Below are 1,108,109 nucleotides of genomic sequence, written 5' to 3' on the forward strand. Positions count from 1 at the left end.
CTAATGAAGTTAATTTATTATGTTAAACATGAAATATAAAATGTTAATTTGAAAAACTAAATGAATTTTCTTTTTTGTGAAAATGAGAATGCATATGCACACTTGCACCCTGCCTCTAGTTTTACCAGTTATTTTATGGTAGAACTGGTCAGAAAATATGATATTGAATAATATTTGAATCAGATAGCATAAGATGAATAATTCATCTTATACCATTTATTCTACCATATATGATGATGGTGATTACACATTGTCTAAATCTGTTAGTTTAGAAGTGATCTCATTACTCATCAGATCATGCATTCATTAGCATTTTATGCTATTATAAATGTATATGATAAGCACATCCTGGAATTTGTACCATATGAGCTTTGTATATAAAGATAGTTATTATAAGTGGATGATGATTTTTGCGTAGTTTGCAGTTTTAGTATTAGTAGGAACAAATGATGCAAGAAAGCAAGCTTTAATGCATCAGCCAAAACAAAACCCTTCACACATCACCTGTCCATCCCTTCCAATAATACAGCAGACTCGCGATTTACCGGGTTCGGATTAACCGGGACACTTCAAGATTCCAAATTTAAAAAAAAAAAAAAAAAAATCAACCAGAAATCATAAAATTCAAGTAATAAATAGAATAGGTATAAACAGTTTTGCAAGTTGTAAATAAGCGACAAGCGGCATTATAAGTTGTAATTGGGAGATTAGTGTACCAATTATCTTGCAACCCCGCTGTCTTCACATCCGCCGCTCAAAAAAAATGAAATATTTAGTGCGTTGCGTCGATTGTTGTGTTCCGTTGCACCGCTAAAAGAAATTTTGTTTTGTTATTTACGTCAGGGATGTCGAATTTTTTTTTTGTTCGCTTTCAGTTAAACAAAACTTGAAATTATTCAAAAGTTTGAAAACGTGCATCCGTTAAATCTCTAATGAACCATTATAATGTGACCAAACCGTACGTAACATCGTTAGACTTTTTTTTTTTTTTTTTTTTTTTTGTATAGTATCTTCTGTATAGCAGCTCCAGGAACATAAGTTCATCTCCACCCTGTCACTCTGTGATGATGCAAAACTCTGTAGAGCGGCCAGAAATGTGTATATTATGTGCTGTTGAGTTGTTTCTGGCCTCTTTCACCAAGCTGGCGATCTCCTGGAAAACATGCCCGATACCCGTATACTATACACCACGAGGAGGTGGGCCACAACTAGATATGTCCTTAGCCAAGTGGAGATAGACCATTACAATCTTTGTCTGCCCTGAAGAGGTCGAAGTCCCGCACCCACTGGAGATAGTGCTATACCAGTGGGTGCCAGCAAATTCCATACCCACAGCTACCCAAACTTAGGGTACCCGCATAGAGGAAAAAATTAATAAATAAAATCATAATTAAAAAAAAAAGTTAAAAAAATAAAATAAACGAAGATAAAAATTTATAGAGACGAGTAGGAAAAAAAATAAAAAATTAATTTAAAAAAAATGAAAATAAAATAAAGCAGTATTAAAAAAAAGTTAAAATAAAAAAATATATATAGATAAGTAAAAAAAAAAAGGAAATTGCTAATAGAAAAAATAAATAAAATGATGGTGAAGTAAAATTATATAAAATAAAATAAATAAAAAAAAAACAGTTGCCCAGACTTCTATTTTCTCTAGCCAGTTATGACTAAAGAAAATAGAAGAAAGTAAGAAAAAAAATTACACAAAAGTAAAAATAAAATATACTATATTAAAAAATAAAAAAGGAAAGAGAAAAAAAATATATAAATAAATTTAAAAGAATTTATTTATATATATTTTTATATAAATACATATAATATATATAAATAAAAAAAAGTGAATTATTGTCTAAGATTGGACAAATCCCAATTGGACAAATCAGCAATTCTCGGGTTGCCCATGCCCGAGGGGATAAAAGTAAAAAAAAAAATAATAATAATAATAAAAAACTGGATCTATATGATCTAAAAGCTATTCAAAGTGACAATATTTTATCTTTGCAAGACAGCGGCTCACTGTTGAGGCCGACATTATTGAAGGTGCTGGAGACGCCGTAGGAAGTGAAGCTGAAGCAGGATTGGCCAACAGAAGTTTTCTTCTAGAGAAAAAATAAATAAATCAAAAAGCAAATAAATCAGAAAAAGCAAATAAATCAGAAGCAAATTGTAGGATTCTAAGGTGTGGGGCAGATTCTAGATGTTTTTCGTTGCCAGGGAGAAGGTGTTTATAAGTCTGTAGGCATTTCCGTAGGGAATAAAGAGGGCAGTGATAAAGCAGGTGGTTCCAGTTGGAGACAAAGGCAAGAATCGGTATTGCTTATTCTGAACTGATGAGTTTGGAGTTGAAAGAGCCATGTTCAGTTATGATAAATGATGTGTAGATGTTTGGAGAGAACCATAGGGAATTTTTCTTGTTGGCAGTAAAGGAGACATCTGGTATAAATTTATATGTAGTTCTGCCTTTAGGCGTTGTATAAAAACGATCTTGCCAAATTTTTGTTAAAGCAGACCAAATCCTGATTTTTTCAGCGTTGGTGTCTACAAGGACGTCATTCTGTATTCCATGGAGGTCTGATGTTTTTGAAAGTAGCAGAAGGCACAATGTAAAATGTGAAAGTCTAGAGGTAATACCCCAGCTATGACCTGCAGGGCATCAGTTGAGACAGTTCTGCCGGCACGGAGCATTGTATGAATCACGGATCTTCGCAAGGAGAGTAATTTTGATTTCAGTTTGACGTTCTTAATTCTGTCATACCAAACCGGAGCAGCATAGGTTGCAATATGCATGAATACTGCCTTATAATATAAGAGAACCCTGCGTCCAAGCCCTAAGTCGGTTCTCATAATCCGAACTATAGCCATAGTAAATTTGTTGATTTTATCAGGTGGTTTACGTGGAGAGTAAAATTGAGCCTATCATCAATGATCACACCAAGATGTTTTAAGTGCTTGACATATGGTATTTGCTTGTTAGCTATTTTCAAGATATTTAGTTGACTTTTAAAGATCATAAGCTGGGTTTTGGATGGAGATATTTTAAGTTTGTTGACAGTTGCCCATTTAATGAGATCCTTTAAGGCCGGAGAAGCTCTTTCTTGAATCGTTAGACTTCCATTTTCCATTCCAATTATTTACACACACAATTTTATCTACATTCTCTGATATGAACAATTTATATACAGTTTTATAGACATTATCATATATATATATATATATATATATCCATTCTATATAATGGTAATCAAGGTACTGTGTGTGTTCTTGTATTGGGGTGGCTCCTAGGCCTTAGCCCCATCTCCACCTTTGTACTCTTATGGTGCAGAAACTACATAATGGACCTGAAAAGTGTCAATGTATGTGTGCAATATTAATGTGTGTTGTTTTGTTTGTGTCAGGCTATTATGCCACCAGGGTGCAGCCAACGTATGGGCAGCTGCTGCCTGGTGCCCATCCCTAGCACCAGGCCTGGGTCAACAGTCCTCCTGTACCAGTGTTATTACCACCGAAAATTTCGCACCCGCCAGAGGTAGTGAAATACTGGCGAGTGCCTGCAATCAATCCCGCTCCCAGGTTGCCCTTACCAGAGAGCCAACAAAAAAAAAAAAAAAAAAAACTAGTAGTTATATACATTATGCTCTGAGTATTTCGATCAAACACTCCTGTTCTTAGGGGATAGGTAATTTTGGTCCCGAGTCACCAAGACCAACCACTCCAAGGCTAGGAGGATGTTCTAGCAAAACAATTGTAACAATTATATTAGCATATATACATGATTTCCTAGTCTTAGTCTTTTTCACCACAGTTCAATTATTCTCAGTACATTTTCTTATTTTCCAATGAAGTCACAAGTTGAACTGTCCAGTTTGATTTTATTCAAGAAAGAAGTCAGTCCCAGTAGTCTTCTCCATTCTGTGCCAGCATAAGTCTTAAAACTCTTCTTCAGGTGGTTCTCTTCTAGTTGCTGAAGACTTCTAATTCTCTTTTTCCTGAGAGTCCTAACTTGTGTATGATTTGGAATTCCAATGACAGTCCATAGGTAAGAAAATGGAGTATTTTCACTTACAAAAGTTCTTGTTGGGAAAAACACGTTTCGTTAAGTTTATGTAGATTTCAAGTGTATGTATGCGGTAGTTCATATCTATATGGTCACAGATCTAGATGTCACTTGAGACCACACAAGGTATAACTGCATAAGTTTCAGAAGGAGTTATGCTTGTAAATTATGTTTCCATCTAGTTCCTTAGTTTTTAATTTCAGGTATCACGCCCCAGAACCAATCAACATTCGTATGAGAATCCTGTTAACACCCGAGGGTCCCTGTTTATCCTCCCATTAGAGTTCTATCGAAGCATCCGATCTGTGACTTCCAACCAGCTGAGAACCTAAACAAATAATCTTAGTATATGTTTCTTTAATAATTCATCTATACATCCTACAGATGAATTATTATCTAATTTCCTCGAGGATGAAGGGATCTTATTTCTAGTCTTCTTTTAAAAACAGTCACTGAAAATGTCTGTAAAGCATTAAAATTCCTACAGCTTTCTACCAGGGGACTTACGTTATCTTCTGCCAGATCCGATACATTGCTAAACAACTCTAAACATGCCTGAAGATACTGTGGGCAGTCAAATAAAACATGAGACCAAGTTTCCACACCCGCACAAGTGCAGTAAGGGTCTGGCTCAAGTCCACGTTCATGTAACTTGGCTCTGAGGGAGCCATGTCCCGTTAATAAGTATGTTGTATTCATCGAAGCAGCAAACTAAGGCTTTATTTCCTTGGCAACAGTAAAGTCCACTTTGGTTATAAATTGCCTCGTAACTGTTCCATGTCTGCTGGCATTCCACCGATCCTGCCACCCAGATGTCAGATGTTCCCGCAATCTTTTCTTTTCTTGTTTGAACTCGTTCACTGGATCAGATGTTATTCTCATTAGTTCCGAAGCCAAACCTTTCCTAAGCCGACCTGTCATCCCCTTGAATACGATATACAGATCCAGGGGAATGGTTCCTGCTAAGACTTGTAATTCGTTGTTTGATACAGTTCTAGGAGAATTTAAAACAGATAATAACATGGATCTTTGAAGAGAAATAAGTTTCATTTTCATTGTAACCGTTAAGACTCTGTGATACCAAATGGTTGCAGCATATGTGACTATTGTCAGAAATATTGTTTTATAATATAAAAACAAGATCCTTTTACTAAGTCCCCATTCTTTCCTTCATATTCTTATTACTGAGGCAGTAATTCCTTACTTACTTAAGTAAAATTCCTTATTTTATCTCTAAGTTTACATACATGTGGCAGAAAGCTTAATTTATGATCGATTAGGATGCCTAAATATTTGTTTTGGGATACATATGAGATTTCAGAGTTGTCTATCAAGATCTTAGGAGGTCGATTATAGTTAAAATGAGCTTTGAAGGTCATAAATTTGGTCTTTGTTGCTGATATTTTTAGTTTGTTAAGTTTGGTCCATACAAATAGATCATTCAATATAATTTGCATTTTTTCCTCGAGTATCCTCCTCGAACGGCCCTCAACAGCAATTACTAAGTCGTCTGCGTAAGCGATTTTCATTGACGTAAATTCGACATCGCAAAAAATAAAGGGAAGCATCATATTGGACACGCGTGTAGTACGTGGTAAGCTTTTTCGTTTTTTATCTATCGTCATATTTTTTTACGTAGGTTGCTGAACATTTTTCAATACAGTAAGTCCCCGACTTACCCAACTACGGATTTACGTAAATTTTTTTCGCTCAATTTTTTTTTTTTTTTTTAGGATTGTAAAATTTAAACAAACAAAAATAATAAATAAATAAATAAAATAAGCAATCAATAATGACGATCACAGCATGCACAAATTGCACAAGTGAGATACAGAGTCAGAAGCAACCATGCTGCCAACTTTTGTATCATCTGAAAACTTAGAATTTAAGCCTGATATACATAATCAATATCATTAATAAATGCAAAAACAACAATAGGCCCAGCACTGGACCCTGGGGGACTCCACTAATAACATTAGTCCACAAAGACTAGTGTCCATTAATAACCACTCTGTCTTCTATCACTGAGCAATCCCTTTATCCATAGCAGGAATGTGTTCTCAATGCACATTGCTCCAATTTGTATAGCAGTCTTATATGCAATAGTATAAAAAGCTTTTCTGAAATACAACAATATGATATCAAAATTATTTTTTGCATTCAGTTCCTTTGTTACTGCTTATCCAATCAGATTGTCAGATCCGACTGCCCCTGAACAAATCCGTACTGTGACCATTATAATTGCATTCCTGTCTAGATGGTCCTGCATTACGTCTTTTACCAATGACTCCATTATTTTTTTGGAACAGAAGTTAAGATCACAGGTCTGTAATTGCTTCTGTCACCTTTTGATCCCCTTTGTGAATTGCTGAAATATTTTCACATCTCCAGTCCATGGGGACCCCTGAATCCAAAGATGCTCTCACAGTTATGGCTATGGTTTTGCTTGCCTCCCTTAATACAATTCGATATATTCCATCCATTCTAGGCACCTTTTTTTTTTTATGTATAGTTGCAACAATTTCGGTTCCACTTTCCTATTAGTAATCATAAAATCATAGAGCTTCCTGTTATTGTTATTAGATTTTGATGAACTGGCATCCCCGTCCCCAAAGAACTTCTCATGTGAGAATGTAGATGCACAAGGCCTATTTAGTTTGTCAGCAACCTGAGCAGGATCATCAATTGAGGGACGCGCCCTCTGGGTAGGTAAGGTAGGCGGTGCCCAGCCAGACTAAAATTATAAATATTAAAAATAAAAAGTAAATTTTTACAATTCATTATAAAAATATTAATTTCATGCATGAAATTGACTGTGTTATTTAATAAATGGGTATATTTTGAGGTTCATCATCATTAGCCATTTTCAATCTACTGCAGGATGAAGGCCTCTCCGCAACTTTCCAGTTCCTTCTGTTTTGTGCAATTGCCATCCATTTACTACCCACAAACTCATGAATTTCATCTATCCATCTCCGCCATTGTCTTCCAGGTTTTCTTCTGCTCCTCTTGGGAACAATTCTGTGATTTTCTTAGTACATCTGTCATCATGTCTTCGAGCTATGTGTCCTGCCCAAGACGATTTTAGTTCTTTAGTTTTGATAAAAATGTCCTTTACTTGAGTTTTCTGACTAATCCATCTGTTTCTCTTCTTATCTAACAGTCTGATTCCCAATATAATACGTTCCATTCTTCGTTGTGTAGTTCTCAGCTTCTCTTCCATTCTTTTCGTGAGTGCCCAAGTTTCACTTCCATACGTCATGGTGGGGAGTATACAGTGATTCATTATTTTACGTTTCAGAAAAACTGGGATATTGCTCTTCAGTAAGTGACTATATTTCCTGAATGCTGTCCGTCCAAAATTTATTCTTCTCTCGACTTCCAGCCATTTATCATTATTACAACTAATAACTTTACCATTAGTAGAGGCATTTGATGCAAGAAAGCAAGCTTATGCAGCATCAGCCAACAAAAAAAAATTAATAAATAAAAATAAATAAATAAAAAATAACCACTTCCACTTCACCCCTCTGTTCCTTCTTTCGAAATACCTGACCAGCTGAGCTTTAAACTTATTTAGGCTATCAATTTCCACGACAAGGGATGGAAGTCTATTCCACCAACCAACCACCCGCTGTCTAAAGGCAAATTTCCTCACGTCTATCCTACATCTGTCTTTTCCCAATTTGAATTTATGCCCTCTCAGGTGATTATTCTGAGCAAGAGGGAGAATCCCATCAGCATTGAGCATACTCAAACCTTTCAAGGCGTTATACACCTCTATCAGATCACCTCGCTGGTGCCTGGTCTCCAAACACTGTGATTTGCAAAACTTAAGCCTTTTTCGCAAGAGCACCGCTTTGTTCCATTCACTAATCTTGTTGCCCTTCTCTGTACTCGTTCCAGCATCTCTACATCCTTCTTGAAATGAGGCCTCCAGACCTGTATACAGTACTCTAGGTGTGGTCTAACCATTGCCTTATACAAGGGAATAATCACCTCCTTATCCCTGTTAGAAAAATTCCTATATATCATCGACAATACACCATCAGTTACTCTTACAGCCTGTCTGCACTGTTCAGAAAACTTCATATCTACCTGCAAAACCACCCCCAGGTCCCTTTCATTCTCTACCACTGACAGTGTAGTACCACAGAGTTGATACGTCGCTCTGGGGTTGCTGTTTCCCATATGTAGTACTTTATATTTGTCAATGATAAACTTCATTTGCCACCTCTCAGCCCATCTGCTCAACCTTTCCAGATCCTGTTGCAGTAGCATAGTGTCAGTAGTGTCCTTGACAATCCTGCCAACCTTCGGATCGTCTGCAAACTTGGACATTAAGCTTGATATACCATCATCAATATCATTTATAAATACAGAAAACAACAATGGACACAACAATGAACCCTACGGGACTCCACTAATAACATTAGTCCACGATGAGCAGTGTGCATTGATTACCACATTGATTACTATCTTCTTCTCCCCCTCAACCACCCCTTTATCCATAGCAGCAATTTGCCTCCAATGCCACACTGCTCCAATTTGTGCAGCAGTCTTCCTTGTGCAACAGTATCAAAAGCCTTTCTAAGATCCAAGTATATAATATCAAAGTTATTCCCTGCATCCAGTTGTTTTCTGACTGAATCATAGTATCGAATCAAATTGGTTAGGCAAGACTTCCCCTTAACAAAACCATGCTGTGTCTGAGCTATAACTGAAGTCTTGTCTAGATGGTCCTGCAGTGTCCAGATAAGAATATTACTTGTCCAGATAAGTATATTACTCCAACTTTTCAATTAATGTTCCTTCAATCATTATGTCCCTTTCTGTGGAATACTTGTTCATCATCATTACTTTTGTTTTACCCATATTCATCGTTAGTCCATAATCCTTCCTAACTGTGCATAATTCAATGCGAAATGTAAGGAATATTGATGCAATATTTCTTTAATTTCGAGGGTACAGCTCTAAAACAGTGTTCGCAGGCCGGCCGCTAGTTAGTACACCGGACTGAACCTATTGGTAACTTCTATAGGAAGCTTCCGGATCAGCTAGTGTATAATCTTGCTACCTCTACTCTGCCAGATAATGACTGGAGGGAGTCCGAGTAGTGTGTATGCGGGGAGCATTGTCGAGGCCACGTTATATCAAGGATCTGGGTATATTCTTACCACATGTACGTCATATCCAAAAATTTCATTACTTCATACAGCATGTCCCACCTACTTTTTCTTAATATTGAATACACCATGAATTGTCAAACTAATAGAGCAAGCTTGTCTGCGAAAAGATCTAAACCCCCCAAGGACTTCCTAATTCATTTCACAAATATACGTGGTCTCAATTCCAATTTCAACGATGTCCATTTCTATTTGCCGTCGGCCAAACCCCATGTACTTTTTCTGAGAGAATCTCAGTTATCGGTTGATTCATCTACCTCATCTCAAATGCCCAAATTATTCGCTCTATGATTCCTTTCGCCTCAAAAGTGGGACTTGTGCATATGTCCGTCTGATATTCCCGGTTAGTGACTTGGCAATTTGGAATCTCCTCTCTTTGATCTTCTCTGGCTTAAAATCTCTCTACCTCATTGTGTCAAATTCATCTGTTGTCTCTACCGTTCTCCCAACTCCACTAATCACTTGGAGCTCTTTGACTTCCTCTCTTTGCAATTTGACTTTCTCCAGTCCAACTTTCCTAACACTGAAGTAATTTTCCTTGGTGATTTTAATGTTCACAACTCCAGCAGGCTTCCATTTTCTAGTCACACCGACCCAGCAGGTCGAGTTGCTGAGGCTTTTGCAATTACTATTGACCTAGCACAGATTGTTCATTTACCTACAAGAATACTGGACAATCCTAATCATACAGCCAATACGCTTGATCTTTTTCTCACAAACAACCCTTCTAAGTACACTGTCGAAGTGAGGGGTCCTTGAGGCACTTCAGATCACAACTTGGTGATTGTCTCTTCTCCAATGGAACCTTTATCTCATGGGTATTCCCAACAACCACGTGTTGTTTGGCATTACAAAAATGCAAAATGGGATGACCTGCGAGTCTTCTTTTCTTCTTTTCCTTGGTCGGATTACTGTTTCAAAACTTCTGATGTCAACGTTTCCTCAGATCGTGTCAGTGAAATTATTCTTGCAGGAAAGGCGCTACTGTTCATTCCCTGTGTTGCAACGATGTTTAGAGTGTTCCCATAAAATACGGATTCTACTTTGGATTATCAATTCCCTGGACTGTGACGACCATTTCAGTGGATGCAGCATCGCTTTCTCTACCTGCAGGTAAAATTTTATCTTTTATTTGATGTGGGAAGGCCATTTTACAAGCAAGTGAAATATATCGTCGTATCTTCCCTATGGAAACCCACGTGGTCGCCGTAGAGATAGTGTCACTAAGGCAGTGAAAACTGTAAACTGTGAAAGTGACTGGGAACGGAGTTCTTCCAAGAAACTTTTAAACTGGTCACCTCACATACAACGTCTTTATTTTAGATCCTAGCAGTTTATTTTACCTTTTACCATGTTTATCGCCAGTCTCCTTTGTTCGCCACCATATTGTTTCACTTAGCGAAACCTACGTTTTTCGAGTTGGCATTAAGAAGCTTCCTGCTAATTGGCTATAAATTCTAGCTGTTTTGAACACCTTCAAAAAATAAAAAAAAATAATAATAATAATAAATAAATGAGTAATAATTATAATACATGGATAAATAATAATAGGTGAGTAATAATAAATAATTGATAATAAATAAGATAGTAATAATAAACAAAAATAAAATTAAAGAAAAGATGTCAAAAATCGATTCTCAAACGGGAAACAGTACTCCCGTAGTCGTGCTATTGCGCCCTTCATGCAGAGCACGGCACACCTCAAGCAACCAGGAACTACTTGAAAACACCTGCCCAAACTCAGCTCTGATTAAACAGCTCAACAAACAACCAACTAAGTTAGGCACTGATGTTTCCTCGCAACGGGATCCAAATAATAGCAATATTATTATTGATGAGGAGGTCGCGGGTGTGAACACCAATATGAATAACCCCACCCCTCCAGCTGAGCGAAAACGGCTAAAACCCAAAAAAAAGGTCAAGAAATCCACTAAAACCTGTTCTCCTTCAGCTACTCTCTGGGAGAACCTAGAAGAAGAACTGAACTCCATGCAGTCCTCACTAGATAAGGATTGCTCTCACTTGGAGAAAATTATGATCCTCAGGTCCATGATGGAATGCTGCCTTCGCTTTGAAGGAAGTAGAGTAACCAAGCCAGCTGCCCAAAAAGTTACAGGCTGCTGGGGTACCCTCGAGAAAATGTTACATGACCTAGTACTACAGAATGAACAACTAATTGCAATCAATGAACAACTGAGGGAAACAAATTATACTTTGACAAAGGCCCTCAGCAGTCCAGCTTGGACCAGCCATAGCACTCAGAACTCTTTCCTCCCAGATCTGACAGCACAATCAAACCGCCAGACACGACCAGCACTTCTCCCTACACCTATCCCAGAATCAACCTATGCTGCTATGGTACAGCGGCCAAAAATTAATGCCCATCTTCCCAATCACACTAACTGCCACCTTATGGACAGTGAACCGAATATCACAGTTAATGATTATCACCAGACCAAGAACCGGGAACCGAGTGAAATGCCACAGCGCCCCCGATCCTATTCAGATGCGCTGAGGATCCAACCAATGGCAGATAAGCTATTTGCCCCTCCCAACACCAGACAGAATAGAGAACAAAACCTAGTCATCCTTCGTGCGACCCAAGAGGGTTGCTTTACTTCAAGCGAGGCTGTCAAGGAGGTTGTTACTACCAACTTGAAACCTCAAATGAAAACCATAAAAATTAAAAGCCTCAGAAAAATCCGTCATTCTGGAATCATCATTGAGACTGCTTCCAAAAAAGATGCAGAAAACATTATTCAAATCCCACAGATAAATGAACTGGGTCTTAGCGCTGAGATACCCAAACCAAAAGGCCCATCTATTGTAATCTTCGATGTCGAAAAAGGAATTTCCAAAGATGACCTCCTTGAGGAAATATATGACAGGAACCTTGCTGATCATATCACTAGACATGAAATTCAAAGTGAACTTAAAGTCAAGTACTCCACCAAATCCAGATCGGGTACTTGTTGCAACTGGGTAGTCGAACTCTCCCCGAAGATATGGCAAATATTATCCCAACAACAACGAATATTTATTGGCTGGAGCTCTTGCAGGTTCAAGGAGCACATACCTACCATCAAGTGCTTTAAATGTCTCCGATTTGGACACACATCCCATGTCTGTGCCCGACAAGACTTCACCTGTGGCCACTGTGCTGAATGGGGACACACCTACAACAATTGTCCAAACAAACATCGAGCCACTAACTGCGCCAACGGCAAAGCAGCAAAAATGGATCCCAATCACTCCGTCCGGGATGTCAAATGTCCAATCTATTTAAGGGTATTGAGAACCATCCATAACAAAACCGACTATGGCTGTACACCATAATCGCCATTCCACCAACGTCCTCAAAATTCTCCAACTGAATGCCCAAAGAGCCAGAAATGTGGTCGAACAAATTAGAATGAAAATGGATGAAGAAGAAATTGATATCCTTTGCGTTCAAGAGCCCTACACCCACAAGGGACGGGTACAGGGCTACCCTCGCGCTTATAGGATCATTGAGACAACCACAGATACTCCATGGGCAGCCATCATTATTAGGAATACTACAATTACAGTCACAAAGATCGACTCCTAATGCACCCCCTTTGGTGTTTGTGCCCACATTATCTGCCAACAAGGCTCTCTGCCCATAGTCTCGTTGTACTGCCGACCACGAACTGATATCGCACCATATATTGAATATCTCCAGTCAGTCATAACCCTCTTACCTTCCAGCAAAATCCTAGTAACGATGGATGCCAATTGTAGATCTCGCTTGTGGCATAGCCGTGTGGATGGCCACATAGTTTCCCAGAATGGACAGCAATTAGAAGATTTCCTTTCATCTTCCCCATTTGAAGTCCTTAACAAACGACATCACCTTTCTACCTTCAGCAATACCCTGTGGGAAAGCAACATTGACGTTACGCTCGCCACACGGTCCATAGCACAAAAGTTCTCATCATGGATGGTTCATGAGGCCTGGACCACCTCAGACCACAGGGCCATCTCCTTCCATCTATCTAGACAACTTGATAGTACTCTTCCCACCTACCACGATATCAACAGATACTCCACCAAAACAGCTGACTGGAATGCCTTCAAGGACAACATAAAATCAAAGCTACAAATGGATACATCCCAACTAAACCATCTTGATCCACAGGAGCACCTCTCCCTCCTAACAAGCACACTCCAACAAGCATGTGAGAGAACTATGAAAAAACGTCAGAAGCACCTAAAAGCTGTCCCTTGGTGGTGCAGGGAACTAGAAAACCTAAGGCGGCAAGTCCACACTGCCCGAAAAGCCTTCCAGAGAGCGAGGCACTCCTGGCCTCCTGCTGAGGTCCAGGCTCTACGGGAAGCATATAGAAGATATCGTAACGACTACACAAGCCTCATTCGGCAGAAAAAGAAAGTGTCTTGGCAGAACCTTGTGACAACCACTGGTAACGCAGATCCTTGGGGGGTCGTTTATCGCATTGTTATGAACAAGCTGCCCAGGGGAGAGATGTTAAATGCAACCCTGACTCCTGATGGCAATCCAACACACACATGGGCTGAATCCATGAATAATATTCTGAACGCCCTACTTCAGACTGATGAGAGTCCCCTCAATGATGAACAAAAGCAAATTAAACAGGACAACCAGGCCTTCTCCAACAATAAAATAGAACCTCCTTTCACCTCTGAGGAAATGAACAAAGCACTTGACAGAACAAAAATAAATAAATGCCCTGGTCATGATAATATTGAGGTTGAGGTCATCAAGAAAGCAGCAACACATCTCCCAAACCACCTATTAGCACTATTCAACAAATGCCTTGCGAAAGGAATTTTCCCTGATTCTTGGAAACAGGCAGTGCTTCGACTCATCCTAAAAGGTCCAGATAAAGATCCTACTCTACCCAAATCTTACCGCTCCATTGCTCTTCTCCCGGTCTTGGGAAAGGTAATGGAGCGGCTGCTTCAATCCAGATTATCCACCTACTACCAGACAGCCAACTTAGACTCTCCAAAGCAGTATGGCTTTAAGCCAGGATGCTCCACTGAAGATGCTATGAACAATCTGCTCAACACAGCAAACTCAACCACAGCAAAATATCTACTGGCTATTTCCATTGACTTTGCTGGTGCCTTCGATTCCATCTGGTGGCCCAGCATTGTCAGGAGATTACGTCAAATCAATATTCCACTCAACCTCTACCGCTGTCTCCAGAACTACCTCTTCAACCGCTCAGTCACTGTTCAAACAAATTTTCAGAAAAACCTCCCGACCAGTTGTTAGAGGGTGTCCACAGGTCTCGGTTCTTGGGCCCTACTTCTGGAACTTGATACTAGATGAATTTCTTCTTATGGATTTGGGTCCTGTGGACTGCATGGCCTATGCAGATGACCTCATGCTCCTTATCAAAGCTGATTCTAGAACTCAGCTTGAGCAAATTGCCTCCCCTGCCTTAACGATCCTCCAAAATTGGGCAAACAACCACAAGTTAGTCAACTCTGGGGAAAAAACGAAGACTATCCTTCTCAAAGGATCCTTGGACATAAGAAGACCACCCCAAATTAAAATCTCTGGGCAGACATTGCAACTCAAAACAGAACTAAAATATCTAGGAGTAACCTTCGACTCCCGATTAAAATTCTTACCTCATCTTAATTACCTCTCCAATAAAATACGTCGTTATACTGCCATGATCGTAAGAATTAGCAGAGCAGACTGTGGTTTGAAGAGGCGGACTCTCATGCTACTTTATAAAACCATCTTCTTACCAGCTGTGTGCTATGGTGCAGCCATATGGTTCCCTTGTGCCATCATTGCATGTAATAAAGCAAAGCTACATACAATTCAACGCAATATCCTACTCACTGTGACTAGAGCATGCGGCACAGTCAGTAATCCTGCCCTGCAGGTCTTAGCAGGCTCTCTTCCTCTGGACCTGGAGGTTATTCGTCGCGGCCTTGCATACCACATAAAGAGAGGAATTCCCACCACCATTCTGGATATAACACTCGATCTAGCTAACGATCCAAAAAACGAAATGAAACAGATTTACTCTAAGCTCTTCCAGCATTGGCAAAGATCTTGGGAGCAAACAACCAAAGGTGAAACAACTAAAAGATTTCTTCCACAAGTTATGATAACTGCACCAAAACCTCCTCCGTGGTACTCACCAGGCCTTCACGTCTCCTTCTTCCTCACTGGTCATGGATCGTTTCGGGCCAAGCTGCATGCCCTGGGTCTCACCGATTCTCCTCTCTGCACATGCGGTGACAATGAAGACTGGATTCACCTCATGTATAATTGCCCTCTTTATGATTTACCCAGAAGTCTCCTAATCACCAAAACTGGAAATATACCCAGTGGGCAGGAACACCTCTACGTAATTGACGAAACCAACTACAAAGCATTCACTACTTTTGCCCAGACTGTATTTGAAATGCGTCAAATTCACCTACAGCAAACTGTTCAACGCACCCCCATCTTATAATGAACCCAAAACTCAATTCACAGAACATATCATGAATGGAATCAAAGAAAACACAAACAGAATATTGATCTTTGTCATGACCTAACAGGAATCTCTCGACGTTCACAAAGGTAGCTATCTGACAAACCCACGAACCCAAAAAGGACTTTTCTACAATAGCCACAAGAACTCCAAGCAATCCTTGAGCTTCATGAATCCATGTGCCTCCTCTCATCCCCTAAGAGAAGATTATCCAAGTCCCAGTGTGGGACACTGCTCATTGCCTACAAGTCACCCTTGGATGAAGAAGATTAAATTGCTTGACACTGGGCCCCTTGCCCATTGTGGGACCCACTCACTTGCTGGTACCTCTTCTCTTCAAGGTGTATGACAATATCTGATTTTCCTACTTGTGCAGGAACTCATATAAATACTCCTCTGGGAGTGGGACTGGCATTTGACTTATCAAATGCAGGATCATGCTATTAGGCAATCTGAGTTTGTGGGTCACTTGACCTCACAACCTTTTCTCTTCTTCCTGAGGTAGGGTGGGCTCCCCCCTGGGGGGAGCCCACCCTACCTCACCCTCTCTCTTCTGCTTACCTTCTTTCTTCTCCTCAATCTCTCACCCCTTCTCCTATTTCAAAAAAAAAAAAAAAAAAAAATATTTTTTTTATTTATATATTAATTTATTTATTTTTTTATTTTTATTTATTTTATTTTATTTTATTATTTTTTTTATTTTATATTATTTATTATTCATTTATTTTATTATTATTTTATTTTTATTTTTTTTTATTTATTTATTATTATTTTTTTTATTATTTTTTTTATTTTTATTTTATTTATTTTATATTATTTATTATTTATTTATTTTATTATTATTATTTTATTTTTATTTTTTTTATTTATTTATTATTATTTTTTTTATTTTTTTTTTATTTTTATTTTATTTTTTTTTATTATTTTCTTTTTTTTTTTTTTCGACCCTCACTGGGAAGCTCAGGCTAACCCCAGGGTCGGCCAGCCAGAGTTCTCTTTCCACATACCTGGTCCTGCTCCCAGTGCCAGTGACAGTAACTAGCAGTCTGTGGTGTTCCACAGACCCTAGGCTAAGCGGCCAGATGAACAACATAACCCGCACTAAGCAAACATGAACATACACTAACATATGATATCTGGCCTTGACAGTACTGTACTGTCTTACTTCACAAGAGATTCAAATGCGGAGTTGTGCGAAAGCACCGGTGCCGCTTGTCAAAAAACACTATGTCACTATGTCACTATATTCTTGCAGGAATGGAATCCCTTATCCCACACTTCACTTTAAAATCTCGTCCTTTATCTAAACCTTGGTTTTCCAATAAATGTGCTAAGGCTGTCCAAGAGAAGAATGTTACATATCGTAATTGGCTTGTTTCTAATTCTTCAGTTTCATTTTCTGCCACCACCAAAGCTCGCAACAGTTGTAAACCAGTTATTAATCAATCCAAACTAGAGTTTCAACAGGCTAAGAGTAGAAAACTTGCTTCTTGCCCTAATGGTAGCTGCGCATTCTGGTCTCTTGCCAAAGCTATTGGCTTCAACTTTTGCCCATCTTTGCCCCCACCTCTGTCCAAACCAGATGGTTCTGTTGCCACTTCAGCCAAGGATAAAGCTGACCTGCTAGCATCCCATTTTTCTTCCAGCTCGTGTATTAATGATCTTGGTAAAACACCTCCCACCATTCCCAACACGCTCCATTCAATGCCTCCTGTGGTTTTCCGTCAAAAGGATATCAGAAGGATTTTGATGAATCTTGATGCTAAGAAAGCTCCAGGTCCTGATGGTATTTCTCCACTTGTTCTCAAAAACCTGTGCTCCTGAACGTACTCCTATTCTTGGCCGCCTTTTTTCACATTCTTATTCCAAAGATGTTTTTCCTTCTGCTTGGAAATTTTCTGATATCCAGCCAGTTCCTAAAAAGGGTGACAAATCCCTCCCATCCAATTATCGTCCCATTGCAATTACTTCTACTCTTTCTAAAGTAATGGAGAAATTAATTAACCACCAACTCTTAAACTACCTAGAAACCTTCTGTCTGATCAACGATCGCCAGTATTGATTCCGTCAGTGTCGATCCACTGGTGATATTCTGGCTTATGTTACCCATTTATGGATTAATTGAATGGAAAGGTTCGGTGAAACACAAGTATTTGCTCTTGACATCTCAAAGGCTTTTGATCGTATTTGGCATAAAGGTCTTCTAAACAAGCTTCCATCTTATGGCTTGCCAAATGTTTTTAGTAATTGGTTATCCAGTTTTCTCTCTGATTGCTCACTGAGGGTGATGGTAGATGGCTCTGTGTCTTCTAACTTCTCCAATAATGCCGGTGTCCCCCAAGGTTCAGTTCTTTCCTCCACTCTTTTCCTCTTGTATATCAATGACCTTCTTCCATTGACTGGAAATCCTATCCATAGTTTTGCCGATGATAGCACATTGCATTCAACTTTCCATTTTGAGAAACCTTGTCCTGCTTAGTCAGCTTCAACTTCTCGAAAATCTGCTACCAATTCCTTAAATGCCGATCTTCAGGTAATTCTCCAGTGGGGCAAAGACAACTTAGTTGATTTCAACCCTTCTAAAACTCAGTCTTGTCTTATATCTCGCAAAAAGGATTCTTTGCTTATGCTTATCTTTGGTGACACTCCGATTTCTAGGCAAGTTGATATCTCTTTTGGGGATTAATCTGACTTCTAATCTCTCTTGGCACAAGCACATTACAAATACTGCTTCCTGCACCTAAAAAAATTGGTTTTCCCTTTAGCTCTCGGTGATACTTTTCTTCCAAACAGCTGCTCACTCTGTATAAATCGCAAATCCGCCCTGCCATGGAATATTGTTCCCACATCTGGGGTGGTGCCCCCAAAACCTCTCTCAGGCTTCTTGATCCCATTCAGAAGAGGGCAGTTAGGTTAATTAATGATTCATCTCTAACAGAGTCTCTCCACTCGCTTTCTAATAGACGTACTGTTTCTGCTGCATGCGTCTTCTACAGATACTGCCATGGGCGCTATTCTTCTGAATTGGCTTATTGCCTCTCTCTTTCAAAACAGTCCGAACACGTGCCGCCACCAGCCAACATCCATTTACTGTCCAACTTCAAACCCACAGAACCAACTTTTCATCTTCCTCATTTATTCATCCAACTACTGTTTTCTGGAACAATCTTCCTTCATACGTATTTCCTGAAAATTACAATCTATAGAAGTTCAAGTCCAAAGTCAACAAATGTCTTCTTTCGTTTTCTGGACCTCAACCCAAGCACGGTACTAAGTACTATAGGTTCTAACACCTCTCGTGTTTGGGGTTCACATAAAAAATAAATAATAAATAATAATTGATAAAGATTTTCCTCTAATTCTTTGGGATCGTGGCTTGTGAACACAATGTCATCTGCAAATCGTAAATGGGTTGGGTAATCTCCATTCACATTTACTCCTTTCTGCGATAAGTCTAATCTTCTGAAAGCTTCTTCAAGGGCAGCAGTAAACAGCTTCGGAGATATTGTGTCTCCTTGTCGAACTCATTTCTCGATTTTAAATTTCTGCTGTCTTTGTCTAGTCTAATAAAGGAGGTAGCGTTCTCATATATTTTCTTCAAAATCATGATATATGGGGTATCTATGCCTTGTTTTTCCAGTGCCCGAAACATTGCCTTATGCTATATGAAGCCAAATGCATTTTCATAATCCACAAATGCCAGGCATAATGGTGTTTTATATATTCATTTGCTTTCTCCATTAGCCGTCATATTACCTGAAGGTGATCCATAGTTGAGAATCCTGTCCTAAAGCCAGCTTGCTCTTTCGGTTGATTCTCATCAAGTTTTCTTTCTAATCTGTTAGTAATGACCCTTGTGAACAACTTTTAGATGTGTGACAACAAGCTAATTGCTCTATAATTTCCAATTTCTGATTTAACTCCTTTCTTATGCAGCAAAACTATGATTGCATTATCACACTGCTTAGGCGTCACACCTTTTCTAGTGCATTTTGTGAAGAGTCTTGACAGTTTTTGTGTTATGTCTCTTCCTCCCAATTTCAGTAACCCTACAGTAACTTCTTCTTCCCTTGGGACTTTCTGATTCTTTATTTTCTTCTACGCCCGTTGTAATTCATCAGGAAGAATATCGGGTATGTCGTATGTGTTGCTAATTTGCGATCCATCTTCCCCACTGCTGGCATCATTCCCTCGCTCCTTGTATAATTCTCTATAGTAGTCTTCTGCTATTTGAATTATGCCATCTCTGCTATTTATAAGTACACCATCGCTATTCGTCACTTTCAGTATCATTTTTCTTTCTGTATTATTGCTCATGGCTGCTGATTTAAGTCCTTTGTTTTCCTTTAATGCTTGTTCTACTTTTTTGTGTTAAATCTTCTTATGTCTTCTCTGAGCCTCTTACTAATATCTTTGCATAACTCAGTATACTCAATTTTCTCCTTGTCAATGCTTACATTGCTCTTCATTTGTCACCTTCCGTCCATCATAACAAGTGTTTCTTGACTAATTTTTCTTCTTTGGATTTCTTTTTCCCTATTGGTTTCTTGGGCTTTAGCACTTTCAGAATGTTGTAATGTACTTGGTCCTGCAGAAAGTTCAAATTTAAGAACAAGTTTGAGCTTTCGGCAGAAGCTCAAAATTGTTCTTAAATTCCAGTACATTCTGCTCTTTCTCCTCTTCTGTTATCTCAAAGACCTTCGTATGATTTACTCGAGTTGGTTTTTTTCCTTTCTTTTCCTATATCTATATCAAGTGTGCATCTAACCATTCTGTAATCACCTCCAACATTTACCTTATTCAGGACGGTAACATCATTCACCATATATCTTCTGTTAGTGAGAATGAAGTAGACTTCATTAGTTGTTAATCCATTGGAACTCTTCCATGTCCACTTTATGTTCACCCTTTTCTTGAAAAAAGTGTTCATTCTGCAAATTCCACAAGTCTTTCATTTCTTTCACCAATTCCAAAATTTTCTTTATTTCCCCTTTCTGCGCTGCTTTGTCTTTTTCCAACGTTAGCATTGGAGTTCCCCCTAACAATAGTGTAATGGGTTTTCTGCTCATCTAGAAGACTCAATTTCGGTGTATATTTCTTCAACCTCTCCATCATCATGGCTCGATGTTGGTGCATAATTGATTATAACCTTTAACTTGTACCTCTTAGAAATCTTGAGTATTAGTCTTGACATCCTTGGTGATGTACTTTTGAATTCCAAAATATTGTTTTTAACATCTTTATGGACCAGAAACCCAACTTCACCTTCACTCCTTTCACTGTTTCCATTGCTGTACAGAAGATTTCCATTTGATAAACTTGTAAGTGGTACATTTCTTCTTGTTTCTGCCAAATCGATGATATCCCAATTCACATTTTCTAGTTCCTTTTCCAGCTCTAATATCCTCTCTCTTTACCGATGAGCGATCTTATGTTGTAACAGGCCAAGTTCAGTTTCTGTGCATGGCCGCCTGGTCATACCCAGTTTCTTAGCACCCTCTGCTTCCACTCTGATCCTGTCGCTGCCGTAAGGGGGGGGGGGGAATGAAAGCCGCTGAGGACTGAGGGCCATTTTTTTTTTCCGTCGTGGTGTCACGTTCTGGATTGTTTGCCACCTAAGTGACGTAACAGGGCTTACCATCGAGAAGGTGTGCATGAGTGAATTTTAGCGAGGCAGGCCAACCGGACTTCTCCTAAATCTTCTATAATAGAAAGATATTGGATCCCTCAGTGTTTAGACCGAGTGTCTGATGACACACAGAATACCTGTTCCCCTCTAAGCCCCTTTGAGGTTAGATAGGCACAATTTCCCATGCCTTTCAATGTCAATATATGTACTAACGCGTTACGTTGTTAAACCACGTGCCGTGTCAAGTAGCTCCAGATCCATTAAATACCGTGTTATAAAGGCAAATTAATTCCTGCCTTCGCTTCAGTGTGCCATCGGTCTTTGCAGAGTGAGGAGTGTACGCATGTGCGTTGTTGCATCGTTTGCCTCTAGTGATAGAGCTGGAACTTTATTACTTTACAAATACTGAACTTTATTTCAATTTTTATCCCTTTTCAAAAATGGACAGTGAGTCTTTTAAAAAACTTTTCTAATCTGCCTTCCGAAGGAAAGTCTAATGTGATTAAAAGTGGAAGACCAACACCGGAACTGAAAAAACTTCAACAGCGTAAAGGGACAAAAATAATAACGTCATTTCAAACCGCGTGGCACAGCACGAAAGATTGGTTGTCGTTTGCTCATGTGCAGTACTTTGCATTTTTGAATATTAAACTTCATTTGCCACTTCTCAACTCAACTGCCCAAATTTTCTAGATCCTGTTGCAGTAGCACGCTACCATTACTGTCATTAACAGCCCTGCCAACCTTTGTATCATCTGCACACTTCGACACTAAAGCCTGATATACTTTCATCAAAGGCATTGATAAATATACCAAAAAACATCAAACCCTGAGGGTCTCCAGGAATAACATTAGCCCACGAATAGCAGCATCCATTGATTACCAATCTCTGTCTTCTTCCACTCAACCACACTTTTATCCGTCGTAGAAACTTGTACAGTAATTGGAGTACAAATTGGAGCAAGAAACTTGCTCCAATTTGTACAGTAATCTTCGATGCTCAACAGTGTCAAAAGCTTTCCTGAAATCCAAGTATACGATATCAAAATTATTTTCTGCATCTAATTATTTTGTAACCACATCATGGTATCCAATAAAATTTGTCAGACAATACTTTCCCTTAACAAACCCATGCTTCGTCTGAATTTATTGCTACAGTCTTGTCTAGATGATCATGCAATGCATCTTTAACCATTGTCTGCATTATTTTATCCGGAACATAAGTTTAACTAACTGGGCTGTAATTACTGGTGTCACCCTTAGTTCCCCCTTTGTGAATTGGGGATACATTTGCACATCTACAGTCTGTGGGGGTTTCCCGTGAGGCCAAAGATGCTCTCATAATTATGGCTAACGGTTTGCTGTAATATAACTAATAGGTAATAATCTTTTAAACTTTAATGGGTTAAGTTTAAAAATGATAGATTTTGGCGGGTGTTTTCAAATTGCTCTCTTGACCTCATCATTGTTTCTTGTTGTGTTTATTCTTCTCCTTTGATTTGAAATGGATCGTGTTGAGATCTTTGATTCTACCGGTAGCAGAGAACTTCTACATATTGCTACAGAGGCTAAATTTTATTTGATTATTTTTTAAAAATTACCGGCCTCTACTTCCATTATCGCTTCATCATGGACTCATTCCAATGGTGACTACATAGTGACATAGTGACATAGTGATTTTTGACAAGCGGCACCGGTGCTTTCGCACAACTCCGCATTTGAATCTCTTGTGAAGTAAGACAGTACAGTACTGTCAAGGCCAGATAGCATATGTTAGTGTATGTTCATGTTTGCTTAGTGCGGGTTATGTTGTTCATCTGGCCGCTTAGCCTAGGGTCCGTGGAACACCACAGACCGCTAGTTACCGTCACTGGCACTGGGAGCCGGACCAGGTATGTGGGAAGAGAACTCTGGCTGGCCGACCCTGGGGTTCGCCTGAGCTTCCCAGGGAGAGCCAAAAAATAAAATAAAAAAAAAAAAGAAAGAAAAAATAATAATAATAAAATAACAAATAAAAAAATATAAATATAAAAAATAAATAAATAAAAATATATAAAATAAAATAAAAAAAATAATAATAATAAATAAATAAAAAATATATATATAAAAAATTAGATAGTATGAATCAGAGCTGTATTACTCAATATGTTCTACGTTGGTAATAATATTAGTAAATTGATAAGAGGAGTTTACCTCAATATAGTACGTGGAACACTTCCGTATGATACCCTCCAGAAATTAAAACGAAAAAATCGACAACTTACCGGTACATTAAAGTAAAATATAAATAATTAAAGTGAAATATAAATAATTAAATAATCAATTTAACACAATTCAAAATCAATTCAAACAATTAAAATTCAAATTAACGCAATTAAAAGAATCTAACGAAAATATTCAAAACGATTTTCCTTCCTGAAGCTGACAATGCTTTTCGACCGACTGTCGTGATCACAGGAATGAAAATTCGTGATCACAGGAATGAAAATTCATTCCTGTGATCACGACAGTCGGTCGAAAAGCATTGTCAGCTTCAGGAAGGAAAATCGTTTTGAATATTTTCGTTAGATTCTTTTAATTGCGTTAATTTGAATTTTAATTGTTTGAATTGATTTTGAATTGTGTTAAATTGATTATTTAATTATTTATATTTCACTTTAATTATTTATATTTTACTTTAATGTACCGGTAAGTTGTCGATTTTTTCGTTTTAATTTCTGGAGGGTATCATACGGAAGTGTTCCACGTACTATATTGAGGTAAACTCCTCTTATCAATTTACTAATATATAAAAAATATAAAAATAAAATATAATAATAAGAAAAAAAATAAATAAATAAATAAAAATAAAATAAAATAAAATAAAAATAAATTTTTTTTTTTTTTTTTTTTGAAATAGGAGAAGGGGTGAGAGATTGTGGTGAAGAAAGAAGGTAAGCAGAAGAAAGAGGGCGAGGTAGGGTGGGCTCCCCCCTTTAGGGGGGAGCCCACCCTACCCTTTTCTCTTCTTTCTGAGGTAGGGTGGGCTCCCCCCTTTAGGGGGGGAGCCCACCCTACCTCAGGAAGAAGAGAAAAGATTGTGAGGTCAAGTGACCCACAAAGTCAGATTGCCTAATAGCATGACCCTGCATTTGATGTCAAATGCCAGTCCCACTCCCAGAGGAGTATTTATATGAGTTCCTACACAAGTAGGAAAATCAGATATTGTCATACAACTTGAAGAGAAGAGGTGCCAGCAAGTGAGTGGGTCCCACATTGGGCAAGGGGCCCAGTGTCAGCAATTTAATCTTCTTCATCCAAGGGTGACTTGTAGGGAATGAGCAGTGTCCCACACTGGGTAGGGGACTTGGATAATCTTCTCTTAGGGGATGAGAGGAGGCACATGGATTCATGATGCTCTTGGATTGCTTGGAGTTCTTGGGGCTATTGTAGAAAAGTCCTTTTTGGGTTCGTGGGTTTGTCAGATAGTTTCTTTTGTGAACGTCGAGAGATTCCTGTTAGGTCAGGATAAAGATCAATATCCTTTTTGTGTTTTCTTTGATTCCGTTCAGGATATGTTCTGTGAATTGAGTTTTGGGGTTCATTATAAGATGGGGGTGCGTTGAACAGTTTGCTGTAGGTGAATTTGGCGCATTTCAAATACACTCTGGGCAAAAGTAGTGAAGGCTTTGTAGTTGGTTTCATCAATTATGTAGAGATGTTCCTGCCCACTTGGTATATTTCCAGTTCTGGTAATTAGGAGACTTCTGGGTAGATCATAAAGAGGGCAATTATACATGAGGTGAATCCAGTCTTCATTGTCACCGCATGTGCACAGAGGAGAATCGGTGAGACCCAGGGCATGCAGCTTGGCCCGAAACGATCCATGACCAGTGAGGAAGAAGGAGACGTGAAGGCCTGGTGAGTACCACGGAGGAGGTTTTGGTGCAGTTATCATAACTTGTGGAAGAAATCTTTTAGTTGTCTCACCTTTGGTTGTTTGCTCCCAAGATCTTTGCCAATGCTGGAAGAGCTTAGAGTAAATCTGTTTCATTTCGTTTTTTGGATCATTAGCAAGATCGAGTGTTATATCCAGAATGGTGGTGGGAATTCCTCTCTTTATGCGGTATGCAAGGCCGCGACGAATAACCTCCAGGTCCAGAGGAAGAGTACCTGCTAAGACCTGCAGAGCAGGATTACTGACTGTGCGGCAAGCTCTAGTCACAGTGAGTAGGATATTGCGTTGAATTGTATGTAGCTTTGCTTTATTGCGGGCAATGATGGCACGAGGGAACCATATGGCTGCACCATAGCACACATCTGGTAAGAAGATGGTTTTGTAAAGTAGCATGAGAGTCCTCCTCTTCAAACCCCAGTCTGCTCTGCTAATTCTTACAATCATGGCAGTATAACGACGTATTTTGTTGGAGAGGTAATTAAGATGAGGTAAGAATGTTAATCGGGAGTCGAAGGTTACTCCTAGATATTTTAGTTCTGTTTTGAGTTGCAATGTCTGCCCAGAGATTTTAATTTGGGGCGGTCTTCTTATGTCCAAGGATCCTTTGAGGAGGATAGTCTTCGTTTTTTCCCCAGAGATGACTAACTTGTGGTTGTTTGCCCAATTTTGGAGGATCGTTAAGGCAGGGGAGGCAATTTGCTCAAGCTGAGTTCTAGAATCAGCTTTGATAAGTACGATGAGGTCATCTGCATAGGCCATGCAGTCCACAGGACCTAGATCCATAAGAAGGAATTCATCTAGTGTATATCACTGATTATGATACTTCACTCACATCCATACAATCTTCAAGGGTACCAGACTCACAGAGTCCTTCAGAATCTTCGTTCGCATCCAGCAACAATTCTATTTTCTCAGCATCTTCATCACTCAGTGAGTGGCCACTGGCGTCAGTAGAGTCAGATTCAGATGCCAGTTGATGATAACAACTATCAATCAATATCAGTTTTCAGAATTCTTGCCGGACTTCATTTTTGTGTCTACAGACGATGAGTACTGTTCCTTTTTTTAAAATTAAGTCGCATTGATTTTGTACTTTTAATTTTTTTTTTTTTTTGTGAAATTAAACAGCGTTTGCAAATCATTATTAAGGATCACTGCTGTTGATAAAATATCATTAATTGATGAGACAACTTAATTTTAGTTGTTGACTTAAAACTTATACAATGGAAATGAGTCACCATTAAATTGTATGGCTGAAAAAATAAATAACCATTATTTTAATTCACTGTCTGACACAAAAAACGGCCTTGCCATAATGTTATTTTGATGAAAATATAACGTTTGGTATTGAGAATCAGATTGTGCATTACTATTAACCCATAGGAAAATAATTCGTTAATAATTCGTTCGTTCAGAGGAACAACTTTTGTTGTTCCTCTGACCTGAAGAAGAAGAATAATGTTTATTCTTCTTCTTCAGACACTAAAAAGGAGTCTTTTGCAATGAGATTTTCATGTAAAATTACCGATTTCACAAGTTCCAAAGATATGACCCACTGGGAATCACGGCACAAGTTGCGAGTAACGGGTTCGATTGGAATCAAAATAAGGATTCAGTGGAATCGCCGTAGCGATCCACGACTTTGGCGTTTTAAAATTGCGTATTTTGCAGATGTCTGTGTCGCAGAAAACTAGGCCATTAAGAGAAAATCCTCACGACCAGGGGCAGTTCAATGGAGGTCTAGGGAACTGGATGCCCTCCGCAGAGAACTCGACCAAAAGAGACGATAATTCCAAAGAGCCAGGCGTTCCAGACACTCCCCAGAGGTGGAGACCCTCAGGCAACAATACCGGGAAACGCCTACACTGCAATGATCAGGTAGAGGAAAAAACTGTACAGGGAACACCAGGTCTCCACGGTGAAAAATTCAGACCCCTGGGGCTTAGTCTATAAATTCACAATTAACAAACAGCCAGAAGGTGAGGTGACACCCTCTACAAGGACGTCAGAAGGAAGCATGACGAAAATGGAATGAATCAGTTAACAACATCCTAAACACCGTATTCCAAACCCTGCAGAGATCTAATATCCACAGTCGGCAAACTAAGAAACAAGAAATCACCAGGAATGGATATGATAGAACCTGAAATGGTCAAAAAGGTGGCAGAGCTTGCCGCAAATCTTCTCCTGGACCTATACAGCCACTGTATCCAAAGCGGCCGCTTTCCCACAGACTGGAAAACTGCCAACATTAAACTGATTCTGAAAACCCCAACCAAGCTACAACACATGCCTAATTCATACCGCGAATCGCTCTTCTCTCTGTATTAAGCAAAGTCTTTGGGCAGCTCCAAAGTCAAAGGATAGAAACCTATTACAACTCAGCACAGATTCCTGAACATATTTGGATTTAAGAGAGACCAATCCACCACTGACGCACATGAAAAAATCATCACCGCAGCTGAAAACTGCCAAAGACAATACCTGCTGGTCGTTTCAGTCGATTTTTCTCATTGGTAAAGGAAAGGGTTTTTGCTTTCGTAAAGGCGACTACGATGGTCTGAGACAGTAATTAAATTCTATACAGTGGGACCAACTGATGATGTTACCAGCAGCAAATTAAAAATGGGAAGCATTCAAAGAATTAATCTTGGAAGCTACTAGGCTTTACATACCAACTAAGAAATATTGTTCAGGGTTTAGGCTTAAATGGATGCCAGATGAACTAATGACATTCTCTGTCATTAAATGGCAGAGAAGAAAAATGCATGGGTACATATAATTTAATGGGCAACATGGAAGCCTATGATAGATATAAGGTGGTCTGGAACCAAGTCACAAAGGAGATTAAGCAGGCAAAGGCAGATTATGAGAAATCCTTGGAAAAGGATGCAAAGAAAGACAGAAAAGAGTTCTTTACTTATGTAAAATCTAGAAGGAAAGGGACGAATCAGATTGATCCACTGGATATTGATGGTTCAACTTTTGATGATCCTGCTCAGGTGGCTAACAAACTAAACGAGTATTTTGCATCTACATTCACACATGAAGAGTTATTCAGGAAGGGGAATGCCAGAGGTGAAGTAAACTGTGGCAGTGAGCTAGATGATATTGTTATAACTGAAAGGAAAGTGGAGGAGAAATTGTTGAGGATAAACAAAAAAAAAAAGGCACCGGGGTGGAAGGGATCTATCCAGTTATATTAAAGGAGGCAGCAAAGGAAGTAAGCAAACCCCTAGCCATAATTATGAGAGCTTCTTTGGACTCAGGGGAGGTACCCATAGACTGGAGATGTGCAAATGTAACCCCAATTCACAAAGGAGGATCAAAGGCTGACACAAGTAATTATAGACCTGTAAATTTAACTTCTGTTCCAGAAAAATTAATGGAGGCATTTGTTAAAGAAGCACTGCAGGATCATCTAGACAAGACTTCAATTATAGTTCGGGCACAGCATGGATTTGATAAGGGAAGTCTTGCCTGACCAATTTGATTGGATACTATGATGAAGTCACAAAAGAACTGGATGCTGGGAATAAATTTGATATAATATATTTGGATCTTGGAAAGGCTTGATATTGTTGCATATGGAAGACTGCTGCGCATATTGGAGCAGTGTAGCATTGGAGGCAAATTGCTGGTATGGATAAAGGAACGGTTTAGTGGGAGAAGACAGAGAGTGGTAATGAATGGATACTGCTTATCGTTGACTAATGTTATTGTGGAATCCCTCAGGGTTCAGTGTTAGGTCCATTGTTGTTTTCTGTATTTATGAATGATATTGATGATGGTACATCAAGCTTAATTTCCAAGTTTGCAGACGATACAAAGGTTGGCAGGGTTGTTAAGAACACTATTGACACTATGCTACTGCAACAGGATCTGGAAAGGTTGAGCAGATGGCCTGACAGGTGGCAATTTAACATTGGCAAATGTAAAGTACTACATGTGAGAAACAGTAACCGTAGAGCAACGTATCAACTCTGTGGTACTACACTGACAAAGTGTAAAGTGTAAAGTGTTCATTGTCTAACGGCCCAACTCCGTGTTGTGTACTCTGTTTGTGAAACACAGAACACTGTGAAGGCCAGATATTTTAAAAAGTGTAAGGTACATGTTTATGTTGTGTAGTGTCATGTTGTGTTGTTCCTCTGACCTTTTAGCCGTTGGGCCCCTAGTGGGACCCCCCGTTGCCCACACTTAACCCCGAGGAGGCAGGTCAGGCATAGAGGGATCGCATTAGAAGTAATTACTCTGGCAGGCCCTGCCACCTAATTTCCTAAGATTTCAGTGGCAAGGGCCTAAAAAAAAATAAAAATAAATAAAAATAAAAATTAAAAATTAAAAAAAAAAATAAAAAAAAAATAATAAAAATAAAAAATAATAAAAAAATAAATAATAAAAAAATAAATAAAACAAAATAAATAAAATAAAAATAAATAAAATGAAATGAAAAAAAAATACATATTTAGTTAGAGTAGGGGCGAAGACTGAGGAAGGGGGGACAGATAGAAATATAGGGATGATAGGGAAGGCAACCACAGAAAGGTCAGTGGGGACTGGCCCCACCAGGAGAAAAAAGGGGGTAGTAGGGTGGGGGAGGAGACAGAAACCCATCCCCTCCCTCTCCCTACCGGGGGAGGGGGTATTAAAGTGAACCAAGTTAGGGTACCTGGTTCGGAATGCTAGTTGGCCAAGAAAAGCAGTTGACATCTAATGACACTCCGGTGGCGTTGTCAGTCTTTATCTAGGAGATTGTCTTATTGGTCACATCCGTGAGAGACAAGTCCAGAAGTATAAGAACCTTTTGTCTTTCTTTGATTGTCTTAATTTGTGGGTTATCTCTATTCAAAGGTAGTTATTTGGTAGTTATCTTTGGTGGGTGACATTTTGGAGAATGTATGGTAGTTCACACCAATGATGGTAATGCTGGTCAAGTTTAGCTGCCTTGTTCCAGTACCATCAGGGTCCCTGAGTTCATTTAGTAGAGGGTTATCATGTTGCTGCAATTAGTTGTCTTCTCCTCAAGAAAAGCTGCTGGGCGTAGTTGGTGAGAGCTTGATACGCTTCCTTAGTATCCAGTAAGTGGTTTTCTTTGCCTTTTGGTATATAAGTCAGCTTTGTGATAAGCTGGCAGCGGAGGTCATCGTAGAGGGGGCACTCATGCATGAAGTGATCCCAGTCCTCAATTCCTCCACAAGTGCATGTTGGGTTCTCTTCTAGGCCAAAGGTTGTTAGTTTTGCCTTTATTGAACCATGGCCAGTAAGCAAATACGTGGCATACAGGCCTGGAGAAAACCATAATGGGGATTTTGGATAGATTCTGCTAACATCTGGGATGAATCTCCTGGTGATTTCCCCCTTGGTTGAATTTGTCCAGCGGTCCTGCCACACCCGCTGCATGTGTGCTTGAAGTCTCCTCTTCTCAAATTTTTGGTTGTTGGTAAGATTCAGCTCGAATCCCAAGCAGGTCTGAGACACGCCCTTAGAAAGATGATACAACATTTCATTTCTCACCACCTCCAGGTCGAGGGGCAGGGCCCCCACCAGGACCTGGAGAGCGTGAGTACTTACAGTGCAGAAGGCACGAGAGATGGAGAGCAGGACCGTGCGTTGAGTGGAATCCAGGATTCGTCTGTTTACTGCAGTCGTAGCCTTGCCAAACCAAATTCCGGCTGCATACGTAATCACAGGGATGAAGATAGCCTTGTAATACAACGAGAGGGTTCGCTTGCTGAGACCCCAGTCCCGACGGGATATCCTAGCAACCATGGCAGTATAGTTTCTCACTTTGGTTCTGATGTATTTGAGATGAGCTTGGAAGGAGAGTTTTCTGTCCAGTACTATGCCAAGATATTTCAGTTGCTCTGACAACTTTATGGTCCTGTTTCCAATTTTCATCTGTGGTGGTCTTGTAATACAGAGAGTTCCTTTAAGAAGCAGAGAGTTTGTTTTTGATGGTGATATGGTCAAGCAGTGTGTTTTTGCCCAGTCCTGGAGGATTTGGAGTGCATGGTTTGCCAAGGTCTCAAGCTGGGCCCTGGAATTTGCAGTCACCATCAGGATGAGGTCATCAGCAAAGGCTTGTGAACGAACCTCCCCGAGGTCAAGGCATAGAAATTCGTCCATCACCATGTTCCATATGGTCGTCCCCAGGACCAAGCCCTGGGGGCAGCCACGGTGTATCCGTCTTGTGAGTTTCTGATAAGGTGCATTTACTGTGATCACCCTATTTGAGAGGTAGCTTTTCATGATATTGAACAAATTGTCTGGTACATTTGCTTGCCTGAGTCTGCGGAGGACGCTCGGCCACCCAAGGGTGTCGAACGCTCCAGCGAAATCAATTTTTTTTTTTTTTTTTTTATGAGAACCCCAAACACGAGAGGTATTATAACCTATAGTACTTAGTACCGTGCTTGGGTTGGAGATTGAGAAGACGAAAGAAGATATTTGTTGACATTGGACTTGATCTTCTGTAGATTGTAATTTTCAGGAAATACGTATGAAGGAAGGTTGTTCCAGAAAACGGCAGTTGAATGAATAAATGAGGAAGATGAAAAGTTGGTTCTGTGGGTTTGAAGTTGGACAGTAAATGGATGTTGGCTGGTGGCGGCACGTGTTCGAACTGTTTTGAAAGAGAGAGTGGGAATTATAGAAGCCAATTCAGAAGAACAGTGCCCATGGAAGTATCTGTAGAAGAGGCATGCAGCAGAAACAGTGCGTCTATGAGACAGCGAGTGGAGAGACTCTGTTAGAGATGAATCATTAATTAACCTAACTGCCCTCTTCTGAATGGAATCAAGAAGCCTGAGAGAGGTTTTGGGGGCACCACCCCAGATGTGGGAACAATATTCCATGGCAGGGCGGATTTGCGATTTATACAGAGTGAGCAGCTGTTTGGGAGAAAAGTAACGGCGAGAGCGAAAGAGAAAACCAAGTTTTTTAGATGCAGAGGAAGCAATATTTGTAATGTGCTTGTGCCAAGAGAGATTAGAAGTCAGGGTAATCCCCAAAAGAGATATATCATTTTGCCTAGAAATCGGAGTGTCACTAAAGATAAGCATAGGAGCAGAAGAATCCTTTTTGCGAGATATAAGACAAGATTGAGTTTTAGAAGAGTTGAAATCAACTAAGTTGTCTTTGCCCCACTGGAGAATTACCTGAAGATCGGCATTTAAGGAATTGGCAGCAGATTTTCGAGAACTTGAAGCTGATTGAGCTGGACAAGGTTTCTCAAAATGGAAAGTTGAATGCAATGTGCTATCATCGCAAAACTATGGATAGGATTTCCAGTCAATGGAAGAAGGTCATTGATATACAAGAGGAAAAGAACTGAACCTTGGGGGACACCGGCATTAGTGGAGAAGTTAGAAGACAGAGAGCCATCTACCATCACCCTCAGTGAGCGATCAGAGAGAAAACTGGATAACCAATTACTAAAAACAGTTGGCAAACCATAAGATGAAAGCTTGTTTAGAAGACCTTTATGCCAAACACGATCAAAAGCCTTTGAGATGTCAAGAGCAACTACTTGTGTTTCACCGAACCTTTCCATTGAATTAGTCCATAAATGGGTAACATAAGCCAGAATATCACCAGTGGATCGACACTGACGGAACCCACACTGGCGATCGTTGATCAGACAGAAGGTTTCTAGGTAGTTTAAGAGTTGGCGGTTAATTGATTTCTCCATTACTTTAGAAAGAGTAGAAGTAATTGCAATGGGACGATAATTGGATGGGAGGGATTTGTCACCCTTTTTAGGAACTGGCTGGATATGAGCAAATTTCCAAGCAGAAGGAAAAACACCTTTGGAATAAGAAAGTGAAAAAAGGCGGCAAAGAATAGGAGTAAGTTCAGGAGCACAGGTTTTGAGAACAAGTGGAGAAATACCATCAGGACCTGGAGCTTTCTTAGCATCAAGATTCATCAAAATCCTTCTGATATCCTTTTCACGGAAGACCACAGGAGGCATTGAATGCAGCGTGTTAGGAATGGTGGGAGGTGTTTTACCAAGATCATTAATACATGAGCTCAAAGAAAAATGGGATGCTAGCAGGTCAGCTTTATCCTTGGCTGCAGTGACAACAGAACCATCTGGTTTGGACAAAGGTGGGAGCAGAGATGGGCAAAAGTTGCGGCCAATAGCTTTGGCAAGAGACCAGAATGCTCGGCTACCATTAGGGCAAGAAGCAAGTTTTCTACTCTTAGCCTGTTCAAACTCTAGTTTGGACTGATTAATAACTGCTTTACAATTGTTGCGAGCTTTGGTGTAGGCAGAAAATGAAACTGAAGAATTAGAAACAAGCCAATTACGATATGCAACGTTCTTCTCTTGGACAGCCTTAGCACATTTATTGGAAAACCAAGGTTTAGATATAGGACGAGATTTTAAAGTGGAGTGTGGGATAAAGGATTCCATTCCTGCAAGAATAATTTCACTGACACGATCTGAGCAAACGTTGACATCAGAAGTTTTGAAACAGTAATCAGACCAAGGAAAAGAAGAAAAGAAGTCTCGCAGGTCATCCCATTTTGCATTCTTGTAATGCCAAACAATACCAGGTTGGGAATAGCCATGAGATAAAGGTTCCATTGGAGAAGAGGCAATCACCAAGTTGTGATCTGAAGTGCCTAAAGGACCTCTCACTTCAACCTTGTACTTAGAAGGGTTGTTTGTGAGAAAAAGATCAAGCGTATTGGCTGTATGATTAGGATTGTCCGGTATTCTTGTAGGTAAATGAACAATCTGTGCTAGGTCATTAGTAATTGCAAAAGCCTCAGCATATCGACCTGCTGGGTCGGTGTGACTAGAAAACGGAAGCCAGCTGGAGTTGTGAACGTTAAAATCACCAAGGAAAATTACCTCACTGTTAGGAAAGTTGGACTGGAGAAAGTCAAGTTGCAAAGAGAGGAAGTCAAAGAGCTCCAAGTGATTAGTGGAGTTGGGAGAACGGTAGAGACAACAGATGAATTTTACACAATGAGGTAGAGAGATTTTAAGCCAGAGAAGATCAAAGAGAGGAGATTCCAAATTGCCAAGTCTCTGACAGGGAATATCAGAACGGACATATGCACAAGTACCACCTTTGAGGCGAAAGGAATCATACAGCAAATAATTTGGACATCTGAGATGAGCAGTAGTTGAATCAACTGATAACTGAGATTCAGTCAGAAAAAGTACATGGGGTTTGGAAGACTGCAAGTGGAAATGGACATCGTTGAGATGAGAATTGAGACCACGTATATTTGTGAAATGAATTAGGAAGTCCTTTGTAATCAATTGTAATCAATTGAAATCATCAATTGTAAATCAATTGTAATCATCAGGAAGTATTTCCTGTCTGCTTGGCGGGCTTCAGTGAGCAGTGCCTGTAGAGCATCAACCGTGGAACGCCCTGGTCTGAAACCATATTGGTTTGGTGATATTAGGTTTGCTTTCTCATAGTGGCTTTGGATCCGTACATGGAGGAGACGCTCTAGGAGCTTGCTGTATACGGACAATAGGGCTATGGGCCTGTATGAACTTGGTAGATGTGGTGGATTTGTCGGATTTTTAAGGATCAGTTTCATATTTTCAACTTTCCAGTCATCAGGGAAGGTGCTAGTGTATAGGCAGAGATTGAATAGGTGCAGCAATAGCTCCGGGGAAAGCTCCACAACCTTCTTCACAATCTCAGGCTCAAACAAGTCAGGCCCCGGACATTTTTTCCCTTTGATAAGAGCTGCTGCGTCTAGGAGTACTTCCTGTGTGAACTGCGGTTCAACTTGTTCTGTCCAATAGGTTTCATTTTCTCTGCAGATCTCATGCTGCTCAGTTGTTGTTGTATTAATGTTTGGATGAAAAACGTTTAAGATGTTTGAGACTGAGTCCCTCCAGGTGGTGGTTAGATTTCCCTGTGGGGTTTCTGTAGCTGTGTTCACTTCCCCCCTGGGGAGTTTGTTTGTGGTGATTTTGTACACCACCCCCCCAGGGGTCAGAATTTCCCGTGTAAGAGACAAGTCGCTCCCAGGATTGCTGCTTTGATTTCTTTATTCTTTCCGTATAAACGTTTCTTGCTGTTCGATATACTTGTTTAAGTTCTTCGACCTCCACGTCAGGCCAAGATCTTCTCGCCCTTTGGAACGCTTTTCGTTTGGCTTGTACCTCCTTTCTCATCCTTTGAAGCTCCTCATTGCACCAGGGCACCGCTCCCGGAGAAGGTTTTTTCCTTTTAATTGTGGCATTGCAGACTTGTGTTAATAGGGTGGTAATCTCTTTTTGAAGAAGGTTTGGATTTTGAGTTTGCCTCAGTTTCTGCTGCTGTTTTCCCACCATTTCCAGCAGGGCACCCCTGAACGTGTCCCAGTTTGTTTTTTCTATTGCATATCTATGTTGCATTACTCTGGAAATTGGTTGTCTATTACGGTTTTTTTGTGATCCTGAATGTAATGGCTCGGTGGTCCGAGGTCGACCAATCATCTTGGACCTTCCAGTCGGAGATATAGCTGGCTGTGTTTCTTGTAGCAAGAGAAATGTCAATGGTGGCTTCCCAAAGGGTGCTACTGAAAGTGGGGAGGTTGTTTGGCTGATTGAGGATTCGGAAAGGGGAATTGCCCAGGTAGTTCTCCAGTCTTTGGCCGTTTGTTGTTCCTCGACGGTCTGGTGTTGCGCTGTACCACGCAGGAGACCTGCAGTTTACATCTGCCCCAACGATAATTCTCCCTCCAGGGAGAGTGTTTAGTACACTTTGGAGGTATCTTATAGCCCTGATAATATCTTCGCCTGGACGGCAGTATAGAGCAACGACGTAAAAGTTTCCAAGCGCTGTAATAATGTGGGCACATACGGCCCAGGCTGTGCAAAGTTGTGTTATCTTTGTAGCTGTGATGTCAGGGTTTCTTACAGCTATTGCTGCCCAGGGGGTTTCCCCTTCCACCTGGATGACTTTGTAGGTCAAGGGATAACCTCTGACCTGGTTCTTATGGGTGTACGGCTCTTGCAGGATAATTACATCCGTGTTGTCCTCTTCTGCCCGAATCCTGATTTGGCCGACCACAGCCCGGGCCCGCTGCGCGTTAATTTGCATTATTTTTACCTCTCCGAAGTTAAATTTTTTAAGGTGTCTCTCCATAATCGATCCGTTGTTGGTGCTGACCCTTGGCTTTTATATATGTTGGACATATTCTGTCTCTGATGGAATGTGCTGAGTCCATTTTGAAACTTTTACAGTTCACACAAATAGGATCTTTGGTTTTGTTAGGACAGCTGTTAAATTCGTGGCCTTTTTCAGCACAATGGCCGCACGTTGGCACTGTCTGGATACAAGTGTGTGAGGTGTGGCCGAACCTACAACACTTGAAGCATTTAGGCACAGCCACATGTTCGCGAAAGCGGTGGCTGCCCCAGTTTATGTATACCCTTGCTTGATTGTTAAGGACCTTCCAGGCGATTGGGTTGATTTGAACAATCCAGTTTTTGCCTCCTCCTCCTTTGACTTTTTTTGGAGTATTTAGGTGTGATTAAGTCATCTGCTTCTAAGTCTGGGAAGTACTCCTGCAAGTTCCTACAGTATAGTTGCTCAGTGAGTTGCTGCTGGGTCAGGTTGTCACTGAGGTCAAAAATGATGATAGAAGGCCCCAACGTTTTTGGTGCCTCTGCTTTTAGACCCATTGTCATTATTTTTGCATTGGTCATAATTTTGTTAGCTTCTTTTTTAGTTTCCGTTTCGATCACTATGCCTGTATTTCTAGTTTTTCTTATTGCTTTTATTTTCGTAGTTTTGAGATCATCTTTCAACTCTGTCATTATTTTGGTCGTGATTTGTTCACTTGTATGTGATTCTTTGGAGTTAATGGGTCTGATAACCACCAGATTCTTCTGTTTTATAAGGGTTCTCTTTCTTATATGTTGGGGATTTTGTTGGCTGGTCTGTGGTGGATGCCCTTGGATGGAGGCATCTAGTTTAGAGGTTGGAAGGTTCTTAAGTACAGCACCGGCATAAGAGGGCACTGTAGATGATTCAGGTTCTGTGGTTAGGCCCAGTTCCCGCTCGGGTGAAGACTGCGGAAGCTTAGCGCAGATGTCTAAGGCCTTTTCCAGTATTGTAGACCTTGTCTTGATTTCTTCGTTGACAGCTTTTAGCTTCTCATTCTCGATTAGAAGAGTTGTTGTGATTGTTTCTAGGCTTGTCCAAAGCTCCTCGACATAGTTTCCAGTGGCTTTGGTGAATCTTATGGAGTCTTGGTTGAGGAGTGCCACCAAGTTCCTGTGCAAGACTGAGATGATCTGATGGAAGGAAGTGGTGTCTCCCTCATTAAAGAGGCCAGCCAGAACAGGTGGTGCAGGAATGGTAAGCATACTGGATGGTGGGATCCCAGATGAGACCACTTGGTCCAGAGCAAAAAAAAAAATCAAATTACTATATTAGGGTTACCCGTAAATGATTACATTAACCCGTATTCGTGTCTGTAAATTGGGTGTGTTTTCTGGTCGATTTGCCTGTTTTGCTGGACGAAAAAACCTCAGTTTCTGAGGGAAAAAACCTTGCTATCTACGCCTGAGACCGACTAACTCAGCCGCGGAGTGAAAAAAGTCCACTAAAGTTCCTCGCGTCATCGACGGGATTCGAACCCGGGCCTTTACCACCCGGTGTGGGGAGGAAGGTGACGATACCACTGTGCTACCCACGCAGATTTGGTCCAGAGCAGACGGTAGTTGTGTAGCCAAGAAATCTGCTGGGGCAGTTTGAAGTGGCAGAGTTGATGGAATTTGGTGAGCACCTGAGGAGATTCGCGTCTCAGAAGCAGCAGCTACAGGAGTGTTTGGAGCTGCAGGTAAGGCTGCAGTTGAGGTGGAGTTTGCCATCGATTCGAGGATGGAGGCAGCTATTGGTGTAGAGATTCTTTGGTCCAAGATGGAAGCTGAGTAATTGTGGTCTATGAAAGGTGATATACAAGGTACTACACTGACAGTGGTAGAGAATGAAACGGACCTGGGAGTAATTTTGCAGGCAGATATGAAGTTTTCTGACAGTGCAGACGGGCTGCATGTGTAGCTGATGGTGGCTTGTCAATTATATACAGGGATAAGGAGGTGATTATTCCCTTGTATAAGGCAATGAGTACTGTACACAAGTATACAGGCCACACCTTGAGTACTGTATACAGGTCTGGAGGCCTCATTTCAAGAAGGATGTAGAACTGCTGGAACGAGTACAGAGGAGGACAACAAGATTATTGAATGGAACAAACGGTTGCTCTTACGAAGAAACGCTTAAATTTTGCAAATTACCATGTCTGGAGACTAGGCACCGGCGAGGTGATCTGATAGAGATGTATAAAGCCTTGAATGGTTTCAGCATGCTCAATGCTGATGGGATTCTTCCTCTTGCTCAGAATAATCACCTGAGACGGCATAAATTCAAATTGAGGAAAGACAGATGTAGGATAGTTGTGCGGAATTTTTTTTGCCTTTAGCCAGAGGGTAGTTGGTTGGTGGAACAGACTTCCATCCCTTGTTGTGGATGTTGATAGCTTAAATAAATTTGAACCTCAGCTGGACAGGTATTTCGAACGAAATACCTGTCCAGCTGACCCTTAATTTTTTTTTTTTTACTGATGCTGCATAAACTTGCTTTCTTGCATGATATTCTTCTTCTAATGCTAATGCTAACCTGTACAACTGCCTACAGAGTTATCTCAACAAGAGAATAATGCTGATCCAGGCACCTTACTCCAGAGTTGAAAGACAGATCTACAGAGTATGCCCATAAGGCTCTGTACTTGGACCGCTCCTTTGGAACTATTTATTGGATGAATTCCTCTCCATTGACTGTGGAGGCGTCCAAGCGCTGCCTTTTTGCAGACGACATAACCGTGATGTTGGAAACAGACGCAAGAGCTCATATTGAAACAACTGTAAATGGAACGCTATCCGTTCTTCAGAAATAGAGCAGAAGGCACCGCTTGCAAATCTCTCTAACAAAGACTCAATCCATTCTCCTCCAAGGATATCTAACACCCACAAGGCCTGCAGAAATTAAAATTAACAACAAAACCATAAAACTGGTAATAGAATAAAAGCACCTGGGAATCAATCTCGAGAGTAACCTATCTTTCCTACCACATGTGAACTACATCCAAACAAAAATGAAGAAATACATAGGAATGGTAGCAAGGATCGTCCGCCGGGTCTGGGGCCTAAAGAGGCACACTTTCGCCCTCCTCTACAAAACAGTCTTCATTCCAGCAGCTACATACACCTCATGTGTGCGGTTTAACAAGGCTGCAAATAGCAGGAAACTCAATATAATTCACCAACCAGTTCTTCTTAACACGACGCAGGCCTGTAACAGTCTCCACCCACGCCCTGCAGGTAGTCACGGGGGGTTTTGCCTCTTGACTTGGAGTTGATACGCACAGGTATGATGTACCAACTTGGACGAGGAAAGGGCACAACATACAGGGACCACATCACGACCCCACTGGGAATCTATCTGCAGAAAATAAACGACTGCAAAACTACTTGCAATCCATATGGAAACAACGTTGGATGGAGTCCGCAAAAGGGGAGATAACTCGCAAGTTCATTCCAGACGTACAAACAACGTATCTAAAATTGACTTCGTGGTTTTCCCCGCGAGTCTTTTGCACTTCCTTATTAACCGGGCATGGTGCAATACGCAGCAAGCTAAAAGCACTGGGAATAGTCAAGGCTGCAGTTGAGGTAAGGCTGCAGTTGAGGTGGAGTTTGCCATCGATTCGAGGATGGAGGCAGCTATTGGTGTAGAGATTCTTTGGTCCAAGATGGAAGCTGAGTAATTGTGGTCTATGAAAGGTGATATACAAGGTACTACACTGACAGTGGTAGAGAATGAAACGGACCTGGGAGTAATTTTGCAGGCAGATATGAAGTTTTCTGAGCAGTGCAGACGGGCTGCATGTGTAGCTGATGGTGGCTTGTCAATTATATACAGGGATAAGGAGGTGATTATTCCCTTGTATAAGGCAATGAGTACTGTACACAAGTATACAGGCCACACCTTGAGTACTGTATACAGGTCTGGAGGCCTCATTTCAAGAAGGATGTAGAACTGCTGGAACGAGTACAGAGGAGGACAACAAGATTATTGAATGGAACAAACGGTTGCTCTTACGAAGAAACGCTTAAATTTTGCAAATTACCATGTCTGGAGACTAGGCACCGGCGAGGTGATCTGATAGAGATGTATAAAGCCTTGAATGGTTTCAGCATGCTCAATGCTGATGGGATTCTTCCTCTTGCTCAGAATAATCACCTGAGACGGCATAAATTCAAATTGAGGAAAGACAGATGTAGGATAGTTGTGCGGAATTTTTTTTGCCTTTAGCCAGAGGGTAGTTGGTTGGTGGAACAGACTTCCATCCCTTGTTGTGGATGTTGATAGCTTAAATAAATTTGAACCTCAGCTGGACAGGTATTTCGAACGAAATACCTGTCCAGCTGACCCTTAATTTTTTTTTTTTTACTGATGCTGCATAAACTTGCTTTCTTGCATGATATTCTTCTTCTAATGCTAATGCTAACCTGTACAACTGCCTACAGAGTTATCTCAACAAGAGAATAATGCTGATCCAGGCACCTTACTCCAGAGTTGAAAGACAGATCTACAGAGTATGCCCATAAGGCTCTGTACTTGGACCGCTCCTTTGGAACTATTTATTGGATGAATTCCTCTCCATTGACTGTGGAGGCGTCCAAGCGCTGCCTTTTTGCAGACGACATAACCGTGATGTTGGAAACAGACGCAAGAGCTCATATTGAAACAACTGTAAATGGAACGCTATCCGTTCTTCAGAAATAGAGCAGAAGGCACCGCTTGCAAATCTCTCTAACAAAGACTCAATCCATTCTCCTCCAAGGATATCTAACACCCACAAGGCCTGCAGAAATTAAAATTAACAACAAAACCATAAAACTGGTAATAGAATAAAAGCACCTGGGAATCAATCTCGAGAGTAACCTATCTTTCCTACCACATGTGAACTACATCCAAACAAAAATGAAGAAATACATAGGAATGGTAGCAAGGATCGTCCGCCGGGTCTGGGGCCTAAAGAGGCACACTTTCGCCCTCCTCTACAAAACAGTCTTCATTCCAGCAGCTACATACACCTCATGTGTGCGGTTTAACAAGGCTGCAAATAGCAGGAAACTCAATATAATTCACCAACCAGTTCTTCTTAACACGACGCAGGCCTGTAACAGTCTCCACCCACGCCCTGCAGGTAGTCACGGGGGGTTTTGCCTCTTGACTTGGAGTTGATACGCACAGGTATGATGTACCAACTTGGACGAGGAAAGGGCACAACATACAGGGACCACATCACGACCCCACTGGGAATCTATCTGCAGAAAATAAACGACTGCAAAACTACTTGCAATCCATATGGAAACAACGTTGGATGGAGTCCGCAAAAGGGGAGATAACTCGCAAGTTCATTCCAGACGTACAAACAACGTATCTAAAATTGACTTCGTGGTTTTCCCCGCGAGTCTTTTGCACTTCCTTATTAACCGGGCATGGTGCAATACGCAGCAAGCTAAAAGCACTGGGAATAGTCAAGGCTGCAGTTGAGGTAAGGCTGCAGTTGAGGTGGAGTTTGCCATCGATTCGAGGATGGAGGCAGCTATTGGTGTAGAGATTCTTTGGTCCAAGATGGAAGCTGAGTAATTGTGGTCTATGAAAGGTGATATACAAGGTACTACACTGACAGTGGTAGAGAATGAAACGGACCTGGGAGTAATTTTGCAGGCAGATATGAAGTTTTCTGAGCAGTGCAGACGGGCTGCATGTGTAGCTGATGGTGGCTTGTCAATTATATACAGGGATAAGGAGGTGATTATTCCCTTGTATAAGGCAATGAGTACTGTACACAAGTATACAGGCCACACCTTGAGTACTGTATACAGGTCTGGAGGCCTCATTTCAAGAAGGATGTAGAACTGCTGGAACGAGTACAGAGGAGGACAACAAGATTATTGAATGGAACAAACGGTTGCTCTTACGAAGAAACGCTTAAATTTTGCAAATTACCATGTCTGGAGACTAGGCACCGGCGAGGTGATCTGATAGAGATGTATAAAGCCTTGAATGGTTTCAGCATGCTCAATGCTGATGGGATTCTTCCTCTTGCTCAGAATAATCACCTGAGACGGCATAAATTCAAATTGAGGAAAGACAGATGTAGGATAGTTGTGCGGAATTTTTTTTGCCTTTAGCCAGAGGGTAGTTGGTTGGTGGAACAGACTTCCATCCCTTGTTGTGGATGTTGATAGCTTAAATAAATTTGAACCTCAGCTGGACAGGTATTTCGAACGAAATACCTGTCCAGCTGACCCTTAATTTTTTTTTTTTTACTGATGCTGCATAAACTTGCTTTCTTGCATGATATTCTTCTTCTAATGCTAATGCTAACCTGTACAACTGCCTACAGAGTTATCTCAACAAGAGAATAATGCTGATCCAGGCACCTTACTCCAGAGTTGAAAGACAGATCTACAGAGTATGCCCATAAGGCTCTGTACTTGGACCGCTCCTTTGGAACTATTTATTGGATGAATTCCTCTCCATTGACTGTGGAGGCGTCCAAGCGCTGCCTTTTTGCAGACGACATAACCGTGATGTTGGAAACAGACGCAAGAGCTCATATTGAAACAACTGTAAATGGAACGCTATCCGTTCTTCAGAAATAGAGCAGAAGGCACCGCTTGCAAATCTCTCTAACAAAGACTCAATCCATTCTCCTCCAAGGATATCTAACACCCACAAGGCCTGCAGAAATTAAAATTAACAACAAAACCATAAAACTGGTAATAGAATAAAAGCACCTGGGAATCAATCTCGAGAGTAACCTATCTTTCCTACCACATGTGAACTACATCCAAACAAAAATGAAGAAATACATAGGAATGGTAGCAAGGATCGTCCGCCGGGTCTGGGGCCTAAAGAGGCACACTTTCGCCCTCCTCTACAAAACAGTCTTCATTCCAGCAGCTACATACACCTCATGTGTGCGGTTTAACAAGGCTGCAAATAGCAGGAAACTCAATATAATTCACCAACCAGTTCTTCTTAACACGACGCAGGCCTGTAACAGTCTCCACCCACGCCCTGCAGGTAGTCACGGGGGGTTTTGCCTCTTGACTTGGAGTTGATACGCACAGGTATGATGTACCAACTTGGACGAGGAAAGGGCACAACATACAGGGACCACATCACGACCCCACTGGGAATCTATCTGCAGAAAATAAACGACTGCAAAACTACTTGCAATCCATATGGAAACAACGTTGGATGGAGTCCGCAAAAGGGGAGATAACTCGCAAGTTCATTCCAGACGTACAAACAACGTATCTAAAATTGACTTCGTGGTTTTCCCCGCGAGTCTTTTGCACTTCCTTATTAACCGGGCATGGTGCAATACGCAGCAAGCTAAAAGCACTGGGAATAGTCAACAATCCATTTTGTGCATGTGATTCAAAGGAGACCTGGGACCAGCTGATGTACGATTGCCGACTCTATGAGGACTTTCGGGGGTCTATTCATCACCGAGCTACAGTTTAGCCCTAAAGATAGAGAGCACCACAACCTACAAAGTGACATCACCTACTAAGCATTCTCCAAATATGCCCAAAGTCTCTTCACAAGAAGGTTAACCCTGCCACAACCCCCCAAACCCACCTGAATAGGGAGCATCCGGCTACCATGGAAACTACAGTGGAACAAACCCAAGCAGCAACGGCTTGTTGCCTGGACGGAGGCATAATACCACAGTAGGATAGGATGATGCCCTCACGAAAATCAGAGGAAACCAGATTAAGACATACCCGTCACCATATGTGATTCAAAATCGGAGGCGACTGCCCACAGAACGCAACGAAGCCTGGAGTGATCTCCACTTCCCTGACAAGTAATCGTGAAATGTGACAAACTGAAACACGACTACTGAATGACCAACAGACCCAGCCAGTAAACTCTACATCCCCGACAAGAGTGATGAAAATGCGACAAGCACTGGACCTGACTACCACTTGCAAGGACTACACTCAAGACAGCATGGACAGGACCTGAATCTCATGAACAACAACTACCTGATGAGACAGGCCTCTGTGGAAACTAGACGGATAGCACTGGACTTGGCAGTGCAGCTCTGCTTCAAAGCGCTTTATTGGCAATGTAATAATGGCCGTCATTAAGTGCAGCCACGATTTCTCGAGCTCCTGAATTTTGAATTATTTAATGTGTTTAAAGTGTTTTCTTCCACTGGGAAGGTGTGCCAGCTGAAAGAACTAAGTAAGCGGATTATGTGGGTGAGAAAATTTTGTCATTACCGGAGTTATCTTGTGAGAACCCTCTCGTTATCTACTTAATCTCATTAGGCTTAACATTCTGCTGACCGCATGCTAACGCGTTTTGCTGTAATCACATACGCATTGTTGAAAATTAGGCTTAGCGGTTTCACTATTTCAATTTAAAAATAAGAAACTGGGGTTTCAATGATATTGGCCCGTTCCCACTAGATTGCTTCTTAGCTTGGACAATAACTATCAACCGTTTTTGTGTCCGTGGAGTTTTCATAACGACGAAGCTAATCCTGTCGCCTGAATCAGGTAAATAGAATTTACTGTTTTTCCATATTCGTATCACTGCAAACGAATAAGAACGCTATAGCACGTTGTATTCTGCCAGCCTTTGTTCACCAGCCATAGCCGCGGGTGCTGAAAAGCTTACTTTCTGATCACAGCATTAGGCTGAAGTGCGCCCTTTCTTTTCACTCAGCTTCCCGCTTACTCTGCTTGCCGTACTATTTCGACTGTGCGGAAAGTTCGCAACCCCTAGCCCGAAGCCAACTCACAGCAAGACATCCACGTAGACTACGCAAACGCCCGTCCATTGATATCCCCCACTGCTTTCCTCCCAAATATGAGCAGAAACGGAAAACCCCTAAACTCGACACAGAAATGTGCCCTTTGCTATCATTTGGCTGTTGACGTCATCCTCTGTACCAGCTGTGATAACCCCATCTGTCCCTGATGTTCGGGCCTGCCCCCATCCAGCTGGGAGAAACTTTCCATGGCTGCCAGGCTGAAATTCAAGGGATCATGCTGCAAGAAGCTACGCTCATTAGGCCACAAGGACAACCCGAAAATTTCCAACAATAACTCACAGAACTCGCCATGCACAGACCAAAGCGCAAAGCAAAAACAGCCCAGTGAGGTAGATTTCACGGAAGTCGCGTCACCACTAGATAATACTCAGCACTATGCCAAGCTGCAAGAAAATATGGGCGATAATACCTACGAGACTGACACCATCGCTACAGATATAACGCCTCATACCGACGCCTCCTACAGACCAACACCAGGCCACCTGAACCTGCCCACATCGCATGCAAGCATCGATGCATCTTCAACAACCCCTCAGACACCTTATATCATGCCAATATCTGAAAATAGCCAAAGCGCACCTGCGCGGAGGGACGAAGGGTGCCAAACCGAACCAGAAATTAACATCAAATACTTAAAGTCATCCCTAAAGCAAATCTTTGACAGCAAAATCAACGAAATAGTGGAAGTCCTCATAGATAAAATAACTAGTTGCCTAACAAGTCACGAAATCAATGCCAGTCCGCAAGCCAACTCTCACACACTGGAAAGCATGATGTGCAAATGTGCTGATACATCAACATCACCCCAACATGGCTGCACAGCCCTAAGAAACATCCATGATGCGCAACCATCAGAGTCCCCCCGGGATAAGTCATACGCAGAAATCCTGGCCACCGAGGTGAGCAATAGTGGCAAAACCATCAAAGGTCAAGCTCTAACATGCACCGCGATAAAATTGCACAGTTCCCTACAAACTTCAATCCATCACAGTGACCTAAACCCATCCCTGACTTCCCAACGCAGTCAAGAAAATATACCGACAATCTCATCAAGCCACGTCAACGCCCAAGCGAGCTCAATCGACATAATTCAAAATCAGACGAATGGCAACCACGATAACAACACTGCCCTATCTGTAGCAGCTTCACTAAACGGCGATACCAGACAAGAAACCGGCACTCAGAGAAACTCTATAAAGTACGGCATAGCAATAAACTCCAAGCTACGAGCTTTCAGGACTCAAGACACTATCAGAAACAGTACAACCAGCCTTTTCGTATCTCGACTGGATCCATGCACAACCCCTGAACTAGTCAAACAGGTTATATATGAAGAGCTGAATCTACGGCCAACTGTACATAAACTACAAACTAGGAGTCAACAATATGCTGCATTCAAAATTGACTGTAGCCGACAGCAAGTAGACCTGATAGGAAGCGTCGCCATTTGGCCTGTCGGAACGAGGATCAGGCTATTTGTTCACTATCAATCAACCTCGAAACCTAAAGCGACTACTCAGATCCGACAAAAGTACTCCCACCGAAGTCCCAGCTGACTTGGCGAGTATAATTGCCTGCCAGAAAGGATGCCAGCACCAGAATCTTCTCACACCAACATACTGGAACAAACTCCGCCCAAGGTTGGTAATACCATCCTCCAACGCGAGAGAACCCGAGGTCGCCTCATCCCTGTCCTGATCTCTCATTATCGAGAGCCTCTACTTGTTCACAGCCGGGAAGCAAGGCTCCCTCCTGTGAGGATAAACATTACAACCTCTCCTACCATCCGCGTAATGTTCCAGAATATCAGGTCCTTAAGAAATAAACTTAATACACTGGAAGAGATCTACTCTCAAACTCACTATCAATATTGTGCCTCGCTGAAACGTGGTCAGAGGCGAACCAGACAGATATCAGCTGCTCCATTCCTGCAGGCTTTCATGTACTGGCTGCCTCTCGCGATAACCGCAGAGGGGGTGGAGTTGCTATAATTTTCAATACGACAAAGTTCTCCATCGTACACTCTGTCTCAAATATCTCTCAAGACGTGGAAGCCTTAATGATAACTCTGGAACATCAAGGTACCACTATAGACGTCGCATCCCTGTACCTTCCTCCAACGCCAACTATGATGGCCATTGATGCAGCCGCTAACTGGTTAATAAATAATCTCCACCCAGCAGCCACTCACATCGTATGTGGGGACTTCAATCTTCCGCCATCTACCCAACACCTCAAAAGTCGTCTCACAGAATCTCTCCAATCAATCCAAATATTCCAAGTTAACTACCAGCCAACGAGAGACCGAAACCTACTGGACATAGTCTATTCCTCGGCAACATGCCAAGTCGAAGAAACCACAGCCGACATGTTTCAATCAGACCACCAACCAATCATATTTACAGCTCTTCTACCCAAAAAATATTTCAATACCCCCAAAACCAAATCTGTGAAAAAGGTCACTGCCCCAAAATTTCTGAATCCAGCACTCTGCATTGAAGCCGCATCCACAGTCCCATGGAACATCTTAGATGGATGTGAACTGAGCCTCGCAATCGATTTAATGACCAAATGGATCAATACCATAGCCCTTCACACCGTTACCAAGACAGTCACCATTACTCCGCGCCCCAGAGCATGGTGGACTCCCCAGCTCAACCAAAGTTTCCACTACAAACAATTACTACACGCCAAATGGAAAGCTTCCGGCGATGTCCAAGACCGCATTTCATTCTCCAAAGCCAGAGCCGAATTCAACAGAAACAAATCAGCTTCAATTAAAAAGCACCTCGAAAGAACCCTAAAAAGGGGAAAACCATTCTACAAAACAGGCTAGTTCTTCCAGCAACATCGACCCAATTGACTGGCTCAACTACGTTGCCAGATTTTCTAATCAACCTCCAGCTCTACCTAATCGGCCACTCCTCAACCGCTCTCATCTCAATGATAGTCTCGCTACGATCCGAATGTCCAAGCAACAACTGATACAGGCCATTAATACTCTCCCTCTCACAACAACCACCGGTGACGATGGCATCCCCCAGTTCATAATCAAATGTTTAAGTGTCTTCATCATCGACTCACTCCTCAACCTATACAACAGATGCCTCGAAGCTAATTGGCTATAAATTCTAGCTGTTTTGAACAACTTCAAAAAATAAAAAAAAATAATAATAATAATAAATACATGAGTAATAATTATAATACATGGATAAATAATAATAGGTGAGTAATAATAAATAATTGATAATAAATAAGATAGTAATAATAAACAAAAATAAAATTAAAGAAAAGATGTCAAAAATCGATTCTCAAACGGGAAACAGTACTCCCGTAGTCGTGCTATTGCGCCCTTCATGCAGAGCACGGCACACCTCAAGCAACCAGGAACTACTTGAAAACACCTGCCCAAACTCAGCTCTGATTAAACAGCTCAACAAACAACCAGCTAAGTTAGGCACTGATGTTTCCTCGCAACGGGATCCAAATAATAGCAATATTATTATTGATGAGGAGGTCGCGGGTGTGGACACCAATATGAATAACCCCACCCCTCCAGCTGAGCGAAAACGGCTAAAACCCAAAAAAAAGGTCAAGAAATCCACTAAAACCTGTTCTCCTTCAGCTACTCTCTGGGAGAACCTAGAAGAAGAACTGAACTCCATGCAGTCCTCACTAGATAAGGATTGCTCTCACTTGGAGAAAATTATGATCCTCAGGTCCATGATGGAATGCTGCCTTCGCTTTGAAGGAAGTAGAGTAACCAAGCCAGCTGCCCAAAAAGTTACAGGCTGCTGGGGTACCCTTGAGAAAATGTTACATGACCTAATACTACAGAATGAACAACTAATTGCAATCAATGAACAACTGAGGGAAACAAATTATACTTTGACAAAGGCCCTCAGCAGTCCAGCTTGGACCAGCCATAGCACTCAGAACTCTTTCCTCCCAGATCTGACAGCACAATCAAACCGCCAGACACGACCAGCACTTCTCCCTACACCTATCCCAGAATCAACCTATGCTGCTATGGTACAGCGGCCAAAAATTAATGCCCATCCTCCCAATCACACTGACTGCCACCTTATGGACAGTGAACTGAATATCACAGTTAATGATTATCACCAGACCAAGAACCGGGAACCAAGTGAAATGCCACAGCGCCCCCGGTCCTATTCAGATGCGCTGAGGATCCAACCAATGGCAGATAAGCTATTTGCCCCTCCCAACACCAGACAGAATAGAGAACAAAACCTAGTCATCCTTCGTGCGACCCAAGAGGGTTGCTTTACTTCAAGCGAGGCTGTCAAGGAGGTTGTTACTACCAACTTGAAACCTCAAATGAAAACCATAAAAATTAAAAGCCTCAGAAAAATCCGTCATTCTGGAATCATCATTGAGACTGCTTCCAAAAAAGATGCAGAAAACATTATTCAAATCCCACAGATAAATGAACTGGGTCTTAGCGCTGAGATACCCAAACCAAAAGGCCCATCTATTGTAATCTTCGATGTCGAAAAAGGAATTTCCAAAGATGCCCTCCTTGAGGAAATATATGACAGGAACCTTGCTGATCATATCACTAGACATGAAATTCAAAGTGAACTTAAAGTCAAGTACTCCACCAAATCCAGATCGGGTACTTGTTGCAACTGGGTAGTCGAACTCTCCCCGAAGATATGGCAAATATTATCCCAACAACAACGAATATTTATTGGCTGGAGCTCTTGCCGGTTCAAGGAGCACATACCTACCATCAAGTGCTTTAAATGTCTCCGATTTGGACACACGTCCCATGTCTGTGCCCGACAAGACTTCACCTGTGGCCACTGTGCTGAACGCGGACACACCTACAACAATTGTCCAAACAAACATCGAGCCCCTAACTGCGCCAACGGCAAAGCAGCAAAAATGGATCCCAATCACTCCGTCCGGGATGTCAAATGTCCAATCTATTTAAGGGTATTGAGAACCATCCATAACAAAACCGACTATGGCTGTACACCATAATCGCCATTCCACCAACGTCCTGAAAATTCTCCAACTGAATGCCCAAAGAGCCAGAAATGTGGTCGAACAAATTAGAATGAAAATGGATGAGGAAGAAATTGATATCCTTTGCGTTCAAGAGCCCTACACCCACAAGGGACGGGTACAGGGCTACCCTCGCGCTTATAGGATCATTGAGACAACCACAGATACTCCATGGGCAGCCATCATTATTAGGAATACTACAATTACAGTCACAAAGATCGACTCCTTATGCACCCCCTTTGGTGTTTGTGCACACATTATCTGCCAACAAGGCTCTCTGCATGTAGTCTCGTTGTACTGCCGACCACGAACTGATATCGCACCATATATTGAATATCTCCAGTCAGTCATAACCCTCTTACCTTCCAGCAAAATCCTAGTAACGATGGATGCCAATTGTAGATCTCGCTTGTGGCATAGCCGTGTGGATGGCCACATAGTTTCCCAGAATGGACAGCAATTAGATTTCCTTTCATCTTCCCCATTTGAAGTCCTTAACAAACCACATCACCTTTCTACCTTCAGCAATACCCTGTGGGAAAGCAAAATTGACGTTACGCTCGCCACACGGTCCATAGCACAAAAGTTCTCATCATGGATGGTTCATGAGGCCTGGACCCCCTCAGACCACAGGGCCATCTCCTTCCATCTATCTAGACAACTTGATAGTACTCCTCCCACCTACCATGATATCATCAGATACTCCACCAAAATAGCTGACTGGAATGCCTTCAAGGACAATATAAAATCAAAGCTACAAATGGATACATCCCAACTAAACCATCTTGATCCACAGGAGCACCTCTCCCTCCTAACAAGCACACTCCAACAAGCATGTGAGAGAACTATGAAAAAACGTCAGAAGCACCTAAAAGCTGTCCCTTGGTGGTGCAGGGAACTAGAAAACCTAAGGCGGCAAGTCCACACTGCCCGAAAAGCCTTCCAGAGAGCGAGGCACTCCTGGCCTCCTGCTGAGGTCCAGGCTCTACGGGAAGCATATAGAAGATATCGTAACGACTACACAAGCCTCATTCGGCAGAAAAAGAAAGTGTCTTGGCAGAACCTTGTGACAACCACTGGTAACGCAGATCCTTGGGGGGTCGTTTATCGCATTGTTATGAACAAGCTGCCCAGGGTAGAGATGTTAAATGCAACCCTGACTCCTGATGGCAATCCAACACAAACATGGGCTGAATCCATGAATAATATTCTGAATGCCCTACTTCAGACTGATGAGAATCCCCTCAATGATGAACAAAAGCAAATTAAACAAGACAACCAGGCCTTCTCCAACAATAAAATAGAACCTCCTTTCACCTCTGAGGAAATGAACACAGCACTTGACAGAACAAAAATGAATAAATGCCCTGGTCATGATAATATTGAGGTTGAGATCATCAAGAAAGCAGCAACACATCTCCCAAACCACCTATTAGCACTATTCAACAAATGCCTTGCGAAAGGAATTTTCCCTGATTCTTGGAAACAGGCAGTGCTTCGACTCATCCTAAAAGCTCCAGATAAAGATCCTACTCTACCCAAATCTTACCGCCCTATTGCTCTTCTCCCAGTCTTGGGAAAGGTAATGGAGCGGCTGCTTCAATCCAGATTATCCACCTACTACCAGACAGCCAACTTAGACTCTCCAAAGCAGTATGGCTTTAAGCCAGGATGCTCCACTGAAGATGCTATGAACAATCTGCTCAACACAGCAAACTCAACCACAGAAAAATATCTACTGGCTATTTCCATTGACTTTGCTGGTGCCTTCGATTCCATCTGGTGGCCCAGCATTGTCAGGAGATTACGTCAAATCAATATTCCACTCAACCTCTACCGCTGTCTGCAGAACTACCTTTTCAACCGCTCAGTCACTGTTCAAACAAATTTTCAGAAAACCTCCCGACCAGTTGTTAGAGGGTGCCCACAGGGCTCGGTTCTTGGGCCCTACTTCTGGAACTTGATACTAGATGAATTTCTTCTTATGGATTTGGGTCTTGTGGACTGCATGGCCTATGCAGATGACCTCATCCTCCTTATCAAAGCTGATTCTAGAACTCAGCTTGAGCAAATTGCCTCCCCTGCCTTAACGACCCTCCAAAATTGGGCAAACAACCACAAGTTAGTCATCTCTGGGGAAAAAACGAAGACTATCCTCCTCAAAGGATCCTTGGACATAAGAAGACCACCCCAAATTAAAATCTCTGGGCAGACATTGCAACTCAAAACAGAACTAAAATATCTAGGAGTAACCTTCGACTCCCGATTAACATTCTTACCTCATCTTAATTACCTCTCCAATAAAATACGTCGTTATACTGCCATGATCGTAAGAATTAGCAGAGCAGACTGGGGTTTGAAGAGGAGGACTCTCATGCTACTTTATAAAACCATCTTCTTACCAGCTGTGTGCTATGGTGCAGCCATATGGTTCCCTCGTGCCATCATTGCACGTAATAAAGCAAAGCTACATACAATTCAACGCAATATCCTACTCACTGTGACTAGAGCATGCCGCACAGTCAGTAATCCTGCTCTGCAGGTCTTAGCAGGCACTCTTCCTCTGGACCTCGAGGTTATTCGTCGCGGCCTTGCATACTGCATAAAGAGAGGAATTCCCACCACCATTCTGGATATAACACTCGATCTAGCTAACGATCCAAAAAACGAAATGAAACAGATTTACTCTAAGCTCTTCCAGCATTGGCAAAGATCTTGGGAGCAAACAACCAAAGGTGAGACAACTAAAAGATTTCTTCCACAAGTTATGATAACTGCACCAAAACCTCCTCCGTCGTACTCACCAGGCCTTCACGTCTCCTTCTTCCTCACTGGTCATGGATCGTTTCGGGCCAAGCTGCATGCCCTGGGTCTCACCGATTCTCCTCTGTGCACATGCGGTGACAATGAAGACTGGATTCACCTCATGTATAATTGCCCTCTTTATGATCTACCCAGAAGTCTCCTAATTACCAGAACTGGAAATATACCAAGTGGGCAGGAACATCTCTACATAATTGATGAAACCAACTACAAAGCCTTCACTACTTTTGCCCAGAGTGTATTTGAAATGCGCCAAATTCACCTACAGCAAACTGTTCAACGCACCCCCATCTTATAATGAACCCAAAACTCAATTCACAGAACATATCCTGAATGGAATCACAGAAAACACAAACAGAATATTGATCTTTGTCATGACCTAACAGGAATCTCTCGACGTTCACAAAGGTATCTATCTGACAAACCCACGAACCCAAAAAGGACTTTTCTACAATAGCCCCAAGAACTCCAAGCAATCCTTGAGCTTCATGAATCCATGTGCCTCATCTCATCCCCTAAGAGAAGATTATCCAAGTCCCAGTGTGGGACACTGCTCATTGCCTACAAGTCACCCTTGGATGAAGAAGATTAAATTGCTTGACACTGGGCCCCTTGCCCATTGTGGGACCCACTCACTTGCTGGCACCTCTTCTCTTCAAGGTGTATGACAATATCTGATTTTCCTACTTGTGCAGGAACTCATATAGATACTCCTCTGGGAGTGGGACTGGCATTTGACTTTTCAAATGCAGGATCATGCTATTAGGCAATCTGACTTTGTGGGTCACTTGACCTCACAGCCTTTTCTCTTCTTCCTGAGGTAGGGTGGGCTCCCCCCCTGGGGGGAGCCCACCCTACCTCGGGGGGGGGGGAGGGGTTGTGAGGTCAAAAGAGCCCACCCTACCTCACCCTCTCTCTTCTGCTTACCTTCTTTCTTCTCAATCTCTCACCCCTTCTCCTATTTCAAAAAAAAAAAAAAAAAATTTTTTTCATTTATTTATTAATTAATTTTTTATTTATTATTTTTTTTATTTTATTTTTTTATTCATTTATTTTTTTATTTTTTTTATATATATATATTTTTTAATATTTTTTTTTTATTTTATTTTTTATATATTTTTTATATATATATATATATATATTTTTTTTTTATTTCTTTGTATTTTATTTATTTATTTTTTTTTATTTTTATTTTATTTTTTTTATTTATTAATTTTTTTTTTATTATTATTATTATTTTTATTTTATTATTTTATTTTATTTTTTTTTATTTTTTATTTTTATTATTTTTTTTATTTATTTTATATTATTAATTAATTTTTTTTTTTGATTATTATTATTTTTATCTTATTATTTTATTATTTTTTTTTTATTTTTTTTTTTATTATTTTTTTATTTATTTTATATTATTAATTAATTATTTATTTATTATTATTTTTTTTTTATTTTTTATTTATTTATTTTTTTTATTTATTTATTTATCTATTTTTTTATTTATTTTATATTATTTATTAATTATTTATTTATTATTATTATTTTATTTTATTTTTTTTTATTATTATTTTTTTTATTTATTTATTTTTTTTTTTTTCGGCCCTGCCTGGGAAGCTCAGGCTAACCCCAGGGTCGGCCAGCCAGAGTTCTCTTTCCACATACCTGGTCCGGCTCCCAGTGCCGGTGACGGTAACTAGCAGTCTGTGGTGTTCCACAGACCCTAGGCTAAGCGGCCAGATGAACAACATAACCCGCACTAAGCAAACATGAACATACACTAACATATGCTATCTGGCTTTGACAGTACTGTACTGTCTTACTTCACAAGAGATTCAAATGCGGAGTTGTGCGAAAGCACCGGTGCCGCTTGTCAAAAAACACTATGTCACTATGTCACTATGCCGGTGTACCTCAAGGGGGGATCCTGTCTGGCATTCTCTTCTCAGCAATCATGGTGCCATTTGTGACCAATAAGTGCAATTGGATCACATATGCTGACGATGTCAAGCTCCTTACTAAAATATCGCCATCCAACTCGGCAGCCGAAATCACTCAGCAAATCACTAGCAAACTGCAGGACATGGCTGACTACCTCAATACCTTCAACCTCCAAATCAACCCCCTAAAATCAGCACAAATAACTTACTCTCTAAAGGGCAGCCCAACAACGTTGGAGCCTGTGCTTAACGGCTCCTCAGTTCCAAGTGTTCAAACACAAAGATCTGGGGGTCGTTTTCGACTCCAAACTATCTTTCAACGATCACATAAACCTCATACAGTCGAGGCTGAACTCACTACGCTGGGTCGCCAAACAACAGCTGCTCCACACCACCGACCCACAACTGGTAAAAAGATACATCGTATCAATCCTTTACCCGACAATACTGTATGCTTCAGAGATATGGGCCTCGGCCACCGAATCCAACATCAAAAGAATATTCTCTGCCGAATTCTGGCTTCTAAAATGGGCCAACAGCAAACTCCACCTTCCCCCAGCTCTCAGATCAACACAGTTAGCAGAAGCTCTTCAACTACGCAGGCTCCGGTCCTACATCGCAGAAAGAAGGCTGCTGTTCACCATCAAGATGGCCACCGGTAAAATTACAGAGCCGAACTTCTGGGATCACTGCTCTTGGCGCATTCCTCCTCCTTATCTCCGGTCTTCAGCACAGCTGCTAGCAAACCGTAACCGGCTAGTACTAACTGACAGATTATTGCCAAAGCAAATGCTGCCCTCACTGCAAGCCATCGACGGGGACCTCCAAGAAGTGGTCAATAATAAAAAATACAGGAAGGGAATCCTCGTCGAACTGAAAATGTAAAACTGTGCTTTGTTAATAATCTGATTTATCTTTTTTTCTCATGTGTATCTCTTTTGTAAATATGTTTTGTTAACCCCTGGCACCACCATGCCGTGACGGGACTAATTGTATGTCTATCATTGCTGCAATTAAAGATTCTATTCTATTCTATAAATCGAGCTCCCTGTCTCGATTTACTTTATACCCTCCTCCCCGGCGGGAGACGGTTCTCCACCTCCTCCTTGCCACCCCTCTTTTCCTCTGGTGGGGTCTGGGCAGGCCCCACTGACCACTGGGGTTGTCTTCTCTATCGTGTCCATTCTTCTGTCGTTTCCCCACAGTGTTAAGTCTCCCTCCCCCACTCTACCTATACACCAGAGTACGCCCACACATCAAAATTGAATCATACAAAACTGAACCTCGCACAACGAGGCTACCAATTCTAGCCTTTTTCGCCATTTTTATTTTATTTATTTATTTAATTATTTTTTATTTTATTTTATTTAATTATTTTTTATTTTATTTTATTTTATTTAATTATTTTTTATTTTATTTAATTAAATTATTTTTTATTTAATTTAATTTTATTTAATTATTTTTTATTTAATTTAATCTAATTTTATTTTATTTTATTATTTTTTATTTTATTTTATTTAATTATTTTTTATTTTATTTTTTATTTTATTTAATAATTTTTGGTACCTGGTCTGCCTCCACGGGTCAGAGTGTAGACAACCTTGGACCCATTATGGGCCCCCGGGGCTAATTGACCAGAGGAACAACGGTATACGACACTTCACATATACAAAATCCATACACTCTTAAACCTCTGGCATTGACAGTGTTCTCTTTCACACCCACAATGTATAGCACGCGGAAATGGGGGGGAATCCCTGGTGCCGCTTGACACTAAACACACTCCACTCTACACTATCTGCATAATTGTAGGTTTACTCCCCTTTACGCATTAACAGAGTATTAATTCGGAAATTAAATGGACTTGTTTTTTGGTATAACGAGTCGTTTTTGCTTTTCTGAAACAAGTGCGCGACATTCGAGATTAAATTAACAAACGTTGACGAAATAAATACAGATCGGGAGAAAACCGTGCTGGAGAGAGACTAGATTTAAGAATAAGTGCACGTGCGTGTCTATAAGTAAGTAAATAAATAAAATCCACGTTAAACGAGTAGATTTGTGGGTTTTCATCAGTTCGTTCATTCATTAAATCCACACATCCAAGTGAATTTAGGGTTTCCAAAGCCTGCAATAGTCAGTAAGATAAATGAAATAAATGTAATATTCTCTCCGATAGAAGTATTGAATGAAAAATATCAATTATATTCAAAAGAACTACAAAAAATAGGCATTGTTTCATATACTCGGCACATCAACGAATTAGAAATCTTATACTATTACTATTTATTATTATTAGTATTAACTATATGGTACAAGGAAGCCTGAGGCTTATTCTGCATAAGCAAAAAAAATTCCCAAATTACCCTGAGAGAGAGAGAGAGAGAGAGAGAGAGAGAGAGAGAGAGAGAGAGAGAAAAGTAGAAGGGAATCGAATCACCAAGAAGAGAAGAATGATGATATCATTCATTTTAATGTTATTATGAAAAAGTATTGCTTTTCATGGCTCCTCCAATCACTTAATCCTCGGGTGTTTCTGTCGCTCCGCGTGTTGCTGACCTGCCATACCTTCTTTTTCTTTAGTGTAGCCATAGTAGCAGTAAACGATGTCATCGTCGACCATTTAGAGAGAAAAATCGTTATGTAATGTCTGCAGAATATTAAGCTCTCGTGGACAGCACCGTCGAAAGCGTCGGCGTCCTCCCCACACCGGGTGGAAAAAACCCGTTCGATTCCCGTCGATAACTGGGGGAATTTTGACCGGTCTTTTTCACAACATGGCTGAGTTAGTCGATCTCAGGCGAATGTAGCAAGGTGTTTTCTTCCAAAACAGAAAATCGACCTCCCAACACAGACAATATACACGGAACAACACGGCCTTATTCGCCGATTCTGCTAAAACCTAATAACAGGGCCGTGCCGTGATATGATACAGAGAGACGGCCGAATCAGGCGGCACCGCAAAGGGGCGGCATAAGCAGCGAAATCAAAATACAATTTGAACCATTCAATAATTAAAAATCTTTACGCAACGCTTTTCTATATTGGTCTATGTTATTCTGATATTGATGTATACGATTTATGATTTATCGCACGCCTCTGCCTAAGCGCTTTCGGTACCCTTTGATTTCTGTTTCTGGTGCATCGTTGGCGAGCGCTCGCCGAAAGACTTTTGATCTGACAGCGCGAAGCTATTATTTTTGTTTGTAATATACCGCGCGGCCGTTCCTAAAAGCTGAGGCGGCAATTATCACAAAAGACAATTGCACGTGTTACGTGTTGATAGTTCTGCTTTTAGCTTATAATTATTGACAATATTTGATTTTAATGTTAGTTTGTCTCGAGAAGTGGCAAGTGGCTGCGCTGTGTTTATATCAGTAAATCAGATATATAATATATCTGTATCAGTATAATATTTTTGCATTTATTCTAATTCGGTTTTTGTGTTTAAAAAGTAGATCAGTTAAGAGAATTATTGTTTTTTGCAGCAATTGTAGTTACTTATTATCATTGAAAATGATTATGTTATGACAATAGGGACTCGAATTAAAAAGTAGCATTTGCATGGACTGGGTATATCTTAGGTGCGGAACGTATGCCTGTGTGTGATAGATAGAGAGTTATTTAGGTAATATTGGGCTACTTTTGGGTTCTGTGTGTGATAGAGAGAGAGAGAGAGAGAGAGATGCTTAGGAAATATTTGCATTTGCTTACTTTTGCGTTCGTTATTTATTGCTCTATTTTTACCAAATTCATATACGTTGAAGTGGAGACAATACAATAACAAGTTAAAGAAAGGCATATGTCAAAACGGCTGCTAGCTGTCAATTTGACAGATATTCGTTATCTATTTATTATGTTCTGTTACCTACAAACCTTACTAGCTTTGCAACTCATTTCTATCGTTATTTTATCTACCCTATTTTAATAGAATGATAAGCATCATCATATTTAATCATTTTCAATGACTCCCCCCCCCCGGTTGCATCTTTGCGAATTTTTATTTAATATTTTTATTACAGTATGGAACAGAAAAGGAAAAAAATTGTCTGGAAGTCAATATAAAAAGAAACGCTTGAAGAAAGAAGAACAAGGAAGAAAGCTAAGCTATGTTATGAAGGAATTCTTGGTACAAAAGTCCTGTTTAGATGAGTCGTCCACATCAACAGCGACTGCTTTGGATTTGGCAAATAAAAACTCAGTGCCGCCCCAATCACTTCCAGAAGAAGTTGTTGAAGAGAGCCAAAAAATAACACCATCACAAGTTCATCAAGAGCCGGGTAGCAGTAGCAGTGGCAGCCAGCAGATATAAAACGAAATTCCTTCTGATCCTGCATTATGGAATGCTTTCTGCATGTCATCTGACGTCAAATACTGATTGAGAGGGGTCCACATCAAATTAAAGAATTTGAGTTTTCTATTAATAAAGGAAGGCGTAGATTTTCTCCCTCGCATTATTTGAAAGTGTTGAGCAATGGTGAAGTTGGTTGATTTACTTTGTTACAAATGATGCCGTTTTTTTGCTTTTGTTGTATGTTATTTGATAATTTGTCTGCTATTAGTGACTGGCCGAAAAAAGGCTATTCTGACTGGGGAAATCTTATAAGAGCCCTCACAATGCACGAAAAGTCTGTAAATCACAGAAATGCTTTTAGAGCATGGAAAGAATTGGACATTCGATTATTGACGCTGAATATCAACAAATTATGGATATGGAAATTCAGCATTGGAGAGGAGTTCTAAAAAGAATTATGTTAATAATTAGACTATTGGCCTCACAATGCTTAGCTTTTCGTGGAACAACTGAACTTTTGTTTCAGCCTAATAACGGAAACTTCCTAAAGTTGGTAGAATTGCTTTCTGAGTCCAGTTATGGAAGAACATATCAGGAAAGTTCAACGCGAGTATGATAAATGGTCTGTGACTTATCTAAGCAATAATATATACTCCATTCCATTTATTTCCACACACAATTTTATGTACATTCTCATGATGTAAACAATTTATATACAAGTTTTATAGACATTATCATATATATATATATATATAAAACCGCACGGATAATGTTTAATTAGCCATCATGGCGTAAAACAATGACATTAATGATGAACAAAGACGAATTAAACCACAATAGAATGATAATACAAAAGAATAATAATAGGTACTCTGTTCGTACCCATGCATTGCTAAAACAGCTACTGGGACAACAGAAAAAGCTAGAAAGAAATTAAATAAAACTACTATAATAGAATATTAAAAATAAAATACGAATTGAACCATCATAATACAAAAGAATAAGTATATATATATATATATATATATATATATATCCATTCTATATAATGGTAACAAAATATTGTGTGTATGTGTGTGTTTGCATGTGTGTTGATATATCGGGGTGACTCCTAGGCTTTAGCCCATCTCCACCTTTGTACTCTATTATGGTGCAGAAACTCTGCATAATGGGCCTGAAAAGTGTCAGTGTATGTGTGTTGTTTTGTTTGTGTCAAGCAATAATATACATAGTATCTTATGTAGGACGGCACCTGAACGTCAATTCATCTCCGCAAGCAATAATATACAAGATGAATTGATAAATTTGATGGGAAATGTAATTTTAAGCAAAATTGTCGAAATAACAAAAATCGCTAAATATTTTTCGATAATCGCCGATTGTACCCCAGACGCAAGTCATATTGAACAGTTCTCATTAACAATAAGAGTTGTCGCTTTTAACTCCATTCAAAATAAATATGAAATTGAAGAAATCTTTATTGATTTTTTTTTTGAAGTTAGTGATTCAACCGGAGAGGGTTTGACAGAACTTATTCTGACACATTTGGAAAAGTTAGGTTTTGAGTTAAAGTGGCTTAGAGGACAAGGCTATGACAACGGAGCTAATATGAAAGGAGTAAGAAAGGGTGTACAAAATAGAATACTTGAAAAATATCCAAAGGCGTTTTATGTTCCCTGCGCATGTCATTCTTTAAACCTAGTTGTGAATGATGCAGCGTCTTCTTCTACAGAAACAACTTTTTTTTCTATTGTACAAGAACTTTACACTTTTTTTTCTGGTTCTACAAAGCGTTGGGAAGTGCTAAAAAAATATGTTTCACAATTAATTCTAAAACCATTGAGTGCTACTAGGTGGTCAAACAGAGTAAAAGTAAAGTGCAGCCATTATCAACCCACTGCAGGATGGAAGCCTCCACAACAATTCATGCTGAGGGAAATGGACCATAATCTGCCACGCTGGTCTAGTGCGGGTTGGCAGATCGACCGTATTCAGCAGTCAGGGGCTTGAACCCCACTCTACTCAAAGAGCGGGTGCTACTGCACTCCCGCTCCTGCCCACTCGGCTAGGGAGCCCTCAAACAGAGTAGATGCGTTAAAACCTTTACGATTTCAACTTTGTGAAATCTATGATGTATTATTCGAAATAATAGAAGACATCAACAGAGATGCAGAAACTAAAGTTAAAGCAAGAGGGTTAGCAAAAAATATTAAAAATTACAAGTTTATATGTGTAATTCTTTGGCATGATATTTTATTTGAAATAAATTCAGTCTCGAAGCTATTGCAATCTGTAACTATAAATTTGTAAGATTGGGTAAGGATGTTATCAGAAACCATTCAAAAAGTGAAAAGTTATAGTTATAGACAATCTGGATATGATCAGATGAAAATTGCTGCTAATGAGATTGCAGAGAATCTTGAATGCAGTACAGAATTTCTTGCCGAAACTGAAGTTAGAGCCAGAAGGAAAAAGAGTCAATTTGACTATGAAGAAACTGTCGATGAACCCTTAACAGAGGAGAATAAATTTAAAATAAACTTTTTCAAGTATATTCTGGACATTACCCTTAATTCTCTGAATGAACGATTCACGCTTCCGGAAACCCATAGCAAAAATTTTCAGTTTTTATATGACATTTTAAAACTCAAGGGTATAGATGACAAAACGCTAGAAAATTATTGTACCAGTCTCTAGTCAATACTTTCGGTCGAAAATGAATCAGATATAAATGCAAATGATCTTCAAGAAGAATTAAGTGATGTATCCCGAATGCTACCATATTCTATGAAACCTTTGGATGTTTTAAATTATTTGTGCCAAAATAACTTAATTACTTTGTATCCGAATACTGTGGTAGCTCTGAGAATTTTATTGACACTCCCTGTCTGTGTAGCTAGTGGGGAAAGACGTTTTTCCAAATTAAAATTAATAAAACACTACTTAAGAAGTTCAATAAGCCAAACAAAACTTAGAAATCTGTCATTAATTTCTATTGAATCTACATTGGCTTCCACTCTAGACTACACATCCCTAATTAACGAATTTGCTAAAGTTAAAGTTAGAAGGGTAAAACTGTAGTAGATTGATTGTTGGTATCATTATTTTAAAGTAGTTTATATTTTCAAAATAAAAATAGTATTCGTACATTTTGTGCAGTTTTTTTTTTTTTAAATCACAATCGAAGGTTATTTTAAAGAAAAAACATTTAAGGGGCGCATTTCGAAGACTTGCATCATACTGAGAAAATCTACCGCACTGCCCTGCCCAATAATAATAATAATAATAATAATTAATAATAATAACAACAAAAAGCAGAATACTAACCTGGAAAACGATACAATTCCCTTTTTCGGAACTAATTCTAAAATCCGAGGACGTTCCGGGCCAATTAATTTTCGGGGACAAGTAATCAGTTATTATTATTATTATTATTAGCCATATTGTGCAAGGAAGCCTGAGGCTTATGCTGCACCAGCCAAAAAAAAAAAAAAAAAAAAAAAATTTTTAGTTACCCTGTGTGTGTGTGTGTGTGTGTGTGTGTGTGTGTGTGTGTGTGTGTGTGTGTGTGAGAGAGAGAGAGAGAGAGAGAGAGAGAGAAGTAGAAGGAAATCACCAAGAAAGAGAAGAATGATGATATCCAGCTGAGGACCCTGGGTGTGCCAAGCCCATACTCACCAGATGTGAGCCCCTGCAGTTCCTGGGATTTCCTGCAGTTTAAGCAAGAGCCAACTTACTTTGTAATATACTTTTTATGTATCTGCATGATAGGAGATGGATAGATGAAATTCATGAGTTTGTGGGTAGTAAATGGATGTCCAGTGCTCAAAACAGAAGGAACTGGAAAGTTGCTGGAGAGGCCTTCATCCTGCAGTGGATTGAAAATGGCTGATGATGATGATGATGATGATAGAACAAGGGCAGTACATTAAAACAAAAAAAAAAAAGGAAAATGCAGTATTCGATTTTACTTTATAATTCAATCTCCAAATCCAACTAAATTAAAAATCTATAGTTTGTGTAAATGTGAATTAATGATTTCTTTTTATTATTTTTTTTTAAATGAGGTTTGGAATTCCGACAAATTCCCTCTATCAGTAATACGGAGTGTCACGTTCGCCGAAGGCATGCATTTTACATAGTTATACGAAATAGTGAAAATGACGTTTTATGCACTGCCATCTGATGGTCAAACTTTTACACATTATGTTTTCTTCAATGTTAAAATGATAATCGAAGATAATTATTTAGTTTTTTATTCAAAATATGTAAGTTTCGTACACTTATATATATATATATATATATATATATATATATATGTATTCATTTTTTTTTGTTCTTTTCTATTGTAAATGCCGTGTTTATTATTTATCTTGTATTTTTTGATAGAGTTTCAATGTACGAAATCGTGAATAAAATTTTCATTTGATGTCTTACAAAAAAATAAAGTAGCACCACATGTATAATCCAAAAGCCACGGATTTTGCAAGCTTAACTTCTAGAATAGATTAGTGTACAAATAGTGCAAGACTATAAAAATAAGAATGCAATTAAATGGCACTCAGCATGGATTTGGGGTGATGTCTTACCAATCTGATTGCATATTGTGACAAAATAAGAGAACTGGATGAAAAAAAAAAAAAAAAAACGATTTTGACATATTTTGATTTCAGCCAAGATATTAATACTGTTTCATATGAAAGACTTTTATACAAATTGGAGCAGTGTGCATTATGGGCAAGTTACTGCTATGGAAAAACAGATGGTTGAGTGACAGAAGGCAGAGAGTGGTTATAATTTATTATTAGCCATACAGTGCAAGGAAGCCTGAGGCTTTTGCTCCACCAGCCAAAAAAAAAAAAAAAAATTGTCAAGAAAGAGAAGAATGGTGATATCCAGCTCAAGACCCTTTGTGTGCCAAGCCTATACTCACCAGATGGGAGCTGGGGTTATTATTAAAAATACTGATGAAGGCATATCAAGCTTAATGCCTAAATTTGCAGATGATAAAAAGATGACTGGGTGATTAATGACAATAATCAGGGTATGCTACTGCAAGATCTAGGCAGGTGGGCTGAGATATGGCAATTAAAGTTTAACATTGACAAATGCAAGGTACTGCATATGGTTAGCAGTAATCCCAAAATAACATACCTGCTGTGTAGTACCACACCCAAGGTAGTAGAGAATGAAAAAGACCTGGGTCAAGTAATAGTGCAGTTAGACATGAAGTCCCGTGAGCAGTGTACACAGACTGCCAGGGCAGCTCATGGGGGTTTTGTCAAAGATATACAGGAATTTTGCCAGCAGGGATAAGTAGGTAATTGTTTTGCTGTATAAGGCAATTGTACATCTTGAATATTATATATAATTTTGGAATTCTCATTTTAGGAAGGATGTATATCTGTTGGAATAGCTGTAGAGAAGAGCAATAAGATAAGTGAGCAGAAGAAAGGGTGCAATGTCTGGAAACTGGGAAACCTTTGAGGAAATATTTAAGGAAGCATTAGAATTTTTTTGTTTTTGGCTGATGCCGTATAAGCTTACTCATATATTTAGATGGTCTGATAAATGAAAATTGAGATTTAAAATAAATCTCAATTTTAATTACTTTTAATTCAAGGTGCTGATGCTTTTGAATAACAGTAATCCTGGAATAACATACCCTTTGGGTTTTACCAGACTCTAGGGTAGTTGAAAAGGAAAACGTCCTAGGAGTGATTGCAGTCTCTGACATGAAATTCTGTGAGCAGTACAAACAGGTTGAATAGCCCATGGTGATCTGTCAGTGATATATGATCTGTAGGAACTTTGAAAGCTGGGAAAAGAGGCGAGATCCCATTATATGAAAAAATGATGAAGACCTGTACTCAGCATTCAAAATATTAATATGTTGAAATTTTAGTAATGACATGGACATGTTAGGAAGGGTGCATAGAAGATCAGCAAGGGTATTCATGGACACAAGAATTTGTCAACAAAGGCTAAGTTTCTGTAAATTGTCTCAAAACAAGACATCTCTGTGGTGAGTGAATTGAAGTATATAAGGCTTTAATTTAATTAAATTCTAATGGCATCTATACCATATACAAGGATACAGAAATTTAAATTGATAAAGGATGATTGCAAAATTGGTGTGCAAGTGATTGTTGGAATAAATATCTGCATCTGGTGTTGTGAAAATGGGTAATTTTTATAATTTCAAAGATTTGGACAAATAATTAACACCAATGTGGAAATGAAGTGGTACATATATTTATTTACCACTTCATTTCCACATTCCTCTTAATTTATCATCATCATCAGCCATTTTCAATCCACTGCAGGATGAAGGCCTCTCCAGCAACTTTCCAGTTCCTTCTGTTTTGAGCACTGGCCATCCATTTACTACTCAAAAACTCATGAATTTCATCTATCCATCTCCGCCTTTGTCTTCCAGGTTTTCTTCTAGCTCCTCTTGGGTACCATTCTGTTATTTTCTTAGTCCATCTGTCATCATGTCTTCGAGCTATGTGTCCTGCCCAAGACCATTTTAGTTCTTTAGTTTTGATAAGAATGTCCTTTACTTGAGTTTGCTGCCTAATCCATGTGTTTCTCTTCTTATCTAACAGTCTGATTCCCAATATAATTCGTTCCATTCTTCGCTGTGTAGTTCTTAGCTTCTCTTCCATTCTTTTGGTGAGTGCCCAAGTTTCACTTCCATAAGTCATGGTGGGGAGTATACATTGATTCATTATTTTACGTTTCAGACAAACTGGGATATTGCTCTTCAGTATGTGACTATATTTCCTGAATGCTATCCATCCAAAATTTATTCTTCTCTTAACTTCCAGCCATTTATCATTATTACAGCTAATAACTTGTCCCAGATAAGTATATGATTCCACCTTTTCAATTACTTCTCCTTCAATCATTATTTCCCTTTCTGTGGCATACTTGTTCATCATTACTTTTTTTTAGCCATATTCATCTTTAGTCCAAAATCCTTACTAACTGTGCATAACTGATTAAGATTTTCCTCTAATTCTTTGGGATCATGGCATATGACCACAATGTCATCTGCAAATCGTAAATGGTTTAGGTACTCTCCGTTCACATTGACTCCTTTCTGCGACCAGTCTAATCTTCTGAAAGCTTCCTCAAGGGCAGCAGTAAACAGCTTCGGAGATATTGTGTCTCCATGTCGAACTCCTTTCTCGATTTTAAATTTGCTACTGTCTTTGTCTAGTCTAATAAAGGATGTAGCACTCTCATATATTTTCTTCAAAATCATAATATATGGAGTATCTATGTCTTGTCTTTCCAGTGCCCGAAACATTGCCTTATGCTGTATGGAGTCAAATGCCTTTTCATAATCCACAAATGCCAGGCATAATGGTGTTTTATATTCATTTGCTTTCTCCATTAGCTGTGATATTACGTGAAGGTGATCCATAGTTGAGAATCCTGTCCTAAAGCCAGCTTGCTCTTTCGGTTGATTCTCATCAAGTATTCTTTCTAATCTGTTAGTAATGACCCTTGTGAACAACTTGTAGATATGGGATAACAAGCTAATTGGTCTATAATTTCCAATTTATCTCCTTTCTTATGCAGCAAAACTATGATTGCATTATTCCACTGCTTAGGCATCACAACTTTTCTAATGCACTTTGTGAAGAGCCTTGCCAGTTTTTGTGTTATGTCTCTTCCTCCCAATTTTAACAACTCTACAGTAACTTCATCTTCCCCCGGGGCTTTCCGACTCTTCATTTTCTTCAATGCATGTTCTACCTCATCAGGAAGAATATCGGGTATGTCGTATGTGTTGCTACTTTGCAATCCATGTTCCCCACTGCTGGTATCATTCCCTCGCTCATTGTATAATTCTCTATAGTAGTCTTCTGCTATTTGAATTATGCCTTCTCTGCTGTTTATAAGTACACCATCGCTATTCTTCAGTTTCAGTATCATTTGTCTTTCTGTATTACTGCTCATGGCTGCTGATTTAAATCCTTTGTTTTCCCTTAATGCTTGTTCTACTTTTCTTGTGTTAAATCTTCTTATGTCCTCTCTGAGCCTCTTTCTAATGGCTTTGCATAACTCAGTATACTCAATTTTCTCCCTGTCATTTTTTTCTTGCTCTTCATTTCTCGTCTTTGGTTCATCATGACAAGTGTTTCATGACTAATTTTTTCTTCTTTGGATTTCTGTTTCCCTATAGGTTTCTTGGGCTTTATCACTTTCAGAAAGTTGTAATATTCCTCGTCGATATCTTGGTCCTGAGTAGTCTGCAGAAGCTCAAACTTGTTCTTAAGTTCCAGTACATACTGCTTTTTCTCCTCCTCTGTTATTTCAAAGACCTTTGTATTATTTACTCAAGTCAGTTTTTTCCTTTCCTTTCCTACATCTATATCCTCTTAATTACTTATTCGAATCTTTAAAATTTTATATAATGCCATTTAGCGCCTAAAAATATTAAATCTATGTATTTTGGTTGTAATTTATTATGACTTTTGATATTGGTATTCTAGATGTGTCATTTAGTGTCTGATGCCTACAACAACACTTACTGTCAGAGAAATATGAAGGTATTCAATGTAAATAAATAATTTGAAAAGTGCAATATGTATTGGGGTTGATTATGAAAAAGAACAGCAGAGATTATTAAAGTTTTTTGAGCAATAGAGATGTGGCAGTTGTTTTTTGAAATTTCTTGGTGCATTTGTTACTTTCATCATGGTGCTCAGTTCATATGGTATTAGATGTGTTCGTAAATGTCTGTACAGTTGTGCGTTCAGGCTGATTAACATGACTCACAAGGATTGCTCTGCTTCCATTACAATATGCCTTCAGCATGTTTATTCTGGAGGCTTTTGGAGATAACTTTGGTCTCTGGTGGAATTTGAAACCAGACTCCATTTTAGACAGAGAATGATTCAATTTCAAATGAAAATTTTGAAACTGAATCTAGTGAAATAGAAGATAAAACACTATACTGCCAAAAGTGTGAGCATTTAATGACTCACACTTAATACACTATACTGACAAAAGTGTGAGCATCTGGATGTGCGAGCATTTAATGACTTAACCAGTACGTCAAAATTCATCAAATTTATTTATTCCAGTATTAATGTATAAACAGGGGGAATCGCCCCCTGCTTACCAACCCCTGTGCACGCTTTTCTATGTAAAATGTAGAGATATGACATAGTAGGTCAAATCTTTTCTACATAGTAGTAGTAGTAGCATGTGATGCAAGAAAGCAAGTGTATGAGCTTATGCAGCATCAGCAAAAAAAAAATCACACCATTCCCTCCAAATGCCTGTCCAGTTCCTCCTTAAATTTATTTAACCTATCAACTTCCACAACGACAGATGGAAGTTTGTTCCAGCAATTAACCACCCGCTGGCTAAAGTCAAATTTCCGCACATCTCTTCTACATCTGTCTTTTCTTAATTTGAATTTATGCCTCCTTAGGGGCATAAATTCAAATTAACAAATGGAAGGATCCCATCAGAATTCAGCATGCTCAACCCATTCAAGGCCTTATACACCTCAATCAGATCACCACGCAGGTGCCTAGTCTCCAGCCACTGCAATTTGCAGAACTTAAGCCTCTCTTGGTAAGAGAATCCCTTCATTCCCCTCACCAATGTTGTTGCCCTTCTCTGTACACGCTCAAGCAAATCTACATCCTTCCTAAAATGAGGCCTCCAGACCTGTTCAAAGTACTCAAGGCATGGCCTGACCATTGCCTTATACAGAGGGACAATCACCTCCTTTTCCTTGCTAGCAAAATTCTTATATATCATTGACAAAACCCCATGACCTTCCCTGGCAGCCTGTCTGCATTGCTCAGAAAACTTCATATCTGACTGCACAATTACTCCCAAGGTCTTTTTCATTTTCTACCACCTTAAGTGTAGTACCACACAGTTGGTACGTTTCTCTGGGGTTACTTCTGCCCATATGCAGTACTTTGCATTTGTCAAGGTTAAACTTCAGTTGCCACTTCATAGCCCATCTACCCAAATTATCTAGATCCTGTTGCAGTAGCACACTGCCATTATTGTCATTAACAACCCTGCCACCTTTGCATCATCTGCAAACTTTGACACTAAGCCTGATATACCTTCATCAATATCATTGATAAATATACAAAACAACAGAGGACCCAACACTGAACCCTGTGGGTCTCCACTAATAACATTAGTCCATGAAGAGCAGCACCCATTGATTGCCACCCTCTGTCTTCTCCCACTCAACCATCTTTTTATCCATTGTAGCAACTTACCCTTAATACCATTCTGCTCCAATTTGTACAATAGACTTCCATGCGCAACAGTGTCAAAAGCTTTCCTGAAATCCAAATATATGATATCAAAATTATTTTTTGCATCCAGTTCCTTTGTAACCACATCATAATATCCTATCAAATTTGTCAGACAAGACTTTCCCTTAACAAACCCATGCTGTGTCTGAATTATTGCTGCAGTCTTGTCTAGATGATCCTGCAATGCATCTTTAACCAGTGACTCCATTATTTTACTCAGAACAGAAGTTAAACTAACTGGTCTGTAATTACTCGTGTCACCCTTCGATTCCCCTTTGTGAATTGGGGATACATTTGCACATTTCTAGTCCGCGGGGACCTCCCCTGAGTCCAAGGATGCTCTCATAATTATGGCTAAGGGTTTGCATAGTTGCTTTGCTGCCTCCTTTAATATAACAATAGATCCCATTCACCCCAGATGCCTTTCTTATGTTTAACTTCAACAATTTCTCCTCCACTTTACTCTCAGTTATTACAAAATCGTTAAGCACCCTGCTGTAATTTGATAACCTTCTTCCATTTTCAAACCTTAATAACTCATGTGTGAATGCAGATTCAAAATACTCATTCATTTTGTTTGCTATCTGAGTAGGTTCATCAACAGTCGAACCATCAATATCAAGTGGACCAATCAGATTTATCCCCTTCCTTATAAGTAAAGAGATCCTTGCTGTTTTTCTTAGCACCTTTTGCCAAAGATTTCTCGTAATCTGCCTTTGCCTGCCTAACTTCCTTTGCGACCTGATTACAGACTAGCTTATATCTGCCATAGGCTTCTGAGTCGCTTGATAATTTATATGCATCCCATGCATTTTTCTTCTCTCTCACGAATCTCATGAGTTCATTTGATAACCATTTAGGCCTAAACCTTGAACAATATTTCTTAATAGGCATGAAATTTTTAGTAGCATCCAGGATTAATTCCTTGAATGCTTCCCACTTAGAATTTACTGTTGGTAACATCGTCAGTTGATCCCACTGTACAGAATTTAAAAACTGTCTGAGACCACTGTACTCACCTTTATGGAAGCAAAAACCCTTACCTTTACCCCTGATGGTAATTATATCTTTAAGTAAATTCCACATCAGTACACTGTGATCACTGCCACCTAGTGGTTCCTTTATCTGCAAATTCTTAATACACGAATGATCACTGCTGATAACCAGATCAAGAGTATTACCCTGTCTGGTTGTCTCTCGAACATGCTGCTGCAGAAAACAATCATCCAATAAATACACAAAAGTCTTACTAGTGTGTGAGTGATCAACCCACAAGTTTCAGTCAGTATCTGGGAAGTTAAAATGACAAACTGGTCAAAACGCATTGGTCAATATCTAATCAGGAAATGACCTATGTAATTATTTACTGTGTATTTGTAGTGTCTTAATTGCCCTGCCAACTTGTACCACATGACTTGCATCCCTTTTCTCCCATTGGCTACTCTACCACGCTGCATTCTCAAGGTGGAATAGATATGACTATGTCATTATTTACCTGCATTTACATAAGCCACTTAGGAAAAGCCCTTTTGCTTCTGGTTCCATAATGCATGAGGAAAATTGTTGCATCCGAAAGAGCAGGACTAAAATATTTACAAACTATACAAATATTTACAAAATACTAAACTATTTACAAATATACAATCTATATCGGTTCCCTTCATCAGCTGACATTATATATGATGAGTATATGATGAGAGCCCTGTCAATCAATTCGGCCCTGGAAAGATTGTGCAGGGCTCAAGGGGTAGAATTTTTTTCAGCCTGGTCTGTACTTGTTAACAGGAGAGACTGCTTCTACAGGGATGGGATACACTTAAATAGAAAGGGTGCAAGAATGTTTGCTGATGCTATCGAGGCAGTGTTAGGTGGGTCGGAAAACTGCTAGATTGGGGGGATACAAGGACTAATAGATTAACAGTATTCACTGGCAGAGGAGAAAGTGATTCTTGCACTCCTTCTATTGGAATGAGCAGCAGCCTGGAAAATAAGATGCAGGATATTTCAGAGACTGCTGGGAATCATGGGGGTACAAGTGAACACATGGGTTGTGTTAGGGTGGCTAAGAGGAAGAGCAGGTGCATGTATACTTGCATGTACACCAGTGCTAGGAGTTTAGTAAATAAATTTGATGAATTTGAGGTATTGCTCAAAACATCAAAGGCAGATATTGTTGGGATTTCAGAGACGTGGTGTCACACAGATATAAGGAATGCAGAACTGGAATTTGGGGAGTACAATATCTACAGAAAGGATAGACAGGGTAGGAAGGGAGGAGGGATTATGCTATTAGTTAAGAAATACATAAAATCCAAGGAAGTGAAGCCAGTCGACATTGCTGGACAGTGCAGTGTCGAGTCAGTTTGGTGTGATATAAGCATTGGGAGATCAAAATTGAGGGTAGGAGTGTGCTATAGGCCTAATGACTCTGATGAGTATAATAAGAAACTGTACATGGAAATAGAGTGGGCCAGTAAATCAGAGTCTTATAATGGGGGATTTTAATTACACGGATACTGGCTGGAATTTGGGGGCTGGTCACTCACACACTAGCAAGGCTTTTGTGGATTTATTGGATGATTGTTTTCTACATCAGCATGTTCGGGAGGCAACTAGAGGGAGTAATACGCTTGATTTGATTATCAGTAGTGATTCTTCATGCATTACGAATCTGCAGATAAATGAACCACTAGGTGGCAGTGATCACGTGTTCTGAAGTGGGAGTTACTCAAAGAGGTAACTACCATTAGGTGTAAAGGGAAGGGTTATTGCTTTTCTAAAGGCGAATACGATGGACTGAGACAGTATTTAAATTCTATACAGTGGGACCAACTGATGATGTTACCAACAGTAAATTCAAAATGGGAAGCATTCAAAGAACTTAACTTGGAAGCTACTGGACTTTACATACCAACTAAGAAATATTGTTCAAGGTTTAGGCCTAAATGGATGTTAGATGAACTAATGAGGCAGAGAAGAAAAATGCATGGGATACATACAAATTAACACGTGACACAGAAGCCTATGATAGATACAAGTTGATCTGTAACCAAGTTACAAAGGAGGTTAGGCAGGCGAAGGCAGATTACGAGAGATCCTTGGCAAGGGATGCGAAGAAAAACAGCAAAGAGTTCTTTACTTATGTAAACTCTAGAAGGAAGGGGATGAATCAGATTGGTCCACTTGATATCGATGGGTCAACTGTTGATGACCCTGCTCAGGAAGCTAACAAACTAATTGAATATTTTGCATCGACATTCACACATGAGGAGTTATTCAGCAAGGGGAATGCCAGAGGTGTACTCAACTCTAGCAGTAAGCTAAAGAATCTTGTAATAACTGAGAGAAAAGTGGAGGAGAAATTGTTGAAGATAAACACAAGAAAGGCACCTGGGGTGGATGGGATCTATCCAGTTATATTAAAGGAGGCAGCAAAGGAAGTAAGCAAACCCTTAGCCATAATTATGAGAGCTTCCTTGGGCTCAGGGGAGGTACCCACAGACTGGAGATGTGCAAATGTGACCCCATTCACAAAGGAGGATCAAAGGCCGACACAAGTAATTATAGACCTGTGAGTTTAACTTCTGTTCCTGGAAAATTAATGGAAGCACTGGTTAAAGAAGCACTCCAGGATCATCTAGACAAGACTTCAGTTATAGCTAGGACACAGCATGGTTTTGTTAAGGGGAAGTCTTGCCTGACCAATTTGATTGGATACTATGATGCAGTTACAAAAGAACTGGATGCAGGGAATAACTTTGATATTATATACTTGGTTATTAGAAAGGCTTTTGATACTGTTGCACATGGAAGACGGCTGCACAAATTGGAGCAGTGTGGCATTGGAGGCAAATTGCTGCTATGGATAAAGGGGTGGTTGAGGGGGAGAAGACAGAGAGTGGTAATTAATGGACACTGCTCATCTTGGACTATTGTTATTAGTGGAGTCCCTCAGGGTTCAGTATTGGGTCCTTTATTGTTTTCTGTATTTATAAATGATATTGATGATGGTATATCAAGCTTAATGTCCAAGTTTGCAGACGATACGAATGTTGGCAGGGTTGTCAAGGACACTACTGACACTATGCTGCTGCAACAGGATCTGGAAAGGTTGAGCAGATGGGCTGAGAGGTGGCAAATGAAGTTTAACATTGACAAATGTAAAGTACTACATATGGGAAACAGCAACCCCAGAGCAAAGTATCAACTCTGTGGTACTACACTGACAGTGGTAGAGAATGAAAGGGACCTGGGGGTGGTTGTGCAGGCAGATATGAAGTTCTCTGAGCAGTGCAGACGGGCTGCAAGAGTAGCTCATGGTGTATTGTCAATAATATATAGGAATTTTTCTAGCAGGGATAAGGAGGTGATTATTCCCTTGTATAAGGCAGTGGTCAGGGCACACCTAGAGTACTGTATACAGGTCTGGAGGCCTCATTTCAAGAAGGATGTAGAGCTGCTTGAACGAGTTCAGAGAAAGGCAACAAGATTAGTGAATGGAACAAAGGGGTTCTCTTACGAAGAAAGGCTTAAGTTTTGCGAATTACAGTGTCTGGAGACTAGGCACCAGCGAGGTGATCTGACAGAGGTGTACAAAGCCTTGAATGGTTTGAGCATGCTCAATGCTGATGAGATTCTTCCTCTTGCTCAGAATAATCACCTGAGAGGGCATAAATTCAAATTGAGGAAAGACAGATGTAGGATAGATGTGCGGAAATTTGCCTTTAGCCAGCGGGTGGTTGGTAGGTGGAACAGACTTCCATCCCTTGTTGTGGAAGTTGATAGCCTAAATAAGTTTAAGGCTCAGCTGGACAGGTATTTCGAACGAACAGAGGGGTGAAGTGGAAGTGGTTATTTTTTATTTATTTATTTTACTTTTTTTTTTTTTTTTTTTGGCTGATGCTGCATAAGCTTGCTTTCTTGCATCAAATGCCTCTACTTATGCTAATGCTAATTAAATGATACCGGACATGTTCAATTATTAGACAGTGAATCACGTGCATGAGATTGGTGAACATTATGGAAGCTGTTGTCTTTCAATGGAAGACAACAATGTAATTATTTACCTGCGCATTTGTAATGACATATTACCCTGCCCTCTTCTCTCATTGGCTTGAATAAATATCACTAGGAGGAAAACTTTTTTTATGTATAGAGAGACAAGTACATCTGCCTATTTGTATTCTTTGCATTAGCATTAGTAGAGGCAATTGATGCAAGAAAGCAAGCTAGCCTGTCTGTTCCACCAACCAACTACCCGCTGGCTAAAGGCAAATTTTCACACATCTATCCTACATCTGTCTTTCCTCAATTTGAATTTATGCCCTCTCAGGTGATTATTCTGAGCAAGAGGAAGAATCCCATCAGCATTGAGCATGCTCAAACCATTCAAGGCTTTATACACCTCTATCAGATCACCTTGCCGTTGCCTAGTCGTCAGACACTATAATTTAAAGAACTTAAGCCTTTCTTCGTAAGAGCACCCCTTTGTTCCATTCACTAATCTTGTTGTCCTTCTCTGCTCGTTCCATCAGCTCTACATCCTTCTTGAAATGAGGCCTCCAGGCCTGTATACGGTACTCTAGGTGTGGCCTGACCATTGCCTTATACAAGGGAATAATCACCTCCTTATCCCTGCTAGAAAAATTCCTATATATCATTGACAATACACCATGAGCTACTCTTGCAGCCCGTCTGCACTGCTCAGAAAACTTCATATCTGCCTGCACAACCACCTCCAGGTCCCTTTCATTCTCTACCACTGTCAGTGTAGTACCACAGAGTTCATACATTGCTCTGGGGTTGCTGTTTCCCATATGTAGTACTTTATATTTGTCAATGTTAAACTTTATTTGCCACCTCTCAGCCAATCTGTTGAACTTTTCCAGATCCTGTTGCAGCAGCATAGTGTCAGTAGTGTCCTTGACAATCCTGCCAACCTTCGTATCGTCTGCAAACTTGGACATTAAGCTTGATATACCATCATCAATATCATTTATAAATACAGAAAACAATAATGGACCCAACACTGAACCCTGAAGGATTCCACAATAACATTAGTCCACGTTGAGTAGTGTCCATTGATTACCACTCTCTGTCTTCTCCCCCTCAACCACCCCTTTATCCATAGCAGCAATTTGCCTCCAATGCCACACTGCTCCAATTTGTGCAGCAGTCTTCCATGTGCAACAGTATCAAAAGCCTTTCTAAGATCCAAGTATATAATATCAAAGTTATTCCCTGCATCCAGTTGTTTTGTGACTGCATCATAGTATCCAATCAAATTGGTCAGGGAAGACTTCCCCTTAACAAAACCATGCTGTGCCCGATCTATAACTGAAGTCGTGTCTAGATGATCCTGCAGTGCTTCTTTTACCAGTGCCTCCATTAATTTTTCTGGAACAGAAGTTAAACTCACAGGTCTATAATTACTTGTGTCAGCCTTTGATCCTCCTTTATGAATTGGGGTCACATTTGCACATCTCCAGTCTGTGGGTACCTCCCCTCAAGGAAGCTCTCATAATTATGGCTAAGGGTTTCCTTACTTCCTCTGCTGCCTCCTTTAATATAACTGGATAGATCCCATCCACCCCGGGTGCCTTTCTTGTGTTTATCTTCAACAGTTTCTCCTCCACTTTACTCTCAGTTATTACAAGATTCTCTAGCTTACTGCCAGAGTTGAATACACCTCTGGCATTCCCCTCGCTGAATAACTCCTCATGTGTGAATGTCGATGCAAAATATTCATTTAGTTTGTTAGCTACCTGAGCAGGATCATCAACAGTTGACCCATCAATATCAAGTGGACCAATCTGATTCATCCCCTTCCTTCTAGAGTTTACATAAGTAAAGAACTCTTTGCTGTTTTTCTTTGCATCCCTTGCCAAAGATTTCTCGTAATCTGCCTTCGCCTGCCTAACCTCCTTTGTAACTTGGTTACAGATCAACTTGTATCTATCATAGGCTTCTGTGTCACGTGTTAATTTGTATGTATCCCATGCATTTTTCTTCTCTGCCATATGTCTCATTAGTTCATCTAACATCCATTTAGGCCTAAACCTTGAACAATATTTCTTAGTTGGTATGTAAAGCCTAGTAGCTTCCAAGTTAAGTTCTTTGAATGCTTCCCATTTGGAATTTGCTGTTGCTAACATCATCAGTTGGTCCCACTGTATAGAATTTAAATACTGTCTCAGTCCATCGTAGTCGCCTTTACAAAAGCAATAACCCTTCCCTTTACACCTAATGTTAGTTACCTCTTTGAGTAAATCCCACTTCGGCACACTGTGATCACTGCCACCTAGTGGTTCCTTTATCTGCAGATTGTTAATGCATGAAGAATCACTATTGATAATCAGATCAATGTTATTACTCCCTCTAGTTGCCTCCCGAACATGCTGATGTAGAAAACAATCATCCAATAAATCCACAAAAGTCTTGCTAGTGTGTGAGTGACCAGCCCCCAAATTCCAGTCAATATCTGGGAAATTAAAATCCCCCATTATAAGACTCTGATTTACTGGCCCACTCTATTTCTCTGTACAGTTCTTATTATACTCACCAGAGTCATTAGGCCTATAGCACACTTCTACTCTCAATTTTGATCTCCCAATGCTTATGTCACACAAAACTGACTCGACACTGCACTGTCCAGCGATGTCGACTGGCTTCACTTCCTTTGATTTTATGTGTTTCTTAAATAATAGCATAACCCCTCCTCCCTTCCTATCCTTTCTGTAGACGTTGTACTCCCCAAATTCCAGTTCTGCATTCCTTATATCTGTGTGACACCACGTCTCTGATATCCCAACAATATCTGCCTTTGATGTTTTGAGCAATACCTCAAATTCATCAAATTTATTTACTAAACTCCTAGCATTGGTGTACATGCAAGTATACATGCACCTCTTTCTATTCTTAGCTACCCTAACACAACCCATGTGTTTACTTGTACCGCAGTGACTCCCAGCAGTCTCTGAAATATCTTGCATCTTGTTTTTCAGGCTACTGCTCATTCCAATAGAAGCAGTGCAAGAATCGCTTTCACCTCTGCCAGTTGCTACTGTTAATCTATTAGTGTTTGTCTCCAAGCTAGCAATTTTCCGACCCACCTAACACTGCCTCGATAGCATCAGCAAATATTCTTGCACCCTTTCTATTTAAGTGTATCCCATCCCTGTAGAAGCAGTCTCTCCTGTTAACAAGTACAGTCCAGGCTGAAAAAAATTCTACCCCTTGAGCCTTGCACAATCTTTCCAGGGCCGAATTGATCAACAAGGCTCTCCTCATATACTCCTTCCTACCGTGTCTGGGCAGAATTGCAGACACTTTCAAATTCAACCCTAATTCATGGCTTTGTTTCAACAGTAGTAACTCAAGTGCTGTCCATGTGATTGTCTCACAAGCACTCTTGTACTCTCTACCTCCTTGTACTCCCCTTTCCTAGTTACTGCATGTCCCAATATAAGCAATGCAAAAATCATTTCTCCCTCTGCTTATGGTTGTCATTAGTCTGTATATCCTCCTTTGATCCAGAATTAAGTTTTGCAAACTGTGTAACACTGCCTATAGCAAATTTTTATAATGAAAAATGCTTTAAGGTTTTATCTTAAGTTAAACCTTAAGTTAAAAAATGTTTTATCTTAAGGTTTCCATAATAGATCACATTACCTTTGTTGTTGGCTCCTCCATTTTCCCTGTCCTTTTGAAAGTATTTCATATTGTTCAAGATAATTTTAACTTTGATTCCAAATCCATAATTGGAAGCCTATAGCTTCTGTCTCTCATAATAGTCAAAATGTTTTTTTACCAAACAGTAGATGTCGTGGGTGGGGGTTAGAAGGGTTTGTCTACGAGTGCCTAAAATCCAACGTTTTTACTTCTGTTAGGGTGATTATTTTATTTCACAATAATTTGAAAATTATAAAAATTTATAATATTGATATGCTTCAGTTTTTTTGACTTGTTACTCACATTGCACTTAAGCATCTTGATCTTAATTTTTGTTAAATCAGTGTAGCTTAAAGTCATATAATATTTTAATATATATCAGCTTGCATATCATTATATTTGGTGCCTAAAGTTTTGCTATGTTATTCATCCGCTTGTGGTCTTAGTTTTTCTTTCTCTGCTTTTAAAATTGCTTTACATGAGTTATATCTTATACCCACCATACCTGTCTGCATGGGTAGAACAGTGGTATTGTCACTGTCCTCTCCGCACTGGATTCGGAAAAGGCCTGGGTTTGAATCCCGTTGATGATGCGAGGAACTTTAATGGGCTTTTTTCACTCCGTGTCTGAGTTAGTTAGTCCTGGGTCCTTGAGGTTGTCACAGATGTTCTCTCACATAAGCCAGACAAGCTGTACTTGCTACCTGTGAGTCTAAAACGCTGATGGAACTGATATTCGGGTAACACTCAAGTCAAGTGGACCCAATTTCGGCGAAGTCCGGATGGTCTGTGACAGCCAAATCCTCTGCTTACACCTTCACGATGGGGCGCCTCCGTAGCCAGGTGGGAAGGAGCAGCAGTGCGTAGCACACGCTTCTTGATTAGACCGGGGTTCGAGCCCCGGATTATGTGGAAAGGTCAGGAAATGACCACCGCATATCCCGGAGCAATATGGTCTAAGCTGCTAATGCTCCTAAAAACCCAACAACAACAACAACAACCTTCACGATGGTGGTACTGTTAGTAATCCTGGGTATAACCTCCATGCACAAGTACATGGTGGGTGACCACCTAGGTGTGAACCAACGTACGCAGGGGGCGAGGTGTGGAACCCACACCACATGGAGGAACGTCACCCCTCTATGTTACCAGGCAGTACTAGGTGGTAGATGACTCTCATCAACCGGTGCAATACCACCACTTTGCTTATTGGAGGCTTGAAGTGGTGGAACCCATGCTTAGTCTCTAGAGCTAAGTTCTGGTCAACCCTTCCCCATCTCTTCCATCATGCAGTATGATTGACGACTTTTGAGGTTATGATGAACATTGTGGTGAGATCCAATATACCTTACATTTCGAGGGTACAGCTCTAAAATAGTGTTCACAGGCCGGCCGCTAGTTAGTACACCGGACCGAACCTATTGGTAACTCTCTAGGAGGCTTCCGGATCAGCTAGTGTATAAATTTGCTACCTCTACTCTGCCAGATAGTGACTCGAGGGAGTCCGAGTAGTGTGTATGCGGGGAGCATTGTCGAGGCCACATTATGTCAAGGATCTGGGTATATTCTTACCATGTGTACACCATATGCAAAAATTTCATTACTTCATACTGCATGGCCCACCCACTTTTTCTTACTATTGAATACACCATGAATTGTCAAACTAATAGAGCAAGCTTATCTGTGAAAAGATCTAAACCTCCCAAGGATTTCCTAATTCATTTCACAAATATACGTGGTCTCAATTCTAATCTCAACGATGTCCATTTCCACTTGCAGTCTGCCAAACCCCATGTACTTTTTCTGACAGAATCTCAGTTATCGGTTGATTCAACTACTGCTCATCTCAGATGCCCAAATTATTCGCTGTATGATTCTTTTCGCCTCAAAGGTGGTACTTGTGCATATGTCCGTTCTGATATTCCCTGTCAGAAACTTGGCAATTGGAATCTCCTCTCTTTGATCTTCTCTGGCTTAAAATCTCTCTACCTCATTGTGTCAAATTCATCTGTTGTCCCTACTGTTCTCCCAACTCCACTAATCACTTGGAGCTCTTTGACTTCCTCTCTTTGCAACTTGACTTTCTCCAGTCCAACTTTCCTAACAGTGAGGTAATTTTCCTTGGTGAATTTAATGTCCACAACTGCAGCTGGCTTCCGTTTTCTAGTCACACCGACCCAGCTGGTCCAGTATGCTGAGGCTTTTGCAATTACTAATGATCTTGCACAGATCGTTCATTTACCTATCCTTATCATACAGCCAATACGCTTGATATTTTTCTTACAAACAACCCTTCTAAGTACACGGTCGAGTGAGAGGTCCTTTAGGCACTTCAGATCACAACTTGGTGATTGTCTCTTCTCCAATGGAACCTTTATCTCATGGGTATTCCCAACCTTGTGTTGTTTGGCATTACAAGAATGCAAAATGGGATGACCTGCGAGACTTCTTTTCCTTGGTCGGATTACTGTTTCAAAACTTCTGATGTCAACGTTTGCTCAGATAGTGTCAGTGAAATTATTCTTGCAGGAATGGAATCCTTTATCCCACACTCTACTTTAAAATCTCGTCCTTTATCTAAACCTTGGTTTTCTGATAAATGTGCTAAGGCTGTTCAAGAGAAGAATGTTGCATATCGTAATTGGCTTGTTTCTAATTCTTCAGTTTCATTTTCTGGTTACACCAAAGCTCGCAACAATTGTAAAGCAGTTATTAATCAGTCCAAACTAGAGTTTGAACAGGCTAAGAGTAGAAAACTTGCTTCTTGCCCTAATAGTAGCCAAGCATTCTGGTCTCTTGCCAAAGCTATTGGCTGCAACTTTTGCCCATCTCTGCTCCCACCTCTGTCCAAACCAGTCTGGTTCTGTTGTCACTTCAGCCAAGGATAAAGATGACCTGCTAGCATCCCATTTTTCTTTCAACTCATGTATTAACGATCTTGGTAAAACACCTCCCACTGTTCTCAACGCGACCCTTTCAATGCCTCCTGTGGTCTTCCGTCAAAAGGATGTCAGAAAGATTTTGACGAATCTTGATGCTAAGAAAGCTCCAGGTCCCGATGGTATTTCTCCACTTGTTCTCAAAACCTGTGCTCCTGAACTTACTCCTATTCTTTGCCACCTTTTTTAACTTTCTTATTCCAAAAGTGTTTTTCCTTCTGCTTGGAAATTTGCTCATATCCAGCCCATTGCAATTACTTCTACTCTTTCTAAAGTAATGGAGAAATCAATTAACCGCCAACTCTTAAACTACCTAGACACCTTCCGTCTGATCAACGATCACCAGTATGGATTCCGTCAGTGTCGATCCACTGGTTATATTCTGGCTTATGTTATCCATTTATGGACTAATTCAATGGAAAGGTCGGGGGAAACACAAGTAGTTGCTCTTGACATCTCAAAGGCTTTCGAACGTGTTTGGCATAAAGGTCTTCTAAACAAGCTTCCATCTTATGGTTTGCCAACTGTTTTTAGTAATTGGTTATCCAGTTTTCTCTCTGATCGCTCACTGAGGGTGATGGTAGCTGGCTGTCTGTCTTCTAACTTCTCCACTAATGCCGGTGTCCCCCAAGGTTCAGTTCTTTCCCCCACTCTTTTCCTCTTGTATATTAATGACCTTCTTCCATTGACTGGAAATCCTATCCATAGTTTTGCCAATGATAGCACATTGCATTCCACTTTCCATTTTGAGAAACCTTGTCCTGCTCAATCATTTTCAACTTCTTGAAAATCTGCTACCAATTCCTCAAATGCCAATCTTCAGGTAATTCTCCAGTGGGGCAAAGACAACTTAGTTGATTTCAACCCTTCTAAAACTCAGTCTTGTCTTATATCTCGCAAAAAGGATCTTCTGCTCCTATGCTTATCTTTAGTGACACTCCGATTTCGAGGCAAAATGATATATCTCTTTTGGGGATTACCCTGACTTCTAATCTCTCTTGGCACAAGCACATTACAAATATTGCTTCTTCTGCATCTAAAAAACTTGGTTTTCTTTTTCGCTCTCGGCGTTACTCTTCTTCCAAACAGCTGCTCACTCTCTATAAATCGCAAATCCGCCCTACCATGGAATATTGTTCCCACATCTGCGGTTGTGCCCCCAAAACCTCTCTCAGGCTTCTTGATTCCATTCAGAAGAGGGCAGTTAGGTTAATTAATGACTCTTCTCGAACAGAGTCTCTGCACTCACTGTCTCATAGACGTACTGTTTCTGCTGCATGGCTCTTCTACAGATACTTCCCTGGGCACTGTTCTTCTGAATTAGCTTCTATAATTCCTGCGCTCTTTCAAAACAGTCCGAACACGTGCCGCCACCAGCCAACATCCATTTACTGTCCAACTTCAAACTCACAGAACCAACTTTTCATGTTCCTCGTTTATTCATTTAACTGCTGTTTTCTGGAATAACCTTCCTTCATACGTATTTCCTGAAAATTTCAGTCTACAGAAGTTCAAGTCCAATGTCAACAAATATCTTCTTTCGTCTTCTGAACCGCCAACCCAAGCACGGTACTAAGTACTATAGGTTCGTGTTTGGGGTTTACATAAAAAAAAAAAGAAAAAAAGTCCCATGCTTAGATAGTGAGGATGCACCAATTCATCGGTACATAATCGGCCTAATCAGCTCCTTGGCTGGTTAATCGTCAATCGGTTTTTTGTCTGTTAATCAGCAATTTCCTGCTATATTTAAGCCAGTTAATCACTACCAAGTGATTTCTCAGATAGCTTTGATAAACTGAAATGGATTAAGTAAATATTTTCTGAGTTTGGCTGCTGTTATAGCCCCCCAGGGGCTCACATCTGGTGAGTATGGACTTGGCACACCCAGGGTCCTGAGCTGAATATCATCATTCCTCTCTTTCTTGGTGATTCCCTTCTACTTCTCGCTCTCTCTCTCTCTCTCTCTCAGGGTAACTAGGGAATTTTTTTTAATTTTTTTATTTTTTTTGGCTGTTGCATCATAAGCCTCAGGCTTCTTTGCACCATATAGCTAATAATAATAATAATACTTTTGACTCTCTCTCTCTTTGTCTCTCCATTTTAATCAAATTTATCACCGTTTTTAACACAGTATAAAGAAAAAAAAACAAATTAAAAGTAGTTTTAAGCAGAGTAATCAAAATTGAATAATCTTAAATTGTAATGCAAAAATATTAGTTCCCTATTTTCAGGATGCAGCCTATTTCTTCCAGGTTTGTACAAATTACCACCAGTACTCATTTTCAACTGATGAAGCTGGCGCACTTAAATATTTCAAATCCAAACAAACTCAGAAGAGATTGTTTGTCTTGGATGTTTTTCCACCACAGAAATGGGCTATTATTTCTAGGCAGTAATGGCAAATTTATACTAATTCAATTCTTGAGTGCAGCACTGATTAATGCTTGTTCTTTTTTTTGAGGATTGCTTCTCTTTTGAACTTACTTTGGATGACATTTCTTCTGTTCCCTCGTTTTGAGCACTATCTGTCTTAGGAGAAGCTAATTCATCAAACAAATTTGAAAAGTCATAGTAAAGCGTGGGGTATCTTGATCTTCAGTAGAACTGGTTGAAGCATATCCTGTTGAAATATCAAGAGAATCCCCCATTTGATCTTGCTCCAGAGCTTCTAAAGCCCATTCTTTTATTTTGTTTTTCATATCATTTCTTTGAAATTTCATCATAAATCTAGGATTTATAAAAATAGATAAACACAAATATTTATATTCCATGGAAGCAGAAAATCTTTTCACAATTGATGATTTAAGCTCCTCAACTGTGGTAAGAATTTCACTGAAATTATCATTTTGGACTGCTTTGGACAAAAATAAATTAAGAGTGAAAATTGTAGGGATTATCATTGAAGTGATAGATTCTCTTTTACTAGCTTCATTAATGATTTCTTTAAATGGAGCTAGGAGTTGGACAATTTTCAACAAGACCCCACTGGTATGGACTTAATTTGGAATATTGTTATCCACAGCATATGTTGCAAGAGCTTTTTGCTGTTCTTGTTTCTTTCCAGCATGTAATACGTTGAATTCCAACGAGTGGATACATCTTTAATTAATTTATGCTTCTTTAAATTTGCTCCTGTATTTCCATTAATTTGTTAACTGCTGAAGGAGAATGACTGAATTATTTTACAATATTCCTGTTAATAGTAACAACAGTCCTTACATCCCAGTATGGAGTCATTTATTGAAAGTTATAATGTGTGTATGAAACATGATTGTGACTGTAAACCACTTACCAGCACCAGCTACGATATTTGCTCCAGAATCTCCCAGTATGAGGAAAACACTGCTTTTTGAGATCTTATATTCTTCTATTACATTGTTCAACTCTTCACTGATTCGTATCCCTCTATGAGAGAGCCTGAAAATTGAAGAATTCTTAGGACAGCCCTGTGTTGTTCAAACTCATTTGAAAGCCAGTGGCCTGTAATACTCAGAAATGGAGAATTATTTGTAGTAGCTATCTAAATATCAGTGGTTAAAGAATTGTTGGTGGCTTTATCAGGCGATATTTGAAGTTTTGTTTTTTCCTTCTGAAATATATCTGGAATGATTTTATCAGTGAAGTATTTTCTGTATGGAAAATTGTAATTTGGGCAAATATTTTTTAATAGCCTTTGAATTCCACCGTTACAGACAGGGTGGCCATATTTTGAAAATTAGTAAGTGGGACAAATTGAAACAAAATGTGTAGTATAGCATTTTTCCCTTCAAAAAGTAAAAGAAAAATATAAAATTACAATTAAAATACATTTTTTTATCAATCAATCAATTTGTTATATGATTGTTGTTTGTTTGTTGTATTTATTTGTTATGTGATTATTGTTAATATGTAATATTATAAATTATAATATTATTTATAACAGTTATTTTAAAAATAGTGAGGAAAATTACTTTTAATTTATATATTTTTCTGTAGATTTCGCTAGTTTTAAAATTTCTTCACCTTCCGAAGATTTTAAAAAGTTTTTAAATTCTGAACAGGACATGTTATAGTTTTCTTTCACCATAAGTTCATCTTCTAAATTTTCTAATAAAAGACGGATTCTTTCTTTCTGCCAAGCAGTTTTCATTAAGCTGAAAACTTTTTTGATGAAGCATTTGAATGTGAAATGCTTAATATAGAGCTTACAATTTAGCATTAGTAGAGGCATACGATGCAAGAAAGCAAGCTTATGCAGTATTAGCCAAAAAAAAACGCTCCGATTTCACCCCTCCATTCGTTCCAAATACCTGTCCAGCTCAGCCTTAAATTTATTTAGGCTATCAAAACTTCAACAACAAAAGATGGAAGTCTGTTCCACCAATCAACTACCCTCTGGCACATCTTCTGCACATCCATCCGTCTGTCTTTCCTCAATTTGAATTTATGCCCCCTCAGGTGATTAATCTGAGCAAGAGGAAGAATCCCATCAGCATTGAGCATGCTCAAACCATTCAAGGCTTTATACACCTCAATCAGATTACCTCGCAGGTGCCTAGTCTCCAGACACTGTAATTTGCAAAACTTAAGCCTTTCTTTGTAAGAACAACCCTTTGTTCCATTCACTAATCTTGTTGCTCTTCTCTCTACTCGTTCCAACAGTGCTACATCCTTCTTAAAATGAGGCCTCCAGACCTGTATACAGTACTCAAGGTGTGGCCTGACCATTGCCTTATACAAGGAGATAATCACCTCCTTATCGCCACTAGAAAAATTCCTGTATATCATTGACAAGACACCATTGGGGTACTCTTTCAGACTGTCTGCACTGCTCAGAAAACTTCATATCTGCTTTGTGACCACATCATAGTATCCAATCAAATTGGCCACACAACACTTCCCCTTAACAAGCCCATGCTATGTCGGAGCTGTAATTGAAATCTTGTCTAGATAATCCTGCAGTGCTTCTTTAACAAGTGCCTCCATTAATTTCCCAGGAACAGAAGTTAAACTAATAGGTCCATAATTACTTGTGTCGCCCTTTGATCCTCTTTTGTGAATTGGGGTCACATTTGCACATCTCCAGTCCATGGGTACCTCCCCTGAGTCCAAGGAAGCTCTCATGATTATGGTTTCCTTACTTCCTCTGCTGCCTCCTTTAATATAACTGGATAGATCCCATCCACCCCAGGTGCTTTTATTATGTTTATCTTTAACAATTTCTCCTCTACTTTGCTCTCAGTTATTACAAAATCATCTAGCTCATTCCCATAGTTGAGTTAACCTCTGGCATTCCCCTCCCTGAATAACCCTTCATGTGTGAATGTAGATTCAAAATACTCATTTAGTTTATTAACTACCTCTGCAGGATCATCAACAGTTGAACCATCGATATCAAGTGGACCAATCTGATTCATCTCCTTCCTCCTGGTTTTTACTTAAGTTAAGAACTCTTTGCTGTTTTTCTTTGCTTCTTTTGTCAAAGATTTCTCATAATCTGCCTTTGCCTGCCTAACCTCCTTTGTGACTTGGTTACAGACCAGCTTATATCTATCATAGGCTTCCACGTTACCCATTAATTTATATGTATCCCATGCATTTTTCTTCTCTGCCACATGTCCCATTAGTCCATCTGGCATCCATTTAGGCCTAAACCTTGAACAATTCTTAGTTGGCATGTAAAGCCTAGTAGCTTCCAAGATTAATTCTTTGAATGCTTCCCATTTTTAATTTGTGTTGGTAACATCATCAGTTGGTCCCACTGTATAGAATTTAAATACCGTCTCAGACCTCCGTAGTCGCCTTTACGAAAGCAAAAACCCTTCCCTCTACCCTTGATGGTAGTTACCTCTTTGGGTAAATCCCACTTGAGCACACTGTGATCACTGCTACCTAGTGGTTCCTTTATCTGCAGATTCTTAATGCACGAAGAATCACTACTGATAATCAGATCAAGAGTATTACTCCCTCTAGTTGCCTCCAGAATATGCTGATGTAGAAAACAATCATCCAATAAATCCACAAAAGCCTGCTAGTGTGTGAGTGACCAACTCACAAATTCCAGTCAGTATCCGTGTAATTAAAATCCCCCATTATAAGACTCTGATTTACTGGCCCACTCTATTTCCCTGTACAGTTTTTTATTATACTCATCAGAGTCATTAGGCCTATAACACACTCCTACTCTCAATTTTGATTTTTTGTGCTTATGTCACACCAAACTGACTTGACACTGCACCGTCCAGCGATGTTAACTGGCTGCATTTCCTTGGATTTTGTGTGTTTCTCTTAACTAATAGCATAACCCCTTCTCCCTTCTTATCCTGTCTATCTTTCCTGTAAGCATTGTACTCCCCAAATTCCAGTTCTGCATTCCCTATATCTGTGTGACACCACGTTTCTGATATGCCAACAATATCTGCCTTTGATGTTTTGACCAACACCTCAAATTCGTCAAATTTATTTACCAAACTCTTAGTCGGTGTACACGCAAGTATACATGCACCTGTTCCTATTCTTAGCTACCCTAACACAACCCATGTGTTTCCTTGTACCGCAATGACTCCCAGCAGTCTCTGAAATCCCCCGCATCTTGTTTTCCAGGTTGCTGCTCATTCCAATAGAAGCAGTGCAATAATCACTTTCACCTCTGTCAGTGGCTGTTGTTAATTAATCTCTGAGTCCGTGTATCCTCCTCCAAGCTAGCACTTTTCCGACCCACCTAACACTGCCTCGATAGCATCAGCAAATATTCTTGCACCCTTTCTATTTAAGTGTATCCCATCCCATCCCATCATTGTTAACAAGCACAGACCAGGCTGAGAAAAATTTACCCCTCGTGCCTTGCATAATCCCTCCAGGGCTGAATTGATCGACAAAGCTCTCATCATATACTCCCTCCTATCATGTCTTGGCAGAACCTGTACTTGTTAAAATTTGAGACAAATTATTTGCCTCCGGAAATTTTGAGAAAAATTTCACCCATTTTATATATCAACACATTTTCTTTTTTCATTACTCAGTGAAGAACAAAATACGTTTAGACTTTTTCATTTTTCTCTCGTTATTATAATTAATTTTTAATTCTAATAACAAGATATTCCTTTAGATCCCAATAAGAATTAATTAAAAATACATAAATCAATAAATTAGCAGTTTTTTCCTTCTTATCGGGACAAATGATGGTATTATCGGGAAGCAGGACTTCAAGTTATAAATCAGAACAAACCGGCCATATTGGGATGGTTGGCCACCCTGGTTACAGAATATGGTTGAAGGTCAGCCGCTATCATTTCTCCAATTAAATAATGGATCTCTTTGGCCTTATGTTCATTAATATCCCAAAGCTTCTTCTTTGTTAATACTGCTTCTATAGTATTTTGCACTTTAGCAGGAGGTTCAATGGGGCTGTTACTTCCTGAACATTCAGCACAGGTCCTTTTCAACTTATCTGATGCTTCTGTTTCTTTTGCCATTTCTTCTGAATCGAACGTTTTGAGATGAGTCATCATATGATCATTATGATGTGGTCACAAAGGAACTGAATGTCAAAAATAATTTTGGTGTCATGTACTTGGATTTCTGGAAAGCTTTTGATACTATTGCACATGGAAGACTGCTGTTCAAATTGGAGAGGTATAGCATTAAGGGTAAGGTGCAACAATGAATAAAGGGATGGTTGAGTGGGAGACGAAGAGAGTGGTAATCAATGGACACTGCTCTTCTGGACAAATGGTAGTGGAGTTGAGTTCCCCAGGGTTCGGTGCTGGGCCCATTGTTGTTTTGTGTATTCATAAATGATATTGATGAAGGTATATCAGGATTAATTTTAGCATTAGCATTAGTAGAGGCATTTGATGCAAGAAAGCAAGCTTATGCAGCATCAGCCAAAAAAAAAAAAAAAAACCCACTTGCACTTCACCCCTCTGTTCGTTCCAAATACCTGTCTAGCTGAGCCTTAAACTTATTTAGGCTATCAACCTCCACCACAAGGGATGGAAGTCTGTTCCACCAACCAACCACCCGCTGGCTAAAGGCAAATTTCCTCACGTCTATCCTACATCTGTCTTTTCTCAATTTGAATTTATGCCCTCTCAGGTGATTTTTCTGAGCTAGAGGAAGAATCCCATCAGCATTGAGCATGCTTAAACCATTCAAGGCTTTATACACCTCTATCAGATCACCTCGCTGGTGCCTAGTCTCCAGACACTGTAATTTGCAAAACTTAAGCCTTTCTTCGTAAGAGCACCCCTTTGTTCCATTCACTAATCTTGTTGCCCTTCTCTGTACTCGTTCCAGCAGCTCTACATCCTTCTTGAAATGAGGCCTGCAGACCTGTATACAGTACTCTAGGTGTGGCCTGACCATTGCCTTATACAATGGAATAATCACCTCCTTATCCCTGCTGGAAAAATTCCTGTATATCATTGACAATACTCCATGAGCTACTCTTGCAGCCCGTCTGCACTGCTCAGAGAACTTCATATCTGCCTGCACAACCACCCCCAAGTCCCTTTCATTCTCTACCACTGTCAGTGTAGTACCACAGAGTTGATACGTTGCTCTGGGGTTGCTGTTTCCCATATGTAGTACTTTACATTTGTTAATGTTAAACTTCATTTGCCACCGCTCAGCCCATCTGCTCAACCTTTCCAGATCCTGTTGCAGCAGCATAGTGTCAGTAGTGTCCTTGACAACCCTGCCAACCTTTGTATCATCTGCAAACTTGGACATTAAGCTTGATATACCATCATCAATATCATTTATAAATACAGAAAACAATAATGGACCCAACACTGAACCCTGAGGGACTCCACTAATAACATTAGTCCACGATGAGCAGTGTCCATTGATTACCACTCTCTGTCTTCTCCCCCTCAACCACCCCTTTATCCATAGCAGCAATTTGCCTCCAATGTCACACTGCTCCAATTTGTGTAGCAGTCTTCCATGTGCAACAGTATCAAAAGCCTTTCTAAGATCCAAGTATATAATATCAAAGTTATTCCCTGCATCCAGTTCTTTTGTGACTGCATCATAATATCCAATCAAGTTGGTCAGGCAAGACTTCCCCTTAACAAAACCATGCTGTGTCTGAGCTATAACTGAAGTCTTGTCTAAATGATCCTGCAGTGCTTCTTTAACCAGTGCCTCCATTAATTTTCCTGGAACAGAAGTTAAGCTCACAGGTCTATAATTACTTGTGTCAGCCTTTGATCCTCCTTTGTGAATTGGGGTCACATTTGCACATTTCCAGTCTATGGGTACCTCCCCTGAGTCCAAGGAAGCTCTCATAATTATGGCTAAGGGTTTGCTTACTTCCTTTGCTGCCTCCTTTAATATAACTGGATAGATCCCATCCACCCCGGGTGCCTTTCTTGTGTTTATCTTCAACAGTTTCTCCTCCACTTTACTCCCAGTTATTTCAAGATTCTGTAGCTTACTGCTAGAGTTGAATACACCTCTGGCATTCCCCTTGCTGAATAACTCCTCATGTGTGAATGTCGATGCAAAATATTCATTTAGTTTGTTAGCTACCTGAGCAGGATCATCAACAGTTGACCCATCAATATCAAGTGGACCAATCTGATTCATCCCCTTCCTTCTAGAGTTTACATAAGTAAAGAACTCTTTGCTGTTTTTCTTTGCATCCCATGCCAAGGATTTCTCGTAATCTGCCTTTGCCTGCCTAACCTCCTTTGTAACTTGGTTGCATATCAACTTGTATCTATCATAGGCTTCTGTGTCATGTGTTAATTTGTAAGTATCCCATGCATTTTTCTTCTCTGCCATATGCCTCATTAGTTCATCTGACATCCATTTTGGCCTAAACTTTGAACAGTATTTCTTAGTTGGTATGTAAAGCCTAGTAGCTTCCAAGATAAGTTCTTTGAATGCTTCCCATTTTGAATTTGCTGTTGCTAACATCATCAGTTGGTCCCACTGTATAGAATTTAAATACTGTCTCAGTCCATCATAGTCGCCTTTACGGAAGCAATAACCCTTCCCTTTACCCCTAATGGTAGTTACCTCTTTGAGTAAATCCCACTTCAGCACACTGTGATCACTGCCATCTAGTGGTTCATTTATCTGCAGATTCTTAATGCATGAAGAATCACTGCTGATAATCAAATCAAGAGTATTACTCCCTCTAGTTGCCTCCCGAACATGCTGATGTAGAAAACAATCATCCAATAAATCCACAAAAGCCCTGCTAGTGTGTGAGTAACTAGCCCCCAAATTCCAGTCAATATCTGGGAAATTAAAATCTCCCATTATAAGACTCTCTGATTTACTGGCCCACTCTATTTCCCTGTACAGTTCCTTATTATACTCATCAGAGTCATTACACCTATAGCACACTCCTACTCTCAGTTTTGATCTCCCAATGCTTATGTCACACCAAACTGACTCAACACTGCACTGTCTGGCGATGTCGACTGTCTTCACTTCCTTGGTTTTTATGTGTTTCTTAACTAATAGCATAACCCCTCCCCCCTTCCTATCCTGTCTATCCTTTCTGTAGACGTTGTACTCCCCAAATTGCAGTTCTGTATCCCTTATATCTGTGTGACACCACGTCTCTGATATCCCAACAATATCTGCCTTTGATGTTTTGAGCAATACCTCAAATTCATCAAATTTATTTACTAAACTCCTAGGATTGGTGTACACGCAAGTATACCTGCACCTGTTTCTATTCTTAGCTACCCTAACACAACCCATGTGTTTACTTGTACCGCAATGGCTCCCAGCAGTCTCTGAAATACCATGCATCTTGTTTTCCAGGCTTCTGCTCATTCTAATAGAAGCAGTGCAAGAATCTCTTTCACCTCTGCCAGTGGCTACTGTCAATCTATTGGTCTTTGTCTCCCCCCCAAGCTAGCAGTTTTCCGACCCACCTAACACTGCCTCGATAGCATCAGCAAATATTCTTGCACCCTTTCTATTTAAGTGTATCCCATCCCTGTAGAAGCAATCTCTCCTGTTAACAAGTACAGTCCTGGCTGAAAAAAATTCTACCCCTTGAGCCTTGCACAATCTTTCCAGGGCCGAATTGATCGACAAGGCTCTCATCTTAATGTCCAAGTTTGCAATTGATACAAAGGTTGGCTGGGTTGTTAATGACAGTAAAGACAGTATGCTACTCCAACTGGATCTAGATAAGTTGGGCAAATGGGCTGGGAAGTGGCAACCGAAGTTTAACATTGACAAATGCAAAGTACTGCATATGGGTAGCAATAACCCAAGAGAAACATACCAACTGTGTGGTACTACACTCAGTGAAGTGAAAAAAACCTGAGGATAATTTTGGAGTCAAATATGAAGTTCGCTGAGTAGTTCAGACGGGCTGCCAGGGCAGGTCATGGAGTCTTTTCAATGATATATAGGAATTTTGCTAGCATGGACAGGGAGGTGATTATCCCGTTGTACAAGGCAGTGGTCAGGCCACACCTAGAGTACTATGTACATGTCTGGAGGCCTCATTTTAGGAAGGATGTAGAGTTGCTAGAATGGGTACAAAGAAGGGCAACAAGATTTTGGTGAGGGGGAAAAAAGGGGTGCTCTTACTAAGAAAGGCTTAAGTTCTGCAAATTGCAATGCCTGGAGAGTAGGCACCTGCGAGGTGATCTGATTGAGGTGTATAAGGCCTTGAATGGTTTGAGCAAGCTGAATGCTGATTGGATTCTTCCTCGTGCTCAGATTAAAAACCTGAGGAGGCATAGATTCCAAATGAGGAAAGACAGTTGTAGAATGGATGTGCTGAAGTTTGCCTTTAGCCAGCAGGTGGTTGATTGGTGGAACAGACTTCCATCTTTTGTTGTGGAAGTTGATAGCCTAAATAAATTTAAGGCTGAGGAGCTCGACAGGCATTTGGAACGAATGGAGGGGTAAAATGGGAGGTTTTTTTTTTTTTTTTTTTTTTTTTTTTGGCTGATTCTGCATAAGCTTGATTTCTTACATTGTATGCCTCTACTAATGCTAATATTTGTGGTTGTAAACATTTTGGCTCTTTTACTACCCCTTAATGTTGTGGTATCATGTAAATTACGTATGCAAACAGTTTTGTCCTTTGGATTTATTGTAAAATACTTCCATGCAATACTTGGTGCCATAATTTAACTCCAAGGGCTGGGTATGCCAAGCCCATACTCACATCTGGTGAGTATGGGCTTGGCATACCCAGGGTCCTGAGCTGGATATCATCATTCTCTTTCTTGGTGATTCCCTTCTACTTTTGACATTCTCTCTCTCTCTCTCTCTCTCTCTCTCTCTCTCTCTCTCTCTCTCTCTCTCTCTCTCTCTCTCTCTCTCACAGGGTAAGTCGGGGATTTTTTTTTTTTGGCAGGTGCAGCATAAGCCTCAGGCTTCCTTGCACCATGTAGCTAATAATAATTATGATGGTTACTTTGACAATTACTTAAATCCAGAGCTGTAGTGGAGGTATATGCCTTATATCCTCAGCATTTTTTTTAGGTGAATAGCATATACCTTCTGGATTTTGAAAGACTTGAAAGAACAAATATTATTAAAAATTTACTGAAAATTAAAAAATAAATATATTAGAATTTGATTCCTAGGCATACTTATAGTTTTATGCAACCTCTATGCGACCAAAGCAAATTCAATTAATAAGCCTGATATTCACAGTATACTCTCTGCTTTTCGTAACATTCATAGAGTGTACCTTCTGCTAATTTTATGACTACAGTACTGCTTAAATCTTAATAAAATTTAATCTGAAAAAAATATTAAGAGGATTAATAAGGTGTACAAACAAACTGAATACAACATGGGGTGAAGGTAAAGAAAGCCAACACGAGAACCACAGGAAACTAACCGATAACATGCATAATCTGTTTACCGAGAATGGAGCGAGGAACTGCGGTAGCAGCAAAGCAGCTTGTTGGGTAAGTTTCCTGTAATTTGCCATGGTTCCCATGATATTCATTCCAAATTTCCGCTTTCATTCCAAATTTCCAGCATCCTCCTCATAAATGACTTTTTCAAGTCCCAAGTTTGACAAAAATAACCATCAATATGTATTCTAACACCATTATTAATACTGCAAATAACAAAATGTCACTTCAATTTACATATAAAACCATTAAAAATCATTACACTCACTGGTGTCGAGTAGAATTATTGAAGTCTCCAGCGCTGCCAAAAGTCCAGAACGGTAGCAACATAGAAAGACAATTAGAAAAAAAAAATTTTTCATTCATGGGATGCAATTCTTCTGAACGGGTTCAAGTGAGATGGGTAGACTATCGAAGAAGTATCATGACTGGCATTTAAATATCTGTGCGTATCAGAGAAGTGCTTCTGAGGTGCAATTGATGTATCGGTGTTGCCAGATGCAAAAAATGCCCTCTGGAAGGTGGTCAAAAAAAAACTAGTTACAGATACAAGTATGTAACTAATTCTGTAATTGAACACTCTCAGACATGAATCATTGTAATATACCATATATTAGTATTATTTAGTTGATATTTGACTGTAATTAAGCTACAGGCGACTTTTTCAGTGGGCTACTGACTATGAAGGTGGAAAGTATTGTAATGACTAATCAGTAGTCGGCCAATTAACAGATGTCAAGTAATCGGGCTTTCTGATTGGTGCAATTCTACTAGATAGTAAGGTTTTTTGTCCAGCAAAACAGGCAAAATTGTCAGAGAACACAATGCAATTCACAGACAAAATACATATATGGGTATATGTAATTGATAATCAATTATGGGTGACCCTAATATAATAATATACCCACCGCACCCATTTGTATCATTTGATAGTTGAATTACTGAATTGAATTAGAATGAGTTTTATAGAATATAAATTAACATTAGTTTTACATTTTTAAAAAATATGCTTATATTATTTAATTAAAATTAATGTAATTTAGTACCTTTGCCAGTTTTTTTTTTTTGATGTGGCAGTTGTTGGCGCATCGGCTTCTGTGGCCATATTGCACCTCCCAAGGTTTTTGCAGTACTTTGATCCAAGCTGTTTGTTTGTTATTTTGATTTTTAGGAGCATTAGCAACTAAGGCCATATTGCTCCGGGATATGCGGTGGTAATTTCGTGACCTTTCCGCATCCTTCGTATTTGGTGGTGACGGGCTCGAACCCCGGTCTAATCAAGAAGCGTGTGCTATGCACTGCTGCTCCTTCCCACCTGGCTACGGAGGCGCCTTTTGATCCAAGCCCGAGGCGGGAATCGAACCCGCGACCTTTGGGTTGCCATGCAGGTACTTTACCCACTTGGCTAGCCCGGTCGGCCCTTTGCCAGTGGTTTTATATATATATATATATATATATATATATATATATATATATATATATATATATATATATATATATATATATATATAGGCATACCTCGAATAACGAATAGGATGCGTTCCACGAAATTACTTCGTTAAGCGAAACTTCGTTTTCAGAGGTAAAAATACTATGGCCAGAATAGGGATATGTTCCTACGTAAAGAAAATGAAAAGCTTTTTTTTCGAACAAAGAAAAGTTTTATTAAATAAACAGTCAACTTACATACAAAGTGAAATCACATTTTAAAATTGATTGCTTATGCTTTTTTTCTCTTTCATTTAACAATTGCCTATACGGAGTTATTGCATTTAACACTGATCGCTTAACAATAACACTTCTTCCTAAATCAGGATCATTTTCACTAAAAAAATTTAAAACGTTTTCAATGTCATTTAAGCAGCTTTTTAAATCTTTGTTTGTTAACACTTTTTCGGCAGGAACTTCTTTAACTTCGTCTTCATTATCTTTGTCTTCGTTGCTAACAAGGTTTTCTAAATCTTCCACTGAAAAACCATCATCTTCTGCATTCAATAAATTTCTAACATCCTCTTCATCGACATTTTCGAAACCTATTGATTGAGCCATCTGGATAACTTCATTTCTAATTTCTTGGATGTTATTTTCTTCTTCTAGTACAACTTCTGGCCATATTTTGTGCCAAACTCCATTTAAGCATTTCTTAGTGACTTCTTTCCAAGAACTATCAATGCTTTCAATTGCGTTTTTAATGGTTTAGTTTTTCCAAAAAGTTTTAACTGTCATTTCCTCTTTATCCTCTAGTTCAGTTAAACTGCTTAATGTTCGACGCAGATTATAAGCTTTAAATGATGCTATTACTCCCTGATCCAATGGTTGAATCAGGGAAGTTGTGTTTGCTGGAAGAAACACAACTTTGACAGGAATGCATGTGTCCAACGTGTTATGATCAGTAGGATGTCCCGGAGCATTATCTAACAACAAAAGAGCTTTTTCTTCAAAGTTGTTTTTTTTTTTTGACAATACCGTTTTACTTCAGGACAAAAGTGGTTAACAAACCAATCAGTAAATAACTCCTTGGTAACCCACGCTTTTCTGTTTGCTTTCCATATTACAGGTAAATTCAATTTTATGTTACCTTTTAACGCCCTCGGATTTTCTGAATGGTAAACTAATAACAATTTTAATTTATAATCGCCAGAGGCAATTTGATCCAAAGAGTAACGTTAAACGGTCTTTGGCTGCTTTGAACCCAGCAGCTGATTTTTCTTCAATAGAAATGAAGCTTTTTGTTGGTAGCCGTTTCCAGAACAAACCGCTTTCGTCAATATTGAACACCAAATTTGGAAAATTTTCACGTTCAATTATTTCCTTTAGTTTTTCTGGAAACTTATTTGCAGCTTCTCCTGTTAATTTTACACTGGCCCGTTTTTTTAAATTTCTCGAACCAACCACGAGAAGCCCCAAAGGTTTCCGTAATTTCTTCAGTTTGTTTAGATTTCAGGTGATTAAACTGGAATATTTTTTTTTATGTTAAATGGGGCTTGAAATTGCCGACTTCGTTATATCGAAGCTTCGTTATCAGAGGTAACGTTAACCGAGGTATGCCTGTATATATATATATATAAATTATATATATATATATAATATATATATATATATATATATATATATATTATATATTCATATGCATACTGTACAGTATGCATATGAATGAATTTGAAGTGAATTTTTTTGAGGAATTTGAAGTTGTAAAAACTGAAAAAAAAATAAATAAAATATATATTTATATATAAGTACTTTTAAATATTAATTTTTAATAATAAACCAAATAGTTTGTATAATAGATATTTTTTTCCACAGATTAGTATCTGTTTTAGGTTTATTAATTATATTAATTGATTAATTGAGCTATTTAAAAAAAATTTGAGCTATTTAAAAAAAAGTCCAGTTTTTAGTTTCTTATAAATGGTATACAGTTTACTTAATCTTGGGCTCCTCTGTAGTATTCTCCATGGAACAGGGTTGTAGGAAACCAGTTTGTTTATCATCTTCTGAGCCCTTTATCCCTGAGTGAACTTCATTTTTCATCATCATCATCATTCTACTCTTTCATTTGGCACAGGTTGAGTCCCTATTTAGATATCAACCTCCATTGTTGTCAGTCTCTTGAGTCTTTCATCATTTGCTGATAGCTCAAAAAGCCTGTGTTTTCCTTTAGGCATTGGAGCCATTCTCTTTTGGGTCTCCCTGGTCTCTTATCTCCGCTCCTGTCAGTACTACATTTGGCAGCCTGTTGTTTCATTTGGTTCACATGTCCCCCTGAAGTTGTTTTTTGTAGATTTGTTCTATTATGCTGTGTTCAAAATTTAGATCTTTTCTTACCTGTTCATTAATTTTATGTTCCCTCCAATTTGTTTCATTAATTTTCCTTAGACATCTCATCAGTGGCCTAGCTATGTTTTTTGGGCCCTTATGCAATAAATCATTTTGGGCTCCTTATTTTTATTAAAATAAATTTTAATTAGGTATAATATAAAAAAATGTAGAATCATTTTAATAACATAAATATGTATTTTATTTACAATTTCATTATAATTTAACAAACATCAAAAACATGAAAACTAATATTACAATATGATACTACTTATTAAATACAATTTTACAAACATAAAAAAATTATTCTATAACTAATAAATTTACGAAAAAAGTTAAAATGTTACTTTTCATGCTTTTACATTTGCGAAATCATTAATAATATCTTTTAAATCCATTTTACTGGCATTTTGCTCAATAGCCAACATTTCAAGATCGCACAGGCTGCTTTGACCAGTAGCATTTCTTTTATAATCTTTTATTATTCGTAAATCTCCCCCGATGGTATTCTCCACCTTGCCGCGGTGGGGGGGCTTGCGTGTCCCGATGACCCGGAGAGCTAAGTCGGCGGTAGCCTAGCTACTGGTAGGGCCTCCCAAGCCGGACATGTCAAAGGGTAGGGGCCAGACTAAGAGAGATACCCTGGCCCTCCAGGTTGGGGGTTGCTGCAACGGGCTAGCTCCTCGTTCAGTGTAAAAAATACACAAATGCTAAAAGACCTACAAGTGAAAATGGACTGCACTTTCGGTTACGACTCGGCAAACAGAAAAGGACTATGATTTTGGGATGCTGGAATATTCAAGGCCTTTCAACTAAAAGAAACTTTCTTTCGGATGAACTGCAAAAATTCAAGTCGTGTTATCAGAGACAAAGAAAAAGGGATGTGGAGAGGAAATAATGGGAGAATACTACCATTTTTGGAGTGGAGTTGATAAGAGTGAAAGAGCAAGAGCAGGAGTTTCTATTGCTGTTAAAAAGAAATTGAGACACAACGTCAAAAACTGGCAATTTATTAATGAAAGAATGATTTCATTGGAACTGAAGATATACGGGAGAGAAATATGTATTTTGGGAATATATGCCCCGACTAATGACACCGCTGATACCTTGAAGGATGAATTTTGGGAGGATCTGAGAGAACTAATAGAAAAAATTCCTAAGAACAAAGAGATATTTCTAATGGGAGATTTCAGTGCAAGAGTAGGAACTGAACAAAATAGCAAAGTTATTGGAAGATTTGGAGAGAAAGAGAGGAATGACAACGGAGATAGACTATGCAATCTTTGTGAACAGTTCGACTTGAGAATAAACAACACATTTTTCCAACACAAGGATATCCATAAATATACTTGGCTACAGGAGACAAGACAAATTAGATCAGTTATAGATTATATTATTTCAGAACATTCAGGGACATATGTATTGAAAGATGTCAGAGTTTATAGAGGAGCTGAATGTGGATCTGACCATTTTCTTGTTAAAAGAACACTGAGGTGGAACTGGATTAAGAAAATGTGTGTGGACAACCAACAATGCAGGGAAGGAGAAATGCTACAGGTGGATCAATTTAACATTGACCTACTCCAGGATGACAGCATTAGAAACAACTTCACCCAAAGACTGGATGCTGCAATTAACATAGAGATAAAAGGTAATACTGAAGAAATCTACGAATATTTAAAAAATACTGTTAAAAAAATAGCTCATGAAATCCTGGGCAAAAAGAAGAGCCAAGGACCAAAAAAGACCTGGATTACAGAGAAAGTAAGAGCTGCTGTAGAGGAAAAGAAACTTGCATATCAGAAATGGCTGGGTGATAGGAATGATGCATATAGGAACATTTATGTTGAAAAAAAGAAAATAGCCAATCGGTTGGTAGTAGAAGCAAAAAATGAAGAATGGGAAAGGAAATGCGCAACTATTAATAGCAAATTGGGCTTCAAGCAATCAGCGGAATCGTGGAAGGTCCTTAAAGACTTGAGAAAACAGAATAAACACAATGCTGGTTTGCAGTTAATACCTTTGAAAGACTGGACGGAGTACTATGAAGGACTTTTAAAAGAAGACCGGGAAGAGTTCAAGACAATGGAGGATTTTGGTGTAGAAGACTCGGGCTTAAAAGTTTCTGTTAGGGAAGTGGAACTCCTGCTAAAGGAAGGAAGGAATGGCAAATCACCTGGAACTGGAGGAGTTTACATGGAACTTCTGAAATATGGAGGAAGAGGAGTGGCTGTTCTGATACAAAAACTGTTAAATAACTAAGAGGAGAAGAAATACTGAAAGAAATGATAACAGGATATATTACATCAATTTATAAGAAGGGCGATAGGAAAAGCTGTTCAAATTACAGAGGAATATACGTCCTGAACCCGCTGTTAAAAATCCTTGGAAAATGGATCAGGAACCATTTAGAAGCCCGAATCGAGGTATCAGAAGAACAAAGTGGTTTTTCAGCTGGGAGGTCATGTATAGATCATATCTCAACAGTATGACAGATCCTTGAAAAATGCCAATCAAAAGGAAAAAAAAATCTTTATGATTTTCATTGACCTCGAAAAGGCATATGACAGTGTTCTAAGAAAACTCTTATGGGAAGCACTGAAAGAGGCAAATATTGATGGACAACTGATTAACATTATTAAGGCATCTATTATTACAGGAATAATAGATGCAGAATTAAAGTGGGATCAGCTTTGTCACCTGAATTCCACACTTCAAAAGGCTTATTACAAGGTTGTTGCATGTCACCAACACTTTTCAAAATTTATATCGACATCTGCCTAAGATCCTGGTCAAAAAAATGTAATAAAATGGGATTGCCGATTAATAAGAACACCTATATTCACAATTTACTTTTTGCAGATGATCAGGTGGTGATAGCACAAGACTTAGAAGATGCAAAGTATGCATGTCTTCAATTGTTTGAGGAATATAAACAATGGGGTCTAAAAATCAATTTTAGCAAGACTGAAATGTTGTCTTCAGGGCCAGGATACGTTCTAAATATTGCAGGTTTTAAAATCAAACAAGTCGATAAATTCAAATATTTAGGATCAGTCTTACAAAGCGATGGATCATCCGAAGCAGAGATCAATAAGAGAATTACAGACGGCAGAAAGGCTATCGGCATGTTAAACTCTGTTCTGTGGAGCAAAAATATCCTAAATAAAACAAAGAAACTTATATTTCAAACGATTGTACAAAGTCTTCTATTGTATGGAGCGGAAACGTGGACATTGAATAGGCGAGCGGAAAACAAATTGCTCTCCACAGAAATGGATTTTTGGAGACGCTCAGCAGGAACTTCTAGAAGAGACAGAAAACGGAATGAAGACATAAGGGAAAAAATGGAAGTGAAAAAGACTATTATTGACACCATCAAAGAAAAGCGTCTAACATGGTATGGACATGTAAAACGGATGCAAGAAAACAGATATCCAAAGGCTGTCCTGGAATGGATACCTCCTGGAAGAAGGAGAAGAGGAAGACCTAGGAGGACATGGATGGATGGAGTACGGGAGTGCATGACAGCTCGAGGCTTAACCAACCAAGACACCTTCAACTGCATTTTATGGCGGGAAAAAATTCCTAACAAGAAATAACTTGTAGGCTGAGGAAACCCATTGTAAATGGAAACACTCCTCTTGAAGAAGAAGAATTATTTGTAATTTACTAAATGATCGTTCAGCAGAGGGAGCTGACACAGGCAGGGTAAAAAATAACATAAAGTAAAGTCACTTTCTGGGGCACTATATTTTGAAATTAACAAATAAAAAAAATTGTCTGATACACATGTCTGCTGATAAATCTTGTAAAATAAGTGTGATAAAATTACAATATTGGATCGGCAGTTGGGGAAAGAATACAGATGAATACTTTTTTATGAGATTTTCACACTCACTTAATATATCAGCATTTGACATATTTTTTTTAAATTCTAGTATTGCAAAATAATTTTTTACTGACTTCATACTTTTTAAATGATTTTTAATTTGTATTATAATTTTGTCTAAAACATAGTAAAAAACTGATTTAAAAAAAAAAACATCTCTATTATCAAACTAAAAATCTGAAGCTAATTCACGTACTGTCTTTTAGTTCTGTGTTGTCGTTTGTCTTCAAATTTGGGATCTACCCCAAACTCCTTGGCAGTCTGCTCAGATTCATATTTAATTTGTTCGTATGAATGTTTTCAAATGTTTTGTAAATTTTTACTGACTTGATCTAATACAGAAGTACATTCATCAAGGTCTATATCATGCTTCTGTAGAGTTTTTGAAGCATAATTAATTTTGCAAATCATGTTATTCAAAAATATACAAATGAAAATAAAATCAAATTTCATCATTTGCTTCATTATTCTAAGCATTTCATCTCGGTCTGCTTTTTTAGTTGATTTAAGATTAATATCTGTCAAAACTTTGTATGCTATCGAGTCAGTGTTAGGTGGCTCGGAAAACTGCTAGCTTGGTGGGAGTACATGGACTAATATATATAACAGCAGCCACTGGCAGAGGTGTAAGTGATTCTTGTACTGCTTCTATTGGAATAAGCAGCAGCCTGGAAAACCAGGTGCAGGTGATTCCAGAGACTGCTGAGAGTCATTGTTGAACAAGTAAATACATGGGCTGTGTTAGGGTAGCTAAGAATAGGAACAGGTGCACGTATACTTGCATGTACACCACATTTGCTTCATTATTCTAAGCATTTCATCTCGGTCTGCTTTTTTAGTTGATTTAAGATTAATATCTGTCAAAACTTTGTATGCTATCGAGTCAGTGTTAGGTGGCTCGGAAAACTGCTAGCTTGGTGGGAGTACATGGACTAATATATATAACAGCAGCCACTGGCAGAGGTGTAAGTGATTCTTGTACTGCTTCTATTGGAATAAGCAGCAGCCTGGAAAACCAGGTGCAGGTGATTCCAGAGACTGCTGAGAGTCATTGTTGAACAAGTAAATACATGGGCTGTGTTAGGGTAGCTAAGAATAGGAACAGGTGCACGTATACTTGCATGTACACCAATGCTAGGAGTTTGGTAAATAAATTTGATTAATTTGAGGTGCTGATTAAAACATTGAAGGCAGATATTGTTGGGATATCAGAGACGTGGTGTCACACAGATATAAGGAATGCAGAACTGACATTTTCGGAGTTCAGTGTGTACGGGAAAGATAGACAGGATATGAAGGGAGGAGTTATGATATTAGTTAAGAAACACAAAATCCAAGGAAGTACAGCCAGTTGACATGGCTGGACAGTGCAGTGTCAAGTCAGTTCAGTGTGACATAAGCACTGGGAAAGCAATAATAAGAGTAGGAATGTGTTATAGGCTTAATGACTCTGGTGAGTATAATAAACAGCTGTACAAAGAAATAGAGTGGGCCAGTAAATCAGAGTGTCTCATAATGGGAGATTTTAATTTCCAAGATATTGACTAGAATTTGTGGGTTGGTCACTTACACACTAGCAAGCCCTTTGTAGATTTATTGGATGATTGTTTTCTACAGTAGCATGTTCGAGAGGCAACTAGAGAGAATAATACTCTTGATCTGATTATCAGTTGTAATTCTTCATGCATTAAGAATTTGCAGATAAAGGGACCACTAGGTGGCAGTGATCATAGTGTGCTGAAGTAGAATTTACTCAAAGAGACAACTACTATCAGGGGTAAATGGAAGGGTTTTAGCTTTCGTAAAGGTGACTATGGTGGTCTGAGACAGTATTTAAATTCTATACGGTGGGACCAACTGATGATATTACCAACAGCAAATTCAAAATGGGAAGCATTCAAAGAATTAATCTTGGAAGCTACTAGGCTTTTCATACTAATATGAAATATTAGTATGAAATTAGTATTAGTATTCACAATAATATGAAATATTGTTCAAGGTTTAGGCCTAAATGGATGCCAGATGGACTAATGAGACATGTGGCAGAGAAGACAAATGCATGGGATACATATAAATTAACAAGTGAGATGGAAGCCTATGATAGATATAAGCTGGTCTGTAACCAAGTCCAAAGGAGGTTAGGCAGGCAATGGCAGATTATGAGAAATCTTTGGCAAAGGATGCAAAGAAAAACAGCAAAGAGTTCTTTACTTATGTAAAATCTAGGAGAAAGGAGAGATGAATCAGATTGGTCCACTTGATATCGATGGTTCAAATATTGATGATCCTGCTGAGGTAGCTAATAAACTAAATGACTATTTTGCATCTACATTCACACATGAAGAGTTATTCAGGGAGGGGAATGCCCTCCCTGAATAACTCTTCATGTGTGAATAACTCTTCATGTGTGTATGTGTGTGTAACTCTTCATGTGTCAAGAAGAAAGTTGTAGGATAGATGTGTGCAATTAAACTCAGGCAGTGAGCTAGATGATTTTGTAATAACTGAGAGTAAAGTGGAGGAGAAATCGATGAGGATAAACATAAAAAAGACACCTGGGGTGAATCGGGTCTATCCAGTTATATTAAAAGGAGGCAGCAAAGGAAGTAAGCAAACCCTTAGCCATAATTATGAGAGCTTCTTTGGACTCAGTGGAGGTACCCATGGACTAGAGATGTGCAAATGTGACCCCAATTCACAAATGAGGATCAAAGGGCAACACAAGTAACTGCAGACCTGTTAGTTTAACTTTTCTTCCAGGAAAATTAATGGAGGCACTGGTTAAAGAAGCATTGCAGGATCATCTAGACAAGACTTCAGTTATAGCACGGGACAGCATGGGTTTGTTAAGGGGAAGTCTTCTCTAACCAGTTTGATTGGATACTATGATTTGGTCACAAAGGAAGTGAATGCAAAGAATAATTTTGATATCATATATTTGGATCTTAGAAAAGCCTTTGATACAGTTGTACATGGAAGAATGCTGGAAAAATTGGAGCAGTGCGGCATTGGAGGCAGATTACTGCTATGGATAAAGAGATGGTTGAGTGGGAGAAAACAGAGAGTCTAACCAATTTGGACACTGCTCTTCGTGGACTAATGTTGTTCGTGGGGTCCCCCAGGGTTCAGTGTTGGTTCCATTGTTGTTTTCTGTATTTTTTAATGATATTGATGATGGTATATCAGGCTTAATGTTCAAGTTTGCAGACGATGCGAAGGTCGGTAGGGTTGTTAATGATACTAATGACAGAATGTTGCTGCTGCAAAAGGATATAGAAAAGTTGAGCAGATGGGCTGAGAGGTGGCAACTGAAGTTTAACATTTACAAATGTAAAGTACTGCATGTAGGAAGCAGCAACTCCAGACTAATGTATGAACTGTGTGGTACTACTCTGACAGTGGTAGAGAATGAAAAGGATCTGGGGGTAATTGTGCAGGCAGATATGAAGTTTTTTGAGCAGTGCAGACGGTCTGCAAGAGTAGCTCATAGTTTCTTGTCTTGTCAATGATATACAGGAATTTTTCTAGCAGAGATAAGGAGGTGATTATCCCCTTGTATAAGGCAGTGGTCATACCACACCTTGGGTACTGTATACAGGTCTCGAGGCCTCATTTTAAGAAGGATGTAGAGCTGCTCGATCAAGTACAGAGAAGGGCAGCAAGATTAGTGAATGGAACAAAGGGTTGCTCTTACAAAGAAAGGCTTAAGTTTTGCAAATTACGGTGTCTGGATACTAGGCACCTGCAAGGTGATCTGATGGAGGTGTATAAAGCCTTGAATGGTTTGAGCATGCCCAGTGTTGATGGAATTCTTCCTCTTGCTCAGAATAATTTCCTGAGAGGGTATGAATTCAAATTAAGGAAAGAAAGTTGTAGGATAGATGTGTGGAAGTTTGCCTTTAGCCAGAGGGTGGTTGATTGCTGGAACAAACTTCCATCTTTCATTGTAGAAGTTGATAGCTTAAATAGATTCAAGGCAGAACTAGACAAACATTTAAATGAGAAGGTTTTTTTTTTTTTTCTGATGCTATATAAGCTTGCTTTCTTGCATCGTGTGTCTTTACTAATGCTAATATCTGCTAAACGAACTTTCACAGCTGTTATAGACTGTAATCTACCAGACCAGCTTGTAGGGTTGAGTTTTTGTAATGTAACTTCAGATTCCCCAGTAAATTTAGAAAGAAGATCCCATCTGTTTGTACTATTTCCAAAAAAATTATACAAATTTTGAAGAATTTCGAAAAATGATGAAATGTTATTACAACAATTTATGCTATCATTAATAACTAAATTTAAATTGTGACTTTCACAATGAATGTACTCTGCTTTTGTTTGGATCTTTTTAATGCATGACCACACACCATTATAAACCCCACTCATGGCATTAGGCCCATCACATCCCTGACCATAACATTTTTCAATGGGATTGTTTAGTTTGTGTAATATTTTCATTATATCATCCATCATCTTTTCTGCCGAATGATCATTCATGTCATAGAATCCTGAAAACGTTTCACAAATTTTCAAAATCTTTGGATTTTTCATTTTCTTCACGAATTATGTGAACATGTCATACAATAACACTTAATCGATCTTTTTTTTTGCGAGAGTTTGAGTAGTATCTAAAATTAGTCAATAGGATGGTGCTGAATTAATTTTGAGTGTTAATTCTTTTGTTAATTTGGTACCTAAACATTCTGTTAACGCATTTTGGATAGTGGGACTTAAATAAGTTACTGAGCCAGATGGCTTATTAATAATTTGTTTCACTACATCATCATAGTAGGAAAGTAAATGGACTTGCAATAAAAAATTGCCATTGTAATCTTCCGAAAATTCTTCCCTATGACTGCAAAATGCTAAAGAATTTTTAGCCGACATAAGCATTATCCGAAATAACCATACTAGTACCATTTTCCAAAATGAGGATTTGTATCTCAGAAATCCTCATTTTGGAGATCTTTATCAGTTGTTGCGTTCTTTTGCCACATTTCCTATATAGTACATGCCTCAATATGATGTTGAGAAACACTGAGTTTTTATCTGAAAAGATAGATTTTTTCAATCACGTAGTCTGGAACCACTGACTTTTATTATTTGAAAACAGCTAGCATGGTTGGCAATATGCAACATCTAAAATTTGTGAGTAGCACAACCTCAAACGAGGAACTGGACCATACGTCGAAGTAGAATAGTAGTACGTGTCACTAAAACTTCTATTTTGTTGTTCAGGATCCCTTGGAAATGGTCCTTTAGGTCTCTGAGGTGACAAACTCATAATGTTTCTTTTTGTTTTATTGGAAATGTTGATGTCCACATATTCTCCAAGATCGCTTGAGGGAATAAGTGGTGCAGTGCGTTCAACATTAATTTCCGATGAAGGCATATCTATGATTGTTAAATTGTTTTTGTTTGATGACCCTGCTTGATTTAAATGAACTGCAGATATATTTACACCAGCAGCATTCTTTTCCACATTTTATGATTCAATACTGGTCTTTTCTTTGCCTTCTTCTGGACCTAATTCATTATTTTGTTTTGTAAAGAAATTATCTAATTTAGGTGATTTATTGACTACTTGTTCTTTTGCTTTCTTCATTGTTCTTTTTTGGGCTCCACTCTTTTCCTTTTTATTTTCATCCATTTTTAACTAAATATTTTATTAATTTAATTTTAAACCTTATATTTTAAATATAAATAACAATAATAAACAAATACATTTTTGTATGTCAATTGCTGTTTTGATAATGACTTGAACTTGAACAAACTTGAATTGAAATGAATCAACTAACAACTTTTGAATACTCTATATCGCTAATATGTTTGTATACGTGGGGTCTATCCACCCTGTCCTCCTGTCAAGTTGGGGACTCCCCATATGATATGATGCGTAAACATACAGTACTGAATGGGTGTCTGATTACTATACAAAGTTGCATTTGTAAATGCAAAATAAAGACTGCCGCCACCTGGATTTGTTATGTTTTGGCGATAAGATATAAGAATTCCTTCCTTATTCTGGATGTATCACATTGTTGAAGAGCTCAGTGAGAAAAATATTTTCATTACATGTTGCACTGTTTATAGGCCCTATCGTAGTAGGGGCTGCTCCTGTTTGCATCTGTAGCCCTGGTGAAGTAAGGCCCCTAATTCACTAGGGCTCCTAGTCTTTGCTTACTTTTCCTATATGGTAGCTATGCCCCTGCATCTCATTTCAAATGTCATTATTTTTTGCCCTTCTTTCTTATTTATTTTCCATGTCTCTGATCCATAAGTTGCCGTGGGCATGAAGACTGTTTCATATAGTTTAATTTTTAGACTATTTGAAAATTTATTGCTCTTCCATATGTTTTTGAGTTTGTTCGTGTTTTTCCATCTGATGTTCAGCCTGTGATTAATTTGGTCAATATTACTTAGGTTTCCAGTTATTAGAGAACATGTACAAATTTTTGTACTTGTTCTATCTGTTGATTTTGGATGTTTATGTCTTCTATGTTTTTTCCGATTTGCATTACTTTAGTTTTATTTATATTAATATTAATTCCATAATTGGTGCTTGCTTTATTGATATTATTTAATATTTCTTTTAGTTGTCCTTGGGTTTCTGTTAAAATCACAATATCATCTGCATATTTTATGTGGTTTATATTTTTTCCATTTATTATTGTGCATCTTTTTTATTCAATTGGTTTCATTAGTTCCTCTAGGTAGATATTAGATATATATGGGGATAAGGGACATTCCTACATGACATCTTTGTCTATTTCAAATTTCTTTGTTTTAAGGTTGTTGAATTTTACTATTGCTCTTGTATTTTTGTAGAAATTGTTTACAAACATGATTTTTTCTTGATCAAGCGGGATTTTTTGTAGTTGCTTCATTAAATATTCTCTGTTTACAGAGTCTGATGCCTGCTTGAAATTGATGAAGCACAGATAAGGAGGTTTCTTCTGATTCCAATATTTTTCTGCAAGGATGTATCCTGCTTTGTAAGATTCTTATAAATATTTTATATATATGGTTTAAAAGTGTAATGGGTCTATAATTCTGACTTTCTTTATCTCCTTTTTTGTGTTATAGGTACTATTATATTTTCCAGTCCTCTGGTATATCCTGTAAATAAAATTATATTAAAGAATTGTGCAAGGTGTTTTAACATTGCATTGCCTCTGAATTTCCATAGTACTGCCTTTATACTGTCATTTCTGGGTGCCTTGTCATTCTTCATTTGACTAATTGCTTTCTGGACTTGGTCCTTTATTATTAGCATTAGCATTTTAGCATTAGTAGAGGCATTGGATGCAAGAAAGCAAGCTTATGCAGCATCAGCAAAAAAAAAAAAAAAAAAAAAACAACCCACTTCCACTTCACCCCTCTGTTCGTTCAAAATACCTGTCCAGCTGAGCCTTAAACTTATTTAGGCTATCAACCTCCACCACAAGGGATGGAAGTCTGTTCCACCAACCAACCACCCGCTGGCTAAAGGCAAATTTCCGCACGTCTATCCTACATCTGTCTTTCCTCAATTTGAATTTATGCCCTCTCAGGTGATTTTTCTGAGCTAGAGGAAGAATCCCATCAGCATTGAGCATGCTTAAACCATTCAAGGCTTTATACACCTCTATCAGATCACCTCGCTGGTGCCTAGTCTCCAGACACTGTAATTTGCAAAACTTAAGCCTTTCTTTGTAAGAGCACCCCTTTGTTCCATTCACTAATCTTGTTGCCCTTCTCTGTACTCGTTCCAGCAGCTCTACATCTTTCTTGAAATGAGGCCTCCAGACCTGTATACAGTACTCTAGGTATGGCCTGACCATTGCCTTATACAATGGAATAATCACCTCCTTATCCCTGCTGGAAAAATTCCTGTATATCATTGACAATACTCCATGAGCTACTCTTGCAGCCTGTCTGCACTGCTCAGAGAACTTCATATCTGCCTGCACAACCACCCCCAAGTCCCTTTCATTCTCTACCACTGTCAGTGTAGTACCACAGAGTTGATACGTTGCTCTGGGGTTACTGTTTCCCATGTGCAGCACTTTACATTTGTCAATGTTAAACTTCATTTGCCACCTCTCAGCCCATCTGCTCAACCTTTCCAGATCCTGTTGCAGCAGCATAGTGGCAGCAGCACTTCTTTTGTTATCAAGAGTGATTTATCTCCTCAGTTACCTAAGGCAAGAGTGTTTTTTCTTTGCCCTTTGAACAGGGTTTGGTAATATTCTTTCCATATTTTTTTAATTTCTTGCATGTTTCCTGTTTTTATTGTTCACCGTCAGTGTTTTTGGGTTGTATGTTTTAGAGAGTTCCTTTATAACCCAGTAAGTTGTTTTAGAGTCGTGGGGTTTATTTGCCTCTTCACACAGCTTTGCTTTATCTTCCAACCATTTCCTTTTAGCGGCTTTACACAGGTTGTCTATTTTTTATTTTTTTATTTTTGTTTAGGAGGGTTTTCATTTGTCTTTTTTCTATCCATATGTCTAAAATTTCTCTTGTAATTCAAGGATGTTTTGGTTTAGTTCCCAAGGTTTCTAAAGCTGCATCTTTAGACATTTGTTTAGTTTTCTCCCATATATTTTCCACAGATGATGAATAGTGTATATCTTTTAATTTTTCTTGTAGTGTTCCCCTATAAATTTCCTTTATTTTATCTTCTTCAAATCTTGATGTGTTTAGTATCGTTCTATCGTTCATTATCTTCGTAAAAACTGCATTGACTATATTAAAATATAGTCAATGCAGTTTTTTGTATTTCCATCTGGTGATGTCCATGTATGTTTATGTTGAGATCTGTGGTAAAACAGTGTGTTGGTGATGAATAGTTTGTTTTCTTTGCAAAAGTTCAAAAGTTCTTCTCCTCGCTTATTTCTATCTCCCATCCTGAATGTTCCTAGAACGTCGCTGAAGTCTGTCAAAAAGCCTTCAACTTTTGCATAAAGTCTCCTGTTATGGACATCATAGATAACACAAACAAAAAAATATCTTTTTTTGTTTGTGTTACCTATGGTTTTTTTGTAGGTCTGATTAGAAGGAAGCTGTCTCTGTGTCATCATGTGAGGAGTCTTGGGCATATACCTAGATTATTTTTATGAAGATTCCTTTTTCTTTACCTTTTATTCTTAAACTTATCATTCTTGAGCTGTGTGGATGAATTTCTATTATTGAATTTAATAGATGTTTCTTTACTATGAAAGCAACTCCTTCTCTATTGTCTTTTCTTCCTCAGTAAAATATTCTTCCTTCTCTTATATCCAGTGTTCCTTCTTCTTTCCAATGTGTCTCTGACATTCCTAAGATATCCCATTTGATCTTTTTCAATTCTTCTACCAGTTTTATTTTCTCGGGCTTGTAAAGCTTATGTTTAGTGTTGAGAGATACATTTGGGTTTTGACTGACCACATAGCTTTCTTCATAGCTGTTCTCTATGGTCGAACAGCTGCGTTAGTAACCCCGGATGCTGTAGCATGAATGTTTATATGACAATGGCTGAGATCCATAGGGTTTAAGTCAAATAATGCAGCCCGCTTGCCATTCCTCTGCTGTGTAGTCCACAATTTAGATGGGACCAGTATCTTGGAAGAGTGACAGACTTCCACTGTGGCTGAAGCCAGATCCTCCATCTTCACCTGTAACCCAGGCAGGGGCCCATCTCAGGTACTGTTGGCCGGAGCCAGCCGAGCCCAGGGTATTTTTTTTTACATGAGGTATGCTCATGCCCCTCCTCCTTTCTCATCCAGGCTTGGGATCGGCAATGGCGGACTTCATTTTTGTAAACACAAATTTTGCAACTAGATTTGGTACATAAAACATGATTTTAAATTTAGCCACTTTAGAAGCCAGAATTCAGCTCCCACGGAGAGTCTAATCCTGGAAGCAGGTGCTGAGACCTACACTGTTGAAGGAGATACATTTCAATCATTCTTTAGCTGCTTTTATGATGGATTTCTGCAATTTTATATAATGTTTTCTAATTAATTAGCATCTAAATTAAACCGAGAAAGTTTAACCATGGAAATGAAATGCACTCTTTCGTTATTCACGTATGTGTAAAATACATTTGGATGATTACCAAGGCTGAAGTTAATGTAAGATGAATGACTTTTTTGAGTTTATTTGCATATAAAAATAACTGAAATTCATTCACAGAAGTATGGTTCTTTGTTAATTGATTGATCAACTTAGATGTGAATCCTTAACTTAAACCATAAAAGAGTAGATATCATCAAAAATTTTAGACAAAGAAAGAAAAGGGGCACAAATATTGAGAAAATGCATATGAAGTATATGGATGGTTACTTCATTGTAAAAGCTGTCTTCAATGAGTAACAATTACAAGATTAAAAATACAGTTGTTCCCTGACTTACGTAATCCCGAGTTATGTAACTTCAGACTTATTTAAATTTTTTTGGTAAAATCATAAAGATACTTTCTGTATAATTTTTTAAGAGTGAAGTTGAATGAAGGAACAATAAGTATAAATTTTTATTTTCGTTCCCATGCAGTCTATGTTGAATAATAACCTGCGGCGTAATTAGAATCTAGGTAAATAACTAGAGTTAACATTTCATTTTCTGCTTTAAAAATTCTGAAGAATTATTTGACATTTGTTTTAGACAGGTAAACTACATCAAAGCACTTCACAGTAACCTCCCACAGTGTTCAAGCCACGTGGACTGTGTCCTATCAGCTATTTCTTCGAAGAATTAACTGTGTTCAGGTATGGAGAAAGACATTGTGCTTCTTGAAAGGATCCAGAGACAGATAACTCACCTGGTGAGATCAGCAAAAGGGCGTCCATATGAGGAAAGACTTCGAATATGTGGGTTGCAGAGTTTGGAAACTAGGCACCTAAGAGGAGACTTGATTGAGGTGTTTAAGGCTCTGAGAGGTATAAGCAAAATGAATGCGGACGAAATTTTCACAGTTATAAATGATTCTAGAACAAGGGGCCATAATTTCAAGTTACTGGGGGGGGGGATGTTTAGACTGGATTGCAGGAAGTTTTATTTTAGTCAGCAAGTTATAAATTACTGGAATAAGTTGCCTACATGGGTGGTAGAGGCTAACAGTTTTGGAGAAATTCAATGGTCAGCTGGATAATTACCTACAGGAGGAGGGAAATGCTTAGGTTGTCCATTTACTTTTCTCTTATTTATTAATTATTATTATTATTATTTTATTTTCTTCTTATTAGTATTATTTAAAAATTTTTTTTTTATTTTCTTCTTCTTATTATTGTTTTTTTTATTTTTTTTTATTCTTATCATTTTATTTAATTTAATTTTTTGTTATTTATTTATTTATTTATTATTATTTATTTATTTATTTTTTTTTTGGCTGGTGCAGCATAAGCCATAGGCTTCCTTGCACAACGTGGCCATTGCTAATACTAATACTAATTACACTCTAGCCCTTCATCTCTACATCCTTTCCTTTCTTTCTGGATTGTAGAGTCAGTTGTTTGAGAACAAAATGGGAGCTTTTGTTTGCATTTTGTATGTAATATTTGTTACACACGTCAGGCTATTGTGGTGAAGTTGAAATTCACATCCTACCATTTTCAGTAACTTCACATCAGACTATCACCATGTAGTGCACGTTTCATTCATATGTCATAAAGCGTGACAGTATTTCTTGTAGCTTAACCCTGTGAAGTTCTTTACAGAAAATTTCATTTTGACCATTATCATGGTGCCACCTAAGAGAATAAGTGACATCGGTACTAGTAAATCTAGCACCGCTGTCACTATTACAACGATATGTCACAACGATCGAGTTGGATCAGAAAATTAAAATAATAAGGATGTATGAAAATGGTCAAACATTATCAAGTATCGTGCAGAATTTAGGTTTGTCAGTGTCAACAGTGAACACAGTAATAAAGGACTAAGACAGAATACGTGAAGCAGTGAAGGGATCGGCACCAATGAAGAAACTATAATGACCAAGGCTAGAATGGGACTAATAAGCAAGATGGAAAAGTTACTTATTGTATGGATGGAAGACCAGATCAAAACACACATTCCCTTAAGCCTCCACCTCATCCAAGCAAAAGCTTGTGCCATTTTTGAGGATCTTAAGAAGAAGAGCGATGATACTGAAACCACCTTTGTTGCGAGTCATGGTTCGTTTGATAGGTTCTGTAAGAGAAGCAGATATCATGACGTTGCCATAAGTGGTGAAGCAGCAAGTGGGGCTCCCAAAAAATTCAAGGACAAATTGGATGAGATTATAACAAGTGGTAGTTATTTGCCGCAACAAATATTTAATGTGGATGAGACTAGCCTTTCTTGGAAAAAAATGCCTAGTAGGTTAGGTATATATTTCTATTGAAGAAAGGCTGATGTGTGTGTTTCAAGCTGTCAAACACAGGGTAATGCTCTTAATGGGGGGGGGGGGCTGATATACCTTCAACAATATCATTGATAAATATACAAAACAACAGCGGGCCCAGCACCGAACCTCGGAGGACTCCACTAATAACATTAGTCCACGAAGAGCAGCACCCATTGATTACCACCCTCTGTCTTCTCCCACGCAACCATCCTTTTATCCATTGTAGCAACTTACCCTTAATACCATTCTTCTCCAAATTTTACAATAGTCTTCCATGCGTAACAGTGTCAAAAGCTTTCCTGAAATCCAAATATATGATATCAAAATTATTTTTTACATCCAGTTCCTTTGTAACCACATCATAGTGTCCAATAAAATTTGTCAGACAAGACTTTCACTTAACAAACCCATGCTGTTCCTGAATTATTCTTGCGGTCTTGTCTAATGATCCTGCAATCCATCTTTAACCAATGACTCCATTATTTTCCCTGGAACAGAAATTAAACTAACTGGTCTGTAATTACTCGTGTCACCTGTAGATCCCCCCCCCTTGTGAATTGGCAATACATTTGCACATCTCCAGTCCTTGGGGACTTCCACTGAGTCCAAAGATGCTCTCATAATTATGACTAAGGATTAGCATTAGCATTAGTAGAGGCATTTGATGCAAGAAAGCAAGCTTATGCAGCATCAGCCAAAAAAAAAATAAATAAATAAATAAAAAATAACGACTTCCACTTCACCCCTCTGTTCGTTCGAAATACCTGTCCAGCTGAGCCTTAAACTTATTTAGGCTATCAACTTCCACGACAAGGGATGGAAGTCTGTTCCACCAACCAACTACCCACTGGCTAAAGGCAAGAGGCAAAGGGTTTGCTTACTACCTTTGCTGCCTCCTTTAATATAACTGGATAGATCCCATCCACCCTGGGTGCCTTTCTTATGTTTAATTTCAACAATACTCCTCTACTTTGCTCTCAGTTATTACAAAATCATTAAGCACTCTGTTACAGTTTGATAAACTTCTGGCATTTTCCTCCCTTAATAACTCCTCATGTGTGAATGTAGATGCAAAATACTCAAGAATTAACTATTACCAAAACCACCGGAAACTTACGATTTGGATGAAAAAGATGAACAAGGCGATTTTAAGTTTTTTCGTGAGACTTAGAATGACTATGGAGAAGACCAGCAAGTTAGTGACCCCCCACATATGAAGTGACATGTTAATTTGAGTCAAACTTAATATCTGAAGAGGAACTAAATGATCTTGTTTGTGTTCTGAACTTATAGGCTTCTAGACTTTTAAGGTTGGAATCTCCTGCAAGAGGACAACAAAATATGTTATTTTCATAAATATCAGCAAAGATTTATACATTTATTTTCTCAGGAAGGTGATTTGGTTTACTGCAGTGATGGAAACTCTAGGACATATGCACATGCACAGATGTTCTGGGGTCAAAGACGTTTCATGTGAGCAGGTAGCTAATATCAGGGAAGAGAGCCTAAAAAACTTCAAGGGTTGTGTTAGGGTTGTTAAATATACGAGAACAGTAAATCTTAATTGTTTATACAGTAACGTTAGAAGTGTCGTCAATAAAATGAGCGAATTCGAACTGGTGGTTAAAACAAGTAACGCGGACATAATAGGGCTTACGGAGACGTGGTGCCACCCGGAAATTGGGGATGATGAGTTTCAGTACGGCTTGTATAATGTATTTAGGAAGGATAGAGTAGATAGAAGGGGTGGTGGGGTAATGCTTCTTATCAGAAGCAGCCTGAGTGCGACGATAGCTTTCCCAGATTCAGACATTTCACATGCTAGTATAGAGTCTGTATGGTGTGAGATAGTTGGAAACAAAGGTACAATGCGAGTAGGCGTAATCTACAGACCAGGTGATTGTGAAGACTATGACAAAAGCCTCTACATGCAAATGGAATGGGCAAGTAAGCGTCAATGCCTTATTATGGGTGATTTCAATTTGCCTCTAATTGATTGGAGTAAATGGGAAGGAAACTCGACATGGGGAACAAAATTTTTAAATCAACTAGATGACTGTTATTTGTATCAACATGTCAGGGAAAGTACTAGAGAAAAGAATATCCTAGACCTCATCATCACACATGAATCAGATGACATAACAGGGCTGACAGTAGGGGAACCAGTAGCAGGAAGTGATCACGGAGTTCTACGGTGGATGATGACGAGAGAGGTAGCAGAAGTAAAAGGCAAAGGAATGGGTTTTAATTTCAGAAAAGGAAATTACGATGCCTTAAGGTACTACATGGCCTCTATTAACTGGGTAGATATCGCGCAGAGAATGAATACAATTGAACTGTGGTACGCTTTTAAAACATTAATCACAGATGCCTTGAATGCGTATATACCATTAAAAAAATACTCCACGAGAAGGGTTCCAAGTTGGATGAATAGTGAAGTTGCCACATTACTTGAGCAGAAAAAGGTGGCATGGAAACGTTACAGAGTAATAAAAAGTACTGAAGCCTATAACAGCTACAAGGTGATGTGTAATAGAGCCACAGAAAAGGTTCGACAGGCAAAGGCAGTTTATGAGAAATCACTAGCAAACAGAGCAAAGAGGGGGGATAAAGAATTCTTCACATATATAAATGCCAAGAAGAGCAGGACAAACCAGATCGGACCTTTACGTAAGGGAAAGGGGATAGTAATAAATACACCAGCTGCCGTTGCAGATGAACTCAACAGTTATTTTGCATCGATATTTACAAATGAAAAGCCTTTTGTGGCAATGGGAAATTGTGGGAGCGAAGTTAAAAAATATGTAATTAATGATATTGAAATTTCGCAAGATTATTTAATGAAAAAACTTTCAAGCCTACAGACTAGTAAGGCTCCTGGAGTTGATGGAATATACCCTATAATCTTGAGAGAGGCGGCAAGCGAGTGCATTGAACCACTGAGGCTGGTTATGCGAGCATCACTAGACTCTGGGGAGATTCCCTTGGATTGGAAAAGTGCAAATGTATCTACCATTCATAAGGGTGGCTCTAAAAGTGAAGTGGGAAATTATCGACCTGTCAGTCTGACTTCAGTAGTAGGGAAAATCATGGAGGCATTGATCAAGGGTGGAATTCAGGATCATTTGGATCGAATTGAAATTCTCAAGGATACTCAGCATGGTTTTGTAAAGGGAAAATCATGTTTAACAAATCTGGTTCGCTATTTCGAAAGGGTCACTCACGAGCTGGATTTAGGGAATAATTTCGACATTGTTTATTTAGATTTCAGCAAAGCTTTTGACTCAGTCCCACATGAGCGGTTGCTTTATAAGCTGGAACAGGTTGGAATCACTGGGAAAATCCTTAGATGGATAGAAGGATGGCTTCAGGGCAGGAGGCAGAGGGTTGTGATAAATGGCTATTCCTCAGATTGGGTTGATGTAAGAAGTGGGATTCCCCAAGGATCAGTATTAGGACCACTGTTGTTTTTAATTTTCGTAAACGACATTGATGAAGGGATAGAGGGCGTGATGTCTAAATTTGCAGATGATGTTAAAATTGGTAGAGTAGTTAATGATCACTGTCAAGCTGAGCTTCTTCAGAGAGACCTAGATAGACTTCAGAAATGGTCAGAAAAATGGCAGCTGTGCTTTAATCCAACAAAGTGTAAGGTATTACACCTGGGAAACAGTAATCCCAAAATAACTTATTCACTTGGTGGAGTTCAACTAAACCCAGTACTGGAGGAAAGGGACTTGGGTGTTACGATACGGTCAGACATGAAATTCTCTGAGCATTGTAAACAGGTTGCAAGGAAGGCCCATGGTGTCCTATCGATGATCTATCGAACTTTTGCAAGTAGAGATAGGGACGTGATAATCCCATTATATAAGGCCTATGTTAGACCACACTTGGAATACTGTGTTCAAGTATGGAGACCGCACCTAAAGAAAGACATCGAGCTTCTTGAAAGGGTGCAAAGAAGGGTAACTCGCCTGGTGAGATCGGCAAAAGGGCGTCCTTATGAAGAAAGACTTCGAATATGTGGGTTGCAGAGTTTGGAAACTAGACACCTTAGAGGAGATTTGATTGAGGTGTTTAAGGCTCTGAGAGGCATCAGTAAAATGAATGAGGACAAAATTTTCAAGATTATAAATGATGCTAGAACTAGGGGACATAAATTCAAGTTACGGGGGGAAATGTTTAGATTGGACTGCAGGAAGTTTTATTTTAGCCAGCGAGTTATAAATTACTGGAATAAGTTGCCTTCATGGGTGGTAGAGGCCGACAGTTTGAGGAAATTCAAAGGTCATCTGGATAGTACTTTCGGGTAAGGGAGCGCATAGGATGATAGGATTAATTTCCTTTTTATTTAATTTTTAATTTCATTTTATTATTTTTATTTATTTATTAATTATTATTATTTATTTATTTATTTAATTTTTGTTTTTATCATTGTTTTGTTCGGATTTTTTTTTTTTTTTTTTTTTGGCTGGTGCAGCATAAGCCATAGGCTTTCTTGCACCATACGGCCGTTACTAATACTAATACTAATACTAACAGTATCCCGGGTGCTGAAAGTAAAGCGTGAAACCGGTGATGTGAAGAGAACTGGATCAGACCATAATTTTCAACCCCAGGGGCTCACATCTGGTGAGTATGGGCTTGGCAAACCTAGGGTCCTGAGCTGGATATCATCATTCTTCTCTTTCTTGGTGATTCCTTCCTTTCTCTCTCTCTCTCTCTCTCTCTCTCTCTCTCTCTCTCTCTCTCTCTCTCAGGGTAATTCGGGAATTTTTTTTTGGCTGGTGCAGCATAAGCCTCAGGCTTCCTTGCACCATATGGCTAATAATAATAATAAATAATAATAATAATAATAATAATAATAAAACAATCCAGCTGAGTGGCAGTTATTCATTGATTCCTCAAAAGCGAGTTTCAAAACAGTGTTCCTCCATATTGGAAATATGTTACCATCAGTACCTTTAGCAGCATATGCTGCACAAATGAAAGAAATCTATGATAACATGAAACTTCTCTTGACAAGCATTAAGTACGAGCAGTTTTCTTAGTATATCTCTGGCGACCTTAAAGTGATTGCTCTTTTAGTAGGCCTACAACTTGGCTATACCAAATATTGCCACTTTAATTGTGAATGGGACAGTAGAGATAAGAAAAATCATTATGTTTAAAAGAAAAGAACTGATTCCAGGAAAGAAAAATGTTGCAAACAAACCATTGGTTACTCCTGATAAAGTTTTATTACCACCATTGCATATTAAACTTGGTTTAATGAAAAATTTTATCAAAGCAATGGATTGAAATGAAGCAGGTTTTCTTAACCAGAAAGAGAGATTTACTGGAGTCAGTGAGAACAAAATCAAAGAGGGCATATTTGTGGGACCCCAAGAAAAATAAGAAAACTGATGAAAGATGAATATATTTATGAACTGCATGGAACTCATTTGAAAATTTTTTGGGAAATTTCAAGGTTTAAAAGTATGTGTGACTTACTTTGATATGTGTGACATGGAAAAAAAAGCATTCTTTTGTTTATCAGTGTATTTGGTAGCAACTCAAACATTAGCACTATCGATTTTAACTAGGGAATCCAAGTAATAAATGGATATGCAAAGCCTTAATTTGAAAAGCCTGGCAATTAATTTTTCCATAATTCTAACCAAAGTTTAAATGAAGCTCCTCAAAATTTATACCAAAAAACCAAACATATATATTCTGAACATTTTGATAAAGATACAGTAAATGACTGACCACTAAAATGAATTTTGATTGCTTGTCCACAGTGTTTCAGTCAGGTACAGGTCTGCTTAAATTATATAATTTCCAGTTTCTTATTGTTTAATAGAAATGAAAAGGTACCCCTAAATAAATTACTTGTTTATACTCCGGCATGACCACCATGTCAGTGGAGTTTACAATAAATCAATCAGTAATCAATCAAATGTTAATCATATTTAGTAGTCATGGGCTTGAACCCTGGTCAACTCAAAGAGCATGTGCTGCTGCACTCACACTCCTGACCACTCAGTTACGTCATATTTGTTGCAGATAAGAAACTAGAATTATATAATTTAGGCACATCAAATTGTTGTTGTAGTAGTAGTAGTAGTAGTAGTAGTGGCACATGATGCAAGAAAGCAAGTGTAGGAGCTTATGCAGCATCAGCCAAAAAAAAAAAAAAAAAAAAAATCATCACGCCATTCCCTCCAAATGCCTGTCCAGTTCCTCCTTAAATTTATTTAACCTATCAACTTCCACAACGACAGATGGAAGTTTGTTCCAGCAATTAACCACCCGCTGGCTAAAGGCAAATTTCCGCACATCTATTCTACATCTGTCCTTTCTTAATTTGAACTTATGTCCCCGTAGGTTCGTAATCTGAACAAGTGGAAGGATCCCATCAGAATTCAGCGTGCTCAACCCATTCAAGGCCTTATAGACCTCAATCAGATCACCGCGCAGGTGCCTAGTCTCCAGCCACTGCAATTTGCAGAACTTAAGCCTCTCTTGGTAAGAGAATCCCTTCATTCCCCTCACCAATCGTGTTGCTCTTCTCTGTACACGCTCAAGCAAATCTACATCCTTCCTAAAATGAGGCCTCCAGACCTGTACGCAGTACTCAAGGCGTGGCCTGACCATTGCCTTATACAGAGGGACAATCACCTCCTTTTCCCTGCTAGCAAAATTCCTGTATATCATTGACAAAACCCCATGACCTGCCCTAGCAGCCTGTCTGCATTGCTCAGAAAACTTCATATCTGACTGCACAATTACTCCCAGGTCTTTTTCATTTTCTACCACCTTAAGTGTAGTACCACACAGTTGGTACGTTTCTCTGGGGTTACTTCTACCCATATGCAGTACTTTGCATTTGTCAAGGTTGAACTTCAGTTGCCACTTCTTAGCCCATCTGCCCAAATTATCTAGATCCTGTTGCAGTAGCACACTGCCATTACTGTCATTAACAACCCTGCCAACCTTTGTGTCATCTGCAAACTTCGACATTAAGCCTGATATACCTTCATCAATATCATTGATAAATACACAAAACAACAGTGGACCCAACACCGAACCCTGTGGGACTCCACTAATAACATTAGTCCATGAAGAGCAGCACCCATTGATTACCACCCTCTGTCTTCTCCCACTTAACCATCCTTTTATCCATTGTAGCAACTTACCCTTAATACCATTCTGCTCCAATTTGTACAGTAGTCTTCCATGCGCAACAGTGTCAAAAGCTTTCCTGAAATCCAAGTATATGATATCAAAATTATTTTTTGCATCCAGTTCCTTTGTGACCACATCATAATAACCAATCAAATTTGTCAGACAAGACTTTCCCTTAACAAACCCATGCTGTGTTTGAATTATTGCTGCAGTCTTGTCTAGATGATCCTGCAATGCATCTTTAACCAGTGACTCCATTATTTTACCCGGAACAGAAGTTAAACTAACTGGTCTGTAATTACTCGTGTCACCCTTCGATCCACCTTTGTGAATTGGGGACACATTTGCACATCTCCAGTCCGTGGGAACCTCCCCTGAGTCCAAGGATGCTCTCATAATTATGGCTAAGGGTTTGCTTAGTTGCTTTGCCGCCTCCTTTAAAATAACTGGATAGATCCCATCCACCCCAGGTGCCTTTCTTATGTTTAACTTCAACAATTTCTCCTCCACTTTGCTCTCAGTTATTACAAAATCATTAAGCACACTGCTACAATTTGATAACCTTCTTCCATTTTCAAACTGTAATAATTCCTCACGTGTGAATGTAGATGCAAAATACTCATTCAGTTTGTTTGCTATCTGAACAGGATCATCAACAGTCGAACCATCGATGTCAAGTGGACCAATCATATTCATCCCCTTCCTTTTAGAGTTTATATAAGTAAAGAAATCCTTGCTGTTTTTCTTAGCATCCTTTGCCAAAGATTTCTCGTAATCCGCCTTCGCCTGCCGAACCTCCTTTGTGACCTGATTACAGACTAGCTTATATCTGCCACAGGCTTCTGCGTCACCTGATAATTTATATGCATCCCATGCATTTTTCTTCTCTGTCACGAGTCTCATTAGTTCATTTGATAACCATTTAGGCCTAAACCTTGAACGATATTTCTTAATCGGTATATAAAGTCTAGTAGCTTCCACGATTAATTCCTTGAATGCTTCCCACTTAGAATTTACTGTTGGTAACATCGTCAGTTGATCCCACTGTACAGAATTTAAAAACTGTCTGAGACCACTGTACTCCCCTTTACGGAAGCAAAAACCCTTTCCTTTACCCCTGACGGTAGTTACCTCTTTGAGTAAATCCCACTTCAGCACACTGTGATCACTGCCACCTAGTGGTTCCTTTATCTGCAAATTCTTAATACACGAATGATCACTGCTGATAACCAGATCAAGAGTGTTACTTTCTCTGGTTGCCTCTCGAACATGCTGCTGCAGAAAACAATCATCCAATAAATCCACAAAAGTCTGACTGGTGTGTGAGTGACCAACCCACAAGTTCCAGTCAATATCTGGGAAGTTAAAATCCCCCATTATAAGACATTCAGATTTACTGGCCCACTCTATTTCTTTGTACAATTGTTCATTGTACTCATTCAAGTCATTAGGCCTATAACACACTCCTACCCTTATTTTTCCTTTCGCAGTGCTTATCTCGCACCAAACTGACTCAACAGAGCACTGTTCATCTATATTAACTGGGTGCACTTCCTTTGATTTTATGTTTTTCTTAATTAACAGCATAACACCCCCTCCCTTTCTGTCCTGTCTATCCTTTCTGTACACATTGTACTCCCCAAATTCCAGTTCTGCATTCCTTATATCTTTGTGACACCACGTCTCTGCTATCCCAACAATATCCGCCTTTGATGTCTTGACCAACACTTCAAATTCATCAAATTTATTTACTATACTTCTAGCATTGGTATACATGCAAGCATACATGCTCCTATGCCTATTCCTGGTTACCCTAACACATCCCATATACCCAACTATTCCATGATGACTGCCATCCGTCCCTGAAACCCCCAACACCCCTCGCTCCAGGTCGCTTCTTATTCTAATAGAAGTTGTGCAAGAATCGCCTTCACCTCTGCCTGCGGTTACTGTTAAACTATTAGTCTTTGTATCCCCCCAAACTAGCAGTTTTCCGACCCACCTAACACTGCCTCGATAGCATCAGCAAATATTCTTGCACCCTTTCTATTTAAGTGTATCCCATCCCTGTAGAAGCAATCTCTCCTATTAACAAGTACAGTCCAGGCTGAAAAAAATTCTACCCCTTGAGCCTTGCACAATCTTTCCAGGGCCGAATTGATCGACAAGGCTCTCATCATATACTCCCTCCTATCGTGTCTGGGCAGAATTGCAGACACTTTCAAATTCAACCCTATTTCACGGCTTTTTTTCAACAGTGACCTGTACTTGTTGAGTAATTCTGCCGGTCTCCTACTCTTAATATCATTAGTGCCAACGTGTACAACTATATCACCTTTTGTGCCCTTGAAAGATGATATCCGCTCTACAACGTCATCAACCTCTCTAAGTAATGTGTCTTGTGTAAGTAATGAGAGCCAGATTTAGGGTTGCATGTTGGTTTAGCTCTTTCTGTTGATTTGCAAATATGATTATGATATGTAACACTTTATAACATTGGTTACAATGACGATTCCAGGATTTTCTAAAGGGGAGGGGACTAAATCAGTTAAAAGGAGGGACAAAGGGAGGAGGCTAAAGCAGTGTTCAAAGAATCATTAAGCTTCAGTCATGTAGCAGTAATTAGCTCCTATCTGGTACCACCACTGATTGGTTGTCATAAATACAAAATAAACAAATGAGCAATAAATAATTATAAATCGGTAATAAATACAAAAAAGTATTTAATTTTATTTTTTATTTATTGTGGCAGTGTCATAGCTCAGTGGCACTTTATTACACTGTCACTGTGTAATGTTAGAATTATTTTTTGCATCCAGTTCCTTTGTATTGTCATAGTAGCTAATCAGATTGGTCAGGCATGACTGCAGATCCATGCTATGATTGTCTTATAGCTTTACTGCTATCAAAATGAACTTGCATTACTTATTTAACTATCAACAATTTTTAACTGTTTTTCTTGGTACAGAAGTCAAAGTTGTAGAGCTGTAGCTATTCACTTCACTATTTGAACCACTCTTCCTTGTGAATAGGAGATACATTGTTGGTAGGATAGTGTATATACACATGCAGTACTGTTAGTATATTAAGTTAGAGGTTAAGGTTGACTTTATAGCAAGTTTTATATTTTATTGATCAAGTTAATAATAATTGTAATAATAGTGTTCACATCTTGTGATGAAGTATTATTACAGTAAAAAACATTGTTTGAGTTTTGCTTTCATTGTAAAAACCACTTGAACTCCGTAATCTATTAAAAGTATAGTTAAATTTGCTAATTGCTGATTATATATTGTGATATCTAGTGTATTTATTCCTTTATTAATATATACTTAATACTAAATATATCTATTAATTATGTATTTTTAGATACTGTTTGTGTCAGTGTGGAAGGAGAAGTACTGCTCTTCTCTGAAGATAAAATATCACGTAAGCAAATGAGTAAGCTGAATAGCATATTTGCACTTAAAATATACCTGAAATGTAAATGGAGGTGATGATTCATTTAGCAGTGATAATACAGCTGAAAAGTTTTTGCAAATACATTAAACTTATCTGTAAACAGTTACTGTGCTACTCCTGTGATAAATGTACATAAACTGAATGCTGAACATTTAAGTTCTATTAATTTTTAAGGAGCAATTTTTATTGGATATTTTTTGTGGTAAATGAAAAGAAGAGCTTTATGAATTATTATGGAACTGTATGTTTTTTATATTTCTACACATAATTTTTCTATTTTGAAGAGATGTTTAGTATGTCTAATAGCACTGAACCACCAGCAATTATAGAACAAACAGGTCCCTTTTCAGCCTCTAGCAAGGTTATCTCTCAAGGATCGGACGTAAATGATCAAGTTCCATGGAATCAAATTATTCAAGATTCAGAATTTAAAAATGGAACAAAATATTTACTTAATGAAAATAATATACTTAGAAACAGTGAAAACTTATATGATGCACCTAGATGTACAGGAGAAACAGATTCATTTTCACATGTAACCCAAGAAGAATTAAAACAAAAGGAGGTGGAAGAACATAAACTGGATTCGGTTTCTGTACATTCTGAATGCCCTGTTAACAATAGTGTACCTGTAACAGTTGTGGAACATTTATCATCCAAAGCTTCTGGAATAGGTTTAGTGGTCAATGGCAAACCAGTGTTAAAAGATTTAGGACAATCAATGCACCCTAAGCTTTTGAAGCCAAATGGATTCTGTCCTGAAATGTTTACTGAGGAACAACATTTAATGATAAGAGCTGCTGTTAGAACCCATGTTAATAATGCATTTCATTGCACTCACTGTCCAAAAACATTTGCTGATAGTCGCAGTCTTCAGCGACATGTATTAATTCATATGGGTATTCGACCATATCGATGTCATGTGTGTTCTAAGACATTTATGCTGAATGGAGATTTAACTAGGCATTTAAGAATTCATAGTGGTGAACGTCCATTTGAATGTAATGTCTGTGGCCGAAGATTTACTTTAAAAGGTAATCTAATGCAACATTTTCGAACTCATAATCCAGAAAAACAATTCATTTGTACAATTTGTCATAAAAATTATGCCCAAAAGGACAGCCTGTATCGTCATATACGAGCTCATTTTGGTGAAAAACCTTTTGAATGTTCTACATGCAGTAAAAGGTTCACTCTAAAAGGTGATCTTACTCGCCATATTCTTATACATTCTGGTCTAAAACCACATGCCTGTAAAATTTGTGGTAGACAATTTGCACTGAAAGGAAATCTTGCACAGCACATGAGAGTACATATAAAAGACAGATCACAACAAAGAATGAGTGTCAGAAATCCTAGTATTCATTTTGTTCGGCCATTACAAAATTCTGTTACATTAAATAATTCTGTTTGTACAAACAGCCAGAAAGTCATAAATGCACCCGATTCCTCATTAGCTAATCTTACTCCCACTCATCATTCAAATGAAAGAAGCAGCAGTAGTTCAGCACCAATTTCTCAAGCAGATGTTCATCAGGCTTTAAACACACACATCAGGATGGCCCAAAATGAATTATTAAAAGGAGAGTCTAGTGGATTATCATTTTGTTCTGAATGCTCAAAGACATTTTCATCTGCAGAGCGTCTCCGTGAGCATGTCCAAGTGATTCATGAACAGGCTACCCGGTTGGCAAGCAATAGGTTTTTGTGCAATATATGTGATAAAGAATTCTATCTGAAAGGAGATTTGACTCGCCATCTAAACAGCCATAATGGAATTAAACCATATAAATGTGAAATCTGTTGCAAAACTTTTACTCTGAAGAGTAATCTTCATCAACATTTAACAACGCATACATTAGAAAAGCCATATTTTTGCCCAACTTGCGGAAAACAGTTTGGCAATCAGAGGAACTTAAAACTTCACGTTAAGCGACACGAACAAGCTAGAGTTAATTTTGCTTGTACCAGGTGTGGCCGTGCATTTCTAGCTAAGTCAGACCATTTCTTTCATCATTGTTCAAAATCTGAAAGTACTACCGAGTCAGATTTATCACATGGTGGAAATGGAAATCCATCAGTATATACAACTGCTAGTATCATGCCATCAGTTGCTTCTACATCCTCCAGTATCCTTTGCCCTCCAACAGCTGTTTTATCTGAAACAGGGCCAACTGTGAACTCATCAGATGTTTCTTATCATTCACCTGTGCTCTTAGATATTAAAAGAGAAAACTTAAGACTTCCGTGTAGTAGCAGTAATAGTTGTTGTACATCTGTTGCTACTAATGGTGTTGGAAGATATGGTGACAATATTATAAGTTCTCATACAAACACTGTTTGCACAATGGTAGGTCCTGTTTATCATCATCTGTATTTTGCTTCATCCCAGCATTATCCACAGCCTTTGCTTAAAGAGACTTTAAATAAATCAGAAAAAGGTCTAAAAACGAGAAATTATCATTGTTAACAGCCTCTGTAGCTAGTTTTTTAAACTGTAATTGAATCAGGAAGAACAATATCAACAATTTAAAATTTTCTTGCTTTTAAAGCTCTTAGAAAAACAAAGACGTGTATAATCAAGTAAGATTATCAGTTAAAATAACATTTTCTAACTACATGGTAATTTAGAGTTTCTGTGCTATTGTGCTTACTAGATTAAGTATTGACTTTCAGTTTCATTCTGTTTTCATGTTAATTTTTATTATTCCTCTTTAGCATTTTGTTTTTGATTGTTCAGGCTGGTTATAGCAAGGCTGCAGATAGCAGTAGCACCTCACAAGCACAAGCACGTCGTAGCTTGTAGCTAAATTATATGTAATTAGAAAGTATTATTTTAATTGATAATCTTCTCTTGTTTAATTGATAATTTTCTCTTGTTTTATTTTGAATATAAATTATATTAAAAACAAAATTACTTTGATTGGCAGAAAATTAATTATACATATTGATATCTTAAATATATGTTTGCTTTTATTTTACTTTTAATTCTGAATATTTATAACCACACAGTGAATTTTGAATGAGAGAATCGTATATTTTTAAAGGTCATTCTATGTTCGTGGGATGTAACGTTAATTATATTAATTTTATACACTGATATTTATGATATAAGACTTGACAGCTTTAGCCTTTAGCCCTTTTTACAGAAGGCAGAACTACATTTCAGGACTTGTGCCAATTCCTTGAATGTATATGACTGAAATGGAATCATATGTTATATATATATATATATCCCACAGCAGCTCATTTCCTTGGGGATGAAATTGTAAATTCAGCCAGTGAACTTACAGGTTATAATGAAATTGTATCACTTTGACAAAAGGCCTATAAATGAAAAACAGTTATAAACACACACAGCTGAAATTGGACAGTATCCAGACTATACAAAAATGAAAGGCATAAAAAAAGCAAAGAATTAATTTCCAAAAGGAAGCTGTATACAGTGAAAATAATATAAGCATTATCAGTCAAGGCCATAAATTTGAGTGATCAGAGAGCAGTCGCAGAAAGTCAATATGTTATTTGGAGTGAGGAATTGTACATTGTTAGTAAAGTTGTATTACCACAACATCTCAATTCTTATGCTGTAAGGTATATATACCTTACCCTGCAGTTCCTAGATAAATGGATAACAAGTGGTTCTGGAGAATTTTTGAGGATTGACAAGGTAATTTTCAATTCATTGGCAGTCTGAACACCTATAATTGTTGGATACAGGAATAATGTCATCCACAATATTCCACTGCATTCAATTCTGATCACCTCAGTTAACCTAAATCCTTATTAAACTTAGTGTTCAGCATTTGTAAGAGTGGTCAAGATCTTTAACAAGAAATCAGTAAAGTGATAACTTTGTTGAACAGTATAGGCTATCCAGAATAACTTGAACAATAGTAGTGGCAAATGATGCAAGAAAGCAACCTGATACAGCTTCAGCCAAAAAAAAAAAAGGGTGCGTGTGGTGAGCATGCATATACTTGCGATTGTAAATGTCTCTGGAAAACAGCATCAATTGAGGTACCCGATACTTACGACCTTCGTCTTTATTTCCTTAGGTTTTTGTCACTTTCATTCTTGCTCGATACTCTTGAGGATGCTCTGCGCTTGACTTCACCGCCGTTACACACTAAAATTTTATTTTAGAAAATTATTCATGTGAAAACACCTATTTTTTTTTTTTTTTTTTTTTTTTTTTTATGTAAACCGCAAACAAGAGAGGTATTAGAACCTATAGTACTTAGTACCGTGCTTGGGTTGGAGGTTGAGAAGACGAAAGAAGATATTTGTTGACATTGGACTTGAACTTCTGTAGACTGTAATTTTCAGGAAATACGTATGAAGGAAGGTTGTTCCAGAAAACAGCAGTTGAATGAATAAACGAGGAAGATGAAAAGTTGGTTCTGTGAGTTTGAAGTTGGACAGTAAATGGATGTTGGCTGGTGGCGGCACGTGTTCGGACTGTTTTGAAAGAGAGAGTGGGAATATAGAAGACAATTCAGAAGAACAGTGCCCATGGAAGTATCTGTAGAAGAGGCATGCAGCAGAAACAGTACGTCTATGAGAAAGCGAGTGGAGAGACTCTGTTAGAGATGAATCATTAATTAACCTAACTGCCTTCTTCTGAATGGAATCAAGAAGCCTGAGAGAGGTTTTGGGGGCACCACTCCAAATGTGGGAGCAATATTCCATGGCAGGGCGGATTTGGGATTTATACAGAGTGAGCAGCTGTTTGGAAGAAAAGTAACGCCGAGAGCGAAAGAGAAAACCAAGTTTTTTAGATGCAGAGGAAGCAATATTTGTAATGTGCTTGTGCCAAGAGAGATTAGAAGTCAGGGTAATCCCAAAAAGAGATATATCATTTTACCTAGAAATCGGAGTGTCACTAAAGATAAGCATAGGAGCAGAAGAATCCTTTTTGCGAGATATAAGACAAGACTGAGTTTTAGAAGGGTTGAAATCAACTAAGTTGTCTTTGCCCCACTGGAGAATTACCTGAAGATCGACATTTAAGGAATTGGTAGCAGATTTTCGAGAAATTGATGCTGATTGAGCAGGACAAGGTTTCTCATAATGGAAAGTGGAATGCAAAGTGCTATCATCAACAAAACTATGGATGGAATTTCCAGTCAATGGAAGAAGGTCATTAATATACAAGAGGAAAAGAGTGGGGGAAAGAACTGAACCTTGGGGAACACCGGCATTAGTGGAGAAGTTAGAAGACAGAGAGCCATCTACCATCACCCTCAGTGAGCGATCAGAGAGAAAACTGGATAACCAATTACTAAAAACAGTTGGCAAACCATAAGATGGAAGCTTGTTTAGAAGACCTTTATGCCAAACACGATCGAAAGCCTTTGAGATGTCAAGAGCAACTACTTGTGTTTCACCGAACCTTTCCATTGAATTAGTCCATAAATGGGTAACATAAGCCAGAATATAACCAGTGGATTGACACTGACGGAATCCATACTGGCGATCGTTGATCAGACGGAAGGTTTCTAGGTAGTTTAAGAGTTGGTGGTTAATTGATTTCTCCATTACTTTAGAAAGAGTAGAAGTAATTGCAATGGGATGATAATTGGATGGGAGGGATTTGTCACCCCTTTTAGGAACTGGCCGGATATGAGCAAATTTCCAAGCAGAAGGAAAAACACCTTTGGAATAAGAAAGTGAAAAAAGGTGGCAAAGAATAGGAGTAAGTTCAGGAGCACAAGTTTTGAGAACAAGTGGAGAAATACCATCCGGACCTAGAGCTTTCTTAGCATCAAGATTCTTCAAAATCCTTCTGACATCCTTTTGATGGAAGACCACAGGAGGCATTGAATGGAGCGTGTTGGGAATGGTGGGAGGTGTTTTACCAAGATCATTAATACATGAGTTGGAAGAAAAATGGGATGCTAGCAGGTCAGCTTTATCCTTGGCTGAAGTGACAACAGAACCATCTGGTTTGGACAGAGGTGGGCAAAAGTTGTGGCCAATAGCTTTGGCAAGAGACCAGAATACTTGGCTACCATTAGTGCAAGAAGCAAGTTTTCTACTCTTAGTTTTCAAACTCAATTTTGGACTGATTAATAACTGCTTTACAATTGTTGCGAGCCTTGGTTTAGGCAGAAAATGAACCTGGAGAATTAGAAACAAGCCAATTACGATATGCAACATTCTTCTCTTGCACAGCCTTAGCACATTTATTGGAAAACCAAGGTTTAGATAAAGGATGAGATTTTAAGGTGGAGTGTGGGATAAAGGATTCCATTCCTGCAAGAATAATTTCACTGACACGATCTGAGCAAACGTTGACATCAGAAGTTTTGAAACAGTAATCCGACCAAGGAAAAGAAGAAAAGAAGTCTCGCAGGTCATCCCATTTTGCATTCTTGTAATGCCAAACAACACGAGGTTGGGAATACCCATGAGATAAAGGTTCCATTGGAGAAGAGACAATCACCAAGTTGTGATCTGAAGTGCCTAAAGGACCTCTCACTTCAACTGTGTACTTAGAAGGGTTGTTTGCGAGAAAAAGATCAAGCGTATTGGCTGTATGATTAGGATTGTCCGGTATTCTTGTAGGTAAATGAACAATCTGTGCAAGGTCATTAGTAATTGCAAAAGCCTCAGCATCTCGACCAGCTGGGTCGGTGTGACTAGAAAACGGAAGCCAGCTGCAGTTGTGAACATTAAAATCACAAAGGAAAATTACCTCACTGTTAAGAAAGTTGGACTGGAGAAAGTCATGTTGAAAAGAGAGGAAGTCAAAGAGCTCCAAGTGATTAGTGGAATTGGGAGAACGGTAGAGACAATAGATGAATTTGACACAATGAGGTAGAAAGATTTTAAGCCAGAGAAGATCAAAGAGAGGAGATTCCAAATTACCAAGTCTCTGACAGGGAATATCAGAACGGACATATGCTCAAGTACCACCTTTGAGGCGAAAGGAATCATACAGAGAATGATTTGGGCATCTGAGATGAGCAGTAGTTGAATCAACCGATAACTGAGATTCTGTCAGAAAAAGTACATGGAGTTTGGCAGACTGCAAGTGGAAATGGACATCGTTGAGATTAGAATTGAGACCACATATATTTGTGAAATGAATTAGGAAGTGGCATCAAACAATGAAATGTAACGAAAATGCGAGACGAAAAAATAAATTGTTAATAAATATTTGTATTGTTGCAGTCATATGACAAATACTTGTATTATTGCGGTCATTACAAATACTTGTATTATTGCAGTCATATGACAAATACTTGTATTGTTGCAAGTATACTACCTGAAGTATGATTGTCACATTATACTGTTGAACAAATGGCTACAATCAAATGGGTAATTAGGCAATTGGCTTGGATTTTGCTAACCTCTTCTAAGCCAAGGATGTTTTCACATTAAATAAAACATCTTTCATGCATGCAAAGTACACACAGAGTTTTTTTGTTTTTGTTTTATTGTGTTTTTCTGATTCAGTTTGATGAAATTCAAATGAATGGCATTTGAATTTTTTAAATCAGTTCACTCAACTTGAGATATCATACTGGTCACGAAAAATGTGTCGTGTGCTCTTATCACTCCACTAGTGAGTGCTCGAACAGGCTTGGAAAGCACCTCTGACTGAAGCAGCAGATGATGTAATCAATTCCGTGATGCATTTTTCATGACCGATAAGATTTACTCCATTGAAGGTGCCCCCCAAGGATGTTTCACATAAAAAAAAAAGCATTCTCTATTTCAACTATATATTCCCTCCTTGAATTTATTTAAGTTGTGAACTTAAATAAATTCAAGGAGAGAATTAAAAAAAAAAAAAAAAAGTTTTTTTTTCTTTTTTGGCTGATGCTGCATGAGCTTGCTTTCTTGCATCATATGCCTCTACTAATGCCAGTGACAGACGGAAGTTTGTTCCAGCACTCAACCACCCGCTAGCTAAAGGCAAACCTCTACACATCTGTTCTGCAACTGTCCTTCATAGATTTGAATTTACCCCTCATCAGTATAATTGCATCAATGGAGGCATATAATGCAAGAAAGCAAGCTTATACAGCATCAACAAAAAAAAAAAAAAAAAACCTCATTTCACCCATCCATTCGTTCCAAAATTTTGTCCGGCTCTTCCTTGAGTTTATTTAAGCTATCAACTTCCACAATTACAGATGGAAGTTTATTCCAGGAATTAACCACTTGCTGGCTAAAGGCAAATTACTGCACATCTATTCTACAACTGTCTTTCCCCAATTTGAATTTATGTTCCCTCAAGTGATTAATCTGGGCAAGAGGAAGAATCCCATCAGCATTAAGCTTGCTTAAACCATTCAAGGCCTTATACAACTCAGTCAGATCACGTCACAGGTGCCTAGTCTCCAGACTTAAGCCTTTCTTTGTATGAGCAACCCTTTCTTCAATTTACCAATCTCACTACCCTTCTCTGTACTTGTTCCAACAGCTCTACATCCTTCCTAAAATGAGGCCTATGGGCTGACCATTGTCTTATACAAGGGGATAATCACCTCCTTATTCTTGCTCACAAAATTCCTATATATCATTGACAAGACCCCCATTACCTACTCTGTCAGCCTGTCTGCACTGCTCAGAAAATTTCATATCTGACTGCACCTTCAGTTCTTTTACATTCTCTACTACCCTGAGTATAGTACCGTAAAGTTGGTACTTTACTCTTGGGTTACTGTTACCCATATGCAGTTCTTTGCCTTTGTCGATGATACCACCTCTCAGCCCATCTGCCCAACTTTTCTAGATCTTGTTACAGTAGCGTACTGTCATTATCAACCCTGCCAGCCTTGGTATCATCTGCAAACTTGGACAGTAAGTGTGATATACCTTCATCAGTATCACAACACCGAACCCTGGGGGACTCCACTAATAACATTAGTCCATGAAGAGCAGTGTCCATTGATTACCACTCTCTGTCTTCTCCCACTCAACTATCCCTTTTTTCCATAGCAGCCACTTGCCCTTAATCCCATACTGCTCCAATTTGTACAGTAGTCTTCCGTGTGCAATATTATCAAAAGCTTCTCTGAAATCCAAGTATATGATATCAAAATTATTTTCTGCATCCAGTTCCTTTGTGACCATATTATAGTATCCAATCAAAATGGCCAGACAAGACTTCCCCTTAACAAACTCATGCAGTGTCTGGACTATAATTGCAGCAGAGGTGAACTGGGTAAAAATTCTTATCAGGGAAAACAAATAGAATGTATCAGAGGTCAGAATGTAATTCTGAAAATCTCACTGGCCACCATTGGCCTCCGGCCAACTGGGGTTTCCCCAGTAAGCCTTATGGTCAGTCTGCCCCTGAACTGCAGTCATGTCTAGAAGGGTGCAAGAATATTTGCTGATGCTATAGAAGCAGTGTTAGGTGAGTCAGAAAACTGCTAGCTTGGGGTGATACACAGACTAATAGACTTTGCACTACTTCTATTGCAATTTGAAATAGAAGCAGTAAACAAGGTGCTGTGGATTTCAAGGACTTCTGGAAGTCAACGTGGAACAAGTAAATACATGGGCTGTGTTAGGGTAACTAAGAGGAAGAACAGGGGTGTGTATACTTGCATGTACACCAATGCTAGGAGTTTAGTAAATAAATTTGATGAATTTGAGCTGCAGGATGAAACATCAAAGGCAGATATTGTTGATCTATCATAGACATTGTGTCGCAGGTGTATAAGGAATGCAGAATTGGAATTAGAGGAGCACAGTGTATACAGAACGGATAGATAGGAAGGGAGGAGGGGTTATGATGTTAGTTAAGAAACACAAAATCTAAGGAAGTGCAACCAGTTGATATGGGTGGGCAGTGCAATGTTGAGTTAGTTTGGTGTGATGCAAGTGCTGGGAAAGAAAAATTGAGAGTAGGAGTGTGTTATAGGCTCCAGATTCTGATGAGTACCATGAATAACTGTACAGAGAAATAGAGTGGGCGAGTAAATCAGACTCTTTTATAATGGGGATCTTAACTTCCCACACAAAGACTGGAACTTGCCGTTTGGTCACTTGCACAATAGCAAGGCTTTTCCGATTTATTGGTTGATTGTTTTCTACAGCACTATGTTTGAGAGGAAACCAGAGGGAGTAATACTATTGATCTGATTATCAGCAGTGATTCTTGAATCTGCATATGAAGGAACCACTAGGTGGCAGTGCTCACAGTGTGCTGATGTGGGATTTACTCAAAGAGGTAACTACCATCAGAGATAAAGGGAAGGGTTTTTGCTTTTGTAAAGGTGACCACAGTGGTCTAGACAGTTTTTAAATTCTATACAGTGGGACCAACTGATGATGAAACTACTAACAGAAAATTCTATACGGGAAGCACCCAAGGATATATCCTTGGGTGCTTCCCGTTTTGCAAGCTTCTATGCTTTTTGTTCCAACTAACATGTTTTGTTCAATGTTTATGCCTATATTGATATCAGATGAACTAATGAGGCTCGTGGCAGAGAATAAAAATGCATGGGATGCATATAAACTGTCAGCTGCCACAGTAGCCTATGATAGATATAATCTGGTCTGTAATCAAGTCACAAAGGATTTTATGCAGGCATAGGCAGATTATGAGAAATCGTTGGCAAAATATGCAAAGAAAAACATCAAACAGTTCTTTACTTATGTAAACTTTAGAAGGAAGGGGATGAATCAGATTGGTCCACTTGATATCGATGATTCGACTGTCATGATCCTCCCGAAGTAGCTGACAAACGAATGAGTATTTTGCACCTACATTCACACATGAGGGGAATGTTCAGATATTCAGGGGAATGCCAGACATTTATCAAATACTGGCAGAGAGCTAAAGGATTAAAGGATTTTGTAATAACAGAGAGCAAAGTGGAGGAGAAATTGTTGAAGTTAAACATAAGAAAAGCACCCAGGGTGGATGGGATCTATCGAGTTAGATTAAACAAGGCGGCAAAGGAAGTCATAATTATGAGAGCTTCCTTGTACTCATGAGGTCCCCATGGACTGGAGATGTGCAATTTGTTTCCTTAATTCATGAAGGGGAATCAAAGAGTGACACTAGTAATTACAGACCTGTTTGTTTAGTTTCTGTTCTGGGGAAATTAATGGAGTCTCTGGTTACAGAAGCAATGCAGGACCATTTAGACAAGACTGCAGTTATAGTTAAGGCACAGAATGGATTTGTTAAGGGTAAGCCTTGCCTGACCAATTTGATTGGATAGTACGATGTGGTCACAAAGGAACTGGATGCAAAAAAATAATTTTGATATCATACATTTTGATTTTAGGAAAGCTTTAGATACTGTTGAACACGGAAGAGTACTATATAAATTGCAGCAGTATGGCATTAAAAGCAAATTGCTGCTGTGGATAAAGGGATGGTTGAGTGGTAGAAGATGAACAATGCCTTTGTGTACTGATGTTATTAGTGGAGTTCCCCAGAGTTCAGTGTTGGGCCCATTCTTGTTTTCTGTATTTATTAATGATATTTATGAAGGTATATCAGGCTTAACGTTCAAGTTTTCAGATGATACAAAGGCTTGCAAGGTTGTTAATGACAGTACACTACTGCAACAGGATCTAGAAAAGTTGGGTAGATGGGCTGAGAGGTGGCAACTGAAGTTTAACATTGACAATGGCAAAGTACTGTAACTCAAGATCAAACTACCAACTGTGCAGTACTACACTAAGGGTAGTAGAGAATTTAAAAGACCTGGGGGTATATGTGAAATCAGATATGTTTTGTTAGCGGTGCAGACAGTCTGCAAAAGTAGCTCATAGTGTCTTGTCAATGTGAAATACAGGAATTTTTCTAGTAGGGATAAAGAGGTGATTATCCCCTTGTATAAGTCAATGTTGAGGCCATGCCTTGAGTACTGTATACAGGTCTGGAGGTGTCATTTTAGGAAGAATATAGTGCTGCTGGAACAAGTGAATACACCATGAATATACCATGAATTGTCAAACTAATAGAGCAAGCTTATCTGCAAAAAGATCTAAAATTCCCAAGGACTTCTTAATTCATTTCACAAATATACATGATCTCAATTCTAATCTCAACGATGTCCATTTCCACTTGCCTTCTGCCAAACCCCATTTACTTTTTCTGACAGAATCTCAGTTATCAGTTGATTCAGCAAATTATTCGCAGTATGATTCCTTTCTCCTCAAAGGTCGTACTTGAGCATAGATATTCCCTGTCAGAGGCTTGGCAATTTGGAATCTCCTCTCTTTGATCTTCTCTGGCTTAAAATCTCTCTACCTCATTGTGTCAAATTCATCTGTTGTCTCTACCGTTCTTCCAACTCCACTAATCACTTGGAGCTTTTTGACTTCCTCACTTTGCAATTTGACTTTCTCCAGTCCAACTTTCCTAACAGTGAGGTAATTTTCCTTAGTGATTTTAATGTTCACAACTGCAGCTGGCTTCCGTTTTCTAGTCACACCGACCCAGCTGGTCGAGATGCTGAGGCTTTTGCAATTACTAATGACCTTGCACAGATTGTTCATTTATCTACAAGAATACTGGACAATCCTAATCATACAGCCAACACGCTTGATCTTTTTCTCACAAACAACCCTTCTAAGTACACGGTCGAAGTGAGAAGTCCTTTAGACACTTCAGATCACAACTTGGTGATTGTCTCTTCTCCAATGGAGCCTTTATCTCATGGGTATTCCCAACCTCGTGTTGTTTGGCATTACAAGAATGCAAAATGGGATGACCTGCAAGATTTCTTTTCTACTTTTCCTTGGTCGGATTACTGTTTCAAAACTTCTGATGTCAGTGTTTGCTCAGATCGTGTCAGTGAAATTATTCTTGCAGGAATGGAATCCTTTATCCCACACTCCACCTTAAAATCTTGTCCTTCATCGAAACCTTGGTTTTCCAATAAATGTGCTAAGGCTGCTCAAGAGAAGAATGTTGCATATCGTAATTGGCTTGTTTCTGATTCTTCAGTTTCATTTTCTGCCTACACCAAAGCTCGCAACAATTGTAAAGCAGTTATTAATCAGTCTAAACTAGAGTTTGAACAGGCTAAGAGTAGAAAACTTGCTTCTTGCCCTAATGGTAGCCGAGCATTCTGGTCTCTTGCTAAAGCTATTGGCCACAACTTTTGCCCACCTCTGCTCCCACCTCTGTCCAAACCAGATGGTTCTGTTGTCACTTCAGCCAAGGATAAAGCTGACCTGCTAGCATCCAATTTTTCTTCCAACTCATGTATTAATGATCTTGGTAAAACACCTCCCACCATTCCCAACACGCTCCATTCAATGCCTCCTGTGGTCTTCCGTCAAAAGGATGTCAGAAGATTTTTGACGAATCTTGATGGTATTTCTCCACTTGTTCTGAAAACCTGTGCTCCTGAACTTACTCCTATTCTTTGCCGCCTTTTTTCACTGTCTAAAAGGTGAAAAAAGGGTGTCAAATCCCTCCCATCCAATTATTGTCCCATTGCAATTACTTCTACTCTTTCTAAAGTAATGGAGAAATCAATTAACCGCCAACTCTTAAACTACCTAGAAACCTTCCGTCTAATCAACGATCGCCAGTATGGATTCCGTCAGTGTCGATCCACTGGTGATATTCTGGCTTATGTTACCCATTTATGGACTAATTCAATGGAAAGGTTCGGTGAAACACAAGTAGTTGCTCTTGACATCTCAAAGGCTTTCGATCGTGTTTGCCATAAAGGTCTTCTAAACAAGCTTCCCTCTTATGGTTTGCCACCTGTGGATAGGATTTCCTGACTGGAAATCCTATCCATAGTTTTGCCGATGATAGCACATTAGCATTAGCATTAGCATAGGCATTTGATGCAAGAAAGCAAGCTTATGCAGCATCAGCCAAAAAAAAAAAAAAAAAACCACTTCCACTTCACCCCTCCATTCGTTCAAAATACCTGTCCAGCTGAGCCTTAAACTTATTTAGGCTATCAACCTCCACCACAAGGGATGGAAGTCTGTTCCACCAACCAACCACCCGCTGGCTAAAGGCAAATTTCCGCATGTCTATCTTACATCTGTCTTTCCTCAATTTGAATTTATGCCCTCTCAGGTGATTTTTCTGAGCTAGAGGAAGAATCCCATCAGCATTGAGCATGCTTAAACCATTCAAGGCTTTATACACCTCTATCAGATCACCTCGCTGGTGCCTAGTCTCCAGACACTGTAATTTGCAAAGCTTAAGCCTTTCTTCGTAAGAGCACCCCTTTGTTCCATTCACTAATCTTGTTGCCCTTCTCTGTACTCGTTCCAGCAGCTCTACATCCTTCTTGAAATGAGGCCTCCAGACCTGTATACAGTACTCTAGGTGTGGCCTGACCATCGACTTATACAATGGAATAATCACCTCCTTATCCCTGCTGGAAAAATTCCTGTATATCATTGACAATACTCCATGAGCTACTCTTGCAGCCCGTCTGCACTGCTCAGAGAACTTCATATCTGCCTGCACAACCACCCCCAAGTCCCTTTCATTCTCCACCACTGTCAGTGTTGTACCACAGAGTTGATACGTTGCTCTGGGGTTACTGTTTCCCATGTGCAGCACCTTACATTTGTCAATGTTAAACTTCATTTGCCACCTCTCAGCCCATCTGCTCAACCTTTCCAGATCCTGTTGCAGCAGCATAGTGTCAGTAGTGTCCTTGACAACCCTGCCAACCTTTGTATCGTCTGCAAACTTGGACATTAAGCCCGATATACCATCATCAATATCATTTATAAATACAGAAAACAATAATGGACCCAACACTGAGCCCTGAGAGACTCCACTAATAACATCAGTCCACGATGAGCAGTGTCCATTGATTACCACTCTCTGTCTTCTCCCCCTCAACCACACCTTTATCCATAGCAGCAATTTGCCTCCAATGCCACACTGCTCCAATTTGTGTAGCAGTCTTCCATGTGCAACAGTATCAAAAGCTTTTCTAAGATCCAAGTATATAATATCAAAGTTATTCCCTGCATCCAGTTCTTTTGTGACTGCATCATAGTATCCAATCAAGTTGGTCAGGCATGACTTCCCCTTAACAAAACCATGCTGTGTCTGAGCTATAACTGAAATCTTGTCTAAATGATCCTGCAGTGCTTCTTTAACCAGTGCCTCCATTAATTTTCCTGGAACAGACGTTAAGCTCACAGGTCTATAATTACTTGTGTCAGCCTTTGATCCTCCTTTGTGAATTGGGGTCACATTTGCACATTTCCAGTCTATGGGTACCTCCCCTGAGTCCAAGGAAGCTCTCATAATTATGGCTAAGGGTTTGCTTACTTCCTTTGCTGCCTCCTTTAATATAACTGGATAGATCCCATCCACCCCGGGTGCCTTTCTTGTGTTTATCTTCAACAGTTTCTCCTCCACTTTACTCCCAGTTATTTCAAGATTCTGTAGCTTACTGCTAGAGTCGAATACACCTCTGGCATTCCCCTCGCTGAATAACTCCTCATGTGTGAATGTCGATGCAAAATATTCATTTAGTTTGTTAGCTACCTGAGCAGGATCATCAACACTTGACCCATCAATATCAAGTGGACCAATCTGATTCATCCCCTTCCTTCTAGAGTTTACATAAGTAAAGAACTCTTTGCTGTTTTTCTTTGCATCCCTTGCCAAGGATTTCTCGTAATCTGCCTTCGCCTGCCTAACCTCCTTTGTAACTTGGTTGCATATCAACTTGTATCTATCATAGGCTTCTGTGTCATGTGTTAATTTGTATGTATCCCATGCATTTTTCTTCTCTGCCATATGCCTCATTAGTTCATCTGACATCCATTTTGGCCTAAACCTTGAACAATATTTCTTAGTTGGTATGTAAAGCCTAGTAGCTTCCAAGATAAGTTCTTTGAATGCTTCCCATTTTGAATTTGCTGTTGGTAACATCATCAGTTGGTCCCACTGTATAGAATTTAAATACTGTCTCAGTCCATCGTAGTCGCCTTTACGGAAGCAATAACCCTTCCCTTTACCCCTAATGGTAGTTACCTCTTTGAGTAAATCCCACTTCAGCACACTGTGATCACTGCCACCTAGTGGTTCATTTATCTGCAGATTCTTAATGCATGAAGAATCACTGCTGATAATCAAATCAAGAGTATTACTGCCTCTAGTTGCCTCCCGAACATGCTGATGTAGAAAACAATCATCCAATAAATCCACAAAAGCCCTGCTAGTGTGTGAGTAACCAGCCCCCAAAATCCAGTCAATATCTGGGAAATTAAAATCTCCCATTATAAGACACTCTGATTTACTGGCCCACTCTATTTCCCTGTACAGTTCCTTATTATACTCATCAGAGTCATTAGGCCTATAGCACACTCCTACTCTCAATTTTGATCTCCCAATGTTTATGTCACACCAAACTGACTCCACACTGCACTGTCCAGCGATGTCGACTGGCTTCACTTCCTTGGTTTTTATGTGTTTCTTAACTAATAGCATAACACCTCCCCCCTTCCTATCCTGTCTATCCTTTCTGTAGACGTTGTACTCCCCAAATTGCAGTTCCGCATCCCTTATATCTGTGTGACACCATGTCTCTGATATCCCAACAATATCTGCCTTCGATGTTTTGAGCAATACCTCAAATTCATCAAATTTATTTACTAAACTCCTAGCATTGGTGTACACGCAAGTATACCTGCACCTGTTTCTATTCTTAGCTACCCTAACACAACCCATGTGTTTACTTGTACCGCAATGGCTCCCAGCAGTCTCTGAAATACCATGCATCTTGTTTTTCAGGCTTCTGCTCATTCTAATAGAAGCAGTGCAAGAATCTCTTTCACCTCTGCCAGTGGCTACTGTCAATCTATTGGTCTTTGTCTCCCCCCAAGCTAGCAGTTTTCCGACCCACCTAATACTGCCTCGATAGCATCAGCAAATATTCTTGCACCCTTTCTATTTAAGTGTATCCCATCCCTGTAGAAGCAATCTCTCCTGTTAACAAGTACAGTCCAGGCTGAAAAAAATTCTACCCCTTGAGCCTTGCACAATCTTTCCAGGGCCGAATTGATCGACAAGGCTCTCATCATATACTCCCTCCTATCGTGTCTGGGCAGAATTGCAGACACTTTCAAATTCAACCCTAATTCTCGGCTTTTGTTCAACAGTGACCTGTACTTGTTAAGTAATTCTGCCGGTCTCCTGCTCTTAATATTATTAGTGCCAACGTGTACAACTATATCACCTTTTGTGCCCTTAAAAGATGATATTCGCTCTACAACGTCATCAACCTTTGCCCCTGGCAGACATACCCTGGTCCTGTTCCACCTATCTTTTTTACAAAGCATGTTCCCCGTTTCCCTGACAATAGAGTCACCAACAACTACTAGTTCCTTCGGGACCAGCGCATTCTGCCTTGGGGGTTGTCTCTGTGTCACGCGATGCCCAAGTGCAAGCTCTGGCGTTGATGTGGGCAGCTGAGAGCTTGATGGGCCCCTCAATTTAGTTTCTACGAGGGCATCCACCCTGGCCTTCAAGCTCTCATATAGGCCCATAAGAACGCCGAGTTGTTGCCTGATATCGATACACTCCTTGCATCGTGCACACACAAAGACATCCCCCTTGGCAGTATCATGTCCCGTACCCGATTGCTCTGCAAACATCAAGCAAACAGTGCATTTTATAAGGCTGTGAGTCAGAGGACAACTGCCCCCCTCAGTTCTGCTCTGAGCCACAGCACTTCCATTAGCTTGAGCCTTTTGCTTTGCTGCTCTGGTCTGAGTCATGATTCTATTAATTTATTAATTATATTATGTTTGTAATCTAAGTCGTTATATGTATTTATTTAAACGTACAATTTAACTGCTAACGAAGTTCAACTAACGCTATCTCGTACGGTATATAACCTACGGTATATCTAGTACGGTATCACAATGGCGGGAAAGTTACTAACGGTAGCGGTAGTTACGAACACGTGGAAACCCTTACCGATACTTTTACAAGGCCGAGTAAAGAATAAATACACCAAATTAATCAAAAAATCACAAAATAATGTTATACTACTAAATTAAAATCAAAAGTTTTAGAAAAACAATAATTTCAAATCAATAAATAAGAAAAATCCACTTAGCGGCTTGGAACACGACCGTCACTAGTAGCCTCGTCAGAAGACTGATTTTGTGATTTTTTGATTTTGATTTTGTGATTTTGCAGACTGACATTGCATTCCACTTTTCATTTTGAGAAACCTTGCCTTGCTCAATCAGCTTCAACTTCTTGAAAATCTGCTACCAATTCTTTAAATGTCGATCTTCAGGTAATTCTCCAGTCGGGCAAAGACAACTTAGTTGATTTCAACCCTTCTAAAACTCAGTCTTGTCTTATATCTCGCAAAAAGGATTCTTCTGCTCCTATGCTTATCTTTAGTGACACTTCGATTTCTAGGCAAAATGATATATCTCTTTTGGGGATTACCCTGACTTCTAATCTCTCTTGGCACAAGAACGTTACAAATATTGCTTCCTCTGCATCTAAAAAACTTGGTTTTCTCTTTCGCTCTCGGCATTACTTTTTTTTCAAACAGCTGCTCACTCTGTATAAATCGCAAATCCACCCTGCCACATCAGATGTTCCTACATCTGGTGTGGTGCCCCCAAAACCTCTCTCAGGCTTCTTGATTCCATTCAGAAGAGGACAGTTAGGTTAATTAATGATTCATCTCTAACAGAGTCTCTCCACTCGCTCTCTCATAGAGTTTCTGCTGCATGCCTCTTTTTCAGATACTTCCATGGGCACTGTCTTCTGAATTGGTTTCTATAATTTCCGCTCTCTCTTTCAAAACAGTCCGAACACGTGCTGCCACCAGCCAACATCCATTTATTGTCCAACTTCAAACTCACAGAACCAACTTTTCATCTTCCTCGTTTATTCATTCAGCTGCCGTTTTCTGGAACAACCTTCCTTCCTTTGTATTTCCTGAAAATTACAGTCTACAGACGTTCAAGTCCAATGTCAACAAATATCTTCTTATCTTCTTTCGTCTTCTCAACCCAAGCACGGTACTAAATACTATAGGTTCTAATACCTCTCGCATTTGGGGTTTACATAAAAAAAATAAATAAATAAAACAAGCAAGTACAGAGAATGGCTACGCGAATGGTGAAAGGAACAAAGGGATGCTCCTATGAAGAAAGGCTTAAGTTCTGTAAATTGCAGTGTCAAAATACTAGGCACCTGCAAGGTGATCGGATTGAAGTGTATAAGGCCTTGAATGGTTTGAGCAAGTTCAATGCTGATGGAATTCTTCCTCTTGCCCAGATAAATCTCCTGAGGGACATAAATTTAAATTGAGGAAAGACAGTTGTAGAGTTGATGTGCGGAAATTTGCTTTTAGCCAGTGGGTGGTTGATTGCTGGAACCAACTTCAATTTCATATCACTTTCATTGTGGAAGTTGACAGCTTAAATAAATTCAAGGCAGAACTAGACAAACATTTGGAGTGAATTGATGGGTGAAATGGGAATTTTTTTTTTTGCCTGATGCTGTATAAGCTTGCTTTCTTGCATCATATGCCTGTACTAATGCTAATGATCCTGCAATACTTCTTTAACCAGTGACTCCATTATTTTGTCCGGAACAGAAGTTAATCTAACAGGTGTGTAATACCTCATATCCCCCTTTGATCCTGCTTTGTGAATTTGGTATACATTTGCACATCTCTAGTCCATGGGGACCTCGCCTAAGTTCAAGGATGCTCTCATAATTATGACTAAAGGTTTGCTTACTTCCTTTGCCACGTCCTTTAATATAACTGGATATATTCCATCCACCCCAGGTATATCTGTTATGTTTCACTTCAACAATTTCTCCTCCACTTTTCTTTCAGTTATTACAAAATTATTTAGCTCCTTGTTGGAATTTTTGATAAGCTTCTAGCCTCCACTTTCCAACAGAATTCCTGATATGTGAATTTAAGTGCAAAATACTCATTCAGTTTGTCAGCTACCTGATCAGGATCATAAACAGTTGAACCATTGATATCAAATGGACCAATCTGATTCATCCCCTTCCTTCTAGAGTTTGCATTTGTTGTTTTTCTTTGCATCCTTTTCCTCATAATCTTCCTTTGCTTGCCTAATAAAACAGAGGAGAGGGTTGGAGAAGCTCTTCTCCCCTCCCCCCCCCAGGAAAAAAAGTTTCCGCTCAAGGGAGTGCATAAGTAAGATCACCCACTGAGCAACTGAGCAGCAGCATTGCTCCAGCGCCGTCAATGAAGCTACCACATATATCTGGGGTGCACAACCATACTGCACAGCCACCCCGGAGTCATTAAGTGGATCAGGTACACAGTATGGTCACTTGAAAGGATGTACACAGGACATCTTCAGAGCGGTCTTTGTTATGGAGTCTGAGATGGTCGTCCGGGACTGTGTTGGTGCCCCATTCATGTGTGTGTCCATTGGTCAGGTTCCACGATGGGATTAGATAAGGAATGGCATGGGACCAGAGTCCCTTCATGGTAGTTGTCGTAGGTTTACCTTAAGAGTTTTTCATAATTGGTGAGGTCTGGTTACTTTTAACTGGTGTTCCTGTCTCTGGACTTATGGTGAAAGAAGGGTTCTTCTTCTTCCAAAAAAGCTCCTGGGCAAAAGAGGAGAAAGCGTTTTATGTTAGCATTAGCATTAGTAGAGGCATATGATGCAAGAAAGCAAGCTTATTCAGCATCAGCCAAAAAAAAAAAAAAAAAACCAATACTCCCATTTCACCCCTCCGTTCGTTCGAAATACCTGTCCAGCTGAGCCTTAAATTTACTTAGGCTATCAACTTCAACAACAAGCGATGGGAGTCTATTCCACAAACCAACTGCCCGCTGGCTAAAGGCAAATTTCCGCACATCTATCCGACATCCGTCCTTCCTCAATTTGAATTTATGCCCTCTCAGGTGATTATTCTGAGCAAGAGGAAGAATCCCATCGGCATTGAGCATGCTCAATCCATTCAAAGCCTTATACACCTCTATCAGATCACCTCGCCGATGCCTAGTCTCCAGGCTCTGTAATTTGCAAAACTTAAGCCTTTCTTCGTAAGAGCAACCCTTTGTTCCATTCACTAATCTTGTTGCCCTTCTCTGTACTCGTTCGAGCAGCTCTACATCCTTCTTGAAATGAGGCCTCCAGACCTGTATACAGTACTCAAGGTGTGGCCTGACCAATGCCTTATACAAGGGAATAATCACATCCTTATCCCTGCTAGAAAAATTCCTGTATATCATTGACAAGACACCATGAGCTACTCTTGCAGCTCGTCTGCACTGCTCAGAGAACTTCATATCTGCCTGCACAATTACCCCCAGGTCCTTTTCATTCTCTACCACTGTCAGCGTAGTACCACAGAGTTGATATGTTGATCTGGGGTTACTGTTTCCCATATGTAGTACTTTACATTTGTCAATGTTAAACTTCATTTGCCACCTCTCAGCCCATCTGCTCAACCTTTCCAGATCCTGTTGCAGCAGCATAGTATCAGTAGTGTCCTTAACAACCCTGCCAACCTTGGTATCGTCTGCAAACTTGGACATTAAGCCTGATACACCATCATCAATATCATTTATAAATGCAGAAAACAACAATGGACCCAACACTGAACCCTGAGGAACTCCACTAATAACATTAGTCCACGTTGAGCAGTGTCCATTGATTACCACTCTCTGTCTTCTGCCACTCAACCATCCCTTCATCCATAGCAGCAATTTGCCTCCAATGCCACACTTCTCCAATTTGTGCAGCAGTCTTCCATGCGCAACAGTATCAAAAGCCTTTCTAAGATCCAAATATATAATATCAAAGTTATTCCCTGCATCCAGTTCTTTTGTGACTACATCATAGTATCCAATCAAATTGGTCAGACAAGACCTGCCCTTAACAAAACCATGCTGTGTCTGAGCTATAACTGAATTCTTGTCCAGATGATCCTGCAGTGCTTCTTTAACCAGTGCCTCCATTAATTTTCCTGGAACCGAAGTTAAACTAACAGGTCTATAATTACTTGTGTCAGCCTTTGATCCTCCTTTGTGAATTGGGGTTACATTTGCACATCTCCAGTCCATGGGTACCTCCCCTGAGTCCAAAGAAGCTCTCATAATTATGGCTAGGGGTTTGCTTACTTCCTTTGCTGCCTCCTTTAATATAACTGGATAGATCCCATCCACCCCTGGTGCCTTTTTTATGTTTATCATCAGCAATTTCTCCTCCACTTTCCTCTCAGTTATTAGAAAATAATCTAGCTCACTGCCAATGTTTACTTCACCTACGACATTCCCCTTCCTGAATAACTCCTCATGTGTGAATGTAGATGCAAAATACTCGTTTAGATTGTTAGCCACCTGAGCAGGATCCTCAACTGTTGAACCATCAACATCCAGTGGACCAATCTGATTCATCCCTTTCCTTCTTGAGTTTAAATAGGTAAAGAACTCTTTTCTGTTTTTCTTTGCGTCCTTTGCCAAGGATTTCTCATAATCTGCCTTTGCCTGCCTAATCTCCTTTGTGACTTGGTTAGAGACCAACTTATATCTATCATAGGCTTCCATGTCACCCATTAATTTGTATGTATCCCATGCATTTTTCTTCTCTGCCATATGTCTCATTAGGTCATCTGACAACCATTTAGGCCTGAACCTTGAACAATATTTCTTGGTTGGTATGTAAAGCCTGGTAGCTTCCAAGATTAGTTCCTTGAATGCTTCCCATTGTGAATTTGCTGTTGGTAACATCATCAGTTGGTCCCACTGTATAGAATTTAAATACTGTCTCAGACCATCATAGTCGCCTTTACGAAAGCAAAAACCCTTCCCTTTGCCTCTGATGGTAGTTACCTCTTTGAGTAAATCCCACTTCAGCACACTGTGATCACTGCCACCCAGTGGTTCCTTTATCTGCAGATTCCTAATGCATGAAGAATCACTACTGATAATCAGATCAAGAGTATTACTCCTTCTAGTTGCCTCCCGAACATGCTGGTGTAGAAAACAATCATCCAATAAATCCACAAAAGCCCTGCTAGTGTGTGAGTGACCAACCCACAAATTCCAGTCAATATCTGGGAAGTTAAAATCCCCCATTATAAGACTCTCTGATTTACTGGCCCATTCTATTTCCCTGTACAGTATCTTATTATACTCATCAGAGTCATTAGGCCTATAGCACACTCCTACTCTCAATTTTGATTTACCTATGCTTATGTCACACCAAACTGACTCGACACTGCCCTGTCCATCAATGTCGACTGGCTTCACTTCCTTGGATTTTATGTGTTTTTTAACTAATAGCATAACCCCTCCTCCCCTCCTGTCCTGTCTATCCTTTCTATACACATTGTACTCCCCAAATTCCAGTTCTGCATTACTTATATCTGTGTGACACCACGTCTCTGATATCCCAACAATATCTGCCTTTGATGTTTTGAGCAATACCTCAAATTCATCAAATTTATTTACTAAACTCCTAGCATTGGTGTACACGCAAGTATACCTGCACTTGTTTCTATTCTTAGCTACCCTAACACAACCCATGTGTTTACTTGTATCACAATGACTTCCAGCAGTCTCTGAAATATCCTGCATCTTGTTCTTCAGGCTTCTGCTCATTTCAATAGAAGCAGTGCAAGAATCTCTTTCACCTCTGCCAGTGGCTACTGTTAATCCATTAGTCTTTGTCTCCCCCCAAGCTAGCAGTTTTCCGACCCACCTAACACTGCCTCGATAGCATCAGCAAATATTCTTGCACCCTTTCTATTTAAGTGTATCCCATCCCTGTAGAAGCAATCTCTCCTGTTAACAAGTACATTCCAGGCTGAAAAAAATTCTACCCCTTGAGCCTTGCACAATCTTTCCAGGGCCAAATTGATCGACAAGGCTCTCATCATATACTCCCTCCTATCGTGTCTGGGCAGAATTGCAGACACTTTCAAATTTAACCCTACTTCACGGCTTTTTTTCAACAGTGACCTGTACTTGTTAATTAATTCCGCTGGTCTCCTACTCTTAATGTCATTAGTGCCAACGTGTACAACTATATCACCTTTTGTGCCCTTAAAAGATGATATCTGCTCTACAACGTCATCAACCCTTGCCCCTGGCAGACATGTTTCTTGAGATTCCAGGAGAAAATGCCCTTGGCCTTTGGGGTTGAATTGGATTCTTGTGATTAGGATGCATCTTATGTCCTCGTAGATGGGGCAATGATACATCAGATGCTGCCATGTTTTCGGGAGACTGCCATGAGGTGTAGACTCTTCAAAGAAAAATGGTCCGATTATAAACTTTGCTGTGAATCCAAACCATACTGTAACGTATGGACTTTGTCATGGTCTTTCATGCACAGCAGATGGACGAGAAGTTCCTCATATTCAGCAGTTTTGTGCATTTACAGCGTCATGAAGAGTGAAATGTGCCTCATCAGACCACAAGGTCATTTGAGCCCATGTATTTTCAAGTTCCATACTAGCCAGAAATTGTAGAGCAAAGTCTGTTCATTGTTGCTGATCATAATCAGCAACAATGCAGAGGATTTGCACTGCGGTGGTCCTTATGCAGTGGCACCTCCGTAGCCAGGTGGGAAGGAACAGCAGTGCATAGCACACGCTTCTTGATTAGACCGGGGTTCGAGCCCGTGACCACCAAATACGGAAGATGCGGAAAGGTCAGGGAATGACCACCACATATCCCTGGAGCAATATGGCCTTAGTTGCTAATGCTCCTAAAAACCAAATAACAAGCAGTCCTTATGCAGCGAAAAATAAATTATAGAACAGACAGCACTCTAGAGCAGAACCACACCACTGACATACTGTAAGCTGAATCAGCTTATATAGAAGAAAAAAGGAAAATAGATGGCGGCACAGGCGTTGCTAAATTAGCATATCGACCCATTACTATTGAATTATATTAGATGTTGACGAAAGTTAAATTATAATAAAATGATTAAATAATTAATTATTTATTATTTATTTATTTATTTATTATAATTTAACTTATGTTAATATTTAATATAATTCAATGATAGTATATATATATATATATATAAAACTTGGGAAAAAAATATATAAAATATAAGAAAAAAGTAAAAAAAAAAAAAAAAATGAATGCAAGTAGAGTGAGAATGCAGATTATGAATAAAGTAAATGTGTGTCTTTCGCACCCCTTTGCCTGATGGGTCCCGCTGCCAGCTAACATATCCCATCCTCAGAGCGGAATGGGCAGCTTGACCTTCTTACTGGATTTGACACTACATGGACATGACAACTATCACTGACAAAGACATACTGCTGCTTTGCTGCCGACATGCCATTTGGCGATCTGAACAGGGTACTCTAACCCTGTTCCCTTTAAAACCCCATTCCCAGGTAGGGAGGGGAGGTACAGAGACCTGCCTCCCCCCATACTTTGCCTGGTGGGGCTTGTCTCCACCGACCTCTTTGGAGATGTCTACGCTATCATCCCTATTCTTCTATCTGTTTCCACCCCAGTCTTCAGTCTCCCCCTCTCTCACTAAACCGACCGAGTACACCCCTTAACAATGCTGCCAAATTCTAATCAACGTTTGAATTCTACCATTTCATGTAAATCTGTTTCGGCCAAATTCTAGTGTACACTCCCCCCCCCCCTTTTTTTTTTTTGCCTTGCCACTGAAATCCTTGGAAATTAGGTGGTGGATCCTGCCAGAGTACTTAAATAAACTACTGGGTGCCTGACCTGCCTCCTTGTAGCAAAGTGTGGGCAACGATGGGTCCCAAAAGGGACAACTAACGCTATTATCTTTCATCTAGCATATAGCCTCACATCTAAATTTAATAAGATCAAAATTTTGCCTGACCTATTAGGCCTTTTAACACATCTCTCTAGCGTTCAACCCCAACCAGCGATTTCCTAACAGCAATCCCATTAAGCATTAATATCAAATGCATGATTTTTTTTTTTTTTTTTTTGGTCCTATCTACTGAAATCCCAGGAAACTAGGTGGCAGGACCTGCCAGAACAACTTGTTGTGTTACTGGAAACACCCAGCTCGACTCCACGTGGCAAGGAATGGGCAGTGTCGGGCCCCACTAGGGGCCTGGCGGCCAATAAGCCGGACAAACAATGGGCACAACACATCACACTGCACAGGCATGGCCCACACACTTTCAAGGGTCTGGCTTGACAGTGTACTGTCCTCGATACAGCGAACACATGCGGAGATGGAAGAAATCCCAGGTGCCGTCCATCACGAACATACCTTATACTTTATGTACTAAGTCTTGGAAATTTCTCTTGCAAGTATGTGAATGCAGGACCATTCACTTCCAAAGCCTTCACAAAATTTTTTATGAGCCCCAGTTTAATTTGGAGTGAAGGAAGCTAAACTTTATTTGGATTTACCAGTGGTTCAAATGCAATGTTCTTCAACTCCTCTTCTCATATCCTTGGCACGACTATCCCACTTAGTGTAACCCTTTTGTAGTCCTAAAAAAATGGTGATTACTTCTAAATCACCACATACCTACCATTCATACTTCTGATTGTGTGTATAAGAGGATTTACTCCATGTTTGCATATATCTTTTTTGTGTATGGCATATGCAAGAGGCATTGAAGGCAGCATATTTTCATTGTGTAATAACACAGCTGTAAGGCTAACTTTAGAAGCATCTATAAATAGTTGCGAGGGCACCTCCTTAGGCAGGTGGGCAGGAGCAGCAGTGCGTAGCACACACTTCTTGATTAGACCAGGGTTTGAGCCCGTGACCACCAAATACGGAGGATGCGGAAAGGTCAGGAAATGACCACCGCATATCCCTGGAGCAATATGGCCTTAGCTGCTAATGCTCCTAAAAACCAAATAACAAACATAAATAGTTGCTATTCTTCGGAAAGTGCCTCATGTTTGTTGTTGCCATTAGACCATCAACATCCTTACAAATAGTGAGTTCACTTGCTGTTCAATAGAATTTATCATAGTCTTTATTTTGAGTATGAAATGTGACTTTCACATGATGATGTGGAAGATTTCACTGCTGTAGCTTTGAGGCCAAAAGCTCTGCCTTATTCTTCAGCAGTTCGAGATCCCTGATGAAGTCATTAAGTTCACTTTCTGTGATCCTATGGGGTTCAGAAATATAAAGGTTTGGACAAAATGGTGGATCCCTTGACGTAGACAAGTACTTCACCATGAGGCATGTAACGAGTTGCAGATGGTATATTTGGGTACATCACTGTTCACTTTTTCTTCATTGTCATCCCTTTTCTAATAGAAGGCACCATACAGAAGTAACAGTCTGTGATGTGATTAGTTGGCTTCCTCCCTATGGGCACTGCGAAAGGCATAAAACATTCCTTTCAATTCATTCCCCCACATGTTGGATTTTGATGAACAGTAGTGCAGCATATGTGTGAAGCCCAGTTCTTGTCATAGTTGCTTTTTCACCCAAAGTACAAGAAGTAGGTCTTTTTTATGACTCTAGTTAAGGGCCACTTTCATGAAGCTAACATGACTGCTCCACATATGTAACAGAAGTCATAAAGACTATTTACACAGTTGCAGGGCATATTAATCTGACACAACACAAATACTGTGAAAAATGTAGGAATCTCACAGAGAACAACCTTGTTAACCTAAACTCATGTTAACGTTATCAGTTAACTGATAACGTTAACTCTTGCAGTAATCTTCAAACAACTTATCACGTCATGCAGAGTGAGGTGACAGTTTCTGATCACGTGATAAGAGCTTAGTGGTACCGAAACTATGGTGTTGCCATGCATTTTTCTGAGAGCCGTAGCTGATAATGTAGACTAACTCGCTAATATGAGATCCTAACTGTAATTTGAAAACAAGAGCTAACTGACAATCTTTAAGTGATTTTCGTGTTCAGCAGCATAAAATCAGTCCAGATTGGGTATTTTTGTTTTCGTAACGTTTTACGTAACATTTGTTTTCGTAAACATTTTATTTTCGTAAAATGTTACGAAACATTTTACGAAATGTTTACGAAAATAAAATTCCTGTATATCTTTGAAAAACTGTTATTTTTTAAACAGTTTATACGAGCTGTCCTGGCAGCCCATACTGTTAAAATTCCTGTATATCTGAAAAAAACAGTACGAGCTGTCCTGGCGGCCTGTCCTCACTGATCAGGGAATTTCATATCTGACTGCACAATAACCCTCAGGTCTCTTTCATTTTCCACTGCTCTGAGTGTAGAACCACGCAGTTGGTCCTACACTCCAAAGGTTACTGCTACCCATATGCAGTACTTTGCATTTGTCAATGTTAAACTTCAGTTGCCATTTCTCAGTCCATCTGCCAAACTTTACTAGATCATTTTGCAGTAGCATACTGTCATTCCCCCATTTGCCAGCCTAGCACACCCTTCCACCCTGGCATGCTCACATTCCAGTATGCAAATTTTTCCATAAAATTGGGGAAAGTCAGAAACTCCATTGTCTGTCTATCTGCAGCTCTTTTCAGCACACTGAGTGGTATCTGGAAAGTTCACTGCCCACAATTCACGCTCACGATTCATCATGCACACACAATTCAATGCCCACAATTCACTGCTGGATAAATTAGCATTAGCATTAGTAGAGGCATTTGATGCAAGAAAGCTTATGCAGCATTAGCCAAAAAAAAAAAAAAAAACCCACTTCCACTTCACCCCTCTGTTCGTTCAAAATACCTGTCCAGCTGAGCCTTAAACTTATTTAGGCTATCAACCTCCACCACAAGGGATGGAAGTCTATTCCACCAACCAACCACCCGCTGGCTAAAGGCAAATTTCTGCACGTCTATCCTACATCTGTCTTTCCTCAGTTTGAATTTATGCCCTCTCAGGTGATTTTTCTGAGCTAGAGGAAGAATCCCATCAGCATTGAGCATGCTTAAACCATTCAAGGTTTTATACACCTCTATCAGATCACCTCGCTGGTGCCTAGTCTCCAGACACTGTAATTTGCAAAACTTAAGCCTTTCTTCGTAAGAGCACCCCTTTGTTCCATTCACTAATCTTGTGCCCTTCTCTGTACTCGTTCCAGCAGCTCTACATCTTTCTTGAAATGAGGCCTCCAGACCTGTATACAGTACTCTAGGTATGGCCGGACCATTGCCTTATACAATGGAATAATCACCTCCTTATCCCTGCTGGAAAAATTCCTGTATATCATTGACAATACTCCATGAGCTACTCTTGCAGCCCGTCTGCACTGCTCAGAGAACTTCATATCTGCCTGCACAACCACCCCCAAGTCCCTTTCATTCTCTACCACTGTCAGTGTAGTACCACAGAGTCGATACGTTGCTCTGGGGTTGCTGTTTCCCATATGTAGTACTTTACATTTGTCAATGTTAAACTTCATTTGCCACCTCTCAGCCCATCTGCTCAACCTTCCCAGATCCTGTTGCAGCAGCAGCAGCATAGTGTCAGTAGTGTCCTTGACAACCCTGCCAACCTTTGTATCGTGTGCAAACTTGGACATTAAGCTTGATATACCATCATCAATATCATTTATAAATACAGAAAACAATAATGGACCCAACACTGAGCCCCGAGGGACTCCACTAATAACATTAGTCCACGATGAGCAGTGTCCATTGATTACCATTGAAATTCATCGTCAGGGTTTAATTAAATACTTTATTATTATAATAACACTCTGTAGTAACAGTATTTAAGGTGGGCTTGACATGAGTACAAAGAAAATAGCCAAAATAGAACAATGAAATTAAATTTTTATTATTAAAAAATAATAGTCTTACATATAAGATATGATAAAAATTTTACTATTACACATAGAATAGTCAAATATAAAATATTTTATTACGATAAAAATTTAGTTATCACTAATACTATATATATAGTAAACATAATACAAAGCAGTAAAAAGACAAAATTTAATAAGAAATGTTATGAGCTATGCCTCGAATAAAATCTAGAATATTATCCGGATCATATTCATCGACAAGTTTTCTCACACGCGCCAGACAGTCACGATATTTTTTCTTTGGCATTTGTGATTCATGTTCACTCACATATTGTTTGAACTGCACTTCGTTTAGGCTTTGTTCTTTTTTTAAACAGTTTATAAATTTCCATGTTTGTATGATGGGTCGATACTTGTTCTTCAAAACCTCTATGCCAACCTTCCACAGAGTAGTTTGGTTTTGGCAAACTGTCCAAAACAGTTTTATATAAATTCCACATTTCATGTGGAAAATGTGGTTGCCGTCATTGCTGCCTTCTTTGTGGACCTCAAATAAGTAACACTTCACCAGTGGAGAAGACTAACTGTTATTTATTCTCAGCGGATACCACCACCTAGACGGCACTGTTTTGAAATATGTTATGGGATAAAGTTCTCAGTTATCCTCATACTATCCCTATTAGTCAGGACTTATCCTCATACTATCCCTATGTACACCGAAATTGAGAGTCTTCTAGATGAGCAGAAAACCCACTACACTATTATTATGGGGGACTTCAGTGCTAAGGTTGGAAAAAGGCAAAACAGCGCAGAAAGAGGAACTATAGGAAATTTTGGAATTGGTGAAAGAAATAAAAGAGGTGAAAGACTTGTGGAATTTGCAGAATCTCAAGGACTGTCAGTAATGAACACTTTTTCAGGAAAAGAGTGAACAGAAAGTGGACATGGAAGAGTCCAAATGGATTAACAATTAATGAAATCGACTTCATCCTCACTAACAGAAGATATATTGTGAATGATGTTACCGTCCTGAATAAGGTAAATGTTGGAAGTGATCACAGAATGGTAAGATGTACACTTGATATAAATGTAGGAAAGGAAAGGAAAAGAAAAAACTGACTCGAGTAAATAATACAAAGGTCTTTGAGATAACAGAGGAGGAGAAAAAGCAGTATGTACTGGAACTTAAGAACAAGTTTGAGCTTCTGCAGACTGCTCAGAACCAAGATATCGACAAGGAATATTACAACTTTCTGAAAGTGATAAAGCCCAAGAAACCTATAGGGAAATAGAAATCCAAAGAAGAAAAAATTAGTCAAGAAACACTTGTCATGATGAACCGAAGACGACAAATGAAGAGCAAGAAAAACAGACAGGGAGAAAATTGAGTATACTGAGTTATGCAAAGCCATTAGAAAGAAACTCAGAGAGGACATAAGAAGATTTAACACAAGAAAAGTAGAACAAGCATTAAGGGAAAACAAAGGATTTGAATCAGCAGCCATGAGCAGTAATACAGAAAGACAAATGATACTGAAACTGAAGAATAGCAATGGTGTACTTATAAACAGCAGAGAAGGCAAATAGCAGAAGACTACTATAGAGAATTATACAAGGAGCGAGGGAATGATACCAGCAGTGAGGAAGATGGATTGCAAAGTAGCAACACATACGACATACCCGATATTCTTCCTGATGAGGTAGAACATGCATTGAAGAAAATGAAGAATTGGAAAGCCTCGGGGGAAGATGAAGTTACTGTAGAGTTGTTAAAATTTGGAGGAAGAGACATAACGCAAAAACTGGCAAGGCTCTTCACAAAGTGCATTAGAAAAGGTGTGATGCCAAAGCAGTGAAATAATGCAATCATAGTTTTGCTGCATAAGAAAGAAGATAAATCAGAAATTGGAAATTATAGACCAATTAGCTTGTTATTCCACATCTACAAGTTATTCACAAGGGTCATTACTAACAGATTAGAAAGAATACTTGATGAGAATCAACCGAAAGAGCAAGCTGGCTTTAGGACAGGATTCTCAACTATGGATCACCTTCACGTAATATCACAGCTAATGGAGAAAGCAAATGAATATAAAACACCATTATGCCTGGCATTTGTGGATTATGAAAAGGCATTTGACTCCATACAGCATAAGGCAATGTTTCGGGCACTGGAAAGAAAAGGCATAGATACTCCATATATTATGATTTTGAAGAAAATATATGAGAGTGCTACCGCCTTTATTAGACTAGACAAAGACAGTAGCAAATTTAAAATCGAGAAAGGAGTTCGACAAGGAGACACAATATCTCCGAAGCTGTTTACTGCTGCCCTTGAGGAAGCTTTCAGAAGATTAGACTGGTCGCAGAAAGGAGTCAATGTGAACGGAGAGTACCTAAACCATTTACGATTTGCAGATGACATTGTGGTCATAAGCCACGACCCCAAAGAATTAGAGGAAAATCTTAATCAGTTATGCACAGTTAGTAAGGATTTTGGACTAAAGATGTATGGCTAAAACAAAAGTAATGATGAACAAGTAATGATGAGAGTTTGAGGACGAGAGTTTCCTGTGCGGACGTGCCTTTCTGCCACTACTGGAACAGAGAAGTTTTTTCTGATTTATTTTCTGCTTTATTAGTTTAAATTGACATATTAACTTATTTCTAGAGTAGCTTTATATTCCTATTTACGGTACTTAAAGTTAAAGTAACTTAGATAGAGATTTGTAGGTATTACTTAGTATCGGAAAGGGTATCAAATACACGTGTTTACCGTTCATAAACAGCCGCCATTGTTACATGAAAATTAATCGGTAAATCTATTAATCTTGTCGAACTTCATTGGCAATTAAATTGTACTTTTAACTATACATATAACCACTTAGGTTACGGAACATAAATAATTAGTAAAAATAAATAATTAATACATAACTTGATACGGAAGTTATATAAAGGGACTTCGTAGATAACACTCGTTACTGAAACGCAATACAGCATATCCGGAATTCGATAGCATTAGCTTTGTATAGTATAGTGCATAATATAATATTGTCAATTAATCAGTAGATCTATTAATCTTGTTAAACTTCATTGTCAGTTAAATTGTTCTTTTAACTATATATATATAACGACTTAGAGTACAAATGTAACAAATAATTAATACATACTTGACACGGAAGTTATATAAAGGGAACACGTAGATGACACTCGATACTGAAAAATAAATATAGCGTTATAACTGTGTTAAGATACAAGTTTAAGGTTTTAATTTTGTTCTCAAATTGTAATTTTACTGACATTTAAATCAAAATCATGACTCTGACCAGAGCAGCAAAGCAAAAGGCTCAAGCTAATGGGAGTGCTGTGACTCAGGGGAGAACTGAGGGTGGCGTTGCCCTCTGAATCACAGCCTTTTAAGATGCACTGTTTGCGGAGCAATCGGGTACGGGACATGATACTGCCATGGGGGATGTCTTTGTGTGTGCACGATGCAAGGAGTGAGTGCAAGGAAATTAGGCGACAACTCGGCGTTGTTATAGGCCTATATGAGACCTTGAAGGACAGGGTGGATGCCCTCGAAGGAAATAAATTGAGGGGCCCATCAAGCTCTCAGCTGCCCACATCAACGCCAGAGCTTGCACTTGGTCATCTTGCAACACAGAGGCAGCCCCCAAGGCAGAATGCGCTGGTCCCACAGGAACTAGTAGTTGTTGGTGACTCTAGGGAAACGGGGAACATGCTTTGTAAAAAGGATAGGTGGAACAGGACCAGGGTATGTCTGCCAGGGGCAAGGGTTGATGACGTTGTAGAGCAGATATCATCTTTTAAGGGCACAAAAGGTGATATAGTTGTACACGTTGGCACTAATGACATTAAGAGTAGGAGACCAGCGGAATTATTTAACAAGTACAGGTCACTGTTGAAAAAAGGCCGTGAAGTAGGGTTAAATTTGAAAGTGTCTGCAATTCTTCCCAGACACGATAGGAGGGAGTATATGATGAGAGCCTTGTCGATCAATTCGGCCCTGGAAACATTGTGCAAGGCTCAAGGGGTAGAATTTTTTTCAGCCTGGAATGTACTTGTTAACAGGAGAGATTGCTTCTACAGGGATGGGATACACTTAAATAGAAAGGGTGCAAGAATATTTGCTGATGCTATCGAGGCAGTGTTAGGTGGGTCGGAAAACTGCTAGCTTGGGGGGGAGACAAAGACTAATGGATTAACAGTAGCCACTGGCAGAGGTGAAAGAGATTCTTGCACTGCTTCTATTGGAATGAGCAGAAGCCTGAAAAACAAGATGCAGGATATTTCAGAGACTGCTGGAAGTCATTGTGATACAAGTAAACACATGGGTTGTGTTAGGGTAGCTAAGAATAGAAACAAGTGCAGGTATACTTGCGTGTACACCAATGCTAGGAGTTTAGTAAATAAATTTGATGAATTTGAGGTATTGCTCAAAACATCAAAGGCAGATATTGTTGGGATATCAGAGACGTGGTGTCACACAGATATAAGGAATGCAGAACTGGAATTTGGGGAGTACAATGTGTATAGAAAGGATAGACAGGACAGGAGGGAGGAGGGGTTATGCTATTAGTTAAAAAACACATAAAATCCAAGGAAGTGAAGCCAGTCGACATTGATGGACAGGGCAGTGTCGAGTCAGTTTGGTGTGACATAAGCATAGGTAAATCAAAATTGAGAGTAGGAGTGTGCTATAGGCCTAATGACTCTGATGAGTATAATAAGATACTGTACAGGGAAATAGAATGGGCCAGTAAATCAGAGAGTCTTATAATGGGGGACTTTAATTTCCCAGATATTGACTGGAATTTGTGGGTTGGTCACTCACACACTAGCAGGGCTTTTGTGGATTTATTGGATGATTGTTTTCTACACCAGCATGTTCGGGAGGCAACTAGGGTGAGTAATACTCTTGATCTGATTATCAGTAGTGATTCTTCATGCATTAGGAATCTGCAGATAAAGGAACCACTGGGTGGCAGTGATCACTGTGTGCTGAAGTGGGATTTACTCAAGGAGGTAACTACCATCAGAGGCAAAGGGAAGGGTTTTTGCGACTATGATGGTCTGAGACAGTATTTAAATTCTATACAGTGGGACCAACTGATGATGTTACCAACAGCAAATTCAAAATGGGAAGCATTCAAGGAACTAATCTTGGAAGCTACCAGGCTTTACATACCAACCAAGAAATATTGTTCAAGGTACAGGCCTAAATGGTTGTCAGATGAACTAATGAGACATATGGCAGAGAAGAAAAATGCATGGGATACATACAAATTAATGGGTGACATGGAAGCCTATGATAGATATAAGTTGGTCTGTAACCAAGTCACAAAGGAGATTAGGCAGGCAAAGGCAGATTATGAGAAATCCTTGGCAAAGGACGCAAAGAAAAACAGAAAAGAGTTCTTTACCTATTTAAACTCAAGAAGGAAAGGGATGAATCAGATTGGTCCACTGGATGTTGATGGTTCAACAGTTGAGGATCCTGCTCAGGTGGCTAACAATCTAAACGAGTATTTTGCATCTACATTCACACATGAGGAGTTATTCAGGAAGGGGAATGTCGTAGGTGAAGTAAACATTGGCAGTGAGCTAGATTATTTTCTAATAACTGAGAGGAAAGTGGAGGAGAAATTGCTGAGGATAAACATAAAAAAGGCACCAGGGGTGGATGGGATCTATCCAGTTATATTAAAGGAGGCAGCAAAGGAAGTAAGCAAACCCCTAGCCATAATTATGAGAGCTTCTTTGGACTCAGGGGAGGTACCCATGGACTGGAAATGTGCAAATGTAACCCCAATTCACAAAGGAGGATCAAAGGCTGACACAAGTAATTATAGACCTGTTAGTTTAACTTCGGTTCCAGGAAAATTAATGGAGGCACTGGTTAAAGAAGCACTGCAGGATCATCTGGACAAGAATTCAGTTATAGCTCAGACACAGCATGGTTTTGTTAAGGGCAGGTCTTGTCTGACCAATTTGATTGGATACTATGATGTAGTCACAAAAGAACTGGATGCAGGGAATAACTTTGATATTATATATTTGGATCTTAGAAAGGCTTTTGATACTGTTGCGCATGGAAGACTGCTGCACAAATTGGAGAAGTGTGGCATTGGAGGCAAATTGCTGCTATGGATGAAGGGATGGTTGAGTGGCAGAAGACAGAGAGTGGTAATCAATGGACACTGCTCAACGTGGACTAATGTTATTAGTGGAGTTCCTCAGGGTTCAGTGTTGGGTCCATTGTTGTTTTCTGTATTTATAAATGATATTGATGATGGTGTATCAGGCTTAATGTCCAAGTTTGCAGACGATACCAAGGTTGGCAGGGTTGTTAAGGACACTACTGATACTATGCTGCTGCAACAGGATCTGGAAAGGTTGAGCAGATGGGCTGAGAGGTGGCAAATGAAGTTTAACATTGACAAATGTAAAGTACTACATATGGGAAACAGTAACCCCAGATCAACGTATCAACTCTGTGGTACTACGCTGACAGTGGTAGAGAATGAAAAGGACCTGGGGGTAATTGTGCAGGCAGATATGAAGTTCTCTGAGCAGTGCAGACGAGCTGCAAGAGTAGCTCATGGTGTCTTGTCAATGATATACAGGAATTTTTCTAGCAGGGATAAGGATGTGATTATTCCCTTGTATAAGGCATTGGTCAGGCCACACCTTGAGTACTGTATACAGGTCTGGAGGCCTCATTTCAAGAAGGATGTAGAGCTGCTCGAACGAGTACAGAGAAGGGCAACAAGATTAGTGAATGGAACAAAGGGTTGCTCTTACGAAGAAAGGCTTAAGTTTTGCAAATTACAGAGCCTGGAGACTAGGCATCGGCGAGGTGATCTAATAGAGGTGTATAAGGCTTTGAATGGCTTGAGCATGCTCAATGCCGATGGGATTCTTCCTCTTGCTCAGAATAATCACCTGAGGGGGCATAAATTCAAATTGAGGAAGGACGGATGTCGGATAGATGTGCGGAAATTTGCCTTTAGCCAGCGGGCAGTTGGTTTGTGGAATAGACTCCCATCGCTTGTTGTTGAAGTTGATAGCCTAAATAAATTTAAGGCTCAGCTGGACAGGTATTTCGAATGAACGGAGGGGTGAAATGGGAGTAGTGGTTGTTTTTTTTTTTTTTTTTGTTTTTTTTTGACTGATGCTGAATAAGCTTCTTTTCTTGCATCATATGCCTCTACTAATGCTAATGCTAAAGTATGCCACGGAAAGGGAAATAATGATTGAAAGAGCAGTAATTGAAAAGGTGGAGTCATATACTTATCTGGGACAAGTTATGAGCTGTAATAATGATAAATGGCTGGAAGTCAAGAGAAGAATAAAATTTGGATGGATAGCATTCAGGAAATATAGTCACATACTGAAGAGCAATATCCCAGTTTGTCTGAAACGTAAAATAATGAATCAATGTATACTCCCCACCATCACTTATGGAAGTGAAACTTGGGCACTCACCAAAAGAATGGAAGAGAAGCTGAGAACTACACAGCGAAGAATAGAACGAATTATATTGGGAATCAGACTGTTAGATAAGAAGAGAAACACATGGATTAGGCAGCAAACTCAAGTAAAGGACATTCTTATCAAAACTAAAGAACTAAAATGGTCTTGGGCAGGACACATAGCTCGAAGACATGATGACAGATGGACTAAGAAAATAACAGAATGGTACCCAAGAGGAGGTAGAAGAAAACCTGGGAGACAAAGGCGGAGATGGATAGATGAAATTCATGAGTTTTTGGGTAGTAAATGGATGGCCAGTGCTCAAAACAGAAGGAACTGGAAAGTTGCTGGAGAGGCCTTCATCCTGCAGTGGATTGAAAATGGCTGATGATGATGATGATCCCTATTAGACTTATAAAAGGGATAAGATGTAGGAAGGTGATAGTAGGAAAGGTAGAAGAAGGAAATGCCCTAGAAGGAAGAAAGGGACAGTTGCTCCTTCAACTCATACTCAAAGTTCATATATTCCTTGAATAGGCAACGCTTCCCCAGTGGAGAAGATTGTTGTTACTTATTCGAGGAAACTCAGTGGCCATCAGGGCCCCCCCCCCCCAGATGGCACCGTTTCCAAGCTTGTTGGCTTCTCTTCAGTGGGTGGGCAGGTACCCTGGTGTTGCAATAGTGGCAACCCAGTTATGAATTATAACTTCACAATATGAGAGATGCCTGATGATGTGCAGTGATATAGACTATAAAATATTTTAAGGGCAAAGGCCTCATGCTATGAGGTAGAATGACTACCGTGTAGTAATCAACGTATGTTGCTCTTCGTGGACTAATGTTATTTGTAGAGTCCTCTAGGGTTCAGTGTTGTATCCATTGTTGTTTTCTATATTTATCAATGATATTGATGAAGGTAAAACAGGGTGGACAGCCCTGTTTACCATCTGTTTATTGAGAATGCAGCAAGAAACTGCGGTAGCAGCAGAGCAGTTTGTTAGGTAAGTTTCGTATAATTTGCCATGGTTCTCATGTTGGCTTTCTTTCCAAATTTACAGCATCCCCCTCGTAAATGACTTTTTCAAGTCCCCGGTTCAACAAAATTAACCATCAATATGTATTCTAACACCATTATTAATAACTGCAAACAAAAAATATCACTTCAGTTTACGTATAAAACCATTAAAAATCATTAAACTCATTGGTGTTGGGTATAATTGTTGAAGTCCCCAGCGCTGCCAGTAAAACTGCAGTTTGCGGTACCTCTTGGCTATGGCCATTGACCAGTTTTTGTTTGAATCCCTTCCCGAGTCATGTAAAAACATAACCTTTTTTCACTAAACACAAATGAAAGTCTATTAAAAATATGACCTCTCTTATTGTTTTTTTTTTTTTTTTTTTTGAATTGAAACTGTTTTTCTCAGTTCACGTCCTTCAAGCAACCTTCTGTTCGTCACATAGCAAAATGCGAGGGGTATGGTACCGTAAACTGGAGAATAGCCAAGCTGCCAAAAGTCCAGAATATATATGTGAGGTGTAGCAATGTAGAAAGACTTATGGAGAAAAAAAAATTTTTTTTTTTCATCCACGAATTGCAATTCTTCTTAACAGGTTCAAATGAGATGGACAGACTATCAAAGTAGGAGTAATGTGACTGGCATTTAACTGTCTGTGTGTATCAGGGAAGTGCTCCTGAGATGAAAATGATGTATCGGTGTCGCCAAGATGCAAAAAATGCCTGCTGGAGGGTGGTCTAAAAGAACTAGTTACAGACACTATAATGATATTGTCAGTTATACTTTTATTTCTAGTATGCTTCCTTCACCAGAATGTGTAACCACCTTTATGCTGAATGAAATACTGTATTTATAAAACTAGTTACAGATATATAACTAATTCTGTAATTGAACACTCTTAGACATGAATTATTGTAATATTCCAGATAGTAGTATTATTTAGTTAATATTTGGCTTTTTTTCAGTGGGCTGCTGACTGTTAAGGTGAGAAAGCATTGTAATGAATAGTAGCCCGATTAATCGATATTGGGACGATTAACAGAAGCTGATTAATCAGTAATCAGGCAATCTTCTTTTCAGTGCAACTCTACATAAAACAAAGACATTCAAATATACATTTTAAAGGAAATTTTTTGATTAACACAAGGGGATTTCTATTTTTTAATAAGTGATTTTTTTAATTTTGTTATTTACTTGGAGCAAAGATTAATACTCCATTCCGTTCAGAAAATCATTTATAAATCTGGTATAGTATAATTGCATATTTACTTTTCTTTAATTTCAAACCATAGCAAAAACACACATAATCCCCCCCCCCCCACAATACATGTTTATGTGCCTCTTACCTTAAATTACAAAACCTCTTGAATGATTCTTATAAAACAAAATTAACAGCACAGATGTAGGAGGCCATGCTGTGGAGAAAAAATAGGAATGTTTAAGATATCACATTCACTATAACCACGAGGAGGTGTGGGTGCAAGGAAAAGGATTCTTGAATGAGGCATAGATTAAGTAATCAAAGATATATATGAGGTTAGCATTAGCATTAGTATAGGCATACAATGCAAGAAAGCAAGCTTATGCAGCATCAGCCAAAAAAAAAAAAAAAAAAAAACCGCTCTCATTTCACTCCTCCGTTTCTTCCAAATACCTTTCCAGCTCATCCTTAATTTATTTAGGCTATCTGTCTGTTCCACCAATCAACTACCCGCTGGCTAAAGTCAAACTTCCGCACATCTGTCCTACAACTGTCTTTCTTCATTTTGAATTTATGCCCTCTCAGGTGATTATTCTGAGCAAGAGGAAGAATCCCATCAGCATTGAGCATGCTCAAACCATTCAAGGCTTTATACACCTCAATCAGATCACCTTGCAGGTGCCTAGTCTCCAGACACTGTAATCTGCAAAACTTAAGCCTTTCTTCACAAGAGCAACTGTTTGTTTCATTCACTAATCTTGTTGCCCTTCTCTGTACTCGTTTCAATAGCTCTACATCCTTCTTAAAATGAGGCCTCCAGACCTGTACAGAACTCAAGGTGTGGCCTGATACAAGAGGATAATCACCACCTTATCTATGCTAGAAAAATTACTGTATATCATTGACAAGACAACATGAGCTACTCTTGCAGACCGTCTGCACTGCCCAGAAAACTTCATATCTGCCTGCACAATTACCCCCAGGTCCTTTTCATTCTCTACCACTGTCAGTGTTTTACCACAGAGTTGATACGTTACCTTGGGGTTCCTGCTTCCCATATGTAGTACTTTACATTTGTCAATGATAAACTTCATTTGCCACCTCACAGCCCATCTGCTCAACCTTTCTATATCCTGTTGCAGCAGCATACTGTCATTAGTGTCCTTAACAACCCTGCCACCCTTTGTATCATCTGCAAACTTGGATATTGAGCCTGATATATCATCATCAATATCATTTATAAATACAGAAAACAACAATGTACCCAAAACTGAACCCTTAGTGACTCCACTAATAACATTAGTCCACGAAAAGCAGTGTCCATTGATTACCACTCTCTGTCTTCTCCCACTCAACCATCCCTTTATCCATAGCAGCAATTTGCCTCCAATGCCACACTGCTCCAATTTGTGCAGCAGTCTTCCATGTGCATCAGTATCAAAAGCCTTTCTAAGATTCAAATATATGATAGCAAAGTTATTCCCTGCATCCAGTTACTTTGTAACCACATCATAGTATCCAATCAAATTGATCAGACAAGACTTCCCTTTAACAAACCATGCTGTGTCCGATCTATAACTGAAGTCTTGTCTAGATGATTGCGCAGTGTTTCTTTAACCAATGCCTCCATTAATTTCCCTGGAACAGAAGTTAAACTAATAGAACAGTAATTACTTGTGTCGCCCTTTGATCCTACTTTGTGAATTGGGTCACATTTGCACATCTCCAGTCTATGGGTACCTCCCCGGAGTCCAGGGAAACTCTCATAATTATGGCTAAGAGTTTGCTTACTTCCTTTGCTGCCTCCTTTAATATAACTGGATAGATCCTATCCATTCCGGGTGCCTTTTTTATGTTTATCTTCAACAATTTCTCCTCCACTTTTCTCTCAGTTATTACAAAATCATCTAGCTCACTGTTTAATTCACCGAGTTTAATTCACCTCTGGCATTCCCCTCCTTGAATAACTCCTGATGTCTGAATGTAGATGCAAAATACTCATTTAGTTTGTTAGCCACCTGAGCAGGTTCATCAACAGTTGAACCACCAATATCCAGTAGACCAATCTGATTCATCCTTTCCTTCTAGAGTTTACATCGGTAAAGAACTCTTTGCTGTTTTCCTTTGCATCCTTTGCCAAAGATTTCTCATAATCTGCCTTCACCTGCCTAATCTCCTCTGTGACTTGGTTACAGACCAGCTTATATCTATCATAGGCTTCCATGTCACCCATTAATTATGCATTTTTCTTCTCCGCCACATGTTTCATTAGTTCATCTGACATCCATTTAGGCCTAAACCTTGAACAATATTTCTTAGTTGGGATGTAAAGCCTACTAGCTTCCAAGATTAATTCTTTGAATGCCTTCGATTTTGAATTTGCTGTTGGTAACATCATCAGTTGTTCCCACCGTATAGAATTTAAATACTGTTTCAGACCACCATAGTCGCCTTTATGAAAGCAAAACCTTTATTTTTACCCTTGTTGGTAGTTACCTCTTTGACTAACTCCCACTTGAGCACAATGTGATCACTGCCACCTAGTGGTTCCTTTATTTGCAGATTCTTAATGCATGAAGAATCACTACTGATAATCAGATGAAGAGTATTACTCCCTCTAGTTGCTTCCCAAACATGCTGATGTAGAAAACAATCATCCAATAAATCCACAAAAGCCAACCCACAAATTCTAGTCAATATCCAGGAAATTAAAATCACCCATTATAAGACCCCCTGATTTACTGGCCCACTCTATTTCCCTGTACAGTTTTTTTATTATACTCATGAGAGTCGTAAGGCCTATAACACACTCCAACTCTCAATTTTGATTTCCCAGTGCTTATGTCGCACAAAATTGACTCGATATTGCACTGTCCAGTGATGTCGACTGGCTGCACTTCCTTGGATTTTGTGTTTCTTAACTAATAGCAAAACCCTCCTCCCTTCCTATCCTGTCTGTCATTCCTGTACACATTGTACTCCCCAAATTCCAGTTCTGCATTCCTTATATCTGTGTGACACCACGTCTCTGATATCCCAACAATATAATATGGTGCCTCCGTAGCCAGGTGGGCAGTAGCAGCAGTGCTCCTGCCCACCTGAGCAAGAAGCACACGCTACTTGATTAGACCGGGGTTCAAGCCCGTGACCACCAAATACGGAGGATGCGGAAAGGTCGGTGAATGACCACTGCATATCCCCGGAGCTATATGGCCTTAGTTGCTAATGCTCCTAAAAATAAAACCAAACAAAATAAACAAATCCCATCAATATCTGCTTTTGATGTTTTGACCAACACCTCAAATTCATGAAATTTATTTACCACACTCCTAGCATTGGTGTATACCCGAGTATACATGCACCGGTTCCTATTCTTAGCTACCCTAACACAACCCGTGTGCTTACTTGTACCGCAATGACTCCCAGCAGTCTCTGAAATACCCTGCATCTTGTTTTCCAGGCTGCTGCTCATTCCAATAGAAGCAGTGCAAGGATCACTTTTGATGGCTGATGAGTTGGATTAAATTAAGGAGATAATTCGTCAAATTCTGCGTGAAGATTTAGGGAAAAGAAAATTTGCTCTGCAGCCATCAGACTGCATAGCACAAATAGAAGAATAAGTGTAATCATGTGAAGATTTCATTGAGATTTGTGAAGAGAATCCTAATTTCCTTGGCTGTATATTTGGAGATGAATGTTCTTTCAGTGCAACCCAGAGAGGAGGCATCAGAGCAAGCATCACCAAGGCTCAAGAAATTTCATTCATAGAAATCCAGGATCAATCAACGTGTTTATTGTTCATGTTCAGCGATCATGATTTTTCTAAACGGAAGTAAGTATGTAATGACACCTTCCAGAATTATTAAAACTTCCTAATTATTGCTTACGAATATTAACAGGAAGCCCCATCTTACAACATGACCAACACGACTATCTTACGACACGGCTAATCTTACGACATGACCTAGTTTTTCATGTTTTCTATAATGATATTGCCAGTTATACTTTTATTTCTAGTATGCTTCCTTCACCAGAATGTGTAACCACACTTATGCTGAATGAAATACTGTGTTTTTAATTAAGACTAAATGTTTGTTTAAAATTTTAGTAGCCTTTTACCATTATTGTTATATTTATGAAATTTAAAAAAATATATATCTTTGTAGGTGTAATTGTAACTTTCCTACCCCACCACTTAATTTCCAGTCAATACTATTCCTTGGTTGTCGATAGTTTCTGCTACTCTCCCTCTCTGAGATATTAAATTACTCTTCTATTTTATCTTTTTTTGAGCCTTCAACTTGCCATATACTGAGAACACTTTCATTTCCAACTTAATCTCTCCTTTTAATGTACTGGATAATGTATCCCATCCAGTAAAACCTTTTGAAAACTCTCTAATGTAGACAGTGGAACACTACAGAACCTATTGGAATATATGAGGTGTGACAATAAAGTTTTGAGAATAATTCATTTAAAAATTTTATTTTGATAAATTATACAGATGTGAGGACATAGCCTTCAAAGTAGTCCTCTTGAGACTGTACCACACATTCCAGCGTAGGACCCATTGATCATAATATTTCTGGTATCTTTTTTAATACCCATGTTACATTACTCTGAATTTCAGAAACTGACTGAAAATGCGTTCCTTTCACAACTCCTTTTAATCGAGGACGTAAAAAGAAGTCACAAGGAAACAAATCAGGCAAAACGAAGGGTGCTGTAATGTGATCAATTTTGAAATTAAAAACTCTTTCACTACAGTGGAAGAATGTGTGGGAGCATTGTCATGATGCAAAATCCACGACGAAGCAGTTTCAGGTTGAACCTGGTTGACTCGCTTGTGAAGCCTTTCCAAAACCTGAAGGTAAAATTGTCGATTGACAGTTTCATTAGGTGGAACAAACTCTTTGTGGATGATTTTGAAACATGGTTTCAAAACCATGTTAATTTTCAAAAATTAATATGGTTTTCGCTTTTGACTTTGACATTCTCGCTTTTTTGTGGTCTTGGTGAGGAAGCTCCCTTCCATTGCTGACTCTGCCTTTTTGTTTTGGGGTCGTAAGCAAATACCCAGCTTTCATCCCTTGTAATCACGCGAGAAAGCAAATCTGGAACATCTTCAATGCTTTCCACCATCTCCTGAGAACGTCGCAACCAAATTTCTTTCTGCTCATGAGAGAGGTTTTTGGTACCAGCTTTGCACACACACCACTGGTAATCTAACATTTTCCTGATTAATGTTTAGTTTTTTGGCAGTCAGTCTTGTGGTTAACTGCCTATCACTTCGAACAGGATCACGCACACAAACAATGCTTTCATCGTGTCAAAATCAGCAGCCATGAGCAGTAATACAGAAAGACAACTGATACTGAAACTGAAGGATAGTGAGGGTAAACTTATAAATAGCAGAAGACTACTATAGAGAATTATACAAGGAGTGAGGGAATGATACCAGCAGTGGGGAAGATGGATCGCAAATTAGTAACCATACGACATACCTGATATTCTTCCTGATGAGGTAGAACATGAGTTGAAGAAAATGAAGAATCAGAAACTCCAGGGGATGATGAAGTTACTGTAGAGTTGTTAAAATTGGGAGGAAGAGACAAGCACAAAAACTGGCAAGACTCTTCACAAAATGCATTAAAAAGGTGTAATGCCTAAGGAGTGGAATAATGCAATCATAGTTTTGCTGCATAAGAAAGGGGATAAATCAGAAATTGGAAATTATAGACCAGTTAGCTGGTTATCCCACATCTACAAGTTGTTCACAAGGATCATTACTAACAGATAAGAAACAATACTTGATGAGAATCAACCGAAAGAGCAAGCTGGCTTTAGGACAGGATTCTGAACTGTGGATCACCTCCACGTAATATCACAGCTAATGGAGAAAGCAAATGAATATAAAATACCATTATGCCTGGCATTTGTGGATTATGAAATGGCATTTGACTCCATACAGCATAAAACAATGTTTCGGGCCTGGAAAGATAAGGCATAGATACCCCATATATTATGATTTTGAAGAAAATATATGAGAACGCTACCTTTTTTTTTTTTATGAGAACCCCAAACACGAGAGGTATCATAACCTATAGTACTTAGTACCGTGCTTGGGTTGGAGGTTGAGAAGACGAAAGAAGATATTTGTTGATATTGGACTTGAACTTCTGTAGATTGTAATTTTCAGGAAATACGTATGAAGGAAGGTTGTTCCAGAAAACGGCAGTTGAATGAATAAATGAGGAAGATGAAAAGTTGGTTCTGTGGGTTTGAAGTTGGACAGTAAATGGATGTTGGCTGGTGGCGGCACGTGTTCGGACTGTTTTGAAAGAGAGAGCGGGAATTATAGAAGCCAATTCAGAAGAACAGTGCCCATGGAAGTATCTGTAGAAGTGGCATGCAGCAGAAACAGTGCGTCTATGAGAAAGCGAGTGGAGAGACTCTGTTAGAGATGAATCATTAATTAACCTAACTGCCCTTTTCTAAATGGAATCAAGAAGCCTGAGAGAGGTTTTGGGGGCACCACCCCAAATGTGGGAACAATATTCCATGGCAGGGCGGATTTGCGATTTATACAGAGTGAGCAGCTGTTTGGGAGAAAAGTAACGCCGAGAGCGAAAGATAAAACCAAGTTTTTTAGATGCAGAGGAAGCAATATTTGTAATGTGCTTGTGCCAAGAGAGATTAGAAGTCAGGGTAATCCCCAAAAGAGATATATCATTTTGCCTAGAAATCGGAGTGTCACTAAAGATAAGCATAGGAGCAGAAGAATCCTTTTTGCGAGATATAAGACAAGATTGAGTTTTAGAAGGGTTGAAATCAACTAAGTTGTCTTTGCCCCACTGGAGAATTACCTGAAGATCGGCATTTAAGGAATTGGCAGCAGATTTTAGAGAACTTGAAGCTGATTGAGTTGGACAAGGTTTCTCAAAATCGAAAGTTGAATGCAATGTGCTATCATCGGCAAAACTATGGATAGGATTTCCAGTCAATGGAAGAAGGTCATTGATATACAGGAGGAAAAGAGTGGGGGAAAGAACTGAACCTTGGGGGACACCGGCATTAGTGGAGAAGTTAGAAGACAGAGAGCCATCTACCATCACCCTCAGTGAGCGATCAGAGAGAAAACTGGATAACCAATTACTAAAAACAGTTGGCAAGCCATAAGATGGAAGCTTGTTTAGAAGACCTTTATGCCAAACACGATCAAAAGCCTTTGAGATGTCAGGAGCAACTACTTGTGTTTCACCGAACCTTTCCATTGAATTAGTCCATAAATGGGTAACATAAGCCAGAATATCACCAGTGGATCGACACTGACGGAATCCATACTGGCGATCTTTGATTAGACGGAAGGTTTCTAGGTAGTTTAAGAGTTGGCGGTTAATTGATTTCTCCATTACTTTAGAAAGAGTAGAAGTAATTGCAATGGGACGATAATTGGATAGGAGGGATTTGTCACCCTTTTTAGGAACTGGCTGGATATGAGCAAATTTCCAAGCAGAAGGAAAAACACCTTTGGAATAAGAAAGTGAAAAAAGGCGGCAAAGAATAGGAGTAAGCACAGATTTTGAGAACAAGTGGAGAAATACCATCAGGACCTGGAGCTTTCTTAGCAGAAACGCTGATGGAACTGATATTCGGGTGACACTCAAGTCAAAGTGGACCCAATTTCGGCGAAGTCCGGACGGTCTATGACAGCGAAATCCTCTGCTTGCACCTTCACGATGGTGGGACTGTTAGTAATCCTGGGTATAACCTTCATGCACAAGTACATGGTGGGTGACCACCCAGGTGTGAACCAACGTAAGCAGGGGTCGAGGTGTGGCGCCCACACCACATGGAGGAACGCCGCCCCTCTATGTTACCAGGCACCTCCTTTATTAGACTAGACAAAGACAGTAGTAAATTTAAAATCGAGAAAGGAGTTTGACAAGGAGACACAACATCTCCAAAGCTGTTTACTGCTGCCCTTGAGGCAGCTTTCAGAAGATTAGACTGGTCACAGAAAGGAGTCAATGTGAATGGAGAGTACCTAAACCATTTACGATTTGCAGATGGCATTGTGGTCATAAGCCACGATCGCAAAGAATTCAGAGGAAAATCTTAATCAGTTATGCAGAGTTAGTAAGGATTTTGGACTAAAGATGGATATGGATAAAACAAAAGTAATGATGAACAAGTATGCCATAGAAAGGGATATAATGATTGATGGAGCAGTAATTGAAAAGATGGAGTCATATGCATATCTGGGACAAGTCATTAGCTGTAATAATGATAAATGGTTGGAAGTCATGAGAAGAATAAATTTTGGATGGATAGCATTCAGGAAATATGGTCACATACCGAGGAGCAATATCCCAATTTGTCTGAAACACAAAATAATGAACCAATGTATACTACCCACCATCACTTATGGAAGTGAAACTTGGGCACTCACCAAAAGAATGGAAGAGAAGCTGAGAACTACACAACGAAGAATGGAATGAATTATATTGGGAATCTGACTGTTAGATAAGAAGAGAAACACATGGATTAGGCAGCAAACTCAAGTAAAGGACATTCTTATCAAAACTAAAGAACTAAAATGGTCTTTGGCAGGACTGATAGCTCAAAGACACGATGGCAAATGGACTAAGAGAATAATAGAATGGTACCCGAGAGGAGCTAGAAGAAAACTTGGAAGACAAAGGCGGAGATGGACAGATGAAATTCATGAGTTTTTGGGTAGTAAATGGATGGCCATTGAACAAAACAGAAGGAACTGTAAAGTTGCTGGAGAGGCCTTCATCCTGCAGTGGATTGAAAATGGCTGATGGTGATGATAGGTTCTAAAAAAAAGTACCTATACATAACAATGATCCTTGAGAATGGAAAAAAAAATTAGTATTATTTTACTTTATTGTTTATTATTAGTTATATTGTAGTTTACAATAATTATCCTATGGAAATCTAAGCAGACATTACAGAATTCTTAGTGTGAACCACCGGTTGGGAACCGCTGACTCAGTGTATAGCATCAGCTATAAAACAAAAAACTTCACCTATCTGGTCACTCCAGATAATTTGTCTAGTTCAGCTTTAACTTTATTTAAGCTATCAACCTCCACAACAACAGAGATGGAAATCTGTTCCAGCAATCAACTACCCGCTGGCTAAAGGCAAAGTTATGCACATCTATCATAAGACTGTCTTTTGAATTTGAATCTATGCCCTCTTCAGGTTCTGAGCAAGCAGAAATATCACATCAGCATTGAGCCTGTTCAAACCATTTAAGGCCTTATACACCTCAATCACATCACCTCGCAGGTGCTTAGCCTCCAGATGCTGCAACTTGCAGAAGTTAAGCTTCTCTTGGCAAGAACACCCCTTTATTCCTCTCACCAATCTTGTTGCCCCATCTTGTTACGGACATGAAAGTAAGTTTACTTTATAGAATTTGTGTGCTAAACACAGAAATATGCTTAAAATAGCAGTTAGCTCTTGTTTTGGGAAAAGGTTTTTTGTATTTATACTAGGTATTTTTTATTTTTATGGCAGTAACATGTAGCTACGAACATACCGGTATCAAACAGAGGATCTTTAAGCCTTTTGCTTGTATTTAGCTTTGGGAGCATCCCTTTTCACCATCCAACAATAATCAGCTAACATGGGGGCACTACATTCGCTTTTGTATATTCGTTCCATCACTGCAATGTCTTGATGGAAGCGCTCACAATGTTTGTCACTGACAGCACCACAGTTTGTCAGGCAGAAATCCTGGTGTGAGTGCAAAAATGCATCTTCGATAACATGTTGCACAGCAGTTTATTGTAAGAAGTATAGTGTATTTGTGTTTAACGGCACCAGGGGATTTCCCCCTCTTCGTGTTTCTTTCATTGTAGGTGTAACAGTTCACTGTAAAGGCCAGAGATTTAAAAGTGTATGGATTTTGTAAGTGTAGTGTCATGTATCATTGTTCCTCAGGCCATTTAGCTGCTATACCCCTGCTGGGGCCCAATGTTGTCCACACTCGTGAAGGCAGACCAGGTAGTTACACCAGTATTTTAGATATTTACTCTGGCAGGTCCTGCCACCTAATTTCCTGAGATTTCAGTGGCAAAGACCTTAAAAAAATAATAATAAATAAATAAATAATAATTTAATAGTATTGGGAAGTAGTCGCTGAAAGGTTAGGCCGAAAGGGGTTTTCCTATGCAGTTGGAATTTTGACAATTTTTTTTTTAAATTTTGACATTGTATGGGGTGTTCGCTGGTGTTTAGGCAGAGTAGGGGGGGGGGAGACTGAAGACAGGGGATAGTCAGAAATATGGAGCCAATAGGGAAGGCGACCCCAGGTCAAAGTAATAAATTTAAATTTACACTGTGTGGGGTTACGCTGTGAAAGTGAACAGAGTAGGGGAGAGACTGAAGGCTGGGATGGGGAAACAGGAAGTAAGGGGTCGATAGAGGAGGTGACCTGTGTGGTCAGTGGGGCAAGCCCATGTCCCACCAGGAGGGCGAGGAGGGGAAGAGACAGTGAAACCATCTCCCCTCCCCGGGGAAATGGAAAGAAAGTACCGTGCAAGAGAGCACAGGTAAGGATCTCCTGTAGCGTTGGCCGCAGAGCTGCAATGAGGTCAAGTCCATGGTAGGTCTTCTATTTATGTTCTACTTCTAAAGAGATATCAACTTCTAGGGCTGTGGGTCATTCCTGGGACAAGTCCCATACTTGCCTTTAGCCAGTGGGTAGTTGGTTGGTGGAACAGACTTCCATCCCTAAATAAATTTAAGGCTCAGCTGGACAGGTATTTCGAACGAACGGAGGGGTGAAATGGGAGTATTGTTATTTTGGCTGATGCTGCATAAGCTTGCTTTCTTGCATCATATGCCTCTACTAATGGTAATGCTTGCAGTTCAGGTTGTTGGGGTTGCGCTTGCAGTCTGCCATGAAGTTTTCAGTTTTAATCTTTCATTTAAAGGAGAAATGCTGGTTGGTGATATGTTTTGTCTTTTGGTTGTCATGGTCGGGTGGCTTTTCCTCAGTGTACGGCAATTTGCACCCTTCTCGCGAAGTGGTCCTGGGCGAATCGTGACAATGCTTTTTAATCTTCCGTTTCAAGGAGAAGAAATTCTTGTCCGCTTAGAAGATATCTCACTTTTGTAATCAGAATACATCTTAGGTCTTCATAGATGGAACAGTCAAACATAAGATGAGTCCAGTCTTCTGTCCTCCACAAGTGCAATGTGGGTTTTCTGCGAGTCTGAAGCCAGCAAGCTTTGCATTGAAGGGGCCATGCCCTGTTATTAAATATGTTGTATGAAGTCCTGGGAAGAACCATGATGGTGATTTCGGGCATACTCTATTTGTCTGTGGAAAAAACTTGTGGGTTCTCTTTCCTTTGGTGGTACTGGCCCATCTGTCTTGCCACTCTTGCAGCAGATGGTTTGTAGGCATACTTTTACTGCCTTCCAATTATCAGTTGTAAAATTCAGGAATGTAACTGGGACTCCTTTGGAAAGGTAATAGACCATTCTAGTTCTAACGATTTCTAGGACTAGTGAGCATTCCTGCTATTACTTGTTAGGCTGGAGTACTCGCTGTACCACAGGTGCAGGTTATGCTGCGGAGGATGGATCGCTGGGTAGAATCCAGCATGGTCTTATCGTACCATATGGCCATAGCATATGAGATTTCTGGGATGAAAACTGTCTTATAATAAAGTGCCAGAGTTCTCTTGTTGAGGCCCCAGTCTCTACGTGAGACCCTGGCCACCAGGGCCGAGTAGTTCCTGATCTTCGTTCTGATGTATTTAAGGTGTGACTGAAAGGATAGTTTGCTGTATAGGAGAATGCCCAAATATTTGAGCTGTGGCGCCAATTTTATCATGCTGTCATCAATTTTAATTTGTGGTGGTCTACGCAGGTCAAGAGCGCCTTTCAGGAGAATGGATGAGGTTTTTGCAGGTGATATCGTGAGAAAATTCTGCTGCCCAGGTTTGAAGCAGTCAAGGGCATGGTTGGCCAGGGTCTCAAGCTGAGCTCTTGAGTTTGCTTCTGTAAGGATGAGGTCGTCTGCAAAAGCCTGGGATTTGACTTCCCCCAGGTCCATCCTCAAGAACTCATCGAAGACAATGTTCCAGAGCAATGGGTCTAGCACAGAACCCTGCGGACAGCCTCTGTAGATCTGTTTTACTATCTTTTTGTATGGGGTATTGATCTCGACCTTTCTCTGTGGTAGGTAATCTTTTATGATGTTGAATAAATTTAGTGGCACCCTGGCCTCCCTCAGCCTGCCAAGGACACGCGACCACCAAAGTGAGTCAAATGCCCCGGCGAAGTCGTTGAGATCAGGAGGAAGTATTTCTTGCTGCATTCCCTTGCAGGTTTTTCAGTGCATCTATCGTTGCAGAACCTGGTTTGAACCCATATTGGTTTACCGCTGGTAGTCCTGCTGCTTCGTAGTGCTGGGAAATTCTTTTATGCAGTAATCTTTCGTATAGTTTACTCACCACTGATAGAAGTGCAACGGGTCTATACGAGTCTGGATTCTCTGGCTGTTTGGTTGGGTTCTTCAAAATTAACTTAATATTTGCTGTCTTCCATTCAGTTGGGTATTTTCCTACTTCCATACAGCAGTTAAACAGATCCAGCAGAAGCTTCGGTACATATTCATCGACCTTTTTAACAATTTTTGGCTCATTCAGATTTAAGCCTGGACATTTCTTGGTTTTGATCTCTGCAACGGCTGCCACGAGCTCCTCCTGTGAGAAAGGGGGCTCCTGCTGTGATGTGTCGTAATTCTGGTTTTCTTGGCACAATTGGTGCTGTTCTTGTTGAATCGGTATAGCTGGGTCCTTGAAAATAACGCCGAGAATTTTTTCCATTGATTGCTCCCAAGTTGTGGTGAGCACACCCTGCAGCGTCTGAGTGGATGTTAAAACTTCGCATTTGGGGAGTTTGTTGATGGTGACTTTGTAAACTACCCCCCCAGGGGGTTAGCATTTCCTGTTGTGGAGACCAAGCCATCTCTTTTTACTTTTCTTGATAGTTTCTGTATAACGATTCCTGACATCTGAGTAGTGCTGCCTAAGCTCTTCAACTTCTTCAACCGGTCACGTACTCAGTGCTCTTTGGAAGTCTTTCCTTCTTTTAAATACTTCTCTCCTTTGTTGCTGAATCTCAGGTGTCCACCAGGGCACTGCACCAAGCAGTGGGTTTTTTCTTTTTATAGCTGTTGCACTGGCACTTGTAATAATTTCTGTTACCTTGCGTTGGCATGAGTCAGGATCACTCCATTGGTCCAGTATCTGTTGGTTGTTTTCTACCGTTGCAGTCAAGGAGTTCCTGAAGAGCTCCCAGTCCGCTTTAGTTATGGCAAATGTGTTATGGAGTTGCTTGATTGGCAGTGTTCTTGTTAGAGTTCTGGTAATTTGAAAGGTTATAACACAGTGATCTGATGTTGTCCATGAGTCTTGCACCCTGCAGTTGGTCACGAACGGTGCAATACTTCCTGTAGCAAGAGGCGTCAATCGTGGACTCCCAAAGGGTGTTGCAAAAGGTTGGGAGCTGGTATGGCTGATTAAGTATGGAGATTTGTGAGCCAGTGAGAAACTCCTCAAGAAGTTGGCTGTTCCTGGTACCTCGTCTGTCAGATGTTGTGCTAAACCAGGCTGGTGAGCAACAGTTTACATCTGCACCAATTATTTTTTGATTTGGTAGTACATCAAGGAGGTGTAAGTAATTAATTGCAAAAGTGATCTCTTCTCCATTCTTACAATATAGTGCAACAATGTAAAAGGTGCCCAAGGCTGTAATAATGTGGGCACAGGCAGCCCAAGCAGATAAAGTTGTGTAATTCTGGTAGCAGTGATATGTTGGTTCCTGATTAGAATAGCCGCCCAGGGGGTGTCCACATCCGTCTGAATTATCTTGTAGGTCGGGATATCCCCTAACACTTTTCGTTCACATATAGCTCCTGGAGTATGACAATATCAGCATTTTCTTCGTCCGCTTTGACACGGATTTGGTCGGCCGCTGCTCTGGCCCTCTGCACATTCAGTTGATAGATCTTAATAGGGTGGCCACTGAAAGACTGAAGGGTTTGAAAAAGTCATAACTTGTTAATTTTTAATCTTTTTTATTTTCTTTTTTACAGGTTATAGAGTATCCATTGGAGATTAAAATGTGGCCACTGAAAGACTGACCACCCTTTCAGAATATTCTGAAGCGATGTTCTGGTGATGCCTAGTTGAGCAGAGCGACGACGGGTAGAGGCAGATGGATCCTCAAAGACACTCTAACGTACAGCTTCCACCGCTGTGCCAGTGTGCACAGTGCACTTAGGACCTCTTCCCGGAAGATCGCCGACTGATCCCCAGTTTTTTCAAACCGGGCGATTAGGTTCCAAATCATGTTATCGCTAGGAGGACTTTAAAATGTTGCCAGTATTTTCTCTGAGTTTCAATAATTGATCTTTCACTGGAATAGAAAAACCCATCGAGTTTTACTCGTTGCTGGACATCATACGTAGCCATTTTAATCTCCGAGGGATGCTCTATAACCTGTAAAAAAGGAAAATAAAAAAGATTTAAAAATGAACAAGTTATGACTTTTTCAAACCCTTCAGTCTTTCATTGGCCACCCTCTAGTAGTGTTAAACTTTTTAATACATGTCCCCATAATTGATACGTCCTTGGTGTAAACTTCTGGCTTTTATGTAGGTTGGACACTTGGGATCCCTAATTGAATGGTTGCGGTCTATTCTCAGCGACTTGCAGTTTATGCAACTGGCTCCTTGGCTTTGTTGGGGCAAGCATTGTAATCATGCCCTTTCTCAAGCCGACCGGGCTAGCCGGGTGGGTAAACTGCCTGCCTGTCAACCAACTGGTTCGAATCCCGCCTCGAGCTTGGATCAAAGTACGGCAAAAACCTTAGGAGGTGCATTATGGCCACAGAAGCCGATGCGCCAACAACTACCAAAAAAAACCCTTTCTCAGAGCAGTGACCGCAGGTAGGAGTGGATTGCATGCATGTGTGGGAGGTGTGGCCATATTTGCAGCATTTGGGCACGGCCACATGCTCCTGGAAGCGGTCACTTCCCCATTCTACGTAGATCCTGGCTTGATTCTTTATCACCTGCCATGCCGCCAGAGAGAGCTTCACAATCCACTTTGTACTTGCGCCATACCCGGATTTAGTAGAGTATCTTGACGTTGTAGAGCGAATATCATCTTTTAAGGGCACAAAAGGTGATATAGTTGTACACGTTGGCACTAATAATATTAAGAGTAGGAGACCGGCAGAATTACTTAACAAGTACAGGTCACTGTTGAACAAAAGCCGAGAATTAGGGTTGAATTTGAAAGTGTCTGCAATTCTGCCCAGACACGATAGGAGGGAGTATATGATGAGAGCCTTGTCGATCAATTCGGCCCTGGAAAGATTGTGCAAGGCTCAAGGGGTAGAATTTTTTTCAGCCTGGAATGTACTTGTTAACAGGAGAGATTGCTTCTACAGGGATGGGATACACTTATTAATATCCATATAATGCAAGGAAGCCTGAGGCTTATGCTGCACCAGGAAAAAAAAAAAAGAAGTTCCCGAGTAACCCTGAGAGAGAGAGAGAGAGTGTGTGTGTGTGTCAAAATTAGAAGGGAATCACCAAGAAAGAGAAGAATGATGATATCCAGCTCAGGACCCTGGGTGTGCCAAGCCCATACTCACCAGATATGAGCCCCCGCACTTAAATAGAAAGGGTGCAAGAATATTTGCTGATGCTATCGAGGCAGTGTTAGGTGGGTCGGAAAACTGCTAGCTTGGGGGGAGACAAAGACCAATAGATTGACAGTAGCCACTGGCAGAGGTGAAAGAGATTCTTGCACTGCTTCTATTAGAATGAGCAGAAGCCTGAAAAACAAGATGCATGGTATTTCAGAGACTGCTGGGAGCCATTGCGGTACAAGTAAACACATGGGTTGTGTTAGGGTAGCTAAGAATAGAAACAGGTGCAGGTATACTTGCGTGTACACCAATGCTAGGAGTTTAGTAAATAAATTTGATGAATTTGAGGTATTGCTCAAAACATCAAAGGCAGATATTGTTGGGATATCAGAGACGTGGTGTCACACAGATATAGGGGATGCAGAACTGCAATTTGGGGAGTACAACGTCTACAGAAAGGATAGACAGGATAGGAAGGGGGGAGGGGTTATGCTATTAGTTAAGAAACACGTAAAAACCAAGGAAGTGAAGCCAGTCGACATCGCTGGACAGTGCAGTGTTGAGTCAGTTTGGTGTGACATAAGCATTGGGAGATCAAAATTGAGAGTAGGAGTGTGCTATAGGCCTAATGACTCTGATGAGTATAATAAGGAACTGTACAGGGAAATAGAGTGGGCCAGTAAATCAGAGAGTCTTATAATGGGAGATTTTAATTTCCCAGATATTGACTGGAATTTGGGGGCTGGTTACTCACACACTAGCAGGGCTTTTGTGGATTTATTGGATGATTGTTTTCTACATCAGCATGTTCGGGAGGCTACTAGAGGGAGTAATACTCTTGATTTGATTATCAGCAGTGATTCTTCATGCATTAAGAATCTGCAGATAAATGAACCACTAGGTGGCAGTGATCACAGTGTGCTGAAGTGGGAGTTACTGAAAGAGGTAACTACCATTAGGGGTAAAGGGAAGGGTTATTGCTTCCGTAAAGGCGACTACAATGGACTGAGACAGTATTTAAATTCTATACAGTGGGACCAACTGATGATGTTACCAACAGCAAATTCAAAATGGGAAGCATTCAAAGAACTTATCTTGGAAGCTACTAGGCTTTACATACCAACTAAGAAATATTGTTCAAGGTTTAGGCCAAAATGGATGTCAGATGAACTAATGAGGCATATGGCAGAGAAGAAAAATGCATGGGATACTTACAAATTAACACATGACACAGAAGCCTATGATAGATACAAGTTGATATGCAACCAAGTTACAAAGGAGGTTAGGCAGGCGAAGGCAGATTACGAGAAATCCTTGGCAAGGGATGCAAAGAAAAACAGCAAAGAGTTCTTTACTTATGTAAACTCTAGAAGGAAGGGGATGAATCAGATTGGTCCACTTGATATTGATGGGTCAACTGTTGATGATCCTGCTCAGGTAGCTAACAAACTAAATGAATATTTTGCATCGACATTCACACATGAAGAGTTATTCAGCAAGGGGAATGCCAGAGGTGTATTCAACTCTAGCAGTAAGCTACAGAATCTTGAAATAACTGGGAGTAAAGTGGAGGAGAAACTGTTGAAGATAAACACAAGAAAGGCACCCGGGGTGGATGGGATCTATCCAGTTATATTAAAGGAGGCAGCAAAGGAAGTAAGCAAACCCTTAGCCATAATTATGAGAGCTTCCTTGGACTCAGGGGAGGTACCCATAGACTGGAAATGTGCAAATGTGACCCCAATTCACAAAGGAGGATCAAAGGCTGATACAAGTAATTATAGACCTGTGAGCTTAACTTCTGTTCCAGGAAAATTAATGGAGGCACTGGTTAAAGAAGCACTGCAGGATCATTTAGACAAGACTTCAGTTATAGCTCAGACACAGCATGGTTTTGTTAAGGGGAAGTCTTGCCTGACCAACTTGATTGGATACTATGATGCAGTCACAAAAGAACTGGATGCAGGGAATAACTTTGATATTATATACTTGGATCTTAGAAAGGCTTTTGATACTGTTGCACATGGAAGACTGCCACACAAATTGGAGCAGTGTGACATTGGAGGCAAATTGCTGCTATGGATAAAGGGGTGGTTGAGGGGGAGAAGACAGAGAGTGGTAATCAATGGACACTGCTCATCGTGGACTGTTATTAGTGGAGTCCCTCAGGGCTCAGTGTTGGGTCCATTATTGTTTTCTGTATTTATAAATGATATTGATGATGGTATATCAAGCTTAATGTCCAAGTTTGCAGATGATACAAAGGTTGGCAGGGTTGTCAAGGACACTACTGACACTATGCTGCTGCAACAGGATCTGGAAAGGTTGAGCAGATGGGCTGAGAGGTGGCAAATGAAGTTTAACATTGACAAATGTAAAGTACTACACATGGGAAACAGCAACCCCAGAGCAACGTATCAACTCTGTGGTACTACACTGACAGTGGTAGAGAATGAAAGGGACTTGGGGGTGATTGTGCAGGCAGATATGAAGTTCTCTGAGCAGTGCAGACGGGCTGCAAGAGTAGCTCATGGAGTATTGTCAATGATATACAGGAATTTTTCCAGCAGGGATAAGGAGGTGATTATTCCATTGTATAAGGCAATGGTCAGGCCACACCTAGAGTACTGTATACAGGTCTGGAGGCCTCATTTCAAGAAGGATGTAGAGCTGCTGGAACGAGTACAGAGAAGGGCAACAAGATTAGTGAATGGAACAAAGGGGTGCTCTTACGAAGAAAGGCTTCAGTTTTGCAAATTACAGTGTCTGGAGACTAGGCACCAGCGAGGTGATCTGATAGAGGTGTATAAAGCCTTGAATGGTTTAAGCATGCTCAATGCTGATGGGATTCTTCCTCTAGCTCAGAAAAATCACCTGAGAGGGCATAAATTCAAATTGAGGAAAGACAGATGTAGGATAGACGTGCGGAAATTTGCCTTTAGCCAGCGGGTGGTTGGTTGGTGGAACAGACTGCCATCCCTTGTGGTGGAGGTTGATAGCCTAAATAAGTTTAAGGCTCAGCTGGACAGGTATTTTGAACGAACAGAGGGGTGAAGTGGAAGTGGGTTTTTTTTTGGCTGATGCTGCATAAGCTTGCTTTCTTGCATCAAATGCCTCTACTAATGCTAAATGCTAATGCTAAAAATCTTGGCATTACTAGGTTACGCATCAGGGAGTGCGTTTCGCAAATTCCTCTGATAATTGTAATAAGTAATGAGATCTTCCACAAGCATCGTAAGAAGTAATAAGATCTTCCACAAGCATCGTAAGAAGTAATAAGATCTTCCACAAGCATCGTAAGAAGTATGTTCGTGTCAGACGGCACTTGGGATTTCTCCCATCTCTGCATCGTAAGAAGTAATGAGATCTTCGACAAGCTGCCCAAGTTAAGTTAGGCTTTAACATTTCCAAGAAAACCAGACGAAACATTTCGAAAGCTTTCCACGCTGATTTCTCGCCATAAATGTGGACACCTTTGAACGTTTCTCTTTGAAAAGTTGCTTTATTTGCGGACCAATGAAAATGCCTACCTGAATCTTCTGTCTCGGGAATATCTCTTGCAAGTATGTGAATGCAGGACTTCGATTCCAAAGCTTTCACGAAATTCTTCATATGCCCCAGTTTGATGTGGAGAGTTGGAAGAAAAACTATTTGGATCAACCAGAGGTTCAAATGCTACGTTCAATTTCAATTGAACGTACCTGATTGACATAGCGGTGCCCAACACTAGCAATATCCAGAAAACCCATGAGAAAAAAATTAGGAAGCAAACGAAACTGAGACACGAAGTCAAGGAGATGTGGCATATGTAAGAAATATCGACCATCCCAATCATCGTGTTAACCACCAGTATGGTGCCAAAGACTGTATATAGCAGCCTAGCAGCAATAGGTCTCCCAGAGAACACTTACAAGGAACTCCAGAAAGTCGCAATCCTGAATACCTGTAGGATATTCAGAGATTTCCTCGACCAATAGTAACACCAGACATTACAATTGCCCTGTGTACTTGGTAGCAGTACCACCCATCACAGAGTGGAATCCCCCAATCAGGTAGAAATAATATAACAGAAACAATAATAATTAGGAGGAAGGGCCCTGATAGACCTCATTGAGCAACAGAAGACAGCGATAGTTTACCTGAAGGATTACTTCCAGAAACATACAGCAGCACTCCACCAGTAACTATAGAAAATAAAACGCCAAGGAGCCCCAGAGTGTCCGATGCCACCTGGCCTCAGAAACGATCCAATATGTCATTGCAGGATGCAAGGTGATCACCCAGACTATAGACAAGACCAGGTAGCCAGGATAATACATCACAAGCTAGCAAGGAAATAACAGTTGGTCAAAGAAAGTGTACCGTACTACAAGTGCGGACCTCAGGCAATACTAGAGACCACAACCCACAAGCTGTACTGGGACCATGCCATAATGGATAGGACAATCCTGCACAACAGACCAGACATAACCGTTGTGGACAAGAAAGAAAAAGCTACATATCTGATTGACATAGCGCTACCCAACACTGGCAACATGCAGAAAACGCATGAGGTAAATATCAGGAAGTCGACGAACCTAAGACAGGAGACCAAACAAATGTGGCATATGCAACAAGTAACGACCATCGTGATTATCGTGTCAACCAAAGGTATGTTGCCAAAGAACCTACATAACAGCCTAGCAGCGATAGGTCTCCCAGCAAACACCTACAAGGAACTCGAGAAAATCGCAATCCTTAATGCCTGTATTATAATCAGAGAGTTCCTCAACCAACAGTAACACCAGAAATAGCAACCATCCTGTGTACTGGTTCATGAGATGGAACCCCCAATCATCGAGAAATAATATATAAGAGCAATAATAATAATAAATAGGTGGGATGCCCAGTGGTTAGGACACTGCACTATGAGCCTGATGGACCTGGGCTTGAATCCCAAACTTAGTGGAAATGAACGTGCCTCTATTACACTGGGAGACCGATATAATAATAATTACATTAAATGGTGATGAAAAAAAACATCGCGAAAGTAACCCGATTGGACTTACCTTCCCCATGGTAGGAGTGACGACTGAGGAAGATAGTGGCGCCATCCGGTGTCACTCGCAAGAACAAAAAAATAAAATTAATGAATTAAACCGCTGGACATATGCCGAAGCTAAACAAGTCCACCTCCATATATGGATGATGTCGCAGAGAAATATTATTCATACTGCATCGAGTGTGGCGCAGGATAAAGTCACTCATATTCAGGCCTTAGGCAGAGGGGTCGATTCAAAAGTTGGAGAGAGTCTCCCGAGCAACACAGTGGAGCAAATGCACTGTCTCCTGTAAGGCTAGCACAAGAGAAGGGCACGACCATCCAGCCCCACCAACTGGAAGTGCTTCGTGCACAACTGCGTTAATGACCACCTAGGAAGGAAGAAAACGCCGTCGCATGAAGTGGAGCATTGAAATGAATATGGACATACGAGCATACTATGAAATAACCAGGCTAGAGACCGATATGACAATACACAGATCGCGACTACATACCAAGTGGTTCGAATGATACCCGCTGTTCGGTGACCTGAATGATAATTCAGATCACCGAACAACGATTAGTGGACCAAAGAAGGGCCATCTTCATGAAGAACCTAATAGCTCCTGCCATCTTGGAAACAATCAAGCAGGATGTCAGCGATCAACTACAAAGCACAGAACACGGTCGATACGGAACCAGAGGAGGAAGAGCAAGAAGAAATACAATCCAGAGTAGCTTAGGTGGAAAGAGATGAAGTCATGATATCCAGAATAGAAGACAAGTTGAAGAAGGCCCTAACAGAATTCGAAGGAATGGACCCCACAAGAACCCACGCGATACCTAAGCAGAGGCCAAATAAAATCCTGTGGAGAGTAACAGACCACCTCAATCGGCAAATAATGCCAAATTACCTTGACAATAATGGTGCAACGATGGAGGCTATTCACTCAGCCGTATACTGTGTTGCCATAGCAGTTACCAGGATTAATGGAAAAGAAATGAGAGACCAGCAGAAGAAGAACCAAAAAGAGAAGGAACTGCCAGCTTAGGAAAGAAGATAAGTAGGATAAGTCCCATTACGGAGACATTCATTGCCCCCTGGCATTGGTATTTCCCAAATTTGGAGAATAAGAAATCTGCGTCACAGGTGTGTAGGTCACGAACAAATATACAAGGCCTCTTATGGAGAATGTGTGTGTGTCACAGGCCTAATGCAAATGTCAATTAAGTGACGTAATGTCATTCCGACCACATTTCACCAGGAGATGTGCGATTAAAAAAGCTAGTTTGATAAGGTGTTTAGAATGGTTCTCACTGTCCAGCTACATTTTAATCGCATTTGATTGGAGGGTCATTAACGTTTTCTGATTGATGGTTTTCTCCAAAGAGGGTATGTATAATTTTTCTAATCGATACACATTCGATATGCTTTTCGACTGCATTTTTTATATAGTGACTCGAGTCTGTCTTAAATTCATCAAAGTCACCACTGTTTGTATATGTTGCTATGTGGTTGTATGTTTTTTAACCCACCCCAACTGTCTCGATTAGTGCATCAGTAAAAGATGAAGTGCAGACATTATCAACCCACTGCATGGTGGAAGCCTCCTCAACAATTCATGCTGAGGGAAATGGACCATAATCTGCCACGCTGGTCCAGCGCGGGTTGGCAGATCGACCGTATTCAGCAGTCAAGGGCTTGAACACCGGTCTACTCAAAGAGCGTGTGCTACTGCACTCCCGAACCTGACCACTCGGCTTTATCAACGCCATTGCGACGGGCCTCCATGTGAAGTAGCTAGATTCCACAGAAATTATATCGCTAAAAAGAACGAATACACCAAAGCCATTGCTGCCCAGAAGAAAACCACCTGGTCGGAGTTTGTCCGAGACTCAGGGAACTCCAACCCCTGGGGACTTCTATACAAAATAGCAAGGGAAAAGACTCTCAGGCCTGAAATCTTTGACACTGTAACTACTGGGAACACCGAGACGTCTAACTGGACCGACTCCATCAACTCCACACTTCACAGACTGTTACCTGAAGATAATCCAGCAGATGATCTACCTGAGCACATAGCAATACGATTAGCTAATCAAACCTATGCTTTTGAGGAAGAAACCAATCCCTTTACAATGGAAGAGCTCACAGCTGTCCTCAACAGGATCAATCCTCAAAAATGTCCAGGAATGGACCTCATTGAGTACGTCTTTGTCCTTCGTTTGTTCAAGCTTATACCCCTATATCTCCAATTGCTCTACAACAAATGCCTACTTGAGGGAGTTTTTCCCAAGGCGTGGAAAGTGGCCCTGCTGCGACTCATAAGGAAGCCTGGCAAACCCCCCAGGAGATCCGCGTTCCCTTAGACCAATTGCACTTTTGACAAATCTAGGCAAAGTTCTAGAAAGGCTCTTGGCTCTCCGAATCACACAACTGTTCCAGGAAAAGAACCTATTCTCCCCAACGCTGTATGGCTTCACACATGGCGATCTACAGAAGACGCGCTGTTTGACTTTGTCCTCCATATTGAAAACTCCACATCTAAATTTGAACTGGCCATCTTGGTGGATTTTGAAGGTGCCTTCGACACTGTCTGGTGGGACAGTGCATTGGCATGCCTCCGCCAGCTAACTGTACCTCCCATCTCTACAAGCTCTTCCAGAACTATTTCACAGAGCACACTATCGTGGTTAAATCCAATCTTCTGCAGATAACTGGACCAACCTCTCGGGGGTGCCCCCAAGGTTCTGTCTTGGGGTCCTTTGTGTGGAACATGGTCCTGCGCAGCTCGCTTTCTAAATCTTTTGAAGGATGCAAAATTGTGCCATTTGCAGACGACCTAACTATTGTTTTTTTCTGGGAAATCATGCTCTGACCTTGAAAACAAAGCAAATCTTGTCCTAGCAGATCTCTACTCCCGGACAGTTCTCAACAAACTTCAAATCAGTACCAGCAAAACAAAAATGATGCTTTTTAAATCGAAGCTTGACCTACGCCGCCCACCACAAATCAAGATCTCCAGAAAACAGCTTCCAATTGTGACACAGGCTAAAGTCCTAAGGGTAGTCATTGACCATAAGCTGAGCTTCCTTCCACATCTACAATACCTAGGGGTAAAAACGAAAAGATTTTCAGCGGCAATCATGAGGATCTCTAAGAGCAACTGGGGACTCTCCAACAAAACACTCTCTCTGTATTATAAAGCCGTTTTCATTCCCATTGTGACCTACGCAACAGGAGCGTGGTTTCATCGGGTTAAACGAGACATATGTAAATCAAGGTCAACTCCATTTAACGTGATATCCTCCTGGCCACGCACAGATTATGGCGAACACTGTCTACAGCTGCCATCCAGGTGATAACTGGAACTCTACTGCTTGATCTATTTGTAATCTTCAGAGGGCTTAACTTCAGAATTAAAAAGAAAATACCAATGAAGATACAGGGCCTAGAACTAAATCTCAATGCTGACCCCAAAGCAGAAAGAGCTCGCTGTTATAACGAACTCGTAAACATTTGGCAGTCTAGATGGAACACCTCACACACAGACTCCGTTACCAGAAAATTCCTCCCTGATGTCACTTTCACAACCTTGAAAATGGTAAAGACCTGGCTTTACCTTGGAATCCTCCTACTTGGTTACCGGACACGGGTCCCTCAACGAAAAGTCACATCTACTGGGTTTGCTACCAACAGATCGCTGTTTCTGCGTGAGGTCAGAGAATTGGAAACATCTTCTTTTCGAATGCAGGTTGTATGATGACTTAAGAACGACCCTGCTACAGGCTGTGCCAGGTATCTCAGAACAGCAACCAGAGCTTCTTCTCCAAACGCCTGACAATCTAAAGGCATTCCAATCCTATGCATCCCAAGTCTTTGAGCGCAGGAAGCAGAGCTACATAATTGTTACTGCACCTAACAATACCTCTTCAGTGACTTAAGGGTTCTATATTTGCATGCCACCATCTTTTTTTTTTTCACGTACTGTCTGGAGTTCCCATACTAGTGCAGCCAGTTTATTTATTCATTTATTTTCATTTCATTCATTTATTTATTTTATTTTATTATATATATATAAATATTTTTTTCTTTTCTTTATTTTTATTAAATTATTATTTTTCTTATTTATTTAATATGTTCTTCACGCGCTCTGCCCTGAGTTCCCACTCTAGCACAGCAAATTTATTTACTTATTTTATTATTTTATACCTATTTTTTTCCCCATGCACTCTGCCTTGAGTTCCCACTCCTAGTGCAGCCAATTTATTTATTTTATTATTTTCATGTTTATTTCTTTTTTAAAATTTTTTTTATTTTATTATTTTATTATTTTTTTATATTTATTTATTTATTTTATTATTTTTTTATTTATTTATTTTATTATATTATTTTATTATATTTATTATTTTTTTCCACCCGCTGTGCCTTGAGTTCCCATTCTAGTGCAGCCAATTTATTTATTTCATTATTTTTATGTTTATTTCTATTTTTTTTTTTTCATGCACTCTGCCTTGAGTTTCCACTCTAGTGCAGCCAATTTATTTCATTGTTTTTTCTTCTTATTATTATTTCTTTATTATTATTATTTTTTTTTTATCATTATTATTTTTTATCATTATTATTTAATATATATTTTTTTATTAATTATTTATTTATTTTTATTTTTTCCCTAACTGCACCACTGGGGGTTTTTTTTATTTTAATTTATTTTTTAAAATTTTTTTTGGCTCTTCTTTCTTTATCTCCTCCCTCTGGAATAGGCCCCCAGAGGAATCTGTCCCACCTTCTGGCAACACTAGGTGGGTCAGAGTCTCTCTGATCCACCTAGTGTTGTGACCCGCCAGTCCCAGCAAAATACAGTACGTATTTTGCTGGGACTGGCCCACCTTCCCGTGGTGTGGACGAGTACCCAGAATCATCTGTCCAGGTGACTGATGCTTCTGGGTAGCCAAGTGGCCAGAACATAACAACAGAACACACACAGAATACACACAAATGTACGTCACACACATATCTGGCCCATTTGTAGTGATACTGTTCTTCACAGAAACACGAGGCGGAGTTGAACAAATGTTCTAGGTGCCGCCCTTACCTATAAACCCATGACCACTCGGCTACGGAGGCCTAACAGGTCTTTAAAACACGTTTTCCTCAAAACATTAATGAACTGACCCACATACCTTGTTAATGAACAATACGCAATTCATTACACAAAACCAATTTGCTTTGATATTATACATGTACTGTCAAGGTCAGTTTTTAATGAACGACTGTACAGTGCTTCTTACATCCCGCAAAACAAGGGAACTTTGCGGGTCAACCTGCCTTTCAGAATGCTGTTAGCGGCAGCACTCTATCGTGATACAGTGGCTTTGGTCACAAGCTGCTTATACACTACATAGACCTGTGAAACATCGCCACTAGTTTTTGAGGGAGTGTTGCATTGCAGAGGTAACTAATGATTTCGTTGTAAATTATATCACTTCTCAAAGATGGATTTAACCACATAACCCATCTGTTTTTTACTATGCATTATCTTCAATGAACTCGGTTAATAGCGGTTTGGTATGGGTAGTTTGTGTTCAAAATGTCAGGCACTCAATTTTTTTCTTGAAAATTATTATTATTTGTTTTTTTGTAACTACATACATGGGTGACACCACCTAGGTACAACACTATTTGACCTTTAAAACAAGTCTGTTTTTTGTTCCTTGTGGGAATATGGCCCTAGACTTTGAGGAAACTTATAAAACTATTTGTACTCATTCTGAGTCACTGGGTGACTTAAATTCATCAAAGTTACCATTCTTTATTTATTTTTGGTATGTGGTTTGCTGTTTTTGACCCATTCCCGCTACTTGCTATCTCAGTTAGACCGTCAGAGTGTTTGTTCTTCTCAGGTTTTAAAAACATGTTTTGTCCTCGAACTGACCCATATAACTTATTTTCATTGTGGGCTAATGGAAATTGTTTCAAAGTATTTCTAGTGTTTCTAACCTTCACCTTGTCTGGGTTTTGTATATCATTTAAATCGCCTCCGTAGCCAGGTGGGTAAGAGCAGCAGTGCTTAGCACACGCTTCTTGATTAGACCGGGGTTCGAGCCCGTGACCACCAAATATGGAGGATGCGGAAAGGTCAGGGAATGACCACTGCATATCCCCAGAGCAATATGGCCTTAGTTGCTAATGCTCCTAAAAACCAAATGACAACAACAACAATCCTTATATATGATAGCGTTGTGCATGTATGTAGCGCATGCTTATGCCAATATGGCTGCCTTCACGATCGCCAATATGGCTGCCAACCACGTCCGACACGTTGCTCATCGCTCCGCCATTTTAGTTAATAACGTGTTTTAGTTAATAATGTGTTTTAACTAAAAGGCCGAAATTAAGTGTGTTTCCTCTCAGGAAAAGTACATTAATTAAATTTTAAACTCCAGTGGATTCTCCAGGTGAGAAGCTTTTGTATTTGTCCTGGCTTATTAGTTGAATACAAGCGTTTTTATCTGTTTCCTTTTTTTGCCAGATGGTACTGGTCACCATGCCGCTGACAACAGGGAAATAGAGAGTGCGTCCAATTATTTCTGGCTGTCGTGTTTGGATCCAGCTCTTGACTGGGGAGGTGATCCATAACATTGTAATTTTGGCCTGACTGCTTTAACAATTTCCAAAGATTTCCGTGTGGTTAAACATTCTATGATGGAAGGCGATCTCCACAATTACTGCTCCTACGAAAAAACAAATCGTGCTCACCACCCCCTGAAAACCCGCAGTAAAAATTTGCTCCAGTCCTCTAGGGGTGTTTTCGCAGATAGCTGTCCCCACCCCCATGTGACTGTGGGGAACACCCTAAATCTTCTTTAGTGCACAGAAATTCACCAAATTGGGCTACGAACTTGTAGCGTGCGTCTTTCAATACCAATAACAAAGCCCTATCATACCAACATTCCACATTCTCGGAAATCCGAACTTTCCTTGATTATCTGAAATTATCCCAACATGCAGGGAAAAACTGACAAAGGCCGAACCACGACGCAGGAAACCAGCAAGGATGACATCACAGTCATAGTGCATCATAAAGGACGGGCGGATCACCGCGTGGGAGCTTCCTCTGCCATAAGAAAAAAATATAAATCCACTATTCTCAAGTTGGAGCAGGAAACCGGCTCACAAACCAACATGAGAGAATTAGAAGAGAATCACGCATCGCAACGGGATTCCACCAAGAAGAAACAAGAAGATACACCATTAGACCCAACTCTGCCTGAGGGCGCTGCCCCTCAACAAAAATTGATCCTGCGAACCACCTTTGAAAACCTATTCTTGAAGACTTGAAGGAATCTGCAAGGCTTTAGGGGGTAAATTTCTATCAGCATGGCCCACACTTGTAGGTAGAAGGAATTTGTTTTGTAGAGACGGGATACACTTAAACAAAGGTGGTGCAAACGTTTTTGCCAGTATTATTGAGGATACCTTAAAGGTTCAGGGAAACTGCTAGTTAGGGGGGATGTGGGTAATACTGATACGCGTTTATTTGATAATATTGGTCAATGTAACTCTTGCACATACCTTAAGAGTTCTTATCTGTTACCCCAACTGGACGTATTATCTAGATGTTCTGGGGGCAAAGACGTTTCACGTGAGCGGGTAGCTAATATCAGGGAAGAGAGCCTAAAAAACTTCAAGGGTTGTGTTAGGGTTGTTAAATATACAAGAACAGTAAATCTTAATTGTTTATATAGTAATGTTAGAAGTGTCGTCAATAAAATGAGCGAATTCGAACTGCTGGTTAAAACAAGTAACGCGGACATAATAGGGCTTACAGAGACGTGGTGCCACCCAGAAATTGGGGATGATGAGTTTCAGTACGGCTTGTATAATGTATTTAGGAAGGATAGGTTAGATAGAAGGGGTGGTGGGGTAATGCTTCTTATCAGAAGCAGCCTGAGTGCGACGATAGCTTTCCCGGATTCAGACATTTCACATGCTAGTATAGAGTCTGTATGGTGTGAGATAGTTGGAAACAAAGGTATAATGCGAGTAGGAGTAATCTACAGACCAGGTGATTGTGAAGATTATGACAAAAGCCTCTACATGCAAATGGAATGGGCAAGTGAGCGTCAATGCCTTATTATGGGTGATTTCAATTTGCCTCTAATTGATTGGAGTAAATGGGAAGGAAACTCGACATGGGGAACAAAATTTTTAAATCAACTAGATGACTTATTTGTATCAACGTGTCAGGGAAAATACTAGAGAAAAGAATATCCTAGACCTCATCATCACACATGAATCAGATGACATAACAGGGCTGACAGTAGAGGAACCAGTAGCAGGAAGTGATCACGGAGTTCTACGGTGGATGATGACAAGAGAGGTAGCAGAAGTAAAAGGCAAAGGAATGGGTTTTAATTTCAGAAAAGGAAATTACGATGCCTTAAGGTACTACATGGCCTCTATTAACTGGGTAGATATCGCGCAGAGAATGAATACAATTGAATTGTGGTACCCTTTTAAAACATTAATCACAGATGCCTTGAATGCGTATATACCATTAAAAAAATACTCCACGAGGAGGGTTCCAAGTTGGATGACTAGTGAAGTTGCCGCATTACTTGAGCAGAAAAAGTTGGCATGGAAAAGTTACAGAGTAATAAAAAGTACTGAAGCCTATAACAGCTACAAGGTGATGTGTAATAGAGCCACAGAAAAGGTTCGACGGCAAAGGCAGTTTATGAGAAATCACTAGCAAACAGAGCAGAGGGGGGGGATAAAGAATTCTTCACTTATATAAATGCCAAGAAGAGCAGGACAAACCAGATTGGACCTTTAAGTAAGGGAAAGGGGACAGTAATAAATACACCAGCTGCCGTTGCAGATGAACTCAACAGTTATTTTGCATCGATATTTACAAATGAAAATCCTTTTGTGGCAATGGGAAATTGTGGGAGCGAAGTTAAAAAATATGTAATTAATGATATTGAAATTTCGCAAGATTATTTAATGAAAACACTTTCGAGCCTACAGACCAGTAAAGCTCCTGGAGTTGATGGAATATACCCTATAATCTTAAGAGAGGCGGCAAGCGAGTGCATTGAACCATTGAAGCTAATTATGTGAGCATCACTAGACTCTGGGGAGATTCCCTTGGATTGGAAAAGTGCAAATGTATCTCCCATACATAAGGGTGGTTCTAAAAGTGAAGTTGGAAATTATCGACCTGCCAGTCTGACTTCAGTAGTAGGGAAAATCATGGAGGCAATGATCAAGGGTGTAATTCCGGATCATTTGGATCGAATTGAAATTCTCAAGGATACTCAGCATGGTTTTGTAAAGGGAAAATCATGTTTAACAAATCTGGTTTGCTATTTCGAAAGGGTCACTCACGAGCTGGATTTAGGGAATAATTTCGACATTGTTTATTTAGATTTCAGCAAAGCTTTTGACTCAGTCCCACATGAGCGGTTGCTTTATAAGCTGGAAGAGGTTGGCATCACTGGGAAAATTCTTAGATGGATAGAAAGATGGCTTCAGGGCAGGAGGCAGAGGGTTGTGATAAATGGCTATTCCTCAGGTTGGGTTGATGTAAGAAGTGGGGTTCCCCAAGGATCAGTATTAGGACCACTGTTGTTTTTAAGTTTCATAAACGACATTGATGAAGGGATAGAGGGCGTGATGTCTAAATTTGCAGATGATGTTAAAATTGGTAGAGTAGTTAATGATCACTGTCAAGCTGAGCTTCTTCAGAGAGACCTAGATAAACTTCAGGAATGGTCAGAAAAATGGCAGCTGTGCTTTAACCCAACAAAGTGTAAGGTATTACACCTGGGAAACAGTAATCCCAAAAAAAACTTATTCAATTGGTGGAGTTCAACTAAACCCAGTACTGGAGGAAAGGGACTTGGGTATTACGATACGGTCAGACATGAAATTCTCTGAGCATTGTAAACAGGTTGCAAGGAAGGCCCATGGTGTCCTATCGATGATCTATCGAACTTTTTCAAGTAGAGATAGGGACGTGATAATCCCATTATATAAGGCTTTTGTTAGACCACACTTGGAATACTGTGTTCAAGTATGGAGACCGCACCTGAAGAAAGACATCGAGCTTCTTGAAAGGGTGCAAAGAAGGGTAACTCGCCTGGTGAGATCGGCAAAAGGGCGTCCTTATGAAGAAAGACTTCGAATATGTGGGTTGCAGAGTTTGGAAACTAGACACCTTAGAGGAGATTTGATTGAGGTGTTTAAGGCTCTGAGAGGCATCAGTAAAATGAATGAGGACAAAATTTTCAAGATTATAAATGATGCTAGAACTAGGGGACATAAATTCAAGTTACGGGGGGAAATGTTTAGATTGGACTGCAGGAAGTTTTATTTTAGCCAGCGAGTTATAAATTACTGGAATAAGTTGCTTACATGGGTGATAGAGGCCGACAGTTTGGGGAAATTCAAAGGTCATCTGGATAGTACTTTCGGGTAAGGGAAGCGCATAGGATGATAGGTTTAATTTCCTTTTTATTTATTTTTTATTATTATTTTATTTATTTATTAATTATTATTATTTAGTTATTTATTTTTTGTTTTTATCATTGTTTTGTTCTGTTTTTTTTTTTTTTTTTGGCTGGTGCAGCATAAGCCATAGGCTTTCTTGCACCATACGGCCGTTACTAATACTAATACTAATACTATTCAAGAAGCAGAGTTACCACAGGATTAAGAGCAGAAATAGTTTCCCTGTGGACTAAACTGGAAAAAATTTTGGACCAAACCCACTTGAAAATTGAAAAAATTACGGCCAAGCTCGATGCCTATCTGGAAAGTGGGTTGAACAAAATGCCAGTGTGCTCCCACTTTTGCTGAAGCGCTGAGGACAAACACTGCCAAAGCAACAAACAATACAAAGCCAGAGGCAAGAAAGACACTACTCTCCAAACCTCACCTAGTGGTTCTTAAACCCACTACTCCAGGCGGACACCAAACCAACGAGGAAGTAAAAAAGACTCCCTGACCGAGGACTTTAGGACGGCCAAAATAAAATCGATACGGAAAACTCGCACCACTGGTATTAAAACTGAATCCAGCCATAATGCGAACCTTATCTTGAGTAATAGTAAGATCCAACACTTGGCCTCACAGCAGAACCACCCAGGAATAAAGGACCCTCCATAGCCATCTATCACGAAGACAAAGGCCTTAGTCCAGCCGCAATCTGCGAGGAAATATACCGAAGCAACCTACAACAGGACCTACCTAACCAAGATCCGGTGAGTGTTATTATCATTAAATATCAGACAAGAAGCAGGTATGTCAACTCCATAAAATGGATTGTAGATCTTACTCCAGATGCATGGAAGATTCTCACACGGCAGTCAAGAATATTCATAAACTGGGGATCGCACCGGTACAGAGAGCATGTAGCAGTACCCAAGTGCTTCCACTGCTGTTGCTTTGGACACACAACCCAGATGTGTGCCTAAATCTTGACCTGAGGTCATTGTGCAGAGAAGGGGCACAACTGTGCAAACTGCTCCAACAAGGAACAAGAACTAATGTGCTCAAACTGGAAAAGCCTGAAACTCCCACACACACATTCCATTCGTGACAGTAAATGCCCAGTATAAATAAATAAATTTTCTGTTTATATTCCGGCATGACAACCAAGTCAGTGAAGTTTACAATAAATTGTCAATACAAATATTTATCGTATTTAGTCGTCACGGGCTTGAACCCCGGTCCACTCAAGGAACGCGTGCAATGCACTCTCGCTCCTGACCACTGGGCTACGTCAGGCAAAGCCAAGAGTACTCCCCCCCAGCAAAGAATTGAATATGCAGATTCTGCCTAAACAACATAACCACAAGTGCATCAAGTTCGTGAGATCAATGCGCAGCGGGCCAAAGCTGCGCTAGATACGAAAAAAAGATGCAGAAAACTGCGATATCATACTCATACAAGAACCTTATGCGGTAGCTAACAAAGTGCGGGGATACCTGAAATCCTATAAAACCGTCCAGGTGGACGGCGAAACATCCTGGACAGCCATTCTGGTTAGGAACCCGAATCTAACTGTCACAAAGATCTCACAGTTATGCTCGGCGTGGGCCTCCTGTGCACACACATCATGTCTGCGCGGGTAGCACAGTGGTATCGTCACCGTCCTCCCCACACCGGGTGGAAAAGGCCTGGGTTCGAATTCCTGGCTTTAATGGGCTTTTTTCACTCCGTGGCTGAGTTAGTCGGTCTCAGGTGTAGATAGCAAGGTTTTCCCCCCAGTAACTGGGGTTTTTTCGTCCAGCAAAACAGGAAAATCAACCATAGAACATATGCAATTTACAGACACAAATACGGGTTAATGTATTTAATTACGGGCAACCCTAAAATAATATTAATATTTTTTTGTGCACACATCATCTCTACCCTTGGAGATTTCTATGTCATATCTCTCTACTGTTGACCGGGCAAGGACATTCTCCCGGCAACACAGTACCTGAATCAAGTTCTGGTAGAGCTCCCAGGCTCCAAAATTCTAATCTCTGCTGATGTAAACCGTTGCTACCCGCCCTTTGGCACAGTGCCACCTCAGAGCACAGAGGATCCAGGAATGGACAAAAAATTGAGGCATTCTTGGCAAACAGTGGCATTGCCGTATTAAACTGTCCAAACAACCTTCCAACTTTTGCCTCTACACTCTGGGGGGCAACTCTGGATGATATCCTATCAACAAGATCTCTCGCCCTCTATATAACAGACTGGAAGGTCCAAAAAGGTTGGGCCACATCTGACCACCATGCCATCACTTTCAACATGCACAGAACAATACATCAAGAGCCCATCACCGGCTATAAGCTCCAGAGATACGCTGTGGAAAAGGCAGAGTGGAATGTGTTTGAGAAAGCGATCATTACAAACACACAGAGACTGTCGACTGAGCACTACCAGACCCAAACCCCTGACCTCCACCAGCATGCAGTCACCAACGCAATTGTAGATGTAGCAAACCAGGCCATTAAGAGAAAATCCCCACAACCACGGGCCGTTCCCTGGTGGTCTAGAGAACTGCATGCCCTGTGCAGAGAATTCAACCAAAAGAGAGAGACATTCCAAAGAGCCAGGCGTTCCTCCCCCCCTACCCCAGAGTTGGATGCCCTCAGGCAACAATACCGGGTAACCGGGAATGCCTACACTGCAATGATCAGGCAATGGAAAAAGCTGTCCTGGGAGCACCTGGTCTCCACGGCGGGAAACTCAGACCCCTGGGGCAATATATAAAATCACAATGAGCAAACTCCCCAGAGATGAGGTGACACCCTCTACAAGGACGCCCCAACGAAGATTGACGAAAAATTGAAATGAATCGATTAACAACATCCTAAACACCATATTCAAAACCCTGGACAGCCAAAACTCCCCTGAACAAGAGCAAATGTGCCGGAAGAATGACACATAACGCGCCACCCTCACAGAGGCTCCCTTCCCACAGCTGGAGCTAATATCTGCAGTCGGCAAACTAAGAAACAAGAAATCTCCAGGAATGGATATGATAGAACCTGAAATAGTCAAAAAGGTGGCAGAGCTTGCCCCAAATCTACTCCTGGATCTATACAACCACTGTCTCCAAAGCGGCCACTTTCCCACAGACTGGAAAACTGCCAACATTAAACTGCTTCTGATAAGCCCGATCAAGCCACAACACATGCCTGATTCATACTGCCCAATTGCTCTTCTCTCTGTACTAAGGAAAGTCTTTGAGCAGCTGCTACGTCAAAGGATAGAAACCTAGTCCAACTCAGCACAGATTCCTGCACAGAACCAATTTGGATTCAGGAGAGACCAATCCGCTACTGATGCACTTGAAAGAATCATAACTGCATCTGAAAACTGCCAAAGAAAATACCTCCTCGTCATCTCAGTCGATTTTGCTGGGGCGTTCGACACCCTCTGGTGGCCGAGCATCCTTGCGCGACTGAGGTGTTCAAACCTTTCCATGAACCTGTACAACTGTCTGCAGAGTTATCTCACAGAGAGAAGAGTGGTTATGCAGGCACCTTACTCTAGAGTTGAAAGACAGATCTACAGAGGTTGCCCACACGGCTCTGTGCTTGGACCGCTCCTTTGGAACTACACCCTCTGGTGGCCGAGCATCCTTGCGCGACTGAGGTGTTCAAACCTTTCCATGAACCTGTACAACTGTCTGCAGAGTTATCTCACAGAGAGAAGAGTGGTTATGCAGGCACCTTACTCTAGAGTTGAAAGACAGATCTACAGAGGTTGCCCACACGGCTCTGTGCTTGGACCGCTCCTTTGGAACTATGTATTGGATGAATTTATCTCCATGGACCTTGGGAGCATCCAGGCGCTGGCTTTTGCAGACGACCTAACCCTGATCTTGAAAGCTGACTCAAGGGAAACAGCAAATGGAACCCTATCCATCCTTCAGGAATGGACCAGAAAGCACCACTTGCAAATATCTCCAACCAAGACTCAATCCATTCTCCTCAAAGGATACCTAACACCCACAAGGCCTGCACAAATTAAAATTAACAAGAAAACCATAAATCTGGTCATGGAACTAAAGCACCTGGGAATCATTCTCGACAGTAAACTATCTTTCCTACCATAACTGAACTACATCCAAACAAAGATCAAGAAATACGCAGTAATGGTGGCAAGGACCATCTGCCAGGATTGGGGCCTAAAGAGGTGCACACTCGCCCTCGTCTACAAAACAGTCTTCATTCCACAACTACATATGTCTCAGGTGTGTGGTTTAACAAGGCTACAAAAGCGGCAAATAGCAGGAAACTCAATATTTTTAACTGACCATTTCTTATTATGACGTGTGCCTGTAACACCGTCTCCACCCACGCCCTACAGGTGATCACGGGGGCCTTGCCTCTTGACCTGGAAGTGATACACACAGGCATGCTGTAGTAGCTTGGACGAGGAAAGAGCACGACATACAGGGACCACATCATGGACCCCGCTGGGAATCGATCTGCAGAAAAGAAACGACTACAAACCTACCTCCAATCCATATGGCAACAACGTTGGATGGAGTCCACAAAAGGGGGGTGGGGACACTCGGAAGTTCATTCCAGACGTACAAACAACGTATCCAAAATCGCCTTCGTGGTTCTCAGAACTCATTGCACTTAGTTATTAACATGTGACGGTACTATACGCAGCAAGCTAACAACACTGGGAATAGCAAACAATCTATTTTGGCCATGTGGATCACATGAGACCTGGGACCACCTGTTGTACAACTGCAGACTCTATGAGGACCTCCGAGGTCTATTCATTACTGAGCTACAGTTTATCCCTAAAGACAGAGAGCACCACATCCTAGAGAGTGACATCACCTACACAGCATTCTCCAAATATGCCCAAAGTCTCTTGACAAAAAGGCTGACCCTGCCGCAACCACCAAACCCACTTCACTAGACAAACCCTCTACCATGAAAATTAGAGTGCAACAAACCCAAGCAGCAATGATTATTACCTGGATAGAGGCACCTGACCACAATAGACTAGGATAATGCCCTCAAGAAAATCAGAGCAAACCAGATTAAGACATGCTCATCCCCAGATGTGATTCAAATTTGGAGGTGACTTACCACAGAACGCAACGAAGCCTGGAGAGATCACTTCCCCAACAAGTCATGAAATGTGACTAACCGAAACACGACTACTGAATGACCAACAGATCGGCCAGTAAACTCCGCTTCCCGGACAAAAGTGATGAAAACGCAACAAACACTGGACTTGACTACCACTTGCAAAGACTACAATCAAGAGCGAATGGATGGGACCTGAATCTCATGAATGACAACTACCTGATCAGATACCACTGGACTTGACAGTGCAGCTCTGCTGCAAAGCACCTTATTGTCGATCTAAATCGAGATCCCTGTCTCGATTTACTTTATATCCTCCTCCCCGGCGGGGGGGGGGGGGGGGGGGGCACGGTTCTCTGTGTCCTCCCCTCCCTGCCACCCCTCCTTTCCTCTGGTGGGCCCTGAGCAGGCCCGACTGACCACTGGGGTTGTCTTCTCTATCGTCCCCATATTCAGTCTCTCTCCCCCACTCTACCAAAACCCAGAGTATGCGCTAAACATCAAAATTGAACCTTGCACGACTTTTGGCTACCAATTCTAGCGGAACCTTTTTATTTTTTTAAATTTTATTTTCTATTTTATTTATTTTTCTTTTATTTTTTAATTGTTTTTATTTTATTTTATTTAATCATTTTTTATTTCATTTTATTATTATTTTTTAAATTTTATTTTTTATTATTTATCATTATTATTATTTTTTTATTTATTTATTATATTTTTTTAAGATCCTAGCCACTGAAATCTAAGAAAACTAGGTGGCAGGACCTGCCAGAGTAAATAATGTCTAAACTACTGGGGACCTGGTCTGCTTCCACAGGGCAGAGTGTGGACAATGCTGGGTCCTGTTAGGAGCCTAGCGGCTAAATGACCAGAGGAATAACAGTACAAAACACTACACATATAGGCCCCGGGTGCCAAGCGTTTCTTGAGGCCAAGCGATTTTCTGTGCTAAATAGTACTGCGATTCCTATAGCGATTTTCCAAAGCGACTGAGTTTTTCCTTGTTTCATTTCGTTCATAAGCCTTTCTGTTTATTTAGCTCTACTTTTTAAAAGTATAGAAAGAGACCCAGAATAAGGAAAGTACCTTTTTCTTTACTGTATATACTAACCGTACTAACTCCTACGCTTGGCCACAACGGCACTGCTCCTGCCTCCCCGTGGCGGGGCCGGCAACCTGGATGGAAAAGCTAATCCCCCAGGGCGAAAAGGAGCCGACATGGATAAAGAAAATTATCCAGCCCTAGAGCCTTCAAGCTCAAATACCATAGATTGGGATAACTCCGATGAAAGTAGTGCGCAACATAAGCGCTTAAAAATAATCATCAACCCGAGTATCCAACTTTCCTGATTATCCATTCCTTAACTAGTCAACCAGTGAGCAAACTCTCTCCATTTATTATACAGAGATTTCTAGAAAATGCTGCTGGATCACCTAAAATGGTCAAAAGGTGTTATCTCTGAGTGGGATCTATTGAATGTAACAGAAGAGGAGCTTGTACAAGAACTTAAAGACCAAAAGGTCATACAAGCTAAGAGAATTTTGACTCGTAGAGATGGCAACCTCATTCCAACCCGCAGTGTAATTCTCACATTCAATACTCCAAACTTACCAAATACTGTAAAAGCTGGTTATCTTAATTGCCATATCCGCCCATATATACCAAATCCAATACGGTGTTATAAGTGTCAGAAGTTTGGACACTCAGGCAACATGTCGAGGAAACACAATATGCCCAAAATGCGGATTCTAGGATCACACTGAAACAGACTGTACTGCTACATCTCCAGTTTGCCCTAACTGCAGGGAAGATCATCCTGCATATTCTAGAAATTGCGAGCTATGAAAAGTTGGAAAAAAATACAGAAATTTAAAGTTGAAAATAAAGTGACTTATCAGGAAGCGAGACGACAAATACTGAAAGATACTCCTGCACGTACATATGCAGATGTTACAAAGAAATATCGTTCAATTGCTACACAAACCAATGACTCAGTTCCACCGAACATATCACTTACTGAATGGGCTAGAGCTCAGCTTTCAGTTCCTCAGCCATCCTTGAAGCAAAACAACAGAGACCAGACTTGTAATACCCCAATTTCCATCCCCACCACTAGTGGCATCAAGTCACAAAATGAGACCAGGATGACAAATGCTGAATCTTCTACTAAAACCCAGATTAATACTGCAGAAATGGATACAGATGACAAAACTCAACAAGAACCTATATTAGAAATTCACGCCGAAGAAGATATGGACACTGGATGGACTACCTTTCCTAAAAAAGATAAAATTAAAATAGATCGCAATAAGCCTACTGCCTCTAAAAGGCAACCGGATCATCCTACCACTAAAACTAAATAATGAAGTGCATTTTACAATGGAATTGTCGAGAACTACGTACTAATACAGATGAACTTTATGACCTAATCCGAGATTTCAATCCATCAGGCATTTGTTTACAGGAAACATTTTTAACTCCACAAGTGACCCCCTCAATAAAGAAATATATTTTGTACAGGCGTGACAGGAATACAGCAACTGCAGCCCACGGAGGTGTAGCGGTTTTGGTATCCGTTACTAATCCGTCCAGACAAATCCCCTTAAAAACTAATTTAGAAGTTGTTGCTGTAAGAATAGAAATTTGAATATCTTTATCTCTTGTTTCTATTTATCTTCCACCAAACCAAACGTATACACTCCGTGACTTTGATGAGCTCCTTGCCCAGATACCACCTCCTTTTTGTTTGATGGGTGACTTTAATGGACACCACCCGTTATGGGGAAGTCTCCATATGGATAAAAGAGAGCAGCTAATAGAAACATTACTGGACAAACAAAATCTAACTTTGCTGAACACCAGTGTACATACTCACGTTCATTTTCCCTCAGGAAATACTTCAGCCATAGATCTGCTCCCCCGCTCCGTACCCAAGTATACATTGGGCGGTATTGGATAATCCCCATAATAGTGATCATCTTCCAATTACTTGTAAATTCCAAACTACCCCCACCACCTATCCGGAAACTCGCAGAAGATGGAAATTTACAAAGGCAAACTGGGAAAAATTTTCCTTAAGTACAGTTTTAGATAAAAACATTCTGAACCAGTCAATAGATGAAGCTAATGACCATATTACTAAACGGATACTAGCAGCAGCTGACAAAGCTATTCCTCAGTCGTCGACTCATCCACGCAGGTGCAAAAACTACTGGTGGAATGATGAATGTAATAGAGCAAAAAAAGAAAAGAACAAAGCTTGGAATATTTTCCGCAAGCATCCCACTATTATTAACCTTATAAATTACAAGAAACTAAATGCTAAAGCACGACAAATAAGAAGGAAAGCCAAAAAAGATTCTTGGATTCAGTTCGCTTCCACTATCACCAAAAACACCGATACTAGATTAATCTGGAGGAAAATCCCACATCTGAATGGCAAATATCCATTGTCATCCTCTCCAATATTGATCTGTAATGGACATGTCTTCCCCCAAAGACATTGCAAACGCTTTTGCTAAAGCCTTTGCAAAAATTTCAGCAGCAAATTCATATGACACTTCATTCCAACAAATTAAAGTGGTAGCAGAAAGGTTTAAGTTAAATTTCAATACCGATCTGTCTCTTCCATATAATCAGCCTTTTACTATATCCGAGTTAACGGATGCTCTTAATAGATCACCCAATAGTGCAGCTGGCCCTGATGGTATATTTAATATTATGCTAAAACACTTGAATGATACTGCTTTACAAATTCTTTTAATATTTTTTAACAGAATTTTTGAGGAAGATGTTTATCCGCGCTCTTGGAAACATTCACTTGTATTAGCCATCCCTAAACCAGGAAAAGACCTCTCTAATCCAGGAAATTATCGTCCAATTTCCTTAACTAGTTGTTTAGGGAAAACACTGGAGAAAATGGTTCTTAAGCGCCTCACGTGGTTTCTTGAGACACATAACATCTTGCATAAAAATCAGTATGGCTTTCGGCAAAATAGATCTGCATTAGATATGACGACCAAAGCAGAATCAAACATCAGAAACGCTTTTGTCAGAAATGACCACCTCGTTATGGTAAGTTTCGATTTAGAAAAGGCCTTTGATACGACATGGCGTTTCGGTATTCTTCGGGATCTTTACACCTTTGGTCTACGAGGCAGGCTTCCTTTGTTTATTCAGAGCTTTCTCCAGGGCAGAACCTTTCAGGTTAGTCATTTAAATGTTCTTTCTAGAATTCATATACAGGAGGAGGGGGTCCCTCAAGGATCTATCTTGAGTCCTACGTTATTTTTAATAAGAATAAACAATATCATCCATGATATTCCAAGCACAGTAGAATTATATCATTATGTAGATGACCTCATGATTTCGTGCCAAGGAAAAACTATGAATTCTATTGAGAGACAGCTTCAAATCTCAATTAACAAAATTGAGCTGTGGATGTCTCGCAATGGCTACCGCTTATCAGCACAAAAATCTAACTGTATTCATTTCTGTAAAAAACGTAAGATCCACCCTGAGCCTGAACTACATCTTAAAAATTTCACCATACCTCTTTCCAATAGTATCAGATTTCTTGGCCTAATCCTGGACAAGAAATTAAACTTACAACACATCACATATCTGAGAACCATTTGCTAGAAAAAATTAAATATCCTCCGAGTACTCTCTTCATTGACATGGGGTGCTGACCGATACACTCTGCTTCGGCTTTATCAGGTATTAATTCGATCTCGTTTGGATTACGGAGCTCCAATCTATGACTCTGCCAGGAAAAGTGCACTAACTCAGCTAGAAACTATCCATCACAGTGCCCTAAGAACTGCTTTAGGAGCATTCAGAACATCCCCTGTACAGAGTCTATATATAGATGCACATGAACCTCCACTCCATCTTCGGAGGAAAATGTTGATCCTCAACTATGCAGCAAAAATACGGAGTCTTCCTTTTCATCCTATCTCGCCATACTTATTTGAGCCCCAATGGACCACATTTTATCAAAACAAGCCCATTGGGATAAGGTTGGTACAGTTATCACAATGTTGGAATCTAGACATGGGTAATGTCTTCCAGGAATGAGCAATCACGACTCTCCGTAGTCTGATTATACACCGGTCTTTGACTTCTCATTCCAACAATGGGGGAAAAAGCAAGCAGCTGACCTTACCATCAGGAAACTCCATGCTGCACATGTCGCAGAAAATTCTCGATGTTTTCAAATATATACCGATGGCTCGAAAACAAGTACGACAGTGGGCGCAGCGGCAGTTTCTTCTATCTTTTCTACTTATGTGTCCCTTCCAAAGGAATGCAGCGTCTATTCTGCTGAACTGTGGGCGATTAAAATAGCTCTGGATCACGTGACTAATCTGTCCAGGAAGCGAATTATGATCTACTCTGATTCTCTGAGCGCAATAAAATCGTTGAAAAATCCATCCAAACCAATCCACCCCGTCTTGAAGCAAATTAGATCACAGATTATTGCGTTACAAGCTGTAAACCAATCAGTCAGTTTCTGTTGGATACCAGGCCATGTAGGCATCAAAGGAAATGAATACGCAGATCAAGCTGCTAAACGTCCAATCAATGTAAGATCTCCTAACTACCAAGTGCCATACACAGACTACAAATCAGTCATAAAAAACGTGTGTGAAGAGCAATGGTTGCAAGTCTGGCAGGCTCAGTACGGCAATAAACTGCTTCAATTTAAACAGGAACCTAAGTTGTGGCCCTCAAGCATGTGATCAAATAGGCAAGAGGAGGTGATCCTGGCTAGGACGCGTATTGGGCATAGGTATCTAACCCATATTTATCTTCTCAAGGGGAAAGATCCGCCTATTTGTACATTTTGTCAGACTACACTTACGGTGAAACATATTCTAATAAATTGCAATCATTATAATAATTATCGAAACAAAATTTTCAAATCGCTTTCACATCTGCAAGAACCTTTGACATTACCGCATCTGATTGGAGACTAAGCAAATCGAGCTGAGTTCTTTTATTTCTTAAAGCAGACGGGATTATTTTACAGATTTTAACTGGTAATGGCACTACCGAATAGAATCAGGCACAATATGGCCTTAGCAGCCCTTGTGCCATTAAACATCATATCAACCAACTACACATGTACATAATCCATACACTTATTAAACCTCTGGCATTGACAGTGTTCTGTTTGACACCCACAATGTATACTGCGTGGAGATGGAGTAAACCCCTGGTGCCGTTTGACACTAAACACACTCTACTGGCTTATGTTTTATTTTTATGAATTATTGGTTATATCTGGGCATCATGTGGAGGATGTGCATTTTGCTGCCTCTAATGATAGCTTAATATTTATTTATTTTCTTATTTTATGTTATTGCCTTCTAACTTTTAAGCCATTATTTAAATATATATACCATGTGCACATTATTATAACATGCGCGCACGCACACACACACACACACGAGGGAGGGAATGGGATCTAAAAGGCAGAAAATTGAATAGGGGTGCCCCAAAATAAAATAAATTATTTAGGGGTGCCGTTATTAAAAAAGGTTGAAAACCACTGGTCTAGGGCCATGTTCCCATAAGGAAAAAAAAAACAAAAAAAAAAAAAAAACAGACTTGGTTTTAAAGGTCAAATACAAAAGCATACTGCTGTACCTAGGTGGTGTCACCCATGTATATAGCTACAAAAAAAATAAATAATAATGTTCAAGAAAAAAATTGAGTACCTGACATTTTGAACACAAACTACCCATACCAAATCGCTATTAACTTAGTTCATTGAAGATAACGCATAGTTAAAAATAGATGGGTTATGTGGTTAAATCCATATTTGAGAAGTGATATAATTCCCAGTAGAAGTCATTAGTTACCCCTGATATGCTACACTCCCTCAAAAACTAGTGGCGATGTTTCACAGGTCTATGTAGTGTATAAGCAGCTTGTGACCGAAGCCACTGTATCACGATAGAGCGCTGCCGCTAACGGCATTCTGAAAGGCAGGTTGGCCCGCAAAGCTCCCTTCTTTTGCGGGATGTAAGAAGCACTGTACAGTCGTTCATTAAAATCTGACCTTGAATAGTTTAAACACAGTACACGTATAATATGAAAGCAAATTGGTTTTGTGTAATGAATTGCTTATTGTTCATTAACAAGGTATGTGGGTCAGTTCATTAATGCTCTGAGGAAAACGTGTTTTAAAGACCTGTTAGGGACAAACACTGATGCACTAATCAGACAGTTGGGGTGGGTAAAAAAACATGCAACGACATAGCAACATATATAAACAGTGGTGACTTTGATGAATTTAAGACAGGCTCAAGTCACTATATAAAAAATGCAATCGCAAAGCATATCGAATGTGTATCGATTAGAAAATTTATACATACACACTTTGGAGAAAAATACCAATCAGAAAACGTTAATGACAGACTAGCTTTTTTAATCGAACATCTCCTTGTCATATTTGGTTGGAATTCCATTACGTCACTTAATTGACATATAAATCGAATCTGTGTCGATTAGAAAAATTATATATACCCTCTTCGGAGAAAACCATCAATCAGAAAACTTTAATGACCCTCCAATCAAATTCGATTAAAATGTAGCCGGACAGTCAGAACCATTGTAAGCACGTCAACAAACTAGCTTTTTTAATCGACCATCTCCTGGTCAAATGTGGTCGGAGTTCTATTACGTCACTTAATTCATATTTGCATTAGACCTGTGACACACATTCTCCATAAGAGGATTTGTATGTGTCCGTGATTAAACACACCTGTGACGCAGATTTCGTATTCTCCGACTTGGGAAATACCAACGCCAGGGGGCAATGAATGTCTCCGTAATGGGACTTACCCTACTAAGATAGACGAATTAAGAATCAAGATAGGGCAGATGACCTACAGTACAAACGGGGTAATAGAAGTAAGAATTTAATAGGAAAGGTGAAGAGCATCCTCAAGAGAGACAGCATCCACAGCAAACATGAGACCAGAAATCGGAAAATAGGAGAATACTATTTTCCGATTTCTGCCAAATCAACCATATAACATACGCAATTTACAGTCACAAATACGGTTTAATGTATTTAATTACGGGCAACCCTAAAATAATAATATTAAAAAATAATAGTCAAGCTCCGTGGTTTATTTTGAATTTAGATAGCGCGATTTGGAAAGTAAATAATTCCTCGTGTCCGTAGATTAACCGTTCATAATTTGCCGCCGTTGTTATACGATACAACGTGGCTAGCGTAAGCAAAACTAGATAGCGAGTATAGTAGTCAATTAATCAGTAAAATTTATTAATCTTATTAAATTTCATTGTCAATTGAATTGTAATTTTTTCACTAAATAAATATAGCGCCCTAGTTATTACAAACGTAACATCATAAATTAATACATATAAGTTGACAGGGGATAAGGAAGTCATATAACGTAACTCGGAGATAATATTCGATACCGAAATACATATATATAGAGTTAAAACTGCATTGCGATATAGGTTTAGGGTTCTATTTTGTATTGGAATTTTACTGAACTTGAATAGAAATCATGACTCAGAACAAAGCAGCAAAGCAAAGGCTCAAACTAGTGGAAGTGCTGTGGCTCAGGGGAGAACTGAGGGGGGAGAATAGTTGAATCACAGTCTATTGAAATGCACTGCTTGTTTCATGTTTGTGCAGAAATCAGAAAAGGGACATGTATTATTAAGGGAAATGTCTGTGTGTGTGCGCGATGTGAGGAGTGCGAGGAAATCAGACGCCAACTCGGCATTGTTATAGGCTTATATAACAGCTTCAAGGACAGGGTGGATGCCCTCGAAGGATTAAAATTGAGAGGCCCATCAAGCTCACAGCTGCCCTCATCAATGCCAGAGCTTGCACTTGAACATCACGCAACACAGTGACAACCCCCAAGGCAGAATGCGCTGCTCCCAAAGGAACTAGTTGTTGTAGGTGACTCTATTGTCAGGGAAACTTGTAGTGGAGGTTGATAGCCTAAATAAGTTTAAGGCTCAGCTGGACAGGTATTTTGAACGAACAGAGGGGTGAAGTGGAAGTGGTTTTTTTTTTTTTTTTTTTTTTGGCTGATGCTGCATAAGCTTGCTTTCTTGCATCAAATGCCTCTACTAATGCTAATGCTAAACGGGGAACATATTGTGCAAAAAGGATAGATGGAACAGAACCAGAGTATGTCTTCCATGGGCAAAGGTTAATGACGCTGTAGGGCAGATATCATCCTTTAAAGGCACAAAGGATGACATGTTGTACACGTTGGCACTAATGATATTAAGAGTAGGAGACCAGCAGAATTATTTAATAGGTAGAAAATGCTGAAAAAAAGCCGTGAGTTAGGGTTGAATTTGAAAGTGTCTACAATTCTGCCCAGACACGATAGGAGGGAGTATATGATGAGAGCCTTGTCGATCAATTCTGCCCTGGAGAGATTGTGCAAGGCTCAAGGGATAGAATTTTTCTCAGCCTGGTCTCTGCTTGTTAACAGGAATGACTGCTTCTACAGGGATGGGACACACTTAAATAGAAAGAGTGGAAGAATATTTGCTGATGCTAAAGAGGCAGGGTTAGGTGGGTCGGAAAATTGCTAGCTTGGGGGGGTACACGATCTAATAGACTAACAGCAGCCACTGATATAGGTAAAAGTGATTCTTGCACAACTTCTACTGAAATGCAATGGAGCAGCAGCCTGGAAAGCAAGGCAATGGGAATTTCTAGGACTGCTGGGAGTCAGTGGAACAAGTAAATACATGGGCTGTGTTAGGGTAACTAAGAGTAGAAACAGGTGCATGTATACTTGCATGTACACCAATGCTAGGTGTTTAGTTAATAAATTCGATGAGCTTCAAGTGCTAGTCAAGACATCAAAGGCAGATATTGTTGGGATATCAGAGACATGATGTCAACAGCCATCAGCAGTGCAGATCTGGAATTTTCAGAGTAAAATGTGTAAAGAAAGAATAGACAAGACAGGGAAGGAGGAGGGGTTATGCTGTTAGTTAAGAAACACATAAAATCTAAGGAAGTGCATCCAATTGATGTGGGTGGACAATGCAATGTTGAATCTATTTGGTGTGACATAAGCACTGGGAAAGAAAAATGAGAGTAGGTGTGTGTCTAATAGGCATAATGAATCTGATGAGTATATTAAGCAATTGTGCAGAGAAATAGAGTGGGCCAGTAAATTAAAGAATCTTATAATCGGGGATTTTAATTTCCTGGATATTGACTGCAATTTGTGGGTTGATCACTCACACATTAGCAAGTCTTTTGTGGATTTATTGGATGATTCTTTTCTAAAGCAGCATGTTTGGGAGGTTACTAGAGGGAGCAATAATCTTGATCTGATTATCAGTAGCGATTCTTTATGCATCAAGATTCTGCAGATAAAGGAACCACTGGTTGGCAGTGATCACAGTGTGCAGAAGTGGAATTTACTCAATAGGTATCTACCATCAGGGGTAAAGGGAAGGGTTTTTGCTTTTGTAAAGGCGACTACGGTAGTCTGAGACAGTATTTAAATACTTACAGTGGAACAAACTGATGATGGTACCAAATTCAAAATGGGAAGTATTCAAAGAATTAATATTGGAAGCTTCTAGGCTTTTCATACCAACAAAGAAATATTGTTCAAGATTTAGGCCTAAATGGATGTCAGAGGAACTAATTAGAGATGTGACAGAGAAGAAAAATGCATGGGATACATATAAATTAACATGTGACACAGAAGCCTATGATAGATACAAGTTTGTCTGTAATCAAGTTACAAAGGAGGTTAGGCAGGCGAAGGCAGAGTACAAGAAATTTTTGGCAAAGAATGCAAAGAAAAACAGAAAAGAGTTTATTTCTGTAAACTCTAGAAGGAAGGGGATGAATCAGATTGGTCCACTTGATATCGATTGTTCAGCTGTTGATGATCTTGCTCAGGTAGCTACAAACTAAATGAATATTTTGCATCGACATTCACACATGAGGAGTTATTCAGCAAGGGGAATGCCAGAGGTGTACTCAACTCTAGCAGTAAGCTAAAGAATCTTGTAATAACTGAGAGTAAAGTGGAGGAGAAATTGTTGAAGGTAAACACAAGAAAGGCATCTGGGGTTAGCATTAGTAGAGGCATATGATGCAAGAAAGCAAGCTTATGAAGCATCAGTCAAAAAAAAAAAAACCCCTTCCACTTCACCCCCTCCGTTCGTTCGAAATACCTGTCCAGCTGAGCCTTAAATTTATTTAGGCTATCAACTTCCACAACAAGGGATCGAAGTCTTCCACCAACCAACTACCCGCTGGCTAAAGGCAAATTTCCGCACATCTATCCTACATCTGTCTTTCCTCAATTTGAATTTATGCCCTGTCAGGTGATTACTCTGAGCAAGAGGCAGTATCCCATCAGCATTGAGCATGCTCAAACCATTCAAGGCTTTGTACACCTCTATCAGATCACCTCGCTCGTGCCTAGTCTCCAGACACTGTAATTTGCAAAACTTAAGCCTTTCTTCGTAAGAGCAACCCTTCGTTCCGTTCGATGGAATCTATCCAGTTCTATTAAAGGAGGCAACAAAGGAAGTATTGAAACCCTTACGCATAATTATGAGAGCTTCCCTGGACTCAGGGGCGGTACCCATGGACTGGAATTGTGAAAATGTGACCCCAATCCACAAAGGGAGGCAGAGGTAATTAAAGATATGGTAGTTTAACTTCCGTTGTAGGGAAATTCATGGAGACACTAGTTAAAGAAGCATTATAGAATCATCTAGACAAGACAAGTTATAGCTGAAACAAAGCATGGGTTTCTTAAGGGGAAATCTTGTGTAACCAGTTTGATTGGATACGATGATGTAGTCACAAAGGAAATTGATGAAAAGAATAAGTTTGATATCATATATTTGAATCGTAGAAAGGCCTCTGATACTGTTGCACATGGAAGACTGCTGCACAAAGTGGAGCAGTGTTGGATTGGAGGCAAATTACTGCTATGGATAAAGGGATGGTTGAGTGGGAGAAGACAGAGTGGTAATCAATGGACACTGCTCTTCGTGGACTAATGGTTTTATTGGAGTCCCTCAGGGTTCAGTGTTTGGTCCATTGTTCTTTTTTTTTTTTTTTTCTATTTATAAATGATATTGATCATGGTATATCAGGCTTAATGTCCATGTTTGTAGACGATACGAAGGTTGGCAGGGTTGTTAATGACACTAATGACAGTACACTGGTCCAACAGGATCTAGAAATGTTGAGCAGATGGGCTGAGAAGTGGCAAATGAAGTTTAACATTGACAAGTGTAAAGTACTACAAATGGGAAGCAGTAATCACAGAGTAACGTATCAACTCTGTGGTACCACATTGACAGTGGTAGGGATTGAAATGGACTTGGGGGTAATTGTGCAGGCAGATATGAAGTTTTCTGTGCAGTGCAGACGATCTGCAAGGGTAGCTCATGGTGTCTTGTCAATGATATACAGGAATTTTTCAAGCAGGGATAACGACGTGATTATTTCCTTGTATAAGGCAATGGTCAGGCCACACCTAGAGTAATGTATACAGGTGTGGAGGCCTCATTTCAAGAAGGATGTAGAGCTGCTGGAACGAGTACAGAGAAGGGCAACAAGATTAGTGAATTGAACAAAGGGTTACCCTTACAAAGAAAGGCTTAAGTTTTGCAAATTACAGTGTCTGGAGACTAGGCACCTGCGAGTTGATCTGATTGAGTTGTATAAAGCCTTGAATGGTTTGAGCATGATCAATGCGGATGAGACTCTTCCTCTTACTCAGAATAATCGCCTGAGAGGGCATAAATTCAAAATGAGGGAAGACGGTGAAGGATAGATCCGCGGAAGTTTGCCTTTAGCCAGCGGGTGATTGATTGGCGAAACAAAATTCCATCTGTCGTTGTAGAAGTTGATAGCTTAAATAGATTCACGGCAGAACTTGACAAACATTTAGAGCGAGTGCATGGGTGTAAGAAGTGTTTTTTTTTTTTTTTTTTTTGGCTCTATATAAGCTTGCTTTCTTGTATCATGCGCGTTTGCTAATGCTAAAGGCACGGGGAGACAATCCTGAAGTTTCTCACCGAAGGATTCACATATCTGAAGACTAAAGACGAGATACAAGAAACCCGGCGAAATACAGGCCAATCACATGCCTCCCAACGATGTACAAGATCCTGACCAGCTGCATAACCAAGAGGATATCAGACCACTTAGTGAGTCAGAACATAATGGCCAAACAGTAGAAAGAATGCAAGCAGTGGAGCAAAGGATGCAAGGAGCAATTAACCATAGAAGCTGCAGTTATGGAGCAAGCCTACAAGAAGCACTGCAACCTATGCACGGCCTACATCGATTACCGCACGGTCTTCGACTCCGTACCTCAGAGATGGCTAATAGAGACCCTAAAGATCTACAAAGGTCAATCCGATAGGGACAAACTTCCTAGGAGCAAGAATGGCTAAATGGGGTACCATCATTAAGCTCGAGAACATCATAACTAGGCCAATCCCATTTAAAAGAGCAACCTTTCAGGGAGATGCTCTGAGCCCACTGTGGTTCTGTCCCGCACTCAACCCACTATCCACCATGCTTAACGGCAGCAAGTATGGATATAATCTCAAAGAAGGAAGAAAGAACCTGTACACTATCACCCACCTGGATGACATCAAGCTGTAACCAGCATCAGAGAAGCAACTCCAGCAACTTCTCCGGATCACCGAAGAATTCAGAAAGGACACCAGGATGGAATTTGGTCGAGACACATGCAAGACCCACACACTGCACCATCAAAAAACTACAAGTTCTAACATAGCCGAGTGGTCAGGAGCGGGAGTGCAATAGCACACGCTCTTTGAGATAGACCGGGGTTAAAGTCCCTGACTGCTAAATATGGTCGATCTGCCAACCCTCACTGGACCAGCGTAGCAGATTATGTTCCATTTCCCTCAGCATGCATTGTTGAGGAGGCGTCCATCCCACAGTGGGTTGGTAATGGCTGCAGTTTCATTTTTTTTTTTTTTCTACCAGCTGCTGACTGGTAAAGAGATCGAAGCTATGACAGAAGGAGAGACCTACAAATACCAAGGGATGATGCAGGCTCAGCAGTTAGAGCACAAGGAAATCAAGAAGTGCCTGACCGAAAAATATTATCTCAGACTCAGAAGCCTGCTGAATTCAAAATTGAACGGAGGGAACACAGTTAAAGCCATAAACACATATGCAGCTCCAATTGTAACATACACATTCGGGGTCATTGATTGGACTAACACCGACCTAGAAGATATCATGTGAAAGACAAGGACAATGATGACCAAGAGCCGCCAACAACACCCGAAGTCAGCAGTGGAGAGATTAACAATAGCTCGGAAAGAGGGAGGAATGGGCCTGATAGACCTAATAGAGCAACAGAATACAGCGATAGTTAACCTGAAAAATTACCGTACTTCGAGAACAACACAGCAACACTCACTCCACCGGGCCATAAAGAAGATAGAAAAGTGGTATACCCCACTCAACCTAAGCAAGGAATCCCCATCCCCTCCCAGGCGGTACAAGAAACGAAGTTAGAAAGATGGGCAAAGAAGACACTCCATGGCAGACACTACAATGACCTCCATCAAGATCACATCGATAACATTGCTTCCAATGCATGGCTCACAAGCAGGACGCTCTTCCCCGACACTGAAGGATTCATGCTGGCCATCCAAGACCAGGTAATCAACACCAGAAACTACAGAAAATGCATCGCAAAGGAGGCCGGAATGTCAAATGACATGTCGACGATGCCATCTGGCCTCCGAAACAATCTAACACATCACTGCGGGGTGCAAGCTGATCACTGAGACTCAGTACACTCATAGACACGACCAGGTAGCCAGGATAATACATCAGAAGCTAGTGAGGAAATATCAGTTGAACAAAGAAAGTGTACGACAGTACAAGTATGAAACCCAGGCAGTACTAGAGACCCGAACCCACAAGCTGTACTGGGACCACGCCATAATAACGGATAAGACCATCCCGCACAACAGACCAGACATAACCCTTGTGGACAAGATGGAAAAGGCTACCTACCTGATTGATAAAGCGGTGCCCAACACTAGCAACATCCAGAAAACCCATGAGGAAAAAATTAGGAAGTACACGAACCTAAGACATGAGATCAAGAAGATGTGGCATATGCAAGATGTATCGACCATCTTAATCATCGTGTCAACCATTGGTATTGTACCAAAGACTCTACATAGCAGCCTAGCAGCAATAGGTCTCCCAGAGAACACCTACATGGAACTCCAGAAATTCACAATCCAACAGTAACACTAGACAGTAAAACCACCCTGTGTACTTGGCAGCAGTACCCGGCACGGAGTGAAATCCCCCAATCAAGGAGAAATAATATAGAAGAGCAATAATAATAATAATACATCAGAAGCTAGCAATGAAATACCAGTTAGTCGAAGAAAGTGTACCGTACTACAAGTACGAACCCCAGGCAGTACTAGAGACCCCAACCTACAAGCTGTACTGGGATCGCTCCATAATAACGGATAAGACCATCCCGCAGAACAGACCAGACATAACCCTTTTGGACAAGATGGAAAAGGCTACCTACCCGATTGACATAGCGGTGACCAACCCTAGCAATGTCCAGAAAACCCATGAGGAAAAAATTAGGATGTACAGGAACCTGAGACATTAGGCAGATTCAAGAAGCATCGACCATCCCGATGATCGTGTCAACCACCCGTATGTTCCAAAGAAAATACCGGTGGTTCTTTGGAACATACTAGGTATGTTCCAAAGAACATACATAGCAGACTAGCAGCAATAGGTCTCCCAGAGAACACCTTCAAGGAACTCTCGAATGTCGTATTCCTGAACACCTGTAATATAGTCAGAGATTTCCTCCACCGACAGTAACACCAGACATTACAACCACCCTGTGTACTTGGTAGGAGTACTCGTCACAGAGTGGAATCCCCAATAATGGAGAAATAATATAACAGCAACAATAATAATAATAATAATAATAATAATAATAATAATAATAATAATAATAATATAAGGAATTAAAGGGGGTTTAGCAAAATGAATGGGAAAATTTTCTTTATAATAATAATAATAATATGTTGTGGTGAACTGTAGAAATATGGATAATGCTCTTGAAGAGATGCGTGCATAATGTTTCTATTGTATATCCAAAAAGAGTCCAGTGGCATACTCCCGTGTTTGAATTTGAAGGTACGACCACTCGAAATACAAGCCATTTGCTTCTTCTCCTCCAATGTCAGATCTGAACAGCTGTAATTCGTAAATGGATTTCTAACCCAGTCGAATTTCTTCATAGACAACGAGGGTATTTCTGATGAATATTTTCTACCAGTGTTGCAAGATGTTCCTGTATTAGGCCGTAAAATTCTTTGCTTGTTTTAACACTCTTTACCCTTAGGTACATTTCGAGGTTATGTTGCATTGGTCTTCCGAGCTAGAGCAGAACCTTTTTCTTTTTCTTTTTTTTTTTTAATGCAGTTAGTTTGTCTGTAGTTGTGAAGATTTGTTCATCGCGGCCTTGTATACTGGTTGAACACATTCTACTGGGAAAAGGTTAGGCCAAATTTGTCAGATTTGCACACCAGTTATTCTCATCTAGATGTTGGTACAATCGGTTCCCTTCTTGTTCTAAAATATTTTCTTAACTCGTTATTCAGTTCCAAAACCAGTTTTAAAACTTGTCCGCGATACAGCCAACGCCTAATTGTCGATCTCTGTGTTCAGAATTAGGCGTTGGTGTTCTATTTCCATGTCTTTGCAGTGTTCAGCAAATAATGGCGCCTTTATTGGTTTTTCTTTAATTGGTTTTTCTAGAACCGGCTTCAAATCAGCTACGTGTGATTTGCTGACTAAATCCTCTTTCTGTAAAAAAACACTGAGTTTATATTATATCTGCACTTTTCTGTTTGATGAGTGACACAAGTCTCTCACATGCTCTATCAGAGATGGGGCCCCATCCTTACAAATTCCAATACAAGAATCCCACGAAACCTCAAATTTTTCCAAATACTCAGACAATGTTTGGAAAATATCTTTTCCTCTGTTATGTTTTTCTAGTTCCTTGCACCATAAAAACTGTGATTATTTCGTTATTGTATACATTTCGAATCATATACAGGGGTTTCAAAAGTGTTGGTCAATAATTTAAAGGTGAACTGTACAGGCTACAATATGCAAAAGAAGCTCAGTAAACATGGGTCCTTAAGTGAATCGTTTTCGAGATATTGCACATTTCTAGTTGGGATCCACCACTGACAAGGTGAACTGTACAGAGTGGGGATCCACCATTGACAAGGTGAACTGTACAGAGTTGGGAACCCCCATTGACTTGTTTGTTTATGTTAGGTCATGCTCATTCTCTTTCTTTCCCCTCTCTCAATGCTCTGAGATGTAGCAAGCATACTAGTACTTGTCAAAGGATAGTCAACATGGAAAGAGGTTAGAGCAACGAAGAATATGCAACATGCACTTCATGCATGGTAAATCCAATGGCAGTGCACTCGAGGCTGCACGTTTGTACCAAGAAGCATTTTCCCGCCGTAGCCAGCTCAATCCAACAGGCACACATTCATCAGGGTACATCAATGCCATAGAGAGCATGGGCACGTCGCCCATGGAGTACGAGCATGTAGGCCCAGAAGCATAACACCTGATGTTGAAACAAAAAATTAAAAATATATTATCTTATGTTCAATAAACCGGCGCCTCCGTAGCCAGGTGAGCAGGAGCAGTAGTTCGTAGCACACGCTTCTTGATTAGACTGGGGTTTGAGCCGGTGACCACCAAATACGGAGGATGCGGATGGTCAGGGAATGACCACTGCATATCCCCAACCCGGATAAAGGGTGAGGGTTGGCGTCAGGAAGGGCATCTGGCCGTAAAAATTGCATGCAAAACGCTGACTCCATATATAATGGGAAAAGGCGAGGAAAAAAAATAAGTTTCATAAACCACCCAGAGCAAAGGATTCACAGCTTTTCGCTAAACTAGTGCTCGCATAGTCAGTGGCGGATGTTAACAGAAAATGTGCATTATCTCGAAAACAGTTCATTTGCTGCTCGATGTTCACTGGAACTTTTTTGCTTATTTTATTTTGACTTTTCACCTTTAAATTATTGATCATCGTTTTTGAAATTCCCTGTATATACCGACTAGGACCGACTAATTGAACCACGGAGTGAAAAAAGCCCATTAAATTCCTCGCGTCATCTACGGGATTCGAACCCGGGGCTTTTCCACTCGATGTGGGGAGAACGGTGACGATGAAATTTTCATATCTTCTAGCTCAGAATCATCACCAAGCAGAGTTTTCACAACCATACAGCTGGCAGGCAGAATCCATTTATATGCTGTTTATTATTATTATTATTATTATTATTATTATTAATAGCCATAGAGTGCAAGGAAGCCTGAGGCTTATGCTGCACTAGGAAAAAAAAAAATTCGAGTTACTCTGAGAGAGAGAGAGAGAGAGAGAGAGAGAGAGAGAGTTGTATGTGGTTTTGTCTGTTTAGCAATCAATTCAGCTCTTGGTAAGATACAATATGCATTTTTTCTGAGACTGACGTTCGTTTTTAAAAATATGAACATTGGAATTTCTGCTGTTCCAAAATTCTTTTAAAATATTGAACATCCTTCTTTGACTGAATTTTATGTTTTGATAACAGATGTTCTGTCTTCTTGCTTGGGACCATATTGACATTGGAAAGCTTCTCATCACAGTTCAAACACATAGAATGAGGTACGTTTTTATCTCTAGTACGTTTTCTATCCATATTATTATTATTATTAGCTATATGGTGCAAGGAAGCCATATATTGTCGAAAAACTTTCTTTTTTTGCGGGTTTGCTTGGGCCTACTGGTGTCGAATTCGATGAATCTTCTTCAGCACTCTGTTCAACCTTCTGCTATAGTTATGAAGACAACGATTCTGGATCACAACATGGACTCGGATCGTCCACGTTGTGATCTCTCATCCTTACTTAATGCTCTCGCTTTAAATTTGGAAAAATGTCTATCCATGATCTGTTAATAAAATTTTTTTATTTTATTCTTAATATTAAATACTGTATAAATCTTAGAAATAAATGCAAAAATAACATAGCTCACTAATATATTTAACACTGCACCTATCACAGAGGGAGATGACACTTTTCAACTATTTAATAAATAAATCACCAATTCTCACCTTAATCGCTTTTACACCGCACTAACTGGCCTAATGCTTTCAGCATTTCTGAACAGATTTCATCAGTTCCAGTTGCTTTCCCATTTTTTGGTCCCTTAATGATATTGGTGACCTCGCTTTCCAGAATAGGTCGTATCTCAAGATTAAGTGCAGAAGGTTTTCCTTTTGTTTTGTCAACAAAGAGCTTTTCTGCGTATTCCGACCATCTCTTTATGACAACTTTTTTGTCGAACTCCACTTCTCCATTTTGGGATTAATGCAGAAGACTTTCTTATTCTGATACGTAATCGATTTCAATTCTCTGTGTTGCTCCCTATCACTTTGCTTTCTTTCTAGTTTTATTTGTCTGCATTTACTTGCTGCCCAATGTTCCATTGCTTGTCTACACTCTTTTCTGATGCTTTTATCCAAAGTCTTATACTCTGGTTTATTTTTCAGTTTTTTTCCTTTCATTCATTAGGTTTTGTATGTTGTCTGTCATTCAGGGCTTTTTCTTAACACTGGTAGATTGTGGGATTGTGTTCAGTGGCTTCCTGAGTGCTGCTTTTTTAGTATTTCCCATTTCCTGTTACCTCCATTTCGCTTCTGTTGAAGCTGTTCTCTTGGCTCCATTTTTCTTCTACAAGTTTTGATTTTTCTTTATGTGTTCTTCAATCTCTATGATCTTAACACCCCTTTTCTTTTTCATTTATAGTTTTCTTATTTTTTTAAAGTTTTATTATTGCTTTCACTACGATTTGGTTATGATTTTAACCTATATCTGGTCCTGGATATGTTTTTACTTGCTTGACGGAGTTTTTAAATCTTTCTTTTATCATGAAGTAATCTAATAATGTCTCCAGGGCTCTTCAATGTATATGGTCATTATTATTAGTTTGTTCTCTTCACAGAATTGTATAAGTCTTTGGCCTCTTTCAATCTTTTTTCCGAATCCATATTTCCCCATGCATGTGGATGTTTTTTCTGCTCCAATTTTTGCATTTAGATCTCCCAACAATTAGTACATCATCAGATGTTATCGCCACAATAGCCTTTGGATTCTCATAAAATTCTTCAACCTCTAGGTCTGAGTGATCACAAGTGGGGCCATGTACCTGAATTATTTCTGTCTTGAAGGGTTTTGCTGCTAGTTTAATCATAAGGATTCTGTCATTGATTGGCCAATATCCCATTAGTGATTTTGCAATTTCTTTCCTCATAATGATTGCAGTGCCATTTATGTGAGTGTTTCCTCCTGAGTATATTATCGAATGTTTTTCTCTACCTATTTTCCTCACATTTGGCCACCTTACGTCACTAAAACCCATTATGTCGGTTTTTAGGCAATCCATTTCTTGGAGTACATTATCTATTTTCCAACTCTGATTGAGACTTTTGATATTCCATGTTGCTATTTGTAAGTTTTTACTTCTATTTTTTAGATAGGTATGATCAGGGACATTCCTCCAGGAAGGGTTTAAGAATAACTCTTCATGTGTTGTATTATATATCCCCCACCCCCACCCCCCACAAATCTTACTTGGTCCATTTTCACACACTTCTTCCTTGTTACTTTGATGGGGTCTAAAAATTGCAGGGGTTCCAACTTCAGATCCAGGTATAATTTCTTCGTGTTGACTCATGGTTTACTATGGGAGTTGTAATGTGATGAGGTCCCGATCTCTCCCAAATTCCATGTCGTTGACCATTTATCTCTGGTTAATCCTCCTTTGCGGGTAGTTTCCCACTCCGAGGACAAGAGAGTGTCCTGTTCATTAACAAGGACAGAAGTGAAAGCTTATTCCGGCCTTCCCTCGGTCCCCTCCTGCGTTAGCCGTCCACAGATGTTGCCTACTCTTCACCAGAGAATGCTTCTCACACTTGGAGGTGCAGGTAGGGATTTCCCTTCGCTGAATTTGAGACCATAAGGCATTTCCTAAAATTCACCAGTACTTTTGAAGAGCTTAAAACCGTACTTAGCAACAATAAAAATAATTTATTTTATTTTATTTATTTTTAAACCGTTTTTATTGACTCCTTTATTATATTCCGCCATTTCTAATTTGATGCTATAGCAGACGACATGGAAGTGCCGTGCGGAAGAGTTATTAGGGAGAAGGTATACTGAAATAGCAGCCAGTTGTAGCGAGTATTTTTTATATATATAATGGTGAGTTACTGTGTTCTTCAATAAATGCTGAAGTGTAGGCAACTAATTAAACAAGATTACTGTGTGAATCACTGAAGCAATCGGTTTACCTGACTAGGAATCTACTATTTTTATAGGAAACTATAAGACTGAAATCGGTATCATAGTTGTGGGCTGTGGAAATATTGCAATGGAAAAATGCAGTGATAGGGCTCAAAATGGGACGTTCATCTGGCTAATATGCGAAAAGGGAGTGAACACGTAAACATTACATCACCGGTTCCTGTGACGAACTGTCGTCAATGTAATTACCGTCGTAATTGGGTGTTCCAGCGAAACAAAAATTTTGCAATTCCTAGTACTCCATAAAAAAAAAAAAAAAAACATTATAAATTAGCGATGAATAAGAATACCACTAACCTCGGTACCGTACATCCCATACTGATATCGTTTCTCCGACATACGCCATAAATCCGAAGCAGTAGCGCTGCGTTCCTATGGGCCGCCAGTAAGCAAAATAAAATTTGCCGTCTTAAATGTTGAATCTTGATAAGTGTTAACCAATCAGAAAACAATATCAAAAAAAAAAAAAAAAAAAAAACATTCGGAATCCTCTTGAACTGCCGCCCGTAAGCAACGCTTACCTAGCCCAACCCCCCTGTGGCGGCCCTGATCCGTAGTTATGTACAGTTTTGCTTTCTTGGCTCGCTGTACAATACAGATTTCTGTAATTGGAGTATGAATAGAAAATTTGGTCAATCTTTTAAATATGAGATGCAATCCCGTGGATATTTGCGACTACAAATGATGGGCAGGTCTAGCTTCGCCCACTGATTCACTGTGATTGGAAGATTTAGGCCTGTGAATAATTTTTTTTTTAGCATTAGTAAAGTGTGAAGTATTTAGGGTCCATACCATGGGTTTCCCAATCTCCACGTTGTATGCATTGTTTGTGAAATACAGTACTCTGTGGAGGCCAGAGATTTAAAAAGTATCTGGGTATTGTTCTGTAGTGTAATGTCGTTGTGTTTGTATCTTTATTATTATTATTAGCCATATAGTACAAGGAAGCCTAAGGCTTATGCTGCACAAGCCAAAAAAAAAAAAAAAAAAAACTGTTACCCTGAGAGAGAGAGAGAGAGAGAGAGAGAAAAATAGAAGGGAATCACCAAGAAAGAGAAGAATGATGATATCCAGCTAAGGACCCTGGGTATGCCAAGCCCATACTCACCAGATGTGATCCCATGGGGTTCTAACCTTTTAGCTGTTGGGACCCATCGTTGCCCACAATTTGCCACAAGGAGGCAGGTCAGGTACCTAGTAGATAATATTTCACACCCTGGCAGGACCTGTTACCTAGTTTCCGAAGATTTCAGTAGCAAGGGCCTATTGTAAAAAAAAAAAAAAATGGGGTAAGTGCTAGAGTTTGATTAGGCAGAAATGGTTTCTTGAGAGCGAGGCTGGAATTTTTGATGCTAGTAATTTGGCTGTGTTAATTTAGGGAACGTACGCTGTCATTTTAGATAGCGTGAGGGAAGACCAAAGACTGGGGGAGACAGACAGAAATATGGGGATGATAGAGAAGGCAACCCCAGACAGATCAGCGGGGACATGCCAAACCAGAGGAAGAAGGGGGGGGGGAGGAGAAAGATGCCCGACCTCTCCCTCCCACCCAGGGGAAAGAGTAAAGGTACCGAGCAGATGAGTTGGTACAGATTGCCAGAATGGCGCTGGCAGCAAAGCTGCAGATGTCATGGTAAAATCATGGCCCATGAGGAGGTACATCACGAGTCCTGGGTGGAACCAGGTCGGGGAGCTGGGGTAAAACCTGTCAGCTGTCTGGATGAACTTTTTAGTGATCTACCCCTTCATCAAGGCCATCCATCCGGTCTGTCATGCCTGCCACAGGTGTTTTTCGGGTCTTGCTTTTTCCAGTTTTCGGTCAATGTGTGGATCAAGTGTTAAGTCCAGGAGGGTACGCATGGATCGTTTAGATTGGTGGACAACATGCCTGTTCTGATTACTTCAAGGTCGAGCGGAAGAGCCCCTGCTAGGACCTGTAGAGTGTGGGTACTTACTGTGCAGCAGGCATTTTAATAGTGGCATATGGTGTTGTATAAACAAGCAAGAAAGTATGCTTATACAGCATCAGCCAAAAAAAAAAAAACCTCTTCCCATTTCACCCATTCATTTGCTCCAAAACTTTGTCCAGTTCTTCCAGAATTTATTTACGCTATCAACTTCCACAATAGCAGAAAGAAATTTGTTCCAGCAGTCAACCACTTGCTGGCTAAAGGCCAATTTCTTCATCTGTTTTGCAACTGTCTTTCCTCAGTTTGAATTTATGCCCCTCATGTACTTAATTGAGTTTGCCCAAACCACTCAAAGCCTTATACACCCCAATCAGATCACCTCGCAGGTGCTTAGTCTCTAGACCAGCATTCCTAAACTGTGCGCTGTGGCATCCTGGGATGCTGCAGCAAACTCACAGGGGCGCCGTGGGATATTTAAAATTTACGAGGGAAACAGTGATACTCAACATCTGTTGGACACCGTGTGAACTACTAGCTTGAAGTAGTTCACAGTTTCAACATTATTAAGTTGTTTGGACCTAACTACTTAATAAATAGAACTGTTATGTATTTATTTTGGCCCGGGGTGCTGTGAAAAAATTACTGGGACATTAAGGGCACCATGAACCGAGAAAGTTTGGGAACCTCTGCTCTAGATGCTGCAATTTGCAGAACTTAACAATTTCTTGGTACACGGCCTGTCTTAACCCTAGGCAAACAAGGTAAATGCCTAGGGACCACTCTCTGCCATCTCCCACTCAAACATCCCTTTATCCATTGCAGTAACTTACCCTTAATGCCATACCGCTCCAATTTGTACAGCAGTCTTCCACGTGCAACAGTATTAAAAGCTTTCCTGAAATCCAAGTATATGATATCAAAATTATTTTTTTCATGCAGTTCCTTTGTGACCACATCATAGTATCCAATCAAATTAGTGACACAAGACTTCCTCTTAACAAACCAATGCTGTGTCTGAGCTGTTACTGCTGTCTTGTCTAGGTGATCCTGTATCACATCTTTAACCAGTGACTCCATTATTTTCCCTGGAAAAGAAGTTAAAATAACAAGTCTATAATTATTTGTGTCACCTTTTGAACCCCCTTTGTGAATTGGGGATACATTTGCACATTTCCAGTCCATGGGGATCTCCCCCGACTCTAAGGATGCTCTCATAATTATGGCAAAGGGTTTGCTTACTTCTCTTGCCGTCTCCTTCATTATACCTGTATAGATTCGATCTGCCCCCAAATGCTTTTTTTATGTTTAACTTCAACAATTTCTCCTCCACTTTGCTCTCAGTTATTACAAAATCGTTTAGCTCCCTGTTAGAGTTTGATAAACTTCTGGCATTGCCCTCCTTGAATAACTCCTCATTCGAATGGAGATGCAAAATATGAAAATTCTAGAAGGAAGGGGATGAATCAGATTGGTCCACTGGATATCGATGGTTCAACTGTTGATGATTCTGTTCAGGTAGCTAACAAACTAAATGAGCATTTTGCATCTACATTCACACATGAGGAGTTATTCAGGGAGGGGAATGCCAGACGTTTATTAAACTCTGGCTGGGAGCTAAATGATTTTGTAATAACTGAGAGGAAAGTGGAGGAGAAATTGTTGAAGATAAACATAAGAAAGGAATAAGAAAGGAAAACATAAGAAATGGAATCTATCCAGTTATATTAAAGGAGGCAGCAAAGGAAGTAAACAAACTCTTAGCCATAATTATGAGAGCTTCCTTGGACTCAGCAGAGGTACCCATGGACTGAAGATGTGTAAATTTGACCCCAATCCACAAAGGAGGAGGATCAAAGTGAGACACAGGTAATTATTGACCTGTTAGTTTAACATCTGTTCCAGGGAAATTAATGGAGGCACTGGTTAAAGAAGCATTGCAGGATCATCTAGACAAGACTTCAGTTATAGCTTCGACACAGCATGGTTTTGTTAAGGGGAAATCTTGTCTAACCAGTTGATTGGATATTATGATGTGGTCACAAAGGAACTGGATGCAGGAAATAACTTTGATATCATATATTTGGATCTTAGATAGGCTTTTGATACTGTTGCACGTGGAACGTTGCTGCACAAATTGGAGCAGTGTGGCATTGGAGGCAAATTGCTGCTATGGATAAAGGGATGGTTGAGTGGGAGAAGACAGAGAGTGGTATTCAATGGACACTGCTCTTCGTGGACTAATGTTTTTATTGGAGTACCCCAGGTTTCAGTGTTGGGTCCATTGTTGTTTTCTGTATTCATTAATGATATTGATGATGGTATATCAGACTTAATGTCCAAGTTTGCATGTGGTATGAGGTCGGGAGGGTTGTTAATGCCACTAATGACAATACGCTCCTGCAACAGGATCTGGAAAAGTTGAGCAGATAGGCTGAGAGGTGGCAACTGAAGTTTAACATTGACAAATGTAAAATATTGTATATAGGAAGCAGTAACCTCAGAGTAATGTATCAACTGTGTAGTACTACACCAACAATGGTAGAGAGGACCTGGGGATAATTGTGCAGGCAGATATGAAATTTTCTGAGCAGTGCAGATTGTCTGCAAGAGTAGCTCATGGTGTCTTGTCAATGATATACAGGAATTTTTCTAGCAGGGATAAGGAGGTGATTATCCCCTTGTATAAAGCAATGGTCAGACCACCTTGAATACTGTATACAGGTCTGGAGGCCTCATTTTAAGAAGGATGTAGAGCTGTTGAAACAAGTACAGAGAAGGGCAACAAGATTAGTGAATGGAACAAAGGGTTTCTCTTACGAAGAAAGGCTTAAGTTTTGCAAATTACAGTGTCTGGAGACTAGGCACCTGCGAGGTGATCTGATTGAGGTGTATAAAGCCTTGAATGGTTTGAGCATGCTCAATGCTGATGGGATTCTTCCTCTTGCTCAGAATAATCTGAGAGGGCATAAATTCAAATTGAGGAAGGACAGTTGTAGGATGGATGTGCGGAAGTTTGCCTTTGGCCAGAGGGTGGTTGACTGCTGGAACAAACTTCCATTTTTAGTTGTGGAAGTTGATAGCCTAAATAAATTAAGGCTGAGCTGGACAGGTATTTAGAACAAATGGAGGGATGAAATAAGAAGGGTTTTTTTTTTTTTTGGTTGATTCTATATAAGTTTGCTTTCTTGCATCATGTGCCCATGCTAATACTCATTCAGTAGTTTATCAGTACTTAAGCAGGATCATCAATAGGCAAACGGGAAGGAAGCTACAACTCTTATACAGTCGAGAATGCAGTTGGCAATGAAAAACATTGCTGCGAACTGTGAGATATCAAGCAATCCACTATGAAGGGCTATTGGAGAAAACCTTGCCTATAGTTTTTCTTTCACAAAGATTTCCAAGAAATGTAAGAGTTACTGTGGAACTGACAGTGGTTACTGAAGATGTGACTGATTTTGGTGTCCCAGGTAGGGGCTCAAGGGGCTATGGTCCCCCATTTATTATTAGAAAATGTGTATTCTTTGATGCTATATGATGATTAAAAACTCAGTGATTTTCTGGAACATTTGCTTTAGAAAATCTTGGGACTGCTACTGAATGAGTTATAAAGAAGATTTCACTACCAGCGATATGAGTTGCAGGCAAAAGGGCAAATTGAAGAAAGGGCCGATGAAATCTTTAGTATCCCTCCAAAGAACCTGAACTTTAAATGTTGAAGAGAAGTCATGATGAAAGTGGAAGAGATATATGGATTCATAGGGGATTCCGATCACAATATTGAAGAAGTAGCAACATTATCGAAGACATTCTGATGTCATCGTTTACGTTAAGATTATGACGAAAGAAGGCAACTCATCAGTTTCTATGAATGAATTTTTCAAACATGCTGAATTGTCAGGTATGTACAGTTCATCATGTTTGAAGAATATGATGAATTGTCAGGTATATACAGAATATTTATTTGTATTCCTTTTAAAAAAAAAATCTAATTTGCAAATCTTTAGAACTGTATCATTGGAAAGTTATATTAGATTACGTGGGAAATTAATGTTCTTGTTGGATGATTGTTGTAGGCTTTTAGCACATCAGTAACTTAGGTCATATTGTGCTGTATATATTTTTAAATGACATGTCTTCTTGGCAATTTGCCATTTTCTGGATGAAAAACCCTAGATTCTGGGAGAAAAAGCCGTGCCCTCAGCTGAGATTAGCTAACTCAGCCAGGTTGTGAAAAAGGCTCATAAAAATTCCTTGTGTCGAAGATGGGATTCAAACCTTGGGGTTTTCCACCTGGTGTGGGGAGGATGGCGATTATACCAACTGCGCTAGCCACAAGGGTAATGTTTTGTTAGTGTACATTCAGTTACTGTATAGTTTTCTGAGAATGCATTGTGTGTGTTTACCAAATGTTAGGTATGCTGCAGAATACATGTTACACTCCACCATTTTTTATTATTTCAAAGTTAAAAAGTAACAGTAAATAAATAAATGAATATCATTTTAAAACCGTATGTTTTTATGTGGCCTTTTTTCTGTGCCTGGGGAAAGTTCTCAGTATGTTTGCCATATTTAAATATGCTGGTTGACATTCTGAGTTGCAGGTGACATGTTAAGTCGTGAAACTGTTGTACCACTATTGTGGCACAGTATAGCATGTTCACCATTGCTGGATCTGCCATCATGTGTGTGTTCAGCAACTCAGTGGTTCCAATAGCTATTTTGGTAAGATTGTTTAAGTTCATGTGGGAGCATTTTGGAAGCCTTGCAGGTGGGCACAGTTTATAGTTTTACCTTTGGGTGTTTTCACAATGTTGGAAAGTTGGAGGGGTGCATTTGCATGTGTGTGTGTGTGTGTGTGTATATATATATATATATATATATATATATATATATACTCATATATATATGACCTTAAATGTGTATTGTCTTCCCTGTGGTCATCTGTCCATTTGCATGTAACTTGACTCCCACTGGACAGATTTTCATGGAATTTTATATTTAGTTTGGTGAGAGAATTGGTGAGGGATCCCAAATTTCAGTAAAATTGGACAAATAAAAATCTGGAAATTACTATTTCTTTTTCTATACAATTTAAATGTAAAAAATAAATTCATAGATTAACGTAGTTTTAGGTTGTAGTTGTAGTAACTTTAGACTGGTTGTGCATGCTTCTTGTATGTTGTTATGTAAGTCCCATGAATGTGGTGTCACTTGTGAAGAGATAGATATATAAATACAGAAAGAAGGGTTGAAAAAAGTATATGGGAGAAGAGTAATAAACTTTATACAGTGGTAATTAAGCTGAATGGTTAAGTTTGGAGAATGTAAAACTATGGAGTTTTATTAAGTGTTGCATGAATTTGTAACAACTGTGTGGTGTTACACTCAGGGTAGTGGAGAGTGAAAGAGACATAATTGTGCAGTCAGATATGAAGTTTTCTTAGCAGTGCAGACAGGCTGCTAGAGCTGATCATGGGGTCTTGTCAATGATATGCAGGAATTTTGCTAGCAGGGATAAGGAGGTGATTATTCCCTTGTATAAGGCAGTGGTCAGGCCACACCACGAGTACTGCGTACAGGTCGGGAAGCCTCATTTTAGGAAAGATGTAGAGTTGCTAGAATGAGTACAGAGAAGGGCAACAAGACTGGTGAGGGGAACAAAGGGGTGTTATTACCGAGAAAGGCTTAAGTTCTGCAAATTGCAATGTCTGGAGACTAGGCACCTGCAAGGTGATCTTATTAGGTGTATATGGATTGAGCAGGCTCAATACTGATGGGATTCTTCCTTTTGCTCAGATTACAAACCTGAGGGGTCATAAACTGAAATTGAGGAAAGACAGTAGAATAGATATATGGAAATTTGCCTTTAGCCAGCGGGTAGTTGATTGCTGGAACAAACTTCCATCTGTTGTTGTAGAAGTTGATAGCTTAAATAAATTCAAGGAAGAAGTGGACAAACCTTTGGAGCAAATGGATGGGTGAAATGGAAAGTATAAGCTTGCTTTCTTGCATCATATGCTTCTACTAATGGTAATGCTAATAAAGTTATAATCACAGTAATCAATTGATAATGAGATCACTATATTTATCTTTTTCTTCTATTAATTACAGAAAAGAAAAGAAATTCAATCATTTTAAAGAAAAAAACTCAAATATGCCTGCATATTTGAGTTTTTTTTTTTAAACTGCATTGCAGGCACAGTATAGCACATGCTATACTGTGCCTGCAATGCAGTTACATATTACTTAACTTGTTGGTGCCTCTGTAGCCAGGTGGGAAGGAGCAGCAGTGCGTAGCACACGCTTCTTGATTAGACCGGGGTTCGAGCCCGTCACCACCAAATACGGAGGATGCGGAAAGGTCAGGGAATGACCACCGCATATCCCGGAGCAATATGGCCTTAGTTGCTAATGCTCCTAAAAACCACATAACAACAACAATAACAACCTAACTTGTTTTCTGTTCAAATTGGAGACAAAAATGGCCTCAATTTTGAGAATATGGAAAATAGTGATATACCGTTCTGTATTCTTGGCAGCAGATTTAAATGATAATAAATGAAAATTTGAATTTATTTAATTAACAATTAAATAAATGATATTACAATTATTATAATATTTATTAGTAATATTGATTAACTTAATTAAATAAAATAATTATTAAATTATATGGAGTCAGTCAGGAAGACTATCCTGTCATCCTGTGTTTTTGTGGCCAGCCAGTGGCACATTATCCTATAGGCAAAAAAGACATCTGCCTATGACCCCGATCAAGGGGGGGGGGCCCCAAAATCATTGTTTCAAAAACTCATTGCTGTTTTTTTTCTAAAATTTTATGTGATTTTTATTGGAAACTGAACTTTCTATCTGCCAAGGTCAATGAACTTTACTCGAAGATTAAATTGAAAATTACTTTTTTTTTAAAATGGTTTTACTGGTTTTGATGAAATTTTATATTTAGTTCTTATGTTATATAATTTGTTTATTTTTTGTCACAATAAAATGAAATTGAAAATTATCTTTATTACTTTTATCTTTAGGTGGGGTCCCCAAATTCCATTTTGACTTGGGCTCCATGAAAGTATAGATGGAACCCCCAAATTCCATTTTCCCTTGGGCCCCATGTAGGTATAACATGTTACTGTGGCCAGCATGATTTAAACTAAATATTCTTTTGCTACTACTATGGCATATGATGGATTTTTTTTTAAAATTTATAAATGAAATCAAATCCTCCTGTGTACCATTGCCTACCAGTTATACAGAGTTGTTTTTTTTTGTTTTTATTTCAATATGCTCAGAATTACAAAATGTTAATTTTTTGTTTTGGTGTTTAACAGACAGCAGGCAAGCAAAACCATTTGTCTTTCTTGTGCTCAACTCTTATTCTCTTGAGAATCCTGAGATACCAGTGAGAGAGCTGTTTTATCTTCGGTTGAGCTTTGGTTTCACTGGATAAATAAATGTTAAATGGTTGACACAGACACAGCTGTTCAAGTAGTATCTGTCAAAAGCCAGATAAATATCTGTGTTTCAATTTGGGGGATGAGTAACCTTGAAAATTCTAAGAAATATGATAAAAACATTAATTTATTATTATTATTATTATTATTATTGATTACTTTTGTTTATTTTTTTGATATTTTATAATTAACTTTAAAAAATCATAATTAATACAACAGTGGTTTCTATTCAATAAAAAGCTAAAAATGTGAATTTTTTTATAAATAAAACAAACAAACAAATTGTCTCACAGATGTCACACAAGTGTATTTGTTGCATTTAGGGTATGTGTGACAGACACTTTAAAAGTTTAGACAGTGGCTAAATGGCAATTAGCCTTTTGGGAATCTTGTTGCCTAAAAGTTCGCATTAGCATTAGTTCAGCAATATGATGCAAGGAAGTTAGCTTATATACCATCAGCCAAAAAAAAAAAAAAAAACCCCTTCCCATTTAACCCATACGGTCACTCCAAATGTTTGTCTAGTTCAGATTTAAATTTATTTAAGCTATCAACTTCCACAACAACAGATGGAAGTCTGTTCCAGCAATCAAATACCTGCTGGCTAAAGGCAAACTTCTGCACATCTATTCAACAACTGTCTTTCCTCAATTTGAATCTATGCCCCCTCAGGTTCTTAATCTGAGCAAGCAGACATATCCCATCAGCATTGAGCTTGCTCAAACCATTCAAGGCCTTATACACGTCAATCAGATCACCTTGCAGGTGCCTAGTCTCCAGATGCTGCAATTTGCAGAACTTAAGCCTCTCTTGTTAAGAGCACCCGTTTCTTCCATTACCAATTTTGTTGCCCTTCTCTGTACTCATTCTAGCAATTCTACATCCTTCCTAAAATGAGACCTCCAGACCTGTATGCAGTACTTAAAGTGTGGCCTGACATTGCCTTATACAAAGGGATAATCATCTCCTTGCTCTTGCAGCCTGTTCTGCACTGCTCAGAGAACTTCACATCTGATTGCACAATTCCAGATCATTTTCATTCTCTACCTCCTGAGTGTAGTACCACACAGTTGGTATGTTTCTCTTGGATTACTGCTATCCATGTGCAGTACATTGCATTTGTCAATGTTAAACTTTAGTTGCCACTTCTCAGTCCATCTGCCTAACTTTTCTAGATCCTGTTAAGGGCACAAAAGGTGATATTGGTGTACACGTTGGCACTAATGATGTTAAGAGTAGGAGACTGGCAGAATTACTATTACTTAAAAACTACAGGTCACAGTTGAAAAAAGCTGTGAATTAGGGTTAAATTTGAAAGTGTCTGCAATTCTGCCTAGACACGATAGGAGGGAGTATATGATGAGAGCTTTGTTGATCAATTCGACCCTGGAAAGATTGTGCAAGGCTCAAGGGTAGAATTTTTTTCAGTCTGGTCTCTACTTGTTAACAGGAGAGACTGCTTATACAGGGATGGGATACACTTAAATAGAAAGGGTGCAAGAATATTTGCTGATGCTATCAAGGCAGTGTTAGGTGAATGGAAAACTGCTAGCTTGGGGAGATACAAGGACTAATAGATTAACAGAGGTGAAAGTAATTCTTGCACTGCTTCTATTGGAATGAGCAGCAGCCTGGAAAACAAGATGCAGGGTATTTCAGAGACTGCTGGGAGTCATTGCGGTACAAGTAAACACATGGGTTGTGTTAGGGTAGCTAAGAATAGGAACAGGTGCAGGTATACTTGCATGTACACAATGTTAGGAGTTTGGTAAATAAATTTGATGAATTTGAGGTATTGCTCAGAAAATCAAAGGCAGATATTGTTGGGATAACAGAGACATGGTGTCACACAGATATAAGGAATGCAGAACTGGAATTTGGGGAGTACAATGTGTACAGGAAAGATAGACAGAATAGGAAGGGAGGAGGGGTTATGCTATTATTTAAGAAATGCATAAAATAAAAGGAAGTGAAGCCAGTCGACATCGCTGGACAGTGCAGTGTTGAGTCAGTTTGGTGTGACATTGGGAGATCAAAATTGAGAGTAGGAGTGTGCTATAGGCCTAATGACTCTGATGAGTATAAAAAAAACTGTACAGGGAAATAGGGTATGCCAGTAAATCAGAGAGTTATAATGGGGGATTTTAATTTCCAAATATTGACTGGAATTTGTGGATTGGTCACTCACACACTAGCAAGGCTTTTGTGGATTTATTGGATGATTGTTTTCTACTCAGCATGTTCGGGAGGCAACTAGATGCTATTATGCTATTATTTAAGAAATGCATAAAATAAAAGGAAGTGAAGCCAGTCGACATCGCTGGACAGTGCAGTGTTGAGTCAGTTTGGTGTGACATTGGGAGATCAAAATTGAGAGTAGGAGTGTGCTATAGGCCTAATGACTCTGATGAGTATAAAAAAAACTGTACAGGGAAATAGGGTATGCCAGTAAATCAGAGAGTTATAATGGGGGATTTTAATTTCCAAATATTGACTGGAATTTGTGGATTGGTCACTCACACACTAGCAAGGCTTTTGTGGATTTATTGGATGATTGTTTTCTACTCAGCATGTTCGGGAGGCAACTAGAGGGAGTAATACTCTTGATCTGATTATCAGTAGTGATTCTTCATGCATTAAGAATCTGCAGATATAGGAACCACTAGGTGGCAGTGATCACAGTGTGCTGAAGTGGGATTTACTCAAAGAGGTAACTACCATCAGGGGTAAAGGGAAGGGTTTTTGCTTTCGTAAAGGCGCCTACGGTGGTCTGACACAGTATTTAAATTCTATACTGTGGGACCAACTGATGATGTTACCAACAGCAAATTCAAAATGTGAAGCATTCAAAGAATTTATCTTGGAAGCTATTAGGCTTTACATACCAACTAAGAAATATTGTTCAAGGTTAAGGCTAAATGGATGTCAGATGACCTAATTAGGCATATGGCTGAGAAGAAAAATGCATGGGATACATAAAAATTAATGGGTGACATGAAAGCCTACGATAGATATAAGCTGGTTTCTAACCAAGTCACAAAGGAGATTTGGCAGGCAAAGGCAGATTTTGAGAAATCCTTGGCAAAGTATACAAAGAGTTTGCATACTTTGCCAAGAATTTCTCATTTACAACAAACATCCCTTTCCTTCTAGAGTTTAGAAGGAAAGGGATGAATCAGATTGGTCCACTGGATATTGATGGTTCAACTGTTCATCATCCTGCTCAGGTGGCTAACAAACTAAAGGAGTATTTTGCATCTACATTCACCCATGAGGAGTTATTCAGGGAGGGGAATGCCAGAGGTGAGTTAAACTCTGACAGTGAGCTAGATGATTTTGTAATAACTGAGAGGAAATTGGAGGAGAAATTGTTGAAGATAAATATAAAAAAGGCACCCGGGGTGGACGGGATCTATCCAGTTATATTAAACGAGGCAGCAAAGGAAGTAAGCAAACCCTTAGCCATAATTATGAGAGCTTCTTTGGACTCAAGGGATATACCCATGGACTGGAAATGTGCAAATGTGACCCCAATTCACAAAAGAGGATCAAAGGGTGACACAAGTAATTATAGACCTGTTAGTTTAAATTTTGTTCCAGGAAAATTAATGGAGGAACTGGTTAAAGAAGCACTGCTGGATCATCTAGACATGACTTCAGTTATAGCTTGGACACAGCCTGGTTTTGTTAAGGGAAAGTCTTGCCTGACCAATTTGATTGGATACTATGATGTGGTCACAAAAGACCTGGATGCAGGGAATAACTTTGATATCATATATTTGGATCTTAGAAAGATTTTTGATACTGTTGCACATGGAAGACTGCTGCACAAATTGGAGCAGTGTGGCATTGGAGGCAAATTGCTGCTGTGGATAAAGGGGTGGTTGAGGGAGAGAAGACAGAGAGTGGTAATCAATGGACACTGCACATCGTGGACTAATGTTATTAGTGGAGTCCTTCAGGGTTCAGTGTTGGGTCTATTGTTGTTTTCTGTATTTATAAATGATATTGATGATGGTATATCAAGCTCAATGTTCAAGTTTGCAGACGATACGAAGGTTGGTAGGGTTGTTAAGGACACTAATGACAGTATGCTGCTGCAACAGGATCTAGAAAAGTTGAGCAGATTGGCTGAGAGGTCGCAAATGAAGTTTAACATTGACAATTTGTAATGTACTACATATGGGAAGCAGTAACCCCAGAGTAACCCCAGAGTGGTTACTGCTTCTCTGTGGTACTACACTGACAGTGGTAGAGAACGAAAAGGACCTTGGGGGTAATTGTGCAGGCAGATATGAAGTTTTCTCAGCAGTGCAGACGGTCTGCAAGAGTAACTCATAGTTTCTTGTCTTGTTAAAGATATACAGGAATTTTTCTAGCAGAGATAAGGAGGTGATTATCCCCTTGTATAAGGCAATGGTCAGGCCACACCTTGAGTACTGTGTACAGGTCTGGAGGCCTCATTTTAAGAAGGATGCAGAGCTGTTGGAACGAGTACAGAGAAGGGCAACAAGATTAGTGAATGGAACAAAGGGTTCCTCTGACAAAGAAAGGCTAAAGTTTTGCAAATTACAGTGTCTGGAGACTAGGCACCTGTGTGGTGATCTGATTGAGGTGTATAAAGCCTTGAATGGTTTGAGCATGCTCAATGCTGATGGGATTGTTCCTCTTGCTCAGAATAATTACCTGAGAGGGCATAAATTCAAATCGAGGAAAGACAGATGTAGGATAGATGTGCGGAAGTTTGCCTTTATCCAGCAGGTAGTTGGTTGGTGGAACAGACTTTCATCCTTTGTTGTGGAAATTGATATTAAATAAATTTAAGGCTGAGCTGGACAGGTATTTGGAACGAACGGAGTGGTGAAATGGGAGTGTTTTTTTTTTTTTTTTTTGACTAATGCTGCATAAGCTTGCTTTTTTGCATCATATGCCTCTACTAATGCTAATGCCAATGCTGTTGCAGTAGCATACTCTCTTTACTGTCATTTAACAACCTTGCCAACCTTTGTATCATCTGCAAACTTGGACATTAAGTCTAATATACCTTCATCGATATCTTTGATAAATACACAAAACAACAATGGGCCTACCACCAAACCCTGGGGGACTCCACTAATAACATTAGTTCTGATAGAGCAGTGTCCATTTATTACCACTCTCTGCCATCTTCCACTGAACCATCTCTTTATCCATTGCAGCAACTTGCCCTTAATGCCATACCGCGACAATTTGTAAAGTAATCTTCCATGTGCAACAGTATCAAAAACATTCATGAAATCCAAGTATATGATATCAAATTATTTTTTTCATCCAGTTCCTTTGTTACCACATTTTAGTATCCAATCAAATTGGTCACACAAGACTTCCCCTTAATAAACCCATGCTGTGTCTGAACTATTACTGCAGTCTTGTGTAGGTGATCCTGCATCACTTCTTTAACCATTATTTTCCCCCACCTATAATTATTTTTGTATTTATAAATGATATTGATGATGGTATATCAAGCTTAATGTCCAAGTTACCATCCTTTAACCCCCACTTTGTGAATTGGGGATACATTTGCACATCTCCATTCCATGGGGACCTCCCCTGTATCTAAGGATGCTTTCATAATTATGGCCAAGGGTTTGCTAACTTCCCTCGCTGCCTCCTTCAATATAACTGGATAGATTCCATCTGCCCCATGTGCTTTTTTTATGTTTAATTTCAACAATTTCTCCGTTATTGCAAAATCATTTAGTTCCCCGTTAGAGTTTAGTAAACTTCTGTTCTCCTCTTCCTTACAGAATTCCTCATGTGTGAATGTAGATATAAAATACTCATTGTTTGTCAGCTACTTGAGCAGGATCATCAACAGCCGAACCACCAAAATGAAGTGAACCAATCTGATTCGCTGTTACGCTGTTTTCAAACGTGTTTGAAAGCAAAGTTTATTCTACTATGAGCAGTAAGACCTTATCAATAAATCTGTTTAAATTGTACTGGATTTAGTGAATTTGCTAATTGACCATTTGGAGAAAGAGCTTATAATGTATTCTGCAGAATATTGGCCTGGAATGAGAATGCACCTATTGCTCAGTTGCATGACGATTATATTCTATACTGATACCTTTGTCGAGTATACTTACACATATCTAGAGTTTTGCATCTTTGGTGCATGATAATGTTTTTCTAGTAACCGAGTACAGTAATTGTACACTCCTGATTCCTGTGATTGTTTTGTCTGGAGTATGAACAGCAAATTTATTTATTTATGAGATTAGAAGCTAATATACCTTATAAATTTTGAATAAAACTAAAACAAAAGTTTTGGTTTTGCTGTCAGTATATTTCAGCAGTCACAAGCACATTTTGGTTCTAGTTACGTGCTCTCAGTTTTCATAGTTTTAGTGGAATAAGAACTTGTAGAAGTGATTTTTATCATGTGGTTCAGATGAGTGAAAAGTGAAAGTCAAGTGAGGATGCTCTTGGAATTGGTGGGATGAAAAAGAACAGTCTATAGATTAAGTGGTCATTTTCACTTTTAATTTGTATTATTTGAGAAGAACCATGACTCAGACTATTGCCGCTGTTGTTGAAATGGAAGCAGAAACAACTCTTATGCAATTTTGTGGTATGATATTCTTGTGGCAGTGAGAAATTGCTGTAAGTTGGAAAGATATCAAGTAGTCCACTATAAGAGGTTGTTCGAAAAAACTGCCCATGGTTTGTCCATGACTATGAAGATTTCCAAAAAATTTAAGAAAATGTCACAAAAGGAGTTTTACACATGGCAAAACATCTTAACCTGGAAGTCAATACTGAAGGTGTGACAATTTGGAATTTCACAGAGAAGACCTTATGACCAATGATTTGATTGGGTTGCAGGCACAAATGTAATTTGAAGAAAGGAATGTTAGTGATGATAATTTCCAATACCATCATGATGAGGGCAGGTAAACAATTTGTAGTTATAGAGGATTCCATCCCAATGCTGAAAGAAGCAGTAATATTGTCAGAGGCCTTTATGATGTCACAGTTTGTTATAAGATTCTTCATGGTGAAAAGAAGAAGGCAACTTGTCAGCTTTCTTTGATGTATGATTTTCTAAGAATACATTGAATATGTAAATTGAGCATCATGTGTAAACTGAAGTACACAATGATTTTCATCAATTGTAAGTCACCTTTCCAGGAACATGCCCCAGAATCCCCAGTTTCTGGGGACATTCCCCAGAAACTGGGAATGTCCTACCTTTGACTCAGATTCTCTTTACTTCATTCTGCTAAATTTATTTGCTGTCTCTGTTGCTCTCTCTCAACTAAGAAATTTTCCAGAACTTCTTTTAAACTCAGTTCTCTCTCTCTCTGGTCCAAATTTCCTATCAGTTAATTGTGGATATTTTATTAATTTAATGGATATTTAATTTACCATTTCAACTTAAATAGCCTAAAAATTCCAAGTTGTCCATAATAGGAGTGAAAGTTCTGTTATTGGACAACCTGCATGGGCAATTCATTGAATGAGCTCAGCAGTGGTGCTGGAAAACAATTTTCAAAATTCACATCCACTACTGAGATAAATCAGGTCTTGAATATTTGAGCTCGGTGACAATAAACAGGCCATTACATTTTGGATACGTGGGAATCCTGGGGAACAAGCATTAACATTAGCAGAGGCATATGATGCAAGAAAGCAAGCTTACAGCATCAGCCAAAAAAAAACACCCTTCCCATTTCACCCATATATTTGCTCCAAAAGTTTGTTCACTTCTTCCTTGAATTTATTTAATCCATCAACTTCCACAGCAACAACAGATGGAAGTTTGTTCCAGCAATCAAGCACCCAGTGGCTAAAGGCAAATTTCTGCACATCTATTCTGTAACCGCCTTTCCTCAATTTGAATTTATGCCCCTTCAGGTTTGTAATCTGAGTAAGAGGAAGAATCTCATCAGCATTGAGCCTGCTCAAACCATTACAAACCTTATACACCTCAATCAGATCACCTTGCAGGTGCCTAGTCTCCAGATGCTGCAATTTGCAGAACTTCAGCCTTTCTTGGTAAGAGCAATCTTTTATTTCCCTCACCAATCTCATTAACATGCAGATCAATGCAGCAGGAAACCCTGTAGACATTGACTCCATTCTGATTCCCTCCACTGATTATAAACTAATCATACAACAACTGTGTAATGAACAATGGCCTCAACTGTGGACTATCCAAACTTGTAATAACTTGCTACAAATAAAGTAGATACCACAATTATGGAAATCCAACTTTACTGTACTGGTAAGAATGCAAATTTGTCACATCCATTTAACACAACTGTTTTTATTTCTTGGGGATGATCCATCACGCTGTTGACATTGCCATTATCCACTTACTGTAAAACATATCCTGGAATATGCTCGTTGTCATACTGCTGGGATCTCTTCCTTTGGATCCTCACTAACTTAACCACTAATCAGAAGCCACATCATTGGAGATGATGCCAATTTAAATAACCTGTTTGCATATTGAAAAGCAATCAGATTGTATAACTACTGAATTCTTTTCTATACCTGCTGATCATCATTTCAGTTTTAAGTGCAATTTGGCCATAGTAGCCCTTGCCATTAAATGTCCACCCTAAAACAACAATTCATCGAATGGAGAATTCAGCATAGCCTGGACAACAAGGTGTCAACAGGGAAGTAGATATACCATGCCCCAGCTCCTCCAGCTAGCTTTATATCATGAAGTTTTCCAGGCATAACCCATTCAGCAACATAAAAGAATCCTGAGCAGGATCATCAACAGTTGAACCATCAATATCCAGTGGACCAATTTGATTCATCCCCTTCCTTCTAGAGTTTACATAAGTAAAGAACTCCTTGCATCCTTTGCCAAAGATTTCTCGTAGTCTGCCTTTGCCTGCCTAATCTCCTTTGTGATTTGGTTTTCAAACCAGCTTATATCTATCATAGGCTTCTGTGTCACCCATTAATTTATGTGTCCCTTGCATTTTTCTTTTGTGCCACATGTCTAATTAGTTCATCTGACCTCCATTTAGGCCTGAATCTTGAACAATATTTCTTAGTTGGTATGAGAAACCTAGTAGCTTCCAAGATTATTTCTTTGAATGCTTCCCATTTTGAATTTGCTGTTGGTAACATCATCAGTTGGTCCCACCATATAGAATTTAAATACTGTTTCAGACCACCATAGTCACCTTTATGAAAGCGAAAACCCTTCTCTTTACTCCTGATGGTAGTTACCTCTTTGAGTAAATCCCACTTCAGCACACTGTGATCACTGCCACTTAATGGTTTCTTTATCTGTAGATTTAGACTGGATTGTAGGAAGTTTTATTTTAGCCAGCGAGTTAGAAATTACTGGAATAAGTTACCTTGCATGGGTGGTTGGGGAAATTCAAAGATCAGCTGGATGGGAGGAGAGAAATGCTATTCTTTTATTATTTATTTATTTTATTTTATTATTATTTTACCCCCCCCCCCCCCCCCCCCCCCCCCGGTTCAGCATAAGCCTTAGGCTTCCTTCCTCCATATGGCCATTACTAATAATAATACTAAATAATTTGCTATCATATTGTGTCCCACTTTGCAAATACTTAAGAACTTGTGATAAATTTGTATGCCTCTGCAAAATACTGAGTTTCATGCTGTATCCAATTCTGTAGTTATTTCAGAATTTTAATTGGCAAGAGTTTCATCATATGTTTTATGGCAACACCTGCAGTTAAACGATTTGCTTCTTTGATGCATAGTGCATCTACCACTAACTTTATAGGCATTAATGTAGATGTAGGTGCAGATAATAAATTAAATTCATCCTCACAGAAATAAATATTGAATCTAAATTAGTTAAAGCTTTCTTCACACTATATCTCAACTCAAAAAGCTTTCAAACATGAACAATAAACTGTTCCAATGAGCCTCGGAATCTAATTGCATGACAATTTATTTGCCAAATTCTGCTGCAGTATATAATTTTGTAAATATTTATTATTTTGATTGGTGGTTATAAAATCACAAAAAGGTGATTAAATCATAAACAATTATTTTTTAAATTAGTACCAAAAAACTAGTATTTTTGTATCAATACCGGTATTTAAATAATGGAAAAAAATGACTGGGATCCCTGTATTAGGAATCCCGGGACCTCTGTATTGTAAATCCTACTTGGCACACCAAGGGTCCTGGGCTGGATATCATCATTCTTCTCTTTCTTGGTGATTCATTTCTACTTCTGACTCTCTCTCTCTCTCTCTCTCTCAGGTTAACTAGGGAATATTTTTTGGCTGGTGCAGTATAAGCTTCAGGCTTCCTTGCACCATATGGCTAATAATAATTATAATTAATTTATAACTTTACAAGCATAAAGGAAGCTTTACAAGTATATCGAAACTCAATATCGTAATATATATAATAACGTAAACCATATAGCATATACAAATTATTTCTATGCATCAGTTATGCATTAATAACATTATGCATTACTTGTGCATAGCATCATTATTGCATTTAAGTGTATTAGTTTAGTGTATTATTCTCAATTAAATTGGATTTGAATGGAAATGATATCTCAGACCAGAGCAGCAAAGTAAAGGGCTCACAATTGTGGGAGAACTGAGGGAAGGTTGCCTTATAAATTATGGCCCTATGAAATGAAATTTTCTACTTGTTTGATATTTGTGGATCTATCTTGAATGGGACATGATACAGCCAAAGGGGTTGTCTTTGTCTGTGTCCAATGTAAAGAGTGTGAGGATATTAGGCATCAACTCAGCATTCTGATGGGCACTGATGAGAGCTTGAAGAATGGTGGAAGCCCTTAACGGAATTAAATTGGGGGCCCATCAAGCTCTCAGCTGCCCTCACTTCAACGCCAGACCTTGCACATCAGGCAAACACTGCAGCAACTCACAAGGCAGAATGTGCTGGTCCCACAGGCGGTAGCTATTGGTGACTGTTTTCAGGGTAATGGAAAATAAATGGTGAAAAAATGATAGGTGGAATTGGACCAGGGTATGTCTGCTGGGGGAGGAGGAGGAGGAGGAGGTTGATGCTGTTGTACAGCAGATATCTTTTAAGAGCACAAAAGGTGATAATATTGTTGTACATATTGGCACTAATGACATAAGTAGGAGATCTGAGGACTTACTTAAAAAGTAAAGGGCAATGTTGAGAAAATGTTGCAAGTTTGGGTTAAATTTGAAAGAGTCTTCAATTCTGTCCAGACATGATAGGAGGGAGTATATGATGAGACCCTTGTCACTTTAGGAGGGATAAAGAATTCTTCACATATATAAATGCCAAGAAGAGCAGGACAAACCAGATCGGACCTTTACATAAGGGAAAGGGGATAGTAATAAATACACCAGCTGCCGTTGCAGATGAACTCAACAGTTATTTTGCATCGATATTTACAAATGAAAAGCCTTTTGTGGCAAAGGGAAATTGTGGGAGCGAAGTTAAAAAATATGTAATTAATGATATTGAAATTTCGCAAGATTATTTAATGAAAAAACTTTCGAGCCTACAGACCAGTAAAGCTCCTGGAGTTGATGGGATATACCCTATGATCTTAAGAGAGGCGGCAAGCGAGTGCATTGAACCATTGAGGCTAATTATGCGAGCATCATTAGACTCTGGGGAGATTCCCTTGGATTGGAAAAGTGCAAATGTATCTCCCATACATAAGGGTGGCTCTAAAAGTGAAGTTGGAAATTATCGACCTGTCAGTCTGACTTCAGTAGTAGGGAAAATCATGGAGGCAATGATCAAGGGTGGAATTCAGGATCATTTGGATCGAATTGAAATTCTCAAGGATACTCAGCATGGTTTCGTAAAGGGAAAATCATGTTTAACAAATCTGGTTCGCTATTTCGAAAGGGTCACTCACGAGCTGGATTTAGGGAATAATTTCGACATTGTTTATTTAGATTTCAGCAAAGCTTTTGACTCAGTCCCACATGAGCGGTTGCTTTATAAGCTGGAACAGGTTGGAATCACTGGGAAAATCCTTAGATGGATAGAAGGATGGCTTCAGGGCAGGAGGCAGAGGGTTGTGATAAATGGCTATTCCTCAGATTGGGTTGATGTAAGAAGTGGGATTCCCCAAGGATCAGTATTAGGACCACTGTTGTTTTTAATTTTCGTAAACGACATTGATGAAGGGATAGAGGGCGTGATGTCTAAATTTGCAGATGATGTTAAAATTGGTAGAGTAGTTAATGATCACTGTCAAGCTGAGCTTCTTCAGAGAGACCTAGATAGACTTCAGGAATGGTCAGAAAAATGGCAGCTGTGCTTTAATCCAACAAAGTGTAAGGTATTACACCTGGGAAACAGTAATCCCAAAAAAACTTATTCACTTGGTGGAGTTCAACTAAACCCAGTACTGGAGGAAAGGGACTTGGGTGTTACGATACGGTCAGACATGAAGTTCTCTGAGCATTGTAGACAGGTTGCAAGGAAGGCCCATGGTGTCCTATCGATGATCTATCGAACTTTTGCAAGTAGAGATAGGGACGTGATAATCCCATTATATAAGGCTTATGTTAGACCACACTTGGAATACTGTGTTCAAGTATGGAGACCGCACCTGAAGAAAGACATCGAGCTTCTTGAAAGGGTGCAAAGAAGGGTAACTCGCCTGGTGAGATCGGCAAAAGGGCGTCCTTATGAAGAAAGACTTCGAATATGTGGGTTGCAGAGTTTGGAAACTAGACACCTTAGAGGAGATTTGATTGAGGTGTTTAAGGCTCTGAGAGGCATCAGTAAAATGAATGAGGACAAAATTTTCAAGATTATAAATGATGCTAGAACTAGGGGACATAAATTCAAGTTACGGGGGGAAATGTTTAGATTGGACTGCAGGAAGTTTTATTTTAGCCAGCGAGTTATAAATTACTGGAATAAGTTGCCTTCATGGGTGGTAGAGGCCGACAGTTTGGGGAAATTCAAAGGCCATCTGGATAGTACTTTCGGGTAAGGGAAGCGCATAGGATGATAGGTTTAATTTCCTTTTTATTTATTTTTTATTTTATTATTATTTTTTTATTTATTAATTATTATTATTTAGTTATTTATTTTTTGTCTTTATCATTGTTTTGTTCGGATTTTTTTTTTTTTTTTTTTTGGCTGGTGCAGCATAAGCCATAGGCTTTCTTGCACCATGCGGCCGTTACTAATACTAATACTAATACTCAATTTTCCTGGAGAGATTGAGCAAGGCTTGTGGGGTAGAATTTTTCTCAGCTTGGTTTTGCTTGTTGACAGGAGAGAATGCTTCTACAGGGATGGGATACACTTAAATAAAAGAGTGCAAGAATATTTGCTGATGCTATCGAGGCAGCATTAGATGGTTCAGAAAATTGCTAGTTTGGGAGGATATGCAGACTAATAGATTAACAATAGCTGCAGGCAGAAGTGAAAGTGATTTTTGCACTCCTTCTATTGGAATATGCAGCAGCCTGGAAAGCAAGGCAATGGGATTTCAGGCAATGCATGGGTCTCCTTGGAACAAGGAATACATTGGCTGTGTTAGAATAACTGAGAATAAGAGAGGTGCATGTATACCGGCATCCTCAAATGCTAGGAGCATAGTGAATAAATTTGATGAAGTGCTGATCAAGTTATCAAATGTAGACATTGTAGGGATATCAGAGATGTGGCACTCAGATATAAGGGATGCAGAATTTGAATATGTGGAGTACAATGTATATATAAAGGATAAACAGAACAGGAAGGGGGGGGGATGCTCTTAGTTAAGAAGCACATGAAATCTAATGTAGTGCATCAAGTTCACATGGATGGCCTGTGTTGAGTCAGTGTGGTGTGATATAAGCACTAGGAAAACAAAAATGAGTGTAGGAGTTTGTTATACACAGTGCAGCAATTGAAAAACAAGACTGATGTTATGCTTATCTGCAGTCAAGGTAATTGGAAATTTCTGCCATTTCAGAATGTAGTGTCAGCTGAACTACATCTCTCCCGTGTCTGTGGACAATGGAACAAAAAGCAGACATCAAGTTTTTGTTCGACTGGTGAGCAAAAGTGCTTTGAGAATGTTTCAAATGATGAAGCAAGTGTATGGAGAGAATTGTCTGTTTCATGCATGTGTGTTTGAGTGCCATAAGTGTTTTGTCCATAGACTAGAATCACTGGAAGACAACGAAAATCCAGGCCCAGCATGGCCTTATGAAATGAAAACAGTTCAGATGTTGGAGGTGATTGAAAAAGTGGTGCAGGAAATCATTACTAATCACCAATGCAATGTTTCAAATGATTTCAGAAGATGTATGCATTAATAAGGAAACCATTCAACAAATAGTAACTCAGGATTTGAAGAAAATGAAGGTCTGCGCAGTTTGTTCCGCATTCGTTAATAGACAGTCAACAACAGGTGCGAGTTTAACATTGCAGAGAACTCATTGAGGCCACTGAAAGCAAACCCAACTTCTTAAATTTAATCGTTATGGGTGATGAGACATGGTGTTTTCAGGATGACTCTACGACAAAGTCTGGAATGGAAGTCAGCAAATTCTCCTAAAGCTATAAAAGTTCGTCAAGTTAGGTCAAAAATCAAAATCCTGCTCATCACTTTCTAAGATAGCAAGGGAATTGTGCACAAAGAGTTTGTGCTCAATGACCAGATTGTTACTTTTGGAGTTTTTAAACATTTGTTGCAGAGAATCAGTCGTGTTCATCCTCAGTATGGAGGAGATGGCAGTTGGTTCCTCTTGCATGACAATGCACCAAGCCATAACCTCTCCTCTCGCTGTTTGGAAGTTTTTGGATAGCAAAAAAGTCTGCGTACTGTAACATCCACTGTATTCACCAGAATTAACCCCATGTGACTTCTTTTTGTTCCCAAAGCTTACACCACCACTTTGACTGGTATACTGCTGAATTCTCATTCAGCAGTATACCAGTCACAGCCTCTCACCAATTGATCCATGGATGCAGGAGGATGCTATTTTGAATAAACTAAGGTTAGTTTACATATACATGTGTAAATAAGCCTAGTTTACACATATGTATGTAAATAAGCCTAGTTTACACATACATAGGATCATTATTTTTTTATAATATCAGTCTCATTTACCAATTGCTGCAATGTATAGGCCTAGTAAACGTGAGAGTACAACAAGCAATTATATGAAGAAATAGAGAGGCCAGTAAATCAGAATGGCTTATAATGGAGAATTTTAACTGTCTAGATATTGACTGGGAATTGTGGGTTGGTCACTCAAACACTAGCAACACTTTTTGTGGATTTATTGGATGACTGTTTTATACAGCAGCATGTTAGAGAGGCAACAAGACAGGCCAAGAGAGAGAGAGAGGGGGAGAACAATATTTTTGATCTGATTATCAGCAGTGATTCTTCATGCATTAAGAATCACTGCCTTTCTAGTGTGTGAGTGACGAAACCACAAATTCCAGTCAATATATGGGAAATTAAAATCCCCCATTATAAGACACTCTGATTTACTGGCCCACTGTTTTTCTTTGTACAACAGTTTATTATACTGATCAGAGTCATTAATCCTATAGCACACTCCTCCTCTCAATTTTGCTTTCCCAGTGCTTATGTCACACAAAATTGACTTGACACTGCATTGTCCAGCCATGTCGATTGGCTGTACTTCATTGGATTTTATGTTTCTTAACCAATAGCATAACCCTTCCTAACCTGTCTATCCTTCCTGTACACATTGTACTCCCGAAATTCCAGTTTTTCATTCCTTATATCTGTGTGACACCATGTCTCTGTTATCCCAACAATATTTGCCTTTGAAGTTTTGACCAACACCTCAAATTCAAATTTATTTACCAAACTCTTAGCATTGGTGTACACACAAGTATACATTCACCTGTTTCTATTCTTAGCTACCCTAACACAGCCCATGTATTTACTTGTTCTGCAATTACTCCCAGTAGTCTCTGGAATCCCCTGCATCTTGTTTTCCAGACTGTTGCTCATTTCAATAGAAGCAATGCAAGGTTCGCTTTCAGCCAGTGGCTACTGTTAATCTATTAGGCTGTGTATCCCCCCAAGTTAGCAGTTTTCTGACCCACCTAACTCTGCCTCAATAGCATCAGCAAATATTCTTGCACCCTTTCTATTTAAGTGTATCCCATCCCTGTAGAAGCAGTCTCTCCTGTTACAGTTTGATAGACTTCTGGCATTTTACTCCCTTAACTCCTCATGTGTGAATGTAGATAGAAAATAGTCATTCAGATTATCAGCTATCTGAGCAGGATCATCAACAGTCAAATCATTGATATCAAGTGAACCAATCTGATTCATCCCCTTCCTTTTAGAGTTTATATAAGTAAAGAAGAAGTCCTTGCTGTTTTTCTTAGCATGCTTTGCCAAAGACTTCTCGCAATCAGCCTTCGCGTGCCTAATCTTCTTTGTGACTTGATTACAGACTAGCTTATACCTGCCATAGGCTTCTGTGTCACATGATAATTTATATTCATCCCATGCATTTTTCTTCTCTGCCACGAGTCTCATTAGTTCATATGACATCCGTTTAGGCCTAAACCTTGAACAATATTTCTTAATCGGTATAAAAAGCCTAGTAACTTCCACGATTAGTTCATTGAATGCTTCCCACTTAGAATGTGCTGTTAGTGACATCATCAGATGGTCCCACTGTACAGAATTTAAAAACTGTCTGTGACCACTATAGTCACCTTTATGGAAGCAAAAACCCTTCCATTTACCCCTGATGGTAATTATATCTTTAAGTAAATCCCACATCAGTACACTGTGATCGCTGCCACCTAGTTGTTCCTTTATCTGCATATTCTTTATACATGAATAATCACTGCTGTAATCAGATCAAGAGTATTACCATCTGGTTGCCTCTCGAACATGCTGTAGAAAACAATCATCCAATAAATCCTCAAAAGTCTTGCTAGTTTGCGAGTGACCAACCCACAAGTTCCAGTTAATTTTGGGGAAGTTAAAATCCGTGATTATAACACAATCTGATTTACTGGCCCATTCTCTCTCTCTGTACAATTGTTCATTGTACTCATTAGAGTCATTAGGCCTATAACACACTCCTCTCATTTTTACTTTCCCTTTGCTTATGTCACCCCAAACTGACTCAACATTGCACTGTCCATCTATGTGAACTGGATGCACTCCCTTAGATTTTATGTTTTTCGTAATTAATAGCATAACCCCTCCTCCCTTCCTATCCTGTGTATCCTTTCTGTACACATTGTACTCCCCAAATTCCAATTCTGCACTGCTTATATCTGTGTGACACCATGTCTCTGATATCCCAACAATATCTGCCTTTGATGTCTTGACTAGCACTTCAAATTCATCAGATTTATTTACTGTACTTCTAGCATTGGTGTAGATGCAAGTATACATGAACCTGTTCTTATTCATAGTCACCCTAACACAGCCCATGTATTTATTTGTTTCATGATGACTCCTACCAGTCCCTGAACCCCCCAGCATCCTGCCCTCCAGTCCACTGCTCATTCTAAAAGAAGCAGGCACGGATCACTTTCACTTCTGCTGCTACTATTAACCTTTTAATCTGTGAATCCCTCCAAGCTATAAGTTTTCCAACTCACCTAATGCTGCCTGGAAAGCATCAGCAAACACTCTTGCACCATTCTATCTAAGTGTATCCCATATTTGTAGAACCAGTTTCTCCTGTTAACAAACAAAAACCACACTGAGAAAATTTGCCCTCTGCATTCATATTCTGGTTCAATTCCACCTATCCTTTTTACACAATATATTACCCATCTCCCTGACAATAGAGTTACTGACAATAATTAACTACTGTCTGACCAGTGCATTCTGCTTTGGAGATTGCTGCTGTGTTGCCTGATGCAGTGAGCTCTGGCATTGAGTTGGACAGCTAAGAATTTGATGGGTTCCCCATTTTAATACCTTCAAGAGCATCTACCCGTCTCTTCAACTCTCATAAGCGCCCATCAGAATGCTAAATTGGTGGCTAATTTCTTGACACTGCACCTAGCAGATACAAAGACATCCTCCTTGGCTAGATCTTGTTCTGTTCCATAGATATCTGCAAACATTTCACAAGTTGCACATTTTTTAGGCTGTGATGTGTTGGAGAATCGCCCCTCCATTCTCCCCCACATCACAGCACTCCTGCTACTTTGTGCCCTTTGCTTTGCTGCTCTAGTCCTGGGCATGATAAATAAATTAACATTGAAAATTAATAAGATTAATAAATTTAATTGATTAATTATCAATACTATGCTATCTAATAGATACGTAAATGCAGTGATACGTATTACTATCTAGTTTTACGTTAGAAGCTACCTTTTTACCACAGTTCAAATATACCATTGTTTCGAACGAAACAATGGTATATTAAGTAGTAACCTACAAAAACTCTATCTAAATTAAAAATAATAATAATGAGCATAACTAGAACTATAAAGCTATTTATAAAGTACAATATATGACAATAATATACTAAATAATTTTGTTATATTTATAGACCCTGCTTTCTGAAGTTTGTCAACATGTCTTGTACTGGTCAACTTGTTAAAGAAGGGCAAAAATCTTCTGGTGTAAGTATTTTCTGTATAGTATATGTGTATATAATGTGTACGAACTCCCTATGTACAGGGTAATCAAGGTGATCAAAAGAAGAGACATATTTACTGTGACTAAACCAATAATCACCCACTGAAATGCAAGTTACATTTAGAAAAAAAAAAAAAAAAAAGACAAAAGTCTGGTATGCATTTATTGTATAGTTCTGCAGTGCCAAAACATTAGCATTAGTATTAGTAGAGGCATATGATGCAAGAAAGCACAGCCAAAAAAAAACAAAAAAAAAAAAAATGCTCCCATTTCACCCCTCGGTTCGTTCATTCCAAATACTTGTCCAGCTTAGCCTTAAATTTATTTAGGCTATCAACTTCCACAACAAAGGATGGCAGTCTGTTCCACCAACCAACCAACTACCCGCTGGCAAACTTCCACACATCTATCCTACATCTGTCTTTCTTCAGTTTGAATATAGGCCCTCTCAGGTGATTGTTCTGAGTAAGAGGAAGAATCCCATCAGCATTGAGCATGCTCAAACCATACAAGGCTTTGTACACCTCTATCAGATCACCTCGCTCGTGCCTAGTCTCCAGACACGGTAATTTGCAAAACTTAAGCCTTTCTTCGTAAGAGCAACCCTTGGTTCCATTCACTAATCTTGTTGTCCTTCTCTGTACTTGTTCCAACAGCTCTACATCCTTCTTAAAATAAGGCCTCCAGACCTGTATACAGTACCCAAGGTGTGGCCTGACCATCACCATAAGGCGATGCTCAGAAAACTTCATATCTGCCTGAACAATTACCCCCAGGTCCTTTTCGTTCTCTACCACTGTCAGTGTAGTACCAGAGAGTTGATACATTACTCTGGGGTTACTGCTTCCCATATGTAGTACTTTACATTTGTCAATGTTAAACTTCATTTGCCACCTCTCAGTCCTTCTCAACTTTTCTAGATCCTGTTGCAGCAGCGTACTGTCATTTGTGTCCTTAACAACCTGCCAACCTTCGTATTGTCTGCAAACTTGGACCTTAAGCTTGATATACCATAATCAATATCATTTATAAATACAGAAAACAACAATGAACCCAACACTGAACCCTGAGGGAATCCACTAATAACATTAGTCCACAATGAGCAGTGTCCATTGATTACCACTCTCTGTCTTCTCCCACTCAACCATCCCTTTATCCATGGCAGCAATTTTCCTCCAATGCTGCACTGCTCCAATTTGTTCAGCAGTCTTCCATGTGCAACAGTATTAAAAGCCTTTCCAAGGTCCAAATTTATGATATTAGAGTTATTCCCTGCATCCAAGTTCTTTGTGACCACATCATAGTGTCCAATCAAATTGGTCAGGCAAGACTTTCCCTTAACAAAACCATGCTTTGTCCGAGCTATAACTGAAGTCTTGTTTAGATGATCCTACAGTGTTGCTTTAACCAGTGCATCCATTAATTTTCCTGGAACAGAAGTTAAACTAACAGGTCTATAATTACTTGTGTCGCCGTTTGATCCTCAGTTGTGAATTGGGGTCACATTTGCACATCTCCAGTCCATGGATCCCCTGGGTCCAAAGAAGCTCTCATAATTATGGCGAAAGGTTTCCTTACTTCCTCTGCTGCCTCATTTAATATAACTGGATAGATACCATCCACCCTGGGTGCCTTTGTTATGTTTATCTTCAACAATTTCTCCTCCACTTTCCTCTCAGTTATTACAAAATCATCTAGCTCACTGCCAGAGTTTAATTCACCTCTGGCATTCTCCTCCCCGAATAACTCCTCATGTGTGAATGTAGATGCAAAATACTCATTTAGTATGTTAGCCACCGAACAGGATCATCAACAGTAGAACCATCAATATCCAGTGGTCCAATCTGATTCATCCCTTTCCTTCTACAGTTTACATAGGTAAAGAACTCTTTGCTGTTTTTCTTTGCATCCTTTGTCAAAGATTTCTCATAATCTGCCTTTGCCTGCTTAATCTCCTTTGTGACTTGGTTACAGACCAGCTTATATATATCATAGGCTTCCATCTGCTTACATCTTCACCCATTAATTTATATGTATCCCATGCATTTTTCTTCTCGCTACGTCTCATTAGTTCATCTGACATCCATTTAGGCCTAATCTTTGAACAATATTTCTTAGTTGGTGTGTAAAGCCTAGTAGCTTCCAAGATAAATTCTTTGAATGCTTCCCATTTTGAGTTTGCTGTTGGTAACATCATCAGTGGGTCCCACTGTATAGAATTTAAATACTGTCTCAGACCACCGTAGTCGCCTTTACAAAAGCAAAAACCCTTCTCTTAATCCCTGATGGTAGTTATCTCTTTGAGTAAATCCCATTTCAGCACACTGTGATTACTGCCACCTAGTGGTTCCTTTATCTGCCGATTATTAATGCATGAAGAATCACTACTGATAATCAGATCAAGAGTATTATTCCCTCTAGTTGCCTCCCGAACATGCTGCTGTAGAAAACAATCATCCAATAAATCCACAAAAGCCTTGCTAGTGTGTGAGTGACCAACCCACAAATTCCAGTCAATATCTGGGAAATTAAAATCCCCCATTATAGGAGTCTCTGATTTACTGGCCCACTCTATTTCCCTGTACAGTTTCTTATTATACTCATCAGAGTTATTCGGCCTATAACACACTCCTACTCTCAATTTTGATCTCCCAATGCTTATGTCACACTAAACTGACTTGATACTGCACTGTCCAGCGATGTCGACTAGCTTCACTTTCTTGGATTTTATGTGTTTTTTACCTAATAGCATAATGCCTCCTCCCTTCCTATCCTGTCTACCTTTCCTGTACACATTGTACTCCCCAAATTCCAGTTCTGCATTCCTTATATCTGTGTGACAACCTGTCTCTGTTATCCCAACAATATCTGCCTTTGATTTTCTGAGCAATACCTCAAATTCATCAAATTTATTTACCAAACTCCTAACATTGTGTACATGCAAGTATACCTGCACCTGTTCCTATTCTTAGCTACCCTAACACAACCCATGTGTTTACTTGTACTGCAATAACTCCCAGCAGTCTCTGAAATACCCACAATCTTGTTTTCCAGGCTGCTGCTCATTCCAATAGAAGCAGTACAAGAATCACCTTCACATCTGCCGGCGGCTGCTGTTAATCTATTAGTCATTTTATCACCCCAAGCTTGCAGTTTTCTGACACACCTAACACTGCCTCGATAGCATCAGCAAATATTCTTGCACCCTTTCTATTTAAGTGTATCCCATCCCTGTAGAAGCAGTCTCTCCTGTTAACAAGTACAGACCAGGCTGAAAAAATTCTACTCCTTGAGCCTTGCACAATCTTTCCAGGGCTGAATTGATCGACAAGGCTCTCATCATATACTCCCTCCTATTGTGTCTGGGCAGAATTGCAGACACTTTCAAATTCAACCCTAATTCACAGCTTTTTTATAACAGGGACCTGTACTTGTTAAGTAATTCCACCTTTCTCCTACTCTTAATATCATTAGTAGCCAACGTGTACAACAATATCACCTTTTGTGCCCTTAAAAGATATCCGCGCTACAACATCATCAACCTTTGCCCCATCAACATCAATTTCTTGGCATGTGTTTTATAATATTTTAATTTATGTCTACTTGTGTATGTGGTCTGAGCAAGAGATGGATTCCAACGGCATTGAGCTTACTCACTCCATTCAGTGCCTTAAACACCTCAGTTAGATCTCCTTGCAGGCACTTAGTATCCAGATGCTGCAATTTGCAAAACTGAAGCCTTTCTTGGTAATAGCAATTTTTTATTTCCCTCACCAATCTTGTTCTTTTTTGCACCTTTTCTAACATATGCACATCCTAAAATGAGGCTTCTAGACCTATATTGGGTACTCAAGATGTGGCCTAACCATTGCCTTTTACAAGGAGATTATTACCTACTTATCCTTGCTGGAAAAATTCCTGTGTATCATTGATAAAACCCCACGAGCCGTCCTGGCAGCCTGTCTGCACTCCTCAGAGAATTTCATATCTGACTACACAATGACATCAGGTCTCCTTTGTTTTCCACTGCCCTGAGTGTGGTACTATACAGTTGGTATGTTAATGTGGGATTATTCTCCCTATATGAAGTACCTTGCATTCATCAATATTAAACTTAATTTGCCACTTCTCAGCCCATCTGCCTAATTTGTCTAGATCTTGCTCCTTAATGCCACTACTCTAGTTTGTACTAGCAGCCTTTCATGTGGAACAGTACTGCAAGTTTTCCTGAAACCTAAGTATATGATATCAGAATTACTGTTTGCATCCAATTCCTTTATTAATGTGTTATAGTATCTAATCAGATTGCTCAGACAGAAATCCCCCCTTTCTCACTCCTGTTAAACTTTTGTGATTTCCATATAATTACATTCCTGTTAAGATGATGCTGTAATACATTTTTTTAACCCCAATTCCATTTCCCTGGAGCTTGACTTCTGTTAAGTTAACTGAAGTCAAGGTATTGGGTTTACACAGTGTGGCAATTGGAAAACAAGACTGATGCTAGAAAAATAAATAATGATCCCACGTAAACTAACTTTGGTTTATCAAAAGTAACTTCCTCTTGTGTCCATACCCTACATACAGCAATCACGAAGCGACTGGTTATACTGTTTAGTGATCTCATCACAGCTTGTTGAATGTTGTTGATGTCATGAAAATAACAGCCTTTGAGTGGTGCCATGAGCTTTGGCAGTGAGCTAAGTCTGGTGAATACAGTAGTTGTGACAGTGTGCAGACTTCTTTGCTAGCCAAAAACTCCCAAACAATGAGAGCCTTGTGGCTTGGTGCATTGTCATTCAAGAGAAACCAAATGGTATCTTCTCCAAACTGAGGCCACACACAATTGATTCTCTGCAACAAACATTTTGAAACATCCAGATAGTAGGCAGCAGTAACACTTTGGCCACCGGGCACAAACTCTTTGTGCACAATTTCCCTGCTATTATAGAAAGTGATGAGCATGGTTTTGATTTTTTACCTTTCTTGACAAACTTTTTTGGCTTTGGGGAGAGTTCGCCAACTCTCCCCAAGTTTGTTACTTTGGAAAAAGTAACAAACTTGGGGAGAGATGGCGAAAGTTTGTTACTTTGGAAAAAGTAACAAACTTGAGGAGAACAAACTCACGGGATTGTACTGAAAATGCCACATCTTGTCACCAGTAACAATTGAATTCAGGAAGCTGGGTTTAGTTCAGCGGCCTCAGTGAGTTCTCTGCAGTGTTCAACTTATGGAATGTATATCTCATTTATTACAATTCCCAAAAAAAAAGTAGTGCATGCCAAGGAAGGGGTTCCTAGTGATGTGCATAGAAAATATTCTCTAAAATGAGAATATTCTCAATTAGATTTTCCTTGATAATTATCCATCATTACAACCTTCACACTTTATCCAGTCATCAGGCAGTTTCTCATTTAGGAAAGCTACATTCATGTGAAAATATAGTGGCATACCAGCTTTCAGAAACAAAAGATGTGGGTTGTTTTCTTACAAATGAGGTATCAGCCAAGAAAGGTGATTTTTGTCTACAATATTTGGATGCTGAATTGGATGCTGGATTGGATGCTGAAACCCTACTATAACAACAACAATAGAATTGTACACACACTCTTCTGCTTTGGTGCTTCAGGGAGTGAAATATGTATTTGAAGATCGCGTGATCTCTTTGACGATGCAACACGAGCATGTAAAAACGCTTCATGTCTCTTATGAAGAGTCTGCTGACGAGGCTACTAGTGACGGTCGTGTTCCAAGCCGCTAAGTGGATTTTTCTTATTTATTGATTTGAAATTATTGTTTTTCTAAAACTTTTGATTTAAATTTAGTAGTATAACATTATTTTGTGATTTTTTGATTAATTTGGTGTATTTATTCTTTACTCGGCCTTGTAAAAGTATCGGTAAGGATTTCCACGTGTTCGTAACTACCGCTACCGTTATTAACTTTCCCGCCATTGTGATACCGTACTAGATATACCGTAGGTTATATACCGTACTAGATAGCGTTAGTTGAACTTCGTTAGCAGTTAAATTGTACGTTTAAATAAATACATATAACGACTTAGATTACAAACGTAATATAATTAATAACATAACATAATTAATTAATAAATTAATAGAATCATGACTCAGACCAGAGCAGCAAAGCAAAAGGCTCAAGCTAATGGAAGTGCTGTGGCTCAGAGCAGAACTGAGGGGGGCAGTTGTCCTCTGACTCACAGCCTTATAAAATGCACTGTTTGCTTGATGTTTGCAGAGCAATCGGGTACGGGACATGATACTGCCAAGGGGGATGTCTTTGTGTGTGCGCGATGCAAGGAGTGTATCGATATCAGGCAACAACTCGGCGTTCTTTTGGGCCTATATGAGAGCTTGAAGGACAGGGTGGATGCCCTCGAAGAAACTAAATTGAGGGGCCCATCAAGCTCTCAGCTGCCCACATCAACGCCAGAGCTTGCACTTGGGCATCGCGTGACACAGAGACAACCCCCAAGGCAGAATGCGCTGGTCCCGAAGGAACTAGTAGTTGTTGGTGACTCTATTGTCAGGGAAACGGGGAACATGCTTTGTAAAAAAGATAGGTGGAACAGGACCAGGGTATGTCTGCCAGGGGCAAAGGTTGATGACGTTGTAGAGCGAATATCATCTTTTAAGGGCACAAAAGGTGATATAGTTGTACACGTTGGCACTAATAATATTAAGAGTAGGAGACCGGCAGAATTACTTAACAAGTACAGGTCACTGTTGAACAAAAGCCGAGAATTAGGGTTGAATTTGAAAGTGTCTGCAATTCTGCCCAGACACGATAGGAGGGAGTATATGATGAGAGCCTTGTCGATCAATTCGGCCCTGGAAAGATTGTGCAAGGCTCAAGGGGTAGAATTTTTTTCAGCCTGGACTGTACTTTTAACAGGAGAGATTGCTTCTACAGGGATGGGATACACTTAAATAGAAAGGGTGCAAGAATATTTGCTGATGCTATCGAGGCAGTGTTAGGTGGGTCGGAAAACTGCTAGCTTGGGGGGGAGACAAAGACCAATAGATTGACAGTAGCCACTGGCAGAGGTGAAAGAGATTCTTGCACTGCTTCTATTAGAATGAGCAGAAGCCTGAAAAACAAGATGCATGGTATTTCAGAGACTGCTGGGAGCCATTGCGGTACAAGTAAACACATGGGTTGTGTTAGGGTAGCTAAGAATAGAAACAGGTGCAGGTATACTTGCGTGTACACCAATGCTAGGAGTTTAGTAAATAAATTTGATGAATTTGAGGTATTGCTCAAAACATCGAAGGCAGATATTGTTGGGATATCAGAGACGTGGTGTCACACAGATATAAGGGATGCGGAACTGCAATTTGGGGAGTACAACGTCTACAGAAAGGATAGACAGGATAGGAAGGGGGGAGGTGTTATGCTATTAGTTAAGAAACACATAAAAACCAAGGAAGTGAAGCCAGTCGACATCGCTGGACAGTGCAGTGTGGAGTCAGTTTGGTGTGACATAAACATTGGGAGATCAAAATTGAGAGTAGGAGTGTGCTATAGGCCTAATGACTCTGATGAGTATAATAAGGAACTGTACAGGGAAATAGAGTGGGCCAGTAAATCAGAGTGTCTTATAATGGGAGATTTTAATTTCCCAGATATTGACTGGAATTTGGGGGCTGGATACTCACACACTAGCAGGGCTTTTGTGGATTTATTGGATGATTGTTTTCTACATCAGCATGTTCGGGAGGCAACTAGAGGGAGTAATACTCTTGATTTGATTATCAGCAGTGATTCTTCATGCATTAAGAATCTGCAGATAAATGAACCACTAGGTGGCAGTGATCACAGTGTGCTGAAGTGGGATTTACTCAAAGAGGTAACTACCATTAGGGGTAAAGGGAAGGGTTATTGCTTCCGTAAAGGCGACTACGATGGACTGAGACAGTATTTAAATTCTATACAGTGGGACCAACTGATGATGTTACCAACAGCAAATTCAAAATGGGAAGCATTCAAAGACCTTATCTTGGAAGCTACTAGGCTTTACATACCAACTAAGAAATATTGTTCAAGGTTTAGGCCAAAATGGATGTCAGATGAACTAATGAGGCATATGGCAGAGAAGAAAAATGCATGGGATACTTACAAATTAACACATGACACAGAAGCCTATGATAGATACAAGTTGATATGCAACCAAGTTACAAAGGAGGTTAGGCAGGCGAAGGCAGATTACGAGAAATCCTTGGCAAGGGATGCAAAGAAAAACAGCAAAGAGTTCTTTACTTATGTAAACTCTAGAAGGAAAGGGATGAATCAGATTGGTCCACTTGATATTGATGGGTCAAGTGTTGATGATCCTGCTCAGGTGGCTAACAAACTAAATGAATATTTTGCATCGACATTCACACATGAGGAGTTATTCAGCGAGGGGAATGCCAGAGGTGTATTCAACTCTAGCAGTAAGTTACAGAATCTTGAAATAACTGGGAGTAAAGTGGAGGAGAAACTGTTGAAGATAAACAGAAGAAAAGCACCCGGGGTGGATGGGCTCTATCCAGTTATATTAAAGGAGGCAGCAAAGGAAGTAAGCAAACCCTTAGCCATAATTATGAGAGCTTCCTTGGACTCAGGGGAGGTACCCATAGACTGGAAATGTGCAAATGTGACCCCAATTCACAAAGGAGGATCAAAGGCTGACACAAGTAATTATAGACCTGTGAGCTTAACTTCTGTTCCAGGAAAATTAATGGAGGCACTGGTTAAAGACGCACTGCAGGATCATTTAGACAAGACTTCAGTTATAGCTCAGACACAGCATGGTTTTGTTAAGGGGAAGTCTTGCCTGACCAACTTGATTGGATACTATGATGCAGTCACAAAAGAACTGGATGCAGGGAATAACTTTGATATTATATACTTGGATCTTAGAAAGGCTTTTGATACTGTTGCACATGGAAGACTGCTACACAAATTGGAGCAGTGTGACATTGGAGGCAAATTGCTGCTATGGATAAAGGGGTGGTTGAGGGGGAGAAGACAGAGAGTGGTAATCAATGGACACTGCTCATCGTGGACTGATGTTATTAGTGGAGTCCCTCAGGGCTCAGTGTTGGGTCCATTATTGTTTTCTGTATTTATAAATGATATTGATGATGGTATATCGGGATTAATGTCCAAGTTTGCAGACGATACAAAGGTTGGCAGGGTTGTCAAGGACACTACTGACACTATGCTGCTGCAACAGGATCTGGAAAGGTTGAGCAGATGGGCTGAGAGGTGGCAAATGAAGTTTAACATTGACAAATGTAAAGTACTACACATGGGAAACAGCAACCCCAGAGCAACGTATCAACTCTGTGGTACAACACTGACAGTGGTAGAGAATGAAAGGGACTTGGGGGTGGTTGTGCAGGCAGATATGAAGTTCTCTGAGCAGTGCAGACGGGCTGCAAGAGTAGCTCAAGGAGTATTGTCAATGATATACAGGAATTTTTCCAGCAGGGATAAGGAGGTGATTATTCCATTGTATAAGGCGATGGTCAGGCCACACCTAGAGTACTGTATACAGTTCTGGAGGCCTCATTTCAAGAAGGATGTAGAGCTGCTGGAACGAGTACAGAGAAGGGCAACAAGATTAGTGAATGGAACAAAGGGGTGCTCTTACGAAGAAAGGCTTAAGTTTTGCAAATTACAGTGTCTGGAGACTAGGCACCAGCGAGGTGATCTGATAGAGGTGTATAAAGCCTTGAATGGTTTAAGCATGCTCAATGCTGATGGGATTCTTCCTCTAGCTCAGAATAATCACCTGAGAGGGCATAAATTCAAATTGAGGAAAGACAGATGTAGGATAGACGTGCGGAAATTTGTCTTTAGCCAGCGGGTGGTTGGTTGGTGGAACAGACTTCCATCCCTTGTGGTGGAGGTTGATAGCCTAAATAAGTTTAAGGCTCAGCTGGACAGGTATTTTGAACGAACAGAGGGGTGAAGTGGAAGTGGTTTTTTTTTTTTTTTTTTTTGGCTGATGCTGCATAAGCTTGCTTTCTTGCATCAAATGCCTCTACTAATGCTAATGCTAATGCTAATAATATCTTGAGAAGTAATTTAATCCCAGTGACTGTCCAAGAAATGTAAGTGCACAAAATACTTGTTCCAGTGCTTTGAATTGTTCGGCATTCTTTCACAAAAGATGGTTGAACTTTGTTAGCCTAAGAAAACTCTTTGAGTTCTGAGTTTGTTTATATATCTAAGTTTCTTTTCAACTTTTGGCACTACTTTTTAAGAATTTGAAAAGGAAAGCTGAAAATATGATGCTTCCCTAGATGCTGCTTCTAAAACAAACAAACAAACTGCTTCTGTTGGAATATGCTGTCTGGAAAGCAGAGTGTCAGGGATTTCAAGGCTTTATGGGGGGGGGACTGGTGTACACTAGCCCCACCACTAGCAAGCCTTGAATTTGAAGTGCTGGTCAAGTCAGGAAATGTTGACATTGTGGGATATCAGAGACATGGTGTCACTTAGATATAAGGGACACAGAATTTAATATGGGGGTATAGAAGGGATATAGGGTTTATTGTCAAGTGGCATCAGGGGGGGGTCTTCCCCTAAAACTGCTTAGTATTCTCTGTGTGCAGTAGAAACTCTGTAAATGCCAGAGGTAGTGTAAGTTTTGGTGTTGGGCTGTGTAGTGTTGGGTTGTGTTGGTCTGTTGTTCCTCTGGCATTTAGCCTTGGGGGGGGGCCCTAGTGGGACCCCATGTTGCCCATCCACTGCCCTGAGGAGGCAGCTGGGTATTGCAGGCAACAGATATAGTCACTGGTGAGGATGAACTGAGCACCTGAGCTTGCCAGGGGAAACTCCAGGACAAAAAAAAAAAAAAAATGAAGGTAGGAGGGAACAGATAACAGATGAAGACAAGGAAGTTGGATGACAGGAAGACTGTCCACTTGAAAACAGGAAGTTAGAGGGGGCTCCACATGGGAGGCTGTCAAGAACAGTAAAAGTTTTGTGGTGGTAGAGTCCACCAATGTTTGGGTGGGAAGGGGTATGTGATTGGTTAGGGGTAAAGTCATAGCACATGTCATACCCTATGACAGCGTGCCCTAGGAGGGGAAGAGATTGTACTGTGAATGCACAGTGGCTCTCTATATAAGATCTCGCACCTGCCAGACCAGCTGGTGTCAGTAGTTCCCACGCCATGCCTCAAGGAGGGAAGAGGCATGATATTATCATGGCAGGGTACTCCTAATAGGTTGCCCCCACTGCAATTTAATTTAGGAGCACACACAGAGCACACACACTTCACATATTTAGCCCATCTATATACCTGTCACACATACACTTTCTTTTTTTTATTTTTTTATTATTATTTAGGAGCAGACTGAATAGTAGGACATAGGACAACTCTCTCACACACATTTGTCACCTTGCACCTATTATCATTCAGCCAGGCAGGGTGCAGGTACCACCTAAACATGGAAACTCTCAGACAATCACATTTTTTTACTTTTATATACTATTCACAAACATGCACTCAGTCACCATATACACAAATGAGCTGGCATTCGCTCACATATATACAACTTAACCTGCAAATATAATATTTCTTTTTATGTACATATTCAAGGTACACCTTCTTCTTTTGATGCCGTCTCCTATTGGAAGTTGGCAATCACCATGCTGTACTTCTCTCTGTCTTGGGCGAGATGAAATAGATCCTCAGCTGATCTGCCCGTCCAGTTGCAGATGTTTTTCAGCCATGAAAGTTTCCTCCTCCCCACTCCTCTCTTTTCCTTTATTTTTCCTCTCTATTATTACTTGAAGCAATTTATATTTCTCATTTCTAAGGATATGTCCCAGATAGGCAGTTTTCCTTCTCTTCACTAAGCTGAACAATTCACATTTTATTCTTGCACTTTTCAAGACTTCAACGTTGGTGATTCTGGCTAACCAAGATATTTTTAGCATGTGTCTGTAGATCCACATTTCGAAGGCCTCTGTTTTGTTCATGCTTGATATTTTCATATTTTCAGCATCCAAGTTTCAACTCTGTATAATAGTATGGACCACACATAGAATCTAATGAATTTCAGTCTGATTGACAGATCTAGAGCTTTGTGACACAGCATTGTTCTGTATTTTGTAAAAACATTTCTCGCAACTTCTATTCTTGCTTTTATTTCTGCTTCTGGATCTAGATCATCATTTAGCCTACTACTACTAAGGTATTTAAAATGAGTCACTCTATCTATTGGAACTCCATTCAATAATAGCTGGACTTGGCTTATTGGAGATTTACTCACAGTCATGTATTTGGTCTTGTTGACACTGATTCTTAAACCCATATCATTACATTTGTTGTTAATACAGCAAATCATATCATTACATTTGTTGTTAATACAGCAAATCATATCATTACATTTGTTGTTAATACAGCAAATCATATCATTACATTTGTTGTTAATACAGCAAATCATATCATTACATTTGTTGTTAATACAGTCCAAAAGCAATTGAAGGTCTTCTATATTTTCTGGGAATATAGCAGTATTGTCAGTGTATTGTATGTTATTTATCAGCTGACCATTTATTTTAATTTCTTCTTTCCTTTCCTACAATGCATTTTGGAAAATAACTTCAGAATAGATGTTAAATAGCATGGTCAAGAGAATGCTACCCTGCCTTACTCCTCTTTTTATATTGATCTTGCCAGTGTCACTCTCTTCGACACTTACAGTGGCTGTTTGATTCCAGTAGATTTCTTTGAAGAATCCGATATCTCGTCCATCAAGATCTAGCTTTTTAAGTGCTTCTATAAGCTTTATATGTTGTATCCAATTAAAACCTTTTCAAAGTCTATGAAACAGGTGAACACTGTCTTCTGGTGTTCTCTACATTTTTGTAACAACATGTTCATAGCTAGGAGAGCTTCTCTTGTGCCTAGACCATTTATGAATCAAAATTGGGTATCAGAGATTACTGATTCACATTTTTTGTAAATCCTGTTTTAATTGGATTATCCATAGCAGCATCTTCAACATGTGGCTCATCAGACTAATAAGATGAAAATTGTTGCATGAGGTGATGTTGTTCTTCTTTGGAAGAGGGATGAAGTTGGAGCACCATTGGGATTTGATCTGGGCCGACTGCCTTGCCAGTCTTGGCCATTCCCAAAGCATATTTACTTCACACTGTAGAATTTAAGGGCCTTCCTCCATAGGTATTTCAACATTTACATCCTGTCTGGCATCATAAAAAAACATTTGATGTAAGTTTCTCACGTCTTTCTGTCATCACCTCTTAAAAGTAGTTGATTCTGGGCATTCTTTATTGTGTATGGCATCCTTCTGTTTGTATTTCCTGTTAATTTGATTTTAGCTTATGTAAATGGAAATTATCATGCCTTCATTCTAATTCTTCTATCTCTGTTGATTTTTCTAGCATCCACTCTTCTTTTGCTTCCTTAATTTTCTTTTTTATCATATTTTTGATCTGCTGGTATTTAGTTGGAGCACTATTTTTGAACTTCCTTCTTTCATCCATTAGGTTTAGGATCTCTTCTGTCATCCACTGCTTTTTTGCAGGTTGGTTTTCATCATTTAGAATTTCTTTTCTAGTACTGATTATGATCTTACCAAACTCCTTCCATTCGTTATTTACGTTTTCAGCTCTCACTCTGTTGTTTATTTTTATGTTCAGCTCTTTACTTAGTTTTTCTTTCATAGTTGAGACCTTGAGTTTTTCACAATTTAATCTGCTTGTCTTATTTCCTTTCCTAATGGTTCTCAACCTTGTTTTGATGATAGCTTTAATAAGTTATGATCGAAATCAGCATCCGCACCACGGTAGGTTTTGGCTCCTTTGAGACTGTTCTGACAGTGCTTATTTATCATTATTTAGTCAATCTGATTTCTAACTATAGTCCTTGGTTTGTCTTGGGGGATTTCCAAGTACAGAGCCATCTGGTGGGAAGTTTAAACAATGAGTTTGCTATTATCATGTTCTCCTCTTGACAGAACTGTATCAGCTGATCTTGTAAACCCAATCTAAAATCACCCACAATGTCAAGTACCTTTCATTTGCTGATTTTGGCATTAAGGTCTTCCATGATGATATTTATTTCATTTTTTTTTGGGTGTTACTTGTGATGTCTTTCAATTGCCTGTAGAATTCTTCAGTAACGTCATCATCCGCTGTAGGTGCATATATTTGTATCATATTAACAATAATTGGGTTAACCTGCATTTGTAGCATAATGATGCAATCTGAGTATGGAATAAAATTAGCTACCGATTTGTTCAGTGAATCTTAGATCATAATTCCCACACCGTTTTGATGTGTATTGTCTCCTGTCCCAGAGTAGTATAAAACCATACCATCGGAATGACAGATTCCTGAGTTAGTCCATCTAGTCTCACTTAAACCAAGAATTTCCACTCCACAATGTTTCATTTCCCTAGCCACATTCACCAGTTTCCCAGCTTCATATAAGGTTCTAACGTTCCATTTTCCTGTTTTTCCTAAATGAAAGTTTTTGCCACAGGGTACAACAATCTACATAAATAGGACATTCACATTCAGCTATCCTTTTCACACACTTATCCCACTCCTCACAGGCGCCTCCATAGCCAGGTGGGAAGGAGCAGCAGTGCGTAGCACACGCTTCTTGATTAGACCGGGGTTCGAGCCCGTCACCACCAAATACGGAGGATGCGGAAAGGTCATTCAGGGAATGACCACCGCATATCCCGGAGCAATATGGCCTTAGTTGCTAATGCTCCTAAAAACCAAATAACAACAACAACAACAACCACTCCTCACAGTACCCCCTGCTCCCGTTTTTTTTTTTTTTTTTTTTTCGCAGGTTAACAGGCACATTTCTCATCCAGCACTTCAAGAGAGGTACACAAATGAAATTATAATAACAATACAGTGGGGCCTGAACTTATGATGACATCGACATCTGATATTCTCAGGAACCAATATACCTTCCATGCGATCTCTTATTTTAAGGACCGATGATATTTGTAGGTACCGATGACTTTCCAATATAGTTGGAACGATACGTGGGCGGAAATTTTCAGACACATGGTATACGGAACATCACTTGTACAATTGTTCTCGACCAATTGGTCTTTGTTATCGTTCAACAACGTTATGGTTCAACGCGTGGTGTGCAGAACATGACTCGTACGATTGTTTCTGACCTATGACAGTCTGAAACTTACCATGAACCAGTGGCAGTGTTGTGAGCTTTGAAGACTTTAAAGCCAGCACAGGCTGGTTCGAGCTACGGGCACTTCAAAAAAAGGGCGAATATCAAAAGTGTTGGTGGAAGGCATGGGGAGGCATCCAGTGCTGATAAAAAAAAAAAAAAAAAAAAGCAGCTGAGACCTTTAAAATTGAATTTGTTGAAATTTCTATAAAATTGAAATTGAGTTTGTTGATCAGGAGGGTTATCTTCATCAGCAGGTTTTTAACACTGACGAAACTGGCCTCTTCTGGAAGGGAATGCCCAGGAGAATGTACATCACTAAGGATGAGGCTATTTTACCTGGGCATAAGCCTATGAAAGATAGGCTCATTGTCTGTTTGGTTATTAAAATCTCAATGCCTCTTGAGATTTTAAGCTGAAGCCTTTGCTTGTGTATCACTCTAACACCCACAGAGTACCGTATTTCTCCATGTATAAGGCGCACCTTTTTTCGAAAAATTTGGGGTCTAAAAACTGGGTGCGTCTTATACAGTGGTTGTAGATTTTTTTTTTTTTACTTGCATTTCCCGCGCTTGTTGTCTTTACACTCATTGTTTCGCACTTGTTACCGGTATATTAGGTTATGTTTTGCCACATTCTGCCCAGAAATGGCTCAGAAAAGATTTTTATACAGTGCTGAATTCAAGTTAAAAGTGATCCAGTTTGCAAAAGTGAATGGAAATCATGCTGCTGAACATAAGTTTGGACCTCCTCCAACTGAGAAAACAATCCGAGACTGGCTACGGGAAGAAGAAACCCTACCGAAAATGCCACGGCAGAAGAAGGCCATTAGAGGCAAGTCAGCAAAATGGCCTGATTTAGAGAGGGAATTGAAGATATGGATTCAGGAGCAAAGGGCAATTGGAATTCCTGTGTCCACAAAGATGGTTCAGCATGGGGCAAGAAGAATTGCTGATGAAAAAGAAGTTACTGATTTCAAAGGAGGACACAATTGGGGCTTCAGATTCATGAAATGGAATGGACTAAGTATGCGTACACGCACCAGACATGCCCAAAAGATGCCTGAAAGCTATGAGCAGAAGGTCCTTGAATTTCATTGTTTTGTCATTCAATGTCGGAAGACACATCAGTTTGAGTTGGGACAGATTGCAAATGTGGACAAAGTCCCCCTTCAATTTGATGTCCCAAGTAACAGAACTGTTGATAAGAAGGGGGTGAAAACTGTAACTGTGAAGACAAGTGGACATGAAAAGATCCATTATACAGTTGTTCTAGCTTGTTGTGCTGACGGAACCAAGCTGCCTCCTATGCTGATTTTCAAACACAAAACAATGCCAAAAGAAGACATTCCTCGAGGAGTGATTGTCCACATTCATGACAAAGGTTGGATGGAACAGGATTGGATGAAGATCTGGTTTGAGAAAGTTTGGAGTAGGAGACCAGGTGGGCTCTTACGCAAACCTGCCCTATTGGTGCTTGATCAGTTCAGGGCACACATAACAAAAAATACAAAGAAGATTGCTCGAGAGCAAAAAACAAAACTTGCCATCATACCTGGAGGCTTGACATCCCAGCTCTAACCACTTGATGTCAGCTTTAACAAACCCTTCAAAGCTGCCATGAGAGACGAATGGAACCAATGGATGAAGTCTTCTGGGGACAATTTGACACCAGCAGGAAGAGTGAAGAAACCAACTATAGGAGAAGTTTGTACCTGGGTGAAAAGATCCTGGGATAATGTCAAGATTGAGATCATTGTCAAGTCATATAAGAAGTGTGGCATTTCAAATGCCATAGATGGAACTGAGGACGAGGCAATATATGAAGACAGTGATTCGTCATCAGACACAGATGAGGATAAGCTAATGGATGGGAATTTTGACAGTGATGAGTTGTATGAATTTTATGATGAATAAAACTTGAGTTCAATAACTTTATGTAATACATTTTTTTTCAAATTTCGGGCCCCAAAATTAAGGTGCGTCTTATACATGGGGGAAATACAGTATTTAAACAACAAAAGGCTGGGAGAATTTTGGCACAGTAACAAGGCCTGGGTACAGGATATGTCTTCAGTGAATGGGAGCTTGAAGTTTTCTGTCCTTCAGTGAAGAGCTATCTTGAGAAAAATAAGCTTCCTGTGAAGGCACTGCTCCTGCTGTATAATGTGCCAGGTCATGATCCCAAACTTGTTCAATCTCTTGAGGTGCAATTTGACTTTGTTCAAATCAAATTTTTGCCACCCAACACCACTCCTATTCTTCAACCAATGGACCAGCAAGTGATTTCAAACTTCAAGAAAATCTATACCACGAAAATGTTTGCAAGTTTCCGTGCAGCAACCTCTGGTGAAAATGTTGTCACCCTCAAAGATTTTTGGAGGTTGAAGTTCAACATGCTGGACTGTGTGAGGCTGATTGTAAGATCTTGGAATGATGTTTCCACAAGGTGCTTAAATTTAGCCTGGAAAAAACATCTGCCCTTTAATTATCCATAACATTAAAGTATTTGAAGATGATGGTGCCTTGACAAATGATATTATCACTCTTGGTAAATAAATGGGTCTGGAGGTTGGTGAAGAGGTTGTGGAGGACATTATTATTATTATTATTATTATTATTATTATTATTATTATTAGTCATATGGTGCAAGAAAGCCTAGGGCTTATGCTGCACCAGCCAAAAAAATTTAAATTACATTGAGAGAGAGAGAGAGAGAGAGACAGAGACAAAAGTAGAAGGGAATCACCAAGAAAGAGAAGAATTATGATATACAGCTCAGGACCCTGAGCTGTATATCATAATTCATTTGGTGAGTATGGGCTTGGGTGTGCCAAGCCCATACTCACCAAATGTGAGCTCCTGTACTGACATCATGGGTGTGAGCTAACAATAGAGGAGCTACAAGAGTTAGAGAAAATTAAGGAGAGTGACACTGGAGAGGAAGAGGAAGAAAAAGACACCCAAAAAGTGTCAACTGAAGAGTTGAAGACTGTCATTTCTTGTTGGGTGCATTTAAGAGAAGTGGTAAAAAAACACCCCAACATTGAAAACACTGAACTCATGATGGGCAAAATGAAAAACGAAGTAATTTCTTACTTCAGGAAGCTACAAAAAAGTTGTCAAAAATAGTTCATTTTGGACAGTTTCTTTGCCAGTAGCAACAAAAGACTGAAAAGACACTTGACACTTGATTGTCCCATCACCACTATGCCACCATTGATTTCATCAGCTCTGCACTTCAAGTCTAAAGTAAATGTTAATTTATTGTTTGTTTTTTATTTTAAGATGTTTTATAACTATTTATTAAATAATCTTTATAAAGCACTCATTTTTAATATAAAAATGAAGTATAACATATAAGAAATACCTATTTTATGTGTTGTTGGGGAATGAATCACAGGGAATCAATGTATTATTGGTTTCAACTTACAATATTTTCAACATACGATTTTGTGGGTTTTGTGGAACGAATTACCATCGGATGTTGGGGCCCCACTGTATTTATAATTAGCATTAGCATTGGCATTAGTTGAGGCATATGATGCAAGAAAGCAAGCTTAGAAAGAAAGCAAACTGAAATGCAAGAAAGAAAGCAAACTGAAGCAAGCAGCATCAGTCAAAAAAAAAAAACCCCTTCCCATTTCACCCATCCATCCAGTCACTCCAATCGTTTGTCTAGTTCAGCCTTAAATTTATTTAAGCTATCAACTTCTACAATGACAGATGCACGTTTTTTCCAGCAATCACCTGTTGGCCAAAGGCAAGCTTCCACACATCTATCCTACATCTGTCTTTCCTCAATTTGAATTTATGTCCCTTCAGGTGACTAATCTGGGCAAGAGGAAGAATCCCATCAGCATTGAGCTTGCTCAAACCATTCAAGGCCTTATACACCTCAGTCAGATCACCTTGCAGGTGCCTCGTCTCCAGACACTGCAATTTGCAGAACTGAAGTCTTTCTTTGTAAGAGAAACCTTTTTTTCCATTCACCAATCTCATTGCTCTTCTCTGTACTCGTTCGAGCAGCTCGACATCCTTTTAAAATGAGGCCTCCAGACCTGTATACGGTACTCAAGGTGTGGCCTGACCATTGCTTTACAAGGGGATAATCACCTCCTTATGCCTGCTAGAAAAATTCCTGTATATCATTGACAAGACACCATGAGCTACTCTTGCAGACTGTCTGCATTGCTCAGAAAACTTCATATCTGACTACAATTACACCCAGGTCTCTTTTTCATTGAAAATTTCAGAAAATTCTCATTTTCTTCCACAGTGTTCCGCAACCAGCACGCTACGCAACACAGGTGTGCCGCAACTTTGCTGAAGTTGTATATCTATATATAATACTATATATTTTATGATTAGAAATTGACAACTGAGAACTTTTACCTATTTAAGTAATTAACTGTACATTATTTACTCCCAATTATAGTTTCTATATATGTTTGTAACGCCATGTTTACTGAAACACAATGTTGTACGTGTGTGGAATGGTAAATTATTTTTCATGTGAGTATCCAACACTTGCTTTCTCAAGTTATTTGTGTGTTTGCCCTTCCAATATTTCTTGTTTTGTCGCTGTGCTGACTGAAATTAGATGCCGTCGTTAAAGTTAGATATGTACATGTTTGTGTTTGTTTGTTTGTTGTTTGGTTTTTAGGAGCATTAGCAACTAAGGCCATATTGCTCCGGGAAATGCGGTGGTCATTCCCTGACCTTTCTGCATCCTCTGTATTTGGTGGTGACAGGCTCGAACCCCGGTCTAATCAAGAAGCATGTGCTACGCACTGCTGCTCCTTCCCACCTGGCTACGGAGGCTCCAGATAGATATGTACATGCTGTTCCTTAAAAGTATAAGGATTAGCAAAACATCCCCCTTATTTTATTATTTTATTGGCTTGTTTTGATATTTGTCCCTGCTACTTCAACTTTATTACTTTGTTCCTGTGCCGATGCATCCACCCTTTGTTATAAGACTATATTTTAAAGTAATAGATGTGCCCCTTCGTCTGTTCAAAAAGTATTGGTCCCACATCTATCACTTTCAGTTTCTTCACAGCTGTGCTCTGAAATAGTCAGAAAACTGTGATCGCAAGCCATAACATTGTTGATTTTACTCTTTTCTGTTTTTTAACAATGGACAAGTTCCTCGTAACGAGTATTCCATCCATGAGTGCAAGTTCCCGAAAGTGATGAGTCCGAAAAAAAGAAACAAAAATTAGTGTGCAGAGAGTATAGTAATAATTATTTGTATTTTGGTTTTTTCTGGTGTGGTGATAAATGCCCAATCCCCGAGTGTCGTGTGCGGAGAAAAACTGAGCAATACTGCTATGGTTCCCAATAAACTGAAAAGAGATTTCTCAACAAAACAGTTTTCTCTAGCATGCAAAGATATCAATTATTTTTGACATTTGTTGCAGCAAAACAAAAAACAGGCAAAGTTCATGACTTCATTGGTACGTGTTTTGGAAAAAGTACAGGAAGCTAGCTATAAAGTAGCCGAAGTAATCGCAAAAGTCAAAAATTGTTAATGCCAGCTTGAAAAGAAATGGTGAAAATAGTCATGGGCCCAGAAACTGCAGAAATTTCAGAAATTCCGCTCTCAGCTGACACAATCAGTCGCCGAGTCAGTGATTTGTCCAGTGACATTGAAGACATTATGAAGGAGAAAATCAAGAGCAGTCAGAAGTATTCACTTCAGATTGACGAGTCCACAGACGTCAGCGGTCACACTCAACTTCTTGTCAACATTCGGTTCATCGATGGAGATGTAATTGCAACAAATTTCTTTTTTGCAAAGTACTACCCAAGCGAGCCACCGGTGAAGAAATATTTTGTGTTACCAATGGATATACAGCAACTCTCGGACTTAGGTAATACTCGACTTACAGAAATTCGACTTTACGTAAGTTTTTGCTGACCAGTGCAAACTTAAAAAAATCATGGAAATGTATTTTGCATATCGTAGGAATAAATGGAGGTATAGAAAAAATATCGTAATGTGAACCGAGTAACACATTACTCAATGATATTAAGAGTAGGAGACCAGCGGAATTACTTAACAAGTACAGGTCACTAGTGTATTTCAGAGACTGCTGGGAGTCATTGCGGTACAAGTAAGCATGTGGGTTGTGTTAGGGTAGCTAAGACTAGGAACAGGTGCATGTATACTTGCGTGTACACCAATGCAAGGAGATTGGTAAATAAATTTGAGGTGTTGGTCAAAACATCAAAGGCAGATATTGTTGGGATATCAGAGACGTGGTGTCACGCAGATATAAGGAATGCAGAACTGGAATTTGGGGAGTACAATGTGTATAGGAAGGGAGAAGGGGTTATGCTATTAGTTAAGAAACACATAAAATCCAAGGAAGTGCAGCCAGTCGACATCGCCGGACAGTGCAATGTCGAGTGAGATTGGTGTGACATAAGTACTGGGAGATCAAAATTGAGAGTAGGAGTGTGTTATAGGCCTAATGACTCTGATGAGTATAATAAAAAAAAAAACTGTACAGGGAAATAGAGTGAGCCAGTAAATTAGAGTCTTATAATGGGGGATTTTCATTTACCAGATATTGACTGGAATTTGTGGGTTGGTCACTCACTCACTAGCAAGGCTTTTGTGGATTTATTGGATGATTGTTTTGTACATCAGCATGTTCGGGAGGCAACTAGAGGGAGTAATACTCTTGATCTGATTATCAGTAGTGAATCTTCATGCATTAAGAATTGGAGATAAAGGAACCACTAGGTGGCAGTGATCACAGTGTGCATAAGTGGGATTTGCTAAAAGAGGTAACTACCATCAGGGGTAAAGGGAAGGGTTTTTGCTTTCGTAAAGGTGACTATGGAGGTCTGAGACAGTATTTAAATTCTATACGGTGGGACCAACTGATAATGTTACCAACAGAAAATTCAAAATGGGAGGCATTCAAAGAATTAATCTTGGAAGCTACTAGGCTTTACATACCAACTAAGAAATATCGTTCAAGGTTTAAGCCTAAATGGATGTCAGATGAACTAATGAGATGTGGCAGATAAGAAAAATGCATGGGATACATATAAATTAATGGGTGACATGGAAGCCTATGATAGATATAAGCTGGTCTGTAACCAAGTCACAAAGGAGATTAGGCAGGCAAAGGCAGATTATGAGAAATCTTTGGCAAAGAATGCAAAGAAAAACAGCAAAGAGTTCTTTACTTATGTAAACTTCAAATGGAAAGGGATGAATCTGATTGGTCCACTGGATATATTGATGGTTCAACTGTTGATGATCCTACTCAGATGGCTAACAACTAAATGAGTATTTTGCATCTCCATTCACACAAGAGGAGTTATTCAGGGAAAGGAATGCCAGAGGTGAATTAAACTCTGGCAGTGAGCTAGATGATTTTGTAATAACTGAGAGGAAAGTGGAGGAGAAATTGTTGAAGATAAACATAACAAAGGCACCCGGGGTGGATGGGATCTATCCAATTATATTAGAGGAGGCAGCAAAGGAAGTAAGCAAACCCTTAGCCATAATTATGAGAGCTTCTTTGGACTCAGGGGAGGTACCGATGGACTAGAGATGTGCAAATGTGATCCCAATTCACAAAGGAGGATCAAAGGGAGATACAAATAATTATAGACCTGTTAGTTTAACTTCTGTTCCAGGGAAATTAATGGAGGCACTGGTTAAAAAAAGCACAGCAGGATCATCTAAGGGGAAGTTTTGTCTGCTCAAATACTATGATGTAATCACAAAGGATCTGGATTCAGGGAATAACATTGATATCATATATTTGGATCTTAGAAAGGCTTTTGATACTGTTGCACATGGAAGACTGCTGCACAAATTGGAGCAGTGTGGCATTGGAGGCAAATTGTTGCCATGGATAAAGGGATGGTTGAGTGAGAGAAGACAGAGAGTCTTCTCTCACTCAACCATCAATGGTAATCAATGGACACTGCTCTTCGTGGACTAATGTTATTATTGGAGACTCTAAGATTCAGTGTCAGGCCCATTGTTGTTTTCTATATTTATAAATGATATTGATGATGGTATATAAGGCTTAATGCCCAAGTTTGCAGATGATACAAAGGTTGGCAGCAGATGGGCTGAGAGGTGGCAAATGAAGTTTAACATTGACAAATGTAAAGTACTGCATATGGGAAGCATTAACCCGAAAGTCACGTATTAGCTCTGTGATACTACACTGACAGTGGTAGAGAATGAAAAGGACCTGGGGGTAATTGTGCATGCAGATATGAAGTTTTCTGAGCAGTGCAGACAGTCTGATAGAGTAGTGATATATACAGGAATTTTTCTAGCAGGGATAAGGAGGTGATTATCCTCTGGTATAAGGCAATGGTCAGGCAACACCTTGAGTACTGTATACTGGTCTGGAGTGCTCATTTTAAGAAGGATGTAGAGCTGTTGGAATGAGTACAGAGAAGGGCAATAAGATTAGTGAATGGAACGAAAGGTTGCTCTTACGAAGAATGGCTTAAATTTTGCAGATTACAGTGTCTGGAGACTAGGCACCTGCGAGGTGATCTGATTGAGGTGTATAAAGCCTTGAATGGTTTGAGCAAGCTCAATGCTGATGGGATTTCTCCTCTTGCTTAAAATAATCACCTGACAGAGCATAAATTCAAATTGAGGAAAGCCAGTAGTAGGATAGATCTGCGGAAGTTTGCCTTTAGCCAGTGGGTAGTTGATTGGTGGAATAGACTACCATCTTTTGTTGTAGAAGTTGATAGCCTAAATAAATTTAAGGCTGAGCTGGACAGGTATTTGGAACAAACGGAGGGGTGAAATGGGAGCGGTTTTTTTGGCTGACTCTGCATAAGCTTGCTTTCTTGAATCGTATGCCTCTACTAATGCTTACGCTAACATGTTTTTTTTTGTAATTCGTTCCAAGGCCTTGGAAGTTGAAAATTTTCTTATATAACTAAACTATTTATCTCTCTAAATGGTCATATTTATAATGGAAATTGGACTATCCTTTCATCGTTATCATATGTTCCCGTTATAAGAATCAATTTTGAACATCTTTGTGATATTTTTCTAAAGGACATTTCTGGAGGTCATGACCAGATAACAATATGCCCTTTCCAGTTTATTGGGCTTTTCTGTTAGCATTTAATTATAAACAGGTAGTAAACTCGGTTTTATTGCATTTGCAATAATACCGATATTATGGTATTATTTTATCTGCGCTATTATGGTGAAATGTGTTCCCCTTCATTGAAACCTTCAGTCACATAAAAAACTAATTTTCAGAAACTTCTCTCTCTTCCTATTTATGTATTACAATGATGAAGGGAAAGTGACCAACTGAAAGTGCAACCGGTGGTAATGCCAGGAAACAAAACAAAATTGATTTAGAAATGAAGATGAAAATGATCAAGAAGTAAGAAGCAGGACAAAGTTTGTCATCTATTGCACGGAATTTGGCCTCGCTGCTTCAACAGTGAATACTATTTTAAGGGACAGTGCACATATAAAAGAACATGTTAAAAGATCAACGATTTCAGATCATCAGTAATCACAACAGCGTTCAGGTGCTATATTGAAGATGGAAAAGCTATTAGTAATATGTATGGAAAATCAGATTCATAAGCAAGTGCCCCTGAGTCTAATGACCAATCAAGCAAAAGCAACAAGTATTTATAAAGATATTAAGGATAAGTACGACGAACCCCAACCCAAGTTAATGGTGAGCAACAGGTAGTTTATTAGGTTCAAGCATCACGTTGATTTCCACGTTTAAATATGTGGTGAAGTCGCCAGTGCCGATTCTGCAGAAGCAGAAAAATTTTGTGATGTTTTGGAAAATAAAATTGATGAAAATTGATCAATGCAGCAAATTGACGAGACTGCTCTGTATTGGAAAAAAATGCTGGATCAAACATACATTGCCAAAGAGGAAAATACGATGCCAGGTTTCAAGGCCTGAAAAGATAGGGCCAAGCTCTTGCTTAGGGCTAATGCAGCAGGATATTACAGATTAAAACCACAGCTTATGTACCATTCAGGAAATCCTCATGCATTTAAGGGCATCAATAAAGCCACCCGACCTGTGCATTTCCGATCGAACCAGGGAGAATGGATAACAGTATCTCTCTTTGAGGATTGGTTTAAATGCTGTTTCATTCCAATATTTATTTACGATATTTTTCATTCAAAAATATTGTAAAGACAACTACGTATATAATAGAAGCAAAATCCTTTCAAGATTTTGCTTCTATTATGTTATTTGGTATTTAGGAGCATTAGCAACTAAGGCCATATTGATCCGGCGATATGCGGTGGTCATTCCCTGACCTTTCTGCATCCTCCATATTTGATGGTCACGGGCTTGAACCCCAATGTAATCAAGAAGCGTGTGCTACACACTGCTGCTCCTGCCCACCTAGCTACGGAGGCACTTGCTTCTATTAGATAATGCTCTTGGACATCTTACACATCTAGATTGGTCCCTTGAGGTTGTCAAAGACATTCTCTCAGATATGCCAGACAAGATGTACTTGCTGTCTGGAAGTCGAAAACACTGATAGAACTGATATTTGAGTGACACTCAAGTCAAGTGGACCCAATTTCGACAAAGTCCGGACGATCTGTGAGGGCCAAATCCTCTGCTTGCACCTTCACGATGTTGGGGCTTTAGTAATCCTGGGCAAGCACACACTGTGGTGACCACCCAGGTGTGAACAAACGTAAGCAGGGATCAAGGTGTGGTGCCCACACCACATGGAGGAATGCCACTGCTCTGTGTTACCAGGCAATACTAGGTGGTAGATGACTCTCATCAACCAGTGCAATACCACCACTTTGTTTATTGAAGGCTTGAAGTGGTGGAACCCATGTTTAGTCTCCAGAGCTAAGTTCTGGTCAACCCTTCCCCATCTCTTCCATCATGCAGTACAACTTATGGCTTTTGAGGTTATGATGGACATCATGGCGAAATCCAATCTACCATACATTTCGAGGGTACAGCTCTATAATAGTGTTTGCAGGCTGGCGGCTAGTTAGTATACTGGACTGTACCTATTGGTATCTCTCCAGGAGGCTTCCAGATCAGCTATTGTATAATGTTGCTACCTATACTCTGCCAGATAGTGACTGGAGGGAGTCAGAGTAGTGTGTATGTGGAGGGGATTGTCGAGGCCATGTTATGGTTACCAAGGAACTGGATGCAAAAATTAATTTTGATATCATATACTTGGATTTCAGAAAAGCTTTTGACACTGTTGCGCATGGAAGACTACTGTACAAATTGGAACAGAATGGTATTAAGGGTAGGTTTCTACAATGAATAAAATGAAGACAGAGGGTGGTAATCAGTGGGTGCTGCTCTTCGTGGATTAATGTTATTAGTGGAGTCCCACAGGGTTTGGTGTTGGGTCAGGCGCAATATGGCCAAAGTTGCTTTTGCGCCAAAAAAACCAACAACAACCAACCTGTGTCCTGTGTTGGGTCCACTGTTGTTTTGTATAATCATCAATATCATTGATAAATAGGTTGGCAGGGTTGTTAATGACAGTAATGGCAGTGTGCTACTGCAACAGGATCTAGAAAATTTGGGCAGTTGGGCTGAGAAGTGGCAACTGAAGTTTAACATTGACAAATGCAAAAGTATTGCACATGGGTAGAAGTAACCCCAGAGAAACTTACCAACTGTGTGGTACTACACTTAAGTTCGTAGAAAATGAAAAAGACCTTGGGAGTAATTGTGCAGCCAGATATGAAGTTTTCTGAGCAATGCAGACAGGCTGCCAGGGCAGGTCATGGGGATTTGTCAATGATATACAAGAATTTCGCTAGTAGGGAAAAGGAGGTGATTGTCCCTCTGTATAAGGCAATGGTCAGGCCACGCCTTGAGTACTGTGTACAGGTCTAGAGGCCTCATTTTAGGAAGGATATAGATTTGCTTAGCATGTAGAGAAGGGCAACAAGATTGGTGAGGGGAATGAAGGGATTCTCTTACCAAGAGAAGCTTAAGTTCTGCAAATATCAGTGGCTGGAGACTAGTCACCTGCAAGTTGAACTGATTGAGGTGTATAAGGCCTTGAAATGTGTTGAGCCTGCTGAATTCTGATGGGATTCTTTCACTTGTTCAGATTATGAGCCTAAGGGGGCATAAATTCAAATTGAAGAAAGACAGATGTAGAATAGATGTGCGGAAATTTGCCTTTCGCCAGCGGGTGATTAATTGCTGGAACAAACTTCCATTTGTTGTTGTGGAAGTTGATAGGTTAAATAAATTTAAGGAGGAACTGGACAAACATTTAGAGGGAATTGTTTTGTAAATTTTTTTTGGCTGATGCTGCATAAGCTCACACACTTGCTTTCTTGCATCACATGCCACTACTACTACTACTACTATGTCAAGGATCTGGGTATATTCTTACCATGTGTACGCTGTATCCAAAAATTTCATTACTTCATACAGCACGTACCCCCTCCCACTTTTCTTTCTATTGAATACGCCATGAATAGTCAAACTAATAGAATAAGCTTATCTGCAAAAAGATCTAAACCTCCCAAACACTTCCTAGTTCATTTCAAAAATATACATGGTCTCAGTTTTAATCTCAACGATGTCCATTTCCACTTGCAGTCTGCCAAACCTCATGTACTTTTTCTGACAGAATCTCAGTTATCATTTGATTCAACTACTGCTCATCTTAGTTGCCCAAATTGTTTGCTGTATGATTCCTCTCGTCTCGAAGGTGGTACTTGTGCATATGTGTGTTCTGATATTTCCTGTCAGAGACTTGGCATTTTGGAATCTCCTCTTTTCGATCTTCTCTAGAATATCTGTGGTCTCTACCATTCTCCCAGCTCCACTAATCACTTGGAGCTCTCTGACTTCCTCTCTTTGCAACTTGACTTTCTCCAGTCAAACTTTCCTAACAATGAGGTAATTTACCTTAGTAATTTTAATGTTCATAACTCCAGGTGGCTTCTGTTTTCTAGTCACACCGACCCAGCTGGTTGAGATGCTCAGGCTTTTGTAATTAATAATGATCTCGCACAGATTTTTAATTTACCTACCAGAATACTGGACAATCCTAACCATACAGCCGACACGCTTGATCTTTTTCTCACAAACAATTCTTCTAAGTACACGGTCGAAGTGAGTGGTCCTTTAGGCACCACAGACCAGAACTTGGTGATTGTCTCTTCTCCAATGGAGCCTTTATCTCATGGCTATTCCGATACTTGTGTTGTTTGTCATTAGAAGAATGCAAAATGGGATGACCTGCTAGATTTCTTTTCTTCTTTTTCTTGGTCAGATTACTGTTTCAAAACTTCTGATGTCAATGTTTGCTCAATCGTGTCAGTGAAATTATTTTTGTAGGAATGGAATCCTTTATTCCACACTCCACTTTAAAATCTTACCCTTTATCTAAACCTTGGTTTTCCAATAAATGTGCTAAGGCTGTTCAAGAGAAGAATGTTGCATATTATAATTGGCTTGTTTCTAATTTTTCAGTTTCATTTTCTGCCTACATCAAAGCTCACAACAATTGTAAAGCAGTTATTAATCAGTACAAACTAGAATTTGAACAGGCTAAGAGTAGAAAACTTGCTTCTTGACCTAATGGTAGCCAAGCATTCTGGTCTCTTGCCAAAGCTATTGGCTGCAACTTTTGCCATCTCTGCTCCCACCTCTGTCAAAACCAGATGGTTCTGTTGTCACTTCAGCCAAGGACCTGCTAGCATCCCATTTTTAGCATTAGCATTAGCATTAGCAGAGGCATATGATGCAAGAAAGCAAGCTTATTCAGCATCAGCCAAAAAAAAAAAAAAACCCACTCCCATTTCACCCCTCCGTTCGTTCGAAATACCTGTCCAGTTGAGCTTTAAATTTGTTTAGGCTATCAACTTCAACAACAAGTGATGGAAGTCGGTTCCACCAACCAACCACCCGCTGGCCAAAGGCAAATTTCCGCACATCTATCCGACATCCGTCCTTCCTCAATTTGAATTTATGCCCTCTGAGGTGATTATTCTGAGAAAGATGAAGAATCCCATTGGCATTGAGCATGCTCAAACCATTCAAAGCCTTATACACCTCTATCAGATCACCTCGCCGGTGCCTAGTCTCCAGACTCTGTAATTTGCAAAACTTAAGCCTTTCTTCGTAAGAGCAACCCTTTGTTCCATTTACTAATCTTGTTGCCCTTCTCTGTACCCGTTCCAGCAGCTCTACATCCTTCTTGAAATGAGGCCTCCAGACCTGTATACAGTACTCAAGATGTGGCCTTACCATTGCCTTATACAAGGGAATAATCACCTCCTTATCCCTGCTAGAAAAATTCCTGTATATCATTGACAAGACACCATGAGCTACTCTTGCAGCTCGTCTGCACTGCTCAGAGAACTTCATATCTGCCTGCACAATTACCCCCAGGTCCTTTTCATTCTCCACCACTGTCAGTGTAGTACCGCAGAGTTGATACGTTGCTCTGGGGTTACTGTTTCCCATATGCAGCACTTTACATTTGTCGATGTTAAACCTCATTTGCCACCTCTCAGCCCATCTGTTCAACCTTTCCAGATCCTGTTGCAGCAGCATAGCGTCAGTATTGTCCTTAACGACCCTGCCAACCTTTGTATCATCTGCAAACTTGGACATTAAACTTGATATCCCATCATCAATATCATTCATAAACACCGAAAACAACAACGGACCCAACACTGAACCTTGAAGAACTCCACTAATAACATTAGTCCACGTTGAGCAGTGTCCATTGATTACCACTCTCTGTCTTCTGCCACTCAACCATCCCCTTATCCATAGCAGCAATTTGCCTCCAATGCCACACTGCTCCAATTTGTGCAGCAGTCTTCCATGTGCAACAGTATCAAAAGCCTTTCTAAGATCCAAATATATAATATCAAAGTTATTCCCTGCATCCAGTTCTTTTGTGACTACATCATAGTATCCAATCAAATTGGTCAGGCAAGACCTGCCCTTAACAAAACCATGCTGCGTCTGAGCTATAACTGAATTCTTGTCTAGATGATCCTGCAGTGCGTCTTTAACCAGTGCCTCCATTAATTTACCTGGAACAGAAGTTAAACTAACAGGTCTATAATTACTTGTGTCAGCCTTTGAACCTCCTTTGTGAATTGGGGTCACATTTGCACATCTCCAGTCCATAGGTACCTCCCCTGAGTCCAAGGAAGCTCTCATAATTATGGCTAAGGGTTTGCTTACTTCCTTTGCTGCCTCCTTTAATATAACTGGATAGATCCCATCCACCCCTGGTGCCTTTTTTATGTTTATCCTCAACAATCTCTCCTCCACTTTCCTCTCAGTTATTACAAAATCATCCAGCTCACTGCCAATGTTTACTTTACCTACATCATTCTCCTTCCTGAATAACTCCTCATGCGTGAATGTAGATGCAAAATACTCGTTTAGATTGTTAGCCACCTGAGCAGGATCCTCAACTGTTGAACCATCAATATCCAGTGGACCAATCTGATTCATCCCTTTCCTTTTCGAGTTCAAGTATGTAAAGAACTCTTTTCTGTTTTTCTTTGCATCCTTTGCCAAGGATTTTTCATAGTCTGCCTTTGCCTGCCTAATCTCCTTTGTGACTTGGTTAGAGACCAACTTATATCTATCATAGGCTTCCATGTCACCCATTAATTTGTATGTATCCCATGCATTTTTCTTCTCTGCCACATGTCTCATTAGTTCATCTGACAACCATTTAGGCCTAAACCTTGAACAATATTTCTTAGTTGGTATGTAAAGCCTGGTAGCCTCCAAGATTAGTTCCTTGAATGCTTCCCATTTTGAGTTTGCTGTTGGTAACATCATCAGTTGGTCCCACTGTATAGAATTTAAATACTGTCTCAGACCATCATAGTCGCCTTTACGAAAACAAAAACCCTTCCCTTTACCTCTGATGGTAGTTACCTCCTTGAGTAAATCCCACTTCAACACACTGTGATCACTGCCACCTAGTGGTTCATTTATCTGCAGGTTCTTAATGCATGAAGAATCACTACTGATAATCAGATCAAGAGTATTGCTCCCTCTTGTTGCCTCACGAACATGCTGATGTAGAAAACAATCATCCAATAAATCCACAAAAGCCTTGCTAGTGTGCGAGTGACCAACCCACAAATTCCAGTCAATATCTGGGAAATTAAAGTCCCCCATTATAAGACTCTCTGATTTACTGGCCCACTCTATTTCCCTGTACAATATCTTATTATACTCATCAGAGTCATTAGGCCTATAGCACACTCCTACTCTCAATTTTGATTTCCCTATGCTTATGTCACACCAAACTGACTCGACGCTGCCCTGTCCATCGATGTCGACTGGCTACACTTCCTTGGACTTTATGTGTTTCTTAATTAATAGCATAACCCCTCCTCCCCTCCTGTCCTGTCTATCCTTTCTATACACATTGTATTCCCCAAATTCCAGTTCCGCATTACTTATATCTGTGTGACACCACCTCTCTGATATCCCAACAATATCTGCCTTTGATGTTTTGAGCAATACCTCAAATTCATCAAATTTATTTACCAAACTCCTAGCATTGGTGTACACGCAGGTATACATGCACCTGTTTCTATTCTTAGCTACCCTAACACAACCCATGTGTTTACTTGTACCGCAATGACTACCAGCAGTCTCTGAAATATCCTGCATCTTGTTTTTCAGACTTCTGCTCATTTCAATAGAAGCAGTGCAAGAATCACTTCCACCTCTGCCACTGGCTACTGTTAATCTATTAGTCCTTGTATCCCCCCCAACTAGCAGTTTTCCGACCCACCTAACACTGCCTCGACAGCATCAGCAAAAATTCTTGCACCCTTTCTATTTAAGTGTATCCCATCCCTGTAGAAGCAATCTCTCCTGTTAACAAGTACAGTCCAGGCTGAAAAAAATTCTACCCCTTGAGCCTTGCACAATCCCTCCAGGGCCGTATTGATCGACAAGGCTCTCATCATATACTCCCTCCTATCGTGTCTGGGCAGAATTGCAGACACTTTCAAGTTCAACCCTAATTCACGGCTTTTTTTCAACAGTGACCTGTACTTGCTAAGTAATTCCGCCGGTCTTTATTGATGAGTTTTATACATGAGTTTTTATTCCAACTCATGTATTTATGATCTTGGTATAACACCTCCCACCTTTCCCAACATGCTCCATTCAATGCCTCCTGTGGTCTTCCGTCAAAAGGATGTCAGAAGGATTTTGATGAATCTTGATGCTAAGAAAGGTCCAGGTTCTAATGGTATTTCTCCACTGTGCTTCTGCACTTACTCCTGTTCTTTGCTGCCTTTTTTCACTCTCTTATTCCAAAGGTGTTTTTCCTTCTGCTTGGAAATTTGCTCATATCCAGATAGTTCCTAAAAAGGATGACAAATCCCTCCCATCCAATATCATCCCATTGCAATTACTTCTATTCTTTCTAAAGTAATGGAGAAATCAATTAACCGCCAACTCTTAGAAAGCTTCCTTGTGATCAACGATCGCCTGTATGTATTCCATCACTGTCGATCCATTTCAAAGGCTTTCGATCATGTTTGGCATAAAGGTCTTCTAAATAAGCTTCCATCGTATGGTTTGCCAACTGTTTTTTGTAATTGGTTATCCAGTTTTTCTCTCTGATTGCTCACTGAGGGTGATAGTAAATGGCTCTCTGTCCTTTAAATTCTTTACTAATGCTGGTGTCCCCCAAGTTTCAGGTTCAGTTGTTTCCCCCTCTCTTATATATTAATGACCTACTTACATTAATTGGAAATCCTATCCATAGTTTTGCCGATGATAGCACATTGCATTCCACTTTCCAGTTAGAGAAACCTTGCCGTGCTCAATCAGCTTAAACTTCTCAAATATCTGCTACCAATTCCTTAAATGCAGATTCCCAGGTAATTCTCCAGTGAGGCAAAGACAACTTAGTTGATTTCAATCTTTCTAAAACTCAGTCTTGTCTTATATCTCGCAAAAAGGATTCTTCTGCTCCTGTGCTTATCTTTGGTGACACTCAGATTTCTAGGCAAGATGATATATCTCTTTTGGGGATTTCCCTTACTTCTAATTTCTCTTGATACAAGCACATTACAAATATTGCTTCCTCTGCATCTAGAAAACTTTGTTTTCTCTTTCACTCTCAGTTTTACTTTTCTTCGAAACAGCTGTTCACTCTGTACAAATCGCAAATCCATCCTGCCATGGAATATTTTTCCCACAACTGGGGCGGTGCCCCAAAACCTCTTTCAGGCTTCTAGATTCCATTCAGAAGAGGGCAGCTAGCTTAATTAATGACTCATCTCTGACAAAGTCTCTCCACTCACTGTCTTATAGACGTTCTGTTTCGCTGCTTGCCTTTTTTCTACAGATGCTCCCATGGGCACTGTTCTTCTGCATTGGCTTCTATAATTCCCGCTCTTTCTTTTTCTTTTAAAACAGTCTAAACATGTGCCACCACCAGCCAACATCCATTTACTGACCAACTTCAAACTCACAGAACCAACTTTTCATCTTCCTCGTTTATTCATTCAACTTCCGTTTTCTGGAACAGCCTTCCTCTTACATATTTCCTGAAAACTATAGTCTACAGAAGTTCAAATCTAATGTCGACAAATATCTTCTTTCATCTTCTCAACCTGCAACCCTAGCACAGTACTAATGTACTATAGGTTCTAATACTTCTAGTGTTTGGTGTTTTTCATAAAAAAAAAAAAAAAAGAAGAAAAAAAAGAAGATTTCGATTCGAATGTGAGAGTCATATTTCTGCCGCCCGACTTACCACCAGGAACTCCCTGACTTACATAAGGGTTGCGTTCTGCAGAACGCAACCCTTACGTAAGCTGGGGATTTCCTGTATGCTCGAAAATGAATTAAATTGGAAGGATTGTGTTAGTGTTTGCACAGATGGAGCCGCTTCTATGATAGGTCGAGTTAAATGCTTTGTGCTTGAAGTGCGCAAAGTGAATCCTGGCATACGATGTGGACATTGTCTTATTCACCATGAAGCTATTGTTGGCAAGTCTTTGCCATATGGGCTAAAAGTTGTGCTAGATGAAGTAGTAAAAGTCATTAACTTCATTAGATCGTATGCCTTTTTGAACTTAGGAGGAGGTATAGACGATTTTAATAGTTGAGGGGCATGAGTGTGCAGAGTTATTTGCAGATGATGAATGGGTGACCAAGTTGGCATATCTTTCCGATATTTTCGTTCACTTGAATTAGCTGAACTAAAAAATGCTAGGCAAGAACGAAAATCTTTTTACAAGTATGGATAAGTTTCAAGGCTTTCAGAATAAGCTGGATTTGTGGATACAACACATTGCAAATGGGCCGTTTGAGATGTTCCCAACTGTATGGCTGCTTGTTGCTGGTAATAAAATGGTGATGGACTTAATTAAAGAACATTTATATAACTTGAGCAGAAGTTCAAGGATTATTTTGGCAAGAGCATTGAAGATTTCGACTGGGTTCATGATCCATTTAATGCAGATGCAAAATCTTTTCTGATGAATGTACAAGAGGAATTAACAGATCTAAAGTCTGACAGAACATTGCAATTAAAATATGGTGAAGCACAGTTCGACACATTTTGGTTGTCAATAAGGAAAGGATACCCAGCTAGCTCTGAGATGGCAGTTAATATGTTATTACCATTTTCAACTACATATTTGTGTGAACTGACCTTTTCGACCTTGACTGAAATTAAAACATCAAAGAGAGAGAGAGACTCAGGCCCATTGATGAAGAAGTGAGGCTTGCATTGTCAGTGATTCCACCATGCAACGATTCAGCCATCTGTTTTCAACAAAGCAGGCACAAATATCGCATTGAAGGTATGCGTAGTTATTTGGTTTAATAATAATAGAGTTTTTTATTTTTTTTTTTGCTTTCCTTTTGTACAGTGATTTAGGGCTCATAAAATGTTAATACAGTAAACCCCCGCTATTCACGGGGGTTACGTTCCTGAGAAATGTCGCAAATACCGAAAACGCGAATACTGAGTTATGGCTCTCATAGTAATAAAGGGGTTAGGTTCCGTTCCAAAGTATGAAATATATAAGAAAAACTAGTCTAAAATTTTGTCTATGTATGTATTATATGTACCTTCATAATATGACTGTACATAGACAGTACATAGTGAAATGCAAGCATATGGCATCGAAATGAAAATAAGAAACAATTTAATATTAAATGTAATATTTATTAGAGATTTCAAACAAACGCCTTTGCTAGCAAAAAAACTTATCCCGCCAGTGCTATCACCAGTTTCGCTAAAGTGTTGATAAAGGAGTTTTGCATTTTCATGAATGATGAGTGAACATAACGGAATTTTATTTTGAGTTCAGTCTTCTATCCACAGATTTAAAGCTTTTTCTATTTTTCCTAATTTAACATCATGAGTTACAGAGCAAAATTTTTAAGCAGTTAGTGTGTTTTCACGGGACACCATGGCGGATTTTTTGGCTGATGCTGCATAAACTTGCTTTCTTGCATCAAATGTCTCTACTAATGCTAATGTGCTTTTTTCAGCATCAACAAAGAAATGGTCATTTTTCAAAAATATGTGAAGGGTCTTTCTTTAAAGCCTTTCTGTGAAACAAGGTGGGCGTGTCGAAGGCAGTAAGGTATCAAGTTGGTAATTTCGATGATGCGCTTTTGGAAATAGCATCAGAAGATGGCCAAGCAAGAAGTGAAGCTGAATCACTAATCAGATCAAGGAATACAAGTTTCTTGTTTCTTTAGTGTTTTTGCATGAGTTTTTGTTTCACGTAAGTAAAGAACTGCAAAGTGATTCTACAGATCTTGCTACAGCTCTTTCTTCTTCATATAAAAACCTTCTGCACTGGATGTCAAGGTATAGCGAGACTGGCTTTAAACAAATCTTAGTTGGTGCCAAAAAAAAAAAAAAAAATATTATTATTATTACCCATAATTGATTACATGAACCCGTATTTGTGTCTGTAAATTGTGTTTGTTCTCTGGACAATTTGCCTGTTTTTGCTGGATGAAAAAATCCCAGTTACTGGGGGGGGGGGAACCTTGCTATCTATGCCTGAGACCTACTAACTCAACCACGAAGTGAAAAAACTCCATTAAAGTTACTCGCTTCGTCGGCAGGATTAAAACCCGGGGTTTCCACTTGCTGTGGGGAGCACGGTGATGATATCACCGTGCTACCCACGCAGACTAGTTGGTGCCACAGAACTTGCGACAGAATTGGAAGTATCTCCAGAATTTCGCACAAGAAGATTACAAAAAAGAAAGAGACACTTCAATTACCAGCCTACTGATGAACCTATAACAAATCCTAAGGATGCTTACAAGGTAGACTGCTTTAATAAAATCATAGAGAAGGCTTTGCAGTCTCTAGGTCATGTTTCTAGCAGTTAATAAAACAATAATCTTTTTGGTTTCTTGGGTAAATTTCTAAGAATTCCAAAGAACGAGTTAAGAAAACGTGCTGCAGATGTAGAAATCGCACTTTCAAATGCTAAAATCATTGAGGACAAAAAATTGGTCAAGTCTGTGAAGGTAGCAGATATTGATGGCCATATGCTAGTGGAGGAAATGGAAGCACAGAAATCAATTCTTCCAGAATCGTGCTTCGAAAATCCTTTAAATATTTTCCAATTTCTCGCAACTAACAAAAGAGCCACTGGATTTTCGAATTTATTGATATTCCTAAGAATACTTTTAACGATTCTAGTGACTATAGTATCTGGGGAAAGAAGCTTTTTCCGATTAAAATTTATTTAACTTAATTAATTAAATAATAAATATTTAAATTATGCAAATTATTTAATTAAAACATATCGAAGATCTACATTTCAAGAGAGACTCACCAGCCTTGCTATTGTATCGATTGAAAAGAAGAAGCAAGGAATTTAAATTTTGAGAAAGGCTTCAAAGATTTTACCAATAAATGGGCAAAAAAAATATCCTTCTGATTAGTTTTGTTTATATAATCAACATTTCTGATCAATTGTTAACAAATTGTAATAATTTAAAAATAATAAACAATTGTTAATAGTTTTAGTTTTTCATTATTTCAAAATATTGAGGGATTAATATTGAATTTTTCAAGGGGCCCCACATTTCCTAATGCCAGCGCTGCCTCTCTGCCCATCTCAGATTTTCTAGATCTTCTGGCAGCAGCCATGCCAGTGTGTAAGTGACCAACCCACAAATTCCAGTCAATATCTAGGAAATTAACATCCCCCATTATAAGACTCTGATTTACTGGCCCACTCTATTTCCCTGTACAGTTTTTTATTATACTCATCATAGTCATTACGCCTATAACACACTCCTCTCAATTTTGATCTCCCAGTGCCTATGTCACACCAAACTGACTCGACACTGCACTGTCCAGCAATGTCGGCTGGCTGCAGTTCCTTGGATTTTAAGTGTTTCTTAACTAATAGCATAATCCCTCCTTCCTTCCTATCCTGTCTATCCTTTCTGTACACATTGTACTTCCCAAATTCCAGTTCTGTATTCCTTATATCTGTGTAACACCACCTCTCTGATATCCCAACACCTCAAATTCATCAAATTTATTTACCGAACTCCTAGCATTGGTGTATATGCAAGTATACATGTACCTGTTGCTATTCTTAGCTACCCTAACACAACCCATGTGTTTACTTGTACTGCAATGACTCCCGGCAGTCTCTGAAATCCCTAGCATCTTGTTTTCCAGGCTGCTGCTCATTCCAATAGAAGCAGTACAAGAATCACTTTCACCTCTGCCAGCGGCTACTGTTAATCTATTAGTCCGTGTATCCCCCCACAAGCTAGCAGTTTTCTGATCCACCTAACACTACCTCGATAGCATCAGCAAATATTCTTGCACCCTTTCTATTTAAGTGTATCCCATCCCTGTAGAAGCAGTATCTCCTGTTATCAAGCATAGACCAGGCTGAGAAAAATTCTACTCCTTGAGCCTTCCACATTCTCTTCAGGGCTGAATTGATCGACAAGGCTGTCATCTTATACTCCCTCCTATCGTGTCTGGGCAGAATTGCAGACACTTTCAAATTCAACCCTATTCATGGCGTTTTTTTCAATAGCGACCTGTACTTGTTGAGTAATTCTGCCGCTCTCCTGTACTTCCTAGAGTATCCCTGAACCCTACCGCCCTGGGTGTAGGGCTCCTGGACACAGGCAATGTCAGTCTGTTTTTTTTTTTCTTCCATTATTGATTTTAGTTGATCAGCAACTGCACAGGCTCTCTGGACATTTAGTTGCAGGAACTCATAGCTTCTTGAGTGGCAGGATTATAATTAGCTACCATAAACAATTTTTTGTTTGAATTGTTTCACTGCCTTAACTTATGGGACTCTTATTGACCCTAATAAAATGATTATAGCCCAGTCCTGTTGTTTTGAGAATTTGTTTGAGATGTTGTTTGAGAATTTGGGTTCCTGACTCTTTTTACACTGGTTGTAACCATGGTCTCTGATTGCACAATGGCCACACGTGCTTTCCTTTTGATTGCACACATTTGAAGTGTGCCCAAATTTTAGACATTTGCAGCACTTGGGTATAGGGAAGTTCTCCCTATACTAGTGACCCTAGCCTATATAAATTTTTTGCTGTTTGGATAATATGTGCCAAATTCTGGGTGACAATCCAGTTGACATGCTGAGCAGATCTAGACTTGGTGTTGTATTTTAGAATAAACTCTGAAGTCTAGTTGGTTCTCAGTTTTGCACTCATAAATTGTTGGCAAATACTTCAGTTTTAATGTCCTTGTCTTTATCAATATTGAAGATTAATATATTGGGGGCTCTGATTTTGGCCTGTTAGTTTTTAGGCCTAAATCAGTTACCAGGGGATCATTTCTAATTTTGTCTGCATCTTCTTTTGTGGCTGTTTCATTAACCACTCCTGTTTCCTAATCTTCCTAAGTCCCTTTATTTTAACATGTTTGAACTGAGTTTCCAGATTCTTGGTGATGACCTGTTTCACATCTTTACCAGATTCAGTTTTACTTCCTTCTTTAGGATGAATTATGATCACATTTTATTCCTTCCCCCGAGATCTCTGTATGTCTTTTTTATTAACAGTCTTTTGAATCGGTTGATTGTCTTTGAGGACTTGTGCAGAGGTCTTTGTTTACTGAGATGGTTGTTCCCACTGATTCCTTTGATTCGAATTTACCTTTCAATACTTTGTTTTGGATATGAAGGTTAGTTACTGTTTTTTCCAAACCCATCCAGTATTCAGTTATTTGTCATGAGTGGCAGTAATCCTGCCAGATTGCTTAGCCATCACTTTTTTAGGCTTAGTTTAGCTGCCAAATCTTTATCCAGAACACAACCAGCTGTCTGGAGGCTTGCAATTGAGTTTTCCTCTGTGTCCTTATTATATGTTATCATCTTGTGCAGTTACCTATATTTGTGGGGACTCCATCCTTGAATATATTTTTATTTTCTTAGACTTAATAGTGGCTGATTCTGGTCTTAGTTCATCATCCTCAGACAATATCTGAGTTTAAATATCTTCTGGTTTTGTTCGTTTTAGTCGAACAGAGGGATAAATGTCCTGCATTTCATCATCCTAATCGAAAATCATTTTCTTTTTGTATTTTGCCTATATATTCCTAACTTTAGACTTATTATATAATGAGTTTTCTAAGTTAGGGCTGGAATCAGTAAGTGTGAAATCCAATGGATCAACTTGGAGCTTGTAAATAATAAAGGTCCAAGGAGTTTTCTGATTTGTGTGAGTGGAAACTTTAAAACTTAACTCCCCAAATGGCAGGGAGAGGGAAAACCCTTTGGTAATGAACTATGAATTTGCAAATAAAAAATAAGAAAAGTTTCATTAAACTTTGTTTCTCTACACAAATTACAATATGTTTTTCTGTTATTTACATATATCTTATACTCACCATTTCGCAGTAGTGAAATCGTGAACATGTGTGGAGATTCCCTCCAAGAAACAACCCCCCCACACACAATAACAGCGATAGCAAACGCGTCTTTGTTAGCACCTAAGAATTTGAAATGCTCAGAGTTCACTAAATATCAAAAGAAAATATACAAAATCATAAACTGCACTTCTCATGGAAAGCCATCTTCAAAGAGCAAGGGTATACAAGGCTGTGTCCTTGTATACCCTGTATCTCCTATTTGGCCACTAGACAAATGAAAAAGAGGAAATTTTGAGTGGGATGAAAGACCGACCAACATGGAATAATCCCTCCCCCATACAGAGCAAAAGTAGGTAACATTGTTAGTTTTCAATACTTACCATCAGTCGCGAGGTCGTCCATGTGCATCAAGTTCCATGGCTGGTTGATCAAAGTACCTACTGCCATCTACAAGCAGAAGTGTTGTGCAGACACATCTTACCTCGTCGGTGTCCACAAGTGAAATTGTATAGAGAAGACAGATAGATCAGGAGGGGTTATGCTCTTAGTTAAGAAGAACATAAAATCAAAGGCAGTGGACATGGTGGCCAGTGTCATATTGAGTTAGTTTCATGTGACATAAGAACTGGGAAAACAAAAATGAGATTAGTAGTATGTTATAGCCTAATAATTCTGATGAATATAATTAACAACTGCATTTACAGACACGTAGAGTGGGCAAGTAAATCAGAATGTTTTTTAATGGGGGAAGAATTAAACTTTTCAGATATTGAGTGCACCTTTACAACATGTGAGGTTGGTCACTCGCATATTGTAAAGACTTTTATGGATTTATTGGATAATTGTTGTCTATCCCAGTATGCTGTAGAGGCAGCTATAAAAAACAGTACCCTTGATCTAATTGTCATCAGTGACCCTTCATACATTAAGAATTTGCATATAAAAGAACCACTATGTATGTGCTATTGATCACTGTATTGATTAATGTATGATTATTAAAGATGTAATTACTGTTAACAGCAAAGGGAATGGATTTTTGCATGGATTTGTTAAGGGGCTATCTTGTCTGACCAGTATGATTGGATACTGGATGCAGAAAATAATTTTGATATCATATACTCAAATTTCAGAAAACGTTTGATACTGTTGCACATAAAAGACTGCTGTACAAATTGGAGCAGTGGTAGTTGCTGCTATGGATAAAGGGATGGTTCAGTGGAAGAAGACAGAGAATGTTTATCAATGGACATTGTTCTTTGTGGACTAATGTTATTAGCAGAGTCCCACATAATTAGGGCTAGGCCCATTGTTGTTTTCTATATTTATTAATGATATTGATGAAGGCATATTAAGTTAATATCTAAGCACGACAGTAATCATGGTATGATACTGCAACAAGATCTAGAAAAATTAGTCAGCTGGACTGAGCAGTGGTAGTTGAAGTTTAACGTTGACCAATGCAAGCTGTACACAGGTAGCAGTAATCCTAGATTAACACACCAACTGTGTAAAAAAAAAAAAAAATGTAATGTGTGATACTACGCTGGGGGTAGTGGAAAATGAAATAGACATGGTGGCAATTGTGCAGTCAGATATGAAGTTCTCTGACAGTGCAGACAGGCTGCCAGGACAGCTCATGGGGTTTTCTCAATAATATACAAGAATGTTGCTAGGATAAGGAGGTGATTATCCCATTGCATTAGGCAATGGTCAAGCCACATCTAGATCAGTGGTCTCCAAAGTTGGATGCACGCACCCTTAGGGGTGCACGACATAATCCGCAATAAATCAATATTTATTAATTATGAAAACTTTAGTTTTTGTAATTAATAAATAACATAATTGAAAATAAAAATTATAAATAAATGTTTTTTTAGTAGTTAAATATGCAGCTTTATTTGATCATGCACATTCAAGTACATGCATTTTGTACTTGAACTTCAGTTTAATTTTGTTGTGTATTTTTTTTTTTTTATTTGTGATCTTTTAAAATTATATGTGATTTTAGATATAATGCCTTCCATGTAAATGATTTATAAATAAAAAAAAAATGTTAAACTTATATACAGGCATACCCCACTGATCCATATTTATTACACTTTTTAATTATACCCTATGCTCCATTCCTCTGTAGCTGAGTGGTCAGGAGTGGCAGTGCAGTAGCACACGCTCTTTGAGTAGACCGGGGTTCAAGCCCCTGACTGCTAAATACGGTCGATTTGCCAACCCGCACTGGACCAGTGTGGCAGATTATGGTCCATTTCCCTCAGCATGAATTGTTGAGGAGGCTTCCATCCTGCAGTGGGTTGATAATGGCTGCAGTTAACTTTAGTTAACTTTATGCTCCATTCCTGGACACCTGATCTGCACTAACGACATCTCATCGGTACAGATCAGGTTTATTATAATAATTATTATATTATAATAATATTATAACTATATTATATAATATTATTTTATAATAATAATATTAATTTATTACGTACAAGTTAGTGCAAACGCATCATATTAGTACCAGCTAAACTCTGAATTAGCAAAAAAATGTGCAAAGGCAGCATCGTTTAAGTTATATCTCATATTGTGAATACCTTCACAACAAGTTGCCATGACATTGCACTACTTTGAATAAGTAACGCTTCACCAAAGGAGAAGACTGTTGTTACTTATTCTCAGCGGATACCACCACCCAGACGGCACTGTTTCAGGGCTATTTGGCCCTTCTTCGGTTGGTGGGTAGGTACCCTAGTGATGCAATGATGACAAAACAGTTATGAAGTATAACTCCACAATATGAGAGATGCCTGATGGTGTATAATATAAATTAAGACTGAAATACATTAAGGGCTTTAGCCTCAGGCTGCGAAAGATTTAGACAACGTTCATGTTAGTGCAAACGCATCATATTAGTAAGCAGCTGAACTCCAAATTAGCAAAAGCGGCATCATTTAAGTTATATCTCATAGCATGGCAACTCTTGAAGGTGTTCACAATATGAGATATAACTTAAACGATGCTGCTTTTGCATATTTGTTTGCTAATTCAGAGTTTAGCTGCATACTAATATGATGCATTTGCACTAACTTGTACGTTGCCTAAATCTTTTGCAGCCTGAGGCTAAAGCCCTTAACATATTTCAGTATTAATTTATTAATAATATTTATAGAACCTTTATAGCAAAGAAAGAGAAGTCAATGCTGGGATTTAAAGTGGCAAAAGATAGGCTAACCCTTTTGTTAGGTTCCAGTGCTGCAGGTGCTTTTAAATTGAAACCTAATTTATCATTCAGAAAACCAAATACCTTTAAAGAATTATACAAAATCCAGTCTTCCTGCTTATTGGAAATCAAATTCAAAAGCATGGGTTATTGCATAACTTTTTGAAGAGTGGTTTTCAAATTACTTTGTGCCTGCAGTTAAGGAATACTGTACAGAAACGAAAATTCCCTTCAAAATTTTACTTCTTTTAGAAAACGCACCTGGCCACCTTAAATCATTAGATGAACTTAACCCAAACGTCAAGTAATTTTCCTCCCTGCAAATACTACTTCATTGCTTTAACCAGTGGACCAAGGTGTTATTACTGCATTTAAATCATATTACCCAAGGAGAACATTTGCTAAGGCTGTAGCTGCAATAGACAGAGAATCTGAAAGTATGCCCAGAGAAAATGTAGTAAAAGAATCCTGGAAAGGCTTCACAATCTTGGATGACATCAAGACTATTAGGGATGCATGGGTGAAGTGAAACAGCCAATATTTAAAGGCTTTTGGAAGAATTTGTGTCCCCAGTTTATTACTGATGATTTTGAAGGATTTGAAAATCATGTTGAGGAGGCTACTACATATATTGTAGATATGGCAAGGCAGTTAGAGCAAGAAGTGGAGCCTGAAAATATTACTGAACTGCTTCGGTCACATTCACAACCTCAAATAATAAAAATCTTCTAGAACTTGAAGAACCTAGGAGGAATGAAGAGTATTCTGATCCTGAGGATGTATTGAATCCCATTCCTAAAGAACTAACTTGCAAGAAACTATCAAAAGCATTCAGGCTTTCAGAAGGAGCTGTGTCCATTTTTGAAAAGGCGGATCCCAATTTTGAAAGAAGTTCCAAAGCAAATACTGGTATTTTAGATCAATATGCCTGTTGTAGAGAAAACTACAGAGAAAAGAAAAGAAGAGCCACAATTCAAACTTCATTAGAGTCCTACTTTCATAAAAGATCAGCATCCTCTCAAATCTTAGATCAGCCTTCAACATCAAGTGAAAGTCCTTTTCGAGCATCAACTAGGCCTACAAAAAGGCCATCCAAATCGCCTACAAGGAAGCGTTTACTTGTAGATGAAGAAGATCCAGATGATTTAAAATTTGTGCCATCCACTTTATATTTGCTTCAATAAATTTATACTGTACTTCTAGTAAGGTGTACAGACATAGTGAATGTATTGAGGTCATGCAGAAGCAGGTTTTTATAATTTATTTTGTCAAAATAAAGGTTTTAAAATGATCAATCCTCTCTAATCTCTCTGCAGCGATCAATCCTCTGCAGCCTCCTACTTTTTAAATTTTCCTATCTTACTCTTACTAATTTTTTCATCCCATTAATGCTGCCAAACATAAAGTATTTATATTTTATGTTTGAAGGTCACAAGTCTTTATGTAAATGCAGAGTGGAGGGACTTTCTTTCACAATTTCGTAAGTTGTTGCATTAATATTTAATTGTGTGTTAACAATAAGTACTATGCTTAATTTCTTGTGACTTTCAAGCATCACACATTTGCGAGTGAAAAAAAAGGTAGTGATCCACTTTACGACAAAGGCCTGAAAACAAACCTGTCATAACTGCGGGGTACGCCTATATTTAACTTTTTATTCCAGGGTGTGCACTAGTCCTTTTAAATAAAATAAGGGTGCCTGACCAAAAAGGTTTGGAGACCACTGATCTAGAGTACTGCGTACAGGTTTGGAGGCCTATTTTATGGATAATGTAGAGCTGCTGGAACGGGTACAGAGAAGAGCAATGAGGGGGATGAAAGGGTGTCCTTACCAAGAAAGAGTTCAGTTCTGCAGATTTGTGTTTGGAGACTAGGTGCCCGAGAGGTGCTCCAATTGAGGTGTTTATGGCTTTGAATGGATTGAGCAAACTGAATGCTTATGGGATCTTCTTGCTCAGACTACCACACGATGAGGCATAAATTGAAATTGAGGGAGGATGGTTGCAGTATGTGGAAATTTGTCTTCAGCCAGCACATAGTTGATTGTTGGAATTAAATTTCCATATGTTATTGTAGAGTTGGTTAGTTTGAATAAATTCAAGGAAGAACTAGGCAGACTATTTGAAGGTGATGTGGGAATTTTTTTTCCCCTTTGGCTGATGCTGTAAAAGCTTGCTTTCTTGCATCATTTGCCACTACTAATACCAACATAACTCTCGCTGAAGTTCACGAACTGTTCTTGTCTGGTAAAGAATATGAATAAATTCTTGAGTTTTAAAAAGTGAACAACAATGTATATTTGTGTACAAATATAGTTGGAATAAATTGTAGATATATTGGTATTAATTCATCTCTTTCTAACAAAAATTCAAACATGATTTTATACTCAGTGTATAAGCTGACAAAATTTTAGAAGATTTTTCAGTGCTTGAAAAATTGACATATATGCCAGAATGCATGGTATCCTGTACATATACCCAGGAAAAATCAAGAAAATGTCTTGGTGAGTAATTTTTGATAACCAGTAAATAGATTTTACCCACCTTGAATTTAAATGTTAACTAACAAATAATTTCAAGCTCTGCTTCATCATTTGATGATAAAAGTGCGTTTTCTGATAGGAAGAATAGTGGTAATAAAATTTTAATATAATCATACTTTGCTTTATGAGACTGGTTAGTTCAGAACTTATCTGTTGCATAAAACATAAGTGAAACATTAACAAACATATTATTAATCTGAAAAAAATGTTAAGTAAATAAATTTTTAAAAAATTATTGGATAACATTAAGTTCTAAAAGTAAATTGACATAAAGAAAGTGGAATACCTTATATGTTGTCACTTACTTCTTTATTGGTTTCATATGGTTAAGATGAAATTAAATTTTGTAAGCATTAAGAACTTATTAAAAGTAAATCCCATAGAGGAAAGTGCTCCTTTCTCTAATGTTTGTCGTGGAGAATTTCTCTGTTTAAAAGAAACTACAAAATCAAGAGTCTGAACGGCAAATTTTTGTAAAAACATCATCAGTTTGTTCGTGAATGATGAAAGGAAGGAGTGTTGTGAATATATGTTTTAGTTCTCATGATGCAACTTGAGCTTGAGAATTGGAAGCATGTATTGGTCAAGTTCCATATTAATGAAAAGGTTGTAGGTAGTTTAGCATTGAGAACTGTGTAACTCTGTGTGTGTGTGTTGCATTTGAACCATACTATTGCTGATGCTTTTTAGGTGGTTAATTTATAATTAGAAGATAATTTTAACTTTTATTATGGTGGAGTTAATCTGAGTTAAGTGGGATGTTAATTGAATGTGTTGGCTGAGCCCAGTTTTATCGTATTGTCTACTAAACTGACTTGGTGATAATAAGCTCTACTGTTGGATATGTCGGAGGCACCATATTTAACTGTGGTACTACCTGTATAATATGTGTCACATTCCTGTTGATAAGGGATTAAATACACTTATGTTGTTGGTATCTTGAATACTGTATTTGAAAGTATCTTTGTAATTATTATAGTATGTGTTAATTTTATTATAGGATGAAAAAACTAAGGTAAGGGCAGTATTAGAAAACACATTTCTATGTTGTCTGGCGAGTTGTCAACGATAAGGTAGAACTATTTTTGTGGTAGTGACTGATTGATTTTTTATAGGAGGATTCTTTAATCTGTTTTTTGCTTTGTGTATTGTGTCTTGAATTAGACTATGGGATTGAAATTCCATTTTGAAAAGGCATTAGTTAAATATTGTAACTCTCTTGAGGCAATATTTAATTGCAATAGTTATGGCAATATTTAATTGCAATAGTTATGGCAATATTTAATTGCAATAGTTATGGCAATATTTAATTGCATTATGAATCTGTGTATATCTGAATGTGATCATTTTACACTGTTTGAATGATGTAGATAAAAATGCAAAAATTTAACTGTGTTTTTTCCCTGTAAATATAAGTTTTTAATTGATTGTTATGCATAAAAATCTTTTAAGTTTAAGAAGTTTATACTATTAACTTGTTCAGGTGCAAGTGCTTATTTGAATCTGTGGTGAACTGAATTAAATTTTGGAAAAAAAGGTTGTCTATTGTTTGTTTGTTAAAGTTTATAAAAATATCATCAGTATAGTGAATGAATAGTTTAACTGTGGGAGGGAGATAGATGCTATAGATACTAAATATATTTCTGATAATGGAGCAGCAGAAATTCGTAGTCCCATCAGTAGACCATATATTTGCTTGTAGATATCTGAATTAAATCTTAAATATCTAGCTTTGGTGAGGAAAGGTGCAATAATGACAATACTATCCATGGAAAGTCGTGCATTGTTTAAGGCTAGGATCATGTCTTAGCCATTCTTAGATAATGTGTAGACTGTGTTGACATTGGTGTATAATGACACAGCATCAAATAATGCTAAAATATCTGTGTTTGGATAACTTGATGGTGTAATTAATGTATGAATGTGGGCTGTATTAAGTACTCTAAACTTCGAAAATTTTGTAAGCAGAGATAAGATTTTGATGATGTAAGAAGATAAATTGGCAGAAGCTGAGTGTCTGTGTGATATGATGGGTTGGAGATGTCCACCTGGTTTATGTAATTTTATTGTGCCAAAAATGTGTGCTTTTATTATGCTGTTCCTAATACCTATAGCTTGCTGTTTGTTTGGTTTTTAGGAGCATTAGCAACTAAGGCCATATTGCTCCAGGATATGCGGTGGTCATTCCCTGACCATTCCGCATCCTCCGTATTTGGTGGTGACGGGCTTGAACCCCGATCTAATCAAGAAGCATGTGCTACGCACTGCTGCTCCTTCCCACCTGGCTACGGAGGCGCCTCTATAGCTTGCAGAGTGTGCTGCAGGTTAATTTTTTTTCTTCTTGTAAGGTTGTGAGTAAGTTGTCTGTTTTGTTTTTAATCTGTGTTATTACTGTTGTCTACCATGTAGGTGTCTTGATTTTGTAATATATGTCTAATTTTACTATTATATTAAGATTTATCTAGGATTATTACTGACCCCTTTGTCTGTTCTTTGTATTATGATGTCTGTTCGTTGTAATTTTTTGCTTATATTCTATTGCAATGTTATTGCATTTGCAATATTTTACTGCAGCTTTATTACAATTTTATTGCAGGTTATATAATGTTTCTCTGTGTTAACTTTTGCAGGCAACCATCAGGGGATTCTCTGGTCTCTCCAATGATGGTGACAGTGCCCAGACTTATGTTCTTGTGAGGTTAGGTCCAACGTTAAAGTGGGCAGTTGAGTACTTGACTAGTCTTCTGATTCCTTTGAGGGCAACAACCCTTTTCCTCAAACACTCAAATTTGTTCAACAAACTGCAGCTTAATCTCCCCCCCCCCATCAAATTTACTTTAGCTGGATGTAACCAGTGCCACATTATTACCTGTACCACACACAGTAAAGGCAACAATGCTCCAGAACTGCCATCTTCAATTTCTCTTTAAGCCCAGGAATTTTCACTTCTCTGGGTATTATGTTTTGCTGCTCTAATAGTAAGCATAATTTCAGGTAAAAAAATTTAATTAGTTCTTCAGCACTTATGTCAAATAACTAAACTATACACTAGTACAACAGTAATAACACTACACTATTCCCAGCTAGTACAGCAATGTATCTCTCTAATGTATAAAACTCTACAATGTTAATTATATGCTTAGAGAAATTGACAAAAGAAAATATTCAAAAATTATAACTATCCTCTGCATGTTTACAATCTTCCTGCTACAGCAATATTCTAATTTTTCAACAGTCAGCATTGCTTTTTTTTTTTTTGTTTGTCTGTAAATATTTAGGTAAAATACAAAAATAAATCCAAGTAATTAAAGCATTTGAAACTATTCTGTTATTACTACAGGTTGCAATTTTGTTAAGTAAAGAAATGGAACCTTCAAATTACTAAAAAAAATGTTTGAATTATAGTAGTAAATTATGCAAGGAAACAAGATTATAAAGCATCAGCCTAAAAAAAAAAAAAAAACTAACCACCTCATCTGTTCATTCCCTTTAATAATTTTTCCAGTTCTTCCTTAAATTTATTCAAAACTGCCCACTTCTACAACACCAAATAGAAGTTTGCTCCAACAGTCAGTCATTCTCTGGCTGAAATGAAATTGTTGCTCAATTATCCTGCAATTATCCTTATCAGTTGAAGGTTATGTACACGCGTGTTGTTCAAGAAAGAGTAAGGATGCCAGCGGTATTTAGTTTATTTAATCTATTTAAAACCTTAATAACTTCAATCAGTTCAGATGGAAGCTCAGCCCGATTCTGATTGTATAATTGATAAATTATACAATTGGGAGAAGACAGAGGGTGGTAATCAATGGGTGCTGCTCTTCGTGGACTAATGTTATTAGTGGAGTCCCACAGGGTTCGGTGTTGGGTCCACTGTTGTTTTGTGTATTTATTAATGATATTTATGAAGGTATATCAGGCTTAATGTCGAAGTTTGCAGATGACACAAAGGTTGGCAGGGTTGTTAATGACAGTAATGGCAGTGTGCTACTGCAACAGGATCTAGATAATTTGGGCAGATGGGCTAAGAAGTGGCAACTGAAGTTCAACCTTGACAAATGCAAAGTACTGCACATGGGTAGAAGTAACCCCAGAGAAACATACCAACTGTGTGGTACTACACTTAAGGTGGTAGAAAATGAAAAAGACCTGGGAGTAATTGTGCAGGCAGATATGAAGTTTTCTGAGCAATGCAGACAGGCTGCTAGGGCAGGTCATGGGGTTTTGTCAATGATATGTAGGAATTTTGCTAGCAGGGAAAAGGAGGTGATTGTCCCTCTGTATAAGGCAATGGTCAGGCCACGCCTTGAGTACTGCGTACAGGTCTGGAGGCCTCATTTTAGGAAGGATGTAGATTTGCTTGAGCGTGTACAGAGAAGAGCAACACGATTGGTGAGGGGAATGAAGGGATTCTCTTACCAAGAGAGGCTTAAGTTCTGCAAATTGCAGTGGCTGGAGACTAGGCACCTGCGCGGTGATCTGATTGAGGTCTATAAGGCCTTGAATGGGTTGAGCACGCTGAATTCTGATGGGATCCTTCCACTTGTTCAGATTACGAACCTACGGGGACATAAGTTCAAATTAAGAAAGGACAGATGTAGAATAGATGTGCGGAAATTTGCCTTTAGCCAGCGGGTGGTTAATTGCTGGAACAAACTTCCATCTGTCGTTGTGGAAGTTGATAGGTTAAATAAATTTAAGGAGGAACTGGACAGGCATTTGGAGGGAATGGTGTGATTTTTTTTTTTTTTTTTTTTTTTTTTTTTGGCTGATGCTGCATAAGCTCCTACACTTGCTTTCTTGCATCATGTGCCACTACTACTACTACTACCTTAATAACTTCAATCAGTTCAGATGGAAGCTCAGCCCGATTCTGATTGTATAATTGATAAATGAATTTTTTCTGTATATAAAAAAATGTAGATACACATACCCAATACTGAAACTGACACAGTTCAGGTCTCCTTGTTATGGTCTAGTTTCCAAGACTGCAATTTGTGGAATTGAAGTTTTTCATTGTAAGGTTACCCTTTTGTATCCTTGATTAATCATGTTATTATTACTATTATTATTATTATTATTATTATTATTATTGTTATTATTAATAGTTGCAAATGATGCAAGAAAGCAAGTTTATACAGCATCAGCCAAGAAAAGAAAAGAAAAACCAATGATAACAACATTTCCCATATCACCTGTCCATCTCTTCTAAGAGTTTCTTTACTCTTTCCTTGAATTTATTCAAGTTATCTACTTCCACAAAGCCAGATGGAAGTTTATTCCAGCATTCAGCCATCTACTGACTTAAGGAAATTTTCCACACATTTATCCTGCAGCTGGCCTTCCACTTCTCTGCATTAATTTCAGATCTGTAAGCCTCATTCACAATGAATGAGGACCTGTATGCAGTACTTGATGAGATGCAGCCTAACCATTGCCTTTTACAATGGTATAATTATCTTCTTGTCCGTGCAGGAAAAATTCCTGTATATCATTGATAGAACCCCCATGAGCTATCTGAGTGCCTGTCTGCACTGCTCAGAGAATTTCATGTCAGTCTGTACATTATCTCTAGGTTTCTTTCATTATCTACCAACTTGAGTGTGGTACTACCAAGTTGGTATATTATTCTGGGATTACTGATGTTCATACACATTCATCCTTGTTATCCTGCTGTTCATCCTTGCATTCATCATTGTTAAACCTCAGTTGCCACTTTGCAGCCCATCTGTCCAATTTTTCTAGGTCTTATAGTAATAGTATAGTCTGTTTACTGTGATTAACTACCCTGCCAACCTTTGTATCATCTGTAAACTCAGACAATAAACTTGATAATGCCTTCACCAATAACATTAATAAATATTGAAACAGTAAGGGGCCCAGTAGTAAAATCTGAGTGACTTCACTAAGAGCATTAGTCAAAGAAGAGCAACGTTCATTTAAAACCACAATCTCTCTTCTGCCATCCAACCATCCATAGCAGTAACATGCTTCCAGTGCCTTACTGTTCCAATTGTTAGCATTAGCATTAGTAGAGGCATATGATGCAAAAAAGCAAGCTTATGCAACATCAGCCAAAAAAAAAAAAAAAAAAAAAAAAAGCTCCCATTTCACCCCTCCATTCGTTCCAAATACCTGTCCAGCTCAGCCTTAAATTTATTTAGGCTATCAACTTCCACAACAAAGGATGAAAGTCAGTTCCACCAACCAATTACATGCTAGCTAAAGGCAAACTTCTGCACACCTATCCTACATCTGTCTTTCCTCAATTTGAATTTATGCTCTCTCAGGTGATTATTCTGAGCAAGAAGAAGAATCCCATCAGCATTGAGCATGCTCAAACCATTCAAAGCTTTATACACCTCAATAAGCTTGCAGGTGCCTAGTCTCAAGACACTGTAATTTGCAAAATTTAAGCCTTTCTTCGTAAGAGCAACCCTTTGTTCCATTCTCTGTACTTGTTCCAACAGCTCTACATCCTTCTTAAAATGAGGCCTCCAGACCTGTATACAGTACTCAAGGTGTTGCCTGACCATTGCCTTATACCAGAGGATAATCACCTCCTTATCCCTTCTAGAAAAATTCCTGTATATATCACTGACAAGACACTATGAGTTACTCTTGCAGACTGTCTGCACTGCTCAGAAAACTTCATATCTGCCTGCACAATTACCCCCAGGTCCTTTTTGTTTTCTACCGCTCTCATTGTAGTACCACAGAGTTGATACGTCACTCTGGGGTTGCTGCTTCCCATATGTAGTACTTTACATTTGTCAATGCTAAACTTCATTTGCCACCTCTCAGCCCATCTGCTCAACTATTCATGTGTAACAGATGTCAGAATTGACCCAAGTAAAAGATTTTAACTTGTTCTTAGAATTTTTTTCAACATATTCTCCATTTTGCTGTGTCAGTTTCAGTGTTGGATATATATGTATCTGCATTTTTTATATATAGAAACAAATCATTTATTTATGCAATCATCAAAATTATACAATCAGAATTAGAATGAGATCAGATCTGACTTTCCTGTTTTCATAGCTTGCTTGTTTATTTGTCACTTTATGTTTTTGTAGTTCAAGTTTTCACTTCCTTAGAATTGTGTTCAGGGGTTTGTTGGTGACCTAATGTCAAACAAATTAGGTAATCTATGCATTGCACTACATTTCAGGTGCATTTGATTTATCAAATAATATACCTCAGGGGTTTAAAACCTCTATACCACATTTTCATGTTGTATTCAAAGAGTATTTACCCAAGCATCACTATGTAACTGGGTGCCATGAGGGTGGGTTTTGTGTAGCAGTTCTGTTTTTTTTTGGGGAAAATTGTGGAAGAGCTCTCAGGTTAACCTTTCAACATCAACATGAAATTTGATACAAAGGTCCATAAGATTATTCTAAATAAATCCTGAAGTTTTCAAATTGCTTGGAGCTACTGTTACAAATTGTTTGCGATGTTTCTGTGGGAGAACTATGGAATCAGAATTGAAACTAAAACCTGAGGAACCAACAAAACATACACTGAAAATTTGATGTTAGTATGACTTTTTCTTCTCCAGTTATACATGTAATGTACTTTCATTTATACCTATCAGTTGAATATATATAAATGAAACCTGGTGAAGGGATCTGGAACTTTAAAAGATTCCCAGCGACCAACAATGCAGTACTGAAAATTTGGTTTTAATATGACCATTTCTTCTTTGTAATGCTCAGAAATCCAAAACTAATATAGATATCTGTAGTGTGGAGGGGATATGAGGACCACTGAATTGGAATTGATCCTAAAACCTTCCGTGGGAGTAATAAAACATGCATTAAAAATTAGGTGTCTGTCTGACATTCCTGAAACGTACTTCAAACGTACTTCAGTGATAACTCAAATTTTATTAAAAAAATAAATGCAAATTTTTATTGGTTTGATTTTAATAAAATTGGAATGGCTCGACGCATCTTTGATAAAAGGTAAATTGCCAGTGCTTCAATAAAAGATCCAAATATAAAATTTCATGAAAATTTGTGAACTGGGAGTCAATTTGTTGTGTGTGGACAGACAGACATGCTAAAGACAGTAGGTACTTTACAATATCACAGACTATGAAGGGAAACCAGAAACTACACTAAACATGAAAATGTTTGAAAACCTTGGAAACTTGGATATAAAAATACAAATTGTTTAATGCATGCTCAAAATTTGCTTACAAAGAACAATGCCAAAATAAAAGTATTTCATTAAAAGTGTGATTAATAAAATGAATTTGATTTTTATTATTAGATTAATCCATTATGTTTTTATGAGATTATTTTATGAACTTATTTTTTAATTAACTTTTTTTTTGAAAGGTATTGAAATAATCTGTATATATTATTATTAAACAGTTTTTTTTTTTTATGAAAACCCCAAACACAAGAGGTATTAGAACCTGTAGTACTTAGTACCGTGCATGGGTTGGAGGTTGAGAAGGCGAAAGGAGATATTTGTTGACATTAGACTTGACCTTCTGTAGACTGTAATTTTCAGGAAATACGTATGAAGGAAAGTTGTTCCAGAAAATGGCAGTTGAATGAATAAATGAGGAAGATGAAAAGTTGTTTCAATGAGTTTGAAGTTGGACAGTAAATGGATGTTGGCGGCACGTGTTTGAACTGTTTTGGCATAGGAGCAGAAGAATCCTTTTTGCGAGTTATAAGACAGGACTGAGTTTTAGAAGGATTGAAATCAACTAAGTTGTCTTTGCCCCACCGGAGAATTACCTGGAGATAGGCATTTAAGGAATCGGTATCGGATATTCGAGAAGTTGAAGCTGATTGAGCATGGTGAGGTTTCTCAAACTGGAAAGTGGAATGCAATGTGCTATCATCAGCAAAACTATCAATACGACTTCCGGTCAATCAAAGAAGGTCATTAATGCACAAGAGGAAAAGAGTGGGGGAAAGAACTCCACTAATGCTGGCGTCCTTGGTGGGGGACACCAGCATTAGTGGAGAAGTTAGAAGACAGAGAGCCATCTACCATTACCCTCAGTGCAAGGTCAGAGAGAAAACTGGATAACCAATTACAAAAAACAACTGGCAAACCATAAGATGGAAGCTTATTTAGAAGACCTTATGCCAAACACGATCAAAAGCCTTTGAGATGTCAAGAGCAACTGCTTCTGTTTCACCAAACTTTTCTATTGAATTTGCCCATAAATGGGTAACATAAGCCAGAATATCACCAGTGGATGACACTGACAGAATCCATACTGCCGATTGTTGATCAGGCAGAAGACTGCTGGTGCATATGGACCAACGTTTTAACTGGTGAGATGTACCGGCAGTTCTTGGGAGACCACGGGCACCCTGCCATATTGTATTTTTTCCTGGACAGAAATGGCATCTTGCAAGATGATAATGCACTGTGTCATCAGGCCTGCACTGTGCAAAAGTGGTTTGAGGAACTCAGTGAAGATATCACTCATTTTGATTGGCCTTCAAATTCGCTGGCCATGAGATAAAGACTCCAATGGAGCCTTTATCTCATGGCTTTTCCCAACCTCATGTTATTTGGCATTATAAGAATGCAAAATGGGATGGCCTGCAAGATTTCTTCTTTTCCTTGGTCGGATTAATGTTTCAAAACTTCCGATGTCAGCGTTTGTTCAGATCGTGTCAGTGAAATTATTCTTGGAGGAATGGAATCCTTTATGACACACTCCACTTTAAAATCTTATCCTTTATCTAAACCTTGGTTTTTTCAATAAATGTGCTAAGGCTATTCAAGGGAAGAACATTGCATATACTAATTGGCTTGCTTCCAATTCTTCAGTTTCATTTTCTTCTTACACCAAAGCTTGCAACAATTGTAATGCAGTTATTAATCAGTCCAAATTAGATTTTGAACAGGCTAAGAGCAGAAAACTTGCTTCTTGCCCTAATGGTAGCCGAACATTCTGGTCTCTTGCCAAAGCTATTGGTCGCAACTTTTGCCCATCTCTGCTCCCACCTCTGTCAAAACTAGATGGTTCTATTGTCACTTCAGCCAAGGATAACGCCAACCTGATAGCATCCCATTTTTCTTCCAACTCGTATATTAATGATCTTGGTAAAACACTTCCCACCATTCTCAACATGCTCCATTCAATGCTTCCGGTGGTCTTCTGTCAAACGAATGTCAGAAGGATTTTGACAAATCTTGATGCTAAGAAAGCTCCAGGTCCTGATGGTATTTTCCACTTGTTCTCAAAAAAAAAACCTGTGCTTTTGAACTTACTCCTGTTCTTTACCGCCTTTTTTCACTTTCTTATTCCAAAGGTGTTTTTCTTTCTTGGAAATTTGCTCATATCCAGCCAGTGCCTAAAAAAGAGTGACAAATCACGTCCCATTGCAATCTAAAGTAATGAAGAAATCATATAACCACCAACTCTTAAACTATCTAGAAACCTTCCATCTGATCAACAATTGCCAGTATGGATTCTTTCAGTGTCGATCCACTGGTGATATTCTGGCTTATGTTACCCATTTATGGACAAATTCAATGGAAAAGTTCAGTGAAACACAAGCAGTTGCTCTTGAGACATCTCAAAGGCTTTCAATCGTGTTTGGCATAAAGATCTTATAAACAAGCTTCCTTCTTATGGTTTGCCAACTGTTTTTTGTAATTGGTTATGCAGCTTTCTCTCTGAATGGTTACTGAGAGTGATGGTAGATTGCTTTCTGTCTTCTAACTTCCCCACTAATGCTGGTGTCCCCCAAGGTTCAGTTCTTTCACCCACTCTTTTCCTTTTGTATATTAATGACCTTCTTCGATTTACTGGAAATCGTATCGATAGTTTTTCTGATGATAGCACATTGCATTCCACTTTCCAGTTTGAGAAATCTCGCCCTGATCAATCAGCTTCAACTTCTCGAATATCTGCTACCAATTCCTTAAATGCAGATCTCCAGGTAATTCTCCAGTGGTCCAAAGACAACTTAGTTAATTTCAATCCTTCTAAAACTCAGTTCTATCTTATATCTCGCAAAAAAAGGATTCTTCTGCTCCTATGCTTATCTTTGGTGACACTCTGAATTCTAGGTAAGATGATATCTCTCTTTTGGGGATTACCTTGACTTCTAATCTCTCTTGACACAAGCACATTACAAAAATTGCTTCCTATGAAAAATTGCTTCCTGAAAAAACTTGGTTTTCTCTTTTGCTCTCAGCATCATCATTATTATTATTATTAGCTACATGGTACAAGGAAGCCTGAGGCTTATGCTGCACCAGCCACAAAAAAAAAGAAAAAAAAAAAAGAAAATTCCTCGAGTTACCCTGAGAGAGAGAGTCAAAAGTAGAAGCGAATCACCAAGAAAGAGTAGAATGATAATATCCAACTCAGGACACTTACTTTTCTTCCAAACAGTTGTTCACTCTGTGCAAATTGCAAATCTGTCCTACCATGGAATATTGTTTCCACATCTGGGGTGGTGCCCCCAAAACCTCTCTTATGCTTCTAGATTCCATTCAAAAGAGGGCAATTAATGACTCGTCTCTAACAGAGTCTGTCCACTCTCTCTCTCATAGACGTTCTGTTTCTGCTGCATTCCTTTTCTGTAGATACTTCCATGCTGTTCTTCTGAATTGGCTTCTATAATTCTCACTCTCTCTCTTTCAAAACAGTCTGAACATGTGCTGCCACCAGCCAACATCCATTTACTGTCCAACTTCAAACTCACAGAACCAACTTTTCATCTTCCTTGTTTATTCATTCAACTGCCATTTTCTGGAACAACCTTCCTTCATACGTATTCCCTGAAAATTAGTCTACAGAAGTTCAAGTCTAACGTCAACAAATATCTTCTTTTGTCTTCTCAACCTCCAACCCATGCACGGTACTAAGTACTGTAGGTTCTAATACCTCTTGTGTTTTTATTATTGTCGTAAAAAAAAAAAAAAAAATTGAGTTGAATACCTGTGGGATGTTTTGGAATGGGAAATGACGCGTACATGCACCATCATCTATTCTGACACTGTATAAAGCATTGCAGGCAGAATGACCAGATTGATCTGTATGAGCCTAGTGGAGTTAATGCCTAGGTGAATAGTGGCTGTTGTCAGTATGAATGGTGGCCCAATGTGGTTATTGAAGTGGTCATAATTCAGTGATCACTGTGTGTGTGTGTGTGTGCGTGTGTGTGTGCGTGCGTGCTTATATATATATATATATATATATATATATATAAAAACATAAAATAGTTAACACATTTGGCATAATTAATAGTTTTGAGACTACCTGCTGTCCAATGAGGAATCAATAAATCCTGGAACAGGCTGTAAAAGTAGTAATCTTTTAAGCAGATGGCAGAATAACTTTTCAGTGATAAACTTTGTTTGGAAGTAGTGAGATATCTAGGAAATTGTCAGAAAAGTGGAATTCATTTTTTGCTACAGATGCAAGGCTATAGCAATTTCCTGTGCAGTTTTGAAATTATGGAGACAAAGCAGAAATTAAAGGGAGTTCTGTGCATTTCACAAATATGAACGAGGCCAAATAATTTTAGTTATTTTCTAAAATTTTTTTTGAAGATTCCTTTATGCATTTCTTTGACATCTTATATCAAAGAACTTTCTTATTCTCTTTATTGTGTGAGATATACCACTAGAATCCACCTGTTGTCTGACTGAATGACTGGTAAGTTCCAAAACAGGCTGACATAGCAGTATTTCATCTTTTAAACAGATACAGGATATTCTTGTAGTTAATAACCATTTTGGTTATTTGATTCAAATATCCAATTTGAACCAAAAAGTTAAAACTATTTGGCCTAGCAGACGTTAATCAAATATCAACTGTGCCAAATAGTTTTAACTGTTTTGTAAGTTCATATTAATTCAATTAACCTTCCATAAGTACATATTAAAGATTGCTAAGGCATTCCTTATGAAATAAATTTGTGTATTTATAAAAATAATTTAGTATTTATTGCCTATAGAATTTTCTATAATAATAGTTTTTTGTTATTATTGTGTATACTTTAGTGGTCTGCTGTGTTCCCAAATGAACAGGTTACTGAAGTCCAGTCAAATCTTTTTATAAAGAAGCTTGTTGCTGTTGCAATATCTAATATCACTTACCTTAGGGCAATTTTTCCTGAAAATGCATTTGGAGATAGAAGCCTTGAGGGTATAGACCAATGTGTGATATGCAATTTTTTTTTATTGTTAATCACTTTTTATGGATAATGATTACACTGGTCAACAAAGTGAATTTTTTTTTTTAAATCAAAGACGAAAGCACACTTTTCTCAACCAATTTTGCATGCTGATTTCAAACATGTTCTAATTTTTTTCCCTTAGCATATGTAGTTTTTGTAATACAACTGCTGATATCAGTACAGGTTAGTTAAGTTGATTTCATCACAAGACATGTGAGACTAGTTTCAATTATATTTTTATCACTTTGACAGTTTAAACCCAATACACTTCATACACATAATTAAAATGATACACCACACTATTACAAAAATAAAATATATGAACAATTTGAAAATATACAGATGATTTCAGCAGTTCATCACTCATCACTCTTTGTGCTAAGGTATTTGAGAAAGATATCTAAATGCAAATTCAAGAAATGAAGTTTCAGCAACATATGACATTGCATTTCTTTATATGCATCAAACAGTTTCTAATCTTTGTTTTTTAACTCCATCTTTGTTTGTGGAGACCAAAAGTTTCCACACTGCTATTTGAAAGCCTATTATGTTTTTAGTTCTAATACATTGAGGCATTTTTCAAAGCTTTCATCCTGTAAATGCTCTCTGCTTTGAGATTCTATCTTTCACAGCACCAATCTTTAGAAATTTCTCACTTAAGTATTGAAATTCTCTCAAATTCGTCCTACTCACCTATAAAACAGCTGTCCCATAGGCATAGGAAATAACAATTTATTTTTTTTGTTTTGTGAACCACCCTTGCATACTCATTAACATACAAAGGGTACTAGGAAAGTTTTGCAATATGACGCAACAATGAATCTCAGGAAGCTGCTTGTTGCTGCATGTTGAGACATGTTCATACGTGCATAGTAGCCGCCGCGCCAAGTCGATGGGCTCAGTTATTCATTAGTAGTGAGAGTGTAAAGTGCTTGCGATGGCATCGTGGTCACGAAATGAGATAAGGACAGTTTTGCGGTATAATTTCGTGCGTGGTTTAACCATAGACCAGTGCTTAGAAGAAATGACTCTTGCACGAGATGATGATTGTCCACATCGTACAACGATATTCAGGTGGTATAGAGAATTCCAAAGGGGAAATTTCACTCTGGAGGATTCTGAGAGGCCGGGAAGGCCACGAACGTCAGTTACGGAGGAAAAACGTTACTGCTGTGAGGAAAATGCTTGGCGAAAACAGGCGAGTGACCTACCAACAGATAGAGGATACTTTGGGCCTAAATGCACCAGCAATTCGTTCGATTCTGCAAGATCATTTGCACGTGAAGAAACTTTGTTCTCTCTGGGTGCCGCATCAACTGACTGAAGAGCAGATGACACGACGTGTGACTTGGTGCCGGGAGATGTTAAAAAAGTTTGATAAGGGACAATCTCGGTATGTGAACAACATCGTGACAGGTGACGAGACTTGGCTGTACTATTACGATCTGCCGACCAAGGCTCAAAACAAAGTTTGGGTCTTTGATGATGACGACACACCCGTAATTGTCAGAAAATCCCGATCTGTAAAGAAGAAAATGATAGCTGTATTTTTCAAATCGAGTGGAATTGTGGAACGTGTCGTTTTGGACACGCAGAAGACAGTCACAGCTAAGTGGTATACTGAACAATGCCTGCCTAAAGTCATTGGATCTATGAAGAACCTGCGGCCAAAGTCAAGAATGGACACCTGGTACCTCCATCACGATAATGCTGCAGCTCACCGCGCCAAAGCCTGCACCGAATATTTGACCACGACAGGACTGAAACTTCTCGAGCACCCTCCCTACAGCCCAGACCTTGCTCCCTGCGACTTTGCACTGTTCCCGCATGTGAAAATGAAGCTAAAAGGGAGGCAGTTTTCCAGTGATGAGGACCTTCTACGGGCTTGGGACAACGAGTGTGCTTTACTTCCTAGTGAAACTTGGCAGAACTGGTTTAAAGATTGGTTTCGGAGGATGGAGAGGTGTATTGAATGTAGAGGAAATTACTTTGAAAAAATTAAATAAACAAAGCTGTATTGCAAAACTTTCCTAGTACCCTTTGTACTAGTGACAACTTTTGGGTCACCACATATATTCCATCGATGGATGCTGTGTTCAATTGCTTAGAGTAGTGTCTTCATTTATGGTATATTTCCTTGAGATGAATAGAGTGGGAAGTGGGGATGGATGGCTTTAAGTTTCCATTATGCAACAGAACAGCTTTCAGATTTTGCTGTGAGAAGTTGATATAGAGGTGCCATTCTGATATAATGTGTGCTTGTGACAAATCGCCTAAAAATGCCATTGATATTGTGGCAGTAGCAGAGTAGACTGTTTTCTGTAAAGAAAATAATAAAAACTTGGTTTCTTTTTCGATAGTGACACATTCTGATTTTCTTCACTATTTCTGCTTTAGTTTTGAGGCAAGTTCAGTTTTATCTTCAGGGAGGGCTAGATCTCTAATTATCCAACTCATCTTGGGTAAGCTTCGCTGGCTTTGATATCTCTTTGTTGAGTGTGTAATCAAGATTTTCTGAAGTTCTCAGGTCTCTTCCAATCATGCCTTCATCACATTCAATTTCGTCTCCTAAAAAATCTGTTTGTACCAGAATTAGCATACCGTCATCATGAAGGATTGGTCTAATCGCTGAAACGAGTTTCAGATAAACAATTTTGTGCATATTCTTCATTGAAAATCAAGTTACATTCACATTACAAAAGTTACAATCACCACTGTAGTCTTTTGGTTCCCTTGATGTCATGGATGAGGCAAATGGTATTAACTCTTTCCTTTTGTGTAACCAGTTATGTAATCCATTCAAACAAGTGGTGTAAATAATGTGGTGCTTGCAGCTTATTCTGGTCACGCAGATAGTCTGAGTATAGCTGCTAAATTTTCTGAATATCTGTCATGACCGTACACCATTGTGTTTTAGTTGGGAAAGAGCCATGCACACAGACACACAGCAGAATTTGTTGAGGTAATTTTTACACTTTTGAGCAATGACAATGAATGTGTTTTAGTAATTCACCAGGTCTTACCTGAAACAATTTATAATCAAATAATTAAATTATGAAAACAAGGGTATAGATATACTCGAATAATTACATAAATATGAATGTATAAACAATAGTAATCAGTAAATAATTATAATCATGAGGAAAAAGAATAATATAGCTACGCTGATATATCACGTGATAGGTTAAATTGTTTTTATAGAAGTTCACTGAAACAAAATGTTTGAGTATTGGTATCGAGGTGTTTTCAATTTAATTGTTGTCAGTAGCAACACTTAAACAATTTGGTGACACTTCAGGCCTGTTGAGTGACTCCTGGACTGAATTCACAAGAAATATCCAAATTAAATTTAATTTAATTATATTCATGTAGATTAGCTGAATAGGTATGTGAGTAGTATAATCAGACTCATTATTCATGTAATTGGCCTCATCACAAAAACTAGATGTGCTAGAGGAAAATTGAAATAAGATTTGGACTCAATCCCCAAAGCTTTGTTTAGTCCATATATATATATATATATATTTTTTTTTTTTTTTTTTAAATAAAAAAACTTGTTGACCTATGCTATTATTTTCCCTCATTATAAATTTTTGATGTTTAGGAGTAGAAATGATTGAAATTATTAGCATACCATGATTTTAGAAATTTGTAGTAATTTAGATAACTTCATGAATCCTAAATTGTTATTGCCCTATTCCTGGGATACAACCATGATATTCAGAATACTAAGGGGAAAGTTTTTACACTGATTTAATTAAAAATATGGGTAAATTTTACTTTCATCATACAAAAAAAGTAATTGTGTAATTTCCATATCTTATGTAACTGAAATCTTGTTTTATTATGTATTCAGGATATTTATTTACAGTAAAAGCCCTTTTAATCATCCCTCACTTAATTGACTAACTGGATTAACTGACCTTTCCTATTCCCTCTTTAAATTACTGTCTGATGTCCATGTCATGATGCAGTTTGCTTGTGGCTAGTGTAGTACATGCCTGCCTGTTTTCAGTTGTCCTTCCCAAGAGGTCAGTTGTGTGTTTGTTTAAAACTGTTTGCACCAATGAAATTATTTGGTATTGTAATTACAGTACATAGTTTAATTAAAATTAGGTAAATTAATAAAATATGGGTGAGAAAAGAAAGAGTTCTTGTTTCTAGAAAGAATTGATGAGGGTGGGTCTCTGGAAAAATTGCTGTTGAATTAGATGTGGTTGAGACAAGTGTAAAAGACTGGACAAAGAAAATGATAATAACTCTAGAAGGATTTTGCACATAGAAATCCAATCAGCAGATGCATGAAAGCAGCATCAAACAAAGACCTTGATATAATAAAAAAATGATAGTGCAAGAAGTTATACAGCAAGGTGGCTTGGACATTAGAAAAAATGTCATGCTAGTCATATTGAGTATCGAGAGAGAGAGAGAGAGAATTTTCGGCTGATTAGCCTGGCTCATTGGTGTTAATGTCCACTAAATTTGAAAATAAAAATATCTATTAAAGTGACATCAGTGTGAATTTTAGTATTCGTTTATTACTGGTTTCACTATTGATCTTAGCATTAATTCTGTTTTTTATAGAAGTTTCGCCATAAAAAAATAGGAAAATTTTTGTTAGGCCTCATGAAGCCAATTCATGTACATCATTATCAAGCACTCCAAAGTAAAATTTTAAAATTAGCAGAGTTGCAGGTCCAATAAAAGATGTGTGCTATTATTAACCTTTGAGCTGAAGCAAGTGAACAGAAATACTCACTACCATTGGAGGTTGTTTATGTCTGCAGTAAGGTGCCAAACAGTGCAGGATGCAGTTTTTTTAGATATTTTTTTCTTTCAAGTTTATCTCACTAAACTTCACAAAGGTTGCGGGTTTGAATCCCGCCTCGGGCTTGGATCAAAGTACTGCAAAAACCTTGGGAGGTGCATTATGGCCACAGAAGCCGATGTGCCAAAAACTACAAAAAAAAAAAAAAAATGTTATGAAAAAGTGTATAAGTGAAACACATCAGAGTGGTTGTTTTAAAAAAAATATGTTTTCAATATAAAAAATAGATTTTTCACAGTTATGCTCATGGACATGGACATGTGGACATGTGTTTTGTTATGCTCATAAAAGTTTGGCCGACCGGGTTAGCCAGGTGGGTAAAGTGCCTACTTGCCTGCCTGGCAACCCAAAGGTCGTGGGTTTGAATTGCGCCTCGGGCTTAGATCAGATTAAAATGCAAAAACTTTGGGAGGTGCGTTTATGGCCACAGAAGCCGATGTGCCAACAACTAAAAAATAAATAAATAAAATAAAAGTTTGAAATAAAGGAGTGAACAATTTTGAATTACGTAATGTCTTTATTCCAAGTATAACAATGGTAAAAAAAGTCAACCGTGTACCTGCTAATATTTTATTTTCATGTGCCTGGTAATGGGTTAAGGTAATGAATGGCAAAAAAAGTGAGCTGGAGCATCAATATATATAAAATATCCAAAGAGCAAAAATCATGGTAGCTGCCTAAAGCAATATAACTGGAACTTAAAAGCCACTTTTGTCATTATAAACCAATAAAAAAAGTTGCGATTTTTGAGTAAATCATATAATCCAAGAGCTTTTAAAAATATTGTTCATCTTTACCAGTCTACCACTCACAAAAGTTGGCATGGATGGACTCTGCATTATTCAAAGAATGTTTTTTTTTTGCATGGATTTATACCCTCTGTAAAAAAAGTGAAGAAAATAAACTTACTTGAAAAGGCTATTCTCTTTCTGGATAACACCCCTTTACATTGCAGTAATGAGAAGCTTAAAGAAGGGGATATAAAAGCCATATTTTTAACTCTGAATGTAACATCCTTGACCCAGTCTATAGAACAAGTTGGTTCTGGAATGCATGAAGGGACTACATAAGCAAATGTTTTTGAGTTCACTTTTGCCAAAAGAATTGTTAAAAAGCCATCAACAACATCTAAGATGCATTAACAATATAGCACTAGCATGGGACAAAATTCCAAGTTCATATACTAAATCTTGAAGGAAACTTTTACTATGCTATTACCAGTACGACTTTGAATGTAGTAATAGTATTTGCCATATAGTGCAAGGAATTTGCTGCACTAGCAAAAAAAAAAAAAAAAACAAGTAGATGAGAACACAAATTATATGGTTCCCTCCTCACACAGGTAAGTATTCAGTTGACATTTGAATTTATTCAAACTGTCAGCCTTAACTAACAGTGAGGGCAACTTGTTCCAGCAATCAGTGACTCACTGGCTAAAAGAAAACTTCCTATAATCTAATCTAAAACTCAAGCCCTCACATTCATTCATTTTATTAATTCCTCTCAGAGCCTTGTAAACCTCAGTCAGGTCACCTCCAAGGTGCCTGGTTCCAAGCTCTGTAGCCCACATAATCGGAGTCTTTCCTCATACAGTTGTCCTTCTGCCGATCTAATGATTTGAGTTGCCCATCTTTGGACCCTTTCAAGAAGCACAATATCTTTTTTCATATGAAGTCTCCATACTTGAACACAGCATTCCAAATGTGGTCTTACAATTGCCTTACACAGTGGGATTATGACCTCCCTATCTCTACAGGTTAGCATTCGACAAATCATTGATAGGACACTATGAGCTTTCCTGGCTACCTGTTTACACTGTTCAGAAAACTTCATATCTGCTCATACTGTAACTCCCAGATCTCTTTCCTCCTCCAGTTTTTTTTTTAATTCAACCCCAATATTAAGAGTAGGAGACCGGCGGAATTACTTAACAAGTACAGGTCACTGTTGAAAAAAAGCCGTGAATTAGGGTTGAATTTGAAAGTGTCTGCAATTCTGCCCAGACACGATAGGAGGGAGTATATGATGAGAGCCCTGTCGATCAATTCGACCCTGGAAAGATTGTTCAAGGCTCAAGGGGTAGAATGTTTTTCAACCTGGTCTGTACCTGTTAACAGGAGAGACTGCTTCTACAGGGATGGGTTACACTTAAATAGAATGGGTGCAAGAATGTTTGCTGATGCTATCGAGGCAGTGTTAGGTGGGTCAGAAAACTGCTAGATTGGGGGGATACAAGGACTAATAGATTAACAGTAGCCACTGGCAGAGGTGAAAGTGATTCTTGTACTGCTTCTATTGGAATGAGCCGCAGCCTGGAAAATAAGATGCAGGATATTTCAGAGACTGCTGGGAATCATTGGGGTACAAGTAAACATATGGGTTGTGTTAGGGTAGCTAAGAAAAAGAACAAGTGCATGTATACTTGCTTTACACCAGTGCTAGGAGTTTAGTAAATAAATTTGATGAATTTGAGGTATTGCTCAAAACATCAAAGGCAGATATTGTGGGGATTTCAGAGACGTGGTGTCACACAGATATAAGGAATGCAGAACTGGAATTTGAAGAGTACAATGTCTACAGAAAGGATAGACAGGATAGGAAGGGAGGAGGGGTTATGCTATTAGTTAAGAAATACATAAAATCCAAGGAAGTGAAGCCAGTCGACATTGCTGGACAGAGCAGTGTCGAGTCAGTTTGGTGTGACATAATCATTGGGAGATCAAAATTGAGAGTAGGAGTGTGCTATAGGCCTAATGACTCTGATGAGTATAATAAGAAATTGTACAGGGAAATATAGTGGGCCAGTAAATCAGAGAATCTTATAATGGGGGATTTTAATTTCCCAGATATTGACTGGAATTTGTGGGCTGGTCACTCACACACTAGCAAGGCTTTTGTGGATTTATTGGATGATTGTTTTCTACATCAGCATGTTCGGGAGGCAACTAGAGGGAGTAATACTCTTGATTTGATTATCAGTGGTGATTCTTCATGCATTAAGAATCTGCAGGTAAATGAACCACTAGGTGGCAGTGATCACAGTGTGCTGAAGTGGGATTTACTCAAAGAGGTAACTACCTTCAGGGGTAAAAGGAAGAGTTATTGCTTTCGTAAAGGCGACTACGATGGACTGAGACAGTATTTAAATTCTATACAGTAGGACCAACTGATGATGTTACCAACAGCAAATTCCAAATGGGAAGCATTCAAAGAACTTATCTTGGAAGCTACTAAGCTTTAAATACCAACTAAGAAATATTGTTCAAGGTTTAGGCCTAAGTGGATGTCAGATGAACTAATGAGACATATGGCAGAGAAGAAAAATTCATGGGATACATACAAATTAACCCTTATGGGTTTTGAAATTTAACTATATAATATCGGTGTAAATACACCATAGTTAACCCATATATTTGAGCTACGTATGTAGCGTGGAAGGCATTGTTTTAATTTTATCTCATAATGTGGTTGACTTCACAACAAGATAGCTACTATTGAATTACTTCAAATAAATAACGCTTCTCTAGTAGAGAAGACTACTGTTATTTATTTTCAGCGGTACCACCACCCAGACGATCGTTTCGAAGCTTTTTGGCTTCGTCATCAGTGGGCGGGCAGGTACCCAGGCAATACAACAAGCCATCTCAGTTGCGAAGTTATATCCACATTATGAGAGATGCCAAAAGGGTGTGGTGGTAATGTATTTGGAAAATTAAATGCACTAGGCATAATCCTTATGGGTTTTGAAATTTAACTATATAATATCGGTGTAAATACACCATAGTTAACCCATATATTTGAGCTACGTATGTAGCGTGGAAGGCATCGTTTTAATTGTATCTCATATACAATTGTATCACCCGCCCACTGATGACGAAGCCAAAAAGCTTCGAAACGATCGTCTGGGTGGTGGTACCGCTGAAAATAAATAACAGTAGTCTTCTCTACTAGAGAAGCGTTATTTATTTGAAGTAATTCAATAGTAGCTATCTTGTTGTGAAGTCAACCACATTATGAGATACAATTAAAACGATGCCTTCCACGCTACATACGTAGCTCAAATATATGGGTTAACTATGGTGTATTTACACTGATATTATATATTTAAATTTCAAAACCCATAAGGATTATGCCTAGTGCATTTAATTTTCCAAATACATTACCACCACACCCTTTTGGCATCTCTCATAATGTGGATATAACTTCGCAACTGAGATGGCTTGTTGTATTGCCTGGGTACCTGCCCGCCCACTGATGACGAAGCCAAAAAGCCTCGAAACGATTGTCTGGGTGGTGGTACCGCTGAAAATAAATAACAGTAGTCTTCTCTACTAGAGAAGCGTTATTTATTTGAAGTAATTCAATAGTAGCTATCTTGTTGTGAAGTCAACCACATTATGAGATACAATTAAAACGATGCCTTCCACGCTACATACGTAGCTCAAATATATGGGTTAACTATGGTGTATTTACACCGATATTATATACAAATTAACACGTGACACAGAAGCCTATAATAGATACAAGTTGATCTGTAACCAAGTTACAAAGGAGGTTAGGCAGGCGAAGGCAGATTACGAGAAATCTTTGGCAAGGGATGCAAAGAAAAACAGCAAAGAGTTCTTTACTTATGTAAACTCTAGAAGGAAGGGGATGAATCAGATTGGTCCACTTGATATTGATGGGTCAACTGTTGATGATCCTGCTCAGGTAGCTAACAAACTAAATGAATATTTTGCATCGACATTCACAATTGAGGAGTTATTCAGCAAGGGGAATGCCAGAGGTGTATTCAACTCTGGCAGTAAGCTAGAGAATCTTATAATAACTGAGAGTAAAGTGGAGGAGAAATTGTTGAAGATAAATACAAGAAAGGCACCTGGGGTGGATGGGATCTATCCAGTTATATTAAAGGAGGCAGCAAAGGAAGTAAGCAAACCCTTAGCCATAATTATGAGAGCTTCCTTGGACTCAGGGGAAGTACCCATGGACTGGAGATGTGCAAATGTGACCCCAATTCACAAAGGAGGATCAAAGGGCGACACAAGTAATTATAGACCTGTTAGTTTAACTTCTGTTCCCAGAAAATTAATGGAGGCACTGGTTAAAGAAGCACTGCAGGATCATCTAGACAAGACTTCAGTTATAGCTCGGACACAGCATGGTTTTGTTAAGGGGAAGTCTTGCCTGACCAATTTGATTGGATACTATGATGCAGTCACAAAAGAACTGGATGCAGGGAATAACTTTGATATTATATACTTGGATCTTAGAAAGGCTTTTGATAATGTTGCACATGGAAGACTGATGCACAAATTGGAGCAGTGTGGCATTGGAGGCAAATTGCTGCTATGGATAAAGTGGTGGTTGAGGGGGAGAAGACAGAGAGTGGTAATCAATGGACACTGCTCATCGTGGACTAATGTTATTAGAGGAGTCCCTCAGGGTTCAGTATTGGGTCCATTATTGTTTTCTGTATTTATAAATGATATTGATGATGGTATATCAAGCTTAATGTCCAAGTTTGCAGACGATACGAAGGTTGGCAGGGTTGTCAAGGACACTACTGACACTATGCTACTGCAACAGGATCTGGAAAGGTTGAGCAGATGGGCTGAGAGGTGGCAAATGAAATTTAACATTGACAAATGTAAAGTACTACATATGGGAAACAGCAACCCCAGAGCAACGTATCAACTCTGTGGTACTACAGTGGTAGAGAATGAAAAGGACCTTGAGGTGGTTGTGCAGGCAGATATGAAGTTTTCTGAGCAGTGTAGACGGGCTGCAAGAGTAGCTCATGGTGTATTGTCGATGATATATAGGAATTTTTCTAGCAGGGATAAGGAGGTGATTATTCCCTTGTATAAGGCAATGGTCAGGCCACACCTAGAGTACTGTATACAGGTCTGGAGGCCTCATTTCAAGAAGGATGTAGAGATGCTGGAACGAGTACAGAGAAGGGCAACAAGATTGGTGAATCGAACAAAGGGGTGCTCTTACGAAGAAAGATCTAAGTTTTGCAAATTACAGTGTCTGGAGACTAGGCACCAGCGAGGTGATCTGATAGAGGTGTATAAAGCCTTGAATGGTTTGAGCATTCTCAATGCTGATGGATTCTTCCTCTTGCTCAGAATAATCAACTGAGAGGCATAAATTCAAATTGAGGAAAGACAGATGTAGGATAGACGTGAGAAAATTTGCCTTTAGCCAGCGGGTGGTTGGTTGGTGGAACAGACTTCCATCCCTTGCCGTGGAGGTTGATAGCCTGAATAAGTTTAAGGCTCAGCTGGACAGGTATTTCGAACGAACAGAGGGGTGAAGTGGAAGTGGTTATTTTTTATTTATTTATTTATTTATTTATTTTTTTTTTTTGGCTGATGCTGCATAAGCTTGCTTTCTTGCATCATATGTCTCTACTAATGGTCATGCTAATATAATTTATTTGTGTATACCTTATTTTTGGATTGCCATTCCCAAAGTGTAAGTTCATGCATTTAGCAGCATTAAAACATAGCTGCTACTTTTCTGACCATCTTTGAAGTCTGCTCAAGTCATCCTGAAGGAGCACCTCTTGGCATTGATCATTAACGACTTTGCCAATCTTTACGTCATCTGCAAATTTTGACATCATGCCTTCTGTCCCTTTTTTGATGTCATTTATGAAAATGAGAAACATTGGAATTATGGAATATTTTTAAAGCAGTATCACAGAAGCAATGCATGTACAAAAACCATTAAGAAAATATTGATATGGAAGATGGCAAGATGGATGAATGCCAAGCTAGACCCTTTAATAGAGCTGAAAATGTTTGTGGGAAAGCCATAAAGTGATGAAAAGTACTGAAGCCTATAACTATTACAAGTTGATCTGTAATAGTACCATAACAAAGCTTAAGTAGCACACGCTTCTTGATTAGACCGGGGTTCGAGCCCGTCACCACCAAATACGGAGGATGCGAAAAGGTTAAGGAATGACCACCGCATATCCTGGAGCAATATGGCCTTAGTTGCTAATGCTCCTAAAAACCAAATAACAACAACAACAACAACATTGAGTACTTCACAATAATCTTTACAGACAAAAGCCCCTTGATAGTTTAGAAAGGTTGTATGAATGAGACTGAGTGGTACAAAATTAGCAGTTTTGAAATTACTAAAGATTGTTTATTAGAAAACTTTTGAACCTAAAGGCAAGTGAAGCCCCACAGGTGATGGCATTTACCCAGTAATTTTGAGGATGGTGGTGAGAAAGTGCATTGAAGCAGTAAGTATAATTATAGGAGCATCTCTGAACTTGGAGGAGATTATTTTGGATTGAAGCATCACTGTATCACCAACACTGATATTTTGCATAAAAATGGAATTTTGAAGGATACCTGATATGGGTTTTGATAAGGGAGAATAATGTGCAACTTACCTGGTCAGCAGTTTTGAGAATTGACTCATAAGCTGGATTTAAGAAATAATTTCAAGATTGTTTATTTGGATTTTATCAAAGAATTTGACTCAGTCCAAGATGAGAGGTTGCTGTATAAGCTGGAACATTCTGGGATCCTGGGTAAGATTCTAAGATGGATTGCAGAATGGCATCAGAGCAGTAGGCAGAGGGTTGTGAGCATCACCCCTCCTCCTGTCCTCTTTATACACATTTTCTCCCCATATTAAAATTCTCTGTCCCTTATGTCTGAGTAATACCATGTCTCTGACATCCCCACAATATCTACATTTGGTGACCTAGCCAGTATTTAAAAGATTTGTTTACTCTACTCCTAGAACTAGTGCACGCACGCACGCACGCACGCACGCACACGCACGCACACGCACGCACGCACGCACGCACGCACGCACGCACGCACACACACACACACACACACACACACACACCTGTTTTTGCTTTTAGTAACCTTAACACATGTATTTGTATTTTCCCCATGAAGACCTCCTTTTAGACCTTGTAATAATCTCTGACTGACACCTTGCTATTCAGGATGCTGTATGTTGCAGTAGAAGCAGTTCAAGAATCACTTCACCTCTGCTTGCAGCTGCCAATAATCTATTAGTCTGTGTATCCAGGTTTGCAGTTTTCCAAATTGTAAATCAATTTAGAACAGCATAAATTGTAAAATGTTATTCAAAACTGATGCAGAATGCTGCAGAATCACTTTACTGCTTGAAGGTCTTCATTAATATGTAAAGGTCTTCATTAATATGTGAAGGTCTTCATTAATAGATAAAGAAACTTATAGTTTTCTTTGAGGAACAGTAAACCTCAATTTAATGGACTGTATGGAGTTAAGACTTGTCAGTTAAGTCCAATTGGGCGAAGAAGGGATCGATATCTTATGGGACCTTATGGAAAAAACTGTGGCAGCAGGAGAGGATACCAGATGAGTGAAGAGAAAGTATACTTGTGCCAATCTATAAAGTAAAGGTTGATGTGCAGGAATGTGGGAACAACAGGGGAATAAAGTTAATGTCTCATTCGATGAAGATCTGGGAAAGAATTGTGGAAGGAAGGATAAAGCAGGAGACGGAAATAGGAGAGGAACAGTTCAGTTTCATGCCGGGAAGAGGAACAACAGATGCGATCTTTACTTTAAGGCAGGTCATAGAAAGGTCAGGGAGATGAAGTAGAGTTGCACATGGTGTTCAAAGACCTGGAAAAAGCATATGATAGAGTGCCCAGACAAGAGGTATGGAGATGTATGAGGGAGAAGGGTGCATCAGAAAAGTACGTAATGCTTGCGAAGGAAATTAGCATTAGCATTAGTAGAGGCATATGATGCAAGAAAGCAAGCTTATGCAGCATCAGCCAAAAAAAAACAAAAAAAAAACTTCCACTTCACCCCTCCGTTTGTTCGAAATACCTGTCCAGCTGAGCCTTAAATTTATTTAGACTATCAACTTCCACAACAAGGGATGGAAATCTGTTCCACCAACCAACTACCCGCTGGCTAAAGGCAAATTTCCGCACATCTATCCTATATCTGAATCTTGTAATCATCTGTTTTACCTCAATTTGAATTTATGCCCTCTCAGGTGATTATTCTGAGCAAGAGGCAGAATTCCATCAGCATTGAGCATTCTCAAACCATTCAAGGCTTTATACAACTCTATCAGATCACCTCGCCTGTGCCTAGTCTCCAGACACTGTAATTTGCAAAACTTAAGCCTTTCTTTGTAAGAGCAACCTTTTAATTCATTCACTAATCTTGTTGCCCTTCTCTGAACTCGTTCCAGCAGCTCTACATCCTTCTTGAAATGAGGCCTCCAGACCTGTATACAGTACTCAAGGTGTGGCCTGACCATTGCCTTATACAAGGGAATAATCACCTCCTTATCTCTGCTAGAAAAATTCCTGTATATCATTGACAAGACACCATGAGCTACTCTTGCAGCCCATCTGCACTGCTCAGAGAACTTCATATCTGCCTGCACAATTACCCCCAGGTCCTTTTCATTCTCTACCACTGTCAGTGTAGTACCACAGAGTTGATACGTTGCTCTGGAGTTGCTGTTTCCCATATGTAGTACTTTACATTTGTCAGTGTTAAACTTCATTTGCCACCTCTCAGCACATCTGCTCAACCTTTCCTGATCCTGTTGCAACAGCATAGTGTCAGGAGTGTCCTTAATAACCCTGCCAACCTTTGTATCATCTGAAAACTTGGACATTAAGCTTGATATACCATCATCAATATTATTTATAAATACAGAAAACAACAATGGACCCAACACTGAACCCTGAGGGACTCCACTAATAACATTAGTCCACGATGAGCAGTGTCCATTGATTACCACTCTCTGTCTTCTCCCCTTCAACCACCGCTTTATCCATAGAAGCAATTTGCCTCCAATGCCACACTGCTCCAATTTGTGCAGCAGTCTTCCATGTATAACAGTATCAAAAGACTTTCTAAGATCCAAGTATATAATATCAAAGTTATTCCGTGCATCCAGTTCTTTTGTGACTGCATCATAGTATCCAATCAAATTGGTCAGGCAAGACTTCCCCTTAACAAAACCATGCTTTGTCCGAGCTATAACTGAAGTCTTGTCTAGATGATCCTGCAGTGCTTCTTTAACCAGTGCCTCCATTAATTTTCCTGGGTCAGAAGTTAAACTCACAGGTCTATAATTACTTGTGTCAGCCTTTGATCCTCCTTTGTGAAATGGGGTCACATTTGCACATCTCCAGTCTATGGGTACCTCCCCTGAGTCCAAGGAAGCTCTCATAATTATGGCTAAGGGTTTGCTTATTTCCTTTGCTGCTTCCTTTAATATAACTGGATAGATCCCATCCACCCCAAGTGCCTTTCTTGTGTTTATCTTCAACAATTTCTCCTCCACTTCACTCTCAGTTATTACAAGATTATCTAGCTTACTGCCAGAGTTGAATACACCTCTGGCATTCCCCTCGCTGAATAACTCCTCATTTGTGAATGTCGATGCAAAATATTCATTTAGTTTGTTAGCTGCCTGAGCAGGATCATCAACAATAGAACCATTCATACTAAGTGGACCAATCTGATTTATCCCCTTCCTTCTAGAGTTTACATAAGTAAAGAACTCTTTGCTGTTTTTCTTTGCATCCCTTGCCAAAGATTTCTCGTAATCTGCCTTCGCCTGCCTAACCTCCTTTGTAACTTGGTTACAGATCAACTTATATCTATCATAGGCTTCTGTGTCACGGGTTAATTTATATGTATCCCATGCATTTTCTTCTCCGCCATATGTCTCATTAGTTCATCTGACATCCATTTAGGCCTAAACTTTGAACAATATTTCTTAGTTGGTATGTAAAGCCTAGTAGCTTCCAAGATAAGTTCTTTGAATGCTTCCCATTTTGAATTTGCTGTTGGTAACATCATCAGTTGGTCCCACTGTATAGAATTTAAATACTGTCTCAGACCATTGTAGTCGCCTTTAAGCAATAACCCTTAGAAAGCAATAACCCTTCCCTTAACCCCTGATGGTAGTTACCTCTTTGAGTAAATCCCACTTGAGCACACGGTGATCACTGCCACCTAGTGGTTCCTTTATATGCAGATTCTTAATGCATGAAGAATCACTACTGATAATAAAATCAAGAGTATTACTCCCTCTAGTTGCCTCCTGAACATGCTGATGTAGAAAACAATCATCCAATAAATCCACAAAAGCCTTGCTAGTGTATGAATGACCAACCCACAAATTCCAGTCAATATCTGGGAAATTAAAATCCCCGATTATAAGACTCTCTGATTTACTGGCCCACTCTGTTTCCCTGTACAGTTTGTTATTATACTCATCAGAGTCATTAGGCCTATAGCACACTCCTACTCTCAATTTTGATCTCCCAATGCTTATGTCAAACCAAACTGACTCGACACTGCACTGTCCAGCGATGTCGACTGGCTTCACTTCCTTTGATTTTATGTGTTTCTTAACTAATAGCATAACCCCCTCCTCCCTTCCTATCCTGTCTATCCTTTCTGTAGACGTTGTACTCCCTAAATTCCAGTTCTGCATTCCTTATATCTGTGTGACACCACGTCTCTGATATCCCAACAATATCCGCCTTTGATGCTTTGAGCAATACCTCAAATTCATCAAATTTAGTGACAAATGGGCCTGGAGTACTGAGGTCCATAGTTTAATAATTTTCAGATAGATATTTACAGTATACCCGGTATAAAATAAAATATAAGTACAAATTCAGTAGCTTTCGGAACACGTGTCCCTTTATCAACTGACAAATTTGAATACATTACAAGCAAAGTGTGGCACGTTACTCATGCGTCATTGTTGTAGCACGGACGTGTGCTGCCTTACGCCAGTGATCATCCATCAATAAAACGGTTGTCTCTAGGATGGGATGTATACGCATGCCTTTCTGGCGATTTAATGCCTTAGGGTTGTTTATTATGTTTAGTGACTCTAGCCATAGCCGGTGGCGAAAGTGTCGCGCGTGGTCCACTATCTCAAAGTCGCGCTTGGGGTCAAGATCGTGGTTGGTAGCCCAAAAATGTTCTGCAAGCGCGGACTGGTCAGTTTCGGCAAGCTGGATTGCTCTGTCGTGTTCCGTGAGGCGATCCTGGAGACGTCTCGATGTCTCACCTACGTAGCAACTGTTACAGGCCCTACAGGTGATACGGTACACTACATTGCTGCGTAAGACAGGTGTGACAGGGATCTTCACACTGGAGACAAGTGAACGTAGGTTCCTACCTGGTAATTGCACACATTTGATGTTGTAACTTCTCAGGATCTTCGAGATACGTCCTGACACTCCTGGATAGTACGGAATGTAGGCGGATGATATGCCGACTTGCTTCGGAGGTCTTGGGTTGGAAGTAAGTTCTTGTGCCTGTAACAAGCATCTGTTTAGTACATGGGATGGATAACCGCATCTGGTTAGGTCCGCCTTCACACGGGAGATCTCGTTACGTCTAATTGTGTCGGTGCTGGAATGGCTCCAGGCCCTGGAGAACAGGGTGCGGGCAGTGCTATTGAGATGGCTTGGAGTGTGGCCGGACCCGTAGTTGGTGAATTGACCGCACCACATGGGTTTGCGGTATACTGAGGTCTCTAGATGTGGGCATACGCGATGCACTAGCACGTCCAGAAACGGGAGCGAACCGTCCACCTCTGATTCTTCGGTAAACTTGATGAAATTGGATAGAGAGTTGAGGTATTCTAGTAGTACCGTTTCAGAACCACGTGGTATTATGGTAAAAATATCGTCGACGTATCTACACCACGTTGTAATAGGTGTAGGTGGGTTCTGGTGTATCTGCTTCTCCAGATCTTCCATGGCGATGTTAGCTACTACGGAACTGACAGGGGCACCCATAGCAGTGCCATGTACTTGTTTGTAGAGTGAGTCTTCAAAGGTGAAGATGCTGCTAGAGAGGCATAGGTTGAGGGCGGTACAGATGTCATCAGTGGATAGTGACGTCCTGGATTGGAGGCTTAAGTCGCTCTCAAGGAGCCTTCTGGCGCAGTGCACGGCCTGTTGGACGGGAATCGAGGTGAATAAAGAAACCACGTCAAATGATGCCATGACAGAGTTATCAGGGATTGAAATGTCCTTAATGATGTTAATGAATTCACTGCTGTTTTTAACGGTGTGAGATGTATTACCTATAAGAGGCGAGAGGAGGCTCGCGATGTGTTTGGACAGTTCATACGTTGGGGCACTGCAGCAAGACACTATAGGTCTGAGAGGAATACCCGGTTTATGGATCTTTGGTAATCCGTAGAATTGCGGTAGTTGGCAGCCAGTAGCATGTAGAAGATGGTGAGTCGCGGTCGGGATCTTCTTATCTTTAAGCCATGCGTGGACAAGTTTATTAACATTTGCTTCCAGACGTTTAAAGACTTTAACGGGAGGATCAGGTTCATATACGTTAGGATCGAGTAATAGGGCCAAGGCTTTCTCTCGGTAGGCTGATCGGTCCAGCACAACAGTCCGGCGCCCTTTATCCGCAGGAAGTACAACGATGGAGTTGTCTTTTCTTATAGATGACAGGGCGGCACGTTGGTGGTGGTTGAGGTTTGAGCACGTTTTTCGAGTGTTGCGGATTCAAATTTGTCAGTTGATAAAGGGACACGTGTTCCGAAAGCTACTGAATTTGTACTTATATTTTATTTTATACTGGGTATACTGTAAATATCTATTTGAAAATCATCAAATTTATTTACCAAACTCCTAGCTTTGGTGTACACACAAGTATACATGCACCTGTTTCTATTCTTAGTTACCCTAACACAACCCATTAATTTACTTGTACCGCAATGACTCCCAGAAGTCTCTGAAATATCCTGCATCTTGTTTTCCAGGCTTCTGCTCATTCCGATAGAAGCAGTGCAAGAATCACTTTCACCTCTGCCAGTGGCTACTGTTAATCTTTTAGTCCTTGTATCCCCCCCAAGCTAGCAGTTTTCCGACCCACCTAACACTGCCTCGATAGCATCAGGGAGCGGTGACTCAGGTTAATGATAGTGTAGGTATGACTGAGGGGTTCTCTGTAGTAGTTAGACTGTACCAGGGATCAGGTCTCAGCCCATATCTGTTCGATCTGGTAATGGATGTGTTGGCAAGAGACGGGAAGAGTAGAGCACCATGGAGTATGCTGTTCACGGATGATATAGTATTGTGCGAACCATCCCAAGGAAAGGTAGAGAAGAAATTGGAGGAAAGCGTTGGAAGAGAGGGGCATGAGGATAAGCAAAACAAAGACAGAATATATGGCATTGAATGGAGAAGATGAGAGTTCTATAAACTGCAGGAGGAAAAGCTACCATCAGTTTTGAAATTTAAGTATATTGGATCGAATGTTGAGAGGGATGGAGGATTGAGTGCAGAAATTCAGTACAGAGTGCAATGTGGATGGTTGAACTGGAGAAAGATGAGTGGGGTGCTGTGTGATAAGAAAGTAAGTTGAATGAAGGGAAGATTGTATAAAACTGTGGTTAGACCCGCATTGACGTACGGTGCTGAGACATGGGCGATTACAAGGGCCCAGGTGAAGAAGATGGAAGTGGCGGAGATGAGGATGCTAAGATGGATGTGTGGTGTGATGAGGAAGGACAGGATAAGAAATGACTACATCAGAGGTACGGTTAAGGTGGGCTTCTGAGTTAAAAAAAATAATGCTGGAATCTAGGTTGAGGTGGCTGGGACATGTGGAATGAAGAAGTGAGGAGTATGTGGGGATGAGGTGCGAAAAGTTGGAGGTGATAGGGAATAGGAAGAGGGGGAGACCTAAGCTGAGATGGAAAGACAAAGTGGCAGAGGATTTAAAAGAGAGAGGATGGAGGAGAGGGAAGCCCAGGATAGGGAGGAATGGGGGAAAAGAATTAAGGATGGAAACACCGACCCCATATAAATGTGGGAAGAAGGTGAAGATAAAGAAGAAGTTAAGTCCAATTATCTGTTAAATGTGAAAGAAATTATGTAGTCTTTAAAGCTGATACAATGGTAAGTGAAAGTGCTGTATTCTGAAAGAGCCATTAAAAATTTAATATTGTATTTTACTCTGATTATGTTGAGTAGAGGACCTTGAAATATAGCTTTGTCATATAGTGGCATTGGAAACTTTGACTAGAGCTTGCAGAGTCTGAAGAGCTCTAAAGTACCTTTACTGTATTCTCAGATGACACCTTGCTGATGATCTTACATACTCAACAGGCTGATTGAAGACATCATTGAGTTCCTGGAATTCTGCTTTATTTTGAAGATATTTTAACTGATGGCAAATACCAAGCTGAGTTGATTATGTGACCGGGTTTCATATGGACAGAAAGCTTAATTCAGTGGATGCTGTCTGTTATTTTTGAAGTCTTTTCTCTCTCTCTCTCTCTCTCTCTCTCTCTCTCTCTCTCTCTCTCTCTCTCTCTCTTCTGAAGGGTGTTTTTTTTTCTTTTTTTTGCTGATGCTCTGTAAACTTGTTTTCTTCCAGCATTTGCCACTACTAATACTAATATTAAAGTGTATTAAGTTTATGTTCTTTACAATGGGATGAGGGGATTTCTGTAATTGTGTTACCACTAGGTTTTCAGTAATGCATTTGGATATTTCACTGCGATACTCCTTACCTTTACCCCTTCCTTCCACTTACTTTTCATACAGGTTAAAATCATAAAATGCACTAGTTATGCAGTTGATCATAATAGCATTAGCATTAGCATATGATGCAAGAAAGCAAGCTTATTCAGCATCAGCCAAAAAAAAAAAAAAAAAAAAAAAACCCAACCACTACTCCCATTTCACCCTCCGTTCGTTCGAAATACCTGTCCAGCTGAGCCTTAAATTTGTTTAGGCTATCAACTTCAACAACAAGCGATGGGAGTCTATTCCACATACCAAATGCCCACTGGCTAAAGGCAAATTTCCGCACATCTATCTGACATCCGTCCTTCCTCAATTTGAATTTATGCCCTCTCAGGTGATTATTCTGAGCAAGAGGAAGAATCCCATCGGCACTGAGCATGCTCAAGCCATTCAAAGCCTTATACACCTCTATCAGATCACCTCGCCGATGCCTAGTTTCCAGGCTCTGTAATTTGCAAAACTTAAGCCTTTCTTCGTAAGAGCATCCCTTTGTTCCATTCACTAATCTTGTTGCCCTTCTCTGTACTCGTTCCAGCAGCTCTACATCCTTCTTGAAACGAGGCCTCCAGACCTGTATACAGTACTCAAGGTGTGGCCTGACCAATGCCTTATACAAGGGAATAATCACATCCCTGTCCCTGCTAGAAAAATTCCTGTATATCATTGACAAGACACCATGAGCTACTCTTGCAGCTCGTCTGCACTGCTCAGAGAACTTCATATCTGCCTGCACAATTACCCCCAGGTCCTTTTCATTCTCGACCACTGTCAGTGTAGTACCACAGAGTTGATACGTTGATCTGGGGTTACTGTTTCCCATATGTAGTACTTTACATTTGTCAATGTTAAACTTCATTTGCCACCTCTCAGCCCATCTGCTCAACCTTTCCAGATCCTGTTGAAGCAGCATAGTATCAGTAGTGTCCTTAACAACCCTGCCAACCTTGGTATCATCTGCAAACTTGGACATTAAGCCTGATACACCATCATCAATATCATTTATAAATACAGAAAACAACAATGGACCCAACACTGAACCCTGAGGAACTCCACTAATAACATTAGTCCACGTTGAACAGTGTCCATTGATTACCACTCTCTGTCTTCTGCCACTCAACCATCCCTTTATCCATAGCAGCAATTTGCCTGCAATGCCACACTGCTCCAATTTGTGCAGCAGTCTTCCATGCGCAACAGTATCAAAAGCCTTTCTAAGATCCAAATATATAATATCAAAGTTATTCCCTGCATCCAGTTCTTTTGTGACTACATCATAGTATCCAATCAAATTGGTCAGACAAGACCTGCCCTTAACAAAACCATGCTGTGTCTGAGCTATAACTGAATTCTTGTCCAGATGATCCTGCAGTGCTTCTTTAACCAGTGTCTCCATTAATTTTCCTGGAACCGAAGTTAAACTAACAGGTCTATAATTACTTGTGTCAGCCTTTGATCCTCCTTTGTGAATTGGGGTTACATTTGCACATCTCCAGTCCATGGGTACCTCCCCTGAGTCCAAAGAAGCTCTCATAATTATGGCTAGGGGTTTGCTTACTTCCTTTGCTGCCTCCTTTAATATAACTGGATAGATCCCATCCACCCCGGGTGCCTTTTTTATGTTTATCCTCAACAATTTCTCCTCCACTTTCCTCTCAGTTATTAGAAAATCATCTAGCTCACTGCCAATGTTTACTTCACCTACGACATTCCTCTTCCTGAATAACTCCTCATGTGTGAATGTAGATGCAAAATACTCGTTTAGATTGTTAGCCAACTGAGCTGGATCCTCAACTGTTGAACCATCAACATCCAGTGGACCAATCTGATTCATCCTTTTCCTTCTTGAGTTTAAATAGGTAAAGAACTCTTTTCTGTTTTTCTTTGCATCCTTTGCCAAGGATTTCTCATAATCTGCCTTTGCCTGCCTAATCTCCTTTGTGACTTGGTTAGAGACCAACTTATATCTATCATAGGCTTCCATGTCACCCATTAATTTGTATGTATCCCATGCATTTTTCTTCTCTGCCATATGTCTCATTAGTTCATCATTAGTTCAACCATTTAGGCCTGAACCTTGAACAATATTTCTTGGTTGGTATGTAAAGCCTGGTAGCTTTCAAGATTAGTTCCTTGAATGCTTCCCATTTTGAATTTGCTGTTGGTAACATCATCAGTTGGTCCCACTGTATAGAATTTAAATACTGTCTCAGACCATCATAGTCGCCTTTACGAAAGCAAAAACCCTTCCCTTTACCTCTGATGGTAGTTACCTCCTTGAGTAAATCCCACTTCAGCACACTGTGATCACTGCCACCCAGTGGTTCCTTTATCTGCAGATTCCTAATGCATGAAGAATCACTACTGATAATCAGATCAAGAGTATTACTCCCTCTAGTTGCCTCCCGAACATGCTGGTGTAGAAAACAATCATCCAATAAATCCACAAAAGCCTTGCTAGTGTGTGAGTGACCAACCCACAAATTCCAGTCAATATCTGGGAAATTAAAATCCCCCATTATAAGACTCTCTGATTTACTGGCCCATTCTATTTCCCTGTACAGTATCTTATTATACTCATCAGAGTCATTAGGCCTATAGCACACTCCTACTCTCAATTTTGATTTACCTATGCTTATGTCACACCAAACTGACTCGACACTGCCCTGTCCATCAATGTCGACTGGCTTCACTTCCTTGGATTTTATGTGTTTTTTAACTAATAGCATAACCCCTCCTCCCCTCCTGTCCTGTCTATCCTTTCTATACACATTGTACTCCCCAAATTCCAGTTCTGCATTCCTTATATCTGTGTGACACCACGTCTCTGATATCCCAACAATATCTGCCTTTGATGTTTTGAGCTATACCTCAAATTCATTAAATTTATTTACTAAACTCCTAGCATTGGTGTACACGCAAGTATACATGCACCTGTTTCTATTCTTAGCTACCCTAACACAACCCATGTGTTTACTTGTACCGCAATGACTTCCAGCAGTCTCTGAAATATCCTGCATCTTGTTTTTCAGGCTTCTGCTCATTTCAATAGAAGCAGTGCAAGAATCTCTTTCACCTCTGCCAGTGGCTACTGTTAATCCATTAGTCTTTGTCTCCCCCCAAGCTAGCAGTTTTCCGACCCACCTAACACTGCCTCGATAGCATCAGCAAATATTCTTGCACCCTTTCTATTTAAGTGTATCCCATCCCTGTAGAAGCAATCTCTCCTGTTAACAAGTGCATTCCAGGCTGAAAAAAATTCTACCCCTTGATCCTTGCACAATCTTTCCAGGGCTGAATCGATCGACAAGGCTCTCATCATATACTCCCTCCTATCGTGTCTGGGCAGAATTGCAGACACTTTCAAATGCATATGATCAACTGCATAAGTTGTTTTTACCAGTGCTAATGATATCACTGAATTCATTATTAAAAGAAAACTTTGTTAATGAGGAATCAGATTAATTGGTCTCATTTTGCTCAAAATACAGTGAGATAATTTATACCTAAACACATGCTGCAAAATTAGGACTGTAGTAATTGTATTAGTGGAGAAATGTGCAGCACACATAAGCAATTATGCACAGAATTTTAATGACTTAATCCTGGATTTTTGGAAAAAAACTTTGGTTTTTGCAATCTTTGAAAATATTTTCTGGTGCTGTCTCTAGCTCATTATGAATCACTCAGGTATTTGGAATGTAATTATAGCTAATTAAAAGTCTTTCTGTTTGTCCATTCATAAATATTGTTTTTTTTTTTTTTTTTGGTAGTTGTTGGCGCATAGGCTTCTGTGGCCATAATGCACCTCCCAAGGTTTTTGCAGTACTTTGATCCAAGCCCTAGGCGGGAATCGAACCCGCGACCTTTGGGTTGCCAGGCAGACACTTTACCCACCTGGCTAGCCCGGCCGGCCAAATAATAAGTACCTTTCAGTGTGAATATAAGAATATGTGAAACAAGTCTATTTATGACAACATGATGTGTATCCTCTTTTTAACTTGCTTATACAGTTGGACCTCTCTTTAAAAATCTTCCATATAGCGAATTTTTCTATGTAGCAAACTTTTTTGATTTCCCCTTAGTCATTACATAGAAAATAGGTTCTATATAACGAAGAAAATTTCCGTATAACGAACTGATTTTTAGAGATCCGGGTACGCATTTGTTCGCACCTCTAGCCTTTAGGCAATAGAGTGCTGTAGAAAGCATGAATTAAGAGCTAAAAAGATTAAGAATTAATCCCTTTAGCTTTTAAGAGCTAAGGAATTAATTCCACAAATTAAGAGCTAAAACATTTTGCAATTTAGTGGTGCCCGTAAAACCTTGCAGGAAGAAACTGGCCAACCACGGTGTGGAGTAGAAAAAGATGGAAGGTTTTGGGCTAGGGCTTTACCCAGTAGTGGGTCAGCAATCGCTAAAAAGAAGAAGTAAAACCTATAAATCCTGTACACTACTGTACCAAGAAGTTGCACTGGTCAACTGCTATCTATGTTACAGCCATTGGCAAAGATTTAAAATATATTCCCGATGCGGATAATATGCCGTGCTCAACCTGTGTTCTACTATTGCACTCTATTAGAGAATTAGGAAAGAGTGATTTTCCTTTATCCCGGAAATTCATCTGTTGTTTCGAAGAAATGAGTCATCCACGCTTTCACTAAATTTCACCTGCCTCTGTTTACATTGTAGGTACAGGTGGTCCCTAATTTCAGTTTTGGTTTAGCTGCTGTGCAAGTAACCTTACAGTGTCTAAGAGGAATTCCTGGAGTGTAGTGGGAAAAAGTGGAAGTGCTTAATAGTGTAGATCGGGCATTAAAAAAAAAAAAAAATTGCTTTAAAATTTAGTATTCCTGTCAGTAGTGTGTTAACCATTCTGAAAAACCGTGTTTCGATTCTCAAACTGTTTGAGGAAATGGAACCCAGTTGGAAGCGTGCAAAATTATAACTGTATAAAGATGTAAATGAAGCAGTTTTTAAGTGGATGAAGTTGATTCGAGAATAAAACGTTCCAATATCAGGGCCATTAATAAAAGAAAAGGCTATGGAGTACACATCTTTTCTGGGACATAAAACATTTCATGCCAGTTCTGGTTGGCTGGACAAATTTAAAAAAATGACGTGGCTTACTCAAAAAAGTTATTTCTCATGAAAGTGGAGTTACAGTCAAAGAAGACTGTACCCATTGGAAAGAAACAGTTTGAAAAAAAAAAAAAATTGAACAGTGGATTTTAAATTTTGATAGAAAGATTATTATTATAATTATTAGCCATATGGTGCAAGGAAGCCTGAGGCACTGCACCAGCAAAAAAAAATTTCCGAGTTACCCTGAGAGAGAGAGAGAGAGAGAGAGAGAGAGAGAGAGCAAGAATCAGAAGTAGAAAAAAGTGATATCCCACTCAGGACCCTGGGTGTGCCACGCCCATACTCACATTAGGTGTGAGCCCCTGGGGTTATGACAAAAGAAAACAGTAAAATTGTGTTGATTGCTGACAACTTCCCTGCCCCCCTTCATTTGGTAATTTCGAAAAATTACAAGTGTGAAGCTTGTTTTCTTCCTTCCGAATACCACGTCTAAACTGCAGCCAGTGGACCAAGGCATTATCAAGAATTTCAAAATGCACTACTGAAGGTGCATACTGAAAAAAAATTATATTGAGAATAGAAACCAATCAACCTGTAGATTCTGTTATAGATTTGTGGATGTGCATATCAGAGTTGGTGAAAGTGTGGAGTCAAGATGTGACAGAAAAATACGATTAAGAATTGTTTGGCAAAAGCAGGGTTTGCTAAAATGCCAGTTAACAGTGATGAGAGGGATGCACTGCTACAAGACATTGAGTAATCTTCGGAAGAGTTCCAAGCTAGGTTTCATCAGTGGAGAAATTGTTCTTGACAAATTTTTAGGAGTTGATAATGATGTCATAGTAGCTGAATATCCGAGTGACTCCAACATTTTGGAGCATATTTAAAGAACTAGTGACAATATCAATGATGAGTTGGATGAAAATGAGGGCAACAAATGGCATGAGAGCAATAGCAATATTAAACCTTCCAGACAAGAAATGTTGACAGCATTTGAAACTTTGTGTCGAGGCCTTCAGTGTGAAGAAAATGTGCCAGAAAATAATTTGAATGTTTAAACAAATGTGAACATTTTTATGAACGGTACACAGTAGAATCCAGTGTACAACAAAAAATAACCAAATACAGTGTGTTTCAGAAATGATGGCCAATAATTTAAAGTTGAAAAGTACAAACTAAAATAAGCAAAAAAGTCTCAGTGAACGTTGGGCCGCAAATGAACTGTTTTCGAGATAATGCACATTTTCTGTTAAGATCCGCCACTGACTATGGGAGCACTAGTTTAGCAAAAAGCTGTGAATCCTTTGCTAAGGGTGGTTTATTAAACATAAGATAATACATTTTTAATTTTTGGTTTCAACACCACAGGATTTTACAGATGTTACAGGATGTTACAAAAGGTGTTCAAAATGCTGTCCTTGCATCCGTATGCAGTTTTGTAGTCTTCTCTGCATTGAATTGCGAATCCTCTCAGGCATTCCTGGGTCATATCTGATTTTCTGAAAGGCTCCTTCAACCTGACGCTGCAATACCTCAACTGTGTTAATGTCAGAAGTGTACACCAAGGTTTTTACATGACCCCCAGATACAAAAATCCATAGGGTTTAAGTCTGGTGATGTGGGAGGCCACGTTACAGGCCCACCTCTACCTATCCACCGCAGATCATACTTTATAGTTAGATACCGAGTCACAGCTCGAGCAAAATGTGCCGGTGTGCCATCAGGTATAAACCACATATTCTGGTATTGCTGAAGTGGAACATTATCATCATGTGGTCCAATTAGACAGTCTCCTAGTAGTCTTCCCAGACATTCAACGAGAAACATTGCTGATGTTGTGACTTGTGAATTGCATTAGAATTTTCGTCAGACCAAATGCGACAGTTATGAAAATTAAAAATACCCATCACAAGTAAACCCAGCTTCGTCAGTGAACAAAATGTTTAAAAATTGGGGGTTCAGGACATACTGTTGTTGCATCCACTGGCAGAAGTTCACTCTGGGAGGGTAGTGTGTATTGCTGAGACCTTGTACACACTGGATATGGTAGGGGTACAGTAATTGGCAATGTAAAATTCGCCACACATGCTATAACTCAGTAACTAAATTTCGACAAGGAGGGCTGCTCTGCAAGAGCAGCCCTCCTTGTCGAAATTCCTGGATTTTGTTCTATTCTTTCTAACACCCTTTCCTCAACTGTTATGCTTCTGGGTCTAGCTGCTCGTACTCCATGTGCGAAGCACCCATGTTCTCTAAGGCATTGATGTACCCTGATGAATGTGTGCCTGTTGGGCTGCCTTTGCCTGGGAAATGCTTCTTGGTACAAACATGCAGCCTCGAGTGCACTGCCATTGGCTTTACCACACATGAAGTGCATGCCCACATACTCTTCATTGCTGTAACCTTTTTCCATGTTGACTATCCTATGCAAGAACTAGTATGCCTGCTATGTCTTAGAGCATTGAGAGAGTGGAAAAGGAGAGAATGAGCATAACCTAACCTAAACAAACAAGTCAGTGATGGATCCCAACTCTGTACAATTGACATTGTCAGTGGTGGATCCCAACTCTGTACAATTGACACTGTCAGTGGTGGATCCCAACTCTGTACAGTTCACATTGTCAGTGGTGGATCCCAACTAGAAATGAGCAATATCTTGAAAATGATTCACTTAAGGACCTATGTTTACTAGGCTTTTTTTGCATATTGTAGTCTGTACAGTTCACCTTTAAATTATTGACAATCACTTTTGAAACATGCTGTATTTTACGACATAATTCTTAAAAGTGTACTAATATATTGTGCGCATCATGTAAGTAATCATTTCTTAATATGTATATATTAATAAATTAATTGTTTTAAAATGTTAGAAAATTTATCATTCCCACTTATTTTTGATTTTTTTCCAATCCTTTACTATATTTCTGAATTTACAGTATTTTTTGCTGTTGAAAAGGTCATATTTCTTTATAACAAAATTTCTGTTTAAAGAATTTTTTCAAGGGAACTATCAATTTCATTATATAGAGGTCTGAACTGTAGTTTTCTTTACTTCTTTGAAGATTTTTGAGCTTTGCTTTTAGAAGCAGAGCTATTTTTCTTCTCTTTCTTTTTTCTTTTATTCTGGTTTTGGATTAATTGTTATTGGATTTGGTAGACTAATAAAAATGTATTTAAAGTGTTAGTCATATAGTCTCTAAAATAACACTGAAACCTCCACTTATCATGAATTACATCATCCTAACCCCTTCCTGAACATTATTATTTATCCTCAGCTTAATGTGCCATTCTTTGAAAGTTTTATGTTTTGTTGTCATTCCACCCTTCCCCATCACTGTGCTTAAAGGGCTGACTGATTCATTATCTATAGGATGTGATATGGAAAAATTTCACTGTGTTGGATAAAAAATGTTTCTAAAAGAGATCAACAGTCTTTTTTTTTTTAAATATGAATCTTATGAGACTTAAAAGTGCACCGAAGTTCTTTTTTGAAAAGGGAAACTAAACACAGAGTCTGCTACAATAGTTTTAGAGTTATTGAAGAATTTGTTTAGAACTATTTCTGGATTTATAGCCTTTTTCTTGATAAAAATTGTCATTTATTTTCGTGTAACCCATTTTCTTGTAAATATTTTCTGTAGATGATATTCTGTTATACTACCTTAATAAATATGCAGTGGGTAGCTAATAATTTAATTTATTGAATTTTTTCTTTAGATTTACATTTGAAAATTTTGAGTGAAAACAGTGGATGTCCAGGAGCTTGTCAAGTCATTAGTTGGGTTAGAGGATGCTTTGATGCTCTCGATAAAAAATATGTATTGTATCCTTTTTTTTCCCCTCTTGTTTTTGGTGAATAATTATATGACATTGATTTATAATAATACAGCAGAATCTCATTACACCAAGCTTACTATGTTGAGAGTTTTAATAAAAAAAAAAAAAAAGAGATATTTCTGGCAAACCTCTGTATATCAATCTTAATTAATTTTTTTATACAGTTTTATAGAGTACATTTTTAATCAAACTGATATATTTTTTGGTAGCCTCTCTTGTCTTTTCTATCAAACAAATTGTAAGGTATTTAATAGAACAGATGAAAAGGTGGATTAGAGGAAAACTTCCACCTGGGAAACAGAAGTTAAAGGGGACAGAGGTCACTCCTGTGGAAGGAGCCCATCCTCCAAGAGCAGAGAGAGAGAGAGGGAGTTTTGTTGGGATGGGTAGTGGGGAGGAAACAGGTATTGAAGGTGAGTAAAGTCATAGAGCCAGGGTGCCCCACATGTGGAGGATATCGCACTGTAAATGTACGGTACTTCTTTATTTTGAATCCCACACTGGCCAGACCGTATAAAGCCAGTGTCTGCAGGTCCCTTGGGGAAAGGGGGCATGGCATCAGCAAGGCAGGGGAGTTTTCTGATTGATTGTCCTCCCTTGCAGCTTAATTGGGGGCCTGTCAGAACAAAACATACTCCACATGTACTCAGTTCACCTGCACACTTGTCATTCTTACATATAGACAAGTACACTTTTTTTTATATCATATATTTAGATGCAGACTAATTATCAAGACATATTACACCACATTATCTCACACACATTTGCCATCACCATTCAACTAGAGAGGATATAAGTGCCACCTAAATATGGACAACTACCAAGACAGTCATTTTTTTTTTTTTTTTATTATATACATAATGCTAATTACAAGCATTCACTCAGTCACCGCAAGTTTACATAGGTGACCTGGCATGCACACACATTTAAACAGCTTAACCTACAAGAATGGAAGAGAGAGAGAGAGAGAGAGAGAGAGAGAGAGAGAGAAAAATATATATATATATATTTATTTTTTTTAAACATTCAGGGTACAACAATTTAAATGATCTACAGTTATTGGACATTCTCATGGACTTGCTATTCTCACACACTTATACACTCAGAATAGTACCCTGAATACGATGGCAAACACATTAATATATGCATACATACATGCATTCCCTCACGCACACACACACACATACACATACATTTGGATATTCATTCACACTCTGGAATGGTGAAACACATTGCGTGGGGGGGGGGGGGCAGTAATCTTTATCCATTAAGTATTATTACTTTTGCAGCTCTCGATCAAGCCAAACATGCAACCACCCATACAAACTGCTCATGTTCAATGGAAGAAACAGCCAAGGCAGAAACAGTAACTCTTATAAATACTTGCATTCATTTTCACAAATTTGGACATTCACCACTCTCTGGAATGGAGAACACATTGGAAGAGATAGCCCGTATCCATCAGGTATATCAGTTGAACAGTTCTCAGTCACGTTCACATTTTCGATAGTGACTGAGATCTCCAATAAAGCATAGACTGTCATACACGCTCACTGTCATTTATACAACTGCCCACACAAACCAGTGCCCATGGCCAAGCTCAATGGAACTAGCCAAGGCAGGAACACACACACACATGCCTTTGCCCAAAAATATGCACTCATTCACAGAGCCCTACACACATGCAATCAACATTTATTCATGTCATCCATTTATACTAATTATTCATAAACATACATTACATTTACCAAATATAAATGTCAACCATAATCATAGGCATCCTACCTGTGTGGGAAACACATTCTGACAGACCAGGCTCATTGAGGTTTGTCTAAGGTTGTGTGTGTATGTCATAATTGGATAGTTGTGCTTGTCAAAGTAGGGTGAGTTGTCACAATCTGGGATATCATAACATGATTACTTCTTGACTCAAATACTTTTTGAGCAAAGATGGAGAGGGCCATGTAATGCATTTCATCAGAGATTAATAGATGCTCGTCTCTACGATTAATGGGTCAAGTCAATACCTTCATCAATGCTATTGATGAAGGTATATCAGACTCTAACTACACACGAGAGGCACAAATTCAAATTGTGGAAGGATGATTTGTATAATAGATGTGAGAATGTTTTGCCATCGGCCAGTGGGTGGTTGATTGTTGTGAGAAACTTCCATCTGGTATTGTGGAGGTGGGGCAGTTTGAATAAATTTAAGGCAGAACTAGATCATCAGTAAGAAAACTCCCCTTTGCACATCATTATAACAATGAATTTAACAGTTCAGTTTATAGAAAACCACAAAGCTCCATGAGCTATGGCAAATAAAGTGGGAGCAGAAACCAGAGGTCTGGTTACCAAACAGTTTCTACCATGGGTGGCAATTGTTAGTCCAAAGCCACCTAAGTGGTATGCCCCTGGACTTTTTGCAACATTTATATTGACAGGTCACAGCTCCCTAAAGGTGAAACTAACCTCCTTAGGCCTGACTGATGACCCAAACTGCACCTGTGGCGAGAGTGAAGACTGGGCACATATTCTATATGAATGTATAATATATGACATCCCCAGAACAGAGCTAATAGCACAGATTGGCCCTCTTCCCAGGGGAGAAGAACATCTGTTCATCATAGAAGAGTCAAATTATAAAGCCTTTACATCTTTCACACAGAAAGTATTCGAAATGCGCAGAACTATCCAAAGAATGGCAATTCAGCCCCCCAGAAATTAATCAATAATCAATAGTTAAAATTGCCCAAGTTTCTCATCACGCCCAGATGATAGCTTAAAAACTGTCAGGATAGCAGTATTCTACACCCTGACGGAAACCTGACATGACAAACCTCCCAGGACTACCCTGCCATGTGTAGGAACCTGGGGCCCCATGCCAAATAAGTAACCACGTAGGGGAGGGAGATGTACAGGCAGCCAGGGAAGCAGATTAGCTGAAAAATATCAGTAAGCTAGTAGCAAAGGGATGCAATGTAGAATGAAAGAAGAATGAATGAATGAGAATGAAAGATAGAATGAATAGGCTGGACACCGAGTGAACTAGGAATAGAGTGAATGGAAATGAGTGGAAGAGCAAATGTAATTGGCCGAAAGAATACAAAGTTAAAAATAACTTAGATTATTTTTTGTATACAAACAAACATTTACTAACGACACAAAAACTATCACTGCATTCTTCCCTGGCCTGCAAAAAACTTGAGGCTAGGCCTGCACCACAACTGAAGAATAATAGTGAGTTGAGGTGCCCAGAGAGGGCAGTGCAGAAAGCAACAGACGAATAAATGAAATGAAAGCTAGAAGAATGAATGAAAGTGTAAGTGTGTGAGAAAAAGAACACAAACTATAAATGCTACAGTTAAGTACACACTTAACCCTAGTTTTAAGTAGTATTTAAATTTACATTACACATCATTGCATCCTCCCCCCCTGGTGTGTGAGAAAAAGATGAATGAGTGAAAAAAAAAAAAATATATATATATATATATGAAACTTGAAAGAAAAGAAAAAAAAAAAAAGAAAAAAAGTATAAAAATAGAATGCAAGTAAAGTGAGAATGCGGATTATGAATGAAGTAAATCTGTCTCTCCTATCCCTTCGCCTGGTGGGTTAACCGCTACCAACTAACATATCCCACCCCCAGAGCAGGATGGGCAGCTTGCCCTTCCTACCAGATTTAACACTGCTTGGACATCATGCCGACGAAGACATTCTGTGGCTTTGCTGCCAACATGCCATTGGCGATCTGAACTGGGTACTCCAACCTGGTTCTCTTTAAAACCCCATCCCTGGGCAGGAGAGGGAGGAGACAGGTCTCTGTCTCCTCTCCTCCCTGCCTACCCCCATACTTTGCCTGGTGGGGCTCGTCTCCACTGACCTCTTTGAGGATGCCTACTCTATCATCCCCATTCTTCTATCTGTTTCCTCCCCAGTCTTCAGTCTCCTTCCCCCTTCTCTCACTAAACCAACCAAGTACACCCCCTTAACGGCGCCTCCGTAGCCAGGTGGGAAGGAGCAGCAGTGCGTAGCACACGCTTCTTGATTAGACTGGGGTTCGAGCCCATCACCACCAAATACGGATGATGCAGAAAGATCAGGGAATGACCACCGCATATTCCCGGAGCAATATGGCCTTAGTTGCTAATGCTCCTAAAAACCAAATAACTAACTAACTAACAAACACCCCTTAACAATGTCACCAAATTCTAATCAATGTCTAAATTCTACCGTTTTCTTGTAAATCTCTTTTGGCCAAATTATAGCGTGTACCCCTTTTTTTAGGCTTTCCATTGAAATCCTTGGAAATTAAGTGGTGGAGCCTGCCAGAGTACTTAAATAATCTACTGGGTGCCTGACCTGCCTCCTCGTGGCAGTGTGGGCAATGGTGTGTCCCAATAGTGGCCCAATGGCTAAATGGTCAGAGAAACAACAGAACATAATGCTACACAACAGACCACTCCCCACACACTTTTAAATCTCTGTACTCCATAGAGTTCTGTGTCACTCACAAAGAATACAACACGGAGATGGGGAAACCCCTGGTGCCGTCGGACAACCAACACACTTTACACTTGTAGAAAACCAACATTTTATTCTTAAACTTTCAGGCAAATCCACCAGCAGTAAAAACAGGCATTATCAAAGGCTTCTTCGATTTAGGGTGTTTAGAATGTGCTCCTCTGACACTCTTGGTCAAGAACTTAATACTCTTAAGATCTAACCTTAAGAATAACTTATACATAGAGAGGCTGATCAATAGAGTAACAGAAAACATCATTGCTAATTTCTACACATCCCATCCCATCCCAAACAAACCCCCTATACCATTCTCAGTTCATATTCCCATTCCACCCTTGTATTGGTAACTTGTTAACAGGAAAATGGAATGATGTTGATGTGTGTTTCGCTTGGTGTCGAAACTCAAAACAACTCTATTCTTCAGGCCCTCCGTTCCCTTCCCAAGAGATATGGTTTACTGTTTTGATTGTGTATAGTTTATGCAGTGCCTAGCCTACTTAGCAAATGCTGTGTAGGCCAGACACTACATGAACTAAAGAAGAGAATAGTGAACATCCATCATATCAGAAGGAATATGCAGTAAAGTGCCACTCCATTACGGAGGGCTATGGGTTCAACAGCAGAGAACCTAAGGTTTTCAGTGGCCCATCAGCAGAAATGGCAGGACTTTGCAGAAGTTTTCCTCACTAGGGATGGTCATCCTATTCCAGAGAAGAAGACTGTCCAAACATTTCTAGTAAATATGCAAGTTAATTGCTTTTTATTGCTAGCAAAAATGCACAAAGACATCTGACCATGGAGCAATATTAGTAAAAAACAACAGGCAAGCTCGCTCATGCTTGGGTGGTATGGGACTAGTGAGATTACTCTTGAAAATAATGAGCCTGTATTAACTGTTTGTTTAAGATAAAAATCTGTGATTTTCTATACCTTCCTAAATATAAACAAATTTTACTGAGTGTAGGTTTTATATATTTTTTCCAAGAGTTATTTTATGAGGGAATCTATCTGATTGAATACCAGCATGTTTAGAAGAAACACATTTAGAACTTTTAATTCATAGTGATGCTAACATGGAAATGTGATGGGTAGTGATGCTGTGAAGCTTGGAATTATGTGCTTGTCTAGTTCAAGTTATTATAGAACCCTAATATCTTTTTTTTTTTTTTTTTTATGTAAACCCCAAACACGAGAGGTATTTGGAACCTATAGAACTTAGTACAGTCAGTCCCCGTATAACATGTGTTTACACTACACGAATTCAATAATAACGATTTATAAATAGGGGAACGATATCTTATATAACACGAACTGAATTCGCTTATGCACGATTCGCCTTTGTGTTTACAAGAAATGGCAGTCGAACGCGGAATCACCCCAACTGAACGCAACATGATAGGAATGAAGAGAAGATTCTGAAAATGTATTTATGTTTTTTTATATTGAAGGGGAAACACATAATAACGTAAAAACCAACACAATTCCAGCTATCGGTATAATCGGCAAATTTGGAACCTGTTATAAATCGCAAATGCAATTTATAACAGATTACACTAGCAGAAACGCAACTGGAAATTGTTTTTATTGTTTTATGGTAGTAACCCCTAGAAATGTGCTTTAGTAAAATGTGAGGTGTTAATAGTGTATCTCTGCATTTACGGTGTTGTTTATTCAGTTGCTACATGCGCTCAGCTTTGTTTATGTGTATCAAGCGTGCCTCCTCGTTTTGTAATTGTGCTTTATTCCCTAGAAATGAGTAAAATACTTCAAAGGTGTGAAAAGGAAGTGTCATGGTGAAGACACTGCAGATTCAGAGAGAAAAAGAAAAGCAATATCGATAAACAGAGGCGGACTGGGTCAAAATTTCTTACCCGGGAAAATATATAGTGGCCTCATACTATGGTTTATGACTAAAATCATGCCGTCCCACCGGGGTTCCACGGTAAGGCTTATGGCCAGTCCGCTTCTGTCGATAGAGAAAAAATATGAAATTGTGAAACGCTTTGAGTGAAATGAAAGACCATGTGATATTGCACGTGATACAGACCTAAATGAGGCAACGCCGAGAATTACAAAGAATGCAGAGAAAATAAAAACAACTTTCATAGCAGGAGCAACTCAAAGTGTAATTAAAATCCATCAGATTAAGACACAAAGAATTGGAAGAGATGGAACAGCTGTCATCTGTTTGGATAGAAAATCAAACAAAAAACAAGTTTGCTTACGATAGAAGCAAAAGCATTAGCAATATTTTATTACGTAATAGTCGTAATAAAATACATAAGTATTTTATTCGTATAAAATACTTACGTATTTTTTATTATTTATTATATTATAATAAAATATAATATAATAATAAAAATATTATAAAAATTATAATGTTTTTTATTACGTATTTTAATTGTTATAAAATACGTAAGTGTTTTATTTATTATGTTCAATTTTGGGTGGTTGGCACATAACCCTATTTTTCCCATAAGGCCTGTTGTTTATATTGCACGATTTTGCATTGCACGAGAGTTTCTAGGAACACAACTATCGTGCTATACGAGGACTGACTGTACTGTGCTTGGGTTGGAGGTTGAGAAGACGAAAGAAGATATTTATTGACATTAGACTTGAACTTCTGTAAACTGTAATTTTCAGGAAATACGTACGAAGGAAGGTTGTTCCAGAAAACGGCAGTTGAATGAATAAACAAGGAAGATGAAAAGTTGGTTCTGTGAGTTTGAAGTTGGACAGTAAATGGATGTTGGCTGCTGGCGGCATGTGTTCGGACTGTTTTGAAAGAGAGAGAGCGGGAATTATAGAAGCCAATTCAGAAGAACAGTGCCCATGGAAGTGTCTGTAGAAGAGGCATGCAGCAGAAACAGTACATCTATGAGACAGCGAGTGGAGAGACACAGTTAGAGAGGAGTCATTAATTGACCTAACTGCCCTCTTCTGAACGGAATCAAGAAGCCTGAGAGATCTATCAATGTAAGCTATCCATGTGATATATCAGCAGTTTTAACGGACTAATGTGAGGTATTTTTGAACAATTCATTGTAAAGAAAAGATATAAGTTATTAGTTTTGAATAATAATAAAAATTGCATTATTATCAGATGATATTCACTCATGATAGAGAGTATGCAATATGCATAATATTCAAATTTCATGGCATCCCAAATTTCGAAAAAATTCGAAAATTGAAGTGAATAATAGTATCACATATATATATATATACTGATGAGCCAAAACATTATGACCAGTGAATTGTTATGCAAATCAAAGCAACTGCAGGTGAGCTTACTGCACGTGTGTGTGGGTTGGGACATGATATAAAAAAACACCTGATACTGAGCTCCATTAATCAATGTTACTCTTGTTCTTCAGATGGGAAAGACAGCGGACTTAAGCGAGTTTGACAAAGGCCAAATTTTAATGGCCAGACGACTGGGTCAAGCATATCCGAAACGGCCCGGCTGGTGGAGTGCTCACAGTCAGCCATGGTAAGTACCCACCAAAAGTGGTCCGAGGAGGGGGAACCACGAACTACTAGTGAGGTGTTGGATGACCACAGCTCATTGATGCTCGAGGTGAGCGAAGGCTCTCCCAGATGGTATGTGGCAACAGAAGGGTGACTGTGGTGCAACTCGCTGGTAATTGGAATGCTGGTGACGGTAATGTGTCACAACACATAGTACATTGAACCCTGCTGAAAATGGGGCTGTGTAGTCGCAGGCCGCTCTGCGTGCCCATGCTAACCACGGTTCACCGGCGACAGCGCCTACAGTGGCATGCGAGCATCAAAACTAGACCTTGAGTGATTGGAAGAAAGTCATCTAGTCGATGAATCACATTTCCTGTTGCACTATGTGGACGGCCAGGTATGTGTGCATCGTTTACCTGGGGAAGTGATGGCACCTGGATGCCTGTGGGACGAAAACAAGCTGGTGGCAGCAGTGTCATGCTTTGGGCGATGTTCTGCTGGGATATCCTGGGTCGAGTCATACATGTGCCAGTCACTCTGACGTCTACCACCTACCTAAATATTGCTGACCAAGTAAACTCTTTCATGGCAACGGTCTTCCCCTCTGGCGGTGCCATCTTTCAGCAGGATAATGTGCCATTCCACACCGCCCAGATTGTTCGAGACTGGTTCACGGAGCAAGAGGAAGACTTCCAGGTATTGCCCTGGCCTCCAAATTCCCCAGGCATCAATCCCATCAAGCATCTGTGGTTTGTGTTGGAACAGCAACTCCGATCTGCAGTGTCTCAACCACGGACCTTACAGGAGTTAAAGGATCTGCTGATTATGTGTTGGTACCAGATACCACAAGACACATTTAGACATCTTGTAGTGTCCATGCCTCGCTGGGTACGAATTGTTTTAGCTGTATGTGGAGGACCAACGTCATATTAGGTAGGTGGTCATAATGTTTTGGCTGCTCTCTTCTTCTTTAGCTTAATTTAATGCATTAAATATAAAAATTGATAATGTATCTGCTTCCTACAATAATACAAGCAAAAATATACAATTTTCCCAAGCTTTAAATTATAATTTAACAACCAGCTCACTCTCAGGAATGCAGAGCAGTAGATTTTGTCTACAGCAAGGTAAACTATCATGCCACGGATAAAACCTGGTACATCTGTTCAATAAATAGTACTACACACATAAAACCTAAAGAAGGCTTGAAAATTTGAACATTTTCGGACTGACCACCTTCAGGATATGGAGGTGAGGTACAGTGATATTTTAATCTGATACATACCCGTAGGGCTTTGAATCTCCTATCACAGTTTGCTGTCATATATGTAAACCACCCTGTTTATTTAAAATTAAGTACATATATTCAAAAAAATTTGCTCTCATTATTCCAAATTATTCACCAAGTAATTACCTAAAGTTAACCTAGTAAAACTGGTATAGAGATTACAGAAACGGGTATGTATAATACATTCCTCTAGTATGGCTGTATGTCTGCTCAAAGCCTCTGAGGAAGTAGCGGATATATGGCCATGAGGGAGAATGTTAATTTTCACTAACTTTTGTGAATTTTCTCCAGTATTTTCTAATTCTCCAATTCCTCCAACTTTCTCTAAAAGTCTCTAATCTTCTTTAAATTTACATTAATTTTGTTGTTTTTATGTATCTATGTTATATATATATATATATATATATATGTATATGAAATAAAAAAGGAGAAAGAGTGACAGAACAGATTAATGCCATCAATTTATGATTGAACATTACATCTGTCAGTATATAACATTTTTTAATTATAATACCAACTGGAGAATTTAGAATATAAGTATTAGTGGTGAAAACTATACTCATTAGTTCAAAAGGCCAAGTATTTAGGTAACCTAAGTTGGACTTCTTTGTTGTACCCTATAAATAAACACATAGAATATAATAAAATAAAATAGTAAAATTAAAATGATGATATAGCTAATTATAGATATATGGATGCATTGAATGGAACGTTACATAGGCTAGCTCCACTCAATATATCCCATTAATAATTAGCTGCGGCTATCTGTTTCTGTTTGCCATTTGCCAGTTTTTCTATATTCAAATATACTGAGAATTTACTGTGAATATATTATCGAATTATAATACCACCGCAGTGGTATTATAATTATATTATAATTATAATACTGTTAAATTTAATATGCATTAAATTTAACAGAAAACTGGCAGAATAACCGCTAGCCCAACAGATAGCAGTGAAAATTAATAATAAATATAATGGAAGTGAATTGTGAATAATATATGTGAGTACCAACTATTTATTTATGTAATGAAAAGGGATTGAGGTCTATTACTATGCTTAATCCTCTTCCTATTCGCCTTAATTTTAGGCATAAGCCTTCCTTTTCACTACATAAATAAATAGTTGGTACTCATGTATATTATTCATGATTCACTTCCATTATTTTTATTAATTTTCACTGCTATCTGTTGCGCTAGCAATTATTCTTCCAATTTTCTGCTAAATTTAATGTATATTAAAGCAATTAAACTAATTTGATAATATATTCACGGTAAATTCTCAGTATATTTGAACATAGAAAAAAAAAAAAAAAAATGGCAAATGGCAAACAGAAACAGATAACCGCAGCTAATTATTGATGGGATATATTGAGTTAACATTCCATTTAATGCATCCATGTGTTTATTTATAGGGTACAACAAAAAAGTCCAACTTAGGTTACCTAAATACTTGGCCCTTTAAATTAATGAATATAGTTTTCACCACTAATACTTATATTCTAAATTCTCCAATTTATCCAGGTGGTATTATAATTAAAAAAAAATATATATATATATATACAGTAATACCCCGAAGTTACGCGATAGGTGGGTCCGACGAAAATCGCGTAAGTCGAATTCGCGTAAGTCGGGGTACAACTTTGCATATAAATACATATAAATTTTGCTTAATTGGGACCAAGGACTAACAAAAACACTAGTTTAGAAGAAAAATATTAATAAAATTGCAGTTCTTTATACATATTAATACAAAATATGTATTAAAAAAAACAAATGACTTACGTAAAAAAGTTATTTCGATGTCGATGGCTTCATAAAATCTAACAAATTCGTCTGACGACACAGCGCGTTCTTTTTTTCACGCAGAATTTCTTCGTAGCAAGCTAATAATTTTTTTTATTCCTTGCTTTGTAGCTATAACGCGTTCTTCGTTGGAGTCTGTTTTCTAAAATTTTTAAGCCCTTTACAATTGAGCCCTTTTCAATTTTCAACCTGTCAAGTTTGCAATTGTCATGTGCTTTTCGCCGTTGCTTCATTTAGGCCTGTAGCACGTGCAATATCACATGGTCTTTCATTTCGCTCAAAGCGTTTCACAATTTCATATTTTTTCTCTATCGACAGAGGTGGACTGGCAAGGGAAACCCCGGTGGGCCAGTGTGATTTTGGCCATAAACCATAGTATGAGGCCACTATAAATTTTCCCGGGTAAGAATTTTTGACCCAGTCCGCCTCTTTTTATCGATAATTGCTTTTCTTTTTCTCTCTGAATCTGCAGTGTCTTCACCAGGACGCTTCCTTTTCACACCTTTTAATTAAGTATTTTACTCATTTTTAGGGAATAAAGCACAATTACAAAACGAGGAGGCACGCTTGATACGCATAAACAAAGCTGCGCGCATGTAGCAACTGAATAAACAACACCATAAAGGCAGAGATACACTATTAACACCTCACATTTCTAGGGGTTACTACCATAAAACAATAAAAATCCAGTTGCGTTTCTGCTAGTGAAATCTGTTATAAACTGGTAGTAAACTCGATCTAATTGCATTTGCGATTATACCGATAGCTGGAATTGTGTTGGTTTTTACGTTATTATGGTGAAATGTGTTTCCCCTTCACTGATATAAAAAACATAAAAGCAACAAAGTTGAATTTTGTTCATCTTTCGCTCTCATTCTCCGCCGTCGCACCGTATATCGATAACATATGAAAAACGACCTTGAAGATAGTGGGCGGCAGCATTGCCAAACGAAAAAAATCAAGAACCGCGTAACTCCGAGTTCGCGTAAGTCGGGGTAGCGTAAGTCGGGGTATTACTGTATAAGACTATCCATATCAGGGCTAGATTTATATATAACTAGTGGGTTAGTTGGGGTCACTACAAACCTGATGCTCCCAAGTAATGCCATAATTTTTAAAACTAATAATGTATAAATAAGTTAAGTATATATATATATATATATATATATATTATAGTTTGATTGCTTAGATGAATTAAACTTTAGTGTCTATTTTCCATTGGGTATTAGGGTGTATCCTGAACAGGAGATTTTGTTAGCATTTCAAGTCTAACATATTCCTAGGGGTCTGTGGTGGCATTCAAATTATATAATAAACAATAATAAAAAGTTAGTTCTAATACTAATTATTTAATTTTAATTAATGTTATTAATCAATACTAAACAATACTAAATAACATTCCCTTATCTGGTCATCTATCTGCTACTTCTTCAGGGGCTTTGAGCGGATCGATAGCCAGTTTTAAAGGAATGTCTCATAATTACCCGTTTCTGTTAACTCCTTATCAGTTTTGCCTTTTTAGTGAGATTTTTTATCTCCTTTAGATTATTTAATTTATTAAATAATGATATTTTATGCTAATTTGTCTTTAAATTTTTGAATATTTTTAATACTTAATTTAGGAATTCAGCAAACTGGTATAGGAGAAACAAAGCCCAACGGGTAATTATCGGAATAAGAGAGTGGAGCTATACTTATCTGTCCGGTGGTGGTCCTTCAGTAAAAGAGGGGTTAGCTCTTGTTCACTGTTTGTTTCATTCTTGGTTTGGTTTTTATTGCGCAGTCGCGTCTATTGTTGCTTGATATTGTTGTAAGGTGATATTTTAGCAAGTCTTCCGATAAGTGGGTTGGTTCCTACGTCAGCCGGGGTGCGGCCTGGGTGGGGGGTTGTTTCCGTTTTTAAACTCCGTGGTGAACATTAATTTGAATAAAATGTGATATGTTTGTATTATATTTACAAGCGTTATTCATTGTTATTTACATAAGTTGGTTTGCTATCCCTTTGGACTGGGCCGGTATAGCTTTTCTAAGGCATAACAGCCCGTTTTGTCCTCGGGGATAGCTATTTACATATTTACAGCCTCCTGTAAAGTGAATTTTACCTTGCGAATGGTTACCCATAGATTAATTTTTTATTTTTATTTTTTATTCTGATTTTGAAGGGTGGGTTAATATAGGAAACCGGATTATAGTGCGGTCAGAGGACGAGCCTCCTCTGAGCGTAAGAGATCCGGACCTTAATTTAGGTTTTGGTATTGCTTTGTGATTTAGATATTAGATTTTTGTTATTAATAAGTGTGGCCGCTTTTATGTGGTGTTTGCTGTAATTGTAGGGTATATTGTTTTTTGTGAGTGTTTTTATCAGTTTGTTAATTGCTTTTGTTGTGTTTTCTGCATTACTGCATATTTTTATTATTCTGGTCGTTTGGTTCCTAATTGTGTTTCCGTATATGTGTTTTGCAATGTTGCTATCCCAATGGATGAGTTTTATAGCTGGGAATTTGAAGTGGTCTCTTTTGTCATAATGTTTAGTTTCGATTTTGTTATTTTTGATAGTAATCTGGCTGTCTAGGTAATATGCTTGTAATTTGCTGTTTTGGTTGGTACGACTTGAAAGACTTGAAATGCTTGTTAGACTTGAAATGCTAACAAAATCTCCTGTTCAGGATACACCCTAATACCCAATGGAAAATAGACACTAAAGTTTAATTCATCTAAGCAATCAAACTAAAATATATCAAGCACGTATAATTGTCGAATTGCCAACGGCAATGGCATTAACGTAGCAAGGGATAAAATATTAGAACAATCAATAAAACAATCAAATTTAATTCATTTAAGCAATAAAAAAAAAAAAAAAAAATATATATATATATATATATATATATAGTAAAGATTAATTAGATAGTATAAACCAGAGCTGTAATGCTCATTGAGTTAAACTCCTCTTATTATTTTACAAATTATTTTACAAAGTAAAGATTAATGGGAAAGAAGGAAAGTGAAAAGGAAATTGTTTGTGGACCAAGGTTACTAATAGCCAGAAAGGACCTCATGACCATAATAATATAATAAGTAGGTGAACAAATAAATAAATAAATAGATAAAAATACTATAAGTTAAAAAAGTTGGGAGTGAAGGAAAGAGAGAGAGAGATTTCAGAAGTATTTAAAAAAAAAAAAAAAAAATACATAAAGATAAATACACAATGGTTAAAACACTTTACCCATACGGGCTCAATAACAAATTTGATCAAATTTGTTATTGAGCCACATAACCAACCACATAAAAGACATGTATATATGACACATTTCAATTAGTTAAACCATTAATTAAGCCTTATAAATTACTTATAAGTTAAGTAATTTTTCCAATGTCCTTAAAGATTGGGACAATATTGATGTTGATCTGCACATGTTTGAAATTTCATGTGTTTAATCACATTTTTTAAACTAAAAAATGGAAGCAACTATAGTCTTCTTTATATTTTATGCTGCTATAACTTATTTTTTTAACTTTCAGCAATATTATATTTTTCTGTTTTTTTTAAAATAAAAGATGTAAAAAAAAACAATTTTATAACTTACATATAGTAGGTATTGCAGTCCATTAAAAGATGAAATATTGGTATATTACAAGTAGCATTGAAAAAATCCAAGCACTTTTAGAATTAGCATTAGCATCAGAGGCATATGATGTATGAAGCAAGCTAATACGGCATTAGAAAAAAAAAAAAAAAAAAAAAAACCAAGCACTTCCCATTTCATGCATCCATTTGCTCCAAACATTTGTCTGGGTTTCCTTGAATTTATTTAAGTTATCAACTTCCACAACGACAGATGGAAGTTTGTTGCAGCAGTCAACTATCTGCTGGCTAAAGGCAAATTTCCAAACATCTATTCTACAACTGCCTTTCCTCAATTGGAATTTATGACCCCTCAGGTTCATATCTGAAAATAGAAAGAATCCCATCAGCATTCAGGGCCTTATACACCACAATCAGATTACCTCGCAGTGCCTAGTCTCCAGATGCTGCAGTTTGCAGAACTTGTTTTCTTGTTAAGAGCACCCCTTTATTCCCCTCACCAATCTTGTAACCCTACTTTGTACTCAGTCAAGCAACTCTACATTCTAAAATGAGGCCCCAGACCTGTATGCAGTACTGAAGGCATGGCCTGATCATTGCCTTATACAAGGAGATTATTACCTACTTACCCTTGCTGGTAAAATTCCTATATATCATTGATAAAACCCCATTACCCGCTCTGGTAGCCTGTCTGCACTGCTCAGAAAACTTTATACCTGACTACAATTCCCCCCCCCCCAGTCTTTTTCATTCTCCACTACTATGAGTGTGGAACCACACAGTTGGCACGTTTCTTTGGGGTTACTGCTACCCATATGCAGTACTTTACATTTGTCAATGTTAAACTTCAGTTGCTACTTCTCAGCCTATCTGCCCAACTCTTCTAGATCCTGTTGCAGTAGCATGAGGCGCCTCCATAGCCAGGTGGGAAGGAGCAGCAGTGCGTAGCACACGCTTCTTGATTAGGCCGGGGTTCGAGCCCGTGACCACCAAATACGGAGGATGCGGAAAGGTCAGGGAATGACCACCGCATATCCCGGAGCAATATGGCCTTACTTGCTAATGGTCCTAAAAACCAAATAACAAACAAACAGCAGTAGCATGCTGTCATTAACAACCCTGCCAACCTTTGTATCATCTGAAAACTTGGACATTAAGCCTGATATACCTTCATCAAAATCATTAATAAATATAAAACAATAATGGGCCCAACACTAAACCCTGGGAACTCCACTAATAACATTATTAGTGGAGTTCTGGATAGATCCCATCTGGAGTTGATGGGAACTGGATAGATCCCATCAACTCCAGGTGCCTTTCTTATGTGTAACTTCAATAATTTCTCCTCCACTTTGCTTTCCATTATTAAAAAATCATGTAGCTCCCTGTTAGAGTTTAATAAGCTTCTGTCCTCCACTTCTATACAGAATTCCTCATGTGTGAATGTACACATGAGGAATTCTGTATAGAAGTGGAGAACAGAAGCATGACTTTCAGAATAATGGTACCTTCGGGGATTCAAGGTGCCGTTATTTCGATTTTTCCGTTATCTTGAAAGTTTTGTTTTTTTAATATTTTTAATGTAGAAATAATGAGGCTAAATAAGAAATAGAGAGATTAAGAATGCAAATTTATTAACTACACTTAAAAAACATAAACATGTTGACGATCTAATATTATATTCTGCTATTAATGCACTCCTGCTTAAGCCCCGTTCCATTTTTTTTATTATATTAAGTTTAATCTGCCCGGGTAGCACAGTGGTATCATCACCATCCTCTCTACATTGGATGGAAAAGGCCCGGGGTTCAAATCCCATCAATGACACAAGGAACCTTTATGGGCGTTTTCCATTCCATGGCTGAGTTAGGTGCACGGTGCCAGGCGCACTTTTTCTAGAAATTAAAAAAAGTTGCCACCTGTCAGGTTCTCCTACATTGGCTTTGTCGGTGCCTCCATAGCCAGGTGGGCAGGAGCAGCAGTGCGTAGCACACGCTTCTTGATTAGACCAGGGTTCGAGCCTGTGACCACCAAATACGGAGGATGTGGAAAGGTCAGGGAATGACCACCGCATATGCACGGAGCAATATGGCCTTAGTTGCTAATGCTCCTAAAAACCAAATAACAACAACTGGCTTTGTTACAACATGGAGGACCACCATGGCAGGAATAAGAACTAAAGGACAGGGTAAAGTGGAAGCTATATGGGATCCAGGCTCCTAGGACTCCTCAACTCACACTTTGTCACTTGAATGAAAATGTAATGGCCATATGCCACTATTATATTATTATTGTTTTATCAATTTTTTTCTATAGAAGGAGTAATCCTCCAAAATGTATGGCATTATTTTAATTTGTTAAATTTATTAAGGTACTTAAATTATGTACATAAAAAAACAGTATAGTATGCTTTATTAGCAAATTTCTTCTTCCTTTTTTTTTTTTTTTCCTTGATTTATTCCTTCTGCTCATTACAAGAATTTTCATTCTCACTGATTTCCTGAAAATTTCAGTATACAAAAGTTCAATAAGAATAAATAATATATTTTGTAACAGCAGTTTTAATGACAGCAAAACAGATATAAATCAAAGCTGAAACTCTTACAGGAAAATAATACTTATGTGTTTGGTACCAACACAGATTGTTTCTGGAATTTTTTCAACTATACAGCAATTTGGCCACAGAGAGACTATGCAGAGCACATGGAGTTGAATTTTTCACAACATCGTCTGTGCTTGTTAACAGGAGAGATTGTTTTTATATGGATGGGATACACTTAAATAGAAGAGGTGTATCTCATCCCTATAAAAATAGCTTTCCAGCAGCCAAAGACAGAGACAAAATTGATTTCTGTGCTGCTGCTATTGGGACACATAGCAACCAGGAAAACAAAGTGTGGAGGATTACAAGGCCTGCTGGCGGCCCTCACAGGACAAGTAATCACATGGGATATGTTATGGTTATTAGGGCCAAAAACAGGTGAATTTATACTTGCTTGTGTACTAATTCTAGGAGTTAATTTTTTATAATAAATAAATAAACTTGAAAAATTTAAAGTATTTGTTAGGTAATTAGATGTACCCAGATCAGAAACATGGGACACTCAGATATAAGGGGAGCAAAATGTGAATATAGAGTGTACATTTACAGAAAGGAGAACAGACAGAATGGGGCAAAAGAATTATACTTTTATTTAAGAAGCACATTAGCATTAATAGGGGCGTATTATGCAAGAAAGCAAGATTATACAGCATCAGCCAAAAAAAATCCCATTTCAACCATCCAACTCTCAGGCAGTGCATTTATTTGATGTATGTGGCAGTATAATATTCAGTAAATTTGGTGTAACATAAGCACTAAAAAAACAGAAATGGAGTAATGGGGTGGGAGTAAATTATAGGATATTAAATCTGGGTAAGAGTAAATTATAAGCCAAATGATTATGATGAAGAGCTACTATACAGACAAACAGAGTGGGCTAGTGTTATGGTTACTGACAAACTGAAGAAATATTTTGTACCTACATTCATGCATGAAGTGTTTGCAGAAGGGCATAACAGAAGTTTAATAACTTATAACCGGAAGCTCAATTATTTTGTGATAACTGAGAGGAAATTAAAGAGATATTACTGAGGTTAAAAGTTAATAAGGCATCTGAAAATTATGGAATCTATCCAGTTATGTTAAAAGAAGCAGCAAAAGAGGTAACTAAACCTTTAGTGATAATTATGAAAGCATCCTCAGGGGAGGTTTTCTGTGCAAGAAAGCAAGCTTATAAAGCATCAGCCAAAAAAAAAAAAAAAAAAAACTTTGCACATCACCTGGCATTCTCATAACCATTCTTCCTCGGTTTGAATTTATGTCCCCTTAAATGTGGAATCTGAGCAAAAGGAATAATACCATCAGCACTGAGCTTGCTCAATAAATTCAAAGCCTTAAACCCCTCAATCAGATTAACTTGAAAATGTGGCAGTTTGCAGAACTGCAGCCTTTCTTGGTCAGACTACACTTTGTTTCCTTAACTAATCTCATTATCTTTCTTTAATTTTTTTTTTTTTTTTTTATGAAAACCCCAAACACGAAAGGTATCAAAACCTATAGTACTTAGTACCATGCATGGGTTGAAGGAGAAGTATGGGGGGGGGGATGCCGGAAACTTTGCTCTAGAGAATAAACATGGGTTTCACCACTTCAAGCCTCCAATAAGCAAAGTGGTGGTATTTCACCGGTTGATGAAAGTCATCTACCACCTGAACCCACCCATCTAGCCTGGTCAGCACGAGAAATCTTTCTCAAAGGATGCAAAGAAAATCAGCAAAGAATTCTTTACTTAGGTAACCTCTAGAAGGAAGGGGATGAACCAGATTGGTCCACTTGATATCGATTGTTCAACTGTTGATGATCCTGCTCAGGTAGCTAACAAACTAAATGAATATTTTGCATCGACATTCACACATGAGGAGTTATTCAGGGAGAGGAATGCCAGAGGTGTATTTAACTCTGGCAGTAATCTAGATAATCTTGTAATAACCGAGAGTAAAGTGGAGGAGAAATTGTTGAAGATAAACACAAGAAAGGCACCTGGGGTGGACTGAATCTATCTAGATATATTAGAGGATGCGGCAAAGGAAGTAAACAAACCCTTAGCCATAATTATGAGAGCTTCCCTGGACTCAGGGGAGGTACCCATGGACTGGAAATGGGCAAATGTGACCCTAATCCACAAAGGAGGATCAAAGGGAGACAGGTAATTACAGACCTGTTAGTTTAACTTCTGTTCCAGGGAAAGTAAGGGAGGCACTGGTTAAAGAAGCATTGCAGGATCATCTAGACAAGACTTCAGTTATAGCTCGGACACAGAATGGGTTTGTTAAGGGAAAGTCTTGTCTGACTAATTTGATTGGATACTATGATGTAGTCACAAAGGAACTGGATGCAAAGAATAATTTTGATATCATATATTTGGATCTTAGAAAAGCCTTTGATACTGTTGCACTTGGAAGACTGCTGCACAAATTGGAGCTGTGTGGCATTGGAGGCAAATTGCTGCTATGGATAAAGGGATGGTTGTGTGGTAATGTTATTAGTGGAGTCGCTCAGGGTTCAGTGCTGTGTCCATTGTTGTTTTCTGTATTTATAAATGATATTGACGATGGTATATCAGGCTTAATGTCCAAGTTTGCAGACGATGCGAAGGTTGGCAGGGTTGTTAATGACACTAATGACAGTACACTGTTGCAACAGGATCTAGAAAAGTTGAGCAGATGGGCTGAGAGGTGGCAAATGAAGTTTAACATTGACAAATGTAAAGTACTACATATGGGAAGCAGTAATCCCAGAGTGACGTATCAACTCTGTGGTACCATATTGACAGTGGTAGAGAATGAAAAGGACCTGGGGCTAATTGTGCAGGCAGATATATGAAGTTTTCTGAGCAGTGCAGACGGTCTACAAGAGTAGCTCATGTTGTCTTGGCAATGATATACAGGAATATTTCTAGCAGCGATAAGGAGGTGGTTATCCCCTTATATAAGGCAATGGTCAGGCTACACCTTGAGTACTGTATACAGGTCTGGAGGCCTCATTTTAAGAAGGATGTAGAGCTGTTGGAACGAGTACAGAGAAGGGCAATAAGATTAGTGAATGGAACAAAGGGTTGCTCTTACGAAGAAAGGCTTAAGTTCTGCAAATTAGTGTCTGGAGTCTAGGCACCTGCGAGGTGATTTGATTGAGGTGTATAAAGCCTTGAATGTTTTGAGCATGCTCAATGTGTATGGGATTCTTCCTTTTGCTCAGAATAATCACTTTTGAGGGCATAAATTCAAATTGAGGAAAGACGGTTGTAGGACAGATGTGCGGAAGTTTGCCTTTAGCCAGCAGGTGGTTGGTTGGTGGAACAAACTTCCATCTGTCGTTGTAGAAGTTGATAGCTTAAATAGATTCAAGGTAGAATTTGACAAACATTTGGAGCAAGTGGATGGGTGAAACAAGGGGTTTTTTTTTTTTTTTTTTGGCTGATGCTACACAAGCCTGCCCTCCTGCACCAAGTGCCTCTGCTAATGCTAACACCAAATGGCACACTGATTCACAAAGGATGCATGCAGTGCTACCTAGTGCCATGCACCTCCGGGATTGGATCCCAGTAATCCAATCTGAGATTGGAGTACTGATACTCGTATGCAGTATCTTGCATTTGTCGAATATTAAACTTCAACTGCCATTTGTCAGCCTATCTGAATAATTTTTCTAGATCTTGTTGCAGTAGCTACCCTGATTACTGTTGGGTAACCCTGTCAACCTTTGTATTATCTGCAGGCTTAGACATTTAACCTTATATATCTTCATCAGTATGATTAATAAATAAACAATGGGACCAGCACTGAATTTTGGAGGACTCCAGTAATTACATTCTGTAACATTAGTCCACAAAGAGTAGTGTCCATTAATAACTGCTCTCTGTCTTCTTTCACTCTATCATCCTTTTATCCTGAGCAGTAACTTGCCCTTAATACCACATTGTTTGAAGCAGCCATTCCCAGCAGTCATTTATGTTCAACAGTATCAAAAGCTTTCTGAAATCCAAGCAAATGATATGAAAATTATTTCTTGCATTCAGTTCCTTTGATATTGCATCATAGTATCCAGTCAGATTGGTCAGTCAAGATCACCCCTTAACAAATACATGGTGTGACTGCAGTATAATTGCAATCCTGTCTAGGTAATCTGCATTACTTCTTTAACCACTAAACACGGAAGTTAATGGTTAAGGAAATAGCTATAGAATAGTAATAAGTAGTATCCTCTCTTTGTGAATTGGGGATATATTTGCACATTTACAGTCCATAGCAACCTTCTCTGTATCCAAAGATGCTCTCATAATTCTGGCTAATTGTGTTCTTATCTCTTTTGTTGCCTCCTTTAATTTTTGGATAGATCCCATCCATCTCATGCACTTTTTTATGCTAAGCTTCAACTATTTATCTTCCAATGTACTCTAATTTATCATAAAATCATTTTTGCTTCTTGTTATAATTTTATGAACTTCTGGCATACCCCTCTCTAAAGAACTAATGTGTGAATGTAAATGCAAAATACCTATTCAGTTTGTTTGCAACCTGACCAGGACCATTGACATCATCTACCAATGTGATTTGACCCCTTCCTTCTGTTGTTAATACATCTTAAAGCAGTAAAGACATCTTTGCTGATTTTCTTTGTATTCTTTGCCAGAGACTTCTCTTAATCTGCCTTACCTTGCATAACCTCCTTTGCCACTTGATTAGAGACTAGTTCATGTCTACCATAGGCTTCTGTATCATCTGATAATTTATGTGCTTCCCATTCATTTTATTTCTTTACTGCAAATCTCATCAGTTCATCTGAGCGCCTCCGTAGCCAGGTGGGAAGGAGCAGCAGTGCGTAGCACACGCTTCTTGATTAGACCGGGGTTCGAGCCCGTCACCACCAAATACGGAGGATGCGGAAAGGTCAGGGAATGACTACCGCATATCCCGGAGCAATATGGCCTTATTTGCTAATGCTCCTAAAAACCAAATAACCAACCAACCAGTTCATCTGACACCCATTTTGGTCTAAGCCTAGAATGATTTCTTAGTTGGTATGAAATGTCTAATATGATTGCTTTCTGAATGCTTTTCATTTAGCATTTCCTGCTGGCAACATCATCGTTGCCTTATACCTGTTGTATAAGGCAGTGGGTTAGGGTGCATTTTGAGTACTGCATACAAGTCTGGAAACTTCATTTCTGGAAGAATGTGGACCTGTTGGAATGGGTGCAGAGAAGAACAACAAGATTAGTCAGGGACACAAAAGGTGCCCTTACCAAATAATACCACAGTTCTGCAAATTTCAGCATCTAGAAAGAGCATCTGTGATGAAATGTGATTGAAGTGTTTAAGGCCTTCTCTAGCTTGAGTCAATTAAATGTAGATGAATCCTTACTGATGCTTAGGTGACTCATGTAAGAGGACATAAACTGAAAAAGGATAGATGTAGACATGTTTGAAATTTGTCTGAGTTCAGCTCATTAGTTTACTCTATAATTGATGTTGATTGAAATTGCAGATGATATTTAGTTTATTATTTATGTAGATTAGTGCAAATGCATCATTTTAACATAGCTATCTACCAAAGTAGTTGAATTAATTAATTAAATTGGCATCATTTTGGTTATATCTCATATTGTGACTGCCTTCACAACGAGTTGCCATGGTATTGTACTACCTCGAATAAATAACACTTCACCAGTCACAATATGAGATATAACCAAAGCGATGGCTGTTTGTTATTTGGTTGGTTGGTTTTTAGGAGCATTAGCAACTAAGGCCATATTGCTCCGTGAATATGCGGTGGTCATCACTTAGACCTTTCCGCATCCTCCGTATTTGGTGGTGACGGGCTCGAACCCCGGTCTAATCAAGAAGCGTGTGCTACGCACTGCTGCTCCTTCCCACCAGGCTACGAAGGCGTCTCAAAAAGCGATGGCAATTTAATTAATTAATTCAACTACTTTGGTAGATAGCTATGTTAAAATGATGTATATGTTAGTCATTCTGCCTTGTAGCATGAGGCCTTTGCCCTCAAATACTTTATAGTCTATATCACTTCACACCATCAGGCATCTCTCATATTGTGAAGTTATACTTCATAACTGGGTTGTCACTATTGCAACACCAGGGTACCTGCCCATCCACCGAAGAGAAGCCAACAACCTTTGAAACGGTGCCATCTGGTGGCCACTGAGTTTCCGAGAATAGGTAACAACAATCTTCTCTACTGGGGAAGCGTTGCCTATTCGAGGAATTTATGAGCTTTTGAGTAGTGTGAGTTGAAGGAGTAACTGTCCCTTTCTTCCCTCTACAGCATTTCCTTCCTCTACCTTTCCTATTGGCGCCTCCGTAGCCAGGTGGGCAGGAGCAGCAGTGCGTAGCACACGCTTCTTGATTAGACCGGGGTTCGAGCCCGTGCCCACCAAATACAGAGGAGGCGGAAAGGTCAGGGAATGACCGCTTCATATCCTCGGAGCAATATGACCTTAGTTGCTAATGCTCCTAAAAACCAAACAACAAACAAAACAAACAACCTCTCCTACTATCACCTTCCTACATCTTTTTTGCTTTCCTAAGTCTAATAGGGATAGTAGGAGGATAACAGAGATCTTTATCCCATACCATATTTCAAACAGTCTGGGTGGTGGTATCCGCCGAGAATAAATAACAATAGTCTTCTCAACTGGTGAAGTGTTATTTATTCGAGGTAGTACAATACCATGGAAACTTGTTGTGAAGGCATTCATAATATGAGATATAACCAAAACGATACCAATTTAATTAATTAATTCAACTACTTTGGTAGATAGCTATGTTAAAATGATGCATTTGCACTAACCTACATGTTAGTCATTCTACCTCGTAGCATGAGGCCTTTGTCCCTAAATACTTTATAGTTAATTATTTATTTATTTTTTTTTTTTGAACTGGGTAAAACAACATGCTGACTACAGGTTAAAAATACAAAGGAATGTGTGAAGGTTTTCAACATCCTGGACAGAATAATGTTGCAATTCTTTATACTATGTTCGTACCAGCAGCTCAAGCTGTAAGAGAAGTGTAATGACATGTTCCATGATGTTGAAAGACTTTTTCCAACATGTTAGGACTGTGTTTCTGAGCATGGAACTCTTGCTATGTCCAAGAAGTTTTTACAGAAATATTGAATTTTTTGATTGCTTGGTGTCATAGAAAGAGGATTATTTTGGTCTTTTTTTGCCATTGTAATATGGAACAATTACTTTGGTAAAAAGTAATTTTGTTCCATATTACTTTTTACTAAAGTTATATGGAACAAAGTAATATAGTTCAATATGGAACAGACTTTTCTGTTCTGGTCGAGCAAGTCTGTTCCATATTGCAGGATTTGGCAGTCACCACAACTGTCATTGGACAGATTACAAAAGTACCCATTCTCATTTTGCTCTTACTGTCTGTTCTTGGTTGGTCAAATTCCTTTTCTAAATTTTGCAGATGTCATCTTTGGCTCAACTCCAAGAAAGTAAGTCACAAGGTGTTGGGTCAAAAGAGTGCTTTACAACATATATACCCAAATCAGCTTGATGAACTGGAAATAAAAATGAGAACCATTTTGAACAATGTTCCAGCTAACTTAATGCTAAAAATTGGATTGTGTAACACTTCATTTGCATATGTTGGTGCTTTTTGTTTGTAGAGTTCAGGAGCATGTTTTGCAATGTGACCTGTCATGAATAATGGCTTTAAATGTGGTGTGAACCAATGCTTTAAAATGGTGTAAACTGTTACGATATGTATTCCTGTTATAGTGCTTTTGAAGGGACTGGCCTCAAAGAGTACTATACTGTAAGTGGGACCACCACTTCACAGGATTGATCATGGCATTAGAAGAAAAGAATGCTAAAATAAGAGTTTTGTAATGAAAGAGTACTATATATGCATTCATTTTGTATTTGAAAGAGAAAAAAGTAGGGAGTTACTTATTAAGCATAGGTGCTGCAACTGTATAATGGCAGGGAGGATAAATTCCGAGAATAACAAGGAGAAAACCTTGTACAGTCAGTCCTCATATAACACGTGTTTACACTACACGAATTCGATCATACACGATTTATAAATAGGGGAATGATATCTTATATAACATGAACCGAATTCGCTTATGCACGATTCGCCTTTGTGTTTACAAGAAATGGCAGTCAAACACGGAATAACCCCAACCGAACACAACACGATAGGAATGAAGAGAAGATTCTGAAAATGTATTTATGTTTTTTATATCAGTGAAGGGGAAACACATTTCACCATAATAATGTAAAAACCAACACAATTCCAGCTATCGGTATAATCGCAAATGCAATTAGATCGAGTTTACTACCAGTTAGTAACAGATTCCAACTAGCAGAAACGCAACTGGAAATTGTTTTTGTTTTATGGTAGTAATCCCTAGAAATGTGCTTTAGTAAAATGTGAGGTGTTAATAGTGTATCTCTGCCTTTATGGTGTTGTTTATTCAGTTGCTACACGTGCGCAGCTTTGTTTATGTGTGTCAAGCGTGCCTCCTCCTTTTGTAATTGTGCTTTATTCCCTAAAAGTGAGTAAAATACTTCAAAGGTGTGAAAAGGAAGCGTCCTGGTGAAGACACTGCAGATTCAGAGAGAAAAAGAAAAGCAATATTGATAAACAGAGGGGGACTGGGTCAAAAATTCTTACCTGGGAAAATTTGTAGTGGCCTCATACTATGGTTTATGGCCAAAATCCCTCCGGCCCACCGGGGTTTCCCCGGTAAGGCTTATGGCCAGTCCGCCTCTGTCGATAGAAAAAAAATATGAAATTGTGAAACGCTTTGAGTGAAATAAAAGACCATGTGATATTGCACGTGCTACAGACTTAAATGAAGCAACGGCGAGAATTACAAAGAATGCAGAGAAAATAAAAACAACTTTCATAGCAGAAACAACTCAAAGTGTAATCAAAATCCATTAGATTAAGACACAAAGAATTGGAAGAGATGGAACAGCTGTCATCTGTTTTGATAGAAAATCAAACAAACAACAAGTTTGCTTACGATAGAAGCAAAAGCATTAGAAATATTTTATTACGTAATAATCGTAATAAAATATTTACGTATTTTATTACGATTATTTATTGTGTTTGGTAATGTTTCGGCACCTAACCCTATTTTTCCCATAGGGCCTGTTGTTTATATTGCACGATTTTGCATTGCACGAGGATTTCTAGGAACACAACTATCGTGCTATACGAGGACTGACTGTACCTGTTTTTGAGGCTGCTAACTCAAATCCAAGTGAAAACACCACGAGAAATTCCTCTAGTCTAGGACAGAACTCAAACCCAGACCTTTCTAAGTACATTCCAAGTGACTAATACACCATACTGACATGTAGGATGCAAATATATACATACAGTAGAACTGATTATCCAAACCACCTCTTTCCCAAAAAAAAATTATAGTATCTACTTTTAGATACTGTAATTTTTTTAGATACTTTTAGATGCACTGAAATATTACTCCTGCCGCTTAATGCATTTGTTTCCGATTATTTATTCAAAGATATATGCAGTATTACATAGAAATAGTCTTAATTTGTCATTACAGAATTTAATAATCGAAAATTGGCTTTAGCTGCTGTGTGGATCCAGGACAGTCTCCCGTGATCTTGATGTGTCATTGTCTGTTGTAGCGTTGCCCATTGTGAGTGCAGTAGAATGGTGGGGGGTAGTTAGTTATTGCAGGCATTTTATTTCTAATCACTCAATGTTCAAGTTTTTGTTCGTGGCTATTTCAAAGTGAAATACTGTGTCATTTTGCTTTTTAATTTTAATACTGCTGCCCCTTTGTGTTTATAATGGCATTGTCAATAGAAGACAAGATAATAATTATTAATAGACTGAAAAAGGGCAAAACTGGTGTATCTCTTACTAAGATTTTTAAAGAGCAGAAAAAATGAAATTTTGAAGCTTGCTTCAAAGTTAGATAAGGAAAATGGCTCTAAAAAGAGGATTCCCTGGTTTTCTGAATATGAGAAAGATGGTGCAGACACATGGTTAAACAACAATGCTAATGATCCTGGTTATCATATTTTAACCAAAGAAGAAATTATTGCATTAGTCCGGAATGAAGAACGTGCTGACTTTAACCAAGTTGATTCTGATGATGAGGAAGTGAGGAGGGTGCCCACACTAATGCGAAGGCCTTCACTGCACTAGAGACTGCAATGGCATGGTGTGAGCAACAGTCCAAATATAGTTCTACGGGAAGATACTGCTATTAAAGAGGATGAGAGACCCCACCGCGAAAAAAAGACAAGTCTCGCGTGGTTCAAAGAAAAATTCAAGATTACATATTTTAAAAAATAAACCTTCCCAAGATTCATTATACAAGTAACCCCCATATAACACGGTAGTTAGGTTCCCATAAAATCTCGTGTAGTGCGAAACCATGTTATACGGGACTAAGAACCAGTACAAAAGGGAGGGGGGGGTTACATTCCAAAAGCTAACAAAATTACATCATTTTATAACTATTGGAAACTTAATTTTTATTAAAACTAGTAATAACTGAAAAATGTCTTACAAACTATGATGTGTGTGTGTGTGTGTGTGTGTGTGTGTGTGTGTGTGTGTGTGTGTGTGTGTGTGTGTGTGTGTGTGTGTGTGTGTGTGTGTCAGATAATGTACATTCATTTAATTTTCTGCATCTTCACTGTTTCTAAGCACAATCAAACGAGATTGTTTTCTCTGTTGCAGAATATCTTCACCTTTTGAACTTCCTTCTGCAGCATCTGGATTTCTGTATCTTTTGCTTACTTTAAAAAAACAGTAATCTTGGTTTGTTTGCTTCTGCTTGATAGATCTTTGTAAACTGCATGGTATGGAGCTAAGCATTTGTGAAACTCCCTTTTGAAATTTGTGTTCCTCTCAATCGAAGGATCTGCATTCAGAAAATAAGACCCTAATTTCTCTGCTAAGTTTGACTTCCCGTATGCTTTTTAGTATAAAATTTGAAACTTCAGAATTTTAATCTGCGCTATATCCTCTGAATTGATTTGGTTTACCTCCGATGCCATTTCCACCAAATCCACTTCGCCAGCCTCTTTTCTATCAGTAATTCTTGAACATCTTCAGTAGTTATATCATAAAACCTTCCCCTTCCTACTGACTTAGCAATATCTACTATCACACCGATTCCATTTTCTGCCGATTCAACCATATTTCCTCAATGAACTGACTCTGGCCATACATTTTTCCAACACGCAAACAAACACAAATGCAATTATCTGTGTTTGTTTATTTCTGTTTATGTAAAAAAAAATGTGTGATTTATAGTTGAAACCATGCAAAACAATTAGGTAAGTTCAAAATAAATATGGAGGATGCGGAAAGGTCAGTGAATGACCACTACATATCCCCGTAGCAATATGGCCTTAGTTGTTAATGTTCCTAAAAACCAAACAACATCAAAATAAATATAATATATATTGTTTCTTCAAAATGTTTTCGTTATTATTTACAAACCATTTCCTAAATCAATTATTTTTTATAATACTTCATATTTCAAAATACAGTAGTAATAACCTTGAGTATGGTAATTTAATTGTAGGCTTAATTACACCTTGTTTCGTATAAATTCTCATGGGTATTCTCATGTGTGTTTGATTATCTGAACTATATGATTAACCGAACCAACCCTGGTCCCAATTAGTTTGGACAATCTACGTTCTACTGTATATATAATGTGTGTGTGAAGGGGGTGGAGAGAGAGAGAGAGAGAGAGAGAGAGAGAGAGAGAGAGAGAGAGAGAGAGAGAGAGAGAGAGAGAGAGAGAGAGAAATGTGATCATGGATGCCTCTCACATCCATGATGCTGCAGCTCATGGATGCATAAGGTACATTTTAGTTCCCTTGAGACAAAGAAGTTGGACAATCTTACTGAAAAGCTTTTTAAAAAAAATTGGGTGTTAGGAAATTAGCAGAATTTTTGTTTTTACTTATAGAGTGGATAAAGAAAATATTATAGACATATATATTTCCACACAAGTTTTGTTACTTTGGAAAGAACTTGAAACTATGAATAACTTTTTATTTTAAGCTGATTTTTTATGTATTTTTCCCCCTTTTTTTTCCAGCTTAGGCAGCTAACAATAGGGGTAAGTTATACTTTTATGTGATTTTAAAAATATATTAAAAATTGCTTTTTATTTTAATTATAGTGTTATAGTTATAATAATTTAACTATAACACTATAGTGTTATAGTTAAATTATTTATTTATCTATTTTAGTTAAAGATAGTATATTAGCTCACACAAGAGTAAGGTTTTTTTTTTTTAATTTTCAAATTGTAGCATTTATTTAGTATATAAACCCAGAAATAAGGTTGTGTCAGTGAACTACATCCTCAAGCAAAATAAAATCATTCATAGAAAGAAAAAATTTCCCAATCCTGTTGTGTGCCCTTTAGTATCCTTTAGTATCCTTCATGAACATTCTGAACGTGTTACTATGGAGAAAACTGTCTACAGTCAGTTACAGGAGAGAAATATACTTTCACTCCTGAAGCTTTTTTTCATGAAATAGTATGCTTTCTGCAGAAATATTGACTGGTTGCAGGTTATATAAATAAAAAAAATATGTTATAATTTAGCCAGAAAAGTTTATAGTGTCATTTGTCGACCCCTTCTGGCTTGCTGCAGGTAGTTTAACAGTACATCTCACAATGTGCTGGGACCACTAGTATCAGTAGTGGCAAATGATGCAATGAAGAAAACTCTTACATCAGCCAAAAAAAATCTACCCCCCCCCTCATCTGCCCATTTCCTCTGATAATTTATCTAATTCTGCCTTAAATTTATTCAAACTACAGACTTCCACAATACCAGATTTGTTCCAAATTTTAATCTGCTCCAACAGCATTATCGTAATCATCATTATGAACTTGATCCAGCTTAGGTCTTTTAAGACCTGTTACATTGTAGCTCTTGGAGGTGGTCTTGATCTCACCATTGTTGACTTGGTCAACCAACATCTCTCTTGCCTGTAGGTTTGTAGTTAAAGGCTAATTTTGGGATCCGATCTGAGTTCATTCTTTCTGTGTTGCTGATCCATTTTTCCTGATACCGTTTTATGTCATTTACTATGTTATCTACTTTTAAATTCTCGTGGATATCTAAATTTTTTTGGTGGCTAGTCTTGTAAAGCCTAATAATGATCATAAAAGTCTCATTTGTGCTGCTTCTAGTTTGTGTGCATCTATCTTATTTATGACCCAAGTCTCACAGCTGTAGAAGAGGGCTGGTTTTGAATTGATGTTGTGCAGTCGTAATTTTGTTTCAGTTGTCATTTGTTTTCCGAAGTGGCGTTTAATTGTTTCCATTCATTTTATTATATTTTTGTAGTTTGGTGTGGATGTCTTTCCCTTCATTTGATATTAAATTTCCCAAATAGGTGAAGTCAGATATTTGTTCTATTATTTTGTCATCAATAACAATTTTGACTCTTTGTATGTTTTTTCCACATAATCCCATTGATTTTGTTTTTGAGGTGGAGATTTTCATCTCGTACTTTTTACCTATTTTATTCAGTTCATTTGCTGCTATCTGTAGTTCATCTTCGGATTTTGCAATTATAACTTGATCATCAGCATATAGTATAGTTTGGATTTTATTCCTGTTGTTCAACTGTATTCCGTTGTTAATTGTTTGTTTCCATTCTTTAAGAATTTTATTGATGTAGATATTAAATAAATTTGGTGATAGTCCACATCCTTGTTTGACTCCTTTATTGGTGTTAATTGGGTCTTGATAGTTGGCCATTAGAATATTTTATACAGACTTTTGAGTTTTTATATGGGCTTTGCATTGCTTTCCGGAGTTGGGTTGGGATGGGATATTTTCTTCACGTAGAATCTGCCAAAGTTTTTCCTGGTTTACATTGTCATATGCTTTTTCATAATCAATAAACAGTAGAAATATTGGTAGATTGAATTCTCTTCTTTTCTCCAAAATTTGTTGTAATGAGAAAATGCATTAATTTGTTGATGCATTAATGCATCAACAGCATTAATTAAGTTAAAACAGGTAGAAATTGGGTAATGGAAGTGTCAGGGCAGATTTACAACTATTTATTGATGTAAATCAAGGACAGATATACGTAGGAGTGATATCTTACTGAGTAAATCCATTTCATCTCGTAACCATCTGTCAATCATTCGGGCACACTTCAAAAATATGTAGAGATTGTGAACCAGTCTGCAGTCATTGTGCCAAGACTAGCTGTCCTAAAATCTGCAAACTGCCCTCATGTGCAAATTGTATATTAAGAGGGAATGGATCAAGTCACTTGGTTAGAGATAAAAGTGTCTGGAATATGAAAAGGCATGGAAACTTATAATTGAACGGATGTATTACTGTTTCATAATAACGTATCAGTGGAATAAACATAAGAGTGGACTTAGGAAGATGCAGCATATTGGTACGCAGCAATCTATAGCACAAAATGGAGTGACAAAGATTTACGGGACTAACATAATACAACTTGATGGGCAAAGGTCCAGAAACATTGTGGATGAATTGCGAATAGTCTGAAAGAATTTATCTTGCCTGTATTCAGGAGCCATATGAATGCGGCTGCAAAGTTCATGGGCTATTCACTGAGCACCAAAATTGCCTCATTTAGTCAGAGCAATTTGTGTGCAGCAATTCTCGTTTTAACACCTTGTCCATCACTCTGCACAGTCAAGTTTGTATTTGTGTTGAAACTGAGATTAAATTTTATTGGGGAGCATTTATTTTCATCATGATGGTGACATTGCATTATATTTGAATTATATTGAAAGCTTGCTGGACCACTTGCAAAGTGAGAGGGTTATTATCTTCATGAACTCTAATTCGAAAAACATGCTGTGGTTCACTAGAGATACTGATGAATGAGGATGATTGTTGGAAGAGTTAATTACTCAGCATGACTTGGTTGTTTACAGCTGGTGATCTGAACAGAGCACATTTTGAATAGTAAACAGAGAATCCAATATTCATATAATGCTGTCACCTATTCGGAAATCTGATTGGGTATCCAGAGTAATCAGATTGGGTATCCAGAGTAATCAAGTAATGATCACTGAGTAATCAAGTTCAAATTGAGACTGATGTCTCATTGTGAACCCAGGAATACACACAGGGTGTATTGCATAGCTTTTCATTAAAATCAGCAAACTGGGATACTTTTGATGAGCAGTTGCATTCTAAAACTGGAGCTTTAATGCTCAATGAAGTTTCCTGTGCTACCTGGAACTGCAGTTGCCCAATTATTATAAGATTGGTTACAGGAGGTGTCTGCAAAGGCTATGAGACACATCCAGATAAGATGTGCTCCAGTCAAGTGGGGCATATCGGAACTGACACCTTACCATAAGGAAACCATTAAAGCAAGAAAACTGTATCAGAGGCATAAGTGTAGGAAAGGCAATGAAACACAATCCCTTAAAAATGAATACATGCGAGCAAGTTGGAAATATACATGAATAATCATTAGAGAAAAGTATAATTCATGGAAGAGGCCTGGTACAAATGTGGAAACAACAGCCCTGGGGATTGGTATATCAACTGTGTAGTAACAAATTATGGCACTCTGCTGGAGATGTTGCACATTCAATTCAGGCTGTAGGAAGGACAGCATGTACTTGGGAGAAAAGTATAATGCTAATACTGGACCATTTGGTAGGAGATTTGAACCATCACAATGAGAATGAAACTAATATTTCAGCATACAAAGATATGATATTGCTTAATGAGAACACTGGCATGAGAAATGATCCCTAATTTCAAACAGAGGAGTTGCCAATTCATGATATAAAAAATAACAGATGTCCATCTGATAGCATTGCCGAGTGGATTGGGAAAAATCTATGAATGTGTGTCAGCTGTCAGAATAGTGAGACAATCTGCGACAATAGCATCCTGTCAAATGCGCAATGCGGTTTCACTCAAGGTAAGTGACTATAGTGCAACAATTGCAGGCAAAATATTAGGTAGCTTCATTGATTTTGTGTGAGCCTTTAATACAGTAAACTGGAAAAGTGTCTTAATGGTGTTCATCATCATCATCATCAGCCATTTTCAATCCACTGCAGGATGAAGGCCTCTCCAGCAACTTTCCAGTTCCTTCTGTTTTGAGCACTGGCCATACATTTACTACCCAAAAACTCATGAATTTCATCTATCCATCTCCACGTTTGTCTTCCAGGTTTTCTTCTAGCTCCTCTTGGGTACCATTCTGTTATTTTCTTAGTCCATCTGTCATCATGTCTTCGAGCTATGTGTCCTGCCCAAGACCATTTTAGTTCTTTAGTTTTGATAAGAATGTCCTTTACTTGAGTTTGCCGCCAAATCCATGTGTTTCTCTTCTTATCTAACAGTCTGATTCCCAATATAATTCATTCATTCTTCGCTGTGTAGTTCTTAGCTTCTTTTCCATTCTTTTGGTGAGTGCCCAAGTTTCACTTCCATAAGTCATGGTGGGAAGTATACATTGATTCGTTATTTTACGTTTCAGACAAACTGGGATATTGCTATTCAGTATGTGACTATATTTCCTGAATGCTATCCATCCAAAATTTATTCTTCTCTTGACTTCCAGCCATTTATCATTATTACAGCTAATAACTTGTCCCAGATAAGTATATGACTCCACCTTTTCAATTACTGCTCCTTCAATCATTATTTCCCTTTCCGTGGCATACTTGTTCATCATTACTTTTGTTTTAGCCATATTCATCTTTAGTCCAAAATCCTTACTAACTGTGCATAACTGATTAAGATTTTCCTCTAATTCTTTGCGATCATGGCATATGACCACAATGTCATCTGCAAATCGTAAATGGTTTAGGTACTCTCCGTTCACATTGACTCCTTTCCGCAACCAGTCTAATCTTCTGAAAGCTTCCTCAAGGGCAGCAGTAAACAGCTTCAGAGATATTGTGTCTCCTTGTCGAACTCCTTTCTCTATTTTAAATTTGCTACTGTCTTTGTCTAGTCTAATAAAGGATGTAGCACTCTCATATATTTTCTTCAAAATCATAATATATGGAGTATCTATGCCTTGTCTTTCCAGTGCCCGAAACATTGCCTTATGCTGTATGGAGTCAAATGCCTTTTCATAATCCACAAATGCCAGGCATAATGGTGTTTTATATTCATTTGCTTTCTCCATTAGCTGTGATATTACATGAAGGTGATCCATAGTTGAGAATCCTGTCCTAAAGCCAGCTTGCTCTTTCGGTTGATTCTCATCAAGTATTCTTTCTAATCTGTTAGTAATGACCCTTGTGAACAACTTGTAGATATGGGATAACAAGCTAATTGGTCTATAATTTCCAATTTCTGATTTATCTCCTTTCTTATGCAGCAAAACTATGATTGCATTATTCCACTGCTTAGGCATCACACCTTTTCTAATGCACTTTGTGAAGAGCCTTGCCAGTTTTTGTGTTATGTCTCTTTCTCCCAATTTTAACAACTCTACAGTAACTTCATCTTCCCCCGGGGCTTTCCGATTCTTCATTTTCTTCAATGCATGTTCTACCTCATCAGGAAGAATATCGGGTAATGGTGTTACATGCACTGAACTGTTCCCCTCAGATTTATTTGGTAATCAAGGACAAAAACAGGAAAGTTACTGTTTGCTTCTGGGTCAGTTACCAGATTTGTTCATTGGTGATGTCCATAAGATGTGGAATCTAGTCTTAAATGACTGGTTGAAATGCAACTACATCAATGTAAATATGGTAGCATATGCTTGGTGATCTGGTCATGTTAATGAAGAGTGACTCACTATCACAACTGGAAAAGCATTCTAATTTTGTTTTATCAGAGCTGCAAAATTGGTGCGATTTGCACAGACTTCAAGTTTCAGAAACAGAGAGTAAAACCTTATTACTCAAGGGACATTTATCAATGACAAGGAACACAAAGGTTGCGCTAGGGAAGCTGGTCTTCACTTAGCCCTCTGAGCCCTTTGCTTGGCTGCTCTGGTCTGAGGTATGATATTTGTTCAAATTCAATATAATTAAAAATTCTATATTAAACAAATATATCTAATGAAGTAATAACACTATGCACAGTTATGCTGTGAAGTTTACAGTATTAATTATACAGTAAGACCCCCCCCCATATCCACGGGGGATATGTTCCAAGACGTACCGTGAATGGCTGAAACCCCGAATATAAGCGAACACCTGCTGACCCCATATATAACGTGATTTTCTTGTACATAACATATGTATAATAAAGTTTAATTGATAAATTAAACACACAGTAGGACATTACTAACATTAAATATGGTAATATTAAAGTACAGTAGACTCTCGATTTACCAGGATTGGATTAACTGGGACATTTCAAGGCTCCAAATTAAAAAAAAAAAAAAAAATCATAACCCAGAAATCATAAAATTCTAGTAATAACTAGAATAGGTATAAACAGATATTTTTCAAGTATTATAAGCGACAAGAATCGGTGTTATAAGTCATCATTGGGAGATTAGTGTACCTATTATCTTGCAACCCCTGCTGTCTTCACACCTACCACTCAAAAAAAAAAAAAGAGACCAAATGTTTAGTTTGATTTAGTGCATTGCGTCAATTGTTGTGTTCCATCGCACCACAAAAGGACAAATTTTGTTTTGTTGTTTATATCAGGGATGTTGGGATTTTTTATAGTAACTTTTTTTTTTTTTTTTTTTTTTTTGTTTATAAATCGCGAAAATGATGGGCAAACCCAAGAGTTGTGTTTCAAATTAAACAAAAACTTGAGATTATTCAAAAGTTTGAAAACAGTGCAACTGTTAAATCTCTCAAGAATCATTATAATGTTTGTTGGTGACCAAACCATACACGACATTGTAAAAAATAAAGGAGGCCATTAGATTTAAAATCAATATTGTAAAAAATAAGGGGAAGCGTCAATATGATGCTTCCTTTTATTTTTTATGATGTCTATTTTATGCGAGTAGTACGTGTTAAGTTTTTTTCGTTTTTTTTCCGTGGTTAACCGAATCAGCGTAACTAAGGTAACTGAATCAGCGTATACAGGGACACAACTGTATATAATTAAAATTCAAATGTTCTATAAAGCGTTTAGGGCGTAAGCCTCAAGCTATGGAAAAGTCTAGACTATGTATAAGTATAGTGTGAAAGCATCAATAATACATAGCCAAATCTGAATGAACAGAATATTAGCAAAGCGGCATCGTTTTGAGTTATATCTCATATTGTGAATACCTTCACAACGAGTTGCCATGATATTGCACTACTTTGAATAAGTAACGCTTCACCTGAGGAGAAGACTAATGTTATTTATTCTCAGATGGATACCACCACCACCCAGATGGCACCATTTTGAAATATGGTATGGGATAAAGTTCTCGGTTATCCTCATACTATCCCTATTAGACTTAGAAAAGAGATAAAGATGTAGGAAAGTGATAGTAGGAGAGGTAGAGGAAAGAAATGCTGTAGAAGGAAGAAAGGGACAGTTGCACCTTCAACTCACACTCAAAGCTCATATATTCCTCGAATAGGCAACGCTTCCCCAGTAGAGAAGACTGTTGTTACCTATTAGAGGAAACTCAGCTCCTTCGACTCACACACAAAGCTCATATATTCCTCGAATAGGCAACGCTTCCCCAGTAGAGAAGATTGTTGTTACCTATTCGAGGAAACTCAGTGGCCATCAGGCACCCCAGATGGCACTGTTTTTGAAAATAGTATTGGATAAAGATGTCTGCTATCCTCAATATCCCTATTAGACTGAGCAAAGAAAAAAGAGGTAGGAAAGTGACAGTAAGAGAGGGAGAGGAAAAGATGCCGTAGAAGAATGAAAGGGATTTTTAGTTGTGATTCACCTGAACTCAAAACTCCATGCCCTGAATGGGAATGCGTCCCCCTGACGGGGACTATTATTATCCAATCGGAGTCCTACAAGGATGATTAAATTGATCCCTCGGTGCTGTTTCTGGCTATTTGGCCTTCATCAGTGGGTAGGTATTCTTGCTGGTTAGACCAGACATGTTTTCCAGTTTCCAGATATTTATATGGAATTTACCTTCAAGGACCCTATATGGATCCTGCTTTGGGACTACCTAGCAGCCTGTATGGCTGAAAAAAAAAAAAAAACCCTCCCTGTAATGAGCAGACAGGGACAGACACCCTTATCCACTCATATCTTTACACCTCAACCCAATTGGGCTGCTCACTCTCCCACTGACACACTCTGAGGAAGGCCCAGTCCATGTGACCACCTGGTTGGTGCCCGCCTGGAGTTGGCTTGCCCTACATGGGTTCTAGGGTCATCCCCCTCTTCCACACTCCTGTTACTTCATGCAGCCTTCAAAGCTCAGCTGCCGTTCATCTGGGAGAGAGACCTGCAGCTGACTTTGTCCCTTTCCTCTAATAACTAAACTAATCTGTTTGGTACATACGCTTCCCTAGCCTAGACTGATCATTACCATCTAAGCTGCACATATATGTTGTTATCTATTAGCCGACATAAAGGTGTGGGGAAACACTATAATTGTAAGAATCTTTGCTTACCAAGTTGTAGTAATTCTAGTAGCAAAAGTCTTATTGCACCATGCATCATTGGAAGGGTGCATTTTGACATCTCCTCTGCAGAGCCTCCTTCTTTTTTTTTCCTGATTTTCCAAGCCTGATATTTACCTTCATTTAAGAGGTATATCAGGATGTGCGTCGCTCTGGAAATCAGGGCCGGGAACTGTAAGAATAGTACTTGTTCCCTGTTCAAGCGTGGTATTCCTATTGTTTTGTGTACACTATGAGCCTAGGGTCATCTGGTTATTCTATCTGGTCATCTATGTCTGGTTATTCGGCACATTCAAATGTGCCGAATAACCAGACAAGAGAAGAATGCATGTTCCACTGTTTCACACGACTTACAGTAAAAACACTCAACATTCATGTGCCCTCGAAATTTGGCTTAGTTCTTCTCCACTGGCAGGTGTCCGTGTATTATTCTCCATGCCAGGTCTTTCCGTGACTCATAACCTATATGATGGTGTAGGTTGCCCAACATCTGAGTCACATCCAGTCTCAGCCAACTGTGTGGCACCGGTACTGGCAGTGTATTTGTGTCGGATAACTTCCAGTATGTTTCCGAAATCTTAAGCTTGGTTCCCATGTGCAAACCCCCTGCAGATAACTCTTGTAAGTGCTTGATTACTAATTTGTAAAAGGGTGTTATTATTTCTACTGTTGGACCAGTGTGCTCCTCTCCTAGTAGTTCAGTAAACCTTCCCATATTGTACTTTATTAAGGCAGCCGCTGCATGGGCTCCCCGTAGGGCAGTCCAAATGTTTGTTGTTTGTTTGTTATTTGGTTTTTAGGAGCATTAGCAACTAAGGAACAGAGAAGTTTTTTCTGATTTATTTTCTGTTTTATTAGCTTAAATTGCCGTATTAACATATTTTCTAGAGTAGCTTTATATTCCTAGTTATGATACTTAGTTTAAAGTTTAACTTAGATAGAGATTTGTAGGTATTACTTAGTATCGGTAAGGGTATCAAATCCACTTGTTACAAGTTGCAGCTCCGTTGAATGAGAGGTTTTTTTTTTTAACCCTATTTAGCTGATTTATTAACCAATTGTTATATCAAATTATTTTCTGTAAGTAGCTAGTCAGGATCCTTAGTTTATTCTGAATTGAGACAGCGAGATTTGGAAGCTAATCGATACTTAAGTGTCCGTAGATTTACCGTTCTTAAATTGCCGCCATTGTTACGCGATACAAAATATCTCGAACTAGATAGCATAAGCTTAGTATAGTATAGTACATAATATAATATTGTCAATTAATCAGTAAATCTATTAATCTTGTTGAACTTCATTGTCAATTAAATTGTACTTTCAACTATATACATATAACGACTTAGATTATGTAATATAAATAATTAGCAAAAATAAATAATTAATATTTAACTTGATACGGAAGTTATATAAAGGGATTTCGTAGATAACACTCGATACTGAAACATAAATATAGCGTTATAATTGTGTTGGGATACAAGTTTAGGGTTTTAATTTTGTACTGAAATTGAATCGAAATCATGACTCAGACCAGAGCAGCAAAGCAAAAGGCTCAAGCTAATGGGAGTGCTGTGGCTCAGGGGAGAACTGAGGGGGGCAGTTGCCCTCTGAATCACAGCCTTTTAAAATGCACTATTTGCTTGATGTTTGTGGAGCAGTCAGGTACGGGACATGATACTGCCATGGGGAATGTCTTTGTATGTGCGGATGCAAGCAGTGTAAGGAAATCGGGCGACAACTCAGCTTTGTTATGGGCCTATATGAGAGCTTGAAGGACAGGGTTGATGCCGTCGAAAGGGGGCCCATCAAGCTCTCAGCTGCCCACACCAATGGCTTGCACTTGGGCATCAAGCAACACAGCGGCAACCCCAAAGGCAGAATGCGCTGGTCCCAAAGAAACTAGTAGTTGTTGGTGACTCGATTGTCAGGGAAATAGGAAACGCTTTGTAAAAAGGATAGGTGGAACAGGACCAGGGTATGTCTGCCAGGGGCAAAGGTTGATGACGTTGTAGAGCGGATATCATCTTTTAAGGGCACAAAAGGTGATATAGTTGTACACGTTGGTACTAATGATATTAAGAGTAGGAGACAGGCGGAATTACTTAACAAGTAAAGGTCACTGTTGAAAAAAAGCCATGAATTAGGGTTGAATTTGAAAGTGTCTGCAATTCTGCCCAGGCACGAAAGGGGCGAGTATATGATGAGAGCACTGTTGATCAATTCGGCCCTGGAAAGATTGTGCAAGGCTCAAGGGGTAGAATATTTTTCAGTCTGGTCTGTACTTGTTAACAGGAGAGACTGCTTCTACAGGGATGGGATACACTTAAATAGAAAGGGTGCAAGAATGTTTGCTGATGCTATCAAGGTAGTGTTAGGTGGGTCAGAAAACTGCTAGATTGGGGGGATACAAGGACTAATAGATTAACAGTAGCCACTGGCAGAGGTGAAAGTGATTCTTGCACTGCTTCTATTGGAATGAGCAGCAGCTTGGAAAATAAGATGCAGGATATTTCAGAGACTGCTGGGAGTCATTGGGGTACAAGTAAACACATGGGTTGTGTTAGGGTAGCTACGAAAAAGAACAGGTGCATGTATACTTGTGTGTACACCAATGCTAGAAGTTTGGTAAACAAATTTGATGAATTTGAGGTATTGCTCAAAGCATCAAAGGCGGATATTGTTGAGATTTCCGAGACATGGTGTCACACAGCTATAAGCAATACAGAACTCGAATTTGGGGAAACTACAGTCTGTCTACAGAAAGGATAGACAGGATAGGAAGGGAGGAGGGGTTATGCTATTAGTTAAGAAACAGATAAAATCCTAGGAAGTGAAGCCAGTCGACATCGTTGGACAGTGCAGTGTCGAGTCAGTTTGGTGTGACATAAGCATTGGGAGATCAAAATTGAGAGTAGGAGTGTGCTATAGGCCTAATGACTCTGATGAGTATAATAAGAAACTGTACAGGGAAATAGAGTGGGCCAGTAAATCAGAAAGTCTTATAATGGGGGATTTTAATTTCCCAGATATTGACTGGAATTTGTGTGTTGGTCACACACACACTAGCAAAGCTTTTGTGGATTTATTGGATGATTGTTTTCTAAATCAGCATGTTCGGGAGGCAACCAGAGGGAGCAATACTCTTGATTTGATTATCAGTAGTGATTCTTCATTCATTAAGAATCTGCAGATACAGGAACCACTAGGTGGCAGTGATCACAGTGTGCTGAAGTGGGATTTACTCAAGGAGGTCACTACCATCAGGGGTAATGGGAAGGGTTACTGCTTTCGTCAAGGCGACTACGATGATCTGAGACCGTATTTAAGCTCTATACAGTGGGACCAACTGATGATGTTACCAACAGCAAACTCAAAATGGGAAGCATTCAAAGAACTTATCTTGGAAGCTACTAGGCTTTACATACCAACTAAGAAATATTGTTCAAGGTTCAGGCCTAAATGGATGTCAGATGAACTAATGAGACATATGGCAGAGAAGAAAAATGCATGGATATATATAAATTAACATGTGACACAGAAGCCTATGATAGATATAAGTTGATCTGTAACCAAGTTACAAAGGAGGTTAGGCAGGCGAAGGCAGATTACGAGAAATCTTTGGCAAGAGATGCAAAGAAAAACAGCAAGGAGTTCTTTACTTATGTAAACTCTAGAAGGAAGGGGATGCACCAGATTGGTCCACTTGATATCGATGGTTCAACTGTTCATGATTCTGCTGAGGTAGCTAACAAACTAAATCAATATTTTGCATCTACATTCACACATGAGGAGTTATTCAGGAAGGGGAATGCCATAGATGAAGTAAACACTGGCAGGGAGCTAGATGATCTTGCAATAATTGAGAGTAAAGTGGAGGAGAAATTGTTGAAGATAAATACGAGAAAGGCACCTGGGGTGGATGGGATCTATCCAGTTATATTAAAGGAGGCAGCAAAGGAAGTAAGCAATCCGTTAGCCATAATTATGAGAGCTTCCTTGGGCTCAGGGGAGGTACCCACAGACTGGAGATGTGCAAATGTAACCCCAATTCACAAAGGAGGATCAAAGGGCGACACAAGTAATTATAGACCTGTTAGTTTAACTTCTGTTCCAGGAAAATTAATGGAAGCACTGGTTATAGAAGCATTGCAGGATCATCTTGACAAGAATTCAGTTATAGCTCAGACACAGCATGGTTTTGTTAAGCGAAGGTCTTGCCTGACCAATTTGATTGGATACTATGATGCAGTCACAAAAGAACTGGATGTAGGGAATAACTTTGATTTTATATATTTGGATCTTAGAAAGGCTTTTGATACTGTTGCACATGGAAGACTGCTGCACAAATTGGAGCAGTGTGGCATTGGTGGCAAATCGTTGCTATGGATAAATTGATGGTTGAGTGGCAGAAGACAGAGAGTGGTAATTAATGGACACTGCTCATCGTGGACTAATGTTATTAGTGGAGTCCCTCAGGGTTCAGTGTTGGGTCCATTGTTGTTTTCTGTATTTATAAATAATATTGATGATGGTATATCAAGCTTAATGTCCAAGTTTGCAGACGATACAAAGGTTGGCAGGGTTGTTAAGGACGCTACTGACGATATGCTGCTGCAACAGGATCTGGAAAGGTTGAGCAGATGGGCTGAAAGGTGGAAAATGAAGTTTAACATTGGCAAATGTAAAGTACTACATATGGGAAACAGCAACCCCAGAGCAACATATCAACTCTGTGGTACTACACTGACAGTGGTAGAGAATGAAAAGGACCTGGGGGTAATTGTGCAGGCAGATCGGAAGTTCTCTGAGCAGTGCAGACGGGCAGCAAGAGTAGCTCATGGTGTCTGATCAATGATATACAGGAATTTTTCTAGCAGGGATAGGAAGGTGATTATTCCCTTGTATAAGGCAATGGTCAGGCCGCACCTTGAGTACTGTATACAGGTCTGGAGGCCTCATATCAAGAAGGATGTAGAGCTGCTAGAATCAGTACAGAGAAGGGCAACAAGGTTAGTGAATGGAACAAAGGGGTGCTCTTACAAAGAAAGGCTTAAGTTTTGCAAATGACAGTGTCTGGAGACTAGGCACCGGCAAGGTGATCTGACAGAAGTGTATAAAGCCTTGAATGGTTTGAGCATGCTCAATGCAAATGGGATTCTTCCTCTTGCTCAGAATAATCACCTGAGAGGGCATAAATTCAAATTGAGGAAAGACAGATTTATGATAGATGTGCGGAAATTTGCCTTTAGCCAGCGGGTAGTTAGTTGGTTGGTGGAACAGACTTCCATCCCTTGTTGTGGAAGTTGATAGCCTAAATAAATGTAAGGCACAGCTGGACAGGTATTTCGAACAGAGGGGTGAAGTGGAAGGGTTTTTTTTTTTTTTTTTTTGTCTGATGCTGCATAAGCTTGCTTTCTTGCATCATATGCCTCTACTAATGCTAATAGGCCATATTCCTCCAGGATATGTGGTGGTCATTCCCTGACCTTTCCACATCCTCCGTATTTTGTGGTGATGGGCTTGAACCCCAGTCTAATCAAAAAGCATGTGCTACGCACTGCTGCTCCTTCCCACCTGGCTATGGAGATGCCAGTTCAAATGTGCTTTAACTCATACGCCCACCTTTACCACTTTAACCATGGTACTGCATAACCCCCCCCCACACACACACACTTCCTGCAGTATAGCCTTTGCTGCGTCACTTCTTGCTCTCTGCTGTTCCAGAAGAACTTAAATAGTCTTCGAGTTAGCTTTTTCTGCACACAGTTTAAATGATGTAATTGACACAGTATTCTTCAGCATCGGTATCAGAATCGTCCACATAATACACACCCTTCCGGAGAAAGATAGCATCCCCAGATTCCACTCTGACAGAGCGTCCCCCCAATTGTCTAGTAATTGCCGGGACGATACTATCGGATATTTCACAAAAGGAACCCCTAGGATGGTTATAGGTGCTGTCGAGACTGTGAGGCTTGCTGGCAATTGTACTGGAGCCTCAGTTCCCCACTGTTGACATTTGGTCTTGCTTTTGTTTAGACATGGGCCACTGCATAAGCTGAAATGACTGAAGGTTTCAAGCACTCTTTGTAGAGAACTGCTATCTGCCAAAGTTAGGATCATGTCATCTGCATGTGCTACATATTTGCAATCAGAGTGTGGGCCAGGAAGATCAACCCCGCTGATGTTTTAAGAAATAGCTAATTGCCTTAATATGGGTTCTAATGCCAACGAGAATAGTGCAGGGCTTAGTGGGCACCCCTGTCTAACTCCCCGTTCCTGTTTTATTTTCTCCGAGCTGTAGCCATTAATCAAAAGAGTGGTTTGTGCCCCTTTGTACAGACTTATAATGGCTGTTCTTATCAAAGAACCCATTCGGACTGTATGCAGCAGATTTTAAAGGTACTCATGGGAAAGCTTATCAAAGGCCTTTGCCAAATCCAGTACAGTCACCACTGCACTGTATTGTTTCTGCTTACAGTATCCTTGCAAATATTTTAGAAATGACAGATTTGCCATCATAGATCTTGTTGGAATTGCATATGTTTGGTTGGGACCTATGATGTGCCCTAAATGCCTTTTGAGTCAGGCATTTAATACTTTGGCATACAACTTATAATCTGTATTAAGTAATAATATTGTCCTCCATTCGCCCACTTCTTTCCCCATTTTACCCTGTTTTTTGAGAAATATGGTTTGGGCTTCTATAAATTCTTCCGGGACCGTCCCTTCCGAGAAGAATTTGGAGAAAATGACGGCCAAGATTGGCCTAATTTCCTCCAGTACCTCTTATAAAATTCAACTGTTAGCCCACCTGGGCCTGGCGCTTTACCTCCGTTCATACTTTCAATGCTAATGATAGTTCACTCAGGGAGATAGTTTGATCCTGTTCATGTCTATGAACTGCCAAGAACCCTGGTAATTCCCAGCTCTCTAATAAAGCTGGTCCTTTAAATGCTGTATACATTTCCTTGTAAATATGTGCAAAACACTTAACAGTGTCACTAGTGTTCTGATATTGGTGTGAACCTACCTGTATTTGATGGATTAAACTGCTGTCTCTGTGTGATCTGTTGAATTTCTTGAAAAAGAAAGCAGACGACTTATCAGCTTTCCTGTAATATATGCACATCTGGACCGCCTCATTTTCTGCTTGCCTCTCTAATAACACCAGAATTCCTTTTTGTGTTTCTCTTTCTCCCACTTCATCCTGACAAGACTTTAGGAGCCTCCGAACTTCATAGAAGTTCCTTAACTCTTTCTTACTTTCCATGTTCCTTACCTTGTTAATTTTTGAAAAACTATTTTTATTGCATTTTTATAATTTGCCCAGCTTCCTTCTGTCCAGTGATTGGAGTCTCTCAAATGCTGCATTAATCTTTTAATGCCCTACTGGTCACCTTTCAAGAGCACCGGTTTTAACCTCCAGGTGCCCTTCCCCTGTTCTACAGTTAGGCTTAATGGAAAGTCCATTATAACTCATTTGTGATCTGTTATTGCGTGGGGTCCTGAAATGTTGATATGTCTTACCTGATTTATTTTGTCTGCTATCTTGCTTGGGACATAGAACCAGTCAATGTGGGTCCCTACCGTTCCCCTAGACCAGGTTGCTCCGTGACTTATGGGATATTTCTTTCTCCATATATCAGGTCGTGTTTTAAGCACAAGCTGTTGAGCTCCAAGGAGCCTCCTGTGCCTCTTGTTGGATCCCCCGTAGCTGTCTTATCTTTAACTGGGTCTAACAGGCAATTCCAGTCTCCTCCTAGTATAATCAATCGAGCCCCCACCATAAAAAGATGTAAACTACTAAATATCCACCTCCGCTCTGGAGTGGTATTTGGTGCATATACATTCATCAGTCTTATTGTGTGCGACTCTATTCTCCAGTCAATGCAGACTATTCTCCCTTCTATGTCCCTTTGAAGATTGCAGAATTTTCCTATAAATGGTGGTAAGACTATGATGCCTACACCCTGGGTATTCCTTGAGCCAAAACTCCAGAAGCTTAGACATTTGTATCTGTTCTGGAATATTTGCACTTGGACACTGTTAAAAAAGTGACTTTCTTGGATGAATAAAATCCTTACCCCCTAGTAACAACATGCTTCTCCATACATGATGCTGAGCATGCCCTTGAGCAAAGCCCCTTATGTTCCAAGTACCAATGATTACCATGTAGATACAATTCGTGTTCCCTTAGAAATCTGATCTATTGTGTCAGAGATATGCTTAGAGCATACAGGGTCCTGCCTAACTCTTGCTCATGTCCTAATAATCATGAAATTCAGGAATTGTTTAGCTGCTGCACTATTCCCAGTAACGTCTGTCCTACTAAGTTTCCAAAGAATATGTCTCTCCACATGAATTGGATGTTGTTTACTTTGCCTCCTTGAGCATGCTTTAACACTATTCTCAGCTTCCCTGGCCGCTGCTCCCATTCTTCTAATTTAGCAGTTAATGTTTCCGATCCTACTGGCACGTGTTTTTTTAAATGCTCCACCCCCAGTAATTTGTCACTACCCTCGCCTAATGTCCCTTCTGTTTCGGAGTCATCTGAACTTAGCTCATTCAGATTTTGTATCGTGTCCTTTCCTTTTTCTACAATTTGCCTCTTTCTTTTTCCTTCTTCCTCTAGACTTTATTAGTCTTTGTTGTCCCCCCTCTTCATACCTCTTGATATTTCCATTAAAGTGGGGGTGTCTTGACTTATGTCTATAACCCCTTTTTCTTCCCCTGTTCCTGTAATTAGATTCACTGGTTCAGCTGACAATATCTTTTTTATGACTCCCTGTGGCTTTAAAATGACCATGTTACCCTTTTCCGAATTTTCTTCGCCTACTTTTCCTTCCCCTCCTCTGATGGCATCTGCATATGACCTAACTGATCAGCTTACCACTTTGTGGCTTGTCTCCCCACATTTATTGCATGCTTTGGGACAGTTACTACTGATATGCCCCACTTCTTTGCAATTAAAACAATGCCCTTTTGTGCAATTCGCGCCTAAATGACCCAAGCTGCCATTATAAGCACTTCTTCTTTACCCCTCTGTAATTCAGAAGTAGTCGATTCCCCATTACATAGATGATGTTTGGAACTGGCTTTCTCATTTCCATTTGCATTGTTACTTTTTCCGTATACAGCTCTGGAAAGCCCTCCCACGTGTGCATTTCTATTCTCGAGACTTTTCCATATGCTTCTGATGAAGTTTTTAGATATGTGTTCGGCATTTCAATTTGGTAGCGCTCTATGGTGATATACTTCCTGATACTACCCACCAAATGGGGGTGTATCACTTGGTTTTCAAAAGGGAAGCCCCTCAGCAATGTGTCTCTTGTCATTCAGTCTTTACAAACTACCTGGTATTTCCTCAAGGGCAGGAGAGTGAATCCCTGTAATCTGGATAAATTTACACTTTTCGCTAAACCCTCAGTTACTTATCTCAGTTCATACTCTGCATCCAGAGTGAATTCCAAGGTCCTCTCACGTATATAAAAACTCATTTTGGAAAAAAAAAAAAAAAAAAATGTAACAACGGTTGTGCCCGCAGGCACTAATCCCACCCTGGAAACTTTCGCAGGGCCAGCAAAGAAAACTTAATGTTAGAACTTACGATATCTAGAAGGACCTTGAAGCAGCACAACCTCGTCAGGCGACTATCCGAAAGAAGAACGTTTATCCGGCCTTTCTTCGGTGGGTGGGTAGGTACCCAAGTGATGCAATGATGGCAAAACAGTTATGAAGTATAACTCCACAATATGAGAGATGCCTGATGGTATATGATGTATTTAGACTATAAAGAGTTTAGGGCGTAAGCCTCAAGCTATGGAAAAGTGTAGACTATGTATAAGTATAGTGCGAAAGCATCAATAATACATAGCCAAATCTGAATGAACAGAATATTAGCAAAGCGGCATTGTTTTAAGTTATTATAACTTAGAACGATGCCGCTAATATTGTAGTGCCGCTGACGAGTGCCGATGCCGCTAAAAGTGTAGACTATATATAAGTATAGTGCGAAAGCATCAATAATACATAGCCAAATCTGAATGAACAGAATATTAGCAAAGCGGCATCGTTTTAAGTTATTATAACTTAACACGATGCCGCTAATATTCTGTTCATTCAGATTTGGCTATGTATTATTGATGCTTTCGCACTATACTTATACATAGTCTACACTTTTCCGTAGCTTGAGGCTTACGCCCTAAACGCTTTATAGTCTAAATACATCATACACCATCAGGCATCTCTCATATTGTGGAGTTATACTTCATAACTGTTTTGCCATCATTGCATTACTCGGGTACCTACCCACCCACTGAAGAAGGGCCAAATAGCCCTGAAATGGTGCCGTCTGGGTGGTGGTATCCATCTGAGAATAAGTTACATTAGTCTTCTCCTCAGGTGAAGTGTTACTTATTCGAAGTAGTTCAATATCATTGCAACTCATTGTGAAGGTATTCACAATATGAGATATAAGTTAAAATGATGCCGCTTTGCTAATATTCTGTTCATTCAGATTTGGCTATGTATTATTGAATGCTTTCGCACTATACTTATACAGTATGAATCAGAGCTGTAATACTCAATATGTTCTACGTTGATAATAATATTATTATTATCAACGTTTATTAAAAAAAACTATACTTATACATAATTCAAATGTTCTTATTGATACACCAGTTATATAACAATAACATTACCACACTACCAAGTTTGCATGATATTTATTAGACTACACCATTACACTTGAAAGTTATAAATTAATTATAATATATAAGAAAATTATCCAACTAACGCCACCTAAGTGAGTTGAACTTTAGAGTTACCTATTTACCACAATTAAAAAATTTGAATTCCCCTACCACTCACTCTATAACTATAACAATGGCAGCAAGATTCAAACAATTCAAAAGTTCTATGTATATTAAGTAGTAACCTACAAAATCTCTAGCTAAATATTGAGTGTGATGGACTATACATTTGCTGATAGAGGACAGTTTAATTTGGTAAAATTTAATTTTAAAATTTAAAATCAAATGGTAAAATTCTTCAACAAGTTATCTGTTTCTTGGAACTGAAAATTCGTTGACTAACATGTAGACAGTATCGCCCCCAAGTTTCTCTGCTGGGAATATTATCTTGCTATTTGGAGTTTTCTTTAGTTGTGTTAAAATTTGAGGTTGATTTCCTTGTTTGATTCTTCTGTCTAACATTTTTCCCACAACCTCCAAAAATACAAAGTAATGAAAACCTGTGAATGGGCATATTGGAATGTGACTTGGCAGGCAACTATGGAAAGGTTCAAGGTGAACTGCTGTGCCTTTGTTTCACAAGTGGCACTTGGTGGCTGTGCATACAGTGTCTTTATTCAATAGCCACATCTTGTATTTGAATTTCCATATGAATTTATATAATGTAATGGAATTAATGGTTTTTACAACCAGACTGTTTCATTCATCTGATCACCTACCATTTATTTATGAAAACATTGTTTGACTATTCCCATTATGTGCAGAATGGCAAACAAAATGCTACATAATTTTTCAGTTTTTGAGGTCTGCTCTTGAAATATAAATTCGAAGAAAACAACCACAGATGGTAACCTGACCTTTTTAGCCAGTCTTCTTGTTCAGCCCTTCTAAGAGGAAATTTTAATAAATATTAATAATAAGTTTTTTTTTTTTTTTTGAAATTCTATTTTTTTTTTTTTTGAAATTCTATTTTTTTTTTTTTTTTTTTTTTGGTAGTTGTTGGCACATCGGCTTCTGTGGCCATATTGCACCTCCCAAGGTTTTTGCAGTACTTTGATCCAAGCCCGAGGCGGGAATCGAACCCGCGACCTTTGGTTTGCCGGGCAGGTACTTTACCCACTCGGCTAACCCGGTCGGCTTGAAATTCTATATCCATAAAATTTTTTCATACATTTTTTTTGTTGTTGTTGGAAGTTTTTTACACCACAATGTAGAGAGATCAGGAAGGTGCATAGTGTATTTTCACTTATTTATCACTCCTTTGAATATTAGATAGAAAACACTTATGATACTATTTATAAGTCACTGGTAAGATACATGCTTACTGTATTGTTCTTAGGTCTGAAGACCACATTATACTTCTTGAAATGATCCAAAGAAGGGCAACCAGACTAGTAAGAAGTGATAAGGGCGGTAGCTATGATGATAGATCTGAGTATTTAATTTGAAAAGACTGGAAACTGGGCTTTTGGAGGAGAGGAAGGAAAGATGTGATTGAGGTATAACCCTAACCTAAAAGAGTTAAGTAAAATGAATGTGGGTAGTATATTGTTGTCGTTAAGAAAGACAAAGGCCATGGGACATAAATACAGTAAACCCCCGCTATTCGCGGGAGTTACGATCCTGAGAAATGCCGCGAATACTGAGTAATGGCTCCCATAGTAATAAAGGGGTTCCATTCCAAAGTATGAAATATATAAGAAAAACTAGTCAAAAATTTTGTCTATGTATGCATTAGCATTAGCATTAGTAGAGGCATTTGATGCAAGAAAGCAAGCTTATGCAGCATCAGCCAAAAAAAAAAAAAAAAAAACCCACTTCCACTTCACCCCTCTGTTCGTTCAAAATACCTGTCCAGCTGAGCCTTAAACTTATTTAGGCTATCAACCTCCACCACAAGGGATGGCAGTCTGTTCCACCAACCAACCACCCACTGGCTAAAGGCAAATTTCCGCACGTCTATCCTACATCTGTCTTTCCTCAATTTGAATTTATGCCCTCTCAGGTGATTTTTCTGAGCTAGAGGAAGAATCCCATCAGCATTGAGCATGCTTAAACCATTCAAGGCTTTATACACCTCTATCAGATCACCTCGCTGGTGCCTAGTCTCCAGACACTGTAATTTGCAAAACTTAAGCCTTTCTTCGTAAGAGCACCCCTTTGTTCCATTCACTAATCTTGTGGCCCTTCTCTGTACTCGTTCCAGCAGCTCTACATCCTTCTTGAAATGAGGCCTCCAGACCTGTATACAGTACTCTAGGTGTGGCCTGACCATTGCCTTATACAATGGAATAATCACCTCCTTATCCCTGCTGGAAAAATTCCTGTATATCATTGACAATACTCCATGAGCTACTCTTGCAGCCCGTCTGCACGGCTCAGAGAACTTCATATCTGCCTGCACAATCACCCCCAAGTCCCTTTCATTCTCTACCACTGTCAGTGTAGTACCACAGAGTTGATACGTTGCTCTGGGGTTGCTGTTTCCCATGTGTAGTACTTTACATTTGTCAATGTTAAACTTCATTTGCCACCTCTCAGCCCATCTGCTCAACCTTTCCAGATCCTGTTGCAGCAGCATAGTGTCAGTAGTGTCCTTGACAACCCTGCCAACCTTTGTATCATCTGCAAACTTGGACATTAAGCTTGATATACCATCATCAATATCATTTATAAATACAGAAAACAATAATGGACCCAACACTGAGCCCTGAGGGACTCCACTAATAACATTAGTCCACGATGAGCAGTGTCCATTGATTACCACTCTCTGTCTTCTCCCCCTCAACCACCGCTTTATCCATAGCAGCAATTTGCCTCCAATGTCACACTGCTCCAATTTGTGTAGCAGTCTTCCATGTGCAACAGTATCAAAAGCCTTTCTAAGATCCAAGTATATAATATCAAAGTTATTCCCTGCAACCAGTTCTTTTGTGACTGCATCATAGTATCCAATCAAATTGGTCAGGCAAGACTTCCCCTTAACAAAACCATGCTGTGTCTGAGCTATAACTGAAGTCTTGTCTAAATGATCCTGCAGTGCTTCTTTAACCAGTGCCTCCATTAATTTTCCTGGAACAGAAGTTAAGCTCACAGGTCTATAATTACTTGTGTCAGCCTTTGATCCTCCTTTGTGAATTGGGGTCACATTTGCACATTTCCAGTCTATGGGTACCTCCCCTGAGTCCAAGGAAGCTCTCATAATTATGGCTACGGGTTTGCTTACTTCCTTTCCTGCATCCTTTAATATAACTGGATAGATCCCATCCACTCCAGGTGCCTTTCTTGTGTTTATCTTCAACAGTTTCTCCTCCACTTTACTCCCAGTTATTTCAAGATTCTGTAGCTTACTGCTAGAGTTGAATACACCTCTGGCATTCCCCTTGCTGAATAACTCCTCATGTGTGAATGTCGATGCAAAATATTCATTTAGTTTGTTAGCTACCTGAGCAGGATCATCAACAGTTGACCCATCAATATCAAGTGGACCAATCTGATTCATCCCCTTCCTTCTAGAGTTTACATAAGTAAAGAACTCTTTGCTGTTTTTCTTTGCATCCCTTGCCAAGGATTTCTCGTAATCTGCCTTCGCCTGCCTAACCTCCTTTGTAACTTGGTTGCATATCAACTTGTATCTATCATAGGCTTCTGTGTCATGTGTTAATTTGTAAGTATCCCATGATATTTTTCTTCTCTGCCATATGCCTCATTAGTTTATCTGACATCCATTTTGGCCTAAACCTTGAACAATATTTCTTAGTTGGTATGTAAAGCCTAGTAGCTTCCAAGATAAGTTCTTTGAATGCTTCCCATTTTGAATTTGCTGTTGGTAACATCATCAGTTGGTCCCACTGTATAGAATTTAAATACTGTCTCAGTCCATCGTAGTCGCCTTTACGGAAGCAATAACCCTTCCCTTTACCCCTAATGGTAGTTACCTCTTTCAGTAAATCCCACTTCAGCACACTGTGATCACTGCCACCTAGTGGTTCATTTATCTGCAGATTCTTAATGCATGAAGAATCACTGCTGATAATCAAATCAAGAGTATTACTCCCTCTAGTTGCCTCCCGAACATGCTGATGTAGAAAACAATCATCCAATAAATCCACAAAAGCCCTGCTAGTGTGTGAGTAACCAGCCCTCAAATTCCAGTCAATATCTGGGAAATTAAAATCTCCCATTATAAGACTCTCTGATTTACTGGCCCACTCTATTTCCCTGTACAGTTCCTTATTATACTCATCAGAGTCATTAGGCCTATAGCACACTCCTACTCTCAATTTTGATCTCCCAATGCTTATGTCACACCAAACTGACTCAACACTGCACTGTCCAGCGATGTCGACTGGCTTCACTTCCTTGGTTTTTATGTGTTTCTTAACTAATAGCATAACCCCTCCCCCCTTCCTATCCTGTCTATCCTTTCTGTAGACGTTGTACTCCCCAAATTGCAGTTCTGCATCTCTTATATCTGTGTGACACCACGTCTCTGATATCCCAACAATATCTGCCTTTGATGTTTTGAGCAATACCTCAAATTCATCAAATTTATTTACTAAACTCCTGGCATTGGTGTACACGCAAGTATACCTGCACCTGTTTCTATTCTTAGCTACCCTAACACAACCCATGTGTTTACTTGTACCGCAATGGCTCCCAGCAGTCTCTGAAATACCATGCATCTTGTTTTTCAGGCTTCTGCTCATTCTAATAGAAGCAGTGCAAGAATCTCTTTCACCTCTGCCAGTGGCTACTGTCAATCTGTTGGTCTTTGTCTCCCCCCAAGCTAGCAGTTTTCCGACCCACCTAACACTGCCTCGATAGCATCAGCAAATATTCTTGCACCCTTTCTATTTAAGTGTATCCCATCCCTGTAGAAGCAATCTCTCCTGTTAACAAGTACAGTCCAGGCTGAAAAAAATTCTACCCCTTGAGCCTTGCACAATGTATTATATGTATCTTCATAATATGACTATGTACATAGACAGTACATAGTGAAATGCAAGCATATGGCATCGAAATGAAAATAAGACACAATTTAATATTAAATGTAATATTTTTTAGAAATTTCAAACAAATCTTTCAAACAAGTGCCTTTGCTAGCTAAAAAACTTATCCCGCCACTGCTATCACCAGATTCGCTAAAGTGTCGATAAAGGAGTTTTGCCTTTTCATGAATGATGAGTGAACTTAACGGAATTTTATTTTTACGTTCGGTCTTCTATCTACAGATTTAAAGCTTTTTCCGTTTTTTCTAATTTAACATCACGAGTTACAGAGCAAATTTTTGAAGCAATTAGCGTGCCGGACACTACGGCGGATTTTTACTTCCTATTTCTTGATTGATCGTATTGTTGACTCATTGATTTTATAATGTTTTGCCACTGAAGAGACACTTTCTCCATTAGAAATTTTGTCTAATAACTCAATTTTATTCGCTAATGTCATCACCTTCTTTGATATTTTCACATTTCCTTTGTTATTCGTAGCCATATTTTTCTACGGGTTAGAAAGAACTTGTCCACAATAAAGTCACTTTCTTCCGTTAACACACTCAAAAAAGTCTGTTTTACACTGCAAAACGGTAAATTTATATCTTTTGTAAGCATATCAATTTATAAATTGATAAATTTATTCAATTTATAAGCATATAAATTAAAAGCAAACGACGAAACCTTCCATGACAAGCGCATAACACATACTGAACAAGGAGTAGCGAGAAACATCCACGCCGGGATTTTGTCACCCCTCTCCCTCTCCCACCCACTGAGCGCTGTTTTGACTGGGAAAGATAATTTTAGCCACGCCCATGTTTTTTATGGCGGAAAATGTTCACGGTGCTTTAAAATTCACATTTTTTTAGGTTTCATTTTATGTTAAATCAGCGGCCGCAAATAGCGGTAGGTCCTCAGGAAGTATGCCTTTGGCTAATGAATGATTGATAACTGTTGTAAATTACTTTTCATGGTTCTCGAGTTTAAACTTAGGGTAATTTAAGAAGGAAATGGATTGATTGGTACTTATTGTCAACCAATAGGACACAAATGAAGTGTGGCTTCTTTACATCCTTTGGCTATAAAAAAAAAATACTAAAGCTAAAACAGTCAAATGATCTCTTTCTTTTGTTATTATGGTATCATGAATTGAAATGTCTTAATTTTAAGTGTGAATAGTAAATTTAAAGTATAGTGAAACTGAGAATGGAAAAAAACAAAATTGTGTGCCAGTTCCTTAATCTGTTTGTCTCTTTATTTATACTATAATACAATGGTTATTACCCAAACTGTTTGTTAAGAATATTAGAATTGAAACATACATTGGATATACATGGAATAGAAATATAACAAATCATGATATGTGAAGTTATTATAGAAGGTGCAGCAGAAAGTATATATACATTTGGTTTTTTTAAATTGTGCACACTAGGTGTAATGTGGTCACATGTAAAGTTCAGATAACAAAAAGTGAAATCTTGAAGTTTTGTTTGCATAATTTCGTATCAGTCCATGTTGGCCTGTGCAGTTGCTCATTGGTTGCATTGAATTATTTAAGGAGATGGATTTCATAGAAACTCTAGCTGTGTGGGAAGTGACCATAGTGTTGAAACCAAATATTCTTTTTACTGAAATAATGTAATTCATGTGGTAGATACGTTTTTTTCGGTCAAGTTGCAATAACTTTTGCTGTAACTGTTACATTGTCCTTTTGGTAATTTTTCAAAAAAGGTCGGTTTGTTATGTTACAACATGCAGCCTAACTGACTATATTGGTTACAAATTATCATTAACTTGCATTATCTTTTTTTGGAGGTGTGATAGGAGGCACATGTGGGATAGGATATGCATCTTGCACTGAGCCTGACATTTGCCATTTCGTAACCCAAGCTAAGATGGAATGGTGAGAAGGAGCATTGCGGATTTAAAACCGACGATGAAACCTTTGTTGGGTTTTCATTGTAGAATTCATTTTCACATGTAACCTGTCACTATTAGTTTAAAACATCGAAAACAATGTTTTTAAACTAATAGCCATTTTTAATTCAGTTTTTTTTTGCTGATTTAAGAAATGTTATTCGTTTTTTTCTATCTTGTACCATTTTTTCACAAAGTACTTAAGTTTATGTCATCAGTTGTATTATTTGAATGTATTAATTTTTTTTTTTTTTTTTATGAAAACCCCAAACACGAGAGGTATTAGAACCTATAGTACTTAGTACCGTGCTTGGGTTGGAGGTTGAGAAGGTGAAAGAAGATATTTGTCGACATTAGACTTGAACTTCTGTAGACTGTAATTTTCAGGAAATACGTATGAAGGAAGGTTGTTCCAGAAAATGGCAGTTGAATGAATAAACGAGGATATGTTAATACCTTGTCTTGCACCTTATATTTTCTTTCATGATTTTTGAAGAAACCGGTGCAAGAACCGGTTTCCAAAGTCATTTTTGAAATCAGCATTAGAAAATAATTCAGAAACACCCTTTTCTGAGAAAACATCAGTGAATTTTTTTCATAATTTTTAATAACTAAAGTGAAAAAAATTATTAAAATGATTTTTGGATTCGGACATTTTTCACAAGGGTGTTGATGTTTTCTGAGTTGCATGTCATGATTATTCATTATTCCTATTTACTTTCTAATATTATTTTCCTTTGTACTTCAATAGATTTACACCAGTGAAGATGATCCGGATGTAAGTAAATTTTGTTCAGCAACTTATTATAATTTTAAAATGTAATTTAGGTATAAATAAATAGCAAATCAAAACAAAATACACCTAATTCTGTTTTTGCACGAACTTTTTTTACACGAATTTGATTTAACACGAATTCAAAATAAATATTTCATTCTCTTTTTACGCGAGTCATTTTGATTTAACACGATTTCTATGAATTTTTTTTTGCCTAAATTCTAAGAAAATTTTTTTTATTTGTGGCATATTAGTATCATTTCTATATTACACGCACCAATAGATTGGATAACAGCTAGTGTATGCGTTTTGAAACGCGTGCTTTTGCTTACCAATGTGTACGTCTAGGTATCTATGAATCATCAACGTTTTTATTGAATTTGGTGCACATCTACGGTATTCGTGCATTGTATCTTCGGCAGACATGTAGTAGTAAGCTCTATTTCAAAGTGAAAGAATCTTTAGTGAAATTTGTGCACATATAAATTTATTAATTTTGCCAATAGTCAATAAATTGTAAGTTTACAAAATTTTCATACCTTTTTTTTATTAATATAACTGAGATATTTTTCGGTAGCCCTTATATAATGTCGAATAATTCGCCTATTACCAAAATGAAAAGGAAAGCGATTTCTTTGGAACTTAAAATTCAAATTTTAGATCGTCTTGCAACTGGACAAGGGGCTACGTCTGTAGGAAAGCATTTTGGTGTACATGAAGCTACCGTAAGAACTATTAAGAAAAATGAAATTGCAATTAGGAAGTCGGTATGTTCTGGAACAAAAGTAAGTGTTAATTCATCATCATATACAAGAGATATTGTCAAGGAAAAAATGGAAAAGGCCCTGGTAATATGGATAGAAGATCAGTCACAAAAAAGAGTACCAGTAGATGGAAATGCCATCAAGCAAACAGCACTAAGAATTTACAGACAGATTAAAGAAAAGGAGCCAAGCACTTCATCTCAGTTAAACAGAAAGTATGAATTTTCTGCGAGTACAGGTTGGATGACAGGGTTTCTTAAAAGGAATGCTCTTCATAATATAAAAATTAAAGGTGAAACTGCATCTGCAGATGAATCGGCTGCTAAAGTATTCCTGCAGGAACTTGCAAAAATTATTGAAGATGGAGGATACACTCCTGATCAAGTGTGGAATGCAGATGAAACTGGTTTCTTCTGGAAACGAATGCCGAACAGAACGTATGTAGCCAAATCGCAGAAAACTGCTGGTGGTTTTAAGGTAGCTAAGGATCGTGTGACCTTATTATTTTCCTCCAACGCTTCAGGAGATCGTATGTTGAAACCACTGCTGGTAAATCGAGCCCTAAACCCACGTTCAATGAAAGGTGTAGATATCAATAAACTGCCTGTTCACTGGATGGCAAACAAGAAGGCCTGGGTGACCACTACTATTTTTACAGAATGGTTCAACAACTGTTTCGTCCCAGAAGTCAGACGTTATGTATGAATTTGAAAGGTCTCGAATTTAAAGTTCTTCTGATTCTTGGCAATGCACCCGGCCATCCTGTCTTGGAACACCCAAACGTACAAATTTTATTTCTGCCACCTAATACTACATCTTTGATACAACCGCTAGACCAAGGTATAATTGCGACAATTAAAACATACTACGTAAAGCGAACATTCCAACACGTTTTGGACAAACTGAATGATGAAACACTAACAGTCATTGATGTGTGGAAGAAATTCTCAATTATGGATTGTATCAATCAAGTTGGATTAGCGTTAACTGAATTAAAACCAGCAACTTTAAATGCGTGTTGGAAAGCGGTTTGGCCACAATGTGTAAAAAGCAAAGATCCCATCATCCCTAATACGACCGAATCTCCCAACATCATTACAATGGCACACAAAATTGGTGGAGAAGGATTCGATGATCTATCGTTTGAAGATATTGATGAATTGTTAACCGACAAAGCCCTAAGCGAAGATGAAATATTAGAGGTTGTCCTTGGGACTCCTTATCCCACAGAACGTAGTGATAATGAAGAAAATGATCCTGTTCTAACTGCAGATTTAATAAAAGAAGGTCTGGAACTGGTCAGAAAATTAGGTAATCATTTTGTCAAACATGACCCTAATGAGGAACGCGCTGGGAAGTTCCAACGTGAACTGAAGTTGTTGACAGCCTCTTACAGAGAATTATATAACGGCCTAACCAAAACACGAACACAACGATTAATAACTGAATTCGTTCGTAAAACCGGTGAAACATCAGCACCAGAGGAGACTCGTGCTGATTTTGCTGAAGAGATCACAGAAAGAATTTCATTAATAGAGGAAGAAGACGATGTCCACAACATTTCTAGTGATGGCAGTGATATTCCAGTCGTACGCAAACGTATGCGCCGTTTATTATCAGAAAGTGAAAATGAATAAAATCTTGTTATGTGTAAAACAGATTTTTTTTGTTCATGAAGAATTTTTTTTCATTTCATATGCATACAAATTTATTTTAATACATTTTAATTACATATTATTACATGTGTATTTTGTTGAAATAAAATAATAAGCTTAAAACGGATATTTTTATGTGTTTTTTTTTTAATTATTTTTACTGATTTTTTTAGATCCGGAACCAATCTTCTTTTCTTCCATAAATACAATGTCTTTTTTTACACGAATTTTTTTTACACGTATTTTTCAGGAACGTATCTATCGTGTAAAAACAGAATTAGGTGTAGTTTCTTCTATTATGCACATTTGCATAGAAATTGATTTACACTAATTATTCAGTTATAAAAAAATAATGAAAACGTCCCACAAAAATATACGGTAAAATATCATTAGAATGAATACTGTTTTAGCAAAAAGGCATCATAACATAAAACCTTTACAGATCTTGTACGCCTCTTCTTAGTACTAATGCATGCTTTGTATGTTTTGTTTGAATAAAATAGTTCTGATGAAAACTTAAGTGCAATGAATTATTTTCAAAAGGCGCCTCCATAGCCAGGTGGGAAGGAGCAGAAGTGCATTGCACACGCTTCTTGATTAGACCGAGGTTCGAGCTCGTCACCACCAAATACGGAGGATGCGGAAAGGTCAGGGAATGACCACCGCATATCCTGGAGCAATATGGCCTTAGTTGCTAATGCTCCTAAAAACCAAACAACAAACAACAAACAAACAATTATTTTCAAAGTTCTATTTACTTAAAACAAAACAAAAAAAAAGGAAGTTGTAGAAGATAAATGAAAAAGAATTTAGATTCCTCTTCTGCTTGTTTTTGCATTAAAGCAATTAAGGCAGCGTGACATTAATTGAGTATATATATGTGTGTGTATTCTGTCTGCAGTTTGCATGTATATTTTATGGTCAGTCTGCCCTATATTTCTGTGTGCAAAACTGTTTCTGAGAGAGAAATCATTCAATCCTATTTCAAGGCTGACTGACGACTCATTCCATGATATTCAAAACCCAATAAATTCCTCCCATTCTGATGCCAGGATCTTGTGGAAGCAAAATCCAGGATCTGTGGAAGTTGAAATCCAGGATCTGTGGAAGTTGAAATCCAGGATCTGTGGAAGTTGAAATCCAGGATCTTGTGGAAGCAAAACTGGTAACCACTGTGCGACCAATGAGAATAATTCAGTATTGTATTCTACATTTTTCATCAAATAATTGTGTTCAAATTCAGTGCCCTTCCTTCCAAGGAAATTTAAATAAAAAAAAAAAAAATAATAATTCTTGGTTTTGTTTATGGATCCAGGTAGAAGACCATAACAAAAGAAACCTTATGTTTTCATTTTTCAATCCTACTTAAAAGCACTCTTTAACACATTTGCTGTTTTGGATGAATATAAACATCAAATGGCACTGCAGATGATTTGAGGTTACTCATATAAGCATCAAAAAGCACCAAAGTGCTGTTCTGTACTTTTGTGCTGTTCTGTAGTGTGTATAGGCAATCATTCTTAAGCGGTCAATATATGAGTGGCGTAAAAGTAAAGGCACACAAAATAAATTGCTTGATTCTGTCTGCACAATGAGTGAACTCTGGGCTATTAGCAGCACTGTTTTTGTTTATAGCTTAGTACACACTTTTACTTGTTTTTTGCTTGTGTTGTGGTTAGTTTATGTACATGAAATAAACTTTAAATAAAATTTTGAGTTTTATTTTGATTTACAGCTCATCCCAAAAGTAAGTTTTCATATTTCATTATAAATTCCAGACTTTTACTTTTTAACCATTATTTGCAAATTTTTGGAATGTTGAGGATTTTGTAGTGTTATTTCTCAACATTCTGAAAATTGCAAGAACATTGAATATGCTCTCTCAAATATAGGTGGAAGCGAATGTGTTTAATGGAGTACAGGGTTGTTTTAAGCACCCAGATGCAAACAAGAAACTTTTGTACCTTTCTTGAAACATGGAAGGGGCCTGGGGTAGTGTACAGCATAAGTAAAGTGATTCATAAATAATTTTATTTTAAGGAACCTGTGTGTTCTTTTGCTTTCATGCTAATATTGCCCTGATGCAGTAGCTTTCAACTTTTTCTTTCTGTCATAGTGAAATCCCATAAATGGTTCCCTTGGTTTGTCAAAAAAAAATAAAATAAATTTAAAAAATAAATTAATAATGTTATAAAACATTATGTAATTAATCATTTTATTCAGCATTAGTGTAAAGTAAAGTGTATTCATGTCAAATGGCACCAGGGATTCCCCCATCTCCGCGTCGTTTTCTTTGTGGGTGTAACAGATCACTGTTAAGGCCAGAGATTTAAAAGTGTATGGGATTTGGAAGTACTGTGTGGTGTATCGTTGTTCCTCTGGCCATTTAGCCACTAGACCCCTGCTGGGGCCCAACGTTGCTCACACTCAGCCCCATGGAGGCAGACCAGGTACAATCAGTGCGGCATGCCCATGCCGCACTAGGAAAAGTAAATGGGGGACAGTGGAGAGGGATGATCCCGTCCCCTCCCTCCTGCCAGGATAGGGAGAGAAAGTGGGCCAGACTAGGTGTCCAACCCAGATCGCCAAAAGGCGAGGCAACAGCGTAGCTGCGGTCACAGTCGTGGTTTTTGATTGCCAGTTCAGAATCACTCCAGGTGGGTTACTGTGGTCACAGTCATGGTTTTTGGATGTTCAGGTCAGTGTCACTTCAGGTAGGTCACAGTCTTGGTTCAGTGTCTCGCTAGTCTCGTGTTTCTTCTTATGGGGTCAGGAAGAGGAGTGATGACTCTGGTCAGTTTGTAGTACTGCTTTGATGTCAATTCAGGTAGTCATATTCGTTAAGAGCATCTGTCCTGGCCTTTGTACCAGGTCATGAATGGAGAGGTATCTTTGTTGGTAATTTTCTCTGATCGGTTGTAGTCATGCGGTATGTCCATGCTGTAGTCATGAATGTCTCCTCCTTGGTTAGTTTCAATGGAGTTCTTCTATTCAGAAGAACTTCTATTGTTGCGGTTAGCGATTTCCGTTCTCCATCAGTTAGAGATGTCCTAGGCGTAGTGGCTGAACGTGGTGTACTCATCTTCCGAATCCAGGAGGTGATGCTTGTTGTCTTTTGGTACGAACTTTATACTGGTGATGAGTACTGATCTTTGTTCCTCATAGCATTCACATTTGTGTGTGATATATTACCACATCTCTATATTGCCACAGGTGAAAGTTGAGTCCTCGGTCAGTCCGAGTGCATTCAGTTTTGCATTAAAGGGCCCGTGGCCCATCAGAAGAAAGGTGGTGTTCAGTCCCGGGCAGAACCATTTGGGGGCCTTTGGATAGATCTTGTCTACGTAGGGTATAAATTTCAGTGTGACTTCACCCTTGGTCGTCTCTTGCCATCTCCTCTGCCAAGTTTCTTTCAGGTGTTCCATGATTTTCTGTTTTCTATTCAGGGGTTGTTTGTAGGGTCCCGTGTAAAAGTGTCAAACGTAGTCGGTGTTCCCTTTGCCAGGTAGTACATCAACCCACATCTTGCCACCTCCAGGTCCAGAGGGAGAGTTCCTGCCAGGACCTGCAGCGCGCAGGTACTCACCGTGTTACACACCCTGGTGATGATGAGGAGTATTTTTCGCTGTATTGTTTCGAGGTTTCTTTTATTTACTGCAGTTCTTGCTTTGACATATTGGGGCTCCATAAGTAATTGCTGGGATGAAAATTGCTTTATAGTAGAGGGATAATGTTCTTTTGTTTAGTCCCCAGTCTCTGCGTGTTACTCTGACTACTAGTGCTGCGTATTTTCTCAGCTTCTCCTTCAGATATAAGAGGTGTTGTTTAAAGGACAGGTTGGAATCTAGGATAATGCCTAGGTATTTCATCTGTTTTGCTAGTTTGATTGTGCTTCCCCTTACTTTTATCTGGGGCAGCTGTCTGATGTTGAGTGTTCCTCTCAGTACAATTGAGTTTGTTTTGGTCAAGGAAATCTCCACTCCAGGACTGCTGGGAGTCATAGTGGAACAAGTAAATACATGGGCTATGTTAAGGTAACTAAGAGTAGAAACAGGTTTGTTTCTGGCTACGGAGGCACCTAGAAACAGGTGCATGTATACTTGCATGTACACCAATGCTAGCAGTATAGCTAATAAATTTAATGAGCTTGAAGTGCTAGTAAAGACAACAAAGGCAGATATTGTTGGGATATCAGAGATATGGTGTCACACAGACATAAGAAGTGCAGAACTGGAATTTGGGGAGTACAATGTGTACAGAAAGGATAGACAGGACAGCAGGGGAGAAGGGGTTATGCTGTTAGTTAAGAAACACATAAAATCTAAGGAGGTGCATCCAATTGATGTTGGTGGACAATGCAATGTTGAGTCTGTTTGGTGTGACATAAGCACTGGGAAAGGAAAAATGAGAGTAGGTGTGTGTTATAGGCCTAATGAATCTGATGAGTATAATGAGCAGTTGTGCAGAGAAATAGAGTGAGCCAGTAAATTAGAGTGTCTTATAATGGGGGATTTTAATTTCCCGGATATTGACTGGAATTTGTGGGTTGGTCACTCACACACTGGCGCCTCCGTAGCCAGGTGGGAAGGAGCAGCAGTGCGTAGCACACGCTTCTTGATTAGACCGGGGTTCGAGTCCGTCACCACCAAATACGGAGGATGCGGAAAGGTCAGGGAATGACTACCGCATATCCCGGAGCAATATGGCCTTAGTTGCTAATGCTCCTAAAAACCAAAAAACAACAACATCAACACTCACACACTAGCAAGGCTTTTGTGGATTTATTGGATGATTATTTTCTACAGCAGCATGTTTGGGAGGCAACTAAAAAGAGTAATTCTCTTGATCTGATTATCAGTAGTGATTCTTCATGCATCAAGAATCTGCAGATAAAGAAACCACTAGGTGGCAGTGATCACAGTGTGCTGAAGTGGGATTTACTCAAAGAGGTAACTACCATCAAGGGTAAAGGGAAGGGTTTTTGCTTTCGTAAAGGTGACTACGGTGGTCTGACACAGTATTTCAATTCTATACGATGGAACCAACTGATGATGTTACCAACAGCAAATTCAAAATGGGAAGCATTCAAAGAATTAATCTTGGATGCCACTAGCCTTTTCATACCAACAAAGAAATATTGTTCAAGATTTAGGCCTAAATAGATGTCAGATGAACTAATTAGACATGTGACAGAGAAGAAAATGCATGGGATACATATAAATTAACATGGGACACAGAAGCCTATGATTAGCATTAGCATTAGCATTAGTAGAGGCATTTGATGCAAGAAAGCAAGCTTATGCAGCATCAGCCAAAAAAAAAAAAAAAAAACCCACTTCCACTTCACCCCTCTGTTCGTTCAAAATACCTGTCCAGCTGAGCCTTAAACTTATTTAGGCTATCAACCTCCACCACAAGGGATGGAAGTCTGTTCCACCAACCAACCACCCGCTGGCTAAAGGCAAATTTCCGCACGGCTGTCCTACATCTGTCTTTCCTCAATTTGAATTTATGCCCTCTCAGGTGATTTTTCTGAGCTAGAGGAAGAATCCCATCAGCATTGAGCATGCTTAAACCATTCAAGGCTTTATACACCTCTATCAGATCACCTCGCTGGTGCCTAGTCTCCAGACACTGTAATTTGCAAAACTTAAGCCTTTCTTCGTAAGAGCACCCCTTTGTTCCATTCACTAATCTTGTTGCCCTTCTCTGTACTCGTTCCAGCAGCTCTACATCCTTCTTGAAATGAGGCCTCCAGACCTGTATACAGTACTCTAGGTGTGGCCTGACCATTGCCTTATACAATGGAATAATCACCTCCTTATTCCTGCTGGAAAAATTCCTGTACAGGCAGGCCTCGCTTAACGCGAGTTCGATTAACACGGTTTTCAGTTACCGCGATTGGAAAAAATGATACCACTTTTTACTTTACGCGATGCAAATTTCCAGTTAACGCGATCTTTTATTTCTGATAGTTGAAAAAGATTCGAATCGCGCACTAAATGTCTGACTGCCAATAAACAAGCGTTTGTCCGCTTCCCGCCTCAGTGTGTTCCATCAACTAAGTAGAAGTGTTACTTGTTTGTCTCCACCTAATAAAGTCACGTGCAGACATATTTAAAAATTCTAATTTTCTACCCCTGTTAATTATGGATAAAAGAAAGAGTGAAAAACAACGTGATTGTAATAAAAAAAAAAACGAAAAGTTATTACTTTATCTGATAAACTTGAAGTTATTAAAAAACATGAACGTGGTGCAAACCATGCGAAAATCGTAAGAGATCTAGGATACAGTGAGTCTACCGTACGAACTATCTTGAGCCGTAAGAACGAATATAAAGAGAAAGGTAAAGTTTCATCATCTTCTTTTGCCTTACAAAATACCAGAAACAGAACTCTAATAATGATTGAAATGGAAAGTCTTTTATCAATTTGGATAGAAGATTGCAATTAAAAAAGAATTCCATTATCTAAGGACAATATTCAGAGCAAAGCTATTAACCTTTTTACTAAGCTCAAAGAAACAAAATATCAAGGGGAGACTGAAATGTTTGTCGCTAGTTCAGGGTGGTTTGGACGTTTCAAAAATCGAGCACACTGCATAAAGTTAAAGTAACAGGGGAAGCTGCTAGTGCTGATGAAGATGCTGCAGCCAAATTTCCTGCAGAATTGCAAAAAATCATTCAGGATGCTGAATACGACGATCGGCAAATATTTAATGTAGACGAAACGGGCATATTTTGGAAACGGATGCCAACTAAAACTTATTTGGCTGCAAACGAAGCATCACAACCTGGGTATAAAGTCTCAAAAGATCGACTAACACTTTTATTAGGAGGTAACGCTGAAGGTGATTTTAAATTGAAGCCCATGCTTGTGTACCGTGCACAAAATCCTAGGGCTTTAAAAGGATACAGCCATCGCACTCTTCCAGTCATTTTTCGTTCAAATAAAAAAGCATGGATGACCAAAGCCCTATTTGAAGACTGGTTTACGTCTTATTTCTGTCCAACAGTCGAAGCCTATTGCAAGAAAAATAATCTTACTTTTAAAGCTCTGTTGCTTTTAGATAATGCACCTGGACATCCTTCTGCACTTGGTGACTTAAATGAAAATGTGAAAGTTGTTTTTTTACCGGCGAATACGACTTCGTTACTGCAACCCATGGACCAGGGGACAATTGCAACTTTCAAGGCTTACTATCTCTGCAGAACCTTTGCACAGGCACATGAAGCTATAACAGAAGATAATGCAATTTCTGTACCAGAATTTTGGAAAAAATATAACATACGATTGGCCATTGAAAACATTCATGCAGCATGGGAAGAAGTGACAGCCAGCAATATGAGAGCAGTTTGGAAGCATCTTTTACCCCGCGCAAACGATTTTACTTGCTTCAAAGATGCAGTTCAAAAAGTTATTGAAGACATAACTAATATTGGTAATGACCTTGGTTTCAAAGGCTTGGATGCGGCTAACGTTCGAGAATCACTGAATTCGCATTTAGAACAGCTAAGTGACAATGATCTCCTTCAAATAGAGCAACAGCGTGCGCACGAAGAAGCTGAAGAAAAAGAGTGTGAGCCAGATGAAAATGTTACTTCAAAGGAGATAACGGTAAAAGAACTAGGCGAAATCTTTCGTATCGCAGAGAACCTTAAACAAAACGTAATGGGTGTTGATCCTAACATCGAAAGAAGCATGTTATTTCGCCAGGGCCTAGAGAAGCTTGTTGTCGGCTATCGGAAATTGTATGATGAAAAAACAAAAGCCAAAACTGTTCAAACGACTGTGTTCAAATATTTCTGTAGCAAATAGTTAGTTTCTCCATTATATATTTTGAGCAATAAACATTTAATTCTATAATTTTTATTATCTTTTACATGGCATGCTGTTAAAAAGTTATTTAAAAGGTATTTTTAAAATTCTTTATTCACATTCCAGAAGGTCAAGGACCAATTATAATTTTTCCTATTGGTTATGATATTCGATTAACGCGTTTCCGTTTTGCGCGATGCGCTCGCGGGACGAATTAATCGCGTTAATCGAGGCCCGCCTGTATATCATTGACAATACTCCATGAGCTACTCTTGCAGCCCGTCTGCACTGCTCAGAGAACTTCATATCTGCCTGCACAACCACCCCCAAGTCCCTTTCATTCTCTACCACTGTCAGTGTAGTACCACAGAGTTGATACGTTGCTCTGGGGTTGCTGTTTCCCATGTGTAGTACTTTACATTTGTCAATGTTAAACTTCATTTGCCATCTCTCAGCCCATCTGCTCAACCTTTCCAGATCCTGTTGCAGCAGCATAGTGTCAGTAGTGTCCTTGACAACCCTGCCAACCTTTGTATCGTCTGCAAATCTTTGTATCGTCTGCATCATCAATATCATTTATAAATACAGAAAACAATAATGGACCCAACACTGAGCCCTGAGGGACTCCACTAATAACATTAGTCCACGATGAGCAGTGTCCATTGATTACCACTCTCTGTCTTCTCCCCCTCAACCACCCCTTTATCCATAGCAGCAATTTGCCTCCAATGTCACACTGCTCCAATTTGTGTAGCAGTCTTCCATGTGCAACAGTATCAAAAGCCTTTCTAAGATCCAAGTATATAATATCAAAGTTATTCCCTGCATCCAGTTCTTTTGTGACTGCATCATAGTATCCAATCAAGTTGGTTAGGCAAGACTTCCCCTTAACAAAACCATGCTGTGTCTGAGCTATAACTGAAGTCTTGTCTAAATGATCCTGCAGTGCTTCTTTAACCAGTGCCTCCATTAATTTTCCTGGAACAGAAGTTAAGCTCACAGGTCTATAATTACTTGTGTCAGCCTTTGATCCTCCTTTGTGAATTGGGGTCACATTTGCACATTTCCAGTCTATAGGTACCTCCCCTGAGTCCAAGGAAGCTCTCATAATTATGGCTAAGGGTTTGCTTACTTTGCTGCCTCCTTTAATATAACTGGATAGATCCCATCCACTCCGGGTGCCTTTCTTGTGTTTATCTTCAACAGTTTCTCCTCCACTTTACCCCCAGTTATTTCAAGATTCTGTAGCTTACTGCTAGAGTTGAATACACCTCTGGCATTCCCCTTGCTGAATAACTCCTCATGTGTGAATGTCTATGCAAAATATTCATTTAGTTCGTTAGCTACCTGAGCAGGATCATCAACAGTTGACCCATCAATATCAAGTGGACCAATCTGATTCATCCCCTTCCTTCTAGAGTTTACATAAGTAAAGAACTCTTTGCATCCCTTGCCAAGGATTTCTCGTAATCTGCCTTCGCCTGCCTAACCTCCTTTGTAACTTGGTTGCATATCAACTTGTATCTATCATAGGCTTCTGTGTCATGTGTTAATTTGTAAGTATCCCATGCATTTTTCTTCTCTGCCATATGCCTCATTAGTTCATCTGACATCCATTTTGGCCTAAACCTTGAACAATATTTCTTAGTTGGTATGTAAAGCCTAGTAACTTCCAAGATAAGTTCTTTGAATGCTTCCCATTTTGAATTTGCTGTTGGCAACATCATCAGTTGGTCCCACTGTATAGAATTTAAATACTGTCTCAGTCCATCGTAGTCGCCTTTACGGAAGCAATAACCCTTCCCTTTACCCCTAATGGTAGTTACCTCTTTCAGTAAATCCGACTTCAGCACACTGTGATCACTGCCACCTAGTGGTTCATTTATCTGCAGATTCTTAATGCATGAAGAATCACTGCTGATAATCAAATCAAGAGTATTACTCCCTCTAGTTGCCTCCCGAACATGCTGATGTAGAAAACAATCATCCAATAAATCCACAAAAGCCCTGCTAGTGCGTGAGTAACCAGCCCCCAAATTCCAGTCAATATCTGGGAAATTAAAATCTCCCATTATAAGACTCTCTGATTTACTGGCCCACTCTATTTCCCTGTACAGTTCCTTATTATACTCATCAGAGTCATTAGGCCTATAGCACACTCCTACTCTCAATTTTGATCTCCCAATGCTTATGTCACACCAAACTGACTCAACACTGCACTGTCCAGCGATGTCGACTGGCTTCACTTCCTTGGTTTTTATGTGTTTCTTAACTAATAGCATAACCCCTCCCCCTTCCTATCCTGTCTATCCTTTCTGTAGACGTACTTCCCAAATTCCAGTTCTGCATCCCTTATATCTGTGTGACACCACGTCTCTGATATCCCAACAATATCTGCCTTTGATGTTTTGAGCAATACCTCAAATTCATCAAATTTATTTACTAAACTCCTAGTATTGGTGTACACACAAATATACCTGCACCTGTTTCTATTCTTAGCTACCCTAACACAACCCATCTGTTTACTTGTACCGCAATGGCTCCCAGCAGTCTCTGAAATACCATGCATCTTGTTTTTCAGGCTTCTGCTCATTCTAATAGAAGCAGTGCAAGAATCTCTTTCACCTCTGCCAGTGGCTACTGTCAATCTATTGGTCTTTGTCTCCCCCCCCAAGCTAGCAGTTTTCCGACCCACCTAACACTGCCTCGATAGCATCAGCAAATATTCTTGCACCCTTTCTATTTAAGTGTATCCCATCCCTGTAGAAGCAATCTCTCCTGTTAACAAGTACAGTCGAGGCTGAAAAAAATTCTACCCCTTGAGCCTTGCACAATCTTTCCAGGGCCGAATTGATCGACAAGGCTCTCATCATATACTCCCTCCTATCGTGTCTGGGCAGAATTGCAGACATGATAGATATAAGCTGGTCTGTAACCAAGTTACAAAGGAGGTTAACCAGGCGAAGGCAGATTACGAGAAACCTTTTGCAAAGGATGCAAAGAAAAACAGCAAAGAGTACTTTACTTGTTTGTTTGTTATTTGGTTTTTAGCAGCATACACACACACATTTATTTTTTAGGAGCATCAGCAACTAAGGCCATATTGCTCCAAGGATATGCGGTGGTCATTCCCTGACCTTTCCACATCCTCCGTATTTGGTGGCTCACGGGCTCGAACGCCGGCCTGATCAAGAAGCATGTGCTACGCACTGCTGCTCCTGCCCACCTGGCTACGGAGGCGCCTTTTTAGCAGCATAAGCAACTAAGGCCATATTGCTCCGGGAATATGCGGTGGTCATTCCCTGACCTTTCGGCATCCTCCATATTTGGTGGTGATGGGCTCGAACCCCAGTCTAATCAAGAAGCATGTGCTACGCACTGCTGCTCCTTCCCATCTGGCTATGCAGGTGCCAGTTCTTTACTTATGTAAACCCTAGAAGGAAGGGGATGAATCAGATTGGTCCACTTCATATCGATGGTTCAAATGTTGATGATCCTGCTCAGGTAGCTATCAAACTGAATGAATATTTTGCATCGACATTCACACATGAGGAGTTATTCAGGGAGAGGAATGCCAGAGGTGTATTCAACTCTGGCAGTAAGCTAGATCATCTTGTAATAACTGAGAGTAAAGTGGAGGAGTAATTGTTGAAGATAAATACAAGAAAGGCACCTAGGGCGGATGGAATCTATCCAGTTTTAATAACGGAGGCGGCATAGGAAGTAAGCAAACCTTTAGCCATAATTATGACAGCTTCCCTGGACTTGGGAGGTACCCATGGACTGGAGATGTGCAAATGTGACCCAAAAAAAAAATGTGGATCAATGGGAGACACAGGTAATTACAGACCTGTTAGTTTAACTTCTGTTCCAGGGAAATTAATGGAGGCACTGGTTAAAGAAGCATTGCAGGATCATCTCGACAAGACTTCAGTAATAGCTCGGACACAGCATGGGTTTGTTAATGGGAAGTCTTGTCTGACTAATTTGTTTGGATACTATGATGTAGTCACAAAGGAACTGGATGCAAAGAATAACTTTGATATCATATATTTGGATCTTAGAAAAGCCTTTGATACTGTTGCACATGAAAGTTGCAAATTGGAGCAGTATGGCATTGGAGGCAATTTGCTGCTATGGATAAAGGAATGTTGAGTGGGAGAAGACAGAGAGTGGTAATCAATGGACACTGCTCATCGTAGACTAATGTTATCAGTGGAATCCCTCAGGGTTCAGTGTTGGGTCCATTGTTGTTTTCTGTATTTATAAATGATATTGATGATGTATATCAAAGGTTGGCAGGGTTCTTAGTGGCACTAATGACAGTACACTGCTGCAATGGGATCTAGAAAAGTTGAACAAATGGGCTGAGAGGTGGCAAATGAAGTTTAACATGACAAATGTAAAGTACTACCTAGGGTAAGCAGTAATCCCAGAGTGCATCAACTCTGTGGTACCACACTGACAGTGGTAGAGAATGAAAAGGACCTGGGGGAAAGTGTTCAGGCAGATATGAAGTTTTCTGAGCAGTGCGGACAGTCTGCAAGAGTAGCTCATGGTGTCTTGTCAATGATATACAGGAATTTTTCTAGCAGGAATAAGGAGGTGATTACCCCCTTGTATAAGGCAATGGTCAGGCCACACCTTGAGTACTGTATACAGGTCTGGAGGCCGTATTTTAAGAAGGATGTGGAGCTGTTGGAATGAGTACAGAGAAGCGCAACAAGATTAGTGAATGGACAAAGAAAGGCTTAAGTTTTGCAAATTACAGTGTCTGGAGACTAGGCACCCACAAGGTGATCTGATTGAGGTATATAAAGCCTTGAATGGTTTGAGCATGCTCAATGCTGATAGGATTCTTCCTCTTGCTTAGAATAATCACCTGAGAGGCATAAATTCAAATTGAGGAAAAACGGTTGTAGGATGGATGCCTTTAGCCAGCGGGTGGTTGATTTCTGGAAAAAACTTCCATCTGTCTTTGTAGAAGTTGATAGCTTAAATAGATTCAAGGCAGAACTTGACAAACATTTAGAGCAAGTGGATGGGTGAAATACGAGTGTTTTTTTTGGCTCTTGCTATATAAGTTTGCTTTCTTGCATCATGTGCCTATGCTAATGTTAAAGTATGCAGGTTTGCCCAGTCCTGGAGTACTTGCAGTGCATGGTTCACACGGGCCTCTAACTGTGATCTAGAGCTCGCTGCCACCGTTAGGATGAGATCATCCGCGAAAGCTTGTGCGTTGGCATCACCTAAGTCGAGTGGTAAGAATTCATCAAAAACAATGTTCCACGGGAGCGGCCCCAGGACAGATCCCTGCGGACTGAACTTGTCAGGCTCCGGAATGGTGCCATTACCCTGATGTTTCTATCAGATAGGTAGGATCTAATGCAATTATATAAATCCATGGGGATTTTTGCCTTGCGGAGTCTGCCCAGGACGCTCGGCCACCCGAGGGTGTCGAATGCCCCGGGCGAAGTCGACTACAATTACCAGGAAGTACTTTTCGTTACATTGTGCTGCGCTTTCTAGGAGGTTCCGAATTGCCTCAATGGTGGAGAGTCCGGGTTTGAACCCATATTGTCTTGGTGACTCTAGATTAGCTTCTTTGTAGTGGCTGAGTATTCTTTGATGTAGTTATTCTCTCCAGTAGTTTACTTAGTGTTGATAGCAGCATGATGGGACGGGAAGAGTTTGGTTGTTCAGGTGGTTTAGTTGGGTTTTTCAGGATGAGCTTGAGATGTGCTGTTTTCCAGCTGGTTGGGAAATGGCCCACTCTGAGGCAGCAGTTGAAGAGGTGCAGCAGGGGTTACGGTATGTGCTCCACCGCCTCTTAACGAGTTCTGGGTCCAGGAGGTCAGGGCCAGGGCATTTTTTGTTGCACATTTGTTTTGCAGCTTCCTGTAGCTCATCCATGGTAATTGTCGGCTCCATTTATTGGGTGTTATAGGTCTCATTTGCCTGTATGATGGCTTGTTGGTCTTCCATGAGTATATTCGGTGGGTCTTTTATAATGGTGTTCAAAATGTTGGCCACCGAGTTGTCCCATGTTGTGGTGAAGGTGCATTGCGACGTTATATTTACTGTGGTTATTTCCCCCCTGCGGAGTTTATTTGTTGTGATCTTGTAGACCACTCCCCAGGGGATTCTCATTATTTTTAGTTGAGATCAGTCGTTCCCAGGAGGACTTTTTACTTTTCTTTATACCCTCAGTATAAGTATTTCTCACTACTGTATGTTGGTGGCACAGGTAAGTGGCCTCAGTGGGCAGCCACAACATCCGTGCTCTCTAATATTCCTTCCTTTTTTGTTGGACTAATCTCCTTTGTCGTTGCAGCTGGTGGGGTCCACCAGGGCATGGCCTTGCTCGAAGGCATTTTTCTTTTTATGGTGACTTCAGCTGCCTTGGTTATAATGTTTGTTATTTCTTGGCCATCCTGTCTGGTTGCCCTCTTCTATCATGTTGGGCTCTACTGATGAGCTGTTCTCGGTAGAGTTCCCAATTGGCTTTAGAGATTGCAAATCTGTTTAGCATTGTCCTTTCTGTTGCGGTTCTTGCTGTAGTTCTCTGTATCTGGTAGGTGATGGTACGGTGATCCGACGTGGTCCAAGCATTTTGCGACGTCCAGTCAGTCACGTGGGAATCGATATTTCTTGTGGTTAGGTTGTTGTTGTTGTTATTTGGTTTTTAGGAGCATTAGCAACTAAGGCCATATTGCTCCGGTATATGCAGTGGTCATTCCCTGAATGATGCGGGAAGGTCATTCAGGGAATGACCTTTCCGCATCCTCCGTATTTGGTGGTGACGGGCTCGAACCCCGGTCTAATCACGAAGCGTGTGCTACGCACTGCTGCTCCTTCCCACCTGGCTACGGAGGCGCCTTTGTGGTTAGGGTGATGTCAATGGTCGCCTCCCAAAGTGTATTACAGAAGGTTGGGAGGCAGAAAGGTTGATTTTTAACCATCAGTATTGAGTTAGTCAGGAACTCTTCTAGTCTTTGGCCGTTTCTGGTGCCTTGACGGTCCGGCATAGCGCTGTGCCAGACTGGAGGATTGGCAGTTGACGTCGGCACCTATTATGATCCTCTGTCCTGCTAGGGTAGTTTGGACATCCTGGAGATATGTAATGGCGAAGTAAATCTCGATGCCGGGTCTCCAGTAGAGAGAGAGACTGCATATAAGCAGCCGAGAGAGCTGATTATATGAGCATGTGCTGCCTGTGGCGTGCATAACTGCAGGATCTTGGTTACTGTAATTTCTGGGTTGCAGGCTATAATTGCTGCCCACGGCATATCTTCGTCACTCTGTACTATTTTAAACCTAAGAGGGTATCCCCTAACCTTCTTCATGTGAGTGTAGGGCTCTTGAATAAGGATGAGATCAGCATTGTCTTCTTCTGCTTTTAGGCATACTTGGGCGACCACTGCTTTCGCACGTTGCACATTTATTTGATGAATTTTTAGCACTCCATCATTATAATATTTTTTACGTTGTGTACCCATAATCGTTTCTGAGTTGATATGTACACTTGAACTTTTGATATGTCGGACATTTTGGATTCTCTTATGGAATGCGTATGATCTAGCCTTAGTAGCTTGCAGTTGATGTATACGGGGTCTTTTGCTTTGTTTGGGCAGCTACTGAAGTTGTGCCCCTTTTCAGAGCAGTGGCTGCAGGTTGGTTCCATTTGATTACATGTGTGTGTCTTGTGCCCATATTTGCAGCACCTAAAACACTTTACTATAGCCATGTGTTCCCTGTACCTGTGGCTACTCCACTCTCTATAAATTGATTGCTGTTCCCGCAGGACTTGCCAGGCCTCTGCAACCCAAAGGTTGTGGGTTCGAATCCCGCCTCAGGCTTGGATTGAAAATTAAAGTCTACTTTACCATATTTCTGAATGTTCAGTTATTAATACAAGGCCTTATGACAGTTTAATTATAAATAAAATATTCTTCCAAGCTTCCAATCTTTGTAAAAATACTTTTTCTTTTGAATTTTGACATTCCGTTTATTTATTATTGATTTTTGAACAAAGAATTATTCTTTAAAAATAATTTTGAGTGATGTTCATTAGAAAAAAATTTCACTACACCAAAATGATATGCACACCATCTAAGAAGTTCATTGATAAAAATTAACAGTATTTGTATTAATATTTGTTCCTATTACTAATAAAATTATGTATCCCAAGAAATTAATATTATAAATCAAATGTTCAACAGCCAAATAACCAGTATAATTAATTTCACGATGTTGCAAATTCATATCGATCGATCAAATAGAAATAATTATTGAATATGATGATGAAGTTTCATCAAATTAAACAGTATGAATAATTAATATGGATTTTTGCATATTATCAGTTCATCTGTAATTTAAATAATTATGCATAATTATTTAAATTACAGATGAACCTTCCAAATATTTTGAAGCTATCAAGAACCTATAAAGATTGGCAAACTGTGGCTTATGAATTGTCTGTGATTCTTTAGACACATGGAGTGTGGCTAATAATAGTAGTAGTAGTAGTAATCAAGGCATGTGATGCAAGAAAGCAAGCTTACGTAGCATCTTACGTAGCAAGCTTACTCAAGAATAAAAAAAAAAAAAAAAACATTTCACACATCAATTCCCCCTAAACGTTTGTCCAGTTCCTCCTTGAATTTATTTAAGCTATCAACTTCCACAACGACAAACGGAATCCAGCAATCAACTACCCACTGGCTAAAGGCAAATTTCCACATATCTACTGTAATCTATAATTGTTTTTCTCAGTTTGAACTTCTGCCCCCCTCAGGTTTATAATCTGAGCAAGAGGAAGAATCCCATCAGAATTGAGATTCCTCAACCCATTCAAGGATTTATATACATCAATCATATCACCTTGCAGGTTCTTGTCTCCAGATGCTGCAATTTGCAGGACTTAAGCCTTTCTTGGAGAGAGAGGATCCTTCGTTCCCTCACCCATCTTGTTGCCCTTCTCTGTACTTTCTCAAGCAACTCTACATCCTTCCTAAAATGAGTCCTCCAGACCTGTACGCGGTACTCAAGGCGTGGTCTGACCATTGCTTATACAAAGGGATAATCGGTTCCTTTTCCTCTACTAGCAAAATTCCTGTATATCATTAACAATAACCCATGACCTGCTCTGGCAGCCTGTCTGCACTGCTCAGAAAACTTCATATCCGATTGCACAATTACTCTCAGGTCTTTTTTCATTTTCTGCAACCCACACAGTTGGTACATTTCTCTTGGGTTACTGCTACCCATATGCAGTACTTTGCATTTGTCAATGTGAAACTTCAGTTGACACTTCTCAGCACATCTGCCTAAATTTTCTAGATCCTGTTGCAATTGCACACTGCCATTACGGTTATTAACGACTCTGCCAACCATTGTATCATCTACAAACTTCGATATTAAGCCTAATTTATTTTCATCAATATCATTGATAAATATATAAAACAACAGCAGGCCTAACACCGAATCCTTGGGGACTGATCTAAAAACATTAGCCCACATTGAGCAGCCTTCATTGATCCCTCATCACTGGAGTCCCTCAGGGTTCAGTGATGAGGGATGGTTGAGTGGCAGAAGACAGAGAGTGGTAATTAATGGACACTGCTCATCGTGGATTAATGTTATTAGTGGAGTCCCTCAGGGTTCAGTGTTGGCTCCATTGTTGTTTTCTGTATTTATAAATAATATTGATGATGGTATATCAAGCTTAATGTCCAAGTTTGCAGACGATACAAAGGTTGGCAGGGTTGTTAAGGACGCTACTGACGATATGCTGCTGCAACAGGATCTGGAAAGGTTGAGCAGATGGGCTGAAAGGTGGCAAATGAAGTTTAACATTGACAAATGTAAAGTATTACATATGGGAAACAGCAACCCCAGAGCAACGTATCAACTCTGTGGTACTACACAGACAGTGGTAGAAATGAAAAGGATCCCGGGGGTAATTGTGCAGGCAGATATGAAGTTCTCTGAGCAGTGCAGACGGGCTGCAAGAGTAGCTCATGGTGTCTTATCAATGATATACAGGAATTTTTCTAGCAGGGATAAGGAGGTGATTATTCCCTTGTATAAGGCAATGGTCAGGCGACACCTTGAGTACTGTATACAGGTCTGGAGGCCTCATTTCAAGAAGGATGTAGAGCTGCTGGAACGAGTACAGAGAAGGGCAACAAGATTAGTGAATGGAACAAAGGGTTGCTCTTACGAAGAAAGGCTTAAGTTTTGCAAATTATAGAGTCTGGAGACTAGGCATCGGCGAGGTGATCTGATAGAGGTGTATAAGGCTTTGAATGGCTTGAGAATGCTCAATGCCGATGGGATTATTCCTCTTGCTCAGAATAATCACCTGAGAGGGCATAAATTCAAATTGAGGAAAGACAGATGTAGGATAGATGTGCAGAAATTTGCCTTTAGCCAGCGGGTAGTTGGTTGGTGGAACAGACTTCCATCCCTTGTTGTGGAAGTTAGCTTAAATAAAATTAAGGCTCAGCCGGATAGGTATTTCGAACAAACGGAGGGGTGAAGTGGAAGGTTTTTTTTTTTTTTTGGCTGATGCTGCATAACTTGCTTTCTTGCATGATATGCCTCTACTAATGCTAAAGTTTGATTTTTTTGATTTGGTAGTTGTTGGCGCATCGGCTTCTGTGGCCATATTGCACCTCCCAAGGTTTTTGCAGTACTTGCTAATGCTAAATCACCCTTTTATCCATTGTAGCAACTTACCCTTAATACCATACTGCTCCAATTTATACAGTAGTCTTCCATGCACAACGGTGTCAAAAGCTTTCCTGAAATCCAAGTATATGATATCAAAATTATTTTTTGCAACCAGTTCCTTTGTAACACATCATAGTATCCAGTCAAATTGGTCAGACAAGACTTACCCTTAACAAACTCATGCCGTGTCTGAATTATTACTGCTGTCTTGTCTTGATGATCCTACAGTGCATCTTTAACGAATGACTCCATTATTTCCCCCAGAATAGAAGTTAAACTAACTGATTTGTAATTACTCATGTCACCTTTAGATCCTTTATGAATTGTGGATATATTTGCACATCTCCAGTCCGTGGGGAATTCCCCTGGGTCTAGGATGCTCTCATAATTACAGCTAAGGGTTTGCTTACTTCTTTTGCTGCCTCCTTTAATATAACTGGATAGATCCCATCCACTCACGTGCCTTTCTTATGTTTAACTTCAACAGTTTCTCTTCCACTTTGATCTCATTTATTATAAGACCCTGTTACAGTTTGATAAACTTCTGGCATTTTCCTCCCTTAATAACTCCTCGTGTGAATGTAGATGCAAAATACTCATTCAGTTTGTCAGCTATCTGAGCAGGATCATCGACAGTCGAACCATTGATATCAACTGGATCAATCTGTTCCCTTCCTTCTAGAGTTTATATAACTAAAGAATTCCTTGCTGGTTTCTTGGTATCCTTTGCCAAAGATTTCTTAAATCTGCCTTCGTTTGCCTAATTTCCTTATCTTGCCTAACTATCACAGGCTTCTGTGCTGCCTGATAATTTATATGCATCCCATGCATTTTTCTTCTCTGCCACAAGGCTCATTAGTTCATCTGACATCCATTTAGGCCTAAACCTTGAACAGTATTTATTTGGTATGAAAAGCCAAGTAGCTTCCACGGTTACTTCTTCATATGCTTCCCATTTAGAATTTACTGGCAGTAACATCATCATCAGCTGGTTCCACTGTATACAATTTTAAAACTGTCTGAGACCACTGTATCACCTTTACAGAAGCAAAACCCTTCCCTTTACCCCTGATGGTAGTAATATTTTTAAGTAAATCCCACATCAGCACACTGTGATCCCTGCCACCCAGCGGTTCTTTTATCTGCAAATTCTTAATGCATGAATAATCACTGCTGATAACCAGATCAGAAGTATTACCCCCTCTGATTGCCTCTCTAACATGTTGCTGTAGAAAACAATTATTCAATAAATCCACAAAAGTCTTGCTAGTGTGTTAGTGACCAATCCAGAAGTTCCAGTTAATATCTGGGAAGTTAAAATCCCCCATTATTAGACAATCTGACAATGGCTCGCTCTGTTTCTTTTACAATTGTTCATTGTACCCATCAGAGTCATCAGGCCTATAACACACTTCTACTCTTTTTTTTGCTTTCCCAGTGCTTACATCACACCAAACTGACTCAACGTTGCACTGACCACCTATGCCAACTGGATGTACTTCCTTAGATTTTATGTTAATATTTTATATTAACAAGAATTAAAAAAAAAAAAAAAACATCACAAACAGGAACCAAGTGTTTAATGACTTTAATAACCAGTTGGCATCCTACCAACTGGTTATTAAATTTGCCTATAATATTTCTTTTACTCATTCAAGCACATATAGACAGTTGTGCTTGTTTTATTGAAACATACCAACAATTTTTATAAACAATTCCTTTAGTTTCAGAAGAATTACAATCAGAAAAGCATGCAAGACCATTACATCTATTTTAATTAAATTTGATAGGAAAGAATGGCTCAATCTTTTCTTTTCCTTCTTCTTCTTTCACTGTTTATTGGTGTTTGCTATCTTAATTATCATTTTTGAACTTAATAAGTTATTTAAAAAACAGTTTTAATAAATAAGTAAGTGAATAATTATTTATTGCCTTTTAAAGCATGCCATTCATAGCAGATGGCTAGGAGCAGATAAGTTAGAACAGTAGTAGATAACATATTGAAAAAACAAATAAATACATACACAGTTTACTATGCTAAGCAGTGAATATGATTTGCATGTAAGATTTAAGCTTTAATGAATTATGACAGTTCGCTGTTGTTTGTTGAGTTGCTGGTTACTTGTTTGAAGGCAGGTTATCTGTTCTTCTGTAATTCACTTGAAGATTCATTTTGATCTTCCACATTGTTGTTCAAGATACTGAATTAACTTCTGCTATTATTTGGGTTGCTTTGCTTTGGATTGGAAATTTGATTCCTATGTGTTTGAGAAGTTTATTATATATACACCTAACAATCCATTTAAATTTGAAGGGTATGCAGAGTGGAAAGCTTAAAAGATTTCCACTTTGCATACTCTTCAAATTTAAATTAAGTAGTTAAAAGAGTGAAATTAAACAATTCAATGAAGAACATTGTGACTAAAAGTTTTTGATTGAGTTCTCATCTTCGTCAAGTGGGAAATACAAGATATGCCCTAAAACATTCTGGGACTAATTTTTTTAAAATTGTAGTGATTAAAGGAATTTATTTTATATACATGTGAAGCAGACTATTATTAGTAGTAGTAGTGGCATGTGATGCAAGAAAGCATGTGTATGAGCTTATGCAGCATCAGCCAAAAAAAAAAAAAATCACACCATTCCCTCCAAATGCCTATCCAGTTCCTCCTCAAATTTATTCAACCTATCAACTTCCACAACGACAGATGGAAGTTAATAGGTTGAATAATTTAAGGAGGAACTATTCTCTATTTCTGTTCTTGTACATTCATTCCCGTCACACCACACACAGCAAGCTTTCCTGTTTACTTATTTACACTGTTTTATTTTGGTCAGTATTAGCTCTGATATGTTTCGGAGATGGATGAGCAACAAGTGAACATTAAATTTTGTTTAAAATTTTTGCAACAGCATCAGAGAAACACAACCTATTGAAAAAATGTTTGCACTAAGGAAGCATTTTTATGTTCTTATATTTTTGAGTGGATGGTCATTTTCACAATGCAAGGGAGTAGAGGAGCATTAAGAATCATTAGTGAATACAAGAGAGATAGAAGGGAATGGAGGGGCAAGATAAGCTTCTTTTCAGAAGCCTGAAAGTGAATAGATTATTTACAGAACCTGATCAAATCCAGGTGGAAGTTGAGTCATGGTGATGTGGGATGACTACTAATAAAGGTAGATGATAGTGAGTGTGTTACAGGTAAAATGACTTTAAAGACTGAAAAAGGGTTTTCAGTCAGATAGAATCTGACTGAAAACCTTCAGAGGTTGGGAACTGGATACATGAATAAGTCTTGATATTTTATTGGGGAATGGGGAAGAGGAGAAGGGTCTTCTCTTTCTCCCTCCTCTCTGCAACCTTCTGCCCTTTATTTTGAATAAGAGAAGACCCTTCTCTACTTCCACATTTCCCAATAAAATATCAAGAATTATTCATGTATCCATTTCCCAACCTCTGATGGTTTTTTAGTCCAATTTCTATTATAGTCCTTTGACTATGATAGAAATTATTGTATGTTTAATTGCAGTAATTTATATTTTATTTTTATATTTTTAGTAAAAAGAAATATATTCTGAAATCTCATTGGAGCAGTGCAGAATTATTCACATGTATGATAGAAATCTGTTTAAGCAAGTTGAATGGGTTAGGAAGTGGGATTGCCTCATTATGGACAATCTTCATTTACTTCTTATTGCTAGATATTGAGGACCTGTAATACACCAAGTGGGCTAAAATGTCCATGATTTGATTCTTACCAAGGATCTGTACAGTAAAGGTATGACAGACCCTGGAACCAGTAGGAAGTAGTGATTGCAATGTTATAAAGTAGGTAGTGTCCAAAGAAATCTCAGTAGTCAAAGGAAAGTTCCCCTTTTTCCTCCTTGAAAGCTTCATTTCTATGGAGAGGGAGGGGGGAACTACAGCAGTTTGAAGTATTCCTTGGTCTCTGTTAATTGGAGAGACAATTATATGCTCTGCAACAAAAAAGCATTATGGAATGTGTTTATAAAGGATTTTAATTTAAGCTCTTAATAAATTCGCTCCACAACAAAGCACATCCATCAGAATTATTGGGAACTAAATGATTTTGTGGTAAATGAAAAGAAATTGTAAACAAAACTGTTGAAGCCAAAAGTAAATAAAGCACCTGAGGCTGATGGAATCTATCCAATTATATTAAAAGAGGATGCAAGAGAGGTAATAAACCTTTGGTCATAATTATGTGAACATTCTTGGATTCAGGGAAGGTCTGCATAGATTGGAGATGTGCAAATGTCTTCCTATTCATAAAGGGGTGGGGTCAAAGGGAACAGTGAATAATTAAAGAACTGTAATTTTGATTTCTGTTTCAGGGAAAATAATGGAGTCAGAAGTATTACAGGATCATCTGGACAGAAATGCAGTAGTACAGAAATCAGTGTACAGATTCATCAAGGGAAGAACTTGTGTGGCCAATCTGATTAGCTATTTATGACAGTAACAAAGGAACTGCATACAAAAAATAATTTTGACATTCACTGAAGTTTTTGATGCTGTGTCTCATGTAAGACTTCTGTACAAATTGGAGCAGTGTAGCATTGGGGAAAGTTACTGTTATAGATAAAAGAAAGATTGTCTGGCGGAAGATAGGTTGAGTTTCTTGAACTAATGCTATTAGTGAAGTCACTCAGTGTTTGATGCTGGGTGGGTCTCCTTACTGTTTTCAGTATTTATTAACAATATTGTTGAAGACATATCGACTTCATTTGCAGATGATAAATTGCTATATGATGCTAGTTTGCAGATGATAAATAGTAGTAGTGGCATGTGATGCAAGAAAGCAAATGTATGAGCTTATGCAGCATCAGCCAAAAAAAAAAAAAAATCACACCATTCCGTCCAAATGCCTGTCCAGTTCCTCCTTAAATTTATTCAACCTATCAACTTCCACAACGACAGATGGAAGTTTGTTCCAGCAATTAACCACCCACTGGCTAAAGGCAAATTTCCGCACATCTATTCTACATCTGTCTTTTCTTAATTTGAATTTATGCCCCCTTAGGTTCATAATCTGAACAAGTGGAAGGATCCCATCAGAATTCAGTGTGATCAACCCATTCAAGGCCTTATACACCTCAATCAGATCATTGTGCAGGTGCCTAGTCTTCAGCCACTGCAATTTGCAGAACTTAAGCCTCTCTTGGTAAGAGAGGCTTAAGTTCATTCCCCTTCATTCCCCTCACCTTGTTGCCCTTCTCTGTACACACTCAAGCAAATCTACATCCTTCCTAAAATGAGGCCTCCAAACCTGGACACAATACTCAAGGCATGGCCTGACCATTGCCTTATACAGAGGGACAATCTATTTCCCTGCTAGCAAAATTCCTATATATCATTGACAAATCCCCATGACCTGCCCTGGCAGACTGTCTACATTGCTCAGAAAACTTCATATCTGACTGCACAATTACTCCCAGGTCTTTTTCATTTTCTACCACCTTAAGTGTAGTACCACACAGTTGGTACGTTTCTCTGGGGTTACTTCGCATTTGTCAAGGTTAAACTTCACTTGGCACTGCTTAGCCCATCTGCCCAAATTATCTAGATCCTGTTGCAGTAGCACACTGCCATTACTGTCATTAACAACCCTGCCAACCTTTGTATCAACTGCAAACTTCGACACTAAGCCTGATATACCTTCATCAATATCATTGATAAATATACAAAACAACAGAGGACCCAACACCGAACCCTGTGGGACTCCACTAATAACATTAGTCCACGAAGAGCAGCACCCGTTAATTACCACCCTCTGTCTTCTCCCACTCAACCATCCTTTTATCCATTGTAGCAACTTACCCTTAATACCATTCTGCTCCAATTTGTAGAATAGTCTTCCATGCGCAACAGTGTCAAAAGCTTTCCTGAAATCCAAATATATGATATCAAAATTATTTTTTGCATCTAGTTCCTTTGTAACCACATCATAATATTCTCTCAAATTTGTCAGACAAGCCTTTCCCTTAACAAACCCATGCTGTGTTTGAATTATTGCTGCAGTCTTGTCTAGATGATCCTGAAATGCACCTTAACCGGTCTCTCCATTATTTGACCTGGAACAGAAGTTAAACTAACTTGTCTGTAATTACTCGTGTCACCCTTCGATCCCCCTTTGTGAATTGGGGATACATTTGCACATCTCCAGTCCATGGGGACTTCCCCTGAGTCCAAGGATGCTCTCATAATTATGGCTAAGGGTTTGCTTAGTTGGGGACTCCACTAATGTTATTAGTTGAGTCCCTCATGGTTCAGTATTGGGTCCATTGTTGTTTTCTGTATTTAGTAATGATATTGATGATGGTATATCAGGTTTAATGTCTATGTTTGCATATGATACAAAGGTCGGCAGGGTTGTTAATGACACTAATGAGAGTACACTGCTGCAACAGGATCTAGAAAAGTTGAGCGTTGGGTTGAGTGGTGGCAACTGAAGTTTAACATTGACAAATGTAAAATACTGCATATGGGAAGGAGTAACCCCTGAGTAATGCTTCAGCTGTGTGGTACTACACTGACAGTGGTATAGAATGAAAAGGGCCTCGGGGTAATTGTGCACTCAGATATGAAGTTTTCTGAGCAGTGCAAACAGTCTGCAAGAGTAGCTCATGGTGTCATGTCAATGATATACAGGAATTTTTTTAGCAGGGATAAGGAGGTTATATATCCCATTGTATAAGGCAATGGTCAGGCCACACCTTGAGTACTGCTTGTCTAGAGCCCTCATTTTAAGAAGGATGTAGAGCTGAGCTGCTAGAACGAGTACAGAGAAGGACAACAAGATTAGTGAATGGAACAAAGGGTGCTCTTACGAAGAAAGGCTTAAGCTTTGTAAATTACAGTGTCTTGAGACTGGGCACCTGCGAGGTGATCTAATTGAGGTGCATAAGGCTTTGAATGGTTTGAGCATGCTCAATGCTGATTGGGTTCTTCCTCTTTCTCAGAATTGCCTGAAATGGCATAAATTCAAATTGAGGAAAGACAGTTGTAGGTTAGCATTAGCATTAGCATTAGTAGAGGCATTTGATGCAAGAAAGCAAGCTTATGCAGCATCAGCCAAAAAAAAAAAAAAACCCACTTCCACTTCACCCCTCCGTTTGTTCGAAATACCTGTCCAGCTGAGCCTTAAACTTTTTTAGGCTATCAACCTCCACCACAAGGGATGGAAGTCTGTTCCGCCAACCAACTACCCGCTGGCTAAAGGCAAATTTCTGCACATCTATCCTACATCTGTCTTTCCTCAATTTGAATTTATGCCCTCTCAGGTGATTTTTCTGAGCTAGAGGAAGAATCCCGTCAGCATTGAGCATGCTTAAACCATTCAAAGCTTTATACACCACTATCAGATCACCTCGCTGGTGCCTAGTCTCCAGACACCGTAATTTGCAAAACTTAAGCCTTTCTTCGTAAGAGCACCCCTTTGTTCCATTCACTAATCTTGTTGCCCTTCTCTGTACTCGTTCCAGCAGCTCTACATCCTTCTTGAAATGAGGCCTCCAGACCTGTATACAGTACTCTAGGTGTGGCCTGACCATTGCCTTATACAATGAATAATCACCTCCTTATCCTTATACAATGAATAATCACCTCCTTATCCCTGCTGGAAAAATTCCTGTATATCATTGACAATACTCCATGAGCTACTCTTGCAGCCCGTCTGCACTGCTCAGAGAACTTCATATCTGCCTGCACAGCCACCCCCAAGTCCCTTTCATTCTCTACCACTGTCAGTGTAGTACTACAGAGTTGATACGTTGCTCTGGGGTTGCTGTTTCCCATGTGTAGTACTTTACATTTGTCAATGTTAAACTTCATTTGCCACCTCTCAGCCCATCTGCTCAACCTCTCCAGATCCTGTTGCAGCAGCATAGTGTCAGTAGTGTCCTTGACAACCCTGCCTACCTTTGTATCATCTGCAAACTTGGACATTAAGCTTGATATACCATCATCAATATCATTTATAAATACAGAAAACAATAATGGACCCAACACTGAGCCCTGAGGGACTCCACTAATAACATTAGTCCACGATGAGCAGTGTCCATTGATTACCACTCTCTGTCTTCTCCCCCTCAACCACCCCTTTATCCATAGCAGCAATTTGCCTCCAATGTCACACTGCTCCAATTTGTGTAGCAGTCTTCCATGTGCAACAGTATCAAAAGCCTTTCTAAGATCCAAGTATATAATATCAAAGTTATTCCCTGCATCCAGTTCTTTTGTGACTGCATCCAGTTCTTTTCTGACTGCATCATAATATCCAATCAAGTTGGTCAGGCAAGACTTTCCCTTAACAAAACCATGCTGTGTCTGAGCTATAACTGAAGTCTTGTCTAAATGATCCTGCAGTGCTTCTTTAACCAGTGCCTCCATTAATTTTCCTGGAACAGAAGTTAAGCTCACAGGTCTATAATTACTTGTGCCAGCCTTTGATCCTCCTTTGTATATTGGGGTCACATTTGCACATTTACAGTCTATGGGTACCTCCCCTGAGTCCAAGGAAGCTCTCATAATTATGGCTAAGGGTTTGCTTACTTCCTTTGCTGCCTCCTTTAATATAACTGGATAGATCCCATCCACCCCGGGTGCCTTTCTTGTGTTTATCTTCAACAGTTTCTCCTCCACTTTACCCCCAGTTATTTCAAGATTCTGTAGCTTACTGCTAGAGTTGAATACACCTCTGGCATTCCCCTTGCTGAATAACTCCTCATGTGTGAATGTCGATGCAAAATATTCATTTAGTTTGTTAGCTACCTGAGCAGGATCATCAACAGTTGACCCATCAATATCAAGTGGACCAATCTGATTCATCCCCTTCCTTCTAGAGTTAACATAAGTAAAGATCTCTTTGCTGTTTTTCTTTGCATCCCTTGCCAAGGATTTCTCGTAATCTACCTTTGCCTGCCTAACCTCTTTTGTAACTTGGTTGCATATCAACTTGTATCTATCATAGGCTTCTGTGTCATGTGTTAATTTGTAAGTATCCCATACATTTTTCTTCTCTGCCATATGCCTCATTAGTTCATCTGACATCCATTTTGGCCTAAACCTTGAACAAAGAGTTGTGAATTTTATTTAACCTAGAAGTACAAGAACATGTGCCAATTAAGACCATAAGATTTATTTCTTTTACATCAGCATTTAAAAAAAAAACTTGCTGTTTATTCGAATTTGTCCCATGGCCTGGGAATTGCACATGCCTGTTAAAATGCATAGGAAGTTAAGCTTTGGGCTAATATTCTAAATATTGGAGAGCAAATTTTGCTGGCCTGAACTGATCGAATTTTTTCAGTATTTTATCATGTCAAGTATATGATATAGATGCTATGTAAGTAAATATGACCATATACAAGAAGGGTGTTTTAAAATGTTTCTGACCTACCATAGAAAGAATGAAATAGGTCTGGAAAGGAATCAACTTTTATCAATTCTGTGTTCACCTCTATGAGCAATGCATTTCGTGTAATGTTCTCTCATATTTTCTAGACCCCTTTACATAAAACCCATTGTCTTGGTCCTCTAACCCTTCTTCAACTGCATGAATAACATCATTATTTGACCCAGAGGGTCAACATTTCAGGTTTTTTTTTTTTTTTTTTTTTTCCAGTTATTTTGGTAGTAATTCAAAGGGACCATATTTGGAGAATGGGCAAATGAGTGGCAATGATTTATAACCTCCAAGGGGAAATCTATTCTATAAAGCACTGAAGGGGTTGAGTAAAATGAATGGAGGAGGTGTAGCCTATTTCATGGGCAGGCAAACTGAAGATCGAGCTCATTACAGTAATACTGCTTAGACTTGTGATGGCCATGGAGCAGATGGCACAGTATATCATTAATATGCACACCACTGCATAAACAAATGTTTACAAACTTATTTGGGCTGTCTGGTGCAGTTCCAATATTGTGCATTTAGTAAGGCAATGAAGAATTGCCAAAAATTGAGAAGTGCTGTTTCCAGAATTTAAAAAAAAAAAAAAAAAAATGAAGTAGACAGGCTTCCAACCACAGGTATGTCAATATCAATAACTATGTATGCATTGCGTTTTATTTATAGTTTGTTTCTTAAGTGTATTCTACTGAAATGTGCACTACATTTCATTAGCTACCATGGTTAGCAGGCACCTCAGTACATCTACAAGGCTGTCTCAGAGTGGCTCCTATATCAGAGAGGTTTTTAAGTATCCTGCACACCATTGATTATTGATCAGTCAGTAGCTTTTAAAATAATGAAATGTTTATACTTGGTGGGGGGAGAATGTGAGAAATTTGCAACTAAATGGGGGTTTACAAGTGCTTGTAAATTGCAAGCATATGTATATTTCTTGGTTATTGCCTAGAATGTATTCTGTACAAGCAACACAGTAATTGTTCTAGCTGCAGATTTAATAAGTGTTTCACTGTTAAAAGACTGAAAGTTGAAATATATCAAAAGTAATTATTTTTCAATGAGCAGCAGGGCAGTATAATGGGTTGTTGCCACTCATATATCTTAATCCAAAAATAATGTGGAATAATAGTTTTCTCTCTTATTCTTTAATGATGGCAACCTGCAGTTTTCATCATTAAAAAATCACTGAAATTTGATCAGAAATAAGTTGGTTAGTGATGTCAACCTATTGTCTATCAACTATCTGCTCAGGTCATCCAGTAATATTTAAAATTTACTTATATTCAGGTAACCCTCGTATAACATGGTAGTGCAAAACCGTGTTATACGGGACTAAGAGCCAGAACAGAAAGGGGGGTTACATTCAAAAAGCTAAAAAATACAGGAACTCCCCGGCTTACGTAAGGGTTGCGTTCCACGGAACACTATGTAAGTCAGGGAATTTCTCCCATGCTTGTGCAGCACTATGCTCACTGAATTGATTGAATCAGAAAAAAAATTTTCGACAAACATGTGAATAAAATTATTTATTGTATTTATTCAATTTTTTATCTCGTGCTGGAAAAATTACAAAAGCGTGCAATTTAAAAAAATTTCAAAATTATAAAATAAAAAAAAAAGAGAGGAGACAGGCATAATGTCAGTAAGTTTTACCTCTCGAGCATCATTGCCAGAATCGACTGATAAGTACGCCGCTGCAGAGGTTGAGGGCTGTGGAGATTTAGAAGGGGTCAGCCGCTCAACCTTACGAAAGACCATATTATAATGGATGACTGGACGGTGGCTGTTTTTTTTTTATCGTAGATTTCTTTGTAGCTGGCAAGCATATCATTCACTGTCAGCATCCATCTTCTCAAACCTCGCCATTGCCATCTCTCTGCTGATGAAGTGTCTCGGCTCATAATTTGGTCCATCCTGAGCTTCGTCAGCATTTCCTTCTTTCACTATCACTGCCTGCAAGTCAATGAATCATTCGTTAGATAATTCCTTCTCTTCTTCCTCTATTAACTCTTCCACGTCTTTGGCATCAGTGTCTAACTGAAGTAGCTCTGCAACCTTTACAGTCTTATCTGTAACCTCTTCATATGATTGGTCTTTTTCAAATCGTTTGAAGCCTTTTACGTGCAGTGGGCATATTTTCTTCCCTGCGCCATTTAAACAACTACAGTAAATCCCCGCTATTTGCGGTATCTGTTTTCGCGTATTTGCGGTCTCTGATTTAATATAAAATGAAACCTAAAAAAAATGTGAATTTTAAATCGCTGTGAACATTTTCTGCCATAAAAAACATGGACGTGGCTAAAATCATCTTTCCCGGTCAAAACAGCATTCAGTGGGTGGGGGGTAGAGGGGTGACAAAATTGCGAGCGTAGTTGTTTCTCACTAATCCTTGTTAAGTATGTGCTATGCGCTTGTCATGGAAGGTTTCGTTGTTTGCTTTTAATTTATATGCCTATAAGTTGAATAAATTTAGCAATTTATATGCTTACAAAAGTGAAAAATTTGCAGTGTGTTAGTGTAAGCAGACTTTTTCGAGTGTATTAATGGTAGAAAGTGACTTTATTGTGGACAAATTCTTTTCTAATCCCTACAAAAATATGGCTACGAATAACAAGGGAATTGTGAAAAGATTAAAGAAGGTGATGACATTAGCGAGTAAAATTCAGTTATTAGACAAAATTTCTGATAGTGAAAGTGTCTTGTCACTGGCAAAAACATAAAATCAATAAGTCAACAGTACAATCAATCAAGAAATCGGAAGAAAAAATCTGCTGTTGTGTCCGTGAAAACGTGCTAATTGCATCAAAAATTTGCTCTGTAACTCGTGATGTTAAATTAGAAAAATGGAAAAGGCTTTAAATCTGTGGATAGAAGACCGAACTCAAAATAAAATTCCCTTAAGTTCACTCATCATTCGTGAAAAGGCAAAACACCTTTATCAACACTTTAGCGAAACTGGTGATAGAACTGGCGGGATAAGTTTTTTATCTATAACAAAGGCACTGGATTGAAAGATGACAAACTTTATCCTGTTTCGTACTTCTTAATCATTTTCATCTTCATTTCTAAATCAATTTTTTTTAGTTTCCTGGCACTACCACCACTTGTACTTGTCTGTGGTTGCTTTCCCTTCACTGTAATACTTAAATAGGAATGAAGAGGAGTTTCTGAAAATTTGTTTTTTATAAGATTGAAGATTTCGGTAAAGGGGAACATATTTCACCATAATAGCATAAAAACCCACACAATTGCAGTTATCGGGATTATCACAAATGCAATAACATGGAGTTTACTACCTGTTTATAATTAGATGCACTAACCGAAAAGTGCTAATTGCTTTTATTGTTTTTTTGGTGTGACCTCCAGAAACGTGCTTTAGGAAAATACTAGAGGCATTTTTAAGTTTGCACTAGCTGGCAAAAACTTACGTAAAGTAAAATTTCCATAAGTCTAGTGTTACGTAAGTCGGGGAGTTCCTATACTTCCTATTGCTTTCGTAAAGGCGACTACGGTGGACTGAGAAAGTATTTAAATTCTATACAGTGGGATCAACTGATGATGTTACCAACAGCAAATTCAAAATGGGAAGCATTCAAAGAACTTATCTTGGAAGCTACTAGGCTTTACATACCAACTAAGAAATATTGTTCAAGGTTTAGGCCTAAATGGATGTCAGATGAACTAATGAGGCATATGGCAGAGAAGAAAAATGCATGGGATACATACAAATTAACACATGACACAGAAGCCTATGATAGATACAAGTTGGTCTGTAACCAAGTTAGTTACAAAGGAGGTTAGGCAGGCAAAGGCAGATTATGAGAAATCCTTGGCAAAGGATGCGAAGAAAAACAGCAAAGAGTTCTTTACTTATGTAAACTGTAGAAGGAAGGGGATGAATCAGATTGGTCCACTTGATATCGATGGGTCAACTGTTGATGATCCTGCTCAGGTAGCTAACAAACTAAATGAATATTTTGCATCGACATTCACACATGAGGAGTTATTCAGCGAGGGGAATGCCAGAGGTGTATTCAACTCTGGCAGTAAGCTAGAGAATCTTGTAATAACTGAGAGTTAAGTGGAGGAGAAATTGTTGAAGATAAACACAAGAAAGGCACCTGGGGTGGATGGAATCTATCCAGTTATATTAAAGGAGGCAGCAATGGAAGTAAGCAAACCCTTAGCCATAATTATGAGAGCTTCCTTGGATTCAGGGGAGGTACCCATGGACCGGAGATGTGCAAATGTGACCCCAATTCACAAAGGAGGATCAAAGGCTGACACAAGTAATTATAGACCTGTGAGTTTAACTTCTGTTCCCGGAAAATTAATGGAGGCACTGGTTAAAGAAGCACTGCAGGATCATCTAGACAAGACTTCAGTTATAGCTCAGACACAGCATGGTTTTGTTAAGGGGAAGTCTTGCCTGACCAACTTGATTGGATACTATGATGCAGTCACAAAAGAACTGGATGCAGGGAATAACTTTGATATTATATACTTGGCTCTTAGAAAGGCTTTTGATACTGTTGCACATGGAAGACTGCTACACAAATTGGAGCAGTGTGACAATGGAGGCAAATTGCTGCTATGGATAAAGGGGTGGTTGAGGGGGAGAAGACAGAGAGTGGTAATCAATGGACACTGCTCATCGTGGACTAATGTTATTAGTGGAGTCCCTCAGGGTTCAGTATTGGGTCCTTTATTGTTTTCTGTATTTATAAATGATATTGATGATGGTATATCAAGCTTAATGTCCAAGTTTGCAGACGATACGAAGGTTGGCAGGGTTGTCAAGGACACTACTGACACTATGCTGCTGCAACAGGATCTGGAAAGGTTGAGCAGATGGGCTGAGAGGTGGCAAATGAAGTTTAACATTGACAAATGTAAAGTACTACATGCGGGAAACAGCAACCCCAGAGCAACGTATCAACTCTTTGGTACTACACTGACAGTGGTAGAGAATGAAAGGGACCTGGGGGTGGTTGTGCAGGCAGATATGAAGTTCTCTGAGCAGTGCAGACGGGCTGCAAGAGTAGCTCATGGTGTTTTGTCAATGATATATAGGAATTTTTCTAGCAGGGATAAGGAGGTGATTATTCCCTTGTATAAGGCAATGGTCAGGCCACACCTAGAGTACTGTATACAGGCCTGGAGACCTCATTTCAAGAAGGATGTAGAGCTGCTAGAACGAGTACAGAGAAGGGCAACAAGATTAGTGAATGGAACAAAGGGTTGCTCTTACGAAGAAAGGCTTAAGTTTTGCGAATTAGTGTCTGGAGACTAGGCAGCAGCGAGGTGATCTGATAGAGAGGTGTACAAAGCCTTGAATGGTTTGAGCATGCTCAATGCTGATGGGATTCTTCCTCTTGCTCAGAATAATCACCTGAGAGGGCATAAATTCAAATTGAGGAAAGACAGATGTAGGATAGATGCGCGGAAATTTGCCTTTAGCCAGCGGGTGGTTGGTAGGTGGAACAGACTTCCATCCCTTGTCGTGGAAGTTGATAGCCTAAATAAGTTTAAGGCTCGGCTGGACAGGTATTTCGAACGAACAGAGGGGTGAAGTGGAAGTGGTTATTTTTTATTTATTTGTTTTACTTTAATTTTTTTGGCTGATGCTGCATAAGCTTGCTTTCTTGCATCAAATGTCTCTACTAATGCTAATGCTAATATTTCTTAGTTGGTATGTAAAGCCTAGTAGCTTCCAAGATAAGTTCTTTGAATGCTTCCCATTTTGAATTTGCTGTTGGTAACATCATCAGTTGGTCCCACTGTATAGAATTTAAATACTGTCTCAGTCCATCGTAGTCGCCTTTACGGAAGCAATAACCCTTCCCTTTACCCCTAATGGTAGTTACCTCTTTGAGTAAATCCCACTTCAGCACACTGTGATCACTGCCACCTAGTGGTTCGTTTATCTGCAGATTCTTAATGCATGAAGAATCACTGCTGATACTCAAATCAAGAGTATTACTCCCTCTAGTTGCCTCCCGAACATGCTGATGTAGAAAACAATCATCCAATAAATCCACAAAAGCCCTGCTAGTGTGTGAGTAACCAGCCCCCAAATTCCAGTCAATATCTGGGAAATTAAAATCTCCCATTATAAGACTCTCTGATTTACTGGCCCACTCTATTTCCCTGTACAGTTCCTTATTGTACTCATCAGAGTCATTAGGCCTATAGCACACTCCTACTCTCAATTTTGATCTCCCAATGCTTATGTCACACCAAACTGACTCAACACTGCACTGTCCGGTGATGTCGACTGGCTTCACTTCCTTGGTTTTTATGGGTTTCTTAACTAATAGCATAACCCCTCCCCCCTTCCTAATCTGTCTATCCTTTCTGTAGACGTTGTACTCCCCAAATTGCAGTTCTGCATCCCTTATATCTGTGTGACACCATGTCTCTGATATCCCAACAATATCTGCCTTTGATGTTTTGAGCAATACCTCAAATTCATCAAATTTATTTACTAAATTCCTAGCATTGGTGTACACGCAAGTATACCTGCATCTGTTTCTATTCTTAGCTACCCTAACACAACCCATGTGTTTACTTGTACCGCAATGGCTCCCAGCAGTCTCTGAAATACCATGCATCTTGTTTTCCAGGCTTCTGCTCATTCTAATAGAAGCAGTGCAAGAATCTCTTTCACCTCTGCCAGTGGCTACTGTCAATCTATTGGTCTTTGTCTCCCCCCAAGCTAGCAGTTTTCTGACCCACCGAACACTGCCTCGATAGCATCAGCAAATATTCTTGCACCCTTTCTATTTAAGTGTATCCCATCCCTGTAGAAGCAATCTCTCCTGTTAGGTGTGCAGAAGTTTGCCTTTAGCCTGTGGGTGGTTGATTGCTGGAACAAACTTCCATCTGTCATTGTATAAGTTGATAGCTTAAATATATTCAATCCAGAACTAGACAAACATTTGGATCGAGTGGATGGGTGAAATGAGAATTATTTTTTTCTTTTTGTCTGATGCTGTTTAAGCTTGCTTTCTTGCATCATATGCTATTTCTAAAAGAGCATATCTGCCAAATCTGGTTGCATTTTTTTCCATTTCTTTGTGTGATGTGGATGCCACATCTTGGCCCCTTCTTAAGTTGGTTCACAGCTGGGTGGTGAAAGACAATACTACAGATAACTTTAGTATTGTGTATGAGATGTCACACAGAGGTTATATAACCAAGGTTACTAATGGTCTCATCATCATGAAGGTAGAACAGAGAATATTGGATGCAAAACATCCTTGGGGAACCTAAAACTGAGTAAATCTGATTGGTCACGAAAAACGCGTCACGGAAGTTTTGTCGTCTGTGGCTTCTGCCAGAGGTGCTTCCCATGCTCCTACCACTAGTCTGTGCCAAGCACTTACTAGTAATGTGATTAGAGTGCGTAGCACATGTTTCGTGACCAGTACAATTTCTCGAGTTCTAGTGGACTGATTTGCAAAATTTAAATGCCATTCATTTGAATTTCGTCAAACTGCATAAAAAACAATAAACAAAAAAAAACCACGTAGATACCTCGTACACACGAAAATGTTTTATTTTATGTGAAAACATCCTTGTCTTGAAAGAGTTAGCAAAATCCCAGCAATAGCCTAATTACTCATTTGATTGTTGCCATTTGTTGAATAGTATGATTGCAACAATACAAGTATTTGTCATATGACTGTAACAATACAAATATTTGTCAAAAGTTTCCTTTTTCATTTTGCATATTCATTATATTCCATTGTTAGGAGCTGCTATAAAAGATTTCACATCTGTAATTTTGGAAAAGGTGTTCAATGATGCCGAAGTCAAGTGCAGAGTATTTTTGAGAGTATCAAGGAAGAATGAAAGTGACAAGACCTAAGAAAATAAAAATGAAGGTAGTAATGAGTGTGCAAGAATGAAAAAGACTATTGTGATTGCTTAAAAGACAAACAGAAAATAAAGCATTGGAGTTAGCAGTGCCTTTAACCAGCAGTGTCACTGATTCATCTAACAATGGTGTACCCAAATGAGTATTAATTGTGTACAATGGAATATTTCTTCAATTTCTTCAGTTTAAATGATCAAGCTCCTTTTTCCTTATGCTGATTGCTATTTACATACAAAAGTGCATTGAGAGTTTGAAAGGAGATTTATAAAAAATGATTTCTGCTCTGTAAGCTTCATTTGCAGTCATCTATGGTTCGAAAATAACATAAAGAAACCAGCTGCTAAGGATACACCATTGATATGCACTTCATTTCATGATGTTGATGTCGACAGGGTTCTTGTGTGTAATAGCTGTAGAGAATCACTTGAGAATAACACCATTCCAGCACTATCTAAGTCAAATGGCTCTGTCTACCCATAAATTCCATTGCATTACCAAAGTTGAATTTAGTGACAGAGAGGCTCATTTCTCCTCACTTACCTTTTTTGCAGATAAGGCACTTGAGACACACATATGGACAATATGACATTCTGGATCAAGTGATCAATGTGCCTGTTTCAGTCAACACAATAGTCCGTTGCTTGCCAAGGGAGATTGACAGTGATCATTGTATAAACATGCATATAAAGTGCAGGAAAATACACAAGTCCAGCTACTTGATCAAGTTAGTAAGCAAGCAAGTGGTTAAACCGTGGCTTCAGTATTTGGTCAACATACCTCTCTATCTATTGTATTAAATGCCAATAGATCAGTCATTCTTTGATGACAGTCACATGGAAATTAATTTGGCTAAAGAAGACATAAGCAAATCATTTCTGATCGAGGAAAGCCTCATCGTCCAACAGCAAACGTTGTTGTGGAGCAATGGTAAATATCTTAGAATCATCCCAGGAGAAACTAACATACCGTAGAGCTTACTGTTTGTGCTTCTCTATCGATTGTATCAAATCCCAATAGAGCAGTCATTCTTTGATGACAGTCACATGGAAATTAATTTGGCTAAAGAAGACATAAGCAAAGCGGTTCCGATTGAGGAAAGTTTCATTGCCCAAAAGCAAACATTGTTGTGGAGCAATGATAAATATCTTAGAATCACCCCTGGAGAAACTAATGTACTGTAGAGCTTACTGTTTGATGAGCATGCAGAGGAACTGTCCTTTCCCAGCATTTATCTTGGACAATTCAGAACATTCAGAGAGAGTTTACGTGTGACTCCATTCACGATGGCAATGAGCATGCTCAAATGATCTGACCAGTGCGATGTTACTCCTTATCATTTCTTTTATGAAGTAATGAAGATAATGAGATTGAGAACGAGAGACTCTTTGGCTGTGGCTTTCAAATACATAGATAAAAATAATAACGTGATCCACAAGCAAGTTCAATCCAAAAAATACTTAACAGCTGCATCGAAACCAATTTGGCCTTCCTAAGGACAATTCCAAACTCAACCTACTACTGGGGTCACTGTAAGCGCAGTCTATTCGCTATGATTAGATAGCTCGGTAAACCTACAGTGTTGTTGACTCTGAGTGCCAATGAAATCGGTTGGCCGCGCTTGCTTCAGCTATTGTACAAGTTACAGAATAACGGGCGTGATGTTAGGATGACACAAGCAACATGGACTTCATGCAGAAGGCAATGCCAATGAACGAAGATGCAGTACAGAACTTGTGCGATATACTTCAAGAAGATTGGAGACAATAATGAGAGTGTCCGCATTCTGAACTTCGATTGTGTGATTCAGTTCAAGCGTGAAACCAAATGGACAGCTGGAATTGCAATATATCATAAGATGGATGAGGTAACATTGTTACACCATACTTAGCTATCATCTATCGACAAACGACTGGTTCAACAGTCAGTGTTCAGCCCATTGGCGATATATGTATAGCAGAGTGCTTGTTACCCAACAGCCAAGTGATACTTACAACAGTTGTCTATATTTCTCCAAACAGTGACATACAGGATATAATTGACTACATTCATTTTGTTTTGCTGCTGTACTCAATTCAAGGTGCAGTTCTGTTAAAGAAAGATTTACATAAAATCCCCATGATTACGAGCGGCAATTTCAACATTAACTTCAGATTGGAAGAAACTAAACCAACTTAAGTACTTTCCTACAAGAAATGTTCGATCTACCTCTAAACACTAATCCCTCGATTTCAACTACAAATTTGGGTACCTCAATAAACGCTGTTTTCCAGAGATATTTAAATATTATACATCTCTTACTTTAGTTATCATAAACCCATTGTATCTTGTCTTCCAACTGAAATTATGGAAATTTGTGAATGATGAATAAAATATTTATAATACAAAAGTGCTTTTATTTCATAATCAATATATACAAATCAAAATACCTAAAAGAAATGCGAAGGATGTTTCACATAAATCCATCTACCATGCGTGCTTGGCACACATGCTTTTTTTTTTTTTTGTTGCAGAACAACTGGACTTCACTCAAATTCAGCCCACTTGACTCAGAAGTGGAACTTGAATATCAGTTCCATCAGCTTTTTTGGTAGCAAGTCCTAGCTGTCAACCTGGAAGAATGTTTGTGATGAGCCTCATCGACCATATTGGTGTGCATTTTTTAGAGTTTGAGTTTTGTTAATGTTTTTTTATAGTGGTCAGTTTTTATAGCAGTAGCCTTTACTATTGATTTGCATTACTAATTTCTTCACCTAATATTGGTGATTTTATCATATTAAGTTAATGAACATATTGCATTTGTCACTTAAAATGCAGTTTATAGGTTTGTTACTGAGATGACTAATAGTCATATGTGATCTGATTAATTATTTTATCACTTAGGTTGTTACATTTAAAAATAAATTAATAATTAAAACTTAATTATTAATTAAGTTTTAATTTAATCATTAAATAATTAAGTTACATACAAGTTAGTGTAATTACATCATTTCTGCATGCAGCCAACTACTAAGTAGTTGAAAAAATTGTCATCATTTAAGTATATCTCATATTGTGAATACCTTCACAGCGAGTTACCATGATATTGCACTACCTCAAATAAGTAATGCTTCACCATAGGAGAAGACTATTGTTATTTATTCTTTGTAGCTACAGCCCTAAATTTGTGTTGTAATTTAAATTACTTTACACCATCAGGCATCTCTCATATTGTGTAGTTATACTTTGCAACTGGGTTGTCATTGCAACATCAGGGTACCTGCCCACCCACCGATGAGGAGCCAATAAGCTCCAAACTTTGCCATATGGATGGTGGTATCCACTGAGAATAAATAACAATAATATTTTCCTAGTGAAATGTTACTTATTCGAGGTAGTGCAATATCATAGTAACTCGTTATGAACGTATTCACAATATGATATATACTTAAACGATGCCAATTTTTTCAACTATTTAATAGTTGGCTGCATGCAGAAATGATATAATTACACTAACTTGTTGGTGTAACTAAATGATGTAATTACACAATCTGTTGTTTATGTAACTTGTGAGTTTCTAATTTTCTGTGTCTCACTGTCTTTCAGAACGTAATTGAGTCTTACACATTCCAATTTTCATATGCTAAACAAGGAACTATACTTTCTTGGTAAGCATAATATATAATCTATAATTCAGTTACTTAAATAATATTTAAAGATTATCACTGCTGATTTTCTTTTAAGCCTTTCACATTTATCTGTAGAAGCATGTTAGTTTTTGATAGACTGATGCCTACATTCGATGGCCATTGTTGCTGATGTGTCAATTAAACTGTCGATTAACTAACCAATGAATCTGTATTAGAAAAGCATCAGTCTGTTTAATTCTGTATTTCACTATAAAGTATTTAAGGTACTTTAAAGGTACGAGGTAGAATGACTAATATGTAGGTTAGTGCAAAATGCATCATTTTAACATAGCTATTTACCAAAGTAGTTAAATTAATTAATTAAATTGGCATCATTTTGGTTATATCTCATATTGTGACTGCCTTCACAACGAATTGCCATGGTATTGTACTACCTCGAATAAATAACACTTCAGCAGTGGAGAAGACTGCTGTTATTTATTCTCAGCGGATACCACCACCCATGGGTGGTGGTATTCAAATAACAGTAGTCTTCTCCACTGGTGAAGTGTTATTTATTTGAGGTAGTACAATACCATGGCAACTCATTGTGAAGGCAGTCACAATATGAGATATAACCAAAATGATGGCAATTTAATTAATTAATTTAACTACTTTTGGTAGATAGCTATGTTAAAATGATGCATTTGCACTAACCTTCAGATATTCTGTATTTCATAATTTAAGTATTTTCTATGGACTATTAAAGATAAGTGCTGTCCTATCTGTCTTGTCTGGAATGTATCATAATGGAAGACAGTAAAGTGTACTGGTCATGTCCTGTCTGTCTTCCATCATATTGATGGCATAATAGTGTGAAGACAGTTAGAGCCTAGATTGTTGAAAATAATTCTCACAATCATTATAGTTTGAGTAAAGTAGACATAGTGAAGTTTGATGCAAAAGCCTCAAGCTATGAAAGTTACAAAAAAAAAGTTGGTGTATACATTTTATGGCTTTCATAGCTTGAGGCTTTTGCCCTGAACTTATCTGTGTTTACTTCACTTACTGCACCATCTCTCATTTTGCACATTGTGGATATTTTTATTCACTAAGTTGTTCATGTCTTCACGGTATCTACCTGCCCACTCACGAGATCCCAAGGCACCTCCGTAGCCAGGTGGGCAGGAGCAGCAGGGCGTAGCACGCGCTTCTTGATTAGACTGGGGTTCGAGCCTGTGACCACCAAATACGGAGGATGCGGAAAGGTCAGGGAATGACCACCGCATATCCCTGGAGTAATATGGCCTTAGTTGCTAATGCTCCTAAAAACCAAATAACAACAACGGGATCCAAAAAAGGATCAAAACCCAGGTCTGGGTATGGCATACGCTTTAAATAAAAAGCAATATACTTTGTTATTGAAGCAGTGCTTTTTACTTAGAACAATGCAATGCCTAGGCACCTTGTAGCTAAGTGCTTCCACAGTGCGAGATCAATGCGAGATCAATGCACTAAGTAACAAATCCAGTTTGCTCACAGTTGTGTATGGAAAGAGACTTTACATGACATGTGCAATGAATGAGTTTTTGTAAAGTTAATATTTTAAGCCTATGTTAGGTATTTGCTAATTTACATGGCTATTAAAGGCAGCACTTGACTTAATGTCACAAAAAACATCACCACCCTTATAGAGTAAGTTGCCTAAAGTATTAAAAGCAGTCTTCTTGAAAAACATAATAGAACTGTAGGCTTGTATTGGTTTTTAGAGGTTCTTGGTCATAAATTAACTTAAATTTTTACTTGTAGGAGCTTTTGGTGATTTCATATAGAATGGTATTACTTAAGTGGTAAATAATTACATATTCTCAAAGAGCTATCACAAATACTGATATGGTGAAATCCCCAGGGGGTCAAAACACCAATACCTAAAAATACTAAAATGTAAAATTCAAATTAAAATGCAAAAATTCAAATTAAAATGTAAAAATTTAAACACTTCAAAACAACAACCTTTCAAAATGACACTTGCTTTGAATTTAAACTGATCAACCATCAAAATGCTATGGAAAATGCCAACAGTCTATAACAGATTAAAATATCAACTATTTGGCCCAAAGCAGTATTTTAGCTTTTGTGAACTTATGGATAAATCCAATGGCATATTATGCATATTATCCAGCAGTGCTGGTGGTGGTGCTAAACTACGGCTCTGAGCTTTGGGAAGTGAGCTAAAAGGCAATAGAAAAATAAAACGGTTACCTTGCACCAGAGCCCAAGCTAATGTGATAGTTTGCTGATTAAATACCATGCAGAAGATGAAGACTTCATTGTATAACCAAATGTTATCTTTATTATATGTTTGTTTGTTACACAAGAATCATGACAGAGCTCACTTGAATGCTTTTAGTATATTTGTGTGGCATGGTTATCTTTTGTGCCGTACAAATATAATCATCTCTTCAAGGCAATTGAGGCTTTTTTAAAACCCATAAGGTTTCTTGGTAATAAATAAGGCTGTGTGTTGTTACAGCACTGGGAGGAGGAGGAGGAGGAGAAGAGTTATTGTGGATTTGCTCAGTGATTAGGGATGAGCAGAATGGGAAGAAATGTTGGATGAACAGAAAAGAATTGCTAGCTTAAGTTTATCCCATTTGTCTTTGTGATATTCCAGTTTTTGACAATCATGAAAAGTTATGTTAGGTTAGACTAACCTAACCACAAAAGGTTAACAACAAGTTGTTGAATGTCTGATTTTGGTGAACCTGTCAATGAAATGGAGTTAGTGATTATATTACCACTGAGAGGGGAATGGGGATGAGGTCTTGCTTAGGCTGGGGAGCCCAGTGTAGCAGTTTTTGGAAGGTATCTGTATAAGCTAATGATAAGTTTGTCAGTTGTTTTTACTGTAGGATTTATTATACTGGAGGTTTGTTTTGGGTCTTTCAAGGACAGTATCAAGCTCATTCATAAATGATATCATTTAACTGTTTAATTCTTTTCAGGATAGGGCTCAGTTTTAAGGATTTTAAAATTTGTAAACCCATAAGTAAAAAAAAAAAAAAAAAAAAAAGAGTAAAATAAAAAAAGGAGCGGAGAAAAAAAGAGCAAAAATTGCTTGATTCCATGAAAAATAGGGTAGAAAATAAATAATCTTAATAATAATAAATTATTGCACCACAGAGCAAAAACGGAAAGAAAATGACAGGTTGCAGTATTACTTTCCTGTATTATTTTTACTTGTGCTTTGTTTTTTGTTTGTGTGAACATCAACGTATTTTTAAGTAACATCAAACATTTTTTTACTGCAACCTGTCATTTTCTTTCTGTTTTTGCTCTGTGGCACAATAATTTATTATTATTAATATGAATCCAGAGCACACAGACCTTTTTGCTTATAAACAATCGTACTTCTAAGATAATAACAATAAGGTGTGATTAGCCCAGTGGTTGCTATGCTAGACCACCAATGTCATGGACTTGAGTTTGAATCCTGCAGTGAAGGGAGAAAAAAATTTCGCGTGGAGGGAAAAAAAATTGCGAAAGTTGCTTCATCGGACCTACTTTCCCTAAGGTCGAAGTATGGGCTATGCAGAGAGTGGTTCCATCTAGTGTTACTCCCAATGACTATGACCCCACTGCATGAAAAAACCAAAGCTAAACAGGCTTCATCCATAGCTGGATGAAGATGAGAAATAGAAATATTGAACATACTGCATTGAGTGTGGTGCATGATAAAGTCACTCATATTCAGGCCTTTGGCAGAAAGGTTGGTTTGAAAAGTCAGAGAATTTCCCACGGAGCAAGTGGTGCTGTCTCCTATATGGCTACTACTTGAGGGCAAGACCACTCAGTCCAACCAGCTGGAAATGCTTCCTGCATAACTTTTGCCAGTGAGCACCCAGGAAGGAAGAATGAGCTAACATGTGAAGTGGAGCATCGAAATGAGTATGTTCATCATGCAAGCATACTACGAAGTAACCAAGCTAGAGACTGATATGACAATGTACAGGATGAAACTACACACAAAGTGGTTGGTGGTTGGAAAGGTTCCTGACTGTTTAGGTTACTGAACAGTGAATAGCAGACCAGGGATGGACCATCATCATGTAGAACCTTATAGCTCCTGCGATCTTGGAAAAAATCAAGCAGGATATAAGTGACCAAATTACGAAGAAAATGGAATATAGATACAAACAAACTAGAACTAAAGGTGGAACAGCAAATACAAGAAGTACAATCTAGTGCAGCCAAAGTGGAAAGAAACGAGGTTGCGATATTCAGAATATAAGAGGAGTGGAAGAAGGCTCTAGCAGAATTCGAGGGACTGACTCCACAAAGACCCATGCCACACTGAAACAGAGATCCAATAGAAATGTGTAGCAAGTCCCAGACCACTCATTTGGCAAAAGATGATGGATTACCTCAGCAATGAAATAGCACTAGATACATCGACACAGCTATATTTACTGTGCTGATACAAGAATGAACAGAAGAGAAACCAGAAATGAAAAAAAAATGAAATGTGAAGACAAGGGGCAACCAACCAAGCAAAGAAGGCTACAGCAGAAGATAGAAGAACTAAAAGCGAAGATAGGCTAGCAGACCCACCACAGATGGATAGCAGAAGTATGAAGCTGATCAGAAATGTGAAACCCATCCTCAAGAAAGACGCTATCCATGGCAAACACAAGACCGCTGGTCAAAGAATACCTTGACATCTTCAAGCAGAACATTCTGATACCCAGCAAGAGATTTTGCCGATATAGGAAGACTGCACGTAGACAAACAGACAACTGGATATTTAATGAAAACCAGAGAGCCTTCTACAGAAACATTGGACAAAACTAGACAAAGGCCAACAGATACACAGAGGGCTTCACTATTCCATAGGTTTCTCCAGAAATAAGTTCTGGAGAAAGGAGTCTGGGTGCGAGGTTAGCCTGTGCAGACGTAGCTCCTTGAAGCTCATGAAACAGAGAAGTTTTTCCTGATTTATTTTCTGATTTATTAGTTTAAATTGTCATATTAACTTATTTTCTAGAGTAGCTTTATATTCCTAGTTACGATACTTAGTTTAAAGTTTAACTTAGACAGAGATTTTCTAGATATTACTTAGTATCGGTAACGGTATCAAATCCACGTGTCACAAATTGAACGAGAGGTCTTTTTTTTTAACCAAATTTAGTCCATTTATTAACCAATTGTTATATCAAATTATCTTCTATAAGTAGATTATAGACCTAGTCGGGATCCTTAGTTTATTCTAAATTGAGATAGCGAGATTTGGAAGCTAATCAATACTTACGAGTCCGTAGAAGTACCATTTGAGAATTCCCGCCATTTTTACACGATAGCATAAGCTTAGTGTAGTATAGTGCATAATATAATATTGTCAATTAATCAGTAAATATATTAATCTTGATAAACTTTATTGTCAATTAAATTGTATTTTTAACTCTACATATATATAACGACGTAATCGTAACAAATAATTAATACATAACTATAGTGGTACACGTGATACGGAAGTTGTATAAAGGGAACTCGTAGAAAACACTAGATACCGAAAAAAAAAAAAAAATATATATATAACATAACTGTTTTGGGATATAACTTAAGGATTTAATTTTTGTTTTGAAATTTTATTGAATTAAATCGGAATCATGACTCTGACCAGAGCAGCAAAGCAAAAGGCTCAAGCTAATGGGAGTGCTGTGGTTCAGGGGAGAACTGAGGGGGGCAGTTGCCCTCTGAATAACAGTCTTTTAAAATGCACTGTTTGCTTAATGTTTGCGGAGCAATCGGGTACGGGACATGATACTGCCAAGGGGGATGTCTTTGTGTGTGCATGATGTAAGGAGTGCAAGGAAATCAGGCGACAACTCAGCGTTGTTATGGGCCTTTATGAGAGCTTGAAGGACAGGGTGGATGCCCTCGAAGGAAATAAATTGAGGGGCCCATCAAGCTCTCAGCTGCCCACATCAACGCCAGAGCTTGCACTTGGTCATCAGGCAACACAGAGGCAGCCCGCTAGGCAGAATGCGCTGGTCCCACAGGAACTAGTAGTTGTTGGTGACTCTATTGTCAGGGAAACGGGGAACATGCTTTGTAAAAAGGATAGGTGGAATAGGACCAGGGTATGTCTGCCAGGTGCAAAGGTTGATGACGTTGTAGAGCGGATATCATCTTTTAAGGGCACAAAAGGTGATATAGTTGTGCACGTTGGCACTAATGATATTAAGAGTAGAAGACCGGCAGAATTAATTAGCAAGTACAGGTCAATGTTGAAAAAAAGCCGTGAATTAGGGTTGAATTTGAAAGTGTCTGTAATTCTGCCCAGACACGATAGGAGGGAGTATATGATAGAGCCTTGTCAATCAATTCGGCCCTGGAGGGATTGTGCAAGGCTCAAGGGGTAGAATTTTTTTCAGCCTGGACTGTACTTCTTAACAGGAGAGATTGCTTCTACAGGGATGGGATACACTTAAATAGAAAGGTTGCAAGAATTTTTGCTGATGCTGTCGAGGCAGTGTTAGGTGGGTCGGAAAACTGCTAGTTGGGGGGGATACAAGGACTAATAGATTAACAGTAGCCACTGGCAGAGGTGGAAGTGATTCTTGCACTGCTTCTATTGAAATGAGCAGAAGCCTGAAAAACAAGATGCAGGATATTTCAGAGACTGCTGGGAGTCATTGCGGTACAAGTAAACACATGGGTTGTGTTAGGGTAGCTAAGAATAGAAACAGGTGCATGTATACCTGCGTGTACACCAATGCTAGGAGTTTGGTAAATAAACTTGATGAATTTGAGGTATTGCTCAAAACATCAAAGGCAGATATTGTTGGGATATCAGAGACGTGGTGTCACACAGATATAAGTAATGCGGAACTGGAATTTGGGGAATACAATGTGTATAGAAAGGATAGACAGGACAGGAGGGGAGGAGGGGTTATGCTATTAATTAAGAAACACATAAGGTCCAAGGAAGTGAAGCCAGTCGACATCGATGGACAGGGCAGTGTCGAGTCAGTTTGGTGTGACATAAGCATAGGGAAATCAAAATTGAGAGTAGGAGTGTGCTATAGGCCTAATGACTCTGATGAGTATAATAAGATATTGTACAGGGAAATAGAGTGGGCCAGTAAATCAGAGAGTCTTATAATGGGGGATTTTAATTTCCTAGATATTGACTGGAATTTGTGGGTTGGTCACTCGCACACTAGCAAGGCTTTTGTGGATTTATTGGATGATTGTTTTCTACATCAGCATGTTTGTGAGGCAACAAGAGGGAGCAATACTCTTGATCTGATTATCAGTAGTGATTCTTCATGCATTAAGAATCTGCAGATAAATGAACCACTAGGTGGCAGTGATCACTGTGTTGTGTTGAAGTGGGATTTACTCAAGGAGGTAACTACCATCAGAGGTAAAGGGAAGGGTTTTTGTTTTCGTAAAGGCGACTATGATGGTCTGAGACAGTATTTAAATTCTATACAGTGGGACCAACTGATGATGTTACCAACAGCGAACTCAAAATGGGAAGCATTCAAGGAACTAATCTTGGAGGCTACCAGGCTTTACATACCAACTAAGAAATATTGTTCAAGGTTTAGGCCTAAATGGTTGTCAGATGAACTAATGAGGCATGTGGCAGAGAAGAAAAATGCATGGGATACATACAAATTAATGGGTGACATGGAAGCCTATGATAGATATGAGTTGGTCTGTAACCGTCACAAAGGAAATTAGGCAGGCAAAGGCAGACTACGAAAAATCCTTGGCAAAGGATGCAAAGAAAAACAAAAAGAGTTCTTTACATATTTAAACTCGAGAAGGAAAGGGATGAATCAGATTGGTCCACTGGATATTGATGGTTCAACAGTTGAGGATCCTGCTCAGGTGGCTAACAATCTAAACGAGTATTTTGCATCTACATTCACGCATGAGGAGTTATTCAGGAAGGAGAATGATGTAGGTAAAGTAAACATTGGCAGTGAGCTGGATGATTTTGTAATAACTGAGAGGAAAGTGGAGGAGAGATTGTTGAGGATAAACATAAAAAAGGCACCTGGGGTGGATGGGATCTATCCAGTTATATTAAAGGAGGCAGCAAAAGAAGTAAGCAAACCCCTAGCCATAATTATGAGAGCTTCTTTGGACTCAGGGGAGGTACCCATAGACTGGAGATGTGCAAATGTAACCCCAATTCACAAAGGAGGATCAAAAGCTGACACAAGTAATTATAGACCTGTTAGTTTAACTTCTGTTCCAGGTAAGTTAATGGAGGCACTGGTTAAAGAAGCACTGCAGGATCATCTAGACAAGAATTCAGTTATAGCTCAGACGCAGCATGGTTTTGTTAAGGGCAGTCTTGCCTGACCAATTTGATTGGATACTATGATGTAGTCACAAAAGAACTGGATGCAGGGAATAACTTTGATATTATATATTTGGATCTTAGAAAGGCTTTTGATACTGTTGCACATGGAAGACTGCTGCACAAATTGGAGCAGTGTGGCATTGAAGGCAAATTGCTGCTATGGATAAGGGTATGGTTGAGTGGCAGAAGACAGAGAGTGGTAATCAATGGACACTGCTCAACGTGGACTAATGTTATTAGTGGAGTTCCTCAGGGTTCAGTGTTGGGTCCGTTGTTGTTTTCGGTGTTTATGAATGATATTGATGATGGTATATCAAGTTTAATGTCCAAGTTTGCAGATGATACAAAGGTTGGCAGGGTTGTTAAGGACACTACTGACGCTATTCTGCTGCAACAGGATCTGGAAAGGTTGAACAGATGGGCTGAGAGGTGGCAAATGAAGTTTAACATTGACAAATGTAAAAAAATACTACATGTGGGAAACAGTTACCCCAGATCAACGTATCAACTCTGCGGTACTACACTGACAGTGGTGGAGAATGAAAAGGACCTGGGGGTAATTGTGCAGGCAGATATGAAGTTCTCTGAGCTGCTCATGAGCTACTCTTGCAGATGAGCTGCAAGAGTAGCTCATGGTGTCTTGTCAATGATATACAGGAATTTTTCTAGCAAGGATAAGGAGGTGATTATTCCCTTGTATAAGGCAATGGTTTGGCCACATCTTGAGTACTGTATACAGGTCTGGAGGCCTCATTTCAAGAAGGATGTAGAGCTGCTGGAACGGGTACAGAGAAGGGCAACAAGATTAGTGAATGGAACAAAGGGTTGCTCTTACGAAGAAAGGCTTAAGTTTTGCAAATTACAGAGTCTGGAGACTAGGCATCGGCGAGGTGATCTGATAGAGGTGTATAAGGCTTTGAATGGTTTGAACATGCTCAATGCCAATGGGATTCTTCATCTTGCTCAGAATAATCACCTGAGAGGGCATAAATTCAAATTGAGGAAGGACGGATGTCGGATAGATGTGCGGAAATTTGCCTTTGGCCGGCGGGTGGTTGGTTGGTGGAACCGACTTCCATCACTTGTTGTTGAAGTTGATAGCCTAAACAAATTTAAGGCTTAACTGGACAGGTATTTCGAACGAACGGAGGGGTGAAATGGGAGTGGGTTTTTTTTTTTTTTTGGCTGATGCTGAATAAGCTTGCTTTCTTGCATCATATGCCTCTACTAATGCTAATGCTAAAACCAAGGACACACAAGCGATGACAGAATGAGAAGTTTGGGAGGGATAAAGAAGTATAACAGTTGATCACGAAGTCACACAAATGGCGAACCCCAGGGATAGATAACATTCACAACCGCTGGTACAAGAAGTTCACATAGTTGTACACACAAGCACATAGCGGAACAGTTCACCCAGACGATAAGGTACCCTGACACAATCCCAGAGTCTCTGACTCAAGGAATCACTTATCTGAAGGCTAAGGACAAAGACAATAAACCTGGCAAAGTACAGACCAATCACCTGTCTCCAACAGTGTACAGGATCCCAACCAGTTGCATAACCAAGAAGATATCACACCACCTGGAGAGTCAGAACATCAAGGCCGAGCAGCGTAAGGTATGTAAGCAGATGAGCAAAGAGCAATAGACCATTGACACAGCAGTTATGAAGCAAGCTTACAAGAAGCATTGCAACCTGTACACAGCTGACATTGACCACCACAAGACCTTTGACTCTGTACTCCATAGCTGGCCGATAGAAGATCAACATTGAATATCTACAAAGTCAATGTCTTATCTCCCGCAGGTGATTTCCTTCATCACAAGCTACTGACAGAATCTGGTAGTTTTCCATATGCACTTTATGTACGGTTTGGCGGACGGCAATGCTCTGGAGGCTCGTTGTTTGTACCATGAAAGGTTCCCAGTACGAAGATGTCCAGACAGGAAAACGTTTGAAGGTATCCATCGCCGCCTTTGTGAATATGGGACCTTTACACCTTATGCTGCCGACAGAGGATGACCAAGATCTATGACTCCTGAAGTAGAGGAGGAGATTTTGGATGTTGTGCATGCCACTCCTGGAATCAGCACACGCAGAATAGCAATGCAACTGGCTGTTCAACGTTCGACTATTTTGAGAGTGTTGCAAGAACATCAACTGTATCCTTACCATCTGCATTGGGTATAGGCCTTGCCACCAGCAGATTACCCTGTATGAGTAATGTTCTGTCAGCGGTTCTTGCAGCAGTGTGGTACAACTCTTCACTTTCCTGCCTTAGTGATATTCACAGATGAAGCACAGTTCACACGAGACGAAATCCAAAACTTTCCCAATCAGCATGTATGGGCTGAGCAAAACCTACATACAATTCTTCCATCACACCAACAGCAGTTCAGCCTCAACATCTGGGTTGGTGTTTTTGGCGATAAGTTATTTGGGCCCCATGTTCTTCCAAACAAACTCACAGGGCAGGCGTACAGAAACTTTCTGGAAAACGACACGCCACTGATCATTCGTTAACAAGCACACTTCATGCACGATGGCGCTCCCGCACATTTCAGCCACCTATTCTGCAATTACCTGAATCGAAGGTTTCCTGGTCAGTGGATAGGTAGAGGTGGACCAACTGCCTGGCCTCCACGCTCACTGATTTAAACCCACTAGATTTCTTCTTGTGGGGCCATTTAAAGTCATTGGTGTATTTGACTCTGGTAGCTGATGTGGAAACTCTCCACAATCGAATTGTGGCAGGTTGTAAGACAATATGAAACATGCCAGGAATTTGGCATCGTCTTCATGAGTACATGAAATGTCGATGTGAGGCCTGTATTCAGGCAGAAGGAGGATATTTTTAACAATTACTATAAGATGATGTGAACAGTTAAGTGTCATAAACAGACCTTCAAAACTCAGAAACCAAGCATTTCCAGAACTATGTTGATATAAATTTTTTTTTATTGTCTACATATGAGGAAGTCATTCCTGAAGTTGTGCCGTGTATTTTCGAGACACCCTGTATAGCAATCACAAAAACACTGTAACTTATAACTTATTTAGTTTGTACACAATGCGTGAATTGTGAACTACTATGCATTCGAGCATGCGCTGATGAAGAGATCGCCTGATTGGTCCCTTCAAAGTTACATTCTGGACAGCAAATAGATCTATGATGCTATGCAGTATGTACTCAGATGTAAGGATGCATGCAGGCTTGAATCACTGTGTGAAAATTAATTTTCACCTTCCTTGTGCTGTCATCTTGATTCGACATCATCGTGGGGCGCCATTTCGTCAGCTAGCATAGGTGTCGAAATAGCTTGACACTGTACTGATGTAGTCTGTGGCACCCTTCTGTCGGCGCCCTTGGCACCTGCCCCAATGCCAAGGCGTTCCTACGTCACTGCTTGACCTATCTATTATAGAAATTGCTCTTTAACTACTAGAAATTCTCATTCCTTTGCATTGGAATTTGAAGATTATTTTGTACACTGTATTATTTTCTACACCATTTTATAAGATTAAGATTATCTGATTTTGAGATCGTGTAATAACATTTGTTTGTGTAAAAAATTTTTAACAACTGGTTCGCATGAACTGGTGCAAACTGGCTCCAGCTCATCACCGATTTGCCTATACCATTTCACTTTGATAGAATGTAAATGGTGAATAATTGAAGGAAATCGGAGTTTTATTGATCCTAGTTACAATTTTGTCTAGTAACTGGAGATTGGAATTTGAAGGTTTGGTATAGAGATAGTTGCAGAGAAAAGAAACATCCTTAATTGCAATGGAAATGGAGGAAGAATTCAAATGAGGTGAAATCTTGTGTAATTATATTAGATATCCAGAATATAAAAAAAAAAAAAAAAGGTTTAAAGTTAACTTATTATTTATCTATGAGTTGTAAACTATTTTAATACAACCTTTTATTTACTTTACTTGATCGTGAGTATGTTCTGTTTGTCTGTACTAAAATATTTAATTTTTCTGCTAACAGCAATGGAGAAGAAATTGCTTCAGTTCCTGATCAGGCATCAGATATAACAAAGAAGGCAACACTGTCACTACTAAGAGCAGTTGTAGTTTTAACTCAAGCACTTGAACCATTACCAGATAATGCTTATATGACAATGAAGTTACTCTATTATGATGAAAGTAAGCATACTGTAAACTGTTTTTGTATATTTAAAATTTTTATATATTCTTGATATATCATATCAAAGAGAATTCTGGCAGGTAAAATTCAAAGTCCAAGGTTGCTAGTCATGGTCCAGGCTTCCTTCCTGTATTAGTGTTCATTTCCTGAAATGAACTTAAACCACTCAGGCCAAATAAATGATTATTATGTTAATAATACTGGTGTTTTTGTAAAGGTCAAATATCTTTACAATTTTTTTTTGACTTATCCCAAAGAACTAATCTTAGCCATATTGCCCTTTCTGTATATAAGGTGTGAAGATATTCATTGACTGAAACAAATCAGCTTTTATACATGGACATTTAAAGGCCTTGTAAGGTTTGATTAATGAAATGCTGAGGGAGTTTTATGCTCATTCACATGACATACACAAGGGGTACAAGTTTAAATTGAGAGGAGATAACTGTAGACTTTTGAAGACATGATAGACCCGATATCTGAAAATTTTCTTTTAGTCAAAGAATGATTAGCCTGTGGAATAAACTCCCACCTACTCTTGTCATTGTAAGTTTATTGAAATTTAGAGGTTTTTGGATAAATACTTGAAGGAAATAGGATAATGAATTGAGGTAAGTGATTTTGGTTATTTTCTTTTATTTTTTAATTAACTCTAAACAGTAAAATAATTTTTTTCAGAAATTTTTTTATGTAACCATTCTTCCTTGCATCTTTTTGGCTAATATTAATACAAAGTGCAGTAAATTTCAGTTTTATAACATTTAATTTTTTTCATTTTATAGTACAGCATACTATTGAAGTTGCTAGAATGTTAATTTTCATAATATTCTAGCAACTTCAATGATTAATATATGTTTCTTTCAAGTTTAATGGTCAATTGGATTTAGCAGACAGGCCTTACCCATATAGTCTGTTAAATTAAGGCTTTATTGATGTGTATATACACTGGTGGTCACATAAATTGCATCACCATCTTAAAGTTTAATATTTCCTTAATTACTCTCCCTCTGTAGGTAAAATTATGTAATATCAAGGCACTATTAAATCATCATTCTGTAATATTATAGTTCTATTGCATCATCTTGTTTATAAAAGCACCCACCTGCTGCTAGATATCTATCTTCACTTCCTATTTAGAAGAGGTATGGCATACACTAAGTTAACTCCAAGCAAGAAAAGTACAGTTATTGCTCTTGTTAGGGAGGGCTTCTCTAGTCAACATAACTGCAAAAGTTGGCTGTAACCAGTGTACTATGTCAAGGTTACTTAAAAAGAAATGTGAGACCAGAGATGTAAAAAGAATATCTGGATCCAAACTGAAATGGAAAAGTAATCAGCATAGGGAAGAATTTTGAAGCATCTATGCCTCCATGATCATCCTGCAAGTTCTACAGACTTAAAATCCATGTGGAAGGGACATACTGGAGTGAATACAAGTGATAGAAGTCTGATGTAGATTTGTGATGATTAGTCATAAGCATATCAGTCTTGTAAGAAGCCCTTATTGACAAAATCCGAGTAGAAAAATGACTAACCTGGGCTAAACATGTTAATTGAACAGTTGAGCAGTGTCTCTAATATTCTCTGATGAATCAAAATTTAACATTCATGTATTGGATGGTAAATGCTACATTTGATGTAGACCTAATGAAGCTTATCACCCTGACTATTCAACAAACAGTAAAGGTTCCATTGGGCTGGATGGCTTGGGAATGTATAATGAGCAAAGGAGTAGGAAGGATACATTTTGTAAGTGGTACTGTTAATGATGACTACCACACAAAAATTTAAAGGAGACTCTTCTGCCCATCATCAGAGATGCCTTTCAAGGAACAAAAATTTGTTTTCCAATGTGACTCTGTGCCTTTCCACATTGCACATAAGGTTAGTACAACATTACATAATCATTTAATACAATATCTAGAATGCTAATTTTATCTTGTTTCAAACACTGACTGTTTTATCAATTTGTTTTTATCTTTAGGCGAAGAAGTTCATGCAAGATCAGTCCTTATTATGGGCAGCAAATAGTCCTTATTGAAAATTGCTGGAGTGTTATGGGTCATAAAATTGCTGCTAAAAAGCCACCAAGCCAAATAACATTGCAGGAAACTACTATTCATGTACCACAAAATAAGCAGTGATTATATTAAGAATATAATGCACTCCAAGCCGGAGAGGTGCAAGGCAGTAATTAAAGCTTGTATTAGGCTAACAAAATGCCAATATCTGTTATAGAAGACCTAATGGTATCACACGGTATTTGTTTTCTGCTGGTGTATATATATATATATATATTTCATCGTATTACATAATGTTAATTTCAAACATTGGTCACAGTGAAAGGGATTCATAATATCCTGCTGTGTATTTCTGTGATTAATTGTAAATAAATATGTCTAAATAGTATTTTCTTAGCAATAAAATGCTTAATCATTTTACATCAGTATATAACAAATTTTAGGCTGTAGGGACAAACATCAATTATAATACTTGTTTTGGGAGAAAATTTACAGTGATGCAATTTATGAAGATGCCCTTTGATGATATCTTCACCCTGTCGCGATGATGGGGCTTGCATGCTCTGACAATCTCGAGAACCATGCAGCAGTAGCTTAGCTACTAGTAGGGTCACCCAAGCCGGACTGGTCTTTGTGAGGTAGGAGCCAGACTAAGAAAGATACCAGGAGAAGAAAACTCCAATTCAAACCAGAGTAAGTGTGACTTTTTACAGTAAGGCAATATACCTAGGAGAAGGTGCTCTAAATAACACTTCTGGACAAGAGCAGCAGCTCCTACAGTACAGGCAATGAGTGGGGATAGAAGCTTTCTGAACAGTCACTGTCCTGACAGCTTAGTGATATATTATGTCATTATAGCACTGCGATGCAGAAAGCCAGCAGGGAAACTACTGCATTACTGTATCCTTAGAACAATCACCATGACAAGAAAACTACAACAGCTGGGCCCGAGATACTGGTGCCCCTTTAATGGGACGGGTACTAAGAATCCCCGGGCTCAAAACAGTGAATCTTTTGTGAATTGGAACATGGAGCGTCAGAATGCTGTTTGCTGCAGGAAAACTTAAGAATGCGATCCAGGATATGAAAAGACTTGATGTACAGGTGCAGGGGCTATGTGAACTAGATGGCCTAGTTCAAGCACGTGTTTTCGAAGACACAACCTTTTACTACTCTGGAAATGACAACAATATACACTAGCATGTAGTGGGGATCCTAGTCCCCAATGATGTCTCCAAAAGCATCCTCAACTTTGTGCCACACTCCAAGTGAATAATGTTACTACAGCTGAGGAGACAATCTTTAAAAGTCAACATAATTCAAGTATATGCTCCAAGGTCTGATAAGGAAGATGTGGAAATTGAATGTTTCTATATAGAGCTGAAAAAAGTAGTCAAATTAACAAAGAAACAAGGCAAATATTGTTATGGGAGATCTGAATGCTAAAATTGGAAAAGGCAGATCTGGTGAAACTAGGAGAATTTGGTCTTGGAGCAAGGAATGAAAGCGGGATGCAATTTTTCCAAGAGGAGAATGATGCTAACACCTGGTTTCAACTCCCCAAGAGAAGGCTCTATACATGGAAGTCATCCCTAGACCGCACAAAATATGGTCAGAAACCAAATTGATTATATCATGATCAATCAGCATTTCTGGAACAGTATTAAAAGCCCAAGGCATACCCCAGTGCAGATATTGATTCAGACCACATTCCAGTCATAACCGAGATCAAGCTGAGATTGAGGGCTACTAGGAGAAAGCAACCGATAAACAAAGTTGTTTCGTTAAGACATGCCTTAATGAAAGAACGCAACACATCCATAGGCAGGAGAGGGGAGTGGAAGATCTTTGGAAGAGTTTTAAATCTGTTCTGACTGAAATGAGTTCAGAAGTATCTGACTGAATGAGTTCTAAGTTATAGAAAACGTCTGAAGAAGAAGGACTGGATGACAAATGAAATTTTGAAACTCATGGAGAAGCTCAGAGCATTTAAGAACTGCAGTGCACTAAGGAGGTGAATAGACTGATTAAGAACAAAATTAAAGGAGCTAAAGAGAGCTGGATCACAGAAAAATGCAGAGAAATAGAAGCTCTGCAAGAAAAAAATGATGATTTCAATTTTTGCAAAAAGATTAAAGAGATTTCAGGAGAATTTGGTCTTGGATTTCAGGAATTAATAGAAGGAAACAACTAACTTCAATCTGAAATGACAATGGTAAGATTATCATTGAAGAATCAGAAAAACTGGACATGTGGACTAAATACATAAAAGACCTCTTTCCAGATATTGACTGGAACTTGTGGGATGGTCACTCACACACTATCAAGACTTTTGTGGATTTATTGGATTAATGATTTTCTACATGTTGTTGTTGTTGCTGCTGCTTAAGAGTTTACCACACAAGGGCATCAAAGGCCAAGATGTGTCATTCTGGGTTTCTTAATGTAACTCATGTTTTGTTAGATTTGTTTATCAGATCAGATTTGCTGAATAAAATTAAACAGTTTTTTAGATTTGCAGAGTTGTCTAATATTTATTGAAGAGAAAGTTCATTTTGATTATTACATAAACTCTGGAAGCATAGTAATCTTGGTATTCCTGAACCGACGTCATACCAAAAGAATGTGCTTTACTGAAAGTTGAACTGGCATTGAACGCAGAGGTTGAGAAGGAGGGGGGGGGGGATTTTTGTTATCTAAGAGATGATAGTGCATAAGATGTATGTAGCTAATTCACAGTCTAGCAAGCAGTATCTATTCTCTGTAATTTTTCCTGCTGGTGGAGTTCCATATTTCTGGATTAGGTTTTATTTCATGTAATTTTTTGGTTTGGTTTCTCCAAGCCTGGGCCCATTCATCTTTACTTGCTGTTCTAATAATTAGTCTAAAGTCTATAAGAACTGTCATTATTATGTTTGTTTGTTATGATGCTTATTTAGCTGCATTATCTGCTTTGTCATTACCTGCTATTCCAGAGTTCCTGGGATCCAGCAAAGAGTTATTTTAGAGTGAGTTTTTTTTTGACAGAGGTTGATTAGAATTCCAATTTCCCATAGGAGGGGATGATAAGAAGGATGTTTACCTTGTATGGCTGAGGTGGCATTGAGTAAATCAGAATATATTAACAGAGAAAGTAATGAATGTCAACGTGTTTCATTTAATGTGCAAGCTGGATAGCATATAATTCTGCAGGGAAAATGTTGTACTGAACTGGAAGGGATTTTGAGACTATATGTGATGGGTATACGGCCACTGCACCTATATGTGACTGAGGCTTAGAACCATCCATATTGATTATGAGTTCCTGGTGTGTTCTGAAGCATGATTAACATATAGCTGTTTAATATTGTGACAGAATAATATTTTTTGACCACTGAGTAAAGTATAGATCAATGTCCAGCTCATGTCTATTTCATGGGGTAAAGGCATATTTGTATTTTTCTCAATTTTGTTGAGATCAATTTTCCATTTATGTACTATTTCTCAAAGGCAAAATAGTCCTAGGTTTGCTAGGCTTAGATTCATAGTGTTGGCCAAAGAGATTGGTTGAGGTATACCCAACAGAGGTAGGATGGTAGGCTTTGTCTTCTAAGGTAAATATTTTAGTATTACTGACAAATTGATGTAAGAAAGCAAGCTTATACAGCATCAGCAAAAAAAAAGCATCACTTATCTTTTCTCTCTAAGAAGTTGTCTAGTTCTTCCTAAAAACAATTGTAATACCCACTTCCACAACACAACTATTCCAACAGTCCACCACCAGCCGGCAAATTTTGGCAGCATATTGGCAGAGTAGGCTTTATCTTCTAAGGTAAATTAGGGGTCTTGTGCTTTTATGTACAAGCTGTGAAATGGTGAGGTTCTGTAGGTACCTAGTGTAGATTGAAGGGCACCATAGTCTAATTGTTACAAGAATTAGAGCTCTGTACAAATTCATCAGTGACTGTATCAGCACTCCAAGATGTTGAGGACTTTGCATGAGGATATTTAATTTCTGGAGGCATGGAGTTTGCAGGTAGGTAATATATTTATGTTAATTTAGTTTGGTGTCAAAAAATAAACCTGTTAGTGTTTTGAAATTGGCCATGGGTATTTCTGTTCCATTTTATTTCTCTTTCTATTTTGTGGGTATTTCTGTTGCTTTCTTAAGGCAGTTTCTGGAGGAAGATACCACAATTTACAGGAATATGTTGCTGAAGTTTTCCCCTCGGTTAATCGAAAAACTGCTGCATTTTGTTATTGCCAATTGTAGCTGTCTTTGTGGTAGCCATGCTCAGTGATTGACAAAAAATAGCCAGATGATCCACATACACATAGTCTCTATTGTAGCTGGATTGTATTATAGTAGTAGTAGTAGTAGTAATGGCAAATGATGCAAGAAAGCATGCTTATACAGCATCAGCCAAAAAAAAAAAAAAAAACCACAGGTCAACCATTTGTACTCTCCAAGTATTTGTCTAGTTCTCCCTTGAATATATTCTATCTATCCACTTCCACATCAACAGATAGAAGCCTGTTCCAACAATCAATCATCCACTAGCTGAAGGCAAACTTCAACACATCTCTCCTACAACCATCCTTCCTCAACTTGAATTTATACCTCCTTATGTATGTGTAGTCATTAACATTCAGCTTACTAAGTCCAGTCAAGGCTTGAAACACAGCAATCAGATCGCCCTGCAGGTGCCTAGTTTTGAGACGCTACAATTTGCAGAACTAAAGCCTTTCTATGTAAGAAGCCTGTTCCAACAATCAATCATCCACTAGCTGAAGGCAAACTTCAACACATCTCTCCTACAACCATCCTTCCTCAACTTGAATTTATACCTCCTTATGTATGTGTAGTCATTAACATTCAGCTTACTAAGTCCAGTCAAGGCTTGAAACACAGCAGTCAGATCTCCCTGCAGGTGCCTAGTTTTGAGACGCTACAATTTGCAGAACTAAAGCCTTTCTATGTAAGCACACCTGTTTGTTACCTTCAGCAAACTGGTTGCCCTTCTATGCATCCATTCCAGCAGAACTACATCTTTCCTAAAGTGAGGGCTCCGGACCTTGTACAGTACTCAGGATGTGGCCTAATCAATAGGTCTTATACAATGGTATAATCGCTTCCTTATCCCTGCTAGCAAAATTCCTGTATATCATTGAGAAAACCCCACGAGCTGTCTTTGCAGCCTGTCTGCATTGCCCAGAGAACTTCATATCTGATTGCACAATTACCCCAGGTCTTTTTCATTCTCCAATACCCTGAGTGTAGTACGGCACAGTTGGTAAGTTACTCTGGGGTTACTGCTACCCATGTGCAGTACCTTGCATTTGTGAATATTAAACTTCAACTGCCATCTCTCAGACCATTGACAACATTTTTTCAGATCTTGTTGCAACAGCTCACCCTGATGACTGTCAGCCACCCTGCCAACCTTTGTATCATCTGCAAACTTAGACATTAAAACTGATATACCTACATCAGTATCGTTGATAAATATTGAACACCACATTGGCAGCATATTGGACCCAGCACTGGACCCTCGGAACTCCACTGATAACATTAGTCCACAAAGAGCAGTGCCCATTTATAACCACTTTCTGTATTCTTCCACTTAAACATCTCTTTATCCATAACAGTAACTTGTCCTTAACGTTAAGTTGCTCCAGTTTGTGCAGCAGTCTTTTATGTGCAGTGAATCAAAAGCCTTCCTGAAAAACAAATATATGATGTCAAAATTATTTTTTGATCCAGTACACTGCATCATAGTAACCTAGTAGATTTTACACAAGACTGCCCCTTGACAGATCCATGCTGTGATTTAAATACAATTGAATGCCTGTTCAAATGGTCTTGTATTGCATTTTTAACCAGTGATTCCATTATTTTTCTGGAACAGACATTAAGCTAACTGGTCTGCAATTACTCATGTCTCCTTTTAATCCGGGGGAGGTCCCCAGTCCGTGAGGACCTCCCCCAAATCCAAGAATTCTCTTATAATTATGGCTAAGGGTTTGCATACCTCCTTTGCTGCCTCCTTTAATATAATTGGATAGTATTTCATCTACCCCAGGTGCTTTTTTATGTCCTTCCTGAACAGTTTCTCCTTCACTGTACTTTCAATTATCACAAAGTCATTTAGCTCGTTGTTAGAATTTGATAAACTTCTGGAATCCCTTTCCCTAAAAATTTCTTGTGTGAATGTAGATGCAAAATACCTATTCAGTTTGTCCATGAATTGAGCAGGGCTATCAACAGTCGAGGCATCGATGTCAAGTGGACCAATCTGATTCATCCCTATGTAAACCTTGTATGGTTTACATATGTAAAAAGTCTGCTGTTTTTCTTTGCATCCTTTACTAAAGAATTCTCATAATTTGCCTTCACCTTCCTAACCTCCTTTGTGACTTGATTTCAGATTAATTTATATCTACCATAGGCTTCTGTATCACCTGATAATTTATATGCATCCCATGTCTCAATATGTCCCATGTCTCGAGATGAACTATTGTTCATCCGACATCCATTTTGTGCTAAGCCTTGAACTGTATTTATTTGTTGTTATGTTAGTAGTAGCTTCTTTGATTACTTCCCTGAATAATTCCCATTTAGAACTTGCTGTTGGTAATATCGGTTGGTCCCACTGCACACAATTTAAAAGTGTCTGAGACCTCTGTAGTAACCCTTTTGAAAACAAAAGCCTTTCCCTTTGCACTTGACAGGAATTTAATTAAACACATTAGTACACAGTGTACTAATGTGTTTAATTAAATTCCACACTAGTACACTGTGATCACTGCCACACAGTGGGTCATTTACCTTCAGATTCTTAATGCATGATGAATCACTGCTGATAACCAGATCAAGAGTATTGCTTCCTCTTGTTGCCTCTCTAACATGCTGCTGTAGAAAACAGTCATTCAAGTAATCCACAAAAGTCTTGCTAGTGTGAGAGTGACAACCCAGTCAACATCTAGAAAGTTAAAATCTCCCATTGTGGGACATTTTGATTTGCTGGCCCATTCTATTTCCCTGTATAACTATTTCCCTATGACTGTGATGGTATGTTTGGTATGCCATCACAGTCATAGGTCTATAACACACTTCTACTCTCGATTTTGTTTTCTCAGTGTTTATATCATACAAAACCGACTCAACATTGCACTCATCACCCATATCAACTGGATGCACTGCCCTAGATTTAATATTCTTCTGAACTAAGAGCATAATTCCTCCACCTCTCCTCTCCTGTCCTGTCCTGTTTGTCCTTCCTGTATGCATTGTATTCCCTATATTCAAATTTAGCATCACTTATGTCCGAGTGACATCATATCTCTGCTATTCCTATAATGTCTGCATTTGAGGAACTTAATCAGTACTTCAAATTCATAAAACTTATATTTATAATACTCCTAGAATTAATATACATGCATTCAAGTATACATCCACATGTTCTTACTCTTAGTTACCCTGTCACAGCTCATGTATTCATTTGTCTGCCACCCTGGCAGACTGGGAGAGGGCGCTGACTCTCTTTAGAAAATACAGCTGCGAGTTACAGGCTCTGAAAAAAATGATAAGTGTTTGCTTTTTATTTACATAATTGTTATTTTATATTGTACTTAAATACGTAGTCTTATAGTTTTAATTACGCTGGTTATTTTTATTTTAATTTATATAAACAGTTTTTGTAGATATACGTAATACTTTATAAAACCGTTATTTCGTTTGAATATTGCAGGCATTGTTTTTGTATATAGTGATAGGGAATTCAAATTTTTAATTGACGTAGTTAGGTAGATCTAACGTATAATTATAGAAACAGTAATACGCTTCACTGTTTCTATTAGATAGCGTAGTATGAATCAGAGCTGTAATACTCAATATGTTCTACGTTGATAATAATATTAGTAAATTAATAAGAGGAGTATACCTCAATATAGTACGTGGAACACTTCCGTATGATACCCTCCAGAAATTAAAACGGGAAAAAACGAAAAAATCGACAACTTACCGGTACATTAAAGTAAAATATAAATATAATTAAAGTAAAATATAAATAATTAAATAATCAATTTAACACAATTCAAAATCAATTCAAAACAATTAAAATTCAAATTAACGCAATTAAAAGAATCTAACGAAAATATTCAAAACGATTTTCCTTCCTGAAGCTGACAATGCTTTTCGACCGACTGTCGTGATCACAGGAATGAAAATTACCGAATCAGGCTAAACCTGCACCTTAAATAGTGATTATATGTCTTCGCGCATGCGCGTAAAGGTCCACGCATCGGAGATCAAATATGGCCGCCGAACATTAACAGAATTCTCGTGTAATTTAATTTCAACGGTTTCTGCAATTAATAGTCGCGTATAATTACGTTGAACATTAAGTATTTTGGCCTCGTTAAATAAAAAAGTATGTTTTTCGTTAATGGCATGAAAGGCTAATTCTGACGCTGCTGAACGAGAAGCACGAACTGAGGCTTCGTGTTGATTTACACGAATATTAAGAGAAAACCGCGTCGAACCCTGGTAAGACGAGTCGCAATCACCGCAAGAAATGTTGTATACTAGATCATTAATTTGTGTTGCGAACGCGGAAAGAACCGAGCGATTGTTCAGTATAGTGTGTAACTTCCGTATAGGCCTAGCTATAATTTTAAATTCGGTATCTTTAAAGAATCTGTTAAGTTGTTTGTGCCACTGTTCAACATATGGGACAGAAATAAAGTATTTTTTGATATTACTATTGTTGATTGGTGTAGAATTTTTTATCCTATCCTTAGCTTGTACCCTAATTCGATTTATTGTGTTAATGGGATAACCCCTGTTCAAGAATCTGCTAGTTAATATTTGTATTTCTGAGTCCAAAGCAGAATCCGTCGTTGAATATTTATAGGCATTTAGAAATTGATTAAAGATAATCGATCTTTTGTAGGTGAACGGGTGGTAGCTATTATAATGAAGAAGCATACCGGTGTTTGTGGGTTTTCGATAGATGCTAAATTGTATTTTGTTCGAGTCACGGGTAAGCGTGAAATTTAGAAAGTTTAATGACTTAGTATCCGTATCTTCCCTTTCCAATGTAAATTTGAGTCTAGAATGAATGTTATTAAACGAATGTAAAATGTCTTGGATAGTACTACTATCAGTAATAACTAGAACATCGTCTAAATACCTCCCATAGTATGTGATACGGGGACGAAAAGGTGTCAAATGTATCTGTTCAATCGTTGAGAGATAGATCTCTGACATTAAGCCACTCAGGCTCAAACCCATTGGTAATCCAAAAATTTGTTTGTACACCTTGTCTCGAAAGGTGATGTAGTTAGCCTCAGCTAATAGTTTAATTAAGTGAAAAATTTCCTTAATGGGCAGCTTCGTATAATTAATCGGTGTCGAGTTTTTATTTAACATATCCCAAATAATATCTAATGTGTATTCAACGTTTACATTCGTATATAATGAGGTAACATCTAATGAGAATAAATTGTCATTGTCGCCGAGTCTACAGTCTTTAAGATTATTAAATAATGTATCGTAATTCTTAATCCCAAATTGTATAACTTGTCTAAAAGGTTTTATAATATTATATACATGTGTGGCTAAGGCTGAAAATGCCGAGTTCCTGTAGGAAACAATAGGTCGAATCGGAAATCCAGGCTTGTGTAATTTTACCTGACCAAAAAGTGCAGGAATATTGTATGTTCTGGCCTTCAATTCCTTCAACTGAACCATAGTAATGTTTTTACGATATGTGGTTAACGTTTTATTGTATTGATTTACCAAATTGGTAAACAGTGCCGGGTCCACTATATATATATATATATATAAATATTCAACGACGGATTCTGCTTTGGACTCAGAAATACAAATATTAACTAGCAGATTCTTGAACAGGGGTTATCCCATTAACACAATAAATCGAATTAGGGTACAAGCTAAGGATAGGATAAAAAATACTACACCAATCAACAATAGTAATATCAAAAAATACTTTATTTCTGTCCCATATGTTGAACAGTGGCACAAACAACTTAACAGATTCTTTAAAGATACCGAATTTAAAATTATAGCTAGGCCTATACTGAAGTTACACACTATACTGAACAATCGCTCGGTTCTTTCCGCGTTCGCAACACAAATTAATGATCTAGTATACAACATTTCTTGCGGTGATTGCGACTCGTCTTACCAGGGTTCGACGCGGTTTTCTCTTAATATTCGTGTAAATCAACACGAAGCCTCAGTTCGTGCTTCTCGTTCAGCAGCGTCAGAATTAGCCTTTCATGCCATTAACGAAAAACATACTTTTTTATTTAACGAGGCCAAAATACTTAACGTTCAACGTAATTATACGCGACTATTAATTGCAGAAACCGTTGAAATTAAATTACACGAGAATTCTGTTAATGTTCGGTGCCATATTTGATCTCCGATGCGTGGACCTTTACGCGCATGCGCGAAGACATATAATCACTATTTAAGGTGCAGGTTTAGCCTGATTCGGTAATTTTCATTCCTGTGATCACGACAGTCGGTCGAAAAGCATTGTCAGCTTCAGGAAGGAAAATCGTTTTGAATATTTTCGTTAGATTCTTTTAATTGCGTTAATTTGAATTTTAATTGTTTTGAATTGATTTTGAATTGTGTTAAATTGATTATTTAATTATTTATATTTTACTTTAATTATATTTATATTTTACTTTAATGTACCGGTAAGTTGTCGATTTTTTCGTTTTTTCCCGTTTTAATTTCTGGAGGGTATCATACGGAAGTGTTCCACGTACTATATTGAGGTATACTCCTCTTATTAATTTACTAATATTAGATAGCGTAGTATTGACATTTAATTAATTTAATTTATTGATCTTATTAATTTAAAATATCATGCCCCAAACTAGAGCAGCAAAGCAACAGGCACAAAGTGGCAGGAGTGCTGTGACTCGGGAGAGAACTGAGGAGGGCGATTCTCCAACGCATCACAGCCTAAAAAAATGTGTAGCTTGTGAATTGTTTGCCGAACTATCTGGAACGGAACATGATATTGCCATGGGGGATGTCTTTGTGTGTGCGCGATGTAAGGAGTGTAAGGAAATCAGGCAACAACTCAGCGTTGTTATGGGCCTATATGAGAGTTTGAAGGACAGGGTGGATGCCCTTGAAAGATCTAAATTGAGGGACCCATCAGGCTCTCAGCTGCCCACATCAACGCCAGAGCTTGCACTTGGTCATCATGCAACACAGCGGCAACCCCCAAGGCAGAATGCGCTGGTCCCTCAGGAACTAGTAGTTGTTGGTAACCCTATTGTCAGGGAAACGGGAAACATCCTTTGTAAAAAGGATAGGTGGAACAGGACCAGGGTATGTCTGCCAGGGGCAAAGGTTGATGACGTAGAGCAGATATCATCTTTTAAGGGTACAAAAGGTGATATAGTTGAACACGTTGGCACTAATGATATCAAGAGTAGGAGATCGGCAGAATTACTTAACAAGTACAGGGCACTGATGATAAAAAGCCGTGAATTAGGGTTGAATTTGAAAGTGTCTGCAATTCTGCCCAGACACGATAGGAGGGAGTATATGATGAGAGCCTTGTCGATCAATTCGGCCCTGGAAAGACTGTGCAAGGTTCAAGGGATAGAATTTTTTTTTCAGCCTGGACTGTACTTGTTAACAGGAGAGACTGCTTCTACAGGGATGAGATACACTTAAATAGAAAGGGTGCAAGAATATTTGCTGATGCAATCGAGGAAGTGTTGGGTGGGTCGGAAAACTCATAGCTTGGGGGGATACAAGGACTAATAGTTTAACAGTAGCCATAGGCAGAGGTGAAGGTGATTCTTGCACAACTTCTATTAGAATAAGTAGCGACCTGGAGCGTGGGGTGTTGGGGTTTTAGGGGCGGGTGGCGGTCATCGTGGAACGGGTGGGTATATGGGATGTGTTAGGGTAACAAAGAATAGGAGTAGGAGCATGTATGCTTGCATGAATACCAATTCTAGAAGTATAGTAAATAAATTTGATGAATTTGAAGTGTTGGTCAAGACATCAAAGGCGGATATCGTTGGGATATCAGAGACATGGTGTCACACTGATATAAGGAATAACGAACTGGAATTTGGGGAGTACAATTTGTACAGAAAGGATAGACAGGATAGGAAGGGAGGAGGTGTTATGCTGTTAATTAAGAAAAACATAAAATCAAAAGAAGTGCATCCAGTTGATATAGATGAACAGTGCACTGTTGAGTCAGTTTGGTGTGACATAAGCACTGTGAAAGCAAAAATAAGAGTAGGAGTGTGTTACAGGCCTAATGACTCGAATGAGTACAATGAACAATTATACAGAGAAATAGAGAGGGCTAGTAAATCGGAATGTCTTATAATGGGGGATTTAATGGAGGAGACCAGCGGAATTACTTAACAAGTACAGGTCACTGTTGAAAAAAAGCCGTAAATTAGGGTTGAATTTGAAAGTGTCTGCAATTCTGCCCAGACACGATAGGAGGGAGTATATGATGAGAGCCTTGTCGATCAATTCGGCCCTGGAAAGATTGTGCAAGGCTCAAGGGGTAGAATTTTTTTCAGCCTGGAATGTACTTGTTAACAGGAGAGATTGCTTCTACAGGGATGGGATACACTTAAATAGAAAGGGTGCAAGAATATTTGCTGATGCTATCGAGTCAGTGTTAGGTGGGTCGGAAAACTGCTAGCTTGGGGGGAGACAAAGACTAATGGATTAACAGTAGCCACTGGCAGAGGTGAAAGAGATTCTTGCACTGCTTCTATTGGAATGAGCAGAAGCCTGAAAAACAAGATGCAGGATATTTCAGAGACTGCTGGAAGTCATTGCGGTACAAGTAAACACATGGGTTGTGTTAGGGTAGCTAAGAATAGAAACAGGTGCATGTATACTTGTGTGTACACCAATGCTAGGAGTTTAGTAAATAAATTTGATGAATTTGAGGTATTGCTCAAAACATCAAAGGCAGATATTGTTGGGATATCAGAGACGTGGTGTCACACAGATATAAGGAATGCAGAACTGGAATTTGGGGAGTACAATGTGTATAGAAAGGATAGACAGGACAGGAGGGGAGGAGGGGTTATGCTATTAGTTAAAAAACACATAAAATCCAAGGAAGTGAAGCCAGTCGACATTGATGGACAGGGCAGTGTCGAGTCAGTTTGGTGTGACATAAGCATAGGTAAATCAAAATTGAGAGTAGGAGTGTGCTATAGGCCTAATGACTCTGATGAGTATAATAAGATACTGTACAGGGAAATAGAATGGACCAGTAAATCAGAGAGTCTTATAATGGGGGATTTTAATTTCCCAGATATTGACTGGAATTTGTGGGTTGGTCACTCACACACTAGCAAGGCTTTTGTGGATTTATTGGATGATTGTTTTCTACACCAGCATGTTCGGGAGGCAACTAGAGGGAGTAATACTCTTGATCTGATTATCAGTAGTGATTCTTCATGCATTAGGAATCTGCAGATAAAGGAACCACTGGGTGGCAGTGATCACAGTGTGCTGAAGTGGGATTTACTCAAGGAAGTAACTACCATCAGAGGTAAAGGGAAGGGTTTTTGCTTTCGTAAAGGCGACTACGATGGTCTGAGACAGTATTTAAATTCTATACAGTGGGACCAACTGATGATGTTACCAACAGCAAATTCAAAATGGGAAGCATTCAAGGAACTAATCTTGGAAGCTACCAGGCTTTACATACCAACCAAGAAATATTGTTCAAGGTTCAGGCCTAAATGGTTGTCAGATGAACTAATGAGACATATGGCAGAGAAGAAAAATGCATGGGATACATACAAATTAATGGGTGACATGGAAGCCTATGATAGATATAAGTTGGTCTCTAACCAAGTCACAAAGGAGATTAGGCAGGCAAAGGCAGATTATGAGAAATCCTTGGCAAAGGATGCAAAGAAAAACAGAAAAGAGTTCTTTACCTATTTAAACTCAAGAAGGAAAGGGATGAATCAGATTGGTCCACTGGATGTTGATGGTTCAACAGTTGATGATCCAGCTCAGTTGGCTAACAATCTAAACGAGTATTTTGCATCTACATTCACATGAGGAGTTATTCACATGAGGAGTTATTCAGGAAGGGGAATGTCGTAGGTGAAGTAAACATTGGCAGTGAGCTAGATGATTTTCTAATAACTGAGAGGAAAGTGGAGGAGAAATTGTTGAGGATAAACATAAAAAAGGCACCTGGGGTGAATGGGATCTATCCAGTTATATTAAAGGAGGCAGCAAAGGAAGTAAGCAAACCCCTAGCCATAATTATGAGAGCTTCTTTGGACTCAGGGGAGGTACCCATGGACTGGAGATGTGCAAATGTAACCCCAATTCACAAAGGAGGATCAAAGGCTGACACAAGTAATTATAGACCTGTTAGTTTAACTTCGGTTCCAGGAAAATTAATGGAGACACTGGTTAAAGAAGCACTGCAGGATCATCTGGACAAGAATTCAGTTATAGCTCAGACACAGCATGGTTTTGTTAAGGGCAGGTCTTGTCTGACCAATTTGATTGGATACTATGATGTAGTCACAAAAGAACTGGATGCAGGGAATAACTTTGATATTATATATTTGGATCTTAGAAAGGCTTTTGATACTGTTGCGCATGGAAGACTGCTGCACAAATTGGAGAGGTGTGGCATTGCAGGCAAATTGCTGCTATGGATAAAGGGATGGTTGAGTGGCAGAAGACAGAGAGTGGTAATCAATGGACACTGCTCAACGTGGACTAATGTTATTAGTGGAGTTCCTCAGGGTTCAGTGTTGGGTCCATTGTTGTTTTCTGTATTTATAAATGATATTGATGATGGTCTATCAGGCTTAATGTCCAAGTTTGCAGACGATACCAAGGTTGGCAGGGTTGTCAAGGACACTACTGATACTATGCTGCTGCAACAGGATCTGGAAAGGTTGAGCAGATGGGCTGAGAGGTGGCAAATGAAGTTTAACATTGACAAATGTAAAGTACTACATATGGGAAACAGTTATCCCAGATCAACGTATCAACTCTGTGGTACTACGCTGACAGTGGTAGAGAATGAAAAGGACCTGGGGGTAATTGTGCAGGCAGATATGAAGTTCTCTGAGCAGTGCAGAGGAGCTGCAAGAGTAGCTCATGGTGTCTTGTCAATGATATACAGGAATTTTTCTAGCAGGGACAGGGATGTGATTATTCCCTTGTATAAGGCATTGGTCAGGCCACACCTTGAGTACTATTTACAGTTCTGGAGGCCTCATTTCAAGAAGGATGTAGAGCTGCTGGAACGAGTACAGAGAAGGGCAACAAGATTAGTGAATGGAACAAAGGGTTGCTCTTACGAAGAAAGGCTTAAGTTTATCAAATTACAGAGCCTGGAGACTAGGCATCGGCGAGGTGATCTGATAGAGGTGTATAAGGCTTTGAATGGCTTGAGCATGCTCAATGCCGATGGGATTCTTCCTCTTGCTCAGAATAATCACCTGAGAGGGCATAAATTCAAATTGAGGAAGGACGGATGTCGGATGGATGTGCGGAAATTTGCCTTTAGCCAGCGGCCAGTTGGTTTGTGGAATAGACTCTCATCGCTTGAAGTTGATAGCCGAAACAAATTTAAAGCTCAGCTGGACAGGTATTTCGAACGAACGGAGGGGTGAAATGGGAGTAGTGGTTGTTTTTTTTTTTTTTTTTTGGCTGATGCTGAATAAGCTTGCTTTCTTGCATCATATGCCTCTACTAATGCTAATGCTAATTTCAACTTCCCAGATATTGACTGGAACTTGTGGGTTGGGCACTCACACACTAGTCAGACATTTGTGGATTTATTGGATGATTGTTTTCTGCAGCAGCATGTTCGAAAGGCAACCAGAGAAAGTAATACTCTTGATCTGGTTATCCGCAGTGATCATTCATGTATTAGGAATTTGCAGATAAAAGAACCACTAGGTGGAAGTGATCACAGTGTACTGACGTGGGATTTACTTAAAGATTTGATTACCATCAGGGGTGAAGGAAAGGGTTTTTGTTTCCGTAAAGGCGAGTAAAGTGGTCTCCGACAGTTTTTAAATTCTGTACAGTGGAATCAACTGATGATGTTACCAACAGTAAATTCTAAGTGGGAAGCATTCAAGGAATTAATCGTGGAAGCTACTAAAAGTTTCATACCTATTAAGAAATATTGTTCAAGGTTTAGGGCTAAATGGTTGTCAAATGAACTAATGAGACTCGTAACAGAGAAGAAAAATGCATGGGATGCATACAAATTAACACGTGACACAGAAGCCTATGATAGCTACAAGTCTATCTGTAACCAAGTTACAAAGGAGTTTAGGCAGGCGAAGGCAGATTACAAGAAATCCTTGCAAAAGATGCTAAGAAAAACAGCAAGGATTTCTTTACTTATATAAATTCTAAAAGGAAGGGGATGAATCTGATTGGTCCACTTGACATCGATGGTTCCACTGTTGATGATCCTGCTCAGATAGCAAACAAACTGAATGAGTATTTTGCATCTACATTCACACATGAGGAGTTATTCAGGAAGGGGAATGCCATAGATGAAGTAAACACTGGCACGGAGCTAGATGATCTTGCAATAATTGAGAGTAAAGTGGAGGAGAAATTGTTGAAGATAAATACAAGAAAGGCACCTGGGGTGGATGGGATCTATCCAGTTATATTAAAGGAGGCAGCAAAGGAAGTAAGCAATCCGTTAGCCATAATTATGAGAGCTTCCTTGGGCTCAGGGGAGGTACCCACAGACTGGAGATGTGCAAATGTAACCCCATTTCACAAAGGAGGATCAAAGGCTGACAAGTAATTATAGACCTGTGAGTTTAATTTCTGACCCAGGAAAATTAATGGAGGCACTGGTTAAAGAAGCACTGCAGGATCATTTAGACAAGACTTCAGTTATTGCTCTACATTCACACGTGACGAATTATTAAGGTTTGATGAAAATGGCAGAAGGTTATCAAATTGTAGCAGGATACTTAATGATTTTGTAATAACTGAGAGCAAAGTGGAAGAGAAACTGTTGAAGTTAAACATAAGAAAAGCACCTGGGGTGGATGGGATCTATCCAGTTTAAAGGAGGCGGCAAAGCAACTAAGCAAACTCTTAGCCATAATTATGAGAGCATCCTTGGACTCAGGGGAGGTTCCCACGGACTGGAGATGTGCAAATGTGTCCCCAATTCACAAAGGGGGATCGAAGGGTGACACGGGTAATTACAGACCAGTTAGTTTAACTTCTGTTCCGGGTAAAATAATGGAGTCGCTGGTTAAAGATGCATTGCAGGATCATCTAGACAAGACTGCAGCAATAATTCAGACACAGCATGGGTTTGTTAAGGGAAAGTCTTGTTTGACAAATTTGATAGGATATTATGATGTGGTTACAAAGGAACTGGATGCAAAAAATAATTTTGATATCATATATTTGGATTTCAGGAAAGCTTTTGACACTGTTGCGCATGGAAGACTATTGTACAAATTGGAGCAGAATGGTATTAAGGGTAAGTTTCTACAATGGATAAAAGGATGGTTAAGTGGGAGAAGACAGAGGGTGGTAATCAATGGGTGCTGCTCTTCATGGACTAATGTTATTAGTGGAGTCCCACAGGGTTCGGTGTTGGGTCCACTGTTGTTTTGTATATTTATCAATGATATTGATGAAGGTATATCAGGCTTAGTGTCAAAGTTTGCAGATGATACAAAGGTTGGCAGGGTTGTTAATGACGGTAATGGCAGTGTGCTACTGCAACAGGATCTAGATAATTTGGGCAGATGGGCTAAGAAGTGGCAACTGAAGTTTAACCTTGACAAATGCAAAGTACTGCATATGGGTAGAAGTAACCCCAGAGAAACGTACCAACTGTGTGGTACTACACTTAAGGTGGTAGAAAATGAAAAAGACCTGGGAGTAATTGTGCAGGCAGATATGAAGTTTTCTGAGCAATGCAGACAGGCTGCCAGGGCAGGTCATGGGGTTTTGTCAATGATATATAGGAATTTTGCTAGCAGGGAAAAGGAGGTGATTATCCCTCTGTATAACGCAATGGTCAGGCCATGCCTTGAGTACTGCATACAGGTCTGGAGGCCTCATTTTAGGAAGGATGTAGATTTACTTGAGCGTGTACAGAGAAGGGCAACAAGATTGGTGAGGGGAATGAAGGGATGCTCTTACCAAGAGAGGCTTAAGTTCTGCAAATTGCAGTGGCTAGAGACTAGGCACCTGCGCGTGATCTGATTGAGGTGTATAAGACCTTGAATGGGTTCAGCCCGCTGAATTCTGATGGGATCCTTCCACTTGTTCAGATTACGAACCTAAGGGGGCATAAATTCAAATTAAGAAAAGACAGATGTAGATTAGATGTGCGGAAATTTGCCTTTAGCCAGTGGGTGGTTAATTGCTGGAACAAACTTCCATCTGTCGTTGTGGAAGTTGATAGGTTGAATAAATTTAAGGAGGAACTGGACAGGCATTTGGAGGGAATGGTGTGATTTTTTTTTTTTTTTTTTTTGGCTGATGCTGCATAAGCTCATACATTTGCTTTCTTGCATCACATGCCACTACTACTACTACAATAGGAAAAATTAATGTACATGCAATCAAGTATACATCCACATGTTCTTACTCTTAGTTACCCTATCATAGCTCATGTATTCATTTGTCTGCTACCCCATGAGCCTTGCACATTCTCTCTGGGGCCGAATTGTTTGACAAGGCTCTCAACATATACTTCTTCCTATCATATCTGAACAGAATTGCAGACACTTTCAAATTCAATCCTAACTCGCGACGTTTTGCCAACATTGCCCTGTATTTGTTAAATAAGACCTCATATCATTACAGGTGATCCCGCTTAATGCTGATAATTCATTCTGGAAAAACAGAGCGCTAAGTGAATCCATGCTAAGCGAGCACCTCATTCCCATAAGGTAACATACGTATTTGTTAGTTGTGGCGGTGCCATACAATATTTCATAATCAATAATAAACGGTAGTGAAAAGATGTACAAATGTCGGTCAAAATATTTAATATTCAAATATTTGTACATATAAAATATTCTGCATTATGTATATAATTATGTGGTAACTAATTATGTATCAAAATTAAACTTAAAATTCCAATTAAAATCATGAATTTAATTGATCTAAATTGATTTAATTTAATCATGAAAAATGTATTGATTTTGGGTTGTACTAAAACCCCTTTTAGTTTGCCAAGTTGTACTAACCTGGTAAACTAAAAGGGGTTTTAATTTTAAATCCCCCACAGCAATCCTTACCCAACAGTAAAGTCAACCGATCCTTCGCTGCTTTGAAAGCTGGCATGTTTTTTTCTTCTTTCAATGTGAAACTTCTTTTAGGCATTTGTTTCCAAAAAAAGTCCTGCTTCATATATGTTAAAAACGTGTTGAGAAGTATAACACATAATACCCCTCTTCAATAATTTTAACAAGTTCTTTTTTGAAAGTTTCGGCTCCTTGATCTGCACTTGCAGCTTCTCCCTGGATTTTGAATCTATTCAACCAGCCCTTACTAGTTTTAAATGGTTCCACATTTTTTTTTTTTTTTTTTAGGTGACTTTTTTTCAGATCACCATATAGGCTAATCTCTCTCTCTCATTCTTTTTTTTTTTTTTTATAATATTTAACTTAACTGAATTCTGCATTGGATATTTATCTTCAATAAAATTAGTTAATGTCTCTCCATATCAATCCAATAGCCGGACTAGCCCTAGTTGCTTGCAGTGGAACAGCTGTCTTTCCTCTGCTAAAATTAATTCTTTAATATTTTTTTTATAATTGTTCTTACAGTTAAACTTGCCAGTCCTAAATTATGGCACACATCCACTTGTTATTGACCGGAATCGATTCGCTTCAAAACGTCTAATTTAATTTTCAAATTCAGTCTTTTTCTTACATTTATAGTCTTCGTACTCCATCCAGATGTTGTTGCTTTTTCATTCTTATCTGCCATTATTAACTCTTCGAAATTATAACTACGTTGGTTGCCACAATGTTCGAGTAAACTGTCCATTACGCATGGTCTAATACTAAACTAAGTGATGACTAGACTTCACATAAATGCATATAATGCAAATATTACAAGCAATATACTTGATCATTTTTTAAAATGTTGATCTCGGAACTACGTAACAAGTCGCTGTACTGCAATTAAATTAGCATGCGAGAAAAATTTCACTGAGTATGGGAAAATTTCTCAAGTCGGCATGGAAAACATTTTAATGCTGTTTTGCTATTCATTTTTAAGCTATTGACTCCATCAAATGAAATGATTTTGTTAAATATGCCAAAAATGCAATCTGTAAAAGAACATTATAGTGATTTGTCACAGTGTTATAGTCAGATATGGGTTATAATATAAGAACAGGGTTATAACTACGTTATAACGAGGGCCTGCTGTAGTACCAACATTGCCTTATATAATGGGATAATCACCTCCTTATTCCTGGTAGTAAAATTCCTGTATATCAGTGAAAAAACTTCATGACCTGGCCTGGCAGCCTGTCAACCTGAATTGCTCAGAGAACTACTTATCCAACTGCACAGTTACCACCAGGTAATTTTCATTTCCCACTACCCTTAGTGTAGTACCACACAGTTGGTACATTACTCTAGGGTTGCTACTACCGATATATAGTACTTTGCGTTTGTCAGCATTGAACTTCAGTTGCCATTTCTCAGTGCATCTGCTTAACTTTTAGATCCTGTTGCAGTAGTATACCATCATTCCTGTCATTAACCACTCTGCCAACCTTTGTACAATCTGAAAACTTCGGCATTAAATCTGATATGTCTTCATCAGTATCGTGGATAAATATAGAAAACAACAGTGGGCTCAACACCAACTTCTGGGGTCTCCACTGATAACATTAGTCCATGAAGAGCAATGTCCATTGATTACCACTCTCTCTCTCTCTTCCCACTCAACTAATTCTGTATCCATAGCAGCAACTTACCCTTAATGTCAGACTGCTCCAATTTGCACAACATTCTTTTATGTGCAATGGTATCAAAAGCTTTCCTGAAATCCAAGTATATGATATCAAAATTATTATTTTCATCCAGAATATTCATTGTAGTATCCAATCAAATTGGTCAGACAAGATTTCCCCTTATCAAACCCATGCTGTGTCTGAAGTATAACTCCATCCTTGTTTAGATGATTCTGCATTACTTCTTTTACTAGTGGCTCCATTATTTTCCCTTGAACAGAAGATAAATGAACAGGTCTGTAATTACTTGTGTCACCCTTTGATACCCTTTGTGAATTGGAGATACATTCAGATCTCATCCACAGGGACCTCCTGAATCGAAGGATGCTCTCATAATTATGGTTAAGGGTTTGTTTACTTCCTTCGCTGCCACCCTTAATATCATTGGATGGATCCCATTCCATCCCAGGTGCTTTCTTTGTTTAACTTCAACAATTTCTCTTCCACTTTCCTCTCAGTTATTACAAAATTATTAACTCTCTATTAGAGTGTGTTAAACTTCTGGCATCCCCTTTCCTAGAGAATTCCTCATGTGTGAATTCCTCATGTTTGTAATCAAGTACAATACTCATTCAGTTGTAAGCAACATGTAAGCTTTTGTAAGGGTGACGTTACTACACTGTCTTAGTTTTTAAATTTTATACACCTGATGAATTTATCCGAACATCCGATGAATTTAACAACATCAAATTCTAGCTTTGAAGCATCCTGATAAATGGACGTCAGATGAACTGATGAGATGTTTCAGAGAACAGAAATACATAGTATGGCTATAAATCAGCTGATATACATGGGATGCATTTATATACAACATGGGAAGTGTATAAATCAGATTATCAGGATCATCAACAGTTTAATCATTGATATCAAGTAGACCAATATCTTTTCCTTTACACTACAGCAGCACGTTAGAGAAGCAACAAGAGGAAGCAATACTCTTTATCTGATTATCTGCAGCAATTCTTCATCCATTAAGAACCTGCAGGTAAAAGGCACTTTGTGTGGCAGCAATCACAGTGTGCTGATTTGGATTTATTTAAAGACATAACTAATGTCAAGGGTGAAGAGAAGGGTGTTTTCTTTGTAAGGGTGATGCTACTACATTAGTCTTAGACAGTTTTTAAATTTTATACACCTGATGAATTTACCCGAACATCTGATGAATTTGCCAACATCAAATTTTAACTTTGAAGCATTCAGATAAATGGATGTTGGATGAACTGATGAGACTTTTGCATATAAATGCATCCCATGTACATGGGAAGTATATAAATCAGATTATCAGGTGATACAGAAGCCTGTGGTAGATATAATATAGTTTGTAATCAAGTTAGAAAGGAGGTTAGGCAAGCTCAGGCAGATTATGAGAAGTTTCTGGCAAAGAATGCCAAGAAAAGCAGCAACGACTTCTTGTCATTGCTTGACTTGGCACATTATAGCCTTAGACACTAATGCGGCATAAAATCCTAAAACAAACAAACAAAATCTTATCATTGCTGCTTTTCTGTCCACCTAATGTCAGTGGTTCGACTGTTGATGATCCTCCTTGGGTTGCTGATAAACTGAATAAGTTTCATATACATTCACGCATGAGTTCTTTGGGGTGGGGAATTTCAGAAGTTGATCAAAATTTAATAGGATGCTAATTGGTTTTGTGATAACTGATTGGAAAGTGGGGGGGGAGATATTGATGAAACATAAGAAAGATGTCTAGGGTGGATAGGATCAGTTATATTAAGAGAGGCTGCAAAGGAGGTAAGCAAAACTTTAGCTATCATTATGAGAGCACTTTTGGAGTCAGCAGAGGTCTCTATGGGCTGGAAGTGTTCAAATGTATCCCCAATTTACCGGGTGGGGTGATCAAAAGTTGACATGAGTTATTACAAACCTGTGAACTTAACTTTTGTTCCAGGGAAAATAATGGAGTCTCTAGTATAATTGCATTCCTTAACAATTATTTTTGAATCACAGCATAGAATTGTTAAAAGGTAATCTTTCCTAACTAATCTGATTGTAATTATGATGCAATAATAAAGTAAGTGGATGCAAAAAGTACTTGGATTTTTCAGGAAAGATTACACATAAAAGACTGCTGTTCAAATTGAAGCAATGTGGCATTAAGGGCAGGTTACTGCTATGATTATAGGGATGGTTGAGTGAGAGAAGACAGAGAGTGATTATTAATGGACACTGCTCTTCGTGTAGTTTTAGTGGTGTCCCCCAGGGTTCAGTGCTCATCCCATTGTTGTTTTCTATATTTATTAATAATATTGATGAATATATATCAGGTTAATGTCTAGGTTTGTAGATAGTACAAAGGTTGGCCGTGTAGTAAATGTCAGTAATCGGTAAGCTACTGCAAGAAGGTAAAAAAAAAAAAAAAAATTAGGCAGTTGGGCTGAGAAATGGCAGTTGAAGTTTAACATTCACAAATGTAGGATACTGCATATGGGTAGATTAATCCCAGGTTAATGTACAAGCTGTGTGGCACTACACTCAGCACAGTGAAAAATGAAAATGACCTGAGAGTAATTTGTAATTAGATACAAAGTTCTCTGAACAGTGCAGACTGGCTGCCATGAGAGCTCATTGGTTTTGTCAATGATATACGGGAACTTTGCTAGCAGGGAGGAGGTGGAAGTGATTATTTCTTCGTACAAGTGCAGAGTTAGGCTGCATCTGGAGTACTGTATAGAGATTTAGCGGCCTCATTTTAGGAAGGATATAGATCTACTGCAACGGGTGTAGAGAAGGGTAATGTTGTTTGGTTGTTTTGTTGTTTATTGGCGCATTGACAATGGAGATCATAGTGCACCAGTTCATTTGTTATATTATGCCTTTGTGAAGGGTAATGTGATTGGTCAAGGGAATAAAAGGTTGCTCTTACCAAGAAAGGCTTCATTTGTACAAAATGCAGCATCTGGAGACTAGGATATTTGTGCACATATAAGATCTGATTGAGGTGTTTAAGGGCATAACTTGATTGAGTAAGATCAACATTTATTACACATTATTCCTCTTGCTCAGACTACACAAATGTAGAGTTGACCATCTGTCCCAATTTTTGTTGGACAGTTCAGAAAATGGACTTAAAATCCAGTGTCCCATTACTGGGTTGAAATACCCAGTAACAGGATAGAAATTTGAAATACCCAGGCTCGTGGGATAGAAATTTACTCAGTGTGGTCTGTGTCTTGTTGAGAGACTGCTTTTACAGGGATGGGTACACTTAAATAGAAGGGGGGGTGCAAGAGTGTTTGCTGATGCTATTGAGGCAGTGTTAGGTGGGTTGGAAAACTGCTAGCTTGGGAGGAGAATTCATAGATTAAAAGATTAATAGTAGCTGCAGGCAGAGGTGAAAGTGATTCTTGCACTGCTTCTATTAGAATGAGCAGCGGCTTGGAGGGTGGGGTGCTCATGGTTTCACGGACTGGTGGGAGTTATCATGGAACAAATAAATACGTGCTGTGTTAGGGTAACTAAGACTAAAAACAGGTGCATATATATTTGCATGTACACCAATGCTAGGAGTCTAGTAAATAAATTTGATGAATTTTAACTGATGGTCAAGACATCAAAGGCAGATATTGTTGGGATATCAGAGACGTGGCTACACAGATATAAGCTGTGCAGAATTGGAATATGGGGAGTACAATGTGTATAGAAAGGATAGAAAGGGAGGAGGGGTTATGCTGTTAGTTAAGAAAAACATAAAATCTAAGGAAGTGCATCCAGTTGACCTAGATGGACAGTGCAGTGTTGGGTCAGTTTGGTGTGATATCAGCACTGGAAAAGCAAAAATGAGGGTAGGAGTTTTGTAGGCCTAATGACTCTAATAAGTACAATGAACAATTATACAGAGAAATATAGTGGGCCAGTAAATCAGAATGTCTTATAATGGGAGATTTTAACTTTCCAGATATTGACTGGAACTTGTGGGTTGGTCAGTCACACACTAGCATGATTTTATGGACTTATTGGATGATTGTTTTCTGCATCAACATGTTCAAGAGGCAACCAGAGAGAGAATAATACTCTTGATCTGGTTATCATCAATGATTATTTGTGCAATAAGAATTTGCAGATAAAGGAACCACTAGGTGGTAGTGATCACAGTGTGCTGATGTGGCATTTAAAAACTGTCCGAGACCACTGTAGTCTCAGACAATTTTTAAATCCTATACAGTGGACCATCTGATGATGTTACCAACAGCAAATTTTAAATGGGAAGCATTCAAGGAATTAATCGTGAAAGCTACTAGCTTTTCATACTGATTAAGAAATACTGTTCAAGGTTTAGGCCTTAATGGAAGGCAGATGAACTAATGAGACTCGTGACCGAGAAGAAAAAATGCATGGTATGCATATAAATTATCAAGCGACATAGAAGCTTATGGTAAATATAAGCTAGAACAAAGTCACAAAGGAGGTTAGGCAAGCGAAGGCAGATTACAAGAAATATTTGGCAAAGGATGCTAAGAAAAACAGCAAGCAGTTCTTTACTTATATAAACTCTAGAAGGAAGGGGTTGAATCAGATTGGTGCACTTGATATCGATGGTTCAACTGTTGATGATCCTGCTCAGATAGCTGACAAACTGAATGATTATTTTGCATCTACATTCACACATTCTGTAGGGAAGTGGAGGATAGAAGCTGATTAAATTGTAACAGGGAGCTTGTTGAAGTTATACATAAGAGAGGCACCTGGAGTGGATGGGATCTATCCATCTATATTAAAGGAGGCAGCAAAGGAAGTAAGAAAAGCCTTAGCCATAATTATGAGAGCATACATACTTGGACTCAGGGGAAGTCCCCACAGACTGGAGATGTGCAAATGTATCCCCAATTCACAAAAGTCCACACAAGTAACTACAGACCTGTTAGTTTAACTTCTGTTCCGGGGAAAATAATGGAGTCATTGGTTAAAGAAGCATTGCAGGATCATCTTGACAAGACTTCAGTTATAGCTCGGACACAGCATGGGTTGGTTAAGGAAAAGTCTTGTCTGAAAAATTTGATCGGATACTATAATGTGGTTACAAGGGAACTAGATGCAAAAAATAATTTTGATATCATATACTTGAATTTCAGGAAAGCTTTTGATACTGTTGCACATGGAAGACTACTGTATAAATTGGAGCAGTATGGTATTAAGGGTAAGTTTCTACAATGGACAAAAGGGCGGTTGAGTAGAAGAGAATGAGTGGTAATCAATGGACATTGCTCTTTGTGGACTAATGTTATTAGTGGAGTCCACCAGAGTTCAGTGTTTGGTTCACGGTTGTTTTGTATGTTTATCTATGATATTGATGAAGGTATATCAGACTTAATGTCCAAGTTTGCAGATGATACAAAAGTGGGCAGGTTGTTAATGAAGTAATGGCAGCGTGCTACTGCAACAGGATCTAGAAAATTTGGGCAGTTGGGCTGAGAAGTGGCAACTGAAGTTTAACATTAACAAATGCAAAGTACTTCATATGGGTAGAAGTAACCCCAGAGAAAGTTTTGTACCAACTGTGTGGTACAAAACCATGCTTAGGGTGGTAGAAAATGAAAAAGATCTGGCAGTAATTGTGCATTCAGATATGAAGTTTTCTGAGCAGTGCAATCCGGCAGCCAGAGCAGGTCATGGGGTATTGCCAATGATATACAGGAATTTTTCTAGTAGGGAAAAGGAGGTGATTATCTCTTTATATAAGGCAATGGTCAGGCCACGTCTTGAGTACTGCATACACGTCTGGAGGCCTCATTTTATGAAGGATGTAGAATTGCTTGAGCGGGTACAGAGAAGAGCTACAAGATTGGAGAAGGGAATAAAGGGGTCCGCTTACCAAGAAAGTTCTGCAAATTGCAGCATCTGGAAACTAGGCACCTGCGAGGTGATCTGATTGAGGTGTATAAGGCCTTGAATGTGTTGAGCAGGCCAATTTTAATGGGATTCTTCCTCTTGCTCAGATTACGAACCTGAAGGGGCATAAATTCAAATTGTGGAAAGACAGTTGTAGTGTAGTTGTGCGTAAATTTGCCTTTAGCCAGTGGGTAGTTTATTGCTGGAACAAACTTCCACCTGCTGTAGAAGTTGATAGCATAAATAAATTCAAGGAGGAACTGGAAAAACGTTTAGAGGGGATGGATGTGTGAAATGTTTTTTTTTTTTTTTTTTTTTGGCTGATGCTGCATAAGCTTGCTTTCTTGCATCACGTGCCTCTTCTACTGCTACTCTGCACATACTCGTTCACTGGCTATTGTTAATGCTGTTACTACTCTACATTTACTGGTAATGCCCAAACTAAAATTAACCTTGCCGTAGTTTTAAACTAGATTTTGCCCGTATAATGTTTAGTTGTGTAATTATTTGACATTTAAGTTTTTACTATTGTGTATGTGTTTACAGGAAAATGTGATGATTCTTTCAAAGAAACCTAAGACAATATATATTTTTCATAAAAAATGGTCAGTAAAATATGCATTGTTGAAATTATACTTGATGTTAACTCAAAGGCATTTTGCAATGTATGTAATAAGTTATTTACTATATCTCATGGGGGTGAAGATGATATTGAAAAGCATGCTTTTGGAACCCAGCACCACTACATAATCAGGTTGGTCAAATCAGTTGTTATCTGTGTTTATAACAACTAGTCATGGCAATAACACTGATAAAGTTATGGCTACTGAGCTGGCTCATATATAAATTGCTTTACAGCATGAGCATTCCTGCAGATTACTCAACTGTAGAATGAAATTAAATGCTTTTAAATTTGATGATGAAATATCAAAAAAATATATCTTGTGGTTTTATAAAATCTGATTGAAGTTTTCGCACTGGCTTCTGTAAAGGATATGCTAACACTCTTCCTTTTTATTCTGTGGCAGGTGATGCTTCAAACCACAGCCATACCAAACTCTTTAGCATTAGCATTAGTAGAGGCATTTGATGCAAGAAAGCAAGCTTATGCAGCATCAGCCAAAAAAAAAAAAAAAAAAACCCACTTCGACTTCACCCCTCTGTTCGTTCAAAATACCTGTCCAGCTGAGCCTTAAACTTATTTAGGCTATCAACCTCCACCACAAGGGATGGAAGTCTGTTCCACCTACCAACCACCCGCTGGCTAAAGGCAAATTTCCGCACGTCTATCCTACATCTGTCTTTCCTCAATTTGAATTTATGCCCTCTCAGGTGATTTTTCTGAGCAAGAGGAAGAATCCCATCAGCATTGAGCATGCTTAAACCATTCAAGGCTTTATACACCTCTATCAGATCACCTCGCTGGTGCCTAGTCTCCAGACACTGTAATTTGCAAAACTTAAGCCTTTCTTCGTAAGAGCACCCCTTTGTTCCATTCACTAATCTTGTTGCCCTTCTCTGTACTCGTTCCAGCAGCTCTACATCCTTCTTGAAATGAGGCCTCCAGACCTGTATACAGTACTCTAGGTGTGGCCTGACCATTGCCTTATACAATGGAATAATCACCTCCGTATCCCTGCTGGAAAAATTCCTGTATATCATTGACAATACTCCATGAGCTACTCTTGCAGCCCATCTGCACTGCTCAGAGAACTTCATATCTGCCTGCACAACCACCCCCAAGTCCCTTTCATTCTCTACCACTGTCAGTGTAGTACCACAGAGTTGATACATTGCTCTGGGGTTGCTGTTTCCCATGTGTAGTACTTTACATTTGTCAATGTTAAACTTCATTTGCCACCTCTCAGCCCATCTGCTCAACCTTTCCAGATCCTGTTGCAGCAGCATAGTGTCAGTAGTGTCCTTGACAACCCTGCAAACCTTTGTATCATCTGAAAACTTGGACATTAAGCTTGATATACCATCATCAATATCATTTATAAATACAGAAAACAATAATGGACCCAACACTGAGCCCTGAGGGACTCCACTAATAACATTAGTCCACGATGAGCAGTGTCCATTGATTACCATTCTCTGTCTTCTCCCCCTCAACCACCCCTTTATCCATAGCAGCAATTTGCCTCCAATGTCACACTGCTCCAATTTGTGTAGCAGTCTTCCATGTGCAACAGTATCAAAAGCCTTTCTAAGATCCAAGTATATAATATCAAAGTTATTCCCTGCATCCAGTTCTTTTGTGACTGCATCATAGTATCCAATCAAGTTGGTCAGGCAAGACTTCCCCTTAACAAAACCATGCTGTGTCTGAGCTATAATTGAAATCTTGTCTAAATGATCCTGCAGCGCTTCTTTAACCAGTGCCTCCATTAATTTTCCTGGAACAGAAGTTAAGCTCACAGGTCTATAATTACTTGTGTCAGCCTTTGATCCTCCTTTATGAATTGGGGTCACATTTGCACATTTCCAGTCTATGGGTACCTCCCCTGAGTCCAAGGAAGCTCTCATAATTATGGCTAAGGGTTTGCTTACTTCCTTTGCTGCCTCCTTTAATATAACTGGATAGATCCCATCCACCCCGGGTGCCTTTCTTGTGTTTATCTTCAACAGTTTCTCCTCCACTTTACCCCCAGTTATTTCAAGATTCTGTAGCTTACTGCTAGAGTTGAATACACCTCTGGCATTCCCCTTGCTGAATAACTCCTCATGTGTGAATGTCGATGCAAAATATTCATTTAGTTTGTTAGCTACCTGAGCAGGATCATCAACAGTTGACCCATTAATATCAAGTGGACCAATCTGATTCATCCCCTTCCTTCTAGAGTTTACATAAGTAAAGAACTCTTTGCTGTTTTTCTTTGCATCCCTTGCCAAGGATTTCTCGTAATCTGCCTTCGCCTGCCTAACCTCCTTTGTAACTTGGTTGCATATCAACTTGTATCTATCATAGGCCTCTGTGTCATGTGTTAATTTGTAAGTATCCCATGCATTTTTCTTCTCTGCCATATGCCTCATTAGTTCATCTGACATCCATTTTGGCCTAAACCTTGAACAATATTTCTTAGTTGGTATGTAAAGCCTAGTAGCTTCCAAGATAAGTTCTTTGAATGCTTCCCATTTTGAATTTGCTATTGGTAACATCATCAGTTGGTCCCACTGTATAGAATTTAAATACTGTGTCAGTCCATCGTAGTCACCTTTACGGAAGCAATAACCCTTCCCTTTACCCCTAATGGTAGTTCCCTCTTTGAGTAAATCCCACTTCAGCACACTGTGATCACTGCCACCTAGTGGTTCGTTTATCTGCAGATTCTTAATGCATGAAGAATCACTGCTGATAATCAAATCAAGAGTACTACTCCCTCTAGTTGCCTCCCGAACATGCTGATGTAGAAAACAATCATCCAATAAATCCACAAAAGCCCTGCTAGTGTGTGAGTAACCAACCCCCAAATTCCAGTCAATATCTGGGAAATTAAAATCTCCCATTATAAGACTCTCTGATTTACTGGCCCACTCTATTTCCCTGTACAGTTCCTCTTCCCAATCGCATTAAAGTATTGGACACCAAAAGATGGTGTAGAAAACCTAGCCATTGATTTTTATGATGACCCAAATGAAACATCATCTGATATATATCTCAAAAAAAGTTAAAAAAGTTAAAAAAAAAGATTCCTGAAAAATTCATTAAGCATAGATAATATTTCCTTTATTCTGGAGACAATGCTGTTGTTTATTTTGCAGAGAAGCATAATTCAGTTTTCCTAAAATTAAAACTGCTAAACTCAAATATTCAACATGCTAATTGCCTTGTACATATTTTGGATAACTCTGCCAAATAAGCTGGTGAAAAACTACAGATTGATATTGAAAGTCATCATGTTGTAAAGATATTTAATCACTTTTTTTCTGCAAAACGTATCAAAGAGCTAAATATAATATTTGACTTTCTTGGTGAAGACTATAAGAATTTATTGTGCCATGTGGGAACTAGAAGGCTAACTTTATACCCTGCATTCCAAAGGCTTGCTAAATGTTAGCCTGCTGTTACATCATTTTTCCTATTAAGATTCTTAGCAAAGCTTATTATCTTAGTACTCACCTCTAGATCCGTATTGAAGGATTAATTTATTTAAAAACATGTCTCTAGGAAGAGGAAGGGCACCACTTTTTCCTGGTTGTCATTTATAAAATTATGAATTAATAGATAATCAGCAGTACTTCAAGCTTTCAGCTGTAAAATTAGTCATCATTTTTCCTATCATTAGGAGGAGACGATTGTCCTCACCAGATTTGTTAGTATTTGGAGGTGTGTAAGAGTGGTGAGGCAGCTTGAGAGGAAATTTGTAATACTGGCATAGTGTGCCTTTCTCAGAAATGCACTTTTACCTTTCCAATGCACTAAGAGAACTAGAATGGGACAATATTACAGCACCAGAGCTGTATACCCTGATGGAAAAATTGAGAAACAAAATTAGCCAAAGAAAAGTAGACATGTTTATTGGGGAAGAAATGGATGGGGTGTTAAAACTTGATGAAAAAAGTTCTATTTCCAATAAGAAAGACTTTCTTGTCTGTTGTGATCAAGCTTTCAAATATTTGGAAAAGTGACTTGATTTCTCTGACAACAACCACCTGTATAAAATCCAGTTTTTATTGCTGAAAAAGGAACCAACATATTCTGACTTCAAAGAAGCTGTTGTAGTTTTGAACTTAGCATTAGCATTAGTAGAGGCATTTGATGCAAGAAAGCAAGCTTATGCAGCATCAGCCAAAAAAAAAAAAAAAAGAAAGTAACATAAATAAAAATAACCACTTCCACTTCACCCCTCTGTTCGTTCGAAATACCTGTCCAGCTGAGCCTTAAACTTATTTAGGCTATCAACTTCCACGACAAGGGATGGAAGTCTGTTCCACCTAGCAACCACCCGCTGGCTAAAGGCAAATTTCCACACATCTATCCTACATCTGTCTTTCCTCAATTTGAATTTATGCCCTCTCAGGTGATTATTCTGAGCAGGAGGAAGAATCCCATCAGCATTGAGCATGCTCAAACCATTCAAGGCTTTGTACACCTCTATCAGATCACCTCGCTGGTGCCTAGTTTCCAGACACTGTAATTCGCAAAACTTAAGCCTTTCTTCGTAAGAGCACCCCTTTGTCCCATTCACCAATCTAGTTGCCCTTCTCTGTACTCGTTCCAGCAGCTCTACATCCTTCTTGAAATGAGGCCTCCAGGCCTGTGTACAGTACTCTAGGTGTGGCCTGACCATTGCTTTATACAAGGGAATAATCACCTCCTTATCCCTGCTAGAAAAATTCCTATATATCATTGACAATGCACCATGAGCTACTCTTGCAGCCCGTCTGCACTGCTCAGAGAACTTCATATCTGCCTGCACAACCACCCCCAGGTCCCTTTCACTCTCTACCACTGTCAGTGTAGTATCACAGAGTTGATACGTTGCTCTGGGGTTGCTGTTTCCCATATGTAGTAATTTACATTTGTCAATGTTAAACTTCATTTGCCACCTCGAAGTCCATCTGCTCAACCTTTCCAAATCCTGTTGCAGTAGCATAGTGTCAGTAGTGTCCTTGACAACCCTGCCAACCTTCGTATCGTCTGCAAACTTGGACATTAAACCTGATATACCATCATCAATATCATTTATAAATACAGAAAACAATAATGGACCCAATACTCAACCCTGAGGGACTCCACTAATAACATTAGTCCACGATGAGCAGTGTCCATTGATTACCACTCTCTGTCTTCTCCCTCTCAGCCAACCCTTTATCCAAAGCAGCAATTTGCCTCCAATGCCACACTGCTCCAATTTGTGCAGCAGTCTTCCATGTGCAACAGTATCAAAAGCCTTTCTAAGATCCAAGTATATAATATCAAAGTTATTCCCTGCATCCAGTTCTTTTGTGACTGCATCTATAGTATCCAATCAAATTGATCAGGCAAGACTTACCCTTAACAAAACCATGCTGTGTCCTAGCTATAACTGAACTCTTGTCTAGATGATCCTGCAGTGCTTCTTTAACCAGTGCCTCCATTAATTTTCCGGGAACAGAAGTTAAGCTCACAGGTCTATAATTACTTGTGTCAGCCTTTGATCCTCCTTTGTGAATTCGGGTCACATTTGCACATTTCCAGTCTATGGGTACCTCCCCTGAGTCCAAGGAAGCTCTCATAATTATGGCTAAGGGTTTGATTACTTCCTTTGCTGCCTCCTTTAATATAACTGGAATGATCCCATCCACCCCAGGTGCCTTTCTTGTGTTTATCTTCAACAATTTCTCCTCCACTTTGCTTTCAGTTATTACAAGATTCTGTAGCTTACTGCTAGAGTTGAATACACCTCTGGCATTCCCCTCGCTGAATAACTCCTCATGTGTGAATGTCGATGCAAAATATTCATTTAGTTTGTTAGCTACCTGAGCAGGGTCATCAACAGTTGACCCATCGATCTCAAGTGGACCAATCTGATTCATCCCCTTCCTTCTACAGTTTACATAAGTAAAGAACTCTTTGCTGTTTTTCTTCGCATCCCTTGCCAAGGATCTCTCGTAATCTGCCTTCGCCTGGCTAACCTCCTCTGTAACTTGGTTACAGATCAACTTGAATCTATCATAGGCGTCTGTGTCACGTGTTAATTTGTATGTATCCCATGCATTTTTCTTCTCTGCCATATGCCTCATTAGTTCATCTGACATCCATTTTGGCCTAAACCTTGAACAATATTTCTTAGTTGGTATGTAAAGCGTAGTAGCTTCCAATATAAGTTCTTTGAATGCTTCCCATTTTGAATTTGCTGTTGGCAATATCATCAGTTGATCCCACTGTATAGAATTTAAATACTGTCTCAGTCCATTGTAGTCGCCTTTACGAAAGCAATACCCCTTCCCTTTATCCCTAATGGTAGTTACCTCTTTGAGTAACTCCCACTTCAGCACACTGTGATCACTGCCACCTAGTGGTTCATTTATCTGCAGATTCTTAATGCATGAAGAATCACTACTGATAATCAAATCAAGAGTATTACTCCCTCTAGTTGCCTCCCGAACATGCTGATGTAGAAAACAATCATCCAATAAATCCACAAAAGCCCTGCTAGTTTGTGAGTGACCAGCCCCCAAATTCCAGTCAATATCTGGGAAATTAAAATATCCCATTATAAGACTCTCTGATTTACTGGCCCACTCTATTTCTCCGAACAGTTTCTTATTATACTCATCAGAGTCATTAGGCCTATAGCACACTCCTACTCTCAATTTTGATCTCCCAATGCTTATGTCACACCAAACTGACTCGACACTGCACTGTCCAGCGATGTCGACTGGCTTCACTTCCTTGGATTTTATGTGTTTTTTAACTAATAGCATAACCCTTCCTCCCTTCCTATCCTGTCTATACTTTCTGTAGACATTGTACTCCCCAAATTCCAGTTCTGCATTCCTTATATCTGTGTGACACCACGTCTCTGAAATCCCCACAATATCTGCCTTTGATGTTTTGAGCAATACCTCAAATTCATCAAATTTATTTACTAAACTCCTAGCATTGGTGTACACGCAAGTATACATGCACCTGTTCTTTTTCTTAGCTACCCTAACACAACCCATGTGTTTACTTGTACCCCAATGATTCCCAGCAGTCTCTGAAATATCCTGCATCTTATTTTCCAGGCTGGGGCTTATTCCAATAGAAGCAGTGCAAGAATCACTTTCACCTCTGCCAGTGGCTACTGTTAATCTATTAGTCCTTGTATCCCCCTAATCTAGCAGTTTTCCGACCCGCCTAACACTTCCTCGATAGCATCAGCAAACATTCTTGCACCCTTTCTATTTAAATGTATCCCATCCCTGTAGAAGCAGTCTCTCCTGTTAACAAGTATAGACCAAGCTTAAAAAAAAATTTACCCCTTGAGCCCTGCACAATCTTTCCAGGGCCGAATTGATTGACAGGGCTCTCATCATATACTCCCTCCTATCGTGTCTGGGCAGAATTGCAGACACTTTCAATTTCAACCCTAATTCACGGCTTTTTTTCATCAGTGACCTGTACTTGTCAAGTAATTCCGCCGGTCTCCTACTCTTAATATCATTAGTGCAACGTGTACAACTATATCACCTTTTGTGCCCTTAAAAGATGATATCCGCTCTACAACGTCATCAACCTTTGCCCCTGGCAGACATACCCTGGTCCTGTTCCACCTATCCTTTTTACAAAGCATGTTTCCCGTTTCCCTGACAATAGAGTCACCAACAACTACTAGTTCCTTTGGGACCAGCGCATTCTGCCTTGGGGGTTGCCGCTGTGTTGCGCGATGACCAAGTGCAAGCTCTGGCATTGGTGTGGGCAGCTGAGAGCTTGATGGGCTCCTCACTTGTAATCCTTCGAGGGCATCCACCCTGTCCTTCAAGCTCTCATATAGGCCCATAACAACGCTGAGTTGTCGCCTGATCTCCTTACACTCCTTGCATCGCATACATACAAAGACATCCCCCATGGCAGTATCATGTCCCATACTTGACTGCTCCGCAAACATCAAGCAAATAGTGCATCTTAAAAGGCTGTGATTCAGAGGACAACTGCCCCCCTCAGTTCTCCCCTGGGCCACAGCATTCCCATTAGCTTGAGCCTTTTGCTTTGCTGCTCTGGTTTGAGTCATGATTTAGATTTACTTTCAATAAAATTTCAATTTCTGTACAAAATTAAATCCTAAACTTGTATCCAAACACAGTTATAACGCTATATTTATGTTTCAGTAACGAGTGTTATCTATGGAATATTTACGTTTCAGTAACGAGTGTTATCTTCGAAATATTTACTTTTCAGTAACAAGTGTTATCTACGAAATATTTATGTTTCAGTAACGAGTGTTATCTACGAAATCCCTTTATATAACTTCCGTATCAAGTTATGTATTAATTATTTATTTTTACTAATTATTTATGTTACGTAACCTAAGTGGTTATATGTATAGTTAAAAGTACAATTTAATTGCCAATGAAGTTCGACAAGATTAATAGATTTTACTGATTAATTTTCCCGTAACAATGGTGGATATTTACGAACGGTAAACACGTGTATTTGATACCCTTTCCTATACTAAGTAATACCTACAAAATCTCTATCTAAGTTACTTTAAACTTAAGTACCGTAATAGGAATATAAAGCTACTCTAGAAAATAAGTTAATATGTTAATTTAAACTAATAAAGCAGAAAATAAATCAGAAAAAACTTCTCTGTTCAAGAGCAGCAGAAAGGCACGTCCGCACCGGCAACGGTGCGGACGTGCAGGGTGCATCAAGCTGTATACCCTGATGGAAAAATTGAGAAACAAAATTAGCCAAAGAAAAGTAGACATGTTTATTGGGGAAGAAATGGATGGGGTGTTAAAACTTGATGAAAAAAGTTCTATTTCCAATAAGAAAGACTTTCTTGTCTGTTGTGATCAATCTTTCAAATATTTGGAAAAGTGACTTGATTTCTCTGACAACAACCACCTGTATAAAATCCAGTTTTTATTGCTGAAAAAGGAACCAACATATTCTGACTTCAAAGAAGCTGTTGTAGTTTTGAACTTGATGTATATCAACTTAGATAAACTTGCATTGTTTCTGAATGACAAATCCAAGGAAACTCTTTCCGCTAGAGACAAATGGTGTCATGTAGTTCTGACAATGGGCTTCCAAATATTGCATGTTTATTCTTGTTTGTACTATCTATTCCTGTGTGCAATGCTTCGTGGAGTGAGTTTTCTCAATTATGAACTGCTACTAGAGAAATGAACTCAATATAAGCATTGTAAACTTAATAAAAAGTGAAATTGTGGTAAAGATGAATTATAAATATACTTGTAATGACTTTTACATATTTATGCTTAAGGAAAAGGATATCCTCAAAGCAGCATTGTCAAAAAATAGATATATTTTTAAATTCAAATAATGAACCGAAACTGAAAATTTTGATTATTTATAAAATACAACAAGGCAGTTCACTTTAATGTATATACCAATTTTAATTGTCTATATTTTGTTGATTAAATAAAAATATTTTAGTTCTTGTATTATTTTTTTTTGTTTTCTTTAAAAAAATTCCTAATTCTTACATTTTAAAGTTTGACATGAAAAATCTTTTAAATAGTATGTACTTTGCAATAATAATTATTACATGTAAACTAAAGTTAAACCACTACATTGGCAAAACCTTATACTGGTAACCCCCATATAACACGGTACTTCTACAACATGGTTTCACTCTACCACAGTTTGAGAATTGCGGCAATCCTTGCACAACACAGTACTTTTATAACACGGTTTCACTCTAACACAGTTTTAGGATTGCTGGAAATCTCGCATAACACGGTATTTTTGAGCTTTTGTGCTGGGGGAAACTATGCTATTATGTTAGATGTAATTTTCAACGTTTCCATTCCTTTTTCTGAATCCATGCTGTTTGACTCGTTAGTCATTATTGCCTTTGTGATATTTTTCTAAAGCACATTTATGGAGGTCATGACCATAAAACAATAAAAACAATTTGCACTTTCCGTTTTGTTGGGCTTTTCTGTTAGTGTAATCTAATTATTAAATGGGTAGTAAACTTGATCTTCTTGCATTTGCTGTAGTACCGATAGCTGTAATTCTGTGGGTTTTTGCATTATTATGTGTTTCCCCTTCCATGAAATATTCAATCATATAAAAAACATAAATAAATTTTCAGAAACTCATTACTCCGTGTCTCACTTGTGCGTATCGTGTTTGTTGCAACTTGTGCATGCCGTGTTCTTTGTTATTAATTGCTTATCATTTTTACTGTTTTAAATTTTACAGCAAAAAAAAAAAAAAAAAATAGTCAGTGAACAGAAATATCAATTAGTTAGTATGTACATATTACTAAACTAAATTAAAACCAATCTGCGACACTTAGACTTAGAGAAACTCTAAAAACTTTGAATCTCGATTTAAGTAATATTTCTCAAGACTCATCTCTTCCTGTGTCATCCTAATTTCATGCTCCTGCCTCTCACGATGAACACTTTTGTCAATGGGAAAGAATGTTTTATCTTCCTCCAGTGTCCAATAGTTGCACATAGCTCATGCTACTCTCAACTCCAGTGCCTGAACAATATACATGAACGGATTGAAAACTGACAATGCGATAGGTGCCATGGAGTTTTTCTTTCATTCATAGTTACAGATTCATTACCAGCTGAATGCAGTATTGACCAGATTGTTCAACTTTCCATTTCACATGCTCAAATCTATACTAACTATCAGTGCAATCTCTGCCATAAAAGAAATTTCTCTTGCTTTCATCCTACACTGAAAACCATTCACTACCGTTATTCTCCTGCAGTGATTACAATCACTCAATAGCATTCTGCTGGATCCCATAACTCCATAATTCCGGGAGATGAGTGTGTTCATCTTGTTGTTAAACGACCTCATACCAACTTAGGTTCCTTATATGGATTACAAAACTTTAATTCTTTCTTGACTTTCTTCTGTTCAACGTTCCTAACAGTGAGATAATTTTCCTTGGTGATTTTAATGTTCACAACTCAAGCTGGCTTCAGTTTTCTAGTCACATGGATCCAGCTGGTTGAGATGCTGAGGATTTTGCAATTACTAATGACCTTGCACAGATTATTCATTTCCCTACCAGAAAATCCTAACCATGCAACCAACACGCTTGATCTTTTTCTCACAGACAACCTGTCTAAGTACATGGTCAAGGTTAGTGGTCCTCTAGGTACCTAAGATCACAACTTGGTGATGGTGTCTTCTCAAATGAAGCCTTTCTCTCATGGCCATTCTCAACCTTGTGTTGTTTGGAATTATGAGAATGGAAAATGAGATGACGTGCAAGATTTCTTTTCCTTGATTGGATTATTTGTTCAAATTTTCTGATGTCAATGCCACCATTTGCACAGATCATGTCAGTGGAATTATTCTTGTAGACATGAAATCTTTTACTCCACCTTAAAATCTTGACCTTTAGCACATTTATTGAAAACCTTGGTTTTCAATAAATGTGCTAAAATCAAAAATCTGGGTGATGTGAGTGATGAACAAGGGGAGCAGTTTCATTAAGATATTTCCACGATAGAAAAGTAGTACCAAGGTCACTGGGATCGTATAATGATCGAGGATTACTGCTGGTTCCTTGTGAGGGAGAATAAGCAGGAATACAAGAGAAATTCCCTTAGTAGCAAACATTTTTAACTACAATTACAGGTATGCTGATTATGTATTGTTGAAATATAACTATTTCGTTATGATTTATGATAATTTTTCAGAAGATAAATGAGTTATAGAGAACATATAATATTTTTTTCCAATTGTATTACAAACTTGAATTATATGTATATATCCCTTTATTTTATTTTATTTTATTTTATTATTATTATTATTTTTTTCTGAAAACAACAAACACGAGAGGCATTAGAACCTATAGTACTTAGTACCCTGCTTGGGTTGGAGGTTGAGAAGACGAAAGAAGATGTTTGTTGACGTTAGACTTGAACTTCTCTAAACTGTAATATTCAGGAAATAGGTAGGAAGGAAGGTTGTTCCAGAAAACGGCAGTTGAATGAATAAACGAGGAAAATGAAAAGTTGGTTCTGTGAGTTTGAAGTTGGACAATAAGTTGATGTTGGCTGGTGGTGGCATGTGTTTAGACTGTTTTGAAAGAGAGAGCAGGAATTATAGAAGCCAATTCAGAAGAACAGTGCCCATGGAAGTATCTGTAGAAAAGGCATGCAGCAGAAACAGTACATCTATGAGACAGCGAGTGGAGAGACACAGTTAGAGAGGAGTCATTAATTGACCTAACTGCCCTCTTCTGAATGGAATCTAGAAGCCTGAGAGAGGTTTTGGGGACACCGCCCCAGATGTGGGAATAATATTCCACGGTAGGGCAGATTTATGATTTGTACAGAGTGAACAGCTGTTTGGAAGAAAAGTAATGCCGAGAGCAAAAGAGAAAATCAAGTTTTTTAGAAGCAGAGGAAGCAATATTTGTAAAGTGCTTGTGCCAAGAGAGATTAGAAGCCATGGTAATCCCCAAAAGAGATATATCATTTTGCCTAGAAATTGGAGTGTCACCAAAGATAAGCATAGGAGAAGAAGAATCCTTTTTGCAAGATATAAGACAAGACTGAGTTTTAGAAGGGTTGAAATCAACTAAGTTGTCTTTGCTCAGCTGGAGAATTACCTGGAGATCGGCATTTAAGGAATTGGTAGCGGATATTCGAGAAGCTGAAGCTAATTGAACAAGGCAAGGTTTCTCAGAATGGAAATTGGAATGCAATGTGCTATCATCGGCAAAACTATAGATAGGATTTCCAGTCAATAGAAGAAGGTCATTAATATAAAAGAGGACAAGAGTGGGAGAAAGACTGGACCTCAGGGACACCAGCATTAGTTGAGAAGTTAGAAGACAGAGAGCCATCTGCCATCACCCTCAGTGAGCGATCAGAGAGAAAACTGGATAACCAATTACAAAAAACAGTTGGCAAGCCATAAGAAGGAATCTTGTTTAGATGACCTTTATGCCAAACATGATCAAAAGCCTTTGAGATGTCAAGAGAAACCACTTGTGTTTCACTGAACCTTTCCATTGAATTTGTCCATAAATGGGTAACATCAGCCAGAATATCACCAGTGGATCGGCATTGATGGAATCCATACTGGCGATCATTGATCAGACAGAAAGTTTCTAGGTAGTTTAAGAGTTGGCGGTTAATTGATTTCTCCATTACTTTAGAAAGAGTAGAAGTAATTGCAATGGGACAATAATTGGATGGGAGGGATTTGTCACACTTTTTAGGAACTGGCTGGATATGAGCAAATTTCCAAACAGAAGGAAAAACACCTTTGGAATAAGAAAGTGAAAAAATACTGCAGAGAACAGGAGTAAGTTGAGAAGCACTGGTTTTGAGAACAAGTAGAGAAATACCATCAGGATCTAGAACTTCCTTAGCATCAAGATTCGTCAAAATCCTTATGACATCCTTTTGACGGAAGACCCAGGATGCATTGAATGGAGCGTGTTGGGAATGGTGGGAGATATTTTACCAAGATCCTTAATACGGGAGTTGTAAGAAAAATGGGATGCTAGCAAATCAGCTTTAACCTTGGCTGAAGTAACAATAGAACCATCTGGTTTTGACAGATATGGGCAAAAGTTACTGGCAATAGCTTTGGCAAGAGACCAGAATGTTCAGCTAGCATTAGGGCAAGAAGCAAGTTTTCTACTATAAGTCTGCTCAAAATCTAGTTTGAACTGATTAATAACAGCTTTACAATTGTTGCGAGATTTGGTGTAGACAGAATATGAAACTGAAGAATTGGAAACAAGCCAATTATAATATGCAACATTCTTCTCTTGAACAGCCTTAGCACATTTATTGGAAAACCAAGGTTTAGATAAAGGACGAGATTTTAAAGTGGAGTGTGGAATAAAGGATTCCATTCCTACAAGAATAATTTCACTGACACAATCTGAGCAAATGTTGACATCACCCATTTTGAATTGTTGTAATTCCAAGTTGTGATCTGAAGTGCCAAAAGCACCACTCACTTTGACTTTGTACTTAGAAGGGTTGTTTGTGAGAAAAAGATCAAGCGTGTTGTTGGATGTATGGTTAGGATTGTCTGGTATTCTTATAGGTAAATGAAAAATCTGTGCTAGATCATTAGTAATTGCAAAAGCCTCAGCATCTCGATCCAGCTAGTTTATCAGCTAGTAAATGGAAGCCAGCTGGAATTGTGAATATTAAAATCACCAAAGAAAATTACCTCACTGTTAGGAAAGTTGGACTGGAGAAAGTCAAGTTGCAAAGAGACGAAGTCAAAGAGCTCCAAGTGATTAGTGGAGTTGGGAGAACGGTAGAGACAACAGATGAATTTGACACAATGAGGTAGAGAGATTTTGAGCCAGAGAAGATCGAAAAGACGAGATTCCAAATTATCAAGTCGCTGACAGGGAATATCGGAACGGACATATGCACAAGTACCACCTTTGAGGCGAAAGGAATCATACAGTGAATAATTTGGGCAACTGAGATGAGCAGTAGTTGAATCAATCAATAACTGAGATTCTGTCAGAAAAACTACAAGGGGCTTTGGCAGACTGGAAGTGGAAATGGATATCGTTGAGATTAGAATTAAGACTACATATATTTGTGAAAGAACGAAGAAGTGTTTGGGAGGTTTAGATCTTTTTGTAGATAGGTTTACTCTATTAGTTTGACAATTCATGGTGTATTCAATAGTAAGAAAAAGTGTGGGGGGGGGGGGACATGCTGTATTAAGAATTGAAATTTTTGGATATGGTGTACACATGGTAAGAATATAGCCAGATCCTTGACATAATGCGACCTCGACAATGCCCACCGCATACACACTACTCGGACTCCCTCCAGTCACTATCTGGCAGAGTAGAGGTAGCAAGATTATACATTAGCTGATCTGGAAGCCTCCTAAAGAGTTACCAATAGGTTCGGTCCGGTGTACTAACTAGCAGCCTACCTGTGAACACCGTTTTAGAGCTGTACCCCCAAAATGTAAGGAAGATTGAATCTTGCTATGATGTTCATCATAACCTCAAAAGTCATCAGTCATACTGCATGATGGAAGAGATGGGGAAGGGTTGATCAGAACTTAGCTCTGGAGACTAAACACAGGTTCCACCACTTTAAGCCTCCAATAAGCAAAGTGGTGATATTGCACCAGTTGATGAGAGTCATCTACCACTGAGTATTGCCTGGTAACACAGAGGGGCAGCATTCCTCAACGTGGTGTGGATGCCACACCTCGACCCCTGCTTACGTTGGTTCACATGTGGGTGACCACCCTGGGTATAACCTCCATGCTTGTGCAATGCAGGTTATACCATGCTTGTGCATGGAGGTTATACCCAGGATTACTAACAGTCCCACCATCGTGAAGGTGCAAGCAAAGGATTTGGCTGTCAGAGACCATCTGGACTTCCCCGAAATTGCGTCTACTTGACTTGAAAGTCACCCGAATGTCAGTTCGATCAGCGTTTTTGACTCTCAGGTAGCAAGTAGAGCTTGTCTGGCATATCTGAGAGAATGTCTTTGACACCCTCAATTTTAACATTAAATGGTACATCTTTGGATGTAGACGTGATAGAGACTTTTTATTCTAATTTTCAGAATCAGCGTGTTTATTTCCTCCAGAATCACATATTTTCATTGTGAAAAAAAAAATATTTTGTATGAAATATATATACAGGGTGTCTCAAAAATATTGGTACAAATGTTTAGGGGAGGTAGGTAACAGCTAAAGGAATGTGAATCGCTTAGGAACCCATAACCGAAACATCACCATAAGTCGGTAGACGGCGCTGTTCATCAGTTCGCGAGAGGGAAAATTTCTAATTTACTCATTCAAGCAGTAGTCGCCGCACGAAGAGCATGCATCGATATAAGAACTGTGAGCTGGCAGACATGCACCTAGTGTATGGATTAGCAGAGGGCCCCACAGAGTGTGTGCCCCCATATGGCACAACATTGCTTCGCAATAAATGTGTGGGTAGGTATGGTCGGTGACTGCTTAGTCGGCCCATGCCTGTTACCATCCCGCATGAACTCCGCTAAATAATCGGATCTTTCTTGAACAAGTCTACCAGAGTTACTTAACGATGTTCCAGCAAATGTGCGATGCAACATTTGGTTTCAACATGACGGAGTGCCTGCCCATTATGGAAGGTGTGTTTGTACAGGCATTTTGGGCATTGATGGATTGGCCGTGGTTGACCCGTTGCCTGGCCCCCACGCTCACCTGATTTATCGAGCCTTGATTTCTTCCTGTGGGGGGGCCCTCAAATCTATCGTGTAAGAATCGCCTGTGGAGACAGAAATGGATCTTGTCCGCGCTGCTGCTACTGTCAAAGAAACTCCAGGTGTGTTCGACGTGTCTGCCAATTCATGCTGCGTCGGTGTCACGCATGCATTGTGTCTCATGGTGGAACTTTCGAGCATCTGTAGTAACATCATGAAATGCATCCATCTCGTACTCCATTGTTAATATTATGTCAAATAAATGTTTGCCACTAATTACTGTCTTGTGTCATTTCTGTTTCTTGTGCCTCTGCTACTACTTTCCCGTGATGTTTCCGATTATGGGTTCCTATGCGATTCACATTCCTTTAGATGTTACCTGCCTCCCCTAAACATTTGTACCAATATTTTTGAGACACCCTGTATACAGGGTGATTCACTACCAGTGCGACAAACTTGCAGGAGTTGTAGGGGGCACAAAGATGAATCGGAATCGCATAGCATTGCAGGGTCCGAAATGCCTTCATCATGCGATAGAGGACGTTGAACAGGAGGTCACATGAACAGTGATCCTGCTGGAAGTCAGCATTTGCAAACCGTTTCTGATGAAGAAACCAAGTAGCAAAAGTTCTCTGGAGTGGATAATCCGCAGGCTCCAATGATTGGACGCGTTGCAGATGGTATGAACTCATTTGGTTTGTTGACAGTAACCTCCATACAGTGGATTGGGAAATACCCAATCGTTGGCTTATCGCTCGAGTACTCGTACTGGGATTGCCTTCTGCAAGACGTGGGACATTCTCCTCATTGTCTGGCGTCCTCGTTGTTCGCTCTCGATTCACGGTACCTCTCGTGAAACAACCAGTCTCACGTAACCTTCTGTGCACACGTGCGAAAATCGTATGATGAGGAGCATGCCTGTGCGGGAAATGTTCCTGGTACAAGCGCAGAGCAGTGCACCCATTACAGTTGTTGTTGGTTTGGATTTTATTGGCGCATTAGCATCCAAGGCTATAATGTGCCAAGACCAGGTAATATATAAAAATTTAAAAATTTATCCTTTCAGTGACCTAAGTAGTTAGGCCACAATGTCCAGATATATAATAAAAAGCTTATCAATAAAAGAAATAACAACAACGTATAAATTTTAAATACGACCCATTACAGTCCATACGCGAGGTGCATGTCGGCCAGTTCAACGTTTGAATACTCGTCCATCCTACTGCCTCGGGAACCGGTTCGCAAATGCTGACTTTCAGCGGGATCGCTGTTCACGTGACCTCCTGTTCAACATCCTCTACCGCATGATGAAGGCATTTCGGACCCTGCAATGCTATGTGATTCCGATTCGTCTTTGTGCCCCCTACATCTCCTGCAAGTTTGGCGCACTGATAGTGAATCACCCTGTATATATATATGTGTGTGTGTGAAAAAAAATATGTTTTGTTGGCCAATGTTATCATCCCATTGCACTTACTTCTACTCTTTCTAAAGTAATGGAGAAATCAATTAAATGCTAATTCTTAAAACTATCTAGAAACCTTCTGAGTAAAACCTTCTATCACCAGTATGAATTGTGTTAGCGTTGATACACGGGTGATATTCTGTCTTATGTTACCCATCTATGGACAAATTCAATTATAAAATTTGCTGAAATTCAAACAGTTGATCTTGCCATTTCAAAGGCTTTTGATTGTTTTTGGCATAAAGGTCTTCTAAAAATACTACCATCTTATGGTTTCCAACTATTTTTTGTAATTGGTTATACAATTTTCTCCCTGACCACTCACTGTGGGTGAAGTTAGATGGCTCTATCTTCTAACTCTCCAATAATGCTGGTGTTCCCCAAGGTTCAGTTCTTTCTCCCACTCTTTTCCATTTGTATATTCTTCTTCTTCTTCTATTGGCCGGAAATCCTATCAATAGTTTTGCTGATGATAGTGCATTGCTTTCTGCCTTCCAGTTTGTGAAATCTTGCCCTGCACAAACTGCTTCAACTTCTTGAATATCCACTACCAATTCCTCTGTGGTGCAAAGATAACTTAATTGATTTCAGTCCTTCTAAACCTTTGCCCTGTCTTAGATCTCACAAAAAGGATTCTTCTGCTCCTATGCTTATCTTTGATAACACTGGTTCCTAGGCAAAATCATACACCGATGAACCCAAACTTTATGCCAGCAATTCGTATGCAAATTGAAGCAACTGCAGGTGAACTACAGCACGCTGGCAGGTCGGGACACGGTATAAAAGACACCTGATACTGAGCTCCGTTAATGTGTTACTCTTGTTCTTCAGATGGGAAAGGCAGCGGACTTAAACGAGTTTGGCAAAGGCCAAATTGTAATGGCCACATGACTGGGTCAAAACGGCATGGCTGGTGGGATGCTCACGGTCAGCCATTGTTAGTACCTACTGAAAGTGGTCCGAGGAGGGGAAACCCACAGTGGTCATCCAACGCCAGCGAGGTGTTGGACGACCACTGCTCATCAATGCTCGAGGTGAGCGAAGGCTCTCCTGAATGGTATGTGGCAACGAAAGGGCGACTGTGTTGCAACTTACTGATAATTGGAATGCTGGTGACAGGAGTAATGTGTCACAGCACACAGTACGTCGAACCCTGCTGAAAATGGGACTGCGTAGCCGTAGGCCACTCCGAGTTCCCATGCTAACCACAGTTCACCAGTGACAGTGCCTACAATAGGCACGGGAGCATCGAAACTGGACCTTGAGTGATTGGAATAAGGTTGTCTGGTCCGATGAATCACGGTTCCTGTTACACCATGTGGACGGTTTGTGCGTCGTTTACCTGGGGAGGTGATGGTGCCTGGATGCACCAATGGACAAAAACAAGCTGGTGGCGGCAGTGTCATGCTTTGGGCCGATGTTCTGCCGGGATACCCTGGGTGCAGTCATCCATGTGCTAGGCACTCTGATGTCTACTACCTATCTAAACATTATTGCTGACCAGGACTTTCATTGCAACAGTCTTCCCCTCTGGCGGTGCCGTCTTTCAGCAGGATAATGCGGTATGCCATGCTGCCCAGAATGTTTGAGACTTGTTTGTGAAAAATGAGGAAGACTTCCACGTATTGCCCTGGCCTCCAGATTCCCCAGACATCAATCCCATTGAGCATCTGTGGTTTGTGTTAGAACAGCAACTCCAATCTGCGGCGTCTCAATGACAGACCTTGCAGGAGTTAATGGATCTGCTGGTTACAGGTTGCTACCAGATACCACAAGATACATATCTTATGGTGTCATGGCTGCACGTGGAGGACCAACATCATATTAGGTAGGTGGTCATAATGTTTTGGCTCATTGGTGTATATCTCTATTGGGGAATACCCTGACTTCTAATCTCTCTCTTAATGTAAGCACATTACAAATATTGCTTCCTCTGCATCTAAAAAACAGTTTTCTCTTTCATTCTCCGCCTTACTTTTCTTCTGAACAGCTGTTCATTCCATACAAATTGCGAATCCTACCTACTGTGGAATATTGTTCCCACATCTGGGACTGTGCCCCAAAACTTTTCTCAAGCTTACTTCTAGATTCCATTCAAAAGAGGGCTGGGCTGTTAGGTTAGTTTCTTAGCATTAGCATTAGCATTAGTAGAGGCATTTGATGCAAGAAAGCAAGCTTATGCAACATCAGCCAAAAAAAAAAAAAAACCCACTTCCACTTCACCCCTCTGTTCGTTCAAAATACCTGTCCAGCTGAGCCTTAAACTTATTTAGGCTATCAACCTCCACCACAAGGGATGGCAGTCTGTTCCACCAACCAACCACCCGCTGGCTAAAGGCAAATTTCCACACGTCTATCCTACATCTGTCTTTCCTCAATTTGAATTTATGCCCTCTCAGGTGATTTTTCTGAGCTAGAGGAAGAATCCCATCAGCATTGAGCATGCTTAAACCATTCAAGGCTTTATACACCTCTATCAGATCACCTCGCTGGTGCCTAGTCTCCAGATACTGTAATTTGCAAAACTTAAGCCTTTCTTCGTAAGAGCACCCCTTTGTTCCATTCACTAATATTGTTGCCCTTCTCTGTACTCGTTCCAGCAGCTCTACATCCTTCTTGAAATGAGGCCTCCAGACCTGTATACAGTACTCTAGGTGTGGCCTGACCATTGCCTTATACAATGGAATAATCACCTCCTTATCCCTGCTGGAAAAATTCCTGTATATCATTGACAATACACCATGAGCTACTCTTGCAGCCCGTCTGCACTGCTCAGAGAACTTCATATCTGCCTGCACAATCACCCCCAAGTCCCTTTCATTCTCCGAATTGATCGACAAGGCTCTCATCATATACTCCCTCCTATCGTGTCTGGGCAGAATTGCAGACACTTTCAAATTCAACCCTAATTGTCTGCAATTCTGCCCAGACACGATAGGAGGGAGTATATGATGAGAGCCTTGTCGATCAATTTTTACTATGGCCAAGTGGGTGACCATGCACTGGCTCCATAACAGGTGATAACAGGTAGGAATATTGCATGGTATATGATTGCCAGGGTCTTTCTTTTGATCCCCCAATCTGCTTGACTGATCCTGGCAATCATACCTGCATAGTTCCTCACTTTCTTCATCAAGTAGGTCAAATGGGGGTATAAAGTTATTTTGGACCAAAGACCACTCCAAGATATTTCAGTTCTGTTACCATTTCTGAGGTGGACAAGGCCTTGAATGGTGTGAGCAGGCTCAATGCTGATGGGATACTTCTGCTTGCTCAGATTAAGACCTGACAGGGCATAGATTCAAATTGGGGAAAGACAGTTGTAGAATCCCAGGGGCTCACATCTGGTGAGTATGGGTTTGGCACACCCAGGGTCCTGAGCTGGATATCATCATTCTTCTCTTTCTTGGTGATTCCCTTCTACTTCTTACTTCTGACTCTCTCTCTCTCTCTCTCTCTCTCTCTCTCTCTCTCTCTCTCTCTCTCTCTCTCTCTCTCTCTTTCTCTCTCTCTCTCTCTCTCTCTCTCTCTCGGGGTAATTCAGAAATTTTTTTTTGGCTGGTGCAGCATAAGCCTCAGGCTTCCTTGCACCATATGGCTAATAATAATAATAGATGTGTGGAAGTTTGCCTTTTGCCAGCGGATAGTTGGTTGTTGGAACAGACCTCCATCTGTTGTGGAAGTCGATAGCTTAAATAAATTTAAGGCTGAACTAGACAAACATTTGGAGTGACCGGAAGGGTTTTTTTTGGCTGATGCTCTATAAGCTTGTTTTTTTGCATCATATGCCTCAACTAATGCTAAAGCTAATATATCAGAAATAATGCTAATGCTAATTTTTATAGTAGTTGTGTTAATTTTGATTTGTGGATGTCTTATGTCCAAATTGCTTTTTAGAAGTATTTGTTTGGTTTTTTCTGGCGATATTTTGAGTATGTGCATTAGTGCCACTCCTGCAGCTGCAAGAGGGCAGCATTTGATCTTTGCTCTACAGCCACTCGCATGTTACCTTTTACAAGGAAAATCATGTCACCTGTAAAGGCCAGGCTTTCCATGGGGCCAGATCCAAGGTCAGAAATTTGTCCAGAACAATGTTCTAGAAGAAAGGGCCAAGGATTGAACCCTGCAGGCAGCCTTTATTTAGCATTAGCATTAGCATTAGTAGAGGCATTTGATGCAAGAAAGCAAGCTTATGCAGCATCAGCCAAAAAAATTAAAGTAAAACAAATAAATAAAAAATAACCACTTCCACTTCACCCCTCTGTTCGTTCGAAATACCTGTCCAGCTGAGCCTTAAACTTATTTAGGCTATCAACTTCCACGACAAGGGATGGAAGTCTGTTCCACCCACCAACCACCCGCTGGCTAAAGGCAAATTTCCGCACATCTATCCTACATCTGTCTTTCCTCAATTTGAATTTATGCCCTCTCAGGTGATTTTTCTGAGCTAGAGGAAGAATCCCATCAGCATTGAGCATGCTCAAACCATTCAAGGCTTTGTACACCTCTATCAGATCACCCCGCTGGTGCCTAGTTTCCAGACACTGTAATTTGCAAAACTTAAGCCTTTCTTCGTAAGAGAACCCCTTTGTCCCATTCACCAATCTAGTTGCCCTTCTCTGTACTCGTTCCAGCAGCTCTACATCCTTCCTGAAATGAGGCCTCCAGGCCTGTATACAGTACTCTAGGTGTGGCCTGACCATTGCCTTATATTTACAGGAATTGACAAGGTTCCAGGTCAATTCCTGGAACCTTGTGCATGAAGTGTGTTAGTTCTCTGACGGCACCAGGGGGTTCCCCATCTCTGCTTTGTATTCTTTGTACATGTGACACAGAACTATGTGGAGGCCAGAGATTTAAAAAATGTGTGGGGAGTGGTTTGTTGTGTAGTGTTATGTTTTGCTGTTTCTCTGACCATTTAGCTGTTGGAACCCACTGTTGCCCACACTTTGCCATGAGGAGGCAGGTCAGGCACCCAGTAGATTATTTAAGCTCTGGCAAGCCCTGTCACCTAATTCCTGAGGATTTCAGTGGCAAGGGGACTATATATATATATATATATATATATATATATATATATATATATATATATATATTATATACACACACAAAAAAAGGGGGATAAACTCTAGAATTTGAAAAGGCCGAAAGAGGTTTACGAGAAAGTGGTTGAATTTAGACATTGATTAGAATTTGGCGGTATTATTAGGGGTGTACTCTTTTGGTTTGGTCAGATAGAAGGATGGGGATGATAGAGTAGGCATCCACAAAGAGGTCAGTGTGGACGAGCCTCACCAGGCAAAGCATGGGGGAGGCAGGGATGGGTGGTGACAGAGACCTGTCTCCTCCCCTCCTGCCTGGGGATGGGGCTTTAAAGGGAACTGGGTTTGAGTACCCGGTTCAGATCGCCAAATGTCATGTCGTCAGCGGGGCACAGTATGTCTCCGTCTGTGATGGTTGTTAGGTCCACGTGAGTGTTACAGTAGGAAGGTCAAACTGTCCATCCTGCTCCAGGGATGCGATATGGTAGCTGGCAGTGGGGAACTCACCAGGCAATAGGGGGAGAATTTCCCCCCCTCACCCGGCAGGGGGTGGGAGAGAGAGACACCTTGTGTGTACTGAGACACTTCTGTCTGTAAGGTAGCTGTTTATTACCTTATAGAGGTGTTGTAGGGAATTTGCCTGGTGGAGTCTCTTAAGGAAACCAGAGTAAGTCAAATGCCCCAGCAAAGTCAATAGAGTGTGCCAGCATATATTTCTCATCTGAGTTTTTAACTGTTGTCAGTAGGTGGTGCATGGCATCATCTGTAGAGTTACCCTGCTTAAAACCATACTTATGGTTGGAATGTAAACTTTGCTTCTATGTAGTATTGAGCTAACCTGCTATATATTAGTCTTTTGTCTATTTTTCCTAGTACAGGGAGAAGGCTATTGGTCTATATGATTTGGGATCAGTAGAGGAGGGGGCTCAGGGTTTTTGAGAATTAATCTTAACACAGCTTTTTTTTTTCCATATTTTTGGGAATATACTTTCTTTCATACAGTTATTATGTAGCGCTATTAATTTGTTTGGTGCTATTTCCACCAGTCTCAATCTCTAAAAGGTCAAAACCTGGGCATTTATTGTTTTTGGTTTTAGATAGTGTTATTTCTATATATAGAGGTTCAATATTGGCATTGTCATATTCAGTGTTTTCTTTTATAATATCTAGCTGGGTGGGGGAATAGTCTCCAGTTTCAGTCTGAATGTTATTTACAGAATGTCTAGGATGTTATTTACAGAATCTGCCCAACACAGGGTGGGGTTCCATCTGATTTGGCAGCAGTTTCTAAGGCATCTCCTCATGGCAGCTTGTTGGTCACTATTCTGTAGAGCCGATTGGGCTAGCCGGGTGGGTAAAGTGCCTGCCTGGCAACACAAAGGTCGCAGGTTCGAATCCCGCCTCAGGCTTGGATCAAAGTACAGTACTGCAAAAACCTTGGGAGGTGCATTATGGCCACAGAAGCCGATGCGCCAACAACTACCAAAAAAAAAAAAAAATATTCTATAGACAACTCCCCATAAGGTCCTTGTTTCCAGTAGTTCCACCCAATTGCCTCCAGGATTCTTTTTTCTCATCTCTAATGAGGGCTATATACTGATTTCTGAAAGTTCTGTAAGAATCTCTCAGTGTCTCCACCTCATTTTGTGTTCAAGATGTTCTGGCTCTTTGAAAATGTCTCCTTGCCAGGTGTACCCTTCTCCTGAGTATAGTCAGTGCAGAGCACCACCAGGGGACTGCTTGCTTCCTCAGTTTTTCCATGGGAGTGGCAGGTTTGATGTTTTTATTAACATGTTTGTCATAGTCAGTGTTTGCTCATCCAGGCTGCAGTTGTTGCCTAATCTAGACCACTCATTTTTCTGTTTTCGTAGCTCAGCTGCTGTATCTGCGAAAATCTGCCAGTTTGCCTTTTTAAGGTTATACCTTTTGATATCCTTCAAAGATGGTAATTTATTTATAATTGCTTGTTTAGTTTGAAGGTAATGGCTCAATGATCTAATGTAGTCCAAGCTGGCTGGACACACCAGTCTGTAATTTTGTAAGCTATTGAATTGATGGCAAGAGTGACATCAATGTCACTCTCCCACATGGTACTGCTAAAAATTGGTAAGTTATTAGGTTGATTTAACACTTGAAAGGGTGAGGGGGCTATAAAATCTGATAATAATTGGCCATTGTGTCTGCCTGCTCTGTCTTCTGTATGGCTATGCCATAAGGCTGACCAGCAGTTGACATCAGCACACATTATGATATTTGTAGTAAGTAACAAATTTATGACTGCTTGTAAGTAATCTATATTAAGGTTTGCCTTCACCTGGTCTTGCATAAAGAGATATAATATAAAACTGTCCTGCTGCACTGGTAATATGGGCACACACTGCCACTGGGCAGCAGAGGTGACCCACCTTTGTGACTGTAAGGTCAGTATTTTTGATCACTATTGCTGCAGAAGGACACCTGGGGTGTATTCTATTATTTTATAGCCTCTTGGGTATCCTTGAACCCTACACATATAGGGGTAGAGTTCTGGGAGTACCAAGATATCTATATTATTTTCTTCTAGTTCGAGTTTGATCTGATCTACAACAATTCTTGCATTCAATTGGATGAGATTTAATGCCTAGTCACATTTCTATTTTCAATCTGACCCATAGCTGGTCCTAGATTATATTTGCTTTATCATTTTCTTATAGCAGGGGTATTTTTCATCCCTGATGCTGTGTGCATGGTCAGTCAGCCATGCTGTTTGCAGCTAGCACATTTTGGCTGCTAATTTTTATTTCTACAGTTTTTATAGTCATGCCCATCAAATGAACAGTGACCACAGACCGGTTCTGACTGAAATCCTTGGCAGTGTGCCCAAATGTACGACAGTTATAACATCACAGGGAAGTGCTCCCTAAATCTATGGCTGGTCCAGCCAGCATAGATTCTTTGCTGTCCTTGTGGATGCCTCCAGATTTTTGGGGAAATCTCCACTATGATATTTATCTGGCCATTTTTCCTGCATTTTGGAGCTCTTTTGAGTTGGAACTGTTCAGCAAACTCTTCTATGTCCATTATTTCTTGGAAATTTTTATGGTAATCATCCAGTTTAGTGTCATGCATCACGGTCAGCTCCAGCTTGTCGTGAATTGTATTCTCGTGGAGCAATCTGACTTGTCACTAAACCTAATTCTGACAGAGCATGTGCGCCTCTCGCTGAATTAAAAATAATGAAAAATAAGATCTTTCAGTAATTTTTTATATACTTTTAATCTGTTTTCAGAAAGAATTTAAAATAAATCTAATAAGAATTTAAACAAATTTAAATGAATTTAAACAAAAAAAATAATTTAAAATAAATCTAAGAACTTTCAGTAATTGTTACCTTTAATGTGCTTAATGCATCACGGCCAGATCACAAGTTAATATCAGCTCTGACTTGACTGAGCATTCGTGACACTCACTGTATCTGCTGGTCTATGTGCTGGGAATTGTCATGGAGCATGCACGACTCTCACTGTATCTGCTGGTCTATGTGCTGGGAATTGTCATGGAGCATGCACGACTCTCACTGTATCTGCTGGTCTTGCCCCGATGTGGGAAGAACTTACGGCAGACCCGACTTGAAGGTTGAGAGCAAGCGAATTTCGCTGAAAGTCCATCGACTCTGGCAAGAGCGTTGGACGACGTCCTCAAAGGACAGAGTCACGTACGAGATGATGCCTGACATCTCGAGGTTAGAACAGATACGTAGGTGGCCTAAGCTTGGAGTTTTTCAGGCAATGGTTGTCACTGGACACGGACTTCGGTTGCGGCTTAATCAACTGGGCCTAGCGGACAGTGATCGCTGTCGTTGTGGGCAGATTGAGGATAGCCAGCATGTAATTTTTCAATGTCAATTATATGACATACCAAGGCAAAGGCTACTTAGCCAGTTAGGGGTATCCTCTTCTCATGAGATGCAGAAGCTCTTTGAGAATGAAAGTATATATAAAGTTTTTATAGTGTATCTCAAAAATGTAAATATTATTCGTAGTGCTCAAGGCACTACTTGAACCGATAGGTTCATTTTATTCCCGCATGCTTGCGGATGTTAGTTTTATATTGCAACTGCTTGTCATTGCTTATTTTGTATATTATGTACATGGTACTTTTGACCTCTAAATTGATGTATAAAAATTTTCTTTTGACTTCTAAACTGACATAGTTTTCTAGATTGTGGTTAAGATCAAAGCAATCTGAATTCTATACACTTAGAGAGTTTAAATATGGTGCAAATTATAAGGGTAGTAGCGACCTGCCTCCACTGGGCTAGGGATGGTAAACTTCCAGGCAGTAGGGTGAGTCCTTGTGGCTTGGAAGGCCAAATAGGTCGATGTAAATAGTTAAATTGCGTTGTTGAGCCTTTGCTCGGGAAACGCTCCAATGAGTGTAAATATGATGATGATGTATCTGCTGGTCTATATACTGGCAATGTACTAAGTACTCGCAGTATTTTTATTTTTTTTCTCTCTCTCTCTCTCTCTTTATTTACCTTTGCAGACACCACAGGTGTGATGTATGCAAAGGTTAATGTCTCTCTCTATATTAACCTCTGCAGACACCCTCCTCTAGGATGTGGGATTCAACCTTCCTCTCCACTAACACTTCCTGCATATGCTACTCCTCTTCCCAGCTGTTGCACCAGAGCTTTCCAAATGCGTCTCTGTCACTAATGCTTTCTTTTTTTTTTTTTTTTGTTCTCCGTCAGGAAGCTCAGACGATCCCCGATGGAGAGCGGCCAGCCAGCCAGAGTATTGTGGAGAGCCTGGTTCACCTCCCAGCAGTGGTGGCAGGCAACGTCGAGTCCCACTAGGGGCTCTGTGGCCAAGAAGCCAGATTAGAACCCAACACAAAACTACACATACAACACACAACACCAACGCTTTTCTGGCTTTTACAGAGGTTCTGTATTCATCACAAGAGTACTGATGCGCAGAGAGCCGTTCTGAAGCTGAGGCGAACAAAGCTCTTGCTTCAGGTTAAAAGCTGAAAGGGGTGCCAAAAGAAAGATGTTATGTTTTGATTATTCTAATCCATTTATCACCTTTGCAAGATGAAAATCATTTTTGTGTACCAGAAATGTATTTTAAATAAGTCATATTTTTTAATTAAAATATATATTTTTAATATTTTAGGGGAGAATGCAATTTTTCATTCTTGCCTCAGGTACTGAGCCTGAGCCTGAGCCTGATAAAAAACACCTGATACTGAGCTCCGTTAATCAGTGTTACCCTTGTTCTTCAGATGGGAAAGGCAGTGAACTTAAGCATGTTTGACAAAGGCCAAATTGTAATGGCCACACAACTGGGTCAGAGCATATCTGAAATGGCACAGCTGATGGGATGCTCATGGTCAGCCGTAGTTAGTACCTACTGAAAGTGGTCTGAGAAGGGGGAACCCATGAACCACTGGCAAGGTGTTTGATGACCACGGTTCATCGATGCTCGAGGTGAGTAAAAGTTCTCCCAGATGGTACGTGGCAACAGAAGGGCAACTGTGGCGCAGTAATTGGAATGCTGGTGATGGGAGTAATGTGTCACAACACACAGTACATCGAAACCTGCTGAAAATGAGGCTGCATAGCTGCAGGCTGCTCCGAGTGCCCATGCTAACCATGGTTCACCAGCGGCAGTGCCTACAATGGGCACATGAGCATCGAAACTGGACCATGAGTGATTGGAAGAAGATTGTCTGGTCCAATGAATCACATTTCCGTGTGAACCACTGGTACATGTGCGTCGTTTGCCCGAGGAAATGATGTTGCCTGGATGCACCATGGGACAAAAAGAAGCCGATGGCAGCAGTGTCATGCTTTGGGCAATGTTCTTCTGGGATACCCTGGGTCCAGTGATTCATGTGCCAGGCACTCTGATGTCTACCACCTGCCTAAACATTGCTGACCAGGTACACCCTATCATTTGTTGTGTGTTTGTTATTTGGTTTTTAGGAGCATTAGCAACTAAGGCCATATTGCTCCGGGGATATGCGGTGGTCATTCCTTGACCTTTCCGCATCCTCCGTATTTGGTGGTAATGGGCTCAAACCCTGGTCTAATCAAGAAGTGTGTGTGCTACGCACTGCTGCTCCTGCCCACCTGGCTACGGAGGCGCCCACACCCTTTCATGGCAACGGTATCCCCTCTGGCAGTGCTGTCTTTCAGCAGGATAATGAGCCATGCCACACCACCCAGATTGTTCGAGACTGGTTCGCATAACATGAGGAAGACTTCCAGGTATTGCCCTGGCCTCCAGATTCCTCAGACATCAATCCCATCGAGCATCTGTGGTTTGTGTTGGAACAGCACCTCTGATCCGTGGCGTCTCAACCACAGACCTTACAGGAATTAAAGGATCTGCTGGTTACATGTTGGTACCATATACCCAAAGACACGTTTAGAAATCTTGTAGCATCCATGTACGAGCTGTTTTAGCTGCACGTGGAGGACCAACATCGTATTAGGTAGATGGTCATGTTGTTTTGGCTCATCAGTGCATGCAAATATATACAAATAATCACAAAATATATTCATATTATTTTTATGTAGTACAAAATGTCAGTGTTATAATTGATTAAAATTAATAATAATTACATATTTCCATTATTGTTTTTATAATGATCTACTTTTATAATCAAATTCTTGTATAGGCAAGAAATTGTTTTTTATCCTTTCTGAAAATGCGTTGAAATAGCTATTTTCCCAGAATACAGATAAGAGAAAAAAAAAAATTACTGCAAGTAAGTAGTAAATTGCCAGTATATAGACCAGTAGATACAGTGAGTGTCATGCATGCTCCGTGACAATTCCCAGTGCAGACTGGCAGATACAGTGAGCATCATGATGCTCAGTCGGAGCTGATAGTAACTTGCGATCTGGCCGGGATATGTTAAACACTTTAAAAGTATACAACAATTACTGAAAGTTCTTAGATTTTATTATTCTTTCTGAAAATGTAGAAAATGATTTTAAGTTCTTTCGGAAAACAGATTAAAAACATATAAACAATTACTGAAAGATCTTATTTTCATTATTTTTAATTCAGCAAGTGCCGTGCATGCTCCATCAGAATTCAGGTTCTGTGCCAAGTCAGAACTGCTCCATCAGAATACAATTCAAGACAGATTGTAGCTGACTGTGATGCATGACACTAAACTGGAGGATTACCATTTTTATAATATATATCTGTTAATTCCTTCTCAGGTATATATTGTATGAAATCAAATAGTGGAATATGTGGGTTCTTTCCCTTTGGTTTCTCTAATTTTAAACCAAGTTTTAGGATTTTGGGGTTAGTTTCTACCTTTTTCAAATCTTTGTTTGCTGCTTCCAGTAGCACCCAGTTTTCTCTCACCTTCTTCATACTGCTTATTCTGATCTCCTTTAGATGGGGCTTCACAACAGCTTCTCTGACTGCCTCACTAGTCTTGTAGTCACTGTCTGGTTTTGCTTTTAATATCACTATATTTGTTTCCTTAGTCCTGGGGTATTTCCTTAGGTTTGTTAGGTTGCTTAGTTTGGGTATTTTTTGTTTTACTTGCCCTTGCTACCTGGGCATAACTTAGGGTGTTCATTTCGTTGTAGTTATTTCTCTCCTCAGTTACATTGTCTATCCTAGATCTCAGCACTCTTTTCTGTTTTCAGTTCTATCACCCTTTGCTCTAAGACTGCCCAACAGTAATTTCCCAGCTTTGGTGGGAAAACCGCTATGAACAAAGAAAACTAACCCAGGTTCTGAAAATAAGTTATAACTATCATTGTAATCAGATTCCCCATCAAAAACATGCTTAATGCAGCTAGTTTTATTTGTAATATACTCAAAACTCTTGTGTTCTTGAGGTGCAAGCAAGTCAACAACAGTAACAGTGAGATCACTAGTGCTGTAATGATTGCACTGCAGAAAAATACTCACAAAAGCACAAAAATAGGTGAAAACCATAGTAAACAAAACTCTTACCTGGAATATATCGCATACCTCTATTTGCATGTACCCTAAAATTGAAAAAATCCATGATAAAAATCCTAGTATTGATCCAAAATCAAAGAAAGTTATCTACAATCCCTGTCTGCCATCAACAATCAAGTGCAGCTCCATGTAGACATGTCTGTTCACTACTTCGACCACAGCACCCTCCTCTCTTTAAGAAGCAGTTTGGGATTTTCATAAAAAAAAAAAGAACCCTTAATATACTTGAAACGTACTGGCCTGAATTATATACATGCATATGCATGTATATAATTCAGTAGCCATAATATATATATACAGCAGACTCTCAATTTACCAGGATCGGTTTAACCGGGACACTTCAAGACTCCAAATAAAAAATTTAAAAAAAATCAACCAGAAATTAATAAAATTCAAGTAATAACTAGAATAGGTATAAACAGATGTTTTGCAAGTCATAAATAAGCGGCAAGCAGGGCGTTATAAAGTCGTCATTGGGAGATTTTTTACAATGATGTGTATGGTTTGGTCACCAACATTATAACGGATGCACCGTCTTCAACTCCCCACTGTCTTCACACCCAACGCTCAAAAAAAAAAAAAAAAAAAAAAAAAAGAGAAGAAATGTTTAGTTTGTTTTAGTGCATCGCTTCGATTGTTCTGTTTCGTTGCACCACAAAGAGAAAAATTTTGTTTTGTTATTTGTCAGGGATAACAAAAAAATTTTTTTTGTTCAGAAATCACGAAAATTCTGGGTAAACGCAAATGAGTTGCGCTTTCAATTAAACAAAAATTTGAAATTATTCAAAAGTTTGAAAACGGTGCATCTGTTTTCATTATAAACTTGGTGACCAAACCATACGCGACATTGTAAAAAATAAAGGAAAGCTATTAGATTTAAAATCGACATAAAAAAAAAAATAAAAGGAAGCATTGTATTGGACACGTGAGTAATGCGTGGTAACTTTTTTATCTATTGCCATATTTTTTGACGTAGGTTGCTGAACATTATTGGATGTACTGTACTGTACTGTAGTAAGTCCCTGACTTAAGTAACTTTGAACTTGCTTTAATTTTTTTCACTCAATTTTTTTTATTTTTTAGGATTGTAAAATTTAAAACAGAATAATAATAATAATAAGCAATCAGTGAAGACAATCACGGCACACACAAATGGCACAAGCGGGATATGGAGTCACAAGCTTAAAAATAGGAATGAAGAGAAGATCTTTAAAATTTATTTAGGTTTTTTTTTTATATGGCTGAAGATTTCAGTGAGGGGGACACAAATTTTACCATAAAACGAAAAATCCCACAGAATTCCAGCTATCGGTATTATCGCAAATGTAATACGATCGAGTTTACTACCCATTTATAATTAGATGCACGAACAGAAAGGCGTCTCCATAGCCAGGTGGACAGGAGCAGCAGTGCATAGCACCCGCTTCTTGATTAGACCAGGGTTCAAGCCCGTAACTACCAAATACGGAGGATGCGGAAAGGTCAGGGAATGACCACCGCATATCCCCGGAGCAATATGGCCTTAGTTGCTAATGCTCCTAAAAAAAAAAAAACGAACAACAAATAACGAACAGAAAAGCCCAATAACCCGGAATGCGCGAATTGTTTTTATTTTGTTGTTTTATGGTAGTGACTTCCAGAAAGGTATTTTAGTAAAATGTGAGCTCACATGGGGTGACGTGAGTTTTCGACTTAACCCTGTGAAATTCTTTACATAAAATTTAATTTTGACCGTTATCATGGTGACAGCGGTACTAGTAAATCTATCAAAAAAAAAAAAAAAAGGAAAGCGATCGATTCGGATCAGAAAATTAAAATAAGGATGTTTGAAAATGGTCAAACATGAACAAATATCATGCGGAATTTAGATTTGTCAGTGTCAACAGTGAACACAATAATAAAGGAAAAAGACAGAATATGAGAAGCAGTGAAGAGATCAGCATCAATGAAGTCAACTATGATAACCAAGGCTACGAAACACATATCAGTTTTTACTGTACAATTTCTTCCTTTAAATTAATGTTTTCTTTTTATACGTGCCACTCCAACAACTTCACTGCTCTCTCCAGATAAAGTTTTTAATTGAACTAATTAAAAATATATAACTATTTTTCTATATAAATATAACTAATATATAAAAAATATATAACTAACAAATCGAAAAATATATAGCTATTTTTCTTCATTCTTCTGAGGATATTATGTGGTTTTTGTAATTTTGTCATATCACGGATATAGGAGCAGTATTTTATTAGTCATTCCCTAGTTACGTAAAACTCGACTTACGTAAGGAGTCCTGGAACGTATGTCGGGGACTTACTGTATTTTTGGATTAATGGGAAATCGATTATCTGGGATTTTTATTTTACCATCTATCCCAGAAAATCGAGAGTCTACTGTATATATATATATATATACAGGCAACCCCGTATAACACAGTACTTCTACAACACGGTTTCACTCTAATACGATTGATAATTGTGGCAATCCTCGCACAACACGGTACTTATGTAACACCGTTTCGCTCTAACACAGTTACAGAATTTCGGTACACCTCGCATAATAGAGTATTTTTGAGCTTTTGTGCAGGGGAAACCCTACTATTATGTTGGATGTAATTTTTCAACATTTTCCACTCTTTTCGAATCCTCGCTGTTGACTCGCTAGTCAAAAAAAAAAAAAAAAAAAAATATATATATATATATATATATATATATTGAGAAATCCCTGAATTTTATTTTGTTGGGAAATCCCAGTGTTACGTTCTGTGATATTGAACTGTGGAAAAATCTAGATTTCAAAATTTTACTACTATTGGATAGCACACCAGGCCATCCGAACTTTGAAGTTATGTTCCTACCACCACAGTTGTATTAGGTTAATGCAACTTCTTTCATTCAGCCATAAGATCAAGGCATTATATCTACCTTTAAAACTCATTACATCAAAAAATCATTACAATGGATTTTGGAAAAAAATGATTTCGAATCTATTGAAGCATGGAAACATTTCTCAATTGCGGACTGGATCAGAATCATAGCTTTATTGCTGAAAGAAGTAAAACCATCAACATTAAATGCATGCGGAAAAATGTATGGCCAGAGTCAGCTCATTCAGGAAATATGGTCAAGTGGCAGAAAATAGAATCGGTGTGATAGCATAACTTGCTACGGTGGTAGGAAGGGAAGGTTTTGATGATATGACTACTGAAGCCTTTGTGGGTAGCACAGTTGATAGAATCACCCTCTTCCCCACACCGGGTGGAAAAGACCTGAGTTTGAATCCTATCAATGATGGGAGGAATTTTTATGGGTCTTTTTCACAACGTGACTGAGTCAGGCTCAGGCGAGGGTAGCATGGTTTCTTCTCCTGGAATCTCGGGTTTTTCGTCCAGCAAAATAGAAAATCGACCTCAGCACACATGCAATTTATAGACAATATACACAGAGTAACATGGCCTTAGTTGTCTATGCACCTAAAAAAATTTAAAAAAAGATATGAATACTGAAAACGTTCAAGAATTACTGGTAGAAAAAGAGGCTGGTGAATTTTGTGGAAATGGCATCAGAGGTAAAACCAAATAAATTCCGAGGCCTAGATGAAAATTCTAAACTTCAAATTTTACACTAAAAACATACGGGAAGGCATAAAGTTAGCTGAGCAATTAGAATCTTATTTTTTGAATGCAGATTCTTGAATGAAAGGAGCCCAAAGTTCAAAAGGGAGCTTCAAAAATGCTTAGTTCTATACGATGAAATTCACAAAGATTTATCAAGAAAAAGCAAACAAACCCAGATTACTGATTTTTTGAAGTGAGTAGAAGATACACGATATCTAGAATGGTGTATTTTTGTTAGTTTTGTTAACGAAATAGTTTATTTTTGTTAGCTTTTGGAGCGTAACTCCCCTTTTTGTACTTTTTCTTAGTCTCGTATAACACGGTTTCGCACAACACAACATTTTATAGGAACCTAACTATCATGTTAAAAGAGGGTTACCTGTATATATATATATATATATATATTTTATGATGACAATTCATATGAAAATTGAATTGTCATACAATTTGAGCATTTTTTTTGCTTTTAATCGGAAATGTGGCATGCTTATGGCATGAAAACAACTGACACGATCGGGTATACTAATAGTAGAGTGCATTAAAAATAAGAATATGCTTCTTATTTAGTTTTTCTGTGGCCATACTTCTCTTGTTGTAGCATAATTATTGATGTAGCTTCAGATGAAGCTGCAGATGAAGTAAAAACAGTAATGAAAGAATATTGATATTGACATCACTATAATAGATAAGTCACTATTTAAATTAAATTTTTCCCCACACTATATATATGGTTGCAACCATTAACCAGTTAAATATTTTTAAAAGATTATGTTACAGTTTTTTTTTATTATTGTATGTGTGTATTGCTTCATTGTAAATGAGTATAGTTATATCATTATCCATTCTAGTAACTCCTGCTGATTATGAACCACGAGGATTTAAACCTGCAGAGGCAGAAACATTCTTTTTCAAGGAGGATCCTATTAGCATTAAACTGGGAGATGTAGCAACTCCTTTTCATGTGTAAGTTACTTTTATGTGATAGAAATAGAAAAGATAATTATTTTGCAGAGCATTACAAAATTTTTCAATGAATAAGCATGATTGCTTGTTTCATTTTGCTCATTGTCTGGGAGCTGTTTTCATACTTGAATAAATATAGTGAATTCATTTTTATTATTAATTCTAATGATCATTTTACGAGAATGAAATCTCTTTTCAGTAGTAATATTGATATTTGTATAGTATCCCAGAGGTTATGTCCTAAATTTGTTACTTCCCTATGTCTTCATATTTTTGTAGTTGAGAAATGCAATGTTATTTTTAAGCCTAAATGTATTTCTGCTGTCTCAGATAAAACTTATTTGATTGTGAAAGATGGAGTTCAATCTGGAGGAGGGAAAAAAAATTGTTGTATGGAAAAAGAAGACTTACTGGATGAAAATAGCTCTGGATAACCTTGAAAATTTTTATGTTCAGGGTCTCCTGGTAGCAAAGATACCTGACACGAGGACCATGCAAGTGTGTGTGTGTGTGTGTGTGTGTGTGTGTGTGTGTGTGTGTGTGTGTGTGTGTGTGTGTGTGTGTGTGTGTGTGTGTTGTTTAAATTTTATTCAATTTTCCTTTAACAGGATTTAATTGGCATTTTTTTAGCTTTTTAACTTTACTTTATTTATTTTTATTTATGTTTGAATTTTATTCCTTTTGGTCTCTGTTGGACATGTTTCATACGTATGCATCATAACAGAAACAGAGACCCTGATTATTGTGGTGGCTCCTGCGGTTTTGGCTGCTGACCCTATGAAGGGGTAGTTAAAGTCCTAGGACCCACTGAATTAGGTACCACCATTTTTGTTATCATTATTATTTTTATGTTAATCTTAATTTCAGGTAATCTACTTTTACCTTGCAGGCGTTCTCAATTTTTTCCATTGTAATTACACATGACAGGTCAGCACTCCTACAACAAAAGAAATATGGGGGGAGGGGATTATCAAGAAGAGGGTACAGTCAGTTCTGCTATAACATGGCACATGTGTTCCTAAAAATCTCCACATTATGGTATTTTGCGCATTAAAAACAACAGGGCTTATGGCGAAGAGCACTCAAAAAAATGTTTAGTCTGGTAAGTAGAACACTAAAAAAAACTTAGAAACCCACTAAAATTACTAACACAAGTTTAACATCTTAAATTTCTAATAAATAAATATATATAACTTTACCTTGACAAGATATGAAGTTTTCTTGATTGATATTTCAATTCACTGACGCTTTTTTTTTTTTTTTGGATTGTAAAATTTAAAACAGTAAAAAAGATACACAGTCAATAACGACGGAACATAGGACACACAAATTGCACAACTGAGACAAGTTTATGAAGCTTAAAAAATAGAATTAAGAGAAGATTCTGAAAATTTATTTATGTTTTTTATATGATTGAAGATTTCATGATGGAAGGAGGCATATGGCAGAGAAGAAAAATGCATGGGATACATACAAATTAACACGTGACACAGAAGCCTATGATAGATACAAGTTGATCTGTAACCAAGTTTCAAAGGAGGTTAGGCAGTCGAAGGCAGATTACGAGAGATCCTTGGCAAGGGATGCGAAGAAAAACAGCAAAGAGTTCTTTACTTATGTAAACTCTAGAAGGAAGGGGATGAATCAGATTGGTCCACTTGATATCGATGGGTCAACTGTTGATGACCCTGCTCAGGTAGCTAACAAATTAAATTAATATTTTGCATCGACATTCACACATGAGGAGTTATTCAGCGAGGGGAATGCCAGAGGTGTATTCACCTCTATCAGTAACCTAGAAAATCTTGTAATAACTGAGAGTAAAGTGGAGGAGAAATTGTTGAAGATAAACACAAGAAAGGCACCTGGGGTGGATGGGATCTATCCAGTTATATTAAAGGAGGCAGCAAAGGAAGTAAGCAAACCCTTAGCCATAATTATGAGAGCTTCCTTGGACTCAGGAGAGGTACCCATGGACTGGAGATGTGCAAATGTGACCCCAATTCAATGCCAAGGGAGGATCAAAGGCTGACACAAGTAATTATAGACCTGTGAGTTTAACTTCTGTTCCCGGAAAATTAATGGAGGCACTGGTTAAAGAAGCACTGCAGGATCATCTAGACAAGATTTCAGTTATAGCTCGGACACAGCATGGTTTTGTTAAGGGGAAGTCTTGCCTGACCAATTTGATTGGATACTATGATGCAGTCACAAAAGAACTGGATGCAGGGAATAACTTTGATATTATATACTTGGATCTTAGAAAGGTTTTGATACTGTTGCACATGGAAGACTGCTGCACAAATTGGAGCAGTGTGGCATTGGAGGCAAATTGCTGCTATGGATAAAGGGGTGGTTGAGGGGGAGAAGACAGAGAGTGGTAATCAATGGACACTGCTCATCGTGGACTAATGTTATTAGTGGAGTCCCTCAGGGTTCAGTATTGGGTCCTTTATTGTTCTCTGTATTTATAAATGACATTGATGATGGTATATTAAGCTTAATGTTCAAGTTTGCAGACGATACGAAGGTTAGCAGGGTTGTCAAGGACACTACTGACACTATGCTGCTGCAACAGTGTCTGGAAAGGTTGAGCAGATGGGCGGAGAGGTGGCAAATGAAGTTTAACATCGACAAATGTAAAGAACTACATATGGGAAACAGCAACCCCAGAGCAACGTATCAACTCTGTGGCACTACACTGACAGTGGTAGAGAATGAAAGGGACCTGGGGTGGTTGTGCAGGCAGATATGAAGTTCTCTGAGCAGTGCAGACGGGCTGCAAAAGTAGCTCATGGTGTATTGTCAATGATATATAGAAATTTTTCTAGCAGGGATAAGGAGGTGATTATTCCCTTGTATAAAGCAATGGTCAGGCCACACTTAGAGTACTGTATACAGGCCTGAAGGCCTCATTTCAAGAAGGATGTAGAGCTGCTGGAACGAGTACAGAGAAGGACAACAAGATTAGTGAATGGAACAAAGGGGTGCTCTTACGAAGAAAGGCTTAAGTTTTGCGAATTAGAGGGTCTGGAGACTAGGCACCAGCGAGGTGATCTGATAGAAGTGTACAAAGCTTTGAATGGTTTGAGCATGCTCAATGCTGATGGGATTCTTCCTCTTGCTCAGAATAATCACCTGAGAGGGCATAAATTCAAATTGAGGAAAGACAGATGTAGGATAGATGTGCGGAAATTTGCCTTTAACCAGCGGGTAGTTGGTAGGTGGAACAGACTTCCATCCCTTGTCGTGGAAGTTGATAGCCTAAATAAGTTTAAGGCTCAGCTGGACAGGTATTTCGAACGAACAGAGGGGTGAAGTGGAAGTGGTTATTTTTTATTTATTTATTTTACTTTATTTTTTTTTGGCTGATGCTGCATAAGCTTGCTTTCTTGCATCAAATGCCTCTACTAATGCTAATGCTAAGGAGAAAAATATTTCATCACAATTACATAAAAATGTACACAATTGCAGCTATCGGTATTATCGCAAATGCAATAAGATTGAGTTTACTACCCGTTTATAATTAGATTGCCCTAACAGAAAAGCCGAATAAACCAGGAACTGCAAATTGTTTTTATTTTTTTATAGTAGTGACCTCCAGAAATGTACTCCTCTGCTTACGCTATCACGCCTCACGAAATTTCTGTTCAAACTGAAAAATGTGAGCTCCTGGAAACATGAGTCAGCCTACAATATCACCTGTTATCTCGTGAATACAGTGAATGACAACAGTAAATGAGAAATATAGCTCTCACACATTTGCTGCGCAGGTTGCTATGTTCAGCTTGGTGCCGAGTTTTGCATTCACCTGGTGTTACTCAGATGAAGTCGTGCATGAGTCAACATGAAAATTGTGTTATACTTACATTGTTCCCTAATATATCAGTTGCATTGGAGCAAATTTGCATTTTGAAAATGCACGTTATAGCAGAACTGACTGTACTGTAGAAGGAACACTCCTAATATAATTTAGAATTTGAAAGCCAGTTAATTAAAATTTTTAATGGTGCCCCTTGATGACACCAGGTCCAAATTGGGTGAAATATCACAAAGAATGAAGACATAAACTACCTACAATACAGGACTAGATGAACTAAAAATAAAAATAAAATAGACTAACCATTATGCCCCATCTCAACAGAGGACCACAAGGCCAATAATAGTTAGGGAATGACTACATTTCGAACGTTAGACAAACCCATGCAGAAGCGAAACGATCCAAAGAATAAGATGGCAGTGCAATGGATTTGATAACGGTGGTCCTTATGCAGTGAAAAATAATAAGATAAAGCCAAGCATTCACATGGCAAAACCATACCACTGACAAAACAACTGTAAGGGCCACTATTATTCAAATCTGGTGCATTGAATTGCTGTCTCTATCTTTGGATCATTTTGCCACTGCATGGATTTGTCTAACTTTCAAATTGCAGTGATTCCCTGACAGTTATTGGCCTTGTGGTCCTCTGTTGAGATGGGGCATAATGGTAGTCTGTTTTATTTTTATTTTTAGTTCATTTGGTCCCATATTGTAGGTAGTTTACATCTCCATTCTTTGTGATATTTCACGCAATTCAGATCTGGTGCCACCATGTGGACGCAATTAAATTTTAATTAATTGTCTTTCAAATTCTAAATTATATTAGCAGCATTCCTTCTATAGTACCCTCTTGTTGACCACTTCCCCCAATTTTTCTTTTGTATTGTTTCTTTGGTTTAGTTTATTATTTCGCTCTGCTGGTTTGCCATGCTACTGGCATATATTTTATTTTAGTTTATTTTACGTAACATTTGGTGTATGTAATATGCATATTTGCTGCTATTGATATTTCATTACTTATTTTTATATTTATATTTATTTTTATTTATTTTATTATTATTTTTTTTCATTTTAATTTGTTAAATTTTAGATTATGTACACTGGTGTTCAAAGAAAGTGCATCACCTAGGAATTTCACATTTCACATTTAGCATTAGCGTTAGCAAGGGCACATGATGCAAGAAAGCAAGCTTATATAGCATCAGCCAGAAAAAAAAAAAAAAATCTAATATCACCCATCCAAATATTTGTCTAGTTCTGCCTTGAATCTATTTAAGCTGTCAACTTCAACAATGACAGATGGACGTTTGTTCCAGCAATCAGCCACTCATTGGCCAAAGGCAAATTTCGCACATCTATCCTACAACTGTCTTTCCTCAATTTTAATTTATGCCCTCTCAGGTGGTTATTCTAAGCTAGAGGAAGAATCCTATCAGCATTGAGCATGCTCAAACCATTCAAGGCTTTATACACCTCAATCGGTTCATCACCCACGTGCCTAGTCTCCAGACACTGTAATTTGCAAAACTTAAGCCTTTCTTCTTAAGAGCAAACCTTTGTTCCATTCACTAATCTTCTTGCCCTTCTTTGTACTCCTTCCAACAGCTCTACATTCTTTTTAAAATGAGGCCTCCAGACCTGATTACAGTACTCAAGGTGTGGCCTGACCATTGCCTTATACAAGGGGATAATCACCTCCTTATCCATGCTAGAAAAATTCCATTTTATCACTGACAAGACACCATGAGCTACTCTTGCAGACCATCTGCACTGCTCAGAAAACTTCATATCTGCCTGCACAATTATCCCCAGGTCCTTTTCGTTCTCTAGAATTGTCAGTGTAGAGAACGAAACACAGAGTTGATACGTTGCTTTGGGGTTACTGCTTCCCATATGTAGTACTTTATATTTGTCAATGATAAACTTCATTTGCCACCTCTCAGCCATCTGCTCAACTTTTCTAGATCCAGTTGCAGCAGCATCATTAGTGTCCTTAACAACCCTTCGTATCGTCGGCAAACTTGGACATTAAGCTTGATATACCATCAATATTATTTATAAATACAGAAAACAACAATGGACCCAACACTGAACCCTGAGTGACTCTACTAATAAAATTAGTCCACGATGAGCAGTGTCCATTGATTACCACTCTGTCTTCTCCTACTCAACCATCCCTTTATCCATAGCAGCAATTTGTCTCCAATGCCACACTGCTCCAGTTTGTTCAGCAGTATTCCATGTGCAGCAGTATCAAAAGCCTTTATAAGATCCAAATATATGATATCAGAGTTATTCCCTGCATCCAGTTCCTTTGTGACCACATCATAGTATCAAATTAAATTGGTCAGGCAAGACTTTCCCAACAAACCCATGCTGTGCCGAACTATAACTGAAGTTTTGTCTAGATGAACCTGTAGTGCTTCTTTAACCAGTGCCTCCATTAATTTTCCTGGAACAGAAGTTAAACACAGAGGTCTGTAATTACTTGTGTTGCCCTTTGATCCTCCTTTGTGAATTGGGGTCACATTTGCACATCTCCAGTCCATGGGTACCTCCCACGAGTCCAAAGAAACTCTCATAATTATGGCTAAGGGTTTGCTTACTTCCTTTGCTGCCTCCTTTAATATAACTGGATAGATCCCATCCACCACGGGTTCCTTTTTTATGTTTATCCTCAACAATTTCTTCTCCACTTTCCTCTCAGTTATTACAAAATCATCTAGCTCACTGCCAGAGTTTAATTCACTTCTGGCATTCCCCTCCCTGAAAAGGTTATTCCCTGCATCCAGTTCTTTTGTGACTGCATCATAGTATCCAATCAAATGTGCCTGTGACCTATAATTGAAGTCTTGTCTAGATGATCCTGCAGTGCTTCTTTAACCAGTGATTCCATTAATTTTCCTGGAACAGAAGTTAAACTCACAGGTCTATAATTACTTTTGTCAGCCTTTGATCCTCCTTTGTGAATTGGGGTCACATTTGCACATCTCCAGTCTATGGGTACCTCCCCTAAGTCCAAGAAAGCTCTCATAATTATGGCTAAGGGTTTGCTTACTTCCTTTGCTGCCTCCTTTAATATAACTGGATAGATCCCATCCACCCCAGGTGCCTTTCTTGTGTTTATCTTCAACAATTTCTCCTCCACTTTACTCTCAGTTATTACAAGATTATCTAGCTTACTGCCAGAGTTGAATACACCTCTGGCATTCTCCTCGCTAAATAACTCCTCATGTGTGAATGTCGATGCAAAATATTCATTTAGTCTGTTAGTTACCTGAGCAGGATCATCAACAGTTGAACAATCGATATCGTGGACCAATCTGATTCATCCCTTTCCTCCTAGAGTTTACATAGGTAAAGAACTGTTTTCTGTTTTTCTTTGCATCCTTTGCCAAGGATTTCTCATAATCTGCCTTTGCCTGCCTAATCTCCTTTGTGACTTGGTTACAGACCAACTTATATCTACCATAGGCTTCCATGTCACCCATTAATTTATATGTATCACATGCATTTTTCTTCTCTCCTATATGTCTCATTAGTTCATGTGACATCCATTTAGGCCTAAACCTTGAACAATATTTCTTAGTTGGTATGTAAAGCCTAGTAGCTTCCAAGATAAATTCTTGAATGCTTACCATTTTGAATTTGTTGTTGGTAACATCATCAGTTGGTCCCACCATATAGAATTTAAATACTTTGTACTGTCTGAAACCACCATTGTCACCTTTGTAAAAGCAAAAACCCTTTCCTTTACCCCTGCTGGTAGTTACCTCTTTGAGTAAATCCCACTTCAGCACGCTGTTATCACTGCCACCTAGTGGTTCCTTTATCTGCAGATTCCTAATACATGAAGAATCACTACTGATAATCAGATCAAAAGTATTACTACTTCTAGTTGCCTCCCGAACATTCTGATGTAGAAAACAATTATCCAATAAATCCACAAAAGCCTTGCTAGTTTGTGAGTGACCAACCCACAAATTCCAGTCAATATCTGGGAAATTAAAATCCCCATTATAAGACTCTGATTTACTTGCTCACTCTGTTTCCCTGTACAGTTTCTTATTATACTCATTAGAGGCATTAGGCCTATAACACACTCCAACTCTCAATTTTGATCTCCCAATGCTTCTGTCACACCAAACTGACTCGACACTACGCTGTCCAGCGATGTTGACTGGCTTCACTTCCTTGGATTTTATGTGTTTCTTAACTAATAGTATAACCCCTCCTCCCTTCCTATCCTGTCTATCCTTCCTGTACACATTGTACTCCCAAATTACAGTTCTGCATTCCTTTCATTTGTGTGACACCACATCTCTGATATCCCAACAATATCTGTCTTTGATGTTTCGAGCAATACCTCAAATTCATCAAATTTATTTTCCAAACTCCTAGCATTGGTGTAAACACAAGTATACATGCGCCTGTTCTTTTTCTTAGCTATCCTAACACAACCCATGTGTTTACTTGTACCGCAATGACTCCCAGCAGTCTCTGAAATACCCTGCATCTTGTTTTCCAGGCTGCTGCTGCTCATTCCAATAGAAGCAGTGCAAGAATCACTTTCACCTCTGCCAGTGGCTACTGTTAATCTATTAGTCCTTGTATCCCCCTAAGCTAGCAGTTTTCCGACCCACCTAACACTGCCTCGATAACATCAGCAAATATTCTTGCACCCTTTCTATTTAAGTGTATCCCATCCCTGTAGAAGCATTCTCTCCTGTTAACAAGTACAGACCAGGCTGAACAAAATTCTACCCCTTGAGCCTTGCACAATCTTTCCAGGGCGAATTGATCGACAAGGCTCTCATCATGGTCCCTCCTATCTTGTCTGGGCAGAATTGCAGACACTTTCAAATTCAACCCTAATCACGGCTTTTTTTCAACAGTGACCTGTACTTGTTAAGTAATTCCACCGGTCTCCTACTCTTAATATCATTTGTGCCAACTGTACAAAAATATCACCTTTTGTGCCCTTAAAAGATGATATCTGCTCTACATCATCAACCTTTGCCCCTAGCAGACATACCCTGGTGCTGTTCCACCTATCCTTTTTACATGCCATGTTCCCTGTTTCCCTGACAAAAGAGTCACCAACAACTACTAGTTTCTGTGGGACCAGCGCATTATGCCTTGGGGGTTGCCGCTGTGTTGTGTGATGAATGAACATTAATGAATACAGAAAACAATGGAGCTAACACTGAACTCTGGGGGACTCCACCAACAACATTAGTCCACGAAGAGCAGTGTCCACTGATCACCATTGTCTGTCTTCTCCCACTGAACCATCCTTTTATCCATAGCAGCAATTTGCTTCCAATGCCACACTGCTCCAATTTGTGCAGCAGTCTTCCATGCGCAACAGTATCAAAAGCCTTTCTAAGATCCAAATATATGATATCAAAGTTATTCTGTGCATCCAGTTCCTTTGTGACTACATCATAGTATCCAATCAAATTGTTCAGACAAAACTTCCCCTTAACAAACCCATGCTGTGTCCAAGCTATAACTGAACTCTTGTCTAGATGATCCTGCAGTGCTTCTTTAACCAGTGCCTCCATTAATATCCCTGGAACAGAAGTTAAACTAACATGTCTGTAATTACCTATGTCTTCCTTTGATCATCATTTGTGGATTGGGGTCGGTCACATTTGCACATTTACAGTCCATGGGTACCTCCCTGACCATTAATGAGAGTCCAAGGAAGCTCTCATAATTATGGCTAAGCTTTTACTTACTTCCTTTGCTGCCTCCTTTAATATAACTAGATAGATTCCATCCACCCACCCCAGGTGCCTTTCTTATGTTTATCTTCAACAATTTCTCCTCCACTTTACTCTCAGTTATTACAAGATTATCTGGCTTACTGCCAGAGTTTAATACACCTCTGCACTTACACAATAAACAGTATATGGTTTCATTTCCCAGTAATGCTTTTAAATAATGGCATCATAAGTGCTAATTTGATATTTCAAATTTCAATGGTATAGTAAATTGTACAAAACTAATTAATAAAACTAATTTAATAGGAATTATTTATTTATAATTCAAAACATTTTTATAAAGATTTCTACAGTAAAATACATGTTATCTTATATTTCTTATTGCGATTCCTTTTTTTTAATACTTATGTTTATGTCTGCTTGGATGGCCTTCAATAATCCATGGTTTTATTAAGCATTTTGATTATTAATTAACCATTGGCAAACGCTTCAATAGATGAGTCACAGCATCAAGCTGTGCATTTAGCTTAATTCTCTGTCAACTCAAAATACACCAGTAGCAATAATAATAATAAATTATTTATTATTTTAAAATAAATGTATCTTTTTGTTTAAATATGATTTTTTTTATATTTATTTCTTTTTTAACTTTTGGATTTAACTTTTTTTCTTTTTAACTTCTGGTGTATTCTAGCAGAAAATAGCCCTGTATATATATATATATAGAGTATGCTTAAATAACTATATATATTATACAGTATATATAATGTATTAATAACAAGTAGTTTTAGTGAATAATAACAGCTTGAAATGAATGTTAATTAAAAAAATTGGTAAGGATTATGGACAAAGGGCACTGCAAGTAATAGCAGAAATACCCAATGACCATAATGGAATAAATAAGTAGATTTGGGTATAAGTGGAGGAATGATAACCACATCAGATGTATTAACAATGGAAAAATTAAATAGGATCCTGTAAAATAAAACTAAATTAAAATAAAATTAAATAAAAATACATATAGTACTTAATGCTATAGATCCAATGATTTTAACTTCATAATCAAGGATCAGCAGCCAAAACCAATGAAAATATATCAAGAAGCAAGGTGTCTGTTTCTGATTTGAAATATACGTAGCCAGCTGATGTATATTTCATAGCCGAAAGGAATAAAAACCAGCTCAAATAAAAAATAAAATCAAAAGTAAAAATTAAGATAAGATTAAATAAAAAGAAATAAAATAAAATAGCATGCCACCAAGAGGAATTTGAAAACAAAAGTAATGTAAAATGCAGACGAGAGGATATAGACAAAGATGGACAACTTACAGTGGTGTCAAACAGAAGCCCATTTCACTGGCTCCTGTAAGTTGCCCGCTGTAAGTTGACACCGCTGTAAGTTGCCCACCTTTGTCTATATCCTCTTGTCTGCATTTTATATTACTTTTGTTTTGTTTTCAAATTCCTATTGGGTGGCTTGCTATTTTATTTTATTTCTTTTCTTTTCATTTCATTTAATCTTATCTTAATTTTTACTTTTATTTTTGATTTGAGCTGGTTTTTATTCCTTTCCTTGTTGGTCTCTGTCGGATCGGCTATGAAATATATGTCAGCTTGCTACGTATATTTCAAATGAGAAACAGAGGGTTTGCTTCTTGCTATATTTCCATTGGTTTTGGCTGCTGACCCTTGATGATGAAGCTAAAATCATTGGATCTATAGCGTAAAGTACTATATGTATTTTTATTTAATTTTATTTTAATTTACTTTTATTTTACAGGTACAGTCAGTCCTCGTATAGCATGATAGTTGTGTTCCTAGAAACCCTCGTGCAATGCAAAATCGTGCAATATAAACAACAGGCCCTATGGGAAAAATAGGGTTAGGTGCCGACCACCCAAGATTGAACACACATTTATAACCAAAACATTACCAAACACAATAAATAATTGTAATAAAATACTTACGTATTTTTTATGACTATTATGTAATAAAACATTGCTAATGCTTTTGCTTCTATCGTAAGCAAACTTGTTTTTTGTTTGATTTTCTATACAAAAAGATGACAGCCGTTCCATCTCTTCCAATTCTTTGTGCCTTAATCTAATGGATTTTAATTACACTCTGAGTTGTTCCTGCTATGAAAGTTGTTTTTATTTTCTCTGCATTCTTCGTAATTCTCGGCGTTGCCTCATTTAGGTCTGTAGCACGTGCAGTATCACATGGTCTTTCATTTTGCTCAAAGCGTTTCGCAATTTCATATTTTTTCTCTATCGACAGAGGCGGACTGGCCATAAGCCTTACCGGGGAAACCCCGGAGGCCGGTGTAATTTTGGCCATAAACCATAGTATAAAGCCACTATAAATTTTCCTGGGTAAGAATTTTTGATCCAGTCTGCCTCTGTTTATCGATATTGCTTTCCTTTTTCTATCTGAATCTGCAGTGTCTTCAGTTCCTTTTCATAACTTTTAAGTATTTTACTCATTTTTAGGGAATAAAGCACAATTAAAAATGAGGAGGCACGCTTGATACACATAAACAAAGCTGTGCGCGTGTAGCAACTGAATAAACAACACCGTAAAGGCAGAGATACACTATTAACACCTCACATTTTACTAAAGCACATTTCTAGGGGTTGCTACTATAAAACAATAAAAACAATTTCCAGTTGCATTTCTGCTAGTGGAATCTGTTATAAACTGGTAGTAAACTCGATCTAATTGCATTTGCGATTATACTGATAGCTGGAATTGCATTTCTCCTTCACCAAAAACAAATACATTTTCAGAATCTTCTCTTCATTCCTATCGTGTTGCGTTCGGTTGGGGTGATTCTGCGTTTGACTGCCATTTCTTGTAAACACAAAGGCGAATCGTGCATAAGCGAATTTGGTTCGTGTTATATAAGATATCGTTCCCCTATTTATAAATCGTGTATGATCAAATTCATGTAGTGCAAACACGTGTTATACGAGGACTAACTGTACTTGTTTAATTTTTCTTTGTTAATACATCTGATGTGGTCAGAATTTCTCCACTTATACTCTAATCTACTTATCTATATATATATATATATATATATATATGAAATGTAATATAAAATCATGAGTTTCTGTAGTTTCAGTTGATAGATAAAAATAAAAATATAAATAAGTAAGGTATGACAGATGCACCAAAACATGCAAAGCAGCAGTTTGTTTTGTTGTTATTTGGTTTTTAGGAGCATTAGCAACTAAGGCCATATTGCTCTGGGATATGCGGTGGTCATTCCCTGACCTTTCCGCATCCTCCGTATTTGGTGGCATGGGCTCGAACCCCAGTCTAATCAAGAAGCGTGTGCTATTCACTGCTGCTCCTGCCCACCTGGATATGGAGGCATCAACAAAGCAGGAATAAAGGATGCAAAAGTTTATATATGTATATGAATATATACATATGTTGTATATGTATATATATGACAGGTGTAGTCATATATGTATATATGTGACTACACCTGACTGTATCAGGAACTGCGTAAGATACATGGTCAGGTGAAGACCTCTGATGAAAACCTGCCCATGTATCAATATTTACTTTAGCTAACATCAGATTTTTGCTAGCCCCCTTTTTTCGTTTTATAACTAAATTTGCCCACCCATTTCTGATGAAAGTTTTCTCACCTTTTATTATTTTGTATTAATTATTTTACTTTACAGTTAGCATTAGTAGAGGCATAGAATGCAAGAAAGCAAGCTTATGCACCATCAGCCAAAAAAAAAAAAAAAAAAAAAAAAAAAAACCTTCCTATTTCACCCCTCCATTTGTTCCAAATGCCTGTCCAGTTCAGCATTAAATTTATTTAGGCTATCAACTTCCACAACAAAAGATGCAAGTCTGTTCCACCAATCAACTACCTGCTGGCTAAAGGCAAATTTCTACACATCTATTCTACAACTGTCTTTCCTCAATTTGAATCTGTGCCCCTCAGGTTCTTAATCTGAGCAAGAGGAAGAATCCCATCAGCATTCAGCTTGCTCAACCCATTCAAGGCCCTATACACCTCAATCAGATCACCTCGCAGGTGCCTACTCTCCAGCCGCTACAATTTGCAGAACTTAAGCCTTTCTTCGTAAGTGCACCCCTTTTTTCCCCTCACCAATTTTGTTGCCCTTCTTTGTACTCGTTCTAGCAACTCTACATCCTTCCTAAAATGAGTCCTCCAGACCTGTACACAGTACTCTAGGTGTGGCCTGACCATTGCCTTGTATAATGGGATAATCACATCACTATCCCTGCTAGCAAAATTCCTATATATCATTGACAAGACTCCATGACCTGCCCTGGAAGCCTGTCTGCACTACTCAGCGAACTTCATATTTGACTCAGTTACCCCCAGGTCTTTTTCATTTTCCACTTCCCTGAATGTAGTACCACACAGTTGGTAGGTTTCTCTTCGGTTATTGCTACCCATATGCAGTACTTTGCATTTGTCAATGTTAAACTCCAGTTGCCACTTCTCAGCCCATTTGCCCATCTTATTTAGATGCAGTTGGAGTAGCATACTGTCTTTACTGTTGTTAACAACCCTGCCAACCTTTTGTATCATCTGCAAACTTGGACATTAAATTTGATATGCCTTCATCAATATCATTGATAAATATACAAAACGACAATGGGCCCAACAGTTCCCTCACCTCTAATTGGCTTTGCAATTCATCCTGTAATTTTCTTAATTCATCAGTAATATATAGGATATTCTATTCATTCTCTCTTTTTACAAACCTGCAATACTTCTTATTTCTGCTATCCTCACCCTTCTAGTTCTTGGCACATTGTGTAATTTTCACTTCTATCTGTGCACCTTTATCAAACTTTATCAGACATATCAATTCCTATATAAATTTACGGTGGATGAAAAAGGGTTTTCAGTTGATGAAATAGTTTCAGTTAATGAAAGGTTAATAAGTCAGGTATGACAGATGCACCTAAAAGCGCAAAGCAGCATTACAGGATGCAAGAGTATGTATAAGTTTGTATTAATATATTGAATAAAGTATGCATAAATGGATGTGAAAATTACACAGAGTGCCAGAAGCTAGAAGGGTGAGGATAGTGGAAAAGGAAGTGTAGCAGATATGTGAAAGGTGAAAGAATGTTAATATCCTAAAAATTATGATGAATTAAGAAAATTATGGGCTGAATTACATAGCCAATAGAAGGTGAGTGAATTGTAAAGTAAAATTAGTACAGTAAAATACAAATGAAAAAAATAAAAATAAAAAGTGATACAGCTGTCATCAGATGTGGGGGGGAAACATATTTGGATAACAGTCGAATATAAGTAAGGCAAATGTGCAGAATCTGATGTCAGCTGAAGCAAATATTGATACATGATCAGGTGTAGTCCTCCTGATGAAATTCTCTGATCATTCTCTAACCTTGAATAATAATATATAAGTTGGTATAAAAATCAATATTTTTTATGACTACCCATCTACTAATTAGTAGTAACATCATATGCTGCTACTAATTAGCATTAGTAGTAGTATATGATACAAGAAAGCAGGCTTATACACATCAGCCAAAAAAAACACACACACATACACATACACTTCCCTCCAATAGTTTGTGTAGTTCTTCCTTCAATTTATTTTAACTATTAACTTTCACAAAAACAGCTGGAAGTTTGTTCCAGCAATCAACCACTCAGTGGCTAAAGACAAACTTCCACACATCAGTTGTGCAACCATCCTTCCTCATTTTGAATTTATGCCTCCTCATGTGCGCAGTGTGAGCAAGAGGAAGAATTCCATCAGCAATGAACTTGTTCAATCCATTAAAATCCTTAAACACCTCAATCAGATCATTGTAATTTGCAGAACTGAAGCCTTTCTTGGTAAAAGCACCCCTTAGTTTCCCTCACAATTCTCATTGCCCTTCTCTGTACTTGTTCCAGTAGCTCTATATCCTTCATAAAATAAAGCCTCCAGATCCATATGCACTGCTCAAGACGTGGCTTAGCCACTGCCTGATATAATGGGTTCATCATCATTGTCAGCCATTTTCAATCCACTGTAGGATGAAGGCCTGTCTGGCAATTTTCCAATTCCTTCTTCTCTGTGCAATGGCCATCCACTTACTACCCGAAACTCATTAATTTCATCAGGTTTAGGTATTCTCCATTCCCATTGACTCCTTTCTGTGACAGTCTAATCTGAAAGCTTCCTCCAGGGCACAGTAAACAACTTTGGAGATATTGTGTCTTTTTTTCATACTCCTTTCTCAATTTTAAATTTGCTACTGTCTTTGTCTAGTCTAATAAAGGAGGCAGCATTCTCATATATTTTCTTCAAAATCATAATATATGGGATATCCATGCCTTGTCTTTCCAGTACCCAAAATATGCTGTATGGAGTCATACTCCTTTTCATACTCCACAAATGCCAGGCATAATAGTGTTTTATATTCATTTGCTTTCTCCATTAGCTGTGATATTGTGTGAAGGTGATCTGTAGTTGAGAATCCTGTCCTAAAGCCAGCTTGCTCTTTTGGTTGATTCTCATCAAGTATTCAATCTAATCTGTTAGTAATGACCCTTGTGAACAATTTGTAGAGGTGGAATAGCAAGTTAATTGGTCTATAATTTCCAATTTCTGATTTATCTCCTTTCTTATGCAGCAAAACTATGATTGCATTATACCACTCCTTAGGTATCATGCCTTTTCTGATGCATTTTATGAAGAGTCTTGCCAGTTTCTGTGTCATGTCTCTTCTTCCCAATTTTAACAACTCTACAGTAACTTCAACTTCCCATGGGGCTTTCTAATTCTTCATTTTCTTCAACGCATGTTCTACCTCATCAGGAAGGATATCGGGTATGTCGAATGGGTTACTAATTTGTGATGCATCTTCTCCACTGCTGGCATCATTCCTTCACTCCTTGTATAATTCTCTATAGTAATCTTCTGCTATTTGAATTATGCCTTCTCTGCTATTTATAATTTCATCATCACTTTTCTTCAGTTTCACTATCATTTGTCTTTCAGTATTATTATCATGGCTGCTGATTTAAGTCCTTTATTTTCTCTTAATGCTTGTTTTACTTTTCTTGTGTTAAATCTTATGTCCTCTGCGAGTCTCTTTCTAATGGCTTTGCATAACTCAGTATACTCAATTTTATCCTTGTAAATTTTATCTTGCTCTTCATTTGTCATCTTCGGTTCATCATGACAAGTGTTTCTTGACCAATTTTTCTTCTTTGGATTTTTTTTTACTTATAGGTTCTTCGGCTTTATCACTTTCAGAAAGTTGTATTCCTTGTTTATATCTTGGTTCTGAACAGTCTGCAGAAGCTCAAACTTGTTCTTAAGTTCCAGTACATACTGCTTTTTCTCCTCTTCTGTTATCTCAAAAACCTTCATATTATTTACTATAGTCACTTTTTACCTTTCTTTTCTTATGTCTATATCAAGCACGCATCTTACTATTCTGTGATCACTTCCAACATTTACCTTGTTCACTTTCTGTTCACCCTTTTTGTTTAAAAAGTGTTCATTTCTGATATTCCTCAAGGTTCAGCAAATTCCACAAGTCTTTCACTTCTTTCACCAATTCCAAAATTTCCTAGTTTCCATTTCTGTGCTGTTTTGTGTCCAGCCTTAGCATTGAAATCCCCTATAATGATAGTGTAGTGGGTTTTCTGCTCATCTAGAAGACTCAATTTCAGTGTACATCTCTTCAACCTCTTCATCATTATGGCTTGATGTTGGTGCATAAATCATTATAACCTTTAGCTTGTTCCTCTTAGAAATCCTTTGTCTTGTCACCCTTGGTGATGAACTTTTGAATTCCAAAATGTTGTTTATTATATCTTTATGGACCAGAAAGCCAATTCTAACTTCTCTCCTTTCACTGTTTCCATTGGTGATTTTCATTTGATAAACTTATAAGTGATTCATTTCTTCTTCTTGTTTCAGCCAAACTGATGATATTCCAATTCACATTTTCTAATTCCTTTTCCAGCTCTAATATCATGTCTTCACCAATGAGTGATCTTATGTTGTAACAAGCCAAGTTCAGTTTCCTGAGCATGACATCCTGTTCGTACCCAGAGATTCTTAGCACCTTCTGTTTCCACTCTGATCCTCTCGCTGCTGTAAGATGGGGAGTGAAAGCCACTGGGGACTGAGGCCATTTGTTTCTTCATGCTGTTATGTGCTGGAGGGTTTGGTCTTTTCGTCTTCACGCTGACCAGGCATCTTGAAGAGAACCACTCCACACATTCATTGCCACCTAAGTGACATAACAGGGCTTACCACCGAGAAGGTGTGCATGAGTAGATTTTAGGGAGGCAGGCCAATCGGATTTCTCTTAAATCTTCTGAAATAGAAAGATATTGGATCCATCAGTGTTTTAGACTGAGTGTCTGATAACACACAAAATGCCTGTTCCCCTCTAAGCCCCTATAATGGGATCACCACCTCCTTATCTCCACTAGCAAAATTCCTGTATATCATTGCCAAAACCCCACGAGCTGCCCTGGCAGCCTGCCTACACTGCTCACAGAACTTCATATCTGATTGCACAAATACCCCCCAAGTCTTTGTCATTTTCCACTATCCCGAGTGTAGTAACACACAGCTGGTAATTTACTCTGGGGTTACTGCAACCTATATGCAGTTCTTTTCATTTGTTAATTTTCATTTGCTGGTCCCACAGGAACTAGTAGTTGCTGGTGACTCTATTGTCAGGAAAACGGGAAACATGCTTTGTAAAAAGGATAGGTGAACAGGACCAGGGTATATCTGCCAGGGGCAAAGGTTGATGACGTTTATGGGTAGAAGTAATCCCAGAGAAACGTACCAACTGTGTCGTACTACACTTAAGGTGGTAGAAAATGAAAAAGACCTGGGAGTAATTTGGCAGTCATATGAAGTTTTCTGAGCAATGCAGACAGGCTGCCAGGGCAGGTCATGGGGTTTTGTCAGTGATATATAGGAATTTTGCTAGCAGGGAGAAGGAGGTGATTGTCCGTCTGTATAAGGCAATGGTCAAGCCACGGCTTGAGTACTGCGTACAGGTCTGGAGGCCTCATTTAGGAAGGATGTAGATTTGCTTGAGCGTGTACAGAGAAGGGCAACAATATTGGTTAGGGAATGAAGGGATCCTCTTACCAAGAGAGGCTTAAGTTCTGCAAATTGCAGTGGCTGGAGACTAGGCACATGACGGTGATCTGATTGAGGTGTATAAGGCCTTGAATGGGTTCAGCACGCTGAATTCTGATGGGATCCTTCCACTTGTTCAGATTACGAACCTAAGGGGGGCATAAATTTAAATTGAGAAAAGACAGATGTAGAATAGATGTGCTGAAATTTGCCTTTAGCCAGTGGGTGGTTAATTGCTGGAACAAACTTCCATCTGTCGTTGTCGAAGTTGATAGGTTAAATAAATTTAAGGAGGAACTGGACAGGCATTAGGAGGGAATGGTGTGATTTTTTTTGGCTGATACTGCATAAGCTCATACACTTGCTTTCTTACATCATATGCCACTACTACTACATTCTAGAGCGGATATTATCTTTTAAGGGCACAAAAGATGATATAGTTGTACATGTTGGCACTAATGATATTAAGAGTAGGAGACCGACAGAATTACTTAACAAGTACAGGTCACTGTTGGAAAAAAGCCGTGAATTAGGGTTGAATTTGAAAGTGTCTCCAATTCTGTCCAGACACGATAGGAGGGAGTATATGATGAGAGCCTTATCGATCAATTCGGCCATGGAAAGAATGGACAAGGCTCAAGGGGTAGAAATTTTTTCAGCCTGGTCTGTACTTGTTAACAGGAGAGACTGCTTCTTCAGGGATGGGATACACTTATATAGAAAGGGTGCAAGAATATTTGCTGATGCTATCGAGGCAGTGTTAGGTGGGTCGGAAAACAACTAGCTTGAGGGGATACAAGGACTAATAGATTAACAGTAGCCACTGGCAGATGTGAAAGTGATTCTTGCACTGCTTCTATTGGAATGAGCAGCAGCCTGGAATACAAGATGCAGGATATTTCAGAGACTGCTGGAGTCATTGCGGTACAAGTAAACACATGGGTTGTGTTAGGGTAGCTAAGAATAGGAACAGGTAAATAAATTTGATAAATTTGAGGTATTGCTCAAAACATCAAAGGCAGATATTGTTGGGTTATCAGAGACGTGGTGTCACACAGATATAAGTAATGCAGAACTGGAATTTGGGGAGTAAAATTTGTACAGAAAGGATAAACAGGACAGGAAGGGAGGAGGAGTTATACTATTAGTTAAGAAACACATAAAATCCAAGGAAGTGAAGCCAGTCGACATCGCTGGACAGTGCAATGTCGAGTCAGTTTGGTGTGACATAAGCATTGGGAGATCAAAATGGAGAATAGGAGTGTGCTATAGGTCTAATGACTCTGATGAGTATAATAAGAAGCTGTACAGGGATATAGAGTGGGCCAGTAAATCAGCGAGTCTTATAATGGGGGATTTTAATTTCCCAGATATTGATTGGAATTTGTGGTTTGGTCACTCACACACTAGCAAGGCTTTTGTGGATTTATTGGATGATTGTATTCTACATCAGCATGTTCGAGAGGCAACTAGTGGGAGTAATACTCTTGATCTGATTATCAGTAGTGATTCTTCATGCATTAAGAATCTCCAGATAAAGGAACCACTATGTGGCAGTGACCACAGTGTGCTGAAGTGGGATTTACTCAACGAGGTAACTACCATCAGGGGTAAAGGGAAGGGTTTTTGCTTTGTAAAGGTGACTATGATGGTCTGAGACAGTATTTAAATTCTATACAGTGGGACCAACTGATGATGTTACCGACAGCAAATTCAAAATGGGAAGCATTCAAATAACTTATCTTGGAAGCTACTAGGCTTTACATACCGACTGAGAAATATTGTTCAAGGTTTAGGCCTAAATGGATGTCAGATGAACTAATGAAATACATGGAAGAGAAGAAAAATGCATGGGATACATATAAATTAATGGTTGCCATGGAAGCCAATGATAGATATAAGCTAGTCTGTATCCAAGTCACAAAGGAGATTAGGCAGGCAAAGGCAGATTATGAGAAATCCTTGGCAAAGGATGCAAAGTAAAACAGAAAAGAGTTCTTTACCTATGTAAACTCTAGAAGGAAAGGGATGAATGAAATTGGTCCACTGGATATTGATGGTTCAACAGTTGAGGATCCTGCTCAGGTGGCTAAAAAACTAAATGAGTATTTTGCATCTACATTCACACATGAGGAGTTATTCAGGAAGGGGAATGGTAGAGGGGAAGTAAATTCTGACAGTGAGTTAGATGATTTTGTAATAACTGAGAGGAAAGTGGAGGGAAAATTGTTGAGGATAAACATAAAAAAGGCACCTGGGGTGGATGGGATCTATCCAGTTATATTAAAGGAGGCAGCAAAGGAAGTAAGCAAACCCTTAGCTATAATTATGAGAGCTTCTTTTGACTCAGGGGAGGTACTCATAGTCTGGAGATGTGAAAATGTGACCCCAATTCACAAAGGAGGATCAAAGCCTGCCACAAGTAATTATAGACCTGTGAGTTTAACTTCTGTTCCAGGAAAATTAATGAAGGCACTGGTTAAAGAAGCACTGGAGGATCATCTAGACAAGAGTTCAGTTATAGCTCGGACACACACAGCATGGTTTTGTTAAGGGAAAGTCTTGTCTGACCAATTTGATTGGATACTGTGATGCAGTCACAAAAGAACTGGATGCAGGGAATAACTTTGATATTATATATTTGGATCTTAGAAAGGCTTTTGATACTGTTGCACATGGAAAACTGCTGCACAAATTGGAGCAGTGTGGCATTGGAGGCAAATTGCTGCTATGGATAAAGGGATGGTTGAGGGGGAGAAGACAGAGAGTGGTAATCAATGAACACTGCTCATCGTGGGCTAATGTTATTAGTGGAGTCCCTCAGGGTTCAGTATTGGGTCCATTATTGTTTTCTGTATTTATAAATGATATTGATGATGGTATATCAAGCTTAATGTCCAAGTTTGCAGACGATACAAAGGTTGGCAGCCTTGTCAATGAAATACAGGAATTTTTTCCTGTATTTCATTGACAAGACACCATGAGCTACTCTTGCAGCCCGTCTGCACTGCTCAGAGAACTTCATATCTGCCTGCACAATAACCCCCAGGAACTGGAAAGGTTGAGCAGATGGGCTGAGAGATGGCAAATGAAGTTTAACATTGACAAACGTAAAGTACTACATATGGGAAACAGCAACCCCAGAACAACGTATTAACTCTGTGGTACTACACTGACAGTGGTAGGGAATGAAAAGGACCTTGGGGTAATTGTGAAGGCAGATATGAAGTTCTCTGAGCAGTGCAGACGGGCTGCAAGAGTTGCTCATGGTGTCTTGTCAATGAAATACAGGAATTTTTCTAGCAGGTATAAGGAGGTGATTATTCCCTAGTATAAGGCAATGGTCGGGCCTCACCTTGAGTACTGTATACAGGTCTGGTGGCCTCATTTCAAGAAGGATGTAGAGCTGCTGGAACGAGTACAGAGAAGGGCAACAAGATTAGTGAATGGAACAAAGGGTTCCTCTTATGAAGAAAGGCTTAAATTTTGCTAATTACAGTGTCTGGAGACTAGGCACCGGCGAGGTGATCTGATAGAGGTGTATAAAGCCTTGAATGGTTTTAGCATGCTCTATGCCGATGGGATTCTTCCTCTTGCTCAGAATAGTCAACTTCCATCCCTTGTTGTGGAAGTTGATAGCCTATATAAATTTGTCTCAGCTGGACAGGTATTTCGAACGAACGGAGGGGTGAAATGGAAGTGTTTTTTTTGACTGATGCTGCATAAGCTTGCTTTCTTGCATCATATGCTTCTACTAATGCTAAACTTCAGTTGCCATTTCTCAGTCCATCTCTGCCAAACGTTTCTGGATCCTGTTGCTATAGCATAATGTCATTACCAAGCTGTCAGTCTTTCTGTCATCATCTGCAAACTTAGACATCATGCCTGATATTCCTTCATCAATATCATTGATAAATATAGAAAACAACAATGGGCCCAACACCAAACCCAGTGGGACTCCACTAATAACATTAGTACATGACGGACAGTGTTCATTGATTTCCACTCTCTGTCTTCTCCCACTCAACCATCCATATCCTTTATCCCTTGCACCCTTTATTCATAGAAGAAACTTGCCTTTAATGCCACACTACTCCAATTTGTACAGCAGTCTTTTATGTGCAATGGTATTAAAAGTGTTCATAAAATCGCAGTGTGTGATATTAAAATTAATTTTTTGAATCCATTTCCTTTGTTACCATATCGTAGTATCCACTCAAATTGGTCAGACAAGATTTCCCATTAACAAATCTATTCTGTGTTTGAAGTATAACCACAGTCTTGTCTAGATGACCCTGCATTACTTCTATTTTAAAATCTCTGCAGGATGTTGTCAATTCCTGGTGCTTTGTTATTGCTAAGGGACTTTAAGGCTGTTTTGAATTCATCTTTAGATATTTCCTTCTCCATGTTTTCTTGTTCTTCTAGTGCCGTATTCCTCCATGTGTACATGCTTAAATCTATAAAGTTCTTCAATATATTTCCTCCATGTTTCCTTTAGTTCTTTGAAGTTCAGTATTGTCATTCTCCCCTCATTACACATTGTGCTCATTTTGATCCTGCTATTCTTTCTCGTTAACTATCTGATTTTTCTATGTGCCAAGTCCTTCTGATATATAAAAAAATATATGGAGGTATTAATTTCAGAGAGGCTCTAATATTTTATTTTAATTATCATGAGTATTTTTTATTTTTTGATTCTGAAAACCCCAAACACTAGAGGTATTAGCATCTATAGTGGTTGGCGCGGGTTGTAGGTTGAGAGGGTGAAAGAAGATATTTGTTGACATAAAACTTCAACATCTGTAGATTATAATTTTCAGGAAATACATATGAAGGAACCCGGGCTGGCTTGCTGGCCCGGGTTTCTTTTGAATGGCTCCAAACCCTCTTTGGACATCCAGTACGTGACTGTTGAGGTTGGCCATGGTTCTTGCGCAGTTGTGGCCTACCTCCCCGTGGTGTAGACGGACACTGGGCAGGCTTTCCAGGTGATCGCCTGCCTGGTGACAAAACGGCCAGAAACAACTAAACAACACAACAACACACACACACTGCACGAACATAACGTTACACACATTTCTGGCCTGTTACAGTGCTTTCTGTAACCATCACGGTGTACAAAGACGGAGATGAACTTTCGTTCAGGTGCCGTCCTACATAAGATACTATACATGTCATATGAAGGAAGTTTGTTCCAGAAAACAGAAGTTGAATGAATAAATGAGGGAGAAAAGTTGGTTCTGTGAGATTGAAGTTGGGCAGTAAAATGATGTTGACTGGTTGTGGCACATGTTCAGACTGCTTTGAAGGAGATAGCAGGAATTATAGAAGAATTGGCATCTATAATTCACATATGTCATGTGCCCATGGAATATCTATGGGAAAGGCATGCAGTAGACACAGAATGTCTGTGAGACAGAGTGTGGAGAATGTTCTTATGCCAAGAGGTATTAGAAGTCAGGACAATCCCCAATAGAGATATATATGAACTTGCCTAGAAATCGAAATGTCATCGAAGATAAGTATAGGAGCAGAAGAATCTTTCTGAGTTTTAGAAGGATTGAAATCACCTAAGTTATCTTTGCCTCACTGGAAAATTACCTGGTGATCAGCATTTAAGGAATTGATAGTGGATATTCAAGAAGTGGATGCTGTTTGAGCAGAACACAGTTTCTCAAACTTGAAAGATGAATGCAATGTGCTGTCAGCAAAACTATGGATAGGATTTCTGTTCAATAGAAAAGGTCATTAATATAAAGGAGGAAAAGAGTGGGAGAAAGAACGGAACCTTGGAGAACACTAGTATTAGTTTAGTACTGGTATGGCTCTGTCTTCTAACTTCTCCACTAGTGGAGAAGTTAGAAGACAGAGCCATCTACTATCACCTGCATCAAGTGGTCAAAGAGAAAACTGTATATCCAATTACAAAAAATAGTTTGCAAACCACAAGATGGAAGCTTATTTAGAAGAGCTTTATGCCATACATGATGAAAAGCCTTTAAAATATCAAGAGCAACTGCTTGAGTTTCACCAAACTTTTCCAGTGAATTAGTCCATAAATGGGTAACATCAGCCAGAATATTGGATCGACACTAACAGAATCCATACTTGCGATCGCTGATCAGATGGAAGGTCTCTAAATAGTTTAAGATTTGGCAATTAATTGGTTTCTCAATTACTTTAGAAAGAGTAGAAGTAATTGCAGTGAGACAATAATTGGATGGGAGGGATTTATCACCTTTTTTTTTAGAAACTGGCTGGATATGAGAAAGTTTCCAAGCAAAAAGCAAAACACCTTTGGAATAAGAAAGTGAAACAAAGTGAAACAGAACAGGAATAAGTTCAAGAGCAGAGGTTTTGAGAACAAGTGGAGAAATATCATCAGGACCTCGAGCTTTCTTAACATCAAGATTTGTCAAAATCCTTCTGACAGCCTTTTGATGGAAGACAACAGAATTAATTGAAATGAGCATACTGGGAATGGTGAGAGGTGTTTATCAAGATAACAGACCAGTTAGTTTAACTTCTGTTCCGGGTAAAATAATGGAGTCACTGGTTAAAGATGCATTGCAGGATCATCTAGACAAGACTGCAGCAATAATTCAGACACAGCATGGGTTTGTTAAGGGAAAGTCTTGTCTGACAAATTTGATTGGTTATTATGATGTGGTCACAAAGGAACTGGATGCAAAAAATAATTTTGATATCATATACTTGGATTTCAGGAAAGCTTTTGACACTGTTGCGCATGGAAGACTAATGTACAAATTGGAGCAGAATGGTATTAAGGGTAAGTTGCTACAATGGATAAAAGGATGGTTAAGTGGGAGAAGACAGAGGGTGGTAATCAATGGGTGCTGCTCTTCGTGGGCTAATGTTATTAGTTGGAGTCCCACAGGGTTTGGTGTTGGGTCCACTGTTGTTTTGTGTATTTATCAATGATATTGATGAAGGTATATCAGGCTTAATGTCGAAGTTTGCAGATGACACAAAGGTTGGCAGGGTTGTTAATGACAGTAATGGCAGTGTGCTACTGCAACAGGATCTAGATAATTTGGACAGATGGGCTAAGAAGTGGCAACTGAAGTTTAACCTTGACAAATGCAAAGTACTGCATATGGGTAGAAGTAACCCCAGAGAAACGTACCAACTGTGTGGTACTACACTTAAGGTGGTAGAAAATGAAAAAGACCTGGGAGTAATTGTGCAGTCAGATATGAAGTTTTCTGAGCAATGCAGACAGGCTGCTAGGGCAGGTCATGGGGTTTTGTCAATGATATATAGGAATTTTGCTAGCAGGGAAAAGGAGGTGTTGTCCCTCTGTATAAGGCAATGGTCAGGCCACGCCTTGAGTACTGCGTACAGGTCTGGAGGTCTCATTTTAGGAAGGATGTAGATTTGCTTGTGCGTGTACAGAGAAGATCAACACGATTGGTGAGGGGAATGAAGGGATCCTCTTACCAAGAGAGGCTTAAGTTCTGCAAATTGCAGTGGCTGGAGACTAGGCACCAGCGCAGTGATCTGATTGAGGTCTATAAGGCCTGAATGGGTTGAGCATGCTGAATTCTGATGGGATCCTTCCACTTGTTCAGATTACGAACCTATGGGGACATAAGTTCAAATTAAGAAAGGACAGATGTAGAATAGATGTGCGGAAATTTGCCTTTAGCCAGCGGGTGGTTAATTGCTGGAACAAACTTCCATCTGTCGTTGTGGAAGTTGATAGGTTAAATAAATTTAAGGAGGAACTGGACAGGCATTTGGAGGGAATGGTGTGATTTTTTTTTTTTTTTTTTTTTTTTTTTGGCTGATGCTGCATAAGCTCCTACACTTGCTTTCTTGCATCATGTGCCACTACTACTACTACTAGATCATTACCACATGAGTTGGAACAAAAATAGGATTCTAGCAGGTCAGCTGTATCCTTAGCTGAAGTGTCATTAGAACCATCTGGTTTTGACAGAGGTGGGAACAGAGATGGCCAAAAGTTGTGACAAAAGCTCTAGCAAGCGATCAGAATGCTCGGTTACCATTTGGACAAGAAGCAAGTTTTCTATTTTCAACCTATTCAAAATCTAGTTTGGACTGATTAATAACTGCTTTACAATTATTGCGAGCTTTGATGTAGGCAGAAAATGAACTTGGAGATTTCTATATGACCCAATTATGATATGCAACATTCTTCTCTTGAACAGCCTTAGCACATTTATTGGAAAACCAAGGTTTAGATTAAGGACGTTTTTAAGTGGAGCTTGGAATAAAGGATTTCATCCCTACAAGAATAATTTCACTGACACCATCTCTGAACAAACATTGACATCAGAAATTTTGAAACAGTAATCAGACTAAGGAAAAGAAGAAAATAAAGCTTGCAGATCATCTATTTTGCATTCTTATAAAGCCAAACAACATGAGTTTGGGAATGGCCAGGTGAGAAAGGTTACATTGGAGAAGAGACCATCACCAAGTTGTGATCTGAGGTGCCTAGAGGACCACTCACCTTGACCATGTATTTATAAGGGTTGTTTGTGAGAAAAAGATCAATTTCCTGCTTTGAAGCAAAAGGAATCAATGATACATAGGATAATTTGGACAGCTGAGATGAGCAGTGTTTGAATCAACTGATAACTGAGATTCTGTCAGAAAAAGTACATGGGGTTTGGCAGACTGTAAGTGGAAATAGACACCATTGAGATTAGAACTGAGACCATGTATATTTTTGAAATGAATGAGGAAGTGTTTGGGAGTTTTGAATCTTTTTGCAGATAAGTTTTCTCTATTAGTTTGACAATTCATGGTGTGGTATACTTCTCATTCATTTGGAGAGGTCTGATTTTTATTCCACTCATTAAATGGATTAATTCTTGAATTTCTGGGGAATTTCGGGGCTGTGGCAGATTTCAGCAGAGACTGGGACTGCATAAAAGACATATACAGGTCTTGTATCAAAACAAAATTCTAGAAAGGAAGTAATATACATTCTTGGAAACATTTGGTGTAAATTATAGTAGTACAGCAATAGTGGTTCCTTTAACATCTGGAAAAATCCTGCTAGCAGAAGAGATTGCAATTTGTCAAAGGTGCAAAGAAAATATATCTTTCACTGTTGAAATAAAAATAATCATGCAGAGGCAAGATGAGTGAGGAAAGAAGAAATGTGATGTGGAACAGTCATTTCGACTGTCAGAGTCAACCTTCAGGGTTATTTTAAATCAGCCATGTAAAGTGAAAACATTGCTGTATGCTGTGTGTATAGCTGGGTTGCAGTGCCTTGTGATATTCAGGCAGGACTTCATTACGAAAAAGTCACAAAGTTTATTTAATCATTTGGAGACTCATGAAGGTAAGGGATCACTGGAGAAATTTATGAAACTTATTTAAAAAAGAGGTAATGAAATTCATTTCTCAATGAAGAAGTAATGAGCACTAACGACATGGAATCAAGCAAAGTGAAATCCTATCATTAAATGCATGGCAGGTGCTAGGATTTGTGGCCCCTGAGACAAAATCTTGTAATGGCACCTAATTCATATCTTATCTTAACACATATATATATGCAGTAGCACATCTACAAAGCCTATTTTAGGCAGCACCTGTGGCAAGTGTCTCACTTACACATGCTTAGTGCCAGCTCTGATTAAATGGAGGCATTCCTGATGTGTTCCAGGTCATTGGAAGGATAATTTCTTGCCAAGAAGGAAAGTAATTCTCTCGATTTAGTTTATAATGTACACAAAGACACGTCTGTTCTGGAAGGAAATATGCTCCAGAGCATATATTCCAAGAAGAGAAGAGAAGAATGCATTGGTTTTTAATGTTACCGAGGATTGTCTTGCTCTTCTGCTTGGTAGCAGGGCATCAGTAGACTTAAGTTGAAGCCCCTCCTTGTATACTATACAGTGATGTTTTGAGATGAAAGGATATTCAAAACCTCTTTTGTCTGTTAGAGTAGTAGTAGTAGTGGCATGAGATGCAAGAAAGCAAGTGTATGAGCTTATGCAGCATCAGCCGAAAAAAAAAAATAAATAAATAAATTACACCATTCCCTCCAAATGCCTGTCCAGTTCCTCCTTAAATTTATTCAACCTATCAACTTCCACAACGACAGATTGAAGTTTGTTCCAGCAATTTACCACCCACTGGCAAAAGGCAAATTTCCACACATCTATTCTACTTCTGTCCTTTTTTAATTTGAATTTATGCCCCTTTAGGTTCGTAATCTGAACAAGTGGAAGGATCCCATTAGAATTCAGCGTCCTCAACCCATTCAAGGCCTTATACACCTCAATCAGATCACTGTGCAGGTGCCTAGTCTCCAGCCACTGCAATTTGCAAAACTTAAGCCCCTCTTGGTAAGAGGATCCCTTCATTCCCCTCACCAATCGTGTTGATCTTCTCTGTACACGCACAAGCAAATCTACATCCTTCCTAAAATGAGACCTCCAGACCTGTACGCAGTACTCAAGCCGTGGCCTGACCATTGCCTTATAAAGAGGGACAACCACCTCCTTTTCCCTGCTAGCAAAATTCCTATATATCATTGACAAAACCCCATGACCTTCCCTGCCCTGGCAGCCTGTCTGCATTGCCTAGAAAACTTTATATCTGACTGCACAATTACTCCCAGGTCTTTTTCATTTTCTACCACCTTAAGTGTAGTACCACACAGTCGGTATGTTTCTTTGGGGTTACTTTTTTTTTTTTTTTTTTTTATGAAAACCCCAAACACGAAAGGTATCAAAACCTATAGTACTTAGTACCGTGCATGGGTTGAAGGAGAAGTATGGTGTAGGGGGATGCCAGAAACTTTGCTCTAGAGACTAAACATGGGTTTCACCACTTCAAGCCTCCAATAAGCAAAGTGGTGGTATTTCACCGGTTGATGAAAGTTGTGCAGTACTTTGCATTTGTCAAGGTTAAACTTCAGTTGCCACTTCTTAGCCCATCTGCCCAAATTATCTAGATCCTGTTGCAATAGCACACTGCCATTACTGTCATTAACAACCCTGCCAACCTTTGTATCATCTGCAAACTTCGACATTAAGCCTGATATACCTTTATCAATATCATTAATAAATATACAAAACAACAGTGAACCCAACACCGGACCCTGTGGGACTCCACTAATAACATTAGTCCACGAAGAGCAGCACCCATTGATTACCACCCTCTGTCTTCTCCCACTTAACCATCCTTTTATCCATTGTAGCAACTTACCCTTAGTACCATTCTGCTCCAATTTGTACAATAGTCTTCCATGCGCAACAGTGTCAACAGTTATCTGGCTGTATGTAGTCAAATATAAATCTCTGGATTAAAAGGTATATCTTTAGTGAGTGGTTTGAAAACTATTTTTTTTTTTTTTTTTTTTTTTCCCAGTGGTGGAACATTACTGCATCTCTGTCAACATTGAATTGTTGTTGTTCTTAGATAGTGCTCACAGCCAACATGTAAACCTTACTTTTTGTATGATTTCAATGACTGGGGGAATTACTAGTCTTTTTCACTTGAGATTGTAGTTAGTCAGTCTCTGGCAGAAGAATAGGGAATACTGCTAGAGTTATTCCAAGTTTTTCAGCCCACACAACATGCATATTGGCTTATGAATGCACATTTCTATAGTCATTTCTATGCAATATACATATATAAGCAACAAGCTCTGGTGCTATTAAAATATAATATCTCAGAGAATGATTATGGCTGAGAGTATAGCTGTGCCGTCGGGAGAATTGTTTTGCCCTTGTTATCTCCTCCTGTATAGAGATTATTTGTGAGAAATATAAAAAGGGAAAACAATCTGTTCATGTGTTCTTTAAGAAATCATATCTCTCTCTCTGTTTCTCTCATTATCTTCAAAAACATTGGTGTCTCTCGTACAAGATTCCAGTGGTAGTCTGTCAACATGTTTGGATTCCACCCTCCATCCGAGAAACATCTCAGTGAAATCACTCCCAAGCTCTCAGGAAAAAAGACCAAATGGGAATGCAGAAATGAAGCCTGACAACATGCTGCACCCCAAAACCATATGTTGGAGTTAGCTGGTCTGGTTTGAGGCTGCCTTCCTGCACACACACACACACACACACACACACACACACACACACACACACACACACACACAAACTATATTTGTATGTTATTAAACCTCATTTTCTATATTTTCTGTGTGATATTCCAAATTTTAACCTGTATGATAATGGATGGCGGGATTGCCAAAGGTTGCCATGAACAAATAGTATAACAAATTAAAAAATAATGTATAAAGTTATAAAGTGCAGAAGTTACTGAAACAAGTAAGTCTGAAAAAAATTCTTTACTTCTTTCTTGGAACTAGCTGTCTATACTTCCTGATGATTTTTTCTAAGTTTAAAATTTACAATTGATATAAAGTTATCTTTCAATGTAATAATTTTAATTGCTACACTGAAAGATAACTTTTTAATAATAATATCATAATTTTAGCTTAAAGTTGCGTATCAAGACTGACAAAAAGAAATTTGACGTCCTTGATGAAACATTGCTTCCATTATCATCTGAAGCCATAAGTGGAGAGAAAAATGTTCCAGATCAGGTTAAAAATGGACAAAAAAATCTTAAGGTAAACTATATATATTGATTTAATAATTAGATAGATGATTACATGCACGTTTACAATAAATTGTATTTTGGTGTGGCACTGTATATTTTTAAATACATTTTAATGACTTTAGTCAAAGCTTAAATAAAACCGGCACTCACCTCACGATCTGTTTAGTTGCATGAATTATATATAAAAAAAGGGGATATGAGAAGGTCTCAGATTAAAAATTAAAAACTAAAATCATAAATTAAAAATTAAAATTAAGCTCAGAGGAGAAAGAGGTGCACTGCGTCATCCTCTAGTTGTCAGTTTTAAAACTGTAAAATTATGTTTAAATGAGAATAAGGACAATAGTCATGAACGATGGACTTTTATCAAAAACATCTTCAGTTGGTACTAAGGAAATGAAGGATAGAGAATCGGCGTGAACTTTTAAGTACCCGAAATGTTATGCTGAACATGTGGTATTTTAATGCACACAAGAATCCAAATTGGGGAAAGGGAAGCCAGAAGTTTGGTGTTGAGGACGTCAAGGTTGGTGTTAAGCCGGCACCATTCTATTTTGAGAGTTTCATATTGAAGGAGCATGTTGCTTGAATTTAATTTAATAATTGCAGCATCAATTGAGGGGTTATAGTTGTGAATATGCATGTGTTGAGAGAGCTCGGTGTTTCCTTGACATGTTTGGAAACTATTAATGTAGTAGTATGTGCATGTATTTGCAGTAGTGGAAGATCCAAATTTGTTGGTAGTGCTCCCAGTGTAACACACCTTACAATCTAACTGGCAGTTGTCTAGATAAACTATATTATTAATATCTCCCGTTTCGTATACATGGGTTTTTTGTATTTGTTAAAGGGAGTTCCTAATTTGTTATAAATGGAGAAAATTAAGGAAATATCTGTGTTAGCAAAGACGATATAAACGTCTGGCGATTTGACAATGAAAGTTACCATTGACAATCTCTTTATTAAGTTTAATTCAATACATCCCAAATTAAATATACCTTGGAATTAGAAACTAATAACACAATTAATTTCCTCAACTTAAATAAAAAAAAAATAAACTGCAGCCTTTATCAACAATTCACGTTGAGGGAAATGGACCATAATCTGCCACGCTGGTCCAGTGTGGGTTGGCAGATCGACCGTATTTAGCAGTCAGGGGCTTGAACCCCGGCTTACTCAAGAAGCATGTGCTGCTGTACTCCTGCTCCTGACTACTCAGATATACTAGGTACAAAAATCTACAGGCAAATACCTACACTTTCATTTGCATAAACCCCTTGGTATAAAAAAATCCGTTCTTTATAATCAAGTCTTTAATTTCTTAAAATATTGCCATTCGCAAGATGATTTGGCTTTTGAGTTAAAATGCCTCACGGAAAAGTTTGCAGCTAGGAAATATCCAGTCAGATTAATTCAACAAACTATTCTAGCAGCAGGATAAAATTCATAACCCTAACAATCCTGTTATAAAAAAGCCTAACATTTCAAATACACCAATACACCGAAGTTATGCGATAGGTGCATCCGACAAAAATTGCTTAAGTCGAATTCGCATAAGTTGGGACTAACAAAAACACTAGTTTAGAAGAAAAGTATTTAATAAAATTGCAGTTCTTTATACATATTAATACAAAATATGTATTAAAAAAATAAATGAGTTACGTAAAAAGTTATTTCGATGTCGATGGCTTCATAAAATCTAACAAATTCGTCTGACAATACAGCGCCTTCTTTTTTTCATGCAGAATTTCTTCGCAGCAAGCTAATAATTTTTTTGTTCCTTGCTTTGTAGCTATAACATGTTCTTCGTTGGATTCTATGTTTTCTAAAATTTTTAAGTCCTTTTCAATTGAGCTGAGACCTTCTGTCAAGCTTGCAATTGTCATGTGCTTTTCTGGTGGAACTGGGTCTGAAGTAGTAGTAGTAGTAGTAGTACTAGTGGTATGTGATGCAAGAAAGCAAGTGTTAATGAGCTTATGCAGAATCAGCCGAAAAAAAAAAAAAAATCACACCATTCCCTCCAAATGCCTGTCCAGTTCCTCCTTAAATTTATTTAACCTATCAACTTCGACAACGACAGATGGAAGTTTGTTCCAGAAATTAACCACCCGCTGGCTAAAGGCAAATTTCCGCACATCTATTCTACATCTGTCTTTTCTTAATTTGAATTTATGCCCCCTTAGGTTCGTAATCTGAACAAGTGGAAGGATCCCATCAGAATTCAGCGTGCTCAACCAATTCAAGGCCTTATACACCTCAATCAGATCACTGGGCAGGTGCCTAGTCTTCAGCCACTACAATTTGCAGAACTTAAGCCTCTCTTGGTAAGAGGATCCCTTCATTACACCCTCACCAATCTTGTTGCCCTTCTCTGTACACGCTCAAGCAAATCTACATCCTTCCTAAAATGAGGCCTCCAGACCTGTACACAGTACTCAAGGCGCGGCCTGAACATTGCCTTATACAGAGGGACAATCACCTCCTTTTTCCTGCTAGCAAAATTCCTATATATCATTGAGCCGCCAACGTAACCAGGTGGGAAGGAGCAGCAGTGCATAGCACACACTTCTTGATTAGACCGGGGTTCGAGCCCATCACCACCAAATACGAAGGATGCGGGAAAGTCAGGGAATAACCAACGCGTATAGTGGAGCAATATGGCCTTAGTTGCTAATGCTCCAATTGTTGAAAAACCAAATAAACAAACAAACAATATATCATTGACAAAACCCCGTGACCTACCCTGGCAGCCTGTCTGCATTGCTCAGAAAACTTCATATCTGACTGCACAATTAATCCCAGGTCTTTTTCATTTTCTACCACCTTAATTGTAGTACCACACAGTTGGTACATTTCTCTGGGGTTACTTCTACCCATATGCAGTACTTTGCATTTGTCAAGGTTAAACTTCAGTTGCCACTGCTTAGCCCATCTGCCCAAATTATCTAGATCCTGTTGCAGTAGCACACTGCTATTACTGTCATTAACAACCCTGGCAACCTTTGCATCATCTGCAAACTTCGACATTAAGCCTGATATACCTTCATCAATATCATTGATAAATATACAAAACAACAGAGGACCTAACATAACACCGAAACCTGTGGGGACTCCACTAATAACATTAGTCCACGAAGAGCAGCACCCATTAATTACCACCCTGTGTCTTCTCCCACTCAACCATCCTTTTATCCATTGTAGCAACTTACCCTTAATACCATTCTGCTCCAATTTGTACAATAGTCTTCCATCCGCAACAGTGTCAAAAGCTTTCTTGAAATCCATATATATGATATCAAAAATTATTTTTTGCATCCAGTTCCTTTGTAACCACATCATAATATCCTATCAAATTTGTCAGACAAGACTTTCCCTTAACAAACCCATGCTGTGTCTCAATTATTGCTGCAATCTTGTCTAGATGATCCTGCAATGCATCTTTAACCAGTGACTCCATTATTTTACCTGGAACAGAAGTTAAACTGACTGTTCTGTAATTACTCGTGTCACCCTTCGATCCCCCTTTGTGAATTGCGGATACATTTGCACATCTCCGGTCCGTGGGGACCTCCGTTGAGTCCAAGGATGATCTCATAATTATGGCTAAGGGTTTGCTTAGTTGCTTTGTTGCCTCCTTTAATATAACTGGATAGATCCCTTTCGCCCCCAGGTGCCTTTCTTATGTTTAACTTCAACAATTTCTCCTCCACTTTGCTCTCAGTTATTACAAAATCGTGAAGCACCCTGCTACATTTTGATAACTTTCTGCCATTTTAAAACCTTAATAACTCCTCATGTGTGAATGTAGATGCAAAATACTCATTCAGTTTGTTTCCTATCTGAGCAGGATCATCAACAGTCGAACCATCGATATCAAGAGTTTATATAAGTAGAGAAATCCTTGCTGTTTTTCTTAGCATCTTTTGTCAAAGATTTCTCATAATCTGCCTTTGCCTGCCTAACCTCCTTTGTGACCTGATTACAGACTAGCTTATATCTGCCATAGGCTTCTGAGTTGCTTGATAATTTATATGCATCCCATGCATTTTTCTTCCCTGTCACGAGTCTGATTAGTTCATTTGATAACCATTTAGGCCTAAACCTTGAACAATATTTCTTAATAGTTATGAAACTTTTAGTAGCATCCACAATTAATTCCTTGAATGCTTCCCACTTAGAATTTACTGTTGGTAACATCGTCAGTTGGTCCCACTGTACAGAATTTAAAAGCTGTCTGAGACCACTGTACTCACCTTTACGGAAGCAAAAACCCTTTCTTTTTACCCCTGATGGTAATTATATCTTTAAGTTGTTGTTGTTGTTTGGTTTTTAGGAGCATTAGCAACTAAGGCCATATTGCTCCAGGATATGCGGTGGTCATTTCCTGACCTTTCCGCATCCTCCGTATTTGGTGGTCATGGGCTTGAACCCTGGTCTAATCAAGAAGAGTGTGCTACGCCCTGTGCTCCTGCCCACCTCGCTACGGAGGCGCCTATATCTTTAAGTAAATCCCACATCAGTACACTGTGATCACTGCCACCTAGTGGTTCCTTTATCTGCAAATTCTTAATACACGAATGATCACTGCTGATAACCAGATCAAGAGTATTACCCTGTCTGGTTGCCTCTCAAACATGCTGCTGCAGAAAACAATTATCCAATAAATCCATAAAAGTCTTACTAGTGTGTGAGTGACCAACTCACAAGTTCCATTCAATATCTGGGAAGTTAATATCCCCCATTATAAGACAATCTGATTTATTAGCCCACTCTATTTCTCTGTACAATTGTTCATTGTACTCATTCGAGTCATTAGGCCTATAACACACTCCTACTCTTATTTTTGCTTTTGCAGTGCTTATGTCACACCAGACTGACTCAACAGTGCACTGTTTATCTATATCAACTGGATGCACTTCTTTTGATTTTATGTTTTTCTTAATTAACAGCATAACACCTCCTCCCTTCCTATTCTGCTATCCTTTCTGTACACATTGTACTCCCCAAATTTCAGTTCTGCATTCCTTATATCTGTGTGGCACCACGTCTCTGTGGTGTCCCAACAATATCTGCCTTTGGTGTCTTGACCAACACTTCAAATTCATCAAATTTATTTCCTATACTTCTAGCATTGGTATACATGTACCTAATTCCTTATTATATTCCTTATTAATAGTTACCCTAACACATCCCATATACCCACCTGTTTCACGATGACTGCTGTCAGTCCCTGAAACCCCCAACACCCCTCGCTTCAGGTCGCTACTTATTATAATAGAAGTTGTGCAAGAATCACCTCAACCTCTGCCTGTGGCTACTTTTAACCTTTTAGTCTGTGAATCGCCCCAAGCTAGCAGTTTTCCAACCCACCTAACACTGCCTCGATAGCATCAACAAATATTCTTGCACCCTTTCTATTTAAGTGTATCCCATCCCTGTAGAAGCAGTCTCACCTGTTAACAAGCACAGACCATGCTGAAAAAAATTCTACTCCTTGATAGGGGTAGAATTACAATATCTGACACTGAAGTGTCGGATACTTCAGTGACGTTTTCCTCACGCATCTCTATGAGCTCATTTATTGTCGGCTTCTGACTATGTGAATCCAACAGCTCGTTGACATCATCAGCAATGACTTCCAAATCTAATTGCCTGGCAATATTAACAACTTCTTCTATCACATGAGCGACATGATCAGTTTCTGGCATTGTTTTCATCACGTTTTTGAAAAAAAAAAATGGACAAAGTTTCTTCCAGACACCATTCAATGTTTTTTTGTAAACTTCATCTCAAGATTCTTCAGAGATTCCTATGGCATCTAAAACATTGAATTATTTCCAAAAGCCTTTAACAGATATCTCACTATTTTGTCTCATAGCTTCATTCAGACATGCGAACGAACGCCTCATGTAGTAAGCCTTGAATGTTTTGATGACTCCCTGGTCCATTGGTTGAAGCAAGCTGGATGTATTTGGAGGCAAAAACACAACTTTCAGACATGGGTCGAAATTAATTATGGTAGCAAGAGGATGACCGGGTGCATTGTCAATAAGAAGCATCACTTTAAATGGAATCTGTTTAGACTTGCAATAACATTCGACTTTGGGTATGAAGTGGTGACCAAACCAGTTCCCAAAAATGGAAGCTGTCACCCAAGCTTTATGATTTGACTTCCAAATCATAAAGCTTGAAATCACTGGTAAGCTTGAAATGATGCAAGAAATCACTGGTAAGCTAATTTTAGATATATTTTTGAAAGCTCTTGGGTTTTCGGAGTGATAAATTAAGAGAGGTTTTAACTTGCAGCCACCAGCTGCATTCCCGTCAACCATCACTGTCAGTCGGTCTTTGGAAACCTTAAAGCCTGGAAACGCCTCAAAGCCCTCATGCGCGATAAAAGTTCTTTTAGGCATCTTCTTCCAGAACAGGCCAGTCTCATCCACGTTACATGTGGTTTCAGTGCTATCGTCACCTTCTTCTATCATAGCCTTGAGTGTCTCAGGAAAAGAAGACGTAGCTTCTTTATCGGCACTTACCGCCTCCCCACTCTCTGTGTTACTGTGCCAATTACAGCAAGTTTTAAATCGGTTGAGCCAACCTTTACTAGATACAAAATTTTCATCTTTGCCTGCCTCCCCAGCTTCTTCTTTCAACCTCTCAAAAATCAGCTTAGCTTGACAGCGCACAGTGTTCTGATCGACTGACACCTTTTTTTCACTTTTACTTGATTAGCACACCATAATTTCAGCATTGTTTCCATCTCAGCAATAATACCATGACATTTGCGAATTATGCTTGAGTTCAAGGATTGAGCATTTTTTACCACTTTGAGAATTCTTTCTTTATTAGCATTAGCATTAGTAGAGGCATATGATGCAAGAAAGCAAACTTATGCAGCATCAGCCAAAAGAAAAAAAAAGACCACTTTCATTTCACCCCTCTGTTCGTTCGAAATACCTGTCCAGCTGAGCCTTAAATTTATTTAAGATATCAACTTCCACAACAAGGGATGGAAGTCTGTTCCACCAACCAACTACCCACTGAATAAAGGCAAACTTCCGCACATCTATCCTACATCTGTCTTTCCTCAATTTGAATTTATGCCCTCTCATGTCTTTATTCTGAGCAAGAGGAAGAATCCCATCAGCATTGAGCATGCTCAAACCATTCAAGTCTTTATACACCTCTATCAGATCACCTCGCTGGTGCCTAGTCTGCAGACACTGTAATTTGCAAAACTTAAGCCTTTCTTCGTAAGAGCACCCCTTTGTTCCAGCATCTCTACATCCTTCTTGAAATGAGGCCTCCAGACCTGTATACAGTACTCTAGGTGTGGCCTGACCGTTGCCTTATACAATGGAATAATCACCTCCTTATCCCTGCTAGAAAAATTTCTATATATCATTGACAATACACCATGAGCTACTCTTGCAGCCCATCTGCACTGCTCAGAAAACTTCATATCTGCCTGCACAACCAACCCAGGTCCCTTTCATTCTCTACCACTGTCAGTGTAGTACCACAGAGATGATATGTTGCTCTGGGGTTGCTGTTTCCCATATGTAGTACTTTACATTTGTCAATGTTAAACTTCATTTGCCACCTCTCAGCCCATCTGCTCAACCTTTCCAGATCCTGATGCAGTAGCATAGTGTCAGTAGTGTCCTTGACAACCCTGCCAACCTTTGTATCGTCTGCAAACTTGGACATTAAGCTTGATATACCATCATCATTATCATTTATAAATACAGAAAACAATAAAGGACCCAATACTGAATCCTGAGGGACTCCGCTAATAACATTAGTCCACGATGAGCAGTGTCCATAGATTCCCACTCTCTGTCTTCTCCCCCTCAACCGCCCCTTTATCCATAGCATCATTTTGCCTCCAATGCCACACTGCTCCAATTTGTGCAGCAGTCTTCCAGGTGCAACAGTATCAAAAGCCTTTCTAAGATCCAAGTATATAATATCAAAGTTATTCCCTGCATCCAGTTCTTTTGTGACTGCATCACAGTATCCAATCAAATTGGTCAGGCAAGACTTCCCCTTAACAAAACCATGCTGTGTCTGAGCTATAACTGAAGTCTTGTCTAGATGATCCTGCAGTGCTTCTTTAACCAGTGCCTCCATTAATTTTCCGGGAACAGAAGTTAAACTAACAGGTCTATAATTACTTGTGTCGCTCTTTGATCCTCCTTTGTGAATTAGGGTCACATTTGCACATCTCGAGTCCATGGGTACTTCCCCTGAGACCAAGAAACGTCTCATAATTATGGCTAAGAGTTTGCTTACTTCCTTTGCTGCCTCCTTTAATATAACTGGATAGATCCCATCCACCCCAGGTGCATTTCTTGTATTTATCTTCAACAATTTCTCCTCCACTTTACTCTCAGTTACTACAAGATTCTCTAGCTTACTGCCAGAGTTGAATACACCTCTGGCATTCTCCTCGCTGAATAACTCCTCATGTGTGAATGTTGATGCAAAATATTCATTTAGTTTATTAGCTCCTGAGCAGGCTCATCAACAGTTGACCCATCGATATCAAGTGGGCCAATCTGATTCATCCCCTTCCTTCTAGAGTTTACATAAGTAAAGAACTCTTTGCTGTTTTACTTTGCATCCCTTTCCAAAGATTTCTCGTAATCTGCCTTCGCCTGCCTAACCTCCTTTGTAACTTGGTTACAGATCAACTTGTATCTATCATTGGCTTCTGTGTCACGTGTTAATTTGTATGTATCCCATGCATTTTTCTTCTCTACCATATGTCTCATTAGTTCATCTGACATCCACTTAGTCCTAAACCTTGAACAATATTTCTTAGTTGGTATGTAAAGCCTAGTAGCTTCCAAGATAAGTTCTTTGAATGCTTCCCATTTTGAATTTGCTGTTGGTAACATCATCATTTGGTCCCACTGTATAGAATTTAAATACTGTCTCAGACCATCGTAGTCACCTTTACGAAAGCAAAAACCTTTCCCTTCACCCCTGATGGTAGTTACCTCTTTTAGTAAATCCCACTTCAGCATACTGTGATCACTGCCACCTAGTGGTTCCTTTATCTGGAGATTCTTAATGCATGAAAAATGACTACTGATAATCAAATCAAGAGTATTACTCCCTCTTGTTGCTTTCTGAACATGCTGATGTAGAAAACAATCATCCAATAAATCCACAAAAGCCTTGCTAGTGTGTGAGTGACCAACCCACAAATTCCAGTCAATATCTGGGAAATTAAAATCCCCCATTATAAGACTCTGTGATTTACTGGCCCACTCTGTTTCCCTGTACAGTTTCTTATTATACTCATCAGAGTCATTAGGTCTATAGCACACTGTACTCTCAATTTTGATCTCCCAGTGCTTATGTCACACCAAACTGACTCGACACTGCACTGTCCAGCAATGTCGACTGGCTTCATTTCCTTGGATTTTATGTGTTTCTTAACTAATTGCATAACCCCTCCTCCCCTCCTATCCTGTCTATCCTTTCTGTACACATTGTACTTCTGAAATTCCAGTTCTGCATTCCTTATATCTGTGTGACACCACGTCTCTGATATCCCAACAATATCTGCCTTTGATGTTTTGAGCAATACCTCTTATCTTTTATGATTGTTCTTACTGTGGATTCCGGTAGCTCAAACTTCTTTGCCAATTCACAAATTTTCATTCCGCTATCAAAATCCTTAATAATGTTAAGTTTACATTCCAAAGATATTGTTTTTCTTTTCTTACTAGGCGCAGAAGAATCAGATTTACTTCGTTCGAACGACATAGTTTTTTTAAGGGTTTAGAAAATGTATAACAAAACAATCTTAACTTTCGTCGATTGTAGAATCGCAGTTGCACACGTAGAGTTCGCACGAAACACGTCCAATGTGTAACTCACCAAGAGAAACACTGAGGGTCGTTTTTCATATGCCATCAATATACGGCTCAACCTACGCGATTTATGTCTCTCGTGAAAACGATGTAATTTCCAACAAAAGTTGAGCATGAATTCGAATGCACACATATAAATATGACAGTTGGAATACAAATTTTTGTATATGTGTGCAGCTCATGCGGCAGCAAAGATGAATTTTGTTCATCTTTCGCATTCACTCTCCGCCATCGCACCATATATCGATAGTATATGAAACCGACCTTGAAGATAGTGGACGGCAGTGTTGCCAAACGAAAAAATCGAGAACCGCGTGACTCCGAGTTCGCATAAGTCGGGGTATTACTGTACCCGTGTTGTCCTCCCTTACCATTGTCAGATCACCGGACATTTATGTCAAGTCTTCGCTAACACAGATATTTCCTTAATTTTCTCCACTTATAACAAATTAGAACTCCTTTTAAAAAATACAAAGAAACCCATGTATACAAAAAAGCGGAGAAATTAATAATATAGTTTATCTAGTCAATTGCCAGTCAGATTGCAACGTGTGTTACATTGGGAGCACTACCAACAAATTTGGATCATCCACGACCACAAATACATGCGCATACTACCTCGTTAATAGTTTCTGAACCTGTCAAGGAAACACTGAGCTCTCTCAACACATGTGTACTCACAACCATAACCCTCAATTGATGCTGCAATTACCATTATTAAATTAAATTCAAGCTACAAGCTCCTTCAATACGAAACTCTCATAATAGAATGGTGCCAGCTTAACACCAACCTTGATGTCCTCAACACCAAACTTCCGACTTCCCTTTCCGCAATTTGGAATCTCGCGTGCATTAAAATACCACATGTTCAGCATAACATATCAGATACTTAAAGTTCACTCTGATTCTCTATCCTTCATTTCCTTAGTGCCAACTGAAGATGTTTTTAACTTATGATTTTAGTTTTTAATTTTTAATCTGAGACCTTCTCATACCCCCCTTTTTTTTATATAATTCATGCAACTAAATGGATCATGAGGTGAGTGCCGGTTTTATTTAAGCTTTGTGCATATTTTCCGTCTTAACTTTCGGCATTTTAAGCTCTTGCTATTTTTAATTATAGTCAATACATTTTAATATATTTCGATGAGGAGAGATAAATAGACCCTTTTACTATAAGTAGCAGTGATGATATTTAAACAATTTGATATTTACGCAGTGATATACAGGCATACCTCGAATAACGAATAGGATGCGTTCCACGAAATTACTTCGTTAAGCGAAACTTCGTTTTCAGAGGTAAAAATACTATGGCCAGAATAGGGATACGTTCCTACGTAAAGAAAATGAAAAGCTTTTTTTTCGAACAAAGAAAAGTTTTATTAAATAAACATTCAACTTACATACAAAGTGAAATCACATTTTAAAATATGAGTCTAAAGTTGATTGCTTATGCTTTTTTTCTCTTTCATTTAACAATTGCCTATACGGAGTTATTGCATTTAACACTGATCGCTTAACAATAAAACTTCTTCCTAAATCAGGATCATTTTCACTAAAAAAATTTAAACGTTTTCAATGTCATTTAAGCAGCTTTTTAAATCTTTGTTTGTTAACACTTTTTCGGCAGGAACTTCTTTAACTTCGTCTTCATTATCTTTGTCTTCGTTGCTAACAAGGTTTTCTAAATCTTCCACTGAAAAACCATCATCTTCTGCATTCAATAAATTTCTAACAACCTCTTCATCGACATTTTCGAAACCTATTGATTGAGCCATCTGGATAACTTCATTTCTAATTTCTTGGATGTTATTTTCTTCTTCTAGTACAACTTCTGGCCATATTTTGCACCAAACTCCATTTAAGCATTTCTTAGTGACTTCTTTCCAAGAACTATCAATGTTTTCAATTGCGTTTTTAATGGTGTAGTTTTTCCAAAAAGTTTTATGATCACGTGCGTACCGGAAACGGAAGTGGCTCGGGAACCTGTCAAACAGAACCGGTCATCCCATCTGAGGACAACCGCCTCAAACAGGGGGTGTAAACATGTCCCCCTGTCCCTGTTAATAGTATTACGACTGGATGAACCGATTCGCAAGCTCTCGAGCCACTTGCATTCCCAAAATCCATGGGCACGGTCCGTAATGACCGCGTCTTCAGGGGAGATCCGATGCTGCTTCTCCCAGAAATGCTCTGCCACAGCAGACCTCGCATAATCAGCAGTCTTAATAGCGGTCATGTGCTCCTCCAGACGGTCTTTTAAACATCGCCCTGTCTCCTTCAAAATCCGGGCACTTAATCTCATAGACCACACTACTAGTATAGTCATGGGCTATTGGATCTTTAACTTGAGACACCACTGTGTGCAATTTCCACAGTGGTAGCTAACAAACTAAATGAATATTTTACATCGACATTCATGAGGAGTTATTCAGGGAGGGGAATGCCAGAGGTGTATTCAACTCTGGCAGTAAGCTAGATAATCTTGTAATAACTGAGAGTAAAGTGGAGGAGAAATTGTTGAAGATAAACACAAGAAAGGTAGATGGGGTGGATCGAATTTATCCAGTTATATTAAAGGAGATGGCAAAGGAAGTAAGCAAACCCTCAACCATAATTATGAGAGCTTCCCTGGACTCAGGGGAGGTACTCCTGGACCAGAGATGTGCAAATGGGACCCCAATCCACAAAGAGGATCAAAGGGAGACACAGGTAATTACAGACCTATTAGTTTAATTTCTGTTGCAGGGAAATTAATAATGGGTTAAAGAAGCATTGCAGGGTCATCTAGACAAGACTTCAGTTAAAACCTCGGGCACAGCATGGGTTTGTTAAGGGGAAGTCTAGTCTGACTAATTTGATTGGATACTATGATGTAGTCACAAAGGAACTGGATGCAAAGAATAACTTTGATATCATATATTTGGATCTTAGAAAAGCCTTTGATACTGTTGCACATGGAAGACTGCTGCAGATATTGAAGCAGTGTGTATTGGAGGCGAATTGCTGATATGGATAAAGGGATGTTTGAGTGGGAGAAGACAGAGAGTGGTAATCAATGGACACTACTCATCGTGGACTAATGTTATTAGTGGAGTCCCTCAGGGTTCAATGTTGGGTCCATTATTGTTTTCTGTATTTATAAATGGTATTGATGATGGTATATATCAGGCTTATTTCCAAGTGTGTAGACGATACGAAGGTTGGCAGGGTTCTTAATGACACTCTGCCAACAATGACAGTACACTGCTGATACAGGATCTAGAAAAGTTAAGTAGATGGGCTGAGAGGTGGCAAATGAAGTTTAACATTGACAAAAGTAAAGTACTACAAATGGGAAGCAGTAATCCCAGAGTAACGTATCAACTCTATAGTACCACACTGACAGTGGTAGAGAATGAAAAGGACCTGGGGTAATTGTTCAGGCAGATACGAAGTTTTCTGAGCAGTGCAGACGGTCGGCAAGAGTAGTTGAAGGTGTCTTGTCAATGATATACAGGAATTTTTCTAGCAGGGATAAGGAGGTGATTATCTCCTTGTATAAGGCAATGGTTAGGCCACCATTTGTGTACTGAATACAGGTCTGCAGACCTCATTTTAGGAAATATGTAGAGCTGTTGGAATGAGTACATAGATGAGCAACAAGATTAGTGAATGGAAGAAAGGGTTGCTCTTACGAAAAAAAGGCGTACATTTTGCAAAGTACAGTGTCTGGAGACTAGGCACCTGTGAGGTGATCTGATTGAAGTGTATAAAGCCTTGAATGGTTTGAGCATGCTCAATGCGTTAGCATTAGCATTTGTAGAGGCATATGATGCAAGAAAGCAAGCTTATGCAGCATCAGCCAAAAAAGAAAAAAAAAAAAAAAAAAATCCCACTCCCATTTCACCCCTTGGTTCGTTCGAAATACCTGTCCAGCTGAGCCTTAAATTTATTTAGGCTCTGAACATCCACAACAAGGGATGGAAGTCTGTTCCACCAACCAACTACCTGCTGGATAAAGTCAAATTTCCACGTATCTATCCTATATCTGTCTTTCCTCAATTTGAATTTATGCCCCCTCAGGTGATTATTCTGAGCAAGAGGAAGAATCCCATCGGCATTGAGCATGCCCAAACCATTCAGGGCTTTATACACCTCTATCAGATCACCTCACCGGTGCCTAGTCTCCAGACACTGTACTTTGCAAAACTTAAGCCTTTCTTCGTAAGAGCAACCCTTTGTTCCATTCACTAATCTTGTTGCCCATCTCTGTACTTGTTCCAGCAGCTCTACATCATTCTTGAAAGGAGGCCTCCAGACGTGTATACAGTACTCAAGGTGTGGCCTGACCAGTGCCTTATACAAGGGAATAATCACCTCCTTATCCCTGCTAGAAAAATTCCTGTATATCATTGACAAGACACCATGAGCTACTCTTGCAGACCATCTGCACTGCTCAGAAAACTTCATATCTGCCTGCACAATTACTACCAGGTCCTTTTCATTCTCTACCACTGTAAGTGTAGTACCACAGAGTTGATATGTTGCTCTGGGGTTGCTGTTTCCCATGTGTAGTACTTTACATTTGTCAATGTTAAACTTCATTTGCCACCTCTCAGCCCATCTGCTCAACCTTTCCAGATCCTGTTGCAGCAGCATAGTGTCAGTAGTGTCCTTGACAACCCTGCCAACCTTTGTGTCATCTGCAAACTTGGACATTAAGCTTGAATACCATCATCAATATCATTTATAAATACAGAAAACAACAATGGACCTAACACTGAACCCTGAGGGACCCCACTAATGACATTAGTCCACAATGAGCAGTGTCCATTGATTACCACTCTCTGTCTTCTTCCCCTCAACCATCCCTTTATCCATAGCAGCAATTTGTCTCCTGTGCCACACTGCTCCAATTTGTGCAGCAGTCTTCCATGTGCAACAGTATCAAAAGCCTTTCTAAGATCTAAATATATATATCAAAGTTATTCCCTGCATCCAGTTCTTTTGTGACTACTTCATAGTATCCAATGAAATTAGTCAGCAAGACTTTCCCTTAACAAAACCATGCTGTGTATGTCCGAGCTATAACTGAAGTCTTGTCTAGATGATGCTGCAGAGCTTCTTTAACCAGTGATTCCATTAATTTTCCTGCAACAGAAGTTAAACTCACAGGTCTATAATTACTTGTGTCAGCTTTTGATTCTCCTTTGTGAATTGGGGTCACAAATTTTCACATTTCCAGTCTATGGGTACCTCCCCTGAGTCCAAAGAAGCCCTCATAATTATGGCTAAGTGTTTGCTTACTTCCTTTGCTGCCTCCTTTAATATGGCGCCTCCGTAGCCAGGTGGGAAGGAGCAGCGGTGCGTTAGCACACGCTTCTTGATTAGACCGGGGTTCGAGCCCGTCACCACCAAATATGGAGGATGCGGAAAGGTCAGGGAATGACCACCGCATATCCCGGAGCAATATGGCCTTAGTTGCTAATGCTCCTAAAAACCAAATAACAATAACAGCCTCCTTTAATATAACTGGATAGATCCCATCCACCCCGGGCACCTTTTTTTTGTTTATCCTCAACAATTTCTTCTCCACTTTTCTCTCAGTTATTACAAAATCATCTAGCTCACTGCCAGAGTTTGCTTCACCTCTGGCATTCTCCTTCCTGAATAACTCCTCATGTGTGAATGTAGATGCAAAATACTCATTTCGTTTGTTAGCCACCTGAGCAGGATCATCAACAGTTGAACCATCAATATCCAGTGGACCACTCTGATTCATCCCTTTCCTTCTAGAATTTACATAGGTAAAGAACTCTTTTCTGTTTTTCTTTGCATCCTTTACCAAGGATTTCTCATAATCTGCCTTTGCCTTCCTAATCTCCTTTGTGACTTGGTTACAGACCAGCTTATATCTATCATAAGCTTCCATGTCACCCATTAATTTATATGTATTCCATGCATTATTCCTGGATGGGATTCTTCCTCTTTTTTTTGGCTGATGCTATATAAGCTTGCTTTCTTGCATCATGTGCCTTTGCTAATGCTAACTAAATAAGTAATATAGAAAAAAGGAAGAAAATCATTATAGCAAACATTGTTGCTCTTCTGATTTTCTTTAGTTTATTTTTGTTACATCGTTAGAAGTGTCTCAACTCATATTATATGAGTTGAGATGCTAATGATCTTCTGTCATTAAATCTTCACCTTTTTCATCCACAAGCTCATCAACATCTTCATCTTCCAGTGCCAGCTGCAACTCTTGGGCTAAGTTTACAATTTCTTTGGTAACAGAAGAAATTAGCTCATCTTTGTTGAAGCCTTCACTGTGAATGTCCCTATGAATGTTTTAGAGTTGAACAACTGAATGTTGTTAATATGTAATAAGCTTTGAATGCCCGGATAACTTCCTGATCCATTAGTTGAATCAAAGCCTTTGTATTTTGAGAGAAGTATACCACCTTGAGATTGTCATGTAGAACAGCTAGATATTTAAGATGACTAGGAGTGTTGTCAAGGAACATTAATATCTTAAGAGGCACTGACATTTGTAAGTGCCTTTTAAGATAGTTCAGAGAAGGGACAAACCCATTTAGAAATCATTCTTCGAACATGGTTATTATCACCAGGCCTTTGAGTTTGCCCTGAAGTATACAGGAAAAAATTTCTTGCCAATACCCTTAAAAGCCTGCGGGATTTCTGAGTGATAAACCACTAAAGATTTAAGTTTATAACATCCTATATTATCCCCTCCCCACTATTAGCCTTATTCTGTCTTTGGCAGCTTTAAACCCAGACATTTTTCTTCAACAGAAATATAAGTCGTAATAGGCACTTTTTTTCCAAGAAAGGCTAATCTCATCCACATAAAATATCTGTTGCAGAAAATAACCACCGCTTCTGTCATAATCTCATCCAATTGGTCCTTGAACTTTTCGGCAACCTCACCATCTTGCACTTGCTGCTTCACAACTTATGGCAACACTGTGATATCTGCTTCTCTTACAGAACCTATCAAACCTGTCAAACCAACCCTGACTAGCAACAAAGGTGGTTTCAGTATCATCGCTCGTCTTCTTCTTAAGATCCTCAAAAATGGCATGAGCCTTTGCTTTGATGAGGTGGAGGCTTAAGGGGATGTGTTTTTGGATCTGGTCCAATTGGTCTGATTGTGTGGATGGAAGCAGGAGCTTCCATCCACACAATAAGTAACTTTGCCATTTTGCTTATTAGTCCCAATCGAGTCTTGGTTATTATAGTTTACTTCATTGGTGCCAATCACTTCACCGCTTCACGTATTCTGACTATGTCCTTTATTATTGTGTTCACTGTTGACAGTGACAAATCTATATTCCACGTGATACTTGTTAATTTTTGATTATCCTCATACATCCTTATTATTTTAATTTTCTGATCCAAATCAATCACTTTCTTTTTCTTAGTAGATTTACTAGTACCCCTGTCGCTTATTCTCTTAGGCGGCACCAATTGTAAAATCGTAAAGATACTTTCTATATAATTTTTAAGAGTGAAGTCGAGTAAAGGAACAATAAGTATAAGTTTTTATTTTCGTTCCCATACAAACTGTGTTAGATAATAACCTGCGACGTAACTAGAATCTAGGTAAATAACCAGAGTTAACATTTCATTTTCTGCTTTAAAAATTCTGAAGAAATATTCAACATGTGTTTGAGATAGATGAGCTACATCAAAGCACTCCAGAGAAACCCCCACAATGTTCAAGCCACATGGAATGTGTCCCATCAGCTATATTTCAGAGATTTACACTCTAGCCCTTCGTCTCTGCATCCTTTCCTTCCTTTCTTTCCGGATTATAGAGTCAGTTCGGTTTTGTTTGAGAGCAAAGTGGAAGCTTTTGTTTGTATTTTGTATATAATATTTGTTACACATGTCAGATTATTGTGGTGAAGTTGAAATTCACGTTGTCCTACCATTTTCAATGGCTTTGCATCAAACTATCATCATGTAGCACATGCTTCATTCGCATGTTGTAAGCTGTGACAGCAAAAAACTTATGTAATTCCAAAGTTACATAACTTGGGCTTACATAAACTAACTGTACTTGGATTTCAGGAAAACTTTTGATACTGTTGCACATAAAATTTGCTATGTAAACCTGGTGTAGGCCAGCATTGATAGTGAAGGCATCATTAACTCAATTTGCACTATGTACTCTAGTTCCATCCTGATGCATATCCTGAATAAGCTTGACATACTGTAGGTCCCAGTAACACGTCCTCTTCCACAGACACTTCCGAAGGTTCCTGGGTACTCTGTCATATGCCTTTCCCTAGGTCTATGAAGGCTAGGTAAAAGGATTGCCCTTTCTCCCCAAACTTCTCTTATAGGATCCTTGCTAAATATTCCATCAGTGGTGCTTCTCCCCTTCAAAAAGCCAAGCTAGTTCTTGGTAACCTGATTTTGCAGTTTATCTCTCTGTCTTCTTTCGACAACCCTCTATAACCACTTCATTGTCTAGCTCATTAACTTGATAGGTCTGTAGTTGTTGCAGTCTTGTATGTCTCCTTCCTTTTATATACCGGGACTCTCCCCCCAAGCATCTGGTATCTTGGCTTCTCTCATTATTTTATTCATTAGCTTTGTCATAAATGGGACTCCTTTCTGTCCTAAAACTTTTAAAATTTCAATGGGTGTCACAACACACAACACTTTTCTGGCATTTACAGTAGTACTGTATTCCTTCACAGCGAACATATGGCGCAGATGTGGGAAACCACAGGTGGCGCCTGACCCTAATACTATGCACACTATGTCAGGTCCAGCTGCCTTCCCTGACTTTATACTATGTAATGATATCAGAACCTCTTCCTCCTTTATATCCTCAATGTCCTCAACATGTCTGTCTAGCTCCTGTTCTTCTCCAGCAGCTGTTTCACTATTCACGATCCCTTTGAAGAACTCTTTCCATCTCCTGTTTTCACAAGGACCCTATCAGTCCCCTCTTTCACTGCTCTTGTCCTTATATCCTGCTGTTTGTTGAACTGTGTTCTGGTGATCTTGAATATCTTCATTTTCCCTTCCCTAGTGTTCATACTATTATACAATTCTTCCACATTTCTGTCCTTTGTCTACTGCCTCATAGCTTGTCTTTTTTTTTTCTCTATACCTATTCTTGTTTTCATCAGTTCTGTCTCTCTGCCATTCTTTAAAGCTGTCTTCTTGTCCTGCAATGCTGTCATACCTCTTCACACCACCACCACCAAGTTTCTTTCCTCCTTTGGTCATAATCTCCTTTTGTGCCTTGTTCCAGATTTGGTCCACAGTAATCTATAAAGTATTTTACTTTATAGATTTTGAGGTGCTAAACATGGCTAATATCCTTTGCCACAGCTGCAATATATGGTATATGGTTATCTTATGTAATATGTACAAAAAAAAAAAAAATAATAATAATAATTGATGGATTTTTATTAGTCCAATTTTAATGATTTTTGGGAAGGCTTGACAAATCATTTGAAAAGAGTAAAATATAAAATTTCATGAAAATCCATATACTGGGAGTCAAGTAATTATGTGCAGACTGATGAACAAAGACAATTTCTGAACTTCTGTTGGTCAGATTTTAATGACATTTGGGATGACTTGACATTAAATTTCATTGAAATCTATCCACTGAGAGTAGAGTTCTTTTATGAGGATTTTAAAAAATAATAATAATTTCTGGATTTCTATTGGTCCAATTTTAATTAAATTTGAAGTGGCTTGAAAAATCTTTTTCTAAGGCCAAAATATAAAATTATGAAAATCTATTGGTATGGATGGACATGGTGAAGACAATATGTGCATTATGCATATATGCTAATGTGCCTAAAAATAGCAACTGAGTCATAAACCTTCTGGAAGAGAGTAGATATTTGAGTTTGACCTACCACAATAAGCAGTATTGCAATTTGAGAAATAGTGCCTTTGTGAGGACTTGGTTCCTTAAAAATTGTTTATTTTTTGTGACCCTCCTCTTCTTTTAGAGAAAATCAATTGAAGCTGGTGTCTTTCTTGTAATTTTTCTTACAAATAAATGCTCCAAATTCAAAACTAATTATCTGATCACTTTTGTATGCCACAATTTGAGAAAAGTTAGTTTAATTGATATATTGTATTGTTTTTTATAAGTATATTTGGAATATTACTTGACTAATTAGAATGTTTCTAGGTTCAAGAAAAGAATGAAAACAATAACACACTTGAAAAAATACTGCCTGATAGCATGAATGGTCATTCACCAGAAGTTGTTAAATCAATAAGTATGTGATTTTTTTACAATTTTGAAAAAATTAATTTTAAAAAATTTTAAAAATATGCATATATTAGATGATATTGTTCACTTCATTTTAAATTTTTTCAAAAATCTGAATGTTACGCATGCCACTAATCTCTATCCCAAGTGATTATTTACCCTTTCCTTGTTTCCTATATCCTTGGTTATTATTCAAAAATAATAATTAATATTTCAAATGAATCTTTCAAAATGATGTAGTTTACAACTGTTAGAAACTATTTAATCATTAGATCACATGAAAAAGTTTATAAATTACTTGAACTAGAAACAAACACATAATTCTAAGCTTTGTAGCATCAGTAACTGTCAGTTTACCATGCTAGTATTAGTACAATAAAAAGTAGAACAGAAGTGGTGGGCTGCACATACTGAGTGCAATCATGCTTGTAACTCTGGGAAAATTAGGAAAGTACAGAAAATCATGAATTTTTATCTTGAGCCAACAATTAACACATTATTTTTGAGTTGTTTTATAGCATTATTATGTTATAAAACATATAAAACATATATAAAAATAACATTAGTTTTGAGTTGTACATCACAGGTGTAGCACTGACACTGCAGAATTACATAGGTATACTTCAAGTCATCCCATTATTTTCTTAACATCTCTCTCTCTAATCATCCAAGCATTAACATCAACAATAATGGGTAGTGGGGGATAGAAAAACTTTGAACTATGGATGTGAATTGTTAGTAGCTAAGTGGTAAGGAGTGAGAGTGCAGTAACACACACTCTTCAAGTGGACTGTGGTTCAAGCCTATGACTGCTAAATATGATTAACAATTGTATTCATGATTTATTATAAACTCCTCTGACCTTATGGTCGTGCCAGAGTATAAAGAAGAGGCAAGAACAAAAGTCTTCTGTTTCTTCTTATTATTATTTATCTGTATAGTAAACTATCAGAATTATATCTGAATTATTCTGCTTAGTCTACTCTACTAATTTATCAATTTTAATGGGAAATAAATAGTTGTTATATATTTCTGCAAATCTATTTTTATGGATTTTTCATAATTTTAAGTCTTTACCCGACCCAGTTGTTTCTTGATATGGCAGGAAACTTGAAATCAAGAATAACAGAACAAAAATTTAAGGTTCCATTTCTGTATATTTTTATACTGTAATAAGTCATTGGTCAGAACAATTAAAAAGGGCCCCCAAATCCTAACTGGGGGGGGGGGGGGGCTGAGCCTCAGTTTCAGCAAAGAGGACAAGTGGACCTCAGGTCCTGTTCACTTGGGATCCTGTTTGTTTGTTTGTATCTGAGCCCAACAAACTCCAGGACTACTGATAATAATTATAAACTTAACCAGATGAATATATTCCCCACCCAATCATATTCTCTCTCTTTTTGATGAACTTAGTATTGTATTAGAGTGGCAAATGTTGCAAGAAAGCAGCTTATAAAGAATAAAAAAAAAAAAAAAAAAACTACATACTTTATCCATCCATACTCTCTAAGAATTTGTCTGGTACTTCCTTGAATATCCACCATTCTCAGATGAGATTGATGAAGTGAAGCCTCCAGATCTGTATTAAGTACTCAAGATGCAGCCTAACCATGGTCTTGTACAAAGGGATAATTACTTTCTTATCCCTGCAAAAATTTCTGTAATCATTGACAAAACCTCATGAGCTGTTCTTGCCAACCTGTCTGCACTGCTTAGAGAACTTCACATCTAATTGTACCATTACTCCTAGGTCTTTTTCATTTTCCACTACCTAAATCAGGTGTAACACAGTAGGTTTGTTAATCTGGGATTACTGCTACCCATATGCAGTACCTTGCATTTGTCAATGTTAAACTTTAACTACCATTTCTCGGCCCATCAACCCAATTTTAATAGATCTTGTTGCTGTAGCTCACCCTGATTATTCTCATTAACCACCATACCAACCTTTGTATCATCTGCAAACTAAGACATTAAAAACTGATATACCTTATAGTATCATTAATAAATATTAATTTAAAACAACAGAGGGACCAGCAGCAAACCCTGGAGGACTCCACTAATAACATCAATCAATGAAGAGCAGCTTCTGCTGATAACAACTCTCTGACTTCTCTGTCTCAACTATACCTTCCTCCATAGCAGTAACTTGCAAGAGTATCCAGAGCTCTCATGAAATCCAAGTATATGATATCAGAATTATTTTTTGCATCTAGTTCCCTGGTTACTGCATCATAGTATCGCATCAGATTAGTCAGACAAGACCATCTCTTAACAAATCCAAGATGTGACTGCAGTATAATTGTATTCCTGTCTAGATGGGCCTGCATTATTTTTCTAACCATTTACTCCATTATTTTCCTGGAAACAGACAAGATAATTACTCCAGTGACCTGTTGATCACCCTTTTTTAAATTGGGGATACATTTGCAAATCTCCAGTCTACAGAGACCTTCTCCAAACACAAAGATGCTTTCATAATTATGACTAAGGGTTTGCTTATCTTCCTTATGGCCTCCATTAATATAATTGGATAGATTCTATCCATCCCATGGGCCTTTTTTATGTTTAGCTTCAATAATTTCTTTTCCTCTTTCCTTTCATTATTACAAAATCATTTAGCTCCCCATTAGAGTTTGATAAATAAAGAATTCCTCAAGTGTGAATGTAGCAAAGTACAAATTCATGTTGTCAGCAACCTGAACAGGGCATCAACAGTTAACCCATTGACATCAAGTGGCACAATGCGATTCATTCCATTCCTTCTACTGTTAGTATAAGCAGAGATATAATTGCTGCTGTTCTTTGCATTCTTTACCAAATTGAGAAAGGACAGTTGCAGAATATATGTGCAACTGCAGGTGGTTCATTGGTTGAAAAAACTATGCTCTCTCATTGTGGAATTTGATAGCTTGAATAAATTCAAAGAAGAAATAGACAAGCTATTGGGGGGAATGAATAGGAGAAATGAGAGGTGTTTTTTCTTTTTTCTGTTTTTGGTTGATGCTATATAAGCTTGATTTCTTTCTCTCTTTTTTTTTTATGAAACTCGGAACACGATAGGTATTAGAACCTATAGTACTTAGTACTTGGGTTGGAGGTTGAGAAGACCAAAGAAAAAATTTGTTGACATTAGACTTGAATTTCTGTAGACTATAATTTTCAGGAAATATGTATTAATCGGCAGTTGAATGAATAAACGAGGAAGATGAAAAGTTGGTTCATCTTCCACGTTCATTTGAAGTTGGACAGTAAATGGAGGTTGGCTGGTGGCGGCACGTGTTCGGACTGTTTTGAAAGAGAGAGTGGGCATTATAGAAGTCAATTCAGAAGAACAGTGCCCATGGAAGTATGGGCACTGTTCTTCTGAATAGAAAAGGCATGCAGCAGAAACAGTACATCTATGAGACAGTGAGTGGAGAGACTCTGTTAGAGAGGAGTCATTAATTAACCTAACTGCCCTCTTCTAAATAGAATCTAGAAGCCTGAGAGAGGTTTTGGGGGCACTGCCCCAGATGTGGGAACAATATTCCATGGTAGGGCGGATTTGTGATTTGTACAGAGTGAACAGCTGTTTGTAAGAAATGTAACGCCGAGGGTGAAAGAGAAAACCAAGTTTTTTAGATGCAGAGGAAGCAATATTTGTAATGTGCTTGTGCCAAGAGAGATTAGAAGTCAGGGTAATCTCCAAAAGAGATATATCATTTTGCCTAGAAATCGGAGTGTCACCAAAGATAAGCATAGGAGCAGAAGAATCCTTTTTGCGAGATATAAGACAAGACTGAGTTTTAGAAGGATTGAAATCAACTAAGTTGTCTTTGCCCCACTGGAGAATTACCTGGAGATCAGCATTTAAGGAATTGATAGTAGAAGATATTCAATAAGTTGAAGCTGATTGAGCAGGGCAAGGTTTCTCAAAATGGAATGTGGAATGCAATGTGCTATCATCGGAAAAACTATGGATAGGATTTCCAGTCAATGGAAGAAGGTGATTAATATATAAGAGGAAAAGAGTGGGGGAAAGAACTGAACCTTGGGGGACACCAGCATTAGTGGAGAAATTAGCATTAGCATTAGCATTAGTAGAGGCATTTGATGCAAGAAAGCAAGCTTATGCAGCATCAGCCAAAAAAAAAAAAAAAAAAAACCACTTCCACTTCACCCCTCTGTTCGTTCAAAATACCTGTCCAGCTGAGCCTTAAACTTATTTAGGCTATCAACCTCCACCACAAGGGATGGAAGTCTGTTCCACCAAACAACCACCCGCTGGCTAAAGGCAAATTTCCACACATCTATCTTACAACCGTCTTTCCTCGATTTGAATTTATGAACTCTCAGGCGATTATTCTCAGCAAGAGGAAGAATCCCATCAGCATTGAGCATGCTTAAACCATTCAAGGCTTTATACACCTCTATCAGATCACCTCGCTGGTGCCTAGTCTCCAGACACTGTAATTTGCAATACTTACGCCTTTCTTCGTAAGAGCACCCCTTTGTTCCATTCACTAATCTTGTTGCCCTTCTCTGTACTCGTTCCAGCAGCTCTACATCCTTCTTGAAATGAGGCCTCCAGACCTGTATACAGTACTCTAGGTGTGGCCTGACCATCGCCTTATACAATGGAATAATCACCTCCTTATCCCTGCTGGAAAAATTCCTGTATACCATTGACAATACTCCATGAGCTACTCTTGCAGCCCGTCTGCACTGCTCAGAGAACTTCATATCTGCCTGCACAACCACCCCCAAGTCCCTTTCATTCTTCACCACTGTCAGTGTTGTACCACAGAGTTGATACGTTGCTCTGGGGTTGCTGTTTCCCATGTGTAGTACTTTACATTTGTCAATGTTAAACTTCATTTGCCACCTCTCAGCCCATCTGCTCAACCTTTCCAGATCCTGTTGCAGCAGCATAGTGTCAGTAGTGTCCTTGACAACCCTGCCAACCTTTGTATCGTCTGCAAACTTGGACATTAAGCCTGATATACCATCATCAATATCATTTATAAATACAGAAAACAATAATGGACCCAACACTGAGCCCTGAGGGACTCCACTAATAACATCAGTCCACGATGAGCAGTGTCCATTGATTACCACTCTCTGTCTTCTCCCCCTCAACCACCCCTTTATCCATAGCAGCAATTTGCCTCCAATGTCACACTGCTCCAATTTGTGTAGCAGTCTTCCATGTGCAACAGTATCAAAAGCCTTTCTAAGATCCAAGTATATAATATCAAAGTTATTCCCTGCATCCAGTTCTTTTGTGACTGCATCATAGTATCCAATCAAGTTGGTCAGGCAAGACTTCCCCTTAACAAAACCATGCTGTGTCTGAGCTATAACTGAAGTCTTGTCTAAATGATCCTGCAGCGCTTCTTTAAACAGTGCCTCCATTAATTTTCCTGGAACAGAAGTTAAGCTCACAGGTCTATAATTACTTGTGTCAGCCTTTGATCCTCCTTTGTGAATTGGGGTCACATTTGCACATTTCCAGTCTATGGGTACCTCCCCTGAGTCCAAGGAAGCTCTCATAATTATGGCTAAGGGTTTGCTTACTTCCTTTGCTGCCTCCTTTAATATAACTGGATAGATCCCATCCACCCCGGGTGCCTTTCTTGTGTTTATCTTCAACAGTTTCTCCTCCACTTTACTCCCAGTTATTTCAAGATTCTGTAGCTGACTGCTAGAGTTCAACACACCTCTGGCATTCCCCTTGCTGAATAACTCCTCATGTGTGAATGTCGATGCAAAATATTCATTTAGTTTGTTAGCTACCTGAGCAGGATCATCAACACTTGACCCATCAATATCAAGTGGACCAATCTGATTCATCCCCTTCCTTCTAGAGTATACATAAGTAAAGAACTCTTTGCTGTTTTTCTTTGCATCCCTTGCCAAGGATTTCTCGTAATCTGCCTTCGCCTGCCTAACCTCCTTTGTAACTTGGTTGCATATCAACTTTTATCTATCATAGGCTTCTGTGTCATGTGTTAATTTGTAAGTATCCCATGCATTTTTCTTCTCTGCCATATGCCTCATTAGTTCATCTGACATCCATTTTGGCCTAAACCTTGAACAATATTTCTTAGTTGGTATGTAAAGCCTAGTAGCTTCCAAGATAAGTTCTTTGAATGCTTCCCATTTTGAATTTGCTGTTGGTAACATCATCAGTTGGTCCCACTGTATAGAATTTAAATACTGTGTCAGTTCATCGTAGTCGCCTTTACGGAAGCAATAACCCTTCCCTTTACCCCTAATGGTAGTTCCCTCTTTGAGTAAATCCCACTTCAGCACACTGTGATCACTGCCACCTAGTGGTTCATTTATCTGCAGATTCTTAATGCATGAAGAATCACTGCTGATAATCAAATCAAGAGTATTACTCCCTCTAGTAGCCTCCCGAACATGCTGATGTAGAAAACAATCATCCAATAAATCCACAAAAGCCCTGCTAGTGTGTGAGTAACCAGCCCCCAAATTCCAGTCAATATCTGGGAAATTAAAATCTCCCATTATAAGACTCTCTGATTTACTGGCCCACTCTATTTCCCTGTACAGTTCCTTATTATACTCATCAGAGTCATTAGGCCTATAGCACACTCCTACTCTCAATTTTGATCTCCCAATGCTTATGTCACACCAAACTGACTCAACACTGCACTGTCCAGCGATGTCAACTGGCTTCACTTCCTTGGTTTTTATGTGTTTCTTAACTAATAGCATAAGCCCTCCCCCCTTCCTATCCTGTCTATCCTTTCTGTAGACGTTGTACTCCCCAAATTGCAGTTCTGCATCCCCTCTATCCGTGTGACACCACGTCTCTGATATCCCAACAATATCTGCCTTTGATGTTTTGAGCAATACCTCAAATTCATCAAATTTACCAAACTCCTAGCATTGGTGTACACGCAAGTATACCTGCACCTGTTTCTATTCTTAGCTACCCTAACACAACCCATGTGTTTACTTGTACCGCAATGGCTCCCAGCAGTCTCTGAAATACCATGCATCTTGTTTTTCAGGCTTCTGCTCATTCTAATAGAAGCAGTGCAAGAATCTCTTTCACCTCTGCCAGTGGCTACTGTCAATCGATTGGTCTTTGTCTCCCCCCAAGCTAGCAGTTTTCCGACCCACCTAACACTGCCTCGATAGCATCAGCAAATATTCTTGCACCCTTTCTATTTAAGTATATCCCATCCCTGTAGAAGCAATCTCTCCTGTTAACAAGTACAGTCCAGGCTGAAAAAAATTCTACCCCTTGAGCCTTGAACAATCTTTCCAGGGCCGAATTGATCGACAAGGCTCTCATCATATACTCCCTCCTATCGTGTCTGGGCAGAATTGCAGACACTTTCAAATTCAACCCTAATTCTCGGCTTTTGTTCAACAGTGACCTGTACTTGTTAAGTAATTCTGCCGGTCTCCTACTCTTAATATTATTTGTGCCAACGTGTACAACTATATCACCTTTTGTGCCCTTAAAAGATGATATTCGCTCTACAACGTCATCAACCTTTGCCCCTGGCAGACATACCCTGGTCCTGTTCCACCTATCTTTTTTACAAAGCATGTTCCCCGTTTCCCTGACAATAGAGTCACCAACAACTACTAGTTCCTTCGGGACCAGCGCATTCTGCCTTGGGGGTTGTCTCTGTGTCACATTTATTGGAAAACCAAGGTTTAGATAAAGGATGTTTTTGAGTGGAGCTTGGAATAAAGGATTACATTCCTACAAGAATAATTTCACTAACACAATCTGAGCAGATGTTGACATCAGAAGTTTTGAAACAGTAATCTCACCAAGGAAAAGAAGAAAAGAAATCTCTTAGATCATCCCATTTCGCATTCCTGTAATGTCAAACAGTATGAGGTTGGGAATAAAGGCTATGAGATGAAGACTCCATTGGAGAAGAGACAATTACCAAGTTGTGATCTGAGGTGCCTATTGCATCATTTCCCACTGCTAATGCTCATGCTAATCTGCATTAACTTGCCTAACCTCCTCTGTTTTTTGATTTGATTTATTGGTGCAAGGGCTACTAAGGCTGTAACCCCCTTTGTGATTTGATTATATATATATACCATAAGCTTCTGTGTCACCTGATAATTTATATGCGTCCCATGCATTTTTTCTTCTCTTCTACAATTCTCATCAGTTCATCTGATATGCTTTTAGCTCTAAGCCATGTAGAGTATGTCTTAGTTGGTATGAAAAGGCTGCTAGCTTCTGTGATTACTTCCCCAAATGTTTCCCACTTAGAATTTGTGTTTGTATCATCATTAGTAGGTCCCACTTCATAGAATTTAAAAACTGTCTAAGACCACTGTAGTCACTCGTACAAAAGCCTTTCCCATTAGACTAGGCGCCTGTGAGGTGATCTGATTGATGTGTATAAGGTCTTGAATGGTTTGAGCAGGCTCAATGCTAATGGGATACTTCTGATTGCTCAGATTAAGAACCTGAGGTAGCATAGATTCAAATTAAGAAAAGACAGTTGTAGAATAAATGTGCGGAAGTTTGCCTTTAGCCAATGGGTAGTTGATTGTTGGAACAGACTTCCATCTGTTGTTGTGGAAGTTGATAACTTAAATAAATTTAAGGCTGAACTAGACAAATATTTGGAGTGACCGAATGGGTGAAATGGGAAGTTTTTTTTTTTTTTTTTTTTTTTTGGCTGATGCTATATAAGCTTGCTTTCTTGCATCATATGCCTCAACTAATGCTAATTACCCTTGACAGTAGTTATGTCTTTAATTAAATTCCACATCAGTACACTGTGATCACTTCCACCCAGTGGGTCTTTTACTTGCATATTATCAATTCATGAAGAATCACCACTGATAACCAAATCAAGAGTATTGCTTCCTCTTGTTGCTCCTCTAACATGCTGCTGCTGCTGTAGAAAACAGTCATCCAAGAAATCCACAAAAGTCTTGATAATGTGTAAGTGACCAACCCACAAATTCTGGTCAACATCTGGAAAGTTAAAATCCCACATGATGAGAGATTCTGATTTGCTCGCCCACTCTATTTCTCTGTATAACTGGTTGGTATACTCATCACAGTCATTAGGTCACACACTCCCATTCTCAATTTTGTTTTCCCAGTGCCTATAACACACCAATCTTACTCAACATTGTATCGTCACCCGTGTCAACTGGATGCACTGCGTTAGATTTAATATGCTTCTTAACTAAGAGCATAACTCAACACTAAGGCTAACAATACCGGTCAAAATCTTAATACAATATTTCTGTTTTTTTATTTATGAAACCGGGATACCCGTATTCCAAAAACAAACATTTTTCTCAATAAATTTTGATGACAGTTAGGTGCAATAAAGTAAGGAAAAAACAAGTACTGTGATTACTTGAATTCAAGTTTTAAATAAACATTTATTGCAATAATAAATATTCTGAAAAAAATCATTAAAAATACTGTTATTCTAAAAACAAAAAAAAATACATATTGTTACTGCAAAGTTTAGTTATGTTTAAGCATCCACACTACCTGTCCGAATAAAGTGAGCTCTTAAGAAACATCAGCAATCAATAGTATGATTGTTTAAAATGGATCTAATTTTGGTACATATTTGATTAGTGGCAGAAAACGCCGTTTCGGATTCTATTCTGGTACTATTGTACTGAGATAATCGTACATGATCTCAGTCTATATTTTCTAGGCTTTGAACTCTTTTAGCAAAAATAGTTAAAAGTATTTCATTAATTTCCGACTCAAGTTCATCTTTTAAACTCACATTGGAGTCAAGCAATTTCTTATTTTGGTAAGAATTTATGGAACACTGATGTTCTGTTCCATGTTGGTCTTCCATGGTTGAATTATGTTCATCATTTTCTGAAGGAGAAAGACGTTTTATTCAGCGAAGTATAATTTTCTCTATAATATCTTTACTGAGTCTGGGAGAGAGCAAAGAGTGTGCAGTTAAGGAATTCTTCACATATATAAATGCAAAGAAGAGAAGGACAAATCAGATTGGATGCATATGTAATTGCGTGGGATAGTATTAGATACCCCAACTGATATTGCAGATGAACTCGACAGTTACTTTGCATCGATATTTACAGAAGAAAAACCTTCACATCAATGAGAAATTATGGGAGTGAAGTTGAAAAAAATGTAATTAATGATGTTGAAATTTCACATGTTGATTTAATGAGAAAATGTTCGCACCCACAGGTGAGTAAGGCTCCTGTGGTTGATGGCATATACCCTATAATTTTAAAGGAGGTGGCAAGTGAGTGCATTGAACCATTAAGGCTAGTTATGAGAGCATCACTGGACTCAGGAGAGATTCCATTGGATTAGTGTAAATTGGAACATAAAGACGGTTCTAGGAGTGTAACGGGAAATTACCAACCGGCCAGTCTAACTTCAGTAGTAGAGAAAATCATGGAGGCAATGATCAAGGGTGGAATTCAGGATCATTTAGATGGAAATGGAATTCTGTAGGATACACAGCATGGTTTTGTAAAGAAAAAATAATGTTTAACAAATCTGGTTAGCCATTTTGACAGGTCAGTTGTGAGCTGGATTTAGAGAGTAATTTCGACATTGTTTATTTAGATATCAGCAAAGCATTTGACTCAGTCCCACATGAGCAGTTACTTTATAAGTTGCAACAGGCTGGAATCATAGGGAAAATCCTTAGATGGATAGCGTGATGGCTTGAGGGCACCAGGCAGGGGGTTGTGATAAATGATTATGCCTCAGATTGGGTTAATGTAAGAAGTGGGGTTCCCCAAGGATCAGTATTGGGACCACTGTTATTTTTGATTATCTTAAATGACATCTATGAAGGGATATAGGGTGTGATGTCTAAACTTGCAGATGATGTAAAGATCAGTAGAGTAGTTAATGATCGCCGCCAAGCAGAGCTTCTTCAGAGTGACCTAGATAGACTTCCGGGATGGTCAGAAAAGTAGCAGCTATATGCTTTAATTCAACAAAATGCAAGGTCTTACACCTGGGGAACAGCAACTTCAAAATAACTTATAGACTTGGTGGAGTTGAAATAAAGTCAGTAGAGGAGGAACAGGACTTGGGAGTTATGACATGATCAGACATGAAGTTGTCCGAGAATTGGGGACAGGTTGCAATGTTGCATGGTGTCCTATCGATGATTTATTGAATATTTTCTAGTAGAGATAAAGACGTCATAATCACATAAAGGTGATTTTATAACCTTTATGTGATTAAATTATAAACTTTTTTTTTTTAAATTATTACCGAAAAAACGACTGGGATCTTGGTATTGTAAGCCCTACTCTACACCTGTCGTGTCCTCTCTGTCCTTCCTGTATACATTGTATTCAAATTCTGCATCATTTATGTCCGAGCAACACCATGCTTCAGCTATTCCTACAATGTCTGCATTTAATGATTTAATAAGTACTTCAAATTAATTAAATTTATATACAGTTTCTAGCATTAGTGTACCTGCACATATTCTTAATCTTAGTTACCCTAATACAGCCAAAGTATTTATTTTGTTCCATTATGACCCACAGCAGGGCCTGAAGTCCCAGACACCTTGCTTTCCAGACTGCTGCAGGTACCAGTAGTATCAGTGCAAGAATCACTTTCACATCTGTCTGTGGCTTTAATTAAGCCATTAGTTTGTGTATACCTCAAACTACCAATTTTGCAACCCTGGAGGGCTTATCACTTCCTCGATAGCATCAGCAAATATTCTTGCATCCCTTTTATTCAAGTGTATCCCTTCCTATAAAGACAGTCTCTCCTGTTAACAAGCACAGCCCATGCTGAGGAAAATTCTACTCCATGATCCTTGTACAGTCTCTCCACGACTGAATTGATTGACAAGGCTCTCAACATTATTTTCCTCCTCTCGTGTCTGGACAGAATGGCAGACACTTTCAAATTAAATCCTATCTTGCAAATTTTTTCCTACATTGTCCTATGCATGGTATGTAAGACCTCAGATGTCCTACACTTACTATCATTAGTGCCAACTCATACAACAATATCACCTTTTGTGTCCTTAAAAGATATTTGCTCTACAACTGCCATCTACTTATACCCCTGGCAATCATATGCTGGTCCTGTTCCACATATCCTTCTTGCACAATATATTTCCCATTTCCCTGACAATAGAGTCACCGACAATAACTAATTCCTGTGAGACAGCACATTCTGCCCTAAAGATTGCTGCTGTGTTGTCTGACGCACAAGAATAAGATCTGATGATGAGTTAAACAGCTGATGAGCCTCTCATTTTACTTCCTTTTTAGTGTATCTACACTACCTTTTAAACTCTCATAAATGCCCCATCAGAACGCTGAGTTGGTGCCTAATTTCTTCACACACTCTGCACCTAGCAGACCCAAAGACATCCCCCTTAGCAGGATCATATCCTGTTCCAGAAACTTTTGCGACCAGCAGAATTACATAACAAGTACAGGTCACTGTTGAAAAAACAGCCGTGAATTAGGGCTGAATTTGAAGTGTCTGCAATTCTGTCCAGATACGACAGGAGGGAGTATATGATGAGTGCCTTGTCGATCAATTCGGCCCTCGAAAGATTGTGCAAGGCTCAAGGGGTAGAATTTTTTTCAACCTGGTCTGTACTTGTTAACAGAAGGGACTGCTTCTACAGGGATGGGATACACTTAAATAGAAATGGTGCAAGAATATTTGCTGATGCTATCGAGGCAGTGTTAGGAGGGTTGGAAAACTGCCAGCTTGGGGGGATACAAGAACTAATAGATTAACAGTAGCCATTGGCAAAGGTGAAAATGATTCTTGCACTGCTTCTATTGGAATGAGCAGAAGCCTGGAAAACAAGATGCAGCATATTTCAGAGACTGCTGGGAGTCATTGCAGTACAAGTAAAAACATTGGTTGTGTTAGGGTAGCTAAGAAAAAGAACAGGCGCATGTATACTTGCGTGTACACCAATGCTAGGAGTTTGGTAAATAAATTTGATGAATTTGAAGTATTGCTCAAATCATCAAAGGCGGATATTGTTGGGATATCAGAGATGTGATGTCACACAGATATAAGGAATGCAGAGCTTGAATTTGGGGAGAACAACGTCTGCAGAAAGGATAGACAGGAAAGGAAGGGAGGAGGGGTTATGCTATTAGTTAAGAAACACATAAAATCCAAGGAAATGAAGCCAGTCGACATTGCTGGACAGTGCAATGCCGAGTCAGTTTGGTGTGACATAAGCATTGGGAGATCAAAATTGAGAGTAGGAGTGTGCTATAGGCCTAATGACTCTGATGAGTATAATAAGAAATTGTACAGGGAAATAGAGTGGGCCAGTAAATCAGAGAGTCTTATAATGGGGGATTTTAATTTCCCAGATATTGACTGGAATTTGTGAGTTGGTCACTCACACACTAGCAAGGCCTTTGTGGATGTATTGTATGATTGTTTTCTACATCAGCATGTTCAGGAGGCAATTAGAGGGAGTAATACTCTAGATTTGATTATAAGTAGTGATTCTTCATGCATTAAGAATCTGCAGCTCGAGGAACCACTAGGTGGCAGTGATAACAGCGTGCTGAAGTGGGACTTATTCAAAAAGGTAGCTACCATCAGGGGTAAAGGGAAGGGTTTTTGCTTTCGTAAAGGTGACTATGATGGTCTGAGACAGTATTTAAATTCTATACAGTGGGACCAACTGATGACGTTACCAACAGCAAATTCAAAATGGGAAGCATTCAAAGAACTTATCTTGCAAGTACTAGTCTTTACATACCAACTAGGAAATATTGTTCAAGGTTTAGGCCTAAACCTTGGATGGATGTCAGATGAACTAATGAGACATATGGCCGAGAAGAAAAATGCATGGGATGCATGTAAATTAATGAGTGACATGGAAGCCTATGATAAATATAAGCTGGTCTGTAACCAAGTCACAAAGGAGATTAGGTAGGCAAAGGCAGATTATGAGAAATCCTTGGCAAAGGATGCAAAGAAAAACAGAAAAGAGTTAGTTCTTTACCTATGTAAACTCTAGAAGGAAAGGGATGAATCAGATTGGTCCATGATATCGATTGTTCAACTGTTGATGATCCTGCTCAGGTAACTAACAGACTAAATGAATATTTTGCATCGACATTCACACATGAGGAGTTATTTAGTGAGGAGAATGCCAGAGGTGTATTCAACTCTGGCAGTAAGCTAGATAATCTTGTAATAACTGAGAGTAAAGTGGAGGAGAAATTGTTGAAGATAAACACAAGAAAGGCACCTGGGGTGGATGGGATCTATCCAGTTATATTAAAGGAGGCAGCAAAGGAAGTAAGCAAACCCTTAGCCATAATTATGAGAGCTTTCTTGGACTTAGGGGAGGTACCCATGGACTGGAGATATGCAAATGTGACCCCAATTCACAAAGGAGGATCAAAGGCTGACAAAAGTAATTATAGACCTGTGAGTTTAACTTCTGTTCCAGGAAAATTAATGGAATCACTGGTTAAAGAAGCACTGCAGGATCATCTAGACAAGACTTCAGTTATAGGTCACAGGCAGATTTGATTGGATACTATGATGCAGTCACAAAAGAACTGGATGCAGGGAATAACCTTGATATTATATACTTGGATCTTAGAAAGGCTTTTGATACTGTTGCACATGGAAGACTGCTGCACAGATTGGAGTAGTTTGGCATTGGAGGCAAATTGCCGCTATGGATAAAGTGGTGGTTGAGGGAGAGAAGACAGAGAGTGGTAATCAATGGACACTGCTCATTGTGGACTAATGTTATTAGTGGAGTCCCTCAGGGTTCAGTGTTGGGGTCCATTATTGTTTTCTGTATTTATAAATAATATTGATGATGGTATATCAAGCTTAATGTCCAAGTTTGCAGACGATACAAAGGTTGGCAGGGTTGTCAAGGACACTACTGATGCTATGCTGCTGCAACAGGATCTGGAAAGGTTGAGCAGATGGGCTGAGAGGTGGCAAATGAAGTTTAACATTGACAAATGTAAAGTACTACATATGGGAAACAGCAACCCCAGAGCAGTGTACCAATTCTGTGGTACTACACTGACAGTGGTAGAGAATGAAAAGGACCTGGGGGGTAATTGTGCAGGCAGATATGAAGTTCTCTGAGTAGTGCAGACAGGCTGCAAGAGTAGCTCATGGTGTCTGATCAATGATATACAGGAATTTTTCTAGCAGGAATAAGGAGGTGATTATTTCCTTGTATAAGGCAATGGTCAGGCCACACTTTGAGTACTGTATACAGGTCTGGAGGCCTTATTTCAAGAAGGATATAGAGATGCTGGAACGAGTACAGAGAAGGGCAACAAGGTTAGTGAATGGAACAAAGGGTTGCTCTTATGAAGAAAGGCTTAAGTTATGCAAATTACAGTGTCTGGAGACTAGGCACCGACGAGATGAACTGATAGAGGTGTATAAAGTCCTGAATGGTTTGTTCATGCTGAATGCTGATGGGATTCTGCCTCTTGCTCAGAATAATCACCCGAGAGGGCATAAATTCAAATTGAGGAAAGACAGATGTAGGATAGATGTGCGGAAATTTGCCTTTAGCCAGCGGGTAGTTGGTGGAATAGATTTCCATCCCTTGTTGTGGAAGTTGATAGCCTAAATAAATTTAAGGCTCAGCTGGACAGGTATTTCAAATGCACAGAGGGATGAAGTGGAAGTATTTTTTTTTTTGGCTGATGCTACCTAAGCTTTCTTTCTTGCATCATATGCCTCTACTGATGCTAATGCTAACATTTTATGCAAGTTGCATATTTTGTTATTCTATATTATGTTGGAGAATCATCCCCTTTAGTTCTTCCCCAAGACACAGCACACCTGCTACTTTTTTGCCCGTTGATTTGCTGCTCTAGTCTGGGGGCACTATTTCTGTTTAAGTTGAATTTAATTGATTAACAATGAAAATTAATGTTTAATTGATTAATTTACAGTACTACACTGTAAATTAATATGTTAATTAATAATAAGCTAATATGTTCCTAAATGCAGTTATACCTTATGCTATTAAGTTCAAGATATATGTTGCACTATGCCATTATGATTGCAGTGTTAAGTTAGTTATATGCCTACTAAATAGTAAAATTTCTTAGCTAAACACAAAATTATATATACCCAACTGGTGATTAGAACCTTCAAGCAGTTAATTTATTAGAATTAAAACCCTAATATTCCACTCATTACGTGGTACGAATAGTACCTTACAAAATCACTAGCTAAATTTAAAAATAAGATAATGAACATGAATACTAAGACTGTTTAAACTATCTTTAAAACATAATTTAATGTGTTAATCAAAAAGAAAGTAAAAATTTCCAAAAATTTATTGTTCCCACAAGCTCAAAATTCTGCATCCTGGCACTTATAATCTTCTACCAGAAGTGAACATGATGTACGTTATCTTACCTGATGTACACATACACAGATAAGATCTCAGATATACCCATTATCAATACTTCCATTAATATCAAAAGTGTATTACAGACTCACTATAGCAGACATACAACTTGCACAAATAAGATTTTGCAGTCTTGCTGAAATTCTAAGGGGAGATTTTAATTTTTAATATTCTTTCTTGGGGAACATTTTAAAGTTTTATTTGCTCATGCAAGATGTCTGCTGTAATTAGTCTTTACAACTACACTTATGTGTTCAGCGATATTGGCAATAGATATCTCTAAGCTCTTACTGTCTGTGCACTTGATATAAGGGTGTGGCTACCATCAAATTGGATGGCTGCAGATGTCTGCTCTGAAGAGCTTGTTCCATCTCATGCCGGCGCCTCCGTAGCCAGGTGGGCAGGAGCAGCAGTGCGTAGCACATGCTTCTTGATTAGACCGGGGTTCGAGCCCGTGACCACCAAATATGGAGGATGAGGAAAGGTCAGTTAATGACCACCACATATCCCCGGAGCAATATGGCCTTAGTTACTAATGCTCCTGAAAAACCACATAACAACAACAACATCCAACTCATGCCACAGGTGCTCAATTGAATTAAAATTTGGTGGCCACAACTGAGATGGCCACAACAGTAGATTGAATTTGCTCATGTGTTCCTTGAACCAATTCTGCAATTCTAATTTTTGCCTTGTGACATGGTGTAATATTCTGTTGGAACAAACCATTTGTAGATGGATACACTTAGCCACGAAGGAATGCGGTGGTTTGAAAACAATTTACAGATAACCTGTAGCATCCAAATATTGCTCCACTTGTATTAAGGGGCCTGATGTGCACTGCACTACTCCCCGCACAATAAGACTACTACCAACTGCTTGTCTACCAACTGGCAGGATGATTCCCTAGACAAATGCTGTTTTCACTATATTCTAATCCTTCCATCAGCCAGAAACAGCAGGAACCAAGATTTTTCAGCCAAGACAAATGTTTTTCCAATCCTCTACTGTTCAGTATTGGTGTGCCCAAGACCACTGTAACCTACCTTCTTTTTTTGTTGACAGGAGTGGAATCTAGTTTTGTCAAGTTCTGAAGTGCCTTTTTGGTTACCACTATTGTACTTTGGTTGTTATTTGTTTGACAATAGTCTTTCTATTATCCTGCACAAGTTTTTTAGTCTATTGACCTCAAATATCAATGGGCTGGTTCCAACCACAGGATCGCCATTTTCTAGTTGTTATTTGGCTAATGTCTTGATACACTCGAGAAACAAAATACATTGTACCCGAAATTCCCAGTGGTGTATATTTTTTAAGATACACAGTAGCATTAGCAATAGTAATAGAATATGATGCAAAAAAGCAAACTTATACAGCATCAGCCAAAAAAAAACACTTTCCATTCACTCTAACAGTTTGTGCAGTTCTTACTTGAATTTTTTACGCTATCAACTTCCATAATGACAGATGGAAGTTCCAAATCAACCACTCGCAGGCTAAAGGCAAATTTCTACACATCTATTCTGCAACTGTCTTTCCTCAATTTCAATTTATGACCCCTCGAGTGCATAATAATCTGAGCAAGGGAAAGAATTCCATCAGCATTGAACTTGCTCACACCATTCAAAGTCTTAAACACCTCAGTCAGATCACCTCACAGGTGCCTAGTTTTCCCAGATGCTGCAATTTGCAGAATTTAAACATTTCTTGATAAGAGCATCCCTTTGTCCCCCCCCCATCAATCTCGTTGCCCTTCTCTGTACTCGTTCCAGCAGCTCTACATGCTTCCTAAAATGAGGCCTCCAGACCTGTATGCACTACTTAAGGTGTGGCCTGCCCATCACCTTATGCAAAGGGTAATCACCTCCTTATCCCTGCTAGCAAAGTTCCTGTATATCATTGACAAGACCACATGAGCTGCTCTGGCAGCCTGTCTGCACTTCTCTGAAAACTTCATATCTGACGGTACAATTACCCCCAGGTCTTTTTCATTCTCCACTACCCTGCTACCCATATGCAGTACTTTGCATTTGCCAATTAAACTTCACTTGCCACCTCTCAGCCCATCTGCCCAACTTTTCTAGATCCTGTTGCAGCCGCATACCATCATTACTGTCGTTAACAATCCTGCCAACCTTTGTATTGTCTGCTAACTTGGAAATTAAGCCTGTTATACCTTCATCAACATCATTGATAAATATAGAAAACAACAATGGTCACCAAAACTGAACCCTGGGAGACTCCACTAATAATATTAATCCATGAAGAGCAGTGTCCATTGGTTGTAACTCTCTCTCTCTCTCTCTCTCTCTCTCTCTCTCTCTCTCTCTCTCTCTCTCTCTCTCTCTCTCTCTCTCTCTCTCTCTCTGTCTATCTATCTATCTATCTATTCTCCCACTCAACCATCCCTTTATTCATAGCAGAAACTTTCCCATAATGCCATACTTCTCCAACTTGTACAGGAGACTTCTATATGCAACAGTATCAAAAACTTTCCTGAAATACAAGTATATGATATCAAAATAATTTTGCATCCATTTCCTTTGTGACCACACCGTAGTATCCAATTAAATTGGTCAGGTAAGATTTCCCTTTAACAAACCCATGCTGTGGTTGAACTCAATGTTTCATCTTGGCACTGACAACCATGCCTTATTTAAGCCTTTTGTTTTGCCCATTCTTGCACTGAATTGCACATACACAGTGCTCCATTTCATGGAAAGAGTAGGTGTATGTACTTTATAAATTGGCTACTCAGTATATATAGCTGAGGTGAATTGTGTTGAAGTTGATAGTGAATCCTCTAAAATGCTAGTGCAATGGAAAGTTTAAAAAATTATCAATAAATGCTTTCTCCTTATCAGTCCTATTCTAATGAGTTTAGATAACTCTTTTTATTATTATTTTTAAATATAAATGAGTAATGTTTAAAATTTTATATTTTGGATATCATTTATTAATAGGTAATGAAGACATTAACAAAGAATGTGAAGTCAGTCATTACATTCATTGTCCTTGTGGATTTCAGGAGGTAAATATTACTTTAAAAAACTGTAGTATTAGTATTAATATAGTATGAGTAGTGATGTATGATGCAAGAAAGCAAAGTTATACAGCATCAACAAAGAAAAAAAAATCCTACTCACCTCATTCATCCATCCCTTCCAAGAATTTGTGAATTTGTCTAGTTCTTCTGTGAATTTATTCAAACTACTCACTTCTACAATGACAGATGCAAGTTTGTTCCAACAATCAAACCCCTACTGGCTGAAGGCAAACTTCTGCACATCTATTCTGCAGCCATTCTTCCTCAATTTGAATTTATGCCCTCTTGAGTGAGTAGTCTGAGCAAGACAAAGAATGCCATAAAAACTAAGCTTACTTAATCTCTTCAAGGCCTTAAACATCTCAGTCAGCTCTCCTCACAGGTGCTAGTCTGCAGATGCTGCACTTTGCAGAGTTGAATCTTGGTATGATTTCTGGTTGCCCTTCTCTGCACCCATTCCAGCAGATCTAAAATCCTTTCTAAAATGAGGCCTCCAGACATGTGTACAGAATTCAAGATGTTGCCTAACCATGGCCTTGTACTAAGGGATAACTACCTCCTTATTACTACTAGCACAGTTCCTGTATATCATTGACAAAACTGAACTTCATATCTAACTACAATGCCCCCGAGATCTCCTTCATTTTCCACTATTCTGAGCATACCCACACTCGATATGTTAATTTGAGATTACTGTAGATGTAGATTCAAACCCAGCCAAACTTTGTATCATTTTTGTAGCAAACTTAGACATTAAGCCCGACATAACTTCTTAAATATCATTAATAAATATTGAAAAGAACAGTTGGCCCAGCACTGCACTCTGGGAGACTCCACTAATAACATTAGTCTACAAAGAGCAGTGTCTGTTGATAGCCACTCTCTGTCTTCTGTCACCCAGTAATCCCTTTAACCATTGCAGTAATTTTCCCTTAGTGCCACATTGCTTCAGTTTGTAGTCATGTGCAACAGTATCAAACGCTTTCCTGAAATCCTAGTATATGAGACCAGAATTATTTTTTGCATCCACTTCCTTGGGTACTGCATCATAGTATTGAGTCAGATTCATCAGACAAGACCATCTCTTAAAAAATCCATGCAACATTGCATACAGTATAATTGCATTCCTATCTAGAGTGTCCTGCATTATTTCTTTAACTGTGACTCCATTATTCTCCCTGGAACAGACATTAAACTAACAAGTTTGTAATTATGTCACCTTTTGATCTCCCTTTGTTAATTGGGGATATATTTGCACATCTCTAATCCATAGGGACTTACCCTGAATCCAAGGCTGCTCTCGTAAGTATGACTAAAGATTTACTTACCCCCTTTGTTGTCTCCCTTCATATAATTGGATAGATTCCATCCACCCCATGCACCTTTCTTATGTTTAGCCTCAACAATTTCTCTTCCACTTTTCTTTCAGTTATCAAAAACTCATTTAGCTCTGCATTAGAGTTTGATAAGCTTCTGGCATCTCTTCCCCTAAAGTATGCATGAATTTAGATGCAAAATACCAATTCAGTTTGTCAGAAACCTGAGCAAGTAATCAACAGTTAAACCATTGACATCAAGTGACCTAATGTGATTTAACCCCGTCCTTCTACTGTTATTGTCAGCAGAGAAGTCTTTGTCGCAGTTCTTTGCATTCTTTGTCAGAGACTTCTAGTAATCTGACTTAACTTGCTTAACCTTCTTTGTGATGTGATTACAGATTAATTTGTATTTGTCATAGACTTCTGTGTCACTTGATAATTTATATGGATCCCATGCATTTTTCTTCTCTTCTGAAATTCTCATCATTTCATCTGACATCCTTTTAGCTCTAAGCCATGACGGTGTCTTAGTTGGTAAGAAAAGCCTACTAGCTTCTATGATTACTTCCCCAAATGTTTCCCATTTAGAATTTGTTGTTTGTATCATCAACAGTTGGTCCAACTGCATAGAATTTAAAAACTTTCTGACACCACCACCACTGTCACCCTTTCAAGCACTCTAGCCTTTCCCTCTACCCTTGACAGTGCTTATATGTTTAATTAAATTCCTTATTAGTATGCTGTCATTACTGTCACCGAGAGTTTCTTTTACTTGCATATTAGCATTAACAAAGGCACATGATGCAAAGAAGCAAGCTTATATAGCATCAGCCAAAAAAAAAAAAAAAAAAAAACCCCTAATTTCACCCATCCACTCACTCCAAATGTTTGTCAAGTTCTGCCTTGAACCTATTTAAGCTATCAACTTCTACGACAGATGAAAGTTTGTTCCAGAAATCAACCACTCACTGGTTACAGGAAGCTTCCACACATCTATCTTACAACCGTCTTTCCTCGATTTGAATTTATGCCCTCTCAGGCGATTATTCTCAGCAAGAGGAAGAATCCCATCCACATTGAGCATGCTCAAACCATTCAAGGCTTTATACACTCAATCAGATCACCTCGCAGGTGCCTAGTCTCTAGACACTGTAATTTGCAAAACTTAAGCCTTTTTCGTAAGAGCAACCCTTTGTTCCATTCACTACTCTTGTTGCCCTTCTCTGTACTCGTTCCAACAGCTCTACATCCTTCTTAAAATGAGGCCTCCAGACCTGTATACAGTACTCAAGGTGTGACCTGACCATTGCCTTATACAAGAGGATAATCACCTCCTTATCCCTGCTAGAAAAATTCCTGTATATCATTGACAAGACACCATGAGCTACTCTTGCAGACCATCTGCACTGCTCAAAAAACTTCATATCTGCCTGCACAATTACTCCCAGGTCCTATTCATTCTCTACCACTGTCAGTGTGGTACCACAGAGTTGATACGTTACTCTGGGATTACTGCTTCCCATATGTAGTACTTTACATTTGTCAATGTTAAACTTCATTTGCCACCTCTCAGCCCATCCGCTTAACTTTCTAGATCCTGTTGCAGCAGTATACTGTCATTTAGTGTTATTAAAAACCCTGCCAACCTTCATATCATCCGCAAATTTAGAGATTAAGCCATCATCAATATCATTTATAAATATAGAAAACAACAATGAACCCAAAACTGAACCCTGAGGGACTCCACTAATAACATTAGTCCACGAAGAGCAGTGTCCATTGATTACTACTCTTTGTCTTCTCCCACTCAACCATCCCTTTATCCATAGCAGCAATTTTCCTCCAATGCCACACTGCTCCAATTTGTGCAGCAGTCTTCCATGTGCAACAGTATCAAAGGCTTTTCAAAGTTCCCAATATATGATATCAAAGTTATTCTTTGCATCCAGGTCCTTTGTGACTACATCATAGTATCCAATCAAATTAGTCAGACTGGATTTCCCCTTAACAAACCCATGCTGTGTCTGAGCTATAACTGAAGTCTTGTCTAGATGATCCTGCAGTGCTTCTTTAACCAGTGCCTCCATTAATTTCCCTGGAACAGAAATTAAATTAGCAGGTCTGTAATTAACTGTCTCCCTTTGATCCTCCTTTGTGGATTGGGACACATTTGCACATCTCCAGTCCATGGGTACCTCTCCTGAGTCTAGGGAAGCTCTAATAATTATGGCTAAGGGTTTGCCACCTCCTTTAATATAACTGGATAGATTCAATCCACCCCAGGTGCCTTTCTTGTGTTTATCTTCAACAATTTCTTCTCCACTTTACTCTCAGTTATTACAAGATTATCTAGCTTACTGCCAGAGTTGAACACACCTCTGGCATTCGCCTCCCTGAATATCTCCTCATGTGCGAATGTCGATGCAAAATATTCATTTAGTTTGTTGAACAGAATCATCAACAGTTGAACCATCGATATCAAGTGGACCAATCTGATTCATCCCCTTCCTTCTAGAGTTTACATAAGTAAAGAACTCTTTGCTGTTTTTCTTTGCATCCTTTGCCAAAGATTTCTTGTAATATGCCTTTGCTTGCTTAACCTCCTTTGTAACTTGGTTACAGGCCGGCTTATATCTATCATAGGCTTGTGTGTCACATGTTAATTTATATGTATGCCATGCATTTCTCTTCTCTGTCACATGTCTAATCAGTTCATCTGACATCCATTTAGTCCTAAATCTTGAACAATATTTCTTTGTTGGTATGAAAAGCCTAGTGGCTTCCAAGATTAATTCTTTGAATGCTTCCCATTTTGAGTTTGCTGTTGGTAACCTCATCTGTTGGTTTCACCATAAAGTTAAGAAGCATATAAAATCAAAGACAGTACAACTTAATGCATGAAGAATTGCTGCTGATAACTAGATCAAGAGTATCATTATCTTTTGTTGCCTCTCTAATATGCTGCTTTAGAAAACAGTCCTCCAATAAATCTACAAAGTATTGCTAATGTGTGTGAGTGACCAACCCACAATTTCCAGTAAACAACTGGAAAGTTGAAATAATCCATTATAAGACATTCTGATTCATTTGCCCACGCTATTTCTTTGTGCAGTTGTATGTTGTAATCATCAGAGTTATCTTGTTCGTTGTATTCATCAGAGTCATCAGGCCTACAACACACTCTTACTCCCATTTTTTTGTTTTATTAGTTCTTATGTTACACCAAACTGACTCAGCATTGCAATTGCCACCCATGCCGACTGATTGTACTGTCTTTGATTTTATATGCTTCTTCAACTAATAGCATACCTCACTCTCCTATCCTGTCTGTGATCTTTATACACATTTATTTCCCCATATTTAAATTCAGCAACTCTTATGCTTGAATAACATCATGTCTCTTAGTTGCTATTTGATGACTTAATCAGTTCTTCAAATTCATCACACTTATATACAATGCTCCTAGTATTAGGGTACATGCTAGGATCATTGTTGCTTACTCTTAGTTGCCCTAATAAAGCCCTTACATATACTTGTTCCTTGACAATCCACAGCAGGGCCTGAAATCCCTGACACCTTGTTTTTCAGTCTGCTTTATATTCCAGTAACAGCAGTGCAAGAATCACTTTACCTCTGCCTGTGACTCTAATTAATCTTTTAGTCTGTGTATCCCCCTCTCCACAACCTAGCAGTTTACCATCCCACCTATCACTACCATAAAAACATCAGCAAATATTCTTGCTACCCTTCTATTTAAGTGTATCCCATCTCTCTGAAAACGGTCTGTCCTATTAACAAGCAGAGACTATGAAAAAATTTATACCCTATGAGCCTTGCACATTCTTTCCAGGGCCAAATTTATTGACAAGCCTCTCAACGTTGGCATGAGCAGCAGCCTGGAAAACAAGGGAATGGAGATTTCTAGGACTGCTGGGTGTCATAGTAGAACAAGTAAATACCTGGCTGTATTAGGGTAACTAAGAGTAGAAACAGGTGCATGTATACTTGCATGTACACCAATGCTAGGAGTTTAGTAAATAAATTTGATGAATTTGAGTTGCTGGTCAAGATATCAAAGGCAAATATTGTTCAGATATCAGAGACATGGCATCACAGAAATATAAGGAATGCAGAATTGGAATTTGGGGAGTTCAATGTGTACAGAAAGGATAGGAAGGGAGGAGAGGTTATGCTGTTATTTAAGAAACACATAAAATCTAAGGAAGTGCATCCAGTTGACATAAGTGGACAGTGCAATATTGCTACAGTTTGGAATGACATAAACACTGGGAGAGCAAAATTGAGAGTAGCAGCATGTTATAGATCTAATGACTCTGATGAGTACAATGAACAGCTGTACATAGAAATAGAGTGGGCCAGTACCTCCCCTGAGTCCAGGGAAGCTCTCATAATTATGGCTAAGGGTTTGCCACCTCGTTTAATATAACTGGATAGATTCAAACCACCCCAGGTGCCCTTTTTATGTTTATCCTCAACAATTTCTCCTCCACTTTCATCTCAGTTATTACAAAATCATCTAGCTAACTACCAGAGTTTACTTCACCTCTGGCATTCCCCTTCCTGAATAACTCCTCATGTGTGAATGTCGATGCAAAATATTCATTTAGTCTGTTAGCCACCTAAGCAGGATTATCAACTGTTGAACCATCAATATCCAGTGGACCAATCTGATTCATCCCTTTCCTTCTAAAGTTTACATAGGTAAAGAACTCTTTTCTGTTTTACTTTGCATCCTTTGTCAAGGATTTCTCATAATCTGCCTTTGCCTGCCTAATCTCCTTTGTGACTTGGTTACAGACCAGCTTATATCTATCATAGGCTTCCATGTCACCCATTAATTTATATGTATCCCATGTATTTTTCTTCTCTGCCATATGTCTCATTAGTTCATCTGACATCCATTTAGGCCTAAACCTTGAACAATATTTCTTAGTTGGTACGTAAAGCCTAGTAGCTTCCAAGATAAGTTCTTTGAATGATTCCCATTTTGAATTTGCTGTTGGTAACATCATCAGTTGGTCCCACTGTATAGAATTTACATACTGTCTCAGACCATCGTAGTCGCCTTTACGAAAGCAAAAACCTTTCCCTTTACCCCTGATGGTAGTTACCTCTTTGAGTAAATCCCACTTCAGCACACTGTGTTCACTGCCACCTAGTGGTTCCTTTATCTGCAGATTCCTAATACATGAAGAATCACTACTGATAATCAGATCAAAAGTATTACTACTTCTAGTTGCCTCCCGAACATGCTGATGTAGAAAAAACAATCATCCAATAAATCCACAAAAGCCTTGCTAGTGTGTAAGGGACCAACCCACAAATTCCTGTCAATGTCTGGGAAATTGAAATTCCCCATTATAAGACTCTCTGATTTACTGGCCCACTCTATTTCCCTGCACAGTTTCTTATTATACTCATTAGAGTCATTAGGCCTATTGCACACTCCTACTCTCAGTTTTGATCTCCCAGTGCTTCTGTCACACCAAACTGGCTCGACACTGCACTGTCCAGTGATATCGACTGGCTTCACTTCCTTGGATTTTGTGTTTCTTAACTAATAGCATAACCCCTCCTCCCTTCCTATCCTGTCGATCCTTTCTGTACACAGTGTACTCTCCAAATTCCGGTTCTGCATTCCTTATATTTGTGTGACACCATGTCTCTGATATCCCCACAATATCTGCCTTTGATGTTTTGAGCAATACCTCAAATTCATCAAATTTATTTACCAAACTCCTAGCATTGGTGTACACGCAAGTATACATGCACCTGTTCCTATTCTTAGCTACCCTAACACAACCCATGTGTTTACTTGTACTGCAATGACTCCCAGCAGTCTCTGAAATACCCTGCATCTTGTTTTCCAGGCTGTTGCTCATTCCAATAGAAGCAGTACAAGAATCACTTTCATCTCTGCCAGTTGCTACTGTTAATCTATTAGTCCTTGTATCACCCCCAAGCTAGCAGTTTTCCGACCCATCTGACACTGCCTCGATAGCATCGGCAAATATTCTTGCACCCTTTCTATTTAAGTGTATCCCATCCCTATAGGGCTAAATGGATGTCAGATGAACTAATGAGACTCATAGCAGAGAAGAAAAATGCCCAGGATGCATATAAATTATCAGGTGACATAAGCCTATGGTAGATATAAGCTGGTCTGTAACAAGTCACAAAGGAGATTAGGTAGGCGGAAGCAGATTACGAGAAATCTTTGGCAAAAGATGAAAAGGAAAACAGCAAAGAGTTCTTTACTTATGTAAACTCTAAAAGGAAGAGGATTGGCCCACTTGATATCGATGATTCGACTGTTGATGATCTTTTTCAGGTAGCTGACAAACTGAATGAGTATTTTGCATCTACATTGACACACGAGGAATTATTCAGTGAGGGGAATACCAGAAGTTTATCAAATTCTGGCAGAGAGCTAAATGATTTTGTAATAACTAAGAGCAAAGTGGAGAAGAAATTGTTGAAGTTAAACATTAGAAAGGCACCTGGGGGTGAATGGGAACTATCCAGTTATATTAAAGCAGGCAGCAAAGGAAGTATGCAAACCATTATCCATAATTTTGAGTGCTTCCTTGGATTCAGGGAAGGTCCCCATGGACCGGAGATGTATAAATATGACCCCAATTCACAAAGGGGAATCAAAGGATGACACAAATAACTGCAGTCCTGTTAGTTTAACTTCTGTTCCCCAAAAATTAATGAAGGTACTGGTTAAAGAAGCACTGCAGGATCATGTAGACAAGACTGCAGTTATAATTCAGGCACAGCATGGGTTTGTTAAGGTGAAGCGTTGTCTGACCAATTTGATCGGTTACTATGATGTGATCACAAAGGAACTGGATGCAGAAAATAATTTTTATATCGTGTACTTTAATTTTAGGAAAGTTTTTGGTAGTGTTGCACATGGAAGACCACTGTACAAATTGGAGCAGTATGGCATTAAGGGCAAGTTGCTGCTATGGATAAAGTGATGGTTAATTGGGAGAAGACAGAGAGCGGTAATCAATGGACACTGCTCTTCATGGACTAATGTTATTAATGGATATCTCAGGGTTCAGTGTTAGGCCCATTGTTGTTTTGTTTAATTTTCAATGATATTGATGAAGGTAAAATAGGTATAATGTTGAAGTTTGCAGATGGTACAAAGGTTGGTAGGGTTGTTAATGACATTAATGATAGTATGCTACTGCAACAGGATCTAGAAACGTTGAGTAGATGGGCTGAGAGGTGTCAACTGAAGTTTAACATTGCAAATGTAAAGTACTGCATATGGATAACATTAACCTCAGGAGTAATGCATCAACTGTGTTACTACACTCAGTAATAGAGAATGAAAGTGACATTGGGTAATTGTACAATCAGATATGAAGTTTTCTGTGCAATGCAGACATTCTGCAAGAGTAGCTCATGGTGTCTTGTCAAGGATATATAGGAATTTTTCTAGCAGGGATGAGGAGGTAATTATCCCCTTGTATTTGTCCACACCTTGAGTATTGTATGCAGGTCTGGAGGCCTCGTTTTAGGAACGATGTAGAGCTGCTGGAATGAGTAGAGAGAAGGACGGCCCCAGGTGCCAAGCGTTATAGTGATCAAGCGATTCCCTGAGTGATTTCTAGAGCTTTTTTGTCAAAGCTACAGTTATATTCATTTGTAAAAGTTTTCTTACGTTCCCATTAATTATTTGTTAACTTAGTATTACGAATTGTAACTAAGTTACAGGAAGGAAATTCACCTTTCTTTTTTTCTCTTTAAACTAACGCATTAACCCTTATACCGCTTGGTCACTCTAGCGGCACTGCTCCTGCCTCCCCGTGGCGGGGCCGGTAACCTGGGAGAAGAAATCCACTCTCCCGGGGCTGAAAGGAGCAAAGATGGAAAGCAGTTCTTTTCCACCTTTAGAGCCATCGAGCTCAAGACTAGAAAAAGACACCGAAAATGACTATTCTCAACCAAAGAGGTTGAAAACAACCCACAAGAGGAAATACCAGCTTTCCTCATACTACACTCTCCATCAGAGCTGCCTCTGAGTAAACTGTCCCCATTCCTTATCCAAAAAATGCATCGAGTCTGCTGCAGGCTCACCAAAAACAGTAAAGCGGCTCCAGTCTGGAGACCTTCTTGTAGAGACTATGAACCCACAGCATTCCGAAAAATTACTAAAGATGACTACTTTTGGCGGACAACCAATAAAAGTTACTCCTCGAAGGGAGTAATCGCAGAATGGGACTTGATAACTGTATCAGAGGAGGAGATAGTTCAAGAGCTAGGTAAACAAAAAGTCATACAAGCAAGGAGAATTATGACTCGGAAAGATGGTGTGCTTGTTCCCACTAGGAGCATAATTCTCACTTTCAGCTCTCCCATCCTACCATCATCTGTTAAAGCAGGCTATCTCCATTGCCGTGTCCGGCCTTACATCCCAAACCCAATCAGGGTGCTACAAGTGCCAAAAATACGGACACTCCCAAACTGCATGTCGAGGTGAGTCAGTATGTCCAATTTGTGGATCGAAGGAGCACAATCAAACTGAACGCACTGCTACGACTTCTGTTTGCCCAAACTGTAAGGGTGATCACCCAGCTTTTTCCAAAAGTTGCGAACTTTGGTAGCAAGGAAAAACAATCCAGAAATATAAAGTTGAAAATAAAGTGACATATTCAGAGGCCAGAAGGCAAGTACTAAAAACAGATCGAACACGTACATATACAATGGCTGCTAAACAATTTCAGTCAATAGGTACACAAACAGATGTTGCCGTTCCCCCAAATATGTCCATCGCTAATTGGGCACGCTCCATTCTCTCTGCTCCCAAACAGTGTCCTTCGCAACAAAAAACTGAACAAGCCTGTAATACCCCAATTACCATTCCAGCTAATGTAAACCCAACAGCAAAACAAAAAGTGACAGAAACCATGGTACTGAAACCACCAAATTCAACCAGAATGGATATTGACCAGCACAATGACTCCGAAGAGGCCATATTAGAACTTCATGCGACTGATGAGATGGACGTAACACGCCCCTACTTTCCAAAGAAAGACAAAGGAAAATCGGATCGATGTAAACAAGTCACAACTAAAAAGCAGTCAGAAACAAAAACAACCAACAAAACCGCTTAATGGAAAGAATTCTTCAATGGAATTGTAGAGGGTTTCGCAGTATAAAAGATGATATATGTGATCTCATCCACCGTTATGATCCAGCAGCCATATCCCTTCAGGAAACTTATTTAAATTCACAAGTGTGTCCTACTATAAAAGATTACTCTATCTTTAGAAGAGATAGAAGTATCGACTCTCCAGCCCGTGGAGGAGTGGCGGTTCTTATAAGAAACAACGTACCATCGAAACATATTGCTCTTCAGTCTCCTTTTGAAGTAGTGGCAGTGCGCATTGAAATTGGCATCACTCTTACAATAGCATCTATATATATTCCTCCTAATTTCTCATTTTCTTCAGATGACCTAGAAAATCTAATAGAACAGCTACCGTCTCCTTTCTGCTTACTTGGAGATTTTAATGCTCATCATCCAATGTGGGGATCTCTAACAATTGACAAGAGAGGCAAGTTAATAGAATCCCTTCTGGACTCTTATCAACTTACCCTTCTGAACACTGGTGAACCTACCTATATTCATTTTTTGACAGGATCCATGAGTGCAATAGACCTATCAATCTGTTCTCCTTCCATATATAGTATTATGGAGTGGTCGGTTCTTGAAAATCCGCTAAACAGTGACCACCTTCCGATTCTCTGCAAGCTGCAAACACGGGTAAACTCTCCTTCACTACATCGCTCCTCTTGGAAATTTCGTAGGGCACACTGGTATGAATATGCCTCTCATGTGCAGTTAGACAACAAAATAATCCAATCTCAACCCATAGACAATGTCATAGAACATGTAACTAATCAAATATTACGAGCTGCTACCTCTGCAATACCAAAATCTTTCTCAGGGAAACGGAAACATAGTAATTACTGGTGGAATCAAGATTGTACACACGCCAAACAGTACAAAAATAGAGCTTGGAATTTATTTTGTAAATTTCCCACAACTACCAATCTAATTAACTTCAGGCGCCTCAGTAGCCAGGTGGGAAGGGGCAGCAGTGTGTAGCACACGCTTCTTGATTAGACCGGAGTTCGAGCCCGTCACCACCAAATACGGAGAATGCGGAAAGGTCAGGGAATGACCACCGCATATCCCGGAGCAATATGGCCTTAGTTGCTAATGCTCCTAAAAACCAAAACAACAACAACAAAAACAACTAATTAACTTCAAAAGACTGAAAGCCAAGTTCCGCCAAATAAGACGAAAAGCAAAGAAAGATGCCTGGATCAGCTTTTCCTCGAGCATAAACAAGGATACAAACAGAATTATCTGGAGGAAAATACAAATGCTTAATGGCAAATACATTCAGTCCCCAGCTACAATACTAAACTGGGAAGGGAAAGAGTTGTCATCCCCGGGAGAAATAGCAAATGCCTTAGCGGAATCATTCGCCAGTATATCAGCAATAGCCTCCTACAAACCAGCCTTTCAGCAAATTAAAAAAACTGCAGAGCAGCATAAGATTAATTTCTCTACCAGAGTTTCACATCCATATAACCAGCCATTCACATTAACAGAGCTTTTTGGAGCGCTCAATAAAACATCAAATAGCGCTGCTGGCCCAGATGGGATCTACTATATAATGCTAAAACAACTGAACGACAGAGCAAAAAGATCATTGTTAAACTATTACAACCGAATATTCTTAGAAAATGCTTACCCTATCTCCTGGTGTCACTCAATAGTTCTAGCCTTCCCAAAGCCCGGAAAGGATCGTACCTTTCCACATAATTATAGGCCAATTTCACTGACCAATTGTTTAGGCAAAGTCCTGGAAAAAATGGTTCACCGGCATTTAATTCTGGTTCCTGGAAACAAACAACAGTACGGGTTCCGAAAAAACCGTTCCACCTTAGACGTAATGATAAAAGCAGAGTCAAATATACGGAATGCCTTCATAAGGGGACAGCATCTGGTCATGATTAATCTAGATATTCAGAAAGCCTTCGATACCACCTGGCGATATGGTGTTCTACAAGATCTTCTTTCGGCTTGAGAGGTCATCTACCCCAATTTATACAAAGCTTCCTATGCCATAGAACTTTTCAGGTCAGATACATGAATAATTTATCTAAAACATTTGAACAAGAGGAAGGTGTACCACAGGGTTCCATTCTGAGTCCAACGTTATTTGCAATAAGAATCACCAACATGACAAGGGATGTACCAAATACAGTACAATCGTACATGTTCGCCGATGACCTCATTATCTCTACTCAATCCCAGACTATGAACACCATTGAAAGGCAACTTCAAATTGCTATAGCTAGAATAGAATCATGGGCATTGCGGAATGGTTATTCCCTAGCAGAAAAGAAGTCTGCTGCTATTCATTTCTGTAAAAAACGGAAACTACATCCGGATCCAGAAATATTTTTAAATAACAGCCTCATTCCTGTCACTACCAATTTCCGTCTGTTGGGTTTACATTTAGATAACAAACTTAACTTCGCTTCCCATATGGCATACCTCCGGAATACTTGTCTTAAAAAAACTTAATATCCTAAGAGCTGTCTCTGCTATGTCCTGGGGTGCTGACAGAAGCTCTCTCCTACACCTCTATAGAGCTTTAATCAGATCGTGCTTAGATTATGGAGCACCTATCTCCGACTCCGCCAGGAAAAGTTCTCTATTACGTCTGAACACCATCCAGCATAGTGCCCTTAGAATAGCTGTTGGAGCCTTCAGAACATCTCCGGTTCACAGCCTGTATATTGAGGCAAACGAATCCCCTCTGCATCTCAGGAGAAAAATGTTATTGTTAAATTATGCAGCAAAGATTGGAAGTAATCCAGCCCACCCCAGCTGGCAGTATCTGTTTGATCCTCAACACACCGTGCTATATCACAATAAACCTAATGAAAACCGCCCCGCAGGGATTCGACTGCAAGAACTCATGATCAGTTGGAAAATTAACTTTAAGAATATATTCCAAGACCTTGCCACTCCTGAACCTCCCTGGACTGAATTCATACCTCTCTGTGACAATTTCTTTTCAAGATGGGGAAAATCCTCCCTGGCAAATACCAACATTCAACAGCTACATAAACTGCATTCTTTGGAAAACTCAGAGAAAGTTCATATCTATACTGACAGCTCCAAAACAGATACGGCTGTTGGTGCAGCAGCAGTTTCCACCACTTTCTTAACAGCTGCCTCTCTTCCCACTGCAGAATTATTTGCAATAAAACTGGCTCTAGATAACATAAACAAATATCATATCAAACAATCTTTGATATATACAGACTCTTTAAGTGCAATCAGTGCCTTTCAATCTACCTTTCCTCCCTCTCATCCCGTTCTTAAAGAGATCCGGTCTAAATTATCTTACCATCAAACAGCCAACTACAAGGTTACCTTCTGCTGGATTCCTGGTCATGTCGGCATCCAAGGTAATGATTGTGCAGATGAGGCTGCTAAACATCCCAACTCTGGATCTTACAGTCAACTGAAAGCTCCATACACAGACTATAAATCCATTATTAAAAAAACATGTTGGAAACAATGGTCTGATCTCTGGCAATCTCAAACCAATAATAAACTGTTCCAGATAAAAAAAGTGCCCCAACTGTGGACATCTAGTTTTAGAAGAAACAGGCGACAAGAAGTAATTGTGGCAAGGCTTCGCATCGGTCATTCACACCCAACTCATCTGCATTTGCTTTTGGGAGAGACTCCTCCTAAGTGTTTTTTCTGCCAGTGGCAACTAACAATAAAACATATTCTCATTGAACGTCCACACCTTTCATCTGTCCGAAATTCCAGCTTCAGCTCCCTCTCCAATTTGCAGGAACCCTTAACGTTATCACATATTCTTGGCAACAAAGCAAATTTTGAGGATCTGTTTAAGTATTTAAAACGCATCAATTTATATAATAGTCTCTAATCATAACGTGCAATCAGTGATACCCAAACCATGAACAGGCACAATATGGCCCAAGAGGCCCTTGTGCCAAAAACCTCAAATACAACAACAAGAGAGAAGGACAGTGAGATTGGTGAATGGAACAAAGAGTTGCTCTTATGAAGAAAGGCTTAAGTTCTGCAAATTGCAGTGTCTGGAGACTAGGCAGATTAATCACTTGAGGGGACATAAATTCTAATTGAGGAAAGACAGTTATAGAATAGATGTTCAGAATTTTGCCTTTAGCCAGCAGGTGGTTGATTGCTGAAACAACCTTCCATCCGTCATTGCGAAAGTTGACAGCTGAAATAAATTCAATGCTGTACTAGACAAACATTTTGAGTGAATGGATGGGTTGATGCTGTATAAGCTTGCTTTCTTGTATCATATGCCTAACATGTACTCACCCTCAAAATCTTCAAATTTCATCATATTTTCCCAACATTGCACTGTACTTGCTAATTAATTCTCCGATTTCCAACTCTTAATATTATTGTTATACACAGTGCTAGTGTGTATAACAATATCATCTTTTGTGCCCTTAAAAGATGATATCTGTTCTACAGTGTCATCTACTTTTGCTCCTGACAGAATCTGGTCCTATTCCATGTGCCTTATGATAGTATAACAACATATTAACATATAACAACAATGCACAACATATTTTCCTGACAATATAATCATCAACAATGGAGATTTCTGCTGTGTTGCCTGATGCACCAGTGTGAGTTCTAGCATTGAGTTGAGCAGCTGAGAGATTGATGAGCTCCGTTTTAATTTCTTCGAGAGTATCCTCCCTTCTCCTGAAGCTCTCATAAACACCAATCAGAATGCTGTTGGCAACCAATTTTTTAACACACACATGTCTGCACCCAGCACACAAAGTGACATTCCCCCTGGCTTTTTCATGTCCAATTCCTGGTATGCCTGCAAACATTGCAATACTAGCACATTCCATTAGGCCATAATTCATAGGTGAATTGCCACATTTAATTCTTCCATGAACCACAGCACTGCTTCTCTTTTGTGCCCATTGTTTTGCTGTTCTTATCTTGGTCATGATTTCCATTTAAATTCAGTTTAATTTGACAATACTACAGTAAGCTAATATATATACCTAAATGCACTAATACATGTTACAGTATCAAGTTCATGTTATATGTTACCCTATCAAGTTTACATTATCCATTATGCTATACATTATGCTATATCTGTTACTGTTATCTGTTCAGAGAGTTTTAAATTAGTTATTGCCTTACTAAAAGTTACATTGCTTAGCTAAAAATAACAAAAAAAAAAAAAAAATATGCCAACCTATGTAAGTAGAAAAAACTTCGAGCTACTTATTTATCATAATTAAAACCCTACAGTTCCACTACAATGCACTATACTACTAGTTATGCGCTATGCTATTCACACCAAATCACTGATACAAAAGCTCTATGAATATTGAGATGTAACTTACAAAATCTCTAGCTAAATTTGAAAATAAGCCACTGATTGTGACTAACTTTATTAAAAACTATTTCTTGAACACAGTCATATATGTTAATTATGTAAAAAAGATAGCTAAATTTTAATTTTTCAAAAATTTATTTCTTCCCAGAAGCTCAAAATTCTTTGAATAAATAAATATTACTTATATATTAAATTGAAATTATGTGAAGAATAGAAACAATACACATTTTCAGGCAATCTAACAATCTTCTTCTTTTTTTTTTTTTGTAAAGATTAATAATCCTACTTTTTTTTTTAAACTTTATCAGCTTAACACTAATGGAAGAGATGTTCCTTTGCAATAGATTTTTGTTTCATGTTTTTTCATAAAAAAAAAAAAATGTTCATTAAAATTTCAATTCAAAACTTAAGATACTTTGCATTCATGTTATTCTGGATGATTAGTATTCATTGAGTGTATGATAGAATTATAAATTTATATTCCATCTTGTGATAAGGCATTGCACATAGATAATGTTTTAATAATTTTGTTATATTGATAAATAAATTGAGAGTATATCTTTGGTATTAAAAAAAGAGTTAAATGCCTCCTTGATTTTATTGTTACGTGATTGAAATAACAAAATATTCCATGTTTTTTGATTAGGCAGATGGGATCATGCTTTTATGTAAAATATGTAAAAAGGAACAACATGGTACTTGTTTTGGAATTTTGGAAGAACATAGCATTCCTGAAAATCATATCTGTGAACAATGTAGCAATCCTACTAACATGTCATGTCTTTCAACAGATGTTTATCTTGCAAGTTTGCCACTTGTTGAACAACAGGTAAAGGAAAAATCAAAAGGGCTATATCTCTATTACATTCATATTTGAATTTGTATTTCATAGCATATTTAAATATCACCCTCTTAATCCAAGGTAATATGTGCAACTAATTTGCTAAAATTTATTTCTGAAAAAGCAAACAAATAAAAAACATATATAATATATATAAATTAAAATAAATAAAACAAGTGCTAGTAGCATGGCAAACCAGTAGAGTGAAAGTAAAAATAAACCATACATAATAAAACAAAACAAAAGGGGGAGACGAGAATCAAGATAAAGGGTATTGCAGAAGGAATTCTCCTAAAATAATTTTGAAAAGCCAAAATATATGATACCAAATAACACAAATATTTTAGAATACGCCAATTAATTAAAATTTAGCAGCACCCCTCTTGAGAGTATGCTACTGCAACAGAATCTAGAAAAGATAGGCAGATGGGCTGAGAAGTGGCAACTGAAGTTTAACATTGACAAATGCAAAGTACTGCATATGAGTAGCAGTAACCCAAGAGAAAGGTAAAAACTGTGTGGTACTACACTCAGGGAGGTGGACAATAAAAAATACATGAGGATAAGGCCCTGGGTGCCAAGCATTCTATGACCAAGCAATTTCTGTGCATCATATCGAAAGAGCCTTTGAATAGATTTTATTTTGTTCCTACTACTGTTTTCTTTATTTATAAATTACTGCAGCACTTTCACACTACAAGAAGTAGGTAAAGGCCCAGAAAAGGACACCTTTCTGTTTCTATTTCTAGCAGTACTAATTAAATAATTCAGCCTAATCAATAATTAAATTTATCGATCTTATTAATTTAAAATATCATTCCCCAGACTAGAGCAGCAAAGCAATGGGCACAAAGTGGCAGGAGTGCTGTGACTCAGGGTTGAACTGAGGGGGGCGATTCTCCAACGCATCACAGCTTAAAAAAATGTACAACTTGTGAAATGTTTGCCGAACTCTCTGGGACAGAACATGATCTAGCCAAGGAGGATGTCTTTGTGTGTGCCAGGTGCAGAGAGTGTCTAGAAATTAGGCATCAACTCAGCATTCTACTGGGCATCCGTGAGAGCTTGAGGTGTAGGGTACATGCCCTTGAAGAAATTAATATGACGGTCCCGTCAAGCTCTCGGCTGCCCAACCCAATGCCAGAGCTCACTCCTGGGCATCAGACAACACAGTGGCAATCTCCAAGGCAGAATGCGCTGGTCCCAAAGGAACCAGTTATTGTTGGTGACTCTATTTTCAGGGAGACAGGGAATATATTGTGTAAAAAGGATAGATGGAACAGGACCAAGGTATGTCTGCCAGGGACAAAAGTTGATGACGTTGTAAAGCATATATCATCTTTTAAGGGCACAAAAGGTGATATTGTTGTACATGTTGACACATTAAGAGTAGGAGATCTGCAGATTGACTTAACAACTACAGGTCAATTTGCAAAAAAGTCGTGAGTTAAGGTTAAATTTTAAAGTGTCTGCAATTCTGCCCAGACACGATAGGAGGGAGTACACGATGAGAGCCTTGGCAATCAATTCAGCCCAGGAGGGAATGTGCAAGGCTCAAGGGGTAGAATTTTTTTTCAGCGTGGTCTGTGCTTGTTAACAGGAGAGACTGCTTCTACAGGGATGGGATACACTTAAATAGGGTGCCTCCGTAGCTAGGTGGGAAGGAGCAGCAGTGCGTAGCACACGCTTCTTGATTAGACCGGGGTTCGAGCCCGTCACCACCAAATATGGAGGATGCGGAAAGGTCAAGGAATGACCACCGCATATCCCGGAGTAATATGGCCTTAGTTGCTAATACTCCTAAAAACTAATTAACTAACTAACTAACACTTAAATAGAAAGGATGCAAGAACATTTGCTGATACTATTGAGGCAGTGTTGGTGGGGCGGAAAACTGCTAGCTTGGGGGGATTCACAGACTAAAAGGTTAAAGGTAGCCGCAGGCAGAGGTGAAGGTGATTCTTGCACAACTTTATTAGAATAAGTAGCGACATGGAGTGAGGGGTGCTGGGGGTTTCAGGGACTGATGGCAGTCATCGTGAAACAGGTGGGTATATGGGATGTGTTAGGGTAACTAGGAATAGGAATAGGTGCATGTATGCTTGCATGTATACCAATGCTAGAAGTATAGTAAATAAATTTGATGAATTTGAAGTGTTGGTCAAGACATCAAAGGCAGATTTTGTCGGGATATCAGAGATGTCGTGTCACACTGATATTAGGAATGCAGAATTGGAGGAGTACAATGTGTACAGAAAGGATAGACAGGATAGGAAAGGAAGAGGTGTCATGCTGTTAATTGAGAAAAACATAAAATCATAAGAAGTGCATCCAGTTGATATAGATGAACAGTGCACTGTTGAGTCAGTTTCGTGTGACATAAGAACTGCGAAAGCAAAAATAACAGTAGGAGTGTGTTATAGGCCTAATGACTCGAATGAGTACAATGAACAATTGTACAGAGAAATAGAGTGGGCTGGTAAATCAGGATGTCTTATAATGGGGGATTTTAACTTCCCAGATATTGACTTGAACTTGTGGGTTGGTCACTCACACACTAGTAAGACTTTCGTGGATTTATTGGATGAATGTTTTGTGCAGCAGCATTTTCGAGAGGCAACCAGAGAGGGTAATACTCTTGATCTGGTTATCAGCAGTGATCATTCGTGTATTAAGAATTTGCAGATAAAGGAACCACTAGCTGGCAGTGATCACAGTGTACTGATGTAGCAGTTACTTAAAGATATATTACCATCAGGGGTAAAGGAGAGGGTTTTTGCTTCCGAAAAGGTGAGTACAGTGGTCTCAGACAGTTTTTAAATTCTGTACAGTGGGATCAACTGACGATGTTACCAACAGTAAATTCTAAGTGGGAAGCAGTCAAGGAATTAATCGTGGAAGCTACTAAAAGTTTCATACCTATTAAGAAATATTGTTCAAGATTTAGGCCTAAATGGTTATCAAATGAACTAATTAGACTCAAGACAGAGAAGAAAAATGCATGGGATGCATATAAATTATCAAGCGACTCAGAAGCCTATGGCAGATATAAGCTAGTATGTAATTAGATCACAACGGAGGTTAGGCAGGCAAAGGCAGATTACGAGAAATTTTTGGCAAAGAATGCTAAGAAAAACAGCAAGGCTTTCTTTACTTATATAAATTCTAAAAGGAAGGGGATGAATCTGATTGGTCCACTTGATATTGATGGTTCGACTGTTGTTGATGATCCTACTCAAATAGCAAACAAACAGAATGAGTATTTTGCATCTACATTCACACGTGAGGAGTTATTAAGGTTTGCAAATGGCAGAAGGTAATCAAATTGTAGCAGGGTGCTTAATGATTTTGTAATAACTGAGAGCAAAGTGCAGGAGAAATTGTTGAAGTTAAACATAAGAAAAACACCTGGGGTGGATGGGATCTATCCAGTTATATTAAAGGAGGCGGCAAAGTAACTAAGCAACTAAGCAAACCCTTGGCCATAATTATGAGAGCATCCTTGGACTCAGGGGAGGTCCCCACAGACTGGAGATGTGTAAATGTATCCCCAATTCACAAAGGGGGATTGAAGTATGACACAAGTAATTACAGGCCAGTTAGTTTAACTTCTGTTCCAGGTAAAATAATGGAGTCACTGGTTTAGCATTAGCATTAGTAGAGGCATTTGATGCAAGATAGCAAGCTTATGCAGCATCAGCCAAAAAAAAAAAAAAATAAATAAATAAATAAAAAATAACCACTTTCACTTCACCCCTTTGTTCGTTCGAAATACCTGTCCAGCTGAGCCTTAAACTTATTTAGGCTATCAACTTCCATGACAAGGGATGGAAGTCTATTCCACCAACCAACCACCTGCTGGCTAAAGGCAAATTTCCTGACGTCTATCCTACATCTGTCTTTACTCAATTTGAATTTATGCCCTCTCAGGTGATTATTCTGAGCAAGAGGAGGAACCCCTTCAGCATTGAGCATGCTCAAACCATTCAAGGCTTTATACACCTCTATCAGATCACCTCGCCGGTGCCTACTCTCCAGACACTGTAATTTACAAAACTTAAGCCTTTCTTCGTAAGAGCACCCCTTTGTTCATTCACTAATCTTGTTGCCCTTCTCTGTACTCGTTCCAGCATCTCTACATCTTTCTTGAAAAGAGGCCTCCAGACCTGTATACAGTACTCTAGGTGTGGCCTGACCATTGCCTTATACAAGGGAATAATCACCTCCTTATCCCTGCTAGAAAAATTCCTATATATCATCGACAATACACCATGAGCTACTCTTGCAGCCCATCTGCACTGCTCAGAAAATTTCATATCTGCCTACAAAACCACCCACAGGTCCCTTTCATTCTCTACCACTGTCAGTGTAGTACCACAGAGTTGATACGTTGCTCTGGGGTTGCTGTTTCCCATATGTAGTACTTTACATTTTTCAATGTTAAACTTCATTTGCCGCCTCTCAGCCCATCTGCTCAACCTTTCCAGATCCTGTTGCAGTATCATAGTGTCAGTAGTGTCCTTGACAACCCTGCCAACCTTCGTATCATCTGCAAACTTGGACATTAAGCTTGATATACCATCATCAATATCATTTATAAATACAGAAAACAATAATGGACCCAATACTCAACCCTGAGGGACTCCACTAATAACATTAGTCCACGATGAGCAGTGTCCATTGATTACCACTCTCTGTCTTCCCCCCCTCAACCACCCCTTTATCCATAGCAGCAATTTGCTTCGAATGCCACACTGCTCCAATCTGTGCAGCAGTCATCCATGTGCAACAGTATCAAAAGCCTTTCTAAGATCCAAGTATATAATATCAAAGTTATTCCCTGCATCCAGTTCTTTTGTGACTGCATCATAGTATCCAATCTAATTGGTCAGGCAAGACTTCCCCTTAACAAAACCATGCTGTGTCTGAGCTATGACTGAAGTCTTGTCTAGATGATCCTGCAGTGCTTCTTTAACCAGTGCCTCCATTAATTTTCCAGGAACAGAAGTTAAACTAACAGGTCTATAATTACTTGTGTCGCCCTTTGATCCTCCTTTGTGAATTCCGGTCACATTTGCACATCTCCAGTCCATGGGTACTTCCACTGTGTCCAAGGAAGCTCTCATAATTATGGCTAAGGGTTTGCTTACTTCCTTTGCTGCCTCCTTTAATATAACTGGATAGATTCCATCCACCCCAGGTGCCTTTCTTGTATTTATCTTCAACAATTTCTCCTCCACTTTGCTCTCAGTTATTACAAGATTCTCTAGCTTACTGCCAGAGTTGAATACACCTCTGGCGTTCCCCTCGCTGAATAACTCCTCATGTGTGAATGTCGATGCAAAATATTCATTCAGTTTGTTAGCTACCTGAGCAGGATCATCAACAGTTGACCCATCGATGTCAAGTGGACCAATCTGATTCATCCCCTTCCTTCTAGAGTTTACATAAGTAAAGAACTCTTTGCTGTTTTTCTTTGCATCCCTTGCCAAGGATTTCTCGTAATCTGCCTTTGCCTGCCTAACCTCCTTTGTAATTTGGTTACTGATCAACTTGTATCTATCATAGGCTTCTGTGTCACGTGTTAATTTGTATGTATCCCATGCATTTTTCTTCTCTGCCATATGTCTCATTAATTCATCTGACATCCACTTAGGCCTAAACCTTGAACAATATTTCTTAGTTGGTATGTAAAACCTAGTAGCTTCCAAGATAAGTTCTTTGAATGCTTCCCATTTTGAATTTGCTGTTGGTAACATCATCAGTTGGTCCCACTGTATAGAATTTAAATACTGTATCAGTCCATCGTAGTTGCCTTTACGAAAGCAATAACCCTTCCCTTTATCCCTAAGGGAAGTTACCTCTTTGAGTAAATCCCACTTCAGCACACTGTTATCATTGCCACCTAGTGGTTCATTTACCTGCAGATTCTTAATGCATGAAGAGTCACTACTGATAATCAAATCAAGAGTATGACTCCCTCTAGTTGCCTCTCGAACATGCTGATGTAGAAAACAATCATCCAATAAATCCACAAAAGCCTTGCTAGTGTGTGAGTGACCAACCCACAAATTCCAGTCAACATCTGGGAAAATTAAAATCCCCCATTATAAGACTCTCTGATTTACTGGCCCACTCTATTTCCCCGTACAGTTTCTTATTAGACTCATCAGAGTCATTAGGCCTATAGCACACTCCTACTCTCAATTTTGATCTCCCATTGCTTATGTCACACCAAACTGACTCGACACTGCACTGTCCAGCAATGTCGACTGGCTTCACTTCCTTGGATTTTATGTATTTCTTAACTAATAGCATAACCCCTCCTCTCTTCCTACCCTGTCTATCCTTCCTGTAGACATTGTACTCCCCAAATTCCAGTTCTGCATTCTTTATATCTGTGTGACACCACGTCTCTGAAATCCCCACAATATCTGCCTTTGATGTTTTGAGCAATACCTCAAATTCGTCAAATTTATTTACAAAACTCCTAGCATTGGTGTACACGCAAGTATACATGCACCTGTTCTTTTTCTTAGCTACCCTAACACAACCTATGTGTTTAATTGTACCACAATGATTCCCAGCAGTCTCTGAACTATCCTGCATCTTATTTTCCAGGCTTCTGCTCATTCCAATAGAAGCAGTGCAAGAATCACTTTCACCTCTGCCAGTGGCTACTGTTAATCTATTAGTCCTTGTATCCCCCCAATCTAGCAGTTTTCCGACCCATGTAATACTGCCTCGATAGCATCAGCAAACATTCTTGCACCCTTTCTATTTAAGTGTATCCCATCCCTGTAGAAGCAGTCTCTCCTGTTAACAACAACAGACCAGGCTGAAAAAATACAGGGCCGAATTGATCGACAGAGCTCTCATCATATACTCCCTCCTATCGTGGTTAAAGATGCATTGCAGGATCATCTAGACAAGAGTGCAGCAATAATTCAGACACAGCATGGGTTTGTTAAGGGAAACTCTTGTCTGACAAATTTGATAGGATATTATGATGGGGTTACAAAGGAACTGGATGCAAAAAATAATACTGATATCATATATTTGGATTTCAGGAAAGCTTTTGACACTGTTGCACATGGAAGACTATTGTACAAATTGGAGCAGAATGGTATTAAGGGTAAGTTGCTATAATGGATAAAAGGATGGTTGAGTGGGAGAAGACAGAGGGTGATAATCAATGGGTGCTGCTCTTCATGGACTAATGTTATTAGTGGAGTCCCACAGAGTTTGGTGTTGGGTCCACTGTTGTTTTGTATATTTATCAATTATATTGATGAAGATATATCAGGCTTAGTGTCGAAGTTTTCAGAAGATACATTAGTTGGCAGGGTTGTTAATGACAGTAATGGCAGTGTGCTATGCAACAGGATCTAGAAAATTTGGGCAGATGGGCTAAGAAGTGGTAACTGAAGTTTAACCTTGACAAATGCTGAAGTTTAACCTTGACAAGTACTGCATATGGGTAGAAGAAACCCCAGAGAAACGTACCAACTGTGTGGTACTACGCTTAAGGTGGTAGAAAATTAAAAAGACCTGGGAGTAATTATGGAGTCAGATATGAAGTTTTCTGAGCAATGCAGACAGGCTGCCAGGACAAGTCATGGGGTTTTGTCAATGATATATTGGAATTTTGCTAGCAGGGAAAAGGAGGTGATTGTCCTTCTGTATAAGGCAATGGGCAGGCCACACCTTGAGTACTGCAAAGAGGTCTGGAGGCTTCATTTTAGGAAGGATGTAGATTTGCTTGAGCATGTACAGAGAAGGTCAACAAGATTGGTGAGGGAAATGAAGGGATCCTCTTACCAAGAGAGGCTTAAGTTCTGCAAATTGCAGTGGTTAGAGACTAGGCACCTGCGCGGTGATCTGATTGAGGTATATAAGGCCTTGAATGGGTTGAACACGCTGAATTCTGATGGGATCCTTCCACTTGTTCAGATTACGAGCCTAAGGGGCGCATAACTGTACTTTTATCTCCTCGGGTTTGGTGGACCCAGTTCAAAGGTCAACTAATAAATTCTATAATTTTTACTCTATGGACACAGCTGAAATTCGCTATAGGTGAAGCCAGAACTGTTTTCTTCGATTTTCCCACTTCAATATTCAAAAATTTCTATTGAATTTCGCGCAAATGACAGAAATGTGACATCAAGTGCGTATTTTTTTAGGCCTTTTTCTGTTATTTTTCTAACCCCACCCGAATTAACCTATGGCTTATGAAACCCGATATCTGATTCGTTTGTTTGTTTTGGAGTGGGAGTTTCTGTTCACAGAGCGAAATTGTTTTCGTGGAGCGAGGTGTGAGAAAGAAGCCAGCGGTTATGTCACACTTCCTAGATACAGCTACATCGAGAGAGGGCCTAACGCCGTTTTATGTCTCCGCGCGGCTACTTCGGACGCTAAGAAAATAAAAAAAGACACGCATGAGCTACTGTTAGTCGATAAAGCGAAACTGTTTATTGAAGCGCAAACAGATCATATTTCCTTTCTTCAACGTGTATTGCTCCTACGAACAGAAAATCAAGGAATTCATGTTGGAAACGGGAAAAAACTGGTGTAAAACTGATAAGCATTTGATAAAAAAAAAGTTTACTTTATTGTAATTGATTTTAGTAAACAATATCGGAACAGCAGTTTTCTGGGTTTGATCTTCTAAGAAAATTTCGAGAAAATATGTCTATTTATAGCTGCGTTATAAACTTCGAAAATTGGTGCATCGTAGGAAAGAAAAAAAAAATCATACGCTACGATTAACGGGTTATTTCTTGAAATATGTATTTTTCACAAAAATGCAAGATTTCAAACAATACAAAGCAATCAGATTATGGCTAACAGCTGCTCAAAAAGTATCGGTTAGAAAATATTTGCTTGTTACGCTTTGTGATGTCATCGCAAAGGGAGAAATAATGTTTTAGTACAGAAGAAGAATAAAACCATGGTCATCTGCTATTCAGAGCTGTAATAAAAAGAAAAACAGATTTTCTCTCCATCACTTCTCTTGTTTTGCTGTGGTTTATGGCGAGCAATTTCACACAATCAAGTCCATGACTGCTAAATGCCGTGCGGTTTCTTGTATTCTCTCTCTCTCTATTTCGGGAACTCTGACCGTGGGGTCATCTGGAGTATAAACCGAAAATTTATTCATCTGAATGCTGCCCATCAATGACACCAATTATCAACTCTTTTACTGCCCTTCTAATTTTCAATATGTGCAGAAAATCGACTTGGGCAAAATTCGAAAGTGTTACTTCAATTAGGAGCAAAAACGGTTTCTGCCAACATAACGAATTACTTTAGGTACAATAAAAGGACGACTACCGATGTTTTCCTATGGAAGGAAGTGTCCACAATAAAACATATGTACAAGGCGGTCACTCAAAGGAAAGTAACCGCAGTCATTTTTATTCAAGGACAGCTATACAGCAATGTTTGAAATGTGTAATGCAGTTCACTTGCCACTATTTCAAAAGGGTAATTGACAAGTACACATTAGGAACAGAAAATGTTCAAGCAGAAATTTACGTAAAGCCAAATATTGTTAGAAAGTAAAAATGCAAAAAAAAAATAAATAAATAAAAAAAAAAAGCTTGATTATCTGTATTGAAAAACAAAAATATCGTTCCTTTCTTCAATATCCCCCGACTTTGCAGTCGTCCGGAATATAAATTTACCATCCTTTTGTCTTCTAAGTTGAGTTCAGATGATGAAAGTTAGAGTTTTTACACAATTGTAAGGAAAAGCCGTTTCCGTACTCAGAACATACGGAATTACTTGGAACAACAAAGGACTGTTTGATTTTACAGCAAAAACCAATAAAATATATCTGTAAAAGGCAAAAACATCCAGTCAGTCAAAAGTTACCGTAGTCATTTGCATCCAGGGACAAGCTATACAGCGATATTTGAAATTTATATTCAGCTTCTATATATTAGCATTAGCATTAGCATTAGTAGAGGCATTTGATGCAAGAAAGCAAGCTTATGCAGCATCAACCAAAAAAAAAAAAAAAAAAAACCCACTTCCACTTCACCCCTCTGTTCGTTCAAAATACCTGTCCAGCTGAGCCTTAAACTTATTTAGGCTATCAACCTCCACCACAAGGGATGGAAATCTGTTCCGCCAACCAACCACCCGCTGGCTAAAGGCAAATTTCCGCACGTCTATCCTACATCTGTCTTTCCTCAATTTGAATTTATGCCCTCTCAGGTGATTTTTCTGAGCTAGAGGAAGAATCCCATCAGCATTGAGCATGCTTAAACCATTCAAGGCTTTATACACCTCTATCAGATCACCTCGCTGGTGCCTAGTCTCCAGACACTGTAATTTGCAAAACTTAAGCTTTCTTCGTAAGAGCACCCCTTTGTTCCATTCACTAATCTTGTTGCCCTTCTCTGTACTCGTTTCAGCAGCTCTACATCCTTCTTGAAATGAGGCCTCCAGACCTGTATACAGTACTCTAGGTGTGGCCTGACCATCGCCTTATACAATGGAATAATCACCTCCTTATCCCTGCTGGAAAAATTCCTGTATATCATTGACAATACTCCATGAGCTACTCTTGCAGCCCGTCTGCACTGCTCAGAGAACTTCATATCTGCCTGCACAACCACCCCCAAGTCCCTTTCATTCTCTACCACTGTCAGTGTAGTACCACAGAGTTGATACGTTGCTCTGGGGTTGCTGTTTCCCATGTGTAGTACTTTACATTTGTCAATGTTAAACTTCATTTGCCACCTCTCAGCCCATCTGCTCAACCTTTCCAGATCCTGTTGCAGCAGCATAGTGTCAGTAGTGTCCTTGACAACCCTGCCAACCTTTGTATCGTCTGCAAACTTGGACATTAAGCCCGATATACCATCATCAATATCATTTATAAATACAGAAAACAATAATGGACCCAACACTGATCCCTGAGGGACTCCACTAATAACATCAGTCCACGATGAGCAGTGTCCATTGATTACCACTCTCTGTCTTCTCCCCCTCAACCACCCCTTTATCCATAGCAGCAATTTGCCTCCAATGTCACACTGCTCCAATTTGTGTAGCAGTCTTCCATGTGCAACAGTATCAAAAGCCTTTCTAAGATCCAAGTATATAATATCAAAGTTATTCCCTGCATCCAGTTCTTTTGTGACTGCATCATAGTATCCAATCAAGTTGGTCAGGCAAGACTTCCCCTTAACAAAACCATGCTGTGTCTGAGCTATAACTGAAGTCTTGTCTAAATGATCCTGCAGTGCTTCTTTAACCAGTGCCTCCATTAATTTTCCTGGAACAGAAGTTAAGCTCACAGGTCTATAATTACTTGTGTCAGCCTTTGATCCTCCTTTGTGAATTGGGGTCACATTTGCACATTTCCAGTCTATGGGTACCTCCCCTGAGTCCAAGGAAGCTCTCATAATTATGGCTAAGGGTTTGCTTACTTCCTTTGCTGCCTCCTTTAATATAACTGGATAGATCCCATCCACCCCGGGTGCCTTTCTTGTGTTTATCTTCAACAGTTTCTCCTCCACTTTACTCCCAGTTATTTCAAGATTCTGTAGCTTACTGCTAGAGTTGAATACACCTCTGGCATTCCCCTCACTGAATAACTCCTCATGTGTGAATGTCGATGCAAAATATTCATTTAATTTGTTAGCTACCTGAGCAGGATCATCAAAACTTGACCCATCAATATCAAGTGGACCAATCTGATTCATCCCCTTCCTTCTAGAGTTTACATAAGTAAAGAACTCTTTGCTGTTTTTCTTTGCATCCCTTGCCAAGGATTTCTCGTAATCTGCCTTTGCCTGCCTAACCTCCTTTGTAACTTGGTTGCATATCAACTTGTATCTATCATAGGCTTCTGTGTCATGTGTTAATTTGTATGTATCCCATGCATTTTTCTTCTCTGCCATATGCCTCATTAGTTCATCTGACATCCATTTTGGCCTAAATATATATATATATATATACCAAATTGGGAAAGTTCTTTGTGGTCCAATCAACACGTACTAATGAATATTCCCTCTGGAAATATTGCATGTGAGCTCAAGAAATACAAAATGCGTTTTATTGACCTGAGAGTTCCTTGTGGTATATATATTTTTTTTTTTTTTGCGCAACGCGAAACAAAGTTCTCGTGTTGCGCAGAATAAGAAATCTGGAAAATTGCTTGAGGGTAAAAAAAGATTAGCAACCCTTTCTTGTAGAGAAAGTGTTGCTAATCTTTTTTTACCCTCAAGCAATTTTCTAGATTTCTTGTTCTGCACAAGCGAGAACTTTGTGGGTGGTTTCGTGGCAACCCTCTGGTTATTCACATGATTTCAAACTTGCATTGCCATCACATCTCGCATCTAACGTTCTTATAAAAGATGATTCAAAATTATGAAGACACAACTGGCACAAACCAGGAAGAAGACGTGGAAGCTTATATCGGGAAGGATAGATGCACTCTGTGGAGGAAAGTTTCCCCTCGTGAAAACATTCGCACAGCTCGATGTAACATTATTACACACTTGCTAGGTGTGAAGGCCGCAGGTAAGCATGCAAAATCACCAGCTGATTGTTTTTTATTATTTTTCGATAATGAAATGATAACCCATATAGTAAAATATACTAATGAATTCATTTCACGTATTGCCTCCAACTTCTCAAGGGAGAAGGATGCTAGAAGAACAGATAACAATGAAATGAGAGCTCTAATTGGAGTTTTAATCCTATCAGGATTGAATGGTGCTGGGAGACTAACCGCGGCACATATGTAGCGTAAAGATGGTTTAGGTTCCGAGTTGCTATCAGCCGTTATGTCCCACAAGAGGTTTTTGTTCCTTCTTTGGGTCATAAGGTTCGATAGCTTGAATGACAGACCCCTAAGAAAACAAACAGACCGATTTGCAGCATTTCGGGAATTTTTTTCCATGTTTTTGGATAGATGCCAGAGATTTTACACACTTTCGGAATATGTCACTTTAGACGAACAGTTAGTGGCATTCAGAGGTAGATATTTATTCCGCCAGTACATGCCAAATAAGCCAGCAAAATATGGATTGAAAATATGTACATTAGCTGATGCAAAGATGAATTATGCGTTGAATATGGAAGTTTATCTGGGAAAACAACCTCCTGGGCCATATGCCCTTTCAAATTCATCCCTCGATGTGGCGATGCGGCTTGTTCGCCCAATCGAAGGAACCAATCGTAATATGACGGCAGACAATTGGTTCTCTAGTGTGCCTTTGGCTTCTAAATTACGAGCAAAAAACATTACTTTTGTTGGCACACTTCGGAAAAATAAACGTGAACTACCCATTGAATTGGTCAATGTGAAGGGACGCGAGCCGACTAGTAGTTTGTTCTCGTTCCAAGATCAGACCACGATTGTGTCCTACGTTCCAAAAAAAAAACAAAAACGTGGTCCTAATATCAACTAAGCATCACGACAATGCTATAGATCCTGACAGTGGCAACAGAAGAAAGCCAGAAATTATTACATTTTATAATATGACCAAAGGTGGAGTTGATGTCATTGATCAAATATTTGGAATGTACACTACTTCTCGAAAAACCAGGAGGTGGCCAATGGTACTTTTCTTTATGATTTTAGACATTGCTGGAATAAATGCCTGGACTATTTTCCGTAACAGTAACCAGAAGTAAAACACCATCGAAGCGAGTTTCTCGCAGACATTGGCAAACGTTTAGTGAATCCACAGCTCCGTAAAAGAGCGGCCATGGTAATGCTTTCAAAATCTCTTCGTGCGAAAGCTGCGAAACTAAGTTGTGATCCCACGGAAGAAATTCCTGGACCTTCCCGACGATGTCCACCTGATAAACGAAGATGTTATCAATGCCCCTGGAAGAAAGACCGTAAAACAAGGTATTTCTGCAAAGTATGTTTACAACCTGTTTGTAAGGAACACACGGAGACTATCTGTAAACCATGTTCTAAGAAGATACCTACAGAATATGTTGAAAGTAGTGATGAATAAAAATTAAAATTAATTAAAATATGCAAAAACTATGTATGCTAATATAAAACAGTATAAAATATATGCCGTAATTTTAATTTTTATATGTCACTACTACAACATTTTTTGCAGGTCACTTCTTATAAGACATTTGTTTCAGAGGTGGTGTGTTTCTTGCAGGTTAGTTGGAATAACATGTTGCAGAAGGCTTTATTTTTATTCTTTCTTCCTGGTGCACCACTACTTGAGAAGGCCCAGAAATCTTCTTTTAGTTGGATGCAACTATAGTTGCGCAGCTTTGACATGAAGCGGTTTTGGCAGAGGCCGAATGGCAACTCTTTTTTAGAGTTGTGTGATTTCACTACTAATGCCAATCTCTATGAGAAGCTCTCTGTGTGTATTTTTCACTTCTGGATATTTGCTGTACAGGATGTTTATGGCATTGATTCCTGAAATGTCAAGAATCCTAAAAAAAATGCCATTGGTCATATTTGGTTTTTCACATTTCATCCTATGGATCTATTCCACATTAGTTCATATTGAAGCGCAATTTCTGCTTTTCTACTGTCACCACTGTTGCTATCTATAGAGCAGTCAAAGTGGGTTGTGTAGGACCACATTTCTGGTTTTTTTTGTAATATTCATCTGGGAGTTCTCTTTTTTTTTTTTTTTTTTTTAGTGAACCAACAAACAGTGTTTCCTCGTAACATTTTAGTAGTCAAAGACAGAACGCTAGAATCAAGCGTCATAGGAGCATATTATGATTAGTTTCTTCAATAGGGCAAACAAGCTGATTCATCACATCCAGACATGTTTGAAAAGTTGTTTGGCTTTTGTCTTCCTACATAAATCTCTATATTCAGTGTGTATTGAATCATCATATTTGCATAATGTAGTATGCAGTTCATATTTTGCTATTTTACTGGTATGTATTCGGCAGAAAAAAAAGAAAGTTTATCGTTGAACGAAACTAGCTGTTCATCTTCAGGCTATTCCAACGCAATGTAATTTCTTTGGCATCTATCTAAAAACAAAGGCAAAAAAAATCTGTAAATACATGCTAATCGGTCTGTTTCTTTGTCTTTTGAGTCTGTCACTTCTAACCAACCATTATTATTCCACATATTTTCCAAGTTTTAAATTCCTGAACAATACAATCCTAAAAAAGTTTGTTAGAAAGCTAATTTCATCGTCATCTGTTCTTCCAACATCTGGTATGAATCACTATATGGATTAACATTGCATTATCGAAAGGACAATCTTCTAGTGATTGGCATTCTTGCTGCAGCCTTCTTACCTGACAGATGACATATAATGTTGTTATTTGGTTTTTAGGAGCATTAGCAACTAAGGCCATATTGCTCTGGGGATATGCGGTGCTCAGTCCCTGACCTTTTTGCATCCTCCATATTTGGTGGTCACGGGCTCGAACCCCGGTCTAATCAAGAAGCGTGTGCTATGCACTGCTCCTGGCTACGGAGGTTCCAACATATAATGTTCTGGGCTGTGTGAATATTTTGGAGGCCAGCAGTTTTTCTTCATTTGGTGACTATTCTTTTCGATATAGTCACGCTTTCAGTGTGTGTTGCTGTGATATGTTCACTTTCTCAAAACTCAGCGTCATCAACGGTTTTTGCTGATTTATCAGTTCCTATGCATCTAATAACAGTCCACAGAATCTGGAATTGTAGATTTCCCTACAATCATTACTATTACTTTTATTCTTTCATCAGTTGAAGTTATCACTTATGAGAACTTCGGCATCTTTGATGATATAGACTTATGAGAACTTTGGCATCTGTGATGAAACATTCATTACAACTTCGGCATCTGTGATGAAATAGTCATTATTACCTCGGCATCTGTGATGAAACAGTCATTATTACTTCGGCATCTGTGATGAAACATTCATTACAACTTCGGCATCTGTGATGAAACATTCATTACAACTTCGGCATCTGTGATGAAATAGTCATTATTACTTTGGCATCTGTGATGAAACATTCATTACAACTTCGGCATCTGTGACGAAACATTCATCGGCATCTGTGATGAAATAGTCATTACAACTTCGGCATCTGTGATGAAACATTCATTACAACTTTGGCATCTGTGATGAAACATTCATTACAACTTCAGCATCTGTGATGAAATAGTCATTGCAACTTCAGCATCTGTGATGAAATAGTCATTGCAACTTCAGCATCTGTGATGAAACAGAGTCATTACTACTTCAGCATCTGGGATGAAACAGTCTTTACTACTTCAGCATCTGTGATGAAACTAATTAGAAAAGTTGCAAAAATTATTATGTTCTTGAGAATTCATAATATTTTTTTATTAATTTCAAACTATGAAAATATCATGATACGAATAAAAATAATTATTTGAACTTCCTTTGGTTTTACTGTGTTAAAAATACGACAACCGAAATTTACTTATTTTTTTTCTTATTTGCATAAAATATCAATAAATTACAGCTATTATAATTTCATAAACAATCATGATAAGAATAAAAATAATTATTTGAACTTCCTTTGGTTTTACTATGTTAAAAATATGACAACCGAAATTTACTTATTTTTTTCTTATTTGCATAAAATATCAATAAATTACAGCTATTATAATTTCATAAACAAGAGACAAATTAAGTACTACAATAAAAAAAGTGAACACAATCAGATCTTGGAAAGCCTTGCCTTTTCAGTTCAAACTCAGTAAGGCGAAATAGGAAACAACCATACCTGCAGAACAAGACTTTCACTTGCAATATTGAAATTCAATTGCACAGGACAAGAATACACTGCACATAAACCTTATTCATGAAAGATTGTGTATTGATAAATTGCTTTGATATCATAATAATATAATATATTGTTTACTTAGAAATAATAATCACACTATTTTTATAAAATTGGCCAAGATCAGGATTTCATTCATAATAACATTGCCAAGTTAGGTACTGTAACCACTTCAAAGTAGTTACAGCTCTGGACTTTTGACAATCTACCCTAAGGGGTTCCCCCCCCCCACAAGTGAATGAAAGGAACTGGAAATTTCAGGAAAATGAACCCTGTTTTCCTTCTTTTGGCAAACAGCTACTCTGTCAGTGCAAGAGAAGTGAAATTACATTTGCAGCTCAGAATGAAATTCAGGCATCCAAACGCATGACACTTTATGGTGAATTTTTGGGGCGTGTGTGATAATGAAAATTCAATTTTTCCCTCGAAATTTTTTGATGGTATCAAATGAATATCAAGGAAATATCGAAGTATTCAGTAACAATTACAATTTCCTAATCCGTTACTACGAGACGAGTAATGGATTGTGAAAACAATGCATTACTTGTAGCGTATTTTTTTCGTTTGCACACCAGGTGAGATGCATGCGAAGTTCCTTCAACATCAGTTTTCAAAGTTAATAACGCAACTATGAATAGAAATTTTTTTTTGAAATTTCGTAAGATGATCAAATATACATCCATGAAACTGCTGTTCCCATTTAGTCCTCTGAAAACAATTACAATAAAGCAAACTTTTTTTTTTTATGAAATGCGCATTGTAGTGGTCAGTTTTACGGCACTTTTTTTTTTCTTCCGTTTCCGCTGTGGTTTACAATAGATGAATTTCCTTGATTTTTTGTTAGTAGATACAATACACATTGAAGAAAGGAAATGCGATATTTTAGTTTTTCAAAAACAATTGATTGCAATTCTTTCGTACAACCATTACGAAAAGCAGTAAAGCAAAATGTTGTGAAGCGCCATGCAAAATATTGTTCGCAAGTAATGATGCTCAACTGTTTGTTTTCCACGAAAGTTGTTTACTTTTTTATTTTCTCCTTGGATCACCATGGTAACGCTAATGACGTAAGCTTGACCAGTCAATTATATCTCCGCATCTGTTGATTTGTTGTAGACAAATGAAGCGGGAATTTTGACTAATGCAGTAACGGTTAAAAGATAAAACGTGTCTGCCGTCATTTTTTGCTCTCGTAATTTCATAAATTGATATGTGGTCTCACATTTTTGCTGTTTTCGAATGAATTAATAGTTTTTGCTGAACGCCAAAGGTAGGAAATCAAAGAATATACTTCTGTTTATGTATACTGAGAGTTTCAATTTTTTAAATTGAGTAGAAATTATGGAAATTATCAGTTTCTCTCAGTGGGGGACAATTTTCAAGTGAGATTGAAAATTAGGGTTATGGGGACGCGATAAAAGTATGGTTAAGAAAAGACAGATGTAGAATAGATGTGCGGAAATTTGCCTTTAGCCAGCGGGTGGTTAATTGCTGGAACAAACTTCCACCTGTTGTTGTGGAAGTTCATAGGTTAAATAAATTTAAGGAGGAACTGGACAGGCATTTGGGGGGAATGGTGTGATTTTTTTTTTTTTTTTTTTGGCTGATGCTGCATAAGCTCATACACTTGCTTTCTTGCATCACATGCCGCCACTACCACTACTACTACCTAGTGGCATTGCTTCTCCCCCCCCCATGCCTGGGCCGGAAACCTGGGTGATAAAGCAAACTCCCAGGGCCAAAAGGAGCAAAAAATGGAATGTGACAATTTTCTACCGATTAAGACTGCAAATCCCATTCATATGGATTTGCATCAACCTGATAGTGACTCCTCCAAACCAAAGAGACTGAGGACAGATGCTCCTTGAATTGAACACCCAAGTTTTCTGATTCTACATTCACTAACAAACCATCCCTTAGGCAATCTATCACCATTTCTCATACAAAACTGTCTTGAGAATGTAGCTGGTACCCCAAAAATGGTGAGATGACTAAAATCTGGCGACCTGCTTGTAGAGACCACCAGCTCTAACATGCCACACTTAATACATCCAAAAGCATAATTTCAGAATGGGCCCTAATGAATGTCTCAGAGGAAGAAATTATTCAGGAACTACAAGATCAGAAAGTCATACAGGCCAAAAGAATTATGATGAAAAAAGATGGCGAGCTCATTCCGACTCGGAGCGTCATACTAACACGTATTCAAGTCACACCCAACTTACCTTCATCAGTGAAAGCAGGGTATTTGCATTGTCGCATTTGCCCATATATTCCAAACCTAATAAGATGTTATAAGTGTCAGAAATTTGGACACTCATAAATAGTCTGTCGAGGTGACTTAGTATGTCCAAACTGTGGATCGAGAGAGCATACCCAAGCTGACTGTAATGCCCAGTCTTCGCTTTGTCCGAATTGTAAAGGCAATAACCCAGCCTTCTCTAAAAATTGTGAATAGTGGAAATACGAGAAAAAAAATCCAGAAGTATAAAATAGAAAAGAAAGCCTTGTTCCTAGAAGCACGAAAGCAATTACAACTACAGATGACTAGACGTACATATGCCAAAGCCTCTAAAAAATTTCATTCAGTATCAGTCCAAACTGATACATCAATTCCACCAAACATCTCCAATTCTGAATGGGCTTGATCCTTGCTCTCTTCTGTACCACAATCATCAAAGCAACATATTTCAAGCAGGGCTAACAACACACGTCACCACACCTGCTGCCCATGCAGCTCCTGTAAGACCTGTTCAAGCAGAGAAGTCTGATCCCGTTAGCAAACAGCCGGTTGACTCCATCCTTATGGATACCAATGAAATTCCCAGTCAAGATGAAACAGAAACCATTCTGGAGATCCATCCAGAGGATGAAATAGACACGTGACCAATTTTCCAAAAAAAAAGATAAAATTAAATGTGACCGCGTCAAACAGACTTTTAAAAAACAGACAGATTCAGCTACTTTATCTAAATCTAAACAATGAACAACGTAGTCCAATGGAATTGTAGATGCTTTCGTAGCAATATTGATGACATCCAGGAAATAATTAAATGTCATAATCCAGTTGGCATCTGTTTACAGGAGACATATTTAACTCCTTAGGTATCTCTCTCTCTCTCTCTCTCTCGATCAAAAATTGATCGAGAGAGATCAATTCTTACAAATAAAGCCCATGGTGGGGTTGCTATTCTCATAGATTCACAAGTCCCTTGCAAACGTATTCCTCTGCAAACCTCTATTGAAACTGTTGTTATGCAAATAGCAATTGGAGTCAGGGGCTCGTGTCTGTTGAGTATGGGCTTGGCACACCCAGGGTCCTGAGCTGGATATCATCATTCTTCTCTCTCTCTCTCTCTCTCTCTCTCTCTCTCTCTCTCACACTCACTCTCAGGGTAACTCAGGGAAATTTTGTTTTGGCTGCTGCAGCATAAGCCTTTTAATAATAATAATAACGCTTGTTTCAATCTATCTGCTGCCCAGTCAGCCTTGTACTATTCATGAACTTAAAGATTTAATTCTGCAGTTGCCAACCCCTTTCTTTTTATTGGGTGACTTCAATGGACACCATCCGTTGTGGGGCTCTCCCAATGGAGATGGACGAGGGCATCTCATTGAAATGCTCATTGACAGGCAAAATTTAACCATCCTAGATACTGGTTCACCAGCTTATATCTGTCTCCGAACAGGAACAGTCTCTTCAATAGATCTATCTATCTTCTCTCTGATTCTCTTTCCTTGTATTGAGTGGACAGCTCTTTAATGATCCGCTCAACAGTGAACACTATCCACTAATCTGTAAAATTCAAACTTCAAACCCTGTAACTTCAGAAAACATTATGAAATGGAAATTTTTCAAGGCTGATTGGGCAAAGTACGCTTATCATGTATCCTTTGATAATCAGATCATTGAATCTCATCCAATTGACATAGGTACCAGCCATATTACTAAACAAATACTAGCAGCTGCATCTGTTGCCATCCTACGGTCACAGTCCAGCTCCCGTAGATCCATAAATTATTGATGGAATGAGAATTGTAACAGTGCCAAAAAAGGAAAAAAAACCAAGCTTGGAATTTATTCCACAAATATCCTACTACCAATAATCTTATAAATTATAAGAAACTCAGAACTAATGCTTGCCATATCAGGAAGAAAGCAAAAAGAAACTCCTGGGTCCGATTTGCAAATTCAATTAATAAAAATACAGACTGTAGAATAATATGTAGAAAAATAAAATGACTAAATGGTAAATTTCCTCCTTTAACCCCCCAATTTTTAACTGGAATGGACAAGAGTTGTGTACTCCTGCAGAAATTGCAAATGCCTTAGGGTCTGTATTCTCGCAATTGTCTGCCTTGACTGCATACGACCAGTCATTTCAGAAGTTTAAAGCTTCGGCTGAAAAATCTCGGTTGAACTTCAAAACTACATCTTGTTTATCATACAATTGGCCACTTACTATGCTTGAACTTCAAGAAGCTATATATACTTCAAAGAACAGTGCTGCTGGTCCAGATGGAGTATATTATATAATACTTAAACACTTAGATAACAAATCATTATCCTTGCTGCTTACTTTCTACAATCGTATTTTCATTGAACATTCATTCCCCACATGCTGGCATCTCTCCTGTGTACTAGCAATTCCCAAACCAGGGAAAGATCACTCTATCTCTCACAACTATAGGGCGCCTCCGTAGCTAGGTGGGCAGGAGCAGCAGTGCGTAGCACACGCGTCTTGATTAGGCCAGGGTTTGAGCCCGTGACCACCAAATATGGAGGATGTGGAAAGGTCAGGGAATGACCACTGCATATCCCCGGAGCAATATGGCCTTAGTTGCTAATGCTCCTAAAAACCAAATAACAACAACAACATCACAACTATAGATCTATTTCTCTTACCAGTTGCTTAAATAAAACCCTGGAAAAAATTATGCATCGCTGACTGGCCTGGTATCTTGATTCCAAATATCTAATCTCTTATAATCAATTTGGTTTCAGAAAAAATCGATCAATCCTGGATCTCGTGGTCAAAACTGAAACAAACATCAAGAATGCGTTTATCCGAAATGCGCACCTCGTTATGGTATGCCTTGACATAGAGAAGGCCTTTGACACCACTTGGCGTTTTGGCATCCTGAAAGACCTTCATTCCCTTGACCTGAGAGGTCACTTACCATATTTCATACAAAACTTCCTTCAGCATAGAACTTTTCAAGTCCGCTATTGGCAAGTCCTCTCATAAATCTATAGACAAAAGGAAGGAGCCACAAGGCCCAGTTCTACCTTATTTGCAATAAGAATAAATAATATAACCAAATGTATACCCAACCCTGTAAACTCATATCTCTGTGCCAATAACCTGGCTGTTTTCTGGAGTTCACAGAATATGAACTTCATCAAAAGGCAACTACAAACCTCACAACAATATTGAGCTATGGATGACACAAAATGGATACTGACTATCACATCAGAAATCTAGTGTCATTAATTTTTGCAACAAATGAAAGATGCATCCTGACACTTAACAAATCATCCTATATCAGTTATGAAAAGTATTTGCTTCCTCGGCCTGATTTTTGACAGCAAGCTTAATTTCTTAGACCATGTCAAATATCTGTGGACTACTTGCCAGGAAAAACGTGAATATACTCAAAGTTCTTTCTTCGACAACATGGGGTGCAGACCGCTATACCCTGTTTCAATTTTATAGAACTCTAATTAGGTCTTGTCTTGATTATGGTGCCCCAGTGTATGACTCTATCAGGGAGAGCATACTAACATGCTTTCTCCTATTCAATATTTTGCCTTCAGAATTGCTACAGGTGCATATAGAACATCGCCACTACAAAGTGTTTATATTGAAGCCCATGAAGTTCCACTCTGTCTCAGAAGAAAGGTGTTACTTCTGAAATATGCAGCTAAAATTAGAAGCATGCCTACCCATCCCATTTGGCCTATACTTAGTGATCCACAGTTAAAATGTTCCATAGAAATAAACCCAGCAAGTTTAGCCTACTGGTATCAGATTACTGGGATATCTGGAAATGAATGTGCAGACTATGCCGCCAAATATCCATCTAATTTAGATTCATCATGTTCTCTCGTTCCATATGTTGAATACAATCTAATATACGAAGAATGCACACCTTGAAAAATGTCCTCCAAGATCCAAACTGTCCAGTTCCCCCATGGTCCTATATTAAACCATCCTGCGAAAATTATTTCCTAAAATGGGGAAAACATTCCCTTGCAAATATCAATATATAACAACTCCATACTGCTCACACAGAGAATTATCCTCTTTTTACAAAAATATATACTGACGGATATTTCAGCACCTACTCCACTAAAGTCTGATAGTGGAGTAGGAGCTGCAGTAGTTTTCCCTTTTAACACCATCTCTGTATCACTTCCCACTGAATCAGCAGTTATACGACTGAGTTATTTGCCATCAAGCTTGCCCTAGAAAATATTCTCCATCTGTCCATCAAAAAGAATATAATATATACGGACTCGCAGAGTTCACTTTTAGCTTTACAAAACACCTCCTTACCAATGAATCCTTTAATATAAACTATAAGAAGTATGTTGATACATATTCAGGAATGCCAGCTAGTAGTCATCTTTTGCTGGATCCCAGGCCACACTGGGATATCTGGAAATGAATGTGCAGACTATGCCGCCAAATATCCATCTAATTTAGATTCATCATGTTCTCTCGTTCCATATGTTGAATACAATCTAATATACGAAGAATATGTAAGGAACAATGGATATTGTTCCCACAGTTATGTGCCTCTAGCTTCCAGAAAAACAGAAAGGAAGAAGTAATCCTAGCCATAGCAAGAATTGGTTACAGTCACATTACTCACCTATTTCTCCTCACAGGCAGTGATCCTCCACAGTGTACACACTGCAATTCTCAACTCACAATGAAGCACATTCTTGTTGAATGCACCTTGTACTCACATGTCCGGCAACTCTCATTCAGTTTTCTTCCTAATTTTACAGAATCTTTTAATCTCTGTCATATCATAGGTTACCAATGGCAACCCCATAGAATTTTTCTCCTTTCTCAAACAGATAAACTTATATGATCATTTCTGACTGTTTGCATAATAGTCATCATGAGTATCTTCCACATCACTGATAGGCAGAGTATGGCCTGCGCAGCCTTTCCACCAAAAATAATAATAAAAACAACAACAACAACCTGGGGGTAATTGTGCAGTCAGATATGAAGTTCTCTGAGCAGTGCAGGCAGGCTGTCAAAGCAGGTCATGGAGTTTTGTCAATGATATATAGGAATTTTGCTAGAGACAAGGGGATTATCCCTTTGTATAAGGCAATGGTCTGGCCACACCTTGAGTACTGTGTACAGGTCTGGAGGCCTCATTTTAGGAAGGATGTAGAATTGCCAGAGCAAAGGGGTGTGCTTACGAAGAAAGGCTTAAGTTCTGCAAGTTGCAGTATCTGGAGACTAGGCACCTACGAGGTGATCTGATTCAGGTGTATAAGGCCTTGAATGGTTTGACGTAGAGCAGGCTCAATGCTGACAGGATACTTCCACTTACTGAGATTAAGAACCTGAGGGGCATAGATTCAAATTGAGGAAAGACAGTTGTAGAATAGATGTGCAGAAGTTTGCCTTAGTCATGTTTAATGGGAGGAATGTATTTCATTAGGTCCATCATGTCTTTTCTCTTTTCTTTTGTTACAGATCTACCAGAAGGATATAACAAGGGCTGGTCTATGATTTTCAGTATCAATGGTCTACCTGCTTGGGATTTTATAATATTTATTGAATCAAACTCTATATCTTTGTTAAACTTGAATTTGAATTGTATAATTTGTGGTTTCAACCTCTCTAATTTAATCCATTGCATATTCAGCCAGTTGACTGATAATCCTGTAATTTTAATTTTGCATTTTAAGCAACCTTGGAAGGTTACTTAAAATACAGATTGAATTTAGTGGAAAATATGTTGTAATAATATTTTTCTTTCACTGTTGTTATTTCTTCTATTTCACATTGTGCGACATAGAGTTCATACATTTTCTTAATATTAAGATCTGGATTCAAATATTGTCGCCTAGGATTATGAGCCCTTGTATAGTGATTGGTATAAGTTGGAAAGGCGCCTCCGTAGCCAGGTGGGAAGGAGCAGCAGTGCGTAGCACACGCTTCTTGATTAGACCGGTGTTCGAGCCCGTCACCACCAAATACGGAGGATGCGGAAAGGTCAGGGAATGACCACCGCATATTCCCGGAGCAATATGGTCTTAGTTGCTAATGCTCCTAAAAACCAAACAACAACAACAACAACATAAGTTGGAAACGAATTTATATGTTTTATGACATGTGAGTCATCAATTTTATTGCCTGGAACATGGTGACTGCTGCACGAAACTTCATCTTTTGATGAAGTTTCGTGCAGTTGTATATGACAATATACAATGACAATTGTATATTCGTCCGTCACTTATCTGATAGGTGTCCCTAAAATACTTCTTGCAAACACGAACATCCTGCCCGTTTTGTCGAAAATAAAATGTGAAAGAATGAGATCTTGATTTCCTGGCGTTATCTTTGGAACAATGTCTTTTTATTGTTGCAATCCTAATAGAACCTTGTATAAAAATATTTTGTTTAACTTGACTCTCCAAGTTGTAAAATGCCCTCATGGCTTGTTCTCTTTGATCAGAAGTGATATTTTGATTACATTTCTGAGCACACTGACCTGGTTTATCTTGAAATTTTTTTGCAGGCATTAAATGTCCATTCCTATTTTTGTACTTCATACCTGGTAGTCTTTTATGGTTCTGAATATTTCAAGCCCATTTGTCAGGATTCCAGCTCCATTTCCATCCAGTATTTGAATGATTTGTTTCAGTAGCTGGGCAATATTATGGGCAATATTTTCCTTGTTTGAATCTGACAATGAATCTGAATAAATACAAAAACTTTCCTTGAATTCAGGTTTCCGAGTATTGGAGGATCACTGTCTGATTCATTACTCTGCATGTTACAATAATAATTATTTTCCATCTTTATTTTACACCCATAAATTTTGTTTCTTTTATAAAACAGTGTACTTTTATAATTAATATGATGTGTCTTGTTTGTTTAACACTTCACAATAACCTCAATTATGGGCAACTGTTGTCACCAAACTGGAGTTAATTGAAATGGCTTCTGAAATATATTAACTGGTATTCAGAAGCCATACATGGTTCTGCCATCTTATTGTGATAAATAGAATTATCGAGGTTAATCATTTGGTTTCTGAAAATTTAAGCACTAATCATGTGCTCTGGTACTAAAATTGAGAAAATTACAGAAAATGGAATTGATCAGTTTGGTCTCTGAGTGGCTCATATATATATATATATATATATATATATATATATATATATATATATATATATTGTTTCAGATGTTGAAAAATGCATTTAGATCCTAAATTTCATATATATCTGTATATTACCAGCAAGTAACAGACCAATGTAAATGATCAGGCATTACTGTGATATTAGTATTAGTAGTGGCAGATGATGCAAAATAGCAAGGCTATACAGCATCAGTAAAAAAAAAAAAAAAAAAAAAATGTTCTACAACACTTGTCCATTCCCTCCAAAAATTTGAATTTTTTCTAACTACCCACTTCCACAACAACAGATGGAAGTTTCTTAACACAATCAACTACCTGCTGGCTGAAGGTGAATTTGAGCACATGCACATTTATCCCCCAACCATCATTCCTCAGTTTGAATTTATATCCTCAAGAGTGTGTGTGTGTGTGTGTAAATTAATACATACATTACGTACTCTGCATTGAGCTTACTCAATCCCTTCAGAGCTTTAAACACATCAGCCAGATCTCCTCATAGGTACTAGTCTCTAGAGGCACCTCCGTAGCCAGGTGGGAAGGAGCAGCAGTGCATAGCATAGCACACGCGTCTTGATTAGACCGGGGTTCGAGCCCATCACCACCAAATACAGAGGATGTGGAAAGGTCAGGGAATGACCACCGCATATCCCTGAAGCAATATGGCCTTAGTTGCTAATGCTCCTAAAAACCAACCAAATGCGGAGGATGTGGAAAGGTCAGGGAATGACCACCGCATATCCCGGAGCAATATGGCCTTAGTTGCTAATGCTCCTAAAAAAAAACCAAACAACAAACAACAATCCTAAAAACCAAATAACAAAAAACAAACTAGTCTCTAGATGTTGCAGCTGCAGAACAGAAGCCTTTCCTCGTAAGAGCAACCTTTTAATATATATATTGTAAAACCCCAAACACAAAAAGTATTAGAACAGGGGTTGCCAACCTTTTCATGGTAACGGGCTACTTTTAATAATAATTAAAACGGTTGCGGACACCAAAGGATTGAAAATGGCTGATGATGATGATGACAATAGGTGGCAGTAGAACCTTTAGGTTTTAACAAAGGTGGGAGTAGAGATTGACAAAAATTTTGGAATAGCTTTTGAAAGAGACCAGAATACTCGACTACCATTTGGACAAGAGGCAAGTTTTCTACTTTTAGCCTGTTCAAAATGTCGTTTGATCCAATTAATGGCGGCTTTACAATTGTTATGAGCTTTGGTGTAGGTGGAAAATGAACCTGGAGATTTGGATGCAAGCTCATTATGATAGGCAAGAAGGGAAAGCCAGAAGTTTATCAAACTGTAATGGGGATATATATGGTTTTGTGATAATCAAAAGGAAAGTGGAAGAGAAATTGTTGAAGCTAAACATAAGAAAGATGCCTGGGGTGTATGGGATCTATACAGTTATGTTAAGGAAGGCAGCAAGGAGGTAAGCAAACCCTTAGCCATAATCACACTAACCACATTTTTTGTCATACAATGAAAATATGTGATTCTGGAGGAAATAAACATGCTGATTCCGAAAATCACCATAAAATGTCTCTATCATGCCTACATCAAAAGATGTACCATTAAACGTTAAAATAAAGGGATATATACATATAATTCAAGTTTGAAACACAAATGTAAAAAAAATTATACGTTCTCTATAACTCATATAACTTCTGAAAAAATATCATAAATATCACTGTGAAATTGTTATATTTCAATACTATATAATCAGCATACCTGTAATTGTCCTTAAAAATGTTTGCTACTAAGGGAATTTCTTTTGTATTCCTGCTTACTTTCCCTTACAAGGAACCAGCAGTAATCCCCCATCATTACAAGATACCAGTGACCTTGGTAGCACTTTTTCATTGTGAAAATATCTTGATGAAACTGCTCCCCTTGTTCATCACTTCTACAGCATGCCCCCCCCCCCACATTTTCTTACAACTGAATACACCATGAATTCTCAAACTAATAGAGTAAGCTTATCTGTGAAAAGATCTAAACCTCACAAACGCTTCCTAATTCATTTCACAAATATACATGGTCTCAATTCTAATCTCAACGATGTCCATTTCCACTTGCAGTCTGCTAAACCCCATGTACTTTTTCTGACAGAATCTCAGTTATCAGTTGATTCAACTACTGCTGATCTCAGTTGCCCAAATTATTTGCTATATGATTCCTTTGGCATCAAGAGTGGTACTTGTGCCTATGCTCATTCCGATATTCCCTGTCAGAGACTTGGCAATTTGGAATCTCCTCTCTTTGATCTTCTCTGGCTTAAAATCTCTCTACCTCATTGTGTTAAATTCATCTGTTGTCTCTACCGTTCTCCCAACACCACTATACACTTGGAGCTCTTTGACTTTCTCTCTTTGCAACTTGACTTTCTTCAGTCCAACTTTCCTAACAGTGAGGTAATTTTCCTTGGTGATTTTAATGTTCACAACTCTAGCTCGCTTCCGTTTTCTAATCACACCAACCCAGCTGGTCAAGATGCTGAGGCTTTTGTTTGACCTTGAACAGATTGTTCATTTACCTACAAGAATACTGGACAATCTTAACCATACAGCCAACACGCTTTATCTTTTTCTCACAAACAACCCTTCTAAGTACACGGTCGAAGTGAGTGGTCATTTAGGCACCTCAGATCGCAACTTGGTGATTGTCTCTTCTCCAATGGAGCCTTTATCTCATGGCTATTCCCAACCTCATATTGTTTCACATTACAGGAATGCAAAATAGGATAACCTGCAAGATTTCTTTTCTTCTTTTCCTTGGTCAGATTACTGTTTCAAAACTTCTGATGTCAACGTTTGCTCAGATTGTGTCAGTGAAATTATTCTTGCAGGAATGGAATCCTTTATCCCACACTCCACATTAAAATCTTGTCCTTTATCTAAACCTTGGTTTTCCAATAAATGTGCTAAGGCTGTTCAAGAGAAGAACGTTGCATATCATATTTGGCTTGTGTCTAATTCTTCAGTTTCATTTTCTGCCTACACCAGAGCTCACAACAATTGTAAAGCAGTTATTAATCAGTCCAGAATAGATTTTGAACAGGCTAAGAGTAGAAAACTTGCTTCTTGCCCTAATGGTAGCCGAACATTCTGGTCTCTTGCCAAAGCTATTGGCTTCAATTTTTGCCCATCTCTGCTCCGACCTCTGTCCAAACCAGATGGTTCTGTTGCCACTTCAGCCAAGGATAAAGCTAATCTGCTAGCATCCCGTTTTTCTTCCAACTCATGTATTAATGATCTTGGTAAAACAACTCCCATCATTCCCAACACACTCGTTTCAATGTGTCCTGTGGTCTTCCGTCAAAAGGATGTCAGAAGGATTTTGATGAATCTTGATGCTAAGAAATGGCCAGGTTCTGATGGTATCTCTCTACTTGTTCTGAAAACCTGTACTCTTGAACTTACTCCTGTTCTTTGCCACCCTTTTTCACTTTCTTATTCCGAAGGTGTTTTTCCTTCTGCTTGGAAATTTGCTCATATCCAGCTAGTTCCTAAAAAGTGTGAAAATCCTTCCCATCCAATTATCGTCCCATTGCAATTATTTCTACTCTTTCTAAAGTAATGGAAAAATCAATTAACCACCAACTCTTAAACTACCTAGAAACCTTCTGTCTGATCAATGTTCACCAGTATGGATTCTGTCAGTGTCGATCCACTGGTAATATTCTGAATTATGTTATGCATTTATGGACAAATTCAATGGAAAAGTTCGGTGAAACACGTGCTCTTGACATCTCAAAGGCTTTCGATCGAGTTTGGCATAAAGGCCTTCTAAACAAGCTTCCATCTTATGGTTTGCCAACTGTTTTTTGTAATTGGTTATCCAGTTTTCTCTCTGATCGCTCACTGAGGGTGATGGTAGATGGCTTTCTGCCTTCTAACTTCTCCACTAATGCTGGTGTCCCCAAAGGTTCAGTTCTTTCCCCCACTCTTTTCCTCTTATATATTAATGACCTTCTTCCATTGACTGGAAATCCTATCCATAGTTTTGCCGATGATAGCACATTGCATTCCACTTTCCATTTTGAGAAACCTTGTCCTGCTCAATCAGCTTCAACTTCTCGAATATCCACTACCAATTACTTAAATGCGAATCTCCGGGTAATTCTCCAGTGGGGCAAAGACAACTTAGTTGATTTCAATCCTTCTAAAACTCAGCCTTGTCTTATATCTCGCAAAAAGGATTCTTCTGCTCCTATGCTTATCTTTGGTGACACTCCGATTTCTAGGAAAAATTATATATCTCGTTTGGGGATTACCCTGACTTCTAATCTCTCTTGGCACAAGCACATTACAAATACTGCTTCCTCTGCATCTAAAAAACTTGGTTTTCTCTTTCGCTCTCAAGTGTTACTTTTCTTCCAAACAGCTGTTCACTCTGTACAAATCGCAAATCCGCCTACCATAGAATATTGTTATCACATCTGGGGCTGTGCCCCCAAAACCTCTCTCAGGCTTCTAGATTCCATTCAGAGGAGGGCAGTTAGGTTAATTAACGACTCCTCTCTAACAGTCTGTTCACTCACTTGTGATAGATGTACTGTTTCTGCTGCATACCTTTTCTACAGATACTTCCATGGGCACTGTTCTTCTGAATTGGCTTCGATAATTCCTGCTCTCTCTTTCAAAACAGTTTGAACATGTGCCACCACCAGCCAGCATCCATTTACTGTCCAACTTCGAACTCGCAGCACCAACTTTTCATCTTCCTCGTTTATTCATTCTACTGCCGTTTTCTGGAACAACTTTCCTTCGTACGTGTTTCCTGAAAATTTCAGTCTACAGAAGTTTAAGTCTAATGTCAAAAGATATCTTCTTTTGTCTTCTCAACTTCCAACCCAAGCACCATACTAAGTACTATAGGTTCTAATACCTCTCCTGTTCGGGGTTTTCATAAAAAAAAAAAAAAAAAAAAAACTTGCATCTTTCAGATTTACATGGAAAATTTCGAGATGAGAATGAAGAAAATGAATTTTCAATGGCATTTGACAACTTACGTTTTTGTAGCACTCAAGTAAATTCTCTCTCTCTCTCTATCAGGGTAATTCGGGGAATTTTTTTTTTGGCTGGTGCAGCATAAGCCTCAGGCTTCCTTGCACCCTATAGCTAATAATAATAATAAGTAATCTGAGCAAGAGGAAGAATCCCATCAGCATTAAGCCTGCTCAATCCATTCAAGGCCTTATACACTTCAATCAGATGACCTCGCCGCTGCCTAGTTTCCAGAAGCTACAAGTTGCAGAACTTAAGCCTTTCTTCATAAGAGCACCCCTTTGTTCCCTTCACCAGTCTTGTTGCCCTTCTCTGTACTCGTTCTAGCAACTCTACATCCTTCCTAAAATGAGGCTTCCAGACCTGTACACAGTACTCAAGGTGTGGCCTGACCATTGCCTTATACAAGGGGATAATCACCTCCTTATCCCTGTCCACAAAATTCTTATATAGCATTGAGAAGACGCCATGACATACTCTGGCAGCCTGTCTGCACTGCTCATAAAACTTCATATCTGACTGCACAATAACCCCAAAGTCTCTTTCATTCTCCACTACCCTGAGTGTAACAACACCCAGTTGGTACATTTCTCTGGGGTTACTGTTACCCATATGCAGTACTTTGCATTTGCCACTTCTCAGCCTGTCCAGCCAACTTTTCCAGATCATGTTGCAGCAGCATACTGTCATTACTGTTATTAGCAACCCTGCCAACCTTTGTACCATCTGCAAACTTAGACATTAAGCTTGATATATCTTGATAAATATACAAAACGAAAATGGGCCCAATATCGAACCCCAAGGGACACCACTAATAACATTAGTCCACATAGAGCAGTGACCGCCATGACTACCACTCTCTGCCTTCTCCCACTCAACCATCCTTTTATTCATTGTAGCAACTTGCCCTTAATGCCATACTGCTCCATATGTACAGTAGTCTTCCATGTGCAACAGTATCAAAAGCTTTTCTGAAATCCAAGTATATCATATATAAATTATTTTTTGCATCAAGTTCCTTTGTGACCACATCATAGTATCCAATTGAATTGGTCAGACAAAACTTCCCTTTGACAAACCCATGCTGTGTCTGAATTATTGCTTCAGTCTTGTCTAAATGATCCTGCAATGCTTCTTTAACTGGTGACTGGGTTTCAAACATATCTTTCAGGAGAGTTTCCTAATTTGGAGACATACAAAAATTCCTTCCTTAAGTTTGGCATATGTTAAATTAGGAAACACACTTCTCAAGTATGCAAATCCGTTACCTTCTTTATCTATTCCCTTCACAAAATATTTCATCAATCTAAGTTTGATGTGCAGGGATGGAAGAAGAACCTTGTTTGATTGGTCTGACTAATTTGATTGGATACTATGATGTAGTCACAAAGGAACTGGATTCTAAGAATAACTTTGATATCATACATTTGGATCTTAGAAAAGCCTTTGATACTGTTGCACATGGAAGATTGCTGCACAAATTGGAGCAGTGTGGCATTGGAGGCAAATTGCTGCTACGGATAAAGGGATGGTTGAGTGGGAGAAGACAGAGAGTGGTAATCAATGGACACTGCTGTTCGTGAACTAATGTTATTAGTGGAGTCTCCCAGGGTTCAGTGTTGGGTCCATTGTTGTTTTCTGTATTCATTAATGATATTGATGATAGTATATCAGGCTTAATGTCCAAGTTTGCAGACGATACGAGGGCGGCCGGATTGTTAATGACACTAATGACAGTACGCTGCTGCAACAGGATCTAGAAAAAAGGTTGAGCAGATGGGCTGAGAGGTGGCAAATGAAGTTTAACATTGACAAATGTAAAGTACTACATATGGGAAGCAGTAATCCCAGAGTAACGTATCAACTCTGTGGTACCACACTGACAGTGGTCGAGAATGAAGAGGACCTGGGGGTAATTGTGCAGGCAGATATGAAGTTTTCTGAGCAGTGCAGACGGTCTGCAAGAGTAGCTCATGGTGTCTTTTCTAAAGCAATGGTCAGGTTACACCTTGAGTACTGTGTACAGGTCTGGAGGCCTCATTTTAAGAAGGATGTAGAGCTGTTGGAATGAGTACAGAGAAGGGCAACAAGATTAGTGAATGGAACAAAGGGTTGCTCTTACGAAGAAAGGTTTAAGTTTTGCAAATTACAGTGTCTGGAGACTAGGCACCTGCGAGGTGATCTGATTGAGGAGTATAAAGCCCTGAATGGTTTGAGCATGCTCTATGCTGATGGAATTCTTCTTCTTGCTCAGAATAATCGCCTGAGAGGGCATAAATTCAAATTGAGGAAAGACGGTTGTAGGATAGATGTGCGGAGGTTTGCCTTTAACCAGCGGGTAGTTGATTGCTGGAACAAACTTCGATCTGTCATTGTAGAAGTTGATAGCTTAAATAGATTCAAGGCAGAACTTGACAAATATTTGGAGTTAGTGGATGGGTGAAATAAGGGTTTTTTTTTGTTTTTTTGGCTGATGCTATATAAGCTTGCTTTCTTGCATCATGTGCCTTTGCTAATGCTAATTGCGTCTAAAGGAATATATTTTACATTACATTGTTCTGGAATGAACTCATCCCACTTGTCCTAATATTGCACAGCATAATGTTCTTCTGTTGCAAAGCTGTCCCACAAATATAAAAAACAACATTTTGCAACCCTCCCACTGCAAACCAACAAGCAGACCAATAACCTTAAGATCACTGCACATAATCCTCGTATTGTATTGCAAGTGCCGACCGGGCTAGCCGAGTGGGTAAAGTACCTGCCCGGCAACCCAAAGGTCATGGGTTCGATTCCCGCCTCAGGCTTGGATCAAAGTACTGCAAAAACCTTGGGAGGTGCAATATGGCCACAGAAGCTGATGCGCCAACAACTACCAAATCAAAAAAAAAAAAAAAAAAAAGTATTGCAAGTACAATAGACATGTTATAAAATACCAGGATTTTGTAAACATTTGGAAAATACCTTAGACATACTTTCATGACTTTTTTTAAGTCCTATTGAATGAAACACGGGAACTGACAGAAATTTTGAAGCAAACTGCTTTTAAACTTAATTTTGGGGCATCTATGAATAAATGCCATTCACCTGACTTATGCACGACAACTAGTTCTTTCAGAAGTCCAATAATGTCTTTGCAAAAACACGTTGTTGTCTGTACCAAAATATTTGTAACAGCAACCCCAGAGCAACGTATCAACTCTGTGGTACTACACTGACAGTGGTAGAGAATGAAAGGGACTTGGGGGTGGTTGTGCAGGCAGATATGAAGTTCTCTGAGCAGTGCAGATGGGCTGCAAGAGTAGCTCATGGAGTATTGTCAATGATATACAGGAATTTTTCCAGCAGGGATAAGGAGGTGATTATTCCATTGTATAAGGCAATGGTCAGGCCACACCTAGAGTACTGTATACAGGTCTGGAGGCCTCATTTCATGAGGGATGTGGAGCTGCTGGAGCGAGTACAGAGAAGGGCAACAAGATTAGTGAATGAAACAAAGGGGTGCTCTTACGAAGAAAGGCTTAAGTTTTGCAAATTGCAGTGTCTGGAGACTAGGCACCAGCGAGGTGATCTGATAGAGGTGTATAAAGCCTTGAATGGTTTAAGCATGCTCAATGCTGATGGGATTCTTCCTCTAGCTCAGAAAAATCATCTGAGAGGGCATAAATTCAAATTGAGGAAAGACAGATGTAGGATAGACGTGCGGAAATTTGTCTTTAGCCAGCGGGTGGTTGGTTGGTGGAACAGACTTCCATCCCTTGTGGTGGAGGTTGATAGCCTAAATAAGTTGAAGGCTCAGCTGGACAGGTATTTTGAACGAACAGAGGGGGTGGAAGTGGTTTTTTTTTTTTTTTTTTTTGGCTGATGCTGCATAAGCTTGCTTTCTTGCATCAAATTCCTCTACTAATGCTAATTTCGAAAACTTTTCAAGTCTTTTTTCCGAAATCTTTGTTCCTGCTGTGAGTATATTCCACTGCTGTAACCTAGAACCTAACAGTTCAGCTTGTTCTTTCAGCAAATTTAAGTCTTGAACCAAATCATTGCACAACATCTTGTTTGAATAAATGTACCTCACTACCTGACCTTACTGACTGATAATCAACATCTTGTGAAGTGATAGGAAGGCTGCACTCTCCTACTCTCGAGGGACTGTTTGTGTTTGATGTATAGATTTACAATATAAAAACATGTCACAATCAGTTAATACTTGGCCCAGCCTACAAAAACCCTCACCAAAAACACTAAGTGTGCTCTCTTCAAATTGTAAATTGTTGCATCAGAATTTGAACCTAAAAACCATAGGTAGAAGTCTGATTATGTTTATCACAAGAAAACCGAGGCCTGAATTGATTGCCTGAATAAAAGCTAATTCTCCTAAAATTAAGAGAATTAGCTTTTATCTCTTAATATAAATCAGTATGTCCTTAATTACTGGCTAGATTATATGAAATTGGCATATTTTGGTAAAATATAATTTCCTCTATTAAAGTGTAGATTTCGAAAATGGTGATTTTCGAAATCTACACTTTAAGTTCTTGAAGGTAAAAATCATGTTGGTTAGTATTATGAGAGCATCCTTGAATTCAGTGGATGTAATGTCCCTATGGACTGGGCATATGCAAATGTATCCCCAATTCACAAAGGAAAACAGAAGATGACATGAGTAATTTTTTTTTTTTTTTTTTTATGTGAACCCCAAACACGAGAGGTATCAGAACCTATAGTACTTAGTACCGTGCTTGGGTTGGAGGTTGAGAAGACGAAAGAAGATATTTGTTGACATTGGACTTGAACTTCTGTAGATTGTAATTTTCAGGAAATACGTATGAAGGAAGGTTGTTCCAGAAAATGGCAGTTGAATGAATAAATGAGGAAGATGAAAAGTTGGTTCTGTGGGTTTGAAGTTGAACAATAAATGGATGTTGGCTGGTGGCGGCACGTGTTCAGACTGTTTTGAAAGAGAGAGAGCGGGAATTATAGAAGCCAATTCAGAAGAACAGTGCCCATGGAAGTATCTGTAGAAGAGGCATGCAGCAGAAACAGTGCGTCTATGAGAAAGCGAGTGGAGAGACTCTGTTAGAGATGAATCATTAATTAACCTAACTGCCCTCTTCTGAATGGAATCAAGAAGCCTGAGAGAGGTTTTGGGGGCACCACCCCAGATGTGGGAACAGTATTCCATGGCAGGGCGGATTTGCAATTTATACAGAGTGAGTAGCTGTTTGGAAGAAAAGTAACGTCGAGAGCAAAAGAGAAAACCAAGTTTTTTAGATCCAGAGGAAGCAATATTTGTAATGTGCTTGTGCCAAGAGAGATTAGAAGTCAGGATAATCCCCAAAAGAGATATATCATTTTGCCTAGAAATCAGTGTGTCACTAAACATAAGCATAGGAGCAGAAGAATCCTTTTTGCGAGATATAAGACAAGACTGAGTTTTAGAAGGGTTGAAATCAACTAAGTTGTCTTTGCCCCACTGGAGAATTACGACATTTATTCGACGTTTAAGGTCGACATTTAAGGAATATTGACCTTAAAGATCGACATTTAAGGAATTGGTAGCAGATTTTCGAGAAGTTGAAGCTGATTGAGCAGGACAAGGTTTCTCAAAATGGAAAAGTTGAATGCAATGTGCTATCATCGGCAAAACTATGGATAAGATTTCCAGTCAATGGAAGAAGGTCATTGATATACAAGAGAAAAAGAGTGGGGGGGAAAGAATTGAACCTTGGGGGACACCAGCATTAGTGGAGAGGTTAGAAGACAGAGAGCCATCTACCATCACCCTCAGTGAGCGATCAGAGAGAAAACTGGATAGCCAATTACGAAAAACAGTTGGCAAACCATAAGATGGAAGCTTGTTTAGAAGACCTTTATGCCAAACACGATCAAAAGCCTTTGAGATGTCGAGAGCAACTAGTTGTGTTTCACCGAACCTTTCCATTGAATTAGTCCATAAATGGGTAACATAAGCCAGAATATCACCAGTGGATCGACACTGACGGAATCCATACTGGCGATCGTTGATCAGACGGAAGGTTTATAGGTAGTTTAAGAGTTGGCGGTTAATTGATTTCTCCATTACTTTAGAAAGAGTAGAAGTAATTGCAATGGGACGATAATTGGATGGGAGGGATTTGTCACACTTTTTAGGAACTGGCTGGATATGAGCAAATTTCCAAGCAGAAGGAAAAACACCTTTGGAATAAGAAAGTGAAAAAAGGCGGCAAAGAATAGGAGTAAGTTCAGGAGCACAGGTTTTGAGAACAAGTGGAGAAATACCATCAGGACCTGGAGCTTTCTTACCATCAAGATTCTTCAAAATCCTTCTGATATCCTTTTGACGGAAGACCACAGGAGGCATTGAATGGAGCGTGTTGGGAATGGTGGGAGGTGTTTTACCAAGATCATTAATACATGAGCTGGAAAAAAATGGGCTGCTAGCAGGTCAGCTTTATCCTTGGCTAAAGTGACAACAGAACCATCTGGTTTGGACAGAGGTGGGAGCAGAGATGGGCAAAAGTTGCGGCCAATAGCTTTGGCAAGAGACCAGAATGCTCAGCTACCATTAGGGCAAGAAGCAGGTTTTCTGCTCTTAGCCTGTTCAAACTCTAGTTTGGACTGATTAATAACTGCTTTACAATTGTTGCGAGCTTTGGTGTAGGCAGAAAATGAAACTGAAGAATTAGAAACAAGCCAATTACAATATGCAACATTCTTCTCTTGGACAGCCTTAGCACATTTATTGCAAAACCAAGGTTTAGATAAAGGACAAAATTTTAAAGTGGAGTGTGGGATAAAGGATTCCATTCCTGCAAGAATAATTTCACTGACACGATCTGAGCAAATGTTGACATCAGAAGTTTTGAAACAGTAATCCGACCAAGGAAAAGAAGAAAAGAAGTCTCGCAGGTCATCCCATTTTGCATTCTTGTAATGCCAAACAACACGAGGTTGGGAATAGCCATGAGATAAAGGTTCCATTGGAGAAGAGACAACCACCAAGTTGTGGTGATCTGAAGTGCCTAAAGGACCTCTCACTTCGACCGTGTACTTAGAAGGGTTGTTTAATTTCAGACTTCAGCTTAACATCTATTTCAAGGAGAGTAAAGGAATCACTGGTTAAAGAAGTAATGCTGAACCATCCAGAAGAATGCAATTATACTGCAATCACAGCGTGGATTTGTGAAGGGGCAGTTATGATGCATTAACAAGTGAATCGGATGCAAAAAATTATTTTATCATATTCTTGGATTTAAGACTGCTGTACAGACTGGAGCAATGTGACATTAAGGGCATGTTACTGTTATGGATAAAGGATTGGTTGAATAGGAGATGACAGAGAGTGATTACCAATGAGCACTGCTCTTCATGAAACAATTGTTATTAATGGAGTCAACCCAGGGTTCATTGCTCGGCCTATTGTTGTTTTCAATATTTATTAATTATATTGATGTGTGTGGTGTGTGTGTGTTTTTTTTTTTTTTTGGCTGATGCTGAATAAGCTTGCTTTCTTGCATCATATGCCTCTACTAATGCTATTGCTAATGATGAAGGTATATTAGGCTTATTGTGTAAGTTTGCAGATGATACAAAGGTTGGCAGGTGGCAGATGACAGTAATCAACTCAAGCTACTGCAACAAAACTAGAAAAATTAGGCTGATGTGCTGAGAAATCGCACATCAGCATTTACAAATGCAAGGTACTGCATATGGGTACCTGTTATCCTAGATTAACATACCAACTGTGTACTGTACTTAGCATAATAGAAAATGAAAAAGACCTTGGGGGGGTGGTAATTGTGCATTGAGATATAAAGCTCTCTGAGCAGTGTAGACAGGCAGCCAGGACAGCTCATGGGGTTTTGTCAATGAAATACAGGAACTTTGCTAGCAGGGATAAGGAAGTAATTATCCTCTTATACAAAGTTAGTTAGGCTGCATCTTGAATAGGTATACAGGTCTGGAAGCCTCATTTTAGGATGGATGGATGTGCAACTGCTGGAATGAGTGCAGAGGAGGACAACATGATTGATGAAGGGAACTAATGGGTACTCTTACCAAGAAAGGCTTGAATTCTGCAAACTGCAGCATCCAGAGATGAAGCACCTGTGAGGATATCTGATTGAGATTTTTAATGCCTTTAATGGATTGAGTAAGCTAAATGTTAATGGAATGCTTCCTCTTGCTGAGACTACAAATATGAGGGGCCTAAATTCAAATTGAGATAGGAGGGTTGCAGGATAGATGCAGGGAAGTTTTCCTTCAGCCGGCAGATGATTGATTGTTGGAACAAACTTCCATCCATTGTGGAAGTGGGTAGTTTGAATAAATTCAAGGAAGACATAGACAAATTCTTGGAGGCAATGGATGATTGAAGTGGGTAGTGGTTTTTTTTTTTCAGCTGATGCTCTATTAACTTGAGCTTTGCAGCCTGCATAACATGCTAGTCAGCCAGCCTGTGAGCACACACTTGTACAAACTTGTAATATGCACAGTACAATATGGTCTTGATGTTAATATACTATGTAAACTTAAGTTCAATAGCAAAGCTTAATTAAGATATTCTATAACATATCTAATTGTTATACTATGTAAATCACAATAACAATAACCATAATAAAAGATATTTTATGTTTATTGCTTAAATTATTGCAGAAACTTATGGAGAAGTGCAAAGAGATAGGTTATGGGCATAAAGGGATCTTCTTAAAGAGGGAGTGAGTGAAAGAGAGATTTGGAGAGAAATGTACCAACTGTGTGGTACTACACTTAAGGTGGTAGAAAATGAAAAAGACCTGGGAGTAATTGTGCAGTCAGATATGAAGTTTTCTGAGCAATGCAGACAGGCTGCCAGGCCAGGTCATAGGGTTTTGTCAATGATATATAAGAATTTTGCTAGCAGGGAAAAGGTGATTGTCCCTCTGTATAAGGCAATGGTCAGGCCATGCCTTGAGTACTGCGTACAGGTCTGGAGGCCTCATTTTAGGAATGATGTAGATTTGCTTGAGCGTGTACAGAGAAGGGCAACAAAATTGGTGAGGGGAATGAAGACTTAACCAAAGAGGCTTAAGTTCTGCAAATTGCAGTGGCTGGAGACTAGGTACCTGCACAGTGATCTGATTGAGGTGTATAAGGCCTTGAATGGGTTGAGCATGCTGAATTCTGATGGGATCCTTCCTCTTGTTCAGATTATGAACCTAAGGGGGCATAAATCCAAATTAAAAAAAGACAGATGTTATTATTATTATTATTATTATTATTATTATTATTAATAGCCATATGGTGCAAGGAAGCCTGAGGCTTATGTTGCACCAGGAAAAAAAATTCCCAAGTTACCCTTAGAGAGAGAGAGAGTCAAAAGTAGAAGGGAATCACCAAGAAAGAGAAGAATGATGATATCCAGGTCAGGACTCTGGGTGTGCCAAGCCCATACTCACCAGATGTGAGCCCCCGAATAGATGTGCAGAAATTTGCCTTTAGCGGGTGGTTAATTGCTGGAACAAACTTCCATCTGTCGTTGTGGAAGTTGATAGGTTAAATAAATTTAAGGAGGAACTGGACAGGCATTTGGAGGGAATGGTGTGATTTTTTTTTTTTTTTTGGCTGATGCTGCATAAGCTCATACACTTGTTTTCTTGCATCACATGCCACTACTACTACTACTATTAGTTATGTTCCGTTCCCTTCAGTTGCAATGTTTGGGAACCAGTCATCTATACAGTAAATGATTTGAAATATTGAAATATTTCAATTCAGTTAGGTTTAAATTAAAAAGTGATAATTCACAGGCTAAATATGAGAAAATTTGCATTTAGCCAAAGAGCAATTAGCTGGAATAAACCTCCATTAACTTCCTGTTGTGAAAATGGAAGGTTAATGTAAATTTAAAGTGGGATTGGATGAATACTTAGATGAAAGAGATTAAAGAAATGAATAAATTACACGTCGGTTTCATTTTATATTTTTGCTTGTTTTTTTATACTATATAAGTTATGATGTTTGCATTCTTTTGCTATTACAATACTAATTTACTATTTAGTTTAGTATTGGCATTAATTTTACCTTTGTTTTAGTGTATCTATTTTAGCATTTCTTTTCATTCTTTCATATTTGAAGTAGAATGTATCAAAATAGTTCAGTGTATTAAAATAATTCAAATATAGTAAAATAGTTCAATTTTATTTTTATTAGTATTTTATCCTGGTGTTATGCTAAATTAATTCTTAAATTAAATCAATTTTTGAAAAAATAGATACTTTGGTTGTAGAAATAATAAGGAAAAAAAAAATTGACTTAAAAAAACTGCTTTCCTTGGTGGTTATTGTCATTTAAACAGCTATGAGAGACAAAAGGCTAGGTGCCACTGTATCAGCACAGTGTTACGTAGCTCTTTTCCTGTTAGTTTGGAATTTTTATTTATTTATTTATTATTTTTTTATTTCAATTTTCTTAACTCTTTCTCCTCCCCATCTCTCCCCCACACACATTTTATTATTCAGTTTATCATTTTCATATTGTATTTAGACTACAATTTTTTAGTTTTTTAAATTTTATTTTAATAATATAATAATATATTATTATAGGCCCTCTGCATATGGCGCCGTACACTTTTAGCATGCACCAAACTGAAAACTGTTCAGGTATCCACATTGGCCAAGGATCTGAAAGTGGAATATTGTGTAGCTGAGTCATTAATAAAGAGACTTGAGAAAGAAGGATATATTATTACAGGGAAAGGAAGGTATGTTATTCTACTTTTAAAGTGATTACACACACAAAAAAGAAAGTGGCACTTGATATTAATATAGTGTTTCTGGATCCTCATGGTTTACTTTTCCACAATGACCTATTAATAACCTCTAAATTTGGACAAATTATGAGGTGTAGTTTAGGCTTACTTTACAAATACTTAGTGACTTAACTTTGCAGATGAATGTTCAGTGTATATAAAAAATTTAGATACTTGCATTTGTTGTACACTTTTTAGAAGCTGATCCACAGTAAACTTGCCGACCGGGCTAGCCAGGTGGGTAAAGTCCCTGCCTGGCAACCCAAAGGTCGCGGGTTCGAATCCCGCCTCGGGCTTGGATCAAAGTACTGCAAAAACCTTGGGAGGTGCATTATGGTCACAGAAGCCGATGTGCCAACAACTACCAAAAAAAAAAAAAAAAAAAACAGTAAACTTATTTTTTTAATAATCTGCTATTCTGAGTGCAGTGCATATATTCTATTGTACTTTGTATTTCCCAAACATTTTCTCAAGATCATTCTGAATTATAATTCAGAATGATCTTGATATATTTCTGTATCTGATACAAAATTTCCATCTTTGGCCTGCCTCCCCCCCCCCCTCTCTCTCTCTCTCTCTCTCTCTCTCTCTCTCTCTCTCTCTCTCTCTCTCTCAATTAGGGGGAACAGCCAGACGTCACAAGATGTAAGTTCTCAAATGTAAACCTATATAGAAAGGTTAGAAATATCGTGTTTTTGCAATAATGTACTGGCAGTATAAAATACACAATATAAACTGCACGGTCTTTGATGCAAAGCTACATCTTGAACATAAGGCACTCTTCCAAATGTGTTCCTGAAGGTTTTTCAGCATCTCCATTTAGAAGTTACCTCTACAAAATGCTACAGTCTTATAAGTAGTATTAATTCCTTCATAAAGGTTTCCATTATGCAAACTCTGAACTTTTTCGGTGTGAATCAGTTACTGGAGTGCACTGGAACATCACCCTGGTTGATCATATGCATTGCTAATATTGTTCTAGCTTATCAAAAAAAAATTCATTAAAAATGACTTTCATCAACAGGTGAAATACCACCACTTTGCTTATTGGAGGCTTGAAGTGGTGAAACCCATGTTTAGTCTCTAGAGCAAAGTTTCCGGCATCCCCCTCTCCCCATACTGCTCCTTCAACCCATGCGCGGTACTAAGTACTATAGGTTTTGGTACCTTTCGTGTTTGGGGTTTTCATAAAAAAAAAAAAAAAAAAAAAATCATTAATTGTTACATTAATAAAATTATTTCCTCCCATTCCTGTAGTGACAGATAGAAATGAATCATTACAGTTAACAGATGTTTAACTATTGACTGTTCAAGTGTGGTGTATGTGTTGTGTCTACACCAAAAATTAAATAACAAATACAGTCAGTCCTCGTATAACATGTGTTCACACTACACGATTTCGATCATACACGATTTATAAATAGGGGAATGATATCTTATATAACACGAACCGAATTCACTTATGCACGATTCGCCTTTGTGTTTACAAGAAATGGCAGTCGAATGCAGAATCACCCCCAACCGAATGCAAAACGATGGGAATGAAGAGAAGATTCTAAAATGTATTTGTTTTTTATATCAGTGAAGGGGAAACACATTTCACCATAATAACATAAAAACCCACACAATTCCAGCTATAGGTATTATCGCAAATGCAATTAGATCGAGTTTACTACCAGTTTATAACAGATTCCACTAGCAGAAACTCAACTGGAAATTGTTTTTATTGTTTTATGGTAGTAACCCCTAGAAATGTGCTTTAGTAAAATGTGAGGTGTTAATCTCTGCCTTTAAGGTGTTGTTTATTCAGTTGCAACACGTGCGCAGCTTTGTTTATGTGTATCAAACGTGCCTCCTCGTTTTGTAATTGTGCTTTATTCCCTAAAAATGAGTAAAATACTTAAAAGGTGTGAAAAGGAAGTGTCCTGTTGAAGACACTACAGATTCGGAGAGAAAAAGAAAAGCAATATCGATAAACAGAGGCGGACTGGGTCAAAAATTCTTACCCAGGAAAATTTATAGTGGCCTCATACTATGGTTTATGGCCAAAATCACACCCGATGGGTGTGATTTTGGCCCACCGGGGTTTCCCCGGTAAGGCTTATGGCCAGTCCACCTCTATCGATAGAGAAAAAAATATGAAATTGTGAAACACTTTAAGCGAAATGAAAGACCATGTGATATTGCACGTGCTACAGACCGAAATGACGCAACGCCGAGAATTAGAAAGAATGCAGAGAAAATAAAAACAACTTTGATAGCAGGAACAACACAAAGTGTAATTAAAATCCATTAGATTAAGACACAAAGAATTGGAAGAGATGGAACAGCTGTCATCTGTTTGGATAGAAAATCAAACAAAAAACAAGTTTGCTTACGATAGAAGCAAAAGCATTAGCAATATTTTATTACGTAATAGTTGTAATAAAATACGTAAGTATTTTATTACGATTATTTATTGTGTTTGGTAATGTTTTGGTTATAAATGTGTGTTCAATTTTGGGTGGTCGGCACCTAACCCTATTTTTCCCATAGGGCCTGTTGTTTATATTGCACGATTTTGCATTGCACGAGGATTTCTAGGAACACAACTATCATGCTATACGAGGACTGACTGTACAATCAGCTGTGTCAATCCCATTTAACTATGACCAACTTTAACAAAGATCTTTATTATGGCGTTACCCTAATAAGTAACTTATTAGAAGCTCCAGTTTCTAAATATCTCTGAAAATTGCATACATTCAAGTTCTGAATAAACCAGTATGTTTCCCTTTAGTTGCAGTTTCACACCATGGTTTCAAATTAAATAAATATATTTTTCACAAAATTTCTGTGCCTAACAGTTTGTTTCCTGGAGTCTGTGACTGTACTAATAGGTAGCTATTTCATGTTACAAGGAAAGCAATTGGTTAGAGCAATCTGTGTAGCTTCCTTTTGAACATTTGTTCCAATCTCTTGTACCATTGTAAACAGATTAGCATTAGCATTAGTAGAGGCATATGATGCAAGAAAGCAAGCTTATGCAGCATCAACCAAAAAAAAAATAATAATAAATAAATAAAAAATAACCACTTCCACTTCACCCCTCTGTTCGTTCAAACACCTGTCCAGCTGAACCTTTGTCCCTGGCAGACATACCCTCGTCCTGTTTCACCTATCCTTTTTACAAAACATGTTCCCCATTTCCCTGACAATAGAGTCACCAACAACTACTAGTTCCTGTGGGACCAGTGCATTCTGCCTTGAGGTTGCTGCTGTGTTGCATGATGACCAATTGCAAGCTCTGGCATTGATGTGGGCAGCTGAGAGCATGATGGGCCCCTCAATTTAGATCCTTCGAGGGCATCCACCCTGTCCTTCAAGCTCTCATATAGGCCCATTACAACGCTGAATTGTCTCCTGATTTCCTTTCATCGCGCACAGACAAAGACATCATCCCCCATGGCAATATCATGTCCTGTATCCGATTGCTCCACAAACATCAAGCAAGCGGTGCATTTTAAAAGGCTGTGATTCAGAGGGCAACTGCCCCCCCTCAGTTCTCCCCTGAGCCACAGCACTCCCATTAGCTTGAGCCTTTTGCTTTGCTGCTCTGGTCTGAGTCATGATTTCGATTTAATTTCAATAAAATTTCAATTTCAGTACAAAATTATAATCCTAAACTTGTATCCCAACACAGTTATAATGCTATATATATTTTTCAGTATCGAGTATTATTTACGAGTTCCAATTATATATCTTCCATATCAAGTTATGTATTAATTAATTATGCTACGTTTGTAATCTAAGTCGTTATATGTATTTAGTTAAAAAGTATAATTTAATTGACAATGAAGTTAACAAGATTAATAGATTTTACTGATTAATTGATAACATTATATTATATACTATACTAAGCTTACGCTATCTAGTTGGGATATAACATAGTATCGTATAACAATGGCGGCAAGTTACGAACGGTAAATCTATGGACACTTAAGTATTAATTAACTTCCAAATCTTGCTGTCTCAATTCAGAATAAACTAAGGATCCTGACTAGGTCTATAAGCTGCTTATAGAAAATAATTTAATATAACAATTGGTCAATAAAACGGCTAAATATGGCTAAAAAAACTTCTCGTTCAGCGGAGCTGCAACTTGTAACACGTGGATTTGACACCCTTACTGATACTAAGTAATACCTACAAAATCTCTATCTAAGTTAAACTTTAAACTAAGTATCATAACTAGGAATATAAAGCTACTCTAGAAAATAAGTTAATATGCCAATTTAAGCTAATAAAACAGAAAAAACTTCTCTATTCCAGGAGCAGTAAAAACTTCGCTTGCACAAGGCTACTCTCGTTCTCCCAAAAGATAGGATTCTAGCCAATGCATATGTGTATTGTGTTTGAGCTAATGACTTGACATTGCAATAGCTTAAACAAAAACAGCTGAATGCCTTTGAATGTTGAGTGAATCGAATCTTTCTTAATAACTTTATACCGATATTGCAAAGGAAAAATATTAATGTTCTTACAGTTGTCTTCAACATTGGAGGCAACTGTAACATTGTTTCATCAACATGCATCAAGTCACTTCATGCACTTTAAGTCTAACAGTTATTAGCATTAAACTTAATTCTGGTACATGATCTTCATTATGCTTATGAGTATACTTTTTTCATTGGCAAAATACCTTAACTTCACAGAATTGAATTACATTCATTGGTAACAGAGTACAATTTAACAATAATGCTTTTCACTCTAATTATATACATTAAATTTCCACTCATATTTTTTTTTAACTATCTGGCTGCATTGTGCATTAGCCAGTGTTAAGTATGTGTTGGCCACTGTTAAAAATGTTTGTATCAGATGGGCAATGTGTGCTTCAGCCTACAGGAAAAAAATTGTTTGAACTAGTAGAGGAAGTAAGTTAATTACCATGAAATTACATTAACAAATAATCAGTTTATATCTTCCTGTTGTCTCTCTCTCTATTTATTTATTTATTATTATTTTTTTTTTAATTTTTTTTTTTTTTGAAGAACAGTTCATATATGGCAGCTTTCTGATATCAAACAATAGGAAGAAAAATAAATAATATTATCATAGATTGAAAGGTTTTATGTAAAAAAAAAAAAAAATTTGATATTAGATATTACTACGATACGAAAGCACATTCAGAGTGGCAGCTTTCTGCAAAGAAATTCTTACTGTATTTACAAATTTCTGCCATGTTCAAGAAAAATATAGAAATAAAGTCACTTTTCAGATTATGTTGTAAAAGAAATTAATTTAATTCTTTTAAATGAAAGTTTATCAGATAAATCTGCATTTATTATTGGACATAGAATATTTATAGATACAAGGTGTGGCTATTAAATAACAAGATTGCACGCACAGCCATACACACCAAGTGCCACCTGTGAAACAAAGGCACAGCACTTGACCTTGAACATTTCCCCAGTTGCCTGCCAAGTCTCATTCCAACACACTCATTCACTTTGCAGTGAGACAGGTTTTTCATTGTGTTTTTGCAGTTTTCTGGAAAAATGACATACAAAAGGATTAACCTCAAATTTTTAACAAAACTAAAGAAGATACCAACTGAGAGTTATGAGTTGTTATATCAAGTTTATGGGGAAGATACTATGTCAAGAGCTTGCATGTTTGAATGGCATAAAATATTTTTAGAAGGAACAGAAAATGTGGAAAATGAGATGGTGAATGACCAGGCTGTCCAATTTCAATGAAAACTGATGAAAATGTGGACTGGTAATTTATTTGAAGTGATCATCATTTAAGCATTAGAATTATCTCATCAGAACTCAATATGGACAAAAAAAAACAGATAGACAAATTTTAAATTAAAATCAAAGAATTGAGAAGACTCCAAGTTTGTGAAGATGTTTTGGAAATAAATGGAGGCATTCCAGATTTTCTGAGTACTGTAATTACTTGCAATGAAAGTTGGCTGTTCCAGCACAACACTGAAACTAAAAGACAGTCAATGCAATGAAAAAAAAAAACAATACACTAGACCAAAAAACAACCAAGAATGTCAAAACAAAATTGAAAACCCATGCTTTTAAAGCAATAAAGATTTATTTTCAAAGAAAATAAATGCACTGGTTGGCAACTCCTCTAACCTTTTGTGACTTTCCTGGATTTTTCATGTTGCTGATAGAGTTGTAAGTCCAGAAATAAAAACTTCCATAAAATAAAAACAGAAAAAATCGTCCTTCCATGTCAATAATTAATAAAAGTCACTTTTTCTGTCAATCACAATTATAAAAGACCAATGAGAGAAAAACACAGAGAAACATCACAAGCATCAGAAAGATTTATGGATGGCAAACTGATCTGTAGCATAATATCCACAGTAAATTTTACTGAAATTGTTTATTCTCATGGTGCAGTTAGCTGTTTTCTAAATTACAAGCTGATTTTTAATCATTGGGAAAAAAGGAGATGAAATTGTCCAAGCAGGTATTCAGAATATAATCTATTAATGTTTCAAATAACTTCAAAAATTTTTTTACACTTTGTTTTTGCACTTAGTCAGCAGAAGAGACAATGTTGTCTCAGCAAGCATGTAGTGCCCTTTGTATGAGCTTTTCAAAATCTTCAGTAATAGTGAAGATTTTGAAATTCAGGTTTTGTAATTCTTCTGGGTTGTGGAATAGTAGACAAAAAGTAAAATTTCCATTTCATTTTTTAAAGTATAAAATTTCCATTTCATACTTTAAAAATAAACAAGATTGATCTGTCAATTTTCAACAAGTGTATTTTAAATAAATAATTTAATATATTTTTATTATAAATTATGCTTTGGTTGTATACATTATTTATAAATGTATTATATATATATATATATATATATATATACAGACAGATTTTCGTCCTCCCAATGGGCCTAAACATCAGTAGACTCATTGCCGAACTATACTTAGACAAATTAGAAAAGATCCATCTTGATCCATTTATACCACAGATCACATATTATGGAAGATATCTGGATGACATCCTAATTATCACAGATCATTTGACATAAACAATATTCTTCAGATTTTTAATAACATCCATCAGAGATTAAAATTTGAATTAGAAATTGAAGCAGAAACCCACTCCATAAACTTCCTTAATTTTACCATACACAGATTAGGACAAAAACTAAATTTCAGCATATATAGAAAACCCACTAAAAAGGGGATGCTTTTGCATTTCCACAGTTATCATCCCCAACCATACAAAAAATCGGTCATGCTGAACCAATTTCTTAACGGCTTTAAATATTCTTCCACCCAAATTTCTCTAACCACTGAAATAAATGAATTAACTACAAGATTCTCAAATAGGGGTTACCTGCTAACCTATATAAACAAAGTCAAACCAATAGCCTGTGATAAAATAAATAACAACAACCTCGCAACAAACATTGCACAAAAATCTGACAAGACCAAAATACATTTCATCACCATTCCATATGTCGAGTACTGGTACAATAAACTTAATCAAATATGCAAGGGAACCGACATGAAAATCATAGCAAAACCCATGAACAAATTATACACATTCTTCAGAAATCGACCTTCAAACACCACATTCCAATCACAGCATGACCTCGTATACAGCACCCCATGCAAAAATTGCGACGTTGTTTATGTAGGATCTACCATGGGAGTGGCACAGCTTCGAGCAAAACAACACGAAGCTTCTGTGCGGACGGGTTGTTCAAATGCATTGGAACTTTCGTTCCACGCAATAAATGAACAACATTCATTCAGCTTCAATGAAACAAAAATTATAAATATTCAACACAACTATCACAAACTACTTATTGCAGAAACCTTAGAGATGAAACTACATGAAACTTCAATCAATATCCGTAGGCCATTCCTATTGTCCGACGATTGGTCACTTATACGCATGCGTGAAGAACAAACACTACAACATAAGACAAAAGTTTCGGATTAATTGTGAGTTGCTCCGTTCCTGTGAACGTGACGCCCAAAAAGTTCTAGTCCGACTTAAGAAATGTAGAGAATAATCCCCCCCCCCATATCCAATTTTATTAGACCCCTAAACTTAACTCTAAAGTCCAGCTATAGGACTGAAAGAAATAATCGGTCCATATTTATTAAACAGTTTAGACCTCAAAAATCTAATTTTATGCCAATCCAAGTAATGGTTTCCATTCTGCCAGAAGTATGGTGTTTGTAGACAGCAGTCATGAGTTGTTGAGACCACACGGTCTGAACACTACAGTTCTGACAGTGGGGAAAATGTCCCACCTGCTTTACAAAATAGATATTGCCGTCCTCAAGAATTATTAGCGAGTTGGACTAGGAGAGTTGGAAAAGAAGCTTCCTATATCTAAAATAAAGGTAATCCCTGTTGATTTATCGAGCACTTAATAACTCTCAATTATCAAATCTATTATAAATATATGTATAAATTATACATTATTTTTTTATTATAAATTATACAAAAGTTGGTCCAAAAAAAAAATTTGAAGTAAACTTAAAAAAATAAATCAGGCAAGCAATTTGGGTCAGTCTATTTGTCATACATATACTTGCATTGTACACATATTGCTTACGTATACTTACATTGTAATGCTAGGAGCATAGCAATTAAATTTAACAAATTGGAAGTATTGGTTAATTCATCAGTGCAGGCATTATTGTAAGGCAGTTCACTCAGTTAATGTAGGTTACCAGTGTGATGTTAGGTCAGTTTGGCTATTTCGCTTACAGAATTTTCCTGCTGGGGATGCATCACTTACCAGTAAAAAAAAAATTCCAGTGTCTTACATGTTTAATGATGCCAAACTCACTAATAAAGTAAAGGCATTAAAAACCGTCCCATCTTTTCTTGATGACCTTGTTTGTTTCTGATATACAGGGTTGTTAAAATTAAAGAATCCTTATGTAGAAGGCTCTGGAGGAGTTCTAAGGCTCGTACTGAAGAGAAATTTGGACAGGTACAATAAAGAATGCGCTCGCCATTTATTGGGGGAAAAAAAAAAATTGTTACAAAATTTGTCACTATATGGCACTGTGGCAATACAAATCACTTGAATAGTGCTATAATTGTTCAATGTGTCCTCCATTTTGGTCAACAACAGTTTCCGTTCAATGAACAGCATTTTCTACAGCAGAACGTAACATGTCAACTGGAATAGCCAGCACATGACGTCTAATGCTGTCCTTCAGATCTACCAGAGTTTGACATCCTTCCCGATACAACTGGTTCTTCAAAAAACAAGAAGTGGCATGGGGTGAGGTCCGATGATCGGGGTGGCCAAGATGTCTGGAAACAACGACTGATGACCCGTTTGTCTGTAAAGTGTTGCCTTAGCAATCTTTGGACACAATGGTGGATGTGGAATGGCGCACCATCTTGCATGAATATGGTATCCTGAAGGCACCCACATTTTTGCAGCTCTGGTATTGCAAAATTTGCCAACATTTCATAATATCACTGTCCAGTGATGGAACAGGTGCGGGGTGCAGTTGGTGTTACCTGTTCAGAAAAATATGGCCCAATGATGAATGTGGCCATAAATCCACACCACACTATCCCTTTTGGAGAATGCAACGGGATCTCTTGGATAACTCGAGAGGTTTCTGTTGCCCAAATGCGACGGTTGTGCATATTCACTTGCCATTTAAGCAGAAGTGGGCTTCATCACTCCAAAAGGATGTTCCACTGCCAAGTGATACACCAGAAACTGAATTGCATATGTGAAATGAATATCTTCATCACCATGCTTTAGCTACTGTAGCATGTGCATCTTGTAAGGATAGTACTGTTATACCTGACTCATTACTAGCCTTACAGTGGAATACGGCATTTCCACTTCACGAGAAACAGCTGGCACACTTGTGCTACCACATGGAGATTGACTTGATAAATCCCCAACAACCATAGCGACATCTTCAACACGAGAGGAGTCCACTCGTTTTCGACCTCTACCTGGTTGAACACCAAGATGTCCTGTCGCTTCAAATTTTGCAATCATTTTGCGGACAGCACAAATAGTCATAAGTCCACACCTTATGAACTTCTGATGCCAGAATTCTCTTATAGCCACAGCTGCATTGTTGCTGTTCTGATAGTACAGCTTCACTAATAGTGTCTTTTCCTGCAATGTTGTTGGCATTGCTGCTGTAGTGCAGGCAAACAAACAAATGAACTGTATGATTTTGAAGAGACTGCTTTGCTCTTATACAATACAGTACAGATTATGCAAATACAGCTAGGCCTTGCATAACGCGAGTTCGATTAACGCAATATTCAGTTAACGCTATTTGAAAAATGATACTACTTTTCACTTTACCATGCAAATTCCAGTTAACGCGATCTTTTTTTTTATTTTTTTATTAGCATTAGTAGAGGCATATGATGCAAGAAAGCAAGCTTATTCAGCATCAGCCAAAAAAAAAAAAAAAAAAAAAAAAAAACACACCACTCCCATTTCACCCCTCCGTTCGTTCGAAACACCTGTCCAGTTGAGCCTTAAATTTGTTTAGGCTATCAACTTCAACAACAAATGATGGAAGTCGGTTCCACCAACCAACCACCCGCTGGCCAAAGGCAAATTTCCGCACATCTATCCGACATCCGTCCTTCCTCAATTTGAATTTATGCCCTCGGAGGTGATTATTCTGAGCAAGAGGAAGAATCCCATTGGCATTGAGCATGCTCAAACCATTCAAAGCCTTATACACCTCTTTCAGATCACCTCGCCGGTGCCTAGTCTCCAGACTCTGTAATTTGCAAAACTTAAGCCTTTCTTCGTAAGAGTAACCCTTTGTTCCATTCACTAATCTTGTTGCCCTTCTCTGTACTCGTTCCAGCAGCTCTACATCCTTCTTGAAATGAGGCTTCCAGACCTGTATACAGTACTCAAGATGTGGGCTAACCATTGCCTTATACAAGGGAATAATCACCTCCTTATCCCTACTAGAAAAATTCCTGTATATCATTGACAAGACACCATGAGCTACTCTTGCAGCTCGTCTGCACTGCTCAGAGAACTTCATATCTGCCTGCACAATTACCCCCAGGTCCTTTTCATTCTCCACCACTGTCAGTGTAGTACCGCAGAGTTGATACGTTGCTCTGGGGTTACTGTTTCCCATATGTAGTACTTTACATTTGTCAATGTTAAACTTCATTTGCCACCTCTCAGCCCATCTGCTCAACCTTTCCAGATCCTGTTGCAGCAGCATAGCGTCAGTAGTGTCCTTAACAACCCTGCCAACCTTTGTATCATCTGCAAACTTGGACATTAAACTTGATATACCATCATCAATATCATTCATAAACACCGAAAACAACAACGGACCCAACACTGAACCCTGAGGAACTCCATTAATAACATTAGTCCACGTTGAGCAGTGTCCATTGATTACCACTCTCTGTCTTCTGCCACTCAACCATCCCCTTATCCATAGCAGCAATTTGCCTCCAATGCCACACTGCTCCAATTTGTGCAGCAGTCTTCCATGTGCAACAGTATCAAAAACCTTTCTAAGATCCAAATATATAATATCAAAGTTATTCCCTGCATCCAGTTCTTTTGTGACTACATCATAGTATCTAATCAAATTGGTCAGGCAAGACCTGCCCTTAACAAAACCATGCTGCGTCTGAGCTATAACTGAATTCTTGTCTAGATGATCCTGCAGTGCTTCTTTAACCAGTACCTCCCTTAATTTTCCTGGAACAGAAGTTAAATTAACAGGTCTATAATTACTTGTGTCAGCCTTTGATCCTCCTTTGTGAATTGGGGTTACATTTGCACATCTCCAGTCTATGGGTACCTCCCCTGAGTCCAAAGAAGCTCTCATAATTATGGCTAGGGGTTTGCTTACTTCCTTTGCTGCCTCCTTTAATATAACTGGATAGATCCCATCCACCCCAGGTGCCTTTTTTATGTTTATCCTCAACAATCTCTCCTCCACTTTCCTCTCAGTTATTACAAAATCATCTAGCTCACTGCTAATGTCTACTTTACCTATGTCATTCTCCTTCCTGAATAACTCCTCATGCGTGAATGTAGATGCAAAATACTCGTTTAGATTGTTAGCCACCTGAGCAGGATCCTCAACTGTTGAACCATCAATATCCAGTGGACCAATCTGATTCATCCCTTTCCTTCTTGAGTTTAAATAGGTAAAGAACTCTTTTCTGTTTTTCTTTGCATCCTTTGCCAAAGATTTTTCATAGTCTGCCTTTGCCTGCCTAATCTCCTTTGTGACTTGGTTACAGACCAACTTATATCTATCATAGGCTTCCATGTCGCCCATTAATTTGTATGTATTCCATGCATTTTTCTTCTCTGCCACATGTCTCATTAGTTCATCTGACAACCATTTAGGCCTGAACCTTGAACAATATTTCTTAGTTGGTATGTAAATCCTGGTAGCTTCCAAGATTAGTTCCTTGAATGCTTCCCATTTTGAGTTTGCTGTTGGTAACATTATCAGTTGGTCCCACTGTATAGAATTTAAATACTGTCTCAGACCATCATAGTCGCCTTTACAAAAACAAAAACCCTTCCCTTTACCTCTGATGGTAGTTACCTCCTTGAGTAAATCTCACTTCAACACAGTGATCACTGCCACCTAGTGGTTCATTTATCTGCAGATTCTTAATACATGAAGAATCACTACTGATAATCAGATCAAGAGTATTGCTCCCTCTTGTTGCCTCACAAACATGCTGATGTAGAAAACAATCATCCAATAAATCCACAAAAGCCTTGCTAGTGTGCGAGTGATCAACTCACAAATTCCAGTCAATATCTGGGAAATTAAAATCCCCCATTATAAGACTCTCTGATTTACTGGCCCACTCCATTTCCCTGTACAATATCTTATTATACTCATCAGAGTCATTAGGCCTATAGCACACTCCTACTCTCAATTTTGATTTCCCTATGCTTATGTCACAGCAAACTGACTCGACACTGCCCTGTCCATCGATGTCGACTGGCTTCACTTCCTTGGATTTTATGTGTTTCTTAACTAATAGCATAACCCCTCCTCCCCTCCTGTCCTGTCTATCCTTTCTATACACATTGTATTCCCCAAATCCCAGTTCCGCATTCCTTATATCTGTGTGACACCACATCTCTGATATCCCAACAATATATGTCTTTGATGTTTTGAGCAATACCTCAAATTCATCAAATTTATTTACCAAACTCCTAGTATTGGTGTACACGCAAGTATGCATGCACCTGTTTCTATTCTTAGCTACCCTAACACAACCCATGTGTTTACTTGTACCGCAATGACTCCCAGCAGTCTCTGAAATATCCTGCATCTTGTTTTTCAGGCTTCTGCTCATTTCAATAGAAGCAGTGCAAGAATCACTTCCACCTCTGCCAGTGGCTACTGTTAATCTATTAGTCCTAGTATCCCCCCCCAACTAGCAGTTTTCCGACCCACCTAACACTGCCTCGACAGCATCAGCAAAAATTCTTGCACCCTTTCTATTTAAGTGTATCCCATCCCTGTAGAAGCAGTCTCTCCTGTTAACAAGTACAGACCAGGCTGAAAAAAATTCTACCCCTTGAGCCTTGCATAATCCCTCCAGGGCCGAATTGATCAACAAGGCTCTCATCATATACTCCCTCCTATCGTGTCTGGGCAGTATTGCAGACACTTTCAAATTCAACCTTAATTCACGGCTTTTTTTCAATAGTGACCTATACTTGCTAAGTAATTCCGCCGGTCTCCTACTCTTAATATCATTAGTGCCAATGTGTACAACTATATCACCTTTTGTGCCCTTAAAAGATGATATCCGCTCTACGTCATCAACCTTTGCACCTGGCAGACATACCCTGGTCCTATTCCACCTATCCTTTTTACAAAGCATGTTCCCCGTTTCCGTGACAATAGAGTCACCAACAACTACTAGTTCCTATTGGACCAGCGCATTCTGCCTAGGGGGCTGCCTCTGTGTTGCATGATGACCAAGTGCAAGCTCTGGCGTTGTTGTGGGCAGCTGAGAGCTTGATGGGCCCCTCAATTTATTTCCTTCGAGGGCATCCACCCTGTCCTTCAAGCTCTCATAAAGGCCCATAACAATGCTGATTTGTCGCCTGATTTCCTTGCACTCCTTACATCGTGCACACACAAAGACATCCATCCCCCTTGGCAGTATCATGTCCTGTACCCGACTGCTCCGCAAACATCAAGCAAACAGTGCATTTTAAAAGACTGTGATTCAGAGGGCAACTGCTCCCCTCAGTTCTCCCCTGAGCCACAGCACTCCCATTAGCTTGAGCCTTTTGCTTTGCTGCTCTGGTCTGAGTCATGATTCCGATTTAATTCAATAAAATTTCAATTTCAGAACGAAATTAAATCCTTAAGTTATATCCCAAACAGTTATAACGCTATATTTATTTTTTCGGTATTGAGTGTTTTCTACGAGTTCCCTTTATACAACTTCCGTATCACGTGTACCACTATAGTTATGTATTAATTATTTGTTACGGTTAAGTCGTTATATATATATATTATGTGATAGTTGAAAAAGATTTGAATCGCATGTTAAGCTTACCGCGAGTCGTACAGTCAATAAACAAACGTTTGCCTGCTGCCCGCCTCGGTGTGTTCCATCAACCATCAGAAGAAGAGATGTTTGTCTCCTGTTATAAAGTCAATGCAGACTTGCATTTAAAAATTCATATTTGAAACGAGCCAGATGAAAATGTTACCGCGAAGAAGATAACGGTAAAAGAATTAGATGAAATATTTCATATCAAATAGAACCTCAAACAAAAGGTTTGATGTTCTCTGCGATATTTATTTTGCCAGGGCCCAGAGAAGATTGTTGTCGGCTATCGGAAATTGATTGATGAAAAGAGAAAGTCAACACTGTTCAAATATTTCCCCAACAGTAATTTCTTCATTGTGTATTTTATGTCAGAGGTTCCCAAAGTTTCTCGGTTCATGGCACCTTTAATGTCTCAGTAATTTTTTCAAGGCACACCCAACTCCGCCATGGACGGTTCCAAGCCCGGCTGCGAAAGGAGGAGGGTGGTCATCCTGCCGAAATGACCAGAACCGGGAAACCGGGGAAACTAGGCAAGAAACCGCATGAAATTCGGAACAAGCTCTTACAACAATGTTACCGCATCCGGGGTAGCCGATGCGCCAGCACTGGGGACCCAGGGTACTGGTGTGAAGTGGACCACTGGCCACAGAACAAGCTGTTATAACAATGTTACCGCATCCGGGGTAGCCGATGCGCCAGCACTGGGGACCCAGGGTGCTGGTGTGAAGTGGATCACTGGCCACAGCAATAAGCTTACTACGCCAAAAAGGACAATTAACATTGGCGAATGGAATGTTCGAACGGGGCACCACATTGAACAAAAGGAAATCATTGCCCAAGAACTACTTAGGTGCAAGATATCAATCGCGGCATTATCCGAATTAAGACTCACCGGGTCTGGAACGATGATCATCCAACCACCAGCACCTAATGAAGCGGTTATGCTATTCTACTCTGGTGGTGAGAAACGAGAAGCAGGAGTGGGCTTTATGGTCGATGCTCAGGCCACCAGTAGTGTGATCGCTTTCCAACCAATATCGGACCGCCTGGCAGTCCTTACTGTCAAGGGCACCATCAAGACCCATATTATCTCCGCCTATGCGCCAACTGAGACTAGCCTGGACCCGACCAAGAATGACTTCTACAACCAGCTCCAACATACGCTGGATTCAATTCCGCAGACAGAAGTGATCATCCTCGCAGGGGACTTTAATGCCCATATTGGCGTGGACAGATCTGGTTGGGAAACAACAATGGGCAAGTTTGGCCATGGGAAGATCAATGACAACGGCTTACGTTTGTTGTCCTTTGCCGCATCTAACAACCTGATCATTGGAAACAGCCATTTCCAGCACCCTCAAAAACATCAACTTACATGGCGAAATCCATCTGGCAAGGACTCAGCAATCCTGGACTACATTTTGATCAATGCCAGATTTCGCTCATCACTCATGGACGTTCGTGCCATGAGGGGACCTGATTGCGGTTCTGATCACTACCTCATCCGGGCTAAGGTGCAGCTCAAATTACGGCATGCAAAAAGATCATCTCGGTCAGCCAAGCTGGACTGGAGGCAGCTAATGAATGCTGCCAACAAACAGGCATATCAGATCGCCCTATCCAACCGCTTCGAGATGCTGGCTGTGCCCGAGGATATAAATGAAGAAGAAAAGCAGATCTCTGATGCCATCCTGGAATGTGCCAAGCCCCTATGTCCACCTGCCCGACGTCGAACACAACCATGGATATCAGACGAGTGCCTCGACCTCGTGGACAAACGGAAACAGGCAAAGTTGGTCGACTTTGAACGGTACCAGCAGCTAAACCGAGAAGTCCGACAAAGAATGACAGCAGAAAGAGAAGCATACTGGAACCAAGTGGCAGACGATCTTGAAGTGGCGGCATCCAAAAACGAGTACCGCACTCTCTACCGCACCCTCAGATGTCTGAGTGGAAAGACCAAATTGACTAGTGACAACATCAAGAATGCTGATGGGACCTTCGTGCGATCACCATCCAAACGCCTGCAACGGTGGAGTGAATTCTTCAAAGCTTTGTATAATCACGACCCACCTCAGGGACCGCCAGCAACAGCACTCTCGATCGACCCCCCTGAGGTCTCCATGGTCGATGTTGAGCCTACAGTAGAAGAAGTGAAAGCAGCCATACAATCCCTGAAGAATGGCAGGGCACCAGGAGTGGACCAAGTCACCACAGAAGCGATCAAAGCCGGGGGAGATGTACTGCTTCGCCGACTACACTCACTCCTCAAAACCATCTGGTGCACTGAACAAATTCCGTTAACATGGAGGAAAGCCATTATCGTACCGATCCACAAGAAAGGTGATAACCGGGACTGCAAGAACTACCGTGGCATCAGCCTCCTTTCCATCATCGGAAAGGTCTTTATGAAGATCATCCAGTCAAGACTGCAAAAACATCGCGAGCAAACCAGTCGAGAAGAACAGGCAGGATTTAGACCTGGGCGAGGATGCTGTGATCAAATCTTTGCCATTCGTCAGCTGATGGAGGAGAGGATCCGGTGTGGACAGCGAACCGTCATTGTTTTCATTGACTTTAAGTCTGCTTTCGACTGTGTTCACCGGCCTGCCTTATGGAAACTACTAGAGGTTGAACATGTACCTCGAAAAGTCATCACACTCCTCCAAACTGCATACAACGGTTTAACCAGCCAGGTGCGCATCCAGAACGATTTATCTGAGGAATTTACCATCCAAACTGGAGTCCGCCAAGGGGATGTAGCCTCCCCGTTGTTTTTCAACATCGTGGTCGACGCCATTATGAGGCAAGCATTCAGAAACAGACAGGGCATACAATATGACAAGGATCACTACGTGACTGACCTGATGTTTGCTGATGATAGTGCTATCCTTGCCGGTAACGACGCTGAAGCCACGGACATCCTCTACGACATTGCCCGCATTGCCCGGCCATACGGTTTGAAGATCAATGCTGGTAAGACAAAGGCCCTGACAACAGATGGGTCGCAAGCCACCATCTATCTCGAAGGCGTCCAGATCGAGCAAGTGCAGGACTTTAAATACCTTGGGTCGCTGGTCCAGGAGAAGAAAGTTGCATCCACCATGGAAATCCACAGCAGAATTGGACAGGCGGCCACTGCGTTCGCCTCGCTCAAATGGTGTCTGTGGAAGAGGACCAACATTTCCACAAAGACTAAAATCCGACTCTTCCGGACTTTGATCCTGCCCATTCTTCTTTACGGATCGGAAACATGGATTTGTCTCAAGTTAGATTTGAACAAACTTGAGGTATTCCAAATGCGATGCCTGCGGCAGATCTTGGGCATCTCTCTTCGCGACCGCATCACTAATGATACCATCCGCGCCAGATGCCAACAGCAACCAACCATTGCCGACCAAATCCAGAAGCGAAGGCTCAGATGGTTTGGCCACGTATGTAGAATGGGCACGAACAGAATACCATCCACACTCCTTTGGAGACAACGACCCACCCAATGGAGCATCCAACGGACCGCGCCTAGGAAAACGTGGGCCAAGCAAGTGGAAGATGACTTGAAGAGCCGACGTCTCGACCTTAACCAGGCCAGGACTGAAGCCATGGATCGTAAGGTATGGAAGAACATCACAGAGCAAGTCCGAAACCCTGCGGCACCTACAGCAGCATACTGGTTGCGTGGCCAACCGCCTCCCCCAGCTGCCAGCTAAGGACCAAAGAAGAAGAAGAAGGCACACCCAGACCAAAAGAAGTACCTAACAGTTTCGTTTAGTAGTTAGGTCCAAACAACTTAATAAGAAATGCTGAAACTGTGAACTACCTCGAGCTAATAGTTTGCGCGGTGTCTGACAGATGTCGAGTATCGCTATGTTTCCCTCGAAAATTTAAAATATTCTACGGCGCACAGTTTAAGAACCGCTGTTTTATGCAATAAACATTTAATTTCATAATTATTTTCATTATCTTTTACATTATATACAGTTAAAAAGTTATTTAAAAGGTATTTTTAAAATTCTTTATGGACATTCCAAAAGGTCAAGGACCAATTATAATTTTTCCTATTGGTTATGATATTCGATTAACACATTTCCGTTTTGCGCGATGCGCTCGCGGGACGAATTAATCGTGTTAATCGAGGCCCGCCTGTAACAAGTTATTTGCATAATCGTAACTAAGATAGTTACGCACCATACAGTAACTATTTTTTTTTTTTCCAATAAATGGCGAGCGCATTCTTTATTGTACCTGTTGTCCAAATTTCTCTTGCAGTATGAGCCTTAGAACTCGCTCCAGAGCTCTCTACTACATAGGGATACGGCGCCTCCGTAGCCAGGTGGGAAGGAGCAGCAGTGCGTAGCACACGCTTCTTGATTAGACCGGGGTTCGAGCCCATCACCACCAAATACGGAGGATGCGGAAAGGTCAGGGAATGACCACCGCACCGGAGCAATATGGCCTTAGTTGCTAATGCTCCTAAAAACCAAACAACAACGACAACATAGGGATACTTTAATTTTAACAACCCTGTATATGCGATTTTTTTTAAACTTTGCAATGTTTGTCTGCTATTGTGTATGCTCCTAAAATGCCTTGCAGATTATTAGAAGAGTGAAATACACTATAGCTTGTGAAATGTTGTAGTGTAACTAATGCTAATAAATTTGGTTTCTATGACTCAAGAATTTGGGTCAGTCTATTTATCTAAGTAATATTATTAGAACTTGCTATTTGGTTTGTTTTCTAAGGAACTTTTGACTTACATGCTATGATTCAAATGAAAAGTGATATTTCTTCAGGAATTTGAAAAGAATTAACTTGAGTTGAGAAACACAATATAATCTTTTGTGGTGTAGGAGATTTTTAGCAAAATTAAAGTTAAAAAATACTAACAAAACACTAGAGTCCCAACATAAGATCCTATATTAATGAGTTTTTATTATTATTTTTTTTTAAATTAGTATATCTTTGTATAGAGTAATATATCCAAATTATTGAATTTTTAGGTTGAAGGGAAAGAAAACTGTGAATAAGGAATCCCTGGTTTCTGTAGCACTGCCTAAATATATGAACATAAAGAAATTTGATGAAAATGCTAACATGTCTCCTGATAATATGTCAGAGGGCCATACTGAATTTGTAATGAAGTCTAAATTTAAAGAGGTAAACATTTTCTTTAGTAAATTATGTTTTTTGATATATTTGTTCCTTTAAAACTCTTGCTAAAGTACTTAATATGAAATATTAAGTACTTCAGCAGGTCTTTTATTATCATAGACACAAAAAATGGCATTATTGCAGTAGATATGTGAATTTTTTTTATTTTAAAAAGGGTATACAAGCATTCTTTGCTTATAATTAATAAAATGTTTTCCAAATAAATTTGCAAAGGAATAGGCTTAAAGCAGAAATTTTTATGCAAGGTGCAGTATCATTATTGAGAGGTTCTTTTTTTCCAGTAGCATCATCGTTGAGAGTTTATTTATGAAATATGAATTGTTATTGCATTTAACTCATTCTTTATGGGGTAAAAATTTTCTCAACATGGTCTATGGTTGTTAACAGGAAAGATCGCATGCGATGGGATACACTTAAATAGAAAGGATGCAAGAATATTTTCTGATGCTATCAAGGCAGTGTTAGGTGGGTTGGAAAACTGCTAGCTTGGGGCAATACACAGAAGAATAGATTAACAGCAGCCGCTGGGAGAGGTGAAAGTGATTCTTGCACTGCTTCTATTGGAATGAGCAGCAGCCTAGAAAACAAGGTGCTCAGGATTTCGAGGACTACTGGGAATCACTGCGGAACAAGTAAATACATGGGCTGTGTTAGGGTAACTAAGAGTAAGACAAGGTGCATTGCATGTACACCAATGCTAGGAGTTTAGTAAATAAATTTGATGAATTTGAGGTGCTGGTCAAGACATCAAATGCAGATATTGTCGGGATATCAGAAACTTGTTGTCACACACACATATAAGAAATGCAGAATTGGAATTTGGGGAGTTCAGTGTGTACAGAAAGGATAGACAGGATAGGAAGGGAGGAGGGGTTATGCTGTTAGTTAAGAAACATAAAATCTAAGTAAGTGCATCCAATTTACGTGGGCGGACAGTGCAATGTTGAGTCAGTTTGATGTGACATAAGCACTGGGAAAGCAAAATTGAGAGTAGCAGTGCATTATAGGCCTAATGACTCTGATGAGTACAATGAACAGCTGTACAGAGAAATAGAGTGGACCAGTAAATCAGGTTATCTTATAATGGGGGATTTTAACTTCCCAAATACTGACTGCAACTTGCAGTTTGATCATTCACGCTAGAGCAAGGCTTTTGTGGATTTATTGGATGATTGTTTTCTACATCAGCATGTTTGAGAGGGAGTAATACTCTTGATCTGATTATCAGCAGTGATTCTTCATGCATTAGAAATTTGCACATAAAAGAACCATAGGTGGCAGATCACAGTGTGCTGATGTGGAATTTACTCAAAGAGGTAACTATCATCAGTGGTAAAGGGGACGGTTTTTGCTTTTGTAAAGGTGACTGCAGTGGTCTCAGACAGTTTCTAAAATCTATACATTGGGACCAGCTAATGATGTTACCAACTGCAAAATCTAAATCGGAAGCATTCAAAGAATTAATCTAGGAAGCTACTAGGCTTTTCATACCAAGTAAGAAATATTGTTCAAGGTTTAGACATAAATGGATATCAGATGAACTAATGAGACTCTTGGCAGAGAAAAAAAATGTATGGGATACATATAAACTATCAGGTAACACAGAAGCCTATGATAGATATAAGCTAGTCTGTCATAAGTCACAAAGGAGATTAGACAGGCAAAGGCAGATTATGAGAAATCCTTGGCAAAAGATGCAAAGAAAATTAGTAGAGTTCTTTACTTATGTAAACTCTAGAAAGAAGGGGATGAATCAGATTGGTCCACTTGGTATCAGTGGTTTCACTGTTGATGATCCTGCTCAGATTACTGACAAACTGAATGACTATTTTGTATCTACATTCACGTACGATGAATTCTGTAGAGAAGTGGAGGACAGAAGCTTATTAAACTCTAACAGGAAGTGTTACGATTTTGTAATAACTGAGAGCAAAGTGGAGGAGATATTGTTGAAGTTAAACATAACAAATGCATCTGAGGTGAATGGGATCTATCCAGTTATATTAAAGGAGGCAGCAAAAGAAATAAGAAAACCCTTAGGCATAATTATAAGAGCTTCCTTGGACTCGGGGGAGGTCCCCATGGACTGTAGATGTGCAAATGTGTTCTCAATTCACAAAGGGGATTAGCATTAGCATTAGTAGAGGCATTTGATGTAAGAAAGCAAGCTTATGCAGCATCAGCCAAAAAAAAAATAAATAAATAAAATAAATAAATAAATAAAAAATAACCACTTCCACTTCACCCCTCTGTTCGTTCGAAATACCTGTCCAGCTGAGCCTTAAACTTATTTAGGCTATCAACTTCCACGACAAGGGATGGAAGTCTGTTCCACCAACGAACCACCCGCTGGCTAAAGGCAAATTTCCTCACGTCTATCCTACATCCGTCTTTCCTCAATTTGAATTTATGCCCTCTCAGGTGATTATTCCAAGCAAGAGGAAGAATCCCATCAGCATTGAGCATGCTCAAACCATTCAAGGCTTTATACACCTCTATCAGATCACCTCGCTGGTGCCTAGTCTCCAGACACTGTAATTTGCAAAACTTAAGCCTTTCTTCCAGCAACCAACCACCCGCTGGCTAAAGGCAAATTTCCTCACGTCTATCCAAAGTTCAAAGAGAGTTCAAAGGGTGTCACGTGTAATTTCAGACCTGTTAGTCATTTAGAAGTTATAGTATGTCTTAAAGTACTGTTTTATTGGACTAAATTCAAAAATAGCAAAAGCTTAAATTTCCAGTACTCACCCTTGATCGATCTGCAATTGTTATGGTTTGAATAATAAGAGATTGGCTAACTTTAAGGTGATTGGTGTATTAAAAAAATTAAGGGAATGAATAAGTGGTAATTACGATGCAAATGGGATTAAAATATGTGCAAGGAAGTAGAAGTGCACTAACTCCGTCCTTGGTTGTCGTGAAGTTGGTTAAAGTTGAAATTCTAAATAGTGAATAAGCCAGTTGTAACGGTGGATTTTCGTTAAAACGTCTTCAGTTGGCAAGTTAAGTGAAAGGGAACGTGTACTGTATTTCAGAAGAATTTTTTAATCCCGTGATGCACTTTGCCGCTTGCGAGAATCTCAAATTGGTGAGATTCCAAACCGGAGAAAGATTGAAGGTGAGTTTTGCATTTAAAATGTTTAGATCGGAGTGATGACGGAACCATTCTATAATGAGGGCTTCGTATTGCAAGATTTTGTAATTGTTTTTTAATTTTAATATGGTGATAGCTGATTCAACTAGGTGGGTATGGTTATTGGAGCGTATGTGTAAAGTAAGTTCACTGCTGGATTGTTCCGTTCTGAAGCTATTGTAGTGATAATAAGCTCTTGTATTAGATGACTGGGTTGAACCGAATTTGGTTGTAGTACTGCCAATGTAACAGGCGTTACAATTTTGTTGACATTTAATTAAGTAAATAATATTATTCATTTCGCTTGTTGGATATTTATGTGTTTCTTTATATTTATTGAAGAGTGATCCAAGTTTATTGTAGGTAGAAAAAAATAAGTGTAATGTCCGTGCCTGCAAATATTCGCCGAAATTGCCCTGCAAGATTACTATGGTAAGGGAGAACGAGACATGTTTTGTTATTTGTAATGTGTTTTATAGGGTTATTAATGTTATTTTTTACGATGGAAATAGTGTGTTGAATTAAGTGTTGTGGGTAGTTTCTGGCTATGAATTTTTTTGTGAGTTATTGTAACTCATTGGATAGGTCGTCTTGTGAGGTACTGTATTTAATGGCATTGTGGATTTGGTTATAGAGAACAGACTGTTTTACGTTAAGAGGGTGGTGTGATGTAAAGTGTAGGAATTTCCCTGTATGCGTATGTTTTCTAAAAATCTTAGTTCCTAGTTTAGTACTTGTTTTATATATGGTGAGATTGAGGAAGTTAATTTGTTTATTAGTTTCAGCTTGAGTACTGTATACAGGTCTGGAGGCCTCATTTCAAGAAGGATGTAGAGCTGCTGGAACGAGTACAGAGAAGGGCAACAAGATTAGTGAATGGAACAAAGGGTTGCTCTTACGAAGAAAGGCTTAAGTTTTGCAAATTACAGAGTCTGGAGACTAGGCATCGGCGAGGTGATCTGATAGAGGTGTATAAGGCTTTGAATGGCTTGAGCATGCTCAATGCCATTGAGCTAGAAAAATTCCTGTATATCATGGTGTCTTGTCAATGATATACAGGAATTTTTCTAGCAGGGATAGGGATGTGATTATTCCCTTGTATAAGGCATTGGTCAGGCCACACCTTGAGTACTGTATACAGGTCTGGAGGCCTCATTTCAAGAAGGATGTAGAGCTGCTGGAACGAGTACAGAGAAGGGCAACAAGATTAGTGAATGGAACAAAGGGTTGCTCTTGCGAAGAAAGGCTTAAGTTTTGCAAATTACAGTGTCTGGAGACTAGGCATCGGCGAGGTGATCTGATAGAGGTGTATAAGGCTTTGAATGGCTTGAGCATGCTCAATGCCGATGGGATTCTTCCTCTTGCTCAGAATAATCGCCTGAGAGGGCATAAATTCAAATTGAGGAAGGATGGATGTCGGATAGATGTGCGGAAATTTGCCTTTAGCCAGCGGGCAGTTGGTTTGTGGAATAGACTTCCATCACTTGTTGTTGAAGTTGATAGCCTAAACAAATTTAAGGCTTAGCTGGACAAGTATTTCGAACGAACGGAGGGGTGATATGGGAGTAGTGGTTGTGTTTTTTTTTTTTTTTTGGCTGATGCTGAATAAGCTTGCTTTCTTGCATCATATGCCTCTACTAATGCTATTGTAACTCGTTGGATAGGTCGTCTTGTGAGGTACTGTATTTAATGGCATTGTGGATTTGGTTATAGAGAACAGACTGTTTTACGTTAAGAGGGTGGTGTGATGTAAAGTGTAGGAATTTCCCTGTATGCGTATGTTTTCTAAAAATCTTAGTTCCTAGTTTAGTACTTGTTTTATATATGGTGAGATTGAGGAAGTTAATTTGTTTATTAGTTTCAATTTTGAGTGTGTATTTTAGTCTGTCGTGAATTGAACTAAATTTTGTGAAAAGGTTATCAGTTATAGTTTTATTTCCTATTATGAGTATATCATCGGCATATCGCATGTATAGCCTTTATCTCAGAAGGATAAGGTTGTAGGATTTGATTTTCAACTGTAGCTAAGTAAATTTCAAATGTGGGGGGCTGGGTGGAAATGCCTAAACCCATTGGTAAACCGAATGTTTGTTGAAAAATCTGATTACGAAATCTAAAATGTCTGGCATCTAATAGTAAAGAGGTGAGTTCTAAAATATTGTTTATAGAAAGGGAGGTACGGTTGATAAGAGTATTGTCGGTGGTTAAGTATTCACGTAGGGCTTATAAGGTAAAAGATATATGTAAATTGGTGTATAGTGATACAACATCGAAGGATGCTAAAATGCCATCGTCAGTGATTATGGTAGTATTAATTTTCTCAAAAGCTTGGTTGGTGTTACTGATTTTAAATTTAGAAAACCTGGTAAGGGGGGATATGATTTTAACTAGAAAGGAAGATAAGTTTTGCGAAGGCGTATTTACTGAAAGAGATTATCGGTCTTAGTGGGTGGCCTGGTTTATGTATTTTGGGGATTCCAAACATATGGGGGAGAATATTATTTCGTATGCCAATCTGCTGTAAGGTATGTAGAGTAATTTCTTTGTTAGACTAAGTTTCCTAAGGATAATGTCAAGCTTATTTTTTAGTTTAGATATATTATAAAAATTATTGATTATGTAAGTGTCTTGTTCTGCGAGGATTTGTTCCATTTTTTCTTATGTAAGTAGCTTTATCTAAAATTACTATTGTATCTCCTTTGTCTGCTTTTTGGATAATAATGTCTTAGGTATTACTTAATTTATGTATATCGTTGAGCTGTTGTTTGGTTATATTGGATTGAGGGGGGGGAGTTTGGAATTAATTACGAAGTTAGTTTGATGTAAAATACACCATTTGTCTGGATGATGTTCAAGTTTTGTTTGAATTCTATGATGCATTATTTTATGGGCTATTGGTGGCTTTTTATAGTAAAATTGAAACTATGTTTTAAACCTGCGGGTTCAGTAGGAGTGAAAGTTTTGGAAGAAATGCGAACGGTGGAAATTTGTGGAGCGGTTTTTGTTTTTTGGGTTCTTTGGGTAAGTATGATCCATTTCTTAGAATGTCTTTGTTCAACTTCCTTGAGGGCTGCGTTAACGTAGTCTCCTAACGTAAAAAAGTCTGTTCTCTATAACCAAATCCACGATGCCATTAAATACAGTACCTCACAAGACGACCTATCCAACGAGTTACAATACCTCACAAAAAACTTCATAGCCAGAAACTACCCACAACACTTAATTCAACACACTATTTCCATCGTAAAAAATAATATTAATAACCCTATAAAACGCATTACAAATAACAAAACACATCTCGTTCTCCCTTACCATAGTAATCTTGCAGGACAATTTTGTCAAATATTTGCAGGCACGGACATTACACTTATTTTTTTCTACCTACAATAAACTTGGATCACTCTTCAATAAATATAAAGAAACACATAAATATCCAACAAGCGAAATGAATAATATTATTTACTTAATTAAATGTCAACAAAATTGTAACAGGCGTTACAATTTTGTTGACATTCATTTAACAAGAGCTTATTATCACTACAATAGCTTCAGAACGGGACAATCCAGCAATGAACTTACTTTACATGTACGCTCCAACAACCATACCCTCCCCTGGTTGATTCAGCTATCACCATATTAAAATTAAAAAACAATTACAAAATCTTGCAATACGTTGGTTCTTGATGACGGAACCAAGACGAATGGTTCCGTCATCACTCCGATCTAAACATTTTAAATTCGAAACTCCCCTTCAATCTTTCTCCGGTTTGGAATTTCACCAATTTGAGATTCTCACAAGCGGCAAAGTGCATCACGGGATTACAAAATTCTTCTTAAATACAGTATGCATTCCCTTTCATTTAACTTGCCAATTGAAGACATTTTAACGAAAGTCCACCGTTACGACGATTGGCTTATTCACTATTTAGAATTTCAACTTTAACCAACTTCACAACAACCACGGATGGAGTTCATCATCAGCCATTTTCAATCCACTGCAGGATGAAGGCCTCTCCAGCAACTTTCCAGTTCCTTCTGATTTGAGCACTGGCCATCCATTTACTACCCAAAAACTCATGAATTTCATCTATCCATCTCCGCCTTTGTCTTCCAGGTTTTCTTCTAGCTCCTCTTGGGTACCATTCTGTTATTTTCTTAGTCCATCTGTCATCATGTCTTCGAGCTATGTGTCCTGCCCAAGACCATTTTAGTTCTTTAATTTTCATAAGAATGTCCTTTACTTGAGTTTGCTGCCTAATCGATGTGTTTCTCTTCTTATCTAACAGTCTGATTCCCAATATAATTCGTTCCATTCTTAGCTGTGTAGTTCTCAACTTCTCTTCCATTCTTTTGGTGAGTGCCCAAGTTTCACTTCCATAAGTCATGGTGGGAAGTATACATTGGTTCATTATTTTACGTTTCAGACAAACTGGGATATTGCTCTTCAGTATGTGACTATATTTCCTGAATGCTATCCATCCAAAATTTATTCTTCTCTTGACTTCCAGCCATTTATCATTATTACAGCTAATAACTTGTTCGAGATAAGTATATGACTCCACCTTTTCAATTACTGCTCCTTCAATCATTATTTCCCTTTCTGTGGCATACTTGTTCATCATTACTTTTGTTTTAGTCATATTCATCTTTAGTCCGAAATCCTTACAAACTGTGCATAACTGATTAAGATTTTCCTCTAATTATTTGGGATCGTGACTTATGACCACAATGTCATCTGCAAATCGTAAATGGTTTAGGTACTCTCCGTTCACATTGACTCCTTTCTGCGACCAGTCTAATCTTCTGAAAGCTTCCTCAAGGGCAGCAGTAAACAGCTTCGGAGATATTGTGTCTCCTTGTCGAACTCCTTTCTCGATTTTAAATATCCTACTTTCTTTGTCTAGTCTAATAAAGGAGGTAGCACTCTCATATATTTTCTTCAAAATCATAATATATGGGGTATCTATGCCTTGTCTTTCCAGTGCCCGAAACATTGCCTTATGCTGTATGGAGTCAAATGCCTTTTCATAATCCACAAATGCCAGGCATAATGGTGTTTTATATTCATTTGCTTTCTCCATTAGCTGTGATATTACTTGAAGGTGATCCATAGTTGAGAATCCTGTCCTAAAGCCAGCTTGCTCTTTCGGTTGATTCTCATCAAGTTTTCTTTCTAATCTGTTAGTAATGACCCTTGTGAACAACTTGTAGATGTGGGATAACAAGCTAATTGGTTTATAATTTCCAATTTCTGATTTATCTCCTTTCTTATGCAGCAAAACTATGATTGCATTATTCCACTCCTTAGGCATCACACCTTTTCTAATGCACTTTGTAAAGAGCCTTGCCAGTTTTTGTGTTATGTCTCTTCCTCCCAATTTTAACAACTCTACAGTAACTTCATCTTCCCCCGGGGCTTTCCGATTCTTCATTTTCTTCAATGCATGTTCTACCTCATCAGGAAGAATATCGGGTATGTCGTATGTGTTGCTACTTTGCAATCCATCTTCCCCACTGCTGGTATCATTCCCTCGCTCCTTGTATAATTCTCTATAGTAGTCTTCTGTTATTTGAATTATGCCTTCTCTGCTGTTTATAAGTACACCATCACTATTCTTCAGTTTCAGTATCATTGGTCTTTCTGTATTACTGCTCATGGCTGCTGATTTAAATCCTTTGTTTTCCCTTAATGTTTGTTCTACTTTTCTTGTGTTAAATCTTCTTATGTCCTCTCTGAATCTTTTTCTAATGGCTTTGCATAACTCAGTATACTCAATTTTCTCCCTGTCAGTGTTTTTCTCTCTCTTCATTTGTCGTCTTCGGTTCATCATGACAAGTGTTTCTTGTCATGATGAACCGAGGATGGAGTTGATGCACTTCTACTTCCTTGCGCATATTTTAATCCCGTTTCCATCATAATTACCACTTATTCATCTCCTTAATTTTTTAATAAACCAATCACCTTAAAGTTAGCCAATCTCTTATTATTCAAACCATAACAATTGCAGATCGATCAAAGGTGAGTACTGGAAATTTAATCTTTTGCTATTTTTGAATTTAGACCTGTTAGTTTAATGGTTTTGGAATTTAATGGAGGCACTGGTTAAAGAAGCACTGCAGGATAATCTAGACAAGAATTCAGTTATACTAGTTCAGACACAGCATGGATTTGTTAAGAGGAAGTCTTGTCTCACCAATTTGATTGGATACTATGATGTGGTCACAAAGGAACTGGATGCAAAAATAATTTTGATATCACATATGAATTTTAGGAAAGCTTTTAATACTGTTGCACATGGTAGAATTTATGGCATTAAGGGCAAATTGCTGGTATGGATAATGGGACGGTTGAGAACAGGATTACCAATGGTAATCAATGGACACTGCTTTTTGTGGACTAATGTTATTAGCGGAGTCCCCCTAGGTTTCATTGTTGGGTTCATTGTTGTTTTCTGTATTTATAAATGATATTGATGAAGGTCTGATTTACCTTAATCAATATATCATTGTCTTAATGTCCAACTTTGCAGACAAACTTGGACATTAAGTTTGGCAGGGTTGTTAATGACACTAATGACAGTATGCAAGAATGTCTTATAATGGGGGATTTTAACTTCCCAGATATTGACTGGAACTTGTGGGTTGGTCACTCACACACTAGTCAGACTTTTGTGGATTTATTGGATGATTGTTTTCTGCAGCAGCATGTTCGAGAGGCAACCAGAGAAAGTAACACTCTTGATCTGGTTATCAGCAGTGATCATTCGTGTATTAAGAATTTGCAGATAAAGGAACCACTAGGTGGCAGTGATCACAGTGTGCTGAAGTGGGATTTACTCAAAGAGGTAACTACCGTCAGGGGTAAAGGAAAGGGTTTTTGCTTCCATAAAGGGGAGTACAGTGGTCTCAGACAGTTTTTAAATTCTGTACAGTGGGATCAACTGACGATGTTACAAACAGTAAATTCTAAGTGGGAAGCATTCAAGGAATTAATCGTGGAAGCTACTAGACTTTATATACCGATTAAGAAATATCGTTCAAGGTTTAGGCCTAAATGGTTATCAAATGAACTAATGAGACTCGTGACAGAGAAGAAAAATGCATGGGATGCATATAAATTATCAGGTGACGCAGAAGCCTGTGGCAGATATAAGCTAGTCTGTAATCAGGTCACAAAGGAGGTTCGGCAGGCGAAGGCGGATTACGAGAAATCTTTGGCAAAAGATGCTAAGAAAAACAGCAAGGATTTCTTTACTTATATAAACTCTAAAAGGAAGGGGATGAATATGATTGGTCTACTTGACATCGATGGTTCGACTGTTGATGATCCTGCTCAGATAGCAAACAAACTGAATGAGTATTTTGCATCTACATTCACACGTGAGGAATTATTACGGTTTGAAAATGGAAGAAGGTTATCAAATTGTAGCAGTGTGCTTAATGATTTTGTAATAACTGAGAGCAAAGTGGAGGAGAAATTGTTGAAGTTAAACATAAGAAAGGCACCTGGGGTGGATGGGATCTATCCAGTTATTTTAAAGGAGGCAGCAAAGGAAGTAAGCAAACCCTTAGCCATAATTATGAGAGCATCCTTGGACTCAGGGGAGGTTCCCACGGACTGGAGATGTGCAAATGTGTCCCCAATTCACAAAGGTGGATCGAAGGGTGACACGAGTAATTACAGACCAGTTAGTTTAACTTCTGTTCCGGGTAAAATAATGGAGTCACTGGTTAAAGATGCATTGCAGGATCATCTAGACAAGACTGCAGCAATAATTCAAACACAGCATGGGTTTGTTAAGGGAAAGTCTTGTCTGACAAATTTGATTGGTTATTATGATGTGGTTACAAAGGAACTGGATGCAAAAAATAATTTTGATATCATATACTTGGATTTCAGGAAAGCTTTTGACACTGTTGCGCATGGAAGACTACTGTACAAATTGGAGCAGAATGGTATTAAGGGTAAGTTGCTACAATGGATAAAAGGATGGTTAAGTGGGAGAAGACAGAGGGTGGTAATCAATGGGTGCTGGTCTTCGTGGACTAATGTTATTAGTGGAGTCCCACAGGGTTCGGTGTTGGGTCCACTGTTGTTTTGTGTATTTATCAATGATATTGATGAAGGTATATCAGGCTTAATGTCGAAGTTTGCAGATGACACAAAGGTTGGCAGGGTTGTTAATGACAGTAATGGCAGTGTGTTACTGCAACAGGATCTAGATAATTTGGGCAGATGGGCTAAGAAGTGGCAACTGAAGTTCAACCTTGACAAATGCAAAATACTGCATATGGGTAGAAGTAACCCCAGAGAAACGTACCAACTGTGTGGTACTACACTTAAGGTGGTAGAAAATGAAAAAGACCTGGGAGTAATTGTGCAGTCAGATATGAAGTTTTCTGAGAGTGCAGACAGGCTGCTAGGGCGGGTCATGGGGTTTTGTCAATGATATATAGGAATTTTTCTAGCAGGGAAAAGGAGGTGATTGTCCCTCTGTATAAGGCAATGGTCAGGCCACGCCTTGAGTACTGCGTACAGGTCTGGAGGCCTCATTTTAGGAAGGATGTAGATTTGCTTGAGCGTGTACAGAGAAGAGCAACACGATTGGTGAGGGGAATGAAGGGATTCTCTTACCAAGAGAGGCTTAAGTTCTGCAAATTGCAGTTGCTGGAGACTAGGCACCTGCGCAGTGATCTGATTGAGGTCTATAAGGTCTTGAATGGGTTGAGCACGCTGAATTCTGTCTGGGATCCTTCCACTTGTTCAGATTATGAACCTGCGGGGACATAAGTTCAAATTAAGAAAGGACAGATGTAGAATAGATGTGCGGAAATTTGCCTTTAGCCAGCGGGTGGTTAATTGCTGGAACAAACTTCCATCTGTCGTTGTGGAAGTTGATAGGTTAAATAAATTTAAGGAGGAACTGGACAGGCATTTGGAGGGAATGGTGTGATTTTTTTTTTTTTTTTGGCTGATGCTGCATAAGCTCCTACACTTGCTTTCTTGCATCATGTGCCACTACTACTACTACTACTAATATTAAGTTTGGCAGGGTTGTTAATGACACTAATGACAGTATGCTACTGCAACTGGAGCCAGGTGGACAGAAGCGGCAGTGTGTAGCACACGGTTCTTGATTAGACCGGGGTTTGAGCCCGTGACCACCAAATACAGAGGATGCGGAAAGGTCAGGGAATGACCACTACATATCTCCGGAGCAATATGGCCTTAGTTGCTAATGCTCCTAAAAACCAAATAACAAACAAACAAACAACTGCAACTGGATCTGTAAAAATTGAGCAGATGGGCTGAGAGGTGGCAAGTGAAGTTTAACGTTGATAAATGTAAAGTACTGCATATTGGCTAGCAGTAACCCCAGAGTAACATATCAACTGCGTGGTACTACACTCCGAGTAGTGAAGAATGAAAAAGACCTGGTGGGTAATTGTGCAGTCAGATGTGAAGTTTTCTGAGCAGTGCAGACAATCTGCAAGAGTAGCAGATGGTGTCTTGTTAATGAAATACAGGAATTTTTCTAGCAGGGATAAGGAGATGATTATCCCTTGTATAAGGCAATGGTTAGGCCACGCCTTGAGTACTGTGTACATATCTGGTGGCCAAATTTTAGGGAGGTTGTAGAATTGCTAGAACAAGTATATTGAAGGACAACGAGATTGTTGAATGGAACAAAGCATGCTCTTACGATGAAAGGCTTAAGTTCTTCAAATTTTTGTGTTTGGGAACTAATGCTCTGCGAGTTGATGTGATTGAGGTGTATACAGCCTTGAATGGTTTGAACAAGCTCATGCTGATTGGATTTGTTCTCGTGCTCAGATTAATCACCTGAGGGGACATAAATTCAAATTGAGGAAAGACAGTTGTAGAATAGATGTGCAGAAATTTGCCTTTAGTCAGCGGGTGGTTGATTGCTGGAACAAACTTTCATCTGTTGTTGTGGAAGTTGGCAGCTCTAAACAAATTCAAGGCAAAACTAGACAAACATTTGGAGTGAATATGTAAGTGAAATGGGAAAGGTTTTTTGTTTTTGGCTGATGCTGTATAAGCTTTCTTTCTTGCATCATATGCCTGTACTAATGCTAATTATATATATTGTTATCAGATATAATATCGGTGTTTAGATACACCATAGATAACTCTTAATAAACTACAAAGTAGTTGTTGTAGGCATCATTTGCTGTTTCTCATATTGTGCTCTGCCTTCACGACGAGTTGCCATGATATTGCACTACTTCGAATAAGTAACTCTTCACTAATAGAGAAGACTATTGTTACTTATTCTCAGTTGAGTACCACCACCCAGACAGCACTGTTTCACGGCTATTGGCCGATCATCAGTGGGTGGGCAGGTACCCTGGTAATGCAGACATGACGACCCAGTTGTGAAGTTAATCACACAATATGAGAGATGCCAAGAGGTGTAGATGTCAATATTTAAAATAAATAAATGCACAAGGCATAATACTTTAAGAGTTTGGTATCTATATAATATCGGTGTTTAGATACACCATAGATAACTCTTAATAAACTACAAAGTAGTTGTTGTAGGCATCATTTGCTGTTTCTCATATTGTGCTCTGCCTTCACGACGAGTTGCCATGATATTGCACTACTTCGAATAAGTAACTCTTCACTAATAGAGAAGACTATTGTTACTTATTCTCAGTTGAGTACCACCACCCAGACAGCACTGTTTCACGGCTATTGGCCGATCATCAGTGGGTGGGCAGGTACCCTGGTAATGCAGACATGACGACCCAGTTGTGAAGTTAATCACACAATATGAGAGATGCCAAGAGGTGTAGATGTCAATATTTAAAATAAATAAATGCACAAGGCATAATACTTTAAGAGTTTGGTATCTATATAATATCGGTGTTTAGATACACCATAGATAACTCTTAATAAACTACAAAGTAGTTGTTGTAGGCATCATTTGCTGTTTCTCATATTGTGCTCTGCCTTCACGACGAGTTGCCATGATATTGCACTACTTCGAATAAGTAACTCTTCACTAATAGAGAAGACTATTGTTACTTATTCTCAGTTGAGTACCACCACCCAGACAGCACTGTTTCACGGCTATTGGCCGATCATCAGTGGGTGGGCAGGTACCCTGGTAATGCAGACATGACGACCCAGTTGTGAAGTTAATCACACAATATGAGAGATGCCAAGAGGTGTAGATGTCAATATTTAAAATAAATAAATGCACAAGGCATAATACTTTAAGAGTTTGGTATCTATATAATATCGGTGTTTAGATACACCATAGATAACTCTTAATAAACTACAAAGTAGTTGTTGTAGGCATCATTTGCTGTTTCTCATTTTGCAGAGCACAATATGAGAAACAGCAAATGATGCCTACAACAACTACTTTGTAGTTTATTAAGAGTTATCTATGGTGTATCTAAACACCGATATTATATAGATACCAAACTCTTAAAGTATTATGCCTTGTGCATTTATTTATTTTAAATATTGACATCTACACCTCTTGGCATCTCTCATATTGTGTGATTAACTTCACAACTGGGTCGTCATGTCTGCATTACCAGGGTACCTGCCCACCCACTGATGATCGGCCAATAGCCGTGAAACAGTGCTGTCTGGGTGGTGGTACTCAACTGAGAATAAGTAACAATAGTCTTCTCTATTAGTGAAGAGTTACTTATTCGAAGTAGTGCAATATCATGGCAACTCGTCGTGAAGGCAGAGCACAATATGAGAAACAGCAAATGATGCCTACAACAACTACTTTGTAGTTTATTAAGAGTTATCTATGGTGTATCTAAACACCGATATTATATAGATACCAAACTCTTAAAGTATTATGCCTTGTGCATTTATTTATTTTAAATATTGACATCTACACCTCTTGGCATCTCTCATATTGTGTGATTAACTTCACAACTGGGTCGTCATGTCTGCATTACCAGGGTACCTGCCCACCCACTGATGATCGGCCAATAGCCGTGAAACAGTGCTGTCTGGGTGGTGGTACTCAACTGAGAATAAGTAACAATAGTCTTCTCTATTAGTGAAGAGTTACTTATTCGAAGTAGTGCAATATCATGGCAACTCGTCGTGAAGGCAGAGCACAATATGAGAAACAGCAAATGATGCCTACAACAACTACTTTGTAGTTTATTAAGAGTTATCTATGGTGTATCTAAACACCGATATTATATAGATACCAAACTCTTAAAGTATTATGCCTTGTGCATTTATTTATTTTAAATATTGTTATCAGAATAATCCCAGTACCTCATAATGTCTATAAATAGATAGTTTTTGAGCCAAATTAATTTGTTTTGTATACCTATTTATATGTAAATGTTCTTTTAGGTTTGGCAGTGCTATTTGACCTTGAATAACAGATATTAATAACTAGATATTCATATGATCCCTTAAAATTTACTGGTAAAGAAATTGTAATGTTTGAATATGAAAAAGGCACAAGAAATTTATCTAATGGTATTTGAATAAAAGAAGTAAGTTAAATTGTGCCAAATCCTTTACTATTATAATGCAAGCATTTAGTTATTGATAACTAGACGTCTTTATAACGAGGAAAGCTGTGGAATCATTAATTAAGGATTTACACCAGAATTATATGGAATGAAATAGAATTGTTCAAGAAAAGAATTAGTTTGTTAAAGGGAAATCATGTCTAACTAACTAATCTGCTAAGCAATTATATTAATCTCCTGTTCTTTTCTGACAACTTATGAGGTTGTCAGTAAAGAACTAAACAAAGAATGATTTTTGGAAATAGCAAGCTTGATTTCAAAGTTTGTTGATACAAAGTTTGGCAGGATGGTAAATAATAGCAACCAAGGTATGCTGTTTCAACAAGGTCCAAATAAATTATTCATTTGGACTGAAAAATGATAGTTAAAGTGCAGTAGAGTAGAACTTCGATTGTCTGTAAGGGTGTGGGACCAAGACTATGATGGATAATCGAATAGACGGATAATAGAATATGTACATTAAAAATATTATACATACAATAGACTGGGTCATCTAACTTGTTTATTTTATTATATAATACATAAACTAATGAAATTTAATTAAACTTTAATTATTATTTATTTTTTACCAGGTCATCAAAATACAGATATCTACATACATACCTATTTTTAAAATTTTGACTTATTATTTTGACTATTTTAATATATTTTGACTTATTATTTTGACTATTTTAATATATTTTGACTTATTATTTTGACTATTTTAATATATTTTGACTTATTATTTTGTCTAGTAATGTCATAAAACAATATTACATACATACAACATTGATCTAATGTCATTAAAGAAATTTAAAAGAAAACAATGTTACATAATTAAATTTCTTTTCTAAAAAAGTCAGTCAATTTCTTTTGTTTCCTTACGCCTTAAACAAAATATTTTATGCAAAAGTAACACTTGCATTGTATTTGCTTCTTTTACCTTCTTGCACTACTCAATGCACTTTGACAACATAATTTCAGCTTCACAGAGGCTTATTAGCATTAGTAGAGGCATATGATGCAAGAAAGCAAGCAGAGGCATAGGATGCAAGAAAGCAAGCTTATGCAGCATCATCCAAAAAAACAAAACAAAAAAAAAAAAAACACTCCTATTTCACCCCTCCGTTCGTTTGAAATATCTGTCCAGCTGAGCCTTAAATTTATTTAGGCTATAAACTTCCACAACATGGGATGGAAATCTGTTCCACCAACCATCTACCTGCTGGCTAAAGGCAAATTTCCGCACATCTATCCTACATCTGTCTTTCCTCAATCTGAATTTCTGCCCTCTCAGGAGATTATTCTGAGCAAGAGGAAGAATCCCATCAGCATTGAGCATGCTCAAACCATTCAAAGCTTTATACACCTCTATCAGATCACCTCGCCGGTGCCTAGTCTCCAAACGCTGTAATTTGCAAAACTTAAGCCTTTCTTTGTAAGAGCAACCCTCTGTTTCATTCACTAATCTTGTTGCCCTTCTCTGTACTCGTTCCAGCAGCTCTACATCCTTCTTGAAAGGAGGCCTCCAGACCTGTATACAGTACTCAAGGTGTGGCCTGACCATTGCCTTATACAAGGGAATAATCACCTCCTTATCAATGATATACATGAATTTTTCTAGCAGTAGAAAAATTCATGAATATCATTGACAAGACACCATGAGCTACTCTTGCAGCCTGTCTGCACTGCTCAGAGAACTTCACATCTGCCTGCACAATTCCCCCAGGTCCTTTTCATTCTCTACCACTGTCAGTGTACCACAAAGTTGATACATTGTTCTGGGGTTGCTGTCTCATATATGTAGTACTTTACATTTGTCAATGTTAAACTTCATTTGCCACCTGTCAGCCCATCTGCTCAACTTTTCTAGATCCTGTTGCAGCAGTGTACTATCATTAGTGTCCTTAACAACCCTGCCAACCTCATATCGTCTGCAAACTTGGACATAAGCTTGATATACCATCATCAATATCATTTATAAATACAGAAAACAATAATGGACCCAACACTGAACCCTGAGGGGCTCCACTAATAACATTAGTCCACGATGAGCAGTGTCCATTGATTATCACTCTCTGTTTTCTCTCCCTCAACCATCCCTTTATCCATAGCAGCAATTTGCCTCCAATGCCAAACTACTCCAATCTGTGCAGCAGTCTTCCATGTGCAACAGTATCTAGTTCTTTTGTGACTGCATCATAGTACCCAATCAAATTTGTCAGGCGAGAATTTTCCTTAACAAACCCATGCTCTGTCCGAGCTATAACTGAAGTCTTGTCTAGATGATCCTGCAGTGCTTTTTTAACCAGTGCCTCCATTAATTTTCCTGGAACAGAAGTTAAACTCACAGGTCTATAATTACTTGTGTCAGCCTTTGATCCTCCTTTGTGAATTGGGGTCAGATTTGCACATCTCCAGTCTATGGGTATCTCCCCTGAGGACCAAAGAAGCTCTCATAATTATAGCTAAGGGTTTGCTTACTTCCTTTGCTGCCTCCTTTAATATAACTGGATAGATCCCATCCACCCCAGGTGCCTTTTTTATGTTTATCCTCAACAATCTCTCCTCCACTTTCCTCTCAGTTATTACAAAATCATCTAGCTCACTGCTAATGTCTACTTTACCTATGTCATTCTCCTTCCTGAATAACTCCTCATGCGTGAATGTAGATGCAAAATACTCGTTTAGATTGTTAGCCACCTGAGCAGGATCCTCAACTGTTGAACCATCAATATCCAGTGGACCAATCTGATTCATCCCTTTCCTTCTAGAGTTTACATAGGTAAAGAACTCTTTTCTGTTTTCTTTTCACCTTTGCAAAGGATTTCCCATCTGCCTTTGCCTGCCAAATCTCCTTTGTGACTTGGTTACAGATCAACTTGTATCTATCATAGGCTTCTGTTGTTGTTGTTGTTATTTGGTTTTTAGGAGCATTAGCAACTAAGGCCATATTGCTCCGTGAATATGCGGTGGTCATTCCTGACCTTTCCACATCCTCCGTATTTGGTGGTGACGGGCTCGAACCCCGGTCTAATCAAGAAGCGTGTGATACGCACTGCTGCTCCTTCCCACCTGGCTACGGAGGCGTCTCATAGGCTTCTGTGTCACATGTTAATTTGTATGTATCCCATGCATTTTTATTCTCTGCCATATGTCTCATTAGTTCATCTGACAACCATTTAGGCCTAAACCTTGAACAATATTCCTTATTTGGTATGTAAAGCCTAGTCTTCCAAGATAAGTTCTTTGAAAGCTTCCCATTTTGAATTTGAAGTTGGTAACGTCGTCAGTTGGTTCCACTGTATAGAATTTAAGTACTCTCTCAGACCATCATAGTTGCCTTTTCCCCTGTTGGTAGTTACCTCTTTGAGTAAATCCCACTTCAGCACACTGTGATCACTGCCACCTAGTGGTTCCTTTATCTGCAGATTCTTAATGCATGAAGAATCACTACTGATAATCAGATAAAGAGTATTACTCCCTCTTGTTGCCTCCCGAACATGCTGATGTAGAAAACAATTATCCAATAAATCCACAAAAGCCTTGCTAGTGTGTGAGTGACCAACCCACAAATTCCAGTCAATATCTGGGAAATTAAAATCCCCCATTATAAGACTCTCTGATTTACTGGCTCACTTTATTTCCCTGTACAGTTTCTTATTATACTCATCAGAGTCATTAGGCCTGTAGCACACTCGTACTTTCAATTTTGATCTCCCAATGCTTATGTCACACCAAACTGACTCGACACTGCACTGTCCAGCGATGTCAACTGGCTTTATTTCCGTGGATTTTATGTGTTTCTTAACTAATAGCATAACCCCTCCTCCCTTCCTATCCTGTCTATCCTTTCTGTACACATTATATTCTCCAAATTCCATTTCAGCATTACTTATATCAGAGAAGTGACACCACTTCTCTGATATCCCAACAATATCTGCCTTTGATGTTTTTAGCAATACCTCAAATTCATCAAATTTATTTTCCAAACTCCTAGCATTGGTGTACACGCAAGTATACATGTACCTGTGCCTATTCTTAGCTACCCTAACACAACCCAAGTGTATACTTGTACCGCAATGACTCCCAGCAGTCTCTGAAATATCCTGCATCTTGTTTTCCAGGCTGCTGCTCATTCCAGTAGAAGCAGTGCAAGAATCACTTTCACCTCTACCAGTGGCTACTGTTAATCTATTGGTCCTTGTATCCCCCCAAGCTAGCAGTTTTCCAACCCACCTAACACTGCCTTAATAGCATCAGCAAATATTTTTGCACCCTTTCTATTTAAGTGTATCCCATCCCTGTAGAAGCAGTCTCTCCTGTTAGAAGTACAGACCAGGCTGAAAAAAATTCTACCCCTTGAGCGTTGCACAGTCTTTCCAGGGCCGAATTGATCGAAAAGGCTCTCATCATATACTTCCTCCTATGATGTCTGGGCAGAATTGCAGACACTTTCAAATTCAACCCTAATTTATGGCTTTTTTTCGACTGTGACCTGTACTTGTTAAGTAATTCTGCCGGTCTCCTACTCTTAATATCATTAGTGCCAACGTGTACAACTATATCCCCTTTTGTGTCCCTAAAAGATGATATCTGCTCTACATCATCAACCTTTGCCCCTGGCCAACATACCCTGGTCCTATTCCACCTATCCTTTTTTACAAAGCATGTTCCCCGTTTCTCTGACAATAGAGTCACCAACAACTACTAGTAACAAAGGATCATTTGTTATGTATAGGTACTATTTTTTTTTAGAACCCATAATACTTACTACTGTGCTTGGGTTCAAGATTGAAAAGATGAAGGAAGACACTTGTTGACATTAGACTTGAACTTCTGTAGATTGTAATTTTCAGGAAATACACATGAAGGAAGGTTGTTCCAGAAAACAAAAGTTGAATGAATAAATGAGAAAGAAGAGAAGTTGGTTCTATGAGTTTGCACTTGGTCAGTAAAAGGATGTTGACTGCTTTGGCACATGTTCGGACTGCTTTGAAAGAGAGAGAGCGGAAAACAGTGCCCATGCAAGTATCAATAGAAAAGGCATGCAACAGAAAGAGAAAGTCTATGAGAGTGGAGAGACTCTGTTAGAGATGAGACATTAATTAACGTATATGCCCTCTTTTGAATGGAATCTAGAAGCCTGAGAGAGGTTTTGGGGGCTTCGCCTGTATGTGGGAGCAATATTTAATGGTAGGGATGATTTGCAATTTCTACAGAGTCAACAACTGTTTGGAAGAAAAGTAACACCGAGAGTGAAAGAGAAAACCCAATTTTTTAGATGCAGAGGAAGCAATATTTGTAATGTTCTTGTGCCAAGAGAGATTAGAAGTCAGGGTAATACCCAAGATCTTGCCTAGAAATCAAAGCATCATCGAAGATAAGTATAGGAGCAGAAGAATCCTTTTTGCAAGATATAAGACAGGACAGAGTTTTAGACGGATTGAAATTAAGTTATCTTTGCCCCACTGGAGAATTACTTGGAGATCAGCATTTAAGGATTTGCCAGTGGATACTTAAGAAGTTGAAGCTGTTTGAGCAGGGCAAGGTTTCTGAAACTGGAAGGTGGAATGAAATGTGATATCGTCAACAATACTATGGATAGGATTTCCTGTCAATGGAAGAAGGTCATTAATATACAAGAGAAAAAGAGTGCGAGAAAGAACTGGACCTTGAGAAACACCAGCAGTAGTGGAGAATTTAGAACACAGAGAGCTGTCTACCATCACCTGCAGTGAGCGGTCAGAGAGAAAACTGGATACCCAATTACAAAGAGCAGTTGGCAAACTATAGGATGGAAGCTTATTTAGAAGACCTTTATACCAAACACGATCAAAAGCCTTTGAAATATCAAGAGCAAAGACTTGAGTTTCACCAAAGTTTTCCACTGAATTTGTCCATAGATGGGTAACAAGCCAAAATATCACCAGTGGTACGACACTGCAGAATACATACTGGCGATTGTTGATCAGATGAAAGATTTCCAGATAGTTTAAGACTTGGCAGTTAATTGATTTCTCCATTACTTTAGAAAGAGTAGAAGTAATTGCAATGGGACGATAATTGGATGGGAGGGATTTGTCACCCTTTTTAGGAACTGGCTGGATATGAGCAAATTTCCAAGCAGAAGGAAAAACACCTTTGGAATAAGAAAGTGAAAAAAAATAGGCCCAAAACAGGAGCAAGTTCAGGAGCACAGGTTTTGAGAATAAGTGGAGAAATACCATCAGGACATGGAGCTTTCTTAGCATCAGAGTCTTCAAATTCCTACTGACATCCTTTTGTCAGAAGACCACAGGAAGCATTGAATGGAATGCACTGTGAATTGTTTGATGTGATTTACCAGGGTTAATACCTGAGCTGGAAGAAAAGAAGTATGCTAGCAGGTCAGCTTTATCTTTGGCTGATGTGGCAACAGACCCATCTGGTTTTGACAGAGGTGGGAACAGAGATGGGCAAAAATTGAAGCCATTAGCTTTGGCAAGTAACCAGAATGCTTGGCTACCATTTGGACAAGCAACTTTTCTACTCTTATCCTGTTCGAAATCTAGTTTGGACTGATTAATAACTGATTTACTAAGTATAAATAATATTTAATAATAATTATTATTATGATGCAATGTCACTTATAAAAACGTAGTCATCATCATCATCATCAGCCATTTTCAATCCACTGCAGGATGAAGGCTTCTCGAGCAACTTTCCAGTTCCTTCTGTTTTGAGCACTGGCCATCCATTTACTATCCACAAACTCATGAATTTCATCTATCCATCTCTGCCTTTGTCTTCCAGGAGTTCTTCTAGTTCCTCTTGGGTACCATTCTGTTATTTTTTTAGTCCATCTGTCATCATGTCTTCGAGCTATGTGTCCTGCCCAAGACCATTTTAGTTCTTTAGTTTTCATAAAAATGTCCTTTACTTGAGTTTGCTGCCTAATCCATGTGTTTCTCTTCTTATCTAACGGTCTGATTCCCAATATAATTCGTTCCATTCTTCGCTGTGTAGTTCTCAGCTTCTGTTCCATTCTTTTGGTGAGTGCCCAAGTTTCACTTCCATAAGTCATGGTGGGAAGTATACATTGGTTCATTATTTTACGTTTCAGACAAACTGGGATATTGCTCTTCAGTATGTGACTATATTTCCTGAATGCTATCCATCCAAAATTTATTCTTCTCTTGACTTCCAGCCATTTATCATTATTACAGCTAATAACTTGTTCGAGATAAGTATATGACTCCACCTTTTCAATTACTGGTCCTTCAATCATTATTTTCCTTTCTGTGGCATACTTGTTCATCATTACTTTTGTTTTAGCCATATTCAACTTTAGTCCTAAATCCTTACAAACTGTGCATAACTGATTAAGATTTTCCTCTAATTATTTGGGATCATGACTTATGACCACAATGTCATCTGCAAATCATAAATTAGTTTAGGTACTCTCCGTTCACATTGACTCCTTTCCGTGACCAGTCTAATCTTCTGAAAGCTTCCTCCAGGGCAGCAGTAAACAACTTCGGAGTTATTGTGTCTCTTTTTCGTACTCCTTTCTCAATTTTAAATTTGCTACTGTCTTTGTCTAGTCTAATAAAGGAGGTAGCATTCTCATATATTTTCTTCAAAATCATAATATATGGGATATCCATGCCTTGTCTTTCCAGTACCTGAAACATTGCCTTATGCTGTATGGAGTCAAATGCCTTTTCATAATCCACAAATGCCAGGCATAATAGTGTTTTGTATTCATTTGCTTTCTCCATTAGCTGTGATATTGTGTGAAGGTGATCTGTAGTTGAGAATCCTGTCCTAAAGCCAGCTTGCTCTTTTGGTTGATTCTCATTAAGTATTCTTTCTATTCTGTTAGTAATGACCCTTGTGAACAATTTGTAGAGGTGGAATAGCAAGCTAATTGGTCTATAATTTCCAATTTCTGATTTATCTCTTTTCTTATGCAGCAAAACTATGATTGCATTATACCACTCCTTAGGTGTCATGCCTTTTCTGATGCATTTTGTGAAGAGTTTTGCCAGTTTCTGTGTCATGTCTCTTCTTCCTAATTTTAACAACTCTACAGTAACTTCATCTTCCCCCGGGGCTTTCCGATTCTTCATTTTCTTCAATGCATGTTCTACCTCATCAGGAAGAATATCGGGTATATCGTATGTGTTGCTACTTTGCAATCCGTCTTCCTCACTGCTTGGCATCATTCCCTCGCTCCTTGTATAATTCTCTATAGTAGTCTTCTGCTATTTGAATTATGCCCTCTCTGCTGTTTATAAGTACACCATCGCTATTCTTCACAGTATCATTTGTCTTTCTGTATTACTCCTCATGGCTGCTGATTTAAATCCTTTGTTTTCCCTTAATGCTTGTTCTACTTTTCTTGTGTTAAATCTTCTTATGTCTTCTCTGAGCCTCTTTCTAATGGCTTTGCATAACTCAGTATACTCAATTTTCTCCCTGTCAGTGGTTTTCTTGCTCTTCATTTGTCATCTTCGGTTCATCATGACAAGTGTTTCTTGACTAATTTTTTCTTCTTTGGATTTCTTTTTTGCCTATAGGTTTCTTGGGCTTTATCACTTTCAGAAAGTTGTAATATTCCTCGTCGATATCTTGGTCCTGAGCAGTCTGCAGAAGCTCAAACTTATTCTTAAGTTCCAATACATACTGCTTTTTCTCCTCCTCTGTTATCGCAAAGACCTTTGTATTATTTACTCGAGTCAGTTTTTTCCTTTCCTTTCCTACATCTATATCAAGTGTACATCTTACCATTCTGTGATCACTTCCAACATTTACCTTATTCAGGTCGGTAACATCATTCACAATATATCTTCTGTTAGTTGAGGATGAAGTCAATTTCATTAGTTGTTAATCCATCTGGGCTCTTCCATGTCCACTTTCTGTTCACCCTTTTTTTGAACAGTGTTCATTACTGACAGTCCTTGAGATTCTGCAAATTCCACAAGTCTTTCGCGAAACTCTTTCATTTCTTTCACCAATTCCAAAATTTCCTATAGTTTCGCTTTCTGCGCTGTTTTGTCTTTTTCCAACCTTAGCATTGAAGTCCCCCATAATAATAGTGTAGTGGGTTTTCTGCTCATCTAGAAGACTCTCAATTTTGGTGTACATTTCTTCAACCTCTTCATCATCATGGCTCGATGTTGGTGCATAAATCATTATAACCTTTTGCTTGTATCTCTTATAAATCTTGAGTATTAGTCTTGATACCCTTGGTGATGTGCTTTTGAATTCCAAAATGTTGTTTTTAAAATCTTTATGGACCAGAAACCCAACTCGACCTTCACTCCTTTCACTGGTTCCATTGGTGTACAGCAGATTTCCACTTGATAAACTTATAAGTGATTCATATCTTCTTCTTGTTTCAGCCAAACCGATGATATTCCAATTCACATTTTCTAATTCCTTTTCCAGCTCTAATATCCTGTCTTCACCGATGAGTGATCTTACGTTATAACAGGCCAAGTTCAGTTTCCGTGGCTTGGCAGCCTGGTCGTACCCAGAGATTCTTAGCAACCTCTGGTTCCACTCTGATCCTCTCGCTGCCGTAAGAGGGGGAGTGAAAGCTGCTGGGGACTGAGGGCCATTTGTTTTGTCGTGCTGTCATATGCTGGAGGGTTTGGTCTTTTTCTCTCTCTCTCAGAGGAACTTTTAATATGGCTAATAATAATAATATTCAGTAGTAAGAAAAAGTAGGGAGGACATGTATGAAATTTTTGGATGTGGCATACTCATGGCAAGAATATGTTTTTATGAAAACTCCAAACATGAGAGGTATTAGAACCTATAGTACTTAATACTGTGCTTGAGTTGGAGGTTGAGAAGACAAAAGAAAATATTTGTTGACATTAGACTTCTGTAGACTATAATTTTCAGGAAATACATATGAAGAAAGATTGTTCCAGTAAACTGTAGTTGAATGAATAAATGAGGAAGATGAAAAGTTGGTTCTGTAGTTTGAAGTTGGACAGTAAATAAACATAAGCTTCTGACGGCACGTGCTTGGACTGTTTTGAAAGATAAAGCAGGTATTATAGAAGCCAATTCAGAAGAACAGTACCCATGGAAGTATCTGTAGAAAAGGCATGCGGCAGAAACAGTACATCAATGAGACAGTGAGTGATGAGACTCTGTTAGAGATGAGTCATTAATTAACCTAACTGCCTTCTTCTGAATGGAATTTAGAAGCTTGAGAAAGGTTTCGGGGGCACCTCCCCAGATGTGGAAACAATATTCCATGGTAGGGTGGATTTGCGATTTGTACAGAGTAAACAGCTATTTGGAAGAAAAGTAACGCCAAGAACGAAAGAGAGAAAACCAAGTTTTTTAGATGCAGAGGAAGCAATATTTGTAATGTGCTTGTGCTAAGAGAGATTAGAAGTCAGGGTAATTCCCAAAAGAGATATATCATCTTGCCTAGAAATCGGATTTCCGCTCCATGCCTATCACCAAAGAGAAGCATAGTGAGTGGTGCCACTTGCTATACCACCTTTCGAATAAGAAAGTAAAAAAAAGGTGGCAAAGAACAGGAGAAAGTTCCGGAGCACAGGTTTTGAGAACATGTGGAGAAATACCATCAGGATCTGGAGCTTTCTTAGCATCAAGATTTGTCAAAATCCTTCTGATATCCTTTTGATGGAAAACCACAGGAGGCATTGAATGGAGCATGTGGGGAATGGTGGGAGGTGATTTACCAAGATCATTAATACATGAGTTGGAAGAAAAATGGGATGCTAGCAGGTCAGCTTTATCCATGGCTGAAGTGACAATAGAACCATCTGGTTTTGACAGAGGTGGGAGCAGAGATGGGCAAAAGTTGCCGCCCAATAGCTATGGAGACCAGAATGCTCGGGTACCATTAGGGCAGGAAGCAAGTTTTCTACTTTTAGTCTGTTCAAAATCTAGTTTGGACTGATTAATAACTGCTTTACAGTTGTTGCGATCTTTCGTGTAGGCAGAAAATAAAACTGAAGAATTGGAAGCAAGCCAATTAAAATATGCAAAATTCTTCTCTTGAACAGCCTTAGCACATTTATTGGAAACCACGGTTTAGATAAAGAACAAGACTTTATAGTGGAGTGTAGAATAAAGGATTCCATTCCTACAAGAATAATTTCACTGACATGATCTGATCAAACATTGGTATCAGAAATTTTGAAACAGTAATCCGACCAAGGAAAAGAAATCTCGCAGGTCATCCCAATTTGCATTCTTGTCATGCCAAAGAATATGAGGTTGGGAATAGTCATGAGATAAAGGCTCCATTAGCAGTAGAGACAATCACCAAGTTGTAATCTGAGGTACCTATAGCACCAATTACTTCGACCATGTACTTAGAAGGGTTGTTTGTGAGAAAAAGATCAAGCGTGTTGGCTGTATGGTTAGGATTGTCCAGTATTCTGGTAGCTAAATGAACAATCTGTGTGAGGTCATTAGTAATTGCAAAAGCCACAGAATCTCGACTAGCTGCATCTGTGTAACTAGAGAATGGAAGCCAGCTGCAGTTGTGAACATTAAAATCACCAAGGAAAATTACCTCACTGTTAGGAAAGTTGGACTGGAGAAAGTCAAGTTCCAAAGCAAGGAAGTCAAAGAATTTCAAGAGATTAGTGGGTTGGGAGAATGGTAGAGACAACAAATGAATTTGATACAATGAGGTAGAGAGATTTTAAGCCAGAGAAGATTGAAGAGAGGAGATTCCAAATTACCAAGTCTCTGACAGGAAATACCAGAATGGGCATATACACAAGTACCACCTTTGAGACGAAAGGAATCATACAGCGAACAATTTGGGAAACTGAGATGAGCTGTAGTTGAATCAACCGACAACTGAGATTCTGTCAGAAAAAGTACATGAGGTTTGGCAGACTGCAAGTGGAAATGAACAGCGTTGAGATTAGAACTGAGACCACATATATTTGTGAAATGGACTAGGAAGTGTTTGGGAGGTTTAGATCTTTTTGCAGATAAGCTTACTCTGTTAGTTTGACAATTCATGGTGTATTCAATAGTAAGAAAAGTGGGAGGGACATGCTGTATGAAGTAATAAAATTTTTGGATATGGCGTACACATGTTAAGGATATACCTAGATCCTTGACATAAAGTGGCCCCGACAATGCCCCCCACTACTCGGACTCTACTCTACTCGGATTCCCTCCCATCACTAACTGGCAGAATAGAAGTAGCAAGATTATACACTAGCTGATCCAGAAGCCTCCTAGAGAGTTACCAATAGGTTCAGTCCGGTGTACTAACTAGTGGCCGCCCTGCGAACACCGTTTTAGAGCTGTACCCTCGAAATGTAAGGAAGTTTTGATCTCACCATGATCTCCATCATAACCTCAAAAGACATCAGTCATACTGCATGATGGAAGAGATGGGGAAGGTTTGACCGGAAGTTGGCTCTGGAGACTAAACATGGGTTTCCCTACTTCAAGCCTCCAATAAGCAAAGTGGTGAAGTGGTGGTATTGCACCTGTTAATGAGAGTCATCTACCACCTAGTATTTTCTGGTAACCCGGGGGGGGGTATTCCTCCTTAAGCAGGGTGGTCACCCACATGTGCTTGCGCATGGGGGGTTATACCCAGAATTACTAACAGTCCACCATTGTGAAGGTGCAAGCAGAGGATTTGACTGTCACAGACCAAACAGACTTTGCCAAAATTGGGTCCACTTGACTTGAGTATCACCCTAATATCAGTTCCATCAGCGTTTTATACTCAGAGGTAGCAAATGCAGCTTGTCTCTCATATCTGAGAGAAAGTCAGTGATACATAGGAATTTTTCTAGCAGGGATAAGGAGGTGATTTCAGACCGCACCTAGAGTACTGTATACAGGTCTGGAGGCCTCATTTCAAGAAGGATGTAGAGATGCTGGAACGAGTACAGAGAAGGGCAACAAGATTAGTGAATGGAACAAAGGGGTGCTCTTACGAAGAAAGGCTTACGTTTTGCAAATTACAGTGTCTGGAGACTAGGCACCGGCGAGGTTGTTGTTGTTATTTGGTTTTTAGGAGCATTAGCAACTAAGGCCATATTGCTCCGGGGATGTGCGGTGGTCATTCCCTGACCTTTCCGCATCCTCCGTATTTGGTGGTGACGGGCTCGAACCCCGGTCTAATCAAGAAGCGTGTGCTACACACTGGTGCTCCTTCCCACCTGGCTACGGAGGCGCCATACCGGCGAGGTGATCTGATAGAGGTGTACAAAGCCTTGAATGGTTTGAGCATGCTCAATGCTGATGGGATTCTTCCTCTTGCTCAGAATAATCACCTGAGAGGGCATAAATTCAAATTGAGGAAAGACAGAGGTAGGATAGACGTGAAGAAATTTGCCTTTAGCCAGCGGGTGGTTGGTTGCTGGAATAGACTTCCATCCCTTGTCGTGGAAGTTGATAGCCTAAATAAGTTTAAGGCTCAGCTGGACAGGTATTTCGAACGAACAGAGGGGTGAAGTGGAAGTGGTTATTTTTAATTTATTTATTTTTATTTTTTTATTTTATTTTATTTTTTTTTTTGCTGATGCTGCATAAGCTTGCTTTCTTGCATCAAATGCCTCTACTAATGCTAATGCTAAGTCTGCAACAACCTCAAGGACCTCAATATATCCAGCTCCTTGCTTCACAGTTGCTTCACAGTTCCCCCCCCACCCCACGCATACACACTGCTCATATTCCCTCCATTCGCTATATGGCAGAGTGCAGTCAGTGAGATTATACACTGCTGGGCTGGATTACTCCTAGAGAGTTACCTATAGGTTCAGTCCTGTGGACTATTTAGCAGCCAGCCTGTGAACATTTTAGAGCTGTATCCTCAAAATATAAGGTAGACTGGACATTGCCTTGATGCCTATCATAACTCAAATAACATGAATCATTCTGCTTGATAGGAGATAGGGGGGGGAGGGATTGCCAGAGCTTTGCTCTGGAGAATAAACATGAAAGAACACTGTCCACCTCAGCTAATAATAATGTTTAATTCTTCCTTAAATTTATTTATGTCCCCACCTTGCTTCCTTAACACTAGATGGTAGTTTGTTCCAAAAATCAATTACTTGCTAGCTGAAAGCAAGTTTTCACATATCTGTCTTGCAGCCATGCTTTTTCAGTTTCAGTTTTATGTCTTCTTGTGTGCTTTTTCTGAGAAGGAGTTTGAATACCATCATCAAGTTTACTCAATCCATTTAAAGCCTTAAACACATCAATCAAGTCTACTCCAAGTACCTAGTTTCCAAGCTCTGCAGTGGCTGTTCTTTTTCCCTTCATCCAAGTGATCGACACCCTTCCTAAAAGGAGGCTTATAGACCTGTATGCTGTGCTTGTATTGAGGTCTTACTATTCCCTTAACCAGTGAGATAATCACCTTGTTACTATTATTATTATTATTATTATTAGCCATATGGTGCAAGGAAGCCTGAGGCTTATGCTGCACCAAGCAAAAAAAAAAAAAAAATTTCTGAATTACCCTGAGAGAGAGAGAAGTAGAAGGGAGTCATCAAGAAAGAGAAGAATGATGATATCCACTGCTGACAAAGTAGTAGTAGTTAGTAGTAGTGGCATGTGATGCAAGAAAGCAAATGTATGAGCTTATGCAGCATCAGCCAAAAAAAAAAAAAAAAAAATCACACCATTCCCTCCAAATGCCTGTCCAGTTCCTCCTTAAATTTATTCAACCTATCAACTTCCACAACGACAGATGGAAGTTTGTTCCAGCAATTAACCACCCGCTGGCTAAAGGCAAATTTCGGCACATCTGTTCTACATCTGTCCTTTCTTAATTTGAATTTATGCCCCCTTAGGTTCGTAATCTGAACAAGTGGAAGGATCCCATCAGAATTCAGCGTGCTGAACCCATTCAAGGCCTTATACACCTCAATCAGATCACTGCGCAGGTGCCTAGTCTCCAGCCACTGCAATTTGCAGAACTTAAGCCTCTCTTGATAAGAGGATCCCTTCATTCCCCTCACCAATCTTGTTGCCCTTCTCTGTACACGCTCAAGTAAATCTACATCCTTCCTAAAATGAGGCCTCCAGACCTGTACGCAGTACTCAAGGCGTGGCCTTGACCATTGCCTTATACAGAGGGATAATCACCTCCTTTTCCCTGATAGCAAAATTCCTATATATCATTGACAAAACCCCATGACCTGCCCTGGCAGCCTGTCTGAAAACTTCATATCTGCCTGCACAATTACTCCCAGGTCTTTTTCATTTTCTACCACCTTAAGTGTAGTACCACACAGTTAGTATGTTTCTCTGGGGTTACTTCTACCCATATGCAGTACTTTGCATTTGTCAAGGTTAAACTTCAGTTGCCACTTCTTAGCCCATCTGCCCAAATTTTCTAGATCCTGTTGCAGTAGCACACTGCCATTACTGTCATTAACAACCCTGCCAACCTTTGTATCATCTGCAAACTTCGACACTAAGCCTGATATACCTTCATCAATATCATTGATAAATATACAAAACAATAGTTGACCCAACACCGAATCCTGCGGGACTCCACTAATAACATTAGTCCAAGAAGAGCAGCACCCATTGATTACCACCCTCTGTCTTCTCGCACTTATGCGAGAAGACAGAGTTCCTGTATGTCATTGACAGATCCTCATAAGCTGTTCTGCCAGCCTATCTGTAGTACTCAGAAAACATGATATTGGATTGTACGATTATTCTTAGTTTCTTTCATTCTCTGCTACCTTGAGGGTACCACCTAATTGCTATGTTATTCTGGTTTACTACTGCCCATGCAGTCAGTACTTTGCATCTACAAAGCGGAGCAATATGGCCTTAGTTGCTAATGCTCCTAAAAACCAAATAACAACAACAACAGCATCTACAAAGTTAAATCTTGCTTGCCACTTATAGGTGGCACAGTGTGCCACCTAGTGGTTCCTTTATTTGCAGAACCTATTTGTGTAATTTATCTAGGTCAATAATATGCCATAATTGTTGTCATTAACCATTTTGCCAACCTTTGTATCATCTTCAAACTTAGATTGATAAGTTTGATTGATCAATAAGATTGATATTGATATGCCTTCATGAATATCATTAATAAAAATTGAAGACAATAAGGAGCACAGCATTTAAACTTGAGTGACTCCACTAATAACATTGGTATAACAGGAGCTGCCCATTTATATATTTATAAGACTACCATGTGTCTTCTGCCACTTAACCATCCATAGCAGTAATGTTTCCCTAGTTGCACACTATTCCACTTTGTATAGCAGTCTTTCTTGTGAAACAGTGTCAAAAGCTTTCTTTAAAGGTGCCTCTGTAACCAGGTGGGCAGGAGCAGCAGTGCATAGCACACGCTTCTTGATTAGACTGGGGTTCAAGCCTGTGACCACCAAATACGGAAAGGTCAAGGAATGACCACCGCATATCCCCTGAGAAATATGGCCTTAGTTGCCAGTGCTCCTAAAAACCAAATAACAAACAAACAAACAAGCTTTCCTTAAATCTAAATATATATCAAAATTATTATTTTCATTCAGTTCCTTTGTTACTGTGTCATAGCAGCTATTCATATTGGTCAGGCAGAACCCTCCCTAACACTCCCATGCCATGAGTAGTGGCAATATGATGCACAAGTTTATAAACCACTAGCCCAAAAAAAATAATAAAAAAAATTTCACTGTTTCATCTATCCATTCCATCTAATAGTTTGTCTAGTTCTTCCTTGAATTTATTTAAGCTGTCAACTTCCACAACAACAATCAGCCACCAGAACATTTATTCTACAAACATCCTTCCCCAACTTGAATTTATGTCCACTCGTGTGCAAAATCTGAGCAAGAGGAAGAATTGCATCAGTATCGAGCTTGCTCAAACCATTCAAAGTCTTAAACACCTCAATCAGATCATCTTGCAAATGCCCAGTCTGCAATTTGCAGAACTGAAGCCTTTCTTCGTAAGAGCACCCCTTTGCCCTCAGCAATCCTGTTGACCTTCTCTATACTCATTCTAGCAGCCATACATCCTTCCTAAAATGAGGCCTCCAGACCAGTATGCAGTACTTTAGATGTGGCCTGAACATTACCTTATACAATGGTATAATCACATCCTTATCCTTGCTAGCAAAATTCCTGTATATCATTGACAAAACTCTATGAACTGTCCAGGCAGCCTGTCTAACTGTTCAGAGAACTTCCTATCTGACTGCACCATTACCACCAAAACCTTTTCTTTTTCTACTACTGTGAGTGTACTATCACATAATTGGTATGTTACTCTGGGCTTACTGCTACCCATATGCAGTACTTTGCATTTGTCAGTGTTAAACTTCGGTTGCCATTTCTCATTTCATCTGCCTAACTTTCCTAGATCCCATTGCAATAGCATACTCTCGTTACTGTCATTAACAGCCCTGCCAACCTTTGTATCATCGGCAAACTTGGACTTAATGTCTATACTATACCTTCATCAATAACCGTGATAAATATAGAAAACAACAATGGGTCCAACACTGAACTCCGAGGAATTCTACTAATAACATTAGTCCATGAAGAGCAGTTTACAGTGGTGCCTTGGTTTGCGAGCATAATTTGTTCCGGAAACGTGCTCGTAATCCAAAGCACTCGTATATCAAAGCGAATTTCCCCATAAGAAATAATGGAAACCCAGATGATTTGTTCCAAAACTCAAAAATATTCATATACTGTAAAAATGATTAATACAAAATACATATACATACCTTTTTATATTTTTAATATTTAAATTTAATATACATAAAGCAATCGAATTTATTAATTATTGGGTAGGACGACTTTCACTCACTAATGGAATCACTGCTATCTGTTGACTTTTTCTTTTTGTGCGACTTTAACAAGGAACCTATCCAATGACACTTGCTTTTGCCTCCTCTTAAGGATTTCATGGAAATATGACATTGCATTGTCATTAAACAGATTCATCGCTCACACTGCCACAGCCATATTCGAGTGCTGCTTTTCTACAAAATTTTGCACTGATTCTCACATTTTACACACCTCCCTAATCTCATTTGAAGAGAGGGATGTCTCCATTTTTTTCTCCTCCTCCTCAGATGAGATCTCCTCCAAAACCTCTTGCTGTTGCTCGCGATGCAGATCCATCAGTTCGTTGGTTGTAAACTCCTGGCCATGTTCCTCCACCAGCTCTTGAATGTCGTCCTTATTCACCTCCAGTCCCATGGTCGTCCCCAAGGACACAATTTCATCGACAACTGGCAGCTCCTGTTCATGAGCAAACCCCTCAACACAATCAGACCACAGTTTTCTCCAAGCAGAATTGAAGGTTCTCTTGGTGACCCCATCCCAGGCTTATCGATGATCTTGAGGCAGTTTACGATGTGGAAATGATTTTTCCAAAACTCTCGGAGGGTAAGGTTAGTTCCTTCGGTCACCTTGAAGCATCGCTGAAATAGTGCCTTGATGTAAAGCTTTTTAAAGTTCGAAATGACCTGCTGATCCATGGGCTGGAGTAATGGAGTAGTGTTGGGAGGAAGGAACTTGACCTTAATGAACTCGAATTCTTCCAGTAAGTCATCCTCAAGGCCTGGAGGATGAGCAGGGGCATTATCCATAACCAGCAAGACTTTGAGTGGTAGTTTTTTTTCTAAAAGGTATTTCTTCACTGCAGGACCGAAGACCTCATTGATCCACTCAACAAACAAGATTCGAGTGACCCAAGCCTTGCTGTTGGACCTCCACATAACGTTTTAATTGGCTCTTCTGCACTTTGCATTTCTTGAAGGCTCGTGGATTCTCAGAATGATACACGAGCAGGGGCTTGACTTTGAAATCACCGCTTGCATTAGCACACAGCAAGAGGGTGAGACGGTCTTTCGTGGGCTTGTGACTGAGCATTGCATTCTCTTCTGCTGTAATGTAGGTCCTCTTTGGCATCTTTTTCCAAAAAAGTCCCGTCTCACCGCAATTAAAAACTTGCTGCAGCAGGTAACATTCGGAAACCATGAGCTTCTGGAACTCGGCAACGAATGCCTCAGCTGCCTTAGTGTCCAAACTCGCAGCCTCTCTGTGCCTCACAACACTATGGATGCCACTTCTCCTCTTAAAGTTATCAAACCATCCCCTGCTCGCCTTGAAGCCTTCTTTGTTTTCTGTAGATGTACCTGGCAGTTTACTTATGAGGTCAGTGTACAAGGCCTTTCCCTTCTCACAGATTAGGTTCTCGGTCGCAGTATCACCTGCTAATTGCTTCTCGTTTATCCACACCAAAAGCAACTTTTCTACATCTTCCAGAATACGTGGCCATTGCTTTGATATTCTCGGGACTCCTTTTGCTACATCTAGTCCCCTTAGTTCTTCTTTCTTCTTTAATACTGTGCAAATCATTGATGTAGACTTCTTATAAAATCTTGCGATGGCGGCCACTTTCATACCTTGTTCGTGCTTCTCGATGATTTCCTTCTTAATTTCTACCGTAATCATCGCCTTCTTCTTCTTCTTACCGCCTTCCTTTTCAACCCTTTTTTTCATTGGGGCCATTTTCGTAGTATACAGTTAATAAAGAACAGTCACTACATTTGATCACAAAATAAAAAATGCTTTACACACATACACGTGGTCACAACACTAGCACGAATGTTGACTACAATGTTGACTGTATACAAATGATGTATGCCGACTGAGACCGAGCATGCGAGACGATTACCCAATCAGCATGTGATCACGTGATGCTCGGCAGACAATTTTTAGGGAATAAAGCACAATTACAAAATGAGGAGGCACCCTTGATACACATAATCAAGGCACCCTTGATCACTGTCAAGCTGAGCTTCTTCAGAGAGACCTAGATAGACTTCAGGAATGGTCAGAAAAATGGCAGCTATGCTTTAATCCAACAAAGTGTAAGGTATTACACCTGGGAAACAGTAATCCCAAAATAACTTATTCACTTGGTGGAGTTCAACTAATCCCAGTACTGGAGGAAATGGACTTGGGTGTTACGATACGGTCAGACATGAAATTCTCTGAGCATTGTAAACAGATTGAAAGGAAGGCCCATGGTGTCCTATCGATGATCTATCGAACTTTTGCAAGTAGAGATAGGGACGTGATAATCCCATTATATAAGGCTTATGTTAGACCACACTTGGAATACTGTGTTCAAGTATGGAGACCGCACCTAAAGAAAGACATCGAGCTTCTTGAAAGGGTGCAAAGACAGGTAACTCGCCTGGTGATATCGGCAAAAGGGCGTCCTTATGAAGAAAGACTTCGAATATGTGGGTTGCAGAGTTTGGAAACTAGACACCTTAGAGGAGATTTGATTGAGGTGTTTAAGGCTCTGAGAGGCATCAGTAAAATGAATGAGGACGAAATTTTCAAGATTATAAATGATGCTAGAACTAGGGGACATAAATTCAAGTTACGGGGGAAATGTTTAGATTGGACTGCAGGAAGTTTTATTTTAGCCAGCGAGTTATAAATTACTGGAATAAGTTGCCTTCATGGGTGGTAGAGGCCGACAGTTTGGGGAAATTCAAAAGTCATCTGGATAGTACTTTCAGGTAAGGGAAGTGCATAGGATGATAGGTTTAATTTCCTTTTTTTTTATTAATTATTATTATTTATTTATTTATTATTTTTTTTTTTTATCATTGTTTTGTTCGGATTTTTTTTTGGCTAGTGGAGCATAAGCCATAGGCTTTCTTGCACAATGCGGCCATTACTAATACTAATGCTAATAAACAAAGCTGTGCACGTCTAGGAACTGAATAAACAACACCGTACAGAATCTTGAAATAACTGGGAGTAAAGTGGAGGAGAAACTGTTGAAGATAAACACAAGAAAGGCACCCGGGGTGGATGGGATCTATCCAGTTATATTAAAGGAGGCAGCAAAGGAAGTAAGCAAACCCTTATCCATAATTATGAGAGCTTCCTTGGACTCAGGGGAGGTACCCACAGACTGGAAATGTGCAAATGTGACCCCAATTCACAAAGGAGGATCAAAGGCTGACACAAGTAATTATAGACCAGTGAGCTTAACTTCTGTTCCAGGAAAATTAATGGAGGCACTGGTTAAAGAAGCATTGCAGGATCATTTAGACAAGACTTCAGTTATAGCTCAGACACAGCATGGTTTTGTTAAGGGGAAGTCTTGCCTGACCAACTTGATTGGATACTATGATGCAGTCACAAAAGAACTGGATGCAGGGAATAACTTTGATATTATATACTTGGATCTTAGAAAGGCTTTTGATACTGTTGCACATGGAAGACTGCTACACAAATTGGAGCAGTGTGACATTGGAGGCAAATTGCTGCTATGGATAAAGGTCCCTCAGGGCTCAGTGTTGGGTCCATTATTGTTTTCTGTATTTATAAATGATATTGATGATGGTATATCAAGCTTAATGTCCAAGTTTGCAGACGATACAAAGGTTGGCAGGGTTGTCAAGGACACTACTGACCCTATGCTGCTGCAACAGGATCTGGAAAGGTTGAGCAGATGGGCTGAGAGGTGGCAAATGAAGTTTAACATTGACAAATGTAAAGTACTACACATGGGAAACAGCAACCCCAGAGCAACGTATCAACTCTGTGGTACTGCACTGACAGTGGTAGAGAATGAAAGGGACTTGGGGGTGGTTGTGCAGGCAGATATGAAGTTCTCTGAGCAGTGCAGATGGGCTGCAAGAGTAGCTCATGGAGTATTGTCAATGATATACAGGAATTTTTCTAGCAGGGATAAGGAGGTGATTATTCCATTGTATAAGGCAATGGCCAGGCCACACCTAGAGTACTGTATACAGGTCTGTAGGCCTCATTTCAAGAAGGATGTAGAGCTGCTGGAACGAGTACAGAGAAGGGCAACAAGATTAGTGAATGTAACAAAGGGCTGCTCTTACGAAGAAAGGCTTAAGTTTTGCAAATTAGTGTCTGGAGACTAGGCATCAGCGAGGTGATCTGATAGAGGTGTATAAAGCCTTGAATGGTTTAAGCATGCTCAATGCTGATGGGATTCTTCCTCTAGCTCAGAAAAATCACCTGAGAGGGCATAAATTCAAATTGAGGAAAGACAGATGTAGGATAGACGTGCGGAAATTTGCCTTTAGCCAGCGGGTGGTTGGTTGGTGGAACAGACCTCCATCCCTTGTGGTGGAGGTTGATAGCCTAAATAAGTTTAAGGCTCAGCTGGACAGGTATTTGGAACGAACAGAGGGGTGAAGTGGAAGTGGTTTTTTTTTTTTTTTTTTTGGCTGATGCTGCATAAGCTTGCTTTCTTGCATGAAATGCCTCTACTAATGCTAATGCTAAAGGCAGAGATACATTATTAACACCTCACATTTTACTAAAGCACATTTTTAGGGGTTACTACCATAAAACAATAAAAACAATTTCCAGTTGCATTTCTGCTAATGGAATCTGTTATAAACTGGTAGTAAACTCGATCTAATTGCATTTGCGATTATACCGATAGCTGGAATTGTGTTGGTTTTCACATTATTATGGTGAAATGTGTTTCCCCTTCACTGATATAAAAAACATAAATACATTTTCAGAATCATCTCTTCATTCCTATCGTGTTGCGTTCGGTTGGGGTGATTCTGTGTTCGACTGCCATTTCTTGTAAACACAAAGGCGAATCGTGCATAAGCGAATTCGGTTTGTGTTATATACGACATCGTTCCCCTATTTATAAATTGTGTATGATTGAATTCGTGTAGTGTAAACACTTGTTATACGAGGACTGACTGTACTCGTATTGCAAGACTTCGCTCGTTTATCAAGTTAAAATTTATTAAAAATTTTTGCTCGTCTTGCAAAACACTCGCAGACCAAGTCACTCGCAATCCAAGGTACCACTGTACATTGATTATCACTCTCTCTTTCTCTTCTCCCGCTCAACCATCCCTTTATCCATAGCAGCAACTTGTCCTTAATGCTATACTGCCCCAATTTGTACAGCAATCTTTTATTTGCAGCAGTATCAAATGCTTTCCTGAAATCCAAGTATATGATATAAAGATTATTTTTTTAATCTAGTTCCTTTGTGACCACATCATAGTATCCAGTCAAATTTGTCAGACAAGATTTCCCCTTAACAAACCCATGCTGTCCAAACTATAACTGCATTCTTGTCTAGATGATCCTGCAATGTTTCTTTAACCTGTGACGCCTGTATTTTCTCTGGAACAGAAGTTAAACTGACAGGTCTCTAATTACTTTTGTCATCATTTGATCCCCCTTTGTGAATTGGGGATACATTTGCATATCTCCAGTCCATGGGGGCTTCCCCTGAAAAACAGTGTTCATGTGCTATATCAAAGGTGGAACAGCTATTAATAATATGGATGGAAAATCAGATTCAGAAACAAGTGCCCCTGAGTTCAATGGCCATTCATGCAAAAGCAAGAAGTAGTTATGAAGATATTAAGGATAAGTATGGCAAACCCCAACCCAAGTTCATGGCAAGCAATGGGTGATTTAATAGGTTCAAACATCGCGCTGGTTTCCAAAACATTAAAGTATGTGGTGAAGTCTCCAGTGCTGATTCTGCAGCTGCAGAGAAATTTTGTGATGTGTTGGAAAAAATTATTGATGAAGTGGCTATTCAATGCAGCAAATTTTTAACGTTGACGAGACTGCTCTGTATTGGAAAAAAATGCCGGATCAAACATATGTTTCCAAAGAGGAAAGGATAATGCCACATTTTAAGGCATCAAAAGATAGCTCCACGCTCTTGCTTGGGGCTAATGCAGCAGAGATTACAGATTAATACAACTGCTTGTTGTACCATTCTGGAAATCCTCGTGCATTTAAGGGCATCAATAAAACCATTCTATGTGCTTCATTCCCGAAGTTGTAAAATATTGTAAAGACAACAACATTCCTTTCAAGATTTTGCTTCAATTCAAATGTGAAGAGTCATATTTCTACCGCCAAACACGACTTTGCTCATTCAACTTATGGATCAGGGTGTTATTTCGAATTTAAAAGCATACTATTTATGCACAACATTTGCTCAGGCATTGTCTGCAGTAGACGGTGAGAAAAATTTTATGTTAAGAGACTTTTGGAAATCTTACAATATTTAACGTGCCATCTTAAACATTAGCATTAGCATTAGCATTAGTAGAGGCATTTGATGCAAGAAAGCAAGCTTATGCAGCATCAGCCAAAAAAAAAAAGTAACATAAATAAATAAAAATAACCACTTCCACTTCACCCCTCTGTTCGTTCGAAATACCTGTCCAGCTGAGCCTTAAACTTATTTAGGCTATCAACTTCCACGACAAGGGATGGAAGTCTGTTCCACCCACCAACCACCCGCTGGCTAAAGGCAAATTTCCGCACATCTATCCTACATCTGTCTTTCCTCAATTTGAATTTATGCCCTCTCAGGTGATTTTTCTGAGCTAGAGGAAGAATCCCATCAGCATTGAGCATGCTCAAACCATTCAAGGCTTTGTACACCTCTATCAGATCACCCCGCTGGTGCCTAGTTTCCAGACACTGTAATTTGCAAAACTTAAGCCTTTCTTCGTAAGAGAACCCCTTTGTCCCATTCACCAATCTAGTTGCCCTTCTCTGTACTCGTTCCAGCAGCTCTACATCCTTCCTGAAATGAGGCCTCCAGGCCTGTATACAGTACTCTAGGTGTGGCCTGACCATTGCCTTATACAAGGGAATAATCACCTCCTTATCCCTGCTAGAAAAATTCCTATATATCATTCACAATACACCATGAGCTACTCTTGCAGCTCGTCTGCACTGCTCAGAGAACTTCATATCTGCCTGCACCACCACCCCCAGGTCCCTTTCATTCCCTACCACTGTCAGTGTAGTACCACAGAGTTGATACGTTGCTCTGGGGTTGCTGTTTCCCATATGTAATACTTTACATTTGTCAATGTTAAACTTCATTTGCCACCTCGAAGCCCATCTGCTCAACCTTTCCAAATCCTGTTGCAGCAGCATAGTGTCAGTAGTGTCCTTGACAACCCTGCCAACCTTCGTATCGTCTGCAAACCTGGACATTAAGCCCGATATACCATCATCAATATCATTTATAAATACAGAAAACAATAAAGGCCCCAATACTGAACCCTGAGGGACTCCACTAATAACATTAGTCCACGATGAGCAGTGTCCATTGATTACCACTCTCTGTCTTCTCCTCCTCAACCACCCCTTTATCCATAGCAGCAACTTGCCTCCAATGCCACACTGCTCCAATTTGTGCAGCAGTCTTCCATGTGCAACAGTATCAAAAGCCTTTCTAAGATCCAAGTATATAATATCAAAGTTATTCCCTGCATCCAGTTCTTTTGTGACTGCATCATAGTATCCAATCAAATTGGTCAGGCAAGACTTCCCCTTAACAAAACCATGCTGTGTCCTAGCTATAACTGAAGTCTTGTCTAGATGATCCTGCAGTGCTTCTTTCACCAGTGCCTCCATTAATTTTCCGGGAACAGAAGTTAAACTCACAGGTCTATAATTACTTGTGTCAGCCTTTGATCCCCCTTTGTGAATTGGGGTCACATTTGCACATCTCCAGTCAATGGGTACCTCCCCTGAGTCCAAGGAAGCTCTCATAATTATGGCTAAGGGTTTGCTTACCTCCTTTGCTGCCTCCTTTAATATAACTGGATTAATAAGGCCTGGGCAGAAATTACTAAAAGTTGTTTAAATGATGCATGGAAGATAATATGGCCACAGCATGTAAAACTATTCGAAAGATTTGAAAAAAACGAATCATATGAAGAGGTTACAGATAAGATTGTAAAGGTTGCAGAGCTACTTCAGTAGGAGGGTGGTGCCAAAGACGTGGAGGAATTAATAGAGGAAGAAGAGAAGGAATTATCTAACGAAGAACTTTTGACTTGCCGGCAGCAAAAGTGAAAGAAAAAAGTGCTGACAAAGCTCAAGATGAACCAAATGAGGAGCCAAGGTGCTTCATCACCAGAGAGATGGTAATGTCATTTCATGAAATTGCATCAGCAATGGAGAGGTTTGAGAAGATAGATCCTGACAGCGAACGATTCTTAAAAGTTAACAGAGGGGTGAATGATATGCTTGCTTGCTACAAAGAGATCTACGATGAAAAGAAAAAAGCCACTGTCCACTCATCCATTAATATGTTCTTTCGTAAGGTTAAGCGGCCAACCCCTTCTAAATCTCAACCTCCGCAGTGGCATACTTATCAGCTGAAGATGTCGATTCTGGCAGTGATGCTCGAGAGGTAAAACTTACTGACGTTATGCCTGTCTCCTCTCTTTTTCTGTAATTTTATAATTTTGAAATTTTTTAAATTGCCTGCTTTTGTAATTTTTTCTGCACATGAGATAAAAAATTAAATAAATACAATAAATAATTCTGTTCACATGTTCGTTGAATATTTCTTTTTTGAATCAATCAATTCAGTGAGCACAGTTGCAAATGCTGCATAAGCATGGGGGGAAATTCCGACTTATGTAAAATTCGATGTGCACAAGAGTTCCGCGGAACGTACCCCTCATGTAAGACAGGGAATAGCTATATTTAGAGAAGTATTTGGCAAAATACTGATAGCAAAGGCTATTCAGATAGCCTTTGCTATCAGTATTTTGGTGGGAACTTCGTAACATTTGTTGGATAGCTTAAATTTAATTTCACTAATGGTTAAAAGTATTGTATCGTATCTGTATTGTAAAGTATTTGAAAAGCTACAGCTTAATATTCAGATAGCCTTTGTTATTGATATTATGGCAAGAATTCAGTAGCTTAAATTTAACTTCTTTAGTGATTTAAATTTTGTCAGCATTTTAATTTTTGCAATATTTTGTTAACATAAATTCTGTAATATATTGAAAATTTTAATTTCATAATCTTTGTAAAGTTCAAATTTTACTTAAATTATGGTTACTACAAGATCCACTTAGAATACAAAGTCTAGGGATGTCGAGACTCAAACAGAAATGCCTGCAGTAATTTTCAATGTGAGTTGCAACTTCATCGTTTATATAGCCTGTGGTATGTATTCTACGGCTGGTCTAGTAGACAGACCTGACTCATCTGGTGACTCGTTGCTCTACAACCGATGTAAGGAGTGTACTGATTACACATACAAATGTAGATGCAAAAGATTTCTTTAGTTGTCAGCAGCCCAAACATCATCATCAATCATTATGGATTGAGTGGGTTGAATTCTGATGGGATCCTTCCACTTGTTCAGATTACGAACCTAAGGGGTCATAAATTCAAAATGTGCGGAAATTTGCCTTTAGCCAGCGGGTGGTTAATTGCTGGAACAAACTTCCATCTGTCGTTGTGGAGGTTGATAGGTTGAATAAATTTAAGGAGGAACTAGACAGGCATTTGGAGGGAATGGTGTGATTTTTTTTTTTTGGCTGATGCTGCATAAGCACTTGCTTTCTTGCATCACATGCCACTACTACTACTACTACTACTATTATGCCATTTTTATCTTCCAGGCCAATGTTATTCATCCCTTTCCTTCTAGTGTTAACATAAGCAAAGAATTATTTGCATTTTTTTTTCTCATTCTTAACCAAGGACCTCCCATAATCTGCCTTAACTTACTTTAACCCCCTTTGTTACAACTTGGTACATTACGAGAATGTATGTATGTATGTATTTGTGTAAGGTGGCACCTGGAATGTTAGTTCATCTCCACCTCGTTTCACTTTTAAGATACAGGATTCTGCAGAAATGAACTGGCTGTTTGGCTACCCGGAATCATCAGATCGGAAACACACCACCACCACGGGAAGGTAGACCAAGGACTGCCAACGGGCGGCAGCAGAAGAGAGGGACACCAAGAGTCCAACGAAGTTCGAGCCAAAGACTAGCCAAAAATAGTTTAAAAAAAAAAAAAAAGAGCATATAAAACTATACAAAAATTAAATACTGTACACAAGATTAACCTCAACATATTGAGGTAAACAAATGGTACTTTGAGGTTTCAAAGTAAACAATGCAAGTAATCTCGTTAAATTTAAAAAAATTAACATAAATATCAAAAAAAAAATTAAAGGTTATATACAAGGTCAAAGAAAAAATTAAGGATAATAATACCTCCCCCCCCTAAAAAAAACCCTAGGCCAGTACTATTTAACCGACAAAACTTTACGCAAGCATTTTAGCCCAGAAGCAGGCACAAACCTTATAAACAGCTTGGGTTAAATGTGGCATCCAGTAAGTCCTGCAGTCATGAATAGCAAAGTCACAGTCAGTCATCAGTAGCAAAGTCACAGTCAGTCATTAGTAGCAAAGTCACAGTCAGTCAGTCAGTCAGTCATCAGTAGCAAAGTCACAGTCAGTCAGTCAGTCATCAGTAGCAAAGTCACAGTCAGTCAATCACCAATAACAATCATGGTCAGTTAACAGCCATCCGAGCAATTTCAGAAGCACAGGAATTTTCATCATTAAACTGAGTTGTAGTTGTAGGAAACTTGTAGAGTCGCAAAAAAAAAAAAAAAAAACCACACACACACACAAAGCACAAGTCCAGAATTGTAGATCTCGTTGAGAAAATGGACTTCATTGCAGTGAAGGTGAAGAGTCTTGAGCTGAATTTGAAACATTCACAGGTGCAGTCATTGCAGAAAGAATTGCAAGCCTTTTATTGAAGGTTGCCTTAGCAAAATCCTGAAGGGCACAGTAACTGGTGGCATTTGATACAAAATTAGGTTCCAATCCTGATGAAAAGTTGGGAATTGCATTCTGCAGAGTTACTCGAAATTCATTGAATGAGTACAACACGTGCTGCCAATCTTCCACACCACCACAATGACAGAGTTCCGTAAGAGACAGGCGAAATTTAAACAGTTTCTTATTTAACGATCCATGTTCTGATAACAAATAGGAGGTAAACAAGTCAAAGCTAAACCAGACTAGATTTTTTATCCATAAGAGAGTCAACTTCAGGAAAAAAACTTACATGTTACACTGACCAGTGGTGTGCCTTTCCACCTACTCTGCCACAAATTGATCAACTCTTGCCAAATTCTTTGTCATTCAGCTTTAACATCAACTTGAGTGTTAATAGAAATTCCAAGGATCTGAGTGGGAATCTGACGTTTCAAGCAATAACATAAGCTATGAAAATTACATAGAGATCGAGTGGTAACTTCCCAGCTAAAGCCTGCAAAGCAGGTGTTGAAACTGTTCGACAAATCTTCAAAATACAATGTAACATTGTACGCTGGATTGACATCAATTTTGATTGAAATTGTACAGTCCGCACCCTATGGAATCAAGCACCAGTAGCATAGGGCAACCATAGGGAGAAACACAGAGTTATAGTAGATTCTTAAAGATCTTCTAGACAGACCCCCATTCAGTTCTAGAAACTCTAACAAGAGCGCTGGTGAAATTTCTGATCTTAATTTGCAGATTGGATAAATGAGGGAGAAAATTTAACTTGCTGTCAATAGTTATTCCCAAAAGTTTAATTTCCATTACTAGAGGTATTTGTGTATTGTTTATTTTAACCTTGGTGGTCGACGAATGTCCAATTTAGAGCCAAGAATCATAATTTTTGTCTTGGTAGGACTAATTTTTAACTTATTTTCAACTGTCCATTGTTGAAGATCAGATAAAACTTTCTCAGCAGATATTTCAATTGAAGATCTTGAATTGCCACTAACAAGGACTGTGAAATCATCTGCATATGCCATGATCTTCATGTGAAAGGTTCGGGTAATCCAACCTTGCAAAACAAAGTTTCAGAAAAGTGGTTCAAAAATAGAGCTTCGAAAGATCTGGTGCAAAATTTGTCTGTACTTAGATCTGACAGTGATAAATCTGTTAGAAAAATAGCTCTTAATTAGAAGATAAAGTTGTTGGGAACATTCGGCATGATGTAAACATTCGAGGGCACTTTCCCACCAAAGGGAATCAAAAGCATCCTCGAAGTCAATAAAGATAGCAAGAGTATACTTTAAACGGGAGTGTTCAACAGAAGAAATGAAGTCAACGAGGGCATCCTCGCAGGACCTTCCAGGAGTGAATCCGTATTGATTAGGCACAATTAATCCCCATTCCAATAAAAAGTCGTTTAATCACAGGGCAATTAAACGTTCTAATAGCTTACCAAGGTTGGCCAATAAGGATATAGGCCGATAAGACCTCTGTTTCTGAGGGGGGGGGGGCGTCTCTGGTTTCCTAATCAGCTTGATAAGGGCAGTCTTCCACAGATCCAGGAAAGTTCCAGCATCTAAGCATTTATTGAAAAGTTGTAAAAGTATACTGGGCTTAATCTTGGCGAGCCATACAATAAAGGTACTCTCCAGCATGTCCATTCCTGGGCATTTCTTAACTTTCACTTGTTTCACTGCTATGTCCAATTTGATGGCACTAAAAGGCCCAGTCTTAATTGAAGAAATGTACAGAGAATTGGCAGAATGAATATTAGTGTGAAAATCAGAATCAGAGCACACAAAAAGATTATCCAGAATAATGTTTACATAATCCGTCCAGTTAGTGGTCTCCAAACCATTGTATATGATCGATCCATACATTTCTAGTGTAAATAATTTATTTCTTACAATTTTATAAAGTAGCCCCCATGGGTCTGCATTACTAGAGTTTTGCACAAATTCGTCTATGTTTCCTTCTTTCTGGTAGTAATCGCCTTCGCATAACGTTTCTTCAGACCAATGTAACAATTATAAAAGGTAGTAGTAGTAGTAGTGGCATGTGATGCAAGAAAGCCCATTCAAGGCCTTATACACCTCAATCAGATCACCACGCAGGTGCCTAGTCTCCAGCCACTTCAGTTTGCAGAACTTAAGCCTCTCTTGGTAAGAGAATCCCTTCATTCCCCTCACCAATCATGTTGCCCTTCTCTGTACAAGAGGCGCATTATAGCCATAGTTGCTGATGCGCCAATAAAACTCAACCAAACAAAAAATCTGTACACGATCAAGTAAATCTACATCCTTCCTAAAATGAGGCCTCCAGACCTGTACACAGTACTCAAGGCGTGGCCTGACTATTGCCTTATACAGAGGGACAATCACCTCCTTTTCCCTGCTAGCAAAATTCCTATATATCATTGACAAAACCCATGACCTTCCCTGCCCTGGCAGCCTGTCTGCATTGCTCAGAAAACTTCATATCTGACTGCACAATTACTCCCAGGTCTTTTTCATTTTCTACCACCTTAAGCGTAGTACCACACTGTTGGTACGTTTCTCTGTGGTTACTTCTACTCATATGCAGTACTTTGCATATGAGTAGAAGTTGCCACATCTTAACCCATCTGCCCAAATTATCTAGATCCTGTTGCAGTAGCACACTGCCATTGCTGTCATTAACAACCCTGCCAACCTTTGTATCACTGCAAACTTCGACATTAAGCCTGATATACCTTCATCAATATCATTGATAAATATACAAAACAACAGTGGACCTAACACCGAACCCTGTCGGACTCCACTAATAACATTAGTCCACGAAGACCAGCACCCATTGATTACCACCCTCTGTCTTCTCCCACTTAACCATCCTTTTATCGGCGCCTCCGTAGCCAAGTGGGAAGGAGCAGCAGTGCGTAGCACGCTTCTTGATTAGACCAGGGTTTGAGCCCATCACCACCAAATACGGAGGATGCGGAAAGGTCAGAGAATGACCACCGCATATCCTGGAGCAATATGGCCTTAGTTGCTAATGCTCCTAAAAACCAAATAACAAAACATCCTTTTATCCATTGTAGCAACTTACCCTTAATATCATTCTGCTCCAATTTCTACAGTAGTCTTCCATGCTCAACAGTGTCAAAAGCTTTCCTGAAATCCAAATATATGATATCAAAATTATATTTTGCATCCAGTTCCTTTGTAACCACATCATAATATCCTATCAAATTTGTCAGACAAGACTTTCCCTTAACAAACCCATGCTGTGTCTGAATTATTGCTGCAGTCTTGTCTAGATGACCTTGCAATGCATCTTTAACCAGTGACTCCATTATTTTACCCAGAACAGAAGTTAAACTAACTGGTCTGTAATTACTCGTGTCACCCTTCGATCCTCCTTTGTGAATTGGAGATACATTTGCGATTCTCCAGTCCGTGGGAACCTCCCATGAGTCCAAGGATGCTCTCATAATTATGGCTAAGGGTTTGCTAAGTTGCTTTGCTGCCTCCTTTAATATAACTGGATAGATCCCACCCACCCCAGGTGCTTTTCTTATGTTGAACTTCAACAATTTCTCCTCCACTTTGCTCTCAGTTATTACAAAATCATTAAGTATCCAACTACAAATTGATAACCTTCTGCCATTTTCAAACCTTAATAATTCCTCATGTGTGAATGTAGATGCAAAATACTCATTCAGTTTGTTTGCTATCTGAGCAGGATCATCAACAATCGAACCATTGATGTCAAGTGGACCAATCAGATTCATCCCCTTCCTTTTAGAGTTTATATAAGTAAAGAAATCCTTGCTGTTTTTCTTAGCATTATTTGCCAAGGATTTCTCGTAATCTGCATTTGCCTGCTTAACCTCCTTTCTGACCTGATTACTGACTAGCTTATATCTGCCATAGGCTTCTGAGTCGCTTGATAATTTATATGCATCCCATTCATCTTTCTTCTCTGTTACGAGTCTCATTAGTTCATTTGATAACCATTTAGGCCTAAACCTTGAACAATATATATATCTTAATAGGTATGAGACTTCTAATAACATCCATGATTAATTCTTTGAATGCTTCCCACTTAGAATTTACTGTTGGTAACATCGTCAGTTGATCCCACTGTACAGAATTTAAAAACTGTCTGAGACCACTGTACTCACCTTTATGGAAGCAAAAACTCTTTTCTTTACCCCTGATGGTAATTAAATCTTTAAGTAAATCCCACATCAGTACACTGTGATCACTGCCAAATTCTTAATACTCGAATGATCACTGCTGATAACCAGATCAAGAGTATTACTCTCTCTGGTTGCCTCTCGAACATGCTGCTGCAGAAAACAATCATCCAATAAATCCACAAAAGTCTGACTAGTGTGTGAGTGACCAACCCACAAGTTCCAGTCAATATCTGGGAAGTTAAAATCCCCCATTATAAGACATTCCAATTTACTAGCCCACTCTGTTTCTCTGTACAATTGTTCATTGTACTCATTCGAGTCATTAGGCCTATAACACACTCCTACTCTTATTTTTGCTTTTTAGCATTAGCATTAGCATTAGTAGAGGCATTTGATGCAAGAAAGCAAGCTTATGCACCATCAGCCAAAAAAAAAAAAAAAAAAAACCACTTCCACTTCACCCCTCTGTTCGTTCAAAATACCTGTCCAGCTGAGCCTTAAACTTATTTAGGCTATCAACCTCCACCACAAGGGATGGCAGTCTGTTCCACCAACCAACCACCCTCTGGCTAAAGGCAAATTTCCGCACGTCTATCCTACATCTGTCTTTCCTCAATTTGAATTTATGCCCTCTCAGGTGATTTTTCTGAGCTAGAGGAAGAATCCCATCAGCATTGAGCATGCTTAAACCATTCAAAGCTTTATACACCTCTATCAGATCACCTCGCTGGTGCCTAGTCTCCAGACACTGTAATTTGCAAAACTTAAGCCTTTCTTCGTAAGAGCACCCCTTTGTTCCATTCACTAATCTTGTTGCCCTTCTCTGTACTCGTTCCAGCAGCTCTACATCCTTCTTGAAATGAGGCCTCCAGACCTGTATACAGTACTCTAGGTGTGGCCTGACCATTGCCTTATACAATGGAATAATCACCTCCTTATCCCTGCTGGAAAAATTCCTGTATATCATTGACAATATTCCATGAGCTACCCTTGCAGCCCGTCTGCACTGCTCAGAGAACTTCATATCTGCCTGCACAATCACCCCCAAGTCACTTTCATTCTCTACCACTGTCAGTGTAGTACCACAGAGTTGATACGTTGCTCTGGGGTTGCTGTTTCCCATGTGTAGTACTTTACATTTGTCAATGTTAAACTTCATTTGCCACCTCTCAGCCCATCTGCTCAACCTTTCCAGATCCTGTTGCAGCAGCATAGTGTCAGTAGTGTCCTTGACAACCCTGCCAACCTTTGTATCATCTGCAAACTTGGACATTAAGCATGATATACCATCATCAATATCATTTATAAATACAGAAAACAATAATGGACCCAACACTGAGCCCTGAGGGACTCCACTAATAACATTAGTCCACGATGAGCAGTGTCCATTGATTACCACTCTCTGTCTTCTCCCCCTCAACCACCCCTTTATCCATAGCAGCAATTTGCCTCCAATGTCACACTGCTCCAATTTGTGTAGCAGTCTTCCATGTGCAACAGTATAAAAAGCCTTTCTAAGATCCAAGTATATAATATCAAAGTTATTCCCTGCATCCAGTTCTTTTGTGACTGCATCATAGTATCCAATCAAGTTGGCCAGGCAAGACTTCCCCTTAACAAAACCATGCTGTGTCTGAGCTATAACTGATGTCTTGTCTAAATGATCCTGCAGTGCTTCTTTAACCAGTGCCTCCATTAATTTTCCTGGAACAGAAGTTAAGCTCACAGGTCTATAATTACTTGTGTCAGCCTTTGATCCTCCTTTGTGAATTGGGGTCACATTTGCACATTTCCAGTCTATGGGTACCTCCCCTGAGTCCAAGGAAGCTCTCATAATTAAGGCTAAGGGTTTGCTTACTTCCTTTGCTGCCTCCTTTAATATAACTGGATAGATCCCATCCACCCCGGGTGCCTTTCTTGTGTTTATCTTCAACAGTTTCTCCTCCACTTTACTCCCAGTTATTTCAAGATTCTGTAGCTTACTGCTAGAGTTGAATACACCTCTGGCATTCCCCTTGCTGAATAACTCCTCATGTGTGAATGTCGATGCAAAATATTCATTTAGTTTGTTAGCTACCTGAGCAGGATCATCAACAGTTGACCCATCAATATCAAGTGGACCAATCTGATTCATCCCCTTCCTTCTAGAGTTTACATAAGTAAAGAACTCTTTGCTGTTTTTCTTTGCATCCCTTGCCAAGGATTTCTCGTAATCTGCCTTCGCCTGCCTAACCTCCTTTGTAACTTGGTTGCATATCAACTTATATCTATCATAGGCTTCTGTGTCATGTGTTAATTTGTAAGTATCCCATGCATTTTTCTTCTCTGCCATATGCCTCATTAGTTCATCTGACATCCATTTTGGCCTAAACCTTGAACAATATTTCTTAGTTGGTATGTAAAGCCTAGTAGCTTCCAAGATAAGTTCTTTGAATGCTTCCCATTTTGAATTTGCTGTTGGTAACATCATCAAGTTCTGCTTTCGCAGAACTTATGTCACACCAAACCGACTGGACAGTGCACTGTTCATCTATGTCAACTGGGTGCACTTCTTTTGATTTTATGTTTTTCTTAATTAACAGCATAACACCTCCTCCCTTTCTATCCTGTCTATCCTTTCTGTACACATTGTACTCCCCAAATTCCAGTTCTGCATTCCTTATATCTGTGTGACACCACGTCTCTGCTATCCCAACAATATCCACCTTTGATATGTTGACCAACACTTCAAATTCATCAAATTTATTTACTATACTTCTAGCATTGGTATACATGCAAGCATACATGCTCCTATTCCTAGTTACCCTAACACATCCCATATACCCACCTATTTCACAATGACTGCCATCCGTCCCTGAAACCCCCAACACCCCTCGCTCCAGGTCGCTACTTATTCTAATAGAAGTTGTGCAAGAATCACCTTCACCTCTGCCTGCGGCTACTGTTAAACTATTAGTCCTTGTATCCACCCAAGCTAGCAGTTTTCAGACCCACCTAACACTGCCTCGATAGCATCAGCAAATATTCTTACACCCTTTCTATTTAAGTGTATCCTATCCCTGTAGAAGCAGTCTCTCCTGTTAACAAGTACAGACCAGGCTGAAAAAAATTCTATCCCTTGAGCTTTGCACAAAAAGTGCTTGCCCCACATACAAATGTAACTGGGAGCTTTTCAGGGACTGGAGTATCTCTTGGCCTGCCAAGTGATGAACCCCCTGATTTGGGTCCCAGAAAAGAATAGTCAAGCACAGACTCTGGTGATCTTGTGTTATTGGGAAACTCTGTTGTCAGGGAAACTGGTAAAATTTTTTGTAATAAAAATGTGAGCTAGATTGTTGCTAGCAAACACACTGGTGTTTGCTAGGAGAAACAATTGATGGTGTTAATGGTAGATTGTCAGGTTTTAGAGGAGGTAAAGAGAGAATTTTTATTCATGTGGGCACAAATGATATTAAACATACACGACCCAACTATCTGTTGGAGAAATATAGGACTATGCTGAAAACGTTTCGAGTGTTATGTCAGAATGTGTTTGTATCTGCAATTCTGTGCAGACATGATAGGAGGAACTATATGCTGAAAGCCTTGTGGATTAACTTGAGACTTGAGGAAATCTGTGGCTCGCATTTGTAGGTAGTAGGAATCTGTTTTGTAGAGATGATATTCATTTGAACAAAGGTGATGCAAAGATTTTTGCTGGTATCATTGAGGATACCCTAAGGGCTCGGGGAAACTTCTAGTTAGGGAGGAGAAGGGTAATTTAGATCCACATTTATATGATGATCTGGGTCATTGTAATACTTGCACTCACCTTGTGAATGATTGTTGGTTACCACAACAGCCAATGTTGATAAGATGTTCTGTGAGTGTAGCACTGTTTCAAATGAGAGGGAAAATATAGCTAGGGATATAAACCTAAATAACTTCAAAGGGTGTCAGGGTATTAAACTACAATTAATACTGATATAATAGGGCTGACGAGTTCCACTACAGTATGTATAATGTATTTAGGAAAGATAAGGAAGATAGAAGGGGTGGATGGGTCATGCATCTTATCAAAAGCTGCCTAAGCACTAAAAGAGCTTTTTCTGAGTCTAAAGTTATATCTGCCAGCATAGATTCTGTGTGGTGTGAGTTAGTCAGTAGCAAAGGAACAATGAGAGTGGAAGTAATCTACAGATCAGAAGATTTGTGAAGAATATGATTAGAGTCTTTACATGTAGATGGAATGGGCAAGCAAGTATCAATGTCTTATTATGGGGAACTTGAATCTGCCCCAGAATGATTGGAATAAGTGAGAAGGGAAACTCAAGATGGGGAAAAACTTTTTTTAAATCATGTGGATGATTATAATATGTACCCAGCATGTTAGAGAAAGTACTAAGGGCAAGAATATTCTTCACCTCATCATTACTAATGAATCAAATGACATCAGAGGGCTTAAAATACAAGAACCACCACTGTCAGGAAGTGATCATGCAATCGTCTGCTGGAAGATGAAGAAAGATTTTACAGAAGGTAAAAGAATGAGTTTTACTTCAGAAGAGGGGATTTTGAGAGCTTAAGGTGCTGTATGGCACGTGTGAACTGTGCAGATTGCCAACGGATAGCAAATACCTTTGAATTATGGAAGATTTTTAAAGTAAAAATCACAGAAGCCATAAATGCATACATACCATTAAGAAAATATTGCAGGAGGAGGATGCCAGAGCTGACTGATCAAATAGAGCAGTAAAAGATAGCATAGGACAGTTACAGAGGAATGAAAAGTACTGATGCCTACAACAGGTACAAGTTGATCTGTAATAGTACCAACTTGTACCTGTTGTAGGTGTCAGTGGCATAGTGATGGTTGTCTTAAGTGCTTATGGAATCGTGCTCCCCTTTTTGATGTGTAAGTGTGGTTTAAAGAGTAGCTATGTGTATTAAATATGATATGGATAGAGATAACATTGGTGAGTCATGGGATAAAATTTTATTGTAGGTGCTCAAAAGACATACAAGGTATTGGTTTTCGAAAATTTTGTCTCTAATAGCGACACATATATACACACCATAGCTTCACCATAGAGGATTTTCCCTTGTGAAAATTCCCATAGACTTTACATTGTCCCGTTGAAATAACATTACACAAAATGGAGACTTGATACCTTGTTGCCTTGGATATTTACTGGCTTGGGTTAGCCACCTTTAGGGAGAAGCCATTAAATATTTATATGTAATCATTTATATGTATACTCTTTTATTAGAATTTGCATTTACATTTTGGTAAAGTCCCATAGGCTAACATGGGACTAGTTTTGGGCTACTTTTAAAGAAACTTAAAGTGGCTATAACTCTCTTAATTTTGGGGTTGAGTATCTTATATTTGAAGAAAAGAATCTCCTTGAAATTACTTATTTGGTGCATAATTTTGTGGCGCCACCTGTCCATTAGGGGCTGAGATCTGAAAACCCACCTTGGGGAAATCTTCAACTCTTATGCAGATTTCATCCCAGGTGGGGGAAAGTGTCTATAAAGACATATATTGATAGATTGTGGGAATTAATTGGTTTTTGTTGTCTAGATTACTTTTCTAAATTACATAATGTCAGAAGACAAAGATATTACTTGTTCCCAGGAATTTGAAGCATATTCTTCCTCTGTGGATTTTGCAACAAGGCAGGTGTCTCTTGAAACTTGATAAAAGCAAATATCGAAAAAATTATGACCTTGAATGATTAGCATTAGCATTAGTAGAGGCATATGATGCAAGAAAGCAAGCTTGTGCAGCATCAGCCAAAAAAAAAAAAAACTTCCACTTCAGCCTTCCGTTCGTTCGAAATACCTGTCCAGCTGAGCCTTAAATTTATTTAGGCTATCAACAACCCCAGGAACTCACATCTGGTGACTATGGACTTGGCAAACCCAGGGTCCTGAGCTGGATATCATCATTCTTCTCTTTCTTGGTGATTCCTTTCTGCTTCTGACTCTCTCTCTCTCTCAGGGTAATTCGGGAATTTTTTTTTGGCTGGTGCAGCATAAGCCTCAGGCTTCCTTACACAATATGGCTAATAATAATAATAATAATAAACTTCCACAACAAGGGATGGAAGTCTGTTCCACCAACCAACTACCCGATGGCTAAAGGGAAATTTCCACACATCTGTCTTTCCTCAATTTGAATTTATGCCCTCTCAGGTGATTATTCTGAGCAAGAGGAAGAATCCCATCAGCATTGAGCATGCTCAATCCATTCAAGACTTTATACACCTCTATCAGATCACCTCGCCGGTGCCTAGTCTCCAGACACTGTAATTTGCAAAATTTAAGCCTTTCTTCATAAGAGCAACCCTTTGTTCCATTCACTAATCTTGTTGCCCTTCTCTGTACTCGTTCCAACAGCTCTACATCCTTCTTGAAATGAGGCCTCCAGACCTGTATGCAGTACTCAAGGTGTGGCCTGACCATTGCCTTATACAAAGGAATAATTACCTACTTACCCCTGCTAGAAAATTTCCGGTATGTCATTGACAAGACACCATGAACTACTCTTGCAGCCTGTCTGCACTGCTCAGAGAACTTCATATCTGCCTACACAATTACCTCCAGGTCCTTTTCATTCTCTACCACTGTCAGTGTAGTACTACAAAGTTGATACGTTGCTCTGGGGTTGCTGTTTCCCATATGTAGTACTTTTCATTTGTCAATGTTAAACTTCATTTGCCACCTCTCAGCCCATCTGCTCAACTTTTCCAGATCCTGTTGCAGCAGCATAGCGTCAGTAGTGTCCTTAACAACCCTCCCAACCTTTGTATTGTCTGCAAACTTGGACATAAGCTTGATATACCATCATCAATATTATTTATAAATACAGAAAACAATAATGGACCCAACACTGAGCCCTGAGGGAGTCCACTAATAACATTAGTCCACAATGAGCAGTGTCCATTGATTACTACTCTGTCTTCTCCCCCTCAACCACCCCTTTATCCATAGCAGCAATTTGTCTCCAATGCCACACTGCTCCAATTTGTGCAGCAGTCTTCCATGTGCAACAGTATCAAAAGCCTTTCTAAGATCCAAGTATATAATATCAAAGTTATTCCCTGCATCCAGTTCTTTTGTGACTGCATCATAGTATCCAATCAAATTGGTCAGGCAAGACCTCCCCTTAACAAAACTGTGCTGTGTCCGAGCTGTAACTGAAGTCTTGTCTAGATGATCCTGCAGTGCTTCTTTAACAAGTGCCTCTATTAATTTTCCTGGAACAGAAGTTAAACAAACAGGTCTATAATTACTTGTGTCAGCCTTTGATCCTCCTTTGTGAATTGGGGTCACATTTGCACATCTCCAGTCTATAGGTACCTCCCCTGAGTCGAAGGAAGCTCTCATAATTATGGCTAAGGGTTTGCTTACTTCCTTTGCTGCCTCCTTTAATATAACTGGATAGATCCCATCCACCCCAGATGCCTTTATTGTGTTTGTCTTCAACAATTTCTCCTCCACTTTACTCTCAGTTATTACAAGATTATCTAGCTTACTGCCAGAGTTGAATACACCTTTGGCATTCCTCATGTGTGAATGTCGATGCAAAATATTCATTTAGTTTGTTAGCTACCTGAGCAGGATCATCAACAGTTGATCCATCGATATCAAGTGGACCAATCTGATTCATCCCCTTCCTTCTAGAGTTTACATAAGTAAAGAAATCTTTGCTGTTTTTCTTTGCATCCCTTGCCAAAGATTTCTCGTAATCTGCCTTCGCCTGCTTAACCTCCTTTGTAACTTGGTTACAGATCAGTTTGTATCTATCATTGACTTCTGTGTCACGTGTTAATTTGTATGTATCCCATGCATTTTTCTTCTCTGCCATATGTCTCATTAGTTCATCTGACATCCACTTAGGCCTAAACCTTGAACAATATTTCTTAGTTGGTATGTAAAGCCTAGTAGCTTCCAAGATAAGTTCTTTAAATGCTTCATATTTTGAATTTGCTGTTGGTAACATCATCATCAGTTGGTCCCACTGTCTCAGTCCATCATAGTCGCCTTTACGAAAGCAATAACCCTTCCCTTTACCCCTAATGGTAGTTACCTCTTTGAGTAAATCCCACTTCAGCACACTGTGATCACGACCACCTAGTGGTTCATTTACCTGCAGATTCTTAATGCATGAAGAATCACTACTGATAATCAAATCAAGAGTATTGCTCCCTCTGGTTGCCTCCCAAACATGCTGAGGTAGAAAACAATCATCCAATAAATCCACAAAAGCCTTGCTAGTGTGTGAGTGTCCAGCCCCCAAATTTCGGTCAATATCTGGGAAATTAAAATCCCCCATTATAAGACTCTCTGATTTACTGGCCCACTCTATTTCCCTCTACAGTTTCTTATTATACTTATCAGAGTCATTAGGCTTATAGCACACTCGTACTCTCAATTTTGATCTCCCAATGCTTATGTCACACCAAACTGACTCGACACTGCACTGTCCAGCAATGTCGACTGGCTTCACTTCCTTGGATTTTATGTATTTCTTAACTAATAGCATAACCCCTCCTCCCTTCCTATCCTGTCTATCCTTTCTGTAGACATTGTACTCCCCAAATTCCAGTTCTGCATTCCTAATATCTGTGTGACACCACGTCTCTGAAATCCCCACAATATCTGCCTTTGATGTTTTGATCTATTCCTCAAATTCATCAAATTTATTTACTAAACTCCTAGAATTGGTGTACACACAAGTATACATGCACCTGTTCTTTTTCTTAGCTACCCTAACACAACCCATGTGTTTATTTGTACCCCAATGATTCCCACCAGTCTCTGAAATATCCTGCATCTTATTTTCCAGGCTGCGGCTCATTCCAATAGAAGCAGTGCAAGAATCACTTTCACCTCTGCCAGTGGCTACTGTTAATCTATTAGTTCTTGTATCCCCCCAATCTAGCAGTTTTCCGACCCACCTAACACTGCCTCCATAGCATCAGCAAACATTCTTGCACCCTTTCTATTTAAGTGTATCCCATCCCTGTAGAAGCAGGCTCTCCTGTTAACAAGTACAGACCAGGCTGAAAAAAATTCTACCCCTTGAGCCTTGCACAATCTTTCCATGGCCAAATTGATCGACAGGGCTCTCATCATATACTCCCTCCTATCATGTCTGGGCAGAATTGCAGACACTTTCAAATTTGACCCTAATTCACAGCTTTTTTTCAACAGTGTCCTGTACTTGCTAAGTAATTCCGCCGGTCTCCTACTCTTAATATCATTAGTGCCAACGTGTACGACTATATCACCTTTTGTGCCCTTAAAAGATAATATCTGCTCTACAACGTCATCAACCTTTGCCCCTGGCAGAAATACCCTGGTCCTGTTCCACCTATCCTTTTTACAAAGCATGTTTCCCGTTTCCCTTACAATAGAGTCACCAACAACTACTAGTTCCTTTGGGACCAGCGCATTCTGCCATGGGGGCTGCTGCTGCGTTGCGTGATGACCAAGTGCAAGCTCTGGCATTGCTGTGGGCAGCTGAGAGCTTGATGGGCCCCTCACTTTTAATCCTTCGAGGGCATCCACCCTGTCTTTCAAGCTCTCATATAGGCCCATAACACGTGGAAGACTATTGTACAGATTGGAGCAGAATGGTATAATTGTAAGTTGCTACAATGGATAAAATGATGGTTGAGTGGGAAAAGACAGAAGGTGGTAATCAATGTGTGCTGCTCTTCATGGACTAATGTTATTAGAGGAGTTCCACAGGGTTCGGTGTTGGGTCCTCTGTTGTTTTGTATATTTATCAATGATATTGATGAAGGTATATCAGGCTTAGTGTCGAAGTTTGCAGATGATACAAAAGGGGGCAGGGTTGTTAATGACAGTAATGGCAGTGTGCTACTGCAACAGGGTCTAGATAATTTGGGTAGATGGGCTATGAAGTGGCAACTGAAGTTTAACCTTGACAAATGCAAAGTACTGCATATGGGCAGAAGTAACCCCAGAGAAACGTACCAACTGTGTGGTACTTCACTTAAGGTGGTAGAAAATGTAAAAGACCTTGGAAGTAATTGTGCAGTCAGATATGAAGTTTTCTGAGCAATGCAGACAGGCTGCCAGGGCAGGTCATGGGGTTTTGTCAATGATATATATATATATATAGGAATTTTGCTAGCAGGGAAAAGGAGGTGATTGTCCCTCTGTATAAGGCAATGTCAGGCCATGCCTTGAGTACTGCGTACATGTCTTGAGGCTTCATTTCAGGAAGGATGTAGATTTGCTTGAGCATGTACAGAGAAGGGCAACAAGATTGGTGAGGGGAATGAAGGGATCCTCTTACCAAGAGAGGCTTAAATTCTACAAATTGCGGTGGCTGGAGACTAGGCACCTGTGCAGCGATCTGATCGAGGTGTATAAGGCCTTGAATGGGTTGAGCATCCTGAATTCTGATGGGATCCTTCCACGTGTTCAGATTACAAACCTAAGGGGGCATAAATTCAAATTAAGTAAAGTCAGATGTAGAATAGGTGTACGGAAATTTGCCTTTAGCCAGCGGGTTGTTAATTGCTGGAACAAACTTCCATCTGTCGTTGTGGAAGTTCATAGGTTAAATAAATTTAAGGAGGAACTGGACAGGCATTTGGAGGGAATGGTGTGATTTTTTTTTTTTTTTTTTTTTGGGCTGATGCTGCCTAAGCTCATACACTTGCTTTCTTGCATCACATGCCACTACTACTACTACTACATGCTTCTTAAAATGAGGCCTCTAGACCTGTATACAGTATTTAAGGTGTGCCCTGACCATTGCCCTTATACAAGGAATTAATCACCTCTTTATCTCTGCTAGAAAAATTCCTCTTTATCATTGACAAGACACCATGAGCCTCCAATGCCACACTGCTCCAATTTGTGCAGCAGTCTTCCATGTGCTACTCTTGCACACTGTCTTCACTGCTCAGAAAACTTCATATCTGCCTGTGCAATTACCCCAGGTCCTTTCCATTCCCTAGAAATCTCAGTGTAGTACCACACAGTTGATACATTACTCTGTGGTTACAGCTTCCCATATGCAGTACATTACATTTGTCGATGTTAAACTTCAGTTGCCACCTCTCAGCCCATCTGCTTATCTTTTCTAGATCCTGTTGCAGCAGTGTACTGGCATTAGTGTCATTAACAACCCTGCTGACCTTCGTATTGTCTGCAAACTTAGACATTAAGCCTTATATACCATCATCAATATCATTAATAAATACATAAAACAATAATAGACCCAACACTAGACCCTGGGAGACTTCACTAATGACATTAGTCCACGAAGAGCAGTGTCCATCGATTATCACTCTCTGTCTTTATCCCTAGCAGCAATTTTCCGCCAATGTTATACAGTTTCAATTTGTGCAGCAGTCTTCCATGTGGAACAATATCTAAAGCCTTCTAATTATTTTTTTTTTTTTTTTATTAGCCATGTTCAGCATAAGCCTTAGGCCTCAAAGAAGCCTAAGGCTTATGCTGCACCGGCCAAAAAAAAAAAATCCCTATTACCCTGAGAGAGAGAAGTAGAAAGGAATCACCAAGAAAGAGAAGAATGATGCTATCCAGCTTAGGACCCTGGGGGTGCCAAGCCCATACTCACCAGATGTGAGATTATATGATATCAAAATTATTCTTTGCATCCAGTTCCTTTGTGACCACATCATAGTGTCCATTGAAATTGGTCAGACAAGGCTTCCCCTTAACAAACCCATGCTGTGTCAGAGCTATAACTGAAGTCTTGTATAGATGATCCTGCAGTGCTTCTCTAACCAGTGCCTCCATTAATTTCCCTGAAACAGATGCTAAACTAACAGGTCTGTAATTATTTGTGTTGCCCTTTGATCCTCCTTTGTGAATTGTGGTCACATTTGCACTCCTCCAGTCCATGTGTACCTCCCCTGAGTCGAAGGAAGCTCTCATAATTATGGCTAAGGGTTTGCTTACTTCCTTTGCTGCCTCCTTTAATATAACTGGATAGATCCCATCCACCCCAGATGCCTTTATTGTGTTTGTCTTCAACAATTTCTCCTCCACTTTACTCTCAGTTATTACAAGATTATCTAGCTTACTGCCAGAGTTGAATACACCTTTGGCATTCCTCATGTGTGAATGTCGATGCAAAATATTCATTTAGTTTGTTAGCTACCTGAGCAGGATCATCAACAGTTGATCCATCGATATCAAGTGGACCAATCTGATTCATCCCCTTCCTTCTAGAGTTTACATAAGTAAAGAAATCTTTGCTGTTTTTCTTTGCATCCCTTGCCAAAGATTTCTCGTAATCTGCCTTCGCCTGCTTAACCTCCTTTGTAACTTGGTTACAGATCAGTTTGTATCTATCATTGACTTCTGTGTCACGTGTTAATTTGTATGTATCCCATGCATTTTTCTTCTCTGCCATATGTCTCATTAGTTCATCTGACATCCACTTAGGTCTAAACCTTGAACAATATTTCTTAGTTGGTATGTAAAGCCTAGTAGCTTCCAAGATAAGTTCTTTAAATGCTTCATATTTTGAATTTGCTGTTGGTAACATCATCATCAGTTGGTCCCACTGTCTCAGTCCATCATAGTCGCCTTTACGAAAGCAATAACCCTTCCCTTTACCCCTAATGGTAGTTACCTCTTTGAGTAAATCCCACTTCAGCACACTGTGATCACGACCACCTAGTGGTTCATTTACCTGCAGATTCTTAATGCATGAAGAATCACTACTGATAATCAAATCAAGAGTATTGCTCCCTCTGGTTGCCTCCCAAACATGCTGAGGTAGAAAACAATCATCCAATAAATCCACAAAAGCCTTGCTAGTGTGTGAGTGTCCAGCCCCCAAATTTCGGTCAATATCTGGGAAATTAAAATCCCCCATTATAAGACTCTCTGATTTACTGGCCCACTCTATTTCCCTCTACAGTTTCTTATTATACTTATCAGAGTCATTAGGCTTATAGCACACTCGTACTCTCAATTTTGATCTCCCAATGCTTATGTCACACCAAACTGACTCGACACTGCACTGTCCAGCAATGTCGACTGGCTTCACTTCCTTGGATTTTATGTATTTCTTAACTAATAGCATAACCCCTCCTCCCTTCCTATCCTGTCTATCCTTTCTGTAGACATTGTACTCCCCAAATTCCAGTTCTGCATTCCTAATATCTGTGTGACACCACGTCTCTGAAATCCCCACAATATCTGCCTTTGATGTTTTGATCTATTCCTCAAATTCATCAAATTTATTTACTAAACTCCTAGAATTGGTGTACACACAAGTATACATGCACCTGTTCTTTTTCTTAGCTACCCTAACACAACCCATGTGTTTATTTGTACCCCAATGATTCCCACCAGTCTCTGAAATATCCTGCATCTTATTTTCCAGGCTGCGGCTCATTCCAATAGAAGCAGTGCAAGAATCACTTTCACCTCTGCCAGTGGCTACTGTTAATCTATTAGTTCTTGTATCCCCCCAATCTAGCAGTTTTCCGACCCACCTAACACTGCCTCCATAGCATCAGCAAACATTCTTGCACCCTTTCTATTTAAGTGTATCCCATCCCTGTAGAAGCAGGCTCTCCTGTTAACAAGTACAGACCAGGCTGAAAAAAATTCTACCCCTTGAGCCTTGCACAATCTTTCCATGGCCAAATTGATCGACAGGGCTCTCATCATATACTCCCTCCTATCATGTCTGGGCAGAATTGCAGACACTTTCAAATTTGACCCTAATTCACAGCTTTTTTTCAACAGTGTCCTGTACTTGCTAAGTAATTCCGCCGGTCTCCTACTCTTAATATCATTAGTGCCAACGTGTACGACTATATCACCTTTTGTGCCCTTAAAAGATAATATCTGCTCTACAACGTCATCAACCTTTGCCCCTGGCAGAAATACCCTGGTCCTGTTCCACCTATCCTTTTTACAAAGCATGTTTCCCGTTTCCCTTACAATAGAGTCACCAACAACTACTAGTTCCTTTGGGACCAGCGCATTCTGCCATGGGGGCTGCTGCTGCGTTGCGTGATGACCAAGTGCAAGCTCTGGCATTGCTGTGGGCAGCTGAGAGCTTGATGGGCCCCTCACTTTTAATCCTTCGAGGGCATCCACCCTGTCTTTCAAGCTCTCATATAGGCCCATAACACGTGGAAGACTATTGTACAGATTGGAGCAGAATGGTATAATTGTAAGTTGCTACAATGGATAAAATGATGGTTGAGTGGGAAAAGACAGAAGGTGGTAATCAATGTGTGCTGCTCTTCATGGACTAATGTTATTAGAGGAGTTCCACAGGGTTCGGTGTTGGGTCCTCTGTTGTTTTGTATATTTATCAATGATATTGATGAAGGTATATCAGGCTTAGTGTCGAAGTTTGCAGATGATACAAAAGGGGGCAGGGTTGTTAATGACAGTAATGGCAGTGTGCTACTGCAACAGGGTCTAGATAATTTGGGTAGATGGGCTATGAAGTGGCAACTGAAGTTTAACCTTGACAAATGCAAAGTACTGCATATGGGCAGAAGTAACCCCAGAGAAACGTACCAACTGTGTGGTACTTCACTTAAGGTGGTAGAAAATGTAAAAGACCTTGGAAGTAATTGTGCAGTCAGATATGAAGTTTTCTGAGCAATGCAGACAGGCTGCCAGGGCAGGTCATGGGGTTTTGTCAATGATATATATATATATATAGGAATTTTGCTAGCAGGGAAAAGGAGGTGATTGTCCCTCTGTATAAGGCAATGTCAGGCCATGCCTTGAGTACTGCGTACATGTCTTGAGGCTTCATTTCAGGAAGGATGTAGATTTGCTTGAGCATGTACAGAGAAGGGCAACAAGATTGGTGAGGGGAATGAAGGGATCCTCTTACCAAGAGAGGCTTAAATTCTACAAATTGCGGTGGCTGGAGACTAGGCACCTGTGCAGCGATCTGATCGAGGTGTATAAGGCCTTGAATGGGTTGAGCATCCTGAATTCTGATGGGATCCTTCCACGTGTTCAGATTACAAACCTAAGGGGGCATAAATTCAAATTAAGTAAAGTCAGATGTAGAATAGGTGTACGGAAATTTGCCTTTAGCCAGCGGGTTGTTAATTGCTGGAACAAACTTCCATCTGTCGTTGTGGAAGTTCATAGGTTAAATAAATTTAAGGAGGAACTGGACAGGCATTTGGAGGGAATGGTGTGATTTTTTTTTTTTTTTTTTTTTGGGCTGATGCTGCCTAAGCTCATACACTTGCTTTCTTGCATCACATGCCACTACTACTACTACTACATGCTTCTTAAAATGAGGCCTCTAGACCTGTATACAGTATTTAAGGTGTGCCCTGACCATTGCCCTTATACAAGGAATTAATCACCTCTTTATCTCTGCTAGAAAAATTCCTCTTTATCATTGACAAGACACCATGAGCCTCCAATGCCACACTGCTCCAATTTGTGCAGCAGTCTTCCATGTGCTACTCTTGCACACTGTCTTCACTGCTCAGAAAACTTCATATCTGCCTGTGCAATTACCCCAGGTCCTTTCCATTCCCTAGAAATCTCAGTGTAGTACCACACAGTTGATACATTACTCTGTGGTTACAGCTTCCCATATGCAGTACATTACATTTGTCGATGTTAAACTTCAGTTGCCACCTCTCAGCCCATCTGCTTATCTTTTCTAGATCCTGTTGCAGCAGTGTACTGGCATTAGTGTCATTAACAACCCTGCTGACCTTCGTATTGTCTGCAAACTTAGACATTAAGCCTTATATACCATCATCAATATCATTAATAAATACATAAAACAATAATAGACCCAACACTAGACCCTGGGAGACTTCACTAATGACATTAGTCCACGAAGAGCAGTGTCCATCGATTATCACTCTCTGTCTTTATCCCTAGCAGCAATTTTCCGCCAATGTTATACAGTTTCAATTTGTGCAGCAGTCTTCCATGTGGAACAATATCTAAAGCCTTCTAATTATTTTTTTTTTTTTTTTATTAGCCATGTTCAGCATAAGCCTTAGGCCTCAAAGAAGTCTAAGGCTTATGCTGCACCGGCCAAAAAAAAAAAAATCCCTATTACCCTGAGAGAGAGAAGTAGAAAGGAATCACCAAGAAAGAGAAGAATGATGCTATCCAGCTTAGGACCCTGGGGGTGCCAAGCCCATACTCACCAGATGTGAGATTATATGATATCAAAATTATTCTTTGCATCCAGTTCCTTTGTGACCACATCATAGTGTCCATTGAAATTGGTCAGACAAGGCTTCCCCTTAACAAACCCATGCTGTGTCAGAGCTATAACTGAAGTCTTGTATAGATGATCCTGCAGTGCTTCTCTAACCAGTGCCTCCATTAATTTCCCTGAAACAGATGCTAAACTAACAGGTCTGTAATTATTTGTGTTGCCCTTTGATCCTCCTTTGTGAATTGTGGTCACATTTGCACTCCTCCAGTCCATGTGTAACTCCCCTGAGTCCAAGGAAGCTCTCATAATTATGACTAAGGGTTTACTTACTGCCTTTGCTGCCTCCTTTAATATAACTAGATAGATCCCATCCACCCCAGGTGCCTTTCTTATGTTTATCTTCAACAATTTCTCCTCCAATTTGCTTTCAGTTATTACAAAATCATCTAACTCACTTCCAGAGTTAATTCACCTCTGCCATTCCCCCTCCCTGAATAACTACTCATTTATAAATGTAGATGCAAAGTACTCATTTAGTTTGTTAGCTACCTCTACAGGATTATCAATTAAGAAATATTGTTCAAGGTTTAGGCCTAAATGGTTATCTCATGAACTAATGAGACTCGTAATAGAGAAGAAAAATGCATGGGATGCATATAAATTATCAAGAGACTCAGAAGCCTATGGCAGATATAAGCTAGTCTGTAATCAGGTCACAAAGGAGGTTAGGCAAGCGAAGGCAGATTACGAGAAATCCTTGGCAAAAGATGCTAAGAAAAACAGCAAGGATTTCTTTACTTATATAAACTCTAAAAGGAAGGGGATGAATCTGATTGGTCCACTTGATATGGATGGTTCGACTGTTGATGATCCTGCTCAGATAGCAAACAAACCGAATGAGTATTTTGCATCTACATTCACACATGAGGAATTATTAAGGTTTGAAAATGACAGAAAGGTATCAAATCATAGCAGGATACTTAATGATTTTGTAATAACTGAGAGCAAAGTGGAGGAGAAATTGATGAAGTTAAACATAAGAAAAGCACCTGGGGTGGATGGGATCTATCCAGTTATATTAAAGGAGGTGGCAAAGCAACTAAGCAAACCCTTAGCCATAATTATGAGAGCATCCTTGGACTCAGGGGAGGTTCCCACAGACTGGAGATGTGCAAATGTATCCCCAATTCACAGAGGGGGATCGAAGGGTGACACGAGTAATTACAGACCAGTTAGTTTAACTTCTGTTCTGGGTAAAAAAATGGAGTCACTGGTTAAAGATGCATTGCAGGATCATCTAGACAAGACTGCAGCAATAATTCAGACACAGCAAGGGTTTGCTAAGGGAAAGTCTTGTCTGACAAATTTGATAGGATATTATGATGTGGTTACAAAGGAACTGGATGCAAAAAATAATTTTGATATCATATATTTGGATTTCAGGAAAGCTTTTGACACTGTTGCGCATGGAAGACTATTGTACAAATTGGAGCAGAATGGTATTAAGGGGCTTAGAGGGGAAAAGATATCCTGTGTGTTTTCAGACTCTCAGCCTAAAACACTGATGGATCTAATATCTCTCTATTACAGAAGATTTAGGAGAAGTCCGGTTGGCCTGCCTCCCTAAAATCCACTCATGCACACCTTCTCGATGGTAAGCTCTGTTACATCACTTAGGTGGCAACAAACGTGTACAGTGGTTCTCTTCAAGACGCCTGGTCAGCGTGAAGAGGAAAAGGCTAAACACTCCAGCATATGACAACACGACAAAACAAAGGACCCTCAGTCCCCAGCAGCTCTCACTCTCCCTCTTACGGCAGCGAGAGGATCAGAGTGGAAGCAGAGGGTGCTAAGAATCTCTGGCTAAGACCAGGCTGCCATGCACGGAAACTGAACTTGGCCTGTTACAATGTAAGATCACTCATCGGTGAAGACAGGATATTAGAGCTGGAAAAGGAATTAGAAAATGTGAATTAGAATATCATCAGTTTGGCTGAAACAAGAAGAAGAAATAAATCACTTATAAGTTTATCAAGTGGAAATCTGCTGTTCACCAATGGAAACAGTGAAAGGAGTGAAAGTGGAGTTGGGTTTCTGGTCCATAAAGATTTTAAAAACAACATTTTGGAATTCAAAAGTACATCACCAAGGGTATCAAGACTAATACTCAAGATTTCTAAGAGGTACAAGCTAAAGATTATAATGATTTATGCACCAACATCGAGCCATGATGATGAAGAGGTTGAAGAAATGTACACCGAAATTGAGAGTCTTCTAGATGAGCAGAAAACCCACTACACTATTATTATGGGGGATTTCAATGCTAAGGTTGGAAAAAGACAAAACACTGCAGAAAGTGGAACTATAGGAAATTTTGAAATTGGTGAAAGAAATGAAAGAGGTGAAATTTGTGGAATTTGCAGAATCTCAAGGACTGTCAGTAATGAACACTTTTTTCAAGAAAAGGGTGAACAGAAAGTGGACATGGAAGAGTCCAAATGGATTAACTACTAATGAAATCGACTTCATCCTCACTAACAGAAGATATATTGTGAATGATGTTACCGTCCTGAATAACGTAAATGTTGGAAGTGATCACAGAATGGTAAGATGTACACTTGATATAGATGTAGGAAAGGAAAGGAAAAAACTGACTCGAGTATATAATACAAAAGTCCTTCAGATAACAGAAGAGGAGAAAAAGCAGTATGTACTGGAACTTAAGAACAAGTTTGAGCTTCTGCAGACTGCTCAGGACCAAGATATCGACGAGGAATATTACAACTTTCTGAAAGTGATAAAGCCCAAGAAACCTATAGGGAAAACGAAATCCAAAGAAGAAAAAATTAGACAAGAAACACTTGTCATGATGAACCGAAGACGACAAATGAAAAGCAAGAAAAACACTGACAGGAAGAAAATTGAGTATACTGAGTAATGCAAAGCCATTAGAAAGAGACTCAGAGAGGACATAAGAAGATTTAACACAAGAAAAGTAGAAAAGGATTAAGGGGAAACAAAGGATTTAAATCAGCAGCCATTAGCAGTAATACAGAAAGACAAATGATACTGGAACTGAAGAATAGCGATGGTGTACTTCTAAACAGCAGAGAAGGCATAATTCAAATAGCAGAAGACTACTATAGAGAATTATACAAGGAGCAGGGGAATGATGCCAGCAGTGGGGAAGATGGATTGCAAAGTAGCAACACATACGACATACCCGATATTCTTCCTGATGAGGTAGAACATGCATTGAAGAAAATGAAGAATCAGAAAGTCCCTATGGAAGATGAAGTTACTGTAGAATTGTTAAAATTGGGAGGAAGAGACATAACACAAAAACTGGCAAGGCTCTTCACAAAGTGCATTAGAAAAGGTGTGATGCCTAAGCAGTGGAATAATGCAATCATAGTTTTGCTGCATAAGAAAGAAGATAAATTGGAAATTATAGACCAAATAGCTTTTTATCCCACATCTACAAGTTGTTCACAAGGGTCATTACAAACAGAATAGAAAGAATACTTGATGAGAATCAACCGAAAGAGCAAGCTGGCTTTAGGATAGGATTCTCAACTGTGGATCACCTTCACGTAATATCACAGCTAATGGAGAAAGTAAATGAATATAAAACACCATTATGCCTGGCATTTGTGGATTATGAAAAGGCATTTGACTCCATACGGCATAAGGCAATGTTTCGGGCACTGGAAAGACAAGGCATAGATACCCCATATATTATGATTTTAAAGAAAATATATGAGAGTGCTACCTCCTTTATTAGACTAGACAAAGACAGTAGGAAATTTAAATTCGGGAAAGGAGTTTTACAAGGAGACATAATATCTCCGAAGCTGTTTACTGCTACCTTTGAAGAAGCTTTCAGAAGATTAGACTGGTCGCAGAAAGGAGTCAATGTGAATGGAGAGTACCTAAACTATTTACGATTTGCGGATGACATTGTGGTCATAAGCCACGATCCCAAAGAATTAGAGGAAAATCTTAATCAGTTATGCACGGTTAGTAAGGATTTTGGACTAAAGATGAATATGACTAAAACAAAAGTAATGATGAACAAGTATGCCACAGAAAGGGAAATAATTATTGCAGGAGCAGTAATTGGAAAGGTGGAGTCATATACTTATCTCGAACAAGTTATTAGCTGTAATAATGATAAATGGCCTGAAGTCAAGAGAAGAATAAATTTTGGATGGATAGCATTCAGGAAATATAGTCACATACTGAAGAGCAATATCCCAGTTTGTCTGAAATGTAAAATAATGAACCAATGTATACTCCCCACCATGACTTCTGGAAATGAAACTTGGGCACTCACCAAAAGAATGGAAGAGAAGCTGAGAACTACACAGCGAAGAATGGAACGAATTATATTGGGAATCAGACTGTTAGATAAGAAGAGAAACACATAGATTAGGCAGCAAACTCAAGTAAAGGACATTCTTATGAAAACTAAAGAACTAAAATGGTCTTGGGCAGGACACATAGCTCGAAGACATGATGACAGATGGACTAAGAAAATAACAGAATGGTACCCAAGAGGAGCTAGAAGAAAACCTGGAAGACAAAGGCGGAGATGGATAGATGAAATTCATGAGGTTTTTGGGTAGTAAATGGATGACCAGTGCTCAAAACAGAAGGAACTGGAAAGTTGCTGGAGAGGCCTTCATCCTGCAGTGGATTGAAAATGGCTGATGATGATGGTATTAAGGGTAAGTTGCTACAATGGATAAAAGGATGGTTAAGTGGGAGAAGACAGAGGGTGGTAATCAATGGATGCTGCTCTTTGGGGACTAATGTTATTAGTGGAGTCCCACAGGGTTCAATGTTGGTTCCACTGTTGTTTTTTGTATTTATCAATGATATTGACAAAGGTCATCATCATCATCATCAGCCATTTTCAATCCACTGCAGGATGAAGGCCTCTCCAGCAACTTTCCAGTTCCTTCTGATTTGAGCACTGGCCATCCATTTACTACTCAAAAACTCATGAATTTCATCTATCCATCTCCGCCTTTGTCTTCCAGGTTTTCTTCTAGCTCCTCTTGGGTACCATTCTGTTATTTTCTTAGTCCATCTGTCATCATGTCTTCGAGCTATGTGTCCTGCCCAAGACCATTTTAGTTCTTTAGTTTTGATAAGAATGTCCTTTACTTGAGTTTGCTGCCTAATCCATGTGTTTCTCTTCTTATCTAACAGTCTGATTCCCAATATAATTCGTTCCATTCTTCGCTGTGTAGTTCTTAGCTTCTCTTCCATTCTTTTGGTGAGTGCCCAAGTTTCACTTCCATAAGTCATGGTGGGGAGTATACATTGGTTCATTATTTTACGTTTCAGACAAACTGGGATATTGCTCTTCAGTATGTGACTATATTTCCTGAATGCTATCCATCCAAAATTTATTCTTCTCTTGACTTCCAGCCATTTATCATTATTACAGCTAATAACTTGTCCCAGATAAGTATATGACTCCACCTTTTCAATTACTGCTCCTTCAATCATTATTTCCCTTTCCGTGGCATACTTGTTCATCATTACTTTTGTTTTAGCCATATTCATCTTTAGTCCAAAATCCTTACTAACTGTGCATAACTGATTAAGATTTTCCTCTAATTCTTTGGGATCGTGGCTTATGACCACCATGTCATCGGCAAATCGTAAATGGTTTAGGTACTCTCCGTTCACATTGACTCCTTTCTGCGACCAGTCTAATCTTCTGAAAGCTTCCTCAAGGGCAGCAGTAAACAGCTTCGGAGATATTGTGTCTCCTTGTCGAACTCCTTTCTCGATTTTAAATTTGCTACTGTCTTTGTCTAGTCTAATAAAGGATGTAGCACTCTCATATATTTTCTTCAAAATCATAATATATGGAGTATCTATGCCTTGTCTTTCCAGTGCCCGAAACATTGCCTTATGCTGTATGGAGTCAAATGCCTTTTCATAATCCACAAATGCCAGGCATAATGGTGTTTTATATTCATTTGCTTTCTCCATTAGCTGTGATATTACATGAAGGTGATCCATAGTTGAGAATCCTGTCCTAAAGCCAGCTTGCTCTTTCGGTTGATTCTCATCAAGTATTCTTTCTAATCTGTTAGTAATGACCCTTGTGAACAACTTGTAGATATGGGATAACAAGCTAATTGGTCTATAATTTCCAATTTCTGATTTATCTCCTTTCTTATGCAGCAAAACTATGATTGCATTATTCCACTGCTTAGGCATCACACCTTTTCTAATGCACTTTGTGAAGAGCCTTGCCAGTTTTTGTGTTATGTCTCTTCCTCCCAATTTTAACAACTCTACAGTAACTTCATCTTCCCCCGGGGCTTTCCGATTCTTCATTTTCTTCAATGCATGTTCTACCTCATCAGGAAGAATATCGGGTATGTCGTATGTGTTGCTACTTTGCAATCCATCTTCCCCATTGCTGGTATCATTCCCTCGCTCCTTGTATAATTCTCTATAGTAGTCTTCTGCTATTTGAATTATGCCTTCTCTGCTGTTTATAAGTACACCATCGCTATTCTTCAGTTTCAGTATCATTTGTCTTTCTGTATTACTGCTCATGGCTGCTGATTTAAATCCTTTGTTTTCCCTTAATGCTTGTTCTACTTTTCTTGTGTTAAATCTTCTTATGTCCTCTCTGAGTCTCTTTCTAATGGCTTTGCATAACTCAGTATACTCAATTTTCTCCCTGTCAGTGTTTTTCTTGCTCTTCATTTGTCGTCTTTGGTTCATCATGACAAGTGTTTCTTGGCTAATTTTTTCTTCTTTGGATTTCTGTTTCCCTATAGGTTTCTTGGGCTTTATCACTTTCAGAAAGTTGTAATATTCCTCGTCGATATCTTGGTCCTGAGCAGTCTGCAGAAGCTCAAACTTGTTCTTAAGTTCCAGTACATACTGCTTTTTCTCCTCCTCTGTTATTTCAAAGACCTTTGTATTATTTACTCGAGTCAGTTTTTTCCTTTCCTTTCCTACATCTATATCAAGTGTACATCTTACCATTCTGTGATCACTTCCAACATTTACCTTATTCAGGACGGTAACATCATTCACAATATATCTTCTGTTAGTGAGGATGAAGTCGATTTCATTAGTTGTTAATCCATTTGGACTCTTCCATGTCCACTTTTTGTTCACCCTTTTCTTGAAAAAAGTGTTCATTACTGACATTCCTTGAGATTCTGCAAATTCCACAAGTCTTTCACCTCTTTTATTTCTTTCACCAATTCCAAAATTTCCTATAGTTCCTCTTTCTGCGCTGTTTTGCCTTTTTCCAACCTTAGCATTGAAGTCCCCCATAATAATAGTGTAGTGGGTTTTCTGCTCATCTAGAAGACTATCAATTTCAGTGTACATTTCTTCAACAACTTCATCATCATGGCTCGATGTTGGTGCATAAATCATTATAAACTTTAGCTTGTACCTCTTAGAAATCTTGAGTATTAGTCTTGACACCCTTGGTGATGTACTTTTGAATTCCAAAATGTTGTTTTTAAAATCTTTATGGACCAGAAACCCAACTCCACCTTCACTCCTTTCACTGTTTCCATTGGTGTACAGCAGATTTCCACTTGATAAACTTATAAGTGATTCATTTCTTCTTCTTGTTTCAGCCAAACCGATGATATTCCAATTCACATTTTCTAATTCCTTTTCCAGCTCTAATATCCTGTCTTCACCGATGAGTGATCGTACGTTATAACAGGCCAAGTTCAATTTCCGTGCATGGCAGCCTGGTCGTACCCAGAGATTCTTAGCACCCTCTGCTTCCACTCTGATCCTCTCGCTGCCGTAAGAGGGAGAGTGAAAGCTGCTGGGGACTGAGGGCCATTTGTATTGTTGTGCTCTCATTGCTGGAGGGTTTGGTCTTTTCCTCTTCACGCTGACCAGGCGTCTTGAAGAGAACCACTCTACACGTTCGTTGCCACCTAAGTGACGTAACAAGGCTTACCATCGAGAAGGTGTGCATGAGTGGATTTTAGGGAGGCAGGCCAACCGGACTTCTCCTAAATCTTCTGTAATAGAGAGATATTGGATCCATCAGTGTTTTAGGCTGAGTGTCTGATAACACACAGGATACCTGTTCCCCTCTAAGCCCCTTGACAAAGGTATATCAGGCTTAATGTCGAAGTTTGCAGATGATACAATGGTTGGCAGGGTTGTTAATGACAGTAATGGCAGTGTGCTACTGCAGCAGGATCTAGATAATTTGGGCAGATGGGCTAAGAAGTGGCAACTGAAGTTTAACCTTGACAAATGCAAAGTACTGCATATGAGTAGAAGTAACCCCAAAGAAACGTACCAACTGTGTGGTACTACACTTAAAGTGGTAGAAAATGAAAAAGACCTGGGAGTAATTGTGCAGTCGGATATGAAGTTTCTGAGCAATGCAGACAGGCTGCCAGTGCAGGTCATGGGGTTTTGTCAATGATATATAGGAATTTTGCTAGCAGGGGAAAAGTAGGTGATTGTCCCTTTGTATAAGGCATTGGTCAGGCTGCGCCTTGAGTACTACGTACAGGTCTTGAGGCCTCATTTTGGAAGGATGTAAATTTACTTGAGCATGTACAAAGAAGGGCAACAAGATTGGTGAGGGGAATGAAGGGATCCTCTTACCAAGAGAGGCTTAAGTTCTGCAAATTGCAGTGGCTGGAGACTAGGCACCTGTGTGGTAATCTGATTGAGGTGTATAAGGCCTTGAATGTGTTGAGCACGCTGAATTGTGATAGGATCCTTCCACTTGTTTAGATGACAAACCTAAATTCAAATTAAGTAGGAAAATAATTAAGTAGGGGGCATAAATTCAAATTAAGAAAGGACAGATGTAGAATAGATGTGCGGAAATTTGCCTTTAGCCAGCGGGTGGTTAATTGCTGGAACAAACTTCCATCTGTCGTTGTGGAAGTTGATAGGTTGAATAAATTTAAAGAGGAACTGGACAGGCATTTGGAGGGAATGGTGTGATTTTTTTTTTTTTTTTGGCTGATGCTGCAGAAGCTCATACACTTGCTTTCTTGCATCACATGCCACTACAACTACTACTACCACCACTGATCTAAGATATATATATTTTTTTTTTTATTTTTTACAACTATTTATGCATATAAAATATATGTGCATATGCACCTTTAAAATTTTGCCAGTTTAAAGGGTTTTTTTTATAACTGGAAAATGAGGAGGCTAATATCTTCAACTTTATATTTTATGCCTATAATGATATTTCGAATTTTCAATGGAATTAATATTTTTTTATTTTTTTGGATAATAAAAGGTGTAAAACAACATTTTTTAAAATATTTAATGTTTTTATTAAAAACTAAAAAATGTGTTCAGTATTCAATCCAATGAGAAAAGATGAAATACAGGCAACCCTCATATAATATGGTACTTCTACAACACGGTTTCACTCTAACACGATTGATAAATTGCGGCAATCCTCGCATAACACATTACTTATATAAACGGTTTCGCTCTAACACAGTCAGAGAATTGCGGCAAACCTCGCATAACACGGTATTTTTGAGCTTTTGTGCAGAGAAAACCCTGCTACAGTGGCAGACAAAAAAAGTAACATTTGTAGTGAAACGTATAAGATATTATTTGCTTACAGTAATTTTGTTTGTTGCAATGCAAAGGCATTGCATCAGCCGTTTCTATAAATACGGCATTGGAAGGGTATACATGCTCATCAGTATCCTGTTTTGCGGAGGTGTAAGCATGGCTCCATATGTTCAGTTGACATCAAGAAAAAAAAATGTAGCTGTTGCTTTGTCCCAGGAAAGCAACTTTGTGCTATCACTGATAAAATAGGCTGCCACTAGTCAAAAGTATCCTGGGTGTTGAAATTAAAGCGTGAGACTGGTGATGTGAAGAGAAGACCTGGATCAGGCCTTAAGAGTGTGACTATGCCTTCCCAAGATCAATATTTGAAACAGCTATGCCTTCATAATCGCCATGCTAGTGCTCCTAATCAAAAACTGGACTTTGAGGTGGCCTTTTTTTTTTTTTTTTATTTGGTGTGGAAACAAGTGCGCAAACTATCGAAAGACAGCTTTCAGAATGTGGAATGCATGCTTATGGGCCCAAGAAGAAGCCTTTGTTGACCCAATAAATGAGGAAGAAGTGACTTTCTAGGGCTAAAATGCATGTTTCATGGACAAAAGAGCAATGGAACACCATCATCTCTTCTATTGGTCCACTCTATTTCTCTGTACAGTTGTTCATTGTACTCATCAGAGTCATTAGGCCTATAACTCATTTTTGTTTTTCCAGTGCTTATGTTACTCCAAACTGACTCAACATTGTGCTAATCGCCCTTCGACTTTATGTACTGCCTTTGATTTTATATCCTTCTTAATAAGAGCATAACTCCCCATCCCCCACCCATTCCTATCCTGTCTGTCATTTTTGTACACATTTATTCCCCATATTCAAATTTTGCATTCCTTATATCTGAGTGACATGTATAAGTGCTGGCTAAATTGTCTATGTTTGACAGTTGAGCCAGCACCTCAAATTCATCTTATTTACAAACATTGTTGTTCATGAAAGTATACATGCACATAGTCTTACTTTTAATTATCCTAACACAGCCCCTTTATTTACCTGTTTCCCTTAAGGTTCAGTGTTGGGTCCATTATTGTTTTCTGTATTTATAAGTGATATTGATGATGGTATATCAAGCTTAATGTCCAAGTTTGCAGACGATACCAAGGTTGGCAGGATTGTTAAGGATACAACCGACGCTATGCTGCTGCAACAGGATCTGGAAAGGTTGAGCAAATGGGCTGAAAGGTGGCAAATGAAGTTTAACATTGACAAATGTAAAGTACTACCTATGGGAAACAGCAACCCCAGAGCAATGTATGAACTCTGTGGTACTACACGGACAGTGGTAGAGAATGAAAAGGACCTGGGAGTAATTTTGGCAGGCAGATATGAAGTTCTCTGAGCAGTGCAGACAGGCTATAAGAGTAGCTCATGGTGTCGTCAATGATATGCAGGAATTTTTCTAGAATGGGATAAGGAGGTGATTATTCCCTTGTATAAGGCAATGGTCAGGCCACACCTTGAGTACTGTATACAGGTCTGGAGGCCTCATTTCAAGAAGGATGTAGAGATGTTGGAACGAGTACAGAGAAGGGCAACAAGATTAGTGAATGGAACAAAGTTGCTCTTACGAAGAAAGGCTTAAGTTTTGCAAATTACAGTGTCTGGGGACTAGGCACCGGCGAGGTGATCTGTTAGAGGTGTATAAAGCCTTGAATGGTTTGAGCATGCTCAATGCTGATGGGATTCTTCCTCTTGCTCAGAATAATCACCTGAGAGGGCATAAATTCAGATTGAGGAAAGACAGATGTACGATAGATGTGCGGAAAGTTGTCTTTAGCCAGCTGGTAGTTGGTTGGTGGAACAGACTTCCATCGCTTGTTGTGGAAGTTGATAGCCTAAATAAGTTTAAGGCTCAGCTGGACAGGTATTTTGAACAAACAGAGGGGTGAAATGGAAGTGGTGTTTTTTTTTTTTTTTTTTTGGCTGATGCTGCATAAGCTTGCCTCTACTAATGCTAATGCTAACTCCCAAAGGCTCACATCTGATGAGTATGGGCTTGGCAAACCTAGGGTTATGAGCTGGATATCATCGTTCTTTGCTTTCTTGGTGATTCCCTTCTACTTCTCCCTCTCTCTCTCTCTCTCTCTCTCGGGTAATGTGGGAATTATTTTTTTTTTTTTTGGCTGGTGCAGCATAAGCCTCAGGCTTCCTTGCACCATATGGCTAATAATAATAATAATAACTCACAGCAGGCTTGTAATCCCAGGCACCTTATTTTGTAGGCTGCTGCATGTTCCAATAGAAGCAATGCATGAATCAGTTTCTTCTCTGCCTGTAGCTTTTGTTAATCTATTAGTCTGTGTATTCCTTCAAGTTAACAGTTTTCTGACCCACCTAACACTCCCTCGATAGCATCAGCAAATATTCTTACAACCTTTCAATTTAAGTGTGTTCCATTCCTGTAGAAATAGTCTGTCACGTTAAGAAGCACAGACTGTGCTAGGAAAAATTCTACCCCATCGGGCTAGAACAATCTCTCTAGGGTGATTGACAAGGCTCTCATTATATACACCCTCCCATTGTGCCCATGGCGGAATTGCGGACACTCTCAAATTTAACCCTAACTCGTGAATGTTTTTTCAATATTTTTGTATACTTGTTAAGTAAGTTTGCAGACTCCCACTCTTAATGATGTTAGTGCAAATGTGTACAACAATATCACTTTTTATGTCCTTAAAAGATGAATTCGCTCTACAGTCATCAACTTTTGTCCCTTTCAGACATACCCTGGTCCTATTCCACTTATCCTTTCTACTCAGTATATTTCTCGTTTCCCTGATGATAGAGCACACAGCGCTACTACTCTTGCTGCTTTGCTGTTCCAATCTGGGGCATTATCTCCATTTAAATTAAATATAATTGAGAATACTACACTAAACTAATATACTTAAATACAATAAATAATAGTACTCTATTCACTAATTATACAGCAACAATACTTTATTCTTCGAGTTTACATTATATCTATTACGCTGCATTTTTATGGTTGGAGTTTTTTTGAATAATTACTGTTTTGACTTAGCAGTTACCTATCAGGCAACACTAGAGCAATGATAAAGGAATGTAACGTGGTTTCAAGAGATAATTAAGAAGTTTATCAGAAGCCTGCAATTAGCGACCGATAGTGAATGGTATCAGACTTGATGTGATGATTAATACTAGTGAAGGATTAAAAACATATGTGAAAACAACGATTGATGTCAAAGAATAGTATACTTAAAATTGAACCACTTCACTTATGTAAAGTTTAGAATACATTCATTATTAATAGATTCTAAAACTCACATGTTCTGTTGATGTTTTCTCCTCCACTTCTTCAGTGGTTGTGTTTTTGCTATTACCAAAAGACTAAACTGACAGCTGGTCTGCTGGTGTTTTTGTGACTGTATAAAAGCAAGATTACAATCACTGATGAAGCAAAGGAGAAAACATCCATGAAATGTATGATTTTTAGATTTCTATTACTAAGAAATATAGGTGATGCACTTTCATTTCTAATATTTTGATATAGAAAATCTGTGTAACAGTCATTCAAATATTATATAAAGAATATTATGTTACTGAATAAAATCCCAGTCTGATTTGGTTTCCAAGAATCTTTTTCCATACCAAGAAAACACTTAAAACACTGAAACGTGTGCAATATAAAGTATAAACATATAACCTGGCAATCATATACACTGTCAAAGGAAGTGTCACTTTTCCACGCTAGGCTATATAAAGTAAGTAGTTACGTGGTGTGTGTGTGTGTGCACATCATGCTTTTATCCCATTTTCTAGCTGAATGTTATATCTTGGGACAGTAGGTGATGTGAGAGACTGACAGAGTAAGAAAAGAATAGTTCAGTCTGACAGAGGGACCAAAATCAAATGAAAGCACAGCACAATGCTAGTGTGAAAAGGCTATAATGACACAGTGCATCAGACCCTATCATAGATAGCAGTAGATAATCTCACCAGATTCTACTCTTGTGAGCAAAAACAAGCAGCCACAGGACAGTAGCATGGATCAGTGAATCCATTGATCACTTGCCAGATGATACACCTTTGATAATCCATTGATACACCTCAATCAGATCACCTGCACGGTGATCTGATTGAGGTGTATAAGGCCTTGAATGGGTTGAGCACGCTGAATTCTGATGAGATCCTTCCACTTGTTCAGATTACGAACCTAAGGGGGCATAAATTCAAATTAAGAAAAGACAGATGTAGAATAGATGTGCGGAAATTTGCCTTTAGTCAGCAGATGGTTAATTGCTGGAACAAACTTCCATCTGTCGTTGTGGAAGTTGATAGGTTAAATAAATTTAAGGAGGAACTGGACAGGCATTTGGAGGGAAGGGTGTGATTTTTTTTTTTTTTTTTTTTTTGGCTGATGCTGCATAAGCTCATACACTTGTTTTCTTGCATCACATGCCACTACTACTACTACTACATTGTGTCAGGCATCAGTGCTGCAGGCTGACGGAAGCATGATATTGTGAGGAGTGTTTTTCATTGCAAACATTAGACCCATAACTTGAATGTCAGCTTACTTAAACATTATTACCACCCAGATATATCCCTTCATGCTCACAGTTTATCCATTTGGTAGTGGTTACTTCTAGCAGGTTTAATGTGTCATGTCACAAGGCACAGATCATTTGAATATGATTCAAGGAGTATAAGGGTGACTTTACTTCATTGGCCTGCTGAGCTATAGATCTCACCTGATTAAGCGTCTTTAGGATAAGGTTAAATGAGCCATTTGTAGCAGGGATCCAGTCTGAACCAACTACAGGATGCAGTCAAGTTAAAATGGGCTAGCATCCCTGTAGAATACTTTCAGCACCTTGTGGAGTAAATATACCAATAACTTGGGTTTTTTCTGAGGTGCTGTTCACTATTTGGTTGGTGTCCCTAATAAACTGTTCAGTTAGTGTATGATTTTCATTTTAACATTTATTTTACGTTTTTCATTTTAACATTTATTTTATGTTTTTCATTTTAACATTTATTTTATGTTTTTCATTTTAACATTTATTCCAGCATTTATTTTTTGCGTGAAAAATAAATGCTAAAATAAATATTTAAGGATTCACCAAAAATGAAGGTGTAGAGACGTTCATATTATCTTGAAATAGGATACCTTTGGTTAAGTACCATCTCTGTTATTACTGCAGTTTAATATCGCACAGAAGATGTGCTATATTAAACTGCAAATTTCAGTGCTAGTTTTCATGCTATCAAAGAAAGTTTTAAATTTCCACACAGTAACTTGTAAGTAAAGAGAGAGAGTTTTCAGAAAATTCATATGTGCACATGCAGTGTATATTTTGTTTTTAAAAGCATTATAATTTGTACAAAAATGCATAACTCAGGATATTTTTGAGACTTTGGTTGCAAAGGGGACAAATGATTCTCTGTGAACTTCATACACCAGAGAGAGGCAAGTTACATTTAAATGTTGTTGCCAATCATACTGATACCAATTGTTTCACAAACACAGCTGCTTGTTTGAAGTATTGAATTTTATGGTGAAATATTTTATCCTTTTTGATGGTTCAGTCATGCCTAAGGGGAAAAAAATTCTTGTCTTCTCTTTTGAAGTAGTGGGTAAGATAGGCTTCAGATAATTATAAAAATAATAGCTAAACTATTAACTATAAAACAATAGATAGACTTTAGAAATGGTAGAAAAACTTTCCAACTTTTATAAAGTCACTGGTTTTGTTTATGTACTGCTGTCCACCACATATTATTAGGTTTAACTTGGTATCTACAAATGTAGTGTTCCTCCCTCTGAACATAATAATAAAAATCCATTATGGGTCACAGGAGGGGTGCAGAATTTCAACCTCTTTTTGTCAGCATTTTGTTGTGAATAAAATTCTGCATGAGATGGACAAGAATATCAATGTAATTAATTGATTCTTTTAGAAATGTGCAGGCTGATTAAATAGAGGTTGTCAAAATGTCTTGTCAAAACAATTGCACATTGTTTAAGAAAATCATGTTTTTAAACAAAGCTACCTGATTTTATTCTACACTTGTGGAAGATTCAGAACTTCTTTAACTTCCTGAAAAGCAGCAAACATTAATGACATATCCTGAAAATTTTCAAAATCAATGTGAATATTGATGAAAATTTAGCCATTACTGGTGATGAGATACCAAGAGAAGCCCTATTTCAGGGAATAAATGAGATAATGATGAAGCTGACAGTGAAATAAAGGAAAAAAATTCTGATCATAGGAGTGGTGACCCATGCAACACTGAATGAATTGAATGGCAATAAATTTCACTTTATTTTAAGACTGTCAATAACATTGTTACGTTTGTTAAAAGTAAAGATTAAAAAAAGAAGCTATCAAAAATAACAGAATATTTCTCTCTTAAAAAAAACTGGATTTTAAATGATTTTATGATTGTATTTTATGCATTTTTATATGATATTCGTTATGCTTACTACAGTCCTTCTAACTTATATATTGTTATTATTCAGTATGAATTTTGAAGTGCTGAAATAATTATTTTTTGTTATCATCATAAAAGTTATTAAAATTATGGTATAAAGATTCTGAAGTTTAATCAACTTAATACATTTAAGGTGTTACTAAAGCATCAAATACAATGTTAGTTTGATAGTTATATGTGAGGATCCACTGAAAAATAACGCCTTGTACTGCATACCTTTTGAAGGAAGTCAGATAACTCAGAGAAAAAACAGCAGATGTAGATGAAAAAGTTCTTTAATTTGTGACATCATTTTTCTACGCATGTCCCATCTAACTCACTACATTTTGTCCAGCACCTAACATTTTTTATGTCATTCAAGTAAAATTCTTTTACTTGAGAAGTCATTATATCTTCACAGCTGCTTTAACTTCTTCCTTAGACTCACACCTTGCCCCAGAGATGTTCTTTAAGCATTTTTAACATAAAAGTAACTTTGGAGCCAAATCTGTCCCTGAGATTTGTCACAGGCAGTCTTCCATTGATGACAGCTAGAACTGTTACTTGGAAGTTTAAGATGCAGTTGGTATTGAGGTTCCACTTGTGAGTCAAGTGAGTTGAATTTTGGAAAAGTCTGGTCATTCTGCAACAACTAAATTCTCTTCTTGCACTTTCAGGATGGTAGGACTGTTAGTGACCCTGGATATATCTCCATTCAAGGTAAAAAACACTGCACCTAGTATGTTGGAGGTGACAGCCCAGGTGTGAACCAATATAAGCAGCTGTAACATCCACTTATATTGGTTTAGTGTCCACAACCCACAAAGGCATAATCAATCCTCTGTGTCACCAAGCAATACTGGATGGTAGATGACTCATCAGTCGGTGAAATACCACAACTTTGCTTTTTGAAGGTTTTAAGTGGTGAAACCCACATTTTGTCTTCAGAGCAAAGTTCTGGCAACTCCCTATCTATTCTATCATTCACAATGGTTATGTTATTTGAAATAATGATGAATGTTATAATAAAATTCAGTATTTCTTAAATCTCGAGGGTACAGCTTTAAAACAATTTTCACAGGCTAGACACTCCACTGAAGACTAACTAGAAACTATTAGCTAGATAGAGAACCTGGTTGGAACTTTCTGGACCACCCTTGTAGTTGTTTAGCTTTAACGTGATTAGAAATCTTATCTTGGGTGATTTGAATGTGGATAATTCAAATATTTTAGGAGGATACCTTCAAATTTGAATTTTTCAAGTTTTACTCAATGTAACACATAGCTGAAAAATAGCTTCTGTTTAAAATGTACAGGTTAGGTTTAGTTATAAACTTTAAAGTCTGAAAGGCTACTTTTCAGTGCAGTTATTTTTCTATTTTAACTCACAGCCTCAATGTAATTATTTCCTCACAGAAATGTTAAACTTTTGGCACTGTTTGCTAGTGATGGGTACATGCACAACTTTTCTGGGTATCATAAAGAGTGTTTATATATTTATTTATTTTAGTTATTGTCGTTATTTTTGATAGGTGGAGGATTTGACATCAAAAGCTAAAGGTCTTTGCTTAGAAAGTGCTACAAAAAAGAAAACTTGCCAGAAATCTAGGAAAAGAGCAGTTAATATCTTAAGTGTAAGTATATTATTGTAGATCACTAGATTATTTGTACCCTTTTAAAGGAGTTCAATCTTCGCCTAATGGTTCAGCTTGGATTTTTGGAAAAAGTGTGTCTCTAACAGATTATTCAATTCTGTTGTGATATCAGTATAGCCAAAAGTCTAGATCATGTTTGTGAGTATATACTGGTTCATTTTGAGTCACCGAGAATAACTACTAATCGTGGGAATAGTGCCTGGTGATCCAACTGTGTAGCCCGTTGTTTTCTATATTTATTAATGAAGATATATCAAGTTTAATGTTTAATTTCAAGTTTGCAGATGATACAAAAGTTGGCAGGGTGGTTAATGACAGTAATCAGGGTAAGTTACTTCAACAAGATCTAAAAATTTAGGCAGATGGGCTGAGAAATGATAGTTGAAATTTAATCTTGACAAATGAGGTACTTGCATAGGTTGCATTAATCCCAGATTAACATACCAATTGTGTGATACTACACTCAGGGTATTGGAATGAAGAATGAATTCTGCGAGCAGTGCAGACAGGTTGCCAGGACTCGTGGAGTTTTTCAGTGATATATAGGAATTTTCCCAGCACTAATAAGGATGTGATTATCCCATTGTACAAGTCAATGGTTAGGCCACATCTTAAGTACTGCATACAAGTCTGGAGACCTCATCTTGTTCTGCTGCAATGGGATCAGAGAGGGTAGTGGGTGCTCTTACAAGGAAAGGTTTCACTCCAGACACTGCAAATTAGGCGCCTCCGTAGCCAGGTGGGAAGGAGCAGCAGTGCATAGCACACGCTTCTTGATTGACCGGGGTTCGAGCCCGTCACCACCAAATACGCAGGATGCGGAAAGGTCAGGGAATGACCACCGCATATCCCCGGAGCAATATGGCCTTAGTTGCTAATGCTCCTAAAAAAAAAAAAAAAAAAAAAAAAAAAAAAAACAGATAACACTGCAAATTGCAGTGTCTGGAGACTGGGCGCCTTCAAGATGAACTGTTTGAGGTGTTTAAGGTTTTGAATACATTGAGCAAACTCAGTGCTTAGACTACTCACATATGAGGGGGCATAAACTCAAATTGAGGAAGAATGGTTGTAGAATATATATGTGGAAGTTGGCTTTCAGCCAGCAGATGGTTGATTGTTGGAATAAATTTCCATCTGTTGTTGAGATTGTGGTTAAATTTGAATAAAATAAAGGAAGAGCTGTACAAACTTTTGGAGGGGATGGGCAGGTGATGTGGGATTTATTTATTTTCTTGACCGATGCTGTTTAAGCTTGCTTTCTTGCATTATTTACCAATTTCTCTTCCATTACTAATTTCTTCTCCATAATGACAAAATCATTTGGCTCCCTGTTAGAATTTGAGACACATCCAGCATCCCCATTCCTCAAAAATTCCTCATGTGAATGTAGAGGCAAAATACCTATTCAGTTTGTCAGCAACTTGAGCAGGATCATGAACAGTTAAACCATTCATATCTATTGGCTCAATGTGATTCATTCCTTCTCATGTTTACATAAGACGCCTTTGCTACTTTTCTTTGTATTTTTTACAGACTTCTCATAATCTGCCTTAAGTTTGCTTAAGAAAGCTAAGGCAGATTAAGAGACTACATTGTAAAGTGATTGCAGACTAGTTTGTATCTACTGTAGATGTCTGTGTAACCTGATAATTTATATACATCCCATGCATTTTTCTTCTCTGCCACAAGTCTCATTAGTTCATGTGACATCCATGTAAGACTAAACCTTGAACAATATCTCTTAGTTGATATAATAAGCATAGTAGCTATGATTGCATCCCTTATGCTTCCCATTTTAAAATTTGTGTTCAAAACATTCATCAGGTTGTCCCACTGAATAGAATTTAAAAACTGCCCTTTGCCATTGACAGTAGTTATGTCATTAATTAAATGCCACATCAGTACATTGTAATTACTGCCACCTACTGGGTCTTTTATCTGCTGATTCTTAATGCATGAAGGTTTGCTGCTGGTAATCAGATCAAGAGTATTGCTTTCACTTGTCTCTCTAACATGCTGTTGTAGAAAACAATCATTCAATAAATCCACAAAAGTCTTGCTACTGTGTGAAGGACCAATCCACATGGTCCAGTCTATATCTGTAAAATTAAAGTTCCCCATTACATGATGATGTACTGGCCCACTCCACCTAAATATCAGTTCCATCAGCATCTTAGGGTTCCAGGTTGGAGCATTATTAAGTTAAGATATTGAAATTGTTCTGATATTTTTGACTATCGTTACTGGAAGAATATATACCCTTTATATAAGGCAGTGGTCAGGCCACACCTTGAATACTGCATACAGGTGTAAGGCCTCATTTTAGGAAGGAAGGAAGTAGAGTTACTAGAACGAGTACAAAGAAGGGCAACAAGATTGGTGAGAGGAACAAAGGGGTGTTCTTACCAAACAAGGCTTAAGTTCTGCAAGTTGCAGCATCTGTTAACTAGGCACATGTGCAGTGATCTGTTTGTGGTGTATAATGCCTTGAATGGTTTGAGCAGACTCACTGCTGAAGGGATTCTTCCGCTTTCTCAGTTTACGAACCCAAGGGGCCACAAATTCAAATTGAGGAAAGACAGTTGTAGAATAGATGTGCAGAAATTTGCCTTTAGCCAGCAAGTATTTGATTGCTGGAGCAGACTTCCATCTGTTGTTGTTGTTGTTGTTGTGGAAGTTGATAGCTTAAATAAATTTAAGGCTCTGCTAGACAAACATTCGGAATGACTGAATGGGTGAATTGGGATGGTTTTTTTTTTGGCTGATGCTGTATAAGCTTGCTTTCTTGCATCAGATGCCTCGACTAATGCTAATGCTAAATTAATATTCACTGTTCTACTATTGCATCATGCAAATGTGGTTTATAGCATTACTTGTCGAGATTGTGTGGTGTGTTATATTGGTGAGTCAGAATGTAGATTATGTGATTGCATCTCTGAGCATGGGGGGGGAAAGCTATTCACTGTGCTGATTTTGCTATTTAAGCCATCACAGAGCATGCATATTGGTGCATGTGGACATGTGTTTATGTGTAGGGGCTGCTCCTAGAACTTCAGCTCAACTCCGCCTCATATCTCTGTGAAGAACAGTATCACTATAAATGGGCCAGACATGTGTGTGATGTAGGTTTGTGTGTATTATGTGTGTTTTCTGTTGTAATGTTCTGGCCGCTTGGCTACCCAGGAGCATCAGTCACCTGGACAGATGATTCTGGGTACTTGTCCACACCACGGGAAGGTGGGCCAGTTCCAGTAGATGGGACACCTATGGTCTCAGAGTATGAGACAAAAAAAAAAAAAAAAAAAATCCTCTGGGGCCCACTCCAGAGAGGGTGGGGGAAACCGAAAGTAAGAGAAAGAAAAGAATAAAAATAAATAAATAAATAACTAAGATAAAATATATATATATATATATATATATAATAAAAACGGAAAGGGGGAAAAAAAACAAAAAGGAGAGAGAGAAAGAAAAGAAGAATAGATCTTCCAGTTGTGCAACTATTAAGAACGGCAGCATCAAAACACTTCGATGCCTCCAGCCAGATAGATTTGATCAACCTCGTGTCACTGGAATCATACTTTTCCTTAGTTCAAACACTTCTTTAGCAAATACCTGGAACATCTGAAACTTACTATGGTCTCTTAAAAATACAGCTTCTTCTCCTGGAGCTATACTCTCAAGGATTTCACGTATTGCTGTCCTGGCATTGTCATATATTCGACATCATATAGTATGTGCTGCCAGCCTTCCATGGCCCCACAAAAACAAAGGTCCATATTACTTAGTCCTAATATAATTTCTCATTCATTGACTCATGCCCTGTTAACAAAAATGACGACTGTAAACCAATTGCAAACTTTTTTTATCATTGAGAAAAGTCACTTTCGGGATAACCAAGTTGGTCACTCTTCCGGTAGGTATGGTATCCCATCTTGTCTGCTATAAATTGATTACTTCATTCATACATCTTTTCTTTTCGCCTCTACAGTCAGAGCGAATATTGATCTTTATACCAAAAAATTCTGTAGGAATTTCCCTCTTAATATGGTAGCAAAAACCACGATACAACAAATGTAGATCCAAGGGTAGTACTCCAGCCAACACTTGCAGCGTGGCAGTGGACACCGATCTGCACACCCTTAGAATACCAAGAAGCATAATGTGCTGCATGGAATTTAGTTTAGCCCAAAACCTAGCTATTTTAACTCTATGGAACCAGGCTTCTGCAGTGTATGTAGTTATAGGAAGGAATACTGCCTTGTAATACAGAAACAGTGTTTTATGTGATAGGTCCCAGTCAGACTTTGAAATTCTAATGATAGCATTTCCTGATTTTATTGCTTAAATATAATAAGTGCTAGTGAAATGATAACTTACTGTCCACAATAATTCCCAGGTATTTGGTATCAAGGACCGTAGGTAACTGTATACCATTTAACTTGATCTGAGGAGGTCGATTTATATCCAAAGCTGTTTTAAATAACATCATTTTAGTTTTGTAAGGACTAATAGCAAGCTTATAACTTTGAGCCCAAGAACTTAAGTCTGTCAGTACACTACAGCTCACTGTTCTAAGAGTGAGCAAGATCGTCCTGCAATTATAATTGTCAGTTCATTTGAAAATGCCAGCACCTTACAATTAGGGAACATGCAAACCAACCAATTCTGTAAAACTAGGTTCCAAATAAGGGATCCCAAGACGGAGCCTTGAGGCAACCTGTTTTCGTAGGTTGTGTACGAAAACAGGTTGTGAGAACACAACCTGTTTTCGTAGCTCGAAGTGCTTGGACTTCACTAGCACATATCTATTTGAAAAGTAACTGTTGAAAAGTATATATAATTTCTTGGAACAATCAGTATTTCTTAACTGAGCCATCGTTGCCTCCCACCAAACTGTATCAAATGCCCCTTCGAAATCAACGTAGATTGCTAATTCATATTTTGATGTAGAATTCTCAATATGCGTTCGAAATACCACTAGACAATCTTCACAGGATTTCCCAGGAGTGAACCCATATTGCGGAATCGATATCACATCCTGCTGCACTACCAGGTCGGTTACTCGTAATGCCATTAACATTTCAAGGATTTTAGCAAGGTTTTCCAAAAGAGCAATTGGGCGATAAGATTTAGGTTCAGATAGTGGCTTCCCATGTTTTCTAACTAACCTCAGTAATGTCATCTTCCACTGCATTGGAAACAGCCCTTCTTTTAGACATTTGTTATATATTAATAAAAGGATATTAGGTAACGACTTATAGAACCTTGTTTTAAATATGTTCTCGACTAAATCAATTCCAGGACATTTTGTGAGATTAAGCTTCTTCAAAACTCCTGTAAGTTCATCCATCGTAAACTCCGCAGTATGTTCTCTAGCTACATAGAGCCAATTATCTCTACATATGCCAGCTTGATATTCAGTATCATCCCGAGAATCGTCAGTTGGAAATAGCTTACTTAAAATTATCTCAACAGAGTCCTTCCAACCAATAGGCTCACTGATATCTGTGGTTATAGTATTAAACACTTCCCCATACCTGAATTTGTCACGTGACACTTTATATACAGGTAACCCCCACTCAACGCTGATAATTCATTCCGGAAAAACAGAGCACTAAGTGAATCCATGCTAAGCAAGCGCCGCATTCCCATAAGGTAACATATGTATTTCTAAGTTGCAGTCGGTGCCATAGGATATTTCCTGCCGACCAGGCTAGCCAGGTGGGTAAAGTGCCTGCCTGTCAACTCAAAGGTCGCGGGTTTGAATCCCGTCTCGGGCTTGGATCAAAAACCTTGGGAGGTGCATTATGGCCACAGAAGCTGATGCGCCAACAACTACCAAAAAAAAAAAAAAAAAAGGATATTTCTTAGTCAATAATAAATGGTAGTGAAAAGATGCACAAATATCAGTCAAAATATTTAATATTCAAATATTTGTACGTATAAAATATTCTGCATTACATACATATATAATACATGTATTATATATGTTACATACATATATAATTATTATACATATAAAATAATACATATCATTATACATATATAATATATAATTACATACATGTATAACACATAATATCCCTCTTCAATAATTTTAACAAGTTCTTTTTTGAAAGTTTTGGCTCCTTCATCTGCACTTGTGGCTTTTCCCTGAATTTTAAATCTATTCAACCAGCCCTTACCAGTTTTAACTGGTTCCACATTTTTTTTTTTTTTTTAGGTGAGTTTTCTTCAGATCATCATATTGGCTAATCTCTCTCTCTCTTTTATAATATTTAACTTAACTGAATTCTGCATTGGATATTATCTTCAATAAAATTAGTTAGTCTTTCCATTTCAATCCTAATAGTCGGCCTAGCCCTAGTCGCTTGCAGTGGAACAGCTATGTTTCCCGCTGCTAAAATTAATTCTTTATTTTTTTATAATTGTTCTTACAGTTAAACTTGCAAGTCCTAAATTATGGCACACATCCGTTTGTCTTTGACCAGAATCGATTTGCTTCAAAACGTCTAATTTAATTTTCAAATTTAGTCTTTTTGTTACATTTATAGTCTTCATACTGCGCCCAGACGTTGTTGCTTTTTCATTCTTATCGGCCATTATTAACTCTTCGAAAATGTAACTGCATTGGTTGCATTAATTACGATATAATGTTCAAGTAAACTGTCCGTTACACACAATGTCTAACACTGTACTGAGTGATGACTAGACTTCAGATAAATGCATATAACGCAAATATTACAAGCAATATACTTGATCATTTGACTGCATATACTTGAGCATGCAAGAAAATTTCACTGAGCGTGGGAAAATTTCTCAAGTCAGCATGGGAAACGTTTTAATGCTGTTTTGGTATTCATTTTCAAGCTATCGACTCCATCAAATGAAACGATTTTGTTAAATATGCCAAAGATGCAATCTGTAAAAGAGCATTATAGTGATCTGTGACAGCATTATAGTGAGATATGGGTTAAAATATAATAACAGCGTTATAGCGAATCAGCGTAAAGCGAACTGCGTTATAACGGGGGCCTGCTGTAGTAAACCCCACGGGTTAGTTTCCCAATTCTTTCACAAAAAGTGTCCATGTCAACCATTTTTGATCAGCTCTCTTCCTACTATAATTGTTTTTTAAGGACAAATAGTCCTCGTGCAGCCTTGCAACCTCAGAGGGGGACCAACGTCTTTGGCTTTGATATTGTCTTCTAGCCCTGTTTACTGCTCGCCTTAATACTATTAACTCTGAAGTCCACCAAGGACAGGATTTCAATCTAGCAACTTTCTTCTTACCAGCCTTGTACGCTGCTCTTATAATTGAATCCTGTATAAACACAGCAAGTGAGTCAGCTGAATACTCTATTAACTGACTTTGCCTTATCACAGAGAAGTCCATAAGAATCAATGCATTGAATGCAGACCAATCAAATGTTTCCCTTGAGAACTGAACCAATCCTGGCACTCGATATTGACTAGCTGAAGTTGTAACATTTTTTTACATAAAAGGAGATAACTCTATGGTCACTAGATGTCCAGTCATAAATGACCAGCCAATCATATATGTAGTGTCGTAGGCCAGAAGTTACTATAGTTATAACAATGTTGGACTGCCCCATAGGTCCAGTAAATGTGGCCAGCTGATTGAATATATTCATCACATATAAATTGTGATTAAATATAAATCCTTCAAGCAGACTACTTCTCCCATCTGTTGTAGAACTATGCCATAGACTTGATTTAGCATTTTCATCAGTAGTGATTATTACATAATAATACATATTATGTACTATTATGTAGGGGCTTAGAGTGGAACAGGTATCCTGTGTGTTATCAGACATTCAGCCTAAAACACTGATGGATCCAATATCTCTCTGTTACAGAAGATTTAGGAGAAGTCCGGTTGGCCTGCCTCCCTAAAATCCACTCATGCACACCTTCTCGATGGTAAGCCCTGTTACGTCACTTAGGTGGCAACGAACGTGTACAGTGGTTCTCTTCAAGACACCTGGTCAGCGTGAAGAGGAAAAGACCAAACACTCCAGCATATGAGAGCACAACAATACAAATGCCCTCAGTCCCCAGCAGCTTTCACTCTCCCTCTTACGGCAGCGAGAGGATCAGAGTGGAAGCAGAGGGTGCTAAGAATCTCTGGCTAAGACCAGGCTGCCATGCACGGAAACTGAACTTGGCCTGTTATAACGTACGATCACTCATCAGTGAAGACAGGATATTAGAGCTGGAAAAGGAATTAGAAAATGTGAATTGGAATATCATCGGTTTGGCTGAAATAAGAAGAAGAAATGAATCACTTATAAGTTTATCAAGTGGAAATCTGCTGTACACCAATGGAAACAGTGAGAGGAGTGAAGGTGGAGTTGGGTTTCTGGTCCATAAAGATTTTAAAAACAACATTTTGGAATTCAAAAGTACATCACCAAGGGTGTCAAGACTAATACTCAACATTTCTAAAAGGTACAAGCTAAAGATTATAATGATTTATGCACCAACATCGAGCCATGATGATGAAGAGGTTGAAGAAATGTACACCGAAATTGAGAGTCTTCTAGATGAGCAGAAAACCCACTACAAAACCCACTATTATTATGGGGGACTTCAATGCTAAGGTTGGAAAAAGGCAAAACAGCGCAGAAAGCGAAACTATAGGAAATTTTGGAATAGGGGAAAGAAATAAAAGAGGGGAAAGACTTGTGGAATTTGCAGAATCTCAAGGACTGTCAGTAATGAACACTTTTTTCAAGAAAAGGGTGAACAGAAAGTGGACATGGAAGAGTCCAAATGGATTAACAACTAATGAAATCGACTTCATCCTCACTAACAGAAGATATATTGTGAATGATGTTACCGTCCTGAATAAGGTAAATGTTGGAAGTGATCACAGAATGGTAAGATGTACACTTGATATAGATGTAGGAAAGGAAAAAACTGACTCGAGTAAATAATACAAAGGTCTTTGAGATAACAGAGGAGGAGAAAAGGCAGTATGTACTGGAACTTAAGAACAAGTTTGAGCTTCTGCAGACTGCTCAGGACCAAGATATCGACGAGGAATATTACAACTTTCTGAAAGTGATAAAGCCCAAGAAACCTATAGGGAAACAGAAATCCAAAGAAGAAAAAATTAGTCAAGAAACACTTGTCATGATGAACCGAAGACGGCAAATGAAGAGCAAGAAAAACACTGACAGGGAGAAAATTGAGTATACTGAGTTATGCAAAGCCATTAGAAAGAGACTCAGAGAGGACATAAGAAGATTTAACACAAGAAAAGTAGAACAAGCATTAAGGGAAAACAAAGGATTTAAATCAGCAGCCATGAGGAGTAATACAGAAAGACAAATGATACTGAAACTGAAGAATAGCGATGGTGTACTTATAAACAGCAGAGAAGGCTAATTCAAATAGCAGAAGACTACTATAGAGAATTATACAAGGAGCGAGGGAATGATGAGAGCAGTGGGGAAGATGGATTGCAAAGTAGCAACAGATACGACATACCCGATATTCTTCCTGATGAGGTAGAACATGCATTGAAGAAAATGAAGAATCGGAAAGCCCTGGGGGAAGATGAAGTTACTGTAGAGTTGTTAAAATTGGGAGGAAGAGACATAACACAAAAACTGGCAAGGCTCTTCACAAAGTGCATTAGAAAAGGTGTGACGCCTAAGCAGTGGAATAATGCAATCATAGTTTTGCTGCATAAGAAAGGAGATAAATCAGAAATTGGAAATTATAGACCAATTAGCTTGTTATCCCACATCTACAAGTTGTTCACAAGGGTCATTACTAACAGATTAGAAAGAATACTTGATGAGAATCAACCGAAAGAGCAAGCTGGCTTTAGGACAGGATTCTCAACTATGGATCACCTTCACGTAATATCACAGCTAATGGAGAAAGCAAATGAATATAAAACACCATTATGCCTGGCATTTGTGGATTATGAAAAGGCATTTGACTCCATACAGCATAAAGCAATGTTTCGGGCACTGGAAAGACAAGGCATAGATACCTCATATATTATGATTTTGAAGAAAATATATAAGAGTGCTACCTCCTTTATTAGACTAGACAAAGACAGTAGCAAATTTAAAATCGAGAAAGGAGTTTTACAAGGAGACACAATATCTCGGAAGCTGTTTACTGCTGCCCTTGAGGAAGCTTTCAGAAGATTAGACTGGTCGCAGAAAGGAGTCAATGTGAACGGAGAGTAACTAAACCATTTAAGATATGCAGATGACATTGTGGTCATAAGCCACGATCCCAAAGAATTAGAGGAAAATCTTAATCAGTTATGCACAGTTAGTAAGGATTTTGGACTAAAGATGAATATGGCTAAAACAAAAGTAATGATGAACAAGTATGCCACAGAAAGGGAAATAATGATTGAAGGAGCAGTAATTGAAAAGGTGGAGTCATATACTTATCTGGGACAAGTTGTTAGCTGTAATAATGATAAATGGCTGGAAGTCAAGAGAAGAATAAATTTTGGATGGATAGCATTCAGGAAATATAGTCACATACTGAAGAGCAATATCCCAGTTTGTCTGAAACGTAAAATAATGAATCAATGTATACTCCCCACCATGACTTATGGAAGTGAAACTTGGGCACTCACCAAAAGAATGGAAGAGAAGCTGAGAACTACACAGCGAAGAATGGAACAAATTATATTGGGAATCAGACTGTTAGATAAGAAGAGAAACACATGGATTAGGCAGCAAACTCAAGTAAAGGACATTCTTATCAAAACAAAAGAACTAAAATGGTCTTGGGCAGGACACATAGCTCGAAGACATGATGACAGATGGACTAAGAAAATAACAGAATGGTACCCAAGAGGAGCTAGAAGAAAACCTGGAAGACAAAGGCGGATATGGATAGATGAAATTCATGAGTTTTTGGGTAGTAAATGGATGGCCAGTTCTCAAAACAGAAGGAACTGGAACGTTGCTGGAGAGGCCTTCATCCTGCAGTGGATTGAAAATGGCTGATGATGATGATGAATACATATTACATACAGCTGTGAGTTACAGGCTCCGTAAAAAAACCATAAGTGTTTGCTTTTTATTTACATAATTCTTATTTTATATTGTACTTAATACGTAGTCTTATAGTTATAATGATGCTGGTTATTTTTATTTTAATTTATATAAACAGTTTTTGTAGATATACGTAATACTTTATAAAACCGTTATTTCGTTCGAATATTGCAGGCATTGTTTTTGTATATAGTGATAGGGAATTCAAATTTTTTAATTGAGGTAGCTAGGTAGCTCTAACGTATAATTATAGAAACAGTAATACGCTTCACTGTTTCTATTAGATAGCGTAGTTTTGACATTTAATTAATTTAATTTATTGATCTTATTAATTTAAAATATCATGCCCCAAACTAGAGCAGCAAAGCAACGGCCACAAAGTGGCAGGAGTGCTGTGACTCAGGGGAGAACTGAGGGGGACGATTCTCCAACGCATCACAGCCTAAAAAAATGTGCAGCTTGTGAAATGTTTGCCGAACTTTCTGGAACGGAACATGATATTGCCATGGGGGTTGTCTTTGTGTGTGCGCGCGCTATGTAAGGAGTGCAAGGAAATCAGACAACAACTCAGCGTTGTTATGGGCCTACATGAGAGTTTGAAGGACAGGGTGGATGCCCTCGAAAGATCTAAATTGAGGGGCCCATCAGGCTCTCAGCTGCCCACATCAACGCCAGAGCTTGCACTTGGTCATCACGCAAAACAGTGGCAACCCTTAAGGCAGAATGCGCTGGTCCCACAGGAACTAGTAGTTGTTGGTGACTCTATTGTCATGGAAACGGGAAACATCCTTTGTAAAGAGGATAGGTGGAACAGGACCAGGGTATGTCTGCCAGGGGCAAAGGTTGATGACGTTGTAGAGCAGATATCATCTTTTAAGGGCACAAAAGGTGATATAGTTGTACATGTTGGCACTAATGATATTAAGAGTAGGAGACCGGCAGAATAACTTAACAAGTACAGGTCACTGATGAAAAAAAGCTGTGAATTAGGGTTGAATTTGAAAGTGTCTGCAATTCTGCCCAGACACGATAGGAGGGAGTATATGATGAGAGCCCTGTCGATCAATTCGGCCCTGGAAAGATTGTGCAGGGCTCAGGGGGTAGAAATTTTTTCAGCCTGGACTCTACTTGTTAACAGGAGAGACTGCTTCTACAGGGATGGGATACACTTAAATAGAAAGGGTGCAAGAATATTTGCTGATGCTATTGAGGCAGTGTTGGGTGGGTTGGAAAACTGATAGCTTGGGGGGATACAAGGACTAATAGTTTAACCGTAGCCGTAGGCAGAGGTGAAGGTGATTCTTGCACAACTTCTATTAGAATAAGTAGCGACCTGGAGCGAGGGGTGTTGGGGGTTTCAGGGATGGATGGCAGTCATCGTGAAACAGGTGGGTATATTGGATGTGTTAGAGTAACTAAGAATAAGAATAGGTGCATGTATACTTGCATGTATACCAATGCTAGAAGTATAGTAAATAAATTTGATGAATTTGAAGCATTGGTCATCAAAGACATCAAAGGCGGATATCGTTGGGATATTAGAGATGTGTCACACAGATATAAGGAATGTTGAACTGGAATTTGGGGAGTACAATGTGTACAGAAAGCATAGACAGGATAGGAAGGGAGGAGGTGTTATGCTGTTAATAAAGAAAAACATAAAATCAAGAGAAGTGCATCCAATTGATATAGATGAACAGTGCACTGTTGAGTCAGTTTGGTGTGACGTAAGCACTGCGAAAGCAAAAATAATAGTAGGAGTGTGTTATAGGCCTAATGACTTCAATGAGTACAATGAACAATTGTACAGAGAAATAGAGTGGGCTAGTAAATCGGAATGTCTTATAATGGGGGATTTTAACTTCCCAGATATTGACTGGAACTTGTGGGTTGGGCACTCACACGCTAGTCAGACTTTTGTGGATTTATTGGATGATTGTTTTCTGCAGCAGCATGTTCGAGAGGCAACCAGAGAAAGTCATACTCTTGATCTGGTTATCAGCAGTGATCATTCATGTATTAGGAATTTGCAGATAAAAGAACCACTAGGTGGCAGTGATCACAGTGTACTGACGTGGGATTTACTTAAAGATTTAATTACCATATCAGGGGTAAAGGAAAGGGTTTTTGCTTCCGTAAAGGCGAGTACAGTGGTCTCCGACAGTTTTTAAATTCTGTACAGTGGGATCAAATGACGATGTTACCAACAGTAAATTCTAAGTGGGAAGCATTCAAGGAATTAATCGTGGAAGCTACCAAAAGCTTCATACCTATTAAGAAATATTGTTCAAGGTTTAGGCCTAAATAGTTGTCAAATGAACTAATGAGACTTGTAACAGAGAAGAAAAATGCGTGGGATGCATATAAATTATCAAGCGACTCAGAAGCCTATGGCAGATATAAGTTAATCTGTAATCAGGTCACAAAGGAGGTTCGGCAGGCGAAGGCAGATTCCTTGGCAAAGATGCTAAGAAAAACAGCAAGGATTTCTTTACTTATATAAACTCTAAGAGGAAGGGGATGAATCTGAGTGGTACACTTGACATCGATGGTTCGACTGTTGATGATCCTGCTCAGATAGCAAACAAACTGAATGAGTATTTTGCATCTACATTCACACGTGAGGAATTATTAAGGTTTGAAAATGGCAGAAGGTTATCAAATTGTAGCAGGATATTTAATGATTTTGTAATAACTGAGAGCAAAGTTGAAGTTAAACGTAAGAAAAGCACCTGGGGTGGATGGGATCTATCCAGTTATATTAAAGGAGGCGGCAAAGCAACTAAGCAAACCCTTAGCCATAATTATGAGAGCATCCTTGGACTCTGGGGAGGTCCCCATGGACTGGAGATGTGCAAATGTATAACCAATTCACAAAGGGGGATCGAAGGGTGACACAAATAATTACAGACCAGTTAGTTTAACTTCTGTTCTGGGTAAAATAATGGAGTTGCCGGTTAAAGATGCATTGCAGAATCATCTAGACAGGACTGCAGCAATAATTCAGACAGCATAGGTTTGTTAAGGGAAAGTCTTGTCTGACAAATTTGATAGGATATTATGAAGTAGTTACAAAGGAACTGGATGCAAAAAAATAATTTTGATATCATATATTTGGATTTCAGGAAAGCTTTTGACACTGTTGCGCATGGAAGACTATTGTACAAATTGGAGCAGAATGGTATTAAGGGTAAGTTGCTACAATGGATAAAAGGATGGTTAAGTGCGAGAAGACAGAGGGTGGTAATCAATGGGTGCTGCTCTTCTTGGACTAATGTTATTAGTGGAGTCCCACAGGGTTCAGTGTTAGGTCCACTGTTGTTTTGTATATTTATCAGTGATATTGATGAAGGTATATCAGGCTTAATGTCGAAGTTTGCAGATGATACAAAGGTTGGCAGGGTTGTTAATGACAGTAATGGCAGTGCACTACTGCAACAGGATCTAGATAATTTGGGCAGATGGGCTAAGAAGTGGCAACTGAAGTTTAACCTTGACAAATGCAGAGTACTGCATATGGGTAGAAGTAACCCCAGAGAAACGTACCAACTGTGTGGTACTACACTTAAGGTGGTAGAAAATGAAAAAGACCTGGGAGTAATTGTGCAGGAAGATATGAAGTTTTCTGACAATGCAGACAGGCTGCCAGGGCAGGTCATGGGGTTTTGTCAATGATATTTAGGAATTTTGCTAGCAGGGAAAAGGAGGTGATTATCCCTCTGTATAAGGCAATGGTCAGGCCACGCCTTGAGTGCTGCGTACAGGTTTGGAGGCCTCATTTTAGGAAGGATGTAGATTTACTTGAACGTGTACAGAGAAGGGCAACAAGATTGGTGAGGGGAATGAAGGGATCCTCTTATCAAGAGAGGCTTAAGTTCTGCAAATTGCAGTGGCTGGAGATTAGGCATCTGTGCGGTGATCTGATTGAGGTGTATAAGACCTTGAATGGGTTCAGCAATCTGAATTCTGATGGGATCCTTCCACTTGTTCAGATTACGAACCTAAGGGGGCATAAATTCAAATTACGAAAGGACAGATGTAGAATAGATGTGCGGAAATTTGCCTTTAGCCAGCGGGTGGTTAATTGCTGGAACAAACTTCCATCTGTCGTTGTGGAAGTTGATAGGTTGAATAAATTTAAGGAGGAACTGGACAGGCATTTGGAGGGAATGGTGTGATTTTTTTTTTTTTTTTTTTTTTGGTTGATGCTGCATAAGCTCATACATTTGCTTTCTTGCATCACATGCCACTACTACTACTACTACATGATTAGGCTTTGACATAAATAGTGCATGTTCCAGGTAATCCAAAGAGCTATTAAAATCCATTGCTGGAGGACAATATAATTAAATATGATAAAATTGCAATGTTGTTGTTGCAATCATCACGCATGTGGCACATTGATTACACAGCCCGTGTATCACCACAACATCTGAATCGTTATTGGTTACCACGATTCCTGATTTGGGGTCTTCTTGTACACTGCACAACTCATGCACTCAGAGGATATCCCAGTATCTTAAAGTTTTGCTCCAAATGAATCCTGGCCCAATACAGTTCTTGTACGGATACTATATCAATCAAGTTCTCTTCCATGGACTTCCTAATTTCATCAGCCACCAGCCTAGAATGTTGGCCGTTTATCTGCATGATTTTAATTCCTGAAGAACCAAGAACTCTATCCACCACAGAATCATGTGCAGATCCTCTTGTGAGTTTATTAACTCCATTTGATTGTTGATTATTTTGATTATTCATTGGCCATCCTTATTCGTACCAGTTCCATAGCCCCTAAATATTCCGGATAACGAGAATCTACGAGATAATGACTAGGCACCAGCGAGGTGATCTGATAGAGGTGTATAGGGCCTTGAATGGTTTGAGCATGCTCAATGCTGATGGGATTCTCCCTCCTGCTCGGAATAATCACCTGAGAGGGCATAAATTCAAATTGAGGAAAGACAGATGTAGGATAGACGTGCTTAAATTTGCCTTTAGCCAGCACGTGGTTGGTTGGTGGAACAGACTTCCATCCCTTGTCGTGGAAGTTGATAGCCTAAATAAGTTTAAGGCTCAGCTGGACAGGTATTTCGAACGAACAGAGGGGTGAAGTGGAAGTGGTTATTTTTTTTTTATTTATTTATTTATTTATTTATTTTATTTTATTTTTTTTTTTTTGGCTGATGCTGCATAAGCTTGCTTTCTTGCATCAAATGCCTCTACTAATCCCTGACCAAGTGATAAAGTTCACAAAATATGGTTCTTCGTCCTTATTGGGACACTCTGCCTGTACATGCCCATCTCTTGCGAAATGGCCACAAGATTGGGAGGTTTGAGAGCAATATTTTTTCATAAGTCCATACCCAAGGTATAGGAAGCACCTAGAGACTATCGTAAATGACCTGTACCTGCTGGAAGTAACAGTCAAGTAAATTCTATCCAATGTAGAGATCAGTTTATACAATTATGGAGAGATACTAACTACCCAATGCCATATTATAGTGCTTCTGTACTTAGTTGTAGAGTTGAAGGTTATATCCCTCTTGACTTCATCCCATGTAATACCAAACTCTTCTAAATTTTTACATATAATTCTTCTAGTATCTCATCCTGGCTCAAGTCTTTGGGAACATCATAAATGATTATGGATGGATTATCTTTTCTAGGAACCACCGTGGCAATTCCTGCTCTAGCTAAAGAATCTGACGTTGAATTATTTATTAAATCAGCTTTTGATGCTGTTTCTAGTAAAACCTCCGGCGAAGGTAAAGAAAGCCAACACAAGAACGACAAGAAACGTCGGATAACTTACGCAGAAAATTAGTTTCCCGATACGACACTCTAGCGCTGCTCGCTTGGTAAACAGACGGTAGGTTTTATCGGTCTGGAGCAAAGTCGAGAAGAACGATATATTGATTGACAGGTAGGCGTGGAAAACAATGTGCTGATTGCTGTGCGAACACAACACACGTAACATTGAGTTAGCATAATTTTAGTAGCACTCAGAAGCACTAATGGTAACTTGCCCTAATGAACGCTTTTCATAACGGTGAAAAAGGTCAGGTTACCTCCACTTGAATCCCATGGCAGCTTGAACCCCCCTCCCAAAATGGAGGGGGTAACCTAACATTTTTTTTTAGAATCATGTGGACTACCGCATAAATTGTTTATTAACAAAATATTATTTTGTTAACGTTTAAGGTTAAACCTAACCTTAAACCTAACGTTTAAGGTTAAGTCATAAATATAAGAAAACTGTTTCTATTATTTCCTAACCTACCATTTAAGGTCAGGTTATGAAATATAACGAAAAATAAAGAAACCTTTTCCTTTTTTCGTAACCAAACCTAAATCAACAGTATAGTAAAAACACTCACGAACTCCAAAAATCTTCTTTTAATAATGAGAAAAAAACATAATGAAGAACATAAAAATGAACAGAACAAAACTTTTATTAATTTAGTTTTCATCAAAAAATCAACCAACGTTTTATTTTCCTTACAAATTTCTTCCATCTTTAAAAGATTCATTGCTACTCTTTCCTGTTTACCGTTCATTATAAAACTATTATGCACCGGGCAGCATCAGCATATGATCTCACAGAGGAGGCAACCTGAAACTGTTCCCTCATACACTGCTGTATTTGTTTCAGCAGTTTGATTAACTGATTCCTGGCTATGATCCATTTTGTTAATATTCTCTACTAAAAAGGTTTGTGCAATTTTATCTAGTAAATTGGCCCAAATTTTGATTTCTTTATTAATAGCTCTTAATCTCTCATTATCAATTAAGAGAGCTGTAATGACAGTCTCAAGATTTGACCATTTTTCCATAATTGTATCTTTAGCCTTTTTAGGAACTTTGTTGGTCTCCCCCATGAGGAAGCTCATTACATCTTTTCTCATATTGGATATCTTGTCATGCATGAAAGAAGGATCCTGTGATTTATCCAGATTTTTTGTCTTGTCATTTACTCCAGATTTTCTGCCTTGTTATCTACTCCAGATTTTCTGTCTTGTCATTTACTCCAGAGCTTACAGAAATTCCAACTTCTTGAGTTGAAATGGAACCTTCACTATTAGGGTTTTCTTGAGTTGACTGTGATAACGTTTCCTGATTCGGCTTTGGAGAACTACTAACTCTACCCTTTGAGCCAGTTACAGGTTTTCTTAATGAATGTCTTCCCTTCCATGTTAGATCTCATAATTTTCAATTAGAAATATTACTAATTATGGTGCAAACAACATTTTAATTACATTCTACATGATTCTTGCCATCTCTCATGCAGTACTGTAACTGAAGCTTTTGCCGCCCAGGGCGGTCCCTGACTTTGCTGCCCCTCTCAAATTGAGAGGAGCGACAAATTTTAATTTTTAATTTTTATACACTGCATAAACGCATCAAAAGGGTTAAGCAAAAACCCTAATATAATAGAGGCCCTAAAATCTTTTTGATGGCCTTAGTTATACATAAAATTAGAAGGAAAAAAAAAACGATACATTTTCGCAAATGTGTACTGACTGCGGTGCCGCTGCTGAGACACAGGCGCCGCGGTATAAGCAATAAACCAATCGCCGTGCCGTGCCATCCGTTTTATTGTTTTATTTTTAAGAATTTGAATTATAGTATGATAGGGAAATGTAACGGTTTTGTTATATTTATATTTTATTTATTTCAGTTGTAAGTATAGTTGTTAAAAACTAATTATTAATTAAGTAATAAAAATTACAAAGTTAACATAAAAGAATCGTCGAAAAAAAAATTGTCTCTCACATGAAAAGTGCCGCTCGGGGCAGACTGTCCACCCCCCCCATAGCTACGCAACTGCCAGATTGTTGTTATTTGGAGCATTAGCAACTAAGGCCATATTGCTCCGGGATATGCGATGGTCATTCCCTGACCTTTCCGCACTTCCGTATTTGGTGGTGACGGGCTCGAACCCCGGTCTAATCAAGGAGCATGTGCTACGCACTGCTGCTCCTTCCCCACCTGGCTACGGAGACGCCACGCAACTGCTCTTATGGTTGAAGGCCCTTCATATAGCTCTGGCAAGTCCTGCCAGATCCCCAGCATTGCCATTAATCGCAATGCTGGGGACCTACATGCACCCTTTTATGGAGATCGTTATTTTATGTCATGATGAGAGATGGTGGGTTAACAACAAGGCTAGTGTATACTGCACCTTTCCTTCAGAGTCTGACAGTTGAGTATTTTGTTGTTCCCCTTCACTTTCCTCTTTTCCTTTCTTTTAACTGCACACAATCCACACTTGTTGTTGTTAATGCATGCACAAGGTTATACCTCCGCATAATATAAGGACTTGTTATCATGTGGCTTAAGTTGATAAAGAAGGTCATTGCCTTGAAAACTTCTTCATGTTTGTTTTATCACTTCTATATTCATTATAGTAATAGTTTATTTTTTATTATTATTTTTGTATATTTATTGGCTGTGTATAATTTCAGTTTTAATTTGTACCTGATGTATATATATATATATATATATATATACTGTATATATTTTTTTACTGTATAAATCTTTAGCTGCACCTAACAATAAACGTAATGGAAATGTGAGACGGATGTATATTGTTGTGGTCAAATATTTGACCACAACAATACACATCGCGATCTACTTCCTTCAGGAAGTATGATTGTGACATCATACTAAGGAAGCATGATGTCACAAAAAAACCATAATAATGGTTCTTTAGCGGCACCTCATACTATTCTACAAATGGATTTTACTAACCTCTTCCTAGCCAAGGTTGTTTTCACATAAAACATCTTTGGGTACACACACAATTTTTTTTTTCTATCAGCATCCATGTACTTAATTTATTTTTAATAAACTTTACTTATTTTGACTGTCTTACCAATAGAAGCCATATTTATTTCATTATGACTATTCCTGGCACTCGAGGCCTCTTCTCTGAGAATGGAGATCTCTTAGAATGGATGTCTTAGCACCATATGGTATCAAAGGCTTTCTGTATATCAAGGCATGTCATCACTAGATGTTGATTTCTAATAAATGCATTTCTGATACTTGATTCAACCTTTAACATGAGACCTAAGGATGACCTATTTTTCCTAAAACCAAACTGATTGTTATTGATCACGTTTCAGTATTGAAGGTACCAGACGAGTTGATGGCATATTATTTTTTCTAGGCTCATAATAACTGCAATGGAATACACAAACCGTATATGACTGAAACTTTATTAACATAAATTAAAACAGAATAATAATAAAATAAGACAGGATAAAATTTTGTTGCAAAAATAAAATAGATAAAATTAAAGTATGTGAAATATTACAAATTAAAAGTGATAAAAACAATAAAACAACCGTAGTTTTCAAAGGTGACTGCCTCCTTTATCAACAGTAAAACTTGACTGTCACGGCATATTTTTAAATAACATCAGCAGGATCACGGCTCATGGCACATGTTACTGTAGGAGCATGGGAAATATTTTTCTAGGGTTTTACTTAGGCAACTGGTAAGCAAAGTCAGTCTGTAGATATGGAGAACAGAATGATCTTTTCCTGGTTTGGAGATTGCTATTACATAGGAGTGACACTAGGAGCTAGGAATTGTATGTTCCTAGCTCCTGGTCTGCTGGTGCAGCAAAAGCCTCACAGAGAAAATCCTATTTGAAAAATTTCAACAGTGAGGATAGTGATTTCTGATTTAAATATTTGTGCATAATATAGTAAATCTCATAAGTGCCAGCAGCACTGTTCTTTGAGGTAAATATGCAGTTCAGAAAGTGTGAGTGGCTGGTTATAAGGTATTGGACAGTTAGCTTTAAAGCTCAGTTTCAATTTTTCAGTTATTCCCTTAATTTTTTGGAATGATGTTATTATGTGGCAGGGGTCAACAATTCAGAAAATACAGCTCCCAAAGCATTTGCAGGGATAGAGTTTCCTTCTCATTCCAATTAAGGCTTATTTATTTTTTCCCCAGATTATTCTAATATCAGTATCTTTGTTAATTGAGGAAGCAAATCTTATCTGGGAGTCATTTTTTTTAGCCTTTTGCTGGATGTAATGGGCTTTAGCTTCTTATATTTAATAAGGTTGGTAGTGATGGGGTATTTACAAAATAAGTTCCATGCTATGTTTTTTTTCTTTTTTTGCTTTGTTACACCCTTCGTTCCACCAGTGATTGATATGGCCACAGCTTCTCATTGTGATTGAGGAATGGCATCTGTTGCAATTGTTAGAATTTGGGATGTAATATGGTTGGTAACACTATCAATAGGATCAGATTCAATAATGCGCTCATCAAAAGAGACATGGTTGGTATATGTTGTCCAATCTTCTCTTGAAAATTTCCATTTTATTTGGGTGTCTGTTATGGAGTGGAAGGTTTGAATTCTATATATTAAAGGATAGTGATAACTGTTGAGAAGATTTTCTAATACTGTCTATTCAATACTTGGGAAGAGGATTGGAGAGCAAATTAATGTGACATGTATCATCATTGGCACTGTCAAGGCTGTGCCAATCATGATACGTGTCACAACTTCTAATGAGGTTTGAAGAGGAATGTGTTTACATGGGATTCTTGATTCTAGGAGTATAGCTACTCCTCCATGAGCACCATTTGTAACAGTTCTGTCTTGCCTAAAAGGCATATAATTTTTAACTGAGAGAGATAATTGAGGTGCTAAATTAGTCTCTTGTAAACAGATGCCCATAGGATGATAATGACTGATTAGCATTATGGTGCATTATTTGGTTTAGGTGCATGATGTTTCTGACTCTTTTTTTTTTTTTTTTTTTTTTTTTTTTAATGCCCAAGCTGTTTAAGGCAATCGAGCTTCATCTTCTCCCTTCTTGGAAAGATTGAATGTCCAGCTTCCATGTCATCTCCTGCATGAAGATTCAGGACAGGTTCATCTGAGTTGACATTGTTATCAGTATCCATGATCATTAATGTAATATTGTATGCAGAGCTGGATTTTGGTGTTCATAGGCCCTAGGCACTTCTATTCCAAAATGTGCTAAAAAAAGGAGGCAAAATGTTTCTTCTATTTTAACACTTTGATTGTGAATCACATCAATTAATGTGACTCAAGTTTCAACTTATGATAAATGATAAACCACCTCAGTTGATGGAGTGACCATCACTTCGATTCTTCTAGTTTGTAGAACAGTCGCTAGATAACGTATGCATATTAAATTGAAGTGCCTAGAGTCAATTGCACGTTTTTTCAGCTCATTTTTTGTTAGTCACAGTGAAAAGAGTGAACTGTGTTTTTTTTTTTTTTTTTTTCTTCCTTTGTAGGCCCTAGGCACTGTGTCTATGGTGCCTCATGGGAAATCCCATTGGAAAGCCCGCCCTGATTGTGTGCCATCTTAGATGGAGCTGAATCAATTTTAAGTTTTATAACATTTGATAGTGTGTGTGGTGCAGTTGGTGGCACCACACACACTATCAAATGACTGGAATATTGTTGGCTCTGTCTACTACTTTCTCTTCCTTAGGAGTCTATTTCAAGGATGATGAGAGCATTGATCCACCCCCATCTGCAATGGATATCGTTGGGGGAACTCAGTTTGTGTTGCCACTGACCAATATTTTTGGGTTGCTGCAAAAACCCATGGGCTCACATCTGGTGAGTATGGGCTTGGCACACCCAGGGTCCTGAGCTGGATATCATCATTCTTCTCTTTCTTGGTGATTCCCTTCTACTCCTGACTCTTCTTTCTTTTTCTCTCTCTCTCTCTGTTTCTACGGGTAACAGAAATTTTTTTTGGCTGGTGCAGCATAAGCCTCAGGCTTCCTTGCACTATAAAGTTAAAATAATAATAAAAATAATAATATGTGTTTTTAGGTGCATTGAGATGATTTGTTTATTTGCCTCTTGATATGTGACTTTCCACTCTACCTTGTACCTTTGAATTTTTTTTTTCCTATTTTCCAGGGTTCACAAGATTTGAAGTAGACCAGATGTTGCCTTTGCAAATTTGGACTGTGCAATATTTCACCATCGCAGTCCATTTTTGTATGTGCTTTTGACCCATTCTACAAGTGCCTAAAGTTTAGGGAAGCTTTAGGCACTTGTAGAATTTTTTAGGATTCAGTATATATGGTCATATTCAACAGTTGAGATAGCCGGCTTTGACACTGGATGGTAAGATAAGAACCTCAGAGGCTCACATCTGGTGAGTATGGGCTTGGCGCACCCAGGCTCCTGAGCTGGATATCATCATTCTCTTTCTTGGTGACTCCCTTCTACTTCTGACTCATGTTCTATCTCTCTCTCTCACACACACACACACACACACACACAAGGTAACTCAGAAATTTATTTTTGGCTGGTGCAGCAAAGCCTCAAGCTTCCTTGCACCATTTAGCTAATAATGATAATAATAATAAAGGGTGCGATGGACCAGTGGTTACGACACTGGACTATCAGTCTGATGGATCCGGATTTGAGTACCGCCTTGGCGGAAGTGAACGTGGCTCCATCACGCTGGGAGACCGGTATAATAATAGTAATAAATTATAATAATGATAATAAATAAATTAATAGTAATAAAAAATTAATAAATAAATAAACATCGTTTAAAGTTGCTACAAGGGACCTACCTACCCCAAGGTCGGAGTGGCGGCTAAGGCAGATTGTTGCGCCATCTGGCGTCACTCCCGAGAACTACCACTGGACATAAGCCAAAGCTAAACAGGTCGACCTCCATAGATGGATGATGTCGCAGAGAAATATTAATCATACTGCATCGAGTGTGGCGCAGGATAAAGTCACTCGCGTTCAGGACTTAGGCAAAGGGGTCGGTTCGAAAAATCAGAGACAGTCTCCCAAGGAAGACAGTGGAGCGAGTGGCGCTATCCCCCATATGGCTACCAGAAGAGAAGGGAAAGACCATCCAGCCCCATCAACTTGAAGTGCTTCCTGCACAACTGCACTAGTGATCACCCAGGAAGGGAGAAAACGCCAATGCATGAAGTGGAGCATCGAAATGAATACATACATCATGCAAGCATACTACGAAATAACGAAGCTGGAGACCGATATGACAATTTACAGGGCGAGATTACATAGCAAGTGGCTGGAACGATTCCCGGATATTCAGGTCACCAAACAGCAAATAGAGGACCAGAGAAGGACCATCATCACGAAGAACTTGATAGCTCCTGCAATCTTGGAAAAAATCAAGCAGGACTTGAGCGATCAACTACAAAGGATAATGAATATGGAACAAGAGAAGAAAGAACATACCACCACCGAACCAGAGGAGAAAGAGCAAGAAGAAATACAACCCACAGCAGCTGAAGTGGAAAGAGATGAGGTCATGATATCCAGAATAGAGGATGAGTGGAAGAAGGCCCTAACAGAATTCGAAGGAATAGACCCCCACAAAGACTCATGTGATACCGAAGCAGAGGCTGAATAGAACTTTGTGGAGAGTCACAGACCACCTGAATTGGCACATAATATTGCATTACCTCGACAATAATGGTGAAACACTGGAGGCCATCCACACAGCCGTGTATTGTGCTGCAGTACCAGCCACGAGGATTAACGGAAGAGAAGTGAGAGACCAGCAGCAGAAGAACCGAAAAGAGAAGGAACCACCAGCTTGGGAAAGAAGACTTCAGCAGAAGATAGAATAATTGAGAGTCAAGATGGGCCAATTGACCCAGTACCAACGGGGCAGTAGGAGTAAGAAATTAATTGGAAAAGTGAAGAGCATCCTCAAGAGAGAGTAGAGCTTGATGTCATCCATGTACATCAGGTGGGTGAGAGTGTACAGGTTTTTTTCTTCCTTCTTCGAGGTTATATCCATATTTGCTGCCGTTGAGCATGGTGGATAGTGGGTTGAGTGCTAGACAGAACCATAGTGAGCTCAGAGCATCTCCCTGAAAGATTCCTCTTCTAACAGGGATTGGCCTGGTTGTGATGTTCGCGAAATGGAGTGCCACCTTAATGGTGGCACTCCATTTCGCCATTGTTGCTCCTAGGAAGTTTGTTACTATTGGATTGACCTTGTAGATCTTCAGGGTCTCTATTAGCCAGCTATGAGGTACGGAGTTGAAGGCCTTGCGGTAATCGATGTAGGCCATGTATATGTTGTGGTGCTTCTTTGAAGGCTTGCAACTGCAACATCTATGGTTAATTGCTCCTTGCATCCTTTGCTCCTCCGCTTGCATCCTTTCTGCTGTTCGGCCATTATGTTCTGACTCTCTAAATGGTCTGATATCTTCTTAGTTACAGCTGGTCAGGATCTTGTACATCTTTGGGAGGCATGTGATTGGACTGTATTTCACCGGGTTTCTTGTATGTGACTCTTTCAGTGAGAAACTTCGGGATTGTCTCCAGGTGCCTTATCATTTGAGTGAACTGCTAGGTGCTTGTGTGTGCAGCTGAGCTTCTTGTACCAGTAGCTGTGGATGTTATCAGTTCCCCGGGTTTGCCAGTTGTGGGTGTTCCTGATCGACTGTTTTACTTCTTCTTCTCGAATCTCCCACTCTCTCATCTCTTGTATGTCCTTCATTTTCTTTCCTGCTACTTCTATCCAGAGTGCTCTGCTGTTGTCTTACTTCATTGCTCCAGATTATTATTATTAGTTATATGGTGCAAGGAAGCCCGAGGCTTATACTGCACCAGCCAAAAAAAAAAAAAAAAAAAAAAAATTCCTGCATTACCCTGAGAGAGAGAGAGAGTCAGAAGTAAGTAGAAGGAAATCATCAAGAAAGAGAAGAATGATGATATCCAGCTCAGGACCCTGGGTGTGCTAATCCCATACTCACCAGATGTGAGCCTCTGGGGTTATATCTGATCTTGCTTCAGGTTAGCTAAAGGATATTCTAAACGTTCATTTTTATGATATTCACACTATTTGGTTTCATAGGTTACTTACTTTAGTAGTACGTTTTTATTCTGAATTGCATATCATTTTCTGCTATTTTGTGACATATAATTATCTTCTTCAATAAATATACTGAAACTGTACAATCAAATTGATCACACTGCACAAACCCAGTGTGCAACTCGGTGTAGCATTTGAATTAAAAAAGGAAATATTTAACACTGCTCCTGTTTCAGTTTTATTTTATTTTAATTTATTTTAGTTGCATGACATTGAAGTTTGTGGCAGCCAGGATACAGATTCGGATGTCGGCCCTAGAAAATTAAGAAAAAGAAAAGCCAGCATGTGTAAGAAAGGAATAGCAGTGTAAGGTACTTCTGTCTTTGATCAAATAAGTTTACTACAAGCTATTTATTCTAATACTCATAATGTATAATATAATTTTATTAAACCGAAGATTAATGTATTTTATTTAGACTGTTTTCTTTGAAGTTATTCATGTAACATCTGCTCCTAATTGTATAAACATTTTTAATTTCAGCCGTGAGGACAGATTTCTTTTTTGTTTTAGCCTATTTTTTGGCATCTACGTGCATGCGAAAAATGTTACTTATGTAATGCTTAGGTATGAGCATGGGCTCTGGAACCCCATTTTTACATGCATATATAATGTGACTTGTAGTATTACTGTGGTAGTATTGGGAAAATGATGCAAAAAAGCATGCCTATGTAGCAGCAGCAACAAAAAAAAAATCACAAAATATAACCCATGCTATCTTCACCCATATCTTTTAGTATCTGTTTAGTTCTAATTTTTAGATTAACTTCTACCATCAAAGGCTAGGTGAGAGTAATTAAAGGAAATTAAAATAAAGGAAAATTTTTATGCATCAGTTCTGCAGATATCCTCCTTTTTCAATTTAAATGTATGTCCTCTTGTGAGGACATACATTTAAATTGAGGAAAAGAGTAAAAATATGCTACCAGTATCTCTACCCCTTTAAAGATGAAATAACTGAATCTGATCACCAGCCAGAAAGTTTTTTTTTTCAAACATGTAGAACTTAAGTCTCTTCCTCTCTCTCTCAGGATTTTCACTTTGTGCCCATAATTAACCTTGTTGCTATTTCTTTTTACCCCTTTCCAGGAGAGCCATACCTTTCAAGATATAAATCTGATTGTAACTCACAAAGATATAAGGGTGTAGGAACATAAGTGCTTAAAAACTGCGGTACAAAGCTCAGAATGAATGCTGGAACATTGTTTTGGTTTGTCATACTAATTATTATTGTCATTAGCCATATGGTGCAAGGAAGCCAAGGAAGCATTACCCTAAGAGAGAGAGAAGAAAAGTAGATGGGAATCTACTTCTCTCTCTCTCTCTCTCTCTCTCTCTCAAGAGAAAAATGATATTCAGCTCAGGACCCTGGGTATGCCAAGCCCATATGCCCATACTCACCAAATGTGAGCCCTTGGGGTTAATTGATAATGTGGTGTGTATATATATATATTAACTGCCTTCCATTCTGTTATCCTAGTGACAATTCCATTTCACAAAAATTTTCATTTTGAGCCCTGTGGCAATCTCAAATAGTTTTGCTATAGCATTAATAATAGTTCCGTTATAGTTATAGTTCAGACACAACATGGGTTTGTTCAGGGGAAGTCTTGTCTGACCAATTTGATTGGATACTATGATGTGGTCACAAATGAACTGGCTGCAAAAAATTATTTTGATATCATATACTTGGATTTTAGGAAAGCTTTTGATATTGTTGCACATGGAAGACTACTGTACAAATTGGAGCAATATTCCATTAAGGGCAAGTTGCTGCTATGGATAAAGGGATGGTTGAGTGGAAGAAGACAGAGAGTGGTAGTCAATGGACACTGTTCTTCATGGACTAATGTTATTAGTGGAGTCCCTACTAATAACATTAGTGGGGACTCCACTTCGGTGTTGGACCCATTGTTGTTTTCTGTATTTATTAATGATATTGATGAAGGTATATCAGGCTTAATGTCCAAGTTTGCAGATGATACGAAGGTTAGCAGGATTGTTAATGACAGTACGCTACTGCAATGAGATCTAGAGAAATTGAGCAGATTAGCTGAGAGGTGGCAACTGAAGTTTAACATCGAAAAATGTAAAGTACTGCATGTGGGTAACTCCAGTAACTCCAAAGTAACATACTGGGCCATTTTAATGCATGGGTGCACCCAGCAGCTGCCAGGGGCCTCAGCCTACTGGGGGCCTCACTTGTTGATCTTAAATAATTTTTTAAAAGACCCTCTGTCCCATATGTTACATTGCAATCGAAAGCACCGCAAACACAAAACATGATATACGAATAATGTTTTTGACTTTCTTTAAATAGTTTAAAGTGCCAAAAATATTAATATTTAGAAAAATAATTAACAAATTTAATTCTCAATTATGATTATACAGTAATAATATATATATAATTATATATTATTTGTAAAATAGTAAGAGAAGTTTACCTCAATATAGTACGTAGAACACTTCCGTATGATACTCTCCAGAAATTAAAACGAAAAAATAGAAAAACTTACATTAGAGTAACAAATAATTAAAAAATAATTAAAAATCAATTTAATGCAATTAAAAATAAGAAAATTAATTAAAACAATTTTAACGAAAAAATTGCAAAACAATTTTCCTTCCTGAAGTTGACAACACTTTTCGACCGTATGTCGTGATCACAGGAATGAAAATTACCAAATAGGGATGCACATGAAACTTAAATAGGGATTATTAGTCTTTGCGCATGCGCATAAAAGCTCATGAATCGGAGATCAGATATGGCTAATGAACATTAACAGAATTTTCATGTAATTTAATTTCTACAGTTTCTACAATTAATAGTCGCGTATAATTACATGGACATGTAATTATTGGACATGTTTTTCCTTAACGGCACGAAAGCTAATTCTGACACTGCTGAACGAGAAGCACAAACTGAGGCTGCATGTTGATTAACACGAATATCCAAAGGAAAATGCATCGAACCCTGGTAAGACGAGTCGCAATCACCGCAAGAAATGTTGTATACCAGGTCATTAATTTGTGTTGCGAACGAGGAAAGGACTGAGCGATTGTTCAGTATAGTGTGTAATTTCCGTATTGGCCTGGCCACAATTTTAAATTCAGTATCTTTAAAGAATCTGTTAAGCTGTTTGTGCCACTGTTCAACATATGGGACAGAAATAAAGTATTTTTTGATATTACTATTGTTGGTTGGTGTAGTATTTTGTATCCTATCCTTAGCTTGTACCCTAATTCGGTTTATTGTAGCAAGGGGATAACCCCTGTTTAAGAATCTGCTGGTTAATATTTGTATTTCTGAGCCCAAAGCAGATTCCATTGTTGAATATTTGTAGGCATTTAGAAATTGATTAAAGATAATCAATCTTTTGTAGGTGAACGGGTAATAGCTGTTATAATGTAAAAGCATACTGGTGTTTGTAGATTTTCGACAGATGTTAAATTGGATTTTATGCGAGTCCCGAGTAAGCGTGAAATTTAGAAAATTTAATGACTTTGTATCCTTATACTCCCTTTCCAATGTAAATTTGAGTCTAGAATGAATATTATTAAATAATTATTTTTTAATTATTTGTTACTCTAATGTAAGTTTTTCGATTTTTTTTTTTGTTTTAATTTCTTGAGAGTATCATACGGAAGTGTTCTATGTACTATATTGAGGTAAATTTCTCTTATTATTTACAAATATTGATATCAACGTAGAACGTATTGAGCATTATACAGCTCTGGTTCATACTATCTAATTATATATTATAATACAAATATGTTAGGAATACAAATATGTTAGGAATACAAATAATGTTAGGAATGTGACTAAGAGAGAGAGAGACCCAAAAAAAAAATTAAAACAAAATTTAAACTGAATAGGGACCACATTTGGAAATTCGCCTGGGGACCCGAGAGTTCTTAAAACGGCCCTGGTAACATATCAACTGGGTGGAACTACGCTCAGCATAGTGGATAATGAAAGAGACCTGGGGGTAATTGTGCAGTCAGATATTAAGTTTTCTGAGCAGTGCAGGCAGTCTGCAAGAGTAGCTTGTGGTATCATGTGCAATGATAAACAGGAATTTTTCTATCGGGGATAAGGAGTTGATTATCCCATTGTATAAGGCAATGGTCTGGTCACACCTTGATACTGTATACAGGTCTGGAAGTCTCATTTTAGGAAGGATGTAGAGCTACTGGAATGAGTACAGAGAAGGGCAATGAGATTGGTGAGGGGAACAAAGGGTTGCTCTTACGAAGAAAGCCTTAAGTCTGAAAACTGCAGTGTCTGGAGACTAGGCATCTGCAAGGTGATTTGATTGAGGTGTATAAGGCTTTGAATGGTTTGAGCAAGCTCAGTGCTGATGGGATTATTCCTCTTGTCAAGATAATCACCTGAGGGGATATAAATTCTAATTGAGGAAAGACAGTCGTAAAATAGATGTGCAGAAATTTGCCTTTAGACGGCGAGTGGTTGATTGCTGGAACAAACTTCCATGTGTCATTGTGGAAGTTGATAGCTTAAATAAATTCAAAGTAGAACTAGACAAATGTTTGGAGTGAATGGATGGGTGAAATGGGAAGGGTTTTTTTTTTTTTTGATGCTGTATGAGCTTCGTTTCTTGCATCATATGCCTCTGCTAATGCTAATGGATGCAGATGTCGAATTTGTCACATCTATTAAAAATAAAAACTAAATTCGTAGAATAAACAATCTACACTCTTATACCACATGAATAAATTCAAAGTTCAAAGTACTTTAAATTTGATACAAAGGTGAGATTTCAGGTTCAGAATCCTTCAGTTCCTATCATCACACCAATACACGTGCTAATATTAAACTGAGTAAAAGGGACAAATTAATTTTTGAACCTATGACAGTAGTATGAAGCTTGTTAAAAATTATGAAAGTTAATGTCACACATAATGAAATATAGTTAAAGTTTTGCCAGCAGTATAATTTCTGTAATACTCAGTTAATTTAAATTCCATAGTATATTGTAAGTTTAAATTTGTAAAGTATTTGGAAAGCTACAAAGCAAAGAAAGTGAAAGTGAACCAAGTAGCATCCTTGGAAAAAATTTACTGTAGGTAATTTTTTTCCAAGGACAAAATATCAATCTGAGGCTGTAACAAGAGCTTCAGATTGATATTTTGGCCAGAATTTCGTAACTTTCATTCGGTAACTTAAATTTAACTTTAACTTCTTTAGTGATTTAAGTTTTGTCAGCAGTTTTATTTCTGCGATATTTTTTAACATAAATGTAATATATTGTAAATTTTAATTCATAATCTTTGTAAACTTCAAATTTTACTAAATTATGGTTGCTACAACTTGAAATGGCCACAGGCTTTGACTGTGCCATTTCAAGTTGCGGGCGCCTCTGTAGCCAGGTGGGCAGGAGCAGCAGTGCGTAGCACATGCTTCTTGATTAGACCGGGGTTCGAGCCCGTGACCACCGCATATCTCCGGAGCAATATGGCCTTAGTTGCTAACGCTCCTAAAAAAAACAAATAACAATAACAATTTCAAGTTGTGATTCACACTGGAAATGGCCACAGTCAATGTTTGTGGCCATTTCCAGTGTGAGTCACAACTTTATTGTTTGTATAGCCTATGGCATGTATTCTATGGCTAGTCTAGTAGCCAGACCTAGCTCATCTGGTGATTCTTTTCTTTGCAACCGATGTAAAAAGGAGTGTACCAATTTAATTTTTCATCATGGTATGTTACAAGAAGAATTTGAGTCACTGAAGAAATGAGTGCCCCCCCCCCAGAAACAAATGCAACTGGGAGCTTGCCATGGACTCAAGTATCTCTTGACCTGCCAAGTGATGCACCCCACCCCCCAATTTGGCTACCAGAAAAAAATAGTCAAGTGTAGACTGCTCTAGTAGTATGTGATACAGTTTTAGTAGTAGGGAGAATCTATTGTCTGGGAAACTGGTAACATTTTTTTGTAATAAACATAAGTGATCCAGAACCAGAGTGTGTTTGCCAGGAGCAACAATTGATGATGTTACCAACAGATTGTCAGATTTTAAGAGCGGGGACTAATATCATTAGTCCATGTGGGGACTAATGATATTAAACATACATGACCTAACCATCTGTTTGAGAAATATGTGACTATGCTGAAAAAATGCCACGAGTTATGTCAGAATGTGTATGTGTCTGCAGTTCTGTCCAAATACAATAGGAGGGACTATGCACCAAAAGTTTGTAGGAAAACTACAAGGCTGTGGGGGAAGGAGATTTTTTATCAGTATATGTTTTTTTTTGAGAACGATAGTAGCCTGTGCGGACGTACATTTTTGGCGCTCCTGGAACAGAGAAGTTTTTCTGATTTATTTTCTGTTTTATTAGCTTAAATTGGCATATTAACTTATTTTCTAGAGTAGCTTTATATTCCTATTTACGATACTTAGATTAAAGTAACTTAGATAAAGATTTTGTAGGTATTACTTAGTATCGGAAAGGATATCAAATCCACGTGTTTACCATTCGTAAATTGCTGCCATTGTTACGCGATACAAAATATCTCGAAATAGATAGCATAAGCTTAATATAGTATAGTATAGTACATAATATTGTCAATTAATCAGATAATTAATCTTGTTGAACTTCATTGTCAATTAAATTGTACTTTTAACTATACATATAACGACTTGGGTTACGTAACATAAATAATTAGTAAAAAATAAATAATTAATACTTAACTTGATACGGAAGTTATATAAAGGGATTTCGTAGATAACACTCGATACTGAAACATAAATATAGCGTTATAACTGTGTTGGGATATAAGTTTAGGGTTTTAATTTTGTACTGAAATTGAAATTTTATTGAAATTAAATCGAAATCATGACTCAGACCAGAGCAGCAAAGCAAAAGGCTCAAGCTAATGGGAGTGCTGTGGCTCAGGGGAGAACTGAGGGGGGCAGTTGCCCTCTGAATCACAGCCTATTAAAATGCACTACTTGCTTGATGTTTGTGGAGCAGTCGGGTACGGGACATGATACTACCATGGGGGATGTCTTTGTGTGTGCGTGATGTAAGGAGTGTAAGGAAATCAGGCGACAACTCAGCGTTGTTATAGACCTATATGAGAGCTTGAAGGACAGGGTGGATGCCCTCGAAGGATTAAAAGTGAGGGACCCATCAAGCTTTCAGCTGCCCACACCAATGCCAGAGCTTGCACTTGGTCATCACGCAACACAGCGGCAGCACACAAGGCAGAATGCGCTGGTCCCAAAGGAACTAGTAGTTGTTGGTGACTCTATTGTCAGGGAAACAGGAAACATGCTTTGTAAAAAAGGATAGGTGGAACAGGACCAGGGTATGTCTGCCAGGGGCAAAGGTTGATGACGTTGTAGAGCAGATATCATCTTTTAAGGGCACAAAAGGTGATATAGTTGTACATGTTGGCACTAATGATATTAAGAGTAGGAGACTGGCGGAATTACTTAACAAGTACAGGTCACTGTGCCGACCGGGCTAGTCGAGTGGGTAAAGTACCTGCCCGGCAACCCAAAGGTCGCGGGTTCGATTCCCGCCTCGGGCTTGGATCAAAGTACTGCAAAAACCTTGGGAGGTGCAATATGGCCACAGAAGCCAATGCGCCAACAACTACCAAATCAAAAAAAAAAAAAAAAAACAGGTCACTGTTGAAAAAAAGCTGTGAATTAGGGTTGCATTTGAAAGTGTCTGCAATTCTGCCCAGACACGATAGGAGGGAGTATATGATGAGAGACCTGTCGATCAATTTAGCCCTGGAAAGATTGTGCAAGGCTCAAGGGGTAGAATTTTTTTCAGCCTGGTCTGTACTTGTTAACAGGAGAGACTGCTTCTACAGGGATGGGATACACTTAAATAGAAAGGGTGCAAGAATGTTTGCTGATGCTATCGAGGCAGTATTAGGTGGGTCGGAAAACTGCTAGATTGGCAGGATACAAGGACTAATAGATTAACAGTAGCCACTGGCAAAGGTGAAAGTGATTCTTGCACTGCTTCTATTGGAATGAGCTGCAGCCTGGAAAATAAGATGCAGGATATTTCAGAGACTGCTGGGAATCATTGGGGTACAAGTAAATACATCGGTTGTGTTAGGGTAGCTAAGAATAGAAACAGGTGCAGTTATACTTGCGTGTACACCAATGCTAGGAGTTTAGTAAATAAATTTGATGAATTTGAGGTATTGCTCAAAACATCAAAGGCAGATATTGTGGGGATTTCAGAGACGTGGTGTCACACAGATATAAGGAATGCAGAACTGGAATTTAGGGAGTACAATATCTACAGAAAGGATAGACAGGATAGGAAGGGAGGAGGGGTTATGCTATTAGTTAAGAAATACATAAAATCCAAGGAAGTGAAGCCAGTCGACATCGCTGGTCAGTGCAGTGTCGAGTCAGTTTGGTATGACATAAGCATTGGGAGATCAAAATTGAGAGTAGGAGTGTGCTATAGGCCTAATGACTCTGATGGGTATAATAAGATACTGTACAGGGAAATAGAGTGGGCCAGTAAATCAGAGTGTCTTATAATGGGAGATTTTAATTTCCCAGATATTGACTGGAATTTGGGGGCTGGTCACTCACACACTAGCAAGGCTTTTGTGGATTTATTGGATGATTGTTTTCTACATCAGCATGTTCGGGGAGGCAACTAGAGGGAGTAATACTCTTGATTTGATTATCAGTAGTGATTCTTCATGCATTAAGAATCTGCAGGTAAAGAACCACTAGGTGGCAGTGATCACAGTGTGCTAAAGTGGGATTTACTCAAAGAGGTAACTACCATTAGGGGTAAAGGGAAGGGTTATTCCTTTCGTAAAGGCGACTAAGATTGACTGAGAAAGTATTTAAATTCTATACAGTGGGACCAACTGATGATGTTACTAACAGCAAATTCAAAATGGGAAGCATTCAAAGAACTTATCTTGGAAGCTACTAGGCTTTACATACTAACTAATAAATATTGTTCAAGGTTTAGGCCTAAGTGGATGTCAGATGAACTAATGAGACATATGGCAGACAAGAAAAATGCATGGGATACATATAAATTAACACGTGACACAGAAGTCTATGATAGATACAAATTGATCTTCTCAGATCAATTTGTATCTATCATAGACTTTGTATCCTCCTTTGTAACCAAGTTACAAAGGAGGTTAAGCAGGCGAAGGCAGATTACGAGAAATCTTTGGCAAGGGATGCAAAGAAAAACAGCAAAGAGTTCTTTACTTATGTAAACTCTAGAAGGAAGGGGATGAATCAGATTGGTCCACTTGATATCGATGGGTCAACTGTTGATGATCCTGCTCAGGTAGCTAACAAACTAAATGAATATTTTGCATCGACATTCACACATGAGGAGTTATTCAGCGAGGGGAATGTCAGAGGTGTATTGAACTCTGGCAGTAAGCTAGAGAATCTTGTAATAACTGAAGTAAAGTGGAGGATAAATTGTTGAAGATAAATACAAGAAAGGCACCTGGGATGGATGGGATCTATCCAGTTATATTAAAGGAGGCAGCAAAGGAAGTAAGCAAACCCTTAGCCATAATTATGAGAGCTTCCTTGGACTCAGGGGAAGTACCCATGGACTGGAGATGTGCAAATGTGACCCCAGTTCACAAAGGAGGATCAAAGGGCGACACAAGTAATTATAGACCTGATAGTTTAACTTCTGTTCCCGGAAAATTAATGGAGGCTCTGGTTAAAGAAGCACTGCAAGATCATCTAGACAAGACTTCAGTTATAGCTCAGACACAGCATGGTTTTGTTAAGGGGAAGTCTTGGCTGACCAATTTGATTGGATACTATGATGCAGTCACAAAAGAACTGGATGCAGGGAATAACTTTGATACTATATACTTGGATCTTAGAAAGGCTTTTGATACTGTTGCACATGGAAGACTGCTGCACAAATTGGAGCAGTGTGCAATTGGAGGCAAATTGCTGCTATGGATAAAGGGGTGGTTGAGGGGGAGAAGACAGAGAGTGGTCAATGGACACTGCTCATCGTGGACTAATGTTATTAGTGGAGTCCCTCAGGGGTCAGTATTGGGTCCATTATTGTTTTCTGTATTTATAAATGATATTGATGATGGTAAATCAAGCTTAATGTCCAAGTTTGTAGACGATACGAGGTTGGCAGGGTTGTCAAGGACACTACTGACACTATGCTACTGCAACAGGATCTGGAAAGGTTGAGCAGATGGGCTGAGAGGTGGCAAATGAAGTTTAACATCGACAAATGTAAAGTACTACACATGGGAAACAGCAAACCCCAGAGCAAGGTATCAACTCTGTGGTACTACACTGACAGTGGTAGAGAATGAAAGGGACCTGGGGTGGTTGTGCAGGCAGATATGAAGTTTTCTGAGCGGTGAGACGGGCTGCAAGAGTAGCTCAAGGTGTATTGTCGATGATATATAGGAATTTTTCTAGCTGGGATAAGGAGGTGATTATTCCCTTGTATAAGGCAATGGTCAGGCCACACCTAGAGTACTGTATACAGGTCTGGAGGCCTCATTTCAAGAAGGATGTAGAGATGCTGGAACAAAGGGGTGCTCTTACGAAGACGGGCTTAAGTTTTGCAAATTACACTGTCTGCAGACTAGGCACCAGCGAGGTGATCTGATAGAGGTGTATAAAGCCTTGAATGGTTTGAGCATGCTCAGTGCTGATGGGATTCTTCCTCTTGCTCAGAATAATCACCTGAGAGGGCATAAATTCAAATTGAGGAAAGACGGATGTAGGATAGACGTGAAGAAATTTGCCTTTAGCCAGCGGGTGGTTGGTTGGTGGAACAGACTTCCATCCCTTGTCGTGGAAGTTGATAGCCTAAATAAGTTTAAGGCTCAGCTGGACAGGTATTTCGAACGAACAGAGGGGTGAAGTGGAAGTGGTTATTTTTTATTTATTTATTTTATTTATTTTTTTTTTGGCTGATGCTGCATAAGCTTGCTTTCTTGCATCAAATGCCTCTGCTAATGCTAATGGCCTGTGTTTGTAGGTAGAAAGAATCTGTTTTGTAGAGATGGTATTCATTTGAACAAAGGTGATTCAAGGATTTTTGCCAGTATCATTGAGGATACCCTAAGATTTCAGGAAAACTGCTAGTTAGAGGGAGTAATCCAGATAATCCAGCAAATGTATCACCAGTTCACAAAGGGGGTTCATAAGGCATAAGTAACTATAGACTTGTTAGTTTAACGTGTTCCCGGGAAAATAATGGAATCACTGGTTAAAGAAGCATTGCAGGATCATCTAGACAAGACTGCAGTAATAGTTAAGACAGGGCAGGGGTTTGTTAAAGGGTGGTCTTGTCTGACCAATTTGATTGAATACTATGATGTGGTCACAAAAGAACTGAATGCAAAAAATAATTTTGATATCATATACTTGGATTTCAGGAACGCTTTTGATACTGTTGCACATGGAAGACTGCTGTACAAATTGGAGAGGTATAGCATTCGTGTTTTTCGTTCAATTAAGGTTGACCAAGGATATTTAGCCTGTAAATTTTTATGTTATTATCCATATGTCATTATATGTTATTCAGAACTGTAAATAGTTGCATAATATTAATTATTGTACATTCATGTTCAATAATTAGGATTCATTAGACATTTTTTATCTGTGTGGTATATATTTATGCTCTAAGATTAAAATAACAGTTTAATGGTTAGCACATTCGAAGAATAAAGAAGACTATGCAGCAGTTAATGCCATATGAAAGGAGTGTAAATTTGAAATACAGGAACAAATATTTTAAAATGTAAGAAATTAATTCATTGGGGGTTAAGACTGTGCAAATCAGCATGTAAATATGTTTATGGTAAGGAAATGTTGCATTCTTTATGGTTTGGGAGAAAATTATTTTAAAATACAGTATATTTGACATAATTAGTAATATTAGACATTGAAGAAGCAAGAAGAAGGATAATAGTGTCACTTCATAAATAAATTCATTGACTGTAGATATAATAACTACTAGTTAGTATGAATCAGAGCTGTACTATTTATGTACTATTTTTGTGTATTATTTTACTAATAACTACTAGTGCAAATCTAACGAATAATATATATCCATTTATATACATAGACGACCTCTGGAAACCAGGCAAAAACGAGTTGTAATCAGCCTTCTGCACTAAGGGTAGCTCTGCTGTAGTCACCTTTCCTCTTCAAGAGCATCTCATGGGATACATGATGACTGTTCCTATGATTAAAGCCGGCACCTTTCAAAATCGGCCATGTGGTAGGCAATGGCATGCCACCACATAACAAAACCAACTACAAATACTGCTGTTAAAGGAAGACCTACAACTAGGTGGAAGGATGGAATCAGCGAACCTTTGGGCGTGACATTTTGCGATGCCGCTCATATAGCATATGATCAATGCAGTTGGAGGATTTTTTTTTTTTTTTTATGAAAACCCCGAACACGAGAGGTATTAGAAGCTATAGTACTTAGTACTATGCTTGGGTTGGAGGTCGAGAAGACGAAAGAAGATATTTGTTGACATTAGATTTGAATTTCTGTAGACTGTAATTTTCAGGAAATATGTATGAAAGAAAATTGTTCCGGAAAACGGCAGTTGAATGAATAAACGAGGAAGATGAAAAGTTGGTTCTGTGAGTTTGAAGTTGGACAGTAAATGTATGTGGGCTGGTAGCAGCACTTGTTTGGACCATTTTGAAAGAGAGAGCAGGAATTATAGAAGCCAATTCAGAAGAACAGTACCCATGGAAGTATCTGTAGAAAAGGCATGCAGCAGAAAGAGTATGTCTATGAGACAGCGAGTGGAGAGACTCTGTTAGAGAGAAGTCATTAAATAACCTAACTGCCCTCTTCTGAATGGAATTTAGAAGCCTGAGTGAGGTTTTGGGGGCACTGCCACAGATGTGGAACGGCAGGGTGGATTTGCGATTTGTACAGAGTGAACAGCTGTTTGGAAGAAAAGTAATGCCGAGAGTGAAAGAGAAAACCAAGTTTTTTAGATGCAGAGGTAGCAATATTTGTAATGTGCTTGTGCCAAGAGAGATTAGAAGTCAGGGTAATCTCCAAAAGACATATATCATTTCGCCTAGAAATCGGAGTGTCACTAAAGATAAGCATAGGAGCAGAAGAATCCTTTTTGCGAGATATAAGACAAGACTGAGTTTTAGAAGGATTGAAATCAATTTGCCTTTCAATATAGCCAGCATTTACAGAACCTTTTATAAACTGCAAGCTGACTACTCTGCGATACGAAATGCATCCCCTTATCATTTGGCTGGTAGGGAATTTCACAGTTGACACCATACAGTCTGGATGGTATTCTTCACCACATCTACGGCGAATTGTTTGTCTCCCATCATGCAGGTTGAATTTCTTCTCATCCGAGAAAATAACTGACTTACACTGCTTGGGGTTCCATTTGACATGCTCCTTACACCAAATTAATCAGGCTTTTTTTATTTTTTATGTGAGGAGGGGCTTCTTCTTAGGAAGACAGCCTACAATTGCATTTTTGAAGAGGCATCTTCTGACTGTTACTGCACTTGCTAACCACCCTGTATGTTCTTCCCATTCACTTTTCAGCTCAGCCAAAGAAGCTTTATGGTTTTTAAGCATAAGAGCTTTAAAATGTAGTCCTGTTTTGGTGTAGAGATTCATTTACGTCCGGTTCCTTTTTTCCTATCAGCAGAACCAGTATTCTTGAGTTTGGAAAGAAATCTACTCACTGTAGAATGATTACAAGACAAGACACTCTATAAGCAATATGACGGAAAGAATGTCCTTCCTCACATAAAGCAACAATAGCATTCTTTCTTTGTGGTGTCAACTGCACATACCTCACCATCCTGACACAAGCAAGGAATGACTGCAACTCTTTCAGAGCGTGCTTATATAGCTGAAAGTAACAGCTGATGCAATATTACATCACCACCTATGCATGACGAACTTATCTGATGCAATCTGTAAGAAATTTGCCATATACTTATGTTATTCGGATGACAATTACAATTTTAAGGGGTGATGCACTTTCTTTGAACACCAGTTGAAAGAACATTTAAGTAGAACATACTTTCTTATTTGGCTAACCAGTCCAATTTGAGCAAGGTTTTAATGCCATCACTTAGCAAAGGTTCTGCTGTTAATGATGTATTTGTAACCTGCTAGAGATGGCACAGTTACATCTAAGCTAGCATCAGCAAGTCATGTTTCTTTAAAGGCATATTACATAATGGTGAGCAATAAAAGCTAAATCTTCAAGAGTAGAAAGGTTGATTTTTAAACTTCAGATATTTTGACCAAAAAAAAATTCATTTTACAAAAGCTATCATAGAAAGGTATTGCCTTCGTCCATAACATAATTTATTCACAAGAATAAACGGGTCTTGAGCAGGCTTATATACTTAAAATGTGTTGCCAGCGCTCTGGGTTTACATCAAAGAATCCTTCTTTATTGACTGGATTTCACCCCTTCTCTATCTCAGAATGCCTACACGAGTAATTACAGACCTGTTAGTTTAACTTCTGTTCCGGGGAAAATAATGGAGTCACTGGTTGAAGAAGCATTGCAGAATCATCTAGAAAAGACTGTAGTAATAATTCAAGCACAGCGTGAGTTTGTTAAGGAGAAATCTTGTCAGACCAATTTGATTGGATACTATGTATGTTTACAAAGAAACTCGATGGAGAAAATAAGTTTGATATCATATACTTGGATGCTTGATACTGTTGCATGTGGAAGACTACTGTACAAATTGGAACAGTATGGCATTAAGGGCAAGTTGATACAATTAATAAAAGGATGGTTGAGTGGGAGAAGACGGAGGGTGGTAATCAGTGGACACTGCTCTTAGTGGACTAATATTATGTGGACTTATGTTTGGTGTTGGGCCCATTGTTGTTTTGTATATTTATCATTGATATTGATGAAGGTATATCAGGCTTAATGTTCAAGTTTGTAGATAATGCAAAGGTTGGCAGGGTTGTTAATGACAGTATGCTACTGCAACAGGATCTAGAAAAGTTGGGCCGATGGGCTGAGAAATGGCAACTGAAGTTTAACGTTGACAAATGAAAAGTACTGCATATGGAAGACGACAATAACTAGTTCCTGTGGGACCAGCACATTCTGCCTTGGAGATTGCCTCTCTGTTGCCTGATGCACAGGAGTGAGCTCTGGCATTGAGTTGGGCAGCTGAGAGCTTGATGGATCCCTCATATTAATTTTTTTGAGGGCATTTACCCTACACGTCAAACTCTCATAGATGCCCATCAGAACGCTGAGTTGGTGCCTAATTTCTACACAGTCTCTGCACCTAGCACGCACAAAGACATCCTGACATCCTCCTTGGCTAGATCATGTCCTGTTCTAGACAGGTATGGTACTACACTCAGGGTAGTGTGGCTTGAGAAAGACCTTGGGGGGGGAGGTAATTGTGCAGTCAGATATGAAGTTTTCTGAGCACTGCAGCCAGGCTGCCAGAGTTATTTGTTCGTTATTTTGGTTTTTAGGAGCATTAGCAACTAAGGCCATATTGCTCCGGGATATGCGGTGGTCATTCCTTGACCTTTCCGCATACTCCGTATTTGGTGGTGACGGGCTCGAACCCCGGTCTAATCAAGAAGCATGTGCTACGCACTGCTGCTCCTTCCCACCTGGCTACGGAGGCGCCCCCCCCAGAGTAGGTCATGGGGTCTTGTCAATGATATACAGGAATTTTGCTAGCAAAGATAAGGAGGTAATTATCCCCTTGTATAAGGCAATGGTCAGACCACACCTTGAGTACTGCATACAGATCTGGAGACCTCATTTTAGGATGGATGTAGAGCTGCTCCAATGAGTACAGAGAAGAAGAACAAAGGGGTGCTCTTACGAAGAAAGAGTTAAATCTGCAAATTGCAGTGTCTGGAGACCAGGCACCTGTGAGGTGATCTGATTGAGGTATATAAGGCCTTGATGGTTTGAGCAGGCTCAATGCTAATGGGATTCTTCCTCTTGCTCATAATACAAATCTGAGGGGGGCATAAACTGAAATTGAAGAAAGACATTTGAAGAATAGATGTGTGGAAATTTGCCTTTAGCCAGTGAGTAGTAATTGCTGGAATAAACTTCCATCTGTTGTTATGGAAGGTAATAACTTAAATAAATTCAAAGAAGAAGTGGACAAACTTTTGGAGCGAATTGGGTAGGTGAAATGATAAGGTTTTTTTTTGGTTTTTTTCTGATGCTGTATAAACTTGCTTTCTTGCATCCTATGCCTCTGCTAATGCTGATACTAATCTCACTCTCGTAACGTGGTTCTTAACACAGATTTTATCTTTTTTTTTTTTTTCACAAAAAAAAAATACAGCTACTTTAAAATCGAGATTTTAAAAATTCGGTGAATTTCTGTTTATTTTCATTAAAAAATTGGCTAACTGGTGTGCTAGTCTGTATTGAAAAATAGGAACATGGGAAAACAGCATTGTTCTTTATAATGAGTGAGCATTTCATCGTATTTCTGTAGTGTGACGCCGATATATGATGTCTTTCGTAAGATGACAAAGAAATATAACATAAAATTTCAAAACACATATACGCATATTATAAAGCTTGTGGCATTGCTTTGTGTGCTATATGTGGGTATGATTTTTAAATTTAAAGCTGGCAGAAATTTGATGTAATCAGACATTTACAAACAAATAAGCATAACCACAACATTCAGTGCATAGAAATAAATGCAAAAATAGATGTATCATCTCGTAATAATGATGATGATATTACCATATGTGTTGAATATTTATTTGTGTAATTTATCACAGCACATAATCTTCCTCTGAGTCCTGTTAATCTTGAAGGCATGCTGTTTTAGTATTAGTAGTGGCAAATGATGCAAGAAAGGAAGCTTATACAGTATCAGCAAAAAAAAAAAAAAAACTTCCCACATCACCTAACCATCTGACTTCAACAGTTTGTCTAGTTCTTCCTTGGATTTATTCACACTATTAACATTCACAACAACAAATGAAAGTTTATTTTAACTATCTGTTGGCTGAAGGAAACTTCTGTATATGTTTTCGAATAGTGAAATAGCAAAAACATACCATTGTGGAAAAACAAATATGGCAGGTGGCATTAGTAAAATTGCACAGAGAAGACAGAAATAGCAGTAAAAATGTGCCATTTTTGATTGCTACAGATGGCAATAAGCAGAGTGATTTCAAGCTGTATCTGATTGTGGTTAGCATTCATAATAAAAAAATTATCAAAATTGAAAGCAGCTTTTTTTTTTTTTTATGTGAACCCCAAACACGAGAGGTATTAGAACCTATAGTACTTAGTACCGTGCTTGGGTTGGAGGTTGAGAAGACGAAAGAAGATATTTGTTGACATTGAACTTGAACTTCTGTAGATTGTAATTTTCAGGAAATACGTATGAAGGAAGGTTGTTCCAGAAAACGGCAGTTGAATGAATAAATGAGGAAGATGAAAAGTTGGTTCTGTGGGTTTGAAGTTGGACAGTAAATGGATGTTGGCTTGTGGCGGCACGTATTAGGACTGTTTTGAAAGAGAAAGCGGGAATTTTAGAAGCCAATTCAGAAGAACAGTGCCCATGGAAGTATCTGTAGAAGAGGCATGCAGCAAAAACAGTACGTCTATCACAAGTGAGTGAACAGACTGTTAGAGAGGAGTCATTAATTAACCTAACTGCCCTCTTCTGAATGGAATCAAGAAGCCTGAGAGAGGTTTTGGGGGCACCACCCCAGATGTGGGTACAATATTCCATGGCAGGGCGGATTTACGATTTATACAGAGTGAGCAGCTGTTTGGAAGAAAAGTAACGCCGAGAGTGAAAGAGAAAACCAAGTTTTTTAGATCCAGAGGAAGCAATATTTGTAATGTGCTTGTGCCAAGAGAGATTAGAAGTCAGAGTAATCCCCAAAAAACATATATCATTTTGCCTAGAAATCGGAGTGTCACTAAAGATAAGCATAGGAGCAGAAGAATCCTTTTTGTGAAATATAAGACAAGACTGAGTTTTAGAAGGATTGAAATCAACTACGTTGTCTTTGCCCCACTGGAGAATTACCTGAAGATCAGCATTTAAGGAATTGGTAGCAGATTTTCGAGAAGTTGAAGCTGATTGAGCAGGACAAGGTTTCTCAAAATGGAAAGTGGAATGCAATGTGCTATCATCAGCAAAACTATGGATAGGATTTCCAGTCAATGTAAGAAGATCATTAATATACAAGAGGAAAAGAGTGGGGGAAAGAACTAAACCTTGGGGGACACCGGCATTAGTGGAGAAGTTAGAAGACAGAGAGCCATCTACCATCACCCTCAGTGAGCAATCAGAGAGAAAACTGGATAACCAATTACTAAAAACAGTTGGCAAACCATAAGATGGAAGCTTGTTTAGAAGACCTTTATGCCAAACACGATCAAAAGCCTTTGATATGTCAAGAGCAACTACTTTTTCGGTGAAACAGTAGTTTCACCGAACCTTTCCATTGAATTAGTCCATAAATGGGTAACATAAGCCAGAATATCACCAGTGGATTGACATTGACGGAATCCATACTGGCGATCGTTGATCAGGCGGAAGGTTTCTAGGTAGTTTAAGAGTTGGCGGTTAATTGATTTCTCCATTACTTTAGAAAGAGTAGAAGTAATTGCAATGGGACAATAATTGGATGGGAGGGATTTGTCACCCTTTTTAGGAACTGGCTGGATATGAGCAAATTTCCAAGCAGAAGGAAAAACAACTTTGGAATAAGAAAATGAAAAAAGGCGGTAAAGAATAGGAGTAAATTCAGGAGCACAGGTTTTGAGAACAAGTGGAGAAATACCATCAGTACCTGGAGCTTTGTTAGCATCAAGATTCATCAAAATCCTTCTGATATCCTTTTGACGGAAGACCACAGGAGGCATTGAATGGAGCGTGTAGGGAATGGTGGGAAGTGTTTTACCAAGATCATTAATACATGAGCTGGAAGAAAAATGGGATGCTAACAGTTTAGCTTTATCCTTGGCTGAAGTGACAACAGAACCATCTGGTTTGGACAAAGGTGGGAGCAGAGATGGGCAAAAGTTGCGGCCAATAGCTTTGGCAAGAGACCAGAATGCTCGGCTACCATTAGGGCAAGAAGCAAGTTTTCTACTCTTAGCCTGTTCAAACTCTAGTTTGGACTGATTAATAACTGCTTTACAATTGTTGCGAGCTTTGGTGTAACCAGAAAATGAAACTGAAGAATTAGAAACAAGCCAATTACGATATGCAACATTCTTCTCTTGAACAGCCTTAGCACATTTATCAGAAAACCAAGGTTTAGATAAAGGACGAGATTTTAAAGTAGAGTGTGGGATAAAGGATTCCATTCCTGCAAGAATAATTTCACTGACACGAACTGACATCTGAAGTTTTGAAACAGTAATCCGACCAAGGAAAAGAAGAAAAGAAATCTCGCAGGTCATCCCATTTTGCATTCTTGTAATGCCAAACAACACGAGGTTGGGAATAGCCATGAGATAAAGGTTCCATTGGAGAAGAGACAATCACCAAGTTGTGATCTGAAGCGCCTAAAGGACCTCTCACTTCGACCGTGTACTTAGAAGGGTTGTTTGTGAGAAAAAGATCAAGCGTATTGGCTGAATGATTAGGATTGTTCCGTATTCTTGTAGGTAAATGAACAATCTGTGCTAGGTCATTAGTAATTGCAAAAGCCTCAGCATCTCGACCTGCTGGGCCGGTGTGACTAGAAAACAGAGCCAGCTGGAGTTGTGAACATTAAAATCACCAAGGAAAATTACCTCCCTGTTAGGAAAGTTGGACTGGAGAAAGTCAAGTTGCCAAGAGAGGAAGTCATAGAGCTCCAAGTTATTAGTGGAGTTGGGAGAACGGTAGAATAAATTATCAGGCCACACAGAAGCCTATAGTAGATATAAGATAGTCTCTAATCAAGTCACAAAGGAGGATAGGCAGATTGTGAGAAATCTTTGGCAAGGATACAAAGAGAAACAGCAAAGACTTCTTTACTTATATAAACTCTAGAAGGAAGGGGAAAAATCAGATTGGTCCACTTGATACTGATGGTTTGACTTTTGATGATCCTACACAGATAGCTTACAAACTGAATGTGTGTTTTACGTCTACATTCATACGAGGAATTCTGTAGGGAAGTGGAGGACAGAAGCTTGTTAAACTCTGACAGGGAGCTTAATGATTTTTTAATAAATCATTAATAAATCTTAATAATTTTTTATGATTTTTTTGCATAATGATTTTTCAGTAAATCAACACTGAACCCCTCAGGGTTCAGTGTTGGGTCCATTATTGTTTTCTGTATGTATAAATAATATTGACGATGGTATATCAAGCTTAATGTCCAAGTTTGCAGACGATACAAAAGTTGGCAGTGTTGTTAAGGACACTACTGACGCTATGCTGCTGCAACAGGATCTGGAAAGGTTGAGCAGATGGGCTGAGAGGTGGCAAATGAAGTTTAACATTGACAAATGTAAAGTACTACATATCGGAAACAGCAACCCCAGAGCAGCGTACCAACTCTGTGGTACTACACTGACAGTGGTAGAGAATGAAAAGGACCTGGGGGTAATTGTGCAGGCAGATATGAAGTTCTCTGAGCAGTGCAGATGGGCTGCAAGAGTAGCTCATGGTGTCTTATCAATGATATACAGGAATTTTTCTAGCAGAGATAAGGAGGTGATTATTCCCTTGTATAAGGCAATGGTCAGGCCCCACCTTGAGTACTGTATACAGGTCTGGAGGCCTTATTTCAAGAAGGATGTAGAGCCAGTGGAACGAGTACAGAGAAGTGCAACAAGGTTAGTGAATGGAACAAAGAGTTGCTCTTACGAAGAAAGGCTTAAGTTTTGCAAATTGCAGTGTCTGGAGACTAGGCACCGGCGAGGTAATCTGATAGAGGTGTATAAAGCCTTGAATGGTTTGAGCATGCTCAGTGCTGATGGGATTCTGCCTCTTGCTCAGAATAATCACCTGAGAGGGCATAAATTCAAATTGAGGAAAGACAGATGTAGGATAGATGTGTGGAAATTTGCCTTTAGCCAGAGGGTAGTTGGTTGGTGGAACAGACTTCTGTCCCTTGTTGTGGAAGTTGATAGCCTAAATAAATTTAAGGCTCAGCTGGACAGGTATTTCGAGCGAACGGAGGGGGTGAAGTGGAAGTTTTTTTTTCTTTCTGGCTGATGCTGCATAGGCTTGCTTTCTTGCATCATATGCCTCTACTAATGCTAATAACTGAGAGCAAACTGGAGGAGAAATTGTTGAAGTTAAACATAAGAAAGGCACCTAAAGTGGATTTGATCTGTCCAGTTATATTAAAGAAAGCAGCAAAGGAAGTAAGCAAACCCTTAGCCATAATTATAGGAGCATCCTTGGACTCGGAGGAAGTCCCCACTTAATGGGGATGTGCAAATGTATCCCCAATTCACAAAGGAGGAATAAAAAGGTGACACAAGTAACTATAGACCTGATAGTGTAACTTGTGTTCTGGGGAAAATAACGGAATCACTGGTTAAAGAAGCATTGCAGGATCATCTAGACAAGACTGCAGTAATAGTTAAGACACAGAATAGGTTTGTTAAAGGGAGGTCTTATCTGACCAGTTTGATTGGATACTATGATGTAGTCACAAAGGAACTGAATGCAAGAAATAATTTTGATATCATATACTTGGATTTCAGGAAAGCTTTTGATACTGTTGCACATGGAAGACTGCATGTACAAATTGGAGAGGCATGGCATTAAGGGAAAGTTGCTACAATGGATAAAAGGGTGGTTGATTGGGAGAAGACAGAGAATGGTAATCGATGGATGTTGCTCTTCGTGGAATAATGTTATTAGTGGAGTCCTCCAGGGTTCAGTGTAGGGCCCATTATTGTTTTGTATATTTATCAATGATATTGATGAAGGTATCTCAGGTTGTTTGGTTGGTTATTAGGATTTTTATGGTGCATCAGCATCTAAAGCTATTGTGCACCAACTCTCAGGCTCAATGTTCAAGTTTGCAGATGATTCAAAGGTTGGCAGGGTTGTTAATGGCAGTGTGCTACTGCAACAGAATCTAGAAAAGTTGGGCAGATGGGCTGAGAAGTAGCAACTGAAGTTTAACATTGACAAATGCAAAGTACTGCATATGGGTAGAAGTAATCCCCACCAATCCCGTTGCCCTTCTCTGTACTCATTCCAGCAGCTGTACATCCCTAATAAAATGAGGCCTCCAGACCTGTATGCAGTACTACAAGTGCAATGTGACCATTGCCTTTATACAAAGGGATAATCGCCTCCTTATCCCTGCTATCAAAGTTCCTGTATAATCATTGACAAGGCCCATATTGAGCTGCTCTGGCAGCCTTTTTGCACTGCTCAGAAAACTTCATATCTGACTGCACAATTATCCCCAGGTCTTTTTCATTCTCCACTACCCTGAGTGTAGTACCACACAGTTGATACCTTATCCTGGATTTACTGTCTTCTGTATTTATCAATATCATTGATAAATATAGAAAACAAGAATGGGCCCAACATCGAATCCTGGGGGAACTCCTCTAATAACATTGATCCACAAAGAGCGGTGTCCATTGATTACCACTCTCTGTATCCTTCCACTCAGCCGTCCCTTTATCCATAGCAGTAACTTGTTAATGCAACTGTGCTCCAATTTGCCAATTTGTACAGCAATCTTTTATGTGTAATAGTATCAAAAGCATTCCTGAAATCTAAGTATATGATGTCAAAATTATTTTTTGCATCCAGTTCTTTGGTAACTACATGATAGTAACCTATCAGATTGGTTGGATGAGTTCGCTTCCGTGAACCCAATTTTCCATGGCAAGTTTTGTTCTCTTCATTTCATATTATGTTTAGTTTAGCTCCAGATTCAGTAAGAATAATATCAGCCCAAAACTATTTTGGGCTGATATTATTAGTTTGCAATTTATTAGTTTTCTCAGTTTTTTGGAGTAAAATGTCAATGAAAAAAACAGCACAAAAATGAGCAGAAAAACAGGAAGAATGCAGTATAATCAAAGTGATATTTTTAAGGAACTTGAGATTTAGTAGCAAAAAAGTCTCAACAAAAGAAACAAAACAACGATCAAACATTATTTTAAAAAATTACTTCAAATTTTTTTCTACATAAAATTTGCAGTAAAATACCTCTCTGAATATACATAAGTAAATGTGCGAATATTTATGTATAAGTTATTATTTTTTAATTAAATAAATTTGTTTTTTTATGATATTTAAAGTCTTTTTCTTTTACCTTAATACATTACAACAAAATTTATTTAATCTTACCTTATGTTCTTACCCAGAAAATTTGTCTATCCTGAAGAGGTCTGACATTAATTATTCCGGATAACTGATGCTCTACTGTATTCACTTACCAATACCATAGCTAGACTTTTGTATAATAATTTAGTAATTATAAACTAGCTAATACTATTTGGCCTTACTAAAATTATTTGGAGTCAGAAGAACTATTCAGCTCTCTTGTTGGTTCTTTTGTAGCCAGTAGTTAATGCAATTGTCATCAAGTTCACTGCAGCATAAATCTTTTTTTCAAAAGGTGTTTTTTTTCTTGGAACTGCACTACTGTACTTTTAAAAATATTTATTTGGAAATAGTTCAATTGATAGATTAACCTTTTGGCAATCTAATTAAAAGATTAATCTGGCATCCAGTCTTTTAAATAAATACCAGATCAACCTCTTTTTTTTGAAAGTAAAATTGGTAATGCAAATTTTGTTCTGCTGTAATCATTATGACCAATTCAATAACTAAAGTTTAAAATCTTGCTGGCTGCAAAAAACATGAAAGGATTATCAAAGTCCTCCTCGTTAACTACATAAAATTTAAGAATTCATTTATTTTTTATAATATACTGTACTGTAATTTCATTTATTATTATTATTATATTGTTTAATTCTATGCCCAGAAGTACAGACTAGTATATGTTTATTTTACATATTCTTTATTGAAGCCGATTCCCCCCACCTGGATTTTAAGAGGAGAAAATGGTAACCTTATTATGTAGTTATATAGTGCAAGAACACCACAGGCTTTTGCTACACAGGCCAAAAAAATAGTAGCTAAGAAAATACAAATTATGCACTTCGCTCTTCATGTAGATAACTATCCAGTTGACCTTTGAATTTCTTCAAACTGTCAGCCTCAACACATGTTCCAGTAGTCAACAACTCGCTGGCTAAAAGAAATGCTTAAGTGCAGATAAAGCAACATTAATGGTTGGCCCATATCATACTTAAATACAAGGAAATGCAATAAACTCTGAATCTGTAGCAGCTTTTAATATCGGAACATCAACTTAACACAGATGTATTTGCCAGTTAAGTTTATCCTAAATGACTGCATATTCATTTAGTCTAAACCATAAATCAGGAGCATGTGGAAAATACAACTGTTCATTACATGAGTAGAACAAATCAGGCAGTTTGTAAAAATGTATTCTACAACAGTGCACCTCCTGTTTAATTTAATGCATTACAGACTGCATCTGATATTGGGCCTAATCAGGTTTTTCTTGTATAGAATGCAACATAGATGTCTGGAAAATTTGGACTAATTGATGCCTGTTGGTATGGTGACAACAGAACAGTCATTGTCTAAAAGGTCTTGAGCCTTACACATGTCAAGAATTGTAATTTAAAAATCATAGCAAACCTGGAAGGGTTATATCCAAGGACAACCATTTTCTAGATTTAACAGCAGATGCTATTGACAGTTACACCCAGGAAGTCTCTCTCACTCATACGCACACACAGTAGTCACTGGAATGACAGATTCAAGAAATATATAATATATTCTATACAGAATTAATAGAAACGTGCAGGGAATGAGAAATTAATTTCTCATTCCCTGCACAAGAAAGCCTGTCTGAATTGGAAAATCAGACAAGTTTTCTTATTTCTGGAGTCAAGAACATGAGCCAGTGTTCTCTTTATGGATGAGCTGATTTTCAATATTGAAATTGATTTTTTACATTGTCTCATTTCAAGAAAATGTGGAGTATACTGTCATCTAGTGAGGGGAAAGGGATTGCTCTTTCGTTATATTTCGTAACCTGACCTTAAATGGTAGGAAATAATAGAAACGGTTTTCTTATATCTTATTTCCTAACTTAACCTTAAATGTTAGGTTAGAAAATAAGATAAGAAAAGAAAGAAAGATTCTATATATAGTGAATAGCTGTTGAGGTGTTGATTGACGTTATGATATTTATGTATCCGCACGAGTGTCTTTAAAAATAAAAGTACAGTAATAAAAAATAATATTTTGTTAGGTTATGTTACTCCCCCCTCCATTTCGGGAGGGTTCAGCTCCCATGGGATTTAAGTGGAGGTAACCTGACCTTTTTTCACCATTAGGGCATATTATTGAACAAGAAAATAAAAATACAGTAATAAAAAAAATTATTTTTTTATGAATGTATTTCTAAATATGCTGTGATTCTAAAGAAAAAAGGTTAGGTTACCCCCTCCACTTCGGGAAGGGTTCAAGCTCCCATGGGATTCAAGTGGAGGTAACCTGACTTTTTTTCACCATTATGGAAAGCGTTCATTAGGGCAAGTTACCATTAGTGCTTCTGAGTGCTAATAAAATGATACTAACCTGATGTTATCGTGTGTTGTGTTCATGCACCAATCAGCACATTGTTTGCCACGCCTACCTGTCAATCAATATATCTTTTTCGACTTTGCTCCAGAACGATAACACCTACCATCTGTTTACCGAGCGAGCAGTGCTAGAGTGCCGTATTGGGAAACTAATTTTCCGCATAAGTTATCCGACATTTCTCGTCGTTCTTGTGTTGGCTTTCTTTACCTTCGCCATACTGGGTTGATGGGCTGAGAAATGGCAGTTGAAGTTTAACGATGCAAGTTACTGCAAATGGGTAGCAGTAACCCAAGAATAACTAATCAACTGTGTGGTACCACACTCAGGGTGATTAATGGAGAATGAGAAAGATCTGGGGTAATTATGCAGTGAGACATGAAACTCTGTGTGCAGTGAAGACATGATTGCAGGACAGCTCACAGAGTTTTGTCAATTATATATAGAAACATTTCTAGCAGGGACAAGGAGGTGATTATTTCTTCTGTAAGGCCATATCTTGAGTACTGTATACAGGTCTGGAGGCCTCACTTTAGGAAGGATGTAGATCTGCTTGAACGGGTGCAGAGAAGAGGAAACCAGACTGGTGAAGGGAACAAAAGTGTGCTCTTATTTAGAAAGGCTTCAGTTCTGCAAATTTATGTCTCGAAACTAGGCACTTACTTGTGTATAGATCTGATTGAGGTGTTTAAAGCACTGAATGGATTGAGTAAGCTGAATGTTAATGGCATTGCTGAGACTACACATGAGGTGGTATATATTTAAGTTAGCATTAGCATTAGCAGAGGCATTTGATGCAAGAAAGCAAGCTTATGCAGCATCAGCCAAAAAAAAAAAAAAAAAAAAAAAACCCACTTCCACTTCACCCCTCTGTTCGTTCCAAATACCTGTCCAGCTGAGCCTTAAACTTATTTAGACTATCAACCTCCACCACAAGGGATGGAAGTCTGTTCCACCAACCAACCACCCGCTGGCTAAAGGCAAATTTCCTCACGTCTATCCTACATCTGTCTTTCCTGAATTTGAATTTATGCCCTCTCAGGTGATTTTTCTGGAAGTTGAGGAAGGATGGTTGCAGGATAAATGTGCAGAAGTTTGCCTTCAGCCAGTAGATGGTTGATTGTTGGAACAGGCTTCCATCTGTTGTTGTGGAAGTGGATGGGTGGAATAAATTCAGGGACAAACATATTAAGTCTATAGCCAATGTCACCAATATAAAGCCACACACAGGCATCAAAGATCTCAACCCTTTGTGAGCAGTCAAGGTGCTTTCCTCAAAGATATAGTGAATGGTGTGGTATAATTCATCCATGATAGCCCCTTTCTTTACTCATAAATACCTAATCTATTTAATATTTGGAAGATGTTATGTGGAAATGTGTTGGTCTGGCATCTCCTGTCTGACGGTCTGGAGATGATATCCCATATATCAGGTGAGCTCAGTTTTCAGGATAGAAGCTGAGAGAGGGTAAGAAGGTTCCTAGAGATGATGTGATACCTCCAAGGAAGCGTAAAGATTGGTGACCGGAACAGATTTTGAGATTGTAGGTGTTAGCACAACCTATTTAGGCATTTCAAAATCCAGTATTCCAGGGAAAGGACCCTGGCTTGGTATGATGAGGGTGCTGAGGACCATATAGTCGAGGCGTACAAAAGAATTGACATTATGTATTGAAGAATGTATTTGATGATAAGGTGCGGGTTATGGAAGTTGTATATCTCCTGTTTTACTGCCCATAAAGCTGAATATGTTTTCATTCGAGTGGCATTAAAGTGAGGCAAGAAGGTGAGGTCTTTGTCCCAGGTGACACCCAAATCCTTATGTTGGGTGACTTTTTTAACTGGGGATTTCCCAAAATGATATTCACATCATTGGTATTTTTACTTCTTGGTGATAGAGAGGTGTGAAGTTTTCTCTTTGTTAATGGAGAGCCCAATCGCATGAAGGTAATTTTCCAGTTCATGTAGCTGTCAGTTGTAGCTCACAGTAATAGACTGGAGAGACTGGGAGCATTTTGTGATGATGAAGAACTTAATATCATCTGCGTAAGTGATAAAATTAGTATGATTTGCTAGGAAGGGTTCTAAAGATGTGGAGAAGAGGGCGGCAGAGAGAACGCCCCCTTGGGGGAGCCCTCTGGGGCAGAGAATGCGGTGATTATGGTTCTGATTTCTTATGCATAGAGTCCGGGACTGAAGGAGCATCCTAAGGAGAACTAGAATGTGGCCAGAGATTTTGAAGTAGTTGCACAGTATGGCACAATGAATGGGTGGACAGATTGTCAAAGGCCGCCTTAATGTCAAGGAACACAATATCCAGTTGATCTTTGTTGCTTAAGGTACCTTCAATTCTGAACAGTATGTCCATGAGGTTGGTGATCGTGGATCGTCCAGGTAGTACACTATGGAGGCTTGTGGCCAAACATGTGATGGGTGAGAGCAAGGAGTATGATTTTTTCCAAGATTTTGAGGAGGGCGCATCCTACGAAAATTGGTCTGTAGTCGTTTTTCTAAGAATTGCAAAGGACGAGTTAAGTACAGATTTATAAATCGCTCTTTCAAATGCCAAAGTCATTGAGGGCAACGAATTGGCCAAGTCTGTGAAGGTGGCAGATATTGATGGCCACATGCTAGTGGAGGAAATGGAAGCGCTGAAACCAATTGTTCCCGAATCGTGCTTCGAAAATCTTTAAATATTTAAAAATTTCTCGCAACTAATGAAAGAGCCACTGGATTTCCGAATTTATTCATATCTCTAAGAATATTTTTAACTATTCCAGTGACTGCAGCAGCGTCAGGGGAAAGAAGCTTTTCTCAATTAATTAATTAAAACATATCTGAAGTCGACGACGCTTCAAGAGAGACTCAAACAGCCTTGCAGTTATCCATTGAAAGAGAACAAGGAATTTAAATTTTGAGAAAGTTTTGAAAGATTTTGTCGATAAAAGACAAGAAAAAATATCCTTCTGATTAGTTTTGTTTATATCATAAAAATGTCTGGTTAATTGTTAATAAATTGTAATAATATAAAAATAATAAAGTATTATTAATTGTTTTAGTTTTTCATTATTTAAAAATATTACGGGGGGAAAAAATGCCACGGCAAACCTGTGTCTTGTGCTCAAGGGCTAAATGCATGTCAAAATTTTATAGTTATTGATTTTATAAGGTTTTATGTTGTTTGGTTTTTTTAGGAGCATTAGCAGCTAAGGCCATATTGCTCCAGGAATATGCAGTCGTCATTCCCTGACCTTTCCGTATCCTCCGTATTTGGTGGTGACGGGCTCGAACCCCGGTCTAATCAAGAAGCGTGTGCGACGCACTGCTGCTCCTTCCCACCTGGCTACTGAGGCGCCTAATATAATATAAGGTTTTATGAAGTTATGTTCAAGATAAGATGACAAAGTTTTATATTTTAAAGCTAATTTTTTTTAATTAGGTCTATATATTGATATATTATTTTGTTGAATATATATCAATACAAAATTCCTATTTAATTAGAGATAATTTTAGTGCATATGAGATTATTGCCCTGGTGGCACGTTGAAGATTGCATGTGATAATTATGGTTTGACCACATTCTAAATTTTTTAATAAAATACAAATACAAAATAGTCGGTCTCGGGTGTAGATAGCAAGGTTTTCCCCCCTGAAAAACTTGGGGTTTTCGACCATCAAAGCAGGCAAATCGACCAGAAATCACACGCAATTTACAGACACAATGCACATGGATAGTTGTAAGGTAATTTCCAGGTGACCCCTAATATGTATAATAGTTTAGTTTAATTTATGAGCACATGCAGTCTTCGCGGTAGCACAGTGTAAGCGTCACCGTCCTCCCCACACCGGGTGGAAAAGGCCCGGGTTGAAGACACGAAGAACTTTTGTGGGCTTTTTTCACTCCGTAAGTTAATCGGTCTCAGGCATAGATAGCAAGGTTTTTCCAAGGAAAAACTGGGGTTCTTCGTTCAGCAAAGCAGGTAAATCGACCAGAGAACGCACAATTTACAGACACAATACACGTGAGTAGTTAAAAGTAATTTTGCAAGTGATCCTAATATAATAGTTTAGTTTAGTTTGTTTTTTTATGAGCACATGCAAATATTATTATTTGCACGCGTTCATAAATAACATTAATAACATATCAGTGTCATATCAACTTCACTAAATTATACACTGCTCGAAAAAATTAACAGAACACGTAGAAAGCGTGGTGTGACTTGTGCAGCTGGCTATGAAGCGGCACAAAATTTGTTATGGTGGTGGACCATAGAATAATAATGAAATGAGGAGACAGCGAGAAACCTTGGACAGGTTAAACATTTTAGTTGCAGGTACAAGGGTTATGTGAGAATTACCAAAAAGGTCACATTACAGAATTCGATACAAGATGCTCGCAAATATGGTCACATAACCAGTACGGTCATGTGACCATATTTGCAGTAGAGATGCATATATAACAAAAAGGTTATAAAATGTATTGTTTATAGGCTGCGACCAAACCGTCTTATTGTCTTGTTTGCGGTATACAAAAGAAGTAGTAGCCACAAGTGAAAAAAATAAAGGGAAATTGAAAAGGAAAAAAAAAAAAAAAACTAAGAAGCGAAACTGCCGACAATTGAATTAATGGCTGCAGCAGACTCAGTTATTACAAGATCATCAACACTGCCAGAAATTAATTCCCCTCTGGCATCCCCCCCCCCGAAAGCTGCGGGCAATGTATATAATTACAATAGCATCTGTCAGGAACTAATCAGACAAGTGGCAGAGAAGAAAAATGCATGGGATACATATAAATTAATAGGTGACCACGAAGCCTATGATAGATATAAGCTGTCTGTAACCAAGTTGCAAAGGTGGTTAAGCAGGCAAAGGATGCAAAGAAAAACATTAAAGTGTTCTTTACTTATGTAAACTCTAGAAGGAAGGGGATGAATCAGATTGGTCAACTTGATATCGATGGTTCAACTGTTGATGATCCTGCTCATGTAGCTAACAAACTAAATGAGTATTTTGCATCTACATTCACACATGAGTTATTCAGGGAGGGAATACCAGAAGTGAATTAAACTCTGGCAGTGGACTAGATGATTTTGTAATAACTTAGAGCAAAATGAAGAAGTTGAAGATAAACATTAGAAATGCACCTGGGGTTCCTTTCTTATTTACAAAGGATGATCAAAGGGTGACACAAATAATTAGAGACCTGTTAGTTTAACTTCTGTTCCAGGGAAATTAATGGAGGCACTGGTAAGGAAGCACTGCAGGATCATCTAGACAAGACTTCAGTTATAGCTCGGACACAGCATGGGTTTGTTAAGGGGAAGTCTAGTCTGATCAGTTTGATTGGATACTACAGTATTTTTGCCGTATTACCACCTAACAAGTACCACTTAGTTGATGTGATTTTCGTGTTGTGTTTGACATAAATTTATTGAATTCGTGTTTTATAACATAAAAATTACTATTTTTCACAATGGGGAATTTTATTCCCCCGGGGGTGAAACTCACACCCTTGATTCGACACTGGTCTATAAGATTCTGTGGCAACAAATCCCGTTCTTCCACCAGCGCACACAGCTCACCAGGTTACTAATGAATTGGCTGTCGGCGTGCAATGCGACGCCCAAGGCGTCCCGCACATGTTCGATCAGATTTAAGTCTGTGATCGTGCTGGTAACGGCAGCCGTTGGATATCTTCAGTTTCAAAATATTCTCCTACCACTTGTTCTGGAGTCAAACAGTATCAATGTTAAAAAGAAAGTAGAAGGAAGAGATATGAGGGTCTTCCTTGCTATCTCCTAAAATATCTCAGTCAGAGATAAATCAATTAGCTGATTCTCAGTATGGAATATTAGCAAATAATGAGCAATTTAAGTCAAATGATCTTGAAATCGATCGCAGATAGGAGCATGGGCACTTTGAACCGAGTTTAGTTGCGGTGGCCGCCGCTAGGTGGCGTAACCGTCTAAAAACTTTGAACCGATTTTGTCACCGGGTGGTCTACCACCTGCCCTCTCCACAGCTAGAGGGCGCAACCGTTGAAACACTTTGAACAGAATTTCACAGCGGGTGGTCCACTACCAAAAGAGACGAGCCTTCCAGAGAGCTAGACGGACATGCCCCACCTGAGGTGGAGTTCCTCAGGCAACAGTACAGTGATACCAGGAATACATATACCGCGATGATCAGGCGGCGAAAGAAGCTGTCCTGGGAGCACCTGGTGTCTACTGTAGGCAACTCAGGCCCATGGAGCATAATATATCGCATAACCATGAACAAACTGCCCAGAGGGGAGGTGACATCCTCCACAATCACCCCGCAAGGCACTATGACAAAAAAATTGGCAAGATTCAATCAACAACATCCTAAATACCACCTTCAAACCACTAAACAGAAATGATACTCCTGAACAACAACTACTTTGTCTGGCCAACGAAGCTTACCAAACCACCCGAATGGAAGAGCCCTACACTCACCATGAATTACAAACAGCCATAAACAAATTAAAAAGCAAAAGAACTCCAGGTCCGGACATGCTGGAGATGGAAATAGTAAAGAAAGTTGCCGAATATACCCCTGACCTCCTCCTAGACTTGTACAACCACTGCCCCAGCTCTAGCTGGTTCCCCTCAGACTGGAAGGTGGCCAGCATGAAACTTATACTTAAAAACCCATCCAAACAGCCACAGATACCAGAATCATATCGACCAGTAGCCCTACTTTCGGTACTAAGCAAAGTATTTGAACAAATGCTCAAACAGAGGACAGTAGAACACTACAACACAGCAAATTTAACTGCAAACAACCAATTCTGCTTTAAACCTGGAAGATCTACCCTTGACGCTCTGGCACGTATCCTGGGTTTAGCAGAGAGTTGTGACCTAAAATATTTCCTCCTCATCTCGATTGATTTTGTGGGGCGTTCGATGCTCTATGGTGGCCGAGCGTCCATGCAAGACTCAGAGCAGCCCAATTACCTATGGCTCTATGGCTGTATGCGGAGCTACTTAAGTAACAAAAGGATCTTAGTAGATCTTTCTGTTACTTAAGGGTGGAGCGCCGGGTCTGTCGGGGTTTCCCCCAGGGCTCGGTACTGCCCCCCCTCCTATGGAACTGTATACTTGACAAGTTCCTCTGCAAGGATCTAGGGAACGTCAAATCACTGGCGTTTGCTGATTATCTCTCTCCCTGGTACTGGCTGCTAAGTCTAGGGCTCAGATGGGGATCATCGCAAATGAAGCTGTTGTTGTTTTTGGTTTTTAGGAGCATTAGCAACTAAGGCCATATTGCTCCGGGATATGCGGTGGTCGTTCCCTGACCTTTCCGCATCCTCCGTATTTGGTGGTGACGGGCTTGAACCCCGGTCTAATCAAGAAGCGTGTGCTATGCACTGCTGCTCCTTCCCACCTGGCTACGGATGCGCCTATAAACGAAGCACTAATCACCCTCCGCGACTGGGCGGAGGGACATCACCTGACCATTTCGTCAACTAAGACGAAATCCATACTCCTAAAAGGCTTCCTGACCCCAACCAGACCGCCCCCAAATTAGAATCTATGATAGAACTGTTAAGCTTGTCACTGAACTTAAATACCTTGGAATTATACTAGACAGACACCGATCGTTTACCCCCCACCTCAACAATATACAGACAAAGATCAAAAATTACTAACCATGCTTGCCAGGGTCACCCGTCGAGACTGGGAACTGAAGAGGCACACCCTCGTGCTCCTCTACAAGTCAGCCATCATCCCAGCAATTACATATGCCTCCGGTGCCTGGTATCAAAAGGCCTCAACAGTGGTGAATCGGCGACGATTGGAAATAATACACAGACCGATCCTCCTAACCATCACCTGAGCATGCAATACACTATCGACACATGCACTGCAAGTTATCACGGGAACTTGCCTCTCGACTTGGAAGTAATCTGCACAGGAATGCAGCAGCAACTCAGGCGTAGAAAAGCCACAACGTAGAAAAGCCACAATCTAGACCATACCACAGATCCGATAAGTAACAGACAGGCAGAGAAGAAAAGACTGGAAACATACCTACAAACAATCTGGCAGCAACGTTGGACTGACTCAACCAAAGGTGAAATAACTCGAAAGTTTCTACCTAATCTCCAACAGGTCTACCCACAATATCTGCAATGGTTCAACCCCGGACTCTACACTACTTACCTCCTCACAGGACATGGAGCAATCCGCAAAAAACTGAACCTCCTTGGCATCACAGATAATCCCATGTGCTCGTGTGGCTCCCTGGAGACATGGGACCACATAATGCATGAATCTGAGCTCTATGAAGATCTTCGTGGACACACCTGATCACAGAGATACAATTCAACCCCAAAAACTAGGAGCATTATCTACTGGAGAATGAAGCAAATTACAAGCAATTTTCTAAATTTGCCCAGAGCCTTTACGCCAGATGGCAAACCCTGAGCAACCAGAACCAACATAGCTCACTGCTTGTACAACCTCACCAAGCCGTACTGACCTGCAGAATAACCAGCACAACAAAAACAGGAGTCTCGAATCCCTATTTCCCCATTGTGACTGAATCCAAACATCTCAACTTTCACTCGCGGAGAGGCCATAGGGCCCACGGAGAAACCACGACTACCAAAGACAAGTCCAACCTATACCGTGCAAATGACTGTACGCACCCAGGTTCGGACCAAAGCACAGAAATGAACATATAAAGACTGCCACTATGACGAGAACACATCCCACAAACAGTGATCGTAAAGATGTGACTCCTTTAACCCACAGCTGGGGCATTGCCCAACCTATAAAGACTAACGACCAATCAGCTGTCACACTGCATAGACAACAAATGGACATGATTGGACCTTCAACCCTGATGAAAATCCTTCCCAACTGACACACGGATAGGACTCAGTCCCATGAGCGACACTCACCAGAAGAGGAAGAAGAACCTGCAAAGTCGTTGGGACCTGACAAGAAAGCCTGAACGAATTCCATTAGCCCTGGATGGTAGACCACTGTTAATAGACAACCACTTCACAGCCACAAGCGTTTACGCCCTATTGGCGATCTGGGTCAACTCCCTTGTCTGGCCCACTATTACTCCCCTTCCCCGGTTGGGGAGAGAGACGGCTTGCCGTCTCCTGCAACCTCCACCACCTTTCTGTTCTTTCTGTTGGAGCACGGGCATACCCCACTGCAAGCTGGAGCTACCTTCCCTATCGGCTCCTTATTTCTGACTATATCCCCCCAATATTCAGTCTCCCTTCCCCCACTCTAACTATACGCAAGCAAAAGTCCCACACAATCCAAATTTAACCATCAAAATAAATTTTGCCGAAAACTCTCAGCTTCTCATTCTAGCGCCTTCACCATGCAAACTAACCTATACCAATTGAAGTGTATGTATATGTATTTTTGTATGTATGTATATGTCCACTTTTTTTTTTATAGGTCCTAGCCACTGAAATCTCAGGAAAATAGGTGGACCTGCCAGAGTAAATAATTATAATACTGGTGTACCTGGTCTGCCTCCACGGGGCAAAAGTGGGGCAATGTTGTGCCTCAGTAGGGGTCCAGCAGCTAAATGGCCAGATGAACAACGGTAACGGCACTACACGTGTACAATATCCATACACTTTTAAATCTCTTTCATTTCCAGCAAACTGACACACCCATCACAATGTAAATAACGCGGAGATGGGAGAAATTCCTGGTGCCGTATGACCCTAAATACACTTTACACTTTACCCAATAGAGAGAGGACTCAATATGGCTGCCGTTACGAGCTCCTGATTTTTGTGTTAAAATGTGAGTTTTAAGTGGTTAGTTCGCCAAGAAAAGGATTCCCCAGGTGAGACAATTTTGTAAACTTTTGGGAATTTAGCAAATTACCAGCGCTTTTATCTGTGTCCTTTGTTTGCCAGACTACAATGGTCACCATGTGGCTGGCAGCAGGGCCATAGAGAGGCACTGATTATAAAGCGGAGGCCATGTTGGTAGTGTGCACTTGACTGGGGAGGGTGCCCCAACAGTGTTTTTATCGGGCTGAATTACAGCTCCAACAATTTGTGCTTTTAGCTGTCTTAAACAGCTGAGAAATATGTTTTTAGTGAACTTCCCACCACCATAAACTTTTCATGGTGAGGAACAAACTCTTCTCCAGTGAATTCTATTGTGATTTTCGCATCGCCATCACCTTCAGCAGCCCCAAAAACGCTATAGGGAACTAATTCCACTGCTCTAGGTGCATTCTAACATTTGTTTGTTTCCCCCCCACATGTGGACAGTGAGGGTCAGCACAAAACCTCGCTGACGGACTGTTCAGCCGCTATTCCACCTACAGACCTGCTACCGGCGACAATCTGCACCTTTTCACGAGCCCTTTCATGGGAACGCACAAAACCCCGTTAAACCGAATCGGCTCAATAATTCGGATTTTACCTGATTAAAAAAAAAAAAAACAGGCCTCCGTAACGGAGGGAAAACCTGATAATAACCAGAACACCATGCAGCAAAACCCAAACGATGATCGCATTATCATCGAACACCAGGATGAAGCGGTGGACACCCACTCTGGGGCTCTCCAGACAAGCGAGAGAAAGAATAGGAAGGGAATAGTGCCAAATTCGCAGCGGGAGACACGCTCACACACTGAGCTTAAGGAGCCCAAAGAAATACATGACAACCAGCGAAGTCAAAAAGACGCCAGGGAGGTGAAACAACTGGAACTGCCTCTGGATCCCACCCTGCCAGAGGGCACCGTACATGAAAAATAAATGTTCCTCAAGGCTGCTCTGGAAACACTGTTCAAGGAGCAAACCAACAAGATGGCCACAGGGCTTAGAGTCCAAATTGTCAACTTGTGGAAAAAGCTGGATACACTCCTGATAGAAACTTTCCTAGAGAGTGAAAGAGCAACAGCAAAGCTCCAGGCTTATATTGATTGTGGGGCAAACAAAATGCCACAGCGCGCGCCCACATACGCCTAAGCGCTGAGGACCACAACAACAATAGAGCAACAGCCGATTCCTGCTGTGGGCAGCAGGAAGAAGGGCCCCCTACTACAATGCCCACATCTGGTCATCTTAAAGCCAGCCACACCAAAGACTCACCACACAAGCGAAGAGGTGAAAAACTCGGTAATTGCTAACCTTGGTGAAGATTGTAAAACCACCAGAATAAAATCGATCAGGAAGACTCGCAACGTCGGCGTCATTATTGAAACTGAGACACAGGCGAATAAAATCATTGAAAACCCGAAAATGCCGTCCCTGGGTCTCCACGCAGAGATCCCCAATAGAAAGGGACCAAGCATTGTAGTTTATGACACTGGAAGTGACCTCTCCCCCAACCCAACTACAGGACGAAATCTACAGAAGAAACCTACAGCACAACATTCCAGATACTGACCCATCGGTGCTAATCACACCTAAATACCAGACAAAGCCCAGAAGCGGTAACGCCACAAACTGGGTGATTGAGTTAGCCCCAAGAGCCTGGAAGATAATCAGCCAATAGACACAGATTTACATCAGTTGAGGCAGCCACCGCTTTAGAGACCATGTGGCTGTGCCCAAATGCTTCCGGTGTTGCCGATTCGGCCATACCACACATACGTGTGCGCAACCACAAACCTCCCCAACTTGTGGGCACTGTGCAGATATAGGCCACAACTACAACTCCTGCCCTAATAAAACCGCCCGACCAGTGTGCGCAAACTGCAAAGCCTTAAAACTACCAGCAGATCACTCCATTAGAGACAGAAACTGCACCGGCTACATAAAAGCCAAAAGTGCTCAACAATCAAGAACCGATTATGGGAACTCTTCTATAAAAGCAATAATATAAACGCATGAAATTTCCTCAACATAATGCACAACGGGCTAAAGTTGTTGCCGCGCAACTAAAGAAGAAGCCCGATGAAGACAATCTTGATGTCCTCTTCCTCCAGGAGCCTTACAGGCACAAGAAAGATTTATATAATAATATTTAGCATTTAACAACCATTTGCAATTAATTAAACCAAATTAACAATTAATTCATTAACCACATATTCTGTGTTTTTTCATCTCCAAATTTTGTAAATAAGTTCATGTAAACATGCTTGTAAATACTATAATGTAACCACACCCTCTAGCCACGTGTTGTCTATGGGTGTCTCGAAAGAGAAATAAACAGATAATAATAATAAAGAGAGGTGAAAGGCTATCCCCTCACGTATAAAATAGTTCAGCATGACAGAAATACCCCCCCCCCCCCTGGGCAGCCTTGATAGTTCGCAATCCTGACCTTACGGTAACAAAGATAACACATCTCTGCAATAAATTGGCCGCCTGTGCCCAAATCATCTCCCCATTAGGAGAATTCTATGCAATATCATTATACTGTCGACCTGGCAAAAACATTCTCCCTGCAATACATTACCCATTATTTGCAAAACGTCCTCCGTGAGCTCCCCAACGCCAAAGTAATAGTCTATGCAGATGTTAATTGCAGGTCGCCGGCTTGGCACAGTGCAAACCCTGACCGACGTGGTACTGCTAAAGGCCAGCGCCTCGAAGAATTCCTCACCAACAATAGCCTGGCGATACTAAACCAGCCGAACAATCCGCCCACCTTCTCGAGCACATTATGGGAAGCAACAATAGATGTAAGCTTTGCTACCCGCTCCATTGCTGGACATATATCTTCATGGAAGGTCAGAGAGGATTGGACAACCTCTGACCACAGAGTTATTACATTCCAGATGCACCGTGCCCTTAACAGACAACCCACAACTAGAATAACCATCAACAGATTCGCCGTTGACAAGGCCAACTGGAAACAATTTCAAGAGGCACTGACTGGCTCTGTCCAAACTTTTGACTATGCAACTCTTACTCCGGACCAACACCAACGCGCCATTGTAAACATAATTATAGAGGCTGCAAACGCAACCATCAAAAGGAAGAAACCATTCCCAGGCGCGGTCCCCTGGTGGTGCTCGGAGCTTCAGAGACTCCGACACGAGGTAAATACACGCAGGAAAAATTTTCAACGAGCAAGAAGATCCTGGCCGGCAGCAGAGTTGCAGGTCGTCAGGTAGCAATACCATGAATTAGGTAGCAATACCAGGTTAGGAATGAATACACCGCCTTGATCAAAACACGGAAAACACAGCTCCTGGGATATGCTAGTTTAAACTACCGGGAATGAGTACCCCTGGGGGTTGTATATAAAGTCGCCATGAACAAGCTATCCAAAGGAGAGGTAGTTCCCTCGACTAAAACACCTGCTGGCTTCTATACAAAAGCATAGCACCAATCAATAGACAATATCCTTAATACCACCTTTTGGCAACTGCCCCCAGCTCACTCCCCGGAGCAGCTCCGTCTCTGCGAAGAAAACGCAAACTACAACCCAGTACAACGTGAAGACCCATTCACACTAGCAGACGTACTTGGCGACCCAAAATACGAAACAAGAAGATGCCTGGTGAAGACTATTTGGAACTAGAGATCGTGAAAAAGGCCGTAGAATACATCCCAACAACTATCCTAAATTTGTTCAACCACTGTCTCTCAGCAGGCTACTTCCCTCACGACTGGAGATTTGCACGGATCCCACTGATATAGGTCTCTTACCAAATTCTTTTCAACGAGTTTTACTCAAACTCTTACCAAAATTTTGACTATGCAGATGCACTGTGCCCTTAACAGGCAACCCACACCTAGAATAATCGTCTGGCTTTCGTAGAGGCTGCTCCACTGTAGACGCCTTGGAACGTATAATAACTGCAACTACCAACTGTAACCGCAAATACTTCCTGATGATCTCTGCCGATTTTGCCGGGGCATTTGACTCACTCTGGTGGCCAAGTGTCCTCGGCAGACTCCGGGAGGCAAATATCCCCAATAACCTGTACCACTGTATCAAAACCTACCTATCTGATAGAAGGATCTCAGTATGTGCTCTCTACTTGCAACTTACTCGGCCTATCTTCCAGGGGTGCCCACAAGGATCAATCCTGGGGCCACTGCTTTGGAATCTGGTGATGGACGGCTTCCTCAATCAGTCTCAATGAGGCAGATGCACAAGCTTTTGCAGACGACCTCGTCCTGATGCTGGAGGCAGACAGCCGGGCACAACTGGAAGCCACTGCAAACCAGGCAATTGACTCCGTGCAAACGTGGGCGAAACAGAACCACCTAACGATATCACCAACCAAGACATCCTCAAGGGTTCTCTCGACACGAGAAGGCCACCACAAATCAAAATAGAAGGAACCACGATTAAACTAACTATAGAACTGAAATACCTCGGAATCGTATTGGATAAAAACTGATCCTTTACCCCACACCTCGTTTATCTCCAGAGAAAGATCAGGAACTACTCAGCCCTCATAGCAAGAGTCACACGAAAAGATTGGGGACTAAGGAAAAGGACCCTGTCTCTCTTTTACAAGGTGTTTTTCACCCCTACCGTCTCATATGCTGCAGGAATTTGGTACAACAAAGCAACCATGGCTATCAACAAAAGAAAATTAGAATCAATACAGCGTAGCATCTTGCTCACCACAAGAGTGTACTTCACTGTCAGCTCTCACGCGCTGCAGGCCCAGGCGGGATCACCCCCCCCCCCCCGGACCTGCAAATTGTCCACTGCGGCATGCTCTTTCAACTGTCCAGAGGTAAAAGTGTATCCTGCATTGGCTTCACTACCGATCCAGCCAACAACAGCAACATAGAGAAAAAAACGTCTTATCAACCATCTTCGGCAAACTTGGCAGTCCCGATGGGCAGAATCAACTAAAGGCGCCATAACCTGGAAATTTATCCCGGACGTTACCCAAGTCTACCCCAACCAGCGAGCCTGGTTTTCACCTGGGCTCTACACCACCTTCCTTCTTTGGCATTAAATCTTCCTTTAATGCCAAACTTTCGACCTTCGGAATAAAAGAATCACCACTATGCCACTATAGTGAAAATCAGACATGGACACATCTGATGCAAGAATGTCCCCTCTTTGAGGATATAAGATGTCACTTTATAACCAAAATATGTTTCAACCCGAAGGATCGGGAACACCTTGTACTGTGGGAGGAGTACTACAGAATCCTCTCGCAATTTGCGCACGAACTGTTCAGCAGACGACGAGCACTACCACAACTTCCCTAGACTCGACACTGGAACTCTGACAACCGAAACGGACAATAATGACTAGGACTTTACTGGATGAGATTGAGATCTGGGTCCCATTAGTGACACGATCCCACACTGATATCCTGATTATTGGACCAGCAGTGAACGGGATCCTATCCCAACACTGACCAACTATTGGATGGGACACTGTCGCGGACCTGACGAAGCCACAACTTTTCTGCATACATGCCATGTTGGCAATCAGAGCTGGCTCCCTTGTTCACCCCTTTCTTCTCCTTCACCCCAGCGCAGGGAAGGTGACAGCTTTTCTATCTCCTCGCCGACCCCACTCTTCCCTCTGGTGGGGCATGGGCATGCCCCACTGATGCCACCTGTGGTCGTCTTCCCTATTGAACTCATTATTCTGTCTTTATCCCCCCCCAATCTTCATTCTCCCTACCCAACTCTATCTGTATGCAAGTGAATGCCCCACACGCCAAAAATAACCGTATTTAAATTACACTGTTCGCCCACCATTTTGGCTTTTCCAATTCTAGCGCAATATCCCCATACAATTTTTTAAGGTCCTAGCCACTGAAATCTCAGGAAACTAGGTGGCAGGACCTGCCAGAGTGTAAATTTAAACTAATGGTTACCTGGTCTGCCTCCACGGGGTGAAGTGCGGGCAACGTTGGGCCTCAGCTGGGATCCAGCGGCTAAATGACCAGAGGAACAACGGTACATAACATAACACACTCACATGATCCACACACTTTTAAATCTCTGGCCGAACCAGTACACTCACAATGAAAGCAAAACGGAGATGGGGGAAACCTCTGGTGCCATTAGACACTTAACACACTTTGCACTTTACCCAATAGACAAATAAAGGTCAACACTCCATACAAAGAAATAAGGAGGAAAATCTTCAGAGGCTGCCCACAGGAATCAGTCCTAGGACCAACGTTGTGGAACCTCCTAATGGATGAATTCCCACATAAGACCTGGAAGGGGTCCGCTCGCAGGCTTTTGCGGACAACCTTGTCCTGACAATAGACGCTAATTCAAGAGCATAACTAGAAACACTGGCAAATCGCACCGTGAAAATCCTCCAGAATTGGGCTAGACTGCACCTTCTCCAGATTTCATCAACAAAAACAAATTCTATACTCTTAAAGGGAGCACTGGACAACAGCAGATCACCCCAAATAAAGATTGGCACCACAACCGTACGGCTAAATACAGAACTTAAATACTTGGGAGTCATACTGGATACCCACTTATCATTCAATCTTCACCTCAATTATCTCAGAAGAAAAATACGGAGCTGCATCGCCATGATAAACAGGATCGCCCGGCGAGACTGGGTACTAAAACAACGAACAATGATGCTCTATTACAAAGCAGCATTTCTACCAATTTTAACCTACGCAGCGGGTGCATAGTACAAAAAGGCCGGCACTGCTGTCAACCTACAAATCCTAGATTCTATACACAGAATAATGCTCCTCACTGCCACCCGTGCCTGCAGCACGGTGAGTGCTTACGCCCCACAAATCATCGCTGGAACCCTCCCCATAGACCTCGAGGTGGTTAAGAGAGGCATACTCTACGAGCTTAGTATGGGTACCGCTGGCACGCACCAGGACTTCAATGCAAACCCAGGAAACAACCGTGCGGCAGAAAAAAGCAGGCTTCAGGCCCACTTGCTGCAGGTGTGGCAAACGCGGTGGAACACCTCTACAAAAGGCCAGATAACCAGGAAGTGTTTCCCCACTGTGGACAGATTCCATCCAAAGCTCCCAAATTGGTATGCACCAGGTCTATTTGCAACTTATCTGCTCACAGGACATGGCGCTCACAGGACACCGCAATCAAGACTCAGAGACAGAAACTGGATAAAATGAAATCAAACTGCAGAGGATTAACATAGCAACACTATATTATGACAAGACTAAGGACGGAAACCAGAATTAAGCCCGCGGGTCACGGAAGCTGAAACACCATCACAAAATGTGACTACGCAGTTCTAATAAAGAACAAGATCTACATCTGAATCTAGAGAAAGGGACGCGGAACTCAAGTTTGGGCCTGTTCATTCTAAGCGATACCCCAACATTCGATGACGCATGCATGCAAAATAAACATAATTTTTTTTAAGGTCCTTGCTGCCGAAATCTCAGGAAAGTAAGCGGCAGGACCTGCCAGAGTAAATCTAAGTCTTCTGGTCTGTATCCACGGGACGAAAGTGGGGCAACGTTGGGCCTCAGTAGGGGTCCAGTGGCTAAATGACCAGATGAACAACGGTACATGACACTACACATATACAATGTCCATACACTTTTAAATCTCTGGCATTTCCAGTCAACTGGTACACCCACAATGAAAGCAACGCGGAGATGGGGGAACTCCCTGGTGCGGTATAACAACAACACACTTTTCCCATCCATCAGGATCGCCAATATGGCCGCCTTACTGTTTGGACGTGTTATTCATCACTCCGTGAACTTCGCTCTAAAATATGTGGTTTAAGTGTTTTTTATCTCCAGAAAAGTGCTTTCAACCAAAACGTAACATCAGTTGATTCCTCCAGTGAGATACTTTTGGTGCTTTACTGGGTTTATCGCCTGATATTTATGTTAGTATATATTTCCTTTGTTGTAAGACTGCACTGGTCACCATGTGGCACACAACAAGGAAATAGAGAGGCACCGATATAACGCGGGCGCCACGTACCTATCTGGCTCTTGACTGGGGTAGTGTTCAATGGAAGTAACTTTGGACAGTGATCGTATCCCAACTAATTTCTATCAAACTGATTGAAATTCCAACCGGGAACAATGATTTTTATTTCCCCCTCTCCTCTACCATAAACTGACCATGGAGAAAAGCTACATCTGTTCCGATGATCTCTTTAACAAAATAACATTACCAACGTGTTCGCCGATATAAAATACCCCATAGGAAATGAACCCCGTTCTTCTAAGGGCATTTCCACATCTGGCTGTTTCCCCCCCAAGTGACAGAGGGGGATAGCCCAAAATCTTCGCTGAAGGACTATTCAGCTCCAAATTCAAACAGAGACTACGAAGGTGGCCTCTTGCTCACCTCCACGAGCTCTTTCGGGACGTCATAAACTCCGATTATTCGTAAAAGTTCGATAATCAGCAATTCGTAAAGATGGATGGGAAATTAAAAAACCCACAGATGCCGCGCAGCAGAGCCCGTCGTCATTGAACAACAACAGGAGACGTCAGAACCCAATTCGGGAGCTTCCCTCTAACAGGAAAACGCAGGTATAGAAAGCCAACACCTAATCCAGAGCGGGAGATGCACTCCCAAACTGATTCAAAAGAAATAATAGAAAACCAAACAAACCAAAAGGACGCCAGCGAGGACAAGCCACCAGACTCCCCTGGATCCCTCCCTGCCAGGAGGTACAGTTCACGAGAAACCTTATTTAAGGAGCAATCTAACAGGGGAACCACAAGGCTAATCGTGAACCTGTGGAACAAGCTGGACACTCTTGACGGAAACCTACCTCGAGAGTGAGAGAGCCAAAGCAAAGCTCCAGGCATACATGGAACGTAGGGCAAACCAAATGCCACAGCACGTGCCACATATGCCCAAGCGCTGAGGACCACAACGACAACTGAGCGACCACTAACCCTCACCGCTCCCAGCAAAAAGAAAGTACCCCTACTACCGAGACCCAACCTGGTCATACTGAAGCCAACAAACACTGAGACTCTTCACACAAGTGAAGAAGTCTCAGTGTATAATCGCAGTTATGTCTGTTGTGATCCAATGAGGGAATCTATTCCTGTAATTTTTACTAAGAGGTAGGAACGGCTCTATTTAAATGCTCTTTCTGGAATGTGCAGAACTCGTTTGAGAGTTGTTTCACAGCTGTCGAAATCTGTGTTAATCCTTCGTCACTGCCACCCTTATACAGCTCACATTTTCAGGATTTTTTTTATTTTTTAGCAAGTTTTTCAGATCCGCGTAAGGAGAACAGGATCCGGAATAATGGGCATGACAGGATGCACCTTGAAGTGCATAGTCCACTTGGATTCTGCAACTAGTACAGATTAACAATTTCTCCATAGTCATGTGGAAAGGAAAACAGAAGAATAGAATATGCCAAGCAGCCCTTCCGATGCACTTCGTAGTGACCGTCAGTAATTAGCCGTGACCTTTAGCTTGTCCAAAACAGCTCTAGGGCTTGAAACGTTTGAGAGCATAACACAGTGCATGTAGGCCAGAAGATGCTAACTGCTGACCATGACCAGCCAGTTTAATGCAGAAGAAAGCTCTTTGTCTGTATTACTGAAATTCGAAAAATGAATAAAATTACCTGATATCGTCCAAGCGAATCTCTGTAAGTTGCCCAGAGTAGTCATAGCGAGTAGGGGAAACACCTTAACTCCAAGAAATGGAGACTCCTTAAGATACTTATTAAAAGCACACTTTTGAAGAGCACAAAATGAAGACACCCGTATGCAGGCACACATGTGCTCTGTTATACACTTTAACTGGGCTAATGCCTGTTGTGTATATTATATGTTAAAAAAAAAAGAAGTAAAGAAGACTGTAATTACTAACCATAGCGATGAATTCAAACAACCAGAATAAAATCGATAAGGAAGACCCGCAACATCGGCGACATCATCAAGACAGAAACGGAGGAGGCCAACAAAATTATAGCAAACCCGAAAGTGCCGTGCCTGGGCCTACGAGAAGAAACTCCCAAGAAAAAAGGACCAAGCATTGTAATCTTTAACACAGGAAATGACCTATCCCCAACACAATTGCAAGATGAAATATATCACAAAAACCTGCAGCAAGCATTCGCGGATGTGGACCCATCGAATCTCATAACACCCAGATATCAGACAAAATCCAGAAATAATAACTCAACTAACTGGGTGGTAGAAGTAGCCCCCAGAGCCTGGAAAGTACTAACGCAGCAGGCAAGAATCAATATCAATTGGGGCAGTCATCGTTTCAGAGAGCACGTGGCTGTTCCTAAGTGTTTTAGGTGCTGCCGATTTGGCCACACACACACACACACACACACACACACACACACACACACACACACACACACACACACACACACACACACACACACACACGCGCGCGCGCGCGTGTGCCCAACCGCAAACCTCTCCAACCAGTGGACACTGCGCAGAAGTAGGCCACAATTACAACTCCTGCCCCAACAAAACCGCTCCACCAGTGTGCGAACCGCAAAGCCCTAAAGTAACCAACATACCACTCCGTCAGAGACAGTAACTGCCCCGTGTACTTAAAAGCCAAAAGCACTCAACAGCAAAGAACAGATTATGGGAACTCTATGTAAATATAAAGATTCCGACACAGTGAAATTTGCACAGCATAATGCACAACAGGCAATTGCAGTCACTGCACAACTAAAGAAAACGGTAGACGAGGATAATCTTGATATCCTCTTCCTCCAGGAATCCTACACACACACACACAAGAAAGAGGTGTGAGGATACCTACCCACGTACAAAATTGTACAACAATGGCAACACCCCCTGGGCGGCCCTGCTCGTCTGCAACCCTGAGCTCACGGTTACTAAAATAACGCACTTTTGCAACGAATGGGCTGCCTGTGCTCAGATCATCTCCCCATTGAGAGAATTTTATACCATATCGCTATACTGCCGACCCGGCGAAGATATTTTTCCTGCAACCCAATACCTGCAAAATGTCCTCCACCAGCTCCCTAATGCTAAAATAATCATCTGTGCAGTTGCAAACTGCAGGTCACCAGCCTGGCACAGTACAACTCCCGACCGACGATGAACTACCAATGGACAGCGCCTGGAAGAATTCTTGACCAATAGCAGCTTCGCAGTATTGAATCAGCCAAATAATCTGCCGACCTTCTCAAGTACCCTTTGGGAGGCGACAATAGACATAAGCCTAGCCACTCGCTCCACAGCAGGATACATATCCTCATGGAAGGTCAGAGAGGACTGGACAACCTCTGACCATAGAGTAATAACTTTCCAGATGCACCATGCCCTCAACAGACCACCCACACCCAGAACAATCCTCAACAGATTTGCCATAGCTAAGGCAAACTGGAAACAATTTCAGAAGGAACTGACATGCTTTGTTGAAGCATTCGACAGCACAAACCTCACCCCGGACCAGCACCAGCGTGCTATAATAAATCTAATCACAGAGGCTTCAAACATAGCTATAAAAAGGAAGAAACCATCTGCAGGTTCAGTCCCATGGTGGTGCCCTGAGCTTCAGAGACTGCGGAATGAAGCACACGCTGTAAAGGCTTCCAACGAGTGAGAAGATCCTGGCCAGCGCCAGAGGTAGAAGTCCTTAGACAACAATACTGTGAGGTCAGAAACAAATACACAGCCCTGATAAGAACCCGGAAAAAATGTTCATGGGAGACACTAGTCTCAACAACAGGAAATGAGAACCCCTGGGGGGTTTTATACAAAGTAGCAACTAATAAATTACCCAAAGGAGAAGTAATATCTTCGACGAAAACATCCGATGACCACTATACCACATCCTGGCACCAATTCATAGACAATATCCTGAATACCACCTTCCAGAAACTTCCCTCAGACCCCACTCCTGAGCAACTTCAGCTCTGTGAGGAAATTACTAATTACTGCCCAGCACATCAGGAAGACCCATTCACACTTGAAGACCTCCATCTGGAAACAGCAAAAATAAGAAATAAGAGAACGCCCGGTGAAGGCTATCGGGAGCCAGAAATTGTAAAAAAGGCCGTGGAATATATCCCAACAACCATCTTAAACCTATATAACTACTGCCTATCTGCAGAATATTTTCCCCGTGATTGGAGAGCCGCACGGATTAGACTCATACTGAAGAACCCGAAGAAACCACAGGAACTCGGGCAGTTATACAGACCCATAGCCTTACTGGCAATAATAAGTAAATTGTATGAACACCTACACAGCAGGATACAAGCTCAATACCAAGAAGCAGGCCTCCCCTCTCCCAAACAATTTGGCTTTCGGTGAGGATGTTCCACTGTGGATGCCCTGGAAAGTATAATAAATGCAGCCATAAACAGCAATAGTAAATACTTCCTTAATATCTCCATCGACTTTGCCGAGGCTTTTGACTCACTTTGGTGGCCAAGTGTCCTCGGCAGACTCTGGGAGGCAAACATTCCCAGCAACTTATACTAATGCATTAAAACCTATCTTTCGGACAGAAGGCTCTCAGTATTTACACCCTTTAGCCAACTCACTCAGCCGATGTTCTGGGGCCACAGGGATCTGTCCTGGGGCCTCTCCTCTGGAACCTGGTGTTGGACAGCTTCCTCAACCAAGATCTAAATGGAGCAGATGCTCAAGTCTTCGCAGATGACCTGGTCCTGATGCTCGAGGCAAACAATCGTGCACAACTTGAGGCTATTGCAAACTGGACCATAGACATCCTCCAAGAATGGTCAAAAAATAATCATTTAAGAATATCACCTGATAAGACATCCTCAATACTTTTAAGAGGCTCCCTTGACACCAGGCGGCCACCTCAGATAAAAATAGAAGGAAAAATCAAAAACTGACCACGGAATTAAAATACCTAGGAATCATTCCTGATAAAAATCTGTCATTCACCCCACACCTCGTATATCTACTAAAAAAAGATCAAAAACTACTCAGTCCTCATAGCAAGTCTTGCGAAAGGATTGAGGCTTAAGGAAAAGAACCCTGACCCTCTTTTCCAAGGCATTCTTCATCCCAGCCATCACTTATGCAGCATGGATCTGGTTTAAAAAAACAACCACCGCAGTCAATAAAAGAAAACTAGAAACGATACAGCACAGCATCTTACTATCTCCAGAGCATGCTGCATGGTCAGCTCACACGCACTGCAGGCCCTTGTGAGGCTCCCATCCCTGGAGATTGTCTGCTGTGGCATGCTATATCAATTATCAAGAGGGAACAGTGTAACTTGCATTGGCTTCACCACAGACCCGACTAACGACAGCAATGCAGAAAAGAAACAACTAACCAAATATCTTCAACAAACCTGGCAGTCACGATGGGTGGACTCAACTAAAGGTGAGATGACCCGAAAGTTTATCCCGGACATTACCCAAGTGTACCCTCAACAGCCAAACTGGTTCTCGCCGGGGCTCTACAGCACCTGTCTTCTAACAGGGCATGGCTCTTTTAATGCCAAGCTGTCGACATTCGGCATCAGGTGTTCCCCATTATGCCACTGTGCAGAAAATCAAACATGGTCACACCTAATACACAATTGTCCCCTCTTTGAGGACATTAGATGTCATTTCATCACAAAGATACGCTTTAACCCGAAGGAACGGGAGCACCTTATATTACATGAGCTGTTTACCCTGCTAAGGGCAATGCCCCAACCTCCCCAGGCCTGATGAAGGACTTCATTACAACTACAACTCACCGGACAGGACTCTGCTCCCATGAGTGCCATTACATTGTCAACTGAACCAGAAAGAACAGAGTACCATATTATCGGACGGGACTTTGCTTCCACGACGTCACTATCAAACACTGGCACCCTGACAACTGGACCGACAGCGCATGTCATTTACCCCACGAACTACCTTAGGATGTGACAAATCACCATAGAGACCCATGACGATGGGACAACTGGACGGGACATAGATCCCAGGAGTGACAACACTGCATTGGCCCCCAGACAACAGAACAAACAGTGGATGTGATCCCATACCATGAATGACCATCCAAAATGGAACTAGAAGGACCATGACCACTATCAAACTGGATGGGACCTTGATCCCACTACCAATGCCAGCATTTAACCGATCTGTGAACAAGTCGGCAGAGATCTTGTCCCTGGATGTACCTTCTGGTGGGGCCACTGTCAGGATGCTGTCCTGAACTTACTGACCTAGCCACTCTGCAGCTAAGCTGCACAAACGCCATATTGGCGATCAGTGCCGGTTCCCTTGTCCGGCCCTTTCTACCCCACCATGGCAGAGAGAGGAGACAGTCACGTTGTTTCCTCCCCTCCTCCACCCCATTATTCCTCCTGGCATGGCATTCTTCCTGTAGCCACCAACATGAGGTCTCCTACTCTATTCGCTTCTTCCTTTGACCCCCCCCAGTCTTCAGTCTCCCTACCTCTCTATCTTTACACAAGCGAATGCTCCTCACACATCCAAATTAACTTACGCCCATATTTCGATCTTTCCTTAGTCAAGCGACATCACCCTGCGCAATCGAGAGATATCACACATATATTTATACATATATGTGTAAAAAACAAAAAAGCGAATTTTTTATTTTTTTTTAGGTCCTAGTCACTGAAATCTTAGGAAATTAGGTGGCACGACCTGCCAGAGTGAACTATAGACTAGTGGGTACCTGGTCTGCCTCCACGGGGTGTAAGAGGGGCAACGTTGGGCCTCAGCAGAGGTCCAGCGGCTAAATGGCCAGAGGAACAATGGTACAAAACACCACACTTCCATAATCCATATACTTTTAAATCTCTGGCCTTCCCAATGAACTGGTACACCCACAATAAAAGCAACGCGGAGATGGGGGAAACCGCTGGTGCCGTTAGACACTGAAAACGCTTACACTTACTTACCCACCCATCACCGAAGGTATTTGGTATTTGGTATTTGGTATGTTGAGGGTCTTGCGACTCCTGGAATTTCTCCCATCTCCACGGTGTTCTCTGTATCGAGTAACAGCACCCTGTCAAGCCAGAGATTTAAAGTGTGTGGATCGTGTATAGTGTAGTCTGTTGTGCCCATTGTTCATCTGGCTTATTGGCCATCGGGCCCCTGATGGGACCCGACGTTGCCCATACCGCGCCACGTGGAGGCTAGCCAGGTGTTACCAGTAAGGAATCAGTACTCTGACAGGGCCTGCCACCTACTTTCCTCAGATTTCAATGGCTTGGACCTATAAAAAAAAAAAAAGAAAAAAAAAAGACATTGCTTTAATCGCTGTTGGTGCTTTGTTTAGTCATAGAGATTTGCCTTAAGAGCGAGAATGAATGGATTGTATGCTGGATGAGTTTTATTTTTGGCCGAAAAGGGTCGGGCAAGCAATTTTGGTGTAGTTACAATTTTGACATGTGGGGCTGTGCGCTGTGAAGGTAGACAGATTTGGGTGGGGAGAAGGAAGGCTGGAGGGTAGAAAAAGAAGAAAGGGACCGATAGAGAAGGTGGCCCCCAAATGTTCAGTGGGCATGCCCATGCCACACTAGAGGGAAAGTGGGTTTTGCAGGGAGAGGAGGAGACAGGGGTGTCCCCCCGCCGGGAAAAGGAGATAAAGCAGGCCCAGAAAGTTGTCGGATCTGGGTCGCCATTTGGCTAGTTGGCAGCAAGGCTGCAATCTAAGTCGTTCACTTTGACTCTCCAGGTGGTGGACTTAGTCTCGGCAGAGGCCAGGATGCGTCACCTGCACGTGACAGGCCAACTACATCTAGGTCCCAGTGTTTGGTCGCATCCAGTTAGGACTCAATTGTCTTTCAGTTGCTGTAGGTTGTCCCCACCACTTGTGTTCAAGTCCTGTAGTCACTCAGCTGGTCGTCAATGGCCAGTTGTGTTCTTTCTGTCCATCGGTGGTCCAAAGTCTGAAGTTTGTTTCAGGGTGGTGGAAGTGCTCTTTGCCTCGTGAAGAGATTTTGAGCCAAAAGCGTGAAAGCCTTATAGTTTTCTTATTCCTGAAGCACTATGTCCTCCTGATTTCTAAGGATGGAGCGTAGTTTGGTAAACAGCAGGCCATCGAGGTCTTCATATATATTACATTCGTAGAGCAGGTGCTCCCAAGTTTCTTCTTGTCCGCATCTACACTGCGCTATGTCCGAGATTCCAAAATCGTGTAGCTTCTTCCTGAAGGAGCCATGCCCTGTCAGCAGGTAAGTGGTATGAAGTCCAGGAGAGTACCAGTTCGGGGAAAAAGGGTAAACACGTCCAATGTCTGGTATGAAGCTTCTGGTTATGCGGCCTTTAGTGGAGTCATTCCACCGATTCTGCCACACTGTTCTCATGTGGTCTGTAAGACGTCTTTTTTCCTATGGTCAAGTCAGAGTTGGGTCCGTAGTGTATCCCAAATGTGTGATTACCCTTCCTTTGGCGTGTTGGTGCAGCAGCCCACGGCTGACAATCTCCAAGTCCAGAGGGAGACATCCCGCAAGGACCTGGAGAGCGTGGGTGCTCACCGTGCAGCATGCTCTGGTTGTTGTGAGGAGAATTATTCGGTGGATGGTTTCCAATTTCCTTCTGTTAACAGCAGTGCTTGCCTTAGCGTACCAAGCTCCCGCTGCATAAGCCAGTGCCGGGATGAAGAATACCTTGTAGAGGATGGCGAGCGCCCTCTTCTTCAGACCCCAGTCTCTGCATGTAACTCTAGCGAATAGGCCGGAATATTTCCTGAATTTTACTCTGAGGTAACTAAGATGCGGTGTGAAGTTGAGGTGTCTATCGAGGATAACGCCAAGATACTTGACTTCTGTTTGGAATTTAATGGTTGTTCCATTTATCTTGATCTGGGGAGGCCTCCTGGGATCAAGGGAGCCCTTGAGGAGTATTGAATGTGTTTTTCCGGTGAGATGTTCAGTAGGTTCCCATTTGCCCATTCTTGCAGAACAGAAATGGCTTGATTTGCATGGGTCTCCAGCTGTGTCCTGCTATTAGCCTGCAGCATCAGTATAAGATCATCGGCGTATGTCTGCGTTCTTATATTAGGGATTTCCATATTGAGGAACTCATCCAGCACAAGCGTCCACAGAAAGGGCCCCAGAACTGATCCCTGGGGACAGCCTCTGTGGACCTGCCTGGAGAGAGTGACAAAGGGAGCAGTCACTGTAATCCTTCTGTTATCGAAGTATGATCTAAGGCAGCAGAACAGGTTGCCTGGAATTTGGGCGCGCCAAAGTCTGGCCAGGATTCCGGGCCACCAGAGAGAATCAAAAACGCCATCACCGAAGGTGTGTGTGTGTGTGTATACTGTGTCGGGGTGGTTCCTAGGCATATGCCCATCTCCACCTAGTACATTTATAGAATACAGAAAACTGTAAAGTGGGCCTGATAGATAAGATAGCTAAGAAATAGAGTATCCAAAACAAGAAAAATTTTGAGATGTTTACAAATTTCAACGCTAATATCTAAAATTAATACATCATTTTGTATAGGAAAGATTAAAACGTATTAAAGAAGTGTTTTTGTGTTTAGTGTGTTGTTAATGTCAGGTCACTTTGCCATCAGGAGGCAGCTGACATCAACAGCTGCCAACCGATGCTCGTCCCCGGCACGTGGAGCCGGACCTGTTTCTACTATTGTTAGCTGTAGTGCCAAAGCACAATTCTACAACCAACAGAGAAAGTGCAATACTATTGGGTGCCAGCTTTCCAGTCGTGGGCCGCCCAAACCCAAGAACCGGAAAAAAAAAAAAAAAACCCACCGTAGTGGCACATACTCAGGAGCCCAAGACCTGACATAAAGCTTCCAGGTCTGAGGCTCCCAAGCCCAGATGCAATCAAGCAAATCTCTCAACATACACTGCCAGTTCATTTTCTGATAGGTTCCTTATAATTGATCTCTTAGAGAACACTGCAGCAGCAAAAACCTGCAATGCCTGGAAATTAGACACTCCATTCACAAACTCCTGCACGTTGTTTTCAGCTAGATCGGGAATCAGTTCGAAAAGACGACGCCTCTCAACATTATAAAATGGGCAATGAAACAGTGTATGCAGCCAAGTTTCCGCCTCACTACAAGAACACCACGGATCTGGCTCCAGACCCCGTGAACATAATTTGTCTCGGAAGGACCCATGTCCTGTCAGCACATAGTTGGTGAACATTGAAGGACAAAACCATGACGAAACTGGTTTAGAAGTAGCAAAGTCCGCAGCAGGAATAATGTTCCTAGTTATTTCTCCCACCTCCGAGGAAATCCACCGATTCCTCCAAATCTCTATTAGTTCATTCCAGATTCTAAGTTTCTCCTCCTTAACACTGGCATCCAGGTTGATGGAAATGTCCAAATAATTAGCAGGGATTTCTTTTCTCATAGCATATAACATTCCACGATATGCAATGTAGAGATCAAGAGGAATAGATCCAGCAATTACCTGTAGCGCAGCCGTAGATACCGTCCTCGGGGCATGCAATAGGGCCAACAACATAGATCTTTGTAATGACATGAGTTTGTTTTTTATTTTTACTTTAATCACTGATCCCGACCACACACCAGCCGCATAAGCAACAATTGGCAGAAAGATAGTCTTGTAACACAGTGACATCGTTCGTTTGTTAAGTCCCCATTCTTTTTTGGAGATTCTAATCACCGAAGACGTGAATTTCTTGATTTTATCATTGAGGTGTGATACGTGCAAATGGAATCCCAACCTATCATCCAGAATAACTCCTAGGTATATAGTGCTAGACACAAAAGGAATTGGTCTTCCATTTAACAATACTCTGGGCGGACGGTTATAATCAAAATGTTTTTTAAACACCATGAAGTTAGTTTTCTTAGATGAAATTTTTAATTTGTTTAAGGAGGCCCACTCAGAAAGGTCCTCCAGAACATCTCGTATCCTCTGCTCCAGCATCAATCTAGACCCACCAGGAACTCCAACAACCAGGTGATCCGCGTACGCCACCTGCAGGCATCTTGAGGCATTAGGCCTATTCAGCCACTGATCCAAAACTGTGTTCCAAAATATAGGACCCAAAACAGATCCCTGCGGGCACCCTCGACTGATATATTTTCCAAACGTCAGATGTTTTGCACAGACCCTCACCAGCCTATCACAGAAGTAAGAACGAATTACTCCATATATGTATCTGTCACATCGAGACATTATTAAGGATGTTAACACACTCTCCCACCACACAGAATCAAAAGCACCCTCAAAGTCCACAAACACAACCAAGACATACTTCTCAGGAGAGGATTTTATGTAATTGATTAATGTCAAAATAGCTTCCTCAGTTGAGTGACCCCGTTTAAAACCAAATTGACAATCCGAGATAACATGACCTTCATTCAGTATATCAACAATTCGAGGAGCCAGCACCCTTTCAAACAACTTGCCAAGATTAGCCAAAAGAGAAATAGGTCTGTATGATCGAGGATCCCTCTTAGGTTTACCAGGCTTATGCAGGATCTTGAGCAGAGCAATCTTCCAAGATCTCGGAAACTTTCTCTGGATCAAACATTTGTTATACATTTTTAACAATATATGCGGACAAACGTCAAAAAATTTTATCAAAACTTTGTTTTCTATCAAAGCAAGACCTGGGCATTTCTTAACATTCAATTTAGCAATGGCTACTCCAAGTTCCGGGAGGGAAAAAAGACATATTTCCGACGAACCGACATAAATAAATAAATAAATAAGATCTTTATTGTACAGTTCACCGGTACACGCAGGTACCACGACCATACAATACCCTTCACGGCACCATGCCAGGGGTTAACAAACGGCAGAGATAATAAAGGAATTGTAAAGATTAATTATAAGCAAATTATATAATTAAAAAAAAAAAAAAAAAAAATTAAAAAAAAGTACTCATAGCAGATAACATTGACTTGAAAGGAAAACTAATACAAAATAACAAAAATAACAAATTGTGATAACAAAAGCTTTTCCTCAATCCAGTTTTCTGAGAGTCTCTTGCCCCGCCATAACGATCTGAGATCAGTTGGTAGTTCTGGAGACCACGTGCAGATCTAGGATGATCCGTCTATACTTTTTATCATCTATGATTTTAAATAAGTCAGCATCCAGGGATTGAACCAGGTGGAGCTTCTGATAAGGGAGGAACCGATCTTTCAAATGTAGTCTCGAAGCCAGCACACGGTGTCCCAAACGTTGGGTGCTGAGACTCTCCCGGCAATAATTTTTACGGTGAAGATGAGTCTTCTCTCGTGCATTAATGCTGAAAACCTGGTTAAATTCAGCGCGTTGGCCATCGGTGTTGTGCGCTGCTGTGGTGGGAGATGACACTTCCAGGTTGCCCACTTCAGGAGCCAGTATTCAGCGGCTTTTAATGGTTTAATTGTGGTGTCTGCAGCTGAGCCCCATAACTCTACTCCATACAGTACACTTCCCAAAAATCATACTCAGCATTATCCAGCCGGATTGTAGATTGATCTTCTGTGTCCAACTCTGACCTGTCCTCGGGATAAAAAGTTCCCTGACGATGTGCTCAACGGTATCATACCAGTTGTCAGTTTCCTTCCCATTGGCCACAACAGTGTTATATATTTCTCCATGTAGAAGTTTATCACGAGATATTCTATAAATCAGTCCCCAAGGATCTGAATTACTCACCTCTTTGATCAGACTCTGCCAACACTCAATCTTAGCACGGAAGATTTCCCTATGGTACTCTCTACGCAATGATTTATAATTCTCACTGAGCAATTGTACATCCTGCACTGACAAATGTCTACTTCGCTGCAGCACTCTCCTGGCTCTGTTTACCTGAGCCAGGAGAGTGCCAGGAGAGAAACCAGGCAAAAGGAAAATTCCATCAATGACACTGAAACACAAACAACGTTCGCGGAACACTCCCAGTAACGGCGGTCAACACAATGTCCTCATTGAATACCACTATCGCAGACTTGGGAGGGGCATCCGAAGCAGCAACCACTCTACATGAAGTTGGATATCCAATGACTTTATAGACAAGTCCTCCCACTTGAACAGAATAATATGGCTCCTGAATGCACACCAAATCGAAGCAGTTTTCAATAGCAGCCACTCGGATTTCGTCAGCTACAGCTCTAGACCTTTGTGCGTTAATCTGTAAAATTTTTAGACACTTTTGATTTGCAAAATTATCTGTGGTAAATTCCAGATTATTTTTCCTATTCATTGTAAGTTCTCCTGTCCGTCATTTCCACAGCTCTAATGTATTCCGGACATTTGCTGTCTCGTACCGAGTGATCACAACCTCGACCTCTCCTCTTGCAGTTAATACATTGAGGGGGACTATCCTTATTAGGACATTCAGCATAAACATGACCACTGTTAGCACAATGACCACAGGACACCGAATTGTGAGAACATGTCTGAGAAGAGTGACCATACCCAAGACAGCGAAAGCACTTATTAACAACTGTAAATTTTCGGAAGCGATGTGATCCAAAACCCAGAAAAATCCTGTCATTATTAAATAAATATTTGTATAGACGTGGACTAAATCCGATAATCCAATTTGTTACCTTAGAGCCTGAACCCGAATTAAACCTAAAGGAAACTCCCTGGTTTACATCTTCTTGAGTAATATTATAATCCTGGAAGTTTTTATAAAATAAATCCTCTAAGATGTCTTCTTTAGTAAGCTCTTTGGGGACTCCATAAATCAGAATGGTTGGGTTCGAAAATTTAGGCTTCTCAACAGACAATCCTGCCTGCTTTAAGGATAAAGTGTCAGATATTTTACTGGCATCATCCTGGCAAGTTGTCTCAAGTAAAACTGCTTTGTTTCTTAAAAGTCGAATGTTTTTGATCTTCATATTTTTATGTTCCTTGTTGATCGCCTCCGTCACAGTAGATTTCACGTCCTGGCTCGAGCAATTTCAGAGTCCTCAGAAGGACGAAAGATGACAATATTATTTGGATCGGATTAACCTCCAGGGACCCTCTGAACAGGCCTGCCAGAGCTCTCCCGACCCTCCGAGGATTCCAATACATCTGGTTCATTGACTTTAGAAGAGCCTCCCTTGACAATGTCTGCAAACGATTTAGAACTAGGAGCCAAACTCCTAGACCATGACTGTTTTTTCATCAAGCTGTCGAAATGTCCAGCACGAATCTCAAGCTCCGCTGAACGAACCTTCAGGCTTTCATTATCTATGAGTAGTGCTGTGGTTACAGCCTCCAAGTCCGTCCACAGACCGTAGATGTGATTTGAAGCTGTTTTTGTAATTTTACTGGAATCAGATGATATAAACTCTGCAAGGGCCTTTCTCATCCTAGATACAGCCGAGTATACCACGGGTGCCTCCAACGATCCTCCCAAATTTAATCCTTCTGTAAATGAGGAACCCAAAACTGAGTCACCTCCCTGGTTTACACTTGCATTCTGATTATTATCTCTGCTTACCCCCTTTGAAGGAGCCTCAAATTTTACTGGAATCAGATGATATAAACTCTGCAAGGGCCTTTCTCATCCTAGATACAGCCGAGTATACCACGGGTGCCTCCAACGATCCTCCCAAATTTAATCCTTCTGTAAATGAGGAACCCAAAACTGAGTCACCTCCCTGGTTTACACTTGCATTCTGATTATTATCTCTGCTTACCCCCTTTGAAGGAGCCTCAACTGCAACAACCGCAGCTTCCCCAGAAGTGTAAGGCTCTACAGGAAGAACTGGGGAGCTAGCTACTCTGTTCTTAGTTGAACCGAGCTCAGGTGTTACTGTTTTTTTGCTTTTATCCTTGTCCCCATAAGACCCAAGCTTAGGGGTCAAAGGAATCTTACGACTTTTCAATGTTTTGAACACTTCTGGAGATTTAACCACAGGGGACATCTTCAGTCAGAAGATGTACCCCCTTCAGAATCTTCTCTTACTTCTGTTACCTTATCAGCTGTTTTATTTGAGTTGTCCTCATCATTTTTATCTGTTACAACAGGTTTTTTATTTTTATGCTTGTGACCCTTAGTACTGCCCTTAAGTGTTTTAACAGTACTTTTTCCCTTGTGTTTTTTGAGGGTTTCCGGCTTATCCCCAGACTCGCCAGAAGACACTCCCTCCACTTCAGAATCCTGTGTTAGTTCCTTGTTAGGTTCTGTATCCATTTTTGTGTGTATGTGTCTTAAATGAGACAAAGACCAAGCTACTTAAAATCTAAGTGTCCTCTTCCTCCTGAAATAAAATATCTTTATTTATATGATCCTCTTCTTCTTGACCGTCCTGACCACATTTTAACGGCACTATTACACATTAACACTGGTGTGGACAGTGTTAATGTGTAATAGTGCCGTTAAAATGTGTGTCTTTAGCAAGTCAAGAAGCCCGTCACCACCAAATACGGAGGATGCGGAAAGGTCAGGGAATAACCACCGCATATCCCGGAGCAATATGGCCTTAGTTGCTAATGCTCCTAAAAACCAAATAACAAACAAACAAAACTTGTAATATACAATTATCAACTTCATTATAACGAAGCATAGTAGTACATAAAACTCTCACAAAGTTCTACTGAGCTGTTTCTTAAAATAACCTGTATTATAAACAAAGAAGCCTTACACTACTAGCTTGGACAAAAATTACATGACTTTAGTGGTATTCACTCGTATGGGTATCAGCAGTAGTGCCAAATATGGAAATACGCTTGGTACTTCGGGTAGTCACTAGACAGGGCCGGACACAGATTGAGAGAGACGGTGGGACATTGTGATCATTCCTTTTCCATCACTTGCTGTCCAGGTGCATGAGACCAGGTGCATCAAATTTCAGTGTTGAATTTTATAAGGCATTTTGTGCTCCAGAGGATCTTTGGACTTTAAAAATGTGGTTGTTATATGACAAATATGACAGAGAGCTTCCAGTGACGTCGGCGCGGACGCAAACTCTATGTGCTCCGTGTTTGCGTTTAATAGTGAAAGAAATTCCATGTGTAGTATCTACATAATCCTAAGGATACCAGTTACATAGTGATACTCTTCGTTGACCTGTGCCTTAATCAGGTAATTATATATTAATATTTTTATATTAATAGTAATTGTACTATGGATACTGACCACAAAACCGCCTGACCTTGTTTCAAGGTTATCGTTGAATCTGCATGAATACAGCTATTTGACCAGTTAGCCTCAGGAGTCGAAAACGGCCACTACCCTTCCTCGGAGATTTTTATAATCTTTTAATTCAGCAATTACAGGAAGCTGCTTGCTAACGGCAATGATGACTAAGAACACAACACTCACAGTAACCGCTGGGACATGTGACCTCTGTCATATTTCTGCAGACGAAACCTTAATCTGCAGCAAATCAAAGCACAGAATATGCCTGTTATGCTCGGGGTATTCAAGCCTCTCTCGCTTGTCACTGAACAAAAGGAAAGGGTTTCTGGGAAAACGTTGTGTAAAGGGAAAAGAAATAGGAACCACAGCAACGACCAGTAGGAAGGATAATACCCCCCCCCTCCGCGAAGAGAAGACAATGCATCGGTAGAAATACTTAATACTTTGGAAGAGGGCAATTCCGTAACCCCTCACCGTTTCACCGATATGCAAATTAATGACCTCCAGAATAAAGAAAGTAATTTGGATCAGGAAGGTAGACTTCATTCAGAATATGAGCGAGACCGGACAAATGACCCACCCAGCCATGGTAAGGGAAAAGCCATGAGCTCACAAACGCAGCCTGACACCGCTATTATAAACAAATCGTGTTGTTGTCATATCTGTCCTGACAACTGCCAAAATGCCGGTCGTATGCTCCGTACACGCAGAGCCCCGTGATGTCGTGAGTGAACAGACACACACCTCACATCTCAGCAACCTGAATAGCCTTAGCAGCGTAATAGCTGAAGCATTTACGCAATTTGTTTACCCTGCTGCTATGCAGGCTGAAGAGCATATGCACAATTTAGAGGAGAAATTTCCAAAAATTTATAAATGCTTATCCACTCTACTCAGTATAAACCAAGAGCTTCGCGCACAGAACGACGTAATTAGAAAGGAAATGAGCGTATTGAAAGACGAGATGATAGATCTGAAGAGCAATGTTATGCTTTCTGACAGATCCGCATTGAGATCATTTCTGCGGGCTCCTCAGACCTCAAAACTAGCTAGCAGAGATGGTGACACTGTATCTCCTCAATTGGGAAAAGATTGTGTTGAACGTGTATCCTTCCCGACAACTAGCTCTGGCGTTGAAGCGAAAAACCGACTAAAAGGCGGAGTCGCTAACACGCCGCCTATTACTGTCTGTGAGCGTAATAGAGGAACAAGATACTGCATTGAACACCCCTCTGAGAAAGCTAAATCATATTTAAATGTGCTCAAGCTAAACCCGCCCAAGGAAACAAACGGTGTTCATGTGTCACCCGACCAAGTAAGTCCTGATCAGTACAGAAACCAAAATGCCACATCACACGCCCTTGAAGTGCACGCAGAAATTCACTCGTCACTTAGTCCTAAACAAACCCGGGCCACTACCAGGTCTGCCACCAACTTGGTGTTGGGCGCCAAACCGGAAATTGCCCAGACTACCAATCAAAACAGTTCGAATAGGAAGAAAAACTCTTGGACGGGAACCGCACTAGTTTCGAAGCTTCAGCTTTTCAAACCGGTTGGATCATCACCTCGACTCTCCCCAAGCAGTTTGTTTGTATCGCGTTTGGCCCCGGACACGTCAGTAAAACTCGTCACTGATGAATTGTTTGAGGAACTCCAGTTGGATTTAAAGATTCAGAAACTGAATACTCGTAGCACATCTTATGCTTCTTTTCGCATCTATTGTGACAGAAGCCAGTTTGAAAGGATTGGAACGTGTACCAAATGGCCCCTCGGCACCATCATCAGGCCATTTTATGAAACACGAAGCAGAAAAGAAGCGATACCCTCAAATACCCCTGAGAGGTGTCCACAACAGTCCATACTCTGACTAGACGATGTATTTCTATTCCCAACTAACAACCGAACTGCTCTACATGGGATTGGCCATAGCAAAAAGGTAATTCCGTATTTCGCCCTTAACATACCTACAGAAAAGGGACACTCAACGGTGACTGAAAACCACTCAAAATCTTCGTCATCTCTATCTCCGAATTTTACGATCCCTGTCCTGGTTTCAACATATCGAAAACCAGCAAGGCATCACAGACGGACCAGACAGTGTACATCCCTCATCACGGTCAGGAGACCAGCTTCATTCCAACTCCTATTTCAAAATGTGCGATCCATGAGGAATAAATTGAATGAAGTTGAGGAGCTCTTGCTGTCCAGTTCAATGGACGTTGTTTGCTTCGCAGAAACATGGCTTGATCCCAGTGAAGAAACACTTTCTTCTACTTGGCCTGCAGGATATCAGATGGTGTGTACGTCTAGAGAAAACCACAGGGGAGGAGGAGTAGCAATTTTGTTCAATGAGCAGGTATTTTCTATCCTCCACTCAGTATCGAGCCAGTCCGATTCTTTCGAGGCAGTACTAGTCACACTAAAACCTAAAAACAACAACAGCCAGAACGTTTCTCTCGACATTGCCACAGTGTATATCCCACCAGTTCCAGACGCACAAGTAGTTGATGAACTCCTCAATTGGCTGATTAACCATCTCCATTCATCACTGAAGCATATCGTGTGTGGGGATTTCAATCTCCCAAATACCCTGGGGACCCTCAAGAGAAGACTGAGTCAGCATTTAGACATATTAGGTCTTAAGCCGGTGAGCACACCACCCACTAGAGGTGAAAGCACATTGGACCTCGCGTTCGCGTCAGCAAATTGTGTAGCTAATCAAAACCCGACAAGCAACATACAGTCTGATCATAACCCCATCATTCTCTCTGTGCAAACAGAAATGCCCATCACTTCTGGCAGGAGGAAAGTCACAGCCAAAACTATTACAGCGCCCAAATACCAAATACTCGATCCTGAAAGGTGTGCTTATGCAGCCCAGTCAATCTCATGGGATGTACTTGAGGAATGCGACCCTGAAGTGGGAATCGACCTAATGACAAGATGGATAGCCACTATCTCTCTCTCTATTCTGCAACAAAGAAGCTAACCATTACAGAGCATTCAAGGGCCTGGTGGAGTGCAAAAGTCTCTGAAAGCTTCCACGTCAAACAGAACATGCACAAGCGGTGGAAAAACTCCGGCTTACCCTCGGACAGAACTGCATTCTCCCGAGCTAGGGCTCTTTTTATTAAGAACAAGAGGGAGGCAATAAAACTTCACCTAGAGGCTACCATAAATAAAGGGAAGCCCTTCCATAGAAATAAATCAGAGGACGCCATCCACTCACTCAATCTGAGCAGTTGGCTCGACCACATAACTAGGTTTGCGGCTCAACCAGAATCCACTACACCAATGGAATTACCAATCAATCCGATTTCAACTGACCTCTTAAATTCAGTTCAACTCACCAAATATCAACTGATTGATGCAATAAATAGTTTAGCACCTACGGCCGCATCCGGTGCAGATGGGATTCCTCAGTTTATGCTGAAATGCCTCAGTACATTTATTGTTGATTCCATTCTGTCGTTATTCAACAAAATCCTTCATCAAAAATCCTTCCCTCCTATGTGGCATGTCTATCTAGTAAGACCGCTGCTCAAAATACGCTCTGCTTCTCAGCCCAGTCACTTCCGTCCTATTGCTTCTGCATCAAGCCTATTAAAGATATTTGAGAAAGCTCTTCTGAAAACGTTAACCACCCAAATAATGCCACATCAACCACCGCAGATCCACTATGCCACCCGGTCAAGATCCACCGCTACAAATCTAGTCAGTACCACTACCAAGATCCTCGAGGCATTTGAGCACGGTTCGGAAATCACCGTTACTTATATCGACGTACAGGCAGCATTTGATTCTGTATCCGTTCACGCGTTGGTAAGGCTATTACGTGAGTATTACCTCATTGGCGGAGACGTGCTCTGGTTCATTCAGTCAATGCTTGGGAATAGGACTATTATCGTTCGCGATGCCAATCGGCGCTACACCAGAACTATTACAGCTGGAGTCCCACAAGGTGGGGTCCTCTCTGGTATTCTGTTCTCAGCTGTTCTTCTGCCTTTCGTGACGGGCCGAACTTATATTGTCACCTTCGCTGATGATATAAAGCTGTTCACTCCTATCAACCCCGAAGACACTGCTGACAACACAAATGTCTTAATCGAGCATAAAATCCAGAACCTCGAGGCCTTCCTCTCCGGTTTCGGCCTTCACATCAACCCTGGGAAGTCGAAACAGTTGACTTTCTCGCTCAAACGTAACCCAACGATGGTGCAACCCAATATAAGAGGATCCGCGATTTCTGCTGTTCAGCAACACACAGACCTGGGCGTTATTTTTGACCAGAAGCTCTCCTTTCTACCACATACAGACCACCTGCAAAAAAAATTCTGTCAACTCCAGTGGATGCTTAAGCAACAACTTATGCATGTCCATGACCAGGCCTTGATATACCTACAAGACATGTGTCTCTCCGGTCATTCTTTATGGAGCAGAAGTCTGGACCTCAACTGCCGCAACGTATCTAAGAGGGATTTTTGCAGGCGAATTTTGGCTATTGAAGTGGGCCACATGGAAATTCCGGCTTCCCCCTGCACAAAGGACCACCCAGATGGCAGCAGCTCTAAACATCAGACGTCTTCCTGCCATTATCCATGAGAGAAGACTCGTCTTTTCTGTAAAAATGATGGTTGGTTATTTCGGAACCAGATTTCTGGGCTAACTGCGGTTGGAGGATCCCAGTCCCAAGCCTTCGGGCCAATCCAGTCCTCCAGGCCACCCCAAACTGGTTAAAGTTATCCGATCTCTTCTTACCCGTGCAAATGCGGCAGTACATATACTCCTTGGATGGCGACCTCTACAAGTTCGCATTGGATAAAAAATACAGGCAGAACTTACTCCTTCCACTTCCTTCTCAGGACCACGTCACAGGACACTAGGACCTGCTCCCAAGGACCTATCCATCACTCCCGTGGATCCCTCACTAAATGTTCCAACTTTCTGCGCCTGCTCAGATGAATCCAGCACTGTAAAAGGACTGCTCCCTGGAGAATAATTGAACATGATGACATGCTGTTGTGTATATATGTTCATATGTAAATTTTTCATTCGGTTTCCTACACTTGTATAATTAGTAATATTATTTTTTCTCTTATCTCATCCTTGTTTATCACAGTGTATTAGCCTTTACTGCAATATTGTATTAGCCTGTGTAACCTTATATTAGACTTTGTAACCTTGTATTAGCCTTTACTGTAAACCCCTGGCTTTTATCCGTGAAGGGTATTGTGTACGGCATGTGCGTTTTGTATGCAATAAAGAGTTTTTCTTCTTCTTCTTCTTCTTCTAAATTGGATCTTAAGTGTGTTCTACACAAAGTGGGACATTGACTACTGGGAAACTTCCATGGTCAAGTTCCAGTGGTTAACACTGGAAAAAACCAGCGATAAGACAGAACGAGTATAGCTTGAGTGAACAGTTATTTGACTTTCATGAAGATCGTGAAGCTTGCAGAAAATGACTGTTGGACTATTTAGGCTGCAAAGGGAAGTGGTCTCATTGTGCTGCTGCTCGCAGCGACAGGTTCTATTCGAAGGGCAAGACAAATTGTCAACAGTTAAACTGACAAACTGTCACGATGAGTTGAGTGCAAAAAGCACCTTTTGCTATGTCTTATTCTTACATATTTATTAATATTTTTTTTGTCTCAAATATGCTGAGGATATTTTGGTTTTTTAACTATAATTAACTTAACGGTCTAAACTGAACTATACTATTTTCTCAGAAGTAATGAGCTTTTGTACAGTGATTTTGCCACTAGTTAGTTTTTTATAATTTTTTTTTATTTTTTATTTTTATTTGTCTAACGTGTACTTTAGCGCAAAAGCATCATTTTAATGTAGCAATCTACCAAAGTAGTAAAATTAATTAATTAAATTGGCATCGTTTTAGTTATATCTCATATTATGAATGCCTTCACAACGAGTTGCCATTGTGAAGACATTCACAATATGAGATAACCAAAACGATGCCAATTTAATTAATTAATTTAACTGCTTTGGTAGACAGCTACGTTAAAATGATGGTGACAAATGGGCCTGGAGTACTGGGGTCCATAGTTTCAATACAGATATATACAGTTATACCCAGATATTTATTAACAAATAAAGTACAAATAAAATAAAATATAAGTACAAAAACCAGTAGCTTTCGGAACACGTGTCCCTTTATCAACTGATAAGTTAATATAAAATTTTGAATACACTACAAGCAAAGTGGCACGTTAATCATGCGTCATTGTTGTAGCACGGACGTGTGCTGCCTTACGCCAGTGATCATCCATCAATAAAACGGTTGTCTCTAGGATGGGATGCAGACGCATGCCTTTCTGGCGATTTAATGCCTTAGGGTTGTTTATTATGTTTAGTGACTCTAGCCATAGGCGGTGGCGAAAGTGTCGCGCGTGGTCCACTATCTCAAAGTCGCGCTTGGGGTCAAGACCGTGGTTGGTAGCCCAAAAATGTTCTGCGAGCACGGACTGGTCAGTTTCAGCAAGCCGGATTGCTCTGTCGTGTTCCGTGAGGCGATCCTGGAGACGTCTCGATGTCTCACCTACGTAGCAACTGTTACAGGCCTTACAGGTGATACGGTACACTACATTGCTGCGTAAGACAGGTGTGACAGGGGTCTTCACACTGGAGACAAGTGAACTTATGTTCCTACCGGGTAATTGTACACATTTGATGTTGTAACTTCTAAGGATCTTCGAGATACGTCCTGACACTCCTGGATAGTACGGAATGTAGGCGGACGATATGCCGACTTGCTTCGGAGGTCTTGGGTTGGATGTAAGTTCTTCTGCCTGTAACAAGCATCTGTTTAGTACATGGGATGGATAACCGCATCTGGTTAGGTCCGCCTTCACACAGGAGATCTCGTTACGTCTAATTGTGTCGGTGCTGGAATGGCTCCAGGCCCTGGAGAATAGGGTGCGGGCAGTGCTATTGAGATGGCTTGGAGCGTGGCCGGACCCGTAGTTGGTGAATTGACCGCACCACATGGGTTTGCGGTATACTGAGGTCTCCAGACGTGGGCCTACGCGATGCACTAGCACATCCAGAAACGGGAGCGAACCGTTCACCTCTGATTCTACGGTAAACTTGATGAAATTGGATAGGGAGTTGAGGTGTTCTAGTAGTACCGTTTCAGAACCACGTGGTATTATGGTAAAAATATCGTCGACGTATCTACACCACGTTGTAATAGGTGTAGGTGGGTTCTGGTGTATCTGCTCCTCTAGATCTTCCATGGCGATGTTAGCTACTACGGAACTGACAGGGAACTGATTCCCCGGAACTGATTCCCGTCCAACAGGCCGTACACTGCGCCAGAAGGCTCCTTGAGAGCGACTTAAGCCTCCAATCCAGGACATCACTATCCACTGATGACATCTGTACTGCCCTCAACCTATGCCTCTCTAGCAGCATCTTCACCTTTGAAGACTCACTCTACAAACAAGTACATGGCACTGCTATGGGTGCCCCTGTCAGTTCCGTAGTAGCTAACATCGCCATGGAAGATCTAGAGGAGCAGATACACCAGAACCCACCTACACCTATTACAACGTGGTGTAGATACGTCGACGATATTTTTACCACACTGGAGACAAGTGAACCTACGTTCACTTGTCTCCAGTGTGAAGACCCCTGTCACACCTGTCTTACGCAGCAATGTAGTGTACCGTATCACCTGTAAGGCCTGTAACAGTTGCTACGTAGGTGAGACATCGAGACGTCTCCAGGATCGCCTCACGGAACACGACAGAGCAATCCGGCTTGCTGAAACTGACCAGTCCGTGCTCGCAGAACATTTTTGGGCTACCAACCACGATCTTGACCCCAAGCGCGACTTTGAGATAGTGGACCACGCGCGACACTTTCGCCACCGCCTATGGCTAGAGTCACTAAACATAATAAACAACCCTAAGGCATTAAATCGCCAGAAAGGCATGCGTCTGCATCCCATCCTAGAGACAACCGTTTTATTGATGGATGATCACTGGCGTAAGGCAGCACACGTCCGTGCTACAACAATGACGCATGATTAACGTGCCACTTTGCTTGTAGTGTATTCAAAATTTTATATTAACTTATCAGTTGATAAAGGGACACGTGTTCCGAAAGCTACTGGTTTTTGTACTTATATTTTATTTTATTTGTACTTTATTTGTTAATAAATATCTGGGTATAACTGTATATATCTGTATTAAAATGATGCTTTTGCATTAACCTACATGTTTGTCATTCTACCTTGTAGCATGAGGCCTTTGCCCTTAAATATTTTATAGTTTTTTTATTTGTTTATTTTATTTTGTTTTTGGTTATTATTATTATTTTTTTTAATTCTTTTTATTTTTTTTATTTATATATTTATTTCTCTTCTTTTCTTTTTTTTTTTTTTTTTTTTTTTTTTTTGCTGGGCCCAAACATGGGCAACCTGTGAGCCTGCTGACGAGGCTAGTGGGAGCCAGACGTGATCAAAGCCGCTAAGTGGATTTTTCTTATTTTTTGATTTCAAATTATTGTTTTTCTAAAACTTTTGATTTAAATTCAGTAGTATAGCATTATTTTGTGATTTTCTGATTAATCTGGTGTATTTATTCTTTACTAGGCCTTGTAATTGCATAAAGGTATTGGTAAGTGTATCAAATCCACGTGTTACAAGTTGCGACTCCGCTGAACGAGAAGTTTTTTTAGCCATATTTAGCGCTTTATTGAACAATTTTTACATCAAATTATTTTCTGTAAGTAGCTTATAGACCTAGTAAGGATCGTAAGTTATTCTGAATTGAGACAGCGAGATTTCAAAGTTAATTAATACTTAAGTGTCCGTAGATTTACAGTTCGTAAATGCCGCCCTTGTCATACAATACGTTATATACCGAACTAGATAGCGTTAGCTTAGTATAGGTTATAATATTGTCAGTTGATCGGTAGAATCTATTAAACTTGTTGAACTTCGTTGCCAATTAAATTGTACTTTTAACTAAATACATATAACGACTTCGATTACAAACGTAACATAATTAATTAATACATAACTGATACGGAAGTTATATAAAGGGAACTCGTAGATAATTAATACTTGACACTGAAAAATATATATACCGTTATAACTGTGTTGGGATACAATTTTAGGGTTATAATTTTGAACTAAAATTGAAATTTTATTGTAATTAATAGAAATCGTGACTCAAACCAGAGCAGCAAAGCAAAAGGCTCAAGCTAATGGAAGTGCTGAGGGGAGCAGTTGCCTTCTGAATCACAGCCTTTTAAAATGCACTGCTTGCATGATGTTTGTGGAGGATTCAGATACGGGACATGATATTGCCATGGGGGATGTCTTTGTGTGTGCGCGATGCAAGGAGTGTATCGAAATCAGGCAACAACTCAGCGTTGTTATGGACCTATATGAGAGCTTGAAGGACAGGGTGGATGCCCTCGAAGGAACTAAATTGAGGGGTCCATCAAGCTCTCAGCTGTTATAGCGCTAATTCTGCCCTTTCCTATGTTTCAAACTTACAGTAAAATCAACGACTTAATTTTCTGTACCCGTCCTATCTAGATCCCTCTCAAAAGCTTCGATATAATATCACTTTAAGTCCCAAATGAAAAGTTCAAGGCAGAGTAAAAATCCTCAAGTAAAAGCGTATTTTTTTCTAAATAAAATGGCAAAGATTAATCGCTATAACTGTAATAAACACGTGTTAAAGAAGCCTACAGTTGTTAGCCAGCAACAGCTATATCAGTTAGCCACTTACAAGTGTAAAGTGGAAGATTTTTGTAAACACCGGGTGGACGCGTTCACTTTAAGATGCAAATTAAGGCAAAGGGAGAGGATATTTGAAGAAGCAGTGATATTTGTGTGGGTAGATACCTCTTTGAACCCAGTGCTCTTCCATGACGTACCATCGACAATCTTAAGACTTGGCTCCCGCCAAAGAGAAAAAAGTTTTGTATAAACAGTGTGGGCGAGCTTGGGACATAAAAAGTGGACCCTCGCAAGGAGAAAGGAGACGGACGGAGAGGAACGGACAAAACTCTGAAGGAAGGACCAAAGAGCCCAGCAAGGAACTGATCATCGTTTTGCCGAGCCAGCGCCAGAGCCGACCGAGCAAATTGGAGAGCTACAGCCATTGACTGATCAACTCAGTGTGATCTCTGGAGCTGGTAAGTTAAAATGAGAAAGGCCGCCGTAGCCGCGCGGGTGCATAAGTACATGTGCCTTGAGTGACCCGGGTTCAAGCCCGTGATTGCCGAATATGGTGCTATTCTTGTATTCTGTGTGTCTTGTAAAAACTCCTCTGACCGTTTGGTCGTCCCGGAGTATAAACAGAAAATTTATTTATTTATATGAGTACGAAGTGCAAAAATGATAGTAATCATGGTACCGTTAAAATGTTTCCTTTCTAATTTCTAAACCTGATCCTATTAAAAGTTAACTACTGGAACTGAAGATGAAAAACCTTAAAGTTGAAAAGTTTGATCTTATAATTGCTGGACTTGTTTTGATAAACATGTTTAATGAAATATCTTTAACGAAATACCTTAATAATGAAATGTCCTAATTAATGAAATGTCTTAAGATGTCTTTTGAGTGAAGTGTGTAAAATTTTCTCTTGTTGTATTAAACCCTGTTACGTTTGTGTGTTAGTCAGGTTTCTTCTTTTACTGCCAAAACCTCACATTCAACCACTAAAGTAGTAGAGCTAAATGTTAAAGCATGATTAGAAGTTAACTGCGGTGTCCAGTAATTAATTACATAATTACCCGATAATGATCACAACGCAAAAGCCTAAACTGCAGGATGGAGAGAAGAAATAGCATTCTCTCTTCATTTTTATGGTATACGAGGCTTTGTCCTATAGAAAACCACTAGACGAAAGCAGAACTAGATATCAGACAGGCGAGGCGAATATGTTAAGGTAAATTAAGATAACCAACCAAAAGAAAAAGGTAAAAACGAACTAACTACAATTAGAACAAAAAGTATGAGTTAGTCTGACTATTTCTGTTACAGCCATACCTCTGAGGCTCGCGAAGGCGAAAAGAGTACGAATAAATGAAAAGTCTAAGTAAGTAGCGAGCAACCACACAGAGAGTGAGAGGTAACACAGCTGCCCACATCAATGCCAGAGTTTGCACTTGGTCATCAGGCAACGCAGCGGCAACCCCCAAAGCAGAATGCGCTGGTCCCACAGGAACTAGTAGTTGTTGGTGACTCTATTGTCAGGGAAACGGGAAACATGCTTTGTAAAAAGGATAGGTGGAACAAGACCAGGGTATGTCTGCCAGGGGCAAAGGTTGATGACGTTGTAGAACGGATATCATCTTTTAAGGGCACAAAAGGTGATATAGTTGTACACGTTGGTACTAATGATATCAAGAGTAGGAGACCGGCAGAATTACTTCACAAGTACAGGTCACTGTTGAAAAAAAGCCGTGAATTAGGGTTGAATTTGAAATTGTCTGCAATTCTGCCCAGACACGATAGGAGGGAGTATATGATGAGAGCCTTGTCGATCAATTCGGCCCTGAAAAGACTGTGCAAGGTTCAAGGGGTTGAATTTTTTTCAGCCTGGACTGTACTTGTTAACAGGAGAGACTGCTTCTACAGGGATGGGATACACTTAAATAGAAAGGGGGCAAGAATATTTGCTGATGCTATCGAGGTAGTTTTAGGTGGGTCGGAAAACTGCTAGCTTGGGGGGAGACAAAGACAAAAAAATTAACAGTAGCCACTGGCGAGGTGAAAGAGATTCTTGCACTTCTTCTATTGGAATGAACAGAAGCCTGAAAAACAAGAAGCAGGATATTTCAGAGACTGCTGGGAGACATTGTGGTACAAGTAAACACATGGATTGTGTTAGGGTAGCTAAGAATAGAAACAGGTGCATGTATACTTGCGTGTACACCAATGCTAGGAGTTTAGTAAATAAATTTGATAATGAGGTATTGCTCAAAACAACAAAGGCAGATATCGTTGGGATATCAGAGACGTGGTGTCACACAGATATAAGGAAGGCAGAACTGGAATTTGGGGAGTACAACGTCTACAGAAAAGATAGAAAGGGGCGGAGGGGTTATGCTATTAGTTAAGAAACACATAAAATCCAAGGAAGTGAAGCCAGTCGACATTGCTGGACAGTGCAGTGTCGAGTCAGTTTGGTGTGACGTAATCATTGGGAGATCAAAATTGAGAGTAGGAGTGTGCTATAGGCCTAATGACTCTGATGAGTATAAAAAGAAACTGTACACGGAAATAGAGTGGGCCAGTATATCAGAGAGTCTTATAATGGAGGATTTTAATTTCCCAGATATTGACCGGAATTTGGGGGCTGGTCACTCACACACTTTTGTGGATTTATTGGATGATTGTTTTCTATATCAGCATGTTCGGTAGGCAACTAGAGGGAGCAATACTCTTGATTTGATTATCAGTAGTGATTCTTCATATATTAAGAATCTGAAGATAAATGAACCACTAGGTGGCAGTGATCACAGTGTGCTGAAATGGGATTTACTCAAAGAGTTAACTACCATTAGGGGTAAAGGGAAGGGTTTTTGCTTTCTTAAAGGCGACTGTGATGGTCTGAGACAGTATTTAAATTCTATACTGTAACACCAACTGATGATGTTACCAACAGCAAATTCAAAATGGGAAGTATTCAAATAACTTATCTCGCAAGCTACTAGGTTTTATATACCAACTAAGAAATATTGTTCAAGGTTCAGGCGTAAATGGATGTCAGATGAACTAATTAGACATATGGCAGACAAGAAAAATGCATGGGATACTTACAAATTAACACATGACACAGAAGCCTATGATAGATACAAGTTGATCTGTAACCAAGTTACAAAGGAAGTTAGGCAGGCGAAAGCAGATTACGATAAATCTTTGGCAAGGGATGCAATGAAAAACAGCAAAGAGTTCTTTGCTTATGTAAACTCTAGATGGAAGGGGATGAATCAGATTGGTCCACTTGATATCGATGGGTCAACTGTTGATCCTGCTCAGGTAGCTAACAACTAAATGAATATTTTGCATCGACATTCACACATGAGGAATTATTCAGCGAGGGGAATGCCAGAGGTGTATTCAACTCTGGCAGTAAGCTAGAGAATCTTGTAATAACTGAGAGTAAAGTGGAGGAGAAATTGTTGAAGATAAAGACAAGAAAGGCACCTGGAGTGGATGGGATCTATCCAGTTATATTAAAGGAGGCAGCAAAGAAAGTAAGCAAACCTTTAGCCATAATTATGAGAGCTTCCTTGGACTCAGGGGAGGTACCCACAGACTGGAGATGTGCAAATGTGACCCCAATTCACAAAGGAGGCCCAAAGGCTGACACAAGTAATTATAGACCTGTGAGTTTAACTTCTATTCCAGGAAAATTAATGGAGGCACTGGTTAAAGAAGCACTGCAGGATCATCTAGCCAAGACTTCAGTTATACCTCGGACACAGCATGGTTTTGTTAAGAGGAAGTCTTGCCTGACCAATTTGATTGGATACTATGATGCAGTCACAAAAGAGCTGGATGTTGGGAATAACTTTGATATTATATACTTGGATCTTAGAAAGGCTTTTGATACTGTTGCACATGGAAGACTGCTGCACAAATTGGAGCAGTGTAGCATTGGAGGCAAATTGCTGCTATGGATAAAGGGGTGGTTGAGGGAGAGAAGGCGGAAAGTGGTAATCAATGGACACTTCTCATCGTGGACTAATGTTATCAGTGGAGTTCCTCAGGGATCAGTGTTGGGTCCATTATTGTTTTCTGTATTTATAAATGATATTGATGATGGTATATCAGGCTTAATGTCCAAGTTTGCAGACGATACGCAGTTGGCAGGGTTGTCATGGACAATACTGACACTATGCTGCTGCAACAGGATCTGGAAAGGTTGAGGAGATGGGATGAGAGGTGGCAAATGAAGTTTAACATTGACACATATAAAGTACTACATATGGGAAACAGCAAACCCAGAGCAACGTATCAACTCTGTGGTACTACGCTGACAATGGGAGAAAAGGAAAGGGACCTGGGGGAGGTTGTGCAGGCAGATATGAAGCTCTCTGAGCAGTGCAGACGGGCTGCAAGAGTAGCCCATGGTGTATTGTCAATGATATATAGGAATTTTTTTAGCAGGGATAAGGAGGTGATTATTCCCTTGTATGGTCAGGCCACACCTAGAGTACTGTATACAGGTCTGGAGGCCTCATTTCAGGAAGGATGTAGAGTTGCTGGAACGAGTACAGAGAAGGGCAACAAGATTAGTGAATGGAACAAAGGAGTGCTCTTACGAAGAAAGGCTTAAGTTTTGCAAATGTATGTGGAGTTTTGTGTGTGAAAACAAAAAAGTTGTGTGTGGAGAGTAGGCACCAGCGAGGTGATCTGATAGAGGTGTATAAAGCCTTGAATGGTTTTAGCATGCTCAGTGCTGATGGGATTCTTCCTCTTGCTCAGAATAATCACCTGAGAGGGCATAAATTCAAATTGAGGAAAGACAGATGTCGGATAGACGTGCGGAAATTTGCCTTTAGCCAGCGGGTGGTTGGTTGGTAGAACAGACTTCCATCCCTTGTCGTGGAAGTTGATAGCCTAAATAAGTTTAAGTCTCAGCTGGACAGGTATTTCGAACGAACAGAGGGGTGAAGTGGAAGTGGTTTTTTTTTCCGCTGATGCTGCATAAGCTTGCTTTCTTGCATCAAATGCCTCTACTAATGATAACCTGGGAGCGGGACTGCTGGCACCCGCTGGTATTGCACTACATCCGGTGGGTGCAGGATTTTAGTGTGCTGAGCACTGACAGAATAATGGATCCGGACCTGGCTCCTTGAACTTGGGACAGCCATTAGCCAGCAGCTGCCCAGGTGATCCCTGTGTTACACCAGTCACCTTGGACTTGAATTCTTTTAATCTCTGAGGTCGTCAGAGATGTCAACCGCTGGTTTTTATTATTATTATTATTATTATTATTATTGCTGCTCTTATATTATTTCTCCCTGATTGGGGGATTCCACTCCGTGACGGGCACTGCTACCAAGTACACAGGGTGATTGTAATGTCTGGTTTTACTGTCTGTCGAGGAAATCTCTCACTGTGAGAGATTTCCTCGACAGGTGTTCAGGATTGCGACTTTCTTGAGTTCCTTGTAGGTGTTCGCTGGGAGACCTATTGCAGCTAGGCTATTATGTAAGGTCTTTGGCACCATACCTGTGGTTGACACGATGATCGCGATCGTCGTTACTTGTTGCATATGCCACATCTCTTTGATCTCCTGTCTTAGGTTCGTGTACTTCCTGATTTTTTCCTCATGGGTTTTCTGCAGGTTGCCAGTGATGGGTACCGCTATATCAATCAGATAGGTAGCCTTTTCCTTGTTGTCCACAAAGGTTATGTCCCGTCAGTTGTGCGGGATTTTCCTAACCGTTATTATGGCGCAACTCCAGTACAGTTTGTGGGTTGGGGTCTCTAGTACTGCCTGGGGTTCGTACTTGTATTACAGTACACTTTCTTCGATCAACTGGTATTTCCTTGCTAGCTTCTGATGTATTATCCTCTCTATCTGGTCGTGTCTGTGAGTGTACTCAGTCTGGGTAATCACCTTGCAACACGCGGTGATGTGTTGGATTATTTCTGAGGCCAGCTGGCATCGTCGACATGTATCATCTAACACTCCGGGCTCCTTGGCGATGTATTTTCTATAGTTCCTGGTGTTGATTACCTAGTCTTGGATGGCGAGCATTAATCCTTCAGTCTCGGGAAGAGCGTCCCGCTCATGAGCCATGCATTGGAAGCAATTTTATCTATGTGACCCTGATGGAGATCATTGTAGTGTCTGCCATGGAAGTCTCTTCTCTGCCCAGCTTTCTAGCTCTCTTTGTACCTCCTGGTTGAGGGGGACTCCTTGCTTAAGTTGAGTGGAGTATACCGCTTGTCTATCTTCCCCATGGCCTGATGGAGATCATTGCCAGTCTCTCCACGGCAGCTCTCAGGTGGTGTTGGCGGCTCTTGGTCATTATTGTCCTTGTCTTTCTCACGATATCCTCCAGCTCGGTGTTAGTCCAACCTATGACCCTGAAAGAGTATGTTAGCACTGGGACTGCATAGGTGTTTATGGCTTTAACTGTGTTCCCTCCATTCAGCTTTGCTTTCAGCAGGCTTCTGAGTCTCTGATGGTATTTTTCGATCAGGCAGGCCTTAATTTCCTTGTGCTGTAACTACTGAGCTTGCCTCATCCCCAAGTATTTGTAGGCCTCTCCCTCTAACATGGCTTCGATCTCTTTACCACTCTGCAGCTGGTGGTTTCGGTTGACTAATTTTCCCTGGCGCAATCCGTGGGTCTTGCATTTTTCTAGACCAAATTTCATCTTAATATCCTTGCTGAATTCTTCGATGATCTGGAGTAGTTGCTGATGGTGCTTCTCGGTTCCCGCGTAGAGCTTGATGGCATTCATAAACATCAGGTGGGTGAGGGTGTACAGGTTCTTGCTTTGAGGTTATATCCGTCCTTACTACTGTTGCGCATGGTAGATAACGGGTTAAGTGCTAGACAGAACCACAATGGGCTCAGGGCATCTCCCTGAAAGATTCCTCTCCTGATGGGGATTGGCCTGGTTGTGATGTTTGCAACCTTTATGGTGGTACTCCATTTCGCCATCGTTTCTCCTAGGAAGTTTGTCACTTTCGGATTGACTTTGTAGATTTTCAGTGCCTCTATTAGCCAGCTATGAGGTAATCAATGTAGGCTGTGTACATGTTACGGCTCTTCTTGTATGCTTACTCCATAACCGCAGCATCTATGGTTAATTGCTCCTTACATCCTTTACTCAGCCGCTTGCATCCTTTCTGCTGTTCGGCCATTATGCTGTGGTTCTCCAAGTGGACCATTATCTTTGTGGTTATGCAGCTGGTCAAGTGCTGGTGAAGGTCTTGTTTGTTTGTTTGGTTTTTAGGAGCATTAGCAACTAAGGCCATATTGCTCCGGAAGGTCTTGTACATTGTTGGGAGGAAGGAGATTGGCCTCTATTTCACCGGGTTTCTTGTATCTTCGTCTTTAGGCTTCAGATATATGATGCCTTGAGTGAGAAATTTCAGGATTGTCTTATCATTTGGATGAACTGCTCTGCCAGGTGCTTGTGTGTGCAAGTGAACTTCTTGTGCCAGTTCCTTATATTCCTGGAGTCCGCCAGTTGTGAGAGTTCTTGATCGTCTGTTTTACTTCTTCTTCCTGAATCTCCCACCCTCTAATTTCTTGTACGTCCTTGGTTTGCTTGCGTTCTAGTTCTGTCCAGGTGGCTCGGCTGTTATGTTTTACTTCCCTGCTCCGTATGTTTTCCCAGAAATCCTCAATAGTCTTCTTTTCGGGTGTTCCATTCCCTTGTTTCCCGTCTTCTCCGAGATTCCTGTAGACCTAAGAGATTCACATCGAAGATTCGGTTGTTTATTTTCCTCTTGGAGTTCTCTTTGTATCGGCGTAGTCTCTTGCTGAGTGCAAGGAGGTTCTGCTTCAATGTGTCCAAGTACTCTCCTATTCTCTTAATTTTGTCTAATGTTTGCTTTGGATGCTGTCTCTCTCTCTTGAGGATGCTCTTCACTTTTACAATTAATTTCTTACTCCTGTTTCCCCATTGGTACTGGGTCAATTGGCCTATCTTCTATCTTCTGCTGAAGTCTTCTTTCCCAAACTGGTGGTTCCTTTTGTTTTCGGTTCTTCTGCTGCTGGTCTTTCGCTTCTCTTCCATTAATCCTCATGGCTGCTACTGCAGCACAATACACAGCTGTGTGGATGGCCTCCAGTGTTGCACCATTGCTGTCGAGGTAATGCGGTATTATGTGCCGATTCAGGTGGTCTGCGACTCTCCACAAGGTTCTATTCAGCCTCTGCTTCGGTATCACCTGAGTTTTTATGGGACCCATTCCTTGGAATTCTGTTGGGGCCTTCTTCCACTCATCCTCTATTCTGGACAACATGACCTTGTCTGTTTCCATTTCAGCTCCTGTGGGTTGTATTTCCTCTTGTTCTTCTGCCTTGGGGATGGTATGTTCTTCCTCCTCTGGTTCCATATTCTTTATCCTTTGTAGTTCATCGCTCGTGTCCTACTTAATTTTTTCCAAGATTTCATGGGCTATTAGGTACTTCGTGACGAAGATCATTCTCTGGTCCGCTATTCGCTGTTCGGTGACATGAATATCTGGGAATCGTTCCAGCCACTTGGTATGTAGTCTCGCTCTATAAGTTGTCATATCGGTCTCCAGCTTCGTTATTTCGATGCTCCACTTCATGCAATAGTCACTAGCACAGTTGTGCAGGAAGCACTTCCAGTTGGTGGGGCTGGATTGTCTGTGGTAACCATACAGGGGACAGCGCCATTCTCTCCACTGTCTTCCTTGGAAGTCCGTCCCTGATTTTTCGAACCGACCCCTCTGCCTAAGGCCTGAACGCGAGTGACTTTATTCTTCGCCACACTTGATGCAGTATGATTAATATTTCTCTGCAACATCATCCATTATTGGAGGTGGACCTTTTTAGCTTCAGCAGTGGCGGCTAAGGCAATACCAAGGTCGGGTTGGCAGAGTTTGAGGCCAGAGGGCGCCACAGTCTGTCAACCCGACCTTGGGGTAGGTAGGTCCCTTGGAGCAACTTTCAGGATGTTTGTTTATTTTATTAATTTTTTATTGCTATTAATTTATTTATTACTCTTATTCTAATTTATTACTATTATACCGCTCTCCCAGCGTGATGGAGCTGGGTTCGCTTCCACCAAGGTAGAACTCGAACCCAGGTCCATCAGGCTGGTAGTCCGGTGTCATAACCACTGGGCCATCTGTTGTTGTTGTTGTTGTTATTAATAATAATAATAATAATAATTTTTACAATTTTTTTTTTTTTTATTAAGAGAATTCATTTACAATAAATGAACTTGTTAAGAAAAGTAAATTTCTTGACAACAAGTTGTAGTTCTTCCTTTACAAGTTTTGTACAAATTTGTTATCTTACAGAAAAGACTATGAAGTCACTACACATAGTATATTCCACACTGTAAACAGAGGTAGTTTATCTGCATATCAATTCTAATCTACTGTGTCATTGAGTATCAAGAATTTTCTTATTAGGAATTTTAATTTGGAGATGGGATAACTTCTCCTGAGCCTGATTTCAATGCTAGCCAACAAGTTGTTTATTACATTCATTGTGTTCCTATGTCCAAATCTATTTAGTATCCTAGGGTGAGGCAAAGTAATTGCTTTTGGGTTCCTTAAATTATGTGAGACATTTCTTTGCAGATTCGACTCTTCAAAAATAGTGTTAAGATTTTTTAAGAATAGATTTAACTTCAGTTTTTGAACTGGATACAATATTTTATGTTTCAACAAAAATTGCCTTCTCTTATTCAGGTCATTCCAAGAGTTTGTCCCCATTAAAAGTTTCAGAATCCTATTCATTAAGTTGTCTATTGCCCTTATTTCTGTTTTATTTGCTCGTGCCCATATATTTACTAAATAATTGAGTTGGGAGTCCACTAATGCATAATATAAGGTTACTTTTGTTCTAAGATTTAACTTATTCTTAATGTAGTAGAAAAAGTACACATAAAATCTCATTTTTTTGTACAAGTTTGTTATATGCATTATCCAACTTAGACTGTAGTTGATCCATAACCCAAGGTAACAATGATTTGAGACTTCTTCCACAGTTAGACATTCGCAATTCTGGAAATTCTGTTCATGTAGGCAATCATGTTTGTGCAATTTGATAGAGGGTTGAATGTCCAAGGTTTGATGAGGAGGCCTTATTACCAAAAATTTAGTTTTTTCAAAGCTGAGTGCTAATTTATTATCGTGCAGCCAAGATTGTAAATGTATTGCATCCTGTTGTAAATCATTCGCCATTTTTGTTAGGTCCTTTCCTATTGTATATAAGATTATATCATCTGCATAAATTTTTATAAAGGAGTTCTTAATTACTTCGAATATGTCATTTATATAGATGTTAGCATTAGCATTAGTAGAGGCATTTGATGCAAGAAAGCAAGCTTATGCAGCATCAGCCAAAAAAAAAAAAGAAAGTAACATAAATAAAAATAACCACTTCCACTTCACCCCTCTGTTCGTTCGAAATACCTGTCCAGCTGAGACTTAAACTTATTTAGGCTATCAACTTCCACGACAAGGGATGGAAGTCTGTTCCACCTACCAACCACCCGCTGGCTAAAGGCAAATTTCCGCACATCTATCCTACATCTGTCTTTCCTCAATTTGAATTTATGCCCTCTCAGGTGATTATTCTGAGCAAGAGGAAGAATCCCATCAGCATTGAGCATGCTCAAACCATTCAAGGCTTTGTACACCTCTATCAGATCACCTCACTGGTGCCTAGTTTCCAGACACTGTAATTCGCAAAACTTAAGCCTTTCTTCGTAAGAGCACCCCTTTGTCCCATTCACCAATCTAGTTGCCCTTCTCTGTACTCGTTCCAGAAGCTCTACATCCTTCTTGAAATGAGGCCTCCAGGCCTGTATACAGTACTCTAGGTGTGGCCTGACCATTGCTTTATACAAGGGAATAATCACTTCCTTATCCCTGCTAGAAAAATTCCTATATATCATTGACAATACACCATGAGCTACTCTTGCAGCCTGTCTGCACTGCTCAGAGAACTTCATATCTGCCTGCACAACCACCCCCAGGTCCCTTTCATTCTCTACCACTGTCAGTGTAGTACCACAGAGTTGATACGTTGCTCTGGGGTTGCTGTTTCCCATATGTACTACTTTACATTTGTCAATGTTAAACTTCATTTGCCACCTCGAAGCCCATCTGCTCAACCTTTCCAAATCCTGTTGCAGTAGCATAGTGTCAGTAGTGTCCTTGACAACCCTGCCAACCTTCGTATCGTCTGCAAACTTGGACATTAAGCTTGATATACCATCATCAGTATCATTTATAAATACAGAAAACAATAAAGGACCCAATACTGAACCCTGAGGGACTCCACTAATAACATTAGTCCACGATGAGCAGTGTCCATTGATTACCACTCTCTGTCTTCTCCCCCTCAACCACCCCTTTATCCATAGCAGCAATTTGCCTCCAATGCCACACTGCTCCAATTAGTGCAGCAGTCTTCCATGTGCAACAGTATCAAAAGCCTTTCTAAGATCCAAGTATATAATATCAAAGTTATTCCCTGCATCCAGTTCTTTTGTGACTGCATCATAGTATCCAATCAAATTGGTCAGGCAATACTTACCCTTAACAAAACCATGCTGTGTCCTAGCTATAACTGAAGTCTTGTCTAGATGATCCTGCAGTGCTTCTTTAACCAGTGCCTCCATTAATTTTCCGGGAACAGAAGTTAAACTCACAGGTCTATAATTACTTGTGTCAGCCTTTGATCCCCCTTTGTGAATTGGGGTCACATTTGCACATCTCCAGTCTGTGGGTACCTCCCCTGAGTCCAAGGAAGCTCTCATAATTATGGCTAAGGGTTTGCTTACTTCCTTTGCTGCCTCCTTTAATATAACTGGAGAGATCCCATCCACCCCAGGTGCCTTTCTTGTGTTTATCTTCAACAATTTCTCCTCCACTTTGCTCTCAGTTATTACAAGATTCTCTAGCTTACTGCTAGAGTTGAATACACCTCTGGCATTCCCCTCGCTGAATAACTCCTCATGTGTGAATGTCGATGCAAAATATTCATTTAGTTTGTTAGCTACCTGAGCAGAGTCATCAACAGTTGACCCATCGATCTCAAGTGGACCAATCTGATTCATCCCCTTCCTTCTAGAGTTTACATAAGTAAAGAACTCTTTGCTGTTTTTCTTCGCATCCCTTGCCAAGGATCTCTCGTAATCTGCCTTCGCCTGCCTAACCTCCTTTGTGACTTGGTTGCATATCAACTTGTATCTATCATAGGCTTCTGTGTCATGTGTTAATTTGTAAGTATCCCATGCATTTTTCTTCTCTGCCATATGCCTAATTAGTTCCTCTGACATCCATTTTGGCCTAAACCTTGAACAATATTTCTTAGTTGGTATGTAAAGCCTAGTAGCTTCCAAGATAAGTTCTTTGAATGCGTCCCATTTTGAATTTGCTGTTGGCAATATCATCAGTTGATCCCACTGTATAGAATTTAAATACTGTCTTAGTCCATTGTAGTCGCCTTTACGAAAGCAATACCCCTTCCCTTTACCCCTAATGGTAGTTACCTCTTTGAGTAACTCCCACTTCAGCACACTGTGATCACTGCCACCTAGTGGTTCATTTATCTGCAGATTCTTAATGCATGAAGAATCACTACTGATAATCAAATCAAGAGTATTACTCCCTCTAGTTGCCTCCCGAACATGCTGATGTAGAAAACAATCATCCAATAAATCCACAAAAGCCCTGCTAGTGTGTGAGTGACCAGCCCCCAAATTCCAGTCAATATCTGGGAAATTAAAATCTCCCATTATAAGACTCTCTGATTTACTGGCCCACTCTATTTCTCCGAACAGTTTCTTATTATACTCATCAGAGTCATTAGGCCTATAGCACACTCCTACTCTCAATTTTGATCTCCCAATGCTTATGTCACACCAAACTGACTCGACACTGCACTGTCCAGCGATGTCGACTGGCTTCACTTCCTTGGATTTTGTGTTTTTTAACTAATAGCATAACCCCTCCTCCCTTCCTATCCTGTCTATCCTTTCTGTAGACATTGTACTCCCCAAATTCCAGTTCTGCTTTCCTTATATCTGTGTGACACCACGTCTCTGAAATCCCCACAATATCTGCCTTTGATGTTTTGAGCAATACCTCAAATTCATCAAATTTATTTACTAAACTCCTAGCATTGGTGTACACGCAAGTATACATGCACCTGTTCTTTTTCTTAGCTACCCTAACACAACCCATGTGTTTACTTGTACCCCAATGATTCCCAGCAGTCTCTGAAATATCCTGCATCTTATTTTCCAGGCTGCGGCTCATTCCAATAGAAGCAGTGCAAGAATCACTTTCACCTCTGCCATTGGCTACTGTTAATCTATTAGTCCTTGTATCCCCCCAATCTAGCAGTTTTCCGACCCGCCTAACACTGCCTCGATAGCTTCAGCAAACATTCTTGCACCCTTTCTATTTAAGTGTATCCCATCCCTGTAGAAGCAGTCTCTCCTGTTAACAAGTACAGACCAGGCTGAAAAAATCATGTTGAACATGATTGGCCCAGCATGAGTGCCCTGAGGTACTCCTCTCTTTACATTATAAGATTTCTCCTTTGTATTTTCTACTTCTACTGTTATTTTTCTCTTGGTTAAATAATTTGCTAGTAGTTGATTGAGTCTTCCCCTTATACCATATTTCAGTAATTTCTGTTTCAATATGGGGATATTAATTAGGTCATATGCTTTGGTCAAATCTATAAATAAAATCAATATGAAGTTATTATTGTTTAAATGTAAGTTTAGAGAGTCTATTAAGTTCTCTAATAATGTCTGTGTGCTCTTGCTCTTCTGATATGAGAATAGAGAGTTGTTTAACAGTCCATATTGATGTAAATATTTGCTTATATGGGAAAATATATAATTTTCTATTATCTTATTTAAAACTGACTGTATTGTTATTGGTCTGTAGTTGCAAAAGTCATCTGGTGGTCCCTTTTTATATATAGGAATTATCTTAAATGACAGTAAGTTTGTAGGATAGCTTCCCGACTCTAACATCCGTGCTATTAGCTCTACCAAGAGAACAGAGAACTGTTCTTTGTTTCTCTTTACCTCAGTTACTGTAATACAGTCCAGTCCGCAAGATTTCTTGTTCTTTAATTGTTCTATAATTTTAAGAATCTCAGTATAATGTGGAGCTAAGACTACACAAGAGTTCATTATCTGAGGAAGCCTATCTTGTTGAGTAAAGGAATTTTGGCAATAATGTATTAAATATCTGTTGAGATCTAATACAGCTTTGGCAAACCTATTTGCAGCCTCATATTGTTTGTTTGCACCAGAAATCTGTTCTACTAGTGTTTTAATTTGGTTTCCCCTTGACTTTTTCTTCCTTGTACTTAACATGTTATTTATAATGCTCCATTTATCCTTTTGTGTTATCTGCTTATCCATGAAAAGATGATTGTAATAAGTGTTTTTTTGCTTTTTTATCATACCTGTCACTTTATTTCTGAGTGTTTTATAATTGTGATAATGTTCTTTCTTTGATGGACAATTTCTATACTGCCTGTAATATTTATCCCTTTGTACCATTAGTTCTTCTATTTCTTTAGTCATCCAAGGTTTCCTAACCTTAATCCTGCTACTCCCAGTGTTTGTGTTGTTGGCTGTGTGCTTAACTTTTCTCTCGGTATTAAACCTCGAATTGTTTATAATTTGTATTATCTTATTTGAAAAAACATTTACATTTGTTGTGTATGATGCTTGCTCTTGTATTAACAAGTTTCCTATGTTCTGTTCCAGTTTCCAGTTTCTGTTCCAGTATGTTCAAATCCATAATTGTTTAAGATTGCAGAGTATCTGGGTATCACATTATCAGTTCCATCGGCTAGTAAATTAATATTAAAATCTCCTACTAGTATGGTCTTATCTGTTTGTATGTCGTCCCATTGCAAAATAATGTTTTCTAATTCTATTAGGAAGCTGTTTATTGAATCTGATGGTGACCTGTAAAAAGCACAAATCATGAATGTGTTTTCTGGGTCTTCTCCTAATAATTTGACACAGCAGTTTTCACAAGACTGAGTTAAGTGGTAAACCTGTATTGCCCTAAAGCATGTTCTATAGTATATTATTATTCCTCCACCCCTTCTCAACTCTCTCAATATATAGACCTTATCATAGCCTTGTATGTTATAATTGGAAATTTCCTCACTTTTTATGTTAACCTCCGTTAAAACTATACAAGAGATAAATTCTTTCATTGGATTTATATATTGCAAGAAGTTAAACCAATTTTTCTTAGTGACCTGATATTTAGAGCTACCATAAAGAATTGTTTTTTATCAATTATAAGAGCTTGAATATTTTGATTATTTATAAAATGTAAAGGTGAATTGTAAATCTGTGATTCCTCAAAAAGCATACCTGATGTCTTAATTTTACCTTAAATCTAGATTTCTGAAAATTTCAATTATTCACAATAAAAGAGTCTATTTTATAAACTGCAAATCCTTTGAACTCTGAATTCTGATGGCTCTTGAAGATTCATTCTTCTTCACATAAATTTTGCCATGTTTTAGCCTTAAAAATTTGTAACTGTGAGTTCTTGTTAGTTGTTTTGTTTCCCAAAACAATTGCTTGAGGTGGGCTGTTAAGTGGTCATTTATGTAGATTGGGCTATTGCTATTGTTCTGATATATGTCTTTTGCTGTTAGTCGGATCTCCTTTGCCTTTCTCATCCAATTTTCCTTTGCCACATGGTTTGAAAACTTCACAATTAGTGTTGGCTTGTCTTTTGTTTTCTTACTGTTTGGTATGTAATAGTGTTCTATTTCTTTGTTGTTCTGTAGTTTCAATGCAAGTTCTAGCTGCTGTATAACAAGCTCTAGATCTTGGCCTGTTAATCCAGTTAATCCTACAATTTCTACATTATTCGCTAACAAGTGCTGCTCTATCGAGTCTATCCTTATGTTAATTTAATAATAATAATAATAATAATAATAATACAATACAATTTATTTATCAAGAGAATTCGTTTACAATAAATGAACTTGTTAAGAAAAGTAAATTTCTTGACAACAAGTTGTAATTCTTCCTTTACAGGTTTTGTACAAATTTGTTATCTTACAGAAAAGACTAAGAAGTCACTACACATAGTATATTCCACACTGTAAACATAGGTAGTTTATCTGCATATCAATTCTAATCTACTGTGTCATTGAGTATCAAGAATTTTCTTATAAGGAATTTTAATTTGGAGATGGGATAACTTCTCCTGAGCCTGAAATCAATGCTAGCCAACAAGTTGTTTATTACATTCATTGTGTGCCTATCTCCATATCTATTTAGTATCCTAGGGTGAGGTAAAGTAATTGCTTTTGGGTTCCTTAAATTATGTGAGACATTTCTTTGCAGATTCGACTCTTCAAAAATAGTGTTAAGATTTTTTAAGAATAGATTTAACTTCAGTTTTTGAACTGGATACAATATTTTATGTTTCAACAAAAATTGCCTTCTCTTATTCAGATCATTCCAAGAGTTTGTCCCCATTAAAAGTTTCAGAATCCTATTCATTAAGTTGTCTATTGCCCTTATTTCTGTTTTATTTGCTCATGCCCATATATTTACTAAATAATTGAGTTGGGGGTCCACTAATGCATAATATAAGGTTACTTTTGTAACCTTATATTATGCATTAATAATAATAATAATAATAATAATTTATATATTTTATCTATTTATTTATTATTTTATTTTATATTTTTTTCATTCTGCTGGTATTTAGGACTGGGCATCCTGAGTACGAGATTGCTGGCATCCACTGGTATTGCACTACATCCAGTGGATGCGGGATTTTAGTGCACTACTGAGGCACAGATAGTAGATTATGTCTGGCTCTATGTGCCTTTGGACGGGCATCAGGCAATAGTTGCTCAGGTGTTGGCTGCTCACATTTCAGGCCTTGCTTACACAGATTCTGTAGTCAAGACAGACACAATTTGCAGAGAGGGACCCAGGTCCTGGAGCCGCTACAAACAGGCTACTTATATACACGCATACATAAATATCATTGAGTGTGCATACATGCATTTCTTTTACTTTTGAGTCTTGAGAGTTGTGTTGTATTTTACAATTTTGTAAGAGAAGCTCCATTTTCTGCTGGAGTTTCTTACACAGGTTCGAATGATTGTCAAAAGAGAGTGTTTCTCTTTATATATTTTTGTAAATAATGTAAATAAATAAATAAATACCTAAACATCATGCTATCTCTCGGATTATACACCACATTTTTACTAACTGGGCATTTTACAGGAGCAGGACAACTACGGGGCCTTCACCCACTTTGCCCAACTGCTCTTTACAAGACGAAGATCCCTTTTAGCTCCCTAAAGAAAATGACACACCATAATAGGAATAGGGCTCATCTTTTGGACCCAAATGCTGGACATGACACTATCAGGTTAACATTTTGCGACGTATAGAAGGCCATTTGGCGCTCTCTAACCAGCACTAGCGAGGTATCTGTTAACCCTTTCCCCCGGCGGGGGGGAGAGGAACTTGTTCTCCATCCTCCTGCCTCTCCCATTTTCTTTCTGGTGGGGCACGAGCATGCTCCACTGCTAGAAGAGACCACTACTCCATCGGCCCCTTACTTCCTTTTCCTCCTCCCCAGCCTTCAGTCTCCCTACCCTTCTTTCACTTTACACTGCATCTGCCCCACACGTCCAAATTTAATTAACACCAAAATTCTTGCCCGACCTATTAGGTCTCAAGCTTGATATTTCCAGCGCATAACCCAATCTAGAGAAATTTCTAAAGGTATTGACAGAATAGACCGCGTTCGTGTTTTACTTCTTAGGTCCTAGCCACTGAAATCTCAGGAAAGTAGGTCACAGGACCTGCTGGAGTAGATTTGTCGTAATGGTAAACCCGGTCGGCCTCCCCGTGGCTGGGTATGGTAACGTCGGGTCCCACCAGGGACCCGGCGACTAACAGACTGGATGAACAATGGGCACAACACACTACATATCACATGATCCATACACTTTTAAAATCTCTGGCTTTGACAGAGTACTGTTACTCAATACATAGAACATACGCGGAGATGGGAGAAATCCCAGGAGCCGTTAGACCCTCAACATACCTATACCTAAACATCATTGCTGACCAGGTACACCCTTTCATGGCAACTGTCTTCCCCTCTGGTGGTGCCGTCTCTCAGCAGGATAATGCATCATGCCACTCCGCCCGGATTGTTCGAGTCTGGTTCGCGGAACATGAGGAAGCCTTCCAGGTATTGCCCTGACCTCCAAATTCCGCAGACATCAATCCCATCGAGCATCTGTGGTTGGTGTTGGAAAAGCAACTACGATCAGCAGCAGCTCAACCACGGACCTTACAGGAGTTGAAGGATCTGCTGGTTACGTATTGGTCCCAGATACCACAAGACACATTTAGAAATCTTGTAGTGTCGATACCTCGCCGAGTTTGTTATATTAGTTTGTTATTTGGTTTTTGGGAGCATTAGCAACTAAGGCCATATTGCTCCGGGGATATGCGGTGGTCATTCCCTGACCTTTCCGCATCCTCCGTATTTGGTGGGCACAGGCTCGAACCCCGGTCTAATCAAGAAGCGTGTGCTAGGCACTGCTGCTCCTGCCCACCTGGCTATGGAGGCGCCCCTCCCCGCCGAGTACGAGCTGTTTTGGCTGCATGTGGAGGACCAACATCATGTTAGGTATTTGGTTATACTGTATTGGCTCATCGGTGTATAAATTGGACGATGTTTGCAAGATATATAAGAGAATCCATTAGTGAGATTGTCAATTGGGGATCCTTTTCTGCTGTACGAATGGTGGAAATGTATTTGCTATATTATAAGAGGCTTGAAATCGTTCTATGAGAAAGAAAACATGCCCCAATCGTAGTGTTCCGTGGTGGAGGACAGAACTGGCCTCCACCACGTATGGTCTGGCGGTCCTTTTGGAATTTCTGGGAATAGAGATCCTTGTGGTTCTGTATATAAGATTATTACAGATAAAGTTAATTTTAGGTTATAACATATAGCGTTCGTGCAGAGGGCTAGCGAGATACGGTGACTTGGGCCCGATCTGTCCAGCAGGTTTTGGCTAATTTAATTGTATCCGATTCTCATGAGGGGAATTGTAATTGGTAAACGGAAGTTTTAAAACGAAATAGTGAATACACATATCTTCTGAGAGTGAAGTGTCCATCTCACTAGCGGAATTGTGTTCAGCTGTTATGCTTGTTAAGAAAGGGAAAGCTCCGGGGTCAACTTTAAGAGGCAGAAATTATTAAACGTTTCCACTTAATGTGTCCTTAATATCATTTGGATATATACAGTGGATGTTAAAGAGAGGGCATATTCCCTGAGTTATGGAAGACTGCGATTTTGAAAATGGTCCTCAAGGGTCCGAGTAGGTCTTTGGACGAACCGATTGTCCGATTGCTTTGCTCCCCGCTTTGGGAAAAATCTTTGAGCGGCTTAGCTTATTATAGGAAGATTTTCTTCTGGACTTGATTCTAACAAACAATATGGTTTTAAAAAGGGCTCCTCTATGGAGGATGCCATGAAGAAATTGGGTGATATAGTTCAGGTGGAGCCTCGGAGATATGTACTCGGTATGTTCATTGACTTTAAGGGGGCGTTAGATGTCCTGTGGTGGGGCATCCTCCGCAAGGCCAGAACTGCCCTCTGTTCTGCAAATTTATATAGGATTCTTGGGTGATATAGTTCAGGTGGAGCCTCGGAGATATGTACTCGGTATGTTCATTGATTTTAAGGGAGCGTTAGATGTCCTGTGGTGGAGCATCCTCCGCAAGGCCAGAACTGCCCTCTGTTCTGCAAATTTATATAGGATTCTTGGGGACTATTTCTCGGATCGTAAGGTATTGTAAGATTTAGATGGGAGGAGGTGGGTAGGAAGGTGGAACTTGGTTGTCTCCAAGGTTCGATCCTCGGACTTTTCGTGTGGAATATTGTATTAAATGATTTTTTTAGAGCATGGCATGGGCGATGTTTTCTCTATCCCCCATGCCAATGACTTGCTTTTGATAGTTCCTGGGAAATCCCGGAAGCAATTGGAAGAGAGGGTCAGTTGTGTACTTGAGAAACTATTGACTTGGAGTGCATACCATAAATGACAAATATATAAGAATAAAATAGTAATTATGTTGTCGAAAGGGAAAAATGCCCTTTCAACAACATACACACCCACACACCAGTTGTGTGGTGTGGGAATGTATCAGATATTCTACACACGTCAAATACCTGGGGTCTGCCTGGAGGAGCGAATGTTTTTTTACTGATCATGTTAAATATGTAAAAGAAAAGGTTAAGTTACTGTATGTTGTTGTTTGGTTTTTAGGAGCATTAGCAACTAAGGCCATATTGCTCCGGGGATATGCGGTTGTCATTTCCTGACCTTTTCGCATCCTCCGTATTTGATGGTCACGGGCTCGAACCGCGGTCTAATCAAGAAGCGTGTGCTACGCACTGCTGCTCCTGCCCACCTGGCTACGGAGGCGCCTTCTGTATGCCAAGCTTGGGCGTATCATTAGAGTGAAATGGGAGCTAAAGGGTTGTTCCCTAAACGTGTTTGAATGCGTTTTTGTCCCCATAATTACTTATGCCGCCGGGGCTTGGTGTAAGAGGCTGCGAATATGGTCATTAAGAAACATATTTTGTCAGCCCAGAGGTTCGCTCTTCTGGGCATAACCAGGGCTTGCGGCACTACACGTCTACCAACGCACTTCAGGTTTTAGCAGGGAAAATGCCTGCTGATTTAATGGTTGCCTGTGCTGGGCTAATGTATTTTCTGAGGAGAGGCATTGCCACTGACGTTTTGGGCGTTCGGTCGTGCCTGTTGGGTGGGGAGGGTGTTCCGAGGCAGCAGTTGTCAGTGGATATGAGAATAATTAATGATGAGCTGATAAATATATGGCAAACGAGATAGCACAGATCTGAGAAAGGCAGAGAGACGTATAGATTTCTGCCCTCTGGCTTTGCTGTCACCTTTAAGTGGAAGCCGTGGCTGCAGTTCAGTCTGAATGCCTGTTTCTTGCTCACTGGACACGGCTTAATGTCCAGGCTCAGCCAGTTTGGTTTGGTTCTCTCTGGTCTTTACTCTTGCGGGGAAATGGAAATGGGTGCCCATGTCATGCTTAACTGTATCAACTACGTTGACTTGAGAGCGGGACGATTTTGCTTAATGAAGATAATTTGCCTTTCTTGTTTCATTCAAGAGAAAATTTTATTTTATTCTATAAATATGTAGATTTAGTTTTTAAATGTAGGAAAAATATAATTTGTGAAAGGCTAAAGGTGGAAGACATGCTTCCTCAGGACCGGCCTTAGTCTGATTGGATCCAATCGGGTCCCGTGCCCTTGTGCCCCGTGCGTGGCAGAAAAATTAAAATTAAACGAAAAAAAAAGGAAAAAAGAATAGATGAAAAAAAGACATAAATGAAAAGAAAAAAACAGAAGGAAAAAGTTGGGGTTTTTTTTTTAAGTTTAGTTAAAGAATTGATTTTAAAACGTATTTAAATTGCATGGGGTTCCTGTGAAACCGGAAACAATGAATTTTTTTTAGATATGTTTACAAAATATGATTGGCATTTTATCAATGAGTACAAAGGACGCAGAGAAATAGTGTTTTTATTATCTTTTTTTTTTTTTTTTTTTTTTTCCCAATTTATAATATATGGGAAAGCGAAGTCTGTACAATTTATAAAGGTGCGGAAATTTTAGCCATTATCTAGGATTAATTACACTAGCCAACACGATTTTTTACCTCCAAGAACTTAAATGCTGTTTTTAACCAATTTTTCTGGGTAGATTTCGAAAATCACCATGATAGTTTCACATCACGTCACAGTTATTAAATATAGAGGGAGTTACGTTTTACCAAAATATGCCAAATTCGCATAAACTAGCGAGTAATGTATGCCATACTGATTTATTTTAACAGATATAAGTTAATTCTCTTAATTTTAGCAATCGATTCTGACCTCGTTTTTCTTGTGATAAACATAATCAGACTTCTACCTATGGTTCAAATTCCGATGCAACAATTTACAATTTGAAGAGAGCACGCTTAGGAACAGATTTCAGTGTTTCATAAAAAGGCATGAAAAATTTTTAGAAATATTTTGCTACGGAGAACAGAAGAAAGACATTATTGGACTTCTGGAAGAACTAGCTTTCGTGCATAAGTGAGATGAATCTCGTTTATTCATAGATGCCTCAAAATTAAGTTTAAATGCAGTTTTGCTTCATAATGGCAACGAATTTTCATCAGTTCCTGTGTTTCATTCAGTTGGACTTGAAGAAAGTCATGAAAGCATGTCTAAGGTTCTATATGCTATAAAATACCAGGATTGTGGTCGGAACATATCAGTGATCTTAAGGTTATTTGTTTGCTTGTTGGTTTGCAGGGCTCGACATGGGCTGTCGAATGTCGTTTAAAATTCGTTTATTTCATTCCCATCTCGAATTTTTCCCCGAAACACACACGACAACATTTTCATAAAATGTTTTCGTGGTTTTTTTTTTTTTTTGTGTGTGTTTGTCGAACAGCCGTGCGACAGAAGAACATTGTGTTGTGCAACGTTGGGACAAGCGGGACGAGTTCATACCATTAAAATGTAATGTAAAAAATATATTCCTTTAGTGAATCAAACAAGATTCTTCTTCCACCCCTGCACATCAAACTGGGATTGATGAAAAATTTCGTGAAGGATAAAGAAGGTAACGAATAAAGTAACGGATAAAGGATAAAGAAGGTAACGGATTTGCATACTTGAGAAGTGTTTCCTAACTTAACATATGCCAAACTTAAGAAAGGAATTTTCGTGGGACCCCAAATTAGGAAACTCCTAAAAGACGATGTGTTTGAAACCCAGTTAAAGGAGGTTGAATTAGAGCTTGGCGATCATTTAAGGCGGTAGTATACCATGGTTTTTTGGGTAATAGGGAAGAAAACTATGAAATGTTGATGTCTCAAAATGACAAAAACATGGGCTGTCGAATGTTGTTTAAAATTCGTTTACTTCATTCCCATCTCGAATTTTTCCCCGAAAATGTGGGAGATGTGAGTGATGAACAAGGGGCGCTGTTTCATCACGATATTTCCACGTTGGAAATGCGGTACCAAGGTCGCTGGTATTCTGTAATGATGGGGGATCACTGCTGGGTTCCTTGTGAGGAAGAGTAAACAGGAATATAAGAGAAAATCCCTTAGTAGAAAGCATTTTTCAGGACAATTACAGGTATGCTGATTATATATTATTGAAATATAACTATTATTTCGCAATGATTAATGCTTTTTTTTTTTCTAAGTTAGGTGAGTTATGTTTTTTTATTTATTTATTTTTATTTTTTTTCACTTGTACTACAAACTTGCATATACGTATATATCCCTTTATTTTTACATTAAACGTTGGTACATCTTTTGATGTAAACGCGATAGACACTTTTTACGGTGATTTTCATTGCGGAGGTATGACAAAAAATATTTTTTTTTTTGGCTAGTGTTATCTCAAAGCCAGTTTTTACACATCCTTTGAAATATCAAAAGTAATTAAATTGCATACGTGTATACCCCACCTTACGCACGGCCAGATGGAGTATACATGTATGAAAATTACATTCGTCCGGCACGCGCTGTGGTTGAGCAACCCCGCTCGCCCCGCCGAATGCTGTACACATCTCTATAAAGTTTAGCAATATTGGCACGTTTTAATTTTAATAATTGTGCTCCTTATATAGGCAAGTAAAATTTATTTTATTTATTGAGTTGGAGCTGGAACGTGATACAAACCAAGTGGCATAACTATGCAAATGCAGCTGCATTGGGGCCGAGCTTGAAAGAAGCTAGTGAAATTTGGAAGACATATTCATTTCTCAAGACGATTAACGAATTTCATGAATAAACGAGCAATTTTTTTAAATTAATTGTAACACATTCTTATTAATCCGGCTACTGGCCACCCGAGTATTGTTTAGACCAGTGTGGTTTTCAACCTTTTTTTAATAACGACACCCCTACTCAACTACTCAATTTTTTGCCTGTTAGATCCGATTCTCTCTCTCTCTCTGTGATATATATATATATATATATATATATATAATATATATATATATATATATAATATTAAAAATATATATGTTATATGATAGTTATTACAATAATATAATTATAAAAATTACATTTAAAAGTACAAATTATATATATACAGTATATAATAATTTTATTCTTTATATAGAGGTACTAGTAAACATCAATTATAAATAAATAAATAAATTTTCTGTTTATACTCCGGGACGACCAAACGGTCAGAGGAGTTCACAAATAGACAGAATACAAGAAACAGCACCGTATTCAGTAGTCACGGGCTTGAACCCCGGTCACTCAAGGCACGTGTACTTATGCACCCGCGCGCCTGACCACTAGGCTACGGCGGCCTACGATCACCAGAAAATTAAAAAGATACTGTACACCGTTTTATAACGAAATAAACATATCAATTTAAAAAATAATAAGTTTAAGTAACTTAAACCCAAATTACGTGGCACCCCTGGAATGTTGTTGCGGCACGCCGATTGAAAACCACTGGTTTAGACTAAAGTGACCAGACGTCCCGGATTATGCAGATAGGTACAGTCCCGGATTTCAGTCGTTTGCTCCACATTGCAAACTGTCCCGGATTACACACGTAGCCTCCATATTTAATGGCAAACATAATGCAGATCATTTGCATTATGTTTGCCGGGAACAAATGGTACAACAGAAAGAGTTTTTTTTAGTAGTAAATATGTTGTGGACGTCAACAAAAAAAAAAAAAACCGATTGTAGAAACGCTGAAAGCAATACTACAAAATAATGAAGAATTATTAAGAAAAAATTACTCAGCGGAAAAATATATTTAATTTCTCTTGTTTTTATTGTTAGTGTTATTTCGCAGAAAAAAATAACTTTTTTTACTAAACAAAAATGAAAGTTGAATAAAAACGTGACCCCTCTAATAAGTGTTGTTTTTTTCCCCTTCTAATAAGAACTATTTTTCTCAGTTCATGTCCTCATGCTGTTCGTCATGCAGCTTAACACGAGGGGTACCTTTCCTGACTTAAAAATTATTTCAAAATTTTAATATTTCAAAATTTAATATAATAATTATATTTATTATCCTATTTTTATTTCGTCTAAATTTTAAAATATTGTTTTAAATTCAAAATGAAGACAGCGTCTCTACGAGAGAAAAGCACAATGTTAGCATTTGTCCGTTTTTACGAATATTAGCTGGTCTCGAACACACAAGTTGTCTGTCCAACGTGAGGAATGCCTATACTGAATTTCAGCCTTTCTGTGGGGGGGGGGGATATAGGCTATATTTGTTTTTTTAAGAGGTGTGATATTTTATTTTATAGGTTTAGTTCAAAGAAGTATATGTATTTAATTTATATTTTGTATGTGATTTTTTTATAAATAAAAAATATATGTGTGTATACTCTTTCTAGGGTGGTTGTAAAATCCCACCCAATGTCCCGTATTGCAATACTAAGGATCTGGTTACTTTAGTTTAGACTGATGCCACGCTTATAGAATTATTAGTAAATAAAAGATAGTCGTGAAATATTCAGCAAAACCAGTGTCAATATGAATATACACCACAGTCGGATTTTAGTGTTGGCGAAGTTACATTTTTTTTTGAGTGCGTACTCTGATTGTTGTCGGAGGGCAATATGTTTTATTTCACAATACTGTACACGAATTTGTCACATAACAGTCTAGCAATGGCCAGCGTTGTCGTTTTAGCTCCTTTCGGCTATATTTGGATTTTTCTTTTTTTTTTTGTTTATCTGAATCGCGGATCCTTTGATTCTCGCGTATGACGTTCTAAAACTGGCCATTACATTGGGAGCGATCCTTCGTGTAATTAGCGTTTATCCCGTAGTGTTCAGAGAGCTGAATGAAAATGACCAGGCAGAGTAAAGGTCACTCCAAAGCATGACGTTTCGTTAAATTTATGGTTTTGAGGTTCATTTGCCATATCCACAGCAACCTTCTACCCTTGTCTATTGCTTTGTTTCTATACTGCCAATAGGCCTTGGACGTTGCCGTTGGCCATGGATAATTCTGATAAAATATGAAATAAAAATTAATGATTTTAGAGATTTTGTCTAAGACAGTTTGTCTTTAAAATCGAGTGAAATTCCCTTTTCAATTAAGAAAGCCAGAAATATCTTTGAAACCATTGCACTGCTGAAGCTGAGCGAGCTTTCAGCGCAATGAATAATATTGTGTGAATGAATGAATGATGTTGACAGTTAAACACGTTGCAGATTATGATGACCATCTAAATCAGGGGCAACATCCGGCCCGCGACGATGTTGAATCCGGCCCCCTCGGTAAATGCATAAATATAGAAAATCCATACCTGACTACACTCGCTGTAAACGTTCGGCTTAATTCGGTTCAATCGGGAATCGCGGCCAGTACAACAGTAACCAAGTGATTCTACGCAGCGTCAAAGAGTTATTTCCTAATTATTATTGTAGCATCGATCGAACGAAGTTCCTTTGGGAAAAAATAATATTGGTGCGAGATATTTTATGTTTTATGCCTTTTCTAATTATTACAATTTTTAATTTAATATAATTTATAGCCCATAAAATGAGCCAATTAAAAAAAAATAATAAATATTGATGCCAAATGCCGCATTTTCAATGATAATTGGACATTCAGATATTTTTTTTTAAAAATACATTAATAATTTGGTAATTCAAGTAATATAACATTTTTTAGGTTCTGATTTTTTTTTATTAAATCGTTCAATCTATTCCGGCCCGCATCATGATGCGAAAATTTCATTCGGCCCGCATCATGATACGAAAATTTCATTCGGCCCGCTGACGAAAAAAGTTGCCCACCCCTGATCTAAATGGAAAACCATTGCTTCAGTTTGATCCGGATCGTTACGTCAAATCATTCTTCTGTAATCATCGCTCAGCTATTGAGCAAAGTTCGACAACAAATTAATATAGAAGTAAATTGGAAATTTTTCTTGAATATTTTTTGTGTAATAATTTTTTTTCATGTAATCTGTGATTTTTGTGTACCTTTTCTCGAATAGTTTGTTTTTTATGTAATATTTTTTATAGTGTGGAATGTTTTGTGATAGTTTTTGTTATTTGTGATATGAGAAATATTTCGTGTTATTTTTTATTCGCGATGTTAAAATTTTATCATGAAAAAATGTATCCATTATATTTTCCTAGTTAAAAAAAAAGAATAAAAAAGTCACACGTCTGCAGGCACGCGCGGTAGATGGTTTTATGTGAAACATCCTTCGCTTTTCTTTAAGATATTTTGATTTTTATGTATTGATTACGAAATAAAAGAGCTTTTTTATTGTAAATATTTTATTGATCATTCACAGATTTCCATAATTTCTGGAAGACAGTATACAATGGATTTATGATAACTAAAGTAAGAGACATATACTTGCTACTGCAATGCATCTAAATGTCTCTGAAAACAGCGTCATTTGAGGAATGTTACGTGCCCCGAACAGCTGCGTATGCGAAAAGAAATTGTTGACAAATCTTTGTATTGTTGCAGTCATATGACAAATACTTGCAATCATACTTACTGCAGTAATAACTGCAGGAAGTATGATTGTGAAGTCATACTGTTCAAAAATTCTAAAAAGTTAGAACTCGAGATATCGTACTTGTCACGAAAAATGCGTCACGCGCTCTAATCTCACTACTAGTGAGTGCCCCACACAGGCTAGTGGTGTGAGCGTGGGAATCGCCTCTGGCAGACGCCTCGGTGACCATTCCGTGACCGATCAGATTTACTCGGTATGTACCCCCCCCCCCAAAGGATGCTTCACATCAAAACGTCGGCAAAAGTGCGAGCCCATTGTTAAAATATTCACAGCTCACCACTGTGCACAATGCTTACATCTCATCAGGTAAATATATGGTGGCTTATAAGGGTGGTCACATAGAACGTGATTTATTACAAAAACTGAGAATGGCTTTTGTAAATTTAGAGTTGTTCATGTGCCCTAAGTTTTCAGACCTACAAATGTATGTTGCGGGTAGAGTGGGCTGCGGGTTCCACTTACCACTTCGCAAAGGTGAGTTTTGCCGCTGTGCCATGTTAGAGGTGTTGGCTTACCATAGATGGTTGACAATTTTTTTGTGAACATGTAAATTTGTATATAACACTCAATAAAACTGTTTCGTTCATTAAAATCCATGTTTCAGTTATTTAGTTTAGATGTGAAATTTAAAAAATATTGCTTTTTTCATAATTCATGAATAATTGAAAAAAAATGCATATATAAATGAATAACGCTATATTTTCAGGAAAATATTACCTTGTTCATTTAGCTGTGTTAATTAACATGTTGATATTTAAGCAGTTTAAAATAATTTGATGTTTTAATAGTTTAAACACCTTGATTAAAACTATTGGTATGCCCATGAATACTTTAAAAATAATTACTTAAACTTAACATCATCTAATTTTACGTATAATTTTTTGTGGAATTCGAAAATTTTTCCATACTGTAAGTGCCGAACACTTTCAGAAAATTTTATATGGAAAAAAGAATGGACTGTGCTCATAATGATATGCCATCTGAATTAAGAACTTAATTAGTAGCAAAGACCTGTGCATGTTTATATTGTCTCTTTAGAATTCATAAAAGAGTTCGTTAAAACTGCGTCTTCAATGAAGATTTTATAATTTTAAACAGAATAGTAAGAACGTTATGTAGCTTGGAAGTTACAATGTTTAACTTATTTTCCACAACTTTAGGGGAATTTCCTTAGAATTTCTCTTTAATTTCTCCGTAGAATTCGTCTCATTGGTTAGGTTAGGTTGGTACGCTAAATGGTTAAAAAAAAAAAAAAAAAAAAAACCATTAATTGCGTTCAAATAATAACACTAATCAATTTAAAATTTGTGTTCGAAAAAAAGAGAACTTGTGAAATCTTGTCATGACTGTGTTTCTGACTGTTCGTTGTACGGTAAACAACGATATTCACGAGGATTTTGAGGTACAAACGTAATCAAATCTATTCAAAAGCAACTGTAGCTCAGTATCAAAAAGAGCTCATTCATTAAATTCTGTCTTCATTAAAAATAAATTTGAAAATTACTTTCAACTGACAAAATACCATTGGTTAAAAATATTGCTCATGAATACTTTAAAAATAATTATGTTCAAATAGTGCCATTGATTAATTAATTTGTTGCTTGTATTGCTTTGTTCGTGAATACTTTAAAAAAAGAATTAAAACCACACACTATTCAAATAACAGTAATTTAAAAAATCAGTTCGAGTTGAGTTCTAATACTAGTTTTGCAGTGTTGTAAATATCGCAGTAGCCTAATAGTTAAGGCACTTAACTTTGAAAGAAGTTAATTACGGTTTAAATCTAACCGCGTTGTTTTTATGAAAAAAAAAAAAAAAAAAACGTGGCGCAATCCAGCAGGAAAATTAAAAATAAAGTAAAAAAATAACGAAGTTTGACGTGCGCAAAGGATCGTGGAAGAGAAAGTCGGAGTTCGCGCAAAGCATCATGGGAAGTCAAGAACATCGAAGTCTGGAGAGGATATTACGCAAAGGATCATAGGAAGGAGAGTCACGTGGTTGCTTTTGTCAGCGGGTGGCAGACCACCCGCTGACAAAATCAGTTTTATTTTATTAACAAGATACACGACAGATAACCATCTGAAGTGTATCTGAGAGCAGAACAATGAACACAATTGAATACAATAATATGAAATCCAACAGGAAGATAAACATTGATATAGATTTAAACATTAAAATCACATGTACAAAAGAGGATTGCATTAAGTTAAGTTACCGGTAAAATAAATTAATTAGGCAGAAAATAGAAAAATAATAATAATAAAATGAGAGCTAGTCATTTTGCATTTGAAGAGAAGAGGCAAACTTGTGGATGGAGTTCATTAGTGATTGGGAGTTGTCAAAGAAGTCAATGAGAGAGTGATTTGCTGATTCTGTTCAGTGAACTGAACTTCATAAAATCCGTAATGGCAGAGTCAAGGCGAAACAGTGTAAGGTTCCTCACTTGTCTACAAGGAGCATGGAAGTTTATTTTACTAAGGATATCAGATGCTTCATAAGTTCCAGTGATTACTTTGGCTAGAAGGATGATGTCAGCAATAACTCTTCTAGTTTTTTTTTTTTTTTTTTGGTAGTTGTTGGCGCATCGGCTTCTGTGGCCATAATGCACCTCACAAGGTTTTTGCAGTACTTTGATCCAAGCCCGAGGCGGGATTCGAACCCGCGACCTTTGGGTTGCCAGGCAGGCACTTTACCCACCCGGTCGGCAACTCTTCTAGTGCACAGAGGCCTCAGATGAAAGTAATCACACAGCGATTCATAGTACACTGTGTGATAAAATAGAGGTTACGGAACATAAGGTAAGGGACAATTTTTTTGGAGTGCTTCAATTTTGTTAATTAAAGTTATCTTGTGAGGATTCCAGATGGGTGAGTTGAATTCAAGGATTGGGAGACATAGTTTTATAAAGGATGACAGCATATCTGTAGTTTTTGAACTTTTAGGTTTGATAAAACCCAGTGTTTTGAATGCTTTTCTGGTGATTTTAAGGACATGGGCATCAAATTTAGCACTGCTGGAAAAGAGAATCCCCAAGTCGTTAACTTGCTCATACCTTTCGATGATCACAGAGTTAATAGTGTACTCCGTATTTATTAGTTGTGGAGATCTGCAGGATGAGAAAGAGATTACTTGCACTTCGAGGGGTTAGCAGACAATCCATTGAGATAGCCACAGAGAGAATTTATTGAGGGCGCATTGAAGCTGTTGAGAATCCGTTGTCTCCTTCACTGCTGAGTAGATCTTAAGATCATCTGCATAGAGAGCAACTTGAATATTGGAGGTGCAGATGAAAGAAGGAAGATCATTTATGAAAACAATGAAAAGTAGAGGACCTAGGGGAGAGCCTTGAGGTTCTCCACTTAGTGGTATAAAACGGTCTGAGTTCACTTGATTGATGATAACGCTCAAGGAACGATGCGTAGCCATGAAAGCAAAGGGTCACGGATACCATATAGCTTAAGTTTTTCTATAAGTTGTCCGTGCGGGACTTTATCAAATGCTTTAGATATATCTGTGTAGACTGCATCAACTTCAAGGTGGTTATCAAGGACTTCAGAGGTGTATTGCCAGAAAGGAAGCAAATTTATGATTACTGACTTGGCACTGCAGAAACCATGTTGGTTCTGATTAATGAAAGGCCTGAAGAATTCGAAGAGATGTTTGTGTACTGCTGTGTCGAAGAGTTTAGTCAGACTGTTTTGCAACGATATGGGTCTGTAATCAGTTACATCAAAGTGTTTCGACGGCTTCGCCACCTAGCGGTGGCCACCAGAACTAAAATGGGTTCAAAGTGCCCACACTCCTACTGCAGATAAAGAGGTTGATGGGGAATAGCTACTAATGTTGAAGTAGGTGATAATTCTTGTAGTACTAATAGTGATGCGAACGGTGAGACGAAGAATAGTGAAAATAATGATGAGGAGCAAGGTTCTGCAGTTTATGAAATAATTTCGAAAATTAGGAAGAACATGCAGAGTTTTCCTTCTGGAGAAACCAACAATGAGCCCCAAAATATTGGGAACATTATCATGGACAGCGGACAGATTTGGAAACCGTAGCACAGCAGTTTTAATAGAGAATCAAAATTAAAAGCTTTAAATGAAGAAGTTAACATAAGAGCTAATTTATTAGAAAAGATTGTTCAGTCTCTTACTATAATTCTCTTGAGGAAGGAAGATAATCTTAGAGCAAGCTTATGAGAATAAACTAATGAAAGTGAAAGAGATAGAGCAGGTAGATCCTGATAAAGAATTTGTTCGTGAAAGTTCATATGCAGAAGTTACAGGTAGATCACCATCTTCAGCGACAAGATCACCGAGATGTAATAATGATAATATATTGATAAGAAGAGCAACTGATAACAGTGAATTAAAAACAAGTACTGAAGTAAAATCAGTGGTTACTAAAATTAAGTCTCTTTGGTTAGCAAGAAACAAAGTAGTGGTATTAGAGAAAGCATCAAAATCAGATATAATCACTATTTCTACTTCTGATTCTTTGTCAACAGCAGGAATCTCAACTGTGGTTCCTAGGAAAGATAATCTAGCATTATCGATATATGATATTCCCAAAGATCTTGGGAAAGACGAGAACATGGACGAGTCGCAGAATAAAAATTTAATGGAATATGGATATTCATTGGAACAAATTAAACAAGGTGAAAAGTATATTGTTTTCAAACGGCACCAGACGTTTCCCCCATCTCCGTGTAGCTTTCATCGTGGGTGTACCAGTTCACCGGGATTCTGGGAAGGCCAGGGATTTCAAAGTGTGTGGATAATGTATATGTGTAATGTTGTGTATCGTTGTTCGTCTGGCCATTTAGCTGCTGTACCCTTCCTGAGGCCCAACGTTGCCTCCACTTAGCCCCATGGAGGCAGACCAGATACCCAGTATTTTTTTTTTTTTTTTTTATGTAAACAACAAACACGAGAGGTGTTATAACCTATAGTACTTAGTACCGTGCTTGGGTTGGAGGTTGAGAAGACGAAAGAAGATATTTGTTGACATTGGACTTGAACTTTTGTAGACTATAATTTTCAGGAAATACGTATGAAGGAAGGTTGTTCCAGAAAACGGCAGTTGAATGAATAAACGAGGAATGTGAAAAGGTGGCTCTGTGAGTTTGAAGTTGGACAGTAAATGGATGTTGGCTTGTGGCGGCACGTGTTCGGACTGTTTTGAAAGAGAGCAGGAATTATAGAAGACAATTCAGACAGAAGAACAGTGCCCACGGAAGTATCTGTAGAAGAGGCATGCAGCAGAAACAGTACGTCTATGAGACAGCGAGTGCAGAGACTCTGTTAGAGATGAGTCATTAATTAACCTAACTGCTCTCTTCTGAATGGAATCAAGAAGCCTGAGAGAGGTTTTGGGAGCACCACCCGAGATGTGGAAACAATATTCCATGACAGGGCGGTTTGCGATTTATACAGAGTGAGCAGCTGTTTGGAAGAAAAGTAACGCCGAGAGCGAAAGAGAAAACCAAGCTTTTTTAGATGCAGAAGAAGCAATATTTGTGATGTGCTTGTGCTAAGAGAGATGAGAAGTCAGGGTAATCCCCAAAAGAGATATAACATTTTGCCTAGAAATCGGATGTCACTAAAGATAAGCATAGGCGCAGAAGAATCATTTTTGCGAGATATAAGACAAGACTGAATTTTAGAAAGGTTGAAATCAACTAAGTTGTCTTTGCCTCACTGAAGAATTACCTGAAGATCGGCATTTAGGGAATTGGTAGCAGATTTTCGAGAAGTTGAAGCTGATTGAGCAGGACAAGGTTTCTCAAAATGGAAAGTGGAATGCAATGTGCTATCATCGGCAAAACTATGGATAGGATTTCCAGTCAATGGAAGAAGGTCATTAATATACAAGAGGAAAAGAGTGGGGGAAAGAACTGAACCTTGGGGGACACCGGCATTAGTGGAGAAGTTAGAAGACAGAGAACCATCTACCATCACCCTCAGTGAGCGATCAGAGAGAAAACTGGATAACCAATTACTAAAAACAGTTGCAAACCATAAGATGGAAGCTTGTTTAGAAGACCTTTATGGCAAACACGATCGAAAGCCTTTGAGATGTCAAGAGCATATACTTGTTTCACCGAACCTTTCCATTGAATTAGTCCATAAATGGGTAACATAAGCCAGAATATCACCAGTGGATCGACACTGACGGAATCCATACTGGCGATCATTGATCAGACGGAAGGTTTCTAGGTAGTTTAAAATATGGTGGTTAATTGATTTCTCCATTACTTTAGAAAGAGTAGAAGTAATTGCAATGGGACGATAATTGGATGGGAGGGATTTGTCACCCTTTTTAGAAACTGCTGGATATGAGCAAATTTCCAAGCAGAAGGAAAAACACCTTTGGAATAAGAAAGTGAAAAGAGGCGGCAAAGAATAGGAGTAAGTTCAGGAGCACAGGTTTTGAGAACAAGTGGAGAAATACCATCGGGACCTGGAGCTTTCTTAGCATCAAGATTCATCAAAATCCTTTTGACGGAAGACCACAGGAGGAATTGAATGGAGCGTGTTGGGAATAGTCGGAGGTGTTTTACCAAGATCGTTAATGCATGAGTTGAAAGAAAAGTGGGATGCTAGCAGGTCAGCTTTATCATTGGCTGAAGTGACAACAGACCATCTGGTTTGGACAGAGGTGGGAGCAGAGATGGGCAAAAGTTGCGGCCAATAGCTTTGGCAAGAGACCAGAATGCTCGGCTACCATTAGGGCAAGAAGCAAGTTTTCTGCTCTTAGCCTGTTCAAACTCTAGTTTGGACTGGATAATAAACTGCTTTACAATTGTTGCGAGCTTTGGTGTAGGCAGAAAATGAAACTGAAGAATTAGAAACAAGCCAAATATGATATGCAACGTTCTTCTCTTGAATAGCCTTAGCACATTTATTGGAAAACCAAGGTTTAGATAAAGGACAAGATTTTAATGTGGAGTGTGGGATAAAGGATTCCATTCCTGCAAGTATAATTTCACTGACACAATCTGAGCAAACGTTGACATCAGAAGTTTTGAAACAGTAATCTGACCAAGGAAAAGAAGAAAAGAAATCTTGCAGGTTATCCAATTTTGCATTCCTGTAATGTGAAACAATATGAGGTTGGGAATAGCCATGAGATAAAGGCTCCATTGGAGAAGAGACAATCACCAAGTTGCGATCTGAGGTGCCTAAATGACCACTCACTTCGACCGTGTAATTAGAAGGGTTGTTTGTGAGAAAAAGATAAAGCGTGTTGGCTGTATGGTTAAGATTGTCCAGTATTCTTGTAGGTAAATGAACAATCTGTTCAAGGTCAAACAAAAGCCTCAGCATCTTGACCAGCTGGGTTGGTGTGATTAGAAAACGGAAGCGAGCTAGAGTTGTGAACATTAAAATCACCAAGGAAAATTACCTCACTGTTAGGAAAGTTGGACTGAAGAAAGTCAAGTTGCAAAGAGAGAAAGTCAAAGAGCTCCAAGTGTTTAGTGGAGTTGGGAGAACGGTAGAGACAACAGATGAATTTAACACAATGAGGTAGAGAGATTTTAAGCCAGAGAAGATCAAAGAGAGGAGATTCCAAATTGCCAAGTCTCTGACATGGAATATCAGAATGGACATATGCACAAGTACCACCTTTGAGGCGAAAAGAATTATACAGCGAATAATTTGGGCATCTGAGATGAGCAGTAGTTGAATCAACCGATAACTGAGATTCTGTCAGAAAAAGTACATGGGGTTTGGCAGACTGGAAGTGGAAATGGACATCGTTGAGATTAGAATTGAGACCACGTATATTTGTGAAATGAATTAGGAAGTGCTTTGGAGGTTTAGATCTTTTCGCAGATAAGCTTGCTCTATTAGTTTGACAATTCATGGTGTATTCAATAGTAAGAAAAAGTGGGTGGGACATGCTGTATGAAGCAATGAAATTTTTGGATATGGCGTACACAAGGTAAGAATATATATCCACATCCTTGACACAACGTGGCTTCGACAATGCTCCCCGCATACACACTACTCGGACTCCCTCCATTCACTATCGGGCAGAGTAGAGGTAGCAAAATTATACACTAGCTGATCCGGAAGCCTCCTAGAGAGTTACCAATAGGTTCGGTCCGGTGTACTAACTAGCGGCCGGTCTGCGAACACCGTTTTAGAGCTGTACCCTTGAAATGTAAGGAATATTGGATCTCACCACGATGTTCATCATAACCTCAAAAGTCATCAATCATACTGCATGATGGAAGAGATGGGGAAGGATTGACCGGAACTTAGCTCTAGAGACTAAACATGGGTTCCACCACTTCAAGCCTCCAATAAGTAAAGTGGTGGTATTGCACCGGTTGATGAGAGTCATCTACCACCTATTACTGCCTGGTAACATAGAGGGCCGGCGTTCCTCCATGTGGTGTGGGCGCCACACCTCGACACCTGCTTACGTTGGTTCACACCTGGATGGTCACCCACCATGTACTTGTGTATGGAGGTTATACCCAGGATTACTAACGGTCCCACCATCGTGAAGGTGCAAGCAGAGAATTTGGGACCGTCCGGTCTTTACCGAAATTGGGTCCACTTGACTTGAGTGTTACCCGAATATCAGTTTCATCAGCGTTTTAGACTCACAGGTAGCAAGTACAGCTTGTCTGGCTTATCTGAGAGAATGTCTGTGACAACCTTAAGGACCAAAGGACCCAGTAGTTTGAAATTTACTCTGACATGCCCTGCCACCTAGTTCCCTGAGATTTCAATGGCTAAGGCCTAGAAAAAAAAATTGCAGTGGGGACTACGCATTGAAGTTGAAAGGCCAAATGTGGTTATTGTGGGCGTGATTAAGTTTAGACATTAGATTTTGCAATTTGTAGTGTGTGCAGTTGCGTGTTAGGTAGAGTTGGGGTGGACTGAAGGGTCCAGGGAAAAGACAGAAGTACTGGGACGATAGGAAAGGCGACCCCAGGTGTTCAGCGGGGCAGGGCCATGCCCCACCAGGCAAAGAGAGGCGGCTGGGAGCGGGAACGGAAAAACCGTCCTCCGCTGGGGAAAAGAGGAAGGATAGAACCACGCAAGGGAGCATGGTTTGGACAAGTGCTAAAAAGAGGCGTCTAACGACAGACCTGGCAGACTCGATGGTCCGACTTCCTCAAAGGAGCCATGACGTCTGGGAAGAAATTCTTCCCAGATGTACATCGGATATACCCAAGCCAACCTGCATGGTTCGTTCCAGGCCTCCATACTACCTTTCTCCTCACGGGACATGGGTCCTTCAGGAGGAAACTCTACGACTTTGGTCTCTCTTAGATTCACCGCAGTGTCACTGTGTAGAAGAAGAAACCTGGGACCACCTCATACATGAATGTCCTACCTACGAAGACCTGCGCCGTATCCTCATGATAAAGACCCAGTTCACACTCAGGAACCAAGAACAGCTCATGTTGCAAAATGAGGAACGTTACCGTGCCTTCACACTCTTTGCGCAGGAGCTCTTTTCAAGACAAAAAAGTCTTCCACGACCATAGAACCACAGACTGACACCTCGTAAAGCTACCAGCATGCCTTCTCAGCAAGTCTACAAGCCCACAACGATCAGTCCAAATTCTCCCAACCCAGCCACTCTTAAGAGACAATACACTACAAGAACCAGAGGAGATAATAAGAAAATAAATGGAAAGAAAGGGAAAAAATAAAGTACAAGGAAAGATTAAGAGAGAAATGCTTTGAAGGAAAGAAAGAAAAACATATTGACTGCGACAACCAGACCTTGACGGGATTCTGTCCCATGCCTTATCGTCTTGGCGGAGCTTAATTTGGGTGCAGAAATACCCCCCCCCCGCACTAGCTATCCACAGCATCTTGCTGCCAACACGCCACCTGGCGATCTGGACCAGGCACTTTGCCTGGCCACTTTCATTCTCTCTTCCCGGCGGGGTGAGGGAGTCTTTTCCGGCTCCTCGCCGACCCCCCCCCCTTTCCCTCATGGTTGGGCATGGGTCTACCCCACTGACTTCCTTGGGGGATATCTTCTCTATTGCCCCCATATTTCTGTCTTTTCCCTCCAGCCTTCTCCCCCCTCAATATTAATGCAAGCAATGGCCCATATAGCGAAATTTAAATACGTTAAAATTAACTTTCGCCCATATTCTAGACCAGTGATGGCGAACCTTTTTGAAGAGTGGGTCAATTATTTTTATTTCTTTTTTAAATACTAGCCCGTGAGTCATGAGTTAGTAGCCTCAATTAGAAAGGGGAGGGGGGTAAAAAGGGTGCCAATTATTTGGAAACATCAAACATTTTGTTAAGAGATAAAGTTTGACAGTTGAATCTTTTTGGTTCTCACTTTTGAAATAATCCAAAAAAGGTTTTAGTTTCCTTTTTGATTTATAACTTTAACTTTTACAAGTGAAGAACTAAAAAAAAAGTAAATATCGAAGCTTGATTTGATACCTTGAACCGCACCAGGTTACATCATGACCAGTATTGCCTCTGCACAAAGTATTTGAATGAGCAAGGAATAAAAGAAAACGCTTTTATTTTGAAATATCCTTCATTAATAATTAACATAATTACAGATACAGTATGTGTAATAAAGTTGATAAAAGTATATTTAATGCGAAATTTGTTGTTGCTTACTTTCAGACAGTTTCTTAATATTAGGTACATACTTCGTGTTCATTACTTTAATACATTTTGCAGTCAATTCATTTCCAAATTTATTCCTGTTGGAAGATTTAACAAAATTCATTGAGGAAAACAATTTTTCACATGAATATGTGGACCCGAACATTGTGAGAGGAGCGTTAGCCAGTTTCCTCATACAGTTGTTTGGTAAAGAATACCATGCGTCTAATATAATATTTTCAACTTTTAGTGTGGGATCTTCATTAGGCCTATCTGCATTACTTTCTGAAAATTTTCCTTCTACTTTGAAAATCAAGTTTTCAAATTTATTTTTCCACACTATGCTGCTTTGGAATTCAATTAATTCCATTTCTAAGTTAGTTATACCTAGCCACATAAAATCGTTTAGCTGCATTGTATCGTACTCTGCTTTATGTGGGCATAAAATAAAGCAAAATGTATTTTCCAAACTTTTAAATTGATTATATCTCTCATGGAAAGCTTGTTTTATTTCTTGCAAAATGGTTAAATATTTTTTAATTGCATTTTCTTGAATGTCAAGAATATTTTCAAAATCTTTAGTGTTTTGAAAATGTTTTTGTAATTGAGGAAAATATTTCATGGTGCTCATTTCCAAATCTTTAGTAAAGATGTCAAGTTTTTTCATAAATATTTTGATATTTTCAAACATCATTAATGCAATTTGTCCATGTCCCTGAAGTTTTTTATTCAGTTCATTGAAATGCTGAGTGATATCACATAAGAACATTAAATCATTTAGCCAATCTATATTTGAAAATTCGTCATAACTATTGTTTTTTTCATTCAAAAAGAGCTTTATTTCGTCTAATAAAATGACAAACCGATTAAGAACTTGGCCGCAACTGAGCCATCGAACATTGTTATATGTCAAAATCCCAGAATATTGGCACGCAATTTCCTCTAATAATTGTGCAAATTCTCGCTTATTAAGACCTCTTGCGTTTATAAAGTTAATAACTTTAATTACAACTGGCATTACATTAGAAAATGTTTTTAAACCTTGCTTCGCACATAGAACTTGCTGGTGTATTATACAATGAAATTCTATCAGAGAATGTCTAATATTTTGCTTAAGCTGCTGAATAAAACCAATGTTTTTTCCCACCATACTGGGAGCACCGTCCCGTCTGTTGTTACAGAAACAATTTTTTGTAGGTCAATTTCCATTTTTTTAAATGCATTATCAAATTCTTTAAAAATAACAAGACCGGTACGCCTTCCTTTCAATGTTATTAGTTTTATTAACGCTTCTTTCATTATATTGCCTGCATTATATCGAGCAAAAACTGCTAGTTGTGCATAACCATTTACATCAGTACTCTCATCTAAAGCAATCGAATACATTTCTACAGACTTTAAGTCGTTATGTATTTGAGAAGAAATATTTCTTTCTAATTCTATTACTCGATCTTTAATAATATTGCGACTTATTGGTAACTCATTTATACGCTTTATAATCAAGTCTTTTTCTTTAAAATCTGAAAACAGAGTAACACTACATTCTAAAAATGCTTGTTTTACAAACTCTCCTTCTGAAAGAGGTTTCCCATGGCGAGCAATGCAATGGGCTACTTGAAAACTAGCAGCTGTAATGTTATTTTTCGGAGTCAAAAAAGTTTTTAAAACACTTGTTTGTGAATCATTCTGTTTATTCTTTTGTAAAAAATATTCTCTCCTTTCTTCGTCTGTTGAGAAGCCGAGATTTGAATGCAACTTTTCAAAATGTCTTTTTATATTGAGTGTACGAGAGGTGACTTTTTCATTACAAATAACACAGTTGTTTTATTCTTTTCAATATTTATCAAACCATTCTGTTTGATATGGTCTGGAGCTTGTACCGTTAGTTTTCATTTTTTTAACCACTAACATAGTTCAAGGCTACGCCTGCAAAAAATATATATAATATATATATTTTTATAACCTACATATATATTATATATGTAGGATCCAATAATTTTAGATGAACTTTTATAAACGTAGGCCCATTTAATATACTTACATCGGTTATGTAGATGAGAAAATTTGACAATAGAAAAATTAAGTTATAATCAATTTATTATTAACACTTCTAGACGCGTACGTCAAGTCTGCCTCTTAGTCCAATACTGCGAGCTGGTAACTTTGTACTAGCCCGATACATCTCCATTCTTTAATGCAACGACAAATCGCGCCAAGTTTATGTCACAATGTAATGAGTCACCCACACGCATAGTTTAATACAATAGAACACTGTTTGCCGACGCACGACGTCCACATTCCACTTGGATTTTTGTTATTTTTTTATTATTTATTTTTATTTATTTTTTTTTTATAAATCTGACATTACATATTTATATTTTATAATTGTTTAATATTTTCGATTACCTTTTCTTTGTTATAATTAAAAAAAAGTAGGCCAATATTACAATAAACGCGTGTGCGTGGGTTACTTATAAAGCCTTCGTGGGTTAGTATCTGACCCACGTGTCATAGGTTCGCCACCATGGTCTAGACCTTTCCTTTTCAAGCGACATTGCCCTTTGCAATTGAAATAAAACTAATTAAATGATTTTTTTTTAGGTCCTAGCCACTGAAATCTCGGGAAATTAGGTGGAAGGATCTTCCAGAGTGAATAATTATAATACTGGTGTACCTAGTCTGCCTCCACGGGGCGAAAGTGGGGCAACGTTGAGTCTCGGCAGGGGTCCAGCGGCTAAATGACCATTTAGCCTCTGTAAATTCCGTATGTTCATTGGTCGATTTGCCTGTTTTGCTGGACAAAAAACTCCAGTTTCCGGGGAAAAAACTTTGCTATCTACGCCTGAGACAGACTAACTCAGCCACGGAGTGAAAAAAGCCCATTAAAGTTCCTCGCGTCATCGACGGGATTCGACCCCGGGCCTTTTCCACCCCGTGTGGGGAGAACGGTTCTCCAGGGTACAGCCAATAGAAGTGAAAATGAAATCCAGTTGGTTTGTATCCCTTGTGGGGGCCTTCATTTTTTATAATAAGGCCACCCACGCCAAGCTGTGAAAATAGCAATTTTATCATGTGTTCCCAGACATGGCGGGAGTTGACATCTCCACAAACAATTTTCGTTGTGGAGGTGGTGAAGAATCCAGTTGGTCACCTCTTGCATTGTTTCTGGTGTAGGATTGGGAGGTATGTAAATGGCCGACCGGGCTAGCCAGGTGGGTAAAGTGCCTGCCTGGCAACCCAAAGGTCGCGGGTTCGATTCCCGCCTCGGGCTTGGATCAAAGTACTGCAAAAACCTTGGGAGGTGCACTATGGCCACAGAAGCCGATGCGCCAACAACTACCAAAAAAAAAAAAAAAAAAAAAAAAAAGTATGTAAATGACAACTACTTCAATGGAAATAGAACTCATTTTCAGCAATGTGAGCGCCTCGTAATCATCTGAGTTACTGGAGATGCTGTTCTCAAGGGTGAGAATGGCTTGATTGTAGAATTGTGACGTTCCTCCTCCCCTCCTTTTATTTCTAGATGTGAGTACAGAGCCATAGCCACCTGGAGTCGTAGCTGCAATGTAATGCTCACTGGGTTCAAGTGAGGCAAAGCATATCAAACTCTTTCGATAACAAAATTTTGTCCATGGTTTCAATTTTATTCCTTAAACTGCGAATGTTCTAATACAGTAGTGTAGTGTGACCATGGGTGTCAAAGGGATTCTTTTAATTGTCCGTACTTTCGTCGATTGTTTCTTTCGAGAACGGGCTGTTTCCCTTAATGTGATCCTGGTAGTGAGATGCATCTCAGTTTAGCATTAGCATTAGCATTAGCATTAGTAGAGGCATATGATGCAAGAAAGCAAGCTTATTCAGCATCAGCCAAAAAAAAAAAAAAAAACACACCACTCCCATTTCACCCCTCCGTTCGTTCGAAATACCTGTCCAGTTGAGCTTTAAATTTGTTTAGGCTATCAACTTCAACAACAAGTGATGGAAGTCGGTTCCACCAACCAACCACCCGCCGGCCAAAGGCAAATTTCCGCACATCTATCCGACATCCGTCCTTCCTCAATTTGAATTTATGCCCTCTCAGGTGATTATTCTGAGCAAGATGAAGAATCCCATTGGCATTGAGCATGCTCAAACCATTCAAAGCCTTATACACCTCAATCAGATCACCTCGCCGGTGCCTAGTCTCCAGACTCTGTAATTTGCAAAACTTAAGCCTTTCTTCGTAAGAGCAACCCTTTGTTCCATTCACTAATCTTGTTGCCCTTCTCTGTACCCGTTCCAGCAGCTCTACATCCTTCTTGAAATGAGGCCTCCAGACCTGTATACAGTACTCAAGATGTGGCCTAACCATTGCCTTATACAAGGGAATAATCACCTCCTTATCCCTGCTACAAAAATTCCTGTATATCATTGACAAGACACCATGAGCTACTCTTGCAGCTCGTCTGCACTGCTCAGAGAACTTCATATCTGCCTGCACAATTACCCCCAGGTCCTTTTCACTCTCCACCACTGTCAGTGTAGTACCACAGAGTTGATACATTGCTCTGGGGTTGCTGTTTCCCATGTGTAGTACTTTACATTTGTCAATGTTAAACTTCATTTACCACCTCTCAGCCCATCTGTTCAACCTTTCCAGATCCTGTTGCAGCAGCATAGCATCAGTAGTGTCCTTAACAACCCTGCCAACCTTTGTATCATCTGCAAACTTGGACATTAAACTTGATATCCCATCATCAATATCATTCATAAACACCGAAAACAACAACGGACCCAACACTGAACCCTGAGGAACTCCACTAATAACATTAGTCCACGTTGAGCAGTGTCCATTGATTACCACTCTCTGTCTTCTGCCACTCAACCATCCCCTTATCCATAGCAGCAATTTGCCTCCAATGCCACACTGCTCCAATTTGTGCAGCAGTCTTCCATGTGCAACAGTATCAAAAGCCTTTCTAAGATCCAAATATATAATATCAAAGTTATTCCCTGCATCCAGTTCTTTTGTGACTACATCATAGTATCCAATCAAATTGGTCAGGCAAGACTTCCCCTTAACAAAACCATGCTGTGTCTGAGATATGACTGAAGTCTTGTCTAGATGATCCTGCAATGCTTCTTTAACCAGTGCCTCCATTAATTATCCAGGAACAGAAGTTAAACTCACAGGTCTATAATTACTTGTGTCGCCCTTTGATCCTCCTTTGTGAATTGGGGTCACATTTGCACATCTCCAGTCCATGGGTACTTCCCCTGAGTCCAAGAAGGTCTCATAATTATGGCTAAGGGTTTGCTTACTTCCTTTGCTGCCTCCTTTAATATAACTGGATATATCCCATCCACCCAAGGTGCCTTTCCTGTATTTATCTTTAACAATTTCTCCTCCACTTTACTCTCAGTTATTACAAGATTCTCTAGCTTACTGCCAGAGTTGAATACACCTCTGGCATTCCCCTCGCTGAATAACTCCTCATGTGTGAATGTCGATGCAAAATATTCATTCAGTTTGTTAGCTACCTGAGCAGGATCATCAACAGTTGACCCATCGATATCAAGTGGACCAATCTGATTCATCCCCTTCCTTCTCGAGTTTACATAAGTAAAGATCTCTTTGCTGTTTTTCTTTGCATCCCTTGCCAAAGATTTCTCGTAATCTGCCTTTGCCTGCCTAATCTCCTTTGTGACTTGGTTACAGACCAACTTATATCTATCATAGGCTTCCATGTCACCCATTAATTTGTATGTATCCCATGCATTTTTCTTCTCTGCCACCTGTCTCATTAGTTCATCTGACAACCATTTAGGCCTAAACCTTGAACAATATTTCTTAGTTGGTATGTAAAGTCTGGTAGCCTCCAAGATTAGTTCCTTGAATGCTTCCCATTTTGAGTTTGCTGTTGGTAACATCATCAGTTGGTCCCACTGTATAGAATTTAAATACTGTCTCAGACCATCATAGTCGCCTTTACGAAAACAAAAACCCTTCCCTTTACCTCTGATGGTAGTTACCTCCTTGAGTAAATCCCACTTCAACACACTGTGATCACTGCCACCTAGTGGTTCATTTATCTGCAGATTCTTAATGCATGAAGAATCACTACTGATAATCAGATCAAGAGTATTGCTCCCTCTTGTTGCCTCACGAACATGCTGATGTAGAAAGCAATCATCCAATAAATCCACAAAAGCCTTGCTAGTGTGCGAGTGACCAACCCACAAATTCCAGTCAATATCTGGGAAATTAAAATCCCCCATTATAAGACTCTCTGATTTACTGGCCCACTCTATTTCCCTGTACAATATCTTATTATACTCATCAGAGTCATTAGGCCTATAGCACACTCCTACTCGCAATTTTGATTCCCCTATGCTTATGTCACACCAAACTGACTCGACACTGCCCTGTCCATCGATGTCGACTGGCTTCACTTCCTTGGACTTTATGTGTTTCTTAACTAATAGCATAACCCCTCCTCCCCTCCTGTCCTGTCTATCCTTTCTATACGCATTGTATTCCCCAAATTCCAGTTCCACGTTACTTATATCTGTGTGACACCACGTCTCTGATATCCCAACAATATCTGCCTTTGATGTTTTGAGCAATACCTCAAATTCATCAAATTTATTTACCAAACTCCTAGCATTGGTGTACACGCAGGTATACATGCACCTGTTTCTATTCTTAGCTACCCTAACACCACCCATGTGTTTACTTGTACCGCAATGCCTCCCAGCAGTCTCGGAAATTAATTGTCCGTACTCTCGTCGATTGTTTCTTTCGAGAACGGGCTGTTTCCCTTAATGTGATCCTGGTAGTGAGATGCATCTCAGTTTGATGGATTATGTTTTCAGGTAGTCTTTCCGAAGACTCTACAGGGAGGCATCTCGGGTTGAAAGGTAGCAGGTGAGCGTGTACTGAAGCATCTACCATTTGGATGGATTGATCGCTGCTGTGGCTATAGGCGAGTCAGCTGTCTTTGTTTCTGGGGGCCCTTGCGTTTCCCAGCATGTCATTATGGCGTGTCGCTCTCCTGTAAAAGGGGCGTATGGTGGTTCCTACTAGCCATAGATGGACTTTTGACGTTGTGATACCGTCTGCAGTCGCATTCGAGCTTGAAGGAGGCATAGCTCCGGTGCTTGGCTGGTAGTTTTCCACTGCAACATCAAGTTGCCACTCATCTCTCAAGGCTGTCGCGATTTGATCAGCTTTGGTCTGAAGGGGAAGTCGAGAGACGTATATGCTGCTTTTCGCCTTTGCTGTAGTGCCTACTGTTTGGAGCTGTGAGGTGGTGAATGTTCCTATAGCATAAGATCGGCTTGTTCTTCGTCTCGGCGGGTAGCTCTGGTTCGGCTGCTTCTTTTCTGCTGGATGCATTCCAGTTTTCGACTGTGTCGCCGCGATCTCTCCTCAGGTCGTAGGCTGGCATTGCAAGGGTGATCTGTTGATTGGCATATCGAGGGTGTTTTCACATTTCTTGGACTGAGGTCCTGTGGGTTGGGCAGGTGGTATATTCCGTTTGGGCTGATCAGTGGATGAGTTGTGTGGCGGCTGCAATTGTATGGCATCTTTCTGAGTTGCATGAATATGCTGCATGCTTGGTGTTTTGGTTAGATTCGATTGACTAGACTTAGGCTGAGTTTCAGTGGGGATTTCTTTTCCTTCTAACTGGCGATCTGTATGGTCGGAAAGGTTTGAAGAGAATAAACGAATAATCAAGAAATACCTCGCAACTTTCTTCAGCAGTGTGTTCTCATATGCTAATGCTATATTATAAGTCAACCTTCATCCCAGCAATAATCTATGCAGCTGCAGTATGGTACACCAAAACATCACTGGTAACCAACAAGAAAATCCTGGATATGACACATAGGACCATCCTATTGACAACCACACGAGCTTGCCGCACGGTAAGCACACCTGCACTGCAGGTGCTTGCTGGAGCGCTACCCCTGGATTTAGAAGCAGTGAAAGCAGGACTGCTCTACCTGCACTCAAAGGGAGTGGCCGCAAATCATCAGGACCTCACAATCAACCCAGCAAGCAGTCAAAAAACGGAAAGAGCACGGCTACAGATCTACCTCCTTCAGGAGTGGCAACAAAGATGGACAGAGACGACAAAGGGCGAGATCACTCGTAAATTTTTTCCAGAACTGAACAAAATATACCCAAGGCAACCGGGCTGGTTCTTCCCGGGCTTGCACCTGACCTCGTTACTCACAGGACATGGACCCTTCAACTAGTAACTGTTCAGCTTCTGCCTCGTCGATGACCCAAATTGCACGTGCGGGGAGGTCGAAAGCTGGGACCACCTGCTTTACGACTGCCCACAATACGAAGACCTCAGATGCACCCTCATCACGAAAATCCATTACCTCCCCAAAGGACTTGAACATCATTTCATTGACACGGAAGAGGAGTACCGCGCGCTCTCCCAGTATGCCCAGGACCCCTTCACAAGGAGAAGGGTGTTAATTGCCATACACCGAGACTGATAGTACAGTAACATAAATCGCATAAGACAGAGACAACTCCTGGAAAAGAAAAGAAAATGAATGGAAAAGAAAGGAATAAAGAAAAGAAGGGAAAAAGAAGAAAAGAGAATCAACGAAAAAAAAAAAAGACAGGGATTGCCTTATGAGTGTCCCAATCTGAATCAAGTGGACAAGAATAGAGACAACAAACAACAAACTGCAGCCTAGCTCCCAAAGCCTCACAGCAGCCTGAAGAGGGCACCCTAGCCCCTTTCACCTTTAAACCCTACTCCCCCGGGGAGACGATTCTCTCGCCCCCCCTCATTTATACTCTGGGGGGGGAATGGACATGCCACACTGAAACTTGGGGGCTGTCTTCGCTGTTGGCTCCATACTTCTCTCTTTCTCCCCCCCTGTCTTCAGCCTCCCCCCTCTCTATCTTCACGCTAGCGAAGCCCCACACACCTAAATTTAAATACATCCAAAATATCTTCACCCACGTTCTGGCCCAACTCAAGCGACGTCAACCACACGATTGACGTTGGTATGTGTATGCACGCTGTGTGTACATATGTGCATGTGTGTATATATGTACTTGTATGCACGCATATATGCACCCAACTCAAGTGACGTCAACCCCACGATTGACGTTGGCACATGTATGCTGTACATATGTGCATGTGTGTATATATGTGCTTGTATGCACGCATATATGCATGCAATATAAATACAATAAAACTTTTTATTTTTTATTTTTTTTTTTAGGTCCTAGCCACTGAAATCTCAGGAAATTAGGTGGCAGGACCTGCCAGAGTAACTTAAGCCTACTGGGTTCCTGGTCTGCCTCCACGGAGCAAAGGTGGGGCAACGTTGGGCCTCAGCAGGGGTCCAGCGGCTAAACGACCAGATGAACAACTGTACAAGGCACCATAAATCTCTGGCATTTCCAGTGAACTGGTACACCCACAATGAAAACTACGCGGAGATGGGGGAAACCCTGGTGCCGTCTGACACTAAATACACCTTACACCTTACATGATAATGGTCTCTGTCACCAAACTGCAACTTGTATTCTTGTCACATATTCTACCATGACATTTTATATCATCTCAATATACTTCCCTCCATCTGAAGACTTAAATAACTCATTAAATTATTTAGAATCGACATTGAATTTTCTGGGTTCCCATAATGTCCTTATTTCAGCGGATGTAAACGCCAAGTCTAAGTTTTGGTTTAGTGCACGCTCTGATGCTCGAGGGCAATTACTGGAAGAATTTATTATTAATAATAATATGAAGATTTTTAACAGACCTCAACAGTTCACTACGTTCTCCAGCTGCTCCGGAGAATCAAATATTGATATCACTTTTTCAAATTCCTTCTGTAATCTAGCTATCAACGATTGGACTGTACAGCCTAACTGGACAACAAGTGACCATCGGGCAATTTCTTTCTCGGTCTCCATACCTTCTCGTCCCTCAGATTCGAGTATCTGTGTGCCTGAGTACGTTCGCTTCTCAATTAATAAAATTAATTGGGACATATTTGAACATTCTGTAAATGCTGATTTCTCCAAACTGACTAACTCTTATTTTGACGACATGTCTGTGTCTGAAGCTGCGACACAGATTCAAAAAATTTTGATTAATGCATCATATAAATCATCAAGGAAAAAACGTCTCAATTCCAGAACTTGTTCCTGGTGGTCGTCAGAATTATCTTCGCTTCGGAAACAGGTCCACCACGTTCGACGCACCTATCAGCGCAATCGTTATTTGTCTGAGGCTGATGTTCGCATCTTTTATAATTATTACGTTGATCTCAAGAAACATTATGTGAAGGCAATTGCTACCAGGAAGAAGGAAACTTGGACAGAATTTGTGTACAACTCTGGTAATGCAGACCCGTGGGAGCTACTTTATAAAATTGTAAGAAATAAATTATTTACACAAGAAGTGTATGGATCGATCATATACAATGGTCTGGAGACTACTAACTGGACGAATTCTGTAAATATTATTCTAGATAATCTTTTTCTACAGGACAATGTGAGCTCCGACTCTGATTTTCACACTAATATTCGTTCTGCCAATTCTCTGTATGTTTCTTCAATTAAGACAGCCTTTTAGTGCCATCGAGTTGGACACAGCGGTCAAACAAGTGAAAGTTAAGAAATGCCCAGGGATGGACATGCTGGAGAGTATCTTTATTGTACAGCTCGCCAAGATTAAGCCCAGTATACTTCTACAACTTTTCAGTAAATGTTTAGATGCTGGGACTTTCCCAGATCTGTGGAAGACAGCCCTTATCAAGCTGATTAGGAAACCAGACACCCCCCCCCCCCCCAGGAACCGAGGTCTTATCGGCCTATAGCCTTATTGGACAACCTTGGTAAGCTATTAGAACGTTTAATTGCCCTGCGATTAAACAACTTGTTATTGGAACGGGGAATAATTGCGCCTAATCAATACGGATTCACTCCTGGAAGGTCGTGCGAGGACGTCCTTTTAGACTTCATTTCTGCTGTTGAACACTCCAGTTTCAAGTATACTCTTGCTATCTTTATTGACTTCGAGGGTGCTTTTGATTCCCTTTGGTGGGAAAGTGCCTTCGAACGTTTACGTCATGCCGAATGTTCCCAGCAACTTTATCTTCTAATTAAGAGCTATTTCTCTAATAGATTTATCACCGCCAGATCTAAGTACAGACAAATTTTGCGTCAGGTCTTTCGAGGGTGTCCTCAAGGCTCCATTTTAGGACCACTTTTCTGGAACTTTGTTCTGCAAGGTTGGATTACCCGAACCTTTGACAACGTGAAGATCATGGCATATGAGGATGATTTGACAGTCCTTGTTGGTGGCAATTCAAGGTCTTCTATTGAAATATCCGCTGAGAAAGTTCTATCTGATCTTCAACAATGGACAGTTGAAAATAAGTTAAAAATTAGTTCTACCAAGACAAAAATTATGATCCTTGGCTCTAAATTGGACGTTCGTCGACCATCAAGAGTTAAAATAAACAATAGACAAATACCTCTAATAACGGAAATTAAACTTTTGGGAATAACTATTGACAGCAAGTTAAACTTTCTCCCTCATTTATCCAATCTGCGAATTAAGATCAGAAATTTCACCGGCGCTCTTGTCAGAGTTTCTAGAACTGAGTGGGGTCTTTCTAGAAGATGTTTAAATCTACTATAACTCTGTGTTTCTCCCTATGGTTGCCTATGCTGCTGGCGCTTGGTTCCATAGGTTGCGGACTGTACAATTTCAATCAAAATTGATGTCAATCCAGCGTACAATGTTACTTTGTATTTTGAAGATTTGTCGAACAGTTTCAACACCTGCTTTACAGGTTTTAGCCTTGACGTTACCACTCGATTTCTACGTAATTTTCAGAGGCTTATGTTATCGCTTGAAACGTCAGATTCCCACTCAGATCCTTGGTATTTCTATTAACACTCAAGTCGATGTTAAAGCTGAACGACAAAGAATTTGGCAAGAGTTGATCAACTTGAGGCAGAGTAGGTGGGATGGCACAACACTGGACAGTGTAACGCGTAAGTTTTTTTCCTGAAGTTGACTCTCTTACGGATAAAAAATCTACAGTCTGGTTTAGCCTTGACTTGTTTACCTCCTATTTGATATCAGGACACGGATCATTAAGTAAGAAATTGTTTAAAATCGCTTGTCTCCTACAGAACTCTGCCATTGTGGCGGTGTGGAAGATTGGCAGCACGTGTTGTACTCTTGTCCCTCATACAATGAATTTCGAGTAATTCTGCAGAATGCAATTCCCAACTTTTCATCAGGATTGGAACCTAATTTTGTATCAAATGCCACGAGTTACCGCGCTTTTCAGGATTTTGCTAAGGCAACCTTCAATAAAAGGCTCGCAATCCTTTCTGCAATGACTACACATGCGAATGTTTCAAATTCAGCTCAAGACTCTTCACCTTCACTGCAATGACGTCCATTTTCTCAACAAGATCTACAATTCTGGACTTGTGCTCTGTGTGTTGTGTTTTTTTTTTTTTTTTGAAACTCTACAAGTGTCCTACAACTACAACTCAATTTGGCGATGAAAATTCCTGCGCTCCTTTGCTCGGATGGCTGTTAACTGACTGTGACTTCGTTATTGGTGATTGACTGTGACTTTGCTACTAATGACTGCAGGACTTACTGGATTTAACCTCAACTGTTTATAAGGTATGCACCTGTTTCTGGGCTTGTGTAAAGTTTTGTCGGTTGAATGGTACTGTTATCCTTAATTATTTTCTTTGAACTTGTTTTTTTTTTGTTTTTTTTTTTATGTTAATATGCATAAGATTACTTTTACTTTGACATTTTAAAGTATCATCTGTGTTTACCTCAATCTGTTGAGGTTATCATTTGTACAGTATCTTTGTATAGTTGTATAAGTTCCTTTTTTTTTTTTTTTTTTTTTACTATTTTTGGCTCGTACTTTGTTGGGCTCTTGGCGTCCCTCTCTTCTGCTGCCCTCGGTTGATAGCCCCTTGGTCTACCTTCCCGTGGTGGTGGTGTTGACGCGTTTCCGACCTGATGACTCCGGGTAGCCAAACAGCCAGTTCACTTCTGGCCATTTCTGCAGAATCCTCTAATTTAAAAGTGAAACGAGGCGGAGATGAACTAACGTTCCAGGTACCGCCCAAGACAAACATACATACATGCTATGGAAGACATCGAGGGCGCTAAGTAAAACGTGACCTGGACGGTCACGTTTTGTATGTGCTCTTCAGAAAATGTCAATTCTGTGATTCCATCGATCGCAGATACTACCAACAGGAAGAGTAAAGAAATCTGGACTTACAGGTGACTTTATGTAATCTTTGGATGTAATAAGCAGAATTATGAATGTTTTAAAAAATCGACTATATACAACAGTGTATGTAGCGCCTATACTTATACTATAATGTGGTTATATATTATCTTTGAATTGAGGGATAGTAGTTATCTTCTGCAATCCCACCCTAGAAACTATATAAAACGTTAGGTCTGCCTAGATATATTGAGCATAAGCAGTTATATTGCAAAATGACATTATCCAATCAAATTCGTTGCGACGTCAATCATAACCTCGCTGGACAATAGAGACGCCATGTTGGCCGCCATCCTGGTTTTTGACCACAACACGAATGATACAAAGCTGTTTTGCAGGTGTTATCCTGATTTATTGACTCTGAAATGATAGTGTTGGCACAGAAAACTGATTACATTTATGATTACACACGCTGCTTATGATGTTTTGGTGATTAAAGTGTGTTATCCACACAGCTGCGCTCGCCGTTGTTGAACCACGTGGCCGGCCCTACGCCTATCTCGGTAAATTGAGCGCTTTTCGGGAAACGTTTTCTTGAAAACTAGAAATCGGAAAGCAATAATAAACACACCATATTAAAGAGGGAATTCCCCTCTATTAAAGGAGGCTACTCCGATCAAATTCCTTAGATTATTCAAGAACCGTGCTCCTCACTTTAGAAGACTTGTTATCGCTGTTAGTGGAAGAATTATGATTTTAATGTTCCTCCCTTCCTCCCTAACCATAGACTTTACATGGTAGGGTGCCATATATTATCCTATGAATCTTACAGGCAAACCAACACCAGCATCGTTCTTAGGACCCTCGATAACCCCTAGAAGAAAGCTGTCTAGTCGTCTTACAAGCTTTTTCTGCACTATTCCCCCCCCCCAATCGGTAACCTGGGATAAATCCCAAAACTTCTCCGGATTGTTGCTCGGCTCCAAATAACAGTACAAACTTTCTGTTAGTGATATTCATCGTCTCTATTATGCCTCGCTGAACCGATTACGGTTTCGGTAATCTGAATTACTCCGACAAATCCGGAATTGGATGAAATATCCAACTTAAATAGCGAAACGCAGTCGCAAGGTACAAACAATGACGAACCAATCATAATCGACAATCAAAAGGATACTTTTGATTGTCGATTATGATTGGTTACAGCCAAAAGGAAAAATAACAACTTTATAATGTCAATATCCGAAAGGCAGGCTCAATCTAGGTCGGCAACAAAGAATCAACAGAACAAAATGCCTCCCAAACTGAGAGCGCCGCCAAAAAGCCACTGAGTGCACCGGGAAAAACTCAGGAGATCCCATGGACCCCAAGGTACTGTCCTTGAGCAGTCTCTTGCCCTCAGGACTGCCCTGGAGAGCTTGTTCAAGGAACCGAACAACAGAATTACAAAATCTCTACGTGCAGAGATTGTCTCAATCTGGATTAAGTAAATGAGTCTCTACGCCAAAACAGAACCGCATTTTGAAGTGCTTATGCCTTAAAAACCACAAAGTTTCTTCGTCTGAGCTGAAAAGAGAATGAGAAGAACATACAGGAGTGGTAGCAAGTGCAGTAGCAGTCAGAAGACACCTCTTCAGAAATGGACTTGTAGCCTGTCGTTCTAAGAAGAAGCCCCTCCTCACAAAAAAAAAAAAAAAAAAAATGAAAAAGGCCCGATTAATTTGGTGTAAGGAGCATATCAAATGGACTCCGAGCAGTGGAAGTTATTTTCTCGGATGAGAAGAAATTCAACCTGCATGACGCTGATGGGAGACAATCGATTTGCCGTAAACGTGGTGAAGAATACCATCCAGACTGTATGGTGTCTACAGTGAAATTCCCTACTAGCCAAAAGTGCATTTCGTATCGCGGAGTAGGTCACCTGCAATTTATAAAAGGTTCCGTAAATGCCAATGGATACCTGGCTATATTGGAAGGTAAATTGCTGTCAACCATTAGCGACCATTTCAACCTGTCAAGTAACTGCATCTTTCAGGTGACTCTCCTCCTTGTCATCGGGCGAAAAGTGTAAGTCTGTAGTTACTTTAGCTTCATTTCTTCATTAGGGATTCGTCAGTAATGTGTTTACATTTGTTACAGGTGAAAAAATGGTTGGGAGAACGGTCCATTACAACTGTTAGCTTGCCAGGAAACAGCCCGGACCTGAATCCTGTAGAGAACTGTTGGCATCGTGTGGAATCTGCGGTTGTTGCCAGAGAAAGAAACCAAAGACCCTTCGTGAACTTCAGGAAGCCATAATTCGTGTTTGGAACCACGAAATATCAGTTGATTATTTTCAGAAATGGATCTTGTCAATGCCTCGACGGTGTGCTGCTGTCATCAGGGCTAGAGGCGGTTCAACTAAATATTACTTTGCATCTGCTGAACGTTTCATTTTGTTTTCAATTTAAAATGATAAACTGAAGCAAATTGAGGGCTTCTGGTAACATTTCAGCCATAATCGTCGTGTGTTTACCAAAATTGTTGTATAATGGTTGCAAATGCTCATTTTGGAATATTTTGAGAGTACCTGTCAAATATTACTTAGCTTTGCCTTAACTATTAATAAATATCTTTTGTTTATATTTCTATTTGTGATGCTAGTCATTAATATAACATACTATCGCGAAAAAGGGTTAGAAATGTGAAATTCCTAGGTGACGCACTTTCTTTGAACACCAGTGTAATATACATTGTTTCTTCAAAACGTTTTGGTTATTATTTACAAACCGTTCTATAATACTTCATATTTCAAAATACAGTAGCAATAACCTTGTGTACAATAATTTATTTGTAGGCCTAATTACACTTTGTTTCGTATAAACTGGGTATTCTCATGTATGTTTGATTATCTGAACTATTTTATTAACCGAACCAAGCTTGGTCCCAATTTGTTCGTATAATCGACGTTCTACTGTATTACATTAGGGTCATCTGGCAATTTCTTACATATACCCATGTGTATTGTGTCTATAAATTGGGTGTATTCTCTGGTCGATTTGCCTGTTTTGCTGGACGAAAAAAAACTGTTTCTGGGATAAAACCTTGCTATCTACGGCTGAGACCGACTAACTCAGTCACGGGGTAAAAAAAGCCCATAAAAGTTCCTCGTGTCAACGACGGAATTCGAATCCGGGCATTTTCCACTCGGTGTGGGGAGGACGGGGACGATACCACTGGGCTACCGCGCAAACTGAAGGTGGTGCATGTGGGAATAAATGGTTTGTTCAACAAATTTTTGAATACACGCGATATCTTAATTAAGTCACGTTTGACTGTTTACGTGTACAGCCGAGCCAACGTTACGTGATGGGTGGGAGAAAGTACTGCGCAGACTGTGATCGGTTTCGGGCAGAGTGGAAAAGAAAAAGGCTCGAAATTTCGTCATTGGCAATGAAGATTTTATGAACGCAACTACATCAAACTATCAACGTGCAAGAAGAACATGGCCTCCAGAAGAAACAGAGGCTTTACTGCAGCAATATCGAGTGACCAGGAACCAGTATACCACAACAATAAAACAGCGCAAAAGCCGCTCATGGGAAGCCCTGGTAAGCACTGAAGGGAACGCCGATCCCTGGGGGATTGTGTACAAAGTGACCACTAACAAGCTCCCCAGAGGTGAGGTCGTATCAACCACAAAATTACCGACCGGACTGTACACCAGATCGTGGCAAGATACTATCAATAATATTCTAGACGCTACATTCCAGCAGCCTGCTGACCCACACACACCGGAACAGCTACAGCTCTGCACGGAAAATGAAACATATCACACAACTGCAATTGAAGAACCCTTCACCACAACCGAGCTCAACTTAGCTGCATCTAGAATCAGAAACAAGAAGGCTCCGGGCAGAGACATGCTCGATCCAGAAATCGTCCAGAAGGCCATTGAACTTATTCCCACTACAATACTCAACCTGTTAAACCACTGTCTCCACCAAGGATTCTTCCCCACACAATGGAGGACTGCAATCCTTAGACTTATATTGAAGAATGCAACCAAACCACATGATCTGTCACAATCTTACCGGCCCATTGCACTGCTGCCAGTCTTCAGCAAACTTCTCGAACGGATGATCTCCCATAGAATAGAAGTCCACTACAATGACGCTGGTCTCTCCTCACCTAAGCAGTACGGTTTCCGGAAAGGACGCTCCACGATTGATGCACTGGAAACAATCATTGAAGCTGCTACCAACTGCAACTCCAAATACTTTCTACTAATCTCCTTTGACTTTGCTGGTGCCTTCGATTCCCTCTGGTGGCCCAGCGTCCTGGGCAGGCTCCGAAGAGCGCATGTCCCAGAAAACTTATATAGATGCATCAAGACCTATCTCCAGGACCGGCGAGTTGTCGTGTCTGCTCCCCACTGCAGTGTCTCCAGACCAGTCTTCAGGGGATGCCCTCAGGGATCTGTCCTGGGGCCTCTCCTCTGGAATCTGGTGCTGGATGATTTCCTGAACACCAAACTCAACAATGTACAAACCCAGGCCTATGCAGATGACCTGGTCATGCTCTTTTCTGCCAATAACAGAACCCAACTAGAAGCAACTGCCAACCAGGCCATCTCCACCCTTCAAGCTTGGGCAGAGCATAACAACCTAAAGATCTCCCCAGAGAAAACCAATTCGATCCTACTAAAAGGCACCCTTGATTTGAGAAGACCACCCCAAATCAAGGTCAATGGTGTTACAGTAAAACTAAAAACAGAGCTTAAATATCTAGGTTTGATCAAAAACCTTTCCTTCACTCCTCATCTAGACCAACTCAGGATTAAGATCAGGAAGTATGCTGCCCAAGTCTCAAGAGTTGCCCGGAAGGATTGGGGCTTAAAGAAGAGAACGCTGTCACTCTTCTATAAGGCAGTTTTCATCCCGGTTATCACCTATGCTTCTGGAGCCTGGTACAAGAAGGCCAATACCGTAGTAAACAGATCGCGCCTAGGAACTATCCAGCGCTCTCTTCTCCTTCTGTCCTCGCGTGCCTGTCGCACTGTCAGCACCCATGCGCTCCAGGTCCTCACTGGATCTCTTCCACTGGACCTGGAGATTGTTCGTCATGGGTTGCTCTACCAAATAGCCAAAGGAAGAGCAGTTACTTGTGCAGGTTTCACCACTGACCCAGCAAATAATAGAAACGCTGAAAAGAAGAGACTTAATGAACATCTAACAGACACCTGGCAAGAAAGATGGCAGGCATCAACTAAAGGCGCTGTCACCAAAAGATTCCTCCCTGATGTCAGGGCCTCCTACCCCCTCACACCTGTCTGGTTTTCACCAGGACTCTATGCTACCTACCTCCTCACTGGACATGGCTCCTTCCAGAAAAAACTACATGACTTCAGAATTTCAGACTCACCCCGCTGCCACTGTGGAGAGGATCAGACATGGGAGCACCTTGCCCACAGCTGTGAAATCTACGAGGACTTCAGGAGGATCCTAATAACAAAACTACGCTTCAACTACCAAAATCAAGAACACCTCACCCTACAGAATGAAGAAACTTACCGAGCTCTGACTCAATTTGCAATGGACTTATTTACCAGGCAGAAAGCGCTACCACCACCTTAGTATCCGAATCAATAGGTCATAACAACCATGACTGCCAATTGTTGCTACGCATCATTGAGCCATGGATGCTAACGCCTTGGACCAACTTGCACAAGACTTGACCAGCAGTGCAATAAAAGACAGGGTCCGCACATACCTTGACAAATTCCTCATCATTGATTTCTGGACAAACTTCTCTCGACCAGATGTGACACATTTCATCAAGAAGAGGCCTAGCATCGATCCCTGGACTTGACCATCAATCTTGGACTCCCGGTTTTGACCACCCCCACTGTTCGTTCTGATGGACTACTGGACCAGCCTTCAGTCTGGATGCGACACAGACTCACCAAATGGAGCCCCAATGACGGCACCTGAACTAGACCTTACTGAACATGACCCATCCACCATAGCAGCACTCACACTGCTGGATTTCCAGCAAGTTGTCGGCTCCAACTAACTGGCCGTGCTAGCTGTACCTACCCTGAACTTGCGGAGTATATCTCTCTCTAATTTTTTTTTTTTTTTTTTTCGGCTTCTTTCTTCTGTTTCCTGCCATCCGTTCTTTTACTCCCCCCCCCTATTTTTCTCTTACAGAATGATTTTTTTTCACTCCTCTCTCTGGTGAGGCACTGGGCATGCCACACTGTCATCAGGGGGCCATCTTCCCTATTGGCCCCTTTCTTCTGTTTCCTACCCTCCAGTCTTCTGCCTTCCTCCCTTACTTTTCTCTTGCACAACGTTTTTTTTTTTTTATTTTTATTTAGTTTATATATATATATATATATGTGTGCGTGTGTGTGTGTGTGTGTATATACATATATTTATATATACACACACACGCATTCCCCACAGGTCTAAATCTAAAAACATCAAAATTACTGCCCGACCTATTTGGCCCTAGAACAAGTTATCAGCGAACAACCCTACGCTCTGTTAAAATTACAACCGTTGCTCAAGAAACAGCGATCATCTCATTCTCAAATCTGGTCCTAGCCACTGAAATCCCAGGAAAGTAGGTGGCAGGACCCGCCAGAGTACTCTAGCTACAGTGGTACACCCGGTCAGCCTCCCCGTGGCATGGTGTGGTAACGTCGGGTCCCACTAGGGGCTCGGCGGCTAATAGACCGGAGGAACAAAGGGCACAACACAATATACAGCACATGACCCCCACACACTTCAAATCTCTGGCCCCGATACAATGTACACCCGCGGAGATGGGAGAAATCCCAGGAGCCGTTAGACACTAACATACCTTATACATCAAACTATATATTCGCAGAGAAGCCGAGAAGATTGCAATTTTTATTTAAAGATAATTACGAAAATTAACGGGGTCTAATTCTGTTTTGCAACAGTTATTTTAATTTTTTTCTTGTTTTAATGAATTATTTGAATTAATATTTGTTTGTTTTTTTGTATAATTTGTATTGTTTGAATGTTTCAATAAATTAATGAGAATATTAAAAATTGTTTATTACTTCGACATCCAAACGTGGGGCACTTGCACCATGCTACCGGCGCCCGTGGCTGCAGTAAATGCTGCCAGAGAAGAACACTATGTGAAATATATTAATATCCAGAGAGGAATACTGTGTGTGTGTGTAGGGGGGGGGGGAAATAAGTGTCCTTCTTGTTAACTTACAGTACTTAATATACATATATCTCACCTACTTCTATCTTTTTTCTTTCCTTTCCGGGGAGGTTTCAAGCTTCCATTTTAGGCTCTCAGGCTACCTTCTGAGGATCTCCTTCATCTGCATTCTCCTGAATCTGCTTCAGATAATTATCAGGAACTCTGGGCTGCATGGGTCTGCCGTCCTTTCTCCGTCTTATTCGGGCTACCTTCCATTCGCTGCTTCCCTCCTTCTCATCGAGCTACTAATTCTGCGTTTTCGCTCCTTCTCTCGAGCTACTAATTTTGCGGATTTCGCTCCTTCTCTCTCCACCTTATTAAAACTTATTCACAAAAAGAAAACTCACAGGGCATCTCACACTAACTCCTTCTCTACTCCACTTTTTACAGCTCATCCACAAGGAGATAGCTCATAGGGTGCCACCCTCGCTTCTCCGCCCACCTTTTAAAAACTTCTTATTAAATTAAGAAATATTTTTAACAGCGCTCGTTTGCGTACGGGTCACTACCCTTGCCTTCCTCCATGATGGATTAGACTATTTGCAAAACGGCCACTGCTCTTGCCTTCCAATGATGGACAGGCTTATTCTCCTTACACTCCATAATTTCTAACATGACAAAAACTCAACTGTCAACTGTTACCAACTCATATTTTCTACCACGACCAAACACTCAACTGTCCATGTTACTAACTCATTTTTACAAAACACCCACAAAAACTCAACTCAGTGACTATTTTAACCCATTTTCACCAAACACTAACAAAATCTCAACTGTGTGCCTTTCCTAACTCATCTTTCCCTAACACCGTCAAAAGCTCAACTCTGTGTGTTTACTAGCCCATTTCCACAAACACCGACAAAATCTCAACTGTGTGACTTTCCTAACTCATCTTAAAAACACCACAAAAAAAAACTCAACTCTGTCTTTGACTAACTCATATTTACCGACACCGACAAATATCTCAACTTTCCCTGTCTTTACTAATCCATTTTCCCAAACGCCGACAAGAATCTCAACTTTGTCTCCCCTTAACTCATTTCCATAAACACCCACATAAAACTCCACTCAGGGTTCTGTGTTTCTCCCCCTGTTCACTCACTTTTTTCATCTGAATTACATACCGCCCCTATGTGTCGGGCGCTCCCTTGTTCTGAGTCTTAACCAATCTTTCTCATTTTATCAACTTTCACTCTGTCCCTATTTGCTCATGTTATCTTTTCCCAAGCTGTCCCCTTATTGCTCGATCTAACTTCTTATTTTAAGAAATTTGTAAAATTTCTCAGGCTGTCTGTACCTTTGAAGTCAGCCGCTTATAGTTATACTTTAGCAGACTTATTTCACAAGATCTACAAAACTTGCTATCACCGACAGCCAGACGCCAGTCTTAACTCTAATTCCAGCATTTGTCCCGTATTTACTTCCTGTCTCTTCTCCAGGTGTCACCGATCAAAGAAATGTCCCGACACTACCATGGTCTACCACACCATTGTTTTCCAGAGTTAACACCTATTACCAACAGCTGTTGCTACCAGTTTCCATTGTTTTGGTTTGTCCCTGTGTGCTGGGAACCGAAGTATACCCAGGTTGCTAATAGCCTTTCAGCTTACCGCTTCCCTTCTATAAACGTTGTCTAATTTAATTCCTAGCGAGTGACCCACTATTTAAATAATATTCGTGACTTGTAAGGTAACGAAACCTTACAACTCCCCCATATTGCTATATTATAAGTTTTACTTTAAATTAATCTCACTTTTCTATAAAATATTATACTTGTAAGATTTTACATCTTACATGTGGCCATTTTCTTTGGGAAATTCATTCTGAAAAACTAGTTAAAATCAGAATTCTCAGTGAGGTGAAATAGTCAGATTGCTTAAAGAATTAAGATAATGAAGTTGGATATGGCATTAGGAAATTCTTGTGCGAAATCGTATTTAAGCTGCATATTCAGCAGCAGTATTTTGTTGTACAGAACAAAATACTGCTGCTGAAAACAGGAATTTAACAATGTGTGCCATTTGTACTCATTTTGATAGTGATCAAATAAAAGTATAAATAAGGAATATATTTTACGTAAATAAATTATATAAAAGAGTATTCCTTTGCATGGGATTCCAAGTGATGATTACTCATGGAGCAACGATGCCCTGCGGAGCACCAGAGTGAAATAAATTTTTCCTCGAGTCATCCCTTTTATGACTTTAAACACTTCAAGTAGATTCCTATGCGTATATCTAATTTATAAACTTTGCAACTTAAAGTTTGTAAGCGTTAGTTAGTTTTGTCTCATAAATGAAAATTAACTACTTTTATGTCCACTTTTCTTATTGCAGCTGCTTTCCGAAAGGGGGTGTTGTTGTATCCCATACGGAAACAACAATAATGTCATCTGACACTTTTCGCTATCGTTTTTGTTTTTTTTTTTTTTTTGCTAATCAACGGAATGTAAATAGAGAAGTATTTTCAATAAGTAAATAAAAATTACTAAACGTAAGAAATTAAAATATATATTAAGAGTTTTAAAAATGTGTTCTGTATCCTTGTAGTAACTGTTAAATGAAATAAGTAGCATTGTTGGGTTGCTTTACCCTGTCTTCACTGAAATGAGGCCTCCACGCCGTGTGCATTATTCAAGTTGGTTTAATAACTGATTTATATATCAGAATAATTACCCCTTGGTCTCTACATGACACAACGTATATTATTGGCAGCGCCCACCCTTACAACGCATATCCTTTCAACCTTACTATGCTGCTGAGTGAGCTTCATAGCGGACTGTAATACAATATACTATGCTGTTTTGAACTTTGGACAGAGTGTTGAGTGTGCTGTCCTCTCCCCCTCCCGGTTGATAATATAATCTTGGGATTCCTCTAATTCAAATATAGAGCCTTGTATTTATTAGCATAAAAGCTCAATTTGCCATTGCCATTTTTAGATCAATTGTTTAATTTGTTTGTCTTGTTATAGTAGCATTCCCTTGTTCTCATTGTTAACAGCCATGTCTAACTTAATATCATAAGCAAGTTTTAGCATTAAACTTATGATATCATCATCAGTGTCATTAATGAAAATTAAAAATTACAAGGATCCTTGCTCAGATCCCTAAGGGCGCCCAACACACAGTTCTGATCCAATTCGGAGCGCTGCTCACGTCTCTCCTTGTCTTCCACCAGATATCATCCCTTGATAACGCTAGCACACGATTTATAACTCTAAGAACTTAAATGCTGTTTTTAACCAATTTTTATGCTCAGATTTCGAATATCACCATGACAGTTTCACATAAAGTCACAGTTATTAAATATAGGAGGTTTTATCAAAATTTGGTAATTTCACATAATTTAGCTAGCAGTGTATGACATACTGATTTATTTTAACAGATATAATTTAGATGATTCTCTTAATTTTTAGCAATCGATTCTGACCTCGGTTTTCTTGTGATAATCATAATCAGACTTCAAGCTGTGGTTTTTAGGTTCAAATTCCGACGCAACAATTTACAATTTGAAGTGAGCACACAGCGTTTTTGGTGAGGATTTTTGTAGGCTGTGCCAAGGTTTTCCAAGTATTAACTGATCGTGACATGTTCTCAGGGTTGTAAATCTATCCTCCAAACATATAATAGAACGTATGATGTTTCTTTACACTTATATTACAAACTTGAATTATACGTATATCTCCCTTTATTTTGACATTAAACGTTGGTACATCTTTTGATATAGACATGGTAGAGATGTTTTATGGTGATTTTCGGAATCAGCGCGTTTATTTCCTCCAGAATCACATATTTTCATTCTGGAGGTATGAAAAAAATATTTTTTGCTGGTTAGTGTAATCATCCCACCATAGGACCTTACGATCAATCCAACACCTATCCAACTTCTGAATAAGGCATTCATGTGGGCCTTCTTGAAAGCAAAAGCCATCCTGAAATCTCGTAAGTACTTTATATCAGTTATTCTCTGCACCCAGTTCCTTCGCGACCATCTCATAATAGTTTATCAGACGGATCTTTCCTTAACAAAACCAACCATGTTCTTTTCTATAATAGTATTACTCGATGCGACCCTGGACTGCATATTTTAATCATATATTCCATTATTTTTCTTGCTACATAACTTAATAAATAGAAAGAAAGTCCCATTCTTTCTCATTAGTCTTGTATATAATTATAAATTCTGTGAATATCAGATTATTATCTTTGAAATTCTGAGCTTGGTTTACATTTTTTCTCAAATTGTTTTGTATCAAGACCTCTTCCTGTCCCTACCTCTCTCTCTCCATTTACTGACGGCACTCTTCTCTCGATATCTTCCTTTGCTGTTATTTGAAGTTCAGTCTGTTTCTTCCATACTTTCATTATCGCCATTGCGGTTAGAACAGTCATTGGAATCACTGTCTGAATGAGTATTTTGCATCTACATTCACACATGAGGAATTCTTTAGGGAAGTAGAGGACAGAAGCTTATTAAATTCTAACAGGGAGCTTAATGATTTTGTAATAACTGAGAGAAAAGTGGAGGAGAAATTGTTGAAGTTAAACGTAAGAAAGGCACCTGGGGTGGATCGGATATATTTAGTTATATTAAAGAAGGCGGCAAAGGAAGTAAGTAAACCCTTAGCCATAATTATGAGAATCCTTGGACTCAGGACTAGAGATGTGCAAATGTATCCCCAATTCACAAAGTTGATCAAAGGGTAACACGAGTAATTACAGACCAGTTAGTTTAACTCCTGTTCCGGGGGAAAATAATGGAGTCACTTAAAGAAGCATTGCAGGATCATCTAGACATGACTGCAGCAATAATTCAGACACAGCATGGGTTTGTTAAGGGAAAGTCTTATCTGACAAATTTGATTGGATGCTATGATGTGATTACAAAGGAACTGGATGCAAAAAATAATTTTGATATCATATACTTGGATTTCAGGAAAGCTTTTGATACGGTTGCGCATGGAAGACTATTGTACAAATTAGAGCAGTATGGTATTAAGGCAAATTACTACAATGGATAAAAGGGTGGTTGAGTGGGAGAAGACAGAGAGTGGCAATCAATGGACGCTGCTCTTCGTGGACTAATGTTATTAGTGGAGTCCCCCAGGGTACGGAACGATGTTGGGCCTTCTGTTAGTTTTTTATATTTATCAATAATATTGATGACGGTATATCAGGCTTAATGTCTAGGTATGCATATGATACAAACGTTGGCAGGGTTGTTAATGGCAGTGTGCTACTGCAACAGGATCTAGAAAAGTTGGGCAGATGGGCTAAGAAGTGGCAACTGTAGTTTAACAATGACAAATGCAAAGTACTGCATATGGGCGGTAGTAACCCCAAAGAAACGTACCAACTGTGTGGTACTACACTTAGGGTGGTAGAAAATGAAAACGACCCGGGAGTAATTGTGCAGTTAGACATTAAGTTTTCTGAGCAGTGCAGACAGGCTGCCAGAGCAGGTCATGGGTTATTGCCAATGATATACAGGAATTTTTCTAGTACGGGATAGGTGATTATCCTTTTGTACAAGCCAATGGTCAGGCCACGCCTTGAATACTATGTACAGGTCTGAAGGCCTCATTTTAGGAAGGATGTAGAGTTGCTTGAGCGAGTATAGAGAAGGGCAACATGATTGGTGAATAGAACGAAGGGGTACTCTTACCAAGAAAGGCTCGAGTTCTGCAATTTGCAGCGTCTGGAGAATAGGCACCTGCGAGGTGATCTGGTTGAGGTGTATAAGGCCTTTAATGGGTTGAGCAGGCTCAATTCTGATGGGATTCTTCCTCTTGCTCAGCTTATGAATGTGACGGAGCATAAATTCAAATTGAGGAAAGATAGTTGTAGAATAGATGTGCGGAAATTTGCCTTTAGCCAGCATGTAGTTGATTGCTGGAACAAACTTCCATCTGTCGTTGTGGAAGTTGATAGCTTAAATAAATTCAAGGAAGAATTGAACACTCTTTTAGAGGGAATGGATGTGTAAAAAATTTATTTATTTATTTATTATTATTTTTTTTTGGTTGATGCTACATAAGCTCATAGGCTTGCTTTCTTGCATCACATGCCTCTACTACTACCTTGTGGGAAAGATCTGGGTTCGAATCTCGTTAAAGATTGAAAGTATTTTCTTTTTATGAGCTTTTTTAATTGGTTGAGTTGGTCGGTCTCGCGAGCGTGTAGTATGGTTTGTTGGTCTGTTCACCCAACATATCTATGGTAGTGCAGCCATAAATAAATAGAATATTTATTTATAGCTATAGAATACGCACAATTTACTGATACACTACGGGTGTATAAGCTTAGCTTATGAAACTCTTAACATAATAATGTTGGTTTTATACTCTTTCTTTTATATTAGTTTTTAAAGGTATTTGTGATAGTCATCTTGATTTCTCATGAAAGAAGTTGCAACCTATAGTTTTACTCTCCGAAAAAAAAAAAAAAAAAAAAAAAAAACGAGAAAACAAAAAATGCAGCTTTACTCTTAGTATTGATGTAATCTCTGCTTTTTAGTAGAAGCAAGGATTAATTAATACTTCCAAGTTCACCGGTTATTAAAAGCTATATTCGTAGGATATTTCTTATATGAATATTTATAATTTTTATAAATATTTTTGATAGACATTTTTAAAGACTAGTGCGTTATTTATATTACCTGAAGAGAGCAAAATAAATATAAAGAAAGGACATTTCGAAAATCATTAATAACTTTATTTTACCGCGGTATCTACATAGTTTGTATAGAACAAAGAAGAAAACCGTCCCGAGGTGGTTTACATGTAGAACAGGATATGTTCAGTAGTGTGTATTGATGGCTTAGATAAAAGTTTATTCTATGAACCATGAAAATCAATATGAATATTAGAAGAAGCATTTCAGTATAGATAACCAGAACACTGCTAGGTTAAACAAATTTACGTTTCCTGCAGACAAGAGTCTGCAAAACTTGAGGAGATTCTCCATCGGCACAAATCTCTCCTGCCAATGAAGTGAGCTCGGCCTAGAACAACGCCCACTGGCGGCATCAGTATTCAGATACAGCTTTGGAGAGAGAAATGAACTATTGTCAGCACTAATTAGCTAAGAGGCAAGTAGGAAGTAGTTATATACGGCAAGATGGACTGGGTACTGGGCTTACTGCGGCTAACAGGATAACGGCGATGTGCATCGACTTAGTTATCAGTCGCTTAATTAGCTGTGCAAATTCTCTTCTTGATTTTTCCTGTAGCAAAATGAAATCTAACAAAAAGTGTTCTAAATTACACACATGGACGGGTCTGTGCAGATATCTTTCTTTCTCAGGATTTCATGGGAAGAAACAAGATTTGTTTCAAAAACTTAGTATAATTTGAAGAGAGGTTACATTAACGACCATTCCGTTGTTCCTGCTTAAAAGACCTGCCTATTTAGATAGTGGCGATTATTTTGCGTTATTGTAATTGTGGTATTTACACTAATTCATTTAATAGTGTGATGTAGGATATAACATCTTTAATAGACCAATTTTTTGGGAGGCAACGCGTCGCTTTTCAGAAGAATTAAATGTACGCCTTTCTATTTCTTTAGAGATTGATTCCTGCATGTTGTAATCTGCTGTGCTCGAAGAAATTGAAGCAGTGAGCAGTTGCATGAGCAGTGGAAACAACAACCAAAGTATGAGCATTTTACATCTTAAGGTAATGTGTAGTGATGTGCTCAATAGAACCTCGGACCACAAACATACTATACACTATATTCGGTTTGTAAGAGCACTTTTGAATAACTTTTTTTGTGAGCAATTGATTATGCTTTCCATAACAGGAACAGTTCGCTTCCCCGTGGCGACATCGCTGAAACTAAATTACTTCATTGATAATCCAGAGACATTCTTTGATGAAATACAAAAGGATTAATAGGAACTGTGAACTTAGTATAAAAATGTGGAGATGCTGGTATAGGATAACGCATCAGTAAAAACAGAACTTTCTTAATCCTTATCGAGAGTAGTCGCATGCATCATCAGAACAGCTGTCTAAACCGTCATGGCCTGAAATCGGTCAAAACCTAAAGCTGCCAGAAGTGATTCCACTGTGTTTTGGACTCTTGCCAGCAAACGGAACTGACACGCATCATGGGCTTCAAACCAGACTTGCTGTGGGACTCCTTTGATTTGAAGATTAACAACTTGACGTTTGGATGGGAAATACTGTTTCAGTAGGAAAAACACTATAAATTTCGACTCTAATAAAGTACTGTAAAAGTTGTAAAGATGGATTCCTTAAAATACAGTTGCCTGCCACTCTAGATGAAGAAAGAGTAAAAGGAAAGAACTCCTTGGACAAGGAATTGACTATAAAGAGAAAAAAGACACATATTATCGATTTTAAAAATTCTGCAATAGTTTCACTGTCGAGAAAGGCAAATTAAGGATCGTAGCTGTCTGATGATGATTAATGGTCACTCCTCCTCGGGTTTGAGTTCCGCGTCGGCCTCTATCAGCGGAAACCAATATGGCTCCCATATGGCTTTTCTGAAATAGAAATGAGAGAGAATGCCATAAATTTCATAAATTTCAAGAAAGTTTCAAATTTTCATAAAAGTTGAAGATACATTTTCTATTTCATTACATAATCATAAAGTTAATATGAACTTTTCTTCAAGGATTAGTGGCTATATTTTAAAATTGAAAAATATGAAGATGAGTCAAATGAAACCATGATTTCAATTACCTAAATTGAAATTACGCGCCGCCATGAGTTTTAATTTTGGGATTGGTACTAATGCTTCTGTTGAGTTCGTGTTAAAGACGTGTTCGCTATACTGTATGCGTGGAGAGTGATGTGCAGTAGCAGCAAAGACAATATGGCGTTCACAGACGTGTGCGCCGAAACCAGTGGAATGCAATGTTATCACTTTAATTTCTTACAGTGGAAGGCACCTCTCCAACAGAATTTACTGGCGCACGAAGAGAATGCACCCAGAGCCATCATAAATGCGAATGAAAAAAATTGCTGCTCTGAAGAAAGAAAATGGAAAATAACCCTCGCCCAGGACATGCTTACAAATATCATCTGGGTGGATTGGCATGACAGTTGATGATATGGCTAGGGAATTCGATATTAGTTATGGGCCTGCCCATGACTGATATCCACCATATCATGGATGGTGCCTTCACCACCATCCATGATAATTGTGCCATTTACAATAACAAATGATACAATTAATCATTTCGACAATAGCTCTGGGGTAGCACGCGCGGTCTATTGCACTCTGTTTGTGTGACCACTAGGTCGGGCTTTTGTTTCCAGTGTTTTGGTGATGCCCAAGGTTTCCCTCATATCCCCCTTATATCACTGTGTTATAGCAAGCAAAATGTGAGTATCATATTTTAGTGATGTTGACTTGTTTATTGTATAACTGGCAAGTTAACAAGGATATGCTACTTCCAGAAAGTTTCTTCCTGGTTCCCGTTTCCTAGCCACGAGAAAGCGGGCAGCTACTACTCGATGACCCACAGAAGCTGTCCAAAAAAGGTAGATGCGAAAAATCTAGCCAAACTCCTACGGGCCCAGCCAGAGTTCACGGAATTCTTCTCTGCCCACAAGAGGGAATCAGTCACTCGCACACACACACACATATAAACCAGAGGATAAACCAGAGTTTTTGTGAGATGGGTATAAAGTCCTTGATTTGTGCTCAACAAAAAAGATATCTAAAGTATGGATTATGATTATTAAAATTTTCCCGATATTGTCATATACTAATGGATACGCTAAGAGGATGCCTGAATGATCGCTCTTATATATGCATAAACATGTAATTATTATTTTAACGTTTTAGGTTTACTACCATATATTTATCCAGTTACTTACAAGGCTAAGGATTATAAGAATTGTCTGCTGTGTACCGGCTAATTGCAAAGCATTAAAGTAGCAAGTAGCTCACGGCACTGAGGAGGGTTAATACACTAGGGAGATAAACCTTCCTGAAGCAAGTAGCTAAGACCAAAGACAAGAGAATTAACTGTAGACCTGGAGTGGTGCCTTTCAAAACTTCACATATAGCTAAATTCTACTTTAAGTGAAATTTAAAGTAGAATTTAGAAGTGAATTAAAATTAGAGAATGCAATCTGAAAGTCATATTACCTCTAAAATGACACCGGAATGCGTTATCACCAGAGCTCCGAGGCCATCGATAAATGCTGTGCATGTAGCCGTAATTTTTGTACAGCTTTCCGCGGTCCATCATTTAAAAAAATTAAATAAAGAAAGGCGACTAAAATGGCTTTGTGATTTTTGTCGTGACAGTGCGAGAACTAGCACAAAATCGGATCTGACAACTGAAGAATTAACATCTGGAGAAGAGATTGAAAGTCCTGTTCCCAGAAAAATCAGGAGAGTGGAGGAAAAACACCCAGAGACATCTCTCAAAGAGAAAATCTGACCACAGCAGATAACCCTGTTTTGAATCCTGATCAAAGCGATGGCGATAAGAGCAGCCAACCGGAGGCCCTCACTAATCACTTTACCCAACTGACACAAGCAGTATTTACCTCAAATTTCTGAGCTGATATCCATCACGCTACCTCAATGCAACTGTAACTCTCTTACTGAGGAGACGTACTTACTTTGTGAAGATAATAAGCGGATGTCAGCAGAAATTCATCAAATGAAATGTCATGTCGAAGAACTCAACCGTTACCTAACAATTGAGAAAGTACAGCCGGCGAACCCAAGTACCGAAGTGAATTAAACGGATCCCGCTACTGTGAGAAGCAAAATCAAATGGGAATTAACTGGGGGGGGGGACAAACAACGCTCAACGCTTTGTTCCTGAATTAAAACATCTTGGCGTAATTTTAGATGACAGGTTAATCTTCTCCTCTCATATTAATCACCTCGCCTCGAAGATTAAGAAGTTCACTGCAGCAGTTATCCGAATTTCCAAATTGGACTGGGGACTAAATAGGAAGACTCTCTTACTATATTATACAGCAGTATTCGTACCAATAACAACATATGCTTCGGGAGTCTTGTTTCATAGAGCCGTTAATGTTAAACTCCGTTCCAAGCTCATCTCCATTCAACGGATTATACTGCTTGCCGTGCTCCGAGCCTGCAGGACAGTGTCCTCTGCTGCTCTGCAGGTCCTTGCTGGAGTCTTAGCACTAGACCTGCATGTAATCTTCAAAGGACTATGCTATCGTCTAAGGCAGGGAGTTCCCGGCGAGATTCTTGGCATCTCATGCAACTTAATTGCTAACATCCAAGACGAGAAACGGAGAATCTGGAATGAACTTATCAGTGTGTGGCAATCACGATGGGATGTCTGCGCGGTATCGTCACCGTCCTCCCCACACCGGGTGGAAAAGGCCTGGGTTCGAATCCCATCGATGACGCGAGGAACTTTAATGGGTTTTTTTCACTCCGTGGCTGAGTTAGTCGGCCTCAGCGGTAGATAGCAAAGTTTTTCTCCCCAGTAACTGGGGTTTTTTCGTCCAGCAAAACAGGCAAATCGACCATGGAACATACGCAATTTACAGACACAAATACGGGTTAATGTATTTAATTACGGGCAACCCTAAAATAATAATAATAGGTATAGGTATATTTGGGTCTAACGGCTCCTGGGATTTCTCCCATCTCCGCATATGTACACTGTATCGGACAAGCCAGGGATTTAAAAGTATATGGGTCATGTGGTATTTAGCATGTTGTGCCCTTGTTCATCCGGCCTGTTAGCCGCCGGGCCCCTAATGGGACTCGACGTTACCATACCTCGCCACGGGGAGGCCGGCCGGGTGTTACCTATATAGTACTCTGGCAGGTCCTGCCACCTACTTTCCTGGGATTTCAGTGGCTAGAACCTTAAAAAAAAAAAAAAAAGTGCTGTTCGAGGTTAGTTATTAGCATTTGTTAGATTAATTTAGATGTTTGCGAGGGGCTATACGCTGAAATAATATTTTCTATATGCCTAAATGGGTCGGGCAGGAAATTTTGATGTAGTTAAATTTGGACGCGTAGGGATGAAAATGCTGTAAAAGTCAACAGTAAAGGGGGTGTGAAGACTGGAGGGAAGAAAAGAAAGTAAGGGGCCGATAGAGAGGATGGCTCCGCGATTGCAGTGAAGCAGGCCCGTGCTCCACCAGAGGGAAGATATTTGGGGAAAGGAAAGAGTGGGGGCAAAGCCCCCTCTCCCGACGGGAAGGGAAAGAAAGCACCGTTCAAGAGAGAAACAGTGTATGTTGAGTCATATGACAACCTTGGATGTCCTTTAGTCCAGGTGCCCAACAGGGCAAGATGGGGTTCTTCTGGTCTTCTATGGTGTCTTTGAACAAATTGAGTCAGAGTCTTAGTTGTGTTTCCATTACTCTGGGCCATTGAGGGATGGCTGTTATCTCGTGATTTGTGAACTTTTGGAATACCTCCACTCAAGGGGAGGGTAGGGTCCGTTGTCTTGTGAACAGATTTTGCGCAAAAAGTGTGAATGCTTTGTAGGTCTCTTCCTCTTGTAGAACGATGTCCTCCTGGTTTCGAAGAAGCGAGTGAATCTTGGTGTATAGTTGACATCTGAGGTCCTCGTATTGGTCACACTCGTATACCAGGTGCTCCCAGGACTCCTCCTGTCCACAGGAGCACCGCGGAGTAGCTGCGATTCCAAAGTCATATAGCCTCTTTCTAAATGAGCCATGTCCGGTCAATAGGTAGGTAGTTTTGAGTCCCGGGCGAAAACCAGGCTGGGGAAAGTGGATAAACTTGTCCTACATCCGGTATAAACTTCTTAGTAATGGAGCCTTTGTTAGTGAGATTCCAGCGATTTTGCCATAGTGATTTCACGTTTTGCAAAATCCGTCTGTTCTCCACGGTTTTGGAGTTTGTTGGGTCTGTGGTGAATCCTATATGAGAGACTATTTTTCCTTTGGAATGTTGGTACAGCAACCCCCAGCACGCAATCTCCAAGTCCAGGGGAAGGCATCCCGCCAGAACCTGGATAATAATAATAATCACGATGGGATTCCAGTACTACTGGTCAAGTCACCCGCTCTTTTGTTCCTGCAGTTACCTTCCCTCTCAACAAGAACGTCCGCCAATGGTTTTCTCCTAGCCTAACAACATCGTATATACTTACTGGGAACGGCTCCATCAACTCCAAACTATTTCAATTTGGCTTGTCTGACACCAATCTCTGCTTGTGTGGTGTTGAGAAAACCTGGACGCACATTCTGTATCGCTGCACTCTGTACCACGATGACAGATCTACACTACAAGCTGCTGCCAGCAACTTCTCTGAACGAAATGAAGTGGCGCTGACTGAAAACTCAATAGTTCTCAGCTCTACAACAGTTCTGCTCTGCTGTTTTCACCAAAAGAAAGCAACTCTTCTCAAGTTTATCAACATATCAAGAACAAGGAACCAACCCAACACCTGCAATGTCTATCGATATTTCTTAAAACTGATATCGCCTGCCATCTACTTTTTTTTCTTTTTTTTTTTATTTAAGCTGGTACCCCAGTTTGGGCAGCTGTGGACACAGAATTAGCTAACACCCATTGGTATAGCACTACCTCCAGCGGGTGCAGTTTTCGTTCTTCCTAGTACAGAAAAAGACTGCTGTCTTCTGGTTCCTGTACCACAATTAATACTTCTGATTAGTTGCGTGATGTGATTTGCTGTGTGAACATGTTACATGTTCATTACACCTATAACATTGTAATTAACACGATTATATGTATATATAATTGTATGTATCATTATATATTGTATCATTATATATTGTATCATATATATATATATATATATATATATATATATATATATATATATATATATATATATCATATATATATATATATATATATCATTGTATATATATCTATGTATGTACATAGCGGATTTGCCAGTTTCTGGATAGGGACCGCTAGTTGTTTTGTTAATAAAGAAGAAACAACGCTCAACTTCACTCTGAGGTGTGCTTCTCCAAATAGGGCTCTTTCCATATCCCCGGCAGGGACCAGCCCCAATATACTGTGTACGGCCCTCAGAAATCCCAAAGTTCCAAAAAGCAGGATAACGCAGTAGAGTTGTACCTAACTGCCATTCCACAACATGCTGATACAGGTGATTACTGGGTACCTGCAACTCAGTAACCTTGTCCTCCACAGACCAAAGATAGCCCGACAGACCCTTCCTCAAAAGACAGTCCTGATCAAAATATCTCAGGTGATGGTAATCAGATGAGTCTAGAACAAAATTCTAGAACATGAGTCCAGTATTGCGTTGGCATATCAATTAACAGTGAATTGATACGCCGGTGCTCCCGAAGCATAAATCCGACCCATGTATGGGCCGCAACCATGCAGGTGATCGGTGCAGAAAAAAAACGCCTGCACTCAGACCCCACAAAGGAACGAAGTAATTAAAACCACACAAGAGCCTGAAAGAAGACCGACAAGCAGGACTGAACATGGTAGATCCACCAATACTGACAGACCATCAATTCGTTGGAAAGGGAACAATGATGATGGCACCCCTCTAGTCCAGGTCCAGCATTCTACCCTGGCCTACAAAATTGTCGCTGTTCAAACGCGAATTGTGTCACGACTAAATTCGTCAACAAAGGGGTCCGTAAACAAAAAAAGGTACTGTGCTATACCTCAAGCGGTGACCCCCCAGGAACTCTGGTCAAGCCTTATTTGGAGAGGAACCATCAGTCTTTTACTGCCAGCCGCATGAGCAGCCCATCTGCACAGCAATCAGCAGAGCTGGCTAGCATAGCCATTGAAGACAACGCAATCAAATTGTTTATGCAAGATGTTAGAATCCTTGTTAATAAACTTAGCACATTACAGTCTCTCTTTCACCTAGGTGAGACCGATCTTATTTGCATTACCGAACATGGCTCCTCGAAGGGACCCAGCTGGAAATTATCGTTCAAACCATGCAGTACAATGTTATAGTAAACTCGAGAGGCTCCTGCACGAGAGGTGGGGGGGGGGGTCCCATATTCCATAAAGATGACTTTTTGATTGGGAAAATCACTACTGAGGCCCTGTGTCTGTGCGTGTAACTTTTGTTAAGAAGACAAATAAAGTGCAAATATGTGTAGTATACCTATCCTCAGACTACATGAAGACACGAAGTCGGAACTCGACTCGTGGTTTTTCTGTAACCTTGATTCTGGAACCCCTTTTGTTGTCACAGGAGATTTTATCATGCCACTGCCAAGGCAGGAAGATGTTAAAAGGGACCTTGATTCTATCCTTGATGCGGTAGGGCTCGTGGTAATTACCCCAACTAGAAGCGATAAAATCTTAGATCTATTCTATCACAATCATCCTTTTTTAGGTTCCAGTCAGACCACATCCCGATCGCCTGCGAATTCTTGCTAGTGCAAACGCTTGATGCAACTTACCACTCCAGTCAATCTAAACGGCAAATAACGTAAAAAACGATCTTTTCAGTTTAGTATATGAAACCTGAAAGAAGTCTTAAACTCCTAACAGAGTTTGACTGGTAGGATCTATATACTCTCCCTCCAAGAGAAGCTTTATCCTGCTTAGCTGAAGATCTCAGACAAGGAGCGCTGGCTGGAACATCAAAAGAAATTCGGATTACATGGACAACGTCCACATGGTTCAATTCTGACATCAAACTTGCTTTTCATCGCAAGCAGAAGGCCTGCTGACGATGGAAAAGGACTAATAATCAAGAGGATCTCATCACCTTAAAAGGGAAAGAGCTTTATTTTTAAGACGTAAAAGAATGACTCACAGGAAACTGATTATTGACAGGATGTGCAACCCTCAAAAAGAATACACGAGTTTATTCGAAAACTACAATGGAAGAGAAGATCTTCATGGAACGGGCAAAATTGGCCTTCGAGCAGCCCAATGAGCAACATGATCACTCCGTCTTTCTAGTGGTAGGGCCTACAAGCAAACCAGTATTCACTGATTTCACCATCTCGAGAGACCAACTGATCGAGATCATAAAGAGCTTCCGCTAAAGTCAGTAGTAGGTCTGGACGGGTTTCCGCTCTTCATTTTACCACTATGAAGCGTCTACATTGTTGATATTCTAGTGCATATTTTTAATCAAATCCTGACTAGCGCGGATCCCTAGAAATCTGGAACACATACTTTGTGCGCCAGTACTAAAATGTAAGCATCCGAAGGGACGACTACAAGCCCATCGCTATAAGCTGCCTGCACGGATAGCACAGTGGTATTGTCACCGTCCTCCCTACACCGGGTGGAAAAGGCCCGTTCGAATTGCGTCGATGACGCGAGATACTTTAATGGGCTTTTTTTACTCCGTGGCTGAGTTAGTCGGTCTCAGGTGTAGATAGTAAGGTTTTTTCTCCAGAAACTGGGGGTTTTCGTCCAACAAAACAGGCAAATCGACCAGAGAACACACGCAATTTACAGAAACAAATACGGATTAATGTAATGCATTACAGCTGTGGATTCTGAAACGTTTTGAGAAGGCCATTAACCTTGTGCTAATAGAACAACGCTTCAACCACAGGCTTTCCTACCTCCACACGGTAATCAAAGGCAGTTCTACTAATACCAACCTGCTTGACACACTTAACAAGAATACAAAGGACTCTTAAGTAGGCGAGCGCAAACTTGATGTCGTCTTCTTCGATGTGAAAGTAGCATATGGCCGTGACGTATTAATGCATATATTGGAGAATTATTTCAACGTTACCAGTAATGCTCCACGAATTTTAGAAGCAATTCTAAAACCTAGACGCCTTCTAGTTACTCATCAAAACTATCAATGTACAGGGCGATTCAGGAGGAATAGTAAATATTTTGGGAGGTTATCGATTTTTCTGAGTAAAACTAGCCCCAAGCAAGAGCGTGGCCCTATCTTTTGACGCCTTGAAACCTGGCATTATATTTTCCTCTTTGGCAAAATATGTTCGATCCGGCATTTTTTTCCAATACAAAGCTGTCTCGTCAACGTTAAAAATTTGCTGCGTTGAATAGCCGCCTTCAATAATTTTTTCGAACACATCACAAAATTTCTCTGCAGCTGCAGAATCGGCACTGCGACTTCACCACATACTTTAACGTCGTGGAAACCAGCGGATGCTTGAACCTGTTAAACCACCTGTTGCTTGCCACGAACTTGGTTTGGGGTTCGCTGTACTTATAATTTAATATCTTTATAAATACTCGTTGCTTTTTATTGAATGGTCATTAGACTCAGGGGCACTCGCTTCTGAATCTGATTTTCGATCCATATTATTAACAGCTGTTGCATCTTCGATATAGCAGCTCAACGCTGTTTTGTGATCACTGTTGATCTTAAGTGCATTGATCCTTTGACATGTTATTTTATAGGTGCACTTCTTTTATTCACTATTGAAGCAGCGAGACTTAATTCCCTTGCAATAGATGACAAACTTTGTCCTGCTTCGTGCTTCTTAGTCATTTCCACCTTCATTACTAAATCAATTTTGTTTCTTTCCTGACACTACCACCACTTGCACCTTTCGTTGGTCGCTTGCCCTTCATCATTGTAATATGTAAATAGGAATGAAGAGAAGTTTTGAAAATTTGCTTTTTATTTCAGCATAATTTTTCAGCACAATAGCGTAAAAACGACACAATTGCAGATAACTTCAATTGTGTTGTTTTGCGATAATACCGATAACGGTATTATCGCAAATGCCAAAATATCGAGTTTACTACCCGATCTTTTATATATCTGCGTGTACTGTGCTACCCACGCAGATATATAAAACGATATTTTTGTACACATATGTGTACAAAAATGTCGTGTACCGTTTTCCTCTAGTCCAATGGAGTTCAACCTTTTCCAGTACAAGGGCCGTATTGAAAGTTAGATTTGTTTCGCGGGCCGCACTGAGTGATTCGAGAAAAATTAGCGTGTTACATTTTCCATATCTTGTTACTCGTAAAAGCAAGTTTCTATTTTAACGTTACCGTTTTCTTTTTTTCCAGGCTATATATAAAAAATGCAAATTCCCAACACTTATGTGCAACAAATCTATATCAGTGATTTATTTTTTAGATTTTATTATTAAAATTATGAAAATATGACTTACTTTTGTGTTTTAAAAAAATACTTTACTTTGTTTTTTTTTTAAAAATGCCTTACTTTTGCTCTAAAATGCTCACTTTAGAAAATTTATTGAAATGGATCACAGCTTTTCAATATTAAGGTGAATAAATAAATATAATGATACCCCTAAAACTGAAAATAGTAGAAAATTTTATAAGTACAATACACAATAATATTTACTGAATAAAATTTAACATTTAATGAGATGATTGAGGCTAAATATTTTTAGATAACTGTTCAAATTTTTGAAAATTCGTGACGGCAGTCCTCAATACGGAATGAAGATGCTCATCTGCTATTCTGTTTCTTTTTAAATATTTACAGTATTTGATTTCATGAGTGAAACAATTTCCTCGCAAACATACGTTGATCTGAACAAAATAGCCATTTTCATGGCATTTTGTTTCATTAGTGGAAAATCTTCAGATGGGAGCCTTGTAGAATTCAAGTATGTAGTTCATTTTCGCAGTCCATATACTTCTTTTTGAACTATGCTTTGGCTTGAAGATCAATAAATTCAAGTTGCATGCTGTGATTGTAGTTTTCAGCCATTGAAGTAAATGGATTCTCAAACGAGCTTATGTCTTTTTCATGGGATCTTGTATCAGCAAATCGACTTTCAAACTCGTCAAAAAATAATTGTAATAACGAGGACAACGATTCTTGCGAAATATGTCTTTCTCTTTTAGCTCGATACAACCTTCGAAGTGAACTAAATTATCTCGCTCAATTTAGGATTTAAATAATAACAACTTATTCTGAAATGATATGATTTCACCATACAAAATCAGAGACCAATTTTCCTTTCCCTTGTAGTTTTAAATTAAGACCTAATTTTAATTAATTTTAAACTAAGTTTAAAGAAACGATATAACACTTTGCCACAACTAAGCCATCTTACTGCGCTATGTAAAATTACACCTTCGTATTCAACTTCAATTTCTTAAAGAAACTGTTGAAACATACGGTGATTAAGGCCATGTGATATTATAAAATTTACAGTTGAAATAACCACCTTCATAACGTATTGGAGATCCAATACATTCCCATACATTTTGATATTAGCCAAAAGGCCGAGAAGCGATTAATACTCGTACATTCCCATATAGAGCTTCTTGATGCCCAAAGCAGTGAATTCCAATGTTGAGGTTCAGCTCCGACATCTATCAATGTTTTTACCAATCATATTTTTGCACCTTCAGTTGTTACTCCTATCAGAGTTTTAATATTTAATCCTAACTTTTCAATAGATTGGCAAAAATTTTCAAAACGATTTTCACCCGTAATCGTTCCGTGCATACTCTGCAGATCAGCTAAATCTTCAACTGGTACAAAGTTATCGTTAATTCCACGTATGAAGATAAGGAGTTGGGCTGCCATTGACATCAATACTGTCATCCAGTGCCATACTAAAAAATTTCATTTGTTTTATGCTTTCCAAAAGTTGTTCGAACAAATTCTTTCCAATATCTTCTGCTCTTCGCTTAATTGTTTGTCGAGACAAACTAATGTATCATTGTTCGTTTCTCCGGACAAATTTAACAAATTTAACAACGTTTAACAAATTCGCCATCACTTTCAAAACAACTTTATTTTTTTCAAAAGAAAGGTTTACTTTCAAAAACGATCAAATGTGCAACTTGATAACTGGCACTTACAGCAGATAAATTTCTTGACTGATACGTTTTCAGTGTTTTGTTGTTTTCTTCAGTCCACTTTTGATTAAAAACACGACACTCCAAATCGACGTTACTCTTTTGGAACATTTTTAAGGAGAATGATTTTTTTATTTCAATACAAATTAATAACAGTTCAATACAATGAACAAGTTATATCAAAATAGTAGAATTTCACAATATGAAAAGATTGATACTTACATAACTGTATTTAGCGTACGTTTGATACAGTCCAGCTCGACGCTTGTATCCATATATACGCAGTATATATGGATACAAGACTTGAAAATGCTGTTTTAGTTGACTTTCCGAGCGGGCCGTATAAAAATTATTCCCGGGCCGTAGGTTGGACAGCATTGCTCTAGTCATTTAGTTGCTGGGCCCCCTAATGGGAGCCAAAGTTGCCACACTCCGCCCCGTGGAGGCAAACCAGGTACACCAGTATTATAATTATTTACTCTGGCAGGTCCTGCCACCTAATTTCCTCAGATTTCAGTGGCAAGGACCTAAAAAAGAAAAAAAAAAAAAAACGCTATAGTATTTATAGATAGGGGTCAGCCAAAAGGAGTACTAGTTAGGCGATTTGATGTTATTAAGTTTTTGGGTGTAGGGCTCAAGCAATTTAGAGATGATTCGGATGCTAGTTGTAAGTTAGAGAAGGAGAGGGAGACTGAAGACTGGGGGAACAGACAGAGATACGGGGTCCATAGAGAAGATGAACCCCAAGTCAGTAGAGCAGGCCCATGCCCCACCAGAGAGGGAAAAGAAGGGCGGCGAGGGGGAGAGGAGACCAGTGGTCACCTCCCTCTCCCGCCCGGGGAGTGAAGACAAGGGACCACACAAGGGAGCGTGGCGAGGAAGGCCTAATGGCAGCAGCAGCTGAGCTGTGCTGATGGTGCTGTCACTCCTGGGATGAACCAATGAAGGAGTTTTTTTTTCTCTGAGAAGTAAAGTGTAAATTGTCCTTAGGGTCAAACAGCACAAAGAGTTTCTGACACCCCATCTCCGCGTGCTATACATTGTGGGTGTAAAACAGAACACTGTCAATGCCAGAGGTTTAGAAGTGTATGGATTTTGTATATGTGTAGTGTCGTGTACCGTTGTTCATCTGGTCATTTAGCCGTTGGACCTCTATTGGGGCCCACCGTTGCCCACACTTGGCCTCGTGGAGCAGACCAGGTACACCAGTATTTTAAATCCTACCCTGGCAGGCCCTGCCACATAATTTCCTGAGATTTCGATGGTTAGGGCATATGTGAAAAAAAAAAAAATAATAATAATAAAAGGGAGAATTACGCTAGAATTTTGCTAGCCCGAAAGAGTCGTAAGCGATTTGAATTTGGGTATTTCTAATTTCCACTGTGTGGGACGTACGCTTGTGTGAAAGTAGAGTGGGGGAGAGAGAGACTGAAGGCTTGGAGAAAAGTCAGAAATATGAGGACAATAGAGAAGGCATCCCAGGGAGTAACCTGTTGGGTTCCCCCTGGCCCACGGGGAGGAGAAAGAGGGGCGGCAGCGAGGGGAAGAGACGTAGATGTCGTCTCCCCCCCCACCGCCAGGGAAAAGGAGTGAAAGTGAGCCAGGCAAGGGCTCCCGGCTCAGATCACTAAGAGGCGTATAGCCAGCTGCAGAAGTCATCATGGGATGGTGTTCCGTCCAGAATCACGGTTAGTCTTTTGTTAGTCTTTTGTGGGATGATGTCCCGTCCAGGATTTTAGGACAGTAGTTCTTTGGTTGATGTCCCGTCCATGATTGATGAGAAGTTTTTTTAATGGGATGGTGTCCCATCCAGGATTTGTGGATAGTCATTCATGGGATGATGTCTCCTCCAGGATTTATGTACGTGCATGGGGTTGACTCTTGTCCATGGTGTAAGTACGTGGGGTTGTTTTCTGTTGAGGTGCGAGATCGGAGACGATTTGTAGGCAGGGAGAGGCTTGCTGTTCGCTTGTGGTTTGCCAGAGTCCAGTGGTTTAGTCAGTGATGCAGGATGCACAATTGATTGGTTATTGTTGTAGTTGTGGCTGTGAGTAAGTCCGTCTTCTTGTGAAGAGGTCCTGGGCGAACTGGGTAAATGCTTTGTAGATATCCTCTTCGATTAGGACTAGATGTTCCTGGTCTTGCAGCGATATGTGGTAAGCGTGTCATATCCAGGAAGTTTCTTAGTTTGATCTTCAGTGGGTGGTATTTGAGTGCCTAACCCGTCTAGCAGTGAAGACAGACTGCACAAACTCAGTAATGGCGGCTAGCGCTGCTCGTCCATTATAATCAGGTGCTCACGATGCCGGGGATTATCTTGGATTTTAGTGGAAAATCTTAGCTGGAACTCGTCATATTCATGGCAGTCGTACATTACGTGATCCTATGTTTCTTCAGCCCCGGAGTGACACAGTGGATCATATTCTATGCATAGGGATGTCAGCTTTCCTTAAAAGGGTCCGTGGCTTGTCAATAGAAATGTGGTATGGAGACCTAGTGAGTACCAGAGAGGAGGCATTAGACTGATAAGGTTCACAGTGGGAATGAACTTTTTGGTTATTAGTCCTTAATTGGTGGTGTCCCATATCTCTTGCCAGGTCCTGTTCATATTTTCAGTGATTCTCTTCCTTTCCTGTTTGGAGTTGCTATCAAGACTAAGAGTGATGCCTGCAGTTTCGGTGGGAATACTCTTCTTCAACCTTTAATACAATCCTCTTCTTATTACCTCTAGGTGTAGGGGTACATCCAGCTAGCACCTGTAGAGCTGGGGTGCTAACTGTACGGCACGCCCTAGTTACAGCAAGGAGCATGGAACGCTGTATGGAGTCCAGTTTACAGAGATTTCGGTCGAGGGAGGCCCTAGTACACCATACTGAGGCTCCATAGCAACCTGTTGGGACAAATACCTCATTATAAATGAGGGCAAGAGACAGGCGCTTAAGGCCCCAGTCTGCACGGCTGGGGCCTTAAGTAGGCCCGAGCCGTGTCGGTGAATGGCCACCCAATCCCGAAATTTAGTTAGTGCGCAATTTGCACGCTCCTCTAGATCAGCTTTTAAGTCACTATGCACCACCAGAACTAAATCGTCAGAAAACGCAAGGGGTTGAGTCATTCCCAAGTCCATCCCAAGGAACTCGTTCAGGACGATAGACCAAAAGAAAGATCCCAGGACCGAGCTTCGTGGGCAGCCTCGGGAGACCTGACTAGTGACAGATTTGTACCTGGTACTAACATCGACGGTACGGTGGCTCAGGTACTCCTTGACACAGCTATAAAGGTTGAGTGGTACTTTGGCTTGACGGAGTCTTCTGAGAATACTTGGCCACCACAGCCGATCCAATGCCCCAGCAAAGTCAACTGTGATGGCTAGCACATACTTTGCTTGAGTGCTTGAAGCAGTAGATATTAATTTATGAAGAGCATCTTCAGTGCTGCAACCAGCTTTGAAACCACACTGAAGTGGAGAAACGAGGTTTTCTTTAGAGTAGCATTTTGACAACCTGTTGAGTAGAAGCCTTTCCAGAAGTTTGCCGAGGACTGGCAAGAGACCAATTGGTCTGTAAGATTTTGGCTCTTCAGGTGGTTTGTCTGGGTTCTTTAAGATGAGTTTGAGGCATGTGTAAGCTTAAGCTTTAAAAAAAAAATTAAAAAAATTATTTTTATATATAAATAAATTAAGATAATAATAATAAAATATATGGGCGAAATTAACATGGGAACATTCTGTATAATTAGAAAATTACAGTGAACAAAAATTATACACGCAACGAACAGTTGTAATGGGATAAGGAATAGTCATTAGGAAAATATCTAAGGACGAGACCATATTTCTCAGAAGTACGGTGAACATTCGACTTACTGAGGGGAGGTCAGGTCGAAATTCAGGTAAAGTTCGGATATATAAGGACTGGTTCGGTGGTAAGTAAGCGGAGTTTTTCGGAGTTAGTAAACAAGAGAAGTAGTGGTTGGGAGTTGTAGTTAGGTGCAGATATGTAACTAGTAGTTCAAAGAGAGTAGATAAATTTATAGTAAGTGGGCCGTTTAGTGTGAATAGGCCACATTAAAGTGAGTTTGATCGAGGAGAATCTTGGATAATAACAAAGAATCTGATGTGGAAGCTATTAAAGAAAGTGCCGGAAGATCAAGGAGCTGGTCCAAAAACTTGGAGAAATGAAAGTTATTGTAAGTAGTGTTTCGTATTATGATTCCTAGTCAAGGAAATAATCCAAAAGGAGGGAGAAAGGCATTCTGAAATCCTAACTGATAAATTTGACTAGCCTAGGAGGTAGCTGGATAATCAAATTGGATGTCGTAAAGAACTATATATAATTCAATTTAGAATGAGATATAGAACGGACTTGATGAAATTGTCTATCCCAGTGGGGAAACATCTATAATATGGAAATTTTTTTTTTTTTTTTTTTTTTTTCCTCCTTGTGATAAATTTTGTATGTATTTAAGTCATGTTTCTATAATTAAACATGCTAAATTTTTCATGTGTATTGTCAATTGTCTCACTAAATTTTCTAGCTAAATAAATAAATTGCCTGGAATTTTGTTAACGCAGTCAGAGGCCCCAGAATAACTTGTAGTTGCCAGATAAAATTAATGTAGGTAAAACAAATCGTGTATAAAAAAACTAATTATTTATATATAATAGTACACGGAAGGAGTGTACTCCTACAATTGACAAGCCTAGGAAAGGAAGTCATACACATGCCTCCTTCCAGATAAAGAAAAGTGGCCTTCCATTAGGCATCCGTTAAAAGTGGCGAGCAGGGCGTTAGGGAAGTAGGTCGCAAATTTCTTGATAACATCCACCTCCAGGAGGTCAATGCCAGGAGTTTTATTTATTTTTAGTTTTGTCCAGTGCTGGTTTTAGATCGTCATTTGTAAAAGGTTTTTCAGTATTTTCTGTTGTGTAAGAATCGTTAGTGGTAACAATCTGTAGTTCTTCAGTTCGCTGTGCATCATCTGTTGGAAAGAGGGCATTTAGCATGTTGTGGATAGAGTTCTCCCAAGTGAAGGTGGAAGAACCATCAGGCTTTACAGTTGTACTGAGGACTTCATCTCTAGGGAGTTTGTTCACAACGATGCGATATACAAGGGGTTATTGTTTCCTGTTATTGAGACAAATTCTGCCAGAAGGCTTTCTTGCAGCGTCTAATCATGGTAGTGCAACTGTTCCTTAATAATAGGTAAGTGTCTCTTGCGGCTTCAACCTCGAAGGGTGGGAGATGAGCACGGCTCTCTGACAAGTTTTACGAGCTTGGTGGACTTTCTTTCTCATGTCTTGTAGTTCAGCATTCCACCAAGGCACTACGTTTTTGAAGGGCATTCTCTTGGGGATTGCCACAGCACAGGCCTCTTTGATGGTCTTAGAGAGAGAAAGATACTGCATAGTCCTCAGAGGTGACGTGATTCAGTTGTGGAGTCTTCGTGATGTCGTCTTACGAGTTCGGCGTGAAAACGTGGCCAGTCAGCCTTTTTTGTGCAGAATCACCCATCCCTTGGTATTGGGGGAACGCGATCCACAGAGCGGCCAAGAGAATAGGTGATCGCTCTGTGGTCAGAAGTGGTCCATGCTTCATTAACCTTCCAGAAATCCTAGAAATAGTCGGCGGGTCAGGGTGATGTCGATGGTACTTTCGAAGGTGCTACTGTACGTGGGGCAAATTTCCAGATTGGTTGAGCACCGGGTGGGGAGGACGAATCCCGTCGATGACGCGAGGAGCTTTAATGGGCTTTTTTCACTCCGCGGCTGAGTTAGTCGGTCTCAGGCGTAGATAGCAAGGTTTTTCGTCCAGCAAAGCAGGCAAATCGACCAGAGAACACAAGTTTACAAACACAATATACATGGTTGTTAAAAGTTAATTTAGTGTTTAAAATGAGACTTCAAAGTTGGCTCTGGTAGAGCAAGTTGAAATCTACAGGGTAGCACAACTTTTATTTGACGTCCAATGTTTTAACATTGGACATAAAAAAAAAATCAAAGATAGTTGTAAACCCGATTTGAAATTGGGCAAGTCTTGCAACTGAGTACATTAATGAGTGGTTAAGGGAGTTAAAAAGGAGCGAGGAGGTATAATTGGAAGAAAATTTGTAAAGAGAAATTTACCTCAATATGATACGTAGAACACTTCTGTATGTTTCTTCAGAAATTAGAGTCGCATACTGAAGTATTCTGCGTATCACATTGAGATAAATTTCTCTTATTCTTCTACAAATATTGAAATCAACGTAGAACGTATAGAGCATCATAGCTCTGATTTATACTATCAAATTGGAAGTAAAATAGCTGAGCAGTAGGCGCCTCCGTAGCCAGGTGGGCAGGAGCAGCAGTGCGTAGCACATCACGCTTCTTGATTAGACCGGGGTTCGAGCCCGTGTCCACCAAATACGGAGGATGCGGAAAGGTCAGGGAATGACCACCGCATATCCCTGGAGCAATATGGCCTTAGTTGCTAAGGCTCCTAAAAACCAAAAAACAACAACAACAGCTGAGCAGTCGAGAGTTATTAAATATTTATCTTATTTCAGCAAATTTAAATGACTTGTTAAGTCATTACTATTGAGTTTAAATAGGGAGGAAGAAGGACCACTATCGCAAGAGTTGTTAACGTACATGGTTACTAAAGTCTTCAAAAATTATAAAATATGATGATATTGTATGTTAAAAACACAACGTTTGTGTCAAATATTGGTAAAGAAAGTAAATGAAAAGTTTGGCGGCATATTTGTTGAAGATCTGGAAGTAGTAAGTTGATCTGTATAATGGGTTGTGAATCATGGAAGTGATATAAATGGAAAGCTTAAGACTAGGGGAACTTAGGAATGGCAGCCTGACGTAGCCGAGTGGTCAGGGGCGTAAGTACAGTAGCACGCGCTCCTTGAGTGAACCGAGGTTCAAGCCCGTGACTGCTGAATACGATTAACGTTTGTATTGATCATTTATTGTAAACTCCACTGACCTGGTGGTCGTACCGGAGTATAACGAGAACAAAAAATATGTATAAAGTCGTACTAGTCAGGGATTGTTAAGATATAAGGTTTGCAATTCTCCCATAGGCTAACATAGAAGAAGCTATCACTGAAATTGAAGAAGGAAAACGGCAATGCTGCCATCTCGGCGATTGGTTTCAGAAAACAAAATATAGTAATTATAATAAAGGAAATGAGGATATGTGTGGATACATCATAGTTCTAATACGTATATGCTGCCAAACATATAGTTGTGCTTAAAGTGTATTGGTGGAATATTAAAGTATTTGTGGAAAAATATTAGATGCGGTTTTAATTATGGCTAAAACAACAAGGCATATACCAGATGGTTATAAAGTAAGTTTCCCTATTGAGGAGACTAGTGTCAAAACGGTTAGAATTAGTGCTGTGAAAATCGCTGAATATGTTATTTAGGTATAGGGAAGCGATTTGTAGAAGAAAAAGTTAATTTCTACCACCAGGGGAAAACGGCGCTGAACATATGTAAAAGTTGTCATTTACTTCGAGACATGCTGCTTACGCAAATGACATCCTGTTAGATAAAAGCAGAAAGGCCAACTCCACCGTCAATAACCATTATGGCTCTTACAATAGAGGAACTTACTCTTTTAGTAAAACTAATCTATCAGAATAACAGTAACGCTAATGCAGCACTACATGAATATTGGAAGCTTAAAGGTTTGCGTAAAGGACCGTCACTGGTTTGCGTAAAAGTTTGCGTCAGTGGGACTTCAAAAACTAATAAAGAAATTTGAAGCGACAGAGGAGTTAGGTGTAATTCCAGGCAGAGGACGACCACGATATCGAAACGGAGGTAGTGGATGAAGTGGGGTTGCAATGATCAGAATGGGGTAACACTACCAGTCAGTAGTGCCAGAGGTGTCAAGAGATTTGAGCCTTCCTTGGTCTGCTGTACGTAAAGTGCTTCGAATAATTTTACGATGGTTCCCGTACAAGATTCAGGTAGTGCAAGAACTAAGTCTTGTGATCAGCAACAACGAATAAACTTTGCTTTACAATTTCTGGCTCGTATAGAACTTGACGATATATGGGCTCAATGATCTTGTGGTCTGATGAGGCACTCTTCATGGGGGCTGTAAATGCACAACTGCCGAATATGGGGACCTTCTCGTATCTGCTCTGATGAAAGAAATGTCCATACGTTATGGTGTGGATTCACAGCAGTGTTTATAATCGGACCATATTTCTTTGATGAGTCTACACCTCATGGCCCCGTAAGGTGTACGGTAACTAGTGCATGGTACTGCGCTCTTCTAAGAGATCACATTATTCTCGTTCTGCAAGTTGGTGCCCCTCTCCACGTTGTCGACAAGTGAAGGAACTGCTCCGTTCAACATTCGGAAATGATCGCATCATTTCTAGACTTTGCAGTTCTGGCCAGCCCTCAGTCCCATCAGATCCCAATCCCTGTGATTTCTGACTATGAGAATACCTGAAACACAGTTTAACCGTGGTGGCATACAGACGCTTGTCGATTTGAAAGCAAGCATTAAACAACATGGAGCCAACATCCACAATGATATGCTACGAGAAACTGTCGCACGCGTCCTCTGTTTTCAGAATGTCATCTCAAGGTGCATTATAACCACAACAGCTTATGCGCCATCAAACCCCCATAACAACAACAACAATGTCATCTCAAGTGAAGGAAAGCACTTAGAACAATATCAGTAGATTTGTAAGTTCTGATATCAAAATATAATCCTAAGTTAATTAGATAATATGAATCAGAGCTGTAATACTCAATATGTTCTACGTTGATAATAATAAGAGGAGTTTACCTCAATATAATACGTAGAACACTTCCGTATGATACCCTCCAGAAATTAAAACGAAAAAATCGACAACTTACCGGTACATTAGAGTAAATTATAAATAATCAATTTAACACATAAATTTAAAACAATTAAATTAATTCTTTTAATTGCGTTAATTTGATTTAATTGTTTTAAATTTATTTGAATTGTGTTAAATTGTAAGTTGTCGATTTTTTCCGTTTTAATTTCTGGAGGGTATCATGCGGAAGTGTTCTACGTACTATATTGAGGTAAACTCCTCTTATTATTTTACTAATCCTAAGTTAAGTATTCCATCTCATGTTTACAGTGCTAATGCCTCACCTGGTGTCGGAAATTTGAACTATATATTTTTTTTTCTTCTACAAATCGTTTCCCCATACCCTAAATGACATACCCAGCGTTTTCACAGCGCTATCTCTAACCGTTTTGACACTAGGATCTCCTGATTAGGGAAACTTATTTTATAACCGGCCACTCAAATCAAACTGAACCTAGAAAACATTGAAAAGGAAGTCTTAACAGATTTGGTATTAATACAATCTCAAAAAGAACATATAGATTCAGTTGAAAAGCCAAAAATAGCTAAAGAGAAAAATGCAAGCAATTAGCAGTGGCATATATTATGCAAGAATTCAAGATTATGCAGAATCTCTTCAAACATCCCTTTATCCATAGTAGCAACTTACCCTGAATGCCACACTGCTCCAATTTGTACAACAGTCTGTTATGTGCAAGAGTATCAAAAGCTATCCTTAAATCAAAGTATATGATATCAATTATTTTTTGCATCCAGTTCGTGTGTGATCACATCGTACTATTCAGCCAAATTGGTCAGACAAGATTTCCTCTTAACAAAGCCAGGCTGTGTCTGAAGTATAACTGGAGTCTTGTGTAGATGATCTTGCATCATTTTAACCAGTGATTTCATTGGTTTTCCCTGGAACAGAAGTTAAATTAACAGGTCTCGTGTCATTCTTTGATCCCCTTTATGAATTGGGTATACATATGCACATCTCCAGTTCGTGGAGACCTCCCACAGATGCTCTTACAACTTTGGCTATGGATTCCTTTGCTAAATTTGCTATCTCACTTAATATAATTCGATAGATCCCACGTGCCTTTATGTGTAACTTTAATTTCTCCTCCACTTTGCTCTGTTATTACAAAATCATTTAGCTCCCTGTTGGAGTTTGATAAGTTTCTGGTTTCCGCTTCCCTAGAGAATTACTCATGTATGAATGTAAATGCAAAATACTCATTCAGTTTGTCAGCTACCTGAGCAGGATAATCAACAATCGAATCATTATTATCAATTGGACCAATCTGATTCATCCCATTCCCTTTGTTTTTCTTTGCATCCTTTGCCAAAGATTTCTCGTATCTGCCTTCCCTTGACTAACCTCCTTTGTGACTTGATAGCAGACTAGCTTGTATCTGCTACAAGCTTCTGTGTCGGCTGATAATTTATATGCATCCCGTGCATTTTTTTTCTCTGCCATGAGTCTAATTAGTTCATCTGACATCCATTTAGGCCTAAACTTTGAACAATATTTCATAGTTGGCATGAAAAGCCTAGAAGCTTCGAAGATTAATTCTTTGAATACCATTTAGAATTTGTTGTTGGTAACATCGTCAGTTGTTCCCATTGAATAGAATTTTTAAAAAAGGTCTCAGACCGCTGTATATGTGTAGTCACATTTATGAAATGTGACTGTAGAATGTGTAAATGTGACTGTAGTCACATTTACGAAAGCAAAAACCCTTCCCTTTACCCCTGATGGTAGTTACATCTTTGAATAAATTTCACATCAGCACACTGTGATCTGCCACCTAGTGGTTCTTTTATGTGCAGATTCCTAATGCATGAAGAATCACTGTTGATAATTAGATCAAGAGTATTACTACTTCTGGTTGCCTCTCGAACATGCAACTGTAGAAAACAATCATCCAATAAATCACAAAAGCCGTGCCAGTGACCAACCCACAAGTTCCAGTTAATATCTAGGAAGTTAAAATCCCCCATTATAAGACAATCTGATTTACTGGCCCTCTATTTCTCTGTACCGCTGTTCATTATTCTCATCAGAGTCATTTGGTCTATAACACACTCCTACGCTAGGCACAATATGGCCTTAGCAGCCCTTGTGCCATTAAACCACCACCACTCCTACACTCATTTTTGCTTTTCCATTGCTGATATCACACCAAACTGACTGATCACTGCACTGTCCATCTAGGTCAACTGGATGCACTTCCTTAGATTTTGTTTTTCTTAATTAACAACATAACCCCTCCTTCCTTCCTAACCTGTCTATCCTTTCTGAACATATTGAATTCCCCAATTACAATTCTGCATTCCTTATACCTGTGTGACATGTCTCTGATATCCCAACAATATCTGCCTTTGATGTCTTGACCAGCACTTGAAAGTCATCAAATTTATTAACTAAACTCCTAGCATGTACACATGCAAGTACAGTATACATGCACCTGTATTTACTCTTAGTTACCTTAGCACACCACATGTATTTATTTACTTGTTCCGCAATGACTCCCAGTAGTCCTTGAAATTCCCAGCACCTTGTTTTCCAGGCTGCTGCTCATTCCAATAGAAGCAGTGCAAGAATCACTTTCACCTCTGCCAGCGGCTACTATTAGTCTGTGTATCCGAGCTAGCAGTTTGCCAACCCAGGTGGTGGCAGTGTTAGGTTTTAACCTAACAGTGTCTTGATAGCATCGGCAAATCTTCTTGCATCCTTTCTATTTATGTGTATCCCATCCCTGTAGAAGCAGTGAATAATGAATGTAATTCAAAGAAGAAACATAGTATAAAAATTATTGAAGTGAATGCATATGCAAAATCAGTGTGTAGTTTACAAACGATTAGATTTTTAAAAAGGCTCAGTCAAAGACAGATTGTTACAAAGAATGAGTGAAAAAACGACAAAGCCAGTGACGGCACATAAAACTGATCAAGAAAGGGAAAATAACGAATCGGTGGACTCTGTATGGAGAACAGCAATTGAAAGTGACAAATCCGAGGTTGATACACCGACATCAACAACAAGATCTTCAATTGGTAGACGACGAATAACAAGGAGACAGCAAAGGAAAAACTATGCAGAAAACAGTAGTGTAGAGTCTCCAAACTCTGGTAGATCTTCTATTATAAATTTAAGGAAAAATCAAAGAAAGAAAGATCGAGTGGTTAATATATACAGAGTGTTTCAGTTAAAAGTTTCAGAACTTCTAAGAGGGGTAGGGTACATCCTGACAACTCGAAATCACATAGCAATGTGGGGTCGGAAATGCTTTCCTGAAGCGGTGTTGTACACAGAAGCACCATAAAGAAAAGAGACCGTAAGTGAGAAATCGTTTTAATAATACATGAAAAGAAGCAAAAGGTACATGGATTAAAGTAAGTGTTCAAAGTTTCTTCCACGGGCTACAATGCACGCCTCACATCTCCGACGCATGGACATCCGAACATTCTGGAATACTCCAGGCGAATTTCGAATTTTTTCGGCAGCTACTGCGATTCTTGCAACCAGCTCCTCAGCATTGTCAACAGGGGGTGTCATAAACTAGCGATTTCATATGACCCCAGAAATAAAAATCAAGACATGATAGGTCGGGTGACCGAGCAGGCCAACGCACGGGACCACCACGTCCGATCCACTGTGGACCAAATGTGACATCCAGGTAGTTACGAACATCTCCGCTATAATGGGCAGGGGCTCCATCGTGTTGGAACCACATTGTCTGTTGCGTCGATGCAGAAATCTGTTCATCTCTCAAAAGTTGTGGCAATACTTGCTGCAGAAAGATCAAGTAGATAGGTCTGGTTAGACGACACGGTAACAGGTAAGGTCCGATGAGGTGATCTCCCATAATACCGGCCCATACATTGACCGAAAATCGAATCTGTGCTGCACGACGTCGTATTGCATGCGGGTTCTCGACCGCCCAGATATGGTCGTTATGCGTGTTGAAAATTCCTTCCCTTGTGAAGGAATTTTCACGGTCATATGAAATCGCTAGTTTATGACACCCCCTGTTGACAATGCTGAGGAGCTGGTTGCAAGAATCGCAGTAGCTGCCGAAAAAATTCGAAATTCGCCTGGAGTATTCCAGAATGTTCGGATGTCCATGCGTCGGAGATGTGAGGCGTGCATTGTAGCCCGTGGAAGAAACTTCGAACACTTACTTTAATCCATGTACCTTTTGCGTCTTTTCATGTATTATTAAAACGATTTCTCGCTTACGGTCTCTTTTCTTTATGGTGCTTCTGTGTACAACACCGCTTCAGGAAAGCATTTCCGACCCCACATTGCTATATGATTTCGAGTTGTCAGGATGTACCCTACCCCTCTTAGAAGTTCTGAAACGTTTAACTGAAACACCCTGTATATGGACTATGAGACCAAAAACATACGAAATATGATGTAGATGAAGAAGGTTAAAGAAAATATAAGTAACGATCTCAGGCTGACTGAGAAAAATAACCTTGATTTTGAACCGGATAATATTGAAGAAACTCCAAAGGAAGTGATAAATGTGGATGTAATAGAAAAGCAGATACAGAAAAAGGCAACAAATTTAACATTAATGAAGTGGCAATGGAATTAAGAAGGAACATGGAAAAGTTTTTGTTCGATAAAGAAAAAAAATAGCCTCAGAAAGAAAATAATCGGTGAGATTTTTAGGGAAATGGGATATGCTAGAAGGAGTGATAGTTGAGTTAGGAACAGGCAATGAAATATTGCAGAAAAAAATAAAATGTATGGAAATAGAAATTAAAGTTCTGAGGTTTAAATAAGCAACAGTGGAAGGAATGAATCTGAAAAAATAAAAGGCGAAACATGACGGCTGAACAAGGATCGACACTAAAAATAGTGAAGTATTTAATGCGGTAAAAAGAAAATTGAAAAAGGATTTAAAGAAGATGAGGAAAAACAGTGGACTGCAGTATAATAATAGAGACAGATTACAGAAGGGTTTAGAATTTATCAGAAGAAATGAAAGATTGACGAAGCTAGGAATAACTGTACATAGGCCAAAAAAGCAAGGACAAAAAATCGTGATCTATGATGTGTACAATGATACCAAGAAAGAGGATCTCGTGTATGACATGAACAAGAAAAATTTAGGTCATATAAGTAAGAAGCGTGAAGACGTAGTAGGTAAAGTTGCAGTAAGATTTGTCAGTGGCAATAAAGACAAAACAGGGAACAACTGGGTATTGGAAGTGAGTCCTAGATTTCGGGGTTCGCTGAGGGAGCAAGAGAGTATTCACTGGCTACAGATCTTACAGGATAAATGACTTTTACTTGGTAACGATTGTGCTATCACTTTCAACGTTATGCGCAAACATCTAAAACGTGTAGGAGAGTGATTTGCATTTGTAGCCATTGTGGAATGGAAGGACATAGCTGCAGGGAATGCAATAAACTAAAGAATGTAATGTTTCATCTGTAATCAAAGGGGAAACCTGCGAACTATGCAGTAAGAGACAATATATGTCCAGCATACATACGAGCGGTACAATTCGCAAAAGAACGGAGAATTCAGATATATATTAGGGCTGGATGGAGTAATTATGAAGATTTTAATGGGTACAAAATGGGTAATAATAGTGCAATTTAATTGTGCTAATAGAGAAAAGGTTGATGTCATTTGTCTTCAAGAGCCATATATATTGAATGGGAAAGTAACAGGCTCTCAGAATACTGCAAAAATTCTATGTAGTGGCAGCGATGAAACTAGGGTTGCAATAGTAATATTAAATACTAATTAGGAAGTTCCTGATGATCAGTTCACTTTGCACTAACTATGGCGTGCTGATCTATTTATGTGCACGCATAAATAATGGATATGATGAGTTTTACATTTTCTCTATATACTGCAGGCATGGTGATGATATTGATTATGATTTTTATTATATGGAACAGGGAATAATTAGGATGAGGGGGCAAAGAGTTGTCTAGATGCGAATTCCTATGGTAAATTATGGCACAGTGACAAATGAGGGCATAAATTAAATGATTTTGTGTTGAGTGTGATTTGGCGGTGCATAACAAATGTGGATAAGCTGCAACCTTTTGGTAGGTTAATGGGCAATCCAACACTGACGTTACATTAACCAATGTGGTCGCTATGAATGATAAAATTGGACAGTTAAGGCTAATGACCTGCAGCGATCGTCGAGTTCTTTACACGCTTCAGTTAAACTTGACGTGTGTAAAAGAACTGCAGAATGACAGTAGAAAGCATGTTAGGCAGGATATTCAATTACGAAGGTACTCACGGAAGAGGCAAAGTGGGAACATTTCGATCAAGAAATTAAGCCAAGGATAGGAAGATTTTCAGCTGAGGAAATTTCCCAATTAGGGGAAGAAGGTGCAGTGCACCTATTTCAGGAAAAAAATATATAAAGTGTCTAATTAATCAATGAAGAGAAGAGAAAACAAATTAAGTGTGCCCCGGTTTGTTGGTGGTCACCAGTCTTAACACAACTAAGAAAACAAACTTCAGAAATCAAAATTAACAGAAAACAACGATGAAATTGAATTTAAAAGGAAAAATATAGCAAATGGAAAGAATTTGTAAAAGTAATCAAGAGCAATGGGAATTAATTATAAATGCCGGTAATCAAGAACCACGGGAGGTTAATTTATAAATGGGGGTTAATTTATAAATTAACTCCAAAGAACCATGGGGAGTTAATTTATAAATTAACTTGTGGAAAATTTAAACAGATGGGTGAAATTGGATACTCAGTTGGAGAAGGAGAGGAAAAGCGATTTACATATGAAGGTAGAACTATCTTGGATCACTTGCTCAGATTTCGTGAAAAAGATAATAAACAGCCAGAAGAATAGCTAAAAATTAAATATGATAATGAGTTACTGCGCTAGGACGAAGAATTCGCTGGAGAAATAGATATGGTCAAAGGGAATAGGTGCCCTTGGAATGGGCCTCATCACAAAAGTTTTAACTGGCAGTTTGGGGAGATGCAGTATCATGATGTCCAAGAGCCTCTCTTGGGCATCATGACTCCGCTTTTGGTTATAGAGATATTTAAAGTGTGGTTCATGATATTAAAGCTCTCGAAGAACGCTATCTGCCCTAGATCTAAAGACCTGGATGAGCTTCCGCAAGAATCAAGATTATCAGCACAAGCAATTATGTATATTTCTCCTTTGGTGTTCTGGACATCTCTTCATCATGAAAAATCGCAGTCCAAGAACAGAGTCTTAAGATTTTCATTAAGCAGTTACATTCTCTGATTCTTAATGGCTCCGGCCAAATATATAGTGTAATGCGCTTTAAAATCTATAAAAATCCCCAGGACGCATTTACTGCTAGAGTGCTAATTATGTGTAGGGCTAAGACAATTGTGGCGATGGTTTTCTTTACCTTCTGATTGCAGCACAAATTCAAATTATTACTGTATTATTATATATCTAGTCAGTACAACATGAAAATCGGCCTGTGTGTGTGTTCACAGATCGATTTCCATGTTATGCTGGTTGAAAAACCCAGAATAATTCAGGGGACTCTTTCTCCACCTGAGAACTTCTGACTACAGCCTCGACTTTAGGAGAGACTATTGTCAGAAGGTTTACTTTAGAAATTCTTCCAAATGTTGATGGGGACGGGAATTAAATCCAGACCACTCCGAACGAGTGGAAAATAGCGATGTATCGTGCCGATTATCTAACCCTGGAAGACTGAGTGCAGTACAGGAAGGTTTCTTCAAAGTGCCTTGCCAAGTATCTGAACAAAACCCTTTACGAATAGGGCTGTGTCTGCGGCACCTAACACGATATGAAGAGGAAGGAAATTACTCCTTGGCTTGCATAGTCATAATGGATGAGATAGGTGTATGCATTTTTAACAAGAGAACAAGCAATGAGATAAGCATGCCGTGATAAGTCATCATCGCTATGGCAGTAGTAATTCAAAACTTGCGAAAGCACTGGAAACGTTATGCCCATGTTATTCAACTTACAGAGAGTGCTGCCGTGCCATTTCAAGCGTAGAGGTGAAAGAGACAACACGTTAACTAACTTTGAGGGTTCGAGAAAAAATAATGCGCGAACTCCAAAGTTGGTTTGTGATTTGTCATCAGCAACAAGAATTCCGAACGGCTTACTGATGGTTTCATTTTGTTAAACGACAATAAACGATCCCACACATCTCAAACGCCATTGAAACCACAGTGCAAAATGATTGAGCAGCCTCCTTTAAATCAAAACATGCCAGCTTTAACTTTTCGCGTTCTTCGAAAATTAAAAAATTAATCCCGCATTTCATGCAGACGATAAAATGTAGGAAACCATCACACACTGGCGCTGTGAGAATATATTCTGTTTTTTTTTTTTTTATGGGCTGGGTAAAAAACATTTGGTGATCGGAAAAATGCATAAATTGGGGCCATTCTTTTGAAAAATAAAGTACAAGTTTTTAGCAAATTTTAGTTTTCATGTTAATCGACATCTCAGGTCTTGATAAGCAGTTACGATATTTTGAATAAATTGCTTAGATCTTTTTTTTAGAATTAGAATCTTTTATTCTAATTGCTTAGAATCTCTTTTTTTTTTTGGCTTTATACCAAGCTAAGAAAAAATAAACAGAACACAGGAAGCTTGAAGAAGTTGAAACAATTTCTTTTTTTTTTAATAATTATGTAAATTATTTTTTCTTTCTCTCGCGTATGTGTTCACGTGTGTCGCCTACCCAAAAAAGCGCACACACAAACCAGGACCTCTTGAAAATTTCTGTTTTCTACACATCTGCCAGAAATATACCGGTTGTTTTTCTTCTCAGATATGACTCTACATATATACACTGACAATTCCAGGATGTTGAGCCCCTAATAAAATCATCTGTGAAATATCTTAATTCGGTTACTTTTTTTGTCCCTCAAATCATTGTGCACTCCTTGGAAGTGGATTATCTCTATACAGTTTGAAATGAATTAAATGTGCAGTTATTAGGTCAGTAGTGAAACCGACTGAAAGTAAAATTTCATAAAAATTATCCTGATTTTGCAGTGTACTAAAGGAAATGCTTACCCTGAGGTGATTTGTTCCTTTCCCCTTCCTCTCTTCTTTTTACTTGACATGACTGATCTTGAAACCAGAAATTAAAATAAAATTAAGAAGTAAGAATGCAGTTGAGATCACAAATAATATCACCTGAAATCTTAACCTTGTTGGCCATCAAATTAAAAAAATATATAAATTTAAACCTAATCAGACTAAAAATAAACTAAAGTCGGCTAAAAGTTACTCTAAAACGAGAAATAAGCGTGCAATGTAAAGATTCTGATTTCTTGAGACAGTGACTCAGAAGTGAAGACTGATTTTCGTTTAATTCTCAACGAACGCAGAGATATCAGTGCGGAATTCGTAGATGTTCAACCTGCGCAGTTTTATCATTTATAAGTTGGGAGAAGGTGAGAAATCGTTTTTCTTGATATAAAGGACTATGATTATTACCAACAAAACTGAACTGAAATCGGCGCATTAAGTTTTATAAAATCACAAACCATTACGAAGATATCTGGCTCCTGCTTATTTAAGTGAATACCGATTTTATTGCTAATAAGGAAGTAGAGTTAACCTGTTATTATTAAAGGTCAGTTATATTCTGGGAACAATTCTTTCAGTCATAATTCGGAAACGATTCTGTTACATGAATACCAATTCACAGGCATTTCCCCCTGGCTGTTCTCAAGAATATTCCTTGCGTAGTTCCCCCATATACACGTATGCAAACAAATACTTGTATATTAGCAGAACACACACACACACACATCCTATGAATGAACTTGATATGCAGAGAAACTCTGCTATTACATGACAAAGTTAACCATTGTGGATTAATATTTTTGAACGACATTTAAATTTATATATAAAATTTAAAGATTTCAAGTATCTTAAAATCAATTAATGTTAATTGGTAAAGAACATCAATACCAGTTGCCTACTACATGTAGATTCTTCCCATGTTTTCTCATTGTCAAGTATACAAGGTGCTCAAAACAGATTTTTCACGTGGGCGTTTTTTTTTTTTTGTTATATATTTTCACCGAAATTTTTAAATGTGGTGTTAAAATTCGGCTGAATATTATCATTTCGATTTTGAAATTTTTAATTTAAAACTTTGCCTATTAACTGCTTTTTTTTTTGTCAGTGATTGGGTTGTTTCCTGTCATTGATTTATTCTAAAATATAATCAGTGTACCTGTAAAACGAACATAAATTGATTTCATATATAATAAATATTCTATCATAATAGTGCTCCATACGAACAATTTCTCTCCCCAATACGAACAATCGCACAATAGTTCGACGTGCGATATGGAGCTGTCAATTTTGGTATCCACAAGACACTTTTTTTTTTTTTGGTTGTTTTTGTTTTGCGAATAAAATTAATTTATGCTCGTTTTTATTGTACACCGATGACTGAGTACGAGATACACTGTAGTGTTGTGTTATTTACGTTACAACACAATACTACAGTGCTGTGTTGTAAAATAAAGAAAAATACAAATTCCTCGGTGATTTAAAAGTTGCTTATATTTTTATTCTACAAAATAAGCTTAATATGTTTACTGAATAATAACAGTTTTTCTAAACAAATTATAGCCGGAATTTTTTTTTACTGTATATTTTGGATCTTGTCTGTACACGTTTTGAGGAAAATATGATTAAGAAATTTTTTTTAAACTGATTGAATTGAAAACACAAAAACGTCTGCTGGCTTATGGATTTGTAATATTAACTTAATATTTTTGAAATTACAAATTTAATCTTAAGATTAAAATTTACCGTTATTCAGAGAATATAGTAACAAAAATGATTCATTAATTACAATCGAGGTGCGCAACGCTCGATGTTTCGATTTAAAATATAAAACGGAATAAAAACATTAATATAATTCATTTTGTTTCTGTTTACTAGCCACTGAACAAAACGTTCGTTTACAGATGGACTTGATAAAGGGCCATGTCAAGACTTTTAAGCGTTCCAATGCAAAAAAGAAAATGTCGCTCCTTCTTATTGCATGACAATGCTTGTAATACTGTATATACATTTTGTCGCCGTCCCATTACATGAAAAGGTTTCATTGAGTTGGCGTCTGCATTCGTTTCCATCTTAAGACGGGCAGTGACTATGCACACTTCTTCTGGCGAATTACCTTGTTTAAAAGGAAATTTTCGTTCCTCCTCACGACGTATAAAGGTTTTGGGTACTTCCGCCAGTGTAAGTTACATTCACTTCGTGGCTGAGTTAGTCGGTCTCAGGCGTAGATAGCAAGGTTTTTCTCCCCCTAGAAACTGGGTTTTTTCGTCCATCAAAACAGGCAAATCGACCAGAGAACACACGCAATTCATAGACCTTATATATATATATATATATATTTATATATATACATATAAAATCCGTATGTTTATTTTCTTGGTACAAATGTGCATTCATGGCTGATTTGCACGTTTTCGGCGAACTGCAGCCAAAATTGAACATGTATTTAGAAATTCTTCCAGCCGTCGACGAGAATCAAAGTCACAATTAATGGCAGAGAGTATTGTGTCAAATAATCTATTACAAAGACTTGTCACTATACAAGGAGAAAAACATAGGCAGTAACAAATTTTTAAAATTAACGAAATATGTTTTGGTAATTTATCACCAGAAGCGCACTGGCTGACTTTGACATGCCCGAAACCCGCCCCCCCCCCTATATTTTTGGCCCGAGTAATATTTCCCAGTAATTGTTTCAATTTCTGATAATGTATGACTGATATATAGATATCAGCATAAACACGCTGTCTGTTTGCTGCTGTGTAGTTGTAGCGTTCAGGCAGCTTAGGATATGAGACGTCAATATATAATACAGTATTGGTAAATTGCGTGTACCCTTACCACAGAGTACACGCAATGACTATTTTGCTTTACGAAAAACCTAAGTTTCCGGAAGAAGGGACCATGCAACCATTGTCAGAGAATGCTTAATTCTACCACAGTGTGAAAAGGCACTAAAATTCCTTCCCATTTCGACGGGATTCGAACCCAGGCTTTTTCCACACGATATGGAAGTATGCTAACCATGGGGGCTTTTCTATTATGAAAACAATATGAAATCGGAAAACCGAACAATAATGAAATAAACGTTGAGTTTCGGTTGGGGTTAGATTATTTTCAAATAAATGCCAAAGACATCCAAGGCCATGTAGTCTCATTATATTGTGTTAACGCCATCCTACCAAAAGTCATGGGGAACGCTACTAGTTGCGAACGAAATGTGTATTTATTCAAAGATTAGCGCGTTGATCTATCATTAGCATAATGCCATCAGCTTAATTCGTTTCTGTCGATTAAACTGGTAGAATTATTCTCCGTTCCTTTAATACATTCGTAAGCTCCACTAACGAGGAACATAAATTGTAAGTTACATTCACTCCAGAGATATTCTAATTCACTCCAAAGACATTCAGTTGCGTTGAGATCAGTGCTCTGTTTTGGTCACTGCAGCGTTCCGATTATATTATTTTCTGCAATGATGATTCCATAATTCTTGTTTTGTGACATGGAGTGTTGTTGGGATGGAAGGCGGGAGGATCATCAAATTGCCACAATTTAGGATGCCCTGATCATTAATGCAGGACAGGACACACAGTAATTAAATCTCTGATCACCTTTGCAGGCTAAAATATTTGCATATTTCGAAGCTACGCACAATATCTACCATCAGAGGGAAGGTATCCATGACTTTTAGTTGGATAGTGTATTTTAGTGATTATTGTATTAAGCTTCTGTTCAGTTTAGCTGTGATATGTGTTGCTGTGATTTACATACAGTTAATTGTCAACATGCGTTAATCAATACAGTATATAGTAAGTTGTCGGCAAATCCTTCTTCTGTTATTTTACATTGAATAAAATTAAAGTGATATTCAGTATATCCAAAACAGAAATAGCCCTTCCTCCCATCCCCATACACACTTAGAAATGTTACTGGCACGCAGTTTCGACATGGTAGTATCTCCAGTCTTCGTTTCTGAGCCATTGTTACAAGAATCCGAAATAGGTAACTTGGGATAGTTTCTCGTTTCGAATATTTCATATGAGAGTATTCGCAGTTTATTTTTAATGAGACTGATTGAGATTTAAGTTTTCAGTATGATGGCTAATAATGTTAAGATTTAAGTTGCGAGGATTTGTGATTTTAACCTCATTTTTACTTTTCGTTCTCATTTTAATTTTCGTGCCAATTTAAAAAAGATAGAGGAATGAGAAAAGAAAATTAATATTAATTTTAAGAGTACGTATATTTAAAACTAGCAAAAGCTTTTTTAACTTTGTATAACTCACCTCTTTGACTAAAATCGAAAAGTGAAATTAAAATTTAAATGAACTAAAATGATTCCTGAAAGAATGTGAATACAAATTCATCATTGCGAAAGGTTTAAAATATGAGAGGCCCATAGCTTGAAAGTATTGGTAACTTTCAAGGAATCTCTCTTGGTTATTTAGACGAGGAAGAACGAGTGAGAAAATAAGGTAACTAGTCGTATGTTGAGAGGTGCACACCGTTCCACATTACTATCTATTTAGTATGAGGAGTAGAAAGAAATTTATTACTAAGATTTCATATTGAAGACATCTCCATTGGTTTCTGATTGTTCGTTTTACCAGATGTTGTGTGCGTGTCCGCAACATTAGAAGTTATCTTCTATCAGCAGCAGAAAAACCTCATATACCCAACTATTTCATACATTAAGCAAACTAGAAACCTTCATGTTATCAATGATCGCAGAAATTTAAGTCCTGTCATCCCTCCTTTTTAAAATATACTTTAGAGACGGAATAAAAAAAATCATCGGCAATTGTTTAATCTCATAATTTTTTAATAATAGTAATCTGTCCTTTCTTTTCCAAAAACGAAAATACCAACCACAATGCAATCTTATATAATGATCAATTGCTGGTATCTTCAGAGTTTGGACACTAATTTTTTACCGATATGAATAGTTCCTCATCCATAAGTCAACGCAAAGTTTTTGATTTAAAAAATTCACAGCTTTTGATATAAAGTAATAAGCCATCTTTCTCAGTTTGTTAAACTTGGAACATAAAACTGGAAAGGCTCTAGAATTCCCCACGCAACAAAATCAGAAGCGAACAGGTTATAGACACAAGAAAGGAGCTTGGGAAGGGGCTGTAGAATTTTAATTAACCTTTATTGTACGTAAAGATACGATATAATGTACCCATCACGGAATGGTGCCAGGAGTTTCACATGGATAAATATAATAAGATATAGTAAGAAGATAATAAAATAAAACACTGATAATTATTAATAATAACAACTAGGGGACTTCGACCTCTGCTCGCCAACTCACGCGCATGCCTTTCTATGTAAAATGTAGAGGTACGACGGAGTAAGTGAAATCTTTTCTACGTAAAAGACACCTGTCGAAACGCACTGATTAGTGGACAGTCTCCTATGCTTGTATGGAGAGGCGGACACCTGGCAGCACTTAAAGTATCATTGCGAACATTACGAGGGCCTCCACTGCCTGCTAATCACCAGACCACACGATTCTTCTAGAGAACAGGAATCACACATCCTAGATACACAAGGCGTTCTCACACTATGCCCAGGACTTGTTTGCACGAAGAAGAATCCTTCGGACTACATATGAAAACAACTAATACAACCTGAACGTGACAAAAACCAAATTAATCCAACCTAAATGTAGAATTAATATTACCCTGGAGTAGGAAGATGATAAAGCCTGGAACCACAACTTGTTAAGGCTAATGAAGCCCCCTGACTATTACCAAAATGGAAGAAATACTGAATGGGACACTCCTAAAAATAATTTTCCATTGAAATGGAAAACAACTTGAATAGGAACTCTCACTGGATACATGACCATTGACAAGACATAAAAAAGGCAATATTGTCCCAGCGCTTTTAGGCGATCTGAGCCAGGTGCCCTAGCCCTCACCTCTTTAACCCCTTCCTCGGAAGGGGAGACGATTATCCATCCCCCCACCACTCCCATCTTCTGGTGGGGCTTGTCCCAACTGTCATTCCTGGGGATGTCTTCACCATTATCCCCATACTTCAATCTTTTCCCCCAGCCTTCAATCTATAAAACAAGCTCTGAAATTCCAACACTTAAATTTTACACTTCTAGACCAGGAAATGTACAAACTGAATATGAACACCACTGAACTCATGATCTATGACACAATATTATGATGACAATCATGTCCTGGCACCTCTAGGCAATTTGAGCCAGACACCCTGACCTGGCTCACCTCTTTAAAACCCCTCCTCTGCTTCCCCCTTTTTCTCCTGGTGAGGCCTGGGCCAGTCTTACTGACCATATTGGGGTCACCTTTGCTAACATCCCCCATACTTCTACCTCCCACCACTACTCTTCCTATAGCTAGCGTACGCCCCACACAAGCTCAAATTAAATCGAAAATTAAATTACGTCTAAATTAAATCGAATCGCGTTTATAAACTTTTGGCCTTTACAATTCTAGTGCTCATCACTATGATAGCTTTTTTTTTTTTTAAAGACCCTATCCACTGAAATCTCAGGAAAGTAGGTGGCAGGGCCTGCCAGAATAAATATAAAACTGCTGGGTGCCTGGTCTGCTTCATGGGGCAAAGTGCGGACAAATCTCTGGCCTTAACAGTGAACTGTGACACATAATAATGAACAATACACTGAGATGGGGAAACCCCTGGTGCCATTAGACATGAATACACTTTACACTTGATTGATGTCTAATCAGGAAATGACCTATGTAATTATTTACCTGTGTATTTCTAGTGATGTAACCCCACCCACTTGTACCACGTGAGTGCATCCTTCTTCTCTCATTGGCTGCCCCACCACGCGGCATTCTCAAGGTCGAATAAATATCACTATGTAATTGTTTAATTGCGTTTACATAGGTCACTTAGGAAAAGACCTTTTGCTTCGGGTTCCATAATGCATGAGGAGTATCATTGCATCCGAAAGTGAAGGACTAAAATCTAATATGGAAGCCATTTTCTTTACTCCGTCAGTGTGAACGATAGACTTAAACGATCGGGCTGGCAGTGGTCTCAAATTGAAGATATTTCTTCCTGGGTGTGCACAAAGTTGTTAAAATTTAAAAATTCCGAATACGGAATGGGATGGTTTTGTACTACAAGCGAGAATGGTTCAACTTTCACTTCATATATGGAACCATAGGAAGATGTTAACTGTTAAACAAACAGTTATTTAAGTTGATAAGGCATTTTTTCTGATTAGCAATTTGCACTTTCACTATTTAACTAATAAACAATTTGAACTTTCGCGCAATCATGTCCTTTGTTCCGAAAAAAATACTACCACCAATTTCGAATTTCTCTTCTAGCGCTGTACCTTAAAAGAAAGAATTAATCATAAGGATTCCATCACAGCTCACTACAGGGTGATTCACTACCAGTGCGACAAACTTGCAGGAGGTGTAGGGAATACAAAGACGAATCGGGATCACATAGCATTGCAGGGTCCAAAATGCCTTCATCGTGCGGTAGAGGACGTTGAACGGGAGGTCGCGTGAACAGCGATCCCGCTGGAAGTCAGCATTTGCGAACCGTTGCTGTTGAAGAAACCAAGTAGCAAAAGTCCCCTGGAGTGGATAATCCGCAGGCTCCAATGATTAGACGCGTTGCAGATGGTGTGAACTCATTTGGTTTGTTGACAGTATCCTCCATACAGTGGATTGGGAAATACCCAATCGTTGGCCTATCGCTCGAGTACTCGTACTCGGATTGCCTTCTGCAAGACGTAGGACATTCTCCTCATTGTCTGGCGTCCTCGTTGTTCGCTCTCGATTCATGGCACCTCTCGTGAAACAACCAGTCTCACATAACCTTCTGTGCACACGTGCGAAAATCGTATGATGAGGAGCACGCCTGTGCGGGAAACGTCCTGATACAAGCGCATAGCGGCGCGCCCGTTACAGTCCGCAGCTCCATACGCGAGATGCATGTCGGCCAGTTCAACGTTTGAATACTCGTCCATCCTACTGCCTCGGGAACCGGTTCGCAAATGCTGACTTCGAGCGGGATCGCTGTTCACGCGACCTCCCGTTCAACGTCCACTACCGCATGACGAAGGCATTTCGTACCCTGCAATGCTTTGTGATTCCGATTCGTCTTTGTGCCCCCTACACCTCCTGCAAGTTTGTCGCACTGGTATTAGGTATGTTCGGGGTCTGACGGCACCTGGGATTTATCCCATCTCCGCGTATGTTCTCTGTATCGGACAAGCCAGAGATTTAAAAGTGTGTGGGATATGTACTGTGTAATTTGTAGTGCCCATTGTTCATCCGGCCTGTTAGCCGCCGGGCCCCTAGTGAGACCCGACGTTACCAATACCCGCCACAGGGAGGCCGGCCGGGTGTTACCAATATTTGTACTTTGGCTGGTCTTGTCACTTACTTTCCTGGGATTTCAGTGGCTAGGACCAATAAAAAAAAAAATTAATAAATAAATAAATCGAGGTTGATATTAGTGATACTTAGCAAGTTAGTATTAATAGTATGCGACGTGGGGCTGTGCGGTGAAAGTGAGTTTTAAAAATCAAATAGGTTCGGGCAAGAATTTTGATGTTCTCTTTTAATTTTGACATGTAGGGCTAAACGCTGTGCAAGACAAAAGTTTGGGGGAAGGATGAAGACACTGGGGGGAAGAAGTTGGAAATAAGGGGCCGACAGAGTAGATAGCCCCTGCAGGTATTGAGGCATGCCCGTGCCCCACCAGAGTGAGAAAATTGGGGAGGCAAGCCTCTCCTCCCCAGGAGTTTGGAAAGAAAGATCCGCTCAAGAGAGTGCGGATTTGGATCGCCAATAGGCTGTTCCGGCGGGAGAGTGCCACCGTATGTCGTCTCCATCAGTTTGCAGGCCCTAAAAAGCTGGCCGTTGAGTCTCATCTAGGTGGGACACTAATAGGGGATTAAATCTGGGATGTCGTCCTTCCAGACTGCATGTGGTCTGGGTCCTATTTTCTGGTCACTGGTAGTGAATCACCCTGTATATGTCCCCATATTGCACATGCGAGCTTATACATTCAATGCCATTCGTTATGTTTAATGCGTTTAGAACGCATAATTTTTCGTTTTCAACTTCAAGTTTATGTTTTTTGTTTTGAGGTTATTTGTATTCAGGATCGTTTTGTATTCAGGATCATTTTGAAAGACCGATCCTGACTCCATTTACACGTATATACACTGTGCTGCCACTTTATTAGGTAAACCCCTGCTGTGCACACAAATGATTTGTTCCACAACGTTGCAAGTCACATGACCACAGTTGTGGATATAAATGCAGCAGAACAACCTTTCTAGTATTAGTTAAGCGTACAAACCGTAGCAAGAATGGAGAAAAGGAGTGATCTAACGGACTTCGAACGTGGCATGGTAGTAGGTGCAAGACGTGCTGGACAATGCATCTCTGAAACGACAATTCTCCAGAACTTTTCATGCACCACAGTTTCAAGGGTGTATCAAGAATGGTGCAACAAACAGAAAACATCCTCCCAACGGTACTCCTGTGGAAGAAAATCATTTGTTGATGAGGTATAAGGTATAAGGTATGTTAGTGTCTAACGGCTCCTGGGATTTCTCCCATCTCCGCGGGTGTACATTGTATCGGGGCCAGAGATTTGAAGTGTGTGGGGGTCATGTGCTGTGTATTGTGTTGTGCCCTTTGTTCCTCCGGTCTATTAGCCGCCGAGCCCCTAGTGGGACCCGACGTTACCACACCATGCCACGGGGAGGCTGACCGGGTGTACCACTGTAGCTAGAGTACTCTGGCGGGTCCTGCCACCTACTTTCCTGGGATTTCAGTGGCTAGGACCAGATTTAAGAATGAGATGATCGCTGTTTCTTGAGCAACGGTTGTAATTTTAACAGAGCGTAGGGTTGTTCGCTGATAACTTGTTCTAGGGCCAAATAGGTCGGGCAGTAATTTTGATGTTTTTAGATTTAGACCTGTGGGGGCATGAGTGTGTGTGTATATAAAAATATATATACACACACACCCACACACAAATATATATATATATATATATATAAACTAAAAAAAAAAAAAAAAAAAAAAAAACGTTGTGCAAGAGAAAAGTAAGGGAGGAAGGCAAAAAGACTGGAGGGTAGGAAACAGAAGAAAGGGGCCAATAGAGAAGATGGCCCCTGATGACAGTGTGGCATGCCCAACGCCTCACCAGAGAGAAGAGTGGGGTGGCGGGTGGACGAAAACCACCTCCCCACAAAAAAAAAAAAAATAAATAAAAATAAAAAATAATAATAATAAATAAATAAAAAAAAAAAAAAAAATCATTCTGTAAGAGAAAAATAGGGGGGGGGGGGGGAGTAAAGAACGGATGGCAGGAAACAGAAGAAAGCCGGAAAAAAAAAAAAAAAAAAAAAAATGAGAGAGAGATATACCCCGCAAGTTCAGGGTAGGTACAGCTAGCACGGCCAGTCAGTTGCAGCCGACAACTTGCTGGAAATCCAGCAGTGTGAGTGCTGCTATGGTGGATGGGTCATGTTCAGTAAGGTCTAGTTCAGGTGCCGTCATTGGGACTCCATTTGGTGAGTCTTTGTCGCATCCAGACTGAAGGCTGGTCCAGTAGTCCATCAGAACGAACAGTGGGGGTGGTCAAAACCGGGAGTCCAAGATTAATGGTCAAGTCCAGGGATCGATGCTAGGCCTCTTCTTGATGAGATGTGTCACGTCTGGTCGAGAAAAGTTTGTCCAGGAATCAATGATGAGGAATTTGTCAAAGTATGTGTGGACCCTGTCTTTGATTGCACTGCTGGTCAAGTCTTGTGCAAGTTGGTCCAAGGCATTAGCATTCATGGCTCAATGATGAATAGCAACAATTGGCAGTCATGGTTGTTATGACCTATTGATTCGGATACTAAGGTGGTGGTAGTGCTTTCTGCCTGGTAAATAAGTCCATTGCAAATTGAGTCAGAGCTCGGTAAGTTTCTTCATTCTGTAGGGTGAGGTGTTCTTGATTTTGGTAGTTGAAGCGTAGTTTTGTTATTAGGATCCTCCTGAAGTCCTCGTAGATTTCACAGCTGTGGGCAAGGTGCTCCCACGTCTGATCCTCTCCACAGTGGCAGCGGGGTGAGTCTGAAATTCTGAAGTCATGTAGTTTTTTCTGGAAGGAGCCATGTCCAGTGAGGAGGTAGGTAGCATAGAGTCCTGGTGAAAACCAGACAGGTGTGAGGGGGTAGAAGGCCCTGACATCAGGGAGGAATCTTTTGGTGACAGCGCCTTTAGTTGATGTCTGCCATCTTTCTTGCCAGGTGTCTGTTAGATGTTCATTAAGTCTCATCTTTTCAGCGTTTCTATTATTTGCTGGGTCAGTGGTGAAACCTGCACAAGTAACTGCTCTTCCTTTGGCTATTTGGTAGAGCAACCCATGACGAACAATCTCCAGGTCCAGAGGAAGAGATCCAGTGAGGACCTGTAGCGCATGGGTGCTGACAGTGCGACAAGCACGCGAGGACAGAAGGAGAAGAGAGCGCTGGATAGTTCCTAGGCGCGATCTGTTTACTACGGTATTGGCCTTCTTGTACCAGACTCCAGAAGCATAGGTGATAACCGGGATGAAAACTGCCTTATAGAAGAGTGACAGCGTTCTCTTCTTTAAGCCCCAGTCCTTCCGGGCAACTCTCGAGACTTGGGCAGCATACTTCCTGATCTTAATCCTGAGTTGGTCTAGATGAGGAGTGAAGGAAAGGTTTTTGTCTAAGATCAAACCTAGATATTTAAGCTCTGTTTTTAGTTTTACTGTAACACCATTGACCTTGATTTGGGGTAGTCTTCTCAAATCAAGGGTGCCTTTTAGTAGGATCGAATTGGTTTTCTCTGGGGAGATCTTTAGGTTGTTATGCTCTGCCCAAGCTTGAAGGGTGGAGATGGCCTGGTTGGCAGTTGCTTCTAGTTGGGTTCTGTTATTGGCAGAAAAGAGCATGACCAGGTCATCTGCATAGGCCTGGGTTTGTACATTGTTGAGTTTGGTGTTCAGGAAATCATCCAGCACCAGATTCCAGAGGAGAGGCCCCAGGACAGATCCCTGAGGGCATCCCCTGAAGACTGGTCTGGAGACACTGCAGTGGGGAGCAGACACGACAACTCGCCGGTCCTGGAGATAGGTCTTGATGCATCTATATAAGTTTTCTGGGACATGCGCTCTTCGGAGTCTGCCCAGGACGCTGGGCCACCAGAGGGAATCGAAGGCACCAGCAAAGTCAAAGGAGATTAGTAGAAAGTATTTGGAGTTGCAGTTGGTAGCAGCTTCAATGATTGTTTCCAGTGCATCAATCGTGGAGCGTCCTTTCCGGAAACCGTACTGCTTAGGTGAGGAGAGACCAGCGTCATTGTAGTGGGCTTCTATTCTATGGGAGATCATCCTTTCGAGAAGTTTGCTGAAGACTGGCAGCAGTGCAATGGGCCGGTAAGATTATGGCAGATCATGTGGTTTGGTTGCATTCTTCAATATAAGTCTAAGGATTGCAGTCCTCCATTGTGTGGGGAAGAATCCTTGGTGGAGACAGTGGTTTAACAGGTTGAGTATTGTAGTGGGAATAAGTTCAATGGCCTTCTGGACGATTTCTGGATCGAGCATGTCTCTGCCCGGAGCCTTCTTGTTTCTGATTCTAGATGCAGCTAAGTTGAGCTCGGTTGTGGTGAAGGGTTCTTCAATTGCAGTTGTGTGATATGTTTCATTTTCCATGCAGAGCTGTAGCTGTTCCGGTGTGTGTGGGTCAGCAGGCTGCTGAAATGTAGCGTCTAAAATATTATTGATAGTATCTTGCCACGATCTGGTATACAGTCCGTTCGGTAATTTTGTGGTTGATACGACCTCGCCTCTGGGAAGCTTGTTAGTGGTCACTTTGTACACAATCCCCCAGGGATCGGCGTTCCCTTCAGTGCTTACCAGGGCTTCCCATGAGCGCCTTTTGCGCTGTTTTATTGTTGTGGTATACTGGTTCCTGGTCACTCGATATTGCTGCAGTAAAGCCTCTGTTTCTTCTGGAGGCCATGTTCTTCTTGCACGTTGATAGCGTTTTCGTCGGTAAATGACTTCGCGTCTAAGAGCCTGGAGTTCAGGTGACCACCAGGGGACAGCACCAGGTGTGAATCTCTTCTTTTTGATAGCCTTGTTTGCAGCATTACTGACGAGCTGTGTAATTGCACATTGATGCTGGTCTGGGCTGAGGCCGCTAGGATTGAAGCGGCTGGCTGCACTGGTCAATTCCTCCTTGAAAAGGTTCCAGTCAGCCTTATTCAGGGCATATCTTCTTTGTTGAGTTCGGTTGGTTGGTTGTGTGACTAGTGAACGGTGTAGTTGGAAGGTTAGTACCCTGTGGTCAGAGGTGGTCCAGTCCTCACGGACTGTCCAGGAAGCAAGGTGCTGAGCAATGCAGCTTGAGGCTAAGGTGATATCTATTGTAGCTTCCCACAGGGTACTGGAGAAAGTTGGCAGGCAGTTAGGTTTGTTTAGAATGACCAGGTTGCTGTTAGACAAGTAGTCCTCAAGACGTTGGCCATTTCTATTTCCTCTGTGATTTTGAGTTCGGCTGTGCCAGGCTGGGGACCTGCAGTTAACATCAGCCCCTATAATGAGTTTAGCATTTGGCATTTGTAGCTGGATGGTCTGTAGATATCGGGTGGCAGGAAGAATATCTTCCCCCGGTCGACAGTATATCGAAACTAAGTAGAATTGCCCCAGTGGTGAAATTACATGGGCGCACACAGCCCAGCTAGTACACAGATCAGTGATTTTGGTGACAGTCAGTTCGGGATTGCGAACGACGATCGCGGCCCAGGGTGTGTCACCATCAACCTGGACCACTTTAAATCTTAAGGGGTAGCCTTTTACCTCCTTGTTATGAGTGTATGGCTCCTGAAGCAGCAGCACATCGAAGTTCTCTTCATCTGCCTTTTTGACCAGTTGTGCAGCAACAGCCTTGGCCCTCTGAGCGTTATGTTGTGCTATTTTCACAGTGTGGGTATTTAGGTTTGGTCTGTTACTCCCCATATTCTATTCTTGATTGTTGAGCACTTCTGGCTTTGAGATAAACTGGGCAACTGCTGTCACGGAGCGAATGGTTGGCTGGCACTTTTAGGGCCTTGCAATTGGCACATGTGGGAGGTTGAGACTTTTTGGGACATGTAGCGTATTCATGCCCCATTTCGGCACAGTGGCCACAGGTGGGAAGATTTTGCCTGCACGTGTGCGTGGTGTGGCCGAAAACGCAGCACCTGAAACATTTGGGGACGGCTACATGCTCCCTAAAGCGGTGGCTGCCCCAGTTGATGTAAATTCTTGTTTGTTGGGAGAGGATCTTCCAGGCCTTGGGTGATAGCTCAAAGACCCAGTTAATGGTGTGCCCAGCTCTGGGTTTTGTTTGGAATTTAGGGATTATGTGAGAAGTTGGTTCTTCATCTGGGAGTTCCTGTTTCAAGTTTCTGTGGAAAATTTCGCTTTGCAATTCCTCTGGAAGGAGATCCTTGTCCACATCTAGTACCAGTATGCAAGGGCCCTTTTGTCTAGGGGGCTCGGCCAGGAGTCCCAGAGATGGTAATTTAGGATTCTTAACAATCAGTTCAGCATCCTCTTTTGTGGCTGTTTCTATAATTACTCCTGTATTTCGCGTTTTGCGAATTGACTTGATTTTAGTGTTCTTTAAGTCATCTGTCAAGGAATCCATGATGGTCTTCTTGACCTCCTCACTGGACATACGACCTTCATTGGTAAGGGGTTTAAGTACCACAAAGTTAGGTCTGGGTGATAGCGTTTTCTTCAGTGTAGTCCGTAGGTTGGTACCTGAATTGTTTGTCTCGTAGCTCAGTTCCTGAGATTCGGGAATAAAGTCCGGTGGTGACTTCCTCAGCGTCTGGGCATATGTGGAGTCGCGCTGTCGCATTTGTTTTACTCCACAGTCAGTGTAGGCTTCCAATTTTGCAGTTGCCTTTTCGCTTTCCAGGTGAGTCTGGATAAGCAGCGATTCTAGCTTATTCCATAGGGTGACGATTTCTGCCCTAAGAAGTATTGTAATTCTGTTAGTTGGCTCTTTGAGCACGTTCTCCAGTGCTACTTTGAGTTGTAGCGATTGTTGGATAACTGTCCCCTCAGGCATGCTGGGGTCAAGGGGGAGGTCAGGTTGTCTCATATCTGTGTACTCGGTTTGGGAGAGGGGGGGGTTCCATGGTCCCTCTGTTTTGAGATTTTGACCTGGTTTTTCGATCAAATTTGGTACCGATTGATTTTTTGTTCTTAATGGGGGGTTCAGTTTGAGATCCCTCATGTTCTTCGTGTTGCTCTGCTATTTTAGGGTTGTCGGTCACTGGCAGGGTTGTGTTTACAGCCGATTTCCTCGATTTACCCTCCATTTTGAGCAGATACGAATTGGCGAGTTCACTCCGGATGAGCGAGTGGCGAGACAGTCTCACAGAAGGAGCTCAGAAAATGAGTGCAGATGATACCCACTGCAAGTTAGTAGGTGAATCAACTTAAGAAGTGCTACACAAGAACAGTTACCACCAATAGGATTTACGTGCTGTTAAGTCACGTGCTATTTGCCCTGGGATGACATCCATATGGTCATTATAATGGTATTAAGTTACACCAGTGCTTGCAATATTATTTATATCAAGTGGCACAATTATAATTTCTGCCGAAATTGCCAAAATCAGCCGTTCACATCCAGTATCAGCGCCCTAATTTAAATAGCCGACTGGGCTAGGTGAGTAAAGTGCCTGCCTGGCAACCCAAAGGTCGCGGCTCAAATCCCTCCTCGGGCTTGGATCAGAGTACTGCAAAAACCTTGGGAGGTGTATTATAGCCACAGAAGCCGATGCGCCAACAACTAACTAGGGTTAAACGAGGCAGTCAGCGATTCCTGAGTTAGGCCTAACAATATTACAAAGGTAATAAACTAATATTAACAATTTACAAAATCTATTAAAATTTATATCCAGTTAGGGAAAAACTTACTGACAATTTCTGCACAACAACTGAATTAAATAAAACACAATGAATACATTAGGATATTAAATGAAATGCAGCATACTAAAACGTCAACCGTACTAACAACGACACTAGCGACATCCATTTGTTGATGAGAGAGGTCAGAGGAGGATGGCTAGAATTGTGCAAGCAAACAGACGGGCCACGATGTCGCACATCACGCCAGAATACAACCTTGGTGCGCAGAACAAAATATCGCAATTGACCTCTAGTCGCACTTTGTCGCGAATGGGCTACGACAGCCGACGGCCACATCGCGTACCTTTGTTATCAACGAAGAACAATAGAGCATGCCTCCTGTGGGAACAGCAAAACCAGAACTGGACTATCGAGGATTGGAAAACAGTTGCTTGGTCTGACGAGTTGAAGTTCCTGGTGCATCACGTTGATGGAAGGTTCAGAATTTGGCGAAAACAACATGAATCCATGGACCCGTCATGTCTGATGACTACTGTGTAATGTGGTGGGGGCAGTTTTATGGTGTGGGGAATATTTTCTTGGCACACGTTGGGTCCATTGATACCCATAGATTCACGTTTGAATGCCACATCGTACCTAAACATCGTTGCTGACCAAGTGCATCCGTTTATGTTGACAGTTTATCCTTAGTCAGTTAGTTACTTCCAGCAGGATAATGCACTGGTGCGCAAAGCCCAAATCACTATGGAATGGTTCCAGGAACGTGACAATGACTTTTCTTTGCTACATTGGCCCGCTCAGTCTGCGGATCTCAATCCTATTAAACATCTTTGGAATGAGCTGGAAAGGGTTGTTCGATGCAGGCCTACACCTCCGTCGAATCTCAAAGAACTGCGTGACACACTCATGTCTGCATGGTACTCCATTCCTGCACGTTTTCAGCACCTTGTTCAATCCATGCCTAGACGAATTCGGGCTGTTTTTAAGGCTACAGGAGGCTCAACACGCTACTAGGTAGGTGTACCTAATAAAGTGGCAGCACAGTGTATTGATACTACCTGGGTACTACATTTCTTTACGACAGCTAGAAAAAAACTCTGCTACTAATTGCGAAATTTTGTAGTACAGCTAGCTATAGCCATTGCGTACAATAGGCCTAAATGATTTGGTCTCAAATTGAAGATATTTCTTCTCAGCTGTGCAGAAACATGGAAAATATAAAAATTCCGAATAGTAAAAAATCCGAATAGTTTTATTTTACAAAACAGGCCATTTTCTCTACAAGCGCTGCCTACGTTAAAAGGAAGAACAGTTTTATTTTACAGAAATAAGAAATGAGAAAGGATTCGACGCGTACTGCCTTACCTGCTCATGACCAAACACAGACTACATTTCTTTAGGATAGCTAGAGAAAAACTCTGCCACCATTTGCGATATTTTCGCAAGGGGTACTACTAGTATTTAACTAAAATATTTACATTAATATACAAGAAACGTTACAGTGGAACATAAATGATGCTGGGCGTGGTCATGTTTAGATAGTGAAGCACGTGCACAAGATAGGTGAATGCTATTGAGGCAGTTGTCTTGCAATGCGACGAACGTTGGCATGTGTCCCACGTACGTGCTCTACATTGTTAACAGCAAGTGTCTGATTCTGCCCAGTAACCCATTTGCGTGCCTTCCATTTAACTTTCACCAACCTCGTGCATGTGTTTCACTGTCTAATACATAACCACAACTGGCATCATTTGATGTTCCATTGAAACGCTTTTTTTGTATATTAATGCTAGCTGACGAAGGAACTCATCATCCCGATATAGGTATGATTGTAAATACCGGGTGGCTATAAAATAAGTTTCCCTATTCAGCAGACCCTAGTGTCAAAACGGTTAGAGATAGCTCTGTGAAAATTACTGGGTATGTCCTTTAGCGGATATAGGAACATTCACCGCCCACAATTGACTGTGGAAAGTTCATTGTCAGGGTTTGTTTATGTAACGATGTTATATATTTATTTTATAAAATAGTTTCCAAGTGACAGAAAATATACTAAGAATTTTTGCATTTTGTTAATAAAAAAAAGATTGGAGTTCTGCGCAGTCCTCTGTTATCATACGTAAAGCACCTTCATGAGAAATCACCTCTTTGATTTTTATCAGTACAAATATGTACTGTTAAAATGGGTATAAATGCCCATTTTCCACAGTATGCACAGTAAAAATTACGTGAAATGTTTCGCAGAATGATCAAATATACCGTTTGTTAAATCTATTAAAATTTCTTAGTTTTGCTCCAGACCCTACCTTATTAGTAGTCCGAAATGTCTCTCCAGTTTTTTCAGACAGAAAAAGGAACGAGGAAGTTGATATCGGCGATCACTGCTTCTTTAAAGACAAGCAGATTCAAGAAAAAGCTCATTGGAAATGTGAAAAGTATTAAAAACACAATGTCAAGCGCGAGTCAGTTGACGACAAAATTGTTAGAACATGGAAGAAAGAACACAATCATTGTGCTCTGGTGACGCAGCAGTAGTAGAGGCAGTGAAAGTTTATGATATCATTCGTACAAGTGCGAAAACTACAAATGATGCACCGCATTACATAATATCAAGTGAATTAGTGAATGCAGTCGAGCAGCAGTACCTAAACTTCCACGTGTAGACAGTATTAAAAGAACGATAAGAAATATTAGAAATAAACGTATGTCTGGTCCAGCTCTTTCCACTCACCGCAGTGATATTCACTTTCCCGAATACCAAAACGAGCAATGGAGAACAGTTTTTAATTTTTGATTTCGGTCCAGAAGAGAAGCGCATATTAATTTTTTCAACACAACGCAACCTCCATTTATTGGCACAAAGTGACCACTGGTACGCTGATGGAACTTTTAAAACCGTTCCGCTACTGTTCCATCAGTTATACACAATACAGTACTGCTTTGAAAGAGAATGTATCTTTGCCTGCCGTTAGTGTATGCATTGTTACCTGACGAGTCAGGATGTACCTACATAACTCTTCTACAACAGTTAAAGAATTTAGAGCCATCACTTTCACCATTATCGATAACCACCGATTTTGAGGCGTGTAAGAAGGAATTTCCGAACGCAAAACACTGAGGTTGTTTCTTCCATTTCACTCTGTGTATTTTTCGTACAATTGAGAAAATGGACTGAAGCAACTATACGAAACTGACGCAGATTTCGCATTAAAGCTGCGTATGTTATCGGCGATAGTTTTTGTGCCAGCAATTGCAGTAGTAGATTTGAGTTTTTATGTGAAAGTGGGATTTTTTTCTCCAGAACCTCAAGAAATTCTTGATTACTTTGAATATACGTGGATTGGACGTCCACAAAGAAAGCATAATATTCTAGATTTTATTCGAGGCATAGCTCATAACATTTCTTATTAAATTTTGTCTTTTTGCTGCTTCATATACTATACTATACTATATTATACTATATATAGTATTATATCATATCATATTATATATTATATTATATCAATACTATATACAGAGTATTGGTGACAACTAAATTTTTATCGTAATAAAATATTTATTTTATTTGACTATTCTATGTGTAATAGTAAAATTTTTATCGTATTTTATACATGACTAGCAGTCTCACATATAGTCTTACATACGTTTCTTGTTTCCGCAAGTATGCAATTTATATCAGATGAATCCTCTCATCGTCGAAGATTCGATGGTCACGTCTTCCAGATATGATTGTTATCAGATAATCTTCTGTATTAATTTTATTTAAGACTATTGCTAAGTACAGTATACTGTATAGAAGCTGCTCTATTGTGTTGGCCTAAAGCGCATAATCTGCATAGTGTTGGGGAGAAAGGCGCCTCCGGTGGTTCCCCACATCTGCGCCACATCTGCTCCCCCCCCCAAGGACCCGATGCTGAAACCATTGATGAGATAACTAATTGACTCATTCAGCAAGGCATGTTATCGGTGGAGATTTCAACTTTTCACCTCAACTTGTTCATCTTCAGTTCAGAGTGCTAAATAACCTTCATCTAATTAATAATCTCCCAACCAGGGGTGACCACCATTTTGATCTTGTGCTGTCGTCAGGCAACTGTGAACTTGATTCTTCAGCAGAAATAGCCATCAATCGGATCTCATTCCAATTTTAATTAACTTATATTTTTCAACTCCAAACTACAATATCTCGACTCGGGTCCATACCAAGGTAATAATGAGCCCAAAATTACTCAACGTTAGTAAATGTCTAGAAGCAGCCACTGCAGTTCCAAGGAACTGCAGTGGCTGCTTTTAGACATTTACAAGTTGATTATCACATTGCACTTGAGCAATTTAAAAGTTAAAAGGCAAGTTGATTATCAACTTGCCTTTTAACTTTTGACTCAACTTTTAATATAGATAATCAAATTTTAACTCGCTGGCTCGTCACAATTTCTAATTATGCAGCCTTAAAGAAAATAAGGATCTATGAACGGAAGAGAGGAAGGTGGACTCCCGAGCTGAGCAACAGCTTTAAACTTAAACAGAAACTTTACAAACAATGGAAAATTACAGGACTAATTCTGGAGCGAATTGCGTACTCCAAAGGACGAGCAAGCTTCAACCGCCTCATGTCTCAAGCCATAAAACATCATGTTGAAATCACACTTCATAAGGGCGGTTCATCATACCCAGAGATACTGTGAACTCCATCTACGGTTTGATTCTGAAGTGTGGATGGACTTTATTGCACAAGTTCAGCAAAATCACCAATGAGCCCAGTAATATTCCCATGTCTGATGATGATGTGCCCAGAGATTCACTTGAACCATCGAATTAACAAGGCAAGACCCTTTATCTGCGATTAACAAGTTACCTGCAACTGGTACAGCGGGAATTGACATAATACCACAATTTATCATTAAATGTTTGAACCCATATATAAGTGATTCCCTCCTAGTAATTTTCAATACCATATTAAAAGGAGAATTTTTCCCTCCACTATGGAATATGTATTCTGTTAGGCCACTCGCCACTCCCAAAAGTTTCCCAGCCAACTGAAGTTAAGCACTTTAGACCCATCTCTGGTTCCTCGTGTTTATTGAAGTTGCTTGAAAAAACAGTACCGAAAACCCTTACCACGTGCATTCTCCATCACAGGCTTCAGCAACAGTTAGTAAACTGATTATGATTACCAGTGCGATCGTTTGAGGAGAAAGAAGAAATGGCAATCACATATCTTGATCTACAAGTTGCATTCGATAGTGTCCACATCCCAGCCTTGCTTAAACTCCTTCGATATTACTATCATATAACAGGCCAAATATTGAAGTTTCTCACATCTCTTCTTCAGAATAGAACAAATGTCCATAGGAAAGCAAAGGTATACTAGACAAATAGAAGCAGGAGTTCTGTCTGGAATTCTTTTCTCAGCTATGCTGAGAAAATAATTTTCTCATCTACCCGCTAACCACAATAGAACAGATATGATATCATATGCGGATGATTTAAAGATCTTAACAAAAATAAATTCGACCGAGGAAGCAAAAGACACCACAGTAACCACCAACAAGACCTTATCAGAGGTACAGCAGTATCTCACGAAATTTGACCTGCAAGTGAACCCCAAGAAATCTGCCATCATGGTATTCTCACTTAAACCCACACCAACCATAATTCGGCCTGCGATTGACGGAGTCCTGATCCCCTGCATCAAAAAGCAAAGAGATCTGGGTGTGATCTTCGACAGATAATTAAGATTCCACCATCATAGAGAAGAACTCTGTGCTAAATTCACCAGGAAAGTGGATTGCCAAGCATCACTTGTTACACATTCAGAACACAAAGCTGATAAAAATGTATATCAGGACGATGATTTTCGGAGGTGTACTGTATGGAGTAGAGTTGTGGGGCTCGGCTGCAAACACCGCAATTAAACTATTAAAAGCCGCTGAATAGTGGTTCCTGAAGTGGGCAACCTGGAAGTGTCATCTCCCGCCACAGCAGACGATGGCCAAAGCGCTGAAGTTAACCAGGTTTTCAGCATTAATGCATGAGAGAAGACTCATCTTCACCATAAAAATGATCGCAGGAGAGTATCAGCGCCCAACATTTGGGACACGGTGTGCTGGTGGATCCCCCAAACAGCTCTCCGCTCCATTCCTAAGCTACTTGCTCTTCCTTCGAGGTTACATTTTAAAGATAAGTTTTTCCCTTATCAGAAGCTCCATCTAGTTCAATCCCTGGATGCTGACTTGTTTAAAATCACAGATGATAAAAAGTATAGACGGCCCATCCTTGATCTGCACGTGGTCTCCACATCTACCAACTGATTTCAGATAGTTAAAGCTGGGCAAGAATCTCACAGAAAAACCGGACTGATGGAAACTATCTTTTATTATCACAATTTGTAGTATTTTAGTTTGTATAATTTAATCTTTATATTTCCGGCGAGGTTATCTCTGCCGCTTGTTAACCCCTGGCGTGGTGCCGTGAAGGGTATTCTAGAGTTGTGATACCTGCGTGTACCGGTGGACTTTACAATAATGATCTTATTTATTTATTTATAAAATATTTAATTAAACCCTGACGATGAATTTTCCCGGTGGTGAATTGTGGCTGAGATGAATTGTGGGCGGTGAACTGTCCGGATACCGTCCTTTAGTTTAGGGTATGGGGAAGCGATTTGTAAAAGAAAAAAAAAATAATAAATAAATAAAATTCAAATTTCCGCCACGCATTCTGAAAACTGAGGCTGCGTGCGACACTGTTTCGCGTAGCATCTCATTGAGGATGTTGGCTACTTGCTGTTTAATGCTTGCTTTAAAATCTAAAAGCGTCTGTACGCCGCTATGGTAAACTCTGTCTTTAAGGTATCCCCATAGCCAGAAATCACAGAGATTGAGAACTGTCATCGTGCTGGCCAGAACTGCGGAACGTCGCTAGAAATGATGCGATAATTTCCGAATGTTGAACGGCGCAGTTCCTTCACTTGTCCACCAACGTGGGAAGGGGCACCATCTTGAAAGAAAAACCACTCTTCAAAGAAAAATGGTTCGATTATAAACTCTGCTGTGAATCCACACCATGCTGCAGTAGCGTATGAACGTTTTGGCATTGGTGCAGGTGACAAGGGCGCTGGTATCAGAAGGGCGCCATTGACAGGCCGCATCAGTTCCGTGTTAAGTTATTTCGATACCCGAGGCTAGCTGACGAAATGGCGACCCTAGATGTCGCATCAGGATAAGAGCAGAGGGCGGGGTGAAAATTAATTTTTGCCAAATGTTTTCAGAGGGCGATTCAAGCCTACGTGCATCTTTAAATCTGAGTACATACTGCATAGCAGCGCAGATCTATTTGCTCTCCAGAACGCAACTTTTAAGGGACCAAACAGGCAACCGCTTCATCGGCACATGCTCGAATGCACAGCAGTTCGCAATTCACGCAATGTGTACGTTCTGCGATACTGAATAAGTTTTAAGTTATAAATAATGTGTGTGTATAGTGGTTTTGTGCTTGCTATTTAAACGGGTAATCGTAAATATTGTGATTTATAATTCAAATAACATTCCGCTTGTTTACAAAACTGGCTTAAATTTGAATTTTATTATTATTTTGAAACTGTACGAAATGTCGGAAACACTCGGATATTCAATTACTGTGACCATGTAAACAGAAATAGGGAAAATTTACGCCAAAGTGTGGATGATTCACTTCAGCGAAACAACAAAACCCCTTGTTGGGATAAAGGAAAACCACTTTCTCCTAAATCTCTAACAGGGGGCTTACAGTAGAAGGTTGACCAGAGCCTATTGTACGAATTTGGAATACCCTTGAACTGCCAACTGACTATGGATACATATAAAGTAGTTGACCAGCTCGATTTCTCGGTATATAGTAATAGTAGAGGCATGTGATGCAAGAAAGCAAACTTAAGTAGCATCAGCCAAAAAAAAAAAAAAAAAGAAAACCCATTTCGCACATCCATTCCTTCTAAACGTTTGTCCAGTTCCTCCTTGAATTTACCACATTCCACAACGACAGATGGAAGTTTGTTCCAGCAGTCAACTACCCGCTAGCTAAAGGCAAATTTCCGCAAATCTATTCTACAACTCTCTTTCCTTAATTTGAATTTATGCCCCCTCAGGTTCGTAATCTGAGCAAGAGGACTAATTGGGGTTACTTTTACCCATCAGAAATGAGCCTGCTCAACCCATTCAAGGCTTATACACCTCAATCAGATCACCTCGCAGGTGCCTATTCTCCAGGCGCGGCAATTTGCAGAACTTATGCCTTTCTTGGTAAGAGCACCTCTTTGTTCCCCTCACCAATCATGTTGCCTTTCTTTGTAATAGTTCTAGAAACTCTACATCCTTCGTAAAATGAGGCCTCCAGACCCGTACAGTACTCAAGGTGGCTTGACCATTTCTTATATAAGCGGACAATCACTCCTTATACTGCCTAGCAAAATTCCTCTAAATCATTGACAATACCCCATGACCTGCTCCAACAGCTTGTCTGCACTGCTCAGAAAACATCATATCTGACTGCACAATTACTACCAGTTCTTTTTCATTTTCTACCATCCTAAGTGTAATACCAGATAGTTGGTACGTTTCTCTGTAATTACTTCTACCCACATGCAGCACTTTGCATTTGTTAATGTTAAACTTCAGTTGCCACTTCTCAGCCCATTTGCCCAACTTTTCTAGATCCTGTTGCAATAGCACACTGCCATTGCTGTCATTAACAAGCCTGCCAATCTTTGTATTATCTGCGTACTTGGACATTAAGCCTGATATACCTTCATCAATATCATTGATAAATATACAAAACAACAAGAGGCCCAACGCCGAACCCTGGGGACTCCACTAATAACATTTGTCCACGAAAAGCAGTGTCCATTGATTACCACTCTGTCTTTTCCCACTCAACTATCTTTTTATCCATTGTAGCAACTTACCCTTAATATCATACTGCTCCAACTTGTACAGTAGTCTTCCATGTGCACACAGTATCAAAAGCTTTCCTAAAATCCAAGTATATGATATCAAAATTATTTTTTGCATCCAGTTCCTTTGTAACGACATCATAGTATTCAATCAAATGTGGGACAGGTAGTTGGATAGGTTTTACGGGTAGCACTAAGTTGCAGATGGTAATCTGTTAAGCTAAAGAGATTACCATTGTGCTCAGCAACAGCACTATTGTCTAAATTTCTTGAAGACCAGAGGGGCGAACAATGCGTACCCAATTAAGTCTCTCGTAATCCATTAACCTCATAATTTAATATGGAAAATTTTATTTGTTCTACAGAAACTGTTTTAAATGTAATTACGAAGAGGAATTAAAAAAAATTCGCTAAACAGAAAAATCTGATATAAAGAAGTTCGTTAAACAAAGGTCAGACTGTACTTATTGATGTTAAAAACGTTTTTGCTGGCGTTATTCCAAAAATTTTGTAACGAAAAACCGTCATGCGAAATGCGTTACGGAAGTGACGTCATATTCAGCTCCGCCAGAAGAGAATTATTGTAACTTGTATTGTATATCATATACTTGTATATGGCAACAATAATTTATCTACTACTGGACCGATTTAATGAAATATTGCACGGAGCTTCATCTTAGGTCTATACTAGAGGAAAAACTTTCAGACCTCTGAAAATTGCAGTAGTTTTCCAGGATAGTATTACTATTAGTAATGGCCGCATGGTGCAAGAAAGCCTATGGCTTATGCTGCACCAGCCAAAAAAAAAAAAAAAAAAACCAAATAAAACAATGATAATAAATAAATAAATAATAATAATTAATAAAAGAAAAGGAAATTAAACCTATCATCCTATACGCTTCCCTTACCCAAAGGTATTATCCAGATGACCTTTGAGTTTCCCCAAACTGTCGGCCTCTACCACCCATGAAGACAACTTATTCCAGTAATTTATAACTCGCTGGCTAAAATAAAACTTCCTGCAGTCCAATCTAAACATTTCCCTCCGTAACTTGAATTTATGTCCCTTAGTTCTAGCATCATTTATAAATCTTGAAGACTTCGTCCTCATTCATTTTACTGATGCCTCTCAGAGCCTTAAACACCTCAATCAAATCTCCTCTAAGGTGTCTAGTTTCCAAACTCTGCAACCCACATATTCGAAGTCTTTCTTCATAAGGACGCCCTTTTGCCGATCTCACCAGGCGAGTTACCCTTCTTTGCACCCTTTCAAGAAGCTCGATGTCTTTCTTTAGGTGCGGTCTCCATACTTGAACACAGTATTCCAAGTGTGGTCTAACAAAAGTCTTATATAATGGGATTATCACGTCCCTATCTCTACTTGCAAAAGTTCGATAGATCATCGATAGGACACCATGGGCCTTCCTTGCAACCTGTTTACAATGCTCAGAGAATTTCATGTCTGACCGTATCGTAACACCCAAGTCCCTTTCCTCCAGTACTGGGTTTAGTTGAACTCCACCAAGTGAATAAGTTTTTTTGGGATTACTGTTTCCCAAATAGTGGAAAATATGAATATATGATTATGGAAATTTTCTCATGTAATAAACGGGATAATGTGGACGTTTATAGCATATCGTTGGAAAGGTAAGGAATTTATAAACAGAAATATTGAAGTTTTAAGATACAAAAAAATCTTTCGGAAACTGGGAAAAGTGTTAATTCGAAAACGCATCTGGTTTCAAGTCACCTGGTGTTTTCAGATTGAATGTTATTTTTTTTCTTTACAATTAAACTCTGAGGCTGGAAAAGAGTTCTGCACATTTATGAAAACATTCTTCAACTCGGACACGTCATCAGATCTTGTCATCAAATCTCAATAAATACTACACGTAACGGAACAACTATAGATGGTGTATTTAGTCGTGAAGTAAAATCTCTTCAATGTAAAAATTATATATCCTACTTTAGTCATCACAGAACAATACTTTCAGTAACCGATATGTAATTATTATTAATAAAATAAAAACATTGTTATATTATTGAATCCATGGATTTTATTAATATCTGAAAATGAAAACGCTTTTAACGACTGCAGATGACTCTTAAATGTAAAACACGTTAAATGTGCTAGCGGCAGGACACATTATGTACCTGCTACAGAAGTTTTATTATTTATTACGATAATTTTATTTACGCGTCATTTAACGATGATTTTAGCAATTATCGTAGAAAGGCGCGTAGCCACGAATTTGCCAAGGGCGCCAAAAACCTAGCTACGCCTCTGCCATGCTGTAACGTATGGACTTTCTAGTGGTCTTTTATACACAGCAGATGGATGAGAAGTTCCCCATATTCGGCAGTTTTGTGCATTTACAGCCCCATGAAGAGTGAAATGTGCCTCATCAGACAACAAGATCATTCGAGCCCATGCATTGTCAAGTTCCATACGAGCCAGAAATCGTAGAGCAAAATCTATTTGTTGTTGCTGATCACAATTCTCTAGTTCTTGCACTATGTGAAATCTTGTACGGGAACCAGTGTAAACTTATTCGCTGAGGCTGGAAAAGAGTACGGTAGACCAAGGAAGGTTCAAATCCCTTGACACACCTCTGGCACTACTAACTGGTAGTGTTTCCCATTCTGACCATTGTAACTGCCACTTCATCCACTACCTCCGTTCCGATACGTGTTGCTTCTGTTGTGCCGATCGGTGACGTCACTCCAAGGTGCCGTAGTATGCATCCACTCGTGGAGACAGGCGGTGGTCATAGTGTTTTGCCTCATGAGTGTATGTCCTAATGCCGTAGAAATCGTCTGATATCCTTTTGACGGCTTAAAAAGAAAGTTTTAGAAAGCGTTTCCCTCAGAGACGACTCTTTAAATGTGGGAAAATGAAGTTAGGCAGCGTCAAGTCGGACAAAACTTGTACGGAGGATGGGGACGAACATTCCAGTGCCAATGTTCAAAAGGTCTGTGTGGTATTTGCCTTTTCATGCAACAGCAGCACTCCTTTCGACAGCAGACCACATTTGTTGAGGTGATTTGCATCTTTACCCGAACTAACAGTTTTATGTTTTTGCGACATTTATGGTATTACACAAGTGCGTACCAATACTGTGATATAAAAGTACGTGTAGTATTCGTATAACATGTTTTTTCTTTTGTTTTTTTTTTTTTTCTATCGCTACGAAACGAAGGTGTAAGTTATCTCCAGACTTGTTCTGTTATGTTTGTGGATATTACGAGGTCCGAAGCAGGCGAAGCGTAACATCGTTTCTGACATTAAGTTTGCAGTTTATATTTGTTTGTTTGTTTTAGGGTTTTATGGCGCATTAGCATCTAAGGCTATAATGCGCCTGCAGTTTATATGAAGCTTATTTTAGAATGCCTATGGGTAAACAAGACAAAATATGGATACCTGATTTCTACTGTTAGAAGCTGCAGGCCAATATTAGAGGGATATTTTTGTGGTAGTTGTAAAGGTATAGGTGCTTTAGCTGCACCTCGAATATGGAGAAATCCCACAAACCGACTAATTATCAAGCAAGCGGATATATCAGAGTTTAAAAGGTCAGCAGGTCGAAAATGTGTAGTGTACCTCGATATACTATCTTCTATTGCTCCAGTTCACACAGTAAGGACCTACTAATTCTCAATCTACTTCCACATTAGAGTCCGCAGAATTGAATGATTAATCTGGTGAGCAGAACAACTGGGATTACACCTTTGAAGTCTATTCAAGCAAAAAACCACATTCACCTAATCAACAAGAATCAGATGATTTAGGGGGGACTTATATCTAACCAAATCCAATGCAGAGCTCCTGACATATCTTTTAAAAGACTATTATCAAAGATATCACAAGAATTTAGCTGCAAGGCTTCCACATAAGAAAAAGACGTATCATTTATGAACATTTTTACTTTGCACAATCTCCGTGCCATTGTTTTCATTTGTTACGAAGAAATTGCTATTGGTCACAATTCAGAAGAACGACGCCTTTTCACAGACATTTAACTAAAAGTTCGAAAGCTGTATTACTTCTCTGCGGTATATGCACCTATAAATTTCTTTTGCTCACTCGGTTCATATTAAAGAGGACTATGGAAATGTGAAACATGTGACAGAGAGGTCAAACATGAGCAATATGGCGTCTTCAAGAAACTGGGGGTTCCTCCTTAGTGAAACCACCTATAGATCAATACTATAGTAAAAGAGAATAGTCTGTCAGGATCGAGCTGCAGCCTGAGGCATACAATGCAGTATTAAATAATCCTTTGGTTCCAAGAAACAGTCTTGCTTCCAATGCAGTAAATATTTCCATGGTGTAGACTGTCAGCAGTTTTATGGATCGACAAGCCAGCAATATTGCGAAGTTGAAAAATATGTAATTAATGATATTGAAATTTCGCAAGATTATTTAATGAAAAATCTTTCGAGCCTACAGGCCAGTAAGGCTCTTGGAGTTGATGGAATATACCGTATAATCTTAAGGGAGGCAGCAAGTGAGTGCACTGAACCATTGAGGCTAATTATGCGAGCATCACTAGACTCTGGGAGTCTAGTGATGGGAGATTCCCTTGGATTGGAAAAGTGCAAATGTATCTCCCATACATAAGAGTGGCTCTAAGAGTGAAGTGGGGAAATTATCGACCTGTCAGTCTAACTTCAGTGGTAGGGAAAATCATGGAGGCAATGATCAAGGGTGGAATTCAGGATCATTTGGATCGAATTGAAATTCTCAAGGATACTCAGCATGGTTTTGTAAAGGGAAAATAATGTTTAAAAAATCTGGTTCGCTATTTTGAAAGGGTCACTCACGAGCTAGATTTAGGAAATAATTTCGACATTGTTTATTTATATTTCAGCAAAGCTTTTGACTCAGTCCCACATGACTGGTTGCTTTATAAGCTGGAACAGGTTGGAATCACTGGGAAAATCCTTAGATGGATAGCAGAATGGCTTCAGGGCAGGAGGCAGAGGGTTGTGATAAATGGCTATTCCTCAGATTGGGTTGATGTAAGAAGTGGGGTTCCCCAAGGATCAGTATTAGGACCACTGTTGTTTTTAATTTTCGTAAACGACATCGATGAAGGGATAGAGGGCGTGATGTCTAAATTTGCAGATGATGTTAAAATTGGTAGAGTAGTTAATGATCACTGTCAAGCTGAGCTTCTTCAGAGAGACCTAGATAGACTTCAGGAATGGTCAGAAAAATGGCAGCTGTGCTTTAATCGAACAAAGTGTAAGGTATTACACCTGGGAAACAGTAATCCCGAAATAACTTATTCACTTGGTGGAGTTCAACTAAACCCAGTACTGGAGGAAAGGGACTTGGGTGTTACGATAGGGTCAGACATGAAATTCTCTGAGCATTGTAAACATCTTGCAAGGAGGGCCCATGGTGTCCTATCGATGATCTATCGAACTTTTGCAAGTAGAGATAGGGACGTGATAATCCCATTATACAGGGTGTTTCAGTTAAACGTTTCAGAACTTCTAAGAGGGGTAGGGTACATCCTGACAACTCGAAATCATATAGCAATGTGGGGTCGGAAATGCTTTCCTGAAGCGGTGTTGTACACAGAAGCACCATAAAGAAAAGAGACCGTAAGTGAGAAATCGTTTTAATAATACATGAAAAGAAGCAAAAGGTACATGGATTAAAGTAAGTGTTCGAAGTTTCTTCCACGGGCTACAATGCACGCCTCACATCTCCGACCCATGGACATCCGAACATTCTGGAATACTCCAGGCGAATTTCGAATTTCTTCGGCAGCTACTGCGATTCTTGCAACCAGCTCCTCAGCATTGTCAACAGGGGTGTCATAAACTAGCGATTTCATATGACCCCAGAAATAAAAATCAAGACATGATAGGTCGGGTGACCGAGCAGGCCAACGCACGGGGCCACCACGTCCGATCCACTGTTGACCAAATGTGACATCCAGGTAGTTACGAACATCTCCGCTATAATGGGCAGGGGCTCCATCGTGTTGGAACCACATTGTCTGTTGCGTCGATGCAGAAATCTGATCATCTCTCAAAAGTTGTGGCAATACTTGCTGCAGAAAGATCAAGTAGATAGGTCCGGTTAGACGACACGGTAACAGGTAAGGTCCGATGAGGTGATCTCCCATAATACCGGCCCATACATTGACCGAAAATCGAATCTGTGCTGCACGACGTCGTATTGCATGCGGGTTCTCGACCGCCCAGATATGGTCGTTATGCGTGTTGAAAATTCCTTCCCTTGTGAAGGATGCCTCATCGGAAAACAACACTTCAGCAGGAAAAAGGGGATTTGTAGCACATTTTCCAAGGTACCACTGTGCGAAAGCAATACGAGGTTGAAGAAACTTCGAACACTTACTTTAATCCATGTACCTTTTGCTTCTTTTCATGTATTATTAAAACGATTTCTCACTTACGGTCTCTTTTCTTTATGGTGCTTCTGTGTACAACACCGCTTCAGGAAAGCATTTCCGACCCCACATTGCTATAAGATTTCGAGTTGTCAGGATGTACCCTACCCCTCTTAGAAGTTCTGAAACGTTTAACTGAAACACCCTGTATAAGGCTTATGTTAGACCACACTTGGAATACTGTGTTCAAGTATGGAGACCGCACCTAAAGAAAGACATCGAGCTTCTTGAAAGGGTGCAAAGACGGGTACTCGCCTGGTGAGATCGGCAAAAGGGCGTCCTTATGAAGAAAGACTTCGAATATGTGGGTTGCAGAGTTTGGAAACTAGACACCTTACAGGAGATTTGATTGAGGTGTTTAAGGCTCTGAGAGGCATCAGTAAAATGAATGAGGACGAAATTTTCAAGATTATAAATGATGCTAGAACTAGGGGACATAAATTCAAGTTACGGGGGAAATGTTTAGATTGGACTGCAGGAAGTTTTATTTTAGCCAGCGAGTTATAAATTACTGGAATAAGTTGCCTACATGGGTGGTAGAGGCTGACAGTTTGGGTAAATTGAAAGGTCATCTGGATAGTATCTTCGGGTCAGGGAAGCGCATAAGATGATAGGTTTAATTTCCTTTTCTTTTATTAATTATTATTATTATTTATTTATTTATTTATTTTTATTATTATTATTTTTTTTTTTGGCTGGTGCAGCATAAGCCATAGGCTTTCTTGCACCATGCGGCCATTACTAATATGATATACAGGTCTGGGTTATGTGTGTATTCGGGGAAAGTTCAATGGACTATGAACTCAAGAGTGTCTGTATACTTTTTGTGAGTATTGTATGAAATTCGGTGAGCCAGCAAAGGTTGTTTTTCCTTGCTAGAGTTAGGAGGGAGTGGATAGATTTCTTGTTAAATAAGGTAGGCCTGATCAAATATGTTTTATTTTAAATTAAGTATTATTCCATAATTAGCAAAGAAATCCTACAAAATTTCAAAATTCCAAAGGTAGTAAACATCTTGAGAGACAGATCACAACACTGTGTTGTGAAGGGAAAATCCTATTTGATCAACATGATAAACTGCTATAAAGTGGTCGTTGAGTAATTGTTGAGAAATTGGATAGAGGAAACAATTTTGACATTATTAATATTAAGAATGGCTATATAATTCAAGGAAGTAGACTTTTCTGCATTCCCCCCCCCAAAAAAAAGTTCTTTTCTATTTGCCAAAAAGTTACTATCCGATCGATTTTGCTTTTAATTTTACCAGTTTCTCAGCTTCGACAGCCTTGACAGGGAATTTATTCAAATGATCTATAAGAAGCTGTTCGAAAGTAAACTTTATGGAGTCCAACATGTATCCTTGAGGTTTTAAATTTGTGTCCCTTCCCCTCCCCAGATTCTTCTCTCCTGATATCGAGAACATACTTCCTGTTTTCTCTATCACGGTTTGAATGGCAGTTATTTGCCTAGGATTTTATAAGGCTATTGCTAAATCTTAAGCCAGCAAGGCACTGCAATGTGTCCTGATGAAATTCGTGAATGAAAATTACGCAATGTTATGAGAGTTAATGTTGCTAAAACAAATTCTCTCAGTTCCATCCTACGCGACATACATATTTCAGAAGCCAAAATATATATCATTGATATGTGACAATTTTTATTCCATTTGTCCTTATGTTTCATATGACAGTCCCTCGTTTAGATGCGCTATATTCAAAAACCAACTCTATTGCAGACCCATTTACCCCATTCAGTTCATTTCAAAAACAGAGTGCGCGTTTCACTGGCCCAAGTACATAATCTACAGTGTGGTCGCTGTTTCTTGCTTTTATCTTCTGCGTACTATTGAATCCGTTGGGTACACTTTTCACTTAATACACTGCTCGACAAAATTAATAGAACAATATATTTTTCACGAATATTTTATAGTGAACGGCATCCCCAAAGGTGAATATTTGATATAACAGAGCTATCCTGGCATACAAATTCCGAGTATCCAATAGAAATCAATCTATTACTTTACAGATCTGCATTATGCAAATTATCATGCCTATAAAAACACGAGTTGCGACCATATCAAACCCGTTTTTTTGACTTATTCAGTGGGATAGCCACATCTCCAGTACTCAGGATGGCAAGTCATCGTCATTTAATTGATTCTTTGTGATGGCGGGCTGTTGGACAACTTGAAGCCGGGTAGTTGCAAGCGTGACACACACGAGTAGTTGTTGGCTTAATGTGTCACTGCAAGCGCGATCACTAGACTTAAATATGATCGAACATGTGTGGGATGCTCTTGGGCGTCGCATTGCACGCCGATAGCCAAGTCTTCGTCACTTGGTGAGCCAAAGTCTGTGCTGGTGGAAGAATGGGATTTGTTGCCACAGAACCTTACAGACACCCCTTATATCGAGCATGGTTCACCGCTGTCAGGCTTGTTTACCCGTTGACGGGATCATACGCTGTACTGATGTTATGTGACCATACTTTTGAGCATCTTGTATCAACGTCTGTAATGTGATGTTTTTGGTAATTCTTATACAACCCCTATAAATGTTCTTATACCTGTCCGAAGTTTCTCGCTATCTCCTCATTTCATCGTTATTCCACCGTATCAAATTTTGTCCCGCTTCATCGCAAGCTGCATGAGTTACACCACGTTTTCTACATGTTCTGTTGGTTTTGTCGAGCAGTGTATTGAACAATGTACTTTTGTAATGCAAATACAGTACTCGACTAACTTTATATAAATATTCCGTAATTTTATGTAAGTACTATATTCGTCATTTGAATACTCCTCCGTCTTTTTGTAAATAGCGTATATATACGCTGATGATGGGGGGGGGGGGTGCTTTGGTTTTGTTACCTGTGTTGTTTATTGAATAAAATGAAGTGAATAGTAATACGCCTATGTAATTTCCATGTCGCTGATTTTCCAGTACTCGGGTTCACCTCCAGTTTCCCTCCGCCATAAAAGGGACTTTCATCTGTAAAGATGGGATGAATACCACTTCATTTTGGCAGCTGGGTCACTAATTGTTCCCCCCCACCAAACTCCATTACATGAGCTGATTTTTACCTTTCTTCTTCTTTAGTATTTTTGATTTTTTGTATTTATATAAAATGAATTTGTAGTCATGTAGGTTATTTTCTAATCAGTCATTTCTCGTATTCGGCTTTTACTAGACTAACTATTCTTTTGGCAACATTATAGATCAACTCATAACAATATACGAATCAATGCTGTTCATCATTTTATACACCGATGAGCTAAAACATTATGACCAGCGAGTCATTATGCAAATCGAAGCAACTTCAGGTGAACTACACTGCGTGCGCGGATCGGGACACGGTATGAAAAACACCTGATACTCAGCTCCGTTAATCAGTGTTTTACTGTTCTTCAGATGGGAAGGGCAGCGGACTTAAACGAGCTTGACAAAGGCCAAATTGTAATGGCCAGACGACTGGGTCAGAGCATATCCGAAACGACACGGCTGGTGGGATGCTCAGGGTCAGCCGTTCTTAGTACCTACCGAAAGTGGTCCGAGGAGGGAAACCCACGAACCGCCGGCGAGGTGTTGGACGACCACGATTCATCGATGCTCGAGGTGAGCGAAGGCTCTCCTGGAGGGTACATTGGCAACAGAAGGGCGACTGTGGCGCAACTAGCCGATAATTGGAAAGCTGGTGACGGGAGTAATAGCGCCCACGGTTCATCGGCGACAGCGCCTACAATGGGCACGCGACCATGGAAACTGGACGAAAACAAGCCGGTGGCGGCGGTGTCATGTTTTGGGCGATGTTCTACTGGGATACCCTGGGTCCAGTTATCCATGTGCCAGGCACTCTGACGTCTATCACCTAGCTAACAACACTGGGAATAGCCAACAATCCATTTTGCGCATGTGGTTCATAGGGGACCTGGGGACTTAACCTGATGTATGACTGCCGCTCTATGAGCACATCCGGGGTCCATTCATCATCAGTTTATCCCTAAAGACAGAGCACTACATCCTAGAGAGTGACCTCACCTACAAAGCATTCTCCAAATATGCCCAAAGTCTCTTCACAAGAAGACTGACCCTTCCACACCTACCAAATCCACTGGAATAGTCAGAAACCTGCTACAATGAAAACTACAGTGCAAAAAACTCAAGCAGCAACGGCTTGTTGCCTAGACGGAGGCGGCTGACAACAGTAGGATAGGATGATGCTACTTGTCGGGGAACTCCACTTCCCCGACAAGTCATCATGAAATGTGACTAAGTGAAACACGACTACTGAATGCCCAACAGACCCGGCCAGTAAACTGCACTTCCCGGACAAGAGTGATTTAAAACGCGACAAACACTGGAGGGAAGAGACGGTTCTCCAATCTGGTGGGGCCTGGACAGGCCTCACTGACCAGCGGGGTCATCTTCTCTATCGTCCCCATTCTTCTGTATTTTCTCCCCAGTCTTCAGTCTCCCCCCCCCGCTCTACCTATACAACAGAGTACGTCCCACACGTCAAAATTGAACCTCGCACAAAGACTTTTGGCTACCAAATTCTAGTGTTTCCCACCTTTTTATTTTTTTAAGGTCCTAACCACTGAAATCTCAGGAAACTAAGTGGCAGGACCTGCCAACGTTGCGAGCACTCAATCCTCCACGTGGTTGAGTGTGGGCAACGTTGGGCCTCAGCAGGGGTACAGCGGCTAAATGGCCAGAAGAACAACGATACGCAACACTGCACTTACAAGATCCACACACTTTTAAATCTCTGGCCTTCCCAGTGAACTGGTACACCCACAATGAAAGCAACGCGGAGATGGGGGGGACCTCTGGTGCCATGTAACACTAAAAACACTATACCTAAACATCATTGCTGACCAGGTAAACCCTTTCATGGCAACGGTCTTCCCCTCTGGCGGTGCCGTCTTTCAGCAGGATAAAGCGCCATGCCACATTGCCCGGATTGTTCAAGACTGGTTCGTGAAACATGAGGAAGACTTCCAGGTATTACCCTGGCCTCCAAATGCCCCAGACATCAATCCCATCGAACACCGTGGTTTGTTTTGGAACAGCAATCCCGATCTGCGTCTCAACCACGGACCTTACAGGAGTTAAAGGATCTGCTGGTTACGTGTTGGTACCAGATACCACAAGACACATTTAGAAATCTTGTAGCGTCCATGCCTCGTCGGGTTCGAGCTGTTTTGGCTGCACGTGGAGGACCAACATCATATTTGGTAGGTGGTCATAATGTTTTGGCTCATCGGTGTAACTGTCCGAAAGTTTGGTACTATTGTATAAAAGTACAAAACTTTGGGACAAACAACTCTATAACTTTGGTTTTACAGTAACCCCTCGCTAATCCGATTTAATTGGGGGAGAGGTCATCCGGATTAGTTGAGGAGACTCATCCGGATTAAGCAATAATCCGGATTAGTGAAGCAAAAGGTAGCCTTAAAAGAACAAAAACTTAGAACACAAATAAATGGAAAATTTAATAAATAAAATATACGTACTGCTGGTGAAAATAAATTTAAAAAAAATTCACTGTAGAACATTTGTTTAAAAACTATAAAAAGACATTTATTCATCAATAGATGGATAAATCTATCATAGCGGTTTTTAACCTTCTACTTTTAAGCATCCTCACGTAATTCCAATTTATAAAAAAATTAGGAGTAGGCAGATTCTATTAGTTCCATCAACTAAGGGGAAATCTTGTTTGACAGGTTTCATTGGTTACTTCGATGAGGAACTGGATGCAAACAATAATTCTGATATCATATGCAGTACTTGGATTGCAGGAAAGCTTTCGATACTGTTCACATAAAAGACTGCTGTACAAATTGGAGCAGTGTGGCATTAAAGGCTAGTTGCTGTTATGGATAAAAGGATGTTTGAGTGAGAGAAGGCAGAGAATGGTAATCAATGGACATTGCTCTTCATTGGGCTAATGTTATTATTGAAATCCCCAGGGTTCGATGTTGGGCCAATTGTTGTTTTCTGTATTGATGAAGGCATAACAGGCTTAATTTACAAGTTTGCAGACGATACAAAGGTTGGGAGGGTTAATGACACTAATAACAGTACGCTACTGCTACTGGATCTATAACAATTGAGCAGATGGGCTGAGAGGTGGCAATTGAAGTTTAACATTGGCAAATGTGAAGTACTGCATATGGATGCCCAAGAGTAACGTACCAACTGTGTGGTACTACACTCAGGATTGTGGAAAATGAGAAAGACCTGGAAGTAATTGTGCATTCAGATATGAAGCTCTCTGAGTAATGCAGACAGGCTGCCAGAACGGTTCATGAGGTTTTGTCAATGATGTACAGTAACTTTGCTAGCAGGGATAAGGAAGTGATTATCCTGTTGTATAAGGTGGTCAGGCGGCATCTTTAGTACTGCATACAGGTCTGGAGGCCTCATTTAGGAAGGATGTAGATCTCTTGGAACCGATGCAGAGGGCATCGAAGTTTGTGAAGGGGAACGAAAGGGTGGTCTTACAAGAAAGGCTTCAGTTCTGCAGATTGCAGTGTTTGGAGACTAGGTGCAAGATGATGTGATTGAGGTGTTTAAGACTTTGAATGGATTGAGCAAGCTCAATGCCGATGGCATTCTTTCTCTTGCTTAAACTAACACACATAAGGGGACATAAATTCAAATTGAGGAAGGATGGTTGCAGGATAGATGTGTGGAAGTTTGCATTCACCCAGTGGGTGGTTGATTGCTGGAATAAGCTTCCATCGGTTGTTGTGGAAGTGGTTACTAAATTCAAGGGAAAAAATTCACAAATTATTGGAAACGGGCAACCGATGTGGGAAGGTTTTTTTTTTTTTTTTTTTTTTTGGATGATGCTTTTATAATCTTGCATCTTATGCTACTACTAACACTAATATCAAAACATTCATGTTCAACTATAGTCGAATCTCCCAAATCTGGTGGTCCATTATTCGTCACTACCCCCTTTGTCAGCAATATTTAAATTTTTTATTTCATGATTCGTGCACAGAGCATTAGACGGAAGTAACAATTGAATAAACGCGTTTACTTGTTGGACCTATAACTACTCACGTAATTTTTCACGGTTATAAATGATTCTAGAACTAGAGGTCATAATTTCCAATTACGTGAGGGGGGGGAGTTCTTTAGACTGGATTGCAGGAAGTTTTATTTTAGCCAGCGAGTTATAAATTACTGGTATAAGTTACCTACATGGGTTGTAGAGGCTGACAGTCTGGGGAAATTCAAAGATCAGCTGGATAATTACATACGGGAGGAGGGAAATGCATACGTTGTCTATTTCCTTTTCTCTTATTAATTATTATTATTATTTTTTAAATTTTCTTCTTATTATTAATTTGTTTTTATTCTTATTATTTTATTTTATTTATTTGTTGTTATTTTATTTATTTTATTTATTTTTTTTTGTCTGGTGCAGCATAAGCCATAGGCTTCCTTGCACCATGTGGCCATTACCAATACTAAACGGAAGTGCTAAGTATTTCTTTTGGACTAGGGGCACCGTGAATTGAGAAAGTTTGGGAACCTCTGGCGTATTGTGTTAGGTATTTTAGAAGGGGAAATTGTTTTTACTTTACTATGAATTACTTGTTTGCTTTTACATGATGTTTCTTGCTTTTTCTCCAAAAAAGGATATTACCGTACTATGTATAATGAGGTTGCAGTGTGTAGATCCAGTATTTTTCTATGATATAATACGCTTTTCTATGACTGCAATACCACAACCGGAAATCTGGAAAATTCCAAGATCTCACACATGAGGCCCGAGGTTTCCAGTTTGGGAGGTTAGGCTGTATCTCAGTATTTACCTTCATCCTTAAATTGATAATATCAATGTGGCTTTCTTCCTAAAAATCCTCTTTCTCTCTCTCTACCTCACCATATTTATCCGCTTTGCACATATCATTCTTTATAAAAGTAAGCAGATAGATTCATCATTTTTTGATATGTCTAAAGGAGTTAATTCTGTTCTTTAAATTGCTACCTGCAACGTATATTTATCTTTACTGAATTTGCTTGAACAGCTGCTTAATCACTCATCTGTTTGGCGTTGTAGATGAGGCGTCAGTTCTCTTTAATACATGACATAGCGTCCCACAAAGTACTCCTATATCGAAACTTTCTTCTGGGTTTCGATCTGTCAACAACAAGTAGCAACTATTCTCAGATAATCTTAAGCTTAATTTATCTTCTTACAATGCTTTGTCTGTTTCATACAGATGCTTTTTTTCTTTGATTGAACAAGAACAATATACTTCTAAATCCTTCGAAGTTTTCTTTGAAATTAAGAAGACATCTATAAATGCGCCGGCTGCACTATATAAACTGATAAAATCTACAAATGAAATTTTGAACTGTCCCCGACACCATTACTGACAAAATACTTAGTCATTGAGTTAGTCATTATGGATTAAATTATTATCAAAATAAATTTAGAAGTTAAAAATAGGAAATAAAAATGAAAAAATTCTGCACAAACAGAAATGATTTACAAATATTGTTATCCAAATTTAAATAAATTGCCGCAAAATGTAATGCGAAAATTTCATTAAAATACAAAATCGATAACGGCTTATGAGAACCCTGTAAGAGTTAAATTTGAATCAGAACGAAAAATAGAATAGGTAATGATATTTATATATTCTGGCATATAAATTAACAGCAGCAATAGAATATTGGACGTAGTTGTAAACCAGACAAACAAAAAAAGCTGGATAATTGAACAATAACGTAAGAAAATAAACATAACAAAAATATATAAAGCAGTTGTAAGACCTAGTAGTAGTAGTAGTGGCACTTGATGCAAGAAAGCAAGTGTAGGAGCTTATGCAGCATCAGCCAAAAAAAAAAAAAAAAAAAAAAATCACACCATACCCTCCAATTGCCTGTCCAGTTCCTCCTTAAATTTATTTAACCTATCAACTTCCACAACGACAGATGGAAGTTTGTTCCAGCAATTAACCACCCGCTGGCTAAAGGCAAATTTCCGCACATCTATTCTACATCTATCCTTCTTAATTTGAACTTATGTCCCCGTAGGTTCGTATTCTGAACAAGTGGGAGGATCCCATCAGAATTCAGCGTGCTCAACCCATTCAAGGCCTTATAGACCTCAATCAGATCACCGCGCAGGTGCCTAGTCTCCAGCCACTGCAATTTGCAGAACTTAAGCCTCTCTTGGTAAGAGGATCCCTTCATTCCCCTCACCAATCGTGTTGCTCTTCTCTGTACACGCTCAAGCAAATCTACATCCTTCCTAAAATGAGGCCTCCAGACCTGTACGCAGTACTCAAGGCGTGGCCTGACCATTGCCTTATACAGAGGGACAATCACCTCCTTTTCCCTGCTAGCAAAATTCCTATATATCATTGACAAAACCCCATGACCTGCCTGCCCTAGCAGCCTGTCTACATTGCTCAGAAAACTTCATATCTGACTGCACAATTACTCCCAGGTCTTTTTCATTTTCTACCACCTTAAGTGTAGTACCACACAGTTGGTACGTTTCTCTGGGGTTACTTCTACCCATATGCAGTACTTTGCATTTGTCAAGGTTAAACTTCAGTTGCCACTTCTTAGCCCATCTGCCCAAATTATCTAGATCCTGTTGCAGTAGCACACTGCCATTACTGTCATTAACAACCCTGCCAACCTTCGTGTCATCTGCAAACTTCGACATTAAGCCTGATATACCTTCATCAATATCATTGATAAATATACAAAACAACAGTGGACCCAACACCGAACCCTGTGGGACTCCACTAATAACATTAGTCCACGAAGAGCAGCACCCATTGATTACCACCCTCTGTCTTCTCCCACTTAACCATCCTTTTATCCATTGTAGCAACTTACCCTTAATACCATTCTGCTCCAATTTGTACAGTAGTCTTCCATGCGCAACAGTGTCAAAAGCTTTCCTGAAATCCAAGTATATGATATCAAAATTATTTTTTGCATCCAGTTCCTTTGTGACCACATCATAATAACCAATCAAATTTGTCAGACAAGACTTTCCCTTAACAAACCCATGCTGTGTCTGAATTATTGCTGCAGTCTTGTCTAGATGATCCTGCAATGCATCTTTAACCAGTGACTCCATTATTTTACCCGGAACAGAAGTTAAACTAACTGGTCTGTAATTATTCGTGTCACCCTTCGAACCTCCTTTGTGAATTGGGGATACATTTGCACATCTCCAGTCCGTGGGAACCTCCCCTGAATCCAAGGATGCTCTCATAATTATGGCTAAGGGTTTGCTTAGTTGCTTTGCCGCCTCCTTTAATATAACTGGATAGATCCCATCTGCCCCAGGTGCCTTTCTTATGTTTAACTTCAACAATTTCTCCTCCACTTTGCTCTCAGTTATTACAAAATCATTAAGCACACTGCTACAATTTGATAACCTTCTTCCATTTTCAAACTGTAATGATTCCTCACGTGTGAATGTAGATGCAAAATACTCATTCAGTTTGTTTGCTATCTGAGCAGGATCATCAACAGTCGAACCATCGATGTCAAGTGGACCAATCATATTCATCCCCTTCCTTTTAGAGTTTATATAAGTAAAGAAATCCTTGCTGTTTTTCTTAGCATCTTTTGCCAAAGATTTCTCGTAATCCGCCTTTGCCTGCTGAACCTCCTTTGTCACCTGATTACAGACTAGCTTACAGGCTTCTGCGTCGCCTGATAATTTATATGCATCCCATGCATTTTTCTTCTCTGTCACGAGTCTCATTAGTTCATTTGATAACCATTTAGGCCTAAACCTTGAACAATATTTCTTCATCGGTATGAAAAGTCTAGTAGCTTCCACGATTAATTCCTTGAATGCTTCCCACTTAGAATTTACTGTTTGTAACATCGTCAGTCGATCCCACTGTACAGAATTTAAAAACTGTCTGAGACCACTGTACTCCCCTTTACGGAAGCAAAAACCCTTTCCTTTACCCCTAACGGTAGTTACCTCTTTGAGTAAATCCCACTTCAGCACACTGTGATCACTGCCACCTAGTGGTTCCTTTATCTGCAAATTCTTAATACCTATTCTGACATACGATGTGAAAGTAGAACCGAAACATAAAAAAACTAAGAAAATAAATGAAACCACAGAAAGGAAGGTACTTCATAAGATCGCACAAAAATCATTAATCAAATGCAAAACACAAAATTAGCAAAAAATAAATAAATAAATTAATTAAAAAATAATAATAATAATAAATGAATAATGGAGTGGGTACCAAAAGAAAAGAGAGGCTTAGGAAACCTAAATTAAGCTGGAAGGAAGCAATTAGACGAATGGACGCAAACAAGCTGCAACTTAATGTGGAAATGAAGAACTATTAAACGAAATATAAATTTAGTCTTTTAACATAATGATAACGTATAACATAGATTCTAAAATAAAATAAGATAAGAAAATAATAATAAAATACAAATCTACATAATGTTGATTTTCACCTGCAATACAGCAATAAAAAAAATCCAAGAAAACTGAATTTTACTTTTATTGTTGGAAAATCTCATTGCAACTGAAGACAAAATCCATCCGTTCAATATTCATTCAGATGATGGTAGACTGCTGAGACATCCTTTAGTAGCTATAGCAGCTAAGTCAAATGAAAAATTTGAACTGTTAAATTGATCCTGGTCTTCTTATGTTAATGCCGGGCCTAGTTAGCCGTTGTCATTTCATGTTCTGCTCAACTTGTAGTCCTTTTCTAAGATGCATTTAGGGCTAAAGCCTCAAGCTGCGAGCAAATTTAGACTATGTATATATTAAGTGCAATAGCATGATTCACAGCCATTTGTGAATAAACAGAATATTTATAAGGCGGCATCGTTTTAAGTTATATCTCATATTGTGAATACCTTCACAATGAGTTGCCATGATATTGCACTATTTCGAATAAGTAAAGCTTCACCTAAGGAGAAGACTAATGTTACTTATTCTCAGAAGAAGGGCCGAATAGCCCTGAAACGGTGCCGTCTAGGTGGTGGTACTTATCTGAGAATAAGTAGCATTAGTCTTCTCCTTAGGTGAAGCGTTACTTATTCGAAGTAGTGCAATATCATGGCAACTCCTTGTGAAGGTATTCACAATATGAGATATAACTTAAAACGATGCCGCCTTATAAATAAATTCTGTTTATTAAGAAATGGCTGTGTATTAATGATGCTATTGCACTTAATATATACAAGTAGTCCTTTTTCGTATTAATTACTATTAAATTTTGATTATTATTTTTTATTTATTATTATTTTTTAATCTTTATTCGTTATTTTATGTAAATTCCAATGTATCAGAACTCTATCTCTGTTTGTTCCCTTGTATAAACAACGTATTCTAAAATTCTTCTGGCTTTCCGTGTATGGAATCACTAATGTATAGAATTTATGTTAATAAAGAATCTTATTATTATTATTATTATATCAACTCAGCCACAGAGGCTCCAAAAAAAAAAATAAATAAAAAGAAAGTTTGTTCCTTTCGTTTTACTCTTTATTCCATATATTGGTATCTCGAGACTGTTTTTGCTAACGATTCCAAAACGTATGAAGTGTCATATTTAACAATTATCTTATTTATCGGATTATATGTATTATTATCGCTTGTGTTTATTTGTGATTCAAACTTACTGTCTAGCTATTTAAACTGCATTAGTTATTTAAATCAAAAACACATAATGACCAGAAATTCTCAAATTGCACCGGCAATGATCCTTTTAGTAAAATCACGCAACGTCGGCTTTGACAGAAAAACTGAAAAGAAAACGAAGTTTGATTTTTACTGCTCCTGAAGATAAATGGCGTTATTCAGAAAATCTGATGATCATGCGTGGAACAAAGCAGTTTAAATATACAGTACATGAGAATTAAACATCCATGAACCCTGTAGAAAGGCTGCAGTCATCTTAAAGATTCAACGTATGAATATTAGAATTGTATTTCTAAAAGAAAGTAAGGCGAAGTGTAAAAAATTATTGTTTATGAACACGGACAATCGTTGATAGCAGGACTGTAATGAAAAATACAAAAGAAATTAAAGGAATTTTAATATTGGAGACTCTAAAGACTTTACTTTAGGAAAACAAGGACTATTAAAGGAAGAATATAAGGTTTTAAGAATGAGAAGAGGAATATTATAAAAGAAAGCAAAATATCTGTCAGCAGAGGTTTGGAAACGAAATGATGAATATGCTCTGCAGAGAGGCAGTAGAATGCGGATCGATGCAGAGAAATCTAACTGCTTCAAAGATTGCATTCCTGGAGGTCACCCGTGAGTTGGCAAGAGCTAGCGGATGCTTTAGCTGCGCCGTTGACATACACATTTAGCAAACTATTCTATGGGAGCTTTATTCGATACTAATAAAAGATGATAAATGTCTAAGTCATTTTATAAGAAACTTGTAACCCGTGTTACTTGAAACTGAAGATTCATTAATAATATTAGATGAGATTAAGGAGAATATGAATGTTATATAGAAACAATCTCGGAAAGAACGATCAGAAAGAAGATAATAGGGAAGAAAAAAAAATTTAGGCCTACATATACAAACAAACTATTTTTAATTTTTCAGGCTTCATTTTCTTTTTTTTGTTCGTAGAATAAATTTGATTGTAATATAAACAAATGCTGATTGAGAAACTATTCTGCTATTTCTGCACCTTTGAAACCCACAAATCCTACTACCATACCATAAATATCTCTTGGAAGAAATTGATATTGTATGGGGGTATCAAAGGAAAGGAGGAAGAGATATTTATGAAGGTTTTGAAATGCTAATATTAAAGTGCCATTGAAAATGCCACTTTAATATTCACTTAGTGTTCATCGAAGTACTACTCCCCGTCTCCGTTCATTCTGCACACATAAAGGTGCAGAATGAACTGTTCTAGCTTAATAGATTGAGATGAGCTATCTTTGGTAGTATTCACTAATGCTGACATGTGTAGATTTTGATAATCGTATCGATGGGAAAACGGGTTCGAGTTTGGAGAGAGAGAGTGACTGCTAATATTGGGAAGGTAGGTGTATCAGTCTCTCCGACCCAGCACATCTAACAGATTGCTCCACTCCAGAGGTGTTGTCGCTAAGGTACTGGAAAACTGAGAATAATACAATCAGCCATCAAGGCTGAAGTCAACAACCGAAAGAACGTTGCTGGTCTGAAGAATCGCATTTCATTTTTAATTTGCTGATGGTAGATACTGTGGCGAATACATCACGAGACAATGGACTGCTATGCAGTATTCACACGCTGGTTCCACCGGTACATGCTGGTAAAAATAATGTCCGGATCTTAGGAATATTTTCTTAACTATTCGTACATATTCAACGTCTTTTGATAACTGTTTACAATCTGAATATTGTTGCAGATCAAATACATCAGTCAGGATTCCTGTTGTTTTCTAACAGTGATGGTATGTTTTAAAAGGACAAAGAATTATTTCAAACCAGATCTGTGCATTTTTCAGAACATTTTTAAGACCTTATCGTCTTCTCTCTATTCGTCAACTACTCATTGCTCAGAGCCGTCATACATCTGTGGGATAAGAATGAACTGGAGATGGGTACATGTATACTTCCACTATCGTCCACACTGGAGCACTTCTAGGACACTAGGCAGAGTTGCGGTTCATATCTGGATTTGTTTCATAACCTGATGACATCCATGCGTTGCCGTGTGATGATGTCACAGGAGCCATTCAATCCATTTTCCGCATTCAAGAAGGTCCAATGTGTTAATAGGTAAGTGTTACATTTCAATGGTGATTGCGCGTATATAATCATTTCATACAAGTCGATACGGGGAGAGGGGGCTTTGCCCCCCACTCCTCCCCTTCCCCAAATCTCTTCCCTCTGGTGGGGCACGGGCCTGCTCCACTGCAATCGCGGGGCCATCCTCTCTATCGGCCCCTTTCTTCTTTTTCTTCCCTCCAGTCTTCAGTCTTCACACTCCCTTTACTGTTGACTTTCACAGCGTTTTTAGCCCCATGTGTCCAAATTTAACTACATCAAAATTTCCTGCCCGACCCATTTAGGCATATAGAAAATATTATTTCAGCGTATAGCCCCTCGCAAGCTTCTAAATTATTCTAACAAACGCTAATGCTAATAACGCGATCAGCAGTTTTTTTTTTTTAGGTTCTAGCCACTGAAATCCAGGAAAGTAGGTGGCAGGACCCGCAGAGTACTATATAAGTAACACCCGGCCGGCTTTCCCGTGGCGAGGTATGGTAACGTCGGGTCCCATTGGGGGCCCGGCGGCTAACAGGCCGGATGAACAAGGGCACAACCTGCTACATACCACATGACCCATATACTTTTAAATCCCTGACTTGTCCGATACAGTGTACATATGCGGAGATGGGAGAAATCCCAGGAGCCATTAGACCCAAATATACCTATACTCATGAGCCATGCAACAGTCAGGTATACTCATGAGCCATTTCGGTCAGGCAACTGCTTCCATCTATTGGAAGCAGTTTTATCTAAGTGATCTTGATGGAGGTCATTGTAGTGTCTGCCAGGGTGCGTCTTCTTTGCCAATTTTCTAGCTTCGTTTATGCCGTCTGGCTGGGAGGGCACTCCTCGCTTAGGTTGAGTGTGTTATATCGCTTGTCTATCTTCCTTAATATGCTGGTAGAGTGCTGCTGTATGTTTCTGGAAGTAATCTTTCAGGTTAGCTATCGCTGTTTTCTGTTGCTCGATGAGGTCTATCAGGCTCCTTCCTCCCTCTTTCCGAGCTATTGTCAATCTCTCCACGGCTGATTTTGGGTGGTGTTGGCGGCTGTTGGTCATCATTGTCCTTGTCTTTCTCGTGATATCCTCCAGGTCAGTGTTATAGTCCAATCATCTATGATTCCGAAAGAGTATATTAGCACTGGAGCCGTCTGCGCGGATAGCACAGTGGTATCGATCCGTCCTCCCCACACCGGGTGGAAAAGACCTGGATTCAAATCCCGTCGATGACGCGAGGAACTTTAATGGGCTTTTTTTCCGTGGCTGAGTTAGTCGGTTTCAGGCGTAGATAGCAAGGTTTCCCCCCCTCCCAGAAACTGGGATTTTTTCGTCCAACAAACAGGCAAATCGACCAGAGAACACACGTAATTTACAGAAAATAAATATGGGTAGATGTAATCATTTACAGGGGACCCTAATATCATAATTTTTGTTAACACTGGAGCTGCATAGGTATTTATGGCTTTAACTGCGTTCCTTCCATTCAGCTTTGCTTTCAACAGGCTTCTGAGTCTGATGGTATTTTTCGGTCAGGCAAGCCTTGATTTCGTTGTGTTCTTAGTGCTGAGCCTACATCATCCCTAGGTGTTTGTAGATTTCTCTCTCTCTTGCATGGCTTCGATCTCTTTACCAGTCTGTAGCTGGTAGTTTCGGCTGACTAATTTTCCCTGGTGTAATCCGTGAGTCTTGCATTTGTCTAGACCAAATTCCATCTTGATATCATTGTTGAATTCTTCGGTGATCCGGAGTAGTTGCTGGAGTTGCTTCTCAGTTGTCGCGTAGAACTTGATATCATCCATGTACATCAGTAGGTAAGGGTGTACAGGTTCTTCCTTCCTTCTTTAAGGTTATATCCATACTTGCTGCTGTTGAGCATGGTGGATAGCGGGTTAAGTGCTAGACAGAACCACAGTGGGCTCAGGGCATGTCCCTGAAAGATTTCTCTCCTGATGGGGATTGATCTAGTTGTGTTGTTCTCGACCTTAATGGTAGTAGGCCATTTCGCCATTGTTGCTCCAAGGAAGTTTGTCACTATCGTATTGATTTTGTAGATTTTCATCGTCTCTATTAGCCAGCTATGAGGCACGGAGTCGGAAAAAAAAAAAAAAGTCGAAAGCCTTGTGGTAATCGATGTAGGCCGTGTACAAGTTGCGGCGCTTCTTGGACGCTTGCTCTATAACCGCGGCATCTATGGTTAATTGTTCCTTGAATCCTTTGCTCATTCGCTTGCATCCTTTATGCTGTTTAACCATTATGTTCTGGCTCTCCAGGTTGTCTGATGTATCCTTGGTTATGCAGCTGGTCAGGATCTTGTACATCGTTGGGAGGCAGGTGATTATTATTATTACTAGCCATACAGTGCAAGGGAGCCTGAGACTTGTGTTGCACCAGCTAAAAAACTTTTCGAGTCTCCCTGAGAGAGAGAGAGAGAGAGAGAGAGAGAGAGAGAGAGAGAGAGAGAGAGAGAGAGAGAGAGAGAGAGAGATGATATCCAGCTCAGGACCCTTGGTGTGCTAAGTCCATACTCACCAGACGTGAGCCCCTGAGGTTATGCCTGTATTTCGCAGGGTTTCTTGTATCTTCGTCTTTAGGAATCGGGTATGTGATTCCTTGAGTGAGAAACTTCGGAATTGTCTCTGGGTGCCTTATCATTCGGATGAACTGCTCTGCCAGATGCTTGTCTGCAAGTGAGCTTCTTGTACCAGTAGTTGTGGACGTTATCTATTCCAGGAGTTCGCCAGTTGTGAGAGTTCTTGATCGTCTGTTTTACTCCACTTTCTCATCTTTTGTACACTGAAAGGACAGAATTCATGGGATTATGGATATGGAGCTGGGAAGTAAGAAATAACAGCCGAGCCACTTGGATAGAACTAGCACGGAAGAAATCAAGGACACTGAGTGGACAGAAATCATGGGATACCTACCTAGTAACGGGTAGGCCCACCTTTCGCCCGGATAAGGGCAATCACACGGCGAGGCATTGAGTCCACTAGTTGACGAAAGCATTCCACAGGTATTTCCATCCATGCTTACTGCACTGAGTGGACAGAATTATAGCTAAAAAAGCCTACTGAGGAGTGACCATACAACCGGGGTTTTTTTTTTTTTTTTTGGATTTTTTTTAACCAAATAAAGTTGATTCACTTTGGTTTTAAAAGTACACCGATCACATTTTTAGACTAAGCCAAGGACGGGAACAAGTTTCCTATTGAGGAAAAAGCGACTGATTAGACAAAATTTAAATTTATAAATCGTAACACCTAAACGACAATACACTGAAAGGACAGAATTCATGGGACACCTGGTTCCTGGGTATTGCGACGCTGTCACCCCTCTCGCAAGTGGACGAACCCACCTCTTGACAAGGACAGTTGTGTCGCATATCCTCACGCTTACAACTGTTGTTTGTTCGTTGAAGTGAAGCTTCTTTAGGCCGCTCCAGACAGTTTTCACATGAGAATAACTTGCGTCCGTGGATTGACAAAAATCGCCACGAAAATTCGACACGAAATGACGTACGCCGTACGTAGCAGCGACGCATGACGCAATCAGTACCCCTACAGCGTGGCCACGGTGTAACTCGCACGCGTGTCGCGTTTACGTTTTAAATCGCCCTTTCTCAGCTTCTAGCAGTCCGATTTTAAATACGTATTTAAAAACCAAAATATTTCTTTCGTCATTCTCTACCGTATTTCATAAAAAAATTTCGACTGAAAAGTATTTATAATTCAACATGCCGAAGACTAATAATGAGCGTTGTAAGGCGTATAAAATTTACTTGCATTACGACCACCGAAACAATCTCCATTGAGTACAAACGAGAGATCAGTAAAAACTGTAATAAACTTGTAAACCAATTGGAAAATATTAAACCACTGAAGTAACATTGAAATAATAAACGTTTCAAAAGAATCTAAAGAAGTTTCACTTAACTTCCGCTATGCGTGCTCGACACACACTTTTTTTTGTTTCTACCTTTTCTTCAAGTAAATCTATTTCCACCAAGGTTCTGAGTTTAAATCTGTTTAAAGCCTCTCAAAAATTGATGTAATTGCGATTATATATCAGTATTTTAAAATTATGTTCTTCCTTTGTGTTTTGTTTATTTTCAACCGAATTGCGAAAATTTTTATATGCAATTCGAGGTCAAATTTGTCGTTAATTAATAATTTAATATGATAATCCAAATATAATGTCGGAATGTAATTTTAAGCTTCAGAAAATGCAAACAACGCAAGATATAAAAAGTATAACTAACAACGATATCACTCATTTCTTAAAAAAAAGCAGAATGTCTGTGATTAAATTTCCCCTTTCTTTATAGTGCGAAATACAAATTCAGATTCCGACCAATGACCGATTATTCTGCCAATAATCGCACACCAAGAACTGCAATTTTAAGGCAACATAGCAATATCAGGAGACAAAACATTTTCATGTTATAGGTTCGCCGAGAAGAAGTTCATACAACCGCAGTGTCTGTAAATTAAGACCGACTGATCCGGCCACGGTACGGAGAGGAAAAAAAAAAAAAACCAAAACACTAAAAATTCCTCAGTCAAAGACAGAGTTAACCATCTTTTGTTAGAACCCAAACCTTTTACAACGTCGTGATAGCAGACAAAATCCACATTATTATTTTAACGAGCTTGTCATTCATATCCCCTTAAAATCTCGAGTCATTTATTCCTAAAAAAACATTTACCCACTCGTCTTGGCTCTTTGGAGCCAAGTTGAATAGGTCAATGTTTTCTTTAGGGATGAATTGAGATTCAGTCTCGACACTGATTTTTTGAGGTTAGAAGCTCTTCCCTCTTATCTTTAAAATTAGGTACAGGAGTCACTATAGTGGTGTAGGTGTAGCCAGAATCTGGGGAGGCATCATGATGAACAGCCCTATTATGTATGACCTTTGACTGGTCTAAGGAAGAGAGAGAGAGAGAGAGAGAGAGAGAGAGAGAGAGAGAGAGAGAGAGAGAGAGAGAGAGAGAGCCATGGGTGAATTTTCAGCAATTCCTTACACCCTGAATGGATAATATTGCTCTTCTACGTATGGACAAATTCTTTGAAAGCGAAGATATTCTTCGGATGGAGTGACTAGTTAGATAGCCGAATATGAATCTTATTGAGAATATCTAGGCTACTTTAGGCAAGAAACCTCTGTGCTGAGATATACTGTTGTACTGGAGTGGAATTTATTATTGCAAAGCCATATATCTCACCAGCCGACCGGACTAGCCGGGTGGGCAAAGTACCTGCCTGGCAACCCTAAGGTCGCGGGTTCGAATCCCGCCTCGGGCTTGGATCAAAGTACTGCAAAAACCTTGGGAGGTGCATTATGGCCACAGATGCCGATGCACCAACAACTACAAAAAAAAAAAAAAAAAAAAAAAAAATATCTCACCAGCTTTGTGAACAGCATAAGGAGCTCTCTGTGATAGTTTTTTTAGCTATTAAGTTAATCATTTTCCTTATATAGGATTCAATAAGTATATATCAATTTAATAGATATCCATTCGTATCTAGTGGGCTAAAGTGATTCATTCATCCATTTCCTTCTAGCGTTAGCATAAGCAAAGAATTCTTTGCTACTTTTCTTTGCATTCTTAGCCAAAGACCTTTCATAATTTGTCTTTAGATCACCTAACTCCGTAAGTGATTGCAGTCTAGTGTACTCTTATTGTAGTTTGTGTATTCCTACTAACTTGCAATCATCCCATGAATTTTACTTCTCTCCCACTAGTCTTATCAGTTCATCTGATATCCATTCTAAACCTTGGGCAATATTTCTTGGTTTGTACAAAACGTTTAGTTTCTTTTATGATTGCCTATAGTAGGCAATCAGAAACAACTAAGAATACTTGCTTCTGTAATGAATCCTAAATGGTTCGCATTTACGATTCATTACAGAAGAAGAAGAAGGAATTTATCCATTGCATAAGTGATCAAAACTGCATTTTTTCCCTAAATACAGTGGTGCAAATTGTAATTAATTTATATTGCGGGGGCCATTTCGAGAAGTCTTTATTTATCATTTGCGAAGTTTTATAATCAAAGTAATATCGTTAGCCTAGGGCCTTAGGACACTCGACACAGGGCATTATACGAAGATTAAGCACAACGCATACAGGTTAAATTAATAATTGTGTATGTAAATGTGTAATAATAGTAATAATTATGTGTATGTTAACATACTGAAAACATACACGGAATCAAAATGCGTCGTTTGGCAGCCTGTGGGTAGAAAGCAGTAAATTGACCAGACCACAGATCTCCCAAACGCAAAATTTGAAGGCTGTTTATATGGTGCAGAAACGAAAGCACAAATAGTTTCAAAATCTTTCACCAGGGTGCTGCAGCTGACACACAGTTGTATAGCTCCATGATCTATTAGAAGTTGGAGTATAATATGAAGAAGCTACAGGTTGTGAAGATAAAATTACTGGATGTGATAAGCATTTGTATTGTAAGTGTACTGTGTTCAGTATAACATTTTTAACTGTTGCATGAGGCATTCTACAAGATATACTGGCAACTGCCTTGTGATGCTTTCCTTAAGGTCAGTCTCCCGGTTAGCACAACGGTTACAATCACCGTTCTTTCATACCGTTCTTCCACACCGTGTGGAAAAAGCCTGGGTTCGAATCCCGTCTCAAAGGGAGGAACTTTAATCGGCATTTTAAACAACGTGGCCGAGGGTTACATGGTTTTATCTTCTGGAAATTGGATTTGCTTCTAGCAAACAGCCAAAGTGACCGAAAAATACACGCCGTTTCACATGCAAATAATTAATACATAATAATAATATTTAGAGCTAAAGCCTCAGACTGCGAGAAAATTTACAGACATAAATTAGCACAAATGCATCATGTCTATACGCAGTAAACTGACCAAAGTTATTATAGTGGCATCGTTTCATTACATCTCGTATTGTGAATACCTTCACAACAAGTTGCCAATGCTGTTATACCTCGAATAAGTAACGCTTCCCCAATAGAGAAGATTATTGTTACTTATTCCCAGTGGATACATCACCATTCAGACGGCTTTTTCAGGGCTCTTTGGCTCTTCATCGGCGGGTGGGTTGATGAGTTTTGCTTTTCATCGTTGATTTTGGGTGGGCTCGTGAGTTTGGTCCACCATCGGTGGATGTATACCCCGGCAAAGGGCCAAAAAATTCCTGAAACGGCCGTTTGGGCGGTGGTGTCCCCTGAGAATAAGTAACAATGCTCTTCTCTATTGGGAAGCGTTATTTATTAGAAGTATAACCGAATAGGGAACTCATGTGAAGGTATTTACAATATGAGATGTAATGGAACGATGCCACTATAGTAACTACGGTTAATTTAATGCTTATTAGACATGACGCATTTTCCCTAAATTATATGTTAATTAATACATGTTAATATAGATACACATCAATTACCATATTTCTGTGATTCGAAGCAAAGTTAATTAAACAGAGAGAGAGCGCTGTTCTTTCGCCGGTCGTTGTGAAATTCAGCTTAGCTTTGCGTGTTGAACACGTCCAATTGTTTGCTGAGACTCTACTATCTTCTTATTCATACTAAACTTGAATGACACGAGCAATTTGTAAAATCGTTTTACTAAAAACAGTGCAGTGCGTGTTTTTAGTAAAACGATTTTTAGTAAAATCGTTTTACTAAAAACACGCACTGCACTGTTGAACACTTCTCTTGCTCGGTACGACTTTTGTGGTTACTGGCAGTGCCAGCATATTCTGCCTTTAGTGTATGACGTGTATTTCGGTAAATGCACGGTGTTAGTATTTCTGGTGTCTTTGAATAATAAACAGTTGCATATATTCGTATATATAATTAGTCGAATTACAGGGTCCAAGGTCCTTTTGGAAAGTCCTGTATAATTGGACTTGCTCGGTAGGTTGAAAGCACAAAGGCAACTAAAACCACGTGTTTGTATTGTATCTTAAATTAGGTATTCTACGCCAGTTTGTATATATGAAAAACAAGAGTTTTTCTTCGGAGGAAACGCCACTAACTTCATATCACATATTTTGGCTTATTCTTAATAAAGAAAAGTATAGAAATCGACAGGAAAGCTCCCTGATCAGAATTGCTCTCTGGTAGGTAAACAAGAGAAATAAGTTAAAATATATACGCGTAATATATGAATTCAGAAAGCAGTTTTCTTTCGTATAAGTAATGTAGTTCTTCCGAACAACTTTCATATTGGTTTAATTCAAGTTCATTTAGAATGCAATTCTACTTCGATTAATTTGGGTGTATTTTCTTTACTGATGCTTCACTCTTCTGCCGCTCTATGATATTCTACTTGTTCCTTAAATATTATTAAATGATAAGGATCTCGCGAAGCAGCAGAGCGAATACATTCACCGTTCTCCCTACTCGGGTAGGAAATGCGTGGGTTCGAGTCCTGCTAAGGCCATCCAACTGAGACAGAAAGTCTCAGTGGGATAGCTTTAGCGCCTTAAGTCAAACATTGTAAATGATGGCTTATTGCCAAAAATGATGGGTGGACAGACAGCTAGATTTTTATATGGAGCATGGACTAAAACTGTTCACAGCTGTTTTCTCTTCTTTTTTTTTTTTTTTGGTGAGTCATGCCAAGTTCGGTTGTCGATTAGCAAAGAGCTAACTAGTAGATCAGTTCCAACGAAACAGCCTTGATATATTTATTTTTCTGGGTGCTGTACAGCCTTGAAAATAAATATATTCTATAATAAAAAGACAGCAAACACATACCATTCTAAAGTGGCTGTCGTTTGCTAAAGAAACTTAAACTTTTATTTGTTTACACGAATCTTGATGATATTAAACGATTAATATTCATCCTGTTTTCCCATTTCTACGTATGGAATTAGGATATTCCCTACTTGTAGAATGCTCTCGTGGCTAGCACAGTTGGTAGAATTGATGTTCTTCCCACACCGGGTGGAAAAGACCTGAATTCGAGTCTCGTCGACGACGGGAAATGGGTAAGTTAGTTTGTCTCAGGCGAGGGTAGCATGGCTTTTTTCTCTCGGAAACTCGGGTTTTTGTGCAGCTAAACAGAGAATAGGCCTCGGAATACACGCAATTTACAGACAATAGTCACGGAGCAATATGGCCTTAGTCGCTGATGCTCCTAAAATCCTCCTACAACAACTTGTAGAATAATATCTGCCTTGAATATTTTGGACGTGAAATATCGAAATTCAGTCATAAAAAATGTTAATTTTTTTTCAAATCAAAGGAAGAAAAAAATCATAGAACGAAGTGCACATAAAGTTCACATCGTCGAGAAAATTAGAAAACAATTTGTTATTAATAATTTATTATCTGTGTACAGAAACTGTAATAATAAAAATACTACAAAAGGCCAGCCAGGTAAGAGGCAATATTGAAGTATGTAATATTGAAGAGGTGTATACTTCCATTATAAACGTAGGTATTTCGTGTAAGAGAAGGTGGTGAAGAAAATGTCACTGGTTATAAATGTTAATATAAAGTAATCTTACACAAATGCGCATTAATATATATAAAATACAGTAATAATCACAATACTGTATATTAAATAATCATTTTACTGTATGTCATAAGATATCTTTATTAAGGTAAGTATTGAAGGACAAAACTTAGAAAAATCTTCCAATATTCGAAGTTTCCATTGATCCACTTCACCTCACATTAGTCGGAGGGGGTTGGATTGATTAATGGAAATTTTGGAACAATTTGGAAAAATAATTAAATAAAATAGTATAGTCTAAGGTCGCATCACTTAGCTAGTGTCAGTCACTAATTCTAATTCACGGATGTATTAATCAGTAGATTCAAATCAAAAGATTCAGTACTATCTTTTGCTTAACTCAACTGTACAACAAGGCAGTTAGAATAAAATTATAACCATGATTTAGATAAATTAAGAGGTAACTAAAACCATGAAAAGCCAACCTAACGTGTCTTAAAATTGCTTCTCTTCTCTGATAGGTATGCTTGTTTTGTAGGGTGAAAAACCCAATAATCATTCTTCTCCCCTTCATAACCTATACAATTTTCATTTAAATGTTTATTAGACAATTTTTTAAATCATTTCATTTTTATATATATATTTTTTTCCTTTTTGATGATTTTACGCCGAAAAAGTTATAATATAGTTCGTAACACTGTACAAAGAATGACTTTTGCGATAAAATATTTTTTTCAATGCACAATGGAAGGGATACCTTATAGCCACATTAAGCATCCCCTACAAAGTCTTAAAAAATCTATTGTATATCTAAAATGAATGAAGTAATCAATCTTATTGTAGGCAGCTGGTGCCCAAATATTGAGACTATTAATGATACATTTTACTAGATTTTTTTTTTTTTTTAGCTGTATCGTTTACCCCAGCTCGTTTGGACGATAAAAAGTATTTTTCTTTCTGATGCACCTCATTATATTCGTTATAACACCTTGCTATATCAGCAGCGCCTTTTTTTACCATTGGACTAAATTAGCTATAGGGGGCTCCAGCCATTTAAGACGCATTCCTCTTTTGTATTTTTTATATTTTCAATTTTGATGATTTTATAAAAATTTTTATCGTTTATATTTTATGAACAATAAGATCTATATTTAAAGTAGAGTATATATTTAAATTTTAAAGTAGATATTTAGCATTACTCATTAAAATATTGATATTCCACCAACTACAAGAGGACAATTCATGTTATAGCCAGACGTCGAAATTTCATAAGACGGTTCTGTATATCAGGGTTCTGGTGTATTCCTATCAAATAATATTAAAAATTGTGTTTTTATGCACGAAAGTAGACTTCTTGTGCATAGTACTGATTAATCCTTCAAACGTACTGTTCTTTGGATATAGACATCAATATGGGAATGCTGAAATTCTTTAAAAGAGACCAATGATTTTGATTCTATTGTGTGTGTTTCAATAGAGAAATAGCAAGAAAATAACCCTTGAAAACTCGAATTTTATAGCTGGATGAATTTGGATGAGAGTCATATTGATCGCTATGCTGTACATGGTACATTTGCAACGAGTTATATTTGGTTACTCTTAACTTAAAATCAGTTCTTAATTGATCACATAGGCCTGGTGGTTTTGGGTGTAGCTAATTATGTGCGGTTAATAATCCGCGTATACTCTGAGTTCATAAATGACATCTATTTTTCCCCATCACATCAAAAAAACCTGCGTGTGAGTGTTGAAATACAAAACTTCACACGCTAGCTACCGATTTTCTTGTGTAATCGCGAACAGAGAACCTTCCAAAAGTGTTTAGGATGCACAAGAGAACAGCAAACCGCTAGGAAATATCATTCTCTTTACTGTTTTGGATAATACAGAATAGACTAAGTAGAGCATGTTTATTTGTGACCGTGAGTTTTGTATTGCAGTATGGCTACAAGGGACTGCATAAATAAACTCCCGTATGTTATCGCTTCATTGGGAAGAAACGAATTTCCAGTATTTTGTCAAAAAGGCACATTATGCGTATTTTGTGATAAAACATGGGATTCCACAAAGGTTGCTACACTTGTGTTGACATTTGAGGAAGGAAGTAAGAAAATGTCTCTGTGTTTTGCTTTACCTATGGTTTGATATGAACCGGGAAACCGCGGATGACAGACATCTAAAGTATAATACTAAAATTTAAAAGAAGACTTTGGATTCGAATCTATCATTTGCTATAAGACCCATTGGACATGGGTCTTATAGTAAATGATGTAGACCCTCGTGTGTAGCACAGTTGGTAGAATCGCCATCCTCCCCACACGGTGGAAAAGACCTGAGTTCGATGACGGGAGGAATTTTTATGGGCGTTTTTCACAATGTGGCTGAGTTAATCGGTCTCAGGCGACGGTTGGGTGTTTTTTTCCCCCGAAAACTTGGATTTTTCGTCCAGCAAACAGAAAATCAACTAAAGAATGCCCACAATTTACAGCCAGTACAGAGAGATTCATAAGACTGAGCAATATGGCCTTAGTTGCTGATGTCAAAACCCTGTTACAACAAATGATATAGGCTGCTCTGCCTATATCTTTTCCACAAGAAATTTTTTATACAATTTCATCATCAATTTCTAAATGTATGTTTTATGAATAAATCGGGATTGCAAAATGTGATAAAATCTCAATTACAAGGTTTTGTACAGCCACGCTAAAAATTTTTTTTCATCATTATTTCTGATTTTACAGAAAAAATTCACATAGTTAAATTCATTTTGGTAGTATTAAAAGTATTTCGCCAACCTTTGTTTACGATGACTTTCATATGAAAATACGACTGGCATACCCCACTTAATACCTCCTTCAATTGCCAACTCTCTTTCAATACTTGGTAGAATTGAAATATTTTTTATCAAGTTCTTACAATGTATCAGAACTCGTAGGATTCAAAATTAGAAGGGGGACAAATTATTTCAGTACGGAAATATTAAGCTTTAAATTGAGGAAATCTGTGATGAAAACGCGTTTTTGTCTAAAATACTATAAAACTTTTGGACGATATATATATTCTTCATTAGGAGAATAAGCAAAATAAAGTGTTGAGTCTTCATATAATATCCATTTCTTTGGAGTTTGCATTTCATGTGTCCTCCTTGAGAATAAGAAATGATCGTTATGAAGTTGCCGTTTCAAATTGAGTACGACAGACTCTTTGTATTGTAATTAAGACCTAAATGCTATGATTTTAACTAAATTCAGGGAGATAAAATATACGCCGAATATAAAGAAGGAAGGTTACAACTGCATTATGTATAAAGATAAATATACTGTAGAAGCTACCCTCCCCAACGTGTATTAGGATATATCAATTTTCGAAAATAGGAGCTCTTTCCAGAGCCCCTATTTTTCAGAGCCCTTATACAGATGACATCATTAGTTTTGAGGAGAGAAGACGCACAAGCAAAATTTGGAAGTAATATGGAACGGGGAATGAACTAGATCCCAACAAAGTGGCGTTTTAATGGGGTGGCGCATTGCATATTCATTCATCAGATATTAGGACATCTCAAATTCTAGGTAGAGAACCATTAATGATGCACAGTGTCTATCGCCAATTGAAACGTGGTGTAAGGTCACATTTTTCAATCTCGTAGAAGAGACACCCCAGAAATCTGGGAGAGCCGTTGGACTAACTGTCACAGAGCCAATACGCTGGAAGTGTAGCTCTGAAGCTACACTGCTATGGTATCTCCAAAAATGCTCGATAGCTGTTATGTCCTAGGTCATATCTGTCAGTACCACTGATGCCGACTCCTTGAACTGCAAATAAAAAAATCCTTGAGAAGCTGTTCCCACAAGACTGCAAAACTGCTGATAATCTTTTATAATCTGAAATCAGAACACTAAATGAAGAATATAACCAAGCTGGTCTACCTATCACTTTCCAGGAATTATGTACTGCTACCATGTTCATGAGATTTTTGGCTTTGATTAGATAGAATACATCTTTATAAAAAGATTTTACTCGATTCGTCCTTCTTAGCTATTATTTCTATTTAACGCGTGTCTGCATACTGGTATCTTTCCTGCTATATGGAGATCAGTGCTGCTCAAAATAATTCCTAACCTATCTTGAGGGTCCTACTATGGAACCTTGTATTAGTTATGTGGCTTTCTCGCAATGACGGCTTAACTAACGAACAGATGCTGGTATATGTGGACGACCTCTCCATCATTGTCAATGGCAATTCCAGGGTAGACTTAGAAATCCACGCAAATGCTGGTCTCTCAGGAACTTTTTGGGTCTAGCTAATTATATGCGGTTAATAATCCGCGTATACTCTGAGTTCAAAAATGACAACTATGACATGACTCCCAGATTGGGCCACATCAAACAGCTCTCTGTGTCAGTAACGAAAACAAAGATCATGATATTTAAAGGACAAACTAATTATTCAAGACCATTTGAAATTAAATATCAGAGTAAATCAATACCAATTGTTTCAAAGCACAAGAATTTAGGTGTCGTGCTAAATGATCGACTAGGTTTGCAGTCATAAATTTAAAGTCTTTTTAAAAGGATAAATAATTTTTCTGCAATGATTTTCCTTATTTCATGACATGATTGGAGACAAGAAATCACATTATCCGATTTTATATGAAACGATCTTCATTGTCATCCTTATGCCTCTTCCATCGGGTTCAGACGTGCTAATGTCAATACTGTACAATTCAAATTTAATACTGTTCGTAGGTACTTTCTTCTGGCTGTTGTGTTGTGCATGACACTCTCTACGCCAGCACTTCAAGCTGTTGCAAGTACACCTTGATTTTCATATAATAACAATAATAAGATTCTTTATTAACATAAATTTTATACACTAGTGATTCCTTACACAGAAAGCCAGAGGAATCTTACAATTCGTTGTTTATACAAGTGATTTTGTTTTATAATAGAAAAAAATATTAAATAAAATAATAACTAAATAATAATTAATAGATAAAAGCAAAGATGATAATCAAAATGTAAAAATGAAGTAGTAATTACAGCGAAAAAGGACTACAAGTTGAGCAGAACATGAAATGATATCGGCTAACTAAGATCGGCACTTACATAAATGTCCTTTACAAACAGCAAGATAGGACAAGATGCCATCGCGATATGCCTTGTCTATAGTCCACAGGTCGATTTCGAACGAATTGAGTGTCCAGAGTCACATTTGGGAAGTGTCTCTTGAAATTCTGTAACCGCTGGAGCCTTGAGCACAAGGAGGGGGTACAACGGAGATGTCTGCCTGGCAAACGCCAACCGACTGTGTTCCAGATGTTGATGTGATCCTGCTTAGCTGAGCACAGATGAAGGAATGATTTTATTTTTAGCACATGTGCTCTGTGGACTATGGGCGTATATTGCAGGTTGCAGCAGAGAGTAGATTTAGATGTTGTGTAGATCTGGTGCGACCACAAGTTGGCCCACTTCAGCACCCAGAATTCGAGGCCCCATAGTTTCCTGAGGCTGGTGGGTGGTGCCGCCGACCAAACTTCCACGGCATAGGAGAGTACACTACAGAAGTAAGTTGCGAGGTACTTCTTGATTATTTTCTTATCGTGCGTTTTGCACAGATCAATTTTCATTCCCTAGAAAGCTCTCAGGGCTTTGGAATACTGAGCTTGGATTTGATTTTTATAGGTGAGGTTGGCATCAAGGATTACTCCTAGCAATTTGACACTGTCTGTGGGAGTCAGAACATTTCCTGCCAATTCCAGAAGTAGAGAAGATGCAGTATCAGTAGAAGTGATCCGACTTGGCGTAAAGATGAGATAGTTTGACTTCTCTGGATTGACTGACAGGCCAAAAAATTTAGCATACTTATAGAATGTATTTAGGTAGCTGTTTACAGATTCAGAGGCGGTTTGTCTTTCTTGTGAGTCACCAACAAGGCGTTTGCATGGCAAGTAGTATACAATATCATCAGCATACGATAGGAAAGCTGGAATTTGATCCATTAGTGGAACGAGTATTGCTGCAAATAAAAAGGCTGAGAGAGAACCACCTTGTGGGCTCCCTATTTCGACACTTTTAGTGACTGTAATGCCATCGCCTTTGAAGTGAAGCATTCTCCTAGATAGCAAATTATTGAGGATCTCGAGTATATTTCGGGATATCCCGTAGAATTTCTCAAGTAAAGCAAGAAGGGGTGTTATTTGGACTGAGTCGAAAGCAGATTTCATGTCCAGAAAAATAGTGTGAAGATCTTCGTTGTCATTCCAGGCATGAAGTATTTTCTGTGATAATGACTATAGGCAGGTTACAGTAGATCTATTAGGCATGGCATAATGTATGTTCTGGCCTATGTGCAAAGATTGCGAGTGCTACATCATTATAGATGCACTTCTCGAGGCATTTCAGGAAGAGAGAGGCAATTGATATTGGCCTGAAGTTAGCCGGTCTATTCGCACGAGGCTTCTTCAGAACTGCCACGACTCTGTATAATAACCAGCTTGAAGGCACCTGTGCAAATTTGAGTACTTTGTTGTAGAGTTCAGTGAGCTCTTTGCTGATAAAATAAGAACCAATTTTTAGACTAAAAAGAGGTATTGCGTCAATTCCTATGGTGGACTTGTCAGGTAGTGAATTTATTATTTTTATTAGCTGTTCTTCTGAAATTTCTGTATTACTAGAACGTGAAGAAACGTTAAACGGTTCGTTCCAAGGATATGCTTCGGACACGGTGATCTCGCTTAAAACGCAGCACATGCTCACACCATTCCTGGACATTTAAAGATAGAGGGGTGCAAGTATGACTTGTGGACCACACACGTTTTCCCCTGGATAGCCGGCCGTTCATGAAATTGTCAATAGCAAATTGTTTACTCTTCTGGAAATCCATCCTTGCTTTGGAAAATTTGGCGTATATGACTCTCGTGAAGGCGACTTCTTGTAAGAGGCATGGGCTGCCTGTTTTTCCCTAAAGGCCTTTGTCAGGAGGTCATTCCACCATGGCTTTGAGTGGGGACTAAGAATGCACGTTTTGGACATTGCAGACTTTGCAATGAATTCCGTCTCGAAAGCCAATAGGCAGCTTCATTTATGTTAAGCTCAGCCAGTATGTTCCATGGGTAAAGTTGGAAAAGGGTAGTAACTTTTCCAATGTTGATGTATTTTGGATTGTATACTCTCCTGACAGTGTTTGTACTTGTGTACGTTCATCCTTAGGTGCCTGCAGAGATATCATCGCAGCAATCGGAACGTGATCGGACTGGAGGAAGTTCTCAATTGTGGTCAGGGTTTCCTTTACTAAATAGTTTGAGAAGATGCGCTGCAGGGTGGCATCACCATGTGAGGGAGGAACATGAATAAGACCAATGCCCATTTCCGACATGTTCAATGACAGTGTATCTAGGAGCTTCTTCGTGGCTCGCAGTGGAAGATTAAAGTCTCCGAGGATGATGACCTTTTGCCGATGATTGATTGTGGATGACAGCCATGCTGTCAGATTAAGGACAGAATCCTCAGAAACCGGTGGAGGGAAATAAACGGCACACATAGAGATCGACAAACCAGCAATTCGGTAGATTCCAATATATGAAAATCAAGAGGAGGTGTACTTGCAACACTTGCTATTTTATGAAGAAGGGCATACTATTATAGCATTACTATTTTTTAACATTACACGTTTACTAAAGACTAAATTCTGGAACGAACTGTGACAACGCTGGCAAGGTAGATGGTCTATCTGCACTAAAGTACCTTTCCATTAGAGGAAAATTTACTTCAATTAAATCAGTTAAGTCATGATTTTATACAGAGATGTACATGCCATTAATCATTACTCACGGACATACATACATCACAGACCACTTAATGCTAAACTTCAACTTATTCTTCTAATGCTAAACTTCAATGCATTTCAACTTAGTTGACATCGATGCCTGTATTTGTGGTGAAATTAAGCACCAGCAAATGTATATACTTTCCTACTCTCCGCTCTACCTCGGCCAAGAGCCCTCACTCGCAATTCACAATTTCTTTCCAGGATTTGAACACAGGCATCGATGTCAACTAAGTTGAAATGCAACTAAGTTGAAATTTTGCCAAAAAGACATTTAAAGGAAGACGACAGATGACACCATCTTTCTCAAGATCGATTACCACAGTTTCATTTCTGAATCCACAATCATTAAATCTGACCACATGTACATCCTGAGTCTGTTCTTTCAAGGCCTACCTGACCCCGTTGCACCTTACTTCCTCATGGGCTCCCCGCTGCTCTCTAACAAGACTGGTGCCTATGGTGCGAGATTACTGGCATTGGACATTTGTCTGATGCGGGATTACTTTTTGTTTATTTCTGCTGTTTTTGTTTACTTAGCCGATTGCTGTCTGTCTCTCTCTCTCTTTTCATTTTTTTCTTCTGTTCTTCTAAATTCAGAAAGGGAGTTTTTTCTGAATTTTGGCAGAACTCCTCCCATCTCCAAGGAGGTCTACCAAGCCTAGACCTCCTCGCGGTTGGGATTATTACTTTATTTTATTTTGTTCTAGCACCTATAGATGTTGCACCATTAGCAGTGGGTGCAGGATTTAGTCTATTAAAGATAGTACGTGAATAGTCGTGGCCATCCTCTTCGTGGTGTACCGGTACTGGGAAGCAGCTTTCCTGGTGATTGTTGCTTTCTGATAGCAAAGCGGCCAGAAGCAACTAATCAACACAGCAATACACACACACACACACACACACACACACACACACACACACACACACACACACACACTGCACAAACATGGCACTGTATCCATTTCTGACCATTTTACAGAATTTTATAGAATTCTGTATAATCACACAGTACCATGGCAGAGTTGAGCTAATGTTCAGGAATCCCCTTACATAACATACATATGTCCATATATCATGGATATGGGGACATGTGTTGTGTCTTATGTTGGGAAGTCCCTAAACATTAGTTAACTCATCCGCCATAGTTTCTCTGTAATGATATACAAAACTCTGTAAAATGGCCAGAAATGAGTGTAATGCTAAGTTTCTGCAGTGTGTGCGCGCGCGCATATTGCTGTGTTGTGTAATTGTTTTTGGTCACTTTGCTGCCAGGAAGCAGCGATCAACGGGTTGTTTCCCAGTACCCGTACACACACACAAGGAGGCGACCACAACTGTACATGTTACTCTACTAAATGGATTATATCCAGTACCCATAAGAAGAAGAGCCGCGAGTGATATGGGTGCAACAGTCTCCTATTATCATGTACGGTGATCAAAACCACAAAAAATCGCATATCCACTGGAGTAAGTGCAATACCAGTGGATGCCAGCAATTTTTTGTACCCAGGAAGCAAAATCTGAGTACGAGCAGCTGAAAATCCCGTCTTTAATAAACGAGTGAATGAATCCTGTCCCTGAAGGGCTAGCATTTAAAAAAAAAATCCTGTCCCCAAAGGAATTAACATAATTATCAATTAATTTTAAATTAAAAAAATTAAATAAATAAATTAATGATAATTAAATTAAATTTAAAAAATAATAATGATAAAAAGAAATAATAAATCAATATAATAATAATTATTATTACAGAAAATGAAATAAAAATAATTAAGAAAAAAAAGAGATGATAATAATAAAGGTTAACACTATCCTAAGGAAATAATGAAACCCAAGTAAATAACACTGAACTTCAAAACAGAAGGACTTTCAAGTAAGATTGTAAAAGTAGTCTTCTTGAGTCCAAAAGTCAATTGAGTAATCCACGTCGTCTGTTAAAAACCAATGTAGCAAATTCCTGTAGAGCTGAGAAGGCATTTTGATTTGCAATAAGATATCTTTCATTTTCAGGAGAAAAATTACTGCTAGAAATGAAACTATGCTAGATAATGTTTATATTGGCAAAAAAGAATAAGGCATGACTGCAGTCTTCAGTGGCGCCGCAGAAACAGGTATCTGACGTAGCTAGATTTAATTTAAGAGCCTTTAGAGAACCCAATTAAAATGCATGATATAAGAAGGCTTGGGTAAAACCAAAGCTGATTAATTTTTGAGGTAGCGAATTTAATATCAGTTATAAAACATTTGGTCACTGCTCCTTTGGTACAGGAATTCCATATCGCCATCTTTTATGTAGCTCATTCTAACATTTCGCTTTTTCGTTCTTTAGATCTGCAGTGGGATCATTGGTCAAATAAAAAAAAGTTAAAGGATATCCTTCACGAATATAATAAGCAAAACCTTTGTACATGAGCTACAGATCCAGAGAAATTGTCTGCAATAGCTTGTTGTAGTTGAAGCTGTTCTACAAGTTCTCAGAAAAAACTAGCAAAAAGGTTCGTTGGACACTGTCTAGTTTGGTTTGAACTGTGATAAGTTTGATTCTGTGAAACTACAGGGTGATTCACTACCAGTGCGACAAACTTGCAGGAGGTGTAGGGGGCACAAAGACGAATCACATAGCATTGCAGGGTCAGAAATGCCTTCGTCATGCGGTAGAGGACGTTGATCGGGAGGTCGCGTGAACAGCGATCTCGCTGGAAGTCAGCATTTGCGAACCGGTTCCCGAGGCAGTAGGATGGACGAGTATTCAAACGTTGAACTGCCGACATGAACCTCGTGTATGGAGCTTCGGACTGTAATGGGCGCGCCGCTCTGCGCTTGTACCAGGAACGTTTCCCGCACAGGCGTGCTCCTCATCATACGATTTTCGCACGTGTGCACAGAAGGTTACGTGAGACTGGTTGTTTCACGAGAGGTACCATGAATCGAGAGCGAACGACGAGGACGCCAGACAATGAGGAGAATGTCCTACGTCTTGCAGAAGGCAATCCGAGTACGAGTACTCGAGCAATTGATTGAGTATTTCCCAATTCACTGTATGGAGGATACTGTCAACAAACCAAATGAGTTCATACCATCTGCAACGCGTCCAATCATTGGAGCCTACGGATTATCCCCTCCGGAGGGCTTTTGCTACTTGTTTCTTCAACAGAAACTGTTCGCAAATGCTGACTTCCAGCGGGATCGCTGTTCACGCGACCTCCCGTTCAACGTCCTCTACCGCATGACGAAGGCATTTCGGACCCTGCAATGCTATGTGATTCCGATTCGTCTTTGTGCCCCCTGCACCTCCTGCAAGTTTGTCGCACTGGTAGTGAATCACCCTGTGTATGCTGGCTACATATGTGAAGATTGGAATAAAAACTGTGCAATATAGAATTCTGAGCGTTCCCTTTTTTAAACTGCAATTTTGCCGCCGAGAGATTCTAAACAATATGGTCGTAAAAGTTTTAACTTTTTTGAAAAAGTTCTGTATATGTGGCAAGAATGAATTTTTAATTCAAATATCCCAAGGTGCTTATCAGTGGTAACAAGTGGCAAAGGTACTTCATTAAACTTCACAACTGGAGGTCTATTGTGTTCTAGTTTTCTGTGAAACGTCATCATCTTAGTTTTATATAGTGACACCCTTAATTTATTTTTCAGAGTCCAATTACAGTTGAGAAAGTTATCGAGTATAGAATTAGCACCAACTGGGACTTGGAGTCACCAGGTACTAAGTTTGCACGGGTAGCACAGTGGCATCGCCACCGTCCTTCCCACACCGGGTGGAAAAGGCACGGGTTCGAATCCCATCAATGACGCGAGGAACATTTATGGACTTCTTTCACTCCGTGGCTGAGTTATTCAGTCTCAGAAATAGAAGAAGTAAACAGGCAAATCGGCCAGAGAACACACGCAATTCACGAACATAATACACTTAGTTAGTTGAATTAATATTCCAAATTACCCTAGTGTGACTTAGTACATTACTATGTACGGCACTAAGATGGAGAGATCGTCGGAAAGCGCGAATTTTTGCACATCGGCCATGTTAATGGCCGATGTGCAAAAAATGCCAATAATCAAGGGCGAGATTCCACATCAGAGGACCAAGAATTGAACTCTATGAGCACCCTCGAGAAACACCCTTAGATACCCACTGATGTTTGGTTTGGACATTACGTTCAGCAAAATAACTCTTGAACAGAAGGTATAGATGTCTAGAACAGTGAGCGATTCTAAGGCGTCATAGGACACTCCCACTAAACATTGTCGAATGCCCCTTCGAAAACAATGAAAATTGCATTTGTGAGTAGAACTACCAATAGCTCTTTTTAAATTCAAAAAGCGCATCTCCAAAACTACAACCGTGCTTAAAACCATATTGAAGAGAGAAGGATAAATTAATTTCCAAAAGAAGCTGATTATATTAGTATGTCATGAGTTTTTCTAATAGCTTTCCTAAATGGAATAATAAGGCAATAGGTCTGTGTAATTTAGGATCACTTTGTGGTTTACCTGGGATTATTTAATGAGAGCACACTTCCAATTAACAGGGAAATTCCCAGTTTCAAGACATTTGTTGAAGAGTTTCAAAAGATGGTTTGGCCTAAAAGTGACCTTTTAAATTCAGATAAAATATGATAAAAATATTAAAGTTAATTTTAATAATTTTTTTTATTTTATTTAATTTTTAAATTATCACTGAATTACTTTGAAGTGCTCACTTAAATTTGTTTCCCTCAACATGAATTGTTGAGGAGGCTTCCATCCTGCAGTGGATTGATAATGGCTGCAGTTTACCTTTACCTTTTTAATAGAGAAGGATCTTTATGAAAATACTTTCCAGTAGATCAGTACCTTGGTATTTTTTGTTACTCATATAAGAAACAGCGTTTTTAAGCTCTTCTATAGAAAACAAAGGACTAGAAATGGACAAATCATATTGTTCATTATCTTTCCTAACCCCGGAATGGTAGGCAGAATCAAGAATTATATTATCATTGGGAAAGAATCTCTCAAGTATTTTATTGGCAGTTTGGGTCTAGTTTAGAGATTCAGTATTATTTGAGATTACTATATTAAAGATGCCACCAGGAGTTAATTTATTTCTACTGATAATACGTGTAAGACCCCACGGACTCTAATTTCGAGTTGTGTATTCAAATTCTGCCAAGACATTTATTATTATTATTATTATTGCACTTATATTATTTCTCCCTGATTGGGGGATTCCACTCCGTGACGGGTACTGCTACCAAGTACACAGGGTGGTTGTAATGTCTGGTGTTACTATTGGTCGAGGAAATCTCTGACTATCCTACAGGTGTTCAGTATTGCGACTTTCTGGAGTTCGTTGTAGGTGTTCTCTGGGAGTCCTATTGCTGCTAGGCTGCTGTGTAGAGTCTTGGGCACCATACCGGTGGTTGACATGATGATCGGGATGGTCGATACTTCTTGCGTATGCCACATCTTGACTTCATGTCTCAGGTTCGTGTACTTCCTAATTTTTTCCTCATGGGTTTTCTGGACATTGCTAGTGTTGGGCACCGCTATGTCAATCAAGTAGGTAGTCTTTTCCATCTTGTCCACAAGGGTTAAGTCCGGTCTGTTGTGCGGGATGGTCTTATTATGGCGCGGTCCCAGTACAGCTTGTGAGTTGGGGTCTGTAGTACTGCTGCCTGGGGTTCGTATTTGTAGTATGGTACACTTTCTTTGGTCAACTGGTGTTTCCTCGCTAGCTTCTGATGTATTATCCTGGCTACCTGGTAGTGTCTATGAGTGTACTCAGTCTGGGTGATCATCGTGCAACCCGCAGTGATGTATTGGATCGTTTCTGAGGCCAGGAGGCATCGTCGACATGTGTCATCTGACATTCCGGGCTCCTTTGCGATGTATTTTCTATAGTTTCTGGTGTTGATTACCTGGTCTTGGATGGCCAGCATGAATCCTTCAGTCTCGGGGAAGAGCGTCCCGCTTGTGAGCCATGCATTGGAAGCAATATTATCGATATGATCTTGATGGAGGTCATTGTAGTGTCTACCATGGAATGTCTTCTTTGCCCATCTTTCTAACTTCGTTTCTTGTGCCGTCTGGGTGGGTGGGGGTTCCTCGCTATTATTATTATTATTATTATATATGCTAGTAACAGAAACGTATGATGTTTCTGTTACTGGCATATTAGGCGCCTCCGTAGCCAGGTGAGAAGGAGCAGCAGTGCATAGCACACGCTTCTTGATTAGACCGGGGTTCGAGCCCGTCACCACCAAATACGGAGGATGCGGAAAGGTCAAGGAATGACCACCGCATATCCCGGAGCAATATGGCCTTAGTTGCTAATGCTCCTAAAAACCAAACAACAAACAACAACAACATACTGGCATATAGTAGTAGATGTTGTCAGTAATGTGGCGGATTACAGCAAAAATGATCCTAACATACCCGAACCACGATTTTCTATTACCTTTGGGTATATATTCTGACCCACTTCATTGCACCAGGATTGTGGGTAGAAAATTTTGAAAATTATTAAAATTAATACATAAAAAGAAATAATAATGAGCAGGTAATATGAATTGAGCAGCAATAAAGATTAATTTATCAGATATTTGTTTGAGTTCATATTATTTTTAATCTTCCACGTACATGCGTCTCTGGTACATGCATCTTCGAGCTGGACACTGAGTCAGAAATGCAGCAGAAATGAAATGCAGGTTCCAGAATAAATTTGTCGAAACAATTATAATTTTTAAACTTATTACATAATTTATTTTAAGTAGTTAAACGGCATCAGTGTCCTATTTTACCAAAAATACAAGGAAATAAAAAAAAATTCAGTGAAAATGAAGCATTCCTCTTGTGGTGGCTGTTATACCTTAGTGGATACTGATTTTTTTACCCCACATTTATTTTTAACATTGACATTCGGCACTGGACTACAGGTTACTATTTGTTTTATCTCGTAAAGATGCGCAACACGGAAATAACTCTAAAACTCTCATAGTAATTTATTCGGCTTCGAATAATGTTTTTTTTGGAGAAACAATATATTCCACCGCATTTATAGTCACTTCCAGATGGAGAATCAACACCCTGACACAGCCGACGGAAACAGTAAACAAATATGGTTGGATATAAGTCAATTTTATGATTGCTTGCTTTCGTCATAACACGAATGCAAGAATTCGCCTGCGAAATACATCGTTCTGGAAATAAAGCTTGAAACAACCCGACAAAGTATGCAGTTAAGTATTGCTAAAACGTGATACACCGATGTGTGCCACGAAAATATTTCCTCTCTTTCTTTTGGCAGCTGAGTTTAAATAATAAATGAAAGACTGTTTGTGCAACATGGCTTAAAAGCCTTGATGCAAACAGTCTTTATATGAATAATAGATGCTTTATATGAATAATAGATACATCAAGCATTTTACTCAGTCACAAGCCAAACACGTTTTCGGACCAGTAAAAAAAAGCGCCAAAAATTCCTTCTTCGAGAGGTTTTATTAGATAACATTAAAAAGTATTTAATATTTTTGTTTACAGTAACTGAGATGAAACTTTTTTTTGCCATCAGTTTAAAACAACTGAAATTCTCTTTCCTTTGATTAAAGTAGAGATTGCAGTAAACATTATACAATGTTCTGAATGACTAACTTAACTCTTCTCACATAAATTCGCGTGGAATTCTTTTACTTTGTCGGACACTTCTTATCCAATAAAGATTCCAAGGATATTAAATACAAGCGAATGGACGGCACATCACTAAAAAAAGTGACACGCGGCCAGTAAATAAAAGGAGATATGAAGATATCTGAGTGTAAAATATCCTTTATATCTACACTGCTCGACAAAATTAATAGAACGTAGAAAACGTGGTGTAACTCGTGCAGCTTGCGATTAAGCGGAACAAATTTGATACGGTAGTGTACCATAGAATAACAATGAAATGAAGAGACAGCGAGAAACCTCCGACAGGTATAAGGGATATTTATAGCAGTTGTATAAGAATTACCGAAAGGATCACATTGGAGAAGTCGACACAAGATGCTCGAAAATATGGTCACATGATATCAATACGGCGTATGATCCCACCCAAAAGCTAAACAGGCCTGACAGCGGTGAACCATGCTCGATATAAGGGTGTCTATAAGGTTCTGTGGCAACAATCCCATTCTTTCACAAGCGCAGACCTTACTCACCAAGTGACTGAGGAGTTGGCTATGGGCATGCAATACGACGCTCAAAGGCGTCCCCACATATTTTCGATCGGTTTCAAGTCCGTGGTCGTGCTGGCAACGGCAGCCGTTGAATATCTTCGGTTTCAAGATATTTCTTCACCACTTGAGCTCTATATGCAATAGCATCGTCTTGCATGAAAAGAAAATCTGGGCCAACCACACCCCTAAAAAGTCGCACATAGGGTTAGAGGATTTGTTCTCGGTACCTCAGCTCAGTTACGGTACACCTATCAAAAACACAAAGAGGGGTGCGGCCGTTGATCGTTATTCCGCCCCCACACGAGAACACCGCTTCCACAGTAAGTTCTCTTTCTCTGATGATGGAGGAATGGTACCGCATCCCTCGTTGTCTCCAGATGAAATAACGTCTAGAATTTGTTTGTAAGCTAAAACGGGACTCATCAGAGAACAGAACTGTACCCTATATGTCAGGGCTCCAAGTCATATGTTCATGGCACCAGTTTCGACGAGCTCTGTGGTAGTTTGCATTAAATGGAATTTAAAGTTTAAAGTAATTGCGTATTGTACGGCGATCTCCAGGGTTTCCTCTATAAGCCGCTGATGCATCTGACAAGACATAGCGCCAATGCTGGCAAGTGTGTCTGTGGGTGTGTGTAGGTATGTACAGCGTATGTGTGGGTTGTGTTGAATGTTGAGTGCCGGCACCTGGCATTTCGCAGCCAGGGGGCAGAGGACAACCGGGCCCCCCCGCACCCTGACTCCCATCCCAAGCCACGTGGAGGCAGCCAAGATCAACCACCAAAACATAGACTCTTACTGGGGCTATCAGGCAAGCCTGGGAGCCCCAAGGTATTCAAGGATTTAGGTGGAATAGTATGGGAAATGGAAGGGAAGGAAAGTGGACAGAAAGCAAGGGGAAGAAAGAAAGGACATCCCCTAAGTAATAAGGGGGAAGTGTGAAAAGGTTTCTAGGAAAAGAAACATATAGTGGATCAATTTTAACACAACCTTAAATACCTAAAAATCTTAAAACTAAAACTATAATGTTTTATGGTGCAGAACTAGCAACATAGCTATTTACATATATGCAATTATTCTAATCCGCCAACTGCAGACAGAATCAGAAATTCTTTTATCTCAATTTAGACCACAAGAATAACAACACAACCTGTTGTCAACTAAAAACATAGTTCACAATCAAAACATAGCTTAGAAGTATGAATCCAAGCAAACCCAATACACATGGGCATTCAGTCCACACTGTTCCCGATCAGTTGAACAAACCAAAAGGATCCATGCATTTGATATAATTTGCCTACCACCAGAACAAACTATTATATTAGGCCACAAGTTATACTTTACAGATGACCAATTGTCTAAAAGCTCCATAGACCAACAAAACCTCAACATCGATTATAACACCCGTTCTTTTCCGACAAACAATCCAGGTGCAGCCTAAGCACCCAGAATGACGCAGAAGACATTGACAATTTATTTACAAATCTAAATAGGCACCATCAACGTTAGTCTGTCTACCATTATCCAACAGTCCATCAGGCAAAGATGTCCAACCATCAAAATATTCATTAAGAATTGTACTATGTCTCAGGTTACAATTCCCTAAGTTACAGTTTTTTTTTAATGTCCTCTACCCGAACGACCATCAACCAGTCTGACAGTCACAATACCTCATTTCAGCACTCATGACAAAACAGCTGTCACATCATTATCCAACTGCAACAATTTACCGGTATTCAAAGTCAATTACACTCAGTTGACAGAATAGTTAGACAACATTCAATACAACCTATTTCTATTGTCCTATAAAATATCCAGTTCTTGTCACTTTACCAAATCACTGCTACATTACTAATCAGTGCAACAGTCCCACTAGGAGCTTTCGACCCTACAGTCTCCAGCTCAGATACAAACATAAAGATCTGCAATTTAACTGTTCTATAATTTAAAGAACATAATTTATGCTCAATCCAAGACCAATGGTGTTTTAATTGAGCAAAAAAAGACTAGCTCAAAAGTCTCATTCTGACTCAATTTGTCAGGTAATCCAGAAAAACTGCAATCTCCAAGACATACATCACAAAAATTTTCCTTGCAATTTTCAACAAGTACAATGCCTTGACTTATAAGGACTTTTGTACATATTTACATTTACTACATATTTTGATCTAGTAAAATATATAAAACTGAACACTATTCACCAATAAATTTACTTACTATAAGTTATCCATTTGCATCTAATTCATTATCATAAATTCGCTGTCTTTGTCTAAACAATTTATCTGCGTTGAATGTTGAGTGCCGGCACCTGGCACTCAACATTCAATACAGATAGATTATCTGAAAAAGCAGACAATTTTTCCTTGCAACTAAGAACATTAAATGGGATAGAAACCACTGGCTTCTTTGGGTAGAATCCACTTGAATTGAGCCTTCTTAACACAGTCAGGTTGGAAATGTTTTCGCCTGTGGCCGCAGCAACCTCAAGAGAAATTTGATAACAGGACAAAGGTTGATGTTAGAGATGAGCGCTGGGTCCGACGACTCGTACAGGCGAACAGGAGCAGCACTGTTGAAGAGTTGACTACCCAATATAACATGGGCCAACCCGGAACAATATCATATCTGGCATGACCATGCGTCGCACGTATGGGCTATACCAGCAGACAACCCCTACGACACCCTCTCCTAATCAAGGTTCATCGGCGTAAAAGACTCGCCTGGTGCAAAGAGCATGCAAGTTGGACGTTAGAAGACTGGAAAAAGGTGTGCTGGTCGGATGAGTCACGTTATTTACTCCACACCGAGGATAGTCGTGTACGGATTTGCCATCAACAACATGAGGCTCTTGATCCATCATGCATGGTATCAAAAGTGTAGGCCGGTGGAGGCAGTTGTATGGTGTGGGGCATGTTTCACTGGCAGGAACTTGGACCCCTGCTGCATATAGAACAACGTATCAGTGGTCTCCGCTGTCGTCAACTGCTTGTTGACTGTGTACACCCCGCTATGTTACACTTTTTCCCGAATGGCGATGGTGTCTTACAAGATGACAATGCGCCGAGCTATTCGGCACTTGTTATGCAGGAATGGTTTGAGGAACACAGTTCTGACTTGCCGCATATCGATTGGCCTCCAAACTCCATCGATATCATAGAGAACTTGTGGGACACTATAGAAAGGCATATCAGGCGTCTGGATACACCAATCACCACCGTACCTGCATTGCTGACCGCATTACACACAGATTTGTTGGCCATACCTCCCGAACGCTTCCGACATCTTGTTGAACCAATGCCACGTCGGATAGCTGCTGTACTGAGGGCAAAAGGAGGACCCATGAAGTATTAGGTAGGTGGTCATAATTCAGTGATCACTCAGTGTATGCTTAGCATTCTGCAGGGCGTGTTGAAAATCCCTTCTAAGTCCATCCACTGTTGAGATATAAGTTGCATAACCTTGAGACATGTTTCTTCCAAATGTAGTCACTCCGGGTAAAAGCAAATATTACACCATTCTGCATGGTTTTCGATGTTTGTAAACTAATAGCTGTTTTTTAATTCGTTTTTATGCTGATTTCAAAAATGTTATTGCTTTTTTCTATCAACTGTAGTGGTTTTTTCACAACCCAGTTAAGTTGATGTTATGAGTTTTATTTTTGAATGTATTAAGTTAGGAGTAAATGCTCCACATTTGGTAAAGGTTGCCGAACCTGTGTTGAAGCATTGAGATTGTGGAAAAAGGTAAAAAGACGGCTATGCCATTTGCAATTCCCGTGATTTGGCGGGAGCCTCTGTGATCACTGTTGCGTTTGCTTAGTTGACAGTGGCGGACTAAGGAAAAAAAGGGCCCTAGGCAAGATTCTCATTTCGGGCCCCACCTAGGGTTGTTGCCACCTTTCAGAAATTGTAATGGAGGACACAGTTGAATAGGTTAAAAAAGGTCTTCTATTACTATATATTATGTTGAAAGCTAAAAAGAGTCCTCTGCCTATAAAAATTTACACTATAAAAAATGTATAATAAAACCGTTTTACGGGCCCCAAAAAATTTCCTAGTCTGCCTAGGCCAAAGTCCGCCCCTGTTAGTTGATGTTGAGGGATACAACGCAAAGAGTAAGAAGGACATTGTGCATCCTAATATTCCGTATGGCATTAGACCAGTCCCACATGGAGATAATCTGCTGATTCCATGCCCTCCACTTATATTGGGGAATGTAGCAGCAGAGTTGTAGCTTCTGAACAGTGGCGTAACTATGCCAATGCGGCGCATTTGGGCCCACGACCGAAAGTGGGGAACCTACTGCCCGAAATAGAAAAAAATTTAATTGAGTAAAAATGTAAGTTTTTTTTTTTTTAGTTTATGATAAAATTTACTATGTTTACGAACAATAAGTTTTTCACAAGAAGCATGTTTATTGTTAGCTAGCTGCACAGCACAAGCGAAACTAGTGAATAGAGGTGAAATGGTATTAGCATAGCTGCTGCTTCCAGGGCAATTTTTTAGGATTTGTTTTTAAGGATTTTTATTTTTACCAAAACAAATGAGAGGGGCCCACATTAAACTTTGCATTAGGGCCCACTTTTTCTAGTTACGACACTGCTCTGAAGATGAAACTGAAGTCTACACGCCTGGAAACATGCGTCCAGCCCTCAACTGTTTTCACAGCATGAACTCAATGGTCTGGTAGGAGATTTAAATTTACCAAATAAATCTCCAGAACTCTTTGGTTCTAGACTTAAGTCAAAAAATCTAGCACGTGGGACGTTTTTCTCATGGTACAGACATAGAGAACGAGAACTAGTCCCCTACTTTTCTGAGGACATTTCTATGGTTTTTGCAATAATATAAATGACTTAATGAACTATTTACGAATTAGTTAACAATCCTACACTGTGAAGATTTTTTATTGACTCATCAAAGCGACGTCTCAAAGGTATGTCGCTCGAATGGAAATAAATATAGGTCAATTCCAGTAGCTCTCGCTGTGCATTTGAAAGAAACATATGAGAACTTGAAAAAGTTGTTGACAAATATTAAGTATGAAGAATATGGGTGGGTGGGTGGTTGGTCTCTGCTTACTATAAAGTGAGAGGCATATTACTTGGACAGCAATCAGGCTACGCAAAAATGCCTTGCTTTTTGTGTAGTGAAGCAATCGGGTAAGGAGTAAACACTGCGATGTCAAGGTCTGGCCAAAGGGGGAGCAGTTCGTTGCCAGGATCAAAGAACATAGTTCATAAACCAATGGTAGACTTCAACTGTCCTCCTTTCACCTTTTCACGTCAAACTGGGTTTGATGAAACAGTTTGTGAAAGCTTTGCCTCAGGAAGTGCCCTAATTAAACTACATTTGTACTAAATTTCCATCGATCAACCAAGAGAAGCTAAAACAAGGCATTTTTGTGGGACCTCAAATTCTCAATCTGTTGAGGGAGCGCGATTTTGAGGGCATTATGAATAAAAGAGAAAAACAGGCATGGATTCAGGTCTGTTGTTGAGAACTTCTTTGGGAACAACAAGGATCCAGACTACAAGAATATAGTTGAAAATATGTTGGCAAACTTCAAGAAGCTGGGCTGCAACATGAGTGTCAATTAATTTTTTACATTCCCACGTCGACTACTTCCCAGAAAACCTAGGAAGTGATAGTGAAGAACATGATGATACATTTCACTAGGACATTAAAGACATAGAGATGAAGTGCCATGGGAGGTGGAATATCAACATGATGGCTGAGACTATTGCTGAATGCTGAAGAGGAATTGCAAAGTAGAAGGATCTGCAAGAAAATCAAAGAAATGAAAATTTGACCCATCATAGATCAGTTTTTACAAAGAGAGGCGAGTGTTTAGTGTGCTTTTTACCACACTGCCCTTTTTAATGGTGTTTTCAACATGTTTTTAAATATAAAATTCTGGTAAAATCAGCATTTTATTGTAATGTCAGCTCACAAATTTTGTCAAAAATAATAAAAATTTGTGAAAAATCAATTTTTTATTTCGTGAGTTTTGTGGGAACTTGACGTGATGGAAACAAATAAAAGTCATTTTTTAAACCAGCATTAGAAAATGATTCAAAAACACCCTTTTCTTAGAAAACATCGGTGATTTTTTTTTTAAATGCAGAGTAGTGTAATTCATGAAATCATTACCCAGAATATTCGAGATCAAAGTGCCAATGAGCTGAAATATGGTGATTCATGAATAAGCTGAGTAAAGCTGACAAATGAGGAAACGCAACCTTGGCTGAATTTTATTTTTGCTTCTCATATCATGATTGAATAAGCTTAACAAAACTCATCTCAGTTTTATTTAATTCCGAATAATAAATTCGGCACATATTACTTTGTGACAACAATAAGTCTGCATAAATAATAAAAAAAAAAATGATTTCTACTGCGTATGATAATTTAAAAAAACATTTTGAAACAAAACAACTACCCATATCCCTGCCATTAAAGTTTCTCACACAGTTATTACTGATGATGGCAGAATCTGCAAATTAAATATTCCATGGTTTCTGATATATTTTCCTCTTTTACCATTTGAGGAGGATGATTTGAAACTAATCTCTTCTTCTGTAGTGTATGACCTTGGAATGCTAGTATGGGATTCCTCCGCTTCTTTTTGAAGAAACGTATACAGTTTTTCTTTAATCTGTCCTCTAATCAATCAGCTTTATTCAAACCTATTTACCAACTCGATTCTGTGCAAAAACTTTGGCGCATTAGCTTAATGCTTGAATTAAAATAATGAAAAACGTGGTTATTGGTTATATATTGAATAAACGCTATTGTAGCACATCTTAATGCGTGGTATAAAATTCTTGCCTTTCATTACATGGAAAGGCATAAATTTCGTTGTCTGTGTTCCAAGCAATCTTAAATTTAAATAAAATTCAGCAAATAGATTTATCAAAAATAGTAAAAATACTACAGCCACTAGCGCTAGGGTGCAAATGCACGACTCTCTGCCCAAGCCTTGTAGTGCGTAATTTGCTTCAGATACGGAATATCACGGTCCGTGCATTTCTTCCATCCTCCCCTTCTTAACTTCGTACTTTCCTGGTCAACCCCTTCATTACGTTTATTTAATACTATCTCTTAAGTTTATCTGCCATAATGAATTTCATGAAATGAAACTATTTATTTATACGAGTATTAGTTCTGTTTATTACAAGTTTAATTTGCTTATATGCTTTTAATTTTAGATTGTTTGTCAGTTGGTTGGAGCTGGCGTGAACGTTCGCATTTTGTGTCTCTTAATTAAGTTACGTTTCACATTTTTCTCTGTAGCAGGTCGTACACGAATAGACTTTGTCAGTTTAGCTTTTTCTATGTGTGAGTGTGCATGCAAATCTTCTTGGTCAGAAAGTCGTGATTTCACACTAGGTGAGTGTCGATATTTATTACTGTTTTTAATAAATTTCTTTGTCAAACTTTATTTTATTCTAATTTAATGGATTCCGGCAACATGGAGAGCAAGATTTACGCCTTCCCAGGTGCGACATTAATTTGCATTAGTATGTGGTGTAATAGCATTTATTTCAACATAGCTTACTGCTTAATTCTATATACTATTCCCTCCGTTGCATGGACTTCAGCCAGAAGGCCCATGGTTACTGATCTCTGTACCTTCTAGCAATTCGCTTGCATTGCCTGGATGAAGGGAGACAAGTCGGCATGACTTAAACAGATCTCTCTCGGACCTTCGATTCAGTAATGCACGATGAACTACTAGGCTATCCTCTTCTTGTACTTAGCCGAAGCAACAGTTGAACTTTCAAGAAACATTGGTTGAAACGATAGTAACAGGAGACGAAACGTGGGGCTGGGCTGTCTTTACCATCGTGTGAAAAGAAGTTTGAATAAAATAAATGGAAATTTCTCCCATCCCTGAGGCAACAAAAAAAAAATTGGGTTCACAGGTGTAAAGTCAGCCTAGAGTTCTTTTTTTTTTTTTTTTACCTAAAATGGCATAACTCATTAAATATTTATGAGGAAGTTATACTACTAATAAGTCTGTACTTCGAACACGCTTGACATATGTAGTCGGAAGGAAAAACGCTTGAACTGTGAGCAAGAAAAAATTTGAAAATTACCCATGAAATGTGCCTTTCATCGTGCCACAAAATTTTTTTGCAGTACCTTCGCAGATACCCTGTAAATGTCTCGTAACAACGTCTTTATTCACCTAATCATCTGGTGAAATACCAGATGATTAGGTGAATAAAGTTGACAAGTTGAATCCTTTCTTATACAGGTGAGTAGGAATACAGGAATAAGAAATTTAACTACGAATACAAAGTGTATTGATAATATTGCTTCAAATCGCATCAAGAGCTACTTTGAGATCATATTGGGCATATATTAGTTAATAATGAATAATTGCAATTCATTTGTTTATTTTAATTAAGATAAACTTGTGAAGAATTTATAACGCTGCCATTCGTATACCCATTTTGTATTCCATCATCCTTAATACTTAGTTTTCAGTTGGCGTGTAAATATTTCAGCAGGAGTCTTAAATAATGGTGAACTCTGCTGGTGAAGTACCATAAATTAATTTTACTAAATCACTCTGCTAAATCTGCTGGTGAAGTACCACTATTAATTTTACTAAATCACTCGTATTAAACGCTGAGTGAATACAAATTTTTGCAAATTTGTGTTAACTTTCTGGGCTTTCATTCAGAGTTAAAGAAAAGATTTCTTGCTAGATTACTTTTTATAGAGTCATACAGCCTGAGATGGTAGCAGACAATAACGAAAAACTATTTTCAAAAACACACCATTAATAATACAGGGTTGAAGAAAGATGTCTGCTTGATTTTTTTTGTGAATACAGTACGTTTTGAATTGACCTACTTCGGTCAGATTATAAAAGAATGGGCTGGCTGAGCGAATACGACAGAACGGGCTACATTTTACATTTCTAATAATAAACTGTTGGATAGTTTATACAGTAGATATCCTCTGCGAGCTTGGAAAAAAAAAAAAAAAAAAAGATTTTATACGAACTGGCAAAGGAGATCTTCATTATCGAGACTTCTTGAGATCTTCAGAAATTCTATAGACAGATAAGCCCCCCCCTCCCCATCGTTAAGTAGGACAAAGTTTATATTGTAATTAGGTTGGCAGGTTGCCGGATGCTTTCTTTAACGGACTTTTTTTTACTGCTGATCCTGTGAATAATGCACTACAGGACATGTCAATTGTGACCACTTCCTCTAGGAAGTGGGCGCATGTCTGCAGACAAAGATCTAGAACTGAGTTTTTAACTCGGATCTAGATTAACGAGTATCCATCCTGCTGCAACCTAGTAAAGCGATTGAAAGAATGTTGACCATATCCCGGTATGGACAGTTAATCAAACTCAGTTTTCTGCTTGTGGGGACAAAAAGTTTTTAAACGAGTTAATTTTGCTTCTCTCGCGACATTTTTTTTAGTATGAGACCGTATGACTTATTATTTCCTGACCAAGTCATTCGTTTCCCTGTGAACACACCCTTTGGTACAATGGATCTAGTTAACGATCAGAACTGGACATGTCGCTTAAAAATGACTTCGATCTGTTGCACAGATCATTTGAAAAATGGAAACTCGAGTTTTATTCTTTCTAAATGTAAATTTGGCACCTGAGGAACAAAAATCTGGTAGATACTTATAAACTGGAGGGAAGAGGAGTTAAAGTAGCTTAGGGTGAATAGGACTTACGGATTTAAGACAATCAGATATGAAATTAACCATGCAGTGTCAACAGGCGGCTAGGAAAGCGCATGGTGTCTTTATCTATGATTTAGAAAATCTTTGCAAGTAGGGGGAATGATATAATTGTTCTTCTGTATTTAACAAACTGTTGAGACCGCTTTTAGAATATTGTATTCCGGCTTGGAGGCCACATCTGTCTGTCTGTGTGTGTGTGTGAGTAAGAGAGAAAGAGGATTCAAGGAAGGGCGACTAGATTGGTGAGGGACACTAATTGATGTCCATATAAAGAACGGCTTAGGAGACGTGGACTGCAAAGCTTGGTAACTAGCCACCTCCACAGTTCAGTATAAAATATATCTCTGCGAAACTTCTCATTTATTCAAATGAAGGTAATAGTAGATTCCACTTTTGAACTTTAATTTTGTCTATCAGTATATAGGTATCGGGTTGAATCAGCAGCATTACTGGTCAAAACTTCTTATTCAGTTTAATTGATACCGGCGAACTCTTACTTGCGCCTTTTTGGTTTTGGCGTGCCACGCCAATCTTTTTAAAGAGAACTCAAATTCGTGATTTACTTGTGGTGACATAGCACTGTGCGTGTTATGTCACCACCACAATGATAACTATTGTTGCACTCTCTTGCCTTCTTATGGATATTTCGAAATACTGTATATATTTTTTAATCTTCAGAATTATTAGGTATCTTTTTACCTGTTTTTGAGCAATCTTGTAAATAAGCAGTTATTTAATGAAGCTGTTTTTAAAAATAAAGCATTCCTGACCTTACCAAATTCAAGAATTTCTGAATTTGTGGCCCCCCTCTATATCGGTTGATCTTTACATTAATCATTAGACACATTTTCATTTAAAAAACGTTTAACTCCCAGTACCCTCACATATCATTTGCAGGCTGTGTGAATCTTCGCGCTAGTTCACATCGAAAATGAACTTCAATCTCACTTTGTCCATATAACTTGAATCCTGTCTAAAGTGCTTTACTTACAATCGAATCTTCATTTCAAATACATGTGAAAAAGTACGTTTACTGTCACTAATTCTCTATCCAAATGAAGATCACTCAATGATGTCTGATTATTTAAATGTTACTGAATATGATCTGATAGGAATCAGACAGTTCATGCGTTGAAATTATTTTATATTCACCACATGCTCTTGGCTTTATAAATTTCAGTGCTTTATCCATTTCAGTGCTTACTCCTTAAATTTGGAGCTCATGTTCGAAATTTAAGTAATATTTCTATATGGGAGACTGAGGAGGGAATGCTATAAAATGGGAATTAAACTTGGAACCATGCCAGGGCCCGACAGAATATATGTTAAATTTTGGTAGCAATCCACATTTTTCTGGTCGATTAATGCGTAACATTATTTGTGCCGATTTTTGTAGGGGAGGGGGAAATGAAGGCTGTGAAATCGTAACTGGACCTGGAATTTTCCCGAGGACCAAGGGAGGAACATAGGTTGAAAATTTGACCTCGATCCGACTTTTGTTCTGGAGTAATAAGCGAAATATACTTTCATTTCTATGGTTGGAGAGGTGGGTGCTATAATTGATCTTAAAACTTTTGAGGGACCAAAGAAACATGCTGAAAATGTGATATCGATTGACCTTTTTCTTAAGTAATATCTAATCATCCGATTACATATTTCAGTTCCAGTTAGGTAATGTACGCAGCGTGTTACATTTCAGGCGCATTCTGAAAAATGAATTTTTTTTTTCTCTTTCTGTGATTAACTGAAGTGAAAAGTAAATATAGATCTTCTTTAAATTAATTACTAAAATTATAATAAACTCTATAGTTTACTTTTTCTCTAAACTGAGCCGTTTCTGTTTAATTTCAGCTTTTTAATATTTATTTCTCTCCCACATATTTTTAAGTCTTTTCTCTCTGTGTATACAGTGTCTCTCTTCACAAGCGACCCCGCGTTCACTAGTCTTACATAGAAATACACCCCAAGCATGCATGAACTGAATAAAGCTAGCGGTATTGCATTAAAACTACATTTAATGCATTTTTTTCCCAACAAATTATAAGGAAAAAAGAGAAATATTTGCTCGATTTTAATGACATTTGAGTTGCCTCGACAAATCTTTTTATATGAACCAACTATAAAATTTCAGGAAAATAAAATCGTCCAAACGGTGAAGACAATAAGTTGTCATGCATATATGCTAATGCTCCTAATAGACTTAAATCTGTCTATTCATAACAGTAAACGGCGTTTAAAATACGGATTTTTCAATTCCAAAACTTTCCTTATCCAAAGGTGGTTTTGTTTCGAAACTCGTTATATCCATCTGGCCATGACTTTCTCTATTTTCTCTGACGTTCCCGGTGGTGCCTTCCCTTAACTTGTTAGCGTTGTCCTGTATGAATAGTAGAAGTGTCGTCTCTGCAAAGTGCGTAGCTCTAATGGATGCACGATACTACACATCTAGGATCACGCCAGCTGCACCAGACATGGGGTTCGGAAGGGGGTTCCTGAGAATACAATTTTTTTTTTTTTGTAGCATATGAAGAGGCTGGCCCTTCACTGTCGTGATTTTATTGTGTTTTGTTTCTGTTTTCATTATGTTCATCAGATCAGTCATTGGACAAAATGAAAATGTATTTTTTCCCCATTTACTGTATCTGAAAAGTATGTTTAGGACTTTTTATGCAAGTAAGGATAAACTCACCTTTACTTCACCTGCATAATTCTGCATCTTCCTCGCTGTTTCAACCTAGGGTTGGGTCAGGTAAATCAAAACCAAATCTTATCTTTTGTCATTCTTTCCCACTCAATTCCCTCGTTTCCGCATCTTTCCTAATCTCTCTATCTTTTCCGGGGTCTTCCTCTGGGCCTGTCATTGTCCATTTTCATTTCAAACATTCTTCTTGGTATTCTATTCGAGTTCATTCTCTTCATGTGTCCAAATTAGCGCAAAAATGATGCAGTCATCTTCTTCCTCAAACTTTCTATTCCCAAGTTCATTCTAATGTCAATATTTCTAATTTTGTCTCTTCTAGTTTTAGCTAGCATAATCCTTAACACCTTCATTTAGATTGCTTGGATTCTGCTGGTGTCCTTTTTATTCATCCTCCACGACTCAGCAGCATAAGTCGAAATAGAGAAAATGTGACCTATTTTTCAGCTTTTTACGCTTCATTGGAACTTCCCTCACCTATAACAGGCTGTTAAAGTTACAGAAGAAACTATAACTACCTGCTATTCTCCTTGTTATTTCCATGTCTAGGCTGTCATCCTTTGTTAATACATTCCCTATGTACTTAAAATTGTCCACCACTTCCAACATTTCATTTCCTAATTTTATCCCTTATACACTCATTTCTCCCATTCTGTCCATCACCATCTCTTTGATTTTTGGACCATACTCATAATCGTTAGACCATACTCACTAACTACACTTTCCCAATATGTTAGTTTCTCTTGAAGTTCATCCTCCTTGTTTGCCCAGAGGACAACATAATCTGTAAACACAGCTGTTCCACCTTTTATATCATCCACCCCTACAAGGATATTCTCCATGACAATAAAAAGTAGTGGTGACAATACACTACCCTGTCGAAGTCCATTAGACAGTGGAAACCAACCTGAGTCCTCAAATTTTGTTACTTTCACATTTTGAATACACATTTTTAATCATCACAATCCTCCTCCCTGTGTGGTACCATTTTATCTGCACTTTCCCACACTATTTCTCTTTGCACATTATCATATGCCTTTTCAAGGCCTAAAAATACCAGAATGAGGTTCTCGGTAAACTCCCAATGTCTTTCTAGCAATTCTCTTAAACAAATATCAGGTCAATCGTTGACCTTCCTCTTCTAAATCCATACTGTTCTTCCCTCATTTTCTCTTATATTTTATTCCTTAATCTTGTCTCGAGTATTCGCTCAAAAACTTTTTGGCGTAGTGGCATAATAAAGTGATTCCCCTATAATTGTTACATTCTCTTTTGGATCTTTTCTCAAAAATTGGTATGATGATTCCCTTTGTCCAATCGTCTGGTATTTTCTCTTTCCAAACCAGGCTGATAATATCATACAGCCATTTTAATCCAATATTGCATGCAGCCCTAATAACTTTAACTGGTAACCCATCTACTCCAGGGATTTTCCATTCATCTTTTTCATTGCTTCTTTTACTTCACCAAGACCAACTTTTGGGCTTTTTTCCCACTGCGAATTCTTCTCTTCTTACGCCATCTTCCTTTCCATTGGAATTAGCATTAAACAGGGTTGTCAAATAGTCCTGCCACTGTTTCCTGATTTCCTTATCTTTGACTAATTTTTCACCATATCAACTAGGAACCCTGGTTCTTCATTATTCCTTTTCTTATTCCTCAACATCCCATATATCATCTTTCTATTTCCATTAATATCCTCCTCTAATGTTTGTGTAAACTACGTCCAACTTTTGTCCTTTTCCTCTTTTACAATTCTTTTTGCTTCTTTTTTATTCTCATAATATGCCTTTCTGTTCTCTTCCAATTTTTGTTTTCATAAATTTTCTGATAGCATCATTCTTAAGTTTCGCTGCCCTTTTAACTCTGTCATTCCATCTGTGTGTGTCTCTCTCTCTTTCTTTTATGATTTCTCCAGTTCTCCCACACACCTGTACAGCAATTTGTACCATCACCTTAATTTTTTTCCATTCCTCATTGACATCTTCTGTCATTGTATTTGGTACTCTCTCTTTGATCTCCTCTTCAAGCTCCTCTCTTGATTCTGCAATTTACAGATCTTTTATCTTTTGTCCAGTTCTACTTTTTATTTTAAACTGTTGTCTTAAATTTGGCCACCACCAGTCTGTGGTCACTATCCATACTTATTGAGGGTATTACCTTTACATCTATCACCTTCCTACTCCATATTCTATCGATGATAAAATAATCTGTTACTGTTTCATATCTTCCATCCCGGCTATATCTCATTATCTTATGGCTTAGCTTCTGGTCAAACCGCGTATTACTTATTTTTAATGCATTCCACAAGTACAGAACCACCAGCCTTTGGCCTTCTTCATTTCTTTGTCCATATCTATAAGTTCCAATAATACTCTCCAACCCTATTTTCTCTCCATGTGCATTTAAATCTCTGGTAATTACCACACTCTTTTCTAGGATGACACTTTCCAACTGCTTCTCAAATTCGATCTTCTCGCTGTCTTCTGCTCCTTATTGGGGACCATAAACTTGCACCTGCCTAATTATGTTTTGATTTTATGAGTTCACAATATTTTGTATTTAATAAGGAAAAAAATTAATTTTTGATAATTTCAGTTGTTTTGTCAAATAAATCCAGTGTAATCGTGGGAGATCAGACCTCATTATCCTACAAATAAAATTAAATGTATAGTAATTTATAATAAATATTTATTATTCTCTATTACAGTTTAATTCAGGGACAATATGTCTCTTTTGAATGAGGTACCTCAAATGTATTACGAGATTTTTCAATGCTAATATTTAAATGTTGCTGCTGTTTATATTTTAAAAGTTTAAAATAGGCACACTTTAAGTAGTAGGGCATAAAAGTTAAGATGCATTTTTTTCTGTCTTTTATAAAGAAAGAGCGGTTGAAGACGGATTTTTCAAAACGCTTGACATATGCAAATTGAAGACACATACACCGAAGTCAGCGATTAAAAACATCGCACTTTTTAATCTATAAGACTCCACATTATGTTAATTTGCGCTAAATTATGATTGTTAATATCCTCTCGGATGGCCGTTGCAATTGCTTGGCTAATTTACTGAATTGCACGGGTTTAGTTCAGAAAATTACATTATTAAAGTAGGATCACTTTATGCATATTACAGCAATGAGACCTCATTTATCCTCTGACGTATAAATTATAATCCATACGTGTCTAATTCCTGAATTGTAAAATACGGCGATTAGACTGTCTGCATTTCATTCACGCCTCGGCATCACTGGTGAATAGTCCTAACATTCGACGATTCGTTAAACCGAAGATAATATGCAGTCGATGGCTCTTTGTGCTCGCAACGATTGCGATGAACTCATTGATAATGCGCAACTATCGTGCAACACGTTAAGATAAAATATTTCATTTCTCCAAGCCCACCTTTTAATTTCCACAACTTAAAAGTACGACGCACACGCTGCGTCGAAGCTATGTAGAATTTATTCGAGTGTTCGCGACTATTTCTGGTTGGATGAGCAACAGAACCACATTCCCTCTATCCTTTTACCGTTATTTACGTGAGACTTCTTGTCAGCCTGGTTTCAATCCGATCATATCTCATTACGAGAATTTTTTTCGTTACTATTCTCCTCCTCTTCCAGCAGTTCTCTCTGGATCACATCTCGCCGATAACCCTTACTTCTGACCGCAGTTTGGATTTCATTCAGAGCAACATTTGTTCCTGAATGAAGGCATTTTAACTATTAAAGTGGTCACGGTATTGCGATTTGTAGTCTCTAATCGCTTCCTCCGTGAATGGAGCCACTTTCGGACAACCCCGTTAGACGAAGCGTTTCTAGGGCGCTGTGTGGAGTACGGAAGTAGCCAGAAGTGGAAACTACTGCAGCCATGATGTGTGTGAGTGAGTGCGTGCGTGCATGTGTTAGCTGCTTCTCTAATGCTCTGCTGAAATCGATGTTTCGATCGTGGACTGGGTCGCCTCTTCGTGCACAATGAGCCGCTAGTTTTGTTCCTGTTTCCGATCGCCCTGCAGTGAGTACGTGTGTGTGTTTGTCTGTTTCTACTTCACCTTCTGTTTTCCACTGATCATTAGGCAGCATTTTATAAGAGGCTGCTTTCGGTGATATTGGGGAATGCGATAAATTTTGTAGCAACAAGGATTCTTCACAGTGTGGTGTAATAAAAAAGTACTTAAATGTAACCGATAACCTTTAAAGAAGTATTCTACACGAAGGCATCTCCATAGTTTATTGAATACGATTATAAAAATATATACTTTACATTATATTCGATACAATCGGTGGCTTCTATTCGATGCGTGTTGATTAGGATTCGCTTGTTGACTCATTAACTGTGACGATTAATTTAACACTCGTAAGTCTAATCCTTCAACAGAACGGGTGGATATTTTTATATTCATTTCTCTTTATAGGCGATTGCAACACTTATGAAGCCAACCAACTGTAAACCGTTCTGATTTTCAACTGAGATGGCAAATGTTTCTCTTTGATTGGTTTCCACGAACCAACATACATTTGAGAAATCTGCGAGTTAATCATGCCTTCCGGGGAATGTACGGAACTGGAGGTTTATTAATCATGAAGTTTAATTATTTCTGTGATTTATTATCCATCGCTTTTTTGCATGTATCGTCTTTTGTGCTAAAATCTGGCAGATGTAACATTTGATTTTTCTTTGAGCTATCTAAACACAACTAAACAAATTTGTGTGATGATTGGTAAATTTTGCTATTATTAAATTATTAGTAAAAAATTAATTACTAAATTTTGACGTCAAAATATTCATTCTGTAACATAATAAGATAAATGCGTTATGCACAAATTCTAAAAAAAAGGTTTGCTTCTAAAAAAAAAAAAGTTCTGTACCTGTCTTGAGGTTTGTTTTTTTACAACAAGGAAGCTATTTGACTCTAGACGAGGAGGTATTTTTGTAAGATAATTCCGTCTCCTGTCTGTTTTGTGGAAGGGCCCAAGTGCTTTCGAACCGAAAAGATTATTTCCATCTACAACCTTACGAAATGTAAAAAAATGCCCTTCACAAAAAGTGACCAGGACTGCTCTCTGTAAAGTAGTGGAGTGTCCTTGCTGTATCTTTCTTAAGGTTAATTTATCCCACGAAATAGAAAAACCGAAATACCTAGAGAGATGATATTCTGACGCCTCATAGCCTCAAATGCGTTGTTTCTTTTTCTTTTTTTTTTTTTTTTAACTCTCGAGTTAGCATGAGGTTTCAGTTTAAGACAGTAGGCCTAAAATATAATACTTGTGAAATAGTCAACCATTTCGAAATTTAAGATGATCGCATAAGAATTTCATAATTATGATAACTGCATTATTATTATATAGGCACGCTAAATATCTAATTACTAATTATCTAATGGCTGTATTAGACTACCGAAATATTACTTAATATTCGTAACTGGATAACAGTTCTAATAAACGTTACACATTTATAGATGCTTAAGATGACGTTCATATACAAGAACATTGAGCTCTGGTGAAATCATGATGGTTAAAAAGAAGAAACAAAAATGCAGTTTTAGTCTACTCTACTCTACTCTACTTTACTCTACTCTTGCGTGGTCGTTCTATACTTAGATCTAATGGAAATCGATCATGTAGAAGAGCTACAAAAGGATTTACTAGCAGGGTTATGAACATCCTGTATTTGCTTTTATAAATTCTACTGTATAATGTGAAGTTTCTATAACTGTTGGGTGTTGGTTCTAGTAGTAACAGTCATCGTTCTTCTATACCAGGGGTCGGCAACCTGTGGCTCGCGGGCCGTATGCGGCTCTTTGAACATGTAACTGCGGCTCTTAAATTTTAGCCTATATGAAGCGAAGTTTGAAATGGAGTTAGAGGACTTAAAAATCAAGGACATGTGGAGTGCAAGACTAAAATGCCTTAAAACTGAAATTGAGGATTTGAAGAGGCAAAAGGAATTCTACATAAATAGATGCCGATAGATGCGTTGAAAGAGCAAGACCAAATTGTGTTCGATGCGTGGTGTAGCTTACCAGACACGTATATAAATTTGAAAATATTTGCGTTTGGACTTCTCTCAGTTTTTGATTCGACGAATTTCTGCGGGCAAATATTTTCGAACATGAACTATATTAAAAATAAATGAAGAAACCGTCTGAACTATGCGAGTCTCTCAGCATGTTTAAAGATGAAGATTATGGCATACTCGCCTGACGTTGAGAGACTCTCTCAAGAAGTTCAGCATCAAAAGTCACATTAATTAGAAATATTATTAATAAATAATATTTCAAAAAAATTTATATTTTTTTAATAAAATAGCTTCCCACTCTATTCTATTTCTTAAACTCCACCCCCTTCCCCCCAGCTTGAGCTGAAGTGCGGCTCTTCGGATTCTTTTTTTATTTTTAATCTGCTATTGCTTAATAACACATTTGTAATTATTGAAGCCACTGCAGCAGTTTGTGCCATCCGCTTAGTTAGATTTTACGACGGCATTTTATTTATTTCAAAAAAATTGCAAATTGTGGAAAGCATTCTGCTCTTATATTATCATAATGTCATAATTTATTTTTCCTCGTTGGAACTCATTTTCTTATACGAAATAAAACTAATACTGCATAGTTTACAAGATAGTTCATCTGCTGATATACAGTATTTTGAATCTAGTTTTTCGTGTTTTTGTCATGTGTTGTTCACGTCAATTGAGTGAGGGTGAGATTACATCTCTGCGGTTTAGACTATGTGTAGATATTTAAATAAATATAATCATAATTTTTGCAGCTCCGGCGAACGCCAAGTTTTCATTTATATTTAGTCGTTTATTGACTTAATTGTTATAAGTATTATTTTCTATAAGTAGCTTTATAGTTCTAGCCAAGCTCCGTGGTTTATTTTGAATTTAGATAACGATTTTGAAAGTTAATACTTAGTGTCCGTAGATTTTACGTTCGTAACTTGACGCCATTGTTATACGATACGGAATACTGTAAGGTTTAACGTAAAACTAGATAGCAAAATACGTAGCAGTGTGTATTAGAAATCTGTTAGATTAGTATAGCATTATCAATAAAATTTATTAATCTTATTAAATTTCATTGTTAATTAAATTACTGTATACTTAAACGGAATCATGACCCAGACTAGAGCAGCAAAGCAGCGTTCACAGAATAGCCAGAGTGCTGTGGCTCGCGAGAGAACCGAAGGGGGCAATTCTCCCACGCATCAGTCTAAAACAATGCGCGAAATGTTTGCAGACCTGTCTAGAACAGGACATGATCTAGCCAAGGAGGATGTCTTTGTGTGTGTGCTAGGTGCAGAGACTGTGAAGAAATTAAGCGCCAACTGAGCATTCTGATGGACGTCTATTAAAGTTTGAGGTGTAGGATAAGTGCCCTCGAAGAAATTAATATGAGGGGCCCATCAAGCTCTCAGGTGCCAAACTCAACGCCAGAGCTCATTCCCGTGCATCAGGCAACACAGCGGAAATCTCCAAGGCAGAATGCGCTGGTCCCACAAGAGTTAGTTATTGTTAGTGACTCTATTGTCAGGGAGACGAGTAATATATTGTGTAAAAAGGATAGATGAATTAGGACCAGGGTATGTCTGCCAAGGGCAAAAGTTGATGACGTTGTGAAGCATATATCATCTTTTAAGGGCACAAAAGGTGATATTGTTGTACACGTCGGCACTAATGACCTTAAGAGTAAGAGATCTGCAGATTTACTTTTTTCAATGCTGAAAAAAGCCCGGGTTAAATTTGAAAGTGTCTGCAATTCTGCCCAGACACAATAGGAGGGAGTATATGAGAGCCTTGTCAATCAATTCGGCCTTGGAGAGATTGTACAAGACTCACGGGGTAGAATTTTATTTCGGCGTGGTCTGTGCTTGTTGACAGGAGAGACTGCTTCTATAGGGTTGGGAACCATTTAAATAGAAGGGTACAAGAATATTTGCTGATGCTATCGAGGCAGGTTAGGTGGGTCGGGAAACTGCTAGATTGGGGGATTCACAGTCTAAAAGATTAACAGTAGTCGCAGGCAGAAGCGAAAGTGATTCTTGCACTGATGCTATTGTAATGAGCAGCAGGCTAGAGAGCAAGTTGCTGGAGGATTTCAAGAGCTGCTGGGAGTCATAGTGCAACAAGTAAATACATGGGCTGGGTTAGGGTAACTAAGAGTAAGAACAAGTGCATGTACACTAATGCTAGAAGTATAGTAAATGAAATAGATGAATTTGAAGTGCTGATTAAGACATCAAAGGCAGATATTGTTGGGACGTCAGAGAAATGGTGTCACACAGATGTAAGCAGTGCAGAATTGGAATTTGGGGAGTACAACGAGTATGGAAAGGACAGACAGGGTAGGAAGGGAGGAGGGATTATGCTGTTAGTTAAGAAACAAAATCTAAGGAAGTGCATCCAGTTGAAAGGGGTGGACAGTGCAATGCTGAGTTTGTTTGGTGTGACATAACTCTGGGAAAGGGAAAATGCGAGGAGGTGTGTGTTATAGGCCTAATGACGCTGACGAATACAATGAACAGTTGTGCAAAGAAATGGAATGGGCCAGGAAATCAAAATATCTTGTAATGGGGGATTTTAACTTCCCAGATATTGACTGGAACTTGTGGTTTGGTCACTCGCACTCTAGCAAGACTTTTTTTGTGGATTTATTGGAGAATTGTTTTCTATAGCAACATGTTAGAGGGGCGACCAGAGGGAGTAATGCCCTTGATCTGATTATCATCAGTGATGACCCATGCATTAGGAATTTGCAGATAAAGGAACCACTAGGTGACAGTGATCACAGATTACTGATGTGGGATTTACTTAAAGATGTTTTGTTTAACTACGATCAAGGGTAAAGGGAAAGGCTTTTGCTTTCGTGAAGGTGACTACAGGGGTTTCAGACAATTCTTAAATTCTGTACAGTGGGATCAACTGATGATGATGAGGGAGCTAAGTGATTTTGTAATAACTGAGAGCAAAGTGGAGGAGAAATTTGAAGTTAAAACATAAAGGCACCTGGGGCAAATGGAATCTATCTAGTTATAATGAAGGAGGCACCAAGAGAAGTAAGCAAATCCTTAGCCATAATTATGAGAGCATCCTTAGTCATGGGAGGTCCCAATGGACTGGAGATATGCAAATGTATCACCAATTCACAAAGGGATTAAAAGGGTGACAAATAATTATAGACCTGTTAGTTTCTGTTCCGGGCAAAATAATGGAGTCACTGGTTAAAGAGGTGATACAGGATCACCTAGACAAGACAGCAGCAATAGTTCAGATACAGCATGAGTTTGTTAAGGGGAAGTTTTGTCTGACCACTTTGATTGTATACTACGATGTGGTCGCAAAGGAATTGGATGCTAAGAATAATTTTGGTATCATATACTTGGATTTCAGGAAATCTTTTGATACTGTTGCACATGGAAGACTTCTGTACAAATTGGAGATTTCTGTACAAATGGCATTCAAGGGCACGTTACTGCAATGGATAAAGTAATGGTTGAATGGGAGACGGCAGGGTGTGGTAATAAATGGACACTGCTCTAAGTGAACTAGTGTTGTTAGCGGAGTCCCCAGGGTTCGGTGCTGGGCCCATTGTTGTTTTGTGTGTTGATCGATGAAGTATATCTGGCTTAATGTCCAAGTTTGCAGATGATACAAAGGTCGTTAATAACACTAAATACAGTACGCTACTGTAACAGGAGTTAGAAAAGTTGAGCAGATGGGCTGAGAAGTGGCAATTGAAGTTCAACATTGACAAATGCAAAGTACTGCATATTAGTGGTAACCCAAGAGAAACGTACCAACTCTGTGGTACTACACTCAGGGAGGTGAAGAATGAAAAAGACCTGGGCGTAGTTGTGTAGTCAGATATGAAGTTCTCTGAGTAGTGCAGACTGGCTGCCAGAGCAGGTCATGGAGTTTTGTCAATGGTATATAGGAATTTTGCTAGCAGAGACAAGGAGTTGATTATCCCTTTCTATAAGGCAATGGTCAGGCCACACCTTGAGTATTGTATAGAGGTCTGGAGGCTTCATTTTAGGAGGATGTAGAGTTGCCAGAAAGAGTACAGAGAAGGGCAACAAGATTGGTGAGAGAAACAAAGGGGCGTACTTATTAAGAAAAGCTTAAGTTCTGCAAGTTGCAGCATCTGGAGACTAGGCACCTGCAAGGTGATCTGATTGAGGTGTTTAAGGCCTTGAATGTTTGAGCAGGCTCAATGCTGACAGGATACTTCCGCTTGCTCAGACTAAATACCTGAGGGGGCATAGGTTCAAATTGAGGAAAGACATTTGTAGAATAGATGTGCGGAAGTTTGTCTTTAGCCAAAGGGTAATTGATTTCTAGAACAGACTTCCATCTGATGTTGTGGAAGTTGATAGCTTAAATAAATTTAAGGCTGAACTAGACAAACATTTGGCGTGACCGGATGTGTGAAATGGCAAGGTTCTGTTTTCCCCCCTTTTTTTTTTTTTTTGCTGATGAGCTTGCTTTCTTGTGCACCATATGCCTCAACTAATGTTAATGCTAAGAGTTTCCAGAATGCATTTGTCAATTCCTCAACGTTCGCATGAGTCCATCAGTACTAAGCAATCTGAACCGCAGTTGGTGTGACCATATTAGATGTTTCGCGTGCACAGTAGACCACTGTCGCCAACGCCACTGCAAATGAATTCGTCCGCTCTCCTCGCGCATAAAAGGATTCCCATCAAGTTGTGTAGACCCATTAATACCATGGTTCCTAAGGTCCGGTGTTGAAGATTATGGTGATTGTTTGCAATGTTAACTTGCGATTTTTGCGTACATGGCGTTCCAGACATCTGCAGCCCTTGTCTCTTCCTACCTGACTTGTTCATTTCGTTGCTTGTTTTATCCCACAGAGTGTGTAGAGTGTATTTGTGTCAAACGGCACCAAAGGTTTCCCCCATCTCCGCGTTGCTTTAATTGTGAGTGTACTGTATCTGGGAAGGCCAGAGATTTAAAAGTGCATGGACTTTGACTTTAAATACTCCTCGTTGATAAATGGGTGAATTCCTCCGTTACCCTTGTTGCTGCCGCTGCACGAGCACCTATGACAATTCCTCTGTTGAAGTTGCTAACATCGACTGCCTTTTCTATGATACCTTTTATGATTTCACCGAGGCACTGCAGCACTTTTTGTATATACGAGTATGTGGTACAACACCTCAATAAGTCAGAAGAGATTTCATTTACGTACTACTGGAGACATAGGCCTATCCTCAACTAGTAGGATATCTGGATTCTGCAAAACTGGTAGTTATGTAATGCCATTCCTTTCCTGCAGAATACAGACAAGTATTCGTAATTTTTTTTCTGACAAATAAGTTGTCTTTGAAGTACGACTACATTTTCTGATTGCACCGTGGCCGCGTTTGTGGGTTTCCACTCAATATCTCCCGGAAACTCGATATTTATTCGCGTGTTGTTCCAAACTCCGTTCTCATGGTTTTAAAGTCTCCATAGCAATTTTTTTTATTTTATTTAAAAGACGTTTTAACATCTCAAATTCTATAGCATCTTCTGAATTTCAGAACATTGATTAGCATAGCTAAAAGTGGAAAATAATATAAATTTAGAATCGAAAGGCTTAAAGGATGTAGCACACACGTTTAGTTTTACTGCTAAGGATTTTGGTACCTCGTTTTCTTTTGTTGCTTACTGTAATGCAATTGGATAGATCCATCTACTCCAAGAGCTTCCTTACTTACTGTAAAAAGCTAGGAAAAGGACATTTTCCAGTTAAAATCATTTTAACTCCAAGTTAAATTAGTATTAAATCCTTGTTGTTATAAAAAAAATGACTCCTTTCACATTTTTTCCATTTTGAAATTGCATTTGTCAAAATTACTAATTAGACTGACTAAAATTAATTTAACGGGTTGTAGTAATTGTAATCCTCCATTACGAAAACGAAATCATTTCTCCTTGCCCTTGACAGTAATTATTTCTTCGATTAAATCCCAGTTTAATATAAACAAAACAAATATTTTTAGCTACGCGTTGTCTGGGCGGTAACTCGTACATTTTAAAAGAATTCTGATAGTAATTATTTCTAAATTGCATATGTTCTTTGGTCAGTTTGCCTGTTTCGCTGGACGAAGAAACCTTTGATCGATTAGCAAATAATCCCTTACTAATTCTCACATGCTGTACATTAGAGTGACATCACTGTGTGGGGAAAAACCCATCACACTTCCCCTCGCATCACTGACTGTGTTCGAACCTAGGTCTTTTCCCCATATCATGCGGAAAAGGCCTAGACCATTTCCGCATGATATGTGGAAGGATGGTGAGTGCAACTACTGTACGACACCTGAGTCTCTCCCTATTGTGGTTGCTTTACTTGAAGATTTTTAATATCCAGTGAATCCTTTCTGATAAGAAGAGCAGGAATATTGTTTTTCCTTTTCCTTGCATCATCTCTAATATCAAGCCATCAGAAAGCAACTAAGCAAACCCTTAGACATAATTATGAGAGCATCCTTGGACTCACAGGAGGTTCCCACGGACTGGAGATGTGCAAATGTATCCCCAATTCACAAAGGGGATCGAAGGGTGACACGAGTAATTACAGAACACTTAGTTTAACTTCTGTTCCGGGTAAAATAATGGAGTCGCTGGTTAAAGATGCATCGCAGGATCATCTAGACAAGACTACAGCAATAATTCAGACACAGCATGGGTTTGTTAAGGGAAAGTCTTGTCTGACAAATTTGATAGGATATTATGATGTGGTTACAAAGGAACTGGATGCAAAAAACAATTTTGATATCATCTATTTGGATTTCAGGAAAGCTTTTGACACTGTTGTGCATGAAAGACTATTGTACAAATCGGAGCAGAATGGTATTAAGGGTAAGTTGCTACAATGGATAAAAGGATGGTTAAGTGGGAGAAGACAGAGGATGGTAATCAATTGGGGGCTGCTCTTCGTGGACTAATGTTATTAGTGAAGTCCCACAGGGTTCGGTGTTGGGTCCACTGTTGTTTTGTATATTTATCAATGATATTGATGAAGGTATATCAAGCTTAATCTCGAAGTTTGTAGATGATACAAAGGTTGGCAGGGTTGTTAATGACAGTAATGGCAGTGTGCTGCTGCAACAGGATCTAGATAATTTGGGCAGATGGGCTAAGAAGTGGCAACTGAAGTTTAACCGTGACAAATGCAAAGTACTGCATATGGGTAGAAGTAACCCCAGAGAAACGTACCAACTGTGTGGTACTACACTTAAGGTGGTAGAAAATGAAAAAGACCTGGTAGTAATTGTGCAGGCAGATGTGAAGTTTTCTGAGCAATGCAGACAGGCTGCCAGGGCAGGTCATGGGGTTTTGTCAATGATATATAGGAATTTTGCTAGCAGGGAAAAGGAAGTGATTATCCCTCTGTATAAGGCAATGGTCAGGCCACGCCTTGAGTACTGCGTACAGGTCTGGAGGCCTCATTTTAGGAAGGATGTAGATTTACTTGAGCGTGTACAGAGAAGGGCAACAAGATTGGTGAGGGGAATGAAGGGATCCTCTTACCAAGAGAGGCTTAAGTTCTGCAAATTGCAGTGGCTGGAGACTAGGCACCTGCGCAGTGATCTGATTGAGGTATAAAGGCCTTGAATGGGTTGAGCACGCTGAATTCTGATGGGATCCTTCCACTTGTTCAGATACGAACCTAAGGGGGCGAAAAGACAGATGTAGAATAGATGTGCGAAAATTTGCCTTTAGCCAGCGGGTGGTTAATCGCTGGAACAAACTTTCATCTGTCGTTGTGGAAGTTGATAGGTTGAATAAATTTAAGGAGGAACTGGACAGGCATTTGGAGGGAATGGTGTGGGTTTTTTTTTTTTTTTTTTTGGCTGATGCTACATAAGCTCATACACATGCTTTCTTGCATCACATGCCACTACTACTATAAGGAAGTGCCCTCGTAAGTGCCTGATTGCCAAGTTCTGTAGCTCACATAATCTGAGTCTTTCCTCGAACGGTCGTCTTTTGCCGATCTCGCCATGAGAGGTGCCCATATTTGGACCCTTTCAAGAAGCTCAATGTCTTTTTGCAGACGAGGTCTCCATACTTGAACACAGTATTCCAAATGTGGTCTTACAATTGCCTTATAGTGAGACTGACTTCTGTATCTCTAGAGGATAATGCTCGATAAATCATCGAAAGAACACCATGGGCCTTCCTAGCTGTCTGATTACGCTGCACAGAAAACTTCATATTTGCTCGTATAATAAGTCCAAGATCCCTTTCTCCCCCTACTGTATTTAATTCAACCCACCCCTAAGTGTATAATTTATTTTGGGGTTGCTATTCTTCAAGTGAGAGACCTTGGCCTTCTGCCCTGCAGCCGCCCAGCAATCCATCCTGGAACCTAACAGTAATCCTAACATGTTCCAGCTTATACAGTTCTCTCTCTTTCATGTGGAATTGAGTCAAATTCGTTGCTAAAATCCAAATAAATCACGTCAAATTGTTTCCTACATCCATCTCACGAGTAACTGTATCAAAGTAGCCTATTAAATTAGTTAAACATGATTTTCCCTTAACAAAACCATGCTGTGTGTTATTCAGAATGTCATATCTATCTAAATGTCCCTGGATTGCATGCCTTCGTGTGTAGCACAATTGGTAGAACCCCTCCCCCCCACCCACACTGGGTGGAAAAGACCTGGGTTTGAGTCTCGTCGATGACGAGAAGAATTTTTATGTGGCCTTTTTCACAACATAGCTGAATTATTCATATTCAGTCTTAGGTGAGGGTAGCATGGTGGGTTTTTTTTTTTTTTTTTTGGAAACTCTGGTTTTTCGACGCGTGTAAACATAATCGACCACAGAACACACAATTTGCAGACAGTATATACGGAGCAATATGGCCTTAATCGCTAATACCCCTAAAATCCAATAACAACAAAAACAACCTGGATTGCACACGCTTAATCATTTTCTCTAAGATTTTCGTTACCACGAAAGTCAGACTAGCCGATCTGTAGTTATCGACTTCCCTCTTAGAACCATCTTTATATATTGGTGATAGATTGGCACTTCTCTAAACCAAAGGAATCTCTCCCGAGTCCAAAGATGCCCTTATAATTAACTTCAATAGTTCAGTACACCCTCTAGCGACCTCCCTCAAAATTACTGAGTATATGCCATCAATTCAGGAGCCTCACTGTCCTTTATGCTATCTTTTTATGCTCTATTTGACCCGCCTGCTCCGCATTCATCCATTTCGGCATCCTTCTCCTGTAATATTTTGCAGGAGAAGGATGCCGAATTGCATTCGTGGCTTTTGTGACTCTTATATTTTAAAGGTATTCATGATTCAAGTGTATTCGCCCTCACTCTGCAATCTGCCCAATTAATAGATATCATCCTTAAACTGATATCATCCTTTAATTACAGAAGTCCCCTCTTCTGTAATTAAAACTCGTGACCTTTAACTATTGCAATGTCTTTCTTCACCTTCCAATTTCGTGACCACTACCTGCCAGTGCTTCCTGTTTTTTGAGCCCTGTAATGTCATCCAATAATGAGTAATAATGAGACCAAAGCTATTCTCACCCCTAATATTTTCTCTAACCTGCTGGTACAAATAATAATCACCTAGTTCAGTTAATTTTTCCCCAGGGTGAGTTTCCCTCCCACTTATTTCAATCAGTTTTGGGCAGATTGAAGTTACCTATAATAAGACGTTCGCACTTCTTGCCCGTTCCATTTGCTTGTAGAGGCTCTCCTAATATTCTTCAGAATCTTCTGCTCTGTAGATCACTTCCACCCTCGTTATACCTTTATTTCAAACTAACTCACAACACACAGATTTTATTCTGGGAGACGTAACTTCAGACTCGGCAAAAGGTTGTTTTTGCGGTTTTATTTATTTATTTTTTGTGCTAAGTTAGTAACTAACCCATAAGTGTTCCAATTATTATCTGGAAATTAAAGTCCAACATTCTGATCAGCTGGTCCAGACTATTTGTTTGTAGTTGTTGATTTTTGTTCGTAAATTGCGCTGTAATTTGTAAATTTATGACTGTTTCTAGATGAAAACGCTATGCGTCAACCCTCGCCCCCAGACAGACTAACTCTGCCACGTTGTGAATAACGTCCATAAATTCCTCCTGTGTGGATGGAATTCGAACCCAGATCACACGCTATGGAAGGACAGCAATGGTAATCGCTGTTAACTGTGAGGATCCCATTTCTCTCAATTGATGTACATTCGACTTATTAGTTATTTGTTCTGTGATTTTAATCTTACTGCCATTTTTGTGTTCCTAATGTCAACTTTCCCAAGTGGCCCAATGTTTACGATTGGCGTTTTCTTCGCTGTGTGGAAAAGCTGTAGTTTCGATTCCCATCAAGAAGGAAGGAAATTTTATCGGCTTTTTCTCGCACTGTGTCCAAGTTGGTTGGTTGGTTTCGGACGAGGATCTCACTGTTTTCTCCCCGAAAGCTTGTTTCTGTCTTTCAGGGAAATCGATACACGCAATTGCGGGTGCAATAACTGACTCCTCATAGCCTTAGCATTTTTGCGCAACAACAAAAACCAAACCAGTACTTATGGAACACCACTAAATTACTGTTCTGACTCAGTTATTACACTGACAGCCCAAATTATTGGGTGTACTGTTTTTGAATCTGCATGCTTGACGAAGCATAGTTCTGTCACTGTATTCAACTTGTGCATCAAAGTGACACCGTGTTTGTGATATTGCATTTTTATGTTAGTATTTTGATTACTTCATCAATTCGTGATGTACTTTAAATTCATGGGGTTTATTTACTAAGCTCTTAGTATTAATGTATAATAAGTATTTTCCTGTTTGTTCTCTTTACTAATATTACAGTCCATATAATATATGGAAGAGCCTTTCGATTTTGCGGTTGGAATAACATTTAGTTTTATAACTGTCTGGAACAACTGACGATTATTTTCTCATTACAAATATCTCGGCTAATATTTTCCTGACTCGATTACATTGTTGTGCATTAGTTTTTATCATATAATTACTACTCGTTGAATTACCTTTGCTGATAGCACTGTGGATAGCGTCGCTCTTCTTTGCACCCAAGATACCCGAGGACTTGGGCGAGTGCTCCATAGTGTCCTTCATGGAATCTTGGGTTTCACATCCTGTAAAACAGGCAAACCGACATCGTAGCTTACATGCAAATTACAGCTCGTGTATACAATGAGTGATCACTGAATTATAACGACCTACATAATACCGTGTTGGGCAAACATTCGCATGGATAACAGCCGCTATTCGCCTAGGCATTGGTTCCAGTAGATGTCTGAAAGCGTCCATAGGGATGGATCTGCAGCCATCTACCTGCACGGCTTTCCACACTATCAATTCTTGTCAATACGCCTCACTTCCGTTCCCAAACATCCCACAGGTGTTCAATTGGATTGAAGTCAGGCGAATTTTGGAGGCCAATCAAGACGGGTAATATCTTAACTGCGTTCCTCGAACTACTCGTGCACAGTCAGGACCCGATGACACGGTGCTTTATGGGCTTGGAAGAACCAGTTTCCGCCCTGGAAAAAAAAATGCAACATGGCTGGGTACACATGGTCTCCTAAGAGCTGACACACAGACCTACACTACACTTACACGGCCCGCTTTGGCATTTGTCCAGTACAGACAATATAGCGGCGTATGGGTGAGACCCTGGATACCGCAGAACAGCGCACACACACACACAAGACCTCAACAGTGAAACGTTGGTCTATACGCACTAGGTTTATGGGCTTTCTTCACTCCGTGGCTGAGTTAGTCGGTCTCAGGCGTAGATAGCAAGGTCCCCGCCCCAAACCCGGGGTTTTTTGCCAGCAAAGCAGGCAAATCGACCACACAATTTACAGACCCAATATATATGGGTAGACTAAATAACTTTTCGGGTGACCCTAATAAATAGTTAATACCCACTAGGGGTTCTAGTTCTTGCCAGCAAAACATGCCCCACATTAAGCAACCACCACCACCTGCCTGGATGGTGGGCAGCATACACGATAGGTCCGTGCAGTCGTGTTGCTTGCGTCACACGAAGGCGTCCGTCGGCTTGTTGCACCAGGTATTTCGACTTATCCAGCACCCTCGTTCCTAGTCCTACAGTGTCCAACCAACTTGTTGTTGACACTACAGATCCGTCTGATGTATGGTGTCAACAAAACGACTGCTCATCATTGACAGCATTCTCTGGCGACGATGATCAGTAGTGTGGAGAGGGCGTCTTTTGGGTCGTCTGCTATGAAACACCATACGTCTGATAATGCGGTGCATCGTCATTTGGGACCATTATTCTTGCATTCCCCATATTGTATTGCGATATCGATTGTCGTACACGGACCCTGCCTCTGAGCCCGTACAACGAGCTGCATCCTTCGCTCACCAGGAATCTACCTTGCGTGTTCTTTTATATTTCTATTGAAAGGAGGTGGTTTGACTCTTTAGACGCCGTTCTTTGTACACTTAACCACAGTGAGACGTGGGCAGAAGACAAGACGTGCCGTATCCCACAATCGAGTCCTTTTGAAACTTTGTGATATCTTTACTTGTCCCCTAACTGCTATTTTATCTCTGACTTCCACGATCATATGCAAATGACCACTGCTGTTCGGCTTTTTACGCTGCGAGCTTTGAGGAATTGTCCATTACGGATGGGGTGGTCACAATTCAGTTATCACTGAAGTAGTTATGCCTTGCAGCCCTTATTGCCTCAACATAACATATAATCAACCAACACATTAACTCATTAAGTTTTTTTTTTCTGATCATTTCATGTTGTCGTTCTCTCCCATTCCTATTTGCACTAGCCTCGTAATTCTCAGTTAGAGAATTACGGTACTAGTTCAAATACGAATGATGATTTGTCATTAATGAATTATTTAGAAATATGGGGAGAAGGGAAGCAAATCCCATGACGTTTTCCCTGTACTATTTATATTTTAGTAAATTATACGGGCATGAAGTTTTTAAGCTGTTTCTCGTTGAATTGAATTCAAATACCATCAGGTGCTGTACTTATCAAGTATCTAGCCTTCTACCGATGAGATGGCGAGAACCATCGAAACGATCACCGCAGATATCCAACGAAATATGTTGGAAATTTTGCTTCACCAGAAACTGGTAAAATTGAAAGATGAAATGCAAATTTCTTTTTTATTATTATTATTATTATTTCTCTTACGAGACACCCATAGACAGCACGTGGCTAGAGGGCGTGGTTACATTATATCAGTATTTACAAGCATATTTACATGAACTTATTTACAATATTTGGAGATGGCAAAACCCAGAATGTGTTAATGGATTAATTGTGAATGGTTGTTAAATGCTAAATATTATTATATAAATTATTAAATTAGTCTTCTTATTATATTTGTACCTGCCGGTACACATTACCAAATATTTCTGTCCTATACATTTTGTCTGTACATAGTTTCTCTGGATCTATATTTAAATTATTAAAATAATTCACAGTATTTGCTGGGAAAAATCTCCCCAGAGAGTCCAATTGAGTCAGTTGGCACTTGAGACTTGGTTCTTCTCTATTTATTCTCGGTCGTGTCATCCGAGGGCGAGTGATCACGTTTCCCACTTTCGGCGCATCTGTTCTCTCCGTTAGTAGCTTTGCCAGAGTTAAGATGTTTCTGGTTATGATGATATACTTCCAGAGTGTGATGTCCAGATTGGCAGACAAGACCGCTTTTGAGATGGTAAACGGTTTCCCGGAGATCTTGTTTAGCCATCTCAGGAGCCAGTATTCTACTCCTAAGAAGGCCTTGATGTTGTTCTCGGGGGCCGATGACCAGATAGTCGATGTATACAACGGAATCGGTGTAACGCATTTAAGGATGTATTGAATCATGAGATGAGGGCTTCGGAGACCGGTGAGTTCTTGTCTAGTGCTCCAGAGTGCTGCGTATGTCTTTTTCCTAATGTATTCGAAGTGAGGTATGAAGTTTAATCCTTCATCCCACTTAAGGCCAAGGTCAACATGTGCGGGAGATTTTTGGACTCTGGTATTGTTCACGAAAATCGTAATTTCATTTTTCTTCTTTTTATTGGTGAAAGTCATTTGGGCAGTTTTCTTTTCATTAACTTTCAGGCCAATGTAGTGCAGATATTCTTCTAGTTTCCTGATTGCCTTGTTTGCTTCCTCTGAGAGATGGAGTGCAGTTTCTTGTTCTTTAGAGATTACAAAAAATTTCAAATCGTCAGCATATGTAATAAATTGCTCACAGTTTTGAGCTAAAAATGGGGCTAGTGCTATTGCGAAGAAGGTGGCGGACAATACGCCCCCTTCAGGTACTCCCCTGGAGATACAGTAAGTTGCTGTTTGTTTCCCGTTTTTATTGCGATAATTTGTCTTTCTTGAAGGGTGTTAGTGAGAATGCTTAAAGTGCTTCCTGAAATGAGGAAATACTCCTTCAGGGTTACTGTTATAGCTGGAATTGAGACGTTGTCGAAGGCTGCTGCTACATCCAGGAAAACGATGTCCAACTGTTGTTTATTGTTTAAAGCTAGCTGTATTCGGAGTAGAGTCTCCATTAAATTTGTAATAGTCGACCTTCGAGGAAGCACAGAATGTAAGTATTCTGGCCTGTCCCCAAAGCAGTGCTGATTGACGGTGTTGAGGACTTTCTCAAAAACTTTGTGCAGAGAGCATCCGATTGCGATGGGCCTGAAATCTTTACTGGTTTTAGGATTGTTTATTTTTGGAACTGGTTTTACGTAATATCTCTTCCATGTTTTCGGGATAACCCCCTCAGTTAGTATTCTTTGGAAGAGGTGGTGGAGCGGGTCGATTATGTAAGCACTACATATTTTTATCATGAATAGCGGGAACTGGTCCGGCCCGATCGTTGCTTTATTGGGGAGCGAGTTAATAGCTTCCTTTAAGTTTTCCCTGTTGATATTAATTTCACGTAATATGTTTCTATCTCTAGTTCGGTTAGTGCCAGCCCACTGGCAGTTTTTCAATCATTTTCTGCATCTCGCGGATGTTTTCCTCACAATTTTTCTGCTTTTCATTCAAAGGTTTTCCGAATGTGACTTCTGTCCACTCTCTAAACAGCTGGTCCGTCATTTCTTTTTTGTTGTTTTTCTTGCTAACTATTCTCTTTCCTTTTTTTAATTTTTCCTTAATAACCTCAATGTATGCTTGTCTTTTCAGTCGAATGAACTTTGCCCTTTCGCATTTATACGTTGTCCGATCAGTCGGGTGTCCAGTTCTTTTCCACTTTCGGTATAGCTTTTGCTTCTTTTTAAACATAACTTTAACTTGTGGAGTGAACCAAGAGTTCGCTCTGTCTGAGATCTTTAATATTTTCGCTGCTCCTAGACGGGCGATATTCAAGAGTAACCTCGAAATCTCATCTATGGCTTCTTCAGTGGACATCTTATGTAGACTTTGAAAGTTGTATCGCGCTAAGCATTGCAAGATGACCTCGGATTTAATATATTTTGTGGAAAATATCAACTTCGATTCATTACAATGATGTGTGCCACAGTTCTGATTGGCAGTCTGTCTTCGAAGAGCAACCTCCATTGAAAGCGCAGAGTGGTCGGAGGAAAACTGTAAGGAGTTGTCTATTAAGTTAACATCTTGCGCGTTAAAATAAATTAAATCCAGTCGCTGTAATCCTCTTGTCGCAGGTGTTGTTAATTGTTTCATTCCGAGTGCTTCTACTGTGGCGTCTAGCTCTGCTTTTGCATCTTTATTCCTCGGTAACGGCATATTCAGATCTTCTAAGATGATTGTCTCAATATTTACGTCTAAGTCTGATACCAGCCAGGTAAAGAACTCATTTCTGATCTCTCTCGTATGTTCTGGTGGCATGTAGATGAGGCAAAGCTGTACCTTGCTGTTCTCACCAGAGAATGTGGCGATAACAGCTTCAAAGTTATCAGAATTAGAGCTGTGTTCTTTCCCAATCTGGAAGTCGGTTTTATATATCATCATTACTCCTCCGCCCCTTTTGATCTCTCTCCCTCTACCAATGCACTTGTAGCCTAAATTGTCTACCAGGGCGTTCAGCTGTTTATTATTTTGAAGCCACGTTTCTGTCAGACAGATAAATGAGTGTTCTGCATTTATTAGAAGACTCTGCAAGGTGTGGAGTTTATTGGATATGCTGCGAACATTTTGTAGAAAAAGGGAGACTTTTGTATCCCCTTTGAAGTCTGGCGAGGTGTTCGTTGATTGCTATTGTTTTGCTAGGGTGTTCACTGCACTAGTAGTGGGCCTTGTCGATTGTTCTCTGTATCTTTTAACGAGGGTGCCACTGGGCCATATATTTCTGTTCAGTAGTTGGGCTTCACAATTAATGGGGCAAGAGATGGTGAAGGAGGAGTAGGCAGGGTGTCTAGACTCTACTTGACGTACCTCAACATCGATACCAATTCCCTCAACACACATTTCTCTGATGACACCAGGAGTAATATTGGGGTTGATTCGCGACACAAATATTTTTCCTCTCGTTTGAACCGAAGTGATGTACTTTTTGGCAAGGCAAGGACGATCTCCTGTGGGTAACCTCGGCGAGGAAACAGGGATTTTATGCATAGGATCGCCGTTTGGTCGCGTTGCATCATGTTGCTGATTGGTAAGTAGCGGGTGGCGTTCTCTTTTAGTAGAACTTTGGTCAGCCGATTTTGATGGGAGAGTAACCATCTGTGCGTAGGTAGGTTGTTTCGGTGCATATAGCTCTGTTGAAGAAGTGATTCTTATCTATGCAGGGTTGGCTTGCGGGTATCGCAGTGCTAGCGACAGTTGTCTCTGCTCTGTTTTCTGTTCTGCAGTCTGGACTTCTGTTCGGGAAGTTTTTAGTACTTTCCACCATTTCGGGGCGTATCTGTTCTCTGCGGGGATCAGCTTCGTGCAGTACTGTTTTTATTTCACCTGGGAGGGTAGTCCTGAGACGAGTATCATGCTCTTTCTTTGCTTCTTTAGGATAGGTAGCAGGGCCAGCTCGTAAGTGTTCAGCTGTCTGATTATGTCGTCTGTTAATATGTTGTAGCTGTGTTAGGATGGTGTCTAGTTTCCTATCCATTACTTTCTGACTGGCAATTAGTTTCATGTTTTGTTCTCTTAGTTCGTGATTTTCCTTTTTGCATGTCCTGGAGAGTTTTGAAAATGGGGAGAAGGAGTTCTTCTAGTAAGTCTTCCTGCCTCCGTGTGTCGTGGGCTAATTGGTTGTACTTCGCTTCGTTTTTATCTTCTCTCTGAAATGCAATACAGCCTGCTTCTACAGTGTGGTCTATAATGTTACTAATATCCTGGGGGTCGTCACTTGTTTTCTTGTGTTCACATTCTTCTGGGCATGTGTCACAGCCTAAGATTTGAGCTAAGGAGTAATTTAGTTTCCCGTTCCGCTCCGTTACCGTGTGGTTGCTAGCGGGCTGTGGGGAGGGGTCTTCATTTTCTGAGTTACTTTCAGTTGCTTTCCAGCCGTTTTTCCAAGTGCTTTGTAGTGCCTTAAATTTTAAATTCTCCACCAGTAAACTGGGCGTCTCCAACACGTTCTGTTCTTTCCATCTTTTGGCTATCTCCAATATTCTCGTTCCATCCGCTGGATAAAAAAATGCTGAGGAAATGTCAAATAACTAATACGTAGTACGTTTTTCAATTTTTAGCCTTAAATCCCATCATTGTAATTTTTCTTTGTTTCGCGGAATATTAAATTTTAAAAGATAGGAGTCTTTCAGTAACCTGTTTTTTTTTTTTACCACTAGTAGAGAATTAGCTGCTATAAATATAATTCTGCTATTGTCAGCATATAAATCTACTTATATAGCAACAGCCGCTGAAATTTCAGGTACTAAAAGCCTATTTACTGAATTCACACGCAATAGTTGGTTGGTTTGGATATCTTACTAGCGCATCAGCTCCTATGGCTATGCGCCACAATAGTACATCAATAGTTATGCATATTAAGGCTAATTGCGTATGCATATTTCACTGAATTTTTTTTTTAATTTTGTATCTTTCAAAATTTGTAGCTCTTCCGTGAAGACTCCCTTTTCATGTTTCGTTCAGGCTTTTTCTAGAATGTGATGATTCCAAGGGGTTTCTAATAAAAGGCACGGGAAGAGACGACTAAATTATCATAATTTTCACTACCGCATAGGGTACATTGATTGAAGTTCTTATAAAGAATAGTAGTTTTTTATATATATAAAATGCCCTCAGCTTCCATAAAATAATCCAAATAGCCGTTATTATACTTCGAGTTCCTCCTGTTCTCCCCAATAGCTTCTCACTTCTAGCTCTCTTCTCATTTGACCCTTTCAATCCATATTTCAAAAGCTCAAACTGTTCTAACATTCTGCTTCTTTAGTGGCCATACGTCAACTCCATTAAGCACGACGCGCTCCATAAAAATCATTTGGTTAGTCTACTGCTTCTTAACTCAACATCCATTATCCCAGTAAATACGTGCATTCTTTTCTCAAATGATATCTTATCCATTAAAATTTTACAGCCAATTTTCTTAATTACTTTTCCTGTCAACTTTTTATTTATTGTACTAGGCGGTCTCTGCCAAACTTTGGCAACCCCACTGTATATTTACAATAACGTAGTGGGTATTATACAAACACATATTTAGATTTTAGAGATTTATTCCTGTGTATATAAAAAACAATCGTGTCTCAAGTCCAAATTGTGTAAAATCAGATTCTCCAAAATATAGCAATAGATTGAGCTTCCAATACATCTGAGCGGTCTCTTTTTGAATTTCTTCAAGAAGGATCTGCTCAGATTGATCTTCAAGTTGTTCAAGAAACCACGTGCAGAAACCTCACGCAAGAGCATAATATGAGGGGACTTACAAGATTACACCCAAGCGGATAAGGAATCGCAATCTGTAGTCCATATTCCACTGTCTCAGAATTCGATCTCCTTTGCAGTCTAACGTAGAAATACGCAGCTGTTAGTAGAATGCCAGGATATTCGCTTTAGTGACAAGTGGATGAGAATTCACTATATAATTCCTTTTCTTATCGACAACTAAGACGCGGGACATCTATATCGCTTTTGCTTTTACCCGAAAGCTCTTGAAGCAAAAAGATGCGGAGATTTTTTAGCTGTACAGTTTGAGAAAGTCATGCTCGATGGTCAGTCTGACTTTCTCTGGAAAAAAATAGCTTCAAATATTTTTGCAAGAAATATAGAACCGATGATGTACTTGGTTAGGTTAATTATCAAGTGATATAATTTCCACATACCAATTGTTTGTTTCTGTCGCATTTTTGGTTGCTTTTGCATTTCGGCATTCGACAGTAGTTTTCACCAGAGCCTTTGCTCTTCAGTTTCATCAACGATGATGCCTTCGGAGGAGGACTGTTTATTTCTCCTTCTGTTCGTGTATACAGATGACATGAAATATTTAAATTAATTCGATCTTTCTATGACTGTTTTTTGCTCTACAATACATCTCGAAGGTGTTTTTTTTTTTTTTTTTTTTAATAGCTACTGGCCAGTTGTTTATCTGTAGATGCGGACACTCGACTTTTTTTTTTTTTTTTTTTTTTTGTAACAAATTTGTATACTAAATGCTAGAGGAATAAAGTGTTTAACGCAACAGCTGTCTGACGGCACCAGAGGTTCCCCCATCTCCGCGTTGTGTACTCTGTTTTTGTATCATAGTGCTCTGTGGAGGCCAGAGATTTAAGTGTGTGGGGAGTGGAATGTCGCGTACTATTATGTTCTGTTGTTCTTCTGACCATTTAGCTGTTGGTCCCTAGTGGAACCCACCGTTGCCCACACTTTGCCACGAGGAGGCGGGTCAGGCATCCAGTAGATTTTTTAAGTACTCTGACAGGCCCTGCCACCAAGTTTCCGAGAATTTCAGTGGCAAGGTCTTTTTGTGTTTAAAAAAAAAAAAAAAAAAAAAAAATGGGGGTATACACTAGTAATTAAGTTAAGCCGAAATAGTTAAAATGAGTAAGACCAAAATTTAACACTGGTTGTTTTTTACCTTTTAACGTTAGGGGCATACTTTGTCGGTGTAATTAGAGGCGGGGAGAGGAGACTGAAGACTGGGGGGACAGATAGGAATACGGGGACAATAGAGTAGACATCCACGAACGCAATCAGTGGGGACAAGCCCCACCAGAAGCAGAGAGGGGGGAAGGATAGTGAACTGGGCAAGGGCATCCAGCTCAGAAGGCCAAAAGCCATATCATCAGCAGGCAGTCCTACCAGACCGAACTCCGTCCGGCAGCGCCAAGTGGGAGGGTCAACTCTCCTCATTCAGGAACAAACAGTAATGATCTGTAAACATCTAGATCAACTCCAAATGCGATTGAGTCTCGAACATCTGGTTTAGGTCATGTTGCAGTAAGTCACTCAGTAATCTTAAGCTGGGTTGGGTCTTATTTAACATTTTAGTTCAAGTCAAGAACAGGTAAGTCCCAACATCTGGTTAATTTCATGTACAGATAGGTCAGTCATTGGGTCATTTCATTGATATGTAAAATTATCAACTGATATAATTTCCACATATCAATTTGTTTGTTTCTGCTGCGTTTTTGGTTGCTTTTGCATTTCGGCATTCGACAGTGGATTTCACTAGAGGAACAGTTGATAAATTGGAAGCATAGAGATGAAACTGAAGTATTTGTCGAATCAAAAAATTCTGACATAACGGTTATTGGGAACATGGCGCCATTCTGATATACTGAATGCGGAATTTGAATACGATATGTATGTGGTAGAATGTGATAACGAAGAGAAGTTTGCCTTTGATCATAGATTCCAGAAAGTATATCCATTTGATGGGGGAATATCAGCATACATTGAATCAGTCTAGAGAGCGATATAAATAGTGAAATAACAAATCTGAGAATACTTTAGTTACATATCCAACGAATACGTTATATTAGGATCAGTTATATGTACAACTGGAGTCGGAAAACAAATTAGAATTTTTATTATGGGGTTGCTAACTAATTGTAAAGAGACGAAAGGTATTTGGTCAAGATATTCACGTATTTTTAGTGCATTATTTTACCGCCTAGATGGCTACTTTCTACATTAACTCGTTAATGAGGTCAATATTCTTGAATTAGTGTTAGCATTAAAATAGCATAATGAAACAAGGAAGCGAACTTCCACATCTGCCAAAAACCCCTCACTCGTATTATTTTCATATTTAAAAAAAAGTGCCTATCCAAGTCTTCATCGAAGTTTTCCAAATTCGTCCCCTCAGCATTCTTCTCCTCGCTGGAAACTTCTTCCAAAGTTCGAACTCGCTACCCGATGGTAAACTTTATAAGATCTAGTCTGCTGTTCTTCTCCAACTTGATCATTACTAAAGATTCACCTGCCATTAAAAATATTTAAGTTAATGAGCCATTAACTGGCAGTGACCGTAACCTTTTGATGTGGTGAAATTAATGAACTTAATGGGGATTGCGTTAGTCATAGGTATTTGAGTTCAGTTAGAAAGAGCAGCTGAAATTACATGCTGATTAGGAAATGTTTCGGAAAATAATTTTAGATGTTACACAGGCTACTTAAGTACTGTGTGAACATCTAAACCACACTAAGTGCATTTCCACCCTCTCACACAGGGTGGAAATGCACAGAGTTCGAATCCCTTCAATGATAAGTTTAATTGGCTTGTTACACAAGTGGTTGAGTTAATTGGTTTTAGGATAAGGTCGTATAGTTTTCTCCCCACAGAAACTCGAGTTTTTCGTCAGAAAATCGACTGAAAAATAGTCGCAATTATGGACACAATATATCAGCGCCTCATAAGCTTGGTGTCTTTGGCACTAAATACACGCCTAACATATCCTTTAAAAAGATATTGCACAAAATAGAAACCGAAGTGAATGCTCAAAGACGATGAAATTGTACGCAGATTGGTATCAGAAAAGTTGATCGTAATTCAAGTCGAGGAGTTGCCGCCGCTTTCTGAATCACAAGGTCAAGGTTCTAATGGTCAAACGTAGTTCTCCAATTGAAGGTATATCTTTGCTTGTAAATTAATTATACTAATTTTTATTTAATGTTATTCTATTTGCCTCCACCGTCAATGCGGATGTCCTATTGAATTTTTAGATGACATTATTGATATGGAAATGTCGTCTAAATGCTTTATTACAATTCCATAGTTTTAGATTTTAATGTACCTAATGCGTATGACTCAGAGGAAGATTCCTATTACTTTTACATTCCATAAAAGAAATAGGAAGTTGGGACAGCAATAACTTCAGCTATGTCCGTTTGCCACTAGAAATTCGTCTCAACTATATTTAGTTTTCGCCCTCGTGGTTAACACAGTTGATAGGATCCCCGTCTTCCTCACACCGGGTGGAAAAGACCAGAGTTCGAATCCCGTCGATGACGGGAGGAATTTTTATGGGCCTTTTTCACAACTTGGGTGAGTTGGTCGGGAGCAGGCGAGGGTAGCATAACTTTTTCTTCCGGAAACTCGAGTTTTTCGTACCGCAAACATAAAATCGACTTCAGAACACACGCAATGTACACAGAGCAATATGGCCTTAGTCGCTGATGCGCCTAAAACCTTACTACTACAACATTTAGTTTTCAGTCAAGATCCCATTGGGTTTTTTGTTATTCAAAGCGACTCAGTGTAGTTTCGTCCGATCATGCTCCTATGATACTGGACCTTCTTAGTGACCCTTATTCCAGTCAGGCACTTTTCATATTGCTTTAAACAGGCTAATTGGTCTTAATTAAATAAATATTTTTCGAAGTGAATTGGAGCAGAGCGATTGAGTTTGATTCTGTTGATTCATTCGTGGATTATCTGTGTGAAACTCTGTTTAGGAGTATTAGTTTCATTACTTCACCCGAAGATAGCTTGCATAAAGATTTTATAACGGAAACATTCTTTTACATAAGCCTTCTTTTCTGACGTTCGACACGAGGTTAAGAAATCAACTGCCTCCAGCATAATAAGTTAATTGCACTCAGTGGTGCATCCAAGAAAATTAGGATTTGTAGCAAGTCGAATCGGTGTTTTAATAAGAAAACCAAATTGGCCTTCATCAGGAAGGACGGCCTACCGGAAATGGCAAAAATCTCAAATTTCCCCAGACCTCTCTATATTTAAGAAAGAACTTACTTCCTAAAAAAGAAAAGACAAGTCCTAAACCAAGCTGTTCTTGATAGGTTGAAGAGGGGGTAGAAGGATTCTATCACACCAAACAAACCATCATATCATTGATCAAAAGCTTGTCCAGGTATGGGTACAGTGCAACCTCCTGCAGGCAAATTTTCCGGATCCAGATTCCCCTCCCTCACAGGACTGGCTACCTAGAGCACAGATGAATGAATACAGAAATATCTAGGGAGACCCTGATTGATGTCATCAACAAATTACCGAACAAAGCTACTGTAGGACCAGACGGTTTCCCATTATTCATAGTAAAATTATGCAGCACGTACATTGTTGACCTTCTACTCCACATTTTCAGCCAAATCTTACAATCGGGAAGAGTTCCATCAATTTGGAGATCTTACCATGTCAAGCCCATTCCAAAAATTAGGAAACCTAAATCTCCGAAAGATCTGCGACTAATTTCCATCAGTTGCTCTTTACTTAATCTTTGAAAAAGCTATTCAGCCAGCAATTTCCCAGCACTGCTTTGGTCACAGGCCCGAGTACCTTCTTACCGTTCTGCACAAGAGATCAAAAACTACAAATCTTCTAGATACCCTCTTCAGAATCCAACAGGCCATCAATAACAAATCCCAGATTGACATCATCTTCCTGGACATTAAATCGGCATACGATAGAATATACCTACCAGCTCCTTACTATTCTGAAGCACTACTTCGGCCTGACAGATACCTTGCTACAAATCTTGAAATCCATCCTACTTCTCAGACATCTGTTACTGTCAACGATTTCCCGTTAACGTTCGACGTCACAAGAGACATCCCGCAAAGGAGTGTGCTTTCAACAATTCTCTTCGCAGCAGGTTTGGAACCTTTCCTAGCATATAATCCTAACTTTGTCTCCTGTGCCGATGATCTGAAATTCTACGTGAGTTCAAACCATCCTGATCAGATCTTGGATATTAACCAACAGGCCTCTACGCAGATAATGACACTGGAAAATTATCTAGCTATAATTGGGTTGCATCTGAACCCTTCCATATCTGCTCAACTACCGATAACCAAAAAAAAGAGTTAAAAATGATGTTCAAATCTTCGTTGGCGGGGAAAGGGTGCAAAGGGTAACTTCACACACAGACCTAGGCCTCACCTGGAACGTTGGACTCGCCTTCCAGCCTCACTTTGTCAGGATGAGACAGAAGACGTACGCGGCACTTTGGGCAGTGCGTCAGGAGCTCGTTGGTGTGCATCAGCCAGCGCTGCTTTGTCGGTACATCCTGAGGTGCATTACCCCTATCTCTCCCTACGCATCTGAAATTTAGTCATCTGCTCCTGCTTCCCACCTAAAAAAGCACCTCAGTCTGGAATATTGATTGCTCAGATGGATGAACAGGGTGGTGGGTCACCCTTTTACTATCTCTAGATTCATCCTCCAAGCTAATCTAGGACCACTACCTGGAGACCTCATTGCCACAAGAAACGTACTCATGCTAGCTTGGCTTATCACAGGCCGAATAGATGCTCCATCTGTATCCACGTTAATCTCTGGCACAAAGAAGACAAGAGGTGAACGCCGCGACTCCTGCCACCCTCTTCGGTTTACCCTTACAAACATTGATTCCCTTAGGGGCATGTTTCCGGCCAACTACCTCCAAATCTATAATAAACTAGGCATCAACCCTGATAAGTTCTGTGAGGACAAGCTCTACAGAAAGGAATACCTCAAGAACTGTTGAACTTGCGACGACCGCCTACACCTGGACTTTTTGCCTGCTGCATTTTTATTGTTATTCTTTTCTATTTATTTGTTTATATTTTTATATTTTTTTAAAATTCAAATGTCTATTGCTATAAATTTTGTTTTATATGAAGCCTATGTAAGTTCAATTATGTAAATATCTCGGGTCGAGCACGCATGTACTTTTGTACACTGTACATGTGGTTCCTTAAAAATCTTAGAACATCCTTGACTCCGATGCTTACCCTTTTTACCCGCTATTTTTCGCGTGGTTTTTAACCTTGTTTTTATAAACACAATATTATCCCGATCTTTAAGAACAAGTGTACTAAATCTGAGCCTCATGTTTATCGGCCGATATTAGTGTTATGGATAGAAGCTTTGAGTCAGTATTTTTAAAAAGTTCAGTTTATCTTTATAGCCTTTTCTCTGCGAATTTAGTTTGGTTTTATGCCTCTTATAGGCTCAAACTTAGCGCTCTTTACACATTTTATTCGTGTAAATTTGAACTTCATATAGACTACACATATTTAAATATGACTCGTGCTTTCGATTCTGCTCCTCCAACGATTTTAAATAATAAATTTTATCTTATGGATTGTTGCTGCCTTTTGTTAAATTGCATTTTAAATTGCTTCAGTGATTTATCTCCAGTCTGCTAAAGTCCATTGGCAGTTGTTTACTGGTGATTTTAAAAATTTATCCGACGATTTATTCTTTGTCTGATTCACGACAGATTCAGTCTTTTTCGATTTGCTCGAAGAGAGTAACATGGCACTGAATCCAAGGATATGCAAGTTATGTAGGTTCTAACCTAAGCACCACGGCATCTCGCCAATTTGATTATTTACTTTCAGGTGAGTACACTGACTCTGTTGACCAATTTAAAGACCTGGGCGTTATCTTTCGTTATGATTTGCATCCTTTTTCTCACCTTAATACCATCGTGACGATCGTTCTTGTTACTGCGTTAATAATGCTCGGCGTGTTTCTTTAGAGGGAATTCTGCCATTTTGGTGTTGTACAAACAACTTATCTTCTTATGCTAGATTATTATGACATTGTCTGGTCTCCCTACCTACAATACTTGTCCGATAATGTTGATTATCGGATTATCCAAGTAAAATTTCTTCGATTTCTGTGTCTAAAGAATAGTGTAACGTTTCATCACCGGAATTTATAGTTCTTTTCGCACTCAGTAATTTGTTTATTCTCTCCGTTCTCTGCACGATTTGCATGGACTTATTTTATTTACAATATCGCTAGGAATTTTATTAATCTCCACACTCTTGTTAATAGTAAATTTTTCAGTTCTTCGTCTCAACTTGATATTTCTGGTTATGTACATACACGAGAACTATTGCTCTAATCACTGTACAGTATGTTCTTATTTAAAAAAATAACAAATGATATTACGAATTGATATACATATGAAGAGCTGCTTAGAAGGTGTGGACATCAAAGTTTGCCAATTACACATATCAGCCTTATACATCTCAGATCTAACTGAGATGTATAAGGCTCTAAACAAATAAGAGGTATTCATCGTTAGTGGGCCAAGGGGCGCAAATATAAAACCTTACGGAGTAACAGAAGGCTTGATCATGTCGAATAGTTTACCTCAACTCCGAGTTAGTCGTTCTGAGCGAAAGTTGCATTGGTTTTTTTTTTTTTTTTTCTCTATCCCGGAAATGCGGGTTTTTCTCCCAGCTAAAAAGCAAATAGAAACATTTGAATTTACCGACAAGATACACAGACACTTTATGGTTTTAGTTTATTTGGCGCTTAACACACGCGTGCGCGCGTTCTTGTACTTGTACACAAGTTGGCGAAGTGTGGCACTGGGTGTAGATTAATTGGTAGAAGACAAAAAGTGGTTATAAATGGGCAATACACGGAAACCAGCGTTATGAGTGAGATTACTCAGGGTTTTGTGCTAGGAGCCTTCTTGCTTTTAATTTTCATTGATGATATTTGGTAATGGTAGCATACGTTTCATGTCAATATGTGCTGATGATATTAAGTCAAGCAGGGTTGTTAACAACGAGAACCAGGTAAGGCTGCTTCAATGAGATAAACAAATCAGAGCAACTGCTCTAAAAATGGAAGATTAAGCTTTGATGCTGGGGTAGCACACCCAACGCTCCTGAAGATGAAAAGACCCTTGGAATTTTAATAGAATGCTGGTATGACGTTCTCTCTCAACATTAAGACTACAAAGACAGCCAAAGCCTCAATGAGCACACGGTGTAACTGTCAGTGATATATAGGAATTTTTTCCAGGAGATTTAAAGAAGCAATTATCGCTTTCTACAGATCAGTGGCCAGACCACATCCTGAATCCTGTATATAGGTGTGTATGCTTCATTTCAGGAAAGATATATGTGGAAGGGCAACAAGAGACCTGTATGCAAAGGGATACCCATATGGGAAGAGACTCCATTTGTGTAAGCTTCAAATTTTAGAAGTTAGGCAATCTGATTGAGCCTTTTAAAAGAGTTAAAATCTTAATGATGGAGGCATTTTCCCTTTCTAGGATGATGCAAACAGGTGATGCTAGACATAGATTCAATTAGAGAAAGATAATTGTAGACTGTTTTTAAAGAAATTTACCTTTAGTCAAACAGTTTAAGAAGATTTAAAGCGCGAGTGTATGTATATATATATATATATATTTGAAAGGTGTTCAGGAGTAGAGAGATTGGTGTTATATTTTTTATAGAACTTTCAGTTTGCAGTTGAAACTACGAGAACTTCAGGGAAATGGAGTTTATTAACAGAAACTTTTCAGGTTTTTTATAATGTTCTTACTAACAAATTCTTAAAGCATATTTGACTCTTAATATGGCAAGTAACAACAAGATAGTGGTACATGTTAAAATGATGGGAGTATAAAAGTCCCCAAAACCCTCGATAACATTAATTTTAAGGTCTCCTAAGGAACTGCTGAAGAACCTCCCCCCCCCCATCATTTTCTCAAACTTTCAGAAAGTGATGGAGTTTTTGACACTTTATTTTTAACGGTGACACGAATTTATTTAATTCTACTCAGTTTGCCGACGTTTTGTTTACAAGCTGTTTTTATGAAACTCTATTATTTTAGAAACAATTATTGCGATCTATTTTTGATATTATTTTGTGAAACTGTTTATTTTCGTTTTATTTATAATACGAAAATTTCTCGCTACCCTGTCTGGCTGGGTTCTGTGGACAACAAGCAATAAAAAGAAATTTAAAAAAAAAAAGAGAGAATAGAAAGGAATCTTAAAATTCTCTTCTCTTTTTACAGCTGTTTTTTAAAAGTGCCTCTGTGCATTTAATGGCCTTAAGCAATAGAGTTAAGACTAAAATCGACTTAGATGAGATGAAGATAAATGCTATGAATTTTCAATAATTCTGTCTAGCACTACAATCCGTACTGTATCACTAAACGAATGCTAGTTGAAGGGATTTTTTAATCAGATAAGTTTAAAGACTGTATATTACAGTATGTCATAATATTTCCCTGGAGGAGAATCTTTAAAATATATTTAATTTCACGACTGCATATGAACGCTATCTTTGAGCAAATATTAAAAAGCAGTACAGCGTTATCAGTGTTCATTATCAATGGGATTTGAACAGCAAGGCTGAAAAACATTTCTATGAACATTTCAGACAACTGAATTCTCGCAAATTTTGTTGTATGCGTGATACCTTGCACGCACACACAAGAAGTGAGCTATTAAAATATTACGATTTATACCGTGTACGTACCATAAACTGCAGCTACCAAATCTTCGCACTTGTTAATTATAAATGCATTCATATACAATGATACATATCATTACTCCTTGAAAATGACTCTAGTTATACTCTGCTGCTTGTTCCTTTTAATCCTCATCGGATGGAGTATTTTTGTTAGCTGGCGGGGGAAATTGGTAATAAGATGTATATAAACATACAAACAAGCAATTTTATACAAAAAGAACGCTTATTACTAAACATGGTAATAATAATATAGGAGTAATAAATATTAGTAATAAAATAATGATATAGACAATGCCAAGTTAATTATAAATATCTGATAAATGTTTTAGCTGTCATTCGCTTAGTGTGTGCCACATGTGAAACATTTATATCATGTCTTTTATACATGGTTTCCATTCCTTGATTATTAACTGCTAAACACAAAGATCGTTTCTCCGCATCACAAGTAGCGGAAGCGATTTTTGTATCTTGCGGTCTTCTGATTATAGAACACCAAATTGAATAATGGATTACCAGTGTTGGCCACACTTTGTACGCTTTTATTAACGTATTCAGTGTCTATTCTATTATGATCGTACATATTTACAAATGAATCCAATGTGTTCAAATATATTTTTTGGAACATTGTGATGGGAGTTATTTTTACGAGTTTCTAAACGAAAGTTCCTGACATACTATAATTAGAAAAACGTTATGGCATATATTTTAAAATATTAACATGCAACTTAATAACTGTAAAATTATTTAAACCTATTATTTTCTAAGGAAGAGTATAGGCTATTACCTTCTCAGACAGAATGCAGCCGACATCAAACGTCCGTCTCTATGGACAAAGCATTAACGTTGTTGTTATGGACTGGATTGCATATACTCTTTTTAAGCTGTTGATGTTCACTGGAGAGTAGAATCCCATCTTCCAGCTCCATTATGTCCGAGGTAGACTCGCTCAGTGAATCCCGCTTTGCTTTGGGACCCAGTGACCCAGGGAGATAAGGACAGCTGGTCACGTGATTGAAGTTCTGAGACTGCATCTCCTCCTGGTCCGTCTCCCGGTGGTAGAAGTAGTTGAAGTTGGAGACGATCACTGGCACTGGAAGAGCGATCGTTAACACTCCAGCGATGGCACACAGAGACCCCACAATTTTACCCCACACCCCCACAGGTCGCATATCACCATATCCTACTGTAGTCATAGTAACTACAGCCCACCAAAAGGCGTCGGGAATACTCTTGAAGTACGACCTCTCCGAATCTGCTTCGGCATAGTAGACAGCACTGGAGAAAAGAATAACCCCGATGAACAAGAAAAATATGAGCAGCCCGAGTTCCCTCATGCTGGCTTTCAGCGTCCGACCCAAGATCTGCAGGCCCTTGGAGTGCCTTGACAGTTTAAAAATCCGAAACACCCTGACGAGACGGATCACCCTTAGTATCGCTAAAGACATGGCTTGATTATTTCCACGTTCATTTACTGGCCTCTCGGCCGGACGATCACCTGACACCACCGTTGCCAAGGTGATGAAGTAGGGGATGATTGCCATTAAGTCAATGCTGTTCATGGCATTCCTGAAGAAAGCCATTTTACTAGGACACGCTATAAGCCTCACCAAAAGTTCAAATGTAAACCAAACTATGCAGCAAGTCTCCACGATGAAGAAAGGGTCTGTTGTTCTTGGCACTTCGTCTTCGATCACCCTGGTGATGTTATTGGTAGTGTTAAACAGGCGATAGTGTTTGAACTCCGGCAGGGTCTCTAGGCAGAATATGAAGATAGACAGAAGGATGATAACTACAGAAATAATGGCGACGACTCTTGCTGCCTGAGAACTTTCTGGATACTCGAAGAGGAGCCAGATCTTCCGCTGCAGCTCACGGTGTGGCAATGGTTTTTCTTCTTCTTTGATGAAGCCTTCGTCTTCGCGAAACTTATTGAAGGCCATCTCGCCCAGTTCATAGAACTTAATCTCCTCCGCAAACACATCCAGCGGTACATTGACGGGCCTCCGTAACCTACCTCCGCTCTGGTAGTAATACAGGATGGCGTCGAAGCTAGGCCGGTTCCTGTCAAAGAAGTATTCGTTCCGTAGTGGATCGAAGTAACGGATGCGGCGGGCAGGATCTCCGAGCAGCGTGTCTGGAAACTGATTAAGCGTTCGCAGTTGTGTTTCGAAGCGCAGTCCGCTGACATTGATGACGACTCTCTCGCAGAAGTCGTGATCGTGAGGGATCGGCTCGAAATTTCCCACAGCCTGCAGGGACAGGAAGGACAGAGCGCTGTAGCAGGAGTTGGGTTGGCCGCAACCATCGCCTCCGGCATCGTCAAGCTTCGGCAACGACCTGGAAGGACAAACATCGTTGTTGTTAGTAACAGCTGTGAGAAGGTGCTTGTCACATCCGCTACTGACGAACAGACTCCCGTCACCTGCATCCGTTGACTCCATCTTGAGCCCACATGGGGAGTGCAAGGACGGCAGGCGGTAAGCGCGGGCCGCGGGCACGTAGCTAAGATCTGCTCCACGCGGCCGCAGCACGGGGGTAAACCCCCATTTTTCGATGAAATGTAATTTGGAAATTTTGAGAAGAATTTTGGCGCCAGTTCGGAAACCAGGATATTCAAGCGTTCCCACGAGGCTTAGTTTGACAATGACCGCCAAGCATGCCAAACAAGATCCCAGACTGCCCCAGCCGGGAGAGTTACCCGGATGCGTGTAGCTGTAGTGTGTGCGCATAGTAAGACAAGAGCGCCGCCACTGTCACTCTTCATCGCTTGACATGCCGTAACAGAACGAAGCTCCAGCTGTGTCAGCTGCCTCGATTACGTCACAGAAAACGTGATAGATCTGATGTTGCTATTTAATCCTTCCTGCTGTTTTCACGTCATATTCATCCCCCCCCTCTCTCTCTCTCTCTCTCTCTCTCTCTCTCTCTCTCTCTCTCATCCCTATTGGGCAGAAGGTTACCTCTTATCCATGGCAACGCGCAGAGGCAAGGGATGCAAATACAGCACACCAAGAACCAATGTGAGCAACGCAGCAGGATGGAAGATCAACATAAGTGTTTTCCAAGAAGTAACCCTGCTAAGATGTGTAAAGAATGATCAGAATCACTCGAAATGAGTGCGAGGGAAAATAAACTGTCACAAGAATAAAAATCCGTCGCAAACGAACTCTTTTAGCTGACAAAAGTACACTAGAAATTAACGGGAACACGGGCGATAAATCGTGTTCGCCCGTTGTTACAAGTTATTAAAGAGAACGTTTAGCTGTGTAGGGTCGGCTCATTTCTGCGAAAGATATAGTCACTACAATACATTCCGGGATACTTTTGCTTCTTGGAATCGCTTCATGTTCTTCTCTTCGGCCGTGAAGGCCTAATTCATTTAATGGGTAACATCCAAGGAGTTAAAGACACACAATATTACAAGCAACGTTTTACGAGGCCTAATAAAGCTACAACAAATTCGGCGTTAATATGTCGGAATGACTTATGCGCTAATGTCCTCTTCCATTAGTGTAATGGCAATGTGAGAAGGTTCAAATAGATGGAAGGAAGTGAGGAAACTTCTTTCTCTTAATGATCGACAGCTATTAAGAGAGTACCATTCGCCAACCGCTGACTAATTCTCGACGACGACGTCTTAATATTCTTCAGATTAATAAACATCTATTAGGATCCTCTAGGGAAGGAGCGGCAAACAGAGATTGAACCTTCGAATAGTGTTTGTTTGATTTGTTGCAGGCAGTTTAAGACATGTATGACATCCATGAAACCTTTCTACCGAACTGATCTCAATACGAAATTAAAGGATTTCATTTTGCAGTCCAATCTAGGTTTGTAGAGATGTAAAGTTTTCATAATCGAATGAGTTAGAACTAGTTAATGAGTGTTTCATACCATTCTCTCCTTTGTGGCATTTACAGTGAGCACAGCTGCAGTTTTTATCAAGCTCGTCAGTATTGCAAATTTATTGAATCCATTCTGGTATTTCATTAAACATTTGCTGAAACGTAATCGTATTCTACCCCATTTTATGAGTTTAATTTTTGATTTGCTACCCCTGATGGGGGGGGGGGGAATTCCATTTTTTTTTTTTTTTTTTTTCCATCAGGGTTCAAACTTTTACTCAGTTGTTTTTCATTTGCTCATTTTTTTTTTCCACTTGTATTTTTCCGTTTGACAACTTTTGGGAAGGAAGGACTGTTTGGGTTTTATATAGTTGGGTTCTGATGATATTCGTACTGCTGTAGTTGTTATTAGAAATCATATTAATCATACAATATACCCATCACGGCATGCTGCCATGAGTCCATACTCCTAGTTCTGATGAAAATCCCATAGTTCTTATTGTTCCAGTCTTCAAGAATAAAGGTTTCAAACCGGAATTTCACAATTATACGTGAATTTATATTATTAATATTATATCCCATATGTCGGAGACCATTTATTTAACGAGATAAGCCTGTTTCTCTCCGACTTCGAATCGGTTTCGTGCCTCAATGTGCTAGTCTTATTTTATTAGTTTGGAGTTAGGTTATAAACATGTTTTATTTCTCTATGTCCACCCCCAAAGTTTTATGTAATAAACTTTGCTTTCCTATGGTGTACCCCATCCCTTAATTTAAGTCGAATTGTTAATTTATTATAAAACCAACTGGTTTTGTAATAAATTAAATCAATCACTTTACAGAGCAGTTGGTCTCTGTAGTCTCTGATGTAGTGATTCTTACAATTATTTTTTTCCATCTTGCGTTGTTTCCCCAAGGTTCCCCCCTTGGGCTTCCCTTTGTGTTTTATTATTTTCTATTTAATGATTTATCTGAAGTCGACGTTGGCATTATGACATACCACCAAATGACAATTGTTTGCAGATGATTTGAAAATTTATAAAGCGCAGACAAGTTTCTGTTAACAGAATGATTTTATAAATATTTAATCTCTTTATTTCCAGTGAGATTGCAATATTAACCTTGCGCAGGCAGCTAATCATACATATTTTAGATTATTGTGACATGTGGTCCCATTAGTAGCGTTATCTTTCAGGCTGTGACCATAAAGTTCAGATAATGTATTATTATCTCAATGGACACTGCTCTTCGTGGACTAATGTTATTAGTAGAGTACCCCAGGGTTCGCTGTTGGACCTATTGCTGTTTTCGGTATTTATCAATGATATTGATGAAGGTATAACAGGATTAATGTTTAAGTTTGCAGACGATACGAAGGTTGGCAGGGTTGTGAATGACAGTAATGATTGTACGCTACTGCAACAGGATCTGGAAAAGTTGAGCAGATGGGCTGAGAGGTGGCAATTGAAGTTTAACGTTGACACATGTAAAGGACTGCATATGGATAGCAGTAACCCCAGAGTAACGTATCAACTGATACGTGGAGAATGAAAAGGATCTGAGGGTAATTGTGCAGTCAGATATGAAGTTTCCTGAGCAGTGCAGACAGGATGCAAGAGTGGTTGCTCATGGTATCTTGTCAATGATATACAGGAATTTTGCTAGCAAAGATAAGGGGTGATTGTCCTCTTATATAAGGCAATGGTTAGGCCACACCATGAGGACTGGAGGCCTCATATTTTGAAAGATGTAGAGTTGTTGCAACGAGTACAGAGAAGGGCAACGAGATTGGAGAGTGGAACAAAGGGTTGGTGTTATCAAGAAAGGCTTAAGTTCTGGAAATTGCAGCTTCTGGAGACTAGACACCTGTGATGTGATCTAATTGAGGTGTATAAGGTTGAATGGTTTGAACAAGCTCAATGCTGATGGTATTCTTCCTACTGCGCAGATTACTCACCTGAAGGGACATAAATTCAAATTGAGGAAAGACAATTGTAGAATAGATGTGCGGAAATTCGTCTTTGGCCAACGAGTGGTTGATAGTTGGAACAAACTTTCATCTGCTGTAGTGGAGGCCAACAACTTAAATAAGTTCAAGGCAGAACTAGACAAATATTTGGAGTGGATAGATGGGTGAAATGGGAGGGTGGTTTTTTTTTTGCTGGCTATATAAGCTTGTTTTCTTGCATCATGTGCCTCTACTAATGCTTTTTATTATGTCAAATGTTGTCATGTTAAATTTATTCTTTTATTTGTGTTTCGGAAACATCTTTTTGGATATCTGTTCTGATTATAATTCTGTGTTCTGCCAATTTCTTGGTGGTACTCTTTCGTTTCTCTAGCGCCTCCGTAGCCAGGTGGGCAGGAGCAGCAGTGTGTAGCACACACTTCTTGATTAGACCGGGGTTCGAGCCCCGGTCTAATCAAGTACCGGGGATGCGGAAAGGTCAGGGAATGACCACCGCCTATCCCCGGAGCAATATAGCCTTAGTTGCTTAATGCTCCTAAAAAACCAAATAACAACAACTTTCGTTTCTCTGTTCTGCACTGATTATTTTTCTTCTAGTATATCATTTTACTCTTCGCAACTGATTAATGAGTTAGACACAGACATATTTTTTTTATTTCCAAAATGAGTTTTTAGAAAGTTGGTTCGTGTCTTTTATATATTATTTTGAAACATGCGAGTTTAGTAATTTCGATTTTATCCAGTTCGATTTTAATTGCAAAAGTGTGAATTTTCATCCATTTGAGTTATGCTACATTGAAATTTGCTTAATTAATAATCTGGAATAATTTATTGGGCATATTCACAAAGAAAAAAAACTTATATTAATGTGTGTAGTAATTGAAAAAATGTTGCAGATGTCATTGGATATTTGTGTAAATTACTATTTTATTTTTATTTGCTGGCCTCCAATTATTTATCTAGGAATTTATCTAGCCATCTAATTACTTTGGCAAATACGTAAATGAGTACCTGAGAAATTGAAGTTGGTGATGTGTCTAGGAAAAAAGCTCCGATTCCGGACTTTTCTTCTAAAAATCTGCAAATTTTGATTTCCCGTTCTGCTCAAATCTTCGCACTTCAAGAACCTTACTAAGAAATCTTATCATCCATCTGTTTTCTTTACTCGTACTCTCCTGATGAGGATCTGATAGTTGAAGGGACTCGAACTCTTGCTAGCTACAACAGATTGCCAAGAATAACAGGATAACGTTGAGTTCAAGGTACAAGTTTACGATGTCACATGTTTAGGCCTTTCCCATTTTAAATACTTTGGAACAGGAAATGTTAGACAAGTATTTAGTAAGCCTCAAGTTTAACCCTACTAAAAGTTAAATTCACTTTTAATTCCGATACGGTTGGAGTTCCCTCTATTAGGATCTGCTGTGCAAAACTACTAATAGTTAATATTTACAAGTGCTTATGAACGATGACGACATTTGGATAATGTATACATTACAAGTTTATGTATTGTCTTTACAAATATCCAGGAGAATGCACTAAGGCTGATCATTAAAATAGTTAATAGGATTACAGTCAATAGAAAGCTGAGCACGCATTAAGCATCTGTTTAAATTATAATTCATCCCTTGGTAGAATAATTCTTCTCTACTATTGTAATTGCTGTAACTTTCGTTAAGAAACTTGTCTCGTCGGAATGAGTAAATATTATTTTCCGAAGTTATTTTGAAACTTTTGTTGCCCACTGCTGCTGTTGCTGCAGATTATAGTCGTTTTCCTTCCAGCTCTTGCCAGAGTTCGTAACAATACGATACCGTCGGCAGTTCATGTTTTTAAAATATATTAAGATATATCTTATAAATCTAGAATATCGCGAAATTCAGAGTAATCCCCTTTGAGGATGGAAAAATACGGATAGGTAAAGGGTTAATAAAACCTCAATTGCACATTGAAATGACGGGATAACGTCATTGAACTAAAACCATCTAACCCCCCCCCCCCTTCGGATTTACTTAAAATAGTTAAGAGAATCCTAATTAAAGGGAAGGTTCCTTTGGCTTCAGTTCTTTCCACGTGATTAACATTCTTGTAGTCTATTTAAGGACCGAAACAAAGAATGACAGGAGGAAAAGCTTGAAGCGACTACTATCGCCCTCTTACATAAAGTGGCGACATCGTTCTTTCAGATATCAATGTTTAGCGAACCAAGCCATGACGACAGATTGTGGCATGATTCCAGGTGCAGCTTCTACACATGGACCTCTGACACGTCTGTGATATTTCTACACCTCCGGATGAACTATTTGATATCTTCTTGAAATAAGAAATTAATTAATTTTCCCTTATGTTTAAGTGCTGTACACTTTATTTTCATTATTTAAATACTGTATTTGAAAATAGTAATCTTACAATTTTCAAATACAGTAAGATTATATGAAAATTGTAAAATATGGTACTTGCTAATTGTAAGGTTCTTTTTTTGGTATTAAGGAAAAGTTTGGTGTGTCTGCAAGTAATGTGGTTCTTTCTTCGTCCATTAAAGTTAAGTATTTTTTCAAAATGAACAGCAACAAATTAAACACGAAATACCAAAAGAATAAATTAATAACAAATGAATTGTTGATGGACAAAGTGATTCAGTTCTGGCGTTTAGACCAGGAATGGGTCTAGCCCATGGACTGAGATAGACCGCAATCCTTTTCACGTCATCATCATCAGCCATTTTCAATCCACTGCAGGATGAAGGCCTCTCCAGCAACTTTCCAGTTCCTTCTGTTTTGTGCAATGGCCATCCATTTACTGTTGTGAATTTCATCTGTCCATCTCCGTTGTTGTCTTCCAGGTTTTCTTTTAGCTCCTCTTGGGTACCATTCTGTTATTTTCTTAGTCCATAATGTCCTTTATTTGTGTTTTCTACTTAATCCATGTGTTTTTCTTCTTATCCAACAGTCTGATTCCTGATATAATTCGTTCCATTCTTCGCTGTGTAGTTTTCAGCATCTCTTCCATTCTTTTGGTGAGTGCCCAAGTTTCACTTGCACAAGTCATGGTGGGGAGTATACATTGGTTCATTATTTTACGTTTCAGACAAACTGGGACATTGCTTCTCAGTATGTGACTATATTTCCTGAATGCTATCCATCCAAAATTTATTCTTCTCTTGATTTCCAGCCATTTATCATTATTACAGCTAATGACTTGTCCCAGATAAGTATATGACTCCGCCTTTTCAATTACTGCTCCTTCAATCATTATTTCCCTTTCTGTGGCATACTTGTTCATCATTACTTTTGTTTTAGCCATATTCATCTTTAGTCTGAAATCCTTACTAACTCTGCATAACTGATTAAGATTTCCTCTAATTCTTTGGGATCGTGGCAGATGATCACAATGTCATCTGCAAATCGTAAATGGTTTAGGTACACTCCATTCACAGTGACTCCTTTCTGCGACCAGTCTAATCTTCTGAAAGCTTCCTCAAGGGCAACAGTAAACAACTTCGGAGATACTGTGTATCCTTATCGAACTCCTTTCTCATTTTTAAATTTGCTACTGTCTTTGGCTATTCCAATAAAGGTGGTAGCGTTCTCATATTTTCTTCAAAATCATAATGTATGGGGTGCTATGCCTTGTCTTTCCAGTACCCGAAACATTGCCATATTCTGTATGGAGTCAAATGCCTTTTCATAATCTACAAATGCCAGGCATAATGGTGTTTTATATTCAATTGCTTTTTCCATTAGCTGCGATATTACGTGAAGGTGATTCATAGTTGAGAATCCTGTCCTAAAGCCAGCTTGCTCTTTCGGTTGATTCTCATCAAGTATTCTTTCTAATCTGTTAGTAATGACCCTTGTGAACAACTAGTAGATGTGAGACAAGCTGATTGGTCTATAATTTCCAATTTTTCTGATTTATCTCCTTTCTCATGCAGCAGAACTATGACTGCGTTATTCCACTCCTTAGGCTTTCACACCTTTCCTAATGTATTTTGTGAAGAGTCTTGCCAGATTCTGTCATGTCTCTTCCTCCTAATTTTAAGAACTCTACAGTAACTTCATCTTACTCCGGGTCTTTCTGATTCTTCATTTTCTTCAATGCATGTTCTACCTCATCAGGAAGAATATCGGGCATGTCGTATGTGTTGCTAATTTCTGATCCATCTTCCCCACTGCTGGTATCATTCCCTTGCTCCTTGTATAACTCTTTATAATAGTCTTCTGCTATTTGAATTATGCCTTCTCTACTATTGATAAGTACACCATCGCTATTCTTCAGTTTCTGCATTACTGCTCATGGCTGCTGATTTAAATCCTTTGTTTTCCCTTAAAGCTTGTTCTACTTTTCTTGTGTTAGATCTTCTTATGTCCCATCTGAGTCTCTTTCTAATGGCTTTGCATAATTCAGTATATTCAATTTTGTCCTTGTCGGTGTTTATCTTGCTTTTCATTTGTCGTCTTCCGTTCATCACGACAAGTGTTCCTTAACTAATTTTTATTTCTTTTCACCTTATAGGTTTCTCAGGCTTAACACCTTCAGAAAATTGTATTTCTTGTCGATATCTTGGTGCTGAAAAGTCTGCAGAAGTTCAAACTTGTTCTTAAGTTCCAGTGCATACTGCTTTTTTCTCCTCTTCTGTTATCTCAAAAACCTTTGTATTCTTTATTCAAGTCAGGTTTTTTCCTTTCTCTTCTTACATCTATATCAAGTGTGCATCTTACCATTCTGTGATCACTTCTAACATTTTACCTTGTTCAGGACAGTAACATCAGTACGTTCGCAATATATCTGTTAGTTAGGACGAAGTCGAGTTCATTAGTTGTTAATCCATTTGGGTTCTACCATGTCCACTTTTTGTTCACCCTTTTCTTGAAAAAAGTGTTCATTACTGACATCCCTCGAGATTCTGCAAATTCCACCAGTCTTTCATTTCACGTATCTCTTGGAAACTTGCGAAAAAAAAAAAAAAATTCGCAATAAAAATTTAATCTTCTGGAACTTGCGTGGACTTTGACAGTCTCGTGGTTTTTTTCTTGATGTTTATTTTTGTTATTCCTCTGAATTTTGGAGTGGGACCATATCTTGCCATGTAATCTTCACCAGTGCTCTATAAAATGCTCCTAATAAGAATTACTTTTAAATATGAACAGCTGTTTTCCACAGCGAATTACTTGAAATCAAAAATAAAATGGAGGTCGAGAAACCATAACCTCCAAAATAATCTACGAATTTAGGTTATAATTATAAATAAATTTATTTATAAATTAAATTAAAATGATAAATTAATAATATAATTATAAATTAGATAATTATTATATTTATTTATATTTAAATGTAATTTTTATAAATTTTCATCCGGCTGGTTTGTGGCAGCATGAAATATGGAATAAAATGAAAATATGATTTATGGAATAAAAATTACGGCCTACTAGTTGGCTTTGAATTAGCCCCAAGGTATCAGACTGTGAAGCGGCAATGTGTTGTCTTTAATCTATAACTTTTCATATGTGTCGAGCCCGATTTTTCTCTTCTCAGGTCGAAAAACTGGAAAAAATCCTTAAGTTTAGCACCTCCACCTCAGAGGATACTTCAGTCTGGCTTAAAAAGCGAGAGTGTCTTGGGAGGGGAAGCACCCTTCAGCTTTTGCTGCTACTGTTATTGATTTTATGACGTAATGAGCGTCTGAGACGATATTGCACTGTGTATTGTGTTTGTACAAGTGTAAATTCACGGACATATTAATTCAAGGAGAATTCCTACTCCCTCCCTCTTGAGATCGGCTAAGAATCCTCCAGTCTACGATGAGATTCGAACTCTCATATCTTCAAACGGTTGACAAGGGACGAAACCACTATGCCATTATGTCAGGAACTTCGCCTAGAGGAAACTTTGCATTTTTCAATAGTAGTCTCGGGCACATATCTCGTAGTAGTCCTGGTGACAACTGTCTGAAACACCGTCTGCGCTGGTAGCGCAATGGTGTCGTCACCGTCCTCCCTACACCGGGTGGAAAAGGCCCGGGTTCGAATCCCCTCGATGACGCGAGGAACTTTAATGGGCTTTTTCACTCCGTGACTGAGTTAGTCGGTCTCGGACGTAGATAGCAAGGTTTTTTTTCCCAGAAACTGGGGTTTTTTCGACATAATACATATATCAGCATATATAAGAAATTATGGGTGGCCCTAATATAATAGTTTTGAGTTTATCTCAAATAGCTAGTCTTCCTCACAGTTATCTGAAAGTTTGCAATAATGCAACACCTCATTTCTCTCATCGTTGCTGACACTCATGAAAGCATTGCTGTTTGCGTCCTGTTCCTTGCTTTGCTCTTGAGGATTTCCTTTATCTGGCTAAGATTTGTCGCTTTACCGTTAAAGCATCAGGCTGATATCTTGCAACTATTTTATAACTTAAGAGTTAACTGTGCAGATATAACTCTTGCATTATGGAATGGAGCAGGGATAGAACAGTGCTATTGCAAGGAACCTCCATATTTGACTTCATTTTCAGTATAGAGGAATGGACAGAAGAGCTGATTGCCAATAATCACATTCTATTTTTTATCGATGAAATGACATGATGGTTAACTGTAAATACAGTAATTTTTTTCAATCCTTATTATTACTCGCAAATGAAGGAGATTGTCTATTACAGGGTGCAGTGGAACTTCTAAATGTCAGCAAAATTTGTTTTCAAATAAAATAGGTTATCTGCTGCCATCGTAAAAGGTCCGTAATGGTAACGCTAATTGCGAAAAATTCAAGACTTTTAGCATGAATATTATCGAAAGGTTGGATCTTCCTGGTGGTGTTAGGGTACTGCAAGAGCTATAGTTTCTCTTCATTGCCGACATTTAGTTTGACTCTTTGAAGAGTCGAATAGAAATGTAGCAATTTTCTGAAATGTATATTATACTCTGGGACATTAAAATTGCTGCAGCCAGAAGGAATGATTTGAAGTGCATGGAAATCAGCAGGCGGATGAGTTGGGCAAAGATATACGAATGATTAAAATACGGGATGAATTGGGGGGGGGGAAGCTTCGGTTTATATAAAAACGAACGCAAAGATCGTGGAGTTCGAAGCAATGGGTGTGTGATGCAGTTAACAGGCTTCCGTCTCGCAGGAACTAACTTCAGAGTTCAAGAAGATTGTGGAGATTGCCGAGACATTACGCTCGATAACGATATCAGCGACTTCGACAAATGGCGGTTATGGGATTCAAGAAGCTAGATGGTTGCTTCGTGTAGGGGAACGTGTGAGCAGCGACATTACTCAAGGGAAAGCAACAGATGCAGTAATATGACTTAAAATATAGTAGAAGAGGCAGATGTTAAGCACGTGATTGGGAGCTTTCGCTGGTGCATTTGATAACATTAGTTGGGATAGTGTTCTAATGATGTTGAAGGCTATATGTTCTTTTCCTCGCAAATCTATAATATAATTAAAGATTACCTCAGAGATAGATTTGTGACAGTTAAGAACAAATATGAAGCAGTAACAAGGAAGGTATTGAAATGATGTCCACAAGGATCCGTTTTTGATCCGGTAATGTTGTCGATAGGTTGAGGAGAGTATTTCATTTCAAGATGTCTACATGATTGCCTATTCAGATGACTTAGTGATAACGGTAGAAGAAAGATCGAGAGCAAAACTGGAAATAATAGCAAATAGGGTATTGTTAGAATTGAACGAGTGGTATAAACTACACATTGTAGATTTCTGGGGAAAAAAACCAAGATTTTATTGATGGGGAGACTGTCTGTAAGGAGATATTCACATATAAAGATAGGAAAGTTCAGTCTGCAATCAGTGATAACTTTGAAGTATTTAAGAGTGCATATCCATAGGCATATAAATTTTATTGACATATCAATGCAATAAGTGATAAAATTTTAAATATTTCTAAGAATGTTACCTCACATAACCAGGAAGCAATGGAGTATTAAGGGGTAGTAATAAATCTTTTATATGAATGCACCGATAACAACTTACTATGCATTAATATGGTTAGTGGAAGGAATGGGATAAACGAAAGTTGTATTCAATAGAAAGAAACTAATGTTAATAGTGTGTAGAACTGTATCCAATGAAGCAATTCGGGTTATAACTAGGAAACTGCCATTGGATTTATTGCTGGCCTACAGGGCACCGTGCTATTATTTGCGACGATGTAAATCATATGGGCTGCTGGAAATAGAAGATATGAAGTGGAAGAAAAGAATAGTATGGAATAAGTTGCTAGAGATTTGGAAAAGTCGATGGGAGACTTTGAATAAAGGAGGAATAACAAGAAAATTTTTACCAGATGTAAGAAGGTTTGTTTGTTTGGTTTTTAGGAGCATTAGCAACTAAGGCCATATTGCTCCGGGAATATGCGGTGGTCATTCCCTGAGCTTTCCGCATCCTCCGTATTTGGTGGTCAAGGGCTCGAACCCCGGTCTAATCAAGAAGCGTGTGCTACCGCTGCTGCTCCTGCCCACCCGGTTACGGAGGCGTCACGATGTAAGAAGGAATGTGAGTTGTAAGCTGCAGACTTTTATAGTTTGTTTCTCATGACGGGTCATAGATCTTTCTTTGGAAGGTTGAATAAGTTTGGAATAGTTTAGAGAACAAGTTGTTTGTGGGGAGGTGGAAAAATGGTAGCATGTTTTATACGATTGTGAAGAGTATGTGGACTTAAGGATTGAGTTGAAATGTAGTGCTCCCAGTATGAATAATTGGTTAAAACAAAGGAGAATTTCGTAACGTTTAAGGGATTTTCCATATTTACACCTTCAGACAGATCTTGGAGTAGTGCTACGAATATAATGTAGATCTGCAATTTATTTATTGATTTCAGCACGGCATATGATAGTGTGGATAGAGTGGAGCTATTGAAAACAATGGAAAGCCTAGGCATACCAAAAATGCTTGTAAGGATGACGAAGCTCATGCTGGAAGAAAGAAAGTGCAAGATTAAGGTGCAAAGGAATCTGAGTCCTTCAAAATGAGGAGAGGGCTGAGACAAGGGAACCCTTTGTCGCCAGTCTTTTTTAACGTGTTATTGGGAAAGGGCTATGAGGAAAGTATCGGCCGCCACCTCCAATGGGATCACATATAACAGACTCTACCAGATTCTGAGAACAGCTTTTGAAGAGTTGGAGAAGGAAGCAGAATGGGTTGGATTTGAAGGTAAATGAAAATAAAACGAAGTTTATGAATACAGGTGGGAGGGAGAGACAAAGTACTGAACAGATCTGGCAAACAGCGAAGCATACTGTCAATAGATCAGAATCCTTCAAATATCTTGGAGTTATGATTCAATATGATAGTAGTAATATCCCAGAAATTCGGGCTCGTCTTAATGCTGGTAATAGATGCTATTTTTCCCTGCGGAAACACTTTCGTTCAAAACTGCTCTCTAGAAAAACGAAACTAGTGTTATACAAAACAGTGGTACGACCTGTAGTGACTAATGCTAGTGAAACATGGGTGCTTAAAAAGGACGAAAAATCTTTAAATGTGTGAGAAAGGAAGATTTTAAGGAAAATCTTTGGAATGTTAAAGTCGGTGAAGAGTGGAAAATAAGGACGAACCAAAGAGCTGAAGGAACTGTATGGAGAACCGGATATAGTAGGAGTGATAAAGAGCTCAAGACTTAGATGGGCAGGCGACGTGATACGAATGGAGGAAAACAGATGGCCAAGGAAAGCAATGGAAGGGCAACCGGGAGGAAGAAGATTGAGAGGAAGACCGAGAAGGAGGTGGATGGATGACTTAGACAACGACCTACGATAACTTAGGGTGAGACGATGAAGAACAATGGCCAGGGAAAGAGACAGTAGGAAGAAAATCAGGAGGCCAAGGTTCTACAAGGACCGTAGCGCCGTGGAGTAAGTAAAGAATTTTCGACACTACTGATTATGCTTGAGGGCAAACTATTTTGCATACGGGAGAGAGAAAAAATTTTTGGTGCTGCTGAACGTTTGCATTATTAGAATTAGTAGAAATTAGTAGTAGAATTTTTTTTTTTTTTTTATATAGTAGTAGAAAATTTAAGAAATTTTTTTGATTAGAACTCTCGTATAATAAACTTTAAATTTTCTGTCCCGAATTTCTCTATATGCAGGTGTTTCACTGTAGTTTTATTTCCTGAAATTTTCGTTAAAAAGTTTACTGTGAACAAACGAACGTCATCGATGTCCTTCTAAAATAGAAATTCAAGTTTAACAAAAATTATGAAAGTATGAAATTTCTTCGAAAAAAAGAGCTGGATCAAAATTATAAATAACTTTCAAAGGAGTATGCTATGTGCCTCTTCCAATAGGGAATTACTCTCACTTTAATACTGAACAGAGTAACATCCCTCCCCCTGACCCCCAAGTCGAGTTAAACGTACTTATTTTGTTCCTAATATCAGAGGATTTCTTTCAGTTTCATCCTCGGGTTCCAGCCACCTCCCTTAATTTAACATTGATCTAAAATTCTCTCAAAATAATTCTCTAGAAGCTTAAATTCTGCTCGGTTTTGCAGATGGAACTTAGTACTGTCGACATTAGTGAATCTGTTTTCTGCCATTATGCTGAAAAACGGAACTCTCTGGACAGAAACTGGACTGTCTTGGCCTGAGAGTAACCGAACATCGGGGAAAAACACTTCCCTCCTTCCCATTTTGACAATCGAATTCGAATGTACACTAGAGGACAACTTGATTACTCCCTGGAGCTATATAGATATACCATTCAACAGCAATTTATAGATAGACCATTCAACAGCAATTTTCTTTGAGTATGTTCGCGCACAAAATGCAGTGACGACATGCCAAAAAAGCAGAATGCACTGTTTGAAGGAACTGGTCTGGTGTGAGTATATAAAAGCGTTAATCGACATTTTACTCGAAATGTTAGAAATTTTAGAATAAGAAGACAAGCAGTACATTAATAAAAAAAAAAAAAAAAAAAAAAAAAAGTAACATTTTTGTCATAAATGGAAACTCTGATATAGGCCTATGCCTAATTTTAATGATATATTATAAGCTTATAATAATTTTCCTTGATACTACTGTTTCTGTAATGTACACATTATTTAATCGATAATATGTACATTACAGAATTATTCTTCATCAGTATAGCTAACTAACGTATTCCAAAAAGAAGCTTCCATATATACTATGGCGGACTCATTCAGTAACTCACAAGCTCCTGTTTTCTTTTAATCTCAATTTGTAAATGTATAAGGGTCGTCAAGAACTGATTCGTCTATAGAAATTGTATAATTCAGTTTCATCAAACTGAATTATATAATTTCTAACCAATTAGTGATGTACATAAATAAATGCGTACACGCCAGTGTACGCTATCTTGCTTGCAGAATTTTCCTACACCCTAGTAGCAAAGATGTACTAAGTATAAATAAACATTTTAAGGTATGTGTCTACTTATCTATTATTTTTTACAATTGAAAACTATATTGCCATTTTTTGATATTTAAATAGCCGTATTTAAGCGTTGAAAATGGGGACATGTTTATGTGATTTTTTTTTTTTTTTCATTGCTTTTTAATCCTGAATCGATCCTAAAAGCATGGACCACATATCATGAAACATCTTATAAAGAAGAATACTATCTTTCTTACCCATCTTGTCACAAGTTAGTTATGCTCGCGAAACATTCCATTCTAGATTTAATTCAAATTTTTATAGCACTCATCGTTTGTTGACGCAGTTATAAATTTATTAAATAATTTTCAAACAAATATTAAAATTTAAAAGCGCCGTTCGAAATAAAATAATTTCCTATCCGGTTGTTGATATAAATTAGCGAGTGACAAACGCTGTTAAATTGTGAATACCTTTTTTTTTTATTTCGCCAGATATTTTGTATGTGCACAAAATTCATAATTAATTTGTTAATGACACGTATAATACATTTCGCATTATGTCGAAATAATATTTCTTAATTTAATTCTGAAATCCGGAGCAGCGCACAAATTACAAGGTGGGATTAAAATTTAAATAATCCCATTCGGATTAGCGCATGTATGTTGGGCGAACACTGCTATAATGTCTTCGAACAAACATCGTTAGCCCGAAAGAACCCTAAGAGATATTCGGGGCTTTGACTACAAACATTTTGGAGACAAGCTGCGTAGCGATAAAAATCTGGAATGCTTTTCAGCGTGTCGGTTTTAATCTGGAACTGCAGTTTCAATCTAGAAAAAAAGATCAATTTTTAGAAGTGCACAGGTTGTTCAACAGTTTTACAGAACGGTACAATTACAGTTACGTGATTTAAAGCTTTTCACATCATTTTAAATTCCGTGGAATAATGAAATCACAAAAACTTAATTTCCGTTCTTGAGAAATCAGTTTGAACGTCCAGTATTTCTTAGATTTGCGTTTGTCTGTCCAATGAATTTCAGTCATGCGTGATAACACTGGCGAGAGCAGGTCGCCTTCTAAGGAAAACAATAAAAGAAATAGAAAATTTTAAAGCGTACCCCTGAAAACGTACAGTTGATGTTAGAAGTTATTGAGAAGGATTATTCCAACGCTGGCATTTTTATTGACATATTCAAAAATAGTGCCTAAAATCCAAACGCAATCATTCGTTCCATTCAAAGCGTAATGAACAGAAAAATAAACATCTAGCAGTGGCAAAAATGCCGATAATTCTGCGTTGTCACTGCACTTTAGCTGTTTAAAGGCATTTCGGAGCGCGGTATTTTTCGACCATGCCGAAATATAGATGCGGAAATCTCTGCTAATGTCAAATAATTTCAGCTTCAGCTTCATTCGACCAGATGGCTCGCCCTTACGTGAATTTCGTCCTGGCCAATATGTTAAATTGTGGCTCCAGAAACATCGCGCTACTTTGATCCGAGACTACGCATATTTAAAAAAAAAAAAAAAAAAAAAAGAGAGAGATTCGATGTCAGTAGAAATGCTGTGGATTTTTTTCACTAAAAAATCCAGATATATATACAATCGAGTCTCCATATTCGCGGGGTTTACGTCTCAACACTTTCTACGAAAACGTGAAATTCCGCGAAAATTTGTACTCTCGCCCAAAAAGCCATTTACAATTAATCGAAAAATGTTTAAATGTGTTTTACAATAATGAGTAACATTTTAGACCCATATTTCGAAAATACATATCAATGTTTTATTACATAGTTGAGAACAAGCCATGCACCAGAGTATTCACCACAGGATTCAGTACTCAGAGGCTGGAGAAGACGCAGGGTTGGCTGACGTCGAGACTTCTGATTCGGGGGTACGAGGAGTTTTAGGCGTCGATGTAGAAGTTGTCCGTTTCAGGAACATTGTGATGGGAAGCTGCTTCTTCTTTTGTTTGAACTCGTTGAACATGGCTGTGTATGGTGTTAAAATATCCTCGAGGCTTTCCTTGAACGTCATTGCTCAAACCATGTTGTCGTCGTATTCGTAGAAGAAGACCGCAAGGCGTTTGTCGTCGCATTGCCCATGCTGTTTTCCATGTCGAATTTCTCTTGGAGTGGTTATTCCTCAACCTCATCCTCAGAGTTGGAACAAACAAGCTCTTCGAGTTCATCATCCGTTACTGTTGTTGCCTGTCCGTCAATTAAATCGTTGATGTCCCACTCTAAGTCATCGAAACCTATCCCACCCCCATTCTCCTGGCCAACTCCTTTATTTCTGTGATGGTTTTCTTGCGCTGTTAGTCTGGATTGAAGTCATGCACAGCCTCTGGCCACAATTTCTTCCAACAGGCGTTTACAGACTTGCCTTGATGTCTTCCAGCGCGTATTTTATTATGAAGAGACTGTCAGTTATGGTGAAGTCCTTCCAAAACTGAATATCGTTGAGGTTGTCGTCGTTGTCTATGACCTCAACGATTCCGTCCATACACCTCTTCCTGTAATTGGCCTTAAAAGCCTTGAATTCCCCCTGGTCGAGCAGCTGAATAAGAGAGGTAGTTTTAGGGAGTAGAAAGACCATCCACTGGGTCTTCATTTGCATAGTCTTGTACATCACTTGGGTGTCCTGGGGCATTGTCCAGCACGAAGACTTTAAATAGAAGCCCCTTTTCCTCTAGGTATTCGTTGACTTCGGGGATGAAGCAGTTGTGGAACCAGTTCAGGAAGGAAGAGGTTCTTCGTCATCCAGGCTTTTGCGTTCCACATCCAGTACACAGGTAGTATATTCTTGATACGTCCTCTAAGAGATCTTTGGTTCTGCGCGCAGAAAATTAGGCCAGGCTTTGTCATATGGCCTGCTGCAAACTACCAACGTAACCCGATCTCGTGCCGCCTTAAATCCTGGGCCGCCTTCTCTTCAACGGCTATATAGGTGCGCTGAGACGTCCTCGGCATTGAAAAACTGTTCAGGTTTATATCTCTTCTCCTCGATTAGCTCCTTGAGTTGCGCAGGGTAGGGTAATTTCTTACATATACCCATATGTATTGTGTCTGTAAATTGCATGTGTTCTCTGGTCGATTTGCCTGTTTTAATGGAAGAAAAAACCGCAGTTTCTGGGGAGAAAACCCTGCTATCTGCACCTGAGACTGATTAACTCAGCTACGGAGCGAACAAAGCCCATAAGTTCCTTGCGTCATCGACGGGATTCGAACCGGGCTTTTTCCACCCGGTGTGGGGAGGACGGTGATAATACCATTGTGCTACCCGCGCAGACACTGCGAGACTGAAGACGCGGGGGTCCCACCATCTCTCAGGGTGAATGCAGCAGCCACATTTTTAGTATGATAAATTTCGCGACCCAACACTAATATGGAGACTAGACTGTACTAATAGCATAGAGTAACTTACTAGTAAATCCTTTTAGTAGAGTAAACTTAGAATTGTAATGAAAATAAAATGAAATAATAAGGTATACACATAGTAAAAAATCGTTATGGAAATCCATGACAAGACAAAATTTTATATTAAAAATTAAATCGAGATAAATCGATACATCTTTAGTGTTTTTTCTTCTTTTTTATTTTATTTTTTTCAAGTAATATCGCTGCATGGAATACTAATAAATATAGCATGCAATAATTAAAACAATGTCAGAATAAAACTAAACTTTTATAAAGATATAAATTATAATATTATTAGTCAACTATATATGAAAAGCTATTAATATTAAATTATTAACCGATTTTAATATAAGTAACTGCTCATGGTGTTTACAGTTTAGTTAAAAAATTTTGAAAATAGGAAGATACTCTGGATCTTGCAAATTTATATGAACCACTAGTAATTAACTGGGGTGGGGAGCTTTGTGTTTAGGTAAATTCTTTTTGGCCTTATTCTGTGACAAGTAGGGCGAAAAATGTCTGAAACGACATACATAGCATCTCTCTCTCTCTCTCTCTCTCTCTCTCTCTCTCTCTCTCTCTCTCTCTCTCCTCGTGCATAGTTCCACATTTAACCAACTCGAGTTGTAATAAAACGAAGCCATCCGCGTGTTATGTTTTTTCCTCAGCTCGCTTCAGAAAAATGTCAAAAGGACTGATAGAAACGAACGGCCATGTCTCTTCCCAAATATTTAATAAATTAATACTACATAAATATCTGTTGAATGATTATCTAAATTTGTAAGCTCCTAAGTAGTTTCCTATTGTTGAATGTTGTTTATTATTTTTTTTTTTCAAAATTTTGATTTAAAATATAAGCTCCATAAGCAATTATTCGTTATTTAATATGCCTTTAATAAATTGATTGGTTTGCACGCTGAGTAGCATTTATTTTAAATACGCGGCATAATAATGAAATGTTTATCCATCGTCAATCAGTTTATTCTAGCCGCGCTGACAAATAATTCATCTCCCACCGTTCGAGTTAAACAAAATGGCAACAAAAAAGGCGAAATTTTGACGCGTAAGTAACGCTACCAAGTTTTAAGCTTGGAAAACAAAGGATCAATACGGAATGTTTTTAAAAAAACCTACTTAAAAAAGAAGAAAACAACACGGAAACTGAATGCTCGCTTCGTGCGCCATCTAGGAACAAATGAGTTTACTGCGCGGAAACTCCGAAGTACTTTCCTCTCCTCTAAACATGTTATTTTGCGCGCACTTGCAACCGCCTAACATCAGGAAGCGAACAAAAATAGTTTAAAAGGATGCCAAGAAAAGTGGTAAGCAATTCTGCGAAGAATGAACGGCGGCGTAAACAAAACATTTTCTTATTCGAATACAGATGCCAGACGGCGTTCAGAATACTTTTCAATTTTAAACATTTTACGTTCTAAACGTTTGAAATCGATTTAGTTTCGTAAATTTAAGAAAACAAATGCAATCCAATAAGTTAACGCCGATGATCAAAGCGATGTCAACTTATCCCGAAGAAAAGTTGCTATTTTGCATTTTAAAGACCATCGTTTAATAGAGCACTCTAACTTGTTTTCGCTTAAATCGTGCACATTTTTTCTTATTCGAGTTTAAAAGATTTATAAATTTTATACAGCGTAACAGGCTGCAAACGTGTGACTGTTATGAAGCGTCAGTGTTTCTGGTGAAACTTTGTTATTAACTGAATTATATTTAAATAGTTATTTCAGTTATGCTTACATGACGATACTTGCATTAGTACAGTCATCGTATAGAATGTCAAATTCTACTATTGTAGGCAAAGAATTGGTATCAGACTACGACATAGTAAAAACTTAAATTGTGCCTCATATTGGAATGACTAAATATGAATAAATTAGCATATTTTTAAGAGAAACTTTGATTTCGGGCTTTTATGTTGTTTTGAAAAAGCGATGAAGAAACAAAACTCGAGTAGTGTCATTACGTTTGCAATTCTGTTGCATTTATGGTCAGTTCGCCCGCTTTGAAGAAAGGTGAAATAAAATTTCATAGAAATAAAAACTGATCGCCTACGACTGTGCGCGCGCACACACACACACACACACACGCGCGCGCGTTTAATTGTAAACTAGCACCAATTCCACTAACAACTTTGTTGAGTATATTTTAAAAGATAAAACAATAAGACTAGTTTTGATAAGACTAGTCATGGATACCTTGATATTTCTGTATCAGATTTAAAATTCTTTAAAATTTATACTGTAGCTACATTTTACACCAAATTTGAAATCTATTATATCCAGTACATTTCATAAAAAATACTTTAAATTTGAACTACTTAATTATTCTCTCAAGTTTCTTCTTTACTGTGATTTAATAGTTATTTCAGTGGATAACACAATTCATGCTTAATTTGCAAATGTTCTGTAAGAATTCCGAACATTTAATTGAAATTAAGGCTTGCCGTCCTTTTTTTTTTTTTTTTTTTTCATTATTAGTGTTAGTTCGCATTTCATTATTATACAGTATAAATTTTCATTATTAGATTTAAATTATAATATTATTAGTCAACTATATGTGGAAAGCTATTAATATTAAATTATTAACTGATTTTAATATAGGCAACTGCTCACGGTGTTTACAGTTTAGGTCAACTTTTTGAAAAGAGAACTTAAATAGGAAGATATTCGGGATCTTCCTATTTTCATGATTTAATTAATTATGTATTTTGCTCATAGAGGGCAGCACTAAATTTTACATCGACTGCCCTGTTAGAAGCACGTTAACCATTCTGCAGGCTTCCGTTGTTTTAAAAGGTACCTGTTATACTGCACCAATTTACTATTTGAATTAAATCTCTCTCTCTCTTGAACAAAAGCGACATAATTTCGTCTGTTTTTTTGTGATAAATCATTAAAGTATAGTCTGTTTCATGGGAGAATATAACTTTAAAACAGTCGAAAAGAAAAGGATGATTGAGAGTAATTCATTCCTGATGCCGTATTAAGCACAAAACATTTATAAATTTCATTCCAGAACTTTGAAACCTTTTATTATGAAAAATATTTATGTACATCTACTATGTATTTTTTTTTTTATTTTTTTTTTTTTTTTGCCGAAATTTAATATCGGAACGCGTATAATTGTGTCCAAAAGTTAAGGTACAACCTTTTGTATTTTGTTTACTCTCAAATTATTTAATTTGCCTGAAATTTAATGCAATGATGCAATTTATCGTGATAAATAGGAGATAACATCACAACATGGTTTTAAAGTATTGTGTTACAGCTATTCATACCTCGAAATAAATGGCTGTTTTGAAGCTCGTTTTTAAGATAACTATTCTCTTCACTGCGCCTCAAGAAAATCAAAACTTTCACACGTATAAAACCAACTCTTATTACAAGATATTGTAAAAATTGTGTTACCTCCCCCCCCCGCCAAAAAAATCTAGGCATTTCTTTCTCATTTATAATTTAATATTGATATTTTCTAATTTAAATAAAATTCGCTATAAAAGTGAACAAACCAGGTGGGATCTATAAAACTATATTTTCAGTCTACAATACAGAATGCAGGTGATCGGGTTTTCTATTTCTATAAATATATAAAAATGTACTCTTTTGGAAAGTGGACTCTTCTGAAAGATATTCAGAGTGGTAATCGGAAGCTGAGGTGGTTAGAGCCTTGAACATATCCGAGATGACGTAGCCCAGTGGTCAGGAGCGACAGTGCATAGCACGCGTTCCTTGAGTGGACCGGGGTTCAAGCCCGTGACTACTAAATACGATAAATATTTGTATTGACGATTTATTGTAAACTCTACTGACTTGGTTGTCGTGCCGGAGTATAAACAGAAAATTTATTTTATTATTATGGCAATAACACCATAAGGCAGAAGAGAGGGTCGAAAACAGTGACAACACTCCTGGAATGAATGCCCTCAGGCCTTAACAGCGAGACCCTATAGGAATAGTTGGACGACTGTCTTTATTTTTTGAACTCTCAGATGCCACATGAACGGCACTTTCGGGACAAAATGTGTATAGATTGCTTCAGGAAATTAAAAAAATGTACTCTGGGAAGGCATCATGAAATTGTTTGATGTCTATACCTTTCAGCAACGACGGTTGCTAAAAGGTATAGACGTGATCCTAGAGCTCTGCGAGGTTTTTTGGGATGCTGTGGGCTAAAATTCTAAATGGTCTTGGATAAAGATACTTTTCCAAATAGGACTCAGCTACTTGAGGAATTCTTTCAAAGTGAGGAAATGTTTAGAAGTGTACAGCCAAATCTTCAGAATGAATAGGTCTAGGATTCTTTAGTGAGAGCAACAGGGACAATCTACTTCCTCCCAGAACCCATCATTACGTTAAAGGTCTCTCCTTGTATAGGAATAGAATTTTTTTAGCCTTATTTTCATAGCCTTTTCATCAGCTTTATAAACAGTCTGTGAGTTTACTGTGAATGTTCTTTGGCTGTCAGGCTCTTTCTCTCTATGAAACGCCTGAATTAATCATTAATCAGTAGTTTCTCTCCTGTTCCAGGTGGCCATGACTTCATTATTGAGTCATGAAAATAGATGTATATATATTTTCAACTCAATATAATTGAGTTTTGTAATAATAATCCTCTTCCCTGACAGATTTGTCCGAATTCCTTCCAGTATATATTTTTCTTGTAATCACAGATTTTATGGCAGTAACTTAACTTCTGCATTCCAGTGTATGTTATGGACTGGTGTGATCCCGGGATTACGTGGTTACTTAATGCTTTTGCGTGATCGAATTAGTATGTTCCACAAAATTTGACCATTTAGTAGTGCTTGTAATAGTTTGTATAGCTTGCCATAAACTATAGTGTGGTTGCAAATAAGTGTCCATGGTCGCAGCTGCTTGTAGCGAGTACAAAAGGAAAAAGATTTGTTTATTTGTATGCGAAAAACAAAAAGGAAGTTCGACGAAAATAACAGCTTTAGACTTTCAATATATTGAGATAGTTCTTATAACCCGCTTCAATAATTTCTAGATCTGGATCCATCTCATGTCACAAACCCTGGCAAGTGGGAACTGCATTGTGTCAGCTGTCATGGTCTTATATGAACAAAGTAACCAATCGTAATAAATTACTCTGTTTGAACAAATATTTTCAGACTTCCTTTCCACAAGTCTTAATTGTTTTCTAATCCTTATACGAGCAAGGACCCGAACAAGGTTCATACATTGTCCCCCCCCCTCCCTCTGGTTGTGATACTATCACTACGATTTGCTTTGGTGTTTCCCTTCGTAAATTCCAATAAGGGGAAGCAGAGGTGGTTTCTTTGTAGTGCAAGACCTCTTAATTACCGCTTGTACTGTGATAATCCTTTGGGATAATTAAACATTAACTAATAAAATTGGCTCTCCACATTTGCTTAATTTGCTTTAATTCTATGCTCCACATAATTTTTTTTAGATGTAGAAAACTGTTTGTACGGTATATCGCAAAACCCAATCCTGGCAATAACATACAACTAACAGAACTTCTGTTACTCAATAAAATTGGTTTGAATTATGTTAAAAATTAATGAGTTTAGTTATTTTGGGTTTCTGATACAGTATACCATACCTTCTGTGAAAATATAGCAGAGTTTCTATACTGCCCACTCGTTTGCAGAAATCTGAGTTCGAGCCCCGGAATTATTAAAGGTCTCTTCGAGCGAGGCTGTAGTTAGCCGATCTCAGGCAGATGAGGAACCTTCACACCTCTCCGTGGATTCAAAAACCCTTCGCAAAATAAATAAATAAATATAGCATGTTGTGTCACTGTTTAATTTAATTTTTTTCCCTTTTTTTAAATTTTTTTTCATTTCATTTTTCATTTATATGGCTTTTTTTTTTAACTGAGAGACATGTTTTAATGCACGTTGTTAATTTGACTATAATGTTTTTGAAGTTTTAAAACATTTTTTGCACGATATTTATTAATATAAAACTTATAAAATATAATTGTATCTGTTAGCAAGTACCAGTAGTGCTGCCGTGACATTAATAAAGCTTCTGATTATTTACTATTGCCTATTATTTATTTTTATTTATTTATTTATTTTTTTGTTGACTAGACATTTGACCACTCAGTTCAGCCGAGAAAGCATCGTATTCTCTGTGATTGAAGAAACGTTTGTACATTATTGTGCTGCTTATAACTGTATACGGGGCGTGAGCAAAGACTTTCTCAGGATTGTATCTCGCAAATAAAATAAATGCGTTATTACTTAATGCTATCGCTGCCAAATATCCCCTCCAGATTTTTGCATTTTTCTGGAGCTCCAGTTTTTTTTTAATCCTCTTCAGCACATCCTGCTGTTTTTCATCGATCTCCAAAACGTCATGAAATTTCTAGAACAGGAAGAAATTGCGGAGAGCTAGATCTGAAACCTACACATCCTCCATCACCTTCCTCCCCAGCAAATAATGCTTTCTACGAACCGAACTGGCCTAAAACATAAAATACTTTACGTCTAGCAGGAGTTTGGTTCATAATTTCGCATAATTCCTGGTTAGCAAGTGACTACGATGGATTCTTTGGAGATCAGATATCAAATAAGACACACTCAAAGGTGAATAAATATTAAACTATGCCACCCAGTCATACCCCTTTCCACCTAGAAATTTAGTATAATAAATTTCTACTTTTTTCAGCCCATTTAGCTGCCTTTTAATATTAGCATTTATTCGAGGTATTGTTGACTCATAATAAAAATAACAGATAATGAACCCGCATTACATAAAGCTAAATAAATTTGTAGAAGAATAAGAGAAATTTACCTTAATATGATACGTAGAACACTTCCGTATGATACGCTCCAGAAATTAAAAATAATAAAAGATTAACGCAAAATGATTACAGAAAAAAATCAATTGAACACAATTCAAAAATTAATTAAAATTTAAAAAATCAATTAAGTTAAGTTAAACGTAAAATTTTGAAAACTATTTTAAATCGTTTTTCATTTACGTTTAACTTTAAATGATTTTTAATTAATTTTTTTAAAATTGTTGTTGGAATTTTAATTAAATTAAAAAAAAATTTAATTAACTTTTCAATTGTGTTCAACAGATTTTTTTACTGTAATCATTTTGCGTTAATCGTTTCAATTTCTGGAGAGTATTATACGGAAGTGTTCTTCGTATCATATTGAGGTAAATTCCTCTTATTCTTCTACCATAGCTCTGTTATATACAGTACTATAAAGCTTAAAAAAATAAAATGAATTTCAAAACAGCATTTTTTAAACAAAGCATTCGTTCTATGCATCCCTTCGTGCCTCTACAAATACGTGTAATCTCCCGATTTGATAATCACCGGAATCGCACCTATTAAATATTATTAAAATATCATTATATTATTTACAAGTTAATATTAAATATAAATTAAACAAATAATCCTATCTAATTAAATAATGCTGTATAATCCGTTCAATTAGTGGCAATGAGGAGTGAATAATTATGGCACTCATGTGAAACAAGAGCATTGGTAAATATTAATATTCCCACTTTGTCGACAGAGAGAGAGAGAGAGAGAGAGAGAGAGAGAGAGAGACACGATTAAGGGATTACGAAGCGCCTTCATCGGTTTACTTAATACAAGAAAGCAGGTCCGTTCAATTAAACAGTTTTCAAGCGACCTTCTCAGGCTTTAATTTTAATTGTGTTTGGGGTTATTTTTAATGTAAAATGTAATACCAATGGAAAATGTAAATTTAACGTGATTTGAAATATATAAGATAATAATTAAATTACAAATAAAGCGATTTTCAACAACATATTCGAAAATTTTCTCAAATTTTCTAAAGACGCCTGTTGATTGTTTTGATAACAGTTTAAAAAGCAAGAGACAACAAATGTATTAAGTATAATACATCTGTTAACATAATATTAACAATTCATGCTTCAAAATAATGACTATTTTTAAGATTAATTTAATTTTCATCACTATTTTGTGGTATAATAGTTTTAAAAATGTATACTTTTGACGGAGCATTTTTTCCTGATTGTAATATATTTAAAGCATTTCACCTTGGGAGGTGGGGGAGTAATGTCTGTCCACCTGGGAAAAAAACCAAGACATTATCTCGCAAACATTGAAAACAATTTATTTAAGCGGGACATTTTTAAAAAAATTCGTTGCCAAAATTCACTAATTTCTTTCTCGTTTTCTAATTCACTGTCGATATTTCCTAATTTAAATATCAAAAAGTGTTTCAGACTGAATCTAGGTGGCAGCACTCATCTCACATTAGGTCGATATAACAATATCGACTGCTCCCAACAGCCGATGGTAGCCAGTGGTTAGCCTATTTACTTCCTGTACTCATCCTCCTGCATAGACTGCAAATACAACTCGTCTAAATGGAATAACTGGAGGCATGGAAGGCTCCCAAGAGGCTCTGTTCTCATGAGGTGATTGGAAACATCTGCCGAATTCGAACCTTTCGGCGTGCATTAATTTATTTTAAACATTCCATCCCTCGTTGTCTTGACAACGTTCTTGACGGATTCCCTCACCTTTTGGATAAAGGAAGTAACACGAAACGAACCAACTCGCGCTTCAACGTGACTCCTACATAGAACAATTTGCAGTTGGGTGCAGAGAATGCTTAAATAGGGAGTGGAATGCGAAACGTTTCGCCGATATTTCATTCTTATTTGCTTTAATAGTTTCATCCTCTTCATGCGTATTCAACTTCCAGCATCGTGAAGCAGATTTAAAATGGGAAACGGTGATTATCTGATATTATTAAGGGACAGGTTGATATGTATTCAATGAGAAATATTTTCCTTGATATATGGATGGATAACACGCTCTAGTGAAGAAATGTATTTAGAAAAGAAAACTTGACCTTTTTCCTATGCTTCCTTATAATCGCTGTAGTTACCTCTGCTAAAGAATAACACAAGAGTGCGTTAAATTTAAAAATAAAATGGAATACAAAAGGAAGTTTTCTTCTACAGGCAGGCTCACTTTCCATTCCAAGGTTCTTAAGTTTCCAAACCTTGAACTTTCAGTCAATTATTGTTTTGTTTTTTTATCGTCATTTCATCGATAAATTTCAAACCATCAGTTTGCTTGTGTTGCACCCTTTGTTCGCTTATCCCTGACAGAAATTTTTTTATCCATACTTGAATTTGCTAATATAGTGTGCCTACTGCACACTATACACCATACTACACCACAGCCAGCTAAATTATCAGAATACAGCTTGTCCCTTGTTGCACTGAATTGTCAGTGTGATGATGCTGATTTGATTAATTGAGATAATTGACTCGTCGTCCCAGTGAAAGATGCCTGTAGGATTGCGATAACGATCACACTGCAGCACGTGTGTTTATGTGTGTTGAGAGAACCCATGTTTTGGAGAACGAAACATTCAAGAGCCCAAGATTTTGGCAAGGTCTTTCACTTGTCCCACAGTTACACGACTGTATGCACACTGCTGAATGTCCTCTTCATACTACTAGCGCAAAAAAAGTAAAAAAGAAATAAAGCTCAGTTGGGAAATTCCCGAACTTCTAAAAATACAGCCTCAGTGCATTGTGGGTAATGGGCTATCCTACTTATTTTAGGGGTACTAGTTTTGGCAAGGTGCAGCATCACCGCTTTCTGTCGCTGTGTTGACTTGAGCAGAGATTAACTCAGGACAAGTTTTATGCGACATAAAAAGTTCCTTGTCTTCGTCGCTAAGTAATTCTCCGTTGGCTGAGTGATGCGAAATTTAATACCGAGGTTACAAAGGTGTCAATGGCGTAAGGACCTTTCAGACAGTAATTTATGAGCTTACAATACGATATTTTAAAACAGTTTTTTAATGCGTTTAACCTCGTAGAAGTTTAGCTTAGCAGAACACATAATTGTCTTTAAAAAATTCATATCAGTACGGCCAAGACAGTTAAAAGGCCAAATAAAACTGGAGTAAACAAACTTATGATTCTTTCTATCTATTATTTTTTAGATATATTAATACTTCATAATTAATTGCATGTTTTTGTTCTCCAAATTTCATTCGTCCTTCTGACCTTTCGCTACCGACTTATTCTTAGTAATGTATGCATTTTCGCATGTAAAATATTCTCCCTGTACAGCTCGCTTTGGCATTTCCATTAAAAGATTTATTGAAACATTGTCACACATGTTAGTTCGCTTTTTCATTAGTAACTTTTTTTGCATGTCTAAGAGTTTGCTTCGAGAATACATCTAATCAGAATTAATATTGTAGAACGTTCTAGATTCTTTTGAATACTGAAAGCTTTTACTTTTTTTGTATCTTAAACAAGAAAATGCTGTTCATTACAAATTATCTTTCGCGGCTTTGTAAACAGCGTGCAAAAGTTTAATTCCGTACTGTTTTTCCAAATTCAAGATTTATTGCAAAAAAACATTCATTAGAGCTTTCTTCACACTCGCTCTTGCGATATTCAGGAGCACACTTGTGTTACAACGAATCACAGGACTGATTTTAAGGATATCAACAGCACTACATAGGAGTATGCACATAAGCCGTAATTAAATTTGAGATACAAAAATTGTCACTTCTGAAGTAGCATTTTGTTATAACGAATCTTAAATTCATTTTCATAATTTAGCAACAAAAAATTACTTTAAAGCTCCATTAAATACAAATCTTGGTCACAAATAAAGAATTTAACTTCTCTTTATTTAAGAGATAGCAAGAGATCACATTGTATGGCAAGACTGCGCGAATTCAACTCTGCAACTAAATGCCAGTTCTGAATAGAATACAAGTGACCTTTGTATGGAATACGAAATGGAGAGGGTTAAGGTGCGAAAGGAAGAATATTAACACTTCTGATGTGTCATAAATGTACAAGTGGAAATTTATCCACTTTTCGCTTTTTTCTTTTTGCTTTTTTTTTTTTTTTTTTTATAGTTTCGCATCACTGTTGCACTTTGCATGTACTGCATAAACCAAAAGTCAGAACAACAATTTTAAAATACTATTTGGTTACGTTTATGTAGTGTACAAACTTATAAGAGACAACAGCAAATAACTGCTTTGTCTTACATGTAGCGTTAAAGGAATAGAAGATCGTTAAAAAACATCTGTTCAGCATCACCATGACCATCGTTGGTTGACTTGTGCTGACTCGATATAGAATATTTATTGTACACCAATTGCGTCTTGCAATTGCTTGGCCTCATGACCTTTAAAAGCAATTGTTGTGCTACATCTCAGTCATAGGCTTGACAGTTCATCTGCTAATCCAGTCTAAAACATTATAATTTGATTTAACTGAATTTTACCAGGTGTCAACTACAAAAGATCGCTATATATTCAAAGTGACACTTAGTCATCTGGAATTTATAGCGATCTTAGTAAGCATAAGAAGTTAGCTTCAGCTTGAAGGAAAATTGGAATTGTTTATTATTTAGTATATTTATTTATTTTTGTGAATGAAAACAACCATTTATGCTAATCGCCTTTAGGGACCCAATTACAATAACCTTATAAAAAAAAAGAACACGACTGTTTACTCACAAAGCAACGGTGGATCCAAAAATATCTAGTGGATGTGAATGGGAAGAAGATTCTAAGAAGTATCCGCAACACACGTAGGTCTTTGATTATTAAAATATCCTTCATAATTTATTTCACTTTAAATGTGAAGGGAAAAAAAAAAAAAACAGATCACAGCTATTATTGATCCCACGATATGGCAAAGAATAAGTATTTATTATCCCACTTTATTATTATAATAATTAGACTTTTAAGACACAGGAAGAAATAATCTGAAATGATTGCATTTAATCGGGAGTATCACGTGCTTCTAATAAAGATCGGGTAGGTGTTAAAGAGCACATGTTATCGCTCATTGGCTCCACTACTTTGCCGAGGACGATGACCTCTCAGCTATCCGTGAATTTGGATTTGTCGGCGCACTTCTATATCTAGACTGATCTCTATCTGGTCACAAATTTAACCAAAATAAACACGCGTATACAATGGCTGCCATCTCCTTACATAAATGTAACCAACTGGCCCAATCATTGCCTGGCTATCCAAAGTAAACAGCGGCGTGTATTTTTTATTACTTCGCCACCCCCAACGAAACATCCGGAAACAGCTGGATCATTTTATCTTTCCGAACAGCCGCTTATCATACTAGCATTAAAAAAAAGGGTTAAGTCAAGAAATCGCAGACAGCTAATAGAAAAGTTGGCAAAGAGGCTTTAAATAGTCGTTTAGAAGAATGTATTTTTCAGTTTAAAAGTTCCATTTGTGTTTCTCATTGCATCCGTTTGTATTGACAAGTCCGAATATTCGACAACTGTAGTCAATACCCTGCACGTCGTGTTAAGTTATTACTTCGAGTTGACCCATCTCTAAACCGGTGCCCAACGAACCACGTTTACAAGTATGCCATCCTGAAATCCAACACGGACACGTTGGCCCCAAATAGAGCCCTTTCATTGTTTATCGAATTGTCACTTCCGCAGTATGAAGCTTAAAATGCGAAATATGTTGACAGTCCTCTGGGAAATATCGTGGAATGAATGTCTGAAGATTTCTGCCTTGATCCTTGCTGTCTGTTGTAGCGAACGGGGAAAGTTTACGTGACACGGACGTCACATATCTACAGTGACGGCACGCATACTCACAACAAATGTTTCCAAACCGTTTGTTTAAGAAATTCCCATAAGAACCCCCTCGGTGGTAGGCGGAGAAAGCAGCGGCTGGAAGAATGACAACCCGGTCGATTTCTCTCTGTATTCCGTGACCATTTCAAAGCAGAAATTGTTTTTCACTCGCTGCCAGTGCAGTCGGGAACAAGCGTCGAGGATAAAGCACGGCACAAACTAGGAAGTTAACACGTACATTAAGTATGTGGGGAACTGTTCGTGAGGATGGTGGGTGAAGGGGGGGGGGCTGTCTGAGTGGTTTGTTTTTAGCAGAAACTTCAGGTGGTTTCTGAAATTGGTAACCGTTGTTGCTTCGAATAAATGGTTTTTATGTTCACAAACATAACTTTATCTCATGAAGAAGAAAAAAATGTATAAAATATTAACTTTGGTAAGATGGCAGGTTTAAATAGAGAAGGCAGCCGTACCCGAATGGTCAAGCGCGAGAGTACATAAGTATATGTGCTCTGAGTTGACCATGTTTCGAGCCCACGTGGCACTACTAAATACGACGCTTGTTTCTTGTATTTTCGCTATCTTGCGAACTCCTGTGGTCGTCATGGAGTATAAACACAGATTTAAATAGAAATATTAAAGCTCAGTTTCCCCTCCCCCAAACTTCAAATAGTTCTTAACCAGTGGAGTCTTCGAACTTTCTTAACACGATACTCGACAGCAGTTTGACATCCTACTCTTATCGACTCCTTTTTTGGGATCCGCAAGCCCCTAACCTAAAAATCAAAAGTCGACTCATGTGGTCTATAGTAATATGATAACGCTAGATTGAGATCGTTGGCTGGTTGGTTGGAGATTTTCTTGGGTCACACGTTGGTCATAGTAAGTTGTGTATTATTATATGTTACGAAGTGTGTTCATGAGCAGATTTGTAAGTGGTGTGGCTGAAAAACCCGGAATAACTCACAGGAGAAAACCTTACTCTCTTGGTCTGAGATCGACTAAGTGTACCACCAATTGAAGAAACCTTTAAGAATATTTCGAGTCATCGACTGAATTTTAATATCTCCACATGACTGGCCAATCCACTGAGAAACTGCAATACTGATATGTCCGAATTTTTTACACGCGTGTGCGTATGTACACTTTCACAATAATTAATATCGATATAAAATAATTTTCCTTCGAAACTACTTTCACTCAGTTCGGTCGTTAATCCCAAAGCATGCTCAGTTTGTTACACCAATGATGTAACACCGATGATGCAACCTTAGTATTGCTTTACGTAATAAATAAAATGTTACAAACAAAACCTATATACAAACGCTGGCGCAAACTGCAAATTAGAATGCATCTTCTGTCACCATACAGCCAATTTTATCGCATTACTGCCGTAATCTATACATTGCACATGTTGGCATGAATCTTAATTAGCATCCCCAATGTGTGTCGAATAATCTGTTGGTTACTTTTATATGGTTAGTTTATTACATTATCTTCAGAAGTCATGTGTTGGCGTTTTATTTTATGTGTATTTCCTTAGAATTTGTTCTTTAGTTTCTAAGGCATCGAGGACTGGCAGCACGTGATTTTTTTTTTTTTTTCTTGCCCAATCCAAGAGATCTCAACTATATCTCAGCATTTTTCTCCTAGAAGTGAACATGATTTAATTGCAAGTAAGGAAACTTTCGAACTATTCCAAGAATTTGCGAAAGAAATCTTTAAAAGACGGCGCCAGCTAACCGGCTTTCCTACTATCGGATATCTGCCTTATAACTCAATTGTAATCTCTTAGGATAAAATTACCTGCCTCGAACAGAACTTATCGATTAACGTTCATGTTTTTATCCTATTAGTAAAGAACCTACCGTGGTCGACTATATTTGTTTTTCTCTTCTTCATGTGATTCCGTCATCAACCCGACTGAGTCTTCTGTTTTACCATATGTAGTCCTGGCCAAGTCTACCTGAGATTTTATTTTACAACAACGGCTACCAGGCTCTGCCTCTTGATTCCTCCAACGACTCCAAAGTCAGGGGTTACCGATTGCGACCCCCTGACTAGGCTACATGATGGCTACTGAATAAATCTATCTGTCCCAGTACTCATTCTCTTTTGAGTAGTACTGATGGCCTTTTTTTTCCTCTTAAACGTATTTTCAACTTTCATTTTTTTCTATTTATTTATTTTTATGTATTTATTAATTTATTTTATTACTTTTATTTATTTACTTTTTTTTTTTTTTCTGGTACCACCGGTTTGGGCTCCCACTGGTAGGGGACCTGCTAGCATCCACTGGAACTGATTTTTCCTCCAGTGGATGCGGGATTCTTACCTGTGATTTTTCTTTTGACAGTACGCGTATTGTTGTGGCCGCCTCCTCGTGACGTGGACGAGTACTAGGAAACAGCCGTCCTGGTGATCGCTGCTCCATAGTAGCTAAGTGACCAGAAACAACAGAACAAGACACTCTCTCTTCGCAGGCATAACACCATACTCATATTTGGCCATTTTACAGAGTTTTGCTTTCATCGCAGTGTACCATGGTGGAGTTAAATTAACGTTTCGATGCCCCCGTACGTAAGACACAACGCATGTCAACATGTACTAATCTTTAAACAAGCAAAGAAATGCGGGACTGAAGAGTAACTCATCGCAATAGCACCATGGAAATGATATCAAGACAAAAACAAAAAAAAAATTAATCTTGTATCTTCTTTTCGTTAAGTTTCGAAACGCCTTACGTTATATTACGATTGAGGTGCGATCTATAGTCAGATTGCCAGCGAGAAATTTGCTTTAAACAATACACATTAATCATTTTTCTCTTATGACTGTCGCTGTTGTCTTCTGGTCTGTGGTTCCAAGTTCAGAAAAGAGTTGAAAGTCTACCCCACATTATATTTTATGTTAAAAAGTTATCGGAAATGCAAAATAAATTAACGCAATCTGAGAACGTTAAAAATGTTGACTGGAAGTTAAACAAAAGAAGACACAGTTAATGAAAAAGATTATAAAATTCTAATTCATTTCATGTGTTTAAGGACTCGTGCTCTTTATTAGGGACTCGTGGGTCTGTGTCATTCAAGCAAAGCCCAAATGCTTCAAAATCATTGCTTCTTGAACAATGGGGATATACAACAGAAGGGCTACTCGAGCTGAACATGTGTGCAGGCCGAAAAAAAGGAAAAGAAAGTGTAGTATGAGAGAGCCCTTTCTGTTTCTACCATCTTCCATGCCCAAATATTGTAACAAAGATAAAATTGGAGAATGATGTTTAAGGACTTGATATAGAGCCTGCCATTCATAGAGATATGCCGTTTTAAAGTGACGAATGTTTTTGGTAAGCGTTGAATAGTTGTTTGCGAAGCGTACAATGGTACGTAAGGCATTAATCAGTTGATGACCTTTAAGTTGGAGTGAAGTTACTAAGCCCCAGTGACTGAGGTCATGTCAATCAAAGGGTGGAATTATTTCTTACCTCAGAATTGTAAGTGGCGAGTGCAAGCAGACGTGAAACAGAAAAATGAGAACAAAACTGTGAGAAATTCAAGCGCCATCAGGATAGAAACAGGAGTCCAATAAGGCCATTCGTTGCAGAGTTGTCAGGGTGCTGGATAAGATTTGAAGATAGATGGTAAAATTGTAATGACTTAATTAAGGAAGGTGTACAATTTCAGTGATAATGGTTTAATTAAGAAAGGTATATTATTTGAGAGATAATGGCTTAATTAATAAAGGTGAGCTATCTGGTAGATACCGTTATTTTTTCGAATCGGTGCAAAATTAACATTAAAAGAGGAGTATTTTTGATCAAGATTTAGTGGAGATTGATCTAAGAATAGGGCCTAACTTGATATTTTGATCTTAGGGAAACATTCTGAGAACATTAATATACCATTAGGAAAAACAAAGTTTTACGCCTTTGCAGTTTTAAAATTTTACATTAAATTTTTGTAAATGTTTTGTTGTAAATATTTTTATTTTATACCAAAGGTATAAAATAAATTTTTAAATTTCTTACAAATGGCTTTTATTTTACAACCCACAAAGTTTAAAGTTTTTGATAGATCGTATTCCCACCCTAGTTTGGAGCAATATGGCCTTAGTTGCTAATGCTCCTAAAAACCAAATAACAAACAAACAAACAAACCACCCTAGTTACGCAATCAAGCGCGATTGGGAACGTATTCGAAATTCTCCAATGTTTCTATGAAATGGGTGTACATTATTCTCGCTTTTGCCAGAATGCGATTTCTTTAGGGTCATTGTGATAAGCCGCGATAGATGAGCAGAATAAAAATTATACCATTTAGGCACTTAAATGATATAAGTATTAACAGGTTACTTATAAAATTAGATTTCCGAAAGATGGCGTTATTCTTATCTGAATGTCAAAAGAAGGTTTAAAACACACTAGTTAATGTACGCAATGCGTTAAGTTTCAAGCGCGTTCGGTTTTTTTTTTTAATATATTGAATTTTTGTTCTTTTTCTGTAATTAATAGAAGTGAAAGGAAATATAGCTATCTCCTTATCAATTAATTACTAAGATTAATAGCTTTATAGAACACTTAATAAAGATGTATGCATTTACGTTCTCTAAATTTAGCAGTTCAATTTAATTACAACTGATTGGTATTTATTACTCTTCTCCTATATACCTTTTAATGTCTCTTTTCTCTTTGGATATACACTCGGTGATTACTGAATTATGGCCGCCTACCTAATACGGTGCTTGGCCTCTATTCACCTAGGCATTGACTCCACTAGATGTGTGAAGACGTTTGTAGGGATCTGCAACCAAGTTGCCCGCAAGGCTTTCCACAGTGTCAGAATAGATGACGGTTGTGTGTCTTACTTCCCCTTCCAAAAACATCCCATAGGTATTCAACTGGATAGAAGTCAGGCAAATTTGGAGGCCAATCAAGATTGGTAATATCTTCACTGTGTTCCTCGTTCGAGGAACACAGTGAAGTGCGAGCTCGATGACACGGCGCATTAACGTCTTCGAAGATCCCATTTCTGTTCGGGAAAAAATGTAACGTGACAGGGTGCACTCCTAAGAGATGCCTGAAGATCCCACCAATCTATCCTTGTCACCAAACTACTATCGAAAGCCTCGCAAGCTGCTATAGCAAAAAGGAAGCGTCACCCATGATGGGCTGTAGAGCTTAATACGCTTAGGAATTAACCAATGACCACTAAAAAGTGCCTTTAAAGAGCCCGCAGAAGTGGTCGGCTGGAACTTGCTGTAGCTCTCCAAGCTCTCCAGGAGCAAACGTTCTCTTGTTGTTGTTGTAGGGTTTAGGAGCATTAGAAATTAAAGCCATGTTGCTCCGTACATATTGTCTGTAAATTGCATGTGCTCTATGGTCGATTTTCTGTTTTCTGAACGAAAAACCCGAGTTTCCGGGAGAATAAACCATGCTACTCTCGCCTGAGACCGACTAACTCAGCCACGATGTGAAAAAGACCCATAAAACTCGTCATCGAGGTGACTCGAACTCGGGTATTTTCCACCCAGTGTGCAGAGGACGGCGATCCTACTTTACCCTTCTCTAGGGCTCCTCGTCCACTAATAGCCTTCAATACTCCTGCTTGCCATTGGAATATCTTCCCCATCGGTTCCCGCTGTCTCCCCCTCTCTGTCCAACTCTTTGTCGTCCCCTTCACTTCTCTCTTGGATCCTTCTTGTTCTGTTGGAGGAACCGCCCCGTCAGATATCCTTCTATTGTTCGTGTCTGGTTCGGCTCCCCATGCTGTTGACGGATGCCAGGAGGTTCCTTCCTGGTGATCATACCTCCAAGTAACTAAGTGGCCAGTCGAACAACACAAACAACTGTTTGTTTGTTTGTTATTTGGTTTTTATGAGAATAGCAACTAAGGCCATATTGCTCCGGGATATGCGGTGGTCATTCCCTGACCTTTCCGCATCCTCCGTATTTGGTGTTCACGGGCTCGAACCCCAGTCTACACAAACAACTCAGTACTCACATAACCCACACTACCACACCGGCTGGTTTTGCAAAATTGTGTAACATCGCAGACTACTCAACAGAGATTTGTGGGGAACCACAGAAACCGCCTGACAAATGTCCACTATCTCCAGACTTCACCAACGAACCATTGGTTCATATACACCAGAGGATCCTAGTTCTTGGCAGCAAAACATACTCCATATTAAGTAACCACCGCCACCTGCCTGGATAGTGGGCACCATTCACTCGTGTTGCTTGCGCCACCCACGAAGGCGTACGTCGGCGTGTTGCACCAGGTAATTGGACTCTTCCAACCAGCACACTCATTTACAGTTCCCATTAACACCACAGCATTCACTGTCAACGATGAGGAGAAGGTGCCTCTTGGTTCGTCTGCTGTGGAACCCCATTGGGATGTTGTTCTTGTATTTCCCATAATGTATTGCGATATCAATCTCAGTGACCTGCCACCCGTACAACGCGCTGCACTCTTCGCTTATCACGAACATTCACCTTTCTTAATTCTTTAGTTCTGTCGGCAGGAGGTGGTTCGACACCATTCTTTGTACACCTTAACCACAATAGACTGTGAGCAACTGACAAGACGTGCCATTTCCAATACGGAATCACCCGACGCACGAGTTCCCACAATCATTCCCTTTTGAAATTCTGTGATGTCTTTACTACGGCCCATAACTGCTACTTTATCACGTTGACTTGCGCGACCAGATGCAAGTCAACGTGATATTTTAGCCTTATACTGAAAGCTTTACGGCATAGTCCATTACGAATGGTTGGTTACAATTCTGTGATCACTGAGTGTACGAACCCTCACAAGCCTTATAATACACATGAAGTATAAACGCACCTACAAAGGATAAAAAAAAAGTAAAAGCTGGAGAAAGATTGAAGGACTTGATAACATTATTGATAGCATTAACCTTTTCAATGCAGATAATTTTGCAAACTAAGGTGGAATTTCAAATGTTGCGCGTATGCGCGTTGGCATATACAGTAGAACCCGGATAAGAAATTCCCGCATAAGTTTTCCCCTGTACTAGGTTTGGTTTCTTAAGTCCCAATTTCAACTCTGTACTTTGTAATGTAGTATTTTCTCGGGTAAAAAGTTTTCCCGCATAAAAAGTTTTTTTTATGCGGGAAAATTTTAATATTTTAATAAAAATATTAAAAATTTTAATATTTTTTAATCTTAAAAAATATTAAACGATATAAACATTTGATAATCGAACAAGTTAGCGCATGGCATCATTTTAGTTCGTAGTAAACCTCTGAAGTAGGTGAAATGGCATCGTGTTTGATATATATGTTTCTGATATCAGGGCAACTTCACAAGGAGTTGCCCTAATATTACTCTACCTCCAATGAACAATGCTTGGCCAATGGAGAAGACAAATGTTACTTCTCGGTGGATACCACCAACCAGCGGTTGTATGGTGATGATATCCGCCGAGAATCCATTGGCGAGTGTTGCCTATTCGAGAATCCATTGTCGGAGCTGTACTTATTCGAGGTAGTTCGACATCAGGGCAACTCGTTGCGAATGCATTCACAATATGAGATAACAAAAACGATGCCATTTCAACTAATTTGGTGGTTTACTACGAATTAAACTGATGCTTGGCACTAACTTGTTCGATTGGTGAATTTTTCGTAGTCTGAGGCTTTCAGCGCTAAAACATTTTTAGTAGAAACATTGTGATATAACGGAAGTGACAAATTGCAATTGTTTTCATCGATATCCATAATTGGATACGTCGACCACGTTTAAGCGTTACGTTCTGATCGTTGTGAACAGTTCTGAATTGCTTAGTGGATTGTTCCTTGAAACTCTAAAGGAGTTCATTCTTCCAACTTGGTAATGAGTTTAATTAACAGAATGTTAAGCAATAGAAATCCTCAGTTTAAAAATGTTTCCCATAGGCAGAGTAAAATATTTATGAATTCTGAAACAGTACTTAAAAACCATCAACTCATGTGTATCTTTTCATTTTTATTTGTGTAGTTAATATTTCATACCCTTAGGTCGTTTTCCCGCGTAAGAGGAAGTTCTAAACCTCCAGTCCCTTGAAAAACGTCTTATCAGGGTTCTATTGTATATCTAAAGCGCCTATTGTCTTCACTTTGTACGTCCGCATGTAATATCTCGGATTCCAGTGGATGGATTTCCATGAAACCTGTATTTGGGCTTTTAGAAAGACTTGTCGAGGGTGCCAAGTTTCATTAAAATCGGACCAATAGAAATCCGGAAATTATTATTTCTTTTTCCGTCAGGTCACATGTAATAACTCGACTCCCAGATTTTGATGAAATATTATTTTTAAATTATTCAGAAAAATTTGTCGAGACTTCCTAAATTTCATTAAAATTGAACCAATAGGAATCCAGCATATTATTATTTATTTATTTTTATATTTATCATACAGGCGTTAATATATAGATGAAGCACTGGATGTTATGCTCGTTGCTATTGCATAACATCCAGGTTGGAGGAATGAACGAGCAATGTGATTGATGCGCAGAAACGAAATGTTCTCAGATCGAGCTTAAGTCGTTGATTTTAGGTTTTTTTTTTTTTTTTTGTTTGTTATAAATCATTAATTATTACTATTTGCTAAAGGCGCGTGAAATGTAACACAACGCACTGCGTACATTTAACTAACTCGTTTAAACGTAGAAGAGAAAATAGTTCGAGTTATTTTATGGTTGTTATTTTCTAACTGTGTTGAAGTTATTTCATTTGTGCTTTGTTATCGCTTTCTCCTGATTTGGTCATTTCTCTTTCAAAACGTTGAAAACAAAGAATTGCTGTTAGTAGGGGCTGATTGCGATGCTTTTTTTTTTTTTTTTTTTTTTTTTTTTGTTCTTCTCTTTCTTTCTTTACACACGACAAAGCAGAGAGCTTTTGTAATATTACCTGCGTGAAATTTGGTAGTTTAAAACATGGAGCCAATACCTCTCGTGAGCCATTAGTCTTGAAAGGCGTGCAAGTAACAGCAAGGTTGAAATGGGAAAAAATTATTGAACTTAATGGAACGAAAAGAAAAATCAGTCAAATGGTGTTTGGATGATTTCGCCAGAAGAAAGCAACTAATGTGAGCATTTGAAACTCTAAATTAACAAGTCAGTACATTATGCGTCATGAAGAAGATAAGAAATCTCAATAAAGCGACGTTCATGCGTGCCGGAAACAATGCTTGATCGGCAATTGCAAAGGTTCTCCAGCGATTTCATATGCAGTAAGGAGAAGAGAGAATGAACTAGTGGAACGGCTCAGTTAATTACAGCTAACTATAAGAAAGGGTGCATGCGAGAAAATGGTTGGAATAAATGGGGAGGGGAGGGGAGGGGGGCTGTGTGATAAGAGGTCGTTTTGCAAAGATTCAGAGTACAACTAGCAGTAGACTATGAAATAGAGGAAGAATAGCAAACAGTATTCTTCAGGATATAAAATTTCAAAAAGGAACAGATGAAAATCGAAGTAAAACAAATTAAAACGGTAGAGATTTATGTTGAGAAAAGAGAATTGTGGGCAACAGGAAAAGAGAAATGAGACACGATTTTGGCTTATTTTTAGTTACAGCCTGAGTTGCCCTGGAAACGTGGGCTGTGAGATATCAATGCGTTACCTTAATATCTCTCAGGAGAAACAATTCTTTACGTTTGTGGCCATTGTTTACGTTAAATGAAAAAGAGTGGAATGGTAACGTTCGGAGAATTCCATCAGGAAACTTTGTAGAACTTTTGTAGAAAATTCGAGACCTAAGTTCACAGAGTCTGATTTTTATCAGAAGTGCGAGGATCGATCGAAAATTAATGTTTATTTTATTACCCAATTTCCGTTCAGTATTGAAATTAGTGCACAAAAGCTACTGCGAATCATGTAGTGATAGGCACAGCAGTTAAATTTAGATATTTTAATAACGGAAATGCTTTCCTTGAGCACGTGTGGTGGTGTTCCACATTAAGTAGGCGTAGAACTACTTCATGAAATAAGAATAATTGTAGATAAACCGTTCATGAAATTGAAACTTCCGCCTTAATAAATTGTTTACTTCTGCCAGCACAATTCTCTTTTTTTTTTTTTTTTTTTTTTTAATTTCGCTAACGTTAAGAATTTAAAATTACACAAAAGCGCATCAAAGTCTTCTGGACACGGCTGACAGAGAATGAAGGCAAACTTACATTAGGTATTACCTGCACCACCATTCTAATGAATGAACTTTTGAATATCTTCTGTATTCTATTGCAGTATATGCAACCTTCCTGTATGATACCAGGATACGGTTACCTTATTTTCATATCTCGAAATCGGGACACACGGGAATTGTATAAGGTATGTTCGTGTCAGACAGCACCTGGGATTCCTCCAATCGAGGACATTATTATTATTATTTTAGGGTTACCCGTAATTAAATACATTAACCCGTATTTGTGTCTGTAAATTGCGTATGTTCTATGGTTGTTTTGCTGGACGAAAAAACCCCAGTTACTGGGGAGAAAAACCTTGCTATCTACGCCTGAGACCAACTAACTCAGCCACAGAGTGAAAAAAGCCCATTAAAGTTCCTCCCGTCATCGACGGGATTCGAACCCAGGCCTTTTCCACCCGGTGTGGGAGGACGGTCCAATCGAGGACAGTACACTGTCAAGCCAGAGACTTGAAAGTGTGTAGGCCATGTCTGTGCAATGTTGATGCCCATTGTTTGTCCAGCTTATTGGCCGCCAGACCCCTAGTGGGGCCCAACGTTGCCCATACCTCGTCACGTGGCGGCTAGCCGGATGTGTCCAGAATCACAATAAGTTTCTCTGGCAGGTTCTGCTACCTAGTTTCCTAGGATTTCAGTGGCTAGGACCTAAAAAAAAAAAAAAAAAAAAAAAAAAATTCCACGCGCTTGATTAATTCTTAATGAGATTGCTGTTAGGAAATCGCTGGTTGGGGTTTAACGCTAAGAGATGTGTTAAAAGGCCTAATAGGTCGGCCAAAATTTTGTTGTTATTAAATTTATACGTGTGGGCTATACGCTAGATGAAAGATAATAGTGGGAGGGAGGGGAGGCTGAAGACTGGGGGAGTAGAACTGGAGGCGGATAGTGGAGATGACCCCTGCTAGGCAGCGTGGCATGCCCACACTGTATATATATTTAGTATGTAATTCGGTATGTGGAGTAGGAAGGAGGGAAACGTACCCTCCGCTGATATTACTGAATTTATATAATTAAAAATAATGCCTCATTTTATCAGCACCATGATAATAATGCATTATTATCATGTATCAGGTCACATGTAAGAAGTTCTGCGAAACCCTACTTAGATGTAAACAGAAAGCCAATTCGAATGCAGTTCCATTAAAGTGCATATTGATTGAGAATGAATCAATGGCTACTCAGAATTGAGAATTCAAATATAGGCAACCTGATTTTTTTAACACCAAACTTTTTAATTAAAGCACCATCTTAATTTTAGTAACTTTTTTTTTTAAATTAAATTTTAAATAATTAAGTGTTTCTAAATAAACTTTTTTTTTACAAGAGCTTCCGAACCATCTATTCTCGATCCATCTGTTCTCAATGAGACAATTGAGAATGAGGAAAGAATTCTAAACCTAAATCTAAAGCCATTCAATAATATAAGTTAAGTAGACAAGCTTAGCAACGATGGGCTTCGATAATTTTCTTTAATGCCAGATGCTCTCGTTACTTCCTTCTGCGTATTGTTTGTTATAATGACACCTTCCGCCCGACAATGATCTTGGAGTGGTAATGACACGCCTCCTAATAAAACCTCTGTCAAGGTTTTGCACGATGTGCGACTGTTTAGCAGCTATTGAGAATCGATACTGACATAATTTAATGATTGCATGGGCCTAATTCGGACTACTCGATCCATCTATAGCTCGTGATTTCGGTTTGCTGTCATCGCATTATCTTTCACAAAGGAGGACGAAGGCCAAATATAGAGCCTCGGTACCTTAATTAACTCGCGAGGAGAGAGAGAGAGAGAATGCTTATTACGAACTAGAGCGAACCATTCGGGTCATGATCTTTGCCTGCAGCAGCTATTATATGGCCACCATGACGTCATCATTGGAGAGTACTAAAGGTTTATCGATTGAGCCAAAAGTCTATTTTGGTACGTTCGTTACTCTTTGAGAAATACACAAAAGCAAGGCACAAAAATCTGCTGTTCATTATGAACTATAACTAATTCGCAATGAACTGATTACTGTTCATAATTGCATCATGGAGAGTGTTTCTGTGTAGTCATTTTGTACTGAGAAAAAAAAGACGCGGTCTTATTCTCTGCATGAAAATAAGAATGCTTTGAAGTAAGAGATTAAAGGCTGTTTTATAATGAAATATGCACTTCCTAGCTTACGCATATACTGGGTGTCCACTTTAACAGATACCCATACAGTCTACAAATCGAATGTACGTCATGTTATTGTGACACCTGACTTAGTTTATATGTCTGAGGCAAAAGGAAGCATTTGTAGCAGTCTTAGACAGTATCGTTTGTAGATCACACAGTCTTTGAGCTTGGAATGCTTGTAGTTATCAGGAGGGCAGGCACCATTATTTATGCAATTATCAAAATGGTGGGGTGTGCCAGGACAATAGTGGCGTGGGCATGCATGTGCTAGGAGACAGGGCAAAAATAATAAAAAAACAATCAGTGAGTGAACATTAATTGATATCTGGGGAGTGGAAGACGTGCTGGAATTGCACAAGGCGACAAACATTTAATTGTGAGGTAAATAGAACTTGGTGCGAATGACCACCTCGCTGCACATCATTGCTACCTGCCCGTAACAGGAATAAAAAAGGCTGGAAATAGGCTGTGGAGCATTAGAACTGAATACTAGACAACTGAAATTATTATTATCAATTTATTTCCAAATGTCCCTTTACAGCTATCCAGCTAGAGGACACGGGTTACATGATAATAATGAATAAATAAATATTGCCATACTATGTACAGAGTACTCAAATGAGTTGATACAGTACATGACCTAAAACAGCATCTGGTTATATAAATACTTAAGTGGATCCCGGAAGTTATATCACCTACAGTTTGACCAGGGCATACATATCTGCCAGAGAGGCAGATACGTTTTGTCCTTGCAGAGCTTCTGACTGTCGATAGATAGTGCATAGTGTTAGGGTCAGGCGCCACCTGTGATTTCTCACATCTGCGCACTGTCGATAGATATAGTGTTAGGGTCAGGCGCCACCTGTGATTTCTCACATCTGCGCACTGTCGATAGATATAGTGTTAGGGTCAGGCGCCACCTGTGATTTCTCACATCTGCGCTGTCGATAGATAACCTGTTTAATATTTCCATGGAATTAAATGGAACCATGTTATCCAGGGAGGTCATCCTGCTCAGCTTGGATCTGAATGGCAGTGCGCTGGTATGAGTTCCATTACGATCTGACGGTCTAGCAATGATATCCCAGATATCAAGCGAACTTAATTTTCAGGAGAAAAGCTGGGCGAAGATCACGAGGTTTCTGCAGATTATGTGATACTTCCAAGGTAGCATATTTAGATTAGAGAGCATGGCAGATTTTGAGATTGTAGGTGGAAGGCATGCGACTTTATTTAGACATCTTAAAATCCAGTATTCCAGGGATAGGAACCTGGTTTGGTAAGATGGAGGTGCCGAGGACCATATCGTTGAGGCATACAATGGAATTGGGGTTATGCAACGGAGAATATAGTTAGTGGTAAGATGTGGGTTATGGAAGTTGGAGATGGCCTGTTTCACTGCCCATATAGCAGCATATGTTTCTTTCCGAGTGGCATTAAAATGAGGCAGGTGAGGCCCAAACCTTCATGCTGTGTGACTTTTTTTAACTAAGCAGTTGACAATCATGATGTTCACATAGTTTATATTTCTCTTTATGGATATAATAAGTTGAGCAGCTTTTTCGTTGTTAATGGTGGAGAGCCAATCGCGTTAAGGTAATTTTCGAGTTGCTGTAACTGTCGGTTGGAAATCACTGTGGTAGACTGGAGAGACTGGTGGCATTTTGTAACAACAAAGAACTTTATATCCTCGGAATACGTGGTAAAGTTAGCATGATTTGCAAGGAATGGTTCTAACGATGCGGCAAAGAGCCCTCTGGAGCAGATAATTTGATGACGATTATTATGATCTTTTATCCATAGGGTCCAGGTCTGTAAGAGCTTCTTAAGGAGATCTAATAGATGACTAGAAATTTTGAAGTAATTGCCCAGTATGGCGCATAGTGCATGGATGGACAGGTTGTCAAAAGCCGCCTTGATATCGAGAAACACAATGTCGACTTGTTCTTTGTTGTTTTACTCTGAAAAGTGTGTCCATGAGGTTGGTGATAGTGGATCGTCCAGGTAGAATACTATGGAGGGTTGTGGCCAAACATACGATGGGTGAGAACAAGAAGGATGAATTTTTCCATGATTTTGAGAAAGGAGCATCCTACAGCAATTGGTCTGTAATCTTTGGGCGTCGTTTTTGGATTAGACTTCTTTGGGATGGGAGAAACGTGTGTACCAAGTGGAAGGGTAAGCTCCTGTTGCGAGGATGGAGTTGTAGGCATCAAGCAGAAGGTCGATTATGGGTGTGCTGCATAATTTGATCATAAAAACAGGGAAACCATCAGGGCCAGTGGTGGACTTGTTGGGAAGACTGTTGATGAGTTCAATCAGGCATTCCTTGGAGATGGCTATTTTATCCAATGGTGTTTGGTTTGATGGTGGATGGACCTTTATTAAGGGGATGGGGCAGGCAAGGGTTTGGTTTCCAGTGACTTGATGCACTCGAAGAAGACATCGGTCGTCATGGGGAACCGTTGGTTCTTGTTGGTGTAGATTCTTTTCCCTAGTTTTATAAAGGAGATCCAATCATTCTGTGCTTTTCTTCGTATGCGTAGGAAATGTGCTCGGTGTTATTTATAGCGCTGGTAGTGGGCTGGCTCTTGCGTCTTTTTCCATTTCCAGTATAGCTTTTTTTTTCTTGGCGAAAGCGCATTTCGCGTCACTGGTGAACCAGATCTTGGTCCTGGAGGACAAGCTGACGAATTTGGAAGCCCCTTCACTAGCGATGTCTTTTAACAAGTCAGCTAAATTGGTGAGCGTTCGATCAGGATGGCGAGCGACGATTTGGTTCCAGACTGTAGATCGTAATCTTTGTATAATGATATTTACTTTTATATCTTTTATTGATAAGATCCTCAGTTGAATTTCTCTATGGTTATATTGTCCTAGTTGTTGGGGACAGGAAAGGTTTTCGCAATCAAAGGGAATTGGAAGATGATCCGATGTGAACTTAAAACCGATGTTGTTTAGAGTGAGATTGTCCATTTATGGAATAGAAGTCGAGGTTTTGATGTCTTGTAGGTCGCGTATGGGTCAGAGAGAGGCCTATAGATGAGAAGTAGCGTACGAGGTCACTCATAGCCACATCATTCTTTGGGGAGGGCATGTTGAAGTCTCCTAAAACGAAAGTGTACGTGTGAAGCTTGAGGTGTGTTATTATCCAGTAGTAAGTTCATCCCTTTTGTCGGGGTTATGATCTGGAAGTAAATAAACAGCCACAACCTGAGTCCTCACACCATGGACTACAAACATGGCAGAGATGGCTTCAAATGCTGGCGAGTCATTCAGTTGTGCATTCATAAGATGGTGGCTCTTTGAACAAGATACAGACGCCACCTCCACGTCTGTGGTCCCCCTGCCATTGCAAATATTTCTGTAACGGTGGGGAGCGGCCATGTGAGTAAGTTGTCTTCCAGAGTTAAGCCAAGTTTCCTGGATAAAAATGATATCGTATTCATCGAGGAGGAGGGACTGCAGAGGAGATAATTTGTTAGCAATACTGCGCACATTTTTCGAGAAACCCTGACTGTGGGACATAAATCGTGGATTTTTGGATTCGGTGATTGCTATCGTAGAGGACGAGTAATTGGGGGTTGCCGGCAGGATGGTCTTTTTTTTCCTCAGAGAAAGGTCTGATAAATATGCCTGGGGGCCAGAAGTCAGGATCAAGAACTTTTTGGTAGGCAGAGGGTGAACATATTACTAAGAATGAGCCATAGCCCGTGTGCCGAGTATTAAGCTGTTTCACTTCAACTGAGATATTGTGTTCCACATGGAACATTCTTTTAATGGGTTCGGGACGTGTAGAAGGTCCAAACCGGGAGGATAAAATCTTGGTTCTAGTACGAGCTACAGAGATGTCATATTTCTAGGCGACTGTCTGCTTACTACAGTGATTAGTCTTTAATAGTTTCTTGTCAGTTAGTTGTTGAAATTTCTCGGTTGCCTTCCAGAGGAGGGTTGTTGTTGTTATTTGGTTTTTAGGAGCATTAGCAACTAAGGCCATATTGCTCCGGGGATATGTGGTGGTCATTTCCTGACCTTTCCGCATCCTCCGTATTTGGTGGTCACGGGCTCGAACCCCGGTCTGATCAAGAAGCGTGTGCTACGCACTGCTGCACCTGGCTACGGAGGCGCCCCAGAGGAGGGAGAAATGGAATGGGATCCTTGCTTCCGTGCTTCTCTGGTCGATGATAATCAGTTCCTTAGCTTGGTCATGCCTATTGTAATGGAGTAGATCGCCTTCGTTTCTTTCAGGATAGTGTGGCAACTTATTAGGACTGTTAACGGCGTGGTTGGCTCCGATTGCGTCCTGCAGTCGTTTGTCAATTTGTTTCATTTTCATCTTCTCATCTCGCTTCTCTAGAAATTTCAGAAATTGACAGAGTAGTCTGAATCTTGGTTAGTTGTCTAGTAGCTTGTCTAATGATACTATACTAGGTTAGAAAATTTAGATTAGACAGTTTCTAGACTAAGTTTAGAAAATGTCTAATGGTCAGACCTTTCATCCTCAAATGGCAGTTGCCTCCCTGGAAAATATAACATGTAAGCGGGCCTCCATCGTGTCGGACTGATTCGAGAAACATTGTGAAGACTTCTACCGACAGTCGGCGGATTTTGGTCCCACAGACCATGCGCGGAATTACAGGATGTCCAACGTGCATAGGCAGATATTCCATCAGGGCATTACAGAAAATTAGCATGATCCATATCATACAACCCACGATTGCCTGCAACAGGTGGGATTTTTTAAATTATTATATTATTTATTATATTATTATATCATGGAGGCAATGATCAAGGGTGGAATTCAGGATCATTTGGATCGAACTGAAATTCTCAAGGATACTCAGCATGGTTTTGTAAAGGGAAGACCATGTTTAACAAATCTGGTTCGCTATTTCGAAAGGGTCACTCACGAGCTGGATTTAGGGAATAATTTCGACATTGTTTATTTAGATTTCAGCAAAGCTTTTGACTCAGTCCCACATGAGTGGTTGCTTTATAAGCTGGAACAGGTTGGAATCACTGGGAAAATCCTTAGATGGATAAAAGGATGGCTTCAGGGCAGGAGGCAGAGGGTTGTGATAAATGGCTATTCCTCAGATTCGGTTGATGTAAGAAGTAGGGTTCCCCAAGGATCAGTATTAGGACCACTGTTGTTTTTAATTTTCATAAACGACATTGATGAAGGGATAGAGGGCGTGATGTCTAAATTTGCAGATGATGTTAAAATTGGTAGAGTAGATAATGATCACTGTCAAGCTGAGCTTCTTCAGAGAGACCTAGAAAAACTTCAGGAATGGTCAGAAAAATGGCAGCTATGCTTTAATCCAACAAAGTGTAAGGTATTACACCTGGGAAGCAGTAATCCCAAAATAACTTATTCACTCGGTGGAGTTCAACTAAACCCAGTACTGGAGGAAAGGGACTTGGGTGTTACGATACGGTCAGACATGAAATTCTCTGAGCATTGTAAACTGGTTGCAAGGAAGGCCCATGGTGTCCTATCGATGATCTATCGAACTTTCTGCAAGTAGAGATAGAGACGTGATAATCCCATTATATAAGGCTTATGTTAGACCACACTTGGGATACTGTGTTCAAGTATGGAGCCGCACCTAAAGAAAGACATCGAGCTTCTTGAAAGGGTGCAAAGACGGGTAACTCGCCTGGTGAGATCGGCAAAAGGGCGTCCTTATGAAGAAAGACTTCGAATATGTGGGTTGCAGAGTTTGGAAACTAGACACTTAGAGGAGATTTGATTGAGGTGTTTAAAGCTCTGAGAGGCATCAGTAAAATGAATGAGGACGAAAATTTCAAGATTATAAATGATGCTAGAACTAGGGGACATAAATTCAAGTTACGGGGGAAATGTTTATATTGGACTGCAGGAAGTTTTATTTTAGCCAGCGAGTTATAAATTACTGGAATAAGTTGCCTTCATGGGTGGTAGAGGCCGACAGTTTGGGGAAATTCAAAGGTCATCTGGATAGTACTTTCGGGTAAGGGAAGGCATAGGATGATAGGTTTAATTTCCTTTCTTTTTTTTTTTTTTTTTATTTATTTTTGTTTTTATCATTGTTTGTTCAGATTTTTTTTTTGGCTGGTGCAGCATAAGCCATAAGCTTTCTTGCACCATGCGGCCATTACTAACCCTAATATTATATTAGGGTTTCCCGTAAATAACTACATAAACTCGTATTTGTGTCTGTAAATCGCGTATATCCGCTGGTCGATTTGCCTGTTTTGCTGGACAAAAAAACCCCAGTTTCTGGGGGGAAAACCTTGCTATCTACACCTGGGACCGACTAACTCAGACACGGAGTGAAAAAAACATTAAAGTTCTTCGCGTCATCGACGGGATTCGAACCGGGGCCTTTTCCACCCGATGGGGAGGACGGTGACGATACCACTGTGTTACCGCGCAGACTGCAACTGGTGGGATGAATGATATTGGGCAGTCGTACCTAATAAATCGATCACCGAGTATACATAACCTCTGCTTCAAGCCATGAAGAGGCAATTAATGCTATTTCTAATGAATTGAGACATTTTTCTTCATTGGTGCCTCGAAGACAATTAAAATCTCCTCAAAAACCAGCGGTGGCTCAAGTCCGAAACGAAACAGGCTTTTAACTTAAAATAAAAAGCCTACAGAACCTAGAAAAAGTCTGGCTCCCTTCTAGATCACCTTACTTGCAACAAACAAAGAGCGAACGTCCTGCGCGTTCAGAAGGAGGCCCAGGACCGGGCTTGCGCA

The 1,108,109-nt window shown here is 39.1% G+C and overlaps 3 protein-coding genes across 9 annotated transcripts in view; 2 read left to right on the forward strand and 1 right to left on the reverse strand.

Annotated features, from left to right (window-relative positions):
* Positions 1-125,044: 125,044 nt before the first annotated feature.
* On the forward strand, positions 125,045-127,219 carry LOC150077336 (uncharacterized). The gene has a single exon (XM_090386574.1). The coding sequence runs from the start codon at positions 125,045-125,047 to the stop codon at positions 127,217-127,219; it is 2,175 nt and encodes a 724-aa protein (XP_090242700.1).
* Positions 127,220-221,783: 94,564 nt separating this feature from the next.
* Positions 221,784-799,998, forward strand: LOC150077337 (HORMA domain-containing protein 1-like). The gene is made up of 18 exons (XM_090385860.1): positions 221,784-221,824; positions 249,854-249,926; positions 308,799-308,943; positions 338,203-338,303; positions 367,695-367,715; positions 394,580-394,606; positions 436,476-436,537; positions 448,886-449,043; positions 513,779-513,893; positions 545,054-545,189; positions 565,241-565,331; positions 584,691-584,758; positions 601,249-601,431; positions 643,205-643,362; positions 662,982-663,138; positions 745,427-745,528; positions 771,712-771,815; positions 799,953-799,998. Exons 2-18 carry the CDS (start codon positions 249,879-249,881, stop codon positions 799,996-799,998), a joined length of 1,722 nt encoding a protein of 573 aa, XP_090241986.1. The 5' UTR covers positions 221,784-221,824; positions 249,854-249,878.
* Positions 799,999-906,241: 106,243 nt separating this feature from the next.
* The window catches only part of LOC150077338 (potassium voltage-gated channel protein Shaker-like), a 319,999-nt gene continuing 118,131 nt past the window's right edge, over positions 906,242-1,108,109 (reverse strand). For 3 of the 7 annotated variants that reach the window (XR_016547719.1, XR_016547720.1, XR_016547721.1), the window contains exons 2-4: positions 1,056,546-1,058,098; positions 937,163-937,219; positions 906,242-908,035 (exon numbers count right to left, since the gene is read on the reverse strand). Coding sequence is in view for 1 of the 7 variants with exons in the window: in XM_090386662.1 (XP_090242788.1) it covers positions 1,056,571-1,058,098 (1,528 nt within the window). In the remaining 6 variants the exon portion in view is untranslated. Of the gene's footprint in view, positions 908,036-937,162; positions 937,220-1,056,545; positions 1,058,099-1,062,586; positions 1,062,794-1,108,109 lie in introns of those variants that run through there. The other 4 variants (XR_016547722.1, XR_016547723.1, XM_090386662.1 and 1 more) reach the window with 3 other exon arrangements.

This window comes from Mastigoproctus giganteus, chromosome 12, assembly GCF_048544385.1.
Source record: "Mastigoproctus giganteus isolate SK-2022 chromosome 12, ASM4854438v1, whole genome shotgun sequence".
Taxonomy (NCBI): domain Eukaryota; kingdom Metazoa; phylum Arthropoda; class Arachnida; order Uropygi; family Thelyphonidae; genus Mastigoproctus; species Mastigoproctus giganteus.

Excerpts from the sequence above, each read along its gene's own strand:
- LOC150077337 (XM_090385860.1), top strand. The coding sequence starts at position 249,879 with ATGTCTTGTACTGGTCAACTTGTTAAAGAAGGGCAAAAATCTTCTGGT. Across the intron at positions 436,538-448,885 it reads CAAGGAACTATACTTTCTTG|CAATGGAGAAGAAATTGCTT; the intron begins GTAAGCATAATA and ends TTCTGCTAACAG. Across the intron at positions 513,894-545,053 it reads GTAGCAACTCCTTTTCATGT|CTTAAAGTTGCGTATCAAGA; the intron begins GTAAGTTACTTT and ends TCATAATTTTAG.
- LOC150077336 (XM_090386574.1), top strand. The coding sequence starts at position 125,045 with ATGTCTAATAGCACTGAACCACCAGCAATTATAGAACAAACAGGTCCC.